Source organism: Leptosomus discolor, chromosome 20, assembly GCF_034619465.1.
Source record: "Leptosomus discolor isolate bLepDis1 chromosome 20, bLepDis1.hap2, whole genome shotgun sequence".
Lineage (NCBI taxonomy): Eukaryota > Metazoa > Chordata > Aves > Leptosomiformes > Leptosomidae > Leptosomus > Leptosomus discolor.
Window position 1 is genome coordinate 10,717,539 of NC_141410.1, and position 974,575 is coordinate 11,692,113.

The 974,575-nt window shown below is 52.5% G+C and overlaps 26 protein-coding genes and 1 long non-coding RNA gene across 48 annotated transcripts; 13 read left to right on the forward strand and 14 right to left on the reverse strand.

The window, feature by feature from the left end:
• Window positions 1–117,604: 117,604 nt before the first annotated feature.
• On the forward strand, window positions 117,605–133,218 carry AJAP1 (adherens junctions associated protein 1). The gene is made up of 4 exons (XM_086476046.1): window positions 117,605–118,403; window positions 128,920–129,007; window positions 131,520–131,762; window positions 133,146–133,218. The coding sequence occupies exons 1-4, from the start codon at window positions 117,605–117,607 to the stop codon at window positions 133,216–133,218; spliced, it is 1,203 nt and encodes a 400-aa protein (XP_086332172.1).
• Window positions 133,219–256,322: 123,104 nt separating this feature from the next.
• NPHP4 (nephrocystin 4) lies at window positions 256,323–277,162 on the reverse strand. 2 transcript variants are annotated; one of them, XM_086476050.1, is made up of 28 exons: window positions 277,028–277,162; window positions 276,349–276,480; window positions 274,493–274,665; window positions 274,110–274,174; window positions 273,689–273,844; window positions 272,566–272,702; window positions 271,875–272,041; window positions 271,665–271,791; window positions 269,604–269,786; window positions 268,783–268,930; window positions 266,503–266,531; window positions 265,566–265,777; window positions 265,270–265,461; window positions 264,447–264,634; window positions 263,679–263,839; window positions 263,097–263,277; window positions 261,823–261,951; window positions 261,548–261,636; window positions 261,134–261,378; window positions 260,841–261,030; window positions 260,606–260,689; window positions 260,355–260,511; window positions 259,962–260,047; window positions 258,973–259,058; window positions 258,375–258,546; window positions 257,626–257,805; window positions 256,644–256,787; window positions 256,323–256,463 (listed from the first exon to the last, which is right to left on the reverse strand). In XM_086476050.1, exons 1-28 carry the CDS (start codon window positions 277,160–277,162, stop codon window positions 256,323–256,325), a joined length of 4,089 nt encoding a protein of 1,362 aa, XP_086332176.1. The 2 variants fall into 2 exon arrangements, with proteins under 2 accessions (XP_086332176.1, XP_086332175.1); XM_086476049.1 differs by having other exon boundaries at window positions 261,134–261,351; window positions 261,434–261,636; window positions 268,801–268,930; window positions 269,598–269,786.
• Window positions 277,163–284,394: 7,232 nt separating this feature from the next.
• KCNAB2 (potassium voltage-gated channel subfamily A regulatory beta subunit 2) lies at window positions 284,395–297,352 on the forward strand. 6 transcript variants are annotated; one of them, XM_086476285.1, is made up of 15 exons: window positions 284,395–284,494; window positions 284,831–284,872; window positions 292,624–292,667; window positions 293,042–293,079; window positions 293,244–293,323; window positions 293,804–293,848; window positions 294,000–294,044; window positions 294,117–294,160; window positions 294,276–294,362; window positions 295,562–295,647; window positions 295,879–295,999; window positions 296,151–296,245; window positions 296,445–296,565; window positions 296,658–296,746; window positions 297,247–297,352. In XM_086476285.1, exons 1-15 carry the CDS (start codon window positions 284,418–284,420, stop codon window positions 297,334–297,336), a joined length of 1,104 nt encoding a protein of 367 aa, XP_086332411.1. In that variant the 5' UTR covers window positions 284,395–284,417; the 3' UTR covers window positions 297,337–297,352. The 6 variants fall into 6 exon arrangements, with proteins under 6 accessions (XP_086332411.1, XP_086332413.1, XP_086332408.1 ...); XM_086476282.1 differs by lacking the exons at window positions 284,395–284,494; window positions 284,831–284,872 and adding exons at window positions 288,339–288,559; window positions 294,663–294,707; XM_086476283.1 differs by lacking the exons at window positions 284,395–284,494; window positions 284,831–284,872 and adding exons at window positions 290,307–290,518; window positions 294,663–294,707.
• A 3,227-nt stretch (window positions 297,353–300,579) lies between these two features.
• Window positions 300,580–330,870, reverse strand: CHD5 (chromodomain helicase DNA binding protein 5). The gene is given in 42 exon segments (XM_086476066.1): window positions 300,580–300,593; window positions 300,811–300,861; window positions 300,979–301,093; window positions 301,183–301,346; window positions 301,680–301,875; window positions 302,367–302,499; window positions 302,698–302,806; window positions 302,998–303,135; window positions 303,382–303,471; window positions 303,993–304,122; window positions 304,245–304,324; window positions 304,488–304,647; window positions 305,067–305,211; window positions 305,610–305,782; window positions 305,924–306,012; window positions 306,471–306,563; window positions 307,067–307,241; window positions 308,006–308,178; window positions 308,308–308,433; window positions 308,524–308,755; window positions 309,598–309,722; window positions 310,214–310,331; window positions 311,238–311,369; window positions 311,582–311,723; window positions 312,496–312,669; window positions 313,257–313,378; window positions 313,916–314,053; window positions 314,444–314,644; window positions 314,730–314,921; window positions 315,210–315,318; window positions 315,879–316,010; window positions 317,507–317,718; window positions 317,815–318,024; window positions 318,307–318,525; window positions 318,606–318,772; window positions 320,695–320,818; window positions 322,483–322,607; window positions 323,874–324,112; window positions 324,660–324,778; window positions 325,562–325,741; window positions 329,459–329,589; window positions 330,807–330,870. Coding segments are annotated over 41 exon segments (5,904 nt in total). The 3' UTR covers window positions 300,580–300,593; window positions 300,811–300,853.
• Window positions 330,871–331,137: 267 nt separating this feature from the next.
• Window positions 331,138–333,655, reverse strand: RPL22 (ribosomal protein L22). The gene is made up of 4 exons (XM_086476068.1): window positions 333,598–333,655; window positions 333,069–333,173; window positions 332,219–332,343; window positions 331,138–331,360 (listed from the first exon to the last, which is right to left on the reverse strand). Exons 1-4 carry the CDS (start codon window positions 333,607–333,609, stop codon window positions 331,216–331,218), a joined length of 387 nt encoding a protein of 128 aa, XP_086332194.1. The 5' UTR covers window positions 333,610–333,655; the 3' UTR covers window positions 331,138–331,215.
• A 1,392-nt stretch (window positions 333,656–335,047) lies between these two features.
• Window positions 335,048–339,483, forward strand: RNF207 (ring finger protein 207). Of its 2 annotated transcripts, none has more exons than XM_086476215.1 (17): window positions 335,048–335,238; window positions 335,393–335,525; window positions 335,618–335,762; window positions 335,836–335,917; window positions 335,990–336,065; window positions 336,155–336,280; window positions 336,409–336,455; window positions 336,584–336,656; window positions 336,729–336,797; window positions 336,968–337,036; window positions 337,146–337,267; window positions 338,283–338,472; window positions 338,560–338,745; window positions 338,823–338,874; window positions 338,966–339,083; window positions 339,154–339,234; window positions 339,321–339,483. In XM_086476215.1, exons 1-17 carry the CDS (start codon window positions 335,048–335,050, stop codon window positions 339,481–339,483), a joined length of 1,923 nt encoding a protein of 640 aa, XP_086332341.1. The 2 variants fall into 2 exon arrangements, with proteins under 2 accessions (XP_086332341.1, XP_086332340.1); XM_086476214.1 differs by having other exon boundaries at window positions 336,409–336,454; window positions 336,544–336,656.
• A 1,335-nt stretch (window positions 339,484–340,818) lies between these two features.
• On the reverse strand, window positions 340,819–344,694 carry ICMT (isoprenylcysteine carboxyl methyltransferase). The gene is made up of 5 exons (XM_086476157.1): window positions 344,458–344,694; window positions 344,187–344,275; window positions 343,940–344,109; window positions 342,890–343,107; window positions 340,819–342,139 (listed from the first exon to the last, which is right to left on the reverse strand). Exons 1-5 carry the CDS (start codon window positions 344,692–344,694, stop codon window positions 341,957–341,959), a joined length of 897 nt encoding a protein of 298 aa, XP_086332283.1. The 3' UTR covers window positions 340,819–341,956.
• A 1,194-nt stretch (window positions 344,695–345,888) lies between these two features.
• On the reverse strand, window positions 345,889–351,391 carry ACOT7 (acyl-CoA thioesterase 7). The gene is made up of 10 exons (XM_086475988.1): window positions 351,339–351,391; window positions 350,484–350,601; window positions 349,847–350,003; window positions 349,288–349,379; window positions 349,040–349,154; window positions 348,384–348,398; window positions 347,653–347,739; window positions 347,077–347,193; window positions 346,677–346,861; window positions 345,889–345,993 (listed from the first exon to the last, which is right to left on the reverse strand). The coding sequence occupies exons 1-10, from the start codon at window positions 351,389–351,391 to the stop codon at window positions 345,889–345,891; spliced, it is 1,044 nt and encodes a 347-aa protein (XP_086332114.1).
• Window positions 351,392–352,482: 1,091 nt separating this feature from the next.
• ESPN (espin) lies at window positions 352,483–363,958 on the forward strand. Of its 5 annotated transcripts, XM_086475979.1 has the most exons (15): window positions 352,483–352,776; window positions 353,519–353,712; window positions 355,942–356,128; window positions 356,216–356,398; window positions 356,483–356,614; window positions 356,717–356,891; window positions 356,982–357,286; window positions 358,863–359,024; window positions 359,109–359,283; window positions 359,571–359,597; window positions 360,949–361,094; window positions 361,187–361,468; window positions 363,540–363,619; window positions 363,701–363,712; window positions 363,811–363,958. In XM_086475979.1, exons 1-15 carry the CDS (start codon window positions 352,483–352,485, stop codon window positions 363,956–363,958), a joined length of 2,502 nt encoding a protein of 833 aa, XP_086332105.1. The 5 variants fall into 5 exon arrangements, with proteins under 5 accessions (XP_086332105.1, XP_086332106.1, XP_086332104.1 ...); XM_086475980.1 differs by lacking the exon at window positions 359,571–359,597; XM_086475978.1 differs by lacking the exon at window positions 359,571–359,597 and having other exon boundaries at window positions 358,863–359,283.
• A 1,008-nt stretch (window positions 363,959–364,966) lies between these two features.
• On the reverse strand, window positions 364,967–368,285 carry TNFRSF25 (TNF receptor superfamily member 25). Its single transcript, XM_086475985.1, has 7 exons — window positions 368,256–368,285; window positions 366,492–366,684; window positions 366,257–366,388; window positions 366,005–366,157; window positions 365,835–365,916; window positions 365,674–365,732; window positions 364,967–365,589 (listed from the first exon to the last, which is right to left on the reverse strand). The coding sequence occupies exons 1-7, from the start codon at window positions 368,283–368,285 to the stop codon at window positions 364,967–364,969; spliced, it is 1,272 nt and encodes a 423-aa protein (XP_086332111.1).
• Window positions 368,286–369,179: 894 nt separating this feature from the next.
• On the reverse strand, window positions 369,180–379,720 carry PLEKHG5 (pleckstrin homology and RhoGEF domain containing G5). Its single transcript, XM_086475981.1, has 21 exons — window positions 379,588–379,720; window positions 377,751–377,827; window positions 375,658–375,787; window positions 375,413–375,515; window positions 375,272–375,332; window positions 375,080–375,171; window positions 374,865–375,001; window positions 374,639–374,787; window positions 372,900–373,085; window positions 372,564–372,734; window positions 372,394–372,489; window positions 372,256–372,306; window positions 371,987–372,136; window positions 371,801–371,911; window positions 371,587–371,736; window positions 371,363–371,500; window positions 371,095–371,214; window positions 370,868–371,000; window positions 370,681–370,796; window positions 370,471–370,610; window positions 369,180–370,396 (listed from the first exon to the last, which is right to left on the reverse strand). The coding sequence occupies exons 1-21, from the start codon at window positions 379,718–379,720 to the stop codon at window positions 369,598–369,600; spliced, it is 3,243 nt and encodes a 1,080-aa protein (XP_086332107.1). The 3' UTR covers window positions 369,180–369,597.
• A 2,501-nt stretch (window positions 379,721–382,221) lies between these two features.
• NOL9 (nucleolar protein 9) lies at window positions 382,222–389,161 on the reverse strand. The gene is made up of 12 exons (XM_086475983.1): window positions 388,970–389,161; window positions 388,675–388,900; window positions 388,317–388,444; window positions 387,991–388,129; window positions 387,330–387,426; window positions 386,497–386,594; window positions 385,587–385,748; window positions 385,139–385,427; window positions 384,151–384,262; window positions 383,617–383,794; window positions 382,859–382,992; window positions 382,222–382,556 (listed from the first exon to the last, which is right to left on the reverse strand). Exons 1-12 carry the CDS (start codon window positions 389,159–389,161, stop codon window positions 382,428–382,430), a joined length of 1,884 nt encoding a protein of 627 aa, XP_086332109.1. The 3' UTR covers window positions 382,222–382,427.
• Window positions 389,162–389,260: 99 nt separating this feature from the next.
• Window positions 389,261–393,947, forward strand: TAS1R1 (taste 1 receptor member 1). The gene is made up of 6 exons (XM_086475982.1): window positions 389,261–389,406; window positions 389,491–389,797; window positions 390,134–390,910; window positions 391,275–391,487; window positions 391,885–392,005; window positions 393,022–393,947. Exons 1-6 carry the CDS (start codon window positions 389,261–389,263, stop codon window positions 393,945–393,947), a joined length of 2,490 nt encoding a protein of 829 aa, XP_086332108.1.
• Window positions 393,948–394,161: 214 nt separating this feature from the next.
• Window positions 394,162–398,986, forward strand: ZBTB48 (zinc finger and BTB domain containing 48). Its single transcript, XM_086475984.1, has 10 exons — window positions 394,162–394,611; window positions 394,723–394,946; window positions 395,636–395,747; window positions 396,103–396,195; window positions 396,505–396,591; window positions 396,958–397,112; window positions 397,606–397,742; window positions 398,152–398,316; window positions 398,451–398,539; window positions 398,635–398,986. Exons 1-10 carry the CDS (start codon window positions 394,162–394,164, stop codon window positions 398,929–398,931), a joined length of 1,809 nt encoding a protein of 602 aa, XP_086332110.1. The 3' UTR covers window positions 398,932–398,986.
• A 3,016-nt stretch (window positions 398,987–402,002) lies between these two features.
• KLHL21 (kelch like family member 21) lies at window positions 402,003–407,890 on the reverse strand. The gene is made up of 4 exons (XM_086476196.1): window positions 406,855–407,890; window positions 405,049–405,454; window positions 402,809–402,881; window positions 402,003–402,462 (listed from the first exon to the last, which is right to left on the reverse strand). The coding sequence occupies exons 1-4, from the start codon at window positions 407,888–407,890 to the stop codon at window positions 402,169–402,171; spliced, it is 1,809 nt and encodes a 602-aa protein (XP_086332322.1). The 3' UTR covers window positions 402,003–402,168.
• A 1,403-nt stretch (window positions 407,891–409,293) lies between these two features.
• PHF13 (PHD finger protein 13) lies at window positions 409,294–411,526 on the forward strand. Its single transcript, XM_086476216.1, has 4 exons — window positions 409,294–409,332; window positions 409,807–409,908; window positions 410,336–410,888; window positions 411,294–411,526. Exons 1-4 carry the CDS (start codon window positions 409,294–409,296, stop codon window positions 411,518–411,520), a joined length of 921 nt encoding a protein of 306 aa, XP_086332342.1. The 3' UTR covers window positions 411,521–411,526.
• A 4,916-nt stretch (window positions 411,527–416,442) lies between these two features.
• On the reverse strand, window positions 416,443–438,742 carry DNAJC11 (DnaJ heat shock protein family (Hsp40) member C11). Its single transcript, XM_086476110.1, has 16 exons — window positions 438,671–438,742; window positions 434,992–435,121; window positions 432,746–432,819; window positions 431,481–431,582; window positions 426,204–426,332; window positions 425,373–425,495; window positions 423,978–424,051; window positions 422,801–422,990; window positions 422,328–422,413; window positions 421,762–421,878; window positions 420,601–420,756; window positions 420,230–420,299; window positions 420,049–420,106; window positions 419,242–419,384; window positions 418,637–418,766; window positions 416,443–417,975 (listed from the first exon to the last, which is right to left on the reverse strand). Exons 1-16 carry the CDS (start codon window positions 438,740–438,742, stop codon window positions 417,950–417,952), a joined length of 1,680 nt encoding a protein of 559 aa, XP_086332236.1. The 3' UTR covers window positions 416,443–417,949.
• A 202-nt stretch (window positions 438,743–438,944) lies between these two features.
• CAMTA1 (calmodulin binding transcription activator 1) lies at window positions 438,945–744,561 on the forward strand. 4 transcript variants are annotated; one of them, XM_086476363.1, is made up of 23 exons: window positions 438,945–438,979; window positions 443,236–443,329; window positions 468,827–468,945; window positions 516,449–516,516; window positions 546,703–546,838; window positions 613,469–613,540; window positions 683,544–683,697; window positions 694,024–694,164; window positions 696,437–698,292; window positions 701,324–701,450; window positions 702,231–702,365; window positions 719,370–719,509; window positions 719,757–719,953; window positions 720,301–720,379; window positions 721,250–721,565; window positions 722,293–722,477; window positions 723,657–723,844; window positions 724,261–724,507; window positions 724,994–725,065; window positions 726,003–726,023; window positions 729,275–729,468; window positions 729,632–729,706; window positions 744,498–744,561. In XM_086476363.1, the coding sequence occupies exons 2-23, from the start codon at window positions 443,263–443,265 to the stop codon at window positions 744,559–744,561; spliced, it is 4,653 nt and encodes a 1,550-aa protein (XP_086332489.1). In that variant the 5' UTR covers window positions 438,945–438,979; window positions 443,236–443,262. The 4 variants fall into 4 exon arrangements, with proteins under 4 accessions (XP_086332489.1, XP_086332490.1, XP_086332488.1 ...); XM_086476364.1 differs by lacking the exons at window positions 438,945–438,979; window positions 443,236–443,329; window positions 468,827–468,945; window positions 516,449–516,516 and adding exons at window positions 734,684–734,714; window positions 739,333–739,514 and having other exon boundaries at window positions 546,704–546,838; window positions 721,954–722,477; XM_086476362.1 differs by lacking the exons at window positions 438,945–438,979; window positions 443,236–443,329; window positions 468,827–468,945; window positions 516,449–516,516; window positions 726,003–726,023 and having other exon boundaries at window positions 546,719–546,838; window positions 721,954–722,477.
• Window positions 744,562–750,554: 5,993 nt separating this feature from the next.
• VAMP3 (vesicle associated membrane protein 3) lies at window positions 750,555–756,218 on the forward strand. Its single transcript, XM_086476047.1, has 7 exons — window positions 750,555–750,629; window positions 751,608–751,723; window positions 751,863–752,054; window positions 753,457–753,538; window positions 754,255–754,413; window positions 755,102–755,153; window positions 755,941–756,218. The coding sequence occupies exons 1-7, from the start codon at window positions 750,555–750,557 to the stop codon at window positions 755,958–755,960; spliced, it is 696 nt and encodes a 231-aa protein (XP_086332173.1). The 3' UTR covers window positions 755,961–756,218.
• An 838-nt stretch (window positions 756,219–757,056) lies between these two features.
• PER3 (period circadian regulator 3) lies at window positions 757,057–780,566 on the forward strand. The gene is made up of 22 exons (XM_086476347.1): window positions 757,057–757,304; window positions 758,466–758,617; window positions 759,186–759,301; window positions 760,174–760,375; window positions 761,386–761,434; window positions 763,167–763,309; window positions 763,694–763,772; window positions 764,471–764,577; window positions 764,813–764,969; window positions 765,954–766,059; window positions 766,493–766,618; window positions 767,380–767,506; window positions 768,550–768,694; window positions 769,320–769,447; window positions 769,924–770,106; window positions 770,732–770,983; window positions 771,547–772,256; window positions 773,378–773,555; window positions 774,127–774,307; window positions 774,919–775,069; window positions 776,679–776,796; window positions 779,356–780,566. The coding sequence occupies exons 1-21, from the start codon at window positions 757,057–757,059 to the stop codon at window positions 776,778–776,780; spliced, it is 3,642 nt and encodes a 1,213-aa protein (XP_086332473.1). The 3' UTR covers window positions 776,781–776,796; window positions 779,356–780,566.
• Window positions 780,567–784,390: 3,824 nt separating this feature from the next.
• UTS2 (urotensin 2) lies at window positions 784,391–788,279 on the reverse strand. Its single transcript, XM_009954684.2, has 4 exons — window positions 788,177–788,279; window positions 785,803–785,913; window positions 785,152–785,195; window positions 784,391–784,507 (listed from the first exon to the last, which is right to left on the reverse strand). The coding sequence occupies exons 1-4, from the start codon at window positions 788,277–788,279 to the stop codon at window positions 784,391–784,393; spliced, it is 375 nt and encodes a 124-aa protein (XP_009952986.2).
• Window positions 788,280–804,499: 16,220 nt separating this feature from the next.
• TNFRSF9 (TNF receptor superfamily member 9) lies at window positions 804,500–807,379 on the reverse strand. Its single transcript, XM_086476048.1, has 7 exons — window positions 807,265–807,379; window positions 807,065–807,187; window positions 806,673–806,810; window positions 806,103–806,169; window positions 805,877–806,013; window positions 805,520–805,654; window positions 804,500–804,627 (listed from the first exon to the last, which is right to left on the reverse strand). Exons 1-7 carry the CDS (start codon window positions 807,377–807,379, stop codon window positions 804,500–804,502), a joined length of 843 nt encoding a protein of 280 aa, XP_086332174.1.
• A 1,372-nt stretch (window positions 807,380–808,751) lies between these two features.
• PARK7 (Parkinsonism associated deglycase) lies at window positions 808,752–817,579 on the forward strand. Its single transcript, XM_086476147.1, has 7 exons — window positions 808,752–808,779; window positions 811,038–811,172; window positions 812,785–812,886; window positions 813,570–813,629; window positions 814,466–814,535; window positions 816,129–816,215; window positions 817,122–817,579. The coding sequence occupies exons 2-7, from the start codon at window positions 811,083–811,085 to the stop codon at window positions 817,280–817,282; spliced, it is 570 nt and encodes a 189-aa protein (XP_086332273.1). The 5' UTR covers window positions 808,752–808,779; window positions 811,038–811,082; the 3' UTR covers window positions 817,283–817,579.
• Window positions 817,580–831,812: 14,233 nt separating this feature from the next.
• On the reverse strand, window positions 831,813–834,250 carry ERRFI1 (ERBB receptor feedback inhibitor 1). The gene is made up of 3 exons (XM_009957528.2): window positions 834,085–834,250; window positions 833,883–833,959; window positions 831,813–833,252 (listed from the first exon to the last, which is right to left on the reverse strand). The coding sequence occupies exons 1-3, from the start codon at window positions 834,204–834,206 to the stop codon at window positions 832,057–832,059; spliced, it is 1,395 nt and encodes a 464-aa protein (XP_009955830.1). The 5' UTR covers window positions 834,207–834,250; the 3' UTR covers window positions 831,813–832,056.
• A 64,263-nt stretch (window positions 834,251–898,513) lies between these two features.
• SLC45A1 (solute carrier family 45 member 1) lies at window positions 898,514–912,757 on the forward strand. Of its 4 annotated transcripts, XM_086476030.1 has the most exons (10): window positions 900,797–900,817; window positions 901,511–901,923; window positions 902,937–903,029; window positions 903,491–903,715; window positions 904,748–905,487; window positions 906,673–906,826; window positions 907,967–908,143; window positions 908,824–909,029; window positions 911,501–911,582; window positions 912,629–912,757. In XM_086476030.1, the coding sequence occupies exons 2-10, from the start codon at window positions 901,521–901,523 to the stop codon at window positions 912,673–912,675; spliced, it is 2,127 nt and encodes a 708-aa protein (XP_086332156.1). In that variant the 5' UTR covers window positions 900,797–900,817; window positions 901,511–901,520; the 3' UTR covers window positions 912,676–912,757. The 4 variants fall into 4 exon arrangements, with proteins under 4 accessions (XP_086332154.1, XP_086332156.1, XP_086332155.1 ...); XM_086476029.1 differs by lacking the exons at window positions 911,501–911,582; window positions 912,629–912,757 and adding an exon at window positions 909,096–909,401; XM_086476028.1 differs by lacking the exons at window positions 900,797–900,817; window positions 911,501–911,582; window positions 912,629–912,757 and adding an exon at window positions 898,514–898,528 and having other exon boundaries at window positions 908,824–909,401.
• Window positions 912,758–916,147: 3,390 nt separating this feature from the next.
• MRPS16 (mitochondrial ribosomal protein S16) lies at window positions 916,148–916,739 on the reverse strand. Its single transcript, XM_086476235.1, has 3 exons — window positions 916,714–916,739; window positions 916,364–916,624; window positions 916,148–916,278 (listed from the first exon to the last, which is right to left on the reverse strand). Exons 1-3 carry the CDS (start codon window positions 916,724–916,726, stop codon window positions 916,148–916,150), a joined length of 405 nt encoding a protein of 134 aa, XP_086332361.1. The 5' UTR covers window positions 916,727–916,739.
• A 1,571-nt stretch (window positions 916,740–918,310) lies between these two features.
• On the forward strand, window positions 918,311–926,809 carry LOC147414089 (uncharacterized). 5 transcript variants are annotated; one of them, XR_015183982.1, is made up of 6 exons: window positions 918,311–918,427; window positions 919,132–919,202; window positions 919,822–919,905; window positions 920,601–920,666; window positions 921,372–921,486; window positions 923,075–923,921. It is a non-coding gene; the product is annotated as an uncharacterized LOC147414089 (long non-coding RNA). The 5 variants fall into 5 exon arrangements; XR_015183986.1 differs by lacking the exon at window positions 918,311–918,427 and adding an exon at window positions 926,032–926,809 and having other exon boundaries at window positions 918,846–919,202; window positions 919,441–919,905; window positions 923,075–923,176; XR_015183983.1 differs by lacking the exon at window positions 921,372–921,486.
• Window positions 926,810–974,575: the final 47,766 nt, after the last annotated feature.

A 974,575-nucleotide genomic window follows, 5' to 3' on the forward strand; every position in this document is an offset into this window, starting at 1 on the left:
CCTGTCCCCGTTCTGACGGGAAAGGAGCAAACCCATCTCAAAATGGCTGCGCTCACCACACGCGTGTGCTCGCATCTTTCTTCCGAGCCATTGACTTCTTAGAAGATTTTTGCCTCTCGGTTTCACATCTCCTTCCAAAACATCACATCTCCCTTAAACTGACTTGAATGTAAACGATACAAATGCAGGAAGAAGGTAATTAGTCTCTGGAGGCTACAATTGGGCTTTAAGCAACGAAATCATTTTGGACGGGTACAATTTCACCTAACTGAGAAAGGAAGAAATCCCTGAAGAGCACGCTGGTTTGGGGAGGGGTGGGGTTGCAGCCAGCCATCACTGCCGAAAGCTGCCGCCCTTTTCTTGCGATAACTGCCTTGGATTTAACCTGCCTTAAAGGCTTTGCTGCCCAAAGCAAGGCAGGAGGATGGGCTTAGGCCGTAGCTCAGCAGCTCCCAGTGACACAGGCTGTTCCCGTCTCCATCTGCTCGGCCCCAAACAAACACACCGCCCCTTGAAAACACCCAAATGCTCGTCTCCCGCACCCTGGCGCTAACCCCCGTGGGCTCTGCGTTCCCACAGCACCCAGCTGCCAAAGCCTATTTCTGCTCTTGGCCACATCTCGCCTTGGCGTCCTGGAAGTCATTTCCCACCCTGGACCAGGAGCTGCAGCTGCAATCGACTGGCTGGGCTCATATGCTCCAAATCACCCTAATGGCACTTCAGAAATGCAAATAAAAGTGAGATTATGATATTTTACGTAAATAAGCAATGTGGCAATCCCAGACTGGCTTGGCCTGCCAGGGAAATTCACTGGAGAGATATTAACATTGAAATATGTGAGCGTGTTTGCATGGAACATTTATTGTATAACTCTGGGCTCCAATAAAGGCTTCTATAAATTATTCATTTTGGAACTGAGATGAAATGCCAAAAGCCCCACCCACCAAGGGACTGCTTTTATTACTACCAAAGATCTAGTCTTAGTTAGCAACTAAGCTATTAAGACAGCAAGCAAGGTAATTACGAGTGGGAAGTGAACAGCTACCGCCCTGACGACACATGCCCCGTGCTCAGAGCAGCTGCTGGTCGTCCCCACACCAGGCTGTTCTCGGATGATGCAGAACCAGGTCCCTGCTTAACAAAGAGCGTGAGCTCCTGCCCGCTCTGCTCATCGTAGGGAGCCTGGAAGCGTTTGCTAGAGGAAACCACAGCTCGGGCAAGAGCATGGCACGCTCGGAGCCGCGGGTGAGGAGCGGCCGCCTCGGCTGCGGGACCCTCGGGGCCACGGGCCCCCGGCAGCAGCCACCAGAGACGTGTGTGCGGAGGAGAGCAGGCGGAGGAGCGGATCATCACCGCGCTGGGCACACGCAGCACCAGCGTTTCCCTGTACCGAGGCGCATAAAAACCCGGGTGGCAGTTGCCATGGCAACTCCTCTTTAAACACTGCTGTTAAACAGTTGCATGGAACCTCTGCGAGCATCACCGTGGGAGCATCATCGCGGTGGCTGTGGCCACCACGGGGGCACAGCCCTGGCTGCTGCGGGGGCTCGTGCTGTTCCCTGCCTGGCCGCGTCCCAGCGCCGCGTGCCGAGGCGTGACAACAGGTCGCTGTGTTTTCGGGAGCCGCAAAGCCAACGTTAAGGATCCGGTTGCCAATTCGCAGTCGAAAATTACTTTTTTCCATCTCAGATGCCTGCAGCACCCTCAGTCCCGAGGTGGAGCTGCAATTAGTCTTCCACACGCCCCCTCCCTCCTCCCACCTTATGCCTCCCCCTCTTGAGTTTCCAGGAGGCAAAACAAGAGTGATGGATCACAGACACGAGTTTGGGGGTTGCTGGCTTTCCTGATTGGAATGGGGAGGGTGGCAGGGACTCCCTGTTTGACCTGCATGTAGCCTGCCTGGACCACAGCTGCCCCCTGCCCAGCCTCCCCTCTAGCCCACTCGAGCGGGCAGCAGGATGCTCCTTCACGCCAGCAGCACCCACACAACCCTCCTCCTCCTTCTCTTCCTCCAGCACTGGGACAAGTGGAGCTCTAGAGCCTACTTTGCTCCCACCTGCAGCTTTTTATAACCTTGCACCTGAGGTTAATTAGCGCTGGTACCTCCATTAACCCTCTCCTGCCCACTTGATGGCCTGACCTTTGCACACAGGGTGGGATGCAACGGCTGCGTGCTCAGCCGCTCGGGGGGGCGGCCAGGTGGAGCAGTTGAGTATCTCTCTCCCACCTCCATGTGCCGGCCCTTCCCTTGCAATGGAGCTTTTGCGCTGCACCGACCACGTCAGCGGCACTGGCTGCAGGGCGCGACATCCCTTACCCAGCACCCGGCGAGGGAGTCAGAAAGCTGGGGGTGCCAGGGCAGTGCTGAGGCCCCTGGCCCTGCTGGCACGTGGCACCCCAGGGAATGGGTACAGGAACGGGAGCAGCAGCCGTGCTTTACGTCTGCATTAGTGTCCCAGCGCTCGCGCAGTCACAACGGGCATCCCGTACAACTGCAATAAGTTCTTTTTACCAACTGTAACTTTTTTATATCAGCAGCTGTCTCTGCCTCCAGCAGCGTTTTATGGCTCGTAAGAAAGGCTAAGTGGAAGTTTCGCTTTTTTTTTTTTTCTCCTTTTTGTTTTGGAAGCAGATCAAACAGCCTGAGTCGAACAGCTTTGTGTGGTCTGGAGCCGAGACCTGCGCGACAGCCGCCTGGGCAGGAGGTGGTGGGGGAGCTCTGCTGGGTTCCCCTGCTGTGGTTCCTCTGGGAAAGGATGCGAGTCCCGCAGCTCGTCGGGAATCTGCGCCGCGGCCCCGCACCGCCCTCCCGTGACAGCGCTTTTGGCATCACAGCAAGTGTGGAAGACAGGAGCCGCGGAAAGGCAGCTGTAACACGGTGATCTTGTGCACCAGCCTGCTCTTGGCTGTTTCAGCTGTAGGATGGGGAATAATTTCATTGCAGGGAATGCTAATAAGAGGTTTGTATGAGAGAGAGAGAAATAGAGGTGAAGCTACCTATCACAATAGTGAATAATGAAATTAGGAGAGTAATAATTACCAGTGCATGAGATTCCAAGCAGAGCAATTATCACAAGTGCCGTATCACTAACTGCCTCGGGTCTCTGCAGATATCTCCCACCCCTCGGTTTGTTTTCACACTTCACAGCTCCGGGCAGCTCCAGTGCTCCACTATGGCTGCCAGTGCCCTCCTGCCCGCTGCCGTCCCTGTGCCTCCTGGGCACTGGGGCTAGTATGGCCGGCGAAGGCCTGGAAGAGCATTTTCTTGCCCTGCGGCTACTGCTCGGGGAAGTAGCCAAGTGATTTCTTTCCCTTATCACCCCGTGCTTAGAAGCTGAAGAGATTGAAGCCTGCGTCTGCTGTTGGATCTCGGTGGTGTTAGACTCTGGCTGGGTTAGAAAGTGAGCCCTGCAACGCTGCCTGCTCCGGTGCTTTTGCAAGACTTCTGAAGGCCTGGGGAGCACCGGGGCGGCACGGGCAGGCGATGTCCGGCTCTGCCTCCGCTCACGGCGCTTGGACGAGCCGCTGGCACAACCACCCTGGGAAACAGAGCCCCGCGTCTCCGTGCGGGGAATGCAGCCTGGGCGTGAACACTTGAAACAGAAATACTTTCTGACTATGCCTGAAAAATGCGTCTTAGGCTTCAGGGGGCAAATTGTGCCGTCTCATTGTGTAACGAGAGATGATATAGTTCCAGATTGCGGCATCTTTAGTGGGGATTTTATTTCTCAGCCTGCAGCGGTGTGTCTTTGGGAGGGCTCAGTGTTTTGTCAGGAAGATGATCAAATGACTCAGAGGACCTGGAGACAGGCAGCGATGTCAGCCTCTCTTCGCAAAGTTTATATTTAAAGCCTGTGCATTGTGCTGGAACGCTAATTTGACATATTTCTGAGGGCTGCCTCTCCTCGGCATCAGCAGGCAAGCGCAGAAGGGGTCAGCTTTCGGCTGCCCACGGGGCTGGGGCTGCCACTCTCCTCCCCGGGCACGCAGGCGAGTGGAAAGCGGGGTCAGGACCCGCCTCCGCTGCAGGAGACGGGCGAGCATCCCTCGTGCCTCCGGCGCCATGTGCTGGCCCAAGGGGCTGAGCCGTGCTCCCCCCCGGCTCGTGGGGTGCATCCGTCTGGCTTCCAGGCGGGGGGAGCCGTGTCGCATCACTCGGTGCTATGTGGAGGAGTTTGCTGCCGCTTCCCAGCCGGATCGTGGCCGGTAAGTGCTGCTCGGAGGGGCCGTGTGCCGGGCCCCCTCCTTCCCACCCGAGCCGCTGGGGGAGCGTCTCCTTCCCGCGCAGCACCGCACGGCGTGCTGAGGAGATTGAGCCCTGCAGAAATCCAAACAATGAGCGAAAGTGTCAATAAACATATAGTTTTTACAGTCCATTATCTTACCCTTGCCAGCTTTTAGACTGTTATTGCACCAAGCCATTAAATCCCCTCCATGAGCGAAACATGCCATTTGTGTAATACAGCATAATGGGACCATTAATGCTTTCCCTCCCCCCGCCACAGAGCATTTCCAGGAGAGACATTAATATCCACATTCACAAAAACAATCCCTTAGTTCCAGGTTGTTTGCACTTAATGCAATGATATTGCTAAAATCCCCCCTAAAATTAGCACAGATGATTTTAACAAAACCAATAAAACCTATTAATTAATAATCTCTATGATGCATGCATGACTATAGATTGTTATATCTAGAAGCTCTTTCAGGGGCAGAAGGGCTTGTGATTTCTTGACAAGGGTCATCAGAGGACATGAATAATTTGCAGCCCAATGGCTAGATCAAGGCACAGCTGACTTGCCCTGAGAATGGAGGACACATTTGTTGCTGTAAGACTAGCAAAGCGGTCTGTGTTCACTGGTATTTCCATTTACTGACCTTCCAGAGTCTTTTTTAAAAAATAATTAAACGACGTTTCCGGTTCAATAATGTTTTGCCCTATTAGTGGTAGAATCTAAGATGCAGAATTAAAATAACGGGGTGGAGCAGTAAGTGTGCACGGTCTCGTGAAACCAGCAGCCCCTCTCCAGGCTGCAGCCCCATCGCTGGGCTCGCTGCTGTCTTCCTCCCTGCTGAGGCTGGCCCGTGGTGGTGGGGACGGGTCCTTTGCTGGGCTGCCAGCGGAGCAGGGCCCTTCCTTCTGCGCTGAGCAAACCACCGAGCAAACTGTGCGAGCTCTGCCAGCTCCGGCCCCCAGCTCCCCTCCGCTCTCTCTGCACAGTTGCCTTGTCCCTCAGCCTGTAGCTCAGCTCAGGGCGCAGCTGAGACGGTTTTGCTCTTTTACCGCTTCTTACGCAGCAGCTAAGGCTGCTGGCAGGGTTTGCCAGCAGAGGAGAGCGTGAGAACAAGCATGCTGGGATTATTAGCAACCCCCTTCTGAAAGCATTGTTATTAGCAGAGTGACACAGGGACAGCCATCACGGTGCTGCGGGCACAGAGCTGGGATGTGCCCCAGGGCCACTGGGCGTGCGGTGGGCGGTGAGCACCGTCCAGGGCCAAAAACAGCTTGGGGGAGCCATGGTTTTGAAAAGGCTGGCTCTGGAAGAAGGCAGAGTCGCTGTGCAGAGCATCGAGCTGGCAGCAAAGCAGAATGACCCAGACCATGTCCCTGAAGCCGCTCAGCATGAGGTGCAGCGGGACCAGCCACCGGGGCCAGGCCTGGACACACCAGCTGTGGCACGGCAACTGCAGTGCGAAGCTCACTTTTGTGTCTCGATACTGCTGAGATATGTATTGACAGCAGCGATTAATCTCTCGATTTATTTGCTGACCTCCTGCATACGAGGGGTCATATTCAATTCAGCTACCGAAATACGCTGCTGTTGTCGCAGGCAGCAACTTGACTTCACGCCTCATGCCAGCTTTTAGATCTTAGTGTTCTGAATCCTGGCACTAAAAAGCATAACCCCCGACAGCACTCGAGGCTTGGGCTTGGTTGAGGCGGGAGAGCCGGCGAGAAGCTCTCGAGGGAAATGTGCATTCAGGACAGTCGGGGGTAGTTACACCCCTCCCCTACCAGCCCTGTGCCTGCCGTGCACTGTGCGCAAGCGAAAATCAGCATCATGTGGGCTTTACCCTCCTCCTCCTCCACGCAGACTCGACTCTTACTGGTACAGCTTCGGGAAGGCAGCTGCCTGCAGGATGGGCTGGCGGGGGATGCGGGCAGCACTGTCCCATGTCCTGCAGGAATCAGCATCCCCGTCCTCGAGAGAGGAGTCGGACGCCTCACGGTGCCGGACGATTACGGTTTCACCAACGCCTTCATGCTGCTGGGCCCCTCGGCGCTGCGAGGGCACGTGGCCGGAGAGGCTGCGCGCCGGCACGGCCGGTGGTGGAGGTGCTGGCTGGCTGCGCCGCCCGCTCGGCTGCTGCCTTCCGGGTGCCAAGTGTGTCCTGGGAGCACGAACCCCCCGCGTGCAGCTGGTCCCAGCTCTTTTCTGGCTTTTCCTTCCAGCACTGTCGCTTACACGTTTTCTATTATGAATTGATTCCTAATCTCCTTTCAGAGAAAGATCAAACAAGCCCTTATGTCTTTGTTGGCTGCTTCCTTTGCTCACTTCTAAGTTGTTACCCTGGTTTTGAAGTATGATTAAAAGGGAAGCGAGGATCCCGAGCGTGGGGGGCACAGCTGGGCGAAGCCGTGGCGCGTCGGAAGCACAAGACCCCAGAGACCCTGGCTCCCTGCGGGCCCATCACCCCCTGCCCCACGCGGGACCCTCCAGCCTGCTCACGCCACCTCCGCTGCTGCGGGGGAAATCCACGCCCGTGGCCTCGGCTCTTTGCGCTCATGTTTTATTTCTTCTGAGCAAGACTCTGTCATTAGCGTTTCTCCGCCGAGCCGCGCAGAGCAGCCCAGGCAGAGGAATTAGGAATTCATAGCGCTGGGGTCCAGCATAATCCACTGTTTGGTTTGTTCCAGCTCCGCCGCAGCACCGTTGCTGCAGATGAGTCCTTCGTGCTTCGTCTGGACGTTGTGCTGCACGTGAAACTACTCCCGTGGTGCGGGCTGCGGCACCCAGCGTCCTGCCGAGCCCAGGAGCGGGCTGGCAGGAGGGAAGGGACTGTGCCCTCGGGTGCACCCTCCGGCTCGTGACCGATGCACCCCTGGGATGCGGCCATCCTAACGCCGGCCAGCGCGGCTGTGTCCACGGCCGCCTGCAGCTTGCGAAGCCATCTGCCTCCGTACTCCGTGGCAGCCAGGGCTTTATGTTAGATAACCCCCGTGTTTTAAACCTTTATCCCTTACTGTGTTGTTAAGACCAATTCTTAAACAGCAAAGCTGAAACGCGCTGGAATTTATAGGATTTTTATGTCCATGCCGTCATAGTGAACAATTGACAAGAGTTGGAGAAAGATGATGCCGCTTTTCTCCCGTGGCATCTTGAGAACGAGCTCAGAAAACGAATTGTCTCGCTGAAGACAATGCCCTTGATGCACAACAGCAGAGCCACCTCCAAACAATTGGGGGCTGATTTTTATTTTGGCTTTAACTCAGCTTTCTCAGCGCAGGTGTCCAATTTGTTCCTGCCTGTATAAATCCCACCATTTAAATGACTCAGCTGTTGGCACAAATCAACCTGGGAGATATTTCCCTGGCTGGGTTTGTACCTGGTGAAGGCAGAAACGTCATGCCGGTAAAACGGCCAGCTGAAGGAGATTTACTTCACGCCCTGAAGGAGATTTACTGGCATAAATTGCACGTGAGGTTAAAACAACAGCAGATTCTTCCAGTGTGTCTTTCACCCGCAGACTCGGGCCGCCCGGGAGCTCCGGCGGAGAGCTGCCTGCCCAAACCCCGCCAAGTGTAAAGGCACGGGCAGCGGCTGCTAATTTACTGCGGGGGCTGGCAGCGGGTTAAGTGCAATAATCTGAAACAGCATTTCTGTAACCTTACGACAAGGGTAATAAAACTGAATGAGATGCGCGTTGTTCCCTGGAATTTATCAAACGAAGATCGTCTTTCTCTTTCAGGAAAGGTCACGGAACGCCTTATTTTATGGCGTACAAAAGAACAAGGGCAGCTACCCTGGTGCGCGACTGGTGTGTTTAGAAAACTTTTAGGTGAAAAGGCATCGTTCACGGGGAGTTCATGGTAAGATGATGGAGGGCAAATCCAGGGCTGCGCAGCCCCCGGCGAGCCTGCTCCCATCTCGTTTTAGCTCGGCAGGCCTTGGGCATCCTGCGGTTTTCCATGTGCCCCAGGCGGGGATCGCCGCTTGCCGGAGCAGAAGTGCGGGACACCGGGGCTGCTCTTCCTCCCTGCCAACCCGTGAGATTGGCGTTTCTTCAGGAACGGGGCGAGGCAAACCCCGTCTGCCCACCCTTGCAAGCCCTTCTGCTTCATGGGAAATATTTGTATTTGGGTGTTGGTGTGTTGTTGCTGCTCTCACGGAGGTTGCAGGCATCCCCTTCGGCCTGCCCGGGTGCCAGCCGCTGCGTAACGTTGGGGAAACTTGAGGGAGCTTCAGCGTGCCTCAAGGGACTCGTCTTTTTGCTGGAGCTTCCTCTGATCCCGTACGTCAGGCGCTTTACGGAGGCCGTGGAGCCCTGCTCCTCCTGCACGTGCCACATGGCTGTGCAGCCCCCTCGCCTGCTCCTTCGCCAGACATTGAGGAACAGCTTCGGGCAAAGCCCCCACAGAGGCTCAACCGGCTCTGAACAACGCTCACCGGAGCGGGCACGCCGCTGTTTCTCCTTGCTCTGCCGCACCGCAGGCGGTTCCATACCTTTCGCCTCCCGGCCCCGCTCTGCCGTCGGCACAGGCACCATCCTCAGCCGCCACCTCGGCTGCCGCTGGGAGCTCTGGCTCTTTGCGACTGTGCAAAGAAAGGTTCAACAGTAACGCGGGGGTGCTCCCACCGCAGTGCTCCCCCCGGCCAGGCTGAGGCTCCCCGGTCCCCTCGCACCCCCAAATTCCTAAGCTGCTGTTCCCCCATTCCCACCCTCCTGGAGACCTGTGTGCCTCAGCAGCTCCAGGAAGAACCGCAGCTGCCTTGAGCCGCGGGTTGCAGAGATTCAGAGGATTTCTCATTGTTTGGGGCTGAGAAGCAAAGTCTGTATTGTATAAAGTAATTAAATGAAGCCATCGGTCTTCCCTCTGAAGTGGCTGGTGCTGGCTGTTTCATTATGGTTTTCACTCTGGAATGTGACCCAGACAACGCTTACACCATCGTAAGGTTTCACTTCAAGGGTCTTGAAAGGAAATCAATTATTTTTAGAAATATAAATATTTTACGATGCTGCTTCTTTTTCTAATGATGGAATAAAGAAAAATACAGCCATTTTGCTCTTTAGCGACAGAAAGCAGCGCAGCAATCCAATCTCAAGCCTGCAGCACTTCACCTGAGTCACCTTCTCCAGGCATCTTAGGAAGGAGCCTGAAATACAATATTCTCTGTTAAATTATGCATCTCGGGGCTGGCCGTTCTGCTGTCGGAGCGGAGCGGTCAGGCTCCGGGTGAAGCCTGCATGCCCTGGCGGTGCGGGGACAGAGGCAGCAGCTCCCTCCTGCCCCAGTGACCCCGGTGCTCAGGGAGGGTGATGCTCTTGGCATGAGCAGCCAAAACGGCAGCAGGGACCCTCTCGCTGGCAGGCGGCCATGGGCCGGGCTGGTGGAGCCGTGCCCCTCGCAGCCCACGCCACAGCGGAGCCGCTGCTGGGAAGCCGGGAGGTCACGGACAGCGTGAAGGGCAGCGGGGACGCGAGCGGCAGAGGTGGACAAAGGGCGAAACTCAGGCAAGCTTCAAAGGCTCCGCCACAGCGACGTCTGTGCTCGAACTTCCCGTCCACGAGGGACCCAGCACTTGGGCAGGCTCCGGGTGGGAGCGTGCACCCAGCCCTGCTCCCTCCCTTAACCTGGGAACCCAGCGTGGCTCAAGAATGCAGGCATTTTGGTTTTGGTATTACTATTGTTTGTATCAAATGAGTGAATTCCCAGCCGCTTTGGTTTGCTCTTACATAATTTAGACCAATCAGCGCGCTTGCTAATGCAACAAGCTCTTAACTTTGCTGAGCCCTAAGGCATTGAATTTATATTCTGTTCTGCTGCTGTGAAAATGAATGGTGTGATGGTGACAAGAGGAAGAGGGAGCTTTAAAGAGAGAGAAGAAGCCAAAGAGAAAGAAAGATAGTTGAAAGAAGCAGAAAGACAGGGAGAGGAGACGATACAGAACAGCAAAGTGGTTTATAATGGAAGGACTGTAATTTATTTTGACACTAATCATGTATTATTCATTCGGAACAAAAATAAACCTTATTAACCAGGAAAAACAGATCTCCCATCTCCAGCCCACGTTGTGACGAGCGAGTCGCGGCGGTGAGGATCCTGACAGCCGCCAGGCTGGCTCTGCGCCGCATCCTGCACCGCGCGCGCCGGTCCTCGCCCGGCGGAGCAGCACCTGCGGGCAGGAGCAGCGTGATGCTCCCGCAGCGGCGCGAGGAATTACTGCTCTTAGTCACTGAGAGGAAAGATGACTTTGGCTGTCAGGGATGCCAGATAATGCACTTGTATTGTTTTCATCCCCAGTCGATGTCCCTCATCTCCGAGGCTCTCGCCATCCTTTCCGGGCTATAAATAGCCGGGTCGCTCCATCCACCGCTCAGGCACCGCGGTGACAGGCTCAGCAGTAGCAGCACTTAGAAGCCCAGAGGAAAAGCAGGCTGTCCCCGTGAAGCAGTGGGACCAAGGCGTGCGGCGCTGCCGAGGGAGGGGATTAGGAAGGCTGAACCCAAATTTCCGCTGGAAATTTCGCCCTGGCCAGCCGAGGAATGAGGATCTATGCGTGTATTCCGCGTCTCACCAGTGGTACCCGCCGGCGGGCTTTCTTCACCCTGCAGCCACTCCCTGGATGGCTCAGGGAGGAAGACCTCGGAGACCCAGCGGGTATTTTTGAGGGCGTCAAGCCGAGCAACCTCTGCTGCTCCGGCTGTGAGGAAATCTACAGGTTTTTGGCCGTGCCGAAGGGGTCTGCACGGCGGGACGCTGCGTACAAGCCCACGCTGTGGTTTTGCACGGCTGAAGAAGCCTTTATCACTGGTGGGAAAGAGCCGTGTCCTGCCCGGGCGGCGGGCGCAGCGTGAGCCCCGCAGCCCCCAGCTGCGGGCAGCCGGCGCGGTGATGTCTGGCTTCACTGGTTGGTTTGCCGTGAGGGTGGCGGTGGAAACGCCGCTGATATTTCAACCGGCAGAGCTCGGAGGATGAGCACTAAATTACCGTGCTGCTTCCCCACTTCTGAAATCCCAACGACAAACCCGTAATCACCAGGGCTTTCCTGCCCGTGCTGCTTGTGAGCTGCCCGTGCGGTTACGGCAGTACATCCCTCTCCGCTGGACCAAACCGGCCGCCTCCTCTCGCACGCAGCGCTCCCGCGCTGAGTCCTCCGCTCCCGCATGGAAAGAGCTCGGTGTCCCAACCCTGCAGGCACTTGCCCCGGGTTTTGCCCATTCTCCTTTCCCAGTGAGGCAGACAGGAACGGGCAGGAGCAACTCAAGCCACAGCTAATTCACTTCTAAGGGCCTCTGCGAGCATCAGCCGTGGAAGGGCCTGTGAGGAAGGAGAGCCAGAAAACCCCTGACTTACCTTTCGTGCTCCTCCTAAAGCACGTTGCAACGCTCGCTAATGCAGGGCGTGTTTTGATCGTGGAGGGCTTCATGAGCCAGGGAGCTGGGACACACCACCCGCGTGCTTCCAGCATCGCCAGCCAGCAGGAACGCAGCCCTTCCCCGGCAGAAGCCGGCGCTGGCTGTGGTTTCTCAGAGTTCTCTCCCTTCCCCACCGCAGTGCGACCAGTTACTAACGATTGTCTCCGCTCCTCACCGTACTTGTGCAGACCACATAAAACGTAGCTCGTCGGCTCCCGGAGTCAAACCAACCCTCCCTGGCTCCTGGCAAGATTTAGGGTGGATTTTAAAACGTTATTACTGACTTATGAAGCTTTACATAATATTGGACTCTGCATATCTTTCAAATCTACTTTCTTTTAATATCCCTGATCAGGTTTTAAGGTCTGAGCCTGGAGATTTATTGGGCTGTCCTCTCCATAACTCAGAGTCATGTGTGGCTTGCGATTTCGGTGTTTATGTTCCCATTTTTTGAAGCAAGTTTTGCTTCACGCTTTGGGGCTTCTATTTGAACATGAAAAGCAAACACATTTTCAGCAGTGCTTCCTTTTTTGCCGGCGTAAGAAGCGTCTGGAGAGGGAGTTGTGTGCCACGGCAATGCCATCCCCAGCATCCCGAGGTGCGATTAGCACCTGAGAGATGCTGCGATGCCGCGCGGCGGGGAGCTGGCAGTGCCCTGTCCCAGCCCCGTCCGCAGCTCCTCTTCCGATGCTGCAGCAGCGCGACGAGCTGCGGGGTTTTGTATTCACCCCCGTGTCTCTGCACGCTTCGGATCACCGGCTGATGAGTTTATTTACTTGTTAGAACACAGAACAAATTACGAAGGGGCTCCCTGAGACCCCCTAGGCAGGAGGAAGAGCGACCGGCGCACATGGTGAGTGAGCAGCGCCGATGGAGTCGTGGCTGGATCAGGCGGTAAGCAACAGGACAACGTGCTTTGGGAAGCAACAAATTATAAATTGAGGTATTCAATCTCTAGAAAGCTTACACATTTAATTATCTAGCCAAACCTTCAGGGAAAAGAATTAGAACAGTAATTATCAATTTGTTCTTTGTATCCAAGGGCAAATTTAGCATTTAGAGGACAGAGTTGTTGTCGGCTTCGGTTTTTTCCCCTGCTCTTTGTAATCCTGATTAGCAAAATGTGCTTCAGTCTTTGAAATGAATGATCTCTCCTCTCTGGCCAGCGGAGCTGTTTCCTTGGAAAACATCCTGGGAGCCAGGGCGTTTGCTAGGGGCAGGGCTGAGGTCGGAGGCGTGTTGGAAACAGGTGGTTTGGCCCAAGACAAAAGGTGTGGAAGAGTTTTGCTGCCTGGCCGTCCCTCTGGTGCTTCCTCCACCTCTGTGCCAAGGGCGGCTGGGTCTCAGAAGTCTTGGGCAATACTCCTGCCTTCTCCCGGCGAGCAGGCAAGGCTGTCCAGGGAAGGACGCCCGGGGTCTACCCCCAAATTCCCCCTCCTGCATCTGGAGAAGCAGCTTTGCCTGGAGCCTGCTGTCGCCTAACGCTTTCCAGCAACGCACAGCGCTGTCCGTGGGTTTTTGTAGTGTCTGAAGGGCATAGGGTGCTGCTTGGCGGAGGAGGGGGGCCGTCAGACACCCACCCACCCACCCACCCATGCCTGCCATCGCCGTGCGGAAGGTGCACGCCTGGCTGCTGGCCTTGCAAACCACCCGTCTGCTCTGGGGTTCCCATTGCTCGGGTTTCCCTGCGCGGTGCCTCATCATTGACTCCGTTTCCTGTTAATAGCCCCTCTCATAAACCACATCGACAATAATGAGGCTTTTTGTGTTGACTGTTGATCTAGGGGAAGTTCCAGAAACCGCTTTCTTTATTTATTCAGCAGCGTAATGGTTATTCAATATCATAGCTATGCAAATTAAGGGTCTTTTTTTTTTTTTCCTTCTGGGCTGGAAGCTGGGCAAGACGTGATTTTGCGAAGCAGAATTGCTCCTGAGCGGAGAAATGAGGGAGTTGTGTTTATCCAAAGGGTTGCCAGTCCAGCAGGATCCCTCTCCCTTTGACTCCCTCTGCCACTGGCCCGGCTCGTCCTCCAGGCTGGAGGAAGGCTGCTCGTCCTCCTCTTTGTGACACACACAGAGCAGTTTCCACTCTCACCGGCTGTGGCCCTGCCTCTCGTCACATCGTCATCGTTCGCTCCGGGTTTGTTTTTTAAGTGGCATTTGGGAGAAAACCCCCTCCCGCGCCTGGACCATCAGGGAGGCTGGGCACCTCGCGTGTCCTGAGCGAACAGACCCCTGCCAGCTCTGCCGGCGGGACGGGCAGGGAAGGTGTTGGAACCCCACACGCCGCCGGGGTCCACGTGCTCCCTGGGCCCCAGGCTGGGTGATACTGGGAGCATCCCTGTTCTTTCGCTCGGTGGCAAGAAAAGGCTCCTCTGGTCAGGGTGTGCCTGACCCCCAGCCCCTGATGACAGGGCCAGGGCTGCAGGGGTGCACGCAAACCAAGGACCTCGCCCTCAGGCCTTAATGCCTCGCAGTTAGCTGCTCCAGACAGGCTTTAATTTACAGGTAATGGACATTTTTTTACAGTTATTATGTGAATTCATCAGTTTCCACTTGACCTGTCTGAACAACTTCTTGATGGATATTCAACCTCTTTCATAAACGGAGCTCATCCTTCAGCTCGAGGAGAGAATGAAACATTAACAAGAAATACAAAATGCAATTCAGCCTCTTCACGAGCAGAATAATTCCCGGTCAGGGCTGGATGTACGGCGGGGAGCCGCTCTGCCCCGCGTGAGGGTCCCCAGGGACACGGGCCCCCCGGGCTGGCCCGGGAGGACAAAGGCAGCCTCACTCAGCCCGTCCCCTCCTGCCTCGGGCCTCCGGCAAGAGCAGAGTTGCTCGAGCACAAACAGACGCTCTGCTGAGTGTGCTGAGCCCAACGGAGCTTTCATCGCTTATTTCTTCCTTTTGGGGTCGTTTTTTTAGAGTACGGAAAGGATAAAGATGCCGAAGCTGGCATGGAAAGCCTCCTGGAATGAGCTACATTATTAAAAATGCTCAGTTTAATTCAGATTGATAACTGCATTAAAGTAGCGGGTTTTCTTTTCCATAATTGAGTTACACCTACAGCATTGAAGTCAAAATGATTTTAATCACCGCCAGTGTTAGGTGATGTATGCTAAATTCCTGGTGTCAATGCGAGTGCTTAGAAACATCAATTAGAGGTGCCGCTTTCCGCTCCCTCCTCTCGCTGCCGTTGAACGCCGTGCGCAGGGGGAGAGCTCTGGCTCGCCAGCAGCTCCCGATCTGTTCGCTCTGCCCTCGGGAGCTCCTGCGAGCGCTCCTCATCACCGCTCCTCGCTGCCCTGGCCTCCAGGAGCATCCCCAGCCACCACCGGCCCTTCCTCTCCTGCCCCTTCCCGGGTGTCCGGCGGCAGCGTGGCCTTGGATTCACAGCTACCGCCTGTACTTGGGACCCGGATACACGATGTGGACACGCACAAACACACAGCATCCCCCAGCCAGGGAAAAAAGCCAGGCTCTCTTTCATTTTGACACCAGATAACCTTGATAAATTCTCTTATTAAATTTAATATCTTTGATCAATCACAGTAAAACTTGAGGAGATGAATTATTAAAATGAAGAATTGCTTTGTAGGGTTTATGGTTATTGTGCCACCTAAATTAAAAATGTAGGTGCTGTTATTTAAAAGAAAAAATATTCCCACTGTCCCTAAAGCCATGTTTATCATTTTAGCTCCAGCCAGAGATCTCCGATAAGCAGAAATCACAACACTCTCCCAGCACCCACTAATCGAGCAGCCTCCTGTTTTCCTACACCACGTATTTTGGGCGCGGGTCCTCCCTCCGTGGCACGGTGGAGAGGGTCAGCTCGCCCTGGACAGCGTGATTTCTGCACCAGGGCATCGCACCCCTGGGACGGGTGGAAGCAGGGACGTGGCTGGTGTCAGCCCGGCAAGCGAGCGGCTGGGTGGGCGGGTGGCGAGCAGACGTGGCTTGACGTGGCTTTACCGGCCACCCAGGCAGCTTTCAGGAGTGATGGGCTTCACAGCGGTGAAACCAGCTCAAGTCGTTTTGAGCCTCCAAGGTTTTAACTACTCCAGGGAGAAATACAAAGCTCCAAGCTGAGGGCATTGCCACTGCCGGTTCTGTGGCTGCTGGGATCCAGAGGAGACGCGTGAACCTGCAACTCCGGCTCCAGGGATGAGGAGGCAGCCGCTGGCTCTGCTGGTGCCCAAGCTCAGGGGGTCCCGAGACACGTCCTGCATGAGATCGCCTGCTTCTGGAGGAGGTTCGTGGTCTCTGAGATGCTCCATAAATGATAAAATATTGATGCTTGGATGACCTTTCGGGGGACGCAGAGCACTGGCGAGGTCTGTGCGTGTCAGAGGCAGGACGGGAAAAGTCCAAGAGCCTCGGCTCCCACACCCATCCTGCACGTAAGCCGTCATCCTGCCAAGAGCCGAGCGCCGTATTTCAAAGCTGGTCTCTGTTTGATGAATACTCCGCTCCTCCGCCTCGCGCCCTCGTTGCGTGGTTGGACAAGGTGTCACTGCAGTGATTGAAGCTAAACTGAATTTCCTGGAGGGCTTGTCTTCGCTCCGTGCTGCTGCCATGCACATGCTTCCCTTTCCCAGTTAAGTGCCTCGGTCTTTTCCTGGCTATTATTCTAATTTGATAACGTTACATATTTTTTTAAACTTAATTGTACGAACTTGCGACAGCACCCCATGGGGCTTCCTGACATTGCCAGGGAAGCGCGGGGCTGTCAGGATCACGACTTACGAGCTTAACAGCAAAGCGTACGCAGGGGCAGAGAGAGCAATTGCTCCACCCAGCAGACCTCAACATGAGGTTTAATCTTTTCCAGGCTTATTTCCGTGTTTGGAAGCCCAGGACAAAATATTTTGGGGTTTTTTTGGGTGGTTTTTTTTTGTAAAAAGACACAGAGCAATTTAGATTTTAGGGTCCATGAGCAAAGAAATGCCCAGGACCTGATGTGAGCTCCGTGCAGCCGACTTTGGTGGGACGAATGCCAGCCCCGGGGCTCGTGCTTGACCTGCAGCTGCGTTGAGCAAGTGACATCGGCCACCGCCGGTGAACTCCCCGTCCGTGGCACCGGCGCTCTGCAGCACCTCGCTGGCTCTGCTGGGAGCTGCTCGGGCACCCGGCCAGGCTCTGAGCCCACGGGGGACAGCAGGAGATGGGGAGATGGCAGGCGGCGAGGGCCAGCGCGCCCCGGCAGCTCGGCTCTGCCCGCGTCTGTCCGGCTGAGCTGACACCTGCACAGCCGCCCTCGGAGAAACGCCATCTGAATTCCGGGAGTTTGTGGAGGTACAGCTTCTGAGGCTTAGAAGCCGGCAGCTTTATGTATTATTTTTCCCCCTGGATTGCAGGGAAAGACAAATAGAAAGGATAAAATCAAATGTTTTTTAAAAGAATGAGTTATTAGGTGCGTGCGGTGCTGCCTTGTCAGGATGAGCTGCCAGGGACCAGTGGGGTTCGGGGTGGATTATGTGTTTAGAGGGATAAAGACCAAATCCAAAGCTACAGTTCTGCACAAGAGAAAAACCTGCAAGGGTTTAAGTATGGGAGGGAAGAAGGCAGGGTTCAGGCAGGAAATCATAATTACCTGCTGCTGCCTTCCCTGAGACTTCGTCTGCAACATCAGTTACGGGTTAGTTCGGGAGAGAAGACACCGAATGTGACGGGCACGCTTCTGCCTTGGCTGCCCTGCGGAGAGGCTCAGCAGGCAGATCTCGGGGTGGGAGATCTTTTCAGCTCAGGAAACGTGGACAATGTCGTAAGAAATAACAATCAGCCCAGCTGCCAGAGCAAAGAAATGCAGCGAGCCTCCGTATTTCGGGCGACTTAATCAAAGGGAACTTCTACGTTTCTCACCCATCACGAATTTTCTCCGTATCTTTAAAAAGAGCTTTTAACTGCCAGGCTGCAGATATTTTCCTCCCACTGCTTCCTCTGTGTTGGTTCTTTCCATCACAGCCTGTCAGTCCTCCTGCTCGCAGCTCCTCAGCCGTGATGTACGAGCCTGCCTCCCGAGGACCTCTGGCTGGAGGCAGGGCTGCCCTGATGGATGGGCTCGGCGCAGGTTTTCCTGTAGCACCGGGCGTGCTGGAACTCTGCACGACGCTGGAGCTGTGCAGGGAGCTGCGCTTTCAAAGGCTTATTTTGGTCGGGGCTCGCGGGGTGTCCGGCTGCGCCACACCGCCGCTGAGGGCAGAGCTGGTGCTCGCCGGTGACGGCAGTCACACCGGGACCAGTTGCTCCAGCAGCAGCTCCTCCCTGGAGCCTTGGCAGCTCCTTTCCTCGTGGTGTGCAGCCTCACCGCTGTAAAGCTTGGGCTCAAAAGCGAAGGCAGCCACGGCTGTGGCCAACGTCACCCCTCTCCCATGTGCTCTGGAGGTTGGTGATCCCTGCCCGAAGCTGGGACAGCGGGAGGCGGCAGGGTCAGGGTGGGAGAGCCCAGGGCCTTGCGGGGGTTTGCCACGTGCTCCCTGGGTAGCGTTGGACAGACACCCAAAGCTCCCATAGCTGGGGGTCATCTCCCAGGAGGTGGGGTGGAAACGGCAGCCGTGCCCGGGAAGTATTGCTGTTATATTGACTCCTCCGTTCCTTTGGCACGTGAAATTAATTTTGTATTTGTTTGGACCTTGATGGGTTTTGACCTACAGTAACAGCAAGCTTTTGCCAACTCCAGGCAGTTTAATAGCTAAAGCGTTTGATTAAAAAATTTAATAGCCCCAGAATGATGGAACAGCTTCTGTCCACAATATATTAAGCTTCTGGCATTCAGATTTATATGCAGTGTAAACTTCCTTTATATGAAAACATTTGTTTCCTTTCCTGCATCCACAGCAGACTCTTCTCCTGCTTCATTTCCAGCCACTGGTTTAATTGCACGGTTTTTGGAAGCTGCCGCGTGTGGGGAGGCAGGTCCTGGCTGCAGTTATCTGAAGGAGCAGAAAGAAACGCCGGCAGTTGCCGACAGCCTGGTTAGTGGCTGCGCGGTGTGTGGGCTCCGAACGCGGGGCAGAGAGGGCTCTGGTACAGCGAGGTTCTCCAAGGGACCCCAAAGCGAGCGGCTTTACAGTGGAAAAGCTACTGGGAAGTCTTGTGCCATTCCTTAATCTCCTGTTGCAGCCAGTTCAGCTCCTGAGTCCAGGCTTGGCGGAGGGACGTGACCGGCGGCCTCTCTGCCACCCCGTCGAGCTACTCCTCTCTCAGGAGCACTTTGTAGGAGCCTAAATACACTCCTGCCACCGGCAGACCCCATAAATCTTCATTACCATTTGCCTCAACCGATCTGCCCAATGTTTCTCCTCTCCCCAAGAGTTCCCGCAGTGGCCATAACTCTTCTCCAGGTCAAGGAGTTAACCATATTTTATAGCAGATGGATACATTCAGTTTACATTTTATTCCTCAGCCTCATGTTTTTAGGCAAACATTGAGGGGAACAGCTTTGGCCTGGAAACCAAAGGCAGGAGCTGGGGCTGTCTCTCAGAGGGAGAGGTGAAATCTGGCCAGGCTCGGTGAATAGCCAAGGGACGGAATAAAGAGCAAGAGGGAGGGGGACAATTCAGGGCATTGACTGGGGCTCCTTGTCCAAGGAAGGACATTTTCGGCAGCCGGTATCTCTCAGCATTGCTCCCTTGGCCGGGACGGGCACCAGCAGAGTTCTCCTCCGCTCATCTTCTGGAGAAACTGGCATTTAATTTCGCATCGCTCCTAATCCTCTTACTCCTGTGGACTCTGCAAGGGTGGATTTTGAGCTCTTTCAAGCTATATCATAATTTCGGGCAGAAGCGTGGGCTTTAGGCTCTCTCGTAGGACTTAATAGAGATCTTTGTCAGCCCAGAGAAGCTCGGGAGGAAGGAAGAGTCCCCCCCGAAGCGCAGCACAGTGGGGCTGGGAGGGCTGGCTGCAGCCAGCTCTGGGGGAACACGGGGCCCCCGCCTTGGGCCAAGGCAGAGAACTATAAATATCCAGTCCATGTACCTGCTACACGGTAAAAGGAAATTGCCGATTATCTTTGGCGACATTTTATTAGCGAAGAACAGTTTGTTCTTCTACTCTTCTGCCTGCCTGCCTTTTTTTAGGCACGGAACTATATGAAATATGCTGTAAAATACCTAATGTGCCTTTTTGGGATCATAATTCATAGTCTGTGTTCATAAATTCACATTTTGCTAAAAAAGGGGGAAAAAGAAGCAGGAGATCTTGGGTAATTTATAACGCTTACTCCGTGCTATTACTCCCCAGCTGTGCTGATGCTGTTGCTCGGGGATTTGGATCCTGCACGGAGACAGCAGTCGGTTTGCAGTCCTTCATTTCGGTTGTTCAGGCTACATTAGGTTTTTCAAAGCTGAAAAACAATTTGGAAAACACATAAGCCCACTTCGGAGAGCTAGAAGTAAGTATCATACCCCGGGAACGGAACTGCATTTATACCTGTTTTGACATACCGGCCAATTAAGCTTTGCCAACAGAGCTGGAGAATTTGCATCAAAATGTTGTTTCCATCACGGTAAACAGGAGTTTCCTACCGACACTCTACCTAGAGGACGATCTCATTTCGTTTATAGTTAGACTTTGTCACTCTGCGTACGACTTGCAGCGTTAGTCACTCGACGATAGAAAACGCATTTGTTTCCCCTATGAAGCTTTTGCTGTGTGCGGAGGCTCAGCCCGTGACTCGGGACCCACAGAAAGACCGTCTGCTCGGAGGGGCCTGTTCTCCGTTGGCAGCCGTTTCACCCGGCCCCGCCGAAAGCCCGCGGCGAGGACGGCTGCTGTTTGCGTCCTGCACACAAAGGCGTGTCAGAGAAGAGGCGCTGCAAGGGGCCGACGGCCAGGGCAAGGCTCTGCCCTCCTCGTGCCCCGAAAACAGGCTCCAGCTCCTACCTGTCCCTGAGGCTTGTATAATAAAGTGGTTCAAGGTCTCCGCTTCTGGGTTAAGAAGATGCGCGCCCAGGGCATCACCAGCCTCATCTCCGGGCTTGCGAGGGCTCTTCCTTTCCCAAGGCAAACAGCAGGACAGCTTCGCTGTTTGCTTTCTCTCCTGCTCACAAAATTGAATTATTATCCCCGCAATGATATTCTTAAAGTTAAGAACAAATATATCTAAGAACATCGCGGAAAATTTGCCCACTTTGGAGCCGACAGAATAGCACAATATTTAGAGCTGTCTTAACAGAAACATTTTTCATTTCATTAGCGCCAAGTGCGCTCGTCAAGCTGTTATTGTAGGATGAGCTTCTGTGGGAAATCCGAGGATTTCACTTAAGGCCATGCGACGAAGGCTGCGCCTGTCCGACGTGGCAGCGCGCCCTCGGGGCTCGCTCCGAAGGCCCGGGGGATGCTCCTGTCCCCCGGGTACTCCCGAGGAGGCAGCAGCAAAGCCTTGTCACCCCAACCAGCAGGCCTCCCTCCTCACAAAGCTGTAATAAACCCAAATTGGGATTTATTGCGCCAGGCAGACGTTTCTTCAATACCTCGAGTCCATGACCTCGGTGTTGGTTTTGAACTATTGTTCCATTTGCACTCACTGCAATTTGAAACTCAGCACCGTGATTAATCATCGGCCCAGAACATCACAGGGCTGCGTGAACAGGGATATGGAGATGATTAATTAGCGAAGGGAACTCGAGTGTACAGTTCAGCACCTCAAGCAATATCAGAGCTGCTGTGTCCCGAGTTGGGCCAGTCCCTGGGGGGCCGGGGAAGCGCCCCTGTTTCTGCTTTGGGTTGTTCTGGACAAGCACTGAGCCGGAGGAAGGATGAGGTTCAGTTCCTGGGGTGCAAATGGTGTGCAAGGACCCTCAGGTCTGAGCTTCAGGCAACGGCTGCGCCTTGCGAGTGATGCCAGGGAGCCCCATCGCAGGCGACTTCTCATCCCCTTCATCGTTAACGGAGTCACTGACCAAACCTGCTCCTGCCCCGTCCCTGAAAGCATTTCAGCTGTGGCTCACAGCTGCCCTTCGCTCTGCTTGCTGGTTTAAGGAGGAGATGTGCAGCCTTAGCATCACTTCCAGCCCTCCTTGGCGCAGGCTTCCAAATCCGCTAGTCTTTGCCAGAAAGAAAAACCACGAGAACTGAGGAATTACTTGTGCACCTCGAAATGAACAGCGGTGTACCTGCCAGGGCTTTCAGAGAGCTGGTTTCTCCAAGCAACTAACTCCAACGATGAATTGTGGTTCTTTAAAAGAAGTTATTGTGCTGTATTTGTCAATCAGATTTGCACTTGAAAGCTGGGAAGCTGTTCCAGGTTTGTTCTCCTTGTGAAGGGATCCCCCTCGCGCTGCCTGAGCCGCCGTGTTCCCTGCTGCTGTTTACGGGGCAGACGCTGCTCCCCTGCTTCGGCCGTTTCTTTGGAGAGCGGCTCGAGCAGACGCGTGCTTTCCTGCCTCTCGATCCAACCCAGCCTGGTACTTCGGATGGCTGGAGCGAGGGGGAGTGAAATGTAAACCCTTCAACGGCTCCAGTGGATATAAAGAGGAGGCGTTTGGGGCTAAAGTGAGCCTTTGTTAGCGCTGCTTCCCGCCATAAACAAGTATAAAGTGTCTCTTCATTCCTCAGTAAGCTCACGGATCGTATCAAACGAAGGCTGGCAGTGGCCAGTGGTGCGGGAGCCGTCGCTGCTGGGCAGGGGCTCTGGGGACTGTGGCAGGAGGCTCCGGTGACACCCTGCACGAGCCCCGGGAGAGACTCAATAGCTGGAGTCACCCCGGAGATGCTGGGAGCTGGGGACAAGGACGTCGAGGGATACCAACGGCAGGGCTCCGCGTAACGAGCCTGAGCTCCCACTTAGCTTTTATTAACCAGATACATCATGTGCCGGCGCAGCCGAGCGGGTCGTAGAAAAATCAATAGGTGAGGGCTGGAGTTATGGGAGGGAATCCAGCAGCCGGAGCTGCTTCCTGCCGCCGTTAGCCACCGCTCGGGAGCTTTGTGCAAACAGACGGTGGATCTCCCCCGCAGAAGCCCTGACTGATGAGCAGTATTGATTCGCGGGGGGTTGCGGGCGCTTTGGGACGGAGCACGAAGCCTCTTCCCCGCTCACAGCCTGCCGGAGCATCCCGGCTGAGGCTGGCGCTGCGGGCAGCATCCCCGGACGGGCGCAGCTGCGTCCCCATCCCCGGGGCCGGGGTCACTCGTGTCACTGCACCTCAGGTCTGGGACGCCAAGAACTACCCAAGAGCCCGATTTTTTCCTCCCAGTCCACCACAGATTTTGATTTTTTTTTAAATAAAAATATAAATGACAATCAAAGGGGGTGCGCAGGCCAGATGAGAGCCCAGAGGTGGTGTCAGTCTTGACGACTTTATTAAAGTTTTAATATTCTCCTCACCTCTAGCTAATCTCGCAGTCATGATGATTAGAAAGAGGAGAGAATCAGGCTGAGGAGACAATCAGCGCCGTGCCTGGAGCAGCGCTAAGGTGAGGGCTCACGTCTCTGGTCCCCCGGCTTGGCCGCCCCCGTGCCCCCCACTCCCTGCCGCATTGGGCACGCTCGCAGGGAAGGGCACCGGCAGCCTGCGCTGACACCGGGTCCGGTCGCGCTACCAGAGCTCCGTCTATTGCCGCGGATGCTAATAACAGGGTTAAAAAAATATAGTTCAACCAGAACGGATTGATTTGCTGAAAACGTCCGCACCTCCAGCAGCTCCTGCAAGGACATATTTTAAAATGGAAATGAAACTCCGAGCAAAACCTAATTTGCTTAAAATAACTGTAGAGGTTGAATTGTTTTGTGCTGAAAGAACAAATAAACAAATGGAAGAAACGGAGTTTGAGTAACGAGCGCAAGCTTCACATGACACTTTTTAATATAGAATTATGGATGGGACCGTCGCAGGAGCACATCCCATTTGTGTTGGAGGACATGTCGCTTGTTCAAACTATTGCATCACAGCGCTGGGATCCAGCCGTCTGCGCGGGGTTATTAATGAGCGCCCCGGCATTCTGCAGAATTCCTAATAACTGTTTAATAAATATGTAAATAGGCATCCATCCGTTTTGGCGGCGCACGCCGATAAAGCCGAACGCTCTGCCCGTGGGAGTTCTGCAGAGGGGGCCCCTGCTGGGACCCCCCCGGCACCCTGCCGCGCTGCTGCCGGCGGGCACGGGCGCTGCCGGAGGGGCTGGCACGGCCGGCTGTGGGGCCTGCGGCCCTTCGCCCCAGCTCGTCCCTCGCCCGCCTCTGGGATGCCCTTTGCGGGGCAAATGCGGTGCAGCGCAAGTCGGGGTGTCCCTCGTGGGGAGCTCTGGCCTCCCCGGCTGCACCGGTGCCGCGGCATCGCCGGGTCCGGTCTGTAGGTGACACAATCACAGTTTCACCGAATTGCTTTTTCACGGCCGCAGCTCCAGGCGGTAAGAGGCTGACAATAAAAATAATTTGTTGGAGGGCTGTTGATGAAACCCTGCTTATTGTGAGCTGTAAATTTGGCGCAGACGCTTCCACCTTTATTTCCCGCCCTGGGAACAATCCCCCCTTGCACCAAACTGGGAGGAGAGGGCAGGATACACTGCAGTCGTTCTCGCCACCAGTCTTACCGAGGAGATTATAAAAATTAAGGAACGGTTTTTAGTCGGCGAGATAAGGGCTCTATCGTTGCCAAAAAAGAAGCACAGAAGTGCTCCAGCCTGAGGAGGCGATTGCAGCGTAGCGAGCTTTCTTTTTCTGTGTCCAATTTACCAAATTCTTGTAAACTACGATTAAAGAAGTGGCAGCAATTCCGGATGTCTCATTAAGCTTTTCCTTAACCATTAATTTTGTCCAAGGAAAGATAATTTGACGCGAGCAGCATGCTGGCAGCGTGCAGGTCCTGCACAAGCCTCGGCAGCGGCTCCCACGCCTCCCGCCCAGCTGCCGGAGGGGCAGAAATGGGGGAAAATCAGCAAACTCAGGTGTTTTTTGGTCTCACTCATTCACTCTACAAGCCAAATCCTTAGGCTTTGCTGACCGGATAGCGGGGCACGCACGTGGCAGGGGTTGGCCGAAGGAATGCAAAATGTGGGGTTTGTGGTCACTCAAGCTGGAAGTTGCGTTTTAGCAAACACGTGGGTGCTCGAGCGCTGGCGGGAAGCCGGGTGGGAAGCGGCCCCGAGGCTCCCGCGCTGGCTTGGCTTTGCCGTTTCAGAGGAGTCCTCGCCCACATGGTCTTGAGCTCTGGGAGACCCTCTCTCGCCCTGGCCCGAGGGCGCAGGCAGGAGCTGCTCTGCCAGGCTGGCACCTGCCCCGGCTCCCTGTGAGCCTGCAGCGGTTCGGGTGCAGTTCTTCGGGGTGCAGTGGTTTGGGAGGCAGCGGTTCGGGCGCCGCATTTTGGGGTGCAGCATTTTGGGGTGCAGGGGTTCAGGTGCAGCGGTTTGGGAGCAGGGGTGTGCAGGAGCACCTCACGGGGCCGTGCAGCCGCAGGCAGGACGGCAGAGATGCTCCTCTTCCCCGGCTCAGCGGCGTTGGCCAGAAGGGAGAGTTTGCATTAAAGGTGAGACCCCCTTAGTCCCGTTCGCATTCCAGGGGGGTTAAACCTCTTTCGGGGGGAGGCTGCAGGGAGCAGAGGCGACGTGTTCCCCTGGCGGGCCAGGGCAGAGACCTTCCCTGCGAAGGCTCTGAGTGGCTGCAGCTTTGCTCAGAGTTGGAGCCGACGTGAGCGCTGAGCTGCTGAGATCGCTCAGGAGAGGTTTCCCTTCCCTGCCGAGGGCTGCGCTGCCGGCGCAGCCGCTGATGCCCGCGGGGCTGGTGAGCTGGGTCAGGGTCTCCCGGCCAGCCAGCCCCCTCCCTGTGCCCGTGGCTGGGCTGAGCCTTGCGCCCTGTGCTTTGCAGTGCTTCCAAATGACCAGTCAATTATTCTTTATTAGGTTTATTTCTTTCATTAGTCATTTCTTCAATGCTTTCAATGTTTCATTAGTCTCCTCTCAAGTTACAGTGGATTTTGAGCACTGTGTGGAAGAGGATAATTCATTTTATTAGATCATTTATTTTCTGGGTACATTTTTAAAGGTCAATTAATCCATTTAAATAGCGGAGGAAGTATAGAATACCATACGGTGCCTCCTTCCACTGCTGCCAGAGGGACCCTGGTACTGGTTTACTTGCCCAGGCAGGGAGAGAGGCATCAATAGGGGCGAGTGCTGCATATTGGTGTGACACCTGAACTGGGGATCACCCTTTCACAAGCTGCTTCCAGGGGTGTATTAACTGGCTCCTTCTTAGGGGTGACGAGCTCCTCGGCCTGAGGGAGGGCAGCCAGTGCCTGCCATTCATGGCCAACCCGAGCACGGGTCAGCACGCCCAGCCCCATCCCCCTCCTGCTCCGGGCATCACTTTGAGTCGCGACGGTGCGAATGAAATGAGGCCGGGGACGTCCAGGCGGTTGTGTTGGAAGGGCTTGTTCCGTTGGAGACTTCGCTGCCATCGCCCATCGGTAACGCTGCCGTCCCTGAGGCTAAATATTGCCGCGCAGGGATTCAAAACCATCATTTTATAAATATTTCCACTAAAGCGAGCGAATTATTCCGTCCTAGGGCCATGATCGTTATGGAAAGTTGGAAGCAGCAAGCCACTCGTCTCGCTCATGTGCTTCATCCCATTAATTTCTGAATGAGCAGAGCCGGCCGGGCTGCGCATCGGGCAGGGTGTGAGCGGCGCTGAGGAGCGCAGAGGGACCCAAGCCCGTCCCCGCTGGAGCGAAGCGCTGCCGGGCCAGGCACTGTCACCCCCCACAGCTCCCCAGCCCCAGCCAGGGGACCCTGCGGTTCAGCACAAGAGCCGTGGAGGGGCTTTGGCGATGAGGCTCGGCTGGGAAGCTGGCCGGCCCCCCTTGGACACTTCGTTATTATTCCTTACGGGGAACCAGAGACCTGCCAGTTCAGCCCAGGGAGCAAAAGCCAGAAAATCCATTGCTGCCGCTGCCTTCCCTGTTTGTATTTACATTTTTATTGATGCCTACAGTGTAAAACACCAATTATTTTAACTGGAAAATCCATCGGGCGGTCTAATAAAACTTCCTTTAAAAAAGGGATAGAAAAGCATGAACAGCTTGATGCCTCCACCGAACGTAAAAGGTGTGTTTTACTCCAGCTGGGAAATACCTGGAAATCTTTGAAAAATCAAAGCCTCCACATGCAGGAGCCAGAGAGGAGCCCATGTCCTGTCTGGTGAAGGGAAGTCACAGGCTCCCGCGCCTTCCTGGGGGACAACGGTGGCGCTGACCCCGGCGGGAAGATGCCGATTTGCCAAAAACCGCCCCACTCTGGTGTCAGCTCGGCAGCTTTGCCAACCGCTGCGCTCGCCACGTGGAGTTTCAGCACTAATTAGCTGCACCCTTTGGGGAGTCTCAGGAAGAGTCGGAGACCCAGAGAGATAAAAACCAGCCGAAAACGAGGCGTGTTGCTGTGCAGGGGCAGGGGCAGCAGCGCTCCAGCCAGCCCAGCCCAGCGCCCGACCCTCCTCCCCAGAAAGAGCCGCCAGCCGGGGAAAATGACAGTTAAAACACCCCGACGTGGCACTGTGAGATCCAGCGGGGACCAGTTTTTGGTTGCGTTGTAACAGCTTGGCAGAAGAATACTAATGAGGGTGCGTAATTAGTCCCAGTTCGGATCAATCGCCCGGCCCATTGGCCCTAGCTCATGGGGAGCCGGTGCAGGGGTGCGGGATGCGCCCCGGCCATCCCGGCCTCGGACCCCACGCGCTGCTCAGCTCTTCGCAGTGAGGTGGGGAGGGTCGGCGGCTCCATCCCCCCCCCGAGCAGAGCCTCCCGGCTGGGAGAAGGATGGAGCAGCACAGAGAAAGGCCTCTGTTTGCCCAGAAAAGGGCTGCTCATATTAGCCGGTCGCCAGAAAAGACACAGGACTAATTTTTTTTGCTGTCTCGAAGCCGGCTGGGGTGTGTGAATCAGCCAAGGGCACAGGTGTGTGAGGCACCCCCCCCCCTCCCCCCCCCCCCCCGCAAATTAGTTTCCGCTTGTTCCATCCTTGCTCAGTCTCATCAAATGTGTTGAAAAGCTCTGCTGAAGGCTCCTTAAAAAAACCCGAAGCAAACCCACAGACCGGTATTTGAAGCACGCGCAGCTGAGGGGGATGTTTCTGTAATTGCCCCCAAAATATTTTTTTTCTTGGAGTGATTTAAAAACTTTCATGACACAAGGCAGGTTTCAAGCCACTTATTAAATAATGCAGGGCAAGAGTTAAAAATTGATGCTAAACTTCATTTTCTTTGTCCTCCCGAGAAGCCGCTCGGCTTGTTACAGCCCAGCGTCTTCCCTGTTTGTCAAGAGCCGTAAGACTTGTGGCGTGTTAATGCTTGCCAAAGCTCGTGGTAAATCTCCTTTCTTTCATCTCTTTTCCCATCCCCGACTTTTTCAGCGCAATAAAATGCTCTTTCCGGAGGAGCCCCTGTGCTGGGGGTGGAAGGGGCTCGCTCTGCCGTGGCTCAGCAGCTCGCTGCCCTGCCCGGGTGCTGGCAGCCCGGCTGGCTGCTGCTCCTGGCACCAGCGCACTGCCGTCCCCGGGGGTTTTTATTCAGAAGGGTTACCTAAAAATGGAAGGGAATGGACGGTGGAAGGCAGACCTCTGCTGAGAATGGAGCTGCGCCAGCGTCATTTATCCTGCCGGCGTTGCCACCGCAATGCTGCTGCCCGTGTGGTGCTGCAAGAAGCCTCCTCGGATTATTAGGAATTAGACTTCCCCGTCCCTCTGCCAGCACAGAGCTGATACCCTCGTGGTTTACAGCCACACAGGCTTTTGATGGCTGGCGTGGGACAGTGAGGAATTCAGAGGAGGCAATTTAAGAGGCGGCCGGAGCAGCCCTTGCCAGTGCGGAGGCGAGGGGATCTGCTGGGAGGTGGCGTTGAATCCCGAAACAAAGACCACAACTTCCCTCCAGCCGGTCTCTTTGAAGGACTCGCAAAGCAGCGGTCGCAGGGGGATGTCCGTGGTCCGGCTGCCTGGCGGGGATTTCCTCACAGGCTGCGATCCCCATCGTCACAGGCATCACCTTGTGCTGCCCGAGAAGATGCTGGGGATGCGTGGGATGAGTGGCCTCAGGGGAAGGGAAGCTCCCGTGCAGCACTTGGGCTTCATCGCGCAGAGTGTCTGCCAGCTGCCGGGAAAAACACCCCCGTTTGGCTTCCTGAGGGTGCCTGGGTGCAGCAGCAGCCAAGCTGGGAGATAAAATCATTGTCGATGTAGCACAAGTCTCCTGCAACACGCTTAGTTTTTAAACAGACTAAATAAATATTAATAAACCGTAAAGAACACGGGCTCCGTTAGAGAAGTAGAGGATAACAGATGGTCTGTAGTTAACCATAAAATTATTTTCAGCTGAGGAGCTGGGCTGGTATAAGAGATGGTGCGAGCAGCGCTCGAGCTCCTCTCAAGGCTCCTCGGACCGAGTGCTGCGAGCGCTTTGATGAACTCCAGCCCATCTGCCGCTCCCCGCCGCAGGCAGCAGGACGGGCTCGCCATGGGAGGAGCCCGGGGCAAAAGGCGCCGTGCGCCCCTTCGCCGTGCAAACCCGTCGCTGGGATGCTGCCGCCGCCGCTGCCACCGCCACCCAGGGCACCCGGCACCGGTGGCAGCCTGCTCCGCCAGCCGGTGCCGTTCGGCGCCTGCCCGCTCGGTAACTCAGCCGTCCGGCTGAGGAATGTCAGCCCGGACTGCCAGCGGCAAAGCGAAAAGCGGGGGCTCGCCGGCCAAATGGGGATGGAGCCACAAGCAGGGCGAAACCACGACTTTCTTCTGACGGTGGCTCGTGCCTTCGGGAGGGCGGGAGGTTTTATAGCCGGGCACTGCCCAGCCACGGGTGCAAAAAGCGATTAATGGGGAGGGAAAACTTCCTCAGACAACAGAGGGGCCAGAAAACAGAAAGCAGCAGAACGATCTTCAACGGAGCTGCTGAAGTGAATGAGCAGCACCCTCGAAATGATGGGGGGAGCCGGGGGGCTTTGGGCTGCCGATTGCCAGGGCCGGCCGGGGCTCTCCTGCGGCTGGCGAAGCGCTCCGTGGAGTTGGCAGCTGGTTAAAGATGAAGAGGGAGGGAACGTGTTGAGGGTTTTCTGAAATTGTTTTCTTTTAGTGGGGCAAATAAAGGAAGACAAATGGTCTGGGCACCTCCAGTCATCACCAGAGGGAGATCAGAAGGCTCATGAGTTCACGGCAAGTGCGTAGGAGACAAGGAAACAAGAGGAAAGGATGGTGTTTATAAATTAGAGCTGTTAAATGTAAAGGGGGGAATGAAACAGGAGGTAATTGAGCTAACCAGTCATTGCAAGAATGAAATTTAAATTTCAGCAGTCAGCAAGAAAGTTTTCATAAATAGAAATACCAACCGTTCAGGTGGAGAACTTAAAGATCTCTGCAGAAGTGAATGATAAAAGAATTGCTTGGATACATTCAGAGCCCATTGTTCGGGAAAAGAAAGCAGCAAAGAAATGGAAAATAGGGCTCCTCAAAGTAATAAGTGGAGCAGATGAGGGAGAACAAAGGCCCGGCAGCTCCCATATCCAGTTAATTTGTTCCTATCTCATTGAAGAGAAAGAGAAGCGGGCAAGGCAGCGACGGGGCTGTTTGATACTCCAGAAAGGGTACTGTTATTAAAGCTGAGATAAATAACCGGCCAGGCACGGGCTGGGGCTGATAAACCAGATCAGGTGCTAGAAACTGAGTTCGGTGTGGAAGCGCTTCCTCAGAGGGTTTAGCACCTCTGGTGCCTTTACAACGAATCTAACGGCACCCGTACCCGGTGCCTCCGGCAGCCCTGGCCCGGGGGTCGCTCGCCCTCCGCGCCGCCGGCAGAGACGCACCAGCATCCCCGTAGGGTGGTCACCGAGCCAGCGCCGCGCTTCCCTGCGTTAAAGCCGGCTGCCCATCACCTCTCATACCGCGTTGTTTATTGTTCTGGGCTGCACTTATTTCCAATTATGATTCAGTTTATCCCAATTAAATGCCACTTACACTTCAATGTAGTTATCCAGTCCAATACTCTTAATTAGTTTGTAAAGTATTAGAAGTCAATTTTAATTATTTCCAGTGGGTTTCAGGGAAATCTCAATTAGATGTCTTGTGCTTTTACTCCAAGCAGCGGCTCTTCCTTTGCCTCCCCAAGTGCCGCTTCAGCCGGAGCGGTGGGGATCTGGCAGAGCCCAGCCGGAGCTGCGGGGATCCGGCAGCCAGCCTGGGAAGCGTGGTGGAGGGTGGGGGGCCACCCAAAGCAGACCCACCCGAGGGGCAGCTGGGTGAGGCCACCCACCTCCTGCGTCAGGGTCCGAGGGGAGCACCCCCGCTGGCGCGCAGCGGGCAGGGCGAGCGGCCGCCAGCCTCTCTGCCAGCTACCTGGGGAGCCTCCGCGCTGATAATTATCTATAGTCGTACGGCGCCTTTTTTTGGTAATTGCTTCATTTTGCACGGAATTTAATTACAGAAATCCACACGGGGAAATTGCTGCACGGTTCGATTTTATGTGGCTCGTTCGCTTCGTGGCGAAGCCGAGGCTGGGGAGCTGGGGTACGGGTGTTCCTCTCCTTCAGGCAGCCCTGAAAAGCCACATCTCGCTGGTGAGAGGTGACGAGCGTTGGCCCAGAGAGCCGGGCAGGGACTTTATCCTGGCATCCCCCCCCCCAGCTGGATCCCAAACCCCTTCCAATCCACTTTTTTTTACTTATTCTGTGCAAAGCCGGGGACAAATTGGTTTGCCCCAGCTCATTCTCGACATGAGTGGCACCAGCTAAAATTAATTTCATGTACAAAATCCATCTTTTAAACCCCAGTTTGCCAAAACAAGGATCCCCTAAGCCTTAGCAGAGCGCAGCTCCCATGCCGTGCCGTGCCGTGCCGTGCCATGCCATGCCGTGCCCCGGCCACCCACGCACATAACAGGGGAAACTCTTCAGAAAAGCGCTGCGTGCCGGCAGGCGCTGAAGCAGCAGTTACAAACGGCAACAGGGGGAAAAGATGACTCCTTAAAATGATAAAAAAATCACCTCCCAAGTGCCCCGCTGGGCGTCACTCCGACGCAGCCTGGCTGTGCCACATCCCCGCGGACGTCCGGAGTCGCCTGGGGGAGCGGCGCACTAGCAATCCTGTCGCCTCCGGTGCTGCCCGGCACTCGCGGCTCTTCACGTGCGGACAAACGCTCCTTGCTCCATCTTCGAGGGCTGGGAAAGCTGAGCAGCGGCAGAATCCCCCCCTTTGGGGTAACGAAATAGCAACACCAAAAAAAGGACAAAGCAATTCTCGGCTCCTACTGAAGATGAATCCTCCTTTCTGCTCATTATAAAATACCTATTATCTCCCTTTATCTCCTAGCCAACAGTGTTATTTCAATTTAACAGTGTATGAGAAATGCAAGGAAATATAATAAAAGAGCCATGGATGCACTATTTAATGTCAGAATGACAGATGCTTCAATTAGGCAGACAGGGCTATTTCTCCCCAAAATAGATAAAGATGAAATTTTTATAAGATTGCACTGTTTGTGTTTACAATGCAGTACTGTTGCAAGCTTTCGTTACTATATAAATTAAAATAAAAGCTCCTATTTCAGTGGAAACCCAAACGGATTTGCCAATACTTTCCCAAGCGGTCAAACCCGTCGTCCCCTCGGCGCGCCGCGCCGCGCTGCCTCGGTGCCGCCACGCAGGCGGCCGGCCGGCGGAGAGCCCGGCTGTTCCCTGGCACGGCACCGCCGTGCTCTCACGGTGGCCGTGGGGCTTCCTCCCACGCAGCCCCCCACCGAGATTACCGGGAGCGGTTCCCTCTGTAGCTCAGGCAGGTTTATGGCCCCTCGGCCGCCTCGCTGTGCCGCAGCGGTGACCTTCCCGAAGCCCGTGACTCCGCACCAGGGCTCGCTGCGGCCGCCTCCGGCAATTTGCTGCTCCGGGACGCGCACGGCTCCCGGCAAGCCCTTGAAGCTGCTGAAGGTCTCGCCTTTCTAGTGCTGCTGAATTCCAAGGCATATTTGTACAGTAACTGGGTCAAGGAATAGTCAACAGAAAAGTTACGTCTGTGTTTACCCTGGAATTATATATATAGCTTGAATTATGCATGAATTAAAAAAAGTCAACACGAGGGACACAGTAAACACGTTGGCTTTGCCAGCAGTTTGAAGAGGGGGCATCAAGCGGGGGGATTGTGCCAGGAAGCTTCCTACGGTGCTGGAGCCAGAGGTGGAGCAGTGGCGTGGAGTGCCAGGACGCAAGCGCCGTGCTGTGCCGTGCCATGCCGTGCCACGCCATGCCATGCCGCGCCACAGGGCCCAATGGACCAGTACCAGCAGGGCCAGGACTGACCCTGGCGCAGGGCTGCGGAGCATCCCAGCCCGCGCGGCAGCTTCGGCACCCGCCTTTGCACCCCCGCGGTGGCCCTTGTGCTGCTGAGTTTATTCATGGCTTGGGCCCGGCTTTGATTGTTTCCATCTTGTGTGATTTAGCCGTTCAGCGTGTGTCTGATCGGTCACATAGCGCTGAGGATGTTTTGGTAACTAAGCGCTATAAACATTATTTATTGTTATATTTCAGCCAAAACAAGCATTACTCTATTTATTAATCACTTTTCAAATTCAAAGGAAACATCTGTGCAGATTTGCAATTAAGTGGGTTTATGGCTCGAGTGAGAGTTCCCTAGAAGGTCTATAAATAGATCCAGTGTTTATTCCTCATTGTCTTAATATTTCTGAACAATAATGATCATCATGATCATCCTTCCAGGCTGCTGCAGCCCGTCCGCAGCCCTGTGACCCGGGCGCATCCCGCCGGGAGGACGCAGTGATGCAGAAGCCTCCCTGCCGGAGCCAGTCCCGTGGGCAGACGCCGGCAGGATGAAGCTTGGGTGGTTCAAACAGTGCTGAAGCCCAGAGCCCCCCGCGCCCCTGGCACACCAGGCATGTCCGTGTGAACCCCCCCCAGCTCCTACCCGCCTCCTCACGGAGCCCCAGCGTGTCACTAACCCCTCGCAGCTCCTCTGCCCCGCTGCAGCGCTGCGCTTTGCTGCCCATGGCCCCGCTTTCCTGCAGCCTTCGGGGCGCTCCAAGCTCCCACCGCCCCTCACGACCGTCAACATCTTCCTGACAGAGCCCGGCCCAGGCTCCCCGGAGCACTCCGCGGTCCGAGATGTGTATTTATAACCTGACGGCATCCTCAGGGATGAGAGTTATAAACGAGGCGTTACAGCTCGGCAGTTTCATCCAGTTCTCAAACTGAATCGATTCGTTACCGATAAATATATCAATGCCATCAGCATTTCGCAGGACAAGAGGATGATGGAGCGCGGGAGAGAGCTCTGGACACCTGGATGGCTCAATTGCAAGGCGGTGACTTTTGATAGACGGCAACACGCCGCCTGCCCTTTGACAGCGAGGAAACACCTTCGCCCAAAGGACGTCGCTCCCAGGCCAAGAGTTTTGGTTCTTGCCCCTGCCCCAGCATGCAGTGAGCAGCTCAGCTCAGCTCAGCTCAGCTCCGCTCAGCTCCGCTCCGCTCAGCTCCGCTCCCCGAGCGGGCGGCTGCTGCCATCCCACACCACCAGCAGCCGCAGCCCCGGCAGCCCCGGCTGCACTTCCAAAACTTTCACACCTGGGAGCCAAACTGCTTCTAAGGACATCGGGAAACAGGCTCCATATTTCAACCATTTCTTCCATTTCGCTTTCGGGTCTATAAATCACCGTCTTTTAGCAGGGATTTCCATATTCTGGCCGTGCTCTGCTCTGCCAGTCACCCCCTCCAAGCCGGGCTCTAACCTGGTTTGCTACCCACGGACACAGGTAACCCATTTAACCTTTTTTATGAGGCCTATTTATTGTTTTCAGCAGCTACCCTTTCCAAATCTCCTCCAAACAGACATTTGTCTTTTTGAGGTTTCCAGTGTTTCCAGCGCAAAGCCCGAGAATCAATACGGCTCGCATCGTTTCAGCGTTCCCAACCGCCAGATCCAGATCGGATTTAAGCCGGGCTCTGTCCCCTGTTTACGCTTTAAGCATCCCAAGGCGGTGCGCGCTCGCACAGCTTTATTGACTGCGGTGGGGAAAGTGTGATTTATCCTCACTGATCACCCGTTCAATTTGCCCAAAGGACCCGCTCCTAGGGATGGTTGTAAGAGGGGCTATAAACGTATTTCATACTCTTATCCTGCAGTGGAAGAGGTAAAATATAGAGTAGATGGCTCTATTATAGCAGCTTCTGGTTATTCTCTCTAATATTTATTTCAGAAGTCCTGTGCAAAAGCCACTTTGTGCGGGGAGGAGATAAACCTGCTTTCGAACTAATTGCAAATCACTTTTACTGGCAGAGAAGCTGCGCAAGGGAGACTTTCCTAAACCGGTGGGGTTGAGTTAGCGTTCGCAGGGTGCGCTGGGGAAACCCAGCAAGGAGGAAGACAGAGCTCGGCGTAAACCCGGGGCTGAACCTTTCGACGTGCTCCCTCGCCCCGCGGCAGGAGAACCTCCTCTGCCCCGGCTTTTGCCTCCCCGCACGGTAGCTTGGAACTGGTTTTAGGCCATCGTGTGGAAGCAAAGCCGAGAAGGGCATCCTGCCCACCGGAGCTGGCGTTCCTCATCCGGAGACCTCGGCAGCTGCTGCCCCAGGGGTCGGTGCCTCTCCCGGTGCAGCTCCCGCGCGGTGCCAGCGGGTGATGCGAGAGGAGCCGCCTGCCTGGCACGGGGCTGCCAGAGCTGCTGCCGGCCGGCCGAGCTTTGCCCTCGGAAAGCCCGGGGGAGAGCGCTTCACCGGGACGTGCCAGGCAGCTGCTTCACCGGTTCGCCCGTACAAGCCCGCGCTTGGAAGCATCAGCGTCCGCGCTGGAATTGCAAGAGATGGAAAAAAAGAGAAGGGATGTGGAAAGCAGCCGGGGGGTCCAGCAGCCGCAGCCTGGCACCCTGCTCTGTGCTGGCAGCCCAGCAGAATTCCTCCGGGGTCCACTCTGCCTGGTGTGTGCGACGGCAGCGTGCAGCTTGTGTGCAACCACAGCGTGCAACTTGTGTGCAACCACAGCGTGCAGCTTGTGTGCAACGACAGCGTGCAACTTGTGTGCAACCACAGCGTGCAGCTTGTGTGCAACCACAGCATGCAGCTTGCGTGCAACGGCAGTGTGCAGCTTGTGTGCAATCACAGCATGCAGCTTGTGTGCAACGGCAGCATGCAGCTTGCATGCAACGGCAGCATGCAGCTTGTGTGCAATGGCATCGTGCAGCTTGTGTGCAACCACAGCATGCAGCTTGCGTGCAACGACAGCGTGCAACTTGTGTGCAACCACAGCGTGCAGCTTGTGTGCAACGGCAGCATGCAGCTTGCATGCAACGGCAGCATGCAGCTTGTGTGCAATGGCATCGTGCAGCTTGTGCGCAACGGCAGCGTGCAGCTTTCATGCACTCACAGCATGCAGCTTGTGTGCAATCACAGCGTGCAGCTTGTGTGCAACGGCAGCTTGAGCAAAGTGCCCGTACGTGTCCAGAGCTGCAGGAGAAGCCGGGGCCACTCGTGTCCTGCTCCCGTCAGGCCGCACGTTGTTGCTGCTCGCGGTTGGCAGCACACGCAGGGTGGAGGCCGGCCCTGCCAGGGGCCTGTGTGCAAGCCACGGCCGTCTGATCCCAAGGGGAAGGGGACCCCATTTCGCTGGGGGCTGGGCTATTCGTGGCACTGACTGCAGTTATTTGCTTGCAGATAATTTCCGCACCGAGTTCAGTTTCCTCCCAGGAGAGGGCAATGCCACACACGAGCCGTGGCCACCCTGCTGGAGAGGCTCTGGCTGATGGACCCCAAGGATGCCTCTGGGACAGGGAGCAGAACGGGGCCCTGCCGCCCGCTCGCACGGCTCCTGCTGCGAGTCCGCAGCGTGCACCGGCTGTCCCACTGCAGGCAAATCAATTCAGAAAACAAATCTTCACTTGTCTTCACTGAAGATGGCTGGAAAATCCCAGAATGTATGTGCTTTATCAAATCAGTAGAAATTAAACCAGCTTATTCTCAGGAAATCGTCCGTTTCCCAGGATGACAGCTGCTGGCATCCACCCAGCTCGCAGTTAACAAGCAAGCCTTGCATATGCGGCAGCGAGATCCGATGCAAATTATTTGTGCAAAGCCGGAGGATTTCATCTCAGATGAGCTGCCAAAGTGGGAAGTTTTAATAAGTGAAATCCTCTAACATAATTAACCAGAGAAGAGCTTGGCTCTGGAAGGTTTAAGCACCACGAGCTTCTTGGCGCTGCAGACAGAGGGCTGAGAACAGGAGCTGGGACCGCGGCCGGTCCCTCAGCAGGAGGAGCAGGAGCCCTCCCGGCCTCTGGCCCAGCCTGTTGCTGTCGGAAGGGAAGGGCAGGCTCTCCCACACGCACCCAGCACCACAAACGAGCCGAGTGTCGGAGTTACCTGCACGGGAACACGGGCAGAGCCCTGACCCCTGGCAAAACTCATTCCCTCGTGCCCTCCTCTTGAGTTCGGGGCTGGGAACGGAGCTGCCCTGCCTGCCCTCTCTGGCGTTTGTCCTGCAGATCTCGTCCAAAGCCGCGCGAGCAGGGTGAAGAGCCTTGGCGCAAGCAAAGCGTTCCCCGGGGGTCCGCGCTCCCCGTGACAACTGTGGTCGGCAGCAAGCCTTGAGCAAAGCGAGTCTGAACCGGCCCTTCCAGAGCGGGTTTGATCCAGAGGCTGAGGAACAGGCGCCTGTGGAACGCGCTGATTTGGGCTGAGGCCGTGCTTGGCTGCGGGCTCCCACCGGGCTGGCGGGCGCGGGAGAGCCGGTGCAGTTCATCAGCGTCCCTGACTGTCAGCTCCACACAATTCCCCAACAAATGGAGTTTCTTAAAGACCTGTATTAAAGCAATCATGTTGTCTTCTCTCCTCTGCTCTGGTGACAGTTTCCCCCTGACACTGCCGTTACTGGAAGCTATATTCCTGTCACGTCAGGAGTACGGATCGGCTCTCCGGAGAGTCCTTCTTTACTGGGAACTGGCATCTCTGTCGTGTAGTCCGAAGAGAAATCAATGAGAAAACTAGTCAGGGATCAGCAGACGAGGCTGATAACTCTTTCCAGTTACACCGGCATGCCTCGTTTTGGCTTGTTGAAGGGGAGAAGTGGCAGCGGTGCGGAGGGGACTGAAGGCGGAGAGGAGGAGCTGGGTGCGGGGGGCTTCCGTGCTGTGGTGGGTCCGCTTTTTCCCATCCCACCCTCTCGCTACCTGCATTCCCCAGGCAGCTGCTTCCCCCAGGACCGCAGTGTATCAATCAGGAGGTCAGGTGTGGTTGGGGTGAATTTCTTCACGCTCAGCAAGTCTTTCTTGCAGAGAGCAGCAAGAAGGAAAATAGAAGAAAAATGATCAGATTTTCTCCTTCATTGAAACAGTTGAATATTAGCTCCTGGTACATGTGACAAAGTGGGGCTAAAGGGTCACGTTTCCATTAGATCTTCTTAATTGGGCTTTTTCCTGAAAGCACAAAATCAATGTTTTCATCTACACGTACCCAATAAGCTATTTAGGTCTCCTTTAATAATGCAGGTCTGGCCTTTGTGCGTGCAGACCGATGGGGTACGGGCAGCTGCCTGCTGCAGGCTCTTGCCAGAGGCCAAGCCAAGGAGATGCCCCAGCCGTGCAGCTGGGCATGCCAGAGAAATGCCACGAGCAAGGAGCTGCCCGTGCCATGTCGCAGGGATCGGGCCCGTGCCGGCTGTCAGGAGCCCAGCCAGGCGCCAGCGGCGCGAGCGATCAAAGAGTTTTGGCGCCGGAGAAAAAATAGCAAATTCTGAGCCCAGCAACCTCAGTCAATATCTGCCAATTCCTAAGAAATTGCTCACCTTGAAGTAACCGAAGTGACAAAATAGAGCCGATTAGAAAAATTAAACTCAGACCGAGCTGGAAAAAAGGCCATTCGGCTCACTGCAAACATTATCTGCTCTAATTGGAAGCTTTGTTTAATTTGGCTTTGAAATTGAATTCCTTTTCCTTCCCAGAGAACTGTTATTACCTTAATTCTCTGCTTTGAATAAGACCATTTACACGGTCAAATGCGGCTCGTTCGCAGCGCGGCAAACTCACCGGGGGAAGCAGCGATTACCCCCTCCCGTGCGGCTGCTGTCGGGCAAGCCACGCTCATCAGGCCCCCGCATCACTTCTTCACCCTCTTCATTTCGCCTTCGCTTCGTATTTACATTATTCATGAAAAGAGTGAAAGATCTCTTTCAACTTCAAGCTCCTTCCGAGGCGGACACGGGCGCTCTTCACGCTCCCCGTCTGCCTTCAGAGAGGCAAAAGGGGAGCGAGCTCAGGGACGGGCAGATTTGCAGCCCAGGACATCCTCGCGCAGGAGGCTGCAGCCTGTCCCTCGGCAGCCTGGCCGGGCTCGGCAGCTCAAGGAGCCCGTCCCAGTGCGCCCGCGGCCGCTGCTGCTTCGCGGTACGACTGGCAAAGCGGGTTTTCCCGCCTCCGTACCAGCTCGTCTCACCAATTTGAGCTGGCTCGCCGTCACGTAGCTTATTTGCGGAACAGCGACAGAGGGAAGACAACAGCGTAATGAAAGCATTGCGTCCCAATTTCCAAGTGTGGCCAACAAGATCAATCAGGCATTTTGGAAAAATCAAGAACTTTATCTCCAATCAGCCAGCTTTTATCTGCTTAGGAATAAACAAGGCTGAGGAAGCTGGTGGGAGCAACAGCTGCATCGTAAATAAGCCTGAAGCCAGACCCTTCTGTGCGAAGTAAATAATTGATCTCAGAAAAATTCTGCTTAGGCAAAGCCATTTCAATTACCTGGCAGATGACGACGAGTGCTGGGAGAGGTTAATGGCTCTAAAATATTTAAAGAGAAGATGTTTTCCTGGGCACACCGTAGCTTGTCTTTCATTTACCCAATAGAGGGAGATGATTTGAGAAGCGAACTGGCAGGTAGGTGTGACCAGCCCGGCCCGCTCCGGCAGGATTTATTGGGGCGACCCGCTTGCCAGGAGGGCGGCGAGGGGCACCTGGTTTAGGGGTGAAAGGCAGAGACGGCTCCCACCCGGCAGCGTTCCCACTGCTCACCCCAGCCTTAACGACGACTTCCCCGGGCTCCCGGAGTGCGTCGAGGGCCGCGAGCTTCTCGTGGGGGTTTCCCTCTAACGCAGCAGAACTCCGGCACTTCTGGAGCCGGGTAGGAGAGACGTGAAAGGGAGTTGGGGTGAGTGAGTACGCCCAGGGGCACCAAAACCCTGGACCTTTAGTGCAGTGCCGCAACGTTTCTCCCTTGGCAGAGAGAGCCGCCGCCGGCGGGGTCGAGCCTGGGTGCTCCGAGCATCGTGAGAAGCAGCCCTTCTTCTGGGGTGCGGGGGGAGCCCTCACCTCATTTCCGCTGGATTTTGGAAACAAAGAAGTTTGTTACGGGGTGTATTAAACGAGCTAGTAGTGAAACGAGGGCTCCTGATGTGTGCCTGACGGGCCTCCGGGTCCGTTCCCAGAGGCGAGGTGTATCCCCGGATGGGTGCGGGTGGGAGGGGAGCGCCCCGTGCCCGGCTGCACCGCGCCGCTCGCCGTGCGCGTATCAAAGCCTTGATGTCGGTCACCGCGGCGGGTTGCTCAGCGATCAGCTTTGGTTTTGCAAGAGCTTTGATCATGATACCTCAGCTGTGGGAAATGCGTGGTTCCCTTTGTTTCGGTTAACTTCCCTTTCTTCACTTTCATCCTCATAAATAATTTATTCTTGTTTGTTCTATTCACTTTCATATTTTTGTTTTCTTCCCCATTAAAATTCTGCTTCAGTGGCTTGTGGAGAAACTTTGAAGCTCTCCCTCCCTGTCCTCAACCTTTCTGGGGAAACAAATTCCTCCCCGGTAGGGTCACGGGGAGGGAGACACGTAACGCGCTCGCTCCTGGCTGCGCTTTGCAAAGCCTCTGTCCCTGCGCGCCTCTGGGGCGCGGAGCACCTCTGGGCGTGCAAGCCGGGGTGGGAGCTGCTGCGCTGGGTACCGGGCAGAAACACGGCTCTGTCGAGGAGCTGGCCATGAAGATGAAACTATTTCTGGCATTATAACGCACTCTGCTTTGGATAGGCTGGGTCAATAAAAGGCTTCTCTGAGGAGGGATTGCTTCTCTGATGTTAAAAAGATTTAAAATTTTCAAAGCAGAGCACGGATTCCACGGACAAAAATGCCCTTATGCACAGCTGCTGAGAAGGTGTCTCAAAACCACAGCACTGCTTGTCCTCTGTCGTTAACAACAGCGCTCCGTAACCAGCTTTTCCTTTCCCTTTCCATGCAGCAGCTTCTCCAGCTGTTTTCTTTTTTACAGAGCTCTATTTTTTACCTTTTGTCAATATTTTTTCCCCAATTGAAAGGCGGATTCTATTGTATTCACCCTGAAATGAGCCCTCCAAAAATAAACAAGGTGCAGCTGCCATTTCCCATCCTATCTATTATACCCACACGGCTGTTTCCCGCTTTAGTGACTCCACCTGTGTTCGCTTTAGCATCTGAGTGCGTTGGTTTGAGATACGCTGGGATGGCAGCAGGTTTTTCTGCTTTGGCGATCAGACCTCTGGCTTTAAAACCCCCCCAGGGCTCAGGGTGAGGTCACCCTAGGAAGCTCTGCAGCCCTCCTTTGGGGTGGCTGTGCCCTGCTGATGTGCTCAGGGAGCAGAGGACCAGCCTGTGTGCAGAGGAGGGTGAGATGGGCTGTGTACCCTTTTGGATAAACAGGTCGTCTGCAGCCTTTACAAGCATCAGAAAGGTAATTACTTGGAGGGGAAGTGAAATGCCTTTGTGTTAGCAGGTATCATTTGTTCTAGGGCAGCAAATTGCACTGTTGTTGCAGTTATTACTTTGACAGCAGCACCCAGGGCCCTTCTGAGGAGGGAGGTGCTGCTCCCTGCCCTGATGAGTGTGGTGTCTCGCGTCTCCTCTAGTTACCATCAATATTTATAAGTGTATCATGGAGAACCGGGTGTGCTTTCCAGTTTGCGGAGGCTCAGTGTGTGTGCCACCTTGAGCTACCCGGTGCAATAAAAGAGCAATTAACATTTATTATCAACTGTGCCCATGACATAGCTTACCCTGGAGGCTCTCGGAGCCCTCTTTAAGCTGCTGTCCCTCATCCTGCAGCCCACAGTCAAGGAAAGGACCCATGAAAATTGACTGAGAGTGAGTCTCACCCCTTGAATGCCACGGAATCATGCCTGCAAGGCTGCCTCTGGGGAGATCTTGCTCCGATTGTAGCTCCTGTCTGAAACTTCTGGGTCAGGGTTATTGATTGGGGTCATTAGTGGGCCTGGCTTTGTGAGGGGTGGGGACACGGGGCTCTGTGCCACCACGGTGGCTTTGTAGGCACATCTCCTCAGCAGCCTGCTGGGGCTTTAGTTCCGCTTCTTTACGGGTCTTCTGGAAGATGCTGCTGCTGGATTGTTGCCTTTTCTCTGTCACTCTTCCACTGCTTATAAACACTGGAGAGCGCCAGCTTTCTGTGCCAGTGCTTGTCCCAGACGCAGCGTGGCCGTACCCAGCTCCCTGACTAACACCCTGGGTGCCAGTACCCAGCACCACTGCGGGTCCTCGGGGCTCCCTGGGGATGTGAAGAGCTGGAGCGTGAGTCTGAGCCGATGTACGTGTGCAGGAGGTCTCAGCCTGCAATCCTGAATAAAACTGGTGCAGTTTTACCTCTCTCCCGTGGGAGAGAGAGGATGCAAACCCCGCTTGTGAAAAAGCATATTCATTTGTAGGGAAACTTCATATCTAGGACTCTCATGGCAAATATATTTCAAGCTGAAGGGCTTATGGCAATAATAACCCTCGGATATGTCTCTTTCTTTACCGCTGTGGGATTTATAACATCCAGAAAACAGTCGAGCCCAGGATAGCACCTTAACCAACACGTATTATGTCAGTTCACACCATGTTACCCTCCCTGCATATTTTCCGTAGTAATCGGATTTGACTACTTCCCTGCAAATTGACAGAGCTCGCAGGTTGGCACATAGGCAGACACAACTCTTTGAATTAAAAATAGTTCTCTGTGTCAGGGCTCATCTCAGTAATCAGCACTGCCGGGCAGCTTTGATCTCAATCCCATGCGAGCCGTGATGGCTTTCCAGCTCCGCGTGGCTCTGGCACGGCACAGGCATGTGCTCTGGGTGTGCTCACGCGTGCCGAGCACGAGTAGGGATTGGTACGTGTGTGCAAGGATGGGCGGGCTGCTAAACCTGCCCGAGGGACGTGTTGTGAGTCCTCACGCCTCTGCAACAGGCCAAAAACCACTATTGATTTGGGAGCTGGGGATCAAGGCCGTGACCTCCAGAGTCACATGAGGAACCTGAACTTCCAGATCCCATTGCTGTGAGTGGGCCCAGTTAGAATGAACCACCTGAATCCTGGAGAACTGGTAGGTGGGACCCCAGAGTGATGGGAAAGGGGCAACGGCTGTGGTGGGGTTTAGCTGCCCACGGAGGGCAGGAGGAGCCTGGCATGCCACGGGTGCTGCATCGCGGGTCGCTTTGGCCGTGGGACCCCTCCTGGCTGCGGTGACACGTGTGTGCAAGTTACTGGTGTGTCGGGGTGAGCGTTCTGGGTGCTGCTGTAATTCTGCTGCTCATCACGGTGAGAGCTTTACTGCCTGGAAAGCAGGGAAGGGTCTCCTGAGAGAGCCCTCCCTGGCTGCCTGTGGGAAGAGGGTCTGTTTTGGGGAGGAGAGTGTTTCTCGCATCCCGAGCTCCAGTCCTATTTGGTTGTGACAGGCAAAGAAAAGGGGCTTCCAAGAACCAAACTCGCAAATGCAAATTTTTCAGAAGCAGTGCCTGGTTTGAAGGAAATTGGAATTTCGTAGCCTGGAGGAGGGAGGAAAGACAATAGATACAGTTCAGTTAAACAGTAATCACAGGTTGAGGAAAAGAGCTGAGAAATTTAAAGCTAATTAAAAGTAGCTGAGGTTTTCTAAAACCACTTCTAAAGCAGACAAATGGAAATAACCCACCGGGTGATGATGAGCTTTGAATTTTGTTAGAAATTGCAGAAGAATAAATTTAGTAAATCACCGGGAAAGGCTAATGCAACATTGGAGCTGCGGCACACAGTCGATACTGATAATTCTCCAAATTCCTGACAATGATCCATTTCGGGAGACATTTCCACTTATCTTACCTCACCTTAAAACCTTGCTATTGAACTCTGCCGATGATTAGTCCTCGTTCGTGCTCCCCTTTCTCTGTTCTCTATTATTGCTTTCCTCTGTTTTTCAGCATGGTGATATCCGCCCTCACCTACCTGTCCTTTTCCATGTACGGCTCCATTTGAGAAGGATTAAGCTTCTATTTGTGGGGTGGGTTTTTTGCCTTACGCTGCTGCAGCATCGCAGAGCTGCCTGGCAGCTATTTGAGGCTTCTGGGGCAGCTTGAAGTTGTTCCGGAAAGCTGCAGCCCCTTGGTGTCTTCTGATGTTCCCCGACGGGCAGGATGCTCCTGACAGCAGATCCCTTCCAGGAGGGCAGAGCTCGGTCTCCATTCCAACCAGACACACCAGTGAGGATAGTGCTCTTGGCTCGGGGAGCTGATGTAGGAATGGCAATACCTTTTTTTTTTTTCTTGAAGGGAAGTGGGAATCTTCCAGAAACAGGGTTTTTTAAAGGACAAATGCAAGATAGAGAAAATGCAGAGTGAATGAGGATGCCAGCCTCAAGCTGTCCCAGCATCCCTGGCTGCGGCATGCAGGAGATGCGGGAGCCAGGGGAATGGGGAGGGAAAAAAGATTCTGTGATGGCATAGTAGGGAAGAGGAGATAATAATAATAATAATAATAGAGGGAAATGAAATAAACACAAGAAAAAAAGCAACTGCATCTCAATAGACTGTAGGGTTCAATGAGCAGCTGGGACAAAAAATGCAAACACCGCGCTTCCTGAATAATAGAGAGATGGGAATACAGGTGATAAGGCGAAGGAAGGAAGGAGGGAAAAAAAATAGAAGGGAGAAATTACTGAAGGGAGAAACCTGCAGGTGATGTGCTATTTCGCTATGCTAATAGAGAGATGAAAGCGAATGGAACAAGAGCAGAGACTGGCAAAAGTCTTACTTTTGTTGGAAAGAATAAGAGGATAAACGTTTTTAACATTTATGAAGTAGCAAAATAAAGCAAAGAAAGGCTCAGAACATCCAGCTTGTAGATGAGGAAATTAAAGTACATAAAATATTTATTCATTTGTGCTTAGTGGCTGTCAGCCATGCATGCATTGGAGAAACGGTATGTTTCTAGGCACGGTTTTATCCTTGCTCCTATTTTTTTTCCTCCTCTCCCAGAGATGAACAGGAACAATTTGGTAAATAGTAGCTGAACGCTCAGCTCATTTTCTACATTCCATTAATGTTTCATTTCTTAATACCCTCGAAACAGAAATGGGAAGTTGGTATAAAACATTATTCTCCTCTCAAATCATGGTAAAAAGGAGCGTGGTTCCAGGCCAGTCATCAAGATTATAAACTGGCATGTGTATTAAAATGGGGATGTAGTGCTGGTGGTACGTGCCAGATTGGAAGAGGCCCTTTAATGAGCCGCAGAAAGAGATGTAACAGGATTTTTCGTGTCACCAGCTGCCTCTGTCCCGGCCCAGGAGGATCATTTCAGGACGATGATCTTGGCTTCTTGTCCTCTGAATATTTCATCTGACGTCCTCACTGACACAGGGAGCAGATTCATCGGTTCAGGCAACTTACGGTTACCGCACTGGAAATGAAAGCAACTTCCCAGTTAGGGGTGTGGGCCTCGAGGACTTGAAGTGGCAGCAGAGTGCGGCACGTTTCAGAGGTCGTCATTAGACGCTCTTGCAGCGGCAGCATGGGAATGGTGCCCCGGTGCTGCGCTCCTGGACCTGGGCACCGGGGACAGCAGCCAGAAGGAACGGCTGGCTTCGGGGAATCCTTGTCCCTCCTTTTCCACACCTTTCCAGAAGAAATCCAGTGGTGGGCAAGAGCGAGGCGCCGATCGCCGCTCGGAGCGGGTGGCTCGCCCCGTGGTGGGAGCACTGCGCCTTGGCGCCCAGGCGGGCAGAGGGGCGGGCAGGGGGTGCAGCTGCAGGGGACGCGCCGGCAGCACCCAGATCGGCCGGGATGAGCAGCGCCGTGGGGCTCGGCAGCTCTCCGCACCGGGAGGGTGGCGCGGGGATGGCGTGCCCGCCGGCAGCTTGTCCTCATCGTCTGCGTGGCAGCGCTGGCCCCAGGCAGTGGCATGTCAGCCTCTGGCCTGCTGCTAATTTTAATTTGTTTGATGGGGAATCCCGGGCGCTCCAGCGACTTGGCTGTCGTCGCCTGCTGCCTGTCAAACGCGTTTATTCTCCAACAGCAGCCTCTAGAATTTACCAACCCTCAGCTGACTCTTGTTCAGCGAACTCTTCTTTTCAATCACCAGGCTGCTCTTACACATTTACCTGCCTAAATTTAATTTTTTTTTTCATTTCTATTTACCTGTCTAGTCTTTGGGAACCCTGCTGAGGTGGGGTCCTGGGCCAGGCAGCTGGAGCTTCCCCGGAGCTGGGTGGGCTGCGAGGAGCTGCCCAGGAGCAGAGCGAGGGTGCTGAAGGGGTGAGCCAGGGTGCGGAGCCGCAGAGGCAGCATCGGGCTCTGTCTCCCTCTTGTGACTGGCCTGGTGGGGTGTCACCGGTGGCTGGAGCAGAGGACCTCTGGCTGGAGGAGGTGGCCAGGGCTGGAGATGCACCTTCAAGGGCAGCGCTGCTTTGTCCTTCCAGCCAAGGTCAGGACGGCCTCAGTTTTTACAGAATTACCACTGCTAATGTTACGTGTTTCCTTGGGTCTATTGGGATTAATGGAAAAGCCACTGGCTATCCCAAGGGATTTTTCTAAATCCTACCCTTCCAGGAGCAATATCATGGGAGAGCTTGTGAGCCTTGGGCAGTGTGGGAAGCACAGGAGAGCCTGCTGCCGGCTTGTGCATCCTCTGCAGCCTTCTGTGAAGCACAGAGACGTCAATATTAATTTCATTATGAAGCTCAAGAAACCCCTTGATCTTGGCTTTATCAGAAATAATAAATTCTTGGATAATTTCTGAGCCTGAATATTACGGTTTCCAGTGAGACATTTGGATAATGTAAGCTAAAATCAATTAATTGACTTCAGTTGGGATCTGCCAACTTATATCAGCTGAAAAGATGGTCTTTTTTTTGTCTTCTGGTGACAATTTTCTCTAAGTAAAGCTGACCCAGCCTGAAGGAAACAAGAAGCTGATAACCACAACAAGCAGTTTACTGCGTACCCAGATGATGCAACTTTCATCTCTGATGCAGGATCAGAATTTTCTCAAAGAGGGAAAAATGGAAGTAACAATTTCTCAGGATCACCACTGAGAAATTACTTTAACAGCTTATAATGACACTTCATGGAAGGTGCACACCAACTCCCCCATTACCACGATATTTCCGAACCGCAGGCGCTGCTGCGTGTCCCCTAAACGTGCCCGATGGGCATCTGCCCACCACAGGGAACTGGTGAGCAGGCCCCTGTGGAAACACGCTGCTGGGTCCTCTCCAGCCCTGGGCATCAAAAAAACCCTGCCTACGGGGATGGAGCTTCCAAATGCAAGGGGGGTGTAACCGAACCACGTATAGATTTAACTAAGAGGAGAAAACGGGCTGTTTCAGAAGAATTCTTCTGTAGGGTTTCCTCCAGATTCCCTCATGTCTCTCCGGCAGCGGTTGACAGCAGTGAGCCATGTTTGGTGGGTTTGATGGGCGGTCATGAGGTGCTGCTGGGCGTCCCCGCGCCTGTACAGCAGCGGGGTGAAGGTTGTGTGCTTTGCCTCCTGGCTACACCAATTCTGCCTGCCTCGCTCTCCTCTGAGGAGCATCCTGCTCTTCTCTGCGGTATGTGTCCTGTCTTTGCTGGGCTCCAAAGCCTTTTGTATTTCCCCGTGGCCTTTGTCATCGCTGTTCTGCATGTAGACTCTCACAAGCCCTTGCGCTTGATTCAGTCGCGGTTTAATTTAATCCTCTAATTTAATCAATACTTCATGGACCAGGTCTTTGTTTAAAAAAAACAAACAAACAGAAAACCTTCTAGTCTCTCTTTTGATTGCTTTATGCAGGTATTATTAGGTTAATGCAATCAGCAGTGATAAAGCTGCCCTCCATTTAATGAGGGAGCAGACCTGTTCCGCATGCTGTGGAAGGGAGGGGAGAAGCCAGCCACACGCTGCCAAAGCTGGGTACTTGAGACATCACCGTTGGCATCATCAGATTCACAGATGTGAACTTTTCTGTTGCAGAGATAATGTGAGGCACCAGCGAGGACCCCACCTCCTCTCCAGTTGCTCCACAAGATGAGAGGAAGAGGTGGGACGTGCTGCAGTCTCGGGAGGCAAGGAAGGATGGAGAAAGGTAGGAGGATGGAGAGAGCGGCGCGGTGAGGCGGGTTAAATGTTTTGCCCAAGGTCATGCAGCTCTTTCGGCGGGGCCTGGCGTGCAGTCTCTGGTCACACAGCGTGGAGCCGCTTTTCCTCACCGGAGCTCCAGTCGTGCCGGGGCACCGGCACACGGGTCCCGGTCGCAGGCTCTGCCCTCCCCGTGCCTGCCGGTAGTGCTGATGGAGCACGTGCGCGGTGCTGGCTCTCAGCTTAATGAGACGATGTGCCTGCTCTCGATAAGCATGAATCCTTCAGCAGTTGTTCCATCTTTAATCAAATTTGTAGAGCCTCGGGCCATTCATGGGGAAAAACAGTGTTTTCCATCTGTAATAAGAGGAAAGCTCGGCTGTCAAGGGGCGCGAATCCTGATAATGAAGTTATCCTTTCTTGTTGCATTTTACTATGAATTTCTTAAGAATACTCTCAACAAAGTAATGATGCATGTAGAAGATTTTTTTTCTTTCCCCAAGCTCTGTGAGAGGGTTGGTAAACAGTAGCAACAGCTTCCATTTCCAGGGCTTAGCGATGCATTAGCATGTCTCCAGCTTTCTAAATCACGCCGCGCAAAGCAGGAGGGGAAGGCTGCTCATGTGAAACCGCAGCGTGGACGGGCTTTGTTTAAAGGCAGAAACGTGCGGCGAGGAATGAGGAACCTGGCAGAGGCCGAGATGGGGGAGCAGCAGTGCCAGCTCCTGGGAAGGAGCCGCTTTGCTGCTCCGGGGGTGCTGCGGGGGTCCCTGTGCAGCTGGGCCTCGGAGGTGCGCTCGATGCTGCGGGTTCTCACCCTGGTGGGACAGGGGGCTGGGATCGGGGGCTCTGTGCAAAGCGTGGGGTTCTGGCAGCTGCTTGCTGGGATTTTTCAGTCCTAGATGGTGTGTTTGCAGATGGTCCTTCCCATCTCTGTTTTTGCCTGTTTGGGAAAATTTTCCTATTTTGCCTGCAAGTTTTAGCACTTTGGTTGTGTTGCGCCGCTACTGAAGCAAACCAGCTGTAGCAAAGTGAGTGAGGGAACAACCCCCCAAAGGAGCTCCAATAAGCACCAGGGGAGTGATAAAAAGCAACAGAAACATCTCCACCTTCTTGTTTTTTCGAGAAAGGTCAATTGACTCCCTGCCACCTTGGAGCCCATAACAAAATCGATGATACTTCATCTTTAATTTGATTTTTCCATTCAATAAGGATGGTAAGCATTAGTGTCACTGTAATTTTACAGAGTACCATTAGATAACAGGAGAATATCAAACGTGAAGATTATGTGCGGTATCAGTGGCAAAATATTACACCCGGCAATGATTTAGAAGAACATTAATGTCTCAGGCATGCTATAAGACATGTCATGAATTGGACAATAAAATGCCTCGTTCTTCAAATAATTACTCACGGGCTGACGTCTGGCTGTTCGGGAGGCAGGTTGGTGCCTGTGGAACCAAACATCCCGCCCGCAGCCGGTGACCTGCCAGCATCTCTCCTCCAGCAGCACCTCCGCTCTCCCACGGCTGGTCCTGCGTGGCAGCGAGGCGGGCGGGTGACGCGGCCGGAGGAGTGATGGATGCAGCACATTTTGAGCAGGTCGATAACAGAATCGGTGTAGACCGCGGTTATTTTTGTGTTTAATTCACTGAATAAAATGAAACAGGTAAATCACTCAGAGGAGATGTGAGCTGATGTTAATAGGCACATTTGCAGCACTATCTGAAAATGAGTTCTGCAATTACTGACTCATGCCATCGTTTGTGCTCCGCGGCGCTGCTGGGAGGCAGCCCTCTGTGCCAGCATCCTGGGGGGCAGCCCCTGGGGCTCCAGCAGCGAGGGCTGGGGCTCGCTGGCCTCAGCAGCTCCTGCTGGCTCGGGGCTTTGCCGGGGTGATGCCCGCACCCTGGCCATGCACAGAGAGTGTGTGCTGTCCCGGCAGAGGTGCAGGGCGTGCTCTGCCTTTCCGTGGCCTCGCAGGAATGGGGCTGAACCAGCAGAAAGCAGCAGAGCTGGGCAGCTCTTCCAAGCTGGGTACGGTCCAATCTTCTCGCCTTCCTTGCCCGAGGGCAGGGAAGCGAGCAGTTAGCGTGCCTGTGGCAAGGGGTCAGCAATCTGCTTGGCTGTCCCTGCCCCTCCAGCTTCCCCCCGAAGGCCTGCACGGTCCAGGAGCTCAGCTAATTCGGTGCTGCCGAAGAGCCCGTTTGCTCAGAGCTGACTAATAGCAGCAGGTACCCAAAAAGCACAGCCGCTGACGGCAACTGCGGCAGAGGACGAAAGGCTCCAGGATAAGCGTGAAATTGGATCAGCGCAGCCATTTACCAGAGAATGACTCCTGCAAGAAGCCATGGCATGCCCGGCTCCCTGCAGAGGAGGCTGAGCTGGTGTGGAGGCTCAGTCATGGTGAGGGGGTTGTTTGCCTTGAACTGACCGGGAGGAGCCTCGTTAGGGCATCGGGCATCCGTCTGGGATGAGAGAAGAGATGAGAGGGATCACCAAATGATTATGGCTGCGTTTCGGCTCTGTTGCTATCACTTCTGGCTGCGAGCGAGCCCCCCTGTAGCGCTGCCAGCTTTGCCCAGGCTCGCTGCCTGCCTGCTTCGCCCATGGGCTGAACGCACGTCGCGGGGGATGCAGCGAAGCAGCTGAGCCGAACGGGCTGCAGGCAAAACGCCAAAGCAGGGGGACAAAAGTTCTGTATCCCTTCTGCCGAGTAAACCACCTTGCAGCACCCCGAGGCGCCCGTCAGCGGGGTGCCGGGGTGGGCAGTGTGGGCGCCGACAGCTGCCGCCTCTTGCTTGCAGTGGGACTGGAAATATCCCCGGCGGGACGAGGCAGCCTACGCCCCTGCACGCAGCCCAAACGTGTGTAAGGGCGCAGAAGAGACGTACGCACCCGCACACCTACACTACTGTATTTCAGCGTCTGTGCCAGTTCTGCACAGCCCCCCGATCAGAGGCAGGGCTTTTTCTGTGACTAATCTTCATCCTACTGCACTGCCGCCCGCTGCGATGGAGGCGTTGCCCAGCTCTTCGGCTCGCTTCGCCATCGAGGACACGGTGCCTTTCTCCAGAGGACATGCAGGAGCTCGGCTGCGGGCTGTGTTTGATCTCTCCCCGTAGCCGGGGTGGGATGTGGGACCTCCCGAGCATCCTCAGCCCTGGCCCTTCCAGGCCTCTGTGTGAGGAACAGCGGCGCCGCGGTGGACACGGCATTCGGATGGGCGCTGCGGAGCGCTCTGCTGGCTTCCCAGAATAGCATCCTGCGCAAGGCCGGATTAGTCCCCGCGGAGCCTCGGCACTGGAGCAGCCCCGTGGGCGGGCGGGCGCAGGGGACGAGCGCTGGGAAGCTTTCCCACCAGCACGCGGCGTTCCCACCTCCGCAGAAGGAGAAGGAGCGGGGACCTGGGTGACACAGCCATCAACCCTCTTGTCGGGAAGGAGCAGAATTAATCGCTCGGATCAGCAGAGTCATTGTGGCTTACTGAAAACAAAACAAAGCCAATTATTATTCGAAACTTGTCGGGGGGCTGTGACTAATCTCATTACGCGCGGAGCAGCGAGGCACCGGGGAAATCTCACGGTGCCGATAAATCGCTCGGCAGCTGCACAAAGCAATTACGGTGAAACCTCTGGGTTGTTCGTGGGGACACGCTGGGCACTCAGCCCCTGCCCTGGGGCCAGGCTGGAGCTGTCCCCAGCTGAGCATCGCCTCCTTGCCCTGCCTGTATTTGCAGGGAGCCCCTTCTTGCTCACAGCAGTCCCTGGCGAGCAGGCGCAGGGCAAGGCGGGTGCCCTTCCTCCAGCCCGTCCGAGCGCCTTTTCCCATCTAAACGTCTGTTTGTGGATGCCTGGTCAAGAGGCAGCTCTGCAAAACACTCTGCCAGAAGCAAAGCAGTTTGCTGGGGGCTGCGGGACTGACCCCTCCGCAGGCACAACGTCATCCTTGAGGTCACTTGCCAGGGACAGTTGTCCAGAGGGCATTGGGCACGAAACCCTCTTAGCGCTGCAGAACTAAGATGTCTTGTCCTGGAAGGTGGTAAAAGATCCTCCTGCGTAGCCATGTAATTGAATGGCGTTAGAGTGGTGCTATTTTTTTTTTCTTTATATAAATCTTAAATCATTCCACAGCTCTCACTTCTGCTTTAAATTGTAACTTGGCTTTTTAAAAGTTTATTGTGCACTAATTCATTCATCCCATTCACTTAGATTCTGCTGACAGGGTACAAAATTGCTTCTTTTTTCATCCCAGAGAATTCTAACTTTGGCAATTTATAGTGCCTTTTTGATTTAATCAGGTTATTTCCTAAACTTCCATGGCAATAATAAGACATTTTTCAAGAAGCACCTGAGAGGTGGTCAGGCGTTATTTATATCCCTGGTGCTCGCAGCATTTCTGAAGGACTTCCCACGAGTCACTGGTGCTTGTGGACAGGCTGGAAGCCACGGGTCAGGCAGGGATCCCTCCAGCATCACCTGACCGTGCTCCCCGGGGAGGACCTGGAGAGCCCCTTTTTTGCCTTTTCCCTCATCGTCAAAAATGCCCACGCATCGTTCTTCCCCCCCTTCCCACGCAGAAGCCCCCAGGGAGAGCTGGGCACCCTGGCCACCCACCACCACCGGCGCATCGTTTGCGTGCCGTGGCTGGAGGCCCTTTGGTGCTGCTCCGCAGAACCACTATTGTACCCTTATACCCTCACGTGCTGAAGCGCCGTTATTTCGCTCTTCCAAACGCTGTCAGAGCAAGTCGCAGGAGGGATTATTTTTGGTTCTGTTCAGCGCAGTTACCTAGCAATTTGCGGGAGGCTTGGTACTGCCGGGTAGTTACTCGAGCCGTGCGAGCTGCTTTGCAGCGAGCAATTCATTTGTTGCGTTTGGTTCCTTTTGCTGCTCACAAATAGTCCAGATGCCAGCTTGGAGTCTTACAAATTTGTTCTCTGTTGGAAAGATTTCAGCCCCGTTGGTTGTTTGTGAAATATTTCCTCTGATCGTTGCCTTTGAGTGCTCACTGCCTGTAATTCCCAAATCGTGCCTGGGCTCGGTCCACCGGCATGACGCAGTGCTTTTTCTCTGGGAAAGGAGGGGAAAACTGCAACGTGTGCCGATATGGATGTCCTGTAGGACATCGCTTGGAGACATCTTCTGATATTTTGCTTTCACATTTCTCAGGTTGAAAAGGAATAATGCGCAAACGCCTTCCTCTTCCGGCTCCTCGCTGCGTGTGTTCCCATGCACGCGCAGCATCGCTGCTTTAACGAGCCATAAATACTCTTTATGTTTGGCTTATTATCTCCAAGGTAATTTATGCTTTTTTGCTCATCCAGGGTGTTTACAGGCCTTCTGTTCCCTGCAGAACTTGAAGCATTGTAATGAAGAATTGTTATTATTCAGCTAATAAGCAATATTGATTGCTAAAAAGCAAACAGAGTCACTGCCTTCCGTCCTCCCAGTGTCAAACTGGAGGGGAACAGCCCCGGGGAAAATCCCAAGTGGTGCAGAACGGGGAGAATAACATCCAGGTGGCACAGAGCCGTGGTGCTATGGTAAATTTGCAAGAATCTTAATTAGGAACAAATTAAAGATACTTCTATTCCATGTGTGGCATTACCCATGTCATTAAATTATAGCTAAAAAGAAAGAGGGAAAACCTGCTCTAGACTTCTTCCTCTTATGGGCATCTCCTGTACCTGCCCCCAGCGCTGCAGAGGCTCCCGGGTACCGGGTCTGCAGGCCAGCTTTGTGCCTGTCCCGGGGGGTGCCCGTGCCGAGGGCCGACGGGTGCCTGCCCGCTGCCCTGGCCACGTTTTGGCCAGGCTGGAGGGGACGGCGATGCTTCTCCCTGCCGCGGGGTCTGCCCGTGCTGCCCGGAGCCTCGAAGGGCGAAATGCGTTGGCGTACGTGGTGGCACAGGCGTGCGCTCAGCGTGTCGTGGGCGGCAGTTTCGTACCCCGAGGACGCGTTTAGTGCGGGCAAGAGCTCGCAGCCAGTCTGGCTCGCGGGTGGCTTTCGAGCAAGGCACCACCTCGACGGGTCCCTGCGCCTCCAGCCAGCCTCGGCGTGCTGCTGCCTGCGGTCTGGCCTCGCAGGTGCCAAAGTGAGATTTATTGCCTGCTTGGTTGGAGACTTCTCGTGGCTTGGTGCTCCCTTGGTTGGAGACTTCTCGTGGCTTGGTGCTCCCTTGGTTGGAGACTGCTCGTGGCTTGGTGCTCCCTTGGTGGAGACCTCTCGTGGCTTGGTGCTCCCTTGGTTGGAGACTTCTCGTGGCTTGGTGCTCACTGGGACCCAGCACTCGCAGGAGGTCCCAGGGTGGCAGTGGTGGGTGGGAGCATCCCCATGGCCTGGCCGAAGCCTGGCAGCATGCACAAACTAATGAAGCAATTACCATGGCTGAAGGACACTCGTTTAATCTCGTCCACGACCGTTTGTTCTGGAGGGGCAGCTTTTGCACGTGGTGGTGTTACCAGGAACGGCCGACGCTTTTCAGGGAAAGCGTGTTTATGAAACTTTGCTCCCGTGGCACATGGACGTTGGTTAGATTTGCTATCCCGACCATTTTGTCCTCCCAAGCGTTGCAGAGAAGACGAAATGAGAGCGATGGTTCTTTTGGAGCTCCAGCGTGCGCTGGATGTTTGCTTTAAATAGAATTAACCATGCAAATTGAATCATGTGAGTGTAAATTAGCGCTCATTTCGCTGGTGCTCTCGGTATCGCTTAACCTACCATTTACCCCAAGACATCTGCTAAGTGCCATTCTTTCAAGTACTTAAACAGCACCTATTGCTACCAAAAAAGCCCCAGCCCCACGGAACAACAAAGCTGCCGGAAAGCCTGTAATTATCATTAAAGGACTATTGTGCTTCTGGCGATGATAAAGCCGGCGGGTGAGGCTTTCCAGGCTGGCTCTCCCGCTTGCCAAGGGGAGGTGGAGCGGAGCTGGGGCCGAAGCCTGCCTGTTCCCTTCCCCTGCCTGCTCCGCCAGCGGGGAAGGTCCCAGCACACCACTACACCAATTTTCCCAAACCCCACTTGGTTTCAGGCGGGGCCCGTCCCCAGTGAAGCTCTGCAGCACCAGGCACCGGGCAGCCTCGTGAGGGAGCGATTAACGGCGGGTGATCCGGCACAGCCCGCCCGGACGGGAGCTCCTGGTTGTGCTGGGGTTTGGTACAAAGAATTGGAAACGTGCTGTCGGAGGAAGGCTGTACCAGGGCTGGGCTTCCCAGCCAGCGTTCCTGCTCGGGGAGGAGACCACGCGTCTGCCAGGAGATTTCAGCCTCTGCTATCTCTTGCTGGCATCGCTTCCTTCGCAGCCGATAAGGAGAGGGCCCGGGGCTGCAGCGGGCACGGTGTCGCTCCTCCAAGCCTTCTGCAGCGTGATCTATTATTTACACGGTTATTTAAGCCTTTGTTGTCATAGCTGGGAGAATTAATGCATTAACCTCGCGGAGAAGATGGAGTGCCGGCAGGCTGGAAGCGCCCGGCGCTCTGCCCTTCAGCGCGGGTTTGCTGCTGCGCGTCAGATCGCAGCCGAGAGCGTGACGGGTGGGGAGAAAAGGCGGAGGGGGGCGGCATCGCTGGTGCCCGAGCCGCTGGAAGGGGTCCCGCGGGTGCTCGGTGCGCTCCTCGGCCTGGCCCCTCGTGGGAGACGTGGCTGTGGTGCTCATTGGCTTCTCGCGATTCCTGCCCCCTTCCTGCAGCGTGAGAAAATTCATTGTGGCTGGTATGAATAGAGCTGGGCACAATTCCTCCACAGCGGTTATGCAAATTCCCAGCCATAATGACACATTGTCTTGTGTGATCCTGCGAACAGATGGCCCAAAGACAGGCTCAAGATCTGAATTAGTCCTGGGCTCCTGCAACGTAGCTGGGAGCATATGGTCCTCATAGATTCGTGGTTTAGCCTTAATAGCGAAGTGAACTGTTTCAGACAAATAAAAGGAAAAGAAGAGGAGAAAAAACAATATTGTGATGATTCAGTAGCACTCAGGCTCTTCTGAAAAGCTGAAACGGTCCCTTCTCAAACTCGTGCTGCCTTCCAGCAACAGATGAAGTTTTGCTGTCCATGATGCATGAAGACTCGAGCAGCTCTTCTCCTCTGCAGAAATACAGGTCGCTCGGGCAGGTGCCCGTTCCCGGGCACATCCTGGGGCAGCAGATGTCACATCGACGTGGAGGGTAGCAGATGGTTAAGCTGGCTGTCACGCTCACGTTGCCCAAGAGCCTGGCTGTAGTGAACTCGTCCTGCGTGGCATGCTGGTGGGACTGGTGTTCCCCATGGACATGCTGGAGCTGGACTCTCACAGAGGTCTTGCCTGGGTACCACTGACCAAAGGCTGGAGCGCTCTGGTCTCATCCCCACTGTGAAAAGCAAGCTGCTGCCGTCTCCAGCGCTGATTCCCCTGCAAAGCGGAGAAGCCGGGATGCAGGCAGGGATGCAGGCAGGGATGCAGGCAGGAGCGCGGTCCCACTTGCAGCAGCACTGCCTTTTGGCCAGGGCGGCGCCTTCAGCTCCCACAGCATCGGTCCCGTCAGGCGGCAGCGATCTGTATGGACCAAGCTCAGAGCTGTTATTTATGCTACAGCTTCCCAACCCGCTCCAAAAGTACCAGCGGTGGTTTATAATTCCATTTGGCAGTTTGCTTTATTGCGAGGCTTTGGGAACAGCTTTGATAGATAGCTTCTTTTCTCCCGTTTGTCACATCCGTGCTGCATGTTTTATCAGTTGCTGGTTTCCAACTTGAAGCCACCAAGAGGGGCACCTAGTTTGGAAAATGGGGCATCGTGTGCTCATTTCTTATAGTTTTGTAAGTCCATGGAGAACTGTTTTTCTTCTCCCTTTTATTTCAACCAAAAGATGTTTTTCAGGCAGCTCGTCAATGTTTTTAAGGCAGGGATTTCTCTAAGGACCAAACAGGAAAGTAATACATATGGTGGGAGTGCTGAGCAACAATGATTAATTCTGTCAGTTAAATAACATACAAGTATTAAACAGTGTACGCTGCCGTAGCTGCATCCCCTCTGACATCAGAAGGATTGTACCCTTCCCATCAGCAGCCGAGCTGTCACTTCAAGTCCAGAATGCAGCATCTGGATGAAAAGGGACTTCTTTTTTTTTTTTTAAAAAAAAGCTGTGTTATTTCTAATCACTTGCAGGTCTGGGTGCTAATATTTGCCTAGAGCAAATGCTTTCAGTAATCTGAGTAAGTGGTCCCCAAGGCTCGTAACTGGAAGCGTGCGGAAGGGATTTTGGCGCCTGTGCCGCTGCCGTGCGGTTTCATGGTGTGGCAGACGCGTCCGCGCCAGGACCGGGCTCTGCTGGCTGCCCCGCCGGGAGCGGAGTCACTGCTGGGGCTGCCCGGCTGCTCCTGCACTTTTTGCAGTGCCCCCATGACAAAAATAATCAGTAGCAGCAAATGTTCCAGCTGATTTAGTTTTGCATTAGGGTAGACCCGCTCAGCAGGTCTGCTGGGATTTCCCCTGTATGGGCACACTCTCGCATGGAGGAGAGACCCAAAATTCAGCCCCTGTGTGAAAAGGCAGGTGTGCGGGGAGCCCCAGGAGGCTGCAGGCGGTGGCAGGGCACAGGCACCGGGCGTTTTGGACTGGAAATGCAATAGGGTGCTGCGGGTGGGCCCGTCAGTCCTCGCTGCAGCTGTGTTTCTGTAACGCCGCCTTTCTCTCGTGTGAGCGAGCGCAGAGCTTGCTGCTGTCCCCGGGCTGGCCGTCGGGACGCTCTCGGAGGAAACACAGACCATTGCAGGGGACAGGCGTGACCTTTCCTTTCCTTTTCATTACAAAGCGGCTTTGTAATTTATTGATCCTAATATTTTCCTGAAAAAGGGATGGGAGGAAGAGGACAAGCGGTTTCAAATCAGGACAGGTGAAATGCCAGGGAGGATGGTATTTAATGGGGCAGCACTGTGAGGTGCTTCACCAGGCTTTGGGGGAGCTCTTGTCCCTGCGCTGGGGAGACCTATGGCCGATGACTGGGAAATACCGCGGGGTTTCTTTGCCCTGTTTGCACGTGTCCTGCAAACACCAGGTAACAAGGGTTTTCTGACACCCTCAGCCTCAAAGTGAGCTGGCCCAGGGCTCGCGTTTGCCATCCCCTGCCCCCCCCGCTGAGACTGGGTGACCACTTCCAGCCCCTTCTGAGGGGCATGAGCTGGTCCAACATCGCTGGCTCTTTTCCTCGCCGGCAGAAGGGGGCTCGGCAGAACCAGCCCGCCTTCCCGTGGGCCTGCTGGAGCCAGCGCTCCGCTCGCCCTCCTGCCCGCTGCTGCGACCTACCAGGCACCGCTGATCTCTGTCAGCACAGGTCCCCCCACCCTGACTGCCAGCATCCTCAGTTTCCATGGCAACCGCAGGATGCTGTGCCATGGAGCTGGGTACTGGCGTGTGCCGTGGCACCGCCAGCTTCTGCTGGTGCCTTCGGGAGGTGGGTGGCGCGAGCTGCTCCGCAGCTGGAGGAGCCTGCGGGAAGTCGGGTGCGTGGCCGGAGTCAGCTGCGGGGGATTTATTTCACGGCAGAAAGTGAGCAGGACCCCTGTGCTGGAAGGGAACGCTTGCAACCCTGCAGGGAAGCACAACATATATCTATATATTTTTAGCAGGGCAGCAAGACAAACGAGCCCAGCTCCTGGAACCATCCATCTAACTCGTATGCTCTGGACCCCACAACCTTTTCCAAGTAAATGAAGTCCCGCGCCCGGCACTGTTTGCTCTACCGAGCTGTTGCGCTCCGAGGCGCAGCAGCCTGCAGGGGGTTTTTGGGAGCCCTGGGGTGAGACCCGCCTCTGTGCAGGGTGCTCAGCCGGTGGGGTGTGACGCCGAGCGTGGGGCGATGACTAGTTTGGCGTTAGACAACGGCCTGTCTCTCATTTCTGCGTGCACAGGGCAGATGTCTGCCACAACTGCTGGGAAAACAGCTTTCTCTGATGCCCTCCTTGGAGTGAGAATTTAGGATTTTATCACCTGCCTTCGCCAGAGACCCCTCAGCTGGATGCTCAGGGTGGGCCGTGGCCCCACGGCGAGCGTGGCTGCCCCACCGTGCTGCTCATGGTCCCCGAGCGGCGCAGGCAGCACCGCAGCTCGCACCCGCTCGCCCCACGCCTGCCCAAGGTGCTGCCGGCAGAGCGAGCGCGCGAGGGGACACAAACCGTTAAAACCCAATCCTGGTTTTGTTCTAAGAGCAGAGCAGTCTCCTGGCGTACGAGGCTCCCCGCTGCCTTCCAATCACTCTTTGCTGACACGCAGCAGCAAAACCCGAGCCGGCAGGCTGCCGGCTGAGGCTCCGAACGTGCTCCCTGCGCCCGTGGCGGATGGTGCTGCCGCCTCCCTTTCCCAGGCTCTGCCTGGCTGTGCCGATGGGAATTATTAATGCTCGGGGCCCAAGGGCAGGGAGAAGCAGTCACACCTTTCCCACTGGTTTTGGAAGTCTGCAGGTGACTGATGCTCGTCCGTTGTCTTAATTTCCATGTTTCTTGCACGCGGGGGCGAGGACCCCGCGCTGCTGCAGGCGGGCACGGCCAGGGCTCCCTGTGATCCTGCTCCCTTTGATATACACACCTTTCTTTTTCTGTAGATTGTGTCTTTTATGTGTATTGTAACTCATCCCCCTTCTCGCTGGCTGTGGCGAGGGATTCATCTCTCCTCTCCCTCAGTCTGGTCACGGCAGGCTATGGGGGTTGCTGGTTTTTTGAGGCACACAGGCGAGCAGCCGGTGGGCTGCCTCACTCCACGCTGCTCCTCCACACATGCTTTTGGAGTGAGAAATGGGAGTTCAGCCCTTCTCCCACCCCACAACTGTCCGTTACGGCTGGAGGGGGGAGGTGGCTGTTGGCAGCCACCCCGAGCAGGACCGTGCAGCTCTGCTGCTCACAGCCCGCTGGAGGGGTTTAACTGGAGAGCTTCGGCGCTCTGCTTATGTAAAGCAGTTGTTCCCCGCTCCAGCGTTATTATGGCTGAGCAACGTTGCCTAAAACAAACTCTTTTCAAAGCCAAGATTTTCTATTTCTATAGCCGCAGTTGTGCCAGCAACGGAGTAGCAGGAGGTCTGCAGGACAGTTGTGCCTCAGGACTGGTTGGCCAGATATCCACTACGCCAAGCTCCAAGACCATCATCTTGTTTGAGCGAGGTCTGGAGGTTCGTCTCAGTGGCAAGTTGCCACTTTCAGGGAGCCTCATCTCCACGGGTAGTTGCGTGATATTTCTTTGTCCGCTTTAACAGGCTGGGTTGCCTTGAAACCGTTTGTAGCTCAGCTTTAAATGCTAAATAGAAATAGCTGCTCAACAGAAAGTTGTTTTCAGGAGTCTGATGAAGCTCCTCAGCTGACCGCGGTGCCCGGGGCTGCCTCGGAAGGAAGCACAAGCTGCCCCATCTTCGTGTCAGTCTCATGTTCACGCTCTTTTGGACTGTGGAAAGCACCAAGCAAAGTCCTGGGCTGTTCCCATCCGGATCCGGGGAGAACTGATCCTATGCCACTGCCACCCATGCCAGCCCTCGTCGGAGACCACGGCACCCCCGCGCGTTCCCGCTGGCTTCACATCCCCAGCACCTGCTGCTGCTCTGGCACGAGCCAGCCCCCGCCCGCGGCTGAGGAATGGCTGTTGCAACTGCAAGAGAAGCCGGTGACTTATTGCTCTAATAAAAATTTATGCTGCTTATTTGAGCATTCTGCTAAACCAGGTGGAAAGGCGGGATTAATCCACCGTGTGCCATATTCCGTCAGCATCGCTGCCCCCGTTGACAGGGCATCGCTCCCCTGCCTGTCCCCTCCGCCTGGGAGGACTTTCCTCTCCTTCCTCCTGTTGTCGGAGGTTGGACGCTCGCAGCAGGTCTCCGTGGCCTTGCCACCTCCCCTCCCAGCCGCAGCCAGGCACCGGCACCTCGGCAGATTTCCCGCGTCCGTGATCGATGCGCCTCGTTCCCTTACGACAACCTCACAGCCAATAAAAGGGAATAAAATGTGAAACGCCACGCAAACGGCATCCCCAAAGAGCGGTAAAGCGCTAAACTGCTGCTCCTTGCAACAATCGGAGGAGACTTTTGTCTTTAAACAAATAACCCTACTTAACAAAGAAGAACGTTCAAATGCTGTACCAGGGCATTGAAGGAATAGGGGCGGCTTCTTGCAGGCAGCAGGACATATCCTGCACTCGGCAGCAGCCGGAGCGCACACCGATGGGGAGGAGCAGGGTGCGGCACGCCGGCCCCACTGTCCGTCTGCTGCTGGAAGGAGCTTTAATTTCTCCTAGTGCCTGGTGCGAAGCAGCCGAGCACCCAGACCTTGCACCCCGCGGGTCTGGGTGCTGCCTTGCAGCGCTGGTGCCGCTTTTGGCCCCGCACATGCACGTTTGCACGGCAGCAGAAGCCACGCAGCAGCGCTCTGCTGCGATTTCAAAGCGCTTTATAAACATCAGGTGAAGGTGAAGATCCTGTGCTGCACCCCTGGGACCTTCCCCCCCTGGCTGGTGGAAACCTCCTGGAAAGGAGCCCTCCGGTGCGACACAGGGAAGGCACAAAGCGCACGGAGACAGAGGTAATTTGGGACCATCCCGGCCTCAGTGAAGTTGTCTGATGGAGATGCCCGGCGCAGCGGCGGAGAGCTCGGTCTCCCTGGCAATGGTTGCCATGCGATAGCTGCTGTGGCACCGCGGCCGCCTGGCTTCAGTCAAGCAGGGTTTTCTTCCCAAGGGAACGCACTTGTGTCGGCATCCCCAGGGAGGCACAGGCACCCGGCAGCCCTGCGAGGCGCCGGCGAGGCGCTGCCGGATGGATGGGCTCCCGCTGATGGGGAGAGGCAAAAACCAGGGAGAGACCTGGAGGTCTGAACCCGAAGGTGGAGCAGCCCCCCTGGTCCTGCAGCAAAGACGTGACGTGGGTATCACAGCCGGAATGAACAGCATCGTGCCCATATCCTGCCCTTCCAGGGTCCTTCCCGGGTGCAGGATCCCGTCCCGCCGTGGAACACGGTCATCAGTCACAGTCCGGCAGCAGATGCAGTTTTCCAAACATAATGTGGCCTGGAAAACATTTGTAACCCATTTTTAGTGGTTATTCAACCCGGTCAGGTCGATGCCTGAGCTGCAGTTTATCACTTACAGCCTCTTCTGTGCTCCTGAATTTGAGGGACGAACAATTTGATGGTAGTGCTTTCTGCCCCCTAGCAAACAATTAGGGTTACACTGTGAGATAACTCCACTATTCTAAAAAAAACATAAATCCTCTATAGGAACATAAGATTCTTATTTTAAATCCAGATGTAAAATAAATAATAAAATAATCACGTTAATGCTAGAAAGTAGTAGAAAACCAGTGGGAAGAGGCAACACCCCCAGATGAACGAGTGCTTTGTTTCTTGACACCCCATGATGAGTTGATCTGGGAGATGCCCACCCGTTCATGCTGCGCCGCCACGTAACACTGCGAACGTCGCCGTGAACAATGCACAGGGGGCTGCTGAGACTCCCACCAGCGCAGGCTTTAATAGGCATTGTGTACAGAGGGGTTCTGGCTTGGAAAAGCATCTGATCACGCGTGGAAAATAATCCAGTAGGTGTCTAAACTGTGTGGAGAAATACACAGTGGTGGGTTAGAGCAGGCGCCCGTAACCGCCAGCACCCGACGCTGGGTAGAGCTGGGTCCTGAAGATCCGCCTCTGCCGGAGCTGTTGGCTTTATCTGCTATCAGCAGCGATTAGAGCGTTGTCCCCACAGAAATCGGCTGGTGTTTCATAAATTACTTGCATCTGATTTTTGTATCCGCTTTTCCGCATGAACAATAACGTTGAACCGAACGTCAGTCATCAGGCAGACATAATTGGATTTGGAAAGTGTTATATTGTGAATTAAGTTGACTGATGGGGAAGTGTCAGTTTTATTAACAATCTTCCTTCAGATGATAATTTTATATCTATAAGGATGAATTACAAGAATACTTGAAGGCATCAGTTCTAAACTATGAAGTCGTTTTAATAAAGGCTGGCTTTCTCTTTCATATACTTGTTTTTAAATATTTTATCTCCTTGTGGGAAACTGTATCCAATTAGGAGCCAAAACCAGTGTAAAAAATGCCCCATAATCAAGCGATTACAGCACAGCAGCCGAGCAGGCAAGCCCTGGCTGGGGACTAGTTGTCGCCGGGCAGCTTTGGCTTCCCTTTTGCTGGGCTGACCTGGCTGCCGGAGGCGATCGCTGCAGCTCTGCTTCCTCGCCAGAGGAAAGCGCGTTTTTTTCTTGACACCCCGCCATAGCTTTGCCCTCGGGAGAGCTCCCCGCCGGGTGCAGCCTTGCAAGGAAGCCCTTGCGGGGAAGGCAGAGGCACTGGCCCTGAGCACGGCCCCGGTGTGATGGAGCTGAGCTTTGTCCCGCGATGCTGCAGGGTCCAAAAACGTTGTGCTTCGGTTTTCCCCTCGGAGCAGCTTTCATGGTTTGTTTTGTGCAATATTCCCCTGGCTGTGGGGAAAAGCAAATGGGATGAATTCTCCGGGCAAGAAGAGCTGGACAATGTATTCTGCTTCCATAAAATTGTCTTTAAGAGGAATTCACTGTGAAGAAATCCAAGGATTGTACCAGCATGAAAAAGCTGGAGTTTTGCAGTAGAAACCCATTTCTGTTGTGTATTGTGTTAAGTAGCCATGTCATACACAGGTAGGAGCAAGCGGTGCCCCAAGACACCAATTTTGGATCTGGTTTCACCTCTGAACTAACCAGCACCAAGCTGGGATCGAGCGGGAGGCACCGCCATCTCTTTGCCGCCTCTCCCAGTGCGTGTAACGCGGTGCTCTCTCCTTGCCACGCGCCGTCAGGAGTTTCTACCCTCGCTCCGCCAGTGAGATGCGGGAGGGAGCAGCTTTGGGCACCAAGGGCATCGCCGCCGCCTCGGCCAGCTGCTTCCCCGTCATCTCAGCCCCGGCCTCGCCTCCTCCTCCCGTTATCCCGGCTCCGGCAGGCTGGGGAGGGCAGTGAGTCCACTGCAGCCATCCAGAGAGGCGACGGCAGCAGCCAAGGAGGAGCGGGGCCGGAGGGGCCGGTCCCCAGGCACGCCTCCCAGAAGCAGGACAGGCTGTCCCATCACCCCCATTGCTCCATCGCGGCGATGCTCACTGGTCCCTGTTCTTGGGGTTTCCATGCAAATCTGAGCATCGAGAAGAGCTCCTTCCTTTCCTTTTAATTTTCCAGAAGGAAGAAGCGGGAAATGCAGTAAGAAAAGGAGTAGGATGGACAAAACTGAACACTCGGAAACGTCCCCAACTCCCTTCCACTGAAGGAAACTCACTGCTGGCTTTGTTCCCCATCTTTCACAGCAGGGAGGTGTTTCTTCCCCTCGTCGTTTCCAGTCATAGTACTGCTGAAATCAAAAGAGTTTGGGGTTGATAGATCAGTGCTAGTGGGGCAGCTCCGAGCCCTCTTCTAAAGATGCAGGTCACCGCTTCATTTCCCTTTTCTACTTAAGCCTATTTTAATTAAGAGTGGCTTAATAAATATTTGATGTACGTTTCGGTTGGAATGGAGGTTGTGAGCCTGTTACAAACACTGGTCAGTGCAGTCTGCAATCCAGGAGTCACCTTTGACCACTCATTTATCACCAGACAATGTCCACTTCATTGCGCCTCTATTGATCAGTTAAATACTTTGCGCTTTATTTATCCCGCCGACGGGCAGGAGTACTGCAGGAGCAAAGAACAATCAGGTTAGGCCAAAATCTAAGGAAGAAAAATGAGCTGATAAAAGCTGTGCTACACTCGGCTTCTCTTTCAGAGGGGGCTTTGCAGAATCTGGAGTGTTGTTTTTTTTTTTTACTAATGAGAAAAATTGGCTGCAAACCTGCAAATCAGTGAAAAACCTCTTTGGCCAAAGTTTCAGCTTTCTGCACATTTGTAAATGATTATGTGATGTCCCAGGTGAAGGCGAAGAAGGTCTGAGCTTCCCAGGAGAGCAGAGCCCAAGGCACAGCGGAGATTCAGGGAGCTCTGGGCTCTTGTCCTCAGCTCCTCTGCCTCTGTGCCTCGGTGGCACGCGGAGCCATCTGCCCATTGTCGGGTGGCCTTGCCAGGCACGGCGGTTTTGGGGGCTGCAGGAGGTGCTGGGAGCCTCCTGGCCCAGCCGGGTGGTGAGCACGAGCTGATTTCGAGCAGTGCCTTTGCCCCGTGCTGCGGCTCGGAGGAGAAGAGCGAAACCCACTCGTCCAAATTGCTGTTGTTCTAAAGTGGGTCATCGGAAAACAACAGGCACTGAGCAAAATCCTCCCTGACGGCATTTTTCCCGGCCATTCGTTTTCCTTCCCTCGTGCTCCTCATCCTGCAGCAAGGCAGGGAGCCGCTCGCACCCCGGTCCCGGGACGCCCCGATGGCCGGGCAGCCCGGCTGGCTCCCGGCCCTGCGTCGAGGTGGCCACAGGCAGGGACGGGCAGCAACACGGGCAGCGCTGCCGGCCTCTGCAGCGAGCACGGTGCCAGCGCCGCCCCGGTGAGCCCGTTCACCGGCACAAAACCCCGCTCTGGCACTGCGGCCCCTCCAAGCAGATGGGACAGGTGACCCATGTATTTGTCTTTTCCCTGGGAGATGAATGGCGAGCGCCAACCGCTGAGTTGGCCAATAATGAGATGAAACACGGCTGCACAACGCCTGGGGAGCCCCCGCGCCGTGGGGAGGGCTGAGCGCTGTTACTGCTATCTAGACTGCTGCTATTGCCGGGATATAAACCCCCGCGTTTGCCGAGACCCGTCCTGACCCGCCGTCAGAGATAGAAAGGCGCTCCGTGAGAGGATGCTATCAGATATGCCCACTGCTTTTTCCCCCTCACAAAAGGAATCCCAGATTTCAAAGCAAAATTAGAATTCCGGTTGTTCTGTGGTGAAGATCTGAATCTCTGTCTTCTGCTGGAACGGTTTTGTGCTGAAATAGTTTGAAGTCAGATGCTTTAGCAGCGCAGAGAGCGTGGGGCCGGATTTGCATGTGAAATGAATCATGCCTGATGTGATTAAAAATGCCATAAAGGTTGAATTTAAGACTTTTTTTGTTACTTACTATTAAAGTTTCTCAGTAATTTTCCACCCCCTCAGATGAGCATCGTTCAGATGAACTGAAGAGAAACTTTCTTTGCGATTCATTACTGAGGGGTCTGAGGGGAATTCTTCATTTTTCAGTGAAAAAGCAAAGCTAAAAATAAAGCTTTTTCCATCAGATAAGTATTTTTGTAGAAGCTGAGATTCTGGGAAACATGAGGGCAGCATTTTATGGTGTGAATTGTCAGTGGTAACCAGTTGGAGAAGGGAGAGGGCACGAGCAGGGTGTGGGGTGCAATGGGCATGGCAAGTGCTGTGCCACTGCCGTTCCCGGTGTCCTTCGGCGTGTCGCCACGCGCGGTGAGCCGCAGCTGGGAGGCGTGTCTGGCACCGGCAGTAACGCCGGTATAATCTGATCTGGAAAGCAGCACAGAGCAATGGAAAAGGGCCAATTTCCCTGTCGCGGCATGGTTCCCCGCACAGCTCGGCGGCTGACCGACAGCTCTGCCACCGGCCCAAGCTTCACACGCTTTATTTGCCCATGCGGCCCATCCCGGCGACATCTGGCTTCTGTGGGATCTTAGAGATCGCCATGGACCGTGGAGGTGTGCGTCTGGGGGTAACGCCCGGCTGGCCCGGTCGGTCACCCCTCTGCCTTCTCCTGCAGGCGCCGGCGTGAGCCACGCACCCCCCGGGAGCATCAGCACCCCCCAGGAGTCACGAGCTGCTCCTCCCGCAGCCGCTTTCCGTGCTGTGGGACGTGACGATGGGACTCACCTGCAAAGTCTGATGAATTTGGGGACTTCAGCAAAACGGAGGCTTGTGGTACTGAGGCAGGTAGGATCCGGGCAGGGGATGTGCAGGGGCCATGGAGAGTCTGTTCAGCATCTGGGCAGGGTCCGTGTAGAGCAGCTCTGGGCACCACGAGCGAACAGGAGGCTGGACTGGGTTTGCGTTGCTCCATGTCAGTATTTCAGCAGTGGAGCATCGCCAGCGTGACCCTTTGGAAAAGCAACCGCTGGGTCAGGCGCGGGGGTGAAGAGCTGACACACACCGTCCTGGCCACCCCTGGCACCGTTAGCACAAGGCTGTGGCCAGCCCCGGAGCCGACTACAAACACCCAAAGTTTGCTCGGTGCCTGTCCATCCCTGCACAACTGGCCGGCACAAATGTGCCTCGAGGCCTGTCTCCATCCCACCCACATCTCCACCCCACCTGTATCTCCATCCCACCACATCCCCGTCCCACCTGCATTCCCATGCCCGCAGACACAGCCCTCAGTCCCCGAGGAAAGATTATTTCCATGATGAAAAAAAAGGGGGAGGAACATCACAGGCAGCAAACCACGTTCCTCAACCGTGCTCTTATGAAACAGATGCATGTCAGCATATGTCTTAATACGAGTGTCTATACCAATGATAGCAGAATCAGTCAGTGGCTGGAAGAAAAAAGGAGATCTCTCTCCATCTCTGTAGATGTGGGGCTGAAATCATATTTGTATGTAAATGTGGTTTCTCTAAATGCATGCTAACTTACAGTTGCTACAGGAGATATTGCGTATTCATAGCAGGAGAGCTTTTTACCAGAACAGGAGTTTTTAAAAAGTACTTTGCATGATTTTTTCCTTTTTCTCCAAGTGTCAGAGTTTGACTAACACATTGAAAATTAAAAAATAATTGAAACGGATCATATGCAACTCAGCAGGGGCATTATTTTCCGGTGAGTGGCAAGGGAACGGCGGAGCAGTAATGCGCGGCTTTTGTAGCCTTGTCACTTTGATGAATTCTTTAGTACCATCAGAGGCAGCACAGGGAGACTCGGGCTTTTCGCTGCCTCTCCCGTCAGGGCGATGCCAGCTGGAGCAGCAGCACGGGCTGGACTCAGGGAGCCTCATTCCAGAGAAGAGTGTATATGTTTTCCACTAATCAGCAACATGTTTTTTCCTGGTGAACACCAACTGAACGTGGGGAAGCGTCGTCGGAAGGAGCGCTCGTTCATGCCATCGGTTTTCCCCAGGAGCTGACCCTTTGGCCGACGGCAGAGGAGAGCCCCGGCAAAGGCTCCCCTCAAACGCAGCCCGGCCCACTCGGCAAGCCACGCAGCGCTGTGTGAAACCCCCCAAAGCAGCGAAGCGGGGGGCATCCGAGCAGGGCGATCCGTGCGAGCAAAGATTTACAGATTTACCTCCTAATGAACCACTGGTGCTCTTCCCCAGTCGGTGCCTTCGCCTCGGATGACGCCGACGTGCCCGCTCTGGGATGCCCACGGCCAGGTTCACCTTAGGCGTTCACCGCTCGGCGTTGGTCGTGAAGGTTTGACCCCGTTGATGCCTGCGGGGCGAGCGCGGCTCCGGCGGGCACCGGCTCCTCGCGACGCGTGGGGTGATGCCGTCATTCCGCGTGGGCAGCTGCGAATCGTGGCTCCTTGCAGAGCTCACAGCCGTGTCCGGCCGTGCTGTCTTCTGCCAGCAGATTCTGCGAAACCAAACCCGACGGCCTGAAGGCGTAGAGCAAACGAGCACGGGGGTACGGAGTGGCCGCGGCGCTCCCAGGGCCCCCGGCGGGCTCCCGGCTCTGCTGGGAAGGGGCGGCCAGGGACGGCTTCCCAGTGAAAATAAAACCAGTCATGGCTTGGAATCCTATCTGCCTGCAAACATTTCCATACCACATCTGCTGCTTTGAATTAGGACCTGAATATTCATCTCCAAAATGTATAATTTATACTTACAGCAGACAATTCATAATTTAAGTGTTATTGCTCTAAATTAAGTATAACATTTAAGCTGGCTGCAGACCAGATAACTAAAACCAAGATACCATGAAGAAGCAAACCTGCTCCCTCAGCGGCTCACGCCACAGGGTACCAGCTGGATGTCGATACCCAAGCACGCACCTGGGGCGAGGGGTTGCCCCGGCCAGAGCAGAGCAGGACTGGGCTGCGTGCGGTGCCCCAGCCAGTGCCTCTCCCTCCTCCGACGGCAGTCGTTGGAGAAAGAAACAAAAAAAAGTCAGAAATTAAAAAGGAAAATTAAACATGAAAATTTAATTAAATCACCCTTTGATCACTCTCTGTGGAACGGACTTAGTTCAGAAGATTATTTGTTGGAGAGCAATAATAGCTTCTAATTAGGGTAGGACTCAATGTGAAATTAGGGGTTTTTTCACTTTTTTTTTTAAATCAACCCATTTTTCCCCCTACACAATCAACAAGACTCCGTGCACGCTACCAGCTAAATATTATTAAAATTCTATTTTATAGCCTGGTTACTTGCCATTGTTTATCCATTTGAAATTCCTGGTTTAAAGTCAACACAGAAGCACCATCAAAGCGGTCGATGGGGAGGCGGTTTGTGCTTTAATTACAAAAAGCGGGTGCCGGGTGCAGCTCCGTGGCTCCCACGGAAAGCAAGGTTGAAGAAGAGCGTTTTTCCCTACGCAGTCGTCCGTCCTCTCGGTGGGCGCTGCTGTGCTGGGGTGGCCGGTGCAGCCCCAGCCCCACCGACCCCAGGGACCAGTCCGCCCAGCCGGGACGAGGGGCTGGGAAGCTGGAAGAGCCAGGCATGGGGGAGCAGCACAACACCTCCCAGCCGGGCGAAGAGCAGGGACTTTGGGCGTCAGTCATCGTCGTCTGCCCGGCTTTGGCTCCCACACTGTAAATCCCCTGAAAGAACGGCCCTGGCTGCCTCGGCTTTGTGAATGAGGCCCTTAAAGATTTGCATATATCATAATAAATGTGAGTCATAACCAGCCAGCATTTAAAATGCTCACTGAAAGAAAGAACCAAATATCCCCATTAGAGCTTTTATCCCCTGCTATTTCATATCACAATAAAATGTCAAAAGGAAAAGAGAAGCAGATTTCTGATATTATTACTTTGAACTTTTCTTGGCTATACTCCCCTGAAGCATGACATTTACCGAGGAGAGGAAAAAAAGAAGAGGCTGGAATATCTCCTTAATCATCTTCATTTCAGTGCTGTGGCATCGAGCGGCTGGACCTTGCCTGCTGCCCGTGCAGGAGCGGTGAGCTGGGGTGGCAGTGTGGCCTGGGACCCTGCCTTTCCCCCCGGCACTCGCTGGGGACTCAGCACCTCCGGGCTGCTCTGCCTGGGCCCAGCCGAGGAGAAGCAACAGGCAAAACTTGCATTATTATTATTATCGTCATTGCCATTATCAATATCAACACTAATATGAAGATGACAACACACGGTATAGTGTCGCATGGGATGGTAGGGTACGGTAATAGAATAAAAACGACATTTAGCGCTTTCCAAGGCGCCAGGCGGCCGATCCCGCTGTGCTCCCGGGAGCAGCAGCACCAAGAGCCGGTCCCTGGGTGCGCCGGCGCAGCCACCCTGAGGGGTCTGCCCCAGCCGTGCCCCTGGGGTCAGGCTTTGCTGTGGGATTTACACTGCGGCGTAAAGGTGTCTCCTGGGGATTACAAAGGAATAGGTTTGTAAAAAATTGTAAGTCATTAAAAGGTCATAGTGAAAGGAAAAGTGTGAATAGATGTCATAAAAAAGTTAGAAGAATAAAGTGTTCCTTCCTCAAAAGCTTTTACAAGTCCATTTAAGAAATCCATTTTAACAGTATTTTAATTTCATTTATGGATCCAATAAAGCCAAATAGTGTCAGGCAGTTTCACGGAGGTGCGTCACTGACACCACGTACAACTTCCATTTCAGAAAACCCCACTTTTTGCCAGGAGCTGACAGTGACCGAACCTCCAGGAGCTTTGCTGGAGGGGAGCAGGGTGGCCAGGGGTATCCCACTGCCTCGGGACTGCAGATGCCAGGGACACCAAGCAGCATCCACCGTCCTCGGTGGCCTGCCACGGGCAGCCGAGGAAGCATTGAATAGCAAAGTTGGGAAGTTAAGCCCACGGACCAGGGTGTGAGGAGCTTCTCGTGGGCTTGAAGGGACTCTGCAACAACCCCAAAGGCGGAATCTTGACTCCTGCGCAGGGATGCCCGGAGCTTTGCCGCTCCCACTGGGTACCGGCGGCTCTGCTCGCCGGGGGGCTCAGCGCGGCTCCTCCCCGAGCGCCCCGCAGCGCGGCTCCCACACGGAAGGCTTGTTTTCCATCCGCTCGCCAGGAATGTTCAAACCCGGGCTGTGCTGCCAGGTTGCATAAATCACCGGAGCTCGTTTCCCTTCCCTGCGCCCCGGCTTGCGGAGGCGATCAACCGAAGTCTCGGTTTCACGTCCCATTTTCATTCCAGGTTTGCTGGGGTGTCGGTTAATTTTGCAAATCCAAAGGTACGCCTGCCAAGGGCTCGGGCGCGCGAGCTGCCTCCGTGCTTCCACCTTGGCAACAGCCAAACCGCAGCAAGGTTTTCCGAAAGGGAATACTGAGAGGGTGAGGGACCGGATGAAGCGAGGCTATTTAATAAATCAATCAATCTTGCGAGGTGGGAAAGAACGGGAATTAACGCGCACGGGCGTTAGTCGGCAGCGTTTGCCCTCTCCTTCCCCTGCCAGGCAGCTTCTCGCCTCCCGCAGCCGAGGAGCCGGTCGGTGCTGCCCGGAGGAGGGGGCTTCTGGGCTGCGCTGCCGATTCGAACGGGTCCCACTGCGCCTCGCACCCCACTTGAGGCAGGGAGAGAATTTGGGGATCCCTAGGCCGTTTCTGTTCCCTTGGGGAGCATGCTGCGTTGTAAATGATTTTCATTTTATTTTTGCAAATATTTTTCTTTAAATGTTTTTATTTTATTCAAATATTTTTGCAGTGGCCGGCCAGCAGCTCAGGGGGGCTGTTTGCACGGACAGGTCCCATATTCCCCTTTCCAGAGGCTGCTCCAGACCGGAGACTGTTCCAGCCTCCAGTCCCTCGTGGTGCTGCTTTGCCTTCCGTCCTGGTGCTGATGCTGCTGGGGTGAGCTTGATCTGTGTAAGTGAATCCAATTTAGCAGCTTCATCCCTTGTGTTTCATTTTCATGAGAACATAGCAGGGTTATATCCTGGCACAGCAAGGGTCCAGAGGCAGGACGGGGAATTTCTAACGAGCAGCAGCATTAACGACCTTACAGGAGGTACCTGGAGAAGGAAGTTCTCGGAGAAACACTTTCCCTTTGGGGAGCTTTCAGGGCAATTAAAAAAAAAACAATAATCAAAGCTACCAGCACCGAGGGACCTCATGCGATCAGGGTTCAGCTCTCAGCGGGGACCCGGCAGATGAACGTGCTGACCTGCTGCTGCCCAGGGCGGGAGCGGGCAGGAGCGCTGCCGAGGAGCTGCCGCGCGTGGGGCTCCGGCTTTGCACAAGCGATGCCAGAGGCGGCTCCAGTCCTCCAACACTCGGACCCACCGCTGAACCGGCAAAGGGCCACGCCGAACCCTGCCAGCCACGGAGCCGCGACAGCGCCGGGGGGTCCTGCCGGGGCCGGTGGGGTTTGCTGGCTGCGGTGGGGCCAAGAGCGGGGAGGGGAGCGGCGGCTGCGCTCGGTGGTGTGGGAGGGAAGGGGTTGTTATGGTAACAAATGACTCGTGTTCTCCCAAGGAAGCACGATTTTGGTTTAATAGGGGGAAAAGGCAGGGAAGAAGAAAAGGATCATATTTCAAAAAAATTTAATGAGACATGAATTGTGCATGCTCCTTCTCCGGAGTGTGTAACGGTTCAAGGCGGAGGACGAGCGGCGTTTGCAACCCGTCTCGCCCGCCCAGCGCCGCTGCCAGCGCTGCGCCCACGGAGACGCCAAACTTGGAGGTGCCCGCTCGGCCGGGACACCCCGGGGGATTGTGTTTGCTCTGAAGCCTCAGCCTCTCCCACACGGTGCTGCTTGTCCGACGGCACCGTGGGGAAGCCAGAGCCGAGGCGCCCAGCGGAGGAAGGTCTGGCGAAGGGGAGCACGCCAGCAACGCCGTGGAGCAGCTTCCCTGGGGGGGGCCGATGCCCTGCAGGCAGTGGGGTGGGGGCAGAGCCACCCTCACCCTGCCCGCCCGCTTGCCACGGCTCCCTGCTCTGGGAGCATTCCCCCGGTGCCACACAGCCATGCCGGTGCAGCCAGCGCCAGCCTGGGCTTCTCTCACTGAGCCCAGCACCGGCCCCTGCCTTCGCCTCCTCTACCCGGCAGCGCTGATCTGCCGAGGAAAGGCGGTGGTTTGATAAGGAACACAATAATTAGGAATGTGCCAGAAACCAGGTATTAATAGAAGCGCTATTAGAGAATTTATGGATGATTTAAGATGCAGCCCATTCTGCTAGTGAATGCCTCGTCTGTTTAAGAGCAGTAATTGCCTATTATCTAGCAGCTTCTGATGTGCTTGGCTCGTGCTGGCATGACACGCGAAGATGCAGCACATATTTAAAGAGCTAATGCCAATTCGAAGGACCTGCTTGTAATTTTAAACACAAGAATCCAATAAAATTCAAATGGCAGCTGGGAGGTGAAAAAGCAAACGGCACACAGCAGGCTCCAAATCGATGAACAGGCAGGTGCCCCGTAGCTCGGAGGTGGCCACAGCTCTCGGTGGCTGCTCAAGCTGCAGAAGGCAGTTCTGCTTATCTGTGACGTGGGTACGTCGTACCCCTCCCTTACCATGTGCCACTTGTTCCGTGCCCTGCAGCAAAGACACTTGCATTGATCAAACAGAAGCCGGTTAATGGCTAAAGGAACGTGAAAAATAACGTAACACCGAGCAAGCCTGCGAGCATCCTGCTTGTTTATCTGCGCATATGTCTTTTGAAACACACTGATTGGGGTTTTTTTTCACAATATTGCGGAACCTTTTTGCTCTTTGAAGTGCACTAATCTACCAGAGAAGCCTTAATTTCTGGATCACAGGGTAAGCATCCTCTCAGGTCCACCAGCTGCTTTGTGTTCCAGGCCCCACTTCGGAGCGGGAGGAGCGGGACACTGAGCACGGACTGCCCTGGGGACACGATGCCCAGGGGAATATCAACCAGCTCGGTCCCGCTGCGAATCTCTGCAGCTGAGCTGACTTGCGAATGCCCATTTCTTGCACCGAGGATGGAACGAAAGCGGCCAGCAACCACGCAGGAAGGAGGCCAGACCACGCTCACCCCACGCCAGCCAGCCCCGGACCTCCCTGCCTGCAGACCCAAACCCCCCCGCACCGCAACCTGCCGCTGCCGAGCCCGACGTTGCCGCCGCCGAGTCGCCCTCGTGCCTGTGACAGAGCCTCTCGGTGCCTACCTGCCTGCCTGCTGCCACCACGGTGCGCAGACCGCCGCGGCAGAGGTGTTTCATGTCTGCTGAAAGGAATCTTTTGGTGGCAAAAAGCTTTCTTGGCAGCGGAGGGAAAGTTCCCGCTGTTCAGCGCGCAGGGCTCTAGCTCGCGCTGCAAAGAATAAAGGCCTTTGGAATTCCAGCCACAGCAGCCGGGAAGCGCGTTCGACTGTCGTCTTGGCGGCTTTTAATTTATAGCGCCTGCACTTTGACGTGTTGATCTTGGTGATTGCACAAGGAATTGAATTTGATTCAGATTTATTTGTTCTAATTTGTGCCTCCTGTTACTTATCGCTGCAGCGTCGTAGGCTGTGGATGGGTTTTGTTCAGCCATCCCAATTAAAGCCTGCAAAGCGCAAATACACACAAGAGCAGCTGGAAACACGATGAGCAAAGAGCAAACAGGCAAACGAGCCAAACCCCACAGCGACTGCAAAGCCCGAGCCATTTGGGTGCCAGCTTCACCAAGAGGAATTTCAGAGGCAGAATCGACTCCGTTAATTTTCCAGGAGTCTCTGCTCCTGCCCCTCTGCCAGCGAGGAATTGCCTTCCCACCGCTCTGCCGCCCCACTGCGAGCCCGCACGGGTCAGCCGGCAGCCGTGCCCGATTTGGTGTCAAAAGTGGGAAATTATTGTCCATGATCCAACCCCGGCAAAGGCTTCGGCTGGCTGGGGCATGCGGCAGGGAACCCACAGGGAGGGTGCGGTGTGGGGCTTGGCTGGGCCCTGGCCCCCGAGGCTGCACCACGACCCATCCCCGCTGCCGCCTCTGCCTCGCTGGTGAGAAGATGGTGCCGATGGCAGCGCTCACGCTGCTCGCGACCATGAAATATTGCGAGATGTTTCTCCTGAGCTGCAGTGTCCGTTCTGCTGCCCTGGACATCTTCCTGCTCAGGTTATTATATCCTGCCTCCTGCCCAGCCCCTGCAGTCTCGGTTATTTAGAGCCTCATTTTCAGAGGGCTGAGCGCCGGCAATTCCAGCCGACTTCAATCTCCTTGTCTGCAAAAAAAGGGGACAATGAGAGCGACTTCCTTTGTAGAGTACGTGGAGATTTGCTGATCAACAGCTGCATCCAGGAGGTCAGGATTAATGATAATCGTTCGGAGTAGAGATAAAACAGCTTTGAACTTTTCGGGAGCAGGCCCTTTCTGGCTACCTTGTCATTTTTTCCCCCCCTGAGCAGCACCCACAGCCGCCGGGTCAGCACCTTCCCTGCTTCCCTGGCCGAGCCCTCCCTCCCCGCTCTGGGGCCGAGCCGGTGTGCGAGTGTAGCAGTCCTCAGCTGCTCCCTCGGGAGAGCAGAGTGGGTCCTCCTCGGGCTGGGAATACCAAGAGCCCGTCATTTCTCTCGGTGTCACTGATTGCCCACGGTGCTATTGGGAAAAAAGGCCTTCCGTTTTAATTGGAGCATGTCTGGCTTTAATTCCCCTCCGCTGGTCCTCGCCGTACCCCTCTGTGCCCGGGAGCCCTGCCGCGCCGTCCCTCCCGTGCAGGTCCTCCTGCAAAGGGGCCAAGTCGTCCCTCAGGCTTCTAATAAGCTCAGTAGACTGAGCTTTTTAATTTCCTTCGAGGGAGAGTTTTTTCCAGCCCTCAACTCATTTTTGCCTGCCTTTTCTCCACGGAGAAGCCTGCCTTCTTTCTGTGGAGTGTTTGCTCTGTTCCTACTGCCATCAGATGGGCTTTTCTTTTCTCCTTTTTAAAAAAGCCTGTGTCCTCCTCGCAGGTGGCACTATAGAAATCCATAAATAAATAACAATACCGTTGGATGGCTCTGGCAGGTCACACCATCATACCTGGCTCTCCAGAGCTCAGCAGGACTGGGGTGCAGCTCCCCCCGCCCGAGGCAGGCTCTGACAATCGGGCAGAGCATCGCAGGCTCTGCCTGACCCGGGCGCACCGGCCTGTCCCGGGGAAACCGCAGCTCCCCGCCGCGCTCCGGTTGCTGCCGACAATGTAATCTCGCTCCCTCCAGCCTCCCGTTGCGCCCAGAAGTGACAATGACATGGCAATCAATGGCAATGATCTCCCAAGTAGCCCGGCTGATAAACATGCTCTCAAGGCTGCTGCGAGCATGTCTGAGCTGCTCGCGCTGAATAAATTGGGTTTGATGTATACAACGCGAGGTGTGTATACTTTTAAATTTATTCCTTCAATTCCTGTTGCTTCTGAACCCCCGCTGCTGTGGGGGTAGGCGGGAGCACTGGTGAGCTCCCTCACGAGCTGCTGGGGCATGTCCGTGCCTGGCGGCTCCTGCCGCCACGGGGGACGAGGGGGACTCGGCCATGGGAGCCAAGCGCCCACCTTCGCAGCCACACAGCACCGCGGCTGCCGGGGTGGTGGCTCCGCTCCCTGCGGCTCAGGACCAAAGGGCTGGTACTCCCACGTGCTCAGCACACATCTGCTGCCAGGATCCCTCTCCCTCTTGATGGGGAGCCTGTGTAAAAGCAGCTGACAGCGGTTATCCCATCTATTTAAAACCAGTCCTTGCAGGTCAAGCTCTGGTGAAAGGGTTTAGCAAAAATGGGGCTTCAATGACTTCACCGAGGCTGTGGTACAAAGCGGCAGCACTGGGAGCACCCTGGCTTTGCCCCATGAGCTGGGCTGCTGTGCTGGTTATCCGGATGGCAAACCTCCGAACGCAGGCGATCCACGGGCTGAGGTGGCTGCTGCAGGCGGTGAGTGAGGGGCTTTGGGAGCCGGAGCTGGGCTGCTTCCCAGCAGGTGAAGGCCAGGCGTCGCACTGGGGTAGCAATGCTACCAGCCTCATTTGGCTGAACGTTTCGTTTGTGTTTGCTTTGTTTGTGGAGTGTGTATGAAGAAATCAACGTAAGGGTGCTAATTACATTTGGTCCTGAATATGGCAGCAAGTGGAGGGGAAGATTTTACCGGAAAACAGGTTTTCACTTCAGCTGAGGGGCTGTAGCTAAAGCCCGGGTCTGAAAACCACAACAGGCTTCACAGTCTGAAGCCTGACCAGAGCGAAGCAGGCGTGCATGGAGGGATGGGGCTGGGAGGCTGCATGGAGCCCAGCCGGGGCTGCGTGCTGGGGTGTAGCCCCTCGGTGGGGGCACGCTGCTGCAGCCCCCAGTACGGCGTGTGTGCCAGCCTCCTGGTCCCCTCTGTCCTCGTCCCGTGCTTGACCTGCTGCTGGCAGCTTGACGTGAAAACACAGTGTTTGCACAAGGGAGGCGAGAAACCCCGGCTCCCTGCCCCCTCGTCCCCCAGGTCCTTCAGTGCAGGTATCCATCGTCTCCTTTGTTTAGTCGCCTTAATTGGGCTTGCTATTTATAGCTGATTATTGGAACCAGGTCGAACTCCTCTTGGTGTGATTTCCATAAGGAGGCAGGCAGTGAGTCACTCCGAGTCCCTCCCTGGCATTGTCCCTGCGCTGGGTGGCAGCGTGCAGGGCTGTGCACGCTCGGGGGGATGCACACGCGCGCCTGGCCCCGCCGTTCCTCTGTTTAGCATTGTTACCGCCTTGCATCCCCGCCACGAGAACGCCTCTTGCACCCGAGGTTTAGCCTTTGATTTACAGTTGTGTTCTGCAGAAAATACACATTAGCCTTTTGATCCCCAAAGTGGGCTTTTGAGCAGGATCACAGGAAAGTCTTCAGGATGCGGATACTGAGCTGTGTAATTATGCTCCTGGTAACATAATGAATGGCCGCAGCCAGCAGTTCTTGCTGCCGTTTAACACAATCATTTTCTTTTGCTGGCTATAAATATGTTTGAATTCTCTGACCTTGTGAGCCAGTATTATTCTCGGAGGCAGAATTATTTCTTACTCTATGGCTCGTAGGTTAGCTTTGGCCTTGAAGCTCCGCAGCCCCTGACAAGCACCTGAAGCCCATGTCCAATACTGGCAGCAGACCGTGGAGGAAGGCAGGGCAGCGGAGCAGAGCACCCTTCTGACCCCAGCCCCCACTGGCACCTTGGGTTTTGGGTGAGGATGAGCAAACCATCGTGCTCACAGACGTCGCTGCTGCAACCGCGGTGCCTGTGTGGGCAGTTGTGGTCCCTAAAGCCGGGAGGAGTCCATCCTCCCACACGCGGGACCCCTGATGCTGCGTGGATGTTGGCAAACTTTTTGGTGCGCGGCTTCTCGCACATCCCCGTGTCCCCGCGGAGGCCTGGGAGTCGCTTCCCGCGGGTGCAGCTCTGCTGGGGCAGGGAACAACCTACCCAGCGCGCTGCCTGCTCCTGCCTGCGTCCAGCCCTGCGCTCGCCCTTCAGCCGCAGCAGTGTGCTTGCATAAATAATTAAGACTATGGTCTCCTATGACTTGCTCCTCACATTCACCCCTAATCCCAGCGCTTTGCCAAAAACCTGTTTCTTATTAATCGCTTCTGTTTTACAGTAGCTCTTAGCTGTACCGTCACTTATTAGCAAAGCTATTCCTGCTCCGATGTTCTGCTGACGGTGACCTTGTCCCTAAACCCCTCTCTACTGTTCTTCCCTATGAAATCACCACGCCGTAACGGTGCTAGAGTGGAAAGAATTTACTGCTTAAATAATTTATCCAGATTCAGTACAGAAAGTCTTTTGAGGAGATTCATCAGCTAATAAAGAAAATTGATTCTGGAAGCCAAAGTCAATACGGGGTTAGAGAAATGCCACTACCTGCTGTGGGCTTCCTTCCAGAAGCCTCCCCTGCCACATCTGGCTCGTGCTGCCACACGCCTTCTGAGCGCCACTGCCTTTCCCAAATCGGATCAGATCGGATCTGCCTTCCCAACTGCCAACCCTCGGGCAACTCTTTTCCGAAGTCCCGTGTTTCTGGCGAGACCTGTAGCTCAGGAAGGCATCGCTCAGCCTGTGCTGGAAACAGAGAGCACGAGGGTGATTCACGTGGCAAAACGCGATGCCACGGGGAGATAACGGCTGGGCACGAAGGCGATGCAGCCCCTCTCTGTCCTGGTCGGGTCTGACAGGCAGGTGGGCTCCTGCTGCCCTTGTGCCAGCCTTGCCTGCGGAGGCTCAAGGCAGGAGCGATGCACAGGGTGGGGAGGGAGGCAGGGGCGATGCTGTAAATCTGGAGCAAGTGGCAGGGCAGCGATGCCTTTTCCCCAGCCGGCTGCCTGGGCACCCTCTGCCCCGCAGGAGAAGCCCTCTGCCCTACCCAACCGCCCTTCTCTGCTTTTCAGGGAATGTCTTTCCTCTGTGTAATCTGGAAGACAAATACAACAATTTAAGAAATGGAAGCATCCAGAAAACAGCTCAAACCAGCCCTCAGACAGGGAGGGAGAAGCGATGCTGTGATGGGGGACGTGGAAGAAGGAGACTGGGCACCTTTCGTGGCAGCCCAGGGAAGATGAAAAACAGCCAAAGGAAAGAGAGAGAGAAAAGAAGATTTGGCAGCAGCGTTTGGCCATATGGCTGGTTTGTGCTTCATGTGTGTTTCTCCATATGTTGCATGTACATGTGTTTGTTTACCCCCCGTGCCCTTTGCATGCCGGCCATAGTCTCAAACTCAGCAAGACTATCTCGTAGTAGACTGCGGAGCTTTAGGCACGCTTTCCTTCCCTCTGCTGTTCTTCAAAGCCATTTATCCAAACCACCTTGATTGCCATGAAAAATTAAAGCCCTCTTTGCCCTGACACGGCTTTTGCCCTCTCTGAGCTCCCCTAGCAAGCTGTGAAGCACGAGGTCCACAGAACTGCAAGCCCTCGGTGGGCTTAGCCAGTTAATTTACCGCAAGCCAGATGACATTTGCTGGGAAGGGAACCACTCTCATGGTCTTCATTGCCTCTGCTGGAACCTGTGTACTGATCAATAATTCAGGTGCCCTTAGAGCTACTGCCAGCAGATCCCTCCCTGCCTGCTTAATGGGAAAGCACGTTTCAGTGCTCGGCTCCGGTAGCGATCCGGTGGCCGAGGGGCCAGCTGTGGCCCCAGGAGCTCCCCAGCATCGCTCCCGCAGCAGTGCAAGCCTGCGCCGCTCCGGTTGAGCAGGGAGCCTGGGGCTGCCGGGCACGGGGTCTCGGGGCTCTGCTGCCCTCTGAAGTTGGGGAGATGAGACCTGAAGGTGAAGTCAAGTGTAAAACTGGGAACATGGGGGGGGGGGGGGGGAAATCCCAAGTCCTTGCAATGGTTACAACTGAGCAAGTGTCTCCACGTGCCCAGCCCGCTCCCCGAGTGTGATTTCGGCGGAAAATGCAGAACCGTTTCCTGGTACAAATCATTGCAGCGGGATGAAAGAATCAATGGGAGATATAATCTGCGACTCATCTCTGCAGCCAAAAACATCTCATCTGTGAACACAAACTCATTAGGAGTGTGATTAATGGGGTCTGAAGGCAGGAGTCGGGGGTAGCGAAGCTATCTGCCAGCTCTGCCCTGTGCTTAACCCGCATGAACAATGTCGTGCCGAGCAGCAGCAGGCCTGCTCTCCCAAAGCCAAGGAGATCCACTCATGGAGCCAGAGGAGGGATGAGGAGTTCTGCACTGCATTAGCTGCCTCAAAATTGGTGTGATGCTTTAGTTTCCCAACTGCTTTTTCTTCCCGTGTTGGAAGGAAGAAATTCTGCACTCGCTGGAGCCAAGAACAGCCAGATCACTCCGTAGGCAGGAAAAGCAACTCCAGGCTGTTAAAGGTAGAAACACTGACCAAAAAGGGTCTCAAAAGGGCAGGACCAACTGTGGAAAGATGCAAAAAGAGGAGACATGTGACTGCAATTACTAGGTGACAGATGCAGGGGGTTCTGCCCAGGGCTGGCGTCCCTGCAGTGCTGGAGCCAGAAGTTTCCCTGTCCCGTGAGGTCCCTGGAGCACAGCCCGTCTTCAGCGTTGGCAAAGTTTGTGCTTGGGAGGGACCTGATTTGGTTTCTCTTCCAAATTGCCTGCTCGATTAGATGTATCAGAAGTGCACTTTGAGGAACAGCGCTCCTTTTGCTGCTGCGACCTGGTGCCGGCGTAAGAAATGAGCTCCTCCGTTTCCTCTCCCAGCGTTGATCCTTGCTCAGCTGCCTCGGGGCTCCACGGTCTCCTGCTCTGCTCCCCTTGGCCGCCGCAGAGCCTCACCCAGCGATCCCAGCACACTTGCTTTCCCCCTGCTCCTCCTCCCTTCCCATCTGCCACGGGCGACCCCTGGTACAGACCCTCCCGGGATGCAGGAGGGGAAGGCGCAGCCCTGCTGCCTGCAGAGCCTGGGCTCCATCCTCTACCCGGGGGCTTGGTGGGATGCAGCAGCGTTGAGCTGTGGGAACAGTCAGCGGCACAAGGATGGTCAAGGTCAAGCAGGATTAGAGAAGGGAAAAGGGGGGAACATTTTAAGGAATATGGCTCAGAAAGTGAGGGGATTAATTCTGGAGATGCCACAGAAATGACGGCCCATAAAGTTAATGAGATATTGCTGGAGAAAGGGTAAACAATTAGGACTATTAGCTGCAAAGATAAACCAAGACCTATTGCCCTCAGAAACACTGAAACTAATTAAATTGAAAATTACAACATGGGAGTACAAAAACAAAAGCAAATAAATTGAGAGAAAGAATTAACTGGCTTAATATCATGATGATAATATTATTAGCAATAGGAAGTGGGGATTGTATGATTAAAGCTGTTTATTCTCACACTCTTCCACTGAAAGCAGGCGGCGAGGGACTCGGGGCAGGCAGGAGGGGACCTGCAGCTCCTGGGGGCTGCTTGGGGTCCCAGCCCAACGCTGTGGCCCCTCACGGAGCTGGTTACATGGACCCAGTGCCCTGCCAGTGCCGGTGCCATCGCACTGCACCAGGCAGGAGCTTGGGCTCATCTGTCTGCAAAGCTTCCAGTGCCCTCGCCAGCCTTGGCCTGGGAGAGACCTCGAGAAGAGTCGTTAGCACTCCAGTAATTGGTTCCATTTAAAGGGATTAGAGCCAAATTAACTGTGTGGTTTCCCACCCAGAAATAATCCTGTTTTAAGTGGACAGATTCTTCGGTAGCATCCAAGGAGACTGAACGGGCGACGTACTGCTGGAGCGAATTCTCAGCAGCGAAAGGGGCTTTGGGTCCTTCCTTGAGGGGACCTCTGGCACGAACGAAGCTCCTCTAATGGGGGCTGATGAGGTGGGGGCTGACGCATTAGCAACGGCTTCAGGCACCCCAGCGTGGGTGACAAATTGAGGAAGAAAACCCAGGCGGAGGACAATAAAAGGACGCTTCGGGCAGGAACTTGTGTGCTGTGGAGGGAGAGACCAAATTGATGGGGCCGTTCGTAGAGCACTCGCTCCCGGAGCCCGCTGGCCCTGCCCAGCCGTACCCTGGGCGTGCGGAGGCACGAGCCGTTTCTCCCAGCGGCTGGCCAGGGGTGCCAGCGGCGCTGACCGTCCCCTTCCCTGGGAATTGCGAGGGGATTAACTCACTTGCCGGAAGGTTGCAGAGCAGATTTCCGCGTGTTCGAGATGCTCGTTGAGCGCATCGATAAAGTGGATGCAAAGGCAGCGACGGCCGCGGGTCGGCTTCGTGTGTCTCACAGCTCCTGGCTGGGAGGAGGCTCTGGCACGAGCCCTGGGCTAAAACCCGGGGGCTGCTCGCGTCGGTGCAAGGCTCCAGCTGCTAAAACAGGCATCTTATTTTGTGCTTTTTACCCATTCTGGTAAAGTTCTCTTCCCTGCTGCACTGCAAACCCTGTGTCCAGGTACGTGTGGCTTCTCTAGAAAACGGTGTTTGCTCCCTTCCCTGGTCTGAGAGACTTCGTGCTGGGTTTAGAGCCCACACGAGGCTTCTGTGACCCTTACGTGCTTTGTGAGAGCAGGAATAAATCCAAGCAGAAGGCAGGCATTATACTGGAAACTAAGGGAAAGCTGAGAAGTTCGGGAAGGCGGAAAGGGTCTGCAAATCTGGGTCGAGTTGATCGCTCGGTTCCACCCAAACGCTTCTGCGGGTGAGGGTCGGCGAGCGCAGCCAGCCCGGGCCCGGGAGCCTGCGGCAGGGTCAGGTCAGCCGGTGGGGGAGGCAGCCCGGCAGAGCCACTGGGCAAAGCTGGACGAGCCGCTCCGGCCCCACTGGTCTTGGGGCCCTCGCGTGCGAATCTGCTGCGTGTGGGATCCGGTGATGGAGAGCAAAGGCTCTTTTCTACGGTCGTTTCATTATGATGCTTAATTTCTTCTGCAGAAGCAATTACATTCTATGGGTGGAAAGCAATATCGGAGATGTATGATTGTTATTGCCATCCCACCAGCTCCTTGGCTGCCGGCGCTCCTGCTGCCGCAGGAATAGCAATCAGGGCGCGGGAGCCAGCGGCTGGGGCTGCGCCCGCCTGCGCCAGGACAGATAAGAGGCTTTGCAAGCGGGGAGATAACCCCGTCCGCTGGCCAAATATTTACCTGAGAGGGGACGCGTATCACATCCAAAGGACGGCTCTACAAGGGCTGATCAAACACTCGGTGACCTCTGGGAACAAACAAAATTGATAAGGTGCCCCTGGGCTGGGCTCCTTAGTCGCCTGTTTTCATCACCAAGTTCTCTAATTATTCACGAAACACAGCAGCAATGCATGTGGTTTGGGCTGTGTTTATTATTTCTTATGCAGTCTTCACCTATCAAAGGGAATTAACACCAATACATGCGGTTTCCTATAGGAACCCTGTATTTTTTATACGCAAAAAAAAAAAGTTACTTCTTCATCCAGTTAAATGAATCTGGCAGGAAACAGAGGTTTTTTTTTTTCTAGCCAGGGGCCCAATCTGCACAGGTATTGAGGGGGTCTAATTACAAAACATCTGAACCAATTAGGCACCTCGAGGCCATCAAACATTAGTTTGTTGTGAAAATTAGTCTACTCAGCGGTGTTTCCCCCGTGACTAAAAGTACCGTATCCAGGGTTATAGTGCTGGGAAAGCAACTGCGGAGGGAAAGGAAAGAACTGCCCGAGGATTTGCACGGCTCCGTGTCAGGATGCCACCGTGCGAAGGAGCTGGAAAGGTGCTGAGCACGTCCAGGACCGTGCAGCATCCGTGGGGGGACACACGCCACGGCGTGGCCCCAGCGAGGGCCGTTGCTCCCGGCTGCAGCTCCGGCGTGAGGGGTCTTGGCAGGAGGCGGCGGAGAAAGCGGCGGCTGCTGCCTGGATGGCACCGGCCAGGGATCGCCCTGGCTGCGGGTCGCAAGGGTTGAAGGGGACTAACTGCGGCGCCGGGTCGGGGGGTGACGGCACGGCGCAGAGGCTCGGCGGGAGGGGGATGCTCGTGCCGCCCGAACCGGCAGCGGGGCGGCCCCGACGCCGGCGCGTCGCAGCAGCTCGTTAGAGCGTCATGACATTTGCGGAGGCAAACGCCGCCAGGAGCCGCGGTCAAGGATCTCCAGGTACGTCCGGGGTGATCTATGCCGCCCGTCAGGAGGCTGCCGGGGCTGAGGCGCACGCAGGGCTCCGCTTGCCATCCAGTTGTCTGCTTTTAATGGATATAAATGGTTACCTTTAGCGCTGAAAAAGCTGAATAGATACAAATATTACCGATACCTTAAGGGTGCACTGGGCCTCATTATCCTTGGGTAATCGAGGTTACGTGGAGCTCTTCTCCTTTATCTGTCACTGTCTCTCTCGGCAATGTGCTGAAGCAGAGAAACCTTGAGGATGAATTTCCCAGGGAGCTGGAGCAGGGCTGGGACCCCAAAACGTCGCTGGCTGGAGGGAGCACCCATGCCCTGCCTTGGTGATGGCACAGCCGCCGGGCTCGGGTGGAGGGATGGAGGGAGCCCTCCCGTGCAGGCCGTGCATAACTAGTGTTCAATTCAATCTCTGCAAGCGGTGGCTTAATTGGTACGTTTTGTTTCGCTCGGTCTTCACAAATCACCGGCAAAAAGCCAGTGACGTTCTCAAACGGATCCACAGTTATTTCGGAATTTCTGCGGGAAACATTGTGCTGTACCGCGTGCGCCGAGCCGGTATCGCACAGGAGGGTCGCTTTTCCCTCTCCGGGTAAATATCTACCTACGTGCTCCCCGTCGCTGCCTGCGAACGCTATGCTGGAGAGGAACAGAAATATCCTTTCGGTAAACAAACCCAGAACTACCGAGACGATCCCCAGCAGTGAATTTCAGGGGGTTTATCGGTCTGGCGAAGCCAGCTGTGCCGGGGAATCCCACAAGCCACGCAAGGCTCTTCCCGCTTCTCGGTGGGAGTTATCTCACAGCACAAGTTGTGTATTTTACAACTGAATCTATAATGCAACATTTGCAAGCACCCAATGCACGAGCGTTCAAGCTGAGAATTTGCTTTCTGGAAGCACTCTGACTAATGAAACTGAGGCAGTAAAATATTCCTGGAAAGTGCTTACAAAAGGCTTTCAGATATGTCAAATGATGTTTTCCATGTTATCTCAAATTTGCTTTCCACTTCTAAGGAACACCCAGACTTTCAACTCCTCCCCTCCTGTTCCCCCCTGCTTGCAGTGCTGGAGTTGGGTTTGCCAGGAGCGAGGCGGCGTGCTGTAGGCACCACGACATAGCAGCGCATCCACAGACCTTCTCACCAAAATCCCTGAAACTATTGATCTGCATTTTTTGCACTGAAACCTTCAGATTCATAAAGTTCCAACTCTATTTACTTCTTCATTAAGAGGTGGGGAGGGGGGGGGGCAAAACAGGGTTTCAAATTGTTCTCCTTCTGTTGTCTCCTTGGCAGAGGAGATAAACAGGCCACAGCAGCCAAATCCCAGTCCCAAAGCAGCGTGTGACGTCGGGACACAGCTGCCCCCGGCCCCAGCAGATGCCGTGTGCGTCCAGGGTCACGGCTGCCTCTTCCCCCATCGCTTCCAGTTTGTTGCGATGTTCATCGAAAACCGCTTCCCTGCAGAAAAGCGATGCCATTGCCGAGGCGGTCCAAGCCCAGCTCCTCGGCTCGCTTTTTTACTATAGGCAGGAAAACTATTAATGTGATTAAAATGACCTCAAATTGCTATTGCTGGATTATTTAATCTGGCTGGGCTCCTTTCGCCTCTCAGCCACCATAAAAGAAGACGAATTGCCTGTCGGCAATTTAAAGGCTTTGGAATATAGGACGGCATTGATTTTGTGTATCTGAAAAGGTGACAGTCCTCGGGCCTGCCAGCGAGCGGGGGGTTTGGATGACAGAGCATCCTTCGGTGCTGATCCTCCCCACTGACACCGCGCGTCTCGCCGCGGCTGGCGGGCATCGTGGATAATCCAGGGGATGGGGGGGAAGAGGTGGGATGAGGAAAGGGGGAGGGAAGCGTCACCTCCCTGGGCTCTCTGCTGCCGCCCGCCCTGCCCGGCTCTGACCCGGCTTGGCTCGGCAGGGCCCCTCCGTGCCCGCTGCTCCTGCCGGCAGCCGGCGAGTCGCCCCGCGTCTCCTTCCCGACGAGCCGAGCAGATGGAGCGCTTTGCTCGCCCTGGGAAGCATTATTTCCAGTCCTTAACTCCAAGGGGATAAGCACTCCCAATTTCAGGCGTTTATCGAGCCCGGAGGGCAGCCTGGTCCCCACTGTGCCGGGCTCACACCGCGGCCACCTCCTGCTCTCCCAGTGCCGTGGCATTTCTCACCCCGACCCCACGGAGCTGTCGGGGCCGCCAGCCCAGGGCAGAGCCAAAATTGCCGTCTGGGACTACCTCCACGCTCCAAGAGCGCAGGGGCAGAGGGATGTGGGGCTGCCACCCTGGCTGCCCCCCACTCGACTCGCTTTGCCAGTGGGGTTAATGGCTTTTGTGTACCTGTAAACCAGGGCAATGGCACCCCATCTAGTTTACATGCAAAATAAAACTAATTCCTTGCTCCTGTTTCCTTCCACAAGTTCCCAGGAACGGCCCACAAAGGGGAAGCTACGAAGGAAAAAGTGATTAATTCTAGGTGGCACTTTTAAACACCGTTTTTATTACAATTCAGCCTTTTCACGCACTTTGCCCTTTTCTGATTCATTCTTGCTCTTTTGAGGTGGAACAAGGCTGATGTTTTGCAGCTCCTGTTTCTTGAGAGGAGTTTTTAACTCTCGATTTGCTGTTGTAGCTGCACCAAGAGCCTTTCCTGCTGCACCCACAGAGACAGGGATGTTCCCTGGGAGGAGATGCTCTCCTGGCACGGGATGTAACTGCCCTGCAGGACCCAGCCTGGGCACGATGGGGTGCAGTGGGGTGCAGCTGGGCCAGGGCCATCCCCGACGAGCAGCCAGCCCCCCCGGCTCCGCCACGCGGTGCCCGTGCAGCGGCGTTTTACAACACAGCGCAACAAAACCTGAAATGTACTGGAAATAATTCTACTATCAAATGCATTCAGCTCTGTTTGTTTGCTTTTAAATTAACATTGGGGACGAAATGATTCACTGAACTACAAAGAGATCCTTGACTTGACAAGAATCGCAGGCAGGATTTCTTCCACTTTCAGTTATCACAGGAAAAAACGTTTCAACATCTTGTCTGCTCGGTGCAAGAAAAATAGTTTTCTGCTCTACGCCTGGGAAACAAGGAGCTTATCAAAAAAATCTCAGGCATCAGAGGGATGAGATGGCAGAGGTGCTGGTGGGGCACCTTTTCTCTCTGCTGTGCATAACCCGGGCACTGCTGTGGGAAGGACAGGTCTCCGAAGCAGCACAGGGCCGCTCTTGCTGGTGTCTGTGATGAAGGGGATGAGTCCCACAAGAGCCAGAGCAGAAGGTGCAGGGGCACTAACAGGGTGCTGGGGGCCAGCACTGCAGCCCAGAGCCAAAGAAATGGGGGAAAAAGGATTGTTTCTCAATGATTTTCCTGCAGGGAAAAAGGGGGAAGTGGCACGGAGATGTGGGCAGTGGGGGTCCGTGCCCGGCAGGGGTGCCTGTGCCCCCATCACCCCGTGCCCTGCGAGCAGGTCCCTCGGAGGTCGCTCACCCCTCCTCGCCGTGCAGCATCCCCTCAGCCCAAGCCAGAAAAGCTTCTCCTGCTCCCTGCCTCCCGCCCGGATCAACCCCCTGCCGGCAGCCTGCAGCAGGGGTATTCCAGGAGCCTCCTTTGTCCGGAGATGAGGCGGGCACGCAGGGACGGCAGTAATGCCTAGTTGTCTCTTCAGGTAATGATCAGGAGCAAAGCAAGCGTGGGGGGATAAGCCGGACTAGTCAAAGAGCACGTAAGCCTAGAGTCATAATTAGACATGGGGAGAGGAGTCATGACCTTGAAAGTATTAGGGAAGAGGACTTCTAATTAGGAGGCAAAAGGGCCAGGTGCTGTTTAACCTGTTTCTGAAAGTCATTAAACTGCCCCGGCTGACTTTATTGCCAAGAAGATTTGGAGGACGAGCTGACAAGCCTTAGCAGAGCTGACCGAGCGAGAAGAGAGGCCGGGCTGGAAACGAGGGCACGCTCCTCAGCAGCCAGCCCCACGTCCTCAGGGCTGCCTCCTCCACGGAGCGGGGCCAGGCACGAGGTTAGCGGCGGAGCAGAAACAGCTCCCGAGAATTCACCGGCCGAGGAGCGGGAGCCTCCAACGGCTCCGTTGGCAGGACGGGCTCCTGCGCAGTAGATCTTTCTGGGTGGTTTAGAGCTGGGGAAAGACGTTTAACTCAGGGAAGAGACTGGTGAGGTTTTGCTTCTGGGAAAGCCAGACAGAAAGACGGATGTCAAGGAAAGGCTCCGAGGGAACATCAGGCCACAAATCATGAATTTCCAAACCGTTTTAGAGTGCGAATCTGTCTAATTTCGGCCCCTTGGGACCAAACACGAAAGGAAGCTCGGAGAATTAAATAAGACAGAGGAACTAAAAATTTCTCTCAGCTGGTTGCCCTTAAGGTGGGAAGAAGCTCCAGCTGCTGGTTCTCCAGCTGTGCGGGGGGCTTTTCTCTCTCCACACCAACATGTCCTCTGCGGGTGGGCTGCGGTGGAAAGCTGACATTCAGAGGGTCGCCAACACGGGCAAGAAGCTGAGGGATGTGGAAGTTTAAGCTTTAGGCTGTTTTTTATTTCTATTTAATCGAGCTGGTTTGCTAATTCCCATTTGAAAGCTTCTGACTTTTCCAGAGTCAACAAGGTTACTCGACGATCAAGCTCTCTGCTTCCATCAGGTCTCTTCCACCCGCTTAATGAAAACAAATGCCACCTGGGACAAGGGCCATCCTTCTTCTTCGTCTTCTGGGGCCCTGAGAATGGGCTTGCTTTAGACGTCTTTTTATATATGTTATTTTAACAAATGAACCAAATTATATCCTGGCTGCTCCCTGATACATCTAATTCCCAAACCGTAATGGAGCTGTTTCTGGTCTCTGGTCATTAATCCCATTAGTGTCAGCCTTTGCATCTGGTCCTGGGCGCGCAAAACACCACTTACTCTAAGAGGGCACAAAGTAAAAGCTCTTGGAAGCAGTTTCCCGCATCAGGGCTCTGAAGGGCAGAAGCGGGGCTTAGCGGCCAATTAACGGTGGCTAATTATCTCTGGTCTGCCCTTTGCCCAAATCCATACCCTCAGCAGGAGGGAGCTGACACTGCTGGCAGGCGGCGGTGGAGCCGCTGGAGCGGGGTGGGAGGGGAGGGTTTGTCCCCTTTTATGAAGTTTGTGATCTCGGCTTTGTGATAAAACCCATCAGTTCGGCCGGTGCAATGCAATTGCCTGTTAAAAGCAGAGAATTAAAGCTTCCCAGACGGCTTATGCAGAGCCTGAACAGGAGAAAAGCCCGGAGAAGCCAGGCAGCGGGAGGGGATGTTTGTGCAATAAGTCAGTCCTAAGACCGTGCAGGCAAGCAAATAAGAGTTGATGAGAATCAATTGGTTTGCAGCAGGACCTCGACTGCAGCAGCTCATATTTCCAGCAGCATCAAACTTCATTCACTCCTGAGGACCTCCAAACTTTGAGACCATTTTTTCCCCTCAGTATTCAAGTGCTGGCACAGTCTCCGGCTTGGAAGCCCCTTGGGTACCGGGGGGATGAATGAGTGCAGCATGAAACAAATTGGAAATAACAGCTTACTTTTATTGCGAGAGGAAAAAAAGAAGACAAGGGGAGAGTGGAGAAGTGCTTAAATAAAACTCTGCAGCTTGGGCTGGAAGTAACAGAAAGCGCCAGAGACATCTGCAGCAGGTAGCCACAGCGACGGGCATCTCGGCTCCCCTCCACGGCGGCCGCACAAACCCTGCAGCTGCTCGTCTGTCCATCTGTCTGTCTGCCTGTCCGCGGCCTCACGCGCACGAGCCCTCGTGCAGAGCGTGCACACGCGCTCCACGGCGCGTGAATTCGCCGCGTCCCGCCGACGTGACTTTCACGGCGCCTCCCAAAGCCAGCGCTGCCAGAGCACGGCCACGGTGCGGCTGCCGGCGCCTCGCCGCCTTCGCCTCCCGCCAGCGGCCGACTCCGATGGGACAGGGCACCCCCTTGACGCCCAGCGTGGGGGCACCCCGAGCCCCCCGGTCCTGCCCAGCTGCGCCGCGCTCGCCTGGAAAACAACAGCGGGTGGGGCAGAAAAAGGGGGGTTAGTGTTTTGGTTGGGGCTCAGACCAAATATTTCGGTGTTTCTCCCAAACCTGTGACATTTGTTGTTCTGCTGAGAGCGTTCACTTCCTCCCTGTGCTGAAACCAGCGAGATCTGTCAGGCCGCAGGAGCAGGGAGAGGACAAGGATGGATGAAGAGGCTGGCACGGGAACATGAAGATGTGTTTTCTGGCTGTTTGGGAGGCAGCGAGCCAGGCTCCGAGCAGACCTGCGGAGGATGGGATGGATCCTGGCTGGCACCAACCCACCCACGCTACCCAGCTGGGTGCTGGCGGGCACGGGGGAGGGAGAGCGGGAGCCTGGCAGGGTGACGCACGGCACTGCCAGGACACCCTCTGCCCGAAGCCTCGCTGGGCTCGGATGGAGCCGCCGGCGGCGGGGGAGAACGCCACGGCCCTTGGCCGGAGGCCGGTGCCAGCGGGAGCGGCGGTGTGCCGGGAGCGGGGCAGGGCAGCCCGGGCGGGCGCTGCCTTTGCCGGCGCAGGGAGCGGCTCGGGGGCTGCTGGCGAGCGGGCTGTACCCTTGAGCGCTTGTTTTGCTTCTGTTCTCTGGAGCAAGACACCTGCTTCTCCCGCAAACAAAGCCATAAATCGTCGCGCAAGCAGGTTTCAAGGGGAAGAAAAAGCGGAGCTGGGATGACAGCAACGGGGAGCGGTGCGAGGAGGTGAATTACTTGAAATATGGCTGCAAACTTCCACGCCGTAAATATATTTCTGATCACAGCTAATAAATCATCGTAATTATTCTATAAATAAGGGAAAGGCTGGCTGTATGGTACCTGACTTTTTTCTACAGGCCTCTGGAGCAAATTTGTTAGCACCTTAAAATAAACTATTTGCTCCAGATACTTTGTTTGTGCTCTCCAGGCTGAACTGTCTTCTCATTCATTTTTCATCGCCTTTGGTTTGGTCGTTGGAAATCTTTCAGTGCTTTTTCCCCTGCCTGGCTCTGACAAAGAGATACTGGGGGGTGGGGAGCATGTTTAAACACCAAGCAGAAAGCGCTTGCTTTTCTTCTGTGCCGTGAGGGGTCTTGACAGCAGACATCAAAGTTTCCTTCCCCGTCCCCCCGGGCTGGCTAATGTCCGCGTCGCCTCTCGGCTGGGGAAGGGATAGGCTGGAGAATAGAACGTGCTGGATCACGGTTATCCCGAGCATCCCAGCCTGCCTGCACCCAAAGCGGAGACCTGCCTGTCCACCGCTCCCTTGGCGGAGATAAAGAGCAGGAGATGCAAGGCACAGGCGCAGAGGGATGGGGCGTTAGGGGTGATCCTGCTTTCGTCCCGGCAGCTGCGGGAAATGGTGCCTGGCTGCTGGGTAAGAGGGGACTCAGCTGGGCGGTAAAACCCACGCGGAGGTTCTTCTTTGTAAACGACAGATTTCACGACCAGTTTGCCTCAATATCTTCTCGGCAGGCAGCTGCTGCTTCTGCTGGAAGAAGCCTCTGTGGGAAGTAGGCAGCGCCAAGCGCCCTGCGATGCAGATGCCAAGCAAGGAGCGGGTCCCGAGCCGCACGTCAAACACACAGAAAAACGCAGAAGGAACGAGGTTTCCATTCCCTGTTTGCTCCATCTATCACTGGTGGAGACCAGAGCTCCCGACTGGTGGGAGCCGCGGCAGGGGCACCCGTGCTGCACAGTGATGGAGAACAGCAGGGGAGCATCGCTGCCTCAGATGTCAAATCCTATTTATTTCATTTCAGGTTTCTTCGGCGGGAAAACGATCAATCAACTCCACTTCTGCTGGAAGTGGCTGTTACAGGGAAAGCTCGTACACATGCAGAAACTCATCCCCCTTCCCCCACCCGGCAGGGAAGGAGCCGCAGAGTTTGGGAGTTTAATTTGAGGACGGGAGTCCTGCAGCCTCATGTCACCCATCACCTGCCCCCCAGCCTCTTTCAGCAAGGGAGTTTTATGAGCGATAAAGGCAATATCGGTCTGCGATGAGACAAGCCGTCTCACATCAGGTTTTGTCCCGGGCAGAGGTAAAGGATGCCGAACGCCCCTGGAGCTGCGGGGGGGAGCCCAGTTCCCTGCAGACACGCCGCATTCGTGCTGGTCTCCAGCCCAGAGTTCAGCCCCTCCCGGACTCCCCAGGGCTCTCCGTGATAAGGAGGCCTCTCTTTAATGTCTTTTCCACAGGGCTATAAACTCGCAACACACCATTTTTTCCTTTTTATAGATCAGCATTACTAATTTATTGGCAGTTTACTGTTTGGAAATGTTCTCATATAAATTAATGGGAAGGTAATATTAAGCCTCAGTCCCTGGGGCAGGGGAAAGCCAAACAAAAAGCACATTCCCCTTGCTCAAGGGAAGGCAGCCCGTTAAATCAGCCCCTTTGCTCCGCAGAGGCCATCGCTCCGAGGGCAGAGGCAGCACGGAGGTGCCCCAGAGCTCGGGCTCCGGCTCTGCCAGGGCTCCCTGTGGGTCCCAGCCCGGCTCTGGTGCCCGGGACACGCAGGTCAGCATTTCTCCCCCTCTACAGGATTTGCTCCTCTCCGGCTCCCAGGTCCGCGTGATCTTCCTGTAGAACGTCGGTGGGGAAATACGCACCCTGGCTGTGCTTTCCGTGGTGCTCTTCAGGCGTGCAGACATCTCAAGACACTTCACCGAGCATTTAATTACACGCCAGAGGAGGAAGCGCCCTACTCAGACAGCTTCAGTTGCCGCTGCGAACCGGCGGCGTCCTGCAGGCCACGGCACGCAGCACAAACACGCGCCCTTGTGCCAATTAAACGCCATAATAGATCCGCGCCTTCCTTCGCTAACCACGGACAAATCCACACTGAGGAGAGGGGATGAGGAGCTGTTACGTGCCTGCGAAGGAGGAAGAGTGGGGGTTTTACGATTAAAGACCACTCCTTCATCTCGGGCGCTTCAGGAGCGAAAATGGAAGTTATCTGCCCCAAAACGAGCGCTTCGCAGCATCTCCCGCTCGGGGAGAGGTCTCCCAGTCCTGGGGATGCAGCTCCACGTGCCAGCTCGGACCTGGAGGAGGGATAACTCCTGATGCTGCCGGGGGTCCCTCGGCATCCCCTGCAGCCGGGGCAGGGCTTGAGGCGGTGGAGCTGGAGGGGAACGTTGTGTTCATTTACACGCCTCTCCTCTCATTTGATAAAACTACAGCCGTTTATGAGGAAAGCTTATTGAGTTAAATCACTTCTCCCGCAGCAATATAAAAATGCTGCGGCTCAGGAATACTGACATGCATGAGGGTCGGGCTCACTTTTCTTGTTGAGCAGATGAGGAACAAGAATGACTATTTTGTATCACTTTACGAAAGAGACCTTACTGTAATATACCTGCTGTGCATTGATAAATAGCACCAGCAGATAATAAGGGCCTTAGGCAAGGAGCAAGGAAGAAAAAAGGCTTTCCAGCATGTGAACACAAATGCTTTAAATGTGAACTAAATTGGCCTGATCATTCCTCAGATTTGCAAAATTAAACCGTGCCCAATTGTCAACATCACTGAGATTTATGAGACAAATACAGACGAAGCAAAGGGAATCTATAACAGCCCTGCGAGAGATGCTTGTAGGGTTTAAGAAGCACAGACTGTTTACGAAACCGAGTGTTCTAATTTCGATACCCTCCGTGCCACCTCGCAGCCACGGAGAGCTGGAAAAGTTCATCAGCCAGCGATGTGTGAGAGGTGAGTGCACCATCACCAGAGCTGGAAATAAGCCGGGCTTAGCACCAGGCCCCCGCTCTTCAGGAAACCTCTTCACCCCAGGCACTGCAGGGCTGGCCCTACACATTCTGTGCACCACCATCAAGGTGAAAACCCCCTAATTCCGCATGAACCAGCGTCCTAGGAAGCCGCCCGCCGCAGACACGCTCGAGAGCGACGGAAGAACGTTCATGGGGAAAGCACAAAGCCGGCAGCCCGCTCGTCCAAGCCTCGCCAAGCGCTGGGTTTGCCAACGCCGCCTCTTGCTGCGAGGGGCCGCGGTTCAAATCGGCAGCTGCTCCGCGCGGCGTAGCTGCCGTGCGGTCACCGGGAGCCGTGAGTCAGTGAAATCAAAACCGTCTTTGCCATTGCCCTGGCTACACCTCACTTACCCACAGCCCTCAGACTCCTGCCGTCGCTTGAGCCCCCGCTCCTGCAGAGGGTCAGAAAGAATAACCCGCCTGGCAGCATTTCTCTTTGCGGGTTTGTTCACCTTACCCTATTGAGCGAGCCAGGACTGGATTAGCTTTTCTTCCCCCGTGAGGAACAGTGCGAAGCATCGCACCCTGTAACGGCGCCTCTCCTTCGCGAGGCAGAGGAGACCTCTGCTTCAGTTTCACGTCTCCGGGTTGTTAACGTCTCCCAGCCGACAGCCACCTTGCTTCACCTTGCAGCAGCTAGATGTAAAACCTGGGGAAACCATGGCAATGCTGAAGTCAGTGTCACCTTTCTAATGATGCCAAGGATTTCTCAGCAGAGTTAACACAGGCAGGTCACCTCTCGAGCTGTTAAAAGCGCAGTTTCCAGGCTCCCGCAAGTGCTGTTTCTGAGGCGTTTGCTTTTGACCCCGGCTGGTGCCCAGGGCTCCGCAGCCCCTGCCTGCCCTGCCAGCTCTGCACCAGAGGTGCCGGCAGCGGGGGCGAGGGCTCGGCGCGCCGCAGATGAAGCCAGCCAAGAGCTGACTGTCTCCATCAAAACAGAAGGTGCCCGAGCACGAAGCGCGGGGTGAGCAGGTGGATTCTTGATGCCTGTGCTGAAGGCAATTAAGCTGCTCAGATACTCGTCTGTCCTCAGGGTCCTGCTGCAGTCAGGGTTTTGCAGCCCAGCCAGGAGGCGGGGGGATGCAAGCTAGGAAGCCAGTTGGAGCACACGGGCTGATCTGAGCTCGTTCCTATCAGCCCTGCTGGAACAGAGGCAGAGCCAGAGGAGCTCCGTCTGCACGGTACCGCTGCTGCATTCAGGCTACTTGGGCCTGGAGGTACCTTGCACGAGGAGCTTGTCCCCATCCTACCCCATTGAGAGGCAAGCTGAGGATCAGGATGTCCCACCCTACCCTAAGCTCTACCGGGGCCCATAAATTTCCTAAGCAAACACTTGAAATAAGGCTTACAGGAGCACCTCAGGGCTGCTGCTCAATATCGAGAAGAAGACACCGATCTTCCAGCTTAGCTCCAAGGACAAAGTGCCCCCCAGCTCTGTCCCCACATCATCCCCTGCCCAGACCTCAGCCAAACAGCAGGCAGTGGCCTTTGGGTGGCTTGTAAGGGACCTGCAGGCAACAACAACGAGCCTCTGAGCCTGGGCAAACTCTGTAGCTGCCAGGGGCTGAGGCTACCGGGGCTCCGGCATGCTCTGGGGCTGCGCTGGGGGTATGGAGGAGGGAGGCACTTTCTCCTTCTTTCATTGATCTCTCAGGCTTTAGTTTAATTATGCCACTGGGCTGCTAAGTCAGGGCTTCATGCTTCCTAATTTTTTCTTTTGTCTTGCATACACACACAAGACAGATTTTGCTTCCACAAGGGATATTTATAGGGCATATGCTGGAGCTTGAAGAGGCTGATTAGCAATGTTTAGATTAAGAAAAGAGGAAGTGGCATGAGAGCAGCCCAGCCAGACAAACACTATACAGGGCACAGCTTCTGGGTAGCGACTCCCCTGCCTTCTTCGCTGGTTCCCAGTAGCGGACAAACCCAGCTGGGGGGGGCACAGACTGCTGGGCCAGGCGTGAGAGGCAGGGTCTGCGGCAGGGCGGGCACTGGCCAGCAAAGGCAGGGTGCTCTGCCTCCTCTCCTTGGGGAAGGACTTTGGGGACAGAAGAGGCTCAACAGCACGCTTCCCTGGAAGAGAGAGCTGGGGCTGGAAAGCTGGGGGAGGCCCTGGGCAGGCAGCCCATGCTGCAGGGGGAGCTCTGTGAGGCTGCGGGGGCTTGTGGTGGCTCTGTCAGGCCTGGAGAACGGGCAGAAGGCAGATGTGCCCCATGAAATACTTTCCAGCCTTTCCACATCTTACCAGCCCCCCCCTCCAGCTCCCCTGCCTTGTGACTCCTTCCTTTCCAGTGGTCTGGCGTGATGCAGCTCTACCTTGCTATGCGGTCCCATCAAGACCATTAGAGGCGTTTGAGACCTTGGGGGAGGCTTTCTTAAGCAAGTGCAAGTCTCAGAGCCCCCTAAGAGCTGCTCAGAGTATAGAATCTGCTAGGTGCTTGCCAAAATCCTATTCCCTGCCAGCACTGGCCTGAAAAAACAAAGTATGATGTTACAAGGAGGTAGAAATTGCATTACACTCCTCTTTCCTTCACAAGCTCTAAGTAACACTTCTGCTTTCTCCATATGAAAGGCAAATGGGTAATGACAACCGATTTCTATTGAAGAGACAATTTTCACTCCTCCTTGGCAAGTGTAGCCAGGGCAGCGTCTTCCTTTCCACTCAGAGGCAAATTAACGGATGTCGCCTCAAGAACGCGTCGGGGGAAGCGCGGCGCAGCTGGCGACGTTCACCCGCCGCGGTTGGCAGCGCCCTTGGGGTGCCCACACCTACGAAAGCTCGCGGTGGGTGGGTGACGACACAGGTGCTGTTACTGGAAACCTGGGAGGTGCAGTTGGGATCGCAGGGAAAACCCCTCTTTTCTTCCAGAGCACGGGTCTCCGCGAGCTGCTGTGGCCGCAGCGCGGCAGCCAGTTCCAGTCAGCGCCTGCAGCTTTGCACCAGCGTCAGGAACTTTACTCTCTTGGAGAGACGGCTCTGAGAAGAACAAGTTAGACAAATGAATTCGCTAATGACTTCCTTCCCTCCTACTTAAATGGTGGGATAATTCACAGTTCCTGCTCCCGCAGCGGGCTGCTCCATCGCCTGCCGCCCGCCCCGTGCTCGGCAGCCCCGGCAGCGCTGCTGAGCAAACGAGCCAGACAAAAGGGGCCGAGATTGCCGATTGGCGTCAACCTGCCTCGTACATCGCCACCAAAAACGGTGCGCTGGCTGGTTTAAGGAGGCGCAGAAGCGAGTGCCCCGGGCGTCACCTGGCCCCGTGGCGGGCAGGGCGCTCTGGAGGGCGGCGAGGATGTGGCTCGGATGCCCAAACTCTGGCCAAGTGGCTCCCTCCCTGCCAGGATTCCACTCTGAGCATCTCAAACCAGCCCTGAACCCAAACAATGGCCTACATATACAAGCTTTGTGTGCATGTTTCTTTGGTGCTGTTGAAAGCCTCAATTCTCCTTTGATGCTTCTTTTTTTTTTTCCTGCTTAAAAATATTCTGGGAGCTTCTGGCCAGTGACGTTACAACACCGGGCTGAGGCCAGAAGCTCTAGAAGAGGCTCGGGGCCAGAGGAAAGCTGACAGCAAGGGCATGGGGGCCAATACTGGGGTTCACTTGCCTTACTAACGTGTATAGAGGTGTAAGAGATGGTTGTAGCCAAAAAAATACAGGCAAAGTTTCCTGTTGGCTTCCAACACCCCCCTCCCACCCCCCCCGCCTTGAGCTCAGCCTGTGCTGCTGCACCCCAGAGCTCCCCCGACACAGTCCTGCCCCCCCACCCCAGGACGGGTCGTGTCCCCCCACACACACATGCAATCCTCATGCCTTTGGCACAAATGGGGAAATAGTATTTTTTTAAGTGGGGACGCGTTAAGAGGATTTGTTTCAGATACAAGATAGCTCTCATTAATGTTTGCTCGTTTGGGTTTATTTAAGCCTTAATTGATTGTCTTCTACTTAACGGCGTTCCAGTATCTCTCAGGCTCCAGAACAGACTCTTACGAGACTGACAATTGCACGCTCTTCCCTTCTTCTCTCTAAAGATCTTTCATGTTAGTGCGTTGGGTTTAATGGATGATAAAGTCACTGGGATTGCAGGAAAGCCGAGCTTTCTCTTTCAAGTCACTACACGTACAGTCTCCGGAAAGACTGCGTCCAGGTGAGTGTTGTGCTTTGATACCTGTTTTCACTGGAGGTGATGTAATTCGCAGCTATGAACATCATGTGTGAAATCACGGGTTTGCGTGTAACGAGCGTCCCTGGGTCTCAGGGCTCCCTCCCCCCCTCCAGGCTGCGGAGCGGTGAGAACTCAGACTGGGCAGAGCTCTGGTCCAGTTTGCAACTGGCCTCGTTATGGGAGGCGGAGAGGGGACTCACAGCATCACTGAACTCACGCTGCCTGGCCTGTGAGTCAGGATTTCATCAGTGGCTTTGAGGAAAACTGCCCCAGCAGGTCGGAAGCACACTTAGGAAAAAAAAAAAAATCAACCTAAAAATCAGCCTGGCCATTATTGAGGACACTTTTGTAGCCCTGGTCCTGCCTGGGCTTGGATAGGAGAGGTCTGTCTCCCCAGCAACTGAAATCTCACAGGATAAGCTGTTCTTCAGGCCAACCCCTGAGATTTCATCCTTCCCAAAATAGGTTCCTTCCGACCAGGAATCCAATTCCAAATAACGTGGGGGTTTGGATGCTGAACTACAGCACTTCTAGTGGCAGCTGGAGCTGCTCCACCGGCAGCAGAGACTTGCGAGGCGTAGTGGGGACACTGCTGACCCTTCAGCAGGCTGCCCGGCTGACAGGAGGCTCCTGCTCTTTCTAGAATAGGTTTATAGGGAGGCAGAGAGGGAACTTGGCAACTCAGAAAGGCAGCGGAGAGACACTCGTTTCTACTTAAGTCTTGCTTTCTGGTGGGACTGTTTGGAAGAAAGGGACCCTGGTGGTTGAAGTGCCCCTTCCTCGCCAGCCTTGCGGAGTCGAGGCGCTTCGGGGGTTCATGGCTGCATGGGGCCCACCCAGGCACTTCTGGCTCTGCAAACCGCAGCCCTCGCTCGTAGCCGGGAGCAGCTTCGAAGAATCTGTCCCCAAATTCATACAAAACCTCCTTTTGTCGCAGCAGCTGAACAGAAACCATCCAAAGCAGCTCGTCTTTTCAAGAGAGACACTTTTCTTTCAACACACTAGCTACAGGAGTAACGTAGCTTCGTGCTGGCAGCGCCCCTGGAAAGAGAAAACGTACCGGGCTCTGCTGAAACACCTCTTAAAATAACCAGAGCCCTTCCCCGCGAGTTCACTTGTCCTCTTTGTGCTCTATTGTCTTTAAACGGGCACAGAGGAAAAAAAAAAAAAAAAAGAAAAAAAAAGGCACCAACTTTCAGCTGAAGGAAATTTGGTGGCGGCAGCTGCTGCAAATCTCTGATTCGGGAGCCGGAGGACGAGGAGGAGGAGGCGGCTGTTGGGGAGACGCCGCTCGCCAGCGCAAGATCCGCGCTCTCCCTTGCCCGACATTTTTCCCGCAGAATAGATGTGCGGGATCAGGAGTGGAAACCCTTTTACTGGTTTCGGTGGGGAGCCGGGGTGCCGGCGGGCAGGGCTCCCCAGCCCCCCCCCCCCCCCCCCCCGCGGAGGAGCCCTGGGGCTTCCAAAGCCCGGATTGAACGCGCAGCCCCTTCCCTGGTGCTGTCGGGGAATTTGCCCTCCGGGGCGGGGATGCGCCGTGCTGGAGGCCCCGGCAAATCGGGGAGGGGCGCGGGGGGAGGGGGTGTCACACACACACACACACACACACACACACGACGCGGGCGATCACCGACTCTCCGACTTGCTAAACCCGCGCAGAACTAAGCGGGTGCGGGCAGAACCAGCGGTTCGCCGCCCTCCCCCCAGGAGCCGCCAGCGCGGTGCTACCGCCCGGTGCGGGGCGCAGCCGACGGGAACCCGCTGCCCAAACACCGCCCCCGCGGCGGGACCCTGCCCGGGCTCCAGCCCGCCCCGCTGGCGGGTCCGCCCCCCTCCGCGGCCGCGGAGCGAAGGGGCCGCGCTCCGCCCCCGCCTCCTCCCCGCGCAACTTCCCCGAGCCGCGGCCGCCCCCCACCCCCACCCCCCCCCCCGCCCCGCGGGTGCGCGCACAGACGCGGGCGCGCCGAGCCCAGCCGCGCCGAGCCGAGCCCAGCCGAGCCCAGCCGCGCCGCGTCTTCACCCCCTTCCTTCTCCTCCTCCTCCTCCTCCTCCGCCGCGCATGGGGCGCGCAGCCTCCGCGGGCGCGCAGCTGCCCCGCCGGCGCTGAGGGGCCGGGGCCATCCGGAGCGCCGACCCCCGCCGCCGGGCGATGCCCGCCCCGCTGCCCGCCGCCTGCCCCGCCGCTGAGCGCTGCCGCGGGCGCGGGGCGGCGCGCCCGGATGGAGAGCTGAGGCGGTGAGCCCCGCCGGGCCGAGCCGGGCCGGGACGGGAGACGTGACGATGTGGATGCGACGGCTCCCGGGAAGCAGGTAGGGCCGGGGAACGGCGGAGGAGAGGGCCCCCCCCCCCCCCGCCGCGGAGCCCCCCGCGGAACGAGCGTGTCCCCCCCTCCCTCCGCCTCCGGCGGCGCTCGGGGAGCGGCTGGCGGAGTTAACGGATGAACTTGGGGAAGCGGCGGTGCGGGGTGGAGGAGAGCGGGGCGGTGCAGCCCGGTGGGGAACGCGGCCGGTGCGTGTGGCCGGCGAGATGGCGGGGCTCCGTCCGTCCGTACACCCCACCCCCCCCCCCCCCAGCCCCGCTCTGCCGCCCAGCCCCGGGATTAAACCGGTGCTCGGTGTCCCTGTGCCTGCTGCTTCCCGCACGGGTCCGTTCCGCACCCCCCCCCCCCCGCCCGCCCTCCTCCACCGCCGCCCCGGAGGGTGCCGTTGTGGTGGGAAGGGGCCGGGGGGCGGGAGGGGGGGGGGGAGGCAGGCAGGCGGAGGGATGTGTTTGGGAGATTAATCGAGAATTGCAAAGCGGAGGAGAGGGAGGCAAAGTGTTATGTAACGCGTTTTCGTTACCGCTGCGAAGTCATCTGAGCCCAAATCTTGTTATTTCCATGGTACCGGTGCCGGGAGAACCCCGGTGCCCCGGCCCCTGCCCGCGCTCTGCCCCGGCAGCCGCAGGAACACCCGCTTTGCCGGGCTCGGAGCCCGTCTCGGTGGAATATATTGAACGCAGCAGCGTGTTCAACAACTGAGATCATAAGGAAAACCACGCTGCTGCTGGGAGAGTCACCATCCGTTCCTCACCCCCCCCCCCCAATCCACCCCCACCCCCCCCACCCCCCCATTTTGTATTTAAAAAGTCCTGATTTTGCGCTGGTGTGGGGCAGGGGTCAGAGCCCCCCGCCCTGCCCCAAGCATCCCCCCGCTGCGGAGCGGGTCAGGGGCGCATCCCCGCCTTCCCTGGCTGCGGGGAGGGTCTGGCTGCTGCGGAGAGGGGTCCCGAGGCGGGGGGTCTGGAGGGGGTGCCCCTCTCCCGCGCTGCTCCCCGGGGAGCGGGGCTCGGCACCCCGCCCGGCCGCGGGGGGATGCGGCCCCGCCGCCGGCCCGACCCCCGTCGCGCCGCTCCGCGCCCCCCGCTGGGGCAGAAGATGGCTGCTGCTTCGGGGGGCGCGGGAGGGGAGGCGGGCAGGGCCCCCCCCCGAACGCGGCGAGAGGCCTTTGTCCATCGCCCTTTCGGAGTCCCTGGGGGCTTTGTCCCCCTGCCGGAGCTTTGGATGGAATCCTGGAGGGTGAAACTTGAACGGAGGTTCTGTCCGCGCCCAGGAGCTGGGGGGGACCCTCGGGTTTTTGTTTTACGCCCCCCTGTGCCGCGCAGCATATTCCAGAGGCACGTGGCGAGCGAGCTCCTGACGCCCCCCCGGCCTCATCCCCTGTCCCCAGCCGACGCACCCCAATGGCCCGGGCACATCAGCACCTTCATGGTGCTGCTGGAGACGTCTGTCCGTCCGTCCGTCCGCCGAGGATGCGCTGCTGCGTGGTGGGAAGGACAGAGCCCCCGGGGAGCCCGCGGTGGTGTAGTGACCTTAGGAATTGCTCCCAGGGAAAGCACCCGAGGTGTTTGTCGGGGTGCCTGGCGTGTGGATGTGTTCCGTGGCCGACGCAAAGCCCGGCGGAGCTGGAGGGCCGTTTGCCGAGGCTGGAGCCAGCAGAAGACTGTAATCTTGGAAACAGAGGACGCCCTCTGCTTTTTTATTTTTGTGAAGAGTTTAGCGATGAAAACAGGAGCCTTCCGGTGGCTCCTCTCCTCGATTCGCCTTGCGAATTTCTTTGCTGTGTATCCTGGATCCTCAGCGCCAGGCTGTCCTCTGTGCCACCTCGCCAGCCTCCAGTCCCTCCGTGTTTTATTTTTAATAAGAGATAACTTTACTGCTAACCTTGCCTGCTGCGCTCGCTTCTCTCTAACTCTAATTGCTTCTGGCTTTATTTCTGACATTTCCCATGTCGCTTCCCCTCATTTTCTTGAAGACTGCTAGAAAAATAGCTCCAAGAGAAGCAGCAGACCTTTCCAACTCCCGTTTCACCCCGCACGGTCTCTGCCTGAAGCTGCTGGCTGCTGCGGGAACACGGTACCGTACTGCTCCTTTCAAGTCGGATTCCTCTCGCCCCGGGGCAGCGGGAGCTATGTGACCTTGCGGACCAGCCTCGCTGTTAAGCCGAGGAGGGCGAGACCTGCGAACCTGCATCGCTCTGAATTATTCTGCCCTTGCCTTCGTGAAGGGGAGCTCGCTGCTCCCCGGCTCCGAGCGCCGCAAGGAGCGGGGCTGGCCCTGCAGCGTCGCCCCTTACAGCCCCTGCGAGGTCCTGGGGACGTGAGCGTGGGCGCTGCAGGGCAAAGGTCTGTTATTTGGGGGGGACGGCAGCGACTCCATCACCTCCTGAGTGTGCACCGACATATGGGTGCGTGCATACGTCTGCGTCAGTGCCTGCGCCTGCCTGTGAGGGCTTTCTGCAGCGTGCCGTCTGCCTGCTGCTAGCTCTGGCTGAGGACTTCCCTTCCATAGCCACGAATGTAATATTTTAGACAATATGCCACGATTTTTACAGCATTTAGCTCTGGAGTGATTTGCAGTATGGGTAAAAACACTGTTTGCAATTTCTTCCCGATTGTATAAAACAACTCATTAAAAGCCTACGTCCCTGCGCATTGGCACTGGGGAAACTTTATGGGCCTTGTAGTTACTGCCAAAGCAAACGTTTTCCATGAATTCCACTCGTCAAGTTCACGCTGTCAAATGTAGATTCAGCCGCTCGTCAAAGATGCAAGCCTTGCAGTCTGGGAAGTAATGAGAGCAGCGAGCAGTGGGAGTTAATGGCCTCCACTGAGGAGTCCTTACTCATCCCGCATCCACGCAGGGGCTGAGCTGGCTGCTCCCGGGTGAATTGATTGCCACAGAAATTCATCTAGTGTCACCGGCTATGATACTTAACAGCCACAATAATGCTTGAATAAACTGCACTTTTATGCAGCGGTTCGTACCTCCTCGCTGGCAGCAATTTCCCAGATGAGGCAGAGGGAGCGGCGCTGGTCTTTAGCAGCCTTTTCCCCAGCTCATGAATAATGGCAACAATGCCGGAGCCACCGCCTTTGTGGTGTCTCCAGTGGGGTGATGGATGGCAGCGGTCACGGCCACTGGCCCTGGGTGCTTCGGGGGCCGCCCCACGTCGCCAGGCGTCCTGCCCGCCTTCGGCACGCGGGGCGCGCGAGCTGCCGGCCCGGCTGCTCCGAGGCACCACCGTGGCTCGGGTTTGCTTTACGTAACGGTCATCTGCTGAAAACGGGGAGTTGCTCCTTTTCCTTCAAAGCCCAGCCTGTACAGGGGAGCCACAGCGAGGCAGAGACCGGCTCTCGGTGGCCCGGTGACCTTGTTCCTACCTTTCCTCCGCGGGCTCTCCCAGCACGGCGTATTTACGTTGGTATCTGCGTGCGCACCGGCGGCGGTGAGCACCGAGAGCCGCTTCGTGCAGCAGCTCCGTAGGGTGTGAATAATCCATAGGGCTTCCGACAGGTCCGAGGTTCATTATGGAAATGTATGCATGCTTAAGCCTTTAAATACAGCTAATAGGAGAAGGACTGGGAGGAAAGATTACGGGAATCAATCTGCTGAGCCGGAGGAGCGGGAGCTGCTCCGCTCCGGGTTGCAGTGGCCGCAGTTCTCGTTGAGGGCTGGTGATGACGAAGTGGTTACAGCAATTCGGGCCCAGCAGGGTTTGGGTTTGAGACCAAAACTCTCCTAGCGGGATAACTCCTGGGAGCCAAGTGTGTTGGGCGGGATCAGCAGGGAGGACAGAGCAGCCTCGTTGGTGCTTTCAGCCCCTCGTTTAAAACAAAGGGGTTTTCCCTCCCTCCCTGGATGGGGCCACCAGGAGGGGTTTCCCCAGCCAAGCCTGGTGGCCGCCGTAGGTTTTCTGGGGGATGCTCCTGAAGCTGCCGCTTGGCCCTTCTTCGCCCGGGGTACATGGTTTTCGTCAGAGTGAATTTTTTCACTGGAATAACATAAAACTCTGGAACTGAACTGCCTCCTTAGAAATGGAATTTGAGTTGATGTGAATATTTCCTGTGGCTCTTCTTACCGGGACCTGCACCTACAGGCTTTGATAGCTTACATAATTTCCTGTGATGGAGACGTACTTCATCTAATTTCACTTTGAAATGCATTGATTAAATCAGAACTGCTGGGAGATTTAAACTGAGTCTCTGGTCTGAACTTAACTGTGGGAGGTTTACCTGCCTTCATCCTTCAACAGTAATTTGGTTTTTATGAGGATTCCTCGTGAAATGAGGTTCTGGCTGCCACTGAATTGCTGCTGCGTTCTGGGTTTATCAATTCCTTTCCCTGGCCCCGGCGGCTCTGCGGGTGGAAGCTGTGCTAAAGCCTCCCTTCGGCGTGGCGTGGCGTCGGGTGCCTTTGCCTGGAGCCGTGCCAGGGGCCACGGCGGGGACCGAGGGGCGTTTCTGGCGAGGCTTCGCCTCTCTACGGTGCTGCTTGCACGGGTCGCCCGAGCTGGAGGCGAAGCGCCGGCGCTGCTGGTGATGTGGGCGGCAGGGCCGGGCGATGCTGGGTGTGATGCTCATGGAGCAAGATGGAGACCCGCAGTGGTACCCGAAGTGCAGGAGGATGTGTCCTCCCCCGAGCGATTCGGCCTTTCTGGTGTCAAGCCAGAGTAATAAAAGGAGAAGAAACCCAGCTCGGCTGGAAGTGGATGGGCAGTTGCATGGAAATAAGCAGGGACGGGGTCAGCGGGCGCTGAGCACCCGGGGCAGGCAGCCAAAGCACCCACCGAGGACTCGCCCAAGGTCCTTCCCCGCAGAGCAGTGGGTCGTATGTCCCCAGTGAGGCCTTTGAGCCTGGCTCTGGTTTTCTGTCCAAGACCATTGACCGCCTTCGAGCCCCACCAAAACTCAGCAGCGCAGGCTTCCCCAGCCCTCCACCTTTGCTGGCTGTCTTGGAGAAATGAAATGGTCTTTGGGAAAGAAAAAAAAAAAAAAGGAAAAAAGCTCATCATTCATAAAGTGTTCCTTTTCAACTGATCTGCAAAATGTCTCATTGTGACTTGGAAATGATGTGTAGGCAGGAGATATGCTTTAACATGTGATGATTTTTGTTGAAATTGGCTCTGAAGGTCTTTCTCAGCAGCTCTGCTTTTCTGGAAGCGTTGGTGCATCCCCAGCGGTGCTGTGCCCGTTCTGCCGGTGCGTCCCGATGGGCGATGCTGCCGGTGCGCTCCAGCAGTGTCCTGCTTGCCCAATCCTGCACGGTGCTCTGGGGAGCAAAAGCCATTCCCTGGCGCTGCGGGAAGCCCTGGCTGGAGCAGGCAACAAAGCAACTCGCCGGTTCCTAACGAAGAGGATGGCTGGCAGAGCCTCGGCCGTGAAGCTGCCCTTAGCCCCGGGTGAAGCCATCCGTGGGACGAGGCCTGGCTGTTGCAAAGCGGTGAAGCTGGGGTGCAAGCGCTGCAAACTCCGAGTAAAGGCTCCGAGGAAAAGCTGCTTCGAGAACAACACGTGCTCTGGGAGCAGTGACGTGCTTCCTGCAAGAGAAATACAAGCCTGGACCCTCGAGGTGGAAAAGCTGGAGCTTGCTGGAGCGTGCGTGCCCTAACGCGAGCAAAGCAAGGGGATGCCATGGCGAGGGGGACACCGTGTGCCTCGGGACACTGGCAGGACAGCGCACGCCGGGCAAGGGCTGCACTGTTCTGTGCAGGGAAGCAGTTTTGTGGAGTTTGGATACGACCTCTCAGGGATCAGTTGCTCCCATCCGTAAGGGGCTTTGGCCCTGCCGCCCTTTCTGCAGCACCGCGGGACGGTCAGGAGGATCTCCTCGCGGTACCCGCTCCAGCCGTGGTTTACGGCCCTATAAATAGGAGATGTGGCTGCGCAACGCTGGCTCGGTGACGGCGAAAAGCTGCTGTGGCTCGGAATGGGAGGGCTGAGGGCTCGTGGCTCAGCAGACACTAGTCGAGGCTCCGTTAAGAGCAAACGGCGCTAATTGACGTTGCCACTTGACTGCGCGTCAGTCAGGTTGAAGACGTGGCAAGGTCGGGGGGGAGCCCAGGTCTCCCCCGCCGGGATTCGCCTGCCGCGCGCGCGGCTCCCTCGGGGACGCGTTCCTCTAATTGCCGGAGTCCCGTGCGTGACCCCAGCCCCGCTCCCGGTGCCTGCGATAGCATCTCCGTCTGCAGGACTCGAGTAATGAAGCGTCAGTTAATTGACATGGATTAGGACATCCACTTAAGTATCCACCGAAACGCGGGTGATTAATGCCGGGAGCTGAGGCCACGTGGCTGCGCTTCCCACCGGGAGCGCGGCCGGGCTCTGCCTCTCGCCGGCAGAAGCCGAAGCTCGGCTGGGCGTTACACAGGGAAAGCCTCGCTGTTGCAGGTGCTGGCGAGTGCTGTTTTGAAGAAGAGCTCCCAAGAAGAATAAACTCCTTTTCTACAAGTAGTTGCCTTTCGTGGGTTCTCTTAGGAAGTTTTCTCTGGGAAAGATGAGGATGAGTTATTCACCTTTTTTTGTTTCTTGGCTTCATAAGAGGCTCTCTACTCCCTCAGTGTCCTCTGACATGAGACGTTCAGGACTTATTCTGAGTTCCTGTCGAAGCCACCTATTCTCTGGCAAAATCAATTTTGCCCATTCTGGTGGATGAGGACGGAAACGTTTCTTACGGGCAGTTCCTTGGGGATGTTCTGCTCAGGCATCGGGTGGGGAGGGATACGATTCAACGTTCTTCCCTTTCGTCCTTCCGAAGGCCCCGACCTGCGCGATGCAAGGCTGCTGGGATGCCGGCCCGGCGCGGGGGGCGTTGGCAGGACACCGGGATACTGCAGGAGGTGCCACGAACAGCAGAGGTTTGCAAAAAGCGGCGAGGGATGCGGGAAGGCTCCTGTCACCGCCCATCTGCCTGGCAGAGACCTCGGTCTCTCCTTTGGAGGGAACGCTCTGAAAAGTTTAATCTCTCCTGCAAAGGGGATTTATTTTTTTTTTTTTCCCCCTAATGAGATGCAAAGCACAGGATATCTGACTCACTGGCAATTAGGCTCCGGAGGGTGTGTGCCCACAAACAGCGCAGTGTTTCGAATCGCTCGGAGCGCCTCTGGTGACTCACGCTCACCTTGATCCAGCAGGATTTTGCTCCCACGGCTGCCGGAGCGGGAGAGGCTGCGAGCTGCCTGGATGGTGTACCCGTGGTGAGGTGGCCGTGGCAGGGAGAACCGCTCTGCGTCGTGGAAAAGAGATTGTTTGCTGCTAAAATGGGATTTAAACCTCTGTATGAAAGGATCAAGCGTCTTTGCCCTGGATTTCGTTCTTGCTGCCTTCGCTTTCTATTTTGGTTTGGCTTTTTCTCCATCTTTTTGGGCCTCCCTCTTTTCTCCGTGAAGCGTGTCAAGCCGTGAGCCTTCTCCAGCAGCGGGATGTCCCCACTGCGGGGCTGGGCAGAGCCCCGGCGCCTGGCTTGGGAGCTGGGGGGGGGCTGGGAGCTCCCCGGCACCACGCCGGAGCCTCGGCCGGGCGATGCGATGTGATGCCCCACGCTGCGCTCCCCTCCCTCACACCCCAGCTCTCGTGCCTTTGCTTTCTCCAGGCTTTCCTCTTGATGTTTCACACCTTCAGAGAGTGCTCTGCTGCTTCTGTTGGGTTTTTTTTTTATTGTATTTCTTGCTCCATAAAAGCCATCTGTCTATCCGCCTGCTTTTAGAGGCTTCATTTCTCTCATCTTCTCCATTTCTGTAAGAGTTACTGGAGCTTTGGAAACCCTTCGCGCTTTCCCTGCGTCGATTCCCATGTTCAGCGCTGAGGTTGCAGGGCAGGCTGTGCACCCCTGGGCTGCCGGGGACTTCCCGGGAGAAAGCCAGGGCTGGATCTCGGTTACTCCGGTGTGAATCAAGAGCAGCTCTATCAGGAGACCACAGTGCTGGAGTCATGACCTGAGTCAGTCGGATTTCCCCGGGGACGGCACAGCTCCGCTGCGGGAAGGGGGTGGCTGGGCCCTGGGCCGGTCATCCGGGCATTTCCAGCGGGCTCGATGCTTGTCTTCGCTCCTGGGAAAGTGGAGCTCTTTGAGAGATTTTTTTTTTCTCCTTGGGTATTTTCCACAGTGATAGTATTTCCCATTGGTGTGGTGATCTGGCAGGCAGCGCGGTGGGCTCCGGTGCGCGGCTCCTGCGGAGCCGTATTGTGTTACAACAATGCAACGAACCTGTTCTAATTATTTTGTTTTGAAGCTCATTAAGCTGCTACTTTATACGGTCTGGCTAACTTATCTTATTTTTTTAGATCAAAGCATTTCCTCCGTACGTTGTAATGACATGCTTGAGCACATTAATTTAGAAAATAAGATAAGCGCTCGGTTTATTTACCAGCGAAGCGGTGGTGTGAAAGGGCGGCGTGAGCAGTACCTTGCACCGTGATCTTCCTCTCTGTAGGTCCCTTCAGAGCCAGAGGGCTGGGTTGAAAGACTCTCTCTCTCAACCACCATGCCTTTGTGGACACGGGCTTCAGAGGAGGAAAACCCCTCGTAAGGCTCCTGCTCCAGCCTGGCACCAGGCGGGATTATCGCAGTCCTGGCGTTTGTCTGCTCGGCTCCCGGCGGGGAGAGCCCCGCTCCGGCCGTCCCGCTCCCGCGGCGCCTGGGCTCTGCATCCCGCTCGCGCACCTGGATGCAGGCGTTTCATCGGAGGAGGCGGCAGCGGCGGCCTGGTTGTCCTGCAGAAACCCAGCTTCGTTCACCAGGGGCAGGCTTGTGGCAAGGGAAGAAAATTCAGGAGCAAAGCAGGGAAATGAGCAAATCCTGCGTTTGTGGCTACGGGGGAAGCACACCTTCCTCCGTGAGCCTGTGTCTGCGCCGGGGAGCTGCTAAACCAGTCATCCTTATTTATTCTGTACAGTGTCAGGGATGATCTCTAAGGTCCCGGGGTTAGCGCTCTCGTACATATGTCGCAGTCCCTTTCCCGCAGCAGCGCCGGTTTTCGTGTGTATTTGGTTGAAGGGGGAGGTGTTCTCCGCTCTCGTGGCGGTGATGGGAGAGGGCAGCCCGGTCCCCTGCGCCCGGGGACCTCCTGGGTAAGTCTTAGCCTGTAAAGCCCAGGAAGCGATTTTGTGGCGCGCACGAGGTGCTGGAATACACGAGGAGGTTTAGATAAGAGCTAAAATAAGGGGATGAAACTCTAATTTCCTTAGATTTATGGGATTTTTTTTTTGTATCACCAAGGATGGAGCTTGAGGCTGTGACTCTTCAGTGAGGTGGGTTTTTTTTTGGTGATGGTTTTGGAAATCGGAGAGAAACTTCCCAGCAAGTTGAGTCTGAACTGAAGCTCTTGCTGCTGCCTGAGCGCCTGTGCTGGTGCAGAACTGGAGGGGGACAAGTGGGGTAACGCGGTGCCAGGTGCAGGTTTGGGCTGGAAAGCCAGTGCTCACAAACCCCCTTTATCCGGGCGGGACAAAAGCCGAGTGTTATTCCCGACGGTTCGATGAAATGCCCCACTGTCCGGCCCTGCCACGCTAAATGCACGCAGTGTTTGCCGGCTGGGTGGCGGGGGCCGTGCCGTGCCCGCCGGGGGCGGGGATGCTCTAGCCGTAGCCGCGGGGGCCGAGCCTGCAGCTGAGCTGTGCCCCCGCAATGGCAAGTGCTGGGGGCGGTTTGTCGCCTGGCCGGGGCGGGAGGCAGCGTGACCGCCGTCCCCTGCCCGCAGCATCGGGCAGGCAGCGCCGGCAGCTCGGGGCGCTCTGCCCGGGCCCTGCCGGGCGGCGTCTGGCAAATGAAGCCGCAGCCCGCTGGGTCTTCCTGGGGGAGCTAGACCGCGCCTGGATCTCCTTCTGCCGGAGCAGCCGCGGGTGAATCACCGAGCGCCGGGTTTTGCACAGAAATTGGCTGAAGACGTTTCTCTGTCTGAAGGCGCACGCTGACTTCTGGGCTTCCCACCCCCGGCACTTTTCAAATCCTATCTCAAATCATCCCGCACGACTGGGGAAAATGGCGTGCCCTTTCTAGAGCAAGTCGAACTCGGATGGCCGTCTTGGACGATGCTCGCCAGCTCGCGGCGTTAGCTGAGCTCTCGCACTCCTCCTCAGGCCGGCTGCGGGCGCTGAGCACCCCTTAGTCCTGTCGGCGTCCTTTAAAATCTCTGAACGTGGGAACTGAGCTTGAAACCCAGGGTTAAAGGTTGGCTCGGCTTTGGCAGCGACCAGGCACGTGGAGCAAGCCTGCTTTTGCCTCTGCAGCAATGCCATGTGCGCCTTTTCGCTCTGTTTTCTCCTTTTTTCCTCTTTCCCACGTTGTTCTGCAAGACCGTGCCGCTTCTCACAGCGTGGGATGCGCCAGAGGGGTCCCGCGCCGGAGGGGTCCCGCTCCGGTGGGCTCCAGCGCCAGCCCCGGGCTGCTGCGCTTGGGGCTTTGCCCTTTCTCTGCCTCCAGCGAAGGACGGGACCCAACGGCGAGAGCAGCCGGGGCCGCGGCACTGCTGCGCCAGATCTGCTCTTGGCAGGGTCTGCGCCTACCGCATCAGCACATTGGCGGTACCGCTGGGTATTAATTATGCCTTCCGCACTCGCGGCTATTCAAATGTTAAAATTGTTTATTTGCAGCTGGGTGAGCTCAAGACAGAGGCAGAGGAGCGAGCGGCTCCCCTCCGCCACGGCCGCCCTCCTGCCCCCCTCTCCTCCGCTCCCCAAGCGCGGGCAGGGACGGATCCGGCCGCCTCTGCCTCGGCGTTTCTGTCCTGGGGAGGACCCGCCGCTCCCCAGCCCCGGCCGATTTCTTTCCGCCCTGTTTTCCTGGGGAAACGGGCGCTGACTGCCTGGCCGCGGGAGCGTGGTGGTGAGGATTCAGCCTAGTTCACCCTCTGCTGATTTCCCTCCGGGATAAATCCCATCCCCTCCACTGTGGGAAGCGGTGTGGCTTTAATTACTTGTGGGGAGAAGGGGGAAAGCGGAGGAACTTAGGACTTGTTTTAAATATCACTTTTATTAGTAGGTAATCCTGAAGCTCAGTTCTGTAATATAGATAGGTAGCGATGTGGCACGTTTAATTTACCTAGGTGCTACTCTGTGCCAGCTTTTGTGCCTTAATTCCCACTCCCAGCTTTAAAGAGCTCGGCAGCCGTGTTTTCTCAAATTTATAATTATCTCGGAAGAAGTCGCGGCTGCAGACGGCGCAGTCAATAGTAACTTCACGGTTCCCGTTGGCTCTGGGTTCGGAGCGACTTGTCCCCGAGCAAAACACCACTTAGGAGAGAGGCGCTCGGGTTGGCGGTGCCTGCGGTCCCGTGCCTCTGCTGCCGGCACCGGGAGAAGCGGGGTGGGATGCGATGGGTGCTGTGCTGGGTGCTGGGGTCTCCTCCTGATCCCCGCGGTGTTCCTCACCCCGTGCCGCTTGGCACCCATCCGTGCTGCCCTCGCACGGGAATGTGCAGTTTCCTTCCTCCAGCCCCGGCAAGGGTCCGGTTCCAGCCCGGAGTGAACCAGCGATGCTCGATTTCCATGGCGATGGCCGTAGTGTCGCAGCAAAGGACAGTCTCTGCACTGCAGGATCGGGGCCAGGGAGGAGCGAGGCTGCGGCAGGTGCCGAGTCTGCAGTCCCCACCTCGGCGAGGACACGCGATTGCAGGCCAAGTGTCTGCCTGCCGCCGCCAAAACCTTCCCCTCTTCCCCTTGCTCCGGCGTGAAAGTGACCCGCCGAGATGCGGCGGCCTCGTGCTTCGTCCAGCCAGCGAGTTCCCGCAAACGCTCTCGCCACGGGCCGCGCTCCCAGCGCCTCTGTAGGACACGCAGCCGCTTTTCCTAGAGCGCGGCGCCCGCTTTCCCGCCGTGCCTCGCCTGGGACGAGCGAGCATCGCCCCGTCCCTCCGGCCACGGCTCCCGCTCGCCCTCCGGCCGTTCGCAGGGATGTTTTTGTCTCTGCCTCGCTGGGTGGTTGGAGGTAGGAAATGCTCAGAGTTCATAAATCATCCCAACAAGGACATAACCTTGATTCCCTGTGCAGTACCAATAGATTACCTAACAGGAGGCATGAAATGGAAGAATGGCTCCATTTGTATAATTCTGCATTAAAAATCAGCCTATTCTGCATTTAATGCTGCCTGTGAAGTGTCTCCACAGTCAGGGGAGAAAGGGGCCGGTGTTGGAGAGCGAACGAGTACCTTATGAAAGGGACACAAATAGGCACCTCTCGCCGGCGCTGCCCTGGGATTTGCGCTCGAGTGAGCCTTTTGAGGCTTCGGGGAAATGGGTTATGTGCAAACCTCTTGCAAGCTGCTGACGGTTCGTGTTTTGCAGTTTGTCAGAGCCACTCGATGACCGTGATCCCGGTTAATTGCTCGGACAGATTACCAGACTCGGGGATTTCTGGGCGCACAGCGGTCACTTGGTTTTGCAGCCGCTGGATTAACCGTGTCCTATCCACGGCATTGGGGGTTCTCCAGCAGTGCCACCGTCCTCCGAGGGTCCCCGGGGCTGGGGCAGCGGCGTTTCCCTCCCACTCGTGCACCTCCTCTTGTGCATCAGCCATAATGGATGTTCCTGCTGTCCCTTCCTGCACGTGGGGGTCAGCACCGCGTCCATGGGGGCGGCGGCGGCTGATTTCCGAGGTGGCACTGGGCTTCGCAGCCTTCAGAGCTGCGTGAATTGAAAACCCAGCTGTTACAGCGAGTTGGCCGCTTCTCTGGAAGCTCTGGCTCTCACCGGGGTGCGGGGCAGGGTGGACGTGAGAAGTAGCCTGGCACCGGGGTGCTGCCAGCCCTGGACTCGGGGAGGTCGCGCTGCCATCGTGCTGCTGGACCCCGCGCTCCTGCATCCACCTCTGCCCTGGGGGTGCTCGTGACGGGCTGCCTCTGTGGATGGAAGTGCAAAATAACGTGCGTGGAGGGCAGCAGCCAGGGGGGTTTTACTCCATTTATCCTCACTGCTCTCGTCTTTTGCCTGTGCGTTGCTTTTCTCACGGATTTCTGTCCGACTGCCATGCTGCCCTTGGGTGCTGCGCCAGCGCACGCAGCCTCATCGTTTCGAAAGCACCGAGCAACCCTCAGCGCTCCTTACTGGTTTGGAAACAGGGCGTAGCTGGTGTGAACAGTGCTCTGTGCCTGCGCAGCCCCTGCACGTGCTTCGGGGCCGCAGCGGCGCTGCAGGAGCCCTGGCTGCGAAGCGGCAGCCCTGGGGCGATGGGCCCGGCTGATGCCCGAGGGCCAGTGGGTTTGGGTTCATGGCCGGGATGTGGGTCAAGGGGGGGTGGGGGCTGCCTCTCGCAGAGCTGCTGCTTCGCGTGTTCCTAAGGTGATCCCAGGACAGAGATAATCTTGCGTTTTCAGCTCTGCCTCGATCAGAGGTCGCGAGTTACCAAAGCGTTCCCTTGTTTGCGCTGGCTCCTCAAAACGCTCGGGGGCTTCTGGCTGTACGTGGAGCTTCATCGGGGCGAGAGGGGTTCGGTTGTCCCGGCTTTCCTGGTGGGGAAGGACTGAAGGCACGTGGGGCTGGTGGCAAGAGCCGCGTGGCTGCTGCCCACGGGGCGGTGTGGCCGGAGGAGCCGGGAGCGTCACCGCGCCAGCCCTGGACACGAAAGCACCCGGCAGCCTCTTCTCACCCAGCGAAGCTCACGTTCTCCGGCCTCCTTGAAATTAATCTCTGTCTTAAGTGCCAGCTTTCCTCCTCTACAAAGCAAACAGCTGCCTCTGAAAGGGTGTGAGAAGGGGTTTTCGTACCGGGGAGGATTCTGAAAGGTGTCACGTACGGCAGGAAGGCTGTGATGGCTCCGTCTGAAATACCTTCCACGCCCCTGACTGCATCGCCTTGGAACAGAGGTTGGGCTTAGCAAAGCAGCCCTGTGCTTAACGTGCCTGATCCCTGTAACTATCCCAGTAGTTTCCTTGAAACCTGGTCTGGTCCCTCTCACAAAGTGCGGTTTCCCCGGCTGTGTGGGAGCACGGCCACTGCCGCATCCATTGAGCCGCAGGAGTGGATTTGTGGTTTGCGGGAGCAAAGGCTTCAGATGAGGAGGGCGGAGAAGGGATTTCATCTTCTTGGATATCTCCACTGATTGCTGCTTTTTTTTTTTTTTTTAAAAAAAAAAAAACGATTTCAGAGTTTTGTTGGATTTTTCTTGGAGTTTGAGAAGTGTTTTGGGATAATGTTCCCATTCACCTCCAAGATGGGAAAAGAAATAACACAACAATTCCCCATCTCTCTTTGCAATGGAAAAAAACATTGTGTGTGTGTTTATGGAGGGAAGGATGAATAATCAAAATCCTGGTTTCCAGGGGCTTCAGCGAGCGTAGTAGTTGCAGCCCTGCCTGGTGCATCCCTCCAGTCCTCCACGTAACCCTGGCTGGGGCTGGGGCCGTGCCCCCAAACCAAGGCAGACGGGTGCTGTGTGCAGTGGGCTGGTTTATCCCCTCCCCTATGGTAGAGCCCCCACTTGGAGTGCAGTTGGTGAGTTATTCCATGCACGGAGAGCAGCGAAGGTTCCTCTTGCCCCTGCTCTCCGGCTGGTGGGGTGCAGCTCGTGCGGTTGGAGGAGGGTTTGTGCCATTTGACATCCCGGCAAAGCTCAAGCGTCCTCCCCGCAGCGGTGGCTTTCTGCTCGTGCCTCCGGAGCGGGTGCTCTCCTGCCCCCGCTGTGGCGATGGGGAGGTGCAGGGGGTCCCTGGGGGCGGCGTGTTGGGAGCAGCAGGCTTTCCTGGGACAGCCTGGTGGTTTTTTGGGACAAGCCCAAAGCAGCAGGACCTTTGGGCGGGACGTGTCCCCGCTGCCTGGGCTGCCCTTTGGGATGCGTCTCTCTCGACGCCCACCTTGGCAGGGTGCTCGGGTGGGGCCGGGGGAGCAGGAGGGTGGCAGGGGGAGGGCAGGGCACCCTCTGGCCCCGCCACGCACTGCCGCATCCCCGCCGCCGCGCCGAGCACATCACATCGCGCTGCGTTGCCTAGACAACGGCAACTCCTACACGCTGCTATTTATTCTGAAGGACACTTGCTCTTATCTGTTGTTGCAAAGCCCTCGGAAGATTGCCTGCCACGCAAAATTCCGCCGAGGTAACCGGACTCGCCGCTACCATCCCAAAAGCCACCTCCTGGGGACGTGCCAGCCAGCGCGGTGGCCGGGAGGGCGCTCCTTGGGTGACAGCGCCTTGGCCGGCATCACTGGAAGGGACTCGGGCGGGAGGGCGACCCACGCCGTCCTTGGGGCAGGACCGGGTGCTGCTGGGGGCTCTGCCTGCCTCGTGCTGTCCATCCGAGCCGTGGGTGACCCCCGCTGTGTCCCTCCCCGTCACCAGAGGCTCTAGCCTGGGGAGTGATGCCAGAAGCAAGGGACACCCCTGCGTTTGGGTGCCACCCAGCATCCTCGGGCATGACCCACGCAAAGCCGGGGGCTGCATGTTGCGTATTCCCACGTGGCCTCCTGCGGCTGCAGGGGGCAACGCAGCGATGCTGGGGCAGGTCCCGCGCGGGAGCAAACCCCCGCGAGCTCGGGGCTGCCATCGGCACAGCTCGAGGCATCACGAGCAAGTAGGAGATACGGGAAGAGGGGAAAAAAATCTGTTTTCCCTGCGAGCTGCCAATCCCCAGTACCGAGGACTGGCTTTTTGTCTTCCAGAAGCCTCCGCGCAGCAGCTGGGATTTAGCGAGCACCGAGTTTGGGCTGGGCCCATCTCCCCTCGCCTCGTTCGGGGGCAGTTAATAAACATTCTCCACAGGCGCTGCTTGCTCACGGAGGGCAGGGAGGGGGTTTGGGTGCGGGAGGTGGTGCCTGCGGTGAGCATCGTGCCAGGGAGATGCCTGGCACCTCTCCTTCCTTGCGAGGAGACGTTTCAGAGGGCATTAGGGAGGCAGGTGGAGGCTGAAATCCAGCCCGACGTGCCGCTGGAGTCAATAGGAGCGTTGGGAAGGTGAATTGGTGCTTAATGCTCTCTCTGGAAGCCCGAGCTCCTGGCTCCTCGCCGAGGGAGCCGAGGCGTTGCACGGCACGTGGGGGATGCTCCTCATGCTGCCCCCCGCGGTGCTGCCACCACTCTGCCGGCCCCTAAAAAAAACCCCCCACCGACAACGTGGTTTGGTTTTTTTGAAGCCTTGAAATCCTTCCTCCCCCAGCCTGAACTATTTTGGTTTCTGTTGTCTGTTTCTGGCTCTTCCCTTTCTCCTTCTGCGCTCTTTCCCTGCGTTGCCTTATTCCTCCCCAAAATAAATGCTGTTACGCTTCGAAAAAATACCCAATTAGGAAAAAGAAAAAAAAAGAGATCCTTTGAGCAGAAAAAGACCGTGCCTGAGAGTATCCAGGTCAGCTCCTTTAGCTTCATTTGCTCGCGCGTGGAGGGAGTGTGCAAATGCTTCTGTCAACCAGATGCACATTTTCTAGTGCTACCAAGGACTTTACAGGGCGCAGCGCTGCGGAGGATTAGTGTATTTAGCCATATAAAGCTCTCATTAACTCCTGCTGAGTTCGACAAAAGTCTTTCTTGTGTAAAAGCTGAATAAAACGGAGTAAAGATTTCTGGGCTTTGGCCTAATGATTTCTTTTCTGGGGGGAAAAAAAAAAAAAACACAAGAAAATTTTGTGTATTGGGCATCTGCTTACCGTGCTTCACGTGGGGTAGCATCTTAGGAGGAGGCAGGAGCGGGGCAGAACCTCGCGAGGTGCTGGTGCTCCACTCGTGCCGTCTGCTTTAGATAATTCATCGGAAAGGGCTGAGTTTGGGCAGCGCAGGGCGTTTTGTGGTAAAACCCATCCTCGAGTCACTCGTGGCGTTGGCAGCTCCGCTGAAAAGCGGCAAAGTTGCGGCTTTGGGTGGGGGTCGTGGATCTGCCCTGTTCGTGGTGTGGGTTTCGCGGTGGGAGGAGGGTGGGGAGGGGGTGCGGGGTGTCCTGCGGTGCCCTTGCAGGCCGTGCTGGCTGGAGCGCCAGGGGGAGGAGGATGATGGCGCCGCTTTCCGGCGCTGCCAGGGGCCGTTTTGGTTGGCTGGGCTTGGGGAGCCGGGGCGCGCCGTGCCGGGAGGGAGCGCTGGGTTGCTCCCCCGCCTTTCTAACACGGTCGCTGTCTGTCCACAGGTCAGGTTGCCCGCTCGGAAGCCATGCTTGGATTTTAATAGCCATGTTCCACCTAGCCATGGACCTTGCCAGTTGCCAGCCCCCATCCAACGGCGCCGGGGGGAGGCTCTCACCGCGGCCGGCGCTCCGGCACAGACTGTCCCGTGGCTCGCTGTGGGGCACGGGGAGTGGGGAGGAGCTGCGGCACCCTGGCCCCCCCTGGACCTGCGCCCCCGCGCCCTCCCCGCAGAGACCCCGCTCCCGCCGGCCGCCCCCCGTCGCCCCGCTGCCCACTGGCCACCCCTTACGCCGGCCCCGCTCCCGGAGGGGCCGGCGGCACCTGCGTGGCCGCGGCTTCGCCCCGCGGGACGGGCGGGCCACGACGCTGCCCGAGGTCATCGTCTGGGGTCCCACGGGCGAGGAGGACTCCCTGGAGAGCAGCACGCTGCCCGGCGCCTTCACCACCGCCGCTGCCACCACCACCACCGCCGCGACCACCACCACCACCACCGCCGCTGCCACCGCCGCCACCACGCCGCCTCGTGCGCCCCCGAGCACCCCGGCTCCCGCGCCCGGCGGGGACGTGCCCCGCAGCAGCCCCGGCCGCACCAGCACCGCTGAGCCGGCCGCCGGCCACAGCAGCAGCGGCAAGGATGCTCGCCCGCCCCGCGGGCTGGGAGACAGCACAGGTAGGGTCTGCGCGGGGGGCCAGGGCAGCGGCGGGTGAATCGGGAGGGCCGGGGGGTCCTGGAGCAGGGGGGTCGCTGTGGCACAAGTTTCCCCGGTGGCAGCGCTGCCCAGGACAGAAATAAGCGTGTGCTGCTAAACGAGAGCGCTCGGGAGGCAAGCAGCAGCTCTGATTCATCGCTTTTATCCGAGGCGTTTTCCAGCAGCTTGCTGTGTTTTTCTCATTAGCTGGATCCATCCACAGCCCGTCTCCCGTCATCGGGCTTAGCACGGCGCTCGGGCACAGCAACGCCTTCCCCCAGCGCTGTCTGCTGCGTGGACATGGATGGGAAAGCTGCTTCCCATTTATTTCAAATTATATTTGTTATTGCCGGTATTAAACTGTGGGATACTGTTGTATAGTTTACAGAATTTATTCACTGTGCATCGACTGCTTTTTAGCCCACAGTGATTTCCTAGTCGAATCGAAAAAGAATTTTATGGCCTAATCTTAATCCCAATTAATTTATCTAGCCTGCTCTGCTTGGCAGAACGAGACAAGCCAACCATAATGTTGTTCCTTACTTAGAGGAGTTATTTATAGTGGTGAAAAAACTCCCAACCCACACAACTTTTTAAAAAAAAAATGCTGGAATTGGCAAGGGAGTATCAATAACGACTGCTGGCATGAGCTGTGTGACGAGATCTTCAGCCGTATCTCCCCAGACCGGCCATGGTCAGTACCTCCGGGCTCGGTGGCATCGTCCGTCCCGGACGCGCGGGCTCCGGCGGGCTCGTTGCCGTCATCCGGCTGCGGCAGCGCCCGCTCCGTTGGCAGCACGTGGGAGGGCGGCTCCTGGCACGTGCCGCTGCTCGGCAGCTCGCTGGAGTCGGACGCCTCGTTCAGGCGAGGACGAGCCGGCGGTGCTGCCGCCTGCCTGCCGGCGTGCCGCGGCTGCCCTCCCCGGCCGGCAGATCGGCAGCGAGCCGCAGCCCGCGCCTCGGCGTCCCCGGCAGCCTCCCCGGGGGCCGGCGGCTTTAATCTGCCGGCTCTTAGCTCTCATTAGGGGCTTTCTGCAGGATCGGAGTTTTCGGTAATTAACTTCTTTTTGCCGAGTGGTGAATACGATCAGCTCCTTCCCGGGGCTAAAGGACCTTTTTGATCTCAGCCCGTCCGCTCTAAATTGAAAAGCGCCTGAGCTCTGGGTCTGCTTTTCCTTCCAGCGCTGGGGCTGAGCGCCCGGGAGAGCCCCCGGCCGGGAGCGGGGATGAGCGAGCGGGTCAGGAGCGAGCGGCCAGCGCCGCCCCGGAGCCCCGGCCGTGCTCTTGCCGGTTTTGCTGGCGACGTGCCTGAGCGAGGCCGCGCGTTTTTCAAGCCCTGCTCCTCTCTGTTATATAAGCTTTAGCGGCTGGAAGTGTTTGTTCTCTGCTGGGAAAAACATATGGCTACAAATTAGGATTAGGTAACTTGTCTGTACTTTTTATTTGCCTCAGCGAGCATCGCAAATCCCCGTCCTGCCGTCCCGTAAGGCGCCGCACGTCGCAGTAGGAGCCCGAGGTGGGCGGGCGGGGAGGGAGGGAGGGAGGGATGCTGCTCTCGCAGCTTGTGGTCCTTCAGCTCCCTGGGGGTCAGGGTGGTCCTGCTTGCAGCACCCAAGGGAGCTCGAGCCGCCCCAGGGCTCCTGGAGCCGAGGGGACCCGTGCTCCCCGGCACCCCGGTGGCACCCTCGCTCCCGTCGGATCGGGTGCTGCCGCTGTGCTAGCGAAGGTGCTGCGTTCCCTGCCGCGTCCCTGCTGCCCGTGCCCTGGCTGCCCTCTGCGCAGTGCTGCAAAGGGCCCCGCTACTGGGGGACTGCGGGGGTCCCTGGGGTGCGTGCAGGGTGGGGGCACTTCAGCGAAGGCAGTGGCGCTCGTTCAGGCGAGCAGTGAAAGCCATCCTGCTCAGTCAGGTCCTCCTCCCCCCTGCTCCTCCCTGCTGAAAAAGCAAGGGGGAAAAAAAGCCAGAAACGGTGTCTCCGTGACTCACTAGCAGTAAAAAACAAGCTTGAAAACATTCTCCTGGAATAGCAAATACTCTGCTCGTAGGTAGAAGGCAGACGAGTGACTACTTGCAGCGCCCAGTAAGAAAGGAGGGGCTGGTACGTGCCGCCCCGGTGTGGTGGGTGCCGCCGTGCCGGGGCGGGTGTTTTGGGTAACCCGCAGCTCAGGTGTGTTTGTCCCGGTGCCACCTCTGCCTCTCGGCGCCTGGCAGAGTGCTGATGGCAGTCAGACGGGGACGCGGTATGTTCACCCAGGCGTAGTTTATGCTTATGCTTTTCAAAACCGCGCTTCCTTTTTCGGGGTCTGTCATAATCATTTTACGGTGGAGCACGGAAAGAGAGAAATAATTAAAATTCCAGCATGCTGTGAGAGGCAAGGGCTGGAAGGAGCCTCCACCGGGGCGGCCGTGCAGATGCTCTCCGTGCGGGCTGGGCTCCGCCGCCAAGGCAGAGCGTCCTCCTGTACTGCGGGCTCAGCCAGAAAAAAAAAGAAGAAAAGAGAAAAATGAATCAGAGACTGTCAGAGCGAAGGCATGAATCGCGCTCGCTGGGTTGTCTGAGGCTCTCCTTTCAGTATTATTAGAATAAAGCCGTCTTTAATTAAACCTTTAAGTGCTTTATAAGGCAGAAGAGTTTATGTGCCGTCTGCTGCTCTTAATGGTGATTTGATCGCCGGTACACAATGAGTTTGGCATCGTGCTCTGCGAGCAGCGTGCTCATGAGGGAGCTGGTGCTAAGGGGCACCCCCGTCCCCGGGGCCGAGGTGGGGGCGCTCCCGGGTGGAGGCGCGGGGCTGCGTGGGTGCTGGCGTGGGCACCCGCCGTGCCGGCAGCCGGAGCCGAGCTCATGGTGTGTCCCAGCCCACCCCGCGCTCCCTCGCTGCTGCTGGCCAGGAGCGTATCGGGAATAAATAATAGTGAAGAGACATTTGCTTCCCCGCAGGGAGATGACCCTGCCTTCGGAAAGAGGGTGCGGGAGAAGGGGGCGCTGGGTGCAAGGAGATAGCAGTTGTGAAAGGCTTCAAAGGAATTAATTAAAGATGAAATGTGTTTAAACGAAGACTCTGGGCGGTCGGATGGAGCCGCCTCTTTGATCCACCGTGCAAAGGCGTGGGGAGCCATCGCAGCCGGGGGCTGGAGAGGAGGCGAGGGGCTGGACGGCATCGCCTGGGCCAGCACCCGCCGGTCGCCTTTCCCGGGAGGTTCCCGAAGGATCCTTTGTGAGGCCGTGCATCAGCTGCGGTTTTCCTTGAGGATGGAGGATGATGGCTGAAGCAAGAAATGAGCGTGGCCGTAAGCTGAGCTCTCTCTGGCGAGGGAGAAGGGATTCTCTTTCTCCCCGGGATTAGCAGCTGTCGTGCCTGCGTGCGCGTGTGCCTTCGCCCACGTGTGTCTAAATGAGCCAGAAACTCTCCTCTGCTGCTCTCAGAAGTATTTATTGCTCGGTGATATTTGCTGTAACACCTGAGAAGATAAGTCCCAGTGTCTTTAGCATAAGCCTCTAGGATCTTCGTTCTTGGCAAGGATATTCCTCAGCAGCAGCAGCAGCAGCAGGATATTCTCCTCCTTTCATCAGTCCAACCCGAAATACCAGGAGGTTTCCAGGAGCCTTGGTGGGTTTTTTTTTTGCTGCAGAGCTGCATTTTCACTTCAGGATGACTAATGCTTACTGGTCTGGGTTTCGGAGCTGATCGCCCTGATTTACGAGTGGAAAACCAAGGGGCTTTGCCTGCCCAAACACCGCTTTGAAGGCAAGAGGGATGTTAAGAGGAGCAGACCCACGGTGCTTTCCCGGCGCAGTGGGTCAGGCAGTGGATGAGTTGGCTTTGCACTGGAACGAGGCTTTCCAGGAAGGCTCCTGCCATATCTCCTCCCCTGTATCGAACCCTTGTGTGTTTTGTAAATTATTTTTCTTACAAGCTATTAAACGGTGGTAGGGTCAGCGTTACGGCAAAGTCTGACTGATCCCCCTGGGAAAGGCCGTTGGTGGCTGTGATTGCTGCAGAGTGGCCACACAACGCTCCTGATTGAATTTTTCTGTCCGAAAGCCGCGTTATCGGCTGGATGAGGCTTTCCGGGATCAGATGCAGTTTCTGATGACTAGGGAAGCTGTGATGCGTCCCGAGCCCAGCCGGTTTTCCCCAACTGCTCCGCGATGCTCCGTAGGAGGTGGAGGCGCCCCAGCACCCAGGGTGTGCAAGAGCAGAGGAAGGAAACTCGTGGCAGGGATGAGGACGGGATGCCGAGCCCTGCAAGAAGACCCCGCTTTGGAGAGAGCCCCTCCTCAGGCAGCCACCGGCACCGGTGTCCCCCTGTCCAAATGCAGCTGGGGACGATGCCCAGAGCAGGCAGCTGGCCGGCTGCTGGGCTCCCAGACCCGACCGGGTGTGGGCAAAGTGGATCCTCTCCGCTGGTCGCCATCCCACGTTGCCCACTCCACTGCCCGGAGACGCAGTACCCGATGCTCAGCCGCTGCGGACTGGGGAGGCTCTGCAGAGCCCGGCTGTTCCCCGTTCGGGGCTGGCGCGGCTCTTCCAGCTACGTTTTGCCTGCTGGGATGCCGGCAGGGAGCCAGGCCAAGCGCCATGGACAGTTGCTGACCCCCCCGAAAAGAATCCTTCGCTGGTTTGGCCGTCGCGGGCAGCAGGTACTGGCGTGCCCGTCAGGCTGGGGGACACGGCGTGACCGGCTGCCCAGGGTGGTGCCGCACCGAGCCGAGCACAGGGCAGGACGGAGGCAGTGGTGGCAGCGCCGGTTGTTGGCTTCTGCACGATGGTCACCGTGGAAATTGCTTAGAAGGTTCTTTTGGCTGGGAGCAACGGCTGCGGCACCGATTCCACCTGCTTTTTCTTCGTTTCCCTGTCAATAAGTTCTTCAGCCGCTCCCAGGAGCCAGTTTCTTTTCAATGCTCATTACTGGGAGCCCGTTCAGGTTGGTCCCTCCCTGGCTAGATGCGATGCTTTGATTGAGGACAGTCATCAAGCCTGGGCCGTGCACGTGGAGATCCTGCGGCCATCAAGCACTTGCCTTGGGCTCACCCAGACGGGCCCTCCCTGCTCCCCGCTGTGTGCCGGCAGACCCAGCCCTGGCTTATGGAGGAGATTTACCCTCTTTCGGCATTTTGACTCAAACTGGAGTTGTGGGAAGGCTGAGGCAGAGCTGGGAGGAAGGAGTGAGGAAGCGATCTGTGTGGCACAGGTGTGGGAGGAGGCTTGGGAGCTCCACTGCAGCCCTCCTGGCTGGGGGTCGCAGGTATCCAGAGCGTCTTTTGTTTTCCTACCACTGATGGTAACTCAAGATTATACTCCCCAAAATGAAACAGAGCTGTTTTTTCCTTTTTTTTTTAATTTTATGCAGCTTAGAGGCCTTGACGAGGGTCTTCAAAGAGTTGCGGCTCGTAGCTGTTTTTATTGGGAAAATGAAAAATACGGTCTCCCTAACCAGAGCTGTTGAAATAAAGGCCTTGGGGGATAGAGGTTCTCTTTGTTTTTAATTAAGAGCTTATATCTCCTGTTCGCTGCCATTGCGCACTTCTGCAGTAGCAAGACATTAGTCTCGAATGGATTTTCTCGTGGAATTAATTCTGTTGATGCAGAGCTGTCCGGGAGCCATTTCAAAGGGTGGCCAGGAAGGCCAAAACTCAGCACTTTCATCTCGGTGGCAAATATATGATCTTCAAAATAACGTATGGGATAAAAAAAAAAAAAAAAAGTCCTTGGCGTTTGCTAGCATTGAGAAGATTGGCTTTTTTCCTGGACTCGGGGAATTTGGAGTTGCGTTTTGCGGGTTGAGGCACAGCTGCTGCCCGACGGCCGGGGCTGGGGCTGCCGCCCGCGGGGGTGCTGAAGCTGGGTCTCCCACTGCCGGAGGGGATGAGAAGTCCCCGTCGAGAGTGGAGGGCACTTGGATGGCACGAGAGTGGAAAAACCCAGCGGTATTTCAGCATTTCCAAGGGTTCAAAGAGTGCCTTTGAAGAGCTTTCCCTCCTGGCAGGCGGCACATTAAATTCTGCTGCACTAGCAGAAGCGCAGGGGTTTGGACACACTTTCAATTCCATTAAATACTTCTCCTGTAATTACCCTCGAGTTAAATGGTCACTGCGTCAAATTGCCTGGTAAAAGCCTTGTAAGAGGGAACCGCTGGCAGCCCCCTCGCAGGGATGAGGCGTCGACAGCCGCCGTGGCGGGTGCTGGACGGGGCGGCAGCTCTCCGGGCATCCCTCCGCAGTCCCACCCCCAGCCTCCGCCCTTCCGACAGCTTGTTTCTTCGCCGGTTATTAACGTGTAATTAAGTGACCGCCGGGCTCCGTCACTCGCTGGGGTCGGAGCTTTGCCATTGGAAACGTTTGCCACGGAGCTGAGCAAACAAAACCCAGCCACCATCATTCCTGCTTCCAGGTTCTCTCCTGCTGCCTGCCCCGCGTTTTGGGGGCGCGGGCTTTCGCTGGGAGTTACGTGCTCGGCAGAAGCCTTCCCGTGCTCGAGGAGGAGGGTAATTTTGCTTTATGAGCTATTGATTTTATCCTCCAGACAGATTGGGCTCCTAGGGCCGTGTTTCAAATAGCACTTTGCTCTTCGCAGCCATCTCTTTCGTCTCGCCTCACCCCTCGGGTGGTGCGTGTCCCTTGCAGGATGCTCCCCTCTCCCAGGGTGCCTCAATCCATTAACTCCTTCTCTTGCAGACTGGATATTTCTGTTGGATTTTGCTCTGTACGGTTCTATACATTTCTTTGAAGGCCTAGAGGAAAGGATCTGAGACATTCTCAAAGTAAGAATAAAGAGCTGTTAGTCTTTATTGCAGCGGGTATTCCTATAGGGCTTCCCAGGAAATCACCCCAGTTACCCAGCAGGTCCCTTTCCATCACTGCCGTGGTTAACGCTGTTGGGAAAAACATTTCCCCTCCCCTCACAATCCCCCCGGGCTCTGGTGCAGAATTAATATGCGAAGCAAAGGAACTTTCTTCTGTGCCAGTACATATGGCAACTTATGTATGTGATGGAGTCTAAAATTATCCGGCCCTTCTTAAAATCCATGTGTCCTGCTCCGAAGAGCTGCCATCCTTCCCAGTGCTCAGCCACCTGCAATCTGTTCTGCGTGCGCCTTCCCCATTATGTAAGTGCAAGGATTAATTGCATCGTTAGGTTCTCCTGCGTCCCTGCCACCGCTGCCTCGGCTCCCTTCTTTGCAGAAGGTCTCATTTCTGCCGCCGCTTCTGTTTTCAAAGGAATCGGGCGCTGGGCTGGTTTTATTTTATTTTTAGAGTTTTTCCTTTTATCTTTTTCGGCACTGTCCCACTGGGAGCTGCTCCAAGATTGCCGTGAAGGATGTGGCTGGGCTGCTGCCGGGGTGGGTGTTGCTCCTGACCCGGCACACACTGGGAGCTGCCGGCTGCGCTCCTCGGGTCTGTCGAGACACGGCTCCCGTCGTGACCGTCCTCCGGGGACCCGAAGCCCACACAGCTCTGGTAGACCTGCCCACGCGGAGCGGTGTCCCCACGGCTGTTGGCTGTCGGTTCGGAGACCCCCCCCCCAGCCTGTAGAGCCGTGAATGGGTTCTGTGAGACCCTGCCGGGTCTCCTCCTCGAGGGCACGAAGCCCAGCGGCAGCTCCCCGGTGTCAGGCCCCTCCAGAGCTGGTGGGGAGGAGGTGGGAGGTGGGTCCTCCCCGTCCTCTGCCACCACCGTCCCCAGCCCTCGCGTTTGCTTCCCCTGACCCGCTCTTTGTTCTGGCAGCTGCTGGTGCCAGGCGCTCTCCGGAGGAGCCTTGTCACAGCCTGTTTGAACCAATTGAAGTGTAATTGGGAGTAAATGGAGGAAATGGGTCATTTGCAAAATAGGTGCTTGAGTTGAGGGAGAAAAATAACCCTGACGCATCCCGCTCGGCTTCGCCAGGGCGCAGGGGCTGGCGGGCAGCCACCGTCTGTCCGTCTGACGGCTCCCTGGGGAGGGAGCGTGCAGCTTGCAGCCCTGGGGAGCAGAGGAGGAACCCCAAAGTACGCGGGGTTCGCAGCATTCTGCACCTCCCTGCGTTTTGGTGGGCTCTTGCCTTCTGCTGGCTCGGCACTGGGACTGCACCAGGATCCAAAGAGCCGGCATTTTGGAAGCGTTGGCCTTTGGGAAGCCATTCCTCCTCGGTCCTGCCTCTAGAAAACCCCTTCACCAGCGATGTCCGTGGTGTGGCTGGCATCAGCCACCACCTCCCACTCTGGACCACATCCTGTCCTTAAAACCAGTGGGGATCCCTGCTCTTTTCTCCAGCTCTTCTCCCAGATCTCCCCCATAGCGTATCCACCGGCAAAGCAGAATAAGCACTAGAAGATGCCGGGTGCGTGCTTCCTTCCAGAAACCCCGCTGCTTTCACTTGGAGGCGAGTGCTTTTGCTGTGCCAGATGCTTTGTGGTCACGGGGGGCGGGTGCCAGGCCATCGCTCCAGCAGCTCCCGCCCCAGCAGCCTGGGGCTGGGAGCGAAGCCTTCCCTGCGAGTGATCGCTGCCCCGGTGCTTGGCACTCGGGCGTGTTTTGGTGAATCAGACCCGCCGAAGGTGACCTTGGTTTTATTATATTAAACTGTCAAGGCTCACATTTCTGAGCGTTTGATTTACACCCGGGATGCATCCTGGCTGGCAAAATCCGCAGCGCTTCCTAAAGAAGGTGTCGCTGCTGCCCAACCTCATCGCTCAAAATCTGGGGGTTTATGGGTCTCTGCATCCCGAGCGGGGAACCGCGCCTCCTTCCCGAGGCAGCCAGCAGCGAAGCCTGAGTCCTGCAGCCTGGGCAGCGCAGCAGCGCCGACCAGGGCGAGCTGGTGGTGGATCTTGAGCAAGGATGCTCAGGTGGCGAGGTGTGGTGCTGAGGCACAAAAGCCGGGGTAGCTCCTTGAGCCGTGGTGTGACGTGTGCTTGTGCCTCTGAAAGCGGGGAGGCTGCTGCGCTGCGTGCTGGAGGTGGCCTTCGGGAGGTGAGCACATCTCTTCGTGTGCCTGCACTGAGCAGTTCCCGTCTCCCCTCGGGTGTCACCGTGGGCTCAGCAGCTTTCCACGGCTTTTCTCCTGCTCTTCCCTGGGCCAGACGTGTTTTCCATCGTGTTTCTGGGGGATCAGTGGTTCTCTGGAGGTGCGTGGGCTGGGGAGGTGGCAGCTTTGCCCTGGGAGTTGGGCTAGACTCGAGCGGCTTTTCTCCCTTGATGAGTGTTGTTGGCAGCGTGGGCAGGGACTCAAAGCCCCTGGGGCACAGGGATGAGCAGGGGGAGACGGGATAATGAATTTAAAGGGAGTTAAAACTTTGGTCCTTGGAGAGAAGGTAGCGGAACAGCAAGTGATCCATCGTTTAAAGTACCGCTGAGAAATCTCATCTGGCCTGATTGCCGTGCCCTGAGAGCGGGGTGTGCTGTGCCGAAAGCAGGGGAGCCACGGCGTGGCCCCGGATCCGCTGCTCAGGAGCATGGGAGAGCCCTCGGCAGCGTTCCCGCGGGCACGTGGGGATGCTCTGTGCAAAGTCCCTGCGGAGAGCGGGGCTGCGGGGCGGCACACCGCCCCCGACCTGTCTCTCCCGGGAGGGTTTTCTGCCCTCCAAGGAGGGGGCCCGCCTGGCGCACACCACTTGTGCCAGAAAAGGGACATGGTGTAAGTGTGGCTGCCGGCGCTGGAAGAGCTGCTGTGGCCGGTTCACCCACCTCCGTCCCGGGTCTGTGGCCGGAGTGGCCCCGTGGGTGTCCCCGGCTCTGGCTGAGCTGCGGGAGCCCGTGTGCTCTTGGGTGGGAAGGAGCAGCGATTTCCTTGCCACACGCACCCACACGAGCTGGGAGTGCTAAGCATGTGTTACACAGACGCACGTGTGTATATGTGTGTGTGTGTATATATATATATATAAAACTGCTTGTTTTCCTGTCATGCTGACACTTATTTATTAAATATCTCATCCATCAGGAGCTGCAACATCTGTTTGTGAAAAATAGCACATCCTTGGGCTGCAGCCAGGAAAATCATTTCATTACAAAATTGCAACTGTAAAGCAGCGCAAAATCACAAACATACTGTACATTGAGATGCTTTTGTTTCCAAACTGCTCATTAGGAATGATACACGAGCCAAAATGATACCCTGTGTAAGGTGAATTAGGAGAAAATGAGCCCATCCGACCTTCTAAGTGAGCAGCAGTTAGTGCAGTAATTATTATCTCTGGTTAATCCTGCACCCACTGCAAGGCTGCGCTCAAGCTCCCCTTCCGTCCCGGAGGGGATACGTCTTCACATCTCTTCCGTTCTTCGTGCCTAATTCGGGCTGACAAGGAACATACTTGAGAGGATAGGAAATGAGAAGCCTGGCTTAAAGATTATTTTATGTAAGGCAGGAGGGAGGATTGCATTGCCGCTGCCAGGGGCTGCGTACGGCCCCGCGCTGGGGGGGAGGCGGCAGGGGTCTGGTGTGGCGGGGGGCTTCGCTCGCCGCTGCCCGGGATCCCCCTTGGCTCCCGTCCCCACTCTCTCTCGTTTCTTTTCTCCGCAGGTCTGGCGGTCCATCAGATAATCACCATTACCGTGTCCCTCATCATGGTCATAGCCGCTCTGATAACAACTCTTGTCTTAAAAAATTGGTAAGGTCCCTCCTGGGTCTGTTTGGCTGGGGGGCGGGGAGGGGTGCGGGGTTGGGGACAGGGTGGGGACGGGGGTGCCTTTACAGCTGCGAGCACTGAAGCCCGTGGCATCCGCCGGGATGGCTTCGGAGAGGCAGTGCAGGAGAAAATGGGTTTTTTTTTAATAACAAAAGCCTCAAAGGAGGCCGGAGCACCTGGGTTCGTCCGTGCGGCTGCGGGTCCCCTACCTCTCCCCGCGTGGTGGGTGGCTTTGGGGACCAGCACATCGCCAGGGTCAGGTGGCCGAGTCCCATGAGGAGCACGTGTGCATCCCTGCTCCGGGACTGAGTCGCTGCAACGTGATGCCACCTGCTGAGGTCAGAGTCGTGCGGTCGGCCCCAGCGGGTGTCCCCGCAACGGTGCCGGGACCTGCCGCGCGCTGGGTGGCATCTCCTCTGCCTTCCCCTAAGCAGCTTTGCTGCGGCTCCTCAAAACGCCAGCCTGGCTCAGCAAAGCAGCACTTGCGTTTTCTGACCTTCCCTGTGACTCCAGGGCACCTTCTGAGCCCCTCGGGTGCCGCCAGCTTGGAGCGTGCCCCGTCTCCCGGCGTGCCCGTGCGCTCCTCCGGCTTCGTTTGCTCCCATTTGTTCTCTCAGCGCGGTTGGGTGCGTGGCAAAATAGGTTAGCCTGTCGCTTCAGGCGCTCGTGGCTTTACCTATTTTCCCAGGGAAACTGGCCTACTTTGAGGTCAGCGTTGCTGGTGTAACGATACGGCTGCAGCTCCGGGCTGGTGGGAGAGCTGCCGCGCGGTGCTGCCGTGCTTGGCGGTGGTTCGCTCCTCCGGCGACCTCCTCCTGCCTGCCCGAGCTCTCCCCGGGTGCTGCGGCAGATCGATTCCTGCACCCAGGAGCAAATTAGAAAACGGGGTTGATGCAGAAGCCTGCTCCCTCCCCGGGATTAGAGAAAAACCCTATTTGCAGGGCTACGGGGGCATCTTGATCTCGGCAGAGTTGTAACGCAGCGTTGCGGCTGGCCGAAAGCGCCGTGTTACTTGCCCTGCAGATGAGTTTGCTTTGCTGGGAGTGGGCCCGTGGGGAGGCATTGGGAGTGCAGCCGGTGGTGCTCATTTCTGTATCTCAGACGGGATTTGCTTTACTGAATTTCCCTAGTCATGGCAGTAAGTCAATGAAAGAGCAGGGAAAATACTCTATGAAACACCTCTGGGGTTTTTCTCTAATAGTGGTCATAAGCAGCACGTACCATTGATCCGGCCGAGCACAGCGTGGCAGAACAGCTCGAGTAGCCTGATGGTGAAGCCAAAAAGGGAAAAAATAAACAAACACAGCGATCAGTGTAGACTAGAAATTGTTGACGAGAGGTGAAATGGGGAAATTACTGGCGGATCCCTGCAGGCGAGGGCGTTCAGCAGCCAGACGTGTCGCGGGCAGGAAAGCGGCCCCCCCGATGGGTTTGCTCAGCTCCGGCATTTGCCAAACTGCGCTTTGGTTTTTCCCGCGTTTTTTTGGCTCCCCCCGGCGCTGCTCGTGCAGGCTGTGGCGGAGTCGCTTGGTCCCCGGCCCCAAACGGGACGTGGTTTCTACCCCCCGTCCTTTGCCTGGCGCTTGTCCCCCTCGGGCAGGACGGGTGAGCGACGGCTGCGTGCCGTGCAGGTGTCCTCCTTCTGCGAACGTGCTGTGGTGGAGCTGATGGTTATTTTAGTTGCTGTCTCCTTCGCTTGCATCAGCCGGCGCAGAGCAGGCTGTGCCCCGCTGCTGGCAGATGCTGCTACCCCAGCCGGTGCTGCTCCCAGGGGAGCCCCGTGCTCCTGGCCCCTCCACAGGCAGCGCCGGCATCCCCAGCTCCCGCTGCCCTCGGAGCTGTGATCTTCCGAAACGCCAGTGTTACGATAGGCGCTGTCAATCCTGTTCAGAAAAAAATGACATCTTAATTAAATCAGTGTCTAGACCCTTAAATAGGACCAGCATGATTGAGGGCAGGTTCCTGCTAGCTGGCGTTCTCCCTGTTGCTTAACCAGAAGCGTTGCACCGTCACAAGATCCCGCTGGAGCCTCTGGAGCTGGTGGCGTCACGGGGGAGCAGGGCTGCCCTGCCAGCCGTCCCTCGGCCGAGGGGGAGCGTGTCTGCTGAATCAGACCCATTCCTGAGCTTATTTATCCCAATAAGTTAAAATCTTTTGGTGGCTCCCAAATGGGAAGGGTTTCACCTCGTTGTTCTCACTTCCATCTTTTCACTTAAAAAAAGGCTTTCATTTCCTGCAGGTATGAACGTATTGTTAAGTAATTCCTCTGATGGTAAAAAGCTTCTATCTAAAATTTCAATTTGACTCTTAAAAAAAAAAAAAAAAGGGCAAGGCAAATGACTGCTTGATTGTGGCTGATCTTTCCAAAGTGCCTGAGTCCTAATCTAAAACTGAGCGAGGTATAATTAACGGCCGATAACGCACGTTGTCCTGCCGAGCGTCAGCGACGCGCGGCGTGTCCTGACCCTTCTTCTCTCCCCCCACCCCACCCCAGCTGCGCGCAGAGCGGGCGCCCGCGCCGCAACAGCCACCAGCGCAAGCTGGACCAGCAAGAGGAGAGCTGCCAGAACCTGACCGACTTCGCCCCCGCCCGCGTGCCCAGCGCCCTCGACATCTTCACCGCCTACAACGAGACGCTGCAGTGCTCCCACGAGTGCGTCCGGACCCCCGTGCCCGTCTACGCGGAGGAGGTGTTGCGCTCGCCCGGGGATTATAAAACAACCTTCAATGGAAACAGGTGAGGCGGGCGGCGCGGTTTCCCTGCGGGTTGGGGAGCGCCGGCCCGCGCCGGGGGTCCGCTGCCTCCTCTGCTTCCCCGGGAGGTGCCCTGGGAGTGCGTGGTGGAGCCGCCTTCCTCCGGCTCTCCAAGGCGCCACGGTGCTCACCCGCCCCGGAGCGCGGTGTGGGCACGGCCGCTGGACCCCTTGTCCCGCCGATGAGGACGGGCAGTCGGCTCGGCAAGCCCTGGCGGTGTTCGGCACCGCAGGTTTTTCAGTTCCCGGCTGCCGCCACCAGCACGTAAATGCCGCTGGATCCATCTTCCAGCGTTCATGCTGTCCGCGGAGCGGCATGGACAGAGCTGCTGGTTGCAATGAGCGGGGTGATTAATGGAGGAACGGGCGGTGAGAGCCAAACGAACCGTTTGTCTGGCGTGAAATAATGATGCATTAACAAGGGGCTTCGCAGCAGCTGGCGGCGCGGCGTAGGAGATGCGAGCCCTCGCTCTGCGTGCCCCTTGCCTGCTCGGGGAGGGAGCCGGTCAGGAGTGACCTCTCTCCGCACCCTGGGCTGGCTCCCAGAGCCCTGGCACTGGGCACTGGTGTGGTTTCACCACGCGGTAAGTGCGTGTCTCCCATCAAAGCTAGAGTTAAAAATGAGGAGGAGAGTTTTGAGGGAGAAAATGAGCAACTAGTACTCCACGCAGCCTGGCTGGACTGTGGCATGCGTGCCACCCGCAGCTGATGTCTGCCTGCATGAAGGGCAGAAGCCTGGAAGCCAACAGCTTCACAAACATCCTTTTAACCATCATCTTCTGCGTGCGCATGGGGTTTTGCTGGTTCACATTCTTCAGGGTTTCCTCAGATCTTGGAAGGCAGAGAATTGGCGGGGACTTTCAAACCATTTCGTGGAGCGTACGCGCGCGTGGATTTTGCTGCGAACCCCAGCCGAGCGCTGCAGGGGTGCCCTTGTTCCGCCTGGAAGGGGTTCGTCGCTCTTCGGCCGTCAGGTGATGCTTTCTGGGACCCTGTTGGCCTCGGTGCGTTTCCAGGCAGCCTGGCAGACCCCGCGCAGGCGATGGGCACGGCAGACCCACAGGGGGGTGGCAGATAGGAGATGCCCTGCTGTCCTCTGGGGTCAGCCGTCCCCGGAGCCGTTGGCTGCGTTAAAAGGTGCTCGTGCACCAGGGTAAAAACATTCGGTGCTGCAGTCCGTCTTTTCCTTCTTCTTCCTCTGCTTTGCACCACCCTGGTTCCAAAGCCAATAAGCCCATTCAAAGCATCACTTTAGAGGTTTTCATTTTTCCCTCTAAAAAAGCTTGATTTTTGCAGCAGGCCGCCTCGGCTTGCTCCTTGTGTGTTACGTACCAGCGCGTGCAAGCCCCTTTTTCTGCTCGCTGCAGACCCTCTTCTTCTGACCGGCATCTTATTCCCGTGGCCTTTGTGTCTGAGAAATGGTTTGAAATCTCCTGCTGACTGGCCGAAGCCTGTTTGACTTCTGGGGGCAGGGCAGACGCCATCGGGCTGTTTCCTGGTACGTACCGCGCTCCCCCCGCGTCCATCCCGTGTCCGCCCCGCGCCCATCGTCCCCTGCCTGGTGCCATCCTCCCGCTCCTGCTTCTTTGGGGACGTCAGACCCGAGCAGGGTGGCTGACTCGGCCGGGATGGCCAGACACATCTCCTGGGACATTGGGTGCCAAAATGGCTTTTCCACGGAGGTGAATTACAGACGGGCCCAGGCTAAAAGACAGGGACTGGGATGGATGTGGGCTTGGGAGCGAAGGGTCCCTGGGGCAGCCCTGAACTTCAGCCTGATCTCGTGGTTCCAGCCCACCTCTAAAACCTCGACCAGCGATAGTAATGCCCGTGCTGCGAAGTGGCCTGATCTGTAATTAACCTCTTGTTGCATGATGGACAGCCCGTCTCGTCCAGGTGTCACGCATCCAACGTGCATGCTGCATCGATACCCGAAAGCTCATTTGCTGGTGTTTGCTGTCATAAACACTTCCATGCTCCTGCTACGAGGGTGCCGGGGTCCTCCTCTTCCCCCTCCTCCTCCTCCTGCTCCCGTGCCCTCCCAGCTCTGCGGGAAGCCGAGCCTGCAAGCCCGTGTGTGCAGTCGCCAGCCGCCGGGTTCACACCTTGGGCAGCCCAGGGAGTACAGCAGTGTTGTGCTGCTTTCAGCAGTACGTTGTTTGGGGATGATTTTTTTTCTCTTTTTTTTTTTTTTTTTGAGTTGGCTTGAGGTGTTTTCACCTCCTTGTATAGCTTTTGAGGGCGGCACGGCTGATAGCGGTGGCAAGACAAGCAATTAGGGTTCAGCGCGTGCCAGCTCACCGTGGGGCAGCGGTGCCCGTCCGAGCCACGCGTGCAGGTGAATTAATTGGTCTGTCCCAAGTCCCTGCTGTAATGAATCATATATTCAGTGTAAATGAAATTTCCAGCCTTCCCTGACTGCAGCTTGCTCAGAATGGCCTGTTTAACATTATGCTCAGCTATTGAACACAGAAATATAATTAGATTAGAATGGAAGGGAATAAAACGTTAATGGTCTCGGCTGTGCTGGGGGCTGGCTGTGTCTGGGCAGGCCGGGGGAGGTGGGCACCTGCCCACCGCGTCTTTGCCCGCAGGGTCTCGCTGGCACAACCCCGCTGCTCAGCCGGGGCGGCTCTGCCCCCCCAGAGCCTCTCCTGGCTGGAGGGGCTTTACTAGTGGATTTAGAAGTCTCTCACTCCCCATCTGTTAATGTTCTCACGTTATTTCTCTGACCCTTTCATTGTGGCCGCTGTCTCGGGGGGCACAAGGTGCGAAGGTACCTGGCCAGAGAGCTGCCGTTAGTGGGCAAGGGCAGCTGGAGGATAAAGAGGGAGGGTCTGCAGGGTCTTCCTCAGCAGCACGGGTGGTTGCTAGCTTCAGAAAGCCATCAGCAATAATCCACTGTGCCTTTTCCACCGTGAGCTCTGTAGTTTGTGATGTCTGTCTGTTGGCTTAAAATGTTTTTTTTTAAAAAAAAAAAAACAAAACAAAACCAACAGAAAAGCCAAGCCAATCGTACCTGGATGCCCTTGGTAGCTGTCATGCCTGAAGCAGAGGGAGGGAGAATGAACAGCTCCGAGCTGCTGCCTGCTCTGGGAAGCCGGTGCAATTCCCACCGCTCCTGCCCGAGGTCCTGTGAAACCCTGTGCCAAAGTCCACGCCCTGGTCATCTCCACAGGTTTCTTTAAATAGTCCAAAGCCGATCCATTGTGCCTTATTAAATCCTTGAAATTCTCATTGACTCATTTTCATAGAATCCATAAAACGCGTATTGACGCGCTCTGGAAAAATCTTTCCGAGTCGTACCTGGAGCATTAGCTCCGTAATAGCGTTTCAATTATTTATACAGTTCTGGAAGCTGGTGTTTGGTTTCATTAATGTTAATGAGATGAGATTAATCCAAAACCTGTTTTCTGCATGTGTACACGTGCACGTGTGTGTCTGCACCAGGGTGTTTCCACACTGCGCAGGCACAAGTGGTACGTCACGGTAAAAACCAGGTGACAGCCATCGATCCCTGCCACGTGCGGGGAGTTGGGTAGAGAGCGTCACCATGGCACAGATAACAGGAGAAGTCACCCTCGTCCCGAAATGGGGTCAACCCAAATCCTTTAGAAGTTGGAAAAAGGTTGCTTAATAGTTTTCCCACGTGGTGCTATTTCCCATGCTGTTTGGCTGCATCTTCTGCCAGGGAATGGTTGTCAGAGAGAGGAGCTGCCAGGGTCGTGGTGCCTGTGTCTTCCGAGCGGGCTTTGCTCTGCGTGGCGGTGCTGCACGGCTGTCCCTGCAGCCCAGGGTTTGCCCTGCAGCCCGTGGCCCTCGGTGCAGCTCCCCGTAGCTTCCCAGAAGCCTGCGGTCGAAAGGTGCGTCGCAGCCCCATGCGAACAGCGTTTTGCGTGAAGGCGTGTGTGCCAGTTGGGACATCCCACGGACGAAATGAATATTTCAGGTTTCACATGTCGCTGTGTAAGGTAAAACCTTCCGAGAGCAGATGGCGTGGCGGGTGGTAGCGAGATAGCTCCCTGGTAGGTTGTCCCCTGTCACTGTGGTTGCCCGTTACTGTCACTGGCCAGCTGCTGCCAAGCGCAGGAGGAGCTGTGGGGCTGAGGATGCCTTTCCAGCTCTTGTTTTGAGAGGAGAGGCTGGTGGAAAAGGAGATGCAGCTGCTTTGGGCTGCACCTCCTCTGGAGGGATGGCTGTTTTCCTGGCGGCTTTTACAGCAGCTGCAACATAGCCTGAAGGTGACTTGAGTTGCTGTTGACCCGGTGCATCTCGGCAGAGGCGGCAGGATGCTCTAGAGCATGCAGAGCTTCCTGGCTGGAGGGGTTACGCGTGGCTTTCCCTTCCCAACCCCTTGCTCTCGGTGGAGGGGGCAGGAGGGGGGCACCCCCCAGCCGGGGCGAGCGGAGCTGGGGGCTCTCCCCGCTCTGCAGGCACGCGGCCCCGCGCTGGGAAGGGTCAGACGCCGCACCAGTCTCTGCGCCGGGAGCTTCTCTCCTTGGAAAGACTCAAAGCACTTTATGAGTTGTAATTGATGGCTCTTCACAGCTCTTAGCAGACTAATAAGCAAATTAGTACTAACGAACCTGTAGAGTCAGAGCTGGAGGCACAAGACGGACGATGCGGCCAGGGACAGGGACGGCAGGGCGGAGAGGGCGCGCGGACATTTCGACTAGATGAGCACCGGGAGGCTGGTTGGAGTGTAAGGCGGACTTTGCGTGTGACAGTCCGTCAGCACCGTGCGAGCACCGAGCGTCGCGCTGCCTCAGTGGCACCGTGGCGTTCGGCGACGCTGATGGCACCGTCAGGCTGAGCGGTTGCAGGGAGCAGATGGAAGGGACGGCGCCGCGGCAGCGGTCCCCAGCCTGGAGAGCTGCAGGCAGCGCTGAGGTTGTGTCGGGAAACCTGGCGAAACTCATCGAGTGACACGGCAAGCAGATGTCGAAGTTCTTTCCGGGGGTCACGTTCATCCCGTGCCAACAGGAGGGATGGGGAGGGTTCCTCTGCCACCGGCATGGTCCCTGCCGGGGCGCCGGCCCTCCCGGGAGCGGGCGAAGCTGCCGGCGGTGAGCAGCTGTCGGAGCTTTCCAGCAGATTGCCTCTGCCAGCGGTCGGGCCCCGCCGGAGCGCCGGCGCGGAGCCGGGAGTCACACCTCAGCAGCAGGCAGCCCGGCGGTGGCGCCGGCAAATGGAGGAGCCGTCCCGGCCGCGGCAGCCCGGCGTGCGGCTGCAGCAGCGTGGCCTGAGGCTGGCATAGGCGGAGAGCCAAGCAGGGAGTTGAAGCATTTGCGGCAGGCGGCTCGCTGAGGAGTTGTCGGCGCGGGGTGTAAGAAGCAAAACTACCTGTGCCCCGGTCACGGCAGATGGCAGAGGAGAGGCAGAGGCAGGAACAGCCGCCGTTTTGCAGACCGAGAGGTGACATTTGCTGCAGACTCGAGTGGCTTTGGCCGGGCACCGCAGCAAACTGTGGCTGTTTTGGTTTGATTTCGTGCTGGCTTTGGGGCTTTCTGAAATGAAGTTTTGAGATTTTGCATTATTCTTGTCCTTAATCCCGCTCTCTTTGACTGCAAAACCCCATGGAATGAGATTATACAAAAATCTGTAAGGTTGATCAAGCGCTGACCTACTTTGCACAAAGAGGCTATTTGGAATACAATATAAATTTCACATCCCGCAACGCGTGCATTAAATAGTGTTCATCCAGAACGGTGTAAATGTTCGGCATCGCTGTTAGGGAAGTGGCGATTGGAGACCTGCAAGTGGTACTGGTACGGTAACATTGATCTGACCCGAGCTTTTGCACAAGGCAGTTAAAATTTACAGTATTGTATGGTAATTCCGTGCTTTGAACAGGGCGAGCAGCTGCTGTGATGGCCCCGTTCTGCCTAACAACAGCAAATGGTTTGTATTAACATTAACAGATAATGAGTCATCATAAAAAAATCCAGGCTTGTCTTCAGAGGAATAACAGCAGTCCCAACAGAGCCCCGGTGCAGGAGATTAAGGACTCTAAAATCTGTCTCGCTAATTAAGCCTGCAGTGCCGTTGTTGGAGGTGGTGCCTACTGGGCGTCTTGCTTAAAAATAGTGTCGGAGAAGGACCCCTGGAGCAGGCAGCGCGGTGCGTCGCTGCGTGCTGGGAACGAGCTGGCCAGGGGTGGTAGCGTAGGTGCGGGCAGGCGCGTCGTGAGCGCGCGGGAGGCAGCCCCTCTGCCCGCGGGTGCGTGCGGCCCGCCCGCGGCCGCTGGCTCGGGCACGCGCAGCTGGGCTGCAGCGTGGGTCGCTGTACGTGAAGTCACGTCCACGTGAAGCCAGTGGCTAATGATGGGGAGTAATTGTCTTCACATAGAGGTTTGGAGATTACGCAGGGAGAGATCTTTCAGAAGATGGCAAATAAATAGCTTAAGAAGAACTTCAATAGGATCTCTGGGTTTGATGCTTAACCAATTCTCTGTTGATTTCTTTAGGGCATTTAACTTTAGAAAATCTTGTTAGTACTCATCGTCTTCTCATCTGCCAGAGCACTCGCTGCTCTTAGCCCAAGTACGAAAAGCTCCGGGACGTGAGGATGCTCAGGAGTAAATCTCGCTTTGGAAAAGGCCCTGAGGAGATCAAAGGGTGCAGTAAGGCACACCCGAAGCCTCTTAGTCACTCCCACTGCTCGCCAAAAGCATCCCCGTCCCAACGCGTGCATCCCCGTTCCGAAGGCTGCCCCGCGAGACACGGCTGAAAACGAGCTGGGCAAGGCTGGGGCTCGAGGCAGAAGGACTGGTCCCAGTCCCAAATGCAGACTGGCAGTTGGGGAGGGGGAGGTCGCTGGCATCCCGCTCCCCCAGGCTGCTCGCCGGTGGCCGGCGGTGTTGGTTCCCCGGAGCCCTGTGGTGCCGCTGCCGGGAGGAGGGGGAAGCCCGCGGGCTCCTGGGGGGCATCACAGAAGCGATGCGAGCCGCGGTGCATTTCCCTGTCGTGATTTAATCTTTGTTTTTCTTCTCGTCCTTAACAGGATTCCATTGGTGAACCTGTAAAAAATATTAAAAAATAATGGGTTACCTGTACCTACCATTTCTGTTTACCAGTAGGAGACTCAAAGAGCAGCGTTCTATGGGCCAAATATATTTTTATAAAAATGAACACGCCTATAGGTAACTGCGTTTTTCAAAGAGCGCGTTTTTTGGAGAAGAGAAAGACAAACGTGCGAGCGAAGAATCCCGTGGAGGAAGAGGAGCCGGCGAGGGAAGGACCGAGCGCCTGGAGCCTGGACGTGGACTGTGACTCTGAACCTGTGCCAATAATACCATTATGTGCCATGTACCGATGCAAAGACTTCGCGAGAAGCCGAAGCTGAGTCGATAACGCCTAGAAACGTTGTGGAGGACGAGTGGGGCGTCTCTTCTGGTGGGGTCATTCATTCCGGTCCATACGCATACATACATACGATATATGTAGAGAGAAAATATATATATATACACACACAAACACTTTTTGTACTGTAGCAATTTTTGAAGATCTTAAATACTCATTTTTAAAGAAGATGTCATGGGCTAAAAGTCTCGTTTCTTTAACACGCATAATACAAACTAGGTGAACCGATGTTTTCTACTTTGGCAGCTTGCCTTTTGAACCTATATGTGTATATATAGGTAGACATATATACATATATATACGTGTGTGTGTGTATGTATAAACATATATATGTATGTATACATATATATATATATAGTTTTGGTTCTTTTTGGAGATGCTTTTCCAGCGGTGGCGACGTGACCGCAGCGGCGAGCGGTGGGGGGCGGCCAGGGCTGCGCTGCCGGCGCAGGGGGGAGCCGGGGAGAGGCTTCCCAAAACCAGCTGGCGCGCGGCCGCGCTGCCCCGTGGTCCCTCCAGCCCCGGAAGGGACGGCAGGACGCTCCGGAGGCTGGACTGGAACGAGAGGGGAATGGAACCAGGCTGGGGTTATGGCTGGAAGGGTGCGTCTGGGCCACATTCACAAAGTGCTTTCCTGCTGCAGGAGGCCGGGGGAAGCGGGACGCCCCAGCGAGCGGCACCGGCAGCGGAGGAGCCCCCCCTACGGCTGCTGCAGGGCTCCCGGCTGCCCGCAGGGCGCCGCGTGGGGGCAAGCCCCCTTTCCCCGATGCGGGATGCCGCCTGCGCAGGGTGGATCCCGCTCCCCACAGACCCCCGTGTCCGAGTTGGTGCTGGTGCCCCATCGTGTTCCCAGGCACGGGGCGAGCGGGGAGCGAGCTGCAGGCGGGTCCCCCGGGCTCCTGGCAGCTTGCAGCAGCTCGAGGCGGTGCTGAAGGGTATTGCCAGACTTCTGTACCCTGATACACCATCAAGGTAGATGGAAAGAAGCCGAAAGCTGGTGTCTGCCCTTTGTTTTGCAGAGCTGCGGTCCCCGCTGTATTAGATGTGACGCCTCGGGGCTGGCCGGGGATGGGTTTTAGGTGTGGACTTTCAGAGGATGGGCCTGTCTTGGCGCAAGAGACAAATTTCAGGAGTGGGGCGTGGGAGTTTTTTTGGAAAGTGGCTTCTGAATTGGCCGTGAGAGGAAAGCTTGCTCGGCCCTTTGTGAGAAACGAGAGAGGAACGAGCCCGTTGCCCCCTGACCCAGCCCAGGGCCAGCGAGCTCCGGGGAGCCTCTTCTTGGCTCTCATGGTCTTGGCTGGGTCAGCCGTGGCAGGAGAAGATGCAGCCCGCTGTCCGCAATCGCGGGGATCATTTAATGGTGTTAAAAATGGAGTTTTGCCCAGCGGTTTGCCAGGGAAGGACGGTTCTGCTGGCTCCGGTTGGTGTGTTGCCCTCGAGACCCATCCCATCGCCCTCCTGCTGGGGTCGGTGGTTTTGGCGGGTGCTGATGACCCTGCTGGCCTCCCTGCCAGCCCCCCTGTCCAAGTCTTTCCACAGAGTCAGGTGCTGCTGTCGGCGTGGCAGCCCGTGCTGTGCCGTGCCATGCCCCTCCAAACTGGTGCGGCTGGGAGAGCCAGGCAGGAGCAGAGGGGTGGCGGCAGCGGGATGGGGTCTCCGACCTGCCCAGCGTCTCACCTCGGTTTGCTTCTGCTCTCTGGCACGTGCCCTGCTCCAAGCCTGGGCTGGCCCACACGGACCGTGCCCAGGCAGAGCTTGCAGAGGGCTCCCGGGCGGCTGCGCCGTACGATCCGCGCGAGGGTCTGCTTCGCGTCGGACACCGAGATGGGTCTCGGTTGGGTTGCTTCGACGTTACAGGGGTGGGAACGGCAGCAGAGTTCAGACCAAAGTCCTCCAGTTCTTTTTGTAAACTGCCCTTCGTACATACTAGCGATTTTTTAGGATTGTCCAGATACACATTTCTACTCCTCCGCTAATTATTCAGCTCCATTTCTTTATTACAATGAACGTGCAGTTTTAAAAAAAAAAAAAAAAAAGTAGAAACTTCTGGTATTGCGCATAGCCACGTGTGCAGTCCCTTGTCTCCATATCCTTTTCTGTCCTTTTCTGATGGAATTGCACTGTCTGGATTACTTTTCATGAATTTTTGGAAGCTGCCCCGGGAAGAAGTCTTCCTTGCTGGCCTGACAATTACCTGCGGACTGGAACCAAACTTCTCCGAGGGCGCTGGCAGCATTCCCTGTGACTCTGATGAGCCTCGAGCATCGCCTCGGGCACATTCCGCACCGCGCTTGCTGCCGACCAGCAGCCCGAGAGGAGGAGGGGGGTTCCTGTTGCTCCTGGCCAGGTTTTAGCCCATGACCGAAGCTGTTCCTTCTGCGGAGGTGGTTTCTCGTGAGCGCTGAGCTGGGCGGGCGCGGGCGGCGGCAGCGATGCACGTCCCCAGGGCTGGGTCTTGGTGTTGGGGGGTATTGGACAGGGCCGGGTCCCCTCAGACTTGTGCAGCGGAGCGGGGGTCTGCTCTTTTTCCGTGTGTTTGACGAGAGCAAACCTCTCCTGATGGGGCTGGCACTGGGCAGCGGGGCGTCTGCTGGGCGGCTCTCCTGCCCGCCTCTCCGGGGCGTTGGGTGGGATGCCTCCCCGGGATGCCTCCGGGGTGGGGGGACAGTGTCTCCCTAGAGGAGCGACCCCCCCCCAAAGCTCCAGCCTGCCCTGGGAAACGCAGGGGAGTGTTTGTCCTCGGGGTGTCCTGGGGGTTTGCCCCAAAACGGGGAGGCACAGCACGCGGCGTCCTGGCCCCGGCAGCCTCACGTGCATGCCGGGGGGGCTTCGGGCTGCAGCGGGGTGCAATGAAGAGCGCAGTGCGTTACCTTGCTTGGGTTACCCGTGCCCCCCGCTCAGCAGCTGCGCAGGGGAGCGCCCCGGGTGCTGCTCCCCCCCAGGGCTGCACCAGAGCAAGGCGCCGGGGCAGCGGGGGTCAGCCAAAACCCACGCGAGGAGCCTGGGTTCTGAGCGGCTGCTCCGGGGCGATCCGTCACCTCAGCGTGCCGGGGTCTTTGTGGTTTACTGATGTAAGTGGTGATGCCCCTGCAAATTGCTCTTGCTGGAACAGATTTTGAATTCTCCTTCTTTGACTTTGCTGGCATCCATCCACCCCAGCTCGGGAGCCGCGTCTGTTGTGCTGCACCCGTTGATCTTCCTGTTTATTTGTATGTGCTGGCTGCACCCAGTAGTTGCGGGTATTCCCGTGTAATCTCGACAGCGATCTGACATCATAAAATATATCTCCGCTCCCTCATTCCCCAGCGTTCGAAGCATCGTTCTGTATTGCGGCGTGTGTGGAACTGGCTGCCTGAAGGGGAGTCGTCAGGCGGAGCTGGGGGCGAGGAGGGTGAAGTGTGTGATGTGTGTGTGTGTGTGTCAGGGAGAGAGAGTGAAGGTGAGCAACTTTGGCCCCAGACAATGGGAGCAGGTTTGTGACGGCAGGGCTTGCACGAGCTTTCCACGTAGTCTGCGGAAGGACACGGTCTGGTCACCGAGAGGTGAGCGGTGAACCAGGGAACAAAAGTAGATGCACAATCTTCCCTTATTTATAAGGACCAACAGCACTTGCACTTTATCAGAGAAACCCTCCCCTCCCTGTGCGTGCAAGCACACCGACAAGGGGCAACTGCCAGGAGGAAGGAAAGGAGGGAAGGAAGAAGGGAAGGGCCGGAGCTGCAAATGCGGGGATTTCTGAGGCAGGATCCTGGCATCCCAACGTCTTTCATAGCAAAGAGAAATGCACTGTGGTTATTCCGTTCCCTACTATTGATGAAAGACAAAAAAAAATAATAAATGAGAACATAAAAGTCACGTTTTCATGGAGTAGACCAGTTGAGTAGATCTTTCACACGAGGGAAAAAGGAGGCCAGCGTGGTGTTTGCAGACACGGTCCCTCGTGAGCTTTGCCGCGTTTCGGCCACGTTGTCTTGCCCCGGGGTCTTTTGGCTGCCGCAGCCAGAGGCGGTGGCTCTAGGTGGGCTCATTCTGTCGCTGCCCTTCGCCGCACACCGAGCTTCACCCTCAGCGGGCGAGAATTGTGCCAGGGTGCATTGGCTTGAGCCAGCCCGAAGCTTACTCAGCAATAACGGGAGGTTTTGCCAACGCTCGCACCACCGGGTACTTTGAATCGGCTGGAGCCGCTCGCCCGAGCAGCGGGGTCTTGCTCCTCTGCGGGGAGAGAAAGGACTTGTGCGCGTTTGGAGAATTGGGGATTTTTCTGTCCTCGTTCAGGAGCCGAGCCCGTTTTCCAGCCCGACGGCGTTGTGCAGGCAGCAGAGCCAAGTACAGCCCTGTGTGCCGTTGCAGTGGGTTGAGCAGCAGCTCGTGAGCAGCGAGGCAGTGAACGTCCCTGGTGAGCGTCCCCGCGGTGTCCCGCGTGGTCACCTCGCCGCGGTGCCGTGCTGGGGAGCTGCAGGCGCGCATGCGGTGGGACTCGGGGGGGGGGGGTACAGTAAATCCAGGGGGGCAGCCCGGGGCACAGCCCGGATGCGGCATCAGGCATCCGCCACCGCCTAGCAAAACTATGTTTTCAGTGTGCCCTTCCCATGGAAAACCAGAGCTTTTTACCGTGTTTTGTTTCATTGTGGATCTGGCAGCTTGAAGAAAAGGAACTTTTGCTCCTTGCTTTGCCGTGAACTTCCAGCTAGCTGCTGCTTGTTGCTTTTCGGTTCATTTTACGGATTTCTTAACCCCTTAGTAGTTTCCAAGAAATGCGTCACAGCTGCCGAAAGGCTGCCAAACCCCCCCAGACGGGTAGCGGTGTGTCCGTGTGTTGCTTGCGGCTCGTGGAGAGCAAACGGCCTGGGACGAGCCCTCCTCACCGCCAGCCGCTGCCGGGAGCCGGCAAAGCTGGCTGCTCCGGTGCCGGGACGCAAGAGGCTGGCTCTTCCTGGGGCTCTGCGGCAAGCCCAGACCTCCCGGGGCTGCGCAGGACCTCTCCTCCCTCAAAATTCCTTCCGAACGCCGAGCAGGAGCTGCAGGACTTGCAGCGCGACTGCTTGGGCGCGGGCTGCGGGCAGGGCTCCCGCTGCGGTGGGCTCTTCCCTGCGCCCGGCTGAGCTGGTTTGGGGCTGCAGGTCCGAGCACCCCCGGGTACAGCGGGCAGATCGGTCGGGTTTGGTACTGAAGCCCCTGATTTTTGCGAACGGGGGCGTCCCGCGGGCAGCGCGGTCGGTCCCGTGGCGTCCCCGGGCGCGCAGGGCAGAGCGGGTCCCGGGCGGGCGCCCGCCTCCCCAAATCGGATCGTTTACCTTCACTCTGTCTTCCCAGCTAGAGCAAAGGGCAGCAACAGCAGAACCAGCGCCGGGGAGCGCGCAGGGGTGGATTTCAGGTTACCTCTTCTCCATTGGCAGCTTGCTGCGAAGGACGGTAGTTCAGCTAAAATGGTAGTTAAATAGTAGATATTCTACACATATTATATATTTTGTAAAAAAAATAAAATAAAATAAAAATAAAATAGAACAAAAATATATATATACTATCTCAGCCCACCCATTTCAGGATGAACGTGGTTGGAATTTTGGTTCAACCAGGTATAAAAATCTGTAAGCGATTTTTTCAAAACCAGCAAGAAATCCCTCACCATTTCAGAAGTCCGTGGGTTTGGTCTCCAGATCTCATGTAACGCTTCTCACGCATTTTTAAGAATTATTCTCAGCGTTTGTAGGTACATTTTTAATAGTGTCACGAGTGGAGATAATATTTACTTTGAGAAAAAGTATATGTTGCACAAAAATGTACACTAAGGGCACAGATTTCTGACCCAGATTCTTCTATTTTAGGTTCCGAGGGGTTTATTTTTCTGTTTGATAGGACATGTACAGTGAAGTTTACACTTTATTTTTATTTTGCCAAAAACCGTTTTCTAACATGAGACAGCTTTTACTTTGTAACCGGTTTGACATCACTGAGTACTTCTTTATTTTCCTGGGAAACTCCCGCACCGCGAGGCACTCAGCACCCCCGTGTCCGACGCTCTCGCGGGCGCCGTTCGCACGCCCAGCCCGGGCAGCGGCCGGCCAGCCCAGCGCCGGAGGCCGTCGCCTTTTGGCACCGCGGTTCCCCGCCGGGGCGAGCTGGGGCGATGGCGACGGGGTGCCGGGGAGCCGGCTGCCCGCGGGGCCGCGCAGGCGAGAACTGTTTTCTTCCCGAGTGGTTTTTAATTTGTCTCTGTACTTGGAAGCTGTGTATTTGGAAGCACTGTAAATGCCACCCTATACCGATTTCCCTGTGTATATTTAGTACTCTGATGTTGCTATTAAAACTGATATGAGAACCGCGCAGCCGGGTGGTGACTGGGTTCCTCCGCGCGGCAGCCGCGGTCCCTGGGACGGGGTCGCTGGGGGGTCTGGCCCCTCGGCCAGAAAGAGCTCGAGGGCTTCCCTGGAGAAATCTCCCTGGCTCGCCTCGGGCCCAGAAATGGCCCTGCCTTCATCCCGGGAAAAGGGTCTCGTGCCTCCCCTTGGCGTCCCCACCGCAGCAGCACCCACCTCCGGACCCTGCGGCAGAGGCAGGGGGGTGCCAGGTCCCCATGCTCGCCCGGTGTCCCCTGGGGCTTGGTGGGGACCCATGTGTGCATGTTGGGACAGAGTGCTTGAAAGAGGGCAGCCCTCTAATAGGACAGTTCGGGAGGTAATTAAACGTCACTAATGATCTTTTAAATAAACAGCTCTGCAGTAAGGTAAGCAGGCGTGGTGGGGCCGCTTCGCCTGGACGCATGTTTTACGTAAAGAGACATTTTGCCACAAGTAGATGTGGTATTAAAATGATCCTTCGTGTTTGCAAATTCGGGTTGAAATGGGTGATGATGGTGGACGCGCAGGCCGTCGAGCCCCCAGGCGGGGCTGGCCCTGCCGTCACACAGACTCGCCGGACAGATGGACAGACATGAGGACCCAGGCACGGCGCGGAGGGGGCTCTTACAGAGCCAGGACAGCGTCCCGACCCCCCAAGCTCCCACCAGCATCCTCCCATTCCCCAGGACACCGCGGCGCGGCGTGGCTGCGGTGCTTCGAAACGCCATCTGACCTAGAAAGGGGGAAAAAAGCCTTTTTCAGTGTCGGCTTTGAAGAGGGATGACCGGAGAAGACGGAGCTCGGCACAGCCTCCTGCTGCTTTCATTTCCCGGCTGCGGCGGCAGCAGCCTCCCCGCAGCACCGGGGCCCTTCGCAGCTCTGCGTGCCAGGCCAGCCGAAATGAGGACCAGAGATGCCACCCAGCCCCATCCCAGCCAAATCCTCCCTAAAAGCGCGCTTCTGTGGGAAACTATATAGGAAAATAGGGAGGGACAAAGTGAGATGCTCTTCGTTTTAGGGCCAAATTGCCAGCTTAAATCTCTGTGACAACGTGTACAAGCTAACAGGATGCGAATGGCCCCAGAGCTGCATATATCAGCTGGAGAGCTCTGTTCGTTTCCAGATACAAGTGGGATTTCAGGGCATGAAATACAGTGTTGGGATCTCATTCCTTTCCCTGCTATTTATCACAGCCGGAAACGTCCTCGCCAGCTTGAGTTGTTGCAAGTGTCGCTGCTGGGAGCGCGGAGGAGAAATATTGTGCTGAGCCGTGCAGCGTGGGAGAGGGGACGTGGGGGACGAGGAGGAGCCGAGCGGCTCGGGCGGGCGGGTGGGTGCTGCGCGGAGCTGCACGGGTTTGCCGGGTTGGCTCACGCAGGCGGCAGCGGCGGCGGGCAGCCGGGGTGGCCGCAGGAGCGGGCAGCAGCTCGTCGCCGCTCTGCGTGTGGTGCTCCTGGTGCTCCGCAAAGGAGCGTTGCTGCAGGAGCTCCTGCCCGGCCCGGCGAGCGCAGCTTTCTGCATTGCAGCCAAAGGGGAGAACCGGCCAAAACAGCGTCCCCGCGGAGCCAGCCCTGCGCAGCCCGCCGTCCCTGCCCCCTCCGGCACCGATCGCCCCCGGCACGGAGCCAGGAGCATCCCCTCCTGCTGCTCACCCGCCGCGCGGTGAGGACCAGGGCGCAGCCACCGCGCGCCGTGCGCCAGGGTGAACGGTGCCCTGAGCGGTCCCGCGGCCTTGGCTGGATCGACGTCCCCTTTCCAGCGCTGGAGGCTGCGATCTCCTCATCCCTTCGGGGCCGCCTCGGCCCAGCAAGCGGGGCGAGACTGACAAATGAGGCTGGAAACAAAACACGAGCGCGCTGATGCCGCAGCACACAGTTCTGTTAAAAAGTAGGACTAAGCATTATCCAAGTTTAATTATTATAATTATACCGGGGCGAAGTAATTGCCGTGGATATTTTAAGCATCAATCAACATGCTATTTTGAAAAACGAAGCCCTGATTTTTCCAGGGCTAGGTAGTAACCATCAACATGCAACAATGCTGCCCGCAGAAGGAGGAGCCCACCACGGAAGGATTTTTAAGCTGGTCCTATTTTCTTATTTGTGGATAGGGGAGGAGAGATGAGAAGGGGGGAGGTGGAAAGGGGCAGACAAAGGGGATCCGGTCGTGCTGGTGTCCCCGTGTCCTGGAAGGTGTGCGGTAGGAGCCGGGATCCTGGCGCCAGGCTGGGCTGCAGGAGGGGCATCGGCTTCGGGAAGAGGAGCCGTGCGCGATGCGGTGACCCCACCTCGGCGGTGGCTCTGAGGAAGATTGGCTGGGGCTGGATGATGTAGCGATGCTGAAATCATTTAAGCTTGTTATTGTGGTTTCTATGGCTCTCTGGCTGGATGTAACAAATTGTCTGCATCATTTTCCAGATGGATCATTCTTAAATCATCCAGGACAGGCTTCAGGGCTCAGCACTGAAACAGTAGAAGGCACTTCAGTTCAATAAATGCTGGAAATGTGCTATATGGAGTGCTAGTTCTTATTAAAAGTTTAAGTACATCATCCAAGCTGATGGGTCTCACAGCCAAGATCTTGACGCTTCGCACCCCTTCTAAGTGCCACTAGTTCCCCGCGGGGATGGGGGACAGGGACGGGGCCGTGTGTGCGGCAGGAGGCAGCGTGGAGGGGACACTGGCAGATGACCTTGGCCGGCAGCTTGTCCCTCCCTGGACAGGTACCAGACCCTGGCGTGTGTCCGGCTCCCAGCGGCTGGCATGGCCCAAACGCGTCTGGACTTCGGGCTGAACAAAACCTTTTATTCAAATTGGAATTATTTGATTCATCAGAAAGTTCCATCGCAAAACGGAGGGTTTACGACTGCTATCAGTCGCCGGAGCAGACCGTGGGTCATCCACCCCGGTCTCGCACCGAGCCCCCGGCGACAGCCCTGCGGCAGGGCGTGCTGCCGAGGCGGCGGGGCTGGCAGCGCGACATTTGGCCACGGACGTGCGTGCCCAATAAATGACGAGCGCTGAGAGAGCGTTTTATTACCGCCAGGCAATTTGTGCTAATAAGCACTTTGAAGCAGCAAAGCCTCTCAGCAGAGAGATGAATGATGGCAGGAGGGCGTTGGAAAGCAAAGAGCCCCAAGGATGCCGCAGTGGAGGAGACCTGCATGGAAAGGGCCGGTGCAGCCTGCGGTGGGGTCGGTCTGTGGTGGGGTCGGTCTGTGGTGGGATCAGCCCGTGGTGGGATCAGCCTGTGGTGGGATCAGCCCGTGGTGGGATCAGCCTGTGGTGGGGCCAGCCCGTGGGTCTCCTTCATGGATGCCTGGGATGGGGAGCGTGGCAGCTGCCCCCGGCTTGCGCTGGGGACCCGCTCCCCTGTGGGACTCGCGTCTTCTCCTGAAGGCTCGGGATCCGCATGCATGGATGCGACTCGCAGGATTCAAATGCCAGGCTGGCGTTAGATCTAGTCATGGGTTTTATTGACACTGATACGACCTGAGCCCTGAGACTCGGGGACCTGTTCAGCTCTGCCAGGAGTGACATGTCTGTATGTTTTTAATAAACTTACCAGAATGGAACCCTCACTGTTCCTGCTCATCCTCCGAGCGTGATATTAACTGAAAACTCACATTTATCTTAGTTCCTTGTCAGGCCAAAACGGGGACAGAGTTTCTTCGGGGTTATTATCTTTCCCTTGCAGATTTTTAAGCGTGAGTAAGGGCTGTGACTGGAGCAGAGGATGGGAGGCAGGAGCTGGTGGGGGGGGTCCTGGGAGCCTGCTCCTCGCCTCTGCCACCACAGAAGACCAGCACTGGAGGTGCCGTTACCAAAAGCCCCGGTGGGACCTCAGGGCTGCGGCAAGGCACCATCCCTGCGCAAAGCTCCCCGCAGAGCCCCGTGCAAAGCCCCGTGCAAAGCCGAGGTGAGCAGTGCGCCGGAGCGCGCAGCACGGGGTCCCTTCCCGGTGCCCAGCGCCCACCCGAGCAGGGTGTCACTCAAGCAGCGATGCCAGGGGACGCGTGTCCACCTCCGTGGGCGAGCCGCGTCCTCCCCGGTGCAATGTTTATTGACCTGTCAAAGGGCTCGGGCATGGCTGACTGCGCTTCCCCCTGCAGCAATTGATTTCAGTCGGCTTAGATCAGGGAACAGTTGATTTCTTTGCCTGATACTCGCTCTGGCCTTCGATAGCGTGGGTGTTTAGAAATTCTCACCCCGTTTCCCTGGCTGGAGAGCATCGCCTGGTGTTTCCAGTGGGCAACACTAGCACGTGTAGCCCAAGTATGGCCTTGGGGCTTTAGTTTCCCAGAAAACGCCATAGTTAAGGAATGCTAACTCAGCTTCTGGTTGCCACTGAGTTCTCTGCTAACCCAGGGGGCTGCGCTGTTCGTGGTGGTAACGGAGGGGCCAACCCTCATCCCATTTTTCCCTGAAAAGCGGGATCCATTCTGTGCCAGCTCAAAGCTTTCTTCTGAGTCTCCTCCCTCTGACCTCGCTGGCTCCATGCCTGGGGCAGATCTGGACCAGCCCGTGCCCGGGCTGTGCTGCGAGGGACACAGCCCCGTCGGTCTCCCAACGCAGAGAGTCAGAGCTCAGCATCCCGGCCCAGGGCCGGCCGGCCAGGTGTCCTGCTCGCCTGGTGGTACAGGAGCCAGACCGTCCTCCTCCCCCAGGCACATATTTCCAATTACCAGCACATCTTTCCCCACTTCTCCGTGTTTAGAAGGCAGGCCAGCACTTTGCCCTCAGTCTATAAAAAGCACAGTTTGACATTTGTTTTTCCCTATCTCTTTCTCGTTCGTGTTTTCCTTCTTGCTTCAGACTCTGCGCTGACACCCAGACCAACAGCTGTACACGGAGCAGTGGATTGCAGCCAGCACCGCTTATAAAATGGTTTTGTGAAGCCACAAGAAGAGCAATATCTGTGTAACAGTCCATAAACCTGTACATCAAAGCAATTAGCCGTGATCACAGTCCCTGGTAAAGCAAAGCCCCACATTCACCAATTTGCTTTCAATCAGCCGGGAGAGCCACTCAGCTGGGAACCATCCCACAGCCGGCGACACCCATCGTCACCGTTAGTGCTTTGGGCTGGTGTATTTGCACTGGTTTTCCCCCCGGGGCTTCTAGAGGGCAGGAGCCCTCCAAAGCTGGCCCTCCTGGCAGAGAAGTGGGGCCGCTGGGGCTTTTCTGTGGCCGTACGGCGCACGCCGCCGGGGCAGGAGCTGGCTCGTGCGCGCTCAGAGGCGCTACCCGTACCCCACCACCACCTTTGCGAGTCAGGTGGAGCGCGTGTCTGAAAAACAGGAGCCAGGGCTAATATTTAAAATGCAAATAAAACCTTTTCCCTCAGGGTTGGCAGGTTTTAGCGCCGTCTGGCTTCAAATAATTGACTCCCAAAGCCGCTGAGGCTGCCTCTCCTTGGGCAGAGGGTAGGGCAGAGCAGCGACTGCCTGTACCGACCCGTCTGCACCCCCAGGGTCTCCTCCGCCCTAGGTGCGACTCGGCGGGATACGGGGGAAGAAGCAGCCATGAGCTCCAAAAAACCCTCTCCTGGGCCGGCGTCCCTGCTTGGTGCCAGGTCACTTGTGCCGGGGTGAGCGAGCCCTTCGGAGCAGACCCCCTCCGGGGAGGCGGCGTGCTGGCAGGGACAAAGCCCGGTGACAGCTGAGTGACACCGAGCAGCGGCCGCCAGAGCCCAGGAGCATCCTTTCTGCAGGGGGCTGGGAAGAGACCGGACAGTGCAGCCTCTCCGGTGGCAGCCAGCCACAAGCGCTCAGCGTGTTGAAGGGGCAAACAAAGCGGCGGGACGAGAGGCCCAGGAGATGCAGTGCTCGCTGGAGACCACCCGAGCGTGGTTTTAACCCGCCGAATTGATTTGGAACGGGTTTCTGGCCAAGCACAGCCCTCAAGTCACGCTGGGGCTATACAAATGGAGTGTCAGCTTGAGCTAGGTTTGAGGGCTGCAAAGAAAGAAAAGAAAAGGAAAAGCGAAGGTTCACAAGCTCCATGGAATTCCTTCCCAGAGTCCAGCTGAGGCTCCCTACAAGGGAGATGAGCCAGGGGAAATGCAGCATCCCCAGCAGTGGCAGGGCCAGCGTGGCGATTCCCAGGGGAGCGAGGAAATAGAGGCCGTATTTTCAAGGAAAAAAAGATGGGAAAAAGGAAAGGAGCAGGAGAAAGAAAGGAGGCGAGGCATCGGTAGGATGCAGCAGGAACGGTACCAAGTGGGCACTTCTCCTCAACTTAAGCAAAGTTTGGAAGAGCTATTAAAGCAGGAGATCAGTGAAGGGGGAAATTGAAATGTTAGGGGCTGGAATGGAAAATTAGGCACAGCTAATGGCACACTAGCACTAGGGTTTAAAGCACCCTCCATTAATTTGTTGTGAAGAGCTGTAAAACACTCCCGTGTGCGATCGTCTCTGTATCCAACCGCCCGGCCAGCAAAACCCCCGAAGCGGCGGCATGATGGGCACGGTCTGCCCTGGAGCCTCGAGTTCCTGCCACCGCTCCCCGGCATTACCAACCGGCACCATAGCTAGCGGATAAAACCCAGAGACAAAGGGGCTGGAGTTGCTTACGTGAAGCAGCAGTGGCGAGACCCGAGGGAGCCGATTTCCACAGCCCTTTCCGAAAAAGCAGCAGGAGCTGGCTTGGCTGCTGGAGGCTTTCCAGACTCTGCCCCTCTTGCCACAGCTATGCCAGAGGAAACAGGGCCGGTGGGCACTGGTAGCCGGGTACCGCGCTCAGCGCCGGCAACGGGGATTAGGGCTCTGCATGGTAAGCTGAGCGATTGGGCTGGGGAGGCAGGAAGGTTCTTTGAAATTAGTCCGAGTGAAATGCCTTTTGATCTAAAGAGGATTTGGAGTGGGGTCGGACGTGCTCGTCCCCCCGTGCGTTTGCCGCCGGGAGCGGTTAGCGCGGCCGGCATCCCGCTCCCACCAGCGCTTTCGGCCGGGCGGTGCGGCCGCCCCAGCCCAGGGCTGATCCAGCGGCAGCAGGTCCCAGTGCCAGCGCACGGCCTGGGCTTGGCGAGCGTTGGAGAGCCCATCGCTGCCTGAGGTGGGGGTTCCCCGTGGTTACATGAGCTCCGTGTTGCGCTCCCTGGCCCACTGGGAGGTGTTCGTGCAGTAAATCACTCCTGCAGCCGAACGGGGGCTTGCCCCCTCTCTCAGCGCTCTCACGTCAAGTGCAAGCACGCCTGGAGCGGGGAGGTCCACCCAGAAAGCTGCTGCAGCCCCCGTCCCCTGCTCACGCGGGCTGGGGCGGGGGGGGGAATTGTGAACACAGCGCAAATGTGCCAGAGGCTGAGCGCGGCCGTGGGAGCTGGATGGAGCGACCACGTGCGGCGCGGTGGAAACCGTGGTGGGGCTGGACGGAGAGCCTGTCGGTCACACTTGCTAGCAAGAAGGGCTTTGCCACGGCTGCTAGGATGTGAAGCAGCGGTCGGTCCGTGAAGCAAGAAAATCCCTGCAAAGAAAACTGGCTGTAGCACAAGCACAACTGCGGCTGGAGGCGTCTCGGCCAAAGCAGGGCTCTCCAAAGCAGGGCTCTCCAAAGCAGGGCTCTCCTCTCCAAAGCAGGGGCTCCCGGCAGCCCAAGTCCAGGTGCTGCCTCGCAGGGGCTGAGGACCACCAGCACCCAGGACACGGTCATTTCAGAGAGAGGCTTCTGCTGAGAGCCTGTCGTGCGGCACAGCAGGTCGCACGGGGGCTGTGATCTATGATTCCGTGATGCTGTGGGGCGAGCCGGCAGCCACGGTACCCCTGGACGGGCAGGCTGGGTGCTGAGTCAGCCCCTTTCCCAGGTGGGCAGGAGGGCGGGCAGGTGCCGGTGGGGCAGGGGCCTCCCGGGCTTGATTGGGCTGGGGGAGAGGTTATTTAACACACAGGTAAGGAGCCAACCTGCCTGTAGCTCAGCCCCTGCTCCCCGGGGAGCTGTTTGTCCCCAGCAGGTCTGTGGTGGCCCTGGGGAATCGTTCCTGTTTTCCAAGGCTGGCATCGCGCGATGCTCCTTCTATCCCTCCGGCTCGCGGTAAGAAGCCTGGTTTAGGGAGATGTGCTAATCTGGCAGTTGCTATGAGACCCACTTGATGTTTTTGATGCAGCGTGGAGGCAGGTGAGTCATTAAGAGGAATATCGTGTTTTCTGGCTCTGTTTGAGGAACTGCAGAAGTTTCCCAGCCGTCGGGGGTGGGGGTGGGGGGGGATGCAAGCGCCGAGAGCCCCAGCAGCAAGGGCGCGCGCAGCCCAGCGAGGCTGGGAGCGGTGGCTTCTCGCCGTCGCGGTCTCTCTTTTCTTTGTGGCTTTCCAGACTGTTGATCCCCGGCAGCTGCTAGCTACTTACAGGAGAATATTTCCCAGGGTTAATTCTGGGGAGGAGAGAGCTTAATGTGTGCTTTGCTCTAATTGCAGCTCAGTCTCTGCCAGCAGAGCCTGGGCTGCAGCCCGGCAGCTCCCGCGCTCTGCCAGTCCTTACGGCTCCTCTCGCGAACTGGCGCAGATGGGGAGCTGGCCAGGGGCGCCGGGGCTGCCGCGCGTGGCCCTCGGGCGTGCCGGGGCGAGGGGGCACCCGCGTCCCCCAGCAGCGGCACAGGTCCCTTCCCCGGGTCACGGCGGTGAGTGGGAGGGGAGGGCAGAGCATGGCTCCTTCCTCACCGCCCTGGTGTTGACCGGGAGGGGAATCATCCAAACGGGGTCCTGGGCTGCGGCGCTCGCCCCACGCGCGGTGACACATGTCACGGCGCAAGGAACCAGCGCGGCAGAAATTTTTAATTATGCCTTTGACTGTAATATTCTCAGTTTGAGTTCGTGCAATGCTGGTTAGTTACCTCAGTTAATCAGGAATTTTACAGCTGGGTAAAAAGTTTATAAACCACTGAAAAGAGCAGGGCGTTCGAGATGGCAACGGTCACTCCCTCCATTCGTCCTGGAGAAGCAAACTGCTTTGGGCTGCCGGGCAGAGCCGTGCGTGCAGCAGAGCCCCAGTTCCTGCTGCCACAAGATGGTTTTGCTGGTGGATGCAGACCCACTCCCTCCCAGTGGGTTTGGGGCTCCTCGGCTGGAGGGTTCAGAGGCTCGGGCATCCCCTCGCGGGAAAGTTAAACGAAGCGTAATCCGGTGGTAATTTGCGGTCACATTAACTGAGATAGATGGGCCCCAGAGGTGGGGACGGGGCAGTCGCCTTGGCAGCTGTGATTTAAGAGCGGTCCAAGGCCAGAAGATGGTCGATTTTGAGGTCTCACTGCACAGGTCCCCCGGCTCTTATCCCAAAGCGCTCATTCGGGTTTTGTTAATGAGGTTTTTGCCTTCCTCCTTGGCATCCCTCTGTTGAAGTCTGATAGAGCAGAGGTTCAGGGAGGATATTAATGCTCACCTTGACATTATCAGCGTATTGGAGAAATGGGTGTTTGCTCCCTTGCTGCCTGGCAGAAGCCGGCCCCCGGAGATGCTGAGTCCGCTGTGCCGGTGGCAGAGGCGGGTGTTGCTCTGCTGAGGGGTTTCTGTGCATCAGCCTGCAGCATTTCAGTCCTTGGGGAAAGAGGGACTCGAGGAGGGAAACATTAAAATAGTACCTCTTGTAAAGGAGTGTAACAGCACGGGCTGTTATCTACATTTGAAGTAATAGCTCGGCAGCGTGAGAGATCTCAGGGCTGCTCGTCAGGAATGAAGCTGATGGATGCCTGCGCTTCCCTCGTGGGGAAGGCTCGTGATGGAGGGGGCTCCTGCCAGGCTGCTGCTTCCTGGGGCGGGAAACCCAGGGGCAAACCACCCCCAGCCGCCAGCCAGGGTTTCAGCCCCGTTTGACCCCGGAGCTGCCCGGTCTGGTGTGTCTCCAGGAGCCTGGCTGGGCGGCTGTCCGTGCGGGCTGTCCTCGGGGCCTGCCCTCGGGCTCCTCGCAGCCCCTCATCCTCCCTGCTCGCGGCTTGCGTGGGAAGCTGTCCCCTCCGAGCAAGCCTGCAGGAGGATCCCTCTCAGACCAACTTTTAAAATAAATTTTAATTGATTTCTTTTTTAAAGCCTGCATGACTTTCAGATTTGGTGCCTTTAACGTACAGAAGCAGTTACCACAGGTGAAGGTTTAAGATGGCTCGTGGTTCATGCGGATGCTGAAGTGTCCTCTCAAGGTTGCAGCCTTGCAAATGGAATAAAAGTATTTGAAATCAGTTTTATTTATGTAATCTGACAAGCTATTATGCGCAGTCCTTATCTGACTTCATGATTTATGGGAAAGATCCTCAAATCTGTGTCTAAAATTACTATTAAACAGACTTTTTTTTGCCTCTTCAGCTGAGATAGAAGCACCATGAGCAGTTGTTGCCCTAGAGCTCAAGTACTTCATTAGTTTAGGAAAATTAATTCTTTTCCATTAGCTCTTCCTAGGATTCTGGTCCTATATTTGCTTGTAAACTTTCAATAATAATAATAATTTGTTTAAAAAATTGTTCTGCTAGTTGTGATCTTTGGTTTCCTCCTCTCTTTAAGGTCTCAGGTATGCACAACCCGTGGCGCTGGGCTGAGCGCCGGGAAGCCCCGCTGCCGTCAGGGGAGATGTGTGTAGGCAGACTCAGACCTTGTAGCTGAGCAGGGAGAGAAAATTGCAACCTGGTTTAGAGAAGCTCGTCTTGTGCTGCTGCTTGTTTAGATTATTGTAGTGCTCTTTCAAAGGGTTCCTGGAAAAGCTGAAATTTCTGTGCCTCCCTACCCGGGTTTGCTGCCAAAAGGTGCTTTGCCTCTCGCCCTGGGAGCATCGCTGCTCTCTCAACCCGTTTCTTCTGGGCCACCTGGATTTCACTGCTGGAATTTGGCTGCAGAGCAGGAGGACCAGAAGTGAGAGCAGCCTCCCGAGAGGGGGGTCCCAGCCTCACCCCAGGTCTCAGCCTGCTCCCACCTGCCCTGGACACCTGTGGGCAGGGTGCTGCAGCCACCCAGGGCACGAACAGGGGCTGCAGGGGCTCCAGCAGTGCCAGTGGGCAGGGGTCAGGGTCAGGATCGGGCACCAGAGCCCCTTGCTCTGCCCGGAGCACCTTGCTCTGCCCCAGCCCTCACCACCTGAGCGGAAGCCCGGATTCATAACGGGTCGGGCATCACCGTCGCTGTTAGCTGGGCTGCCTCACAGAGATAACGGGGTTTATTTAACACTGGGTTGTAAACAAAGGCCTGACTGAAGGGGGGTCAGGTCAGGGGTGTGGGCTGTTTAAGATGAGCTGGTCGCCCAGGCTGCTCCCTTCCTGCACAACAACGCACGTTGGAAACCCACCGTGCCGCTTGCACCCTTCACCATCTCTCCTTGTAAGCAGCAAAAAGGAGGCAGCTTCTAACTTTCTGCATCATACAGGGGAGAGGAGGAGCTGAGCGGGGAGCAGAGCCGGGCTGCCCTGCCTGCGGGGGCTGAGGGGGCAGAGGTGCCACCCGTCTGGGGGTGCGGGGTCCCACCTTTGTGCTGCGTGGCCCTGCGATGCCCAGGCGGTAGGACATGCTCCGGGAGCGCTCTGGAAGTTCACAGTGCTCCTGTTCTCTATCCATCTGCCGCTCAAATCCTGCAGAGAGGTGGCTTTTCAAGTGAAGATGAATCTGAATTAATTTGGCTTTCTCTTCATGAGGCCAGAGAAAATGCCAAAGACTCTTCTCATGTGTGCAACTGCTTCTGGCAGGTTCGAGGTCTTGTTAGAAGACACGTCGCTGCTTTCATGCTCTTCCAGCTTCACCACAAAAGAGCTGACAGCTATCGTGCATATATACAGGTGTATTATCCCCATTCTGGAATATCAATTTATATTGAATTCTGTCACATTTGCTTACATCTTTCTAATTTAACTTTTTTCTTCCTCTACTTGGAGGTTACTCCTACATTTTGATTCCAAAGTCGGTAGAGATGGGGTGCAGGTCTCCTTCAGATGCTTGCATCTCCCCAGAGGATGCCTCCGGTGTTGTTATTTGCAATCGTGTAAGGCTTGCGGAGCTGAGGACCTCTGAATCAGGGCTGAACAGGGAGGCAATGGTTGTGTTTCACAGGACTTGCGGGGATATTCAATGCTTTATGGACAGCGCAGTAAATGTCTCTCTAACAGACTTAAATATTCACTTGCAATATTTGCATAAGCATTGTAACAGCTGCAAAGGAGACATTAAGGACTACTTATGGAGATAATCCTGATTTTAAAATTCCTTTAATGTGCATTTCTGGAGAGATTACAGCCACATCTATCTGGTCAATAAGAAGCACGTGCCCCTCTGCAGGGTTTGCGGGAAGGCAATTGAAAATAACTGGGCAAAACGTATCCAGATTAAGCTGCGTTTGTTTCTGGCTTCTGTCGGCTTAGTTTGCAGCCTAATGCCATTTCAAGGAATATCGTGTGGGCTAATTAGCTACCGAGCCTGAGCAATCAAATGCACAACTGATAAAATCAATCAATGCCCCCGATAAAAGGTTTTCCTCATCCTGTTCAGGGCGCTGGAGTTATTTGTGCTGCCGAAGACACGAGCCAGGCTTTCCCATCTTCCCGAACTCGGGCAGCAGGGCATGGCCGAGTCGTTCCACTCGTACTGCGTGAGCCGGGACGGCTGTTGTGGCGAGTTGCTGATCATTAGGTGTTCCCAGGGATATTTTCTTACTGTTTATTCGGGTTCCAATTTTATAACCTTACTCAGCATCTCCTGGCAAGGATGTGTTCTGCCTGTGTCAGACTTCCTATCGCAGCACTGAGTCCTGGACTGTGCTCAGGACCTTTGGCTTGGCTGCAGCGGCTGCTATGTCTTGTCTATCTTGTGTGTCAAGTTTAATCTCCTTTCAGAGCCTTGCTTGAGTCCCCTGTGCGAGCAGGCTTTCCCCATGGCTGCTCTGTGAAGAGCCCGGGTCCCATCTAAGAGGAGGTGAAGGCGACCGAATCGCCAAACGCCTTCTCACAAATTCGGCAGTAGCGTGTATTTAACACAAGTTAAGCTATAAAGATCTGAAGATCCCGACTCCTTCCCCTCTTTCAGCGTCTCAGTTGGCCTTGTGGGGAAAGACGCTAATGTGAGCTGGCAGCAATTCATGTTCACTTCTCAGGACAACAAGGCATCGGAGAATAGGCAGGAGCAGAGCTCAGCTGGAGAGTAGCCGAGAGGCACGGAGGGGAGGGCTGTGTGGGGAGCTGCTCACAATGGATCCAAATGAAAAACGGAAAAATGAGGTTGCTGGTCTCTACCTAACAGCCCTCCTGGGCTCGGAAGTGCTTTCGCAGGGGGTTTCGTGAGGTTTTGCTTTTCATTTTCCTGGAGGGGCAGCAGAGCGGTGCGGAGGGGCAGGAGTCGGAGGCAGCTGTCGGCGAGGGCAGCGTTTCGTCCGCGGCCCCGTGGTTGTGCAAAAGAGGTGGCTGAGCAAAGCGGGGAGCGCGGGCTGCGTGCAGACCCCGGGTGCAATCCGCTGGCAGAGCTGGCAGCAGCAGCACGGACCTTTTCTCCCTTCCCTTAAGCTTACAAAATGGGAAAATTTCACTTGGAATCATGAAGAGATAATAAATGTGGATCGTGTTGCTTTATGAGTTTCCTGCACGGAGCAGCACTTTAAGCGCTGTAGAGCTCTACTGAACGTAACGGGAGAACAATTCGGGGTTGAACTGAATGCATAATGGCCTTTCTGCTCCGTGCTGGCCTTTCCTTCCTCCCCAGTCCCGTCAAAGCCTGGACCCTTCCCTGCTCCTGCTGAGCTCGGCAGCCTGCTCAGCACCGGCTGTGTCCAGCAGAGCGGGCGGGTGGTCTGGGTACCGCTCTCTCGCAGGGTCAGGTGCAAGTTGGGCCACGGGTGCTGTGTCCTGGTGCTGAGCTGTGGTGAGATGCACGTTTCCCAGCCGCGCAGCCTTCCCTCCGCTCGCTGCAGGGGACGGAGAGCGGCCGTCAGCGTGGGTCACAGCAAAGCCCGGCTTCGCCTTTCTGTCAAAACCTTCATCCTGCAGGACTTTTACTTCTCCCGGTTATCCGTCTGTGATTGTGGCTGGGATTTCGGTGAGCTACGGGGGCAGAGTCGGTATCGCCCCCTCTTCCAGTGCGATGCTCCCTGCGGGGCTGGGTTGAGGCAATGGGGGGCAGAGCTCACCTGAAGTGACTACCCGGAGTTTTACGCAGCAGCTTAGACCGAAATCTGCCCGGTGAGAGTGATTTCAATAACTCTGCCCTGCCTCCGAATCCACAGAAGTTTACAGAAATAAACCTGTTCACCGCTGGAGCCAATTTGGAATGGCTTCACTGAACAGCCCCGCTCCCCTGAGCCAGCGGTGCCTCGTGTGAAACCTCTCCAGCCCAGTGCGCTTCTGCCTCCCGGGCTGGGGTCTGGGCCTGGCAAGCTGCCCTGCAGCGAGGGACTCGCTTTGGAGCCAGCCCAGATTCAGGAAAAAAATGTGGTTTCCTGTGCAGGCAAGCCTGGGTTTCTTTCTTCTTCTGTCCGTGCCCCAGCGAGCTCCGGTTCCAGCCGCGGTGCCCTGGTGCTGCTCGTCAGCGGCTCTCTGGAGAAAGGCGCTGGGCTGGGAGGTTGCTCCCTTGAGCTGGTCCTGGCGATGGGGACAGAAACCAGCCCGGGGTTTCTCCAGGCAGCGCCGCGGAGATGCCGTGTGGAGCTGCGGGTGCTGGGGGGGGACACGCTGTGCACGGGGGCAGCGCCGCAGGCGGCCGTCGGGGTTCGGCTCCGTTCACCGGAGCGGTTCGGTTGTCACACCCTCCGCTCCGAGCGGCTTGCTGCGGGCAGGGGGGCGGGCAGCGCGGACAGCTTTTCCCACGGCCCGCTGCAGAGCCTTGCTCGTTCCTAAAAGCCCAGCTTTCAAGCGCCTGAGCCTGCTTCCCACCAAGCCTGATTTTCCTCCCTGGAGTAAGCAAACAGCACTCTGGAGAAACGCCGTTTTTCCTGGGCTGTCAAATATTGTTTTGCCTGTGCTCCCGGAGGCAACGAATGAAAAATTTCAAAGTAAACACTTGGGAATAGGTGTAGGGGAGAGGAACTGGGGCCCTCAGGATATTCTCCCTCTCTGCCAAGACTATACATGCTCCTTTTGATTTCAAGAGGTATTTATAGCTCCTTCCTTCCCTCCCAATTATCGCCATGAGAAGGTAGTGGAAGGGAAGAGAAAAGCGGGAGGGAACCAGCTCTGAAGTCCATGGATGGGAGCTGGGTCTGCCGGGTGTCTCCTCCCTGCCTTGCCCACCACGGTCACACCTGCAAGCGTCCGAGGCTGGACCTTGTGCCGCAGACCTGCCGGCACGGGCCCTACCTTGCCCCTGCAAGTGAGAGGGAGCCAGAGGAGGGGGGGGAAAAAACAAAAGCCTGAAAACAAGCTGCCATTTCACTGTGTAATTTTATTTGGTATGTAATAGCTGGAGCAGTAATCGTATTTGTGGAGCTGAAAAGTGAAAGGAGATAAATGGTTTAATTTGAATCAATATTAATTTTATGCAATTTAACTTTTTATCACAGCAAATACAATTATCATACTCGGGATCCATCAAGAAAGAGGAAAGTCCTTTTAGCTCAGCAAATGCTTAGCTAACTAGGCAGGGTGTTTGCGGGCTGAGAGAATTGTTTATGACTTCACTGTTGATCAGCAGCACGTTCCTGCTGTGAAGGAGCTGGTCCCTGCAGGAGCAGGCGGCAGCTCGGCCAGGACGGGCAGGCAGGGCTCGCCTCCGGCGTTGCTGCGGAAAGCAAGAGCCTGCCACAATCGGGGAACTGGCTGAAAGTCAGGGATTAGACCCCTAATGTTTGCTAAGAAATAAACGAGAATCCATGCCCCTTGTCTTTTTTCCTGAATAGACCTCCAGGCAACAAGTGGTTAAACGGCTGCGGGCTGAGCAGTGGCCTTGTTTGCATCCCTTACCCTCCTCTTCGGGTGACTGGAACCGAGCGGAACCCGGTGGCTCTGCTGCGAGCCTTGAGCCTTCGCGGCTTGCGATCACCTCTGAAAAAGATCGAAAAGCTGCTTCCAACAACGAGACTCTTTTGCTTACCGGTCAGAGCGACGCGCTGCCTGGGAGCTAAAAGACACACGGAGATCAGACAAACCAGCACACGCTTGGCTCCAGCAGTGCCCCGGCGCTGTGCTGGTCCCAGCACGGGTCCTCCGATGGGATGCAGGGCCGGACAACACGTGCTTGGCAGGTCCTTGGGGACCAGCCGTGGTCAGCGTGGTCCTGGTCCGTAGGCACCGTCCTGCTCCTCCCTGCATCTGTCCTGGGGAAACTTGGGTTTACAAAGCTGGAGCGTTGGCTGCGTGTGAAGTGTCGGCATCCTTTCAAACCGTCGGTGCAACCCGTTTTAAGGCAGAGTCCTGCTTTATCTCTTTCTGAAGTGTCTCTCCTCAAACCGCACACCAGTCAAGGGGCTGCGTTACTAATGCGTAGGCATTAATTGGGAAATGCTGGTACCGTCTCGTATACACCAAGGACAGCTGCTTGAACAATCATCGCTGCGAAGTATTAAACACAGCATTTATCTTTCTGAAAATTGGTACAGGCTTTGAACATTGATTTTCACCTTAGGGCTAACGTGTTACTTTGGGGAAATGGCTGTAGAATAAAGGATGTTTTGATCTGTTTTGCTCTAACCTTTTTAAATACATCTCAAGCACAAATGCTGACTGCTCGTTCATTACCCGGTTTTGATCGCCTGCAACATTTGGAGGAAGAGAGGAGGGAGATCAGAAGGACGGAGCGGTTATTGCCGCCGACGGCAGCTCGTGTCCGCAGGCTGCGGCACAGCGGGCCTCCCGCTCGCTTCGGGACCCCACCGCTCGGGCGCCGGCGGGACCACCTGCGGCACAGTGTGGCGCGGTGTCGGTACAGCTCTTCGTGCTGCCTCGGGAGTCGTCTCCTCTAACCTCGGGTAGCCAGAAGGTTGGTGCATCGCTCGGGCTCAGCTCCCTCCGCACCCCCAGCAAAAAGAGAGGTGCCTGCAGGGCCCCAGGGGTGCTCGCCGTGGGTTTGGGGTGAGCCGGGTGCGAGCACAGGCGCGTCCTCCAGCGCGCAGAGCCTGTGAGACGTTGCTGCACCTCCCGCCTGGCGCCGTGACCGCGTCCCCAAGCCTCGTGCAGCGCAGAGCCCAGGGATGGGGTGAGTCCAGAGTCCCCACAGTCAGGAGAAAAATCTCCCTGTGGGCTTTGCGGAGCTCTTGGACGGGCCCTCGCGGGTGGCTGCGGAGCTGCAAAGGGCACTTCTTGACCTGCCGCCACAGAGATGCTCGGGCACTGACGTAGCCAGAGATTTCTGGCAGTCCGAGCGGCACAGCCAGAATAGCTCGTTCTTTCTGCACAGGCCTGGGGGAGGTCTGTCTCTGTTACTTCTTTCTGAGAACCAAAGAAAAACCCACCAGAGACAGATGTCCGAATTTTAAGGTCATTTTTTTTCCCTTTTACATGGTAATGTATTAGCTGAGCAGAAGCAATCCTCAGTAAGTGCCTTAGGACAGACGAGCTGTTTTACGGAATTGGCTGTGAGAGACCATCTTGACTATCTTTCACTTAAAGTGCAATAAATAAATGTACTTTCCTCTTCAAAAAACATGGGGAAGCTGTGCCATGAATCGTCCAGAATGTTAGGAGACCTTTAAAGCGTTCCGTTTTGGACATAATCAGTCATGTTATGCATTTAAAAAGCAAGCAAATGGGGAAACCAGACTGCAAACCTCTCTTTAATGTGCAAAAGTTTTGGAAAGTTTCATTTTTCACAATGACTGATGGTTGATCAGGCCCAGCTTCTTGCTGAGATCTGCATAAGGATCGCATTATGGTAAAATTTATGATTTTGTAACATGTTTTTCACATGCTCTACTAAATTCCTTGTGTTTTACGCCACCTTCTATCAGTGCCAGGCTGATAAGGTTGTATAACACCGAGGCTCCGCAATGTGAACAGACTGGAAGAGCTCCCGCACGCGTGACTGCCGCGTGCCGCGAGGGTGATGTGCGGCTGCGTGCGGCGCGGTCCTCCGACCCAGCCCTGCGGCGAGGGGGTCTCTGGCTGCCGCTGCCAGCGCGGGAGCCCCCAGCCAGCGACGGGGAGCCGGTGCCGCCACAGGGACAGCGTTACTCCCTCTGAAGGGTGCGGGCTCCAGCTGGAGCCCACTTTCACGGGTGCCATTTCCCTCGCAGGAGGTCACAACGCTTTCACTGCAGCAGAGCAGCTCAGCATCCAGCCACCCAGCGAGGTTTTCCTGCCCTGCCTGCCAGGGCTGGGACCCGGGAGGAGCCTTGCCAGGGGGCTCGCCCTCCCCCCCAGAAATCGCTGAACAACAACTTAATCATCAGCAAAGGCAGAACGAGGGAGCGGAACCAACCAGGATTTTTTTTCAGGACAAAGCAAGCGGGTAGAAAAGACCATTTGGAAATAAAGCTTATTTGGGATTCATTGTTCCCTTGGAGCAAATCTCACTTTTAAGGTAGAAAAGCCTTTTGACTAAGTGCAAAAGCATGTACTACCTTCTCCGGGAAAGAAAAACGTGTGATTCGCATCACTTTGAGGGCTGAAACCTCCCCAGGCTGTAGAGTGAGGCTGCGGCGGTTATTCTGCTGGCACAGGCGCCTCGGCCAGCTGCGCCCCTCGTCTTGCTCGGGGATGTGGCACGGGGCAGCGGGGGCAGCGACTGCCCAAAGATTCCCAAAATTTTGGGGGAGGCCAAGCAATCCTGCTCAGCAGCCTTCCTGAGAGCAGGCATCAAACAGGGCGCTTCCCTTCACCCCTCCCGTTTCTCCTCAGTCTGATCATTAGGCAGAGCGTGTGTCTGCATCCCTGCCTCCGCCGCTTCGCTTCAAATGCGGCGGAGGTCACGGATTCCAGAAGCAAACAGCGTCTGGTTCCCATGAAAGCTCAGCAAAAGGAGGCAGAGCGGCGAAGTATTTCAAGTATCTCCCGCGATGTGTGCGGTCTGTCCTCGGCCACTGCGGTGCCTTTGTCCGAGCTCTGCCGCGTCCCGTCGGGGGGCACCACTTGTGTCCTGGGAGCTGGTGTAAGCTACTCCTGGTTTATAAGAAGAAAAGGGGGTTTCAGGACTTAAGCAGAGGCCTCTTGGTGATGGAGGGAGCTGCCTGGGGTGGTGGCTTTGGCCAAAGGGAATTTGGTTCACAGCTCGTCGGCGCTCGGGAAATCTTGAGCTGGGTTATAATGATGTTTGTAGTCTGAAATAATGATGGAATACGTGTTGTGTCAACAGCTGTTGCTTTCTACAGCTTTTGCCATACTAAGGCAGCAGAGTGCACGAAAACTCTGGAAGTGAAGTGGAGTAAGGTGAAACGGCCTGTTTCCCAGAGCTGGTGTTTCCCAGCAAGTTTCCCTGATTTCAATAATGTAAAAACACTTCAGTATATTTCTGACATTTTCACATCAAAACATAATTATGTTTCGCTATTCAAATATTTAGAAGAAAGTTCCTAACCGATCCTTGCTACATTAATTATTCCTATTAATTATGTATACATTTATAAATAGCAGTATAATTAATATTTAACAGTATTTTTATTAGAGAATTTCAAAAGTGTGTTAAAAATCTGCATATCTGAAACACTACCTTTTAAGTCGAAGGACAGTTTTCTTCTTCATCTTCTTCCTCTCTCTCTGTCTTATCAGCTTAAACGCTGGCCACGCTTCTCCCCGGGGAAGATATATTTAGTTTGGGGGTTTTGTTCTTTAATCATCATTTGTAGCAGGGTGCATAAATTGGGTGCTGCTAATTAGAGCTGACGCAGTGCGCACGTTATTCCTGGGTGGGAAGCCGGGTGAGGGCTGTGCCCCTGCCCTGTCCTGTCCCGGGGGAGCGCCGCACCCGTGGCCACTGCGGGGTGATGAATCACCGCGAAGCCGATTGATTTCCTCCCGGGAGGCTCAGGGCACTCGGCAATGGCCTGCCGACCGGCTGGAGGCGGCGGGCTCGTGGCAGAGCAGCGGCTTCCCGGATGCAGCCAGGTCGGGGTGGCCACGAGGCTGAGATGCACCTTTGGTACCCGCTGGCGTGGCTTTTCCCAAGCTTTGGTGCCACCGGCGCGGCGCTTCCCGAGCTTCACTGCTCACGAGTCCTGCACGCCCCGCTCTTCTTGAAGGTGCCAGGAAGACCCTTTGCGCCGTCACCAGTGCCTGCTGCGGCTGAGCCCCTGGGAAACCGCAGCAGAGCTCCTCTTCGGAGCCCAGCACGGAAAAGGGGTGACATCAAGAAAGGGGGGATCTCAGTCCTGCCCAAACCAACGAGCAGATGTGGGCTGGCAGTGTTTGCCGAGACATCGAACGGGTTGTTGCTTTGCTGCAAGGGAAGCAAAGTCAGCTCAGGATAGGGACACAAAAATGGTCAAATGTTCCATTTGTGACCCAGATAACGAGCCTGACGCGATGCTCCCTGGCTTTGTGCTCGGAGTGAGTGGGGCGAAGGCTCCTCTCCCTGCGGAGGGGATGGGCAGGGGCCGGCTGCCCCGCCAGCCAAGCACCAGCAGCATGTGGCCCTGCCAGCGACGCCGGGCTGCGGCGAAGCCGCTTGCGCAAATCTCTCTGCTCCCGGGACGTGGAAAACGCGAATCAGCACAAATCCTCCCCTCCGCATCAGGTACGGGTGTTTTCTCCGTTAACATATTGCAATCCGCATGCCTGCAGTGCACATCTTATTTTTATTTGCAATGCCTTTTACTTCCCGATGGCATCCCCCGTCGCCCGAGTGCGGTATTTCTTGCCTCGGAACATCAGCGTGAATGTTTCTCAGCAAGTGCGTTTGCTCTGGCTCAGAGATGGGCCTGGTCTTGCTTGACTCATCACTTTCTCACTGTTTTCTGAAAAGACATTCCAAGTTTTGTTGCTGATTTTATGCAGAGCGTGACGTCCCAGGGGTAGCTGGCGTGCTCGGAGGGGCCGTAGCATCTGCCTAGATCGCTAAATTACGATGTTTAGGTCCCTGCGATGGCCAGTCCCGTCCACACGCTGCAGCTGCGATCACAGCAGCAAGCGGGTCCCTGGCCAGGTAGTCTGGTGGGGTTTGCACCCCAAAGTGTGATTTTGGTAAAATTGATGACATTGTTTTTCTCAGGAGAACGCGGATCTGTCAAAAGAGAAAAAAACAATCGCCTTTTCTCCTGGCCTGTTCTGCAGACTAGAATGAAAAAAAAAAAAAAAAACCAAACTAGAACTAACAGAAAATTTCAGAACAATTTTAAATTGAGGAGAAGGAGCTAGTGCCCATCTGTCGGCATCCCTAACTGCTGGGGAGGCGGCGTTTCGAGCCTGCGGTATCCCAGTGGCTGTCCCCAGGCCCCGGGAATGATCCGTAGCAAGCGGGCTGCTGTGCTTCTGCCTTGCATCTTGAATTGTTTCCAGTCTTCCATCACCTTGAAAAAAATCTGCATATGGTGATGACACTTGGGTCATCAAGATTAATAACGATAGACTTCTGCTGGTGTTTAGTCAGGGAAAAACACCTGGAGCTGCTCTTTTATGACTGATTAATTAGGGGGAAAAAAACGCCGTGGTTCTAATTGGCATTTGAGTTCTTTCTGAGTTTTAACATTCATGCTATGCAAATATATCAATTCCCAACAATGTCTAACAAGATCATTTGAAAATGAGTCTCCCTGGGGGATTGCAATCACGGCTTTGGGAAAGGCCTAAGCCAGTTTGCCTTCTGCATACTCACAGAAACCCGCAGAGAAGTTGGTGTCTCCCATTCAGCGGCCAACGCGCACCCATCGGGCACTGCCCCGCGGCGGGGGGCAGCCTCCGCCGGCCCCCACCTCTGCCATCGCCCGCTCCGAAGCCTTAGGAGAAGACGCTGTTCGTCTGATGATCCTTTCAGCTCCCAACTGGAAGAGCAAAGACGGACTCCTGGGCTTTTTTTCCTTCATCTTCACGCCGCCCCTTTGCTTCGTGCCCCCTTGCTTCCCCGCAGCCTGCCGACGGGAGCGGCGCCGCCGCGCTCGCAGCCCGGGGAGAGGAGGCTGGGCTGCGCCTCCGGCCCCTCTCTTCGCTGCCTGGCACCAGATGTTTCGGCAGAGGGAACAGAACCGCCCATGATTAATTCATCCTCATGAAAAAACCATGTCTGACTCCGACTAATAGCTGGGTTTAAGGGGGTTGCGTAACTTGGCTCTGGAAGGGGGAGCACCGGTGCTGTCTCGGCACTGTAAGGTGTGCCTGGAGGTCTTGTTTACACCGGAGTGATAAGACAAGTCCTCGACATATTTTAATGTGCTAATTGGGGGTTATTACGGCCTTTTTTATTTATGATTATATTACAAATGTAATACTCCGTCTCATTTCACTCTGCACTAAGAGCTTTGAAAGGATGATAATTACCTCTCGTGTAAACCTATACTTATATAGAAAAAATGATGTGTGAAATGAAAGGCCTGAAGAAGCGGCATAATCTGTGTTTGCTCTGCGTAGACGTGCAGGGTACGCGCCCGCTCCGCTCCCGGCTGAGCCCAGCGCTGACACCGGGGCAGCTCGTTAGCGCCGCAGACGCGGTGCCGTGCTTGGGCACCCAAGGCAGTGCGAGGGGACCCGCGTCCCTGCCGCCTCCCCACTGTCTGCTTAATATTAAGGCAGCCCTCCGCTGTAAAATGCTGGCTGGGAGGGGATGAATAATTCATCGCCGGCACGTGGAGCGGACGGATTTACTTCTTTTTTCTGCCCAGATGAAACCCTGTGTGCGAAGGGGATCGCCGCCCGCCCGGAGCCCTCACAGCCTCCAGAGGAGAGCTGCGATGTCCGGAGAGGCTTGCCTCCCTCCCTCATTCCCCTCGGGACTAGGGCTCTGGAGCTATCTGGTTGGGAGGGTTTGCTGGCGATGGCTTGTGCTGCTCCGCATCGTGTTCGTCGTGTTGCACGGAGCGCGTCGTGCCGCAGCGTGGAAAATTAGCCACAGATCTTTTATTTTTTTTTTAAAAAAAAGTGCAAGTACAAGGCTATAAAAGCCACAGGTTGGCGAGGAGCGAAGGAGGGTACTGAAGCAGCCGGGTACGTGGTGACTCCCTCCCTCAGTAGCGCATCCTTTCCCTGTGCCTGAAGGCAAACTGCATCGGTGCTGCCAAGGGAACTCGGTGCTGCAGCTCTTCCTCCTGCTGCCTCTTCTGTTCCTTCCCCCCCCCTTTTTTTTTTAATCCCCAAGGCCTCAGGGCGATAATTATTTTTTGACTGGAACAATAAGGCAAAGCTCCGCGACTGGCAGGGATAAGTTTGGGTTGTTATTTATTTTAAATGACTAAGCTGATTTGCCTAATGCTCATCTCTCAGCCAGGGATGCGGAAGGGGCAGCTCTGCTCGACCTCTCGCTTTGCTGCGGCAGAGGAAAGGTAAATATTTCCTCGGGCAGAAAGTTTCTCCGAGCCTTGTGAAACACAGCAGCCTTCCTGCGGCCGGCTCGGGTGCACAAAGTAAATTCCACAGGGACTCTGGTCCCACGGCTGTCACCACGACCCCGAGGTCCTTTGAGAGTCCACTACGGTGTGAAAGCCTCCAGGGACAGGGGTGAGCCTGGACAGGGGCAGCCCTGAGCTCGGGGCTCCCAGTGGCGCCTTCAGCCTCCCCTGGGAGCTGCCAGAGAAGCAGAAGGGTGAGACGGGCTGTGCTGGGTCCTCTCCATTCCCAGCACCAGGATGCCAGCATCCTGCGGAGCAGTGAGGTGGGACCCCCGGCCCCCAAAGCCTGTCTCTGGCAATGCCACCAGCAAGGGCACATCCGCCCCAGGCTGCGCCGAGAATGGAATTCTAGCTAGATTTGAGTATTTTTTCTCCTTTCTGGTTTTTTGAAGTTTGCCAGGGAGCTTGCTAAAGAGGCTAACATGGAGGTTTAAAGCCTTTCCTGAGCAAAGCCAGCTGACCCAGTTAAGTCACCTGTCCCCCAGCATAACGGGATATCTGCTAAACCCCCCAGCGCCACCGAGGAACCGCTGCAAATCCGCCCTGACGGAGCGCTGCCGTACGCCGAGGACGGGGCGAAGCACCCCGCAGGCTCCGTGCTGCTTCGCGCTGGGGATGGGGCGACAGGGAAAGCATCCTGCAGGCTGCATCCCTCCCTGCACGGTTTATTTTGGTCCCGGGAAGGACTGAGATCATCCCTTTGTCCTCAGGCTCACCCAGAGCTCTGGAAAGGACTTGCCTTATGGTGGCTGGAGCTCTGCTCTGCTGTCTCTCGGCTGCTCGCTTGCCTCTTTTGTTTTTACTTTATTTTCCCAAAGCGTTCACAAATAAGCCGGTCTCTGCTTTAGAACCCTGGCAGGCAACAGCTTTGCCGCACGGCTGGCTGCTGCGGCTGGGCGGGCCCCCCCGCGCTTGCGCCCGGGTCCAGCGGACGCTTCAAGGGCACTTGATAAAAACCAACCCAACTACTTCCAGCCTTCGGGCGCGTCGTGGGGTGCTGCAGCGGGGCGGCCTCGCACAGGAAGGGCTGCAGAGCCGCCGCCGGCTCGCCGGGCGTCCCTTCGGCACGTGCGCTGCCGGTGCTCCGCATCCCGCCGGCGGCCCCGGGAGGGTGCCACGAGCGGAGGTTTTACACCCATGGCTGGGCCAGGAAGCATCTCCGGTACGAGCTGCCACAATCCTCCCAAATATTTGCGTTGCAGCAGATGTTGCTTTATACACTTTCTTTCCCTTAAGTCGGTGCTTATTACTGAGAGGCAGAGGCGCCAGGTGGGACTCTAACTACCACGATCAGGACTCGTTCCGTGCTTTGATGACATCAATTAGCTTCAGGGTGCAAGTGCCAAGATTTTTCCAATTACAGCAGGTAAATCTTTCCGTCTGTAGTAATCTCAATTGAAGTGGTTCAAATTAGTTCAATTTCTTTTATATGGAGACATACCTCCATACACACCTATAGATGTGTAGTAGAAAATGGCTTGTTACACTGTGACTTTGGCCTATAAAGTCTGTGTTTACATATACAGTAATTTTCCGGAAAAAAAAAAATCTCTTTTCTGCTGCCATCTGTGTGAGGATTGAAGCCCCAGCGAGTCACCAGCCCAGGGAGCTTTCTGCAAGAAGAGAAACATCTTCCCGGAGCGAGCTGAGACCTGCCAGGCAGCCAGGGAGAACTTGTTTCTGGATCAATGTGGGAACAAACCTACAGAATTACAAGTAAAACAAACAAAAAGCACCAAACCAGTCAATTTTCAAGATGTGCAAGATGAATTTCAGACTGTCTAGGGAGTCTGTTCCTCCAAGGATGCTGTAGCTAGATGAATAATAACACACTTTTCAAGTACTTTTGCGAGGAGGGAGGTGCTCGGTGCTGCTTGCCGTGGTCCATGGTGGCTGAAGGGCATCGGGATGATGGATGGGTGTCCAAGGCGATGTCTCTGCGCAGGGCAAATTCCTCTTGAACAGTTCTGCCCAAGCAGGAGCAGAAGGGAACTTCAGAGATCAGCTACACAGAGGGAATAATTCATGGGTGTTCTTGATCTGGAAAGTGCTTCCTTTAAACCTGGCTGAGAACTGGGACCGCGGTCCCACGTCCTGCCAGCGCTGGGCACAGAGCGAGCGGGAGCGGCCGTCCGGCAGGCAGGGCTGCCTGCGCGGGGAGAAGCCTTGTTGTCCTCGGTCTAAGCGTTGGGTGCATAAACAGCCACGTTTAATCTTCATGGCTTTCGCTCAGACACCTTTCATCAGAACCGTATTAACTTTTTTTTAATGAGAGAGTATTAAATCTGAGAGGATTTGCAGCAGAAGTGAGTTTCATATCCCGATTTCCGCACCCAGGAAATCAACTACTGAGTCCAATCGTTGTCAGAAACACTTACTGAAAAAAAAAAAAAAAAAAAGACGAAAAACTCAAAATCTGCACAGAACAAGAAACACAAAGTCTTTGGTGTGAAGGGAAGAGGCGTATCTCCCTGGAGAATATGATAATTTATAATGAAACATTATCTACAGACCCATATGTTACATTTTCTATTTATGGCTAATTTGCTTAAGCATTTATAATGTGCACCCCAAGGGAGGACAATTTGTCTTTGGGCAGCTGGCTAGCCAGGGAGGGAAGGAACAACGCGCTTTTTCATCAGAGCCCGCCAGCAGCCAGGGAGCAAACAGCACCCGCTCGCAAAGGTGCTGGCAGCTACCTCCGGGGAGGCTGCTCCCGCTTTTGCTGAGCTCGCTGCCAGGCGGCCGGGATGCTGAGCACAGCGGAGGGACCCGGGGGCAGGAGCCGGGGGCAGCCACCCACCCCGACGGCCCCTCGGTCCCTGGGTTGCTGCCGCAGCCCCCGGGCTGAGCCATGGGCTCGAGAAGCTGACCTCGCGGGCTTGCGATTTCTGGTGTCGAAAAATGAGGGGGCAGCTTTTCCCGAGCCACGGGATATCCCTGGCATTCCCCACGAGCATCTCGTCCCTCCCGGCCCGACCTGCTGCAGGTGAGGGTGGGGAAAGGGCTCTGGCCAACCCGCCTGGTGCAGTCGGGTTCAAGCCGGGAGCGGTGCTGAGTGAGGAAGCCCCGCAGCAACCCGAGGAGCGGGTGTGAAAATGATGAATGCTCCTCTCAGCCTTGCTACGAGGCTGAGGAGATCCTGGGATATAAACATGACAGTTTATACGCCGGGTATGACTGCTCTGCTCTTCCCGGATGATATTCAGCCACAAACATTTCAATCACATCCTCAGCGAGGGGTGGATAACCCAGATGACTCTCTGAATCACTCTCTGCATCGCTAAAATATTTTCAGATCTGATCCTAGACGTCTCAACAAGATGTTCACAAATCAGCCCAGGAATACATCTCCCTGCCTCTGATGTTCAAATTTCGCCCTTGAGCTCTCAGAGTGAAAAAAAAAAAAAAAAAAAAAAAAAAAAGGACGATTTTGAGATTTCCTCCTGCTATTTGACCCAGATGGCTCCTCGCGAGCACACGGACCACGTCAGGGCACACGGGCCCATCCAGAGCCTGGCCCCCGCACTCCCGGCAGCAGCGGCCCCACCGCAGAAGGCAACTTCACTTTCCTCGAGCAAGGCTTGCCTGCGCAGCCGCCAGCTCCTTGTGGAAATGGGTTGATTCTGCTTCAGAGTGAGGTGCCGGCCGTTTCGCTGAGGCCAGAGCTTGGGGTGCTTTGCACCCGTGGGGCAACTCATTCCTGACTCTGTAATTCCTCCCGTGCTTGTGGCTGATCACACGAGGCTGGAGTGACACCGTTAATTTATCGGCTGCCGATGGTGTCAGTAGTAAGTGCAGTCACACTTTTCTCTCAGGGAACAGAAGGCGGCAAACCTGGATTCCTGCTGCGATGACCAGCGTACGCGCACCATCAGCTGGAACGCAGGTCCCCGGTGAGAGGCGCAGGCCAGCGCTGGAGCGACGCGTAGGGGTGTGTGTCTGGCCGTCACACGGGCACTGCAGAAATGAAATACTGTGTCGCTCAGCTCCTGCCTTCCTCCGGCCAATGACACCCCCGTCCAGCTCAGCAGCAGCGGAGGAGCTCACCCTCCCCGCACACTCAGATGACAATTTTATGGATACCTCACACCCCTGCAACATCTATCCAGCTCTGAGCTTTGCCCAGGTTATTGATTACGAGTATATTAACGGTCAATAGCTGGTCTAACTGCATGGCTGCTGTAATGGCCGCCTCTCGCTGCTCTCTGCTCGCCGCACGGCCGCGATGCTTAGCAGCGGTGGTGGCAGCAGCGGTGGTGGCAGCAGCGGCGGTGGCAGCAGCGGCGGCGGCAGCAGCGGCGGCGGCAGCAGCAGCAGCGTGCCGTTCCCTCTCCCTCGCCCCCTGGAAGCTGTACAGCTGCCTGATGTGTGACCAGGGATCTAACATCTCCCCGACACAATATCAGCCTCCTGGAGTCGATTTCAGTAGAGGAAATCAAAGTGAGCTATTAAAACTCATTACCATTTTTATCTCCAATGCTGCAGATTCTATTCGCTGTAATTTTATTTGAATCTGAATGCACATTGTATTTGCATAGGCAAGAACTCCCTCTCTTTCTCCCCCTCGTTTTTGTTCGAAGGAATACTCGGTCGTAACCGTAAGCGGAAGAAGAGCAGCCACACGCATCCCTTTCGCAGCCAGGCTCTGGAGAGAAAAGCAGGTTGGAAGTGCTGAAGCTTGGTGGGCTGCAGAGAACCAAGTTCAATAATATGGGCAAACGTTTCAGCGTGTTGAAGTATTTCAAGCCAGTCAGCAGCTGTACTTGTCGGTGCTTTCGCTTGTCTTAGTGCCTGCTGTCTCTGAGCTGCGTAAGGACAAGAGGGGACGATGGGCTCCGTGAGGCTGCCGCCGGGTTCTGGGAGCCCCCGCATTACCCCAGGCATCTCCTGTCCCTCTGCGCCCCCTGAGATGGACTCGTTCCCCCGTCGCACTGGGGCTGCTTCCTCAGCCGCTGGCGCAGCCGTGGACACAGGGCGCCGGTGCCTCAGACCATCATCGAGAAACTCAACGCAAACCTGCTGAGAGCAACTGCCGGGAATGAGACGGTTCCCTCCTCGGGAGAGGGGCGCCAGCCGGCAGCAGGCTGGAAGGAGCCAGCTTGGCAATTACCCCCCCAGCGCGCCCCGACACGGGCACGGCCGGGTGCCCCGCAGCGACCGCCTGGGTCTCGCTTCCCCTCGCCCACCCGCGCAGACTCATTTTCACGCCCGCCCCCTCCCTGGGAGGAGCCGCACATTTCCCCTCACATCATGTGCGAGCGGCGTTGCGCTGCAGCCCACGTGCTGGGTAAAGTTAGAAACAGATTAACGTGATGCCGGCACCGAGACGTCGCTCCGAGCAGCACGGAGCAGCACGGAGCCCTGCAGATCAGGGGCTGTGCTGAGTGGCGAGCTGCGGGGAGCTGGGGTGAGCTGGGGTGAGCCTCCCGAGCCCCCCCCCCCCCCAACACCAGGGCCTGCCGGCGGGGATGGGGACAGCAGCAGGAGCATCCCACGGGACGCTGGAGCGCGATGTCATTCCTGGCCCCGGGGTTCCCGCGGTGGCAGCACCGCCAGCACAACGTTTCCTCCTGCTGCTGAAAATGACCGTCAAGTGGCAGATTAATAGACGCCCGTAAAGGCGAAGAGCTCAGATCTTCCTCCAAGGCCAGGCTTTGATGTTTCACTCAAAAACACAAGGAGAAAGTGCCAGAAAGGGAGAGCCACACGCCAGTATTTTTAGAGCGCAGCGTGTGGCTGGTGCAGCTGCTGAAGCCGCGGCGCGTTTGGGCTCATTACGAACAGCTCGAGCTTCTCCTGCCTGGCCATGGGAACGCGGCCGTGGGAGCGGCTCCGTGGCTCCTGTGCCATGCCCCGAGTACCAGCCCTTCCATAGCCGCCGCTCGAGCGGGCTGCCAGTGTTGTGGGCGCGGCGACGCTGTCGGCTGTGCCTTGGCTCGCATCTTCCTCACCCGCCAGCAGCTGCCTGACGAGAAAACCCTAAGAGGAGCTCAGATGCAAAACTGTGGATCGTGAAGCGAAACGTCGCCTTGGTAATTTGAACAGGTCCAAGAAAGGAGGTGAAGGAACAGGGACGGCCACTGCTTGTACCTCTTCCCGCCTGGGTACGGAGCCAGAACTCTGGGATCATTTCCCTCCTGAAATAGATGGTGCCCAGTTGTGTTTGCGCTGTGCGCTCACTCGGTCGTTCAGACCGGCAACATAAACGTGGTAGCCGGGAGAAAAAAAGCGATGGTCCCCCATCCTCCAACCTCCCGGGTGCAGAGGCAGCCGAAGGCAGCGATGGAGGCGAGGCTGGGGGTCGGCACGGCAGGGAAACGGAGAGGTGACACTGCAGCCCGGAGAGCGAAGGCTTTGGCGGGTGGAGCAAAGCCTCTCTGCCCCTTTCTGAAGAAGTGGAGGGGCTGGGAGCCCTCGTGGGGTGGCGTCTGGGTGGGGGGACAAACCCAGCCAACACCGGGAGAGGGACATGACCACGATGGGAGGTCACGTACCCCTTCCCATCCCCTGGTTTCCTTCTCCTCTACCCAATGGCTGTACATTGCCATGATGGCTTTCATTATGAAAACAACGTTTTTCATAGTTTGCCAAAAGAGAATAACAATATCGATTTACCCACAACAGCACATTTCATTTGCCATTAAATTTTTATGGAGCATAACGAGCCGTGCGGTGGGTGTGATCATTCCTGAGCGGTAATGGAATGGCTGCGGCAGGTGTGACCGTCGCGGGTAAGAGTGTTCGTACGAATCAGCCGCTCCGTGATCGGTGGGTGCTGAAGGCTTCCCGGCCCCAGGAACATTTTCTCCCCTTCCCAACAAAAATCCAGCGACTCCTCACCCAGCCTCTGCCTTGCCGTTGTGCTTGATAGCCAGACTGAACATGGGAAAGCATTCCGAGCAGGCTTATTCTCAAGGCAGAGAAGCTCCTTTGGTGCAGCTTGCTCTCCGGCGTGGTGAACGTTTAGCCTCTGAAACAGTTTTCCACCTTCCAGCTACGTACGAGTTTCCCTGAGACATCAGTTCTGCCTATCGATGCACAAAAATTCGCTCTCTGCTACCACACATCAGGGCTTCTTCTCGCTGCAGGGAAGGCTCGGGACGCTGAGGGGTTGTTTTTCCAGCACTGGCTGCTCTGATGTTTTCTTCCCAGGTGCCACAGATGTGAATCCCAGCTGCAGCCAGTCTGAGCGCAGGGAAACCATTTACAGCCAGGAAAAAAGGGTCCAGCTGAACGCAGGTAACTGCCAAAATCTTCCCTAACACGTATTAGGAATCTTTTCTTATTTCTCCGTACAATTTGTCATTGTTATGCTGCTGTAAATTCTGCCTGGCAATAGGTGCAGCAGATGGTCGGTGGCGATTTACATTTTAATGCCTAGGCCATGCATAAATGTACCATATGTAAAACCAGAGGTACAGGTCTACTCAGCCTCTTGCTGAAAACAGGGCTGCCTTTCTGGCCCACACCTCCTTCGCTAGCAATAGCCTGTCTGAAAAATGAAAGTCCTGGCATTTCCTGAACGGGCCACAATCCTCCCGAAAGGCTCAGCCGTGATAGAGTTGCCCCTTCCTCCCACCTGGGTGCTGGGAAGCTGAACAGCAAAGCCGCTGCCGGGCAACCACGGCTACGGCACACGGCAAAGTGAGCAAAACTAAGTCATGAAGTGATAAAATGAAAAAAAAAAAAGCTATCAAGCAATAAGCAAAGTAACTAAAAGTAAGGAATTGCCCGTAGGATGCAGCGTAACGGGTTGTCTTCGTCTCGCTGGGAGCCGTAGGGACGCACAGCAGGTTCAGTGGGATTGTTGGTGTGAAGGAGGGGAACCTGTAGAAGACTTTGGAGCCGTTTTCCTGCAGAAGGCAGTCGCTGTCTGGAGGGGGGTCGCTGGAGACGCTGCTGCCTGCGACGTGGGACACGCAGTGCCCGGACTGTCTTCGCAGCTTGTGCTCAGCCTCGTTTCTGCCAAAAAAAAAAACCGTACGGACTGAGCAGTGTCTGCTTGTTCCTTAACTGTGCAAAACCTCAGCCCAGTTCCTGCGAGATGTCGTGCTGGCACGTGCCGGGATTGCGCGTAGGTGCGTCCGCTCTCCCCTGTGCAGGAGACGCAGGCTTTCCCAAAACGCCGTCCTTTCTGGTGAAATCCTGTCCCCTCCACAAGTTTTAGCACAGGATTTTAATCTTTTGCAATGAGCAGAGGTTCTTTTTTGACAGCCAAATTAATATTCATTAGTCATCAGGGAAGAAAACGCTGAGCTGTTTATCACCGCTTCATTAGATGTAGCCAAATACCAGCTAAACATAATTACTTGCACAAACTCCTGTGGCAAGGCTTGAAATTTGGAGTCAAAAAAGAACATGGAAGGAAGGACGGTGGAAGCCAGACTCATGGGTCTAGGCGGGGGCCTGGGCTCACCGCTGGTTTTGGAGCCTGACGGTGGCCGGAGAAGAGGGCTGGCAGGGGGGACCCCGCGCCGGGCACTGAAAACAGGCAGACACGCGCTTTCAAAAGTATCTCCCGGGTCTTTGCCGTCTCCTTCCCTCTTCGTTTATAACCAGCGGGGAGATGCACAAGCCGACCGCCAGCCGAGGCACGGAGCTGCTCGGCTCCTGCCCGCAGCTCCAGCAAGGGCTGCCCCGGTGCGAGCAGCAGCCCAGCCCCAGCGAGAGGCAGGGGCGAGGCCGCGCGGCTTTACCCGTACCCGCGTTTGCCCCGTCCCTCCCGGCGCTGCCAGCGCCACGTGCCTGGCACGGGCAAACCCATGACATCTCCAGGCTAGAGCTGGTCCCAGAAAAGACACAGGGGGAGAAAACATCCTTGCCCGCTCTCTTTAGCTACTGTTTTATTTCTTCCTGGTCTACAACAGCTATGCCCATGGAGGACGCGGGGAGGCTGGACCTCCCTCCAGCCCCCACAGGTACGGCCAGAGCGGGGCCAGCAGCCCCCCAGCTGCCCCGGTTGGGTTTGGTGGGTGGGGAAATGCAACCCAGTCCCCCTTCCTACACACTTTATTAAACTAATCAAGCCTTCCCCCACCCCCTCTGCTTCCCCACCCATAAAAGCAGTGGGTGGGGGCCGCAGAGCCCCAGCCCTGATGCTCTGCTGAAGCCCTGCTCCATCCCAGCCCGCCTGACGGAGCCCACCCAGGGACGCCGTGGGAGCTCCCCAGCGCCCGTGGAAGGCAGGTCAGCTCTCCTCCTCCCCTGGGCCCGGCCGACATTAAATACCTCTGACAGGCTCCTGAAGAGGAAGCAAAGGCTCTTCTTTGCCTTTCAGATCCACTTGCTAATTACAAAGTGCGTTCATTTTAGCACCCTGCTATCCCATAATTGATGTTGGATACCTCGCACAATGAGCCTGATTTCAATGTATACATGTTTCTCCTTCTCCTGAAACCCTGCTGGCGGTGAGACACCTAATTAACAGCAGAGCTTTCAAAGTCTCCCTAACAAATGCATCCCTGTGTTTCTTAGCACAAGGACTCTCATTAGTGAAGCTGCGCTTTGTGATTATTTATACCCCTTCTATAATTAAAAATTCTGAAAGCTAATTACAATTATCCATCAGTTTTTCAACATACCGGGACCAGAGATCTTCACCTTTTTTTACCACTGTTTTTTTTTTTTAACCAACATCCCCTCGTCCTTCGGGCACGGGTGTGCACCACCCCTGCCCAGGCTCCGGGCGCTCCCTGTAACCTTTCCAGCTGCAGCTCCCGTTCCCCGTGCGCGTCGGAGCCGGTTGTTTGCTTTTATTCTGCGCTTTGCTCCGTTGTTGCCAGCAACGGTGTTTGCTTGGTAGCCGCAAGTGGAAGCAAGTGGCAGCAATTGCTCCCGGCTCCCAAGAGCCCAGGGAGTGTGCAAGGGGCTTGTGCGTGCAAGCTGCTTGTGTCGTTGGCCCCGGTGAAGCGGCGCTGAGGAATCGCCCGTGGCAGCAATTAGGTTCCCCTCCCAGGACCAGTTGCCCACGGGCACTTTCTCTGTAGGCTTAGGCCAGTTATTCTCCCATTGCCCCCAACTTGAGCTGGGTGCTGCATTCCCCATCCCCACCCAGCCGCCCCTGGGCGCGTTGCCTGCGCCCCCCAGCTCCGTGTCCTGGTGGCCCGTAGCACTTTTGGGGGTTTCAGAGCAGGGCTGGAAAGGGATTGTGAAAAATGACTTTTGAATAGAGCGTGTTCCCTGCACGAGCTGAGTCTGGGAAGTCATAATCTTAATATGAACATCTTTAAATATCCTTACTAATGGGCTCATTCTTTAATTTCCTGAAGCAATGACAGTTTCAACAGACCCTATATCACAGCTAAGATGGGATCTGTCACTGAATGGCTGAATTATATTTCATCCTTTATTTTTATCAGCTCCACTGACTTATTTATTACATTTAGAGTCTCGGCTGGCTTTTGTCTGGCCTGTACTTTGCTGCTGCTCATAGAGGAAAAAGCAATAGTTTATAAAGCCATTTTCACAGCATCCCCATAATTTTAGGCCATGTCTGAGGCTTCCTTTTGAATGAAACTCTGTAGATAAACTGTTATTCATGGTGATGCCTGTGAAGTCCTTGGCAGCCCCCAGAGAACGCTGCCTGCTTATGAAGGGCTATCCCTCAGATTTATTTTTGAAGAACAAAGGGCAATTTTCCCATCCTCGCAGCAGCAGCAGCCCATGTGGCAGGTGCCGCTCAGGCTGTTATCTTGCAGCATATCTCTTTATTGTAAACGTAATAAAATCCTGGGCAGCGTGTGGCCGGAGAGCCAGCGCTGGGAATCGCTCCCCGTGCAGGAGCTGGTGGGTTTGCACCCTGCTGCACAGGCCAGCGCCGGCCCCGGTGCCAGCCGGGCTGTGCCAGGGCAGGCAGGGTGGTGGGAAAGCCCCTGCCAGGCAGCTGCGGGTGCTCCTGCTCCTCCGCCAGCTCTGCCACGGGGCAGCTGGCCGGTTCTCCCTGGCACGGGGGCGAGAAGGTGACTTCCCACCTGCCTCCCTCCCCCGAGAGCCTCCCTCCTCCGAGAGCCTTTCTCCTCCAAGAGCCTCCCTCCTCCGAGAGCCTCCCTCCTCCGAGAGCCTCCTTCCCAGCAGTCCAGCCTGAAGCGAATCCCAGCCAGGCTTTAAGCATCTGGACACGACGAATACGGGTGTCACTGAGCCAACAGAGCATTTGGTCCTGTTGTCCTGGACACGTTCCCGTGCTCCTGCTCTGCTCGTGCGTTGGCTCCGGGGTCGTGCGAGCCCCCGGGAGCGGTGAGCATCTCCCAGCCCCGGCGCTGCCGGCACCGCTCAGCTGCTCTGCGGCACCGGGATGGCCGAGCACCATCTGCGAGCCTCACCGGCCTCGCCCGCTCGCCCAGCGTGTCAGGGCAGCTCCCAGTGGGGCACAGAGACGAGCTGCTGGCAAATGTCGGTGACCTCCAGCCAGCCGCAGTTTCGGGGACAGGGAATTTTCCAGGCAGAAGAGGAGAGCAGAAAGGAGCTGGGGGAGCGGAGGCAAAGCACATGAGCAGCTCCGAGAGCTTCTCCCGAGACCCGGCAAGTGCCAAAGTTAATACATTTAATATATTTTGTACGTGCTATGCCAGCCATTAGAAATGTGCTTGTTCTGTCATTGCTCTGAGGCAATCGCAGTGAAGCATTTGTCCTCTGAGTGCACGGGGAAAAATTAGAGTGCCCTGAGCTGATTTGGTCAGCCAAAAATAATGTACAGCTTTATCCTTGGAAGGAAATTGGGCATTGATTGGAGGACAGACGTTCGGCACAATACTTAGAGCAATGTGACATTTCTATACGTTAGGGAAGCGTGCGTGGTAGGCGTAATTCAGGGTGTAAATCACCGGTTCCCAGTCGCGCTCATTCACGCGCTTTCGCCCACGGCCGGAGGAGAGCGGCTCTCGCCGTGTCCCAGGGCCCCGCTCAGCGCACCATCCCACGGGAGCAGCCGTGATCCTGCTGCGGGGGTCGCTGCACGGGTCAGCGATTTAGCACCGCGGTAAAACCTTGGGGTGGGGGAACGATGGGGCTGCTAATACCACACACTGATTTATCAGGCGTGGGAGGAGGCGGTGGAGCAAATTGGTTTTGGCGTGAATGCAGGCAGCTGCCAGCCTGGACCCAGCCCGAGCCGCTGACCGGCTGCCTGCCCCCCACTGCTGCTGTACGGCTGGGGGGGGGGGGGGGCTGAGATAGATTCGGGGAAGAGCTTCGGGTTTTAGGCATTTGGGTTTTGCACCAACAGCGTATTTCCAAGTCTTTTCATGTTATAAATCTCCTTAGCAAGTGTTTATGTTCCTTCAGTTCCCATGCCAATGGATATTAAGAGGGGAAAAAAAAAGCAACTCCTGGCTTAGGTAATTATGAGATTGCTTCTGCTGCTGCTGACACAACGGTGGGAGTATCTGAGCCTGATTTCTTCCCACAGAAAGGCTGAGCAAAGACCCAGCAGAGAGCCTTTGCTGAAGCCTCCTGCTAGCACGAGGGGCCGGGCTGCCTGCGTGTGGTGCCCGCGCGGGGCCGTGGCTGCCCAGCGAGTCCCGGCACGCTGCGAGCAGCAAGCCGAGCGCGTCCGTTCTCCTCCCTGGGGAGCATTTCCAGCCTCGTCGTGGGGTGTAGGAGGGACGACCTGTTGCCACTCAGGAATAAAAGGCCTATAGAAAAACTCAGCCTGCGGCTTTCCCCAGGAGCTTGTTGGAGGTGACAGCTCCTGCAGCCCTTAGCAGGCTGGCGGAGGTGATTTCGTTAGTCCCAGACCTGGCTGATGGTTTATGTCTAAAGGAATATGTAGTGTTGGTGTGTAACTTCCAGGCTCCTTTTTCTTTTGTTATTAATCTTGCCCCAGAACCCTCAAAGGACTTTCACCGAGACACTTTCACAAGCCCCATACTAGAGTCAGCGTTTGCCTGTCGGAGCCCTCGCAGGGACTTTCACTGAAACAGTTTTGCAAAGTTGCAAAAATAGGTAATTTATTAAGGTGACAGATGTAACAAGTTCAGAATTGCCCTTGATAAATGTGCTGTCTCACACAGATCTAAATGTCATCCCAAAATATCAACGTATATCTCTGTTGACTACCATTAATTATACATACGCTATAGCAAGTTAGCCCTGCAGTAAGCACGCGTGGATTAAGTAAGCAGTGTAGTAAGTGAGCATGGATTAAGTAAGCAGTGTAATAAGCGAGTGTAGATTAAGTAAGCACTGCAATAAGCCATCACAGGTTAAGTAAGCACGGCAACAAGCGAGCGTAGATCAATACTCTAGCACGATAACCGGCCATCGCAATTCTCCCCAAGAGGGGGTCCCTGCCTGGGGAGGGGGGAGGTCCATGCCCGTTGACCGATCCGGTAGCTGGAGCTCTTGCCCTCCAAACGGAGGATTTAAAATGCCAGGGTTTTTGGCAGGTGGGCCCAGGTCAGCGGTGGAGCGTTGGATGGCTCTTGAGGAGGCTGGTGGTGCTGGTGATCAGAGAAGAAAGCGGGGCAGGGGGCGGTGGAGCACGGAGCTGTTCTGCACAGACCGGGGGGCTTTGCTGGCTGGACTGAAGCAGTGCCAGGCCATGGGGCTTCCCCTCGCCCCAGGCTCACCCCATTGCGTCCCACGGACCGCCAGTGCCACATCTTTGTCCCCTTTGCGAGATGAACAAGTGCTCAGCCCTTCCCGTTGTTCAGGTCCCACTTGTGCTTCTCAGTGCTCAACAGGCGAGATCAGCGCCTTGGTCAGCCCGAGCTGTGGCTCAATTCGACCCCCTGCTGCCTGGCTCGGCACCCACCAGCCCCGTGTCCCCCGGGCCCGGGACGCTTCTCTGGGGAGCAGCTTCCATGGTGGGGGGACGCTGCCCCATCACAGCTGTCCAGCCCACGAGAAATTGCTCTCAGCCCTATGAATATTTAAAGTAACTTGCAGGATCTCAAGGGCTCCCTGTCTGCCCTTCTTAGGGATGGTAATGATCTCTGAATATGAAATTAGGAATGATTATAATCCATTCATCCCTTTAATAATGAGCCAAGTAATGTAGGTGCTCCTTGGCAGAAGTTCTCTGAAAGTTTTCCATCCCGCATGAGCTGAAGCAATTTCTCTGCTGGCTGCGTTAGCAGCTTTGCTCTGCACCAGCCCGGAGCGGTGCGTGTCCCTGCGGGGCAGCCCCGGCTCTCCTGCATGGGAAAAGGCATTGAGAGGTCTCCTGGTTTTCTTTGAATTGATTTTGATGTGGTTTTAATTAGCAAAAGGGGGTTCAAGCTCCGACTCTCAGGTAATGAGGGCATTGTCTGTAGCATGTTTGTGTTTTTCCATTTGAAGTGCATTGCTCTTTGTCTCGTTGCATTTTTCCCCTTCAAATAACTCACTCATAATTACCTGTTCTCATACAGGCAGGATGCTTCCGTTCCATCGACTTGGCTTTTAGCGGGCTGCTCGCAGCAGAAATGCCGGAGAGACTCGGCACCGAGTGACGCAAGCCGTGGTCCGCTCCTGCGCTCGCTGCCGGTGTCCCCTCCGTCTGACGAGGTGTCGGCGGGGACCCCAGTTCGTGGGCACGGAGCGCCAGGGAGCAGCGGCTGTGAACCAGTCTGCCGAGTGCTTTTATTTCAGAGCAAACCTTCCAGCTCCAGCGGTCACTTGAGGAATTCCCAGGCACGTCCGAGGACAGAAAGCCAAGTGCTCCGTTCCCAAAGCTATTATATATAGAGAGAGAGACAACAACAGAAAAACGGAGCTTATGACTAAACATTACAGTAGCCTGAAGAGCACAGCAGTATTTTAAGCCACTGCCTGCTATCTTTGGACTGTGACTCTCTGATGAGTAACAAAATATTTGCTTTTTCTCCCTTTATGGGTCTGTCATTTCACTGGCAGAACCTTCTCCTGTTGACCCAAAGAACCTCAATTTCAAAGCTATTAAAACCTAATTTCCTATACCAGGCTCCTGAGAGAGGCACTAACTTTCATAGAATAATTCATTTCCTCCCTCTGAAAAAAAAAGGGTGAAGAGAAAGACGTTGGAGTGCCAGTTCAAAGGGAAGCCCGGGACGGAGCCGCGCAGCCCGGCAGCGCCTGCCTGCGTGTTTGCTGCTGATAGTCCCCTCCGCGGCGTCCTTCCAGCGAGGAGCAGAAACGCTCCTCAGACACGAGCCCGTTCGCTAGCCACGGAGCGTCAGCTGTGTTTACACAAGACAACTGCCGGTTGCTGATAAAACCCGAAGCCCGTGCCGCCGCGCTCCGTCCTGCCTGTGGGCAGAGCTGGGCAGCCGGGCGGGCAGGAGCCGCCATGGCAGCTCTTCTCCTCTCTTCTCATGGGACAAAGTCAACTTCCAGCCTCCTCCTCCAAAACCTTTGGGCTTGCTTTATCCCAGGATCTCGGTGCTGGTCGATGACCGAGATGCGAAGCCTTCCATGGCCACCACACTGCGCTGGCACCACGGCCGCTCGGCTCCCAATCTCCCTGCAAGGCTCGTGGGGCTCCAGGGAGGTGGTACAAGGGTTTGCAGGTGCTGGGTGAGTCAGTCCCACATCCCTGCCGCTTCCTTTGCCAAAACATAAATGTAAGAGAAGAGAAAGGCACGACAGAATAAGACCAGAACAGCACTGCAGCACCCGGAGGAGGGTTTGCCGCAGAGCAAGGCCACGATCCCAAGGTGGGGTGTGTTTTTCCAGTCCGTCACAAAGGGCAGAACTCGAAGGCTGACGCCAACTCTGCTGCCAGGGCCGTGCTCGGGGATTTCGTGGCTGCCCAAAGCACACGGGGAGGATGGGGACGGTCGCAGCAGAGGAAAACGTGCTGTTTCCTGGGGCTGGCGTCTCCTTTTGGTTACTGCGTCGCTGACGGCTGAGCAGACACCCCAAGGCTGCCTTCTGTGAGAGGAACGGAGGGCGTGCGTGGCCAGGTGACGAGCGTGAGGGGGACCCAGGGGGCACAGGGAGAGCTGGGAGTTGTGTCGTGGCAGCAAACTGAGCAGAGTAAGTTGGGAACTCGGGGACTCCCCACTCGGGTATTAGGAAACCAGTGGGAAAACGGTGTGGTGTGGCTGGGCTGTGCTGCAGACGCCCCGGCTCTCCCCTCCCGCTCCAAACCCCCCGCAGTGCTCGCTCGGGTGCCAGCAAACCCTGCAGCTGGCGGGGCTCCGCCGAGCCACCGTTTAATATTCTCAGTCGTGATAACACTTTGTTGGATAAGTGCTTTTTAAACCCTACAGATAGATAGAGTATCTGGAGTGGCATTTTAAAAGGGAAAATTGAGACAAGATTCATTACAGGCACCAGTAAATGTCAAACATTTTATCAACTGTGTAAAGTGCCGTGTTAAGCTGTCTTTTCCCCCCAAAGCTTGATTAAAACTGTAAATGCTTTTTTAATATTAATATTATTCTCTTCTCTGTGCTGCTTGTTTGGTTATTTGCAATGGCAAGAAAGGGCTGGGGCTAGCGAAGGAGGGGGTGTGGGCAGGGGAGGCAGGGGTGCAGGCAGCGGGAGCCCCGTGGCTCAGCCCCGGCGGTGCGGGTGCCTGGCTCGGGGCCGCACCTGAGGAGGGGAGCAGCTGCCCACCCACCCACCCACTGCCCTGTCCCGGGCTGAGCCCTCCCGCTGCGGGACCCCCGTCCTGGGGCAACCTTTCAGACTTAGTCCTGCTCCGAAATTCTCCTGCACGCATCTCTCTGGTACAAGGAGAGTTGTCTCTAGCAGGTCCTTCTCGCTAAGCTGTATTTAATTAAAAGCTGGCTGTTTGTTGCGTGTGCTAATTAGCAGTCTTTGCTTGGAGGCTCAGACTCAATCAATATCTAAATCCGTGGTCTAAATCTAGCACAATAATAAATAGCTGCTTCACAAGGATCCCAAAGTCATCGCTGTCGTCGTCTGCAGCGTGAATTAACACCGGTGGCGCTGAACGGGTCTGCCAGCGCCGGCCCACGGGGCCGAAGGGCTCCCACGTTTCCCCAGACTCCCTGAATTTGCAGGGCACTTCAATATGACTTTGCTCCAGAAATGGCCCGTGGTTCCAGACAGGGGGGTAGCACACCTTGGGAAGAGCCCGCTGAGCGTACCTCGCTTGCAGAGCACTTGTTTCTCCCCTGCACCACCTGTAGTGGGGTTCAGCACCCCTCTGCGGGCGCAGCCTGAGCCCCTCTGCACCCCTGGGACCCCACGGGTCCCTACAGCATCCCCTCTGCCTCTGCCACAGCGAGGAGGGAGCCAAACTGCATTTCTTTCACCAAGATGATCAGAACCAGCTTTTCAATCAAATTATTCGTTATAAAAATTACTTCTGTTACAGAAGCACCTGATCTTCTCGAAGGGTGTGGTTTCTGACAGCGGAGTGAACTCATGAAAAATACATGTCCTGGAGCGTCTCTAGAGTCGTTATTTATCCAGCACGCCTCGCTCGGGGCGTTACGGTGCTGCCGAGGGCACCGGGCGCCGCTGGGCGCTGGCACCAGTGGCTGCCGCCGCCGGAGCCACCAGCTCTCACCCAGCCAGACCCAGGTCTTGCTCTTCGGGATGGGTTCCTGCGTGCTGCCTGCAGGCACCTCGCTGAGGAGCTCTGAGTTGCTCCTTGGCCACCGGGCGTGCAAAGGCTGACCTGCGCGGCCAGCGTTGGGTCTGCTAACGAGGCTCTGGGGGCAGGCGCGAAGCCTGGGGGGACCGCGGCTCCTCCTGCTGCTGGGCGAGGCTGAGCTGCTGTTTTTCCTCTGTTTTCCCGGTATTTTCCCTATGAGTCGCCTTCAGCCAGGAGCTGGTCTGGCAGCTTCAGCCTTCCTTTCCCTAATTGTGTGAATAATACCGTTTGGATGGACGTGCTGACACAATGAGTTGTGCTGGGCTGTGGCACGGCAATAAGGCTATCCATTAATTTCGTAGAGATTGATAGGCAAAATAAATGACGGTAAACGAATTAGCTCTGAGGATTAAGGCTGCCTGAGCACAAATGGAAAGGCTCGCGCGGGCCGGCTGCCCAAGGGAGGGGGAGAGCCGCAGGAGCCCTGCTGAGCCCCGAGCGCGGGTCCCCTCACCTCACTGCAGAACTGCAAATGAATTTTAAGTTCACGCTGCTCTGCTAAATCTACAGGCTGATCCTTAAAAATCAGCACTTTACCGAAATGACACCCTTAACGGGTAGAGATATTCACTGACGCTTCCTATCTGCCTGTCACCTCGCAGCGATGCTTCGCCTCGGCTATTTAAATGCTGTTTGGCAGAGTCACTGAAAAAGACGTGTAAATCGAGAGGGAAAAGGATGCAGAGAGAAGCCCAGCGAGCGTTGAGGGGAGTCTGGAGGTTGCTCTGTTGTGATAAAACAGACATTTAATGGTACTGGGCAAGACTGATGTGCACTCTGCGGGCAGGGTATGATTCAGTCCAGGCAAGTCTGCCTGCAAGTGCTCATGTTTTATGGATTTGGTAACTACTTTGTCGTCACTTAACAGCCTCAATGGGTTTGGGGCCGGTGGCCCCCTGCCTGGCACTGGGTGGGAGCAGGCACGTCTCCCCTTGCACCCAACGGATGTCTTCAAGGGAGAGGCACAGGATGGGAAACGCCTTTGGAGGATAACCCGAGCCCTGTGCCAGCTCTGATACTAACCCGTGCGTTAAACCGGAATATCAGAGAGTCTTAAATCCCATACCAAGAGCACCACTGAAGTGGATTAGAGCCAGATATTAATTACCACAGCGAGGGTTTTATTTATTTTTTAGGTATGGGCTGGGAGCAGGAGGTTCACACAAGCACAGAGAAAAACGGATGGTTGGCAACTCCCATCTGTGCAGTCCTACAAATCGCCCGTGATTCACAGTTATATAAAGCTTCTTATATAGTAAACAATCTTGTTAATAAAAGCAGAAGTACAAGGTCCAATGTAATCCAGCAAGTGTGACTAACTGGATTTATAGGCTCACTCCCAGTGCTCGGTGCAGGAGCAGAAAGATTCCTTAGGTCTTACAGGAACTAATTTTTGCAGAGACCCTCAGCGGTGCTTGTTCCCCCCTGGAGAAGGGACAAGCTTTTCCAGCTTTTCACCTCCGGGTCTGGGCCGTGGTCAGTTGGGTCTTTGTGTTCCCAGATGGTTTTGTTCGTGCCGTTTGTCGCCCCTGGAAAGGGAACGGTGAGATTTGATGCACGGTCTGAAGAGAGGAGTGGGCTTTGGGGAGGGCTGTTGAGAAGGAGGCTTTGAGAACACTGAATATTTATAGAATATTGCAGCAATGGCACTTGCAGTTAATTTTGGATATTAAGGGAAAATAGCAGCATTTGCTTTCCCAGCTACGCAAGGTATTTGTGCTGACAGCCTTCTCCGCGAAGGCACCGTTCCCATCACTCCCATAAAACCTCTCACGACTTTTTGTTCCTCTCAGCAACAGCAAGTGGGAGAGGTTTATCCTTCCGGAGGCTCCGCCAGCCTCACTGCTGCCTCCAGCGTTCCCGAACTGGGAGCCCCATCCAGCGCCTGCCCTGCGGTGGGGGTCTTGGGGGCGAGCCCCCCGCTCTGCCCTCGGCCCCACCGCCCGGCCCCCCTCGCTCGGGCTGTGCCGCTCTGCAGAGGAGCCGGGAGCCAGTGGAAACAATCAAATTAATTTAAGCACCTGCCAGACCTCCACTCAAGTGGAATAAAATTTTATAATTACGAGAGTGTGCTTTAATTATATATTTGAAGAACTAGAGGTTCAGCCGTGGCGTTGGCAAGGAGGAGCCTGTTAATTGGCTTGTTTTATCACCCGGCGCCGGCGCGGGCACTGGCAATGGCACCCGCGGGCACGGGAGGCAGCAGGCAGCATCCCGGCAGGACCGGGACCAGGCGCCCTCCCCGGGGAACGCCGCTCTGCTCTATTTTCCCTGGCCCTACCAGTGTCGATGAAACCGTCGTAAGCTGAGGTGCCATATGTCATCTTTTCCTACAGCCTTTTTGAAGTGCGAAGAGAGAGACAACTGTGAGAGATGGCATTTCCACGCTCGGTACCGCAACATATGCTTTTTGTGAATAAATTCAGCCTATTATAACACAGGCAACAGGTAGCGTGACATATGGCCGGGCTATTCTGGAGGCTTGGAAAGTACAAGCAATGCCCTCCGAGCTGGCCCCTGTAACGGCGCTGCCTCCCCAGCGGGTGTTCGGGCTGGGTCCGGCCGGGGAGGACACCCATAGCCCGGCTCCAGCAAGCCCCCGGCTGCAACGCCCCGCACGGCTGGGGGGTGTTGGGGCTGCCTGGTGCTCGCAGGGCTGCTCTCAGTACCACCCAGGACACCGCAGGTCCAGAGGTGCAGCTTCGCTCACCAAGACAAACCATCTTTCCAGCCCATTTGGCTGCGATAGCTCGTCAGGCCGCTGACGGAGGGGATCCAGCCGCTGGCCGTGGGCTCCCCGCTCGCCTCGTTCCCTATTTCTCACCTTCCTTTCTTTAAAATTCTGCTTAACGCTCCCCAGGCTTGGGAACAATCGCAGCGTCCCCAGTGGTGGCCGTTCGGGCCGGCTGCCTTATGTAAGCGAGGGAGGGACCTCGCAAAACTCCCTCCGTTCCGAGGCTTATTTAATTAAAAACCAGTTTTATGGTGCATGCGCTAATTATAACTTTTTAGCCCAGAGGATCAAAAGGAACTTGTTGCTTATAATTCTGTAATTCAAATCTACTGCAATTAGTTTGGATGCTCAGAAATTTTCAAAATAATTCGTCTATATAAATGTGCTTTGCTGATACGATTTTTTCTCTCTTGAACGTTTTTTGTAGGCTTATATGCAAAGGAAACTGCCTGGGGATATGTTTCTTGCAAAAAGTAGGGATGCTGATTCTTGAAACTATTATGCTGGCGAACAGTAATAATTATCCAGGTTTTTGTAATACCACAGTGCAAGATATCCCAGGCAACTGAGCATTGCAGAAGGGGAAACCGCCCCGGGGAAACACCGAGCCATTTTCTCTGGTGAGAACGGCAGCAATTTCCCATCAGGACGAGCTGTTGAGACTTTAGTTTGGTGTTTTCCTGAGAAGCAGGTAGGCTGCCAAAAAGCCAGACCCCACCTGTGATTGAAGGGGAAAGGGTGGGAAAAGCAAGAGGGCATTAGCCCCTTGTTAACGACCTGCAGGTACTTTCCCTCTCGGGCAGCTCCGGGGATCCACAGCAGCAATAAAGGTGATTTCAGGGTCTGGCCGTGGCACTTTCTGAGTAACGTGTAGGATTTGGGGAGGTTCCAAGAGCTGGCTGGCAGAAGGGAGACCCGTCAGTGCATTGCTTGTGCCGGGCTGGCCAGGACCGCGATGCCGAGTGCCCGTGGCTCAGCTCCACGGGGACGCGGCGTGGTCCGACCCGGTGCCGGGCTCTCCGTTTCCACCCCTCCATGGCTGGAGGCGTCCGCTGTCGTCTGCAGCAGCGCTTACAGAGCCACCGGCCGGGAGGGCTGCGGCGCTCCCGTTTGCGGTGCCCCGTGGGTTTGGATGTCGGTGGATCACGGCCCGGCGACGCAGAGATCCTGTTGCCAGAGCACGCGGTCCCTTTGCCACAAGTCAATGATGATTCAAAATGACACCCACCTCCCCCCGGCATGGACGCTATCAGTCGCAGTAATTCTGTGCTGTCATGAAGCCAATCAGCACCACGGCTCTGCCGCACGAGGGAAGGGGCGCTGGGTGGGGATGCCTGCGCATCCCGGGAGGGACCCACCGGCCACGAGCCATGACGGTGCTGGAGCATAAGCCCACGCTGCCAGCATCTCCCTTCCACGCTGGCACACGGCTGCCAGAGGCCACGAACCTCAGAGCCACAGGGAACCGGAGGGATCTCGTGAGGCAGCAGCGTGCCGCCTGCCCCGGCCGTGGGCAAGTCGCAGCCCCAGCGCGAGCACCAGCCTGCCCCGCACGGGTCACAAGAGCCATTCGTGGCCTCTGTATCGCTTCCTTTGGGGCAGACTGGGAAAATTGAAAGGGAAAAGACTAGTCTGAGTTCAGAGAGGAGAAGGGCAATGCTGAATTTATTCTAGAGAGCGGAGCCGGGTCTGCCGAGTCCAAGCAGCTGCTGTTTTCCCTGAACAGCGAAAGGTTGGGGCAAATTCTCCCAGGAGTTTTTAATTTTCTGTCCAGTGATTTCAGAGCTGTTTCCATCCCGACTCGCGAGTCACGGCGGAGGCAGGCTGAGCGCATGCCGATGCGGGGAGGCTGCCGGCAGCTCTGCCTTGCCCAGCTGCGCCCCAGCGGCACCGCCAGCACCGGCACCTCTTTCCCAGAGCACGGGTCGCACCTTTCGGCTCCATCTGGAGGTTGCCTGACAAGCAAAGGACCTGGAAATGTTTCCCACCGAACAGCAGCCCCCCACCACACACCGCACCAAGGTGGCGGCAACGGGCTGGGCAGCCTGGGGAGACCTGGCACCGGCAGCCCGTACTTGTTCAAAATCACTAATTTTGATAAAATAGACAACTCTGGGGGAGAAAGAGGCTGTCCAGCCCCTTTTTGGGCTGGTTCTGAGTAAACCGAACAATGTTTTTTTCCTTTTGCCCGGTGACTCAGGGGTGCCTGGGTTGGTTTGCTGTGTGTCCTGAGCCTTTGGATGAAAGCCGGGTGCAAAGTGCTGTGGTGGGTTGTTCTGAGCACTGGTGGGCAAGCACTGGTAGCCGGGCACTGGGTCCCAAATGCCACCCGCAGTGGGGCCGGGAGCTCTTATTCTGCATTTCCAGGAGTACCTGCAACAAGCTGCTTGCTCCGCTTCCACCGGGGGAGATGATATTTTTGCTTCAGTTCATTATAAATAAGCATCCAGGGAAATAGTAAGTCAGGAATTAAATTCCAGCTGCTTATGGGATTGACACAGGAGTACATCGTCTTAGTCTGAGGGGTGAGGCGACAGAAGCTTATGCAAATAGAGCAGCTTACCCGAGGCTCTGGCTCCCTGCGCTGCGCTGGAGCTCCCAGAGCCCCTGGCCGGGGATGCGGTGGATGTGGGGACACAGCCCACCCTCCCAGCACTGGCCCAGTGGGCTCAGCCTCTCCTCCCTGAGGAGATCAGGATCAGGGCGTTGAGCACGAGCTGGGCTCTGCCCGGGCCTGCCGATGGAGGAGAGAGCGGAGGTTCGGGTCACGCCGCTCAGCCCCGTCCTTAGACACGTCCTGCCCTCCTCGTTGTGCCCGAGGAGTTTGCATTCAAGGTGGGGTGAAGCCAGTAAATCTGTTTGAAAAGGTTTGCAATCTGTTAATAAGCAAATTGCTCATTTAATTATCTTAATTACGGTTTCGCTGAGCTAATGTTATTGCCAATACAAAAGGAAAAAAAGGAGAAAAGAAAAAAAAATCTCCTGGATTAGCAGAGCCTCGATGACAGGCAAGTGAGTAACGTGTTTCTTTTCAAAGCCTCGATTGCTCTCTGTCGCACTTGATCGGCAGAGGCTGAACGGAGCGGGAGAGAAGGAAGGTCGGGCTCCTTCCCCCGCCGTGATTAGCACCTCGCCGCTGCAGGCTCCGGGCACATCGGGGGCTGGTTTTACACTCGGCATTTCACCAGCACAATGTCCCCCAGCTTTGAAAAATCAGGGCAAATGCAGCAAAGTTGGCTGCTCCCTCAGCCGAGGATGGAGAGCCGGCAGGGCTCCGTCAGGAGATGCTCCCTCGGGGCGGTGTCCGTCCTCACCCTTCCTCCAGCGTGTCCCCCTCCACGCAATGGTCTCTGCGGGAGGATGCGACGCTTTTGGTGACTGAAACTCATTACGGCCACGCAGCCGTTGGGATAAAAACCACTTCCAGGTATTCAAGGTGCACAAATGTCGGCTTCCGATCGGCACACGGCGAACTGGGAAGGGCATGGCCCCCGCGCAGCCGGCTGCTGGCAGCCCTTGCAGAGCCCACGACAAAACTGCCACCGACCAGCGATGTGTTTAAGCGTATGCTTAAGCATCGTGTTAATTAGCGCCTGTGAGAACATGTGCGGTAATTACATTATTTTGCCGTTAGTACTGCAGCTACTATTATTGTATAAACAGACAGAGCAAGAGCAAATATGTTTGTTTCTACCTTACCTTGTGCATTAGAGACAGAAACACCAGCTGCCTCAAAAAACATATTTATTATTCACTCAGAACATACTATAAAAACCCAGGAATAAACAGCAAAGTCAAAATATTTGGTTTCCACAGCAAGCCGAGGCTGCCGTAGGACTTCTTACAGCGTGGAAGCTGAGGAGCCACACGCCGCAGAGCTGTGGCGTAAAACAAAGGGAAGAATATTTTGAGATCAAAAGGTTCCTGTTCAGCTCGGGGTGCTTTGGCATCGAGTTGTCACAGCACTGAATTCCGTCACTCCAAGGGCACAGATCCGCACCCTGCGACAGAACCAGCTCCTGGGGGAATGAAGCTTTTCCAAAACCCTCTTGTTCTCCAGCTCTTCACATCCGAAAAACACCAACAGCCCCTTCGGTGGCTCATCTCAGCAGCAACTGAGGCACCCGGAGACCATGCGGTGGCCGAAATCCTCTGCCTCCGAGGCGGGCGGCGTGCACGCTCAGCTGCCACATCGCATTCCCTCTGCCCGCAGGACGGGAAAGTCCTCGGCAGGGTTTAGGCAGCCGGTACCCACCCGGACACGAGGCGAGTCGCTGCAAGCGTTACTGGGAGGGATATCTGCAGGAATCAGGCTGGAAGGAGAGCTGGCTCCCAGCGGCACGTGGACAAGTGATGGAGCTGAGCAGCCACTTTTCTGAAGGATGTTTCTTCAAGGCGCAGTGGGTGGATGCTCCCGACCCCATACAGGTCCTGATCGCCTCTTTGTGGCGATGGCACTACAGTAATTACAGGCATTTTGTCTGAACCGTTTAGGTGTTTTCTCCTGTTAAACTGGGGCCATTTTCAGTTTAAATGGTGACAGTGGGGACTGGAGGATGAGTTATGGGCAGTGGGGAAAGCACAAGGCTCTGGAAGACCAGAGAAAAGGAGAACTTTGCCTTATGCCAACGCTGCGTTCCGTGATGCACGTCACCTAGGGCCATTGTCCTCTCTACATGTTTCTCCCCCCATCTGCTCAGCCTGTTCCCATCATGTGGAGATGAAATAATAGATAAATAATACACAAATAATAAATAAGTCCTGCGACAGGTGCTCCCAGCAGCAGGGGCCCAAGTCCCGGCCACATTTCAGAGCAACAAGCCCATTTCCATGACCCGCTTGCCAGCCCAAAGTTGGCCAAACTTTCAGGCACTTGAGAGACCAGTTGGCCGGGGTGGGAGGTCTGGAGCAGCCGGCGGGCACCACCAACAGCCGAGGCGCGCGCCGTTCCCACCGCCCACCTTTCGCACGCTGGGAAGCTGAATAATCCAGCGTTCCCCAGCCCCAGACAGAACAAGCGCGTCATAAATATTCATCTGCTCAAATGAAAGCATTAGCCCTTGTTTCCTCGAGTGGAACTAACTGAAAATTGATGATAGTTTTCTGAAAAATGCAAGATTATGTACACAGAAGCAATTATATATAAACTTATTAATTATTTAACAGCTTGTTAATGAGCGAGTGTTGATCTCGTAGCTCAGGCCGTCCCACCCGTTTGCTGCCGCGGGCGGCCGGGCGTGGGGAGCCAAGGGACCAGGATGCATTTCTCGTCTTAAGTGATGACCTTTGGGTGCCGAGCCCTGGGAGGCGATGGTGGAGAGATGGGCTGCGGGGCCAGGATCCAGCGGCGCACCAGACCTCTTCATCTCCTGCTCCACATGCCTGCTTGCAGCCTGGCAGCATTAGCTGCGTTATACACTCTTGAAATTCTCATTAAACATGTATAAATGGAAATAATTTGATTTTCTAATGCAAGCGAACAATTTGCATTGATAGAAAATGCATGTTCCTTGAGCAGCGCTGGCATTCCAGAGCAGCCGGCACCGCCGGCCAGGCTGCCAGCGCCCGCTTTGAGCCTCCTGCAAATGGAGTTTCTCACGTTTATTGGCACTCCCGAGCGCCCCAGGCTCTGGTAGGTGCTACTGGCGTTAACTGGTTTATGCTGTTGGGTGTGGGAGGTCTCGGGTCAGGTCCTGCTGTGTCACAGGCACGCTGCAGTCACTTTGAAGGTGACAAGAATGACGACGGTTCTCTCAATACCTGTCGTGGTGCCGCTCCCAGAAATATTTTTCACATCATTACAACCCGAGCCAGAACTGAGATACTGCCAGAATCGAGATGCACGGCACGCAGGGATTCGGGACAAACGAAATCCAGCGAGCCGTTTTCCTTGAGCTTGGTGGAAGATTTGTGCATAATAAAAGTAAAAACTAATATAAATTTGCAAATGCAAATAAGGGGAGGTACATTACTTATGTTAAGCAGATTATGTGCATTACTTACAAATAGATTACTTATGTGTTAGTGGACATGGAAAGCAAAATACTCCCATGGGATTGCGAACGTGGGTTCCTTTCCATGTAGCAACACCCCCGGCCCAGGCCGAGCCTGAGGATGACGATCCCCCAGGTGAGGAGTCAGCAGGAGCCGGGCTGGGGCTGGGCAGGGCTCTGGGGAAATTAAACTCAGCTGCAGAGGAAGCTGCTCTGATGGCAGAGGGTGAAGCTATAAATTACCCCATCAGAGGGCAGGGTGCTTCTTGGTGCTCTCACAGCCTCTTTCTTTCTCTCTCAGAGCGGAAAAGCCTTGCTCTTCCTCGCAAAGCAAAACCTACGAGCCCGGGGAAAGCTGCGTTTCCCTCCGGCCCCACGTTGGATTGGCGTTGGAGGAGAAGGGCAGGAATATCTCCCAAAGTGAGCGATAAGAGGATGGCTCTTCAGAGTTCCTCCGCTGTGTCCTTTCTCCCCAGCTTTTCCCACCGCACGTGGTGCTCAGCCTGCCGGCGGGGACGTCGCTGCCCAGCCTGGGCTGGTGTCTGGGCTGCTCCCACGGGAAGGCAGCGTGGGGAAAAGACAGGAGCAGGTCAGGAGCTGGCAGAACCGGTGAGCAAAGCGCAACACGGCGGGCGGTGGCACGGTGGGACGGGCAGCGGGCGTTGCGGCCGGGCACACGGTCACGTCTCTGCTGGGTTTGGCTGGCGCTCTGTTGCAGGGGGACCGGGCCACCGCTGCGAGGCAGCCCCTTGCAAGGGACTGAGCAATTAGCTTGCGCTTTAGTTGTTTTCCTCTTCAGACAAGCGGACATTTTAAAATGAAATGTAATCTGGATCATTCAAATTTAAAATAATCTGCTTCCAGATTTCAGAGCCAGGTTGAGGGTGATGTTTTTTCCCCCCATGAGCTAATTTGCTTATGCCTAAAGGAAGCGATGCAAGGTCTTGTTAATGGAAGTCTGCAGAGATGGTGTTTTAACTTGGGCAAACAGGAAAGCTGTCAGGCAGTAATCTGAGCAATAGAAAAATTATTAGGGGCGTTATTAGAGACACGTAAATCCCATTAGCACAAATGGGGACAGCCAGGCAGGGTTTCTGATGTCTCTGTGATCATTACTGGGGAAAGAGGGTTCTGCATCAGCCAGGAAAACACATTCTCATTATTTTACTGATTCGAATATGATGAGCAGAGTGGATGTGACTTCTTTGCATTTCAAGCATTCAAACATGCTCGCTCGGCCCCGGCTGGGCAGGGCAGGGCCCCTCTGCAGGCAGCTGCCCGCAGCCCAGTGGGTCGATTGCCACAGGCGGGTGTTTTCTGCTGATCCTTCACGGTTAAAAAGTTCTTTTAAAGCTGCTAGCAGAAGCTGTTGGCAGCAGGTATTTAGATGTCTCTGTGGAAAGGCTTCCTGCAGAAGATGTGTGGGTTTAGGGAAAAAAAAAAAACAGTCCTATCACATTTTTGAATACGTGTCGCTGGTGAGGAGTTCCATTGCATTATTCATCCTGGAAACTGTGTAAACCAAGAAAGTTAAAAAGAGGGAAATTGCTGCTGTAAGCTGAGGTGTTTTAACATGCAAATGATGGCTTTTATTCCTAGCGATAGAACTGCTAGATTTTTAATTTTACATGCTATGTGCTCAGTTCGCTGTCTGTGCAGACACGGCAGTCCTACAGCTCTGACTGGGGTCTCCCTGAATTTCCATCGCTGTCGAGCAGCTCTCAGATCTGTGATAATTTAATTAACCTGCCCTATTCTGCCACGACTCTTGGAGAAGGATCCAGACATCCAGGGAGTTACTTCTTCGCCTGAGCACATATGTCTCCGGTACAAAAGTCACAGAACAGCAATTTCCCCACCTGGAGATCTCACTGTGGAGGTTTTAAATTATAGATCGTTTCCATAGACATGTGTCAACTGCTCAGCGTAAAGAAGAAAGCAGTCTCTTAGACGGCCGGTTTGTGGTCACGTCCAGGCTGACCTGCCTGTGTGGCTCCTGGCTGGCAGAGCTCCGAGGGGAGCGGGGAGCCAGGGCTGGCTGGAAGCGCTGCTGTCGTTACGTTTGACAGCCGACTGAGAAACCAAGGTGCTCACACAAGGGCAAAGGAGTTTCAGAGGTTTAAAGGTAAGCTTTGACCCCGCTGCTTGTCAATGTGATGCTTCGTAGCTCTAAAAATAGAGTGTCTCCGACAGAGGAAAGGTATTTTTGGAAAAGCTGGTTACTGCAGCCAGTCTCCTGTCGTTACCGCAGCCCGTGCTCGGAGCCTTCCTCTAATTTCCTTCGGCACATAAATTTTGAGGTGCCAAGAAAGATCTGGCGCGTGCCCTTGCGAAACGGCCCCCCCCCCTCCTGGGTGAAGGGAATCCCCCCCTGGGGTCACGTCCAGCCCCGGCGAGGCGAGGCTGGGGGGTCTGTCTGCAGCCTGACCTGATGTACGGCTGCTCTGCGGGTCTCGCCCAGCCCCCAGACCAGAACGCGTGGCTGGGGATGTCAAACCTGCGGAGGGGCGCAGGGGGTGCGGACACGGCGGAGGGACGGGGAGCCCAGGGGGCAGTGCCATGTCCCCGCTCCCGGCTGGCTGGCCCTGCGCAGAGGTGACGGGCGCCTGCTTTTTAGAAGCAAGCTAATGAGCTGCTCGCAATCAGGTAGCAGGGCCGGGAAGTGGTGGGATCCCCAAGAGATACAATTAGCCATCGCTTCACTCGAGGCACTACAGTGAAGCCTGATTTGAACCATTAGAAAATCTGATCCCGTGGGTCGTGCACGTGCCTTGTGAGGAACTGAAGGGAATGCCCCTGGCAGTTTATTTACCAAAATCACAGCTCCAAACACGCTTTGAGAGGGACTCTAAATATAGGGAAGTGGGTAGAAATGATGAACTCCGGCTAGAAATCTGCTCAGAGAGAGCAGGCATGAGAGGTGTATTTTTCTTTTTGTAACTGAAAAAAGAAAGATATACTCTTTTTGCTCTTGGCTCCCAGCAGACAGCTGATGCCAACTCCAGCACGTCTCCCTGATAATGATGGAAACTGCCTTGGATGTTTCTTACAAGCACTGAAATTAATACCCTTCTTCACTGGAAGTGGCATATCCAACTACTTCCCAAAAGGTGAACATTAATATTCTGATTTTCAGTTGTTAGACCCAGGCTCTGGCCTCAGAGCTGCAGAGATGGGGGAATGAGGGAGGAAAGCGCAGCCCTGGAGTTTGAGTACCCCAGCCCCATCTCTGCAGCATGGCTGGAGGGAAACACCTCTGGTGAGGCCTGATCCTGTCAGGAAGGTTGTGCTGTGATGGCTCCTGCCTCACATCCATCGCTGTCTTGGAGCGCTTTCAGTGCAAGAAAAGGAGAGATAAATCTCCACTGATGCAGGCTCATTATCTATGTGGCATTTAAGCATAATTTATGTCCGATGTCTCGCTACTTCTCTGGTAGGAAATCGTATTGTTGGTTCCCCAGCTCTCAGCTTCTGCAGCAACTGTGTCAGAAATATTGAAATAAATCGATCCGACTTGAGTTCCCTGAGAGTTTTTATTGCCGGTTTATCAGGGCAGGCAAGGCACTAAATGAGTTATGTTCACAGGAGGGGGAGGAGGAGGAGGAAGGCGAAGGTGCGGTGGCCTGGCTGTCCTGTGCCGTGGCTAAAAAGGGATTTGGGCAGCTCAGCCACCACCGCTGCCCACGTGAATTCTCTGTACCTCGAGTTTTCTGTCTTTTCTTTTTCTAATCGCATCCTAATTAGGAAACTAGCAAAAGCTTTAAAAAAAAAAAAAAAGAAAACAAACAAAATTAATGAGCAGCGTCAGGGGAGGAAAAAAGCGTTTTCTGGCCAGAGTCCTTGGCATGGGTAGGAAATAGCTGCTCCTCTTGGAGAGCGCCGAGTCCGCTGTGAGCTGCCAGCTGAGGAAGTCAAGTGAAACCCAAGTGCCTGGAAGCCGAGTTCGCCGCCGCCTCCCTCTGCTTCGCTCATTTAGTGCCTCAGCCTTAGCGGTGGGTACGTGGATGTTTATGCCCAGACTAAATTGCTTTTGGAGCTGCGACTCGTTTGTCAGCGAGAGCGCAAACAAGCTGTCGTTCGGAGGAACAGCCTCCGCAGCGCCTTGTCCTGGCGGGTTGTGCTCCCACCGGGAGGCACACGGTGAACATCCGCAGCCGAGGGCCAGCGCCGTCCCCGCTGCGGGGGCTCTGCGGCGGAGGGGGCTGCTGAGGAGCCGTTAGCATCTTGCTGGTTAAACCCTGCTGTAAATGCCCAGGCTGGCAGCCGGCCCCATGAGCTGTAGTGGGGCTGAGCATCCCCGGGGCCGGCTGCTGTGCCCCCAGGCAGCGGTTCCACCCAGAGCATCCTGCGGGGGCAGCCCGGGCTCCCTCCCTGCTCCTTGGCAGCCGCTGTTGGGAGCCAATGTTTGCCAGCGTGGAGAGAAGGGCTCCTGGCGCTGGCACCCGCACGGGAGAGGCTGGCACGCGCCGAGCTGCACAGCGAAGCTGCAAAGTCTTGCGGGAAAAGTTCCGCATGTCTGGGAAACATCGGAGTCTCTATCAAACCTCGGAGCCTCCAGGTTCCTCTGGGAAACTGGCTTCACTCACAGGCTTTGCTCAAAACAAACACTGCCAGGTGCTCACACGAGTTAGGAGGCTGTCTGGTACAGGCTACCAGCGAAGGAAGAGTCGGTAAATCTCCAGCAGTTGTTTATATATGCAGTGTTTATATACAGCACTGGGTAGCAGCTCATGGTATGAGCTTCCTTCGCTCGCATAACCCCCAGTAGAGTTTGGGGGTCAGTTTTCTCACCCTTGTGTTCGATTCTTTCTGGCCAGTGTCTATTTTGGGTTGAATTTTTGTTGCTTGTTCTCACTTAGGCTTTTTTTGGCTGGTTGGCCTTTCTTGCCTGCGGGGAACTGGTGTACCCCAAAGCCAAGGCTTACCAGTAAAATACTGATCCTAGCGGGTAGTTCTGGAGTTCCCAGAGTCATTTTCCATGGCTTTAAGCCTTTCATTTTGAGGTTGTTCTCATGGGCCACTTCTGCAGCTGGTGCTCCCTTACCCGCGGCACCCTCGCCTTTCTTCCCAAGGGCCCAGCTGCAAATGTTCTCCTTGTAGGCTGCCTGAAAAACTCATGGCAGGGGAAAGATTCATCAAACCTTGTCTTTGTCCTCAAGGTCTGCTTCACAAAGGTAGTGGGAGGTAAGTCACAGATTTTCACTAAGTCTTCAAAAGTCCTTGCTCCGTGAAGAGAGCTCCTCGTGCATGCCTGTTCTTCCTCCCTCTCTCTCCATGGACCAGGTCTCTCTAGAGAAATCAGCAAGTCGTTTCTAGCCTGTGGGGAAGGGATGCTAGATTTGGTTTTTTAGAATGCTCCTTTTCAGTAAAAGTTCCACAACTTGCCCCAAAGTTTTGGGTAGGAAGAACGACATAGTTTTCTTGCATTGGCAAGAAGTTAGGAACCCAACTGGAGACGTTTAATGCCTCACAGGGATCATTAGAAACAAAAAAGCGTTGGAAAGAAAGCATGCCATAAATCCAAACCTTTCTGTAAGCTGTAGATTTGTTACACGTTAGAGCGTAGTCTTCTAAAACAAAAGCAACTGCACCAAATAGAGACTGTTATTGTCTAAATATTTCTGCTGGGAAATGCTGCATGAAGAGAAGACACAATAGCTGCCCTGACGCAGGATTTATTAGAGCAAGTTGGCACCAGCCTTTTTGTAGGGAGCAGAATATGCTTGTAGAGATTATACCAGATTTACAGTGATTAATAATGGATTGGACATGGCCGACTTCAAAGGGTTTGTCTCCTTCGCAGTTTGGTGGTGGGTTGGGTTGAAATGATATTGCAAATTCGCTCCAGTGGTTCAAACAAGCTTTTTCCCCTCAGAGAGCAAGGCTTTTGGCTGGATAGTATCAGCAGAGTCCCACTCCTCATGCCCTTGCCCCTCTTGTCTTTGTGCAAGCCGAGGTTGCCACCCCGCTTGGCATGGTTCTCCACAGAGACCTGGCCACCACTGTGGCTGAACCCAGCTCCGGTGCAGCCCCCGGCCGGCTGCTGCCCCCCAGGAGGTGCCTTGCTCCGGGGAAGCGGGTGCATTGGCAAAACCAGCCCCACGGCAGGGAGAGCCGGCTGCTGGGGAAGGCGAAGCCCTTAATTACTGGAAAGGTTTTTCTCTGAGAGGGAGTGGGGAGCTCACCTACCAGGAGATGAGCGGGGATTTTGTCATCAGTCTGAGGGATTAAGCGAGCCGGGAAATGTAGGACATCCCTCTTGCTGGCAATGTCGTCTGTGCACACACAGACCCCGAGCTATTTTTAAAGACCTTCCAGCGTATGCTGTGGCTTTAACTTTTGGTATTAAATGCTTGAAATCTGTTCCTTGCAGCAGGAGATCCCTCTCCCACTTTATCTGGAGGCTCCTGGCCACACCGAGGACAGCACAGCAAACGGAAGTCGAGATTTTTTTTAAATTCATAATTGTGTTATTAATCGTGCATTATTATAAATAAGCCTCATTCGATCTTTGTCAGGCAATTCAGTGGTGTCCTGCGTGCAGCTGCGAGTGCGCTCTGCCCAGCCGCATCGCTTCTCCTTCCCCGTCGGCTCGAGCGCTCGGATGTGTGCGTGTGAGTTAATGGAGGATCGCTCAGACGAGCCAGCGAAAGGGCAGGGCGAGCGCGAGTTGCCGAGGAGCCTCAGACAAACGTGTTCCATAAGTGATAAATGCTTCAGCCTTAATCAAGCGTTATTGTGTGTTATAGTTGGGAGGCATCTCGAGCTAATGAAGACGTTTCCCCTCTATCTGCCGTTATCTGGGCGTCTGGAAGAACTGCGGAGGAGCTCTCATCCTGCTCCAGGCAGGGCTGATGGGATTTGCACCAGTCCCAGTTGCCATGGAGAAAGTGTTGGATGGCTTTAATACATCTCTGCGAATTTCTCCCCGGAGTTTTCCCATGACAAGCTGGACTGGAGGTAGTGTATAAGAAGCTATAATCTTCCAACTCTATGAAAAAATGATTGATGGAGTGCGAGGGGCGTAAACGGCTTTCTGGGGCTTGGGTGGTGGGTGGGACTGGCCGTGATCTGGGGGCTCCCCTGAGGGATGCGCCTGCGGACCGGGGTTGCACCATGCAGCCCTGAACCGCCCGACCCCGCTTTGCCATCCCCCCCAATCCGCGTGTCACCCCGGCCCCACACCTCGCAGGGGGTCACCCCGACATCCCCCCCATAGCTCTGCTTGTGCCCCTTGTGTGTGGGGCAGGATGGGGACAGGGGCCAAACGTGTCCCTCGTTCCCCCTGCCTCTGTCATGAGCGTGAGCCCCCACCTCCTCGTTAGCACGCGTTCACCAGCAATTAAGGTGAAGCGAATTAAACCTCTATTTGTTTTTGCATTGCTGTTTTCCCATTTAAAAATCCTAACATTTACGTTTGCCTGTTTGCTTTTTAGTTGATGAAAACATGAATGATTCATAAAAACAAAGGAAAAAATAATCTCCAGCTCAGTGTGCCAAGAAGCCGGTCGTTCACCTGCCCGGATAGCCCGAGTTTTCATTTTGGGTCTTTCCCCCCCAGATTTGTCAGCCTGCCCTGCCTTTGACCTAAAGGATTATTGCCCACCGACCGTGATGGAATGGAGCTAACCTGAGCTGGATGTTTTCGATGAGAAAGGACACGGCAGGGAAATGAGGAGGAGCAGAGGGCAGGGCTGGCCGTCAAAACCTGCAGCCGTTTCTGGAACCTTCAGGCACGAGACCCCGGACGGCGGCTCTGGGAGGCGGCGCTGGGGCCTGCGGGGAGCTGGCAGTGGTTTGGTCAGTGCTGCCGCCTCCCTCCTCCTTTTTACCCCCTTATTTTATTATTTTTAACCCCCGCAGCCCTCTTGGTACTTCTAGCTACTTTAGATTCTCTAAACATTTTCTCTTCAGCAGCTCATGGGCTTGTGAAATCTGAAGTCCGTCAATCGCTGGTTAATGTCACCTCCGCCGCGGTCTCTGCTCCCAGGCAGGCTCCGCCAGGCACAGCACCGCGAGGGACTGCGTTTGGTGAGCAGCTGCTGCCATTGCTGAAAATCAGGTTATCCAGCTCCTTGTTCTCTCCTTCCTCTGTTTTCCAGGGGTTTTGGTGAAATCCCCCCAAAATTCAGCCGTTCTGCTGGAGGCTGCCTCAGCGCTGGCTCAGAGGACAATCTCCCACGGAGTGCTGTGGAGAGCAGAGGTTGCACGGCGCAGCGCGTGCTTCAGCTGATATACTGGGGTTAAAAAGTAATTAATTAGCGACTTTATGGTGTTTTCCCATCTGAAATTAAAAACAAAAATTATGCAGAACATACAAGGTAATTAGGAAGCAGCAAGCTACAACACACCTTTAAATGAGCACTCTGAAAAGCGTGATGTTCAGCAGCAGATTTTCAATGTAACAGCTAATAAAGGCTCGTGCCCTCGATCCCGTTCCTGGGAGCTTTTATCACGCTTTGCCCTTCCCTTACGGATCTGGGTAGAGCCCCAGCAACACCCGGATTTTTCATATGCCCAGTGCTTATCGATGATCAGATTTCCCATTTAAAATCTATTAGCCGAGATGAGAAAATTGGTTCATATTTTATGTGCCTAGTTTAATTTTTTTTTCCCCTTGCATTTACAACTGGCCCCTAGTGTTTCATCCACCCCCTAATGATTTATTTAGCTGTGCAAGATGTTCCACCAATTTATTCGAGTGCAGCGCATGGAGCAGGTCATGCATATTAAATGTGAAGTTTTTACTACAGTTGGTTCAATAATCTGAAAGAAAAAGTTTGGGGTTTCTTTTCTCATTTTTTTATTGTGTATCAGCTGCTGCCCTTGGCAGGGCAGTTTCTCACTGGGCATCCAGCGACGCTGATGTGCTTTGCCGGGGGAGCAATGCCTGGCCAAGAGCATCCCCTCCCTGCCCACTGCGAGAAGCAAAGCTGTGCTGGGCGAGTCGACGTCCCAAGGTACGTACAGACAGGTCACCTGTGGGGCGATGAGGCGATGGTTGAGCCGTACAGCGCGCTCGGCGCTAAATCAAAGCTGGAAATTGAGGGTTTGCGCTTTTTCCCTTCAGCCCGGGCTCCAGCAGCAGAGGTGCTGGCATGGCGCCCTTCCTCCTTCGCTGCCCTGGCCCAAACCCATCTATGCGGAGGCTGGAGGGTTTCCCCCCGGTACCTTGCCTTTTGCCTGCGTCTCCAAAGGCTCCTTGTCTTCCCATGGGAGGTGAAGGCTCGATCTGGGAGCTGTGACCAGGGAAGCAGCCTCCTGGCTGGCAGGGCAATGGGTGTGGGGGTGGCCAGGCTCCCACCTGTAGCCCTGGGATGGCCAATGGCCACCCTGGGAAGGCGGCCGGCGCTGCTCGGCCACGCAGCAGAACTTGCCCCGGTGGCCTTCCCATTTGTATTCGGCAGCCGCTCAAATTTCCAGTTGCACTTTTGTCACCTCTATCCCTCGTCGCCTGCTCTCATTTACTGGCCCGGAGAAAATCCCCGGTTAGTTGAGGGGGTGGTTTCAAGTCTTTTGCTCAGGTTGGCCTTCGGGGATGCTGAGTGCGACCCGAGGCAGGAGAACCAGCGCGTCTGGCGCAGCTCTGCAGCCCGGATCCGGCTCCCAGCCGGGCAGGTTCTTGGCTGTGGGGTTGATTCCAACACTGCAAGCGCGATCAGGGCTAATATATTGCTGAGATAAGGCCAGCTAATTAACATACAACCAATAGCTGCTGCCCTGCTTCCCCATTTCTTTCGCTTGTCAAGCTCAGTCGTATCCTAATTGGAAATTTTTAGGAACAATTCTTCTACGTGAAATATTGCAATTCCTCTTTTGGCACGTGGGGCAGCTCACGGTCCTGCCATGGCCCATGGTTGCTGTTTGCTTCCCACCAGCGCCAAAAATAGGGTGGGGGTTGTGACTGGCAGCCAGCTCGAGCCGTTAGCCACGGGGCGGCTGGTTCCCCTCAGAGCCAACTGAGGCAGCAGCAGAAGGGAAAGGGCAGCAAACAGCCAAAAATATGGTCTGAGCATCTTCTGCTGCGGAGTTGTGATGCTGGACTCGTGGTGCGCTGCCACCGTGCCCAGCTAGCAGCAGTGGCACTCAGGGCACTCCTAAATGAAGCTTCTGATTATTAAGGGTAGTAATTGCATCAGTTAAACAATTTTAAGAAAAAAACGTGCTTTTTTAGTGGTTTCTTAATGGTTTTCCCTGTTTTCCTCTGTTTTCCAGCCTGTGTGGTTGAGCGCAGCGCCCCTCACAAAACGCAGGGGATCAGCATGAGAAACGGTGGTGAAGAACCGAGCCAAACGGACTGATGGTGGAAGAAAAATCATCCCCATGAAAATGCCAGCGTCAACCCTGGCAGGGAGAGAAGGAGAACGATGGTGTTTGAAGGAGGGAAAGAGAAAAGCCTCTGTGGGAACGGTGCCCGCGCAGGAAATACTGCCCCAGAAGACAACGCTGGGGATGCCAGAGCTAATGACTCTTCTCCGCTTGATTAGCATCACACGCCCGCTCTGGGTAAGGACTGATCATGTTCATACTGCCGTTTCTACAGTTTTCTCTCTGTTTTCTGTTTCTATTCACTTTCTCCCTCAGTTTCCCTTCTGCCTCTCTCTTGCTGCTGTTAGCTATCTCTTCCTTTCATTCCAGGCTCTTCCCAGAGAAGACAGGAGCGGCCACGTTCCCCGCAGCAGCCCCCAGCCCATCCTCGCTCCTCGGGGGCTCTCATCAACTTGCCCCATCTGCTCTACCTGCAACCTCCAGTTACGCTTCCAGGTACTTCACTTATTAGTCACTCTGCCCAGGCTCACACTGCCCGGGTTTTGGGTGCGTTTTCTGAGGCTGCCCGGCCGTACCAACCTTCATGCCACCTTCTGCTTGTCCCAGCACACCTCACCTCCAGAAATACTGAGGGCTCCCCCTGATGCACCGGCTCGGGTTGGGGGGAGACTTTCTGTGACAAACTGGCTGCAGGCAAAGGCCTTTTATTTCTATTCTGGAGCTTGGGGGTGGAAAAGGTTGGAGAAACGCAGTGAAATGCTGGTTTGCTCCCTCCTCTTCATGGCACCGGGGGGGTCAGGACTGCGGCAGCGAGGCGGGACCTCGTGGTGGTGAAGTCGCTGAGATGGTGGGTGCAGAGCGGGCACTGCCGGTGCCTCGGTGTGTACGTTACTAGTTTGGTTCAGTGCCTACAATCAATACGAGCTTGCTCGGGGTAATTTTTTTGTGTCTTTGGAACAGTTTATTTGGTTTCTAAAGCGCTTGTTTTCTAGAGTAATTTCTCAAGCCTTGTCCAAGCCTCTTGTCATGTCTGCACTAAGTGAGTTTGAGGGCTATTTTCTAGTCCACTTTGTCATTTCAGTTTTATTTTTTGGTTGGCTCTGAGTTTATGTTGAAGCGTAATTCTGTTTTGTTTTGCTGACTTGCGCATGAAAAGAAACACGTTACTGTCATCCAGAAACGCCTGCAAGGCATTTGTCTCTCAGGCCTTCATGGGTTCTGCTTTCCTCACCCCAAGCCCTTTTCCCCGATTTCTCTTCCCCTTTGTCGGGCTTCGACAGTGCCCGGGGATGTGGGGGTGCCATGTCCCCACCGCTGTGCCAGCCCTGCTGCCCCAAGCCCCTCTAAAAATCAAGCAGTAGATTAAGGGATGGCCTGGGAGCACAGGAGAGGGAGAGAAAGCCTGATCTTTACAGCTGACATTTAAGCCTGCGGAAGTCCGATGTATTTTACCCACTGTCACATTTAAAAGGCACTGAATTCATTATACTGTTGAATAAATCATTTTTTTAAAATGTATTTATCCGGAGAAGAGCCACCACTTTCCAGTCAAGAGCCCCTCCTGCTAGGACAAAAGCTTCCAGCGCAGGAGCGAACGATCCAGGTCTCCCCTCTCCTGCACCGGCCGCAGATGGTGTTGGGGTCCCTGTTCAAGACGGGGGACGAGGCGCCAAGGCTGCAACTGAGGGCTGACAACATGCCAAAGTGCTCGTGCTCCTCCACCGCCGACAGCCACAAAGGGTTAAGTTGCTGAGATGGAGCTTGGTGATACGGGCAGGAAAATAACCAGCTCCCAGCCGAAGCAAGGAGATGCTTGGTATTTTACAGCTGCTTTCATACACCTTACAGAAACTGATGGTTACACAAATAATACCTAGGGGATGATAACAGGCTATAAATAATTCAGGGTTCTCCGGCACAGAGCTGCTGCGTGCAGGTTTGAAGCACGCGGGTGCCTTGGGATGACCCGGGTCTCGATTCTCCCGAATGAGCTGTGGGGGAGCAGTGCTCGCTCACCGTCCCGGCAGCCCTCTCGGCGGTGTCCCTGCCGTTTTCCCAGCCTTTCAGACCGTCTCTGCTTTCTCCCCTTCACACCCAGGTCACCCACTCCCCGGCCACTGCAGTGATGCCCTTTGCCGATGGTGCCAGGAGAAGCTGGAGTTTTCCCGTGCGTGCTGGCACCGTGCAACCAGCTTGCCGAGCCCACCGCCTTCCCCGCAGGTTTGAGCGTAAGCTGCTTGGCCGTCCGCCTGGCCCGAGGAGCTGGTTTGTTGAGCTGAGCACCTCGGGAGAGCGACAGCCTCCTGCTATCCATGGGTCAGGGCCAGGCACGAGGAGGGAACGGCTCTGCCCGTCTCTGTGCCAGCTTTTGTCACAAGTATTTGAGGCTTTTTGAGAGCCCTTGTGCAGAGTTCCCCATCTGCAGATGTAGCGGTTTTGGTTTAACTCTGCCGCTAAATATTTTGACAGCCTCTCTTCTTACAGCCGAGCACGGCGTGTCATGTTGTACCGTAACACTCCCCTCAGCTCCCCACCGTGGCACACCGCGTGCTCCCTGCTGGTGCACAGTGTGCTCCCTGCCACCGACACGGGCCGTGCCGGGTGGCCGTGACCCTCCCAGGGGGGGAAATGCTCCCGGCTCAAACCCCAGTGATGGGAAAGGGGGCGAGGAGAAAACCACTCCGCACCCGGCTGTCTTGAAGCAGGGCTGGCTGGCTGCCGGGCGGGGTTCAGCCTGTCTGCCCTCAAAAGATTCACAAAACATCAGGTCCCCCCGGCTGCCCCACTGGCTGTCTTAACTTTTAGCCCACGAACTTCTTGCTCTCTTAATGAGATCATGGCCAGAAAAGTTGGTGGCAGGACCCACAGCTCAATAAACCAAGGAAAAAAAAAACCTTCAACATCACAAATTGGAAACAGTTTTTTTTTTTTCTTCTCAGCCTGTTTCTCAGGGAGGAATTGATCTGTCTAATCTCTTATCTGTGACTATGAAATTGTATTTCCCTCTTAATAGGCCTACAAATGTTACAGATGAATAGTTCGGGAGCCGCGCTGCAAACGGCAGGAATACTAAAAGGGGACGTCAGGTTTTGGTCGCTTTGGGTTGCAGAAACCGGCACGCAGGAATTCCAGGGTCTGCATCGGCTTCGGCCCAGCTCCTCACGGGCCTGTCTCGAACCCCGACATTTGCACCCGATTCCTGCTGGCCTCGGGCTGGGGAGGTGGCTAGGAAGCTGTGTTCAGTTCAGGCGTCACGAGGCTGCCCCGTCCCCTCCTCACCTCATGCCTGCGCTGCAAAGGAAGAGGAGACAGTGGCAGACCCGACTCTTGCTCTGCAAATCCCAGTTTCCCGTGTGGGAAGGTACCAATGCCCAGTTTCCCCACACTGGGATGGCCACCAAGTGCCTCAGCCATTTAAGCTCCGCATCAGAGTGAGTTGCCACCTTCGAGGCGGCGGAGGGGGCTCTCAACATCTCCCCCATTGTCATTGCTGCGGCTTCCCGCCCCGCAGCTCCATCAGCCGGGTTTCTCCACTATTTCACCGGCAAGTTTGCAGGCACTGGCTCGATTTTTGGGTTACAAAAATGTGAGCTGACCGCGTCCCTTTCACCAGCACTCGACGCCTTGTGCCTGACAGGGGCTGTCTTGCCCGACAGCATCTCCAGTGTGGATGCGATGGGTGGTGTGAAGCGCCCCCACCCCAGGAGAGCTTCCTGCGACCCGGCGTCCGAGGCGAAGCAGAGGTGCGAAACCTTCGCTCCAGCCCAGGAAGCTGGGGCTGCAAGCAGCCATCCCAAACCCCTGCTAAATGTGTTAGAACCAGGGAAAAAAGTCAGCCGCCCTCCCGCCTCGCTGCTGCTGGAAACCTGCAGAGGCAAGGAAAAGGAAAAGCTCGTGAGCCCCCGCGATGAAGCTGGTTGATGAATGAATTTGGGCGGCTGAGGTGACCTTTTCGGGACGAGACAGATGCTGTGCCCGTCCCTGCGCATCCCTCGTGCCTGCCCCCGCTTTGCGGGATGTCACACTGCAAAGCCCCCACCTCTGTCAGGGCGCTCGTCATTGAACTATCACAGTGTTTAAATATGGCAGATTAATCACTTTATCACCCAAATACAGGTGGATTAATGCAGCCACGTAATGCTCTGTTTAAGCAGCTGATTTTTTTAAAAAAAAGCTAAATAATTGAGGGATTTACTGTAAAATTAGAAAACTTAATGGTTTATTTACGGCTTATTGTCAGAGCTGCCGGCCAAGAAAAGCCAGGAGGTGCTCGGTGCTGCAGGAGGGACCGGGGGCCGGCTGGGGCTAGAGGACAGCAGGAGCTGGGGGGTGGCAGTGCTGTGTAGCCCCAGCTGCAGAAAACAGAAATGTGAAAAGTGGCATTGCTCTGTCTCCCTTTCAGCTGCTGCCAGAGTCTTTACAGTGATCGCTCCTGCGGGCGTCGCCGGGTGCTGATATCTGAGTGAAACTGAAGAGGTGAGGAAATAATTAAAAAAAAAAAAAAAGCCGAGGCACTGTTATTTTCTCTAGATAAAAGTACTTCTTTGGTAAAAGTGGTATCACTAAGCTCTCATTTCATCCCCTACAGCCCATCTCTTTTCAAGCAGCCCATCTGCTAACACCGATCTGGTGATCCTGTGCTTCGTTTGTCTGATGGTGCCCAGGGCAGCTGAGCCGACTGGGGAAGCATTTGGGTTTTCAGCCCCCCGCGTAGGCACTCGTCTATCAGCTGTGGGCAAAGACGCTTTTTTAGCAGGTCTCTCTCTCTTTTTGCGGTGAGAAGAGGCAGCTCCTCCACGCCGTGTGGTAGCGGGAGGTGAGTCCTTACCGAGTTTCTCGGCGCAGGCAGGCGGCAGCCGATGCGGCGCGGAGGCTGCGGGGAAGCGAGGCGGGATGCCGCCCTCCTCCCCTGTCTTTTTTCTGTTATTATTGCAATCGCTCGTACCCCGTTCCTGTTGTGCACGCCGGCAGCTGAGAGGTGGCCAGCGGTTTGCAGCGGCTCTGCTGCCCAGGGGCTCGCCTGCGCCCCGGTGGGTGCCTGCCCACGGCACGGACCTTGCTGCCCCCAGTGAGCAGACGCTGGAGCCAAGGGTCTGGGTCCAGCTCTGGCTCCAGAAGCCCTTCGGTCTCCCCAAAATGCAGCTGTGGAGCAGGAAGGTCCTGCTTCCGCTGGGGCCAAGACTGAGCAGGCGAGAGTGAAAACACCTCAGTGGTGGGAAGACACGAGCTTCACCTCCTCGTGCTCTAACATGGGAAATGTTGCCTGCTCCTCCAGCTCCTCTCATAAACAGAATTTATCTGTCAGCAAGCTAAACCAATATAAGTTGAATAATATTTGTTGATTAATGTAGTCAGTGAATTTCATATTTTCTTTAAAATATTTGCTGCATATTTCTGTAAATTATTCATTCGGTTTATAAGGCAAAGCAAATATTTGTGAATAGATATGAATTATGTGATTTATAAAAATGAAATATTCATGAGTCATTTTCATTATTCACCTCGTCCTGGAATTGCTACATAAATCTGATCAAGCAAATAGATTTGGTGACGCTCGGCCCAAATTTACGGGTATCCTGGAGCTCACTGGCTCCCATGCAGCAAACCAGAGTGGATCTGGAGCAAAGGGTGGAATGCTGCGCTCTGCTGCTGCTCGGGCTGCTGCCCCACGGCTTCGGGGAGAGGCAGGGAAGGACGAGCCGGCAGCGCGGGCTGCAGCGCCTGCTTCACGTGGGAAATCTGCTCTAACCTGAATTTCAGCAGCGACAAGGGCGAGAGGAAGAGCTAACGTTTTCCTTCCCTGACAAGGACGCCGGCGCTGCCGGGAGGTCGTGCAGCACCGCAGGGAAGGGTGCCGGGGAGAGGTGTTTTGACTTGGAGGGACAACCGCAGACAGCAGGAGCATCGGCCGTGCAAAATGACTGGAAAAACTGGATAAAAAGTCTTGCCATTGGGTGGCTTCGATCCCAGCACTTGCAGCTGCCCTTTGCCAGTCTTTGGCAGGACGGGGGTCGGCGTGGCTCTGCTGTTGTGACAAGTGTCCCCACCTGCCTGCCGTGCCTGCCCTCCCACCCACCCTCTGCTTGGGCTCCTGTGGCCGTGGGTGCTGAGCTTCAGAAGAGGAGGTGTCACCCTCCGATTGCTCCCCCGACTGCTGGGGAGCCCTCTCTTCCCAAGAGAGGGGCTGCTCTCCCATGTGCATCCTCCAGAACGTCATCTTGGCCCCTACCCCTTCGTTAACAGCCATTTATTTGACAAAGCGCGGTCCAGAGGTGTTGCCCAAAGCAGCGAGAAGAAGGATGTGCTTGGGCGAGGGGCGTTTATCTCAGCCTCTGCTTTCCAAAAACCACAAAGCACCTTGAAAGAAGGGCATGTATGAAAAATGCTGATGGCAGAGCCATAACTCCAAGGAAGAGCCCCTGGGACAGCGAGGGACAGCGGGACCCCCGGCCGCAGCTGCCTCGCAGGGGCAAGGTGAGTCTGGGAATGAATCTGGTGCCTGTCTTGGCATTAAAAATCAAAATAAAAAATGTAATGTTAAGAACTCAGTTAAGCGAATGTTTAACTTTTAGGCTGTGAGTAATGCCTCTGACTAGGCTGGGACTGAGGGTCTGCTTAAAGTTATGTGCGTGCTAAGTGCTGCTTGGACCGGTGCCACCGGCACTCGCTGCCGCTCAGTAATGAACTCGGCTTTTTCGGAAGCTACGAAATGAGCACTCAAAAATTCAGCTTTGGGGACCTTCATATTTTCCAAAGTGTTAAAGTGCTTGCTTTTTAAATAACAAGCTTCCATTTAGAAAATAGACTGTTCCACAGATAGCATTATACATCTTCTGCCACTGGCGTGTTTTGCTTAACACTGCGCAGGGACATCATAAAAACCATGTGCTTAGCCAAGTGGAATTGCTGACTCTATTACCCTGGTCAGAGAAAACCCGTCTGTCTTCATCCTCCCTCTTATCCATCAGGAAGGGGCCAGCGGATCGGTGCCACTGCGTACGGCACATCCCAGACCTGCAGCAGGAGCCCATCCAACTGAATTAAGTGGAAACTCTTTGAGGATGCAGAACCCAAGGCTGTGGCTCCTCTCCGTCTGTTGAAGAGGTCAGATCAACCCCCAGGATTATTTAAATCCAGGGGAGGGAGGGCGGGCAACATGGACCCCCCGCAGCCCTCGCCCCCACGCTGGGATCGCAGCCATCGAAGCCGGAGGCGGTGGGGTGGGCTGCTCTTTTAATGGCATCCTGGAGAAGAGGGAGCCGTTCCTGCGGTGGTGGTGGGTAGCGACTGCTCCTCGCCCTTGTGCATGGCGGGGGACTGAATCCACCAGGCTGAGGGGTGGGCATGTGGGGACCCCTGGACAGAAGGGACCCCTGGGCAGTGGGGCTGGCAGCTGCGCTGAGGAAGGACAAAGTAGCTTTGGGTCCCCGGCAGCTCCCTCTGCACTGCTGGCCCCCTCGCTCGCAGCCCCTCTCCCGAAGGTCGCATTGCTGCCTGCACGGCAGAAGCAGAGATGTTTTATTCTGGCCAAGGCAGCTCCTGAGTTTTTGCACTAAACTCCAGACTTGTTCAGCCGTGGGATGGCGTTTTTTCCCCTCTCCAGCTCTGGAATAGCCACGGAGAAGCCATTTATCAGCACCGTGTCTGCATCCAATCTCCAGGGCCCTCCGCTTCGCCTCCTGCTATCGGCCATATCTGCAGCACTTAATGAAGCAGCTATTTTGAGGCCATGGCCTGGTGAATTTGAAAGTTTTTGACCCTTTTATTGCAACATCTCAAATATCAGGTATCTGGAAAATAGTTTTAATGTTGCATAGGCCATTATGAGCCAATGTATTTATTCTAGGTATTCTGCTCTGGGACGTTTCACAGAGCTTTGGGACAGCAGCCAGAGAACTGGAGTAGCGGGGGACTCGGCAGGTAGGGCTTTTCCTTGGAGATATGGCTCTATTAATGCTTCTTTCCCATGCCTAGCAAGTTGTGAGGCTGGAGGTTAAAGCAGACTTGCGGTCACGGCAGGCAGAGCTGGCGTTGGCCTTGCCATCACATCAAGGCCGTCCATCCCGCGGCACGGCTGGCACCGAGGAGCTGCTTGCTGGTCCTTTCCAAAGGGCTCGCTCCGAAGCATAAAGAGACAAAGCCTCGCTGGCAGGGGGCCCAAAGGGCAAGGAGAGGCCACCTGTGGGTGCCTTCCCCCTTGGGAAACAGGCTGCAGTGCTGAGCATGGGCCAAGCCCAGGGCACAGCAGCAGTAAGCGGGAGCTCCCTGGCCTGCAGCTCTCGCAGGCACACGCCTGGGTCTGCTTCTGAGCCCGTCCCAACTCTTTGCTGCAGCTACACTTGTGTTCCCACAAACTGAGCTCGTTGTTGGGAAGCCCTCCGCTGAGCAAGGCTGTTTCTGCAGGTCTGGAGGCACCAGCGAGGGTGCAAAGCCCCAGGAAAACGCTCATGCCAAAACCAGAGCGGATTTTCCCGTACCTACACGTGGGGCAGGAAAGCACGTTTGGCCTCCGTGCCCCGCGGTGTGCCGGGCAAGGAAGAGGTTTCTGTGCTCTGGCTCCAGCTCAGTAACGTGTGGGAGAGAAATCGCACCCTGGGTGCAGCCAGAGACCCACCTGCCGATATCGGCCCATGGTTGTTTGGGGTTTTCTCCTCCTGGCTCTACATGGTCTCGACAAAACGAAGCACGACGCACAGGTGAGGGATCTGAACTCAGACAGCAAACTTTGTCATTGGTTTGGATAATACAGAACTTCACACAAGGAAGTCAAGATTTTGGTGACTCAGAGACGACCAAAGCTTTCAAGGGCATTTCACAGCCCTGCTCCGGAGAGACTCGGGCTGCCCCTGAAGCGCATCGCTGCTCCAGGGCCAGGGGATGCTCGGTGAATTATTGCAAACAGGTCTCAACAAATACAGGACCCCAGCTTCCAGGGGCACCTCGTGCCGTCCCCTCGCCCGGGCTCCCACGCTCAGGGGGACATCGCGGCGAGTCATCCCGCACCGCCGGCTCCCTGCTCGCACCCAGCAGGAGCACAAAAAGCAGCCGCCGCAGGCGCAGGTCTCAGGGATTTCTCTTTTCAAGTTTCTTCTTTTCCCTCATCTTCTTTGTGGAACGACTTGGTTCCTTAGTCTTTTGTTTTGTAAAAGAAAACCAAGATAGCAATCTGCAGTCCTCCAAGGGACTAATTGCTGCTACTTTAGAGCATAAAGGGCTGATAATTACAGTTTTTGCTCAGCAGCTGATGGACTTGGAAAGCACTTTTAACCGTGAAAAGGAAGGGAGAGGATGCCATCTCCCAGGTAAACCAGGTAAGCGTCTGCAAGCGCTGGGACAGTGCCTGACTTCTCCGCGACAGCAGGAACTCCCGCAGCGAGGGCTGGCAGTGGTGGGATTAAAGCCCAAAGCAGCCCTGGGAGCAGCGTGGCCTCTTCCCCCCCTTCCCCTCCAGAAACGCTTCTTGCAAACCCTCCCGGCCGCCCCTCGCTGCCTCCCCGCACGGGACCCTTGGTTTGTCACCACCAGAAACCAAACGCAGCCAAAGCCATCTCAGCTCGTGGCCGCATCGGCTGGGGTTTTAAAGTCCGTTAAATATGATTTAAATATTTTTTTTACTCATTAGCAATAATTTAGAATGATTCTCTCTTTCTTTTTTTTTTTTTTTCCAGAAACTCCAAGTATGAGTGTAATAGCTTTGTAATTTTGGGCTCTATCATTAAAATTAATGATATCCTAATGCTCTATGTGCACTAGAAAAGTCTGATCAGTTTTTTCCCCTTTATATATCATTACTAATAGAACATTTTAATGGCTGTAATTTCCAGCCCTGTAGATGGAAACCTAAAAATAGGAAGAAAGCCTATTTCATCAGGCCATGCCAGCCCCTAAATAATTCAATTACATAGACCGGAGTATCTGAAGCTGGTGTGTTCCCAGCCGCAGATAACCAAAAGTACTTGATATTACTTTTAGCGCCGGGCTGGTTATCACAAGGTCTCGCTCTCCAGCCCCCGCCAGGCCACTGCCGGGGATGCCAGCGTGCAGCCTCCAGGGATGGGCACCAGCGTGCAGCCTCCAGGGATGGGCACCAGCGTGCAGCCGCCGGGATGGGCACCAGCGAGCAGCCACCAGGGATGGGCACCAGCGAGCAGCCGCCGGGATGCCAGCGAGCAGCCACCAGGGATGGGCACCAGCGTGCAGCCGCCGGGATGCCAGCGAGCAGCCACCAGGGATGGGCACCAGCGAGCACCCTCGGAGGCAAGACACAAGGCCAGCGAGCAGAAGGCTTTCTGCGCTCTGCAGCTGGTCAGAAAACCACAATATCCAAATGTTTGGACTTCTTGTTCCCAACCTATTGCTGCCTTAAAAGGTAATTAACGCAGAAAAGGTACAGCTTTTAAAGGCACAGTTACCGAAAAACACCCGGGTTACCTCCTTCCATCATTTTAATGACACAGGTCTGAAAACGCAGCTTTCTGGCTGCAGGAGAGGAAGGATTTCTTCTTTCTTATGTTTGCATTAGGACAGCCTGATGCTTCTTGCCTGCCTGCCCTCATGCCGGCCACGCTCTTCCCTGCAGCCCCCAGCCATCCCCAAGCTCCTGGTGGCTCCGTTGCCCCGTGGCAAGGTCACAGGCTGCGATCACGGCGCACATCAGAACCCAAAGCTGGGTCTTTTCAAGGCATTTTGAAGAGATGTGATCATTTGGTTCACACTGATTTGCAGGAGTACCTGGCTTCCCACTTGGAAAAGTGCAAAACAAAATCTTCTGGAAAAAATAAACTGGGTCCACAGGATAAAAAAAAAAAAAAACTATGAAAAACCAAACGCTGGCCAAATTCCCAAGGAACAACGTCGATTGGTTCAGCATTGGGGCCCGCAGCCTGCAGCAACAGTATTTCCACAGAGGAGCTGGAGTGCCCTGCTCCCACCCCAGACCCTGCCTGTGGCCGTAGCTCGTGGTGAGGGAATTACCCTTTGCAATTCCACCGGCGTGGAGGAAAATGGGTTTATGGCAACGAGGTTCTTCTGTGGTTTGTGAAGGGGTTGACCTGTACGTTTCGGAAAGCAGGTCCTGGAGCGCTTTGCAGTATTTTCCCTGTGTGCAAGGATCAACGTTTTCTTAGAAAGTAAGAATTTGTCATCGTGCTTTTCCCCTCCCTTTCTGCAGCGGGAGGTTTTTCTGCCCAGCACAGGGGGAGGGCAGAAAAGCACATGAAAAGGTGCTGTGGCCCTGCTGAGCTCCATGTGTGAAGAGCCGTGGGACAGTCAAGCCGTGAATATAATACCTTTCTACCACAATATATTCAGCATCTGTGTTCAAAATTGATACACTTTTCTATCTTAAAAATACTAATCGGTTTTTATCGGTTGCATCAGACTTCTCCATGTGAGAACTGCTCCGCTATCAGCCGTACAAGTGCTACGGTCTGGTAAAAGATATTAGAGCATGTTCAACGCTGTATTTTGCTGCTCTCCTCTATGTAAGCTCAGTTCCCAGGGGGCTGTTCAATGGCCAGGTCTCAGCTCTGCCCCCCGCCACGCTGGCAGCACGGCGCTGCGGCACGGACCCAGCCGTGGGTCATGCAGAGTCTCCGTCTCATTGCACGTCGTTTTTTTTTTAACACATTCCCAGTTCTCAGCCGCTGCTCTTTGAAAGAGATTCCCAAGTGCAGGAGAAGGAGATGGCTGTGACCTGCGAGCAGCCGTCTCTGAGCCTGTACTGCTCAGTGTAAGGCTCCAAAACTTCTTTTCTCACAACTGGAGAAAGTGCTCAGGGCAGCTATTAAAGCGTAATCAATCAATGTCAAATAAAAGTCATCAGAATATGACTGAGAGTCTGATTGCCTGTAACCAACGTAATTAGACAGTGAGGATTTTCTTTCTATTCCCTTTCTGCAAGAAGGCTAAAAGCCTCCAAAATTGGAGCTAATATCCTGTGTCTGGAGCAGGGTGAATTCACATTTGACCTATTGTTCAAATAAAAATTCTCCTCAAATCCAGCCCAACCTGACGACGGCAATCATGGCAGGGGCCTCAGCACAGACCTAGCTGAAGAACACAAAAAAAAAAAAAAAAAAAATCGTTGAAATTTGTTTCCATTTAGCATGCGTGATCGGGCAGATTTCAGGGGTGACAGGGCAGGAGAGAAGGTCTTTCTCTCGCTCATTAATCACCACCACGTGAGCAGCCCTCGTCCCAGCATAGGTGAGCATCACGCTGGAAGCATTTGCTAAATAAAGCTGTGTGTGCACCGGCGGCCAGGCAGGGGAGGGCGAGGTAAACTGGGTTGAGGGGACACGCCGCAGGCAGATCCCTCTCGCTGTGGCCCTGGCGTGGCAGCATCTCCGCTCGGGAAGGCTGAGCCAAGGGCAGCTGCGAGCCCCGGCTCCCTCCAAGGGACCCACAGCTCCTGCTGGGGGTGGCCCTGGGGTGGATGTGGGGGTACGGCTGCTGCCTCCGGCCTGGCAGAGGACACGGAGCCTGGCGCTCTTGGCCCAGCGGCGAGGGACGGCTCCCCCGGCTGCTCCTCGTGGGCTCGGACCGGAGGGCTTCCCCTCTGCAAAGCAGAAAGGCTTTGCCGGGAAGGGGAGGACGAGCTGTAAAGGCGACGCCGCGGTGCCCTGGGCAGGCTCCAGCGCACCCGCACGGTGCCGGTGCCGCTGTGCCGGCTGGTCCCAGCCTGGCCGTCGCGAGCACCCCGTGTCAAAGCGGTCTTCTTCGCATCTCCAGCAGCGCCACACCGATTCCCTCAGGCTGACAAAAGTAGGCTGTGTTTCCATAGTCCCTGTCACTGCTTATCTGTCTCCTCTCGCTCTCCAAATCCTCTTTCCATTTATATTGGCTTTAATGGAGCGCTGCCGTCCCGCAGCTCTGCCGCCCCCTCGCCCGTCCGGCACTGCCTCACGTACCAGCGCCCCAACACTGCCTGCCTGAGCCGAAGGCCAAAGCTGCGGCTCTCGTCCCACGTTTGCGGAGGTGAAGCACGAGGCTTTTGGCCCCGTTAGCCATGTTCCAGCTCATGTTTATGTGGGGTTGTTTTTTCCTCCAGCTGTTTCTTTTTTACCAGAGATTTGATGTTTTCCTCCTGTCATTCTGCCCTTAAGGCAACCTGCAAAAGGAGCAAACAAATGAAGCTTTCATTATTTTGTCCATTTTTGCTTCACTCCTTGAACGTTTTATTGATCCGTTTCTTCCTCACCTCGTTTGTGCATGTTTTGGCGTGGAGCTTAATTGGGAAGGTTTATGGCAGGAAAGGCGGGTTCCTTTCCCGACGTAATTCTGCTCCTGGGGAAGGCGAGGTTGCCAGCTGGGGGCTGGCAGCAGCAGGGTGCTCTGGAGGAGCCGAGCATCGCCGTGGGCTCCCTGAACCAGGCCCCCTCTTCCCAGGGCTGGGCGAGGTTGGGAGCCGTGGAGGTGCTGAGCAGTCTGAGCACACAGCCCAGACGGATGTCCCCTGCCTCCGCTCTGCGGGATCACCCACCGCCTTCACCAGCTGCCCGGTCCTCGGCATCGCCCCGAAGGCCCTCGGCATCGCCCACCACAGGGCCCCGCCTGTGCCAAGCATCGCCAGGCTGCCACCGCCAGCAACCGAACCATCCAACTGACCTACTTTCCTAAGCACCGAGTAATTAAAAAAACAGCGAATGGAAGTAATTCCCACTTACGAGGACGGACCTGCTGGAATTCGTGATGGGAAGGAGGCATTCAACAGATGTGCATTAGCATAATGTGGAAACGGCGTGAAGCATGGTGCTATTTTTCTCCCCACGCCGCTTACAGTAAGCAGAGCTGCCCTCCCTCCGCTTCAGGTTTTCCTTCAAAAAGGGACGTCAGAGCAACTAACCCCGAGGAACGGGGCGGCTGGAAGTCCCGGTCAAGCGAGCACCGACCTCCCTCCCAGCTCTCCAGCGCGGGTGCACACCAGCTCAGCGTAAGCCAGCAGAGGTCTCCTTCGGAGGTGGAGGAGGTGGGCGAGCAGAGCGGGGGCGGCAGGAGCCCTCCCCGGGGCACACGACCCCCTGCTCCCACCACAGCCCCCCCCCAGCTGCTGACATTTCTCCTCAGGCTCTGGCATTTATTTTAATCTGTCTTGGTTTTGCATTTCCCCTCTCAGGATTAGCAGGCAAAGCAGCGAGCTGTCGACACACAGAGATTAATTCACCCTGCGTGGGAGCCCCTGCCGCCAGCCACAGCCCACGGTGCGAGAGGGGAAACTGAGGCAGCCTCCGCATCCTGTGTGAGGGGCGCAAAGCCCCAGAAAAACCCCGCGGGGGTGGTTTTTTGTGCCTCCCGAGTGCTGCCAGAAGTCGTCTGTGGTTAAAGGCTGCGCCGGCTTACCTTGAGATGGCATCCCCGGACTCGTCCGCAGCTGGGCTGTCAGGTCCTCCTGGGAGCAGCTCATGGGGTGCTTAGGGCTGGAGGGCACACGTGTGTGGGCGCACACGCTCAGGCACACGTGCACACACGCCCAAGGGCCCGCGCTGGTCCCCAGTCAGCTTCCATGGCGGAACAGGAGTCCAGAGAGACGCGCTCTGTCCCTGTGCGGGCACCGCCTGGGAGCCGGGCAGGCCATGCCACACCGCTCACCGGGCACCGCCTGGGCGGCGGAGGACAGACAGACCACCGTGCATTGGGGCAGCCGGACAGACGGACCATCGCTCACCGTCCGGCATCCGCCCAGCGGCACATTGTCTGCCTGCAGGCTCCATCTTGTGGAAGATGCTCCCGGGAGGAGCCGGAGTGGGAAGCCACCCCTCGGCGTAGGAGCCGTCGTGCGTGGGTCCGCTCGGCGCCGCCGGTGTGCCAGAGCGGCAGGAGGGTCCCCGGCAGGCTGGCGGTGCTGGCACCCAGCCGGCACCCCGGTTCCCCCGCTCTGCCTCCATGGGTTTAATGCGTTACACCCCCGTAATCGGTGAAATAAATGCGGTGGGATTTATTTCAACAGCTGGAGGGCAGTTTTCTTCCCGCCATTTAAGCGACCCAGCAAGCACCTCCCTGCTCAGGGTCCCTGGGTGGCAGAGAGCTGTGCCGGAGAGCACCGTACCACGCCGTGCTCATCCCGCCGCTCCATCGCAGGGAGGATTTCGCTCTCCCACTTTAGGGGAATTTAGATTCAGCAAACTAGAGGAAGGAATGAAAAGCCACTGCAAGTCCCACCACGCAGTACCGCCTGGCGATGCCTCAGGCTGCGGCGTGGCAGCACCGGGGCTTTGCCAGCAGCTCCCACCATCCCTGCGCTGCAGCAGAGCAGCCATCCCCTCGTCGTACCTCTCGGCGCTCGGCTGTAGGATAGAACTGGGTGTTTTGCAGCCTGCTGGATGTTCTGCCCTCATTGAGGTTTATTTACCATATAATGTGACACTGTAATTTCGCTGTGTATAATTTAATGGCACATGGGGAAAGAATTAATCACTGGAAGCGGCGCTCGTGCCAGACTGCTTTGCTGAGGTCTGGTGAGAGGACCCCCATTCCCAGCCCTTGCCACCAGGTCCCAGGAGGTGCAGCCCCAGAGAGCAAGGGTTCCATGGGCAGCACCGCCCTGGGCAGGCAGAAACGCTGCCGGCACCATCGCTGCCGGCTTTCGTGCCCCAAGCAGCCCAGGTTCCTTTGCCACCCAGCCGGCTGGGGACATGGCTGGAGGGACACGGCTGGAGATGGCGCTCGATAGGAAAACGAGGTACACAAAATTCTCCAGAGCACATCGAATTTCTGCTCATTAAGCCATAATTTCCATCATTTTAATTGTGTAAAAGGCAGATAAATGGTGAGCATGCGCCTTCTTGTGCCTTTTCTCTTAATTATTAGTCCTTTGCACGGGCCAGTTTGCAATGAATCAGGCTTTAAACAGTGTTCAATCGGAACATGTTCTGCTTTATTTGAATTATCTTGTTGGCCGATCATTCCCCAGAACATAATAAAACAAACATTAATTACTACTTCAGTGGGTGTAATCTTCTTGAAAGCACTCGACGCTCCTCAAATGCCATTGTAGCCTCACACACCGCACTTTAAGGCGTGTGGGTAAACGAGCAGAGCCTGCGCCTGCCGCTCCAAAGAGGCACCTTCGGAAAAGGTGGGAAAATGTGCAGGTACGCAAAGGAAAAAGCCAAGCCTGGGGTCCAGAAGGAAAGGAAGATCCGGCGGCTCGGTGGGACGCTGCAGCAGGGTTGGACCGTGCCACGTGGCTCCCAGCACTGGGACAGGCTGGACCTAAGGACAAAAAGCGTTGCCGACGCTGGTGTTTCAGCTTGCACAGGCTTGGTTAGGTTCTGCCTCGATCAATTCGGAGCACTTCATGAACATGTCAATGGCAACTCCTAATCTCGACTCCAAGTTTCCGATGGCATTCCCAGCTGTGCTCCTTAAACACCCCAGCATCGCCCCTCGTCGGGGGGTGAGGGAGACCCCGCGCTCGGGTGTGCAAACACCTGCTAAAACCTGAGCTGATGGCACGGGCCGGGGTGGCAGGCACCCCCCTCCGCCCCGCCTGCCCGGCTCCTTTACCAGCCCCGGCAAGGTCGGTCTGGAGGCAGCAGGGGCGGAGGGGCTTGGGCACGGGGGCCGCTTTCCTTCGTGGTGGTGGCTGAGGAAGCTCCTGAGTCGCTGGTGTATAGACACAGCCTCTTCCCGCGCTTCTGCCCTTGGGGTACATCGCTCCAGGCCCACCGATGCCCCCAGGACAGGGACGGGTGCTCCACCAGCCAGCCTGGAGACCCGGCGTTGCCTGCGGCGTTCTGGCTTGTCTGCAAGCAAGGAGGGGTTTAGCTGGGTGCAATCCAGCCGTGTTTTAGCTGGGAGAGGGAAGAGACACGTCTAGAGCCAGGCAGCAGTATGACATTTTTCCAACCAGTTTAAGTTCAACATCATTAGACATTCCTCCTACGCACATCGAGGCACAGAAACGCTTCGGCAAGGTCTTTCCCTGGCGGGGCTGCCTTCTCTGAAGCTGCTTCCCACCTCCCTCCTGCTCCTCCACCTGCAGAAACCCAGCCGTTCGGGTTTTCTCTTGGAGTTACTAAAAGCTTTAAAAATGAGGGCAATTTTCCTTGCCCATAGCCCCGCTGCCAGCTGCAGTGCATTTCCAAGAGGATCTCTGCATTTCATTAAATTCAAAGCCTCTGTCTGTGAGAAATCAATTCCTGAATCTTAAAGACAAAAATCAATTGTAACTCCGCTTTCCAAGTGGGGGCTCATATGCATACATCGACTGAAGAGGCTTGGGCAGCCTCCGGCTCCGAAGGGACCCTTATGGACTGTTGTGTTAGGCGTCTGCAAGAATAAAAATCAGATATGAGTGCAGAGGAAGCACAGCCTTTTCTTTGGGGTGTGGTTGTTTAAGGGGCTGGTTCTTGCCGGTGTGGGGATGTACCCCAAGGTAGTGAAAAACATGTCATCTGTGCAGGTTTCCGTGAACTACATGGAATCACAACTTACCCGGTGTCGATGCACTCTCAGGTGTGCCTATTCCAATACAGGTATGTGCCAAAAAGAAAATATCGGTACTGTTACTTTTAAAGTCTGGTTTTGCATCTGTGGAAGAAAAAAAAGAATTTAAACATACTTTTACGTAAGAAAAGTGTTTCATGTCATTTTGTTAACATGCCACCCACCCACAGAGGGCCATTTCCCCCAAGCAGGGTGACCAGGAACCAGGGTGAAGGGGCACAGGGCAGCCAGGGAGAGCCCCGGTCCAGCCCCAGCAGCCTGGGGGAGGAGGAGGAGGAGGAGGAGGAGGAGATGCTCTGTGGATAGAGCCATATGTTGTCAAGTTAATAAAAGACCTTGAAAAGCATAAATCCTCTGTATGCTGGCTGCTAGCCCAGGTGCATAATTTCCTTGCCATTGGGGGGGAGCAGACAGCATCTGTACAGCTCCTGTATTGTAAGCTAATGAAAAAGCCCACAATGAAGCGCTCCATCCCCCAAGGACGGCGAGGGAACTCGGCTCTCTCCATCAGAGCCATTATTTGTGTTGGAGGAGAGCCTGGCAGGCTTGAGCGAGGCTTCCTCCCACTCCCCAAGCCGGGGAAAGACGATTCCTGCTGCAAACTGCTCCAGGCTCAGAGCCGAGCATCCCGGGGGTCCTGGGCAGCCCAGCGTGGAGAGGGGCTTCTCCGTGGTGTGTCCCTGGGGGAACGTGCCACGGGGGGAGCGAGGCAGGACATCGCCCCTGGCACGGAGGGAGAGGAGCCGCTCCTGTGAGAGGGGAGAAAGCCCCTTTTCCTGCTGCACAGAGCTGACCTGCAAAACCTGCTGCTGTGGAAACAAAGAGCTTTGGGTGCATTCGGTGGGGTACGTGGGGGGAAGGAAGCGGCGAGGGCTGAGGCACCCCGAGACCGTCGCTGTGCCCCAGCCGGACGCTGCTTCAGGCAGCCCTGGGCCCTGCTGGCTGCGGGATTTATTCCAAGGAACTTATCTCTATCAGTAAAACGAATTCCCAACGACCCACCTGAGGCTCAGAAGGACCAGGGAAGCTATTGTGTGTATGACTCAACCGTAATGCAAAGCTATTTCCTTTCTCATCTGCAAACCTGGAAATTCAGACATACACAAATTAATGAGCATTATTATGAGCCTCATTAAAAGAACTGTTCTTTAGGGGGAACCATCTTCCCCAATACAAGCACTGTGTCCTGTTTGCTCGGCTATTAATTGGTGGCAAACTGTGAAATTCCCAATTTCGTTACGATTAACTCGTGCAGCCCGTAACTCGCCGGGGCGAGCCGCGGCGGCGCGGGGTGCTGCGCCTGGTGACGGAGGCAGAGGTGGCTCTTGCTCATCACGGCCCGCGGGGACCGAGCCCTGCTTTGCTCGGGAGTGCGGTGCCGCCCCGAGGGCAGCCCTGTGCCTCAGACATTGAACGAGTTCGCTTGGCTTCCCATGGCTCCAGCAAAGATGTTGGGCTTTTTAGGGAAATAAACACTGCGCTGGGTTTTTTTCTCCTCATCCTCGTGTGGATTGATCCGACACAAGTGTTCATCCTCGCCTTAAGCAGGGAACGGGCGCTGCATCTCAAAGCCTCATTTTGCCTTTTGCCATTAAATTATATTAAAAGGGCTTTCATGTTATCTCTTAAGTAGGTGCTTTTCATTCCAGCCACATTTCCTCCCTAAGTGCCAGTTTTCTCTCCTCAAAGCAAGAGCTTTCCGTGCAGGTACAGACAGAAGGCATCTCGGCTGCTTCTCTCATGCAGATTTTGGGCACCTCAGACACGACAGGGCGTTACGATCGCAGCGACAACCTCTTTCTCGTAGGCATGTGAACAGGCATGGTGGTGGAGGAGGAGGAGGGATGGCTGGCTCATGACCTGACAGTAAAGAAACCATCAAGCCAGCCTCACCGGTCCCTTGGCTGCCAAGAACACCACTGACTAATTGGGAGCGATGCTTGGCCTGAGACACATTTGGAGTCCTGAGCAGGTTTTTCTTTTACAACGAACGAAAAAACTCAATTTTCAAGAAGTGCATCAAGGCCTTAATTGGGATTTTAATTCCTAAATGGCAGCGGGCACAGCAAACCTGGCTCCCCAGGCTAATGCATCCTGGTTATTAGAGAGCAGATACCCCCTGAACGGAGGAGAGGCGGCAGCATTTGCATAGCAATGAGGCGTTCTGGCAGCCCCTAAAACCAAAGTTGATTTTCTTTTGCATCTAAAAGCAGACATGAGTGGTACTTATTAATTTGAGTCCACCTCTGAATGCACTTAACGATTCAAGTCCAATTAGTTTTCAGAGTGCCCAGGTAGGAAGTAATCATTAAAAACATGTAAATTAAGTTACTGGGGAGCTTAATAGATTAGTCATTGACTTGCTAGCTTATGTTGGCTCTTAACCTTCAGCTCAAATTAATCACCAACAATTTCTCTGAACTGGCTGCAAAAGGTTAGAGCCCGGGGACTGCGGCGTCACCGAAACGAGAGCCGACCTTGCCGGCGAGCGGGCAGGAGCCGGGCCGCCGCGGTGCCGAGCGGGGCCCTCCAGACACCGTGCTGGAGACCCCCTCCCCTCCCAAAAGCAAAGACCCCGGTTGCTGCCAGCGCTTCGTTGGTGGGTAATGAGCCACTGCGCCCAAGCTGGGGGCTGCCTTCCGGCAGGGGGGTCGCCCCTGGGCACCAGACCACGCGGGAGGGCTTGCTCCCCCGCGCCGCTGCTGGCCTCTGCCCGGATCCAGAGACCTAAACCGTTTGCTGGGTGCGGGAACGCTCGTTTTACTAACTTACAAACAGCGATGTGTATCTCGAATCGGTGCCTCGGGGGTGAACTGCTGATGAGTGCAGGTCTCTGTCGAGTTCTCCCACTGAGAACTCTCTTGCTGGGCTATTTTCCCTCCGTCTATCACTGGTGCATTTCCCACCCTGCAGTAACTGAATCTCAGTGGCACCTGGAATTAATAAGAGTTAATCCGAAATTATTAGGGAGCTCCTAATAGGTGCCCTAATAGATTAGGAGGTGCCTAACAGAAAGATGGAGTCTCCTGGGGTGGCACAAACCTCTCAGTCTGTGACAGGGGAGCACCGCAGAGCCCCCGAGCATCCCCAGCCCAGCTGCAAGGGGCATGTGCCACCATGGGCAGCAGCTTTATGACAGAGGGGAAAGTGAAGGAAATATCTTCTAAAAAGATATCAGGCTGTGAGCATTTGGAAAAGCTATTTCTAAAATTGCAATTACCAGGAAAGAGAACAAATTACCACTTCAGGGACCGTCACACATGGAGAATCAGAGCTTTGGGAAATAATCAGAAGAATATATTCACAGAAGTGCATTATTTATATTGAAACATTTTAAAGTAAAGGTCATAAGGAGAAGCTGAAGATTACTAAATAGGAAAATGCAAGGATCACTTTACTGCCGTAATGATTATGGTCCATTTTGATTATGACTGCATTAGTCACCGAGAGACATAATTCACCGCAGATCAGCACCCAGGCACGGGCTTTTAGGAGTTAAGGAGACGATGGATCCTCACAAGCCCCTCAGCAGCACCTTCGCCTGCTCCTGCTCCAGACCAAAGACTTGCACCTTGGCCTTGGCCTCGGGAGCCTTCTCGGCGGAGGGCAGGAGCCGGCCAGCTCTCGCCTCCCCGTGCCCTTCAGGAAGCTTCACCCTCGAAGCACGGATTCCCCCGTCTCTGCAGTCCCTGGACACGGTTCCTGGGACCTCGGGGGTCCCACGGCTCCTGCACTGGCAGGTAACGCGCCCGGACCCCGCGTGCACTGATTTTCTGCTGCTCGCCTCGCGTTGTGTCGAGGTCCTGGCGTTTATCGACGGCACCAACCACCTTTAAAGAAAAATCCCCAGCGTGGAGAGTTTTCCCTCCCCCAGCAGTGTGCATGTGGGATGCAGCAGATGTGTTAATCACGTTCCCTTCCGTGTCTTTCAGAGATGACTTCTTGTATAACAGCGGTCTCTTTTTTCCTCCCCTTTTATTATCATAGATCACTTTTAATACTGCGCCAACCTGTCAAGCTTCCCCTGGCTCCATCTAAGCTATTACAAAGGACTTTAAACAGGCACACAGAGGGAGGTCTCCCAGGGTGGTGCAAAAGCCTGGGCAAGGCAGAAGACAACAGTGCTGGGACGTGTCCCGAGCCCCTGGGGTGCCAAGCAGCGCGGGTGAAAGCCAGGGGCTCACAGGCAAAAGCTGGGGGCTCACAGTCGCTGCCCACCTTGCACAGCCTCTGGGGATGAAAAAGCCAGCTGAGCTGGACCGTGAGGCTGACCCGGCTACGCTCAGCTTTGCCAACAGCCCCCGGCTCCTGCCCTCCGTGCTGAAGTAGCCCTGAGAAAATATTTGCCGTTTATAAGTGGAGAAAATAGGATTGATTTACTGTAGCGACATCTCAAAGCATGAAGTGGCACTTTTACACTCCGATCACCCATTAGACATCTGAAGGCATCAGCGCAGCCCATTTCATTTTTAAAGACATACAAAATGCTCAGAGGAAGCCATTTGACATCCCCGTTCCGGGAGCTATGATAGCGTGATGAAAATAATACAAATGCATCAGAAGTCTTACGTCTACTCGTTTCAGTCCCCGTTTTCTCTTCGAGTCGTGTCAATACGCTGCTAAAGAGCAAGGAAGTGTTGCTCTGGGGTTTTTCTCTGTGTCACAGCTGCTGAAGAAGCCCGTGGACATTGTGCTTAAACCAAAGCGGTGGCCATGCCCACACCTGGCGGGTGCTCCAGCCCCGCGCGCGGGGAGCATCTTACGGAGGATGCGGCAGGGTCTTACGGGTGGTGCCGGAGCACCTCATGGGAGACGCAGCAGCATCTTCTGCCAGAGCCTCTTCTGGAGGCAGCGTGTCTGAGCAGCCTCTGCTGCCCAAGAGGAGGAGAAAGGTCCTTCGGGCGAGGAGCTTTCCTGCTCACCCCTGTGACAGCCGCTGAAGCCGCTGCCCTGCACGGGGCACCCTGACTGCGTCCCGGGGTGGAGGAGCGGGGGGGCACGTCACCCACAGCCTCGGCCACCCCAGGGGTACCCCGGCTGCACGGGGGCAATTTCTCACCCTCTGGCTCCAGGGCTTTTCTCTCCAGACCCAGCGTCAGCTCCGCGCTGGAAACGCTCGCCACTTTTAATGGTATTAATCCATCACCGGGTGCCGGGGGGGAAAGAGCCTGACCGTGTTTCTGATCTGTAATAGCTGCACACTGAACGGCGCCGGCCCTGATTTATTAACGAGGAGATTTCACGGCTCCCAGCTACTGACAAATGGGCACGGTTTTAGCCCCCCCCCCCCCAATCAATACCTTTTAATCAAATCCAATCGCATCAAATTAAATTAAGGGAAGTGTCCAAAATAACCCCAAAGCGCTGGGGGTACCTGTCTCGGCACAAGCCAGTGTAGGGAGCTGCGGGAACGAACCACTCCCGCGCTGCCGGTGAGAGCAGCCCTGGGGGTGGGCAGGGGACCGAAAGGCAGGTTAGACTTTACCCCTGCCACCGGCGCGGGGAGCCGGCTAATCCAGGCAACCCCCAAATTTCCCTGCCTGAACTCCAGCGGTTTTCCTGGATGTAGCCCATTTGTTACGCAGTTTCCTGTGGCCAAGGGCTGCTCAGGCAAAGCATTTATACCTCCCAGGATATGTTGGAGCAACATGCCCAGGAAATAAAACCATAAATATTTATATATTAAATGTACATACAGAGAACATACAAAACTAACAGTGTGGCTTCTCTGGCGTCCAGCTGGGCAGAAGCAAATCCAAGGAGCTGCATCCTTCTGCTGCGCAGGAGAAGCTGGTGGCGAGGGAGGGGACCTCCCACCCCTTCCCAAGGCTTTCCTCACTCCCGCTGCCACCCAGACCCGTGGCACGACTTGCAAGGACTATTTTGGAACGTTTTTTTATCGTTGCCTCTGTGTTGCTCTCGCACTTCCGTCGTGTTTGTGCAGTTTCCTTATTGTTCCTTGGGGTTTGCTCTATTTAGCTGCTCATGCTTCCACTAAGTTTTAGAGCTATTTCTGCGTATGAATTATTCTCTGACATAATTTTGCAGCACTGGTTATATTTAGAGAGCTCGTTCATTGGGTGAGGCTTTCTCATTTTCCGTTTCGTTGGGTGAGCTCCTCTGATTTCTGTATTCCATATTTCAGGCTCCAGTTGATGGGCGCTAACTAATTACATTGTGGGATGCCAGATGAGGCCGAGCTCGTGCTTCCTCTGGTTTTTGTAGCGATATTTATTTGCGATAAGGCAGAAGGCAGCCGTGGAGGGACACATCCCCCTGCGCGCCTATTACAACTGTATCAGCTTGCGCTAGATCAGCTATGAAAGAAATTTTCACCATGAAAAGAGAAAAGCTGCTGCAGTGGGACCCGGATTACTTCATTACGCTTTGTCTATTAAGGGCCCGGCTCTCCGCTGCCAGGTCTGCGTTTCACGTCCTCGGCCGAGCGCGGCTCTCCCCGGGGCTGTGCGGGTGGCTTTGCAGGACAGCCCAAGCCTCCCAGGCCCTGGCAGGGTTTCCCTGGGGGCTGTGGCCATTTGTCCATCCGTCCTCACCCAGCCGGGCACTCCCCCTCCACCCTACGCTGCTTCTCACCCGCCACCGCTCGCGCGGGCTCTCATTTCCCCAGCCGCCTCTCTCACCTCGTTACCTTGATCTATTTTTAATGCTGCTCTTGTTTTTCCTCCTCAACCTTCTGCTTCCCTTGACTTTCCACAGTGTAATGGGCATTTTACGGGTACTCCCCTTGCACGTGCCTCGCTCCCCCGGCATCCGGCTGGGGCTCTCGGGAGCATCCCGGCAGCCCCGCGCCTGCCTCCCCAGCCGCTCGCCCAGCACCGCAGGCCAACCGCGTGCAGCGTGACCTTGCCCCTGTCACCCAGCGGTGGCTTCGGTGACCAGCCCCTCTCCTGGAGCTCCTCATCTGGGCCCAGCATCCCAGCACAGCCTTCGGAGAGGATGGCTGGGCTGCTGGAGCTGCGCCAGCTGCGGCAGCTGGAGCCTGGCAGAATTAAAGTCTTAATTGCCTGTGATAATTAAAAATCTGAGGAAGTTTCCCCAAAGCACGAAGCTGCGTCCTGGCCCAGTCCAAGTGTGCGCAGCTACGGGCGGCGGAAGGACGTCTCGTTTGTGCCTCCGGATCAGCCCCGGGATGGTTTGGGGATGGTTTGGGTTGCACGTTTTCCGACTCCTGCGGCAGACGGTGAGACGAAGCTGCCTGAGCCCTTTTCCCCGGGAGGGGATTTGGTCTGAGCCCTGCACCACCCACATCGCACGGGCAGCTTCTGCAAACCATGTCGGCATCCTGCCCGGCAGGTCCTGGGGAGGGGGCTCTGCGGGAGGGCAGTGCTGGGGGGCACGGGTATCCCAGCCGCCCCGGCCTTTCGCCGTCACTGTGGGATCCACGTGCGGTTGGCTGCGTGTGCCACGGGGAAGGTGCCGTCAGGAAAGAGCTTAATGAGCTGTCGACTGGGGAGGGAGGGCTGAGGCGGTGACGGAGCTGCACCCACACGGGGTCTGGCTCTCTGCTCGCCCACACGCGCCAGGACCGCTCTCGGCCGCCGGTGGGGGAGATGATGCAGGAAAGATTTTAATAACCACCTTTAGTCCTGTGCATGCGGTTAACTGCAGCTGCAGATTTACGGTTCCAATTAATTGTGCGAGTAAATTAGAGGCACCCAGGTGAAACCATAGACAGAAGACATTTTCTACGTGCCTTTCCTTCCTTGGCGCTTGCCCACCCCTTGGAGGGAAGGGCAGGCTCCTGCAGGGCTCAGTTCTCCCCCACCGAGGAAGGTGCCAGAGATGCTGGTGTTTGTCCCCCAAGGCTGATGCTGCTCCCCGGGGTGGGTCTGCCTGCCCCCAGCGCCATCGCCCCCCCCTGCTCCCCGCACTTCTCCTGGCCTGGCCCATCGCCTGCTGCCCCTCTTTTGTCACCATCAGCCGTACAGGATCCAGGCGCTCCTGAGACCATTCCAGGGGGCTGATCCTGCCCCTGTTGGGATGCACAGCTCTGCACCCTCCAGAGCACCCTCCAGAGCGGTGCGTGGTGCTGCAGGGCAGCCCCTGTGCTACAAACCCCTGCCCGCAGCCGTCCTGGGAGGGGGGTCACCTCTCGTGCTGGGGGCTCACAGGGTCAGACCGGTGTTCGCAGCAGCTCTGCGACCTCGCAGCTCTCCTCCCTCACTCAAAACAAGCCCTGGCAGAGCATTGCTGCTGCAGGAGGATGACCTTGCAGTCCACACTCCTCCGCTCCCTCTCCTTGTCAGCCCTCAAACCCACGGGTGAGCTGCTGCTTCCCAGGAGAGAGCTCCATCATCCCTGTCGACAGTGCATCCCAACTCCCAGTCATCAAGCAAATCTCATCAAGCTCCCGCCTAACCTTTGTGCAAAGGTTGTGAGAAATGCCAGGGCTGTATTTCACAAGAAATATGAGTCCGAGCGGTCCCAGGCTCGTAAAGTCTCCGGCAGGAGGTTCGGCGGGGCGGGCAGGCTCTGCAGCAGGAGTTACCCAGCCCCTGACAAGTGCCGCAGCAGCCACGTGGGGACGGTTCGTTTGGAAGAGGCCGACCTGCTGCGGCTCGCTGCGATGGATTAGCAGAGCCAGGCTTGCCTGTGCTGCCTTATCTGCCCAATAATTGAACGGAATAAGCTCTCTTATCTCTCTGGCCTGGCTTTTCCCTGACAGCCCCCTTATCTCGCAGCCCTTGGAGATTGCGGGCAGCCGTCGAGCCTCTCGCCAGGGTGCTGCATCCATCCGCTCCTGCCAGGCTTGGGCATCCCAGCACAGTGGGGGACACGGCCCCTCCTCAGCTCCTCGTCCTGCTACGGCTCCTGCTGGCGGGGGCTGTCCGGGGACGATGCTCCAGCCAGTGGCTGCGGGAGCGAGGATGCTGCTGGGGGCTGGGGCTGGAGGTGGCCGAGGGGTGGCGAGGGATGTGTAAAAGCCCCGCGTTTTCAGTAGGAACGGCACCAGAAGGGGACCCTGCCTGCGTGCCCAGACCGCCCAGGGTTTGCACTTCTTTCACAGCACCGTTTTCACCCGCGCTGTACTCTGCTGCACGGCTTGCTCATGGCCCGGGTAAGACAGGGGGAAACTGAGTCTGCTGGTGGTTACAGCTGCGGTTCTGGGGGTTGCACGGAAGGGTGGATGCTTCTCCATGTGGGCAAAGGTGGAACTGAACTCTGGGAAACAAATCCAGAGAACTGGTGCACCCTTTTTGTTACTGACCACCTCTTTGCTCTGCCTTTGATTAGCACCTTTCGTTGCAGAAAGCCCAGGCCCCATCCGTCAAGCAGCTTCATGCAAAGATCGCAGGGAAAAATACTGAATATTTGGGTTTGGTTGGTTTATTATTGATTATTGTCAATTGCATGAGAAAATGGAGGATAAAAAGCTTCCGTGAGTGATTGCCACTCAATGGCAATCAAAACATCAGTGGGTCTTGCCCCAGGCAGCCTGGCAGAGCTGGTGGCCCTGCGCTGCCAGCGGCACAGCCTGCGGCTCTCTGGAGACATCTCCAGTGGCTAAAGTCCCCTCAGGAGCGAGCTCGGCCCCTAGGCCAGGGTACCCTGCTGCCCCTGCAGCCTCCTGCCCAGTCCCAAGCCCTCCCGGGGAACCGAATGAAGCAGAACACAAGCCTTCCTGCACTTCTTTTTGTCACCCAAAGCCTTGAAATTATTCCCCTGCCACACGTGATGTCAGAGAAGAGCTTTGCTGCGGACGAAGCGGTCGGTGCTGGGGGTTTATTTGTGATGTTCAGAGTCAGCCCACTCGGAGGAAAGCACGTAATTGGGTCTCTTAGGTAAACTGCACTGGATTGAAGGCGGCTGCAGCCGTATGGAGCTGATGGACCACTGAGGAGACATTAGCATGTGAAATGATGACCATTAACTTGATTAAAGAAAGGACACAACACGCATTTTGTTCTTGTATCCGAGCCGCTTCTTCCCATGAATCGTCGGTTGGGGATTTTCATTTCCTTATGCCAGGAGACAAAACACCTCGGAAGCGATGGTAATTGCTTATGGGCTGAGTTTTTGTAGGCTAAGCTAATCCTGCCAGGGATTTGCTGTTAGCTTCGGTGTGAGGATGGATTTTCTTTAAGATCAGGATGAAAAACACTGTCATATATTAGAAGCAGAATAAATGACTCCTGAGCACTGGATTTACACAGGCTTTTCTTAAGTGATGGCTAACCCGAAAAAGCCAGCCCCAGTCCTATCCGCGGGATCCGAGGACCAGCCGCCACGGGTGCCGTCCTGGCTGCGCCGTTAGCTCCTGGGAAAGTGGGAAAACCGATTGGGCACCCCAGCCCGGGATTACGGCACGGGATCCTCTGCGCACGGAGGAAAGCCTTCTCCTGGGGACGGCTGGGCGGCAGCTGAGGCTCGCTGCCGGGGGCCAGGAGGGATGTCCCCAGGTCCCTGGAGAGGGGTGTCCAGCAGCGCTGAGCAAGCACGGCTGCCCCATCCCTCCCTCCCTCCCTCCGCTGGCCCTGACGCCGGCACAGGTCAGCTGGGACGCCACGGGAGCGGGCAGATGTGCTCGTAATTAGGATGCATCAAATCAGTTAAAGCTGAAGACAAAGAAAATTAGAGAAAATGAAGAGGAAATGAAACGGCTCGCACAGATGGAGGAAAAATATTTTTAGTCCTTCTAAGTCCACGGCGTCTGTTGTTTTTGAAGAGTCCGTGCTGAATCCTCCCGGGACTTGCTTCCTTTCAAATGAGGTTGCCATCTCCCAGCACTGCAATTAGACATGTCCGCACAGCTTCTATTTAGTACAACCAAAGCACTTAATTTTCATTAAAAAGGTGACATTGCGAGCAGTTATGAAGGACGGGCGGCAGGCACCGGTATCCGCGCTCCTGAGGACAGAACGGGACACACGGATGCATAAATTATCGGGCTCCTTTTCCACGTTTCTTCTGCTTCTCTGCAAAGAAGATTGACTCGATTGTAGGTGCCTCTCCTGATATCTCTTTTGAAATCCTATTTACATTTGTGTTAGATAATTCAGTATATCCATAAATTAGTGTTGAACATCAGTTTGTTTTATGGAAGTGTTGAATAATCTCTGCCTCATGTATATTCATGGTCCACCCTAGGATCCCCAGCAGAGGTAGGGGAGGCTGGCGAGCCTTCACAGAAAGGGCCCCGTCCTCCTGCCACACCCCCGCGGGGTCCCACCGGTCTGCTGCTGGCCCATCGCGGGCTGGGCTGCTGCCCAAAAGCCAAAGCCAGGAGAGCATTGGCAGAGCTCTCACCCGACCTTAGCCCCCCGTGAGGTGGGAGGTGACGGGGCATCGCGCCGGGGCAAAGGCTGCCCTTGCTCCAGGAGCCCTTCCCTGCCCCGGAGCACGGCAGGGGTGGGCTCAGACCACGGACGCCACACTTCGCACCCCACCCCACCCTGCCACCGCGCGCTGCCGTAGCCAAACTTTTGCAGAGCCTTTTCTTGCTCCTGCCAAACCGTTGATGGTTTTACAAGCACAAACCCCTGGCGCTGCTGCCTGCCTGCCTTGCCGGGGGGGTGGCTGGCACCCGGCTGACTCGGCCAGCGCCGTGGCAGCCGCCCAGCTCGCTGCGCCTCACACGTGTTGAGGTTTTCACCGCGGCGTGGCCAGCCTCCCCGCCACGCTGGGCACAGGCAGCCACTTCGACACAAGCCCTATGGCTGAAACCTCACACGGGTGCCGAGAGGAAGAAACGAGGGCTGGATAAAATAGGGTCATTTTTATTTTTCAAGTTTTCCACGTTCATGAAAGCAAAGATTCGTGTGGCTGAGCCTGAAGACAAACTGCTTCAAAGAGCAAATTTAATTGAAATGATAATGATGAAAGTTCTGCAGCCAAAATTGAAATATGCATTGCAAGTATTCCCTCCTCCTGCGAAGCGTGTCCATGAACAGCAATAACAAAAACAAGGGGCTTTTGTGAGAGCCCTTTGGCCTCTGCCTACAAGCGGTGGTGGTTTCCTCAGTCCATGGATTATCTTGTTCGTTGTAAAAATCAATAAGCGACTATTCCATCCAACTCCTCTGCAGCTTTTCTCATGTTCCCCCTCTCCCCTTGCTCCAGGCATCCAGGCTGGTTGAGCACCGACGCAGCACTCACCTCTGCCCATGCCTGGCCAGGAGCCGGCCGCTCGGCGTGCCGTGCCGGCAGCTCTCAGCACCAACTCCTGCTGCTGGGCTTAACCCAGCTCTGCCCCCGCTCCGAAATCCGTCAGGGGCGGCGGAGCTCGGAGCTGGGCTGTGCGGCAGTCACCCGCACAACGGCCTCTCGCGAGGTACCGTGCAAAGGGCTGCCGTCCCGCCAACGCACGGGGAGTCCCTCGCCGGAGGCTGCACTAAGTGGCCTTGGAAGGGGGAAATTTAAGAGGTTTTTAGGAAGGAGAAGGCAGAGGTGCCGGAGCTGGGGCCTCGGCAGGTCCCCACTGCGGGGCACCGGTCTCCCCAGAGCAGAGCTGTGCCGCAGCCACCTGCCCCAAGGAGGGTCCTGGGGCTGCAGAAAGGCCTCCGTGGTTCCTGGCGTTGGTTTGCTTTTTCTATTAAAGCCCAAAAAAAAAAAAAAGGGCAGGAGTGAGGAGGTGGAAGGAGAACTTTCATCTCCCCCTGGGAGAGGAGCAAGGCAGCGAGGAGGGGCAGGTGTAGGCAAGCCGGAGCACGGGGAAACCATCCTGAGCAGCATAGCTCTCATCTGATTCTGATGAATAACTGTGGAAAGGAGCAATGATTGCTTCTCAGCAGGCCCGCGCTTGGGGGTTACGACTTCCTTTCTAGTGAAAGCAAAACCGACTGGCGGAGCCGACGTGGGGAGCGCACCTTGGCAGGCACCGGTCCCGTGGTGGGGCAGGCAGGGGATGCTGCCGGGGCAGAGGAAGGGGCTCAGGCAGGCGGTCCCGCTGCCGGCGCTCGGGGAGCCCAGCTGGGTGCTGCCGGACCGACCCGCGCTCCCACAGAGCTGTGACTTTCGGGGCTGCGTCCAGGGCACCCCCCTCCTGCCTTCCCCGTGCGGGCATCTGCCTTCCTGCTGCCAGCATCCCCCGGCAATGCCCAGCACCGTGCTGCTGCGCGGTGCAGATCTCCATCAGGCAGCCTTCCTTGGGCAAAGACCACCACAAAACCAGCCAAAACGCCTCTCAGTTCCAAAACCTCATATCCATGGCACATTCCCCTGCAACCTGTGACCGTGCCCCGGCAGGTTGTGCTGCCGCTGGCTTTAGCACCGCTCCGCCAGGTTTGCAGTTCAAAGCGCTGAGCTTCCCGAGCAGGATGCTTCTCCCAGGGGTGGGCTGGCTCCCAGCGGGGTCAGAATGGGGCCCCGAGGCCGTGCCCCCGGCTGGACCGCTGCCGGCTCCTGGCAGGAGCACAGGGCCCGGGGAGGTGAAGAGTTCCTACGCTCCCCAAACAGAAAGCGAATGCTGGTTCCCCTCTCCTCAGCATTAATCTCTGTCCCTCCTGGGAAATTAAGCCATGATAAATCTTTATTTCTCATGATGGCTTGCCAGCTTTAATAACGGCTTGGCGGGGGACGGGAGAAGCCGGCGAGCCGGAGAGCAGGCTGGAGGATGCTCTGCTCCCCCTGCAAACACCAACGGGTCGGGACTGATTTATCCTCCTTCCCCAAGCCCTGTGTGTCCAGCTGTCGTGCAGAGCCAAGGGAATAGCTGTTTCCTCAGTAAATTTAGCCTCTTCTTAATCTTCGGGCATCCATGGTTTTCTGGAATATGTTTGCTGCCCAAATGGAGCTGGGTGGCGAGAGATGTGGGTCTTCAGACCCTCCCTTTCCAACGCTGCCCACCTCACTCTCGTGCCTGCAAATGTGGGCAGAAGAGCTGGTCCCCGCTGGGCGCACTCCCGAGCCCTGCCCGGAGCCGGCCACATCCCACGCGGCCAGCCCCGGCACGGCTGGGCAGCTCCGAGGGACGGCGGCGCCAGGGGTCCCACCAGCGACGGCGGGACGCTCTGCCCGTAGCACCACCTGCTCCCCGTTCTGCGGCGTCTGGAGGGGAAACGCGTTGCACTGCAGCACCTCGAAAGGGCTGCTCGGTTGCTTGAATGTATGAATGTTGTGGTGCCAGGGACTTTCATTGTTTTCTAACTCAATACACACTGTTTATAGAACTGCATATAAGAAAAATGGAATTTGTTCTTAGTTCCCGCAGTATCCGACTGGCGAATGTGCATAATTGTGTTTTCCCTTATTTGTGGAAGTAACTGAATGGCCAAATCCAATTACTTCTGCAAATTCTGCTGTGAGGCAGAGACCAGCGAAAGACCCGAACCAGTTTTCTCCAGAGCCGGGTGGCCAATGGCTGGTGCTCCTGGTGAGCCTCGGGATGCTCAAGAGCCAGCCTGCGCTCAGCTGTCCAGCTCCCTTCCTGCTCCTCTCCCTCTCCGAGGAGGAGGACGCTGAGAATATACATTTATGGCCAAGGAAAACATGACCGACAGCTGAGGAAGAAGACAGAAAGGTGCTGCACGGGGAGAAAAGAGCTGCTGCATCTCGCCCCCGGGGCCGTGAGAGCCGATGCACAGGGCTGCCGCGCGTCCCCTCGCCGAGCAGCCCACCGAGCCGGCACCGGGCTGGCGGGGTCTGCACCCCCTTTCCCGCCCGCCTGCGGCATCTCTCAGGGGAATGCTGCCGAATAAACCCCAAAATGGAGAAGCTGCCTCTGCGACCCCTCCGCTCCCGCAGCCACCAGTGTGGTGCTTGGGATGGCTTAAAGCGGAGTCCTGCAACGGACGGAGAAAACCAAGCGCGGGGACCCCTCGGCCAAACCTCCAGCCGGGGCTGCGGGCTCAGCCTGGCGATCAGGGCGGCAGAGCAGCGTTTGCCGGGGCGAGTGTCAAATGTTTTCGCAGGGAGTTACTATAGAAACTATCTCAACTCTTCTTTCTGTGCAGCCTCGTTGCTGCTAATAAATAGCCTCATTATTTTGCAAAAAGTGCTTTGGAAACCAGCAGCACCACAGTTCGGGCCAATACAAAATTAATGATCGAAAATAGTGGGGCCATTTTTCTCCTGTACCATAAAAAGCGGGGAGGCCGGGGTTTCCATTAGGGAGAGTTATGGCTCATTTCTCTGCTTTTGCTGTATTTATGTTTTACGTATTCGAACGCGTTCTCAGCCGCTACCACAAATTACTAATTCCCACATTACATTAAATGTCTGTGAACAGGACTGGCTCCTGCCTGTCAAAATAAACCAGAAGGCTCCGTGCTGGCAGGGACCCGGCTGGGGAGCAGCCCCGTGGCTCCAGTGTCCCGGCTCCTCCCTGGCGCTTGCCTGCCCGGCTCGCCGGGGCCACGATCCCAGGGGCTGCCGTCCTGACTGGTGCTGGGGCATGGCCAGTGCCCGAGGCCGCTTCAGCCCTGATTTCCACGGGAGTGAATTTCTCCCGTCTCGCAGCCGCCTCCGCCTCTCTGCCCGGCTGCTTAAACCGTGCGAATTCCGTTTCACTTCAAGTGTGCTCTTCCCAGCAGCCCAGGAGAGGACAGTTAAAAATAATAACAGGAATAACACAACCCTCCAGAGAGAAGCTAAACCACACATTGTTCCTTATATATTAGTAGGTCCCGTTGTTAATCACTTCTATTGCTGTTTCTCTCCCAGCTGGCGAAGCGTTCCATCCACGCAGGGCAGTCGCTGCGCCCAGGCTCAGGTGCGTGCTGGGGAGCTTTTAGGGCTTTCAGGATTTGCGTTGGGGTCTCTGGTGTCTGTGGGCATCAGCCCTCTGATCGGCCTGACGTGGCCCCCATCCCATTGTACGCACCCGAGCCCCACTTAGCAAACCCGTTCCCTGCTGGTCCCTTCAGTGCTGGAGGCTCCCACAGCTCGGTTTGCAAAAACCTTTCGCAGCCACAGAGTTTTCCCCTCTTTGCCTAGCGAAAGCTGGACATCACTGTTTATATTCTCATGCCATGTCTTTATATGTAGGCATTTTTGTAAAGCTCTGAAAGAAAACTAGAATTGATCACGCTGGTTTGCCCCTGCCGTGAACCGCCCCGTACAAATAGGAAACGCTGCTCTCCACAGCTCTTCTTGGAGATCACGTTAATGACTTTCCGTGGTGCAGCCCCAACATCTCGACGGGAGGCAGCCAGGCATCAGAGAAAATGATGGGGAATATAATGAATCATTTGTCTTCCCTGCAGAAGGAAGAGTGGCAGTGGCAAAACCAGACCCTTAGCTCCTCAACAATCGGCTGCTGCTGCTGCTGCTGGCGTTCCCAGGGCCTCCGATGGGCAAGGGAAAAGGGGAGAAGGAGCACAGGAGACAGAGGAAAGAGGACAGTACCATGCTGGCACATTTTCGGTATTTAAAACGGGCGCAGGCTTTCTCCCCAGAGCAGCCTGGATGTCAGCACTTGCTTGCTTTGCTGTTAACGATACAGGACCGCTTATGGAAAAGGATTTAACTTCCTTGAGAAAGGTAAGAAAGCGGCTTTGGCTTCGTGTGCAGCATCCTTCATCTGAGCCCTGGGGATGCTGGAGGCACCTGGAGAGCTTTGCCTTCCCCCCAGGCCGGCAGCGGAAGATACCACATCTGCTGGGAGGCAGCTGGGAAACCGAGGCAAGGAAAGCCCCAGCCCCTGCCCAGAGCTGCCCTTTCCCCGGGACACTTTTGGATCACGTCACTGCCTCTCCCCAGCGCGGCTCTGGGAAGCTACTGCCCGATGCAACAGGCTTCGTCACCCAACTTTTGGGCTTTGTTGCCTGCTGTGGGACACCGCACCGGGACATCCCTGCTTGTGCAGCCCAGGGCCGAGCTGCCCACCCTGCCGGCTCACAGCTCTGCTGCCAAACCGGGCGCACGGGGCAGGTTTGGCAACGCCAGCGGCAGCTTCAGCTCCTCGGGCGTGTGGATCGGGTCGTTGCATTGCAATCTAAAAAGGCACTTTGAAGCGCAGTGACATGCAGCTAAATGAGAAGGGTATTTGCTCAGCGTGCTCAGCACCAGCCCCTAATTACTGGTGGTGAACCAGTGGTTTTACTCAGCAGCACCAGCAGCTTCATTATATTGGTTTTGACCTTTCCTTTATGGAACAATAAAAATGAAAGCCCAGGTGGAAGAAACATCACGTGGAGAGGGCAAAGGCAACGCCCCTGGCCAACCGGCGTGCCCTCGTGGGGGAGGACAAAGGGGTCTCCGGAGGTGCGATAGGGGCGAATAACCCACAATTACACTGTGAAGTTTTATTACAGAATCTGTTAAAATGTCTCAAGTTGTATTACCATATCTGCACATTTTGTAAGCGGCACCTTTCGAACAGCGAGGGAAGTGTGGAGCGGGAGGAACCGTACCATTAGCCATGACCATGGACAAATGACTTTGGTCTAATTAGGGCGCGGAGGGGCATCCCCAAAGGCAGACCCTGGCGCCCCGAAACCCATGTCAGACCAGCCTTCCTTTCGTGTGAAAACACAGCACGAAAGCTGGTGGGTCTGACTGCCACCGATTAAACTGGCCCTGGGGGAGGGAGAGCCCGGGGCGAGTCCATGCCGAACAGCGTGTCCGAGCCCCTGGACCAGGGGGCGGCTCGCTGTCACCTGGCTGGCCGTAGAAGGGCATCGTTTCCCTGCCCGTGCGGGTTTGTGTCTGCAGAAGGAGCCCCCAGAGGCTGCTTTTCGGGTCGCTTTTGCATCCCTGCTGCCCCCAGCCGAGGCCAGAGCTGGTTCGGGGGGGGTTGGCGAAGGCCACCCGCCAGCACGGGGAAGACCAGTGACAGAGGAGGGGACCGGACTGTCGCGGCTGGCCCCACAGCTCCAAACTTTCTGAGGGTGCCTGAGCTGCTGACGGTTGGGAATGAAGTACCGGCTCCCAAGTAATCAGCTCCGCTCATCATTTCCCGTTGAGTGAATTGAAAAGCTTTCAGCGGCACGTACAAACTGCGGCCCAAACTCGCGGCTGATAAATGTTCCCTTTGAACTTTAGCACAATGGGGAGACAATTAAACTTTTAACATTTTTAATTGTATCATTTATTTAAAATTTATTAGCTGAGCGAAAAGAAAGCGAAGATTTTTTTCTTTTTGTTATTTTCTGAAGAGGGGTTGATCTCAGAGATAGATAACGTAGGCCAGTAAGCTCGCCTCTGACGTTACCTTCCAAACTGAGTCACACAACTTGGGCTGAAATTGGCAAGTTTCAGTGAAATCTGGGACTCAGCCGGGGCAGGAATTTCCCTGGCAAAGTCTGGCAGCATTCCTACCCGGCGGGTCCCATGGTGGAGGGGGCAGCAGAGCGGAGCCGGTGGCTCTGCAATGACAGACTTGCACGGCTCCTCTAATCCCAGCTCCTCAGATCCTCCATCAGAGTTTAAAGGTAACATCGTCCCTGAGGGACAGAGACCTGCGGGGCAGGGGGGCCGCACAGTGACACACAGCAGGCTGGGAACACCGGCTCCCCTGTCTCTGTCGATTAAGGAATTGAAGTTGTTTCCCTGACAAACCACTCAAAAAGAGAACTAATCAATCCAAAGCCATTTCATTAATACAGACACGATCGTCTTTCCTTTCTTTCCAATCCGATGTGACTTGTCTTCTTGCAGCCCAGCGCTGCGTCCTAGCTCCGCTCACGCTGGGATGAGCAAACCTCAGTCACGCTTCAAGCCTGGCAGCATGACTGCGGTTTGCATTCAGACAGGGTAACTGCCGGCGGGGCATGAGACGAAGGTTGCGCGGCCGACCACCGCCCCGCTCTGCTCTCAGCGCTGCCACGGGGCCGCCGCGGGGCCACCGCGGTGCTCTGGCCCTGCAAACCCGCCAGCCCGGCGCTCGCCAGCCCGCAGGAGGTTCCCAGCCGTACGGACGGGTCTCGTTAACCACCGCACGGCCCGCGTGGATTTTGCGGGGGACAGCAGAGCGCAGCCGGCACCCTGTGCTCTGGCAGTTCTCGTCACCACACGGCTCCTACCTCGGGCAGCAGCCTTAAACCCGACCTCTTGATTTTTTTGACAACTTGATCTTTATTTGCTACTGACAGCAACGTATGTCATTGCCACCCTTGACAGACCAGATAGAAAGAGCGCTCCAGCCACCACAAGGAATAAAAGGGAACGCGAGGGCCAAGCCCAGCGGGTCTCCCCTGCTCCTGGAGGCAGCTGCGAGCTCTGCTCCGTGCTCCCGCCGTGACGTGCTGCGGGCAGCCGCTGAACCCGGCCCCCTCCTGACACGGCTCAGCTTTCACACCCACGGGACACTTGCGCTAAATCCAGCGGATTTAATGGACTGGATCCTCGCACTGCCATGGCTTCCAGCAGAGGAAGGTGCTCCAGTGGGTTTTGTGCACCTCCCTCTGCGGGGATGAGGACGGGTCACGCAGCGGGATGCCGAGCAAACACCGTCTCCCCCAAACCTCGTTGCCACCTCATAACCGATACCCCTGCCAACCCCGATGCCAATAACTTAATTCTTGATAAACGACAGGCATAAACCTGAGCTGTTGTGTTGCTAAAGGAAATTTAATTAAGGGTGAACAGAAGGGATTCATCACTTGGCAGCGTAGCTGTTAAAGCCAACCGGTCATCCACCCCCATCAACAGCCTTTCAGCTCCTGCCGCAGCTCGTGCTGGCGCTGGCGGGTCCCTGGGCATTCGCTGTGCCGGTCCCCGCTCCCTAAAACCAGCCCGTTCCCGTTGTGCAGCTCAATGCCTCCCATTGCTCTCCAGCCAAGCAGGTCTCCAGCCCCCCCAGCAACCCCCTTTGGCATCCCCCCTCGCACCCCGCCTTAGGGCACACCCCAGCACTGGGGACTCGGTGCCACCCATGGCCACCTCCAGCCCCCCCTGCGGCCGCAGGCCCACCAGCCCGTCCCCTGGACACGCACAGGAGGGGGTTTTGCCTTTGTTATGTTTTTAATCAGGGGCAGCCTTTTTGCTGGGACAGACACATATTTATGTCTGATTATTTTTCTCAGCGCATCTGTGACATAATCAGGGTTTCCTCTGCATGCACAGGAAGGCTTTCTTCATTAGTTATTAGATTTCAGCCCCCGAAGCGCAAATTAGGGGACATGAATATGCAAATCTAATGCTTCTAAACTGATAGCACCAGAGCTTCCTCCGGAGGGGAATTGAAGTTGCGGTGACATTTGGCTTCCAACTCCTTCCATTTTGGGGGTGGGGTTTTACACTTTCTTTGATTTGGTTTTTTTTTTGCACCAGAGAGAGCTAAAAATAAAGCGCCCACAAAAGGCGTTCTTTTCGCTTGCTTGTGTTTGTTTTGCCTTTTTTTTTTTTTTTTTTTTTAAAAAAAAACAGTATTGGCACCGTGTCGCCAAAGCTGGCCAGCGCCCAGCCGGAGGGGCTGAGGCTTTTCCAGCCCGTGCTCAGGTGCTGTCCCAGCCACGCCGCAGCGGGTGGAGCGCGGTGACACCAGCCCGGCTGCCACAGCGAGATGATTTAACAGGAGGGACAGCTTGGGGATGTGCTGGATGGCAGAAACCGCGCGGCATCGCAGATGGCTTCAATTTGGGCTGGAACTTCCCCGAACGAGCCCTTTCCCTGCCTTTAAGCCTTTCCAATCCCACCCCTGGGAATCCTGCGGCAGAGCGAGAGGAGTCGATTAAAAGAGCTGCCGGCTCCTGACCAGGGCTCGCTTTGCAAGTGAACCCGCTGCCGCCCACGCGGGGTCAGGCTCACTGTGAGATGCCAGCACCTGATACGGGAGCATTAGCCTTAAATCCGAATCATTTTGCAGACTCAGGCTCCCAGAGCGAGGTTTTTAAGACAAAGTAGGTCAGCGGTGGTTTTTCCCACCTGTCAGTGCTGGCACGAGCACCGGGTGTCGGGGTCTGGGCCATGGCCCCAGGCAAGGGGCAGGGTCTGTCTGAGGCACGGCCACATGCCAGCGTGGCACCGGCTGCCCCCGCGTCGGGGAGCGGTGGGGGCTCCGCGGGCAGCTCTTACCACGGCAATGAAAACAAGGACGTCCACAGGGTAACGACGGGGGGAATGTTGTCAGGAGGGGAAGGGGGCAAAAAGAGGAAGAACGGCAAATTCTGCACATCGGGAAAGTGGGCTATTTTAAACAAATACTCCATTAACCGCCAGCAGGATTTGATAATTTTTTTTCTTAGCATGCAAAATGCTCAGGGAGCTTCAAATGGCGCTGGGTGGCAGCTTGGCTCCTCCACTCCCATCTGTGCAGCGCTGCGTTCGAATTAACAGCTCCGCCAGAGCAGCCCCCACCCCGAGGAGTTGCCCCAGCTCCCTCCCGCATCCTCCCTCCTGCTGGGGCTTTTGGGGACACTTCGGTACCTCCAGCCGGGGGGGGGCTCGGGGTGCCGCTGCGGCTGCCTGGCGCAGGAGCACGCGGGGATGCGGAGTCAGCAGTCATCCTCACCACGACGCTATTTCTTTACAAAAGAAAACCATCCTCTTGGCATCTTCATGGGAGAAAAGCCCCCTCTCTGCATCCTGGCCTGGCCAAAATGAGGTCAGCGCCACCAGGACAGTCATCAGCACGATGACCATGACCAATCAGAATTTGCCTCTTCTCCTGACACGAGGACTGGAAAGGGAGCACAAGAAGCAAAACAAGTCCTGCTGCCATCGCTGGGCGCCCGGGCAGGCAGGGGAGAAGTCTATGGGTCCGGGGGAGCGAAGGTGGGAGGGCTGCGCTGTGCCCCTCTGCTCTGGGAACAGCAAGGGAAACCGTGACGGACCAACGCCGGGGTTGGGGGACTTCCTGAGCACCAGAAAAAGAGGCAAAAATTTACCAAAGCTCTTTTATCTAAATTACGTGGCACTTCAGAAGATTAAAGATTCCACAGAAGCTGGCAGACCCCAAGTTATCACTCTCTAGGAGGAAATAGGAGCTCACAGGAGCTGTGCCATGAGGCGTTTGCAGAGCATCGGTAGTAATGGATTTCATCATTCTTTGCTGTGGATTGGAATAAAACAGCCTTTCCATGCGGAAGGAGAGCCGATATTTCACAGGAAACGAGTATTTGCAAAATCATCAGGCAAAGCAGCAGAAAAAACCTCCGGAGGAGCACTGCAAACCCGCAACGCTTTTGCACGTGTTCAGGGACACCGAAGCGCTCGCGGGACCCGCTCCTGGCACCGGCGCTCCTGGCGCTGATGCGTCCCGCGCTCCGTCACACAGGAATTTCCGCCAACAGCTGCGTGGGCCCGAGTGTCTTTCCCTGCCTTACAGCGGTTTTTACCGTGGTGTACATCTCTTCTCACAGAGTTCATCCCGGCCAAGGCACGCGCTCTCCCAGCGGATCTCTGGCCACGTGCGCGCGAACGGGAGGATCCCCCACGCTTCCCGGGAAGGGCTGCACGCCGCACGGCTCACCTCGGCTGAAGCACCCCTCCCAGCCCCGGGACCACCCCAGCACGGCCGCCGCGGGCAGCCGCCTGCAGAAGGTGCCTTCCCCTCCTTCCCCTGCCTGCGCCCACTAATAACGGACCACAAAGGAAAGCCGGCGTGGCGCGCTCTTTTTGTATCTAGTCGCGGCAGGGAGAATCACAGCCGCCCTGAAACAAATATTTGTGCTTTCTCTGGATGGCTTTCGGGGCCCTCGCAGCCAGCGACTGCGGAGGCGAGGCAGCGAGGCGAGCTGATGCTCGTTTGGGTAGAAGGCGGCGTGTCCCTGGCCTGAAGGCGACCACGTGCCGATCCATCTTCCTCCCTCGGTAGAATCCAGCGCACGGAGCCCCGTGTATTACAAGGGGATCAATAAAACCGCGGTGCCCAGAAGAGATATTTTCCCGCTTGCCGCACACCAGCCGGGCTCCAGCCGGCGCAACCCTCAGCCCCCCGGTCTCCAATAACGCGGGAGCCCGCCGGGTTTCCGTCCTTGCAGCTGACCACGAAGCCCCCAGTTACACATCCCGCGGTCACCACCAGCAGCCAAACGTGCCAGGCTCAAGAAAGCGCCGGTGCCAGGGGGCTCAGCTGGCAGAGGGGGCTCTGCACCGCGGCATCCCGCGTCCCCACGGGCATCTCCATCCTAAGGGACAGCCGAGGTGACTTGTCGGTAAAGACTGGGAGTCAGGGGGGGATAAGCAGGAACTCCGATGAACTCCCCGCCAGAAGCAGCTGTTAGCTCATGTTCTGCCACCCAGGGCTGTAAACGCCCTTGGCTGGCTTTCGCCCCGATCTGTGCCAGCCCAGCCTCTGCTAATAAGTAATTAGGAGATAATTAACATTTGTAGCATACAGTGGAAAACATCTGGGCTGGATAATGTATGAGGAGCCTTCAAGGGTGATTAATGGGGTCCGGAGGAAGGAGAGCTGCGGGTGGCTCAGCAGAGCATCGTGGTGGAGGGGACAAGCTGGGGACCAGCAGCGATGGGCTGGGGACCAGAGGGGACGGGCTGGGACAGCCTAGGGGGAGCTCCGGGGGTGGGGAGGCCTCTTGCCACCTTCATCCCAAGCAAGGGTGGGAAAGCAGCGTCGTGCCCCTGGGAAGAGGGTTTCTCAGTCGGGAGCCACTCACTCAGAAGCGACCCAGGCTCGGCAGAAAAACAGAGGGTGTTTGGTGGAGCTGGAATTTATTTCGTATGACTCCTACTTAATTAAGTACTTCATTTGCATAACCTTGTGCAGTTACTCATTTCTGTCATCATGAAATTCAGCCATGTGCAAACAGTTAGCAAAAATAACACACATAACTCAAACTTATGTTTGTTGTAAAAATGGTTTTACACGATGCGGTTAAACGGGCCTGACATACAGCCCAGAACCGTCTTTCCTTCCCCTTTAAAGAGAGGAATAAATCTCTGCATTGATTTCCGGGGAAATGATTTTAGATGTTGCTCAGCTCCATCGGCTCCTCTTCGGCAGGTTTCCCTTCCTGATTGCTCCGCTGCGAAGCTCCGCAGTGAAGGGGCAGCTATCAGGCTCCCCACAACCACTCACACATTTCTTTCCCTGTAAATTAGCAAAAGGCCAAGCCGAGGTGTCCTTAAGGCCTCATGTAACCTTATTAAACCTCTCCCTTGCTCTTAAAGGTTACCTGTGTTCAGCTCTCTCCAGCCTTTTCACAAGCAGCATGTGTGTCAAGTAATGAAGAAGCCAAAAATACATACGTGCGCGTAGAAATACATATTTTTAGGGCTGCTCTGACCTTCTGCAGCTTTCTGCTGTCCTCCCCGTGTGACACCAGGAGAAATATCCCCGGTGACACTCGGCGCCCCCTCGCCAGTGGCCTGCGAGCAAGCAGCGCCGCGCCGCGCCAGCGCATCGGCTTTCGGACGGCCGGTGCAGCCAGGAGGGCTTAGCGCTGCGGGACGCTTGGCAAACCCAGCTGACATTTCCCAGCGTGACATTAATAAAGGTGGGCTGGAGAAACAAAGGCGGCTCCGGAGGCACCGGGCGGGGGGAAAAGCTGGAGCATCCCCGTGGAGGGGGACTCCGAGGTCCGTCGGATCCTGCCTTGCTTTTTCCTTTGCTCGCCCTCAACAGGGCGATGCTTAAGACCACGGTGGCGGCAGCCGCAGCCTCTCCCGGGGCTGCAGCACGTGTCCCTGCGCCCACCCGCCAGTCCCCGGGCTCCCCACCGCCCACCAGCGCGCGGGCGAGCAGCCTTGCTCCAGCCTGGCGTTTCTAGGGCACTCGTGGCCACGGCGGCTTGAGCAGCGGCTGCCGAAGGACTCGCTGCAGCCGAGCCCTCCCGTGGCCTCAGAAGGGCTCGTCACAGGGAAAAGCATCTTCCCGGGCAGGAGCTTTTCACCGATACCCGCAGGTTTCAGAGCTCTTTGCAAAGTTTGTGTCAGGCGTGAGCAGGTCTGGTTCGCCAGTCTCTCTGCTGCCCCTGCATGGCTGCAGCATCACTGCTGGGCCTGGAGGTCGGGGGTTTATTCCCAGGCAGCCCAACGCCAGCTCGCCCTCGGATTACTCACCCCGGGAAGCTCCTTGGGCCGTGCTGTGAGGGCTCCGGGAAGCAGCCGAGCCCGGGATGCCCCATGGGATGCAGTCGCACTGCGCAGGGAGCCGCTGCTCTGAATGCCCTCGTGAGCAATATCAGCAAAGAGCAACAAACCCCCCCCGGTCCCTTGTCTCCCCTCTTGCCCGCTGCTGCACGGTCCCAGCGGCGCATCGCCGGGAACACGCACACTTGTTTCCTACGGCGGAGGAAGAAAAATTCGAAGTGTCTATAAATACCCAGGAAGGTAAATGCATTAACCTTATCTTGATCCCAGAGTGTAATTACATAAAGCCTGGCTCCCAAGTAAATGAGTACATTAATAACAATTTAGTTCCTGTAATTACTATCAGTTCTTAGATCTCGCAGCTATTTGCTAATTCAGCTGCACGTGCAAAGGCATTTCCATCGCCGCCTGCGATGGCCAAACAGCTCCGTGCAACGCTCAGGAAACCCATTTGCAGACTACAAAGGCTGGACATAGTTTAAATAAAGATGCTACAAACAAATCAACCTGATTCTCGTCCAGTGGAAGGGCTGGTCCCCGCCTGAAGAGAAGTGTTTCTGCTGGCCAAGATCCCCGGGGAGCCGTCGGGATCAGCTCCGACATGGGAGAAGAACCGAGACCGAAAGCCTGTTCCTGGCACGTGTGTGCGAAGGAGCTGCACAGCGAGGGCTGTACCGGCGTGGAGGGAGGCACTGGGAAAGGGGCCGCGGCAGGGACGAGGGACCATACAGCTGGGGAAGGAGACCGCATTTTTCACAAGGTGCAGACACCGGTCGCAAGGAGAGGGCCCGGGGACTCCTCCGGGTCTGCCCAGAGAGAAACCCGCGTTCCTCAGGCTGTCCCTGACCTCCCCCCTGCTCAGAGCTGGCTCCCGGCAGCGGTGGGGACGGCCGCCCAGCCCGGCACGTTACCGGCGAAGCGGAGGAGCTGCGGCAGCGCCGGCACGCCAGGACCAAAGACGCCGGGTCCGCACACGGCAAACGCGGCTGAGGAGCTGCGGGGTGCTCAGGGACCCCCGGGCCCAGGGTACCTCTCCATCGCTCGGAGGGGGAAGGAGCATCCGCTCGGATCTCCATGGAAACTCGCACCGAGCGAGCGCGGGGAAGGCTTTAATTTGAAGTGCTGATTTGGCTGAGACCCTGGGAGCAATCGGCAGGAGATGAGCTGCATTAAGAAGCAGCAGGGGTGGGATGCTTCTCTGAAAATGGGTGCCAAAAGATTATCTGATACCATTAGGTTTGAAAACCTGCTTCCGAAAGGCAGGGAGCCGAGCAGGGCGAGCTCAGCACAACAAAGGATTTATTTAACTCCTTTGGCCCTTCTTTTCTGTGCACAAATTATCCATGACAAGACTTTGATTATTTTTTTTCCTGAATTTGTTCATTAATTCGAAGCAAGGGGGCAGATGGTCTGCACAGGCAGGGCTCGGAGCATCCTCCGGCACACGTCCCAGGTGAAGACAGACCCCACCACCGCCCCCACGCCGCAGGGACCTCAGCCACGGGTCAGCCAGCCTTTCTTTAGGGAGCAAATAAGAAGCATGGAAGTATAAGACGGTCCATCATCCGTGGAGCCGCACAGTAAAACCAGCAGAGCCCTGGCCTCGCCCTCTGGCACCTCCCGTTCCCATCTCCCACCCCATCCGCGTTTTGGAGATAACAGAAGGCCGTAGCCTCCGAGGCTTTTATTCCAGGACTTTCCATTTAATTTAATTCTTGAAGTATGTTTCCCTCGAGATAAGATCTGTGTGACATTTGATAAGCCGTACCTCCTGGCACAGCCCGCTCTCCTCACGCACCAGCCACCAGAAGATAATCAACGGGTCTTACTGCGGGAGGCACCACCAGCCGCGCCGGGAGGAGTCTGGGGGCAGCGCCGGCCGACAGCCCACGGGCGAGCCGGGGGTGGCAAGCCGGAGGACAGCAGGGCACGACTCGGATGTTAGGCTGGGCTGGGAAGCGAGGGACGGCTGTCAGCGCTCGGCTCCTTGTGTCCCTAAAATCAAGTGCTCTCTGAGGGTGGATCTGGGGGCGCCGCTTTGGAGACCTTCACACCACCAAGCCGGACGACCTGGTCTCACTCCCACGAACGCTCGGTCACCATCCGATAGGAGCTGCTGCAGGAGCGGGAGCAGCCTCGCCAGAGGTGATTTCACCGCCTACAGCACCCACACAGTTTATTTAAAAAGCTTAATAGAGTTCAGAAATAACAGGTAAACACTCGATGCCATTGACCTTCACTAAGGTGGATGCTGCTTCCCACCTCTGTGCAATAAATTAATTGGCAAATGAACTCAAAGCCTCAATTCTTCATCAAATGTCAAGCCTGGGACAGAAAGAAGGGAAATTATTTAAAAGCAACTGGACGTTTATAAATGCTACAAAATTCTCATTATGTAGCTGCTGATTGTTATTAAAACTAATCTGCATTTCAGCGCTGGTCTACCTGCACGGAGCAGTCCGTGGCAGAGAGTGCTGCAGAAAGTCCCATCAAAGACCCCCAAAACCCTTGGGGCATTGCCAACGGGGAAGCTGCCCACATTTCTCACAGTGGATTTTGAGGCAGATTCACGAGCATCGTCCCCGCTGAGCATCCCCTGGCCGCGAGCAGCCGCCCCCCTCCAGGCAAGGCCACCCTTGCGCTGTCCCACCCGGGAGCCCAGAGGGGTGGCTCCCAGCACCCTCTTCCCAACGGGACCCATTAGGTCGCGAGGACACGTTTTGCAAATGCCTTTCACATCTCATCCATCCCGGCTGATCGGGAGCGCAGCAGCCGCAGCTTGGGGGCTTTTCATCTCCTCTGCCAGCCCTCCTTGCTGCTGGAGATGCTAATGAAATGCATTTCCTACAGCCATTGTTTCACTTACGGAACCTTCAGCCTGGTTTTGATCGAGTGCACTTAATATAGTTGCTCTTGTTGTAGAAAAGATTTTGAGCCTGGTATGTGACAGCCTTGATCTTAAAGAAATCCATTAAGAGCAGCTTTATCTCTGGGTTTTGTAACCATTAAATCGGTTTTTTGTCAAGTCCGTGGTGCGCTTTCAGGAAGACCTGTGGAAGAAATGGGGAATAAACCTCCCAAACTCCAGCGCTGGGACTGCTGCTCCGTATCTGGGTTACATGTTAATAACCAAAAGGGGATTTTTCTCTGCGGAAGAACATCTTACACCTCACTTCAGAGCAGTACAGGGCCTGAACTTCACGGGACAAGAGAGAATCGTAATTGACCTAATAGATATTCCTTGGTGCATTCTCTCTGGAAGGCGAGCACCGGAATCACGACTGGCTTCAGACACTGGACGGCCACCGGTGCTGGTATCAGCAGCCACAGGTTCACATCCTGTTGGAAAAAACTTTTCTTGTTTCTTGGAAAGGAAAATTAATGATCCTTGAAGACGAAGCTTTCAAGAGACAGCTTTGTCTGAAAGACAAGGTGCCGGAACCCTCCCTGGCGCGAGGTGGAGCTGGGCACGGCCCGGGCTGTGCCGCGGGAAAGCCGGGATGCTGTCTCTGCATCTCAGCCAAGGCATCTTTGTTTTTCAGATTTTCCTCCGGAAAACACTCCGGAGGAAAGGGGAGGGCAGAGCCCAGGCTCGGTTTGCCTGACCCTGCCAACAAGCCCAGAGGAGCCCGTGCCGCCCGGGAGGAGCCCACTGCCCATCTCCATCATGTGCTTCCACCTCTGGAGCAATTTGCTTGTCTCAAACCTAAGGAATTGTTACTACCACCAATATTTCTTCCCGATGAAGCCGAACAGCTCTCTGGAGCAAACTTCTACAGGTTTTCCAAAACACTTTCTCTAATCAGGAGCAAAGCATTTCAAGTTGTGCTGAAGGAAAGGCTGCAAGCGCTCGCCAGCACCCGGCAGGCAGCTGCTCGGCGCAGGAGCAGGAGCCGGCGGAGATGAACAGGTCACTTGTCCCACTAATGGCAGGAGAACATCAAGACGACCTTTGGCAGCGCTGGCCTGCAGCTCCTACGTCTGCTCCTCACCTTCCAGGGCGCTTTCTCTCTCCCCTTGGAGTCAGAGGTGCTGTCCCCAAGGAGGGCGATGGGGAGAGCCGGGGGATGCCCTGCCTTTGCCCGAGCCGTGGAGCGGAGGGGTCCAGGGCTGGGGGCTCGGCTGCCCGTACGCTGCTGGTGCCTCCAAAGAGCTTCTCCTCCAAGGGCAGCCGGGGCCACAGGGCTCTGGAGGGCATTTGGCTTCCCTTAGGTGAAATGTACTGTTAAATTAGGAAAGGGAGAGCTGGGCGGCGCTGGGAACCCGAGAGAGCAATTACAGAGCCCGCAGCCGGAGAGGTTTGAGCAGCCTCATTAGAGGCGGCTTGAGAGAAAACAGAGTCACCGCATCGGCACGTTACACATGTTTACACGGCGCTTTGCACCGCGTGTGTCAAAGCAAGCGGAGCAGCGCTCTGAAAGGTAGAGGAGTTACGCGGCGCTGACAACCCACCGCACGGCTCCCGCGCAGGCACCGGCGATGTGCCGCATCCCGCAGCCGCTCGCGCCCGCTGCCCGCCTCGGCAGCCGCCCGCAGCCGGCGAGTCGAGTCACGGCGTGCCTGCCAAAGACAAAAACTAATAAATTCATCTCAGGTGGATTAAAGTGTTTCATTTAGATTTTGACCTTTCAAAAGAAAATGAATAATGCATTTCAAAATAAAAACTCATTTCAGACTTGAGAATCAAAACACTTCCAGCTGGAAATGCCAGGGCGACGCATTATAACGCCGAAGTCTCCTGATTCCTCAGGTGGAAAGCCTGCCGGGCGCAGCCCCTTTCCCCGAGGAGAGCAGATTCGCCCCACCAGCTCCGGCGCTGCGGAGCTGCCGGCAGCTCTCAGCGGGGATGTGGCTCGGACGGTACCGAAGGGCTGCGGCTGCACCATCACAGCAACGTGCCAAGGGAAAATAAACTTTTTTTTAAATTGTAAAAAGTTTTTTTCGAAGCTTGTTCTGGTGGATTTGCCTGGGTGTTAAAGTCGGCACACTGCTCCCTTAAACCTCCCAGCAGCTGCCCTGGACCACTGGGTTTTTTCTGCCCTCCTCCTCTTCCTCCTGCCCCACTGGGCTCCTCAGGGAATTCCTGGGAGTTTTCACGGAGCTGATGGAGCAGTGGCTTTCCCCAGTGCTGCTTTCAACCCACCAGTCACCCCAGGCTCTGGCAGCACCGCCAGCCGCACTCGGCCCCCGGAGCAGAGACCGTACAGCAATAAATTCACAGTGTGACCGTCCCTCCAGGTGCCATTGGCGGATTGATAATGAAATCACGTTCCAGGATATAATTGCCTGGAGACTCGCTGGGCCGCGCGGCAGGCCGGCGTGGCTGGCACAGGGTTTCGCCAGGTGAGGCCGGGTGACAGGCTGGTCACACCAGCACAGCCCCGTGCTCCCAGTGCTCTGCGAAGGGGCTCGTTCGGGAGCTCCCCATCGCTCTGGACACGGCTCCTTCCACCCGCAATTAGGCACCGCAAAATTTAATCAGCTTCGGCCGCAGCCAGAGAGCCAGAACCGCCTCTCCCGGCTGCGATGGCGCCACCACGGGCAGAGAAGGCACCCGGCCACTTGGCCAACGCCAGCCGAAAGGCAGCACATGGCTCCACCCGCGGGATGTTGTGTCTGCCGTAAGAAGGTGCCACGCTGGGGGTCCGAGGCCGGGGCACCTTCCCGGCCCCCTCCTGCCGTGCAGGGCAACGGCAGCCGCCCTCCGCCGCGGCCGAGCCTCAGCAGCAGGTTGCAGAGGCGTTTGCTGGGTGCTGCCGTGCTGCTGTCAAACGCGTCCATCAGCTTCCCATTTGGCAGAGACTCTAAATACTCATTTCAGCTAATAAAGATACCCAGTAATGTCGTACTACGAGGCTGGCAAGCTCCCAGCAAATATTATGGTGAGCCTTTGTTTAATTAGAGGTTTCTCAAGCAGTCTCAATTTCGTCCTCATAATGGGAAAAATAAGCTGGGTTTAAGTTTGAGCCTGAGGAGCACCCTGCTGAAGCCCAGGCATCTCAGGAGCCCGTCTCCCAGGCTGAAAGGGCATTTTGCTGCTGCAGGAGCTTCTGCACCAAACGACTTTTTTTTTTTTTTTTAACTGATTTTCTCTTTTCTACTTGCCACTTTTTAGCAGCCCCTCTCTGCCCCAGGCGTGGGTAGGGTAGGGCTGGCCGGGTGTACAGCCGGGAGCTGGGGGATGACTGAGCTGCTCTTCCTCCTCCTCTGCTGCTGTTCTTGCCGTGCCTCCCGCCTGCCCTCGCCTCTGAAAACCTGGCGGGACCTCCAGTGCCAAGGGGTGGGGATCCAGCGGTGCCAGTGCCAGCGCAGCGCCGCAGGAAGGCAGCTCAGGCAGCCACGTGCCAGCGTCAGGCAGGGCTTTCTGCCTGCTCCTGCCTCCCCCGGGTTCCAAACGCAGCCCCGCAGAGGTTGTTCGTTCTGAGGATCAGCAAAGCTCAGCCGCCGCCGCAGCGCACCAACCACGGCTCCTGTCTGGGTAAGAAAGTTAATTTTGGTGAGTTTTCCCTCCAGCCCGCTCAGGACGGGAAATGCCGGCACTGGTTGGCAAAGCTCGTGAGGAGCCAGCAGCCCGTGAGGCCACGGGAGCAGGAGCCGGCCCCGCGCAGCCGCCCCGCTCACCCCTCCACAGCGGCACGTGTGCGGGCATCCCTCAAGGTTCCCCCCTCGCCAGGTCCCTCCGAGGATCCGTCCCACGGGGGCTGCGCTGCCTCAGGAACCCAGCCAGACCCACGGGCACCAGCGCCCAGCAGCCTGCCCGGCTGAGCGCTGGCAGCGACGCTCAGGTCCCCCGAGGGTCCCGCCTGCTCCGAAAGGGCAGAGCGGGCCCGAGAGTTACTGCAACCACGGAAAGTGCTTCCCAATCTTTTCTTCCCTCCGCGCTTGGGTGAGATGTGAGCCGAGATTTTTAGGGTGAATTAATTATATCATTACTGGAATCCAATTTTCTTCGTGACGTGAATGAAATGGGAAGAGAACAACAAGCTGCATGCCAGGCACGCGACGCAGCGAGTTTATTGTCATTAGCAGGGACGACTTCATTAACAAGCGTAAACCCAAGAAGCGGCTCCATCCCAGCGCCTGCCTGGCAGCGCTTTCACCAGCTCTTCCTCCCAGCCGCAGGCAGCACCACAAAGGAGGAGCAGCCGTGGGCGCCCAGGTCCCTCCCGAAGCAGCCGGGACACAAGACACCTCCGTTTCCCAATGGAAAAGTCTTTTCCAGCTTTCCTGAACGGCCTCGCCGGGGCTGCAGCCTGTTGGAGCCGTGGCACAGCGGCACGTTTGGGGGAGCAGGCAGCACCCTGCCCGCACAGCCGCTGCTCACCGCATCTCGGGTGCATCGGCTGCCGCGCCGCCAGCTCCAGTCCCCGTGTCGGCGTCCTCTGCCCGCCGGCGCATCGTTTACCGGCGGCCACGAACGCCTGGCCCTCGGCCGGCCGCCTCTGCCTAGGGTACGGCACCAGCTCATTCATAACCCTCAAGAAATATCGTCGTATGAAAACGTAATGAAAATTATTCAGCTAATCTACTTTAATAACCCGACTTGGGGGCCTCTCTCTGCTGCAGACAGTATAATCATTTTTAAGATATTAGCTGTCATTTCCGATCAGTCCCAGGGAGGCAGAGGAACTCGGCACACGACTTCATCGGGGCTACTAACTCACCGGCCTCGGACTTGTGAATAGATGCGCCACAGGGCTCCGGGCAGCACAAGGCTCCTGGGGGGGGTGGGCCCCTCCCAGCCACCCCCCCACCCTTCGCCTGCCTCAGCTGCCTTTTTTCTTATTTCTCTGCATTTTTCCCCCTCCACCCAGCGAGCCCAACACACCCCAGTGTGAGCGAACAGTGATAGCTGCACTGCAAACCCATGAGGAACTGGGGGAGCCTTTTAGTGCCCAACAAGCAAGATAACACCCTGGGAGGGGGCCGACATCCCTCAGCCCCGGGGGTGTCAGCCCGCACCTTATTTTCCCCATCATTCCTCTCCACTGTCCCTTCCCTGACTCCCAGGGTGCTCCAGGGAACTGGGAGAGACACAGGAGACCCCCAGTGCTCCCCAGTCCATGACTGGGGGCACTGCAGCCACAGGCAGGGTGAGCCCAGCACTTGCCTCCACAGGACAGGGACACCGAGGGTTGCCACCTCCCACAGAAGACAACGCCGCCACACTCTGCCAGTTCTGCCCAGCAAGTTTAATTCATCAAGGATGAGTAAAAAGTATCCAAAAAATCCCATAAAAGTGCTTCAGTGTGTACAAAACTCACTGTAGAATATAAAATACTTCAAAAATACTCTGCAGAATCGTATCTGCAAACTTTTTAACTTAAAAAAAGATTCCAACGTGCCCAAAATACAGAACAGTTGACAAAACCCAAGACCTCCCGCAGTCGCGAGGCGCGGTAACCAACACATTCGCTCCCCCCGATTTGCGCAGACGGAGCCGCGTGGCACCACCGGCATTCACGGCAATGCCACGGGATCCCGGCGGGGAGCAAGACCTCCCGGCTGGGTGAGGTGACTACAGGGGGACGGGGCTCACAACCCCACCTTGGAGAGCCACCCTGCGGCAGCGCTGCCGGGGGAGCCGCGGCAGCCGGCGCAGAGACCCGCGGCTTTGCCGCGGCAGGCAGCCAGCCTCACTGGTAGAGGACCTTCACGCAGAAGGTCTCCTCGTTCTTGTCCTCGTGGTCGTTGATGTGAATCAGGATCTCCTCCTCGCCCGTGCCCTGGCTCGGGGCGAAGCGCAAGCCGATGGTGTACACCTCCCCCCCGGCGACCTGCGGGAGAACGGGCGGGAGGAGAGGCGGCGGGACGCAGCAAGGAGCCCCCGAGCTGCCCGCCCTCCCCAGGCCAGCACGGAACCCCCGGCCACACACCCACCCGGCATCGCACGGTCCGGCTGGACGCGGGCAGGAGGGTCTGGCACAGCGGGGACCGCCGGCGGCAGGAGGACGTACCTCGAAGGAGTCCTCCTTGAACTGCAGGAGGTCGGGGCGGTTGGTGCACAAGAAGTAGAGCCTGGGCGAGGGGTAGGGGTTGGTGTAGGTGATGCGCTTGTTGCAGCCTCTCCCGCCGCCCGCGGGCAGCGCGATCTCGAACGCCTGCGGGTCGAGCACAAGCCATGGCAGGGGCGGCGCAGAGCGCGGGGGCAGGCAGGGGGACAACGGGCTCTCCCCTAAACTGACCACGGAGAATCGCCTCTTGCACCGGCCCAGCGCAGGGGTGTTTTGGGGGCAGGTTGCCTCACGTCCCCACCCTCCCTCTACACCTTACGTTTGATCCCTGCCAGCGGGTATAAACCACCTTTGAGCAACGGCATCCTCCTCGCGCTGCCGCTGGCACCGGCGCACTCACAGGAGTAATTACGAGCCCGAACGACAAAGGGCCAGGGGAGCAGCTGGGACCGGCCAGCTCATTCTCCACCTAATTAATGGACGTCCACGGGGAGGGCCGTGGCACTCGCTCAGAGAACGCCCCGCGGCACCGGAGGCAGGCTGGCACTTGGCAGGACGCTGGGGCGTCGGTTTAAACGCCAATCTGAACTTCCCCCGCTACCCAGGGCTTGGGGAAAGTGTTTTTTAAAAAGGAACCCATTAGCCAGGAAATCTAATTTTCTATCTTTGAGGCAAGGCCTCTGCCAGCACAGCGCTAATGGAAAGCAGCATGCTGTAGCTTTAATTTCACAACCGGGGATACTTCAGAGCTGACACTCCTCAGCATGGGGCTGCCTTCGAAACAGCCTCAAAGACGTTTCACTGTGGTCTTCAGTGAGATTATTCGAGCACCCGAGGGCTAAACGCGTGCTCCGGGTGGCACGTGCCGAAAAACCCACAGATGTAAAGAGAGGAAGAAGCAGGAGGCAGCCCTGGGCTACCGGCCGGACCGTGACTGTCGGTCCAGCACCGTCACTGCGTCTTTCCAGCGCGAGAGCCGCCGTACCTTGGAGATGAGGGGCTGCCTGCAGGACAGGCAGAGCAGCCAGGAGGACACCAGCTGGTGGGACTCCACGTCCACCAAGTTGAGGTAGATGAACCTGCTGCCGGCCCGGCGAGGCCTCACGCCGATGTACAGGTCCTGGATGCCGTTGGCGGGGAGAAGGAAGGCACCGTCTGGATCCACCTGCGGAAACCAACACTGGGAGCTGCAGCCGCCCGCGGGGGCCAACCGCATCTCCCTGACGTCCCACTTGGGGCCAACCGCTCTTAAAAACCCGAGGTGCCCCTATGCCACCGCCACCGCGTCCCACCCACACGGAGACACCGGGGCTGGCTTTGCGTCAGGAGGGACAAGAGCCGCTCGGGCAGAGCCAGCTCCTCCCCAGCTCGGGGACTCCCCCCTCTCACAGGCTGTGCCTGGGGAGACTTTTTGTTAACGGGACAGCAACGGAGTTTTTGTGCCTTTTATCGTTCACATTCGCAATTACGGCCGATCGAATTCTAAAGAAATTGTTAGTCTTCAGATGGTCTCGTTAACGCAGATAATTTGCCCTCCGGGGTTCCGTGCCGATGATCCTACACATGACAGCTCTAATCAAAAGATAATTATCGCAAACACTTTACGGCAGTAAACGGTTCATAACTCCGAGTGGGCTGCCCTTCCCTTTCCAGAGGGGATTCCACCGGGCTGCTCCAGGCCTCACCGCAGCCACAAAGGGCCTCGCCAGCCCCGAGCCCGCCCGCGGGGGTTACCTCCAGCTCCTGGGGGTGGGAGGTGAACGCCCGCACCCGCCGCGGGGCCGGGGTGCCCCGCAGCAGCAGGGAGAGGCGGGTGAGCTGCCCGGCCGTGCAGCTGACGTCCAGGCGCTGCAGCGAGTGCAGGTAGAACTGCCAGATCTGGACGGGCGCCGCCAGCCAGGCGTCCCTGCAGCACGGACAGACGGACGGGGCTCACCGGCAGCACCGCGGGCTCGGAGAGAGCAGTCGAATGCCAAGCGGGGAGCCCAAAGCGGGAGCCTGAACACCGAGGTAGCTTCTCCTAAGGAAGCTCTTTCGGTCCCACCCTCCCCTGAAGCGTCGCCTGGCGCAGTGACAGCCCGGCTGGCGCAGCGGGGGTTACCCTGCACACCGGGGATGCCCTGGGCAGGGGTTATTCAGGGGAAGAGAGAAGGGCGTAAGACCCCAAGCTGCAAACATCTTGGGAAGGCCCCTGCCCGGCTTTCTGCGGCTCAGAGGAGCCGGCCGGGCTCGGGAAGCCACGAGCGAGGCAATGGGGGTGCAAGCTCCCCTCCCACCCTGCCACACACTCGGGGTTAGCGTTTCTCACTTTTTTTGGGGTCCTGCTACTTACGTATAGATAGCAACAAAGAACTTTTTGATCTGCGGGCTTGGTCCTCCAGCTACTTTTAAGAAGATGTCCTGCGGCTCCCCGGGCCCCTGCGTGCAGAAATCAGAGCGTCGTTCCAACAGTTAACCTCGAGATCAAACCAGCTAATGAGGACTCCAGGGTTTCCTTCCCATTAACAGAAAAAAACGCCACCAACCCACTTACAAAAGCAGATGCTTTCAGCATCTAGTTAAACTATGTTATTAAGTTATTATACAGCTTGGCCGAGCTCTTCCAGTATTTTTAATTACAAAAGAGAATACAAACGACTATCGCATTCCAGGTCTGCATCTGTAATCAAATTTTGGCAAATTTTCCCCAAGTTTTCTAACAAGCCATAATCCAATTACCATACCAACGCATTTCTGCAACGGCAATTAGCAACTACCCTCCGTCGCCATCTGCACGTACGTGCCCACGGTTATTTTTTCCCTTCTACCTCCCCCAGCTGCAAAGCAAGCCCAGGAGACCCGTGCTGGGCATGGCAAAGCAAGGGCTGCGCTCGGGGAGGGCGCAGAGCGACGGCTAGGCTCGGCCCCAAGAGCACCCCGGCAGGGCACGGCCCTCCCCAGCCTCGCCCAGCGGGGAGACGCTCTGCCGCACCGGCCCCACGGCGCCAGCGGCTGGGATACCCCAAGCAGCGGGGAAGGGCTGTCCCGCGCCCGACAAAAGGCTGCTCTTCCCCAGCACCTTAATCCTCGGGTATTGGCTCAAAAGAATGAGCCAGTCCAGGCTGCTGCACGATGCGATAAGGGGCAACATTCAGCTCCAAACACAAAATCAACGCGGTTCCTTTTCATGGGGAATAATTCCGGCTTCATCCCTGCCGGTGTTTCACTACCACGGGCTGATAAATGGGGATGCCCCGTGGGTGCAAGGCGTTTCTCTGCCAAGAAAACCACCTGCAGCAGGAGGACACAAAGGACAGACCGATGCCGAAGCGCAACCCGTACCATATTTTTGGTTTCGCAAATGATGTTGGGGTCGCTGCAGCGAACAAACATCTCGGGCTCCCCCCCCGGCATCCCCACCGGCGTGCCTGCAGAGGACAGAGACCGAGGTGAAACCGTGTTCAGCGTTTCCTCTGTTCGCTCTCGCCACCCTGCGCCCCGCACAGCCACAGACCAGAACCCCTTACACCGGGCTACCAGCGAACTACGCGGCCCACTGCTGCAGGGAATCAAGCGTAACACCAACAGAGGCAGGCGGACGAAGAGTGAGCGAGGACCCCACGGCTGTGAAAGGGCGAGGAAGCACAGATGTGCTCTCTGGGCGCTGCCACGTCTCCGGGAAGGCCCCGAGGAACCACGGATGCCGACCCCCCGCAGGACACACCATGGGCTCACCGGGGAGGGTGTGCCAGGGGGGCAGCCGAATGGTCTTTTTCAGGAAGGTGAGCTCCGGGTGGTAGAAGCGGAAGGTCTGGTCCACCACATGGGGCTGCGGCTCCACCTTCACCCGCAGGAGCGCGATGGGCTTCCCCCCGCTCACCTGGAAGGAGACCTGGCCCGGGGCGGGACAGGGACGGAGCTTCGCAAGAGCGATGCTTCTCCGCCCGCGCAGCCCCTCCAGCAGCGGTTCCACCCGGCTCCCTCACCTGGATGTGCTTCGTCCGCCCGGCCCCGCTCTTCCCCAGGGAGTGGGCGGCCACATCGGCACCGGTGCCCAGCCCTGCCGGCCCCTGCGGGGTGCAAGAGCAGGTTGCCTTGGGATGCAGCACCGCTACGGCTGCACGCTGCTCCCCGTGGCTGCACCACCCTGCCCTGCATAGGTGAACAAGCCGAGGGAAACGCTTCCTACGGGAACAGCTCAAGACGGGGACCCACACGTACCTGCGCTGCAACGACGGCGGGATCCGCGGAGAAAGTCTGGTATTTGAAGGGGATGCGGATGGTCTCGTTGGGGCGCAGGTAGACCTGAGGCCTGAGGTCGTCACGGAGGTGGAACATCTCCTCCTCCACCGGCGTAACGCTCTTGGTCAGCTCCTTGAAGTGACGCCACTCCCTCGGGTCCAGGATGACACTGGGGGAATGAGCAGCCGAGGTGCTGGTGAGGACCGGCCAGGAGCCGGCGCCACCCTGGCATCTCCCCTCACACACGGGGGAGACCCCACTTCAGCCCCCACCTGAGCTCGGGGTGGTCAGCCTCGATGGTCACGGTGTGCTGGACACCGTAGGGGTTCTTCAGGGTGAACTCGAAGAACTCGGCTGTCCCCAGCACGGCGTGCACCGTGTGGGTGGCGGTGATGGCCTGGCTGAGCACCTGGGAGATGCTCTCGCCCTTGATGTGCTCCCGGTAGGCGCCGATGATCTGCAGGTCCCGCACGTGCCGGGCACGCTGCTCCTGCCAGCCCTGCCAGGAGGGAGGGGACTGTTAAAATCAGAGCCACCACGGCAGACCCGGCCCCCGGTGGCCCTCTCCTCACCGAGAGCTGAGGCATCCTCCTGCCACCGGCATCCTCCTGCTGCCGCACCAGCGCCATGCGCCGCAGCTTGCGCCGGCGGGCGGCCGCAGCCTCATCGGGGACAGCCGGCGGGACCAACCTCGCCTCCGGCCGGCGGCTGCGCACCGCAGCTGCCAGCTCACCGTCCACCTCCACCAGCCTCCGCGCCCATGACACCCGCCCACCTGTGGGGAGAGAGCACCGTGGCACCAAGGGACCCCCCGATGTTGCGGGGCCAGGAAGGGGAGCACCGGAGGGGGGAGCCACCTCGTGGCTGGGGGCAAAGCCCCGGCACCGCGGCAGCAGAGGCCCTGCCAACCTGAACCCGTGCGGAGCAGGGACGGGCCGAGTCCCAGCCTGGTAGAACTCACCGCCACCAGCGTGCAGGGACAACCAGCTGCCGGCTAAGACGGTGCAGGCGCCCTCCGGCACGGGCATGATGCGGGAGCGGGACGGCAGCGGGGACGGCGGCTGCCCCGGGGTCTCCTCGCACGGGTGGCCTGCCGCAAGCAGAGATGGGGGTGAGCGGAAACCATCCCTATTTCATCGCTATAAAATCTACCGCAAGTTTTGATCCTCGCTGCGGCTCTTTACAGGCAATTTAAAAAAGCAGGAGCAAACATCTGGTTGCTAACGATGCCCCGCCAGCCCCACGGCGCTCCCTCCAGAGCCTGCCGCTGGCACCACCATCCAGCCGTCCGCCCGGAGACGGAGCAGCACCAAAGGCACAGCACCGTCCCGAGCGAGTCACTGCCCAGCCCTCACCAGCTCCGGTTTTCATTTCTGTGTTCTCCATCCCCCCGCTGCGCCACCGCCACCAGCAGAGCCACACACTGCCACGTCTCCCCACTCCTGCTGCCAAAGGTCGTGCCAAGCGGAGTCGGATGAGGCTCTAAACCCACTGGGGATTCACCCAGACTACAAATCCCACCCCCATCCTTCGGGCAGGGGCACTAAGCTTGTCAATACTGTTTCTAACAATATTTTGAAATTAAAAACAAAAAAAGAGGACGGGGAAAAGAAAACATTCAAAGGGCAGCTGTTGTCCTGGTGCAGCATCCCTGCTCCTCGCTCCCTCTTCTTTCGCAGGGTGCGAGTTAAACCTCTCCCCTGGGTTGTGAATCTCAGATTCTCCTTCCCAGGAGCTTATCGTCCCTTTGCAGGCAAAGCATGGAAGTGACGATTTAAGATATCTTATAATGGAGCTAATCTTTCTTCTGAAGATAAGATTTTAAAACCTGGAGTCACTGCACATTTATAGGACGGGGAATTAAATACATAAAATAAAAGCAGCCAGCAGGTTCTGGGAAGAATGATGTTCTTACAAGCACGGTTTTCCTTCAGGTGCAGCCCTGTGCCCTTCCCCCCCAGCTCCGTGCTGTTTGCCAGCACCCAACTGCACAGCGCTGTCCCCGCACCACCAGCCTCGCCACCGCCTTGCGCTGGCATCTGCGGCCAAGCAGGGACCGCAGGCACAACCAGGAGCCACAGGCCTCTGCCCGCAGCCCAGCAGCGCCCGCAGACGAGCGGCTGGCACCAGGACGGGGGCTCTGACCAGCACCCAAGGTAACCGGCGAGGGCAGTGTGCCGCAGGGCACCGGTGCCGGCACCCCGCCTTCTGGCCGTGTGAGCCGCGGGCTCTTACCGACGTTGGCCAGGCAGAGGTGGAGGCGGCCCCTCACCGCCACGCGGACGCCGAGGGGCCGCAGGGCGCCGTGCCGCAGCGCCTCCCGGCCCAACACCGTCACGTCCGGCTCGTACTCGGTCGTGGCCACTTCCAGCTCGTGGTGGGTCTTGACGGCCGCCCGGCCCTGGCGCAGCAGGGGCTGGGGACAAGGCAAGGGCGGGTGAGGGGTAACCAGGGAAGCCAGGTCAGGAGGGTTAAGGGCCCTGGGCAAGGACACCCTAGGTCTGGGGGTTTAGCCCTAGGATACTGCAGGAGTTGCAGGGGAGCAGAGCAAAGTTAACGTTTTGCCATCACTTTCAAGGAGAAGATGACAAATCCCACAATTAGGGGCCTGTCAGGCTGACATCAGTCTTGGTTACAGAGAGGAACTGACAGCAACTCAGTTACTAAAGACAGGAGGGAAACGCAAGAGCATCTCAACGCCAGAACAAAGGAAAAGTCAGGCTCTCCCTTAACACTCCTGCCCACTAAACAGAGGGTCTCCCTTGTCAGCAGTCCCCGGGGCTTACGGGGAAAGACGTTCAATCTAACTGCTGGTACCTCCAGTTTAACGGCAGCCGACCCAACAAGGAGCAGGGAGTCTCCATCCCAGACGTCAATCTGGAGGCTGTGCTCAGCCAGGTACCGCACAAACCAGCGCTGCTCCCCGCGTCGCAGGAAAGCGGGGTCCACCATGTACTTCAGCTGCAAGCCCGGCGGTCCTGCGAGACACGCGGCACCATCATGGAAACGGAGCTTCTGCTGGCACCAGTGCATCAGCGGGGACAGGGACACTCTTCTGCAGAAGCCTGCCCGCTCACACCCCCACTCTCCTGCACTTAATGAACCCGTCGGTCAATTAGCAAGGTCCAAGGTCCCCGGGGATGGGCACCCTCCCGCAGAAACACTCGGTCTGTACGGACACCCCTCTCCTTTCCATTAACAGCTCTGCACGGAGAAGGAGCTTCCCCAGCTACAAGTGCTTGGTGTCTCTTGGGACCAGAATTCAATAAAGGAGACAAAGGAAAGCATTCAGCAAGGAGGATCAGAGCCGCTCACTCCGGGCGCTGCGCTCTCACGTGTCGCCTTTCTTTTCAGAGGCGCTCCACTGCCGCCGGAGCCGGCAGCCTCGACGGGCAAACCGCGCCACCACCACTCACCAGAGCTTCACTTCAAACACGGGACGTTTCGAACGTCTGTCACGACGCGCCGCGCAAACTGGCAGGGGTTTGCTGTTAACGCAGGCACCAGCCCGCTCCTCAGCCCGGAGGGAAGCCCAGATCTGAGCGACAGGAGCGGCCGCACAAGGATGCTAAAACGGGAGCTTACCGGTGCCGAGGGTCCCGTCCTTGTTCACCCGGACAAGGAGCTGCACTGGCACAGCCGGCCCGGCTGCCGGCCCCCCGTCCGTGCTGACCAGCTGCAGCCGCGGCGTGGTGACCGGTGGGAAACGGTAGAACTGGAAGGTGAGGAAGATGGTCCTTGGCCACATCGCCTCTGCGCTGTCCTGGGCATCCCTTGAGGGAGAACGAGGGGTTTGGGTTAGCTCGTGGCACCGCGCTGCCTCCCCACCATGAGCTCCTCGTGCGTTTGGCACGCACCGAGAGGCAGGAGAACAAGAGAAGATCAGCAGCAGCAGCCCAAGTATTTGGACTTCGCTGAAGACAGCGGGCATATGGTTTGCCTTGGCTTTCCAAAAAGCTTCGCAATTCCAGCTGCCTCCCGCCATATGCTGCGATGGAGGAGCCCAGCAAAGGCGGCGTTTCACCTTCGCACAGCACGTTGCCATCCACGGGAAAAACAGAAGCGGGGCCTTATCCAGCCAAAGCCACCCCCACGGGTGCCAACTTTCTCAACTCCCTACGCATTTATGGAGAAACCCTGCATTAACTGGCTTTTACACCACGTTGTGGCTAATGGATACAACCAAAAAAACTGGAGTGTGATTTAAGAGTGCCCTGAAAGGACAAGAGCATCATTGTAAAACCCTCCGGGGCTTTGACACCAGGGCAGGTGTTGGAGGATGCAGCACCTTTGCAAGGACTTCTCCCGCTCAGGGAAGCGGGCTGGGGGGAATTTTGGGAAAGGGCTCTCCCCTAGGAGGCCCCTGGGATCTGCCCACAGAAGGCACCACGAAGAGCTGACATCCCACCTGCCAAAAGCCAGGAACTGCAGGATTATTTCGTTGCCTTGCAGAGGGTCAGCTTCCTCCAGCCGCAGGCTCAAACTCGCCGGGTCCGCCGGCTCCGAGATTTCCACCGGCTCCTCGTTGCGGTCCAGGATCTCGGGGAAGCCAGCGGCGTGCAGGCGTGCCAGGGAGGCGCGGGAGAGCAGCGTGTGGGATCTGACGGAGAACAAGGGGTGAGCCGTGCAGGAGCGGCTGCAGGGGACCCCACCGGCCCGGGCAATGGGGGCGCAGGAGCCCGGGGAAGGGGGGCTGAGCATCACCTGCCTGCCTGCAGCCCCACGGCGGCGATGGGCACCTGCAGCGGGGCGAAGGGCAGCGCCCGCAGCTGGTCGTCCGTGCCGGGCGCCGGGTCCGGCGAGCCAAGGTCGGCCTCCAGGTGAGTGATGCCCCCCTCCTGCCAAGAGCCGCGGCCACGCAGCGCCGGGGTCTGGCTCCTGCCCCGCGGCGGGACCGACAGCTCGGACACCGACAGCTGGCGGGAGAGCGGCGAGCGTGAGCGCCCGCAGCCCCGCGCCCGGGGGGCAGCCCCCCGAGGCAGCCCGCCCTGCAGGAACCCCCGCGGCCAGGCGGGCCCGCAGCCCCTCCTCGCCAAAGCAGCTCAGGCGCCGCGTGCTCCGGCGCCGCCGCTCCGCCGAGAAGCGGCGAGGCTCGGCCGCCCGTGGGTTCGCACCTCGGCTTCCGATTTAGCTGCTGCAATTCTCCCTGGCAAGGGGAGGGGTAAGAAAATGCAGCAGGAAGATCAAACCGCTTAACGCGGTCTTATGAAGCGTTTCATTTCATCAAAAATATTTGTGTGCATTGATCCCTGCATCAAGATATAAAAAAAGGCATCAAGAGGGATCCCGGTATTCATAGCTCTCCTTAAATCCCAGTAGCTCTGCACGAAGAAACCGTGCGTCACTGTCAGCGCCTGCCGAGGACAACAGTACCCAGCAAATCTGGGCTGTCAAAAACCAGAACTGCCCTCACAAATACATTTGGGGCGTGAAAAGAGCTCAGGGAACCTTGCCCAGCACGTTACAGGCGGGATCTGTTTTGCTGCTCCGGAGCAGGTGGATTTGAGCAGGAGGCTCGGTGCCTCTTGGCCACAGCAGCCCGGAATATCCATCAGAGGACGGGACCGGGAGCACGTCCTCAGCGCGCGGCCGTCCCCCGGGAACGCCACCACCCGCGTCCGCTGGCACACGCGGCACTTACCCCCGGTCCCCGCGGAGAGGCCGCCAGACCTGCGGAGAGGGACGGGAGAGATGCTGTAGCAGAGCCGTCGCCCCCAGGCCCCTCTGCCAGCGAGCCCCCCCCAGCCTCCCTCCTGCCCGCCCTTTTAAATTTTGGGGGCGAAACCAGCTCAGTGAGGTAGCTCACCATCGCTCAACTGCTTATTTGACTTATTTTCCCAATAAAACTGTTGCCTGGGAGGGGGTAACATAGCACATCTCCAGATCCATCCGTTATTTTGCCGGGAATTAGGCTAACTCTGCCGCAAAAGGCAGCTCCTCCACCCCGGAGAGCGCCGTGGTTCCCTACGGCCATGCGGCGCTGCCTAAGTGGGATGCTTAATGAGACGTGAAAGTTTCAGGATACTTAAGGATTTCGTCGCTCCTCCGTTAGTTCTTGTCACCCCCTTCATCTATTTGTGCATTCGTGCCCCGAAACGGTACGAGCTTTATCGTGTTTATATTTGGCTGCTCGACTCGCGCGCCGGCACAGCTGAGCTCGCTGAGCCGCGGGTCCTGCGGAGCAGACCAGGGGCACAGATGTTCTGTCGCTGCAGCCACGTGATGCCGAGACCTTATTTTGCTTTCACCACCATCTATATTCCAGCTATTCCACGCTGGCTGCCGTGCAAAGGAAACCCTGCCTCCCTTACGTCTAAAAGGCTGTTTCTTTCCGTTAGGACGGCTTCGACCAGCGTGAAGGAGACGACGGGCAGATCCATCAGCACCACCGGCAGCTGAGGCAACAGAAACCGCACTTGGCCTCCCCTGGCCATAGGGGCCAGACGGCAGCACGGTTTCCCACGGAGCTCCACACAAAGTTAACCAAACGCTCTTTTCAGCAGCTCGGGGTGCAGGCTGGCTCCAGGACCACCGCTGCCCTTCCCAAGCTCTCCCTGGTGCCACCAGCCCCCTGGAGCCAGGGAAACACCACACAGCTCAGCCCCCAAAAATCACCCTGCCGGGGCGTCTCCCCTCACCAGGCACCCCGCCCGTGCCCCAGCATGCTCCCCCCCGGGCCAGAGCACACCAGCGCAGTGCCAGGCTGGCAGGTCACCATCAGCACTCACTCGCTGCTCCCTTCGCCGCACCACACCTCCCGCAGCGCCCTGGCATCCAGGAAAACCTTTCGAGCGGTGCCAGGAAGGTACCGGCAGTGACGCAGCCGCGTCGCAGAGCGCCTAACCCAGCGCATCCCCAGACCCCTTCGTTTCACCCGTGAAGCTTTCTGCTCCAAAGCCCCTTCCACCGGCAAACGCGGCTCCTCGCCGGCACAAAGCCAGGGCTCGCAGCGGCAAAGCCGTGGTGCCACTGCCATCTCGTGGAAGGCACAGCAGTACGAGAGCCAGCACGGGAACGGGCATCCACCGCACCGGGCATCCCCCCGACCCGTGGGCTGGCAGCTACCGGCGCACCAGAGGAGCTGAATAGGCTCGTAAAACATACCTAAACGCTGTCAGGGACCTGGAGCATCGCTGCGAGACCTGCATGGGAACGGGAGCAGGAGCAGGAGCGATGCTGCAGCAGAAAGGGAAGTTTCTTTCCCACCGATCACAAAAGGGGGAATTGGACAGAAAGAAGCCAGAGAGGATTTCCAGGAGCCCGAGGCATTGACTCAACTCCGTGCCCAAACCCAAGCCAATGGCATTTTTCTCTCCACCTCCAACACACGCAGCAGACGGGCACCGAAACCCTGACCACCGGGCACCCCCGCACTACAGACAGACCGGCAGAGACCGGCACACATGCACACAGGCACACGCAGCCTGGTTCTCCCTGGCTAGGCACCGGCACAGCCCGTGCACGCCAATCAAACGTGTGCTGCTGTCACAGCCCCTGAGCGGCAGCACAAGATCTTTTTTTTCCCCCTCAGCTTATAATGGGCATCTCTCCTGTCCTCACGTCCGAAGGGATTCAGAGTCCGGAGGGAGGAGCAGCAGCGCTGGCAGAGAGCACTGTGCCGCTGGCGCAGCCGCTGCGCCCACCCGGCCCTTCTGGGTGTCGAGCACCAGAGCCCAAATGCCGTGAGAGTGACCCAAAACAGGAGCAGGCTGGGGCCGTGCTGGAAATCCCTGGGGATTGTGCACATGGCTCAGCGCTACTATCACAGGGGAATTTTGCAAGTCAAAAAGCAAGAGCTGAATTCAACCTGATGGAAACTTGGTTCACTCCGGTAATTCATAATCCAGCTCTCTGAAACTCAGTGAAGTGTTTTCTCTCCCGAGCAGACACGAGTGCCATGCTCTATATTTTAAATGTCAGCGATCTGGAAAACACTCACTCAGCGACGGCGTAGGCGGCTTCTCCGACTCGTCCCTGTCTTTACGTAGGATCTCCGCAGCAGTTACAAGATGTTCTTCTGAATCGGTGGAAACATGGAATTGGACGGTCCCGGACTCCACGTGCCTCCCCTGAAGTTGGAAACGAAACACTTTCAGACAGCGTGCTACATGCAGCCTCCGAGACGGCCCCCTTGCCCTGCAGCTGGAGAAACGGTGGTGCAAGCGGGAGGCAGCGCTAGCAAGGGGCTGTACTTTACTAAGCTGATCAAAAACCTCTGTCCTTGCGGAGACACACACACAGACCTGCCAACCCCACCCACCGCCACCTCGTTCAGGATTTCACTGAGCAAGTTCTGCAGACACCCACCCCCCAGCCATCCCCGTGGCAGAGAGCAACCCGTGCAGCTTAGCACCACGGCCGCATTTTGGCCATCCCCAAGCGACTCCTTCGCCCCAGCCCGAACCTCCTTCTGCTGATCGACCCTTGGGAGCGAGGTTCTTTCTCTCGTGTGTGCACATCTCGGAAAAAACCGGCTCAGGTCACAGTGGCCTCCAAGAAGTATCACGATAAATAACTGTGTTGACCAGCTACGCGGCAGCTCAGTGCGCTGCCTATCAGCCGAGCCGGGGCTGGGGGCTCTCGCCCTCCTCTTCCCACGCCTCTTCCCTCACTCACACATTTGGGGACCTTCCCCATCGCCTGGCACCTCGACGGGTTTCGGCAAAGAGCCCCTCCAAGGGCCGGCCCACCCGAGCACCGGCAGCGTCCCCGTGTATCCGCAGCGCGGGGACAAGCCCTTACCTGGCGGGAGCTCCTGCTGCTCGGCGGGGTCCGGTAGACCAAGGTTTGGCAGGGGCCACGGCGGGCGCCGCCGCGCAGGGGCAGGACCACCTCGGCCTCACCGGTGCCCAGGACGGGGCTCCAGACGGCCCAGCGCACCGAGCACATGTCGGCCGCCTCGCCGCGGGCGCTGCCGGGCAGGACCTGATGGTGGAGAGACAGGGGAGCGCGGTGAGCACTGGGTACCCCACCTCGCTGCCGGGACGGGGCACCGGGTGCCACCGGACAGACAAGGGCTCTGACCTCCCTCCACGCCTTCCCGCGCCCGGCTCCGGCGTCACAGAAACCGCTCCCCTTCAACCCGTTCTGGAGACATTCCACTTTCCAGCACTTTATTTCTCTTTTTGCACCCATTTTTCTCCCCCACCAACTGCACCTTTCTGCTCCCAACCCTTTGCAGGCTCTGAGGAGCACCAGGAACGTTTCTCTGATGGAGAGGGCCACGTCAGTCCCAGCGAGGGACCCAAGACTGCAAGACCTCTCTAGCAAAAGAGCACTCAGACAGCTTGCAGGGTCTCAAGGTTTGCTTCTCATGCCCGCTGCCAGCAATGTCTGAGACAGATCCGGCGCCTTCCTACGTGATTTCACCTCCTCAAGGCTGACCACAGGCTCATGGTCACAGTTACACACAGGTACAAATCCCACTTTCCCCTGCAAACCCCACACCACCCTTCCCACACCGGCACTCGTGGTGCACTTAGCCCACGGATCAGCAGCATACAATGCTGATACAACATAAAAGCACAGTATCGTGTTTTTCAGAAGCAACAGGGTTTTCATCCCTTGTATGTATTTAGCTCAGGCAAAGATGCAGCCAAAGGGCTGTAACCCCCTCACTCAAGCAGCTGCATTAAGGGGTGTACGTCTGACCCCCCACCCCAAACAGACGGGAAAGGCAGCGTAAAGGCTTCCACTTACCCGGGCACGTCCACAGCCTCCCCTCAAACCAAAGGAGAGGTGCAGAAGCAAACTGAGAGGTCTCTACCAGTGCCCACAATCACCCTTGCAGGCTGCTAATTATGGCACAGAGGACAAGGTGATCAGCTCGGCAAGCGGCTTTGGGATTAACCACTCTGCCCACCACCGCCCCGGCCAGCGCTCCCAGCACAGCCAAACGGATCTGTGTCCGGAGCCTCAGATCTCCACGGGCCCTTGGGCTTCAGCTTTTTAAAGGAGTTGAACCCAACACATAATTTCTGACAGCAAGGCTCAGCTGCTCCTCCCCGCCTCAATACAAGTCCCTCTGGGCTGACACGTGTGTCCCACTTCATAAATACCCATTTTCCCCCTGGTTTTGCTCTGGACAGCTCTAACGAGAGATGAAACTTGCTGCATTTTCAATGAGCACCTTAGCAGGATGATCAGGGCCCCCTAACGAACCCATGGCCATCAATTCGGCCACACTATGAGCTACTGGCTCCAGTGGCAAAGGGTCTCTGGAGGGGACAAGTGAACAGCTCACTAAGCTGGAAAGGTTAAACCGAAACACACGTCAGCGATCAGTAAGGAGGCGTTAGCGAGCACGGTCTCTGCAGTCGATACAGACTTCTCCCGGCTTCAAGGTCCGGAGAATATCAGGCTGAAGCTCCCAGAAAAACCTCAGCACTCAAAAAACCAGAAAGCGCAGGAGGAGTTAACTTCTTTGCAGCATAAATGCCAAATTCTAAAGAAAAGCCTTTTTAAAATTAAAAACAGCTGAAATTTTCCAAATTAGCTTGCCAGAACACCGTGGGCCTGCTGCAGGCTACGTTTCTCCACACACCTATACACAGTGGAGAAGGGCAGCCACGTGTAATCAAAATGATTCAATAAGCCCGTTTCCAGGATGTTCCGTGCGGCGCTGGGGAAAGCAGCCGGACGCGTTGCGGGGCCGTTCGTTGGGCAGCGCCGCCGCGCCTTGGGGCTGTGGGGCGGCAGCACGGGGGCAGGGGACGGGGTTACCGGCTGCGCTCGCTCCCCCCGCGGCAGATCTCCGCTCTTTACCTCAGGAGGAAGGTGAGGTGTGTGCATGCCCAGCCCTACCTGCCCGCCGGCTCTCCCCGCGCCGCAGAAGATGTACTCCAGCTGGAAGCAGACCCCGAACGCCGGGTGAGGGACCATTTCGCTCAGGTGGATGCGGCTCCTCAGGACCAGGGCTTGACCCGCACCCCTGTGCCGGGATGGAGAAGCGGCTGTGGGCAGCGCCCGAGGCAGGAGGGAAGCAGCACCGGCAGCGGAGGGTCTCCCCCTTACCTGGCTCCAGAGCTGGGCACTCCTGGGGAGCCACCCTGCGCCACCTCCACCTCTGGCACCAGCACGGCCACCTGCGGCGCCTGGACGAAGCGCAGGCCGTTGTGGACACCGACGTGCAGCCGCCGCTCCCGAATTGCCACCCCGTCGCCGTCCGGCGCGGTGTTAGCCTGCGACGGGCAAGTTTTCCAGCTCGGGCAGCAAGGTGGCACGGGGCGGCACAGCACCCCTCCCTGCACCACCCACGGCCGGGAAATTCAGACAGTCTGACACAAACCCATCGAAACAGGACCCACCCCCCAGCAGGTAACGGATATTCAAGTGTTTCATGGTTACAGCAGCAAATCTGGCAGACGAAGGAGGACTCGCCCGGCAGTCCCCACCGCGCACCGAGCACCGCCGCTCCTAAAGAGACCTACAACGAGCACTACTGCCTCTTATCTCTGCACGTTCCAGGGCAGAGCAAACCCAAATTCTGCTTGTCGGTGTCCAGATGTTCAAACAAACCCGACAGGCAGCACCCAGCAGCACAGCAAGCTCAAGGCTCGCACAGCAAAAAGAAAATTGGAGACTCCAAGTGAAACAAACGCACGAGCACCACTTATCCCAGCCTTTCCACGCCGCCTGTGAGCAACGCGCCGGCGTTACTGCTCGTGCACGGCGCTTTCCCCTGCCGCAACTGCACCAGCAGTACCTGAAGTAAGCGATCGCTGTTCAGCAGCTCCAGCAGCTCTTCCTCAAACTCCTCCACGGACGGGTACAGCCGGACCGACAGCCTCTCCAGATAGCAGGTGACCGGCTTCATCAGCCGGGGTTTCTGCAAGCAGTCACCTGAGAAGACAAGGCGGTGGCCACTGGTCACGCTGCAGCCAGGGGGGATGTCGCTGGGGCCACAAGGGCACCCGCGGCTGGACCTGAGCAGAAAGCAGCACTGGGGAGAGGTCGTGGCTCCCCGGCCACGGAGCCACCACCTTTACGGGCACCGGGTGTCCACAGAGATGCACAATGAAACGTTGCTGCTTCACCCAGCTTCTCCAGCACACACGGGCCTTTATGCCCGGGAGAGACCCAGAAACACCCAACACCTTCGGTGTCAAGGGATGCCATCGGTTTACTTCGTAAAGGCACCACCACTGTAGTGCAAGACGCTGGCTCTCCCCTCTCCAAGCAGCAGTCTCAGCAGCACCAGGGACTTGACTGCTTTGGAGCCCTCACTCAGCTCTAACATGAACAGCTACAACCCCCAAAGTGGTCAGCAGTAGGGTTTTCCAGGCAGTAAGCTGAAGAATAACGCAGCTGCAGAACTCTTTACCTTCTGAATCCTCAGATCACACAATTTTAATCGCAGCAGCTCAAACAGCAAGGCTGCTACCCACAGGGCAAGATTAACGAGGGCTGAGCATGCAAGAGCTTGTCCCCCTGAACCCGCCAGACCCCCAGCGATCCTGAGCCCCACACAGAGGGGGATGACTTCAAACAAGCTGCAAGGGCTTCTCCTAAGACTCCACTGAACGACTGTGATTAAACCAACCACCACTTATCCCTAGCAGCTTCCCAGGAGTGAAGCAATTAATGGAAGGAGACCAGACCAAAGCCATTTTGATATCCTTCAGGATAAGCTACAAGTGCAAGGGCTACAGCCCCACTGGCCCGTGCAGGGGAGATGCTCTTGCCGTGGGGCAGCACCGCAGAGAACCCGTTGAAGTGCCCAGAAGTCCCATGCCAGCACCCTGCCTGCCCTGCCCGCAGCCTCCGCAGGGGCCTGCTGCCTTTGGCAGGAGCGGCGCAGGCAGCAGGGAGAGGGAAGGAGCCCTTACCCATGTCTCCATGCACCGGCAGCAAGCCAGGGATGCTCTGCAGCCCAGACATCAGAAGGTTTTCGGGAAGGAGGTGAAATATTGTCTCCAGGGGCTGGTGGGGCTTCAGGGCGTACTGCAGGCGGCTCTTCTCCATCACCGTCAGGTATTTGTTCTCTGAAGATAAAACATCCCAAAATGACCAAAACCAGGGGAGACAGCTTCACAGCACCACTGCTGAAGAAACTACTGCCCACAAAAGCAATGTTGGGAGCAAAGGAAAACCCGGGTTTGCCCAGCCAGGCTTGCCCGGGCTGGCAGGAAGGCACGTCCGCTGAGCGCTACCAGGGCACGGGCCACCTATCGCACCGGCCGGGCACACACGATACTCATTTGGGCAGGAGAGGCCCCCAAGGAAGGAGCGAGAGTGGCTGGTCCTTACTTTCCATGGGGTCCTGGAAGCGCGGGTGCAGCAGGGCGCGCGGCGTCCCATGGTACAGCTTCAGTCTGAAAGCAACGAGCGCACACACAGCGGTCAGCAAATCCACGCTGAAGCACATCATCATCTTCCACAACACCTCTGCTCAGCAGTAAGAAACCACCTTCCTACTCTGCACCCGCAGGAAAGAGCCCATCCTTTCGGGAAAGCACAGGCATCACTTACAAACCCGTCGCTGCTTCCCCAGCGGTGAAGAACTCCAGGTTTCTAGATGCTGGCTTTGTTTCTGCAGCCCCAGGACCACCCTTTCTCCCCCCAAAGCAGCCCTGCACGTTGCCATCCCAATTCCCCGTGTGCCCTGTCACCTGGCAGCAGTGGGGACCTACGCTCTGTCCTCGGCAGCCGGGTCCGTCGTCTCCGACCCGCTGCTGAAGAGGGGGATGAGTCCAAAGCCGCAGGAGAGATGCCGAGAGCCCCCATCCCCTTTCCCGGCCGTCGCCACCACTTCCACGACGGCGGTGATGCCAGGGTGGTTCAAGGAGGTGTGGAAGTAAACGGTCTGGGACGGGACAGGAGAGACAGGGCACGTCAGAGCTGGCAGCAGCAGCCGCAGGCAGAGCGATACCCATCGCAGCTGGACAGCCAGCGGCACCACCACAACACCCATTAAAACTCCCAGACAGCGGCTCATGGCAAATGACCTCTGGCACCGCTCGGAAATCTCAACTTCCTTAAATCCCAAACATCGTTAACTTTTTTTTTTTCCTTTTTTTTTCATTGCTAACACCCATTTTCCAAAGTAACTCCCAGGGTGCAGACCCCGAGAGCAGGGTTTTGGTGTGCCCCTGACCTACAGCATTACAGCAAGCCAAAGGACTGGGACAGCCAAAGGAGCTGGGAACCCTCCTGCCGTGGGGAGGGGAGATGGGGGTGGCCCAGACCCGAGGGCAGGAGGGGGGCGGGACACAGGTCACCTCCCCGGCACAGGATTTAAAGCTAGGTTAATCTTTCTATTAAAGTCTCATTACCGTGGTGTCCCAGGGAAAACGTTTACAGCAATCACAGGCTGTCAGGAAGGGATAACAGAGAGAGACATTACCACATCAGCCCAGGGAAATAAATCGTTATTCTATTATCTTTTATTGCAAAAGGTTGCAATAATGACCGCTGGCTGCAGACCGATGCCTCGCCTTGCAAAGACACGGAGAGCCCTTAAAGGGGACCCCTTGTAAAGCCAGGCTTGCTGCTCCCTCTGCCATCGCTCACACCCCAACAGCTCCTTCCTCTCCCCTAAACTCTACGAGGACGACACAGCACGGGGGGTCACCGGGACCTGCCACACATGCAGACCCCTGCCCACACGCCTTCCTCCTCCGGTGAGGCCCTCGGATACCGCTACCGGTTATTCAAACGAAGGAGCGCGGTGCTCACCAGTGCCACACTTCACCTGCGGCACAGAGCGCTGGGGGAGGTGGAAACACAAGAAAACGTGACATCTCGGCTGTTGCCCGCGCTGCAGGGGGGCAGGATCCCCCAGCAAGGGGGCACCACAGCTCGCCAGCACGGGGCGGTGGGTGGAAGCGCGGCGTTGGGCGAGTTTAGTTCCCGGGCAAGGGAAGAAAAGCAGCGGCTGCTCCTTCCCTGCCTCCCTCCCTCCCCACTCGTGAAGGAACACTGCTCTCTGCCGCCGGCGCCGCGCACGGCAGGCGGCACACGGCCGCACACCGGGGCTCCCACACTGTCACCCAGCCCGGAGGTCACACAGGACCCCAGTTTCCCCATTCCAGTAAACCCCGTGTAACAGCTCAGTAACAGGCTGCACCCTGGGCAAAGGACTGGGAAGCACTGGAAGGGAAAAGGGGCTCCTGCCACTGCCTGTGGGCAGAACGAACCACCACAGACAAGGCTCAGCAGACAGACAGACAGACCAAATGACCACGGGCCAGAGCCTGGGCACACTCAGGACTTGCTGCTCACAAAGGGTCAGGGCTACAGCGGCGGCTCCCGCAGCCCCCTGAGCCCCACTTCCACCAGGCTGAGGGGGGAAACCAGCACCAACGGAGCTGAACTCGAGCAAAGCCACGCATTAAAAAACGCCTCCCTCCTCAGACTTGGCTCCTGCAGCTCCAGCCACCTCACTGCTGCTCCCCCCAGCCTCCCGCTGCCCCTTCCCAGGGGGCTGCCAGCCTCTTCCCAGGCCCAGCCGCTCCCCAGCCCGCCCGCAGCCGCCCCAGCACCCCACCTCGTTGAAAGCCGCCCTGGCCAGGCGCGATGGGGCAGCTCGGGCCACTTGCTGGCTGCTCCTCCACGTCCTCCCGAAGAAGTGGTGGTAGGTGGCGTCGAAAAGGGAGAGGCGCAGCTGGTACTCGGCTCCCTGCAAGGCACGACAGGACGGGAGGCGCCAGCGTTGGGGCCCGCTCCGGGACACGCCAGCTCAGCAGCCACCAGAGCTGCAGAAAACGCCCTTCAGTAAGGGAGGGCAAATAACTCTCCTTTTCTAATTGATGCCTGGGAGCTCCATGCGTTGCTGGAGAACCTGTCTGAAAGCCAGAGGCTGAACCAGCAAACCAAAAAGTGGGAAAACTGACTGTTAAGTGTATAATAAAGGGGTGGCAGGGTTTTAAAGTGCTACCCGGAGATTTTAATTTAAAAACACTTACTTACATTAAAAATTAAATTAAAAATTAGTTAAGCACTAATCAGATTTGCAGGTGAAAGCACACGGGATTGAGGTACGGCCCCAGTTTGTGTTTCCAAGCAATTTACAAACAGTTCCCCTCAAAACAAGTTTTGAAAACCTCCACCTTTTGGCCCACAAACACAGCGAGTCCCGGCAGCACCACGGAAGGGCAGCGGGCAGAAACCAAGGGCTGGGCAACAAGGCGCTGCTGGGCTCGCTCCGCAGAGCCGATCCCCCCTACCTGGGTGAGGGCAGCCCCTTCCAGGTACTTCAGGACGCAGCGGAAAGCCGTGGAGCCCGGCCGGCGAGCCCGTCTCCGCTGGCCGTGCGGAGGAAGGGCGAGGTTCTGCCGAAACACCTTCTCCCACTCGCTCATCCCGCTCCCTCGAAGCTCACCGCTCCCTCCCGGCGTCGGCTAGGGCAAGCGCCCGGCTGGACAACGGAGGGGGGAACCGCCTGCTCCGGGAACGTGCTCCCCAGCCGCAGAGCCGCGCACACGGCTGGCCCCAGCGGGACACACCTGAAAGGGCTCCGTGGGCCTGCGGCGCCCACCGGCCTTCCCGCAGGAGCGGGCAGCTCGACGGGGCGCCCCGTGAGCCCGGAGGTGTGGCTGGAGGGGCCCCCGCGGGGCACGCAGGGGTCCGGGGAGCCGCACGGCGAGGGGGACCCCAACCCGCCAGCCGCCGCTCCTCCCGTGCGCCAAGACCCCCGCACACGCCGAGGCCCGCACATGCACGTGCGGACCCACGGACACGCGTGCACGCACGCAGAGGGCCGCACGCACACACGGAGGCCGCACACCCGCGCGGCCCTACACGCAGCGCCACCGGTGCTGTGCCACGGCGGGGCGGGCAGCACGGCCCGGGCGGCTGCCCACGCCCGCCCCTCCGTGTCCTGCGACGGACACACGCGTGGGTCTCCCGCACCGCGGGGCAGGGCCGCGGCCACGGGTGCGGTGCGGTGCGGTGCGGCCCTCACCGCCCGCCGGACAGAGCTTCCCCCCCCGCGCACTCACCGCGCCCCGACTCCATCTTGTCGGGCCCGACCAACCCCGCGCCGGGACAGGGGGGAGGGCGGGGGGGGCGGGCGCGTCGCCGCCGCTCACGACCCCGCCACCAGGGCTCCCACGCGTCCCCCCACCCGCTCTCGCCGGTAGGCAGCGGAGAGGGGCGGCGGCGGGGCGATCCCGGAGCGGGGCGGGGCGCGGCGGGAGCGGTGGAGGACGTCCTCCCCCCCCTCTTCCCCCCCGCGCGGGTGGTCGCGCCCGGCTCAGCATCGGGTTACTAGGGCGATGGTGCCGCACCGCGGGGGGCGGTGCCTCGCGGCTGGGCCCAACGGGCGCTGCAGCCAATGGGAGCGGCGCGGGGGGACTGCCGTCATTTGCATGCGGCGGGAGAGGCGGTCGGCGCGGCCAATGGGCGGCGGGCGGGGCGGGGCGGGGCCTGCCCCCCACGAGGGCGCCGCGGCGGAGCGGCGGGGAGCGGCGGAGAGCGGGCAGGTGCGGGGCGGCGGGGCCGGGAGCGGGGCGGGGCGGGCGCGATGGCGGCGATCGCGACTGGGGCGACGATCGGGGCGACGATGGGGGTGACGGAGCCGGGTACGGCTGCGGGCAGAGCTACGGTAAGGCCGCGCCGCCGCGCGACCGTCCCCGGCGCCGGGCCGGTGCTCCGGTAACATCTGGCCCGTAGCGGCGGGGGGTGGGGGGGAGACAGCGCCGGGCAGCCGGTGCCCCTGCCCGCGGAGGGGCGGCTGCGATCGCTGGCCGCGCCTCGGGCATCCACGTAGCGGCGGGCGGGTGCTCCGCGGGAACCAGGGACGATGCTCCGGTGCCTGTTCCCCAGCCAGGCGCGGTGACCCCGCCGTCGGTGCTCCGGTTGCTGGCGGCCTGTGGCTCGTTGGACCGGGGAGAGGTAACACGACAAACCCGCAGGCAGGAGGATGTAAATATTGGGGTTTTTTCCCCAAGCATCTTCCCCGCTTTCTGACCGGAGCCGCGGCGATGCCACGGGCGTGTTTGCTACAGAAGACGGTGGCGTCGTTACCCAAAATGGCTGTTGGACAGGAGACCCCCCTCTCCTGAGTGCTGTGGAGGGCTCCCTTGGCCTTTCCCTCAGCGTCACCCAAAACTTGGGGGGGTCTCTGGGCTCGTGCGCCCCTGGCCGGCCTCCGCTCCCCAAGGCCGTTGTCCTTGCGACGGGGAGCCCCGTCGGTCCCGTGCCCGCTCAGCCACCGGCCGGGGTGCCGTGCTGCTGCGGTTAACGGAGGCGTCCCGGGATGGTTCACAGGGGTGCCTCACGCTCTCGTCGCGGTGAGAGCCTCTCGGCAGAAGAGCAGGGCCGCGCTGCCGGGAGGCCGGACCGGCTTTGGGCGGGTAGGGCATCCAGCCAGCTTGCCAAGAACCAAGGGCTTCTTCCAAACGCGCCGTGGGGAGCCACAGCGCTGCGTCGCGGGTGAGTGCCGGCGCCGGCAGGCTGGGTGACGTACACCCAGTGTATATTGCGGATATACGTCCAGATTGCATATACGCAGCGATTTGCCGGCTGGTTAACGGGAAACGCCTCTGCTAGTGGCTGCTCACGGAAGACACGCAAGAGCTGCTTTTTTCGTTATTTATCATTATTTCGATGAGGAGGGCTGCGGGGCCGGCCATCGCCTCCCCGTTCTCGGCGTGCGGGCCTGTGGGTGGGACGCGTGGCAGAGCGAGAGCAGAACGACGTGGGGTGCGGTTCCCACCAGCTGGCGGGGAAGCAAAGCCGCCGCACTGGTGCTGGGGAGCGCTCCCCAAACCGCACGGGCTTTACGGCCTTCCCCGCCTGCCGCACGCTGCTCACGGCGCTGCCGCGGCGCGGGAAGCGGGCAGCCTGCTGGGATCCCCCACCCCAGGCGGTGCCAAGTGGGTCCCCGTCAGCGCCGGCATGGTTCGGAGCAGGCAACGCGCCTGCTGGCCCCGTTGCCAGAGGAAGCGGCAGGATGGTGCCATGAAGCTGAGTGGGACTCGGTGGACGGAGAGGGACTTGGGTTTTCCTGATTTATAAATTAAAAAAGCGCTGTGGCGTGCTTCCGAAACCCTGACCCCTTTTCACTTGGCCTCTGGTTTCCATGTTCCGTCCAGCCACTGGCCGCGTCGGTGCTGTTACCGCGGCAGGATCACGCCAAGGACCCGCGTGCTCCGATTACCGGGGTGCCTCCGAACCGCGTGCTCCAGGGTGGGGTTTTTGCCCCAGATGGCCCAAGAGCGTGAGGAGGAGGAGGAGGCGCGATTGGCGCGCACAGAGGACGGGTGGCCGGCCGGCGGGATGGGGCGGCTGGGCGAGCCCCGGTGCTGGGAGGCAGCCCCGCAGCGTTGCCTGCGGCCGCCCTTCTCTTATTTTTTAATAAAAACACCCGGAGTGATTTAACGGCATCTGACGGTGGAAACGTCCGGCTCCAGGCTGCCCGCGGCCCCCGGACAAGTCTCCTCTCGCCTGAGCCGCGCGGGAGTGGCCAGCGCCGGGTGGCAGCCGCTCGCTCGCCCACGCACGGTGCTGGGCTGCGGCGCCGACACGGTTAAGGCACAGGCAGGATTGGGGCGCCGGGCTGCACGCCACGGCTGCACGCCACCGGCGGAGCCAAACTTGCCGAGTCAGGATGTGAGAGCGGCAGGGAGGGTGCTGCAGCATCCCTGGGTGCTGCCGCATCCCGGGGCGCGGAGGGCTCGGCTTTTCCCAGGGACGGAGCGGGAATGGGGTAGGAACCGGCACCCGCTGGGTTTGTCGCAGCTGCTCTGCACCGGCGCTGGCACCGCTTCCCGAAACCTGCCGAGCCTCCAGCTCTGCTGCCAGCTGGGGCTCCGGCTCTTTTTTTTTCCTCTGCCTCCTGACCGCGCATCTCCGCTACAGCACCGGAGCCAGGTGGGTGCAGTGCTGGGGTGGTCGGTGCTGCCGGTGGGTCTAGCGGTGCCGTGGCGGTGGCTTGGCCGTGCCCGGGAGCCTGCCCGCCGCCTCGCTGGGGAAGGGGCGCGCGCTGGCGGTGCTGCACACCGGGGACCCGCCGGTGGCCGAACGGACCCCGTTACTTTTGTGCTGGCGTACGTGACGGCGAAGCAGGACTAACCCGGTGTGACGCGTCGCGTGTGGTTTTGGGCTGTGTCATTGACTCCGGCCGCCGAGCAGCGCCGGGTGCCTGCGCTTCAGCGCGCGCAGCACCATCACGGGCGACCTCACGTGTCGCAGCTCCATCCCCAGCGCCTGCCTGGTGCCTTGTCCGAAGGACGGGCCTGGAAACACGCCCGAGCCCACCGGCTGCGGACGGAGCGAGCCCGTGCCACGATGGCGGGCTGGGGGGAACGGCCGCGGCTCTGCAGCAGCGGCTCCCCCGGGCAGAGGGAAGGGGCAGGGCCGCTGCTGCTCTGCGGATCCCCGCGGCGCGGGGCACGAGCGGAGAGGTGCGGGTCGAGAGCCCTTTGCGAGGCAGAGCAGGGCAGCGTGAGCAGTTGTGCTAAAGTCACCTTTCCCGGGGCGTGTTGGGGTGCGGGGGGGGGGGGGGGGGGCATCTGCTGAGGGTGCTGTTTGCAAACCTGGTAAAAAAGGGGTAGAAATAGCGGGAGGGGTACCCGGAGCGGGGAGATGCTCAGTGCCGTCCCCCCTGCATCCCTCTGGGGGATGGGGTGCCCAGGGTGGGGGTCCCGCAGCTCCCTCTACCTCAGTGCCTCACCATCGGGGGGCTCGGGCTCATCAGTAGGTGTGGAGGCTTCGTCCCTGTATTCAAATTAATTCCGTGTGCGGCTTCACCTCCTTGTGCTCCGACCGCAGCGTGTCTGGGAGGCTGTGGTCCACAGACCCACCCCCCCCAGGCTGGCCCAGCAGAGCTTTGGCTCCCGGGGGCTTCCCAGCCATAAATTCCCCCATGCTCTCCCACCCCGTCGTGCTGGCTGGGGATGGGGATGGGGCCTGGTGGAAGCACAAGCTTTCGGGGCACCCTCGCGCCCGGGTCCCAGGTGCCTCCCGCAGAAGGAAACACTTTTCCTCCCTTTCCGTGTGTCGCCCTGCAGAAACTCCTGCGGTTGCGGACTCGCGGCAGAGTTTTGCCGTGAGGACGCTGAAGGTGCAGGAGTGGTCTCGGGGAAGCACCAAACTGCCGGCACCGAGGGGACTGGGCTTTTGGCAGCGCCTTTGGCTCGGGGGACCCAGTTAATGCCGGGGGCCGGGATGCTCCAGCTTCTCAGGGCACAGAGCCGTGCCCCGTGTGCCGGTAGTCTGGCAGTGCTTCCCAGCAAAGTTCCTCCAGTGCCGCCAGAGATTTGCCAGCCACCACGCCCGGTGCCCCCCGGCATTACCAGGAGGTAAGGGACGAGGGGCGTTGGGTCCTGCTGAAAGCTGCGGAGAGCTGAGCTCCTGGCAGAGCCGAGCTCGTCACACCCCAGATCCCCAGGACGCGCAAACAGAGCCGGTCCCAAGCCCTGCAGGAAGTTTGAGTCTCGGTTTGGGGCGGTGCGGGCCAGGCAGCCACACGGCTGCGCCTGGGGCAGGGGGTCCGGCCGTCCCTCCTGCAGGCACCCCCCCAGCTCGCTTCAGCTTCGTTACCCTGCCGCTAATTAAGTGACGCCGAGCAGGCATGAAGCGGCTCGCAGAAGCGCGCAGGACGGTGCCCGGGCCGGTGGCTGCCGCTGACCCTGCGTGGTTGTGGCAGCTGCCCGCTGCCAGGCGAGGCCCACGGGAGCTGCGAAGGTGCCACGAGCAGCCCCTGGGAGAAGCCGGGGGGTCGCGATGGCTTTGGGGGCTCAGCGGGGTCCTGCTCAGGGTGCGCGGTGCCGCGGTGCGGGGCTGTGGGGCAGCAGGTCCCTCCTGCCCTCTCCGAAATAAACAGGTTTTGTTGAGCCTGCCCCATCTCCAGCCCTGGCGGGGCTGCGGCCAAAGGGAACCGCGTTTCTGCGGCGCTCAGGGGAGGAGGGAGATGGGGCTCTGCACGGGGGGCTGCACTGGGGCTGCAGCGGGGCCAGGGGCCGCAGCGGGGCTGGGGGCTGCGGTGGGCGGGCAGGCAGCTCCGCGGGGACGGGCTCGGCTGCCGCAGCCGCTGCCATTGGGCCGCGTGGGCTGCAGGGGCTGCGCCGGGATGCAGGCACACCGGGCCGGGATGCGGGAGGGATGCGGGATGCGGGAGGGATGTGGGATGCGGGAGGGATGCAGGATGCAGGGGCACCAGGCCAGGCTGCTGGGGGGATGCAGGATGCAGGGGGGATGCAGGATGCAGGCACAGTGTGCCAGGATGCTGGGGGGATGCGGGGGGGATGTGAGATGCAGGCACAGTGTGCCAGGATGCTGAGGGGATGCAGGAGGGATGCGGGATGCAGGCAAAGTGTGCCAGGATGCTGAAGGGATGCAGGAGGGATGTGAGATGCAGGCACAGTGTGCCAGAATGCTGGGGGGATGCGGGATGCAGGCACAGTGTGCCAGGATGCTGGGGGGATGCGGGAGGGATGGATGGTGCAGGAGGGATGCAGGCATGCCCTGCTGGGGCGCAGGCGGGATGCAATATGCAGGCACGCCGTGCTGGGATGCGGGAGGGCTGCAGGCTGCAGGTACGCCATGCCGGGATGCGGGCAGGATGCGTGCCAGGACATGAGCACACCATGCAAGGCCACGCTCCGGCTGTGCCCAGGGCCGCCGGGGAGGGAGCCCGGAGATCTCTGAGTCCCCATCCAAGGGAAAGGGCAGCCCGTGACCTGCGGCGCAGGGGCGGCGTTTCACAGGCCTAAAGGCAGATGGGTTAAATGTAAAAACTGGCCCCAGTTTTGCAGGGAAGCGTGGTGGTTTTCTGCAGAAACTGCTGACGGTGTTGTGGGATGGGGAGCAGGAGCAGGACCACGGCTCCCTAGGAAGCCACGCTGGATGCCCCCCTGGCATCGGGAGGGTCGGGGGTGCCTGGGGGTGAGTCCCCCTTTCCCTCGGAGCTCCAGCACCCCCGCTCACACAGTCACGTGCGCACTGCGGGAACAGCTGAGCTCTTTTCCTTTCCTTGGCTTGTCCCTTGCAGAGGGACCCTCTGGGGGCTGCTTTAGTGTTAAAACACCAGCAAAATGTTTAATTTTTCAGGCCCACGTTTCTTCACCATTTCCTGATATGTCATAAGCCCGCCATGGCGTGGGTGGGTGCCTCGCTGATGCAGCTGGGTTGCCCCGTGGCGTGCCCTGCTCGCCTCCCATGGGCAGCAAGCTGGGCAGCAAGGCAGGCAGCAAGCTGGGCAGCGAGGTGGGCAGCAAGGCGGGCAGCAAGCTGGGCAGCGAGGCAGGCAGCGAGGCGGGCAGCGAGGTGGGCAGCAAGCAGCCCCACTCTGCCCTCCCCAGGAGCCCCAGAAGCTTGGGGAGAGCAGCCGAGCTGGGGAGTCGGTGGCACAGGGCAGGGATGGGACAGGTTTGGGAGCGGCGGTGGGTCAGAGTGGGAGCCCTGGGGTCTGGGGCTGGCAGGGCTGCCGTGCCCTGCCTGCACCGCTGCCTGCACCGCTGCCTGCACCGCATGCCCATCCGGCCCGCGAGCTTCTGCAACAGGAAGCGCCATCATGCGCGTGCCCCAAAAAACCTCGTTTCTTCCTCTTTTTCTCTTCCCCTGTGGCAGGGGTGAGGCGGCGAGCGGCTCCAGGGAGCCCAGGCTGGCTCCATGTATCCCGAATCCACCACTGACTCCCCGGCGCGACTCTCGCTGCGGCAGACGGGCTCCCCAGGGATGATTTACAGGTAAGCGTGCGGGGCGGCGCTGGGGAGGGGGGGGGGGGGGGCTCTTCAAACCTGGCACCCCAAAACCGCCCTGGCATGCTTTGTGCAGAAACTTCCAGGACTGCAAAGACCCACGTGGCAGCCGCAGCGGCGGTTTTGGGCGCTGATGCCTGTGGTGGGAAGAGTGGGTGCTTTCGGGGAGCGGGCCGGTGCCCGCTGCATGGTGCCCCCCGCCACGCGGCGCAGGCGGGTGCCACCGACCCTTCCCGCGGCCGCCGGCTCTGCCGCTTGGTCCTGCTCCTCCTTTCTAATGGGGTTTGTGGCATCTTTCTTCTTTCTCCCCTTTGCTGTCGGAAGCGCGAGGTACGGGAGCCCCAAGCGCCAGCTCCAGTTCTACAGGTAACCCAGCCCTTTCTCCTCCCCAAAATCCCCCCCGGCAAGCGGACACGGGCAAAGCCCCTGCCCGTGCCCGGGGCGCTGCCGTGCAGGGGTCCCTCCGCGCGGGGCGGGCATCGCCGGCGCGGCGCCGCATCTTCGCCTGCTCGTGGGTTCGGCAGCGCGACGTGGGGACCCCACGGGTGCGTCTGGGGAGGTGGGCGCCGTCCTCGCCAGGTTCCCCAAGCAGCGGAGCACGGCCGGAGGGCTACGGGGGGCAGCCACCGCGGGGCGCAGGGCTCGGCGCGGGGGGAGCATCCCAGGCCGATGCTGCGCCGGGAAGAGCCCGCTGGCTTTCCCCAAGGGCCGCTCCAGGCGCCCGGCCAGCCGCTTGCTGCTCCTTCCATTAAGAGAAGCGGCATTAAGTGGTGCAGAAGGCAACGCTTCACCCCTCCTCTGCCACCCTTTTACCGTCTGAAGTGAAGGCGGCACTTTTCCCCGCACGCCGTGCCAGCAGCCGCGTCGGTGCTCCCGCAGCAGCCCAGTGCCGCTGGACTGGGTCCGGCCCAGCTGCGATGGGGTGGGGGACGGGGGGCTGCCCCCCAAGGGAGCCGTGGCCTCCCTGCTCTGTCCTCACGCATGGCAGGAGGAGGAGAGGCTGGCCGGCACCGGGGTGGCTCGACAGCACCGTGACCGTGCCTGTCCTGGTGAGGCGCCACCGCCAGCGCTGCCGAGCCCGCGCCGCGGGTGGGTTTTGGCTGCCAAACCAGCCAGGCACGGCCACGCGCCTAAACCGCTGGGCACGTCTGGTGCGAAAGGCTCCTGAAGCCGACGGCAGGAGCCGGCTTGCCCGCAGGCTGCCTGCAGGCAGCTGCCCCCGGGGTCTGTCACCCAGCCCCGTTTCGGAGGAGTCCGTGTGTTGGTGCTGCCACAGCCCAGCTCTGACCCTGCCGCCGTGGGCGCTGCGGGAGGGCTGTATGACCGGCTCCGCTCTCTGATGGCTCTTGACTGTCCCCTCCGCCCCACGTGCCGGTGGCGTGGGACCTGTCGCCGCAGGGCGAGGGTCGGCCGCGGGCGGAGGCAGCGATGCCAGCGTGGATAAAGCAGCGGCGCATCCCTGGGCTTTTAGCGAAGCGGCCATGAATAATTTAGGTCCCCTTCGCAGGGAAGAAAATCCCCTAATAGGGCTAATGGAGCGCGGCGAGAAAGATGGGCACTGGGGGGGCCCCTGGCCGCCGCCAATTGCTTTGGACGCCAAGCGCCGACACTCCCCTAATGCAAAAAAACCCGGCGGCCGCGCGGCTCTTATAGCTGCCGGGGGCTGCCCGCAGCTTTGCCGTTGAAGAGCAGCATCCCCTCGCGCGGGTGAGTCGGGGCCGGCGGCGAGCGGGGCCAGGGGCAGCCCGCTGCGGGCAGCAGGCAGGAGTTTCTGTAGGAGGTGACTCGGGATGTGGTGGCTTGGGGAGGTTTTCGTTCGGGGTCTTTTTTTTTCGGTTTTAGGCAGGCTGCTGGTTGCCAACAAGTTCCCAGCTTGGCAAGCCGGGCTGGACAGACACCTTTCCGAGCAGCTACCCCGCGCACCCGGCTGTCACCCACTTGTTGTGCCCCTGACGCGCGCTGATGGTCCCCCGTCACCCCGCAGAGCCTGTGTCCCGTCCCCGTCCCCGCTCCTTCCCCGCAAAACAGCCTCTCCTGCTTGGGCACGGCGCTGCTTGGGCTGCGGCAGCTCCTGCAGCCCCCACTGCTTCTCGTCCCTCAGGCGGCAACGGGGTTGCTGCTAACGAAGGGGGTTGCTGCTAACGAAGGGGGTTGCTGCTAATGAATGGCCCAAGGACGAACCCGCTGCCTCCACGCTTTCCGCTGCCCCGCAATGTTGCTGAGCCGAAAATCAAGGAGGCGTCGAAGTGAGGCGGCCGGTGGATTCCCGTCCCGTTCCTCAAAGCAGCCCAGACCGACCCCCCGCCCCCCGCTCGCTGCAGCCATTTCGTTGCAGCGCGGTGAAGCCGTAGAGCAGCGGTGCAGCTGGTGCAGGCTTTTCCCAGCTGCTCTCGGGCAGGAGGATCCCACCGGGGGTGAGGGGGTCCTGGCGGGGACAAGGGGATCCCACTGGGGACAAGGGGATCCCACTGGGGACAAGGGGGTCCCACTGGGACTGGGTGCTGCACCCATGCCCGGCGGGAGCCACCAGCACTGTCCTAACTAAAACCCCCAGCTGCGGAGAAGGGCTGGTGCCGGCGGTGCCAGCAACGGTGTCCGGCTTCAAGGCGCAGCAGGAAGAGGAGGCTGGTGGCCAGGGTTCAGGGTGGTTTTGCTGCAGGAGTGGGATCCCCCTTCCACGTCTCCCCGCATTCCCAAGCCCTTGCTGCAGAGCAGGAGGCAGCTCTGGGTATCGGAGCCCCCCGGGCTTCGGTCACCCCTTGCCAGCTGCTGCGCCGTCATGTCTGGGTTTTCTTCTTTTTCCTTGAGGTCACACCTCGATGGGAAAGTGCACTTTGCTTTTGGCTCCCGCTGCCGTAAATTTGAGCTTCGCAGGGAAAGAAAAAACCACCAGCGGGAGCCCGGCCGGAGCCTGGTGCCGGCGCAGCCCCGGCACGGCGCACTCCCAGCAGCCGCTTCGGCACCAGCGCCGTGGTTTTGGCCCCGGTCCCCACTCCTTCTTTCAGACACAGAGTGCGAGGGACGCTGCAGAGAGCAGCAGGGAAATCAATGCCGGTGCCACCACCGGCGAGTCCCCAGCCGTAGAGACGGCGAGCAGCCCCACTGCGCAAGGAGCCGCTCTGCGGCGGGGTATTTTCAGCAGCCCGCGGCGGCTGGGAGGTCGCTGCCGCGGCTGCGGGGAAGGTGTCGGCTGGTGGTGCAGATTGCAGCAGCCTGCTGCAGGCACGGCAGCCTCCAGCGAGCACCCAGCACCCAACCACCCTCCCCGGGGAGCCCTGCGGGGCCACATTTACCCTCCTGACCTCTCCCACCCACCGGCACACGGTGCCGGATTCTCACCGGTGGCCCTCGTGCCACCACTCACCCCGTTCCAGCCGGCTTCTGGGGCCCACCACGTCCCTTGCGGGGACGCAAACCAGTGGCAGCCCAACGGGTGCGAGCTGGGAGGCAGCGCAGCCGGAGCACGTGCCGGGCTGCAGCAGCTCGGTGCGGCCGCGGTGGGCACCCGCTGCACCGCCCAGCCATGGGCACCCGCGTCCCTTCCCTGCCGCACTGCCGCCCTCACCCTTGCCTTTGCCCTTTGGCTCCCCTGCCACAGCTTCACTCCGCCGAAGTGACTGGCTTTGCCGGGGTCCCTGCTCTCCCCTCCCCGCGCCGCAGACCCGCCGCAGGCCCTGGCAAGGGTGGGCGCCACCGCTCCGGTGGCGTGGTGCGGGCACGGCTCTCCCGCGGAGCCCGGCGTCGTGGCGCGGGACTTTCCCAGCTCTCTCCGTAGCGTTGCCGAGCGGCCGGCGGCAGGGCCGGCCCGCAGAGCCCGCGCTCGGGCGGCGGGATGCTCTCCATGACGTACAGCGAGAGCCTGCGCAGCGTGGCCAGCCGGCACCCCCCGGAGTGGGGGCTGCCCCCGGCCCCCCGCCCGGCGGACGGGCTGGAGCTGCGGCGGCTGCGGGACGTGCGGGCGGCGGCGCGGGCGAAGACGCTGGAGGAGTTCCTGCGGATGCACGGGCTCTCCCTGGCCGACAGCACCGCCCGCACCACCGGCATGATGTACAGGTAAGGCGGCGCCGGCATCTGCCAGGGCGGCAAACGCGGTGAGGACCAGCACACCCGCCCCCAGGTGTGGGGACGGTGCAGGGAATGCTGCTTAGCGCTGGTTTGACACCTTGTCGGGGAAAATCCCGGCATCCGCTGATCTCCCTGAGCCGCGCCGGGGTGGGAGGGAGCCGGCGCCCTGGGCACGTGTGCGGGAGAGGCCGCGGCGGGTCAGCGCCGTCACCTCTGGGTCGCTCGGTGGTCTTTGAGCCTCTCGCTTGCCGTCGCTGCCTTTTGCCGTCGGGAGGTCTGCAGGTGGGCGCACGCTCCGCGCTGCTGGAGGTCAGGCGGTCGGAGCAAACGGCCCCGGAGCTGCTCGGTCCGGCTGGCGAGCGCCCGTTGCGGAGCTGCCGCTCCGTTAATTCTGCACGCGGGTCCCGGGCGCGGCGTGAGGTGTGTCGGGATTTCAGGTGACTTTCGTCCTTCTCGTTACCCCCCCGTGCGGGGAGGACACTCCGGGCAGCCGGAGGGTCGCCCACGGCTCCTGTGAGAGGCCGCTTCTGCCAGCGCGTCCCTTCCCCTCTGCCCCAGGTGGGGCGACGGGGCCAGGCCCCCCCAGTAACCCAGCTGGGGCTTGGGCCGGGTCACCAGGGCTGGGGACAGCGGCTGTTCCCCCAGTGGAAATGCAGGGAGGGCCCCTTGACCCCCCCCGCAGCAAAGCCCCAGGGCGCCGGCGGCTCTGCCAGCTCCTGCCGCACCGTGCCGTGCCGCACCGCAGGTCAGGTTCCGCTCCGCTCGCGGTGACAGAGGTAACATTTACACAGCGGCAAGAGCCCATCTAATATTCATGGGGCTGTTATTTATTGATGGGGAGAGGCTGGCACGGGCACCCCCAGCGATGCTGCTTCGGGCAGGTGCCCGCTGCCCCCAAAATCTCTGGGGTTTCAGCTCCTCCGGGGAGCTGCTGGTTGCTGACGGGTCCCCCCCGCCCCGGGGTTGGAGCTGGCGCCGGCAGGATTACCCAGCTAAGGAGCTTTGCGGCAGAGGGAAGCGGAGGAGATTACAAGATTCCTCATTAGGTTGGGGCGCAACGTGCGTAATTTCCCCCGCAAGCGGCGGCCCCGCTCCCCGCTCCTTCCCCGAGGGGCACGGCCGGTGCGGGCAGCCGGCCCGCGGCCCCGGCCGCAACACGGTGCGGGAGAGGCTGCGCTGGGTTTCGCCTTGATCCGCTTGGCTGGGCAAAACTGGGGGGGCCACGTCCCTGAGGGGGAAACCGGTCCAGCTTCGGCAAAGCCAGGAGAGCCGGCGGCACCGCCACCACCCGCGCTCTCGCCCCAGAACCGTGCGTTCGGCGGCGTGCGGGCGCTGCTGCCGGGAGAGTGTTGTCTCGGACTCGCGTCCGCCGGAGGGGAGGGATGCTGTGCCGCCGAAGGGAGGCGAGTGGCCCCTTCGCCCCCCGCAGGGCCTCAGCCCCCTACCCCGGGGCTGGGCCGGGAGCGTGGCCCATGGGGGATGCTCGGCGGGAGGGTTGCGGCAACGCTCCCCATCTGCCCCCCACGTGCCCGGGCGCCGCTGGCTCGCTTCCCGAGCTCATCAAATATTGAGGGCAGGAGGGCTGCCGGGAGCCGCCGCGCGCCCGCCGCCTCGCAGCCCCCCGCCGTCGTCACGTTGGCGGAGCGGCGGCGCGCGGGTGCGCGGGAGGAGCTCCCGCCTCGCCCGGGGCGCCGGCTAAATTTAGGCAGCTGGAGCGGTTGCCCGCCGGAGCAGCATGCAGGTCTCCTTCGTGTGCTCCGAGCACAGCATCAAGAGCCGGAGCGCGGAGGACCGGCTGAACCGACAGAATGCCGGCAGCCCCAGCCTCGGCACCCGTGGCAAGTTCCGGGCGGTGGCCATGGTGGCCCGCAGCCTGGGGCAGCTCTCGGTGCAGAACGCCCCCTCCTCCAGCGAGTCCAGCGTCAAGCAGCCGGGGATGAAGTACCGGTAGGAGACGGGCGCGCTGCTGGGGCAGGCGGCTCTGCTGCCGGCCCGGCTGCTTCTGCTCTTCCTCACCGAGCTCTGGGCAGCGGGGGGGGGTCTGGGGGGGCCGGGTGCGCTGCGCCCCCCTAATCCCCGGTTTGCATCCTGCTCCGTAGGTTTTTGGGTGCTAAAAGTGCTGACCGTGCGCCTCCGTCGCCTTCCTCGCTGCTCCTGTCCCCTCTCGGGGCGGCTTCGACCCAGCCTCGCGTAAAACTGGCTTGACAGGGGGGCAAAAGGGACCCTCAGCTTTGGGGTAGGATTAGGAGCATCGCCGGCGCCTGCCGAGCCAGGGAGGGGGGGTCTGAGAGTTGCGGCGCGCGTTAATCCCCGGGCTGCCATGGCATCGTTACGGCACTGCCGGCGACTCGCCGCCCTGTGAAGTGTGCACGGAGCCGTGAGCCAGGATTTGGCCCCCGGCTGCCCGCGGTGGGGCTGGAAACGGAGTGGGGGGGGCAGCGTGTGCCCCCCCCGGCCAGCACCCGCCGGGTTAACGCGCTCCGCGTCCCTGGCACTGGAGCAGGGTGCTGGGGGCTTCCCCCGCCCCGATGAGTGTGCGCCCAGGCGTGGGGCTGGGGGCTCCCCCCGGGGTGAGTGTGCACTCAGGCGTGGGGCTGGGGGCTCCCCCCGATGAGCACTGAGCGTGCGTGCCACGGTCCAGCTGGCAGCCTCTGCGTGCCCTCGCTGCCGCCCAGATGTGACCGGCATTAGGCACAAAGCGCATCGGGCCGGCGGCGCGTGGGGACGAGCTCAGCCGTCACCCACCATCATCGTCCAAATCAGCCCAGCGGCCCCCTCCGGCTCTCGAACGCCGAACCCTTGCGTCGGCAGAGCTGGGGCCACACACGGGGGCATCTGGGGTCTCCCCCCCTCTCTCCCAGGCGGCGGGTGATCAGTTCGGGGGTCCCTGCTAGTGGCTGCGGGGAGGACAGTGGCATGTGGGGAGGCCGTGGTGCGGGGCCGGGGGATGCTCCGCTCCCCCCAGCACCTGCCAGCGTCTCCGTTGGGCGGCCGGTCAACGCGCTTTCAGGCAGGAAAGCCGGGAGCAACGATGTGCCGCCGGTGCCCACCCGCCCGGGAGGACCCTGGTGATGCCCCCTGGACCGGCCGGGATGGGGCTGGTGCCCACCGCGACCCCCATCATGGGGGCCTGAGCCAGTGCCGCCCCACGGCCTCTCCCCGCCATGAAACGCTCTAAAAATAGCGCGGGGTTGGGGGCAGCGCCGGCACCTCCAGGTCCTGGGCAGGAACGTGGCGGTGCGGGAGGGAGATGCCCCGGCTCAGCTCAGCCCGCAAGTCGCCGCTGCCGTCGGACGGCGGCTGCTCCTGCCCGGCTCCCCGTGCCCGTGCCGGCGATGCCGGCGGTGGCGGTGCCTCCCGGTTGCTACGCGACACCCGCGCGGGCGAGCTGCCGCGGCTCACCTACACTTTATTTATTTTAACGCTCGTTGCTCGAGCCTTTGTCATTTTTAACGAGAAACTGGCTCTCCATCACCGCGGCGAAGGCGTCTGCCAGCCCGGCCCCCTTCCCGAAAGCTGTTCTCCAGCTCCTTGTGCCGGCCAAATGTTCAAGGGTGCTCCATTTCCCCGGGACGCCGCTCTGCTCCCAAACACCCTTCTCCCCGTGCCAGCCCTGTGCTCCCCCACGCTGCGCTGCAGAGAACGGGCACAGCTCACGTCGCGTGTGGGGTGCGCCGGGCCTGACCACCAGTGTGCCGTCTCCCCCGGCCTCGGCACGGGGAGCCGCTTTAACCAGGTCACTGCCCGCTGCCGCTCGGGATTACCCTGCCGGGCACGGCAGTGATTCTGCGTGCGGGGAACGGCATCGCTGCTCCGGTGCTGGCCGTGCCGCTGGGGAGCCACGGCGTGCCCGGCCTGCGACGGCTTTTTAATCAGTCGTGGGGGGACGCTCGCTGTGGGACCGTCCCAGGCGGGGATGGGCATGGGGACGGGGACAGGGACCACCACTGCACCTCCCGCCCCACGTGGCGGCGCGCTCAGTGACACGCGGATGCATGAGACGGTGTTTTGGGGCTTTCTGGCACCTTTCCTCACGGGTCTCTGTCTTCCAGGAACCTCGGGAAGTCTGGGCTGCGCGTGTCCTGCCTGGGCCTGGGTAAGTGCCGGGGTTTGCCGTGGCCCCTCGCCGTCCCCTCTGTGCCGTGGCTGCTGCCGGCGCTCCCCGGTGAGGGTGGCGCTCGCCTGCTCCAGCGATGCTTTGCGAAGGGAAGGAAAGGGTTTTCCTCTGGCCCGGGGGCAGTTTTGAGACGCGGCCCAGAAATTGTCAAATTATTTTCCCTTGTTCTCCTCTGACGCGATAGAAAGCGACCGGGCTGTGCTGGGAGCACCGTGCCGCACGCGGCGGGGCCAACCGCAGCCGCCGCATGCCGGGGCTGTGCCAGGGGACCCGGGGTGGGTGGCCGAGGGATCGGGGCAGCGGCGTTGGGGGCTCGCCGCGCTCACCGTGCATGCACCCTCTCTCCTCCGCAGGGACATGGGTGACTTTCGGAGGGCAAATCACAGATGAGGTAAGGGTCGCGCCCTGAGTGAAGCGGGGAAGGGACGGGGCCAGCAAAGCCGCAGGCGCTGGTCTCGGTGGTGCACGTGGGGTGCTGGGGCTCACCAGCACAAACCTCGGCGCTCCGGCTCTCGGCCACCCCCCTCGCCGACCCTCCCCGCTCTCCCTTTGCAGATGGCGGAGCAACTGATGACTTTAGCCTACGACAACGGCATTAATCTCTTCGACACGGCAGAAGTCTATGCCGCCGGCAAGTAGGTACCCTGCCTCAGCAGCGGCACAAGGGGCCTCGCCCCACGCCGTGGCCTCCGGCACCTCCGCGCTGTGGCAGCGCTGGGATCCTCCCAGGTTTGCCGGCTGCAAAACAGCAGCTGGGATGGGGCAGCGAGCGCTTGCTCGCGGTGGGTTGTGGCTCGTGGGGTCCCACGCTGCCTGTGGCTGCCCGTGCCACGCAGGCAGAGCGGTGCAGCCCTCCTCGGCACAGCGAGCCGCGGCTGCACCGGGCACACGGTGGCCCGGACACACCGCAGCGTGTCCATGCACCTGCTTAAAACGCTGAGCTCGCACATCAGGGAGCAGCTCGGCTCTGGGCGCTGCAGCTGGAGCGGGAAATGGCATCCCCGTGGCCGCTGCGTTTGCCGCTTAGGCTGCCGGGGAGCAGGGCTGTCCCTGCCAGCTGCCACCGCTCCCTGTGGCCGCAGTAGCCAGGGCACTGACGTCCCCTTTCCTTGTAGGGCTGAGGTGGTGCTGGGGAACATCATCAAGAAGAAAGGGTGGAGGTAAGCCGGGCTTTCGGTCCTGTGCCATCACCGCGGTGCCGATGAGCTGGGGAAAGCTGATGGAGCAGCCCCGGGCACGAATGCGTGCGGGCAGGGAGCGGGCAGGGCTTTGCAGGTGCCACCACCAGCGACTCTCTCTTTCTTCCTGCAGACGGTCCAGCCTGGTGATCACCACCAAAATCTTCTGGGGAGGAAAGTAGGTAGCGTGCCCACCCCGCGGCAGAGCGGCCGGAGCGTGCCGGGCTCTCACCCGCCTTTCCTTTTCCAGGGCTGAGACGGAGCGGGGCCTGTCCCGAAAGCACATCATAGAAGGTAGGGATGCTCACCGGGCGCTGCCGGCTGCGGTGCCAGGCTGCGCCGGCGCTGGCTGCCTCGCCGGCTGGCGGCACAGGGCCTGGTGTGCCTGACGGTCCCGTCGGTGCGGCAGGTCTGAAGGCATCGCTGGAGCGGCTGCAGCTGGAGTACGTGGACGTGGTGTTCGCCAACCGGCCCGACCCCAACACGCCGATGGAAGGTGGGTGCCGCGCTCCTCCCCGCCACCTTCCATCGCCGTCACGGCTGGTTCACACCAGGCTTTTATCTAAAGGGCGTTTTCCCTTCCCAAGCAGAAACCGCTGCTCCGCCGCCACGGTCAGCCCATGCCGTGGTTAAGCCTCTGCCGCCCCCAGCCCGGCACTGGGACCCCCGTCAGGCCCCAGCGGGGGTGGGTTGGTGGCGCGGCAGCGGGTCGCTGCCCCCGTCCCGGCGAGCCACTCGCTCTGCTCCGCCGGCAGCGGCCGACTCCGCTCTCTCTAAATCTCTCTTTTATCACCAGGGGACCCATTTAGTTCCTCCAAGTCCAGGACTTTCATCGTAGAAGGTACTCCCTGCCCGCACTCTGCCCGCCGGCCGCTGCCTGTGCCCCAGCGGCGTTCCCTGGGGCAGGACCCCCCCCACTCCTCTGTGACTTCCAGCCCTGTTCCCCCCGGTCCCGAGCAAACCCCGCCATGAAACGCACAGGCAGCAGCCGCCCAACAAAACACCCCCGTCCATTCAGACTGTCCTGCAGTTGAAGGAGGAAAAAAAAAGTGAAGGGGCTCCGCGGCCTCCCCAGGGTCCTGGCCACCGAGCACCCTTGGCAGCCCTGCCGGCGACCGCGGCGGGGTCCCTCCTTGCCGGGGCGGCTGTGAGCATGCCGGGGCACGTGCTCCGATGCCGGCCAGGCGAGCCCCGCGCCCCTCGCTCTCCCCGCTGCCCGCCTTTGGCTGCAGGAGCGTGCCTTGGCTTGGCCCCGGCCCGCATGGCTCGGAGCCGGCTCCCCGCCGAGCCCCCCGCACGGGTCTGGGGTTCCCTCCCTCCCCTGGGTCTCGGCACACGGGCGATGCTTCAGGCCCCTTCCCCTGCAGCCGTGCCAAGCACGGTGCCGGTGCTGGTAGCCTGCGGGGTGTGGGGCCAGTGCCAGGAGCCTCGGGCTGCTCTCCGTGTTGGGAGAGCCCCGGCATCGCCAGCAGCACGTCGGGGTCAGCCGTGGTCCCCGGCATGTCCCTGTCCCCATCCTGCTGCTCCCTCCATCCCCATCCTGCTCTCTGAAAGCACCTCCTGGACACAACCCAGCTCCCGCCTCGGCATTGGGGAGCAGGATGCTCGCCAGCCATCGGCGCAGCACGAGCCCCCTCCTGCCGGCGCGGTGCCCCGCTAACCCCCGCCTGCCGCTCTCCCCTTCCCTCCCGGCAGAGACGGTGCGAGCCATGACCCACGTCATCAACCAGGGGATGGCCATGTACTGGGGGACCTCGCGCTGGAGCTCCATGGAGATCATGGTAGGGGCCTGGGGGGCCGGGGGCGGCCGTGGCGGAGCAGCCCCAGTGCCGCCGGTGACGCTGATTTAATTAGACAGCGGCTGGCGGGAGCCAAGCGCTTGCAGATGCACTTGAGCCTTAATGATTTTCCAGGGCGGCTGCTCAGGGCTCGGCCGAGGGGATCGGGGTGGGGGGGCTCAGTGGGGGGCTCGGGGGGGCGGCTGGGCACTGAGGGTCCCGGCTCTTCGGCAGGAGGCGTACTCGGTGGCCCGGCAGTTCAACCTGATCCCACCGATCTGCGAGCAGGCCGAGTACCACATGTTCCAGCGGGAGAAGGTGGAGGTGCAGCTCCCCGAGCTCTTCCACAAGATAGGTACGGCAGCGGGGGTCTCACCCTGACACCCCCCTGCCCCCCTAAAGCCCGGTGCTGCCACGGCCAGGCTGGGCACAGCGTGTGTCCCCAGGGCTGGCCACCCCTGTGCTGGGGGGCAGCAGTGTCACCCCCTGCCCTGCTCTGCCCCCAGGCGTTGGAGCCATGACCTGGTCCCCGCTGGCCTGCGGCATCGTCTCGGGGAAGTACGACGGGGGGATCCCCCCCTACTCCCGCGCCTCGCTGAAGGTGAGCCCAGCCGGGGGGGGTCATAATGGGACGGGCAGAGCCGGGGGAGCAGGACCAGGGGCATCGCAAGGTCCCCGGGGGAGCAGGAAGTCCAGGAGACACGACCCGGGGAGTTTGGGGGTGCCCTGCCTGCACAAGGTCCTGGTATGCCCAGACCCCACCCCGACACCCCCTCCAAGCCCCCTCCCGCCCCCCCCAGGGATACCAGTGGCTGAAGGACAAGATCCTGAGCGAGGAAGGCCGGCGGCAGCAGGCGAAGCTGAAGGAGCTGCAGGCCATCGCCGAGCGCCTGGGCTGCACCCTGCCCCAGCTCGCCATCGGTAAGGGGCCGGGGGGAGCCGGGAGGGAGCTGGGGGGGGACGCCGGGGGGACGCCGGGCCACGCTCAGGCTCTGCTCTCCCTCCTGCCCCAGCCTGGTGCCTGCGCAACGAGGGCGTCAGCTCCGTCTTGCTGGGCGCCTCCAACGCCGACCAGCTGATGGAGAACATTGGAGCAATACAGGTCAGTGCCCCCCAGCCCCTCGGCGCGACGGCAGAGGCTGCGCCACGGGGAAGGGAGCAGCCCCTGCTCGTGGGGCTTGAGCGGGGCAGCACCTGCCTGTGCCCGCGTTGCTGCCGCAACGCCGCGATGCATGCCCCTGCAATGCTGCAATGCATGCCCCTGCAACGCCTGCTCCGCGGTGCCCGGTCCTGCAACGCTCGCGGCTGCAAGGCGCCGTGGAGGGAAAGGCGGTTGCAAACCTGGCTCGAAACAAAAATTAGGGGCTTTGCTCAATCCTGAGCTGCGCAGCGAAGACAGGGCTTTGCTGGGCTGAGGAAGCAGGGGATGAGCCCGACCTAGGCTTTGCGTAACTGGGTCGCTCAGCCGGCAAGCTGGCACTGGTAGCATCAAGGTGGCGGGGTGGAGGCGGTGAGCGTGGCACGGCCGTGTGCCGGCGGCGGCTGCGTCCTCCCGTGTGCACCAGCAGCGCGATCCTCACTCCCCCCCGGCATCCCCCACAGGTCCTTCCGAAGCTGTCGTCTTCCATCGTCCACGAGATCGATAGCATCCTGGGCAACAAACCTTACAGCAAGAAGGACTACCGATCCTAAGCGCCCGCCCGCCCGAGCGCGCCGCCCGCCGCGCAGCCCTCGCCGCCCGTTCGCTTGCTTACGCTTCGTTGGAGCAAAGTGGAGAGTGTGGTTTGCACCGCGAGCGCCGAGAGCCAGCGCTCCCGCCCGCGCTGCCCCGGACCATCGGACCGCTTCTGCCCGCCGCGGCTCGGGAGCGCAGGGGCGGCCGCCGGCGGGGAGGGCGAGCCCCGAGCCGCCCGGCCGCCCTGCCCGCAGCCGAAGCCGCCGCGGGTGCCGCCGGCGCGGCGCGGGGGCCCGTTGCATGCGTCGCTGCCGCCCGCCGCGTTGCCGGAGGCGGTGGGCGCGGGGTGCGAGCGGGTGCTGTACGCCCACGAGGCCGACAACACGAAGCTGTTCCCCAGCCTGCGCCCCGGCCCCTCGCCTCTGCCCTGCCTGCGTCGTGGCGGCGCCAGCACCGCTGAGCTGGCACTGGCACCGCGGGGGCTGCAGCCCCATGGGGGTACCCGCTCCCGGGGTGGGGACAGGGAGCCTCGGCCCGGCAGGGGGGGTGGGCTCTGCAGCGGGGGCAGCGTGCGAGCGCGTGTGTGCACAGAACCCCCCGCAGGGACCCGCAGCTGCCGCTGCGGTTGCGCACGGCGGTGCCTACGGCTACAAGCGGGTCTGTAGGTGCCGTGGAGATGCCACACTCCGTCCCCAAGCCCCTTGAGGGACGTTCACATGTAGGAGCACCTGTGCGCACACCCACACCGTTACACGTGTGTACGCGCACACACACACAGCCATTGCACACGCACACGCACAGACCCCTCTCCAGCAGCACGGAGGTGCACCTCTGCCTCCACCGCGGCACTTACACCCGTACAGCTGCCAGTACCTCGTTCTAGAGACACCGGGAAGTGGGTGCGTACGCACACACCCATGAAAACGGCGTGTACCGCCCGTGTGCGAACACACAACCGTGGAGGTGTATCTGTGTGGGTGCAGCCGGCACCGCTGCGTGCACAGAGCCGCACACGTGTACGAGGTTCCCAACGGACACGTACAAAGTGTGTGTGTGTGCAGATGCCTGTGCAGATACAGCTGTACCAAGACCTGGCCATACACCTGTATAGCGCCACCCCTATAGACAGCCCCGCCTCTATACGCACAGGGACATAAACACATTCGCAGTTCAGACACAGCTGTAGGTCCCTCTGTGTCTGCAGAAGCACACAGGTCTCTGCCAATACCTATAAATATCTGCATTCACACGCACACACAAGTATAAGAATTACAAATTTCCGTACCAAACCATAGCTCTACCCCTAGGCCCCCAGGTACGTGTGTGTAAGTGTTTACCCCCTCTGTATGCAGACGCAGCTACCCAGTGTGTGACAGGGGTGCAGCACGTGTGGAGCCTCTTGCAGATGCCCCATCCCTCTGTGTGTGAGGCGGGGGGGCACACCCCTGTGGATGCACCCCCTCAGGTATGTCCATTACCTGCGTCCAGACCCCCTGCCCCCGCCTGCAGGCACAGCTCGAGCTGTGTCTGTCCAACTGCAGGCCTGTAGGCGTGCCCAGACACACCCGTAGTGCAAACGGGCACAGACACGTGCAGCAGGGTACACACACACGTGCACTGGAGACGCGCAGCTGTATCTACACACCTTTATCTGTACCTGTTTATGGCCACACTTACGCATAAATACATTAAAATCACAAATACGTACGTGTGTGTCTGCCTATATGCACACGGATCTATACACCTGTGTATCCATACAGATACATCTACGTGTGTAGGTGTGTACGAATATAATTCACAAACACATGTTTATGTGCAAATACACACACGGATACAGACGTGTACATACACCCATGTACATGGAGATCTCTCCAGCCATGCCCACGTATGTAGAGCTGTGCCTATCTCCCCGTGCCTACACCTATATATACACACGTGTACCTATGTAAATAAGCCTATATACACAGGAACACACACATGTTAAAATTACAAACACACTACAGGCACCAGTATAAAACCACACAGATGTGTGCGCGCGCGTACACACGCCGGCGTAGCGCGAGCTGCACCCAAACACCTGCGCCTCCAGCTGTACCCACGCACAACACCCACGTACGTCTGCGCAGGGTCGGGGAAGATCGACCTGCACGCACGCACGGACCTAAACACGACCGTGCTGCGCACACCCGCACGGGGGTGTGTACGGACAGGGGCCCGCACGGCTGCGCGCACCGCAGAGCTGCATCGCACCCACGTACGGAGCTCATGGGCGCGCGTGTGTGTGTGTGTGTGTGTGCGCGCACCCGAAGTGACGGTCTCTACCTCCACGGACACACGTATGTCTGCCTGCCCGCGTGTGCGTGTGGCAGGGCCGGGAGCGCAGCCGGCACCCCCCGTCGCTGCCCGTGCGGTCGCCCCCACCCGCCACGGCCAGACCCCCGCCCGCGCCCCCCCAGCCGCTCGCCCCGCCAGGCTCCCGCTCGGTCCTTCCCAAAGGATTTATTAAAACACAGAGAACAGAAACCGGGACACACGGAGCACGACGTGAATGCGGGGGCGTTGCTTACAGCTGCCGTCAGCCGCTGGCGGGAGGCCGCTACCGCGGCGCAGTCGGTGTCACCACGCTCGCGGGTGTCCCCGTTCCCGCTCCGGCCGTCCCTTCCCTCCCACCCGTGTCGCCTCCACCTGCACGCCCCCAGCCCGGCACGCCCGGACACCCAGCCCTGCCGCGGCCCCGCTGCCGGGACGGTGCCGGGGCTCCCCAGGGCGCACGCCGACACTCCCGGCAGCGGGCAGGCCCCGGCGGCGGGCAGGCAGCAGGCATGCACTTGCTCAAACACCACGAGGACGCAGAAATGGACCTTACAGGGAAGCTCGGGAGCCGCTCGGCCCTGGACGGGCGCCCTGGCACAGCCGGCGGGGAAGCGGGGCGCCCGCCGGCCTTCCCTCACACGTGCCAATAAAACCAGACATTAACACCGCGACTCCACCTCCCACCTCAGCTCAGCCCACCTCGCCCAGACAAACTCTTCAAGTCTTCAGTAAGAAAGTGCAAAAAATGTACACGGAAATGAAACCCCCCGTCCCGGCCGCTCTGGCGATGGCGGGGGGCCGCATCGGTTGAAGCACACTTGAAGCGGGAGCGGGAGAGCCCGGCAGCACCGGCAGCAGCTCGTCTTCCATGCGGGCAACGCCGCTGCGCTTCGCCCACCCTTCCTCCAGCGACAGGGCGGCTTTCGGCTGGGGGCGGCCGGGGTGCGGCCCCCAGGGGCTGCTGCAAGGAGAGGGGAGAGCTGCCTGTCAGCCAGGCTCCGGACCCTCCCCGCGCTGAACCAGGGGCAGGGGGAGCTGGCTGGGGCTTGGGGAAGGGTCCTCCCCCAGAGGCCGCATCCGGACACCGGCACCCGGAGCGGCAGCCCAGAGCGGAGCCCTCGTACGGCCCCACGAGGCCCCGGCGAACGAAACGCGGCGAGCGGCGAGCGCGGCCTTACCTCAGCTGGAAACGGGCGCTGCGGAGGAAAATCGTGGGAACAGCTAAATATCTGCGACAGAGAGGAAACGCCTTGCTGCCCGCCGTCCTTCGGCGATGCTGCCGGCCCACTCAAATCCCCTCCCGGAATTTTTCTGCCTGGGAGCGTCCACTCACAACCCCGACCTACCGGTCACGTACGGTCCCAGCGGCATCTGACTGTAGTTGACAATCCCACCCGGCCCGGGACCTCGGAAATTCGGCCCGAAGTTGTTGTTGTAGATCTGGGAGGAGCCGAAGGAGCCCTGGGGAGGCAAGGAGGGAGGAGAGCTGCTGACCCGCAGCCCTGGCCCTGCCGGCGGCGGCGAGGGGCTCCGTCCCCGTCCCTGCTGACCTGCTGGCCGGCGGGGTCCCCGCTGCGGGTAGCCAGGCGGCTGAGGATGCTCCGCTCGGACATCTGCAGCCGGGCGGCCACGGGTGGGATGCGGGACAGCATGGAGGGCAGGCGCGTCACGTCGGCCTTCATGTCGCTCAGCAGCTCCTCGAGCTGGTTCAGCACTGCGAGCAGAGCAGGGCGGCGCTCAGGCCGGGGGCGAGGGCACTCAGACCCCCGGCATCCCAGCCCCCAGCGACTGGCGAGCTCCGGCAGCCGGGAGCCGACAGCAAAGAGCGCCGAGGACCCCCGCCACCCCCGGCTGCGGCAGCAGCGTGCCACTTCCCAGTGCTTTCCAGTGCCTTCGCCAGCAAAGCAGGCTGTGGAGGAGCAGGCAGCTCCTGGCCGAGGGGACACGAGGCCGGGACAGCCTCCCGGCTGGGTCTCCCCACGGTCAGGGGGGCAAACCCTTGCCGGCCCCCTGGGGCTGGCTCCCGCCCGCCTCTGCCGGCACGCACCCTTGTGCAGGACGGCGTTCGCAGGCTTGTTCCCAGCCAGGGACTCTTTGGAGAGGTGCTGGTGGCTCTCGGCAAGGCACTCCACTTCAGCCAGACGGGCGTTCAATGCCATGGCCGGGTGATTGGGGTCTTGGGTCATGTTGAGGTACGCAGCCCTCCGCAGCTGCTCCTCGATCACCAGGGCCTGCTCCAGCAACTGGGAGGGACGGGAGGGGAAGGATTCAGGAGCAGAATACTCCAGTATAAACCAGTACAGCTCCGCAGGCTTCAGCTGCCCACACGGTTCATGCCAGCAGAGCCTCCGCCCCGTCGTGCTCCCCACTCACCTCACCCCCCAAAAACCCCTGGGGAAACAGGCTTAGCCCTTGTGTTTTCTCATTCCGTTCAGACACCGAGCACCCCAGGAAGGGGCCTGGGCAGCGTCTCCACAGCATCGCACATGCTGGGAGCGGGCAGAGCACCAGTCCAGCCCCCCGCAGCGAGGAGCCCAGGGCAGCCAGCCCCATCCCGTGCTGCAGAGCCTGCGGCTCCGCGGGACCCAGCCCCGGCTGCCGGGTGCCCGCTCTCCTCCAGCCACCACGAGCCCCTCGCAAAGCGCACGACCGCTCCCTGCTGCGCTCCCGGGAGGTGCTGGTGGGCTCCCCCCTGGCTTTGGGGCAACTCACCAGCCCGGAACCTACAACTCGCCTTGAACCGCCGGGCAAGGAACTTGTTCTTCATCTCCAGGTAGTTCCCCTTGTGTATCTCGGACTTGAACGGCTCGTTCAGGATCACGTAGCGCGGGTCGTTCTGGATGTCCTGCCAGCGGGCGTAGCCGTGACTGGTGTGGAGGGAGCGTCAAGGGAAGGACCGGCCAGCCGACAGCACGCCCACCGCCCCGCAGCGACGCCGCATCGCCGAACCCCCTCCCTGCTCACCGCCCCACCGTCACCCCGGCTCCCGCACCCCACAGAGGCCTCCCTCGCCTCACCGCCACCCAACAGCGGGACGCGCGCCGTCCCACCACGCCGAAGGGTACGTGACAATCCCCGCCAACAGCCAGTAGTCGTGTCGGCGGTGCCAGATGTCGTAGATCTTGCCGGAGGAGATGGCAGCCCTCTCCTCGTTCTGCCACAGCGTGTGCAGCTCTGCGGAAGCAGAAGCGCGACAGCCCGGTCAGGCCGCGGGGCTGCCGGGGCCGCAGCACAGCGCAACCCCGGGACGGCTGCCGCGAGGTGAAGCACCGTCCCGCCGGCAGCCGTTTCACCCGGCTCGCAGGTCTCGCGCAGGTTCAGAGCGTCGGTGCGGGAGCGGCCGAGGCCTCGTCCCTCGCTCTTACCTGTGAAGCCACCGTCAGCAATGTTGAACATGAATCGGAAGTTCATGTTCCTGTCGTCCTTCTTTCCATCCTCCTCTTCCTCTTTGTCACCGTTGTGCTGAGCCTCGCTGGGCTCCTTCTCCTCCGCCTTGGCCTCCTCTGCTTGGCAAACACAAGCAACCGCGCCTGTCTAACCGCACCCCACCAAAAGACCGACCGGTGTCATCCTCGCCCCATCAGCTGCCAGAGGAACTCCCCGCTAAAGTCACCGCTGGGGAGGCCACCAGCCACGGCCGTCCTCGCTGTCACCGTGCAGACACGCTCCCTTCCCTCCACGCCAGGCACCCGCCTGGCTCTGCAGACCCTTCCCGCCGCTTCTCACCCCAAAGCCTCCTCGCGCCTCACCTGGTTTGAGTTCTTTGTCCTCCCCTTTCCCTGGGCTGCTGTTCAACTCCGGCTTCTCCAAAGGCTTCTCTTTCTCCGGCGTCCCCTCATCTGCAGAAGGGGACGGGACACAAGAAAAGCTCGATCTGCAAAACGCTCTTCAGGGAACAACGTGTTGGCTGGACAGACTCGCCCTTTTAGGGTAAAGTGATTGTGTTGTTGGTACGTTCAAGGCGCTCGAAAAACTTCAAACAGAATATTCTTCTGCATTTTACCCAGAAAACTTAGTTAGTTTTCCCTCTTCCTTGAGCCATCTGGAGGAACACATTGCTAGGAACAGAAAACGCCCCCCAGAATGAGCACTTCTCATCATTCACAACCTGGAACTGTTGTTTTCTCAGGAATTTCTGCAGCACCTTGCGACATTCAGGTCTCCCACAACGATGTGGAGAAGAGAAAGACCCAAGCAAGGTGCAAGCCCTGGAGCCTCCCAGCAGAGGGAAGGCCTGCCTGTCAGGAGCACCAGCGCATCAGAGGCAGGTGCACACCCTGGTCTCCCTGCAGCTTCACCTGTCGGCTGCGAGGGGAGCCCAGGCCTGGCGACCGCGTTCAGCCAAGCCGCAGAGACTCACCTTTCACCAGGGGCTCAGGAGAGGGCTCAGCCTTTTCGCTCTCCTCTGGCTTCTCTTCCCTCGGTCTCTCCTTGCTGTCACAGCTCTCCGGGCGCTCCTCGCTTTCCACCTTCTCGGCTCCCGCAGACACCTCAACGTAAAGCGCCCGCACCAGCTCAGCCCAGCCTTGCCTCCTCCTCAGGGGGCGCTCCGGGTTTCGGGGCAGACCACGAGAAGGCCTCCCGCAGGAGGTGCTGAAGGAAGCCACCCTACCTGGCTGTCAGACGCCTTCCTGGGCTTCTGCTCCACTTGGTCCTTTTCCTCCTGGAACCCGAGCGGCATTTCTATTTTGTCTGGAGCGACAGCAAAGCAAGGAAGCTATTGACAGGGCCCCAGGGGGCCACGCACGCTGCCGGGGTGGGCAGACACCTGCAAGACCTTCTGGTGCCTTGGCCCACCTCCCTTGCCACACCAGACCAAAGCCAGGATCCCCAGGGAGCCCACGGGCACACCCACCTGCCAGGGCCACAGGTCCCGTGTGCGTATGGGCTGGGCTGGCCGGGACAGGGGTGTTGGGATCTGAAGACACCATCTCACCGGACTTCTTGTTCTCGGGGCCCTCGAGAATCAGATCTGGGGTGCTGTACTTCCCGTTGACGTGCTCAAACTCCTGGACCTGGGGCAGACACACACCGCCCAGTCACACACAGCGGAGGCATTTCCAGCTGCAGAGCCGGCGTGGTCAGGCTGCTTCACCCGCAGAGGCACGAAGCGGCAGGATCGCTACAGCCACCCCGCCAGGGACACTCGTCACTAAAGCTCCGAGACCCAACAAGGCTCCAGCAGGATTTCTCTTTTTTGCCAGCCAGACTATTAACTACCTGCTCATCTTATCTGCCCCCCAGGAAAACCAGGGGCAGGGTTTGAGAGGCAGCTCATGCTACCATCACCGACACGTTCACGACAAAACCGGACACGCACCGAGCCCGGGAGCTTCAGCAGGGGATGCCTGGCGAGAGGCATTTGGCAGCCAACGAAATGCCCAAGTCTCCAGAACCCACCTGAAACGGCACATTTGAACTTTTACCCACCCACCTTCTTCCTTACAAGCGACATGACCCCTATGCGAGTCAGCACGTGCTGGCGGGACAGCCCTTCCCGGGGAACGCCGTCGGCAAAGGTTTCGGCACCGTCTGCCCCCGGCTCGCACAAATGCCTCATGAAGAGAGAGACGTACGCCCTGCGGGAGGGAAAGTCAGAGCTCAGCCCAGCCGGACCCACGGACGCCCTGCTGAGCCAAGCGCCCACCCCGTCTGCGAGCACCCGCGGGCGACGGCAGAGGCTCACCCCAGGCTAAGATTTAGCCTGTCATAAAGAGAACGACAGCAGCCCCCTCCGACGAGACTGGCGGTGCCTCCCCAAAAAGAAGCCACGGTGGGGGTGCGCGGGCACTCGGGCGGCTGCCGCCCAGCCGGCTTTGTCACAGCACAGCCTCTGCCTTGCCCCGGGGAGCGCGGCAGAGACGGTGACACGGCAAGACGGCGACCGGAGTCTGTCCCGAACGCACGAGCTAAGCGCTCGCCGCCATCGAGCAGAGCCCAGGACAGCCCTCGCCCTGCCTGCCCGGGACCCCCGCACCTGAACTCCTTCTCGCTCTTCCCTCGCAGATCCCGGACCAGCCAGTGGGAGTTGAAGGCGTCCTGGGGCGGCATGCCCCACCGCATGATGGCGTTCAGGAAGGCCTTGCGCTGGCGGGCGTTGAAGCCGAGGACCTGCAGGGAGCGGAGGCGTTGCCGGGATCACGACGCGGCCTCGGAAGCGCGTGGCGCCTCGGAGCCTCGCGGCTGTTCCGGGTGGGCTGGACCGGGACTAATGCGCCGGCGACTCGGCACGGCGTAGTCCAGCCCTGGCACAACGGCATCGGTCGTGCTCTGGCCGAGGCGGACACTCACCTCGATATTCCCCCCGACTCTTGCCAGCAAAGGAGGGAGAGGCTTGTCCCGGTCACTCTTCAGCTGCCGCCGGGATTGTCTTCGGCCACCTAGAGTCAAGCAGCCTCGGTGGGGGATGGGCCCAGGCAGCGAGGAAGGACGGACAAAGCGCTCCTGTGCCCCAGGCTTCCCGCACGCCCTCCCGAGGAGCAGAGCCCGGGCAGAGCAGCAGCCCAGGCTGCAGTCCCTCCCCTCCCGCTGGCCTCCCCAAACTGGGACACTCTTCCGCCCTTCCCAGACAAGGGGGTCCCACACCTGTCTCTCCTGCGGGTCCCATCCTTCCACCGCGAGGACCAGACCAAGGCCCTGCAGCGGCCAATGAAGGAGACAGCTGGTTGCCTTCCCTGCCCTGGGGCTCTCCTCACCTGGCAGGCAAGTGGGGACACCTCCCCCCGAACGGAGGCCCAGAAGCACGCCAGTCCCTCAACCCAGACGTTTCTGCTGCGCCTGAGGGCCAGGGGCTTCCCGCAGAGCAAAATCCCGTGGAGTATCAAACGCTTTAACTCACTCTGACCTTCTGGCCTCTCTTCAAAGTCTTCATCCTCATCCTCGGAGCCAATGGAGTACTCCGACTGGTTGTCAGAGAGCTCGTCCTGCCACTCTGCAGAGCAAAAGGGAGGCCAGGTTAGAAGAGCGTCTGAGCAGCAGGACCCTGCCCGGGAGGGACATGCAGGACAGGCGAGAGCCTGCCCGCAGGTGGGACTGGCACCCACTGCCAGGCAGTGAGAGGAGGGCACGACAAGCAGGAAATCACATTCTCAGGTTTTCCAAAATTAGTATTCTCCTATACAGAAAAAAACAAAATTGAAATATTTTGCCCACAGACATGTTTTTCCTAAATTCTTTCACCAAAACTAGAGTTTACAGACCAAAAAACAAAAAAATCCTTGATGAATTTCTGTCCTGGAAAGCTTAGGAACCTGGGAAGTACAGAGCCACACAGTCTACCAAAGCACAGAGGAACGCCGAGCAACAACTCAGCCAAGGTGTCCATCAGGGAACCTGTTTGTGCAGCTTCACAGGGCCTGCTGCCCCCCAGCCTGCTGCCCCCCAGCCTGCGGCCCGCCCCAAGCCCAGCCGGGAGCCGAGCAGCTGCAGCCGTACCTTGGTCCTCCTGCGAGGCGTCGTTGTAGTTGACCTGCTTGCGGATTCTCTTCCCTTTCCCCAAGTTCCTGGCCAGATCTTCCTGCTGCTGCTCATAGTGGTGCCGCAGCAGCTTCTCCCAGTAGTCAGGGTCCACATTCTCCTCTTGCTTGATGATCTCGCGTTCCACCTCCTCCTGCGAAGCCAGAGAAAAGAGGCTTGAGATCGGGCAGCCCCAGACCCGCCCGCGTCGCCCCACTGCCTGTCCCCTAACGGCACTCCAAGGAGAGGGAGGGAGGGCACCGAGCCACCGGCTGGAATTTGGCTCCTGCGTCTTCGCCCAAACGTACTGACCTCGGTGCAAGGTTGTCAAAGGGCTGAGATGACCTCCCAACCAGAAAGAGCTCCCCTGAACACTGCCATCCATCCCGCCCTGCAGCGCCCGCGCTCGCGCCGAGGGCAAAGCCACAGATCTGCAGAGACCTCCCAGACCAGCAGCCTACAGCTGCCTTCACCACAGATGAAGGAAAGAAGTCAGTCAGCTACTGGGAAAACAAACGCCAGCAGCGCCATGCCCACAGAATCACAGAAAGGCAGGAGCTGGAAGGGACCTCTGGAGATCATCTAATCCAACTCCCCGTTCCCAGTCTGCAGGGGAAGGGCCTTCAGAAGGACAGGAGGCGCCTACGGATGCTTTGATCGAACTAAGGTCCTGGGCCAACAGGGACAGAGCCCAGCTTGCACCATGGGCTGCACAGGACGAAGACAACTGTGCTTCCTCTGCCTGCGGCCGGTCCCATCAGATCTGGGACCCCCAGGCCTGGGACAATCGACAGCAGTCGTAGACGGAGAGCAGGGAGGAGTCCTGCCCCCGCCAAAACACTCGCAAGAACAGGAGAGGGAAACACAGAGGGACGTACAACACGGTGCGATTGTAAGACATGATACTGATCACATTACCACACCGTCCTCTTCTCTCACAACATACTGGGCCACTTTAAAGGAGCTGAGATACTCGTTCATGTTCTGCAGCTCTGTGTCATCAGTCGCATCCTGGTTTCGGTCCAGAAGCTTAGAGATGGCAGCGTCATCGTAGTGGATCACGCTGCTGTCATCCACGTCCTTATTGTCACCTGGGGAGCAAAACGAGGTGAATGGAAGCACAAATCGCTGTGCCAGAGACAGCCCAACCCCAGAGCCAGGCGAGCTCAGGCTGGGTGCAGGGCCAGGGATGGGTCACCCCAACAAGGGGGGCTACACACCTGGTGGGGTGCCACCGTGCTTTTTTTTCATGCCGGGAGTCACGGCACCCCCTTTGGCTGACAGTGTGTCCGAGAAAGGGGTGACAGCATCCGGCATGGTGATCCGCTGTCCCTGAGACACCATGCCTGCGGGCGCAAGGAGAGGAGAGCGAGCCCCCGCAGCTCAGACAGGGCCCTGCCTCGCCTAGAGCATCCCCGACGCCTTCCCAACCTCACCTTCCACATCATCCTTGAAGAGCTCTTCTGTCCCAAACTTGAGGATGTCGTCCAGCTCTTGCTTGGTCATGGAGCCCGACTTGGAGCCGAGCCCCGGGCGGACCACCAGGTGGGTGAGCATCATCTTCCGTTTGGCCACCTGGGTGATGCGCTCTTCAACGGAGGCTCTGGTCACGAAGCGGTAGATCATCACCTTCTTGTTCTGCCCGATGCGGTGAGCTCTGCTGAACGCCTGCGGGCGGAGAACGAAGCTGCCGAGGGGGGCACCGTGCCACACCGGCCGAGGGGGCCGAGTCTCTCATCCCGCCAGGCCGCAGGCAGGCACTGCGAAGCCAAGGCTGAATCCAGCACTCGGGCTGCTACGGGGCGGTGGAGCGAGAGGGGCTGCTCGGAGCCACGGGGGACGCGCTGCCCCCCGTGCTGGCTGCAGGCACGCCAGCCTCCCCACGCAGGCCCCGAACTGAAGGTGGGCAGCGAGGACACGCTCCCCCTAGGAACCCCCAGGCCCACACTGCTCCTTCGCCGCCCCGCCCCAGGCACCAGGACCAGGCTGCCTAGGACCAGGGAAAGGCAACGCTGGCACAAACGGACGGCAGCAGTGGACGCAGCTTTGGAGAGGACCTTCTCCCAGTCAGGGAGCGCGGGAGGGATACGCGTTTCTCTTCGCTATCCCACTGCTTTCAGAGGCATCGGCCGCTCGCCCACTCCCACTGCCACCTCCCATCGGCAGGCAGTCCCTAGCTAGGGTCCGCCCTGGGCTTTTGGAAACGCAACTGGAAGCCCCCCAGAAGAGAAGGGGGCACCAGGTTGTGAGCAAGCAGCAGGAGAAAGCAAGAAGCCCATGGAAGAGAGACGGTTTTACGCGCCAGGTCTCTCCCACACCGCCGACAGGCCAGGGCGAGGGCAGTGGATGTGGGACGGGGGCTGCTGAGCAGAAATGTGCCCCATAAATCCTGCAGAAAGCGTCAGCAGCTCTCGAGAGAAGAGGCCGACTTCCCTGTGCGGGGTGAGCAAACAGAGGGCAGAGCCACAGAGGTACTTACTATATGGGAAGGAAAAGGAAAAGTCAGAAACCTGGATGTCATTGTGGGGATTCCAGTCAGAATCATAAATAATGACTGTGTCGGCCGTAGCAAGGTTTATGCCCAGACCACCGGCGCGGGTAGAGAGGAGAAAGCAGAACTGCTGAGCACCAGGAGCTGAGAAAGACAAACCCACAGGTGGCAAACAGTGAGACAGAAAGGAGCGTGGCTAGGCGGCAAGGTGCAGAACCACGCTTTAGGGATAAAACAGCGGGAACCGTCGGTCTGAGCCAACAAGCAACGGGCAGGGAAGGCAAGGAGCGAAAATACATCGTTCCCTGGGAACCAGTGGCTGGAGAAAACACAGCTCCAGAGCCGAAGGGGAAGCTCTGTCATCTACCGAGGCCTCGAAGGGAAACGCAGGAGCCCCTCACGCTAACCAGCCTGCCGTCGGCACGCTCGGGGTTCATCGCGGGACACAACTCAAGGGCCCGAACGACACAGTACGAGCAGCCCCCGTTGAGCCTCGGGGAGCTGGACCTGCCAGCGCGGCACAACTAGGGCGCAGGCAACGCGCTGCGGCGAGCGGGGGCTCTGGGGCACAGACCCCGCTGCCGGCTGCGAACCCACCCCACACCCCCTCCCCGGCAAGGCAGAAACGCGAGTACCGTTAAACCTGTCTATGGCCTCCTGGCGCAGGCCGCCGGTGATGCCCCCGTCTATCCGCTCGTACTTGTAGCCTTCGTACTCCAGGAAATCCTCCAGCAAGTCCAGCATCTTCGTCATCTGCAGGGCAAGGCGACCCTGGCACGAGCGGCTCTGCACGGCCCGGCTCCCCCCGCACCGCCCGGGGACCCGCCCTGCCTGGCCGGGCCCCTGCCCGCTGGCCAGAGGCCAAGGTGGCAGCAGTACCACCAAGGGCAGAGCATGGCCAACGGGCAACCGCCAGAGGAGCAACACTGGCGTCTCGTCTCCCACAGGCAGCTTTGCCAGCACGAGAGAACCGCGTCTGAACGGCCCTCCCCGAAGAGGAGTGCCGGTACCGTTATCTCCCCTTCATCCACAGATAACAGAGGTTTTAAACATCACAGGCACTCCCTGGGGAGAGCTGGGACACAGCCCAGCCACCGTGACTGCGGCAGCTGCCACGCTGTCAGGGGACAAGCTGTCACCAGCCTTTCCACCTACCTCTACCTGTTCCTAGGACGGCACTAGAACCACAGAATACCAGGTTGGAAGAGAACTCGAGGCTCATCTGGTCCAACCTTTCTTGGATGCCCAGCACCCTGCCCAGCTGAGTCTTGAAAGTGCCCACTGTTGGGGAATCCACCACCTCCCTGGGGAGGTTATTCCAACAGCTGATTGTTCCCTTTCTGAACCATCCTCCTCTTGCATCCAACCGGCATCTCCCCAGCAGCAACCTGTTCCCATTACCACTCATCTTTTCCACAGGACTCCTTGTAAACAGGGAGTCTCCATCTTCTTTAAAGCCACCCGTTAAATACTGGAACATGGTGATAAGGTCTCCCCTCAGCCTTCTTTTCTCAAGGCCGAACAAACCCAGTTCTCTCAGCCTTTCCTCATAAGGCAGGCCTCCCAGTCCTTTGATCATCTTTGTGATCAAACTCTTACACAGAAAAAAAAAAAAATCCTTCAAAGGTGTATTTATTATTAATCCTTCCCGATGCTCACCTGGGAGAAGATCAAAACTCTGTGACCCCCATCCCGTAACTTCTTCAGCATCTTTTGGAGCAGCATTAGTTTCCCAGAAGATTTCACCAAAGAATTCCCATCATAGGATCCATTGGGCAGAACCGGGGCCTCCTGCGAAGGCATCCTGGTTAGCCTCTTTGAGGACAACGCTCGTTAACTTCACAGAGGAATTCACAGGCGTTTCAGAGACAAGATCCTTGTGTGAAACCACTCACAAGAAAGCCCACCCGCCAACCAAAGCAAGATCATGGAACCAGCCCCCACCACAGCTCACACACAACATTGTGAGAAACGTCTCCAGGGTGCAAACAGAGCTGACGTACCACCGCCGCCACAGGGAAGAGGTACGGGTGATTACAGCACTTCTTCAGGTCCATCATGATGTTGAGCAGCGAGACCTGGTTCCCACCACCTTTCGAATTCAGGGCTTCGAAATTCCTCGTCAGTATGAACTTGTAGTACTTCCTGCAGGAACAGGGGTGGGACAGACACCCTTGCTAACTTGGCCAGATGTGGGACTGGCACAAGCAGGACAGGACCGAATTAAACCCCACTCACGTCACTTCAAAAGGGACATTTGGACGTTTTGAAAAGCGACAGTTCAGCACCCTCAGCCCGGGGCCAGGTTTATTTGAGTGCTCGGTGGGCATCACCCCACCCCCACCCCGTAAGAGGCACAGACCCAGGGGCACAGCGCCCAGGCATGCTCCCCACTGCAGGGGGGATAAGCCAAGCCTCGCCCCACCGTGCCGGGAAGAAGCGACGTGCCCTTCCCTGCCAGGCCCCAATCCCTGCACAAGATGCCGCTGAAGCTGAGCGAGCCAGCCTGGCACGAACGGAGCTGAGCAACAGCCCCTGGGGCAGCAGCGATGCTCCAGAGTGACGCCAGGCGAGCTGGCAGCGCAGGCCGGCGCCCCGGTGCCGAGAACAGGAGGAAGAGAAGTGGGTTCAGCCCCAGAGCTCTCTCTGCGCCCCCCAGAGCCAGCAGAGCCCCGCTGACAGCCTGCCACGCACCAAACGCTCCCTGCTGAGCAGCCGGGACTGCACAGAGCTCCGTTCAACCGGGCTGAACGCGCCCCCCGGGGAGACAGAAGGCACTCCAGCTCTTCCCGCAGCCGGCCTGAGGGCACTGGGGTGTCTCTGACCTGCCAAACCCCGGTGAGGCCCTGCCGCGCTGCAGATGAGGCGGGGCGAGGGAAGCCAGCCGCCCCGGGGCAGCTGCGCTGCAGTGACTCACTTCTGCATCTGGCTCAGCTCCACTCTCACGATCAGCTCCGTCTTGGCCGGCATGTTCTTGAACACGTCCGCCTTGAGCCGCCGCAGCATGTGGGGACCCAGCAGATCATGGAGCTTTTTGATCTGGTCCTCCTTGGAGATGTCCGCGAACTCCTCCAGGAACCCCTCCAGGTTACTGTGAAGGCAGCCAGAACCACACAGCGCTGAGCGATAATGGGACGCGCGAGAGCAGAGAGATCTGCTTGTGACTTAAACCCAAGGGCAGAGCTCTCGTGGTGTACGATGAGGTAGCGCTCCCCCGCCTGGACCCAAGCAGAGCAAAAGCCAGACTGAGAAGGCACACCGACAGCTGAGGGGAAATTCACACTGAATGCACAAACACGAGGCCTGAACGAGCTCCCCAAAGCACCTCTGTCTGCTCAGAGAGAGGGAAGAGAAGGCCGGTTTCAGCTCCTCACTCACAAATCTCCTGACCGGTAGCAAGGCGACTGCTACCCACAGGACCCAGAAAGCCGTAGACCACGGGAATTAATCTGGGGTTGCATAAAACACGCGTGCAGCTGTCCTGACAACCCTCAGGGGCGAAGCGCTTTGCCATCCGCCCGCCGGTGCAGAGCATCGACGCTGGCACAGCACGAACTGGGTCCTGGCACCCCCACACAGGCAGGAGCCCCAGGAAACTGGAAAACCTCTGCTGGGCTGCCCCGCTGGCCAGGCCCTGGCTGCTCTCCCCTTTTGGAGCGGGGAACTAATGCAACTTACTTAAACCTCTCGGGAGTCAGGAAATTGAGCAGGTGGAAGAGCTCTTCCAGGTTGTTCTGGAGTGGAGTCCCAGTGAGCAGCAGCTTGTAATCGATCTTGTAGCTATTTAATACTCTAAAGAACTGGGAAAAGAAGTGAGGTCAGGTGAAAAGAGCTCAGAGGAGCCAACAGGTCTCCTGGGGACTCTGCAGACTGCGCACATGGAGACCCATCACGCAGAGCAGACCGCAGCTGGCATGTCCTGCTCCCAGCCACCCCCATCAGCACAGGCAGCAATCCTGAACGTCCCTGGGTCACGCTGTCCGCCTCCCGCTGCGCGGGGGATTGTGTGATGGTCCCAGGGGCCGGAGACTGCGTTTAGCTTCAGGTAAAGGGGAGAGGAAGGAGAAGGATCGATTCCCTTCCACGACAGCCCACCCGAGGGCTGCCAGGCAGGCAGCCAGCCTGCCACCTCTTCCACTGCTGAAGGATTTTTAATGCCAGATGTTCAAGAGAGCAAACCCACTGAAACGCGGGTCAGGCAGACCCTGTGCGAGGCGAGGACACCTTTCAGCCCCCAGGGAGGAGAGCACGCAGCAGCAGACAGCCGGTGCCGGGACATCTTATCTTTGTGGCACCAGCCACACCACAAAAACCGCTCGCCAACGCCTGCTACCTACTTTGGACTGGTTGTTCTTCAGCCTGTGCGCTTCATCCACCACCAGACAGGCCCACTCGATGGAGCCCAGCACCGCCTGGTCAATAGTGATCAGCTCGTAGGAGGTGAGCAGGACGTGGAACTTGATCTGGGCTTCCTTCTGGAGGAGCAGAGGGAGAGAAAAGCCTGGGCTAGAGAGCAGGGAACAGGACGGCCTCCACCTTTGCCGCTGCTGCACGTGACCCCAGGAGAAAAGCGGGGGCTGCCTGCCCCGCACTGCACAGCACCAGCAGCAGGGCTGAGGCACGAGTCGTGCCAGCAGAAAATCTGTACCCATCTGAACGTCAGAACCAAGGAGGGGACCAGAGAAACAGCAAAGGGTCTGGCAGAAATCTCTACACCACAAACCCCCTGCATTTGTAAACAGTGCCAGCTTCCCTCTTTGGAAAACACCCGATTAGGGACCTAACCAACCTCCGGGTCAAATTCTGCTCTCTCCCCTTCTTACTGATGGCTAAAGCTGCCGGGAAGGGCAAGACTTAGCTCCCACCTTCATCCGGAAGACCTTCTTTCCGCTCCGGATGGCGTTGTCTTCAAAAGAGAACTCGTTTTCCCGGATGACCGACCGGCTTTCTTTGTCCCCAGTGTAGGTCACAACATAGAAGTCGGGTGCCCACATCTCAAACTCACGCTCCCAGTTGATGATGGTGGAGAGAGGGGCACTGACCAGATACGGCCCTTTCGAGTGGCCCTGCTCAGGGAGACAAAGCCCAAGCTGTTCTCCCTGTACCGAGCAGCTCTCGGCAGCCTCGGGGACTGCTGGATGCTCCACTCACCTCCTTGTACAGGGAATACAAGAACACAATAGTCTGCACAGTCTTGCCCAGCCCCATCTCATCAGCCAGGATGGTATCTGTCCCTTGGGCCCAAGAAAATCTCAGCCAGTTTAGCCCTTCCAGCTGGTAAGGATGGAGCGTGCCTCCCGTGGCGTCGATGTACCACGGCTGCTTGTCGAACTTCACCGTAGGCTGAAGAAGAGACAGACACAAGGCAAAGCAGTGAGGACCAACTCCCCTCCCTTCTCTGCAGCCAAACGCATCCCTCTGTAGCCTGGTGCCACCGAACAGCCCCAAAAGAGATGCAGACACGCTCCCCAGCAGAGCCCAGCCCTCAGGCTCCTCACAGTGAAGCCACTCTGGAGCCTCGAAAGAAAAAACCCAGGAAGGAACTAGAGGAGAAAAACGGGGGCGGGGCAGACAGCCCTCCCTCTCTCTGGGGTCACCCACCCTTGCGCTGCCCCTGCCGTTCTTACTCACATCCACGAGAGGCGTTTCCGGAGGCTTTTCCAGCTTCTCCTCTTTCAGCTTTTTCCCTTTCTTGTTGAGCTTCTTCAGAGGGCGCGTGTCCTCCCCCAGCATCAGCTCCCTGCAACAGCCAGCGTGCATCAGGCAGAGGCAGGCAGGCATTCCTCTCCCCGCCCCCAAGCTGAGGGCAGAAAGGCCTCTCACACCCCACTGCCGTTTCCCCACAGGAGCTTTTCTGGCCCAGTCAGCACGGGCACTCGCAGAGTGTTAATTTTCCCCTCCCAACAGTCCACGCAACATCGTCCAGAACGAAGATTAGCAATCCCATCAGAGTGCTGTGGTTTGCCCCCAAACTGGACAGACAGCAGCGCCACGGAGCCGCCCTGAAGCGCAGCGAGACCACGAACACCACGGCAGTGCAAACGCAGGGGAAGGGGAGCGCAGGCTGGAAAACCACGGGTAGGCAGGCTTTCCCGGCAGCCCCAAAACGGCATTTCGGGAGGGCCACCTTTCCCAAAGTGCTTGGCCACTGCTCTCTGAAGAGAGGTCCCTGCGAGCGGTGCCAGTATGTTCGAAAGGGGGACACCTCCGAGCCCCCTGCTGCCCCAAACGCCTGCGCAGGCTGCCCCAGCTCCGCCTGGCTCTTCCAGACTGCGGCAGCCCGGCCAGGCCAGCTCGTACCTGTGGTTCCAGTAGAGGTGTTTGAGGTTTTCGTAGTACGGGATGTCTATCTCGTCGATCTCCCAGGTGCACTGGTCGTACGGCAGGTCTTTCCACTTGATCAGGTAATGGATGTCTCCCTTTTTATCAAAGCTGTAACGCAGGGCACGAAAAGCCTGTCAGTGACACGACACTCGACCCGCGGGAAGCGGCTACCCACAACCTGCTTCCACGGAACTGGATGCTTCATCCTCTGCTTTCACCTACAGACCACGACATCCAAGCTGAGGTAGAAAAACATAAAGGAAGCATTGACACTTTCTGGCAGAAATGCCCATTAATCTGCTGCGTGTGCTAAAGCGCTGAGCTCTACAGGCTGCTCCTCCACCTCACTGGGCAGCCTCGTTTCCCTGTTTCGCCAGGACCGCACCAATACCAGCGCTCACCCTCCCTTCTCCTGCAGCACTCACCGCTCCGTGAAGTTTTGCTAACACTGAAAAATGAATAAACCCACTACCAAGTCTGACTGTAGGCCTACAGGGAGAAACCCCTGCCTTACTAGCAGACAACGGAAAGCTCGCACAAAAATTAGCCGGGCAGCTTTATTTATTTTCTGCCACGCAGCCCTCAAGCAGAGGTGCCACTTGAAACTTCCAGTAGCCTCTTGAGACATAGAAATTCAACAAAAAGGTGTCTCTACCTGCTCGATGGAAAAAAAAACATCTGCACAGCACATTTCACGTGCAGGAAATTTCTTCCACAGAAAAGAAACGCAAATGTCAAGGCTCCATAAGGGAATCGGGCACCGCTCAATCTCCTCTCCTCGGGCACCGTCCCTCTCGGCACGGGGGGAGGTAAGCGGGACCGACGACCCTCTCGGGTACACGTAGTGCACCAATCCCTGCTGGCGCCTCACCTCTGACGTGAGTGCGGAGGGGCTGCGTGGGTTCCAAGAGGAACAAGTGACCTACACGGCAACGGGCTGCTGCTCCAAAGGGGTTTAGGGAGCGGCAGCAGCCGCCGGGCACGGTCGACAGAAGCGAGACCCACCGCTGGGTTGCAGCAGACACTTAGGAATGATTAGGCTGTAACAGGGACGCAACCAACACGTCTGGGTCCAACAACTCTGCGCATCCAGCTTTAGAAAAATTTCCTATCTCTATTTTTAACATGCAACATAGCAGAAATGAAAATAAGGAAGGCATGGATGTGCTTCTGGCCTTGGCTTCACCTCCGGAGCAAACCTCCAAAGCAACAAAGACCTCAGAACAAGCCAGCAGCTGAAAGTCCACCAGCCCGAGATTCTGGCTTTGCAGAAGCACAGCAAGAGCTTCCCAGCCCCAGCGGGGAGAACCCAGCCGAGCACAGAAATCCCTCAGCAGGCAGCCCAGAGGCTCAGCCAGCTGCCCAAACCATCCGTGTGAGGGCTGTGCACGAAGGGAAAACCCACAGAGAACACAGACCTGCGGCTCAGAGCTTCGTCCGTGGGACTCGCAGGGGTCCCGGGGAGCGCGGCAGGGGCCACCCTTGCCATTTCCCTCCCTGGCTTGCAACAGCATCGCTCGGCGCCAGCACAACCAGGGGCTCGGGCACGCTGGCACACGCCTTTCCACGGCCCGTTCACGCACCCCCCGCACGCGGCTCCTCACCTGTGGTTCAGGATGCGGTGGATCATCATCCACTCGGGCTTGATGCCGTAGCGGTAGAACCGCTCCTCCATCTTGGCGTACTGCGGGTCTTTGCTCTTCCGCTTCTCCCTCTGGCTGTCCTCGTCCCCAGAGCCGTAGTCAAAGGCCGGCGGCTCGTCCATGTCGTTCTTCCGTTGGTAGTTGCGGTACATGACGGTGTGGTAGAGCTCCAGCTGCGGCGGGAGGGAGCCGCGCTCAGCCCACAGGCGGTGGGGCAGCGGGCCGGGCAGGGGCACCACCACGCCACCACCGCCGCCACGCTGGCTCACCTGCAGCTCCTTGACCCAGGAGCAGTGCCAGTAGGAGAGTCCTGCCCACTTCACAAAGAACTCGCGCTCCGGGATCCCCTCCAGCACCTTCGGCGGGGCGAGGGCCAGCTCCGCGTCCGGGGCGGGCAGCACGGGCGGGAGCGGGGTGGCCGGCGGCTCCTTCCAGGCCCAGTGCAGGATGCGCTGCACTTTGCCCTTCAAGGGAGGGCACTGGGGATGAAAGCAAACAGGCAAGAGCATCAAATGGGGCTTGACATCCCACCAAAAAAACAGCCAGCCAGCAATCCCCACGGGGAGCCAGCGGCAGAGCTGCCCGGGGCCCTCGGGTGCACATGATGGGCAGCGATGCTCCTCCAGCGAGGGGTTCGCGGCACAGGGCAGGATGGCAGCGCCGCAGCCGGGCACAGGGAAAGGGCGCAAGGGGCAGGGGCAGCTGGGAGACCCGATCCCCGGCCGGGCGGGCGCGGGAGCAGGGACGCTGGTGACACTCACCGTGCAGCGAGGGCAGAGCCATTCCCCGTTGGGTATTTCTGGCAGCGGCGGGTTCAGGCAGTGGAGGTGGTAGGAGGACGGGCAGGTGTCGCAGCACAGCAGCTCCCCTCCGTCCTTACACACCCGGCAGAACTCCATGTGGTCATCCTCCTCCTCCTCGCCGCCTTCCTCTTCCTCCTCCTCCTCCTCCTTCGGCTCCCACTGGATGCCCTCCTTCTCCTGCGGAAGCACAGCCAGCGTAACGCCGAGGGTTTCCATCACCCACCTGCCCGCCCCCACGGGGTCCCAACCCCACTCACGCAGTGGGGGCAGCTCCACTTGCCCTCGGGGGCCTTCTCCAGCTCGGGGTCCAGGCAGACGAGGTGGTAGGCGCGAGGACAGGTGTCGCACAGGATGATCTCCCCTCCCTGCTGGCACACCTCGCAGTAGTCCTGGTGGTCTGTCTCGTACCCGTCCCCTTCTTCGACTGCAAGGAAGGGACAGGCACCCAGTCAGAGGGACAGCAGAGCTGCCTGCTCTCCCGGGAGGGAACGGGACGCTTGCTCCTCTACGATACAGTTAGGGAAATAAGGAAAGCGTTTTGCCTCGGACCCCTCCTGTTACGTCCCCCTACCTCTCTGTCCCTCAGCACCACAGTTCATCTTTGCACACAGCATCATCTCACCTCTGTCTCTCTTTCTCTCTCCACACTGTATCATCCTTTGGTTCCTTCAGGCTCTCAATGGAGAATGCCAGAACCTGGAGAGGTTGCAAGGGAGGCCAGTCAGAGAAACCTCCCCAGGTACCAGCGCCACCAACTGCAAACGCACCATGCAAGGGTGACACGGCCGAGGAGGACGACTCCTCTCCTGGGACTACTCTGCCCTTTCTGGGTGCTCACTGGTGCAGAGGCAGGAGCTCTCTCAACTCGGTGTGGACAGGAAGAGGACGGGAGGCACAAGGACTTGCAAGCACCAGAACGGCTCGTCTCAATTCCCAGCTCTGCCACAAACTCCTGGCACGGACTTCCGACCTTCCGCTCCTCCAGCACTCGGCAGGAGCTGCCCAGCTCCGACACACGGGCCCCCATCCGGCAACAAGCCGGGAGAAGCGACGCCCTTCACACGCGAGACGTGGAGCCGGCCGGCTGGCCCTGCCCTGACAACCGACGGGGAGGCTGGACAGCATCACACCTTAACCATCCCCCAGCCCAGAAGCCGCCCTTCCATTTCTCAGAAGCAAAAGCCCATCAGCAAAGCCAAGAAGCCAGAGGATGGGCCTGGATCTGAAGCACCTCATCTGGAATAAGGACATGAAGTAGCAAGGCAGTGCGTGTCCTGCAGCGGCACAGGCGCCAGAGACGGCGTGGGGAGCCAGGCAGGGCGGCACCGGGCCCCCGCAGTCCCCGTCGCTCGGAGCCAGAGCAGGGCTGGGGGCAGCTCGGCGCAGGGAGCTGCTCTCAAGGGCAGCAAGGGGATGGAGCTGCCACCGCGCAGAGTCCACCCGCAGCCCTCCGCCAGGGAAGGGACGAAGAAGTGCGCGCACAAACACGGCCACGCAGCCGCGGGGAGACCCCGGCAGACGCGCTGCTGGCGTGCCTCCCTCTTCCTACATGGCTACCACAGACCTACCGCCTGCCCTGCCTGACTGCACCTCTCACGCACACAGAACGTCCCTTGTCTTAACGCTTTCTCGCCCGCAGCCTGCCCTGCTCCGCCAGGAGCTGGCCACGAGCCGCATCTCTCCAGGGGCTGCTCGTCAGAAAATCACTTCCCTGGAAGCCCCACAAATTCTGGATCTTTGCTGCTAGGGGACAAATCCCGGCGGGATCACACGTGCAGGCAGGCTGCCAGCTGCCCACGCTGCCCGTGCCACACCCCAGTGCCCAAAGCGCAGGCAGGGTCCTGGGGCGGGCAGGGGGCTCAGCCGCCCTGGGGGGCTGGGAGCCGCAGCAAGGCGGGGCAGGGGGGCTTTGCGAGCCGCGGCACCGCGGCAGGGCAGAGCACCGCGACCACGGCTCTCCCAAAGCAACTCCGAGCGGCGACACGGAGCTGGCTCGGGGGCAGACGAGCCCCACGCGGTGGCTGATGGCTGGAGAGAGAGAGGCCCGGAGGGAAAGCTGCGGGCCGAGGGAAAAGCCCTGCCAGCAGCTGCTCCACCGGCACCACGGGGGCAAGCCGGCGCCCCGCGGCAGGATCTGCCCACTGCCTTCTGGCAGGCACGAACCCATCAGCGGCACAGCCTGGTCACCAAGAAAGCCCCTCGCACTCCACACACACAGATGAGCACAACCACATCCTCTCCCACCGAGCCAGCGCCAGACAGGGCCTGGAGCTGCCAAGGCCAGGAAAGCACCACCTGAAGGGGAAATCCGAACAGAACAGGCACAGAGTACAAAGGATGGCCTACTCCTCTTTTTCTTTCTCCTCCTCTTCCCTCTCTTCCCCAGGCCAGCCGAGCACTCGGAGCGCACTGAGGAGCTGTTGATGCTGGCGCTGTCGAAGTCAGATTCCTCCCGTTCCTCCTCTTCGCTCTGCAGAGGGGAAAAGCAAAGCACACACAGTCCGAGCGCTGGCATCCCGGCAGTCGCTCCCAGAGAACACCACTCTGCAGAGGAACAAACCCCCAAAGACCCACATAAACCCATGTGGTGGGTGGCCGAGCTCCCCAGGGCACCACCCATTCCACTGAGCGTGTCACAAGGCGTTAGGCATCAGGGGAATCTCTTCTGTCAGATCAGCAAGTGCAGATCTGGGCATCACTGGCGCCTGAAGGCAATTACCTCGCACTGCTCGGCACAGGGGCAGCTTGTCCAGTTCACAGCACCGGTGTGCAATCACCGAGCAGATCTCAGGGCACGTTTAAAATCTATAATTCAACGGGCCAAGTCCCTGCTCGGCCTCCCTGACACGAGGTGGGCTCTGGGTTTCCCCTACAGCCTGCCGGCCCCGCTGGCACACAGCGCGGAGCCACGGCGTCATGCGGCTGGCCAGGCACGTTGGGGAAGGCTCGGCCTCTCGCAGGCATCGCTCAGCTGCAAGAGCTCGCTGCCGTGACCATGTTATCCCGGGTGCAGACGCCCAAAACAGAGACAGGGAGGGGACACGACCCCCTGCTCCCGCTCCTGTGCAGTCAGGGGCCCCTGTGTCGCTGCTTGGCAGAACTTTGCTCCCTTTCTCGACACCCGTTTCAGCTGGTGTCAGCCCGTCTGTGGGCCTGCACGTAGGCATTCATGCCTGACCTTCCTCGTAAGGTGAAAGGAGCTAAACAGGCCCGGCATCCAGTGGCGTCAAAACCCACAAGCATGTCTGGATTCTTATTCCGGAGCCTTATGCACGCAAATCCCCGATTTGCACCCCGTTAATCGGGGGCTTAGCGCTCCAGCTGCAGGAGCAAGCCCAAGCTCTTTGGAACCCTCGGAAAGACGAACAGGCAGATCTGGAGCGCACCCGGAGAGGGGATGAATTCTTCGTGATGGGCCACTGACAAAAGGCAGCAGCGAGCGGCTGCCCGGCACCGCTCCTTGGCTCCCGCCCCTGACCCACGGAGGGATCGACCAACGGGCGGTGTTACGTGAACCAGAGCTGGCCGAGTCAGTGAGCTCCAGCAAGGGTGAACTAACGGGATTTTGATCAAGACCTGCAAGAGTTCCACCCCTGTTCAACAGTTATTTAAGAGATTTATTCTTTAAGCTGCTCTGCTGTTCTTCAGAACGTGCCTGACACCCGGGTGCTGACAAGAGCACACATACGAACTGCAGCAGAGCCCTGCTGCTGTGCTGGGAAGCTCTGGCACCCCTGGGCTACGCTGCAGGATCCCAGATGCCCAGAGCAGGCTATGCTAATGTAATTAAAGCATCCGATAATTCTCTTGGACGTACGGTTCAGCTGGAGTGCAAGCTCTGAAGAGTTCCTTTGCAGATGAAATCTGAAATGATGGAATTACAACCTCATTGCTGAACGTAAACGTGGTTATATGATTTCAGCAGAAATTGTGCCCAGACGTGGTGCCTACCGATCCGAGCCTGGGTCAGCTCCCTATCAAAGGGACGAACGAACGTGCCGATCGGAGACTGGTGCCTCGCAGAGGGACACCAACGAGGCTGTGACACCCCCTACAGGAGGGAGGCTTCCAGGAGAGGGCTCGCCCCAGCGTTCCCCTGCTGCACCCCCCCACAAAAAGGCGGCATGTACTTACAGAGGAGCCCTTTTTCCTTTTGCTGGGGATTCCTCCAAACCGGAATTTCAGGCCTGCCATCTTTTTCCCCTTCCCCTTTTTCTTCCCATCTTTGGTGCCCTTGATTTTCTTCCGCACGCCTGGACCTGGAGAAACAGAAGGCTTGTTCGGTACTGCACAAACAGCTGTCCCCCAAATCACCCCCACCCCAACCCCAGGATTTACAGGGAGATGAGCGAGCACCAGGGACCACGGGGAGCAGGGCAGTGGACCACAGAGCACGTCCTGCGGGGCAAAAGGCTGCAAGGCCAGACCCAGCACTCTTGAAGAATCAGAGGAGGAAAGCACCTGCCCCGGGATGCAGGAGAAGGGCCGCGGGGCTGCGAATATTGAGTACGGGCTCAGGGGCCCGCAAGGTGGGGAGCAAAGAGGCGGCCGTGGCGGGGCAGGAACACCGCGCTGAGCCACCGCGGAGGAAGGCGGGTGCAAGCTGCGGTCTGGGTCAGCTGCCAGCGCTGAGCCGCTCGTTCCAAACCTCTCGAGGCACCAGGAACCGACGACTGCACCGTCAGAACAGCAACCTTCCCGAGGAGGAGCATGACACGAACCAAGGGAGATCCCTCCCTCTCCCACTGCTGCCCAGCTTCCACAGCAATCTGCACGGCCCCTTCCCAGCGTGGGGAAAGCAGCACCAACCTGCTGTCAGAAACGGACAATGCTGACAGCAGGAGACCCCTTTCAGTACGGATCAGACTATCTCCAGAGGAGCTACTGCAGATCACAACCGGGCTTTGGAGACAGTCACCTTCCACCCAACGGCTAGAAGAACAAACCCTTTATTCCGAAAGAAAGCTGCAGCCTTATGCCAGTGCCTTTCCATCACTGAACTCCCCGCCATCTCAGAGACAAAGCACTTGGCTTGACTGCCAGACGGTGCACGTTCACCTGGCCAGACTGTACCCGCTCTGCCGACACACCGCTGCCCTAGTCATGCTAACCTACAAACGCTCTTCAACCTGGACACAGACTCTGAGGATACTGCTGGTTTCTGGAGGGCTTTACAGCCCTGAAGAATCCCCCAGGAGAGAGGACGGCACAGCAATACACGGCCCAATCGCTTATGAAGATCCAAGAACAAAGCTGAGCATTCATGGCCCCAAACTGCCCACGCTCCAGGGTGCCCTGGCACAGCTCACAAACCGCAGCCCCCTCTGCAAGGGAGCGGGCGCTGCAGACACGCCTCTGGCGCCACCTCCGCCTCCCGGTTTGCGGAAGCACGTCTCCTGCCCGGAGATGCTTCGCCACCTCTGCCAGCCTGGGGACGCGGCCGGCCAGCTCTGCAGGCCCGGCAGGCAGGCTGTACGCCACCGGTGAGAGCAGCCCCCGGCTCAGCCCACCGCGGCTGCACCTACCCTTGCCCTCCTTGGTCTTTGCCTTCCTGACGACGGTGGGCACGGCAGACTGCTGGGGGCTGGCGGCCAGCGGCGGGGCGACGGCGACGGTCTCCACAGCTGCAGCAATGGCCGCCGCCGCCGCGGCCGCCGAGCTGCCCTTGAACGGGTTGTTGGCACTGAACTCTCGCCACTTGGCACCAAGCACGGTCATCATCTTGGACATGGGGATCTTGGGGTTCTTCTTGGCGATCAGAGGCCTGAAGGGCAGGGGAGCGGGAGAACCACGCGTTAACAGAAAGGCGTCGCTGCTCCTGCTCGGCGCGGGCTGGTACCTCAGCCCAAGAGACACACCAGTGGTGTGCGGCTCACAGCAGGGGGTTGCTGTGCCCCACTGGCAGCAGCTCCACTGGAAAGGCAGCAGAAACCAGAGCTTTCTGAAACAAGTAGATATACATAAAGGAGCAGACCTAAGCTTCCTCAAAGACCGCCTTTCCCCAAAATACCTGTCGTGCTCTGGATGGCTCGCAGTGCAAGCAAAAGTTCATTCCTGTTAATTTTTGTCACAAAACTTTTCAAATAAGTGCACAAAAATGGGGTTTTGGAGAGAGGGAGAGGAGAGACAAACACTTCAGCTGTTTTCCAGTCAATCCTGCAATTAAAACAGAGTCCTGAGGACTGAGTCGGGTGAGGAGAAGCCACAAGGAGCTCCTGATGCAGAATTTACTTCACAGCTTCACCCACTGGACTGAGCAACGCCCAAACCTCAACCACCACACAAGGCCCTGGCCAGACCTAGCTTCCTACCTGAGGAACTGGCTGAAAGCCTTGTAATTAGTCAGCGTGTGATAATCTTCTTCTGAGAAAACGTAATCTACGTCATCGAGGCCCCACTCCTCCATCAGCTGGGCCGAGCTCTTGGGCTCCTGCAAATTTAGAGACATCATTAAGGTAAACGACTGTGGCTCTGCAGACGAGCAGCACAAAGCCAGGTCTGTCACGTGCTTCGTACCAAACGCCCTCCCCTTGTCAGCGACACGCAGGGATTCGTTTCTGTGATTTACAAAACAGAGCGTGTGCAAGTGCTTCACAAACTAATGCTGCACACGCTTCCAAGGAGCAAATTAACGTGGCACCACCTGAACGCTCCCCACACCATGTAACACAACCCAAAGCCTTGGCCAGTTTCACAGCTCCCAGAAACCCAATTGCCCTCTGCACGCACGATCATACAGCCTTCCCTCCCCCAGTCGTTCACCTGCAATCTCTTCCTTGCCACACCCAGGGCAAGCGTCTCACAAAACCCCCAGGCCACCCTCTCCCAGCACGAGCTGCTCTGCCACTCTCTGTCATCGCGTCCAGAGGACAGACGTGATGAATCTGCTGCTGGCGGGATGCAGGCAGGCGATCCGAGAAGGCAAGCTGCCTCAGACTGAGGAGCTGCCGTCTGCCAGAAGATCCAAGCTACCTGGCTAGGCCCCCATCCTGAGTAAAACACGCTGGCACATCAACACGTGGCTAAATCCCCAGCCCGAGGGGAGTGCTTGGCTTACGCTGCCACGCTTCATGCAAAGGGAACTCAGCCACCAGCACAGGGTGACTGGCCAGAAAACACAGCTCGGTTCTGAACAAGGCAACTCTCAGGGATCTGGCCACACCCCGAGGTCTCATGCTCTTGCCCCAGCTCAGGGTAAAGAAATCTTTGGTACCTTTAGACTTCCATCCTCGTTGTCATCTTCCTCTTCATCCTTTTTCTTCCGTTTTGGCTTTTTCTCCTTCTTGTCCTTCAGTTTTTTCTTCTTTTTTTTATTGGGGGAATAGTCACTCCCTTCGCTCTCAGATTTCTCGTCAATCTCCTCTTCGTTGTCTGACATTTCATCATTGCTCCCCTAAAACACAAAGCGACCGTGGAGAAAGAGCAGGGCCTGCCCCCCCCTCCACTCTCCTCCAACAAACCCTCCCAGCCAGCACGAAGCAACTGTTGTCACCAGCCAAAGTCAACCCTCCCTCGAACAAATAACTCTGCCGTGACACTGCGGGGCTGGGGGTAAACACCATGAAATCTGATTTGGGAACAGCAAGATGCACCTGACCCCAGGAGGCACAGCCAGAAAGAAATCCTTGGTTTACCTGGAAGCATTTCTCCAGGGCAGTTCCGTGATCCCCAGCCAACTTCCGCCCCAAGTCCCCACCCGTACACAGAGCCATTCCCTGCTCACGCAGGGCAACCCACGCCCTTTGGAAGCCCCAGACACAAAAGGAGATCATGCAACATGGCTGTTTGTGACAGCTTGTCTAGGCCAAGGTATGGAATGGAACCTTCATGCTTTTGCCTCAAGACTTGTTCACCGAGGGCAGCAAGAGAAGCAACGCTGAGCCACAGCCGTGCAGATAGATGCCTGCTCTGCCTCCACACTGTAACGTGCTCCTCTGGAAGCGCCCAGACGCCGCAATAACGCAGCACCCAGGCACCACTCTGGCGAGCAGCAGTACACACAGAAAGCCAACAGACAGCAAGCCAAGTGACCGTGCACATTAGAAATAGCTGGGTGCTAAACCAAGGAGCAACAACTCCGAGAGGCAGCTAACTGCTCTGCTAAAAGGTCCCAAATTGTCAGATAAGCAACACTTGGGCAACATTTTTGATTGATATAACACAGGTAATATATAATGTTCTGTCCTGTGCTTGCTTATACATGTTTTACATGAAAAACGTCGCATTCTTCTACCACCATGTGAACAGCTAAGAACCTGAAGGAAAGGAAGAGAAGATCTCTTTAGACACATGCAATCTTTCAGCCCAGGAGACAAGCACCACGCTAGGGTTTTGCTTTGTTGCCGTTTTCTTTTTCTGCCCCGGTGGGCGCTATGTGCTGCAGCAGAACCGTGCGACTGCCGGAGGATTCCAGCTGTCACATGAACAAACCAGTGCTGGGGGATGCACAGTCTTGAAGGGGCCACGAGAGGACGGTCAGGTGAGCCCGGTGGAATTCCCTCACTTTGACAGACAGGCGGCCACACGAACCCTCCCGTCTCCGGTGCAGACCTGGTCACACCCCGCTCCAGCAGTGAGGTGAGCCAGCGCTGGGTGGCTGCCGGAGGCGTTCTGCTTCCCCGCAGTCAGGAGGGAGCAGGCTCAGATGGGCAGAGCCAGAGTGGAGACCGGCCAGGCGTCATTTCGGTTTGCACCTGGGAGAGCAACACCGGCCCGCTGCACAGCCCTGACAGCACCCCCACCCCCATCCTGAGGGGTGCCGCGGGGAGCACTCGGGTCCCCAGCGACCCTGTGAGAGGACGCGGGTGTTGGGTCACCCCCCTGTCCCCCCCGGGGTGCTCGGGACCCCTCAAGAGCACAAGAGCTCAGTGGAGGGCTGCCCGGCCCCGGGCCCAGCACGCCGGGGAGGGCCCAGCACCGCGGACAGCGCCCGGCCGGGGCTCAGCACCGCGGACAGCGCCCGCCCCGCCCCGCCCCGCCGGGTCCCGCCTTCCCTTCGGCGGGGTGAGAAACGGCCGTCGTCATCCGGCACGGAACACCGGGTTGCCATGGCAACCGCTGCAGCACGGGCTGACGTTCCCCCTCTCCGCTCCGACAAGGCCCTCCGCCCCCACACGCCGCGGCTCAAACCGCAGCCCGGCTGCTTTCCCGGGGGTCCCGCCGCACCGATTCCCGCGCCAGGGCGGCCGCCGGCGTCGCCCCGCACCGAGCGGGTTCCGCGGCGGCCAACTCCCGCACAAGCGCGGCGCGGCGCGGCAGCGCTCTGGACCGCGGGGGGCTGCAGGGCGTCAGTCAGCCGTGGCCCCGCGCCGCAGGCCTGCACCTCGCTCCCACCTTCCCCCAGCCGGGGGAACGTCCACTTACCCCACCAAACTCTCGAGGAGGAGTTTAGCAAAAGGAAGCCCCGTTCAAGATCCCCCCTGTCTTTTTTCTCCTCATCCCAAAACGCAGCCTGGGTGCTGCTCGGTGCCTACCAATAGCTACAGCACCAGCTTCTCGCTGGTTTGATGGATGAGGGAACCGTCTCCCACAGGGGGAAACAAGGTTGGTGAGCGCTGCCCACGCAAGGCATTAATTAAAAAAAACAAGCGCACTCCATGTTCAACCCATCAGTTTCTCCCCACCCCCAGTAAGGCAGCAGCCAGACTCGGCCCAAGCTGCACACGTTGCTGGTGGGCTCAGGCAGGCCAGCACTGGCAGAGCATGAACAGAGGTGAAAACACCATGGGGTTTTATTTCATCCACCCCCAGAAAAGCAGCATAGGGAAAAAAAAAACACATGTCCAAGGATGGAAGAGGCAGAGGGCCTTGAGCCAGCTTTGTGTGGTGCCTGCAGAAAGAGAAGAGCATCACCATGGCCACGAAGGCAAAAAGCTTCCTTGGGGCCACGACTTCTGCAAAAGGCTGGCAGGGAACGCAGTGCAGGGTGGAATCAGCCTTCTCTAAATCAGCAGCTCATCGTGCTCCCATCAATAGCAAAAGCACTTTAACGCGCTGCCTCAACCAGCCAAGCTGCTTTTACAGATCCCAGGGGGAGCAGCAGCGACGGCTGGCCGACAGCAGCCCCGCTCAGCCCTGGCTGGCAGGGGAAGGGGCAGGGATGGGTCTAATTGTGCTCAATGTGTGACTTTTCTCCCCAGCATCACTGGGGAAGGAAGGGGGCCGAAGAACCTCCACTGTTCGCCCTTTCTTCTCAGCAGCCTATTTGCATTCCATCAGCAAAAGGGCCAGCGCACCAGATGTCTGCTCCCGCCCTCACGTCCAGCGCTGCCCGGGGGTGGCAGAGCCAGAGGCAGAGCCCGAGTGGCACGACATGGCAGCGAGCCCAGCTCCGGGACTGCGCCGTGCCGGAGCCATGCGCCCCGGCAGAGCACAGGCACTGCCGGTTGGCCTTGCTGACCAGCCAGCAGCCCCCCAGCGCAGTCTCGGGACAGCCTCATCCTCATGGACAGGGCACCTTGTCTTTGTTTTCCTACAGAAGGCCCAGCAGCCCTTCCACGTGCCAAACCCTAGAAGCCCTGACACTGTCTCACTTGCAACACACCCTCCACGAGCACAGCTGACGCCAGCATCCGCAGAAACCTGCAAGCCTTGCCTGGCACGCCCCCAGGGCAGCGGTTCGTATCGCCCTGCTCAGAAACATGAGCCCCTGGTGCCACAGCGGTCCAGGATGCGATGGAAAGGTTTACTGCCTGCCTCTGGAGACCCTCAAGGAGGTGCTGCACTGCAGCACGGCTCCCACAAACAGGGGTGGACAGTACCACCGCACACACCACAGCCGAGCCCCTCCCGAGGGGCTGGGCAGCCACATCACTGCCAGCAGGCACGGTGGCCACTTCTCCCCCCAGCCGCTCACCACGGACCACCCATAGGGCAGATTTCCACCCCAGAGCCCCCGAACTGGGCAAGAACCACTCTTGCCCTGGCTCTGGGTCCCCTCCCAGTGCCAGGAGAGCACCTGCTCAGCAAAGGAACACACGGTAAGACCCCCTTTCCCCACCCACAGACACCCAAGAGGTGCTTCCAGCAGCCATCAGCACCCTGAGCAGCCTGACTCTGCATCACGGCCGAGAGGAGCCCCCCAGCCCGGTGTGAGAGCACACGGCGTTACCTCCTTCTTCCTCCTCTTGATTTTGGCAGCCTTGCCGTCTTTCAGCTTCTTGGATTTCTTTTTTTTCTGCACAGCCACCGGCTCTTCTGCGAAAAACTCATCGAGTCCTTCCAGCACCCCATCATCTTCTTCTGGGGACAAAAGGGACAGCTCTCACGGACGGACTGCACAGGCACGCAGGACACTGCGCCCGCGTTCATCCTCACAGAGGAGCACACCCGAGTGGCAGCACCAGGCAGCGAAACGAGCCCCACAGCCTCTCCCAGGGACCGTCGTGCCAGCAGCTGACCCACTGCCGCCCCTCGAGGGAGCCCGGCCTTGATGCTTCTCGTGCCCAGCGCCTGCTGCCGCTCACCCCCAAGCACCCAAGGTTTTGGCAGTCTTGGGACACGGGGGAAGGGGACGCCCCATGCTGCCAGCTCTTACTGATCCGGGTCCGCAGGTGGGTAGGGAGCGTCAGGCTTCCACCCTTCAGATCTCCAAGCAGAGCCCATTGACACAGATTCAATGGAAGGTGAAGGAGGAAGAGGAAGGCCTCGCGTGCAAGACGCGTGCCATGGCTCGCAGGAGGTTGGTCTGCCACGGCTCCGCGCTTGGGGAGCACCACGGGCACCCGGCTGGGCTGCGTGGGCCAGCTCAGGGACCCCAGCCCCGGGCAGAGGCAGCAACCCCAACACACGCCCTCGCCTTCCCGCCATCGCCAGCGAGCCCCTTCATCCTGTCCAGTTGATGCAGTTCGTTAAGGCCTACGTTAGCGTTTTCATTTTTAATTTCTGAGCTTATACAGGACAGCACCCCAGAGCCGCTGGACATCTCTCTTGTTCGACTCCCAGCATGCTGCTTTAACGCCCAGCAAGGCGGGTGCCCGAGCTCCACGGAATCCACCGAGAAGGGCAGGAGCCGGGCAGCGCCGGGAGCCCACCCCCGCCCCGCACACAGCCCCCGGCCCCCCGGTTCGGAGCCGGCCCTCCGCTGGGCTCGGAGCCCGGAGGGGAACCGGCTTTTAAGGGTGCGCGGAGAGGTGCGCCTCCGCGGCGGGACCGGGGCCGCCCCCCGGCGCCGCTCCGGGAGGGAACGGCGGCAGGCGCGGGGTGCCCGGGCCGGGAGGGCCCGGCGACAGACCCGGGCCTCGGAGAGCTGCCAGCGCCCGGTCACACCCCCCCCCTCGCCGGGGCCGCCGCGAAGGCCCCGCCGCCCCTTCGTGTGACGCTCCGGGATAAACGGGGACCGAGCTGGAGGAGCAGCGCCCGGCGGAGACCGCCCCGGGAGGGCGAGGCCGGCTGCCCCCGGGGCCGGGCCGCGCCTCAGGGGAAGGCCCCCGCCGCCGCGCCCCCCGCCCGCCGCCTACCCGAGACGTCCTCCTCGTTCTCCGCGTCGTCCAGCAGCTCCCGGCCGGCCGCCGGCCCCCGCATGCCGGGCAGCGGCGGCAGCAGCAGCAGCGGCGGCGGCGCGGCCCGCCCCGGGGCCGAGCGGCGGGGCCGTAGCGGCGGGCGCGGCCGCTCCGCGCCAAGATGGCGGCCGACGCGCCACGCCCCCCCCCGTGACGTTCCCTTGCCTCGCGCGCCGCGCCCCCAGCCCCGCCCCCTCCCGCCTCCAGCCCCGGCGCTCCCCGAAAAGCCCCAAATCCCCCCCAAAACCAGCCAGCCCCCCCCGGCCCCGGGCGGCAGCGCAGCGCGGGGTAGCAACAACTCTCCCCGACGTTTATTCCAGGAACGCAAAACTGTACAAAATGGCTGCGGGGGGGGCGGCGGGCGGGCTCAATCCTCCTCCTCCTCCTCCTCCTCGTCCTGGTTGATCTGGAAGTAGCGCAGCTCGTAGCTCTCCTTGCTGTTGGCCACCACGCGCAGCCAGTCGCGCAGGTTGTTCTTCTTCAGGTACTTCTTGGTCAGGTACTTCAGGTACCTGCGGGGAGAAGCGGGGCTGGGAAGCGGCTCTGCGCCCCCAAACCTGCCCCCTGCGACACCCCCCCCCGTGGGGGCGCTTTGGAGAACACATACCCCCCCCGTCCCCGCCAGCTTCCACCTCTCCCAGGAGCGCCGCGTCCCTGCCAGCGCGTCCCGGCAAAGCTTCGGCCTGGAAACGCCACCACCGGGGAAATCACGCCGGCGACACCGCAACACGGGGCCTGGGACACCATTTCCCCCCCGGCCCCGTCACCCTCCAGGCTGCGACCGCAGTGCCGCATCTCCACAGCACCGGTGCAACGCCGCTGGGACGGCAGCACCGACAGAGAAACCACGTCGGGTGAGACACGGGTGCTCAGAGCAGGGCACCGTCCCCAGGCCACGCGCGGTTCCCCTCTCCCCACCGCCCTACACCTCCAGCCGCCCCACAACGCCGGCTCCGCCACGGCCAAACCCCCCTCCCCTGAAGCCCCCCGAAGGAGAGGCAGCCCCGAGAGGCAGCGGGAGGGCAGGAGGCCGGCAGGACGGGAGCGGAAGAGCTTCGCGGTGGATCCACCGCTCAACGCCGCCCTCCTCATCCTTTCGGCCGCGTGTCCTCCCCTGCCGCCCGCCCCCCCGGCGGGGGTATAGACCCCAAAGATCACTCAGGAACAGCACCCAGCACACCGAGCATCAGGCAGCCCTGAAGCGAGGGTCTTGCACGACCCCTGCACCGAGACACCTAGTCACTGCCGGGCCCCCCTGCCCGCCAGGCTCCCGGCTGAGCACCGGCCATCCCCCGCCTAGGGCCGACGGCAGCGACCGACCGCGGCTGCAGCGGCAGCCCGGGGACACGGGGCTGCCCCTCCCCCCTCACCTCTTTGAGAACGGGACCTCCGACGTCACCGTGATCTTGCTCTTGCTCCTCTCGATGGTCACCACGCCCCCGCCCAGGTTCCCCGCCTTGCCGTTCACCTTGATCCTCTCCTGCAGGAACTGCTCCTGCAAGAGAGCGACGACACCGCTCAGCCGGGGCCACCGGCTCCCGCCGGGCACGGCCCCCCCCCGGCTCGCTCCTGCCTGGCGCTGCGGCTCTTTGCTCAGAGCTGGGGAAGAGACAGGAGCGCCATCCTGCCCGGGGACAGCGGGGCAGGCAGCTCCGAGCCGGCCAGCGCCTTCCGCAGCTCCTCCAACCGGCCCACGCAGCCCTACGCGTGCACGAGGGTCTCTCAGCGAGGTGGGAACACGAGGGGCAGCCGGCGAAGGGACGGCTGGGTTAGGACCCTCCCAGGATGCCGCAGCCCCGCGCTTCCGACCCGCCCTCGAGCATGGGTGGAATGAAACGAGCTCACCCCATGGCAGCTCCCTGCCCTCGCCACGTAACAAAACCCACCCTGGGAGGGATGAAGGGCAATAAGTGTCCGGTGGGGAGGGAAAAAGCTTGCGCTGTAACTACCGAGGGTTTAAAACCAACGAACGCCCCGTGGCCGCCAGCACAGCCGAGCTCCCCCTGCCCGTGCGGTGCTTCTCGGCGGCGCAGGCTTTTACGCTGCGCCGTGGCGAGGGGCAGGAACGGAGGTGGGGGCTGCTGGGGCTCTGCTGATCAGCATGATGCTGGGAGCGGAGCCAGCAGCCCTCCCCCCAGAAAGGCCCGGGGGGAGGGGGGGGAGGGGGGCAGGAGGGCCATCCCGTCTGCCCCCGGGGCGGCGGGGACGCCCCGCACTCACAAAGTTGGCGGCGTCCATGATGCCATCCTCCACCGGGTGGGTGCAGTCCAGGGTGAACTTCAACACCTGCTTCTTTTTTTTGCCACCTTTCGCTGCGGGCTTCTTCTGCAGCAGGGGGAAAGGAAGAGCCGTGAGGGACCGGCTCCCGGCAACGGGCCCGGGGCAGCGGGGAGGAGGGAGGCGGCCGGGCCGAGCTCCAGGCTGGAGGTAAAAGGACCGGGCCGAGCTCCGGGCAGCGGGGAGAGGGAAGCGAAGGGGTCCGGGCCACGATCCGGGCAGCGGGGAGAGGGAAAGGGGCCCCACGGCCGCCCCTCCCCTCGATCCCACTTGGCGGGCTGCGCCCGGTGGAGGCCCAGGCTCACCCCCGGAGGAGGCCCGGACCCACGCGCAGGCCCAGGCCGGGCCGCGCCGGGCCGGAGGAGGCCGCGCCGGGACAGACGGGGCCGGGGAGGGGCGGAGGACCGGCAGGCCCCGTGCGGGAAGGGCGGGGGAGGAGCGGCCCGGCCGCCCGCCGCCGGCGGAGACTCACCACGGGCGCCATGGCGGCTCCAGCGAAGGGGCAAAAAGGGAGCGCCGCCCCGCGCGCATGCGCGGAAGCGCCCTCGGGCGGCCAGAGCGCACGCGTCGACCTCCGCACCGCTTGCGCCCACGCCGCCGCCGGGCGGCGCGCAGGCTGCCGCCGGGCCGCGCGCCGCGCGCAGGCCACGCCAGACGACCGCTGAGAGAGTCGATGACTTCCGGCCCCTCCCACGCACCACTCTGACTGCTCCGCCAGCGCATAGTGCTGCCTGGCTGGGCGGCGCACGCGCGCGGCGGGCAGCGTGGGGGGGGCGGGGTTCTGGGGCGGGGAGTGAGGGCGGGGCCTGGGAGAAGGGGGCGGGGCCTGGGAGAAGGGGGCGGGGCCTGGCGGGGCGCCGGGAACAGGGGGGGCACCGAGGGCAGCGGGGATGGGTCTGACAGGGACCGAGGGGCCTCTCTGGAGCCCAGGGGGACCCCGTGAGGTCCCCCTGCACCCCGGGGGGCCCCCTTGCCCGCGGGGAGCACATGTCCCCGCACCCCGGTCACTGCCCACATCAGCCCTCCCGCACCCCGGGGGGCTGAGCTGCCCATGGGGTGGACACGTCCCCGCACCCCGGCACTGCCCGCGGGACCACCCCTGCACGCCGGGGTGCCGTGCTGCTGGTGGGGTGCACCCTCACCTCCTGCGGGCCACCACCGGGCCACACGGGTGGCCACGTCCCCGCAGCCCGAGGGCCGTCCCTGCCGCGGGGCACCGAGGAGAACACGGGGCTATTTTTGGGCCGCGGCGTGGCAGCCGCCCGGCAGTGCCAGGGGCCCCACGTCACGGGGACGGCCAGGCCCTGTCGCCTCGGCATCGCTCTCATTCCAGCCGGGAGCGGCGGCACGGCTCGACTCGGCACAGCACGGCCGATCCCCCAGATTACGGACGGGGAGAGGTAAAGCCTTCGCCAACCACGGTGCCCCCGGTGCCGGGGACCGGGATGGGGGCTCCCCAGCGTGTGGGGCAGGTGGCCGCCTTCGCTGCCAGGCTGCCATCGTAGGGGACATCGCAGGGCAGGGAACGCACCATCGCAGCAGACGCTCCCTCCTGGGGGACACCCAGTTCTAGGGGATCCCCCATGCCCGTGCTGGGGGACACTGCTGCAGGGGATGCACCTTTGCGGGGGACACCCCATCCCAGGGGATGGTCCTGCTCTGGGGACACCCCGCTGCGGGGCCATCACCCCCCCAGCCCTGCCGCCCCCAGCCCGCGGTGCCAGGGGGAAGGGGCGCGTTTGGGGCAGCCTCGTGCCGCGCTGCTCATAACCTAAAAATAGGCGGCAGCTCGCGGGCCCCGGCGGGGCAGGTTCGTCCTTTCCGCGGCAGCCACAGTGCTCGCACGAAGCGGTGCCACACTGGGCCCCCCCGGGCACAGGGGGTTGAAGCGGGGCGCGAGGGTACCCCTCTCTGCCCCGCAGATGGCCGGTGGCATCTTCTCCCCGCTGGGGAGCTGCTCGGAGCTGGAGAAGGCCAACTGCCACCCGCTGGTCTGCCTGCTCTGCCACGAGCCCTACCAGCACCCCTGCCTGCTCGACTGCTACCACAACTTCTGCGCCAGCTGCCTGCGGGGCCGCGCCAGTGACGGCCGCCTGCGCTGCCCACTCTGCGGGTAAGGGACAGACCCTGCCCGGGGGGACGCCAGCACTGGGACACGCGGCCGGCAGCCTGGCACTGAGCTGTGGCGCTGCTCCCAGCGTCCCCAAAGCTGCCCCCAGCTGCCCCGAGCGGGTGTCGCCATCCTTATCCCCATCGCGCCCCCACAGGCACCCCTCGGTGGTGAGGGGGGGCACGGGTCTGCCCCCCGTGGACCGGCTCCTGCAGTTCCTGGTGGACAGCTCGGCTGACAGCGAGGAGGACGTGCAGTGCGCCAACTGCGACCGGTGCTGTGCCAAGGCGGTGAGGGCAGCGGGGCGGGCAGGTGGGGCGGGCAGGGGACCCCCGCCGGGGCTGTGCCTGCTGCCAGCCGCTGCCCACCGCCCCCCATGCAGGAGCTGGACACCATGTACTTCTGCAACACCTGCGGGCAGCCCCTCTGCGCCCCGTGCCGCGAGGAGACCCACCGGGCCAAGATGTTCGCCCGCCACGAGATCGTCTCCCTCTCCAAGCGCACCAAGGACATCCACAAGAAGTGCCGTGAGTGCCACGCTGCGCTGTGCCGCGCTGTGCCATGCCGTGCCGAGCTGCCTGACCCTCCCATCCCTTGCAGCACTGCACGAGGAGCCCTACATCATGTTCTCCACCGAGAAGAAGTCCATGCTCTGCATCAACTGCTTCAGGGACATGCAGGGGTGAGCAGCCCTGGCCCCGCACCCACCCCACGCCCCCCGTCCCGCCCCGCAGCCTGATGCCAGTGCCCGCAGGGAGAGCCGGGCGCACTGCATCGACATCGAGACGGCGTACATGCAGGGCTGCCAGCGGCTGGACCAGGCGGTGATGGTGGGCAGGGCCGGCGGGTCTCGGGGCGGTGGGGCGTGGGGGTGCGGTGCTGCCCACAGCGCCGCAGCCGCCCCGCCGCCCCCGGGCAGGCCGTGAAGGAGCTGCAGACCTCCACGCGCGAGGCCATTGTCCTCCTCAAGGCCATGATCGAGGAGGTGCGCAACAGTGCCAGCGAGGAGGAGGCGGCCATCAACTCCCTCTTCGGCCGCATGCAGGTGCGGGGCAGCTGCCTGCACGTCGGCCCCTGCGCCCACGGGTGCCCCACGCATTGGCACAGCAGAGCCGGGGCAGCGGGAGGGGACCGGGGTGGCCACAGGACTCAGGGCAGCTGTGCCATCTGCAGGAGCAGCTCTCCGAGAGGAAGAAGACCCTCCTGAAAGCCGTGCAGAGGTGAGGGGCTGCGGGCTGAGCCCCCTCCCAGGGGTGTCCCCCACCTCCTGGGGTGTGTCGGGGTGCCCTGGGGCCGGATGGCTCCCCGGTGCCCCGCAAAGGCTGTGCCGTACCCTGCTCTGCTGCAGCCAGCACGAGGAGAAGGAGAAGGCGTTCAAGGAGCAGCTCGCCCACCTCGCCTCCCTGCTGCCCACCCTGCAGGTAGGGCCCTGGGCTGGGCAGGGCTGCCACGGCCCCAGGGGACACCGGTGGTGACGCCCCCCCTGTGCACAGGTCCACCTGGTGACCTGCTCGGCCTTCCTGAGCTCCGCCAACAAAGCCGAGTTCCTGGACCTGGGCTACGTGAGTGGCGCTGGCGCTGCGGGGCGGCTGGAGCATCCCGCCGCGGTGCTGTGGGGCGGCTGGTGCACCCTGCCACGGTGCTGTGGGGCGGCTGGTGCACGCTGTGGCGGTGCCGGGCTCCCGGGCAGGGTGCCGGGCACCCCTCACCGCGCCTCGCCGCTGCCTTTCAGCAACTGATGGAGAGGCTGCAGAGGATCGTCAAGCTGCCGCATCGCCTGCGGCCGGCCCAGACCAGCAAGGTACGGCCCTGCCACCCACCCGGGGCCGAGCCCCGGCCCGCAGCGCCCCGTGGGCAGCCCTGGCCGCCAGCATTGCCACAGCCTCACTCACCCCCGTCTCACCCCCTAGATCAACAGCGAGTACCGGGCCGAGTTTGCCCGCTGCCTGGAGCCCCTGCTGATGCTCAGCCCCCGCCGCTCCGTGGTGGGCAGCGCCGGCGGCATCGGTCCTGGCATCGCCGGCACGAACATGTGAGGTGCTAGGATGGCGCCCAGGGCTGGGGCCACACGTGCTGCTGTGTCCCCTGCCACGCATCCCACCGTGCCCAGCCTGCCCCCGCTGCTGCCCTTGAGCCTGTCACCTCGGCGGTGGCGCGGGGACAGCGCGGAGCACAGCTGCGCTGACGAACGACAGGCGCGGGGGCTTCAAGTGACACTTCTGGGAAGCGGGGCGGGCGGCAGGGCTGGCAGCAGGGTGTCTGGGTGAGCCTGCACCCTGCTCCCCAGCCCGGCCCCCTGCCGCGGTCTCCGGAGGGTTCTGCCATCGCTGCCGCGGGTCCTGCGCTGGGGCCAGCTCCTGCTCACCCGCGGCGCCGCAGCCTCTTTGCCCGCCACTATTTTTATCGGAATTTCAGGGAAGTGCCCGGCCGTTCCTCGCCCGGGATATATTTAGGCCCATTGATGTCACGGCAGCACCGGCCCTGCCAGGCACTGCCGGCTGGAGAGAGGACAAACGGGCGCTGCCGCCCCATGGGGACTGCTCCTCGCCCCCAGCCGGGCTTGGCGCCGCAGGGCGGCTGAGCTCCTGGGGGCTGCTGGCTCCGGCGCAGGCAGCGGGAGCGCGGCGCTGCACGGTAGGACCAATGGCGGTGGGGCAGCGGAGCCGGGGCGGTGGGGAGCGTGGGGAGGCTGCAGGATGGGGACACGCACAGAGGCAGCAGCATCCACCAAGGACCAGGAGATACCAGCAGTGAGGGAACGAGCTGCACCCTCCCTTTCGGAAACCGGAGGGTGCTGAGCTCGGCTCCTGCCTTCTCCCTGCCGCAGCTGCCCCGAAGCCGGGGGCATCGGCAGAGCACCCCTAGAAACCTGACTTCCGAGGGGGCACAAGGCGCCTCGTGTGTTCGGGCGAGGGAAGGGCCGTGCGGGGCTGGCGTGTCCCCAGGCACCCCGGGGGGTGAGAGGCGGCGGGGCTGAGCCCGGGCACAGTCCCCGGCACCTCGTCCCCGCTCGCCTGCAGCGCGCTGCTGTCGCCCTCTCCGTGCAGGCTCCCCGGCGGCCAATGCTCCAAGACCCTCATGGTGCCCAGCTGCCCCCCCGCCGGCGACAAAATGTCCACCGGCCCCATGGTGCGGAAGCCGACGATGCACCGGTACATCAGCACCAAGGTCCTGCTGGCTGAGGGGCGCGAGACCCCCTTCGCCGAGCACTGCCGCAACTACGAGAACACCTACCGGGTGGGGAGCGCGGTGGGACGGGGCAGGGCGGGGTGGGGCGGGGCGGGAGGGTGCTGCTCACGCGGCGGTGCCCCTCGGCCCCCACAGATGCTGCAGATGGAGATCCAGGGCCTGAAGGACCAGGTGCAGGAGCTGCACCGCGACCTCACCAAGCACCACTCGCTCATCAAGACGGAGATCATGAGCGAGATCCTGCAGAAGTCCCTGCAGATGGACGTGCAGATCGCGGCTCACTACTCTGCCGTGGAGATGATGCGCAGCGTCTTCGAGGAGGTACGGCCGGCGCGTCCCGGCACAGCAGGGTCCCTCCGTGCCGCAGCACGCTGCCAGGCTCCCTCTCCCCCCTCCAGGTCTGGGAGGAGACGTACCAGCGGGTGGCAAACGAGCAGGAGATCTACGAAGGTACTGGCAACCCCCTTGCCCCAGCCCCGAACTCCCCCTGCCCACGCCAGGGGAGCAGCCGCGGCCGCAGCCCGCTCCTCTCGCCCCCCAGCCCAGCTCCATGACCTGCTGCAGCTGCGGCAGGAGAACAGCTGCCTGACCACCATCACCAAGCAGATCGCGCCCTACGTCCGCTCCATCGCCAAGGTGAAGGAGCGGCTGGAGCCCAGGTGAGGGGCGCGGGGGGGGCTTTCGGGGCCGGCGGGGACGCAGCCGTGGCTCACGCCCATCCCACTGCAGGCTGCAGGAGCCCCGGGAGCCCAAGGAGGAGCCGGCAGAGACGCTGCTCAAGATCTGCGACAACACCGAAGCGGCGCCAAGGTAGGCGACGGCGAACACCCAGGTGCCAAATTCCCCCTGCGCCCTTTCCCAGGCGCTGACCCTGCCGAGGCGCCTTCCTTCCCCAGGGACGCCTCGCCCGGCAGCAAGGACGGGGCTCCAGCCAGCCGCGGGCAGGGCTGCACACCCAGCAGCGGCCCTGGAGACCCCTCCCCAAAAAGCAAAGACTGCTGCAGGGGCCAGCAGAAAAGCGGGGCCGAGAGCGCTGCCCAGAAGGAGCTTGTGCCATAGAGCCCGGTGCCGAGCGAGGGCAGGGGGCTGCCGGGGCCCCCTTGCCTCGTGCCACGAGCGAGGGCAGGACAGCACAGCCCGGGCACGCAGCGTACCAACAGCCTGCCTCGGGGCAACTTCGTTTGCCTGAGAAAATAATGGCCTTTATTCGCTCCCTCTCCTGTGTTAGATGTGCAATAAAAGGGCGCAAGTGTACGTGTCTGCTGGGTTCTGCGGCTCTGGACAGAACGGGCCTCCAGCCCCTCTTAAAACCACACAGTTTGTGAACGTGGGGAAAATAAAACAACCCCCCCGGTGTAGGGTAGAGCCAGGAGCTCACCGCAGGGTCTCGGAGCGCCCCGTGAACGCCGACAGGCAGCGGAGCGAAGACACAGGCCCCTGCTCCTTGTGCTCCTCTGCTGTTTAACAGCTCACCCACGGCTGCGGCGCAGGAGGGCAGGGTGCGAGGGGGTGCGAGGGCTTGCTCCCGCTGCTCCCTGGGGATCCAGACGCCTTCCCTGCACCCAGTGAGCTCCCGTCTCCTCACTGAGCTTCCAGCCACAGGATTCGGGGAAAATACAAGGTCAAGAGAGGCTGCGGGTCTCAAAAGCACCGGGAGGGCTCCAAAGGTTTTGCTTGAGGCGAAGTTTGTCCCTTTCTTTCGGTGCCAAAGCACCCCACCTCGGGCAGACCCTGCTGCCGCGCAGCCGAGGCTGGGGGCAGAGCTAGCGCCGGGACGCTCCCGCAGCCGGGTCGAGGGGCGCTGGCTGCGAGGAGCCACTTGAGAACGAAGCTGTTCCACCGCCAGCTCACGTCAAACCCACGCGACAGCCACTTGGCTCGTTCCAGAGCGCGCTTGGGCGAGCTCAGCGCAGACACGCTAACACCTACCAAAACCCAGTTCATTTTTAACTGGCTCGAGGCACGTCGGCTACAGCAGGTCGTAGCTCCCATGGGGGCGCGTCAGGGGCACAGAAATGCCCGGGCAGGGGCCTACGAGGGACCACCAGAGAAATCCACGCCACCCGGCTGGCGTGGCTTCACATTCGCTCTTGTCTCCCAGGCTAAAGCCACGGTAACGGCCAAACCACCAGCGCAGGCGTTGAGCCGAGCGCAGCTGGAACCAGGCAGCCCCCGCCTCGGTTAAGTGAGGAGACGGAGAACTCGCCCCCTCCCTGCGGCTGCGCAGCCCCGCGGGTCACTGCGAGTCACGCCGTGCCTCAGCACCACGCTGCAGCGTCCTGAAAACCCTCTGGGAATGGTACAGGGACAGATTCCCGTTTCGATGACGTCACTGGCACCCCAAGAGATCTCCAAATAACCACCAGACAGAGGTCGGCAATATTTTTTCTTGTTTTGTTTTTTTTTTATAAAAACCCCCAAAATCAAAGCGATTTCCATCAGTGCCCCCTTTCCTGAGCCACACCACAGCACCTTCACCAAGGAACACCGCAAGCCCGAAGCGTGAACTGACAAGCAACTCGTCTCCATCCCAGCTAGGAGAAATAACGTAAAACTCAAGAAACCAGTGAACCTCTTTGGTATATAACGACAGAATAAGTTATACCACAAAGCTCGAGTAGGAACCATTTCCAAAATGGTCACGTTTAAAATAGCATTAGCTAGCCAAACTTCCTCCCCCGTTGGGAGACTTTCCCTAGAAGCATCTCCTAGCCGTGCCAACATCCCAGCTTTCGCCCAAAAAAGCAGGCAAGGATCCCGAGCGCTAAAGCCCTCGGCAAGCCCGGCAGCTGCGGCTCTTCCGCAGCCCAAAATCCCGGCATCTCCGCAGGACGGAGGAGGCCTGGCAGGATAGGAAGCAGCGCGATTTGGAAGCGGGAAGAGGGAACAGAGGGGGCGGCAGCCGAAACGGCGATTCCCAAATTCACGGCAGCAGCCGAGGGAGGGAGCGGGCTCGCTCTCCTGCCATGCTGCACGGCCCCAGCGGCACGAGGCGAGCTGGAGAATCCTCCCCATGAACGTCGGTGCCTCGGGGAGAGCCGACCGGTGCCGCGGCGCCGGCTCTCCGGCAAGCAGAATCAGGCCTAAGGAGAGGAAAGCCGTGCCGCCTGGCTCGCGAGGTCAAAAAGCTTTAAAAATGGAGCGATGCCAGAGGAACAACCCGCTGCCCGGCGCCTCTCCGGCCCGGGGGCGGGAGGGCAGAGCTGTTCTGCGGGGGAATCGGTCCGAAGGCGCTGCAGAACGATTCGGCTGCTGCAGGCAGGAGGGTTCGGCTCTCTCTAGGGTCGCTACAGGCTAAGATATCTGGAAGATCCCTGAATGTGCAACGAAGGACTTATCTCTAGGAGGACGAACGAGCTTCTGATCCGCTAGTGACCTGGCAGGCCGCCCAGCTCCACAGCCCTTCACCAGCTCCTCCTGGGCAGCCGGGAAATACCACGGGGCTACTGCCGGCACCGGTGCCACGCACCGTCCCTCGCCCCACGGCGCCTGGAGCCGGGCGTTCGCTCAGCCAGTCCGGTTTCCACCCGCATTACAGTTCCACTTTGACTCCTCTAATAAAAGGGAGACCCGACGGCACCTTCCTTTTGTACTCCAGGTACTCCTCCCCGAAGAAGTGAATAAGGGTGATCTCCTCCTCCTCGATCCGCTCCCTGAAGAAGCGCCAGGACGCCAGCGCGTAGCCCACCACGCAGACGGGATTGCAGAGCAGCACCTGCCAACAGACGCCGGCCGTTAGCGCCTCCTCGCCCCCCCAGACACTGAGGCTGCCCCTGCCCCCACCAGGCTGACTAACCCCCCCTCAGTTCAGTTTGCTGCCAGGTCGAACCGCTCTCCAAGGAAAAAACCCCAGCGCCTGTTGTGGGATCTCACTGGGAGGGAAGCGGCTGGCAGGCAGCTGCTGGCTCCTGCTGCCCCGGCTCTGGGGAGCCGTGCGTGGCCGCGCTGCTCTGCAGCGGGCTTTGCGCTCTCTCCAGAGAAACGAAACCAACTGCCAACCACAGGACGAGCACGACTAAGGCAGCACAGAGTTATGGCTCGACTGCAGCCGGCTTCCAGTCTACCCCCTGGGCGCTCTCAGAGGGAGCTGGCTTTGCCCTCCGGCACAGGACTGCCATTTATCAGCAGCAAGGCAGAGTCCGACCGCTGACGGGAGGCCTTTGGGCCACAGGGACGGGAGGAAGCTCTGGACCCCAGCTTTAGGCTGGCAGGGGATCACACCCCAAGCCTCCGAGGGCGTTCTGGCTCAAAGCCCGGCCTCGCCACCCCTGCTCGTTCCCCGAAGTGAAGGCGACGGGGTCTTCCCAAAGATCACACAGGGTCCTGACCCCGTGGGCCAGCGGGAGGCGTCAAAACCCGCACCCAGGCCTCCCCGGGTTCGCAGCCCGTCAGAGGCGGGGGGCAGCCTTCAGGAGAAAGACCCGGGTTACAAGATAGAAGTATCTGAGCGCGTCATACACGGTACCTGTGTTCCAATGCTCCAGTAAAACCATCCCACGTAAGATGGGTGTCGGAACCACCCATACACCCCGCTCGTCACTAGAGTATGAGTGTCCGATTTCTCGTTCTGAACAATATGGTTGAAGTTGGAGCCAGCGGTGAGCATGGCCGCTTTCCTCAGACAGTCCCCGAAGATCACCATCACCAACCCCACAGTGCTCAGCCAGGTGATCTGCTTCAGCTCTGCAAGTGAACACGGACGGGTCACAACAGGTTCGCACCGGTCACGCTCGTGGCACAGGGCAGGTGGTCACGGGGGGCTGGGTCTGTGGGTGGGCTTTTCCCCCCCCTCTCAAAGCACGACAACGGGTAGGACGCAGCCAGCGTGCCAGGCGCTGCCATCCCGCCGCCAAAACAGATGAAATTTCGCAGCACCCCCTGCCACGGAGTCAGCCCCGATGCCCAGCCCGTACGTCCTCGCGGCGGGTCGCCCTCAGGGGAACCCGGTGCTGAGGCAGGGCCCGGCTGCACGGTGCCGAGCAAAGCCGACGTAAAGCACAGCTGAGCGGAGGTGTTGGGGCCGGGCACGGGGAGCTCCGCAGCCTGCACCGCTGTTACACAGCCGGGAAGGAGAACATCTCCCCTCGCCCACAAAAAAAAGGCAGCACCCTGGACTGGGCAAACAGCAACAGTTTTTGCTGATTTGATTTAATTCCAGGTCAAAAGAGGACACCCAGATGTCAGCGAAGTGTCGCTCTCTGCGCCACCCAAGCGGCTCGAAAGGCGCTGGCAGAAAAGGGCCGAACACCCACGACACGGCAAAGACGGCCTGGCGTGTCAGAGCGAGGGGGGCGCCCCCCCCGCCCCCTGGGACTGCAGCTGAGAGGCTTTTGAGCACAGAGAGATTAAGGCCACGCCAAAGCCCTCCTCCACTGCCGCCACGGGTCAGCTCACGGGGGTCACCAGCGCTGTGCCACCAGACAGGGGTACCCAGGGGGGGCCACGTGCAGCCGGGCAGAGCCAGGGGACAGCGGGGGGAGGGGGGGTGGCGGCAGGGAGGGGCAGGGTGGCCGACCTGGGAAGAGGAGCTTCTCTAGCGTGAACTCCACCCAGGAGGAGAGGGCAGCCAGGTTGTACTCGAAGCTGTGGTTGAGCAGGAAGGAGTCCAGCGAGAGGCTGCGCGGGTTGTTGATGGCCGTCACCAGGTACTCCGAGTAGTGGAAGAGGGAGAGGGAGCACATGTACCTGCGGCGGGAGGGAGGGAACGCTGGGCAGAGCCGGGGGCCGTCGCACCCGCCCGGCTCCCCCGGCCCTTCCCTTACCATCCGAAGTGGCGCCAGGCGGAGCGGCCGGCACTGAGCAGAAGCCCGCAGCCGAAGGCGAAGCCCAGGAAGCAGGCCCGGACGGCGATCTGCAAGTAGAGGGAGGGGAGAGAGAGCTGCTGCCGCCGCCACCGCCCCCCGGGCCCGAGCCCGGGCCCCACCGCGGCCTTCCCTCGAGGCCCGATGTCTCCCGGGCCTGGCCCCCCGACCGCGGCCCCCCGGGGCCTCCTTCCACCCCCTGGGGCAGCTTCCCCGGGGCCTCCCCCCGCACCTTGTAGAGCGGCCGCGGGTAGAGCAGCAGCAGCGCCGCGTTGACGCCCGCCACGTGTAGGGCGAGCGCCAAGCGGCCGCGCAGACCGGGGGCGGCCAGCAGGGCGGCGGGGGAGCCCAGCGCCACCGGCAGCGCCGCCACCGAGGCCCCAAGGAGGAAGGCGGCCAGGCTGGCGCGGGCCTCCCGGCCCAGCCGCCCCCGCCGCGGACCCGCTGCCGCTGCCGCCGCCGCCGCCATTATGGCGGCGCCCGCCCCGCCCGCGTCGCCTGGGAAACGGCCGCGCAGCTCTCGCGAGAGCTCCGCCCCGCGCAGGCGCCGCGACCCTGGGAGCGGCACCGCCCTCGCGAGAGCTCCGCCCAGCGCACGAGCATTCGCCCGGGCAGCGGCGCCGCGCAGGCGCACTGGCCGCCGCCGCGGTGAGAGCGGGGCGCCGCCGGGGCCGGCCGGGGCACGGGCGTCACCCCCGGCCCGGGACTGGCGCTGCTTCGGGTCGTTGTTTAATACCGCGAGCCGAACACCCCGCGCCGCGCTGAACAGCCCCTCCGAGGGGCGAGGGCGCCGTTCCCGGCCCGGGCCGCAACCTTCGGGCCTGGGCCCCCCTCGCCACCCGCCGGGCCGCGGCCCGCCCGCCCTCTCCCTCCCGCTGGCACCTGCCCCACGCCGTCCCGGGGTGGCTGCGGAAGTTTTTCTGTGTTCCCCGTTAAAAGAGGCGTCTGCCCGGAACAACACGGGCGGGAGCCCCATGTGCTGCTCGTGGCCTCCGAGGGGACCGGGGGGGGGAGGGCAGGAGGGGGCAAGCAGCCCCATTTTTTGGAATAAAGCTTTTAAACCTGATGCTTGACACACACACACCAAAAAAAAAAAAAAAAAGCAGCACCCATTTTATTTCAGTCAACGACAACAGACTTTATTTATGCCACAGAATTCCGTCAATAACTTAAGATGCGCACAAAGAAACTACCTAGAGATGTCAACAGAACGGTCCGAGACATTCAGTACGGTACCGGGACGCGCTCCTCGTCGCGGGTATCGTACGTAAGCTTTGGTGTGCAGTTTGAGGATGTAACCGGCGAGTTGAACACAGCATCACAAAGACTCGTGGCCTCGCGCCTCCCTCGTGCTGCCACCCGCCTCTGCCCCGCTCCGGCACAGGCAGGAGCTTCACTGATGGAATTGAGCAGCGACAACAGGGCTCCAGAGGCGAATGGCGAGCGACCGGGAGAGCTCCCGGAGGCTTTCGGGGCGCTCAAGCCACCTAAAGCACAAGGTCTACGGTGCTAAACCGATCGGCAGCGAAGCAACTGCGCCGCCGCGGCGGGTCCGGCAGCAGGCTGGGGTGGGCGACGGCGCGAGGCTCGGCACGGACCGGACACGACACTAACGGGAACCTGGACGTGTGGCGGGCGAAGGCGGCGAGCGCGCGGGGCGGGATCAGTGCCGGGCAGCCTGCTGCAGCTGCGCCTGCCGCTTGGCCTTCGTCTGGAGGTACCTGCCCTTCCCTTCCTCGAAGCGCCGCTTCTCGTCCTCCGTCTCCGTCTGCCGGCGACAGAAAGCGCACGAAGGCGCCCGCGTTAGCGGCTGCCTCGGGGCAGAGCAGCTCCCACGCGGCGCCCCGCGAGCGTGGGCGGGCGGGCAGCACGCCTCCCCTTCCAGGAAACCTCGAGGAAAGCCTGCGCCCCATGAAATACGGGTTTTGACAGCGAAGGTGTAATTAGCCGACAAAATACTCAGAAATGCAGAAGAGCGCAGAGCGGGAAGAGACCCGAGCGGGGTAAAACATCCATTGAGAAACAGCCCCTAGTCAGCATCGCCGTGTCAGCAAAGCCCTGCCGGGATCAGGAGAGCTAAAAATAGGCAGGAGGGCTGGAGCAGGGATGCCACGAGGAGCAGGATGGGGGGTGTGGGGCCTCTGTCACCGCCCGGGGTCCCCTCCTGCGCGTCTGCAGCACGGGAGGAGGGGGAGGCGCAGAGCCTGCGCACGGCCTGTGCTCAAACGCAGGAAAGGAGAAAATCCCCGGTCTCCACATCAGCAATTTTCAGCCAGAAGAAATTTCAAAAAACCACCCCGAAGCCCGCTCTGGAAAAGCTCATTCGTGCTCATATTTTTCAGCTGAATAATTCAAGAGGAGAGGATTTATTGGACAGAAAAGCCGGCTGGGGCCTGCCCTAGGAGGAGCAGGTGAGGGGCTGGCTCATAGCCCGGCGGGGAGAGCTCTTACCAGCAGCTGTGGGACGGGCAGGGGCTTCCCCTCCTTGCTCAGGGAGACGTAGGTGAAGAAGGCGCTGACAGCGCGGTACCGCTCCCGAGGCTCGTCCACAAAGGGGTCGGCATCCACAAAGACCTCAATTTCCATGGATTTATTGCTGGTGAATGTCATGCGCCCCGAAATGGTGATGACACTGCCTGAGGAGCGGAGAGGGGCTGGTTAGGCAGGCAGCCCCTCCTGCTCAGAGGAAGGGAGCAAGGGGTCCTGCGTGTTCCATGCTTAAGCCACATCTTAAGCAGAACTTCTTGGCACAGGACAAGTCTAACAGGGACCAAATTTCTCTGCCAGTGTGTACCCAAGGGAGCTGGGATGCAGCACCGTGGGAGAGGTGCCTGCCACCACCTGCCGATACCTTTTTTGATCTTCTTGTGGAAGTTGATGGCATCCACCGAGGCGGTGACGATGTTGGTCTTGCAGTGGCGGGCGGCCACAATCCCGGCAACCTCGTCCATGAGCTTCATGGTGACACCTGGGGCGGGGGAGGCAGAGTCCCGTCTCAGGGAAGTCGGTGGGATTTGGGGAAAAGCCATGCAGGGATCGGTAAGGCCTTTGCACGACCAAAGCTACACCACGGAGTCAGACCAGAGCCTGAATCCCAACCGCAGGAAGCCCCCGGTACCAGCACAAGGACTCGCACCGCACACGTCCGCCCTGCTCTGCCCGCCCGGGAGGCCGCGGGCACCGCCAGCCAAGGGGAAGGCACTGCCACACGTTGCAGGCACCGCACGCTGGAGTTTAAAATCCGAGATTCGCAATTTTTGTCTCAGCTGAAGCACCTCCGAACCTTACAGACAGCAGAGAAGGGCCCGCGCACCGTCAGCGGCAGAGCTGCCTCCCGAAGCACCGACATGCACGAGTTGCTCCCAAACCCCGCTCCTGCTCCAGGGAAAAACCAGCCCAGCCTTGGGACGAGGCAGCGCTCACTCACCTCCGTGCACGAAGCCCAGCAGCGTGCAGTCCGACGGTCCCACCAGGTGGATCAGGCTGGACTGGCTGTAGCCGACGGTGTGCGGCTCTGGGTAGAGACAGAGAGCGAAGCGGAGGTCAGAGCTGCTCGACCAGCCCCGGTACGCCACCGTACGCCCCGGTCTTAAACCGTCTGAAGGAAGAAAACGTGGGGCTGGCTTGTGCAAAGCTGAAGTGTGTCTCAACCAGTGGTTCAATCAGCCCCAGGAAGCCCTGAGAGCAGAGGCTATGCCCCACCTGACGGGCTGCCGCCTCCTTCCAATGCCCACCCATCAATTTTATTCCAGCTCAGCTCATTTCTCCCTTTAAAGCTTTCAGAGAGCAAACAGAAGGGAACTCGAGACACGTGGCCGTACCCTTTCCCTCCTTAGGCCACCAGCTGCAGCCAAATCTCCCCGAACCCGCCGCTTAGTGGTGTCTCCAAAGAGCCATGCTTTACCCTCGGCGTGAAGATCTCGGCCCCTGCGCCCCCCAGCCCTGGCAGGTGCTGGTGACACCTGACTCGCCACCAAATACAGCCGACAGAAATCACACCCTCCGACTGCCAGCGGAGGAAAACCGCTGTCAAGTGTGGCTGCGTTTTCTGTCTAAGGAGAGGAGCTGAAGGCACTTAGTGCAGGAAGAACCAGCCGAGCCGCTCGGCATCACCTCCTCGGGGAGGACACCCGTGCCGCAGTGCCCGCAGAGCCTTACCTTTCGTCTGCCTATCTGTGAGCAGGGAGAACAGAGGGGAAAAAAGCATTTGAGCAACTTTCATCCCACGTCACCCCCCCAACGATCCCTGCATGCCACCTCTCTGCCTCCGCCCAAGGACTGCAGCCAGTCCTGGACGCCACCGGCCGCTCGCCCCTTCGGCTCGCCGTCAGCACCACCACCATTTCCGGAAGCCAGGGCAATGCTTTCGGTAGGAAAGGGATCCCCAGAGTTTCCCCAGGGAGAGCATGACCCCCAGCTCCTCCCCGTAGCTCATCCTCCCCTTCAGACGCCGGCTGATGAACTTCTTGCTCAAAACCCTTCCAGAGAGGGGCTGCAGCTGCAGAGCGCCCAAACCCTTGCCCAGCACTCGCGTGTCCCCTGTGCTGAGCCAAACGAGCTCCTGCGGCCCAGGAGGGCACGAGGGATGCGTTTCAGCAGAGGGCATCCCACCCACCGGCCCCAGCACGGGGTCGCAGATGCCCACTTGGCTCCCCCTCTGCGGCTCCAAAATCGCATCCCCGTCCCCAACGTGGTGTTCCGAGTTCACGCTCACAGCCGTGGGTGCCCGGGGATGGCTGGAGTTGCCTCGGGGACCAGTTTGGCCTCCCAGCGCCGCCGGGACGTTGCCACAGGCCACACACCACCCGCGTTACCTGGGTTGATGACAGGGAAGATCAAGTCGCCGTTTCTCTGCTTAGTTTCCAGACGATCCAGCTTCTGCTCCTCATAACGCTTCTTCCCCTCGTCCTCCTGCTCCTTTCTCGCATACTGGAAGGAAAGGCCAGTAAGAATGGGGACAGCAAAGCCACCAGCACAGCCAGGGGTGCTGACGGGGCCAGGTTAGTGCTGTTCCCGCAGAGGGGATGAGCTCTGGTTTTTGGGGAGCAAGGAGCCAGCCTACCTGGATGGGGGGAACCTCAAGGACCTTGTTCACGTTCTTTAGCGAGAGCGGCACGTACCACAGCGTCGCCTTGTTCGTCACCTTCTTTGCCCCTGGAGGGGAGGGGAGCAGAGGGTGACCACGCCAGTGCCAACAGCCACCAGCGCTGCCGGGGTCCGGGGCTGCTGCACACTGGCGATGCCACCGGCACTGGGCAGCGCCCTGCCTTGCCCGGGCTTTGGCTCAGAGCAGATGTGACGAAGGCGTCCTGGCAAGCGGAGCTGGTTGCCACAGCAACAACAGGAAAAGGGCCTTTTTCAGGCCAAAGGCAGCCACGGGCAGCAAATTAGGCAGGAGGAGCTAATGGTGGATTTTTCTGTTCTTCACTAAAAACAATCAATGGAGCCATAATCCCCCGGGAGCTGCTCGGCTTCCCTGCCAGCACTCTCAATAAAAAGGCAAGATCTCCCCTCTGCCCAGTGCTGACAGCGGGCAGAGGATAGGCTCGCCGCCACGAGCTGCCAGCTTATCACAGCGACTCCTGGAGTTTTGGGACAGAGCTGCCAGCAGCCACACCCACCTGTTAAGATGTTTTCGGACATGACGTTGACCTGGACCTCCACAGAGTGCCGGGAGGTGTAGGTGATCTCAGCGCTGACGTTGGCCACCTCGCCGATGCACACCGGGGAGAGGAAGTCCGTCCGCTCCACCCGCGCCAGCGCGGCCACGCAGGGCTCCTGGGGTGGCGGGACAGGGGGACAGCAAGGGTAGTGGCCATAGCCTTGCTGTGCAGGACCGCCACCGGCAGTTCCCCAGGGCCAGCCCATGCCACGGGTCGCTCTGGCACTTTAACCTCCGCCTTATCAGCCGGCGGCTGTGTTTCCTTCCCCACCCGCAACCGACGCCGGGGCTGCCTCTGACTCGCCCTTTGCAGGAATTAAAACGTTAACAGCAGTGCGATAATGTTTCTACTCGTAAAACAATTCCCGTGGGATGCTTCCAGCTACCGAGGGTGCGCTGTGGCAGAGGCCAGAGCCACCAGTGGTTTGCACGCTGGAGCAAGGGCTTCCGGTGGGGGGGGACGACCGTGGAGGCCCCCAGGGATGCCCGGCAGTCCCAGGGGACCCCCCCTGCTCCCAGCAGACCGCTGAGGCATGGCGGGGGGGGTCGGAGAGTCACCGAGCCAGGGCCTGGTGGGCACTCTGGGGCCTACTCACCCCGGCCTGAGAGTTGCAGTGGCGGGTGCTGATGATGGCTCCCGCCTCCTCGATCATCTTCAGGATGGTTCCTCCATGGACGTTCCCCGCGACGTTGGCATCGTCCGGGCGCATGATCCTGCGGAGGGGGAAGGACACAGGAGCTCTCACCCCCCCTGCCATGCCCCCAGCCCAGGTCTCGGTGCAGCCACCCGGCGGCACCGCCATCACCCTACCGGATGAGCTGCCAGGCCATCTCACCACACTGATGCCGGCAACGTCACTGGTGCTGCCTGTGTGTGGCTTCCTGCGAGCGGCGGTGGAAACCGCCCCAAATCACCACTGGGAGTGGAAGAGGCCATCACCCCTCTGCCGGGGGCAGCCGCTGCTCGGCTGGCACCGCGTCTCGCCGCCGCCCCGCTGCAGCCAACACCGAGCCGGGCACGTGCTGCCGCTCAGCCCGGCTTCCCAACCGCAGCGGCAGCCTTTGCCAGAGTGGCAAGTACTCGACCGGAGGAGGGAAGGCGAGGCACGGAGGTGGCGGGACAACGGCTCCCAGAGAGGAGCCGTGCTTCGGCAAGACGTCCGTGCCGGGGAGCCGCCACGGGCAAAGGCAGGAAAACCGGGGTGCTCCCTGCTTGCCCTGCCCGCTCACACTCACCGGAGCGAGGGCGCGGCACCGCTTCGCCGTGCCCGGTGCAGGCAGCGTCACCGGCGCAGGCAGCGTTGCTGGTACCGGCAGCAGTGCAGGTAGCACCGCCGGTAGCAGCCCGGTTGCAGGCCGACCCCGGCCCCAGCGCCCACCCGCGGTCCCCCAGCCCACCCGCCCTCCCCTCCCCTGGGTCCCCGGCACCGGGCGGCGCGGAGGGGCCGTACCTGGAGACCTGGATGGCGGCCGGGCCCGGGCCCGCGGCCCCCCGCTCCGACATGGCGGCACCGGCGCCCCGCCCGCAACGGCGCTGCGGCACCACCACGCCTCGCCACGCCACGCCCCACCCCTGGGGACACGCCCCCCTCCCCGCGCCGCCCTATTGGCGGGCAGAGCCTCGCCACGCCCCCCCGCGCCGGCAAGAGGGGCGGGGTCGGCGCTCTGCCGGGTGGGGGCGCAGCGGAGAGCTGGTGTCCCGGGCCCGGGGGGGCGGAGCTCCGGGGTCTAGTGGGCGGGGCTCCGGGGCCCGGTGGGGCGGAGCGCCCGTGCTGCCCGGAGGGGCTGTGCGTGCCCCACCGGGACGGGGCCCCCTCGGCCGCCCTTCGCTGCCCCGGCGAGCGGCAGGATGAGCGTTTTGAGCGGGGCGAGGCGCTGCGGGGGGGCCCGGGGGTGCGGGGGGGGCGGAATCCCGGGAGTACCGCGGGGCTCTCACCTTGCGCAGCTCGGCGGAGGCAGAAGGGCGGGAAGGGGACGCGGGTGCCGGGGGTGCGGCGGCCGGCGGGGACATGGCGCTCCGGTACCGCCGCCGGCGGGGGCCCCGGCGCTGTCCGCAGTGCTGAACGCGCGGCGACGACGACGCTGTCCGCGGTGCTGACGGGTCCCGCCGCCCGTTCCCGCCGTGCCACCCCCCTCCCCGGGCCGTCCCGGCGGCAGCAGGAGGCAGGGCAGCCCGCCCCGCCGCGCCCCGGCACCGACAGACGCACGTCGGGGCTGCCGGAGGAGCCCATCACCGCCGCGCCTCTCGCCCTGGCGGGCGGGGGAAGGGGACGCCGGTGGGGCAGGCGGGAGTGCAGCGGCTCCCCACGGGCCGCTCCTGGGGTCCCCCGGGCCGGCCCCGGTCCCGGCCGCAGCCCGGCAGACTCCTCACAGGGCCCGTGGTGGGGGGAGCGTCGCGGTGGACCCGGGAAGCGGCAGCGGACAGCGGGCAGCCGCCGCGCCGTCGGGCGGGGCGGGCGGAGGGGCGGCCCCGGGGGAGGAGGAGGAGGAGCCGGCGGGGCCGGGGGGCGGCGAGGCGGGAGCGCCGCGCAGTGCCAAGCGGCGGCCGGGGCCGCCGGGGCCGCCGCCGGGGCCGCCGCCGGGGCCGGGGCCGGGATGGCGCTGGAGCGGGCGCTGCTGGCGGCGAGGCAGGGGGACGTGGAGGCGCTGCGGGGGCTGCGGGCGGCCGGGCTGCTGCGGCCGGGGCTGCGGGACGCCCTGGGCGCCTCCCCCGCGCACCACGCCGCCCGCGCCGGCCGCCTCGGCTGCCTCCGGTACCTGGCCGCCGAGGCCGCGCTCCGCGGGGACGCGCGGGCGCGCAACGGGGCCACGCCGGCCCACGACGCCGCCGCCACCGGCAACCTCGCCTGTCTCCAGTGGCTGCTCACGCAGGGGGGCTGCGGCGTGCAGGTGCGAGCGGGGGCGCGGGGGGGGCGGGGGGGGCTGGGGGGACCCCAGTGGGCGCGGGCAACCGGGGAGGCTTTGCCCGGCCCCGCATGGGTGGCGACGGCCGTGGGGAGACGGTCGCGTGTGGACCCTCCGGCTCTGCCACCGGTGAGACGGGGTCCTGGCCAGCATGGGTGGGACACCAATGTGCAGAGCGGGTGGCAGCCGGCGAGCCCCCGGCATCACCGCAGGGCTCAGCCCTGAGCGGGTCACAGAGCCAGTGGGACCATGCCTGTGGCTGCCGACCCCTCCCGGGGTTACACAACGGCGGGACCAGGGTGGTAAGCGGCTTGACCCCGGTGCCGGCCGACAGCTAACGACATGTGACGGCCTGGAGGAAGAGGAGGCAGCGGAGGGGTTGGGAGCGAGGATTAAGTGGGAAGGACAGGGTCAGCACACTTCGAGAACCGCCTGGCTGGGGCCCAGCTCTGCCCGCGGCCTGCCGAGCGTGGAGAGCGGCTGGGCCGCCGGCACAAGGGGGGCTTTGTGCAGCGCTGGCTGTGTGTGGATGCAGGCCCTGTCCCATGGCCCCTCCGATGGCCCGTCCCCTCCCTCCAGCCCTGCTCCATGCAGACAGGACCTCCGCACTGGCCAGTCCACCTTCCCCGGGGCCAGCTTCCAGCTGGGGGATGCCCCACGGCCACCCGTGGACCCCAGCCCTGCACACGCTCCCCGGTGTCGACGGCCACCCCACTTCCTCCCGCAGGACACAGACAACTCCGGTGCCACCATCCTACACCTGGCAGCCCGCTTCGGTCACCACGAGGTGATCGACTGGCTCCTCCGCTTCGGAGGCAGTGACCCCACGGCAGCCACCAACACGGGAGCGCTACCCGTCCACTACGCCGCGGCCAAAGGGGATTTCCCTTCCCTTCGACTCCTCTTGGGACACTGCCCCAGGTAACAGCCCCTGCTGCCGGCGGGAGAGATGGGCTCTGCGCTGGGGGCTCACCACCCCCTGGCAGGAGAGGGGCTGGTGGGGGGTGCCCGCTGCTGTGCCGTTCCTCCAGCCATCAGGCAAGGTGCCAGCGCTGGGGACGAATGCCGCAGCCACCCTCATCTCCCAGCTCCAAGGGCAACGCAGGTGCGTTATCAGGCCAGGCAGCCAGCTGCACCTTCTTTATGGCTCGGAGAGAAAGGACGAGGAGGAGGGCGGCGAGCGCTGGCAGAAATATTGCCGCCAGCCGCCGGGATGGCTCCCTGGGCTCCTGGCGCGGGGCGATAACACAGCCGCCTTTGTCCGCCCGCCGTTATGTAAATGGATTAGGCTGCCCGCCGAGCAGAGCCCGCTCCCCGTGCCGGAGGTGACCTTCCCGTCCGCCCGGGGCCACAGGCATCACCAGATGAGGCAGTCCCTCTCGACCGGCATCACCGTGCCCGCGTCCCAGCTTTGCCTCCCGAGCGGTACCCAGGGCTGCGCTGGTCCCCCCGGGTACAGAGCACAGCAGCCCACCAGGCGCACGGTGCCGAGCCTCACCGTGGAGCTGTGGCAGGAGATTAGGCGTTCCCTAATCTGATTTCCCGCAGTGGGCAGAGGCCGCTAGAAATAACACACAGCCCCGGCCGAGCTGGAGCCCGGGGGATGCGCTGTCGCCCACACCGTGCCCGGCAGGCTCAGGGGCTGCGGGTGCAAGGGGCTGCGCGGCTCCCCTGCGTCCAGGGGTGGCCCGAGGTAATGGGAGGTGCACCAGGACTCAGCACCCCTCTGTCCCCGGGTGCCGCAACCCCAGACCCCCCGTCCTTCCTGCCAGGCAGGGCCACAGGGCCCATTGCAGGGTCCCTGTACCCCGTGGCACTCACTGGCCGCAGCCCCCCCAGCCCTGTCTCTTTATCCCCTTGCCCCAGACGTGCTGGCTCAGCCCCAGGCACCGCTGGGATTACCGCCCCACGGCCCTCAGCCTGGCCCCAGCCCAGCTGCGGCTTCCGTTTGGTGCCCGCGGTGTCAGCCCTGGTGCGGTGTGGTGCTGGCGGCGGGCCCCTCGCGTTGGCTTTCACGCTTCTTGCCAGGGTTGTGCCACTGCCGTCGCCGCCTTCCCCCTGAATTATTTAGGGCTGGCCCCACTCCCGGCCCTGCGCCCACCCAGAGGCTCCGTTACAGCCGCGAAATCCAACCCTCGGGTGGCACCATGGGACGCTGGCACTCCCGGCCCACCTTCACCCTGGCATTGTGGGGTCCCAGCAGCTGGTGGCCCGGCGTGGGGTCGTCGCCATCTGGCAAAGCAGTTTACTGGTGCTCACCCAAGTGGCTTAATCCCTTCCCAATTAGCGAGAAACAGCAATCAGGGGCTGAACGGGTGCCCGTGCACCCGCCGTCCCCCAACGCCCCAGTCCATCCTGCCACCACCCCGGCCCCAGCCCCTGCTCGAGGAGTGCCCAGCGATGTGGCACTGCAGCACTGTGGGAAGGCAGCGCTGGCCGCGGCCCGTCTCACGGTTACAGGGATCAATTATTAAGGGCCCGCGATCGTTGCGATAACAGAGCAGAGTATTTATTGCTCTTCCTTTTTTAAATATTCAACAGGGTTTTTTTTTATGGAGCACTTAATAAAGCGGCTTCCTGCGCAGCGGGGATGCAGGAGGTGGGATGCAGAATACGGGGCTGTGGGATGGATGTGGAGTGCAGGCTGCGGGCTGCAGGCTGAGCAATTCGGGATGCACAATGCCCACTGGGGCAGTGAGGGCACTCCTGAGCCCGGCCGCAGGGCTGGTGGGGGGCGGTGGGTCCGAGCAGCGCCGTGGTGCAAGTCGGCCTTTCCCTGCCGGCTCCCCCACAGCCGGGGTTGCCTAAGCTGCTTATTTAAAAATACTGCTAAATTGCAGTGTCCAAAAACAGCCGGAGGAAGGAGCTTAGCCTAAGCAGGCTGATTAACTTAGTGACCTCCCGCCGCAGCGGCCACCGCTGTGCGAGGACCCACCGAGGAGCCGTGGGGCGGACGGGTCCCAGCCCACGCTGCCCACGCTGCCCATGCTGCCCACGCTGCCTGGCCCCAGCCAGCGTGTCCCCTGTGCCTCTGCGTGTCCCTTGTGTCCCACATGTCCCCAGGTCCCTGTGACACACGTGTCCCCTGTAACCCCCATCCCGGTGCGCTGCCAGCGGCGGTGGGTGACGGGCGCTGTGCCCCACTTGCAGCACACTGAGTGCCCAGACCAAGACGGGGGCCACCCCGCTGTACCTCGCCTGCCAGGAGGGCCACCTGGAGATCATCCAGTACCTGGTGCAGGACTGCGGGGCCGACCCCCACGCGCGCGCCCACGACGGCATGACCCCGCTGCACGCCGCCGCCCAGATGGGCCACAACACCGTCATCGTCTGGCTGGTAAGCGCCGGCCAGGTGCGGCATGGTGGTGTGGTGGGGCGGCGCAGGGGCGCAGAGTGCCGGCGCTCAGCTCTCCCGCCCGCCCAGATGAGCTTCACGACGGTGAGCCTGTCGGAGCGGGACGCCGAGGGGGCCACGGCGATGCACTTCGCCGCCAGCCGCGGCCACGCCAAGGTGCTGAGCTGGCTGCTGCTGCACGGCGGGGAGATCACCGCTGACGGCTGGGGTGGCACACCGCTGCACGACGCCGCCGAGAACGGCGAGCTGGAGGTGGGTGCCGGCACCTGGAGAGGCGCCGGGGTGGGGTGGGGGATGCCCTCCAGCCCTGCCACGCACACCCCCCACTCTCCCCAGTGCTGCCAGATCCTGGTGGTGAACGGCGCCGACCTCAGTGTCCGCGACCAGGACGGCTACACAGCAGCCGACCTCGCCGACTACAATGGCCACAGCCACTGCGCCCAGTACCTGCGCACCGTGGAGAACATGGTACGGCGGCGGCCCGGGGCCGAGCGCGTGGGGAGCTCGCGGGGAGCACGCAGGGTCCCGCCGCTCCTGCCCCGTTGCCTGACGGCGCGGCTGTGCCGGCAGAGCGTGGAGCATCGCGTGCTGTCGCGAGACCCTTCGGCGGACGGCGAGTGCCGGCAGCCCGACTCGGGCATGTCGTCGCCCAACACCACGGCGTCGGTGCCCCAGGCGCGCTTCGAGGTGGGCTCCCCCGCCAGCACCCTCTCCAACTACGACTCCTGCCATTCCAGCCAGTCCAGCACCGGGGAGAAGAGGGGTGGCCCCCCGGGGGCCCCCGCTGCCCGTGAGTGCGGGGCCAGGGGGCGCGGGGCGGGGGGCGTGGGGCCAGCCCCCCCTGACTCCCTGCCCTGCGCAGGTGTGCCCGAGCCGGCGCTGGCGGACATGCAGGCGTACATGGACATGCTGGACCCTGAGACGCGGCCGCGGGGCCGGGGGCCACCAGGCGAGGGCCCCTCCCCGCCACCACCCCCTGCCTTCCCCCCGCCGCCACCCCCACCCCCTGCCGCCCGGCCACCCCCGCCACCCCCTGGCTACCCCGCGCCCGCGCCCCCCACCGCCCCCCACACCGCCGACATCTACGTGCGGGCCAAGAACAACCTGCGGCACGTGGAGAGCCAGGCACTGCGCCGAGAGGTACGGCCCCACGCACCGTGTCCCCTGCACAGCTGCTCCCGGGCACGCAGCTTGGGGGATGTGCCACCCGGGGGGCCCGTGCCACCGGGCACCGCTCCCCCGTGGGGAGCTCTTAGCTCTTGATGGCACCAGGCGGGCACAGCCCCAGCTTGAGGCCACGAGCCTGCGGCGCTGGCGCACGCCGGGGTGCCACTGTCAGCAAGGGTGCAGCAAGCCAGGGCTGGCAATGCTCCAGTGGCCCTGCTCCTCCGCCACGCCGGCTGGGGCTCCTGGCGGCACCGCGCAGCCCGGCGCATGGCCAGGTGTCGCAGCCGCGCCCACATGGCCCTGGCGATGCCACCGGCACCGCACCGAGCTGGGTGTGGGCGGCTGCGTAGCATGTAACCTGAGCGGCTGGCTCCGGTGTCGCCTGCGCCGCGGGTGTCAGGTGGCACAGCCAGCGCTGCCAGGAGCTGAGAGGGCTCAGCCGGGCGTGCACAGGTAAGAGGGGTGCAGCCCCCCGGGGCGGGCCGGGGGGGTGTAGGGACATGGCGGGCTCGGGGCCGCCCTGACCCCCTACCATGGCTCTTGCCACCCCACCAGGGCCAGGAGCCCAGGGCACAGCCATGGCCGGGGCACTGGCAGAGCCCAGCACCACAGGGAACGGGGTCACATGCAATGGGGGTCTGGCAGAGCAGTGTGTGCCAGGCCTGCGGGGGGCTTGGGACCCCGTTGTGCTCATTGTGTTCGGCCCTGGTGCTTACGGGGGTAATGAGCGGCCCTGGCTGGGGCTACAGAGCCGGGCTGCCCCAGGCAGGTGTGGGTGTGTGCCAGGCCGGTGCCAGAGCGGTGCGGGCAGCCCACGCAGCGGGGCTGAGCGGCACAGACCCTCGCGCGGGACGGGGACTGGGGCTGGCGGCGCTGGAGCTGGGCTTGGCGCAGCGCCCGCGGCAGCCAGAGCAGGAAGCACCGAGCTGGCGCTTGTTGACTCAGCTGGGGCTGGCAGCGGCGGCGAGCAGCCGGGCTCGCGGTGCAAATGTCACGGGTGGAGGAGGCGCCCAGGGAAATGCAAATAACAGGGCCCCCGGCACAGGGAGCGGGGCCGTGTCGCCGTGGCACCCCAAACCCGGGGAGCGGGCATGGACGCCGCAGTGCCGGTGGCTCGGCAGCACAACCCGCAAAGCTGCTGCGGTATGTGCCGGGGTGAGCCGAGGCTGCGCTGCCTGAGAGCCCCGTTCAGAGGGAGGTTTGGAACCGGGCCCCAGCCCCGCGGGGGGATAAGCTCCCGGTAATCCGTGGGGCCGGGGCTCGGCACTCTTGTTCCCAGGGGGTTATCCTGGGGGAGGCTTGGCCGGGCACATGCACAGGCCACGGGGTCACAGTGCCAGGCGCCGCCGGCGCGTGCTGCCAACCCGGCGTGCAGCCCTTGGTGCAGCCTCGTGCCGAGCAGACCCCCGGGGCAGGTGCCTGCCATCCCCCCAGCCTGGCGTCTGCCCCGCGGCCACCTCTGCCACGGCCCCGCTCGGCCACGGCCGCGTCCCACGGCACCATGGTCACTGCTGGGCCTGGCTGCGCTGAGCCGCCGTCCCCGTTGCAGCTGGCGTCGCGCGAGAGCAGCCCCGAGGGCCTGCGCAGGGCCGACTCCACGAGGCGGTCGAGGAATTTCGGCAAGCAGCCGAGCACCGGCGACTACTACAAGCACCTGGGACACAGCGTGGCCGAGCAGCCCGGCCCCCGGCGAATGGCGCACAGCGAGGAGGTGAGCCCCCGGCTCTGCGCCGCGAGCCTACGCGTGGCTCCGCGGCACCAGCACCGCACGACGCCTGCCCGGGCTCCCTTCCAGGCATCGCCCATCTCATCGGACACCCTGCGCAACGGGGAGAGCAAGCCTGGCGCCGAGCTGCCGACCCCGCCACCGCCCCCGCCACTGCCCGATGCCACCTGCCCACCGCCCCCGCCACCCCCCCCGCTGGCCGAGACCCCCACCGCTCCCCGCCGCTCCTCCTCCTCCACGGGAAGTAAGTGGTGGGGCACTGGGTGGGCACAGGGAGCGATCCCGGGCAGCGTTCCGTCAGCTGCACCGCGACGCCGGCCACACCGGCGCGTCTCCTCCTGCGGCTCTCCGGCCACACAGCTCCTGACGGCCTCTCTGTCCTTCTCTCCTCCGGTGTCGGCGCGGGGGCCCCCATGCCCGCCCGCCCCCGCCTGCTCTCACTGCTGGCCGCTTCTCTTCTCTCTTGCCTTGCGGTGGCCAAATCCTTCCTCTGCCGCGCGCCCTGCGCCGCCTCTCTGCTTCTCTCCCTAGGAGGAAAGGCGCTCAGGCAGATGAAGAGTAAGTACCGCGGCCCCGCGCGCCTCCCTGCTCAGGGGGTGCCCCGGCACGGGGCACAGCTGGAGGGGCCCGACCCAGCACCATCCCATGCCGGAGCCGTGCGGCATCGACGGCCACCGGTGCTGGCAACTGCCCGCGGCCCTCCTGCCCACCGAGCCCTCGCTGCCGCGTCGCCAGGCCAGCGTGCCATGCAGGTGCCTCGAGCACCAGCGCGGGGCTGCCGAAACCACCGGGCAGGGCTGACAGGGCTGGGCAGGCGGCCGGGGCCCCACGCCCCCCGCAGCCCCCGCGGCCCCGCCGCCGGCCCCACGCACAGAGGGCCTTTGTTTGAGCTCAGCCGGCCGGCGTGACCCCGCCACGTGAGCGCACCGGCCGCTCCCCCGGCGCTGAGCGCAGCCAGCGGGCTTGGCCGCCGCTCAGCGCCCGCTTTATTAGCGCCGGCTCCCAGGGCTGGGGGGTCTCAGCCGGCGCTGGATGGCAGCGCACGCGCCCCGCTGGGCCCTCAGCACCCGCAGCCGTCTGGCCCCGGCACGGCGCAGCCGAGCGGGGCGAGCTGCGGGCGCCAGCGGCGGGGAGGGGGCTCTGCCTTGGCACGGCACCATGGGCCGTTAGGGACCCGCGCATGGCTGGCACGGACGGTGGGTGCTCGCGAGGCGGCGGTGCAAGCGGCGGCGTGGGCATCCCCCGGGGGCACTGCCGTGCCCTGGCAGTGATGCCATGCGGCCCTTGGGGCTCAGGGCTGGCAGCAGGGGGGGCTCAGGCTGTCAGTGTGTCGCTGCCGGGGGCTGTGGGGGAGTGTAGGGGGTCCAGGGCTCACGGTGAGGCGGCAGAGGGCCATCCTGCTGTGCCGGGGCTGCCGCCAGCCACGGACCCGTCCCTCCACAGGCAGGTCACTGCTGTCGCAGCACGGTGCTGCGGGGTGGGTGGCATTCGGGGCTGGGGCTGTGCTGGAGCCCCAGGAGCTGGATGCTGGGGTGCTGCTCCAGCAGGGTCCAATGGACCCAGTAAGCTGGATGTTGGGATCCTGGGCCCGTGGACCGGGGGAGCTGGGTGCCAGGCTGCTGGGTACTGGGGCATTGCTCCGGTGGGGTCCCGTGGATCCAAGGAGTCAGATGCTGCGGTGCTGTTCCTATGGAGCTGGTGAGCTGGGTGCCTGAGTGTTGGTCCTATGGCTCTGGGGGGGCTGAGTGCTGGGGTGCTGCTCTGACGGAGGTCCCAGGGGCTCCTGGGGGTGGGGGGGGCACTCAACCGGCCACCCCGCCACCCCCATGCCCTGTGAGCTGGCAAGAAAACGGGGAGGACGGGGGGCTGCCAGCGGCGGGCCCTTACTGCCCACCCTGCATCCCGCCAGGCACCAAGTCCTTCAACATGATGTCCCCCACCGGCGACAACTCGGAGCTGCTGGCGGAGATCAAGGCTGGGAAGAGCCTCAAGCCGACGCCGCAGAGCAAAGGCTTCACCACCGTCTTCTCCGGCAGTGGCCAGGCAGGGGCCAACGTAGGTGGCAGTGGCGGGGCAGGGGAGCCGGTGGCACGGCGTGGTGTGGCATGGCGGGTGCCCACCACCCTCCCGCTCTCCTTCCTCTGCAGGCAGAGTCGCCGGTGTCCTCCCCATCACCCACCAGGACGCCCACCCCACCGGCCACCCCTGAGTCTGCGGGGCCACCACCCTGCCTGGCAGGGGGCTCGCCGGAGCTGGTGCTGAACGGGAGCTCGCCGGTGCCAGTGGCGGGCGTGAGGGCGGCGGTGGAGGCAGAGGCGCTGGTGCCGAGCCATGACGAGCAGGGCCGGCCCATCCCCGAGTGGAAGCGGCAGGTGATGGTGCGCAAGCTGCAGCTCCGCATGCAGGAGGAAGAGGAGCAGCGGCGCAAGGTAGGGGGGGTCCCGCGTGCTGCAGCGGCGAGCGTAGCGCGGGCACGGCCAAGCGGCTCAGGACCTGGCGAGACGGTGCGCGTGGCGTTGCCTCCGGCTCCCAGCCGCGCCAGGGGACCACCCTACCTGCAGGCAGGGCCGTCGCGCCCCGGGGGTGCCACGCACGGCGGCAGCGACACGAGGTGCGCGCGGCGCAGCCTCAAGAGCCCCTTTGCCCTCTTTCCCGCCGCAGCCCGGGAGCCACTCGCCGCCCCCGTGCTGGCGCGGGCCACCCGCCCACGAGGGCACGCCGGGACCCGCTGGGCAGCCGCTGCGGGAGGAGGACGTGCGGCACCTGGAGAGGCAGCTGGGGAGCCTGCGGGTGATGCACGAGGCGCAGCCGGTGCAGCCGCTGCCGGGGCGGCCGGAGGAGGAGTTGCCACCGCTCCTGCCCCTGCCCGCTGCCCCGGCGCCCCACTGCTTCGCCCTCGCCCGCGAGGACCCGCCCGCCCACCGCAGCCAGCCCCCCACTCTGCTGAGGAGCGCGGCCGCACCAGTGGCCACCCTGGGGAGCCGAGAGGGCCCTGGGGCGGGGGGGGCAGTGGGTGGCCCCGGCGCCCAGCACGATGCCCGGCGGGAGATCCTGGGCTGCGGCGTCTCCGTCCGCAGCCTCAAGGCCAACTACGAGGGGCCGGGAGGAGCCCCTGTGCCCCTCCCCTTGGTCACCAAGCGCAAGCGGGCACAGCCCCCCAGCAGCGCCCGCCAACCCCTCCTGGAGGAGGAGTATGGGGACAGGGCACCACGGCGGAGCCGGCCAGTGCTGCCAGAGCCGAGCGGCCGACGGGAGCGTGCCGCGGTGCGCAAGGAGCGCACCATCTTCCTCTTCCTGGAGCACTGGAAGAAGCGAGCGCTGGCGGCGGTGCCCGGGGAGGAGCGGCCGCGGCAGCCGGGGAGGCGGTGGCCGCCGGCGGGGCGGCTGCTGGCCCGCTGGAGGAGCGTCGCTCGCCGAGTGCCAGGGCGGCAGATCCGGCGGCTGAGCCGCACCGCGGTGCTGTACTGGCCCCAGCACTTCCTGCCCCACGTCGAGGGCTCGCCCATGCCCCACGACAGCCTCCCGCTTGACCTCTTCATGCTGGGCTACTTCCAGCTGCTGGAGATGCCGCTCAGCCCTGAGGAGCGGCGCTTCCGCCACCTCCTCTGCTACGAGATGTTCGACCGCTTGGGCAGCCACAGCTGGCGCCGCGTCCGCCGCTTCCACCACGCCGTGCTGGAGCAGGTCGAGGCCGGCCGCCGCTGCTGGCTTGACGGCTTCGAGGACCTTGTGCAGGAGTTTTTTGGGGACAGCCCCACTGCGGTGGTGGAGAGCCTGCCAGAGCCCCCCAGCACAGCCCTGGGAGGGGCGAGGGCGGTGGTGCCGGTGCCAGTGCCAGAGCTGGGCGAGTTCAGTGAGGAGGACGTCTGCCGCTTCATCGACCGCAGCTTCTCCTTCTGGAAGGAGAAGGAGTCGGAGATGTCCGACACTTGAGCCCGGCAGGACGCTGCGTGTTGTGCCAGCAGTGCGGCTCAGGCCTGGCCGGGAGCAGGCGCCGGGGGGCAGCTGGGGGCAGCAGGACCTGGTGCCTGGGTGTGCTCAGCCGCCTGTGCGGCTCTGGCAGTGCCGTGGCTTGGCTCGGCAGAGGACTCGGTGTTGGTTTGCGTGGCTCGGGGCCGAGGTTGCAGTGTGCCGCTTGCCGTGGCTGTGTGTTGTGCAGGGGGTGCAGCAGCAGGGCTGCGCTCCTCTCTGGCGTGGCGTTTGCGGTGCCGGGGCGGTGTGGGCCCCCGCGTGTTGGTGCAATAAAGCTGTGGTGTGCTGCGAAGGGCTGGCCACGCCGCGCGCTCCTTCCTCCTCCCCGCGCCAGCAGAAGGCGGGCGGCGAGGGGCAACGTTGGCGAGCTGTGTGCTGGCGAGCCCTCACCGACGCCTTGCCGGGAGCGCGGCTCAGCCCGGCCGCCAGCGGGATGCGGTGCCACAAGCCGGGGCGATGCCGCTGCCCCGTGGTGCTGGTGTTGAGGGTGGGCTCCTGGCAGTGCCGTAACGCGGCTGTCTGTTGCAGGAGAAGGAGGAGGAGGCGCGCCTGGCCAGCATGCCGGCCTGGAGGAGGGACATCTTGCGCAAGAAGCTGGAGGAGGAGAGGTGAGCCGGGGCCGGGGGACGCCGCACCGGCTGGCCGCCCCTGTGGCTCCGCTAACCCCGCTCTTCCCTTTGCCTTCGCAGGGAGCAGAAACGGTGAGTGCCGCAAGCCCCTTCCCTGGGGGGGTGGGAGGGCACGGCAGCTCCAGCGGCTCCGGTGACCGCGGCGCCCCGTGCCCTCCACTGCCGAGCAGGAAAGAGCAGGAGAAGCTGAAGAGGGAGGAGGAGGAGAAGGAGAAGGAGCAGTCGGAAAAGCTAAGGACTCTCGGGTACGATGAGACAAAGCTGGCACCCTGGCAGCGGCAGATCATCCTCAAGAAGGGGGACATAGCCAAGCACTAGCCACACCACGCCGCGCCCTGGCTCTTCGCGGCGGGAGGAGGCCAGCAGGTCCCACCATGGACTGGGACACGCCTCAGCACCCTCCTCCCGCCGCGGACGGCCACGTAGCCTGACCCAGAGGAGCCCCCACCGCCGCCCCAGGCACCCGTAGCCCCCATCCCGCTGCCGCCAGCCCGCCGCCACCCCTTGCTGCCCTTCGCAAAGCGAGCTGCTGCGGTGCGGGGCACCTGGCTCCTTGTGCGCCGCCCGGCTCGACCGCTGCGGCTGGGCTCGCCGCGACACCCGGCTCCCCACTGGCACCGCTCGCTGTTGCGGCCGTGGCGCGCTCGCCTCCGCTCCTGCCCCTCCTGCCTCCAGAGCCGCTCGAGGCCAGCTCCCAGCTCGCCTCCGCCCTGGACCGCCTGCCTTTCCAGCGATTAAAACAATAAACCCTGCCAGCAGTGCCCCGCGCCTTCCTGGGGCCGCCCACGCCACCCCCCTGCCCGCACCGCGGTGCTCCCACCGCCCGTACCACCCCTGTCACCACATCGCCACCGTCACCCGTATCACCCACCTCACCTGCACCACCGCCATCACCCACATCACCCCCAGCACCTGCGGTGGTCCTGATGCCAGCGGTGCCCCGGTGCCTGGCCAGGCGGGCACAGCCCCAGAAGAAGGGCCGGGGCCGGTGGACGGAGAACATGCCACTTTATTGGGGCAGGGGCAGGCGCGCCCGGCGGCGGGCGGCCCTGAGAACTATCCCATGGGTTTGCGGCGGGCTCAGCACCCGCTCGTCCTGCGAGCGGCCAGGCAGCCAGCGTGCCGGGGTGCAGGGTCCCCCCCGGCCCTGGGAGCCGGGGGACATAAATTATGGGGGCAGGCGGGTGGGGAGGGAACGTAAAACTGACATAAAATGTCTACACGGTGTAAGTAACAATACTTAGGGGTACGGCCCAGCTGAGGCACCCGCTGAGACAGGGAGGTACCGGGACTTCCCTCTGCCGGGGTGGCGACACTGGGGGGGGGTCAGGGTCCCGCCGGCAGGCTCCGGCGCAGTGCCTCGGCGCAGCCGGCCAGATCCATGCGCTCCAGGGCGGCAAAGACGCGGTCGAGCGTGGCGCTGGTCTGCTGGCACCAGCGCTTCAGCATCTCGTACTGCTGGTCGCGGATGTGAGCCACCTCCAGCTCCACCAGCTCGATCTCAGCCTCCCGCAGCTCCAGCACCCGCATGAACTCCTTCCAGCGCCGCACTGGCACCGCGTCGATGATGGTGTAGAGCTGGCTGCCCTGCAGCAAGGCGCTGCGGGGCTCCGGGGCGGCGGAGGGCTCCACCTCGCCGCCTGGCTGTGCCATGCCACGGGGCTGCTCCCGCAGTAAGGCCCAGTGCTCGGGGCTCTGCCTCACCGTGCCGGCAGCGCACTCTGTCACCTGCGGGGAGCACGGCTGGGTCCAGCACAGGCTGTCCCACCCCTGGGCGCTGAGCTGGTACCACGGCGCAGCTGCAGCCCCAGCCATGGCTGCCGGCGCCGTGGGGAGGGGGCTGCCTGCCGAGGCATCGTGCCGGCGCCGCTTCCTCTTGTCGTAGATGGCGAGGGCGCCCAGGAAGAGGGGCCCGGTGAGCGCCAGCAGAATGTACTCCAGCCCCGAGCCTGCAAGGAGGAGCGGGAGCATCCCCGTCAGCCAGCTGGCGCAGCTTCCCCCCCGCCACCACACCTGCCCCGCCGCCCCCGCACCTTGGCCACCGCTGCCGCTGCACACCCGCTGGCACTCTTTGCTGCACGTGTCCGGGGTGCTCCTGCGAGGAGAGGGGAGCCGTGGGTGCCATGCTGTGCCGTGCCCTGCCGCGGGGCCCACACGTGTCCCTGGCTGGGGCACAGCGAGGGTCGGTGCTTACGTGTGGCACGGCCGGCATTCGTCACCCTCGGCGTAGAAGTCAGGCTTGCAGCTGCCACAGAGCGTGTCCTGCACGTCCGAGCCTGGGGAGAGGGCAGGCGTCAGGCAGGGCGGCACAGCGAGGCGGCGCAGCCGGCGGGGGCACTCCGCAGGCCAGCCAGCAGCACTCACAGGGCCGCTGGATGAGCCGCCCAGTGCAGGGCTGGCACTGGTGGCAGGAGAATTCACTGCAGCGATCGTCGAGGCAGTAGCGGAAGCGGCCGGGCTCGCAGCCGCAGTCGACGTTGCTGGTGGCCGAGCAGTTTCTCAGCACGCTCTGGAAAGCTGCAGAAAACAGGCGGTGAGCATCACGGCATGGCACGGTGCTGCGTGGCACAGCACAGGACTGTGCAGCGTGGCACAGCACGGCGCGGCGTGGCTCACCTTGGCGGTCACACTCGTAGCAAGCCTGGCACTCGGGGAGGGTGTTGGGCTGGGCGCGGAAGGTGCCGGTGGGACAGGCGTCGCAGACGCTGTTGTTGCTGTGGCTCGAGCAGGGGGTGACCAGGAACGTCCCTGCGGGGACAGTGGGGTGACAGGGAGCATGGCCACCTGGGGTGGCACACCCAGTGTGGCCACGGCGTGCTGTGCAATGCCACGCTGGCCAGGTGGCTCTCACCTGGCGGACAGTGCTTGCAGCACCGGCGAACCCTCTCGATCCAGTTCATGCCAGTGGGACAGGCTCTGGTGTCGTGCCTGTGTGGGCGGGTGGGCGGCTGCCCCAGGACCCGCTGTCCCTGTGGCATGGCCTGGTCCTGGCCCTCTGGGAGCTGTGATTCACTTGCTGCCAGGCACAGCGCTGCCAGGATCACCTGCAGGCAGGGAGAGGGCAGGGATGCAGGCAGCCGGCGGGCCCCAGGAGCCACGCACCCATGGGGGGGCAGCCCTCACCCTGTGCTCCCCACCCTTCCAGCCACACACGCTGAGCTGCCACAGCCAGAGCCCAGCCAGGCCTGCTGCCACACGGACACCGGTGCCTGTGCCGGGCAGGATGGCTGGAGCTGTGGCCTCGTGCCCCGAAGCTGCGCGGGTGCGTGGCCCCAGGGCCGGGAATGCCCCTCGGCAGCCCCTGCACTGTGCTTCCCCCGCCGTACCCGAGCGAGTGGCTTCCTGCTGGCACCGCAGGGCACGCATGCCGTGGGGCCCACCGTGCCACCCCCTGCGCCCAGGGGCCACCGCTGGTGCCTCTCGTGTGCTCTGCAAACGGTGCCACCAGGCTGGCTGGGGAGCGGGGCCGGGATGCCGTGTTGATGGGGACGAGGGAGTTGGGCACACGGGCTGCCAGCGGTGCCGGTGCTCCTGACCGTGGGACGGCCAACCCGGCAAGGTGCCGGCAGCCGGGCACGGGAGGGTTAACGCTGCCGGCGTTGACTTTCCTGGGGTTGATCTCCCTCGAAGAGGAGGCGATTTCCTCCCCGAGAGGAAGCCGTGCCTGGCTCATGCTCTCCCCGATGCTATCGCGCCTCGTACGTGCGTCCCAAACTAGGTCACCGCTCCTCCGCCCCAGGGCACCCCCGCTCCACAGACAGCCCTGGTGGGGGTGGCAAGGGGGTGCCCGCACCGACACCCCCCGCCCTGGGGATGGCAGGGGGCCAGGGAGGGCCACGGCGCTGGCAACGTGGGCAGGGAGCCAGGGGATTCCTCACCGGGGGCTGGATTTCCCAGCCGCGATCGCCCCAATTACAGCAGCTGAATCATTTTCTATTAAACCCGCCGGCACACTGGAAACCGCGCACGGGCTGCCCCGCTTGCAGAGCGCCACCGGCAGATCAGGGCGGCGGCCTTGGCCCCGGCTGCCAGCGGCACATCTGAGTCACCGCTGAGGCACGACTTTTCCGTGGCGGGGCCCTGCTCGCAAGCGGGCAGCTGCCCCCTTCCCCGGCACGGGGAGCAGGTGCCCCGCGGGCAGGGGGGACGTCGGCACAGGTGCCGTCCCGCCGCTGGCTGCGTGGTGGGGGGAGCCACCGCTTCCTGGGCCGTGCAAGCGCCACCGCTGCCCATAACATGGTCCCGGTGAGGCCTGCGCTCCCAGCAGCCGTGTGCCCAGCCCCGGGATGGCCCCAGCAGCCGCCGCTGTGGGCAGCCCTGACCCACAGCCCGTCCCCGTGGCAGCGCCCTGCCTGCGGCCCCGTGGCCGAGCCCACAGTTCCCAGGGCCATGTCATGGCCGTGCCCGTGGTCCCCACGGTCACACCACGCTGGAAGTGCCTCGGCAAGGCAGACCCCAGCTCCAGGCGTTTAGACAGGAGGGCGAGCATTTTCAGCACGCCTGACACCGGGCTTACCCCCTCCCCGCCTCCTCCAGACCCCCCCGTGGCCCTGGTCCCGGGGCACCCTGCCATCGGTGCCAGGGGTCGGTGGGACCCCACGGCCGCCACACTCACCCACGCTGGCCCCGGGCAGCAGCGCTTCATCCTTGCAGCCGACGTGTCTGGGTCATGCCGGAGCAGCCAAGGGACCGGGGCGGTGGGCACAGCGGGGTGTCAGGGCTGCTCAGCGCCCGGGCAGGGCGCCCCGGCACCCCATCGCCGCCAGCAGCGCGCGACGCGTGGGGAGTGAGCGCCAGCCCTCCCCACACAGGCTTTTCACCCGACCGCGGCAGGAGGAAATGCTTTTTTGGAAATGAGTCCAGGGGGTGCGAAACCACATGACGGGCAAGCCGGGCGCGGGAGGGACCTGCGCCGCCTTGCTGCGGGCTGCCCGGCCACCGCCCTCCCTTTCCCGCTGGCACAGACCCACCGGTGAGGCGGGAGGGGCGCGGGGAGCAGTGCTGACCCCCTCCCCAGGGCTCCATCCCGGCCTGAGCTCTGGGGGCCAAGACTGGAGCTGCCCCCAGCCTCGCCAGTATCTGCCCTGGCAGGGCTCCCTCAGCCGTGCCGTGTGCCCACCCCGGTGCTGCCGCAGCTGAAGGAGAGGCGAGGCGGGCGCGAGCGTGCACCGGTTGGGTTTATTGCTCGGCCAGGACGCAGAGCGCAGCCCAGCACGGGATGGCAGCCGGCGCTCCGGCCGCTGCCACGTGCCCCCGTGGCTCCCACACTCTGGCCCCAGGCGCTGCCGTCTGCTGCCACCCGTCCCACCCCACAGGGCAAACCCTGCCCCGGCCAGAACCTGGCACCACCGCCCACTCCAGCCCAGCACCACCCCCTCCTGCCACCAGCCCCAGCCTCCTCCCCGCAGCACCATGCCATGGGCGCCGCATCCCATCCCTCTCAGCACCTTCCCCTCTCACCACTGCCAACATCGTCATCCCTTCCTCACCCACGGGAGCCTCCCCATGGGCCCCCCCCAGCCCCCCGTGGCCCCGGCGCCCCCTGCCCGACACACCATGGGGCAGCTGGGCCCTGACCGACAGCCCTTATCTCTGAGGACAAGGGTTCGGCACGAGCCACGTGCCGTGTCCGTCCCCGCTCTAGGAGAAGCGGGCAGCCCCACGCCGCCATACCCAGGGCACGTCCTCGCCAAGGGGACTAGTCTGCATCCCCATCTGTGTCCCCACTGGCGTGGCATCCCAGCGCCCACTCTGCCTGGCCCCAGCGTTAGGCTACGGTTAGAAGCGGGAGCAGCTCCTTGGTGCAGCCACGTATCCATCCTTACCCCGCCGGCGGCTCTCAGACCTCCCTGCAAGGCACAGAGCAGGGAGAGATGCCCTCAGTGCTGGGACTTGGCCCCTGGCGAGCACCCGGGGGGGCCAGAGCATCCTCCGGGAGCAGGCGGGCAGGAGTGCTCTTACGAGGCGGTCAGCGTGGAGTTGAGCAGCAGCGTGGTCCGGATCCGGTAGAGCTGCGCCAGCGTCAGCTTGCGGTGCTGCACCGACTGCGGGTCCGAGAGGGTCCGGTGGGCAGGGGGCGGGGGGCTGCGACCGAGCTCCCCCGGGAGGGACGCCGGGGTCTCCACCGGCTCCTCCGGCTCCGAGAGCTCAGAGGTGGAGCTGCTGCTGCTGCCAGGGGCAGCCGGGGGGCCGGGGGCTTGGCTAGTCCGGGGGGGGCTGGCACAGAGGTCAGAGAGGCTGCGGCTCTGGCTGAGGGGGAGCAGGGGGCCGGGGGGCAGGAGCTGGGGCAGGCTGGCCTCCGACTTGGACTTGAGCACCCTTGCCAGGCAGGGCAGGAGCTGCACGGGTGTCCGGCGACGCAGCCGGGGCGAGGGGGGCCGTGGGGCTGGGGGGACTGGGGGGGGCTCTCGCCCCTCCTTGGCCACCCCCTCCGGCTGCTGGACGAAGTCCCGCAGGGAGACGGGTGAGAGGGTGCCGTAGGCGCTGTCGATGGAGGACGAGCGGCAGCTGCCGGCCGGGGGGGCCATGCCATGGGGCAGGGGTACAGGCATGGCGCCCACAGGCAGCTCCTGCGTGGGGGTCTCGGCAGAGGTGGAGGTCTCGGCAGAGGCGCCAGTGCCGGTGGAAGTGCCGGTGCCAACAGAGGAGCCGTCCGAGGTCAAGCTGAAGGGCCCTGCGTCCCAGTCCGGGGAGGGGAGCTCGTCACCGCCGTGTGCCACCATCACGGCGAGGGTCTCGGTGGAGCCATCAGAGGGGCTGCGGAGGCAGCCAGGTGAGGAGGGGGCTGTGCCCAGCCGGGGGTTGTGCGGGGCCCCCCTCCCACTCCCTACCACTGCTGTGAGTCCGGGCTGGTGCTGCTGTGGCGCAGGACGGTGGGTGAACTCGCAGCTGAGGTGCCGCTCTCACTGTCCTCCTCCTCCTCCTCCTCTTCCTCCAGGCGCCGGCGCTGCCGCAGCCGCTGCAGCAGGTTCTGGGGAAATGGAGGCATCAGAGAGGCACAGGGAACCCGCGGGACCCCCGCCATCCCCCACGTCCCTCACCTGGGCGTTGCGCAGTGCCTCGACCCAGCTGCGGCACAGCGACTGCCCGCTGGCCTGGAAGGTGTAGGCGGCCACGGCGCTCCCCAGCTCGTTCAGGTAGATGAGGAGGAAGGAGCCTGCGGGCAGGGGCCGTCAGCAGCGTCCGGGGAAACCCCCCACAGCACCCATTGTCCCCGGTGCCGCTCACCTGGGTCCCTGAGCTCCCGGCAGACAACCTTGTCCACCAGCAACGGCTGCCGGACCACCTTGGTGCGCTCAGCCTTCTTGAGGGGCTTGGTGATGAGGAAGAGGTCGGTGAAAAGGAAGCAGTAGACATCCATCTAGGGGCGAGAGTGGGGCTGTAGGCACGGGCCGGCATGGCATGGGGGGGTGGACAGGCAGGGGCTGAGGCTCCCCGTCCCCGGCGGTCCTCACCTTGCTGTCTTTACCTTCCCGCATCCGCAGGCTGCCCTCGAGGAGGAGCTGCCGGGTGTCCTCTGGGGAGGTGCCGGGGATGGGGGCCGTCAGGTCCAGCCGCAGGAACTCCTTCAGCAGCTGCTGGGAGCCCCCGGCATCAGCACCGGGCATGGTGTGGGGTGGCACGGGGTGGGGTGGCACGGGGTGGCATTGAGCAGCATGGCATGGCATGGGGTGGCAAGACACGGGGCAGTGTGGCACAGCAGCTCCGCTACGCCCAGCCTACCTTGTCCACCTCATCCGTGCTGCCCTCCACCACCTCGTAGGCGTCGATGCGGCCGAGGATGGCGGCCAGGCGCTGCTGCTCCTGCCGCTGGCGCATCCGCGAGTTGATGTCGTTGATGAAGCGCTCCACACAGCTGATCTGCGGCCGGGACGGCGGCGGGTTCGAGCGGCCGGGGGAGGACCAGCCGTGCTGCGTCCCTGTGCCCTGTACCCCCGGCCCCTTACCATGGTGGTGACGGCATCGCGGGCGCGCAGGTCGTCCGTCTTCTTCAGCACGGACTTCAGGAGCAGCGGGTACTTGGTGAGGCGCTGGTGGGGCTTCACCAGCATGTCGCTCAGCTTCAGGCGGCTGCACTGCTCGTGCTTCTCGGCCCACTGCGGCACACAGGCGTCAGCCGCGGCACCGGCCCCGGCACCAGCCCCCACCCGCCCCCCTTACCGTCACGTAGGCACGGAAGAGCTCGCTGTCGCGCAGCAGTGCCCGCATGTACTCCATGCAGCCCTCCTCCTCCATGCAGTACCGCACGTAGGGCTTGAAGAGGGAGCCGAACTGGGGGGCGCAGGAGGGTCACCGTGGGGCACAGTGTGGCACGGCCCCCCGCCGCGGCGTGGGGTCCCCACTCACCATCTTGAAGCCATCAAGGAAGTCAACAGGATCGAGCAGCGCCCCGGTCCGGCGTGCTTTGGCCAGCACCGGGGCCATGACGCCGCGCCACAGCTCGCGGTGCAGCCGGATGATCTCCCCGATGTTGCTGAAGAGCCGCTCGGCGTCCACCTGCGGGGGCGAGGCCGGCAGCTGCACGGGGACAGCACCCTCGCCCCGGTGGTGTGGCCGGACTGGGGTCCCGTCCCTGACCCAGGGGGTCCCCGGCCCCCGCAGCCCCCACCGCTCACCTCGCAGAGCAGCCCCGACTCCTGCAGGTTCAGCAGGCAGCAGAGGAAGAGCTGCGGGGACAGAGCGGGGAGCCAGTGGGGTGTGGCCATGGCCCCCGGCCCCCGCCACGGCACAGCGCGGCCGCCACCAGCACTCACGTCGGTGATGACTTTGAGCTTGCGGATGTAGGTGGCCTCGGTGTGCAGCAGCTCCCAGATGGCTTCCTGCTGGTGGCACTGCCGGCGCGACAGGGCCTGCCGGGCTGAGCGTCAGCGCCGTGCCAGCAGCCGGGCAGACCCGCCACGGCCCCCCGAGCCCCCGGCCCTACCTCCGCGCCCTGGATGATCTGCTGCCAGCTGTCCTCCAGCACCAGCCCGGCCTCGTCCCCGTCCTCCTCCCAGGAGTCACGGTCGAAGCGGAGCTGGGGCGGCAGCTTGGGCAGCCCGAAGGTGCCGTAGGCATGCAGCCTGCTCGCCAGCTGCTCCAGCTTCTCCGTCTCCTGGCCGAAAGCGGGGGGCAGAGCGGCTGGACGGGGGGCCGGCCATGGACCCCCTCACCCTGCCCGTGGAGCCTGGGGGGCTCGAGCCCCGGGGGACCCATCCCAGCCCCCCAGCATAGCTGTGGGCAGCTCCCGAGCCCCCTCCCCTGCCCGCGTCCCACCTACCCGCCCAAAGGAGCCGGCGCTGGTGCCGGAGCCGAAGAAGCCGCTGAAGCGGCTGGCGGCGCGGTTCTTCCAGGTGTCGGTGCCATTGGTGGGCAGGGAGCTGCCGCCGTGCGGGGCCGGCTCGGGGCCGGGGATGGTGGCGTCCCCCAGGAACTCCGTCATGTTCTTCCTCCGCCGGCCCGGAGCCTGCAGCGGGGACAGCCGGTGCCCCCGGGGTCAGCGCCCGGCACCGCGCACCCAGCGTAGCCGTGCCACCAGGATGGGGACAGCGGCATGGCACAGCACAACACTACAGCAGGGCTGACCTCGAGCACCCGTGGGACAGACAGACGGATACCCCGATGGCACCCCCGGGCAGCGGGGTCCCCCCGGCCAGGCTCCCCTGCCCGCACTGACCTGCCTACCTGCATCCCGGGGGCGCGGGGACCCCGGTGCTGCCTGGCCGAGGCTGGTCGGTCGTGGGCGAGCGGCCCTGGCAGCGTGGGGGCTCAGGACATCCCGCGGGGCGCAGCCCCCCCGGCCGAGCCCTCGCCCAGCCACGCTCCCAGCTCGGACAGTGGGGCCGGAGCCGGGCAGGCTGTGGCCGGGCTCCTCCGAAACAAAAGGAGGTGGGGCCAGCACCGAAAACCTAATTTCCCTCCTTGCCAGATAAGCTAACCAGAGCCGAACAATTCACCGGCAGAGATCAAAGGCCCCCAGCTGGACGCGAGAGCTGGGTCATGGCCAAGCGGCTCCTGCCATCCCGGGCACCGCTGCACCGGCTGCCTCCCCGCACATCCCTGGGCCGTGCCGGGACACGGCCGCTGCCATCCCCTCGCCCCAGTACCAATGGCAGTAGGGCCGGGGCTCCCCGCCTGCCACGGAGCCGTGGCACGTGCCACGCTGCCAGCACCACCGCAGGCACGGCCCCACGCCCCGCCACGTCCCCAGCCCCAGGCAAAGAAAGCCACCGTGGGCACCATCCCTGTTACCGTGCCGCCGTGTCCCTGTCCGCCCTGGCTGCTGCCGGCCCCCAGCAAGGCGGTTGGGGCCAAGATGCCCGCAGGAGTGGCTACTTGCCCTCTAGTTGCCACTTTGCCCCCCGGCCCTGCCGGGACCATGCCAGTCCTGCAGCCACGCGCAGTAGTGCTGGACACGGGCAGCCACCAGCCCTGTCCATATGGCCAGCTTGCCACCCTCGGGGCGGACAGCACGGGGCCGAGCCCTGTCCCCCCACTGCCGGCCGCCCCTGAGCTGCTCCCTGCGAGCCTGGCAGCCTGCTCCCACGGGGAGCGGTGGCCAGCCCAGCCCCACGCCTTACCTGGGGCCAGGGTCCACGAGGCAGGAGCGAGCTCTGCTCAGCAGCTGCCAGGCACTGCAGCGAGAGGAGGACCGGCAGCCAGGGCGAGCCCCGGGGCTGGGGTGGCACCGAGAAGCTGCTGCTGCTGCCAGGGCCACTGTTTGCCTTTGCTCTGGTGCCAGCCTGTACGTGGCACGGCCGCAGGGCTGGTGCCACCAGCTGAGCTGCCACGCCTGGCACAGGGCACTGCCCATGCACCGCCACCACGGCACAGCCAGGAGCCAAACTGGCTTTAAGGGACTCGGGGTGGTCTCAGCCCACGCTACACAAGGCCACCCAGGACACGCTGTGCCACTGCCCCATGCCCCCATCTTCCAAGCAAGGATGGCTACAGGGGAATCCCACACTCCACCACCCCCTCCCCGATTCCTCCCCACCTGGGGCTGGCACCAGCACTCACCAGGCTGTCGGCGCCCTCCCGGCGTCCCGGCACCGGCTCTGGCGCCAGCCCGAGGAGCGTGGCAGTGCCGGCAGGGTGCAGGACAGGCAAGCTGGCTGACCTGGCGTCCCGCGCCGCCTGCTCCACCTTCAGCTCATCCCCGGGCTTGGCTGTGGGAGCATCGGGCGGTCAGAGTCCCCTGGGAGCCCTGGGGCAGCCGAGCCTCCCCACCCGGCCCCCACCGCACCTTTCACCCGCAGGTAGTGCCCCCCGAAGCGGTACGCCTCGAACTGGAGTGAGAGCGGCGTGTGGGACTGGTCCAGGTAGATGTCCACCTTGCCCGGCTCGATCGCCTTCCTCTCAAAGACTGGCAGCAGCACCTCCCTGCGGGGACACGAGCCCCACGTCTGTCTCTGCGTCTGTCCCCGCATCGGTGCCTGCGCCCACCCCCAGCAGGCTCACCCCAGGGATTTCTTCTTCGCGGCCGGCACGATTTCTGCCTCGATGTTTTCGCCGAGGTCGAACTTCAGGGTGAAGCACTCCTTGCTGGGGTCCTGGGGGGAGGTGGCAGCCGTTCGCCCAGGGTCCCTGCCACCCGCTGGGGCCCTGCCACTGCCCCACCGAGCGCCGCGGGGAGAGGGGCCGGTGCCTTACGTCTGTGTGCCTGCGCCGAGCCTTCTTCTTGGGCAGCTTCAGCGCCGAGCTCCTCCGCTCCCTGCGGGCACAGGACGGGCAGGGTGATGGGGACGTGGCGGGCTGGGGACACGGAGGGGACAAGCAGGGCCAGGGGCTCACCCTCTGCTATCCGCCGGTCCCTCCTCCTCCTCCTCCACGTCGGAGGCAGGGCTGGTGCGCGGGGGGCATGAGCGCGTCGACATGTTGCGGGCCAGGACGGAGCCTGCAAACGGGCGTCGAGCTGGGCTGCGCTGTGCCGGCACCGCCATCCCCACGCCGGCTCCGGCTGCATCCCGCTCCCACCCCTGCACCGCACCGCAGAGCCGCCGGGAGCAGCGGTGCCGGCCGCATCCAGCCCAGCTCACCTTGCGGGGGCAGGTCGAAGCGGATGTGGCCGTCGAAGTGCATGGCGCCATGGAGGCGGCCGTCGCAGAGCTCACACAGGCTGAGGGGGCCGCTGCGGTTCAGCTGCTGGCACTCCGCGTGGTGGCATACCTGCGGGCACACGCGTCAGCCGAGCACGGGCTGCCTGGGAGCTGCCGGCTACGGCACACGCACTGGTGGGAGGTAGGGGCAGCCGCGTGAGCGCTGGAGACCCCCCTTCCCATCCCAACTCTGCTGGCACATCGCTCGTGGGCAACACTGAGGCCAGAGCGGGCGCGGGGAAAGCAGCGTGAGCAGGGTCTGGCCACAGGGCAGGGGGTTCTGCACCGCGCAGCCCCCGCCCCGAGCGGGGGCACCGGGAAGGCTGCACAGGCCCTGGCGTGGAGGGGGAGCCGGGGGACAGCCACCTGCGGCCGTGCCATCCGCACCTCGCCGGGTGCTGGGGAGGCCACCCTCCTGCACCGCAGCCCCTCGGCGCTGGCGAGCGCAGCGTCCCGGGGGCAGGATGGAGGAAGCGACCGTCTGCGGCGAAACAATGCTCGAACTCGGCGCGTTTCCTCCGATTGTGTGCGGGCCACGACCACAGCCCCAGCCCCACCGGGCATTCACAGCGGGTTATTTTTAAACCCTCGGCTGGGCCCCCAGCGCGGTGCATGGCCTGTGACCCCCGGCCAGCACCAGCCTCGCTGGGGGCTCTGGCTGGAGGTGCTGCCGGCCACCGCCAGCAAGCCCCGCTGCACCGCCGGCACGTCCCCACCCCTGCGCGGGACCCCCATCGCCGCTCTGTGTGCGGAGGGGTGCGAGGGGCTGCCGGGGAGGAGCGAGCCCTGCCCGGGCTTGCCTGCGGTGCACCGTGCTGCTGCAGGGAGGAAGCGCCCGTGCAGCTCCTGCCGCCCCCGCTTCCTGCCCTCCTTCCTCCCGGCGCTGCTGAGGTCAGAGCTGACGCGCTCCCGCCACCGACGCGCTCCCCGAGGGGCCACCAGTCCCTCTGCAGCACCCACCAGCGTGCCGCCAGCGTGCCACCTCGGGACACGAGGCAGCGACACGCTGGCCTTGGCCAGGATGCCCCCTGACCCCGGCCCCTGCCCTCCTCCTCTCCCACCACGTGCTGCAGCCCAACGCCATCGTGGCACCTGCGAGATGGGGAGCACGGCCGCGGGCTCTGGACAGTGACCGCAGCCAGCACTCACTCGGTGGGCATCCCCGGGACCCTCAGCAGCCGTCCCGCTGGGATGCGGGGCTCCTTGGCCACCCTGTGCTGGCAACTCAGCCCTGGAGGGGCCGGGCAGGGTGCCCAAACCCCTCTGCCCACCCCAGGGATCAGCTCCTGGCCCCACTGTGCTCCCAGCACGCAGAAGCTTTGCCCTCGGCAAGGAGGGATGCGATGCAGCTCCGTGCCACGGCAGGACAAGCTCCAGCCTGGCCAGGACCCCCTGCCCCATACTACCTGCCGGGCGCTGTTGGCGTTCTCTGGTGACAGCGGCAGCGTGGCCCTGGTGGGTCCCAGCTGTGCCCTGGGGTGGCCTCAGCCCAGTGCCACGTGTGCCCCTGCCGGCGCCAGCCCTGCCACCCCAGCTGTGCAAACAAAACACAGCGGCACACCTCCCGGCATGGCCGGGCTGTCATCCCGCCTGCTGCGCCAGAAAGACACTGGCTGCAGCCCGGCACGGGAATTCCGGGGACTCACCGGGAGCCAGGGCATGGATCCAGCCAGCCCTGCACCCAGCCAGGTGGTGGGAGAGCAGGGACCCCAAATCCGCTCTGGCGTCACGTTAGTGAGCAGGGGGACAGACGGGCTGGAGCGGATTAGCCCGAATCACACTAGCTATGGGAAACGGGCAAGCCACCGCTGCGCCGTTAAACACCGGCAGGACCACAGCACCGCCGGGGAATGCATGCCCAGCACGGGCTGGGGGGGACGTGGCTGGCAGGGGGCTGCTGGCCACGCTAGGGAAGCTTAGGGGAGTGGCAGGTGGGGCAGAGCTGCCCGCTGTCCCTTCCGACCCACGAGCCCAACGCCAGGCACCGGCAGAAGGCAGCTGCCCGGCTCTGCCCGACACCCCACAGGACCCACCTTGGCCGCCCTCCTCTCACCGGTGCAGTCGGGGTTCTGGCAGCGCAGCACCGTCTCCTCCGGCGGGCACGGCTCGGCTGCGGGAGAGAGGGACGTCAGTGCCAGGGTGTTGTGGAGAGTCTCCTCCAGCCCCGCTCCCAGCCTGGTCCGCAGAGGGGGACCGTGCCGAGGCTCCCGCACGGCAAACCCGGGGTCCAAGAGCTCAGTAAAGCTGCGCCTGGCTGCTCCTGGATGCTCCTGCCTGCCCCACAGCCCATCCAGGGGGACAAAACCCCAAAGCCTAGTGCGGCACCCCCGTCGGGATCCAGCACCTCCTGCCCGGCGCCCCAAGTCGCAGGATCAGGACACGGACCTGCCCTGGACCACGAAGCAGGGCTGCAGCAGGAATGCTAAATCTGCTGCTCGCCAGCCCCCAACGGGGCTTAGAAGCCACTTTAAGCTTTGACAGTTAAATCGGCCTTAGGGACAAATCCTATTTTGAAGGCTTTTGTTATGTGTCGCATCTAATCGTTTAAAAATAACAGACTCCGGGAGGCTCATGGCAAACGAGCAGCACGAACACCCTCCTGCGGGGCAGGGATGCTCCGATGGGAAGCTGCCCTGCCAGGCACGGAGCCGACGCAGGGGATGCGGAGAGGCCAGGCGGCACGGCCACACCAGCCCCGGCAGCAGGGCAGCCGGCACAGGGGCTTCCCCCGCCGCACCGCTCCCCTCTCCCGCGTCCCTCCTGCCAACAAAAACACCATCCGCACCAGCCCGAGCAGGATCGCGGCCAAGGCCGGGGTTAGACTCAGTCTGTGGGAAAAACCGCTTTTTGGGGCAGCTCCGAAAAAGCTGCCGCTGCTGCCCGGCGGTGGGGAGGCAATCCGGCCCAGCGCCGGCTGCCCCAGCTCCCGGCCAGGAGGCGATGCCGGGCGCAGGCAGTGCTGCCCGTGCCCGTAGGGGCTGCCATGGCACAGCGGGCGCTGCCGGACGATGGCGCAGGAGCAGCCGGGCAGGGCTCGGCTCGCTGCCCCCCGGGAGAGGGCCGGGAGCCGGGGCTGCCCCCGCGGCGGGAGCACAATGAGGGCTCTGTCCCCGCGGCTGCCCCGCAGTGCCCGCTGCGCTGGGCCGGCCCCCCGCCCCCCGCCGCCACCGTTTCACTTGACCTATCGGGAATAATAGGGGAAACAAATAAGAAATTCTTTCATGCACCCAAGGCAAAGTTTTCCCAACTCACCGAAAACTCGCGGCAGGCTGGAGTGGCTGGCAGTGCTGGGGACCAGCCCCACGCCACAGCCACCGGCATGGCCAGAGCCGCGTGGCTCTTCCCGAACGCTGACCCTGGCAGCAGGTCATGGGCACACTAGGGCCTCCGGCGTGCCGGGTGGGAGCTCCTTGGCACGGAGCGTGCGGAGGGAGCCCTGGGTTCTGGCAGAGGCAGGAGGGTGCCTGGGTCCCCACTGGACACTCTGGGGGCCGGAGGAGGGATCCTGTCCCCACCAGCTCCTCTCTCCAGCCGGCCACTGCCTCCTCCTCCTCCTCCTGCTGCTGCCGCCACGGGCTGAGTTATCATGCCCGGCTCTGCCGGTGATGGCAAGCAAGTTTGAAACCGGACCGTCCTTGCACCAGAACACACCACGGCAGCTCAGTTTCAGATGCCTGAGCCAGGAGGGGGTGGTGCCGGCGGCACGGGGCAGCTGAGCGCTCCCCGGCTGCACCTGCAGCATCCTCACGGCATCCCCGCTCTGACTGGAGCTTCTCCCGGCCCCTCACCCTCGTTGCCAGGGCTGGAGATTTTTAGCCAAGCGCAGCTGCCCGCAGCCCGCCAGCCCCCCGCGGCCCCCCGGCCACCTACCCCCGAGCTCCTCGCTGATGTCCAGGCTGGAGCTCCAGGAGAAGCGCTCCACCGCTCCGTACTCCAGCCCCGCCAGCCCGGCGGGCAAAGCCTCCAGCTCGTAGGCGCCCCGCTTCCTCCAGTACAGAAACATCCTGGGGTCGCAGCCCGGGGGCTCCCCGCAGCCGTGCCCGCCCCGCCAGGGCCACGGGTGGGACTAACCGGGGGAGCCCGACTCCGGCTTTAAGAGCGGATCCCGGTCTCCGGACAAGCGGCACATTCACGCCGGCGGCCGAGAGCCGCGGGGCGGCAGAGGGTGCCGCTGGAGGCTGCCCAGCGCCCGCGCGGGGGGCGCACAAAGGGCCTTTCTTCAGCCTCCTACAGACATTGCACAAATTTCACTTTCCGCCGTCTATGAAAGACATTCGGCGGCGGAGACAAGACGCACTTGTGATTAAAATAATCGGCATGAAGAGGGGGGCTGTTCGGCGGCTCCGCCGTCGGACGGCTTTTGGGGAGGCAGGAATGCGCCGCCCCAAGCCCCGGCTGCACCCCCGCACCAGCGGGCACGCCAGGGGCCCCCTGCCCGCAGGGGGAAAGCCAGGGGTCTTTAGGGGGGGCTTCTCCCCTTGCTAAAGCCAAGCAAATGGGAAAGCACCGGAGAGGGCTCAAAACCTGCAAAGGCAGCAAAGGGCAACGCCCCACGCAAAACTCTGCCCAAACCGGGGAAAAACAAACCACCGCACGGGACGATCAGCCGGGCTGAGCATCCCAGCCCCCCAGCTCCTCGGCATCAACAGCACCTTCTCCCAAAGGCACCACGTGCTCCCCAGAGCTTTGCTGCTTCCAGGCGCCCTTTGCCAAAAAAGGTGGCCAGAAATTAAAAAAGAAATCGTTGCTGCGAAGTTAATAGGTGCTAACACGCTAAAAAAAATAACATCCCTGCTTTATTTAGCACATCCTCGATGCTTTCAGTAACCGATTCCTATCGATCACGCTACCGACCGCCCCCGCCCTCGCTGGCGGGATGCTACACCCAGGTTTATGCCCCAAAGCCCCCCCCCCCCCCCCGTCACCGCTCTCCCCCTCAGGGCAGGCCCGCGGTGAGCAGCACCAGGAGCCGGCGCAGTCCCCCTCGCCCCGGGCTGCAGCATCGACCCTCGGCCCCGGCAGCCTGCTGGGCCCCCCCCAGAAAGGTCCAAAACCGGACAGGTGAGGCTCGGCGCAGGCAGAGTTATACTCACCCCCCAGCTCCGAGGCGGGGACCCCTGCCCGGCCAGCGTGGGGTCCACTGCCCTCGGCCGGGCGAGGCGGGTGCTGGGGCTGGTGACAGCCCTGAGGGGGATGCTCAGCCCCGGGGTTTCGGCACCAGGCATTCCACCCGCGCCACTCGCCCGTCTCACCTTTCCCAGCTCCTTTTCCACCCGCTCCCCCGCGACTTGAACTCCCGCCTGGGATTTTGCCCCTGGCTGCACGACGGCCCCTCTATTTATTTTAGCCACTGTTCAGGCCATGTTGCCGGCCAAGTCCTTCCTTCGCTGCCAGACCCAGCCAGATGGGGATAATTAGGCCTAGATTAAGTTAAAGCTTTAACTCTTTAGAAGGCTGCAACGCTGCACAGCCCCTCGCAGCTCCTCTCCAGCTCCGTCCCCTCCCTACCAGCCATCCCATTTCATTCCTTCGTTTAAGGCACACGTTTCTGGAGTGCTGGGAAACCTCCTCGCAACCCAGATAAAACCATTTTTTGCAGGTTATTCACCCCCAAGGCACTCGCCAGCTGCAAAGATGCAGCACGGAGCAGCGCTCCACATCCCTCCTTTCTCCACAGGAGAGACCTGGCCATGGGGGATCTGGTGGGGCTTCTGTCTCAGGGGGCTGCAGACCCCGGGGCCAGGCTGTCGCCTGCTTTGGGACACGGGCAGGGCCACGCCACGTGAGCAGGAATCGCCGTTAGAAGCCAGGCTGGTTTTGCAGTCACGGACCCATTAAATGCCTCGCGTGCTGATCTTACCCATTCAGGAGTGGTTTTTTCCCCCAAACTCATCCCAAGACCCTCACTCACCTCCGCAACTCCCACCAACCTCATCTTCACTCTGGAGCAAATCGCTGCCCCAACAAAGAGCTGAAAAACACCCCAAAAAGCCAATAAAGTTCCTCCAGTCTTTCGCAGCAGGGCACAGGCCCGGTAACGAGCCAGGCAGACCAAGCACGCCGGTGCTCCGCGCAGGGGCGACACGTTCCTGCCCGCTCCCACCCCGTGTTCGCCTCCACCCGCAGCGCAGCCTGTCCAGGCAGAGCTGGCAACGCACTTCAGCCAGGCCCAGCCGGCGCTCAGGGCCTTGCGCTGGAGCCGCGGCCACAGGGCAGAGCCAGCGGCGTCCCCAGCTGCCGGGGGACGGTCACCGCCACGGGGAGCCGAGCGACCAACTCCCTCCAGCGGCTGCACCTGCGGTCACCCGGGCGGAGCGAGGGGTTTCTGACCCGCTCCTGCCGCCCCTCGCAGCACCGCAGATCGCCCTCGGGAGCCCAGAGCCGAGCCAAGGCCAGACCCGATGGCTCCCAGCTCGAGGCAGAGCGCGCTTTCGACGGTCACCGCCCCCGGCCGGGATCAGCTGTGTCCAAGTCACCACCGGCTGAGGAAAATTCAAACCAAGCCAACGTTTTTAATGGCTATTTATTACAAAACACCGAAATACAAACTCAAAATATAAAACATTATCAAAACCGGACATGCTGTGGTATCTACTCCGGACAAGTGCCCGGGGTCTCAGAGCTCTGCAGCGCCCAGGGCTTCCACGGCCGCACCCAGCTCTCGCCCGTCTCCGTACAAAACCAACCCCACGGTCCCGGGTCCCCTGGCTCTAGGTGTAATCACACTCGAACGCGTACTCCCTCCTCTTGAAATGCTTCTTCTTTTTCAGCTTCCCAGACCCCAAGATGCTGTAGTTATAGTCAGCTGTGACATAGGGGATCTCGCCCTCAACTCCTTGCTGGAAAGATGAAAAACAAAACCGCAAACAACTTCAACAACTCGTGTCCAACAAGCGGGAAGCGCTCTCCTCTGCGGACCGGTGGAAAGGACAAGCTACGACTGAACAAACCCTGCTCTGGTGTCTGAAACACGACAAGAACGTTCTCCTCTCCCTTGTTTCTAGGTGTTAAGGACAACTTCCTAGAGAGACAGCCGTCTGCGAACGCCCAGGCAGCCCCGGGCACGCCTAAGCCCCAGAAATAAGAAATGTGAAAACCCGCCAGCCAGCCTGCGCTCAGCCAGCTCCCGCGCTGCTCCTACCTGGCCCACAAGGACGCAGTTTGGGATGGCAACGTTTCCAAGGAGCAGGCAGTTCACTGCTCTCAAGTTCTCCGGAGGCACTGGCGTCAGCACGTGGTAAAGCTTCTTCTCCATCTCAACCCCTCGAACAATTCCTGAAAAATTAACAACAACAACAAAAAACCAACATGCAAAGTTCAGTCTTAAGTCATCCCGGACTGTGAAACTGGGCACGGCTGAAGCTCTTTGAATAAACGGCTCTTGCAGAACCAAGAGAGGCGCTTGAGGCACACCCCGAGAAACGCCTGCACCGCCGCACCCCGCTCCTCCGCGTACACGACCCGCTAACCTCCCAAACCACCTTCACCAGCGCGCTCCCACGGGAGCTCGGGGAGCTCCGTATTGAACTCCGATACACTCAGAACCGCTACATTGGGTCGAGTCGTAGAAGACACTGACAGACGCCGGCAGCAGAGCCACGCGGCATCTGCTTTTGAGCGTGTGAATCCCGAGAGCGAGGCAGCGGCCCAGCTGAGGCCGAGAAGGGAGCTGCAAGAGGTGCCGCTCAGCGACGCTCCCCATCGCCGTCCCCACAAGTCAACAGAAACCAGAGGACTTGACGCACGGCTTGCAACAGCAAAGAACACCGATTGCTCTTCGGTCTCATCCTGCTTTTTCAGCTGTTTCTGAAAGAGCGGGCGACTCCGGCACTCCGCACGCAGCCTGTCTGACCAAACCCGACAGGCAGCACCGGCCCACGGCTTCCCGGGCTCGCTCACCGAAGCCAAGGCAGTCGCAGACCGGTGTCTGTGTCAGCAAGACCGGCCCCTCGCTCTGGCATCTGATTTCATCGGGTATCCTGCAGAGCCCGACCCAGCTGGCGTTCACCGCGTACATGATGTTGGTAGGAGCAACGTCGGTGTGAACGACCCTGAGCGCGACCGCGTTGAAAGGTACCTGAGGGGGTAAAAATGAGGAAGAAGAAACGGCTCATCAGCTCAACCGCGATCTAGTTCCAGTTCAGAGATAAGGCAGCGCCAAGCACACCAAACCCGAGAGCTCCTGGCCCACGCTTACAGACAGGCATTACCTCAGCGGCAAACACCGGGGTTTCAACACCAACACCCGAGCGCGCAGGAGACACGTGCCACACCGACATCTCCACAGAAGCCTCGCTTCCAGTCACACCCAACCACGCCGCCCTCTTTTCGCGGAGCACAGAGTGTTTCTCCCTCTTCCGGGAAACACTCGCAGAACCAGCAGACCTGCCGACCGCCACGGGCCGGGCCCCCCGCGACCCCCCGAGCCCTTACCTGGTAGGGCACCAGGCTGTGCAGCGGCAGCACCGCCCCCACATCCGGGGCCTGCAGCTGGCCCAGGTAGCCCAGCATGGCCATGTCCCGCAGGATGCCGCTGTGGACTCGCCTGCAAGAGGGAGCGCAGCCCGTCAGGGCAGGCAGCGCGCCCTCCCGCCGCGGCTCCCACCAGACACCGCGCACGGCCCCGCTCCGCCGGCGGCACCCGCCGCCAGGTCACACGAGTTCAGCTTTTAAAGCTTCTACCACTAAGGAAACTCAGAGCTATGTTTTTATTTCCGCTAAGGGACCACAGGATTTACGGCACGTTTCCACTTTAAAAAGGCGTTAATTAGCAAGGGTGGTGGGTTTTTTGTTTGTGGGTTTTGTTTTTTTTTTTTTAATCTTTACCCAAAGTCTGCTATTAGATAACAGCTTCCTTCTGCAACCCTGATCTGCACACACCTTCCAGTCAGCCACCAGACAGAGCAATACATTTGTTTTATTAGAACTCGTTAGTGAAGGCTGAGTCAAAAAAAAGCAGTTACGATCGGCAAGACAGACCCAAGGTCTAAGAAAATACGCATTTCAGAGATGCTCAAAGTATCAAGAGAAATTAAGAAATAATGTGATCATCATCTAGGTTTGGATGGATAAGGAACCTCCCAATTAGAAAAAACAAGGAGACCAGACACTGAACAATCCCAGGCAGAAGCCACAGCCAGCGTGTAAGTAACTGACAGCGGTCACTGGAAATAGAGCAGGAACAACCCCCTCCCCCCCAGCCTAAACCCTACACAAACCTCCTCCCAACCACCCCGCCACCAAAGCAAGCCCCCAGAAAACCCAGACAAACACCACCCAAACGTAACCCCCCAACAAGCAAACGGGTAGCTCCAATCTACGGAGCTCCCGAGGCCACAGCAAAGCAAGAGCCTCTACCTCAGGCCTAGGCAGGACCGCGTTCACCCGCTGACCACCACGTCGCACCGAACTCTCTACTTACGCTTCACCTGCAACCCCTGCTCGAGGGAATTCTGGATGGACGTACAGCAGCTTGTACTCGGGAGCCGAGGCATCCCCCTCCCCTTCAGAGGGCTTCCAGCTCTCCGCTCCGCTCGTCCCCCCCTGCTTGCACTTGGCCTGCTGCCGGCCCTTGGTGTACAGGCCGGGGGTGAGATGGACGTACTCCGGGGTGAGCGGGGCCATGGCCTTCCAGTCGTACACGTCCATCTGAACAATGTGACTGGGTGACAACAGCCGAATGATATCAATCAGAAGCAGCAACCCCTCACCTTTAGGGAGCAGAGAACACACAATTGCTGCCGCCGCACCGTGACGGGTGACCAGCACCAGCTCAAGGCGAGCCAGCTGGATGTTCTGGCTCCGGCCTCTCCAGAAAGCACGACCGCTCCTACCGCACCCCCTCTGGAGAGCAGACTGATCCCCTTTACCTTTCACCCAGCCCATGGTGTTGATGACTAAAGGCACTTCCTTCTTGTAGGAGCTGAACACGTACTTCACGACATCCAGGTACCTCTCCGTGTCCTGCTCACAACTGATCTGTCCGTAATACACCATCTTACGTGGCGTCTGCTGGTGAGTGAAGGGTGGGCCTGAAAAAGCAAGCAGCAAACCTCTAGTTGCTTCAGGAGGTCAAATCAAGAAACTCCCATCCCTGTAGCACCTACACGCAATCCCTTCCGAAATAACCTGCCCTCTTTCACACGCCAGCAGTCCTTCTCGTACAGCCTCCGCCTATGGAGAACCTTTTCTGTCACTGGCAAGACTACAGCTAGGAGCTCTGTTTGTTTGGGGTTTGGTTCTTCCTTTTCTTGTTTGTTTTACATCACTGGTTACACTCTTGCGAATTTCAAAACAAGACTTTTACGACAAGACTATCCAAACAGTTAACCAGTCTGGCCACACCCTTTTTAGGCCGTGACCCGAATCCACAAATCCACAAATAGCAGCCAATTCTCTGGCTCTAGTTTTCTTATGCTCATTAACAACAGCCCCCAACCTACATGGATCCACTCAGTATTTGCCAAGCTAGTTTCATCTATGGATACTGAAAACTGGGAAACACTTCCCCAAAGAGACCTTTCAAATCTGAAAAACAACTATATTCTCTCTTTAAAACAGGAAAAAAAAAAAAAAGGGCAAGGAGAATAGCTCCATGTTACTTACTGAGATTTTCAGATGGAACCCAGACAACCCTAGCAAGAAAACTTTTGTTTTATTTTCTTCTCTGCACTTTTGACAGATGTGGCAACTTCCCCTAAAGCACCGCCTCTACTCAGGAAGCGCTTTCTGGAAATTAAACAGGTTTCTGGCAACTGCAGAAAACAGCAAAACACGTACCAAGAATTGGCTCTGTTACACTGCTTAAAGACACGCATCCAGGCGGTGTAAATTCGGTTTGACCTATGTCACATTCCATATATTCAACCGAGGGAAGGCTGCAGTGAGAGAAGCCCGTACATTAGCGACCACTACAAAAAGAAACAGGACACGACCTGGAACACATCGGAAACACAGTCTGATTTTGTTCTGGGTCGTCAACATTAAGTTCTTGAATACAGTCAAACCAGCACTTGTCTCTCTCCTTCCCTGGCATCAGAGGGTGCCAAGCGAGAACGTGCAAGGCTCACCTGCAGCTCAGTGCTGTGTCAGCGCAGCTCCGCACCCCTCCAGCTTTAAGGGAACTTGCCAGAACAATAACCAGAGGTGGTACTAACCGGTGTACCTCCTCCCACGCGTTAACCACGCACCCTGAGACCAGCCACTTGAGATCTATAAACTTTATAATCTGTTTTAGGCATGCAGCGGTCAGGGGAATAAACTTCTACACCTTGCTCTGCCAAGAACCGTCAAAGACACTAACAAATTAGAACTTACTGCGTGTTTTTAAGCCCTATAGTTCCCAGTTCCCTACTGAACCCTACCTGCTCTGTGCCCAATTAGTTCACATACTCTGAGACAGCCATCTAGTAGTATTTCAGTAGAAATGTTTCAGTAATCCACTTTTCTGAAAGCAACCCAAGACAAGAACACCTATTTTTCTGTATTTTCGTTTTAAAAGTATAGCCAGCTTCCAGCCATAACAGCTTTTCTGAGAACCTTGGCAGGCAGGCTTTTTCCCCTTCTCTCAAATCCCATGCAATACTTAAATTGTAGAACATGGAAAGACTCACCGATTCAGTAACAGATTAATTAGGTATCTGTTAAATGTTGATTTCCCACTGTTTTTTGGGCCACACACCAGAACCACGGGGACACCTTCATCTTCCTCTAGAAAAACAAACATACTCTGAAACGGGCCAATGCTGCCAGCTACTCTGTTGTGCCCCCTTTACATAAATTGCTTTAAAAAAAAAGCAGCCAAAAAAAACCCCTACAGACTCTGTGGTCTGACTAGGTTGTATTTTAATTAAACAGAAAAAAAAAAGATCCACGAAAGAAAAGTAGTTTAAGTGTACCCGTGTAAAGGCAAAAGGCTCCTGACGTGAGAAGCAAGCCCTAGCACTACAACCCGGCATGTACAGACCCCAGTTGCTCATGATATTTTCCATGTTGCTGGGTAAGTAAGGGGGTGGGTTTTGTACCCGCTACAAACCAGCAAAACACGAGCTTTGACGTCAGACTGGGAAGGGCCTCTGCAGCAGCAAGCTGCCTGTCTGGCAGGAGAGACACAAACCCACTTGAGGTGATGCACGAGCTCAAAGACTCACAGGATTTAGCACAAAAACATGCTTCTCCATCAGTGCCCATCACAGGGCACACTCTCCCTGGCTTTAACTCATGAAAAGCCTCATGAATTCAGGCTCCTACAGCCCCCAAGCTCAGGCCACTCACCACAGCACGCTTGGATCAGCTCCTCCAGAGCCAGGAACATGCTCTCTGACACCAGCAGCCCATGGTCAGGGCCACACTTCACGATGCCAACAGACGCCAGAACCGCATCCTCTGGCGTGAAGCTGGATTCTTCCTTTTTCTAGGGAGAAAGGGAAACCCCTTCCAGAGGTGTGCACAAGGCCCTGTGGCTGTGTGGCCGGACACTGACAGGCACGCTAAGCGAGGCAGCCGCCTCTCGCTCCACACGAGGCCTGTTTCGGGGAAGGTGTGTCACCCGTGCCGCCGGGCAGGGCGGAGCGGGCACCACGACGCCCTCTGGGTCTCACCTGGGGCTCGAAGAGCCGCGACAGCGGTGGGTAGCTCAGCAGGAACCGGGTCACCGGCGTGTCCAGGTGCTCCAGCAGCACCACGGCGCACTCCGGCGAGAACCGCGCCATCACCTTCACCCGCGCCTCTGCAACGGGGGGAGAGCGCCGCCCTCAGCCCGCGTCCACGGGCGGTGCAGCGCCGCACGCAAAATGGCTGCCGCCCCGCACCGCGCCGCACACAAAATGGCTGCCGCCCCGCACCGCGCCGCACACAAAATGGCTGCCGCCCCGCACCGCGCCGCACACAAAATGGCGGCCCACAACCGGCGGGCCCCCGGGCCGCCCTCCGCTGCCCCCGCCCCGGGCTGGCACTCACGGCGGCGGACGCTGTGCGCCCGCATGGCGGCGCGGGCGGCGGTGCGGAGCTGCCGGAGGTCGGCGGCGGGCGGGCGGGCGGCGGGCAGCGCCTCCAGGGTGAGCGCGCAGTGGGTGGCCGGCGAGAAGACCGGCAGCCCCGGCTGGTGGGAGGCGATGGCGAAGCCCAGGAGGCGGACGGCGCCGTAGAGACACCGCAGGCGGCATTTGCCGGTGAAGGTCAGCGCCTGCGGGGAGACAGGGCGGTGAGGTGGAGGGCCGGCAGGGAGGGAGCGGCGGGGCCGGCCCCTGCTTACCTGCCGCGGCGCCAGGAGGAGGACGGCGGCGCCCTCCGCCGCCTCCACGGCCACCAGGCCCGCCTCGGCCGGCGGCACCATGCCGGCGCGGGCGAAGGAGGCGGCGAACTCCCTCCAGGCCGCCTCCGCCCGGCCCCCGCGGGACAGGGCCCGGCGGGGGCGGCGGGACGGCGGGCCGCGCCGCGCGGGCATGGCCGCCTCAGCCTCCCTCCGCCTCCTCCGGGGCCGCCCCTCGGCCGGGCGCCGCCCGCCCCGTTAAGAGGCGCCGCCCGCCGCCGGCGCCGCCCCGCCATGCCGCTGCCCGCCCTGCTCTGCCTCTGCGCGGCCGCCGCCGCCTCCTTCACCCGCCGCGGCGATTACCGCCTGGCCGGCCTCTTCCCGATGCACGCCCCGGCGCCGCGGGCCGCCGACCGGCCGCTGGTGGACGGCTGCGACGGGTGAGTCCCCCTCGCCCCGCCCGTTTTTCTCCCCCGAAAACGCGTTTTTTTTCCTCCCTGAACACCGCTTTCGCATTCACACAGCGCCGCCGCCTTCAAGAGCCACGGCTACTACCTGTCCCAGGCCATGCGCTTCGCCGTGGAGGAGATCAACAACTCCAGCGTCCTCCTCCCCAACGTCACCTTGGGCTACGACATCCATGACGCCTGCTCGGAGCCCGCCAGCCTCCACGCCACGCTGCGTGCCCTCGCCAGGAAAGGCGGGCAGGAGGTCGAGGTGCTCCCCACCTTCCGCCGCTATGAGCCCGAGGCCGTGGCCGTCATCGGGCCTGACAGCACCCAGCTGGCCCTCACCACAGCGGCCATCCTCGGCGTCTTCCTTGTGCCGGAGGTAAGCGTCGCTCCCCTGGCAGATGAAGGAAAGGGATTCCGAGGAGCAGTGGTTGGAGGGAGGATGGGCTTGGAGCTGAGGAGCCAGGCTGAGCTGCAAACGCAGCCCCTCCGTGCGTGCGCTAGCCTCGGTCTCTGCCCAGGCGCTGGCAGCCAGCAGGCAGAAATCGGGGCTGGGTCGCCGTCCTTCAAAGGCTTCTCTCGTGGCAGCACGTTTGGCTCCAGGCTGCTTGCCTGGCCCCAAGTCTCTTCAGGAGATGGGCTGCCTGCACCATGAGCTCTGAGGGTGCCGCTGCCTGGGGGAGCGCTACCCCCTTTCACCTGGCTCCCTTTGCAGATCAGCTACGAAGCCTCCTTGGAGACGCTGAGCCTGAAGCGGTTCTACCCCTCGTTCCTGCGCACCATTCCCAGCGACAGGCAGCAAGTGAAGGCCATCTTCCTGCTGCTGCAGCAGTTTGGGTGGACTTGGGTCGCGCTGCTGGGCAGCGACAACACCTATGGCCAGGACGGCCTGGACGCTCTCTACAAGCTGCTGACCGCCAGCGGCGTGTGCGTCGCCTACCGAGGCACCATCCCCGCCAACAAAGACGCCAGCAGCCCGGAGCTCCACAACCTGGTCAGAATCCTCACGGACGCCAGGGTCAACGTCACCATCGTCTTCTCCACCAGAGGCAGCACCCGCCCTTTCTTCGAGGTGGTGGTCCAGAGGAACGTCACAGGCATGGTGTGGGTGGGCTCCGAAGACTGGTCGTTAGCCCAAACGGTCTGGCAGGTGCCTGGCATCCAGAGTATCGGCTCGGTCATTGGGGTGTCGGTTGAGAAGACAGATTCCAGGATGCTGGAACGCTTTGAATCTTGGAAGATGGCAGAGGAAAGCGCTGCGGCCAAACGTGCCGGCAGCACGGAGGCAGGCGGGGGAGTTGGAAGGAGCACCCAGCTGGGCTGCACCCAGCGCTGCACTGGCTGCCACTTGCTCACCACTGCCCCTGACACGTATGATGCTCAAGCGTCCTTCAACGTGTACTCAGCCGTGTACGCCGTGGCCCATGGCCTCCACGACCTGCTGGGCTGTGCCTCAGGGGCGTGCAGCAAAGGCACGGTCTATCCCTGGCAGGTAAGAGCAACATGAGGAAGGACCTTCCTTGTGGAAATCCTTCCCCCCAGGGGTTTTCTGTCCCTCTGAAAGGCTCGTGTCCCAGCTGAAAAGCCTCATGGGCTTCAGCTGTCCACCACAGTCACAGCAGCCGGGCCTAGACCCAGACCCCTGCCCTAGATCACTTCTGTTCCTCTACCACCAGCCCCTCGCAGAAACCTGGAAGGGACTTTCTGCAGCTGGGCATACACTAGCTGTGCGGGTTGGAGAGAGGAGCCGGAGCAGAGAAGGGGCCCTCTAGCACATCTCCCTCCCGAGACAAGGCACTCCTCAGCAGGAGACTTGTCACTGCGAAGGGCTCTTCTCTTCCTCTTCTGTTTGACAGCTCCTACCCAAAATCAAGCAAGTAAACTTCACCCTGTACAAGAGCCACATCTCTTTTGATGCCAACGGGGACATTCGTAAAGGCTACGACATCATCATGTGGAACTGGAGCGGCCCGAGCTGGGCTTTTGATGTGATAGGAACTTTCCGTGTGAACCCCGACAGGCTGAGCATCGACCAGGGCATAACCCTGTGGCACACAGAAGATGGCCAGGTACTGTTCTGCATCCAGATCTTATTTCTTGCTTTCTACCGAGCCAGCTACATCCCAAATACCACTAGTTCTGGGGTATTTCCCCATAGCAGGACAAAATGAGGACAGATGGAGGTGGTACACGGGGGGGCGATCTGCTTCTGAATATCGCTTTATCGTTCCAAAAAACAAGCAGGGCACGCGAACCCTAAAGGCTCCTACTTTTACCTTCAAACAGTCTCATTTTCCCACCACCTCTAAGAACCACAACGTGGTGAGCTCTCGGCTCCTGCCCAGGGTCTGTCCTGAAAGCCGGCAGCGAGCTGCCCGAATGCTGCCCGGCCAGGGCCTGGTGCTCAGCGAGGCGTCCTGCCGCCTGCCCCGCTCGCCTGCCTGACCCTCGCCGTGCTCCTGACAGGCTCCCACCTCGGTGTGCTCCGAGGCCTGCCAGCCGGGGGAGAAGCGGCTGCAGCGGAGCCGCCACCGATGCTGCTTCAGCTGCGTGGCCTGTCCCTCAGGAACCTTCCTGAACAGATCGGGTCAGTACACCCTGGGGGGCTGCTCCCTCCCCGTCCTTCCCGCTTGGCCCCCCTGCTTGCGCCCTGCCTCCTCCTCCCGTCAGCTCCTTGCTGCTGTCTTGCCATTCCCCCAGCCTCTTCCCTCCTGCTCTCTCCTTCTCCCTGTGGTCGGTGAAAACCTCTGAGCTGGCCTGAACACAGTGGGTCCAACTCCCCGTGGGTATGCAAAGCCCACGCCCTGCGTGTTCCGGGGTGCGCTGCCCGCAGGTGGCCCCACGCGGTCCCACAGCCAGCGCAGACGGTGCCGGCAGAGCCCCTGCTCCCGCAGCCAGGGGACCAGGGACGTCCGGCCCCACAGCTGCTTCCTGCCCCCGCATCCTCCGGGAGGGAAATTCGACACGGTGGTTACCTTTGTGCCTCAGATGGCACACGGGGCTTCCGCACCACACGGTCACCACAGCTGCCGTATGGAAATGTCCCTCCAATGTCTCCCGCCCCACGACAGGCGGCAGGAACCTCCTGTCTCCGAGTCACCAGCCACAGCGACAAACCCCTTGCTGGCAGCTGGCCACCCGGCAGCCACAGCCCACACGTGGGCTGAGGAGGGCAGAAAGGGCCAGCTCCGGGTCACAGCGGGAGCCCCCAGACGCGGCTGGTCGGCATTACTGTCCCGTACCGCAGCCTGCAGAAGGGGGCTGCTGCTGCAGACCCGTCCCAGCCTTCACAGGTTCCTGCTGGACACACAAGCCCCTTCCCAGCCACAGCCCACGTGCTGCTGGGCCCCTGTGGCCTCGCACCTCTCCACCCAAGCAATGGACTTCTGGCAGTCCACTGGGGGAACGTGAGGGAAAAGAGCCCCCTGTGCTCCTCAAGGCTAGGAAGCGCCCAAGGGCAAGGAGCTGGACGCGAGGAGTGGGCAGCTCTCGCACAGAGCCCGAGGGCGTGTGAGGGCAGGGTGCTCCACCGCGGCAGGTTCTTACCGGGGTCTGTGGCGGGCGAGGTGCCTCTGTCACCGCCCAGGCTCCTGTCCTCCGCAGACCTCTACAGCTGCCAGTCCTGCGGGGCAGAGGAGTGGGCCCCTGCGCGGAGCGAAGCTTGCTTCAACCGCACCGTTGAGTTTCTGACCTGGTCCGAGCCCATCTCCTGGGCACTGCTGACCCTCGCCGTCCTCCTCATGCTGCTCATGGCGGGGCTGGCCGTCCTCTTCGCCCTGAACGCCTCCACACCGGTGGTCAAGTCTGCGGGCGGGAAGATGTGCTTCCTCATGCTGGGCTCTCTGGCCTGCGCCTGCGGCAGCCTCTTCTCCTACTTCGGGGAGCCCACTGGGCCCACGTGCCTGCTGCGGCTCCCGCTCTTCGCCATCAGCTTCACCGTTTTCCTCTCGTGCGTGGCGACACGCTCCTTCCAGATCCTCTGCATCTTCAAGCTGAACGCCCGCTGGCCGGCCCTCTACGAGGCCTGGCAGCGGCGCGGGGGGCCGGTGCTCTTGGTCGCCGCCAGCACGACGGCCCAGGCGGTGCTGTGCCTGGCCTCGGAGGCCGCCAGCCCCTCGGCGCCGCGCAGGGACTACGGCGCGTCGGCCGAGCGGGTGGTGCTGGAGTGCGGCGACGGGGCGAGCGGGACGGCCGTCACCGCCTACACCGTGCTGCTCAGCGCCGGCTGCTTCGCCCTCAGCTACGCGGGCAAGGACCTGCCCGCCAGCTACAACGAGGCCAAGTGCCTGACCTGCAGCCTGCTCCTGCACCTCGCCGGCTCCGCCGCCGTGCTCTGCACGCAGGGCGCCCTACGGGGCCGGGAGGAGGCGGCGGCCCGGGTGCTGGGCGGCCTCTGCACGCTCGGCGCCCTGCTGGGCGGCTACTTCCTCCCGAAGGCCTTCGTCATCCTCCTGCGGCCGCGCCACAACACGCCCGAGCACTTCCAGATGGCGATCCAGCGCTACACGCGGCGCCTGGCCGACGCCTGAGCCGGGGGGACGCGACGGCCCCGGCCCCGGCCCCGGCCCCGGCCCCCGCCCCGGCCCCGCCGCCGGGCCCCCGAGGCGGCAGAGCGGGCGCAACCCGCCTCTCCCCGCCCGCGCGTCACATCCGGCGCGCCGGCAGCGCGTCGCGCCGCCCCGCGTCCCATCCGGCGCGCTGCGAAGATGGCGGCGGCGCGGGGCTCCCGGTAGCGGCGCGGCCATGGCGGCGGCGGCGGCGCACAGCGTCCGCGTCCTGCGGGAGCTGAACCGGCAGCGCGCGGCGGGGCAGTTCTGCGACGCGACGCTGGGCGTGGGCGGGCGGGAGTTCCGCGCCCACTGGCCGGTGCTGGCCAGCTGCTCCCGCTTCTTCCGCGCCCGCGGCCCCGGCGGCCCGGTGGCGCTGCCCGAGGGCCTCGCCGACACCTTCCAGCTCCTCCTCGACTTCTTCTACACCGGCCGCCTGGCGCTCACCGCTCACAACCGCGCCCGCCTCCTGGCCGCCGCCGAGCAGCTCGGCGTGCCGGACGCCGTGGCGCTCTGCCGCGCCTTCCGCCCCGCCGCCCCCCGCCAGCGGCCCCGCCGCGTCGCCGCCGCCGCCGCCGCCGCCCCGAGCCGCCCGGGGGAGGCGGACATCGCGGCCGCGGCGCCCGCGCCGCCCGGCGGCCAGGCGGTGCGTGGGACACGCACACACACACACACACACGGGACGGGGCGGGGAGCGGGGAAGGGGGTCGGCGGCCCGGCGGGGGAGGCGCGGTGACGGCTGCCTGTTCCCTCGCAGGCCACCCCCCCGGCCCCGGAGGAGGCGGCGGCGGGCGACGGCGGGCGGGGGGACAGCGACAGCGAGTCCCTTCCCGAGAAAAAGGCCCTGCGGAGCAAAAAGACCCCCTCGCCGGGGAAGGCGCCCGGCAGCGCGGGGAGCAGCAAAGGTACAGCGGTGCCGGTCGAGTGCCCCACATGTCATAAAACCTTCCTCAGCAAATATTACCTGAAAGTGCACAACAGGTAAACGCTCCGGCTTCTCCTTCCCTTGCCCGCGCGCGTCGGGACCCGCGGCGGGGCTCGGCCCCGGCCCCTCCTGCCCGCGCTGCCCCGGGGTGGGAGATCGGCCCCGCTCGCGGCCAGCCGGTCTCAGCGCCTCGGCGTCCCCCGCAGCGGGGTTCCCTTGGGCTCGGGGCAGGGGGTTGCGTCTCCAAAACGCTCCCGAGAGCGACAGCGCCTGTCCCGGGCTTCTCTGAGGGGCCGGAGCAGCCTGGCTCAAGGAGGTGGCACTGGGCTGTTTGGGGGGACGCGCCAGCTGCAGGGGGCGGGGGTGGCAAACCGTCCTTCGGGGCTTTCAACACCAGCAGGGGCTGCGGGGGAACTCGCCTGGGTTGCGGGGGGCCCAGCGGCACGGCCGGGCGCTGCGAGGAGCTTCGGGGTCAGTCAGGGAGAGCAGAGCGGGCACCAGCTCTGCTGGGCTGCGAGGGGCGAACCTCAGCCCTGCGGAACGGGGGTTTTCTGGGGCGCAGCGGGAGCAGCCGCTGGGCTGCGCCCCGCAGGATCAGCCCCACGGGCCGCGGGGGCGGCTCTGGGGCCGCTGAGTGTTGGCACTGGGGGCGCGTGAAGGCTGCCGGTTCCTTCCCAGCGTCCTGCCGGGCCCGCTGGCGTGTCCCGCCGGCAGTGACGGGTGCTCTCCGGTTGTGCTCCCCCAGGAAACACACTGGAGAAAAGCCATTTGAATGCTCCAAGTGCGGCAAGTGCTATTTTAGGAAAGAGAACCTCCTGGAGCACGAGGCCAGGAACTGCATGAACCGAACGGAGCAGGTACGCCCGGGGAGCTGCCGCCGGCGGCCTGGAGAGCGGGTGCTGTTGTGCAGGAGCGGAATTACAGCCTCTTCCCAGGCACGGCCCGTGTCACGGTCGGCTACCAAGCAAAAACCCCTCATGCTCACCGCATGGCACACGCACCGCAGCCGGGAACCCCCTGGGAGCAGCTTTGGTCTGGCTTACCGGGCAGCTCTCATTTTATCTGGTCTCTTCAGGCACGAGGATACTCTTTGTACCGCAAAAGATCCGGCTCGCTGCGGGTTAAACGTCACAGCCAGGCCCCAGCGCTGGTCTGAGCTGCGGCCTCTGGCCCTGGGGCCTGCGGAGCTGACGCCGGCCCCGTCCCTTGCAGGTTTTCACGTGCTCGGTCTGCCAGGAGGCGTTCAAGAGGCGGATGGAGCTGCGGCTGCACATGGTGTCGCACACGGGGGAGATGCCGTACAAGGTGAGCGGCGCCAGCCTCCCGCCTCCCCGCCGGCGGCGGCCGGGCGCATGCGCGAAGGGAGAGGGGACGAGCCGTTTGGGGCAGCCCGGCCCAGCCCAGCAGGGGAGCCGAGCACACCGGCCCCCTCCCCAGTCCGTGGCAGCCCGCTGAGGGTCGGTCCCTGTCTCTGAGCCAGAACGTGCCCCGGGGAGGCACCAGCGCCAGGCGCTTCCCGCGGCCTCGCGTCCTGCGGCAGAGCGGCGCTGCCCTGCCCGGCGCGTGGCTGTTTGGGGGGCGGCTGGAGGCTGACCCTCCTCTCCTGCCTTGCAGTGCTCCTCCTGCGCCCAGCAGTTCATGCAGAAGAAGGACCTGCAGAGCCACATGATAAAGCTGCACGGCGCCCCAAAGCCCCACGCAGTAAGGGGGGGAGCGGGTGGGAGGTGGCGGGCTGTCGGGGGGAATTATCCTGCGCTCAGGCCCGGCCTAGAGAAGGGCGCCCACCATCCTGCCCGGCTCTGTTTAGCGACGCGGGGGGTTACAGAGCTGCTGGAAACAGGGTTTTTGGGCACAGGAGCCAAGTCCTGACCAGCATTTCGCCTTTGTCAGGCTGTCTCATCTCGTGAGGTGCCTCGGAGCTGGGGGTGCTGCCGCGGGGAGGGCCCCAAAGCAGCAGTGGTGGGTGGGGGGACGGGGCCCGGGCGGCGAGCAGGGCTGTCGTGGGCGTACGCTGTGAACGGCGCCCGGGCGAGCTGCCTAACCCCGCGCTCTCCTGTGGCCTTGCAGTGCTCGACCTGCTCCAAGTGCTTTCTGTCTCGGACAGAGCTGCGCCTGCACGAGGCCTTCAAGCACCGGGGAGAGAAGCTGTTTGTGTGCGAGGAGTGCGGGCACAGGGCCTCCAGCCGCAACGGCCTGCAGATGCACATCAAGGCCAAGCACAGGTAGGACGCGACCCGTGTCCTCCCCTACGTCACCCTGGCTCTCCTGGCTGCCTGCCTCCCCACGAGAGCCTGGCTGGGTGGTGCTGGGGAGAGGCGTTGGCTGGAGGGCGGCAAGCACCCCCTTCCCAGAGGTGCTGGGCTGAAAATTCTGCCAGAAATCTGGCGAGGGGCCGAGCGGCCTCTTCTGAAGAGAGCGTGGACTGTTGGCGCTTCCTCTGAGTGCGCAACCGCCGTAGCACAGGCAGTGACTGAAGCCCGTCAGCCCGGCCGATGCTTGTCCGTGCGCCTGCAGCTGCTCTCCATGCTCGTCCTTGGCCCAAGGGGTGGGAGCCCAGGGCTGCAGAGCAGCATTTGTGGGCCCCCAAAACGCTCCAGTTTGAGACGGGTTGAAGTAGGATTTGATTACAAGAACTTTGGGCGAGGAGCAGCAGCCGACCCGAGGGGCTGAAGCTGGCTCAGGCAGGGGCGAAGGTAACGCTCTGCCTGCCCGCAGGAACGAGCGGCCCTACGTGTGCGAGTTCTGCCACCACGCCTTCACGCAGAAAGCCAACCTCAACATGCACCTGCGCACGCACACCGGCGAGAAGCCCTTCCAGTGCCACCTCTGCGGCAAGACCTTCAGGACACAAGGTACCCCGGGGGGTGCGGCTGGGGATGGTCATGCCGAGCACCGTGTTTCGGCACCGCGGACCTCCGGAAAGCAGCTGTGCTGCGAAGCCCACCTTCCCCTGCCCAGGGAGCAAAGCCACGCTCTCCTGAGCACGTGCTGACGCCGGGGAAGGCATGTTCCTGTTATCCCCGTTACCATCGCGGCACAAAAGGGGAAGAAATTGATGCGTTCCCCCGGTAACAGTCCGCTGGCCCAGCGGGCTGCTGCATGCCCTGCTTCGGAGCCTTCCTACCCAGGCTGGCGCAGGCTGACCCGCCGTGCACACGCGGTCTTCGCTGCGGCGTGGCTCAAACCTGAGCCCCGGGACGGGGCGCACGTGCTGCGCCACTGACCCGCGGCTCTGCCCCTCTCTCCCCCCACGAACGGCAGCGAGCCTGGACAAGCACAACCGGACCCACACCGGGGAGCGCCCCTTCAGCTGCGAGTTCTGCGACCAGCGCTTCACGGAGAAGGGGCCCCTGCTGAGGCACATCGCCAGCCGGCACCAGGAGGGGCGGCCGCACTTCTGCCAGATCTGCGGGAAGACGTTCAAAGGTAACGGGCGGGGCGTCGAGCCTTCGCACGGCTTGTTGGAAACGGCCGGCCCCCGCGCGGCGCAGGTTGGCGTCGCCGCGAGCACGTTCGGCGCGGTGCCGCCGCCGCCCACCGGCTCTCGCTTCCCTTCTCAGCTGTTGAACAGCTGCGCGTCCACGTCCGCCGGCACAAGGGCGTGAGGAAGTTCGAGTGCACCGAGTGCGGCTACAAGTTCACGCGGCAGGTGAGGCCTCCCCCGGCGCCGGGGACCCCCGTGGAGCGCTCTGCCGGGGGAGCCGGCCCTCACCAGGCCCCTCATTGCACCTCTCCCTGTCGCAGGCTCACTTGAGGCGCCACATGGAGATTCACGACCGGGTGGAGAACTACAACCCCCGGCAGCGGAAGCTGCGGAACCTGATCATCGAGGACGAGAAGGCCGTGGTGGTGGCGCTGCAGCCGCCCCCGGAGCTGGAGGTGGGCTCGGCCGAGGTGATCATGGAGTCGCTGTCCCGCGGCTCCCTGCCCGAGGAGATCCCCGTGCAGAGACTCTGCTCGAACGAGAACTTCCCCACGGCCGACGTGATCGAGCAGTCGCTAATTATAACGACGACGGTTCCCGAAGACGGTGAGACGTAGCGCGCCCGCCTGCGCGCGCCCTTCCTGCCGAAACACAATAAAGCGTTGGGCTGCAGCCGCTCTCTGCCACCCTTGTTCTTTCGAGTCGTGCATCCGCCCCTTCCCCTCCTTCCCCACAAAGCTCCCGCCCCGGGTTGCCGGGAAGTCAAGTTATAACGAAGTTATAACCGGGTCTCAGCGAAGGAAACGCGAAGCTGCTCTGAACGGCTGCTCAGATGCAGGTACCTGAGCTGCCGAGGCGCGATGCGAGTGACGCCCCGGCCCCGTGTGCGCCACAACTGTGAACTGCTTTTCAACGAGCTCTCGTTTGCGGCCGGCCCTGGCCTCACCTTCCCCCAGCGCCTGCGCCCCTTTGAGCCCGACGGCTCCTGATTAGGGGTTACCTGCCCCAGGAGAGTGCGGCTCTGCCCCTTTCCTTAAAGGATTGTCCCCTCCTTAAATTTGTGCCTTGTTTCTACTTTGCTCTGTCAAGGTTCTGCTAATTGCCGTTCCTTTACCACATTAAAGGCGGGGCCGAACCTCTATCTTCTCACCCTCGAGATAACGAAGCTGTTACTTGAAACCCATTGTCCAATGCCCTGAGCTCCTGTTTCCAGGTGTGGGGACTTGTATTTGTCTGAAGTGACCCGGGGCTGCTGTGACATGGAGAACTGTTTCCTGAGTCTCCCCAGGGTGGGGGAAGATCACCGCCTGTACCCACAGGCCCCTAAACGGCAGCTGTGCTCTCTCCCCCTTCCCTCTTTTACTCACCGAGAAGGCAGAAGGTCTCTGGTTTGAACGTACCTCAGGCCTAGAACGAGAAACGTGGCAGTAAAAACTTAGTCCCGTAATCTCCCCCTCAAGGACGACAGAGATTTATGTAACATGTTTTATTAACTTGACTGCTGCAAGTAAATTTTAAAACAAACCATGAGGATAAAAATACATTATCTGTAAATGCCTTTGTTTCAAAGGACGGTATTTAAATTGTACTCAAAGATCAGACACAACGAATTTTACAAAAAATAAATACAGATCCGTAACTGTTTGGCCGGTTGGGGAATTTGGGGGTGGCAGGTCCAGCAGCGAGCACTACAGCACGAGACGGAGTGTGCGCACTATTGATAGCTCAGCATAAACACGTCGGGCTGCGACGCGAGTTCAGCCGCGCGGCGACTGTCCGCGATGGCCTCGCGGGTCCGTGGGACACGTGGCCGTTGCTGCCAGAAACGAAGGAGCCGCCCCGACTCCGCGTGCCCCCCCGCACCCCACCCACGGTAGCGCCGCGGAGGTCTGAAGCCGAGGCAGCCGTGGCCAGGCGAGGCCCCTCCGCCGGCGCTTTCAAGGCACTGTCAAAGTTTGGGACTCGGAGGCCAGCCCGGGCTGGGGCACGGCGTCCCCAGGCTCCACGGCAGAGGAGCGCGGCGTGACATCGCGTTCAAGGCAAACCAGATTTTTTTTAAAGCTGCGACGACGCGGCTGTTGTGGAGACGGGGCTCTGACGCTCTCGCTCCAGGGCAAGCCAGGAGGCGTTGCCGTCAAGTACACGGGCTTTCCACCTCTGAACCCAGTTTAAATGCGAAAGGTGGAAAAATCGAGCGCATCCAGCCGACGCTGCAGCCGTTGTCACGCTTCACAGTCCTCCCGAAGCTGCGACGTGCCCGTTCGGGTGAGCTGTGCCGCAGTTTCAGCCGTTGCTTGTTCAAGAAACTTTCCACGAGCAAACTGCACGCAGCTTCGCTTCAGCCGAGGCAGGCAGAGGAAACGCAGCCCAAGCTAGCTAGGTCACTTGGGCGAGTAGAAAGGCAAATCTTACACAGGCCAGAAAAAAACAGCAAACCCCAAACACAAAAAAGAAAAACACAACCTAAAAGAACTACCTTTCACTCCACAGCACTCTGGCTAACACCTACACCTTCACCAAAACACCTCAGCGGCATTTTCCAATTGCCCAAATCCCGAGAGCTCCCGCAAACGAGGCGCGACAGGCACGAGGCCCCTCTGAAGGTCGCAACGTGCTGGAAAGCGATTCGGCACCAAGGTACCTGAACGCCGCCAGCAACCCCGCCAGCCCACGGCGGATCTCCCGAGGAAGCTGCGCTCACCTTTCCCGGTAAGGTGGTTTTTAAAATAATACAGCGCCGCCTTAGCTCCTTTGAAACGGTGAAGGGATAAAAACGCACCCTCGCTGCACGGGGCCTCTGCCCAGCCCAGCGCGCCGGCCGAGAGCCGGGCCACGGGAGAACCGACAGCAAACGGCCCCTGCCCCAAGCAGCAGCTTCCCCGGCTGGTTCGGCCCGGTCGCGCCAGGGAGGGGAACGGCTCCTCCCGAGGGCAGCAGCAGCCAGCCCTGGGAGCCCCTCCTCGGGCCAGCTGAGAGGGGCACTCGCTTCTCCCCTTCCCCCTCAAGGAGGGCGCAGCCGGGATGATCAGAAATGAAAACAATCGAGCTGTGAGAATGCAACGAAGAGATAAATAAGGGTGTTTCTTCTTAGGAGGAAAAAGCGCTCTGCTAGGAAGGGCTGGAACACAAATACCTGCAAAAAGTTTAAATGCTGCAACTTAAAAAACCCACCAAAACACAGGAAGAACTGAAGCTGGGACATAGGGAAAGGTGAAGCTTCATAACCCGGCCTCGGCGAGATCCTGCTAGAGGACTGTTCCTTCTGAAGGCATGGATGGGAACCGAGGACCACGGCAACAGGGCGGGAAGGGCCACGTTCTCATACTAACCCCTCGCCCCTAACAAACCTCCAGCTCTCCTGGGAAGGCCTTGCCCCCCTCCAACCACACAGAGGAAGGCGTGCACAGGAGGTCTGTCTTCCTCCCAGGCACATAACAGAAGTGGGGGTCCAGACCCCTCCTGAAAAAGAAACTGAAGAAAGGAATTCGGCGGCAAATGAAGTGTCTCAGGGTGAAGGAGCTCCCAGCGAAAGGCGTCTGGCGGAAAGCCGTGAGCTGCGATGCTGCGGCGATGTTCAACGCGGTGGCTTTCCTCAGAGTTCCCCTCTCGGGTCTCCTCTGCGGGCAGCACGGCGCCTTCTCCCGCCCAGAGAAGGGCCGAGGGACGCCGCAGCAGAGGCCTCGCCGGCTGCCGGCTGCGGTGCCGCAGCAGCGCCTCAAACATTCAGAGTTTTCACCCCCTCGGGGAACAGTACGGTGTTGTTTCCAAGCACCCGTTTGCCTCTGCCTTCTCTCGAAGCAACTGGTTCTGGAAAAGGAACTCGCGCCGAGCCAGGGCGACAGCGCCTTCCCCGGCTAACGAAGCTCGTTAAGGTTCTGGTTGTGAAGGTTTTGGTGCTGCCTGTTCAAGTTGATGGTGTTGTCCAGCGTGATGCCGTCGTCCTCCTGCGTGGTTTCTGGCATGAACTGCCGGAATATGCTGACGCTGCCGTGCCAGAAGATGGGCTCGGGGAGTCGGCCCACCACGCTCCACGCTCGCGTCTCGGGGTCGTAGGCTTCCAGGACATCCGAGAGTTCAAACGTGTTGTCGTACCCACCGGAGACGTAGAGCTTCCCGCCGAGCACGGCCACGCTGCCCCCGACGTGAACCTGCAATTTGGGAACAAACACACGACAACTGGAAGGGAGGGCTGGCCCATTTAGGCGGACGATAAAGGTGTCGGGCACTGTCCTGCCAGTGGCTGGGACGGGCTCAGCACCCGCCAGTGCTGGCTCTGGCTCCAGACCAGCGCGGCCCCGTTTTCTACCTTCACCCAGCTCTTGCGTGCTGGGCTGAGCACCCGGCTACGCCACCGCAGCCCAGGGGGTTTTCCTTCCCGGTGACTCTGACAGGCTTAAATGCGCTCCACGTGCAAGGGGCTCTAATCGAAAGAGCACCTGGTCTCCAAAGGTAAGTGACACCAACAGGCACCCAGCAGGTCGGTGAGTGTCCTACCTGAAGCATGGCAGGAATTTTGTCCCATTCGTTCTTCGCTGGATTGTAAACATCCACTTCAGCCGAGTCGTCTCTGGGGGAGGTAACACAAAATTACTCCTCTGCCTTCTGAAAACCTCCTGCCTTGTGAAGCCCCCACCTCAGCAGCCTGCAGTGCCGCCGGGAGCGCTTCTGCTCCGATGCTGCTGCGTGCATCGGAGAGCAAAGTGCTGCTGCACGAAGGCGCGGGTCTTGATGCAGACCCCAGCCTCCAGTGTGGGCTTCTCCTGACCTTCCACCCCAGAAAGGGCCTGGGCCTCTCTGCTGCGCCCCTGCCCACGAAGCCGGCTGGCACGGTGTCGACGCAGGAGCGCCTCGCGTTCTCTGTGCAGTGACCTACAGCCAAAGAGCCCAAATGCCCCTTCGGAGCTTCTCCCCGGGCAAAGCAACGCGCCCTTCACCTTGTGGTGAGCTTCGGGATGCTGCCGAGGGGGGAAGGCCGAAAGGTGGCCGGAGCCAGAGCGCGCCGACAGCCGGTGCTGTGCTCTGCCTCCCGGAGCCGCGGGGTGGGGATGGGCTGCTCCGGACTGTGAGCCCCGCTCGGGGTCCAGCGCGCGGCTACGCCACTGCCGGGTGGGAAATCGCTGGGCAGTCCCAAGGGCCTTCTCAAATTAGTCTTTTTTTATGTCTGCACCAACGGTGGGTGCGTTCACAGACTAGCTTTCTGCAAGTCCCCATTTCACACACCGATCTGGCTTCGGCACCAAGAGCTTCAGGGTTTGGGAGAAAAACTACTGCCGTTCTGGAGAGGCCGAGGGCTCCTCGCACTCCAGAGCAGCAGCATCCCTGCTGCTTCAGTTTTTCGCCAATGCCAAATTTAGACAGGCCGGGGGACTGCGAGAGAAGAGCTGGCGGGGGCAGCGTAATCCCCCCAAGGCTCCTCTCGCGAGACGGGAGGGCGACAGCGGCAGGTGGGGGACGCCGCGACGCGGCAGCGGGCGCTGCTGGCACAGGGACGCGGCGAGGCCAACGCCTCCAAGCACGAAGCTGAAAACCCCAGCGGGCTGGAAGGGAAATGAGGGGCAAAGCCCTTGGCGTGAACCGTCCGGCCAGGACCTCCTCCCCCGTCTTGGGGTCAGCTCTGCGGACGCAGCTGGAGACCTGAGCCCGCACTCATAAGACCAGACCCTCTAGGGGGGATGGTCACTCGGAAGCTTTAGTCTGAGCTATTTCACCAAAAAATGAGTTTGTGACTTTTATCCATAACTGATTCCCCTGTGCTCCAAAGATTACCGTACAGCTTTATCCGGAGCAACAGCCCACGTGCAGCACGAGGAATGAGGGGAGAAAAACCTGACCCCGCCAATCTCCTCACTAACTCCTGCAGAGCATAAGTGATCAGACACCCTGAAGGGTCAACCTTCGGTACTTTAAAATAGGTCAGAAAGAGGTAAGAAAACAGGTAAGAAAATTCAAGTAGCTGAATAGCTAGAACACCCCTGCCTGAAACCCAGGGGACTCGAACTGCTACCTGCAAACCGCTGCCAGGAGCCAGGACGCACGGCTGAACCCAAATGAACCAAAGAACCGGTCTTGGGCAGAAGCTGCTGCTTTATGCAAAGCCAAGAGGAGATTAAAAAAAGAAAAGTGTCTGGAGGCCATCACAGAAGCCTATGTTTGCTCAGAGTCAACACACGAAGATGAAACGTTCGGCGCTAGCGTGCCTTCCAGTTTATTTTTGATTAAGTGGATAACCAAAGTATTTGCGCCACCAGGACAGCTTCAGATGGGTAATTACATCCCAGTTTGGAAAGGCACTTAAAAATAGTGACCAATCATTTCCCCCTCAGCCCTCTTATCTCTGCTGAGACGGAGGATGTCCTCTCCTGTGCTACAGTTTAACGTTTTCTTGGAGCTTACTCGCTTATTTATAGCGACAAGGGGGGGGTGAACCAGAAGCCCAGAAAACAGAGAAGTCTATTTCCAGGCAGCGCTGCCGACTTCAGCCAGATTTACAGCTGGCTATTCCCCAGCCCGGGGGTTTAGATTCAGACATTTTTACACAATTTGAAGCGCAGCTCTTTGAGGTCTGGCTACAACAGGAGGAAAGGAAGGAGGTGTGGCGGTTTGCAGAGCCACCCGCACCCCAGGGGAAGCGCTGCCGTGCTCTCAACCCCGCGAAACCCGCACGCCTTCCCGGGGACACCCTGGGCTCGCCCCGCGGGGACATGGGGAGGGAGGCCGTGGCTGCCGCCGCTCACCTTATGAAGTACATGAGGCCGTTGAGAGTGACGGTCTTCGGGGCGAAGGACCAGGGAGGCAGGTGGCCGCAGTTCACGAGGGACCAGAGGTCGCTGTCGGGGTCGTAGCACTGCATCACCATGGACTCTTTGCCAGCCAGGGAGCCGATGGCGAACAGCTTGCCGCGGCACGAGGTGGTGGAGCAGTTGTCCATGGGGTAGAGCATGGGCTGCAGAGCCTCCCAGCTGTCCACCGAGTGGTCGTAGCGCTCCGTGCTGTCCGAGGCGATGACGTAGAGCAGCCCGTCCAGGACCGTGGAGCTGTGGTACTCCCTGGCTTTCAGCATGGGAGACACCTCCGTCCACTCGTTGACGCTGGAGTTGTACCTCCAGACGCAGTCGTACAGCCTCGACCCGTCCGATCCCCCTGCGGCACAGCACGGCACGGTTCAGCGGGGGGTTCGCAAGGGCAGCGCTACGGGGCGATGGAGGAGAGGGCTTGGCTCGGGACCGGGATCTTTGCCGTCTCTTCCAGCTGCACCTTCTCATCGCCCCCCAAGCTTTTTGCTGCCCAGGGCCACACGCTACGAAAATGTTTTGGCACTAGGGGACCACAGCAGCGCGCGCCGGGAGGAATTTAATGGAAGCTTTGCACTGTTTCTTCCCCCGCAAGCCAGGAAGGATTTCTGCCACGTCCTAGTCTGCACTCAGCCACAACTCAAAGCAAGTCTCCCAGATTTGACTACCTCCATCCTTCCAGATAACCGTTTTCTTCCCCATTTTGCAACCCCTGCTCCATCGCCATCCAGCAGCTGCTGTGACGTAGCAGAGACTAACGCTCGCCAGCGCCGGGCTGCCAAAGCAGCAGCGAGACCTTCCAACCCTCCCCGCTGCCCGTGCTACGTCGCTGACGCTAAGCAGAAACCGAAGACCCCACCAGCGGCGGCCTTGCCGAAGCTCGGGGCTCTCGGCAGTATCGGCGCCCCCGGCCCCGCCTGGGACGGCTCCGGGAAGCTCCCATGGGAGGTCAGGGCGTCACACAAACGAGGCAGGGCCGTCGTTTTCACAGCTCTGCCCCTGAAGCAGAGCCGCGCTTTCCGCTCCTGACTAGAGAACGAACAGTTCTGTGTTCACCCGCGTTCGACCTGCCCTTCGAGTCTGTGTCAGCGCGTCCTGCACGCCCAGAGCAAGCTGGTCTGCAGCGCCTGGCTGCCCAGGCCCTGGTTCATCACGGCTGCCGCAGGGCGGCCGCTCCAGCTACAGGGACGTAGCTCAAAGGAGGCATCTCCGTACAGATTAACAGCCAAATTTACACACCCGTGTCACCTTGAGAGAAGTAATTATAGCCCCAGCGGACTGCGAGGAGGCAGGATTCGTGCTGAGGAAGGTACTGTGACTCATCGGGACTGGCTGGCTGAGGAACTGGGGGCTTTCTGACACGCCTCTGCCTGGAGCACGCCCTTGGCTTGTGATTCACGGGGCTCTGAACCCAAACACCTTCTTCGCAGCCAGAAATCCAAAACCCTCTCAAGTCGCCCCTGTCCCCCAGAGCGGGCGGTTAGAAAGTTCCACCAGTGCAAGATCTGTGACTTCTGCCCACGTGCTCAGGAGCATTAGTCATGACAAAATACCTCCTGGACTGAGACCAGCTGCTAAATCCAGCACTGACTCCAGGAATCCCTACGCCTGTCTTCAGGCTGCAGCCACACTGAGCCCGAGCGGAGTTTCAGACTCTGCTACTCTGAGACACGCCAAGCCTCGCTGCTGGAACCCACGGGATTTCAAGGGAAACCTCAACACCGGCGCGTTCGTGCCCCCGTGCCTTACCGGTGACGTAGATGTCGTTGCCCAGCGCGGCGACGCTGTAGCCCCCGCCCAGGTGCTCGGGGAACTCGGCCAGGTAGCGCCAGTGGCCAGTGCGTGGGTTGTAGCAGTCGACGGTGACGAGCTCATCACAGTCGCGGTCGCAGCCGCCGACGAGGACGAGGATCTCGGCCAGGCCGGTGGAGGGCCGGGGGCGCATGCGGGCGCAGGGCCCTCGGTCGTGGCGGTCGAGGCGGGCGGCCTGGAAGTCGCGGGCCTCGCGCAGGAGGCGCAGGCAGGGCGGGCAGCGGGCCACCAGCGGCTCGCCCTCCACGTGGGCCAGCAGGTAGAAGCGGCGCACGAAGGGCAGGCGGACGTGGGCCAGGAGCTGGGGCAGCAGCGGGGCGCGGGCGGCGGGGTCGGCGCGCACCCAGCGCAGCGCCAGCTGGAAGGCGGCCTCCTCCTTGGGGACGCAGAGCCCGTCGTCCCGCAGGTAGGAGAGGAGGCGCGGCAGCGGCAGCCGCTCCAGCTGGGCGCCCAGCTCGCCCACGTGCCGCAGGACGAAGCGGTGGGCGGCGGCCGCCAGCGCCGGGCAGGCGAAGGCCTCAGCGAAGTCCTGCATGTCCAGGGCGTTGGCGGGCTCCAGCTGGCGCGCCAGCCAGGCGCCGCAGGCCTCCTTGACGGCGGGGAACTGCAGCAGGTCGGCGGCGCGCAGCAGGCGCTCGGCGATGTCGGGGCCCAGCCCGCCCACCCGGCCGGTGTAGGCGAAGTCGAGGAGGCGCGCCAGGCACTCGGGCTCCACGCCGTGCAGCCGCACCCGCTCGGCCCGCGCCTCCCGCAGCGCCCCGCCGAACATGGCGCGGAAGTAGCCGGAGGCGGCGGCCAGGACGGCGCGGTGCGCCCCGAACTCCCGGCCGCCCGCCACCACCGTCACGTCCAGCAGGCTCCGCTCCGCTCGCAGCGCGCTCAGCCCCCGCAGCAGCGACACCGCGTGCGCCGGCTCCCCCGTCGCCGCCGCCACCGTCCCACCGCTGCCGCCGCTGCCCGTGCTCGCTGCCATGCTGTGCCTGTGGGAGAGCGCACGCGGCGTCACGCCCTGCACGAAGGCCCTCGGGATTCAACCCCGAGAGCAGCTTGCAGGCTAGAGGAAAAAAAAAAAAAAACAACGGGGGAAAAAAAGAAAAAGGAAAGAAAAAGGTGGGTTAGCACAGGGAAAAGCGTCCTCTGGCCGGGAAGCAGGATAAACTAAACAGCCCTCAAAAACATCCTCCTTCCCCCGTCACGGAGAAGCGGCAGTTGCATAACGTGCTGGCGCTGCCAGCAGCCTTCCCTGCTTAGTCCAATTATATTTTTAAGAAGCCCGTGTCGAAGTTTCCCGGGATTAAGGCAGCCTCGCAGGGGCCGGGGAGAGCTCTGCAAACCCGACAGCCCTGCGAACGTGGCCCGGAACCCCCCGGCTCTGGGCCGGTGCCCAGCGGGAGCAGCGCCCGCCGCCGCCCGAGGGGGACAGCGGGGTCTTCCTCAAAAGCGAGGGGCCGCGGGGGGTGCTCCCTGTTGCACGCTCCCTGCCCCCTGGCCCAGCTGCATAAGCCCGGAGACCTCCAGCGCCTGGGCCAACCGCGTTACGGCCGGTGTCCCGCCAGGCGTCCCCGTCCCTGCCGGCGTCCGGCTCACACCGACGCCGTGGGAGTAAAATAAATTGTTCTCCGCGAAACTCGCGGCGTTTCGAGCCTTTCCGAGTGCAGCGGTCCCGTGTAACGCGCGTACCGCCCCGCCGAGCCCGCGCGGGTGCGAAGCGGGACCCTCCGCCCGGGAGACAGGCGGCGCTGACGGGGCGAGAGCCGGAGCGGCGGGGGCAGGTCCGAGGGGCGGGGGGCAGCTCCCCAAGACAGGGCGGCGGCTGCTGCGGGCCCCGCTTTGCGCCCGGCGGCACTCTGGGGGCGCTCGGCCGCGGCCCTGCGGTCGCGACGCGACGGTCACAAGGGGCCGGGCCGGGAACAACGGAGAGGGGCGCGGGTCGGCGGAGCCCAGGGCCGAGGCTCGCGAGTCGGCGAGAGGCGCCCGCCGCTGCCTGTCCCCGGCCGGGCCCTGCCCCACCCCGCCCCGCCCCACAGTGAACAGAGGGCCGCCCCCTCCCACCACGGCCCGCCGCCGCCGCCCCGGTCACGCCGCCCCGGGCTCACCGCTCCGCTCCGCGTCCGCCACCACCCGCCGCAGCCTCGCCGGCCCGGCCCGGCCCCGCCCTCCAGCGGCCCCTCCCGGCGGCCCCCGCGGCAGCCACGGCGCACGCCCGGACTACGGCTCCCGGCACGCCCCGCGCGGGCGGACTACCGTTCCCGGCGGCCCCCGCGCGGGCGGCCGCCCCTTCGCCGCCTCCCGCCGGTACCGAGCGGTTCGCGGGTGTCGGCGCTGCCCAGCTGCCGCTGCCGCCCCCGGTCCCGCCTCCGCCTCCCGCGCCGGGACATGGACTCCGACTCCTGCGCCTCCCCGTTCGCCCCGGAGGTGAGCGGGGTCCCCGGGGGAGGGAGTGTGGGGGGGGGGGGGGGGCGTCTCCTGCTGCCCGGCTTGACCCGGCCCGGCCCGGCTCGGCTCGCCTGACCGCCGGTGCCCGCTCCCCGCCGCCGCCGCCCCGCCGCGGGGCTGGGGCCATCTTGTGCCGCCGTAGCGCGGAGCGCCGGGGCGAGGAATGGCGGCGGCGCGCCCCGCCGTGTCCTGCCGCGGGGGGCGGCCCCCCTAAGGGCCCGGTACCGAGACCGGGGGTACTGGGGCGGGGGGTGGTGCCGGGTGCGGGGGTGTGGGGGGCGGCGGCGGCGCTGCCCGGCGACCGCCGCCGCGGGGGGTGGGGGTGGGGCGGCGGGGAGCGGCGGCGGGCGGGGCCCGGCTGCGGGGAGCGGCGGCGGCAGCAGCGCCTCCCCCCCCCGGCCGTGCCCGGCCCCGCGGCCGCCGCTGACCCCCCCCACGTCCCCTTCCCCGCAGGACTTCTCCCCCGCCTCCCGGCGGCACCGGACCGTGGAAGACTTCAACAAGTTCTGCACCTTCGTCCTGGCCTACGCCGGCTACATCCCCTACCCGCAGGAGGTGAGGGGGCGCCGGGCACCGGCCGGGCCCCTCCCCGGGCCCCCCCGCGGCAGCGTCTGCCGGGCGGTTGTGTGAAACCGGCCGCTGGGAGAAGGTCGCGCCTCGGCGCCGGGTCCCTGAAACAAAAGGGGGAACTCCAGCGGCGGGGAGGGCTCTGCGCGGCGGGGGGAGGCCATGGGGCGGGGGGAGGAGGGTGCGGATCCCGGAACCACTCCCGCGGCCTTTCCGGGGCCGCGGCGGCTGCGGGCCGCGGCCGTGCCCGGCCAGGGGTCCCTGTGGCGGCGCGGGGTACGGGAGAGCGGGCGCTTGAACTTGGGCGAGATCGGCCGCGGGAGGCAGCGCCTCGGGGGAGGGGCGCGGTGCCTCAGCGCCGCTCGCCGGTCGGCTCCCGGTTCACGCTTTTACGGGCTTTCTCGGCGTTTTCCAGGAAACGCCGCTGCGGAACAGCCCCAGCCCCCCCAACAGCACCGGAGGCACGATTGACAGCGATAGCTGGGACCCCCGGTTCAATGACATCCCCTCTTCCGTTTCCCTGCCCGCCAAGAACAGAAAGAGCTTCAGTCAGCTCAAGCGAGCGAAACCCTACGGTTCCCTGTTCCAGCGGGCAAAACCCGGCAACTTCCTGCCGGAGCGAAAGCAAATCGATAAGATCAGGAAGAAGAAGAAGCTGAAGAGGAGGGAAACGGAGGTGTCTGCGGAGGAGGACTACGAGGAGAAGCTTCTGGAGCTGGAGGCGGAGGACTCTTACGTAGAGACACCGATGAGCCCCTCTTCTGAGGGTGACCCCCAGTCTGCGACGGAACACTGCTCGGTGTGGGACTCTGACACACCTTCCAGTGTCTCCTACCCTGCCGTGTCGGCCGAGCAGACGGTGGAGATCCAGAGCGTGGGCAAACGAACGGTCATTCGGCAGGGCAAGCAGGTGGTCTTTCGGGATGAGGATGGTACTGGTGACGACGAGGACATCATGGTGGATTCAGGTAGGTGGCCTGGCTGTCGAAAGGGGATTAGCCAGGTGGAAGCGGCGCTGCTGTTGCTGATCTCTTTGGTTCTTTGCTTGGAGCAGGGGGATAGCGCTAAGGTGCGCTGCCTGGGCAGAATCGAGCAGCGCTTGGATTTTTGGGGGGAAGCGAGGGGGCGGTTGGCTGCTTTCGCAATAAACTGAGCAAAAAGCTGCGACTTTGTAGAAGCAGACGGTTCTCCTCTCCTGACTATGGCCTCTCTTGTACTGCTGAGAGTCTCTTCCCGTGCAAGAGAGACCTGGAAAGATCAGCAAAGTGCCTGTCTGAAACCCAGGTAGTAAGTTTAGTGCAAAAGGAGAGTAAATTCCTGGCGTGGGTGAGGCGTCGGCCGTTAAAAACGTCGCTTGCTGTTTCTCTTTGCAGATGACGACTCGTGGGACCTCGTCACTTGCTTCTGCATGAAGCCTTTCGCCGGGCGGCCGATGATCGAGTGTAACGAGTGCCACACCTGGATCCACCTCTCCTGCGCCAAAATCCGCAAGTCGAACGTCCCAGAGGTCTACATATGCCAGAAGTGCCGGGACTCCAAGTTTGACATTCGCCGTTCGAACCGCTCCCGGACGGGCTCGCGCAGGCGCTTTCTGGACTAGGGGAGGGAGGCGCGTGCTGGTGCGCTGCTTGGGCGGGCGGGCGAGCCACGGACGCCGGCCAGGAGGCCAGGGAGAGCTCCCCCGAACTGCTGCTGCTCAGGCGGAAGGGCTGCCTGGCCGGCCTGCGGCAACAGGGACGAGGAACCGCCGAGTCGTGGGCAGCTGGGGCTGGAAGAGACCAGCTGGTCAAGACTGCTGCTGGATACCGATCAGCTCCAGGGACAGACTGAGCTCCCGGCGCTCGGTGGGGTTTTGTCTGGTTACAACGACGAACTGGGTGATGTCTGGGGAATGTATAATACCTTTGCCACGTATGTTTTCTCACCCCATCGGGAAACTGCAAACCTCCTCTGTGCTAGGAAACTCGCTCTCCTCCGAAGAGGGAGGACGAGGGAATCTGTGTGGAGTCTGAAAAGTAAATGGCCATGTGTTTTAATTTTAATGTAATATTATACCTGCCCATTTGTCCGTATCTATCCATCTCAGATATCCTAAGGCTCTGTAGGAGTGAGCATCAATGCCCACCGACCTCTGTGCGATCCGCCTCCTCGTCAGCGGGCCGGGCAGGAGGGGAGTTCAGTGATTTGGCATTGTTCAGGTGAAAACTGGACTTCCTCCTGTGCCGAGGGACCGGCCTATTTCAAGGAAGGGAGCAGCCCCTGTTCTGGACAGGCAGTGCTGGGGATTAGCGACACCAGATTTCTTCCTAGAAGGTTTCTTCTTACAGTGATTTTTCGTGACTTTGTTTTGCATGATTGGCTCAAATGTGTGTACGGGGCGATACCGTTAGCTGTGTTTCCCGGCCCTTCGTTAAACTCCAAGGTGCTGTTTAAGAAGACGATGACTCTCCCTTTTCTCAGCCCAAAATTTAAACGTGGACTGTAAAAGGGGCTGTAGTAAACTTAGAACCTGGCAGGTCTGGTTTGAGATTTGATCATTTCCATCCAAGTGCTACAGCTGAGTTGACTTTTGGTTTTGCTGTTTGTTTTTTGAGACTGGATTTATGATCAAAAGACGGGAATCTTTAACCGATTGGTTGCAAATTACACAGATAAAAGCAAGTGCAGGCTATGCAGCTAGCCAGGTGAAGTGCAATGAAGATCCATCCAGCGTGAGGAGGACGGGAGAGCGCTGAGGCCCCCACTGACTCTGCAGTCCCTCGACGGGGCTTCCTAGGGCCTCGGCTGGAGGGAAATCTGTTCAGAAACGGGACAGGGAGTCGAGGCTTGTATGTGAGGCCACCGCGATGGCGGCGGCGTTCCTCGATGACCAGAGCAAACCGTGTGCGTTGCACAACGTCGGTTTGCATTTCGGGTATTTCCCTGACGTTATGAACAATGTGTGTGCGGTCTGGTGAGACCATGAGGCGAGGGGAGTCGCTGGCTGGTGCTGCGGACCAGCCGTACCAGTAGGAACGTGTCCACGTTCATCCTGCAGATACGCCGCGTTAGACCAGCGCCTTATCCGAGTACTGGCTCCTCGGGAGATGCATCCTGGTGAGGACCACGCGTCTTTCCAGAACACAGAGCCAGGTCCCCTCCTTCGGACACCTGACACGGGGCTGCCGAAGCTGCGGGCAGACAGTCGGGCACTGCAGTGCCCTGGGGCTCCGCTGCGTGGGACATGGAGCGGGGGGTGAGAGGTCTGCCGGCCCGGGGCAGGGCGACGGAGCTGCACGATGTGCAACTGTTCTTCTGTCCTGCTTCTCTACAAAAATCCCGTTCCACCAAGCTGCCACAACTGACTCTGGGTTCTGAAAACCAGCTCCAGCTTCTGTAAAACCTTAAGACCATGACCGTGGTATGCTGCCTTCAAGAAGCTACCTGGAACCACCGAGGAGTTTGCCAAAGACTTGCCCCCGACGGCTGCCTGACTGTTCTTTGCAGCCAGAAAAATAACCAAAGTTCTCAAATGCTGCCATTTCACTCTGCAAACAGAAAGGCTTTGGAAGATCCCAGTCACAAGCTGCGTGAGGGTTGGACCTGCTCTGAAAATTGGTATCTCTGTGTTTACAGTGTGTCTCCAATTCAACCGGACCTCTGTGGAACGTGTTCCTGAAGCTTTTATGCGAGAAAAGGCGAACTGCCAAGCGAACTGGCTCTTTTTCACAGAGGTTCGGTACTAATCAATGTGACTGACTCTTGTTCTGTTCCCTTTTCAGATTTATCCCAATAGATGGTGTCTGACAAGTCTGGCACGTTACAGTATCAGCAGAGAGAAAAAAAAAAGTAACATCTCCATTCTTTTAGTTCATCACTTTCAGCCATGTATGATTATAGTTTAATTCAGAACTTTATTTTTTCATTAAAACTGTTTTTTTTTTTTTCTTAAACGTGAAACAAGTGATCAGTGATGATTTTGTTTTATTCTGATCTCAGGAGCCTGCTGTTAGGATTTACTGGTGTGTAAAGCGGTTGTGCCAGGTGGCAGCAAGACGTGAAGTCAGGTGTGGGTGGGAGTGCTGCAGACATCCCTTTCCCGCTCTGCAGCGGCCGCTGCTTGCCCAGCCTCTGCTCTAAGGTGAACCGTGGCGGAGCCCCGTCGCTGGCGCGGGGACAAGTGCGGGGCAGGGCGGCGGGGGGCAGCCGGAACGCTGCGCTGGGCTCGCCGAAGGGCGCGAAGGCAGGCGCGGGTCCGAATGCCTACGGCGTCGGCAGCCCGTGGTCCTGGCAGGGGTCCCTCGCGGGGAGCGCCTGAAAGCAGGCTGGGTCGGGAGGAGCCTGGCGTGGGGCAGGGCAACTCGTGCTGGGGGACACTGCTGGCCAAGGTGACCCCATGCCTGCCCCGCTGCCCCGAGCGCCGGGTCCCTGCAGGACCAGGCACCGCAGCCTCAGAAACAGACCTTGGGCTGCGCCGCGCCTGCCTCGCAAAGGCTGGCTGCTCAGCCAGAGCCCAACCAAACCCCTTTAAACCCTCTGGGAGCTGTGCTGAAGGGTTGCTCCTTCCCTCCCACCCGCTGCCCCACCGCAGGGCGGCACCGAGGACCCCAGACCGCCAAAGGGACGCTGGTGCCTTGGTGCCACCCCTCAGCTCCTGCACCTGCCACGACCCCGAAGGCACTGCTGCTCAGCTCGCTGCGGTCAAAGCAGCAGCCTTAACACCCTGGCAAACTTAAAAGATGGGTCGACTCTTTGGAAATGGCAGTGGCTCATATTAGAAGCTAAGCTCTGGTTGCTTACAGCTTCTGGTTTAATTCTGTTGGTAATTTTGTATTATCGAGAGCAACCAACAGAGGTCCCAGAGGAGTTGTAGCTGTAACATGGCAGCTTCCCATAGAGCAGAAACGGCAGTGGTGAAAGCAGTGGTTTCCCAAGCGGAGCTATTCTTGCAGTCTCTTTAAAACTTTGCATTGATAGAAAAGAAGGAAGAGAGGAGGAGGTGGGCTGGAGTAAGCATTCAGCAGGAGAGACGGACCCAGTACCTGGCTCCAAGGGAGGAGAGGGCCGGGCAGCGGACTCCACTCTGGACACAATTCAGCAACGCCTGACAGTCACAGACACCGCAGGGAAGCGAAAATGGGGCTCGTGCTCCAACTACTGCAAGGAAGAACCTGCTGCAGCAGCCTCGAGGATGGGGAAGGGCCCTCGCAGTACTTGAAAGGAGGGGAAAAGCAAGAGTCTGAACCCTCGGTGGGTTGATCTGGTGAGAAAAAACAAGCTATATACCTTTCATGATGTTGAGTCGGGGAATGGGGCAAGGCCTGGGTCAGTACTAATCGTGAGGGACTTTACTTCAACGAGAGCTGCAAATTCAAATGTTCAAAGTACAAAGTTAAGGTTCACCTGTGCCTTGCACAAACTTCTTTGCAATTAGGTAGAGAATTCTGAGGTGCTGGGGGAAGACAGCATAGAACAGAGGGGGCTGTCAGGAGAACTGAGTCAGTTCTCTGATGAGAAGAGCTCTGATCGAGAGGAAAGCACCTGCCCGACTCCAAGCCCTGGCTTGGAGGTACGAACACAAGGGTTTTGTTGCACAGGAGGAGGTTTAAATGGTTTGTACAGCAGAACTGGTGCCTGGAGGTCTGGCTCCTTGTAGCCTTTCACTGGCTGAGCCACCCTGGGACGTGGCTGTCAAAGATGAGAGCACGCACAGGAAGACAAGGGAAGGCTCTAAAAAAGTACATCCTAAACCTGTACCTCCACCTCAAGAACGTGCAGTTCAAAGGCTCTGGCTGAAAAGTCCAGTGTGTGTTCCTGGATCCTCATTAAGGTATTTTAAGCATTTGCTGGGTGAATTAGAGACAGATGTGTCACCTCATGTTTCTGGGCATTTTAGAGTCTGCACCCAAAGACGCTGCCCTCTTACGGGTTTAACTGCTGGAGTAGAAACAACGTGCTCCGCCTCTCCGAAATGTTGTTATTCAAGTGCAGAAATACCAGGGGACATCCTGAAGTACTGAAGCAGTTGTTAGAGTCACATCACTACTTCTCTACATTTTAGCGCAGACTATGCAAGAAAACACTCCCCCGACAGCCGGCTGTAGCTCAGGAAGTTGCCAGAAACGAGAACTGTTTCACTGTGCAAACTCTTCTTATGAAAACACTCCTCAGTGTCATTGCTCCGCTGGACACAGGGCTATGCCAAGATTCTTCTTTGCAATTAGCAGTAAATGTGTTGTCACTATTTGTGTTGGCTGATGCAAAACGTAATTCTTAGTACTGCTCCTGGGAGTGTTTTGCCACGGCCTGGTCACTACGGACTGGCTCTCGCTCCTGACCCCACGCTTTGCCACGCAGTGACATGAAAAAGGAATTTCTGGTGGAGATTTCTGCCCAGTTCGACTCGTTACACGTACAAGCGACCAACAGAGGTGAATAAGCAGGACGTGACAGAGGGTGCAGCTACATTTACAAAACGTGCAACCCTTGCTTTTCAGAGCTTTATTGTCGAGAGTGTCCTACAGATGCAAAGGGAACGTGGGCTACTTTTCAGCTGAGTATCATTTATTGCACATTTTACATTTAATTTCAGATCAACAGAACACTGGTCGTACGTGAAATGAAATTCTGCACCAGAAGCTGGTCACAACTGAGTTCTGTTTTTAGCGAAACCAAGTGAACACTCCTTCACTGTATGAACTTGGGGATTTTTTTTTTTGGGGGGGGGTAGATCTCTTTCAGACTGGCTCAAATGTCTGCTTTTGGAAATCTACTTCTCCCGTTACAAAGACTTGAGCAAAGAGAACCACCGTTGCAGAAAGAAAGGGGCCAGGTACGTGTCAGGGAATGATTTATGGCAGTAGTTGTCCAGAGCAACACAGCTCTGCCGAGATACGGCTTTCCCCCGCTCTGTCTCTCGGTGCAAGCAAGGAAGGCTGTTCTAGGACTCGCCGAGAGAGAGCTGTGACTGAGACACAGCCGCGGTTATTCCGTTTCTCGATGAACAAGCCTCGGCAGCGTTGATGTACGCGGCGAGTGGTAAGGTGCCGTTCCCATCTGCTGTGCCGCTACAACAGGACTGCCCTTTTTGTGGGTAAATCGCTGGCGTGGCTTCTATACAAGATTAATCCAATGGATTTATGTCATAACTGATGCTTTTTAGAAAGGGCAGCTGAATTTTATGTTTTCAGCTCTACCCATTTGGCATCTCTCCTCACTTTGGTCTGGTTTACTTGTATAAACTATGTTCCTCTTTTTCCTAGAAATAAATTAGATGGGAAGGACAGCTGTAGCATCAGAATCAAATTAAATGAATTGCTGTCCTTTCCCACTTGCTTCCCTCTTTTCTTGAAAAGCTTGATAGTACATGGTTCTAGGTAGCAGAAGAATTAACAAGACCATTATAGCCCGTGTCCTTGTCTGGAAGAGCAGTATTTGAAATTAGCAGCTGGATGAATTTGTGCTGAAAAGGTCCTTGTTACTAAAATGCCAAACATACTTGTTCTTAACAAGTACATTTCAAATACAGATTTGAGGTGGAAAACCACCTCTGTCCTCTTTCCATCAGAAGGATTTACACAGAGGCTTTCCAGGAGGTGGCCAGAGAACTTAACGTCCCCTCAGGAGCAGAACGTGTGTTACCTGCCACAGCAAGTCTGTGGAGAAGTGAGAACAGGTCTTCTTCCCTGCTCAGTGCGAGAAGACAGATGTGAGAGCGCACAGCCAGACCGGCCAACTCGCAGCAGGGAAGACTCGGCTGCGGGACGGGCGGTGCTCAGCGCCCGCTCGCACAACCCCAGCAGAAAGCACTGCGCGTTCAGAGTCACGTTGCTTTATTGGTTACTGAGCCACAATTCAGAGAAGTATTGCCTTGGAGCCGCCTGTAGGAGCAGGTTCTCTCCTTTTGTCCCCTAACATAACTGGTAGGACACCACCTGCTATACGGATAGTAAAAATAAAACTGTCTCTGTTCAAACTTGTAGCGCCCGGGGGAAGGTTTTGCAGTTTCCGCTGACCCAGTACCGTACCGGACGCGCACGCTCTCCCCAGATTAGCCGTCTGCGTCGATTCTGTGAGCTGCCGGAGGAGAACAACAAATAGGAACACGCCACCTCGCTGGACGAGACACGTCCCCGCTTGAACTTACCACCGTACCACGGACCGACAGGAACGTTTCTGGCTGCTAATTGAACACGATTCCTATACACTTCCAACGTACCTACAGAAGCTCTGCAAGTTGGGTACGCTTCTGAAATTGGGCCGGGGGGCTGGTCTAGAGTAAACACGGGGTTTGTGCCCTTTGGCCAGCTCCCCAGACCTGCAGGGGTACCAGTAAAACTTGTCACTAGCAGATACAGTTTTCACAAAATTACTCTGTCAGGGAAAATGTTTTCGCAGGCAGATAAATGGGGATGAGGAAGAAATCTGGCTCAGGCCTTCACGCATTCACTTCAGCCCTCGAAGGGCAATCCAGTGCTGTGCATTGCCCGGCAGGGACACCCGCAGCTGCAGGAGGCCTCTGCTTCTAACCCCAGTCAGATGTCTAAGGTGAGATGCTACGAACACCTGCAGTGGTGCTGCTGAGCAATTTTAGGTCAGAGGTACTTCGTGGCCAGCCTGTTCCAGTAAGCCCACTTCTGAACTCCAGAACCCCAGCTCTGTGTGCTCTGCCACAGAGAGCTGAAGCAATCCCTCACTGATTCCTGAAGGAAGAAGCAGGGCGGTCCTTGCTACTCACATTGCTTTGGTATCCTAAGGGCCTCGTTGTCAGCTGACATCACCTGGTGCAGAACTCCTCGGAACTGATAAAGCACTTTCAGACTCTTCTCCTCGCCCACGCAGGGGTCGTAGAAACCCGGCAGCCCAGCCTTGAACCAAAGAAGGACAGACTGAGCATTGGGGAATGGACTTTCACAGCTCTTCTACTGACCAAAAGCATTTATTAGTGCCAGAATGAGGCGTCACTAAAAACAGGGAGTTTTGTTGCCAATGAGGCAAGATGAGAAGCTAAGGAACCACCTCTGCAGTGGGAAGTTCTAACTGCAGAAAAGAGCAAATCAGGGGGTTGGGAAGTTTCTGATGTACAGCCCCAGAGTCTGTAACACACTGTCCCATGCTGCAAATACAGAGACACTGTTTCTTTGGCACTGGAAATGCCCAGAGAAACAGACGTTCCTGGAGGTTCATAACACTTGGTATGCAAATGGCTGCTGTCAATGGATTAGAGTCACTAGCTCAGGCACATCGGAGAAGTCCCCTGGCAGGACAGCACACGGTTCAATCGAAATTCCGAGTCACACATTTGAGCCCTTGAGCCTGGGCTTTGACAGAACAGCTACGTACCTTGGATGCCTCTGTAAGGATGAGTTTAGAGTCTTTCACCAAGCACTGCAGGGGCACAGTCACGTCTATTACTTTCACCTTCTCGTTCTTCCTGCTGTTGTCATTAACAAACTTCCCATACCAGGCGTTCACTACAATCAAACCTGCGTTTCACAGGAAATCACTGATGTGATGAAAGGCTTCCCACCGACAGCTAGGCAGACACTGATGAAAAGACGATCCCAGCATTTTCTCTTGCTTTCAATGACATTTAAATTCTCCTTGCCTGGACCCTCGCTTTTCAAGACAGAGGAACGTTTCTACTTGTGTGTTTGTTAGCACTAGGACGGAAAGACGTGACTTCAACACCATGCTGACCTGACAGTCTAGGTGGACAGTTCACCTTGGAATGTTCTCTGGGAAATTGCTAGCAAACATCAGAAATCAGATTTCCATTATAATCCAGGAGCAAACTGTGCAAGCTGGAGACCAGTGAAACCTAAACTTCAGACTGTAACCTCGCACATATTTATACACACACCTCTTTTGTGGAGAGGCGAATCCAGACTATTGTCTTCAGCCTGTTGATCCATCTCACAGTATACTCCAAGAAAATATTCAGTGGATCCCTACTAAGCTCAGGCACCAGAAGCTGAATCATAATGGAACTTCCCCACTACATGCGCAGCACCACTTACGCTGCGCTTCACTGGGAGTGGAAATGAAGAAACGATACCTGGCATTTCTGCCCCTCAACCACTCAGCCTTTGTATTGTTCCTTCCTCTCTTCAAATTTATGGAACAAGTAAATGGTGTTTTAATCTTTACCCATTCTGGCTTCCTCCGCTTCAATTATCCTCCGGACAGACTCTTGCATTAACCGGACCTGTCATAACACAAGGGGCAGAGCAAAAATCAAGCCATGTCAGACACTGTGTCCAAAAGAGAAAAGCCTGGAGTGAGAACAGCTTCTGTTAAGCAAGGAGGATCAGTTACAGGAAAAACTTACTGCAGCTTCAGCCTCCTGCTTCTTCTGAAGGATGTCGCTGGCTGTACTCTCCCTTTGCTTCTCCAGCTCTCTGGCGTAAGGAAGTCAACATCACATCAGGTCTCCACAGTGGATGGGATTCAGCCACGAAGTGGCAGATCTCTGCTCACCCACCCCAATTACAGCTGACCCCAGCCCCACACAAATGAGCTCGGCTTTAAGGTTCTTCCCCACCTTTCAACACATTTTTGTAGGCTTCCAGAACTCAGTAGTACTGATGATGTCGTGAACGACAGTGCATCAGCTGGGTATCCCAGCCTTTGCACCAGGCTCCCGGAAGCACTTGAGCAGGACTCGCCAGCTCTGAATTTAAACCAGCCTTGCAAGCTCACCTCTCCTTCTGTGCCCTGAGGTAGGGTTTGATGACCAGCCTATGCATGGCAAAGTACATAACTAGAGGTCCCACGGTGGCATAGAACACAGCACTGGGAAGCAGCTGATCTGTTAGGTGGACAGGGAAGAAGTAGGTCTGGCTTGCCCTGTTCAGCCTGGAACAAAAAAAGAACCGAGTGACAGGTAAGGGGAAACGCAGAGTTTAATGCGCTCAATTCAGTGCACTTAGCAGCAGCGTGCACTGCTGAACAGCTGCTGAACCAAAGGAGAGATGAACGATGAGCTCAAAAAGGTGAAAATCTGATAAACCAAAACAAGACAATGGTAAGACAGACATCTGACACCACCCATAGCCAGACTTTTATGTATGAGACATCTCTTGTGATAGTACCTGATCATCCTAAAGTGTTTTTTAATCTCGGGAGAACTGATTTGGTCATTAATTTCACCAGGGAAAGGGACAAACGTTATCATAAAGAGAAAAGAAAATGATTATAGAGAAAGTCTATGTTCGCAACACAGTACAGGAGTATATTCATATTTTCTGACACTTATAATAATACTGATTTTAGAAAACATGACTTTCCTCACGACATTAGTGCTCTTTACAGTAGTTTCAGCATCCTGGCACGCCCTCTGCTGGCGCCAATTAAAAATGCCCCACAGTACCCGAACCCCTAACGAGTTCTGCCCCGCTGTGAGCTGCATCTTGTAACAGTGTGATCACCTCTATTAGCTAACGATAATTCGGTAACTCAAGTACATACTCGTGTACAGCGTTACAGAAATGGAACGCCATGAAATCCATTTCTATTAATACTATTTTCGGAAATCTTCTGTCCACTTACCATAACGCTCCAAAACATACTTTAAGCTGCATTTTCAGAATATTTTGATGCACGTGCATACACACACACACACACACACACACTAGTCCTGAAAGAGGCGGCTCAGGCTCAGAGTAACACCAGCAGAAGGCACACACTGCTGCGGATGGGCGGCCCTTGTATTAGAGGTGAGGGCAGCTGCAACCTCTCACAGTGATGTATCAGTGTACCTGCACTGCCCTAAGGTCGGGACCTTCCCACCTGAATATCTGAAATAGAATAAAGCAGGTTATGGTCAGCCTCTGCAATCTAGAGCTGTAATCTTGAACTGACTTGATTTTCAAAGACACTCCTTGTGGAACACCAACACTGACGGTGGCTCCTAAAATGCTGTGCCTGGAAATCTTCCTCTCTGCTCCGTACTCCACTATGGTCCCAAAGAAACCTGCCCTAGAACAACAGAAACAAAACCTGGTAAGACAGGGAATACTCTTGAATTTCTCTTTATTAATCCTGTAATGCCCCAACAAGTAAAACACAGAAATACATCTGTGTGCAGCAGACGTTGGCTACTGGAAGAGTCACTGTGTAACTACATGAGATTAGCCTTTCAGCTTGTAAAGTAGTAAACAGACTACAAGAACTTCTGGCTTTCTTACTGGTGATAGAGAGATACAGATATCACACACAAGTACTTCAAGTTCCACTTATCTGAAGAGGCACAGAGAGCTAAGCCTCCAAGACACTTACTTCAGCATTTACCAGATTTAATTAATGAAAAGCAGATTCCCAAAGACCACAGAAGCCTTTGATTTGTGTGGAACTTGGAGGCACACAGCAGCAGGAGAGGACAGATTCTTCAGGCCATGAGCAATGTGAATTTGCTCTTGCACACTTACTTGAGAGAACCTTTCACTCGTGTTTGATCCTCATCCTGAAACTTATGCTGATAACTGACCATCATGAAAGAATGCGGGATTCCCAGCTGAAATACAAGAGGGCAAATGTATGAAAACGTACCCTCAGCCACCACTGAACGTTCCCCCAAAGTTCCTTTCTTATCCTTTAAAGCAGCACAGAAAACACAGCAATGCTTGCCGCTGACTTGTCACAGCCTGCAACCTCTGCAGTCTGTGCTGGGCATCCTGACCCTGATCTGAGCTGACCCACATCAGATACGACAACGCTGGGTGCAGAGCGTCGTGCTCTGCCAAACGCAGCTGGTTACCTCCGCCACGTCTTCACACGAGACAGCACCAACTGCCCCGTGAGCCTCTAGTCCAAGCCAAAACACTGCTGGGACAGAAAAGCTGAGGCCCTTCCCCGCCACGGGGCGGTGTCAGCGCGCCCTGGGTACAGCAGCAGGACTCACCTGTAGCGCCATGGTGAAATGGCTCGTCTTTGTATCCCGGACGATGCTGGTGTTCATGGCCGACTGGATGCCCCACCGCCACTGCAAGTACCCCATCGTGTTCTTGTCGAGGTTGCGGGCGAGGACCGTGGTGAGGCCTGGGCGGATCCCACGGGACGAAAACTGCAGGGCACAGTTTGTAGTGATGAAACTAGGAGAAATAAGGAAAGCCTCATCAGTGATAAACACAGGCTCCCAGATGGCCTCCAACTCCTTCTGGCTCAGCAGCAGCCTTGCCGAGTACGCAGAGACTATCCTGCAAAGAGCACGATGCCCGAGGGTTTCAGGGAAAACTCCAAACTAATTTAGGCTGTACTGACCACAGCACCGCCCAGAAGAGCAGGCTCGTGCCCTAGTTTATCGGTCGGTGCCAGCACAGCAGGCTGCCTTTCAGCCTTTACCCTTCTTGCCCTAGGCAGATCAAGTCCTGGTCTTCTGCAGAGGCAGCACACTTGGCTCCTAGAAGGTAGCAGCCCTGCTATTTAATAATCCTCAAGCATCAGCTCCAAAAACCAGCACTAAAGGACTCTACAGGGAACAAGATCCCTGCGTAAGCTCTGAGGAATGGCATATTTACTAAATCAGAAAACATAAAAAGAAGGAAGTCTACACTGGCACCTACGATACTCTAACATATGTCTTCAGTCACAACCCTTACCTTGTACTCTGCAACTTAGGACCTCTGTTCATTTGCAAACAGACACCACACTAGTGCCATTGGCATTATTTCCCCAAAACATGACGTATTATCTCCTTTTTTGCTGTCAGAAACTCTGTCTCACACCTGGAAGCCCCAGCAGAGCTCCCCAAATGTTTGTTCTGCTCCCAGAGCAAACTTCCATTGCTCTGATTGTGAGATCACACCTCAAGTATCCTGAATTCACGACAAGATCAAATAAAATCTAAGGATCTGGAACACAGACCGTCCTTAAACTGGAAGTACGAAAATGGAGGACACCAACACACAAAAAGAACAGAAGCATTTTGGTCAGTACTAAAGCACGATCCTAAGTCTAAGGAAGAAATACCTTATTTTGTAGGACAGAAAGCAAATCCAGCATTAATATGGAAAAGAATTCAAGCAGTTCAGTTCCTTAGTGTGGAATATTAACCATTAGACCATTTCTCTAATATTTACCATCTCGGTGTAAGATTACGGAATATCTTCAGACCGAAGAGAGGTCCCTGAAGGTCTCCTGCTCCAAACTCCAACTGTTCAAATGCACAATGCCAAATTGTTAGAAGAAAACATCTTTTACAACAGGGACAAAGTACTTCACACGTGCCATTTACATCACAGACATTTTACACTTCTGAGTAACACTCACCCCATATTTCAGCATCCTCTCTTTTCTGCTAGCTTTGCATTCAGAATAAGAGGTGTCTCACCGAGTAGGGCCCCCATGAGTGCAACAAAGACAGTTTTGTAGGGCCACAGGCTACTCCTACTAGTACTGGCTCTGGCTGCTCCAGCGAAAATAGAGAAAACACCTCCATCACAGCCCCACAGCGGCAAACAAGGCAGAGCTTGGCTGCTGCCCTCTGAGATTAAGAGTCCTCCTCAGGACAGCCTCACAGTAACGTGGTCAGCAGTTCTGCTGCTGCACCGTCTCAGCATCTGCAAAACACGCCTGCTGCTTCATCCACTAGTCTGGGTGACTTCCAAGGCTGCTATTCAATGTCCATTTGGTGCTGTTCAGTCTCATTAACAAAAGCAGTTCCTAGACCTGACACTTTTCACGACAAAATCTGAAAAAGCAGTTCCTACTACATCTGCATCTCCCAAATAAGTTTATTACATGGGTTTTTAAAGACTTTTTTAGTCAACTGACTCACGACACTCTCCACAAGCTCCTGTATTACCAATATTACAAAATCCTGATGCAAATCAAATGCCTCTAGTCTCATGAATTCTCAAAGGAGAGGAAAACTCCCATTTCTCACAAGCTGAGGAAACAGGTTAGCAGGTGCTAGTGTGCAAAGAGGAAGGCACAGAAAGCAGCCACCTGCCAGCCATAGCAGCAGTGCCACGAGCATCTCAAACAAAGCCACAGGTGTAGGGAGGCACAGCTTGCGGGTGGTAACACGGGACCTTCCAGCTACTTAGATGGTATCTGCCTGGGGTTCAAACGGTTCTCCCCCATAACTTCTTCCCTTGTGAGCAGAGCAGCTTTGACAGCAACGGCAAACTATCACGCTGCCCTCAAGCGCACGCTCGCAGCACCAGAAGGCACCTGGGAGCCTTCAGACAGTGGAATTAGAAAGGCTAGAGAGAACAGGTAACAGTTCTGTCAGCACAAGGGAAGTCCAAAATGCATGGCCAAATGGAAAGGGGAAAAAAATGCAGAAGAAACAAGGCCTTCCCCTTTTCTCATATTCCTTTAAGAACTCCTTTTTCTACATTCTACAGAACGTAGAAAATGAGAGATGAAACAGAGCTAAAGTTCCCTAAAGAAAACAAACGCGAGGTTAACTACTCCCAGCAGCCTCGAACAGACTGTATACCAAAATGCCTAACAGCTAGTACTCTTACCTCTCCCCAGCCCTTGGCAGATGTCACTCGTCTCAGAGCAACATTAATCGATCCACCTCCATTCCCATTCTGGGTGGAAAGGTTACCAGACAGTATCGCTGTGTCCGTGGCGGTCAGTGGTGCCTGAAAAATGAATATATTGTTACCGACTGCTCTGACCCCAGTTCACACATTTAAGGCATATTCTGCAAGGACACAAGCATGACTGCAGAGAGCATGAGTGCAGACAGGTAACACTCCAGCTGACTCCTTGTCATCCACTAAGCTCAGGTGTTTGAACCAGACATGGCCACACTTGCTCTAAATTTTGCAGTCAAAGATCAAGTATGGCAAAAAGTGAGATAATTCTTACAGTACCGGGCATCTGTGACACCTTTAATGTACCACCTTGCAGCCCTGACCCCGAGCTGCAAACCCTTCTAATCTCACTAGCAGACTGAATTTCTTCAGCTCTCTGGAACAGAGGAAACACTCCCCCGTCTTTTCCTCACCCACATCCTCAAAACTGGGCGTCGTTTGTTTTAACACACCAAACACTCCGTGTTCAGGGAGAACCAGATGCCTGGTTTTGGTCATGACCGAGCCTCCCTGCTCGCAGGAAGGCAGGACTGCTGTAGCCTGCAAAGCAGCCACACAAACACCTGCTGTACAGTCCACACGCAGTCCTGCTGGCACCAAGCTTCCTCTTCCCACCCACACTGGTAATCGCGTCCTTCCCCAAATCCAGATGAGAACACCCTGAGCTGTGTTTCGTTTCCTGTTGCCTTACAGGGTGGTGCCCCATCAGCTCAGGCCCTGCTCCACACCAGCAGCAGTGTCTGCCCTCCTTACCTCAATGGACTGGGATATGTGCATTTTGTTTATCTCAATCTGGGGAAAGCTGCTCCCAGGCACATCTTCGTATTCCTCGTCGTAACGATCAAAGAGGTCAGTGGCGTCTATTCCAACGCTAATTGTTCCCTAACGAACGACAAGCGAAGCAAGTACTTGGCGTTAACATCCAACGCATGTAGTGTGCAAATGGCTAAACCATCCTTGTATAGGACTACTTTTTTGCAGTTTTCTCTTGTTCTGCAATTACCTGTTCCATTCTAAAATGCATTTCTTACACATTCAAGACAAGCAAAAAAGAACGATTACAATATGCTAAAACAGCAATACAAATCATAAAGCAAACTGGATAAAAGACAGTTTTTCAGCAGGAATGCAACTTGTAAATACTAGCAGGCAATTTTTCTATCGTGGCACACTACAAAAGTAGGTAAAACACTTTTACACAGCAGGTTTCTTCTTCCCCCACAACTGACTCCGCTCAGTCAGTATTTCAAAGTTGAAATAATGTATTTTAGAAAAGGATTCTCTTCAACGGAACCTGGCCAGAAATCCTCTAAATGCTTTCTTCTTATGAGTTACCTGAAACAACTCAGTTTTGAGCTGCATCGTTCACTTGCCATTGACCTCATTAGTCAAAAATTTTGTTTTCTTTTTCCTAGTTTATATCTTATAATCAGAAGAAAAGCTTGACAAAGACAGACTTAGCAAGTGGCAAGTACTTCCTTTCTGAGACCACAGAAAAGCTTATTCCTACAAAAAACTAGGCCACAGCTAAACAGTCTGGCTACCTGCTGCTGTGCTCATTCAGACTAACTGCCAGAGTGGGTTTACTTGAAAAGGGCACAATTAGATCCTTGTCTGGGTCATATAACTTCAAGAGGCTTTGGAAACCTTCCCTATAGAACCATTAAACAGCATTCTAGCTCATATAAAATGTACCAGTTGCAATAAAAAGAAAAACCCTCTGTGCACAAGCACAGAATGAACTCTGAGCAATTTATATAAAGAAACTCAATAGTTGGGTAGGTACAAAACCCATTCACACCGAGTCCAAGTATGGATTGAAATTCTTATTTCAGTCTGAGTGAGCATTTTTCCTTTCTCACTCCACTCTAACCCAATACTGCACCATAAATACAGAAAGAATTGCAGAGTTTGACAGGACTCAAAACCTCTCTCTGGTTTGGCTCCCAACTCTTTATTTGCTCAGGAGATTCCCGACCTCTTCTCAAGGCTTATTTTCTGATTTTTCACACAGCAAAAATTGGGTAAATACTTTAAGACAGGAAGGGGCGATTCTTTCCAGGACGACTCTGGAAGGTGAGCTGTGCCCCAGCTGTTTACAAATTACTCTGGGCAGGCTGGCGAATTTCAAAGCAATTAGGCTCATCATTCTGTTCAGCACCAGCGATGAGCTCCTGCCCTTTACGCAGAAGGCTACTTTTCAGGAACCATCCACAAAGTCACCTTCAAGGGATCTGCTCTCCAGATGCTACAGCTTCTTCGGTTTCAGCCCTCTCCTATGTTGTGCTGTCCTTGAAACGAGGCCAAAACAAGAGGGAAGCAAGGCAAAACCGCCAACTGCCCAGGAAGCGGCGCAGCCCTGTGCTGCTCTCCAGCTCTCTGGAAAGACAGAGCAGAACGGCCGAAGAGAAACAGAAAGTGCCGACTCCGCTCAATGACTCCAGCCAACGCGCTCCAGAGCGGACGATCAAACGTGTCTAAACACAAGCGAGCATTTATTTTAACAGAAGAGAGAACTATTTCCATTTTTCCCTGGTGCTCTTCAGTTCAAGGACGTGTAAAACTCAAGATTTTTCATAACAGAGGCAGGATGGAAAGAAAGGTTTTCCACGTGGAGTGCCACATTCAGCACAGAACCTCTGCCAGACTGCAACTTTAAATTCCAAGTTAAACATTTTTACACAAGGGATATCATGCCGAGTAGTAAGCATGCTGAATTTGAATGGCAAGACGACAGAAAATTGCATAATTCCAACTCAGACCAGAATATCGGCGGCAGTAAAGCTTTCTCAAGAATTTGCACTAAGAAAAACTGCACTGAAAAACACCTTACCATACTATGTTTGTTCATACCACCATGCTTGTACCCTTTGTAAAGACGCACCAAGGTCCACACACATTCTTCGAGTTCATTGCACCTCCTTTCTTTCAGTCATACTCAAAATCTTATGATTTCCTTTTTCACACCTATGAATTTTAGAGCAAATATCCCTCCCAATGAGAAAAGGAAAACACCTGAACCCATCCATGAAAATCCACAAGACCCATTCAGAGGAAAGGAGCGTCTCCGTTCCCTCCCCGGCGCCTCAGCGGACCTTCTATCGAGCTGCCTTTGGCCGAAGCGAGCAGCGGGCTCTGTGCAGACATTTCACCTCCCACCAAGCAGGTGAAGTCACCCTCCGAGGGCTACAGATCCTGGCAAGGAAACTGGCTCAGGCGCAAGCACAGGAAAAGCAGCAGATGGTGAAGTTAAAAATATTCCCAGAGAACGACAGCACCCCCTATGCCACCGGATAATAGAGAGGGGACCGCTGCTGCTCGCAGCTCCCCATCAGCCACCTGCTCAGGCCGTTGGAAACGAAAAAGCCCTCCCCGAAGAAGGAGCAGCAGGAAAAGAGCCGCACAGCTCCGCTCAGCAGTCAGCGGTGCACATGCAGCATGCTGCAGCGCTGGGGCACGGCGCTACCCAGCCACCACAGTTGCTATCTGTACCAGCTTTTAAATCACCTCCATTCGCCATCCTGCGAACACGGAACAGACTTTACTGGCGGAATTAAGAGGTGTGCCAGGGAACACACTCCCGCCTCGCCTTTTTTCTTGGGGATTTACCTTCTGGAAGGTGACATATGGAAGCTGTGCCAGATTAAGCCTTGAGGGACCTGCGTGTCTTAGATGCTGACCTTCCGCAGCAGGAAAATAACGGGATTTAATTTCTCCTAACAGGAAGCGGCACTTCTCAAATCAAGCAGTGAACTTTTCAACCCTTCTGCATGTCTTCGAAATCAAAACAAAGCTCTAAAAGCAAATAATAGACTCAATTCGAAACTTGCCAAATTGCCTACATCTGGTTATTGCTCAACATTTCTGGTTAAAATGCTTTATTTTGCTGGAACTGTTTTATAGAACTGACAAAATGTTGGAGATTTTAAAATAACTTGCGTTCGTGTATGACACGATCACAGCTGCGCTACCCAATTCCACAGGAACACTGCCTGGAGAGGCATTTCTATAGGCTGCCAGCCCGCAATTGCTGTAAACACCCAGATGGCTAATTTTATCCCAGGACACAGAGGCTGAGGCTTACAATGCAGCTCCACTTTGTGCTGCTCACAGCCACGGCGAGGCGCCCAGATAAAACGTCAAATTCCCAAAGCCACAGAGACGCACAAGGTGGACATAACCATGCCCCTCTCCAAGAACACCCTTCTGACCCCAATCGCCCTCTTCTCCAGCAGAGACAGTTCGACTTGCCCGTTTTGTGGCACCCAGAAATCCCTTCCTGCCTGCAATAACTTTGCCAGCAGATATTAACGGAACACTTTGCTTATTTACCCTTTCAGTACCAACGCGTTCTTCGCATCTCTGCACTGTCCACAACAGCCTGGTGATCTCTATCAGTCCATTTGCTTTGCTAACACCAGCACAGATCCAAAGCCTTTGCCAAGGTGAATATCTCAAAACATCACAGGTCTTCTCAGATGGACGTCCTAAGATGATACAGTCCTAAGCATTACTGTACTCACACTTCCATCCACTCAGAAAACACTGTGATTTTAAACTGCTGGCCATGAAAACACCTGCAACCTTCAAAACCAATGGTAATAGTAGTTAACCAACTGATAGTTTGTTTCTCGGGTTATGCAAGTCACCCTGCAATGCTGCAGAAGTCCGTGCGTGAACACGCCGACGCAGCAGCCCTCCTCTTTCAAAGCCCCCAAAAGAGTACAGCCACCTGCGCTTCAGGATCCAGAACCTGTGTTGACTGCAAGCCTCCAGTGAGAGCTCTGGGGATACCCAGTTTTCCACCAAGAACAGAAGCATTTATAAATAAAACAAAACCTGATGTCTCATTACAGTTTATTTTTTCAAGATGAAGAAAGTTTGTCTACGTATATATCTGCATGGATACCTTGGGGCAGATAGAGGAAAATGAATGCTCCCCACCAGAGACCATTCCTATACCACACACAAGAAAAAGATTTCCAACACATTTCAAAAAATTAGTACAAAAGGGTTTCTGATAGTTTAAGTAAAAAAAAAAAAAAAAAAAAGAAAAACGTAGACACAGGCAAACTGGAGTATGAACACGTGCTGAGTGTAGACACAGCTCTTGGATAATGTTATTCACTGCATGAGAACCAAGATTTTTGTGATGTAACAAGCTGTGAAACCTCAGTCAGTGACAATCCTGACAAAAGCTGGGTTTGCCTAGCGTACTTATCAAGCCAAGCCAGACCATTCGCATTCCAAACTACTGGAGTATTCCAGTTGCAGCAGGTGACAGAGGAAGCAGCGGTCGATTGTCATTTCCACCTCTCCCTGCCACCAGGTACCCTCCACACAGTGTCCTTGACCACCTCTGAACAGCCAAGACCCAGCTGCGAGGTGGGTCACCCCGTGTCAGTTTACTGCTCACACAGACCGAGATGGGAACAGAACACTCGACGACTCTCACCCTGAGAATCTCAACACCTCATCCCTAGTTCTCAGCACGCGCTAACTGTGAAACGGGCAAGACCCCAGTCCTGTTCAGGCCGATTTTGCTCACTGTGCTGCAGCCAGAAGAGTTCTGCTCCCCAGCTGCTTTGGTGGCTGCCTCCCATTTTTTCACTGGTTTCAAAGCTGCATTTGAATATCTCCCCACGTTGTTGTGACACTACAGCAGCGTCGAAGGAAAACCCATCAGGTAACTGCAGGGAGTTTCATTGTGTTTGGAATACTTGTAAAGAAATCATAAGTATTTCAGTGTTAGGTCTGTTTTCTTGACATTGCTGAAAGAGATACTTTGCTCCTACATGTTTCAATGAAAAAAAGAAACGACCTTTCAATAGAGGATTACTGTTCAAAGAATTAGCTGTTTTCCTTAAATTGTCCAGAGAAACCGCACACTCAAAAAAGGAAAAGTAACTCACCAAGTGCAGATACCGACGGGGCTATTTACTCTCACCCCCTCTCTAGGCTCATCACACCCTGCACATTCATAATAACTTATGGATCCAGTCTGGAGACTAGGATGAAGTCTTTGCTTACCTTTGGATTAGTTCGCTGCTGCAGTCGTCTTTCTTCCCTCTCTCTCTGCAAACGCTCAAATTCTTCCCTGATTTCAGCTGGAGTTCTTTTCCTTTCCACAACCTGCTCAAAAAGAAATTAAAATTAAAAGATTAACAGAAAGAGGATGTTCAGGGTATTGCATCGCTGACGGGACGGAGGTCCACCAACCTGGTATGCTCTAACACGTTGCCCCCGCGGCTGCTGTAAGTCACTCTGCGTGAACTACAGTACTCAGGGTTTGGAAGGAAATGCCTGGGCCAGATCAAATGGCAGGTGTGAGAGAAAACCCCACGCTTTGAGAGAAGGGAAAATGGTCTCGTTATTTCTGTTCCCTTGACAAAACCAGGGCGAGCAGGTTTCGGACCACAAGCACAAGACACGGCAGCGCAGCCCTTACCATGGCTACCCATTAACTTCTCTGCTGGGTGTAGACACAAAAATGAAAATGACTGAAAGCTTCCGGCCTGAGGTAAACTGATTAAATGAGAGTTTTGTGATTTCAGGCTATGCTGATTCACATCTGTTCATCTTGCACGTCTCAGGGAATGATTATCAGGTATGGCTCTAGGTACGGACAGAAAGAGTATTGGATTTGGCTTTTGAGAATAAGATCAAGCCTGCCACAGGCAGCTCAAAAACGCCTGCTGCACACTGCCACCGCTCCACATGTCTTGCTGCTAACTCCAAACTTGGCCTTGGTGCTGACCTGACCCAATACAACGTGATTCTGCAGCAAGCAGCAGCGTGATGCAATCAACTAAGACTGGCAGAGGCCAGCAAGGGGACCTAACAGGAAAGCCGCGAATGGACAAGTTCTCTTCCAAAGCCCATAAAAACCAACCAAACAAAAAAACCCACAACCCCAAAATGCCCAGAAAGAAAAAGTAATTTCGAACCCGGAGGCTAGCCGATGCCAGAAAAAAGTTTCCTATGAAAAAGATAAGACCAGATGGACAATAATGACGCATTTGTCTCAGACAAAGATGTTGCGTGTCACGGTAATATCCTATTAGGCAGCTCTGAATGTCAGGTTTATTGTTCTCTTGTCAAGGGAAAAACCTAAGTATTCTTTGAAAATCCATCATGGTGTTTCAGCAGAGACAGAAATAACTAAACAAGGTTGCCTTCAAACAAACGGGCATTTATTACCATCAAGATGTCAGTGCAGCTCGATATAACAAGAATGTCAGATAAAGGTGGATTTAGTCAGTTCCACTGGCCGCAAGGTGCTAAATTTCTCTCACCTCCCATCCTTCCATTTCCAGTCCTCTCCTCCCATATATGTCATAGATGGCTCTGGTCTGTGGATCACTAAGCACTGCAAGTTAAAATCAAAAGAGAGGAGAGAACTCAGCTTTTGGTCTTCTCCTCGAATTTCAGACCAACACGCTAGTGTTATTGGGAATTCAAGCACAGATCCTGGAAACATGCTCTACAGTCGTATCCAATTTCTACAGTAACTCCCTCTGATGTTTTCACATGCTATATTAACAGGACATGCTTACTTTTCCCCCCAACAGTCCTTTTTTCCCACCTTTTCTTAGTTCTAAAATCAAGAAGTGAAAAGAACACAAGAGAGACATGCAGACCAACTGAGCATGCAGCCGGGGGTTTCAATACTGCTCTCTCTGGCTGACGGGCGACTTGGGCCCCCTAGCAACCCATGGGACGCTCAGCAACTCAGCGAGTGCAGTCCCTGGAAACTGTCTGAGGAGAATCCACATCCACCTCTGTCTAGCTTTCAAAGCTCCTTGCTGCTTCACTCCCTGTCTTCCACCTTCCTCATCACCCCTGCCCACTCTTCCTTTCCCACCCAGTCCAAACACGTGGGACATGCCAAACTCCAGCAAAACAAGTTCCAGGAGGCAGTTCACGCCTGGCCAAACACCAGCTGCAGGGGAGCCGCAAAAACACGTGTAGGATGTGAGTCTCCAAAAAACCACCTGATGCACTGGAGAAAATAAAATATACTGGGACACTACAGAACAGTTACTTGGAAAAAGACTGCACACAGAATTCAGAAGAATCTCTAAAATGTAAGGCATATTTAAATGCATAATCTCTCATACCACACTCTTCCTAAAAAAAAAAAAAAAAATTAAAAATTCATCAGTATTTTTCCCACAGGGTTCCAAGACCAGCTTTGTCATTATCATGTATTTGACTGGGGAGGAACTGATGAGTTTTCAGGGAGCTGGGTGTGTATATTAAGGCAAAAAAGAGGCTGACACTAGTAATTGAGCTTTGATCTGAACTTCTCGAAGATTATTGAACTTGCTACATGTCACAGACACCATTTTTTATAAATTCTGATAAATCTTTTGTTGTGGGATATTAAAAGACGGAAGAGGAAGGGGAAAAAATAGTCAGGAGGTGGAGTGGCTTATTTTCAAGATCTCAAAATTTTTGCTTGTAAGATATTACGCTCACATTCGATACTAAATGAGCAACAATTTACATACACATCACAACAGAGAGCCACGGAATTCCAAGGGAAAGCTGACTCTAATGTAAGACCCACTCATCACACCAAAACGGAATTGTTGAAGCATCCCGAGTTCTTATTCCCCATGCCATCAATGTAAGACCCTCACTGTTCTCCCCAGCAAAAGCTCTCGTATGTCCCAACGTCTAACTAGGGACAACGGGGAAGACTCCACCCACGTTTAAGTCCAATCGGAAGAAACAAATGCTCATCACTCAGAAAACGTGAGAGTAAAAAAAAATTTTTTAGCTCATCTTTGAGGTTTAATAGAGGAATATTTACTCGTAATTTTGCTTTTGTTTCTCTTTAGGCTACAGGACCGGGCATCCAGTCTGGTGCACCAGTGCTGTAACGCAGAAGAGTCCTACCAGCTCCTCACCCACTCGCACTCCAGGTGCCTCGTACCACACTTGCAAAGTGCTGCGAGCTAATTCTAACGAATCGCTTCCTTGTGCCTCGGTTACCTACAGTGACACCAGGATTTAAGTAAATGTCAGCTTAGTTCAGAGCATTTTTAAAGGGCTTTGGCATCCTTGGATGACAAAAAACCTCTGACTACTAGGAACCCATTGTCCTTATCTCAGTCCTACCACATGGAAGAACTTGCTCAAAAACAACGGAGACCGCAACCAGGTGACAGAGAACAGAAACTCCAGATACATCAGTTCAAAAGTAAAATATGAAATCATCTTTCTGTTTTGAGATTGTCAGTCTCCAGTCTCTTATGGGAGAGTCTTTTCAGAGGTAAGGGAAGTGGTGACAAGATCATTTACAACATGCAGGGAATAACCCAGAGACTCCACATCTTGTTTGCTGCAGAATTTACACTGCGTTGCTCCTCTGAGGTACAGGACCGAAGCAGGAAACAAAGCATCACTAAGTATCAGCAAATTTAATTATTACTTTGTAATAAAATATATATCCTCTTCAAAAAGCACAAAGACACAGCCCTCCTTGTGGAAACCCCCTGAAAACAGTTTCTGCGAACTTCAGGCCTCCACTGACCTTCATAAGCTTGGTGAACAAGGTTAAACAGCCGCTCAGCCTGCGTTTTGAGCTCGGGGTCTCTGTGCTTGTCCGGGTGGTACAGCATACACAGCCGGCGGTAGGCAGCTTTCAGCTCTTCCTGAGAGGCCTGTGAAAAGCGGCAAAAATGAATTGAAATGCTATTTAAAAAAGATCATTCTCAAGATCAGCCCTAAAAGAGAAGTCCATCAGCTATTACATTACACTACTTCTACTAACACAAAATCAAGAAGGGACTTTTGTTTCACTACATAAGTTAATAAAATGTTCAATTATGCACACTGGTATTTTCCACACTATTTATAGCGCAACTAGTGACGCCACAGCTCGTCCGTGTATACCTAGGTACAAACAGCTAAGGAAATAAAAAAAAGCAAAGCCCAAGCAATCTGTGTTCGTACATTATTTTTATTAGGCAACTACTGTCTCCTCAATTCAATGCAGCAGAGCAAGAAAAAATAAAGTCACCTGAGGACAAAACCACGTAAATCCAGAGATGTACATCAAACTCTGCTCGTATTTCAATCTTAAACTCTCAAATAGACAATACTATAGCTGTCAGACAGCGCTGACTTTCTGCAGCAGTACAGGTAAGAGACGCAAACCCACAGCTCTACATCCCTCCCTTTGCTGCTCCGCTCCCCGGCCGTGCGGCCCAGGCTCTACCGTGCCGGCAGGCAGGCAGGCAGGGGCATCACCTGCCTGCAGAAACACGCTCCCCCGCGCCCGGTGGACAGCCAGAAGAGAGTGTGTCATTAAATGCATCAAGAGGAAGAAAAAGCCCTGTTCTTTTCCACAGCCACTCTGGAATCTCAGGTGGCGCCCGTCCTCATTCAGACAGACACGCGGTGGAAACAGATTTGGGTGGCTCTTTCAGACTCAGTGGAATAAAACGCCCACCCCTTCCTTTACCATCTCCCAGGAGGCAACCTCACAGCAGGGCTACTTTTTGGCTCCAGAGAGTCCTGGTAACTCCCCCTTTCTCCTCTCACTCCTGCACCACTCCTACTGCAGCAGCTCCTATGCCCTGGCGCCTGGTTAACGCCGATTTAGAAGCGCAGCTGCCAAAACAACCAGAACCTCCCCAAAAGGCACAGGTCACCCGTGCAGCTTCACAGAGCTCCTGAGTGGCCAGTTACAAAGCTGCCCAGGCAGGAATCAGCTCCCGGGGGGCAGGAGGCCACTTCTCTGCGCCAGGAGAAATACGCAGAGTAGAACACCCGAAACAGCCGGCTGGCCCTTGCTGGTCTCCACTGCAGCCAGGGCTCACGGCGGACGGAACACGAGGCTGGCAAGCGAGAAGGGGGCACCCAGAAAACGACTTTGATAAGGGAATTTAAAGACACAAATTCCATTTGCTCTTAATGCTCTTCAGTGACCGAAGCTTTCACAGTTTCCAAGCTTTCACCACGCAAATAAAGGCCCTAAAAGTTCATTTCTTAAAGCAACATCTTTTCTGCAACTTGTGGAAAGGACAGTCTGGGTTTTCACTGCAGAAGTGCATGCGTTTGCATACCAAAGCTAGAAATCCGCTGGGTGTTGAGGACAGCTTAGAATAAATGTTTTCTCTGCACATTGGTACTATTTCACGTTAATGTTTCTCAATGACACAGCAAAAGGGGACCTGCCAAGTCTGCTGGCCCCAAGACAGCAAAGGCAGCTACAGATCAGCTCTTCTTTTTACTACCGTGTGCTTTCTCGGACGGCGGATTTGAACTCGACTGAGAAGGCAGAGGAACATACAGGTCTAAATTGGCATCGTCTAATCAAATTAATGATAAATGGTTTAATGTGCTATTGATTGTATAATAGAAATGAGCAGTTTCATTTTTCATAAATGCCCCGTTCAATAAAACGTTAGATTGGGCCTTTCATCATCATTGAAGAGCTCAGGTCATTGGTTCAATATTTCATGAGCAATAGCCTCTTAGAAACCGCTAAAGAAATACTGACATCATTTCAAATCGCAATGAAACACATAAGTCAGTAATAATCACAGGCCAGTTACATTTTTATTACCAAAATTCCAGCCAAAATTAAAAGACGTCCCATCTCCCTGCGTGGGGTTTAAACGGCTTCACTGAACGCCTCGCCCCCGCCCCCAGGTGTTCAGGGGACTGCAGCCCAGCACGGGTCAGATGCTCCCACACACGCGCGCAGGGCCACCGCTGCTCAGCTGCCTGCCCTCCCCACCGGGGCTGCGGAGTTCCGTGGGTAGCTGTTACTTCAGGCTCAGCTGCCCCATCACACCAAGTTGGCTCAGCACGCAGAAATGCCAGTTCACTGCATTCCACTGCTACGCAGGACGCTGTTACAGAATTTAATTAGCAAGGGGTAATTAACAAAGCAACTACTGCTCTCAGTTGGAATTGCTCCCCCAGGATTGTTTTAACTTGTTTTCCAGCTCCCTGCTGTACCAAACCTGAACTTCCTGGTCTCTAGTGAAGAGCTGAACGCCTGGCTAAGTTAACTATTAAGTGTCCCTGTTAATCTCCCAACCAGTCACAACCCTGGTGCAGCTCCTGCCTTTACGTCAACCTCTACATCTGCACACTGCTGACATTCGGGAGGGTGAATTGCAGAAGCTGTCGGGCGACCTCGAAGCGTGGCCCACCAGCTTTTCACAAGGCTTGGGCTTGAGCTGCACAGAAATTTTGTAAGAGCACATGTTACTGCACGCCGTCAGGGAGCTCTGCACATGGAGTTACTGCCACACATTTTTCCATCAGAAATGCAAAAGACTTCCACAAACAAGACCCAGGAGACTGCCACGAAGGCCACAAGTACGGTTAACCCCAAAGACAAGTTTTTCAAAGCTCTCAGACTGAATTGCATCTACGTCCTGAACCCCCACTACACGCAGCAGCAGCAGTTCAGTAAACGCCCTCTTCAGCAAAAATTGTCAGCATCTTGGCCAGCGTGCTTGAATAGCCAAGTTTGGTTATACACAGCTATACATATAGGTGTATATATAGTGTATATACACACTGTTATTGCATGTGGTGAAACAAGCTACAACACAGTTTAGGCATCCAGATCTTTGGCGATTTGCCTAATTATTACTATAAAATAAGTCGCTATCTCTCATTAAGTTCCAAACAGTTCCAGTGTAAGAAAACTTGCATCAATTGATACCCATTTAGTCTTAAAAATGAAATCGAGGACTATTGAGCCTCCTTTTTTCGGCGAGAGAGGTGTCTTGCAAAAAATGTAGGTGTTTCCAAACTGGAAACGTTTGGGAAGCCCAGACAGCACTGCTCAGAACAGGGAGGAAGATACAACCGAAGCGACAAGGGTGTGGTACACACACGCAGAGGCACCTCTAAGACCAGGCGACCGCACGCCCCGAGAAAAGCCCGGTCGGAGGAATTCCCGCAAACCCCGACGGCCGCACCCTCCGCTCCCGCCCCGCCCCGCCCCGCCCGCCACAGACGGCGGCGCGGCCCGGTTCGGATTCCCGCAGCCCCGCTCCCGGGCAGCGGCTGCCCCAGCCCGGGCCGGAGGAGGCGCTGAGGCCGCCCCGCTCCCACCCGGCGGGCCTGCTCAGGCGGGCACCGGGGTCACGGCCCGCCCGGCCCCGCAGCCCCGCCCCGCCCGGCCCGGCCCGGCCCGGCCCGGCCCCGCCGCCCGCCGCCCGCCGCCGCCGCTCCGGGCCCACCTCCCGCCGCACGTTGAGCAGCGAGTAGTAGTCCTCGTTGTCCGGCACCTCCTCCCCCAAGGCCGCCGCCATCTTCCCGACCTCTCACCCCGCGCCGCCGCGCGGCCGGGCGTGGCGGCGGCGCGAGAGCGGGCCCGACGCGCGGCGGCGCTGGCTGACGCGCCCCCAGGCGGCTCGGAGGGCTAAGCGCCTACGCATGCGCCCGGGCACGCGCGCGCGGCCGAGGCGTCTCCGCATGCGCGGACAAGCCCCGCCCCAGAGAGCCGTGAGGCGAGGCGAGGCGGGCGGCGGCGGGTGCGGGATCCCGCGGTGAGTGCTCGGCTTGGCCTGGCCCGCTCCGCTCCGCCGCAGTCCGGTCCGCCGCGCTCCGGTCCTGTCCGCCGCGTCTGAGGGAGCCGCGCGGGATAGGCGGGGCCGCCCGCGCCGCCCGCCCCGGCGGGAGCGGCCCTGTTCCCCGTGGCGGCGGCGGCCCGGCGCCCTGAGGCGTCTCTCCGGCCGCGTCTCTCCCGCCGCGGCCGCTCTGTGCCTCGGCCGGGAGGGTCCGAGCGGCGGCCGTGGCAGCAGCCAGCGGGAGCCCGGGCCGGCGGAGCCGCGGGCGGTCAGGGTCTGTCCGCCCCGTCCCTAGGTAAGAGAGGGGGGCGGGGCGGCCGCAGGCGATGCCGCCTGCCTCGGTGAGCTTCCCGCGACGGCGCCCGCCCTCCCGGCCAGCGCTTTCGCAGCGGGGCGCAGCGCCGTGCTCCGGGGCAGCGGCGATGGGGGTAACGCCGGGACTGCGGCGTGCCCCGAGACGTGCCCGGAAAGGGCTGTCTCTTGCCCGTATTCTTTACGGGACCAGTAGTCGCATGTGTTGCCCCGAGGCCTCTTGTCTGGCACAAGAGGACCATTTCCACGCCATTTTTGTGGCCAAAGCGCCTTTATGTCACGCGTGATTCCTGGCTCCTAGGAGGCTGACTTGCAGAGCTTAGCTGAGAAACGTTGCAGCCTGTTACAGCACACTGCCGTGAGGTCAGATCTGACTCGCACAGAGTGTGAAGGTGAGCAAAAGATTAGCTCAGCGACATTGAACCCGCTGGCACAGAACAGCTGCCAGGGAGCAAACTATGGTAAACCTCCTTCTCTTTTGTCACCAGTATGAATCTGGAGCGGTTTTCTTTTGGTCAGTAGAGCTGCTTTGGCTTTTCAACGCAGCGTGAAGAGTATGGCCCTAGAGGTTATGCTGTGCTGCCCTCCAAAGAGCAGTCTTCACGGAGAGCACACTCAGCAAGTCTTACCCGGTAGACGAAATAGTAGGAAATGCCCCAGAAGTGTGGGGACCAGACAGAATATGTAGCACCGGGCTTCCCAGTCGTTGCTTTAACCTGTCCCTCGTTATAAAGCGTGCTGGTGGACAGGCTGGGTGTTTGTTGGCATTACTGCTGTGATAAGGTGGCCAGGAAGAAAAATAAGGCCTTTCCTGCTTGTGGTTGGATGTTCCCCAGTGACTGGATCTGTTGTTTGTGTGGGGGCTGCTGGGGTGACTTTACTGCTGTCCTCAAAGACGAGCTTTTGAAAAACGACTTGTTAGCACCAAACCAGTCTAGCGTGAAGCTGTCGCTGTGCTTTCCCATTCCAAAGCTCAGGTAATCTGTTTTGGATTTTATCTTCACATAACTTTTTTTTGAAGACGGGAATGTTTTAATATTTTACAAGGTTTTTTTCTGATCCTGGTGTAGTTAACATGGAAGTATTGATCATGTTATAGAAGTTCCTCTGCGCTCGTAGTGAGTGGAACAAGAGGTCCACAAAGGCTCACTTTCTGAGAAACCACGTAGAAATGGGCCTGTTGTACAGGGAATCACCTGGCAGCGTGCTTTTCCTGAATGAACCCACTTGCTAGACTCATTTTTTTCCAAGTGGTTTAGGAGTCATTGAGTCTGTGCAAAAATGCAGAGTTCTGAGGATGTCAGTTGCCGTGGCAACGCTATTTCCCATGGATTCTGGTCCTGTCGTAATTGTGCTGTTTTTCTCACGCAGTTTGGGAGTTGTGCGGTCCTTGGGGATGTTACTGGCAGAGTTACTGGGAATCCTTCCCCTTACCAGATTGATCTCACGCTTTCCTAAAAGACACAGCTGCTGGTTGCCAGCTCTGGCCGCTGTTTCGCATGCATCACAGATGATTCAGGGGAATTTTTTGGGAACAGTCCACAGATGTCACATCTTGGCAGGGAAATATAGGAAGAGAGAAATATGACTTTAGGGAGCTAAATATGAACTGTGCTTTCTAAGCATGTAGAGGTAGCTCTTGAAAACCCTAAATTACAACAGAGGAAGTGTAACATCTATGGCAAAAAGCAATCGGGGGGGGGGGGAAGGAAAAAAGAGAAGTGCTTGTTTGTGCTTTACTGGCTTGCCAAGTTTTGGTTCGGTGTTCCTATTCCCCGTGTCACTACTCACAGATTACTCGCACCACATGAGAAAGCATCATGATGCTGTGTGGGATATGGTCTTTGTGATGAGAGAAGCAGATCCCAGGAATCAGATCCTGGGTTTAGCCGTCCTGTGAGCTGTCAGACATGTGACGCTGCGGCTTCTGCTTCAGTGTGTGTAGCGTACTCCTTTTGTAAACTGTGAGTAGCCTTACTAGTGTCCTGATAACAGCTTGGGTGTTTTCCAGAGGCCACAGTCTACTGGTGCCTCTCCTCCTCAGACATAATTGGTTGGGTTCCTTCTTAGAGTGGACTGTGTGATCCATGGAAATATAAGACACTCTCGTTGTTACTTGTTTTTTTTCAAAGCTTTAATGTTCTGTTTTTTTCAGACAGAAAAGCAGCGATGTGCTCTGTTTAATAGACATTGAGCCCGCAGCCAGAAAGGGAGTTGAGCGCCATGATCCTGAACGTCACCGTTCCTAGCTTGAGGTGTCGAGTTTGTGAACTCGGGTTAGGTGCCTGTTCGGGGTAAGCAGAGGACAGCGGAGGGTGCTTGAGAGGGTTTTCAGGAGACCCTTCAGGAGGGCTTGTGCAGCCAGTCTGGAGATGTTGGAAGGGTGCGTGTGAGGTACCAGCATTGCTGAGCTTAGCCTGAGCTGAGGAGCAGTGCTGTGTGGTGAAAAAGGGGCAGCAAATTCCAAATGTCCCTGTCCAGAAAACTGGGTTTGGAGCGAAAAGTTATTTTTTTTTTTAAGCTGAGGGAAACATTCGTGCTTGTGTTTCTCTGGGATGCTAGTGACTCCTCTGCAAGGTGCAGAGGTGTCCAGAATTGGTTCACCTCTGCTTTAGAGCCAGAGATTCCTTCCATCTACCGCATCTTTCACCTAAGCCAGTGGGCTGGCTGGGGAACCATCTTCCCTAGTCTGGTGAGAGTGGCAAGGGACTGCGAGGAGGCCTTGTTTAGCAGATTTTCTTAGTAACTGGAATCATGTAGTCATCGCTGGAAAATTGCCCCCGCACAGTGTTTTTGCTAATATTAACTTTAGTTCCATCTCAGCTCAATGGAGGGAAAAACTAGAAAGTGCCATAAATTCAGCCGAGCTTGTCAAAGCTGTCAAATTACCACCTGATAAAGCTCCTGCCTCCTAATGATTGCAGCCATCAGCCAGAGAGGAAATGTATGCCGACGGGGCTTTCGAGCGACAGCGCCAGGGTTCAACATTGTTAGACTTCTAATGTAGTGTCATCTGGGGGCTCTTTGGCTTCAGTGGAGGGTGAAGCTCTGAGCAGAGTTATTTCTTTAAAAAAAAAAAAAAAAAAGTAAAAAATCCAAGGATGTAGACTAGCATGCTGCCCCTCTCTTATCAGCCAGATTAATGCTGACTACTAAATTTTAGTAAAGGTCTGCTCTGGTCCCATTTGTTAGTATTAGGAGTCCATAGAGATAATGTCTTTTCACGTATAAAAGATGCTATTGATTTTCTGTTACTGTTGTCCTGAAATGTGCACAGTGTGTCTATGGAGCAGTGACAATCCTCCATCACTAGCTTTATGGGAAAAGAATGGTTATTGAATCTCTGCCCATAAAATATAATCTCTTTCTCTCTTCCAGAATTTGCCAGCCCCTGTGGGAGTCCCTCATGCTATCTTTTTGAGAAAATTGATTTTTTTTTTTTGGTCTCCACTTTGTACACTTGTGTTTAGTTTTATTTTTAATTTGACTCCTGTGATATGAAATGAAGGCTTCCCTAACATTAAGCGTGCTTTCTCAGTGTTGTATTGCTGCTTTTTCATATAGATTAATGCTTTTTGAATGTTTTAAAATGAAATAAAGATATTTGCTTGGCGCAAGTCTCTCTTGTTGTTGCTGGGATTTTTTTTACTCTGGGTGGGTCGTTGCCCTGCTCTTTCTTTCCAGGCAGGTCTGAGATACTGACAGCTTTTCAGCTGCTTACAGGTAAATTTGGGGTAAGTTTCTAGAGTCAAGACAGGCTGACTGATTTCGGGTGAATGACACCGTAGGGGAGAACACAACTTGCTGTGCTGTCTGCTCAAGGAGCAATGGGCTTTGAACTTGAACACTGGCAAAAATATGCTGTCAAATTTGTCCTTTCCTCTGTGTAGCAAATGACTGACTATGGGACTTTTTCCTTTCAGGGAGGAAACGGCAACATGAATTCATAGATGATGAGTAGGATGCCAAAGCCAGAGATGACAGTGCTCTTGAAGAAATGCTGGGTAGAACAAAAAGGTAAAAGGAACAGCTAATTGAGTGCATTTTGGAGCCTGTGGGACTTCATGTGGTACCTCCCCTCATGAGGCAAATGGCACACCCCCTCAAACTGCAGCTGAGTTTTCTGAATTCCCTCCTCCTCCATTTTGCATGAAGTCCCAGTGACGCCTCTCACTCCTGACCTACTCTTTTTATGCTTAGGCCTTCCCCAGAGCTGCCTTGTTCTCTACCCAAACCCCCTGCGAGACCCGCGCTTTCGGAGGTGTCCTTGCATGCACGTGCTTGCAGGTCCAGCGGCCGTCTCATCCCGACCGGCAGCTCTCGCTGCCAAATTAGTCTGGCAATCGTACCAGGTTGTCTCCTGCCATGTTTTGTGATGAGAACAAAAAGAGAAACGAGAGATGAACTCAGCCGGTTAATTTGCAGCCAGTGCCATTCTCCTGAGGTGACGGTTCAGTGCAGCCACTGCCTGTGCTGTCTTCTGACTGAACCGGGCAGACTCACACGGTTAAAATGTTTGGGATGCATTGCAAACCAGTTGCCTCTGCGAGGGCTAAATTGCTTTCTGCTACTCTGATGCTTTTTACTGCATTTTGTGTTAATGCTGTTGAGATGCCCAAAGGAATCACTTCTTATTGGCTCTTTCATTCTGAGAAATTACCTCTGTAACTGAGGCATGATAGTCCACTTGGGGAAGTCAGAGGCAGATTTAATCACACCTGCAGAGCGCCGTGTCGTAGAAAGGCCTTTGTTATGCTCATCCAGTGGCAGCAGAAGTGGCTGAAGCAGCTGACAAGAAGCAAGAAACTCTTCATTAGTAACGTGGCTCTCCTTGGGATAGTTTTGTGCTTGTTTATGGAAGACTGACTTTAATCCCCCAAAAGCTGAAAGCAAATGTTCTCCTTGAAAATGTCCCAGGTTTGTAGTAATGACGTGCGTGTTGCCCCCTGCCTCTCGGCTCTTTCTGGCAGCGAGTGTGTGGGACAGAAGGGCATTTCTGTGGTGAGCAGAAGATCTTGACGGTACGAGAAGCTGGATGAGGTGTGAACGGTTGATATGTGTAAAGAACAGTTCTGTTCTGCTGAAAGTGCCGTCTTCAGAACAGCAATCGGGGAGGAGTTTGCTATAGTTTAGGTGTTGGTGCCAGCTGTAGTTTTTATGTGCTTGAAGTGTTTTTAATCAAGTCACTGTCTGTCACACAGAGCATTGGGCAGGGTTAAGGCTTCTGGATGTGCTCACACCACAGCCTTTCCTGAAGATGATTAGTGCAGTTTTGACAGTGTCAGAAATTATTTCTTCAGGCTGATTCCTACTGCTGGGACACCTGAAAGCTCCAGCCGTGCCGTACGCGCACCGGGTGGCTGGGAAGGGAGACGCTGGCTTTCTACTCACCTTTGGCACCTCATTGTGTCCCACCAACGCGCACGTCCTGCAGCCGTGTGGCTTAAACCAGCACGCTTGGTGTCGTCGGGTACTTTCAGCCAAGTGCCTGAAGAGCCTGTCCCGGGGACAGAGCTCCACGTTAGGGCATCGCTTTCATCTGTCAGAGGCGGTTCTCAGAACACGTAGAGCCTGACAGAAAGCCAACCTTTTACACTTTGAAGATGGGAAGCACATAGGAATTACTTACAGATACCGTTTTCCATGGACAGCCCTCTGGATTTCATGCAGTGTTGGTGGCTGGAAGCTGGGAACCTGTACTCCCTTCCAGCTCTTCTCTCTCCAAATTGGCCTCCAAGTTGCCTCCAGTAGAACAGTTCTCTGAGAAGAAGTCAATGACTTCTCCTGCTAGGTCAGTGAGAATATTATTTGGGCTCAATTCTACGCTTTAATTTTGCCTCTGTTTAGTAAAATACTTTCCCGTTGTTGCCATGATAAGGAGCTGCTCTGGATGCCACAGGATGTCCTAAAGTTCCTGTTAGACTTAGGCCACATGATGTCACAGGGGAGGAACACCACCAGATTCAACTCTTCTGGTGGAAAAAGTAGCAATTTGTCCTATGTCGTTTGGGAAGTGTAACCACGTTTGAAATATCATGTAAATAGCATACGAAATACGGATTAGTTTTTTGAAATGGTCGTAACTTGCATAAGCTATCGTATAGTTAAAATATATGATGGTACAATTTTTAGTTTTGTAACACCGGAGTTGAGGATTCGGGCATACTTAAAATAGTAATTAGCAGATGTCTGTTGTTGTTAATCCATATTTTGGGAGATCTGATAGTTTTGTTCATTCTTTTTCTGCATACGTGTACGTTAAGGCTGTTGGTGTATTATTCAGCCTTTTCTATAAACTCATACGTAAGTATCTGATGCTCTTGGAGTTTTGAAATTCCTCGCCATCGATCTGGAAAGCTTTAGGTCTGCTGAAATTGGAGTACAGACAGCCCTGGCAAGGAGCCGTGTCCCTACGGTTGTGCCGGTTCCCCAGAGCCAGGACTTGTAGCTGTTCCCTGTTCCTCCCGCTCGCTGTTCGGGGCCCTGGAGCCCAGCCAGCACCACTCGGCAGTGGACCCGCGAGTCCGGCATCATGGCAGGCCAGGCCAAACGAGAACAGGGAGTTGGGTTTTGGTATTTGCTGTGGCTTCTGTATGTGTGTTCTTTTATGTTCGTGGCACTGAAGGTTAGCGCAGGGAAGACGAGTGGCACTATGGCTTTAAGGCGGCTGGCGGCCACGCTGTGCTCAGCATCGCCTCTGCCAGCTCCGGCATCGCGGCACGTGCTGCCAGCTCAGCAGGGGCTGGAAGGCTCAGGTAGCACCAGATTTGGTACCAGCATAATCGCTTCTGCGGGCGTTGTGCTTTGGATGTTGCCAGCTCCTTGCTCTTTCTTCTTTCTCCCAGCACGTGGTGTTTCCTATGACCCTGAGGACAGCTGCCTACTAGACTAGCTTGTGCTTTTTGGGTTTTCCCCTCGGCCTTGTCAGCGTTCCGGTGTTCAATTGCAGGGGAGCGCTCGGAAACACGCATTCTAGTTTGCTGGCTGTCCTGCTAACGCTTCAGCTTGCTGGAGTCGGTGAGAGATGGCAGCAGTGGGAGTTCATGTGCTGTTAGTCATCCAGGTGCCATGGTCTGATAGACAGAGCTCTTGAGCTAGAAAAGGAAGATGCTTGTCTAAGAGAGAGTCGCATCTCGCCGTTCAGGGTTATGTGGCCTCACCTTACCACTCGATGCAAATTCCTTTACTCAAACACAGGTGGAGCTTTTCAAAGCACCTGATACTGTGTTTGTGTTTAGCCGGTGTCTTGCAGGCATACAAGGAAAGTGAATCACTCACTCGTACACTTTGATCTTAAAGTTCAGTATTATTCCTTTTCTGTAGGTGGTTTGTCAGGCAAAATTTCTTAGTCATTGTATTTGAAGATCTCTCCCTCAATGTCAGAGGAAAGGCAGCTGGAGGAAGCGCAGTTAGAATTCCTCCATCTTTGACATGTTTGATTTGGCATAGAATATTTCGTGGGCCCATCAGTGCATTCCCGTAAGACCATACCACGTACCAGTGGCTGTTACTACAGTTGTTGTTACTAGAAGGTAGGGCTCCAAGGTTTTCTGGTTTGGTTTGTGTTTTTTTTTTCGTTTTGTTTTTTCCCCTGAGAAATTGTGGACATTTTTGACTAGTACAGATTAATTCCTCAGATGAGCCATGGACAACCTTTTACTGCAACTTTGAGTGTTTTAATCCATATACTTGCCTTCAAGAAACTTGCTATGAACCATACGTGCACCTTTTGTGCCGATAAACTGTCAGTATCACTACTGAGAACATAAGTTTAAATTTTAATTCTGTGGAAATTATGATGAGTATATTAATATCTGCCACATGATTTGTCTGCTTCCAACTGTACTCTTAAGTAAAAATTCACCCTTTTTGAGTAAAAGCTGGCAACGGACTGGCATAAAGAAACGAGGTATTTTTAGAGACAGTGTAGCTTTTCCCATCGTAGATGGTGGATACCTACCACTGGTGCACCGCTTGCTGTGTGGGATTAGCATGGCTAATGAGTTGTTTATCACAGTTTAGTAAATAAGGGCTTTTGTAGAGTCAGAGTACAAGGAGGAAAGTGCTAAGAAGTCCCCATTGCGATCTGGGATATTTTTCTTTGAATGCCATCACACCAGTTATTCCTGGTGAAGGATGAACGGCGTTTTCAGCGTTTCTTAATCAATGTTGCCCACAGAAACCTTATTTTCATTGGAAGTTCCTACCTGGCCGCTGTGAACGAAAATTCCTCAAGGAGAAACCCTGTCACTAGTTGAGGTATGGTGGCTCCAAGAGCCTAGTTCAGTAAGCACAAGGCTGTCATGCCTTATTTTCCCTAAGAATTGAATGTTTTGGGATTAAATAAACTCTTTTCAGTCTATACGGCAGTGTAGCCTTTCTTTTTAGGGCTTGCACCACGTAACAACTCAAATAATAGAATCTGCGTGACTCCAAGGTAGAGACCTGGGGTAAAATTAACGTATGTTCTTGAAATGAGAGACTTGCAGCGCTCGTCAGCATGCCGCGTGGCGCAGAGCCCCGACAGAGGTGCTGATCAGCTGCAGCTCCCAGACGCTCCGCAAAGGAGAGAGCTCTGTCTTTCCCAGCCTGCCTTTGGTGATGAAGCGGCTCCTGCCTGGTGCTTTCAGCAGCCCTCCCGCCCTGGGCAGTTTGCAGAGGTGGTTTCTGAATAACCACCGGGTGTTATGCTGCAGCCGTCTCGGTTTGGCATTTGAGCCTCTCCCCGTACAGCAGCGGGCCCCGCAGCCGCTCCGGGCCGTCTGGGCAGCGTTGGCTGCTCCGTAGGTGCCATCACCAGAGGAACAGGCGAACAGGTGGGGCTCGCCCTGTCTCCTGGGAGCGGCCAGTCTGGCCTGTACGTACTGGTTTCCGCAGGTCAAGAGTCCCGGGCTGGTTCACGGCTGCCCCATCCACGTACAAGAGGAAGGAGTGCTTGCAGAGGGGAGGGCGCTTTGAGTCGGGTGTCTGAAATCACTGAGGCGCAGTTCTCATTTAAGAAGGTATCTTGGCATGCCCAGTGTCAGCCTCAGGCACGTGCCCCGCTCCTAATCTCTGTAACTGCTGACACAGCTTGAACTTGAAGCGGAGAACTTCTCACCCTGTGCCTATTTTGCCTGGGTATCCAGTCAGCTGAGTAATGATACTGGAATGAAACTTTCCCGATGCGAGAAGTTTACATCTCCGTGTCAGAAAGGTGTAAAGCACAAGTTCGTGTCTGGCTGGCACCTGAGCGTTTCAGCACCTCCCTTAATGAGAGAGAGCGTGTCCTGCGCGAGGAAGCGAGCAGGACAGAGCTGTGCGGGGTTCCACGTGCAAGGAGCTTCCCAGGAATGACAGTACGTAGACAGAGGCCTTTTGCCTCTTGCATCTTAAACAGTGCAAGAAGGGAAGCAGTGTTTTCTGAGCAAACAGATGGCCAAATGAGGTGGGAAATACTTTATTTCCAAAGTTCCAGGATTATTATAGACAATGATAAGCCATTTGTTACAAGCTAGCCTTTGCATTCTTTCTGATTTCACACCTGAAATTTTGTGGTTAGTCTGCGTACCTGGAAGTCTCTGAGCTGACATGATTGTGTCTCGTACCACTGGCTGTTGCAGTGAGCCAGTTCCGTTACTGGCACTTGCACCTTCGTATCATTCATGCAAAACGTAATTGCTTGGATTGTGATGGGTGCTTGCAGGTAGGGATGCGATTCCATCCACCAGACTTTCACCTGAACTGTAAGGGCTTGATGCCCCGTACACCAGAAGCAAGGGCAGTCCTTAGACTCTGCTCCTGATCAGCACTGAAATTCGTGGGCAGACCTTGCAGACCTGTTTCTGAAATGTGCTCTTCAGGCTATCATCCCGGTGACTGCCTCTTTCCATTGATCCCACGCTAATTCTGCAATTAAGATCTGTTTACTTTTTATACTTCTAGTTGATTTGTTCAATCAGTAATCCTACAGAAGGATTAGCTGCTGGTTTTAATATTACTGTAAATCTACTTAATTTTTTTAAGCAGGAAGAGGAGTTATAAAAATTGACATGGTGCAACACTGGGTCACAGGTTTTACTGTTTAATCGGAGATGGAAGTTGAAAGACATCATTGCAAGTATAAAAGCTAATTCCAATATTAATGGTTCTCTTACCAGCTAAACCCAAGTAATTTTATGCATAATTCTTTTCTTTAGGAGCGCTTGCTAATTTTGAGTGCGTCTCCCACTCGAAGGAGGCAGTGGAAGTTATTTTAAGCTGCGTTTGTGGGTACTATAGGTGAGTTGGTAGTACGTGTGTGATCCTTGGGCGGTGCTGAGCGTGGCTCAGCGCGGCACGGTCCGGTCTTTTCAGCACCACGAGCATGGCAAAGTCGTGGTCATGTGGAGCAAATTCCAAAATGAGCATGACACGCTGTTTGTAGATGTAAGCAGGGATAGAGAGGTGGTCATGGACTTCATGTGAATATTCAGATGAGGTTATGCTAACTTGTGTTTTTGGAAGATATTGTGCGTTGTTTCCCTGGCAGAAATAGCCCTTTAGAGAAATGAATGTTAAATACAGACTGACGCTGTCAAAACAGAGAATGCATATCGCGTAACACCGAAGGTGACACTTCATAAGGACCTTTTTCAGTTTATAGTTCAATAGAAAGAGTAATCTGTGTAGGGATATTCTGTCCTTGCCTACAGTTCTGACAGGATCATGTTCCTGGTTTTACCTTCGTGCTGTCCCAGGCTGAAATACTTCAGATTTAACACTCTGGGTTCTATAAATCATTGGTGTGCCTGTCTGAGCAACTGAACATCAGCAGCAAATTGTATTGTTGTTGAATAATAGGGTAGTTCTGCATTCTTTTACTCCTTTACGTCTTAATTTTCACTCTGCTGCTGCGAGTGTAGGAACCGATTTACTCCAGTTCAGGAAAAAATCCTGTTACTGTTCCAGTCCTTCAAGGAAGGAAGTTAGGGGAAAGTCGAGAACTTGCAAATGAAACTGTCTAAGCGAGGACTGGCTGTTTCTGCCTGTTGTGTTTGTGTGTGTTTCTCATTCTGTGCAACTCTTGTGGGTCACGTGGGAAAGAATAATTTTAATGGACAGACAAGATTTAGGCAAATCTAGAAAGAAAACTCTGCTCTGTAGCTAAAACTAATGAAAAAATATTAAAACAATCATTTTTGCTCCTAAGAACTCCTGTGTGTCCTGGATGACAGAGAAGAAGGGCTTGTGCAATAAGGCACCGGGCAGGCACCCGGGAGATCGCTGCGTAGCTGCACTGCCGTAGTACCGCTGTAAGCAAATCACGGTTGATTCTGGTTTGTAATACCGGAGTTATGCTTCCATTTGGTTCATCTGTTCGTAAATAATGATGAAAAAAGTCAGGGAAGTTCCTTCTCTGTGAATTTATAGCATGGCAGGACCCAGTCGTGGTGGAGTGCTCTAAAGATCTGAGACAATGATTTCAACAATAAGGCTTTTTAATTACAAGTGTGAGTGCTTTGTTGTTTGCTAATGATGCTTCCACGTTGCACATGCACGGAATAAATCACAGGAGTGTACGGGGAAAGACTTGGTTTGGTAACTCCAGGACAGGTTTTTGGGCAACGGGCTGAGCCTGGGTGGTGCTGTCATCAGAAGTTCCTCGGGAGCAGACTGACTCGGTTGAATTTTGCCTCTGGCTTCCAGTTCCTGAATCTACGTGTCTTTGAACACCTCCTGCCTCTGTTACCAGCATCAATTTCTCTTCCTTCGGTTCTCCTTTTGTTCTTCTGTCGTCATCTTCCATTACTCATTTGTCTGTTTTCAGTGCCTGAGGCTGACACTTTCATACCTTGGTGACTAAAGTTTGGCTCCTGCATCTGTATTTATTCAGTTAATATAGACAGCCGTCCAATTTCAGGGGAGTTAAGTATCCGGAAAAGATATTTGTTTGAAAGTAGGAACAGAAATTTAGGAGCATACCTTTAGGGATCTCAGACTTAAACATGCTTTCCCATTATTATTTGCTTCAGCTATCGCTAGAGACCTGGTACCAAAGTGACCCGCAGATTACGCTGTCTTGTACGTGTTGAGGGGAAAATAAGAATGATGGAGAGTGGGAGAGTGGCCTTTTCCTGAGCAATGCCGGTTACTGCAGGGGTTTCTGCGCGGCTGTCGGCTGGGATGCCGAGCGCTGGCACTGCTGCCAGCGATGTTTCCTGGCCGGTCCCGAGCTGGGAGCTGTTCGCCCGCCGCCCGGAGCAGCCGGTCATGCGCCGACGTTACCGAGCGGCTGCCGGCTGTACGCGGTCTTTGTCTGCGTAGGTCGCAGCAGTTTTGCATCCTGGCAGGGGAGAGGGGTGGGATGTGGGGGGAAGCCGTTCCCAGAGAGCAGCAGCCGGGCTGTACTGCGTATTACAGGGTGGCGACAGCTTAAAAAAAATACAGTAAAAGACATAAAATCCTTCCATGTACCTTGCTGAAGACTGCACTAAAATTATAACCGAGGCTGCCGTGGGTGACAATCATATTGCCTCCTTAAACTAAATAATATGATTGTCTTATTATAACAGAAAGCAAAGAGAAATGTCCTGAATATACTGTAGGAAATTGTCTTTACTAAATCTAGCCCAGCATTTATGAGCATAGTATATATTATTTGATTTTGCGAGAATTACATAAACGGGGGGAAAAATTGTTAATGTAAGTTGACTACCAGAGTGAATCACAGCCTAATTATTCTTTTTTTTTTCCTGCCTAAAATTAGAATTTGATATAATGGTCAATAGACATTTTCTTTAATTTTTGAGACATAATTTCTAATAGCTAATCCAAACGAATTGGAGAAAGTTGCTGCAGAATTGAAAAAATAAATTATCTGAATTTTATGGTGACTTACTGGTAAATCCCCTTAGTTGGAAGCTTTAATTTCCCTCATATTTCATTTTTTTCTCCTCTAACTGGCTTATGGGGGTATATCAAAGCAAAATAACTTATTTTCGTAGTGCCACCAGGGTGCTTGGAGCACGAACCAAAGCGAAGACAGAACCTGGCCTTTTCTCCCAGGGAAATAAAGGACCAAGGACAGCAGAGGAAGGGCCGTCGGGGCTTGTGGCAGAGGCAGCGTGCTGCGGTGCCCGGCGTGGCAGGGTTCTCCCTGGCATTGCTGGCTGCAGCAGAATGCTGGATGTTGGCACCCGTGGCACTCGGGTCGGAAGCCGTTTGACGTTGTACTGGAACAAATGGGGCTCCAGCATTGCCACCCCCCAGGCAGGCGTTTGTTCCCTCTCTGGAGCCGGTGCCAGTGTAGAGGAACAAAGCATTCCTGCCCTTGCTGTTGGTTAAGCAGGGAAATAGCGTGTTTAGTGTGGAGGCTCTGGGTTTAAATAGCTACAGAACTTCCCGAGGCTTTGCACGGCAGAAACGTCTTTCCTCCAGGGTCCATTCAAACGGCTCGGGCTCGGGAGTTACGTTTCGGTTTAGTCTGATGTAGATTTCCTACAGCCACGGGGTTCTGCTGGAGATGAGTTGAATGTGGTGCTTGCATTTCTGAGGGAGATGAATGGGCTGGGGACTGCAGAAGGAATGGGGGGAAGAATGTGTCCAAACCCCAGAGTACAGGAGATGACTGAGGTCGGCCCCCTGCTCGGGCAGTGCGCAGTTCCATCCGTCCCAGCGTAACCAGGGTCTGTAGCTCCTGGTCAGGTATCTTCTTCCTCAACTTCCACACATTGTTTTGGGCAGGTTAGTTGGATGGCAGATCGCTAAACAGAGTGCGCTTCTCTGGAGCACCTTTCTGAAGAAATTCATGTTTTGGGATATTTACCTGGTTTTGATGAACCCGGGAATTGGCGATTGTACCTCACGAATGCAGTGAAGTATTGCGGAGTAACACTGGGTTTGTACATACACAGTGACTTGGTTAAGTCTTGGGCTTATTCCTGGCAGAAACAGCTTTTGATTCAGGAAGCGGAGAGAGGAACGGGCAAAACCATTTAATTTCTATCATTGTGAGGTTTTTTTTAAGCATCTCTATTCACACTTTTAAGAGTGTTTTTGTAACAACACTTGGCATTCCTTGCTTCTAAATCATGGAGTAACTTTGTGCAAACAATTCAAAAGAAATGGGGTTCCAACATTGTCATTATAGCTATTAAAACTGTCTGAATTGTTTTGCTTTTTGATGCTTGCCATAGCAACGGTGGATGTATAATTTGCTGAATATCCGTAACAGGATATTTGAATGTATTCTTTACAGTTTTACTGCTGCATATAACGGAGCATGCCAAATCATCACATTAACCCAATTAACCAAGCCAGACCCACATCTGCCATGGAATGACAATGAAGATTTTTTAAAGAACTTTGTACTTCACCTCCCTCTGAACAAAAAACCCCGAGCACCGTATGTCAGAATAGCAGCAGCTTTTATCAGAATGCTGTTAAAAATTATTCATGATTCAGACTGCAAAAACTCCTGGCACATCTACTTCCTTGCCGCTTATCAGCTGGAGGTAGCTCTGTGTTCGTGCCCCTAGAAAGGTAAGCCCCAGTCAGAGGATCCTGTACCGTACACGCACAGAATGTGTTGCGGTTCAGTACCTCTGTGCTGTAATAGTGATTAGACCTTTGATTTTTAAACAGTGGGGAGCTGGGAAACTTGAAAGATATCAGCAGCACTTCAATTCAAATGGCTTCTTTCTTATCACTTTATTGCACAAGGAATTAAATGAAAATATTTGGGACTTTGCTGGCATGCTTGATGAAAAATCCATGTTCAAATGGTGTCTGTAATATTACACAGATCACATTGCTGTAATAACCTATGTGCTACTGTTAAAATTATGTATGGTTTCGTGTATATAAGATTCAGTTTAGTTTGTTTTTTTTCCTCCTGGTAGAAAAGCTTATATTGAGGAAGAGAATGAGTTCATGAGCCATATGTAGCAGAATTCAACCACTACTTCAATAACCTCTTAAAAATGGCTTTTCATCCCCATCCACACACATCCTCATCGTCTTTACGGCCCAGGAAGGATCTAGAAAGCAGGCAGTGCTCCCGAAGACCCTTCGTAGAGCAGGTGGCAGGCTGCTGTAGAGCCAAGGTAGGTTGTGTTAGTTGTGGGCGCAGAGCTGTTGCGACTGGTTCGGTGGAGGTTGCTCCTTCCCCAGGCTGTAGCAGCTGAGAGAAGGCAGCTGGTGTCCTGAACAACCTTGTCAGTCAGCCCACGTGGACCTCGTTACTCTAATGAGCCAGAGAAGTGCATAAGGAACTACCTGAGCTTTGGAGAGGAGAAGGAGATGGACACTCTTGTGCGCACATGTAGGTGATTGTGCATTTAATGATGTTTCTGGGTGATCTCAAGGTCTAACCCCATGCGGAGTACCTTATGGCTGGCTGTTCTCAGGAGTGCGCAAGTGAATGCTGCAGCGAGGGCGATGACCGAAATAAACGTGCCCGGAACGGACAGGCCGTTGGTGGCCGCAGCTGCCGCCTGCGTCCTCGGGAGCGGCCCGGGTCCCTGCCTGCGTGTCTGCCCCAGCACCGGTGCCTGCACAACCGGGCCGGCACGGCTCTGCACCGCGCTGTGTCTGGGAGCAGAGCGAGCGTCTCTGTCGCTCGGGGGAGGCGTGTCTGCTCCGCCGTCTCTCCCGTCTCCGTTTTGTTATGTAGCCGTGCCCGGCTGTCCCCGTGGGTGCTCGAGCCCCCTCTGCGTGCCAGGCTGACGTCACTGCTGGGCAGGAGAGCAGCGTGCCAGGAGAGAGGGGCAGGGGCAGGTCTGGCACTCTGACGGCGCTGCAGGCTCTGCTGCTTGGCTGATCCAGGAGCCCGTTTCTTGCTGAAGAGGCGGCACAAGGCAGGTCTGGCTGTGGGGGGCAGGCACTGGCACTCTGTGGAGCACTGGGGACGAGTTCCATGAGGGCTGGCCCTCCACGTCTTGTAAGATGTCACCTCAACATCCGATCCTTGCATCAGGAAATGGACCTCCCGTCTCTTGAGCGCAGAGGGATGCCTGATCTGGTTTAGTCTGCTTGTGCCATAACGCAAACTGTGAGGAGCACCAGCTGTACGGCTGCCTCGCGTCCCTGCCAAGCGTAGGGATCATCTTGGAAGAATGTCCAAGGAGAGACATAAATTCCCTAGAACTGATCAAGAAAACGATAGCTCTTTGCCGGCGTGGCGACTAGAAAAGTTTCCAGCATATCTTGAAGAGCTGAAGGAAACAATTATTGTAGCTGATCCTGTAGCTGCATTAATATTTGTGTGTATTTATAGGACAGAGCATACTAGATTAGCTTTATGACCGTCGGGAGCGAGCCTGTCATTCTAGAGCCTCTTCATCAATGTGCCTTTCACGCTCCATGAGATTAGCAGCCGCTGAAAATAGGAAAAAGGAATTTTCCTTTCTTCTGTCTTAGAAGAGACCCATCACACCACACTCCTCTTTCGTCTTGGCTCGGAAGTGGCTTCGGTCCTTAGCAAAACCAGGGAGCCAACAGGTCTTTTTAAAGAAATTCTGCTCTCGTGAGGATCTAAGGGAAAATATCCTCTTTGTGTGTTTAGTCACACACATCAAAGGAAACAACCGTTTCCATCTCCATTTGCATTGTGCAGGCATTAGATGTGGTCCAGTTACACGGAGCTCTGCTTGAGGAGGCAGAAGTGCCAGTGACGGAGATGGGGAGGAACCTCGGCCGGGCAAAGAACGTGACACTCTTCCAAGGCGCTTCCAGTTTTTAGAAGGACAGAGCGATTGACTCGGTTTCTTGGGAGACTCTTTACAGCAAAAGCTCCTCAACATCCCGGTCCCAGGGCAGGGTGCCGCAGGCTGGGGGTGTACGCTGCGAGGGGTCTGTGCGGTGACCTTGTCCTCGCAGAACGTGACCACGTTCCCCGGCGGTCCGCAGGGCTCCCCCTGAGCTTCTTGTGTCTCGCTGGCAATGGCAGCTCCGTTCTCTCTGCGCTCACAACCCCTCACCTCCCCAGCACGGTGTGTTCTCCCCCAGCATCGAGCTGCCCCCCCCCCCCAATGCCCTTGGCGGTGGAAGGGGCCTGCAGGACTTTGACTTGTAGTGAGAGAAGGGGGGAGCTCGCCCGGGCAGCCCCGGGGCTGTTGGGTAGGTCAGTTAAATCGCGTGGGGATGGGGCTTTAAAAGGGGGGGGGTAGAGCGTCGAGGCGGGGGTGCGCTCCCCCCCGGCAGCTTTTAGGCTCCCCCGGGGCGAACACGGGGGGGCGGGCTCGGCGCTAGTGCTACTGAAGGGCGGCGACCCCCGCCGCGCGCTCGGGTACCCCTTTTTAAGAACAGCTCTTGAAATCCGCTCGGCTGGAGGTTGCGTTCGCCCGCTCGAGGGGAACCCGCAGCTCCGCGGGTTCGGTTGGCACACGCTCTCCCGTAGAGCCCCTGACCAACAGCCATGCACCGGCCACCGGGGACCGAAGGAGCCGTGAGACATTGCGGGGCCGCGGAGGTGACCCGCAGCGCCCAGGCCCGCGCTGGGGCTGCCGGTGTGACCGCGGTCTCGGCGGGACTGGAACGGCCCCGTTCGAGCGCCGGGCTGACCGAGCCGGCTGGGCCGCTCGCTGCCGGGGGAGGGTAACGCGGCGCCCGCCCCGCTGGGGAACAGGCAGCCCGGCCGTACAGGGGCCGTCGCCCCGGCTGCCGGCCGGGCCTCGAGGAGGGCGGGCGCGGGCGGGGCGGGCGCGGGGATTGGCGGGCGGTCCGCTTGCCGCGCCAATCGGCGGCTTTGTTTAGGGTTACAGGGCGCGGAGGGGGCGTGCGCCCGCCGGGGCCGCCTGCAGCCAATGGACAAGGCTGGGGGCGGGGGTACTGACGGCCGCCCAGCTCGTCCGCCCCATTGGCGCGGTGCGCGGTCACTCTGGCGGAGGGCGCTCCTCGTTGGCTCCCGGTGCCGGAGGCGCCGTGCGTCACTCGGCACCTCCCGTTACCTCCGTGGCGTGGTTGGCTCTGGCGGCCGTCAGTCGCGCGGCGCCGCTTCATGAGTGGCCGTTGCGGCCGTCAGTAAAGCGCCCCGTGCGGTACTTCTCGTCTTCCCGGCGCCGTCGCTGAGTGGCCGTGGCGCGTGTCACTAAAGCGCTACAGCGCTCCGATTGGCGAGGCTTGCTGTCCGTCGCGCCCATCCCCTCCGGACGCCCGCCCTCCACTCGCCGCGATTGGCCGCCGCGGGTGTCAGTGCGGCGGCTCCCCCAATGGGCGGCGCGGGGTGTGCGCCGTGCGCGCGGGGTGGCCGGCCCGGCGGCGGCGGCGGCGGCAGCGGGAGGAGGCGGCGCGCGCCTGGGTCCCGGTCGCGAGGAGGCGGAGGAGGATGTGGCGCGCGGAGGGGAAATGGCTGCCGAAAACAAGCCGGAAGGTGAGAGCGCGGCCGGGCCGACTCTCGCTCCGCGCCGCCGGGCCGGGCCTGCCCGCCGCCACCGCCGCCGCGGGGCTGTCGGCGTGCCGGGCCTCCCGCGCCGCCCCCCGCCCCTGCCCCCGCCGCGGGGCGGTGGCGGCGGCGGAGGCCGGGCCGGGCCGCGCGGCGCGAAGTTTGGTGGCGGCGGGCGCCCCCGCGGGGCCGGGCCGGGGCGGGGGGCGGCGGGCAGGCCATGTGCGGCGGGCAGGCCGCGTGGCGCCGGGGCCGCGGCGGCCGGGCCGAGCCGAGCCGGGCCGGGCCGGGGCACGGGCACGCCTCCCGCCGCCCGCCGGCACGTGCCCGCCCGCCGCCAACATGGAGGCTGCGGCGGCACGACCGGCGCGGGGCGGCGCAGGGCGCGGCGCGGGGCTCCGGGCCGCCGCTCGCCGCTGACGGCCTGGGCCCGCCGCCGCCCGGGGGTCACGCCGCGCCGGGCCTGGCCGCGCCGCCCCCCCCTCCCCCGCCTCTCCCCCCCGGCGACGGCGGCGCACGTGCGTCGCGGGCGCGCGCCGTCACGAATGGGGCGGCCTCGTCCGCGGCCCCGCCGCACCGGGGCCTCCGCGCCGGCGGACAGCGGGCGGGCCGGGGGTGGGCGCTGCTGGGGCGGGCGGAGCGGCGCCGCCCGGCGAGCGGCGGGCCCGGAGGTGAGCGAGGGGAGGGCCCGGCCCGCCCCGCCCCGCCCGCCCCCGCCGGCCCTGCGGCCGCGGCGGTGGTGGCGGTGGTGGCGGCGGGGGGGAGCCGGGGCGCCCAACTCCGGCCGAAAGTTACCGGCGCGGCGGGGAGCCGGGGCGCGGCGTGTCCGCAAGGGGGTAGCGCTGCTCCGCCCGTGCGCGGCCCCGCGGCCCCCCGCGCCCCGGCGGGAGCACGGCGGCGAGCCTGGGCGAGGGCGTCCTGGGGCCCCTTCACGTCGTGTCGATTTTTATGTGTGTGTGTGTTATTTAACCGAAGTTTGTCCCAGCAGGCTGGCGGGAAGCGCTGCCCGCCCCTCCGACCCCGCCGCCGGCCCCCACGGAGCGGGCATTGCGCCGGGAGCCCCGGCCGGTGTTTTAGGCTTGCGGGGGCCGGAGCCGCTCAGCTTCGGCCTCGCTGGGCACAAAGCAACCGGTACCTGGTGTCGGGGCCTCCATTTTATAGGGGTGGGAGGAGAGAGGGAGGTGGGTGGTTGTACCCCCAGCTATGTGGTTGCGTAACTAAAATTGGGTAAATTTACGGATACCCCTCAATTTTACCAGGTTGTGATTGGGCACCTCAGATAACTGTGTTTCATCGGGCTAATACGGAGTTTTCAGTTATGTGCTGTAGCAAACGTGCTTCCTCGCTGTTAACCCGTTCGTGTTCTTCACCTGGAAGCCCCTTCTTAGGATGCAGGAGTTGTTATCCCACCTCTCTGTCTGGGTTTTGGCTCAAAGTGCTTTGGGAATATCTTTTTTTCTGGTTGTTTCTTGTGTTTTGGTAGCTGTGGAGCCTCGGTAGGCACGGCCACCTTTGATTGGCTTCCTGCCTTGTCCAGCACGGTGAAGGCTGCGTGCTCTACCAAAATGTGGATCTTGAGCAGTAGCGGTGATAGCGAGTGTTATCGGCTTCATCTTTCATTAATCTCATTGGTGCTCCCGAATTCATTAGTTCCCTCTTTCCTGTGGTCTGGAAAGCGGCGGGCCTCATTCTTTTCTCCTTTGTGTTGAAGTAAATGATGAACTCCACTGAAGTAGTGAAAAGCCGATTGGTTAACAGGGGGTAAAGTCAGAGGAGAATTAGTGTCCATTTGGGCTTCGTAGCTCAAATTGTGAAGTTTCAGTTCTTTAGTGGGTAAAAGTATTGTCACCAAAGCACCCTTGGGCTCGACTCTTTTCAGGCTTCCTGTGCCAGCGTATGATCATGTTTTGTCTGTGTAAAGCACAGGTTTCGGTGTCCTCGTTCCTGTGAGGCCGTGGCTTTACAGAGCCATGCAGATCGGTGCTCCTTGACTTGAAAGGTAATTTGGCCTTTTACACTTGTTCTTTAGTTCAACTTTCATCGTATTTTGGGTTGGTAACTGATTTTTGTGGGCTGTTGAAGTGTTTTCTTGAGGAAATGGGTCCACAGCAGCATTGGCTCTTGTATGGCAGCGCCGTGCTGGGGGGGCTGCTGGAGAAACGACTTTGGTGCCTGGCGTTCAGACGCACCCGTCCGATGCTGTAGCGCAGCGATTCCCCGGCCGGTCGTTGGTTCCCGCTTTGTCCCTGTGTGGGGCACGGACAGCATCGCTGGGGTGGGCGCCGAGAGGCTTTGGCTCAGCGCCGGTGGTGTTCTCGTAGTAAGTGCTCCAAGCAGCTCCCCGCGCTGACCTAGTTCTGTGGTATATTTTCAAGGAGGCAAGATATAAACCATTCATTCCTTAAACTTAAACTCCGCCTGTCAAACTTAAACGGGAATCCTTCTGAAGCGTGAGTCAAGACAAGTGTTGCACCAGCAGTACCGGTGCTGAAGGAGAGAACCCAAGTCGCTTTAGGTTTCTGTTACTTTGGTATTTAAAAACCAAACGTAAATGGCCGCTGGCGGGTTAGTTGTGGGAGGCGCTGCTCTTACTGGGAGCAGTCTGCTCCATCCGCCCAGGGGCAGGGTTGAATCGAGCCTCGGGATCAGGGAGCAACAGCTCTGCAGACCTGCCCGGTCCTGGAGCCTCCCTCTCCAGCTTGGGTCGGGGCTTCTCAAGCCCAGCCGGCAGCAGCAGCCCCCGGCGGTAGGGGGGGGTTTGGAGTGAGGCTGGCGCCCCTGTTCCCTGGTGACAGGAGAGAGCTCCACGTCTTGGAGCACTCGGGTGAGTTCCCTCTTTCTGGTTTCCTCAGGCAGGGTGAAGCGGGGCTCGATGACCGAGCAGCTCTCGCCGTCCGTGTGGCAGCGGGTTTGTGGCTTACAGAGGCTTCTGCCATGTCCTGCGTGTCTGAACTGAGGCGGGAGGTGCCATCTCGGCAGCTGTCGTGGGCTCTGGACCTGATCTGAGTGGGGTTGCCTTCAAATTAAAAAAAGAAAGTTTTTTTAACAGTTCAAAGTAGAAAGAATGTGCGTAGAGAACCTTTCCTTAGATTTCTGGGTCTTGTCGTGGACAGGGATGCGAAACCGCCAGCTTTAGAGCGAGCAGTGCCCGTGTACCGACGCGGTGCGGCCGGCCAGGAGCTGGCGCGGTGCTTGTCTGCCCGCGCGCCCAGCTGTGGGCAGTGGTTGGGTTTGACGCCTGTTAATTCAGGCGGGGTCAGGAGTGGGGAAAGGCCGGGGCTGGAATTTCTCCCCGTAGCTCATGTGTGAGCCAAGGGCACCGGGGGAGGGCAGCGGGGATTTGGGTGGCTGTTGGGGTTTGCGGTTGATACTGACCGAGAAGGAAGTCAGAGCTTCAAATGTTGTCGGATGCTGAGAGACTGTTTGGGCAACATACCTTTTTTCAAACAAAACATTCTTGATTTGGTCGTTAAACAGCAAATATTTACTTCCCTCTGCAGAAGTGTTGCATAACATTCTATTACTTAAACAAACCTGAGCTTATTGTGAGCGTGACGGATGGGATTTTGTGCCGCGCTCTCTGTGCTGCTGTCCTGCTCGGCAGAATTGGGCTGTCACGGCGAAGAGGCAGGGTTTGACACTTGGCTCGCTCCGCTCACTGCCCCAGAATTTTTGCTGAATTTCAGCAGTTGGGATTTTACCAAAATTCTTGTGGTCAGAGGTAGAAGCGAGTGGCCGTCTAGTGAAGGTTCTGGACCCGCTCAGAGGGCTGTGAGCCAGCAGGGCAGTTTCAGAGAGTGGACTCGATTGGCTTTTTCCAAACAGCAGGAACTACACCTGCGTGTCAGGTCAACTTCTTTGAGTACTTTTGGTATTAAACCATTTCACACACAAGATTCCTGATGGAAGGCATGGGGCTTGTTTAAAGCTCTAGGATTTTTTACTCCAGTTTCACATCTCTTCTTGTTAATGATTTTTTCCAAATGCTTTGGCTCTAAAGTTTATTGGTTGGTTTGTGTGGGTTTTTAAAGCTACTCGTGGAGGAAGGTTTCCTACAGATTTTGTAACTAGCATTTTATTTCCTACATCGGGAAACAGTGGAAGGATTATCTACAAGTAAGGGTAAAACACATGTTTTTAAATTTTAATCTTGGTGCTAACTTTACATTAGTAATATTTTTAAATGGTTCTTCTCAAACACGTAGTCTTTCCAAGACCTGCTTACAAAGGTACGTGTTCTTGGAGGAAGGGGAAGCAGCTGTGCTATCTCTCTGTCCAGGCAGCCTTCAGAAAGAGGGAGCTGGAAAGTGACCTTCCTCTTCTAGTGTCCCTTCTGTCACTGCTTCAGTGAACCAAATAACATCTGCAGGGGCAAGAAAAAAACCCAAACCCAAACCTTTCCATGGAGCACAGTGAGGCTGGTGGAGTGCGTGGTGGGATACAGCGCTGGTTAATTAACGTGCAGCGCTTCCAGCAGCTTCTCGCGTCCTCAGTGGTTCCTGGCTTCCTCTTCCACACCCTGCTGGGCCTTCTGTCTGGTTTTGCCCCGCACTTCGTGCCCTGTGTTCACCTTCCGTGGCCTCCTGCGCCCCGTCGGCCCTGCGTCGTGTTCACCCTGTTTTAAACCCTGGGGTTTTGAAAGGTGAGTTTGCCTGCGAGTGCTGGCGTCTGTCTGAACCCCAGCTTTTTGGGGTGCGGCACCTGCCCTCTTCCCGGGGCGATGCTGGAGGTGCGGCTCCATACCGAGGAGCAGCTGCGGCCCTGCGTGAGCAAGAGCAAAGTGCCGCTGTCACTGGGAGCGGAGAGCTCGGTGTCCTTCTGCTCTTGTCACGTCTTCGGTTCAAGGGTTTTTGGTTTTCTTCCTGCCAGCTCTCCAGGGAGGTTTTCAAACTGAAACTCTCCATAGTGTAAAGAAACCAACCCAAAACCAAGAGTAAAAACGTCCATGCCTGGTGGCTGCCAGGAGGCTCAGAGTAAGTAATTTCACGAGTCTCAGCCAATGCTTTGGGAAGTCTGGGAAATTTGTTGTAGTGTAGAGAACATTTCTAGTATTGGAAACTGTAGAAATGGGAGGTTTGTTTTTGCTAGGCTTGACTGATAATATTCATTCTCTCCTTAGTTTCATTGCAGTTGAATTTGATGACGTAATTTTAGTGAAAACCAAGGGCTGACGGAATTGATGACAGGTCTAAAACAAATGAATTGTTGGCGACAGTAGGCAACAGTCTAATCATTCTGTTGCACTTGTGTTTAACAGCAACATGGTGCAAGTTGTGCACAAGCACACTTGTGAGCTGCAGGAAAAGGTTGAAGCGACTGCACTGTTTAAAGTTTGCTTTTACAATCATTACTTTTGTGCACCTTCTGCATTTAACCGAGTTCTGCTGTCAGTGTGGCTAGCAGGGTGCTTCCAACGGCCTGCTGAGGTGCGAGAGGAAAAGGGGAGCCCGTGGAATAGAGGAGCCGGTGGTGTCGGCTGGGGGACGCAGGCTCCGAAGTGCTGAGCACAGTGATAAACGTACAGCATGAGAAACAAAGAGCGAATTGTGTCACCCGGACCTTCTCCGCCCGCCCGTAGGCTTTCATTAGGAAGAATTGTGCTATCAAAGCTTCCCCAAAACCATCATTTGCAGCTTTACGTAGCTGTGTTGTTTAAAGTGAATTCAGTTATAGAATGTCAAGAAACTTTCTGCAATGTGAAAAGGATAAAATAACTTACAAGTAGCGCGTTATTGGTGGGGAGAACCAGGACGATAGTAGGCAGCGGCAGAGTTTTAGCTGTATTTGTATTTCTTACAGGTTTAGAATGGTCTGTAGAGCTTGTCACAGCAACAGAGTATTTATTACAAATGTTCCAAGACACTAGGCTGGATTCAGTAACTTGCTAGAGGAAAATATTTCATTGATCATCCTTGATACTACGACCGTTCCTGTGATTTCCTCCTCATCCTCTTTGGTTTTCCTCGTTCCCCCCATGTTCCCCGCAGGCAGCAGGCACAGCTGCACACATCCTGAGTTGTGTGTCGTCCTCTCTTCCTCCTGTTTTACGTTTTTGACCCTTGCCCGAGCTGTGGACCCTTTCCTCGTCTCCTCCCCTCAGCCCCCGGGCTGCTCTTTGGGCTCACTGTGTCCTTCTGCATCCTGGGCGAAGGGCCTGGGACGCCTTTGGTCGGCCGAGTGCTGGTGCCCGGTGGAACCCTGCTGGGAGGGCAGCGCTGGAGAGCTGGGCCTGGTTATCTGTCTTAGCCACCCTCTAGTGATATTTAGAAATCTGCTTTTGTTGCCAAGAGATTTACAACTGTAATCGTCCAAATATTTCTAGAAAACAGACCAAAAGCTGTTGGTTTTGCTTATATTGCTGCTTGTTTACTGATTGAAATGCCAGGAACGAAGTTTAACTGTGAGAAATAGCATGGCAGTCCTTCAGATGTGTGGATCGGGGATAATTCTTTGCATTTAATTCTGCCAGGTTGAGTGTAGCCGTTTTGTCTGTGCCCGGAGGTCAGCAAGTGAAGGCATGTGGGACTTTGGGGGACTCCACCCCCCACCCCAGCCTGGGACCTGGCTGAGCCAAGTCTGTACATGGGAAATATGTAAAAAAAAAAAAAAAAATTTCTTTTGACTGAGTCCAGGTATCTTGACTTTCAGTTTTGTCTGTGTCTTTGGAGATCGTCTTTAGACAAACGAGTTATTGGCGGGGCGGCTGTTTGCAAAGGGGAGGAGTTTCAGAGGAGCCAGCGGGGCCGAGCCAGCGCCCCGAAGGGGGACGGTGGAGCCGGTGCCTTTGCTCGGGGCGCGGGCGTCGGCGCTGCTGGGCGCTCTGGGATGGGGCGAGGGTGCACGGGTTGATGCCAGAGGCTGAGCGACCCCGGTAGCCTGCACCTCCTGGGTGCGTGTGGGGGCTCGGTGGGGCCGCTCGGGCAGCGGCGTGGGAGGGCGCCCTGCTTTTGACGGCCTCCCGATCGTTTAAGTAGTTGATAATTACATTGCAGTTTTGGCTGTTTGTTTAATACGGCAGTGCCTATTTGTAATGTTTAAACACCTTTTACCTCTCTTGTGAGGTAGTTAAGAAGATGGCCAACCCTAAGTTATTACTTCATAATAATGGGTTTGTAAAACTTGTGTGTTTGATTTTATAGGCATATTCTTTATATTTATTTCCAGTATAGAACTGTCTGCAAATCAGCAGTTGATCAACACCCATTCAGCCATTTCTGTATTCTCCAATTATACGTTATATTGATAAACTGTGGTAGTTAAATGGTCTGCAGATCTAAGTTCACGTCCTGGATCACAGAAGATTTAAGAACCAGTTAAAGAAAAAAAAAAAAAGGGAGGGGGGAGGGGTGATTGTTTGGAGAGCGGGTAGAGCACAGACCCGCTGTGTGATTTGCTGCTGTGCGCTTTAAAGTTTTACAGCCCATGTTGCATCCCTTGGGAGGATAAAGTGCAAGGAGCATGAAGAAACCCATAAAATTACGAAGGGTTTATGTGGTATAATTAATATGGAAGTTTCCATGAACTTTATAATAGTTGTACTTTTGTAATTTTACATGAGTTTCTCGTTTGTTAATAAGTAATCTTGGAGACTGCTAATGGAACTTAAATTTTGGATTTTGGTATTGAATTCTAACTAGATGCCTTGTAGGCTGCTGTATTTTAGTATAGCTTCCTTATTGTAGTTTTCAGAATTGGCTGTGCATGCCTTGGGAAAGCGTTTTTGATCTGTGGCCAGCTTTGCACTAAAAAAAACCCCATGTCGATACAGCTTTACTGGCAAATCCTCCTTGTGCAAGTGCAGCTTTGCTTGCAAAAGCACTTTTTATTGACACTGGATGGGCTTGCAGATCACAATGTCGTAAGTCGCACCCATAGCAAAAATAATACGAGGAAGAAAGTTCAAGTACAAATCTGGCCTGGATTTGCACAGCAAAATCAAATAAGCGTTGTGAAATTGCATTCCTTTTTTTAACTACAGAGGAAATTTTAGTTCTCCATAAATGTAAAGTATTCCCTCTGGAGTGTGCTGGCTGCTCGGTAAGTTGGGCGTGGGTGCTGAGCAGTGTTGAGTCTTCCTCCTCTGACTTTGTCAGAAGACTCTATGGTAGGGGAGAGGTACATCAGGTTGCCTAGAAATGACAGATTTGATTCAAACCAAAGGACAAGCGCTTTTTTTTCCTGCTCCACCTCCCTAAAGATTTACGTGTTTTAGTTGGAAGGATCGTGATATTATTCCTGAGGAACACGAGTGGCAAGGCGATAGCTGGTGTGGAGGAATGTGAACTCTCGGTAGCCAGTCTGTAGGTGGGGATGACAGACCCGTGTGACGCTTGGGGGTCTGCTGGTGGCAAACGCCTCGCGAAGGAAGCAGAGTCACGGAGCGGAGGTCCAGGGGTGACCGGGGTCTGCCAGCACCGACAGCGCAGCTGGGAGAGCAGTCCTCCTCCTCTCTGCCCGGCTTCCCCCTTGGACTTCCGTTGGGAATACCTCACGGTGATTCCAGCGGGCGGAGAAGGAGGTTTTAAAGCAAGCGTGTGTGCATCGCTTGGGGCGAGGCGCTTTCTTGGTCTTAATGCTCATAGCTGGTTGGCCAACCTTGTCCTTTTCCAAGGTCAAACATGTTTTAGAGGTCGTTGAATTCAGGATTCATGTCCTGTAGGATGGTTACTGTATGTCGTTCTGACCAGGCGGCTCGAGGATGCTTTAAGGAAAAGCCTGTCAGATCAAGGCATGGGGCAGTTGTGGTTTTCCACGTTGGGGGTTTTTCGGAATGAAGAAACGTCGTCGCTGAGCGCAGGAAAGGGAAGTATATGTGAGAGTTAGTCACAGGACAGGATGATGGCAATGACCTTCCGTTGCTATAGGTGTGAGGTGCTACCAAGTGGAGTTGGAAGGTTTAGAGTCAGCAAGTTCCTATAACTTCTACCAAAACATTTTTAAGGGATCTATTATCCATAGGCACTTTCTGGATTAATAATACTGATAATTGATGACAGTGGAAGAAAGTTAATAAAACGAGCTGAATAATTAGAGGTCTGCCAGCCCTGCAAAATAATGGAATGAATGATAGAGGACTTGACTGATACGGAGGTAAGGGGAAGTAATACAATTAATGTCAATTAAAATGTGCCCATGGAAAATAAGCTGATGAGATGTAACTGGGGATGTAGTTTGGCTGATAAAAGCAATAATGTGTGCTGTAAAATACTTTGCCGCCTTAATGAATTGAATGTAGCGCAATGCAATATTTTGAATGAGAAATGAAAACGGTATAAAATTGATGTAGGGAATGTTAAGTAGGTACCAGCTGAATCGGGTGGCGGATCTGAAAGTACAGGTGGGGATGGCTGGGGGCTGCTGTCACGGCGGGGCCCTGCCCGGCTCTGTTTTTTGCCCCGAGCAGGTCGGTGTCGTTGTGGCTAAGTGTCGGGACACGCGTGTCTGTGAGCGGCCGGGGTGGTGGGAAGTAGCAGAGGTGACACTCACGCCTGCAGAACACTGGCTGGGAAAAAGACGTACCCAAAAATCGCGGTAGAGTCACAGTCTGAGAAATTCAGTGTCAAGCTAGAAATCCTGGAATGGTGTGCAAAGAAATAATTGAGAGAACCTTCTTCCCGATTTCTTTATCAGTTCAGCACAGATCGATACTGCCCGGCTGCCCGTTCGCCCAGGACGCGGTGCGAGACTGGCAGCCCTGTTGATTTAGTCCGACGCAGCCGTGCAGTGAGGTTCCCAGTAACGGAGGGAGCGCGCAGGACTCATAAATTATAGAGCAGCTCACGTTTATCATACACATCGCTGCTTATCTTGTAAACTCATCTGCTGTGCTTGCACGAGTAGTTGATTTAACAGCGTGTATATTGTTGAACTTGACACATCCAAGAGTATAATCAAGCTTTAAAAATACTAGGGATGTCTAGCTGCTGGTTTGCGCTCTTCGCCCGCCTTCCGCAATGATTGCGGGACGGGTTCTCGCGGGTTTGCTGCAGGTCATGGGAAATTTCTCTGTTGTATGTAATTGCAGAGGAGTTTTATCATGATGCTGGCATCTGTTTAATGACATAAAATGATTAGATATATAAAAAGAAAAAGTTAATATCCTTTTTCTGTGCACTTCCAAATGGGAAATGAGTGTAAATTAATTTTGTCGGGTAAAATGCCAGTGGATAAGTGTACTTGTCGTGTGCCGCTGCCCAGTGTCCGTCGTGCGAAGCATGAGAGTAGTGGAAGGCGGCAGAGGTGGTGGGGTTTGGAAGACAAGCTAGTGAAGCTCCTGTGCAGTAGCTGGGCTGTCTGGCCCCGCTGCTCCGGTTCGCTTTGCGGTGGGGACTGGTTCGGTCCGTCACCTGTGCGGTTCGTGGATGCTCCCGTTGTTGAGGTGGTGTTGGAGGGGTGATGGACAGAATCGCGTCAATGCTTCTGGGACTTGGCGGGCTGTTGTTGGGCTTCGGGGGGGTTTGGGTCCCTTCTGTTTTGGAAGGGAACCTATGCACCTTCTACTTTTTTAGCAACAAAAAAAGAGTGATTTTGTATTCTTCGGTATTTCTGCTTTTGAGATCCCCAGGTATGCTGAGGTAGGAAGATTTCCATCGCTCTACCTCACTCATGTTGAGGAACTACATTCACTGAGCTGTCCGTGGAAAGAAAAGTAACCTGGTTTTAATCAGGTACAGCGCATTTTAGTTTTAAATGAACTAATAGGCCTTGAGTTGCATTTCTGCTGCAGCTTGACAAAATTATAGCAGGTGCTGGGGCTCTGTGCTTATTTACTTGCAAATCCTGTCGAGTGTGAACTTCATTTACGACTTTTCCTGGCAGGTCATACCGCTGTGGTCACAGTTTCTATAACGTTTTGTCGCTATTGCTTGTAAAATTTGTCACTGAGAGAAATAATAAGGTGAAATAGGCACAGGTAAGCACACGCACAGGCTCCTCGTGCACAAATCCATCAAAGCTCTTCTCAAACTTTGCAACCACAAGGAATTAAAACTGTTTATGTTTCTGAAATAAAGGTGAAATTTCCACAGAAAGCCGTATTCTTCTTTGCAGTGACAAATTGCCTGCTCTTTGACAAGCGAGCTGGGGGTTCCGAGTCTTCTTGTAGCTAGGGCGTCCTCGTGGAAACCACCTCTTCTCCTGTGTATATATCACGTGTCTCCTCTTCTTCCTAGATGATCATGGGAACAGCAATGGCAGTCATGTAAAAATCTTTTTACCGAAGAAGCTGCTTGAATGTCTACCAAAATGTTCAAGTTTACCGAAAGAGAGGCACCGCTGGAACACTAATGAGGTAGTTAAATCTCTTATTTATTCTTAAACGTGCCAGCTTACTTGATGCTTATGGATTGTTTTTTTGAGAGCATGCCATGTGAGTTACACAATAGCAGTTCCCTGGCTCTGGAACCTGTTTAAATAATAAAGTCCTATTACATGCTGAAAGCGAGCTTTAAACTGGACTTGAAGGCAAATGTGGAAGTTGACTGCTAGTGTGTAGGAGTCGATTGCTCACGTGTGTGTGTGTCGCTTGTCTCAGAGTCAAGTCTTGTGTCATCTTACTGACATGTTTCAAAATTGTTTATGATTAGTTTTGGTACCACGTTAAACAAAATGCTCTCTTGCTGTGTGTAAAGAGTTCCAAACGAAAACCCAGTGCGTGTTTCTTCTCCCAGACCGGGTCCTGAGAAATAACTAGCTTAGTGCTGCCTGGGAAATCTTGTTAAGAGCAGGGGCCACACAGAATTGGGTGTTTTACACTGGAATCCAGTCCCTCTGAATGATTGCTTATGCCCGTTAACACATCGTGGTTGGGTTCATTGAAAGGAAACAGAAGTGGTTAGAATTCAGCCGTCTGGTGGGCTGAAGTAAAGAAGAACAATCCAAAGAGGTCTGCGATCCCTTGCCTTCATTCCTTCTGGACAGCCAGGCTGGAAGTTACACAGCAACACCCACAGTGTAGTTGTAGTTTGTAGTAGCGGAGTTTTACGGTACCTTTGCCATATTTGTGGGAGTCATTTGATAGTAGAAACAATCAGCTTTGAGAAATGACTGTAAAACTCCAGTTAGTGTCTGCCTGTTGCGAGTTGACTGTTCTTATCCCTCTGATCAGCACTTGTAACATCTAAACGTGTTTACAGAAACTGTAGTCACGCAGAATTAAGTATGGATCACTTTGTGTGTGTATTTTTCAAAGTTGGAGCCCTTCATCCCCCTCTCCTCCTTTTGTCTGAAAGTTAAAAGTTAAGTGTCTATTTTTAACATGCTAAATACTGTCACGGAATTAATCGGGTGTTTTGGGGAGTTGCTGCCACTGGCTCTTTTGTGTAGATGTTTTTGTCTTGGGTCATTTGAATTGAAAGGTGTAGAGAACACGGGTTGCAATTTATTCCGTGATAGCGTTTATCCTAACGGGACATGGAGCAGTTCCAGTGGCTCGGGGAGATGACATTTTGACAAAGTCAAGAAAGCAAGCTCTCTGCACACGTTTTGTGGCAGAACGATGCTCCTTCTTGGATGGGAAACAGCTTGTTGGTTTTTAGTCACTTCTCTCTGGTATTCCTGCTGTCCCTGCTTTGGAGCCCTGTGTGTACGTTTGCACACGCAGCTTGCAGCTTTGCTTTTTGAACGGTGTCTGGTGTGTGTCACCTCCCAGGGTACAGAATGTGGCGAACGAAGTTAATCATATGGCGGAAAATCTTTATTATTCGTAAGCAGGATGCAAACGGGAAAGCGTAGGTGCTGGCGAGGGGCATTAGGCCAAAAGAAAAATTTGGGAGTGTAGCCTTCCTTCTGAAGGATGTGTCAGCATTCTGGAGAGGGGGAAGGTGGACGGTTTTGATGGTGCTTGCCAGCAGATTGCTGGTCTAGGTTTGTCTCGTACCTTAATTCTAGATGGATTGTGCGCTAATAATCGAGTGATCAGCTGGTGTGTTAACAAACCAAAACTAAACCACTTCTGTCTGTTTGAATGTCAGGTTTGTCACAGTCATTTGTATCTCTCCTTCCTCCAAGATCTGTCGCTGTGGCTGCCACGCAGTGAGGACAAGGAGCTGGTTCTGTGCATGGGTTATTACTGGTGCTGTCTCTGGCGGTGTATGTGGTGTGTTGGTTGCAGTTTCCCTGTTGCATTATTTAAAAGGAAAAGCTTTTCTTGTGGCCAGGGATTTTTGACCTTGTTAACTTGGAGAGGGAGGAGGAAAAAAAAAAAGGCAGAATCTTATGCCTAGATGAAGTCTTGGAAAATTTGTGTTAATTACGGGGGAGGAGGGAGCTTAGCTTACAGATTTTGTTTCTCTCCCCACCCCCAACCTGGAAGTTTAATTCTGTTCAGTGTTATAAAGCTTCAGTCTTTCTCAGGGTATAATTGAGTAATAACGTTGGACTACATTTCAGAGACATTCCTAAGGGAATATGTTTTTTCATCGGAGTACGCAGGTGTTCTGTCTATGCTGGTGAAGGCATGAGTTGTAAAATATAGAAGAAAAAGGTGTATTTCATACAGTGGTACTTCCAGAATCTTTGTGTTAGTTTCAAAGTCACTGGTGCTGCTTGTGAGGTTTATCACAAGGTTTAAACCGATAGAGAGGTTTATTAAAAGATAAAGAAGAAATAAAATGCCTAAAGTAACTTACAGATCTGAATACATCTGTGACATTGCTGTCCTCCCTCAAACTCCTGTGTGCTCGGACAAACTCGCGGGTGTCCGTTCTCAACCACAGACTTCTCCAGAGCGTCAACGCGGTGGGAACTGGTGCGGGATGTGGTGCAGGATGCGTCCCAAGGGGCGGCCAGGGCCAGCCCTCCTCACCCGACTGCAGCCTGGGTGCCTTCCAAAACCCGTAAGCGTGCTTTGTCTGCTCCCTTGTACGGGGATATTTCAAGGAAACTTCACCATGGCCCTTGTACGCATCTGCGGGTCCCTGAGATGAAGTGCCAGCGCGTCTTCAGCCGCTGGGGCTGGTCGGCAGCGTCGAGGGCGCGCGCTGTGTGCTGGCGCGGCGGCTCGCTCTGCGGACGGTTCCCCTGCATCTGCAGATGAGGCGCTGCCGACTCTGAACAGGGAGGTCAGGGAGCAGCTGGGGTTTGTTCTTTCCTCTGCCAGGGCATTGCCATGGGAACGCCGCAAATAACTTTTTCTGAGCACTTTCGGCTGCAGATTGAGGATAATGGTCATATGTTGCTCTGGATTGGGTAATTGGGGTGGAGGAACAATATCCTTTGAGAGCTGAATAGGTTGTGGTTGACATTACACTTAGTGAAATAATGGTATGAGCAGCAAGAGAAATGGAGCATTTACAAATGCTTAGAACACGTTATCGAGATGTTTGCTTTCCGTCAGATTATGCAGTTTTAACTGAAATGTTTGATGGTAATGTATTTCCATATCAAGATGCCACCTCGTCTTAAATCAAGTTTATAGTGGTTTTATATTTCCTAGTCAAGGAAGTGTTCCTTCTAATTCAATTTTTTTTGCCAGAGATACAAGATCATAAGTTTAGCCAAGGAATTTAATTACAGATTCAAATTTTTTGAGATGCCTGTGAAAGTGTGTGTGTGCTTGTTTCTCTTGCTCTGGGGGAGGATAGCAAGGAGATTTTCATATGATTTCTCATGTTAGGACAAATCAGTTAATTTTCAGAAGATTCTGCGAGACGCTGCGCATGTGAGGGAGTTCCTTGCTCTTGTGTTCCAGTTGTCGTTCTTTTTGAGCCGCTTTAGAGCTTGTGTAATGCTGATCTGGTTGAGTTTTGGTGAGCGGGCGGAGCAAAGGCTTCCCGTAGCGTGGTGCCACTTGGAGCTTGGTGTGCTCGCGGCGGCGCTGAGCGTGGGCTTCGGGCGCGCTGGCTCTCGGGTCCCTTCCCTGGGGAGCGGGGCCGATGCTCCCGAAGCAGCGCCGTGCCGAGTGGGGTCTGCGGGTCCCGTCGGGCACTCGGCCAAGCTCCCGATTCGCCGGCCCGGCGGCTGTCGGTGCTCCCCTCCACCACGTCCCCTAGCAGAGGTGGCGGAGGTCGCTGGCTCCTTAACCACTAATCGCCCCGGGCAGCAAGAGACATTGTCCACGGGACGTGTGTCCTGCTGCGCTCTGCCACGCGCCCGGTTCCCTGGGAGCGGGGGCACCCCCGGCCCCTGAGCTCCCAGCGGTGCGGTGGGCACAGGGGCTCAAGGGTGTCGGGGTAACCTTGTCCCCGGGCGGCGCTTGCCAGGAGCGGGATTGCAGCTTTGAGCAGAGCTGCCTTTCATTAACGGCGTTGGCAGCCGCAGTCATTAATCATCCTTGTAAACACTTAATGACACAGTGCGAGAAAGAAGAAAAAGTTAAACATCGGAAATGTAAAATGCTACCTAGGGCTCTTGTTTCTGACAGTATCCTATATTTATGTTCCCTGTTGGGAGAAGCCCAGAACTTCCGCAGCAGAAAAATCCAGCAGTGATTCCTTCGTGTGCTTCGGCTTTCCTTGCGGGGCAAGGCAGAAATGCCCCGATTTCCAGCGTGATCTCTAGCGTCGGCTTTTTAAAGATTTTGGGCTCAGGTATTGCGTGGCGGTATGCAAATAAGTGCAATTACAGACCTCTGTATTTGAGCATTGTTTAGCATAGGGAGAAATTCCTTGACGATGCTGCTGACATCTCTGATGTGGTCCTGTGTTTTTGCTTTGCTTGCACGACAGTGACATTCTCCTCTTCCGCTTGACGTCCAGTGATCTCCCGTCTTTTCTCTGAAGTGCAGAGATGAACTTGAAGGTTTGGAGAATTGCCTGAGGGACATAAGGGACCCAGGCTGATTTGGGAAGTGAGTCTTGAGCGTTTGGGCTGGCTATTATGCTACGAAGCGCTAGCGAGGAGTAGGTGACAGCAATACGTCGTCTGCCTCCTGCTGCTCCGGTTCCCCCTCAGCCCCCCGGCAGATCGGTGTCAGGCAGCCAGTTACCGGCACAGCTCCTGTCATCACAAGTTTGTTCATCAAAGTACCACTCTGGGTAGAGACAGAGCAGGATGGCATGCTACTGCTTTTCTTTTTTTTTTTTTTTTTTTAAATGCTTTTAAGTGCTTTTTGGAGTTAACTCTTACGCCTGAAAGCTGAAAACACCTGTTTGTTTTAAGGCTGCCCTGGACGTTTGGTGTATTGGGTCACCTGGCTACGTTACTGTACCAGTTTGTGCCTTATTTACCGAAGTAGCTTCACGTGGTGCAAACGCACGGGGTCGAGCAGGCGCGTGGGATCAGCTTTTGTTGTTGCCACAGTCAGAGCGAGGAAGGGGTGTCTGTCCCGGGCACAGCACCCCCTCTGCGATAGCCATCAGGGCGCCAAAACTCTGGAGAAGCAGCAGCGCTCGCTACAGTTTGCTGAGGACTGGAAGGTGCTCGGTGTGTTTCGTGTAGCGCTGTCCATGAAGCTCAATTTATCGCAGATGTGTTTTGCTGAAGTGCAGAGTTTCCCGGAGCCAGAGGCTGGCTGTTGTCGTGAGAGCTCTGCAGCTGCGGAGCACTTACAAAGCTGGAATGTCCTCGTGGTCTGCATCGGCTCTGTGATCTCTCACAAGCAATGAGAATCTTTAATTTTGACTAATTGACTGCTGCCCACGTGATCATGGAGTATAAAATATTACAGTGGTATTGGCAAATGCTGTTACTAGCAGTTTTGCTGCTTTCTGTTCTACCTGATGGTCGTCGGCTGGAGGACTGGTGAGGAAGCGGTCACAGTCTGGCTCGTTCATGCTTCCTACGTAGCATCTCCTGCTGCCGCCACTGGTCTGGCACGTGGGGCTGAGTCGGGGGCTGAGGCAGGTTAAAGTGGGGTTTTGTGAATGAAAGGAAATGCCTAGTTGGGGGCAAAATGTTTGCCAAGCGCTGGAACAGCTGGAGCATCTGTAAAATCAAGAATGTGGGTGTTGATTTGCATCCCTCGTTTCAGTGGTGGCCTTGTGCTAGCTGGTGGAGCTGGGAAAGCCGTGTCCCGCCTGAGCTGGTCACTAGCAAGTTGGATCCTTGCTCTCCCAGCCGTTTCCAGTCGGCTTCCCAAAGTGAGTCCGTCCTCTCGGCCAACAGCAGAAATGTAAGAGAACCCACTTTCTTCAAAGGAGAAGAAAAAGCTCTGCCAGTGAAGCCAAAAGGAAGTGCCGTTCACAGCCTGACTAGAGCAGAGTCAGGAGTAAACTGTTTGTACACCTGACTGGTGCAGTCTGGCACGTGTGGGCGGCTTTTCTCGCTGCGTGTGTGATTATGATTTAAGGCTGATCAGTGAACGAGATGGAAATTTCTTTTTAACAGAAGCACTTCATTATGGGTTTATTTTGTGAAATTAATGAAATTCTGCGCTTTGCGTAATGTACAAAGCAGAAAATCTTCTACTGGTATTGCTTTTGCAGTTTCTCAGTCATGTTTACTTAATTAGTAAATGTTGTGAGCAGGCTTGGTGATTTAGCGGAGTGGAAAGGTTACGTTCCTGGCAATTTTAAACAAAAGCAGTAATACCTGCTATGCTGCTCGTGCTCTGGTAGAGAGAGATTCCTCATCTTCCTCTTAGGAAAAATCTGACTTCTTTTCTTCCCTTTTGTTGGCGTTAGGACCAGCGTTGTAATTGTGTGATGATAAGTCTTTAAAAACGGCTGATTTTGCAGTTCTATGCAGTTAATGTGTCTGAATCCTGGGACTAGACTGAATCCCGTAAAGCATAGCAAACAGAGGAAATGTATGGGTTTGGATAATGTGCTGCCCTCCTGTTTATTTTTTTCCCCAAGTGAATTTGATTGAATGAATCAATTTAACTTTTTTACGCTTAATGATAGCTAAAGAAAAAATTACTTCTTAATTAGTTTTAGCATGTTATACACAAAGCATGAAATGCTGGTGGCACTTCATTCACTGGCTTTTTGACATTAGGAACCTATCAAAATGCCTCTCTATATTTTCACAAATTTTGAAACTTTCTAGCAATTAGTTTGGAGCGGAATTGGTCCCGTTTGTTTTGAGCACTCCCGTGGCTGTGCCTCATGTAGAGGTCTCTCGGCGAGCACCCTCCTCCTCTTGTATGCAGAAGTGCAGCTGATGTGTTTGTGGTGTTCGGGACTGAACATGATGGTTTGTGTTCGCTCGAGGGACAGAGCAGACGGGAGCAGTTCTTGGGTACGAGGGCGAAACCTCTCAGCAAACCTGAGCGGCTGGTTTGGGTGGAAGGGACTGTCTGGGTGTTTGCCATGTCGGGTGCCTCTGGGTTGCTCTACTGAAAGTGCGTCCGTCGCGTGGACAGCCGTGGCTCAGCAGCAGCAGCAGCCTGTCCAGACATCTGTTCTTCTCTGTGCGAGCAACACAAATTTTTAGAAGAGAAAGGTATCATAGATCGCTCTAGGAACGTGGGGAAATGAGGTGGAACGTTATTTCCTCCAGGTGATGAACCAGGTGTGTTTTTCCTCACCTGCCCCATCCTTTGGAGCTCATCCTTTTCCAGGGGCCGTGATTACTCTGAAGTATCAAAAGAGAATGTGCAGTGCGGTGTAGGGGGAATAGGGTTGGAGCTACCAGTTATGTAAACCCTTCTTCAAGCATGAGAGGATCAGCAGAGTGCACGTAACTATTATTTAGCTGTTTATCTACGGGAACACCAGCGGTAGTGGTAGGTGCTGCCGCATCACGTATTTGGATCTCTGGCTTGCCCAGCACTGAGGGAAATTCTCACTGGTGTGTTATGCGAGTTGTACTTTGTACCGCATTTTACAAGGAAAATGTTACAACAAAGTCAATTTGCAAAGTCAATTTAAGTGTCTCTCTGCCAGGGACTGGCATATATAAACACAAATGAATTGGTTCACTTGTCAAATGAATGGAAACTGAGGATATTACATTTTGGAAGTGATTGAAATCCTGTCTTCTCAGTCTCATGTTCGCTGCTTCCAAGGGTGGCTGCTTCATTTTGAAGAGAAAAATCAGGGGATTTCGATGAAAAAGAAAAGCTAGATATGAAGGAAAAATTAGTGCCAATAAAAGCAAAGATTTTATGCAGGGGTAGTGCTTAAGAAAAAGGACTAAGAGTGAAACCAATTTGTTTTCTGCAAAAGGAGTGATCACTGGGGGCAGCAAAGCGTGCCTGGGGGAGAGTGGGAGAAGTCTCTTGCAATAGAGGAGAAATTAAAAACAAGTCTTTGTGTTGGTTCCTTGGGCTGTGCCCCGTCGTTGGCAGAGGAGCAGGGCTGTGGATCAGACTGTTGGCTGGCCAGCAGGCAGGGAGGGGGCTCAGCACCGCGCCGGGGAGGTGTTGGGCCCTGCCCCGCGTGGGGCTCTGCTCAGCCGCCGTCCCACGGGGAGGACAGGCCTGGCGTGGCCTAAAACTCATCCTTGCACAAACCGTGTGTCGCCCAAGAACCGCGGGTGAGCCTCAGGCTGGCGCTGGGGGCTGCGGCACCCGTGGCACGGGCCTGTGCCGGGGCTGCCCCGTCCTCACCCTGGAGGAGTTCCTGAGCTGTGGGCTCTTCCTGGTGGTGTGATTCACGTTCGTTCCTTGGGACTTCATTAGCTGCTGAGTCACTGCAAATCCGTGTCTTTGTTGTTGAATTATTTCTCAGTCGCTTGGTTTCCAAATTACTTTCCTCCAGAATGAGGTCGATTTCCAAATCTGGTGTGAATCGCGATGGAAGGACCCAGCCTCAGCCCGCGGGTGAAAGAACAGCGGAAAAGCTGACTTGCTGGGTCGGTTCACGAGAGTCGGAATTGATGGATGTTGGGAATAACGGCAAGAACTTGGTTTTAACTCCAACTTTAGCAGGAGAGTTTGCCAGACGCTGTTGCTGAGGGGGGTATGACAAAGACAGACCTTCCTGCGTTCTCCAGCGCGTTCCTGACTAAAGCAGGAGCGATGCAGAATGATGCGATGTGGTTTTTTTAAAAACGTACGGGAGATCGTTGTGCTACGCATCGGCTTTGAAAATGGTGATTTTCCATTGTTGGTGGCTTCTTTGCCTTACAAAGACACAGTTTTGTGGGGTGGGTTTGTTTCTTGGCTTCCAGCAGGAATCTGTTTCGGTCCAGATGGACGCCCAAAACTCAACGCCTTGCTGGGGGTGGGGAAGAGGCTGAAGTGCAGAGGGCTGTGATGCCCTTGGTGGGTGTCGTTCTGCTGAAGTTGTCTGATGTAAATATTACGCTCTCTGCATAAATTTGGTGTCGATAATTGACTGCATCTTGCTTGGAAATGGGCACCAAAGGGTTTTTATAGCTTCTGTGTAATTGAAATTCTGGGAGGAGAGGCCTTTGTCTTGGTAACCACATTCGAATTACTTCTTTCTTGTAGCGTTGCACCAATGTGCTGCGGGGTCGGGCGCTCGGGGTGCGTGTGTCAGCGATTGCCGTGATTCCGCAGCTCCAGGGAATCGAGCGAACTCCCGAAAAAGAGCACGTCGTGCTCACCCTGGTGACAGGCGGCTGAATGGTGGCGCCGCAGCCGTGGGCCCTGCCCGCAGCAGTGTCCCGGGGCAGGCGCCCTGGCAGTGCCGCAGCAGGACCCGTCCTTCGGCAGCGCCGGCCGGGTTCTTGTCCTGAGCGCTGACAACACGTTTTGTCCCATAAGGAACCAGTGCTCCAGTATGGAAACGGGAGGACTTGTAGCAGCCGTCCTGCAGGGAGGTTTTAGAAAATAAATAAATAAATAACACAAAGCAATAAAGAGGCGGCGGCAGCCAGCGCGGCCCTGCGCGGCCGGGGTGGTGGCGCGCAGGAGGGGCTTGGTGCCGGGGGAGCAGGGCGGCGGCGGGCGCTGCCGCGCGCTGGGCGTGCGGTGCGAGAGCTTTGGTGGGATGCCAGGGAAGGTACTAGTTTTACTCACTGAAGCTCCTTTGTTTTGCAGAGATCTTGATGCAGACGCCCTTTTGGATTTCTTTTTAATAATGTGTGACCCTTCACCTTTGATCCCTTGACCTGCATTACTTTGGTAACCATTTCATTTTTTAAATTTCATTTCATTTTTAAGTTTGGTGTGCAAGCTGTAACATTTCATCATTTTAAACTGTAGCGTTCTTTGACCTCCCCAAATGTCTTTTTTTTTTTTTTTTCTGTGAAGATATGTAATATTGGCTTTTCTTGAATAAAAATTATTTCAGTTGTTAAAAAAATAAAGTATGTAATTTTCATTGGTTTTTGCTTCTTTTAAGTTTAACTGTGTGTATGTTTCTCGTATAGCACATTACTTTTTTTGACCTGTGTTCTACCAATATTTAATCTAATTTATTTTTATATTTCTGTACATCTTTGGTTTTAATTTGCATTTCTCTACAGTTCTTTTTGATCAGTAAAACAAATGCTGATGTCGTGTCCCATTCCCCACCCCCACCCCCCGCCCCAGTCCCATTTCGATAGCTCAAAGTAATCGTAGGAGCATTTAAGATACTCTTATGAATAAGAAGTACTCTTTATTGTTAAAATTTTGTTCCCTGTCCTGAAGATAACTTTTCCTAACCATCAGCTTAAAACTGATAGCTATTTTAATAAAAGATTAGGCTTTAGACCAAAATGAAAATCTCAGTTGAAACTCAATTTACATTTTTTTTTTTAACATTATCATCGAAGCCAAAAAGGAAAGTTATCAGTGCTTTGAGATGTGCTTTAAGCGCAAATGTGCTTAGAGCAGCAGTGTTGTGGGTACGTGGGACAGTAAAGCCCCCAAAGTTTAGCAGCCGTTTCCTTCCATGTTTCTACTGAACGAGTACCGGCGGATGAGGCCAGGTTCTTTTCTGTCTTGTACAGGATCGTAGGAAATCCACTGAGCACAGCCCACTGAAGTGCAGATTATTTTTTAAGTGTCTCATTATTTTATTCTCTAATATGTAATTCTCAAGTTTTAATTGCACACAGATGAAGCTGCTAAATGAGCACTGAAATGGATTTAGGTCTTCTCTGAGCCTTGTTGATGCTTATAAAACTTCATGTCGTTCATTAGAACTGCAGATCAAAATTGAAGTGAGCTGTGCCCGTACTACAAGTCGGCTCCGCCGACCTCACCCGGCCTCTTCCGGAGGAGCCCGAAGCCCACCTGGAAGCCCTCCTGCTGGTACTTCCCTTGCGAAACAGAGGCTGCTGCGAGCTCCGCTGCAGCCTTGGCTGGGGGTGCTGCTGGGCCCCAGCTGCCCCGTTTAACCGTGGGTCCCCGGCACGGCTCGGTGGGTTGAGCCCCAGCAGGTTTTACCCCTCAGCAGTGGGGCTGCGCCGTCAGCACCAGAGGCTGCTTCAGGAAGCGTCTTCCATTTTTAATTAGCATCCATGGTTGTGAAGAGGTTTTTCCCAGCACTGATCTTTGTGCTTGAACAGCAAGATCCCTGTTTTGAACCTGCCCTGCGTTTGCAGGGTCGCCTGTTACCGTGGCAGTCAAAAACGGTATTCACAAAATTCTGCTGACCAGTATCTCCTCTGTGTGCTGTCCGTGTTTCTCTTTGACCCAGTGGTTAGGAGCTGAGGTGGACAGTCACAGCCTTACATCAGTGTTTGAAGCATTCAGGTGTTTTTTTCCTTTTCCCCTCCTGTTCCAAATTTTGGCTGTAATAGTTTTTGTAGGCCTAGAGTCATCAATTCTGATATACAAGGCTACCGCTCTTACAGCAAGCATGTTTTGGATAGCTGGGATTCGACTTTTACTCTGGTTTTGATGCTGCCTGTCAGCCTGAAAAGTATGATCCTCCAAAATCATCTCGAGCTGTTTCTCCAGTCTTCAGAACAGGGCTTTTAGAACTCAGTGGAAAAAATATTTATTTTGCCCAAGAAAACTCCTTGAAGACTATTTTTCTCCTCCTTGTAACACACATTTTGTAGCAGCAGCAGTTAGATGTGAATGCCTTGGCTTTCTAGGAAAGCAACTTTTAAAAAACCTTTGTTTAGACATCTGGAAACCAAAGGGAATCTCCCTCCTCCGCGCAGAGGGCTGGCTTTCAGCTGCCTCCTGGTGCAACAAATAACAAGAGAAAAAAGTGATGGAATAAAAACATCTGATATTGGGAATTGGAGTCAGTAATATAAAAACACCTGAGGTTAAAAGATGGCTAGAATTTCTTGTTTCAGGAAGCATTTTGCCTTGTCCATCCTGCCTTCTTTTCATAAGGTAAGCGCTCTTGGCAGTGGAGCTGGTTGGGTACATCTCCCAAGGTGTCGGCGTGACACAGGGTGATGCGTGCTAGCTTTTTCATCATCTTCCCGAGTATTCTGCTAGATGCAGATGGTTGTTCACAGAAATTGGTGTAATGAATATAGATTATACCTGTTTAGCTGTTGCATGGCCTGCCAGGATGCTAGAGCTGCTGAGGATGGAGGAGGTAGAGCCCTTGGAAAGGGAGGATAGGAATTGTTCTCAGTTTACTGTATAAACGACAGCAAATATTAGTGAGAAAAGCTGCTTCGTTAGCATGGCGATAGCATTACCATTTCCCCGAGCTTGGAGTCCTCTCCGGGTTTCCGCTGCAGTGCTGCTGGATGAGAGGAGGTAATACCAGCCACGGTTGTCCATTTTGGGGCAAGAGATGAGGGAACTTAATTTATTTTACTGAGCGTGATTTTTACTGAACAGGAACTAAAATGCATGATTTTTTTCAAGCACTTAATCAAAGAACTACACAAATGCTGCAAAATGTTGCCAAAGCAAAACACTTGTCTGTTTAAATATTAAGAGAATACTCTGTTGAGAGATTGTTCCTGCTTACGAGGTTTTTCTGTTACTCAAAGCCAGAATATTGATACCATCCACTCCTGAAACAAGTCTTAATGTTGAAATTTATGCAATATCTTCTGCTGGATGCTTTTATATGCTAACGTTAACAGAAGGCTAAATGGCTGAAATGAAATACTTGGCACATTTACTAGATTTAGAATGTGGCATGTCTTGCAGTTCAGGTAATGCAGCTGGGGTCGGATTAACCTAATCTGCTTTCTGCAGCCTGATAGACAGCCGTGTGTATCAATCATCTGCATGTGCTGTTCATTTAATAAAATACACATAGGCAACCGGCAAATTGCTCGCTTCAGTCTGGACTGCTTTGAAAAACAGATGTATCAGTCAACACAAGCAAACATTGGCTTTTTTCTGTTAATAATAAAACTCGTCCAAACATGCGGGATGAAAAAGCGTACAGGACAGATTTCCCCCTGCTCCCCGCCGAGGTCGGTGTCTGAGGAGACAGGTTTGTGCAGAACCTGCCTGTACACAGCGAGGTTCCCAAACGGGCAGCCGGCCCCTGCGCGTGAGCTCTAGGGCTGGCGGCTTCTGGGCGAGAATCCCGCTGCCCTCGTGCTGGAGGGGAGGGGGAACGCTCGCTTTTCGGAGGGAAGCCCCAGTGCCGCTCCGGCCTCGCGGGCGGTCGCACCGGGGGGGGCGTGGAGGACTGGCGCCCTGGCAGCCGGCTGCCGGGGGGTTCCTGCTCTGGGGTTGGGGGAGAATTTCCCAGGCTTCTGGCCCCGCTTGCTGCTCTGTGTATGTGTTGTTTCGCGCAGTCCTTAAATAATGTCATTGTGGCTATTGCTTTAATCTTTAACTTCTCGAAATGCATTGAGGTCTTTGATCGCTGAAGGGGTAAGCCGGCGCCGTTGGGCAGCCTTCCCCGACTCGGTCTTGTGCTTCTGCTTTCACTCTGCTTACCGAAGTAGAACTCCTGTAGCAATCGAAACCCCGTGTTTGGCTTTCTGTGTGTGCTAGAGCTAGGGTCCTCTGTCTTTCCTCCGCTCTTAGCTGCAGACCTCGGGTGAGAAAACGTTCAGTGATAAAAATATGTTTTTATTTCTCCTTCAGGTTTGGCTTGTCTGCTTTTCAGCTCTTCTAGACATTGGAAATTCCAGTTTGTGTTTATTTTCTGTGGATTCCTTCCCACAAGAGAGAAGTGGTTCAGCATGGATTATTGGGGAGAGCCATGGCTGGGAATAAGGATAATTGCAGTCTCTGTGCTACAGATTTGCTGATGGTTTCTTTTAAGTTATTCACCTGCACTGTATCTGTTTCCTCAGCTGTAAAATATGGGTAATTACCTCCATTGTAAAATGTTATGGGGTCTGCTGGTAATTATATGAATGAAGTGCTAATTACAGTGATTATTACTTGGACCTAGTCTAGATCTGGGTGATGTTCCTGTTGTGATGAGCGTATGAAACAAATATTACAACTTGCCTTTCTCCATTCTTTGCGAGGGACCTGGAAGGGGAAGGTGCTGCGGCACTGGAATGTAAATTCCTGATGAGAAGCACTACTACATTTTCACCCGAGTCAATCTATTAACTTCCCGTCTTCCGGGCTCCTCGTGCGTTAGCGGGGCGGTAGGCTGACGAGAGGCTGAGAAATTGCTAATTCGGTTGTTGGGTCCTTGTGCAATTCGACAACAAAGGCTGATGCTTTGGTGTTTGCTCTTCCTCTTGGAGACGCCTAGAAGAAAGCAGATTGGGAGCGGTGTTCTTCGGGATGCCGGCTGGGTTGGGGACAATCTGCGTGCTGCCTCGTGGCCTCGGTTCCTTGGGAAGATCTGACGTTGATGTGAGGAAAGGTGTCCTTCCCGCTGTCGAGATTATTTCCCTCCTGTAAAGGACTACAGCTTGCAAGACTTTATTATGAAACGTTTTATTTGCCTTTCTGTTCTCCATTTATTTAGGACACGTTTTCTTTGTAGCTGGGAACAGCTTCACTACCCACTAAGCAAGGCTGGGTAGTGGAGGAGGAATTGATAGTCCTTTAAGGTAGAAATGGAGTGTTCTCATCCTGAAAATAGGGCTGCTGCTGCCCGGATGATGCTGTAGGTTCTGACGGGACTAATAATGAGTAATGTCTTGCATCCGTTAACGATGAGGGGCTCCTACCCAATACCAGCCTTCCCTGGACTCACGTTTTGTGGCACAGTAACAACAAAAATCACGTTCTTGGTTTGTCTTGCTGATGTTCCTTTCTGTTGTGTTCGGCCCTCACCTCCACACACCCGCTTGCTGTCAACCTGAGCCTTCCCTTGTCCTGGAAGAGTAGCCATAGGCTGCAGGAATGTCATCAGTTTGGCAGCAAGCTAGAGGTGATACACTGGGCAGCTCTCCCTTTCTCAGAGGTTCACGGTTGCAGTGAATTCTTAACTTTCAAGAGGAGAGTTTAGTTACTGCCCAGTATGATAATGTGAAAAGGCTCTCCGGCAGTGGAAAGGCAGTTTTTCATTGCGGTTTTGCACTTGCATTTGCCAAACTAGATGCTCGTCTCTGACAGCTTGTTTCTGGTCCGTTCTACACGTTGAAGTCAGTCTGGAGGCTACCACGTCCTCGCAGTGTTTCAGTTGTTGGCGATGCAGAGTCCACCTAGTGCAGCTTACTGCATTATATTCTGTTTGGGAGAGCTACGGGAGACAAAGGGTTCCAAGTACACATTTTTTCCAGGGCTTCTGTGTTTAAAACTTTTAAACTCCCAACTGAAGGTCCACCAGGGGCTTGTATTTCCTTACCGCTCTAGATGTGCGTACATCTGCGTTGGTGTCGGTGGCAGTTCTGTCTGGAAGCGTGCACTTCGCGCCAGGGCCCCGACCAGCTCCTCCGTGGCGGTGGCGTGCCGGCAGCGGCGTGGCCGTGCGGTGTGCCGGGCGCCTGCCCGCCCTGTGCCCGACTCCCCGGGTTTTGTCCGCTTCCTCCCTTTGCACGCCCCGCCGCCGCTCGGGCCAGCTGCCACCCTGCGAGCGGAGCTGCCGGTGCGGGGCCAGCGGCGCGGCACTCCTGGAGCCCCCGGCCCCGCCGTCTCCGGCCAGCCGCCTCGACCGCTTCCTAAGAAACCTGGATTCCCATGGCCGGGTACGGGTGTGCTGTGGTGACGGGCAGCAGCATGCCCCTCCGGAGGCCTGGGAACGGCCGCTCCCCGGTAGCAGGTGTGCGGAAGGAGGAAAAATTTGGTGGAAAAAGTCAACGAGGGAATATCGTCCCTCCCGCAATCGCTCTTGGCCACTTGGAAGCATTTAAAATACCAGATAGTTGTCTGTATGTGTGTCTGCACTTCACCTAATGTTCATATGTTAGATTTTTTTTTATTTTTTTTTTTTTAGAAAATCCCACTGATTTGGGAATCAAAACAGTTGGTTTGTTCCTCAGAAACATCATCTGTTAAGATTAATTAATTTGGTGTAAGACGCTTCAAAAGTGAATAAAGCCATGTAGCTGTTCCTATTGCACGTCGCACACGTGAATCGATCTGTGCACTCTGCAAGTCGTGTGTGGTGAGGCACATTAAATTACTGCATAACCTAACGGATAATCAATAATTCAAATTGGAGATTTATTCAGCTCGAATTTTACAGCGTTCTTGCAAAAAGTGGGAAGGTGTGTGGTATCTGTGGGATTCTCTATCTCAGTACCACTCTGAACGCTCTAAATAACGGCGTAACTGACTTACAAACTTCTTTTAAACTTACATGTTTAGTAACATAATAACCGTAAACTCAAATCTTCCTCCTCTTAGAAATTAGTGAACTCTGTCTGGTTTTCATCACGGTAGCAAAGTGTTGCCTAAAACCACGGTAGCTTCTGATAAAAGTGCTTTCAAGTATGTGAATTGAAATGTGGCATCACCGTGACAACGAGAGTATGGAAGCGTAAGTGACTCCGAAACAGCCTGCTGCTGGATGGAGATTTCTCTAGTTTTGAGAGCAGGTTTTAAACATTAACGTACTCCATTGGGGTGGCAGCTGCAAACCCGTCAGATGGTCGAGGTGGCATTTGTATTTGTCAGTGGTTACTATGGGAAAATCTGCTTTATCTTTTTTTTTTTTTTTTTAATTTTTTAATTGTTTCTTAATTACCTGTTGTTACTTGGCTTTGTGAGTCAGTACGGGTGGTTTCACACCACGCACACCCGAGCGGAGGAGCGCGGCAGCCCCTGGGCTCACCCCGTCCTGGCTGCGGGCCCGTCCCCCCGGGCTGGGTGGCACTGGGGTGGCCTGGACTGGTGGCGGCACTGGGCTGGACTGGTGGCTGCGGTGCCTTCGGCGTCGCCTCTAAACCCCAGCCCCGCTCAGCAGCTGGGGACGTGCCGCGTGCCGGCAGGGCGGCCTTGGCGCCCTCGGAGCAGCCGGCAGCGGCGGCTTGTGCTGCCCATCCCTGCTGGCATCGCCGGAGGAGGAGGATTTCCTTCGCACGCCCCATTTCTAGCTGCCCCCGTCTCTGTACGGACGCGGAATCCCCACAGGAGGGTGCTGTGAAGGCATTTAATGTGCAGATTTTGCAGGGAAGATGGGAGTTTTGAGGAAACGGCGATTACAGGGAAGCCAAAGCGATGTCGTTCCGGCAAGGACCGGGCGCAGGCCATCCCCGGGGAGGGATGCCGGGAGAGGTCCGGCGGTGGCGCTTGTTGCGGTGTCCCCCCTGCTGCGGCGCAGGCGGGTTCCTGCAGCTCCTGCGCGAGGGTGTCGGGGCTGTGGGTGGTGACCGCAGGACGGCCGGCGCTCCCGGGTGCTGCGGGGTCGAGCAGAGCACCCCGGGGCTGTCGCCACCCCTCCCGCCTGCGGTGGGTGCTGGGGCCCTTCACCGTGAGCATCGTCCACGGCCAGCGGGTCGTGCGGCTGCTCGCCAGCGAGCCTCGGAGCCGCTCGCCTGCTTTCCCGTCTGTGTATAGAACATCTAATCTGCATAAGCTGCGCGGGATCCGTTTGGTTGCAAGTAGAACTTCTTAAGTTCTGTCCTAAAATACTTTGTAAATTAGACCGTTTCATTCAGCGTGGTCAGAACGGCTGATGAAAATAGTGGAGAGAGCGCTCCGTAGTTCTTAGATGTGAAACTTTCAAATATTCTAGGTAAAAGGTTATTCCTTTTGTGTAGGATCTACTTGTGCCAAAATACTTGTATTTGACAAGGCCAGTTAAACAGCATTTCCCGCAGGCTGCTTTCCTCAGCTGGGTGCTGCTTCGAGCAGAAACGAGTGTGTCACTTAAGAGAAAACAAACCCCGGCCCCAGGGGGACCAGCGGGCTGGTCTGCTTTGCCTCGTGCTTCTGCTCTGCCCCTGCTTCCTTCTATTGCTTTCTACTTTTTTTTTTTTGTTAATAAACTTTTTAAACTGAGGATTGTGACTGAAGTAGAGACTTACCTTTGGGACGACCTCTAAAACACGTGGGGGGATTAAATCTAACTGATACACAGAATATGGGTTCTCCAATTCTTTCTTTCAATGGCAAAGAGGTAAAGCGGTTTTTCAAAAGCAGCCAGCCATACAGGAAGAATACGTCGCTCTTAAACGTGGCGCCTGGGCTGCTAGTGTGAGCCCTGCGGGGCTTCGCTCCTGGCCGGGTGGGTGTCGCTGTTCCTTACGGACTTCAGCTGCCGGAGGTGCGGGTGGAGCCAGCGCCCGGCAGAGAGGGCGCCTTGGGCTGTCCTGCGGTTCTGGCACTCGCCCTCAATTCCATCACCTGCATCTTTTGACGGGGTGGAGCATCACGGAGCTTACCTGATAAACGCCGCGGGAGGACGGTGCCCGGCAGCAGCGTTGGAGCTTTGCCTCGTTACCGACGTGATGAAGCCGAGCTGTTCTGTTCTCTGCACGCGCGTCAAATTGGCCGCAGGTTCTTGCAAATGGACTCTGATTTTGGCTTTGTAAAGCGAGGCTTTCTGCTTCCCGCAGGAGCTGTGGCCTGGCCGTAACCAGCCGTAGGTTTTGGTTACCAAGCAGCGTCTATTTGGATGTTAGAAAATGGGAGCGTAAATTCTTATGCCGATCAGCTGCGTCGTGCCCATCGCCTCCCTGACCTCTAACTGCTGTTACTTCAAACAGTTGCCATTAAACACAGTCGATAACACCCTTATGTATTCTATAGGATCTTCTCCTCCTGCCATCTCAAATGAAAAATAAACAAAAGAGCTTAAGCACACAACATGCTAAATAGACTAATAAGCTGTGAAAATATTTTACAGGGAAATCTGGGGCAAGAGCTGTCTGCCGAAGCAAGCCTGTTAGACTTGGCGCAGAAAGGCTTTGGGAGGCGTTCTTTGGGAGAGATAATTGAAAGATTTTTTCAAATATGTGTGTATTTTTTTTTCCCCTGTCTGAGTAGTTTTAAGAAATCCCTCCCTCCTTAAATTGATTACCTCTCGGCATCAGAACGCCTTGGGTTTAAGTACCCGCTAAGCTGCTCCTGTGCTGATTTGCCTTTGCCTTTCTGTTATATGTAAAATGGGTTTTAATCTTCTCATTTAGATGTTTTAATAGGAGGTAAATGTTGAACTTGCTTGGCTGTGGCATCCAAATCTTTAATCCATGGGAGTGTTTGAAATGAAACGAAAGCGTCCTTTTGTTTAAACCAGGGTTACCAGCCAGCACGGGGTCTGGGGCAGGGCGGGTGGGAATCGCACGCGTGTCTGCTCTGGCGGCGGCACAGCCGGGACCGCTGCGGCCGGGAGAAGCCGAAGGCCGGGGCACGGCTTCGAGAAGGCCAAAAGAGGCCAGTTTCCCTCTCCAAGAGATGGGGGGTGGACAGTGCTCCCCTAGCCTGAGCTGGGGCGGGTGCCGAGGTGTTGGTGTCAGGAAAAGCAAACAGTCGTCCCTGGGCTGAAGGACAGGCGGTGGGTTTTCAGCGATGTGACGGGGGAGAGCGGCGAGAAGCCCGTCTCGGGACGGTTTCCGACTGAGGAATGGGAAAAGGTCTGTAAACGTGCTGTAAATGAAGTGTTTGTGCTTTCTGCCTGCAAGCCTCATCGCAGCGTTTTCTGGAGGTGTACGTTGGGAGGTGAAGTACGTGTTATACAGTTGTTGCTGCACCAGTAAACGAGGGCTGAAGCAGGGCGCTTGCTAACACAACCCTGAGCAGCAGTCTGGCGGGGCTTTGGGTCCTGGTACACAAAAGCAGTTTCACCTCTTCAGTAGCCACCTGGTCTATTTATTTATGCCTAAATTTGTTTTGGGGTTTTTTGAAGAAATGCATTTATGGCTTCAGGACACACGTACTGCTGGCAGAGTAACAGCCGGATTCAAGACCTGATCGGGGGGAAGCACAGAGCGAGTGTGGATGGAAACCGTCCGAGGTGCAAAAGCAGCCGCTCGTGCCCGCTTTGGTGGCGGGGGCAGGACGGCAGCTGTTCGTCCCTTCAGGTGCATCGTCTGCCTCGAATAAAAATTGGGGTTTTTTCAGGCTGAAAGCGCAGCACGTCCTGGAAGACCAAGAGAGCTGCTGAAGCCGTTACCTGCGCGTTCCTGCCATCCCGCGCTGTTGGGAGGGAGACGCCGCTCAGGGCAGCGGGGTTCAGCGGGGCAGTGACGAGTGTGGGCGCTGCAAAGGCCACGACTCTGTGCCAGCCCTGCAAGGGGCAGAAATCAGCTCCCCTTTCTCCCCAGGAAGAAAGCACGGTAACACCTATGAAATAAAGTCTGTGTTTTCATGTCTGTGTAAAGTCCTAGCCAAGTCTGGGGAAAGGGGGGGAAGCAATAAAACAGACGTTTTGTCCCAGCAGAGTTCACCTGACAATTTGTCTGCAGGGGTTTTGCCAATAATGGAAAGAAGAACCCCCCCAATTTTGTCAGAGACGGGATGCATCGGGAGGATCACCGGGGCTTTGACTTGGTGCAGCCAAAGTTTTGCTGCTTTGAAAAAACACCCCGAAATAGCAGCTAGCCCGTCGGGGTGGCTCTGGCATGTGAGGAGCACTGGAGCATCTGGGCTGGGTTCCTTTCCCACGTCAGTCCGCACAGACACGAACACTTTTGTTACCCTGAGCTAAACTGTTTTCTTTGTTAAAGGGGATTGGGGGAAAAGTTTGGAAACACCCTTTTTTTGCAGGCACTTTGTGACTGGCAAGGCAAGGGGCAGAAATCCCTTTTTGACCTTAAGTGAAGCGACAGCACACGGAGCAAAATGAAATGGTTCCGTTCGGGACTGGTCCCACCCGGCTGGCCCAGAGGAGGGGCTGGGGCTGGGGCAGGGTGCAGCACCCGCTCCTCGCCGTGGGCTCGCACCAGTGGCAGGGTCAGGCACTGCTGGTTGCCGCGCTGGGCTGAAGGCAGGGAAACGAGCTGATCCGTTAGAATGGACGAGCCCGGCAAAGGCTCGGCGTGGCTTTTTCTCCACGTTTCTGTTGTTTCTTTGGTTTGTGATGGAGACCTGAAAAGTTTTGGTTTTCAACATCAGTGGAAAATAGCAGCATTTTGAGGAGATCCCTTCTGCTGGGCGAAGGCAGATGCCGTGTTCAGCCCTGCTTGCTCCTCCCCGGCTGTGGCAGAGCTGGACGTGCCCTGTCTCATTTCCACCAGGAATTTTGGACCACGATCCACAGCATCAACGCGTTTATGGGCTGGCGAGGCAGGTGCCTGTGGAAAGTGATGTCACATGGGGTGTCCCAGCAGCGTCTCCAGCGAAAAACTTTCTCCACGAGATGAATTACAAGCGGTTTGCACCCATCCGCAGGGAAGCAGAGCTGCTCCTTCCCGGTGCGCTGGATTTACAAGTTGTATTTACAGCATAGTAACTTAAAGGTTTAATTTTCTGAGTTGCAGTCGTTCTGAGTAAATTAATTTGCAAATCCTGTCTGGTTGCCTTTTTCCCTTGTCTTTCCTTCCTCATTGACCAAAGTCCTGCTATCCCTAGTCGGCCGCAGGCATGCCGAGGCGCCGGGGAAGTGCGGGGGGTTGAGGAGAGCGAAGCGCTGGGAGGATTGTGGTGCGGTGGGGAACGTCGCTGGAGGAGTTTGCATTCCCTGTAGCCCATAGGAGCGGATTGAAATGCTGCAGCAAACATATGTATCAGCAAAATAATAAAAGTATTACGAAAGCAATCAGGTATAAGTTACCCGCTTGGCATGTTAGAGGCAGCTCCTCCCCTGTGCAAGGCCAAGAGACTGAATTCATCCCCGGGGATTTGGCGTTAAAACGCGTTCGCTGCCAGCTGACAAAAGAGTCAAGCTCGGATTTATTACACCGGCACCTGCAGTAAAAAATGACAGATGATGGAAATGTATTTAATTATCATTCAGGGCCACATCTCTGCCTGCTCCAGTCCCGGTGCTGCAGCTGTTGGCACGCGCTTTATTTTAAAGTCCGTGTGCTTATCTGGAGAGGAGCCCGACCTCCCCCAGTAGATTGGCTGGGGGGAGTGGGGAGCCGGGGAGCTCCTCTGAGGCGCCACGGATTTGCCTTCCCTGCCTCGTCCCCTGGACTTCCTGGCAGCATCCCGCTCCGGAGGGAAGATTGCCCTCTCCCAGCCCAAGTGTGTGGTTCCCCGGCGGCGCGGGCAGCTCCAGGCAGGACAGGGGCTGCTGGGGCGCCGGTGCCAGCACCCATGGCGGAGCACCGGCAGAGATGGTGGAACGGCCGCGCGGCAGGAATTGGCTGCGGTTCTTGCGGGGGGGAGATGCGTCTCAAAGGCGACCGTGGTTTGCAGCAAGGTCAGGGGAGACAAACCACGGCGTCGCTGCGGCAGAGGCACCGATCAGTCCCGGTTCCGAGTGCCGGTTCCCCCGGCATTAACTTCTTGGGTTGTAACACAAAGCTGCGCGCGGCGCTGGGGATTTTTGGCGCGTATCACGTGTGCAGAGTTACAGACACACGCGTGAACGTCCACACGTGGGTGTTTGGCCCGTGTGAGGTGGCCCAGGTGCTGCTGCCCAGCTGATCCCCGCCCCTGGGGTGCCCGGGCCTCTCCCAGCTGCAGTCAGTTAGTGCTGACGAGGCTGCTGGGCGAGCTGGGACAAGCCCAGTGCCTGCTGGGGCTAAGCTTGCTTGGCTGGAGCAGCCCTGGGGTGCAGAGCCCAGTGGTCCCATGCACCCCTCACCCCCCCACCATCTCCCCTGCAGCTCCCTGGAAGCCGGTGAGTGCTCCCGCTCGGGTGAGCCTGAGGGCTACCTCAGGTTGCGGCTGGTTTGGGGCAAAAAAAGGCAATCTGGAGGGTGAGCTGGGCTGTGTGTTGGCTGGTGGCTCCGCTGTAGGATGGTGGTTGCTGCCCATGTCGGGAGAGCCGGCGCGGGGATTGCAGCAGTGTGGTTCCTGGGTGACGGCAGTATCGCGATTGTGGAAATTGCCAAAGTAGAAAATGCTGGTTTTCGTTACTGGGACCACAGGAATGCATCACGTGTGGGTGCGTGGGTTCCTGCTGCCGTGCTTCCCACGGTGCTTTCTGCAAAGGCTTTCAAGAAAAAAACACCGACGGACCCAGGTTTTAACTGGGGGGTGTGTGTGTGAAAGGGGGCTCGAGGGGAAGGGCTCCTCCACCCTCTGCCTGCCTTCTCCTTGGCTCCGCATCCCTGCGCCTCCGCGGGGCCCCTCCTGGCCCCGGGAGCTTTGGGGTTGCTGAGGAGTGGTGTCCTCCATGCCTTTACACGCTTTGTAAGAGGAGAAGTTTCCGTTGGGGCTTTGTTGTCACTTGTGTGTTGCTTGTGTTCACCAAACCGCTCACGGAAAAAGGTTTTCTGGGAGAATTAAAACATCCAATTCTTGATGGCTTCCAAATAACAGTCTAGGGAGGAGCTTCTCGGATGTGGAGCCCAGCAGCTTTGCACCATGTGGAGGAAACAGTAACTGATGAGTAGAGGTGGTCAATGGAATCTGCCAGAAACCATCAGAAAAAAGTGGTATTTTGCAAAGCTTAAGAGGAAAGACTGAAGCATTTTGATTTTATCAAAACACTTTTGACATTGAAGCACTTTCTTTACTTTTAATAATGTTTTTTAAAAATATTAAGTTGAAAGCAAAACCTAGAAGTGATCTGGAAGAGAGGGGTTTTCTTAAGTGCCTTTTCACAGGGCGTCCTTGCTTCTGTGTGCAGAACAGGGTTTGCTTTTGGGAGAGATTTCGCCTGGCAGGAGCATCTCCTGCACCAAAACTCTTCCTTTTTTGGTGGATGTGGAGGTTTCCCCCCGGGGCTTCAGCTGGAGGAGCTGGGCAGGGGCACGGGGCGGTGCTGGGGGGGCAGTGCTTTGCATTAACCCCAATAAAACCCAGATTCAAAAGTGGGGCAATCAGCTGAAAAACGGAAGGTTTCAAGAAGCCTTCAAAGCTTGTGGCATTAATGCTCTCACTTCTTCAGAGTTTGGGGGCTGCGGGGCATCGCTCTTCTGCGAGCCCCGAGCCGGGAGCGGGGCAGCCGGGCTGGGGGGTTTCAGAGCGGGTAGTGAGATGGAGCGGTTTTTAGTATTCATGAAAAATGCTTGTGACAGCCTTACCCCGAGTAATGAGAAGCCACCTGCAGTTCGGAGCAGTACTTGATAATGCCGTAATTAGATTGGAGATGCAAAAAAGCTCATTAAAATTAAATAACATATTTGTCACTGTTTTAAGAGGCGCAGATTGCCTCGAACCATGCTGGTCTCTTGACCTTGAGTATTTTGGTGTAGTTCTCGCTGTTGAGAGCGCGAAAATAATGTCGGAGCGTCCCACGGGCGGTTTCGTGGTGGGGTCTCAGCCCAAGGTTGCAGGCACTCGCCTTCCCCCGGTCGCATCGTTCGGCACCAGCTCATTTTTGCTGCCCTCGCTGAACGGCGCCGTCCTCCTGGCGTGGTGCGGGGGGACAGAACCGGCCTCGTGGTTTGCAGTCTGGGGGACCGGGGTGCAGTGGGTGGGCACTCCCAGGAGAAGCAGCCCCTGCTGGCTCCATGCAAGGTGTGGGTCTGCTCCGCTCTCCCTCCAGATCTTTACGGGCTTCTCGCCTTGCGGTGGGGATCTGGTCCCTCGTTAGGTGAGAAGGCACCTTCCCATCTTCTCAGGAGCGGACGCCGCCTTTTGCCATCGAACGTGTAAAGGGCTTCCAGGGTTTCATGGAGTTTGGGGGAACTTTTCCAACTCTTGCCTGTTGATGGTGTTTGGGCAGGCGGCTCTCAATTTCCCTCCCCTCTCCCGTGCCGTGTCGGAACACTGGCTGGGAGCTCCCAGTGGAGCAAAGCTGAGAGGAGCCGGCGCTGGAGACCCCACGGTGCCAGCTTCCAGCTCCCCCGAAGTCCCGATGTGTGACAGGGATTGACGTCAGACCGTGCTGAAACACCGTGAGCTGGAGGGATGGGGAGGCAGCTTGTGAGAAGATGGGAGAATCGCTCCGTACAATGGCTTTTCCTCCTTGCGAGTGCAAATTGCAAATGCAAATATCCTCGGGTTGCGAATTTGTGCAATGCAGAAACATGGGCTTCCGAAGGCATTCGTCTCTATCTCTTCGGTTTTTGATGAAATACAGTAAAACGTGTTTTAAATCCCCTTCCTCCCTCCTGCCTGAAAAGGAATGTGCAAAGCCATAATGGCATCTATTAACAAGACTGTAATTTTCCAAAATTAATTTTTAATGACTAATTTGTCTTGTTTTCAGACATTTTATACAACACCTATTGTTTAAACCCTGTTTGTTTCTCCACAATGTCACCGTGAAGGAGACCGGTGTTGGTTCAGCATCTCTGGCCAGAGCATCTGTTGCCGGCTTTGCTCTCGCCTGGGGAGGGCTGGTCCCCAAAAGGGCTGCACCGGCTGCAGGAGGGTGCTCTGGGCAAAGGCAGAGGTCACTCTACAGAAGGGATTTCCCTTTTTTCCACCCCAAAATGGGGCTGCTGCCAAACAGACTGTTCCCCTCGCCCAGGGTCCCTCCTGCCCTGCAGCTGCAGCCACGTGCTGCCCTTCCCCTGCAGAAGCGTCAGCCGGCTGGGGGCTTCTCTTGCAGTAGCTTTTATGCACAGAGAAGAGAATTAAAACCAAAAAGTGGGTTTTTCTTCCTCCTCCTCGCTCGTTGTGAGTAATTGCATGTAGGTGTCTTGGAGTGGGAGTGTTTACAGATACGCCGTGTTTTTGGAGTGTGGGGTTTTCCCTTTGTGGCGCTCACATTGTGAACAGCACCGAAGGCCCCGCGCCTGCTTGGCCCGAGGCCGGGACCATCTTTCACTTTGGGTTTTTGTTTGTTTGTGCCTTGGTTTTCTGGTTTGGGAATTAGAGGAGAGGAGGGAAGGGCGAGTGTCCCCGAGATGCTGAGGAAAGAGCATCCTTGCAGGGTCATTATCCATCGGTGTCTCCCTGGGAGGGGAGTGTGTTGTGCAACTTCTGGCTTCTTACAGAGAAACTCCTTTTTTTAAAAAAATTTATAATACCTTTTTTCCCTGCTTAGGACTGATCTTTAAAGGGCCAAGGATTGGGTGCTAGCTGCTTGTGCTGCTTTGCAGCTGGGCATGCTGCTTGGTTTTGCTTATTGTCGATCATGTCAATGTTTTCTTTTATATTCCTGGCATCAAATGGGAATTTTTTCAGAGCTTGTTCTGACTAATGTTGATGAAAGGGCAAAAATTCATTATTAGAGAGAAATCGCTGATGCTGGGCTGGTGTTCCCCAGGTGGTTGGGTAAATATTGGGGAATTTCTGCAGTGAAATTTCTTCTGTAACACCTTGCTAGTGGCAGACCGCACTTGTGCTGTGTGGGCTGAGCTGTGAGACCCACACAGACCTGGGTGTTTGGAAACCCCGATCCCTGTGCAGCACCCCTGTGTCTGCCGTGGCCGTCCAGGTCTGTGCAGACGGTCTCCCTGGCACCGGCCAGATCGTCGGTGGCTGCACAGGGGTCCCTGAAGCCAGTACGAGAGCCCGTGATGGGCAGACAGAGCTGAACCTTAAAAAAAAAAAAGGTGTTTTGACAGGCACAGGTTGAGATTGGAACTATCCGCCTTCCCCTCTCAGGCTGGGTGCTTGATTATTAGCAGAATAATCCTTGTCCATCGCCCGAGAGAGAGGGATGCAGGCGAACAGCTCTCGCCGTCGGTGATGAGTGTTTCCAGATAAAATGCAGAGGTTTATCCCAGATAAACGGGAAGGTGCGATCCCCATTGTGCTCGGAGCAGAGCGAAGGGTTGTTGCTCTGCCTCACTTGGGCTCCCGGTCAGGTTCACGCAGATCCTTAAAGCAAGTCTCTGGCAGCTTCAGAGGAAAAGAAACCCCCCAAAAACCCACTTAGCCTGTGTGGTTATACTGAGGAATCTGCTGGCAGAGTAAACCTTGGGTAAACATCCTCAATTTGCTGCCTTCTGAAATGGAGCAGCTTTTAGAGTTTCAAGCCACAATTTGTATTCAAATGAAGGTCATTTGAAAGGTGTAACATAGTAAACAGCCATTATTTCATTTTGATAGTGGTACTAAAATTATAGTGTTGGTTGAATTATTTTAGTATAGGACCATTACCATCTCCCTAAAACACTTATAGGGATTTTTATATCAGTGCTGCAGTCCTGAAATTAGAGGAAAATTAAAAATCACACGGCTGTGGTAGGGAAGTAATCTTTCTGCAAGCATGCCTTCGTTTTATCGTGCGCTCCTTTTCCGTCTCTTCTGTGCCAAAAGAGACGCGCGTGTTCTGTCGGGGGCTGCCGCTGGGAGGTTGCTGCTGCGGCCGGTCCTCTCCCAGGCGCTGCCGTGAGCCGTCGGTGCTTTGGCTGCGAATGGCGCTGGGGCAGCCCCCTCGTCCTGCGGCAGGCTCCCGCTGCTCGGCAGCGCCCGCCCGCGCCTCCACGGTGCTCGTGGCTTCAGAATAACGCGTTTGAGAATCGGCGATGCCTCAACAGCGATCAGGCTTCGCGGGAAAAGGTGTCGTGCAGAGAACAGATGGAAAAAAGGATGGCGAAAGGCCGCAGGGTTGCTTCGGGGAGCTCCTGCAGGAGCCTGGGATGTTTCAAGCCTCCTGCTCCAAGGGTGGAAGCATCTCTTGCTGGTGCCTCCAGCCGCACGATGTTTCCTCGTGCCTCCAGCCCAGCTGCCGGCTGTGGTGCCAAGCGTTGTCCTGTCGTGGCAGAGGTGGCTCGGTGCTGCCGCTCCTGCGTCCTACGGTAGGGCCAAGCCTCGGGCGCCAGCGGTCTCAGGGCTGCCTTTGCCAGGGCAGACCGCTCTCCTGGCTCAGGGCAGGCAGGGACTGTGTTCCAGTGGTGCATCCAACCCAAAGTTTGGCGTGAACTCATGGTTAGTGCTGCCCGAATGCCAAATGTGTCCACGTACACCCTGGCAGCGGCCACCATGACTCTACAAAATGCATTTATTTAAGCTAAATTTAAAGTACCTGCAAGGGAAGGACGGCCCTAACGATGCGCCATATGCAGAGATGATTGGCGGCTCTAACGGAGCTGGAAGTCACCATGGGCAGCCCTCGGAACACGTCAGTGCCTGGCTGTGGCCAGAGGGTCCGGCACCTCGGCCGTGCCCGGTGTGCCGTGGGGCGAGGGTGCAGGAGGTGTTCGGGGAAAGCAGGAGCGATCTGCCTCCTGCCTGGGCAACAGATCCCCAGAAACAAACCTCTGTGTGAGGAGCCAGAGGGAATGCGCCTGCGCCCGCAGCCCCGTGAGAATGCAGCCGTGCTGTGATGAGCCCTAACGAATACACCAGCCTCTTCCAGGTGACCAGCGACCGGTCTGGGACGTTTGGGGGATGGAAGGGCATCAAGGTAGTCTTGGTGACAAGCTGAAGATTTAAAAGAAGTCCCTGCTTTTCCAGTGTGAGGGTTGACCCGTACAGTTTGACTTCCACGGCGCGCTGCTCTGTCAGAGCTCGTTATCCCCCTTGGTCGGGCGCCCGGTGCTCTCAACGCCCAGATGAGCTTTAAAGGCTCTGCTTGCTGATCAACAGGAAAACGCCTGTTTCCCACGAGTTGGGGCTTTGATGAACCACCCATAATGTTTTAGATTTTTTTTTTTTTTTTTCAATAAAAGAAGCTGCCATGGTACCGCCTGGCTTCACTGCTCTTTGTCAGCAAGCTATGCCTAAAAGATACTCCTGTAGGGGGGTAGGTACACACTTAAAGTCTCTCTGCATTTATTTTCTTTTAGGAATATGTGTAATAAAAGTTCAAGTTAATAGAATGACAGTAATTTCCCCCATCAGGGCTGCTGGGTGAGGGTGGCTGGACGGAGCACAGCAATTACGGCTGCTATTAGGCGAAGGGCTGATGCACAACGGGCTGCGCGCGAGCAGGGGCTGTCGGACGTGAACGAAATCTTAATCGTGAAATTCCCGTAGCTTATTATAGCTGCCTTCATTAACATTTTCACACTCGGCTGGCTAACAAATGAGGAGAAGGGCTTTCTGTTCCACTGGATTTATAATGCTCTGAATCCGCTCCGTACCTCGGTGTGTGCCAGAGGTCTGCGCCCTTGCCCTGTGGTGTGCTGGTATTTAAGCAGAAGGGAGTGTGTGCTTTTTGTGGAAGGAAGAGAGAAAAACCAGATGTTCTATGAGTGTTTTTAGTGAAAAATCTTTATTGGCGATAAGCTGGTTCTCAATAAAACGAAGGAATACTGTGCAAATAAAATTCCCCTTAATTTATAATTCCTCCAAGAATTTAAGATGTGAAATTTCTGGTTTTTAGCTGCATCAGCAAAGTTCAGGTTGAGTTTTGATCTGGTTCTTATGGGCTTTTTGATCTGTTTCTGCTTAAACTCTGGGTTTTTTTAGTTGAACGAGGAGGATGCCAGTGTATATCCACTGGGAAAGAGCATAAACTCTTAAACTTTGGATGTTTTGCTGCTTTAACAGTGCTGAAGCTGACACAAATGATGCACCAGCCATGGAAAGCGTTGGCTGTGGAGGGCCACCGCATCACGTTGCAGGTCAAGAGCATGCCTCGTGTGTCTGCCTCAGCCTCGCTGTGACCTGGCTCACTCCTGCTCACAGTGTTGCTGCTGGAGCACTCCGCACCGGCAGCATGAAAACATGTTTTCATGATGAAATGGTGGGGCTGTCAAGCACGGGCTGACGTCGGGGTGGATGGTCCCCGTCCTTGGGTGAAGGATGCTCTTGTAGAGCAGCTTCTCAAGAGGTTTCAAATGGGGGGAAAACCTGCAGCTGGATTGGGATGCCCGCGGAGATGAGCATAGCAACCTGTTCCATATTTATTATGGGCAACAATTTGACTAAGGGAGAATTTAGATTAATAACATTCAGCCCGGAGAAGTAATTTCCTTTGAGAAAACGATTTACATGCACTCTGCCAAAAAGAGCTGTCACTGTGCGCTCTTGTCGTGTCAGCTCCAATAATGAAGTTGGAAATAACATGGGAGGTTAATAGGTCCTACTTATCTCCTTAGCGCCGGAAAGGAAGATTTACAGTGCGGAGCCTGGTTTGCATATTTCCATTGGAAATGGAAAGGTTTTTCCCAGCCGAGATTGATGAGACGTTGCGGGTACAGGGTGTCTGCGCTGCTGCCGCTCACGCCTGGGGCTGCAAATCCTTCCCGGGGGGTGCGCTGGTGCCGGAGGGAGCCGCCTTTTCCTGGGTCGCTGGCCGGGGGCTTACTGGGGTGCCCGTGCCGCCGTGCCAGCCACCCCTATCTTTAGCTGGCTGTGAGTCCTCTGAGCCTGGAAGTTCACACAGATGTGGCTGCTGCGCGGTGGGTAACAGGCGGGTCAAGGCCTGGTGGGTTTTTCCCGGGAGCTGCCCGTGGCGTGCGAACAGGAAAGTCGTGAGGAGGCACCGGCGTGGGGGACGGCGGAGGACGCCTGCGTCGCCTCCCGGTCCTCCGGGCATGCATCGGAGCGCGTCTCGTCCTGCCCTGGCCCCGGGAAGGTGGCCGGCATGCGGGTCTGCAGGGCTGGGAGCCGCCAGGCCGTGCTGCTGCGTTAGCCCCGACCGGCTCCCTGAGTTAGAGGTGCCGGTGACCTTGTCACTGGCGAGGACATAGCTGCCTGGCTTTGGGTGAGGCTGGAGACAGCTGGAGCCGCCCCTGTAATTGCCCCTTCCCCCCTCGCCGCGCGTACGTACGGCCGCGGCGCGCGCCGGAGCCCTGTCACTTCGCATTAGGCGGTGGAACTCCCGAAGGACTCGTGGCACGTTATGGGCTATTGTGGGAGCCGTTTCACTTCCAACAGCAGAGCTGTCTGTGGGGTACGGGAGTGCAGAAGAGCTCTCCAGTTCTTCTCCTGCTTCCCTGCCCTCCCTTAGCTTTTTAGAAAATGGCTTTCGAGCTGCACTGCTCTCTCAGCAGGTTTGTGTTTGGGTCCTGGGCAGGTTGTTGGGCTCTGCCACGCTGGGAGTGAAACAAACGTTTAAAAATAAATAAATAAAAAGTGGTTCCCTCTTGATAATTTAAGTCGCATAGTGCACTAAAGCCTGCTTGAAAGAATAACTCTTAAAAGGGATAGAATTTTTAATAAATGTTCTGTCTACCACAAACTGTAAAATATTCATTTAAATCGGTTATTTCACATTACTGAGAAAGTGCAAGAAGAATTAACTTTCTGAACAGCTTAAGGTACAATTCAGTAATAACCTGAGCCATTTAATGAATGAAATATTTAACATAATTTGCATACATTAAGTGATGGGATATGGAGTATAACAGATGTAACTGAGTCAGAGAGGAAAACTGGGAGGAACAAACAGGAATTCCTCGGTGTGCACCCGGACGAATTCCCTTTGCAGCAGCCCTGGGACAGGGGAGCCAAACCCAGAGGCCGGTGCTGGGCAGCCCTCGAGGGTGGAGGAGGGACTGCAGCTGCCTGGGGGCTCCCACCGCCTTGCTGCCGCCCTCCCTGCATCAAACCTCCGTGTGTTTGACCTCCCTGGGTGGCATCTTTCTCCTTCTGTGTGCTTCTGGTGCGTGCGCAGCCCTCCCTCCTCTCCTCGCAGTGCACGGCTCCGGGGTGGGGACTGAGGAGGTGGCACTTTTCCTCCCCGTCTTTGACCTTCCCGTGTGAACCAAGCAAGCAAACGATGCCGTCTGAAGACAAGGGCACGAGCAGACATAGCCGAAGTGTTTTCGGTTAGGCAGCGCGGGTCGGGGCAAGCATCGCTTCTGCTGCCTTTCCTGCACTTGAAAACTCCCAGTCCTGCAAAACATTTTTTGATCAAATGGTATTTTAAGCACACACAGGAAGCTGGAGGATCTCCACGTACTGGAGACTCCCCTTGGCAGCATGATGCGCAGCGTGACAGTGTGAAACAGCCTGGCCCCCCCCGTTCCAAAATACTCCAGGAGAGCTCCAACCACCGCTGGGTGCGAGCCCCCACCAAGCCCGTCCCTCCCTCGTGGCTCGCCTGCTCCCAGCCATCTCGGCTGCGCCATCCCCCTGCGCCCGGCACGTTCGGTGGTACCGGCGCATCCAGGAGACTCTCTGCTGGTCGGCGTGGTCTTTGGAGCTGGGCTGCCCTGAGGGCTGCTGAGCATGTGTGTCGTGTCCCCGAGCGCGGGCATCCCTGAGCTGGCACTGCTTCAGGGTGGCCGCGAGGTAAATTTGGGCCAATTAAGGCAGTGAAACCCCAGGAAAGGAAAGTAAGAGGTAAACCTTGATGCTTTCCCCCATAAAAACAGAGAGGCATTTAGCAGGCATTAGGTGACCAGGCAATTTGTTCTCAGCAGGTCGCTTCAGGAGGAGGTCACTGCTAATTTACATGTGCCCAGAAACTGTGGTTCATAGTCAGAACGGTGGCAGGGTTGGATTCTCAATTGTGCCCAATTAATATGGGACTTTCAGCTCGTTTTCCCTAACGTGAGTGCACTTTAATTCATTAAACTCTTTTTCTTCTTCTCTGTAAGTGGCCATCCTTCTGGAAACTGTATAGTGAAATTAAGTGTCCCAGAGAGAGTGTGTGTGTGTATCTATATATCTGTGTCTATATATATCCGTATCTCATGGGTGGGGAGGGGGGTGACAGCCCAGTGACTGAGCCCTGGGCGCGCAGGATGGACCTGAGGGTGACTGGTACGGCGCATGGTGGTCCAGGTACGGCACATGGTGGTCCAGGTACGGCAGCACCGTTGACTCATCCGAAGGGTCTGTAGTTTTTATTACTTTGTCCCACTCTTTTTTTCAGCCAGGCTCCTCCCTCTCCTCTCTGTCACCTCGGCGTGCTGAGCAGAGGTGTCTGTCGTGCTGCGTGCCCTGATGATCTCGGATCACCTCGAGGTGATGCCGTTAACGCAGACCCTCGCGGGCTCTATGAATAATGCATCTTTCTCTTCCATCCCCGTTACTGACTTCTTTTTTTTTTCTCCCCAACCACGCACTCTGTTTCTATCATGTTGATCACTTGCCCAGTTTGTTTAGGTCTCCCGGCTGGTTTTCCAGCCTGTCTGATGCTCGCTTGTAAATGCCTTTTGTCACATCCAAATGCCACCTTCTCACTGCTCGCCTTGCAGGGCGTTGGTAAATATTAAGTGGTAAAGGATGTAGGCTGAAGACTAAGTCTAAAAGGAGTTAAACAGGGAATCCCCATCTGGCTGGGAGTGCTTAAAGATAGAGAAGAACAGAGTAATTCTGAAACGCATCCCTTTCTTTGCTGAACAAGGTGGATTTTTTTAAAAAGACATATATTTTAAATAAGTTACGGAATCAGCCCTCTGTTGGGGACGTGAAACACGGACTCGGATGCGTATTCAAGGTCCCCTCTCGGTGGCTGGATTTGGACTACCTGAGAAGAGGGAGGGTTGTTTTCATCCCTGCTGTCCATTTGCCTTGACAGCGCGTTAAAGTCAACATTACCCTAAAAACATTCTGCTTTCATAACAGGCAATTTTGTTTGTGTTGAAAACGCTTTGTTTGATTTCTGGAGCCATTCATTACAGGATCAAGGCTTCAAATTGGAGCCAATTAGGTCTAAGAGCTGCTTTTAAAAAGCTTTTTCCAAACGCCAAGAGCTTGACAGTTAAAATGCAGTGAACGGAGCACCCAGCCCCGCACGCGGGGAGCCTGTGCCGGGGAGGCCCCGCCGCAACGCCGGGCAGCATCCCCCTCACCAGGCTGCGTCCCCGGCGGGAGCTGGTGGCTGCAGTCACGCTGTGCACAGCGGCTCACCCTTTTTCTATATTTAGTACGAAATGCATCAGCATCCCTTTTCCTCCCTGAATTCCCGCTGGGAACGGAGCTGGTAAATAGCTGTTGCTCTAAAAATAGCACCCGCGCCAGCCCCTGGCAGCCTCTTTCCCTTCCCTGGCTGAACACAGACCCGAAGGGCTCCCACCCCACCCCGGCAGCAGATGTTTGGATTTATGTTTTTTTTTTTAATTTAAAAAAAAAAAAAACCAACCAGAAATCAAACACTTAAAAATGTAAAGACCATGAAACCGCCTGTAATGCTTAACCTTTGGAAAACATCATTAGCGCTCCCAGCCGTCTCCTCTCTATTTAATAAGGCAGGAGGCGGCCCCGGCACAGCCTGCAGTGATTTTCCAGCCGTTGCCGGCAGCCAAAGGGCGAGCCAGGACGGCGCAGGCAGCTCTGGGAGCACGGGTCCCTCGCGCTCTGTCGGGGGCAGTACAGGCATCGCCCCCAGTCATCCGCCAGCCTGCTGGTCGACTGCTTTCCGAGGAGAAATGCAAGAAATCTGGGCAATTTGCTGCCCTGGTCCTGCTCAGAATTGTAAACGGCTTTTATCACACAAGTAATGCCCTTTTTCTGTCATTTTTTTTCCCCTTGTCCTTTTTTCTTAAATGTTTTCTCAAAAGTGAGGAATGAGCAAAATCTCAGAAGTCTGAAAATAACTTGCAAAGAATTTATGGTTCCCTGATGCTGCTCTGGTTTTGGGCTGTTTGCTCTCTGTTCCATCGTATCAAGTAATTCTAGGTTGGAGTTGGATGAAAACCAGCTGGCGACTGCGGGTCCTTCTCAGGGGTCAGGTCTGATGTGACGCCCCAGACTGACGGCCCTGGGTTATTACCCGTGGTTGGACACCTGCCTAGAACAGAAACACTTCCACTTCCATGCCCCACACGGGGGGTCGGTCGGTCTGGTGGCAGCCGTGAGCATAGCGAGTTGCACAGAGCCGATCCCATCCATTAAAAACAGCCAAACCAGCAGCACTGGCTGGGAACTGGAAATTGCAGCTGGGTTCCAATAGTCCTTTTTCATGTGTCTTGCTTTTTTTGTGTGGGTTGGTTTTTTTTGGTTTTTGTTTTTTTTTTTTTTCTTTCTAAACCTCAAGTAACAGTTAAAAGAGGAGGAAGAACTTAACGAGCCTTGAACGCTTAAGATGAGGAGAGAGAACCCAGCACTTAGATTTACAGCACAAATGGCTTGGGTCTTAGCCTGGGAACAAAACTCTGCTTTTTAAGGTGTTTTGGTTTTTCTTTTTTTCTCTTGCTGTTGTGGTGGCTTCCTAGTGGGGAGGGCTGGGGCCTCGGCAGACCCCCACGCACCTCCTGGCTCTGGTGCTTGATCCATCGCTGCTCCGTCCTGCCCGGTGGAAGACAGACGTGTGTCTTAATTGGTTGTGAAATGGGATCGTATGTATGGTTTGAGGTAATAATGCCAACAATTTCAAAAGGTCTCTTTTATCCCATTGACCACCTCGGTTTTGTTTGGGGTTTGTTTGGATTAGTTGGGCAGATGTTTGGGGAAGAGAACAAATACCTGCTGGTGTTTGATTTTGCTTGCACAGCTGCGTGATGAAGAGAAATGACCACAGAAGACCTTAGACTCCATTATATCATCTCTGGGAAGATTTGTGATGATCGTTGATCCTAGAAATAGAATTTTGGAGCCTCATCACCGCAGTGAACCAGAGGGCTTTCGGGTCTGAGCATCTGGGTGATCCCAAGAGCCTTTAGTGAACGAACGGGCACTGCGTTTTGCGTCGCTGGCGGCTGCGCAGCACGTAGCTCTCGGGTTCTGCTAATAGCTCTGTGGCCTGTGAGTAATGAGCAATTAATTATATGCATGTTTGAATAACCTTTTTTCTGGCCACCTCTGCTTGTTTACTCCTATATTTGATATTGGTCCTTCTTCCATTTGGATTTTTTAATTTTAACGGAGCAATACAAGGTTACGGACTCTTGCAGCAGATCGGCATCTGGCGATGCAGTGGATGTGCCTGTAGCAAGAGCACCCGAAAGCCGTCAGTGTCTCGAAGGCTCCTGCTCGTTTGGGATCTTGAGTACTTAAGAAAACACTTGGGAATTGCATCGGCGCGCTGCACGGCTGCACTTCAAGCACTTTTTGTAAACTCGTCAGCCGCACCGTGCTCAGGTGTGGGGCTGTGAATGCCGTGGTGCCCAGGGCTCCATCGGTACGATTTTATCTGTTCACAGGTATGAAACATTAAAATTATGGGAGTGATAATAATGAGTAGCACTGGTAATTTTTTTTTTTAAGATTAAATGTTGTTTGCACAATGATACAGGGGTTCTTGTGCAACATTTACAGAGCACCTTGGAGAGCTGGGAGAGTCTTCCATGTAAACAATGCAAATGGAATAAAGCCATTAAATAATCATTTAAGGTAAAGCAGCTCCTGTGTTTAGCTAGAGCCCCAGGAGAAGAGAGATCCTTGCGCTTGGAGAGCAGGGGGGGGATATAGGAAGCATGAAAGCAGCAGCGTCCAGGACCCCATTTTACACTCAGATTTGGGGGACTGAGTTCATCGCAGGACAGCGCTGCTTTAGCCAAGAAAGGAAAATGTACTAGTTCTGCTGTTTCCAGATCTCCGTGCTTCATGGCTCTTGGTCTGACCGGCATCATCATTCGAACACGGCTTTTATCATGATTTAATATGTATCTTTTAAGAAGGATTTTAATTCCCTGTTTGAAATAAGAAAATGCCATAAATCTGAGGCAGAATCTTTTAACATTTACAGTTTTAAATGAATTTCTGTTGAGAGTCTCTTAAGCCAGATTTATATCTGATTCTGCATTGAACTGTGTCGTTATGTGGGACTGAAAAACTCTTACAAAATTAGGCATAATGCAAAAACATGCTGAAAAGACAGTTCTGCAGGAATGTGGAACATTATTATGTTAGAGAATATTGGAGTGAGGAATATGCAGAAAGGGGCAATTACCATGGATATCTTCCTTTTAATGAACCTTGCACAGTTCTTTGGTGGAAGGGTTTGCTGCTGTCTCCTTGCAGGAAAAGGCAAATTGAGAAAGCGCTGGTATTTTCACCTCGTCTGGCGTCTTGGCGTAGCTGCCTCGTTGCAAAGAGCACGACTTTGTGTGTCGGGGACGGATGACGAGCCGGCTGGAGGGCAACGCTCACGGCCAAGCAGGGTCAGCCGTCACCCGGGGGCTGGAGGTGGGGGGCGCCGGGGTTTGAGGTACCACATGTGCAGGCTCCTTAGCGAGGCCACCGTGTTCCTGATCCCCTGGGAACACGCGGTGGGTTTCTGGTCTCAGCTCAGAGGGAGAGCTGGGGCCAGGCAGGGCTTTGCTCTGGCTGGAGATCTCCTCCCCAGGTGGGTGTGCGGGCAGTATCTGCACGGCCTCCTTGTAACGTCCTCGTGGCCTGGAGCCACCGACTGCCACGGGAGCCTACACGTTCAGCAAGGTAGAAAAGAATAACTGCAAGTACCACACAGAGTATCTGCTCTGACTAGTGGTGTTCGTTTTGTGTCCATGGCTCACACTTTGAAGACCAAAAGGAGGAAACCTCTGTAGGCTCCCAGCCAAACCATCGCAGCGGCAAGCTACAAGTAAACAAACCCCAACATTTTTCCCCCAAATGTGTTCCTAAGACCAGCAGTCCAGGTTCCTACAGCTTGAAATCCACCAGTGTGCTTCAGCCCCCTTGTTTATGGAAGAGAAGTCCTGTTTGCAGTGCTAAAACTAAGGGCAACAGGAAGACATTCCTTTTAATCACAGGGTTTAGTCCAAGGTCATTTAAAAGAAAGAAGAAGAATAATAAAATAATCACGTGATGATCTGTGGGTATTTTCCCGTAACTAAAGATTGGGCATTATTTAATATCACTCTCTTTTACTGACTATCCCTGTTTGGAACTTAAATGGAAGATAAAATCTATCCTAATTCCGTTAGGCATGGGCTGAGTCAAGGTCTGACTTTGCTAATACTTGCGACTAACGGTACCTCTGAGCCGAGCAGTTCAGGACGACCATTGCGAAGTGTGTTTGTGCAGAATTACGGTCTTGCGGTTATGAAGACCCATTGCACGTTTCAGTTTACTGTTTTCCATGTGTATTTGGCAGGTGAAATTGCTGAGCAGATCTCATTTCACTCCGGTGTCTGTTAACCACCGGTTAGTCACTTGATTGTTTGTGGGTTTTTTTTTTCTTCTCCTCTTCACGTGTTTTGGAGAAAATTATTTCTGGTCTTAATCCAGTTTCTTCATACCAGGTTTAGCCTTGAAAATAAAGCATTTAAGTTATCCACTTGCTACTTTATAGAAGTTGAAGAGTGACAAGGGCTAGCCACTTGAGCTCTGGTCACGCTGACCTGGAAGAAGTCCCTTGGTTTAACTGAGCTGAGCCTTCCAGATTTGTACAGCTCAATCGGCGTTTTCCTTCTAGTGATAAACAATCTCCAGCAACTTCTCAAATTAAATTTTTAATGAAAACTATAGCAGAGTGGGCTGAAGTCTTATGTATGCTGGAAAAAGATCTATGAATGTGGTCTAAATGGAATCATGTAAAAGAGTTATTAATTATCAGCGGAGAGCGTCAAATTCGCTGGGGCGCAGGAAAGCGGTTGTTCGGCAGGGAGGCTACAGGGCACCTTTGACTGGGTAGATCGAGTTCTCCGTTTCCATGAAATCTCCCTGGAAGTATTTAGGTCTAGGTGTAAAACCTGTTGTGGCTCGGGTTTGGATGATGTTGGCTGCGTGTCCGACCCTTCCTTCTTTCTTTCTTTCTTTCTTCTGCCCTCCTGTCTCTCTCCGTAAGTTCTCTTTGGGAATGTGCCCGAGCGTGTTTGAAGCCGGTGTCTCTGCAGCGCTGAGGCTGCCGTTGGTTTGACGCTGTCTCTCCTTTAGCTTTAGGGCGAAGCCAGACTCCTCCGGGGGAGCCCTCTGGGCAGCGCCTGGGGCCCCACTGCCCTGGCGTTACTGCGGACCGCCTCCGCACTCGGGTGGCTCGATCGGCTGCCGGGGCTCAGGATTCCTAAATGTCATCCTGTAATGTCTAATTAAGGTTGCAGTTTGAAGACATCATGTCCTTTAATTGAAAACTCTAAGAGTAATCTATTCCATTTTTTTCGGTTAAATTAATAGCGTGGACCTTTAGCAGATGGTTAGCGAGATGCTGTTATTAACGAAAACGTCCCACCGCCTGCAATCCAGCCGCTTGTCGCCGCGCACAGCGCGGAGAAACAAGACGTGCATCTCCCCAACCCAACGCGCTTTCCACTCCGTGGCTTTATTCTCCTGCGGTGCCAATTAGCAGTCCCAGGGCTGCCATTGCGCCGCCGCTGCGAGATTCGGGCTCTGCCGGGCGAGGCTGGGTGAAGGAGCTGGCACAGCTCATCTGCTGCTCTCTGGCAAAGCGAGGGAAAGCGCTTTGGGCCCCCGAAATTGTGGGTTTTTTCATTGCTTAGGGTTATAGACCAAGTGGTCTGGCTTAAGCTGTTTAATGACATTTTCACAGGGATAGGTAAGTGCCTCCTCTGCGTGTGAGCGTGCCCGGCAGTTAGCAGGGGTGAGCTCTGTCCCTCCAGCCCTGCGTCCTCATGGGTGAAAACGTCACTGGGTCATGTTCGTTGGTCCCAGGTTTTGGTGACGAATCCTTTGTTCCCCCCTTTACACATCCTCTCTCCTATTGCTTCGCTGCTTCCCAGGGGGACACATGGCAGCGGTGGAGACTGGGGAAAGCTGGAATATTTATTGCTCTCTCCTACGCACAGGCTCTAAAACAGCTTCTGCAAAATAAATCTCCAGTAAGACCCTTCCAGAGCAGAGTTGGGCTTTCTGCTTCAAGAATAAAGAGAAGCCTTTTCTTCCCCAGGCGACCAGCTGGGACCCCTGGTGGCGATGGCTCGAGGAGCCGCCACGTCCTGGCGACTTGGGGTTTTTTCTGTCTGCCAGAAAATGGGCATTTAAAAACCAGCCATTTGCTGGGGGAGCTGTGGTGGTGGAGCACCAGTGAAGCAGAGCAGCGTTGTGTAGGTGCCATCAAGCAGCTGATGGAGGAGGGTGTCCCCGGGATGAGGGATGCTCAGGGGGAGGAGTGCCAGGGGTGCAGGGATCCACGTTTCCCAGTGGAGCCTCATCTTTGCAGAGCAGGAATTTGTATCGGCTCCAAGGAGGTGAAGTTTGAGTCCCGACAAGGCAGGGACCTCATTACAAAGCGGATTTCTCTGCCCTGAGGGTGCTGAGGAAACAGGGACCGATGCTGAGTTTTCACACGGGGGACAGCAGCGTCGCTGGGGTTGTGTGCATGGCAGCCCCCCGGTACTACCTCCCCTTCCGAGGGCGGGGAGCCCCTCGGCGCGGCGGGGACTGTAAATGGTTCAATTAGCTGCAGATACTGATAATAAAATGCGGCTTCCATCTAATTAGCTCAAACGTTAGTTGGTGTACCCTTACTCCATTAGGAAAATACATTTCAAATGAAGTTTTGGTTTATTTTTGTCTTTAGTTCTGTCGTGATGGAAGAGGCAATGCAGTAACTGGAGAGCTTGCTTGCAGGGGCCGTGCGTCAGAGGTAACGCCGCGCCGCCCTGCTTCTCCACCTGCCTTTTTGGGGACAATTAGAGCAAGTCCCGCCGAAGCGCGGCTGCTGCTGTGAGGCTGGGTGGGGTTTTGGAAGAAAATTCCTGGCACGATTTGGGAAACCAAAGCCACGCAAGTCCCGTCTGACACCCTGCTCTGGCTTGTCTTGGCAGGAATGCATCACTAGAAGACTCTGTCCAGCCGTGTCGGTGAACCCGCAGTCACGTCGGGGCTGATTCCCCTTCCCAGCTCGGAGGGCGCGGGCCGATGTTTTTGCTTTAGAAAGTTGCAGACAGGTCACGCTTCAAGGCTGTGCTGCTCTTTTAGGCCGAACAACTGGACGGGTGAAACGGCAGTGCGATTTTTTGTTGAGTGGTGCTAGACACGGTGGCGAGAACTTGCTCCGTGTGGCTTTCAGATCCATTTGTGGTTGTAACATTCAGAATATTGATGTCTGTGAGAGCGGGGACGGCTGGAAAATGAAAACGTCTTGATCCCAGCTGAGAAGATGCTACACAGTCAACATGAATTTGTATTTTCATTTCAGAGTGGAAGGACGATAAGGAAGCAATGGGCTGGAATTTGTCTTTATAGCAGCGAGGACGTGGAGATTTCCTAAGAGAATACATGTGCTTGCTTAAGAGATCGCAACTTTATTAGCTCTGCGGTATAAACCCAGAGATGTGTACAAACTCCTGCTTTCTCTTAAAACGTGCATATATTTCAAGCTTATTAATTTGGATGTGTGCAATACATACGAAATAATAACTTGAAATTCAGACATTTTTAAAAAAAACAACCTAGTGATTTATTACTCTGAGACAAGATAGGTGGCCTAAGCTACCTGGCACTGGGAGTCCTGTTTGGGTTCCAATTTCTCTTTTTCTTTTGAGGTCAGGTGGGAATTGCCGATACCCTTGCAGCCGTGCAGAGAGGAGCTGGAGGAGAGCGCTGCCGCTCGAATCTATGGTTTTAGACAGGCCCTCGGTACCATCCCTGGGACGGCGATAATCCCAGCCGGCTCGTGCTCCCGGAGCTCAGGGTTTTGGGCGAGAGCCACGTGGGATGGTTGCCTGCCGGCTCTGTCAGCGGTGCCTCGGCGCTTGCAGCCGTGCTGTCCCCGGAGCTCATGTCGTTATCAGTGGGTGAAGCCCAGCTGACACCAGCGTTGGCTCCCCCCGGAGCACACTGCACGGCTCGGGGCGCTTGCAGGGGAGCTGACTTTCTCCCCACACCTTTGCCGTGGGGCACGATGCTCTGTCCGACAGCATCGGCGGGAGGCGCGACTTCGGCTGTGTCCCAGGCACGTGCATCCCATGCGGTAGTCTTTTCTTGCATCTCCTCCGGGCTGAAATTCAGATTCAGAGAGTCTTCTGCCAGGCAGGGTTATTCATGGCAAATTTCAGAGCTTTTTATAACTTTTTCTTCCAAACAATGTGCGGGTTTTGCTGCAAGTCCTTCAGCTCGGAGCAGAACAGAGTCGGCAGCTTTCCTGCGCGTGTGATGGGTAACGGGCCTCTCCGACACCGCCGGTGCAGTGGGTCGCTGCCCCTTGGCCCGTTCCCCGCTCAGAGATGATGATGTCCTCTCTGCCTCCTGTATGTAAAGGCGAGCAGCTCTACGGCAGCTGCTGTGCAGCACACGACGACGAGCGCTCTGCCGCGAGCTGCTCCCGGCTGCTCCTCGTCCGGGGCTGCAGCTCGTCCTCTCCGCGGCAGCTGGCGCATGGGAGGTGAGATCAGGCCGCCCGCTCTGCTGCAGCTCCGGGTCGGTACGTGCCGTTGTTAAATATTGAAGCGGCCGAGAAGCTGCAGTCACGTAGCATTGGGTGGGAAATGGCGTGCTGGCTCTCCTGCCACCACCCACAGTCTGGGCCCCCGGCAGCACCCCGAGCTGATGGTGGCTGCGTTCCTCCCCCCGCTCCGTCCGCGCAGCACAATTCCAGCACGGGGCTGCCTCCAGCTTCGCCCCACAGAGCGACGGGTGCGTCGTCGGTGGCTCTCGTCCACGTGCGTCCTGGCCAATGCAGTTATCGAGGCTTTACGGCTGGTGGCTCTTTGATGCATTCAAATTAATACTGTTAACAAACAGGGGAATGCAAAATAAAGGTAAATGTTCACTTAAATAAAATGCTTACAGCCCGAGCAACAAACTATAAATTAAACCACTGAATTATATCACCAAGCTTAGGATAAAACATAACTTGTGTGATTTTAATGTTAAATTATCTCATTGCTTTACGGGATGCTTCCATGAGCTGATCAGATTAAGCCTTTTTTCCTCACCAGCGAATATCGGGCTCAGTCCCACAGGCTCCCTCTTAGGTGGGAAAGCCGTGCTCCGAGCGTTGCCGTGACATCGGCAGGGACGGTCACACACAGAGCTGGATCTGCACAACTTCCAGTGTTTCGGCCTTTCCCAGTTCGGCTTAGCTGCTGCCGCTGTTTCCAACGCTGGGCTCAGGAGGATGCGGGGCCGGGTGGGACGTGCCAGCCAAGGGGCTCTGGCTTTGGTGCGCGGTACCCTCGCCCACAGAGATGCTCGTGGGTGGCCTTGGGGTGCGCCCAGTGCCACTTACCCTGACCGGTGCCTCGGGGGGACTCACTGGCAGCGAGGAGTCGGGCGTTTACAGCGAGCGCGCCTTTTATTTCCTTTGCTGGCTTTGTAATTAAACAGCAAGGCTGAGGACAGAGAGCTGGGGCTCTGTCAAAGCCCGGCTCTGTCTCGTCTGACCTTGCTGCTGCCACGCTGCCTTTTGTTTGTAATCTCGGGCAAGAAGCGATGGAAAAGGGGTTTGATAGGAGACAAAAGCAAACAATAGCCTCGCTCCAAAGATAGGATGAATGGGATGTAATTGAATTTTTTGGTGAAGACATTGATTTGACCCTGTAAGACACACAGAGTGAATCATTAGGGGAATTAACGCACATTAAAATGCAGGGTTGTTTTTTATCAGAGGGCTTTCATTGTGCCTATAGTTTTGGTTTTAATTATTTAATGACTTTGTGTCTTCTAGTGATAAATCTATTTCTCTCCCCTTTTTTCAAAAGGAAAAAGGGTGTTGGTGTGACAAAGGGGTGCATGCCCCGCGCAGCCGGTGAGTGCTGGCACTTCATGAGCGGCCCTGCTTGCACCCCGAAGCGCAGACAGGCACACGCTCTGAAATAGCATCTCTTGCAAACTGTTGATAAAACATCAGCGTTGGCCCGACCCCTTTCTGGGGGGCCTTTCAGATTTATTTTTCCTATCTGTGTGTAGCAAAAACTCTGTGGGGTTTAATTTATTGCAAGAAGCTGTGGGACACAGTGTTTGGGAGGAGGATTTCCAGACTTGGGCTGCTTGGGGTGGGTTTGACCCTGGGTTTTTGGAGTGCTGACTGCTCCCAGCTGCAGCTCCTTCTGTGCTGCCTGCGGCTTCAAGACTTCTCAGAAACCCCATCCTTGTATTTTGCGTCTCACAGGTGGTGCTTTCCTCACCACGCCAACGGATTTGAAAAAAATAGCTTTTCTTATGACTTGAGCTGCTTGGGTTCGCCCGTAGCTTGGTTTGGGCTTTGCTTGGAGGAGCCGCTTGGCTGCGGATTGGTGTGTGCGTGCCGCCTGCCTTGTCTCTTCCCTGAAAAGCATCTCCTTTCGCTCCTGCCTCCGGCCATCTGTTTGCTGCCAACCCTGGATTCTGTGGTTTGCTGGGACTTTCCTGGGCGATGGACGCGAAGTCGTGCGGTTACAGAAAGCAGAACGTTCAAAGCGCGGGATTTACAGGGTTTGCCGCTGGCGGCAGAGGAGCCTTCCCCAGCGCGTCCTCCCTGCCCTGGTCCCTGTGCACCTCCGCCCTGGGATGGGCTTCCTCCCTCCACGCTGCGGGCGCTGCCCTGAGGCATCTCGCTGCTGAGCTCCTGTGCCGCTCGTGCGCGCAGCTCTCCGATCGAGTTCCCTTGCAAAGCCAGCGTTTCGCCGTGCAGCGCCGGTTCAGGGTTCGCTCTGGCGCCCAGGGTGTGCCTTTCACTGGAAACTCGCCTTTTTGCCTGGCTTGGGGAGCGCGCGTGTGCGTGTTCGCCGCCAGCATCACTGAGCGTCACTGAGTCATCTGTTCCTCGCGGCCGTGCCCCGGTTCGAGGCGGCAGACGAGATTATCCTCCCAGAGTCTTGGTGCTCACGTGGTGGCAGAAGTTGGCGCACGGGTGTCAAACGGTAAATGGGGATTTCTGCTCGCTGCTGCGCGGCTGGGATGGCGTTCAGCCGTGGTGGCAGCAGCTCTCCTGACACCAAACCTTGTTTGGACTCTGCGTGCCGGGTTTCGGCTCCCCTGGTGCCAGCGGCCGTGCGAATCGGATCGAGGAGCTGACGGTGTGGTAGCTCATGGTGCTGAGCCCACTGGGCCCTCCTCTTGGGTGATGCTGAGACATCCGCGTGAAGGTTGCGGTGCCCTGGGTGACGGGGTTACCGGCAGGGTGAGCAGACGATGCAGGAAGGTTTGAGGGTTTCTTCGCCCCGTTTGCATGCTAGTCCTTGTAATTCCAAGTACTCTGGGCACGGAAGGCAGCGTGGAGGATTCGCTGTCTCTCTGCTGTACATGTTAATTTATAGCGCTGCCGTGAGCTACATTTTCCTTGTTATCCAAGGTATTTCCTCTGGAGGAGGGAAATCAGGCTGTAATATGTCATTAAGCAGAAAGCCTGGGGGAGCTCCTATCCTAGTTGATGCGGATCCTTCTCTTATCCTGTTAGAAGAATTGAATTACACGTTTTGAGTTGTCTGAAGATCCAGCTTGGAGTCTGGTCGGAGCCGTGGCGTTCCGTAGTGCCGCAGCAGGGGCAGGAGCTGCCCGGACGCCTCAGTGACACGTGCCCGTGTTTCGGTGGGTCTCCTGCGGCGTCGGTTGGCAGCTCATTCTTGGTCTGCCCAAACGTGCTGAGCAGGCCCAGGGCAGCAGCGTGGGGACACGCGTTCTGCTCACGAAGGGGAGCGTCTCGTTGCCGCAGCTCCTCCCGTCAGCAGCAGCTTTGGGATGGAGGTTTCGGGCGTGCAGGGCGTAGGCCGCTGGAAGGTCTGAGGTAAACGAGCCTTGGGTAAGGCTGATGTTCGTTTACCTGAAATGCTTTCGTTTTCTGTGCTATAGCAATATGTTTATTCAGCCACAAAAGTTAAAAATTACTTTATTTTCCTTACGGCGAGTTGAATTTTAGTAGGAAAAATCCCATGCTCATCTGAAGCCCACCGATCCTGCCTATTTTTGCAGGATTTTGTGGGTGAATCACCCAGATCTGTCTCTGTGTCAAAGGGATTTGTTCCTGTAAATGCCTGCTCATGCAGACCGTCCGCCGCGAGCGCCCGGGGATTTGGGTGTTGAAGCGGACGTACAGAGAGCTCCCTCGTCAGCATCCCCTGGTGCTCGTCCCTTGGCACCGCCACAGCTCATCTCGCTGTGAGGTGATGCAGATTTGTAACACAGCGAGTCGAGGACATAACGCGGGATGGGGAGGGAATAAAATTCTGCAGACCACAGCATATTTGGTGGAAATACTGTACTGGCTTTAAAAAAAAAATAGGGGCAGAAATCTTGTTTCATATTTTCTGAAGAATTTTAGTTGCAGAGTTTTGGGTTTTGGTTTTTTTTAACATACATGTATTTATATATACGGATAAAATCAGTGGTTGGCTCCTGCAACTCGCACCCTGCGTCAAAGCCGTGACTGAATGCTGCATCCGTGGCTCTTGTGGGGAGCGATGGGCGATGCCTCTTCAGAGCCCGGTGGAAATCTGGGGCCAGACCTTTCTGGCCATACAGGGTCCGAATTTAAGCGCTTGCATCTGCTTCAGCTGCAGCTCCTGTAAAAGTGCAAGGTTTGGCATGTTCTCTGGGAAGGTCGTGAGCGTAGATGCTGTGCCAGCGACCAGCGTCCTGGTGGAGGGCTGCACCGGGTTATTCTGATACTGGATTTTACATGGTAATTAGCCAGAAATTAAAAAGAGGAGTTTTCAGAGCTTCGTGTCACTGCTCCTCCTCCTGGCTCACGTCGGAGCAGTACTGCTCCCGCTGTCTGATGATACGGCAATCGTTTAAAAATGCAGAGTTGGGCTTGGGAAACAAGGGGTGCAGCGGTGGATTCTGGGAGAATTTATTTGCAGTGTAAACATGTTGGTCAGGAGTCATTAATATGACATTCACACAACTCTAATAAAGTACATAACACGGAGATCTGGCACTGCTGCAATACCCAGAGGACATTAAGTATGAGTCTTAAAACCAAGAGTATTGGAAACAAGATATTTTTACGTCTCGTTTGGGAGTAATATAATTGCATTTTGTGGCTCTAGCAGATGCTTGGGCCAGCTGGTTGGAGTGCATTGTGGATTTTTTTAGCTTTGGTACTATGCAGCTACAACCCTTATATAGAACTATCTTTAAAAAAAAAAAAAAATCATGCGCTGGTCGAAAGACCCGTTTCTTGTGTGTGCGTTACCTTGCGGTGGCGCAGCCTGTAGATGCTTCCATTGCAGCAGCTCCAAAGATCAAACCACACGTGGGTTTGGGGTCTAATTTGAGGCGATTGAACATTCAGGGCGGCTTCACTGACCTTTCTGCGTAGCTTTTGCTATTGTGGGTCTCTCTGAGAAGGGAGACTCTGGACCCAGCTGGGAGGCAGTTTTTGGAAGAGAACCGTCAAAAACCTACATATTTCTTAGTATATCGTCAGGGGGTGTGTGTGTGTGCATGTGTTTTCAGCAGCTTGAGGACTGCAGCCCCAGGGGTCCTTGGCCATCTCTATGTGTCGGGACGTTGCTGGAGTGGTGACAGCAGCCATCATGGTTAGGGATGGTCACTGGTCCTGCATCTCCTCCAGCATGGATCACCCTGGTCTCTCCTGGGGCTGCCACCGACGCTCAGCCTGTCTATGGTGTGGCCACCCCACGACTGCTCCACGTTTGGGCTGAGGAAGCTGGTGGGCGGCCATCCCACGTTCGTCAGGCGTATGTACAAGCACCGTCGTGAATGATCGCGCCAACACCGATAATTTCCTGCAAACAAATCGGTTCTGATCTGGAAGCAATCGCCCGTATCATTCCTGCAAGTGGGAGCGATGACTTATGTTGATGTCACCCGCTGGCTTTTTATGGCAACGATTAATAATTCAGTAATTCTCTCTGCAGTGATGCTGTTCTATTTATAAATATTTAATTTAGCTTCCTGTGTCCGTGTTGTTGCTGCCCTCCCCTTTGCCTCCTGACGTAACGCCAGGCTCTCGGATGCTGCGGTCACCAAAGTTACCAGCAAATTGTCTGTGCTGGAAAATGTTAATGCCTTTCCTCGTTTGCATCTCTTCGTTAACGTTATTGAAGTCTGGCTTTGGTGGCATGAATACGAACGTTGACTGAGCGCGCTACTTCAGTCAGAACCTGATTTAAGCTGCAGACCTAACCCGGGGCTGGCGGCTCCTTGTCTCTGTTATAAAGCTTCTCTGTTATAAAACTTCACCGTTTCCAACACAGCCATGCAATTAACTCTTTTTTTTTTTTTTTTTTTTCTTTCTGCGTTTCTCTTTCAGGAAATTGCAGCTTATTTAATAACGTTTGAAAAGCATGAAGAATGGCTAACAACTTCCCCTAAAACAAGGTAACGTTGCTCGTGCTTCAGCACATTGACTCATTCTCGCTGATGACTTGACTCGCTAATCAATGCGTTGGCCACCGAGTGAAAACTCCCAGTCATGCTTGATGGCTTGTGACACCAAACTCTCATTAATTGACTTAATGAGCATTTTATTGAATGAAATCAGATTGATTAAAAATGGAACAGCTGCAGTCTTGACAGGTTAAAGTTTTAACCCGATTGTTCAGGATTTAATTGTCTCCCTTCAGATGAATGGGTTTGAAAGCCTTTGAGCGAGATTGCAGGCTATTTATCTCGACAGTGCTCCCCACAGCCTCCAACTTTAAATACATAAAAAAGCGCAAAGCCCTCCTCAGCGCTCTGCCTGTTTAACATGCAGGCGCGGGGATTGTTTGCGTTTTGGTGTTTTTCTTGCTGGGGTTAAGTGTTTGATGGCAAGGAGATCCCAAAAAGCCGCATTAACAGACATGTTTGCAGTTTATTATTCAGTAAATGTCATGTCTTCTTCGCGCTGCCATAAATGTTTAACTCCTCCGCTCCCCTGGGAACCGGTACATGAAGTTTCGGCTGCGGATGTTTTCCTGCTGTTTCAGCTGTATTCAGGCTCGCAAAGTTTTCGTCTGTCTCCGTAACGCAGAAAACGCCTCTCGCTCTCTTAACGTTGTGGGGTTTTTCTTTTTTTGTTCTTCCTGACCTGCTCTTTCCTGTCGAAAAGGGCAGGGTTATCAGAGGGAGCCTGCCGGCACCAAGGTGGGAGAAAAGCCTTTTTTAGCATCCTGCATCCTGTCACCGTCTGCCGCAGAGAGCGGGTGGAGGCTCCGTGCCGGACACGTCCTGCCCAGCTCGGCGCTGGGCTTGGCGTCACCCCCCTGCCCTCTCTTACAGAGAGCCACCAGGACCGGTGTTGGCCCTAAGGAGTAGCCCAGGCTCGTTCCCCGGCTGTTTCCCAGCTCCCAGCCGAGGAGAGGCTGGAGGCGGAGGAGGGCAGCGCAGTAGCGCTTGGGGCACCGAGAGGACCTGCTTGCCATGAACTGGGGAGAAAAAAGAGATATGTAATGTTAGTTTTGTGTGTCCCCCCAGCCTCTTCTGTATTTTCTGTGACATCTTTAAGTAATGCACTTGCTCGTCATGTTTGAATGTGTCTGTAATACCTGGAAAGGGAGACGTTTGAAACCCAACTGCTTTCCCAAATGGCTCTCGAAGCCCCCAGGCTGCTGTGGTGGCTGGAGGGCCCTTAGACGGACCTTTGCCTCTGATGGCAGCTGAGAGTCTCACCTTGCTGAGTGTGTAAATGCTTTGTTTCGCTCCTCTTCTGGGCTGTAGGGCAGCGGGTCATTTGATAATACTAGAGAAGACTTTTTTCTGACCTGGTAATCCAAGTTTCAGAATTAATGCAGAATAGTTTCTTGCTGAACCTTTGCCCGAGAAGTTTATGAAGTGGTCAGAAAACACACTAACTAGGCTGGGTATGTATGGTGTTATTAAAGATACGAGATTATAAATGTTTTTGTAGCAGCATCTTATGACTTTTAAGAGTTTGATTTGCTAAAGGCAATGCGTGAAAATAATTTTCTGATTAATATTACAATACCTTCCTCCTCTGTGTTTACACTTGAAAGAAAGAATGTCCCAGGAGAAGGAAAGTTGTGACGGCAGTTCAAGGACCTTCTTAAATTGTTGAGTTAGTTTTCTTTCTTTTTTTTTTTTAATATAAAAATTAATTGGAAGAGTTAAATGCTGAGTTCATACAATCGGGGCCCTCGGTATTACGGAATTAATGACATGGATGCAGCGCTGAAGTGAAACACTCCCTGTTCTTTGTTTGCTGCTGTGGGTGCTGCTAATTTAATCTCAGAAAATTGATAAAAATGAATTGCACCAGTGACACTTGTGGAGTGTTAGTAAGATGACGTTGAGGAACCGCTGCTGGGTGGCTGGCTGCCGGGGCTCCGAGAGCGGCTGGACGATGCGTGTCGGAGCCGCTGGCTGACGGTGGATGTTGGCGATGGGGTCCCTTTGCAACCTGGTTCAGCTCGCTGCCGAGGAGCTGCTGCCGAGCTGGCTCGGCGTGGGTGACCCTCCTGGCATGGGCTGCGGGCTGCTCGGGTGACTGAGCCAGCGCGGGAGGTGGCGAAAGGGGCAGAGCTCGTTCCGAGCCGTGCCTGCCACGGCTGAGCGTCCTCACCGCGTTCTTGTAAAGACGTGCCTGCGTTTACAAGACGGTGCCGGTCGGGTATTGCTTAGGTCATGGATGGAGCAGGAACGCTCTTATGATGCCATTGTGGTGGCCTTAGAGGAGCTATGAGAAAGCTTTGAGAGGTCCCTAAAAGTGCTTTTTTTTTTTTTTTTATGAAACTTCTTGTTGAATGACTCTAATTGATAAAATATGCTGATACAAATATACTGGAATATTATTACAACAGTCTTTTGAGCGCTCCAGTTTATCGACATAAATTAACAAGTACACCTCGCAAGGCATCGACCTTGATGTTTCCTTGAAATGGTGTTTGGTTACTTGATAACGTGCCAGATAATCCGCAGCGGGTATTCCACTCAGCAGGGTGAACTGGAGAAGCTTTCTGCTAATGCAGCAAGGCTGAAGTCTCTGACATTTCCAAGTTTAAATGCAAATCATGATGACAAAAAAAAAATTACTTGACATTTGTATATCAAGTAGAATTTAATTGTTCTTTACATTGGAATTTCAATGACAAAGCCAACTTTCTTAATCCAAAAACGTTCTGCTAGATGAAGATGCTTTGCTTATCCAAATGCCTTCTGTAATTACCCTTTTTAGAGTATTTTAAAAATACGCTTGAGCGATCTGGTGCAGCTTCACCTGTGTTTTTTACAAGCGAGGCTCCGGCAACCGAAAAGACTCAGAAGCCGCAAGGTTCATTTGCCAGCTGGGGATGCATTTTGGGTGTGTTTATGCCCCGTACTGAGCTGCATCGACATTTCTGCTGCATGTACAGCAAAACCAGAGGTTTTGGGGCGGGCAGGCAGCAAGTGCCAAGCTCTTGTGTCCTTCCTCGTGAAGCCCAAAAGGTAAATGTTTCTCGGGAGGTGTTTCAGGAGGCTGACGCCGCGATAAGCCGTCACTTGTACTAATACACGAAGCGGCTGGGGAAATTCCCAGATGCAGGTTTTTCAGCCCGGAAAGAGCCCAAATGCTGTTTTTAGGCAGTGAGACTTGGCAGTGATTAATATTTCTGCAACTAAAAAAATTGGGTGGCAGCCTGCTCCTGCAAATCAATAGCGATTTACATACACTGTCAGTGTGCATTTGGGGTAATTCAGTTTTACTTCCGCTACCTACGGGGTTATTTTTAGCATTTTAATTCCCTTCTCCCAATGTCAGGAAAACAAGCGTCGCTTTTGGTGTAACAGGCAGGGACAGGAGCCTGGGCGGCGTTTCCCACTGATGAATCCCGACCTAATAAATCACGGAGCTGTCGGGACCCGGTTCGTAGCAGCGGCAGCACCAACAAAACGGGGCTGAGCTCCGCCTGCCAGTCGGGGTGGGTGCGGGGCGGGTGGGCCCGGCACGGGGGCGATGCCCCGCAGCCCCCAGCATGAGCCCAGGCTTCGGGGAAGCCGGACCCAGCTCATGTCCCCAGGACCTGCCTGGGAGGTGAGGGAGCGAACAGCAGAAAAACAAGTAACCGGCTTTCTCTTGTCGTGGGCGCCACGGCTTGGAGAGGACCATTCTGCTGTTCAGTCACCTCAGCGTTGGCTGGTCGCTAAAACAGGGGATGCAGGTTACATTAGACTGCTTAGAAATCACTTTTCCTGATCGAAAATGCGCTCAAACAGTCGTTGGTTTCCTCTGTTATGTTTTTAGTGATTTTTTTTTTTTTTTATCCCCTGGCTCCAGAGTTTTGAAATTTCCTGAGAAATTTGATTTGTTATGTTAAATGTGGCCTCGTGCCGAGGCTGGAGCGGACGGTACCAGTCCACAATGAGATTTAGAGGGAGCATGGCAGGAAAACCTAATACAATTATTGTTTCAGCAGAACTGCCTGGGGGGGATGTGAAAGTGAGAAGAAGCACACCCGTCTGCCCTGGAGAGCATCGCCGTGTGCGGTGAGCCCTGCTCCGAGCCTGGCCCTGCCCGCTGCCGGCACCGGGGGCTGGAGAGGGGCTGGGGTCAGCATCCACCGACCCCCTGACCTGGGGGAACTGCTGGGGAGGAGCGACCCTGCTCCATGGCGAGGGGCAGGATGAGCCCTGGAGCCTCGCGTCCTCCGTCCCCCTGCCCGTCGCCCAGGGAGAACACCCTGTTCCTCGCCTGTCCGGCCGTCCAGCTTAAGGAACGTGTTTTCGTCTTGGATATCTTTATCAGGGGCTTCTTAAAGATAAGTTAGGATCTTGTAGTGTATTAATTTTGTATTAAATAATTAATAGTAAAATTAATTGAATTAGTCCATTTTCAGGTAAAAAATAGGGTAATAAATATTCATAACTTATTTTATTAAGGGAATTTCCATTTCCTATGTCATTAAAGTGAGATTAACTAAGGTTGGGTTTAAATGAAGATTGAAAACAATTGTGCTTTGGAATTAATTTGCTGTGTTAGGTCATTACCTTGTGAGGCGGCTCTCCGACACGCTCTGTGCTGGAGCTGTCCCACTGTATTGGGTAGATGCTGCTGCCAGGATGTCCTGGCACTTGTGAAATGAGCTGGAGGCTCCGTGTTGAGGGAAGCTCGTGTGAGCTGGAGGTTGTGGAAAGGCGACCGCCCAGAGCAGAAGTTCTCTCCGTCTCCCCTCTGCTCATCACAAAAATACTCTCGAAAACTTCTTTAGACTTTCAGGGCATGTTTTAAAGGTCCTCGCTTTCTCACATAGCTCGTACTCTCCTTGGGATCCAGGACCATCAACCTGACCTGTGCGCGGTGCCGAAATTTTGGGTTTTCTGCTTGTGTTGCTGGAAACTGCGTTGACATGTTTGGGGTCGTGTATGACCTATTTTTCCTTCATCAAAGGCAATGTGTGTGCTGTCAGCTCCTTCTGGCTTGGGATGCTGCTTGACATAATCCCTGCGAAATGTGGCACATCTCTCTTTACACTTTAAAGATTTCATGACTCTCAGGGCTGCTTCTCACTGCTCGCAGTGTTTCCTACTCTTTTTTTTTTTTTTTTCTTTTTTTTTCTTTTTCTGCCCCCTGAAGAGGATAAACAGTGCAGAGATGGTTTTAAGAGGCATTGGTTCATATAGACTTTTAGCCGCTGTGGTCCAGGGGTGTTGAGATGCTATTAATTAATTCCTTTAACAGCTCACCCCGTTTGTTTTAACATGACCTAACGCAGAATCACTGGGAGCCATCAGGACGCCCTGGCCCAGATCAGTTGACGGCCTTCAAGTATTTCCTGCAAACCCTTCCCATGGCTGGTCCAGCCTGGGCAGCAGGTGGGAGCTGGTACTTCTGGAGAGCTGCTTGCTCATCGCTGTGGAAGACGGCACTGGCCAACTTGGACAACCGAGGCGAGATGTCCGTATATCCGTTATGGATGGGATTCACCTGGCACCGATGCGGAAGTTGGCTCCTCCAGGCTGCTGATCTCTCTGCAGCCACCGCATGCGGTCACCAGGCTCCGACTGCCACACATCAGCTGGGTACAGTTTCAGAGATGCTGGCTCCGTGGCTTGTCCACGCACACGGACATCTTCTCCTGTCCCCGCTGCCGGGCTTTGCAGGGGACAGCGGTGCTGGCGTGCAAAGGCTCCCGTTCCTCTTCACGCAGAGTCGGGAGAGTCCTGCAGCGTCGCCCCCTGGAGAGGCAGAGAACCCCAGAAAACATGGAATCGTCAGAAAAAGCAATTATCTGATAATAAAGCGATTAGATTATTCAGCAAACTACTGTCTGCCTTCAGCGAGGCTTGGTAAGCTTTTCGTGTCGATAGATATGGCCAAGAAAAATATGTGGTGTTCGTTTTTGGACAAAACTGACATTTGGAATTTGGGCAGGGTCTTGCTGTTTCTAGATCGAGTGTTACGGGGCTGGGAGGATGCTCAGGTTTTCAGAGGCCGCTCGGTACAAGTGAGCCCCCCTGTCTCAGCTGTGTGATCTGGGTTTAATGGGCTGCAGGCCGAAGAAGAGGGGAGCTGCCTTTGTCCCGGTTAGAGCAGATGAAAGGTGGAAACAGGCAAGGAGAGATTTTGGGTTGGGGCTGCTGATGACTGGAACCAGACCTGCCAGAGCATCCAATGTTCTCGTGCGTTTTACACTTCCAGTCGAAGGGTACCGAGAAGGATGGAGGGTTTAATTGCTGCTGCGGGACCACTTTGGAGGTGCCCTTTTCTATGTAATGCATTGAGGCTGCAGAACGGCCAGGGAGGAGCTGGTCTTTGTTCATACTGTTTTAAACACCAACAAAATTGAAGTCTTTGTCACCTTTTAAAGGCTTTGCAACTTAATTTATATTCTGGTATGGTAATGAAGAAGCATCTTTTGTCCAGGAGGTGAGATATGCAAAAATAACCTTTAAGTTGCTCATAATTAACCTTTAATGATATTCTCTCATTTTTCCAATACATTCTCTGCATCAAAAACAGTGTACAGAAAGAGTGCCTGAGACTGCTTGTTGCGTCTTAATGGCCTGCAAATAGCAGCTGATGAAAAATAAACCATTTATTGGGATTACTTATTGACAGTTTTTTCCCTCCAGGAAGCTGGCACTGAAGTTGGAGTGCTGGGCTGGAGACAGGCGTTGTGGCTCTCCCAGCCTTGGCCAGCAGCAATTGGGGCGCCCAAGGTCCGGTGGAAAGGGGTGCCTTGTGTCCGGCGGATGCTTCGGTTGCCAGACGGGGCCAGTGTGATATTTGTGGCAAATACAGCGCGATTTGAATTGCCTATCGGCACGTTAGCAAGTGTGCGCTGGGAATCTGGAATTGGGAGGAGGGTTTTGTGCCCAGTGTGTGTGAAGAGCAGCCCGGAGCCGTGCATGGCGGGGGACCTGCTATTCAGATTGGAAGAACACAAACTGATTTGTATAACAAACTGTGTTTGTCAGAAGATGAGGAGCTGACTACAGAGGCTGATTGGTTTTTTGGGGTTTTTTGGTGTGGAATAACAGTGTGCGAGGGTGATGAGCAGGCTTTTCTCTTGCTGTGGCGTGAGGGACAATTTGCTAACCTGGTGGCTGGTGCGCTTGGCAGGTGCACGTGGTGTTGGTGTGCACGCTGCTAGGCTGGTCGTGCCCTTTGAGCTCTCCAGAGGGGTTGTGGTCTTCCTGGATATCTACAAAATGTGAAATTATTCCTGTGTTCCCCTCCCAAAAGGTTCTGTCCTTTGCACTGGGAGTTGCTACTTTCGTTTCTGGCATATCTAAACAGCAAAACGCTTCCGTGCTCCCGCCGCGAGGTGCTGACTTCAGCCTCCCGTTGCGCTTTCCTTTGTCTCCCCCTTCCCTCCGAGCTCTTTGAGTGATGTCCTTTTGCAGTCGATTGAACTGGTGCAGTTGAGGGACGTTTGTCACCGGCGGTACCAGCGGCGCTGCAGGTTTAATTACTTGACTAACGGGTGATGGCTGACGAGCCCAGGGCCCGGCTGAGCTCACCTCAGGGCTGCGGGAGGGGGCCGGTGCGAGGGGGCTGCTGGCAGCTCCCAGCTCTCGTTTCAACTCAAAACTTGTGGCTCTCTCCGGCTCCCCTTCCCGGCCCCTTGCTCACTGCCTGCTGTGAATTCCCGAGGCCGATAACTCAGGTTTGGTTTCCTGCGATCCACCCTCCCCTTTCCGAAGGCGTTGATTTCAAAGCCCGCAGCCCTTGCTGGGGTTCTGCGGTACCAACGCTACAACAGAGCTGGTTCTGGCTGTCCTGCTCGCGCCGTCACCGTCAGGTGCCGAGGGACGTGTTTTTCCATTTTGCTGCTGCAGCTTTTCTGGGCTTCACCCACGGACCGCTACACCTGCGGCATTCCATTCCCACATTGCTTTATGCATTTTCCTGTAGGTATGTGGTTGGTTTTCCAGGATCTGCACATCCTCGTGCTTGCATTTGGAGGAGAATCTTGTGGGAGACTCCTCGTGCGTGATGTAGCAACAGGGAGCGTGGCTCCAGCTTCCCGAGCCTGGTTACCTGCGCGGGGGCTGCTCGGCGAACACACTGCCGCTCCGCCTGCCCGCTGCTCGGTGAGAGATGCTGGAGAAGTGCCTGGACCTGCTTAGTCCTAGTGTGGAGGAGTTGGTGGGTGAGCAGTAACTGCAGAGGCTGAGAGCACTGATACAGGGGCTAGGATACCTTTTTTCCCCCTGTTTTTTTACTTCCTAGTCCTCAAAAATACAGACTTACAAAAATCTGGCAAACGGTCTCCTGGAGTTACACTTGGTTGGCATTCTTGCTAGGCGCGCTGTAACAATACTTTAATATAATTAAATTTTAAATTCCGTGTAGAATCTGGTGGGTAGGCAGATGTACCGGTATGTTAAACTTTATGTCACTTAAAAATGGTTTTCAAGTACATCAGAGGGAGACCATCCAGCTGTAAAATTATCTGCTTTATGACGCTGCGTCGCAGCTTTGGTCTTTTTGTTTTAATTAAAAATGTACCTTAAATCTCACACCCTCAGATCATTTCCACCATGCCTTTTTGTTTCCTGTAACTTACTGGCAGAATGTAAAACAACGCAGTTCTGCCGGTTTTTGGTACAGTTACAGGGAGCAAAAAAGTCTGTTAATTGGGATAAACACTTTCCTGCTTTCTCAGCTGACTCGGTGCTGCATTTCCGCCTGCCCGGCAGGGCTGGGCGCTCAGCGGGGCTGGCCCGAGCTGGCAGCTGCCGTGCGGATGTCTGGGGCTGCTGCTGTGCCCCCACAAGGGAAAACCCCTTCCCCGGGGGTGCTGTCTCCTGGCTGGCGGCGGAGAGGAAGGTCCTGCCAGAGTTTGCTGGAGCTGCTGCTGCCGTTCGCCGGGCGCAGGAGCGTTTCACTGCCCACTCCTCACGCAGCCGCTTTATTACCAACTGTTATTTTTCCGCGTCAACAGGCAGCACAACCTCGTAAAGCGCCCCTGGTCTGGGGGTGCTGCAGCCCGAAGGGGTATTTCCAGCACAACAAGTAGCAAAAGGGATTTGAGGGGCTGCCTTGCAGCCCGCAGGCAGGGTGGGCACGTGTCGGGACCCATGTCGGGACAGATGCAGGCGTGCAGCCCCCTGGGCTTTGCCCGCTGGCACGGGGAGCTGCCCCGGGCGCCTGCACCTGGGATAAGCTTTGCCTGCATTTGCTCCGGCACTAAACCTGAGCCGCTCGGCCGGCGGCCGTGCTCGGTGTGGGGTGGAGATCCCCAGCGCCGCCAGGTAGGAGTCTGCGAAATCATTAACGGTGCCGATTCTGGAATTAAGTAAAAGGCCTCGGCCTGAGGCATCCCGTGCGATGATTCGCCGGGTTTTGCAACATGATTTATGTTTGACCACAGGGTTATTGTTTTCTATTGATTCCGAGGGAAATAAAGCAGCAGTAAAAGCCCATCATGAGCATCCCAGTGGAACTTGAGAACTGGAAGCTTTGCTGCCAGAAATCCTGTTGTCTTCTGGGTGGTGACTCTTAAACCACCGGCCCGACCACTCTCAAAGCGAGCATCACCTCACCCTCCTCCTCCTCTTCTTATCATCGCCCGGCTCGGTCCAGCAAGGGTGCGGCGGGTGCTGCTGTGACCACCACGCTGGCCCCGATGCCTGGATGGGTTTTAGGCACTTGATTCAGATCCAGCAATGCTGAAGAAGCTTCCCGGGATCTTCCTTACCGTGTCGCTGCCAGAGGTGATCCCTCCCCACCCTTTCCTGCCCCACCTCTGTTGAGGTGTGAAATTAAAACTTTTTCTCCCGCGGTTCAGGAGTTCTTTTTAATTCTGAGAAATGAAGTTTTGCCTAAAAATGGCTCCACTTACCTGGAAAGCACTGTTTTTTTTCAGTCTTCTCCAGTGTGCTGTCATCCCGGGGCATCTTGTTTTCTTGCTGCTCAGATGCCTGGCACTTCTACAAAATAAACAGTAAAATCTATCAACTCTGGCAAAGCTGTCCTGCCTTTTTGCTGTAGAGCCAAAATGTGCCGGTGTGTACTGCTTGGATGTTGTTTTCCAGCCTCATTTAACAGTGCCACGTGCAGCGTGAAGTTGCTGAACAACATGGCTGTATTTTTTTTGGAATGATCAAGCCGTGATAATTTCTTGAGCACTGCTCAAGACGGTGGTAGAAGCAGCTTCTCCCAGGAGGGCCAGGTACAGCTGGGCTCTGGGGCGTGCACCGAACAGACTGTCTACGACTGCAGAGGTGTGTTTGTGGCGTCTTGTGATCAAAAATACGGAATTGGTGGATGTGATCGTAGAATCATAGAACAGTTTTGGTTGGAAGAGACCTTTGAGATCATCGAGTCCAACCTTTAGTCCTATCTCCACCAACACCACTAAACCGTGTCCCGAAATGATGTGATGAACCGCGTGTTCCTCTTCTGATGGAGCTGGGGCCTGCAGGACCATCGCACCTGAACCTTGGAGTGCTGCAGGCTGTTAATGGCCATCTGCATAGACGAAGCCTCACATCGAGGCGTGCCTGCTGCGGGATTTCCAGCAGCAGGGAAGTGTTCGGGGGAGCGGTACCTGTGGATCCCTCGGGAATCATCTGGCACCGTCCGGCTGCTCTCCCAGCAGGCAGCCAGCAGCATCCCTCCCTGTGCTGCATCGGAGCGCCTGTGACTCCTGCTGCTGCCAGTGAGTGAATTCTGCCCATAGAATTATTTGTGTATTTATTTTATAAATGTCAATGATGAACTAAATTAAGATAAATAAGGCTGTTCCCTCTTGCTGTTTAATTTACAATTTTTTAATGAGACTAATAACATCTGTCCTTGTTCCGTCTTTCGGCTGGCTGGAAGACAGTTCGCAGGCCTGACAGCTCTCTGCTCAGCTTGCCTTCCAATAATGTTTGAAAACGGAGGATTTTACAAGTGTGGTATTAAGCCATTTGGTTTTGTCTGTGCTTCATCTTACACCAGTGGAGAGGTTGAGCAGATGACAGAAGAGCATCACCTTTGCAAGTGAAACTGTTGTGTTGTCTTAAGCACTATTGTGAAATGCACGCGACGGGCAAATGCGTCGCTTCGAATTGCAGCGATGGAGCGGGCAGAGGTGGGGGTAAAGCCTTAGGTACCGTGTCTTACCTCCAGCCTTCCCTTCTCCATCTTCGTGGGGTCGCTTGTCCTGGAAAGGGGAGCCGTGGTCTCCCCTGGAGAAGCAGGGAGCTGATGCTCGCCGTGCCTGCGAGGCTTCAGCGGGTTTGTACGGTTGGTTTGTGGGTCTGAGGACCAAAGCGGCGTGTGGAGCATCCCTGTGCCATCGCCTCGGTGCCCTCTGGAAGGTGGCCATTTGTTTCTCATCAGTTGAGCCTCTTGCGCAGCAAATGGGTCATGCAGGGGAGATCTTCTTGCTGGATAAGCAATTAGCTAAAATAAACTACTCGAAGGACAGATTATGCAGGACTCTTGCTCTGTAACAAATGAATTAATTGACTTTGGTATTTCTGGGATGTTCTCTCTATTTTACTTAACTCTCTCTGGCTAAAGGGCTCCTACATTTCCTCCTGCTCTTCGCTGCCGCAGAGAGCACACAGGGTCTTAGGACTGATTTACACAACTACAAGTAACGGAACTGAAGTGATAATTAAGAGAACCTTTGTATGTTTTCTTGAGAGACAAAGCTTCTTTCGGGAGCATGTCCAGGAGCATCTGTTTGATTTGTCTGTTCGGGGTGCCACCAGTTCTCTCTGCAGCCGCACAAAGCCCGTCCAGAGCAGCCGTCGCTAAAAACAAGCGTGGCAGCAGGGTGTGGGGCAAGGTGGTGACCCGCGTGCTTTTGCAAAGGCTTCAGCCCGCAGGCTGGGCTGCCGCCGGGTCTGCAGCACGGTCAGGAGGCACCGCAGGCTGCTCCGGGGATGGGCATGGGCATGGCCATCTCCACAGCACTGCAGGGTGACAGTAACCCCCAATATGCTTTAAAGGCTCTGTCTGGATCTCCCGAGATGGCAGGATGCCATGAGCAGTGCGTTACCTGGGGTTATAACACGGAGCTGCACCGCGTGCTGCTGGAACGAGGATCACGATTCTCCGGGCCCTCGGGTGTACCGGTGACTCATGAAATGATGCGGCCAAGTTGCCGGGTTTATGTGCAGTAAGTAAATTAAAGCCCTGGTACAAATCTTTGCTGTGTAACAGGATTTGCGAGCAGCTAAGAAAGGTTGAAACTGTTGGACCAGTTACCAAGAAAATATTTTGTGCGTAAGGGAGGGTTCGTTTCACTGAATAACGCGTTGTCCCAGCCGCCAACGCGAAGGTGAAACATGGCCGAGAGTCAGGATTTTCCATTGTCCTGCTTCTTATTTCTATTTTGCGATATTCAGAGGGAAACTTCTAAAGCTGGTGACGCTGACCTCGTGGAGGGGAGAGAGATTGGCTGGGTGGCGAGCTGCAGACTTCTTAGTCGTGATTTATCTGGCTGCTGACTTCTCGCTCTCTGGTTTACTGGTGTGTTTGTTTGTATACCGTACCGTGCTGTGGGCTAGAAAGCTGTGGTCGAGCACCCAACAAGCACAGGGCAGATGCGACAGCTCCTGAGCAGCCACCGCTGAGATGTCACTTCTTCCCAGGTACCCACCGAGACCTTTGCTCCGGCATTTGGATTAGTTTGTTCCCATCGTAATCCGCTTGGTGTTTGGAAACAGAGAAGAGCTGTCTTCAGAACAAAAGTTGCTGTCCTAAGTGTTCCAAATTCGGTTATTCTAGGAACTTCCTGGGGGTCTGATTTGGGAAAGTCCTCAGGAGGACAGCGTCCAGCACGGCATCCTCAGGCATCAAGGACACCCATAGAGTCTTGAGAGAAGCCTGTGATTTGCGGCCTTGGGGTTTTTGTCTGGAGGTGGTTTTTTTTTGAGAAAACAGCCTATTTCTTCTTTGTCCTGAGTGCTCCAGGGGCTGCCTCCCCCTTCCTCGGCCGTCGGCGTTGGTGGTGATGCTGCGCGAACAGCCGTGCGCAGCCTTTTCCGCTGGCTGGGGCTTTCATTCGTTTTGCATCCCGACCTTTCCACCTCATTGCCCTGACCTTGCTTCTGTTTCTGGGAAGGGACGCGCGCACAAACATGAAATACAGATGCCGGGTGCCAGCTGCAGCCGCCCGGCGAAGCGTCGCCCTGCTCAATGGCGTTTCTAATCCCAGACCGCGTTAGAAGATCTAACCAGCTCTAAATTGTTCGGCAAATATTTTTTTGATAAATCGTTCCCTTTAATTACAGTGCCAGTGATCTTTGTTTTGAATTTAGTTTATTAAAGATTTGGAGGGTTTTATAATTGCCGCTCTGCTTGCTTGCCCTGCCTCCTCCTCTCCCTCCAGTCTTACTCCTGGGCTTTTCTAAATGCTGCTCTGTTTTCTTCTCTTCAATCCTCCGTCTCATCTCCTTGACTCCTGAAATTAAAAAAAAAAAAGGTCTCTTCCAAAGCCTGCAGGGCCGTCGCACAGATCCCAGGTCTGAAGGGACCGTTGGATCTAATACACCCTCCTTTATTCCGTCCGCCTGCCTCTGCTGAAATCCCCGCTGCTGGATGGGATTTCGTAACCCGAGGCTCGGGAGGATGGCTCACCTCGGCGGTGGCGGCTGCCTCGGGCCAGGGGAGAGGAGCGCTCTGGAGGAGATCAAGGGCTGACCAGGTCTTTTTTGGGGGTGGTGGGGGTTGTTCCCGTGGGAGCTCCGTCAGGTTAGAGAGGTGGCAGTTGCTTTTGTTGCGCTGCTCTCGGTGCTGCTTCCCTGTTACCTTTCTGTTGAATGGCCTCGTGACATTCAAGATAATGAGCAAATGGTGCGGTTTAGATTTTTTTTTTAAATGTATTTTTAATGATTAATCCTGCTTCCTACTGTTTAGGAGCCACTAATGGCAATATAGTCAATGGAAGCTAAAGTTTAATCTTGGTTTCTCACTGATATTAATCATAGTTTGGTCAAGGTTTAGAAAGTGAAAATCTTGCGCAGTGCTAGCACAATTACAGCTTGTAACTCAGTTACAGTAATTAGATTGAGTGTCTAAGCTGGGCACGTTAAGAAGGCAGATCTTAAATACGCTTAGGATTTGACAGTTGTCAGACAACAGCTTGCGGGAGGCAGGTGAGAGGGAAACTGTGGCGTCCGTGGTCGGATGAAAGCCAATGTGGGAGCCCTGGGAGAGGCTGGGTTTCCGTGCACGGGAGGACAGCGCGGTGCCGGGCGATCCCGCGGGAATGGCCGGGTGTCCAGCGGGGAGATTCACCTCCCGACAGGGTCCTGCTGAGTGGAGAGGGGCTTCCAGCCGCCAGCTTGGAGGGGGGCTTGCGTCAAGTGTGCTTTGGGCCTGTATTCTCATCTCACGCTTCCCCTTGGATTGCAGACCTGCGGTGTCATTGCAAGAACATCGTCCTCTGATTCACTGGAATAATCTTGTTTTCGCTGTAAGTGAACTTCGGGAAATGCAAAACGTCTGGGTCCCTCTTTAACTGGGCAAAGATGGCAAATGCCCACAAACCCGTGTTTTCCTCCGAGTGCTGCAAACCCAGAGCATTGGGGGCACACCAGGAGCAAATGCATGTCCCAAACCCCAGCACTGTTTATTTCCCTTGGGCCGGGTGGCTGCTCTCCCCAGGGGAGTGAAGCCGAGCTCAGGCTCCTGCCGACCGCACGAGCACTGGGACGGCGCAGCCGAAGCTGGCGAGCATCGTCCCGTCCGCTCCCCCGGCATCCCGTGCTGGGGAGAGGGGGCGTTACCTTCCCAAAGCACAGCTGCTGTAAAGGGCTTCCTGAACCACAGGAGAAAATCTAGTTACCGTCATAAAACCTGGAACTCACCGGGTGGAAATGCCAAGGAAGGATTTTATGTGAACCGCAGGGGACGAGTGCCAGTCCCTGGAACGCTTCTGAGAGCATCTGGATTGTCCGTCTGCATCTTCTGGTGATGGTTATGTAGATTACAAACATAGCAGGACGTGAACTCATCACTGCTAAGCTAAAATGGTAGTAAAATGCCTCCGCTGCAAAGATAGCAAAGCACCCCGATCAAGTGATGAAATGTATGCTTTTAAAGTGAAAATATTCTGGATTATATCAGTTCTGTTTAAGAAAGTATTTGTGAGAGGATTGGGTTGGGGTTTTTTCCCAAGTAAATAGCCAGGATGAATTTGTAATTACATTTTTTAATTATCTCTGGAAATCTTGTGTATGTAAACATATACGAGGCTCCTTTTTTTTTTTAAACAAATGAAAAAGGTCGTGCTGGCCTTCGCAGCAGTTCTGGTGCCAGCGAGTGGGGACAGTCGCTGCCTGACTCTTCTCTGCCCACCTGGGCTTGGAAAACAACAGAGGAAAGAGCAAAACAGGAGGGTTTTCACCAAAGGAAACTGGGTAAATGTTTACGCTTCGATGCCCAGCATGCCGCGCTGGGTTTGGAGACATCAGTGCGGTTTCACTGGGGGAGTGACACGAGGGTTAAGAGAGCGGTTCATGCTAACGTGGATGGTCTCAAATTAGGGCATGATAGGAAAAGGATTGTCTGTTATCAAAAGTTAGTTCAGGCTAAATTAATCTCAAAATGTATAATTTCATCTCAACTAAAAATACTGTAATGTAATTAAATTCAAAAGTAGGATGAGCTGAGAGGGTCTAAGAAAAGATAAGCATCAGAATAAGACAATAATTGAGTTTGTATTGTAAACACATTCCTGTAGGAATTTGGGATTTTTAAAGCTGCTTCATTATAAACTTTTAAGTCGAGAGTGCTTAACAGCTTTGGTGTATTTTGGAGAAGTGGTTGACTACCTTTGTGTTTGTTTGTGTTCTTTGTGCAGGATTTTCAGTGTTTGGGTTTAAGTCTCTCTTATCATCTACTAGTTTATTAATAAGTTTGAAGGCGACTAAGGCTTAAAATTGGAAAATGTGCGTTTCCTTGTGAAACTGGTCGTTCTGTGGATTCATGTAAGCTTTTGATCTAATTTTTCTAATAATTGGATCTTTACTATATAAAATGGATAGATTAGATTGGTATCATTAAAATGCTCAATGTATTAATTCTGAAGTGTGTCACATTAAATAGTGGAGCGAGTAAGTCATCTTTTTCTGCGCACAAGTCGTTTGCTCGGTTCTTCCAGCTGGCGGCGTAGGAAAGGAGCCAGGGCCAGGGCGCATCGTGGCATCCTTCCGTTGCGATGGTCAAGAGCCCGTGTGACAAAGAGCTGGTGACACGGGTGAGCGGTATATCGAGTCATCATTTGAATAAAACTGTGGAACACTCATTTGAATGCTTTCAGCCCCAAACCTGGTTGTCAGGGTGTTTGAGGACCGCTGTGGCTAGGAGTCGGAGATTCATTTTCCTGGTGCTGGCGTCTGCGTCTTTGCACAGCAAGTGTTGGACAAGGGATGGAAAAATCGATGCCGTCTTGCTCTTGGCTTGATCCAGAAACCAAACAGCGCAGGGAAGGGAGATGCTTAGGAAGCTGCTTTGCATCTCATTGTAGTGATAATGGCTAATTTAATGCCTCTTTTTGTGATATCGCACAATCTGCTCGGTGCTGGTACGTACGTTATGGCACTCTGTCGGGCTTTGCGAGGGTTTGCAGGAAAAATGCAAAATGTTTCCTTTCCATTTGCTAAAAATACCCTTAATTCTGAAAAATTACTTTGCGGATCTTCATATTTCACAGACCATAACTAGATTACTACCTTTTACTGGAATACTTTGTGTTAATGAAGACCGATTGGGATTACATAATAGATTTCCTCTAAAGAAGGCATTATGTGGTTATTTTTTACTGTCTGGCATTCTAGTTAATTGCCTTGTGTCATCATTAATTGATGGGACTAAATTGATATAAATAAATAGATTATATTCCTGAGGTTAATTTGAAAGAGAGGAGGGGCTTAAAACAGGCTGCTGCAGGGTGTTTAAGCGTGTGCCTCGAGTGCAGAGTGTGACTAGTGACTGTCGGAGAGAGCTCGTGTGCCGAAGGTCAAGTTCAGGCTCGGTCGGTGTCACCGCTCGTAAATTCACTTGGAAGGTGGGTGCAGCTGAGCTCTGCCCTCCTGGGGAGGAGAGGGAGCGCTCGCTGTTCCTGGACGAGGCCAGGGCGGCTTCCATTGCTCCATCTGCTTAAAGCCAGCCTTGGCTGTGGGCTTGGTCCTGAGCTTCAGCCCTGGAAAGAGCCGCTGGTCCTGGCTGAGGACTGAAAGCAGCCAGGCCCACCAGCCCGGCTTATTTGACAGCCCGAGCGCCTCCAGTTTCCAGGTTAATCCAGATTTACGTACATAATTACTATTAATCAGCAATCAACTGAGTCCATGGGTAAATCGACGTTTTTTTAATTAGATTGCAATATTGCATAAAATACTTTTGCTTGGAAAGAGGGACCCGGTGGTGGTTGATGAGCAGCATGGTGCCTCCTCTCCCCGCCCTTCCCGTAGTGCTCTGCACATCCTCTGCCGTGCCTTGCTTTGCTGGTGGGAGATGAATTTCTGCATCTTGACACCGCTCCCAGACCGGAGCTAAGTGCTGTGCAAACCCCTGCTCCGGAAGAGTGTTCCCCGGGGCTCTGCAGGAGGCTTCCTCCCACTCCCTCGCACATCCCTTGCGAGCACACCAAGAAGAAGAAAACAAACTCCCGATCCCTCCCCGGCCTTGGGAAGAGGCTGCGTGTCAGGGGAGGTGGGACGCCAGGGCGGCTGCGGGGGATCCAGGCTGCAAGGACCAAGGCGTCGCGCCTGCTGCCGTGTTGTCACCGTCAGGCAGAAGACATCTTGGTGGCTTCTTCCTCCTCTCTCCAATGCCGTCAGGGCAAACATCTTCGTGCCTTTTTTTGACCGCTGCCGTGCTAGTTTGTACGCGGCACATGCAGGATGCGGCACTTCTCCGTGCCGTGGCTGTTGCTGGAGCGCGCCGGATACCCAGTGGTGCCTGGGGTTTCTGCTGCTCCTTCAGGTTCATTTTCAGGGGCTGCGTTTGCTCTGAAAGCTGGTAGGTGCCAATTTGTAAGGCTTCAAAATGGTGGGAGGAGGCAAACAAATGGTTCCTTATAAGCTTAGTGTCTTTCCTGAAGTCCCCGCTGCCGTCGCCTGTATGTTGTCTATAGGGATCAGTCCTCCTCCTGTGCTGGAGCAAAGTTTGGGAGTTCACTCCCTCCCATCCGAGTGTCGCCGGCGCTTCCAGCCAGAGTCTCACCAGCCCCGGCTCCCCCCAGCTCCTTGGTTAGTCTCAGTGCTGCCGAACATCTCTCCAGATGCCCGGAGGACAGTGGGGTCTGCCCCCGCTGTTCCTCCAGCCGTTTCGCTTGCTGCAGTGATGGAAGTTCATTAACTGTCGAACTGCAATTCTGTTTTGAAGTGGTTCTCAATTAAAATTTATAATTAACGAGTTATTATTCAATTTTCAAATATTCACAGATTTCTATAGTGTCTCAAGTCATGAGCCAAGCTCTGTGCTGCTAGCGGAGGGAGAACCAGAAACCTTTTCCTTCCCATCGGCACTTTCTGAGTGTGGCGCAGACCTCCTCCCGTCCCCTCCGAGGCTTTCCCGGTCCCCAGCAGACCCCGCACGGCTCCCGCCAGCTGCTGGGCAGGGCAGGGCAGGCAGCACCGTGGGAGCCCACGGACACGGGCGTCAATGGCATCTTGGCAGCTTCCCCAGAATACAGTGTTTTGGACAAACTGAGATATAGCTCCGCTTGGTTGGGGAAAACCTTGTTAGCCTTGAGCCGATGGCTGCGATGAGCAGCAAAGTTGAACTGGAAGGGAATTAAATACATAGACAGAATTTTTTTCCGTTGTCTCCCTCCCCAGTAAGAACGGGGCAGCATTTGCGGGTGCGGGTATCACCGCTGCACCGGGAGGTGACCTCGCTCTAAAGCTGCCTGCGGTAGAGGCATGACCAAAATAGTGCCTGCAGCACGAGGCCATCTCAAAAGAAGTTTTTTTAAAAGTTAATTGGAGCCCCAGGTCCTTGCCATAACGACCCGTTTCCATGGAGAGAGCAATCGATAACGCAGAACGGCCGCTGGCACAGAGCGGGCTGGGAGCCCTTCGGGTGCGTGTGAACGCAGAGATGGAGCGGGGGCTCTCCTCGGTACGTGAACAGATACCGGGATGATTAATCTGAAAACAGTTTAAAGCATTCATGACTTGTAAGAACTAATTCCCAATAAATCAAATGGCATCCCCGTGGGAGTAAGGATGAGAAATAAATGAGGGCTAAAAAAATTGATAAAGATCCTTGAGCAATAAAGAGAGGAATGCCGGTTCTTTTAAAATTATATTTAAATGAACAAAGTTGATTTAACTGTCTTTTTTCATGCCTTGTACTAAGATTTAGGTCTATAGCATGTCATTATATCAAGAAATAATTTGCCAAAAGACTTTTCAGCATTTCGTGTGCATTCCACTTAATGACAATTTTAATATTCTAGCTTTGGTCCTATATAGTTATGAGGAGGTTTCAATTGCTCGGCATACTGAGGAGTTCATAAAGATTGTTTCTAATTTCTTTTTCAAATCTGATATAGAGCTTAGAACCATCGACACATGAATTATCATGTTATTCAGTAAAAAATGTTGGGAATACTGTTGCTAGCTGCTTGGACTGAAGATACAGCTTTGGGACAGCGCAGTTTCCAGAAGGGTATTGCTGCGCCCTGAGCCTCCGTCCGAGGGGCTGACCCGAGGCCTGACGTGCTGCGCTGCGGGAGAGAGGAGCGCTCGCCTGTCTGGCGGTGTCGGGGGAGCCACGGGGGTGAGCTGCAGCTGCCTCACCGGCCTTGGCGAGCAGCCCCCGGGTGACCCTGCCCGCGGGCGCGTTACAGCAGCGCTGCAGGAAAGGGCACGTTCTCTGGGCGATCAGAGCGCGTACGAGGCCGCCCGCTGGCTGAACTTCTGCTCATGGGTTGTTTCCCCTGCAAATTAGTTTGCAAGAAGTGCATCTCCGAATGTGGCTTTTCTAGGACCTCGGTGGGGTTTTGTCCTCTGTTTCCTTGCTCTCCTTTGCCCCTAAATTAAGAAGAGTTTGGGTTAGTTTTTCTTTTTCATTTAGTCAAATGACTGTTTCTTGCTGTGTTATCCCAAGAATAGAGGGGTGGAGGTAGCTGCCCCCAGGCAGTGCCTAACAGCTTCCGAATTTACCCTGGGAGTGCTCAGGGCCAAGGGCTGTGCTTGAACTCCAGACACCCCGAAGCTCAGGGAAATTCTTCCCCGACATCAAGGGTTTGAATGAGGTTGCTCTGCTGAAGGCAGGCATAGACCCGTGCTGCCAAATCGATGTGGCATGTATTTATACCAGTAAAGTACATCGAGCTACCCGGGGCGACAAAGTGATTTAAAATAATGCGTAACCTATAAACTCCCTGGAAATTCCTCCAGTTCCTTTGTTTCCTCCAAATGAAACATTTCTTCAGCAGATGATTATTTTCTTTTTGAGATCCATTTGTGGTCTCGAGATACAGATATTTGAGTTGAGAAGAAGATCTGGTCAATGGAGGCATGGGAACAAGTCAGGGTGATTGGGGATGCTTTGTGGCTTTGGCAGTGCGAGGTCTGGCAGTGGAGCCGCCTGACTTCCATTTCCCTCCTTTGGGAGGTGTTAAATATTCAATATTTTGGGCTGCTCAAAATCGTAATGGCACACAGAAATTATTTCCTGAAAAAAAACCCTGCTCTGACTCAGAGTTTGGCTGTTGGTACTTTCACAAGGCTGCAGTTTCTAACTGATGTGCCCTGAGGTGTAAATCAGGGAAGGACGACATCCAGATGGTGCTGTGGAGGGAGACACAGGGATGGAGACTCCAGAAACCAAAGCAGGGATAGGGGGAGATGGCTGTCTCTTATGTCAAAAGCAGTGACAATACAGATATTTTTTTTCCCCCCTGATTTTTTTTTGATTTGCTCTAAAAATAAGAGAACTGTTAATGGTTGAATTAGTCAGTCTGAGTAACCATGATACACAAAGATGCTGGATGAATCTTTCATGGAGTTCACTCTTTGGCAACGAAACACGATACCATTCAGCGTAAAAGGCAGCAGAGTAAATGTTTACTGAGAAGTCAAATCCTGTTATTAGTTGTATTACTATTATTAGTGCTGTTATCACTGTTGCCTATTTTCTAGTTGTGTCAAGAACAAGTACGGAGAGTAAAAACGTACAGGATTTTCCAGCACATTCATAAAAATAGGTCTTAGGACAGGAAAAGCTCTACGGGTTGGAGCTGTTGTTAAGTGGAGATGCCTGCCCCATAGCTGCCCTGTTGCCCTCCGTCTCTGCAGCCCTCTGAGGACTTTGGCGGGGGACACAGGCATGGGCAAGGGTCTGCTGTGCTACCGCCCGTGGACAAATCTGCCATGCTTTGCACCTGTTTGCATTGTGCTGCAGAGTTGTTGCTGTTGGGAAGATGGTTTAGGACAGACTTTGGTCCTGCTTAAGTCAGTAGAGCTCCAGATGTTACTTGGGTTGACCTCTGTAGCAGCATACCGTGCAAGCAGAAGTAGCTGGAGATGCATTTCTGCAGCACTGGCGTCCCAATCGTTCCTTAAATAGCCCCAAGGAACTGATTTTGGGGTAAGGTTGGTCAGTGGGTGCCCGAGCACACACCAGAAAAAAGTGCCAAGCGCTTTGAGTGCTTTGTAGCTTGTATTTCAGCCTTCAAAATGTACCCTGAAAACCAGCTTTGTACTGGTGTGCGCTTGTTCAGTCCTGTTTGTTGAAGCTGTAGGTAATTACTCCCGTACTTAATGAATAGCATTGCTTTTATTGATGAACACAGAGGCTACATGCTGGAAAGAGGAGGTAAGGATTAAGTTTTATGGCCTACTGCTGCTATGAAAAGGAGCATCTAGACACCAATTAATGTCCCCTTGATGGGATTAGCCATCGCGTTAACTGCAACTCTGGATAAAATTGCGAAGTCTGTTATTTTAGACTTTAACTTCTTAAGTATCACAGATACAAAACAAATTCACTTTCATCTCAAATGCAAATGACGTTTCATTCTAGAGACAAAAAAAATCCAGTGTATTTACATTTTTTTATGATTTATATCTCTTCCTACATGGATAAAAAGACTTCTTCTGAAGTCTTTATTTCATCTCTGCAGAGTTCCAAGACCAGATAAATTCCAAACATGTAATCTGGAATTCCCTCGGTTGCTGCACTAATGATCTCAACTTCAAGTGAGGGCAACGGGGACTTTAATGGTGGTGGCCTCTTCCTGCAAGGTGACACACTGCTGGGTCCTCAGCAGACACGGCGAAGTCCGAACATCTCTATTAAGTTCTTGTGAGGGGCTTTTCTCCAGTTTGTGGTCCCGTGAGAAAGGCTGAACGTATGCTGGGATTTCTTTTCTTCCAGGGTGAGCGCGTGTCCCTGCCTGAGGGTAAAAGCCAAACATGTATTTGGGAGGGGAGGGGGAAAAATGTTTATAAAACAAATTCCTGGTGATCTGCCAGTGATACAGCTGTGATGGACGAGTTCCTCAACGTCTGAAACCGTTTGTCTGTGTAAATATTGTTTTAAAACTCTCCATGTGGAAGAGAACTATGGGTGCCTGTGACAGCATCCCTCAGATCTGTGCCTGGGTGGCGCGGTGATGATCGCCCTCTAACAGAGGCGTTAGGCTGTGCCTTGCCTTGGGGTCACCCCTTCCTTAATGCCAACAAGTGAATCTCGGTGGCCCCCTGCACCGACACCCGTGTCTGGGTGTCTGCTTGGCCAAGGATGGGCTTGCTCTGAAATGCCAGGGTGAGGAGTCCCGGGCTGTGGCTGCTCGAGATTCCTCGTTTGGTTTTCCGTTCGGGCTGTGATCTTCCAGTGAGCTGTTGGTACAGTGCAGGGGAAATGTCAAGGTAAATGAAGACTTGGAGAGCAGCTTTTCTCAGGGGAGAAATAACCTCTGTCATCAGACTTTTTTCTTCTGTTGAAACAAGAAACAAGAGATGAAGTGTTTCTGACATCCTGCTGTCAGTGGGGAGTGATCCCGACCGGCAGTCCCCGTGCATCCCTCCTTGCCCTGCCAGGGAGAGCTGCAGTGCAAGGGCTTTAAAGGTGCACATGGTGGGGAAAAGAAAAAGAAGGAGAATTTAATAGGTGGTTACTTGAAATCCATCCCCTGGAATGTCTGATGGCCCCAGATGGAGCAGAGCTCTACAGGATAAACCCGTGCCTGCCCTGGAATGCTGCATGGGAAGGGACGTGCCTGGGAACACTCGCTCCTGGTGCGTCTCCCCGTTCCCAAATCCAGCCGCCACTTTGGTGTGGGTTTTCACTGCTGATGCTGCGTGCTCTGTCCCCCTTGGGACGGACGGGCAGGGAGGGGGGATGTCGTGGGCGAGGGATCTCTGCTGCCGGATGAGATCCAGGAGAGGCTGATGCCGTCGGGTATGGCCCGGAACCGACCAAACGTGATTTCCAGCGAAGCAAAGCGAGTCGGTGTCATAGACTGAATAGATGATGCTTTTAAGCAAATTGTCCGAGTATCAGATGAGGGAATTACGGGCCTGCGTCAGTCTTGTCTGATGTTATTATATATGCTCTGTGTTATTTTAAAGTGCCCCGTGTTGGCCACACACAATTTTTCTCAGTGTGTCCAAAGAGGTACGTGATTTCCCGTGGGTATTGTAGTCTCGGTGCTCTCTCTCTAGTTTAATTAGTTTTTGAGAAGACTATTTTGAGGCATGATTTTTTTTCCAATATTTGCAGAATATTTCTTGTGACAATAACTCTTTCTAGGGCCACCTTCCCCTTCCACCTTGCCCCATGCTTGTGTTGCAGCCGTCGTCTGGGTGAAGCTGTAGCCGCACGCATCGTGGCTGGTGGAGCCCACTGGTGGGCTTGGACCCGTCCCTCTCCATGAGCTTCCCTGCTTCTCCGCTAAGGCATGTGATAAGGGAGGCCTGCCTTGACTTTTTTGTCGAATGGGATTCTTCATTGTAATCATCGTGACAGATTTTGATTCCTTGTCAGTAATAAAGAACGTGCAACAGGAGGAGGACGTGCATTTTGCGAGTTTGGAGGCTAAAAAGTAGAAATACCTTGTGGTGTGTAATAGCACCAGCTCCTGCCGTAGCAGTGTTGTGTTGCATGGTGTGTCGGGACATGGTGCTGTCGTGCTGTGCAACGTGTCACGACTTGCACATTGTTTTACCCTGAGTCTGGGAAGCTCCTCCAGATGTGCTCAGCAGGAGAACGATTGCACTCCTCTCTTAGGAACTTAACAAAGCTGCTGAAGAAAACAGTCATGGTTAACCATGGCTCCTGCTTTAGCGCTTGCTTGGATTAGCTGGGACGCATGTACGAGTGATGTCAGCGTGTTGGACCACGATGTCATCAGCCAGTCCTGCTGTACTCCGGGACAGAAACGTGGTGCACTCTGCAAACCTATACACGGCTCTGGTTTCCAGCAAGACAGCTCCTCAGAGAAGGGTGTCCCTGTGCTTGTTGCTGGCTTGTTTTACACCCGTGGGAGGAATTTGGGTTCTCGGGATGAGGGTAAATTCAAGGACTTTGTCCTCTTTGTGTTAGTTGGGAAGCAAGGGCAATGATTTAGTGTAATGATTTATTACAAGGCTCTGTCTCTCTTCCCAAGGCTTCCTCCAAGACTCCAGCTTTTCCCAGCTAGTTTCTGCATCAGTAGGTTGCTCCTCTGGGAGAGTGGAAGTTAATTTCTCATTATTATCGTGCATAGATTCAGAAGATGGAAGATAGTCCCCTTTTGCTGTCCCTTGGCTCCGTGATAACTTCATAGCCAGAGAAAATAAAGCTAACAGTTACGCAGGATAAAAAATAGCATAATCAAGACTGTTAGCAGGAGCCATTTCTCAGTGCAGTGTGTGGCAGGGGCGGGAGGGGGGGATGGAGGGGGCCTTCATCACCTACACACTGGGGGTGGCTGCTGCTTATTGCACCAGTGCAGTGCAGAAAGTGTCTGGTGTTGATACCCTTCTGCTTTATTGCTCTGTTGCTCTAACCATCGTCCCCCTCCGTCTCCGGGGGATGGTGTAGCAGGCAGCTGGCTGACCACCGCGTCCTTCGGATCGGCCGGGAGAGGAAGCCACCAGCTTTGCCGAGGCAGCCTTTCCCCAGCTCCTGCGACCAGCGGCTCGCTGGCAAGCACTCACCTTGCTGCTGTGGCTTTGGCAAGGCCCCCCGTGAGCAGCTTCACACCTGGTTTTGTGGTTTTATTGTGAAGAACTGAGCTGCTTTAAATACCTGCCTTGGCAGGGAATTGAAATAAATATAAGATGATAAAATAAAAAAGTAATTTTAGAGCCACAGACCTTCTTGAGGAAGGGTTCTGGCTGATCTTATTCTGTTGTCCCGGAAAAAGAGTTGCTTTTGGCTTTGCAGTATTTGCGATTCCCTTTCGGCAGCCCGAGCTCCCTAGGCAGTAAAACATAGTTTTCATTAAATGATACGTCTGACATTTACCAAATCTTGATGAGACAATTTAGAGGGAGTTAGTTGCATGGAACAGCCTTATTAATATTGCGGTAACGTAATTAGGGGAACATCTCGGTCATTTAGGACAAAGGGACTTTAATTTATGAGCACAGTGGAGGGGCAGATGCAAAGCATCAGTTGACCAAAATATCCTAATCTTAACTTGTTTTTTCTTTGCTCCTTTCTTGTATCTGGCTCGTGTTCATGATAAGATAAGTAGAGTCCTATTGTCCAAGTAAGGGACTTTATAGATAAGAAACAAAAACCCTTTAGAACAGGACGTGGCACTAGAGGTAGTAGGTATGCACAGTTGAACTTGGTGCCAGATCAAAAATGACATTTCTGGAAAATCTTCCCTGGAAATCCCCGGTGTTTCCTGCTGGTACAAGCACTCCATTACCGCCTCTCTCTCTGCTACTGAGAGAAACTCCAGTTTATCTGGTGGCCTGGACAGGTCCTGAGCTGGAGGTGAGCATCCTCAGGAGCCTCGGGTAACCCCAAGCAACCAGCAGGTCCTGAGACCAATCAACCACAGGGTATTATTGTTCGCTTTGAAAATAAGTCCAAAAATGGAATTTAGCATCTCCTTCCTGGCTGTAGCAGGAACAATTTGGGCAAGAGTAGCTCATACGCTGTTGTGGCAATTTATGAGAGAGACGTGGTGGTAAATAACGGGGAGAGGGAGGGAAGCATCTCAATCTCATCAATACTGAAGACAAAAGGCTTTCTGCTCTGCAATTACTCTTCCTGTCCTTTCCCCTCCTTCCCTCAGGCCACAAGCAAGAAACCTAAATAGAGATCAGGCAGCTTTTAAATGCCACAGGCTCATAAAAGAGAGGAAATTCAGAGTTGTGACTGTGCTGCCTGCTATTTGGGTCTGTAAGCAAGTAGACCATCCTGCAAGCTCCCCACAGTGGGACCAGAAATAATTGCACCGTCTCTGCCAAGAGCCCGGCTGCCCTTGTTTCGGGGCTCAGGCGTTCGCTCGGTGCAGCTTCGGGGGAGGCGGGCAAGCGGCGTGCCCGGCTGCTGATGCCGAGGGCAGGTCCCCGCCATCGTGCCCGGGCTCACGGGGGTTTTGGAGGGGGGTGAATCTGAGGATGCGGTGTGCATCTCTGCTGGCAGAGCAGCAGCAGCGGTGGCCGTGGCGAAGGTTTGCTGGTCGGCGTTCCCAGCCGTGACTGAGTACAGTGATGTGCTGTACGTGAGCAAGGCAGGCAAAGTGCTCGTCTCCTCCGCTGCTGGGGGGTCATGGTTTAGGATTGCTCTGTTTGCTTCTTCCCAGTCCCTTTCTGTCTGTTCGTTGCCTCTTTTTTTGCAAGAGCAACACGCCCTTTCTTGGCTCTTTGCAAACAGATTTGTTCTGAGCGGAGGGGGAAATGCTGTTGACCTTTCTGCATTATCCTGGGGAATCAGCTGGAGTGAGTAAGCAGAGGAGCCTGGTTTGATGTGGAGCAAATGCAGGTGAGGCGACTTGCTGTGAGACCGTGCTGCCATTTCACGGCCACGGGTCTGGTCTTTGTCACACGCGATGCAAAACTTGCAAAACTGGGCTGTAGCCGCCCCCCCCAGGGGGGATGAGGGGGGCACACGGCAGCCAGGCTCTGCAGGGGCCCACTGACCCCCCAGCAGCCCCAACACCTCACGCTGCCGGCACAAACAGGCTTCTTGGTGGGTTTGGATCACGCTGGCTTGCCTGCTTTCAGCTGAACAGAGGTATTAAAATACTATTTTATTATTTTCCGTTTAGTCCTGCCTTAATGAAAAGAGCACTATGTTGCTGCAAAGTAGCAGCTAATCAAATCAAGAAAATTGCCATTAATGTTCCAGTATTGTTGTTATTGCCCTGGTTCCAGGTGGAGTTTAACTCAGAGGAGGACTCTCCGTGCCTGGTGGCACGCGGGCGAGCCAACCCGCCTCGGCTGCCGGCTCCCTGGACACGTGCCCGCAGGGAGCTGCGGTCCCGGGGTAGCCCATGCTCAGGCACGCGGTTTCGTCCCCCTCTTCTGCCAAGGTACGAGCGAAGTCCCCGAATTCAGGTTGAGCAGCAAAACCCCGTGAGGAGACGTGGGTTGGGGTCGCAACTGCTGTGCGTCCTGGGAATCCCGGTCGGACCTTGTCCGCTGAATCTTCCCGCAACCATCAATTTGCTGCTCTTGGCTGTGGTTGTGCGCCAGAGAGATAAGCACAGGAGATCTTCCCTCTCTGTTCTTCCTTGCAGCAAGCAGAGTACAATAGCAATGTGTATCGGGTTAAAATTGCCTCTCATTTTGTGAAGATATCTTTAAAAACCAGTCGCTTTCTATGAGCCTTAAAGCAACTCGATATGCTCTTATCAAAATCGACAGCTGCTCTAGAGATCCTTGAGAGATTTTGTTTCGTTGTGCTTTATTTTGTATGAATCTCATTAGCTGTTTTGCAGTGACCTCTTGCCCTGTTCTTCTTTCACCGCGGAAATAAACCAACAGAAACGCAATTCCGGCCTTGCAGAACAGCACGGGGTGGCAGAGCTCGGCTCTGCGGTCCCTTCACCCGTGCGCTCTCACGACACTGACTGCGAGAAAAGCAGGATTTTGCTCGCATCAGGAAACTTCCAGGTCCTTCACGCGTGTGCTTTCCGAAAAGCCACATGTGCGAGTGCCGAGGCGCTGGGCAGGAGCTCAGCTCCCGCGCTGTCTTTTCATTGCTCGCCCCAAACACGCAGTAGCTTGTTGTAAGCCGTAGGGCACGTCTCCGTGACGGCGACAGGGGGAGATCTTTGGTGTTTTGAGGAGGGTTTGAGCCCACACGTGCAGTGACTGGAGGTTTATAGAGTAAACACCGAAACAAGATATGCAATAGCTGCGCTGAACGAATCCCACACTGTCTACGACATAGAATAGAGGCTGTGGAATAGAGGCCGTGCTTGCGCTGACACCCAAGTGTTTGTTTTCAGGGCGATGCACGGGAGCAGAGAGGAGCAGCCTCCCCGAGCCCCTGGGCTGGGCTGCTGGGGCAGGGGCGGGCAGAGGAGGAGCCGTAGCCTGGGGGAACGGAGCTCACTCGAGCTTCTGGTCACAGGGAATAGATATTTACATGTATGTGGGAAAAAGGGAAAAGGATGGGGTTTTGGCAGCAGGTCCCGCGACTGCTGATGGTGTTTGTTTGACAGAGGAAGGGCGTTGCACTGGTTGATCCAGGTAATTTCAGCTGGGCGATGGCGGTAGAAAACCATCATGAGCTTGTTTTCCTCAGTAGCAAGAGGCCTTTATGCACTTAATGGAGCATTGGGATGAGTTACTCTTTAATTAACAGCTTTTAGATCAACGTTACTGCCCTGTTATTACGTGATAAACATGGGTGAAGGCGGCTGTCTTCAAATGGAGTGTTTTGTTAGAGAAAAATGAGGAGACAGTACCTGCAGAAGCTTGTTCTTGTGCTCATTTCATGGTGACGTGCTGTCTGACACGTGGAAGCGGGAGGGAAGAAGGGTGCTTTTCCAGCTGGGCCAGGCACTGGTTTTTGCACCTTCGGAATGGCTCCAAAGTCACGAGCCAATGTTGCGTGAACACAAACCGCTTTATTTGGCGTTGGCTGGGCATGAAAATATTCAGGGTTTTATTTTTAGCAATTCCAGGTATCGCTCTCCTCCGTCTGAGGCTGCCTGGCTGCCACTGACCGACAAGTCAAGGGGCGCGAGGAGTGACATGATGGATGGGGAGGGGGACCCTGTCACTCTCTCCTAAAAGGCTTCTTTCTGTTCGTTTGGTTTGTTCATACAAGGAAAGTGTTTTGCTTTATCAAAAGGCTTCAGCCAAAGCTTTCCTGTGAAAGTTGTTTATTGCTGCTGCTGCTGCTGCTAATGTCGTTGTTTTTCGTTCTGTTCTTGGTGTCCTAAAGCCAAATCGCTGTGACTAATGCAGCGCTGTAAATGCCTGCAGCATCCCCGGCACTGCTGCCTGCGTGGGATGACGCTGTCTTTGCAGTGATGTGTTGGGGTTTTTTATTTTGTAGTGTTACAGCAGAAGTGCCCCTATTGTGTATTGGCTTAGCAGAGGGCGAAACATTCCTGGGAAATACCGTTGTACACCAAAAAGACGTTGACTCCTGTCTGTTGTTCAAGCGCCAGCGTGCCTTTGTTGGTAGTCCAAAGCACCAGCACGGCTTCTAAGCAGAAAATGTTTTCATGCGTCTTCGAAGTCAAGGAGGTGCTCAAAAGAGAGAAGGTTATTCCATGTCTAACACTGTGGAACACCAAAACCAGCCTATAAACTAATGCTTTTTTCCATATTCTGGTGCTGTGTTAGAGGTGGTTGTTATCTAATCCTACTGACGCATTTAAGAGAGAGAGATTGTCTATAATAAAATAATAACAATCCTTTTTTTCCTTAACCTTTCTGTCCTCCTAATCTTCAGTGTGTAGCTGAGCCCAATCATAATAAATCCTATGAAAACACTGGCTATTTTATTAGAAGCTTTCCTTTTTTTTTTTTTTTTTAATACCTCTCACTGGCACACTTACTTCGTTAGGTACGAGATTCTCAAGTAAAATTTTGCAGATTGTAAAACATCAGTTAATCCAGTTAACAGCAACAAAAGGTGAAAATTTCTATTATGCCAAATACAGAGTGTTTCTTTTGTGCAGAGACTTTCGCTGGTCTGTAGTACATTGCTTCATAACCTTTCCTAGGGTGGTTTTTTTTTTCTTTATGTAATCCAAAACTGTTTCTTGTTTTCAGACCGCAGAATGGTTCTATGATCCTGTACAATAGGAAGAAGGTGAAATACAGGAAAGATGGATATTGCTGGAAAAAAAGGAAAGATGGGAAAACCACCAGAGAGGATCACATGAAACTGAAGGTCCAAGGAGTGGAGGTAGGAGTGGGGCAGGTTTGGGTGGTAGCTGGGCTGGGAAGCAATGGCTCCCCAAATACGTTCAACATGGAGTTGGCCACACGTTCAGAAAAATATTTATATTTGCTGAATTCCAGCTTCCCCCCCCAGCCCCCAAAATATACATATGTTCTTGATTACTATTCTGAGAAAAATTTGAATACAGCTTCACCGTGTTACTGCTCTCTGCTTGTCATGAGGTTGTATGGCTGCAGCGTTGAAGAAGGACACTGAAGGGTCTTCACACCGAGCATCTTTTGGTAGAATATGTGCTTTTTGGAACAGGTGCTGCACAACAGTAGCCAAATATCGGGGGGGTGTGGGGGGTGTGGGTGTGTGTGGGGGGTGTTGTTAAGCGTTGGTTTTTTTTTTTTTTATTGTGTAAACTTTGTATGTGTATGGTTTGATTCTTACAAAATACCGGCTAGTTTTTTGGTTTTTTGGTGTGCAGAGTAGGGTTTCTGTTGAATTCAGACCAGGATCAGACTCTGCTGCAAGGCATGTTTTGAAGGAGACCATTGCTCTAGTGATGGTATTTAGCCATTCAGAGAAATCCAGATGGGTGATTTCACTTGATACGTATTTCTGGAATAAGCCTGTTTGTTCTAAATAGTGTCGTTATTTGACCAGGTGTTCTTTCTTAAACTCTGTCTATGTGAGGAAAGAGCTGTTTGATCGCACTGATCGCCTCTGGAGTTAAAGGTCTGCACAGATGTGGATAAGTAGTACATTTATCTAACTTTTATATTTTATTAAATAGGAATTACAGTTTCTGATAGTAGAAGTCCAGCTGCAGAGCTTTGCCTAGCTTAGTTCCTAAGACGAGAGGGCTGCGTTCCCTGCATTTGATACTGAACTTGGGGCCAAAATGGTAGAAGGGTGTTAAAATGTGTAATTGTAGCATTTGGCTGTGTCATCAAGAAATGCTCTAATTTCAGCAAATGAATAGCGAAGCCTTAAGGGTGTGTATTTGTGTAAGCTGTATTGATTTCTGCAGCTAACAGACTGCGTGCATTGCTGCGGGTCGGAGGCTGCACCCAGTGATGTGGGCGTAACATGGCACCATTCGCAGCGTTTGGAATAATTGGTGGTGTTTGGTGGCAGCAAAGCTTCACCTGTTATCTCGAGGCGTGTCCGATAGCTTTCAGGCTGGACTTCGGGCTGAGCCGAGCTTTCCAACCTCAGCCCCCCCAGGCCTGGCTTGGCAGAGGTTTTGTGTGGCTTTGACCTTCCTGGTGTCCGGGCGAGAGCACCCTGCGCTCCCTGGCGCGGCTCTGGGAGTCGTGCCGGGGGGTTTGCCGAATTGAGCGCGGGGAATGCGAAGCGGCCGAGCGCCTGGAATACATCTTGTGCTCCAGCTTCCTTCTGGGCGATTTGTCATTCTTAGGTTCTGTCTGCTTTAATGAGGTTTTGGGTTTTAAAATAGTATTAAATGGATTGCATTATATTACACCAGAGAGGCATAACTCTGTTCCATAATTTTTACATCCAATAACAATGTTTTATTATGACAAGCCCCAAAAAACGTCAGCATAATAGAAATTGTGCGTTGTTTTTGTTTCAGGTTTGCCTAGCGTGATTTAACTAACTTCTGTGAACTTTAAAAATGCAGAATGCCAAAACCTGTGCTGCAAAACTTACCTGCGGGGGGGGGGGGGGGGGGTGGTGGTGACCGTTGGCTACCACACCTACATGTGGTTCAACAAATACTTTCTGACATGTTTTTTCAAAGTTGTTGGGTTCCTAGAGTGCCTGACTGCGTGGATGTGGGTGGCGATCGTATTTAACTCAAATAGCCCTGTGCCGAACCCAGTGATTTATATTTTACTGAAGTGTGTCTTCTGGAAGGCAACAAATCTGAAATTGGATGTATCAGGAGCTGGAGAACGCGCAGCTTTCAGGCTTTCTTCCCAAGGCTGATCACATTCGCCACTTAAGAAAATAAGTGTCAACGTGCTTGCTTTGTGATTTGGATGTGCCGGGGTTTGGCCATTCGTTCCTGTGTCTTTCTCCAGCTTAAGAACCCTTTAGTGCCGGGTATTTTATCTCCAAGAAGGTACTTATGCCTTCTCATCAAGTCATCCCTCAACCTTCTTGCTGCAAAGTCCATCAGACCCAGCTCTGCGCCTCCTGGCTTTGGCAGATGCGGGGTGCAGACAGTTCTGCGGTCAGTGGGTCTCTCAGCAGATAAAGCAGTCACCGAGTGCAAACCCGGCTCTTGAGCCAACGCTGTGGACAATTAACAGCAATTTTTACTGGGGCTCAAAACTGGAGGAATGCAACTTCTGCATAAATCAACGTGTTAAGTAGCACTAAGGGTTATGAAAATCTAGATTGATCATCTCAGTGTTGAAAAGAAATTAATATTTCTTTCCTCTGGGTATCAGAGCATGCAAAGGAGCGGATGATTCAAGGCGTCATAATTTATGTACGCAGGGACAGAAGAAAAGAAACCAGCAGGAACAGGCAAATAGAGGTTTGGGTCTGAAATTGAACCCCTGCATAAATCTGGGTCTGGAAGAGTTGGGTCCGCTGTACAAGCATCTCTTGTAGCGACTGTGCCCGAAAGCGTGCCCGTGGCTTCCGAAGGCCGGAGGAAAAGCCACAGCACTGCTGCCCCGGCCCCTCGCTGGCCTGCCCTGCCCTGATGCCCCTCGCTGTCCCCCCGCGCTGCCCGGGCGGCACTGAGTGATTGCTGCCCACCTCTATTCTGAACAATGCAGAAAAAGTTCGTTTTCTTGACCTCTGCGTGTCGTTTGGGCAGAACTGGGTGTGATTAACCTTCTTAATTCAGTATTCGATCAGTACACCGTGCTACTTCATGGATAGTGTTATGGGTTTATGTTTCTGATCCCATCCTAATAGGAAGCGGTGTTCTTTACTTGGACACATAGGCAACAGATTTAAAACAATAAAAAAGGTTTTTTTCAAAGTTGGAGCGATACTGTAGTTAACCACATTAGGGTTTAACAGGGCATGAAATAACTGTCTGCCTTGTGGCACTGCCAGATCATCTCAGCGACTCTTGCAGCCAGAAGATAAATAGGTATCATCGTCGCACTGATGGAAAAATACTTGCAAAGCCGAGAGCCAAGAGCATCGATAGGATCCGAACAGAGCTTTGGGAGCTGCGGCTAGTAGGCGAGAAGGAGAAACACATTGGCCCATGAAACTACTGACCAGCCAGTTCTGGGAAGGGATTTGTATTAGTGGATTTAATAATTAATTACTTCCTGAGTGTCCTCATTTCCAAGTTTTGGGTAAGGAGAAAAATTGCCTTTTGAAACAAAAACTTTACACCAGATACTTGGGGATGTTGGTGTCTGTCAGACCCCACGGAAGGATTTGGTGAGCATGGACAATGCAGCTAAAGCAAATTTAGGACATAAATAAGGAATAAACTACTTTAAATAGGAATATGCTAATTTAAGTAAATAATGAATACGAGGAATAAGCTAATTAACCAAGCAGAAGTTAAATGATAACTGCCTGAAATCCTCAAGCCATTGTCTTGGTTAGTGTCACTGTGAATGAAGGTTTTGGATGTTACTTGGTTAATCTGATGCACAATCCTGTTAGAAATCGCTGGATAAACCAGAAAGAAGTTAATTTGGCCTTTCCCTTAATACACCCCTTTATGCAATTCTGTGTGGAATCCATTCAGAATCTCCAGTCCGTGATCCTTTCTAAAATTCTAATTAATTAGGATCCCTAGTGATGTGTTCCTAATCAATTCGCATAATTAAAAATTTTAACTAATAAATAATAGTAGGGGGAGTGTTGAAATTGCTTCAGCGTCATTCCAGACTGGTGCTGCTCTGACTTCACAGTCGCTGGCTCAGCTGGTGCGTTTGCCTGGTCCTGGGCATGGACCTTTCCAGGGCGCTTGCACGTGAATTCCTAGTAAACCGCTGCCAAAATTAACCTGGGGTCGCCTTTTTATAGTAAATTTCCCTCTCGTGCTCTGCATTTCGGAAGGTTGGCGCCGATTCTGTCGCTCTCTATCCTGCATTGAGGACATTTTAGTCTCTGCAAACCCCGGTGCCTGAAGAGAAGTTGGAGCAAAGGGTTCGCAACGCCGGGGCCGTCCCGTGCCCTGCGGCGTCCCCTCTCCGAGCCCGAGCGACGCGACCTGCGGTGGGGCTTCGCCAAGGGCCTGGCCGGAGCCCGGCGCTCCAGGAGCCCGCCCGGCTGAGGCGGCCGCAGCGCGGCCGTCGGTGGGGGCTCCCGGCCGGTGCTGGGGCGCAGAGGGAGCCGAGCGGTGGCCGCCACCGCCAGCAGCCCCGGCTCTCGGGGAGGGCCGCTCGTCAGCCTGGACCTGGTCTGGCACCACGGATTTAGGTCGGAGAGTGCAGAGGACAAGACGAACGTGCCAGAGCTCGCATGCTCGAGATTTCTTGTTCTCTCGTGTACAGATATATGTTATCTCAGTACAATATGAAAATCTATGAACTCCTTAGGAAAAAAAAAAGGTGAAACTTGATGTAAGTCTTATTAAGAGAGAAACTCCCTTGTGGAGGTGGAGATGCAGAGTATCAATTTTGTATGCAGGACTTGTATTTAATTAATATCATAACAGTCCCTTAACACTATTACAGATTAGTCCACGAGGACAGGAATGGAAATTGTAGATTATTCAATTACTGCATAAACCCTGGGATGTCACCATCAAAACTTTGCGAAAGGTTCCTTTAGCGTTCGGGTCGGAAGATGCGCCGTGCCCAACCTCGGTGCCACACGGGCTGTGTGGCCGTGGCGGTAATAGCGTCGTTTACTCTTACGGCTCGTGAGCTGGGAATACGCGCTGCGAACAAGATGGCTTTTCCTTTTAGTAAGTGACCAAATGGGCTTTTCTGTATTATGTAAAATAACCCATCATGGCATATTAAACTGCAAAATGTTTTTACATCTCTCAATTCCCTGCTATTGTCGGTGAAATCTCCTTGTAAGTTATTACTGGGGGGTGAAAGCAACTTCAGAGATGGCACGCTCCAGCGGCACTAATCTGGAGGACTATTCCTAGGACAGTCTGATCCAATTCGCTTTAATTTACGTGGGCTTTGCTCGCCCTCAGAGGTGAGCTGTGTAGTTTGCAAACTAATTAGGATTGCATTGTTCAGTCGGGCTGCTTAATGCATTCCAGAGAAATACTGCGGGATGGCTTTGGAGGAGAAATGAGAGTTTAATGTGAAAGGCTTTCTGAAAATATGACACACACGTGTGCATACATTAACACAAACAAGCGCAGCCCTGAAAGCAAAGGAGAAAAACGGCTCAAGGAGCAGTGACAGTTCTTGTACAAATCTGTTCTTTATCATCGCTGCTAACGGTATTTTCCTTATATCTCTCCTAATACGTGACTTTTGCCATTTCTAACCAGCCTCTCCCTTAGCCTCCCCGTACTCATTAGAAGGGCCAGAGTCCAACAGCATCTCCCCAGCTTTGCCGTGGCTTGCGCATCTCCACCGTGGACACAATGAGCAGATGCTCGTACAGAGATGTGGGAGGTGTTGACTCCTCGCAAGCTGTGGCTGGATTTTATTCTGTTCCCTGCTCTAGGTGGTGTTTACGGCATCCTGAACGTAGGGTTATGATGGCATCCTAATGATTCATGTGTCTGTGGCAGTCCTGAGGAAATCGGAGAGTTGGTTTACTGTTTCTGAAGGGGAATATGGATTATCATTAAATCTGGAATGGGTCTCCTGAGAGTCTCTTCTGAAGGGAACATACATATCAATAATTCGTTTTCTATATCGGGATCCTAATGCATTCGCTTGCAGTAACATAAATTCACAGCAAATGGTCGTGGGTCTTGGCATCTTTTCCTAATGCCCTGTACGTGTCGAGGAGACTTTATTCTTCAGCAGACCTGTAACGTGCCTAATCCTTTAATTGTCATCGCTTCTTTTACGGTGTATAACTTCAGCAGTAAAAGCCATCTTAATATCTGGGTGTCTCAGAATGAAGATTCAGCTGAGATCAGGGCCACTGGCTTGCGTATGATGTTGGAGGAGATGCGCTGCCCAGGTCTGGCACAGCCGGGGTTGCCCAAGCTTGGATGGAGCCTTGCCTCGGCGAGAAAATGGATGCGCTGGTTGGTGTTGTAGCAGGCGGGTGCGTGCAGGAGCGCTTTTTTCAGAGACACACTATGAAACGTTTGGCTTTAATTCCTGCGTGGACTGGCTCCTACCAAGCCACCGGTGCATTGCTGTGCAATGCTCCAGGAAAATTCATCCTTGGGAGAGAACTTTCAGAGATGAAACACTCCAGCCTCACCGCTCACAGAGCGGGTCAGCGGTGTTACTGCTGCTGGGCAGCGCAGTGTGGGGGGAGAATAGCTAACGGGTAGCACGAAACGTCGGCGGGTGAAGGCAGCAGTCCTCGGGATGCTCTTGGTCCGACGGAATTAACTTACTTGTGCACGGGGTTCACGGGACGAGGATGGCCCTTCCCGGCAGAGGTCAGGGACTGCTGGCTTGGCGTGCTCCTGGGGCAATGCCAGCGCGGTCCAGGGGAAGAAAGAGGGTCCACGTTATTTCTCGTTACCCTGGCACACGTGAAACTGTCCTAGTCACAGCTCTTGCAAAGCAGCTTGAGCCTACGCTTGGTTTTAAGCACTGCGCGCTGGCGTTTCTGTTTGGTCAAAAGCCTGAAGGGCTCCCTGGATCTAGCAGGAGGTAAACGGGTGCAGGTGCAGCTGCGGGTTGCTTTTACTCTCGTGCTCTTCCCTGCTCTTAAATGAAGTACCGGTGTAAGGGCCGGGCTGGGTCGGTGCCTCCCCGCCGGGGAAGCCCTGTCCCCATCTCGTTCCTTGGTGTGCTCTGTGCGGTGAGCGAGCGCCAGAGAAGGGGTTTGCTGTAGCAGGCAAGTGTTTTTGGGGAAATTCTTAAATCTTGAGATGATGCAATAGAGCTTTTACGCCGGATTTTCTTCACTCTGTCAGCCTGGCAGTGTCAGTCCAGAGTACCCAAACACCGCCTGCCAGATGAAAACGTTTCCCTTATGGATCCTCGCTTTGTCTGTGAAGTTGGGTCACTGGGAGGCTTCCAGATGGAGACACTTGGTAAACGGGGGGAGCCTCAGACTGAGAGAGAGGAAAATAAATTCACAAAGAAATAAAGGGTCTGTTTCTTATCCCTGCTGTTGTGACATACTGGGAATGGCCTGAATTATAGCAAAAGCAGGAACGGAGGAGAGCTGCAGGGTGGGAAGAGCAAACATTACGTTTACTTTAACTGATGTGACGCCAAGCAACTGTTTTTGCACTCGGTTAGTTCACGCATCGTTTTGGACACAACCAGAGTGGAAAACGTTTTTGCTTTTGGTTTTGTATGATGAATGGAGAAAAGGTGGAATAAAAGGATTAAATTGCTTTCTTAGTCTTTTTCACTTCTATTTGATTCCTTCCACCATTAGTTTTGTGTGACTTCCATGGGGTAAGGGGTGCTTACGTGGGGTAAGGGATCCTTACCTGGGGTAAGGGGTTCTTACCCTTCATTATCTGCTTTTGACAAAAGGCAACTTTTAAAACTTAACAGATTGAACTTTCTTTTTTTGAGAACGATTTGCTTCATGGCCACAACTGAGGAGTTTGCATGAGCATTATGAGACAAAGCTAGGAGCAAGAGCTTTTGGGATTTTGGCTCGGCTGGGGCGTGCTTGCGCTGAATTTCAGTGAAAGGTAAATGGTGGGGTGGGTTCGGTGCTTGCAAATGTTGAAGCAGCAAAGGGTACCTGCAGGACAGGCTCGGCTTATTTGCCTTAATTACCCTTGTGGCGTCAGTGCTGTTACAGTAATGTTAAGCCTTGTGCAGAGTTACGGCGTGTGTACCAGCTAGTGTGTTTTGAACACAGTGGAAAAAGTAATCTGTGGGCTTTCTAATATCATTTAGCAAATAAAAATCTTTGTTGGAGTAAATTAAAAAGTGAGTGACCTTTTGACTGCACAAGTCATCTTAAAATACATTGGAGAAGCAGAGCAAAGGCGCTTACAACAGTTCTGTGGCTTGCGGAGTTTCCGAAATCAGCTGTCGAAGGGCTGCCCCCAGTTCCAGTGCGTGGGGTGGCTTTGTCCAGTCACTGGGCGTTGGTGAAATGGCAGAAAGGCTGAGAAATGGGGCTGAACGACATGTGATGCGGGTGCGGTGCTGCCGGGCCAGGAGCCTTCAAAGCCAGACAGACACAATGGAGGGGGGTTCTTTTGAGCATACATGGGGGTCAGGACCCCTTTTTGGGTGACGGGCGGGTGGCCTGTAGGCAAGTTCTGCCCAAGTCAAGGGCAACCGTCCCTTCAGCACACAGCAACAGGTTTGCAGGGGCGGTTCAGGTAATTGCTTTGTAATTGACTGCATCACCTTCCCCCCCCCTCGTTTAATAAATAGCGTGAATAAAGCTGAGCCACATGTGGTAGGATTGAAATTCAAATCCCATTCACTAAAGTGTGAACATTTTTCATTTAGCATCTAAAGGCAGTTTCAATGTAAATTATTCCAAAAGGATCTCTGTGGGCTAATGACATTAGCGCTAGATAGATTGAAATTGTTTTGAGTAATTCGTGCTGCAACTGCGCCACGTAATGTGGGGGGAAGAGGAGGAACCCTGTGCCGCGGGTTTGCACCCTCCTCTGTTGAGCAAGAATCGGGAGGCTGAATATGCTGGATGGGTCTGAAGAAATGGGGTGACAGACGTCAGCCCCCGCATCAGGATGGGTGTCGTTCCGATGTCTCCATCATCCTCTCCCTTTGCCTGCAAAGCAGTGGTAGATGACATGGTTCTTTCTGGACCATGCCCTGCCCCCCCCCCCCCCCCCCCCAAAAAAACCAAACCCAAAACTCAAACAAACAAAAAATGTAAATACATATATACTTCCATATTATTTAGCCATCCTTATTAAATAAAATGTTAGAGCAAGTGTGCAAGTGCAACACAAGCTAACAGGCACCCCGTACCCCACTCTGAAACGTGAGGTTTGTGTTGCTGCAAAGGCTGTACAGCACAAATACACATTGACATTTATATTGACTATTTCAGTTTAGAGAAATTCGAAATTAAATATATTTTCTGCCAGCTCTGTGGGAAAATGCATTTACGAAAACAAAATCCAATTGGAGATTTAAAGATTGGTGGCCAGGAATGAAATATTTTGAGAATAAAGTTTATGGAGATTGGATTGCTGGATCTGTGGTCTCGATTTAACGTGCTGGGGACTGGAGATGGGAGTGGAGGTTTATTGGTCCGAACTTTCTCCCAGTGTTTGCAATTTAGATGAGACAGTTTGCAGCAAAACAAAATAAATGTAAATAGTTTTTGGACAGGAGACAGTGGTCTGCGTTTTCTTTTTTGACCCTGTAGTTGCCTCGCAGTGCATGTGTGGAGAAAGGCTAACTCTAAAGACCAAAGTCCTTCGCTGCAGGTCGCTCAGCACGCAGCTCCTGGAGCGTTTTAAATGGGGTGAAACGCAGCGAGGTAAAATTGTTGCCGTTCCTCACAAGATTAAGAGGTTTCCTTTTTCTGTAGGGATCCCTGCAATTGCACGGAGGATCCAGATGCTGAAGCAGCGTGTGCCTTGTAATCTTGTAATTGCATTGTGGGCCGTGACGGAGATAAGGGCTTCCACGGGAAGCGAGGAGCCTGTGTCTCCGCGTAACGCGCCTGGGTTTTAATGTGTTTTTATTTATTTATTTATTTCACAGTGTGGTGGAAAGGAAAGCAGATCTTGTTTGCTGTATTGCTGCTAATTCTGTATGCATCAGAGATGCATTAAACATTTTAATTTCCTGAGCTCCTGTGGCAAAGACGGATATCGCTTACCAAAGTGTACATGGTGAGGGGGAGCGGTACGAGCAGAGTCGTGCCAAGGGTTTGAAGGTGCTGGAGTTCCTGAACAAAATCTGGTGTTGTCCCCAAAATGCAGAACAGACACAAAAGCTGGCAAAACGGGATTTCGGCGTGTGGCCCTGTCCTGCGCGTGGGCATGTTTTAATGGCTGCCACTTTGTGGGATATTATTTACTCGCCCTTCTTACAGGTGAGAATTCGTTAAAGTGCTGGTACAAGTCTTTGGAAATACAGAGCGTTAATTGCATACTGGTACCCCATGGTCAGGAGCGAAAGGGGAGCGAGCTGCAGGGGCACGGGGCTGCGGTGGACTGGGACTGCTGGCGGCAGAGGGTCCCCTGCCCTCGCCTGGGACCCGGCCAGTGTCTCCGCCCTGTGCCTAAAGTCAGTCCCTTTATAGAGGCAGGTACAGCGGGCACAGGCTGGCGGTGGCCACCGTGGCGTTCGCTTGTGATGGCAGCGCCCCTTCCTCACGTTCCGAGTTGCAGTCGTAATCTCTGGGAAATGCATGTACCTGCTCTTAATGCCAGAGCTGTGTGAATGAAGTCTGGGGAACCGAAATCCTCCGGGATTCAGGTGGGATGCTGTAGCCACGCTCGGATGCCGTGCGTCTGTGAGCAGCAGACGGTGAGAGTTGTACTTATCGGCTCAGCTTGATGCTTTGTCAGGGTTTTATAGAGAGTCTCACTTTGGGTGCCAACTGTTTGCAAAATAAAAAAGTGCCTCAACGAGCTCCTGGAAAATAACCTTGGGGGGGCAGGAAGACCAAAAGCGGTCAAGCATCTTAAACAAAAGGGCAGCAATGAGATGTTGGCCCCTGCTGACGTGGCTGAGATAATGGCTAGTGATGGGATGGAGCTGACAGGAACAAGATCGTTGGTGTCTTCCATTTGCTGGATATGCCAGGTGTGAGACCGTGGTACAGGTAGCCATCGAGCAACCCAATTACTCTGTTTCTTACCATAAATTATTCTCATGGGGACTCGGGTGAACCCAGGTTGTTTGGCATTTTCCAGGAGCCACGCAGCAGCCGATAAGCTCGTAGCCAGAGCTGAGGCGAGTTCCCCAGACCTCAAGGAATCGGTCTGAAACAGGAGCTCTTCTCTGGATCCTGCTGTGTCTGCTGTAGGTCAGGTTGGAATCCCAGGGGCAGAGGGCTCTGTTGCGTCAGTGCTACAAGGAGAATGCACGAGCGACCCTGTTGGCAGTTAAAGTAACGTGGCAAATGTAAGTTCTTGTATTTCAGAGGGAAAAACTATTTTCCTACTCCCTGCTTGTCTTAAAAACGTCACGGATATTGGCTTACGTGTAGCAGTTGCCTCGTCTCGGCAAAATACCTTTCCATTATAATCGTATGATAATGCATTCGCCCATTCCCGTGTTTCCACATTTCTGCTGCCATCGCGTGGCTGCTGGGGATGAACGGCGCTCGCCGGTGCGGGGCCGACCCGGCCGCCGTCCCGGGGGGCTGCTGGCGGGCGCCGCCACAGCCCGACCCCCGGAGACCCCCGTCCCGCCGCTCTCGGAGCCCTCAGCACCCACCCCTCGCCGAGGCCGTGGCGGTGCTGCCCACGGCAGCCGGGGCCGCCGCCGTCCCGCCGTCCCGCCGCGCTGCCGGGCTCCTCGGGCACCGCGGCTCCCGCTGCCCTTCGGCACCGCCGCCCCAGCCCCCGCCCCTGCGCCTGGGGATGGTGTCGCCGCCCCCTCCCCGGCTTGGCCACCCCGGGCTTTGCGTTCGGAGGCGGCAGGAGGTGCGTGGGTGCCTCGAGCCGGCGTCCCCCGCGGCGCGCGTGCAGCCCGGCGAGCCGCGGGGCACCGGGGGCTCTGCCTTTGGGACCGGGTCGGGATTTGCTCGGCCGCGCGTTCCCCTGCGACTTCCAGAGCTGCCCGCCTCCAAGAGTTTACACCAGGAATTTGGAGGACTGCTTTTAACATTATTTTCAAAGAATAAATACCCCAAAATGAATACGTAAAAATTCTGCAGGTTAGAACGAGGGAGACTTGTTCATCTGTAGTCATAAAGCCTTGCAAAGCTACGCTTGGTTTGATATTTTGGTGAGTTCTCAAAATACGGTAGAATAACCGTGAACTTTTATAAGAGAACTGTATTTACAAAGTTAAAGGTTCAGATCTCCAAATGAATTAATAAGTTAAGATTCGGATCCCCGAATGCCAAGCAACAAGGGCTGGTGCTGGCACGTCCTGGCGTGCCGTGGTTGCCCCGGCAAGGTGGAGGTGGTGGTTGGCAGAGCTGTGCCAGGGCACCCGCCCTGCAGCTCCTCAGCTCCAGCTGGCTGTCACCCACCCGCCACGGTCCCCGTGGTGGCCTTCCCACCCCACACCTCTCCAGGACGGCTCTTCCATGCCTGCTTGGGGCTGCTGCTTGTCACTTACCGCAACAAATCTGTGGTATTTTTCCATTGAAAGGCCCCACGCTACTGAGGACTGCAACGTTTTAGAGCACTATAAATATGTTTCTGGAGATTATGCCTTCTGTCTGACCTAAGTATATTCTGTAATACTGCGTGGGTGTTTCTGTTGATGGTTACACTTTGCCTGCAGTTTTTGTATGCCTGTTGCCATAAACAAATTTTGAATAAAACAAGACTGAGGGAATATTTTTATGCTCAAGCACTGGAAGTTGGTTATACAAACGCCTGTGGGTTTGCTGCACTGGCTCATACGCCTGCTGCTTTTTATTTTTGAGCGTGCATGATGTAAGCAGCAGCTTTGCCCCTTCCTTGTCCTTTTGTCGGTCAGGTTCACTGTCATCCTTGGGACAGGTTTCCATTTGGTATGAAATGTCTTACCTGCCATGGCCAAAATGATTTACTTTAGGTTTTTCCACTAAAGGGAGGCGTGTTTTTGAGCTTAAAAAGGTGAAGTACCTTGTCCTTTCCTGCCTCCCATGTGCCTCCCTTCACACCCATCCTCTCTTGGAGAGGAGGCTTTATCCAACACTTGGACTTAATTTTTAATGAGAGTTTCCCTTTGTCCAGCTTGTTGTGCGCTGTATGTAGTCCTCTGAAGACAGAGCTGCAGACTCTTTGGAAAACGAATGAGTAGTATTAAACATAACAAAACTTTCACAAACTGGTTGCAGTCTAGGAAATGGCGTGTGCCTCCACTGTGACACCAGGCACGGGACGATGCTTCTGCTGAGCTGCCGTGTGCTCCGCGCCGAGCAGCGTGCCGCCGCTGTTACGGCCGGTGCAAACCGATGAGGAAAACAAGCATGACTCTCTTAGTTAATCATTAAAATACTCATTTATAACATGTCGGTTAGATTTTGACATCGGTCTTTCTTGACACTCAGCCTGTTCCTTTGGGTATTGGGCTCAGCTTCTGGTTTTTCTGGGTGATGCTGGCGGACAAGCTCTGCTGTGTACTTGGGGACCAGCATCTGGAGCCCAGGAGGATGGCTTAGACTTTGGTCACTAATGATGATGCTTTTTGGGTTCGTTGCTTCATTATCCATCTGTCCTAACAGAGAATTCCGTGCAGCTAAATAGGTGAGAAGTGATGGTTGTCTGTTGTGTAGAAGTTCCCTGCGGTGGCAGCCCCGGCCCCCATGGTGGCCTATGAGCATCAGTGTGAGGCAGGCAAAGCTGAAGTTTGATAGAAGTTTGGTGATAAGGTACATGGTGCATAAAAATAAATTTTGACCCTTGACAGTGGTGCATGAGCTTGAAACATCTGAGAAACATCAATCTAAAAGCAGTCAGTTTCTTTTTCCTCTTGCTTTCATATTGAGAGACATGTTTAGACTTCAGTGTCTCTTTAATCTCTCCTTGTTGGAACAATAAAAAATAGGTTGATAATTTCAAAAACATGATCAATTTGTGTGTGTTAAATCATGAACTTTCTTGTGAACACATGCCAAGGTTTCTGCCATGGCTCCAAGCCTTGTGGTCCAAACCTGCGATCCTGCCCCGTCTCCATCCTTAGGGCAGGCAGAGCGGGCAGAGGATGGTCCCAAACCCCTTCAGTGTCCAGTTTGTCCTGCTTGTGAATTAGCACTTTGGAGCTACAGTAATTGTATAAAATGGATGGAAGGGTTTCAGTCACAAATCCAAAATCTGAAGGTTTCTTAGCAGCTGGAGGGCACTGGAATTTAATACTTGAGTGTCATCTTGTCAATTCATGGCATTTAAAAAACCAGCAGCGGTTGAGATGATTCTATATATAGCAGCTTTATTTGAATAGTCTGCATAGCTTTCACAGTAAATATTAATTCCGTTATGCTACAAACTGTTATTTATCGTGACAGAAAGCCATAAAGTTATTTTACTAGACTATAGCCAGTAAATTGCATATCCTAGATGAGATACAGCACACGTTGGATTCTAGCGGCAATTACCCAACATACTTTACACATGTCGGTGTTAAACACACGTAAACATGAGTCGCAGCCAAAGCTGATGCGGAAAACCCTCTTTAGCCGTCACGCAGCCGAGGCGATACATCAGCAGAAGCCAGCACATGCGCCGCAGTGAGCACCGGCCGGGGTCGGAGAGCAAAGTGCCAGGGAGCAGTAACTCACTGATACGGCTTCCTGCGTGTTACATGTTTGACTTCTTTAATTACCTAAATTACTTATTAAAAGTGCCTCATAATTGCCTGACTCCAAGGTATTGTGAGAAGTCTGGGGTTTAATTATGCTTTTTTTTTTTTAAGCTGTAATGCATTTAGACTTGTACAAGTCGATTATTTAAAAAGATGGATTTTCCTCATTGTTGTTATAAATGAGGGTAGGTGTCCCTACCAGAGGTGTGGGCTGCTGGTGAAAGCAGTCAGGACTTTATCCTTCTCCATAAATTGTGCATGGGGTTAAACTGGCTGTGCCCGCAGCTTCCACGTGCTCTGGTTTGATCTGTGAACAGATTATTTCTCGTGCATAAGCAACGATGCAGAATAGGGGTACTTCCAGCTCTGCAACGTCCTGGTAGAGGACATACCAATAGAGCTGCCGTTGTGACAGTCCAGAGGATGCTGCACAATATTGCAAATTTCAGTCGGTTTTATGAATGCTGCCACTGATTGCAGCCTTCGGTGTGGACTGACCTTCAGCGTAGATCAGATCTTCCATTTTGTAGCAGAAAACAATATCAGGGAAACATTAAGGTTCATCAGCAGTTGGACGCGCTTGTGCGAGCAGAGCAGTGAAGGCTATCTGCCAAAAATTATTGACTGCTTGTTGACTTTTATCCACAAAAATAACTCTCTTTGTGTATAACCTATGAGAGCTGTGCAGCGACTGGTATTAGAGGAAAACCCCGATACAGTACTGAATAAAATAATTAGTTTTAAAAAATTTTAGGCTTAGTTTCTTATTCTTTAATGACTAATAAATATCAGCTCCCTGTGTCACAAAGTGTGTTGCCCTAAGCAGGAGAACATAAAGTTCATTGTATTGTATTTGTAAATATTTTCTATATTTGTGTGAGACCTGGGGAGAGAAAAAGTCTCCTTTCATCAGAAATGTCTGTAAGATCAACTAGATTACATTCAATACTAGAAAGATTAAAACAGTGAGATTGTCATTGGAGGACTGTTCAGATATCAAAGGATCTTCTCAGTGTGCAACCACCCAGTATTTGAATTGTAAAAACACCTTTGAAATTGCTCAACTCTTCATTAAACAAACAAAATCTGAAGTGGATTTGGGATAGTTCATGATTTTAACGTTAGATTTTCAAAATCAAAGAAAAACGTGTAACAATTGTTGAAAGTCTGTTTTGTGAGAAGATTGTTAGCTGTAATGTTTGTTGGTATCCTGTAACCAGGACGGTGCATTAATTAAAATATAGATCGCAAGGTCAAGAGAAATGACTGTGACCATCTGACAACACCTTGGAAAATTCCCCCTGCTGGTGCCTGAATTCAGTCCGTGACTGCTCGTTGAGCCTTTATCTTTCAAAAAGATGTTGGTCGTGATTTAAAGATAGGAAAATACAGAGAATCTGCTGCGTGCTTAGGAATGATGCTTCAAGGGGCTAATTGCTTGTAGCGGTCAGACGCTTGGTTTATCACTATGCTGGCTCTGTCCCCATCTTCTAGGAGCCTACAGCTGGATCTCTTCCACCTGGCAGGGCCGACAGTGCCGTGACTAGGGGAGGTGAAGTGCTGTCACAGAGGTTTGCTGTGCTTTCGGCAGCCCATGCCTCTATGAGCCCCTCAAGGAGACAGGGGAGCGAAGCAGGGGCTGCTCTACAGGGCGGCGGGCAGGAGGACGTGAACAGCAGGGACCATAACTCATCTCTGGGAGGAGCACGTGGCCTTTCCCTGTGGAAGAGGCCTATGGAAGCGAGCTGTCCTAACCCCACTAGGCTAAAGAGAGCCTTCCTAAATACCTGCAACTGTCCGGTTCCCTTTGTTTTTCACTCGGGTAGGTTCGGCTTACTGCAGTCACACCGAGGCAGGTTTGACAGACCGCGCGTACGCTTTTGTGAGTCTTGTGCAAACCTTGCTGCTTTTCCAGTTTCCATCTGCTTGATATTTCTGAGTTTGTACACCCCAGGATTTTGCGAGAGCTTCTTACCCTGTGCACGGCCTGTACTGCCGAAGTCCTGCTGTTTGTCTGCCACCCGTCCCTTGGCTGTGGGATTCCTGGCTTCTGTGAAAAGTTTCTGCTACTTAGTCCCAAGGTCTGTCTCCCTCGCTCCCAGACTGTGTGGCCCTTCGGCTGTGTTGCAAGGCGTGTTGTTCCAAGGGGCGCATTTTCTCGAAGAAAAGCAAAGTTCTGTTCGTGTTTAGAAAACCACAGTTTTCTTTCTTACATTCTTTTCTTTAAGTTTGATTTTTAGGTTGCAAGAAAGAGCTTTATTTAAAATGTTTTGTTTTCTTTTCCTACTGAAAGCTCAGGCAGAGTCTGTGGTTCTTAGCTGATACTGCTGTGCAGCTGGAGCCCTTGGTGATGCAGCGATACACATGGGAAAAAGTCATTGTAAATTCGATCTACACAGTGTGGGGAAGTAACCCAACTGCTGGCGAGAATACAAAGCTGGAGAGAGAGTCCACCAAAGAAAGCTTAATCATAGTAGGCTGTAAAAGTATCACGATGGAAAATTTGCAAGGTAGGACAGCGGGCGCTTTGAGCAGAATTGATGGAGCTGAAGAAGCTGCCCACCAAAGGTTAGGCTGGTGGGTTTGTATGGGAAGAGGCAAAACGATCAGGAGGTCGTCAATATACTTAAGCAGAATCTGAGACAGGCGGCTTGTCCCTCTCTGCCAGGTGGGAGAGGGCTGGGGCACGGTGTGCGTCCCACCCAGCTGCTAATGAGGCAGGAGCGAAATGTGGTCAAATTGTGGAGCCAATTCCCAGCCCAGATGACAGGGAGTCGCTCGACAGGCTGTGCTTCGACACGAGCGTGGTTGGTACAAACAAGCCCAGATGCGCTGGACGTTGGGACAACGCAAGAGGGAAAATTCGGGTGTCAGAGGCCGCTGACAGATTGCCTTCGTCAAGAGCGCGTATCCGAGTCGGCACAGCCGGGGACCTCGGTGCCAGCCAGGAGGTGAGCCAAGGCCGTGCCCTCTCCAGTCCCCTTGGTGAGAGGCACAAAACTGACCCGGGAGAGGCTCTTGGAAACGGCCTGAATTTTAATGTGGGTTTATAAAGTGCTTCTGGTGGCGCCGCGTGATAGGTGGATCAGTTCCCCACGTTCTGCTGTGCGACATTGCGTTTTATGTCTCATTTCTGATCTGAGCAGTCCTGTCTCTTCTCTTGCGTGAGTTGTTTTGAAACAACATTTTTGTTACTCTTTCCAGAAGACTACTGACATTTCCCTGTTCCCTCTAGCCGCTATTGCTAAAAGCCTTCCCGCACACTCGATAACCGCCTTGTCCTTCCAGCAGCTCCCCTCGCACCACTGATGCCTGCTCAACCCTGTCCTTGCCTGCCATCCCAATTCTGTCACCTTTTCTTTGGAACGTGGTGGTGGCACCTTGGCTCTTTCTGCGTCTGTTTCAAGGCCCTCTTCTTCACCTTTGATGTTTTCGGAGTTTTTCCCCGTTGACATGTTCTTGTCCTGATTTCCCACTTGGTTCTGTAATTCCCTTCACCCCTTCCGATTCTGTCCCCTTGTCCGTCATCTCCTGCCTGTTCTATCCTGTCCATCTGAGGTTGTATCCAGCGTCTTTTCTTCCTCTGCCCTTGTTTGCCTTCCCTGTGCTACACTGCATGTTCTTCGGGGCACGCAATTTGCCTTCATCTTTTTCAGAGAGTGCTGCGTGCATCTGCAGGGCTGTATAAATGATTAACTACGCTGATGATAAAATGTAGGGCATGGTGTGGTTTTGGATAGGAGCTGCATTGCCATTGAGGATACATTTTGCTCCAAGTGATGTAAATGTCTTTCACCAAGTAACAGGAGCGTCTAGGACCTTCACGGAAGTCCTATTTTTATTGCACAAGGCTCAGGGTAACAAGCAAGACCTTGAAGTGCTTCATCTGTACAGGCAAGGGGGTTTTTATTGTACATAAACAAAAGTAGCTGCAGTTCTAGATTTTGGGTTTTTCCTTCCCGAGACCCTTGAGGAAAGTGTTCAAGAAACGTGCTGTCAGGATTGTACAGACCTCTCTGATCTTCACTTCTTGGGCGTCACCGTTTGAACTATTAATCAGGTGACCATCTTTTTTGTTATGGAGCAATTTCAGTAGTGATTTGCTCTTTCACTAAACATAACAAATTTCAAGGTGTACAACTTTTCCACGCCAGACTGTGACTTTCCATGCTGGACTTGAGAAATCAGGGAAGGGCATGGCCGGGAAGCAGTGAGAAGCAGCAGGTGAGCTCGGCTTGTTGGCAGTTCCCTGTGTGATCTGGGAAAAAAGGGAGGCAGCCTTCTGACAACCTGGTGGGAAGCTGCAAGGTGAGGTGTAAACCAGATGTGGAGTAATGAAGGGAGATGGCGCTTTCCCTGTCAAGGCGGTGCCAGGCGGGTCTGAAGATCATACCTGGAAGATCTGGGAAATAAAAGCAAACCACCTAGCTGCTTCCTTGTGCCTCCTCTACGTAATTAATCAAGTTACAGCCTGTCAGTTAGGCTAAGTGGGGAACAACGTGTTTCTGTCATTTCAGCAACTTCAGTTGAAATGTGCTCCTGCGGGTCGGCCAGTGAGCGTAATTTGGTTTTGTTCCTTTTTATAGCTTCTGTCCGCTGGTTGGCAAATGAGGGAATCGGGTAAAATGGGCAGAAGTAGCTCACACTGTGGGTGGTCAGGAGTGACCCTCTGCTCTTGGAGCTGGTGAGGTTCTCGGGAAACGCTGGGAAATGCCTTAAAGGAAGCTACAAGCGTCTGTTGGTTAAGGTTAAGCTTAATAAGGTCAAGATAAATTTTTTGAAGTCCCTCTGACAGCATTCACAAAGTGCTACTTTTGATCTTTGTTGGAGTTGAGGGAAAACACGGACGTGACATCACTTGCAGGTTTGCACGAGATCTGTTGCAGGGTATCTGCACCAGAAAGCACAACAGCTTTGGCTGCATTTTCACGTGACTTTCAGCTTTCATACAAGAGAAGAGGGGCCATTCCTGTGCGCTCACCTGGTCCTGCCTGGCCCGGGTGCCGTCCCTGTGCAAGGTAGTTCCACACCAGCACCGGTGTCGCGTTGTAGCCCGCGGTGCGTGGGAGCAGGACCCCCTGAGGCGTCGCGCAATGGGTCTGCATTGACTTTGGGTGATATGTGGTCTTTTTTTGAGCCCGGCATCACCAAACCATCCTGAAAAACATGGAGGAGTCCAAGTGAGGAATCATAAAAATCCTCCCCCTCCATATGCTGTTGCCCTGATAAAGTGTTTTGTACCCAGTATTTTGGAGGAGCGTCCTTATTTTATGAATGACTTTAGGGAGAGGAGCAATCCCCACCAGGAAACCATCGGGGAGGGTGGATTTTATTATATTTTGCCAGTAAACAAAACCTGGTACATTTAATACTCTCCCAGGTCCTGTGGGACCTCTCTGACTAATGCGAAATGACAGTTGTCACAATATTCCATATAAATACCCGTCTGTTTGCAGGTGTCTGTTCCATTTTTAATGTGATCCCACCTTTCTTGCTGTGAGAGAGAAAGGGATGATCGATGGACTCTGCACCTCTGTCTATCACTTGCATTGTTTTGTCGTTTGTAAGAACCCAAGGATTTCGGTGCACTTGCTAGCTTATGACAGCAACTGTTTTCATGTACTTTAGCGCAGGGCGCAGGTGAGGAGGTGATGTTGAACCGATTGCTCGGTAGCTCTGCGTAGTGACGTGGCTGGAACCTGCGCTCCTGAGCAGAGCCGTCGCCTCAGCTCAGAGCGAGGTGTGGTAGCTGGGGTTCAGTGGGAGTAAAACATGAAGTGGGGAAAAAATTCAATTTGAAAAAAATAGGAGGATTTGTAATGTCACCGCTTTACGCCGTATTTTGGTAGATTTACAGGCTATTTCTTTAGTTACAGTTTTACATGTTCAGTCTGGTATTAAGCAAACATTCTGATGTGGCTGGTATTTTTCCTTGTGGATAACCTGAGCCCTTAATGTATTAATTTGCATATATACGTATCTATTTATATACATATATATATTTACATTGCTATAATTTACTTGAATGCGTTCAGTGAATTATTCATGAGGGACATTTTGAATTTTAATTCATCAGCATCTTGCTTAATGCAGACTGTAAATGTATTTCTGACCTCAGAGACAGGAAAATTCGCCCCTATACTGGCCACGTGCGCTCCCCCACGGCTGTCGTGAGGGCTTCATGAGAGCCTGAGTGAGGGGGAAACGTCCCGATGCGGCTGCTCTCGCCCCAGCCCGGCAGAGCGCCGGGCGCTGTCGCAGCCATCGAACCTCCAATTTCAGGAGCCTGAGTGCGAAGGGCCCTGGAACTGGGCTCCCTGGTTGAGCACCGGTATAACCGTGACATCGTCCTCCAGTGGATCGCGCCAGCTGGTGGGTTCACGTGCCATGCCGGGTTTAAGCAACCTCAGACAGCCTTTTGCTTTGACTATTGAATAAAGCATTTTTGTAGCCTGCTCAAAATCTTCTAGCTGTGTTTACATTTTAATAGGCACTGCTGTAGAATGGAACATATTTTTATTGCTTACATTTATCAGTAAGAGCAAAAACTGAGTGCCTGGTTGCAGCTTTGCAGAGAATACGCTCTTCTAAGTAATCAGTACATGAAACTGTTTAGGGGAAAATACCGTGGAATTTTTAACTTGTCAGATAACCATGCTGTGCCTGCATTTGATTGCTGATATACTTTATCGGAAAGAAATTCTATTTAAAAACAAAACTTTCAGCAGTGTCAGCTTGGAATAAAATGAGCGGGAAGCAAAAAGTCGCATCTCTTTGTTTCATGCCAAAAGGGAGACCTCTAATAGCTTCATTTAAAAGAGTAAAATCAAGCCAAGTATGTAAGCTTTTGAAATTGCTTGTCCGAAATACGCTGCAGTTGAAGGCTGGTTTGACTTCGTAACAGCATGTGAGGCGTTTTGTCTGGCACTGAAGGAGGTCTGGAAGGGAAGGCAGCGGTATCCCAGCAAAGGGGGTTTGGTGGCACCCCACCCTTTTCGGTGGGAAAATCCCGGCTGAAGGAGCAGTTTGCCGTCAGTGGGCGATTCCCGGGTGGCGCCCCCGCAGCGGGGCTGTGAGCGGGCAGGGCCTGCCCCTCCTGCCTGCGCTGCCCGTCCCCCGCCATGCGGTGCCCCAGCTCCGGCGCTCACCGTCACCGCGCAGCACGGAGCGCGCGGCTGGATTTCCCAGGGAGCCTCTCCCTCCTCTCCTGGCCATCCCAGGAGGCAGCTCGTTAAAACCACTGATGCCGTTTAAAGACACGCTCGCCGGGTGCTTGTTGAAGAGGCCCGATGGCTGGCAGCAGAGACAGAACGGGCCGAGGGCGGGTGGCGGCGGGCTGGGCCCGTTCTGCCGGCTGTCCCTCCGTGCACTGGTGGGGCCACAGCTGCGTTTCGGGGCCAGGCCGTGGAGCAAACTGCTCTGGAGGCAGCGACGTGCCGGCCGTCCTCGTCACTCAGCATCCGGAGCAGCCGCAAAGGCGCCTCTCTAACCAGAACATGGCGTGGCGTGATTTAGAGGGCAGCTCAGGTTTTGCAGTCTGCCGGCAATTTGGGCTGACGGATCTGCTCGCTGGAGCTCGTGCAGGTCTGCTCAGGACAAACAGCTTTGTCTGCGGAGCCGCTGCTTGGAAACGTGTCGGCGCCAATTTGCTGGTGGTGATGGATGGACGGCATCCCACGAGCTGCGTGTTGCTTTAAAAAGTTCGTCAGGTGCTTTAAAAAGTTAAACCAAAGTTTTGGGGTTGAATATTGAATTGTTATCCAGACCCTGTTTTCCATTGGGAAAAAATGAGTGTTGGTGAATCTAATGCTTGCAAATCAATTTCTTGTAAAACAAATTGACTTTGTGTTTTGCTTAGCATGACAACTGGCAAGCAACAAACACCTATCGGCACATTTACCGAGGAAAGAGTATGGATTAAATCATAGGTAAAATAGATGTTAGTTTTCAATGTACAGGATTCCAAGCTCTTTTGGCAGCCCGCATCGGGCAGCTTTCAGCTTGCGCTCCGGTGAGGTGTCAGCGCGTCCCGTTGTGCCGCCTTTGAGCCGGTCATTGACCTGTAGTGCTGCGCCGCATCCCAAGTCATGGTGTGTTCTTTGCCCTGGGAAACGTGGAAATTAGGGCATCGGGAACAAATTACTGCCTTTTCTTAGTAAGGAAAAAGAGTTTTGATTTGAGGAGAAGTTACCTGGATCCCTCCCGCTACACGAAGTGCACGCAGCGGCAGCTCGCAGGCGCAGGCAACGTCCAACCAGGAAAGCGGTGGCAGAGGAGGAGCAGCAAGAACCAAATCCCCGTAATCACCTGGGGACCCTCTCGTGCCGCAGATCTCGCTTCGCTCTGCTTCTGCGGGTGCGCCTGGGCGCAGAAAGCGCTGTGTGTTCTCCGGGAAAGACCTGCAATACGTTGCTTTTCTGTTGGTTTTCCCCACCACTCGTCCGTGGGAACGCTTCCCCTGTTTCAAATTCAGATAAGGCCCCAGATCCTCCAGCAGAATTTTAACTTCTTTGTTCAAAAGCCGCGGCTGGCTGTGCCGGAGGAAGAAGGGAAGGGGAAGGCGTCGCAGTGTGCAGCTCCCTCGGTGTCCCCTCACCTGATCCAAGCGTGGGCGTTTTCCCTGCCGCAGCTCCAGCATCCTGGGTGGGTGGCTGAGCAGCTCTCCTCGGACCGGAGCGCTGCCGGTGGTGACCTTGGCGATGCTCACTGGCTGCACTGGTTCCTCTCTAGCGTCATTGTAACGGGAAAGGTGAGGCATTAGAGGCCAGTAGGGAAACAAAAATATAACTTAATGGGGCTTTAAAATAGCAGGACGTTTTGACCTTCAAGGTGAACTCAGCTAAATGACCTTGAAATAAGCCATCCCCTTCCTGCAGACGCAGTGACATTTTCGAGGCTGTAGAGCATTAAACAGGGGGAGTTTTCCTTCCTTTTTTTTTTTTCCTTTTTTTTTAAAATACAAGGGCATGACTTTAACCGACTTTCCATGTCATGATGGCTGTAGGTTGCTCACTACATGCGCTGCCTGGGAATGGCTGCTGCTGCCCTCGCCTTCCCTTGGCAGCTGGTTTTCTGGCTGGCCAAGGGCTTCCTTGCTCCGGCGCTTCTCCCTCGCCGTTGGTTTAAAGCGGTTGCGGGAGCTCCGGCTGTGGAGGCAGCTCCTGTCGGCGTTAGCGGGGCGTGCTCACCCAGGCCGGCCGGCTGGTATCAGCGCAGCACGGGATGGGCGCAGACAACTGCGTGATCGTTCTCCCTCCCCACGAGCGTCGTCGGCGGGCATTACCTGCAGGCAGCTGGTTGGCATCTGGTGGCTCCTCCGCAGAGTGCTCTGCCACGGCTGTCTCTGTCTGGGTGTCCTGCCCTCTCCAAGGAGAAAATAGGGCTCCAAAAGAGACAAATGTGGTGGCTCACACAGCAAAATGAAGTTAAAATGCAGTAATAATAATACTAATGCTTATTGTAAACAGAGTGCTCTCTAAAATGGGAAGGGGTGTTTGATTATTGGTGTTGAGAAGTGTCTATGTCAGCTGCTAACAAGCGTGGCATCGCAGGGATTCCTTCTTTTTTCTTGCTCTAACTTTTTGAATGTTACCTTTTTTTTGTCTGCACTTCTGAGTGCTTTTCATGTGGTCCGTCTGCTTCTCAGTCTTTTGAATGGTATTTTCCCACCTTAGTAGCAATAATCTGTCGAATTCCAGTGTGCCGCACTGGGCTACGTGGCAGCCCTTTGAGCCTGGCAACGCTGGCCTTGCTGCCTAAAACGCGTCACATGGCAACAGCCCTGCGGATCCTTTTCTTCTGACCTCTCTTACTGCTAAAATATTGTCCTGTGGATATCAAATGAAAAGGGTACAACCTTATTTCTTCAAAGATCAGCCGATCTAGCCCAGAGGCGTAATAAAATTCCAAACTTTGCTTTTAGGAATCATCTTTTATAAGTAATATTTTTCAGAGTTAAGTGGTAGGTACACAGTTGAGAAATAAAATACCGAGGCTCGGTGCCTTGGAGCTGTGTAGGGTTTTATGTTGCAGTGATGGCTGGGTTTCATTAGGAGAGTTATGCAATGTAAAGATGGTCCCTTTTTTTGTGGAAGGTGGTTCAGCACCGACTTAGTGCAGTCTTGCTGCTGGTCCTCTCATAACAAGAAGTGGTGTATGGGTCTGTCCTGGTGCTCCCCACAAAAACCTCCGTGTGTTTGGTCTGAAGCTCTGTCTCAGGGTGGAGATGCTTTCAAGTTGCTCCTGCTAATCTTGAGAACTGTAAATACCTGGATTTACTGTTAGAGTTGAATCAAAGGCAGAAGTGTTGGAAGTCCCTGGTCAGCAGGACCCCAGCCTGATCATACAGACCCCGGCCATGAGCAGCCTGGTCTACGCTGGCCATGTGGACTTAGATGGCGTGGGCAGGGAAGGCATGGCCGTGGGGTGAGAGCCTGAGTCTTGCCTGTACGGTCTGTGCTCTGGCCATTACTGGGTAGATGAAGAAAGCCTTATTTCAGTCTGCGGCAGTAAGAGCGCTGCTGTTTTTCCTGCACAAAATGGGTTGTCTGTTGCCAAAACAGACTCTTGCCGTCTGCCTGTGGGTCTCGTGCCATCAGCAGCTGCGCTCGTGGGGAGGTTTTACGGCCACGTGGTGTCAGACGACAAATCCGGACTGCCACACGAACGTGGTCATTAGGATTCTGTGCTTTTGCCTGTTAATGGTACCACAGAATAGCGATAATTATATGAAGCATCATTTAACATCATTGCCAGCATGCTCTACGTTTATTTATACACATTTTCATTCACAGTCAGCAGAACTCAGGCTCTAAAAAGCACCCGATAAGTAGAATATCCCATGGCTATTACTCTGTTACTAGGATGCAAGAATCGTGATTCCGCTCCTTGTACCATAGGCCATTTTCTGAGTTATCCGAGAGGGCCCTCCATTTCTTTTTGTGTCTTGGTTCACCCTTGTGATATTGGAGGAGCAGTTCCCAAAAATAACGGCTGCCGCTGCTTGCTCCTTCTCAGGAATCCATTAAAAGTTCATTAAACTTTTTAACAGACATAAATCCAAAGTGCTGAAAATTGCTGGAGTTCAGAAAATGTGGGGAGAATGTGAAAGGCTTTTCCATTTCTGGTTGAGTGATCTTACTTTGTCGCTGTAAGGCAACTTGAATGGCCAGACCGAGGCTCCTGTCCATGGGGGCACTTGGTTCAGAAAGCGTGCGTTGGCTTCCAGCTCCGTGTCCTTGTTTTACAGCTGGGTGTATCGCATCGCAGGAGCAGTGCTGGCAGCTAATCCTGGGTTTTTAGTGGCAACGTACTGTGGGTGTTTTGTCTGGTTGTAAAGCGCCTACAGTACAAAAGTAAATCCACATTTTGAAGCTGTCAACGTATGGGTGTTGGGTAAAAGGCTCACTGGTATTTTTCCCTTAACCTTGCAATTTCTGAGTTCAGACTGAACTGAAGGTGAGGATTTCTGTATGTAATGGGTTCCAGGTTGCGGCAGCAGGATCTCAGCTCTGTGCCCTGGGCTCCCCAGCACTGCACCTTCAGGGGAAAGCACGGAGAGTATTTAGTACTTCTTGGAGCTTTTTTAATAGCTACGGGTAAATCCCAGCATTGTGGGATAAAATACAACTGTTGTATGTTACTTTGGCTTGACATTTACGGCAAGTATAAACGTTGTGTTGTTACGGCCAAATCATAAGGCTCCTACCAAGGGGAAAAGCAAGCTGGAGTGTGTGAGCGGAAGGAGCCGTTGTACAAGGAGAGCAAAGTGTGTGCTCTGGCTGTGAAGCAGAAAAGCGAAGAGCAGAAAATGGAAACGGTCACAAAAGAGTCAGGTCTGGGGCATTTGCGCTGATGAGTGGGTGGCACATGCGCAGGATCAGCACGTGGTTGGGGGGAAGAAGCATTTAGCGTGTGGAACTTGTGCAGCATTGATGCTTCCTGGGAGGGGCTGAATCTCAGGTAGCGGAGATGCTGCAGAAATCCTGGGAGGGGAAGCCGTGCCGCTGCCTTCTGACGCTTGAAAATGGGCTCTTGCCTTACGGACCAAGTTGGGAGACTGTCAGGCAGCCTGCCCAGGGCAGCCTCTAGCACTGCCTGTCCCTTGCGCATCGGCATCACGCACTGCCAGCACAGCAAGGGGCCTGTCCTCCGTGACGGCAGCACCTCTGTCCGTGCCCATCCTTACGCCTGGGAGCGAGGGGCATGATCTTTAGGATCGGTCCATCATGGAAGCCAACCTTTCTCCGCTCCATTTGCAGCTCTTACTCCCATGCTGCTGCCGGCGTCAATACCTGATTTGCATTTCGTGAGGAGCAGCTGGGGCTTGCTGCTATTGTTCTTGGATAAAAACCCAGGGTATCCTAAATGGTTTGGGACTTTATGAATCCTGGAGATCTACATGTAGAAGTTACCCTGTCTCTAAAATGAACTTCAATTTACCCTTACCGATAACCACGTATTAAGGAGGGAGATAAAACACAGTCACGCTCTCGTACATCCCTTTCGGTTCTGTGGGAAGTAGGAGCCCTTTGGTGGTTTCCCTACACGTGGTTAAAACTCTTGACGTGTTAAACAAGATATGACCTTGGAAGTAAATTTGTCTATTATCTGAAAGTCACGGGAGCAGATATTAAAAACAGACTTCATTTTATTTTACAAGGAGTCAGGGCATGTCACGCTGCTCATAATTAGTAATAAACTTACCTCTGCCTGACTACTTTTTATGATGTTTTTATTTTTTATTGATATAATCACGCTTATGCTGATCATTCCTCAGAGGCAATAGTGGGCTCACTGTAACAGAAATGTCCCCTATTTTGTCAGTGGGATCCTCCAGGTTTTCTTTTGGTTTGGCAGTCTTTAGCAGTAACATGGCTGTTGTTTAAGCTCATCTTTCTGATTACTCACACCTGAAGCTGGAAAAAACAGATTGCACTTTTTTTCCTGCAGTAAAGAGGGAGGACTGTAATGCTCAAGCAGAATGCATCTGCCTTTTCAGACTTTTAAGTTGTAACAAACTGAGATCTGCCATGCTCATGTGTTTTTCTATAAAAAGAATGCAAAGAAATATCCTCAAAATTAAGGAAAAAATAAAAAGTGAACAAATGCAGATTTTACTCCATGGGTTTCTGTCTCAGTGCTGCGTGTCATGATGCTGATCTACCCAGCCTTAGTACTGTGGCCAAGCCTAAAATGCCACCTCAGTGTTGAACAGCGGTGCCTAATGCCTTGCAGAGACGCCGAATGATGTATTTGACTCTTATTTTTGGCAAGATCCAGAGATATTCCAGATATGCGGGTTCCCATCTGCTTTTTGGCTTCTAGTCGCCGTCCTGTCTCTCACCTGGGCTGATGTGGCTCCTTCCCAAACACCCCTCACCCCGTGGGGAGGTGGTCCTGTAGGTAGGCACTGCGGTGCACGGGACTGCCGGGTGTGCAGCCGGGGTCTCGCTCTTTAGCTCCTTCCACACCTGAACTCAACATCTGGAGATGAGCCTGTGGCTGCTTTTCCACCCTGCCAGCCTGAAGAAGAAAGCACAGAGAGATTTTCCTGCTGCAGCAGCACCACGGGTTGCTGTGCTCTCCTGCCAGCTGCCATCCTGGAGGGGAGCAGCTCCCCCAGGTTCGGGGCATACCCTGACCCTGGGCTGGGGTAACACAGGAGGGTCGTACACGACGGGTGTTGGTTAACCTGGCCTGCGGGGGCAGAGGAGGTTAAGTACCTGTTACCAGGCTCCACCAGCTGATCCGAGGTAGCCGTCATCTCCAGTGCTGGGCAGCAGGGGTGAAGGGGAAGCAGGGATGCGCACCGCAGGGTCCGGGGCAGACCCTCCCAGAGCCGCGGCCAAGGGGGACGTGCCCAGTTACCCGCGGTACGGCCAGGACTCCTGCATCGGGCACCATCCCTGCGGTGGAGGAGGTGGCAGGGGCAGCTGCTGGTGGGCACCTGCACTACAGATGTGTCAACAACAAGAATTTAACCAGTCCTGAGCCCGGCTGGCTCTTCGTGCCCTGCTGAGCTCCTGCTGCCAGCGGGGGAGGCGGGATGCTCTCTGCAAGCCGGCTTGCTGCGGGGGTGGCCGGGCCTGCGGCAGCTCCTGGCAGGGGGAGGCTGACCTCTTGTTAACGGGACTGTCGTTGGCAAATGTGAAACCCTCTTTTGGTGTGTTTATTGCATTACAAGAACAATTCCACAGCTGCGGAACAGGAGAAGGTTTCTTCTGCTTTGCTGAATTGCTGTGTTCGCCGACTTCCTCTCCCTGCTGCTCCCTCATTGCTGCTGTGGAAGGAGCAGTGCAGTCTCTGTTGTTCAAATGGCCTCAAACGTAAGGAAGCTAGACGAGGAGGATTACAGATGTGACCTTGGCTATCTTGTTTGGGGTGAGAAATGGGAAACCGTGGTGAAAAAGTCTCGGTAAGCAGGAGGCCGGCCAGGTGAGCTGTGGAACCTTTCTGTTTCATCTCCACTTCACAAGCTGTCCCTGCGCTTCCTGGAACGTGCATCCTCAAAAGCGACGTGCAACACGTTGGAATCGCTTTGCAAACTTTTTGCTGACCTGCAGGAGACCTTGAACTATAAAGTAGCATTTTATTATCTGCATAACGCTGGACTCTTGCAGTAATGCCAATGTCAGAAAGATTGTTAATAAATAATGAACAGCAGAATGAGCCAAGGGTTGACCTTTTGTAGAGCACCATCTGTCACTGGAGCTTCACTTGCTCTTTACTTCCAGTGTTGATTTCTTTTTCCCATCCCCCTTTGGGGATATTGTAGGTTTCACTCTTATTAATAGCTTTTGTCTGACTTGTAAAAACTCTTGTAAAATTGAGAGGTTCCCAACTTTCACAGGAGACAGATAGTCGGGGAACTAAATCATGGATGTTTGTGGAACTGCCAGTGACTATAAACAACCCTCCTCGGACCAAATCTGTGTGGCAGAGGAAAGCTGCCTGAAGACGTCCCCAGATCTGTGAGTTAGGGTGAGTCTGAGAGCATCCCTGGGACACTAGATCATAACCTGAATTTACAGCTGCTGGGTTTTCCACTTTCGATCTTGCCTGGCAATGGGAAGATAAGAAAGACTGCAAAATCCAGGGAAAGAGTCTCCAAGTATTATAAGTATTATATACACGCCTTGCTCGTGTGCTCTTAAGGAGCAGATCCAGCGTGCGTTAAGGGGTTACCTGCGGGTAAGCAAATGAATTGCAGTGCGTGCGTGCTTCTGTGCCAGGGTGAGCATCATGTGTATCTTGTCATGTCGTTTGGGAGGGAATTACAGGAAGGTACATGCTCCAGTTTTTTAAGCTGTTCATAAACAAGTGATTGTTAAAAGCGTGCAAGTTCCCCCCCTCGGGTTTGGGGCATAAGTGGCCTCTTGGGCAATATGGCTCAGGTTTGCTCCCCCCACCTCTTTAGCCATAGCACCATCAATGGAAGGAAATCATAATCAAATACAATCTATACATAATGTCCTTTCTTAATTCTTTGTCATTTCCAAAACCTTGAATCATAGAAACCAGGTGCAGGGAAAATGTATTAAGTGATTTCTCCTGCCTTTTGAGCCAAAGGTGGATTATGCCCTGCAGAGTATTTTCTAACGTTGTGCAGAACCTAAAATGTTCCAAATGATGAAACTTCCATCACTGGGCCAAGAGGTGGTTCTAAAGCATAATAAATCATACTGCTGCCAAGGTTTCCTGGATGTTCTGCCTGAGTGGAGGAAATATTCCCTTTTTTCTGCCTACTGTAAATTTCCTACTGTCTACAAAAACACTTGTCTGGATGTCTGATGGTTTCTTTTCTCTGGGCTTTCCAGCGTTGTCGTCCTTCCCTTGGTCCGAGTGGGTGGTGGGCTGGGGCCAAGCTCCTTGGGTGGTGTTGGTTTGGTTTTTTCTTTCTTCCTCAGTGTTGGTTATTTGGAAGGTAACAGATGTAGCTTATTTTAGCCTCTATATCCTGACTCAGCTGGAAGGAGGAATGTTTATAGTATGACTCCCTACATTTTATCTGTAACTTATGGAAGGATTTTCTAGTTACATGCCTTGCTGGGTCCTATTTCAGAAGTGTCTTCTGCTTTGACTTGGCTGCAGTTCGGATGCAAATCATTCTCCTTCCCACACGTTAGCACGAGCTGATGGTTGTAATTATATTTGTAACGTTACAAACGCTGCAGAGATGGGTCTAACTGAACGGATCACAAGAATCCTCCCTGAATGATGTGGCTTTGGTATTATTCACCTTTCAGGCAATGCAGCGCAGGTGTTTGCTAGTTTAAATATAAAAGTGCTTGAAGCCCCAACTACGGACAGTACGCACGCCGCCACCCTTCCTGGTGAAATGGGACCACGGGGTCCCGCTGGGGGGTCTCTGACCTCCACCTGCACGTTCCCTGCCCTGGCCGTGCGCACCCAGCATCTCGCGCTGCGCCAGCGTCGGTGTTTCCAGGAGTTAGTTTTGGACCCGGCCACGCGTCAGTACCCCTCCAATTTATGTAAAAAGCGACCTTTGCCTGCATGTCCCCCTGCTCCTGTCCTCCCTTCGCAGGCTCTCTCTCCTAAAGAGTGCTGACAGGAGCTCTCTTCCTTCCGTGTCATTTTGGAGATCGTCAGCGGACCCTGCGGAGAGGTGACCTCCGTCAGGAGAGCGCGACCAGTGCTGGACGCAGCCCAAGCCAGAGCCCTCCGCTGACGGGCAGGGTGACATTGAGCCTCGCATCAGCATTCACAGCAGCTCCCTCTCCTCGGAGAGGAGCGATTTCGTTTGGATTGAAAGGTCCCCTGTGCTGTAAAGAGCAGAGCCCCCGGCAGCAGGGAAGGAGCCAGGCCCTGAACTCCCTGGCCCAAAAGAGGCACAAAGCCCGACTTCCCAGTGCAGTGGCCGTTCGATTTGACGTGCTACGGTTATTTTCACCGTGCTTCTGTCGGTTGCCGTTGGGGCGTTGGTGCTGCGGTTCGGCAGGTGGAGGCAGGTCGGTGGCACGCCTGACCTGTGCCGCTCGCGATGCGCCTTGCGTGGTGCCCACGCATTTTCGTACGGTTTTGCAGGGGGTTTATTGCTCCGAACTGCTCCTTAGCCAAACGTAGCGATCGCTCCACAGATTTCCTGCGGCGCTGGCGTTGCGGCTGTGGTGCAGGCACTGGGGGGAGGCAGCCCCCCTGAGGGAGCCGGGGAGCAGAGAAACTCTGTTGTGAATTGAGGTAGGGTAAAAGGAGGGAGGTCTAGGTGGTTTTGAAGCCAGGCATCCTGTTAAAGCTCCTTTGAGGCCCAGAATAAGGCTCCGTCAGGCGATGCGCTTGCTGGGGAAGCACGCTGGTGAACCCCTGCCGGCTGCTAGGGCTGCGGAGGGGGCCGGCAGGCAGTTCATGCAAGGTCAGGCTTGGTCCTCCGCACGTCTGACCGGCACAGGAACGTCTTTAAACAACACCTCGATGTCCAAGAGGAGGGCTGGGTGTCGGGAGCCGAAGGGTAAGAGGCTCTGAGGGGCAGGGTGCTCCCGAGGCCCCCAGGCAAGCCCCAAGTGCGCTCCTGCACAGCACCTCACGTTCTGCTCACGTCAATATTTTGTACTCAATTTCCTTGATTTTTTTAATTTTTTTTTTTTTTTTTTTTGAGCTAACTGTAGCAGGAAAAGACAGAGAATTTTAGAACTTTCCTACTTTGTGATGCCCCTGGCACTCTTAATTGAATATCTGGACCTTCGCTTATGGAACTGCTTCTCATCAGGATGAGATACTTCACAGTATCCTCCTCCTGAGCTGCGGAAACAACTTTATTTGATTCAAAGTATGTGCAAAGATAAAACTTGAAAGTCAATTGACTTAAATGTGGAAAAAAATGCAGCTTGGTTATTATGGCGTATGCTAAATTTTAATAGCATTTAGAAAGTGTTTTGTGGGGTAGAAAGGAGAAGCAAACCCATCAAACCTCAGCTGTGTTCTGGTTTATAGTGCAGAACACTTTTCTGCTGCCATCCAAAGGCTTTTAAATGTAATAAGGCACTGTTGAACCCAAGGGTTTCAAGATATATGTAAAAAGCATGCATATGAAAGAGTTGAATAAAAGGTTCCACTGCAGAGCAGGTAGGATTTAGGCAGAGCTGCTTTTAGTGGAAAAGCCTCTTTGACTTGTTCTATTTCTTAAATAATTATTTACTAACACGTAAGTACTTAAAGAATAATATGTAAGTACTTAAAGAATAACATTTTGAAAAGTTTTGAAGGCTCGGAGAATCTCTAATGTATTACGGTTCTTCTGTTTAAAAAAGAACCACCCACCACAATTGCAACAATATACTAATCTGTATTTTTAAATACATTGAAAATATCAGTAGGAGAAGCTGCTGTTCTTTGGTTAAAACAGTAAACCTGAAGAGTGGTATATTTCAACAGTTTGAAATATTGGTCGTCGTTTCTGACTTGAGCAAGTGCTGGCACAGCTGATGCCTAGTTTTCGTCTGTAATTTTATTTTTCATTATATTTCTTTTTTAAAGATACTGTGCTTTCTTGCACAGATTTGTAGTCCTTTCATCTTTATACACTAATACGTTGTTATGTGCTTTTTGTAAACTACTGCAGAGAATTAAGCCCGTAAGTCTTTCCCTGTGGTTAGTCCAGGCGTTCTGTCCTTTTACTGCTTTTTAGTAATGCCACCGGAAAAAGAACACCCATTCTAAAAAAAAAAGAAAAGTAGAATGCAGACGTAACTGGGTTTTGCTCTTACTCGTAGTCATGTAGCCCGTGGCCGGAATGGCTTTCCCAGTTCTCTCAGGTGAGTTATCCAAATGATCTTTGAAGTCCCTTCCAACCCAAACCTTTCTATGACTCCACGACAACGGGAGCCATGACTCTAACAAACCCGATTCCTGAGCATCTCCGGGCTGGTCTCTGTGCGGTTCGGTCCCAGCTCTGTGGCTCAGGCTTTCCACTGACCTTGACACCAAATCAAGTACTTTCCTTTAAAAGTACTGGTGTAAATGTGTATTTTAACGAAGGTTACGCTGGTAATGCCTGAGAGTAGGAGAAACGGTTGCTGGGCCAGCTGCCCGAGAGCGTGGTGGAAGGACGCGCTGCCCCAGCCCTGCAGCACCCAGCGGCGGCGGGGACGCAGCCCTTTCTTCTCCTGGTTTGGGAGCGATGGTGACTGTCCCGACGGGCATCTCTCATAGCCTGGGTTTCTCCGTTGTGCTGCACAGAAGCTCCCACCGTTTCTGTGTAATAAAAAGATATACGCAGACTAGATATTTTTTTTAAAAGCTTTTCCTTCGCTGTAGCAGCTCACATCTGTCTGTTGGCGGTTTAATGGCGATGACAGCCACGTGCCTTAAAACCCTCTTGTTATACACATCCGAAAAGGGACTGCCTTTCCAGCGCGCGTTTTACCAGATCAGACCTGCTGGAGACGCTGCTCTGATGCTGGAGGAACCTGCGAGTCGCTGTGAACCACAGGATCGGGCCCCGTGTAGCGGGTCCTGGCGAGGAGAGGAGAAGGGACAAGGAGGGGGGGAGGGAGGGAGGGAGAGCAACCCGTGCAGGATGGCAGGACGAGCCGCATCCCCCTCTTGCCGAGGCTGTGGTTTCACTCGCGCTTTGGACAACCAGGGGGTGCCCTGTGGGGCCGGGGCCGTCCGCCCTCGCTCGCAGGTGGAGTCGGCTGTCCACCTGGTGGGAGCAGAGCGACGCCTCCCCTTCCAGTGTGTGGTGGCTGTCAGCCACTTGGGTGCTTTATTTTTTTTTGCTTTGGATGTAAATGCAGATGGCCTGCCTGAAGAACGGTACAAACAGGTTACAAAGTCGGTGGTCCCAGGAGTTTCAAGTTAAAAATGGTAAGCAGTGGAATATGCTGGCTGGCATCAACAAAAGTAGGTGCTAGAGATGAGACGCTTTGATGTGTTTGTGCAGCATTATCTATTAAAATGTAAATTGTAATTCTGTAGATAAATCATGTTTCTCATAGATTTCGTTCTCTCTGCTGATGGAGTAGCTACAGAGTGGAATGTTGCTTGGGATTTAGGATAGTGCCTTCAGGAGTTCCTGATGTCTCATGCAAAAGCCTTTCACCTTCCTCCAGTGCCTCTCATGCTGGTGGTTGTCAGAGGTGCGAGACTAGGCTAAATGGGGATGGATCTAGTGCGATAATGTCTCTATTTCGTGTCTGCCCGTGGATAATCCCCCACAAATTAAATTCTGAACGTGTTTCCATGAAGATTGGTTTACTGACGTACTCTGATGATCTCCCTTATACACACACACATACAGACAGAGGCGAGTCGTGTGACAGGAGGTGCGGCGGTGCTGTCCGAAACGCAGTGATGGCTGAAGGGGGAGACACAAGCAAGAGCTGCTTTTCCCTAGACTTCTCTTGGGTCTAGCAGGGGAAACCTATACGTTGTCTGAGGAGCAGTATTAATCCTCAGCTTCTGAACAAAGATGCTGCCTTTAATAGAGCTTGCTTTTGAAACATAACTCCTGGAGTTGTACAAATACCCCATCAATAGTGCAGCGGCTCATTGCATTGTCCCCAGTGCATGCAATCTTCATTATTTGCACTGTTGGTAAAAGGCGGCGTTTCTAGCAGATCCGCACTACTCCATTTAGCTGAGAACAATGATTTATTCCCCCCTTGCCATCAGACACCCTCTGTTTCCCTGGCTAATAACAAACCTTGCTACAAGGGAGGGGACGGGGAAGGATGGCTCTGCTGCGAGGAAAGGCAGCAAACCAGACATTGAGAAGAAAATCTCCCACTCCCTGTCAGATGGCGTTAAAACACATATATGTTGCTTAAAGCCCCAAGTTACCCGCTGATGCAGACGTTACTAAAGCAGGCTTTAATTCTGAGCAGTCTGGCACCCCGCGCAGGGCTGCGGGTGGAAGGTGATGTCTTGATGCTGGTGGTTTGGGGCCGTACATCCACTTGCTCGTACCTCTGGGGCTGCCTCTTGCTTGCTTGCTTGCTTTCTGCCCATGTTTGGGCTCCAGTGGGTATGGCAAGTCTTGCCGCAGACCATCAGTCTGCCTCCGGCTCCTCTCGTGGATACCCTGCCCTGCGCTTGCTCCCCACCAGCGTTCCCTGCAGAAGGTTCTTGCAGCGGATGAGAGAGAGAGATAATGCCTTGCTGGCAGGCGAAAGCAGGGACGTTTTAGTGGCTTGCTTTGTTTGCTGTTGAGGTGTGGAAATCACATTAAATTTCCAAGACTCAGCACTCCAGGCCTTTGGGGTAACCTGCCAGAGAAGAAACGCAAGCTGCTGCCGTCAGAGGCATTACCAGGGGGTCGTTAGCAACTCAGCGTGAGCCTAATGTAGGGCAGGGTGCAGCTCGGTGCCGGGGCTGGACTGCAGGCAGAGGGGCGGCTCTTCCAGCTCTGGGGAATCCCTGAGCATCCAGTGACGATGATGGAAAGAAGCAAATGCCGGGGACCTCTGGCTGCCGGGTGTTTCTGCCTTTTTGACTCCCCACTAGCGAGCTCGCATGGGGGATGATCGATGAAGCGCCTGCGCACGGTCAGTGTGTCAGGGCAGAGGGTGCCTGCAGTCTCGCGTGACTGGTCTGCGCCTTCTGCTGCAATTCCACATCTCGTGGCTGCTGGATGGGCGCACGGAGCATCCTGGGATGAGGGCGGGGAAGGGCATCCTTGCTGTGCCACTTTAAACATTTCCCCACTTCACAACTGTTCTGACTGGGCAAACTGGTACAGCAGAGCCGTGCGATGATCACTCGGACAAAGGAAGAGTGCAATACCTCAGAAACCTTCACCAGCCCCTTTGCTCCACTGTAAGTGCCAATCATGGCAGCAGTTCGCTTTCACAGCTGCATACACATGTGGGCCGAGTCACTTGTCCACTCCAAAGCCTCAGCTCTCCCAGAGTCATTGCTTTCCAGGGTACAGCCTCCTCTCCTAAAGCTCACTATTCAATTATTATTCCCAATTGACCACTGCTTTTGAAATCTCTCAGCTAGCCATCTTTTAATCCATTAAATGTGTGTGTTAAAGGTAATGTATAGCAGTATTTTTTAATATTAGAATGCTGTTTGGTACTAAGTCAAATGCCATACAAAATGTTAAGTGCCCTACAAGTATGTTGCCTTTGTCAACCAGACTTTGAACGTCCTCAGAGAGTGAAATCAGGTTTGCTCGACAGGAGCCATTTCCCCCAAAACCAGGTTGGTGAGCATTGCTCTTAGTCACATCCTTTAATTCCTTATTAATTGAATCTCATATGAATTTTTCCACTGCTTTGCCTGGAACTGATGTTAGACCAGTCAGCCCAACGTGAAAGAATGAGAGGTTCGTTCTGCTTGACCTTTCTGGATATTGATTAAGAGAGTAATTATACAGTAACGTGGGTATTGCACGTGATTAAAAGTTGGTAGCCCTTCCCATGTTACAAGTGGCAAACCTTTATAAAAAGCAGAGAGCCATGACATTAAGAACAGCAAAATCTCTTCACATTCCCGCAAATGTTCAGCATTGTTGCCTCTGAGCTTGAGATAGAAGTCTGTAAAATTGCGTCGGCGGCAAAAACAGGGCATGACTGAGCGCATGGCCAGAGCCAGCGATTAGGGGTGCTGGGTCCTTGGGTGGCACAGGGGAGTTGAACAGATTAGTATGGAAAGAGCATTTAGGTTGTGTCAAACATACATCAGGTGCGTCAAGGCACGTCACACTATTGTGGTTTCATCCTGGTTTCGTTAGGGAAACAAAAAGACCGGTAACTAGATTAAATTTTTGGCTTTATCTGGTAATATATTAGAATAAGCCAGAAGAGAAGCCTGCAAGTTTGCTTAATCCTAGCAAAAAGTGTGGTGGTTTTTTTTTTTTATTTAAACATTCTTGCTTCAAGCTTAAGAGTGTTCTTACTTGGGAATATGTTTCCAGTTATTTGCAATGTGCTAATTACCCGGTGGCAGAACCTAAGTGGGTGTAAATTGTCATATCTCTGCTGACTTCAGTGGAACTGTGGCAATTTGCACTTCAGGAGGATCTGTCACCTAGATCCTTGCCAAATTTGAAATCCCTTCGCTCCAACTTGGCTGTGGAGCCTCAGGCTCGTGGGAATACAGAAGAAAGCGAGCGGTTTGCAGGGCTTAAAATTCTGCGCGTCTCATTGATTCGTTAGCGCTGGCGTTTGTTATTCAATCCGCCACAGTAACGTGTAATGGATGCTCCAGCCATCTCGGCTGATGAGAAAGGAATCCAGCTCCAGATCGCGCCGTTGCCATGGAAACCGCTGCGGGTACTGGGGGGCTCCCCGCGCCAGAGGGGGCACTGGGAGAGTTCCTGCAGGGGGGCAGCAACGCGCAGCCTTCCGAAGCCGCCGGGCATTTAAAAACGCCTTACAGGCTTGTGCCTTTTGTGGCATCTTTTGAGGTGACCCTGTGTCTGGCCAGGACCTCTGCGCGCCCACGGAGTGGCAGGGGGTGGCAGAAGCACCCCTCCGCCCCCACCGCCCTGAGCTTCGCAGGCAGCTGACCCTTCCTGCTCAGAGCGGGCTAAGTGAGAGATGACTCAGGGTGATGGTAAGTAGCACGTGGGGAATTCCAGGCAGAAGGGCATAAATACAGATTTGTTTGGCCATCTCGCATCCTGACGTTTCCTGCTGTAATGGCCTTTTAATTGATTAATCCTAATATAAAAGATTCATGTTGTCAGCTCCCTCTGCAGCTTTTTCGGTTCAGTGTCATCTCAGAAGCCAACAGAAGTGGCTCTCACGTTGATGAGGGCCATGGAGAAGATGGTGGTGATGGCGGAGCCGGGCACGGGAGGCTGTGGTGCCTCTGCAGCAGCTCGGTGCAAGTCACCTTACCCGAGTGCAAAAGGCCATTCCTGTGTTGGCTGGAGCCAACTGAAGTTGTTCTGCTGGTCGACTGCACCGGTGAGCCGCCCAGTGATGAGACCCAGCTGGTGAACTGCACTGCCCACCCCCTGTCTCTTCCTTCAGGGCAGGTTCTCCTCTTTGTCCAAGCTGATGGCAGGGCTTGTCACAGCTGCTGATCTTGCCTTGGCACGTTGATCGTGAGCCCTTCCCTGTAAATCCTGCGGTGCCTGCTGCCCTTCCGAGGGGTTTTCTCCTGGGATGTTACAGGAGTTGGTCAGCTGGTTTTATGTGTCTACCAGGGCTATAAAAACATTTGAGGAATGATATCACTAGCAGGATGATACCCAAGAGCCTTGTGAGACTCTGCCCCTGCATCTAGCTTTATTGTGCAGCTTTGGCCAGAATTTGTCTATTGGAAGAAGAAGAAGAGGAGAACACAGTCCTTGTTTTCCCTTACTCTGTTAATTCCTCAGTGGCATCAGTGTTCCCTCAATGTTTTAAAAAGAAACGAAGGACTTCCCTAAAAATCATGGAGTGCTTCTGAGAAGATTTCCTGTGCAAAGCTTTTCCATTTTTCTAGATCTTAACGTCAAAATTTGCCTTTCCCTTAGTAAAACAAAGCACCTGCATCCCCACCTGCCTCTTCTCCATGTTCACTCTCCTATCTGAGCGTACTGAGCACACTGCTCGTGTCACCCTCTGTGTGCCCTGCCCTCTCCTCCCGTCCCAGGCACGCTCTGATCCAGTGGGCCCTTTGTGCTCATCCAAAGTCAGCTTTGCTCAGATGCTTCTCAGCCACCCTCTTGCCACACACTCCTTGCCTTGTCTCAGGCCTCTGACAGCCTCACCCCCCTGTGCATCCTTCCATTGGCAGCTCTTTTTTCTATTTTTTTTTTCTTTTTTGGCTTACCTGCCACAGGGTGCATATCTTGTTTGGTGTTCAGAGGCTCATTTTGCCTCCTGTTAGTCCCCTGCGCTCGCTGGCTGGATTGGCTTTTCCTCGTGCCTTTCTCACGAGTGTCCAGCGAGGCCCATCCTTGCTCCTCCCTCCAACTGTCCTGCACCAGGATTCCTGCAGAGAACTTCCAGGTGCTTTGTCCGATGAAGTGCCCATGAGGTGGAACATTGTTTGTTCCATCATTCCTCCATACGTCTGGCAAGGTCTCTTACGTGACACGACAGTCCTGTCCCCATCCCCGGTGTCTCACATCTGCAGAGGTTTTATAACATCATCTATAATCACAGTGAAGGACCTGGGGCCACCTTGCTTTTCTGCATAGCTTAAGTAAAGGCGGGGTGAATGATGAGTTTCTCACTCCCCCTGTGCTTTAATTCTTGGCTATTGTTGGTTTTGCACCTTGTTCGGACAAGGTTTGGACTGTATTTATTCACGTTGTGTACTGCCTTGAAGACATCGGTATCTGGCATTCGTCGGAGTCGGTGGCTCAAGTGCTGCAGCCCTTTCTGCATTTCTCTGACTGCCTGCAGGTACGTGGCAGTGGGCATAATAATGCTCCAGCAAGTTGGGCAGACTTTCCTAAAGAAGATACATCCACAGGCAGTGAGAGATTTTTCCATAATCTTATTTATCGACCATCTGCTTGTATGTCTTGTCCCTTTCCCACTCAGGGCAATTACTGACTGTAAAACTCCATTTCCAGATGAAAGAGGGACAAATGTTGGGGTGGGGAGTGCAGAACGGGCTGCACAGGTTGCCTGTTGCCAACATCTTTGCATTCACTGTACCTGCCTGTCCCTTGTTTGTGAATTACTGAATGTTAAAATAAATATACGCGTTGATTTCATAAACAGGTGTAATGTACCAGGTAGCAGATTTTTATCTACTTTGGGCCCAATTCATTAACATTTTGCTTATACAGGCAGATCGTTATCTTTATGTGGCTTCTCTGGTTGGCCATATGGGTTTGTTGGCTGCGTAGTATTTTCAGCAAGGATGCGGCAAACTTGCCATCTGGGTGGTGTTTGCCAGACTACTTGAAATAGTTGTATTTTTTTTTTAAATATAGACGTAAAAAGTTTCTGTTATCCCCTGTTTTACCACGGGCGGTGTGTATTTTGCTTTCCTCAGCATTGAAGCACTGGGCAGCGGTGGCCGGCATTTAGAAGAGCTGGCTGCGTGGGGATACGATCAGCCTCGGTGCGGTGCAGCAGACGTCTCTGCCGCATTATGTGCAAAGTTCTCCAGAACTGAGGAAGCTGGCTTGGGAGCTGACAGAAAAAACTGTTTCTTTGCAAACAAATATCCAGTAATAAGGGTGTATTTTATGGCACCGTTCCCCGATTGGTACGTTACATAAAGTTGATTTACAGTTGCAGAAATGACAAGTGCACAGCAGGAGCCGTCAGTACGGGGGGTGCAAACGTACAGGACTGTGCCTCAGCCGCGGGAGCTGGGAGGACGCTCCTCGTGCCGGCAAATTGCCGGCTGGGAGCTCATCTCCTTTCCCGGTGAACGCTGTGCCTGCTCTTTGTGACAGGATGCTGGCCTGCACAGCCAGGTGGCTGGTGAGCATCGCAGCTCCGGTCTGTGTTGCTCACCTCGCTTGGCTCAGCAGTGGAAGAGGGAACGCACATTAATACCATGTTACTAAGCAGCATCTGGAAAATTGCCCTTAGGTCTTACATTCGTGTTTGTAACCTTTGTAAAAATATTATTTCCCATTGCTACCTGTTTTTTATAATGTCAATACACTAAGCTCTACCTCCCAGTATTACATCTTACACACAGCGCTGCCTTCTTTGTACCCTAGAGCACATGTGTTTTCTAAGCTGGCTTTCAAAAATCGCTGGTTTTCAAAAAAAGGAATTCACGGGAGACTGCTGTTGGCAGGGAAGGAAGTTTTTATCGTGGTCTGGAGCAAGATGCGCAGCAGATCTTTAATTGAAGTTCACCTTTAGCATTCAGGGTTCATCTGGCTCCAATTTGAAAGCCATTGCAGTGGATCATTATCTGCAGAGATTAGCTTTCCTGCGGGACTTGCTTCTGTGCTGCAGCTCCAACGCATAGAGCCAGAAACCCCCCACGTACCGCGTGTCCCGGCTGCCAGCGGCGAGCGTGCCGTCTGCGAGCCTGGCGTCTGGTCGCCTGCAGCTCGCCGCGCATGGCCGCCGGCGGCGGTGGGGACCCCCGGTGAGCGCTGGGTGCGGGGAGCTGGTGGCTGGAGGTCGAGGCGGTGGCAGGAGGTGCCTGCTGCGGGGGCGCTGCCTCTGTCGGTGGTCCAGCGCCTGCGGTGCTCCAGCCTTCAGACCTGCTGCCGCCGCCTCTGGAATAGCCGGATTCCCTCCTGTCCATTTTTCACATTTTATCCCAGCTCAGAGCCTCGTTGTTGCCCTTTTTCCCTCCCTGAAGTACTGGATGAAGCAGCTGCATTCAGATTACAGAAGGGATTGCCCATAAATATGCATAGCCAAAACGGGCAGTTCCTCATCGGCAGCCGTAACTCCAGTGAATGCAGCGGTAATGCAATTAGCTGTACAATGCCACTGGTAGTGGCTGAGATCTGTGGAGCTGCACTGGAATTTAAGGAAATTAATACAAATCATGTATAACACTCTTAGAATACCAAATCCTAGCATCTTACGTCTTGACGTGTCTACTATTTATATGCAAATTCAGTCTTTTCTGCAGAATTTCCTTGGAGATAAACATTTTATTAGGAAGTTAAGGAAGAGGACACAATATGTTAATGGAAGATAATCAACACATAGCTTGTGACTGGGAATATAACAGTGAGAAAGAGGGAGATCAGCTTTTATATCGTTTTTATTCTTTGAGATGCGTTCTCGTTTCCCTCTGCCCCATGTGTGCTCTGCTTGCACGCGTGTCAGACCACACTCTGTTAAATCGCATGTATTTAGCAGTACTGCGCACACGGGAAGGTCTTTGCAGCTAAACCCCGTGTCTCATACATGCCTACACAGGGGCTTTCACAGGTGGATGCATGTTACTTGGAGTTTGTTAGCCTCAGACAGCGTGTGCTGGTTGCTATTGTAGCATGTGCAATCCTAGGATGCTTCAAAGAAGGAATAATCAGCAGCCATAGGGCACAACGAGGCCGCTGAGCAAGGCGGCATTATGTTGCTTGCAATACTGTATGCAATGGAGGTGAATGGTGTTCAGGGAACATCAGTGGAAAGGAGGAGAGAAAAGGACAAGTCGAACAGATCAGGAAAATGGGTTGTTTTATGAGCAGAAGTAAAAAGCTGGTTTAGCTTGTTTAATCTGGCAAAACCAAGGCTGAGAGGTGATAAGGTTGCTCCATCTATGAATGTCAAAGGAACGAAGTGGGGACGTGAAAAGCTGCGTACGCTGAAGGATGGTGGGGGCACAGGGACTGCCCAGAGCTGCAGGTAAACGCACATCAAAGACGGGAAAGCGGTTTCTGTTTGTCTCTGAGCCTTGCGTCGTTGTGCGAGCCTTCTCGTCGGAGCCGGGGTGCAAGCCGCAGGGCTCGTGTGAGGATGGAGCCGGCGGGAGCTGAGGACTGCGGTCGACCGTGGCGTTTGCACGCGGCAGCACAGGGCTCTACGGCCAGAAGTCGTTGGTGCTGGTGAAGGCTTAGCAGTGGCTGCTCTGGACAGGAAGGGTCTTTTTTCCTTCTTCTTTATTTCTTTTTTCCCCTCTCCAGAATACAGTTACGTTTTTGTGGTGTGTTAGGACGTGCTGGAACGTTATTTGCTGGTTGATTGTGCTCCATGGCGGGTTCATCGTAAGCCACTGGAAAAGCCACTCCTTTCTGGAGTGGCACAGTCGATACTCAGAAGGCTCCAAAAGCTGCACTTAGCCCTGTACTTTGTAAATACCCGTCTGCATGATTCTCCAGGCGACTCCATTGCACATGCTGCTTCTGTCATCGTGGTGAATTGTTTCACGTACAACTTTGAGATGATGACTTCTACACTTGGGGCTTGGCTTCATGAAACCTCCCTGAATGTCTGTGTGAGATAAAGAGCAATTCTGCTTGGAGGTGCCGGCAGCCGAGCTGCATGGCTGGGCACTCACATGTGCTCATCCCACTCAAACAGTTGAGGTTTGGCTTTTATTTAAATAATTAGTGTGTGGTTGTATAAACTGGTGGATAATAGGTACTTTACTAGCAAACCCAGTCTTGCTGAGTCAGTACCTTCTGCAACTAAAAATGCCTCTTTTTATATGCTAAGAGAAAAGAGAATAAGGCGAAGAGGATGATCACAACAAAACAGGTATACACGCTGCCTGAAGAAAAAAATATTTTTATTAAGGTGCCTGTGCAGTCGTGCACGCACAGGTGTCAATTTGTGCTAGTTGCATTGCGCTTGGGAAGTTTTGGTGGTCTGATGATCCTCCAACAACACTTCGTCTCCTTGCACCATTTATTGTGTGTCTTTTAAGTTACCTGAGGGGAGCTTTTGTATTTCAAACTGGGTTTGTGACCTTGGCAGTAGTGGTAATAGAATTAATAATTACATTTTTGCAGAATTAATAATTACATTTTAATAGAATTTTCATTTGCAAAGTGCATTACAACTGGTCTGTAATTAATTGCGTACCTGTAACGACACAGAACTGTATCAGACACTCTACAGCAGAAGAATTACAGAAGCACTTTAGTTTTTGAGATGCTGCTTTCCATTCTTTTCCATTCTTTCTCTCTTGGGCACCAGTTTTGGTGCAGACCCACCTTGGGGTGCTGAGTTGGGTCAGATGACTGCCATCGGCTGTTAGTTGGGGGACTGGAGGCACGGGTAGAAACTCGTGTTCCGCATTACCCAACAAATCACGGTGCACAAGTGCAGGGAGAACCTGGAACCCTGGAACTGGGTGTTCGCTCTCCAGGCGGTGAGGAGTTGGTGGCCACCGGGGCCGTGGTGTCTCTCCAGCGCAGCCGGCCCGTGGCTGGCACTGCGTGTTTTGTGTCCTGGCGATGCTCGTGGAGCCCCGATCCTCGTTGGCTCATGGCACGCAGCATTGTGTGCCGCCTCCAGGCCCCGGCGCGACGCGTGCACTCCGTGTGCCAAGGAGCGACGCTGCCTGCCGGAGACGACGCTCTTGACTCCTCCAGGCCGACTGCAGCTCAGCTCTGCTTTGTTTTTGATGTGTGTTCAGCTTTCTTGCCTGTACTGATGATACTGAAGGATAAAGCATCCTCTTTATGATGGTACGAGGGTATGTTTGGTCCGGGGACTGATAAGAGCGTCCCTGGGTCCCTGCTGCCGTTGTCGCTGCATCCGTATCGCCGTGGCTCGTTCCTTTTGTTTGTTGGCTGTTAATAGAGTATTTAATCTTAGCTGGGCAACAGCAAGCAATGTTTTTTGGATAAAGAAGTCTGCACAGATATTGACTTTAGACTTTTAACTTTCAGCTTGAGTAAGTTTTATTTCAACTTTTTTGTTTGAGCATCCTCTCTGTAGGGGTAGTTTGAATGTTTAAATTTCCTTGTCGCCAGCAAAGGCTGGTAAGTGAGTCAAGGCAGATGTCTTGGGGAACAGCTCGTAAAGTCAATCCCCCTCTGAATGTCAGAGGGTAGCAAAACCAGCTAACCTCTAAAGAAATGGGGGCGCTCAGCAGAAATATTCACAAGCTAGAAAGGAAAAGGATCTCTTCTACTCCATGAATAACACCATAATGACACTGGTGGCATAAACTTAGGTGAGTTATTTAAGCTTGATTTGTCATTCGGAATAGCAAATCAGCCAGGAAAAATACTTTATAGTGAAGGTAACCAAAGGGTGTTTGGGTCCCAGATCCTGGAGGCGGGTACAGCCGCAGGGAGATGGCTCAGCCCATGGCCGCACACTCCCTGCTCGAGCCACCTTCGATGTGCTGGTGTTTGGGGAAATAGTCCCCTTCTCCGCTTGCTCACTGTGCTGGTGCTCCTCTTACCCAGCTGCTTTCTCCCAGTTGCCAGTTTCCCTCGGTGCTTTCCCAGCTTAGCCAGCTTTCTCCTTCGCTCTGCTTCCTTGTCCACTCGCTGGGTCTGCGTTGTGCTGAGGATGGTTCTTCTGAGCTTGTTAGTTTATTCATTTTTGAACTGCGTTCGCTGTAGATATATTTGTTTAACAAGGTAAACAACAAAGTAATGAAGCTCTAGCTGAGCGTTCCTTCATTTGTTTTAAGTATTAGAACCTGCAGAGTATCATTTAAGTGGCAGAAAATAATGGCTGTGGTCCACAGCAGGTAGTGTGGGACTGTGCCAGGTGCCGGAGGCAGTGGTGGGACCACCATGCCACGTGGTGCGTGCCGGCGGTGCCTCCTGTGGAGCAAGGAGCTGTTATTCAAATAATAAAGAGCATTATTATCATTAAATAAATAGCTATGGTTAATGAATAACGGCCGTAGCTTGCTTCGCTGGTTTACCCTTGGCTAGTCCCCTAGAAATAGATGCCTACAGCTCCCAGGCAAGGTAAGCTTCAGGATGGATCTGCTCAGGCCTGTGGTGTGCAGAGTAATTTGTCTTGGTTATTAGAAGTGCTGTGGAGGGAGAGCAAATGAGCCCGGCAGTACGAAAGGCTGCCACCCCCTGACCCTGCAGCTCCTCGGGTCCTGCCAGCGCCGACACTTCGGATATTTGATCTGTATAAAGAGGAGAAACAAGCCGGCAGCCGGACCTGCGGTCAGCCCAGGCCAGGCTTTGCCAGCCGTCCTCTTGGTGCCCAGCTCCGTGCGTCATGGTGGTGTGGAAACCAGCTCCTGCAGGCAACAGGCAGACCTCGTGTGGTTGCCTCTGCTCGTGATCTTCCCTGTGCTGGCAGGATCTGGCACAGGCAATGTCCATGGTCCAGGGATCCCTTCCCACCCATGATTTGGCCATTCTCTCCTTCATAGTCACAAAACAGTTTCAATATTTTATGAGAAGTCTGTCCACTTAGAATAAGGTAATTGATACAAGCAATTCAGTTCCCTTTAATGTAACAGATCTCAAGTGTGAAACCTCCGTAGTTAATGATCAGCGTAAAATAAAAGTCTTTTTTTTAGTGTAAGTTCTCAGTTAATTTTACAGTTGGGTTGAAGTGAAAATATCATTAAACGGGGTAGTGTTAAACTTTATACTTGTTGGACCTCCAAGCTCTGCAAGGGAGAGACAAGTTGGTGTCTCGGCAGTTGCCACTGTGAATCGGTCATTCTCCAGTCCCTGTTTCTTGCACGCGTCTGACTCTGTCGGCGTCGCGAGCGTGAAGAGGCAGGACGAAGAGGAGGTCTGGATCGCAGGCGTCCCTCCTGGCAGTGCAGGCCCTGTGTGCGCTGCAAGGGACGTGCAAGCAGGATAGGTCTAGTTTGTGAATCTGCAGGAAGAAAAGTCATAAAATAGCGATTTCTCAGTGCCAGATCACTGTCTCACCTGCTGCATGTGTCACGCAGGGCAAGACTCAAACATAAGAGACGCTTTGTACTGCAGGGTGCATCGATGAGGGCAAAAATACATCCCGCAGGAAACACTTGGGATCCTTAATTGCGTCGTGTTTGCCGGCACTGGGAGGCACTGACGGAAGAGACTTCATGCTCTAGCTGAAAAATGCACATCTGGTCTGGGAAGGGCAGCTCGTGGTGAATGGTGCAGGGTTTCCATACCAGCACGGTTTCTGATTGCTTTTGCTGATGGACGAGAACGCAGCCGCCCTGGGACAGATCTCTCGCCTAACGGCATTCCTCACCATCTCACCTCCAACCAATGGTACCGGTTTCGGTGCGCTGGTCTGAGGCGGGAGGCGGTGGCAGAGCCATGGCTGAGCGAAGCGGTCGCTGCGATGCTGAGGAGGAGCCCATCCGCCTGGGCTCCGGGGGTGGAGCTGAAGCAGGAGAAATCCCAGCTTTCCCAGATTTCTGCCTTACGGATGTTGAGGATGACGCCAGACGGGCAGCACGGCAAAGGTCGCAGACGTGGGCGCTTGTGCGCTGGGTGCGGGTCAGACCCTTGAGCACCGTGCTCGCCCGTGCCCTGCAGCTTATGTTGTCAAGTAGCTGAAGATGCCCTAGTTTGACCAGGAATGGTAATAAACAAGGTGACTGCCGTTCTAGCCTGGGTTTTGGTGGGTGCTGGGAAGCTGGTGCAGTTCAGAAGAGTCTCTGAGGGTATGATACCCTCCCCAAACCCTGCAGGGATGCTCAGCTGATAGTCACGGTCAAATCCAGCCTTAGCACGACTCAGGCCCTCTCTTTTCCTTGACCTCATTAGAGAAACACCTTTATATTCCAAATTAAATTTGCAAGCGAACCTTGAAATAGAGCAATGATACTCACATTTTATAAAGCAAGCACTATCATTGTGAGGTGACATCCTTCATGTTAAAAAGGTAATGCCCAGTTTATGAAGAGTGCATACTGAATTAAAAAAAACAAGAGGCTTGAAGATAGCCCTCGTTGATCTAACTTCCAGCTGTAGTCCTGTTTAGTTCAGTGCTGAACGGAAAGAAGTCCTCAGTGCCGATCCGAAGGCTGTGCCGGCGCAGGGTAGCGGCACGAGGACGGGTGAATTGCTGAGGAGGAAGCACACGCAGGTCCCCGGTAATTGTTTGCCATCCAGCCCGCGAAGAACAAGGAGCTTTGAAGGGTATGGGGGCTGCGGAGCTCGGTGCTGCTGACAAAGGACAGAGGATGTGGTTTTGGCTTTTCATCCTGCTGCTTTCCTGTCCTTCAAGGAGAGCACTGAGTACGTGATGCTGTAGTGAGCCAGGTGAGAGCAAGCTTCCTTCCTTGAGGCGGGGCAGGTAAATGGCCATGATTGCTGGTTTAAAAACCAAACTAAGCTGTAAGCCAGGCTATATCAAAATGCAATGGTGCAACCAATGAGCCTGGAAAAATAAGGCGAAATAAGGCGTTTTCAATTTAAAAGAGAGTTTAACACTGTAAAGGAAAAGATAATGAGGAAACAAACTGCTATTTGCTTGAACTCCGGGAGACACTGTTGTTAGAGAAAGAAATGTGAAAGATGCTCTGTTTTGGGGAAAAGAAGGAGATTTGGGAGTCATGAAGGTGGGCACACAAAACCCAATTACACAATCCGTAAAACTGCTTTACAGAGCCTCTGCCATGAGCTCTGCAGTGGTCACGGCCTCCTTTCAGGTGTCAGACTTGCTCTGCAGGATCTTCTTTGTGTCTGTGTCAAATTCTTTATCTAATTCGGTTAAACACCCCTCTGAGATTTGGATACGGTACGGAAATTTCTCTAGAAAAGGAGCCTCTAAGTCCTAAGGGTAAACTTTGAAACAAAAGTAAAGTAGCATCTGCTGTTGATAGATTTGGGGACTGGCGATTTTTCAACATATTTGTTTGAGTGCCTGTTGGGGAACTCGGAGCCCGTCAGCTCACGAGGTTTTTGACACGCTGCAGTTTCCCTCCATTGAGGTGGGAATCAGTGCACGGGCAGGACCCGTTCAGCATTTCTGGGCAGCCGCTCAGGCCCTGATCCATTTATCTTTGGGGTTTCCTTGGAACAAAACGGAGCATCAAAAAAAAACCCCTAAAGAAGCAAAGGGTGAGTTTTTAAGTAGTGATGCCACTTGTTTCCCAATAAAGGAATGTTTTGTAGCATTATGTCCTCTAAATTAACATTAAATATGCAGTGGGGTCTTGCGGGGGCAGTGGTTTCACACGGTGATTCTTCAGTCTGAAAACTCCGTTCCACTCGCACATGGCTGTGAACCCAAATAAATCTCGGGCAAAGCAGTGTCCTGGGACGTGACGGTGACAGAGCTGCCCTCGTCGGAGGCACCGCTCATGGCACCCAGGAGACCATCCCCGTCCTTCTCCCCGTCTGCCTTCACCTTAACGATAGAACGTCTTCATTAGCCGCCCCGCTGGTAAGCTGCTGCTGATGGAGATTAATAGAGAAAATATTTTCTAAACACTTCTGTATGCGTTTTCATTAATCTATGCTCAGAAAATTAATCTTGTGGGGCGACCTGCAAAAGGTGTTAATTGCAGTTTCAGAGGAGGATTTATCAAAAGTTTGAGGAGGTGCAGCAACGGCTGCACAGCGATGGCGGGAGTTTCAGAGGGAACGTCCCTGCCCTTCAGACCCTTATGCTTAATGCAAATAACAACATTTCTTTTTAACAGCTCTTTGAAATGAAGTGTAGTCTGGGCTCTGGGGGAGGCACATTCGTGTCCCTTCAGGTTCAGCATGGGGTTATAGAAGAAAGAATAAGTGAATAATTGAACTAATACCCATCCTTAATACTGTAGCGTTATTTCTGAAGACCACTCAGACGGCGTTTTTTGGGGTTGTGGTTTTGGTTTTGTTTTTTGATTTTTTTTTGGTTTTATTTTAGTTTTTTTATTTTTGAAAAGTTACCAATAATGAAATTTGGCGTGAAAATGAAACTATGTGTTATGTGAGTGGCTTCAGTACGATGAAGATTTATTGTCCACTTTTACTTATGGAAGCATACTGGGTAAATTCCTTGTGATTTGTAAACCTACCGGCAACCTATTGGATAAAAATGATGAATTGGATGGTGGAGGGAACAGATTTCTGTCCAGTCATGGGACTCATTTTTAATGACATTTTTTGCCATGTTAACATGAGTTTGGGGAAGCAAGCAACACAGAAATTTCTGTGTTTTCTTCTGCTTTTCCCTGGATCTTGAACGTGAGTTGGTTTCAGTGACTGAGAAAATATTGCTTTTCAATTTTGTGCCATAGCTGGCTTAAGTAAGACTCAGTGCACGGTCAGTCTCAATGAAGCATTTTATCTTCACAGTAAACAAGTATATGAGTGCGTACTCGTGCCTTTTCTCCCAAATGCTGAAAAACTTTGGTTTACAAAAATGAAACCAACAATATTTAGATTTATGCACCTTGCTGTGACTCTTCCTGTGACCTGTTTGACACCATGAATGTCTGGACACTGTGAATTTCACGGGAAGATATTGATCTTCTGAGCTGTATTTAGCTGGTGAAAATTCTAGAAAGTGTTTGACGTTTCTTTGTACAGCTACTGGTTTTGTCAGAGAGGACTGCTCTCAAGGGGTGGCGTTTCACCATTTCCGTCTTGAAAAAAGCTGAAATAGTAAGTAATTTCACGTTCAGTAACATTTCAGTTCTTGCCCAGATGGCATCCTTAATTCGATCGGTGCTCCTTGCCTTCGGGGAGCCGGGAATGAAGAGCAGCCCTCCAAAACAGACAAGTCAGCCTTCACACTGGGGGAGACAAGGACCTCAGGACTGCTCTTGTAAGGGCTAAGCTGTTTGTCGTGCTGGAAGTGGAAAGAACAGGAACAGCGTGGAAACGCCGTTCTCCAGCCGTTTTGTTGCCTGGGCCAGCCGTGTCCGTCCCTGCCAAAGGACAGGGGATTTTCAGAGCGCCCTGTCCGCAGGAGCAGGGGAGACGGGACTGGGAGCAGCAGCTCCGCACACCAGTCGTGCTGCTGCGGCTCTAATGGGAAAGTGTCTTTTCTGTCTGCGTTAGCGAAGCTGTGCTTTGTGCTGGCATCCAAGGGAAAAATTGTTTGGGTTGAGAAAAATGCTGATCTGCCATACCCAGTAAACACTCTGAGAGCCAGGGGGATGAAAAGAGCAAACCTGATGGCATAAAGCTTAAAAGTTTATTTTATGAAGTCTCGTGGTCTTTTCCAGTCACTGTTAGCCTAGGAGAAGCATTTTGAGTGTTTTAACTGGCTGCGATGGGGAAGACAGAAGATTCCTCCTGCGTGAGAAGAGGTGATGTTCTGAAAATGATTCGGCGTTCTGTTTTGTCATGTATCTCATCAGCACTCTCTTGCTTGTATTGAGAAAATATGCAGAAAGATTTTGAAAGCAAAACTGTTGAAACTGCCAGCTAATCACTTGGCTTTCATTTGCCAGTGTCCTGTGGTTGCCTGGGTCTCCTTCCCCCTACACCATCCTTGGCAGCTGTAGCCTGGCGGGACCCTGGAGCCAGGGGAGAGCCGGGATGTGCACCACACCCGGAGCCGGGGCAGTGCCCTGCTGCTGCTGTCACCCTCCAAGCAGCGAGGTCTGGGCGACCTCCAGAGATGTGGAAGGTGCAGACACGGGGGACTTCACGACTCTCATTACCTGCTGAATCACCTGCAATTTCGGTTGATGGGATTTGTTAGCATTTTCGGCTTCTTAGTTAAAAAGTACAAAAGGTTGAAGAGGGATGTGTGAGATCCCATCTGTGTGAACAGAGTTTATGAGATTAATTTGTGTGAAGGCTTGCATCTAGTTAATCCATAATTAATCAGCAAAGCCCCCCAGTTCTATAATTGGATGCTAGTGACAAGTTAGTTAAAGCAAAATTAAATCCCTTCAGGTCACGTTTGAGTGTGGGAGACATTGCAGACTAGGTACTTAATCGATGCGCCTTTGCTGTGGGTATCTGGTGGTTGCCATTGCAGCCAAGCGGCTGGGGAAGCATGGGAGCATCCGTACCAAGTGGCAGGTACACAGTCCCGGCACGGTGGAGTTGAAGGTCTCGTGGCCACACGGTAGCTGGTGCTACATGGGCAATACGTGGCAGGACTCCCCGAGTGCCTCTTCGAGGAGAATAGTCCATGCAGAAGAGCGTAGAGACAGCTCTGCAGTGCAGCACCGTACCTTCTCTGCCCCCGGCTGAGCAGCCCAAAGGGTGGGAGGAAAGCGACAGTCCAGACCTAAGCTCCAAGGTGCCTCCGCCTTGAAGTCCCGTTCCACCTGAAAGAATGTGAATAAACTTTTTGTTGGCAATGTATACAGAAGTCCTCCTTAGGCATCTGTGCTTTGAATGCCAGTGATAGGAATTACTATTATTTTATAAACAAGAAGAAAATTTGCTCTTAGCTTGCAGTTTTTGCTTGTATTCTCCATAATGTCTCAGAGCCTAGGGGAGATACTTGCTTTTGTGTTTAAAGTTGCATTTTCCTTCCTCAACAGTCCAAGTGTCATAACTGTTAAATAGTCTGAAGAGCTCTTCAGAAGGCAGAGCAATAACTTTGAAAATCTTAAAGATAATGTCACCTCAGGAAGACAGGAGGAAGATCTCTGAAATTCTGCCATTGTTCATACAGAGGGTGCACCAGTCTTGTGTATCTTGCCATAGCAGACCTCTTCCAACACTCAATTGTCTGACATTAAATGAGCTTTCTGTTCTCTGATAAAAAATTAATACAAGTAAAACGTCGACCTTTTTGCTGCTTATTGAATGTCAAAAACACTCAGCTGTTTGTTGGTGGTGAACTTCAGTAAATTTAGGCACACTAATCTTGAGAAATTAATGCTTTGCTGTTTGGGTTTTTGGGACAGGAATGAAATATTTATAAGTTGGTTGCAAGCAATATAAACTTAGTATTTCTACAACAGCTTGTCCAGAAAGACATTCTTAAATGCTTGCTTAGTGTAGCTCCTGCCATTGCTTGTGAGCGATAGTGAAGCTCTAAGGATTTTAAATTGGAATGGGAAGATTTAGTATTGGCATACACAATAATTTGTTTTAGGTTGTGTAAATGCTTTTTAATTAAGGGATTCGTTGGAAGGAGGTTTGAAGGTCAGGTCCTTCTAAGTTTTCCATGCACTTAGATTCAATTTCAGAATTCAGGAGCTGCTGGAGACCTTAAATGACTTTCTGAAATGGGGAAGGGAATGTCAACTTCTGAAGCTCCTTAGGTGGAATACAGGTAGCCTTGCCACAGCCATGCTCTCTTTCCACTCAGTGTTTTTGATGCTGTAATGTGAATTATGCCACCTTTGCAAAGAACTTCAAGTGACCAGATGGGGAAGACTGTGTGCTGATCATTGAATCACTGACTTCGGTGGCTTCTGGTCTTAAATGTAAGCAAGCGGTGTAAAGAAACCGAGTATCTCGCAAACGAGCTGAATGCGTCACTCTGTAGGCGCAGTGTAGTACGTCTGCAGTAACTCCAGGGCTAATTTTGCACAGAGGCGGCTGCCAAAAAAAGATTTCGGCTACGGCTTCTTGTCCATTCCAGCACAAAATTAATGCAAGATAAAACTGCAAGTATAATTAATAGCTCCCAAAAGTTCTTTTAGATACTTACATATTTGCTATAAGTTGCATTTGTTAGGCTTGTCGTTATTTACTCAAATCTGAAAGACGGTGAGTGCATCAGACCCGTGTGCCTCACGTGATCGCTCCCTGTGCCCTGCACCCCACCGCAGTCATTAGCCGCTGTGGCTGTCGTCTGTCGCGTGTGTGTAGGAAGTGCTGGCTCAGCTTGTGTTTCCCCAGGGCGCTATCAGATTTTGTCTAGTTTCCCCATGCTCTAATAGTCTTTTTTTTTCCTGAAAAAGAGCTTCAGCCAGATAATAAAAACTTTTCTAACTTCTGCACAACCTGCCTGTATGATGGCCACGGTAAAGGTGGTGGTGGTTTTACGGCAGTTAGTGGATATTTGGTGTTCTCGCTCTGAGCCTGTCCTGGTCTCTGTCCCACAGACCCAGTGTTTGCTTTTCCCCCTCCTGGCCCCTGTTGGGTGTCCCATGGGACTCACTTCCCCCACTCTCTCCTGGTGTCCCTCTTGCAGAGAGCGCAGCTGAGAGCATCCTGCCGGACACCCAGGTTAAAATCCAGATCTGAGGTCAGGCAGAGGCATTGCTGCTCTCCCTGTTGACCCTTCCATCATAGCTCTGCTGTGCTCTGAGTCGTTAAATTATTCAGCCCTTTGAAATCCGTCCCTAATGTCGAACTCCCCCTTTTCCATGGTGCTGACTTGCAAAGCCTGGCTGAAAAAGGAGTGTTTCCTCTTTGTTCATTCTAAGTTCATCAGACATTAATTTAATCAAGAAACCCTTTGTTCTTTTCTTACAGCAGATGTTAAAATGGAATGACTAATCACTTTCTAAATCTTTTTATAATTGTGTATTTGCTACCTCGGTCGAGTCTCCGCTAAGACCAGCTCAATAATCCTTTTTTTGTGCAATGCTTCCTCAGATACAAATGTATTTAGACCTCCACCTGTCTTCATTAACCTCCACTGAATCCATTCGGTCTCAGCCCCTCTAACAGCTGAGGCGACCAACACAGACATTAATGGTTCATACGAGTTTGTATCTGATTTTCCATTTATGTTGCAGTAGACATGATTAAAGCCTTCGAGTAAAATCGCAACTAAATCCTGTTGTAGCCTAGCCCATTATTTTTTTGTTCTCCTATTAGGATTTTAGGCTTTTCTTTGACATATTTTTATTGCCAGATTAGGAGGAAAGCACTTGACTTGTTTGCAACATTCTCATTATATTGTCTTTATAACATTTCCAAAAGAGAATAAATATAAAATACTTCTGTGTATTGTTGTCATATTTCAGTCTGACGTTAATGTGCTTCATGATTTTCCAGCTCACAATTCTTCTAACCTTGCGGTGACAGTCAAGAAACCCTCACACCTGGGGAAGCGCGCGGTTGCACGAGCTGCTGGAGTCGAGATGGCGTGTGGGGACCCGGGTAGCATCTCTGTCCTGTAGGTTTTATGTGTCCCACTTGAGTAACTGCCAAGATGGTGCTGGGTTAGAAAACGGTCTCACGGGACAAAGCAGCCTTTCGTACTGCTTTTCCTCTTACTGACCCCCCGCTGGTGTCCAGGTCGTCGGGATGCTGTTCCCTTCCCTGAGAATGAGAGTCTGGGTTTCGCATTAAGCTTATGTCACCCAGATCTGCTCTTAACAATAACCTGCAAACTCAGACCATTTCATAATTAACATGGTGTCATTAGACCATCCATCTGTAGAGCTCATGCCCCCTGTTTGTGTCCAGGTCCAAGTGGGACTTCTGTCTCCCAGTCCCCCTGAGGTCAGGCAGTGAAGGTAGACATCGGGAGTCTTGCCCAGTGAGAATCCCCGTGTCCTGCATACCCAGAGGTTGCTTGGAGCGTGCAGCGTGTGCAGCTCGATTGTCGGTGCATTTTCTTGTGAGACTGATCCAGGCTGTCAGAGCCCCAGGCAGCTCTAGTTCAGCTGCGCCGAGGTGGACGTCCCAATGTTGCAGGGGCTCTAACCCTCACCTGCCCTTGCAGGTTCCCAGAAATCTTACCAAATATTCCCGTGTCCCCAAGGGATGGTAGGAGCGCGGGACTGTTGATAACGTGTGGGCTGACCTCCCGCGTGCCGCATACATGATGAGTCTTGACTTGGTACCCGTGTCTCAGCCTCACTTGGGTCGTCTCTTGCAGACATCTCGGAGAGGCAGGAGGTGGAGATGAGACCATCCACCTCTCCCAGAATTTGTTCTAGTAAGGAACCTTTAATACTTCCAAAGGGTAGTTTAGTTTCAATTTCAATTTGTTCAGCCGTGTTTTCTAGACATTCGTTTCTTTGTCATTGTCTCCTAGGTTAGTCACTAAATAGCCAACATTTGTTCTCCACGAATACTGTTGGTAAAGGTGTTTGGTTACTGTGAACTTTCTGCCTTATATTTTTTAAAATAAACACAATAGGCTGTGCTCTAGCCCTCCCACCACAGCACATTTTTTCCAGTCCTCTCCTTATGCCTCCTCCAGCTTTTCAGCTGCGGACACCAAATCTGTTTGTTTCTCTTTATGTCTGGTTTCCTCCCTCAGGGATGCGTCCAAGAACCAGATTGTCTCCTTTCGCCCTGGTGCCGCGTGGTCCTCACGTGAAGTGGTGTGCGAGCTGTGGCTGTGTAATCCTTCCCAGAGCCCTTGGTACCCTCCAAGAAACGTTCCCCCATCTTGGAGAAATGGTTACCCAGACGCTTGTTTTCCTTGAAGGGAGTCCATCTTCCCGAAATACCCCATTCCCTCCGCGTGACGACCCTGCCTATGCTGCCTGCTCCTCCACACTCCCACGGTCACTTGTGACTGCTGTTTGCAGCAGTTCCCTGTTTGTCGCTGGATCACCAATGCAAAGATTTAATAGCGCTGGGCTTCGATTCCTGAAGAGCGTGATCAGGAGACTCTGATCTTAATTCCCAGCGAGTGGCCACGAGACAAGTCTTGGCAGCAGGACAGCTGTTGCTTATTTTGGAGCAATATTGACTGAGGTATTCACAAGATGCCTGTTATCTTGATATCCAGAGCCAGTTCATGACGAGCACCTGATTCTTTGTCATAGAGTTCAGGTATATCTTGTCTGCCAGCTAAGAGTTGTACTTCTCTGTAAACTTCTCTTTCATGGAAAAGGAGATGATATTATCCTGAGATTCAGAAGTTTTAGAAGTTGGGGGGGGATTATCATGTCATTCAGAGCATCCACAAGAGCAGCTACAGAGCAGTGCTTACACTGCATGGCCTCTCTCCTACATAATCCTGCTACAAATCATTTGTACTCCACCTTGCTCTTACCCATCATCTGACACATCTCCAAGGTCTCCAGAAAACCCTGGAGACTAGAGTATTCAAGCTGGCGGTCGCCAAACCAAGGGGGTCTTTGTGGTACAGGAAAGCGATGGGCAGGAACTAATTCGGAGCAGGATGCCAGCTGGGTTATCAGCTGGTTCGGAGCAGTAGCCTCCAGGATGCCCGGCTGGGTTATCACGGTCATTCCCCCTGGGTTTTTTTTTTATGATATACGTTTTTTGGGTTTGTTGGCAAGTGGCGCAGGTAGCAGGGAATGAAGTGAGTAGTGTGAAGCCTTTTGTGTCAGATTAGGAGGTGTTTTGAAAAGGATATTGTGACTGATTGGCCATGGCCCCTGGCCCTAAGGGAACTTTCAGCTCCTGGAAAGCTCATAATCCTGTCGAGGATCCCGTGCACACTCCCCGCTTGAGTTGGTCCCAAGGGAAAGCTGTGACGTTTTCCTGCTGCATCTCACAACTTTGTCCTTATCCAGGCAGCATCCCTCCTGCACAGTTCTCACCCAGGCCAGGGTGATTAAGCACTTAAATTGATTAATCAAATTTCTTGTGATGAGAACTACTGTCATTCATTAATCTGAATGGGATTATAAATAAGAGTTGGCAGATAGGGGAGACAAACATGTTGACAGATAGACCTGCTGCTTTGAATACAAATTACACCACTGCATCTGGAGGGTTTTAGCTCCTGGCAGCCTTGGGATATAGCTTCCCTAAAGGTAAAATTAGACTGAGATTAAAGTATCCCCATATTAATAAAGAAATATGCATTTGTGAACAGGCAGCTACTGCAGGTGGGTGTGCGGGGCTGCATACCAATGATCCTACAGCAGGACCAGGCTGTGGGTTTTGCTTCCTGTGGAATTCATGAAGACTTTATGAGGTTAGTTGTAGTCAAAACTCAAGGATAACCCAATTGCAAGTGTGTGGCTAATACCAATTGGAGCAATACAGTAGCAGGCTAGAGTTGGCAGTTCCTATTGAATTGTCTTGCAGTTGACAGCATCTGAGATAACAGAAAATTCGTATCAAATTTTGCACTTGTAGAGACACTTCTAACGTTCACTTTTTGGAGAAACAGCACCTTGTGCTTTTTGTGCCGTCACTTAGTGCAGGACACAGATTAGGCGATTTAGGAAAGACATTGAAACCCTCTCCATGTTGCAGCCAATGGCAAAATTCCCACCAACTGCAGCAGGGCTGGAGTCTCGCTGCCGGGGGATTAGGTGGCTCTGCAAGCTGCTTCTCGTGTTGCAGAGCAGCAGGCAGGTTCGCTGCAGAGCGTGCTGAGATTAAAGCTATCACTTCTTGTTGAACTGGCCTCGTGCATTTCGTTTCATAAATATTTAAAGAATTCTTATTAAAAGAATTACCATTATAAAAAATTAAGAGTTTGATAGCTGGCGCGTAGTATGCTGTGGCATTGTTTTAGTCTGCGGTGGAAGGTCAGGAAGCCAACGTGCTTCTCGCCGTCACGGAAAGGCGAATTTCTCCGCGTTGACACCGCCTGCGCCTGCCTGGCCTCTCCAGAAATGGCAACTGGGTCGGTGGCCGGGCCCATGTCCAGGCCCCCTCTGATGGGACAGGCAGGGGCTGGTGCGGGACGTAGCAACCAGCAGACAGGCTTGACCTTGGACGGTCGTTTGGTATCGAGCTGCAGGTGGGAGATCGATGGGTAAGTGCCGGAGGGTTCAGCAGCCAGTGGGCAGCACCAGTAAATGCTCTTGGTGAAGACACAGGCTCCCGGCGTGAAGACCAGGCATAGGGTAGAGAGGTTTGGGCAGGCTGGGAAGCGCCGTTACTGACCTGTTTGTTATTGTAGTAATTTAACCCGCCACGTGACAGCCCCACGGCGTTCATAATGACATTTCTGCGTAACTTTTCCTGTGTGGCAAGTCTGATGGAAAGGGTACCGTGGTGCCCGGCCGTGCGACGGGCTTTGAACGGGTGAACTGGTGTTGAGCGTCTGCGTGGGGCCCTGATTCCTGAGCCCCCTCCTGCGAGGAGAGCGGCTGCACGGCGTTAGCGTCTTGGCGGGGAAGGTGGGAAACCCAGCGGCAGCCTCTGCCGAGGCGGAGCTGCTGCGTCCCTGTCCGCTTTCTCTCCAATGTGGCACCTCTCCCTGTGCTGCCTGTGCGGCAAACCTCAGCGACGGCAGCACGCCGCGTTCCTGGACCCGGGCTTTTTGGACAAGGGAAAAAAAAACACGTACATGTCAAAAGAGAAAACGTCTCTATCCTTCAGTATCAAACGGGTAACACAGTTTAGCATGTCTCCCTTTCATGTGTCAGCGTAACACACCAAGAGTCTAAAGATGAGACCTAAAGGAAATAGCGCTCACTGGAAAACAAGGGAACGTGCTAAAGTACATCACTTTCTGGGGATGCTTTCCTTCCTGCATGTGAGGAAGATGAGGCAAAGTGTGCCACAGATGGGAGTGGTTCGCAGGGATGTGAGTGAGAAGTCTTCAGGTGAAGAGCCGTAGTCTGCAGCGGGACTGTGGTAAAGAAAGGTCTGAGGATCAGACTGGGAGGGTGGAGGGATGCTGTCAGGATTGAGGCATAAAAGTTAAATTTGGGGCACCAAAGATCAGTACCCATATACACAGATTTCTGCCAATTAGCCGGTGTCGTTGGGAGAATCATTTCTGACAGTAAGAAAGCTAAAACTTGCAGTCCTTGCAGTGACTTCGGAACTCCACAGAGGGAAAACACGGTTTGAAAAAGAACCCATTAAACATTTAAGTATTTCATTAAATATTGAACATTTCAAAAATTGCTTTCTAACAAGTCCCGAGGTAAACAGAACAATATTTGGTAACAAAAGCTACCAGAAGTGACAAGGTCCTGCAGCGAATAGAGCTTGGCTCTAGATTTTGAGGCTGCGGTAACCTCTCCTCCCCTGATTAGCCATCAAATGAGATCCCTGGGCTCAGTCCAGAAACCGTTATCTAGGTATAACTTCTGCTGACATCAAGGGCATTAGGAGGGGTTTGAAACACGTCAGAAAAAGAGCCAATAGGATTAAAACCAGAATTCTTGCACCAGGCTGAATGCCTGAGCAGGGCCAGTGCCCCGGTGCTGCAGAGTGGTACGCTGCAATGCTGCGGCCGTGCCAGCTGTAGCCCAGAAGCGAAGGGACAGGTTCTCCAGGATTTTGCAACTGTGTAGAAATTTTAAGATGGTTTTTGAGATCTGTTGTCAGTAGGTAGCGACTCCTTGCTTGGGCAAACTGTAAGCAGTTGTTTAAGTTTTGTTGACATCGATGAAAGGCAAACCTTGCCAGCAGTGCAGATCAGTCCAGCACTGACATCTGAGCATGGGTTTTGTGCTTTGCTGAATCAGAGTTACTATCTATAAATGTTGGAGGAAAATCCAAACCTGGCTAGTGTCTGTGTTTCACTGAGATCAGGAGTGAGAAAACATGTTTAGCAGTTTTTTAGTTGAAAATTTGCTGCAGTAATGGGGAATTTTGGATGCCTCTCTATGTTATGACAAGTTTTTCCCTTTTTAGATCAAAATAAGAGCTCAAAGTGCAGCCCGCCTGCCCACCACAGGTGATTCCTCACTGCTGAAGGGTTCAGCCGTGCTTGCACCTCCCTGTGTTAAAAAGCTGGACCGGGGCCGATCTATACGGAGAAACGTTGAGGTCGGTTTCTTGTCACGTCCCCATCAGCTTGGCGTCACTGTACATCACTTTGCCCTATGAGAGTTGTCGAAAACCTGCTACTCCACTCGCTTGGCCAAGCCCCCATCATTGCTCCCCCCTCCCCAGCCGCATCTCGCGGCTGGGGGAGGAAAAGTAAGATTGATGGCACTAGGTTCCCCATGTGTGGTGCTGGCATCAAGTCAGGGGGTTTTATAGCAGCGCGTTGGCTTTTCTCGCTGAATTTTGATTAATGGAGGAGGCGGGAGCTGCTGCTGTCTCCCAGCTCCTGCAGCTGACAGGGGTGAGCCTAATCTGATGTTTAAATGTATTTGGAATGTGTCTGTGGCTTTGGCATCCCTGTCCTGAAGGAAGGACCATCTGCTACAAGATAACCCGATCTCGGAGGGCACTTGCTTCAGGTCTGTTTGAAAAGAGAGGCGACACACACAAAATTTGAGGGTTTTCCCCAGTGCTTGCTAATTTGGTGGCCAAGAGGCAGCTCAAATTAGAGACTCAAGCTTTTTGGTTGCCTCTATTTCCCAACCATACTCTGCCCTGTTGGAGAAGATCAGCAGAGAATTTTGTGGGTACTTCTTAGAGACGCAGATGGAAAATGGCTTCTACTTGTAAAACAAATGTGCTGCTAGAAACAGCTGACAAACTTCTTTGATCGTGATTTGTATGAAATCCAGAGAAATGGATTTCAAGATCTGACAGTGTCTCTGCTGAGACCTGAAAAAGTTGGTGAAAAGAATGGGACAACAGTAGTGTCTTTATGAACAGATAATGGAAACGTCTGTGATAGGGGTGGGAGAGCGGGATTTATTGCTGCACTTTGACCAGTAGCTCCAGAACACAAGTTACGTGGTTTGATCCACGGCAGCAGTGCTGCCGCTGCAAGCAGCGTGCTATTCCCTGATGGAAATTGGTGAAGAAGCTCTGAAATCATTGGTGTAATTACAGAAGGAGATCCCGTGCAGTGCCATGGTGTAATGGGGGTGTGATTAGCTGCTAAACTGGAGTGTGCGCTGCTCACCACTACCACGAAAGCTAAGAGCGGCGGCGGTGGCTTTCCATCCTCCCGTGCTACTGGTGTTGCACGCCGTGGAAGTGGCTGTTGGCTCTGTCCCTGGTTTGTTAAACATCATCATCATGTTCATATCAGGGGTTTTGATGTCCTGCTGTGGGCCATGGGAAACGTTATGTTCAGCTTTAGGGCAACCAGCATCAGAACCAGCTTCCAGAGACGTGCCTGCTGTCGCAGAGCAGAGGACTGGGCAGAAGCCAGCATGTGTTGGAGCACGCGTCCAGGCAGCTCCTGGGGCCTGAGACTTCCCTCGTGTCAGGCTCCTTGGGGTATTTGGTGGCCATTTCTCTATGGGCTTTGAGCTCCTACCACACCTCAGGTGGCTGCAGGCAGCAGCCTTTTCTTTTGCAGGTGTATTTGCTTGATTTGGGAGCCTTTTCGTAAGGAATTTCCCATCTCTATTTTGATGATTCCATCCTTTTTTTCTTTTTAAACCATGTTTTGGATTTCACTTGTCTGGTAGTCAAGATTCCTGTATCTGGGGCATTGTTTACTGTTGTTTGCCATGAGCTCATGTTTGAAAAGACAGTTTGTTTGGGGATTTCCATGCAAATCCCGAGCTGTTAGGGTTTGCACAGGGAACGCGTGCCCTTTCCCAGCAGGTTCCTTCCTCCTTCTCCAAAAGAAACAAGGAGGATATGAAAAGCTGGTGGGAGGGAGGGAGGCTGACACAGCTGCCCCTTGGGAGGAAGGAGACATCCCTGATGCCCAGCACTCGGGTTTGCTGTTGGGGAAAGGCACCGTGCAGAAGAGTGCGCCCATGGCACCGGAGCCTGGGCCGTCCCTGCCTCCCTGTAAGCCTGCGGGCAGAGGGCACGGTCCTTTTTCCGAAATAACCTGTACGCATCCTGCTTGTGATGTCTACAGGCTGCTGGGGTGTTGGAAGTTGAAGCCTCACACGATAAAATTACTTGAGTATATTTTAATAATTTAGAGCCACAGGTCTTACGTGGTTTGTTCTCTAAAGATTGATTTAGCTTCTTATTAAGGGAATTGGGAATTCAGTATGAAAATCTGAACAAAATCTAGGCGGTTTTGTTGTTTTTTTTAAAATATCCACTAGTGTAACTCACCAGGGAGAAGAATTTCAAAGCCTGTCCAACCCTATCTTGAATTTTTGATTCTCTTGCTTTCCTATTTCCATTCCCAAGGTGTTCTTATTAAGGAAGAACACCTCAGCATTATTGTATTATTTTTAAATAAGCCACAATCACTTTAAGGAGCTCAGGATAAAAAAAAATCCACTAATACTTTGGGTTTTTTTTTCCCCCCTCTCCGGTTTTCAGAAGTTTGATAATGCAAGATGTGGACTGCATATAAATGGAGGGGTAGGCAGCTATAATTGCACAACGCTCCCCCTCTGTCCAGAGAAGGCCCTTTTCTCTTTAATTATCCGTCCATTTTAAAAAGGTGCAAGATGAAGTGGAGCTGGCAGGGCCCAGCTCCCCGGGAGCAGCGCGGGGGCTGCGGAGAAGGTGCTTGTAGCCGCGAGCTCCTGGAGGCCGGTACGGAGGGTCTCGCGCGCAGGGGCAGCGGCGTGGGCTGTCAGCACAGAGGGACCCCCACCACGGCGGGACTTCAGGGCTGCGCGCCCTGCGCCCTCCGGCTCTGGACACTGCGCCGTGTACGACGGCACACGCGCCCTCCCCAAAGGCGGCCGCGGTGCCCTGCGGGACCCGGGGCTGCAGCGCTGGGCACCCCTGGCCCACGACGGCAGCAGCGATGGGAGCGATCCTCGCGGGCCGGCATCCGCGGCCCTCGGCCGGTGCCGCCCGGGGCTCCTCCGGGGGAGACTGATGCTGGCTCCCAGCCGCAGGGCTCCCGTGGGAGGCAACGGCCGCTCTCGTCTCGGCCTCTGTTCCTCAGGCAGGGGTGGTTGGGCTCCTGGAGGGATGTTCCTGCTCGGACGCCTCAGAAATGCCATTTCTATTCTCCTGGAGATTTTGTAAACTTAAAAGAGAATCAGGAAAAAAAATATTCTCCTCTGTCCAGCCCATTAATTCAGCCTGCTCAGGACAGAATTAACCTTGGCAAGCCTTCCAGAGGAGAGAGTCATTCTAACCTTAAAAATCTGCTGATTAAAGCTGGTTTCAGGAATTCGATTTCACTTAATGCGTTGGCCGAATGCCCAGCCTGGCATTAACATAGCCACAGACACACAGGCCTCTGCATTTTTTACCTCCCCAATAAAAAAAAAAAAAAAAGGAAAACCCAGCTAATGAAACCCCTTTTGCCTGTTTTGAGCAAGAATTCATTTTGAAGACACCTTCAGCTAAAGGTGTCAAGCGTGCCCTGGTTACCCGCCTCCTGAGGCCAGCCAGGAGGGGATTCCCTTCTCCCAGTCCGTGGCAGCGGTGCCAGGCACCGGCGGCCCTGGCCCGGCACGAGGCAGAGAGTCTCGTTGCTGCCCCTGGTTGGGCGCAGGGGTCAGCGGAGCCGAACACGGGAAAATCGCCGCCGTGTACCCTCTCTCTGCAAACCCGCAGGTACCGTGCTGTCAAACTTTGGATTTTATGTCACTTCACAGCACTTCACTCGTTAACCTTGAAAATCCTCCATAACGATGAAGCTCAGATTTCTGAGGTTTCTATTTATATCTTAAACATTTTTTTATGCCTTTTTCTCCGGAAATTAATGTCATGTTTATTGCCGTCATCGCTCATTCTGTCCTGATGCCCGAAGCTGGGTTTCCAGGGTTTGTCTCTCCCACCGCAGTGCATTTCTCTGCAGCCGTGTTATCTCTCGGCGCAAGCACACAGTGCCCATGAGGGAGAGTTCCCTGCTGTCTCTCTGCAGCCAGGGGCTCACTTACACACGGGTCTCCTTCATCCCAGCTGCCCGCGTTAGAACATCCAGCCCCAAAACATCAGTGCAGAACTAGATTCCCATGTTGTGCCGTGGGAGGGGGAGAAAAGAAAAATTAGAAAGAAATCACTTCTGTATTCTGGATGCTTTGTAAATTCTGTGAACCATTAGGATTTTCTTAATGGCTTGCTGCAATGTTGAAAACCGGTTTCATGGAGGTGGGATGCTTTTATGTAATTCATTATTGACACCTCTAGAATTATATGCAGGACAGATCTGGAGATAGAGAGCAGCTTTCCTACCTACTAAATGCAGCGAGCTACGAGGAGCTCAGCATTACTGCTTGTCATTATTTTTTGTTTTAATCACGGTAAAGTTTCGATCGTCTTCACAGCAAATTGGGGTTGTGAAGCAAGACGGGGGTGTGCTGACATATATTGATAGATATTGCCTGAGGCGCTATGGATGTTTCTAGTTGTTGCAGAGGCTCATCCAGTGGCACGCTCCAGATCAGCTTTCCTGTCCTCGCTGGGAAGCTGGTCAGGCTGGGAGATGCTGCGCCTACCAAACCGCTTTCCAAAGTGGGGGGGACCAGCTCTGAGTCAGCAGAACTGAACATTAAAGACCATTTAATGCAGCCCTCAGTGCCATGCAGCCGGGAGTCACTGTCAGGGATTATCTTAAACAAACGGCATCTGCTTTTCCCCAGGCTGAGTGGCGGGATTTAAATGTTAAGCTTTTCTTTGGATTATTTTCTGCAGGTTTTTTTTTCCACTCTATTTTTCTTCCCTGCTTTTTTTATGTATGGAATGTACCCTTGACATATTTTAAAAACATTATTAATCTTTGTCATTTGTATTTTAAAAATAACTCGGTGATAGCAGCCAGCAGTCCTTAAATCCTTTTTAATTCAGGCCGACCTTGTGAGCAGTGATCTTGGGGAGGAGACGCTGCCGCCAGCGTCCCCAAGAGCTGGCCGATAAGCGTGCGCGCTTGACGACACACCCCCCCCGCTCGCCCCGTCGCAGGGCGCGCTAACGATGGCGGGGCGGGCGAGCTTGCTGCTTGCAGAGTGTTTTCACGGTCGGTGAGGTGCCTTCCAGGGAGGAGGATTATAAATGAAGATTTTCTGGCCTCTTTGTGTTTGTGTGAGCGGACGGCATCTTGCACCGGGGGGATGGCGTGGACGGAGCCACGTCCCAGCATATGGCCAGGACAATGGCATCACCGGGGCACTGAGCGCAGGTCACCCCGCCAGCTCCAGTAAAGCCTTGATGCCTCACATCAACCTTCGCATCGCTGTTGATGATGCTGTGGCATCCATACCTGCAGAAACAGGTATTCGAGACAGTTGGGATGGTGATTCAGCGTTAAGTTTTTCCAGTACTCGTCTGCTTAGGTCCCACTTCACGTGGTTTAAAGTCGTGGTGAAGTCCGGCCAGAGCTGGGGCCATCCCGTCCTGTAGCCGCTGCTGCCCAGAGGATGCTTGGTGACAATTCCCGCACCTCAGACCAGTGAGGACCCCTGGTAGGATGCAGACAGGGCTCCGAGCAAGTGAAGAGCGCATTAATCGTGAGAGTCATCGTAATCGATGCAGTCACTGGAATGAAACAAAAAGGAAATGCCCTATAAAAATCCCCTGCAGTTGGATTTTATTTTTTTCCCCTTCTGTAATACAGAGTACTGATGTGCCTGAAATACACGTGGCCCCCAGTCTTCCAGGGGAACATCTGAAGAAAGCCGTGAGCAGATTGCTGGGCTGTTGCAATCTTGCATTTGAGGGAAAATAATCACCTTTGGTATGGGACAATATATCGTCACACACACCCCCATCCCCCATATTAAAACCCAGCAAAGTCAGAAAATAATACTGCTTTCTTAATAATAAACAAATCTTGTGGACAGGAATTGTACCAGGATCTCTTAAATTAAAAACAGTTTTGTGTGTTTGGTTTGTGTTGGGCTTAGCTTCCAACCGACAGCAGTGCTGGAAAGTTTCAACATACTGAAAATCTTATTTTTTCCTGCAGAAAGAATTTGTTAGCCTTACTGATTTCAGCTCATCAGAGAAGCAGAGTTCATTTTAAAAAAGAAGAAAGAAAAGCAACTGTATTTTGGCACTTTGCTGTATAAAATACCCGACAGCAAGTTTTCCGGTTTACAAACCCTAAATTTTCAGTTTACATACCCAGGTGATACACTGTGGAAAAAGAGATGCTTGTGTTGTGTTTATTAAAAAATAAAAATATGTTGAAGTGGAGGTTAGAACACTGCTAAGCAAACCCACCTCTGTGCGTGTGGAGAGGCAGAGGACCGTGGGGAGGCTTGGCTGGCTCTGGCTGCGCCGGGGTGGCTGAGCCATGGGTGAACACAGTGCCCTGGCACAGCGGGGCCGTCAGCAGAGTGATCCCGTCACCTGTACCGATGTTTAAAAAGAATGCTGGGGAGCTCTGATCTGGTGTTGTGTGTTACCAGCCCCAGACTGACTTTGGCACAGCACCCTCTGGTAGCAGGTGACGTGTTGCCGCTCCCGTCCCCAGCGCTGCCTCCTCGGGCGATGGTTTCTTTCACTAACCCGACTCTGCTTTCTCTCTTTTTGTGTCCCTAGTGCCTGTACGGCTGCTACGTCCATTCCTCCATCATCCCCACGTTTCACAGAAGGTGCTACTGGCTTCTGCAGGTAGGATGACGATGAGTTCCTCTCTCCGGGGGGGTAATCCGGCCGAGATGTAGGGCCGCGTTTGACTGGTGCCGGGGAGGTCGGCGGTCCAGTGTTTTGTTGTTTGGGGGGATTTTGTTTGTCTGAAGGTGATGGGGATTTTCTTAGTTCTGTGTCTCTGTTCAGAGGTGTGACATACTGTCTTTAGCAAATACAGAGCTGATGTCAGCTCATATGTTCCCTAAACAGAGCGTCAGCTACAGTGAGACTTTTTTAAGGTTTTTGCTGGGTTTTCCTGTTCTGAAGACTTTTAGGTTTTCACATGTTTTTCTGTTCTGGAGCGAGGCAGGCAGAGGAGCTCAGGAAGCCAGCTGCTGTACCGGCACGCCGTGGCATGGGAGAGAAATCAGCCCTGTGGCTGCGTTGGAGTTTGGGGTGAACTCCGTGGCTGGCCTTGCGGTGGAGCTGCTTTCCTCCGGTGGGGAGTTCAGTCTCAAGGGAGTTTTTTGGGATCACTCAATGTTTTTTCTTCTGGCTGTTGTGGGCACAGTGCAACCCCTGGAGGAGTCAAGTGGAGTTTTCCTCTTATTTCTGCAGTGTTTGGGTAGTGGCCCGGTCCCCCCCAGGGCTCCCTGGGCTGCGGTGGGTGCACTCAGGCTCACGTGTGGGTGTCTGCTCAGAGTGGGTGTTCGTTCGCTGGACCAAGATGCTAACCCTACCGTTTGCAGAGCTATTTATATTATTGACTGGTTACCGTTGCTTACAAAGCAGAAGCAATTTGTTTTCTTTGTGAGAAAACAGCATTTGACACATATTGTAATAATATTATTGTTTTAAAGATTAAACCCCCCACAGTCTGGAAAACAAACAGGTCTGAGGAAAGTGACATCTGTTTCAAGAAGCAAATGGAAAATAATCCCATTTTCCCCCTGGTTTTGCAAGTGCACGTCCATATTAAAAAGGAAAACGCTGCTGCTGCCACCGCTACATGAAAGGTGCCCCATGACCCACAGAGGACAGTGCCTGCACCGTGGACGTAGTCAAAGGGAACGTGCACAAAATGTCGCTGTCCTCTGTGACGTTTACGAGCGACTCAGCTGTTTGCATCCTCTGCATATAAATGCCACGTGGAAGTAAAGGGGAAATGCTTCGCTGCAGCGGTGGGAGCAGTATTTCACCTCCATGGAGGAAGCTGTGACGCCACTGAAAGCACAGCACAACCACATCGATCCATTTAGCGCTTTTCCCCACAGCCTCTCGAGGTCTTGACCTGCATCCGTGGTTGGATGCAGCAAGCAGCAAAAAGAGGGGAGCGAGGTGTAGGTGCGGCTAAAGAAGCCATTAAATGTTCACGGCTCAGTGCGCCGAACCAAGCAAAGCCTCTAAACACAGTCCGCTTTGCCCGGGGCAGCAGGCAGCTGCTTGCGCGGTTGTTCAGCATTAGTGTCTGCTGATGCCCGTGACGGATGGTGTGACACAAGAATTCAGAGGAAACTCTGAATTGCCTCTGAATAACTGCCGGCACAGCACGGTGGTGCTTCTCAAGCCAGAGTCTGTCCCAGGTGTCCCTATGAAGGCAGAGGGGAACCAAGGCCGGCAGAATAGCAGGTCACTTGGTTCCTCTGCTCTTGCCTGCTCAGGAGCAGGGGTTTGGGCTGGAGCTTGGTGGCAGCATCCTCCGTTCCCCACCCCAGGAGCTCGGGGCGGTGCCAGTACTGCATGGGATTGAAAGGTGCCACAGGTCCCCCGGCAGCAGCAGCCCTCAGCCAGGCGCAGTCACCGCAGGTGCCGTCAGCTTTCCAGTGTTCCCAGGGGGCCGCTTGGCTTGTGAAATGTTTTCACACAAACTAAAAATGTTAAGGAAGGCCCCTGTTTCTGAAGAAATTCAGGGCAGACGGCAGAGTCCTTCTTATTAGATCCCAAGAGGAACAGATGACACAAAATCAAACTGCAGAGCTCTAACCTAAAATTGGGCTGTGACCTTTATGGAGGCTCACTCCCAAACCACAAAGCTTTTTCCATTACCTTTGAGACAGTATTTTCTAGCTTTGCCCATCTTTCTGTCAGGAAGTTTCCCGTGATTTTGACCAATTATCCAGCAGCCTGAGTGATGCTCGCATAGCCCGAGTGCTCCCTGACCACGGGCAGTCCCCAGGTCCTGCTCCATTGCAGGCTGGCCAGCCTGTGCTTGTCCCCCCAGAGGTCCTCCCCTCGTAGGTCACCCCTCTGTCTTTAATCACGAGCTTTGCATTTCTTTTTATTTTTGTCACGTGCTACCTAAAAGTATTGCTGGACTTGGCTGTCGTGGCAGCTGGCGAGCTCATATCTGATGAGTTGCATTGCAGCACCGTAGGATCTTCTTACCTGTACCCTGAGGTCTGGCTTGGTCACATTCGGAGCGTGTGTGTCGACCTTTAGGCATCTTCTTTGCGCTGATCATTGCTTTGGATTGAGATGAGTGGGTGGAAGGTACGTTTCTTACAGGCCTATTTATAAAACGTGGTGCAGGACATCTCGTTGTGGATGGAGTGTACTGGTATTCCGAAACAAGGACATGTCGTTCCTTTGCTGTGGGAGGAATAGGGGTCTGTGATTCATGACAGCATCTTCCAGGCATAAACAGGCATCCTTCGATCACGCACTCAAGGTTATGCAGCCGGAGAGAAAAGAGCTGGCCAAGAATAGGCGTCGCTTTTCTGACATCTGCACATGTTTCTGTTCAGCTCCACAGTGAGTCTGGGGGGAGTGAGACCAGAAAGAGGGAGGGAGAAAGTACTTTGTGTGCATCTGCTTCAGAGTCTTCCGCTTGAACACCACCCAATAAATGACGTTGGTATTCCAAAACGCGTACAGACAGGGCAATGTTTAACATTAACCTCCAGCAAAATGTTTGGCTGCTTAGCTCACAGAGGCAAATGGTGACTTTCAGTTTTCTCAGACACATGGAGTACCTTCCTGGGATATGGAGCTCTCTGCCTGTGAGCCTCTGGTCAATAGGAAGTAAATACAATTAGTCTGTGATGCCACCTGTGTTTTATAGGATGATCTTCCTCCAAATCCTATTGTCAGGTTAGATATTGATTAAAAATCCCCATGCAATTGTTCTTGATCTTTTCTGACTAGCGTTTGCAGCATAAAGGCCAAGACTCAAACAAGCCACAGAGACTAGCAGTCTCTCTTGTGCATTTATGCTGTGCTATAGCCATTAATTATACGGCAGTATCCGATTTCTTACTTAAACAACTTTGCGTTGTCATTTATGATTGGCACAATGTGTGTTCTCCCTGCAGACTGTCAAAGCGATAAGAAATGAAAACTAGTCAGCTTGAACTGTCAACGGGCAAAATGCAGTTTTCTGAGTCTCTGCTACCAGAGGTTTTCCTGCCGTAGGCAGTGGCTGCGGCACGGGGACTGCGGCTGCAGGCCGGTGCAGAGCGGCCGTGGTGGCCGGTCTGCTGTACGAGGCACCACAGCCGAGGTCTCCTCCTCTCTGTTCTGAAGGGGCTTTATGGCTTTGAGACATTTCAAGCTTTCTTGATAACAGATTTTAAATGCTGCCTTACCCCAAACACCTTTAATATTCTTAATAAATGTTGTAATTGCCGAGGAAGCGTTGTGGTGTCTCTGCTGGAGAAAGTCCAGCCCTGGGCACTGGCAGCCTCTCACATGGACCTCTTGGAGCTAAGAGGAGGGACAGTGACCAACGTGATGGTGGTGTTTTCCTGTGTTGGGTTCTCATCTTTTTCTTTCAATTTTCTGATTTCTAGAAATAGAAGGTCATGCTCTGAGCAACAGGCAGAGGAGAGGCAAGGGCTGAGGATGCGGATGACCTCTTCAGGGAGCGCTGGGGAGGACTCTTCGGCCGCACTTTTTTATTTGTTTGCATTACCTAGTAGCTCCCTAAAAGCAGCCGTGCCCTAGCTGTTGACAGTTAGTCGAGCACAGAACGGCGGTGCTGCAGCCTTTTTTGAGGTGTGAGTGACGGCAGGTCCCCAGACACCCGGACAGGCTTCTGCGCCCGGCACTGCCGCCGGGTTTGTTGGCGTGTCTGGCAGCAGCACCTGCGCGCACCAGTACCCGCGCTGCGCACGTGGAGGCCTTCAGAATGGCAGAGGGGTTTCTGTCAATGGAAAAAGAAGAAGAAAAAACCCCTGTTTGTACTCATAATGACTAACGCAGAGAAAATGTGGATTCTCGGATACAGACAATTTTCAAACATTGGCACAGCTGAGCAGCAAAATGCAGCATTCCCGTCTGTGGATCGGTAATTGGCACCCCAGGAACGTAAAATTAATCTAGCTGCTAGGCTCCCGGGGCTGGCTGCTGCTTGCAGAGGTTATTGGAGGCGGACTTCGTCTTTGCCCATGAATAGCGAAGCGTCTCTTGCTCTCTTCCATGCTTGTACCATACAGCTAGAGGCTGAGTTTGTTGGACAGTTATCGTTTTCGATCCTGCCTTTAGCAGATTCTGGTGTCTTTTTTAGTGCTGGTGTTAAGGTGCTGCGGTTATGGGAAGCAATACATTAAAAAAAAAGATTTGCCCTTTTTCATAATTAAGAACTACATAACCTGTGCTATAGGATTGTGCTAAAACCTTGTGAATTTAGACAGTGGCTAAATATTAGTTCTTCATGACACGGGACAGAACTTCTCAAATTGCTATCTTTTCTGTAAGTTTTTGCCTAAATATGGGGAAAATGTGGGTTGTAGGCACTCAGGTTTCATTAAAGTTATTATTTGTTTGTTTTTTTGAATGACTCCCCGCTTTCTGCAGTAATTTAATAACAGCAGCAGCGAGGTGAGATCAGGGATCCTCGACAGAGTGCTGCCAACATGATAGCACATTCTCCCATTCAGCTATAGAAAAATTGAAATAAAATAAAATTAATTACGATCATATATTCAAATAAAGCCCATGCATTTGTTCAAAGAATGTTCATTAGCTTACACATTTGCCAATAGCAGTTGCACAGGTGGGATTTTCTTGATAAAGACGCTTGTGGAAATGGGAAGGGCGGGAATACTGGTGTGAGGGGATGGCGATGTTCAGCCTGTTGTGTTTGCCTATTCATCTCGGCCAATCAAACAAATTAAGACTAACAGGCATTCGAGAGCAATATGCAGGCAGATACCTGTTTCACATGGCATGCACATTAACTGCTCACTGAATAATTCAAAATTGATGAAAAAGCGTGTAAGTGGCACGGTTCTTGCAGGTGAGTCGGGAAGCAGAGCGGGAGCCCGGCTGGGCTGCGCCAGGCTCAGGGCAATGCCAGGGCCCCTCAGAGCCCTGTCGTAAATCGGGCTTCGGCAGTAATTGCTGAAATGCGATAATCCGGTCCTCGGGGAGCTGGGGCGGGGGGGAATTGCACTGCACCTTTATTGCTTGCACACTCGCAGGGTGCGCTCAGCAGCCGCAGGAGTCACTGGGATGCTGTACCGCAGGGTCGAAAATGGCAGAGGAGAGTCAGGGGACGTCAGCAGTCGCACCAGTGGTGGTGTCCAGGCAAGACGTCTGTCCTGGAAGGAGCAAGTGGGAGGTGCTGAAGGGGACAGTGTAGCTGGGCAATATTCTCTTAGCAGTCTTTAATTATCCTTCCATGAGGTTCTACATGCACCAGCTGTACCTTGCAGAGTATCCGTAAGCACTGATTTAATGCCAGACTTAGGCAATATTTCCTCTTCAAACTGTTTTTTCCTGTATTCTTCCTTCTGATGCACTTGAATATTCAGCTGTTTATTATTATTAACTTCTACACTGATGCTTGATGTTCCCTGAGCGTTCCCTTCCTAAAACGCGTCTCGTCTGAAAGCTGTGGGCAGAAAGCATCAAGGCCTCAAAATTAGGTGAAACATTTTGCATGACGTCTGCAGCTGTCCCGCAGAAATGTGGTGTTCCTTCTGTGCTTTTTTTCCTCAAATTTTCTGTTATGTCCTAAGCGAGAAGAAAATCTGATTTCTTTTTGATGGCGCCCCGTCAGAGCAGCATTGCCCCCTCTGATCACTTGCGCTATGCTGCGTCAGCAGCATCGTCCACGTCCCTGGCTGCAGAAGCAACATACAGCTTGAGGGTTTTGGTCTTTTTCAACATAAATTGGAAGCATTACAATCTCATAAAAATTCCTGAGACTTTTGCTTAGTAACGGGGTTTTATTTTTCATTTGGGTAAAATAGAAGTGACTGGGCAATAAAGCATTGAAGATCGTGTGCTGTATGTGGGCACTTTAGATCAGTCCCACATTGTTGGGGAGCAAGGTGTAAGTTAGGCTCTCAGCGTAGTGAGCCTTTGCATTTTTTCTGATGGGAGTATAAACTGTTGCTGCTACACTAGCACGTTTTCCCAAAGTGAGTTTTAGCCTATACAATGAAATTAAGCATGTATTAAAGTATATCAGAGCATGGCACGGGGTACCTAACTGGTGCTAGCGTGTTCAGCATCCTGAGCACACCGCTGCAACGACCCACAGCATCACGGCACAGATGGTCTGGGTGACCTTGGGACAGCGACTGAGCAGTCCGAGGTCCAGCAGTGATGGTGGTGATGGCACTCACGACCTGTGGTGGAGGCACTTCGGCACCTGTGGCCTTCAGCACTATTTACATTTATGATGTCTTTGTGCTCGGTCTCTGCCCCCTCGTAGAGGCTGTTGTTCAGTGCTTGCTGCAAAGCCAAGGAAATCCAGAAAAGAATATAAACATAGGGTGGTATAAAGTGCTGTTTGTTGCTACTGTATGGTCAGAGGCTATGGGTATCTGAGGGCCAACTTCTGCTGAAAAGTGCAGAGTGTGTTGCAGGCAGAGCCCCAGACGAGCTGGACCACGATACCAAACAGACAAACTCCCGCATTCCTAAAATGTGGCCACAAACAAGGTCGAAAGGAAGCAAAAGTCCTGCCTTCTGTTCAAAATGCCGTCATTTCTAAAGGCTCAGGTGTTTCTGACTGGTGTAACACCCATCAGGGCCCTCCTCCGACCTGAGCTTTGGCTTCTCCTTTGGTGGTGGTGTAATGGGGAGAAGCCAGTGTGAACCCCTGGTGGTTTTTCTCAGACAGACACATCCACCTTGGTGCCTCTCCAGCACAGGCATCTCTTTGGAAAGGATTATTTCTGTAGGGTCAGACAAGGACCTCCCACCAACAGGTGGGCATTTACAGAACAGACCTTTTAAGCAGGCATGCTTTAATTGCCTCGGATTCCTATTTTTAGTGCAAAGTGTGCACCTGGAGCTATGCTGAGAGGAGACAGTAAGCGTGCTGGGAGCACACGGTGCTGCCAGGAGAGCAGAATTGTCTTTTGCATCGATTTAGCTCTGAGCTGCAACAGAAAAAGTGCTTTTGATACCCACTGTGGCCAGGAGTCGATAGGATACAGCAGTTGGTCCCCTCATGTCTCTGCAGGGCTTCACGATGCTTCCCTGTGCAAAAGCATTTTTGGAGAATGAAGAAGTTGTGGATACCCTTTTCAGGCTTCCTTAATATTCCTTTGACGTGATCTCTGTGAAAGACCGCTCTCTTCTTCCTCTCCTCTCATCTTCTCACCAGCTCTTCTTGAAGGCAAAGTGTTCCTTGCCATGTCTCTGCTGCCTTGCGATCACAGGAGCAGCCACATCTCAAGACTTCTCATCACGTTATTCAGGGATCATTAAAGATCTGAAATACTCCTTGAATCAGTGGAGCTGTGCAAAGGGTTATTGCTCAGTCCAACTGAAATGCCAAGGCTTTTGTTAACTCTTACATAATAATTTTACGTTTTCATTATTTCAATTTTCTTTTTTGGTCATGTTTCTAAAAAATGTTTACTCCTGAAAATTAATTTCAGAGAAAACATGTAAGAGAGGTGTTAGCTGTGCCTCCTCGTAAACACCTTAACCCTTTTCATTCATTTTGGCTGGAGGACAGAAGCTGCTGGGCACGCTAACCTGGTGCCCAGCTGCCAACCTCAACAAGCCTTGGTCTGCGCTGGGATCGCCCTCGGCAGAGCTCTGTTTAACAGCGGCGTGAAGAGTTAAACAGGTTTAAAGGAGCATTTTTGTGGCTCTGCACGTTGCGTAAAGCTCCAGTTCTGTTTAGCACGAATGCCCCAAAACTTCGTTTAAACTATCATTAGAGATAGCTTTAATGGTAACAATTCCTGTTGTGCTCTGCTGTACTCCCGTATTTCAGTGAAATAAAACTCAAGTGAAAGCCACGACGCTGCAGGCTGCGTGGCTGGAAGATCTCTCTCCTTTGCCTTCAGCATCAGAAACCTGAGAGGAGCCGTGTCTCCTTGCGAGGAGCCAGCTGCTGCAGATCTGCTCTTCGTCGTCTCCCTTCCGATCGCTCCTGCGTCTCCCTGGGGCGTCCGGGGCCGCTGTCGCGGCCAGCTCTCCTGATGGGCACTGAGAGTTGCCCGCGGTGACAGCCGCTCTCTGCCGTTGGAGCGTCTCCTGTGGTTTGCAGCGAAGCGGAGGGAGCTCCTGCTGCCTGCGAATCGTGCTGGCTGGCGATGGGGACGCCTGCGGCTCGTCTCCTGGACTCGGTGCTTGGGCAGCGCGGTTGACATCTCTGGCTCGTAGGTAGCTGGTGTGCGGTTCCTCTTGGCCAAGGTGCTTGTCTGAAGGTGCTTCGTTGGTCTTGCCGAACTTCTAGGGGGCAGAGCACCCCCGTAGCAGCAGGCAGTTGGCCTGGGCAGCCCCAGGAAGGGACGGGGACAGCAGCGCTGAGCCCTGCCAGGGCTGTTGAGAGAGCCGGGGGGAGCAGCCCCAGTGACGGCACTTCACTACTGCAGTGGTTCAGCTGGGGCTGATCCTGTTGGATAGTACTCTGTTTTCCACATCCCCTGAGTTGCTTTTAGAGCAGCTGCATCCATTGAGACCCACCTTCAGTCCTACAGTCTTTTTTTAATGCAGACACACGGAGGATCTATTCAAGTTGAGGGCTATTTTTGCTTGATATTTCCTCCTTCAAGTTGTACTTGCTCGCTAGTGTTAGCTTCTCATAGGGTCTTCACCTTCACTAAAATAAATTCCATCTGGCAGAGCTCATCACAAGCTGTCTTCCTCCCAGCCATCTCCTTCCTCTTCCTAAGCACGAAGCCGTCCAGTGCACCGTGCTTCAAAATCACCCCATTTAATTTCACGGGGACCACGTCCTGCTTGCTGTTAGGGGAAGGACAAAGCACGGGAAAGAACAGCATCTACAAGAGCCCTCTTTTTGGGGAGAGCCAGCAGCACCTCTGTGTTTTACACCCATCCTTGCATGCTGGACCGCGAAAATAAATCAGGCTGTTGCTTTCCTGAAGAAGTTTTTTGTGACAAAAATCTGTAGTAGACAGAATTGAACTTGCGGCTCAGGCTGGGCCATACCCTTTTATCAGTCTGGATACCTTCGAAACAAGGAGGTGTTTTGACACCTGCAGGATGAGTGAAATGCGACTGCGGAGAAAGGCAGCAATAACCCTCTGCTGATGTTCCAGCGAAGGGGAGAGGATTACAAATGAACTGGATCTCGGAGGCTGGAAACATTTTAGCAGGAGTGCTTTATCTTTTGTAATGTTTCTATAAATTATTTATTAACACACTTGCTGCATTTTCCTGAGAAATTGGATAGAAAAGCAAAATGTATAGCCGGCAGATTATATTCCAGAAAAAAGACACCAGTGATTAAAAAACAATTTCCAAGCCTTTCAAACACATAACTTTATTTTAGACAAGTAGTCTGCTATTTTTGTATCACTCTCCACCATTTTAAAGAAAATCCCGGATTCGTTCCCTAGATATATGAGGAGACTGACGTTAATGCGAGCAAACTAAAAAGCAGTCAGAGTGCTTTAGTTGTTGCTTAAATAATCTGTTGTCATTTATAGAAGAGATGCCGTTCCCAAACCGCTGTGGGACGTGCCTGGGTTGCTAATCAAGAGGAGTTATTACAAGGACGACGTAAAAAAGTCCAAAACATGGCAGACTCTCACAAAAATGGAAAAAAGCAGATTTTATGCTTTTGGCTCTCGGTGGAAATGATGCACCATTTGCACTTCACGCCTGACTTGGGGGACTGAAAGCAGCATCTCCATCGCCGTACGGCCGCTGCGGTCCGGCCACGTGCTGGGGGCAGCCCCTGCGGAGCCAGCAGCAGCTTTCTGTGCATCGCCCGGGCAGTGCGGTGCGACGGGTTGCCGGCCAAAGGCACGTGGCCTTTCCTCTGCCTGTTGCCAGCCGCTTTTACAGGAGCACCTGCCTTGTCAAACGTGCGCTTTGGCCCCATGGCCACGAAGGGAACCGAAAGCAGGGCTGGCTCGGGGGGGCTGGGGGCTCTGCTGAGGACCCTACTGTCGCTGGGGAACATCCCCATCTCGACAGTGGCGCCCAGAGGTGACACGACTGGAAACCAGGTTGCTTCTCCTCGAGCGTGTGCCCAGCTGTTTGCCCGGGAATGCCCTGGAAAGCAGGACCGTGCTCTTTCCGATTCTGCTCCCGTTTGGGCTGGTGGTGCTCTCTCCAAGTTGTCCTCGTGGCCGGGATTGTGGTGATGTGACAGCACAACTCAGCTGGAAATTAGATCAAACCATAGGCTCCAAGACACTTATTAATATGCTCTGTATACTGAGGATTAGGCTTTTGGTGACACTTAAATTGAATTCTAATGCTATTTTGAAATATATAATAGGCTGAATTTACTTCACCTCAGGTTTGAGTTAATGGTTTATTAAATTATGCACCTTGCAGTAGCAAAGCTGTTCCCTGCTGTAGGACACTGAGGTTTGCAGTAGCAATGCAGCAATTTTGCTGATCTCATCCACATCCTCCCTGGTCAATTATTAGGTCTGCAGGTGTCTGTGAATGTATTATACCATCGGCTGAAGTTTCACCCTCATCGAAGAGGCATAATTGGGGATTGGGTTGGAAATTCTGTAGTGTAGCAAATTACAATTTGAGTTTAGAGATTTGGAGTTCATTTTGGCATGGGCAGCGGAGGACTTGTAGCAGATGCTGCCAAGGCTGAAGTCTCTCCTTCTAATGCAGGATATTCTTTTCTTTTAATATGCAGTGTTTTGGCCTGCAGTGAGTTACCCCCCTTTTGTAATTTATCTGTTAAGACACGCTTTTGTAAGTGTTTCGGATAAATCATTTCCCAAGTGCCTGCAGTTTTGAATGCTTTTCTTGCTGGACTTCGGCCTGCGTGAACATCTCTGATTACCCCAGTGGTTTTTATTCTCAAAATCATCTTTTATTTCTGAAGGAGTATCTGTCTATTCTCTCTCTATGGAATGGCTGCCTTCAGCTGTCACGGGTGTCCTGCAGTGCTGCTGCCTGCCCTGGTTAATGAAACTGTGATGCCTCTTCTGTCTCACTGTGCCCCGCTGGTAGAAGGACGCTCCGTCCCCATCACCTCCCGCAGCTGCCACCTCTATCGCTGCATCCCTCCCACCGGTCCATGCCCGCGGTGATGTCTCGTGTCAGACCGATGGACAGGAAAGTGTCCGTCACGTATGTGAACGTACATATGGTGCGCTACCCTTGGTGAGAGTCAGTAAAGGTTATTAAAAACGGCCCGGAGTTCACGGTCTGCACTATAACGTGATGCACCCACCTCCGAAGCCGTGGGAAGGGTGTGTACGGAGCACGGTCTTAGTCCTCTGCAACATCATTTGATGGTTTTCTTTAACACACTAGTGAAGGGGCAACAGCCGGAGGAGAACAACATAAATGGCTTTTCCTCCCGAACGGGCTTTGTACCGCAGGGCATCGTTTTCTGTGTCAAGGAAAAAGTGCAAGATTTTTCTTATCGTACATTTGTTTCAGTTAAATGTCAGCCAGTTTGCATCTGCTGCTCACCCTGCTGCAAGACGTGTGTCGTGTGACAGTCTGCTAGCTCACACCAGAGTTATTAGCCATCAGCAGTAGAGAAAGCATGATTTAGATAGAGTAAAATAGAGGTTGAGGTTTTTATCAGTTTAGTCTCTGTAAAATGGGATGGCCTCTTCCCAGGAAATTAGATTTTCTGATAATGTAACCAGCACAAAACAAGTCTGTGGGATTGAATATGTCTTCATATTGTCCTCCTTTTACAACCAAATGTTGCAAAAGATTCCCAAGAAAGGTTGCTCCGATCTTGCAGCAAGCGAAAGTCATGCACTTCGCGACAGGGGCGGGTGGCAGGAGGGCAGCCCAGGTGATGTTCAGTCTGACTGCGACCCAGCGCAGCACGCCTGTCTCGGTATTGTCTGCCCGCAGTCCTTAGGGACGTGCAGGACGACGTTCCTGTTAGAAAAAGATGTCTGGCCGGCAACACCAGCACTGGATTTATTAGTACCGGCGGCTGTTAAACGCCCTGACCGACCTGATTGGGATACCTATAGCAAGACAGCTTTCTGAGTGTGGAATAGCTATTGCATTGTCAGGGGAGGAAATTCAGAAAATAAGGTCAGTCTGCTTGACCTGAATCTGCCTTCAGCCTTAAGGTACGTGCTGCTTTTTGCTGGGAAGGGCTCTGACCCGAAGGAAGGCTTTTGACAGTGTTGATCCATCACTCGCCAGCAGGAGACGTGCAAGAATATTGCATCACAGACTAAAACCTGCAAAATAATATTGCATTTTGTACTAAACCTGCAAAGAAGCTGCAGGCAGCTCGTCCCACACCAGGACGTAGGATGCAGGTGGATCTACTGGGATACTGCAGCAGCGAGAGCCACCTGCCCATTGTTGTACGGAAGAACCAAATCACCGTTTCCAGCCTTCCCCGCGCGTGGCAGAGGCTCCCAGTGCTGTCCCGGCCGGAGGGATGGCACGTACGCCGCTTCTTTCAGCTGCCCTTTTGCTTGGCGCTTGTGATAATTGCCATTTATAATTCAGCAAGCCGTCACGGGTGCTTTCTGCTGGGAGAGGGAGAGAGGAGGCTGCCGGGATTTTCACCATTCTTCATTTGTACTCGTTCTGGTGCTCTTTAAAAGCCGGCATCAACAGCTACATAATTGCAGCCTTTGTTTACGAACGCGGAACACTTGTGCATATTTTTCTCTCTAACCTACACTTGAGTCACCTTCTTTAGGGATTTTGCTGGTTTTAAGGTACAGTGGTAGTGTCCGTTGTGCTTTCGGAGTGCAAGGAGGACCTGCACCAGGTGTGGTTCAGCCAAGCATCACCATGTGCTTCGGCCCCCACGGTCCAGGATGGAGGCATGGTCTTTGTGGACACAAATGGGTCTCTCTGTAGTGTCCATGTGTAGATAGTTAATACTTTGGAGAACTGTTGCCCTTCTGAAACACATCAGTCAAATTTTGCTCATCTGCTTTTGTATTTCATGCCTCTGTCCTGCTAGGAATCCTCCTTACGTGCATAGTGGAAAACTTTGTAGGAAAACGAATCCATGTAGAAAATGAATCCCCTTCTCAGGCTACAGTGAAGAGAATGGAGCTGCGACATCAGTTTTGCTGTGAATGGGTTGAGCGAGGTGCAGAAATCAGTCCTGAACTCCTCCTGCAGTGCTTGGCACTTGCACAAATAGCTTGAGCCTCAAATGCTGTTATTCTTTTGGTTTTATTGAACATTAAATCCATCACAAAAATATGCAGAGAGAAAAATGAATGCAACATCTTTCAAGGTCGCTCATTTCTGTGGAGGCGATGTAACTGCGCTGGGCTTTCTGTAATAAAGCAGCGTCAGTGCAGGAAACCATACATTTCATAGTATCGACTCCAGATCGTGTAGCCGTGTTCCTCTTCTCATGGAAAAATACAGCAAATATGTCCTGTAACCTGCTGCCTGCACAGTGAAGCACTCTGATAAACAGTAATTATGACTATTATGGGATGTTGTCTCCTGTCTGCCACTTATTGACCTTTCTTTTCAGTGCAATTTTCTTCTCAGGAGCCCAGGTAACTAAATATCCCGGGGAAGACTAGCCATATGAGCATCCAGGACAGCGCAGCGGCTGAGACCCACTTGAGTTCTCAAAGGTGCTCTATTTTAGACCCATTTAATATTTACATTATGCTGACAAATCTGGAAACCTTTGAGAAAAGAAGTTTTTTCTGAGTTCACCTTGTAGTTGCCAGGGGGAAGAAGATACAACTGTTAGATGCTGGGAAGCTGCTAAAAGAAGTGATCTAAAATAGCTTTTCTCCCTGTAATATCATTTTGGATCCTAGAGTAATTTCCAAGCTGAGGGTGACCCGTAATCTTGCTTGTACAGTGAGAAATACCATCCTTCCAGGGAACTAAACCCTCATTTTCGGGTTTTGTAGAATCAAATATGAAATCCATTAAAAATTCAGGAGATAATAATTTTTGGAGGGGCAATCTGAGTTTGGGGAAAGAAGCGGTATGTTGGGTTCTAACAGTGGTTTGCTGACATGGCATGAATTAGTGTCACGAGCTGAGAACATCAGTTGCTCTAAAGTGTCGGCTTCTTCCTAGCTCTACTATACGTGAAGCAGAACTTGTTGCTGTCCTTTGGGCATGGCAAAGGGTGGACAGTCTGTCTCCCTCGCTGCGACCTTCAAGCGCAGCATCCCTCTTGCCGAGGCGTCCCGCTGCCTCTGCTGCTCCGGGGACTGGGGCTGCGTGGACTCCTTCTCAGCCTGCCGCTCGTGTTGCAGGCGAAGGGAAGGAGAGGAGGTGGAGTGGGCTTGATTAAAAAGTGCATTTGCTTTTGCTCTTGAAGGATATTTGCAGTGAAAACTGTACATGAAATTTATACTCCTCTCATATGATTTTGACTGGTTTTAGTGCACAAATTCTCAGTAGAAAATGTATTCAATAAAAATTTGATGTGGAACTATAGCTCAGCAGAATCTTTTTTAAGAAATCCAGCTCTGGGATCTTTATTTTGTATCTAGTTTCAGTTTTAGTGCCTATTCCTTCTGCAGATGCCCTCGTTAGCCTGCTAACAGTTTATGAAGACCTCAGCCCCTCTCGTGCCTGCATCCCAGTGTCCCGGCGCTGCCCGGAGCGTTTCTGTGGTGCCTGCCAGTGAAGCTTTCGGGGGAAGGCGCAGCAGTGTGCAGTGCTGCTCACGGCTGCTGCCATTGGCTTTTTCTGCAAGCAAATCCATGCTTTTTGTTAATGAAGAGACAAGAGGGCTTAGGGCTCGCTTGAGTAGGGGGGCTCAGCCTGCAGTAGGTAAAGCATTACCACACTGGTGGGCAGTGATGTGGCTGACAAGAATACGGTGCACTTGATTTGTAGCAAGTCTGCTGGGAAATAGTTTTAGCAGGAAAAGTGCAACAAATCTGGATTTATTCCCCTTTGAGAGAGACCATGTAGGGGAAGTAGGAAAGGAATCTGGGATGGCCACAATGAAAATTTCAGGGTAAACCTGACAGCTGCGAGCCCCTAAAGCATCGTTTCTTGCCATGGAATAACGTTCCTTCAGTGCGAGTAAGTGGGGTAATCCCAGTATCTAGGGTGAGTTAACTCCGATGCGTAGAGGAGAAGGGACTTTTTTCCAGGCTTTGAAGCAGGTGACAGCCATGAATGAAATCGCCCTCTTGATTTCTGACCGTTGTGCCAAAAGGCTCCCATTTGTTTCCCAGCATTGCAAGCGAGCGTCACTTTGCTAGGCGGCCGTTGGTCCAGCTCCCTCCTCCCGCTCTACGCTGGGACAGACACTGCAGGGCAGCGATGGCCAAAGAGGCACAAAGTGGCTCTCAAACATAAATCCCGAGGTTGAAACCTCTGCTTAGCATTTCGGGGTCACCATAAAGATTTCTAACAGGTTTCCGGTCCAGTGTACTGCGGAAAAACGGATCCCGAGCAGCGAGACAGAGCGCTGCCCCCTTCAATCGCTGTCTCCTCAATACGTTCTAAGGCAGGGCAGGAGGCTCAGGGCACCGAGAGCTTTTTCCTAATGTTTAGTGATCAAGTTTTGTCTCCTGTGAGTAAACGATCTGCTTGCTTTGCCAATTCTTTTCAATTTAAACAGGAGTACACTGAAGCCTGCTTGCAAAAACATTTATTATGTCGAGCAAAACTAGAGGGTTTGGGTTGTGTTTCTCTAGCCTTTTTTTTTTTTCTTTCCTTCTAGTGTTCTCATGTCAAATTTTTACTCAAAAAATACTGTCCAGAGGCATGGGAAATGGCACATGTTTTTTTGAAATATATCCCCATCCTTTGATACGCCATGTTTTTATTTTGTGACAGTCCAGGATTCAGTGCGTGGCCTAAATATTGTGGCATCCTATTTGATTTTTGAATTGTTGGATGGACTAGACACTATAGCTCACGGACAACATGTCCATTTTTCCTCGTGGTTTACCCTTTTTCTAGATTACTGTCTGTAAGTTTCAAAATGGAACAGGATTCCTCCGTGGTTTATAAATTAGGGCCATATTACAGCAGCACCCAATAGTGCTGCTATATTTTAGACGGTGCCAGGGTTTCTATTATAAACCTCATTTTTCAGAGGTTTATAGCTCAGCCATAAAAATTCACTGTATGTCGGGACTTGGGATGTAACAGCTGCATCTCAGCCATGCAGAGGATGTGTTTGCATGTATTTTTCACAAGCAAAACAAAGTGTGCTCTGTCTGTACCTTTATACGTAGAGGTCTGTATAATTACATTAAAAATCAGTATAAATTTCTCCTAACTTTTGATTTCAAAGTTAATTGCTTGGAAGTTAGGAAATGCCCCTTTTTGGCAGCCTGAACAGCTTTAATTCTTCCTGTTTTCCAGCCTGCTCTGCGTGCTGAGACAGGGCGCTGTTCAAGGAGTGACAGACAGGGGTGTAGTGAAGGGCTGTGCTGGGTGGCTTGTGCCCACAGAGCCGGAGCAGGGTGCTGCCCTTCGCACGCCAGACGGCAGCAGGAGCAGCCGTGCCGTCCCCGAGGAGTGGGTGGCAGAGGATGCGCCCAGAGCCCAGCTCCGCTCCCCTCTGTCCCTCCAGGAGGGGCCCGGGCGGCCGACGTGGAGGTGCCTGGGCATGCGGGAGCATCGCCGAAGAGGGGTGCCAGGTCCCTGTACATGGGTGCCCATCCCAAGCACCCCGTGACGCTGCAGGCTGCCAGTGCAGGGGGGGGTTCTGGAACTACTGAGGTGGGGTGGGATGCAGCCTTTTTAGGGGCGGAAGCTGATGGATCTGCTAATGGCTTTTGCTCACTTGGAGTGATTAGCTGGGAGCAGTATTAATGGTAGGGGCCATTCTTACTCACCGAGGGGTATCTAGCTTACACAGTAACAATTGTCCATAAATATTTCCGCTCTACAAAAAGAAACCCTGAAAACAGATTTGCAGCACAGACTGTACCTCCAGTGTTACCCACATGCTTACGCGCCTTTGAACATATAGAATCAGTAGGTTTTCTTATGTTGACGTAAGAATAAGATACCAACAGCCTCCTTTGAATAGCCTTGCATAATGCTCACACCTGCTGCAGTGTAATCTGCTGCATTTCAACAAATAAGCTAGCTCAAATGAGTGAAGAGTGTCTTTCCAGAGTGCTGCAAGCGCTCCTGTCAAAGGAAAGCAAAAAGGGGCTATTGATGGCCCCGTGCTGTGTGCAGGTGTCACACAACTGTGATAAAGACAACACCGTCTCTCTACGTGCAGTTCAAACAGCCATCAACGCAGAAGCAATTTCATATGTACAAACAGCCAAGAATGAAGGACACAGATTTGGTCTGAATGTGAAAAAAAAGTGAAAAAACCACACAATCTGCAAGTCGATGTTAATCCGCAGCTAAATGCATCATCGGCTCTTGTTGGCTTCGCACCTGTACGAGAGTTAATGTCAGTGTCAGACAGGCCTAGCTTCAAGCTGACGTGTTTTGGGATGGTCAGGCATTTTGACCTTAGTGCTGTTGGCCCGCATTAATTCTCACTCCGACGTTCTGCCTGGTAAGAGGCGCCCGATCAGATCTCTCTTCAGGCGCTGTAGTGGCAAGAATACGTCACGGACTGGGTTTGCTTTGAGAGTCATATTGAATTACTGCAGGGAGCACGTTTTTACTGTCTCTACCCCAGGTGCTCCTCAGTATTTCCCATCTGAATTCAAACCCAAATAACAACATACTCTCAGGTGTGTAAGACGTAATGACAGGGAACTTTGTATTGCACGGTGGTAGGCGTGTTACGCCACAGCTAACCCCTAATCTGGCTCCCTTCAGCGTGCACAGAGCTCGACTGTGTTCCTGAACACACCTGCACAGCCTCATTAATTAATACCGTGTCTTACATTTCGTTTTAATGAAGCCTTTTCATTATGGAGCTTGTTCCCATGGTAGGAAAAAATGAAATTCTTTGCAAGAGCATTATAATTAAGCTGTAGTGCAATGGGGAGGAATGCGTCTTGCTTGGGAAGTGTGCCTGTCGAAGCTGTCTCATTGCAAGGGTGATCCCCACAGACTCGGCAGACCCCTTTGGCTTGCCCTGAGGAAGACTGCTGTCCAAGAGGCACTCTCTGGCCGGAACATTGTGCCTTTGCTTGCCACAGGTTTCGGGTCCTATTGCACAAGCTAGAGAGATGGAAAGCAGCCTCTCTAAGGCAGTAGTTCCCAAATTTTAGGCTTGCTGGACTGTTGCAGCTCTCGGACGTGCTCACAGACGGCCAGGGCAGCAACAGGGCAGCAGGTTTTATTGCTCGGTTTGGTTCTGCAGGTTCTTTCTGGGCTGTAGGCTGCAGCTCGGAGCCATTCCCAGCCAACGCTGCGGCAGGGATGAAGGGGTGAGAGGTCTGGCACATGGAGCTGGTTTGGGGTGTTTCTTCAGTTTGGTGTAAAATGCCAAGAGTGGCAATATAGGAGATAAAATACTTTGTTATTTTAGGTCTGTTGTGGCTTGCTCCTGTAGTTTAAAAATCGATATACGTAGTGTATGCACAGCCGTTGGTAACGTGGCAATTCGTTTTGGTGAGCGTAAGGAAGCTAGGGTTCACCATGAGGCTAAAGCATCTCTGTTCAAGAAAGGCCACTCCACAAGAGTCATTAATTAAGTTGTGTCAGAAATACTTGTGAATTTGGAAAGAGATTTTTATCTTCTCTTTGACAAAAAATAGTGTTTATAAAATTAGACAAAGCCTGCCCAGGAGGAGCCGTTCTGTTCCTGCCTCTGACCTCAGGGATGCTTATTTACGAGCTATACAGCAAGAAGATTGAAATGCTTCATTAGCAAGCAGCATTGCATGTTATCTGGAGAAGATCCTAATGGAGTAAATTAGGAGGGAAACATCTGTTGCTTTCTGTCTCGGTTTTAGAGCTCAATCTGGTGCTAATTCTGGCCTTTGGTGACCTTTTTATATGTCCCTTCATCCTAAATATGAGACATGTTCTTGTTCATTAAGTGTGGATGTGTGTTGCAGCCTCTGAACTGAATTGCTTCAGAGTTCATCTCTACCCTCTGGGGGAGATTTGTTCCCTTCTTATCTTCCTTCGTTCCCGAGACCTTACAGACAAAATGGTAGAGGTGGAGTTGGAGGGAAAGGAGGCTGAGAGGAGTAAAACCCTGAGCCAGGCAAAGAAAGAGATGTGAGTATGTACACATGCATGTGTATGCAAGATGCAGTGTTCTGCCCTCTTCCCCCTTTTGTGTAATGATTTTATCTTAAAAAAAGCTACAGTTTCCCATGGAAAATTAAAGTCTTGGTTAATGCAAAATTCGTGGTACATTTAGGAAAAAACATTTCTTGCAGCTTCACTTCTAAATATCCAGGTTTGGTGCAAAGAGAGGTGGCGTGCAGAAATCCTCTTCCCTAACTGTACCTCCACCGTCCGGCTCGGCCCTGCTCAGCCGCTCCGCTGAATTCGGCAGAAGGTGCTGCTGCCGCTGCTGGCCCCCCCCCGGCGTGAGGAGGCTGCCTCGTGTGCCGGGGAGAGGGGCTGGGGCTGGTGGGTGCTCCTGGCCGGCGCGGGCGAGTGCCGACGGTCTGTGCTGCTCGGCACCAAGTCGCAGTCGCGGGGGGAGTTTTGTTCAGGCTTAAAACCCTTGCTCAGATTAATGACCAAAAATGTCAAATGTGTCCACAGCTAATTATTCATTAGATGCGTAATTAGTGTGAGACGATTATGACATTTTACTGTTATTAATTTTTATACTCTAATAGGAATTAAATCAGTCTGCGATCACAGAACACCAGTTTGAACTCTGTACTGGAGATGCCTGCTGCTGGGCTGGGAGAGTCCCTGCTGGCCCTGGCTGCCCAAGGCTGCCATTAGCGCCCGGAATGGCATCACCAGCCCTGTTCCACAGCAGGGGTGCAAACGGAAAGCATCGTCCTGCGGGGACCTGGGGAGAGGCCGTGGGCCTCACACCGGATAGCCAGGGGCAAGGTTTGCTGGCTGCTTGCGAAAAGAATACGGAATTCCAGTGAAGGAGCTGGGATTTCGTTCGGGTTTGTTCTGAAGGGAGTGGAAAGAACTGGCGTAGGAGAAATCCTCCAGTCACCCAGTCAGCCGTTACTTTTAGGTCATTTAAGGAGGGGTACCCTTAAGTTCATTGCAAACAGTGGACAAAATATTTTGCATCGTAACAGACCTTTTCCCTAGGCAGTGTATTCTAAACAACTGCCTTCTGACCAGATAAGACTTTCACTTGGCAGTGGTTTCCCTAATTGCATCTTCTTTCAGTCCTTGCTGGGAAACATGCCTTGCAAATTCAGTATTGTGATTAATTTATATGAAGGATGCCGTGCTGAGTTTCACGGCTTCTTTCCCTCACAAATATATTCATTCCTCAAAGGACGCTTAGAGCTTTTACACCAACAAAAATTCGTGATTCTCTAGCAGGTATAAAAACAAATAAGCCTGAGATGCAGCATTTCTGTTAAAAGTATTTGTTCATGCTATACTGTGCCACTGATCAGTGCTGAGACACTTCCAAGGAAACATGCTGATGGTTGTCCGTATTCTGTCCCCCTCCATTTCCCATCAGAAGAACGTAGGAGATAGCAAATCGGGAACCCGGGCACCTTCCTCATTTGGTCAACCCAGCAACCTTAGAAGAGAGTGCAGGAGGCCAGCAAGGACTGCTGGCCAGAAAACCTTCTGTCTCTCATACATGGACTCCTCACTCTGCAGTGAGTGTCCTCCACTGTCTCTCACAGATGCCTTATCAGGGCATTCTGCAAGTCCTGATGAATCTTTCCAGCAAGCGTTGTCTGATGACGAGAGCAAACTGAGTTACACGTGGCCATGGCAATAGAAACGTGATGATGAAGGGACAGGTGCCAAAAGAGAAACATTCATGAAGATGTCCTTAGCAGACAGAAATAAAGTTACTTCAAAATCAGGTAAAAGTTTGGGAACGTAAGAACTTAACTGCAAACAAGTAATTATTTCTGCACATGTTGATTTTTAAGGCATTTTGTTTTGAGAGATTGTTGATGCTGTTGGGTTTCCTGAGATCAGTTTTTAACTTCTGCTATATCTCTGCTCTAAATAGAGAGTTGTGGGATGCACGTAGACAGGCCAAGCCTCCTAAATACCAAGCCTAGTTGTCTTCATTAAAGCAACGATAAATCCAAAAAGAGCAAAGCCAAATGTATTGGGTTCTGTTCATTAAGAGACTGGTGGGTTTCTGGCTTTGTTGTCTTTTAATACACCAAGAACAGATGCAGGTTGACAAGTGGCATCAGCCAAGGGACACAGCTTTATAAGGTTGTGTTGAAGCGGGGCTTGGAAATAGCCAGCTGAAATCTAATTTCTAGCCAAGTGGAATAAATTGAAACTGATAGTTATTCAATTAATGGCATGGGCAGCAAGGTGAGGTCTCTCAAAATAGCAGAATAAGGTTTCTTGACAGGGAGGTTTGGGAAAATGGGGCACGGCACCAGGTTTTCAGTCAAATCCAGCCATTAATCATCTAAGTAGCAGGAGGGAGATGTGATTATTATAGGGAGGCTCAGCAAAACGGTTTAAGTGAGCACTTCCCAAAAGTGTGATGGAATCCAACCCCGAGCCAGCGGACATACCCAGGAGCCTGCCTGGAGCCGAGGATCTCCTCGACAGCGCTGCACGATCCAGTAACCTCCATCCTGCACGAAGCAGCAGTCAGGCCAAAGGTGTGCTGTCCTTTTCTCCCGGGGTTCTTCATACGCACCGGTGGCACCCCTGGGCACAGAGACCAGACCTCTTCTGCCATTCATCTGCTAAATTAGAGGTTCCTTTTATATCTGAGCCTGTTGTGTTTGCTTGCTGAGGAGTTCAGTAAGAATGGGCAACTTCAGTGTCTTTTAGTGCTTTTTGTGCATCCAGTGATGCAGAGTAGGTGGTTCGCTAATGTATTCGTCAGACTTCTTGCAAACTCCCGTGGTGCGGTGTTCCAGATCTCTGGATAATTGCATAGTGATGAAACTGCCATGGTTCTCTCCACCACAAGCAGACTAAGAAATATAGAAAGGCTTTCTTTTTTTTTTAATCAGAAGAAAAATTTCTTCCTATGCAAATGGTCTCTGTAATAATATTATCAGTGTTGCCTCAGGCCTGCACAAGCTGAATGGAAGAGAAGCTGTGTTTATGGTTTTCAGCAGAATGGTTTTAAGCTTTATCAGTTCAGTATATGAGTAGGAAAGGAAGACTCATTTTACCTGGAATAATGGACTTCTTCAGTTGCATTTAAGGGCAAGCCAAACAAATAATTTAACAGGAAAGTTTGCGTTGGTGTCTGGAAGCTGACCAGATCAGCTCTGTGCTGCTGTTCTCAGGACACCGAGAGCTTGGACAGCTATAGCTGTCAGTGCAGCTTGTACCCTCACCCCCACTGCGCGGCTGAGCACTCCTCTCCCCATGCACGCTGTCTGCCGCGACCCACCCACGGTGCCGAAGCCTGCGCCCTTGGATGTGAGTGAAGTTTCGGTGCCGGCTGCAGCGGGGTCAGGCTTTGGCTTGCAGCTCAGGGAGTGTGGAGCTCATCGGCAGCAAAGGGCTGGTTTGCTGCGTACGAGTGAACCACGGGCGTCTTGGTGGGTCTGCAGGACACGTGCTGGGCTCTGAGCAGCCTAAAGCAGCAGCAGGAAGCAAAAAGCTTGTTCGAGAACATGGCTAATCCCCTCAGTCCGGGCTCTGCAGTCACTGGACTATCGAAGCGTGAGAGCAGGACTTTCATCCTCCGGTACTCAGCAAATCCCCAGCGCTGCTGCGGGTCAGCGTGCTGCAGTTACGCATTGCCCGATGTCCTGCGTTCTGTCGGGAACTGCAGTGCACGCTGGTGTGTGCAAGAGAGAGCGAAGCAAAGGGTGCCGAGGGTTTTTCCAAAGCCTGAATGTTCTCCTAACACAAGCTTTTGGTGCTGTGTTGGTGGTTGAGGTCAGGGTTTTGCAGCGGGTACCTGGTTTGATTCGTCCTTGGTGCAGCGCAGCACCCTGTGCCTGGGCTTCCTTCGCGCAGGGCTGAGCGGCAGCACCCTGCAAGCTGTTCTTCACAGAAATCCAGGGTGCCAGGTCTGAAGCTTTGATTTGCACTGGCGCTTTGTTTCCATTTACGATTATTAAAGAAGTCGTGAAAAATGCTTCAGCAGTAAACAACGGGGCTGTTGTGGGCTTTCCCTGTAGAGAGTAGCAGGTTTTGGCACAGAGACTGTCTTGGCTACTGTGAATGAGTACAATTGAAAATTTGTGCAGATTAGCTCAGATATTGAGGTCAGCGTAAATGAACCGTATAGATGAAGTCTAAACTATGAAACATTTCTCAAGTTGTAGTATAAATATAGTCCAACATCTGTGGTCTTTCATTAAAAGCGAAGTTATGAGAGTGAGATTTCACCCGGCGACACTGATTTGGTGCCTGTGAAATCATTAACAATTTGCTATTGCAGCTTTCTCATTATAAACTTCTGCGGGAAAGGGGAATTAATTTTTCTGTGCAGTCAGAAGTTGTCAGAGGAGATCCCTCTCTTCCTGCATAACCGGATCAGAAATTCCTCACGTACATGCACTGACCCCTTCTCTCTGGGGAACACATTAATTGAAGTCGCACTTCTCATTAAACCTGTGCTGCAGAAGAGGAGTGTAAAAATAATGCAGAATAACAGTGGCAGGCCTGGAGGAATTTGTAGGTGTATTAAGCAAGGCAGAGGGTAATACATCAGGCGGCTTTCAGATCAGGACTCCAAAGAGGAGGCTGCTCGTGGCAAATCTTTTCTGCTTGTACGTAGGACGTTTTTCTGCAAGCAAGACTATAAGGAAAGTCATAGGATTTCCTTATTGCGGCAACCTCTCGAGCCATCTCATGGTGCGCAAGTGCTTTATCATCTTGCTGGAAAGCAGGAGGCGTACCAGGATGAAGTGATTCTCTCTCCATCTTCGTACTTTCTGGTCCCTTTGGAGCCTATTACCATGTGTGCGCCTTCCCTGCTCCCTGTCCTCACCCAGCGGTGCCAGAGCACGCCTGACGGAAAACCGGAGATGAGCAGAACGCAGACCTGCTCTTGTTTCCCCATTGCGTGGCAATCTATTATCTTTCTGACTGAGATTAATGTCTGCTAAGAGAGAAGCGTAGATTGGGCTTGCCAGACCCATCTGACAAACCCACCGTGTCTCTGGCTGCTGGCTGGTTTTGGGTTTGTGGAAGGATGCTTCTCCCTCCTTCCTGTACACCGCACCCAAAGCCAGTGCCTCAAATGTAGCTGCTGGTGTAGGCAAGGGAAGAAAAGGGCAGCGCAGGGCGGGACAGGGGTTTTGGCACTGATGGGCAATGCTGCCTGTTCTGGCTGGCTGGGATTGTGTCCCCCAGGCTCTTGCCCCCTGTCATGAGCAGGGGCAGAGACCGCTTCCTAGGGCCAGGGCTGGGTCTTTTTCCCAAGCCGTTTGTCCTTAGTTTGGGATGCCCCGTTAGCATCTGTATCGGTAGGTAAAGCGTGTAATTCCATTGTGAAGAAGGCAACTTACATAAACAGGGAAAATGGAAAAAGATGCAAGCAGTCTGATCTAGCGCTGATATCAGCTTTAGAAGGTGGACAAGACCTGTGTTCTCAACAGTGCTTCATCTTACCAGGCTGAAGTAATAACAATGAATATTTCTCTTTGGCAGTGAGATATTGAAGGAGGGGGTCACTTTGCCATGGTTGTGCTCTCGTAAAAGCTCGGGAGAGCTCCAGGTGTTCTCTCTGTAATATTGCGTTGATAACCTGATGGTTTCTTGCTGACAAAACTTCCACAGTTCTTAATATCAGCCTGTCGGCATTCATCAGCTGCAAATGTTTTCCCTCCTGTCGGATACTGGAATAGCATTAGACAGAAAATGGAGAGCGCGTAGGAAGCCAATATGATAATTTTTTAATCTAACTCCCCTATACCAGGGAGTTGGTTGTGCTGTGATGACTGGACGTTGTGATGCAAAGCGAAGAAATACTAGATGTCATTTTAGTGAAGCACGTGGGAATATATTTTTCAATATTCTCCTTGTGTCCAGCTGCAGTACTGAAAAAAAAAAGCTCACAGCCTGTGAACCGCCTGTGGGGAGTATGCTTTAGGGACACAGAGTGATCCTTGGAAGCCCCATTCAGCAGTCCGTGTGGATTTAAAGGCGAGGAATATCCATGCCTTCTCTGTCATCCCGTAAGAGTTACTGTCTTCAAGAGCAACCGTTGCTCCTTTTGTAGACCATCCTACCATTTATCAAGGAACTGTTGTGCAATACCGTCAAAGTTCAGACTTGCTGTTCCTGTGATATACCCAGAGGTCTGTTCCTGCTGGGCTGCAGGGCAATGCTCACAAAACTTCCAGCTGGGGAAGGATTAGGTGTTTGACTTTTAATGACACTCTTCTTTGGCATAAATATTAACGCCATGTGCAAGGATTGTCAAACTGGCAATCTCACCACTTCCTTCCTAATGGGAAACTTACCAGTTTGTCATGGCGGCTCAGGTAGCATCCCTTTGAGACTGCTTTTGAGCCCAGTTGTATTCAATATTTTATCAAGCATCTGAAAGAAATTATAAAATCATTAGCTGCAAGTTTTATCACCGCTTCCGTTTGTGAAGTTTTGCAGGGTAATAAATATTGATGAAGATTGGTCACAGAAATTAATCTGAACATGATTATTGGAGATGGGTAGAGTTATCAATGTGTGTCTGAGTTGAAAAGCAAGCTTTTGCCTCAAAAAGAAGGTGAGAGCAGGCTTTCAGGGTAACAGCAACCAGCAATGTCTCTGAAAATGGCTTCCAATCCATAAATGTGCAAATCTGTGGGAGCCGTGACTTTGTACAGTTCTGTGATGAGCAGTGATAGCACACACCCAGCCACAGGCCTTTCACTTTTAAAGACGGAAAATTGCAGAGGTTTTAGAGGAGAGCTTATAGTGAGAGAATAAAGCAGCTCAGAGGAGACTGAGCAGGGATTTGATCGCAGCCTATTAACTGCACTTGCATTTAGGCAGTTTTAGCAGATAGAAGCTCAACAAGAGATACAGTACCTCTGGGCCAAAGCCAGCAAAATTAAAACTTTGCCTTGTGTTTACAGTTTGGATGGTGAATGCAGTTACCAAGGCAGCAAGCTGTTAAGGGGCTCCTCCTCTTGATTTCGTTGGGGTTTGGGAAGATGTGTGTCTAGCTTGGCCAGGGGTCACCAGTGGGGACCAGTGGTGGAATACGCCTGCCTGTGTTGCCATGCAGGGAGTCAGGCTCGGTGTTCACAGCGCTGTCCTTCGCCCTTAAAAACTAGAAAAATGTGAAAAGTTTGCAAGACGAGCGTTGAGCTCTGCAAGACGTTCATTGGCAGAGCTTGGAACCTGCAGGGCTGCGGGGTTTCTGCCCAAATCTCTTGCATGGCAGCAGGGGCCTTTGCGAAAGAAGGGAAGCTGTTGGAATTGCACATGAGGGGTGCCTGTCGTGGGGTTTTTGAGGCAGCAATGCCGGTGAGCCTGCCAGTCCTGGCAATCCTCGTGTGCCACCTCTCAGGCAGCAGAGCAGTTGGGAGATGTTGACACTCTGCCTACTTCAAAAAAAAAAAAAAAAAGAAGGGGCAAAAATCCCTATCCTGGCCAAATGGAAGCCTCCCTTTGGAGGACGCTGCCAGGGCAGAGGCTTCCATGCTGGTCCGTGGCTCTGGCGCATGCCAGGTGTGGGGCACAGGCAGCAGGCCCCGCGCTGCCAGCTGGCACCGGCACCGGCCCCGCTCCTGCGCTGAGCTGCCCGGCTGCTGCCCCGGCGCCGCGACGTGGGCTGCCTGCGGAGCAGGGGAGGGCAGGGGAGGGGGAGCGGGGCTGGGAGGATATTTATGCGGGAAAGACTGTCAGGGCTGGAAAGATGAAAATCTGTTGTGCTCTCCTAGGGCTCCTAACTTTCTCCCCTCCAGGCAGCTGGCAGGATTTCTCTAAATATTTGAGATGGTAAAGGGCTTAAACTGGATTACTCCTGGACATGAGCAATTATAATTGTAAATGCACTATTATCTGAGCACTCTCCTGATGCTATTTTGGCACTGACGCATGACACAGTGACAGGGAGGGTATGAGGGTCAAGTGCAATGTAAGGAGGGCCCTTTCCTGGCACTTCGCTAGCTGGTTTGCAGTAGGCCTGACCTACTGGGAGTCATCCCTTGCAAAGCATCCCCTTCCCAGCGTCCGAGAGCTGCAGAAAGGGCTCCCAGATGCCTCGGGCTTCAAAAACCGTGTTGCGTTGCAACTGTATTTATTAAATGGATAAATACCAATTAGGAACAAGTATAAACCCAGTGCACTTTACTGTATATTGGTTTTAGTTGGAGTTTTCTGGACATGAATGTTCTTTTAAGAAGGCTTGGATGTTTTTTTGGAACAAAGCACAGCCTTCTGTTTTTTCCTGAAGTACAGTATTTAGATATATTTAGACATATTTAAGGTTATGCCACTCAACTGATACTAATATACAGGAAAAAAAATGGTGGCAGATTTTTATGGTGGCAGAAAGGATATAAAACATCTTTCAATACACGTGTAAAACAGCCCTCTGGCAGCTCAGGTGGCAGCCCAGCAGCCCTGAGGTCTGTCCTGGCGTTTGCTGCTGCCAGGACGAATGGTGTTTGGGGGTGGAAGGTGCTTGTCCTGGCTAGAGGCTGGCTGGGTTATGAGCTCCATGTTTGAGCGTGAGGTTGCTCTCTGCCTCTTTCCTGCCTCTCTGTCTTGACCTCTAGTCAAAAAGCTGTCAGAATCTGCAGCAGAGAGATGGTGCTGCAGCAGCCCAGCCGATGCCCCAGCCTGAGCTGGAAGAGCATGCGGCTGAATGACCTGGGAGACCTTCACGCCTGCGGCGTGGGAATTAGGTGTTGATAAGAAGAGTCCAACAGGAAGGTCTTGGAAATGACGAGGATGCCGGTCCAAGGGCTATTCCCGATGGAAGGAAACACAGGGAGGACGTGGCTGCGTAGACAAACGTATGCAGACAGAGTCACTGTGCAAAGAGCATGGCACGTTGAACTGCAAATCACGAGTGGAAAGAGCGTGTGAGGACCAGCATGGGGTCCTCCTCTCTCCAGTGGGTGATGCACCTGTGGAGGAAGCAGCCCCCAGTGGGGCCAGAGCCCACTGGGCACCAGGAGCATGAGGTCCAGCGCGGGCAGCCTGTGTGAGGGCAGGGGGCTGGGGCTGCCAGCGCAGGGCGGGCGATGAAGCCGGCATCAGCCACAGGGGAGGGCTTAAGAGGCTGTACAGAGGGCACGTGCTTCAGCAGCAAGTGCCCCAGCAGCACCTTTACCTTATGGTTTCATGTTTGAAGGGGACGTGGTGTTAAAAGAACCCGATGTTTTTAAATGCATTTGTCTATCAGTGTTGAATTTAACTGATCCAAGTGATTGGCTGTGTATTATTAAATAGGAAATCAGTCTGTTGGGCACAAAGCAAGATCCCCATTCCTGGCAGCGAAGGGTGCGTTGGGAGGAAACACGCCGCACAAAAAGCAGCATTTTCTACAGCCTGAAATCATTCCCCTTCCTGGAGCCAAGAGGTCGGGAATTTACCTCCTGCCTGGTTTCCAGAGAGATCCCCCGCATTTCTGTCACATGGAGGAGAACAGATCAGGGGACATTCAGCAGGAGTTCAGGAGACTGGTGATATATGAGCCTTTCAAATGAAGTGTTTGGATACGGCAGTGTTGGAAACAGGTAGCCAGTAACTCGCACACATGCACACCCACGCGCTCAGCATCCTCAGCATCTCTCTAGCCTCTGGGAAAGCAGCTGCTCTCCATTTCCAGCAGCACAAGCGACTTCAGTGTCTGTCTCCTATGAAAAGTAAGATGATGTGCACAAGCATCCAGCACCATAGGAAGGTCCCTGATGTCCCATCTACTTGTCTAGAAAGCTGGGCAAAATCATCCAATATAGTTTTTGCTGTGACTTCTGTTGGGAAAATGAGGTAGGGGTTTAGTCTTGCAATGAAATAGCTTTCAGGACTGTGTAGGGCTCAATTGCAGCTCTTTGATTAGCTGTCCGGCACGGCTCATCCCTCTGCAAAATGGTGTCACCAGCTGTGGGCTGCACACCAGGCGAGCAGTGCCGTGGTGCCACCGGTGTTTAGGTTAAAGCCCAGCATATGTGCAGTACAGTTTTCCCTTCACGGGAAGGGTTGATGGGAATAAAGATGCCTTCAGCGTGTCCCTCAAATATCTGCTGATCTTTGGTGCCTCACTTGGTGTTTGGAAATGGTTTGAAGTCGAGCTGTCGATAAAAGGAAAGCTTCATAAAACAATGCCAACAAAAATAAATGAAATCCTTTTATCAGATTCCTCACCAGTCCCCCGAGGTTCATGAGATGTGGGGTGGGGGGACTGCAAGGTCATCTGCAAAGAGTAAGCTGGAAAGGCTTTTTTTATAGCTGCATGAGCAGTTAACTGGAGCATGCTGCAGAGTGTTTATGGCAGGATTTTGGTTTCACAATGGATTAAAAGATTTTAAAGTCCGTCTGCAGAATATTTGGAACTTCAGTGTTGTTGTGTGCTCAAAATAACGTTAGTATTTTAATGTTTGATGTGCTGGGAGCCTTGAGGGAAATCAAAGGATTTTGAAATGGCGGAGGGAGAGGAGGGTGGCTCTTGGCATTAACAGGGTCCTTTTTGAATCGATGACACGGGACCCCCTGCCTGCTGCCCAGCAGAAACACCACTGCAAGCTCAGAAACCATCCGTGTGGAGCCAGCGTGTGAGGACGGCTTGGGAGCTGTTAGGCTCAGCTCAGGCATCTGCGTTGCTCCTCAGCCTGCGAGGTGCAACCGGCATGCCTGATGCGGGCTGGGTCTGGGCTGCAGTTGGGGCAGATCCCCCATCCCTTTCCCACCGCTGCTGCCACTTTGCTTCCGCCTCAGCTGAAGCTCTTAGCGACTTCATTTTATCAGGAGAAGGGAGATGTTGAGGCTGGGTCTGCAGTACAAGCCAAGTTTTTCACGCTCTCTGTCAAAAAAGATGCCCTTGAATGCCCCAGAACATGATCTTCTCCGGGAAGACATTTGCGGTGCTCAGAAGGCTCTCCCTATTGCTTTGTGTTACGTTTGGTGATTGGTGTCCAAAGCACCTTTGCATGCAAGTGCCCCCTTCCCTTTGCTTTGTGCCCCCCTTGCAGAAGACACCCTTTTCTGTGTTGGGTAGCAGGGAGCTGGGAACGTGCAGAAGGAGGAACGGTGGCTTGGTGTGTTTGCAGGGTGGGCACAGGCATGGCTGAGTAGGCAAGACAGAGGAGACAAAGTTTGCTCTATCTCTGAATAGAGCTCTTGCTCCATCTTTTTGGGGGCTTGTGTGAATTTTAAAATCCTCTTTTTAAACCCACACTGAAGCTAGTTTTTGGAAGTATTCAGAAATATCGTCGGAATTAGTTCCAAAGTCCCACAAATACGTGGCCACCTGGAAAAGTTAAGCAATCGGTAAGAGTACAAGCCGGCAGCTTTCAAAGGCTCGGGGTCCTGCTGCCGTTGGTACATCTTGCTGCGGCAACTTGGGGCGTTAGGATGTGGAGGTGCCTGGTGCTGTCACCCGGACCCGCTCCTGGTGCCCCAGGACAGGCCAGCTTCTGCTGCCAGCTCCTGGTGCCCTTCCCCTCGCAGGCGGGGGGAGCCGCAGAGTGTCTGCCAATACAGAGCCACGCGTGCATCTGAGCCCGTGACAAATCACTTTTTAATTGCCTCAAGGAAGAAATCCATTAGTCTTCCCTTTACGTGAGAATCATAGCAAAATTTTGCTAAACGTGAGCAGATGATGCACTCCAAGTAATGCAGGCTCTGCTGCTGTTTTCAGTTTACGTCACTGTCCAGTTTGGAGCATTAATTTTCAGTCCAACAAAATCGAACTGTCTGAGCCCCCTCACCCCCCTCGAAGCAGATGCTGAAGAAATCTCTGCTGACACAGGGAATGGCGTTACGGTGATGCATTAATTGCCAAAGAAATTCATCTTGTCTTAGTCCCCAGGTCTTTTTTTTTAAAGAAAGCAAATGACAGCTCTTTCTTTCCTTAGAAGTGCAACCAACAGGACATGGAAGGTTCTGACCCTTCTGACAGGAACGTCCCTTAGCTTTCCCACATCTTACAATCGCAGCAAACAGGCAGAAACCTCAGAGCATGTTGTTACGGCAAATCATTGCCCTGCCGTCTTAATTTAAGCCTTGTTGCTACAAACAAAAAGGGTTCAGAAGCATCTCTGAGCTGTTGAGAGCTGTGGCAATCCCAGACTGCTTTTGCTGTGGCTGGTGGCCGTTTCAGCCAGGTTTGTTGCTATTTTTAGATACCTTTTATAGGAAGAAATCCAGTTAATGGCAGGATCTGAATCTTACCAGTCCACGATGTTTTTTTCTCTCTGGGCTTTTCCCATTTTGTGAGGATTCACTGCATTCTGGCACAAGTTTGGAGCAAGACAGCAAGAAGAAAATCCAGGGTGTGGGACTGCCTGTAAAACCAGCCTCTCTATCTGCCTTTCTAGCCATAGCTGATGATTTAGCAACAAATCTTCCCTCCATCGTGCTTCATCTTTACGGTGTCTGTTGAGGATGAGAGACCTGGCAAGTGCCGGACGTGGGCATCTGACCTGCTGCCGATGCTGCTGCCGGGGTCGGAGCAGAAACCAGCCTGGGCGGGTGCAGAGCGCAGCCCCGTGCTGCCGGCTGTCCCCAGCTGTCCCTGTGGCTCAGGTGAAAAGATGAAAAAAGGGTGAACAATCTGGCAGGAATATGTACAAAGCTGGAAGGAGGTCATCACCTTGGTCACCGGGTGGCGAGATCTCGCTGTGTTCAATTGGTTGCCTAATCTCAGGTAGAACAGCAGCAATAAATACTACTTCATACCACACGATCAGGACATCAAATGAAGGGAGGAGCATTTTTCCAGACAAGGAATACCATTGTTGGATGTTTTGGTGTAAGAAATGAGGCCAGCAAAGGTGACTCTAACTGAAATTTGCTGTGTAAGGAAGGGTCAGGCTACGAGGAGGAATCTAGGGTCAACATAGGCAGTTTGCTAACCATCTGCAAATGTTACTCTGTTGGCTCTGTTTCTTTATTTCTAAGTTATTCTGTAGAAACAAATCTCTTAATGCTCGTGCATTTGCTCTGCTCTTATAAGGAATATGTATCTTTAAAATCACAGATGAACATTATGTTAAAATTCATTATTATAATGTTTGTATTACACTAATACAAACATCTATGATAGAGTGTAATTGTCGAAATTTCGGCAAGTAGTCCCAGTTTAGTACCCAGCCTGTAACATGAAACACTTCTCTGGCCACAGCTCATTCTTGCTTATGGGACCAACAAATGAATTCACATTTGCAAGTTAGATAAGTCCTTTGAATTTATTATTGGTGCAAACAAACGTGGATTGGGGCTCCAGACAATACCTAATGAAGCTGACGCGACACGGGCTGTTCGTGCTGAAGGGTGCCGGGTTTCAGTGCAGGAAGGTTCAGGCCTGTTTCATCCCGTAATTATCCTGTGGCTTATGCTCGCCTTAGACGTTCCTTGGATCGGCACAAAGCTAAGGGCACCACGATAAGTAATTAGTTACTGGGGATCCACTGGCAGCTATTAAAGAAAGCTCGTGCTCTGTTAAGGGTTTGTGTCTGTGTCTGTGCTTTGATCTCCTTGTAGCCTCAGGGTGTTGAACCTCTCTAATTTTTTTTCTAGTAAATATTGCTAATCAGAAGATCTTTTAGGAAAAGTTTGTACCTTTTCTGAAGATGCTTGCTTTTTTCAGCTGTAGACTCCAACTGGTGCTGAATAAACTTAGTTGAAAAGCCCTACCCAATACATCTGAATTATGAATAACTTGAAATAAATGCCAGCCGAAAGGCTGCAGCAGTACGCGGTGGAAAGCACCTTTAACCTGCTGGAGAACTGAACATTTCCCTTCCCTGGCAAGAGAACACCTGAGAGCAAAAGGTTACTCTCCTCTTATGCTGTTAAGGAAGGCATTCCCAGCTTCAGGACTTAATCCAGAAAACAAACAGGTGCGTTATGCTATAGGGTGGGGCAAAGCTGCTGTGTATATGGTTCAAAACTGCATCCACGGGCTGCAAGAGCCAACAGTTTCCACATGGAAAATGAATGTTTGTGATATTGTACAATGGATTCAGCCCAAGGTAATAGGATCCTGTTTTCTCTCCAGGCGTTTCTGGTCTCGCCTCGGTTCTCCAGGCTGCACATTCATTCAGGCGGGCGGTGTCTGCCAGCAGCAGGCATTCATCAGCCCGGCCCCACCAGCGCTGTGCTGTGGGCAGGGGCTCCAGCTGCAGGTCACGGGTTCGTCACCTTACTTGGAACAAGTCACTTCATCTCCCTTTCCCTTTCATCTCCTTTTCCCTAAATTGTCTGGATGCGGTTCAGTGTTTCGAGTCGGGTGGCAGAGGCACAGAAGCACCCTGTTTGAGAGACGTATGTACCTAGTGAGGGTGGAGAGCTTGGTGGGTACGGTAGACTTTTGTTTCAGCTGATTGGAGACAAGTGCAGTACTACAGACATCTTCTAAAACAAAGAGGCCAGGCAGCCACCCTGAGCACCTTTCACAATAGGTTTCTTCCTCCTCCTCGGGTGGGCAAGCACAATTCTGGTGGATAACACTTTTCTTTTCTAATGTAATTTAGAAACCAGTCTCCATGCCTGCCGGGGCAGATCAGCACCCTCTTCAGGGTACGGGGGGGGAAATCTGTACATGTACTTTTTGATTCTTCCACTTTTTAACTACCCTTTTTCAGCACCATAATTCAGGTGTCTCAGAGAGATGACATCCCAGATAGCATCCCTTGATGGGCTACAGTGGTGGTGCTTCTAGTTACAGGGTATGCTGAGAGTTCATTAACCGCAGAACAACGGCAGCGTTAATAGGGCAGGAGGGATGAGACCCCAAATGCAGCTCCGTTCACTGGCTCTTCTCTGGCACAGTGTGGCAGACAATGTTGGTTGTTCTTGTGTCCTCTGAATTGGAGGCTATGCTGCTGGAAGTGGTCCATTTTAGAAAAACAGGCATTTACTGGTTAACTGTGGGGAGCCACATCTCTCTGGATGTGTCAGCAGGAAGGTGTCTCCGTGGAAATAATTGCAGCGTGGGAGTCCAGGCAGCTACTGGGATGACCTCCAGACATGCCAGCAGGGAAGATGAGTGAAGTCGCACTGAGCTGGACTCCTGTATCCTGGGGACAGGAGAGAAAGACAGAAGTTTGCTTTGAAAACCTTGATCTAGAAGAGGTAGCTGGACTTTGCCTGTTTCTCAGCTTTAATTCTCCCTGGCAGCAACTTGAATGCGTAGACCTAACTGGTGGTTCTCTCCTCTGCGCAGGTGGCAACCAACTGGCCGGTTGGCCATGAATAATGCATTGGGTGAAAGGCTTCATAGGGATAGTTACGTGGTCAGAGAGGTCACAGAAACTATTGTCAAGGCCTAAGCACCGAACACAGCTATAGCAACTTGATTAATTGGCTAAATTAGAGGGGCTTTGACCTACCTCACAGAAGTTTAATGAATTAGTTTGATTAGTTACAGAAAGTTGTTTCACCACAGCAAAGCAGGGAAGATCGTTGGTCTCCAGAAAATGACCTCCACTGGAAACTGCCGGAACGGTGCTTTTGGGCAAACTGTTTTTCTCACTCTGGTGGAGTGAATGAGGTTTCCAGACCCTGTACCAAGCAAGACAGAAAGGAGTGTATCAAAACTCTGCAAATCCTGCAATGCTAATCCTTGCAAAAATAACCTGCAGTTATTTTTCAGCATCCCAACACTGGTCAGACTAGCTTGCTTGCTCAGGGCTTGTGCATTTCTGGTTTCCACCCTTCTTTTTACCTCTTTCTTTGCTGTGTTGATCCGTTCGAAGAACTTGCTGTCCTCCCTCCTGTTTTGCGTTAGCTGCGCGTTATGTTCGGTAGGAAGGCTCATTCTCCAGATGCTGCTTGAAAATGACCTAAACAGATAATTTTTGACCATGAATAAAAATCCGATTATATCTCCAAAAATATCTTTGTCAATAGTGGCCTGTTTTTAAAAGAAAAATGTCATCTCTTCATAGTCGTCATTGTTGGGCAGGAATTTGTGAGTTGGGATTGGTAGAAGGGTTGGTGTCATGGCCCTCAAACCTGCTTTGATCAATAAAGCAAAGTGCCTTTAGTGAAAACAGAACAGCAGTTGTAAGCGTATTAGACAAATAAAGTAACTGCAGTCTGTTGTACATGAAAAGAAAATCCCAGTTTCCTTGTGAGTTGTTAGAGTATATTATTGATTATGCAAAAAGCACAGCTGTTATTCATTTGAATTTATTAATTAGTGATACATTTACAGACCTACTCTGTTGTGTATAAGGAAAATAAAAGAGTAGGTAGAGGTTTGGTAAGTATGCATCGGTGATGCAGTTACAGTTTTCATTCAGAAATGCCCTGTAACACTGTCCCTGCCTAGGTTTAAGAGCTTGGTACTGATACACACCACAGAACGATGCTGCAAATCTGCTTTTGGTTTGGCATACTGCAGCATGGTGGGAACACTCTGAGGTTAATCGTGCTTGTGATGTAGCAGTTTATGTGGGGATGCTCAAGTGCAGTAGTGTGATTTGGGCTTCTGCCTGTGTTCATAACGTTGGGGAAACCGCACAGATAAAATTGGGTACAGAACATCTTCTGCAGATTCAAGGCAGGTTGCTCCCCTGTGGCTTGAGGGTAGGAGACACGATGGGAACGGAGCAGGAGGATGCTCCTGTCCGGGCTGCTCTGCCCCCAGCTGCGAGGGTTTCTCTTGCCCTGACCTGATCCCTGGGAGAGCTGCAGGTGACAAGTGGCTCCATGTGCTCCTGGGGCCCGGGGCTGGGCTGCTTCCGTCGGTCCCTCTCCTTCCTGGCCAGTTTCAGACCGTTTCTGGGATGCAGTGGGACCCTTCGTGTAGCTGCCAAGTGTTGTGGTGTGCCCGAGCCCAGGGAAGTGTTTTCTCTTCCCTTGGCCACACCCCAGTACAGTTCATCATCAGGTGCTGAACAAAAAGGGACTGTAGGATTAGCGTTTTGGAGCTTGCTCATTATAAGTCATTGCACTTTTAAAATGAGTTTCCGTTTACATTTTTTTCAAAAGGCAGCTGTGAAAAAGCCCTTGGACTAAACCCTCTCCTTAGGGGGTAAAGCAACCTCCAGTATATTTTAACGGATTCTTGTCAAATTACTGATCTGAATAAATCCAAGTGCTCTTGGAGACTGAATGTTTCTTGTTAAACTCTCCAAAAAAGAATAGGATTGATTTGGAAATGTCACTTGTGATTTAAAAGCTTAAAGGTGAGAACGTCGGGATGTAATTAGCAGCAGCTGATTTTTCTTTTATTTATTCCTTGTTGTCTGCGTGAAAATGTGCTGCCCCCGAGTGACTTTCCTGGCCAGTGCAAAGTGGCGGCCGGCAGAGGTGGTACCTGAAGGTACAGAGGTGGGTCTGAGACCTCAGTTGCCTCCTGTGGGTCCAGAAAAACAAGCAAATCCAAGTGATAGCAGTGTGAGATGAACGCCTCGCATTGCCGCCTTCTGTGCCACTGTTTGATGGAGTATTTTAAGTACTGAAGTTATCACACGTTGCAGGGGATCTGTTCTCCCAAGTCGCTCCCTGCGTTTCCAGCCAGAGATGTCCCATCTCGCTCTGGAGCAGCCGCTCATCCTTCACCTCCTCGTCTGGCACGTTCGAAACCTCTCCGCCTTTGATGTCTTGCTTCGCAGCCCACGTGGGGCTGTGATGACCTGTGGTCCCCAGGCTCCTCGTCTCTTCCCAGCTGCTCTGGAGGAGGGAAGCCATCGCGGGAGCCCAGCCTGGGCGTCTCTGCCGGGCTGGTTCAGGAGCTGGAAGAAGCAGGAGAAGGAGACCCGTGTGTCCCTGCAGGGCCCCCCCGCCCCTCCTCCTGCTCCAGGGTCTGTGCTGTTTTCCCTGCAGAGGAGAGATGTTTTCTCTTTCCTCTTTTAATGCAGATAGTTCAAATCGGGATTTGCCACTTACTGTCCTATGATGAAATCAGCGTTCCCCTGCACAAGGAAAGGCAGCAAAACCCAGTGATGTTAAAAGAGTGATTTTTAGCAGCCAAAGTCAGTATGATAAAAGGCTCGCTAATAGGGAGGAACTCAGTTCTTAATTTAGTTGGATTCTGTCTTAATTTAAGAAAAGAGACAAGGTACTGCAACACTGTACTAATTTCCAATATTAGGAAACATTAGTGTGAAGTACCACTGCCATATCCGCCCCAAAGCCAAGAGGACAGCAGTTTCAAAAAGGAAAGGAGTGATGTGTCTTTGCAGGGGAAACATGGAGAGGAGAGGAACGCTGCGTTTGTTGCCCTGTCCCGTCACGATGAGCAGACGTTTGAGCGATGGGATGTGAGATGGTCCCTTTGTTCAGCTGGCTCCCTCTAACAGGAGGTGATGTTTCGCACAGGAGCTAGTTGGTGTGTTGCTGCATCCTCCCTCTTGGTTTTGCTTTCCTGGCCCTTTCAGCGTTGACTTTCTGCCTTCTCAGGCTGTTTCTGGGCCAGGGAGAGTGCACATGGTATAGTTTCTTGCTATGTTCATATTTGCGAACCTAGTCAATGCTTTTTGAAAGTAGATGTGCTACAATAAAAAGTCCAGAGTTGTTGCCCTGGTTTGATGATACTTTTTTAAAGAGATCTTCTGCCGTTGGAAGGCAATCTTGCAGCAATTAATTGTAAAATTACATTTCAGGTGAAAAGCGTACATCATTTTAGAGATTAATTCTTCTGGAAATAGGATCTTTAATCACTCGAGGTATTACTTCTGAAATAAAATCCTTTATTTCTCAAAGATAGAATGTGAGCCTATAAATAGAAATCATATTGTGAATTCAGATTTAAACTGAAATCACTGATATAAAGTATTCAAGATACAGTCTTTGAAAAAGTCTGACTGTGATAATGCCACAGCATTAGAATTAAATTATGCTGCCAAAGGTGTGAAAAGACCCAGTCTCTCTTTTTTTTTCAAATACAGTAAGCGTAGCGATTGATCAGGATCACCCAGTCCATTCTCCATCCTCGCTTTGCCCTGGTGATGTGCAGTTCTTCTGCTCATATGATCTTTGTTGAATTTGAGTAAGATTCATTTTCCTGACACCTAAGGCTCTTTGTACCTTGCAAATTGTTATCCTTAATTATAAAAGAGGACACATTCATTCTGCCCTCTGGTAACTGTGGACACAGAAACGTGCCAAGGGTGCAGCCCTGTTATTAGCATAAGACAGATGTGGTACACAGTGTGCTCTGCAGGTGACTTGCACGTGCCTGGCTGTAACTCCTGCTGGGACAGTTTAGACGTAGTGGGTGTAATGTCTGGATTTACTTGAGAGGGGCAGGCAGAGAAAATGTGTCAGGGCTTAAATCTGGAGCGTGCTGGAGGACTTGGCTGAGGTTGTGGAGGGCAGAAGGGGATGCCTGAGCATAATGCCCAGCACAGCTCGGATTTAACTTTGAGTGATCTGAGAAAACTTGGCACTGGGAAATCCATCAATGTCAAGGAGAAGAGCAGAAACCATTCCTGGTGTCCAGAGTAAGAGGTCCCAGGCTTCCTATACTTCACCTCAGTGTTTTCACCTAAATTTCCATTTCCATCATGATACTGTAAACATATGTGAGTCCCTCACTAAATGTTGATGGTAGCAGAGGTCAAGAAAGTATTGGATGCCGTCCCCTGAGTGGAAGGGAGAAACTACTCTTTTTTGCTGCTGCTGCCGGAGCAAGCAAATCCCATTCCCAGCCGTGTGGGGATCCAACACTCTGCAGCCGCCTGTATACTCCAGAAGAAATTAAATCCTGGACAGGAGGAGCTGTGCGCCGATAGCAGTCTTTGCCAGGTGCTTACACAGACACGGTGGGTTACTCTCCGTGGCGCTGCCTCCGTGCTCGTGCATTCAGCCAAAGACACGGGGCTGAAAGCTGCCTTCCTTCCCGGTACTGGTGGCAAACAAGCCTGTTTCCTACACGTGCCTTTTTACCCAGCGAACTTGTGCTGACAAACAAAGTCGGGTACAGCGAGGCCAAGGAAGAATGGCGACGAAGGAGGCGGCCCTGGGGCTGACTGCTGCAGCACGGCAGCCGGAGCATCGCTGGCATCTGTGGCTGGGAACGCGGCGTGACGCATGCTCCTGCTCGCTTGAACCAGGGGCCTTCGGCATCAGCCCGTCAGGGAGTGTGCGTCTTCCCGTGCCAAGTTGGAGTGATTCCTAGAAACCACAGCCCAGTTTGATTTTGTTTTTTTTAAGGGAAAACCCCATCTTTGAAACAAGTAAGAACGACAGTGAGCAACAGGGGGAGAATGTTGATGTTTCACTGATGGGCGTGATGCAGCATATGGATCGCGCGAGGCTCACAGCACCTGCGGGGAGCAGACAGCAGTATTAATGCCTTTTACGTCTGCCGAGGCAATTGCTGGAAAAATCCTTCCATGAGTCCTTGCTTGTTGGCAGGGCGAGGAGGATTTTCAGAGCAGGAGGGTGCTGTGCTTGGCGGCATGCACGACCCGTGCGTCTGCAGGTGCTGCCATCACTGGGCAGAAACGCTGTGCCTTGTCTGCACTTGGCCGTCGGTATCAGCCTTGCAGCACTGAGGACGAAGATGAGGAGGGTGTAACCCCATACGACAACAGGCGCGAGGAGCTGGGCTTCGCTGTGCTCACCCAGCCCCTGTGCGTGGCCCTGCATCCCTTTTTCCCTGTGGTGCCGCACGAGAGAGTCGGATGCATCCTTACTGGAACCGTCTGCTCTTCTTTTTATGTGGCAGAGCTACAGATCGCACAGCAGAGTCTCTGAGTCGGGACTTGATCCCCTCGGTTCCGGTACAGCAGGTCCTTGCATCCCTCCATCCTCGTAGCGCGTTATCCTGCTGTCTCCTTCCTGGGCCTGGCAGCATCGTATAAAGGCTCTGAAAGTGTCCTTGCAGAGTCCTTCATCCATCAGTGTTTTTCTGGTGCTGCTCCGGTGACATGATGAGCCTTTGTCAAGGAGTAAATGAGTTTAGAGGAGGAATGACCTGACCCAATGCTTTGCAAGTGATTAGCGGTGAGTGATGCTGCTTGGGACAGATCAGGATGAGCCCGCAGGTGCCGAACAGAGCTGGCTCTTCCAGAATTGTAATGCCCTGGCCTGTCTTTCTCTGCAGTGGCTGGGAAGCAAGCAGTCATGTAGACAGAGGACGGGAAGCTGGATATGACTGCAGTCCTTTGCTTGCTAGATACAGGCTGAGGTGATTAACAGGGAGAAGCATTTGCGGTTTCCCTGGATGAAAGCTAGGCGTTCCTGCATCCCAGATGCTGACATCTGGTTTCCCTTTAGTGTCCTTGCATCCACCAGGATATTAGGAAGGGTTCTGCAGAGATAACATCAAGGAGAGGGACTGGGTCTGCCTGCACTGTAGCTGCAGAGGATGTAAACTCGGTGCTTGCCTGCTTAGTTTCTGCTGCCTTAGCCATTTTTAAGAAAAAAAAATCTACATTAGGCAACCATTACTCAGCATATTTTATGGTATTTTGCCTTGGTTCGAGTGTGTAAAGTTACTAAGCTGTTGAATTCAGCGCTTTTCCTGCATAGCTGGACACATAACTCAGTTTGAGTTCAGCTTCTGGGGCAGCAGCATGGAAAAGGGACCTCGGTTGGGGGAAACTTGGTCTTGGATTGCTACCCACAAAACTCCTGCCATGATGTCAGTGTCCCTCTAACAGGTTTGCTTGGTATCTCTGGTGTGTCGTGCTGCAGAGAACCTGAGGCTTGGCCTTTTTCCAGCTCCTTTCTGGTACCCAACCTGTAGTCACCTGAAGAGCAGCTTGGGTTTTGCTGGTTGTTTATTCCTCGGTCTTTTCCCTGCTGGTTCATTGGCTCTAATTTATTTATTTATTTTTTACATTATCCCAATGAACGAGTGGCATAGCCACGATGATAGCCAGCAGGTTATTAACATTACCTCCAGGTTTGCTTTCACGTAGTCTCTGAATGGAGCTGACTGTGTGGCATCTACCATGTTGTGCCAATACGGTACTTAGCAAGAAGCAAGGGATTTCTTATGCGCCCATCTCTGTGTTCTCATGTATGTTTCCAGCCCTCAGGATAAGGGCACAAATACATACCAACATACATGTGCTGCTCCAGCCCGCCCGTGAGCGACTCCCGGAGCCGATGCCGCCCAACTGGGGAGGCTTTGCTATCAGTGCTGTTCCCTGGGCTGCCGGAGGTGACCAAGTCTTGGGCATCAGCAAAATTCATCCCATTTGCAGCTCAGAGTTCAAGCTTACAGCAGAAGCCCTTTGTTGTACTGCTCAAAGCAGAAAATCATTTCCGTCGGTTCCTGTGACACACCGTGGGATTCCCTGTGATACACCGTGGGGTTCCCTGTGATGAGGGGGCAATGGTTTGGTGAAGCAGGAGGGACGGGGCGACGCCAGTGCCGCATCTCACAGTAGCAGCCTGTCTCCTCCAGGCCCGGTGGGCAGGGTGAGAACGGTGCGTGCTTCAGGAAGGGTCTTCCCAAGGTGTTCCCCTGCCCTGCTGGAGGCTCCCCGACACAGCATCCTCTCCCTCGCAAAATCTTGGTGTTTGAAGAACGAGCACGAGGCTGCCCTGATTAAAATTTAATGAGGCTTGGTATTACTGAGGGCCCTTTAGTGTCAGCTCTGCACTCATCAGCAAATAAATACATCAGACAGTGGTGTGGGGGCGAGCCCCATCTCTGCCAGCAGCCCGAGCGGCCGAGGGGTCAGCTTCTGCTGGAGATGATGGGTGGGGAGAGAGCGGCTCGGGGCAAGGTGGGGAGCTGGGAGGCTGTTCGTTTTCTCTCCGGCAGCTGCTGGAGCAGGGGTTCCCTTTTATTTGTTATTTGCATACTTTAGCCACTGGAATTGAATTTATGCCCATTAAAACTAAATTAGTGCTGCCTGGAATTTTAAATAGGCTCTGGCAGAGCAGCCCATTAACTCTATCGGAGCAGTTTCTGCAGATCCTTCCTCTACAGGCACAATGCACACTGGAAACTGCTGCAAAATGTTGATTATTTGCACGTTCCTGAGGATAATTGGAGTGCCAATATTGGAGGAAATGTATTATGGTTTTGAAAGCCATCCGCATGGCTCAGAGCTGGGTTTAACTTCCTCTGCTTCAGAATAAGGCACGGTGTAAAAGTCTCACCAAATCAGTTTGCAATTCCTTGGGTTTAATACTATATTATGCCCTGACCTCAGGGCCCCTGTGCCCCCGTCCCTCACGCGAGGCTCTGGCTCTTCTGTGGCAAGCCCATTGCCGCCTTTCAAGGTTGCCCTGCTCCATCCCTGGCAGGTCCACCGGCACCCCCTGACTGCAGCCTCTTCCTCCTCATCCCCCAACAGCCCTTCTGCTCTTTCAGAGCCCCTGTTGATGGTGTGCCCAGGACGTTGGCTGCTCTGACCTTGGGTTTGGAGCCCTGTTGGTTGAGACCCCAGGAGCAGCCCTGACCCCTTGCCGTCTGGTGGGATGCTTTGTGCCTTCCTCCCAGCCCTTGTCCCCATGCTGGGTGTGGGAGCCCCACGCTGGGTCATTCACAGCCCTGTCCTGGAAGGCATTCAGGACTCAGGTAGCTGTGCCAGGTCTGGCAGCATGACTTGCCCAGAGCTCTGGGAGTAAATGGATGCTACGCGTTGGACTTGCTATTAAAATAATCTCTTTTGTTCAATAGTCTCTAATGAGAAAAGAGAAAATACACCTGAGCAAAACGATGCGTCTTGTTTACAAAGAGTGGAATTTAATTTAAAGCTTATTCTTTGCAGAAAAAAACCCATGTTCAATCAGTCAGAGATACTACAGCAGAGTTTATGAGACAAGGCTTGGCTGCCTGTTCCTGGTACCAGCCAGGATCCTCAAATTCTGTTGGATTATGTATTGGATATCTTTAATGATTTTGAAATAAGTGGCTGGAGCATCACACTGGTGTTCTTCCAATGTTACGCACTTCTCAGCAGTCCCTGCTCCAGACATTTCCCAGGCACACGTCCATCAGGCCCTTGTGTCGGCTTTATTTTGCTTGGCTGCGCGCGTGTGTCTGTGCATCATAAAACAACCGAGGAACTTTCTCATTTGAGCCCAGAGAAATGGGTCAGCACTAGACAGAGACATACATCCTTTTTAATCTTTTTCCCTTCTGGAGCCAAGTCTGTTCCTGGAATGTCCACAAATGCTTTGTGGTTTTCCAGGCCGAGGGAGATCACAGAAGCACAGGGCACGTTGTCCCTGCATACAAAACAACATGGCACGCATCTTTTATTGCCACTGCGACCCTCTGTCCTAGGGCAGGTGCTGCACACAGGCAGGACTGCCCATTTATCTCCTCGGAGGACAAGCCTCCATCTTGTGGTCCTTCCTCACGTAATAATAAAATACACTGTAGGCATCAATCTGCGGTCAATGAATTCAGCCCCTTTGCTTCTGCAGAGCCAAAGCATGACCTGCCCTGATGCCTCTTGCAGATGCCCCGCAGGCAGCCAGGAGGCGAAAGCCTGGGAATCGGCACCATGGCTCAGAGCAGCGCAAAGCAAAATTTCTTCTAGAATTTGATATAAAGTGGCCAACACGACTCCTGTGTAATTGCTCTGAATCCAATTAATGCTGCCTGAGTAGATGTTAGGAATTATAAAGAGGAATACGAGTCTGAGCTTGTCACCTAAACTGTGATAATATTCCTTCAAAGGAGGCATATTTGCAAACATTATTAATTACCTGGGGAACAGCTCAGGGTTTAAACTGAATTAAGGGGGGAATGTGGTTTTGTGATTTTGAGTTTGATTGAGAGAGAGAGATTACCGTATTCTCAAACAAAGGAGCATTTCTTTGTTACAGACCTGGCAGCAAAGTACAGGGAGTTAGTCTGCACCAAGTCCCCCACCCCTCAAAACCAATTTACCAGCAAGGATATTACACCAGAAATTACCTGGGGCCAAACGAGCTTTTAAAAGTGTTTAGCACAGGCTCCTGTAATCAGAAAAACCCAGGAGTGCATAGCTAAAATGTGGCTTTTTTTGTTCTGTATGAAGGGTCTTTTGGCTTTAGGGTGCATTGGAGCACTTTTGGGTTTGGTCGTTCTCGGGGTGGGCTGTGGGTGCCTTTGTGGAGTCCCGCAAAAAAACCCAACAAACCACAAACCAACCCTTCAGGTGGAAGTGGAGGTACCCGAGCAATTTCGCCGGCCGCTTCTGGCAGCGGGTGGCAGAGGAAGGGGTGGCATGATGCCGGAGCAGGCGCTCCGAGGTGGGACTGGCTCGTGGCTCGCATGGGGCCAGCAAACCTTGATGTGGTGCACGCAGTAAAAACCAAAGAGCCCAGTAAATAATCTGCAGCACAGGCTGCAGGGGAATCGAGTACAAGGGCAGTGTGAAAGCAAGACTGCTTAGAGCCTGTTAGCCAGGGAACTACCTGGAATCTGTGGGGTTTGTTGCTTTTTTTTAAAAAAAAAAAATAAATCTTTTTTTTCCTGCCCTCAGTACAAAGAAATCGGCAGGTTGTCCGAAATGACCCGATCCTAAGCCAAAACTACCAGGCAGACCTCACCTTCATCAGAAGTCTGCCTGTCTGAAGAGGCACCTGGAGCTGGTTTCAGCCCCCAGTTTTACTGGCATCACTGCACCTGAAAGGATTTAGAGCAGTCAAGAGATCTCATTACTGTAATATAGAGCATAGCTGTGTGAGTCCTTTATAAACCCTGGCAGCCCTGGGAGTGAGGCTTAGCAAGGTGATGTCTGTCTTTGCCTAGACCTGTGTGGCTATAGAGTCTCTATGTTGATGCTGAGATGACTTTTCCCTCAAGCCACAGAGACTTGGTGCTTCCTTAATTGCAACACACAAGCTGTACTTGAAAATGCTCTCAGAAGGTATTTGCTGCTTGGCTCAGCTATGAGCTGAGGATTTCGGGGAGTTTCACATGGAAAAAGCATCTTCCTTTGGCCCTTCGGTTGCTGCTGTCACTGGAAGGTAAGTTTTATGTTCATTCTACGGTGGTAGAAGCCCCAGAACCTTTCATAGTGTCTGGTTGTGTGTGAGGAGCCTGCAGTCGGGTCCCTTGAATTGCTAAGCAACTGCCCCATTTGCTCTCGTGGAGCAAATCGAAACATTGATTTATCTATTTGTTTTGCAACCGGCACCAGGGCTTTATTACGCTGTTCCTTAGGGACATAGTCCCATGTGCTCAGATTGGAAATTAACTCCTCTCTTACCAAAAGTGTGCATCGCTTTGTTTTTAATTTTGAAGAAAAGCCTAGAAGTGTAACGCTTGGCTTATTGTCTGTTTGCATGTGGCCATGGGCTGTTTTGGGAAGAAAACATGGAGTCTCCCTTCTCTGGGCTGCTGGATGCTGGTTTCATGTCCAGGATGTCGTTTGAGCCTCATATGCCATCTATAGGTCTGTGATGTTTGCTGCTTGTGACCATACTGCAGCTAGTTAATCAGAGAGGTTGTTAGCTGCAAGCAGAATTCAGCAGCAGTACAGACAAGTTTAAGATGCCCATCTAGTACAAGTGATGCAGGGAAGTAGCTTATCCTGAAACTGGGATGGAGCAGGTGAGAAGAGGAATGCAGGTGCTGAAGCAGGGCAGGAATCTGTTCAAGAAGTGCCAGACTTTGTGCATGATCACCGGGAATGTTTTACAGAAATTATCTACCCACACAAATGTGCAAATTTGCATATTGTGTAGGCAAAACACAGCAGTCTTAGCTTTACAAAAGTGTATAAAAGCTTGGTAGAGCAGCCTCGGAAGCAGCAGCATGTGGCTTCCTGATACTCTGCTTGCCTGGCACACCTAAGCCTAGCTTTGTGAAGCAGGACTGATTTTTAGGGACATGGCAGAAACTCTTCAGAGCCTTTGCTACTTCTGCTGCTTATCTTGCAGCTTGTTGGAGGAGAAAAGGTCTGAGAGTTGGACTGTGATTTGCTGCAGGTGGGAACCACCAAACTTCCCTAGATGGGATCAGTGTTTAACCCCTAGTGACCCAACATGCATTGCCACTGCAAGAGCTGCTCTTCGGTAGCGCTTATAGGCATCCCGTCACCCAAACAGCAGTGTTTACTTAAACTTTGTTAGAAGACTGGGAAAATGGGACATATGCATACAAAATTAGATTATCTGCTCCCTTGTGTTGAGCATTAAAATATATAATAATGCAATATAATGCTTAGTTACATGAGTGAGTATTTTGTTATATGGCTGGATGTGTTCCCATATGGAGATTAAGTAAGGTTTGAATGTGGGACTTTTGAATTCTCTTGATCTGGTGGCAAAACCGGGCTGCCCCTTTCGATGTGGACTGGAGCCCTTGGGGCAACACAGCATGGTTTTCGCATGCGGCGTGTCATTTGTAAGCCGGTGGTCAGGAGCTGCAGGGCTCTTGAACAAGATGCCGGTTCCTAGACCAAGTGGTGGTTGGAACTGGTGTGGTGCAGGCTGTCCTGCCCTGGAGTCTCACTGCTGCTTGTGTGAGATCTGCTTATGGATGGGTGCAGGGCATCTGTGTTCATTCTGCATGCTGCTGGGGGTTAGGTCTGCACCTAAATTTGTCCATTTTGCTCCTAAAATTCCTGGACCTCCTGAGAGCATGCTATGGAGCCAGGGAGCAGGGGGGGATGTGCTGCTCACACCTCCCCAGGCTCGCAGTGCAGAAGGAAACTTCTGTTCTGTGTCCCGGAGAGCGCATGCCCTGTGCAACCTGAAGTCTGCGATTGCAAGAACTAGGCTGAGCTTTTCTGTGCCTTTCGGGTAGCTCTGCTCTTCAAAAGCTTTCTTTCAGGCCAAAAGGAAATGGAAATGTATGGGAAATAGGAAGAGGAGGAAGCCAAGAAGGAACATCAGGCTTGAGGAGCCTGGCATAATAAATTAACACATAAACAGGCCATTGATTTGATTGTCTAGAACTGGCCCGTGTCAATGAGCACAAAGCATGTTTGCTCATTAAGCCCAAGCCATGTTCACAATTATTTTTCAAAGCATTCTCAGTAAAGTAACAGTGGTTAATAATCTTTAAAGTTTGTGTGAGTGCTGATCATCCTGAGGTTTCCTTTTGGACTAGCTGTGCATTCCAGCTCCCCAGCCGCGCTTCGGCTCGCCGTTCCTCGCATGCAAAATGCATTATTAAGATGCACTTAAGCAAAACACAGCAAATGGCTTCCTTCTCGGATGGAGCAGAGCTGGCTGTCCCTGCCTGTGCCAACGACAGTTAGCTGCTGAAAGAAAAGAAATGATGAAGTATGAGGTTATTTAAGGCTCGGTCTGCCTTGGTAGAATGTGCTTAAAATGAAGATGTTGCTGATGAATAGAAAAAGAAAAGGGAGGAGTAGGAGGCCCTGGGCCAAGGGTACTTGGCAACGTGGAGGATTTGGTATTACTTGAAGGACTTCTTAGCCAGTGACTAAATGGTGTGTGGCACCTCATTTTAAAGTGTCAGGGAGGGCAGGACATGGTAACATAAAACTGAGGGGGTCCCATGCCATGAATTTCTTGACCAAGGCATCCAGCAACACCTGCAGAGAGTTCCAGGTCACCATTTTGCTGTTTTCAGCCTAAACATCCAGGCAATTACTACTCAGGATTATTGAAGTAAAATTAGAGCTGTTCTCTGGGTTTGCTGACAGCCTTGTCACAACAAGAGGATGTTTTGGCAAAAACATTGCTGTCTTAGGGGTACGCCCCGCATTCAGCTGGCAGTCCTAAGGAATTTCCTAATAGTGAAAACAAGGCTTCAGCAGTGTCTGCGTGGGGCTGTGCACCCTGTAGGAAAGGTGAGCTTGCTTTTCTTTTTTTTTGTCCATCCACCCACCATCAAATAACTATAAAGAAACATTAGTTATTCCATAATGGAAATTAATAACCCATATTCTATGTGATGTATGTCCTGTTAGCACATGAGTATTACATGCACTGCGTATCCCAGGGCAGCTCTTGTGAGCTGATAAATGGTGACTTATTTCAGTTTGCTTTCCTTTCCCATGGGGGTGCTGCAGTGCTGGTGGAGATGCTCTAATCCTGTTGTGCTTCGGTCACAGCATCTGGGATCTCATCTGCCCCAGGGGCATGTCTCTGAGCCCTGCAGTGAGGCACCCACCTCCCTGCACAGTGTACAGAGCTGGCAGTTGCGATACACTCTCTCCATTCTCCAAAAACGAAACGGCACACAGACAGACTGTTTTTCCTGTACTTTGAGCCAGTTATCTGTTTTAATTCCAGCTGAGAAACCAGGGCAAGGAATATGCATCAACACTGTACGGACTCTTTCTAAATCACCAGAATCAAGCTTAAATTCTTTTTATTCTTCACTGTAAACCTGTCCTAAAGTAGGTTAGTGGATCAGAGCAGATATGCTCTATATTATTTATAGGTTGTTTCCTTTGGTTCTTGCTGCTTGGCTGGATGCTGCTAAAGAGGACTCCATGTTCCAGCAGTCTTTCTCTTTGCTGCAGCTTTAAAACTTTCTATTTTTGTCTGTAGGAATCCCATCTCCCCAGCTCCCTTCTCTGCTAAATTCAGCACACCGGCAATGCTGAAATTCGGTCTTTCATCGCGTGCCATGCCAAGATCTGACTACGATGAAAAGTGCTGCGCCGTTTTGCTCGTGGGTGAGCACAGGTAGCATGGGTATTTGCCTGCCATGCCCCCAGGGCCAGCATCCGTTCAGGGACAATTTCAGGGAAAGCAGCTTTCCTCTACCCAAAGGATGCTTTGGCTGGGATGTTGCTGCACCAGCACTGTTACCCCTTTGAGCCAGACAACCATTCAGAAGCATTTGCAGCAAAAGCAATAGTCATCTTTGGCTACGAGGACGTTTGAATTCAGCAGGCTCCAGCAGCCCAACGCAGGGCTGCCTTCTCAGCAGTGCAAGGCAGGAGCCTCGTAATTTTCAAGGAGCTGAGGAGCTCTTGTAATTTAAGACCGCTGTCAGGTGGAGAGACTCTATGCAGCAGCCAAATGTGATAGGCAGGGTAGGGCTGCATAATTTATGAAACTGCATTTCTTTTTGATGAGATTTTGAGTCTAAAAGCTCTGGGAAGGGTGTGCCATTTTTTATTGCATCTCTGAACTCAAATTATGTCAGATTCTGTGGGCACAGTCTGTGCTTGGGTTTTTTGTTTGGTTTTTGTGTTGTGGGTCTTCTTTTAAAGAAGTGCAGCCTCAGATTGTCCATGCTGTGTGAGCACTCCTGGTCCAGCTCAATGCGAAGTAAAACAGCTCCTTGCAAATCTCTGCCGAGAGCCCCTGAGGATTAGTCTCTCCGCACCAGCGGGAGCACGGGCTCCAGCAGTGTGCCAGGGATTACACGCACATCCCCAGCAGCTGTGTGCTGGTCCTGCAGCTGCAGGACGTTTGGGTAGCCGGGTCGTTCCCAGGTGCTCTCTGCTATATCCAGAATTACAAGGCCCAACATGGGCTTTTAAATGAATTTGCCTGGGTTACCCCTCTGCTCAGTATGTCGGTCCCAGGCCCCTCTGTGTATGACATGGTCTGGCTGGAGCTTGGGTGCGGTGCTGGTCTGTAGAAGCTGCCGGAGGCAGCAGCCAGGATCTTCCTTCCAGGCGTTTCATGGCCCTGGCTTGTGCAGCAGTGTGAAATGCTCATCTCAAGGTAATTCCCAGCTGCACCATAACCTCTGAAAGGATGGAAATTTGGGATCACTGTCTGTTCTTCTCCTGAATGCCAAAGGTCATTGTGTGAAAGGTGTGTGGACAGTTATTGCTTCAAGTACATACCAACACATTAGCCCAACAAATTCTGGTTTTCACTGTGAAGATGGGTGCCTGATGTTCAGAGTGTTGGAGGTAGACTGCTTTTGGTACAAGGGCTTCCCTTTTGAGTGGATTTCTTGGAGTAAGTTATTGCAGGCAATACTGTTTGAGGTTGGAGAGCCTGATATCACCAGCTGTACTAATGTGTAAGGATTTGGGAGACATACTGATATTTTCTGGAGATAAACTGCTAGAAATCGGGGAAAATGTTATAAAACTGTCGCCCAAGATCCTGTTCCCTTATCTCTGCGTGAGTGTTATCAAGAGTTTAAAATATGTGTCTGATAGCATTTCACAGAGCAGTTGCAGAGATGATGTGTCCTGAAAAGCATCTCTGCCTTCCTCGGGGCCGGGGGAGCCGTGCCACCAGGGTGGGAAATGGCTCCTTTGTTCAGATCAGTGTTGGGGCATGGGGTGCTCCAGATACCGGATCACCAAGGATCAAGACCTTTTATAATGTACATTTTTAACAGCAAGCTGGGAAAGAGGGAGAAAGTTGGAAAGCTGTTTCTTAGGTGCTTGTTGCTTTTTTTTTTTACAGATATTGTTAGAGGCAGCCATGGGTTGTCAGTGTTTCTCTTAATGTGCAATGGTGGTCAAGAAGCCGAAAAGATGTTTGCATAAAAACAAAAAGCAGAGGGATTGAATGAAATGAGGTCTATAGTAATTCTGTTCCATGGCTCAGTGGTGCAGCCTTGTCTGATAAGCTGCAGGTGATGCTGGAGGGTCCTGTTCAGCAGGGGTTGGATGGGGATTTGAGGGGGTTGCTCAGATCAGCAGAGATCACTCCCAGGAAAGATGCTGTGCAAAGAGAATTGAAAAGATTAATAGTAACTGACTAAGAAAAGCGAAAAGGTGTCACACTGTGTAAGATGCAGAGTTGTTCCCAAAATTGAGAGAAGACATTTCTGTCCGTTTTATCTTATAATACTGAATAAGGGGACAATGAATTTTACTAAAGACCAAGAAAATTCACATCAGATTTAAGGAAAGGAAATACTGTGAAACTGCTGCAAGGTATCATTCAGTTCTTGAGTGTGCTAAACTCAAAAATGGAATGAAAGTATGTGTGGATGGTGAGAGCATCCAGAGAAATAACAAGTGACCTTGTTAGGGGGACTGCTAGAAGGGACACCAAACCTTGCACCTTACTGGGACTGGCTGCACTTCTGGGACCCCTCAGGACTTTTTGTCAGTGTCCCTCTATGTGACCAACCTCCCTTTCATGCCACAGTGGTTTTTTGGCTCCATGGATGAATTTCTGCCCTGTCTCAGGTCTAGCCTGCTGCCATCTGTCACTTCTAGTTTGCCTTAAATTCACCTGTGGGGGCCCATAGCAGCTATAATGTGGACATGGGCGGGTGGAGGAGCATCCCTGATGGGACAGTGCTGGATGGCATTGAAATGCAGGTGCCATGCTCCTCAAACGCAGCCTTCCAGTCCTTACCAATTAGCGGTGATGGTTTTCCTTGTGAGACCAGGGTGTCCATGGGAGACCTGACTGAGCTCCCTGACTTAGTGCTGCAGTGAGCTGGGCAAAGGTCATTCAAGGCAGCAGCACTAAAGATTCATCAGCGTTGCTGGAAATCTTCCAGGGGAAAGAAAATGACGCTGAGCTGACGCCAAGCTTGAGCAGGCACCGTCACAAGCCCGTGTGGAGTGGGACCCCACCACACCATCTCGGCCTTGCCGGTCTGCTCTGTACAGGAGGTGTCCCGGGGGTCTCCTTGCTCCGCCAGGCGCTCTTCAAATTCATTAGTGGAGTGGCATCCCTAATCATCAAAATATTTTTCATAGGAGCTCTGGTGATCACATGAGCGGTATCAGAAGTCATTAATTCTGAAATTGAGACTCTAGAAGACACTTACAGCAAGTTCAGCCAGCAAAAACCCTTTCCTTGTTAATGCTTCCTCTGCTAGGCAGGTGCTGGACGGCCAGTCACCCACGTACAACCCTCCTCAAAAAGCAGCTGGAGCATCCCTCTTCTGCACCATCGTTCTGAAGCAGAAAGGGCAGAGGATTCCCTAAATCCTGGCAAAGTTATTGTTTTCCCTGAGATAAATATTTCTTCAAAGGAATATGGCGAGGTGGCTGCATTTATATTCTTTTAAATCAAAGTAATGTCACCTGGTGTGTTATGTGAGCTGTGATTTTTATTTTTTTTTGTGGTGATGCATCCTCTAAGGTCTTTCTAATGTGATTTGGGATTATTTGTGACTTCCAAGGCATGGGTTCAAACTGCGTAGTTGAGGCTGCCTGTTACACTGAGCAGCAGTTGGAGAATAAGGGCTTTCTGATCTGATGGCTCTTGGTTATCAAGCAGGGAGGTAATACGTAATACTCAATAAGCCTAAATCTGGCATTTGAAAAGGAATGAGTTCTTGCTAAAGTGCTTCAGTGTTGAGACACATCTAAATCAAATTATTGGGCGAGGGGTGGGTTTCTGCCACGGGGGCTAGCAGCTTCCCTTAAACACTAACTATGTGCGATGCCTGAGCTGAATACCCTTCAGAGCTGCTTAAGAGCTTCTCTCTTCCATTTTGGTGATATCTTTGTAAATTATACATTAAACTTATCAGGGTGAGTAATGCATCACAGCTTCCCCATGTCAGACTTAATGTTACTTACTCAGCTGTAGCTTTGTGTTTGCCTTTCCCTTCTGTTTATCTTCAGGCTCTGTGCTAGGATGGCGCAAACCCTGGGTCCTCCTTACCAAAAGCTGTCATCTGCAGAGATACTCTGTAGGAAAGCAGGACGTGACTTCTGGTCCAAGCGCTTTAGGGAGCTGGAGTGCTGCCCTGTACCAAGGCAATGCTGTTTCATGAAAGCAAGACGTACCACACTAATTTCTGTGAAAGGTCCCTGGAAAATGCTATATTTGGTCAAAGCTGTGCTACTGTTCTGTGGGATGTGAGTGCTTTGCTGTAGGCTGGTTTTGTGCCTGTGAATAAATAAGCCAAACCATCCAAAGAACAGTCATGGCGACTTATCAGCTCCGTCAGCATCGATTTGGGGGAAACGAGGGACCGACACAATAGCTGTTGTGATTTTAGGTGCTACAGGAAAAACAAGTAATTTGCTACTTTTCCTTGCCAGTAGGTCCGAGGATGGATAGTATTTGGTTAAGAGCAGCTTTAAAATTGAAACCCAAGCAATTTTCTTCCAGTGGCTTTTCAGAACGTTGCACAGTGAGATGCAGCTAAGAAGCTCATCCCTCTCCATTTTAAGTGCTATGTATTAATGCTGGTTTCTTTTGTGAAATGACCAGGCCTTGTAGACATCTTATCTCATCTTTAGGCGCTGATGATAAGCGTGTTTCTAGAGCTGCTACAACTCCTTGTGAATGTTGATGTTGCACAAGGATGACAAAGGAGGAATTCCTAACTTTAGGTTTTCTTGCTTTTGCAACCTCCTTGTGTTGAGATGCCTTTTCTTTTTCTTCTACTAGCAGTTAAATAATTCACTCCCAGGAAACTGTCTGGAGTTCCTTCCCTTTCCACACTGCCTCTTTCCCTAGCTCCTTCTGCCACGACTTCCCCAGCTGAACTACCTCTTTCCTTGGCCACATCAGGCACTTTAACATGCAGATGGGCTGCAGGACTGGTGCTGTTTCAAGCAATCCTTTCATATTGTTCCGCATCTTTCTATTCTGATGTCTACTGACTACTGAGTCATGCATCCACCAGTTTTCCTCAGCCTTTTTTTGCGGATCAGTAGGCAGATGTGGGAATCGGCACTGCTCTTTTCATAAATGCAGTTACTCAAATGTCTTTAGCACCTGAGTGGGTTTTTTTCTGGTCGGCAGTCGGCTTTTGCTATTTGTATCACTCTTTCACCTTATTATGTTTACATTTGTATAGCAAAACACTGTATGTTTTCAGCAAAATTAATCAGTATAATTATATGTGATTTCCAATGTCAGGTTCAGCTGAAACACTGATTTAGGGTGGTGATTAGCCTTATCAGAAGCAATGAGGATGGAGAGCTAATCTGTGCCTAAAACTGTTATTTTGAAAGATGCCACTTATACTCTGTTCATAAATTGAATATTTCCTCTGAACCCCCCCAACCAATTTGAGTAGAAAATGTATTTATACTAGAAGGCCGTGCACCTTGTTTGGTTTAGATTGCTGCTTTGCTGTTGTTTGCAGAGGCTGCCATTATTCGGACCGAAAGGGGCTGAGCTAGGAGTAGGTATTTATTAACAGGACCTCTGCGCCTTTGTATCCAGCTGAGCTTAGACCAAATGAAGCCTTGAAATTATTTAAATCTGCATAGTCCTCATCTGCTCTGTTCCCTAAAAAAGAAGTCCTGTAAATATTGTTAATGAATAGCACACCAAGAGTAGGCATGTCTTGAAACGCTGTTCCTTCCACGTATAACCCCTGCCTGCCGCTTGCTGTCTTGGTGCATCCTTTGGCATAGAAAAGTCCTTCAGCCCTTACGAGGTTAGTGAAACAGGTTCAAGGTTTGTTACAGATGTGAACATCAAAGAGTCGTGGAAGTGTGGATTTATTCTTCGCTTCAACCATGCAGCCTTTCAGTATAAGGAGCATTTTAAAGATTGCAAGCTCCAAGAGTGATTAATTTGCTATTTTAGTCCTTTAGGAAGTGCAGTTCTATAGAAACGAAGTTCCTGTGTCGTAAAAAGTTCAGATCAATTAAAACAATTTACTTTGTTGCTAATGATTTCAGACCATTGTAATTTATTGGTAAATAAGTGACTTCAAAAGCTTGTTTGTTCAGTGAGTGCACAGAGGAAATGTTAACAGGTTCTTGGGTAAATTAAGTCTCAGGTTTGGTAACAGACTCTCACTGCAAACTGCTCTGGATCAGCTCTCCACACAGCTTGAAGGAATCCAACTTTTGGAGAACAAGTCAAGCTTCTGATGGGTTTCTAGTGTTCAGAGAAGTGCAGGTAACAAGGGAGCAGTCGTGGGCTGGACTCTGGAGTGGCCGAGGTGCTGGCAGCCGGCCGGGCTCCTGCAGAGGAGGGGTGTGCCGGGGGGACCACAGGCACCTTTTGGGGATGTGCCCTTTCCCACGGCACTGCTGCCCACTGTCAGGAGGAAGCCCGATGCAAGTGGGCTACCCAGTGTCTGGGTGCGTTTTCCTCCTTCAGAGCTGTGGGCAGACGTGAGCCCGTCTCCTCAGCACCAGCAAAGTCTGTGTGAGTGTCTGACCTCCAGCCTCAGGAACAGTATGGGGCTTAACTCCCCACTGATGTCCACAGCTTCGAAGCATATCTCTTCCACGCTGTACGTATTTTGAAAAGCGATTTAGTTTGGTTTTCTCTGATTTTGGTTACAAATAAAAATTTTTCCATATGTGGACAAACAGTATTGACAAGGTGACAAGTATTGACAATATTGACAAGCAGCTGTGAAAAATGACTGGTGTTAGAGAACAGGCTGTGTCCATGCTCTGGTGCTCAGCAGAGGGGAGAAGTTAAACAGCAATTATTGAGCAGCTGTTATATCAGCTGCATATATATTCTGTGAAACCTTTTGAATGGTCTTTCGAAATGGACCTTTCTTTTATAGTAGAACTTAACAGCATTAAAAAACTGCGAGTCAGTGCCAGTTTTGTCAGGGTCTCACTTATCCTGTGGACAAGTCTGCTGCAGCTTCAATTTGCCTGCTTGGTAAAATAGGCTGTCACATGCCAGGGACAGCCAGATCTGTCAAGCTCCACACAGTTTTCCTTTATTAGTTCTATTGGTTTTATTGCCTTTCTTATGCTCTGAGGGATGATGGTTGTTTAGTGACAAGAACCTGGAAAATCATTCAAGTTGACAATGCTTTTTAGATTTCATTTTTTCCTCGTGTCTCTATCTATAAAAAAGAATGACTTGACAACACACTGAACTTAGCTTGGAGTTTGTGGTATTACTGAGAGCTTGCCTTCAAATTGCGGGGTCTGCTTTTGTTGCCATCCCCACATCACCAAACTATGGTGATGTGCAGAATTTTACCTCTTCTACTAGAAACCCTGGCTGGTACCTAGCATCTTTTTGTACAGCAGGGATGTGCTTTGGCCAACAGTGACAATCTGGCTTTAACTTCCTTAGGTGCGGTGGTTGTTCTGTTCATTTCCAAATTGTGTGTGTGCAAGTCAGGAGGGAAGATTTTTTGTGACATTTTCTAACTTCTTGCAATGCTGAGACAGCTGAAAGGTTTCTGACATAATGCCAAAGCACCGGGAAACCTGGAGAAGACAAAATTCAACCTAGCTATGATGGAGGATCTCCTCTGGCTGTGCATGGGTTTTTGTCATTAAACATTCTCTGCCTAAAAAGAGGGATACCGCATTCCTCTGAGCGCTCTCCTAATGCAGAGCCAGGAGGAGACTGCAGGGAATCCGTGCATTCACCCACACTGGCCTTTGCTGCTTGTCTCACATGTGCCTATACAGGTTTCTTTCATACTCCCTGATGTGGCAGGTAGACAGCATGTACCACATGAAGTACCTGCCCTTCAAGCTGGCAGAGCAGGACATGGTCTCCCTCGTGCTTTAGTATCAAAGCATCTTCAGTAGCCCTGGCATGGGCAGTGCTGCTTCTCCAGTCCCAGGGTTTAGGAATAACATAATGAGCTTTGCCCCGTGTAAGGAGAGCAGAATCCCCTTTGCTGTTCTGCTGCTCTATGCCTGTCGCTGAACGCCCGCTCGAGGCAGAAGGGTGGCGGTGCTGCCATAACCACTTTGGATGGCCAGCGGGTACAGCCTGCACTGGCGTTATGGTCCTCGCAGGCAAGGTGAGAGCAGCCGCTCCTGTGCAAGGCGTCTGCTGCTTCAGATGTGTGTTTTTCTGAGGACAGTAGGCAATAACATGGGGAATCCCGGTGACGTGAATTTCTGCTGGAGTTTGACATTTCTGCTGGTTCATGTGCTCGGCAGCGGTGGCAGGCAACAGGAGCGCTCCTGGTGGCAACAGAAATGTTCCTGGTGAGTGGAAGAAAGCAACCACAGCTCCTGTGTCTCTGCCAAGGTGAAAATCTTTCCCATTGAGCTGTTTGTGAGGAGGCACGACTGCAGTCACCCCAAATCGTGCTGTTGCTGCATCAGCACCAAGTCTCCATTCTGGCAGTATTGGAGAGTAATGGTCTGTGGCTGGATAAGTGAAGGCACTTCTATCTAGCAACAAACAAGAGGCATCTGGACAGGGTCTGTGACTCAAAAAGGCAGTCTTTGCTGGCTCTACCATCAGTGTCCAGTCACAGCCAGGAGGGTAGGCATAGAAGAATGTCAATATTCCTCTCAAAAATAATCTTATCTGCAGTAATGTGTGGCATGCTTAACAACAGATGCTCAGATCAATTTTCTTGCTTTTATCTTTTCTTGAGGCACTGCGTGGTGAAAAGGGACCTACATACATAATCGATAAATAGCCACAAACTCGCTGTAGCCACCCTCACCTGATGATCTCCAGCTCTTGCTGCTGGCACAGTGTGCACCCGTGGCTGGGGGGCTTCGCCAACCAGCCCTGCAGTTGCACAGCCCATGGCAGCAGATGCCCTTCACCATAGGCATGGAAGCAGCAACTTCCCTCACTGCAGCACAAACCACGTTTTTCTTCTCTTTCTTTCTCCTCTGTGTCCCACGTCTGCAGGGGTGGCACATCTAGCTAATAATTCTTGGTAGTATTGAAAGGCTGGTAACTGAGAAACATCGTCCAATGAAGTTCAGGATCTGAGCTGTGCAAGCTGAAGAAAAACTGATCTATAATTTTTAAAGGACAGTAAGACAAGGGTCTTCATTCCTCTTCCATGTTCTGTACAACTAGGGAAAAACTGAAAAATTATTAAAGTTGGAAATTCACAGAGCCCTCTGAGTCTGGATAGAAGAGAATATTGCTGTTTCTGAGATTTCAGGGGCTCATTTCATAAGCTGTTCATTCCTTGGAGTTACCTATTTCTTGGATGCTACTTTAGATGCATTGATGCCTAAGCTGAAAAAAAAAAACCCTTTGATCTGCACTCACTTTCCCTAGCATTTACAAACTTAAAAGTACTCGTGTTAAACTTTAATTATTCCTGTGTCTGGCACTGGATGTTCTGACTGCTGCTGCTTTTTTGGGATGTCTCAGAAGATACCAGCGTATGTAGCTGGGTCAAGTAGCTGATGGGTAAAACGAATAATGACTTGCCGTGTGTGATAGTCTGCATCTGCTATTGAAACTTAGCAGCTTCTCTGCCTTCTAGTGTTTTGTAAAGTGTACGATGTTGTTGGCATTGTATATTCTTTTCCCTTGCTAATGTAAGTGTACACCACAGGCAGCAGCACTCAATTTATAAAATATCTCCACTTCATAGACACTTTTGGGTGAGTAAATTTAAAAAAAAAGGTAATTTCTGCATATAACAGCAAACACATTGCTATCTGTTATGTCCTTCAGAAGGCATTGCCAAAACTTCACTGTTATTAGAGCATACTGTGAAATAAAAAAGATCAGGGAGACTTTGCAAAGGGACAAGGTGAGACATAGCGATGGAGTTGCCAAAGGAGGTTGGTAACTCATGTGCCATGTCTCCACAAGCTCACCTGATAAACTTGCTCTTGCTGCTTCAAAATCTAATTGGATGTAGCGTCGGGATCTGCCATGCGCTCAGCCTGAGCCCAGGGATGAAACAAAGCTCACCTTCTGCTTAAATAACACCGCTTTTGAGGTTATCGGTGTGCTGTCATCTGCTAGGGAATCACCAGGCTGCTCCCGTAAAGTGGATTTGAGACTGATGAATTAGGCTGGAGGGCAATTTACTTTGCTTTAGCTAGGTTGTAGCACCCCTTCTGTTCATCACCAATAGTATCTCTAGTTAGCAGCCAGGTTACTTGTTCTGCCTGGGGAGTTTGAGGCAGGACAGGCTTGCTATCCAGTTTACTACTCTCTTCTATGAGTGTATGAAAGGAGATATTTGGGAGAGAGACCTGCTTTGGGGCAAAAAGGAGCTAGGAAGGAATGTGTGCTCCTCTTGAATTCAGTGTTACATCAGCGCTTACCAGAGCTGCTTGTCCACCCTGGGAGTGGTTCTGCGTTTTCTCTTACGCAAAATGGAGAAACAAAATCTGATTGTCAGATGGTACGAGATCTCCCTGAAAGAAACCTGAATACCTACATGGCTAGAAAGGACTCTGAGTTTCTGGAAAGGTCTGGTAAGGAGGTAACTCTGCTCTCATCAGCAGGTTGGAGAAGCCCCTCCGAGCTGCACAGCAGTGCTGGTGGGGTTCGCATTTCCTTTTAAGATTTCAAGGCATCCACTTGGGAGTCTAGAAATATATATACAGGAGGCCCCGAGAGCTGGGCTCAGTCTAACACAGCCTTACAGCGGGAGCTCTTAGATGCTAATCTCTGTTTGTTAATCCCCTCTGTCTGGGGAAATCCAAGGATTCTGAGTGATGGTGAAGAAGAAAGAAGGGTGTCTAATCTTCTTGCAATTCAAGTCTGGTACATTTTTTTTGCCTTAGGATTTGATGTTTCTAGTCTAAAGCACTGTGTCAGTTCCCAGCTGGCTGCTGAGAGTCCTTTTTAGGACACCGTGCCTAATGAGGAAAAGCCAGCAACTGTGGTGAGAATGGAGGAGTCCTGCATGGCTGTGACAAGGCAGTTTGGCATACTGCTGGTACCTGCCCACCTCTGCCTCTGGAGACAGCTCTGGTGTTGCTGGCCTCCCTGTGCATCTTTAATTGGGAATCTTGCATTGCATCTCTGAGCCCACACATCCAATGCAAAGTAAAGTTGGACTCCAAAATATGTGTCATGGGATTCTCTGGCACTGGGGGTTACTCTTGCCTGGAAAGATTATCCAGGCACAACAAAACCTTCAGTGAATAACCTACATGCTATATAGCAGTGTCATAAGGGTTACGCCATAGGAACAAAATGTTGCAAGACTATCAAAGCCAACATTATGAAAGTGTTTTGAAGGTTATTGATGTTCTTCCTCTGGGAATTGTATTACCAGTCACTGATATCGCAAGTAACGGATTTAAAGAAGCCATAAATGACAAAGCCCTTGGAGCAAGAGCAAAGAGTAAAAATAAAAAGGACTCGTTCGCTTACCATGTACTGTATAGGCTGTGTGGAACATTAAATAACATTTTTCTCCTGTTTCCCCAGGCAGGCATCAAGGTCATGCTTGCACCTGGAGGCCCTGTCCCTGCACTTGCTGGGCCATGCATGTATACAGGAAGGGGCCAGGGCTGGTGGGCACCGTGTCTTGGTTGGGGGAAGGAGTGACATGTGCTGCAAGGGGCAGCACGCTCCCGTCAGACTTGTCAAAGCAGTTTATCTGATCCAGATGCCAAGCAGGAACAGTCACATACTAGCAGAGCATGGCTGTATGGGCAGCCCCTCATGCCTAACGAGAGACAGCGGAGAGTCCCGCATCCTCCTGGCCATGTGTGGCCACCGGCCGTGGGAAGCCCCAGCAGAGCTGGCTGCTCAGCACAGCTCCAGCCCCTGGGATGCTGCAGGAGCTGCGGTCGCCCTCAGTGCTGCAGAAAGCTCTTTTTCTGGTCAGCGGGTGGGTCGTGTGGGGCTGGGAGTCCCTGGCACCCTGCAAAGTGCTGAGCTGCTAGTCTTCTCCATCTCATGCACGTGCAAGCCCTTGGATGCATCCTTAGTCCTACATCCTCCACTCCTCCATGCTGATGCTCACGTGCTCCTGCTGTGGGGAGTATACACAGTTTTTGAGGGGCAATCAGCTTCCAAATGATTTTAACACATTTGCATATATACAAAAATAGCTAAGAGCTTGATGAAGCTTTAGGAGCAGCACTGAGGGATGGCATGTCTCTGGAGGGAAAGCTTATTGTGAGCTCTGGGTGCCTTCTCCTGAGGTTTTCTCATTTGGTATTTGGAAATGTCAGCTTCCTATTACTTGGTCCACCTACAACAATACCAATTAAAAAAATAAAGTTACCTTCAGGTACACATTGAACTGTTCTTAATTCACAGAAATGCATTAATATTTAAAAGTTTAGTAGTGTTACGGAAGCAAACTAGGCCATCAGCACATAAGAGGAAAAACTTGCACCATCTGCATTCAAACCAGAATTTGAAGCAGTGCATTCTGTTGATACAAACTTTGAAAGCACTTGGTGAATGTCAGCAGAGCTTTGAAATTAAAATTTCTTCTTATTTCAGACCAGCTATTGTTGCTTCTCTGGCTTGGGTGAGCTGGAAAAGGATAGAAGCCACTTGGGGCATGCTTTGTAGTGCTGGCATTTCTGGAAGGGGGCGAGGATGGAAGTGTTCTGAGCTTAGCTCTGTCTGAGCCCATTTGAAATGCAATGACAGAATTCCTGTGTAAAGGTTGTGATAAAAACAGAAAGAGGGAGAGGAGATTGTGCACTTCAGAATGAAGAAAACAAAAAGACCTCACAAATGTCAGCTGAGGGATCTCTGGCTCACACTTATTGGGGGGAAAAATAGTCTGAATGCAGTAGCAAATCTTTTACAGAGTAGCAGTCTGCAGAGAGGCTGGCACCATTACCTCATATTCAGTACCTCAATATTTACGTTTGTACGCGCTCATTTGACACGGCTTTGTCGGTGTTTGCAGGGACAGCATAGTGTCATTGGTAACTGTTAACGCTGCTCTGCATCTGCAGCTTTGGTGGCCATGAGGTTCCTTACTGACCGTTTGTAGGCTCTCAAGCATTTGCTTTGTTTTACCCTAGAAAAAGCTGTGTTTAGCTATTAAATCAAGTAATCCCAGTCTATACCTTGGGCTGTATTACTTAGCACATTCTTTGAGATATTCTGAAAATGAAAAGCACAATTGAGCGTAGGTCACTTTGAAATAGAAGATGGCTTTGATTGTCTCCTGCACCACTTTCCATGCAGAAGAAATTACGCTATTCTGGAAATGGTTGCAATATGCAGGTTTAATATACAAAAAAATAGAGGCATGGTTTAAGTGTCAATCTTCAAAGGTGGAGAGTTGGAGTAGCAGTATATGCACAGTACAGCAAGAAAATTTTATGTCTGTAATAAGCCTCATTTGTCAGGAAGAGTACCACGAAGGAATTCAGACCCAAAGAAACCTTTGCTTTGCTCTCAGAGTTACTGTTTGAAGAACCTCAAGGCTTTTGCAGAATGAGTTTTAAAACCTTGGACAAGTGGAGAGAGCAAGTGACAGAAAGGAGAAGATGCTTCAATGATTTCCATGGTGAATTTGTCTCCCTTAAAAGGCAATCGATACTAGATGCAGCAGCTGGGTTAAATGCATCCATTGCTGCTGTCATGAGCAGAAGGTGTGTTAAGAAAATCTCTCTGAGCAGGCTGCAGTAGGGCAAGTAGCTATCTGAGTTTTCTCTGCATGCTTTTATGGTGGTTGTTTTCACACATGAGCAATGGCATAGCTTTAGAAGGTTATTAAACAGACTCAAACAGCTGCCCAGGCACCTCCTGTGACCGACTGTTCAACAGCTATAGAAGTCTCAGGCTTGTCTTTCAAGAATCCAGATGTACAGTCGTGAAGGATTGAGTAGAAAACAGTAAAACCCATGGTTTTGAAAGTGGCAAGAGCAGCTTTTGTTCCTTCAGCTCCTCTGCCTTGCTGTCGTTTGAAGTCTGGAGCCCGCCGCTGTTCTCAAGGAAAACCCTTTGCAGACTCTGCGCTGGAGCTGAGCTGCGCTGTGGTGGCAGGTGCTGCAGCAGAGAGGGATGTGCTGCTCTTCAGTGCCCCACATGTGGGTATGGCCACCGCTGTGAGCGTTTGGGTGCTGGAGGCTCGGCTCCCCTTGGCCCTTCCCGGGCGAATGCTCTCATGGTCTACAGGGGGTTCGCTGCTCCGGAGCAATAAGCAGGACAGGAGGCTTCCCTGCTGTGTTTCTGTCCCCCAGCATCAGGACATGGGACTTCTGTGTCTGCCCCACAGGCTCGCTGGGTGTTTCTAGATAAACAAAAGCAGTCGCAGCTCCTGGCAGAACTATCTTGTCCCTGTCAGCTGCCCGTGTAAGTTAAAGCTTCCAGCTGGGAGCAGTGGCACAGATGAAAAGAAATTTCCATTGTCCGAAGAATAATACCTGCCAGAGAAAGAGGAGTGCCTCTTGTTTTATTTTGCTGCACACTTCTAGTTGTGTGGTGTTGTCCTTCTGTTATACCTTTTACTAGCACAAGAGGTATTGCTATGAAAGATAATAAGCAACTCAGAAATCAATTTCTTTTTGGAGCTTTGGAGACCCAGAATTACAGCGCTGTATTTTTCTGTATCTTTCAAAGTGCATGTTAAATAAACATGATCCCCAGGCGTATTCAGAGGTGGCTCTTTGTATATAAAGTACCTTCAAATATATCACATTTGATGATGTATTAGAAAGTGTTTGGTATTTGTTTTACATTAAGACTCTTTTATTTTGCTGCTTGCACTATTTAAATACTGCCTGATGATCACTGGGCTGATCCATGTGCTGTTGGTAACTCCACAGGATTGCTGCCAGGCTCACCTACAAAGAAAAGCTTAATCAAAGATCTCCTGACTTTTTCCTGGCCAGGACTATGCTTGTTTCTGGGGTTGTCTTGGGGCAGTTCAAATCAAACCACCTCTGTTGTTAAATCCTGACCACCACCCTGGACCTTTCTTTTAAGGGGGAGAAAAAGGCTTTGGGACCGTCTCTGCTCCCCTGCTGCCTTCTCCCAAGATTGTCAGGTGGGATCCTCTGCATTTGGCTCTGCTGGGGATCTGCCACGGGCGATGCTTCTGCGAGCCTCGAGGAGAAGGTGCTTGGGACAGCGCTCTTGCTCCTGTTTGTATGCAGGTGTTGTTGCCAGCACGTGGAGGACAAATCAGCAGTTCAGCCCAGGATGCTCTTTGCAGGCTGGATGCAAGAGACCCGAGAACGGTGCTCCTGAGGAGCAATGGGGATTTGCCTGTGTCATTGGTGTCGCAGGGACAGGACAGACACTGTTTGTTATTGGGAGAAATGTATGGGTTATCAAGGGACACCAGGAGCAGCCAGAGGAAGAAGAAAGATAAAGGATTAAAAAAGAGAGTAACGAAAGGAAAACCTGTATTTTTCTAATCCAACCCCTGCCTGGTGGTGCCTCTGTATCCCCTAGTCATTCTTTTGAGACGTGAAATGTAGAACAGACTACAATTACTTTCATGATTACACTCTATCATCCCTTACCAAGGTATTGAAGAGGAACTGGGGAGCACGTTATAAAGCATGCAGCCCTATTAAACCTTGATTCCCTTTAAAACAACTGCAGGAAATCTCACTCTTATAATTACATGAGGGTCAAAATAATTTTTTAGCTTTCCAAGCCCTTCATAATTCATCGTTCCCTTGTTTGCAGTACGTGCAGCTATATCAACGTGTCACCAGCCTCTTGTCTCAAAAATCAGTGAATTTAAACAAAAAAACCCTCAAAAGCCTTTGGGCTGATAAACTGGGCAAGTGACTCTGTTTTGGAGGTGGTGTCCATAGGGTGTAAATCCTGTGACTCCAGGCATGGCCAGGATGCGATGGTGGAAATGGAGGAGATTGCCACTGCTCCAGAGGGGACCTGAGGCTCCTGTGCCCAGGCAATGACGACGACATCTAGCAACTGCTCCTGAGCCAGTGTGTATCAGGATGCTGACTTAACCAGGTTTAAAACCATATATGCACTAATGTCTTCCTCTGCCCAGCTGACCCCAGGTGTCCTCCTCCTGAAGAAGCTTTTGAAGGGACATAAGCTCCACCAGCTCTTTCATGCAGCTGGAGGCAGAGGATATAAGACTCATTCAAAGAGCTGTACAGGCTAAAATGGATTTCCCAGCAAAAGGGTACCTGCTGTGCAGCACGAGTTCTGTTTTTGCACCCAGCTCTGTGGTCCCCCTCTCTTCCAGGTGCTTCAGGTGCCAGGGATGTGCCACATGTCTGTTAATTGTCTCGTTCTCCCTAATTAAACATGCCCAGCTTAAGATAACTTAAGGCAACGGGTGGTGCGTCTAAAGTCAATGTTATACTTTTTGTTTTCACTGTCAGTGTGAAAGATTAATATATTCTAGCATATCAACCGCCAGGTTGCCTTCTATGGCATGACCTCAATTAGAAATCAGTTCAAGGATAAAGAAATTGCTGGGATTCAAACCAGTAATCTTGTCCAAAAGTAGCATTTAGTCTATGGAAAGGAAAAAATCCCATTACTTCTGTGTTGTGTATTTGTGCCTTGTACTTCAGGTATCCCAGGCTCTGCTCTCAAACCATTAAAAATCCAGAGGAAACCCTCCAGATAGCCACTGCTATAAATAGCAGAAGGTTCTACTATCCGCACCTCCGAATGTCTGGGAATGGTTTCACTCCTTGGTTTGATTTTAGATACTGTATAGATGTTACACAGACACTCCCAGTACCTGTCTCAGAGTTACCTGTGGGTACTGAAGCATCTCGTAACGGCAGCCCCTCGAAACCGTGGAAACCTTTTTGTATGATCTTGTTCTGGGTGATAATCTGTTGGGTACTAATCCAGTTGCCCCATAGCAATGGATGTGAATTATGTTCCCAGGAAGCTGAGATTCTTTTACAAAAGAAATATAAAGTAAACCTTGTGAATGGATAGCCATCAGAAAAGGAAATCCCTCTTATAATTTGGGGAGTGAAAGGGGAGGTAGGCAGGCTCAGGAGTCGCCTTTGCATCCCCTGCCACACTCCTCTGCTGTTTCTGCCCTCTTGCTTCGTGGTTTAGCCACTAGGGCTGGAAAAGGCTGGTTTCACTTTCCCTGTTTTTAGTAACGCATAGTCCTTTGCAAGTTCAACACAGCAGACATACCACAGGTAGCCAGCGAAAGCCAGGGCGACTGGCTGCACATCAGGGCAGAGCTAATGGCTATTGCTCCCGGGGCCCAGGGCTGTCTTTGGGGGTGATTTCCTTGCAGGGTGGCTGGGAATAAATTCAGCGATGCTTATCATCCCTGAGGATGATTTATTTCCTTTCATCCTTCCAGCAGGGAGTACAAATGCAAAACTTTCAGGGCAGAGGTATTTTTCCAAGGAAAACGTCTTCAGCTGGGGTCATTGGCGATTCAGAAGCCCCTGCCAGTGAGATTTGGTCTTGAGCTGACTGCCGTGGCTGAGCAGCTGAAGAGCAGCTGAAAGCTAGCCAGAAATGGGGTTTAATTTTTTTTTTTTTTTTTTTTTTTAAAAAAAAAGGAACATCACAAAAAAGCATGCTTTGGGATAGGGACAGCAAGAAGGGAGAGGGTTTTGTGATTATTCTGCCCTGCTTGAGAACGGAGACTTCCCCTCGCAGGGCAGGGGCTGCCTTTGGGTAGTAACGAGCAAGCAGAAGGCAGTTGCTGAAATGAGAGAAAGGTTTCCCTCGTGGCCATGCCAGCTTGGAGCGCTGGTGGTTCCTGCTGTTCCTTCATCCAAGCATTGATCAGCCCTTCCCAGGCTGGCCGTGCTTTTCTTTGCAATCCTGCCCTCCCCACCTGCCAGAACTGGGGAGCTGGAGCAGCCCCGCTCATTTCAGCTTTGTGTTTCTGCTAGTGTGAAAAATAGGAACATGGAGTGGGCTGTTGGAACAAACAATAGCTGATTTACTTGGTTAATTTAAATAGCATATAGTGGGTAGCACAGGGAGGCTGCATCACTGCTCCAGCAATCATGCTGGGAGGGAGGTCTGCAGCGCCATTACGTGCTATTATTACTTTCTGGGTAATGTACACACTTTCACTATCACATAGTTTTTCTCCTTCGTTTTTCATGAGATTAATGGTTAAGCCGTGGAAGAAACGTAACGCCATGCCAGTCTGATTTATTGACCACTTAGTGCTGATGAAGCTGCAAACAAGAGTCAGACAGATGTTGCAGCTGCATTTTTCTTTATCAAAACTAACGGCTTTTTGTGTTGTTTTTTTTTAACCACCTCTTGTGCCATCTCCCGCTTACCCTGCAGCACCAGGGATAGTGGAACAAATTCCTCTGCCACCCTCAGGAGGCTCTGCTGGGGTGCAGCGTGCCAAGGAGCCCTGCCCAGGCCCGGGACTATGGCAGCAACTTTGACTCGGACGCTGGGGAGCAGAGCACTCCGCAGGGGCTCTGGGTGCTGAAATGATGGGCGGCTTTCTGGCACGTTTCCAGAGCTGTGGGCAGCCCAGTCTAGGGCTCCCCGCAGGACTTCCCTGCCACCCAGGGGAAGGGCTGCTGCCGCGGCATGTCTGCTGTCCTGGCGCGTTTCCCGTTTCCCTTCCCAGGAAGTTAGCTGTAATCTTTCTTTTAGTCTTCCACATCTCTCTTGTTCTACTGGCAGGTCTCCACAAAGAAATAGCGATTCTCTGCCGATAGAGTTTCCCAAAACATACATATTCTCTTAATTTGTGTCAAAGCATTTCAGTTCGCTAGGTAGATTGGCATTCGCGAGACTTGCCAGTCTGAGGTCAACTTTTAGATGTAGACATAAGGAACAAACCTGTTGGTTTTGTGTTTGTCTTATATGCTTATATATATAAAAATTCCAGTGCCAATCTGCTGCTGAGGTCCGCTTGCTTCTGCTGCAGTGAAGCCAGGAAGCCCCATTGTCCTGACTTGCCTGGTGACAAACGGGCACTATCAAGCTGTGAAAAATACAGTTTATCTGAAACAAAGGAAGAAGCATCTGCAGAACTGTCAAGTCACCCAGTGCCATGGCAGCATGTCCTTACTGTCTTCTTTGAAACTTCTCTGAGAGTAAGAGGTGTCTTTGCACGAAATCTCTGAAACGTATTATTTTTTATTACTTCATCATCTAAATCACTAATTATGTTAAATTAGCTGATGGAGACTATTTGGGTGTATAGGTAATCACTTTTATTATCTGAGTCTTTTCTGAATTATGCATGAGGACCAGAATCTTTCAGACCTCCCCTTCATCACCTCCGCAGTCCCCATCAGTGCCATCCACTTGCGTTGGAAGTGGCTCAGCCACCCCATTAATTCCCTGGGAGCCCTGGCAGTCACCTCTGTCACCTCTAAAGGGTAAAAGAGGAAGGCTGATAGGAAAACATGGCTCTATTTTGCATGGTGACCAGAGGATTTGCAGTGTGATGGAGAAAGAGAGGGTATGGTGTTTTAATGTGTCCTTTTCTGGCTGACTCTCGTCTGGGGCAGGTGTGCCCTTTGAAACAGAAGGTTGTGAATGTGTAAAAATTGAGCATAAAAGGTCCAATGGTTTGTCTCCAGGAGAATCTCGGGAACAGAAGAGCCAATGGTTTTCTTTGCTTTAGCACTTTCCAAAATAAGTTGTTAGCAGTTCCTTACTAGGTTTCCTTGTCTCTTCCCTGTGCAATACAACTGTTTTTAACAGAAGTTGCAAGAATTTGGTGCTGTAGTCTTGCAGTCTTCACTGAAAGTCCCCCACTTGCAGTTTTCATCCATAGAGGGGAAAAAAAAGATGCAAGACGCTGCTTGCATGTCTTCCTAACTTAAAAGAAAGCTGCCTCTCCAAGCAGAGGGACGCAGCTGGTTACTGGAGCCCTGCTGGGTACCAGCGTGCAAGGGGACACAGACGGAGGGAGGGCACGCTCGGTGGGGCTGCTGTGCTTGTCACGCAGCTCTGTGGGCACCATGTGAAGGGGCGGCTGTCGGCAATGTCTTGGGTAGCCTCGAGGAGCTGGGAGACAGAGCCAGCTGCCCCCCCATCTCGGGGACGTGCAGGCCTCTCCCCTTGCGCAGGGTGCATGAGGGGTGCCCGGTCACCCCGGCAGCGGCGAGCACCGCCCGGGGCTGGCTCCCGGTGCGGGAGCCCGGCACACCATGCCTGGCTTCGGCGCTGTGCTTTGCCCGTCAGGAGTTGCCTTCCGCTGGCCTTTCCTCGGTGCGGGTGTCCACATACTGCTCCAGCCCTCTGCGGGTTTTGTAAGCAAGCGCTGCCATTAGCGCAACCTTTGCAAACAAATGATGGCTTGTGTTCCCTCTCCCACTCAGAACAGGGTTCTAACAGCATTAATGAAACACTAGAGTTTTAATTACACCATTATCCTATTTATTTTTATAAATAATTCCAAAGCAGTCATTAAAGTTTGTGAACTTAGGAGTAAATGACTTAAGGGAAAGAAATCAGCTTCTCAATCTTGTTATTATCTATTGTACAATCTCCCTGGGATGCTGTTGGGAAACCAGCGGAGTTGTTTCTGTTGCTGTTGTTAAGATGATTCATTTACTCGCAGGGTGGTAACACACTGCTCAGCTCCCTACTTGAAATGTCTGTGTCAGTGGGACGGCGCCGCAGTGCGTCAAAGCGGTGTTGCATCCCCTCTCTCGGCCCCTGTGAGAAGGTGCACAGGGAGCAAGAGGAGCATTGAACAGCCCTGCGGGAGCAAGCACCTTGCAGTTGTTCTGCAGCAGTTCTGCAAAGGACACAGTCTCTTCCAGTCCTGACCTTCTGCAGCTCACTGTTTTCATTGCAAAGCTGTGAGATCTTCAAAAGACAAGAAATTTTGGGCTTCTCTGAAAAGAGCCTGTGCTTGGGGCTCACCTCTTGTGAGCCTCCTTGGCAATTCCCATCCTCTTTCTGCTGCTGCACGGAAAGCGTGGCTGCTGCTGATGTTCTCGGGTGAATTTCTGTGTATTTGAAATAGCCCAATGTGGACCAGAACTGATGAAAACGTAGGATCAAACAGGTCCCTTAAACCAAAGTAAATTGTCTGGTGTTTGCTGCAACTGGTGTTTGCAGGACTCTTGCGAGTATTCCGTGTTGTATGGATTGGAAAAAAGGTTCACCCTGAGCACACAGGGGAGTGGGAGAGTTGCAAGCAGAAGGCACTGAGGATGGGGTGAAGCTGCGTGCGAACTCTGTCACACCTCGTCTTTTGCCGCCGCTTTTAAAGAACGGCTCCAATCTTGGGGAAATCTGGTACATACTGGGATCTAACCGTGATGCTTTCTGTGATGGTTTTAATTAGGAAGATAAACACAGAGAACCCTGCGTGGGGGAGAGGCCCAGGGATGTAATTTTTGCTCTGCTTTCCCCGCAGAACCCAGACATCGTGTTGGTGCACTACCTGAACGTCCCTGCCATCGAGGACTGCGGGAAACCGTGCGGCCCCATCTTGTGCTCAATAAACACAGACAAGAAGGAATGGGCAAAGTGGACAAAAGAGGAACTCATAGGACAGCTAAAACCGATGTGTGAGTATCTGGAGGCTTTTTTGCTCTTTTGCTTTACAAAAGGTTAATGTAAAGCACGATGTCTCTTGCTGCCACCCGCCATCCCTGTGAAGGAGTCATTTGTCACCGTCAAACTCAACTTGCCCCTGCATGCACTTTCTTTTTTCCCAATATTCAATGCTCCTGGGATGCATGGTACGAGAGCTGCCCAGACTGTCCCAAAAAGGGTCACGTCCCAAAAAAAGGTCCCCTCCACACACTGGGGAAGAAAACTGTACCTATGGTCTTGCGTTTTCAAGCGCTGTTTGTAGGCATCTAGTTGCTTGCAAAGAGCCTTTGGCAGGTAGGTTGCCCCCAAGGGCACTCCATGTTTGTGTGGTTCAGTGTCAGATCAGAATGGGTTGCTGTTGCTCACAGATGGACTCTGTGGAGCTGCGTGTTTCGGGGTGGGTATCGTTTGCTACTGCTCTGAACTTTGCAGTCTAAAGAGAAGGCTGCTTAGGTGCACGGAGTTTGCTCTGCAACCAGTCTGTTCTTTGGACCTCCCTGCATCTGCCTTGGAGTATCATATTTTCTTTCATGTCACAGTTATATGTATGTCTTCCCCTGGAGAATATGTCCCAATGTGCACGTAAACATCTTTTTGCAATGAAAGAAAGATTGGGTCTGTAAGCAAGAGAAAATCAATCGCAGGAGCCACAATACCAAACGGGTGCTCGCACCTGAGCCAACAAATATCAGCTCTGCTTTTCTCCCTCACCCCTGCCCCGGTCGGATGCTGGTGTCGTGCCCGGCTTTCCGTAATTAGAGGTCACAGCCATGAAGTACGTTCTGATGTGTCTCGGGCATCAGTGAAAGGTCAGTCTTGCACTGACTGCGGCATTAGTAATCGAAGTTTGCACCGCTCCTTTGTTGCATCCTGAGCTCTGCAGGCCCATGTATTCATTTTCCACACAAAGTTGGAGGGCAGAAGACAAGCAGAAGAGAAGAAAGAAAATTACATATTTGCTAAACAGAATATTGCCCCTGGGACTGATAACCTTAGACAGAAATCCAAGATGCTGAAGGTGTAGCTGAGGCTGGACAAGTACTTTAACATTAAACAGGAGAGGAAGTGGCAGCCTGTTAAAAAATCTGCAGTGCATCAAGAAAATTATGTGAAAACTACAATGAACTCGCCGTAAATTTAATAACACTTGGCTCTTTTATGTCTCAGGAGGGAAAAGTGAAATTCTGCACAATTATTCAGAGTATATATGCATGTCCATGTCTCTGTTTATGGGTACATATCCTGGGAAATGCATCATTAGAAATGTAGCTAAAATAAAAGCTTTAGATTCTGATCAGTCCTAGAAAACAGAGGGCACTGATAACCGTGTTTGGGGAACACAGAGGGGCGCTGCTTGCCAAGAAGCCATCAGATTTGGTTCCAGTATTGGGTGTGCCATGAAATTCTGGGGCCAAGCACATTAGTTTCATCACATTTTTGCGTTAATCACATTCTTTCACAGACTTCACAGTTTGATTGCCTGACGTTTCCAGATTTCTCTGCCCTAAAGCAGGCTTGTTGATGACTCAAAGTGTTGTGCGTGGCGTCACTGGTGAAGTGAGAGTCTTACCTTCTTACCTGTTCTGTGTTGTGGGTCATCTAGTTTTACTCCTCTGGTCTTGGAAGCTGTGTGAGGTTTTTGTTGATTCTTTTGCTTTCTTGGTTGCTATTTGTCACAAGTTTCCCATTTGAGACAAGTCGATAATGGTGCAGCCAGGGTGTGTGTGGAGGTCCGAGGCTGAATGCTGTGCCTGCAGGGAGGTTTTTGCATCCTGTTTCAGACCGTTGATGTCATTCAGCATTAGGAGGAGAAGCTGATACTAGTCCTGCCTTTGGGGAAAATGCCTCCTCCTGGTCAGAGGCTAGTGACAGCCTCCAGCTCTTGACTTGCTGAGAAAAAGTGCTGTTTGTTCAAGTCCTAGTCAGCCTGGACAGAGTCAGGTATTAAAGCGTTTGACCTCTGTCAGGTATTAAAGCTTTTATATCAGAATCCGGGATAGCAGAGAGTCAGTGGTGTGGCAGCCAAGGCTGGGAGCATGTTCCCTTGGCTGTGTGTGCCTGGAGAACTAAAAGCAATGTGGCAGATGGCTGGCAGGCAGAGAGGCATCAGTCTGAGAGTCCAAGCCAGACAAAATATATCAAACTGTTTTTCCTGAAATGTGGACAGATCCCGACTGGGATGAGCAGGGAATTTGCTCACATTGCTTGCATCCATAATTCGCTCAGCTGCCTCTGCCTTCCCCACTGCATCAGCCCAAAGTCAGTCCAGGCTTCAGCAAGCGTTTGGTGTCCCAGATGGGACAGGAACAGGCTCCTGGTGCCAGGCTGCGTCACCTCCGTGAGCAGAGCACGGGGGTCTGGGCCGCTGAGAGGGGGCTTCTCGTGCCCTTGTCTGGAAGAACACCTCTGCGATCCCAGAGCTTCTCAACTGGCTTTCCAGGTGGGTTTTCCTAATGCTGCGACTGTGCTTGCACTGGTGGTTATGGATGAAGAAATACCTTTTCAGGGTGGCCGTACAGCTCTGAGAGCTTTATGGAAACACCATTAACTTGTTCTAACATAGCTGGTCTGTGAGCTAATTAAGAGACTGAAATTAACCCATCTGAACATTCATGAAAGGTAAATGCTTACTGAAGATGCTCTGAGGATTTGGGGTTTTTCCAACATCTCTGAGTTGAGACTGTAAATAATTAATTAATCAGCCTGACTTCAGTTTTCATGGCTTTGGATTTTTGGTTTAGTTCTGATATATTTGTTACCTGCCTTCACACTGGGACACCCACGACCTCCTGATTGTCCTGTCTGGACTATTGCTGTTGACTTGTCAGACCTCGGGTTGGCAGTCCTTAAGACTGAAGCAGATGAGCCTGGAAGGGCTAGTCACAGCCTCCAGCAAGATGATTCCTCTCTCCTTCCAGGCTAGGAGATGGGTGCCTTGTCTTAGAGCTGTATGTGTGGTCAGGGAGCCCAGGGAGGGCTGTAAAGCCTCCAGCAAAACATCCTGCCGCTGTGGCAGACCTGTGATAGTCTGACTGTCAGCAGCATCCTAACTGGTTGTCTGAATCAAACGAGTCATCCTGTGTGTTGCTTCTGTATGAATGCAACCTTTCGGGACATTTGTGCAAAATGAATAGCGATAATACATGAAAATTCTGTGAGAACGTTGTCCGAGACACCTGTAAGTCATTTCAGAATGCCTGGTATGAAGAATGGGCCTCAATTTGGCGTTGCTTTAATTCCCACCACCACCACCCCCTTGTGCCCCATTATAGTTTTGCTTTGAGATTTCTCTGAACAAATTAGCAGATGTCCTTAGAGGCATCTGGTGGTAAAAGCAAAATGCAGTAGCAGAATCCAGCACAGCAGAATCCTGTATATAAACTCCATATGATCAGCAAATTGTGGGCCAGCTCATGTTGGGGGTTTCTCCAAATCATCCCCTTTTGGCTTTGTCATCCCTCAGCTGGCAAAGTATGAGTTACAGGCTCACAGCTGGTGCTACGTTGCAATCCTTGTTTCAGGTCCACTATAATTAAGAGCTAGCTATCTTTCAGAAAAAAGCTTTTTTCATTCCTCTGCTGCTTGGAAACCGATTGCTCCTGCTCGTGCCGCCTGCACGCCGCCACAGCTGGGGAAACTGGAGGTTTCATGTGGCACCCATCAGACTTAATTCCTTTGGGCATAGGCAGCTCTTGCCTCTCCCTGGCATCACCAATTCTCTCTGTTCTGTCTGTGGAAATGAAATGATCTGGGGCTCTTGGAGGTGACCTGAAACGGCATCCCTGCGTTGTCACAACTAGAGAGGGCATCAAGTGCTCGTAGCCCAGAACGAAGTTTAAATAGCAGTAATCAGCATTAATGTGAAGAATTGAGGTGCCGGGTAGTTTTATTTTGATTTAAATTTATATTTGGTTTCAATAATTGTGTTTAAGGGGTTTTTTTATCTTGACTCTTTTAATCTTAAAAGATCAGTTGTACAAAAATGCTACATGGGATGATTTTTACCATTCTGCAAACAGTTTGTCAGAGCTACAAAGCGACCCTCAATGGAAACTGAAGCTTCCCAGCTTAGTTCCAGATGACCTCCTTGTAAAAAGTAACTTAGATTCTTTAAAAGAGTTTGGTTTTAGTAATGCAGTCTCCAGTTTTGCTGGAGTAGTACTTACATATTACTGTATTTTGGTCTTTTTTTTATTTATTAAAAAGAGAATACAATAGTAGATGCTAGTTAGGTTCTTATGTCCCACTGGCCACTGGGACTCCAGTACCTCCCACTGACATCAGCTGCGTGGCCAGTGTCAGCCCTGGCTCACCAAGATGCATCTTTTAACCCTTTTGTTACTGCAGGTGCACTGCTCTGAACATGGGGCAGATGCAAGATTTGTACCTTTCCTCTCCCTGTCAGACCGCGGTGGCCTTTGTGTCCCCAGAGGAGCTTGTTCCCGCACCCACACAGGTCACTCCTTGCGGACGTGGTTTCACCTACTGTAGAAAGTTGAACAAAATCAGCAACTGTTTTTCACCTGGTGCTTTGGGCAATCTTTCAGCTGCGTTTGGAGACAGCACAGTGAAATAATGCCACTGTGGTGTCGATGGCAGCCCAGTGTGAACCGGACAGCGAGCGGCAATGGAGATGAACTTGAGGAAAGCTAAACCAAGTAGCTTCCTGCCCCCCTCAAAGCTGGGTATTAAACCAGTTGCAGCAATTACAGGACCTCTCTGAGGAGGGTGCCAGGGGCACACCAGCCTTTGTTTCCTGTTCTTCTCTAGAAGAACAATCCCTCTTAGCATTCCATCACTCGGGACTGGGGCACCGGCCTCAGTGGAGGCCTCTCCCCGTGGCAGTCCCACCAGGATGGTGAAAATGGTGATAATCGTGCTGTGGTTAGGGTGGCTTCAGCCCAGCCAGGGCGACCTGCGGGGAGGCCGGGCCGGGGCCGTGCCTGGCAGCGCCGGGCGCGCACCCGCCGAGCTGCGTGCTGGGCTCTCCGCGCCGGGCCGGGGGGCGCTTTGTCCCCAGAATCGCCCAGACAGATTTTTGCTTAAAGAAAAAAGAAAAAACCCACGCACGCACCCAAAAGAACTGGAAAACACGGACGGGCCTGCGGGGCCCCCGCCTGAGTCCCGGCGGGCGGCGGCACCGCCCGCCCCCCCCAGCGCCGCCCCGCTCCCGCCGCCCGTTCCTGGTCGGCGGGCGCCACCTGGCGGCGCGCGGCGCGGCCGTCCCGCTCCCGGCGCTGGCGCTGCCCTTGGGCCGCGGGCGGGAGGGCGGCAGCGGGACCGGCCGCGCCCGCTCCCTCGGGGCCGCCCGGGGCGCTGCGAGCGCTCGGTGCCGACGGGCCGAGCGGCAGCCGGGGCGCGGCAGCTCCGCGCGTGCTCAGGCCCCGCGCAGCTGCAGAGCGGGGCGGCCGCGCCGCGCAGGGGCGTCGGGTCTCGGGAAGGGCCGGGCCCGGAGGCGGCAGCCTCTTCCTCAGGGGTGTCGCCAAGTCAGGGACTCCTGGCGCGACCCGCGTTCTGCGGTAGGTCAGCACCGCGTGGGCGGCTTCGGAGAACGGTTTGAGCGTTCGCTTGTTCGTGTCACACGTGTTCTTTCGTGTGCGAGCGGCCTTGAACTCGAGGGGGCTGTGGGTAAATCCGCCCTGGCTGTCAATAGGTGTGGCAGAAGCCTCGCTCCGAGCAGCTTCAGGAGAGCCGCGTCCCCTCGCCCTCCAAGGGCGACCGGACCGCGTGCACATCCCGCCGCATCCGAGCAGACCTGCAAGGAAAGGGCTCATTTTGGGAGAAAGGCATCTCCTAAAGAGTGGCTGAGAGTGAAACGGCTGCACGAGTCCTTAAAAAAACATTAACGTTCAGGAAGCGTCATGAAGAAACGCGAGCATGCTGTGTCCCCAGCAGTGAGGCTCAGGAATTCTCTCCTTTGTAACCAATAACGCATGGAAGTGGCGGGATGGAAAATCAGAGCTGAGTTGCGTGGGGGCGTCTGGATGCGAAAGGATAAATCTAATGGAAATCTCCTCCAGCCGAACTGAGAAATCAGAGCAAGGACTTTACTTCTGTCACCGCCAACGCAGCAAAAATTGAAGGGACAAGTCTGCCATTTCCAATCGACCATTGCCGTGGAAACAGCCTCCCAGTGTCAACAGTTGGTGGAGCGGGATGTAGGAAGCAAGGCCAGCTCTCCTTCCGAGGACCCACTCGCACTGCGGTCGGTGCTTGTAGGATTTTTCAAGCGCTTTGTGTCCGTTGAGGGCAGGACTCTGGCACAAGGGTTTGCAGCGGGCCATCTGAGGGGGAAAGGCAAACAGAAACCTAACCTTGGTTATTCCAAACGTTCCAGCTCTGTCAGTCTATCCAACTGATCCGTTTCATGTGGGAGATGTCATTGTTGTTACTCAAACAACAAAAGACTGGCCCTTACCTGTCGAAGCAGGGCGAAGTTGCAGCACATGGGGTATAGGGAATGGCCTCGCTCTGTAGTGTACACGTACATAGATGTGCAAGCTGTGCTTTATGTGTGGGACACAGAGGAGCAAGAGCTTTGGAGTAGAAACAGGAAGCGTAAAATGGATGAAGTGGCAAAGGAACAGCTAAGAGCATTCAGAAAGGGTGAAATAATCAGATTTAAATGTGGAAAGGTGTTTTAGGGACAAGTTTTGCTTAGGGTGGAGGAAACCGCAGAGAGGGAAATGGTCTGGGGTTTGGCCACTGATGGTGTTCAGTCTACAGTGAAGGTGAGATGGCAAGGCAGGCTTGAGGTGAGGGAGGAAGAAGATATCTGCAAACTATCCTTTGGGGAGGAGGAAGATATCTGCAAGACTAGAGGACTGCAGGCCTGGTTAATTGTGGAGGACTGAGTACCACCAGCAGAGAAAGAAGCAGAAATAGCCAGGATGTTGTAAGAAACCTGGACAAACCATATTTTTCTTTGTACAAGTTTCCTTTGGCTTCTGAGATGCCTTTTTGCTGGTAATCTAGATCATTTTCCATTCCTTTGCTCACAACGGTCACACAAAGTCCTGACAGCTCTAATGAACGGAATGCTGCTAGGCTGATATTGGAAGGTCATTTCTACTGTCTTTTCTTCACAAGGGAAGACAGAGAAGAAAGGAGTGAGCCTGTTCTCACAAAAAGAGGTTGGAGGCATTTCTGCTGTGAGCAGCATTATCACTCTGAATTGTGGGCCTTCCTCAAGCACCCAGTGAAATACTGGTGATTCTCCCCGGCTCTGCTGCCTCAGGGCTGTGCAGAGGGTGCGTGGCAAGGAATCTGTTGCTGCTGTAATGCAGCAGCTTTTAGACTGGTTCATGGTGTCATTGGAAAGGAAAGTGTTGGAGTAGCTCGCAGCTTTCATTTTAAAGTATAAGGAAATGCAGGAGGAGTCTGAACAGCAATCCAGATTAAAATACTTCCCAGAATTTCTGTTAAGCTTCAATGCTTTTTTTCCTTTTTTTTTTTTTTTGGTTGTTCCTACATTGTGACTGTATTTAATCAAACCTAGTTTTACAGTGGTTTCACTTTTTGAACCACCAAGAAACAGGAAGAGTCTCTGTGTTTGTATATGCTTTTTATTAACCTTCCTTTCATAATGCACTTTCTTCCCTATAGAAATCTCCTTTCCTGCTGATTCATTTTGTGTCAGGAAGCCAAGCGTGACATGTTAAAAGCCATTTTGATAGTATTTGGTATTCAGTACTAACAACTCACCAGCTCACAGGAGTTTTCTTTAAAAGAGGGAGGGAGAAAATCTGCATATTGGATGTGCCAAGATAGTGGGTAATTTGCATTAAGCATCCAGAGATTCTTTTTTTGCAATCTGTCACCCTTCACTGGCTTTTTATTTTATAACCTTGATAACATACGGGGAGCGTAAGCACTAAAAATGTCACGCCACGCGGACAGAAGCTGGAGCTGGAACAAGGCTGAAGAAGGACCTTTCCTCAGCACCAGTAGAGCCACGATGGGACTTTGTTATACTGGAAGGACCTGAAAATAACAGGCATGGAACTATTAAGTATCCGGCTATAAAGCTGTCCGTTATTTCTTAGCTTCCAGCTCACAGCTTGATTCATAGTTAAGAATCATCATCATGAATACACAAGCCGTGAGACACGTTTCACTCACCAGACTTGCCCCCTGTAATACATTGCTCATCATGGGATTTAGCAGCAGTAGGGAGCACACTGACACCCTGCTGTAAAATAGACTTTTTCTATACCTAGCAACACATGCGTGAGCTCACTTCTTCAGCAAAGCATTTCTGAAGTAACCGGAAATAACTTAATGCAAAGTTTCTCAGTAATAATTACAGTTCAGTAACTTTATGTAGTATAGCTGAAGGTGTTCTAAATACGTTACTGCAATTCAATCTCACTGTCAACGTATTTTTTGCAAAACTGCTATTTCAACATCACTTATTAGGCCTAACGTCACATGTGACAGAATGATGTACCTAGAATAATAAACAGATTGTGAGTGGAGGTACTGAAGCAGTAAGCGCGTATAAATTTGAACTTAGATATAACAGCAGATACTGAATGTTAAGAGGAAATTCAAAATTGTGAATGTACTAGAAAGCAAAATCTGTTGGGTACGATAACAATAAATGCAGTTGTCAAACAAGTGTAGGGGGACTCATTACTAAACTAACTGCAGCACTTTAAATAGTGATATGAGAAAGAATACTTGTAAACCTTATTTACAGTATTTCTGCAAGTTATCCAGCCAATAAAAATACAAATTCTGTAATATAAAACTAGACCAAGATGAGATGCTGTTAGGCAAAGTAACATCAGTGGGTGATGAGGCAGCACAGCAACAGGTGATTAAAAAAAGCGATAAAACTGCTTCACAGAGCAGATCCAGGAACTCTGTTCCACCACCTGCTTTTGACGTGCTAAATAAGCAGCATCAAAGAGGAGAACAGGAGATTCACACGATATCCTGCCTCCTTGACAACGGTCATTAGCTGTCATAAACGTGCCCTCGTTTGCTTCTGATCATCTTGCATGAAGCATCTTCCAGCTTGTTGCTCCAGAGTCTGCAGATACTTCTGGCCATACAGTGATACAGCCCGATGTGCTGTTGCCAGCATTTCACAACCTCATGTCGAGGACCTTCACCACACAGGGATCTGTGTATTTAGAGCTTAATCCTACAAAGTTGAAGTCCATGGGACTTTTAAGTTTGATTCAGTATGTTCTGGTCAAGGATTTTAGGATATAAGGTGCAAGGAGCCTGCTTTGCTAGAGTATGACAAAGACACTCCTGAAAAGAAGCAGCTTTTCAGGTCTGAGCTGCCAGGCACAGGGACGTCTTGGAAATGGTGTTGCCACCAACCCACACTTTCCAAAATCTGCACGTGAGCCCTAGTGCACACAAAGGATAAATAAATAATATGCACATATAAACTGCTTAGAGAGACATTAAAGGAGATGGAAGATGCTTCGAGTCAGTTATCATGGAGAAAATATTTTAAAAATGCTATTTCCATTGTAAATCAGGCTGAGAATATCAGCGTTATGTGCAATTCTGCATCTAAAAAATTCTGAGAGGGAGCCTTTATTCAAATAATTTATGTGCATGCAGTTTAGCATTTCTATTCAACGCTAACAGGCCAAGAGAGTCCCCAAAAAAAGAGACCTTCAGTTTGCAACATGTTCTGCAATGTCACTCTCCTGCCCGTTTTCCCAAATTATGAAAAAGTTGTCCAGGTCTGAGGAGGGGAGCTCACAGTGTCTGTTGCTGACTCCCTAAAGATGAGTCAGTCTTCACTGCTGCCAACCAGGGTCTGACAACGAAGACCTGACAAAAGGTTTGTATTTGCTATTATACTGGTGTATTTTTGGCTGCTGATTTTATTATAAAACTAACTAATGGTGTTTTCATATTAGACAGGAAAAGATTCCAAAACGCTCCTTGGAATTGTACTGTTTTACTTCAGTGAAACGCATGTATTTTGTTGCTGTTGGGTTTTTAATGAAGGTTATATGCACTATTCAGATAGTCCGTAGTTTTTCAGCATAGTTAGAGAGCCACCGTTAGCAGGAAACTGAAACAGAGAAAGATACTCTACTGAGGCTTTTTTCCTCTCTAGGTACCTAATCCAGGAACGGCATTTGGAAGCCTATGGATACTGGGGAGCAGAGAATAACAAAACAATAACTATTACTGTTTCTTTGTATAGGTCTCCTTCAGTTCTGACAAAAAGCAGCAGGAATGGGTTCTTTTGAGGTGGCTTTTAAGGATTTGTGGCATGTTTTTGAAGTTTCTGATGGGAAGCTTTACTGTTCTCTTTGCAGTTCATGGCATTAAGTGGACATGCAGCAATGGAAACAGCAGTTCAGGGTTCTCGGTGGAACAGCTCGTGCAGCAGATCCTCGATAGTCACCAGACGAAACCCCAGCCTCGGACACACAACTGTCTCTGCACTGGTACCTTGGGTGAGTACCTTGGCAGGGCACAAAATTGATCTCGGCTTAATCCAGGCTTGGAGTAGAGTTTGTAGTACCGACGTGCTAAAAGTGCTGTATTATGAAACATTGAAACCCAGTGAATTCAGAGGTGACGGAAGTCTTGAGCATAAAAAGATGCAGCTGAAACTTCTGGAAAAATGTCGACACTTTGTAGTGTGCGAGTTCTAATAAATGCTCTCCATATGTGACCTCCTCAAAAAGGCATAGTCTCTTCTACGTGCTCAAATTTTGTTACTGAAACGTGAAAATTTAATGTTTCTCTAGCTTCACCCTCTGAACGCCTTGCCCTGCAGCCCACTTTGCTAGAGAAAACGGGCTCAAGTGGTTAATTACAAGGTATTACTGGGATAAGACAGATTTTATTTAGGTATCATGAAAATACAGGAGATTTCTTTCCTGTTAAAGAAGATGGCTTTGTTTTGAGTGAGACTACAACAGCAAGAAACAGCATCCTTAGTATTAGCATTTTACATAGAGAGTGGGAAGGTGAGTGATTCACTTTTCCAGCTCATCTGCTTTATAGCCACCCTTTCCTAGTACTTTGGTCAAGTAAAATACATGACACATTAATTAGTCTTTAGCAAAATTTATAAAGAAAAGCTGTCAGTGCTTCAAAGGGTTTATTTTTTCTTCTTTTTTTGGGCAGTTACATTATACAATCAAGACTTAAGTAAGAATGGTGACCTCTGAAATACCTGAGTTTGGATTAAAATTCAACACTTAAGGCTCAGCATTTGATCCAGGCTTGCAGATCTGAACATGAATCCTTTTATTCTTCCCTTTGATGTTTTGTCTTGTGCTAAGTCTGCTGCATGCTTTTTAACATAACGGTATCGCTTTGTTTTGTAACGGCTTGCACATTGACACATACATTCCCAATTCCTTACTGTCATCCTCAAAGGCAGCAGTGTGAAAGCCTCTCCCTTGTTCCTGTTCATCTCTATACCTAGGAGAATAGGGAGATTTAATACTGCATTTAGTCTCAAAAGCACTGTCCTGAACTCCTTTAAGTGACCTGATTCAAGTCTTGAGCACATAATAGAGAAGTTCCCCTTCAAGGGCAAGGAACAAAAGATTTAGCAAATTGCACTGGCTACACGGATGCTTTATGTTACCCAGAAGATGGCATTTATAATTGTAGCCATTAGCTATAAGGAGGAGGCTTCTTTCCCCTTTAGTCATTATACAGTACCATAATTAATGTTCTTACCTCATTCTAGGGAAAATGAATCAATTAAGGAAAGAAACATCAAAAATTCATGGGCTGTTCTTCTTAAACAATAAAAGCTAAGATGCCTTTGCAGACTGAACTGTTGACTTCATCCTACCTGATTTCCAAGCTCCCAGGAACTCGAATGATGTTCATCTTCTGTTGGGCCAGTAAGGGCACCAGCTGGCTGAACTCCAGGGACAGTTGTCTTCTGGCAACCTTTCTTTGAGCATTCTTCAGCCACTCTGATACGAATCACACACTCTGCGTGCGAGTTCTCGAAGTACAAAATGTTTATCTGTCATCTTAGAACAAGAGAAACGCATCGCCATCCTTATGGAGGGAAAGCGTTCTTTGTGCTGGCTAATGTACCGCTTCTTTAATAGTTTGATTGGCAGCTGTAATAGACACAATGATGGCAAGAAGATAAGGGTTGCGGTCTAGGCGGCAGGGTGATGCTAGGGACAGGAGCATGATATAGCATCTGTCACCTTCAGATTACCAGTCAGCGTCCAACCCGCGAGAGCAGTTGTCCAACCAGCCAGCGTGAGCAGCTGCATCGCAGGGGGCTGAGGCCTGGTCCGTGGCGTAGATGAAGCGGGGCCTGCAAGGCAGAAACCCGCAGCAACAGCCCTCACTTTGCAGATTTTGCACTGAGGTTGGGCATGCTTAAATAACTCCGAAACTTGTTGCTGATGCCCATTCCTCTCCTCCTAACGTGCTGTCTGATGGGGAAGGGGGTAGGTGCCGTGTCAGGTGAGGGGAAGGGTGCACATGCACTGTTTTGAGGTTGCTGTCATTGCGCACAGTGGATCTATGCATTAGATGGAAAGCGGGCTGTAAACCTGGCGCTGGTGAGAAATTAATTTTACTTCCAAGATCTCTCTTGCTCTCTGTATGTGTGCTCGATTGCACTCACATGCAGACGTGCATAAGCACGGCTCTCTGCTACAGCCGTAAAGATACACCGCCAGCACCATCTTAACTTTGTATTTACTGAACGACAAATGTTGTTTTTTTCTGGCGCAGGGGCAGGAAGCAGTGTGCATCACAAGTGTAACAGTGCCAAACATCGCATCATATCACCAAAGGTCGAACCAAGGACAGGTGGGTACAGCGCTCATTCAGAGGTACAAAATAACGATGTCTCTGAAGGCAAGAACGAGCACAGTCATGGCAAAGCCTCCAGCCGAGAGAAGAGGAATGGCAAAGTGGCGAAACCCGTGCTGCTCCATCAAAACAGCACTGAGGTTTCTTCCACCAACCAGGTGGAGGTCCCTGACACGACCCAGAATTCTCCCGTGTCCATCAGCAGTGGATTAAATAGCGACCCAGATATGGCGGATAGCCCAGCTGTCACTGGTGTGTCCAGTATGGCTGTGGCATCAGTTATGGGAAGCTTGTCACAAAGTGCCACCGTATTTATGTCAGAAGTCACTAGTGAAGCTGTGTATACCATGTCGCCCACCTCTGGCCCAAATCAACACCTTCTGTCCTCGGATGCAGCTGCACAAGGACTGGTACTTGCTGTGAGTTCAGATGGACACAAATTTGCTTTTCCCACAGCCGGCAGTTCAGAGAGCTTGTCAATGCTACCCAGCACTGTCTCTGAGGAACTTGTGCTCTCCACAACTTTAGATGGAAATAGAAAAATTCCGGAAACCACCATGAATTTTGACCCAGACTGTTTTCTTAACAATCCCAAGCAAGGGCAGACTTATGGTGGAGGAGGTATGAAAAGTGACAGCATCAATACCAACATAAGGCAGTCACCCACAACGGAACGTAGCTTCAACTTCAATACAACCCTCACTAAAGAAATTAAAACTGAGGACACATCTTTTGAACAACAGATGTCCAAAGAAGCATTTTCCTCCACTTCTGCATCTAACACTCTCACCCTCACTACTGGTTCAGGTTTGCTTCCATCTGGAGGAGGTCTGAGCCCAAGTACCACCCTGGAGCAGATGGACTTCAGTGCCATTGACTCCAACAAGGACTATTCTTCCGGCTTCAATCAGACCGTCCAGAGCCCTCACGTTCATCAGACCCCTTCCCCCAGCTTCTTTCTGCAGGATGCCAGCAAACCTCTTCCCCTTGAGCAAAACACTCACAACAATTTGAATGACACAAGCGGCTCATTTGTGAACACATTAGGAATCCCCAGTGTGAAAACAGAGTCTTCATCCCAAACCACTTCCAACTGTAACGGCACAGTGGAAACCAGAATAGAGTCCACCTCTTCTCTCCAGCTCATGCAGTTCCAAGCAAACTTCCAGGCTATGACTGCAGAAGCTGAAGTTCCCATGGAGACCTCCCAGCAGGCAGAAGGGAACGAAAATCTACTTAAATCAGGGGACCTTCAAGCCTGCAGCACAGAACACTACTTGCAGCCTGAGGCCAACGGGGGTATCAGGAATGGGAACAATCTCCCTATTCTGCAAGGAAACATGGTGCAAGGACTCTATCCTGTGGCCCATCCTAGCTTAAATAACTCTTCCAACATGGAGCTTAACTTGGACCACTTTGACATCTCCTTCAGCAACCAGTTTTCTGATCTAATTAACGATTTCATATCGGTAGAAGGGGGGAGCAATGCTCTCTATGGACACCAGCTGGTGTCAGGTGACAGTGCTGGACTGTCTCAGCCTGAAGACAGTAACAGAGCAACCTACAACCAGGCTGAAATGTGCATTCCTTGCTGCAGTCCTCAGCAAGCCAACATGCAGCTCAGCAGCACAGAGAATGGAGCCAGCACGATGGCATACATGCATGTGGCTGAGGTGGTCTCGGCAGCTGCGGCACAAGGCACTTTGGGGTTGCTACAGCAGAGTGGGCGCTTGTTCATGGTGACAGATTATTCACCAGAATGGTCTTACCCTGAGGTAAGTCTAGGGCTTTTACTCATTAATGTTTACTGCCTTATCTTCCATTGCTTTGTTAACAAGGGCTCCCAAGAACCGTTTTGTTACAGCTTTGACAAGGTTTTTAAAATATTTCTCTTAGAAGTCAGAGCATCCAAGGCCATTTGCATGTCTGAGTGTACTTTTAATTAAGCACTTCATTATGCTGACAGGGCCCTTTCTTCACTTAGGAAGCAGCCAACAGAAATGTTTTGTTTCACTGAAAAGCGAAGTATTTCCCACATGATAGCTTCATGGTGTTGCCTAGCCACATTAGAGCAGTAGAGTTTGCAAACTGGAGCTGCTTCTTAAATCTGGCTCTGATTTTCTTAGTAGAATAATTCCTGACCTGCATTCCCTTAACGAGTTCAGCATGTGCCTCCATCCCACAGGCTATCCAAAATCAGTTGCATGCACCACAAATTAAAAAACGTCAGCAGCACAGACTTCTCTGACATGAAGGAATGCTGGCGGAAAGAGGCTGTTTTGAGCCAGTAGTGCAGAGGCAGGTTGTTTTGAATTTAAAAAAAAAAAAGGTCCTTTGCGTTTTTGCGAGCCCAGCCTTGGAGCCCTGTTGTATCTGTTACCTTACGGAGGTGTGTAATAACTGCTCAGGAAAAGATCTCTCTGTTCCCATTACTAGCGCTATCTGATGATCAGTGCTGTGATGCCAGCCCCAGTAAGTATGCATCTGATGCCACTGGATGGCAAGCTTGCTAGTGGGCGAGGCAGCAGAAATATGCAGTAATAAGCAGATGAGGTGGCTTAACCTTCAGCTGAATGATCCCGTGACAGCTCCAGGACCACAGTGTTACTGGAGCAGGTGATGAGTTGGTGTTCAGTGGCTCTAAGAGTTCACACACTCTGCAACGTGGGACTTGGTGTGAAAACATGGGTGTTCACTCTGCAGATGGAAAGAAACTGAGGTTGCCAGCATGCAGGAAAGGCCGATGGACACTGGTGAAAAGCCTCCTTCAGGAGCTCTGCCTGCCATTTAGTTGCTGTGTCTCCAGACGAGTCCATCAGGCTCAGGTACAGGGGACAGCCGAATGCATCCTGCCACTTGTTATGGCCTCACCGGCCGTTTGCGTGGCCTGCAGCTGACAGGGAAATCTGGGACTGTCTAGGGCAGGAGATGCCCAGGGGCCTTACCTCTGCCAGCTGCCAAATCCAGAGTCCTCTCCAAGAGACAAGGTGGTCGCTGATGTCTACTGTTTACCACCAGCTGGAGTTTACCTTCTCTTGGTCTTGGTGGAGAACTGGGTCTGAATGTGCCAGTCTTGCTTCTCTGGAGAACAATACAAGCTGAAGTGTCAGCACTGAGGTGGTCACTGCTAGCATAATCTGACTGACTGGTGCAATAATGCAATGATGGTCCGGTAGCAAGTGAGCCCAGCTGGGCTTCGTTTGCAAGAAGCACGGTATTTTGGGGCCATTTGGCTACCTTGGGCTACAGACACTGCTTCTGCCGCACCTGTTGTCCTGACAGTCTGACGCTTGCTTGTGTAAAGGTCCCAAAAATCAACCAAAAAAAAAAAAATTCCTAACAGCAAACTTCCAGCTTTTCTGGTGCAAATCCTTCTTTTTTGCTGCTACCATGGAAATCTTTTCTTTTTTTTTTTGTTCTCCATTGCTACACTAATGAATTGTTCGACTTCTGCTGGGAGAGCTTGTTTTACTTCTGTTTTGTACAGACCACAAGGCCTAATCCGTCCACATGGGCTCCCCAGAACCAGGTTGGCCTTCAGGTTGCGCGATTCCTGCCCGGAGCTTTCGGGCTGGGTTGGCAAGCGGCGCGGAGCAATGCCCCAGGGAGCGGAGAGGGGACCGGGCCAGCCCTCAGAAGGAGCCCGCGCCCCTCCAGGCGAATTCCGCCGCAGGTGGACGGGGTTCTCGGGACCCCGCGCTGCCGGCCTGGCGCTGCGGGGACTTCGCCTTCCCGGGCCCTTACCGCTGTCACCGGGCACGCGTCTGGCAGCCGCCCCCGTGTCCGGCCGCGGGGCGAGGCCGCCGGACGCGGGGGATCCGCCTCCCGAGGGCGGGCAGGCCGCGCTCCCGCCGGCGGCCGCCCGAGGGCAGCACGGCCGCGGGGAAGGCACGGGGAGAGGCGGGGACCGGGCCCTACACGGCACGGCCCGGGCGGCGGCTGCGGGGCCGGCAGCGGGGAGGTCGCGCTCCCGGCCGGGCCTCTGCGGTCCGGGAGACGGCGCGGGGACCCGGTCCTGCAGCTGCGGGGCGGCGGGCGGGTGTCGGTGGTGGCCGGGAGCAGGCGGGCGCTGAAGGCCCCGTTGGGCCGTTCTCGTCTGCGGCACATAAGCCCGACGGAGCCGTGGCAGGGGAGGGGTCGCGGCAGGCTCTGCCCGGGGCGCCAGAGCTGTGGTTGCAGCCCCGTTTGGGTCGTCATGCTTCCTCACTGAGCCACTTCCCAGTACCCAGAAAAGCGCAAGTTGTGTGATTGCTGGCTTTAGCTGAGAGTGTCGCCTTTTGCGTCCTATACGCATCTTCCATCCGCATCAGCAGGGTCAGGGTGGTGACGGCAGCCATGCAGCATGCTTGCTGTGGTTGACCCGCGGCACTTTTCAGTGGCAAGGAGACAAGCCTGGAGCCGTGGAGCCGGAGCAGGCAGCAGTGAGGGGAGGGCTGTCTGGCTCGCAGCATTGATGAGGTTTGCCACTACCTCAGGTCTTGGAGCTGGCAGGTGACCGAAAGAAAGGCAGGCAGTCTGCAGCGAGGGTCACACTGGCAAAGGACGGGACTTGAGTGTATGGGCAAGAGTGGGGAACAGAGCGAGTGAAGAGAAACAGAGGTGCTCTGCCATGGGATACTATTTGCATTTCTCCCAGTGGTGGGAGACTGGGGCATCAGTGTTGACTGGTGCTAAGGGTCTGTGTTAGCTTGACACTTCTGTTAGCTCTCACGATGCTGTTTTCCCTTCAGCCATTTCAGTGCATGGTTCTCACTGGGGATGGCTTCTTCTGTAATGCCTTTTTTTTTTCCCCTCTTTTCCTCACAGGGAGGAGTAAAAGTCCTAATTACTGGTCCATGGCAGGAAGCCAGCAATAATTACAGCTGTCTGTTTGATCAGATCTCAGTGCCTGCATCTTTAATTCAGCCAGGGGTACTGCGCTGCTACTGCCCAGGTAAGGAACACACCTCTTCTAGAGCTGGTAGTTTCAGAGCAAGTTCTTAGCCTACTGGTGTCATGTATGTGTCTTGACTAAACTCATGGAATCGTTGTGAAAGGTAGTGCATAGACACCAAGAAGCTTTTCCTTTTTCTTTAACCTGTTTACTGTAAGAACAGCAATTTAGGCTCTTGATACATCACAACAGATCACAACAAATCCTATTTAGAACTTCTGAATTAGCTTTAAACTAATTATTTGAAATCATTTAATTCTGAGCATTTATTTAGTTTTGAAATAGCAGACTAAAGAGCAACTGTTATTCAGGGATGCACTCACTGCTCTGCTGACTCTTAATTTGCTTATATTCTGCACTTTGTCCTTGGTACTTAGAGAATGAGAATGCCTCCAACCTTCCTGCAGAGATTTTCAGTAGTGCTGGCCCTCAGTGTATCACTTTAAGTGTATGCAGAATAACTTGGCTTCATTGTTAGGCCCCAGCTTCCCACTGGAAATGCAGTGAGGCTGGCTAATCTCCAGGAACACATGCAATTCTGCCTTCTGCCAAAACAACCCATTAGATGATTCTTAAGCTTACAACCTTCATGTTTGAAAATGCAGATTGGCATTTTGGACTCAGTTGTCTACTGACAAAAATATTGTCAAATGCCCCCTCTCCTCTCCTTGCATCTGCTCTTAGCCTGCCACTTAGCACATGGGGACACCAACAGGGTAATACTTAGCTGTGCATTTCTGCGGGGAAGTCTCTGTCTTACCACATGCGCTTTCCTTTTAGCTCATGACACTGGGCTCGTGACTTTGCAAGTTGCCTTCAACAATCAGATCATCTCCAATTCTGTGGTGTTTGAATATAAAGCCAGAGCTCTGCCAACCCTGCCTTCCTCCCAGCATGACTGGCTGTCCTTGGATGGTAAGCAGCATGTGATATTCTCTAACAAAGCTCACCGAATGGTAGGACCGTGAATGAAAGGAGCAGCTCCTGGTGTGGGGACATAGAGGGGCAAGTTTGTGCTGTGGGGAAGGTCTGTTGCACAATTAATCAAAGGCCTCGTGCTGAAATTTCTTATTAGTTCTTGTGATGTGAACAAAATGTGGCTCCCATACTGATGGGAAGGAGACAAAGGGGCATTTGGCTGAGTAGAAAGCTGATTGATTGTTTTTCCAAAACGGGGACTACCCAGTCCCTAGCAGGAGAGGAGCATCTACCCTGCAGTTGCAGTTGTCTCCCCCAAGAACTCTGAAACTTGAGCTTGTGTAGAAAAATGTGTATTTACATAAGCAGAAAGTGGGAAGATGGTAAGACAAGGAATGAGGGTACTTTAGTCAGCTGCTGCTATGATGTCCACATCCCACCTCGTTGCTTAGGAGTTACCAAATGGAGCAGATAGAGGTTCTGTCAAACATGAGACTCTTGATGCCAGAGCAGACTGTGCTGGTGGCAAGCCAGGCATGCTCTGGCACGTAACAGCCACAATCAGCCTTTTTAGACTCGTAAGAGCATCCCTTGTGCCTTGCAGGGGTGAGATGGACACTCTAATAGTGTTAGCTGTTAGCCAGGCAGTTGGCAGGAGAATCCATGATTGATCAGAACAGATGTCTGGTACCTAAATGTCACACTGAAGGATAGGAACACAGGCTCTGGATTTGTACAGCAGCTCCACGCATGCATTGTAGGTTCAGGTTTACCTGGTAACCCTATACCCCTAAAATGCATTTTATAAAGGAGCAAGATGAGAAGGATAGCAGGGGAACTTTGGAGCCTGAAGTATTCGTTTCCCTTCCTGAGTGTGATTGCTAGAGGATGCAGCTTCCAACTCAGACCAAGAAGACGCAGGGAAAGAGCTGGTTTGTATGACAAGCTGGGAAAGGACCAGTAATATTGCTTTCATCTTTCTTCATCAGAGAGAGTCAGGTGCTGGGGCACTGCATTTTGTGCAGTCTTAGCAAAGTCCCAACACTCCTGCTTGGTGACCCATTTGCTAAGTGTCTGTCTTCTCTGCTAAGTACAGGAGACAAATATGGTAAGGTCATATCCTTAGTCTTTAGAGATTTCATAGCTGAGAAACTAATATTAACGTTACAAAACGTTACACAAAAGTCACAGGAATTGTTGTTTGCACAGGGCCATACTGAAGGCAAGAGAAATAATGAGATAATATACTGATGCAGTTTGTTCCTCAGTCAATTAACCTCATCCTATTTTGTCTATCAGCGGGAAACATGGTAACTGTAATACTGCACGTACTTTGGGAAATCCTACTGTGGATATTACTTTTGATACCAGTTTAATGCCTTTAAAATACTGCTATCATTACAAAGATTTGAAGCATATGTTACTGTGGTGGTGGTGTTAATTTATGTCTTTGATGGACATGGCAAATACTTAGAGCTGGTTTACTTTAAGTGGAGAAATACTGAACAGTTTTGAGCTAAATTCAGGCCAGCTACACATCAGCGTAGGCAGGTGGTGTTTGAAAGGTTTTTGGTGGGCTCCCTTATTCTGTCTGGGAAGCCCTGACAGAAAAAGCTTGCTTCATTAAAGCATTCATTAGAAGCTTTCTCCGTACTACTGGTACTGTGAGCCTAGGGACTAGTCACTTGAGTCAGATCTGAGCACCTGACACTGCTGGTTACAGCATTCACAGTTCATCTCTAAAACGTGAGCACCAGGGGCAGGTGAGGAGGAGCCTTTTCTGGCTGGATTCTGGCAGAGCAGTGTGTGTACGGGTGCAGAGTCTGAGCTGATGCTTTTATAGACAATTGGGGGCCGGGGGGGGGCAAAAAGAAAATATAATTTCTTTCAAAGTAGCATCAGGTATCATTTCAGTGGCACAGTACCTGTATCTTCAGCTGGTCAAGGTTATCCATTAATTTTAGCAGCAGACTGATGCATCCTTCCCTGGCTCTCATCCTCCCTGTAATGAATGTCACAGAGCACAAATGTTTAGTTTGTCTCTGCTTTCTGACCTGTAGCTGCTGTGTTTCTCATGTCACATGGAAGAGGGACATTTCAGGGAAGTCAGGGCAGCACTGCTTATGATGTTTGTAGACACGAGCGGAATGGAGACAGACCACTGGTCATTGCAGGAGTAAAGAGAGGTTGTGACTTGGCTGTAGAGGCATACTTGCAAACAGAAATAGAAATAGCTCTTAAAGAGGGAGTGCACATAGTCTTATGTTCAGCATCAAAATTGAGCTTGCTTGACTTCTGAGTATCGGAAGAGTCTGCAGGTGCTTTTCATCTGCTACTGAGGCTGCACCTAGCATGTGAAGTACAGCCAATGCTGATGTGATGGAGACTGATACTCAGCTGTTAGCAATCTCTCCAACGTGGCATGTGAAGTGGATAGGTTTTAAAACTCTTGTTTGACAATTCCCTCGGCACTGGTGAATTCGGAGGAGCTGGAGAAGGTGGCAGTGAGTGCTCTCCCTGGTGTTCCTGCAGTTTGCCTGGGGGCTCCTGGTTAGCGGGCAAGCTCTCAATTTGAGATTGTTATGATGTGGTGATGGTGGAAGGGAGGGGGACTGCAGCAGTGAACAAACTAGGGCATTGCTAACAGGGAGGGAAAAAAAAAAAAGTAAAAGGACCGCTGCATTGCAGAGGCCCTTCAGGGAAAAAGACTGAATGATTATACTAACCATGACTTATCAGAAGCCTCTGCCTTGATGCACAGTGCTCCAAAGGGAGCAAATTACGCTCTTATTTAAAGGACCAGCAACATCTTCCCATGTATTCTTAGAGAACAAATGTTAGCTTAGCTAGCTAAGGTATAAGCTAATGGGAGTTGATTTTATCAACAGAATAAATACACAAATCCCTGACTTTTCTGTCTACTTTAACTGCCCTGCTTCAAATCCTTGCCGTGCTGCCTGTTATGTAGTCTTGAGGGGAGGTTTTCAAAGAATATTTGTAGTCCCAAAATATTTACTAGAATTTTAAAATTATTTTTAATTAACTTAGTGGAACACTTTGAGTTCCTTTGCACTATACTGTTAAAACACTGTTAAAGATTCCAGCTAGTATGACCACTGCAAGAGAAGCAGGGTTAACATACCCCAGGAACAGTATAGTAAAAGGATAAGCAATTTCCATCTTGCATAAGTTTAGATAAACAGTTGTCTTCCACAATTTTTTTTAAAATAAAGACAAAGACATCCTATGTATGAACTCTATATTTTCAGTTACATTAAGATAAAAATTAATCTGCTTTCTTTGTTCAGTTCTGCAGATATCTGAAAACCTTTAGCCTCTGTTTCTGTCTTAAGGAGGCAAGTCTTTATCTGCCTGACATGCCCAGCTCACAGCATAGTGGCTGCCGTTTCTCTGCAAATTCTTGAGAATTTACTGTCCAGTTATAGGACTTGTGTAGTTGCTGTATCCCTTTGAGGTAATAGGCTGCGCTACACAGGCTGTAGCACAGCTCCAGACATCAAAGGGCAGACAGTAGTAACTCAATCATGAAAGGATTGGCTGTAAATAAAGCCAGTTAATAAAATAGATGCGTCATAAAATTGCCGCTCTCAGGTATGGATGGCTCCCAGATAATGCTAAGATAGTAGGGATACTTGAAATCACACCTCTGTAGAAGTTTCCATATTTCAACAAAGATGGGTTAGCAAAGAAGCACTTGAAACCAAGCATGCAAAACTGGAGTTCCATGGTGACCAGCAGGAAAAAGTGAGCTCAAACTTCTGTGCATGCTGAGCGGCTTTCAGTGCAGGCTCTGAGCAGAGACGCCGCTCACTGGGGGACATTGCTGTACCTTCTGTCACAGAGGAGCACCATGAGACCCATGCGTGTGCCTGTGCAGTGTCACAGCGGGATCTGCTTCCGCCGGGCTACTGCACTAGCAGACACCAGCAGGGGTACGATGTATCACGCTTCCTTCTCATAAGCACTTGCGGCAACTTCTGGCTTAAGTTTTTTTAAAGGCAGGTAATTCTTATGATTATTCAGAGAACATTTAACCAGTGTCTGTAGGGGCTCAGGGTGTGGGAGAGGTATGATGAACAGGAGGGTATTTTGAGTGAAACAATGGGAATTGTGTTTCCCAGAGAAAAATATTTCATTAAATAATTTCCCAGTTTATAGTAATTGCTACTCTTGGAAGTAGTGAGCTTGGGGCAAGGATAAAATCCCATCTTTTTGAACAGGGAGCAAGTATTGGCCATTGGGATCAGGGAGCAGTGCTGCAAGTGACTGGGAAGTGTTGTGACTCCATGCCTCCTGTTTCTAGGACTGTATAAAGCCAAGTGAAAGGAGTGTGCAGAGAAGGCGTTCTAAGGGGCAGCACATCAGGCAGCCATCCTCTGAAGGGCTTCTTCCTTTTTCAGTGTCTGTGCTGCACCCTAAAGGATAGTGCACCCTTTTCCAAACGATACACAGCCACACTGGTTTTATTCTAATTTTCCTTATTTTACCCCACAGATGAGTTAGATCTTTTACAAATGGACAGTGGACACCAGCTGCTGATGTTCTTGCATGTTTCTTCTAGTTAATTAGAATAGCGGTGTTCATTCTTTTCGAAGAAAGCCTTTCTTCTTCTTCTCATAAAGGAAGCACTCCCATGTGATTCTGATCTCCTCTGATAAACTTGGTAGTCTCTTCTCTTTTGTCTATAAAACTGACAGTTTTCAGAAGCCATTGTGTGCTTCTGTAGCCATTTGACCTCAGTTTTCATTCACCGTCTGTAGAGAGGTTGTCTTAAGAAACAATACCAAGACGCGAGACACCTCCTAAAGTGAAGGACAGAGATCTTCTAGTGACAGATGAGTAACAAGTTAGAAAGGCTTCTTAGTACAGATTTCCAGCAGAAAGCATGTACATTTGCCCTCCAGTGAAGCCTTTGCTGCCTTCAAAAAGTGTCTGTAGAGGTGACGCTTCCTTGGTGTGGAATGTGACCAGAAATCCCAGGGAGACTGGTAGGAGTGCTTCTTGGCATTACGCTTATGCATCTGCAGCAAAGAGGTTGGGGAGGAGTTAAGTGCTGCCATAGGGAGCCCAAACAAAACTTAAAAATATGGGCAGGCAATGTGTGAACTGATGAGTCAAGTGTGTAAGGGATGGACAAGGGTGTGACCAGTACGGAATGTCAATGTTACTGACGCAAGAGAGCATAACGGGAAGCCTTTCGGCTGCTGGTGGAGTCTCAGTTTAAGATCTGGCTGTCTTTCCCAGCTGGAAAACATAAAAAAAGACTGGGGGGGTTTGGTGGCTCACTCGTGTTAGCGTGACGTGGCCGTCCCTGTGGCACCCAAGCTCTTATTTCGGCACGCAGGAGGTGGATGCGATCGCATGCATTCAAGTGATCCGTGACAGTCCAGTGCGTGCGTGCTACCGGCAGCACTTCCCAGTTTGACGGTGTGGGGTGTCTGTAGTGTGGCGGTAAATGTGCAAGATGGTAGAAGTCCATCACCAGAATCCCTGGAGGATGTCTGTTTACCGACGGCAGATCCCCTCTCTAGCATGCAGATAGGCTGAGATGCGCAGCACAGTCTTGTAGGAGCGATGCATCCGGTATCGGTGCGGTCCTTATGAATGTTGTTTTGTAGCCGTAAGAAAAAAGCCCATGGCCATGAACAGTAGCATGGTTTATCACACCTCTCTCCATTGGGGTAGGCGTGACTTGTGTTTACCTTTATGTCTTGCATTTTACCATAAAAGATTGGAGCTCTCCTCAGGAAGAGGGGTGCACGTTTGGTCCTGTGCTGCATGGCACCTTGTTCCTTGCTAGGAACTGCGCTGTGAACTTCCAACGAGTCTGTTCATCCTCCTCCCTTCTTCACCCGCTCCCAGTCGGTGTGGAGGCTTTTGTCTGTTCTGTTGACACTCCCGATGACATGTGGTTGGCTGGTTTTTTCCCTTTCGCACACGCGTTAAAGACAGGCTGCTCTGTGATCATTACTCCAGGAAGCCTGTGGTCTCGGCTCTGGGTGTGTTTCCCAGGCCATCCTCCTCTATTTTGGCTCTAAGGTGATCGAATCGAGGTGAGGAACGTTTCGGTTTGTTCTGGTGTTGTCTTTCGAGCCAGCCTGACTGCGGCGTCCAGCATCGGATTCCTCTGGAGAGCCTGTGTCTGTTCTCAGGCCGCCGACGAAAGAAGCTCCGCGGGTTCGGTGAGCCCGTGCTGAACTCCGCAGTCCCTCTTGGGTCAAGAAACAGCACGGGCATTCGCTGGGGTTTTACGCCGCGGTTTAACGCTCCGCGCGTTTGCGCTAGCGGAGCGCAGAGGTGTCGTCGTTTGTGCTTAGGGAGATGAGCGCCCGGCAGCTCGAGGGTGACGCAGGTATTCGCTCGCTGAGCGGAGCGCGCCGTGTGAACGCACGTTTCCCGGGGACGCGCGGTGGACGCCCGCGGCCGCGTTCCCGCGGGCGCTGCCCGCGCACACTGCCGCGCGCTGGAGCCCGGAGCCCGCAGACCCGCGGCCGGAGCCGCCGAGCACGGGGCGCGCGCTTGTAAACACGGCGGCGGCCGCCAATGGGGGGCGGTGACGTCACCGCCCGGGGCGGGGCCTGGCGCCGCCGGCAGCGGGGCGGCGGGGAGTGGAGCGGGGCAGGGCCGCCCGCCCGCTCGGCCGCGCCGACACAGACAATGGAAGGCGGCGGCCGCAGCCGCCTCCCGCCGCCCGCGGCCGCGGCAGGCCGCCGCTGAGCGCGGGGCGGGGAGGCCGTCGGACGGGGCTGGTAGCCCGCTATGGCGGCGCCGGGCGGCCCCGGCGTGGGCTGAGGGCAGTGGCGGGACCCGGCGCCCCCGCTCCCCGACGAGGCAGCTTGAGCCGAAGCGCCTGGCGGCGGGGCCTTGGGGCTGCCCCCGCCCTGCTCTAGGCGCCGCTGCCCGGGCGCCCCGGGGCGGGTGCTGGCGCCTCCGGTGCCTGCGGGTGCGAGAGGGTGTCGGGCGCGGCGATGGGCGTTTGGGCGCGCCTGGGGTGAGCGGGGTCGCCGCCCCGCCGGCTCCCAGCCGGCTCCCAGCCGCAAGGCTCACCCACCGTCCGGGACTGGTGCCGTTGCTGGCCGTCCGCTCCCGCGGTTTTTGTCGAGGGCTCGTCTGCCGGCTCCGCCGCCCGGCGTGCCAGTGGCAGCCGCGGATCCGCGCGTGAGCCGTCCGGAGCTCTGAGGCGGTGCCCGCCCCGCCGCGGGCCGGGCACAGCAGCCGTTCGCCCGTGGCGGGAGAGGTGCGGCCCGTCTCCGCGCGGAAGGACTCGCACGTCCCCGGATGCTGGACCGCGCCGCCTGGCAGCCCCGGAGCCGGGCGCTGACGGGAGCCCGGCGGTCCTGACGCTGCTCCTCGGCTCCGGCGTTCGGGCGGCGGTGTGCAGCGCCATGCCCCCGGCCCCTGAACGTCGCTCGGCGTCTGCTGCGGACGGCAGGACGCTCCCGCTCCCGAAACGTGCCGGCGAGCTCTAGCCCGCGCACCGCGGGCGCGGCGAGGGCACAGCGGAGGCTCCCGCCAGCGCTGCGGTGAGACGGAGGAGCTCCAGCTGGCTGCGAGAATGCGAAAGACGACAGCCAGGTCTGGGGGGGAGCCTGCTCTGTCCGCCCTTGCCGCGGGGTCTGCGCTAGATGCTGGCTGCAGCCTCCACTGATGCCTTTGTAGACTCCCAGGTCAGTCCTCTGGTGCCAGATGTTGCCGCTTTATTTACCTGGAAGTAGGTAGAGGTACTACAGAGGGGTCTGGGACCCCCGCCCTTTGCAGGTGGATGTGTAGATGTGATAAAGTACTGCTTCTAGTAAGTATTACAGGATGACCTGTCGTGCAGTATTTGTTTGGGTTTTAGTCTGCATGCTTCTGTGTTGTCCGTCACTCTGCTGTACTTATAACGTGAATGCGTGCCTTTTTAAGCTCACTGTTGCTCCCCTGTCTGTCCCTGTGCCCCCAGCTGTGGGACGTGGTTGCATTTCCGTCTACTCGCCCTCCCTTGTTGGTCCCCAGCACTTCCAGGGTGGTGTTGCGATGCAGGCTCAGAGTTGCGACAGCACTTTTGTGGTAGCATCACGCACGCAGAAGGACGGATTACATCCCAACACCTTTAGCTCACGATCTCGTGTTCTGGCTTGGTACGGTGTAGGATGAGGTCAGTAGCCCAAAGCTTCCCTGGCCAGCAGCACACGCCTGCTCTGTGACAAGTTACTGCAAAACTTGTTTTGCAGGACGCTTCGTCAGAAAGAGTGGGGCTAGGAAGAGGAATTCAGAAGATGGTGTAGGCCACTCCCAGTTTAGAGATGGGATAAATGGGACTGATGTCTGACTTTTTGACAGCTTCCAGTGAAGGAGATCTTGGTCTCTCTTGCTGACCTATTCTAGCGTTTCGCTGTTTTGTAGCTTGCCGTGGTTCCTGTTTATGTAATTTTGTAGCAAATAGAGACTATTTTATGTCATTCTGCTCATCAGTCTGGTGATTTCTGGGTGAATATTTTGTTTCTGGAGTTTGCAATTTTTATGAGAGAAAACTTGGGTAAGAATTTTTACCGTACTTGTAGTACTGTAGCACAGATACTGCATAGTGCCCCGTGAGGTGCTTTTTTCTTGTTTCTAACTCCTTTAGCGTGTAACCCTTGGGGGAGGGAGTCTCCATGAGCAGTGGGTAGCACTGTGCAGGTGAGAAGCAGTACGGCATGTCCTCCTAGGCTGTTGCGCTGTGCATATATCCAAAAGCACATCTTTTAGAGTGTTGGCACCTATGGGAAAGCACGCCTGATTTCTGACCTGAGATGCAGAGAGTGACCTTAGGCAGCCAGCTCTGTTTATACAAATTACTGAATAGCACTAGAAGTGACGTTTTTAGCAGTCTGCCATACCTGTAAAATACATCAAGCCTACATGGCATCTCTAAAATCTTCCCTGATTTGCTGAACTAGCATGAAAATCTCACCACCTCCAAGATCTGGGTAAGAGAAGCCTAAAAAAAAAAAAGGCAGCAAGTGCTTTATCTCTGTTGGTATAGAGACTGCCGCTTGGAGAAGAAGTCAGCCTGAGCCACTCTCCTTCTCCTCTTCTCTAGTAGTGGCATGATAATGAAAAGTAGGGGCAAGTACCATCTTTTGAGGAAGGGATGGTCTGGAGGAACCCCTGGATGGCATGGGAGTAGTGGCTAATGTCCTACAGCATTGGAAGGACTATGGGGAAAGTGTTGCCGGTAAGAGTCTTGCCCTAGTAGGTGGATTAATGGCTTAAAATCAATGATAGTGCCTGTATATGCAGGTCTGGATTACTTCATTATTCGACCGTGGTCGGTAGTGTTTGTTTATTCTGTGAAAGCACAGGCCTTTTTCAGCTGTTCTTAGGCTTAGAGTGTAACTGTTTTCCTCGTCTCATGCCTCACTCAGTAGTTGTGGCATTTCTCACTAATCAAAAGGCCTGGAAGTGATCTGCCTCACTAGCACAGATGTGCATTTGGTTTAGAATATTAAGTAAATATTTTAAGTGCTTTCATTTGCTGGTTGACCATGACCTGCAATAGCTTGTTGCCACACAGAGCTTTTTGTAAGATGCATTGAGGATACTAACCGCAGTTTCATTTCAGAAATATGTTCCTGCAATGATGACACCTCAGGAATAAGTACTAAACCAAATCAAATTCGTACTGTGACACGGAAGATGTTCAGGATTTTTACTGTGTAGAAGAATTGAGCAAGATTTTATAGGCAAGTGACAGATGATTTGTAAAACAGGAACAGAGCGCTAGCACTTAGAGAAGTGATGTGTCCTTAGACTGCTTCCATCCCCACCCACAGCTTGCATTGGATGACAGAATGTGGTGTGTCTGACCTGCTCTGCAAAACAGAAAAATGTCTTTGCACTGCATGGGGTTTTTTAAAGTGCTCAGCTATCGCACTTGTTAAATTCAATCTGCGTGTGTTCATACAGTGAATGTTGTATCACAGAAGCTGCTGTTAAAGAAACTGCACGTGCTGAGAAGCCAGTGCCCTCAGAGTGGCTTCTTACCTCCCGAGTATTTAAGCATAGTACTCGGGAACACGTGCAGATCCAGATCTCAGACAGCAACATTAGTTGAGTGGTTAGAAGTCTGTGGGGAAATAATTGCATCCTGGGCAGACAGTGCCCCAGTGGAACGTGCAGGAGATCATGTACCCTCATCCTTTAGTCCTTCCAGTCAAATACTGTCTGTCATTTAGGTTGTGCAGCATGCCAAAAAAACCCAGACCTCCAGGTGAGAGTGTAAAAAAGAGGAAGTGGTATAGGCACTGCTCGCTGCTGAGAACTGCTGATTTATTTGTCAGCAGCACAAAGCAATATTTCCTCTGTTACAGTTCTGACTGCACTGCCATATCATGAGTGGTACAGACAGTTTCTTGCTGGTTGAAGCTTGCTGGGCAAAAGGATGAAAGAGGAGATGCTTTTGGATCTTTACTTGTCCAATAAAGCAGCGTGCAGACATTAGAAATGCAGCGCTCTATGCTAATTTCTTAAACTTGACTTGTCAAGCGAAGGAGGGCTTGTCACGCACTGCCGTAGGTTGGTATCCTCTTGGCTCCATACTCGTTTCGAGTACCACACAAAGAAAGTGCAGGATCTGAGACTCGATGTCTGTTAACATGTGGCTTTACTATATTTTGTCATAAAGCATAAGGCAATAGTTTGAGCTGGTGCCCGCCCATCAGGAATGCTGCTTGCATAGCTCAAAAAGAGAAATCATAGAGTGTCTTTGGAAGAGGTCTTCAGGTTAGAGGATGGGGAGGGCAGTGCAGAGGAGTGGGGTATGGCACTGGGGCAGGTGAAGCATTGCACTTGTAACTGAGCTCTGCAGCATGGGCGTTTCCCCCAGATTTGGTCCCTGGTTTTCTGTACCATTTAGGGTGGGGACTCCACCCCTTACTAAAGTCTCCAGTATCTTTTCTCCTGCTGGCAGGACGACACAGCTGAATGAGGGAGCGGTAGGGTGTCTTTTGGGTAGTTCTGTAGGATCAGTCCTATTCGGTGTATAATCACGGACGTTTCTGGTAGCAACCCTGTTGCCTCCTTGCATGGAAAACACTTGTACAACGTTTGCAAAGGCTGTGTTTTAGCTACCCTTTTAACAGAGGGTACATGCAGCCAGGAGCTGTCACAAGCTGTTAGCAGGCTTCACACGGCAGGTGCTTCTGCAGTCCCAGGTGAAAGCTTGCGTACTGGGCATCACTGTGCAAGTGTACATGCCGTAGCTCTGTAAAATGTTAACTGATTTAAATAACCACGCATCCTGAAAAGGCTTATACCAGAATAGTTTTGCATCTTGAGAAATGTTTTGTCCGTAACCTGCTATCGTTACTGTAATCAGTAGTAGGCTCCCTCAGAATACAAATTAAAAACAAGCTTGTTCTGCACTCAAATGATGGTTCGTGTTTTGGGGAAATGAGTATGAGATTCAAACCCATTTCTTAGTATGGGTCAAAATCTGGCCAAGCAGCTCTTTCCAGTCCCTCCCTGCTGGGACAGTCAGGCTCACCTTGGGCTGCCAGTGCTGTCGAGTAGCCCAGCCCTGACATGACGCTGGAACAACGGGTTTTCTCAGGAGGACCAGACCCTGCAAATAAATACCACCATGAATAGCTTTGCTGCGTTTCCTGAGCTCGGTTTTGAATCCATGGGATAGCTTCTCACTCCCCTGTGAAGGGCTGAGGACAACAGAAGAGAAAGTGGCTTTGTGTGCGATGGAAGAGATCCCTAAATTAGCACGTGACCCAGGGCTGCACCTGGGGCTTGCAGGTTCGCAGAAGGTGCAGGGCAGGAAGGGCGAAGCATGAGCGAGTGGATGCATGTAGCTCCATCAGATCCTGAAAGCCTCGGAGCTCCTGTCAGGTGAAAGCAGCTGCTGGTGGAAAAGCTCTGTGAGACTAGGCTGTCCTATCTTGCCGGGGCTCGGTCTGCTCACAAAATAGTCCTTTAGGGCCTAAAGCCACCGCTTCTTCCTGTTACGCTAAGCAATAATGGCAAGAAGTAATTTCGGTGTTACATTTCTATTGTTAAATTTGAAGAATAATAGTTTCCAGAAAAGATACAATGTTCACAATGTTTTCTGTGAATTTTTGAGGTGTCTTGGAGATACGGGAATGTGGTGGGTTTTACCACCTTCAGTGGAGGCAGCCTTGAAGAATAGCTTCAGAGACCTTTGTGGTTTCCTAAAGAATTTTGTAATGTTTCTTCGAATTTATATGTAATGGAAAAACTTGAGAAGTGGAAGAAATTGCAGTCTAATTTTGTGGCTCAAAAAAAAAAATCTGAAATTTCATCATCAAAAGTAGTCCTTGGGTAAAACCTTAAATATGTGGATAAGTTGTATCCACGTGCATCTTTGCAGCCTTTGGAAAGAGCTAGGATGCTTCCAGTGCAAGACATCTCCTTGTGCTGGGCTGGAGGTGTTTGGATTTCCTGTATAATGTAGCAGGAGAAAAGCTTATTTTGACAACTTTATAAGCTGTTGAGCTCTTGTCTTCAGTGGACTGCGAGATGGATACTTGTCATGAGATCCTCTGTTGAGTATAAAAGACAAGAATGTGGAAACTGTGTTCCTGTAACTTCACTGCCTGCTAAGCAGGTGGCTCGTCACAGACCCCGGAAGTGGGCAAGACAGAAAAGAGTGTGGCTAGCGAAATAAGAAATAATAAGGGATAAAGGGTCTTGGACTCCTCAGAATAATACCTGGGACATTCAGCCCTATGGCTCTTATAGCCCGGGTCTTAGTTCATGCAAGGTAAACTGGGTAACTTCATCTGGCTTGGTGTTTTGTTGGGTTTTTTTTGCATTTACGCTTCATTTTCATCCCGTTTGTGGTGTTTGGGCTTCACTGACAATGCTTTTTTGGCAATTAGAGTTTTCACAGGAAAATGCATTAGAGAGTCAGGAGAACTGGGTCAGGTTGTGTCATGTTTTCTTTAGCAGAAGACATGGGTTTCTTTTGCAATGGAGTGTAGTACTTTGCTTAAAGAATGTGTTGTGGTGTTTTCTGGTACCTTTGCTGTTGAGCTGGAGGATCTTGTCAGGCCTCAGTTCTGTTTGGTACATGACACGCACACAAAAGCAACCTTTTGCTTCCCAAAATATGAGAGGTTTTCTTTCTGTCCAGTTTTACACAGCTGTAGCAGTCATCCTTCTATAGAAGCTGTTGACGTGGGTACAGATAGTTCAGTCTTAATAAGCTGATTATATTGCATACAACTCGTGCTGACTTTGGTTTTTTACCCTGTTGAACCCAGGACTATATAAAGGAAAGATGTTTTCATGCCAGTTTCTGTGGTGTAAGTTGTACTTTTATGTTCAACATGATGCCATTGTCCATAGGGATGACACTGACCAAGTCCTTTTCCCGAGAATACAGAAGTGATGATGTTTTAATGCAAACTGGCAAACTTGGGACTTAATGAATGTTGATTCCTAGGAGGTCACTTAGAGACATACCCTTTAATTAGGCACCTGCAAAATCTAAGATTTTCAAGGTACAAGATCATCTGTATTTTTTGTATCTTGATTTTAATGGGGTGTAGGACTAGTGCAGCCTGGTAAAATAGTTTGGCAGTTCACCCACCTGTGGACAGTTGATTTTTAAAATGATCCTGAGAGGTGCTGCAGGAGTGCACCAAAGGGAGAGTGTGTAGAAATCGGCATTTGTATTTGGTTTACCATTGTGACCCTAACTGAAAGCAAGCAGTTTCCCTGTGCCAGGGAAGGAAGGAAATGTGCTGTTTAGGGTGTTGAATGACATGAGGATCTTCCACACAAACAGTGACATGTGTTGTTCTTGCTGCAGCCCAAGGCAGGCATCTGTTGGCTTTATTAGCGGTGTGTGCACTGTGCTGACCCTGGTCCAAATGCCGTTAATCTGGCATGCATCCAGGCCTCGGTGGCAAAGAAGAGGAGCCTTTTGTCTCATTGCCAAGTCCAGGGGGAACCTTGGAGGAAGGTGTCCTTCCCTTTGGCTGTTCCTCTGTCCTTAGGTATTCTTGTTTCGTGGTGCTAAGAATGTACCAACTCTTGCAGCATGGCTAGTTGATGTCTTCCTGTTCTTGCTCTCTTCCCTGCCCGCCCCCCCCCCCCCCCCTTTTTTTTTTTAGTTTTCTTTTTTGTCTTGGTAGACTAGTGCAATGCACATGCTTCAAGTGACCAGTTGCTTTTGAAGGGGGCATCCCACTGTACTTGTTACCATGGAATTTATTACAGAAACACTATATATAAGTCATTTTGAAATTACCATCAGTTGTGGCATTGTTCTAGCTGCTTAGATAGCAAGTTTAATCACCTGGAAAATGGGCAGCATGGAGATACTTTCCATGCACTACAGCCCCACTTACCTTATTTGCTGCTTGGAGCTTTCTAAGCCAAGGGTGCGCCCTGTGGCTGGGTAAATGCCGGCAGTCCCTGCTAGACATGGAGAGGGCTTCCTTTGTTCTCGGCTGGCAGAAAGTCTCTACTTTTCTTTGCTTTAGTGTTCCCATCTGGGGACAGTGATGGTGACAGACATCGCTTCAGTAACTTCAGTCCTCCAACAAAAAGTGCCAGGAATCGCTCAGTGTCAGTAGCTCAGTATCGGGAAAGGTGGAGGCTTCACTCATTAGAGATCACAGAGCCTAGAGAGAAGAGCCTGGAAAACGGACAGAAACATGGTGCTCTTCATTTCTGATTCACAGTGGTTTCAGCATGAAAAAAAAAGTAGGGGGAATAGTAATGTGCACACTGTACTTCTGCATGTCACTGGAATTATGTTCTCCTCCTGATTCTGGCTGTACAGAATAAGTACTCTTTTTTGACAGCTAAACAGGTAGGAGCAAATCCCTAGTATTTTGCCGCCCTGGGCTTGTTCTATAACACCAGTTCAAGCCAAATTTGTTCTTTTTAAAAGATGCTATGTTTGCCTGTACAAGGTTGAAGGCTCAGATACAGTACCTGTTGTGTGTTGCTACTCTTAGCTCTAATGAAATGGAAGTGCTGGCCACCCACCCAGAAAGAATGACATTAAATGTGCAGAACAGAGTCGTTAACCTTTGTGGCAAACATGGCCCCTTTTCCTGGTGCCAGAGTTGTAGTGGCTCTGTTTGGCACAGGCCTGCGGTGAGAGGGGATGGCTCAGCGGTGCTCGGTCTCTGTCAGTCTCTGCAGTGTACGTGCTCTGCCTGGCAATGGGAAGGAGGAGGCAGCGAGGTGGACTGCACTGCAGCACACTGCAGCACTCCCGGAACAAAGGCTTGCTGGGAAAACACAACTTGCGTCGCTGCTGTGTGCTGACCACAGTTCGGAGCTGGGGCCCTGAGACCGCATCTGTGTTACGAGTATTTCCTCATGTAACTGTCAGTCTCCGTCCCAGAGGCTTCGCGATTAACAGGACAACTGAACTATTAATGAGGCACTAATAATAAGTGATAATGTTTTGGCCTAGGAGAGAAAAAGCCATGGTGAGCTCACCTCTGAAATGAGGTTAGAGGGGGGGTGCTAGCTGTACTCCTTTGTCCCTGGCTCTTGAGCAACCAGGGTGGAGTGCTGCATTACAGCCCGTGGGAGCTGGCCGCAGGAAGCAGAGCTCCTGTCTACTGCCAAACCACAGCAGCCTCTTAGGGAGAAGGGGATGTCCTTAGCCAGTGGACCTGAGCTGTCTCTTATCAGTGGTCTGCAGTGTGGTCTTTGGTGCAGTACAGCAGAGATCCGTATCTCTCTAATACCCTCTAGCGTTGTGCCTTGCAGAGTGTAGTGTACAAGTACTCCCGCAACCTTCAGGGAGGACTCTGCATGTAACCAGGTCACTCAGAGGAGACTTTCTCTTTTAAAACTTGATCAGAGCTTGTTCATTTGGACGCACAGATACCTGTTACTGTTGGTGGGCTTTGCTCTGGGGTTATCAGTGCTCTACACCACCACATCATCTCCATGGATGTGTGAAACCAAACAGGATGAGGGTTGTCTTTTACCCACAGTTTATTATATATGCTCTTAGCATGATAACAAGATTCATTAAGTGTTCCCTATCCACAAAATTACCTTGCCCAGCTTCACATGAGTTGCATGAAACTTCCCCTGTATGGGCCCCAAGGCAGAAGGAGCCTTCTGTGTTTGCAGCCACTCGAGCTGCACTGACCAGCCCTAAGCACAAAAAGATTGCTTCAGGTGACATCAACAGCATCAGGTTGAGCAATGTCCTAATAACCTATCTGAATCTCCCTGCTCTTCAAGCATTAGTAGCTGTATCATAGTGCAGGTTACAATGCAAAGAGGAGAAAATAACTAATATAACCTTTAGACTTCTGCAGAGACCAGAGGGCTTAAGAGTTATGCTTTTCAGGGTGATGTTACTGGCTTATCAATGCCCATACTTTGTGATTTCTGGTAGTTCTCTTTCTGGCACTTGGCTGAAGCTGTTTACCGAGAAAAGGAGCCTGTCAGGGAAGGAGCAAGGCCCTTTTTAAAGGCTCCTTTTTTCTAAGCACAGAAGGAAGCAGAGGACACTTTTTCCTCCAGGTACCATTATTTGCATGGTTTTAGGAGGCAAGCCAAGATGAATTCAGGACTCTTGTAGAGTAGGGGGATTGACTCTAAAATGGAGAGTATTTTGGCAGATACAATCCTGCTGAAGTGCTGTTGGAATGCTTATATTTGCTTAGGTTTTACTTGGGTTTTCAAAGAAGTTCCATTACCGCAGTCCTTTGTTGTGTGGTTACAGCTAGAATCACGAGGGAAGGGATCAGTCTTGTGCCTGCATTTTTAATTTTTCTGTCTGTTTTCTTTAAGAAAGTTCTCTGGAATTGCAGTCAAAGGGCTGCTGCAGGAACCTGAAGAGCTAGGATGCCGCAGGGCAAGTGTCCCTGTGCATTGCCAAGCAGAGCAAATCTCCTGTATGACTTCCAGGATAGCTGTTTGTGGCTTCCTGCAGTAGGCTGCCAAAACCTGAGCTTTCTTTCCATGCAAATATCTTTATTCTGGCTTTCTCCAACCTAGATAACCAGTTCAGGATGTCAATATTGGAGCGACTTGAGCAGATGGAGAGGAGAATGGCTGAAATGACAGGCTCCCAGCAGCACAAGCAAGGAGTAGGAGGCGGGAGCAATGGGAGTGGGAACGGAGGAACGCAGGTGCAGGTATGAACCCGGCTGTGTCCAGACATGGCAGCTTTATGCTTCCTTGCCAGAGTTTGTTTTGGAGGGGGGTTGGAAAGGATTACAGTTTTTCCTAAGCAACAAGTCTGGTTTGTGGGTGTCTTTAACAGCAGTCGGCTTCCACTCGCATTTGCCACTGTCTCAGTACTTCTAGAAGTGGAAGGCTGCCTGCTCAGGGCAGGTTGCAGCTCCCCTCAGTGGTTAAACTGGGATGTGTGTGGTGTTTCAGTGCGTTTCTGGGACTGGGACACTGGGCAGCTGCTTTGAGAGCCGCGTGGTGGTGGTGTGCGAGAAGATGATGAGTCGTGCTTGCTGGGCAAAGTCCAAACACTTGATCCATTCAAAGACTTTCCGAGGAATGACACTGCTCCACCTAGCCGCTGCCCAGGGCTATGCTACACTCATCCAGACCCTCATCAAATGGCGGTAAGATCTAGCCCGTTGGACTCTTGGGTGTCAATACAGGCATGGTAGAAGCATATGTAAGCTCTACTTGTCCAGATTTCTGATTGTGCCTTACAAACAGCCAGGTCCCTGAGCTTGTTCCTGTCCCCTGACCTGACAGGACCTGTCTCCTGAGAGAGCGAGTCCAATCGCTGGATGTATCATGCTCTTAGAGCTCTGGTGGGGGAATGGTCTGTAGTAAATATGCGTGTCACGGGCATATGCGTGGCCGCTTCTTTGTGGTATGGTGCACTGGGTAAAGCTGTGCATGGAGTCAGTGATCCTAACGTGGCTACAGAGCATCATTTGTTCTGTTGTTTCCTTTGCAGCACCAAACATGCAGACAGCATCGATCTGGAGCTGGAAGTTGACCCTTTGAATGTGGATCATTTCTCCTGCACTCCTCTGGTAAGGGCAGAGACTGAAACTTCTGAGAGAGTCTGAGGACCCTCTGGAGTTCTTCCTGATGTGTTGTTTCCCTGATGTCTTTCACACTCTGAAGAGCAGGTGTTGCTTGTGTGTCCTTGTTGTGTAAATGGTAAAACATGGCAGTATCAGCTCCCTGGCATTTTGTTGAGAGAGACCACACAGAAAAAACATTGTCACTGAGTAACTTGAGGAAAGGGGACAGACAGGTGGTTCTGGTTTGTGTTTTACCCCAAAACTAGTCTCCCCTATTGTGCTGGGGAAAGGATTTTAGATGCCTTCTCTCAAGTTGTTTTTTTTTTTTTTTTAACCGATTGACTGTAGAAGTTGTAAAGTCATTACAATATCATGGTCATTGGAATCATGAAATAGTGACTGAGAACTTAGACAAGCAAAAATCCAAAGCAGGTGGAACCAGAAGTGCCAGTTTACAACAGCAGAGTGTTGATTTCATTGTTCACAACCTTTAGTCCTGTCTACGTGTTTCTGATCTCAGAGATTCCTTTGCATATGAGGCAGTTCCATCTCTTCGGTGATGCCAGTGTCCAAAAAAAAAAAAAAGCCAAACCCAAAAAATGTATATTACTAAATAAGAAGCTGTCAAACTGTCAGCTTCATTTGACAGATGGAGTTTTCTCTGTCACGGGAGAGAATAGCATGCAGGTAATCCTCTGTAATGGCCTTTTGTCAGGATAGGACATTTATAAAAGCCAGTTGCTAGTGTTCAAGCACGTCATGATTTTGCTTATCGGAGTCATTTTTCTGTGAGCTGGGGACCAGACTCCACTGCGTTAGCAAGAAAGGAAGGAGAAGGCAGGTCGCCCAGTGGGTCAGTTGTCTCTTCTTTTTCAGATGTGGGCATGTGCCTTGGGGCACATGGATGCAGCCGTTGTGCTGTACAAGTGGGACCGCCGAGCCATCTCTATTCCTGACTCCCTTGGGAGACTGCCACTGGCCATCGCCCGGTCTCGGGGCCATGTGAAGTTGGCGGAGTGCTTGGAGCAGCTACAGCGAGATGAGCAAACTCAGCTTGGCCAAAACCCCAGGATTCAGTGCCCCTCGAGCACAGACTCCAACACAGAGAACTGGGTGTCCCAGTGGCACAGTGAGCTTATTGCCTCTCAGGAGCCTCAGAAGGGAGTCACTGTGATTTCCAGTACAAACACAGGTAAAACAACCCTGAGGGCACGCGCTGCTTTGCTGACATTTGACATGTGAAAACCTGGGGGCAAGCAGCTCACGTGGGCGGCAGATGCCATCTGTAGCCCTGCTGTCCATGCTTAATTCTTTTCTTGTGGGGGCTTTGTCATGTGCTCCATGCAGTTGCATAAGTAACAAGAAGAGGACTGAATGCCTGCTTTAGAAAGACGAGTATCTTAAGAGCAGTTGAGGTGTTATGTTCCCTGGGTGATAGTTACTCCCCTTCCACTTACTATTGGGCATCCTAGAGTATGGCACATACTTCTGCCTGCAGCTCTGTCACAGAAGCTGTTGTAGTTCTCACAGCAATCGTGGGTTGCATGTTTCGTTTTGACCGTTGATCTGTTTGTTTCCAGAGCTGAGACGACCAAGATCAGAACCTTCCAGTTACTACAGTAGTGAGACTCAGAAGGATTACCCTGCACCCAAAAAACATAAGCTGAGCCCTGAGTATTTTCAAGCCCGGCAAGAGAAGCTGCTTTCCACTGCACTGAGCCTGGAACAGCCGAGCATCAGGAAGCAGAACTCCAGCTCCAAGCAATCTGCCACTGAGACAATCAGCCCCAGTGAAGGGATAAGGGACTATGGCCGGGACCTCTCCCAGCCCATCCCAGAAGTTGCTGGGTACAGGGGCTCTGGCAGCCAAGCAGGCATCAAGTGGAACCCAAAAGACATTTATATTGGTGTGTCTGCAGTGCAGGTGGCAGGGAGCCAGAAGGGGGCTGCGCTGGGGAAGGACACTGTAGCCCATCGGCTACGCCAGCGAGAGCAGATGAACGTGCTGATGATGGCTGACAGGGAGATGGTGGATGCAGAGCTCTTGTCCTATAGGGACAATGCAGGGGACGAGGACTGCTTACACCACATGGATGACTTGCAGGTAAACGTACCTGTAGCACCACAGTCAGCAGTCTCAGAGAACGTGGTGGCTGCACAGAGGAGCCTAACTGTGAGAAACTTCTGTGGAGGCCTTTAGAGGCTCTGAATTGTGCTTTGTGAAAGGAGGTGGTCATACATTCAATGTGTACTTTGTTCTGGTTTCAAAGGGCGTCCTTTCAACCCGGACGCAAAGGCGAATGGTTAGCATTTAGGGTCATGCATGGGTGTACTCTTCAACAGTGTACAGAATGCACAAAATTGTTTGCAATTTTACAAGGAAAAAAGAAAAAGCAGAGCCTCCTGATCACGTTAGTAAATGAGGCTAAGGTAGCCCCATAGTCCTTTGGGAATGGGGACGCAGTCCCTACGAAGACAAGGTGACCCGAGAGAGGCAGCACTGGTTGCAGGCCAAGCTGCTGCACTTCAAAGGGCAAGGAGATGAGAGTGGAGAAGGGGAGAGACAGCGAGTTTGGGGAAGGAAAAATCCCACCAGGTATGCAACAGAAGCAGGACAGACAGATAAGAAGTTGTCACTGCGGGAAAGATACTGTGTTTGGTCTTCTGAGCAAAAAGAGTAATGGGAGCACAGCCTACATGCATTCCCTTGGCATCTCTGAATCTTCTCACCTTGCTGGCGTAACACGGATGAAGCAGATGTTTGCAAAACAAGAACTGTTTTCTGTTCTCTGTATTAAAAATTCCTGTGAACCTTGATGGGCAGGAGGATATCGTTCAGAAGGATTCCTGACAAAGCTCTGATCCCAAGGATTTTGACTTCTCTAGATGTGCCTTTATTGTCCTGTCATGCTCTACTGCACATCTCAGTGAAAGAGTGGCAAGATCGCTTTTCCTTTGGAAGCAAGATAGTAGGGAGAGCTGTCAGTAGCGTACAGCAAAGGTCTGATGACATAAACCTTTCACGAGATTTCTTAGGCTCCCCAGACACTTAATGAGAAAGAGGTCTGGGCAATATGAAAGCCCGTAGTGCTTTGTTAGAAGAGACAGAAAAGCAAATGAGCTTTGGGTAATGCATTTCTCTCCAATGCTGAGACAAGCAGTAGACTTCATTACCACACTTTGGGGAGAATGGGGCAGTCTGTCTGAAGCTGAGCTGTAACATGCAAGCACAAGGTTCCTGCTACCAGGCAGCAAAAGTTTGCTTTCCTCTCCCCCTTCCCAGGTGAACATGATGACACTTGCGGAGCACATTATTGAAGCTACGCCTGACAGGATCAAGCGGGAGAATTTTGTGCCAGTGGAGTCACCGCTGGTGGAGAGGACGGACAGTGCTACCATGAGCACCACAATGAGCTGGCTGGCCAGTTACCTTGCTGATGTCGATCATCTGCCAAGTGCTGCACAGATAAGGTCAGTAAGAGCTGGAAGAGACTCTGGGGTTTTGAGTGGTCTGAATGCTGGGCAGCATGCACTGATTCTTTAGCCTGCAGATGCCATTTCTCAGTGGGACTCAATGCTGGTGTGCCAAGCTCAGCCACAGTCTCATGGTCAAATGTATCATTGCCAGCACAGCTACAAATTCATGGAAGAATGGGAGTGCATGCAGCCTGGGAGGGGGAAGTGGCCCCAGGGTCTGACTCGTGACTTCTCTTCCAGTGCCAAGTCTGTGCAATGCAGTACAGGCAGGCTCAGGAATGTGGGATGTTGCTTGGAGAGAGGGAGGGGAGCATGAACTTCTGTCTTGAAATCAGAAATGTAGTCCTTATCTGTGATGCCAGCCCAGGTGCTTTGTGAGCCAATGATTCCTACTGTGATTGATATTTCAGAAGTCTGTATAGTGAACCCCTGACCCCTTCTTCGAACACCAGCTTGAGCCCTGCAGGCTCACCAGTCAGTGAAATAGCTTTTGAGAAACCCAGCCTTCCCTCGGCAGCAGATTGGTCTGAATTTCTGAGTGCATCCACCAGCGAGAAGGTAGAAAATGAGTTTGCACAGTTAACTCTGTCTGATCATGAGCAGAGAGAACTCTATGAAGCTGCCAAACTCGTCCAGACAGTGTTCAGGAAATACAAGGTATGTGGCCAAAACATCCGAAGTCTTCGTTGTTAGGTGTGAGAGTATAATTTGTTACAAAACAAAATGTGGGTAATACCCACTCCTGGGACAAAACTAGTTTCTCTCATAATGTTTTCAGTGCTTCTAGCATTTGCTTGATGTTTACCCAGCAGCTACCATACTGGAGAGAGCATGCATGCCATAGCGTGCCTTCTGTGCCAGAACAGCACTCTCAAAGCATATCCGCATATCCTCAAAGGATACTCCAGAGGTTCTGATTAGTTGCCTGCTTGGTGTAAAGATCAATGTTGAGGGTTTGTCCCTTACGTGAATTGACAGTAGAGACATCTCCAGGAAATGCCTAGACCTGAATCAGACCTGGTAGCACTGATAGAAGAGGTTTAGAAGTAGGTGCCCTGCAAGCTGCTGTGAGCCTCTTAAAGTCATCTGTCCTGGTTTTTGGTGTAGTCTGACTACTTACTGCTTCTTTCCTTCTCCATATAGGGTCGTCCCCTCCGGGAACAGCAAGAGGTGGCTGCCGCTGTTATTCAGCGTTGCTACCGAAAATACAAACAGGTAATCAAGGAAGTGAAATTTTGTCAAAAACACGTAAGTGCCGTGAACGCAGCCCTTTGTAGTGGGAATTATCCCCCTGTTCCTCTTGTATGCTTTTCAGCATGCAGTAATGAAGTACTCTGCAAAATTGAAAGGGGCAGAAATTTCATGTCCTGAATCTTAATTTTGGAGGGAAGCCTTGAAAGGATTTTGTTTGTGATGATACCTGCATTTTTGCTGTGAGATAGAGGGCAATGATGTATTCCATATTGGCGTTTACGCATGCTGTGTAGCCTGCTGAGACTATTCTCTGACTAGTTGCTTGCCAAATTTCATTGTGAAATTGAAGTTGGTTTCGCCTTTGATAAAGGCAAAGATGAAAAGTAGGTTGTTTTATTTTGCCCATGCTAAACTTATGAACTATAGGAAGTCAAAGGTTGTAGCTTGATGTGAGTTATTCCAGGACTGAGACTGTTCTCCAGACTCTAGTTGGAGACATGCTTTTAGGCTGAGTTCTCAACCCCAGAAAAAGAAGATACTTTTTCCTTTTTGGTTTTTCGTTGGGTTTTTTGGTTTTTGTTTTTTTGTGAGGGCTAGAGGCCACGTCCCTCTTTTCACTATACCCTGCTAGACAGAAGCTGTCTGATGCCTGGCAGCATGTTACGTAAAGTGAAAAGCAAGATGCCTGTGCTCTTTTACAACCTTCAAAAACATTTATTTGGGAAGCCTTTCTAGTGTTAGGTGACTGCATCATGATTCACATCCAACCCGTCACATGGATGTCATTCTGGAGTGATGCTTCCTGTAATAAGGAAGCTTCATTCCTTTCAAAAACTGCTTTGTCTTCGATCCTGGAATTGCTTCTTTTTGAAAGAAGATGGTTTGGGTTGGTTTTTTTTTTTTTCCATTCTTTATTTGCAGAACTAACATTAACTGTATTTTTCTGTTTCTCCCTAAGCTTACTTGGATAGCCTTGAAGGTAATACAAATACAAACACTGTTTTGGAAACAAGTCCATATTCAATCAACTTTCATATTCAATACAAACCAGGAGAACCTGGCGTTTAGAGAAATGTTTTAATAGTATCCACTGATAAATACCTGTGGTTGAGAAATCACTGGCAAACCAAACCTTATGGGAGATACACAGGGGCTGGCGTGCCATAGCCTAGCAATGTAGTAGTACAACTGGGGGGGGGGGGGAGGGTTGGAAGAAAAGAAAAAAGAAGTCTCCTGCTTCTACAGGTGCTCATATAAGCAGTGGTGGGCTGAGGTGTGGGGAAGGTTTTTAAGCCCATTTCCTGACGGCAAGCTTTCCTTTGTGGCTGCTGATTAGCTGTCACTCAGTGATCTTTGCCTTGGCATTCGGGGAGCAGAGGAGAATGTTCATCCCACCCGTGCAACAGATGTCCGCTGCATTCTGCCTGCCTGCTGAAGTATTGTGAACGTTCATCTTTGAAATACCCGTGCCCTGAGTTCCTAAGACCACCATCTCATGTACGCTGCTGCTCATACTGGAGGCATGACTGTTGATGCCAGTCTTAAACTGGTCATGGCCAGTAGTTTTCTACTGTAAAGACGAATTTCCTAGCTGTGCAATGCCTTGCTCTCATCAGATACTAGAATCAGCTGAGCTTGTCTCAGAGCTGCCCAGCAGGCAAGGCGTGCTCTTCCTGGAGAGAATGTGTCCTCAGGGTAATCTTCGTCCTCAGCTTCCTCCTGCACCATGATTTTGTATCAGTCAAAGTACTGTTCTGTCAGCGCAAGTGAGCGGAGCTTTCTGGGGCCACGGCACTAGCTGAGGCTTACCACTTCACAGAGATTAGGTGGCTGCTCTGTGTATCCTCTTTCCAGCTGGAGGGAAAAAGAGGAGGAGAGGGAGCAGCTAATTAGCTAAGGGTGTCTTAGAGTTGAAGCAAACATACTGGCGTCTAGTCTATCCAGTGACTGCTATTTTCTCTTTCACGTGCCTTATTCCTCTATTGTTACTGTACTGCTGAGATCAGCACAGGCTTATGACTAGATTTGAAAGTCAGAGCTCACATCATGGTTTTGTATTTGAACCCTTCTATTCAGGGGTTTGTAACTCAGCCACGAAGTCCCATCAGGGCTAAAAATTTGAAGGAAAATCATGACCAGCCCATGAGTGGACTTATTTTAAGTAGCTAGCTTAAAACCACAATCTGATCCATTTAATTAAAAATGTTAAAAAGAAAAAAAACAAAGAAAACAAAAGCCAATGGAAATGAATAATGGCAAAATATAACTGCATTTAATGACTGCTTCAATTCCAAAAAGTGAAATTTGGTAAATGGTGGTCTGTGATGATATCGGAGGGTTTTTTTGCTTTGGGATCATGTTGGCGGGGGGGTTGTTTGTTTGCTTTTTGGTGTTTTTTTCCCCAGCAGACAGAAAACTGAGATATGTTAGGACATTACACTATTCAGGGCAGTGGCTGCTATTTCTGTGTCTCACCTGTCTGATAAAGTGAGCAGAAGAGTCATAGCTGGAACAACAGACACATAAGTTTTGAAAGTGTTAAAACTTTCAAAAAAAGATCAGTAAATACTGAAAGCCTCTGTCATAGTATAAGTTCAGAGGTATGGGTGCAACTTCTGTATGTTATTCTACATCTCTTATCTTAAGAAGGACTTTTAAAAATATGCATGAGTGCATATGATTTCTGTTAAGTGGCCGTCTACTTGTGTACTTTGAAAGGAAAAGGATGTTGCATGAACAAGATTTTATTTTTTAAGAGTTTGTTCCTGCTTTATTTGGACTCATGGGGCTAGAAATAATACAGTGCTAGAGGGAATTTTGGATGTGTGTGACTGCTCATGCAAATTTGCAAGTTCAGTGGATGCTTGTTACAGACTTCTAGTGAGGTTTAGTTTGCCTGTGACTTAAGCTCAGTACTAGACTTGCTTGATTAACTGTTGTGGGTTTTGGGTTTTGTTTGTTTTTGTTTTTTAAGTTAGAATCATGTTATTCCATTTGAAATGCTTGGATTTAAATGGATATATAAGCAATCAAAACTTTTTCAGTGTTGTGCTATGGCATAGAAACAAGAAATGTGCTGTTTAAAAGTTAAATGTCCTGGAAGAGTGGAATACACTTGTGAGCAGGAAATTCGGTCCTTACAAAAGTAATTTGTTTAAAAGAGGTTTTTAATTGAAGACACAAAAAAAAAGTGTGTTTTGGTTTTAGTTAATTTGTTAGGGTTTTGGAATAGGCATTCACACCATTTTGTCCTTATCATCACTTAGTTGGGCATATTTTGCTGCTGCTGTTATGAGTCTTTACAAACAATGGCTGCATAGCAATGGGCATCCTGTACTTTGTAAGGAGAGTTCTGTATGCAAGGGAAACAAACAGTTCCTCTAAGTGTGGGCAATTGATTTCTCTCTAACTCAGACCCACTGCAGTACGTGTATGAAGCAGTGTAAACATGACTCGGGATCAGCTCCAGTTCCAAAGTTGTTCATAAGTATAGTAGAGCTGGGTCTGGTCATTAGCATGTACATGTAGAACCTCTGCTAGCTAGGTATTAAATAAAACCTCAGAGGGATGGAGCAGCTCCGCTGAGAGGACAGGCTGGGAGAGCTGGGGTTGTTCAGCCTGGAGAAGAGAAGGCTTCAGGGAGACCTCAGAGCGGCCTTCAGTGCTGAAAGGGGGCTACGAGACAGCTGGGGAGGGGCTCTTGATCGGGGGTGTGGTGATGGGACAAGGGGTAACAGTTTCAAACTGAAAGAGGGAGATTTAGATTAGATATCAGGAAGAAATTTTTTACAGTGAGGGTAGCGAAACATCGGCACAGGCTGCTCAGAGAGGTGGTAGAAGCCCCATCACTGGAAACATTCAAGGTCAGGCTGGATGGGGCTCTGAGCAACCTGATCTAATTGAAGATGTACCTGCTCACTGCAGGGGGGTTGGGCTAGGTGACCTTTAAAGGTCCCTTCCAACTCAAACTATTCTATGATTCTGAATCCTGTCAAACTATGCCAGGGGCAGCAAAACAGGTGGTTGCTTTCTTGATGCAGACTAGGTTCTGCACCTAATCTCACAGTTGTTCCAGTTTGTTGTCACCCTTTTTCTCATACAGTTCCCAATCAGCAAGTAGATACTCATTTGCTTCTCATCATGTCTTAGTGGCACAAGTCTTTCACCATAGGAACCTGCTTCTTGCTGGTTTTATTGGAATGCCTCAGCTTCCCTCTGTTTCTCTTGTAGTATGCACTTTATAAAAAGATGACACAAGCTGCCATTCTTATCCAGAGCAAATTCCGAAGTTATTATGAGCAGAAAAAATTCCAGCAGAGCCGACGAGCCGCGATGCTGATCCAGCAGTACTATCGCAGCTACAAAGAATGTGGGAAGAGGAGGCAAAACCGTCGGGCAGCCACCATTGTACAACAGAAACTCAGGTGAGCTCTTGGGATGCTAGAGGCTACCAGGATCTTTATGTATCGTTTTTATGTTCATCAGGGCTGTGCTGTAGTTTACAGACAAAGGCCAGTGGTTCAGCGTTTAGTAGTATTCTCCTCAGTTTTGCCTACACTCCAGTGTTGGGTTTTTTTTTGTGTTTAGAAGCAGTCTGCTTACCAAGAAGCAGGATCAAGCTGCTCGCAAGATTATGCGGTTTTTACGACGCTGCCGCCACAGGTATGACGCTGTCTTTTGGCATCTGCCCTTCATTAGAGCAATGTAACAGTATTCAAGTGTGTCAGCAACGAGTGCAATGTAAAGGACAATAGAATCAGCTTGCTACAGATCTTTTGATCATGTAATGAATCCCAGCTGATTCCAAGGTATACCAACAAAAACGAAATCTCTAACTTTGGACTGTTGCTGAAAGAGAATCATGTTCAGCTCCTTTGCTGATAAAGCAGCACAGATTGTGTTGGGCAGACACAGAATAAGGAAACTTTGAGCAAAGCAAGGCACATGACTTTAAAAGTTGGACTTGAGGAAGTCTGATAAAAAGCTTACTGAATCCGCTACAGCTTGTAAGTGCTGCACGAAGCATTCCTGGTATGTGGAAAAGTGCAAAATGTGACATCTGGCGGTACACTGGAAATGCCTTTAGTTTGGTCACAAGATCATTTAGTAAACTCTCATCAAATACAGAGGGTTTTTTTAATGTGAATAGGTGGAATGTGCCAAGAGAGCAGCAGACAAGTTCATTCACATCAGCCACTCCACACATACCCTCAGTAAGCTGGGAGTACAGACACAGACATGAAGATGAATCATCTCCTGCCAGTGTGGGAACCTGTGCAGGCTTGCCGGAGCGCTCACGCATGGCAGCTAGCGCTACCAAACCAGTGCTCTGCTACACGCAGGGCATTTGTTTGATTTTTCAGTAAAGGATCCCGTATATGATCAGGTTGCAAGCTGGAACTTTGGCTAGACAAAAGTGAATTCAGATGTTTCTGACTCTGCTCCCTCCATTCTCACCACACATGCATTTCATCCACTCAGGAGCTGGTCAGATCTGATGCATTTTGAAGCATGTCTAGTTCAGCCCAGTGATGTTTGAACAAGGAGAGCTCTGAGATGCATGTGATAAACTTGATTTTAGAAACATTAAAATCCTTTTTGTAGGATTTCAGCAGATCAGCGTGGCTCATGTTGTGGAAGGACATCTTACCCGCAGGTTCAATGCAAAGTAACATGTGTGGACAAGAAAGAGGGCTTCCCAGCCAATTCCAAATGCACTTGAAACAGCCACAGTTGTTAGAGTTTTTCAGGAAGAAGCACAAGTGGCTTCTTTCTCTCAGCAGGGTATGCAGAAGAGACCAACAGGTTTGTTTTGTTGTGTTGGTTAGGCAGCATGTCCCGCTGAAGCAGGCAGAAGCTCAGAACTTCTGTATTCTCTCAGAATTGCTTGAGATCCAGGCAGTCCCTGAGGAGGCCACGTGCCCATTTTCCATCTGTCCTGGTTTCGGCTGGGATAGAGACACCCTCCGTGGAGGCTCTGGGGTCAACCTGACAGGGTCTTACAGCCGGCGCTCACACACAAGCCCAGAGAATACCTCGCAACTGGCTGTGTCGCTGGGCCTCTTGCCAACGTCCAGGATGTGCCATGCACTTCAACCACGCTCAGTTAAGTCTCCGGCTGTTGAGTAACCTAGACTCTCCAGGGCTTAAACTGCCCATGATTCCAGCAGTTCTTCTTGCCTTCAGCTCATTGCTTTCCTCTTTCTCAGCGTCTCTTGTTCCTTTGTAGAGCGAGACCCTACGTATTTGCATCACTGAAGTCTGCAGGCGGGACCCTTCCCTTTGCCAGTAGTCAGTCTGCTCTCTCTTCAGCAGTGTGGTCGCTGCTGCTGTGCATCTCTGGGGGACAGGTTTAGATCTTGGGTGTTTATAGACAGGAAATAAAAGTGAAGCAGCGGGATGGGGGGATCCGTTGTCAGTAGGCTCCCTCTGACTTACATCACACTGCACAGTACTTGAACTTCTACAACAGTGCAGTGCTGTCTGTGTCCACAGGCACTTTGTTAGCAATTGTGGTTAGTTAGGAATTCGTGCATCATCTTGGCTAGGATGCAACAGAAGGAAAAGGTAACTTATTTCTGCTGAATTGCTAACTGTGTTTCAAAACTGCCTTGCTTTTATTTCTGAAATAAAGTCGATTGCACGTTCATGGTCGTGTATGTTCTCCAAGCAATCGTAAGAGCTTAAAGCTGTGTTAGTGTAACTAATATTGATAATTGACACAAATTTGAACCAGGAGCATTCTGGCATTGGCAAATGCCAAAAATGAAAGCAAGACTTACCAACATGACAAAACCAGCATTTAGACTCTGCTTGAAAAAGTTGTGAAGTTACCAGCCTGCTAGATTTACAGAAGTGTTTAGAAATGTGACAAGTTCAGGCCTCTTTCCCTGTATTCCTCCTGCTTGCCAAAAAAGCTCTAGCAAGCAGTTGCAAAGAAAGGTGTTTTCCAAAACACTTCGTGCTCTGTGCGCTTGGGCTGCATCTGGGATCGCACTGCCGAAATAGCTCACGGACTCCTGGCTGCCAGTTCCATAGAGAGAGATCCGGTACTGCGCTGGTTTGCGCTCAGCGAAGAACAACATAGAAATCGGGTTTTTAGAGCTTTATTACCATGCAGGATTTTGAAGACAGATTGAAGTGTTTTGCTTATGTAAACAACTGCAAAGGAAGTATAATACTGGAATTGATACAGATCTACTTATTAAAACAGAGCTTCACTTGCTTCAGCATCTCAGCTGACTTGGACTGACCCGTTTGCTTGCTCACCCTGAGGGGGAGATCCACATGCTTTTCCCAGCATAGCCATATCCTCGCGAGACCAGCCACTCGTTCCTTCCCAAGCTTGGCTCTGCAACACCGTTTCTGACGCAGGATCTTGTAGCAGATTTCTGAGCTGCCCTGTTCATGGTGCGTGTACACTGGGGTACCAGGTGAAAGATGGGGGAATTGCTTCCTTCTCATCTGCTCTTCTTCAAGCTTTCTGAATTTTCTGTGTCTTAATAATTAGATTTATTCCTCACTGCTTGGTATTTCCTGCTTACCTCTTTCTAAGGATGGAGTAGTAAAACTTGGGATGTTAGGTAAAACCTTAAAACCAACTGTGTGTAAGCCTCCTAATCGTATCTGTTCAGTCTGCTGTGCGTCCTGTGTCACACTCATAGCTGATGATGGTGTGACTGGTACTTAGGCTAACAGCCCCACGCACTGTTTCAGGAGTACTGCTTGTTGGAATCCCATCGTGGACTCCGCTTGAAATGCTCAAAATTAGCACACTGTCGCTGTAAACAAATTGAGAAAGTTCCAGTCTCCATAGAGAAATACTTCAGCCATCCAAGCTCCTGAACATCCAGCAGCAAGCTATAATAGCTAACATCTAATGTTATTTAATGCTCTGTAGAGTTAAATTGGCGCTATGGAGCCACTTGTTAAACCACAGTGCCTTGTCAATACAAGGGATAGAAGTGGCAGATATTTTTGGAAAATGTGAGGGAGTGAGAGGAAAGAGAGCATGCACAGGAACATCAAAGACGCAGGATCTTGTAGCAGATTTCTGTCAGCTGATAGAGGTGGAGGGGGCGGCAGCTGTAAAAGCCACTCGCAGTCTGTCATAAGGATAGTGAGCTAAGTGAAATGGCAGTAAATTCTTAAAGCTCAGGAATTCAACCTTAAAAAAAATTAAACTGTTCAACCTAGGGTTTTGTCCACAAGCAGATTCTCTTGCTGGGCCAGTAAATTACTCTTACTGAGAGCTCTGTAGCCTTTAGGCAAGATTTGCTCCGGGTTTCTGCTGGCAACCATATGGTTGGTTGGGGTTTTTTTCTGTTTTAAATTGATCAAAGTCTGCTTTAAGCCGATTATGAGAACTCTTTGTCTGCTAGCATTCAGAACAGCTTAAATGGTCATCTTGTCCTATTTTAGCTACTAGCTTTTCGGCACAAAGGCCTCATAGCACAAACATGATTCCGATCAGCTTGAGGATCTAGGGTGGATGGGCATGTTGGTCTTGTGTTTTCTGATCTCCTGGACTTAACACTTGTTGCCTGATCAGATGGTATTTCAGATGTTTTGAGAGATTTAATGAGAGGGGTTCTGTGGTTGGAGCTCTCTCAGTAACGGATACTTAGACATTGATGACAGTCAGAAAAGAAATGTAAGTTTTGGTCAAATGTATTCTTAGAGCTCTGGTGGCTGAGTATTATTGGATGTCATGGAGACAAAAGTGGTCATTCATCATCAGCAGTCATTCTGACAGTCAGACATGTATCGTTTCCTTTTGACTTTGGAAAAAAAAACACACGTATTTATCCATCTGTTGTCATATTCTCAAAATTCTGGTGAAAAACATGCATCAGCCATAACATGGTATCAACACGACTAGTCACAGAAGTGTCGTTTGTTGAGAATGAGAAACAGAAACTTCCTGGCCTCCCAGGAGAGCTTCGCCCATCTTCCCATGGTGCCTGGACCTGTCAGCTGGCACTTGACTAACTTTCAACCTAAAACTTGCCATTACACCTACTGTGAGTTGAGCTGTCTCCTGGCACGCTGTCCTGTGTGAGGCAGAATCAAGGGTTTGCATATTTAATGATTTTGGGAAGAATCCACCTACTTGGTGATCCCCAGGTACAACACGTCTAGAGCTGCAAGGAATTGCAAGAGCTACAAGTGGGTTTGGCTTTGCTGAACTGAAGCCGTATATGGTCCATACTGTCAGCTTTCACTAGGAAGGTGACCTCCTATTTCCTATTCTCTCTGATTCTTAGGAAAATTTTGCTCTTCTGCGAGGTATCTGCACCATTGCTAGGCTGTGATTATGATCTGCAGTCTAGCATTTGGAGTGAGATAGAAACCAGACGATCACTGCGAGGGAAGGCAGGATGCAGCTAGAAATGCCACAGGGGTGACAGTGTTGGGTTTATTTTACTTGCTCATTACTTCCTGCCCTAAAACACCTAAACATAGGTCTGCTCTTCCCTGCTAAAGAGGAGTAGTCCACTAGCCAGGAGCGGGAAGGGTTCTTTCTCTCCAGGCAAGCAGAAGTGTTGTCTCCTCCTCCCTGAAGTGAAGCTGTTGGTAAGGTACGGTTATTGCCATGTGTGTGCTAATAGCTCTTTGGTATTGTTTTGCAATCTGAAGCCCACTGGTGGACCATAGGCTGTACAAAAGGGTGAGTGTAGCTGCCTGCTAGCCAGTTCCTCTCTTCCATTTTAAATATTTTTGCTTTCTGCTTGCTTGCATGGGGCTGCAGCCGAGATATGCCAGTAAGTTTCACCTCCATTAATTATATAAAACAGAATCCTGTATAAACTAACCCTACTGCAATGACTAACACTGCTGCTTTTATAACAGGACAGAGCTCTGCAGTAGATGTTACCAATGCATGAATGTGTGAAAAAGGACATGTATATTCATCATGGGCATGCTTAGGTGGCGTTGTTGGTGGGATATTTTTTCGGTATCCAGAATGGCTGTTGTTAGATTTTGGAACTTAGTGGGGTCTGCACTCACACACGGTCAATGAGTAAACGATGTCCTTTGTCATGAGACTGCGACAGCCTTCAGGCTAGGTCGTAGGAAGCTGCAGTACAGGTGCAGCCCACTCTAGATGGGTATTTGTTTCTGCCTGAGCCAGAGAGAAGCAGAAGAGCTCTTCACACTGCTTTTTACTCCCTAAGGTGGTTAAGCACCAATGCTTGTCTTCTAGAAGTTAGTCTTTGAGAAGTTGTATGTAAGATGCTGTAACTGTAAGTGCCAAGTGAGCTTCTGTCGGGAGTCTCATTCTCAGCACGAAGAGAGCCCGCTCGCCTTTGTGCTCAGTCAGGTTAGCGCGCTGGATTGCCGAAGCGTTCCCGTGGCAGGTCACTGTCCCTGTGCGAGCAGGGAGTACTGTGGCTTTCAAGGCACCGGCCTGAGTTGTCAGCAGGACTGCTCAGTACCATCTTGCATTTGACAGGCTGTAGGACAGCAGGGTTTTCGTCAAAACTTGCGGTCAGAAATAACACTGTTTCTGTGCCTATTACTACTATTTCAACAAGGGAAGAGAGGCAGAGGGAGGGATGACCTGGACTCCTGCTTCCACATAACATTCAGAAAAGAAAACTGAATTGTTGGTCATGGAGGTTTACTGACTTTGAATTGCAGAGGTGATTTTATGACTTAAGAGCAAGAGTACAAATCAGGCTTAAGCCTGCTGGAGGCGTCATTATTTGTTTAACTATTGAGCCTAACAGTGAAGCAATAGCTAATAACATTGCTTACCAAACTATGACTCTTATGCTACTATTTTTTGTTGCATATCCTGTTCTTTACAAGTAACAATTTGGGGTTTTTACTAATGACAAGTGAAGTAAGAATTGGATGAAATTGGGGACAAAGGCCCAGATGTGCCTTAACTGTTGAAGCACTACTTTCATGGATCTTGCCCTGATGAAGAGAAACGTTACTCTGGATGGCAGGGACACCAATGCTGTGAAGTTGTTAGGTGGAAAGCTATAGCTCCAGGTCTCGGCATGTGTGGTAATGTGCTTTACAACTGACACAGGTTCATTCAGGAGCTGTGTAAAAATAGCTTGTATTCTCATAACAGTGAACTGACTGGGTGACTTTTTTACTAACCTGATGCTTTGTGTATAAGTAGGGCTGATAATTTTTGGACTACAGTTGGGTATCTGGTTTCAAAAGCCTCTTGAGGAAAAAACATAATTTGTTTTTGAAAAATAAAATTCACTGTAAGTAACTTTAAAAAAAAGTCATTCTGATTAGATAGATCGACCTTCCTCTGTTGTAAGGACGTGTCTACTTTTATATGAAAAAAAAAATTAGAAAGTTTAACCATCTTTATTCTTGGGGTCAGTTACCCTATCCATGGGGCAGTAATGAATGCTGCAGACAAATCGCGACAATTCTGTTTAGCAGCCAGTAAAGCAGCACGTTGCCAGGCAGAGGTGCCTGGGGCTGGGGCTGGCTCAACAGCACACCTTCCCTCACCAGCAGGCAGAGTCCTGACCTCATAGAATCATTAGGTTGGAGAAGACCTCTAAGATCACAGAGGATCTCCCTGAGATGGGCCTAAGCGAGGAGCTGCAGCTCCTCCGCCTCTGCGAGGCAGAGTGCCTGTTGCGGCAGAAACCCTCGAACTCCGTGGTGTGCGAGGGCAGAGACAGCCTTGCAGCCACCCAACGTGCTTTGGGTCACGGGACAGAGAAGGCTGAGCTGCAGGGCCTGTGCCAACCAGCACAGTGGATGCACCCGCTCTGTCTTTTCTCTGAGCAAAAAGGTGAATGCTGCCATCCTGCCAAGGGTGTGAAGCCCTTTCAAAAGCAGCAGCATTGGAAGAAACTGGTACAAGATGGGAGTTGCAGTAAGAGGAGAGACAGAGCAAATGTTTTTCTCTGTGCGCTGCCTCAGACTCATTCTGCAGCAGGGAGCTACCTGGTGAGACCTGTTCTCTCACCCTGCCTGGGGGTCTCCAGTCTTTTGTCTGGCTAGCTGTGGACCACATCCCACAGTGCGTAAGAAAGGGACTAGCGTGCATGTCCACAGCTAGGTGCTGGTATCCTCAAAATACATTCCGGTCTCCAGCTACTCCTATTTTTGCGATTTTGGTGCTCTTGTCAGTGTTCCTTCTGTCCGTTCTGCTTAACGGATTTGGCTGGCTTTGTGCAGGAGTGCCAGTGCGCGGTTCCTGCTGTGCCCTGCTCTCGGGCACCTCCATCTGCCCTGGTGCTGTGGGCTCGGGCTGCCTGCAGAAAGCCCCTGCTCGGTGCAATTCACATCCCTGGGAGTGGCACAGGCTGGAAGCTTCACTGCCTTCTCCAGTAGCAGCACTGTGTGTAACCTTTGCATGCCAGACAGGAGGGGATATGTTTTAAGACCTTTGTTCTTTGAATAGGAGAAATAATTAGATCTTTAAATGCGCAAAGTGAGCTAGTTGGATTCAAAACTGAAAAGAACGTGCAACGTACAACTTGAACATAGAAGAATAAATCAATTGTGCTATCGTGCCTTTCTGTTCAAGGCTAGGATTCCTTCTAAGAGAGCAGATGCATGCTGCAGTCTCAAGATACACTGAAATGGACCTGTGTTGCATGGTCAGTGCACTAGTAGAGGGGACTGTAAAGAGGAGCAAGTGCAGGGTCCAGGCTCACAGCGAGTGCCTGGCTCCCTGGACTTGAGCAAAGCTGGGGAAGCCAGCCCCGAGGGCCTGTTCTGTAGACACTGTGTGGTGATTCTGCTCTAGGTGCAGCTGACAGGCTGGTCATCAGTCCTGGAGGAGAAATACTTGCTGCTCTTTAAGCCTTGGTGTATGTAACAGCATATGAGAAATCAGCAGGAAGCAGATTCTGGAAGTTCGGTAGCCTTTGCAGGTTTTGCCTTGAATGGCAAGTGATGTGGGATTGATTGGGAAATGGGAGAGTTCTCTGCTCATCCAGAAACAGTAAGCTGTGAGCTGTCACAAAATGTATTAGCTGCCGTTCTGCCAAAATAAGTCTGTTAAAGCAAATGATTCTTTGCTGCTTTGCATTCTGATAGCAGCCTGTGTGCGTACACCGCTGGCGTGCATGCACATCAGAAAAGTAGTTCCAGGCCTTCTGATGTGCGCAAGCGGACGTGTCCATATGTGCTGAAGGAATGCACGCAAAAGGACATCTGTCTGTAATGTACAGATCTGATGTATTCTGTACACTGACGCCGTGCTTACGTAGTCTGCGTGTGCAGATAAATGATCACAGCATTTGCTTCCGTGTTTCAGTTTGAAAACCTCTTTTTGAATTGATGTCATGAATTTTTCTACGTTTATTTGGGTTACATTACACCAGGATCAGTAAAGAGGGAGAGGCAGGAGATTTTATTGGCTAACTTACGTGAGACAAAACTTGCTATCTTTCTGCAGTAGAAATTAAAAGACTTCCTAGAAAAAAAAAAAAAATACCGAGTTACTATTGCCTTTAATAGTTTTCATCTCAGGGGAACCTGGTCCAGCAGACAGATTTCAGCTGCTCACAGTGCCTGCTACACAGATGTTTCCCTGCTCATCGGTTAAACTATCCGCTGTAGCCTCCTGTGAAGGGGAGCTTTACTCAAAGTCCAGATACAGGACATGAACAGAAATACATGGCCGCTTGAGCCGTGACCCTCTCTGCCATGCTCTTGGTAGGTGGGTGATCTGGGGCACACCGCAAGGAGCAAGTCTCAGCACATCGTTAGGCTGGCCGGTCGCTTTCTGCCTGCAGCAAAACTTCTGTCCTCTCTGGGGCAGAACAAGCGCACTTGTTATCTGTGATCAGGAGTAATAAAGAATGTGTTCATTCATGCACCTTTCATTTAAAGATAGATCCCCTTACCGCCACCCTGTTTCTCACGGCTTGATTAAATGCTGCTCTCCAGTTTGGGGGAGTGTGCATGTAACACCTGAAGTCAGTTTCTGTGGTAAGTACAACTTTATTTCATACCTGAATTAACAACATCTACTATATTTTGTTGTCCTCTGCCTACCCTTCCCTCTCTTGGCATTTCAGCAGCAAACGCTTTCCTACTCCTGTGTGCCTGGGACTCATATTTTTTGTGTGTTTTTAATGTGTGCTATGCAGCAGCCATTGCATTTAAGTACCCAGTTTCTTACATCTCTTAGTAAGACTGAGAATGGGGGAAAATTTTAAGGGATTGAAAAGTCCCATTTGTTCGAGTTCAGGACAATGTGAGAAAATGTCATATTGGGATATGCATCACTGTACCTGCAACAACAGTTTTCAAAGTAATTTCTTTGTTTCGTTTACCTCTTGCAGGGGCTGAGTGTATATGGAGCTCAAATGTGTGTGTTAAATCGCAGACCGCGTGCTCTGGGGTGTCATTCTTATTGGGCCTTTCTGTCTTTTTTGTTTTGCTGCCCAAATGAGATATCTGGAAAAAGGCAAGAGCTCCCTTTTCTTAAATGTGCCACAGGCCATTTCAGCTCTCAGAGCAACAGGTAACTCGCCAGACAGCCTTCTCTGGCTCCTGCATCCTGTCCTTTATACTGATCTTCAGCATTCAGACTCATTAAACATTTCTCTGGCTGGGCATTATGGAGTGAATTTGATGAAGCAGCTTTGTGTTACGCTTTACCCATGAAGCCATCGTTTGCTGTAACTTTTTCTAAGGAGGCCTAATTCATTTGCTGACGCACTCCCATACAAGACTGGGGAGGGCACGTGGGAGAGGAGCTGCTGCTCGCTGCTGGGGCTGTTGCTTTCTACATTGCTTCAGCACGTAATGATGCAACCTCCTGTATGGCGTCCAAGTAAGTAACACGGTTCGAAGGGCAGAAGCTTTGTCTGGCTGGAGCAATCTGTGAGCCAGTACGTCGCTCCCGAGTGTCAGGGTTCAAAGCTCATGGTTGAAATCATCATCTTTTCCCTTTCTGCGTGTCAGCACCACGGCTGCGATTCAGACACCTTATCAGTGGTCATCTCTATTGCACGTGCTTTCTCCGTCCATCTGCTCTTCAGCACTTGCTGAGGGAATGACTTTGTCCCTTTGATTGAGGCGCTTACTGTCTAGAGGAAGCGTTATTTGAGGAGGTTTTTGTTGAAAGCTTCATCAGAGCAAATACAAATTTACGGTCCTTGCAAATCTGTGCATGGTTTCAGTCGCTGCTGAAGTAGGGTGGCAGTACTTCTTGTTTGGGGTCTTGCAACAGCCAGAGCCTGTTACCCTTTCTGGTGTGCTCCGGCGTGCAGCCATGCATCACTTGGGCTGTCATCACCTCCAGTCCCCATGCAGCTGGAGGCACTTCCGAAGGGATCCAGACCAGCGTACTGGCGCCTGTAGACCTTTGTGCACCATCCGTCAGCATGTAGCCTGCTGGTGTTACTTGCTCTCAGCGCTCTCATTTTTTCTGTTACTTAAAAAAAGTCTTACTGCAAGTCTGCCAAACTAGATTGAAACATCTTCTCTAAGGACATCTTTTCCGCTGTACCATTCTATAAATTCCATAGTGTTCTTTTTCTTAGAGCAGTTTATTAATGCTTTTAATGGCAAAGGCTACACTTTGGCCCTCTTTCCCTGCCTGAATTTGAGTGTGGAAAAATGTGAGCCAAAGAAGATCACCTTCTAGCATGAAAGCAGTGCTATATTGTTCACTTAAAAGCTCTCCTAGCAGCACTTACTCAGTGGATTTCTATTTTCACGGGTCCTGATTTGTCTAGAATTCTCCCCTGGTCAAACTGTGTTTTAAACTGCATTTGAAAATTTGGAGGGTTTATTACACCGAGCTTTAAAGAAGAGGAAATACCAGCCCCACGCTCATGTTGACACTTTATGTGGTTGTAACAAAAGCAAATCGAAGTACCACTGAGTAAGGAACTTACTCAGAAAGAAAATAAGTTTTAAATGAGGACCAAGGACTTTTAAGACACGGGAGGAAAGGCTGCAGTACAGACTATCCCGTAAAGAATTAGTTAGTTGAAAACAATTAGTTTTAGGTCCTCTTGAGAAAGCAATTCAGAGGCTTGTTTAAGAACAGTTATTTTAAATTCTAAAATAAATGGATTACCTCGGTCTCGTATCTGGCTTGATGCATACACCGATTCTGGCGCTTCATGTTTAGCCCTGGTTTGGGGAAGAAGCAGGGCTTTTGCACCACCACCTTAGTGCTTCCCAGGTGTCGGCCTGGCCGTGGATTTGCTTGGTTGTTGGTAGCAGTTAGAGGTACTTCGGTTCTGCTTGGGCTGTGCTATGGTGCAGATCCCACAGCTGAGCAGGGCTGCCTGCAGCCAGCTGCCAGAGGGGAGAACTTCTCTGACCTCTTCTGAGCCAGGAGGAGAGATTATCAGCTGCAGACTGCAGGTCTTCATACCTACCGAGCAGTGTATTCTACAAATAAAGGACTTGTACCTACTTGCACTCCCATTTTTTAATGTAACATTTGCACAATTGTGTATGCAGAACACAGAGGTTAGTTTAATAAAAAAATGTGGTAGCTTAATAAATTGGGATGGTCATCATCTTGAAGTCTAAATGCTGGGAAATGCAGGGTTTGTTTTAAGCCATTGCATACTAAACAGCATCTTTCAGTAATTTGCCCATGACAAATTTCAAAGTCTGTAAGTGCTGTAAGGAAATTCTGTACTAGTATGTGCTTGTGGTTTTAAGCAGTAATTATCATTGCACTTGCAACATTTTTATAAGCCTGAAAATGTGCAAACCAATGTAAAGCACACTTGACCAAGGAAAGTGTTGCATATTTCTGGATAGGATCTGTACTAGTGCAAATGTGGAGTGCTGTAGTGATTAACTTCTGTTGGCATGTGTGTTCCAGTTCAGCAGATTCAGTAGGTCTGCACCAGTACAGATACTGCATGCTGTAGGTTGAACTTTGCAGCAAAGCATGTCTTGCATTCTTCCAGCAAAAGTGCTTTGTTAGTGTAGCCCCTGCATGTTGAAGGGCTAAACTAAGGTGTAGCATGTCTCAGTGAAAGAGCCACCAGCTTATCTAATGTGCATGTTCTCAGTGAGAGATCTATAACAACAGGTTAATTTTACATTACAGTGCTGAAGTGCAACAGAAAACACTTGGAAGTTGCACTGCAAAACATGCATTAATTGATGGTATCTTGAACATAGTTAATCTAAGCCTTAAAAATGGCTTAGTGCACAGAGGCACACTACCTTTTTCTAGCACAGCAGGGATCTTGGCTCGCCTGTAATAGAAATAGTAGTCATAATTTCAAGGGAGAGGCTGCTTTTCTGCTGCAAGAAAAGAAAGAAAACTAAATATACTGAAGACAGTCAGTTTGTCATTTGTGAGCATTTTCAGTTCACGGTACCGGTCCTCCTACGCTTCCTATAATGAAAAGACGACCTGGACATACCCAGCAGGTCGCACCATAATTCACCAGAGGCTTGCTGCTGCCTTCTGTGCGGTGCTGAAGCCCCGCTCCCCTGATGTCAGCAGGGTCTTGTAGACACCAGCTTGCACAGAGCCAAAATTTCCCCATAGAAAATTCCTCTGAAAAGTTGTAGCAGGCATTTGGGCTTGGCACGGCACTGCCCAAGCAGGAATTCAGAACCAGTGATGCTGCTTGCTGCCTTTCCCCCTCCTCAGCCTGGGGCTCGGAGCACTTGGCATCTGGGAGAGCAGTACTGAGGCACCCCTCTGCCAGAGTCGGCTTTCAGAGGAGCGAGCGGCCCCTCGGATGTAGGTCTGCAGGCTCTGAAAACAGCATGTGCATTTGGACTAGCAGAGCCCTCTGTCTTTCCATACATGACATTCTTAAGCAGTTTGATGGAATTAAGGTAATTAGCAAAGGTCTGACCTGCAGGTTGGTTTGTGTGATTTATTCATTGGCTCCTGTTTTCTCCCAGTTCCACAAATAAAGAGAATGCTTTTTGAGTGCTAGAGCTTTGAGTCAGCTAAAAGAAGTAAAGGCAGCCAGCTTCCTTTTGACTGTGACTCTGAGTAATATGTGCAGAAAAATGAAGAAACGAAGCAGTGACGCAGAGGTGTGTTTATAGGGGTCAGTTTATAGCCTTCATCATGTCCTAATGTTAGCAGGCTGGTGCAAGAGCCGAAAGAGAATGTGCCGGTGGAAGTCTACGTACAGAAGCTACAAACTGGCGTTGCTGTTGCTCGGCTCTCCTGACGTCTTTGACTACCTGTATTTACTTAGGCTGTATTAAATTCATTCGCACTTAGTTGGATTCTGTTACAGACTTGCAGCTCTGACACAGTTCTTTGTACCACACCTTTGTTAGTTGTCCTTACAAGTTTTTTGCTGCATCAGTTGGGCACGTACATGCTTTGCTAATCACCTGAATTTAGGCCGTGTTCTGCTCCTTTTGAGGGGGGCTTCCCCTCGCAGTAGCAGAGGGAAGGTACGTGGAGGCAGGTGGCAAAGGGATCACACGGTAGAAAGGAGCTCCCTGCAAAAGGAGGCAGAGCCAGGCTGCCCCAGGCCCAGCTCGGCACCTGCCTTCAGATTTAGGGGCAGCACGGGGAAGCCCCCGTGGATTTGTTCAGTTCCTTTGCAAGGAGCCTTCACTAACGTGCAGCTGGTTTGTCAGCCTGAGCAGAGGATTGGTGCTACTCCAGCACCGATGCAGAATTCTGCTTTGCTTGGTGGGATTGAAATTACTCCCTTCTCTTCATCCTTTTAATTTCCTTTTTAATTATTTCAGTTTTCAGTGATTATTTAGTTCTTATGCTGACAAGTGCTAGAGAAGGTAATGTATTGCATGCATTTTCAAGAACTGAGAACTGAAGCATCAGGCCACATCTAGGGAGAGTGACTCTTCCACGTTGTAGGTTCATCTCCCTTGGCACGCAGTGTCCTTCACTGCTGGCTGGGAAAAATCATGACTCTACTACCAACAACGTGCTAGAAAATACAGCCGCTGGCAGCTGGAGTAAGTGTGAAGTAAATTATCTTTCTTCACAGCCACACCGATTCTTCTAGTCACCTATAAACACTTTCTTACCTAAGATTCTGTATCGCCATTGAGCTCCCCTTGTAAGTACAACTGAGTGATTTGTCCCTGCTGTGCTGGGCATGACACCGCCTTGTCCCCGCTTCAGCGATGGATAGAGAAGAGGTCCACGCTGAAAAGCCCCTTTGCCATGACAGCTGGGATAGCAGGCAGCTGCAAAACCAGTTAATGAACAGCAGGCCAAAAAACCCCCAAGTGATTAAATAGGCCCAGACCAGAATGAAGTCCAGCTGTGGTTACAAAGATCAGAAAAAAACAGTAGCTGGAAATAAGTGTCTCTTTCCAAATGTGTTTTGTCTCGGATTTGTAGTGGCCCCTTCTTGCACTTCCAGCTGTTTATGGTGTCAGGAAGGTGTTGCCCTCCTGTCCTTTCTCTGGGAGCTGGCCCTTCTGCGCAGGAGGTTAGAGTGAGGAATCATCTGGGGTTTTCTGTCTTGAAAGAGTTGCAATAGAAGTGTTATATAGCTCCTCTTTGTTTTTTCAGAGTGAAAGAATTGAAAAAGGCCAAGGAACTTGAAGAAACGCAGCAGCATCCCGTAGCAATGTGACATTGCTTTTCAGACTGTTTTCATTTTCTGTTTTTAGCAGAGACATGCAACAACAACAAAAATACCCACTGCAGTTCTGGAAATACCAGCTGCAGGATTTTAACAGTAATGTTTTGGTCATTGCATTTGCACTTTCATGGACAACTTTTAATTTGTTCAGCAAGACATCTTGGAACTCAATCTTCTGTTGGATCATGGGGAAAACAAAAGACACCAGGAGGAAATTGCGAGTTGCTTCATTCTGCGAGAAGGAAGAAGCGATTAATTATCCTTTTCATATAGGGCTGTATTAAACAACATGTGGAACTGTACAAATATTATACCAAAAATATTGTTAAGAAAAGGTGGGAATGCACAAGCAACACAAGAATGCTGTTCCTGCACCTGTCAGTCATCTCCAAGAAACTGAAGCTTTGAGAGTCTCAGTGGAGGGGCTTAGATCAGTACATCTTTATTGGGTCCATGCATCCTCATTTCCTTCGCACTTCTGTCCTCTGTGTTTTATTTAAATCTCTACAGCACACTTAATGCAACTTTTTAAATCTGCAGGTTTTTAATACATCCCGTGGGAACTTAACAGAAGGGGTTGGTGTATGAGATAAACGGGTAATGCATGAGGAATGGAGAGAGCAGCTTAAGCAAGTTTTAAAAAGTTTTTTTGGTATTTTTACTAGAACCTGCACACATATCAATTGTCGTGTACTTTCTCTCATATTCAGCACTTTATTTTCTAGCCTTATTTTCATGTACTATTATTTTAATTAAGTTCGTCAAGTACTTTGTGAAACATGTAGCTTTTTATCTTAAGTCCTTGTCAAACCTCTTGTCATTTTGCAGAGTCACATACATATGTTGCCTGGACATTTTATACCACCTAAAGATCAGAGTGGTGCTGCATTCTGGCCAGTAAATTTCTTATTTTGGCTACTTCATCAAAATCTGGGCAGTTTCTGTATATATAGAAGGTAGAAATGGAAAATGAGAAAAAATATTTGAAAGGGAATATATTGATTAATTACTAAATATTTTATTCACAAAGGGTCAATAACTTGGCAAGATAAAATTATTATTTGTATAGTTTTGTCTGAATGAACGAGAAGAGTGTGGATGTATTGTTTGTACATATTGTATATATTAAAACAAAGAGATATGTGCATGAACTCAAGAAAAAGAAATGAACAAAGCAAAGCATTAGTGGCTATGGTCTGTAAAATGAAACAAAAACTTTATTTCACTATAAGAAACTTTATTTTAAATGTTCTTTAGAAGAACATTTTTGCTAAAGCATGACTAAATGGCAAAAAAGAGCTACTGTATTTAGACTTAGGAAAAAAAAGGCAGAGCAACATTACTTAAAAAAAAAAAAGGAAAAAAAAAAAGAAAAAAAAAGGATATGTTTACATTTGATTTTGGCTACCAGGAGTTTGGTTTGGTTGGATTTAATTTATTTATTCCTTCCTTCTTTTTTTTTTCCCCTGTCTTTTTTTTTTTTTTTTTGCCAATGGTGCCAAGTAATGTGAATGCTAATATTGCTTAAGAAAATTAAGTTACTTTTGCAAAGCAGATAATCATAAGAGTACAAAAACTGTATCTAGCTTAACACCATACACTCACTCCAATAAAGAACACTTAGAATGAACATAAAATGAAAAAAAAAAATAAATAGTACGAAAGTAGAAAATATGTTTCACATTTTCATATCTCCTGCTGGAAGTCAGAAAATGTTATAAAAATTGCACAAAAAATTTTAAAAAATTAAGTAAAACTTTAAAAAAAGATGCAAACTGATCTTGTAGGGGTGTCATGGTATATTGCTATTTCCACATAGTGAGGAGCCAAAGAAATTAGATTTTTTTTAAATTGAACTGCTAATTTAAAACTGTCACAATTCTCAACAACGGGAACCGGGTTCTGATCTTTATTACACAGGAATGTAAGGGAAGGAACTCCTGAAGTCCGTGTCGTTGCTGTGGGTTCTGTGCGTGTGTCTGAGATCAGAAACTGCTCCTGTGCGCTTGTTTTGCTCGTGGCAGTTTAAAATTTCTGAATGGACTGGTGTAAATTTGAGATTGTTAGGTTTGGAATAGTTGTTCTTGCTTGATCCCGGCCACCAACTGCAATGTGTAAACGCAAGGCTTGCTGTGAAGCCTAAAAATATTCACACGTAAGAAGCTTTTAAACTGGTGTCTTTAAAAGAAGAGTAAAAACAAAGATTGTGGCAAAAAAACTGGGGTCAGTGCTCTTGGTGCCTTTTCTATAATTGTACCTGTTTTTAATTACTTCTTTTCACTGCCAGCATTGAATTACAGTAGATGTGCTATAGCTCATTATCAGAATTCTCTTGTACATTTCTGAACTGCTGCTTTATGACCTGATTCAATTTAAAAAAGGGAAAAAAGAAAAACGAGTGGCTTGGCGTGCTCGCACTGTGCCTGTGGGCGGCGTCGTGGCCTCGATTTGCTGTATGGAATTGGGACCTTAACTGTTAAATTTTCCTCTCACCCAAAAACGGAACTGGAGACGTGGAAGAATCTCCCTTGGAATGAATTGGAAATGCTCTGTATTAATACTGGAAGAACTCTGGCATTCTGAAGCCGGAGTGTTGCTCCCATTAACCAGTACATGACAATATAGAATCGACCTGTTCCTAACAAGAGTAGTGACCTCAGTGGAAATGTTTTAACTCTCTGTCTTTGCAGAAAATCATTCAGTAATATACAGAGCTATTTCAAATTACTCTTCCAGATCCATGGGCCTGGTGGTGTATCTACTAATCTAGATCCTGCTTCAGCCAGACATTTAGGCCTGTACTTGCTGGTAAACATGCAAGCAGTTCCACGGGTGCAACAGAACTACTTGCGTGCTCGAAGCCAAGTACAGCTTCTAAGTGCTTTGTTGTGTCGGGCCATAACCCTTCGGCGTATCGCTGGGGAGTGTGAAAGACTTCCCCCTGCAGTGAAGTGATTCTGTTCACCCTTTTCTTGGTTGTGGAACTTACATTTTCATGGAAGATAAGTAAGTGCAGCTTTCTGGGAAAATTCTAATTCCCAGGTGCCAGGAGCCAGATCTTCTGTCTTCTGATAATGGAATTGCTCCTTTGTGAACCACATTTGACAGCAGTAATACTGTGTGAAAGAAATACAGAATATAACATGAACCCCCTCTCTGGTTGCACGCTTATGGCAGTTCCACACAATAGCTGGTGCCCAATGGGGGGTCCCCAAGACTTGCATGTAAAACTAGTATAGATGTCTTCTCTTTTGTAAGTTTTATTTTTGTAACCGTGCATGTAAAGCATCACTGAATCAATGGATCTGTTGAAGAACTCAGCTGCTGGAACCATGCAAAATGTTTTGAATTGCCCTTAAAATATGGAAAATGTTTTCTGAATGCTTTATATTCTTTCTGCTGTAAATTAAAAACAAAGAAAATTTCCCCATACAAAGCATGTGCCGTTTTTTAAACACATCTTTTCCATCCTAGTTGAAAAGAGTGATGTGGTCCTTTAGTCACTGCAAGGAAACTTGAAAAAATGTGTTCTACTACTACATGACCTACTTGTACGTGGCATCATTTCTTACGGGTTATAATGTGAATGGTCTGCAGCCCCCAGCATGGTGGGATTCACTAGAGGCAGCACTGCAGTCCTGGACCTGCAGCCCTTCCCGCTGCTGTATGCCAGTGCGTAGCCTTCGTCCGGCACATGAAGCAGCACATTTGAGAGGAGCTCGCTCTTTCTCGGGCAGCAAACTCTGGTGGGTCTCCTGCTGAAGAGTGCCGCTGCCGAGTGGGGCTCTGTGGCTCCCCGGCATGGCACTGCCAGCCTGGCCCTTCCCCAGTTCAGAGGCCAGCCCAGAGCTCCATGATGCTGCTTTGCACTGCTGGACCCAAGACCCTACTGGCAGCTCCCACACTGGCAGCTGCCAGGCAAAACCTGTGCTCGCCAGCCCACTCTGGTCCTCCCCTGAGGCCCTCACCCCACACAGAAACTTTTCCTTTTGAGTGTTGTCCACCCTCTTCCAGCAGAAATGAAAACTCTTAAAACCACAGACGCTGGGTACCCACCTACCCACAATGCCAAAGCTTCAAATTGCACGTTCTGCCTATATGACTACAACTATGCAAAAGCAGTAAAAATCCGTTTGTCCTCAAAACACAAGTTCTGCCCAGCTGCAGCTGGCAGCCTGGTTTGGTGGAAGTTAGTTGTCAAGGCACTGTGCTGTAGTTCTTCAAATTTGGAAACATTCTGTGAGATATGTCAGGTGACATGATACCACATATTCGTAAATATTTCACCAGCCCTTAGATGGCCCCAATTCTGGTTAGGTTTTCTAACGCAACTTAGAGCAGTTCTATATAATAGTATAAACATGACAGATACATACTCCTCTGTGGACAACCAGCTTTTCAGAGATCAAATTATTTTCAATTCCAACCACTTTGAGGGTAGAGTGTCTGGGATTTTCACGAGAAACCATGCACACCTAGTAGTGGAATGCTAAATCCTACATTGTGCTCAAAGCAGAGGCGAAGCTTAGTGGAATTCCAGGGGCCTGCAGATGCAGAAACCTAAGAGGTCACAATAACTGAGGCTTAATAGCTAACTATTGCACTGAACAGATACGTAAGTTAGATGAACTAGCCCTCGATAATGCAAATTTTGTACCTGACCAGAAGGCTAGCCTAGCAGGGAAAACAGCTTTACTAAATTAATCATCTGTGCTGTGAAAGACTGTGTTAGTACTATTATGAGCAAGTTCTTCCAAAACACAGGTCCACAACAGAAGATGAGATTTCATAAAGAGAGTTTCTTGTGGACTACAGAGAAACAAGTTTAATTATGTTTCTCTTTTAAGAATAAATCAGCATTTAACTCCCTGATTTGCTCACAGATACTTCCCTGATGTCCCATTTTACGTGCCTGTTAATTACTGGGTTCTCCTTTAAGGTCATGATGGGTTGACCCTGGCCAGCAAGTAAGCACCTACCAGCTGCTTGCTCACTCCCCCACCTCCCCCCTTCTCCCCAGTGGCATGGGGGAAGAGAATTGGAAGAGCAAATGTGGGGAAAAAAAATGCCTGGGGTGAGAAAAAGACAGTTTAGTAAATGAAGAAAAAAAAAAAAAAAAAAAAAAGAACAAAAATAAGAACAAGTAATGTAAATGCAGTCCTCGCTACCTCCCACCTTGGAAAGATCACCACCCACCCATCCAGCTTTACTGCCGAGGATGATGTTATCTGGCCTGGACACCTCTTGGGTCTGTTTGGCACAGCTGTCCCACTGTGTCTCCTTCCAACCTCTCAGCCACCCCCAGCCAGCTCACTGCGGGGGCAGCATGAGAAAGGGAGGCGGCCTTGATGCCGTGCAAGCACTGTTCAGCAACAGCCAAAATATCAGCATGTTATCAGCACTGGTTTTGTGTCAAATCGAAGCAACAGCCCTTTACAGGCTGCAATGAAGAGCATCAGCTCCATTCCAGCAAGGCATAACCTCACCAAGGCTCTGAGAAGTGAGCTCAGGTGTCCTTCTGGGCTTCGGACATGCCAAGAGCCCTTTGCAATCACAAGAGGGATAGGAGCAAACCTACCTCCCTTGGCTGGCTTTCACCTTTCAGCATCTTCCACTTATCCTCAGGTGATGCGAGGCATACACTGATACACTTTACAAAAAAAAAAAAAACAACCCACGCACCCTTTTCCCACCGTACAAGCACAACGGTATGTCAAAAGCAGCATGTGGACACAGCAGTTCAGGCCACATGCTTGCTAGTAAGGCAGTGTAATTGCACCACTTCTGAGGGTGCTACCACAGAGAACTGGGGTCTCACATGCAGGCAGCAGCCCCAAAACATACCCTAAGATACATCAACACACAGAAGATGGACAGAGGCGCCAGCCACATCCTGCCCAGAAACTGGTTCAGAGTGACTGGGGTGGGATGACAAGGTGGGTGGGTGCACACATGCGGGGGATTGTGTGCGTGCGTGCACGCACATGCTAGTCTGCACCCATACACTACACATGTGCACCACTATTAACTATATTGGCATGTCCCCTACGCAGGCCACTGTGAGGGACACTGGGACACTGTGCAGAACAGCAGCACAGCAGGCCTCACCAGGTCCCAGGACCCCCCCCCCCCAGAAGAGCCAACACAGCAACACTACCAAATCTGCAGCAGAGGGGAGCCGGGGGGGGGGGGGGGGGGATGTGGTCCTCTCCTCAAGTCTCCCCCAGCCCGCCTGCGCCTCAGGCCCAGCCCACCCAGGCCCAGCCCACCAGGTCCCGCCACAGCTGGGTCCAAGCCCATGTTGCCACCTGCAGCCCTCACCAGGCGGCCTGGCCCCAACTCAGAATCAGAGAATGGTTTGGGTTGGAAGGGACCTTACAGCTCAGCTAGTCCACCCCCCCACCCCCACCCCCCCCCCCCCCCCGCCATGAGCAGGGACACCTTCCACTAGAGTAGGTTGCTCCCAGCCCCATCCAGCCTGGCCTTGAGCACTGCCAGGGAGGGGGCAGCCACAGCTGCTCTGGGCAGCCTGTGCCAGTGCTTCACCACCCTCACGGTAAAAAATTTCTTCTTGATATCTAACCTAAATCTCCCTCTTTCAGTTTGAAACCGTTACCCCTTGTCCCATCACCACACCCCCTGATCAAGAGTCCCTCCCCAACTGTCCCGTAGCCCCCTTTCAGCACTGGAAGGAGCTGTAAGGCCTCCCCGGAGCCTTCTCCATACTGAACAACCCCAGCTCTCCCAGCCTGTCCTCACAGGGGAGCTGCTCCAGCCCCTGAGCACCTTCGTGGTCTCCTCTGGACCCGCTCGAGCAGCTCCGTGTCTGTCTTGTGCTGGGGTCCCCAGAGCTGGACGCAGCGCTGCAGGGGGGGTCTCACCACAGCGGAGTAGAGGGGGAGGACCCCCTGCCTCGCCCTGCTGGCCGCGCTGCTCCCGGTGCGGCCCAGGGTGCTAACGGCTTTCTGGGCTGCGAGCGCACGGGGCCGGCTCAGACTCGGTTTTCACTCACCGGCACCCCGAGCCTCTCCCCGCAGGGAAAGGCACCCGCCCGCCGCGTGGCCGGTACTTGTGCCGCGGCCGTAACGCCCCGCGCGCCCCCGCCCGGGCCGCCTCCCTCAGGGCCCCCGCGGCGGGAACGGGGCGCGGGGCGGTGAGTGACAACCTCCCCCGCCCCGCGGCGCCTCACGCCGCGGTAACAGCCCCGCCCCCACCTCGCCCCCAACGGTCGCATCGCGCGCTCGCACCGCGCGCTCGCCGTCCCCGCCCTGCTCCGGGGGCGCGGCCTCTAGGCAGCACCCCCCGGGGCGCGGCCTCCCCGTGCACCGCTCCGTGGAGGCGCGGCCCCCAGGCCCCGCCCAGGTGCGCCCGGGCCCCGCCCGGGTCTGTCGTCACATCCAGGGCGCCGCCGTATCTGCGCGCAGTTCCCGTTGGGACTCGCCCGGACGCTCCTACCGTGCAGCGGCCGACCCCACTAGCAGGATGTGAGTGCGGGCCGCCTCGGGGGGACTCCCGCGGTCGGGGAGGCCGGCGAGCGGCGGCGGGCCCGGCTGAGGCGGCCGCGCCCAGGCGGGCGGTGGCAGCGGGAGCAGGGGCGGGTCTACTGCGCAGCGCGGGCAACCCGGCCCGGCCCGTCGGTGGCGGGGGCGCCCCCGGGGCCCGGGGCGGCTGCGCGCGGCGTCGCGAGGCGCGGCCGGTGGCGGGAGGCCGGGCTGGGCCGGGCCCGGCGGCGGGGCTGTGCTCGGGCGGGCGGTCCTGTCCTGGCGGCTCTTGGGGCAGAGGTCCGCCAGCCCAGGCCTCTGGGAGCACCGCCCGCGTAGCCGGAGCGCTGAGAGCGCTTCCTGGTGACCGGCTTGTTCATGTCCTTGGGGAACCGCTGCTCTCGGGAAGAGGTTGCGTTTCCGAGACTCTTCAGCCTGGAACCAGCAGTGACACGGCACGATAAGGGAGGGGACTTAAGTGCCAAACGAGCAGTTTTACTGTGTTCTGCACGGATTGGTCTTGAGCCTCGTCACAGGGTTCCTGGTTTGCTCGTTGTGCGTGTGTTCTTGCTAAATATAAATTAGAAGTCAGTGTGTAAATGTGTACATACGGCAAATACTCGGATTCAGCTCTTTTTTTGGTATCAGGGTTCGCTAAACAGTACATGCTTCTGATGCGGAAGAAATGCAAACATGGAAAAGCAAACTGAGTACAGGTAGTTCTAGAGATACGCATCAGACACTTGGTAGAGCGGTGAAAAGGGCATGAGGCTCCTGCATCCGTTGCAGAGATGCAGGGTGTTGCAGATGCAGGGACTTGCAGCTGCTTAAAAACTCGACTGCCTGAGCTTCTGAAGTCAAAGCTGAGCAGGGGTAAATTGTTGTATGTGCTGAATGCGTTTTCCTTCTTGGGCTTTCTCTTGCTCTATGTCAACTGAAAAGAACAGAGATGGAGGCAACCACTGGAAGAGAGCGTAGTTAGAATAAACATTAAGTTTCTGTGTTTAATTTTTTGTAAATTGCTGTAGCTTGAAGCTTAGTATTTGTGTTCATACTGGAAAACAGGAGCACCCCTGAGCCCAAACTCTTGAGTGTTTGAGCCCTTTGAACTGTTGTAGGAGTTGTTGTGTGCCTTACCGTAAGCTATAGCATTAGCAAGCCACTGCTGTTTTTTAGCGTGTCAAACAATTCACTGGCAAGATGTTTGGGAGGCTGCGTGACTTGCACCTATTGCCAGCTGTTAAAACATCACTCCTCCAGTAGGAAACTGCCTCGTGTTTGTTTCGAGGATACAAATTCCGTGTTTTCAGGAATGTCAGATAACTTGTGTGCTCTAAGCCTATCCACTTAAAACCAAAACCACAACCTATCAAAAGCAGTATAATGATGACTTTCTTTACTGCAGGTCAGCCAGTATCCCTGGAAGCTCAAATGTGGCTGCTGGCAGTAATCGTCGTCTTCAGCAGACTCAACACCAAGTAGATGAGGTAAAAGTCTAGTCTGATAGCGATGTAATAATTTTCTCTCAGGAAGCCTGTGTAACTAGAAGGGATATTTTGGCTAAAGCAGTTTCCCTTTCATTATATGAAGGGGAAGGCTAGTATTATTCAGCTTGTTTTGTTATACTTGTCATCTTGGGTTAAAAAAGGGTTGTTTTTTAAAAAAATCCATTCACCTGGAGTAGGGAAGTAGGGAGAAGTTAGCAGTGTCCAAACATTAGCTGCAAACTTGGTGCTTGAGGATTTGATGCAAGTAAAGATAAAAACCTTTGTTCTTAGAGAGAAGAAGCTTTTTTCTCTTCACTAGCAATGAAGGTTGACCACCAAATATGACATGTCCATGTCCAGATTTCTGGGAAGTCCAAAAGCCATGCTGGCTACCAACGGTATTTTTGACACATAGTTGACTAGCATGTTGGTATGCCTCAGCGCCTCCTGAAGCAAGTCAGGGCTTGTCTCCCAGGTTTAAGGGAATGCCAGCACAACTGGCACTACTGACATTCAAAGGTAGGTCTTCAGGGCTTCCAGCCACAGGTGAATTTCAGGGGTTTGTTTAAGCCGATGACTGGATAGTCCAAAAGGCAATAGCACCCACTTCTGAGAAGAGAACATTGAGTACCACGTGTTGCTATCTGTTGCCTGCAATTAAGTTCCACAGTGGGTGATACAACTGATAACTTACTGTAAGCATTAAACTGATGTAGGTTGTTGACATCATGAGGGTGAATGTGGACAAGGTATTGGAGCGAGATCAGAAGCTGTCAGAGCTGGATGACCGTGCTGATGCACTGCAAGCAGGAGCTTCCCAGTTTGAGACCAGCGCAGCCAAGCTGAAAAGAAAGTATTGGTGGAAGAACTGTAAGGTAACCGTGGCTTGTATACTAACATATAATGTATGCAGTATTGTGGTTAATGCTGTTACAGTTGGCATCTCGAAATGAAGTAAAACTGACTTTAGCCAATGATATTTGAATTACAGCATCTATTTTTAAAACATGACATAGTGGTTAGGTGAAGTAACCAGAAGGTGGATTACCATCCATGCTGCTTGATGCGAGACCCTGTCTAAGATGGTAATGGCCAGAGGGAAACACCTCCGTGATTTGAGGCTTTGGGGAGCAGGGAGGAAAAGGCCAAAAATGCATAGGTTGGGTTAATGTTCAGGAAGTGTTAGCAAGCAGAAGGAGCTCGCTCTGACTCTTGTACTTGTAGCTGTTGGCAAGGGCTGGAATCATCTTTGGTGAGCAGCGAAGCGAAAGTTAAGGTGTAGGGTAAGATTAGAAATGGTGTTTGGTAGTTCTCTACTCCTGCTCGTACAGTCGCCTGAGACAGGCTTTGCATGGAGGCACCATGGAAAAGAACCTGTTGGTCTGCTGTGCCTGCGTGCACAGCCTGCCATCTCCAAGCTTGCTTACTGAAGGAGTTTGACTTGCCGTGTTAGACCTAGCACACCGTGCAGAAGTACGTTACAGGGGCTGCTTTCCTGTACCCTTAAGGCCCGTTAATGCTGCTGCGTGGTTTGTAGTAAGTGCTGTATGGCTCTTTTCACAGATGTGGGCAATATTGATAGCTGTTGTTCTCATTCTCATCATCATCATTATTGGTAAGTTTCACCAAAATGGCGATTTCTCCTTTTGGTTGGAATAGATGGTGTTAATTCACTGACTGGTACAGTTCAAATAAACCCAGGATACTGAAATGAAAATATATGCAGCATTAATTTGAAATAGTGACTGCTTTGACAATCACTGCCTGCAGTGAGTGGTAAACTGCAACCACTGTGGGAGCTCCAGTGGCTGAATCTCAAACGCTGGTGCAGAGCAAAGCAGGTGGAGATGAAAACAGCGAGAACTTGGGAACTAGGAACAACCCCACGTTTTTACAGCTGTGTGTGGCAGGAGCAGGAGGAGGAGTACTGTATGGCTCCCCTGTCTGAGAACTGGTTTTCATCTGCGCTGGATGAGTCCTGCTCAGCGTGGCCGTTCCCAGTGCACTGCCGTGGTTGGTGGGGTTTGTTCAAGTAGGGACTTTGCTGCTGGGTGAGGTGGGACTAACGCTGGGTCAGGATAGCAAGCCAGGGAACATGCGGTTCGATCCTTGCTTTGAATTCTCATGTATCCACATGTATTTCATGGGAGGACAAGGTTTAAGTTCGTGCTGTAATACAGTAACAAACACTGCAGAAACCATTGTCACCAGGCATGTAGTCGTGGGTGAGAAATACCAGTGCGTGAGCACAAAGGAAAACTAAAACTAGGAAAGCTAGTGGGGGAAACTCTTAAATCCCTCTTTACCTGTCTCTGGTGTCTTAAATTCTTAAAATGCAGGATTGTAACGGTGAGGGGCTGAAGGAGAGTGTCCTTTGTCCAACTCTTTTCTTCTTTTTGTAGTCTGGAATGTGCCTTCATGAGTTAAAGGAAGAAACTCGGATTGACTGAAGGTGCCCATCTTCAGCCTCTGCAAACCTGCTGTATTTTCAGCCCATTTGCTGCCATTCGAAGCGAAGCTGTTCTGATTACTGAGACGTTAACTAACTTTTCCTGGTTGCCTTAAGACACTCCTGTCATAAATTACTAACGAGCACAGCCCACTGCTTGCACGGTGCCTTGGGGAGCTGGGGCGCAGAGCTGGCGAGGAGGGGCTGGCTCCCGAGCGTCCGCGCCCGGTGCTGCCGCGGGCTCTGTAGACGGTGTTGGGATCTATCGTCCCCGGCGCCGTTGCGGGCGGGCGGCTCCGCGGACGTGTGCCTTGCCTTAACGCAGCGGCGGAGCCCGCCCGCGCCTGCCCCGGCGCCGCGCCGCTGTCCCGGGCCGAGCGGGGCGGGAGCTGCCCCACCCTGCCCGCCTGCGGGGGCGGGGCCTCGGGGCGCCGCTCGGCCCCGCCCCGCCTGCGGCCGCGATCCGCCTGGAGGCGGTGCCGCACGTGGCGACGGGGCAGGCGCGCGCACGGGGGCCGCGTGCGGCGGCGCGTGAGGGGCGGGGCGACGCCCTCACGGCCCTTCTCCCCGCCCTGCCGCGCCCCGTCCCCTCCAATAAAGCGGCTCTAACCCTGCCTCCGCCTCCTCCTCTGTGTCCGGGGCGCGGCGCGTGCACGTGGCCGAGGTGTGTGGGAGCGGGGCCGCCGCGTGCGGCCGCTGTTACGTAACCAGGCGGCGCGGGGGCGGGGGCGCGGCGCCTGGCGGCGGCAACGGGCGGCGACGCGTCCCTCCCTGCCCGGAGCAGGTAGGGTGCGGGGCGGGCGGAGCGGCGGCCGCCCGGGAGCAGCCGGGGTCTTTTGACCGAAATCCGTGCTGGCGTTGGCGGCGCTGCCTGGCCGCCTCGTGACCGGCCGGCTCGGCGGCGGGGGGCGGGCGCGCTCCTCCCGCCTCCCCTTGAGGCGGTGTTTATTTTCCCTGCAGAGGACCCGCGAGGCCCTGCTCCGGTACCGACGGCCGAGGGGCTGCACGCGCCGAGGAGCCAGGCCGCGGCGGTCGATGCCCCTGCCTTGTCGCGTTCTGCGGACCGGAGATGGACGTGGGCGACCTGCGGGGCGGCACCTCGGAACGCGGCGCGGGCTGGGCCGGGGCCGGGCGGGCGGAGGCGGACGGCCCTGCCGGCGTGGGGGGGCGGGAGGGCGAGCGCCGCACCGTGTGTGCGGAAACCGGCTCTAGCGGGCGGCGGCGGAGTGCGCCGAGCTCCAACAAAGCAGACTTCTGCGGCCCCGAGTCAAGTGGCTGTTCAGCTGGGAGTTCCGTGCGGCCAGGCGAAGGGAGCAGGTAGCTCTTGCGGCGTGCGGAGCCCTTTGTCCTGGGGCTGGAGCTGATGTGCTTGACTTAAGCCAGACCCGGGGGCCTGGAGCCGCTGTGTGCAGAGCCCTTCTCGGGGCTCGCTAGCCCCGGTGGGCTGGGGGGCTTGCCGGAGCCGCAGGCCGTGGTGTTTGTAACGCTCTCGCATGGAAGTCGGGATGCAGCTGCGTGGTGCCTCGTCAGCTGTTGGCTGATCCGGATATGTCATTGACCGTTTTGTGGCTTCTCTATGTACTTGACCTAAAGACTGCATTCAGCAGCAGTAAAACAGAAATTACTTGAATAACATTTTACCAAAAGTTCAGGAATTCAGTGATGTCCCAATTTCTTTTCTTTATTAGTTAAAAAAAAAAAAAAAGCCGTTCAAGAGCTGTAATTTATGTGATGTTGAGCTGCCACGTAAAGTTAATGTGCAATACTTGAACTTATTTTAGTGGTTTGTATAGTAAGAGTATGTACTAATACAAATGCTAAATGGACAAAAGTTATTTAAAATAATGGTGTTCATATCTCATGTGTACAATTAGAATCAATCTGCATTTTGAGGATACTGACTACTTGTTTTTCAGTCAGCCACAAACAAAGATAAGCAAAAGTAAGAGGAGGGAGATTTTCCCTGTTAGTAACCTTGCAGCTGTTGAGGCCAGTGACTGTTATAAGTGTAATGAAGACTGACGAATCATGTGAGGAATGAAACCTTTGCATCAGGTGTTGTTGAGGACCTCGTGTTTCCCTGAAGTGCCTATAATCACATGCAGAAATCAAGGCTAGAAAGACTTACATACATAAAGAGTTTTAATACCAGTGAGGTTTAGTCAATCTAGACTAAACATCAGCTTATTTTTAGTTGCTAAGCATCTTAGCAAGCAGATTGGTTATGATGTGACTTTGCCATCCATGACATGTTGGAGTTGGAAAGGAGGAAGGTAGAGGAGAAAATATTAAGTAGCAAAGAAGCGAGAAGGATACAACAGGAAATATAGTGAATTGAGCATTAGGACATTTCCAGATATTCTGTGACTCTGTGGCCAAGCCCATAAAATGTTAATTTAGTGAATAATTTTTATTAATTGACAGCAAAGGAGCTCCCATACCAGAAGTCAGTGGTAAAGTTTAACCTCTGTTTTACAGTGAGCAGCTGAATTGCAGCCAGTCTCACAGAGATCTGATGATGATGATCCAAGAAATGAAAAGATGTTTGCCTGAAGAGAAAAGGAGTTCCAGCAAGCCCAGTACCATCAGTGCTCTCAACTATGCCTTGCAGTGTGTCCAACAGGTCCGAGGTATGTGTCAAAAAAGTCTGGAAGCATAGAACCTGTACAGCAGCTTGGCAACAAATAACATTAAAACGTATGAAAGCATTCCAGTTATCCTGCAGTTGACTCTCTGTAGCACTGTGGTTTGTGGGGTTTGGGTTTTTTTAATGATTATGTTATGTTTTCTGTTGAAATGCCCACCTACTGCTTCTCAGAATCCTATGGCTTATAGGTGCCTATTAAAAACTTTCTGTGTATATTGAAAAAACCAGCATTCCTGTCCCACTTTGAAAAATTATTGGATAGTCAGTGTTTTCCAACAGAACTAAGTAGCTAAAATTGTTCTTTTGCCATCACGTTCTGTCCTTTCTACTTCCTCATGCTCATTTTCTGTACCGTAAATAGGTCACTCCAGTAGTATAATCAGTGTTTGTTTTTCCTTTGTCACTGCACAGACCTTCCTCATCCCACCCTGGACTTCACCAAAAAGATGACAAAAGTACAAGGGCTGTAAGAAATACTTTGAAAGTAGTCTCCTTACTGACTTCCTTGTATTTGTTTTGCTTTTCCTGTTTTTTTTTTTTTTCCCAATTAGCAAACAATGACTTTTTCCAGGCTCTAAATGACCGAAGAGTGTTTCAGACAGATGTGATGACATACAGCGTAGAAGAGTTGGTGGCAGTTGCGTCTGAACACACTCCAAAAAACACTGTAAGAAATTCAGGCACACTCAAGGGGTTCATCACTTGCTGTTTCACTCTTTCATCTCCTTACATCATTTTGTGGAAATAGAATGTGTAAAATTGAAAAGCCTTTTAAGTTTTAGCCAGACAGGCCTTTGTGTTTTTAAAGGTAGATCAGGTCTACTTCTTATCTGTGCTGACTCTGTACCCAACAGCAGTAAGTGAAGAAATATCTATTTTTCTTTTTTTTTTCTTTCCCTAGAAGCAACAAATACTTGTTTGAGATTCTTATTTAAGAATTCATTTACAGCATAGTAATCTCTTGAGGCAGACTTAGCATAAAGTTTTCAAAGTTGATCAAGTCCATGGTTGTAAGGGACTTTGGTTTCTGTTTGTACTCCTGGATTTATTTTTTTTCTTGATTTGCAGTATGTGTCATGCTTTCTTGCTCTGCTTCAAAGAAGAGTGTTTCTTGAGATTCAATACTGTTAGATGCCATATCAGAAATACTGCAAATGCTTTCTACTTGAAAAGTTCTTGGAATATTTTTGTGTGTGGAATTGTGGGGAATACTCTGAGATTTGGGAAAAAGTGTGTGGAGTGATAACCGGTCATTTGGGACAATGGAAGCATCACTGTAATCTGTTTCCATTTTGATATTGTAGTCTTATTACCATTTGTAAATCATGAGTAACGTACTACAGCATTGGAGATCGTAGTAGCTCATGCACAACTTTAATTGGATGCTAACTTAAGAACGCATTTTTGAACCCGTCTTAGGTCGTGGTGTGTGGTGGTTTTGGGTTGGCTAGTTTGTTGGAGTTATTTTTGTTTTGTACCCTTACAATATTGCTACCGTGTGTTGGGGAAGGATTGCCTTTAACAATGTTTGTTTTCCAGGACACATTTATGGCTGTGTTTTCCTTGCTGTCTGGACGCATTGTGCATATTTCTGAGCAGGCAGCATCCATTCTGAACCGTAAGAAGAAAGTGCTGGACTCCTCCCGGTTTGTAGAGCTGCTTGTCCCTCAGGACGTGAGTGTGTTCTACACACACACTGATCAGTCCCACCTGCCACTCTGGAACATGGAAAGTCAAACAGGTGGGACTTGGCAATGCTTTTAAATGCTTTATGTGTCTTTCTGTCTTTGCAGAATGAGGACAGGATAGTTGTTTGTTTTAAATGCTTATGCTAGCAATATGCATCAGCAGCACTTGCTCCCTTTCCACTTTGAAAAGTCAAGTAGCTAGTCTCCTAGAGGCTTAACTCTTACATGGGGTAAGTAAAAGGCAAATACTTTATTGGTTTCTGTACCGTCGTAGTGCTGCTTTTTAAAAAGAAACTAAAGGTCTAAGTGTGAGTTTAAAGTTGTTTAATCTACATCTTACGGTTGCTTAGGTGCTTTGTTTTTATGGTCTGCTTGCAGCCTGCTGTGAACGTAGCTCACTGAACCCAAGTTTTAAGCTGACTTGCTGTTTAGAGCTGGATGAGCCTCAGTGGTGACTTTTCAGTTCTATGTTATTTGTGAGCAATTTCAAAGTAGCTCGTATGCCAAGGCCATGTCTTTTGCCCATCTAGTCGTGGGGAGCTGGGAAGTCCAAAATGCTTGCTACTGAAGGATGTGAGACATCAGAGGCTGCTGATGCTAGCATGCCAGGGGTTCCACAGCTTGGAAGCCAGTCATGTGCCTGCCCAGCAGAGCAATGGCACCCCTATGGAGTTATTTTCTCGCTGTGAACTGTTACTGAATTTTCCCCTCCCTCTAACTCTTGGCTGTATATAGTTTTAGGTACGTGGCTCAAAGCCAGGAATTTTGGCCTTTCTTTCCATAGTGATGCACTACGGAAAGGAGTTTTTTAGATCATGTGAGTTTCCTCTGAATTTAGTTCCAGGTCAGCCATTTCTCCAAGAGTGAGTGGGCTGGAGGAGAGAGATGACACAGCAGGCTGTTGAACAGCTAACTCAGTAGCTAGTAAAGAGCAGGTTGTGAGACTTTGGTCTTGCTCAGAATGTCTGGGGAATGCAGAGTTTTAAACTGTTTAATAGCTCTGATAGGTGTGACCTTTTTAAGGATATTAACAGATACTTTCAACGTGTGTTCTTCTTATTAGCTTCTATGTATGAATATGCCCAGGTGAAATCCTTTTTCTGCAGGATCAGGCAAGTACATTATTATAGTTTTATGTTTGTGAAGGCTGGGCAAAGTGTACAGTACTGGGCAGAAACAATGTTCTGTTGTTACAGCTGACCAGTGTGAGCTTGTGGAACTGCATTACAAAATCAGCTTATTATTTTTCATTGGCATCCAGCAGGACACTTTTAATATCTTTCCCATAGAGACACTTAAACGTGCATGGGGATAGAAGGAAGAGTGTTCATATGTGTTTCTTTCAGACCTATCTGTTTCCTTCAGCACTGTTGTGCAGGAAAAGAATGATCTTGTGAAAAATTTCTGCTCCCCCTTTTACAGTTTCAGGGTGGAAGCAAAGGGTGTTTTGCTTAAGATTGCTCAAGAGTTTGTGACAGAGGCAGTAATAGCAGCTCAGTCACCTCAGTCCTAGTATGAGACCTGATTCATGAGATACTACTGTGCTATGGACGCAGTTTGCTGCTTTGTGCTTGGCTAATCTTAGTGCTAAAAGAAGAAGGAAAAAATTGAGATTGGCCTGTAATCTTCAGTGCAGTTCTGTTCCAAGCTCGGGTGGTCTCTTGATTTCAGTAACAGCTGTTTGCTTCTAAGCAGATACAATATTTATTCCATCTTCAATTGATCATTTATTCATTCATCTGTTTTTCAAAAACCTGACCTCTAAAATTGCCTTTGTCTCTTGAATTGTGTAAGGACAATTGGAATAAATATAGCAGGATAGATACCAATTTCAAGTTGGGGCAAGTGTTTGTAAAATACGTAAACGTGTTGCAATAGTTGTTCTTCAGATTTTCGCACAGCATCTCTCCTTTATATAACAGATCCTTTTGATTATGTGGGCTTCATGAGTAAAAATATTTTTTCACAAGCACACACTAGGCTTAAGTATGAAAATGTTTTCTTGTGTGTGTGCGTTAAACTTCTGCTATATCCGTTTTCCGTTTGTATCTTTCTTTTTTTTCCAAAAGGGGGAGCTGTCAGTACTAGTTTCTATGACACTAACTTCTCTCTAGAAACATTTTACGAAACAAAGTGTGGAGTAAGAAAGTTACTTTTAGTGTGATAATGTCTGAAAGTTTTTCTCAATTCTTTCTGTCAGGGCTGGGTAAGATACTGCAATTGTACCAGGTGAAAAAGCACTTGCAATAGAAACGGGCGGTCGCTAATGCAGTTGTTCCAAAGCCCTGGTTAAGAGCTCATCTAGAATGTTGTGTGCTGCTACTGCTTGCACGTGTTCTAGAAAGCCAGATTTTCATGGGAGGAGGACAGCCAACAGCTATTTGTGAATCAAGGCTGGAGGAGTCTTACTTATGTAGGTCAGTGAAACAAAACTTGAGAGACAGGTTTGGGGTGTTTTTTCCTGAAAATGGTACATAATAAATAACAAACAGAAAAAGAACTGTTTAACTTGAAGGAGACCACAAGACCGAATGAGTGGTTCTCGTGAATGCATTTGGACTGAGGATTAGAAGGTGATCTTAAACATTAAAGTAATGACATTTCTAGAACAGCCTCTGAATGCAAGTACCAGAGGCAAAACACCTACTTGGTTTTAAGGGGAGCACGATCAGTATTGCTGAATGTGTTGGCCTTGGATCGCAAAGGAGTGTGCTTAGGACCGTGGGAGATTCTGTTATCTGCGTCTGTGTGCTCCACATAATTTCTCTGTACAGGGTTCTCACTCCTGGCATGAAGTATCTGCGTCTTGAAACCAGTGCATTAATCCCTTTTGCTTTTCCTCAGGGGTGGTAAAGATCAAGAACAAGAAATGCGTTGTTACCCCTTCCGAGTCACTCCATACTTGGTCCGTGTGTGTACTTCTGTCCATGTGGATGCAGAATCCTGCTGCTTAGCTTTGGCTGAGAAAATTCACTCTGGATATGAAGGCAAGTCAGGAGACTCCAGTGAGTAAACCAAGCCAATGGGAAAACACAGCACATGAAAGTCTGCCTCTTTTGTTTAGAACTTGTGCTTGGGTAGTCTCACCCATGTGCCTTCCAGTTTGTGCGTGTGTGCACATGCATGCGAATCCAGAGCATCTGTGCCTTCTTTGCAAGGTCCCGGAGCATTTGACCTCTTCTCACTATTAATTTTGAGAGAAGTCAGTAGCACCTAAAAATTTGTAATGTTTCTATGAATTACTGGTCAGAAAGCAGTGCACAATTAAAAAGTTCAGGAGCCAATGACTGTCTATCATGTTGAAAAGTAACAATTAGGTTTTCTGTCTTAGTGCACATTTTGTTTCAGTTAAGTATTTCTTTTTCTATTAGCTCCTCGCATTCCTATGGATAAAAGAATCTTCACCACCACACACACCCCTGGATGTGTGTTTCTTGACATAGATGACAGGTGAGATTTGAATCTTAAGACCTGTGAGGTGTATATGGAGAGGTAGCAAAAAAACCTTTGGTGATGCAGCTGGAGATCCAAGTAAAGTAGTTGAACTGTGCAGTTGGCAATAGTTAATTAAACATAGTAGTTTTCTGTTAGTGGACTCATGGAAAAATATCTGAAACTCCACAGACATAATCTCCTTTGTTAACTTAAAATGTGAATTAACAAAAACCGTCTGCAGTTCTCTTTATCCAGGGCATTGGGGACCCGTGGTAACACAGGCAGTGGAAAACCCACATAATGCAAAGCTTTGGGGGTCACAGTGTGGTGATACAGCTGTACTGAGCTAGGTCTAATAAATTTGGTCGGTCTAAAGCTGTGTCCTGCAAAGCCACAAGAGTGTTTTTACAGCACACTTTGAGCATGTGTGTCAGATTTCTTACTGATATTTTGCCTGTGGCCAGTTTCTTCAAGATCCATTTTTCTTCTTTTCTTTTTTTTTCTTTGCATAGAGACAAGCACAGAACTGCCTGCAAATTTGAAAGTCTGTTAGATCTCCAGGCACAGAAATGTTTGTCATTGGTATTTACATGTCTGCATTGCACTGGAGGATGTTCTGTAGCCTTAATTCATGCCATTGTAGATCTTGCATGGTTAAGGATGTAAATACTCAAAACTATCTTATAATCAGTGATAATGTGTTCGGGTTTCAGAGCAGTGCCTTTGTTGGGTTACTTACCTCAAGATTTAATTGGAACATCCATACTGATGTATTTGCACCCAGAAGATCGTCCTTTGATGATTGCTATTCACCGGAAAAGTAGGTACAGTTGGTTTAAGAAGAATTTCTACTGGTTTTAATAGGCTTTCATTATCATGTTGCTTGACATGTGACTGATCTGCAGTCTAGACAAAAATAAATTAATTAAAGCAACCTGTTTGAGATCAAAGCAAATTCAGGGTTTTAAAGGACCCCAGCCATTAGTGTTTGTGCTTGCACTACTGTGTCATAATGTAAACTAATCCTTGTTTCTTGATTATGGTTTTTTTTGCAGTCTTGAAATTTGCTGGCCAACCCCCTTTTGAACATTTACCTATTAGATTTTGTACTCAAAATGGGGATTATGTCGTACTGGATACCAGTTGGTCCAGTTTTGTGAATCCTTGGAGCAGGAAAGTAGTGTTCATCATTGGCCGACACAAAGTCCGGACGTAAGTCAGTTGGAGAATTGATCTATTAAAGTGCTTTTTGTTAAATACTCTGCAAAACAAAACAGTCTCAGTACTAAAGTAGAGACTTAAAGTTGCTCCTGCAGTCTGTAACAACTCCCTAGCATCTGTCTTGCAGCCCATTCCTTCAGAACAGCATTAGTGTTTATGAAGTATGAAAATAAGTAAGTTACTTCGAAGTAAAAGGGAAAGCCAGCTTTTTTTTTAAGCATGTGTTTTTGCACATGGTTAATGTCCAAATACAGTGACAATGGACCTGTGTAAGTCAAAATGTCAGTTTTAGACAAGCTGAGTAAAAGCTAAAAAGCAATGTAAAAAGTAGATGGCTTTAACAAATAATTAGTTGACATTCATTCATGACTGGCTCACCAAAAAAAAAAAATAAATGGACAGACATGTAGGGAAAATGACCTTCTGGCTTGTTTTCTTCTGGAACGTTCACTTCATACAGAATCTAAATACTTACCGAAGTGACCTCTTTTAAAAATGCAATTAGTATTAAATGTGCAAGTTAAATTTTTCAGGTGTTTCTCTTTAGTTTCCAAGAGATTTGGAAATACGACTGTCTGCCTTTCTCTTACCTAATTTAATTTCTAGGAAATGGCTTTTTGGGATAACCTTTTGACTTTTCAGAGTGATCTTTTATTCAAGATTTTATGAGGTGTGACTTTGTCTTCTGAGTCAAGGAGGCAGAGGGGTAGATGCTTGTCAACCTTTACATGTGTCACTCTGCTGGCGTACTGACTTCCCTGGGGCTTTGCATGAAGCACTGCTCTCTTACAGCACTGCCCCACGACACTAGCAGAGCTGCTAGCGGAACAGATGACAACGCTTTGTGTTGATGCAGCGAAGCAGTCAAAATAATGCTAATAATATAAAAGAAAATAATCTGTTTTAACTCTGTTTATAGCTACCTTTTCTTCATCAAATTAAAATTAGTAGTGAAATTGTGTTGGGTCTCTCCAGAAGCCCTCTGAATGAAGATGTCTTTGCTGCAAGAAGTAAAGAAACAAGCAGTGTCGAGAAAGAGATAAGAGAATTGCAAGGACAAATTTACAAGTTGCTTCTGCAGGTAAAGAAGATAATTGCAAAACTCTGAAACACTGACTGGCCTTCTGAATGAGAGGCTAAAGACACTTGGTCTGTTTAGCAGACTACTTTGGGGATGATCTTTTAAAGGGTCTGAAGGGAAAGTTCTAAATGGAGACAGGCTTGTGTGACAGCATTAAAAATACGGCTCTAGGTAGCCCACCTGAGTAGAAAAAAATATTTTGTTTGACATATTTGCCAAGTCTTTATGTTGAAAGATAAATCTGCATTCTGAAACAGCTTTAAGCATGGTAGAGAATTTTTCCCAAGCAAGTGGGTAGAGCCCAGAGCAATACTGACTTTTTACTTTATTTTCGTTGTTTACTTGAAGTTCTGTGTTGCAAAGTATGTTATTCCCTTCTTTTTGTTCTCCAAGAGGATGATTTTTTTTATTATTCCCCACCCCCCTCCTACAGCCAGTTCACAGCAATGTTTCCAGTGGTTATGGAAGCCTTGGAAGCAATGGCTCTTATGAGCATTATATCAGCATAGCATCTTCAAGTGACTCCAATGGGAATTGTGCAGAGGACATACAGGAACCAGTAAGTCTATAAATGTGTTGCTGCCTGCAGAGTAGTAAAAATATGGTTTTAAAAAGGAAAATTTTTACTGTGTGCATATGCACTACTCATTTTGAATTTTACTGAAGTGGGAAGATACATCTATGTTCAAGCTAAATGTACTTAAATTGGTCTGTTATAGAATGCTGTCTTTTGGTTTTTGCTCTTAATTTTGCTGACTAAAATGAGTAGATGATAACTACTATGGTAGTTCACTAAAGTAAATTGAAGACTTGCTTAAGATCAGCCTTCTCAAAGAACCAGTAGACTCAGAGGGAGAAGTGGAAGAACCATGCAACCAGAAAGAGGATTGGTGCATGTGGAGGGGTTTCTGTTTGCTTGGGATTTTCTGTTTTGTTTTTAAAAAGGGCACTAGAGGTACAGTGTAGACTGCTGTAGAAGAGAGTAGAAACAGTGCTGTCCTTAAAACAAGCATTGCAATTACCTAATTTCCTTGTGAGGCTCCTGGGTAAGTCACCAGCTTATTCCCGCTCTCAAGGCTTGTATCAGTATTAAAACATTAAAATACGGAGGCTGTTTGAGCTTTATCATAGTTAGTTTATTTAAATTAGCCATGATAAGTAGATTCATTAAATTTACAAATACCAGTAGGTACCAGGCTTAGGCTGACAGTCTACTTCCTTCCAGTTTGGAGAATACAAGAACTCAGGCCTATCTTAGTGGTCTCCTATGGCCTCTTTTTATTCATTTTATTCTGACTTCACATTTTCGCATATCTCAAGATGACATTGCAACAAGTTTGTGCAGATGTCAACCGAATAAAGAATCTTGGACAGCAGCTGTATATTGCGTCAAGGAGCAAGCCACAGGATGGAAATGAACAGGCTGTGAGCTCAGAAATGCTAGGAGGTGAGTTAATGTAATTATGATCCACAAGGTAATATCAACTCCTGTAGATCTATAGCTGTGAGTTTTGCTAGCTGGTGTTATGCTGAAGAGCTTAAGATAGCATTTTAGCATGGCTGAAGCGTGGGAAGCATTTTGGTGTTGTTTTTTTGTTGATTTTTTTTTTTTTTAAATAAACTGACCAACCAAAAAAAAACCCAAAACCCACCCAAAAAATAAACCTCAGCAGATATAACTTTATAAGTGCTTCCTGAGATAGGGAGGAACATATCTGTCTCTTGCTAGGTTAATAAGACTTTAACTTTTTTTTTTATTTTAACATTTTCTAGTGAAAATGCAGACTTGCTTGCAGCAAGTGTAGGTCTACTATGGAAGCTTCCCTTAGTTGCTGTATGTGGACTCCCAGAAACAATCTGTACGTTAAAAACACTGCCCCGCTTCCCACTGAAGTAGTGGTTTAGTTATCGAGTGCTTAATATTACACTAATGCGCATTATTTGCTGTTGGTACCTAGCACAAATGTATGGAGAAAAGTGGATGCTTCCTCAAATATCGTAGGAATCTACTAAAACAATTTGCACTGTCATACTCGTACTCTCTATAATTAACTTATATCGTAGAGTTATAATTAACTCCTAGTCTTCTTGATAAGAGGACCGCGCTGTGAATGTTGATACTGCTGGCTCAGTGTATGCTATAAAAAGCTGTAAATTACTGTTAAGTAACAGGTTGGATTCTGTGATGTATAAATTAAGAGTAATATTAATTGCAGCTTAGTTTACAATTTAAATACAATATTTTTTTTCCTATGCTGTTTTCTTTGTGTTTACTAGTTCTGAGTGGATGTTTAAGGTGGTGTGGGGGGGGTTTTTTCTTTTTAGGCATTCTTTCCCATTGTCCTTCCCCTGCCTAGGAACGTGTGAATTGAGATGAAAATGCAGAGATCTGTGCTGTCACAGGCCATATATCCCTGTTGTTTGTCTTGGCAGGGGGGGTAGTGTTTAGATGCCTTTGAGAGGAGTTTGTGAGGATTTCTTCTTTTCTAGGGAAGAGGCAACCCGCTTCCTGTTTTCTTCAGACATTGGGAAGTGACAGTATGGAAGAACCAGGCAATGCATTTTATGATGATTCAAAGAAGACTCCACGTGTTCCTTCCTATCAGCAGATCAATTGTGTTGACAGTATCATCAGGTAATAAACTATGAAGTGATTTTGGTGATCTAAATTTAAGATGAATTGGTGGAAGGTAAATACCAAAGCAGTTTGCATTGGTCTAAGCTGTCTGGGTTTTGAGTTAAGAAATAAATTGGGGATTGTAAAGTTTTCTGCCTCTCTGGACTATCCATCCCAATGCTCGGTCAATCTGAATTACACAGTAATGAAGATTTTAGGGCCTAAGTTTCTGTTTGCAGTTATTGTGGTTTGTCTACTGCTAGTTTCAGGATTGGTGCAATAGGAGTTTAACAGAATTTTGATGGGCTTAATACGTCGATGTCTTCTCAATATGTGCTTTGAGACTATCCGTACAGAACAGAAAGTTGATATGATTTATAAAATGTTGGTATTTTTTAACCCAGTGGATAATGCCTTTTTTCTTTTTTCGTGGGTTTTTTTTTTTTTTAAAGAGTGATCGATAGATTTTTATTTGCAATACTCATCAGAAAACAGATATATGTCCAGAGCTTCCTGCAGTGAATTTAAAATACTAGTTAACAACCCCTGGATCTCCAGTTTGGATTGTTCAAATGTTTGTCTTTCCAAGTGGAGAAAAAAACACTAAGTAGGAAGAGATTCCTGTGATATGCTTTTATTTCAGGTATCTAGAGAGCTGCAGTATTCCAGCATTGAAAAGGAAATGTAAATCTTCTGCAAATACGTCCTCATCATCTTCTGAAGATGACAAGCAAGTCCAGCGATGTCAGCAGGAAGTTGAGGCATTGGAAGGTAACTTGAAGTAGACTGACAATCGTAATAGAACTGCAACAACTGATTGATTTTTTTTGTATGCCACTGTTGTTTTTTCCAAAGTTTATGTCCACTTTTTAAATTGTTGTGCCACTAACAGCACAAATATTTTGGTTATGTGGTAAATATTTGCTTATCTTGTCTAGGTCTCACAATTAAGCCTAAGTTACGATATGAAGTCTTTGAATGTAGAATGCATCAAAAGAACTATTGTTTGTTGTTGCTAAATGAACCTTCTGTTGCTCACTCATTTTCTGACATGCTTAGTATGTGCTGACATTGCGCTGGCATATGAATGTTACATTTATTTATATATAAGACCGTCTTATTTAATAGCCTGCCTACTTACTGGTTGTTTTTGAACTAGACTTGGTGAATTGGGAGCATAGTGCTTGGAATGAAATTCCATGTAGAAACTTTGTCATTACCGATAGATACTGCTATGCTTTCAGCAGTTAATTCCCAAACTCCAACCTCTGCTGATCGGGAAGAGACGCTGAGAGACCAGACAACTGCAGGCGTGGTGGGAGCTCCTCTGGCAGACCTGACCCTGTCCGGCAAGGCTCCAAGTGTGGTGTCTGTCACCAGCCAGTGCAGTTACAGCAGCACTATAGTGCATGTCCCACACCCTGAATCAGGTACTGTTCACACTTGCAAAATGCTGATTCGACTTCCTGATTTCTAAATTTACACAGTGTTTCCAGACTGAAGTAAACTGTGAGAAAGTTACCATTTGAGGTACACTCTCGTGAATGTGAACTGTGAAATACAATTAAGGTACTTCTAGGGACAGTGTGAAGAAAACTTGAGCCTGGAAATTTTTACAGTATTGTAATAAAACCTAGCTTTAACAGGGTGCACTATTTCCTTTCCCCTCTAACTTCATCACATGTATCTCAAACACAACAGTGTGCTTTTGGCCATTGGGGATTAAAATAAAAAAATTATTAATGGGCTGGTGTTACTTCGCTTTAATGCAGAAAGCAGCGTAAAAATGAGTATTTAATTGCTATGAAGAAAAAAGTGCCTCTAACTTCAAAGTGAATTTGAAGTTTTCCAGACCATGCAAAGTAATTTGCACAGTTGATGTTAGTGTAACTATATTTGAGTATAAAGCATGTTTTCTCCCCCTGCCTCTGCAGCCTGTATCTGCTCAGTAGTTCAGATGAGATTGTTTTCTGTGTGACCCTCTGGGTGTTGTAGGAGTTGATGCCAGAAGGCCAGAGCAAAGAGTGAGTGATTTATTTTCTCCCCTCTTCAAAGAAGTTACTACAATGGAGGATACTACTGTTGGAAGTGAACAAATTGAGTTGCCTGCTGTGCATGCTCACAGTCTCACTGAGGTGCCTGAGGACTTAAAGCCAGTTGGGCTAACAAAAGAGACGTTGTCAGCCCACACTCAAAAGGAGGAGCAGAACTACGTTGACAAGTTCCACCAGAGGATCTTGCTCTCTCCGTTTAGGACTTACCTTCAACAGGGGAGCAGAGATAATGACAGACATTCCTGTGGCCAAGGTAGGCAGCAGTTTTGAGAAATAAAAGACTTGTTACATGACTTACAAAGATCAACCTAGCAGTAGAGTCTGATTCTCCTTTGTATGATTTGGTGGATATCTTACTATGGCTGGAAGCGGAATACTTCCTTTGAACTGCTAAGGCTTGATGACAGCATTGTCCACACAGAAAGTCTGCTCCATCTTGGATGTTGCTATCTTAGACTTTTCACAAAACAGATAATTATTGCAATAAAGCCTGCAAATCCCAAGTAGGTTATTGTCTCCCCTCGAAGGAATGTAAGAGATCTGATTGGGATAAGCCAAAATGATTGATGAGAAAATTGGTGACATGGAGGAAAATATTGTAGCCACAATGATTGATAAGGAAATTGATGATATGAAGGAAAATATTTTAGATATGTCAGCAAATCAATCACTGTAGTGTACAGAAGAATTATTCAGAGGAAAGTCAGCTCTCTGAATAAGTCACACTTATTACCTGGATGTTTTTTTTTCTCCCTTTCCCCCCACCCCCCGAAGTCTGTCATTTCAGTGAATATGTCTGGTTTTATTCCTCTTTAGGAGATTCCCCTTCAAAGCAGATGAACCCGTCTAGCTGTAAGAAAGGCAAACATGGAAAATACAAGCGCCAGAAACCTCAGAGACAGTCCTCAGACAGCCACTCTTCTAGTAAAAATAGAAATAGTCTTCCATGTGAGAAGAGAACAATTCAGAAACAGTCATTCTCTCCCTCAGAAGTGTCTTACCTGAGCTCCTCCAGTATGAATGTCCTTCCTCCTGTGGGATTTCCTGTCTATTCGGATCCACTATCTAGTTTTCCAGCCTCTTCTGTACGAGAGCAACTTGCCCTTCACTCGTTAAAATCTGAGTCTATGTCATCGTCACAACTATGCTGTGAAGCACAGACGTGCCCAGCACTTTATCCCCCAAACGTAGGCACGTTTATGGCTGTGCTTTTTCAGAGTTTCCCCATGTATGCTCAGATGCCTCAATATGTCTTTCTTCCTAGTCCTCAGTATGTTTACCCCCCCTCTCCTTATCCACGCACTACACTACCTCCTGCTCCATCACCGGTAGCACCGCACTCTGTGGAGCAGCCCTTCCCAGGCTCTTGTGCCGCATCCATGGAGGACCAGCATCGTCAGGGCCTACTATTGAGTAGCTCACGGAGCAGCTCCCCCCTTCAGCTGAATTTGCTTCAAGAAGAGTTGCCAAAACCTGTGGAGCTTTCCATTAGTACTGATGTTAAAGCACATGCAGAAGCTAAATGTGTAAGTAACACAAATTTTTAATGTAGAGGAGAAATTGACTTTCAGAGTGTTCAGTTGCCAAAGCCAGCGATGATGGTCTGTGCATCAGGGTCACCAGATTTTGTTAGCTGCTTTTTCCAGTGGCTGTACTATGCAGGGCACAGATAGCACAGGAGGTGGAGAAAGCAGTTTATACTTGCATCTGTGGGAACAACAACAGTACAGTGTTGGTACTTAGCACATGACAGAAACGTGAGATCTGATCTAGGCTGCCACAAGCCACTTTGGCTCAGCATTTGGCAGCAGCCTTTCAGTTAAATTGTCGGTCGGAATTTTGGGTTTGGGGCTTTTTATGCATGTGGAACTTGGTTAGTGCTGCACAATTCGCATCCTTTTTCACCCAGTCCCATGGTCTCTGTGGAGAACCAAAACAAAGGGAAGATACGCTTCTAATTACTCCCTCTGTCTCCCAGGGATGCAGCTAATGAACGAAGAACAGGGATCCGTGTGGGTCGGTTTCCATACATGGGCATAGAAAAGGCCTCTCCAACTTCCGCGGTAAACTCAGAGGCAGGAATCTGAGCTCTGCAGGCAAGGAAAAAAATGTTGGCTCCTGAATCCAGATTGGGCTGGAAAGGCTGGATCAGCTGAAACTGCAGGGTAGGGTCGTGAAAGGGGAGTTGATGTACCTGTAGCTGCTGAAGCGGTGAGCTTCACATAGTGAATCAGGGGACAACTCTCTCATTTTCCCTATAGTGCACCGTTGCTTGCTGTGTGTGGCTGCCTCATGCCATATAACAGGATGTGAAGGGAACTGACTCCTGCTCTTTTGTCAGCAGAAAATATTGACTTAATGCAACAGTACAGTATCTTGACCCAGTGGGAAAGGATCTACAGCAGAAACCAGTAAACTAGTGTCCAGATGCTTGTTGATTTCACCCATGAAGAGCGTTATCCTGAGTTTTAGACCACCATTCACTTTCAGAGCTAGAAACTCCAAACCTATTGAGTTGATATGAGAACTTAGTCAACATGTGACAAATTCAGTGAATGCATGAACTTTCTTTTTCAAACTTAAATTTAACTTCCATGGATGTGTTTATTTTGATTTTTTTTTTTTTTTTTTTTTTATTTGTCTCCAGGACAACGATCCAGAAGATAGTGGTAGCAGTGCTAGCCATTGTGCTTCTAGTGAATTTACTGGCCGCTTGCTGTACAAGGACTTCCAGTCGGGTACGGGTTCAGCAGCATCAGGCAGTGGATCAGCTTTATCTGGTTCTTTAGGCTCTGGCTCCAATGAGACTTCTGGTTGTGGCACAGGTAGACAAGTTCAAGATTTGAATGTTTGGTGCTAGATGGCTTGCTAAAATGTTGGTAATTTGTAATAAGATACTGTAATGGGAATGGGAAATCCCAGTAAGAGGATCTGTAGTCTGTACTTTTTACCAGCTTTCAGTGTTTGAAGCCAAGCTTGTTTCAGTCACTGTAGTTGGAAATGGGAATCTAAGAAGCTATTCCTTTAACCTGTAAGTCACTCTTTCATTTTGCGCATCACCCCTTTGCTCTGAATTAGATCCTGGCTTACATCTTATTTGAGTAAAGGTAAATCTGCCTAGATCAGGACCTCTTGAAACGGAAGCAGATAAATTGAGCAAATGAATTTTGAGAAGAGTGAATAGAGCTTTGGAGATCTTGAGTAACTTAATAGAATGCACTTTATCTTTGAATTCTCAATAGGTAGTAATCCCTTGCTAGAGCAGTCATCTGGGAGTACCTGTGTTCATATTAGAAACTTGCTCGCAAGAATGCCCTGGTGTTCTTTTACTTTTTGTGCTGAACTACTAGGATTTCTCAAGCATCTGCATTTATTTTTTTTCGTGGTAATTCTCAGCAGGTAGTGGGAAAAGCAGCAAGTATTTTGCCAGTAGTGATTCTTCTGAAGCTTCCAAAGAAGAGAAGAAACAGGAAGCAGAAGAAAAAGGGACAGCTCATAAATCTAAACATGAGTCAGCCTGGGTGATGATGGATCACACATCTGAGCGAGTTCTAATGACTTACCAAATGCCAAACAGGTTGGAAAACATCAACAAATTCTGACATGTAGTTTGCAATTGTGCGTAGAACTGTAGAATTAAAAATGAGACTCTGTAAACAGTGCACATATCAATGAAACTCCAAGAAGGTGTATTTACTGTTTGTGTATTTTAAGCCCTGGTTATTTCCTTTCCTCTATTTTTTTTCCCCACTTCCTCCATCAGTTAAAATATGGTAACATGTGACCTTTTTGCTGAAGCGTGAAGGGGATTGGTTATTGTCCTGTACTTCAAATGCATAAAGGGGTTAGAATACTTATGTTGTTGCTTGCAATTAGCTTATACATTATTTGTAATGAGATTTCACATTTAAAAAAAAACAACCACCAAACAAAAACCTGAACATACAAAACAATAAAACAAAACAAAAAACCCCACACCAAATACCCAAAAAACCCTGACAAAAAAAACAGTGACAGTTAGACCAGTGTTGAAAGAAGCCTTATAGAACGAACAAGGTATAACAAAGCGTAGTTACTTTTCAATGTCTGATCCTGTCTAGACTTCAGCCATAGATGCCGGTGTGTATAGTCAGTGCCTCCCTTGCTTCATTTAGTGCAGCTGTGTTCACAGGTGTCTGTTACCTGCAGAATTAAAGAGGAAGTTTTAAAGGAGGATCTGGAGAAGCTGACAGTCATGCGAAAGCAGCAGCCTTGGTTTACAGATGGGCAAAAGAAGGAGCTTGCAGAGGTGCATTCGTGGATCCGGACCCAGACTGTCCCACTGCAAATCAGCACCCAAGTAAGGAGTTGTGAAAGACATCAGCAGCTGCTTCGTGCGTTGGCTAGCCAGAGGCAGTGCCTTTTCTAACCAATGCTATCTTACAGTGCTGGAGTCACCAGTGGTTGCTGCTTGTAATATACAAAAGAAATGAGCTCGGGTACACTAGCCAGATGAGACATGTGGAAAATACAGGTCTTTCCATTGTATTTTCTTTGCAAGATATGCAAATTCTTGAATAGGAGCCACCTGTAGCAAAGTTCCTTCAGTCACACTGTTGGATGAATGGGAATAGTGTCAGGCTCACATAAGAGTCCATATCTAGTGATGTTTTTTCTGTTGGTGTTAGGTCTTTTGCGCTTCTTAGGAAGTTGATTGTTGCTGTGGTTGAATAGCTTATAACACTGGAACATTAGTGAAGATTAGAGCGAGTGTGTTCAGCAAGCTGAAAAACGTTCATAATCACAGGGGAGGTTCAGGCATATAGTAAGACACACAAAAATAGCTGCCTTTTTGTAGGTGGATTCATTCTTTCAGAATTTTGATACCTTATGCCTGATTACTTTATCTGGTATAACTCTTGGGCACTCTGGTAAACTACTTCTGATTTATATTAGTATATGTTAGAGAATGTCTTAGTCAGTTTAAAGTGCTCCCAGGTGCTGTGGAGAAGAAAAGAGCAAGGCAGAACTAGTCCCACAAAGATCTAGAGCTCTGATGACGAGCTTGTACAGAAAATTTCAAGGCAGAGTGGGCTGCATTCATGTACTGATGCAGCAGAAAAATATGATGTCAGTTGTAGCACTGCATGCTCTATGTGCTAGGATGTGGCATTCTGAGCCATGGCATTTATTCTTGGAGCAGAGGAATCGAGAAATCTGTGTCCTTGGCTCTGGAACAAGACAAAATTAGCCTTTGTTTTCCTAATGCCTTGTGGATAGAAATCTTGTGTGTCCTATTGTGATTATGACCATGTGTTTGCTTGAGATAGCAAAATGATGGCCATTAGTCTTGCAGAATATTCTGTTGAATGTTTACATCTCAAATGTTATGAGATGTATTGGTATGCAGATACAAGTATTTGATATCTAAGGTGCTAAAACTGTTCCTGAGCAGTAGGTCATATTTCCAATATAGATTGTCATTTTGCAAATGCAAACAGGCATCTGACAGTAGAAAGAAATGCAGGATTTCTGTTTTAATACTACATTTCAGTATTGTTCCATTTCTCAAGAACATCTGGTCTGTCAGTACACTCAGGGGTTTTCAGCCCTTTTTTGTTGGTTAGTATTGTTGCTGTTCAGTTTGCGGTCCAAAACCTTAATGAGCAGCTTGCTTATAAAGCTGAAAGATATGGCCTTCACATTGAAAGAAGTCACATGCCTTTTTATCTCAAAGCTAAAACTGTATGTTCCACTAACCAAAGAATTCATTTCTGAGACAAGGTAAGCAGAAGGTGCAAGTACGTGCTTCTGAAAATAAGATATCTGTATAATCTCTGCTTTTGGAGAGATTTCAGCCCATTGGTGAGAGGTTTCAAGAGATTGCAACAGATCGTGCTATCAGGACTTGATTCTTTGAAATACAAACGCAAGAACCTAAATTACTATGTGCTTGTTCCTTTTTAAAGGGCTGTGTTACATGTGACATCAGGAAAGCGAGTTGTGAGGCTGCAATGGCTGATGGCAGTACGGAAAACAAGGGAAAATCGCCTCTGCTCCTGCCACACTGAAGACATCAGTGCTTGTGTCAGTAAAACTACTTGTGTAATTCTCATTCTCGTTTCCTCTGGCTTCACTACATGCTAGCAGTGAATCTATCTGGCTGTCTCTTCCCAACATGAGCGTGGCACATGTGAAACTAAATCTTCCTGTTACCCCTCCATTCCTGGCATGACTTTGAAGACAATCTTTCGCTGGGAGGCTGTTTCCCTTCCTGACCTCACAGACTTGATGGAGAATGGGTTATGTTTCTAACTTTTGATCTCTCAATAATGAGCAAAATACAAAGGGGTTTTTTTGGTTTGGATTTTGTTTGTTTGAACTTGGCAAGTAAGAGTCTGAAAAGATGCAGTGGTTAAAAACCTACAGTGATATACCTAACAGATCGGAGCACATTTACTCTCCAAGTAAGGTAGATGGTTGAAACCAAGCTACAACAGAGTGCTCTTCCTCTTTTGTTTGTTCACTATTTAAAGGTCTAAACTGAAGATCCGAATACTCTGAGGCTCTAAAATCAGTGTAGCTGGTTCAAAAATCCAGTAGGGTTTTCAGTGAGCAGCTGAAAACTGGCCAAGTTACTCTGCATCAAAATGCCTTTCACCAGCTTGTGCCCATCAAAAAAATAAACTGAAGTGAGAAGAAGCAAAGCTTTTCCCTATGTTTTTTTTGTGACGAGTGTTTTGGAACCAAGTTGATTTATAGCTTTTGCTTTTAAAGCTGTGTTTCTCAAGATAGGTGTTTCAAATTAATTGAGGGTAACTGGTTTGCAAATCTGCTAGAGATTTAAATTATAGCAATCAAAAAAATAAAAAAGTAACAATTCAAGAGTTACTTCCTTATACAGGATCTGCTTTTTAATGGAAGACACATGGAAAACCTTCTCTATCAAGGCACTACAGCCTGGTTATCAATTCAAGTGGCCATGCGCCCATCTTTCGTGTTGCTAGCGCTCTGGAAGGCGGATTTGTATCTTAATTTTTTTTGTTGTTGTGTTGGAGTAGTTGAGTTGAATCCACACATAGCAAGTAGGAAAATTTGAACCATTTCCCTGTTTTGTTTTTGTTGTGGTAATGCCAAAAAAAAAAAAAAAAGAAGAGACAGCTGAAAAAGAGACTGAGCTTCATTTCTTCCGCTTTCTTGAAAAGTCACGTAATGCGGAGGCAAACTTGAACATCAGACCAACACATTCATTATTTCTTATTGCTGCTGACTTCCTGTACAAGTTTTAACCTCTTTCTTTGAAATGAAGTCTCTGGCTGTTGAAATCCACGGACAAAAAATGAGTTTGTACATAGTGTGAGTTTGTTGTACAGCAAGTGGTAACCACATTCTCTTTCAGTGTGTAAAAGGACTTGTTCTCACATTAGTACTTCGAGCTTGAAGCTGAATGTCTCAAAGTGCTCTTCAAGCAGGGCACACTTCGCTAAAACCTAGCAAATTTTGTCTGATTTCCCCTATGTTTATCAAAAGCTGGGTGTGATCAGATTTTTCCTTGTGGCGTTATTAATCCTTAGTGTTCTCAACAAAGGGTTTTAGAATGTAACATGTTATTCACCCTTTTGTTGTATGTAGCTCCTTCCTTTTCTGCAATGTGAAGGATTTCACTTTTCCAGTTTTGTTTACTAGTAAGCTTCAAGTTGTTGAGTAAGTTAAAAATACTGAGATCTGCAGATCATTGAAGGAAAACTATATTTATCTAAAGTCTTTGTTACATTTAAAAATCAATTCAGTTGACAATCTTTGTCGTTAAAGCTTAGTTCAAGGAAAGTTCTCTTACAGAATGTTAAGTTTTCAAGGCTTATTTGACTCAGGCAGTGTTCTTTGATTTTTTTTTTTTATTTTTTTTTATTTTTTTTTTTTACAATATGCCTACCATCTCTGTTTATACCTTTTGCTTTCTTCTTATTCTTAAGCTTATTTTCTTTATTTGGTTTTTTCAGCTTGAACTGTTGTTTTCTCTTGTGTTGTAAGAGGTCCACACATCTTCAGTACTTTTTGTTTTCAAACTTTAAACACTTCATAAAACAAGAGACTTCGATAGGTGTTTACATATAGCAAGTTATGTGCACAGGTAGGAAAATGTGGGCAATACCTTATACCTTTCCTAGTCTTTTTCTAGCACTTTCTGAAATATGATATTCTGCTTTATAACAACACTGCCTAAAATACTTGCTCTAAAACATGTAATAAGATGCTTTGTGTATAGGTTCTTTACTGGGAAGCTTCTTAACTAGATTAACTGTCAAATTAGACTGATGCACTAGAATCCATTCTAGTTAACTGTGCTTAAATTAAAATGACTGCTTTAATGTGTTTTGAGACTTAGTGAAATAGTTTAACTTTAATACTCCAGGTAAGGATGGCTTTCTCCTTCAAAATAGTTTAAAAGTGTAAGCTAGAAGAAGATTCAGATCATCAGCTCTTTTGCTGTATATTATTTCCACTGTTTATTTCCTGAGTTTGAAAATGAGATGGTTTGCAATGTATTAGCAGGGCACGCATGTTATCCATTTTATAAAAGAGTGGGACTTAGTTAGGAGAATGATAATATGTACCTAACTCTTGAATAATGCTTTTCACCCATAGGTCTGGAAACATGTCAAAAAGATGACTATCATTACCCCAGTTCTTTAAAAAGAGACAGAGACACAAAGGACTTGCACAGATGCACACCCCCAGTTCGTACCAAATCCAGGAGTATAATTTGGGGATCTTCACTCACTGTGTCCTGTGCTGTCTTTGCTACAAGTGGTCAAGATTGACCTGTACGTAGCAACTTGATCATATGACACATGTTTCTTGTTTGGAGATGTTAACCCTTCTTGCACCACCTAGTGCCAGTAGGATCATATAGCAACAGAAATCCCTGACACTTTTTGTAGTGCTGTGAAAGCCATCCCCTCCGACCACACGTAATGAAGGTGTATGTGCCTAGGAGTCTGAATTCGAAGTTTGTAATCCCGGCTATATCTTTGGTGCAAGATTCCTTGTCTGGGGCTACACTAGTCCTGGGTTACAGAAAAAATTATGGTATGGAACAAAAATATAAGAGGAATGAAGAGGTGAACCGGTGCCCTGTGTGCTGATGAAACTAAATTATTTACCCAAAACTGCAACGGTCTTGGCTGCAAAACCAGGTTTAGGACAAAAAACAGTTTCCCAGGCTACTCTTTACCCCACTAGAACCACAACATCTTGAAATCAGATTGCCTTATCAAGCCTTTTCCAAAGGACCTCATTTGCATAAGCTTTCTGGAACTGGTAGTTTTTACTTCAGCTTATATTAATCTTTCAGTCTTTGTAGTTTTCTGGAGTAGTCAAAGTGAGATCCAGTTCTGATCTGAAAGACCAATGGAGTAAATACTGCAGCCAGATTTGCACGTGCTATTTTGTTTCTGTGACTTTTTTTTTTTTTTTGTGTGTGGCATAATTATAATGTTGCAGACTGTTTAGAGCTGCTTGGAAAGGTCACTTTTTTGGTGATCAAAGGGAAAACACACAAGTACGGTAATGGTGCAGTTACTACCCCCTGTGGGGGCATCAGCAGTTTGGAAACCCTTGGTGGATTTCACTGGCAATTTTTTTTTGGTTGTATTCATAAATATAGAATTATGTTTTTTGAAAGATTTGCAAATATTTTCATGGCATTGCTGTGAACAGGAGGGACCCTCAAGTATTTTTACAGTGCAATAAATATTTGCTGAATGAGTAAAGTATTGGTAAGTTTATCTTCCAGCTGAATCAAGTTTTAAATCACAATTGAATGAATTTTTACATCAGTTGATAGGAATATTTTATTGATATAATATTCAGCTGTGGTTGAATTTACAGTTGTGATTTTAACTGTACACTTTAGAGGAGCTTCTGTTTTTATAAATAAAACTGAAAAATATGCTGCAAAGAACTGTTTCGTGTATGTGTATTTTTGTTGGTGGTAATTTCTAGAAAATAGACTTTTAAGAGAATATTACGTTTTTCTGATTGTGCATAGGTGTTGAGGTTGTGGGTACAGTGAAAATGGTCACGTAGTGGCCATTTGTCATCTTTTCTGTGAGGTTTTGTGTTGTTTGGGGTTTTTTATCTCACTCTACCTTGCCTACTTCAGGACGTGTTAGTTCCTTTCTAACTGCATCCCTCAAGGAAGGGCAAATACCCTTTGAATGTAAAGGATCGTATTTGGATATGCAAGCTCTTGGGGTTTGGCATGCAGGATTTAAAACTTATGTCTGCTGATTTTGTTAGAAAAGGTAGATAATGAGGACCCTGGGAGCGCTTTGGCCCTACCATGCTAAAATTTGTGTTCTAGAGGAAGTACAAAGAAAAAATTCGTAGGTTTAATTTACAGACATGTCCGGTAGAGCAATAAAGTTCTCAGCTAATTGCAGAGAAACAATTTGGTCATCTTTTTCTGCTTTAAGGGCCTGTAGAGAGAAGTGTGGTCAACAGTGCTTAAAGAAGGCTACAGGAGAAAGGCTAAGTCACTTCAGAGAGTACAAGGTACAGAACAAAAGATGTAACATCTTATTAAAATTGGAAAAGAAAGAAGTAATCTTAAATAAATATATAACTGAAGGTGCTTCTGGCAAGGTAAGTGATGCAGTCCCTTGAAATACAGGCTTCTCAAAAGTAACATTGAATATATTTTTGTTGATCATTTTTTTAAAAAATGTTTTAAAGGGTAAAAGTTTTAAAAGGGTAATTTGGTCATTCTAAACATACCTCCAAATGTGAGCCAAATTATCTAGGTATTTTTGGTCCAAAAATTATGAGAAGTGAATAGGCTTGTGAAATGAAAAAGTTCAAGGTGGTGCTATGTTTTCATTCAGAGATCTAGGCAACGTCAGTCCAGCTACGTTACTGGTTTGTTGATACAGGTCGTCCTCCTGTTAGCTGAAGTTCTTGCTTGCAGTTAAAAAACTGTAGCTTTCACCACTGGGTGAATGTCAAAGGTGAGCTGAATGATGTACGTCTGTACTTTTGGCAGATGGTGAGAAACAAGTATTGGACCTGTGATGCTTACTCACCCCAATCTCAAAAGTAATGGTACACTAGCTTTTCTGTAGTAGGCTTGCTCCACGGTTGCGTTTACTTTCAGAGTGTGTACTACATACTGCTCCCATGCAGTTCAGACAGGTGTCTGCCTGCTCAGCCTCTGTTTGGCACTCCAGCATGCTGCCTGAAACCATCACCGGCTGGCATAGAAGGGCCTCCTGCGGCTCACTTCCCCAGCTACAGTTGCAGCTTTCTGCCTGCTCCGAGAGCTCTGCCCTGTCTGGTGGAAAGATGATCAGCCTGGCTTCCAGAGCTCTTCCTATGATCTCTTCAGTTTTCTGTGACAGCTCCAGCCTTCTTGTCTCTGGCCTGCAGAAGAGAGGGAAAGCTCGAAGCTGGCAGGAGCTATAGGTTATACTAGGATGAGGGAGAAGCAGATTTGCCCTTCTGTGTCATGGACTGGCTGAGCTCTCTGCTCTTGAGCCCTGGAACTGAGTTTGTCTGGCATCACCATGAACGTTTCCTTCAGGAAGGAGGCAGTTGGATGTGCAACAGGGTCTTGAATGGCCTTTTTGAGAACCTCCAGTCGTGTCCAAAGATTGAACAGTCTGAACTCCTTCCTGCCAGAGGCAAGGACTGTGAATGACTGGAAGTTTCAGGCACTGCTGAAATTCTGCTGAATTAGAATTAGCTGAATTCCACACCCCCCCAGCCCCTGCTGCTGTGCTCTGGCCTAGCTTGGACACAATAAGTTGTTTGAGTATTGGTTCTTTAGATGCCATAACTGCTATTAAGTATTTTTTGCAGTATTGAAAGCTGAAACAGTTTGAGGGTTTATAGCTTAGTTACCTTGTCTTGACACCATCCTCACCACCTGACAGCTCTCCTCATTCCTTTATTCTCATACATAGATGGCAAGTGAACTTTTTGATGCTTGTAATATTTTTCTTTATTATTATTAATTGTGGCTTTATTAATTTTTATTTATTTGCAGTTTTTGCAGTGGGATTGAGCAGATTTTCCCCACCCACCCCTGAGTCTTTATAGGCTCTAAACCTTTCCCTGTCTGAAATAAGTCTGTCTTAGATGGTTATTCATTTAGATAAATTTGAAGTCTTTTCTTACAAGTTTTTATTGACTGATGAGGTGGCAGGAAAGGAGTAATTTCCAGACGGGCACTGACTTGCTCCGTTATGTAAGAGAAGGTTGAATGTTCAAAAGATTTCAAATAGCTGCACAGTGCATCCAGCTGCTCTGCATTTGTAAGGACGTTGTTCTTTGTTATAGCTGGCTTCATCTGTCTTACAGCTTGTTCACTTCACAAGTTGTATCAAGCCTGTAGGCCTTGTTTAAAAAGCACAGTCAGATTTATGATGTGTGTTGTTGGGATCAATGTAGCATGTGTTTCGCTTTAGGTGAAGTTTACTTCAAGCTTTCTGTGAGCCTTGATTAGCGGGAGATTTAGGTGAAGTATGTATTGAACAAGGTGGGTGCTTCACAGCTCAGACAGTTTGTGCATATTACCAAGATTGCCATCCCCCAGGGACAATTCCTGACTCTTTAGCTCTGTTCATTGCAGATACTATCAGAAAGTACCTGGGATCAAGGAAAGTATGCTGGTACTCCACATACAAAAGAGTCAGACTAGAACCCTTTTGCAGGCTGCTCTTTTGTCTTCCCCCTCGTTTACTTTAGATGCCAAGATACAACACCATTATAAAAACCATGTGGTGTCTCGGGGAACAAATCTCACTGCCCTTGAGTGCCTAAGCAGGAGGTGGCTTGCCCTAGTAACACTATGTCCATATATCACCTTCCCACATCTGTGTGTGCAGCCACGTAAGTGCAGGTCACAGTCATAGAATCATTTAAGTTTGCAATCTGGGTGTAAAGCCTTGACGCTGACAACCATAAGGTTTACCTTCCATGCTGTGCTTGATGATAATCAGACATGATTCTTAAAGCCTGTGCTATGCACAGGCAACCCTGTTGTCATGGGCAGCTGGGGACTAGGCAAAGTGCTGCAGAGAAATGGATTTGTGGGTCTTTCTTTACGAGTGACCAAGAGAAACAATTATTTCTCTCCAGCAGTAGTGGGGGCAGATGCTTGATCCTGACATGTGCTTCTTGGTTTTGTGGTGCCTTGGGGATGGCAGGAGGGATGGGGCACTGTTAAGCTGCCACCCCTCACCAGCTCAGCACCATCAGGGAATGCAGCAAAGACCCTTTCTTCCTGGCACCCCAATCTATGTCAAGTGACCAAGTGACAAAGGAGAAAGTCCTCTTGCCTCTGGACTTAGATGCAGTTGAGGCACCACTTTTCTGGGAGGTTTCGTGGGACCCCATAGGTATCTTGCTTCCCTTGCCCGAGTTCACTTCATGTTGCATATTTGTCTTTTAGTCCCACTACCTTCCTCCTGTTGTGCTGAACTCTAAGAAAATACTACACTGCTCACAGCATAATTGCAAAACATCAAGAATTTATTAATTTCCAAGTAGCATAGAGTCTGAAGTTAGGAGCTGTCTCTGTTTCTTCATTCTCTTTTTAAATCAAGCAAATCTATGTACATGGTTTTTAGACATCTGTATAAATTATGCGGCCAAAGTCAGGGAGAGTTTCTTCTCCTGTTTACACGCAATATTTCCAGAAGCACTCGGAAAGATTCCCACGTTTCTTGTACTGTTTCCTGTCCTTGGTCAAGAAGCGGCCCAGCAAAGCAATTCGAGGATGATTTCCATAGAAGGTCTGAAGTCAAACATCATTAGAGGGGTTACTGTTGGATGGTAAATGATCCCAGTGGGCAAGTACGCTCTTCGCTGCCCCAACTGATCACCCAGCCCTATGTTCTGACAGGGAAGGAGAGGTGGCTGCCCAGTGTGCCCTCTGATTTAGATGATGCACTAAAACTAGTCCTTGTTGTCTGCCTTTATAAACTCAGCAGACAAGTGAACAGGAATGGTGTTCTACATTTACCTAATGGTTCATAACAAATCTAATAACTGTGTAGCCTGTGTTGTAGTGGGGGAAAAAAAATGACATGCAGCTAATACTGGTTAATGTACTGGCCTGGCCTGGCCAAGCTGGAAATTGGGCCTTTATTTAGGAACCTGTTTTTCTGAAGGGGGAAAAAAAAAAAAAAGAGGCGTGGGGTGGTGTTTAGAATGAAATGCTCTGTATTACTCTCTTTCTTTTTTTTTTTTTAATTTTTTTCTCTCCCCTGCTTATCTAACTGCTAAGTGATTCCAGCTTCAAGAACACTGTGGCATACTTTAGTCTACGCTCTTTATGGAGTCTGTGGATTTTAAATGATGTCTTAGTAACAATTCCATGTAGTTTAAGGTGTGGAGTCTTATTTCTCTTGTTTCAGTGACAGATGGTCATTTACTTACCTCTTTGATATTTTCTCTTGGGCTGTGGCTGCTGGGGCTAAGACCTGGTAGAGAGGAGACTTAATAAAATGTTTTGCCATTCAGAAATCCTGAACATACACAAGTCATTCTTGTGTGCCATAGTGCTACAGCTGGAAAAAGTCCTGCACTGGGATATTCAGATGACCAGACAGAAAACCCTTTTGCTGCAGCATGGCCAGTTCTTCTTATGGCACACAGCTCCAGCGGGATTTGGGACTCTGCAGACGCAAGCTGCACTGTCCTCTTCAACAGGCATCTGTTATGTCTGTTGCCTCCCAAACCATCTATTGCTATTGATTCTGCACTTTCTGCAAGTGTTGGTATCTTTTAAAAGACTGCTATTTTATCTTGTCTGCTAGTTCCTTCTAGGCCAATCTTTGCCTTGCCCCAGTTTTGCTATATGGAGGTTTTGCTAAACTAATTTGGATACTTTTCCAGCTAGGATTGAGCTGCCAGCATGGCTATTTAGCAGGTTTCCCCAAGCTCCCAGTTAACTAAACAACAGCTCTTTGTTGCCTGCGCACAGTGTTGTATTTCAGTAAATACCGAAGGGTTGGGGCACAACATCTGTGGAAGCTGGACATACAAACCATGGAAACCCTCCCATAAATTGCTGTGGTAAATCCTTACCTGATTTGTTGTCTTCAGTCAGCGTGCCCAAGAGCTCTGGCAAAAACTGAAGCAGGGAGTTGCTTCCTAGGCTGCCCAGCTGCTCCAGATTTAATCTTGAATCTTCATCAGCTGCAAATGGGAGATGACAGAAACAGGCATACGGTAAGAGTCTTTTGCTTTGAATCTCTGTTTTGGTCTGTCTTAGATGATTTCTGATCAGGTCTGTTGGCCCCACCTGTTGAGGATTATCATGAAATCTCTAATCTTCCATCCTCATTTAATGAATATACTAGGGGATACTTGGGTGTTGGTTTTTTTCCTGGCAAATCTTAGAGAAAAGATACCTTCCTTATGTTCATCTCAGATTCTCATTTCTCTGGCAGATCTTTCTTTAACGAAGTTTGGTTTCTTCGACAAACAGCAGCCTCTCCCATTGCTTGGGGAACCACAACTTACTCCTTCTGGTACCCAGCTATAGTCAACTTAGATATATTTTATTTATTTTTTAAAGTCCATTTCTTTATCAGCTAGTTCCTATGCTGGAGCTTTCCTATGAATAAAGACAAAACCTCCTGTTCAAGGCCTATTAACCTGCTCAGTTTCCCAAGTACTAAATGCAATAAAATGGGGGAGAGGGCTGGAACAAATGTAGGAAATCTTCAAATGTATTTTGGCAGCTATGCTTCTCAATGCACTTCAGTCACCTCTCTCGTTTAGTGTGTACTGTACGAGTACAGATAGTATTACTTTTTCTGAAACAACAGATTGCTGATACCTGATGGAACTAATGTATGTGCACAGAGAATTTAGAATTCTGTAACTAGCCTGGCAGGTTGCCAACAGGAGCCCTTAGCAGTGTTATGTTTGAGGTGAATAAAGCTTTTGTAATCTGAGCAGTAAATTTCATCTTTGCTAATATATAGCAGACATTCAAAGTTGTGGGCAACAAGAGGGTGCTATTATCAAACTCTAATTGTGTAGATGAGTATCATTTTGTAGTTGCACTTCTAGATACTATGGAGTTCTTGTTGCTCTTACCTGCAGGGATGGGTGAGACAGTGTGGCTCCTCAATAGGGAATATATAAGAAAATAAACTGCTGAAAATAATTTCCCAACATTTCAAAAACTTGGACCAAGATCAAAAACTTGAAGACCCTGGACATCCACATCGTTAGTTTGTTTGCTGTACAAAAGGACAATTGCAAAGGGGGGTGGGGATTTCAGTGTAAGACTGAATAAGAATACTGTAACTTCCCTGTGTTACATGGAGACAGTTCATGAACTGTCTCTAGCCTTGTATTATTTTTTTAATTCAAAGCATTGTTAGCAGGTAAACTTGCTTTGAGATTTAAAAAAACCCAAACAACTCTCTTTGTACAGTTCTACTTCTATCTTACCCAGCCTAGAGACTCTTTATATTAGCAAAGAAGATTTAATAAACTTAATGGACATCCTCAAACAAATGCAGTTATTGTTAGAGCCAGCTTGTTCACCCTATGATGTGATAGATGTTATCCATACTGAGTCATGGTTGCTTGTAAATGCAAGTTACATAGTGGAAGGCTTGAGAAGATGCTGGCTTAGCGAGTCCGATATTTTGAAAGCAGCTAGGGACTACTGATACCTATAAACCAGCACAAGAGCTCTTGCACCTGCAAAGTAGGTAAGAGCAGTCACTTTCTAATAGTCAGCTTTATGCAATAACTTTGGGTTTGATTTGCCTGTTCTTCCAGAACTCATTTCAGAAACTTTTCCAGCAGAGGTCAGGTCTGATGACAGTAACTTCCAGACTCTGTGTGTTTTTACTGAGCTTTTTCAGTCTCGACTTATCCTATAATTTCAAACATTGAAGACAGCTTTTTCACGTAAAGATTTATTCTTTCACTGAACGGAATCTGCAAACGAATAGTATGCTCAATACGTTGCTGTTTTTGTAGTGTAAGACAGGCTTGCCTGTTCTTGATCTAAGTAGGACTGCATTAATCTTTGCAGTAGGTTTCCCCCTTTTTAAATACAGGTTCAGTTAAACATAGCTTATTTTAAAGTGTAGCAAGAGGAGAGACCATACAGCCAGGTTTCTTTAAATTACCTAGTGCCTGCTAATGCTGCTTCAAAGACAGACACTGTATATGCCAGCTTGCTTTCAGTGCTAGAAGGCTCAGATACCTTTGTCTTCTGGATCTCAAAGCAGCAGGAAGATATATTTAGGGCCTCCAACCTTCCCCTTTTACAAGATTAGCATGTGATGAGGTCACTGGCACTGCCGGTGTTCTGAAGACATTCCTGCTGGTTAGCACAGATAAAGGCCCTGTGGAAAGCATACCTGCTTCTCTTCTGGTTTTACTGCTCCAGCCCCCTGCTTTATGATCATTAAAATCAAAAGACTCTTACCTGAGAGTTGATAAGACATCTCACTGGTGTTGATGATGGGGAGAGACGAGAGAGGACAGGAGAAGCTGATAACAATGAGACAGCAGAATACCAGCTTATGCATCATTGCTGTGTTGAATATATTTTGTCTTTGTCTACCTCTGTAAGTCAGAACTGTCTGACTGTTGCCTCTGCTCCCAGTTTCACCCATTATATAGCTGCTCATGACCTCATAAATATCATCATATTCGCTCCCCCCCTTCCAAAAAAAAAAAAAATCCAATGAATTTATTGCCCATTGATTCTAAATGGAAACCACTTTGCATTGATGTAATTTTTCAAGGTAACAGTTCATAGACAATAAATTTACTGTCTTATAGCTTGGTGTACAAAATGGATATTATATCAAACCAAGCACAGTAAACTTTATAAATCTGGCATTAAAAAAAAAAAGTAACTTCCAGTTATAAATCATGAGTTAACAAAAGGGTCAGACGTTGGTTGAAATGACCAGGGCAATAAGACAGCTGATTTATGAGCCTTAGCAGGCTTGACGCAAAGCATCTGATATGAAATGCACTTTTTTTTTTTCTTTTGTGAGATGGATGGATGTGTTGTGTTGTATTTGGGGTTCTTGTGCTAGAAAAAGAAGAAAAGGGAAGTTAAAGCATCTAGTTAATTACAAAGAGAATGTTAGGGGGAGTCAGCTGCTTTTTTTTTTTTTTTTTTTTTGTTTCCCCCCCCCCCTTATAGCATTTTACATCTATTTATTTGAGAAGACCTCATTCAATGTTGCCCTAGAGAATTGTCTTGGCAGAAAAAGTACAGCTTCCATCTGGAGACTTGCTTCATACATACAAACTACTTTGCTTGATATTAAACGCAGGTCCCTCACTATTGGAGACCCTTTTCCATTTCACTTATCTTCACTTTCCCTCAGCTGGAACTAACTACTTAATTCCGTGTGTGCTAGCTAGGTTTTTTGCCTGCTTGCCTTTTGTTTTTATTTAGTGCTAACAAAGTAGATGCCATACGTAATCTCATAACCTTAGTCTTTAGTTCCTTCATCTGGCATATTTTGTCTTCTCTACTTAATTTCATTTTTCATATCAAAGGGCAAGGACTGACTGGATGGGTCCCTCATCTTCATTCTCTATGAAGCATCATATCGAACTATATAGAGCCTTGAAAATAAAAAAAGTAAGTTTATGGCAATTTTCTTTCCTTTAGGTGGTGGGAAGATTATGCCTGTTCAGGTTTGTAGTAAATTGAGGTTTGGTAATTTTCTTTCCTGCCTCTCTAATCAAATGTTTGTGCCTTCAAATGCTATTAAAAATGCTATGAAATCCAACTAATGTTACTGAAGTTCTTTCCCTATGCTGAATTGCAAGATAAAAAATTTTAAGTTACAAAACAAGTGAACTTATCTTCTTCCTTTTTCCTTTATTAACTTTTCCTGTTGGAGACTAATTTTTGTATTATAAATTCTGTGGCTCCTAGGACTAATTTCAAATTAGCTACATCAGTCGTATAGAACAGATATATTTCTGCTGCAGGGCTAATGCAAAGAGAGCATGTCCCACACCCTGCATGGTTAACAGGTTGTCCAGAAAAGCTGAGGACTCTGTGAATCACAGAACGGCTGATGTCAGAAGCCCCTCTGGATATCACCTAGTCTAACCCCTCCTGCATAAAGCAGCGTGAGCCAGAGCTGTTTGTCCAGGAGTGGGTCTCGTCAGGCTTGAATAGCTTCAAGGACGGGATCGGACAGAACTTCAAAACTAAGCTTGACAAGGCCCTGAGCATCCCCATATGAGTTCAGATGCTCTCCTTTGAGTGCAGAGGTGAGGGGTGGGACACATGAGAGGGGACCTTCAGAGGTCCTTTCAACCTAAACTTTTCTATCATCCTGTGTGTACAGAGAGGTCTAGTATTGACTTGAAGAATGCATGCTGCAGGTGTCTGAACTACAAATCCTGTTTCTCTGGACTTCACTTTGCTGAAGTGAGTGGATATGACAAAATAATTTTTCTACAGAATTATGTTACTACAGAAAAACCTAATACATTTTATATGCCTCTTTCCCTGTGCTTCCCCACAGAGAAATAAGTAGCTAGAGAGGAATTCTCTCTCCTCATCTGAGTCATGCAACTCTTTGTTCCAAAACTGCAGACAGTAATTAGATCTGATTTGATGCATGATCTCACTGTTGGTGCTGGATGCTCTGTACAAATGCTTCTCCTTCAGTGAACTATCAATGACAATGGCATTATCAATATTCACTCTGAGCATCCTCCAAGGAAAGCTAATGAAGCACTCTTCACAAGCAACTTATGTCCTTTGTCTTCACTCAAGGAAGACTCAGCCTCTTGGAGCCATCATGAAGTACGTCATGTGGAAGTTGGGCAACTTGCCCACAGTTTATTGCTTTTACTCAGGTTGGAGGTTGTCACTTAGATACTCTTCCCTCTACCAAAATGTCAAAGGCATTTTCCTTAGGGGACAGTGCACACGTCATCATGCAAAGCAACGAAAGAGCTCATCCTAAACAAAGGTACAAAACCCTGATTACATAGGTGAGGGAAGTAAATGTGAATTGCACCTTAAAAACTTGGAAATTGATTTGCAAGAAACTGTTTGACTTTTTATCAAAACTACTTTAAGTACCTATTTATGCTAATAGACTGTCTTTCCAGTGCTTCAGTTTAAAATAACGGGGCAGCAGTAGTCCAGAGAAATTGCTGACCAAGCTCCGAATGGTGAGTATATGTTACCTAATCACAAAAGAGTATCCTTAATGATCAGGACAACTATTCCTGGTTTAAAATGGTGGCTCATGAAGAATAAGTTGCTAATGAAGTCAAGAAAACTTTTTTAAAAAACAAAACCAAAAAAACCCACAAGAAAACAAGCAGCCCCCAAAATTATCCACCTTCTGAGTAAAATAGTAAGGATGAAATCTAATCTATAACGCAGTTCTTTCCCCTGTTTTAAAGTGCTTTATGATAAGTAAGCACAGGTGGTTGTTTTAGTCAAGTATTGTGACAGTGGGCAAAAGCAGAGAAGACTTGACTTAGCAGTAGCATTTGTATGAGGGACTATTTCCTAGGATATAACTTGTGGTGTAACTTTTTGCCTTGAATTTAGTTTGCATGAAGAGGCAAGCAGTAGAATGTTTTTGTATCAATGCTGTAATTGCAGATGAGCTTATTTGTATATAAATGTTCAGCTCTAAATATTTGTAGTGTTATTTACTTCCCTGCTGGGGTCTAGCATATCATTTAGGGGTTTGGGGTTTTTTTGCTTTGCTGTCACTGCTGGTTTAGCATTAACACCTAAGAAGTTTACTTAAACTTGAAATTTCTCATTTTAGCTAATTAGTCAGCTTTGTAACATGATTATTAGATCTATTTTGCATATTGAAATAACTGCCTTGTGAGATCATAGGTACAATAAAGTGTTTTGCCTGCCACTAGCTTGCATTGCCTTATGTATATTATGCATTGTAGAATGTACTGAAAATAGCCTGTTGGGAGACTCAGCGGATCAAAGGAAAACACTAACTGTAACTTGGGTGCTTGCTGTTACCTTCCTTTTTTTGAACGTGCTGCTTCTGCCCACTGTGTGCAAACTGTAACGTAGCACACATGGTTTATGTTCTGTATAACTAAACAGCACTATATGGTGTATTTGGGTAGGCACAGTTGTATTTCTATCTTCTGAATTTCTCTCAAAGTTACGTAAGCTGTCTGAGAGGTTCTGAGCTAGGTTTTCTTGTTCTGTGGTGGGCTGAAGGTACATAGGTGAGTATCGGTGCCTAACTGAACACATACCTCTGTGTAAAGGAAGATGGCAGGTCTGTAGGCCTTTCTGCAAATATTTTATTTTGCTACGGAATTGGCAAGTGGTCTAAAAATTCTCTAGTTCAGGATCACAGCTGCCAAAATATTGCTCCTTTGTAGTATAGTTTCCACTAGTTTGTGTGGGGAAAAAACTCTCTTGATTTTTGGCCCTGGTGGGCTGGCACACTGTAGTCTGGGTATATTCTCCAAGTGAAGCTTGACAAACTGGTACTTAATACTCCTGTCTTCTCAGCACTACAGAATTAGCAAACTAAAGCTGCACGCTGTTTAACATGAAGGAAAGTAAGTCTGGCATGACTGGAGCTTGGAAATACACCACGATGCTATCTTATGGGAATGGGATTCTGGATAATGCAGCCACAAATAGAGGAGCAGAGACCAGATCTTGAAATAAGGTTTCTTCCACCAAAAAAAAAAAAAAAAAAAAAAAAAAAAAAAGTAATGGAACTAATTATGCAATTACAGTTTATTTTTAAAACTGAAATTATGAGAGCAGACGATATAAGGAAAGAGAGGAATGCCTCTGCAGCAAGAATGGAACTTTCTCTTTACTTTTCTCCCATTCTTCCAAGGTATCCCATGTAATTTGTTCAACCCTAATAAGAAATTATGCTCTGGACAAAAGCAGAATAAAAACTTATCTAATTTTTCTGGTCAGCACACTGCACAGAAAGGAGTACAAAGCAGCCTCGCTGAAAGGCAAAGGCTGTTAGTCAATGACTGCACTTACTCCCTCATTTCATCAGTTCCAGCTATAAAGCAAGCTGGAGACCTGGGCTCATTCTCCTCAGAGGTGCATGTCTGCTTCTGCAACGCTGCTGCACTTGGAGTCAGTAGAAGTTTCCAATTTGGGCTTCTTTGTTGCAGACAAGTCTGTTGTGAGGCATTCTCAAGGCAAAGTACTTGATTTCTAGAGACCTTACAATATTCCAGAGTAGTCCAAATCAGCTCTGATCCCAGACACCATGCACCAATCCTTTCCTTCCTGGTGTGGGGAGGATGAAGGGAGAGAACTGTTGAGAAAGGACTGGGATAGGTGGATATATTTTCCTGTTTGGTTTTCTGAATAGGACTAGATTAACTTTTGGGTGGCTGTATTTTTTAACAGGTAGCCAATGTGCCTTAACCAGTGACAGGTACTTTGTTTTTTCATTTTCATTACATTTCAAAGAAAAGAACCTCCTTTCTCTGCTGATGCTGCCTTTGTCCTTTGGTAGGCTTAGGGGTGATGATTCTGAAATTGCTGCCCCAGGAGGTGACCCTGAGAACCCAGGGCACAGGCACTGGGGCTGAGCCCACCGCGACAGGCAGTGGGATATAGGCTTAATGCTTACCAAAGGACTAAATTGGAGAAAAGTAACTGTGTGATGCTTGGTTTGATTGGGTGTTTTTTTTTTTTTTCCATTTTCCTCTTCTAAAAAGGCTTTAGTTCTCTTCTTGCATACATATACCTTTCTCAGTTGAAGAACTCTTACCTTTTCTTGAAGAATGATTAACTAAGGTCAAGAGACTTTTACTTTGGAGGAAGTATCCATACAATGTATTCCATAGACATTAGTTTTTCTTGAGTAGCTTCAGTGGTAGCAGTCAGCATCACTGCTGGTGTTAGAAATGCATAGGAAGCTTGGTCTACTAAGGAGCACCGCAACAATTACATGGATCAAAGTAAAAGAGTCTTCATTTTTCAATGGCTCTTGTGTGAAGAGTGGTATGATCTGCTCTGCTTTCTCTTTTACTATGACCATCTTTTTCGTTTTCCTAATGCCTTTGCTGTCTTGGCATTTCTAGAAGCAGTCAAGGCTGCTTCTTGTGTTAAGAAGCTTAGAAGGCCTGCCTTTGTTATCTGGTTTACTCTCTGCAACCACAGCTAAAACGTTTTGTGCAGGATTTTGACCTTCATGGGGCTTTTCTGCAGCAGCCCCTTTGTTAGTCCTTTCTTACTCCTTGTTCCATCCCATGTACTAGTTTACCTTTCTCTTCCCTTCCTGCTTGTGCTCTTGTTGCATTCCTGGCACTGTTCCTCTGTCTGCAGTGCTCAGTCTTCTCTCTCTGCTATAGGTGGAGGTGCGGGGAGTGGAAAGAAAGAAGGAACTTTTAAAGGGAGGGTTCGGGTAGGTGCTGGCAGGACTCAGTCCTTATTTCGCCTCGGCACAGGACCATGGACAGGGAACGGCAGTGACACTGGAGCCCTCCCGGCTGCAATTAATTCAAACATGAATTAATGAATATGCTGAATAAAGCGTGCTTCTTTTTTTTTTTTTTTTTTCTTCTAATTGTCTTCTGGTTTGCTGAGAAGATGGGCATCCTCAGCTAACAGAGCTATGAACAGAGCTCTGGCGTTTAGCAGTGCTTTCTGTTCCCCTCCATCCTTGAGCACATAAGTTTGTTCACATCTCTGCTTCCCTGTGGTTCTGGTCTCAAGTCAGCCTTGGTCCTGTCCCCAGGTTGTCCAATACCATCTGTAAGGAAGAACTTAGCAGTGGGGAATAGTTGCCAAACTATTTATCCAGTAGTGTTGCTATATTTGTTCTCAGGATGATTCCCGTCAGCTGTGGTCCTCTGTAACTGAAAATATAGTGTATCATGTTGATAGTTTTGTTTGTTTGTTTGTTTTTTCTGGAAATATTTCAATAACTCGTAGGAACCAGATACTGCTTTTTGTATATTTTATAGTAACAGCATTATTCAGAAATCAGTTTTAATTTTTATAGGCATTGAAACAGAACCCTTGCTCATTGTAGAGCTGAAGAGCATGAAGGAATAGCCCTACGCTATGAGGACAAGATAATAAAAAGTGTAGGTTGATGTATATGTGATGACATTGCAAGGGGTTCATATAAAGCTGCTAGATCATTTTTTCTACTACTGTCCATCACTATACTATCTCAGCACAGGTTATATGACTTTCATTTTATTATGATTTCGTTGAATCAATTTTTGTCTATCTGACAGAGCAAAAGCACGGGCTGGAGGCCTTGAGCACGACATGAAGATGCATATGTGGCCTAGGGGATTTATCAGGGATCAATACTTGCTGAGGTAGTTTGGGGGATTGTCTTGGAGAGAGGGAATCAAACTTTGTACCTACTATGTGTCTATAACAGTTTTTGCTACAAATGATGGGAATGGCCATGTTGGAATCTTCTGCCAGAGGCAATTGATTTGCTGCAAAAAAATCCTCACAAATGCACAAGCTTATGTTCGCTGTGGATGACTAGGTAGCATGATCCTTTAGAAAAAGTCAAACACAATGCAAGCTTAACAGTGCCCTTCTATCTGATTATATTACAGTACCAATGTACAGACCTTAATAAAAGTAAGTGAAATATTACCTTTGCTTTTAATTATAGTACTATTTAACAACCTGCCCTTTTCTGCGACTGTGGATCACATGTACCTTGTATTCTTGTGTATTCATGGTAGTAGAAAATGACATTTTCACGCTTGTTCTGCTCTTAAACTTAGACCATTTTTTATTTTTTGTTAAGAAGATTATTGAGGTTTGTGGTTTGGGGTTTTTTTTTTTTGTTGTTTTTATTGTCCTGGAGCCTGCCCACAGAGACATCTGGACAGCTGAGGATTTGTAGAAATGATATTCAGCTTTAGTATTTCTGTCTCCTAAGGCTTCAAATGCGACTTTTAAAAAGATGGTACTACTAATGTCAAAAAGGGAAGCAGCAATACCCTCCTGATTATTTTCTTAGCAGCTTGGATAATGGGGTGGGCAGGCCAGGCTGTTGTCTTGCACTTTTTCTGGCTCAAAGTGGAAAAGTGCAGAAATGCTAAAGCAGCAAATTGCGAGAGATGGATGAGGTATAGAGTTGTCTACCAGATTTCTCTGCTTGAGAATACTTCATCCTCTGCTAATTGCACAGTGCTCTGCCTCATTTGTTTCTTGTTACAAGCCATTTTATTGGAAACTTATTAAGATTTTGCTGTCTTTGAAGATGGTGCCCTGTTTCATTATCTAAAAGAGCAAGAGGATAAAAGGGTTTGAATCTACGGTGGGGATGGAACAAAGGTGCTTTTGTCAGGTGTCCTTATGCTCTTCTTTGTTTTTCTGTCTGGATTTTCACATTTGTATACACGTTCTTGTTTTTGCCACGGAGGTTTAAGATCACTCATCACTCTGATATCCACAACTGATATTAGAGGACAAATTTCCGGTAGTTCTGTAGAAGTTTGGTGTGTGGGCAGGAGCCACTGACTAATTAAAGAGGTATCCTAATAGTCATTGGCATTTAACTGTCCTACTTAGCGTAGGCAGTAAATGAATGGCTCGCTAAAGCAGACTTTAATTTTTTACTTTAATTTTTTACTTTGCTTTCCAAGCGCATAATCCCTTTAATCCTTCACTACTTGGAGGTTTTTTGTTAATTAAATGGAACCTCTACAGGCTCGGTGATTCACATTTCAGGACAAATACGTGTACTTAACGTGGGGAAAGTTGGCATAGGTCTCACTGGGCAACTTGAGGTTTAAAGCAGTTCTTTCAAGGTTATTTTGTAAATGAATGTGGGTTTCTTGGCAGTCAGCCACGCAGAATCTTCCCTTCACTGTTTAGGAGATGGATTACAGTTTATCAAATAACTCCTGCTGCAAGCATTAATGGATTTTCTCTGTGATGTCTGGCTGACTCTTCGACTGATCTTGACTGGAGTGGGAAGCTGTCCCTGGGAGTGACCAACAGGAGTAAGAATTAACAAAGGTGAAGGAAGCAGATACCAGAGCTTTGCCTTCTGATTGGCAAGTCGAATGTTTCTTGCTATGCTGGAACTAAGTAATGGGAGAAAAATCCTCTTTCCTGCAAGAATTCCCAAGGCAGATTTAGGACGTGAGAGTTCTGGAGAGCAGTTACTGTTTAGCCTGTTACTCTTGTTCCTTTGCTACATATGCATTTTTTATGAGTAAGGCTTGTAACAGACAGGACCAACCGGTTACTTCTGAGCAAAGTCTGCAGAAGAGATACAGAAATGGGAAGAATCCACCTGTGCATGGAAGCGTATGGTTCCCATGCTTGGAAGAGAGGGATTAGGACCTGTATCACCAGGAAAGTGTATATATGTGATGTGCTCTTTCTAGCGCAGTCCCATCTTTTCTCTTTATCGTCTTGCTGCCAGCTGTGCAGCTCCTTTCTTTTAGTGTGCAGCCAAGCCAGCTGGTTAGGAAGAACCTTTGTATAGCAGGAGGCGAAGGATATGTAAGACCAGGAGAGGAAATGCTGCAGGTCTTTGCAAAGAACAACACTCGAACTAGCTTTTAGATGCCACTTATGATGATCTTTCTTAAAGGTCTTTTCCAACCTAAATGATTCTATGATTCCTGCTCTCATTCCATCCATTTCTCCACTAGTCCTTGTGACAATCCTCCTTCCTTAAGCTGGAGAGGGTGATGGGAGAGGTATTTCTGGCTGTTTGTAACTGCTCAGCTGTATTCTTGGCCTTTTCAGCTGAGCAAGAGGTTGCTTTACAAAGCCTAGAGCATGCATGTATTATCCCATCCCGGCACCCACGTCGCTTTTCTAAAAATCCTGTACAAGACAATGAGGACTTATGCTTAGAAGGAAATAATCCATTGCCAACTACCATCTGTGGAAATAGGGTAGTGCGGGAAGCTTCCAAAGCCACCTTTGTTTACTACTCATTTCTGCCACCATACTAATGTTTCATTTGTGTGATCTCTTTCTTTGTCATTAAGAATGACTGGAGGAAGGTGCAGAAACAGTTATATAAGGTAGAATAGTTAGTACTGCCACAGCACAGTAAATACTTTTCCTGTTCTGTAGTTCCCCGAGATATTTAATCACTCTTGAAAAGCACATAAGTGTTACGTGTTACAGCCTCAGTGCTCCATCTGAGAACTATTCTGATCATAGCCTACCTTATTGATGAGTGCAGACATAGCGAGATGCAATGACAAGAGAATATGTTACTATCATGTCCACTGGCTTCCTGAGTAGTGCGCCTGTTCAGATTTCTAAATCCTTTAACTCTGAAGTTAAAGTTTGAGGGAACCATGAAGCATTTTCTGTAGTTACACTTCTATAACGTAATACACTTATTATTTTAACAGCAAGTCAAAAAGATGCATTATTAAGGGTGGCAGTAGCACTAATAATGTAAATCGGGGCGGGGGGGGGGGAAATCTCTGGTCTTCTAAGTAGCTTGATAAGACAACTCTGGTGCTGTACTGCAATGTTGTAGCTCCTCTGGAGCCAATGATGTTTCCTCTCACCACTCCTTTCATGCACCTGTTCACTGTATTGTCCATTCTAGTTTAAGAAAAATACATTATGCTTTAGATACTTCACTAAATTTTGCTTTAGGCATGTATGTACGTTTTCTTTAGAGTTGTGTTCTACTCTTTCAAAGTTGCTCTAAAATTTGTATAAAGGTGCACTGAGTAAAAGTAGATAGCTTTTTTTTTTTTAATTTTGTTGTTTTGCCTGCTTACTGGCCTATGTAGTGTTCTCTTCAGGTTAAATGGCTTATACTTGTTCTAAATTGAAAGTATCAAAATATCAATGCTGTGACTATTAGAAGGATATTTTTTAAAATATAAACCTTTCTCAAGTCTATAGCATTGTAGCTAAAGGCAAATTGTCTCTTTCACCTCTCCATCCACCTTCCTCTTCTTCTTTTTTATTTTTTCCAGAATTGCATTTATTCTAAACCTGCTGAAATGCTTGTGTGCAAGAGAAAAATGACCTAATGTACCTTGGTTTAAAACTGTCTTAAATGGGTAATCGAGGCATTTTATTACAGTTTTGAAATGGCTTGTTTCAGTTTGGATTACGTATAACTGAAACCAGATTTAACAGGTTTAAGGTACACTATGATAAGAATTCCTTAAGTTGAAGTAGGTGTCTTTATATGGGGTTTTGCACTTGGTAAATTGCAGGGACAGTGGCTCAGGCTAAGCCTGAGGCCTAAAGTTTTGCTAAATGAGCCAGCCTGAACCACTGTCCTCGCAGTAAATCAGATAAAATCTGATTTATTTTCTTAATGCAAACAGGTTAGACAAACAGGCGAGATCTTCCCTGACTTCAGTGGGTGTTCAGCTGGTGGTTGTGGTTTGGTTTTTTTTTTAATTAAAATACAGTCCAGTTTGCTTTGGAGTATCTCAGGAATAGTCTGCTGCTTTAACTGGCACGCACCCAGGATCTAGAAGGTGAAAGGAAACATAGTAGATGATATCATAACAAACTCTTGCCAAACTGAGGTTAGAGGTTCCATTTTCTTTGTAGACGGTATTAAAAGTTCTTATTTACAGTGAGGGCAATGATGGTGTCCAACAGGCTTTTCCGTGCCAGTTCCAGAGGTAGAATGATGCTCAGCCACCTGTTCCTGACGCACAACTGACACAGAACCTGTGGGATGGAGAACCTCCTTTGACAGACTCCGAACTGTATCGGGGAAGGCCCATTTGTGGCTGAGAAAGGAACTGAGAAAACACTTGGTGATAGAATAAGGCTTTGTATACAAATTTTAATAGTGAAACCTACCTTGACTTTTTATCACCTGTTTACAATACAAGCAGAGTGGTACAAGTTGCCTGTTTAATGCTATTTCCTATGTGTTAAGTCTCTTCAGAGTGAACCATCTCCTATGGAGATTTTCGCATCGTTAGTGTTCGTATCAGAATGACTGTCAGAGAAGACTATGTTCTATCCTATGAAGGATCTGATAGAAAGACTGAAAAATAAGAAAACATATTCTGCTTTTATAATTTTTAAAAATTTATAATTCTTTTTTTATGACGCTTATATGTTTGCAAGGAGCTTTTACAGTTTCAGAGTCTATCATCCACAAGCAACCAGCATAGAAACGCAGAAGTGTGCCTGTAGAAGAGAGGCAGGTGAGAAACAGAAAATCTATCCTATGAACCTTTTGCTTTCCTTAGCCACACAACTCTTGCAGGAAATTACGAAGCCAAGACGTGCGACAAACATGGCTTTAATTACTGATGCCATGAACTGTGCCAGGAAATGGTGCTGGCTCTGGAAGCAATAAAAAAGCAGCAGGCTCCGCTGCTTAAACTTATCTTTAAAGAGGATTTGTCTCATTTTTCCATGCCTTCAGAACTCTGCCTTACATCACCCAGGCCTCCGCATGCAGTCTGGCTAAGAGGATGCTTGCTGACTTCCAAGAAAAACAAAGGGAAATGCAAAAAACTCGCATCTGGCCTGTTACCTCATCCTCGGCCACCTGGGCCGCTGGAGAGTCGTCATGGCATTCCTGGTTCCTTTTTTGCTTGCTACATAATAAATTGAAAAGACTGTTGAGAAGAGAGCCATTAACAGAAAGCAGAAAACACTTGAAGCTCAGAGTTAGAAGGACTGAGCTGCATTATTTCTACATGAATTAGTAAATTTCTTCAGGTATTAAAGAATCTGTACGTTCACTAAAAGCTTCCTGTGAAGCCAAGATGCGCATGAACTATCAATTACTCATCATCATCAAAAAATACTTCTTTTCCACAGGCCTGGTTCTGAATTACGGACAGTCAGGCTTTATGCCTTCCTTCTGCCTTAATTACCAATAATCAAAGATACAGAGTGCAGTTTGTTCCCCTTCACCCTTGCGAGATTAAGGATTTTACAGTGCTCAACATGCATGCAGGAAGGCTGTCATCCTCTATGTTAAGAAACAGACAAATTCAGCTACAACTTCTGTTCAGGAAAGCTAGTAGAAGCTTAATTCTGATGATGTTGACGAAAGGTCGCAATCACGACAAACTTATCTCCACAGAAGCAGGCACTTCTGTATTGCAGCACTGGGAAGCACGGGGGATGGCTTCTCCTAACGTGCTTCAAAGTTACATTAAAAATTCAGCATTTTATATCCTTTTTCTTCAAAGTCATGATCTTTAACATATTTTAACATAAGCGTGCATGTTATGTCTGCTATTAATTTTGACATTTACAATGATTGGTCCACCCTATTAACTAACTTCATTAATATTCCTATACTAATATAATCATTGGTTATCTTACTGATCAAGGTCTCCGATACACAAATTAGGATGGGGAGGATGTGAGGGTCTTCACCTTAACATTCCTTAGTTTCTATGGTTTCATCACATAAGATAAGAAGACACGCCAAGAATGTGCACTTTCACTCACTGTACCTGTCTCCCTGTTCTATGTTCTGGACAATGTCACAATCCGCAGCAGCTTTAGCTTCAAGGCCTGCGTCTCCTGTCTCTGAGCATGAGTGAGGTTTTGTATATTTCTTACTATAATGTAAACTTATCAAATCAATACAAAACTTTAGTTATTCATTAAAGCAATTAAGTTGTTCATTAAAAGCAATTAGTTATCAATGAAAAGTAATTATCTATTCAAAAACCCAAACCTGATTATAACATGACAATGTTTCTTTAATCTGTTTCTTTTAATTCCTTTAATCCTAAATCTTACTGTGCAACATTTTTACAAAAGCTTGAGAGAACAACACATTCAAAAAATTGCATGTGGCATCCTGAATGATTTGGATCAGATGCCTACACCATTTCTGCTTCTGTGGCTTGTATAGTACCAATCTGCACATTATCTAGCTTTGACTGAAGTTTTATTAGCTGCTGTGGATTTTTTCAGAAAACAGAAGAATAATTTAAAAAGGAAGTTACAAATGTGTGGCACTTCTGCAGATGCAAATTTCCAAATAAACTTTAATTGAAAAGTCTTCCCATTGCATTTCCATAGCTGTAAAACCACTTCTGACAGTATGCTGTTTCTGCTACCTGCACAATGAAAAGGAAGATTCAAGCAAGTTTTTTAGTACTTTTAAATAAAAATACCTATTTATTTGGGGTCGAGAATAGGAACAAGTTTTTAATACATTTGTTCTATGTGATCGCAGTGAAGGCAAATTACACAACACACACCAACAAATTATGTTCAAGGAAGTGCACGATTCTATGGCTGTAATTTGAGTTGTTTATAAAAAGCCACGATTCATAGAACTTGAATATTGTATAAATCTGAAAACTGCTAAACACTCCAACTGTCTTAGTATTTACAGTGCTGCTTTTGTTATGAACAGTAGTGTCCTGCTCTGGTGCTTAGTGGCAAACCAGATTAATTCATCTGTATTTATTTTCAGTTCTGTGGCGACCATGTGAAACTACAGCACTGCTGCCAAGGCATTCTGGTAGCAGGCAAGCGCTGCAGTCTGTAGTGTGAAGTGCCCTGCTCTTCCCTTTGCGTTTGTACCATGATTTATTTCACTTTTGAAAACCATGTGTCTTCCAGTCTTTGCTTTCAGGACTTCTTGGGTCTTATTTATAAATCTATATCTGCTTTGTAGAGGTAATTGAAGTGTTTCACAGAAGTACAAACCACCAATTTCTTACTCTGCTTTTGAGGCCAGATGATGTGCGTTGTTGTGAAATGCAGGCGTTATCTTCATACATTTGACAACGGATTCTTGTGCCCACAAAACCTGTTTTATCATTAACTCAGGCTTCCACGCTCTCAAATGACAGAAGTCACAGGTAGGATTATCCATGTAATCTTTTGATGGAGAGAAAGATTGCTCCTGACATTTTATTCAGAACGTAGTTTCGTTCCTTGAATGATTATTTCTTGAAACAGTCCCGAAAGCAAATTTTGGTGTAAATGTGTCCCTTACTCTCAGAAATCGATTTGCACTTGTTGAGGATTTTTTTTTTCCCTTCCACAGGCTTTGTTTTGATTCATGGCAATTTCATGCCACTCCTGAAGCTTCAGTATAAAACAACAAAATCAAAATGTCCAGAAAATTGTTGTAATGAGTGCCTCATTGTTCAGTAAGCAGATTTACTTCTGCTTCAGGTACAGAAAAGGAAAATAAGGGGTTTTCACTGTCTTCAGGGCATTTCAAAATATATGCAGAATGCACTAACAAAATGTAAAATTCCAACTGGTACCTATTTTTTCCAAGGAGAAAACACCAGGCATTTGCGTTCTTACAGGATGCATACATTGATTCTCATACCTTATGTGTGGATTAGAAACTACTCACAAGCGAAACTATTTTGCACTTATTTGGTGCAAAGGTCACTCCTTGATTTATAAATAGATTGGTGGCTTTGCATGTGTCCTGTTCACATCTTTAAGTTTGTGAACCAGATGTAACAGTCACTTAGTTCTCATGGCTGAAGAAGTACTAATAGAGACGACACCTGGGCTAGGGATAAAAAGAAAGATTTATTTAAATATACTTCACGGTTCAGGCTTCATTATGACATTAATTTTCTCACATACTGTTTTATATTTACTTGGATACAAGTTTATCTATATGTGTAAATGTGGTTTGGTGAAAATAATCTGCTATGGTAATCTTCTGCTGAATGGAAAGATGGGCTGTCATTCTTCAAACAGAAGAATAGTGTTCTTTAAGTTGAAATCACACAGAGGGGAAAAAAAAAATCACCCTTTATATGACATATTGGTGGGGTTTCATTCTATTTTTTGAATAACACTTACTGAAGAAATAAAATCTATTTGGTTTTGTAAAAGGTTAAAGATGATGTTGTGAATGCCATGACTCAAACATGCATTTTCTTTTTTCTCTTTAAGACCAAAGTAACAGTAATTGATCAGAGAGACAGGTAGTGTCTGATGTTAAAATCTTTCCAACCTCAGTTACAAAAATAGTACCAGAAATGTATCACATCTACATACACCACATCTGCAATGTACATAATATGTTTACATCACCTAAAAGATCAAAGTCGAATGATGTAGGACTGAAGGTGGTGCAGTCCAGCTGCACAGTAACATCAATTTCTAAGATCAAGTCAACCACAGCTTTTCTCAGTGTTTCCACTGCTTCCTCTTAAGCCAATCAGTGTAATACAACAGCAGATGCAAGCTACTATGAAACACTTTGCAGCTCTAGTTTTTTATGGCTTCCTCTCTCCTACATAGACGAAAGTGTGCAGTGGTCAGGCCAGGTATCTGTTTCTAGGGCTAACGGGATCTGAAATAAGGTCCATATTTGCACACAAAACCCAAGACTATTGGGTTTGAGCCAAACTTCAGGAGAAGCTGCAGCTCTGGACTCCAGAGGACGGCTGGTAATGGTAATAGAGACCGTGAGTGTCACGTGTGGCTCTACAATGTGCTACAGCTCTCGTTGTTGCCACCAAATGCTTTCAGACTGCATGTAAATTATGGCTCAGGCACGATTTACGAGAGGGACCAGCAAGCCATTCTGCCTTTCTATTACTGCTTTTAAGTGCAGTACTTCTTTCTCTATGCAGATCCAGTACTGACTCTTAGAAATATGATTCCTAGTCCTAGAGAAAGAAAGTCAGCAAACTAGATCTTTTTATCTTATTTTTATTTTTATTTTTTAAGAGATGGAAAAGATGCACTTTTTCCTCAGTGGCTGGGCTATTTAGTGCGCTGAAATTCATAGATTCTGATACCCTCTCTACTTATGTAAACAACTTCTTGTTCTGTATTCCAAAAGGAACCTGGATAGTCCAATTCCTAGTTCGCCAAAAGATCTCTGAATTCTGTGGATTTGCCACGGTCCTGATATTCACCTTGTTCTTCCTCAGGAAAGCGACAGCTGCAGGCATCATCTTCCTGAATTGACTGTTCAGGTGTGGTATGGACTAAAGAAAAAGATCAAATGTTCACTTTCTGTTGTATTTATTCAGCCATCTTATCTCACCCTTCCTCAGTCACAAGTGGAGGAGTCGGCAAGAAAAATTCTCCCAAATGATTCAATAATCTGAAATTATTCCTCTACAGCATGTACGTCTGATAAAACTAGTTTATCATACTTTGTTTTCCCTAATGCAACAGGGGCTGCTAGCGCTTTGCTTGCCATAGGAATGAAAGGAAGACCAACATGGAGTTGTTAGATTTTTGGGGTAACACTATTGTCTCCTGTATTCAGAATTACACTAGAAGATCAAGCCCGTATCTCTAGGACAGGGGAGAGGAAGAGAGGGAGAAAAACGCACACAACAATCCCAGCTATGATGGACCCTTGAGCTTCCCCGGGGCTTATTAGCCCTCAGAAGGCAGTGCTGGATTCGGGGTGACTTTGCATCTGTGTGGCAGTACGTCCTGACTGATAACCCCTCTTCTACTGCAGCCAAACCCCACAGACACGCACTCTAGGCCATACATACTGTCTCTGAGCAGACAGAACTGGAAAGCACTACTGCCACACATGTCAAGGATGGTACTCGGAAGTAACACTGAACTGACCCTTAACCAGATCAGCAAACCTCAGCTGAGCTTCTTCACCTTCCACAAATACTTCACATCTATGGATCTGCATGCAGTTAACCCGCAATACTGACAGAACACACACAGGTAATTAAATGCTTTCCACAATAAAAATTCCCAAACTGCTTTCCTTTCAGTTGTTGTTTCTGACTTAGAAGGCCAAAACATGAAGTTATCTGCAGCTATCTTTGAAAGAAACTTAAAAACCTGGATTCCTGATTTCTGTCTAGTTTCAAAAAGAAAAACTGAAGAGTATATCTATCTTACTTTTCTTGAAGACAGCATGTAGTTTCTTTTTCTGCCAGATACTGAAGCATATGCATGAAGGTAGCAGAAACACTATGCACAACAGCCCGGCTACAGTAAGAGAAATTCTGATAATGTCCATCTGGAGGTCCTTCCCTAGGAAGCAAACAACATTCTCTAAGAAGTGTTACAGAGCAAAATTCTACTGCCCTTGAATTAGCTGACAATTTTGTCTCCAACTCCGCTTCTGGATAAGTCTGAAACACTGGAAATCGATAGAAGGACTCTTGCTTTAAATGGTAAGTGAATGAACTAGAGTATGTTTCAAAGTGGGTCATAATTCTTTAGCTCTATAAGCAATATTATACAATGACTCACCTGGCACAGTGATAGAAAATGGAGTTCCAGGAGATGCGGTAGGTAGAGTAGTGACTGAAGTGGGATTATCTGAAGCGTGTTTGCAAATGACATCTTTCGCTGCAGTTCCAGGCTCGAGGACCTGGTTTGCAGAGCACCTGAAAGACATTTAAAGCAAAACAGGAAAAGAAAATAAAATGGAAAAATCAAGTGAAATACCTGTAGCATTTACTTTTAGGTTACTTACTTTGTCCAGTTTTTACAGGAGCCATTGGGCTGATCATTAAAAGTTCCATAGCGGCAAGTTTGGCAACCTTCAACAAGCAAGGACAGGTAAATTTGTACAAGATAAACATTTAAAACAACATGTGAAACATATATTTGCCTGCTTGTACAATGACTATGATCCACAGAATTCACAAATTACTATTTCATAAGCTGCTCTGAGCATGCAAGGCAAGCATCTCCCTGTGAGCTACGGACCAGTACGGTACTCGTTGGGCCACAGAGCCAGTTTACTTGGCACAAAGTAACACAAACCATGTCTAACTCCAGAGCTCCCAGCTCAGCTTTCCACACACTGGCAACGAAAGAGCCATCATGCGAAGGGTGCACAATCTGAGCTGCAGTAGGGCTCCGACTTCGGTGGGTTTGCTGCTGTGCTTGCTCTGTGCACCACACAAACTGTTTAGCAGCGGAGTCAGCTTTTATCTTGCAAGGTCCTTGCTCTAGTTGTTTCTGTGCTGTGCAAAAGGCAGTGGCGTGTTCGGTGCCGTGAGCACGGTGGGTTTAAGCCAGTGAGGAAAGGCAACCTTACCGTTCCTGGTGTTCTCCTGGCCCACACCGCAGCTTCGGTCGCAGCGTGAGCAGCCGTCACCGCTGCAGTGGTACCCCTCCTTGCACGTGCATTCTGCATCGCTTCTTGAGGAACATTCTCTTAAATACCTGAACCTTCCTGGAAGGTGGAAACGAGTCTCAGGTCAGCCCGGGGCGGCGAAGCAAAGGCTCGGGCCCTTCGCTCTCACCATAACCAGGCCGGCGGCTTCAGCGAGAGGCCCCACAGGCACACCGCGTTATTCAGCCAGTGCCGTTCTCGCTCGCAGCGACGTGGCGAGCTAACGCACGATCTCCCAGCCCAGGGAGGTGGCCGAGGGGCTGCGAGGAGCCGCCGCCGGCGGCCCCCCGGGACCCGCCGCCGCCGCCCGGTACCTTCGCACTTCCGGCAGAGGGTGCAGCCGCGCAGTCCCGCCGCGCTGGAGAAGGTGTCGGGCGGGCACTGCCGGCAGGCCGCGCCCGCGCCCCGCCCGCAGCTCGCGCTCACCACGAAGGTACCTGCGGGCCGAGACAGAGGGTGGCTGCCGCGGGGCCGCGCCTGGTGCCGCCGCCCCGCGCCCCGGCCCGGCCCTCACCCGCTGGGCAGTCGGCGCCGCACGGCACGACGACCGCGGGCACCGGGCTCAGCGCCAGCGCCAGCAGCGCTGCCGGCAGGAGCGCCCGGCCCGCCCGCGCCGCTGCCGGTCCCATGGGGTCGGTGCGTGGCGGCGCGGTGCGCTGAAGTGCGCGCGAGGCGGCGGGCGCCGGCCCTTAGGGGCCGCCCCCGGAGGGCCTGGCTGCGTCAGCCCGGGGGCGGCGGGGAAACCCCGGCCCGGCGGGGCTTTCCGCCCCCTCCCCCCCGCCCCGGCGCGACCCCCGGCTCTGCCGGGCAGCGCCCGCAGCCCGCTCAGCGCTGCCGGGCAGCGCCCGCCACTCCCCACGGGGGCTTCCCGGTGAGTCCTGCGCGGAATCCCCGCGGTGGTTTGGCGGTCCAGCCCGGCCCGTCCGCGCCGCGGGCAGTGGGCCGCTCCCCGGCCGGTGCGGGCTGGAGTCGGGGGAGCGAGGGCAGAGGGGGTAGAGCGCGCAGAGCGCACCGGCGAGCCTGTGAACGCCTCCGCGGCGTACGGGGACGCTGTGTCCCAGAACGCCGCGGCACCAGGTGGATCGGTGGCGCGGGGACAACCGAGCGGCGGGTCTCGGCGCTCGCTCGCGCGGACCTCGGCAGGGGCGGGGGCGCGAAGAGGGGCGATCCGCGCGAGCGAGGCGCGGGGCCCGGGGGCGGGCTTGCCAGCACGAGGCCGCCTGACGCTCGCTGCACACGAGCGCGGGAGGCCGCGCAGTCCCGCCTCCTGCGGCCAATCCTTGCCGCCCATGCAGGGGCGCGTGCCCTCTGGACCGGAGCGCCGCCGTGGCGGGTGCGCCCCGCAGGGGCAGCGTGGAACAAGGACCGTTCCAGGGCGCGGCTGTAACCGAAAGGCGGGCGTGGGCTGCAGCCTGGGCGCGCCCGGCCGGCCGGCGGGCAGTGCCTGCACGGGGCGGCCCGCCGAGGGTCTGCGTGAAAGCCGGGGCGGGTAGCGCGCAGGGCCTCCCCGCACCAGTCGCACGAGAGCCCCCAGCGACGCCCTTTCCGCGACGTGCTCCCTCGTTGCGTGACCGGGGCTCGAGTTGCTCTGCCGGCGCCATCATGAGCCGTCGCCGGGGGCCGGGCTGCCCGCACCCCTAAAGGGCCCTTTCGCAGCTTTGTCTTGCAAAATAATGAAGCTTCTCCGTAAACCGGGCAGGCTGTCCTGGAGCCGCGGGCGGCCTCCGCGGGCGTTACCGGGGAGACGGCTCGGGCAGAGCTTGGAGAGCAGCGGCGGCTGGGCGCGGCGCTGCCGGTGTGAGGGCAGCCTGAGGGGAGCGCCGGCCGCTGCCGCGGGAGGGTGACGTCACGGTGGTTGGCTCGGGAGCGCTCTCTGAAGCCGCATCCCGAGCGAACGTTAGAAAAACAGAGGGATTTGCATGCGGAAAAAGACAAGCGAGCGCGGGGCGGGGCCGGCTGCAGGCGCGAGTGCCGAGCAGGAGGCGGCATGGGGGCGGGGCCTCTCAGAGTCGCCGCCGTCTCGGCTGAGGTGAGTCGCCGCCACCGCCACCGCTCCCGCCGCCCGCGCGGCCCCGCGCCGCGCGCCGAATCGCCGGGGCCGGCCGGAGGGTCCCGCGGCAGTCGAGGGGCGGCTGGCGGTGGGCCGGGGCCGGCCGCGGCTCGCGGAGGGCGGGGGTTTCGCTGCGGGGGGCCTGCAGGCCTTCTGGGGCTGCACCGCCGCAGCAGTCGTCGCGGTGGCTCCGCTTGGCGCCCAGCCGCGGCGGGGGGGAGGGGCTTTTGCTCGTCCCCCGGGGACCGGCCCCCCCCCGCGTCGGCGCTTCGTGCGGTTACAGGCTCCGCCGCGTCGGCCTGCGCCGGTCTTCGTGGTCTTTTGCAGGCCTTGCAGCGTCGGATGGCGCCGCATCCTAAAACAAACGTCTGCGCGTGTAGGGACGTGGCCTTTCATCTGGACTGGCCGCGCTGGTGACCCTTAAAGCTTCCCTTGCCCCTGGCAGCTGATTCTTTGGTCGGGTAGTTAAAGGGTGTGATTTTTTTTTTTTAAAGACAGCCTTCCCGGGGTTTCTGGTTTCAGCCATCTGCCAGGAGTCACCATCTCCAGACATGTATGCGGACCCGTGGAGGGGAACACGTTTCGCTTAAAGGCTTGAGGCAGCCTGTGCACATGCTGGCACAGAGAAGCAAACAGAAGACTGGGATTTAGCATACGTGGATAGCTTGTTAAATGAGTGGCCGTTATGTCTGTATAACTCGGTTCTGCCTTCTCAGAAAAGGGTCTTACCCTGGTAGTATTTACAGTGTGACAGCTATTTACATGTGCACCCACATAAAGAACGGTACTAATGCTCAAGAATTTGTCAGTGTATTAAAGTAAATGGGTAAGAATAGTAGGGAGAGGCTGCATTTTGCTAGATTAGGGAAAAGGGAAAAGCTTTCAGGATCAGGTGCCTACTTGCATCTGAAGAACTAGTGAGTAAGAGGGATACAATCATCTGGAGTATTTTTCTGCAGTAAGAAGCAAATGCAGTATTTCTGCATTGTGGCTATTCAGGTAGTCCCTTGCTAGTTGGGAAAATTCATACGAAAAGTCATTTTGCAGAGTCAATGTACACCGTCAAGACAAATTACTAGGAAGCCCCAGGTTGTCCTGAAGTTATTGCTAATACCTATGGTTTGAGTGTACTTGTTCAGTTGGCCTTGCGTTGACAGTACATAAAACTGCCCTGAAAGTAGGATTTGACAAGCTGAATTAGTCTGCTTGGGCTGGTTCTGCGTGCTGCAGGTTGCTCTACTGTATGTTACTGCATTCTAGAAACAGGGTCTTTCTGAATGAGGCTAACAGTAGGGAGCGAACCTGAAAATAGATGAAGCAGGAAGAGGGGATGGGTTTTGTTCGTGAAGGCAACTGAACGTGGATCTCATTTTGTGGAGAGCTCCCAGGTTCTACATGCATTTCTGAGTGGAAAGTCCCTACATAGGGAAAAAGTCCCTGTGTCGTAGAGTAGATCACCTGTGAAATGCCTTCTCACAGCACAAATGATTTCACAGACTTCTGTCAGACCAGTATCAGTTAGCTTGATTCTGTGTGTATTTTATGTGGTGTAGTTACAGTTACTTTAACTTAACATTCAAATGGAAATTTGGCCATTCACCTCAACTTGAATGTAGGAGCCAGAAAAAAAAGTCTTAAGCCTAGTTTGTTCCATTTGCTAAATTCTGTGGTCTACTCCCCCATCACACATGTGCACACATGTTTCTCCCCAACAAAATTGTGAAATACCCAGAAAAGGTTTTGCAGGGGCATTGGTCGAGTCATTATAAGTCACAGGAAACTTCATGAAGCATGCTGTGTGGAAACTAAATACCAGACATGAGGTCGAAGCTCATGCAAGCCGTTTTTGTAAATGCTGACCTAGGTAGGAGTCAGTAGTCTGGGTATGAGTGAGGGTGTGCAAATTGAAAACAACTCTGCCACCCACCTTGAACCCTTCTCTCTGGCAGACTCAAGTCTTGTGGTCGAGCTGCTTCCTCTTCTGGTGCTGATGTGCTGGGCCTCCCACTGCACAAGTGTCTTAATCCCTTAATATCATAATGCACTCTTTGTAAAAAGCTCTTTAGTTAAATGGGATTGCTATGTATAGTAATTAAAGCTAGTGAACCATTTTGAAGTGTCTTAAATGAAAGATAATGGAAAAATGCAAACTACTCACTGTTGAACTTTACCATTAAGAAGGATTTGCACTAGGGGATTTGCCTTCTAACCACATTGTCTCTTTCTACCCCCTGCAGCCTGTCACTTTACAACCATCTCACCTAATAACAATCCCTCAAGATATGGCCTCGAAAAGAGCATTGGTGATTCTAGCAAAAGGGGCAGAGGAAATGGAAACTGTAATTCCCACTGATGTTATGAGAAGAGCTGGGGTGAGTATGCAGACAACAACAAAAAATCTTTTTGTGAGTGCTTGGTCAAGCGAAAAATCTTTGCCTCAAGTTGATTGCTAGGAGTTCAAGGCATAGTCTGTTGTATGAAGTGAAAATTTACCCCTGCCTTCTTACTAGTTAGCAAATAATTCATGCCATGCCCCACATAAGCAAGCACAGCAACTGACATTTGTGCAAAAGATAGCTTCTTAAAATACGAGCCTAGTGTAGACCAGAGTGGATGTTTCAAGTAGATCTTACCCTGTGTCCTGGTTTCAGCTGGAATAAAGTTAATTTTCTTCCTAGTAGCTGGTACAGCACTGTGTTTTGGATTTAGGATGAGAATAATGATGATGATAACACACTGATGTTTTAGTTGTTGCTAAGCAGTGTTTATACTGTCAAGGACTTTTTCAGTTTCTCATGCTGCCCTGCCAGCAGAGGCTGGGAGTGCACAAGGAGCTGGGAGGGCACACAGCCAGGACAGCTGCCCAAACTGGCCAAAGGGCTATTCCATACCATATGATGTCATGCCCAGTATATAAACTGGGGTGGGGGTGGCAGGGGGACACCGCGGCTCGAGGCATGGGCATTGGTCTGTGGGTGGTGAGCAATTGTATTGTCATCACTTGTTTTGTATATTCTGTTGTTGTTATTTTTTCTTCCTTTTCTGTCGCATTAAACTGTCTTTATCTCAACCCATGAGTTTTTACCTTTTTTTTTCTTTCCCCCCCCCCATTCTCTCCCCCATCCCACTGGGGGCGGGAGTGAGCAGGCGGCTGTGTGATGCTTAATTGCTGGCTGGGGTTAAAGCACACGCCCAGTGAGAAAGTAGGGCTACCCCCAGTGTATAGTAACAGGAAGTGCTTTTTGTGTAGGGGTCTGAATAGCTCAGTACTTACAGCTCATGGCATTATGTAGCTTTTTTTGTGTTACTTTTAAAATTCTGTTAGATTAACTAGAATTCTGCCTGGTGGGACTCTTCGAGCTGTTTGTTACTTTTGCAACTGTAGTGGTGCATAGTGTGGTCATCTGATTAGGTATGAAAATAAGATTTTAAATAAATACACCAACTTCATGTGTATAAGAATGACTAAGATAATTTTTATCTTCTCCCACTACCTTTGTCATTGTGTTAATGGCTGCCTTAAGAAGCACAAGCTTGACTGCTTATTTAGTGAAGGTGAGCAGTGCCATGCACATCTGTGATATTATGACCAGGCATCTAAAAGTCAAGGGAGAAAACTGAACACGACATAAGTGTGTTTGAGAACGGCTGGAGCCTGCAGAGAGACTTTAGTTCATTATCTGCTCTATCTAGTCCGGCTCCCCTGGGTTTTATTGTTTTGTTTAGAACCTGTGGGATTAGGTATTTTCTAAATGTCCTGTTTGAAAAGTTGAACTATTAGAGGTATTTGTTAATCTCTAGGTGCATAACACTACTTACGTTGTGTGTTTGGACTTAATCACATTTTGAGGAAGCTGAAGTGTTACCCTGTTCTTGACAGCTTTCAGTAGTGCTTTGCTCATTCTGTGTAGTACTTAAGAACTGACATATAAGAAAAATTCCCTAAATTCTGGAATTGTAATGATATATGTATTCTTCTGTTAGATCAAGGTGACTGTTGCAGGCCTAACAGGAAAAGAACCAGTGCAGTGCAGTCGAGATGTCTTAATTTGTCCTGATGCCAGTCTTGAAGATGCCAGAAAAGAGGTTGGTCATCACCCTGATCTGATCTAACGGCCAACGTAGCCTTTTTCACAGTTTCAGGAGTTAATTCGGAAAGTTTATCCATTACCTTTAGAAATATGTTCTACGTTATGTTAGCTCTGTGCAGCAGTGAATCGCAAAACTGCACATCCCACAGTGCTCACCTTTAGTCAGTGCTCACCTTTAGTGTTGTCCTGCTTCCTGGCATTCTAAGATCAGACAGATTTCTTAATTCTACACAGGAATTTGTTTTTGCAAATCATCGAACATAAAGCTTTATTTTGCATGTTAGTCAGCCCCCAAAAATGCCTTGATTTGGAACAATTGAAAAATTCTGATGGGAAGCTAAACAAAGGTGTAGTTAGACCTGTACAGCAAGACTGGGGCAAACCCACTTGTCCTTACAATGCAAGAGCTGCTGTTTGCTTGCTGAAGCTCTTAAAAATGCACTAGGCTTGAAAGTCAGTTCTGTGACACACTTTATTGATAATAGGCTCTCCCTGGAATAGAAAACAGTATTTTATTCCATAACTGGAACTGGTTCTCTGATGGTAAAGTGTTGTTCAATGAAAGAAAAAATAGATCCCTCTGCTTCTCACTTGACTCGGCTATAGTGGCCTTAAAACTCTGTAATGTATGTAACCAGCCTTTATTCAACAGAACAGTTGTATCTTTTGTTTGTTTAGGGGCCTTACGATGTCGTGGTCCTGCCTGGTGGTAACCTTGGAGCTCAGAACTTGTCAGAGGTAAAGTTCTGGTATCTTAAAGATTCATGGGCATTCTCCTGAGTAGTGTGAGCTCTACACTTGCTTAGTAATCCTGCAGTTTCAGTTCAGCATGTGAAAATTCTCTTCTGAATCAGTGAACTAATTGTAAATTGTCTTAAACCTTCTTGTGGATATATAGGTGGTACAACTGGGTAGATTCTCGGACTTAAGTACCTGCCTAAGCAGAATAAAAATGTAAGGGTGCTCTGGATTGTGGGAAAATCTTTGTCCGTAATCATATGAAGATGCAGCAGTTGCAAATGAAGATTTAGTTCCATGAAATATGAAACAGGCCAAACCCATACGACTCTGTTCCTTTGCTCAAGAATTTGGTCTCTGGTGCAAAACTGTTTTAGTGGTGATATAAATACCTTGTGGTAGGCAGGTGGACAAACAAGTCAATCTATCGGGTAGGATTTAGATGATAACACACAGTTTGTGAGTCCTGGAATATGAGACAAATAGCTCGTATAAATCTGTCTGGAGGTAGCGCATGATTCCTCTTTCCTATTTGTCTTGTGATGTTTTCAAACAACAACTTTCTGCGGCCATGGATGAACCAACTTTTATGTGCGCCAAGTACTTCCTTGCAGTTCCTTCTGATTTCCTTGCTCTTTCCTTGTGGGGCAAGTATTTATTGGTTTCCGTTTTTCTCCTTAGTGTTCTCATTGCCCTCTGTCCTGAGGCAGGATGGAGAGTTGTCAGCTGGTTTTCTTTTTTAAGACTTCTTTATGAATTTTCAGTGGAAAATACTTGAGCCGTGCTTCAAATAATCGACGCCAAACAATGACCTGTGATATGTTTTCTTCATGCAGTCTCCTGCTGTGAAAGACATTCTGAAGGAACAGGAAAGCAGAAAAGGCCTGATCGCTGCTATATGTGCAGGTAGGTTAACAAAGCATCTTGCTTTGCAAAGCATTTGGATATTTTGAAAGGGCATGCAGACAGTTTCCTGTCTTAGAGACCTGTTTTCCTGTAATTTAGTAGCAGAGAGTTGTACTATACATGCACCCATCAGCATCTGAATTTTTTGTAAATTTAATAGCAGAGGAATCTCTAAAATATCATGAACACTTATCCTGCAAGTTCTACTTGGTACCCAGTTCTTTGCAGAAAGGTAATATGCTAGGATTTTTCTACAAAATATTTGCTTATTCTGGTGATCTTTAGCGATGACACAGTGCTGGCAGAACAGCACTGCTATAAATTTGTCTCACATCTCTTCTGCTGCCCTTTAGCTTCAGAAGGAAGGCTAAATATAGAATTATAGGCGCAACCTTCCTCATCTAGCAAAAGATGGAATTACTCTGAGAGAGTTGTCTGCTTACCTATTCTGCACAGCTAGGCATCCAGTTTATTCCTTTGTAAGAGCTGTGCGTTAAAAAAGCAAGATGAACACTTGCCAGTACTCCCAACTGAGTAGCAAGACTGGCTGAGGTGAGGTAGCCGTAGCTGAGAATGAGGAGAGTGGCAACGAGTGTGTGAAAGACAGTTTAACAGAGTGTGTTTGTGGAATGTATTTTCACTTTTGTTTTCTGGTACTTTCTGGGTTTTTTTTGCTTTCATTCTTCAGTTAGGTAATATGCATACAGAGTTGTGAACATTCTTCAGCTTGGCAGTGGAAGTCATCTGCTTCTCTACCTGTATCTCTTGCAGAATAATCGCAGATTTGTGGCTGCCCCATAAAGGCCTTTGCTTGTAATCAGGATGGTTCGTTTATTTAGGTATAGTGATTCTTAGAGCTGATTCCAGCTGAACACAAAGAAGGTTATTTCCTGGTCTATATCTGAAATGAATCAAATGTACAGAAACAAAACTGACATTAGTCAAATCCTGCCTTCAGTTTCTTTTGGAATTTCCGTAAGGATTTTCTGTCAGCTGACCTAAGACTTCTTCACTCAAACTTCTTCCTCAATTCAGGCCAAGGAGGAAATATGAAAAGAAAAGAGAAAGACTGTTAAAACCAGAAACTTAGCAGTTAGCCCCTGATCTGTCCAAAATACTGCTTGGCACAACATGTAAAGACTTGCTTAAATGAAATTTTATCTGTTAATAAAGTCAAGGCTTAATAAGGTCACAAAGTGATTGTACCTAGTTAATGTTCAGATTGAAATGCAGACTTTTTGTTACTTAGTTTCAAGCAGGTTTGAATAAAAGAGATTACCTGGAAGTGAGATGACCATTATTCTCAACTCATTGGTAGGACAGCTGTGTGAACTGGGTGTTCTCTAAACCTTCTCTTTTCTTCATCTGTTTCTCTGCACAGGGTTTTTTTTGTGTAATAGGCTGGAGACATGATACAGCTGTGTTCTTTTTGAGGCTTTTTGCATCAGAGATACGGCTGGCAACAGTTTTATTAAAAGCAGTGTGCCCACAGTGAGCTTTGGCCCCTTGAGAGCCTAGTGCCCAAAGGTGTGCTTTTGAAAGTGTTTGTAGCAGAAAACAGTTCCTCACTGGTGCAACTTTGTGTCCTTACAGGTCCCACTGCCCTTCTGGCACATGGGATAGGGTTTGGCAGCAAAGTCACGACGCATCCTTTGGCCAAAGATAAAATGATGAATGGAGGTATGTCATGACTTTTATAAGTTTAGCTGAGCTCTTGATATAAAGAAAGGAAAATAGCTTTTGCATCTTATTTTGTATCTCTGAATTTCCTTAATGCTTTCCTGAATGTAATCAAAATTCAACTGAATATGCTAAGACTGTATTTCTAAGTCATGTTTAACCTGAAAATACAAGTCTCTACTAACATTCTCATCCTTGGGGGAAAATACGCTGATGCTGTCATACTGAGTATTTTTTTCCCATATCCTCTTGAGGCTGAGCCATCTCTTGCCCTTTTGGTTCTTTGCCTCAGTGGTCCCAACAGCATACCCCAGTAGCACCTTTCTTGCTCTCCCATGGGTAGTGCTTTGGTGCTAAGAGCAGCTGATGGGTCCACACTTCTTTCTCATACCTGAAGGAAGTGATGGTGAAGCACTATTAAGAAATCTTTCTGTGAACACTGACAAGTCTGAAGGTGAGCAGGAGATGGCAGGGTTCCTCCAGTTTCCTCTGCATGCAGTTGGAAAAAACAAAGTTGTGAACAGCTACACAAAAGCAGTCTGACTTCCAAAAGTAACCTTATGGGAACTGACAGGCACAGCGAGCACTTCTTGATGAGCTTGTAGAATCAGGGGTACATTCCCATACCATGTGAACAAGCAGCCAGAGCTCCCTGTGGGCCCTTTTCCCCACCAAGGACTGCAGGCAGTGATGAGCTGCTTGGCCCCAAGGGAGGCTGGGCCCACATAGGTGGCTGAGATGCTGTCTGTGGAGCAGCACACTGTTGTTGGGAAGCCTCTGCTCCTCAGCTGCTGTAGCCTACAGGCAGTGGGTGGCAGTGCCCTGCGGCAGGCAGGTCTATGCTCTGTGGCAGCTGTGGGCGCTGTGCTGGAGACTGACTCTCTTTCTGTTGTGTGTCCCCCCAAGCACACTACTGCTACTCCGAGAGCCGCGTGGAGAAAGATGGGAACATCCTCACCAGCCGTGGCCCTGGTACCAGCTTTGAATTTGGGTTGGCCATTGTTGAAACGCTGATGGGGAAGGAAGTGGCTGAACAGGTGAAGGCACCCCTAATACTGAAAGAGTGAAATCCTTGTGTGGGACGGGGAGTAGGATGATTTCAGAGGGAGAGTCTTGTCCTTTGTAGAATAACTGTAAGATACGCTGTTGTAAATACAATTTAATTGTGGGTGAAGTTAGCAACTGTGCTTACCTAAACAGGGTTACCTTAACAAGCCAGTGGTCTTTATTTCTGGAAGAAGATCCTGTTGGCAAAAAGCTTCATCACGAAAAAGCAGCCAGCATCTAATAATCTTAGTTTTGGGTGGCATTTAAAAATTGTATGGGAAAATGTTTGCTGATTAAATAAAAATGAAGCAACCCTACTTGTGTGTTATTTCTTCACGTGTTTTCTCCCAACCCAGACGTATGAAACCTTTTTACCACCATGAGTAGCAATGTACTATTCCAAACAACTTCTGTCTGGAGTCTCACACAGTTCTTCTGAAGTATGAGCTGAAATGAGAAGGTGGTCAAGCACTAGAACAAGCTCCGTAGGGAAGTGATCATGGCCCCAAGCCCGTCGGTGTTCAAGAAGCATTTGGACAACGCTCTTAGATAAATGGTTTAACTTTTAGGTTGTCCTATGCAGAGTCGGGAGTTGGGCTTGGTGACCCTGGGTCTCTTCCAACTCAGGATATTCTATGATGATTCTATGACATAGATTATTAAGTTGTAACTTTCAATTTGTTAAAACAGTATTTAGTTTCCTGTATACAAATAAGGCCAACAACTAGTATTAATTCTAAGACAACATGGAACTAAATTAAAAGTGGGAATATTCTTACCTTGTCAAGCACCCTAGAGTTCCTACAGCTTGTCCATGATACCACTGGAATTTGTCTTCTACATTAAACGATTGCATAGATCCATTGAGCTATTTAGGCAGCTAATAATCAGCATAAAGCAGGAAGGTTGGACTTAATAGCTTACCACCAGTAGCAGTGCTCATTTCTGCTTACTATAAATCAGAACTTGCTACAAGCCTGGCTTAACTGAGCATATGTCAGCTTAGAGGAGTTGCTGGACAGATCTCTGGAGGAAGTAGTGGAGCTGTATCCCCCTGAGAATTAAGAATTTGGGATCGATTTTTGTCTTTGCTACCTTTCTTTTACCAAATAACTGCTGTTATCTGGCCCTGACAGCAATCATGCTTACAAGATGGCACCTCACTGGACTCTGATGTTACCACAGCATCTGGAGACCTGGTTCTGCATACATCTGAGGTGTACAGTCTGAACTTTAGAAAATGACTGGATAGGTGCCTTTATGATTGCTTATTTTAATGGGAAGCAAGTTCATGCCCAATTACTGCATTTTGGTAATGAAGTACATAGGTACTTTTGCAAATTTAGAATTAAAAAATGTCTCTGCACTGTTAGTATCTACTGGAAGAACTGCTTTAGCTGTATGCTCTCCCTCTGATTTGTTTAGAAAATCTTTCATATGTTTCTCTAGCTTTGAAATATACTCAAGATATGCAAAAAGTTGTAATCTATGTAAGATTGGGACATGTTTGTTTGTTAAATCTGCAGGTCTAACTGGTATTGCCATGCAAATGTAAACCGAATGATGGAAATATTCTTAGTCCTAGAATCTGGAATCATCACTTGGTTTGTAAAAGGGCATGATTCAGAATATAGGAAGAGCTATGCATTCCTGGGCTGTCTTACTGCTTTATAGCATTAGAAGGAAAATATTTCTGTGCTTGCATTATATTTAGGCTTCCAGAAATCTATTAATATAAGGCATTAACAAAGCTGCCAGAAATTTAGTGATACATTTTTATTTTTTGTTTGAAGGCTGAGAGAGTTCAGTTTACAGAGATGAGGTTTTCATTTGGGCTTTCCCTCTCCTATTAAAGTAGTAATAGGAAAAACACTCAATAAAATGAGCTTAGAGCCCGTTCATGTATCTGGTTAACTTGCTGATTCTTTCACTGTGTTCAGCAGAAAGGTCTTGGTTAATGAAATGTGGTAATGCTGCTTGCATCACAGTTTGCTTCATAAAGCTGACCCTTTTCTCAACCTTTTCCATTGCAGATAGCCAGCAAACCTGAATTTACATGGGTTCCCTGTTTCTGCCGAGATGTCATTACATTTCATACAGAGGTTCCCTAGCTGTTACACATCTGTTTTCTTAAAATGCCCTTTATTTGCTACTGAAAGATGAAATGAGGTACTTTTCTGCTCAGTGTTTCATGAACGCTAGAAACTTTGTGCCTTTTTATTATCGGGAAGCTTTAGTTTTAGAGCCTTTAAATGAAGCGAGTGCATCCACTCTTCTCTAGCTAGCATTTACCATTTTGTTCCCTGACAGTTGGAGGACTTGGGGGATTGTTTGTTTTCCCGCTGAGAAGGTAGTCAGTTAGCATCTGCTGTACGCCTCGTATCATCTTTCAAGAATAGTGTGGGGTTTTTTTCTCTTGATTCTGGTTCTTGTGTAGGCTTGAATGCATAATTGAGAGTGAGCCCTTGAATTGAGAAGTATTATGTGACTTAGGAACAGGAATGTACACAAGATGGCATAGATGATGCAATGCTGAAAAATATTTTCCTTCAGAATGAATCTTATAAATGAAAGAAGCAGCTCTGAACCAGAAGAAACAAAGAACACATGGAGAATGAACAGTGTGGTTTTGCTGCAGTTCTTTGTCAAATTTCTCTCCAAAAAGGGAAAGCAAAGCACACAGCACTGTACTGTAAGCGGGCACAAATCCTAACGCAGGAATATGTCCCTCCAAGCAACAGAGAAAGGATGCCCTTCTGGAGAGAGGAAGGCATTGCTTTCAAAATAGGTGGAGACAAACACAACCATAACAGATGCAAAACAGCCTGCACGCTAGTGCTTACAGCTGTAAAAGTACACAAGGGAATATGGTTCATCCAGTAACTACAAGCCTTGGACGCTTGCTAGCCATTTTGAATATGCATGCTATTTGGTATGCCCTAACTACAAGGCATGAAACCCACAGTGACTGTCAGAGCAAAGAAAGGTTACTTAATCAGATTCTTTTGTTTGTTCTTTCAACAAAGAGATACTTTGTGATGCAAGATGTAAGCAACAATCCCAAAATGATGATGGCAGCAGCCTGGATGACATGTGACTTGGTTGGAAAGATAAGCATCTAACAGAGGAGTAGAAAGGTGCTAACTACAAAAATAATCATGAGCACTGCATCCATACAGTCAGTCATGTTCATATACTGTACCTCCAGAAAAAAGGATGCATTGCTGTTACATAGAGATCACATTTTAGTAGGACATGGGATGCAATGGTTGAAGTTTGGAAAATAAGCACCAAACACTGAGTGAATGAATAAGTTGTTGACCAGAATTTTAAATAGTAGTTCAGCATGTTTAGAATGTGATCTTGCACATGGTATGTCTGTGTGGAGAAAAAAAAAAAAAAAAAAAAAAAAAGAAAGAAAGAAAAGAAAGCAAAATACGTAACATGAGAGCTAAGCAGGCCACAGCACAGATGTGCCTACCTGCAGCCTGATCTGTCAGCTGAACAGCGTACTCTGCTAACATTTCCTAGCTCTGAACTTCGATGGAGATTCTGTACTCCTTGCAGCTTCATCACATGGCAGGAAGTTAAAAGGTTTCTGAGAAGAACAGCAAAAGGGCACAGGCTGCCCCTGCTGGAACCATTTCTCTGGCCTTCAGCCTGCTCCCTGGCATCTCTTGAGAAGTGTCCAAGGAAGGGCAGGGGCTAGGAGAACGTTGAGTGAATCGCTGTAGTGGGTGCCGCCTCAGACAATGGCCCAGCTCCTTCAGTTAGCATGCGTTCTGTGGGGTAGGCATCCCAAGGCAGGCCTTACCCTTCCAGAACTGCCAGACCTGCTGCACATGAATACTCCATGCCTAGGAGCATCCACCTTTCTGCAAACGTGGACACTCAGCAGAGCTCTGCATACAGAGCAGGCCTAGCCACACAGCCCAGAGGAGAGGGAATTGAATCCAGGTCTCCTGTATCCTGAATGCTCTTAACTAGTAGATTACTAGTTAAAGAACTAGGCAGCATTACTGGTTTGTCTTTTTCTGGCCACACTTGGGGAAACAGGGCTGACACACATGATTGATAGGCTCCAGAAGCAGGTTCAGACTTGTAAAACCCGGTATACTGTTTTTTTAAGGTAACAATTCCTCTGCATTGTCTGGGTGCATTGAGGGCTCCGCTGAGCGCACAGCAATTAGGTGTTGCAGTGCTCTGTGTTGGGCTCAGTCTAGAGCCTTTGTGATGTCTACAAAACTGTTCTGTGTGCTGGAAGGTGTCACTGACTGAGAGGCAGACGTTTATACTCAGGCTTTGAGTCTTGTAGATACTTAGATGCTTTTAACAATTTAATGCAAGGCCATTCCACTAATGGTAGAGGGAGGAAGAAGTAAAGTTGTCTGAGGCTCTCGTGCAAGCATTCATGTTCTAGAGACCAGATTTATGTCTAGAGAGACTTGTGTAACAGTGGTGACACCGAAGTTCTCCTCAGCTGCTAAAGTTTCCCGGCAGGACTAGGGACATTAATGATTTTCTGAGCAAACCTTTCTGATTTCTAAATATTGATGGTGTAACTATTTTTACAGTTTACACTGGCAACAGCTCTGAGACACAGTCAGAACTTGCCTGCAGTTGAGGTGCGTACTCAAATCAGTAACAACTCTAAAGCCTGCAATCATCCTCTCCTCATTGATGGTTCTGGTAGAATTTCCTTTGGGATTCTCAGTGTTCCTTGCAATCTTGTCCAGCCGCTGTTCTGAATCAGAGGAATCCCCTGAATGCAAACGAGTGTTTCTGCACGTGCTTCTCCAAGGAAAACTTGGCCTGCTGTGTGTTGAACAGAGGATTTCTTCTGCTATTAACTGTGTACTTTGACCCAGATATTTAAAGATCTTTACTTCTCAGCAGAGTATAAATGTAAAGTGTAATTTCATGGCTTAATCCTTCCAGTCTAGTAGCAAATTGAATATTCCTTAATTCTGCATTTTTATCTGCTACTCAAGACTTAGTGAAAAGAGAAGCAATTCCTTTCTAAAGCACCGGTGAAGTCCCCGCTGATAGCTATCCAAATCAATCTATCTCCTATATTTTGACCAGAGGTGTCCAGAGTCAATTTTGAAGTTTTTGTTAAGAGCTTGTGAAGCCATGTGCATTACAGCACCACGTGCTTGAGACAGACTGCTTTCTGGTTCGGGACACCCAAAGTATTGGCCTAAATTTGCTGCCAGTTCTTAAAAATGAAAATTTTCTTGAGCGGTGACCGTCATTCCTTCAAACAGCTTCAAAAGAGTTTTTCCCCAGGGTTAAGCAGCAGCTGTGAGCACTGAGAGCCTGTCATGGCCCTGACCAGCCTCACCTGGGCCCTCTCAGCACTCTCCGCCCATGGCCCAGGAGCCCATATAAGCTGAGGCTTGGGCCCAGCTCTAGTCTTTGATGAGCCTGGCTTGCTGGGGGGTGGCTCCCTGGTTGGACCTTGGACTTGCCTCTCTGCTTCAGTGCTGCTGGCTGAAGCCATTGCTTCTGCAGGACCTACTCGGCTATCCTTGCTCAGGTACTGTCGGGCTGTGCCTGTTTGATGTAGGTGCTGCCCTGGCTGGTGTCGCTGTTGCTTTTGGCTCTGCTTGTCTGCTGCTGTGGAGAAGCTACTGCTGTTGCTCCCTGCCAGTCAGTGCTGCTGTGTTTGCTCTTTGAGAATACAGCATTTGGTGCTGGGCAATACAGCATTGTTTGCTGGCTCTCAACCTGGCAGCGAGGATACTTTGTGCTCTGTAGTTTAGTGGGAAGCACTTTAGTTCTTAAAGACTCTGTCATGGATTTTGCTTGTAGAATTTAGGAGTTTCTGAATTGCTGTACTCTTAAGAGGCCTGTTTCTATTGAGGTTTTTGCAGTTACAGCTCTTCTTTAAACTAGGTGCTTGGTTCCTCTGTGCTGTTAAGTTTTCAGAGAGTTATTTCTCTGTATAGCTTCAAAACCGCTTTTTAAATTGCATGTATTGCACTGTAAGTGCCACCAACTGGGGGCTGCCTACTTTTGTGCATTGAAACATTTCCAAGTTATAACAAGTTCTCCTAAGAAAGCATTGCTTCCTTCCACATGTGCTGCTCTAGTCTCAGGCTCCCACTTTCTCCTGTGTTATTTTGTACATAAATTGGAAAAAGGCCTCTTGCACTGAAGTCACCAGCTAGGCAAGACCGTGTCTGGCAGATAGGAAGTGAGCTGCCTTGAGCGGTGGTGAACCTGACCACCGGTGGGCACAGCACTGCCGTTTGCTTTTTTAACAGGAAATCTGCTCTTGGGAGGGGATTTGCTGTGTCTCGGAGAACTGGCAGCGGAAGATGCATTAGTGCGTGCTCACGCCTCTCACTGCCACATCGGATGCGCTGTGCAAAGGAACGCTTTCCCTTCCTTTCGGGTGTGCGGAAGGGAGCTGAGCGCTTGTGCTGGGAAGCGCTAGGGACAACGGGGCGCCGGGGGCCTGCGCGGGCTCGCAAAGGCACAGGCTTTGCCTTCGGCTTCCAAATGAACCCCTCGGAGCACAGATGAGAGGTTGGGGGTTTCTCCTCCCCCTCCTCGGAGAACTACAGAGCATTAACACCCCAACATAACTTAAAATAAAGGGAAAGAGAGCAGAGCGCCGGCCAGGCGCCGAGGGCGGCACAGCGCGGCAGGCCAGACCGCTGGCGGCTCGGCCCCGAGGCGGGCAGCGGCGCCCGCGCTTCCCCGTGCGGCGCCCGCGCGCTGCCGGCGGGAGCGGTCGGGCCGTGGCCTGCCCGGCCGCGGGCGGGCTCCTCGGCGGAGCCCCGCCACGGAGGAGCTGTTCGGCCTCGCTGAGTTCCCCCGGGCCGTGGCCAGCGCGACCGCTCGCGGCGCAGCGCGTTTCTCGAGAAAGCCGCGGTCTGCGATCGTGTTGATGGTCGCTCCCTTGCGCCTGCCTGAGTGTCCCGAGGTGAAGCTCGGGCGTTAAATCGTAAAACGGCCGCCTCGCTGGTTGCGCTGCTCCAGGGCGTGCGACAGCACCCTGCCGTGTCGTGGGGAATGCGTTCGATCAGGCGGGGCCGATGAAGCTCAGGTGACGGGAGAGGCGCGGCCTAGGGGCGGCGGTATGTCCAGGGCACCCGGCGGCGGCCGGTTCGGGTGGGAGCACCTGGAGGCTGAGCATCAAGCGAACGTCTGTGCGGTGGTCCCTGAAGCTGGGGCTGGACTGCGGCCTATGCCCGCTGTCTGTGTCGCAGTGGAGCACTAGTCTGCTCCTCTGGTGGAGGGGTTGCTTGGGGATGGATGGTATCCTTGGCTCTTCCCATGGAACAATACTGTTGTGTGCTGGGCCCAGCACAGGGCATTGTATGACTGGTAAAACCTGTAGAAGAAAATGGCCTAATGTGGTCTCCTCACCCCTAAAAATATGTATGTTTAGACTGCCACTCTTTTACAGAGCACTAGCATTAAAACATTTAACTTGAAGCTAGGAGCTAAACAGTTTGTCCTTCCTTCAGGCTGTCTCGTCATCTTCAGAGCCCAGTGCCAGCTCTCCATCACCTTTTGTATAAGGCAGGAGCTTCCTGGCACTTGTCTTGCCACCACCCTTTTTAAAAGTGTGTGTCTTGGACAGGGCTGTCTTGTCCCTGTGACTTTTAATGAAGCAACCGCTTCAGTTCATTGGTTTTTTTTCAGCATGATGAGAAGATAGTCTGTGAAAAAGCAGCCCTCCCTCCCACCAGCAAAAGCAGTTCAGGCTATTTTAATCCCATGAGCAACAGAGTGTGTCAGGGTGTGCACTGCAATCTCATCTCTGCCTTAAGTTGTTAGAGGCCTCTGCGTTGCCACGTGCCTATCGCTGTGCTGGAGCGATGCAGATGCCGCATCATAAGAGCACAATCCCGATTCAAATTGCTTAAGTTCTAAGTGTGGGGGTGTGCAACCAGGATGCAAGAAAACTTTTCTTGAATAACTTGTCAGCGGGATAGGTAACAAATGAAGTAACCAAGTGCAACCTAATGTGGTTGGAGTCTCACGTTTCCTCTGGACCTTGCTTAACAGCTAGTAAATGACAACACAGGGATTGCGGGGCAATGAGTAACCTTGGAAAGGTCCGCCTGCTGCTCGCTTGTGTCTCCCTTGCACCTTGCCATGCAGTAGTTGGACTCAGTGTGGCATGAGCTGATGTGGTCCTTAGTGTGAACTTCCCTGAAGCTCCTAAGTTCCCTGTGAGCTTTACGGCTAAAGACTGGTAAGTGTATAGGGTTGTATGTTCCAGTTGCCTTCCAGAAGGGCACTCAGTAGTGCTGACCCTGCCCTTGAAGTTGTTGTGAGCATAACAAACACAGAAAGAAAGGTAAAATAAATATTTTGGGTAACAGGAACGTGCCTCTCTCCCACCTGGGTAGGTGGTGGGCAAGAGAACATTCTTCTGGGTCAGGCCTGTGCTCGATCCAGAGACGTTGTGTGTCGAGAGCCTCTTAGCATTTTATCATAATGGCTCAGTGTGCAGTGGTTAGCATCGTCAAGCAGGTGCAGGGTGGTGATGGTGGGGTAATCTGGCATGTTTTTTTCCTCTGGTATTTCATGGCAGTATATTTGCACTCTGCTTCCTTTGCGGCTTTCACATGCTTATGGGTTGTGGGCAACAGTTTTAATCTTCGGCAAGAAGCTGCAGGTCTTAAGCACAGAAGCATCTCTTCTTCTGAATCGCTTTGTAAGGAAATGAATAGCAGTAAAGGTTCCCATGTTTCAGTGGCGTGCCACTTAAAATTTGGAATACCTAACACCTTTTCCAAAATTAACTGCAACTGGGATCAAGGTGCACACCAATATATAAATAATATAGCAACAGTCTGTGAGCAATCATGGGTGTGGCTTCCATATATGATTCAGGAAAAATAATGAGCTGTGTGGATGAAAATAGGCATTTGGGCAGGGATTATGCAAGGCCTGAATTACAGCGCAGGATGGGTGGGGGTAGCACCTCTTTCAGTTTACAAATGCTAATCACAAACTCAGCAGCCAGAAATCTCTGCAGCACCATTTAACAAATATTAATAAGTATAATTAAACTTTGTGTGCTACATTTTCAGTGCCAAGGAGTGATGAGAAACGGAAAATTTGCTGTAAGTTTTCAGTTTTAAATGAATATAACTGCTTTGGAAAGCAAGCTATCAAGAAAATAAAAGATTAGGCTACTTCAAAAAAAAAAAAATCAAGTTTACCCCAGGAGCACTCAATGCATGTGCACACACAAAAGCAATAGGTTACCTAACTGCAGAGACCCTATGAGCAGATAAAATGATGCATCTTGTTACCTCCATCTCAAATTTCCTTCTTGACAGTAGTCTATAGACTATGTATTTAACATACAGCTTATAATACTATTAAAAGTGTTTATAAGGGCCACAGTCTGTAATCATGAGTTTGAAGGGTGGGAATTCCACCGTGACTGATCTGGTCATCATCTTAACCCTGAATTCCTGACAAGACTCAGTTTGAACACCATCAGCAACTACTCCCTACTGTAATAACTGCGCTTGCTAAATCGGTGTCTTTGTCATGGACTAGATGGATGCTTTCCTTTATCATGTCAGACCTACCACTGCACCCAGACTATTTAAAAAGAAAACCAAAGCTGAAGCAGGGGGATGTGCGATCTCAGTGAGAGCTCTTCTGCAGTTTCAGTACAGTAGCAATTGTGCCTATTACAGTCTGGGAGTGAATGGAAAACTAATAGTGACAGCAACAACAATGACCGGTAATTTTAAATGACTGCAGAATTTAATTATGTTGTCAATCAGCATGCTTCCAAATCAGGTTAATTTTCTGTTTGGATGTATCTCTTATGATGCAAGAGAAACTGGCAATTGAGAGGTTTTTAAATTACTTCCCACTACAGCTGTGTGTTGTTTACTGACATCTGTTTAAGAGCAAGTGAATGTGGTGGAGGAGTTAAGCTAATGGCTTTTTCAAGTTACCAGGTGCTAATACAGACTCTTCCTTTCAGGAAAAGGTGTATTAGGCAAACATCCTTTAGTTACCAGCTCGACTCAGCTCCTCTGGGTTGGTCTGCTAGTCTGAAACTTACCAAGCGGGGGGTGTTCTGCCGGCATCAGAGCAGCCAAGCAGCACTAGGAGACGCTGGCCCTTACACAGGGTGGATATGACAGATGCTTCTTGCTGCCACTGGTTACTTAGAGTGTGTTTTTGCTTGTGGCACCACCAGTTTTGAGCCTGGGGGAGAGGTTACACCCCCCCTCCTCACCAACTTTGCTGCCAGCCACATCTCATTGAGGTCTGCTCCATGATTACGGGTTCACCATAGGGCTGCTCTGGATCCAGACCTCTGTAGTTTGCTGTGGTATGACTCCCTTTGCCCCAGCACAGCTGCCTCCTGGGACCCATGGGTCCTCAGTAACGTGGCTGGGTGGCCACAACAGCGCTGCTGGGGCATGGCGGCGTGAGCAGTATGCATAGCCCACTTCTTGAATCGGGAGGCTGTGGGAAGCATTGCCTTTCCTTACACACACATCTTTCTTCCCAGTGTTAACACAAACTCCTTGACTCTTTCAGACTTCAGCGTATCAAGTCATAACTGCTTTGAAGTGTGGTTATTCCAGTCAAATCTATCTGGCAAGGGGCTTCCTCCTCAGAGGCAAACTGTCAGGCCTTGTCCAGGTGAGCCCAAGCTCTAAATATTCAAACATGTGATCAGGCTGTTGCAAAAGCATGTTGTGTCCTGACAAGTCTTATCATGTGCTAGGGGATGAGCAGAGAAATGTCTTCTGGCCAGAACTTGCAACGCTTCCCCCACAGTTCCACAGCCTTAATTACTCACTTGGAAAATGGAACACAATTTTTGGATCATGCAAACTTTGTCCCCCAAAGCACAGGAATCTGATGTCTAAGAATATACAAGCAAGGCTTCCACCTGCCTTTGTCAGTGATCCTGTCACCATCACGCAGAGAGAACCACTGAACTGTGGACCAAGTCCTCAGTGAAACCTTAGTGCTTTGGATTTTTAAAGGGAAAATGGCCAAATTACTTAAATACTGTAAGACTTGCCTGTAAATTAATTTCCTCATACTGAAGAGGCATGTGAGCTCAGTCACCTGCTTGAATGTCTTGCTTATAGCCAAGCAGTTCCAGTCACAACTTTCAATTCAGGTTCAGTCTGTTTTACTTCAGTTACAGTTGCACCAAACTTACATTAATCGTTTAACTTCTGGAATGAGGCCTAACACTGTGCTGCTGTTCAGCTGACACACAGTGGGAAAGATAGCATCAGTATAGAGTAATTTATATATTTTTTTAATAATCAGGACTCAGGACTGAGTAGACAGTACTGGTACTTTCAGGAAAGGAGTATGCAATTCTCTCTTCCCTGCGCCCCCCCCCACCCCCCACCTCCCTGCCCCAGGAAAAACTATAATGGAGGTTAAGTTAAAAGTCTTGCACTTTTTTGGAATGTCAGAAAAGATTGTGTAAGACCATTCAAAAGCACGACTCTTACAAGGTTTTTAAGCTTTTCAGCACTATAAATATCAAAACAGTTTGTACTTGGAAGTAGATCTTATTCTGAGGAAGTAAAAAAAGTCTTGCTGGTACACTGGCATAAAAGGTTTTAGCCCGATGACTAGAGAACTTCCAGTAACAGCAATGAAAACAAGTGCCAGGGTGTGGGGCTGGGGAAATTGTAACGAATACCCCATTTTATACCCAAGACGTGTTCAGCTGTTGGATGCTTTAGAAGTCTCTTTGGCTTGCCTTGTGCGAATACTAAGCAATAGCATCAGGCCAGTGTGAAGTGTAATGGGTTAGGACAGAAAGCTTATCCTATCACTGTATTCACAGAGAAGAGCCCATGAGACCTGGCAGCAAGTGCGATGGCTCAGACTCTGGTTTTACTGCATCCAAATGCAATGCCTTATACATCCAGTAATACAGAATGCGTGGGCTGGCCTCTCTGTCAAGAGGAGGTTCATTGCTCAGTGTGTACACTAGCCATGTGGTTTTCCCCACCTGCTTTAAGCCAAAGCACTCCACTGAGAGCAGGGAAGATGCTTACTATGGGGTATCTGGATGGGGAAGCTTGCTTCTTTTTCCCATCCAAGAGCAGCTTTGCTGCTAATTTGAGAGTAAATGCTAAGGGTAGAACTGAGACTTGAGGCCTTTGGGAATTCCGGTGCTTCCAGGTAAAGGGAAAAGAGGAGCCTATTTAAGCACAAAAAACTAAGCTAAAAAGGGGAGGGGGGGTGTCCTAGTATCAGGAATGGAGTGGGACCCAGAGGCGAAAGCTAGAAGGGAATTTGCAGGGCAGTTGGTTGGTTTCAGACAGTTCTACTGAAATGACAACTACTGTGTCTGTGCGAAGTCTCACAATTGACAAGGAACAAGTTGCAGCTTAGCAGCGTTGGTCTGTCTGCTGCAGCAGTGATTGTGTAACTGAGAACGCATGTTATTTTGAGGTCCTAGAGTTAAAGATGCTCAGATTTAAGGGGAAGGTTGCAAGTACCAATTTGACTTTTTCCACCTTAGAAAAATCTAGGGGGTGGAGGGGAAGCAGAGCTTTCAGTAGGATGAACGTTAGAGTCAACAGCCTTGCACAGGATTAGAAAACTTGTTTATGTTTTAGCGGCCAATCTGTATGGGCTCTGTACAGTTATGGCACAGCAGTAGATTTTTAAGTGCCTACATAAATGAAGCTTAGCAATCTTCCCAGCTATAAAAGCCAAGCAATTGGGCATTATGGAAAAAACGCATCTGGCACTTTTTCCATCAAGTATAATTCTGAGGATGGTAACCTGCTTTATTCTGAAACAAGCTCATTCACAGAAAATGTGGAGACTTCAGACTGCCAAATCAAGGCAAGTATTTACCTGCATACAGACCTAAAAGATCAAAGTTCTGTGATGCTTCGTATCTTCAGTAACCTTATCCATGGTTCACATACTACAGTTAAATATACTTGCTTTGTGATGCATATTTGCAATTTCTTTCTCCTCTCAAGAAAAAAAAAATACCATCCTATGCTCAAGCTTTTTTCATCCTCAGAATGAGTGGCTTCTCTTCAGTCACCCTTAATGTACAAGTTAGTTCTTTTTTAACAGGTGAGAAACTGAAGCCAGGAACACTACTGCCCTCTCTTTTCTGTACAATGATGCCCAATATTCTATGGGCGACTCTAGAAATAACAGACTATTAATAATGATAGTCCAAATAACTTAATCTTACAGGATGTTTTATTGCCAGCACAAAACTATAGACACCATGCTACCAGGCAGTAAGGAGGAATTAAAATTAATGGTCTGCACTGTGAGTTCTTGGAACACTTCTGCAGATATTGTAATTTTAATTAAATGCAAGCCAAATTCAACCTTTTTCACTTTGAACTTTCCAGTAAACACAGACCTCAAATCCACAATTGCGTACACTATTCAATAAAGCAAAACCCAAAATTATCATAAATAAGTATTTTATAACTTTATTAAACTCAAGACATGACAATATTCAAAATACAAAGAAAATTCTTTTTTTATTCAATACTGTACACGATGCAGAAATATCAGTGCATTTCTATAGCATGTATTTCACCTTCATTTAGTTTGTACTAAAACAAGTAAAAAGTAAGCTTTAAAATAGCTCAAACATCTCATTCAGCAGTTTAAACTGTAAACAGCTTGTTTATTTCTGTTAGGAGGAACATATTAATCTTTGTACCTCCATTAATGAGCACCCTTTCTCTTGTGCTTATCTGTAAGAGGATAAATGTAATCAAAATGAGCATTGAGAAACTGCTAATGCACAAATGTGGCACCTCAATGAACTTTAGTGGATCGCTGAGGCACAGTGAGGAGAAATTAAACAGCAAGAAGCAGCATCTGAAGCAGCAAGAGATGGGACTGACACTGTTCATAAATGGAATCGTGTTTTTTTCCTCATACCCTCCTCCTCTGCTAAAATACTGAACAGAAACCAAAACACAAGACCAGCTTGTGCTGTGTTTCTGTATTTAATACAGTCAGAATTTCAGACTCTAGGTGAGCATGTAGTTATTACTGCCTACCTAACAGCAACCATATAGCTGCTCATATCCTCTGCCGCTTTCAGGACACTTTCACACGTTTCTAGGATCCAGCAGGCAAAGAGCAGCAGCAGAGGCTTAGCAACAGCTGGTCCAAGTCTCTCCTAGGAAAAACTGAAAAATTGAGCCAAGTGTGTCTAGCAACTGAAAGAATTCACAAAACCTAACTCACTTTAAAAGTCTATTAGTGTCAAATTAAGTTGTAAAATAGATTCGTAATTCGAAACACATTTCCAATATGCTTGCCAAGTCTTGAAGTGGATATCAGATCTTGCAGTTACCTTCTTACCAGGTTGGCATATCCTAGTCAAAGAGGATAGAGTATGTTCGCAGCAGAGTTACTGTGTGAAAGAAATTTTGGAAATGCCTAATACAAAAACTGTATTGCATTATCTGCTCTGTTGTTAGCTTTATAAGTGACTCATAAGCAAAGCTAGATTTTATTTTTTTAAATAACATGACTACCAAATATGTTCATCTAGGTAGCATAAAACTGGCCAACTGTGACTACTATCCCTCCATATGTTTCTATGGAATCTTTGTAGGTTTTCAGCTATACACACCAAGACAAAAAAAACAGTCTTAAGAAACATATCGGAGAGATGCAGCATAAGAGGACTTTACTATCCACTTTCCAGTTCTTGGAGGACAAACTGGTCCTACTTCATTATCTGAGAACCTTAAGAACTTTGTAACATGATGAAGTTCAGCTCCATCCTGAACAACTGAGCTCCCAGAAACTACGGGGAAACCACATAAGACAGGTGTTTTCGTTTCAGATGACCAGCTATGTCCATTCTAGGTTTTGAGTCCAGCTTTGGGGCTGAAGTGCCTGTGCAGTCACCAGACCAGGACTGAACCTCTGTGTTAGAGCTACTTTCTTCTGCTTCTCTGAAGAATTTCTCATACTTGTCCAAATATGGAGGCCTTTCAGGCAGCAGATAGTAGTGCGTTGAACTGGCCTTCTTACCATTTTCAATAATAGGAAGAATGCAAGGGACCCTATTGGAAGATCCTTCACTATTTTGTCTTTGTAGAGCTTTGCTGCTTACATACTTAGGATCAGGTGCAAAACTCTGGGTGGGGGGCATAACCCCATTGAGGTATGATGGCAGGCTTTTAGGACTCGGCGTACGGGAATTGCTGCATGACAAAGGTTCTCTTGGGGGCACTTTTGGAGGCCTGTCTTCATCGCTGTATGCACTAGAAGCAACTTCTGCTGACCACCTTCTGTAATCCGGTTTGAGAGCCCTTGGAGGTATAGGAACCCTTGGTGGAATCTCTGGTTTATCTTCATCAGAGTTTGGAGAAGACCTGTTTAAGTGTCCAGATAGTCTTACTACTGGTTTATTAAGAGATCCAGCTGGCCCGGAATGGGACCTTCGCAAACGTCGATGCTGCTGCTGTGGAGGAGGATAAATACTGGATATGCATCCATTTAGGCTTTGCATAGTGTTGGCATCTTCTGGTTTTGGTCCTGTTGGAGTATCAAAGTAGGCATAGTTGATTTGTCCACAGCCCCTAAAGCTCCGCCGGCTTGGAGCACTAGATTTAAAAGAAGGAAGTTCATAATCTTCTAACAAAAAGTCAGTATCTGAGCTAGTCAGGAATTCCACTTCTTTGTCAACCTCATCTGGAATAAGGTCTTCAGAAATAGGCAGGGGGGGTAGTGGCCTGGAGCTACGGTCATTGGAAGATGCAGAGAGAAATTGAATCGGCCCATTTTTTACTGGCATGTGAGGAGGTGTTTCTTCAGAAACACAGCCCATGGCTAATGACAGTTTACTAAAGCCAGGAATAAGATGGTTTTCATATCTTGAAATCGGCTGTTCATTTTTGGGACTTACAGGAGGTGGACTGGATGTCTGAGATGGGCCTTGGATGCAACTTTCAGCAAAGCTGTGGTCATTCACGGAAGCATGGTTGGAAGAGTGCCCTAAAAAGTTGAGAAAGTCTTAGAAATGCTTTTCTAAGCGACACCCTAAGTGCATGACTTTGCCACTGCACATTTAACTACTTAATTCCTTCTATGCAACCATAAGCAATGTCTGCTTAACGACTCCCATAGCAAAATACAGCTATTGTAGATCTTTTCTGGCTGTGGATTTATGTGTTTAGTTAAGAGAGCAGCTGATTACTTTACTGTTTCAGGCCAGTGCTCCAGTTAGATGAGGTAGTTTAAGAGACCCCAAGCATTATCAACAGAGCAGAGCTACAGCTACAAAGCTCCCAGCAAAGGACTACAACAGAACAAGTGCTATTTTACTAAATGGCTTTTCTGTCGGAAGTGTAATGGCAACTCAGAGGCTTCTAAGTACGAGAAAAAGGTGGTTTTGTTTGTTTGTTTTAACTTGATCATGTTTTTGAAAATGATTTGTGGTTTTGGTTTTTTTTGATTTGGCTTGAATAAGTGGTATTTTCTTGAAATGTTTGCATTCTGTCACCAGAGGGCAGGCTTATATCCAGAATGAGAAAGCACTGTCTTGGTGAAGACCTGAGGAGCTTTTTCCCCCAAGACAAATCCATGACACTACCTAAATATATATGTGTTAGTCTTTATACTTACCAATGGATGGTAAATGTTGCTCTGTTGATGGATTCAAATTATACGCCATTGCAATAGGGTCCACATTAAAGAAAGTACTAAAAAAAAAAACAAAAACAAACCTTTGCTGTAAATAAACCATAGGTTGGTACTGGTACCAGTATTCTTAATGCTTATCTCATATACTTGAAGATGCAATAGATCAAATTTTAGCCTCACTCACTTTTCAAATCCACTGTGGCTACCCCAGCAGGTTTTCAGACTCCCCATGGCTTGACTAGTGTGAAGAAATCCGGCTTTCAATGGGACTCTCATCTCCTGAGCAGCAACTCCTGCAGTTGACATTGTGCACTGCTTGCTGGTGATGTCTCACAACCCTAGAAATTCAGTCCTTAACAGGTTTCCTGCAGTTTTCATTCCCTTCAAAAGAGAGGATATAAGTATCAGAAATGCAAACTTGATGAGTTTATCTCATCTGAAATTTCAGTATTTCAAGGAATTAAATAGCTCTGTAGAAAGCCCTTCTGTCCTAATACCTGTCAATACAAAAACTTGACTGAACTTGTTACTTTCTGTCTTGACTGCAAAACTAAAGTACAAAATAGGTAAGTTCTCTTACAGGATTAAACTGTATAGAAAAAATATGTTCAACAAAGCTATCGATATATGGAAACTGTGAATCAGCAATTTACAATTATGGTTTTGTACATAAACTGCTATCTTCCAGGCAAAATAAGCTTTCCAGAACAATCTCTTTAACTTTCTAGTAGCCACCTATCTTTGGTGGTATCTTTTTGCCAAGTTTACGGTTTCCAATGTAGCCAACATATTACAGCCTAGTCTGGTTTTCAGTATTACCTTCAGTAGCCTAACAACTGGCCTTTGCTCCAATAAACACCATTACTGATTACTCAAATCAGAATTCCAAAACTTCTTTTATATAAAGCAGTTGCTACTATTAATAAACTTAAGCATTAAAGTACTTTAAATCAGCCTCAAGTCTTCTACCTATTTCAAACAAACTGGAAATCTAGTGATTTGAAATAATCTCAGATTAAACTGTCCTACTGTATTCAGATTTATTTTGAATGTGTGAACAATGCTCTTTACAGCCCATTTACAACAGAAAAAATGTGTTGGCAATTGCTTTATATTGAATAAGTAATCAGAGTCTAAGGAATACATTGACTCGCAGGGCTTTGTTTAGGAAAGTCAGAATGGATTATTGGGAGCGGGGGACACACACACACACAGTGCAAAACTACTCAACATTCTGAAGGCAGGAGACATTAAGTCCAAGACTATAAGCAAATATGTTCTCTGGGTCTGAGCTTCCTCTACACAAATATCCTAAATTCAGCAAGTACAATATGGTGTTATATGGCTGTTAAAAAAAACACAAAACCAAACAAACAACCAAACAAAAATGCAACAAACAAAACCCCAACAACCCAACAAACAAAAACGCAACAAACAAAACCAAAACAAAACCAACCCCAACAACCAACCAACAAAAAACCAAAACCAAAAACCAAAACCAAGCCATCCAAACCAGTTTAATTTGTATCCCTCTTGAGAATCAAGAATATGGCCAGTTTCTTAACAGGAACTTCCTCCCCACCCCCCCCAAGAAAAAATTCCACCTAAAGAAAAGTCAAGCAACAATTCAGGGCCTGCTACATCAGTGCAGTACATGTGTCAAGAAGACCCCTTCACAGTATTGTACTGCAAGAAAATGGGGTACAGAAACAAGTAATAGCTTATACTTATGGTAAATCTGTTTAAAAATGGCATTCTATGCAGATGTGTAATCTTCTTTTTCCTTTAAGGGGAAAGATCCATTATACTTTTTTGCAACATGAAGGATGGGCAGACTCCTAAGCAGGACTGTAAAACAGGTGCCCTAGGATTAATTTGCAAACTGACACCACTAATTGCCTTTCATAAACAATTGTTTTAGAGAGAACAACTCTGCTATGTTTTTCCAAATTCGAATTGGGTCCAGTATTGATCATCCAAGGAAACAGTATATGCAAAATAGCTTCTGACTGTATGTATGTTTATAATGTGCAAGACCTATCACATTCTCTGAGTGTGATGGTTTTCTTGATTGTGACTACCAGTGATCACCCTTGTCTTAACAGAAGTGGGATTTTTTTTATTCACTACCAGATACCCAGTGTATTTTAGCCAGACATTTAAGAAGTCTATAGACAGGATGCTATTGGCTTTAACAGAAATGAACAAGAGCCAAACCAGTATTCTGTCTGCTGGAGCAGACCATTAGAGTCTTAGTCCTACTTACTTCAGCCCTCCTGATTTTAGTAAAGACTATGTTCTTCCTGTTCAGACAATCTCCTTAAAAGCTAGCTTAAGCCTGGAAATTTTTGGATTACACAGTCAGGTTGGACCCTTCCCAGTAATGGGAATTACATATTTTCATAGTACAATTAAATATAAACATACAGCCCCAGGAAGCAATAGTTCTGATTAGCAAATGAGTTCAGAATCTCTAGTAGTCATGTAACAGCAGTTCTTCCTTCCAGTTCTGTAAGTGCAAGCAGAACCATTGTCTACGGGGGAGCAGAAGACAGGAGAACTCCAAGACTGGAAAACTTAAGTCAAAAAGACTTAAGCAGGACAGTACAAATATAGCACCAACTCTGAAATGACTTCCTATCACGTTAACACAATTCACAAATAAAACATCCATCACATCAGCTCACACTGTATTGAGCAGTGATTTTTCATGCCTCAGATCCTATCCTATTAGCAATGAATCTGCAAAAGAAATGAAGGAGAATGAATTAGTGAACTTAAGGCTAATGCCTATGAAGAAGTTTGTGCTTATATTCCAGTATTTTTTGAAGTCAAATGCATGTCACAAGTTGGAAAAATCACTGATACAGAACACTCATTAGTCAGCACATGAAGTACTCCACCTCAGTGTGCATACAAGATCTGACAAGACCATGAGCAAGACATTGATTATGATATAAAAAATGAGACAGGAAGGGGGGGTGGCATTGCTGTAGTTTTGAAAGCACATGTAATGTGCTTGCTATGATAACATACAACCCTTGCAGGGCTTGTTAAGAAGCCCAGCCTCCATCAGATCCCACGCCAAAACCACTGCTAGTAATTACTGTGTCAGCTTTCTGAATGCTGTCTAAATCTTAGCTCTCAAGACTGATAGTTGCACAATTGCCTCTCTGAAATCCCTCTGGAATGCTAAGCTCAGCTTCTGAAATGGACTTAAATATTTACATGCCCAAGGAAAAGGTAAATTCTTTCAATCAACTATTTATTTATTTATTTATTTTAAAATAAAGCACAGACAAATTTTGCAGCCATAAAACTTGCTTGCTTCTAACAATAACCTCTTTGTGAATTCACAGGAGGTGACTTGCCTTGATAGTTCAGTGGGGAGCTGTGAATGGACGCAGTTACGAAACTGTCCTCCATGCCTTAAGCTACGAGTACCAAGAGAGGTAAGGCATGTGCTCTTTCACTAAATCGTCTAGTTACTTTTTCAGTGGAGTCTAGAGAGCCAGTGCTTGTATTTTAAAACATGTGTAAGCGTGTTTGAAGAAACAGTATCTTAAGAGGGAGTCATGAGGACATGTAACTGAGGAGTACAAACTGTATTTTATACAGTGTGCCCTTACTAAAGCTGAGCAGTACACATTTCATGAAGTTACTGCTACTATTTCATAGTAATTGGCTTTTTTAAAAAAAGAATTTACAAAAGTCAATCATGAAAATATAAACACCAATGCTTTCCACTGTAACTGTTGGCCCAATCCTGCCTCCTTAAAGACTTAAGGATCTAAACTTAACCATAAATAAAATCAAACTACATTTGCTAAAGAAAATGGTCACTATGTAGTAGTGAAGTGTTCTGGATCTCATGCTTTTTTACCACTCATTTGCACAGAATGGGTTTCCAGTTACTCTGCTTGTCTGGCCTAGTTTATGCAGATTATGGCACTTGGAAAGATCGAAGAAGCACTTTGAGCACTTTTGAAGATGTTACAGTTTCAGTGTTATTAAAATGAAACCGAATTAGTTCAAACTAAAACTATAGCTAGGAATTAGTACAGGGCAGATACAAGCCAAGGCAATTCAAAGGTTTGTCGGTGCATTAGGAAGCTATCCAACACCATCCACTGTAAGGCAAGGTAACTGTGCAAAGGAGATACTTTTCAATCATTCATGCCTGCTCACATTAACAAATAAGAATTATCCTAAATATCGGAGATTATTTTTTTTTTACAAGGCCAAATATACCTTCAGACTCGAACTGATGAGTGATAAATACGATGATGGATATGTGTTAGCTGCAAATGGTCAAATGTATCCGTAAAAAACAGGGTAGCTACATAGTGAGGAATGTATCTGGGAATATATTGGAACATTTTTGTGAGACAAACTTGAGTTACATAAAACATCTCAAATATACCACTAAATACCTGTGTTATAGCAACAGTAATCTCTATTTAGAAACTAAGAAGCATTTGCCTGTAGTTTAGCTCAACACCTATCACTGATCACACAGAGAATCTTGAATCTTCCCTGCTCTCCCAGCCCCAATGCAACGAAGTATTTGAGGTGAGCCAGGTTTCATAATAAAGAAAACCTTTCTGGTATGCACAGTAGACCAAAGCATGCTCTAGAATGTTTCACTTAATGGGTATGGAATACAGCAATTTGCTATACAGATTTTTGAATGCCTGCACAAATTTTGGACAGATTTTATAAAGGCAACATTCTTGATAAGCAGCTTATATACTTCTTTTAAGAAATGGGAAAGAAAAAAAAAGTCCTACTTACCACTTTTGGGAGGGGAAGAAAGGTGGCTACCTTAAATCCACAACCTATTTTTGCTCACCTTGCCACCACATATCTTTAACAAATCTCAGAAGCAATTCACAGGAGGAGGGGCACATTTTTGCACTACAAGTCATCCGCTCCAGCTAGCTGTTCCTTATTTGACAATGTGATGTAATTTCCTTTTTTCCCTTTGACTTTCTACTTAACGTAAATACTTGAGACAGAGCCACCCCTTTTAATATTTAAGTATTTCAGAATTCTAGTTGGACTTTAAAAGGCCTACAAGCCGTTAAGTATACTTTCTGGAACTCCGTATACTTAAAAAAAAATTTAAAAAAAAATCCTCGTTCTCTAGTGGTCATATTGTCCCTTAAGTGCTTTTGTCTTTGCAACTAGATGAATGCTTAGTAACTGGCACCTAGGAGAAACAGACTCATGAGAGGGTTAGTTTAAATCTACTTGTCTAAAAGAATTAGATCTTATTTACTATGCACCAAACCTCCACAGTGCAGTTTAGTATTCCTCAGTCACAGGCCAAATCATGCTCAGATATAGGCCTTGAAAGATTTCTTCCATTTACAGGAATTCTATTCTTTACAGTTGTTATATAGATGAGGCATATTGTTAGCTTTGAGAGATTTTTATACACATTCTGCCAAACAGAAATGGACCATCCTGTGGTAGAAAAATTAAGACTATAATCACTTAGTAAAAATGCTGCTCAAATCATAGGAGGTTGCAAATAAAATTAATTCTATGGGTATACCCCCAGATGATGATGGACATAAATTTAAAGAGACAAACGAACTAAACAGCAGACTAACTATGTATTTAGATTATAATAATCAGCTATTTTGAAATATATTCAAAGAACTGCAGTTCATCAAGGAGTTTAAGTTCAGCCAAATTTTATTTGGGCTGCCATTTCATGGTCCTATACAGCAACTGGGAGGAACCTGTAAAATTGCCAGTAGAAAACTAATAATTAAATAGCAAGACAATTGCCTTGCCTCTGCTTGTCAGATTTCAGATGCATGCTTAAGGTATGGTACTTCACCCTCGTGAAAATTTTAATGTGAATATAGCCAGCTTACATTCAGGAAATAAAAATTCCTTTATAGCTGACTCAGAGTCATAACCATAGTGTTAGACACGCTGTGATAAGTTTTAATTCTGTTTACCACTACAGAGAAGAGGAACCGATTTCTTCTGAAATAATTAATGTGTTGCAGAGGATGGCAGACAAAGCCTCCACTAAGAACATACGCCCCCTCAAATGACAGGTTTCTATTAAAGAAAAAATAAAAATTGTCCCATACAGGTAAATTGGAAAGAAAACTAGGTTTGTGCATGAAGTAACCTGGGTGAATCGACCAGTTTGGTTTCCTCTTCTAAAGTTTTACTAGCTTACAAATACAATTCACAAATGTGTTTGTGATGCAGTGGCATTGTTCACCTGTCATTCCAGTATGACAAAGATTCAAGTACCCCCAAGCTGACAAAACAGACCTTGTCCCCAGAGCCTTTTCCATCCAGTTTATCAATATATAATTAAGTACTGTTATCTTTAGGTCAAGCACAACAAGTTTTTCTTATTGCTTCAGCAATACTGCCCAGGGTCCTTAGTCTGTGTGCTAGTGATGGGAGGCCACTGAAGTCTCAGTGTCGCTCTGGACTGCTTGCTCTGTATAACCAACACACAGTGCCTGTTCACAGCGGGCAACCGTGGTCGGGAGATGCTCTGCAAACACTTGAAGGGTGCAGTGGTGTCTCCAGATTTAAACACCACAGACTAGCTATTTTAGGAAATGGAGGATAAGCATGTACTGGGCTATTAAGTCATGAAGAAATGTTTATTCTAAATTAAGCCAGCCTAAATTAGAGTGCGAAGCACGGAACCTGAGCCCACAATGCGGTCTCTGTTTACTCGCAGGAGCGAGAGGAGCATCTCGGAGGTGAGCGAGAGGGAACACCGATACCCTCTCGGGTCGGGAAGAAAACGCGCGGCGCGCCGCGCCGACAGCCGAGAAGGCGGCTGCGGGCACCGCTGACCCCGGGCGGGTCCCACCCGGAGGCACTTCTGCCGCGCGAGCGCTTCCGAGTCCCCTGCAGGCGCGCTCCCACCGTGGCGAGCGGAGCGGACGCCGCACCGAGACGCCTCCCCGCCAGACCCCGCAGGTAAGCGGCGCAGTGGCGCGCCGAGGCCTCCGGTGGCCCCCCCTCCCATCCCGCGCCCGCCAGCCCAAGGGCAGAAGCGCGCTCCCGCTCCTCCCCGGCGCGCCTCCCGGGCCGCAGCCCGCCGCCACCCCTCTCGCCCGCTGGCGTGGGCCGCGCCGCTCCCGCGGCTCCGTGCCAGGGGCCCGGCCAGCCCTGGCGCCGCGGCCGGGCCGAGCCCGGCCGACCCGCAGCTGCGGCCGCCGGCTCCGGCCCCCGCTCCTTCCTCCGCCGGCGGGGCCCGGCCCGTCGCGGTGCGGCAGGTACGGGGAGACACTGGGCCGCGGCCGAGCCCTGCCGGGCGGCTCAAGTGCGCAGGGCGTGGAAGCGGTCTCGGCAGGCCGCGGCAGCGGGGGGGCGCCCGCCGCCATGGCAACGGGCGGCGCGAGCGCGGGGCGACGGGAGGTGCCGCCGCGGGCGCCATCACTCACCCCGACAGCGTCGCGCAGCTCCGCATGTCCCCGCCGGCGCGACACGCATGCGCCGAGCCGCGGCAGCGCCCGAGCACTGCCGCGCCGGGCGCGGACGGCCGTTCTTATACTGGGGGGCGGAGCCGCCAGGGGGCCACGCCACGCCCGTCCGCGCCCCTCTGCACGTTACGCTGTCGTCAAGAAGAGCCTTAAAGGGGCGATGGCCGTGCGTGGGCCGGTAAAGGCGCTGTGGCGGTTTCCAGGCGGGCGCTGGCGGGAGGGTGCGGGCCTGTCCGGGCACGGGCGGGGAGTGGGGGCTGCGGCGGGCCCCGGTGGGGGCGTGGGCGCCGGAAACGCTGTCCGCTCCTCCGGGCCCGTCTGCGGGAACGGCCGGCGGTGCGCCCTCCGGGCAGCGCTGCCGGCGCGGCGCCTCCTCCGCCAGGGCCTACGGGGCCGGCCGCCTCCAGGCTAAGCGAGAGGCGCGGTCGCCGAGCGGGCTCCGGGCGGGGGTGACCGGGGCGCGGGGCTGGCCGCGGAGCTGCCGCCCGTGGCTTGGCCCGGCGGCGCGAGTGAGAAGCCGCGGGGGACCGCGGCCGGCGCAGAGGCGGCGCGGCACCGCGGGAGCTCGCGCTCGGTTCTCTCAGGGCGCCGCGCTCCCACCAGCGGCGCGAGGTGCCGCGCGGGGCCGGGGTGGCTGCGCGCGCGCAGCAGTGGCCGTCAGGCAGCGCTGGTGAAACTCTGCGGGCGCCGAGACGGCCCTGCGGCGGCTGGCTTCCCTGGGCAGCGCACTAGGTCCTTTCCCTCCCCGGCCATCTGTTTGACTTTCCCCGGGCGGTGCGCTAATCCTTCAGAACTGCCCGCCGCCCACCGCTTCAGCGTCCTTCTGTGCGGCACGGGGTCCCCATTTCCCGGGGGATGGCGGGGCTACTCGTTCCGCTGCCCCCCGGCCTGTCCGGGTCCGGGTTCCGTTCCCGACGCAGCCAGGGCCGGTCGCCCCGCTCAGCTGCTGCACGGGGCCTGCCTACGGCTCTCCCACTCCACGGGGAGACCTGCGCTCCTCGCCGCGCCGGCCAGGCGGGAAGCCCCTTCCCTCGGCTCGGGAGCCGTTCCTCGGGGACGCTCCCGCCGCCACCAGGGAGCGCTGGTGGCGGCGGGAGCGTCCACTGCAGGCGTCTGCCTCGGGGCCCTCCCGACCCGAGGCAGCCGCCTGCCGCGGGGCGGGGGGGGCCCCGCGCTGCCCCTCCGCTGCCCCTCCGCTGCGACTGGCGAGAAGGGTGGCGGCTCTGGCACCGCGCTCTTGTCGCTGTCCGTGCGTGCCGCAGCTTTTTCTGTGGTCGCAACGGCTTCGCCCGAGCAGTGAGAGCTGGTTCTTGCCCCACGCGTCTGGTGTCCGAGGGTTTTGCAGTCACAGGGAGCGCCTGTCCTTCGGTATCGCTGGAAGGAAATAAAAAGCCAACGCTTTCACCCTTACTGGAATTGCTACTGTGAATGTCTGTTTTCCTGAACTTTGACTTGAAATAAATCCATCTTCCTGCGTAATGATTTTTTTGGCATCTTGTGTAATCATATGTGGGTTATCACAGATTTGACAGCTTATTTTGCATCTAGACTTAGCATTTGTGGCGGTAAAATGCAATGGTGCGAGCAGTGGGACTCAGTGAAAGCCACTGTGTAAAGACTGTTCTGTAAGCATTTGCAGGCAATACTGATTATTACAGCATAAACAGTGTGAACTTGTTTTTTGATCAGTTTTGCTATACAGTGCCATTATTTCTTTGTTGGACAAAGAAGTGTCACACTGGGACACTCAAACTCCCAGCACCGAGAGTTACTAACAATAAGATTAACAAAATGTATCTGCTATACTCTTTGAGCTGGAAGAGTTATTAATATTGCGAAGAAGGGAGAATGCTTGATTTCATTGCACGATGTGGTGCACGTCTGCAGTAGATTTCTGCTTTCTCTTTCGGGGTTTCTATTGACGTCTGGTGAAAGTCCCCCATCTGCCCTTGTTCTTAGGGATAGTAAGCTCTCCTACTGCATATCTGTACCGTAGGAATTGCTGTATTGCTGTACAAATGAAGGTAATGTGAGAAGAAAGGAGAGGAATGTAAACTAGGAGATTTTTGGTGTTTTTTTTTTTTCCTTGGATGTGAGAAATTATGAAGAGGTCCTCTAAAGTTGGTTAGACATGTTATGCAGATGAAAGCGAAAAGAATATAAGGGGGGGTGGAAGCTGTCAAAGGAGGAGCGCAGACAAGTGAGGTTTTGATGATTTAGGGCACAGTGTGATAACGGTGAGACTGTAGTATGTTGTGTTCTGGACACATGCTTAGAGTGGGTAGCAACTAGTGATTATGGCTTGTGCTGAACTATACATGCTCAAAGACTTCTTCCAAATGCTTTGCCGTGCTTCTGTTGCTCTGGGCTTGAAGGCTCCAGCTAATTGTTTCTGTGAATGAACTGTGCATGCAGTATGAGTTATTTTAAGTTTAAATTGTCCTGGCTGCATGTATGTGTTCAAGAGAAAATAGGGGTTTTTGTTTGTTTGTTTTAATTTTGATATGTTGATGTACATATTCACAGATGGTGCAAAAAGCCCTAAATGGATGAATGGATACAAAGGACAAACTTTTTTTTAAAAAATGCGTTTCAGAGTGTTGGCGTGACTTCAGTAGGACAAACTCCTGCAGTGCCTCCGTGGTGGAACATAAGGAACAATAGGTGTTTGGCACTTTAACTTTGTACCTGAGAATCTTTGGTCCAGGAATAGGTCGTTCTGGCTTTCCCTGCAGATGTTAGCCTATGGCCTGTGTATTTCCATTAGCAGGCCTGGTTTTACTCTGATAGATAGTTTAGGAGTTAGTTCATGTGCATGTAATGGTATGGAATTTTTGTCTTTTACTGTTAAATGACTTTACCTATGGCCTTTGTTCACTAAAACTCCACTGCCTTAAATTTCTGGTTGTTCTACTGAATAAAAATGTTCAGTAATTATGTCACTTGTAATAGTTTCTGTGCTGACTTGTGCACAGAGGAAATTGAATTCTGTATCAACAGTTACTTGTTTCTGTCCCTTCTTTCCAATATGAAGTTATTTCAGGGCTCTTAAATCACCTCGTAGTTCTATAGGCATGTGTAAACCACTCTTTGCAATTTCCTAACTGCCCTAAAGATTAACTCCTAAGTAATCTTGGACATCCTGGTTGGTTAATACTAGTTAATAACAAGTCTGCTAAAAAAACCAGCTCAGGTAGTATTACAAGGTGCTTTAAACCTCTGTTGTACCTTGGTTTGGAGATGGATAGACTCATCTGTGTTTAATAAATGAAATGTCTGAATTCTGTGAAAAAATAGTATCATGGACTTCCATTCATGATATTCCCTTCTATTCAAGGATTCCCTTTGCAGAGGGAATCCCTGTGATACTGGATGTCCTTTGATCAGCTTGCTTTGCAGCGTATGCCTTTTCAATGGTCTCGGTTCCCTCGATATTTGCCGTTTTCAGCACTTAAAGTTTTTGGTTGCTATTTCTGTTTGTTTTGAGAGGAGAAAGGCATAAATTTAAGCAGCAGCTGGAGAAGTGAAAGGCAAAATCTCTTTAGGAAGCTAGAAAATGATGAACTTAAAATTTCATGCTGAAAGACTAACATGGGAAGTGATAGATTTTTTTTTTTTTAATATAGGATGTCAGATACAGCTCTTGCATGGTTGTGCGGTAGATTGTAGTGATTTTTTTGGTGGAGCCAACTTCTATAAACAATAACTTTGTTTTACAGTAGCTGCTGCTGTATTATTGCTTAATCCTACTTATTTGTGGCAGCCACTCTCGAGCAGGAAGCTAGGGTTTGGGTTTTTTCCATGTTTTCTGGTAAGCCTGCCTCCAATCTGGTTACCTGAAAGGGAATGAGCAGCTTAGACGCTCTTCTTTTCTGCCTTGTTAATGACTAGAAAAGGTGATTGTGGTAAGTCATCAGAGAGGAAAAGCTTTTCTGAAAAGAGGTAAACAAAGTGTAAGTTGGATGCTGTGGTGTTGGTTTTTGCATGACTAGTTGTGAATGAGCATGGTGTAGATACACTTCTCCAACACCTCTAGAGGTGCTTCTGCAGAGCTGAGGCCACCTGTCACTTCAGTTATTTCAGATGTAGCCTTTATGAGCCCTTTAGTAAGGGCTTGCTTGGCAAAAGCAAACCTAGCAAAAAGCAGTGCAGAAGGTGGTCTATGAATAAATCTTTCCATCATGAGAAGTCCTGAATTCTATCATTCAATAGATTAAAATTCGACACATTGGCCTTGGCTTGGATACTAACTTCTAAAATGAATGAGTTGTCATGTCCCTCTTACTCTTTCTTAAAAATCACAGCTTTTACCCCAAGCAGAGTCAAGATGTGCACAGTAGAAGTTAAACTGTGTGCGATCATTAAGTAGTTTCATTTTATAGGTCCTTATCTTCTGTTCTGTTTTGTGGTAGTCTGACAGGGTGGATCTACATATGAATAGTGAGGTTAAGGAGTCTGCTTGGTACTCCCTTACTCTAGTGATGCATGTATTATGACAATCTAAACAAAGTACACAGGTAATAAAATTCTTAGTTACGTAAGTTTTTAAATCACCCTGAAGTGAGAGAAATCAACTTAAACATCTGTTAATTTGAGGGGAATAAACAATATGTACGGGCTGCATCGGAATTGCTGTAGTCTCACTGAATAGCAAGTCAGAGACTGTGGTGCTGCGGTGTTAGACTCGTGCTGGTACGTGAGTGGAGAAATCATATTGCCCAAATTGCAAGTAGTAAAACTTTATGATGCTTCTATTCTTACTGTACAGGGTATGCTGTACAGTGTACTGCAGTACTTACCATGGGTTAGAGAAAGACGTATAGGTGTGCAAGGAAGGGGCAGAGATAATGAGTTTGTGTATAGGGCATATTCATGGATTAGCAGTGCAGACTCTCGCATGGCAAGAGTAACAATATACTACTGTGCAGACCTGATGCTGAAATTCAGCCGTACAATGGCCAATTCCCTGTATGCAAGATTTTAAAGCAGTTGGATAACGCTAAATTCTCTCTTAAGTTATCTGTAGAAACTGACACAGATAGCAAATCTTTTATGCTTCAGGCATATGGAAGTGGTTTGTGATGCAAACATACTATTTAAAGTGGAAGTACAGCATGGCTTTTGTGAGCTCTCCTCTGTGTACCTTGATTACATCTCTGTCTGAATGTTGCAAATGCAGAAGTTTTACATGGCTACAAAAACTAGGCACAGAGAGCCTGATGAAAGAAAAATCCATTAAGGCTGTAAAGTGCGTGTATCAGATTGCTGGGAACTGGGAGGGGATGTTGCCCACTGCACTAAACATCTCGTTTCCTTTTTTCTGCATGCTAGGGCAATATTGGGTTAGGTGGACCTTGGGATTTGAGGCAGTATGGCTGCTGTTAGGCTATATCTGTGTTTCACTCTCCCTTTCGTATTTCAATTGGACTCTTCCATCGTTTTCTGCCTGTGTAACTGGGTACACAATGATTTAATTCTGCTTACAAGATTCAGCTGAGGTCTTTGTCTCTGCAGATGTGTCCTGAATCCTTACAGGAAAGGACTGCGCTATTCTTTGAGTTTGGAGACAGCAAAGAAGGGGACAGGATTAGGAGGGCACTACAAAACTGATGTAAGGATTCATTGTTGCTGTGAATGAGGAACAAGGGCTTACTTCACTGGTCAGATTTGTATGAATGCAGTTACACCAGGCAGGTATAGGGCAGAATGAGTGTGTTGCATTTCCAGTTTAGCCAGAAGACCCACAGAAGGGAGGAAACTCATGGGTCAGTAAAGGAGGGCTAAATTAGAGGTTAGCATATTCAAGTGTCTAGACAGCGAATACAGACATACTGCAAAAGTCAGTCTGTCAGGGAGTGGAGAGTCTAGATTAAAAAGCCATTTCAAAGGCATCTTGCCTGGATGGGGTAATCATGTGCTCAGCCATTTTCAGTAATAAGCATAAGCTGAGTGAGGGAAGAGATCAAAAAAGGACACAAAGATTGACACAGATTCTGTAGCAGCTTAGACTGGAATGGAACTTGATAAATTAAAAATAGCTGTTTGTTCACACTTGTGTTTCCCAGAAATGGCCACAGCCACATCTATGTTTTACCATCCATTCTGTAATATTTGAATACCCTGCAGAAATGTTACATCCATCCTGCTGCTGTAGAGACATTGTTATACAGTCCTCCCAGGCTGAGTTCATTCTTGCTCTCAGGCATGTAAACTGGCTATCAGGAAGCCAAGCTGGCTTAATCGCTGTTAGATTGGATGCTTTTAGGGCAGTGTTGAGAGATGTTCCACTGCAGGATGCTGGGTGGATCATCAGAAACAGTGGAGCTGACTCAAATCCCTGTCTAACTGCCCTGTTGCGTCCCATCTCCTTTCTTACAGAGCCAGAGGGCTTGCTGTCAGCTGGCTGGCTCAGCTATGTTTTTATGCCCTTTAGGCACAGTGTTTCACACAAGTGTAGTGTTACGCATAATGACAGTTTGGGGCAAGTTCTAGGCATCTACCCACATGCAGCGTTAGGGTCTGCTACACTGCTGAAGTTCCTTTTCATCCTTCCCAAAACATGTATTCTTTTACCTTTGTCTATTATGCTATTTCTTTTTCAGTGTGCTTTTTCTGCCATGGTCGTCTCGCTACATAGATAGCTGTCATCTTTGTGGTGAAGCTAAACGGCCCAAGAACAATAGGATGCGTTCACACGGTGTTTTGCTGGTACAGGTGTCTGTGGTGGCTGTCTTTCAAAACAAATAGAAGCAATGTGAATAGTGGCATAGCACTCAGCTTGAGCTATTACACACTGCCTCATATGTTGGCTTTGATAAACAGCCAAAGTGAGCTTGCATCTGAAAACTGCAAAGGCCCATGAGCCTGACCTCGATGCTGGGGAAGGTTATGGAACGGTTCATCTTGAGGGCACTCACATGGCAACTGCAGGACAACCAGGGACTCAGACTCAGCCAGCATGGGTTCATGAAGGGCAGGTCCTGTTTAACCAACCTGATCTCCTTCTAAGTTCAAGTGACCCGCCTAGTCGATGAGGGGAAGGCTGTGGATGTCATCCACCTGGACTTTAGTAAAGTGTTTGACACTGTTTCCCACAGCATTCTCCTAAGAAAGCTGGCGGCTCATGGCCTAGACAGCTGTACACTAAGCTGGGTTAAAACCTGGCTGGACGGCCAAGCACAGAGAGTGGTGGTGAATGGAGTTCAATCCAGCTGGCGGCCGGTCACAAGTGGTGTCCTCCAGGGCTCAGTATTGGGACCAGTCTTGTTTAACATCTTTATTGATGATCTGGATGAGGGGATCGAGTGCTCCCTCAGTAACTTTGCAGATGACGCTAAATTAGGTGGGACTGTTGGTCTGCTTGAGGGCAGGAAGGCTCTGCAGAGGGACCTGGACAGGCTGGATTGATGGGCTGAGGCCAGTGCTATGAGGTTTAACAAGGCCAAGTTCCGGGTCCTGCACTTGGGTCACAAGAACCCCACACAGTGCTACAGGCTGGGGATGAGCGGCTGGAAAGCTGCCCGGTGGCAAAGGAGCTGGGGGTGCTGGTCGAGAGCTGGCTGAACATGAGCCAGCAGTGTGCCCAGGTGGCCAAGAAGGCCAACGGCATCCTGGCCTGTGTCAGAAATAGTGTAGTCAGCAGGAGTAGGGAGGTGATCATGCCCCTGTACTCAGCACTGGTGAGGCCGCACCTCGAATCCTGTGCGCAGTTTTGGGCCCCTCACTGCAAGAAGGACCTTGAGGTGCTGGAGCCTGTCCAGAGAAGGACAACGAAGCTGGTGAAGGGCCTGGAGAACAGGTCTTATGAGGAGTGACTAAGAGAACCGGGGTTGTTTAGTCTGGAGAAGAGGAGGCTGAGGGGAGACCTTATCATGCTCTACAACTGCCTGAAAGGAGTGTTTAGTGAGGTGGGGGGTCAGTCTCTTCTCCCAAGTAGCAGGTGATAGGACAAGAGACAATGGCCTCAAGTTGCGTCAGGGGAGGTTTAGATTGGACATGAGGAAAAATTTATTTACTGAAAGAGTAGTCAAACATTGGAACAGGCTGCCCAGGGAAGTGGTGGAGTCACTGTCCCTGGAGGTGTTCAAAAAACATGTAGATGTGGCACTTTGGGACATGGTTTAGTGGGTATGGTGGTATTAGGTGAACGGTTGGACTTGATGATCTCAGAGGTTTATTCCAACCTAATGATTCTGTGGTTCTATAATTCTATAATTGGGCAGTAGGCTTCACTGAGGTTGGGAAGAATGGTAGCAGTCAGCTCTTTGCTTTCATTGTGCCTTTTCCTGTGGCTTTTCTGTCTTTTTTACCTGTTAACGGCAATGCCATAGTCTGTTCTTTTGATAAAATTGTTTATTTGTAGAGTATCGTCAATAGGTGTGGCTTATGATCTCTACAAAATAAATAGTAAGCAAAACTGACAGCCTAGAAGTATAGCATGCCATTAAAACCACAACCCGGGAAAGCTTAGGATGCCTTATGTATCAGATGGGTATTTGTGAGTCCTCTGAAAGCAGGGGAAGGAGATTTCACAGATTTTTACAAGATCTGAAGGTCTCTGGAGTAGTGTGTGGCATCGGTGAGCCAGGGAGGTAAGAGCAGATTGAGCAGGAAGGACAGTGTGGGTAAAGTTCAGCTGGTTCTCATTCTGAACCAGTAATTTCAATTGAAAAGCTGTATATATAGAAACGGTATTTGGAAACAGTTCCAAGTGTGTCATTGTAGAAATTAATAGTTCAGTAACTTGATTCCCAAATAGTATAAAGTTAATTTTATTCATATTTGGGATTCTGCCTGTATAGGGCATGTGGAAGGGGACACAACAGTCTGCTGAGCGTTTATATTTTGAGATGTGTGCTTGTATTTGCACTACTGATCCATTGCTACAGACATCCCCAACAAAGTGAGACTGCGCTGCTGAACTTGCTTCTGTTTTTTTGTCAGGTCAGAACCTGACACATGTTTTTAATGTCTATTTATGGATGACATCTTTAATTCCAGAGCCTGACACTTACTTACCTGAGTGCATCTTCATTTCTACTAATAAAATACTGGTTTTCAGAGAAGTCAAGCACTACAGGACCTAATGATTTTGCTGGAAAAAAAAGATTAACCAACATCTCTGAATTTCAGCTCTTACTTTTGTGTACACATGGAATTAAACAGCTGATATTTAAAATATTTATTTAGAAGTATTTTTAAATGTTGGTGTCTCTGGTCCTCCGTCTCTAGTTAAGGTTATATATATGTGATCTAAATGACCTTTGTGAGGTTTAGAGAAAAAAAAACTAAGATCATGCCTTTAAGATCAGGTTGCCTCAAAACATTTCAAATGGGGCGTCTCAAAAATTGAGGCATGAGAATAGCTTTTCACTCTTAAACGTATATGTCATATGAATGTGTACATATATATGCATGTGTGTGTACAAGACAGGTCTTAACTGCGCTTGTGCGTAGCAGCATTGGCTGCAAGCAGACAAGAAGGGGAAAAAGCTGGTGTGATTGCAGTGATTCTCAACAAACTTTTTGTACAAGATTTCACGATCTCTTTTTGTCTCCCAGCCTGTCTCCCCCTTTTTTTCTTAGTGTTTGATTTACTGACTTCATTCACCAGCTTGATGTGTTTGGACAGAAAATGAGATTCCTCTTGCACTTGCTCCCAATGCCCACACAGTTCTTGTTTCCAGTCACTGAGAAATATTACAGACTGAACTCCTGTGCTTGGTTCTTACTTCTGAGCCTTGAGGCACTTGTTAGAATTTCCAGCTGTCACCAATGCAAGTTGGTGGGAAAAGCAAAGCTGGCAGTTGGTAGAAATCCTAACACATGTCTTTGCACATAATTACATTAAAATAAGCTACTTGAATGCTTACATTCTTATAAGAGCATTTCTATGTGATGTGCACTTGGTATTTTATGTGTATTGGCTCTACTGGGAAGTTGGTGGGGGGAGGATCCCAAGGTAAACCAGAATTTATTAATGCTGTAGGAATAATAATCTGCCTTTAGGAGTGAGAAACATGACCTTTTGAGGGTCTTGGTCTGCTGTTGAGTATCTTCACACCACACATAAACAGGAATAGAATTCTAAAACTACAAATTAAGGGAATAACCTGCTTCTGTGTGTTTCCCTACTCCCCCACACACCAAAAAAAAAACCTAAACCAAGCTCATACTTTGTCCTCCTTTAATATACCACATTGAAATATATTAAACACTTTTTTCAAATGCTGCATTTAATTCCCTTCTGATTTCAAATTTAAGAAATTTACACAGGATAAATCATTTATGCAATTTCTTGGTTTTAAGTACATTGCAGAAAATTAATGGGAAATATTTCGCACTTGATTTGAGGGATGAATCCAAACGGTGGTGGAGTTTTTTTGAGCAACTAAATAGCTTGAGTTTTTAGGACATCTTTGATTTTAACTAAAGTATATATGGTGTTTGTCCCGTCATAAGCATCACCTTCTAATTGTTAATCAAAATAGCATGAGTACCATAGTCAAATATATAACCTTTAGTCAGTTTGGAGGCATTTGAGTTTTACATTTTTAGTGTAGATTTGTGGTAATGAGATGGAGCTGTTGAAAGTAGATGTAAAGTATGATCGAACTGAATTTGCTGTTGAGCTTAAAATGTGGGAAGGAAAAAAAGTATTGCTGTTGCGTGGCTGGAAGTGGCTCTGTGGGGAGAGCAGTGGGGCGAGGTGTGGGTGGTGAGGCTGCACCCACATGGCCTGCGGCATGGCCAAAACCCAGCATCCATGAGTCCAGAAGTCGTGGTTGTCTTGAAACTGTGCTCTCTTCCTACCTCCGCAGGGTCGCTGTAGGTTTGGGAGCTCGCATTTCTTTGTGGAAATGTCTTCTTTTCCTCCTGGGACCTGCTGGGTATCTTTATGCACTTGCGGCAGAGCAGCTGGTCCCTGATGAGTCTGTACAGCCCACTGCGGTCACAGTGTGACCGATGTTCCTGGCCTGCAGCAAAGACTTTTGCTGGGCAGGGGCTGGGAGGTGGCAGCAACAGTGGAGGTGGCCTTGGCATGTAAACTCCTCTCTCATCCTGTTCCTGGATCTTGCTACGTGTTTTGTTCTCCCTCTGTTGCCTGTGCTTCCTCCTTTGCCTTTCCTACGTGCTTGTGAACACTGGTACAATGATTTTCTTAGTAGTTCAGCAACTGGGAGTCCTATCCCAGATACACTTTAACATTTCCAGGAAGTCATAGGTACTTCTCTTTAAAACATAATGAGTTTGTCTTTGTTTTCTCCTTCTCTAATTAGTACTTTCCATTCTAATAAACCAACACCCACAAACTATGCAGCCACATGATCTTTTCAGTTAATACAAATCGTCATTTCCAGTCCAATAGACTCAGTTAATTGTGCAAACCTGCAACACACCCATAAAGTGGCTATCTAGTTATGCAATGGTGAATCATGAAGGAAATGTGGAGTGTCATTAAATACAGTGATGCAAAGACAGTAGTATGAAGCCAAAATCAAAGTTTAAGTGATAATCATCTGTATTAAATGTTTGTTTCTGCATGTTGTTTTCAGAAAGTACTTAAATGATAAGTTACCTGACTGCTGCACGCATGCCTGGCATATGTTTTGACAAGTTAAAAAATGACCTGCAAACCTGTAAATAAGCTGAACCAAGTCTGCTATCAAAATAGTCTTTTGGGGAAGGAAAGATAGGTGGCTCAATCTCAGACTGGGCACGCATGCGTTTCTAATTCTGGTGTGATCTCCCAAGTTTTCTGGCCTTGCTGGAAGCAGCAGTTTCAAAGTAAAGCCTTCATGAAGTTTCTGCTATGAAATAATTTCTAGTAATGCAGGCCTTATCTCCAAGTTACTTTAGTATCCCCTCACTCTAGCAGGGAAAGATGCTGTCTGTATATTGGTGGAGCGCTTTGGGCTTACACAGAGGATAGGTTTTCTGGCCATGGATTAATGATTTTTCTTAAATCCTCTTTTTAAACTTTGAAAATAGGTTTTACATACATATGCATTGCAGAGGGGTGGCTGTACAATACTCTGCAAATATGTTATTTTGCCCTTTCCCAAGCTGTTCATTGTATATGAGAGCATTTGTCTGCTTATTTGCTTGTCTTCCACACACAACAAACGCTGCTGATAACCTCTGGCACATTTGTGGTAAACACATTAAGAATTGTTTTCCTTGTCAATCAGATGGTATTGTATTCCAGTGCAGCAGCTGACAAGCAGTTCAGTAGCGTTGTCTCCTGAAGTCAGCTGGCTGGCTGCCAAAAGACAGCCTGTGTTTCAGTGGAAAAGAAAGATAATACAGAAGTATGTGTAATGAAAGTAACATCCATTCAGCATCTTGTGTGTGTGCATGAATATCGAGACAGTGCACAAACTGAAGTTCTGAATTGAATCTTCTGTTTGGCAGCGGATCCAACTAAAGCAGAGAGATTTGTGTGTGGAAATAAAAATAACATGAGAAATGCCCTAATGAGTCAGACCGATGGTCTATCTAGGCCCATAGTCGGACTCCTGTGGGAGCAATAGCAAAGGCTACTTTGGGGAAAGCTTGCAAGCCTAGACAGTTTTGTGGTCCGGTCCTCCTGCACTCCCCCAGAAGCCACAGCTGTTGTAGCCGGGTTACATCCCTGTCCGGTCTGTATTTTCTCGTTACAGATCAGTTTTCCATGTGCTTATCTGGTCCCATTTTGAACCTGCTGAGCATGGCAGCCTCCACAGCCACTGGTGGTAGCAGGATTTGGAAGTTCCCTGCTCATGGTATAAAAAAGAAGCGTTTTATATGCTCTACCCAATTTGTTGCTAGATTCAGTAGGAGCCCCTGCTTCTAAAATTACAGGGTCTGGCAAATAACTACGCGTGGTGAGAGCTGCACGTTCAGCTTGTTTACTGCCTTTATGGGTTTTGTTAACCTGCAGGCTTCTCCCTTCCAGATGGAAATCCCAGGCCTGTTGGTCTCTCCTCAGGAGCCCCTGTTCCTTCCGTCGTTTTAGTTACCTTTCTCTCTCCATCACCCTCAGTGCAGAGACCAGAGCAACGTGTGGGCTAGACACTCTGATTGGCCATATCCTTCTACTTTTTGTAGTCTGTTTTTTGGCAGCTGCCCCAATTTGAGCTGCTGATTGCGGAGGGCTGTCGTGCATGACTTGGCAGTCTCTTTTTTGAGTTGTAACTGCCAGTTCAGGGCTGAGTGTTGCATACTCCTCGCTAACGTTGATTTTCCTTAGATGAGTAAGCTTGTGTTACCTGCATTGAAGCTCCTCTGCTTCCTAAAGCAAGCAGAGGCCATAGGAGTTACCTTCTCTGTAATGTACAGGTAATGACTTTGGAGTTCCTATCAAGCTGGTGTACTTACACAGTTTTGCTTTTACAGAAATTTCTCTGAGAAATGGCAGCAGCCATTGCTTGTTTTGAGGTTACTGGTTGGACAGAAGGAAGATTAATTTCTTTACTTTTTTATTCAGCTCCTTCAAGCATTTTTAGTGTAAAAAGAGATTGCTGAGGGATAAAAGTATGTGCTTGTGTTAGTGGGGGCAGTCAGCTAATTAGTTTGAAGTACAGTAGGTTAGTATGCTGTTCTACTTGCTGGAGTGGGGACACCACTGCCTCTTGAGTGCTAAGCAGGATCATGGCCAGCAGATTTCAGCAGTCAGCATGGCAGCTATTTTCAGCCTTTTTACTTTGCTTTCCAGGCATTTTTCTGGGAGTTGTTGGAGGGTATGCTTTACCTTTTAAGGCTTGGAAGTTCTTAAATCAGTCTGTAGCACGAGTTGCTTACAGGTTATTTTAAAACAAACACACAGTATGAGGAACAGGTGGCTTTAAGCAGCCTGTGTTCCAGTACAGTCACCAGCAAAGGTGCCCTTTCAGGGCAGGGTGAGCTCATGGTGGCCCTGAAGGGCCAGTCCAGCGTGCCCTGTGTCTACATGTCCAAGGAAGGAGGAGGAGGGCCTGGAGCAGGTAGCCAACCATCAGCCTGTCATCTGTGACATGTCAGTAGAGCCGACTGCTGAATCCCTAACGGACAGCGAGAGAAGGTGAAGATTCCTCTGCCCTATTTCTAAGGTATTTTACCTCTGTGTTTGCTAGTGGGTTCTGTCGATGGCAGTACACAGGGATAGAGTTGAGTGTTATCTACTATGCAAAACAAATCATGTTTGGTGTAAAATAAAACTTAGAGTAGAGCATTAGAACACGTTGCCGAGTGGGGATAAAATGGTTCTTGAGGAGGCAGCCCCACCGTAGGACACTTGAGGAGAAGGATATTGGCAAATGTCGTAGGGATAGTGCCTTCCCTTCCTGTTTGCTTGCTGAGGAATTGCTGTGTGATACCTGACACACTTCCTAGTGCCCTTCAGTACATACTTTGAAATTGCCATGGATAGTAGGACAAATTAGGCTTAGCCTGGATAAGAGATTATTTCAAGCTTTCCCTTTCCCTCTTCGAGATTGCATGAATAGCCAAAGTCTCCATCTATATCTGTAAGGCTGATTGGTCTTTAATTCACTGCAGCACAAGGTGCGTGGGCCAGACTAGGTAGCAGGGCTTTGTATCTCACCTCAAAGCTCCAGGATGCCTGTGATTCTCCAGGGTATTTTTACTATATGGCATTTTCAGAGGCCGCTTTACTAAGAATGTTCTATGCCATAAAAGTTAGGTTAAGTGTATTTAGTCACTTGAATTTACAGTTTCTGGGAAATTACTTAAACTGTATCGTTGCTATCCATACTTGAGAGAAGCTGGAGCAGCTTGCTTGTACATCAGGTTCTGGTAGTTGGTGTTTATTTTGTCAAGAGGATATCAACAATGTTATTTGGCAAGCAAGTGAACAGGAAGAAATGTCACGAGAGTCATTTTTTCTTGGTGTCAAAGTGAAAGGATTGGCTAGATAGTTGGTCCTGATAGCTGAGTAACCCTGAGTCACCCAAAGTAAAACTTGACTGCTGAAGTCAGATTTAAGGTAGCTGGGATATCCCAGTCTGTAATCTTTTTTGTTGTAAAGTTGAAATCCTTTTCCCCTTGGATGGGGGTGGGGAAGCAGTCTGTCAGTATTTTCCGTACATTACTATGAATTCACCTGGAATTCCTGTCAGGGGTGGCTTGCACAGCTGGGCTGCATCTCTCATCTGCCTGAAGTTCTGTAGAAAGAAATCAGCACAGGAGTCATGGTAGCATTGTCTCACGGTAGAAGTTGTGGCTTCATCTGCACTGCTCTGTCCAGTAGTCTCCAGGGCAGGAGCTGAAAACAGGGTAGCTGCTGTTCACGGTGTTTGCTTATGAAGAATATTTTGTGACACCATGAGGAATGCTGTGGAGGAGAGGAAGGAGAGACTCCGGTGCTGCTTGTGGATGCAGTTACCTGCAGAGTGGAAAAATCCTGGGCATCCTTCATCTTGCACTGAGGAATTCAAGCAGAAAAGGTGACATGGGATCTTTCCTTGCATCTTTAGAGTTGAGAAGACTTAAGGAGTAAACTGAGGAGCAAACGAGAGCAAGAAATCCCAGGAGGGTTTCTAAGCAAAAAGCAGCAAGCTCTTTAAGTGTAGGGGATGCTGTGGTGAAGGTGAGAAGTCAAGGGCAAGCAAAAGGAACGAGGAGGCAAATGAGAGTCAGTTGAGTGCAGGGTTTTGAGAAGGTGAGTATGCCACTATGAAAGTCAGGAAATTAAGGGTGGAAACTGTCAGAAGAAAAATTTCTGTGGTTGAAAAGACCATTTTATCACCTGTAGCTGGGTGTAAAGGGGAACTTCCTCACAGTGAAGCAGTGCAGCATTTGGACAGGTTGCTCAGAGGGGTTGTGCAGTCTGTCCCTGGAGGGTTTCAAGACCAGACTGAATCAAGCCCTGAGCAACCTGGTCTGACCTAATGGCTGATGATCCTGCCTGGAGAAGGAGGTTGGACTAGAGACCTCCTGAAGTCTCTCCCACCCTAAATTGTCATACAATCCAATTTGTACTAAGCACAGGAAAACAGAAAGCTTTAGGAATGCCTTTGTCCAGCTTGCTTGAATTTCATTTTTCCAGATGATCCTGCCCAGAATATATGTGCGTTGCTTGCTTTCACAATACCTATAATCAACACAGCGACTAACTTTTGAAAAGTTCCCTTCTGAAAATGCTAGACTGAGGAATTACATGTATTAGTGTAAGTTTTTTTGTTATTTTTATGGTGAGTAAAGCCCTCCTACCACTTCAGAAGAAATCGTCTTCCTCAATAAGGAGCTAAGGACAGAAGCTCCTGAATGGCTGCTGTGTTTAAAGACAAGGAGTTTCACAACTGCCAGACCCAGGAGTTTGTTTGAACAAAGTTTAATTTTTTTGAGTTTTGTTTGGGGTGTTTTGGGGTTTTTTGTTTTTTTTTTTTAGTCAGCTAGCTGTGGCATGGCTAAAGAAATATTTATAAACATCTCAAGTTACCATGAAGTTGCAGGATTATCTGACTAAAAGTAAGTCTGTGTAAAGAACCTGGATTCTGTGTATGTGTACGTGGAAGCCTACGGACTCTTTGACCAAACAGTAAGAGAGAAAAGGACGTTGCTCACTTGGCTGTTCCTTGAGTTTGAGTCAGGAGAGGTGGAACAGAGTGAGCAGTTGGCCAAAGGTGAGGGTGCTGCTGAGCTCCTCCCCGAGGCACTTGGCGCAGCGGCTTCTAGCCGTGAGGACCCTGGGGAGACTAACGCTTGCAAGACACAGCCTAGCATCTGACTCGGAGTTTGGAAGGGACTCTGCTGATTGCAGTTGCTGCAGAGCTGTGCATTAGGCATGCTCAATTGGAAAGAGAAATAAAAAGCTGTATATGAAATCCTCTTTGTTGCTAAGATGTCAAAATATCTGAAATGCATTCTGGCAATGTGGGAAGGAAAAGGTTAAGCAAAGGCACTGCATGTAGTGTCACAGTTACAGCCTCACCTGGGCCTCTGGCCAACAAAGCCAGTATTTCAGGTTGGATAGGATTCAGAAGAGGCTAGCCCTCCTCTTAAATGTGTTAGATCTGGCTGCTGTCTCTGAAGAAACTAAACTGGAAAACAGCAATGAGACGAAAGCTGAGCCTAAGTGTCACCTTCAGTGCTGCTTTTCTGTGTAAGCAGCAAAAATGCAACTGTGCTTCATCCGTGTATAACTGAGTGAGAAAAATCATGCCACATGCATTCTTCAAGGCTCCTGTGGACTTGGCTTAGATGAGTCCCAGGGCACTGCCAGCCTTCTGCGGACCCTCGCTGACCCCTGAGAGCTGCCAGGTGTATCAGAGGGGATGGTCCATAGGCGCTTCTGTTGGTAGCAATGCTGAGCAGTCTGCCGACAGTCCTTTGCAAAGGATGACTCCAGCCCCAGAAAGACTACCTGTGACGAGCAATTCTTACTTGTGTTTGGCTAGGCTCTTGTAGCACTGTGTATTGAAAGCACCATTACAACTAGTCAGCAGAGTTCCTAGAGAAATTCCCTTCAGAACAGGTAAGACCTTGTGGATAGGAGGGCAGCTTGCTGAGCTGTGTTCAATCCCCCTTGTCTTACCTTACAGTTGAGAGAGGCTGTTATCTAAAACCTACATTAGAGAGTTTCTTAAGTACTGTCATTTCCACCTATGATCAATTCTGTCTTACCAGCAGTCCCCTCCTGTGGTCATCTGCTGATTGTCCTTGCTGGAGGATCAATATTCCCCAGTCATAAAACTACTAGCTCAGACATTTGCCAAGGTTATGAAGTGGGAGCTGGACCTTTAAGAGCCTCTGGCATAAGTCTGGTGGTGGTGATTTTTCCACATCAGAGAGAGGCATTGGAGCCAGGAGGATCACTTAGAGTGCAGTGGGTGGTGTTGGCCTTTTTGGCTCTAAGTGATGGGGCATTGCACAAAGGAAACTCGATAACCAGGTTAGCTCTTTCTCTGTGAGGAAAGCTCTTACCTGTAAGGCTTTTTTTTACATCCTCCTTTAAGGAAGTTGGTATTGGCAGCTCCCCTCTAGGCAATACACAGAATTAGATAGATCTTTTTTTGAGTCCAGAATATCTACTCCTTTATTGCTACTAGCAATGGAGCGACTATCTCTTTCTGTGCTTATGCAATGACTGCCATTATTCATGGTGGTGCTGTTAGGCAGTTAGAGCAGTTATTTGCATTGGGCTCAGCGTATAACCTCTGGAGTTGTCATAGCAGGCAGCTCAGGTTTGCTTTGCAGCTTCCCCTTGCTGTGACAAATGTGTTAACTTCAGAAATGTTGTCCTTGCCTCGTGGCCTCTTTTGTAGTTAGTCTTTCATAGAACCAGTAAGGCGATTTCCATTGCTCCAGCCTCTGCTTGCCTAACCCAGATATTTCTTAAGCAATACCAAAATATGTGTGGCGCTTGCCATGTGTAAACTTATGGGGGGGGGGGGGTGTGGGGGGGTGTGTGTGTTAATCAGAGGAAAAGGAAAAAAACCTTTGTGGCTGATTCCTCTGCTTGGAATGCTCAGAGGGAAGGACGGAATACCAGTGGTTCTGAGGACAAACCATTCCTGCTTCTTACTAACCGAAGAGACTAAGAGAACGGAGAAGTTGTGTAAGGAATAGTCAGTGTGAGGTTAAGGTGTCATCTGTTGTTCTGTTGAAAGTTGGCAAGGCAAAGTATACTTTTTAATGTCTGCCTCCTCCAACCCCTTCTAAAATGCGCTCGTGCCCATCAAGGACCAGCAGCTCAAAGGTCCTGAGCTGATTTTTATGAAGCTGAAACACTGTAAGGCTATCTGCATCTTTAAGGATAAGAAAATTGAAGTCCACAAAGCTGCTGGTGAGGAAGAGAAATAGAGTTGGACAAATACAAAGTGAAAATTGGAGATAATCAGTCTCCAGTGATGGAGAGCCTAGGGTTCTCAGAGGCTCCTGTCTCTGTCTGAGGTGGGAGGTGATGCATATAGCCCAGTGTGTACTGATTAGAGGGGAATCCAGTGCTCAGCTGTTTGCCCTTCTCCCTTGTTAGTCTGCTCCCGCAGCCTTGTTGCAAACACTGGATATCAGGGCTGTGCAGAAATTGCATCTTCACTCGTGTGACTGAGAGGATTCTGGGAACCACTGCTGTATCAACTAGATGTTACTGCCCATGTGCAAAGAGCACATGCAGTTAGTGCGGATACTTTATTCAGCAGTGTAAGAAACTGCTTGCTGGGGGTCCAAGATTTTTACCCATTAATGTTCTTTTTTCATTTAAGCTTATTTACCACTCTGATTTAACTGTATAAGCTGTAGAGGCTAGAGAAACATTAATTTTGGACTGTTGTCCAAATACAGATAATTTCCCAGCTGCATAGATAACAGCAGATTCTTAATTGAACATGCTATTTCCTTTTCTTTCCACCTCAGATTTAAGAGATCTGGGCCTCTGTTGCTGAGAAGTTAACTCTCTGGGCTTACTGGAGCTGGTGGGTAAAACAGTGCAGCTTGCCTTGCATCCTAGCCTTGCTGGCTTTCAAGTATTTAACCTTAAAATAAGTAAATACGTGTTTATGGCATGGCAAATACCAAGGTGTTTTCTGCCAGGCGTCTTTTATGAAAGCTGTTTGCAATTTTGCGTTAAATTTTTAGTAATTAGACAGACATTAAAATCTCCTGATGTTTTGTATGGAGAAGAAAAGTGGAGCGTTGTTGGGACCAGAGAAGGCTGTTCTTTTTTTGTCATACTAACAATGATCTGGAGCAGCAAAAGAATTATTCTCCGTTTCACAGTGCAAGGGGGAAGTCGCTGGCCCTCTGTAACATACCTTGAATTCCTACATTCAGTTTAGACCTGGGGCTGGGTGGAAAGAATAATTGGAAAGCAAGAAGCTAGGGTTAGAATTAACAGTTCTTTTCTAACAGTTGTGTTTTTGAAGCAGTGGTAGAAGCAGCTGCAGCTTCTGTTTTCACAGTGAAGTTTCTCTAAATATCCTTTAGGAAATGACATTTCAGTTCTTTGCTAGTTTCCTGCACAGAATAATGCATTTCTCATTTCTTCTCTCATTGTCCTAGGCATCTTCGGTGAATGATTACAAAGCAATGTATATGAATCCCAATTATCGTCAGTAAAGTATGATTAGCATTGTTGGTGTATGTTGGTGCAATAGAGCAGCTGTAGTTCCTAGACACAGAGGTGGACATTCCCTCTGCTCTGCATCCAGGTACATTACAGTATCACAGAGTGTAATGGGACATTCTTACGGAATGCCAGCAATTACCATGGGTTTGGGAGGAAACAGGGGAGTTCATTTTGCAAAGAATCAGCTGTTTGAATTGCAGATCAGATAGCCAAGGGTCCTGCTTGCCTTGATGATACACTTAGTTTTCTTCTCTGTTCTGCTTTTTTCATAAGAGCTTCTTGCACAGTTACCTTGCATAAACTTGCCTGCTGGGAGTGTTGTGGGATCGCTGCAGTTTCAGTCTTTTTGTTGTCTTAGGGATCCATGCAGAGCAATACAGCATCAGAAACCAAGAAGGATGGTAGAGTAAGCCTTTGCTTTTGTGTTTTGTGTAGAGAAAGGAAGTTTTATTGAATTAATTGTCATTTTAATAGCTGTAAATTCTTATGCGTGTACATTGAGATCGACTATCTGTAGCGACTGAGACAAATACCAGCTTGGAAGAGTGCTGCATTGGCAGGAAGTAAACGTTATTCTAGCTGTCTTTCTTTTGTTTTGGAGGTGTTAACTTTCTCATGCTCAACTCCTGAACCAGTTCTGACTTTATTTAAAATAAACAAACAAACAAACAAAGCCCAAACCAAACAAACCTTCCCCACCTTTTCAGACCTTACCAGTGATACATTCATCTAAATGTTGACTGAATCCATTTTAGTCTGCAGTTAAATTTAACAGCCAGTGCTGCCTTCTGTTTCTTAAAACTATTAATGTTGTGTAACTGTAGCGTACATCCTGCATTTCTAGAAGTCTTGTCTTCCTAGGCACTGGCAGATGTATCTACACTGTGTTTATTGCTTATTTTAAGTGAATTAGAAGTTTTCAAAAGGTTCAGTTGGTAATTCCTGCGGGGAGAGACATGTAGGAGACAATTGGGTGGATGTTTGGCCTTGACAAATATCCAGACATTTTGAGTAGGCCTCGTGTTAATCTGCAGTGCCTACTGCTTGACGGAGAAGCTTTCAGAAACATCTCCCAAGAAGCAGGTTTTGAAGTTTGCCTTTTGACAGAAGGACTGACATAGCCGGTGGAGGCTGCATAATTGGAAAAGTGCTGTTTGTAATTTGGTAGATTCAGTGAGGGATTGGAAATGAATTCTGTTGATGCAAAACACCTATGGGAAGCATAAGCCTAGACTGCTTAAGTTAGACACTCAAATTGTCTTCAGGTGAAGGTTAGCTGGGTAAATATCCAATGCAAAAATACATCTGTTTAATGGATAGATGTATATAAACGTGAAGGAGCACAGTTCATGAAGCACTAGTTGATTGGGGCACATTTGGGTGAGTCATTGATGGGATGTAGTAGGGATGTAGCCAGCATCACAGATGCGTTCATACTGTGTGCCCAGTTTGGGAAGCATTGGTTTGTAGTGGAAGAACATGAGGAGGAGGGTTACACAAAGCTGTAAGAGACGCCAAGTCTCTCTTGTTCATGACTCACCAAGGCAGTGGCAGCTTGTGCTTGCTGCTCCCTGACTAATGCAGGGGTTATTCCTGAGTGTTCAAAGAATATTGGAGGTTACTAGTTCAGAATTTTTATGCATTATGTCATTCTGTTGCAATGACTGACTCATTGGGTCAGTTTATTTAGCTAGTAAGCAGTGGTAAGTGAGGGAACTGTAACAGGGTATACCTGCCTTGGCTCAGCTGATGGTACAGTTTGCTCCCTGTTCTAATTAGTTCTTGATAAGATTTATCTCCTTTCCTGGAGGCAGAGAGAGCACAGCAGTACCTGCAGGCAGTCTGTGAGTCTTAAACAGAAAGCCAGTTGGTGCGTGTGATTTATTTTGTGGATTAAAAAAATCCCTTATTTCCTGAAATCTCATTTTATATGGCTTTGTGTACAGGAAGCACTATCTGTTATTTGTAAAGTAATGTGTTGTCAGCTGCGTGGAAAACGAAAAGGCCAACCTGGAAGAATCAGTCTTTAGGTGTAACACACACACTGAGGCACATTTGTCCCTAAATATCTCAAATTTTTTTGAGTGCAGAATAGGCACAGCATCACTCAACAAAAGCAAAGAGTTAAAGGCAGTTCTAATGTCTTATTTTCCCCTAGCTACTTAAGTCTTTCATGAGTCTGTCAGTCATTAGCATCAGGAACGGAACGTTGGCCTGTAGTAGCAAGGAACACTTGCATCTTCGGGAAAATGATTACCTGGATATATATTTGCTAAGAGGTAGGATTCTTGTATGGGAAGGCATGCCTGAGAAAGTAGGAGAATGATACTATGTTGTATTCCTCCAAATCTTTTAATTTATAAGACTATTCACTTTCTTCTATATTCTAGTTAGCTACCATACAAGTTCTCAGTGTGTTAAACCTTAATGTTTAAAAATTTTCAGTAAGACTGAAAGAAATAGTATATAATGCAGAGTGCTGCTTTTTACCTTGGGAAGAACTCTTTATGTAGATTTTGTGGCCCCAGGTTGTGTGAGTTTGTCCTGCATCCCCACATAGATGACAGCAGATTCTAGACATAGTTAAAAACTTGTTAAAAGGATTTTTATTTATTTTTTAAAGTTTATTTATTTTAAAGCTTGTCTGTGATGATACTACCAGCACTTGAGGTTGCTGATGCAAGGTGGCAGATCTCAAAGGATTCAAAAGTCAGGACAGATAGATGTCTTCCATGCGCCATAATGTATTAAATCATGAGGAATACTCCTTATTCTGAAGCAAAAAGGAACTGCCTTACTTTTAGGTTCACCAGGACATAACTGAGTTTGATCTCAGCACATAAAAATATTCCAAATGGAATATTATTCTTACATAAATTACTTTGCGTGTTTCTCTGGGTTACAATTAAGACGTCATCTCTCAGGGAAGCAACTATAGTTTGGAACCTTCTGTAGTGGGGGATATAATGTAATGTAATATAATGCTTTTTCTAAAAGGGTTTATGCTAATTAGCTGGAATACATTTAACTGATGTGGTGTTTTCAGTTAGGAGTGATGGGCTTCATTGTTTGTAAAACCCACTGAAATTACTCTATGATTTCTCAAATGTGGCAAACATTTGTTGTGAACATATCTGTGTTCAAGGCTTGCCCATAGAACTGTGCTGCCAGATTTGTGATAATCCTGTCCACTGCCCCTGTATGGTAACTGCACTAATTCATGCGTTGTTGATATACTGCTATGGATGCATGTTCTGATGTCGCTTTTAGTGTCATCTTGTCATGGGTGCTCAGCATCTTGCAGCAGAAAGTTGCAATCTGGAAGGATTTGCAAACAGATCCATCACCTGGAGGAATAATGCCAGTGGAGTGAGGCCTTTGTGAAAAGATAGGGTAGAGAGAAGATTGACAATCTGGAGTACTTCTGTGGGTTGCCTGTACTAGTGAAAAATCGGGCAATAAGCTTCCTTCAGAAGGAATGTGGTGTTAGAACTATTTTAGCACATATTAGAGGAACTGATTTGGTTTGAATTGATGCTACCAAGATGCTGTTAAGGAGCTGAAAGACCATGGGCATTTTAGAGGGCTTATCTCCTCTTCTTGCCCCAGGACCCATTGTGCCTTTTGCTGTATGTGTTTTAGCTGAAGAAGTCAAATTCACTGAACTCCTTGATTTGCAGTCTCTCAACTTAGAAGGTGATTTAGAAAGCTACATTCCCTGCTGGATTTCAGCTCTTGTCAGGCACAGGATCTTTCTTCTGATGTGGAGAGAAATGCTGTTACAACTGGAGCCCAAGGCGCTGCTGATTCATGTACATTATCTGTCTCTTGCACTCTGAAATATCTCCGCACAAGCAAGATTCTCCAGCTGCAGTCTGCCCCACCCTATCTAGGCCTTCTAGAAAATATCCTCTTGTAAAAAAAAAGACTTTGCCTTCTGATTTCTATAGTGACACAGGAATGCTGATAGCTTATTCCTGAAGGATTTGAACACAGGTAATGTTTCCTTATACTACAGGAAAGCCCTCCCAGTAGCAAGACTTGTGGCAAAATGATTGGCATTTTTTGAGGAAGGAATATTGAAGGCTCTGCGGACAGTATTGAACACTGGAAAGCTAGCAGAAACGTGAACACGAATCCCTCCTGTGATGTAACAACCATGATGAAATGAGAAACCATTAAGACTCCATGTTTACTGAAAGAGAAAACCTGTGTGCTGTATTTTCAGTGAGCTGTGAGAACATCTTGAAGTCTTCACTAAAACCGCTCCCAAATGAATGGAAACTTTCTCTGAGTCCAGTGTGGGGGCTTTTTGGTGGTGTTTTTTTTTTCCCTTCCCTCTTCCTTTGGGAGTTGTGTGAATACACATGCAATAACCTTTATGATTAAGAACAGTAAACCTTTGCTCTCTAGTTTTTTCTTGTTCAAGATTGTCAGGAGCTGTGGGCAACAGTAGAGAAGTGCGCTGATTACTTAGGAGTAGAGAATTCAGGGAGCACAAATCATCATGAGAAAGGGAACAGTGCAGAGAAGCATCTCTGATGCTCCACAGAGATCAGATGCTTGTCCAGATTAAGGAGCAGACACTTCAAGATCCTGCTTCTCCAGTCATCCAGGTCAAGTACTTAAAACAGAGTGTCTACCTGCTGGCATGGATATTGCTTTTCTGCCTGTGGAAGTGAAGCAGGGATGAAAAATTAATTGCTAGCACATGCCCAAGTCTTACTGCTGTGTAGGGTCAAATTGTGGCTGGAGCAAACACACACTGAGACTTAGCCTAACTGTTACAGATTCTGCTTCAGGAGTTTAAAGTAAGGCCCTTAGGCTACCTTGCAGACAGCATGGGAAAGGAAAAAGAGATTACTACTTAGGAAAAAGAGATTAATACTTGCGAAAAAGTTTTTGTGAATGTTTTGTCTTTTGTATCAATTCTTGCTTTTATTGCCTAGATGTCTGAGCAGGAAAGAGAATTTGCTGTTAACTGTCATTATGATTTGGGATATTGTGTAGATGTGTCAATTGGGGAAAAATCTGTGGCCTTTTCAATTGTTTGTAATGTCTGTTTTTAATGTGGGAATGCTTGAATCATCTGCTTTCTCCTTAAAGGAATCATTTCAGTTTTTCTTCTATCAGCTAAGTGATTACAAGGCTAGTGAAGACGAGCATAGGTAATTTCCTTTCAGCAAAGGGTGGCCTAGTAGATCAAGTGACTATTAAGCACCTACTCTGCTTGAAGAATGAGAGTAAAAATTAAAACCTCAGCCTTGGTTTGGTTCATTCTTTTGAGGGTACTCCCAAACTTGGTTTATCGGAGACTTGCTCCTAGCAGCTCTGAGTCTAGCCAGACACAGTGATGCAGAGGTGGGCATTGTTGCTTCCAGACTGATTTTTGATGAACAAATATTTTTTGCCTAAAAGGAAGAAAAACCATAACCTAAATATGAAGCATTTTCGTAGCAATTTTGCATTATGCTTTTGTCACTAGTGCAGGAAGTGCCTGAGGCTTCTCCTGGACTTTCCTGTTTGCACCTCCTGTGATCAACTTAAGATGCAGTGCTGAATGATGTTTAGAAAGTTTTTAGAGGCAAGGTTAGCAAGAAATGGCTTTGCACTTTACATAGGTAGTTGAGAATCAGCCTCTACGTTTCCATGTTATTGCTACCTCAGTAAAACTCCTGGCTTCTTTTTCGGAAAGGTGAATTTCATTGTAAAGAGCGAACTGATAACCATTATTAGTGGGCAGAGCCTAAAAACTTTAATCTTAGGCTGTAGTTAGGTACGCAGGAGCTGTACTCTGTAAACTGGATTAAACAGGCAGTGCCCCCTGCCCCTTCTGCCAATGTCATGCCAGAGTTAGTGTGTCATGGCTGTGAATCGGTGGCTTGGAGAGCTGGCTGAGCTGTTGGACCTGTGCGCACAGAAGAAAAGCAGTGATATGGTAGAATTTGTGGTGTTGTGTACCGCTCGTATATCTTTGCAGTTCCTTCCTCTGAATTTCTGCAGATGGTTGGAGGCTGTTCACCACACTTCTGTCCAGGTGCAGAGTTTGCGTGATGGGCAGTGCAGAGTGAAGCGTCTACGTGTTCCTCAAGTAAAGGTGAGGGCAGTGTGGGTGAACAGGCTCTGTTCTAGTCTTGGCTGCCAGTGTTGCAGAGTCACGTAGGAGTGAAGACCAAGCCAGTCTCGGTCTCTAGCACCGCACAGTGGTGTGCAGGACTCAGTGTGTTGGAACTACCTAAGTGCTCTTTCCTGTTCATTCATTGTGAACCTAATGCTTTGGGCTGTTGGTTGATGCAAACCACAAATGCTAAGGAACAGCTTTTCTAGAATCTGTTCCTGTCTGAGGAGCTGTTTGACAAGATGGTTGGTATTTTCTATGTCACAATTTGTACTCCAACTCACATTGCCTGTTTTCAGTTCAGTTTGCCTTCAGCTGCGAACAGGCCTATGAGGATATGAAGTTACATTTCAAAGGCATGGCTAATCTCTCACATATAGCTGCCGTTGTAGCAGTTACTTTTTAAAACAGGCATTCTCTGGCGATTCATGCCAAAAAGTGTAACCAGACTTGGCTAACTGATACTGTTAAACACCAGGGTTTTATCGAGAGCCTCACAGTTTACTGCCATCACGCTGTGGTTACTAAAGATGAGTAAAAGTGTGCTATGTGTGTATTAGTGTTATAGTATGAACCTAGATCCCACAAATATCAGAATTTGGAGCACTACATTCTTCCTCTGTGGTTCATAACCATCTTTTTACAATCTGAAAAATTAATTCATGAGTAGTTTTACTCTGATTTCATCGTAACAGGGGCCAACGGCCCCTTGATGGTTTTTGACAGATGGATAAAGCTTCCCCTTCCTGCCGATAAGAAATAATCCCCATATGAAAACTACTAGGGTCTGTTTTATAGTCATGCCCATGTCCATCTGGCCTTTTCTGGGAATGCATGAATAATGAAATGAACTCGGCACACAGCATAGCCATGACCGAGCATCACTAGTCCACTGAGTGGACCGTGACACCGAGGAACAGCCTTTTGTTTCCAGATTCCACTTAAATACTATCATCAACCACTTACTATAAAGAACAGGCATAAAGACTGAATAGGAGTAAAGGTCTAGAAAAGATGAAGTTTACTTTAGCTTGCTTAGAGTGTGCATTGCAGAAAATGACTGTAGCATATGTCTGTGAATTATATACTATTTGGATGATGTTCAATCTATAGCAGTACTTAGCATCCAGAAAGAAGTTTAATACTGATATGCCTTTATTAGTACTCAGCTAAGTTCCTTTGTTTCTAAAAAACAACAAACAAACAAAACCCCAAGCTCATAAGGTGCCAGAAGACCTTTACAGATTTAGGTACTGTTTTAAAAATATTTTGCCATATTCATTCCTAGATGTTACCAAATGGTAGATAATGTTCATCTATGTAATCAATAATTTTGAGTGGTTATGTTTATAAACATAACAGTGTGGGGTTTTTATTTTCTGTCAAAACATCATCAAACTGTGATTTGCATTCAATTGCATTGTAATAGGCTGTTGGAGATATGTTCATAATGTACATGTAAAAGTAAATATGGCCAGCGAAATGGCGTGTGTGTCTGTCCTCAGTACCCTGAGCCTCACCTCTCTCCTTCTTACAGTGTCTCTTTAATCAGCTGACAACAGACCTTGTGTCAGAAAGCCATCAGTGTCAGAAATAGTTTTGGTCTTGCAGGAATCCTGCCAAAAGACTGTAAGGTCCACATAGATGATCTGGAATACGAGTCATTTCCTAGTTCTCTGACTCATCCCCGTAGATGAACAATTTTATGACTTCTAAATAATGGCTTATGAATCATCTGGAGGGCTGTAAAGGAAGATGTGTGGCACTCACTTTCGTGCCAACGTTTTTCTCCAGCTGTGATAAGATATTAGTGAATTGCAATCAATGGAGAAGGGCACTTGCATGAACATCTGCAGGAGCACTGGGACCTCACAGAGAGTAGATGTGGCACAAAACATGCATTTTTTTCTTTCTTGGTAGAATTTTTTGGCTTTGTGTTACGTTTTCATGTCAGTATTTCTTTTCTTGAATCACTGGCCTGTTATTCATGTTTGACGATTACACTTCTGTGCATGATTTTACTTTTTCTTATCTTGCATAGCTTTAAGCTTGTACACTTTCTCACACCTTAACAGTGTGTCTTCTCAGCACAACAGAGCCGAGGTTACACACCTATGCTGTATTAAATTAGGCTTTGGATCACAGCCTGAAATGCTATGCTGAGTGTTACAGGGGGCTATAGAAGAAGTGTCCTTGCTACACTCTGTTTTAATGTCTGCACTATGAGACGAGCACGAGATCTCTGTGCTTTACAGAAGTGGGGTTTCTTCAGGCTCTTCACAAAATATGTTTGATGTTTGTTCTGTGCTGCTGCATGCTCTCAAGTTTCCCTTCTGAGAAGGTTCAAAAGATGAGGGACAGTGTCCTAATGGAACACAGCTCACTTATGTCATTGACGCTCTTCTCACTAACGTTTAACCACTTCTTTGCATGAGAGCATGAGTCGTTACTGTTTACTTGTTGTCATCAAGCTGTAATGATTCAACTCTGAAAATCTGTATTTACAGTCAGCCAAATGAAACACAAGTACGCGTAACTATCTAAAGGAGAGGGCTTGTCCTTCTGTTTTTTAGAATAAAACATGGTGGTATGTTCTGAAAACCACTGTGGATGTTCCTATTTAAATTCTCTGTTACCCGAGAGCCTGAGCTACATTCAGATGTTCAGTGTTCCAATAAACCTTGCTGACAATTTTTTTATTTTCATGGCATGATTTTGAAGAAAAAGGAAATATCTTTCGTGTTGTACATGGTCTTAGGTGACACTATGAGCAAAAAGTAAATTCTAAATCCGCTTGCATTATTTCTGCGACAGGTGGACAGTACTTTTTTACATAATATGAATTACAAATGCAATACAGTAATAGCCTGTTTGCATCTCAGTTTCCCATTTTGTAAAATGGAGTGATTCAGTGGAGTTAGAATGGAATACAGTAATACTGTTAAAGCACTCTGTCATATTACCCATTTGTGAGTTATCGGTGGTGGTGTTTCATCTCCAAACATAGCTTAAAATGTATGGGATATAAGATAGTTTGTATAGGAAAATGTTTTCTTTGCTCACATAATAATACTGACTTGGGAATGAAGATCCTGCTGACTTGTCAAAATATACCCATAGTCATATGGGAACTTGAAGATTATTTGAAGTCTTTTGACCATTTTGAAGTGAAGAGCCTGGTCTGGCTGATCAGGTCTGATCTGTAAAAACCTGAGCTTCATCTCATAACCTAGAGGAGTCAGGAGTCTACTGGCATAGGTTGCTGTGAATGACAAAGCTCATGTCCCGTGATAAGGAGAGTACTTGCGGTCAGAATAGCTGGCCCAGGAATGTTCCCATCAGCTTTGTGAGGAAGATTTTTGAGTAGTGTCCAGGGATTTTCAGTGCGTCACTGAGTTATGTGGCTGGCTGTTTATAGACTGGACAATCCTCAAGAAATCTGTGCTTTTCCAGTCAGACGTGTAATCCTGCTGCCGCCTTAGGTCAATGGTAGATTTCTCAGCCTCTTTAATGAACCGTGAGTTGGATACATGCTTGCCATCTCGGTAGAGTGCATAGGTTGCTCTGAATGGGGCTTCCATGCTTTTAACTAGCTACAGAACAAGTACTACTTAATTTATGTGTAGGTAGGTCAGAAGGTGGAAGGTTTGGTCAATACACGTCTGCTCAGTCAGCCATGGTGTGGGTTTTTTGGGTTGTTCCCCCCCACCCCAATTTGGGATTCCCCTATGTATGCTGGGAAAGGTCTCGCTTTGTCTTTTTGAGTTTATGGTCTTTGAGGAAGATGAGATTTCCCAGACTGCAGGCACACCAGTCTCTTCAGGTCCTACAGTTGTTGATGAATCTGTGAACTGCATGCTGTGCTCAGGAAGAGACAGAGCAGGAAGGATTTGCCTGTCCGAGTATAGACTTCTGCTTTGGAGCTGGCTGTCTCAGTTTCCTCAGTAGTCAGTGGAGAGAAACAGGTGTTGCTGGGGTGTGACTCATCTATCCAAGGCTGTGTCCCAATAACCGTCTGGCCGCTCAGACTGTCAGAGACAAAGCGGTCAAAGTTTCATCAGAGCAGGACTCATTCATGCCAGAACTAAGGATTCTGTGTTTTGTTCATGAGCTCAGAGCATGTTCGCAATTAGCTGAAAATTACATTATGTTTATTTGACCATGCATATTCCTCTTGAAAATAAGAGCTTGATTACTACTGTGGTAGGTTTTCATTGGCTAAACTTGGTGGGCTTTTTTCCTTGTGTTAATTGAACAGAGGAAGAAAACACATACAGGTTAAGAAAGTTTTTGGCTAATTTTAACAGATTAGGTGGACAAGTGGCTCTCCAAATGAATTCATACTTCATCGACTGAGAGCAAAACTTCAGGTTGTGCGTTCCTAACAAGCAAAGAATAGCAGTCTCATTCCTATTAAACGTTTGTTCTTTTACCTTCATGCTGGCAAATGCAGCTTCTGAAGGACTCTGAATTTGAGTAGGGTCTTCACCATTTCAAGTGGAGAGAAGTTTTGTGTCACAGGAAGCTCTGCATACTTATGGCTCTATCTTTGCTATAGCTCTCATTTTCAAGTGTGCCAAAAAGGCTGGTCTTCGAGGGTAGTCTCAAGAGATTAAGCTTTCTCCATTAGCCAGTCTTGGTGAACAAATCCTGGCAATATTCCTCTCTTAGGGTCTTGATAGAATACTCTCAGACTTCTAACATTTCTTCTAGGATGTGAAACCAAACTGGAAGAATTGCTGGAGTGTTAATTTACTGGCCAGTCCCTGTCTCCTGGAGGAAGAGGAAAAAACCTGGAAAGCAGTAGTCTCCCACTGGAATCTTGGCTTGAGGTGAACAGATGAATGACAACATCTCTGTTCTGCAGTGGGGCCTCTCTGACCTTTTGCTTCCTTTTGAGTTGTGAAACAACAAAGTAAACGTTTAACTGAATGTGGCAGCCTGAGACAATTGCCCTTATTGTAGAAGGAATGCCAGTCCCTTCTCTCTGCATAAATTCTCTTCACTGGCAATGCTAATAGAGCTGCAGTGGAAGAAAGCCAGGCCTTTCATTGGGCAAGACCCAAGTTTAAGCAGAAATACAAGTAGTGTGTGGCTTGGTCCCTGGAAGCGTGCTGGATGGATGGAGCAGGGCTGCTGAGGATTGCCCCCGGTCAGAGCCCTTTCAAAAGTATTTTGTTTGTAGCATAGGAAATTGATTTGCAACACCGAAGTCTTCAAAGCTCTGCCATGGGGGTTGGTGGGAGCGGTTGGATATGGCATAATTTTTTTTTAGTGATATCACTGTTCCAGAGTGGAATTGCTAAGATGTGTTCCTTGTACAAAGAAGAGTCATTCTTCAAACTCGTTTCCTTGACCTCATAGCACTGCCATTACTCTGCATTCCTAGCTGAGGTCGGCTTCTCAACATGAATAAAACCGCGAGTTCTAAAATGCTATAAATTTACCTGAACTTATTGTTCATCCAACTCAGATGTAAGTAGTCTATTCCCTTGTTCCATGCTCACCAGTTCATACAAGCCTTCAACCGTGCTTTGTGATGATCTGTCATATTGTTGGAGCCTGCATAACCTCCTGCTGAAGAAGACTTGACTAATACTGATGCACTACCGCTGACCTTGTGTATTTCCAGATATAGTCCATGAGAACATTTTGTCCTGCCTTTAAAATACTGTCTACTGTACATGTAAGAAGTAAACATTACAAGTAGAAAGAGACAGTCTGGAAATACATTCATTTTAATGGTAGTTCTGCCCACCCATCTGATAAATATGCTGCCCTACTTTATTTATTGTGGGCTTTTTTATTTTAGAGCAGATTGATAAGTTAATTGCTTTTATACAGATTACATGTCAGTCAGCATGGTACATGTTTAATGGCCATTTAACGCACTTACCTTTATAAGGAGTTTTACTTTCTCAGCTGCGCTAGAATGCACATGCCAGTCTCTTCTGACTTCCTGTAATTAGATAGTCAGTCTGAATCAAATCTACATTTGGAATGATGTTGCTTTCAAAGAATATTGGTCTTGTGCAAGGAAAAGCAGTGTTACCAGCTGCATGAAGATCTGCCTTGTACCAGTCCTTCAGTCCCCAGAGAGCCTTTTCCTCTCTACAGCACCTATATATTCTCAGTCTATTCAGTCAGAGAGTTGTCTTGTGGAGTATTTTAGTTTGCTTTTATTATTGTTTTCATATCAAGTGGAAAAAAGATATTTGAAGTGGTGTTCATATAGGTGAGGGGCACTTTAGTATTATCTGCAGGTTTTCTGCTTGCTTTAGTTCTCGATTCATTTTGTGCACCTACCTAATTAGCATACTGGTAGTCTCTCTGCAGGTGTTTCTGTCAATGTATATTTGCAATAACATTTCTTAGTGAAATGGCTCTGTAGAGACAATCCTTATCTTAAAAAGTTAAGGGAGTTAGGGACCCATGATGTCTGCATATCGTGCCCTCTCTCCCACTGAATTCTAGCTACAGACAGCTCTTGCTTTGGGTGATCCTTGAAATTCATTACTTCTGTCATGTATGCAGAATTAGAATGTTTCAGGGAAAATGTCAAAAAATCAACAAAATCGGTGGTATAGACACAGCTGATCACTGAGCCCTGCCATTTTGTGAATGCGAAAGTCTTAGTTGTTTTGGACTCCCTTCCTGGATCCACTTTCTTTTTCTCTCAGACTGTGTCCTAGATGGCTTTCACAAGCATGTATTTCCCAAGCTGTTTTCTACGGGGTCTTTGAAATGTCATGTACTTTGATCTGTCAAGTCTCTAGCCTGGCAAGGCAAGCTTGCCACTTCTCTGTGAGAAAAAATTGAGGGCTTTAAAACTGATACCTCCCCAGTTTTTCAAACATATTGCTCCTCTGTTTAGTCTTCCAGCACCACCCGATGTAAATGAGTTCCCTTTAGTCACGGAAGAATTTTTTTGATAACTCAATGATGTATTCTCGGTCCAGTGTTCATTAAATTGTTGCACCTTCATGTTCATACCATCATTGTACATCAGTCAGATGGGCACCTATAAGCTGCCTAGGAGATGTCTTACAGATCTCTTCAAATTCTGATGACCTAGACCTACCAAAGTTCTCAGGTCTTCTGTTTTGTGAGGCTCCATTTGAATGATGATCTTCAAGAGCAGTAGTTCAGACAGCAGTCTTAAATTACTAAGCTGTCATTGAAATTAATTTTCGTCAAGGTTCGTTGCTCTCTCACACTTATCACCACGATCAGTGCTACGCTGAGCTCTCCTAATGTTTTGTTACTGCCTGCTAGTGAATCTTTTCGATTGACTTGTTAGATGGTAACTTGATGGGTTTTTTGATAGGTGTATTAAAAGTGGACTGGGCAAAAATAGTGTATAAAATCATAATACCTATTTCTTCTGCACTGTGGCTTAAAGTAGACCACTGTGTTGTTTAAAGAGAAAAGGAGTCTAAACAGCTGAACTGTCCAACTCAGAGCAGTGAATGTTACAGGCTAAGGCTGGCTTTGCTGGAAGCACAGACAGGACAAAGCCGCTCCTGTGTGTTTTTCTTCTCTATAGCAAGCTGATTAATTCCCGAAGTAGAATTTTGATCAGGGCTGAGCATGGAAATCCTATCTTGCCTTTGCTTGTGTGGTTGAAGGATTATGGGGGGAGTTGGTATTGCCAATGAATGCCAGATGCCGATTGATGCTTCTTCTGTTCTAGTCACTTAAAACTTTTTTAAGTTTATGCAAATGAGCTGCTGTACCCTCTTCTTTTTACCACACTTGAAGTAATGGTTAAGCTAACTGTCTAGCAGAAGGAATGAAAACAGACAGAACAGTATATTGCTCTTTTATGTATTGTGACGCAACAAATTTAACGGTGTGTATTTGCCTCACTTTTTGCCTCCATTTTATTTTGTCACTGTAGTTGCACTGGGTTTTTTTCCAGAGCTTTCCAAGGCTTGTTCCTAATACTACACCTTCCCTGCCTGTATTGCTCTATTTTTGGGTAACTATCTCTAAACAGAAAATGTTTTCCAAAGTCAGGAGGGGAAAAAAACAAAAAAAAAAGAAAAAGAAAAAAAAAAAGAACGAATTGACTTTAGGGGCTAGAATGTAAGAGAGGAGTAATCTCATATGGAGATATTTAAAAAGTTTTGTCCTTTTGTGCCTTTGGGCACTTTGCTGCTCATGCTAGGTGCTACCTGAATGCTGTGTGAGATTGTCCATCTGTGTGTGACCCTTCTCTGTGTGTGCATCACTGCAAATCATGTTCAGTGTTTTTGTTCACGTGTTCCTTACCTACTTGTTCCAGAGAGATACTCTCTCTGCTTTAATCTTTCACCTCTGAAAGATTATTTTAACTTCTCAAAATTTAATGGAAGACTGTGTAGATGGGTGACTTAAAAACTATTGTTCAGCTCCTTCCCTCTTGGGAAGGTTTATTGGTGTCCTGTTGGCAAGCAAAACACAGCCCTTTTTTCCAGAAGCAAAATTAATGATTCTTCTTGCCTCTTTAAATTCACTCAGTCCTTCTGGAGTTCATCCAACCCTAAGTTTTCAGACTTGAAACAAAACACTGGCATTGGTTTGTTTAGACCTATCTCAAGTAGGAGAGTTTTAAAGCTGGTATTTTTATAATACTTTTCTGCTTCTCTAAATAAAGAGTTTTGTAGGATGACTCCAGGTATTTTTTTGATACGCCATAGCATTACTGCTGAACTTCTGGATTGTCTCCAGCTTTTACAGTAAAGCTATGTGTAAACTGTCAGGATCAAAGATAGAAAATATATATGAAAACAAAAACTAATCAACCAAAAAACTCCATGAGCCTTTCCTTGAAGAAAAGCGTATCATTTGCTAGTTCTAAAAAATTATTAAAGGCACATCATTTGAAAAACAAAGATGATTTGTCACTAGTGCCTCTTACTGGGAGGTGATTATTCTGTCATTCGAAATTTGTAAACACTGTCTCAGCTTCTTTCTGAGGATTTTATCAAGCTCGCTCTTTGCTTTCAAAAATGACTGTGTAAAACTTTAGGTGCCTGTGGTGTCAAGTCACAGCAAAGTATCACATTGGTCTTCTCCAGATTTAAATTCTAAGATTTTTCTTTTTCAAGATCCTCCTGTCAGACAAGTTTTGTTACTTAGAAAAGTTAGCTCTGTAGAAGTTTGAAGTGTGTGTTGCTTTTAAAGTGACATTGCAGAAACCTTTTGGAATGTAAAAACTTTAAGGCAGGACAAGAGACCGACAAAGGTCTTAGGCCACACAGGAACCTCACAGAAGTACAGAGTTTTAGGAGGGAAAGGGCAAGTATTGGGACAGAGGAAGGGGGTTTGGATGCAGAACTGTGGCGAGGAGGAAATGAAAAGCAGGGACTGTCCTCTCCTGCATCTCTTTTGCTGGAGAGGAGAGAAGGTATCTACAAGTCCAGACGCTTTTCAGCCTGTGAAAGACAACGTTTATTTTTACTCCTGCCATTTCCCCAGTCTTCAGCAATTCAGCCATCTGTATGCATATTCTGTTTCTCACCAGAAACAGCTGCTCTGTGCTGCCCCAAGGATCTCTACCTTGCTTTTTGTGGAAGTGTTAAAGCCATTTCCTTGTTCTGTCTCCTGCAGTTCTAAAAAAGAATAGCAATTTAAACATGCTACAGGAGGTTTTATGCAAGCCTAAAATATGCCTTACGGACAAGAGTATTGTGCTGTTATTTCTTCAGATGGCTTTACTGTCATGAAATTTTCACAGCAGCTGCAGGCATATAGGCTTAGGTTGGATGATACCAATCATACAGGCTGTAAAAAGACTTTAAAGCTGAGACACAGACTGCCAGATCTGTAATTGGATCTTAGGCTTTAAGGGGAACATTGAGGTTTTGGGAGTGGGCTTCTATACTAGTCTTTTACCCTCCAAAGGTGTCCAGAGATGTCAATGCTACCTGAATTTTAATGAAATGAAATGATAGGATACCAAGGGGGGAAGGGGGGGGGGCAACATTAGCTTCTGTTTTCTCTTGTTAACAGGGAGAAAGTTTTTACTAGAAATGAGAACTTCGGTTGTAATACTGAGTTCTATTTAATTTCTGTGTTATGAGCATTACTTGGGAAACAGGGTTAATGACAAAGCAAGAGATTTTGAATGTCAGAATTTCATGTTTCTTGTTCCTCAAAATTACTTTTCAGATGGCTCTTTAAGCATTTGATGAGAATGAGTGCAATCTCATCTATGACAATTTCTAGCAAATTGAGGAGAAATGTCATCTTAAATGTAATTCTTTTCATATACATTTTGGAAAATAGGGACTGTTGTGCAAGAATGCTCGGGGTCAAACCTTGACAAGTTTGTCTCTGCACACTTGTCGGCTGGTTTCTCTGAGGAAGTGTGGCAGCCGGTGTGTTATTTCACAGGAGTCTGTTGTGACAGGAAGCAGATGATAATTTTATTGGCATGAGTTGAGGACAGCAGAGAACTGTAAACCAGGCACGAGCCGCAAAATCCATTTAAACCTGGATTCCACTATTGCTGCTGCTCACAGAGCTGCTTCCTTTCATAGGTCAGTAAACTCTGTCTTCTACAAAAATGGCAGCATAACAAGCTGCGCGGTATGCATTTGATACTTCTTCATTGGTCAAAATGACATCCTTTTCCTGCAAGGGCAGGCCAAGTAGAAGTCAGTTTACAAAATCAAACTGACACAAGTGCAGCATCAGCAAACAAAATTAGGTGGTCAGAAGAGATGCCCAGTCTTAATAGCCAGTTCTGGTACATGACTGTCTGCAGCAAATTGCGTGTTAGAAATGCCTTGTAGTTAATGTGCTTCAGGAGCTCAGTTTGCAATACACACGCGCAGAGGTAAGGAGAGTTTGTCTGAGTCACATCCAGTCGTGTCAATTAGAATGGCATTCATTCACAGGGATCTCAATGGCTCCAGATAATACTGTTTCATTCATATTCATCCTAAATGCAAAATTTCGGGATATATAAAATACCCATGTTGCTTCCGTATTAAGCGACACAAATGTCTTCAGGAGCGCTGCCCTGCAGTCAGCGGATCCCTTCTCATTATTTTCCCAGCATTCGAGCACCAGCTTTCTTACTGGATAAACTGTGTGTGTTAATTATCATTAGCTTTTTAAAATATGTGTAAGGAATAGCATCCATGACCAGCAAACCAGAATTTGTTGCTCAGAAAATCAGTAATCAAACATTTAATTATTTTTGTGTAGGATAAACAGTCTCTTACTATGATGATGTGCTCATGCTTCTACAAAGGTGCAGATTTAATCTATTTTATGATGAAAGATTAAAACCACAAATCCCATTTAATAGTGGATCTCCAGCAATAAGTAGCTATGTCATTTTATGACTAATGTCCAACATGAGAGTTAATAGTAAGGGCAATTTTGTACCTGTTCCACGGTGAAGACTAACTTGGTTATTGCCTGTAAGACAGAAATCAATGCTTGCTTGTATGTGGGGAAGACGGCTAAACATTCCAAACGAGAGCACTTAGTCTTAGAATGGATAAATAATTATGCAGTAATCTTGCTAATTATTGATTAATTTATCTGCTTAGTTTTAGAATAGGTCTCTTCAGACTAATTAAAATGTCCCTGTAAAATGTTTTGTTGTAAATTCCTGACGGTCAGTCCTGGTTCCTTTATGCTACAGTATTTGTTACAAATAATATATGCAATTGGTTTGAAATGGCATTTGTCCAATACATTCATTTACTGGCTGTTATTATAAAATATAACTCCACATTAGTATAGCTTTTGCATTATGCAGTTTATTCCTATTTTGGGGATCTGGAAATCTTGAGTTTTTTTTTCTTGTTGTGTTGGGCTTTTTTTGGTTTTTGGTGTCTGACCCCATTCCCTCCCTGCCCGCCCCCCCCCAAGTATGCTGACACAGTTTCAATAATTCATCCGTTGGCTATTACGTAGGTGGCACAGAGGGAGAAGCATTGAGGCTCTCTTTAAACTTGGTAGAAATCAAAGTGACTGAATAAAAACCTGTTATCCAACTTGTGAAAGCATGAATCAGCTAGATGGGGCTTGAAGGAGGATTTGCTGCTGTTGGAATATTCCCTTCTCCAGTGGGCATCGTGCAGACTCTTTGGGTTATGCATGATTCAGAAGGCAGCAGTGGTAGAACCCAGAATTTTTGTGCAAGTTATCCATGAATCTGTGGTGTTAGCAGTTGAGTGGTAAGTTTACTTGTGATATGTTTTGCTCAACAGTGTCAGTGATTGGGAGCTGTATTTGTTGGTTTCCTAATACTTGGAACTAGAAACACAGTTTTTTAAGATTAGTTTAACATGCCCCCAAAATAAAAAGCTTCTGCACAAAACCAGAAAAACCTAGCACTTTAGTATGAAACATTAATGCTATGACCTTAGCATGAAAATATAGACAAATAAACAGTTACCACATTTGCTGATGTGTAAGAAACATAGTGGGAGCCATAGATGAATAGCTTCTTACAAACAGTAATCTTAACACATTTATCTGTGTGCTAGCATTTCCCCTGCAGCTTTTTCTTGCCTTTGGGGAGGCGAAGGGTTTCCTATTGGGGAGGTGGCACATGGCTATCTGTTCACATGTCTTATAAGCAGGTTCCTTTTATTGTTCAGGAAAATACAGTAATACAAACTCTACCGATTGGTTTGAAATTGACATAAGGTTTCCAGAGTAAGACAAAAATATACATGTGTAGTCTGGATTCAGTCCAAAGCATCTTTACCTCTGAACTGGTTTAGGCCAGAGAGACAGGATGTTCCACAGAGCCAAAAACCCATGTGATTAAAGAGCACGAACAAACACAGAGTATATTATTAACAAAACACCAGACTGGATTTCATGTTGGGTTTTCTGGCTGGTGACCCATGGAGTTGACTCAAAAAATTAACAGAGTGACAAAGGTCCAGTCTGTTGTAACGTAACAAATAATCACAAAAGACTCTCTGAAGCCTTCTTCCTGTATGGCAGTCTTAAAAAGCTGTTCACATTGGTCCTGACAGTGGTACATATACACCACAATGAGACTCTGTGCTCGGGAATGTGTGCCGAGAGAATGTTACAGCATCTGCTGTGGAAGGGTTTTACCTTGATTCGCCATTCTGTACGTGTCTAGCAATTAGGCTCCCTGTTACCTCCAGGCTCCTCATGCTGTCTACAACACCTTTCATTTCTCCCTTGTGTTCTGACTCACAGGTCTGTCAGTGCCGTTCTGTCTGTCCTACCTTGTGGCCCTTCCATTTTCAGGATGTGGTTGATAGCTCCACATCCTGATCAGCAGCTGTCTGGGCCATGATCTGTATGGGCAGGCTATGAGTCACTGTGCTTTGTGGGGAGGATGCATGTAGTAGAGGCAGAAGGTGAAGGGTGTATGGTGTTTGGAGACTTGTGGAGCACTTGACAAGACATTTTGGTCATAAGTAGGTAGATAAGATGAAGTAGTCTTGGCTGGTCATTTGCAAGGAAGAGAATAAAAAAACCCTGAACTTTTTTTGCAGTTGTTGATAGTATTGGGAGATTCTGCTCCTGGGAATTTGCATGCCTTTGACTCCAGAAAGCCTGAAGAGAGCCACGAATCTTCACCATGTAAAAGTTTCTTCAGGAAATTAAATCGAAAAGTGTTGAAACTGCTGTGTCCCATGCTGTCCATGTGCATGCCTTTTCCTGGGAGGCTGCACTTCTGCTCTCCTCTGTTAGCAGAGGGCTGAGGTGCCTGTGAGACTGCAACATGTGTGAATCCTGGTGGTGTTTTATAAAAACTGCTTTCTGGGCAGTGTGTGTGAGTCTTGGGAAGGGGAGCATCATGTCCATTTGCATTTATTTTTCACAAAAGGTTGCTTTATTACAAATGGATTTACGTATCCTAGGTTTTCTTTTTCAGGGCTTTGCAAATACTATCAGTTTTTCCATTTGTATTTGACGCTTTTAGCCAAACAGAGAGCTCTAGCTGCACTCCTCTGTAGTGTTGCAGGCTCGTCGTAGTAACATGCATTTTAGCCAGGAGGGAAAGGAGCGTTTGGTGTTGTGGAAGCGGTGTGTGTCAGATCCCTGACAGGCAACGCGCTGCTGTTGAAGATGACAGCTCTTCCTGTACTGCCCACAGCATCACTCGGGAACGCGTCTCCTCCCTCACAGAGATGCCAGCTGCCTGCCCTTGCCTCCCCTCCCCACTGTCCGTCGGCAGGTGCGCTCCCCTCCTCCGGATCCGAAACGGGTGTTTTCGCTAACGCTGTGAACGAACGCGTCTCAGTTACTGCTGAAACGGAGATTTCCCGAGGCGCTCTAGGCGCGGGTCTGCTTTGAATGCGAGGAGAGGTGCGGTGGCGCAGCACGTATCGGGGCTCCGAGGGGAGGCCCCGGGGCGCCTGCCCGGGAGCGGGGTGTGTGTGTGTGTGTGTGTGTGTGTGTGTGCGAGCGTGAGTCACAGGCTGCAGAACCGGGAGGGCAGGGGCGCCAGCGCCCTTCGCGCTTGAGTCACGCTTTGCCAGCAGCAGGTCAGCTGGCGGATGGCTGCAGCCCCAAGTGAAAGCTTCTAACTCGGTAGCCAGCACCCCGTTCCGAAAGTGAATGTCTGTTTCATCAGTGTCTTGTGTTGCCTCTCTGAGAAGTGGTGTTCAGTTGCAGGCAATCGGTAGTGCTTCGGTTTCCTGTGGCTTTCCACCTCTTTGTGTTGGGTCAGCTGAGCTGCTTTATGAACACGGAAATGGGCTTGAAATCTGGTGAGCTTGCAACGCCTAAGAAATCCTACAGTGCTATTAGATCTCAAATGCCAGAACTGTGGGGCTTTTTACCAAGCTCCGGTTTAGGTTTGTGTGTGATTGTGAAATTGAAACTCAGCGTTTTTTTCAGGCTCAGTCAGAGAAATCTTTTATTCTTTGGTACTGTAAACAGTTAAAGGACCAAATTATTCTTTGGTGCTTGTGTTCTTCAAAAAAAACGAAATATGTGAGAATCCTGTAGCAGTCGAGAGGAAACCAGTGAAGTCAGCTGGCCTAGAAATTTTGTGTGCCCTTGGTATGAAAATGCACTGAAGTTTCGCAACAAAAGGGCAAATGTAGCGTACCGTGACCTGTTTTCTAAACCCGCGACAAGATTAAATTTGAACTGGTGACAAGTATCAGAATATTTGCCTAAGCAAACACAGTAAAAGTTGCATTAAGCCTTCTGGAATGTTCAGTCACCCACTTCTGTGTGATTTGCATGATACAATCTCAAAGAATGGAATAGAAACACTTTTCATATGTAAAGTAACAATCATCAAGCTCTTCCAGAATGTTCTATCTTTATACTGAAATGTTCGACAGATTTTTCTGTAAGTTAGGTGGAGTAAAAAGGCAACTTTCCCATCTTAACTGTGGTTTTCTGTTTGCATCCCAAATATAGTAAGGTACCGTTGTGTTTCCTTAATCCAAACGTTTTGAAATTAAAATTGCTTTTACTTGGAGTTCTGTCATTATTGATGTCACAGCATTTTATTTACCAGCAGAGAAGTTCTAGCCAGAGGCCATAAGTCACAGGTTTTTGTCTCTTCGTCTCTCATTGCAAGACCTCCCAAGTTCTTCATGACTCTTAAAAGTATTCCTGTTTTTCAGTAAACAGTTTTCCATGGTGCACACTTAAAGGCATTGTAGCCGTTTCCTGGCTATTGTCTCCAAATACTTGAGAGATTATTTTGCCCCAGTACCCTACTGCACTGGTACTGAACCTTGGTTTACAGCCCAGCATCTTCCCAGCTCAATGTTCATCCATGAACAAAACTCTGCCACTTTTGACGTAGGTGCTCTGATCAGTCAATGGCTGTGGAGCATCTTTGACTAAATGCAGAACCCTGAGCATTTCTTATTAAGGCCTTTGGTGAAAAAGTTGGTGCCTGCGGCTTTTTGGGAAGCAGAGCAGTTTGGTGAGGGTGTGATGGGTGGTCTGACAGGTAGTGCCTGGGTGGTGGCTGCTTGCTTTTGGAATGCCTTGCCTGCTTCCACAAAAAGGGAGTTCGTTCCCCTGCTTTTGGACTGGTTTTGAACTCTTGGTCTTGAGTTGTCCTGTTGATACTTTAGACGTTAGCTTTCTGTCTGACCTATGGAGCTAACTTCATTTTCAATGACTTGCAGAATGTCAGTGTCAGCAACCCGATCTTCAGACATCTCATAGGGCTCTGGGGTGCTGATTCACTATTATCTTACCTTTGTTACTACTTAATTATCAGTCTTGAGTTGTTGGTTTTAAGCTGTGATACAATATGTATCATCTTGCAGTCCAGTGCAGAAATAACTATGAGAAATATCTACCTTATCTTTATTACTGTTGACAGATTTTACCCTATGAATGTAGTAGTGAACACTCCGATTCTTACAGATGTTTTTGTAGATGGTTTTATTTGTTTTTATCCTAATGTATGTAAACACTTCTGACTGTCTGGAAGGTGGGGGTTTTGGTGTTCTTTTTCCCCTTCCTCACCGCCTTCTACTTCCGTTATCTGTTTCCCAAGCTGGTTTTGTATAGTTGCTGCTATTTTTAGCTCCTTTATGGCTTCCCTTACTCTTGAATTACCCAGATTGTCAATAACACATCTGAGACAAGTGTTTTCTAATTAAATTCACCTCTTTTGAACTGCCCTGATTTGTAGGATCCAACAAAAAAAGAAATGTATTTTAAATATAATTTCTGATTGCTAGAGATGCACCTCTTCCTGCCAAGGTATAGTCAGCAGCCTAAGGTTTGGCTACAAACTTAGTTTGTTTCTTGTTTTTCAGGTCGAAGTAATATCCAGTCAGACTTTGCGTGGCATGAGGCAGAAACAGGATTTTCTAGCATGGTGAGTACTTGCAGAATCAACAGGCTGATGATTTCTAATGACCAAGAATTCAGGAGACACTGCATCCTAAATAGAAGCAAAAGGGGGTCAGTAATCACAGAGTAAATTCTGTTTCACCTCTTCCTGTTTTATAGGTGGCTTCAGGGAGGAATTTAGGAAAGGCACATTGCAGAATGACTTAATATGAGCTCTCATGATTGCAAGGAGCACTACCAGGGGGAAGTTCACAAATGGAGTTTTGAAGGAGCTATTTAAAATGTTAATATGGGTAGGGATTTAATGATTGTGTTCGTGAGAAGACCTTAAATAGGGAACATGTAGCAGAGAATGTTTTTCCCTTTAGCACTCACTGTTTCTGACTTCAAATGTAAACTCCTTCCTCTTCCGTCTGTTTGCTAGATGCAGACTTTTCAAGCCACTTTTGGCTTTTTTTTGCTTCCATAGCTGAGCACAGACCACAAGTGTCTCTTTTACCAGTTTTTAGTTTTCTGCTTTTACGGGCCATTTTCATTGAATGGTTCCACAAAAAGCTAGAAAAGACCTTGCAAGGTCACAGAGTTTCTCTATTTCATCTCCTTGGCCCAAGGAAGGATCTAATAACCCTAACCTGCTCTCAAGTTTCCTGGCAGATGATCTTAAAAGTCTTCAGTGATAGAGACTCTCCTGTCTCCCTAAGCAATTTAAAATGCTTTTTAGTAGATATTTTTGCCACCTAACTTATAAATAATAAATAAATAAACCAACATTATTTCAATAGTTGTACAGAAGCACTCAGGTTTTGACATGGGCAGCAGAGCCCTTGAACTTGACTGCTGTAGCTTCATTTTGTGTTCCAGTGCGACCCACCGGATGAAAGAGGGCACGATTAAGGTATGTGTAGTTTGCTGCAATGATGATGCCCTGCTCACCTCTTGGCCCCTTGTTTTTCTTTAGGGTTCTGTACCCTGAAGAATTATTGTTTTTTCTGACATGTTTTCCTGATCTTTCTATGTGCTGGTTTCATGAATGAAAATGTATTTCCTGTCTCCAGGGAGGATTATTAATAAAACTAGTGTTACAGACACACGGGAGAGAGACAGGAAAGGGACTAAATTAGACCAGACAAAACAGAGATAAATGATGTGCAGATTAGGTGCATATTTCACAGCAGGGCATACAGTAATGATTTACTTTGGAAGGAACAGTGCCTTAAAAACCACATGGATAAAGTGTATTTACTAATAGCGTTTAAAATTAGACCTTAAAGGCAGCGCAGTGAATGCCAATTATTTTGTCCAAACTCTTGAGTGTCTGTCCATTTGGTACTTTTTTCTTGCAGTGTAGCTTGGGATCAGTGTGATCCAGAAATAGGAGTCTGGGAAAGCCACTATCCGGAAAATGCTTTAGGTCACTTTCAAGCTGTGAGGGAAAGAGAGCGAGTGCCAGTACCTATCCAGAGGAAGGGATGAGCAAGTCAGATTTTCTGGTCATGGATCGGATCAGTGGTGGTGAGTTTATGGGCAGGCAGAAGCAGGCAAGCCGGTGCAGAGTGCAGGGCAAGAACAGTTTAGAATGGAATTGTGTGTAGAATGCGCTTATTCAGAGCCAGGCCCTTCGTACACAGTAGCCAATCTATTACAAATACAGATTTCTCTGGTAACCTCATGTTCTTTGATTTCTTTGAATGCTGTGATATAATTAGTTTCTTGTGATCTAGGTGCCTGCAGTACACTCAAGAGTTGCTTCTGCAGCAGAAGTAATTACTGTCTCATTAAGTCTGAGAAATTAGTTACAAAGTCCATCAAGTTGTACCTACCTACAGGCCATGTTCATTGCAATCGAAACGCCCTGTGCTATGGTCTGTTCATGCACAAGAGTCACATCCACAAGCCCACAGTCAGTCCCACGCTGCTCCAGGATGATCGGTGCCACTTTAATGGCATCTTTTCCACTTGCCTCTTGGCTAAAGGAACGCAATAGTATAACGTTCAGTGATGCAGCAGATGTTTCAAAGTCCTCGTCAACAAAGAGATTACCCTGTTACCTAAATTAGGCCTATTATGGAATTTCAGAAATGCAAAAAGAAATGTCCAAGCTGGGTTTGAATCGACTTAAGAAAGTTTTGGCATTAAACCATGTAGGGGGTGCCTCCTATGATACTGGCTTTTGACCAGAGTTTTATGGTTTTTTATTTGTGTGGTGCCTGTTCTGTCCCTAAAACACTCGTGCAAGGAACAGGTTAGGAGAGAAAATGCAACTCGATGATGCACTTGATTTGCTGTAGAGGAATCATTTACCTTTGCATTGCTTACTTGCCTCCTGTCTTCTGATTTACTGTGACCTGCAAGGGAACATTGCTCTACCACAGCCAAGGCATTCAGGCGGAGCTAATTGAGCAATTAAATTATCAGGTGATGGAAGTAAAAATCTCATCCACACAGTGGATGGATTTGGCAATCTGACTCCTTTTAGTTTATGACTTACTATTATGTAATGTGTGTCTTGCTACATAGGTGCACACTGTGCAAAACAAAGAGGTAAGCCACTGTTTTGATGTACACTTTAGCTGACATGGGGTTCACAATTTCTGTCAACTGACCATAGAAGAAGGTGATAGTTGAGGTTTCTGAGGATAAACTGTGAATATGGACAGTCCATTTAATAGAACTTCCCTTCCCAACTCCTCCTTCCTTGCAAGTCTCCTGTCAGGAGTTTGTAGCTGTGGCTGAGCTAACAAACACATGAAAAAACCCTTTCTTTCTAATTGGGTACATTTCACCTCTAAATATCCATGAAGGAGAGCACAAAGCTAAGCAGTGTCCAAGTGATGGTGAGTTTGTACAGAATTGGAAAGTGAAGCAAATTCCAATTTGGTGAAGAATAACAATGATGATGATGATCTGGCTGAAGATCCATTTGGTATGACAAGTAGAGGGAATCTAAGATGCATGTATTTTCTGAGAACAGTGTAGAGATGGGATGTTTGTCTATGCCAGCTGTCCAGCTCTGCCGTTCTGGGGATGATATATATAATAAAAGCATGTCAGAATTCTACCTCCCTCTTCCTGTACAGAGCTACTTTACAGAGATTATTGTTTTAGCTGTAAGATCAGTAATGGTAAAGAACGCACCTGTCCACAGAGATGCTGTCTTTATTAAACATGTAGAGGACAGGGCATTAGAAATGCTGCTGCAACAGAAAATGCAGGGAAACCTGAAATGCTAGAATGGAGGACTGAAAAGGATGCAACATGCTTACTGGGACAAACTTCTGCAGTGACGTTAGACCAGGGTGTAATGGAGAAAATGCTGCTACTGGGTAGATCTGCTTGGCTCCCGTGGCAACAATTCTGTGTATTGGTCTGATCACATAATCTCAGACCATGTTAGATATGAGAGAGGGAGGGAGGGAGGGGGAGAGGGAGAGGGAATGTCTCTTTTGGCTTGGTAGAAAGGTTTGATTCTAAATTAGAGGGGAGGTTGCTAAAGGTCACGAACATTGACTCTGCAAGTTAAAACAGGTTGCTTCCTTGCCTTTTATTGACAGTATAGAAGGTCTTAAAAGAGTCTACATATTTCTGCCCTATTGAAATTCTCAAGGGAAGGTAATTCTGAGGGGATGTACAGACTCAGTGTGATCAGTATGCCTCAAAGCCGAGGGAGAGACTATCCCTGGTTATCTCTTCTGTTGGGGAGAATGTATAGTATGCATGAAGTTCCCAGGACCAGTATTACAATAAGGCTATGTGCTTTTGTATCTGTGAGCTGGGTGTCTAGGCTTTATTGTTACTATCATCCATGGAAAGTAAAGGGCAGGGCCTGTCTGAGGTTTGTGGACTAGATTTGGTGGCAACATTTCTCCTTAGGCAAGTGGGTGGTTTGAGAAGCTCTGTAAAGGTAGGTAACAGGTTAATCTGCAGGAAGACACTTGGATCAAACTTTTTTTTCTCCTATCCAACTTGCCCAGAAACAAAAGATAATGACAAAAGTCTACTTTATGTTGTATAAATCACAAATATTAATTTTTGCCTCTGTCCTTTATGGCTGTTCTTCAGCTGTGAAATCTTATCTCTGTATCACATGGTGAAGACATACATTTGATACTTGAAATTTAAATGAGCCCACATTCCAGTGTCTTGGGATGTCCACTTTATTTTTGATCAAAAAGTTCTCCCATTTTATTATCTCCATGTAGCCTGATCACATAAGCAAGGATCCTAGTGCAGTTGGATTTTTGATTTACAAAAAAAAAGGGTAGCAGGGGGAATTTGGAAGCATTTGTTACTTGGGCATGGGAAGGTTGTCTAGTGTCTTGGAACTGTGAAAAGGAGAGCCAGGAGAATATGGTCTGTTTGAAGAAATTGGTTTGAGGTTATCATGTCCTCCTTTCTGACCGTAAGGCCTCCAAAGGAGATTTTTTTTGACTTTGCAAGAGGTGGCTTAGTGTGGAGTGGATGTGATCTAGCTCTGTCTTTACTGTCTCTGAGAAGAGATTGGTTGGATAGATGCAGAACTCTCTTCCTTATGGCTGCAAAGGACCATTAGTCTCACAGACTGAGCTCTCATATAGCAAAACCATCTTCCACCCATGTTCTGTCCTCCAGTGATCCCTGTTTGACTAATGCATGTATTCCACAGAAGCACGCATGTCTGCTGCTTCCCTCGGTAGCTTATTGCAATGGTTGATCTCTTCTACCTCTGAAAAACATGTATTTCACTTGTAATTTGAATTTGTTTAGCTTTAATTATCAGCCCTTGGTTGGATCAGCTGCTTTAGAAGCCCTTACTCTGTGTCTTAGTCAGGAATTCAACAGACAGAATTCTTTAATTAGATTATTGCAAAATGTTTTCCAGTTCGTAAATCATTTCTGCCATTCTTCACCCTGAGTTTTTCAGTGCTATCTTTCAGTTGGGAGCCCAGAGCTAGACTCAGGCTCCAGTGTCATTTTCATCTGTACCAAGCCTAGGAGAGAAAAATACTCCCTGCTGGTTAAGGTATTCCAGGGCTGCAATCAGACCCCTTCCTGGGAAACATCTCTCATTCCTAAATGTTTGGTCTTCAGACATAAAGCTGACCTAGAAGTTGCACTACACTTTCATATAGAATCAAACCCACGGATTCTTGGCAAGGTCTGCTAGTCCTACACCCAAAGAGCTGAGAAACTGAGTAACTGTGTACCTAAAGAAATCACTTACTCCTCATGGGAGAGGCAAAAAAAAAAATGTAGAGAAGTCAAACTAATAGCAAGCCTGTTTTTATTCTACCAGGCAGGAGATTAATTAGATTAATTTGAGGCCTGACCTCCAATTTTGTATCCAAATATCATGGCTCTTGATGGAGAGATCAATTAGTGTATCAGTGTATCAGGCTCAACACAAAAATGCCGTCCAAACAGTGTACAGGGAACCTTTGTGTATTGTGTATTTGCCCTAGCAGATGGTTAATCTGGGTTACTGTTTGCTACCTGTTCCATTTCTCTTGCTCAAGAGCATTAGCAAATGTTTATTTGACAGAATGTTCTGTTCCTCTCCTTTTTTTTTTTTTCTTTTTTTAGGTTTTTTTTCTCTCTCCTAAGAAAATGCAGGCTAACCCCCAAGCAACGCCAGGCTGCAAACGTTGTATTGCAGGCTGGACTCCAGTCAGAGGAGTTTCTTTACTGCTGATGTGGGAGAGTAGAAAATGTCTTGAGAAAGATCTACCAAACGGGGAAGGGGCCTTTAACCGAAGGGTAAGAAACAAGAAGAAAGGAGATACTTACAGCACTTTGAATTGCCTGAAAACACTCAACAAATTGAAAGCCAAGGTAAATGATCTATTCAGACCAGTAGAAGCAAAAAGCAGGCTTGCGAACAGCAGCAACAAAGTGTCCACTGCTAGCCCCTGTTGGAAACAGGACTGCTATCTGATCTAGTATAGCTGCCTTCCTGTTGTTTTAGTAGGAGGCTGTTTGAAAGACCTCACTAAAAGATCTCCAAAGACCTCCATGCTAGTCCCGCAGGCATTGCTTTCCAGTGTATCAATTAATCGGTTTTCTTCAAATGCTATGTAGACACTGCATTGAAAGTGTGGAACATTATACAAGTCCACATTGTTCCCCTGTGTACATATGATGCAGAGCAAGCGGTAGTTACCAATGCTGGTTAACACTGGAAAGTGACAGAAATCCCAGTTGGTAGTGATGGAAGGGGCGTGGGAGATGATAGGCTAGCGAATGATTTGTAACATATAAATGTTTGTTTCTGACGTGGTAGGGTGCTGGAATACTGCTGTCAGAGATGGACGTGTAGGAGGGAAACAAAATAAGGATAAGATGCTAAAAACCCTTATCCCTTTGACCACGCTCCAGTGAAACGTAAATTGTACTCATCACCCAGCAAATATTCTTCAATTTAGTTCCCATAGGAGAATTTGCTGAGCCATGTACACCTGTCAAGTCAGGATGCACAGCCTCTGCTTGTTTCTGCACTCTGTGGAAGTCTGCTCATGGCTGTACTCTGGTGCTTTGAGGGTTGCTTTGGTGTTTTAGGTGGATGGAGGCCTTGAAAGAGACTGCCAAGCTCCGAGAGTGGCAAAGGGGTGTCCTTTTTCTGTTACTTTATCTCTACCCTTTTCTCTGCCTCAATGGATGCAAGAGGCAAGGAAGGCTGTCAGAGTGGCATTGGGGCTATCCAGGAATATTAAAGTACCTGTCTGTATCTGTTTCTACCGAGTGGCCCTACTGCACCCCAACATCTGTCTGTCCCCATAGGGTAACTCATTGTTTGGGATGGCACATAGACTTCCCTATAGTCTCTGCCTTGTTCCTAGACACTTTCAGGCAGAAAGGGGATGACAGCCCCTGCCTCTCCTGTCTGACAGGCGCTCTGTATGGATGGAAGAGGCTAAATTAAAACCAGCAGAAGTAGGCTTTCTGGTTTTTCTTGATAACTGGTATAAAGGAGGGAAGGGAGCAGTCTGTGCACTGCAATTTACATCGAGTGCTATTGCAACTCATCCTGTAATGTGATATAGATACAATCTCAGCAGAAAATTGAGTGCTGCACTGAGTCAGAAGCATAAAGCAATGCTGGGTTCTGAAGAAAGTAATTAGCCCCAGGGACCCAGTGATTTCTCATTTCCCCTGTGGTAAACACAGGGAAATGGGGTAGTACTTCCCATAGGCTTCCAAAGTCAATTTAGACAAGGTACAGAGCCAATTTTTAAACCAAAGTTTTAATGAATGTGTAGCAAGAGGCGAGTGCACCTCTGGTCTTCCCGCAGTGCCCACCACCTACCACTCGGTGCTATGCTGCTTTTCTCTTCTGAGCTTCGTGTACCCTGTCTCTGTCCGAGCCAACCCTAGCCCCACTGGAGCAGCTGCTAGAGAATGCAGCCCAGTGCAGCACCACTTTGGTACCCTTTGCCAGCTGTCCTGCCAAGGGTGGTGCTGCGTCACAGACCTGCCGGGACCACCATTCGCCATGCTTGCCTGCAGCCGGGTGCTGTGGCCTGGTCTCTGCACGGTGCCTCTCCCAACCACCTCTTCCATCAGCCCTTGGTACAGCAGTGGTCTGGCCCTTCCTTGTGCTGACCTGCACTTGGCCTTCACAAAAGCAGTGATTTGAGGTTTTCCAGAACTCACTGATCGTATGAGTTCTGCTTCCTTTCTACAATAGATCAGAAGTGTACTGAATCACAGAAATAAGACAGCCGGTAGCCAAGAAAACTTTGATCTTAGTAATGACAGGACCTACTGGCTGGAAGGTGCAGCTCACAATTAATATGAGAAGCAAGGAATTGAGCTGTGCAGGTAACATAGTGGGGATGACAGTAGTCTTTGTTTATGCTTTATCTTTAAATTGAGTTAAGTTCTAAAATATATGTAGCCTGTGCCTGCTCCAGGTGACCACAAGTTCCTACATCCAGGATTCTTGCTCCTGCTTCCCTGATGTACTATTTGTCACCTTTCTGTGTGTTGTCACATCCTGAAAAAAAAACCCTGCAGGGTCTTTGGGGAATAGTCATGTCCTTGTCTCTTGTGAAATGCATAGTCCACTTGAGGCATTGCAGTGAAATGAAATACTGTACTTCAGCGAGTTTGCCACACTGCTTTGTGTGTTCCTGCACCTCCTTCCCACCAACAGCTGCACCCAACAGCGACACTTAGCACCACTATCTTGCATGGTAAATATCTTAGGGGCCTGCAGTTAACGCTTTTGTTCAGCATTTGTCCAGAAGCGCGCGGTCCGCGGTCGATGTAGCCTAGCATGCATATTGCCTCAGAGGAGCGTTTTTCCTCAGCCTTCTTTCATTCACTTGCTGGAAAAAAAGATGATAAAGATCTTATGAAATGTAATTATTTCCCTGGTTCTGCATCTTAACTTAAAGTGCTGGTCGCAGGAGCTGGAGAGGAAGTAAATGCAAAACTCATTTGAACTCTTTTCAACTGTTTGTAGGACTGCAGCCTTCTGATACCAAGCACATTCTCAATCTGGATTCTCTAAGTGCCCTCTAGTGACTAATTCTCTGAACTGTGTTGGGTTTTCATTGTCGGAAAGAGACTAGCCATGGAAGGGCTGGTTGTCAGGTGAGGGCAGCAGCTAGGTAAATGCCCTCATATTATTTCGAGGGCAGCACTAGTTTGTCCTGCAGAAGCAGATAGAAAGGAGCATTGAGCAGTCACTGCTCAGGAAAGCCAACGACTGAATGCATGCACACTGCTATTGTGGAAATAGCACGTCTGAACGGAAACACGAGCCAAATGAAGTGCAAACCAATGGCAGAACAACTATTGGACTGTCACTGCACAACACTTGAATGGTTTCAGTGAAGTGTGGCGTTCGTGAAATTTTTGTGAATAATTATCCTCTAAGGCTTGAGAAGAGGCCACAGAATTCTGGGGTTTTGTTTGATACAGCAACTGTAGACCAGGGTGATAGATTACTGACCTTTCATTTGTACCGTGACAGCGTTACAGTTTTTCTGAAACCAAATTGATTCTTTACTAAAGACTTTGCTTGCTTAAAAAAACCAGTTTCACCTGTTTTGCAAAACAGTTTGAACTGTCCTGCTTTGTGTATTTGTCAATAGTGGGGACATTTCTGTCTCTTCCTATTACTAGAGCTCTACGCATAATGTTGTGCGTTGTAGTTGCCTGGCACACTTGTCGGGGCATCTTGAAGATGCTTCTTAATGGACTGTTTCAGGAGCATGGCCTCACCTTGCACCCAAAAAGAATCGGGTAGATTTGCTCTGTTCCCAGAAAGGAAGGAGCAGACACAAACTCCTTTTTTTGCTTTGTTACATCCACACAAGTTCAGACTTAAAAAGTGCAGACAGAAGTTGTCAAAATGTGTATACTTGTTTCTTTGAAAATTCATGTTCTTATCTTGTATCGTAGTTCGCTATGTTGAATTTATTTTGTCAGCAAATGGACAACTCAATTTTGATGCAAATGGATTGGTGCTGTTACCATTGCTGCTCATTCTGCAGCAAAATACTGGGTTTTGTTTCTGGGGGTGTTTTGGGTGTGGGGTTTTTTGGGGTTGTTTTTTGGTTGTGTTTTTGCTTCTTTTAAGTAAAAATTCAAGTGCCCTTTTAAATGTTTAATTGCATCCATTAATGTAGCCAACGTAGGATTTTGGTGAATCCAGGTTCAGGCACTGATTTATCTGGGCTATTAAAGTCATAGGACAATATGCTAAGGGCCAGATATGGAGGTGGTGTGCAAACTGACGTATATGAGACCTTTTAATGTTCTTACATTGTGTTAGCCTCCCACCAACTTCCTTACGCCTACCCAGTTGGCATGTAAGGGATGCTAGGGCGGTGGTAAGCTCCTCTTACCATATAAGCATTAAGAACATATAATTGAAATGCACCTCACCTCATTTGAACTTGGTTCTTTTTTTCTGTCTTAGTCTGTGTTTGCACCGTGTTCAGTACCATAGGCCATAGACCTTATTGGCATGACTGGGCATTTACAGAAATATAAATTTACTTTGTCAACTGGTATCATAAATGTTCTGGAAAGCAGAGTTTCTTTTCAATTTAGCAATGGAGCAAAAGCTCTCATGTACCTGGAATACCTGTACAGGAAGAGTTCAAGGGAAGAGGGCAAACTGGCATCAGCTCTAGAAATTATCTGGAAAAATGGATTGGGGAAGGAGCGAGGACAGTTGGGATTTAGAGATCGCTTCAGCCTGTATGATGATGAATGCCTGTATTCATAGAGCGAAGTGGAGTCAGGGGAAGTTCAGATTGGACATTAGGAAAAAGTTCTTCACTGAGCGGGTGGTCGGTCACTGGAACAGGCTCCCCAGGAAAGTGGTCACAGCACCAAGCCTGTCGGAGTTGAAGGAGCATCTGGACGACAGTCTCAGTCGTATGGTTTAGTTTAGGTAGTCCTGCAAGGAGCCAGGTCTAAGATCTCTACTCGTATAGTTTTTCCTTGACTTCTTTGTTTATGTGAGAGCCAGCTGCCTGCTATTCTGTAGGTAGCGGAGGATAGCTTTGCAGAGAGCATGCACTGGACCCTCCTCAGTTGCAGAAACTTAATAACTCATCAGGCCTCTCCCTCTTTGAGTCATTGATGACTCTTTGCGCCAGGATTTACGTGGCCTTCAGGTGTTCTGAAGTGGCAGCCCCCGAGCACAGAACAACTTTCACGGCATGTCTGTTTGGGTAAAGGATCGAGTCACTCTTGGAAAAGAAGCTGCCAGTTCCAGGTGGATCACTGAATGACATTACAGAGCCAGTGAACCTAACTGAAAGACGTTTTAAAAATAATTTTAAGATGAAAAAGGAGCACCCAACATCACACAACTAAACCCCCTTTCTTCAGGAAAGAGAACAACATATTCTCTGTTGGTGGCTTGCACAGAATTTCACTTGACTGGAGCTAATGTTTACCTTGGAGAAAAGGATTATGAGGATAGTAAGAGAGGTTTCCAAGAAATGGGGGAATAGCCTTGATCTGAGTAAGGCTAATGATGAGGTCTGCTGTCAAATGAAACAGCAAGCCTAACACGAAGCTGTAAATGAGCAGAGAGATGAATACGCTGTCAGAAGCTGCTTCGTGGAAAGACTTAACAAAAGAGTTTAATGAATGCGAAACGTCTTGCACCCAGAGAAGGTAGAAGGGAACAGCGCAAATTCATAGCAGTAGGTATTCATCACCAAAACTTGCTCTTTTGAACGGTGTTAGGTTAAATTAGTACAAAGTAAATGAGTATCCGTATGTTCCAACAACCATTTATGTGTAAGCTCAGGAGGAGAGACTTGTGGTTTCTGTTTTGTCTAAAGCCCAAAGGATGCTGATAGATGAATGCACAGCAGGAATTGCTTCCGTTTTCTCCATTGTTGTTACCCTGGGAAGGAGTAGAGTGCTTTGTCCCACTGTCCCAAGTGGACAAACCGTGCTAAATGGTGTAACTCATTAAAGAGTTAATCCTTGTAAGATCTGAGCACACAATTTTATTTAATTGAACATGGAAAGAACATGGAATAAACATGAATTTAATGTCTCAAACATGTTCACAGGGAAAATCATCGTATATGATGGCCACGACTGCCTGCCGGCACTAATAATAGAACCCACTCTCCATGCCCAGGTGGAACAGAAAGTCATCTTTGATGACAAGAAATGACTCTTCAATGCCCTATTCATCTGCTCGGTGTTTGCATAGCTCCCTAGCACATGGATGGTGGGTGGGACTGAGGCTGGCGGTTGCACTGTGTTCTCACTTGTGATCACTGAAGGGATGGCTGACAGGGGCTTGAGCAAAGGCAGCAGCAAACAATTGTGGGTGATCCGACAGCCATAGTCGCAGCCCATTTACCTGTCCCTGAGCACTAGAAGCTGGGTGAGTGGGTAACTGGTGCTACTACAGTTACTGCTGATGATAACGGCTCCTCCCAGCAACAGTTGTCTTTTGCCCCAGCTGTCTGATCCCTTTGGCAGGCAGCAACCTGCCTGCTCCTGTTCTCTTACCAGCTGTGGCACCTGGCTGGACCTTTCCCTGTTCCTGTCCTTCATCCTTAGGGTTGCAAGTCTTCATTTTTTTTGCCTGTGCTGCTCAGAAGCATCAAGGATCTTTCCGGTGGCTGTGGCATTGGATGCATGGAAATAAAATGGATGCTGTCAGCCTGTGGTTTTGAACGAGAACGGGATTGTTTTTTCCAGAGCCACAGCAATGGTTTTAATCGAATCATTAAGAATGTGGCTTCTAAACCCAGTTTGTTCTCTCGTCAGGCAGCAAATGGAGCAGTGGCCGCTGTATTGTGGATAAGACCCTCTGGCAGGAGGAGACAGAGCATCCCACTGTGGTGACAGCCATTTGCCATCAGCACTAAGAGGCGTCTGGCAAGGCTGGGTTGATGTGGGCTCCAGAAGCTGGGGAGCTGAAAGGAAAAGCTCTGCACGGACAGGTGATGGACATCTCAGTACCAAAATTGCCTGAAATCTGCCAGAAGGACTGGGGGTAGAATCTGTGTCAAATGAGGAACCTGCAGCATCTTTGACAGAAATCTGCAACAGTGTCTGGCGTGGCAGCAAAAGAATGTGTGTTGTTTGGGGGCAAATAGGTGTACTTTGGGATGCTTGTTACTCGAAGATATCTATGACATCAGGCTGACTCTCCCATCTGTGTTTAGTTTATCTGCATAAGCATTTTGACATACGTGAAGGAGAAGGTGGAAAGGTGAACTGGATCAAATAGCTGAGAGCAACAGTGCTAGTGCTTGGCAAGTTTCTTACTCGCTTTTGCCTAGCCTGGCAGAGTTAGGTATGTATCTTAGGGTCAGTTTGGGAACAACGTGCTTACACAGGGCCCTGTCTTAGAAAGCAGTAAAGGGAAAAGTTTTGCTGTGACTGTTGACATGCTGGTTGGGATGCAGTTTTGAGAAAGAACATTTGTGAGGATTAGGTGAGGAACCCAGTTCTGCTTTTCATTTAGACCACTACAACCCCCCTTCTGCCCTATCAATGTCATTTTGCTGTGAGTGACTAACCCCTAGTGTTGTAAATAGGTCGTTTACACTGCTGTTGGTTTACGTAAACACTGATGAATGATAGTTGACCAATATAATGGCCAAATTTACATTAAAAAATTGAACAATACAGACCAGATCACGGGCAATCTGTGGTGGTAATAATGTTCAGTGGTCTCTTGCACCTGTCCTTGTGTGCTGCAAGATGACCCTGATTTCTCACAATTTCTTGTCAGGCTTTTTATGAACTCCTGTGCTAGCTGAACCCACCTGCCTCGAGCAGTGCTCTTTGGTATCTTTTTCAAACGTTGTGGTTGCACCACCTACCACATGAAGGAGAGCTAGTTTTTTACAGACAAATGGCACCTTTTATTCCTACTGTGACTAGTGATTTATGTGCAGGGAAGCCATTGTTCTGCTACAATAAATTCTACAAGAGCTAAGTACTAATATATACTAAGGATTCCTGCAGTGTTACAGTAGCTTCTGGAGAAAAATTAAGCGTTCTTAATGCCCTGAGTTTGAAATTTTTTTAAAAATACACAGAGCAGACTGCACTGCATAATGACATCTTTGTTTGCAAACCATGAGGAAATTTGGAACGTGAGCACAAAATACGGCACTATAAAACACAATTGCCAAATCGCCTTACCCAAGGAAGGGGAAGATTGAGCGCTACTGTTAATTAGGAAAGTGCCACGTCACCTACGGCATCTACTCTACGGCCTATCAAAACATATCTCCTCTCCAGCTACAAATCTTACTACCGCGATCCGCTTCCCCTGCGGTTCCAGTGCCAACGCGGGACGGGTCTGCGGACACGGCGGCGCGGCAGCCGGCCCCGGCTCCAGAAAGCCGGCGCTGCTCTCAGCGGGGCCGTGAGGCGGCGGTGGGTGGTCTGACGTGAGGGTGGCCGGCTCCTCTCTCGGCTGGCGCCTCGCTGGCCCCTGCCTCAGCCTCGAGGGCTTTTCCCGGCCACTGGCAGCTCCGCAGCGGTTCCGGGACACTGGCACGTCCGTGCCTGGTGCCGGCAGGGCCCTGGCGAGGAAGGAGCAGCGCGGCGCCCGCTTGTGCGGCGGCAGGCGCGGCCGTGACCGCCCTTCGGGGCGGGGCGAGGCGAGGGACGGCCGCTTCCGCCGGCGAATCGCGGGGGCAGCTCCGGGGCAGACGACGCCGCGCGGGACGACGTCACCGCGCGGCGCAGTGCGGGGCCGGGCTGGGCGCCGCTGGAGGTAAGACCACCGGGCGGGGAAGCGGCGGGCACCGGCGGGCGTGAGGGTCGCTGCGCGCTGGCGGCTCCGGGCGCGCCTCCCGCTCGGGGCGAACGGTGAGGCCGGGGCGGTGAGGGGACGGCTGCGGTTCGGCTCGGCTGACACGAGCGTTTGGGAGATGGCGGCCCCCGCGCGGGGTCGGGGTCAGCCTTTCCCTTCCGCGTTGATGTCTGTGGTGCGTTTGGACCCCTTGCTACCCACCGCAGAAAAATCGGGACCAGGCTCAGACAGGGAAGGAAAAGCTCATTTTCGCCGTCGAGGTGCCCAGAAAGAACAGTGATGGCCGGTTGGCCACGCTGTACTGTGAAGGGTAGCAGACGGCAGAGCCAGCATCGCCAGGGCCCTCCGGGTTGAGATGCACAACAAACGTTGAGTGCCAAAAATGACAAATAATTATTGACAGTGAAAGCTAACAGCCATATAATTGTTTTCCAAGCTGAAGGGGAGGTTTCCTGCTTTGGAGCTGTTGTGGTCACCAGGTAGATTCACCTGAGGACAGGCTTAAGTGCGTGGAAGATGTCCTCCGGTGAATGATTCATGAGTTGAGGAAAACAGGCAATGAGGAATACAGGCTCAGCTCACAGTTTTACGCTGACTTTCTGCTGGACCGGTGATATGCGGTCAATAGCGTTCCATTCCAAGTAATTGCAGATCACAAAGTGTATTTTTGAGCCCTGCAGATAATTTCTTTTCTTCCATCACTAAGGTGTTGCTACTTATGACTTGCAACATAACTTCTTTGCAATGCACAGTACAGGGCAAAAAGAAGAAGGAGGATCTAGTATGGAATGAAAATAATAGGTGAATATAGGGAGATCAATACGTTGGGTGTAAATGGCAAGGTGTATCAGTGGTGAAGGGGAGTGCTAGCACAGCTGCGTTGTCATGTCTCTGTGAAAGGGTCAGTAGAGCGTCTGTTCTGAATATGACTGGGTTTTCGTTATGTCTTTTTTTCTGATATCTCTCCTAATTTTTAACAAATTCTTATTGTGAGGGAGTTACTTTGACCTGAAGGCTGATAAAGGTACTCCTGTAAAATAAGTACTGTGCTTATGGAAGACAAGTTATAAAAAGTTTTCTGAAATTTGTGGAAACAGCGTCAAGAACACCAGTGTGGACATCTTCACAAAGTCTCGTTTGGTTCTTCTGTTGGTCTGTTTAGGGGACTTTGTGTCTAATGAGATGTGCCAACAAAATGCAGCTTGCTGTTGGTGCCTTGTGAGATGAGGGTTGTCAAGGTGTATAGTTATAATTATGAGTTGCTTGTTCTTCTCTTTTACGTGGTATGCATCTTGGTCTGAAGAGGAGCAGTCTTGAGGAAACTCATGGTACAATGTTAGCAATACTTCAGTAGATGTCTTCTCTCTCCTACTCTTCCTCCTCCCCCCTAGGCCCCAAATACAGTCAAGTTACCACAACTGCAGCCTTCTGTGAGGTGCTTGGCATTCAATTTTGCTTTGTGAAATGTCTTTCTTTGGACACTTGCGTGGAGCTGGGCATCATTCTGTGTACGGCATCATCCCACCGTGCTTAACGATCATTTGTGTCAGCATGATGGTAAACGTGGGTTTACACAGTTCTGCTTTTGATAGTAGTTGGGGATATGCAGAAAAGAATGGCATGTAGACTAAGGGCTACAGGAAGAAAGACTGGTGCGTGAAGTGTGCCGGAGGAAGTAGCAGAAAATGGGAGATTTGTGGGAGTTCTGTACAGCTGTGGGAGTCTTTTCCCCAGGGGAACTGTAAACAAAAAAAATAAGATACTTGTTTTGATTACTATGTATGCAGCTGCGAGGGTTTTCCTGAAGGTGTGGGGTGGTGTGGAGCCATTCTTGTGTGGCAGAAGCCTTTGGTCTGAATGTAAAGAAAAGGTCAGACTTCACTTATGAGCTGTTTCCGTTTCTGCCAACAAGAGGCAAAATTAACATGTGGTTTGTTAATTCAGCAGATCTGTCGCCATCTATCCTGAGACGCTGTGTTGGAACCCATTTGGCTGTTTTACCCACCACAGTATGCACACTTTGGCTACAGGAGTGATTCTGATGAGACACGAGGGGACTGTTCAGCACTTGAATGCCATTAATCTCTGAGAGGAGTAACAATGCTGAGGGTGGCTTGTGGGATATGTATCCTCTTCTCAGGAATTAGTTTGAAAGTTCAATTCCTGCACTGAAAAATGGTATCAGCTTCTGATTCCAAGGATATGTGTTGTCACCTGGCCTCATCCAAGTGTTCAGCTTGCCTCATCCAGGTGTTCAGCTTGTGTAGTCTGCACTTCAAAAACACATTTTTTGGGTGCTCTAGTAGAGTCTTATGGAAATAGAATGAGCAAGAAGCAGAGGCTCAGACCCTGCCCTCACAACAGAGTGTCTTTGCTGAATTCGGGGATGTAAACAGGAAGAAAACCAAACTCACTTGTTGCAAAAAAAAAAAAAAATTGCATTACGCCTGGGTCTCAGCACAGGCAGCAGGAATGGTAGGATCAGTACTGAAAGGTGATTTCACATTGCAGCAGGGGTCTGGATCTGCAGCCAAGCCACAGCTTTGCTATATTGCAAAATTAGACTGAGGTCGTGATTCATCGTAAGTTAGCTCAAGTGAATTCAGTTAAATGTAAACCTGTTGCTGTTATGGGAACTCCTGGGAAGTGTGACATGTCCAACTGCTAATTGTTTTAGATATTTCAATCTTAATCCCTGATGATGGTAGGTAATGCCTAGGTAACCAGGATAGGATCTCTGGTGCCTCATTTATGCGAGAATGAAGGAGATGTACCTGCGAAATATATGTGCCTTGTGTCAAGAGACAGAGAGAAAAGGTTGTAACTAATACAAAAGCTGGGCTCGGCATGTGAAATGCTGAGAGATGGCTGGAACTTCAGTAAATGAAATTAAGCGAAGTTTTTCTTATTCAGCCATTTTATTCTGAGCTATCTTTCTTCCAGACACCTACTCATGATGATTCCACCATCTGCAACAACCCCTGTCAGCGATGCTGCACTTTTGCCAAGCGTGGCTTCTCAGGAAATCTGGAGGTCACAAGTTCCAGGCTATTCTGGATCTATCACACGGCACCTAAGTCATCGGGCCAACAACTTCAAGAGACATCCGAAAAGGGGAAAACACATCCGCCCTTCACCACCACCACCGCCAAATACTCCATGTCCTATTGATTTGATAGACTTTGGGGATCTCCAGCCTCAGAGGTCTTTCCTAGAACTCCTGTTTAATGGGTGCATTCTCTTTGGGCTTGAGTTCAGCTACGCCATGGAAACAGCCTATGTTACCCCTGTGCTACTTCAGATGGGGCTTCCAGACCAACTGTATGGAATGGTGTGGTTCATCAGCCCTATATTAGGTAACTTTTCTTTATGCTATTTCTTCCCTCTTGTTTTTTTTTTTTCCACTACTTGGGGGGTTATATGTTTTTGTTTTCTCGACCTCAGCTGTTCACAAGTGTATTCTGTATGCTTTTGCGGTTAAGAAGCATTAGCCATAACTTTAGACACCCAAATGGAGAATAATTCATGCTGTGGCTTGCCTGAAATGAGCCCAGTGTGATCAAAAGGTCTGTTCTTGTAATGGCTTCTCAGCCTCTTAACATTGTGTGCCAGGGTAAGCTTTGGTTACTCCATTCCTATATTTAAAAAGTAGCAAAAGAGGAATGCTGTATCCATTTAAGTCTCTGTGAAAAAAAGTGTATGGAGACAGTTCCTAAGGGTGTGTGAAAAAAGCAGAGTGCCATTGCTTTCTCCTGTTTAACTTTCTGAAACAAACGAGGTGTTCCAATGATGGGAGACCATGGACCACTACTGTTGTGGGCAGTGGATTATTTGCCATAGCATGGAGGCAGGGCTGGGACCATAGCCATTACTGTGGGAAGAACCACAGGCTGTTGCCACTTGGAAGCTGTATTCTGCCTGTTCTTGTAGTCATGGGATGTGCTTCAGAAGAAGAGAGTAGATAGGCCCCTACTCACAGGCTGGCCCAAAGTAATACAGGCACCTTTCCAACTCGCATGTCTGCTTCCTGCTGTCTTCCAAGCTGATTCTGCAGGGGATATCCCATCTAAGATGGGGTAGAACTTATAATTGCTGTACTCTTACTCTTCACCTGCTGTCGAACTGCTGTATTAATGATGCAGAGTTAACTGCCATGACAATGAGCAGCAGCCCATTATGTCATTCAGTCCCCAACCTGGGAAATGCCAGGCAGTACGCTGTGTGTGCACCTGGGTGACTAGTAATGACTGGGGATATCACTGTGCCATGGTGTCCTGCCTTAAACTGCCTTTTAAGCCACCTGTTTTAACTCCTGTGTGAAACAGGCTTGTAGAAAAATGGTACTTATTGGTGATCCCTTTTTTCCTAGGGTTCTTGCTACAGCCTTTGCTGGGGGCCTGGAGTGACAGATGCACATCAAGATTCGGGAGGAGAAGACCTTTTATTCTGGTCTTAGCAGTAGGTGCGTCTTTTAGAAATGATGGGTATAATGCTTGTAAAATAGAAACATTGCACATCTCTCTTCTGTGACGTCCCCTGTACCACTAGTCTAAACAAAATGCCTGTGGAGTGTTGGGTATTGTGGGTGTGAAGAAGGTGGTGAGTGGTGCCAAGGTGATGCTTTGGCAGCTGGAGATCCACACATTCTCTTGTCAGAGCCTGAAGAGATGATATTTTGAGGGTCAAGAACGTTTTTCTTTGGCCAAAACCAACTCCAGACATTTGTAAGCTGGAACAGTGGAAACAGGTTATATATCTCCTATAAGCCACGCTCATTCCCCAGACTGTGGTGATCTGAACAAGAGCAACAGTGCTTGCTGCAAGGCTGTGCAGGTGGTAAAATGCTTTTAGAGCATGGAGCGATGCAGGTTTTTTTGCTTACAAGCAGTCAATTGATTGATTTTGATTTGCTTTTGTTCCCAGGAGCATTGCTTGGGCTCTCACTTATGCTGAATGGCAAAGATATAGGGAGCGCCTTGTCTGACACTGTGAATAACCACAAATGGGGGATCATTATTACGGTCTGTGGTGTTGTCCTCATGGACTTCAGTGCAGATTCAGCAGACAATCCCAGTCATGCCTACATGATGGATGTATGCAGCCCAGTGGATCAAGACAGGGGCCTCAACATCCACGCTTTGTTAGCAGGTATGCTTCTTTGGTGCTTCCTGGGTGATGTGAACCTTAAGTAAACAAGCTCTGCTGTGAGAAAGCAGAGTGTAAATCACTGATCTTTTCCTCTGTAAGCATGATAAACAAGTACCCAGAGAGGTAGCACTAACTAACTTTGAAAACGAACTTCTGCTTACTGCAAAAGGCTTTTGTAACTACCAAAAGTCAAACAAGATGCAGTCTGGTTTGTTCATCTGAAGGTCCCTCATGTCATTTATAACACCCACGGAAACAAAATTATCCCTTGAGGGAGGAGGTTCAGCTTCCTGCAAGTGTGAAAAATGCCTTTTTTAATTGCTTTTTTGGAGAGGAAAGTGCATACTGAGCGCTATGATCCCTTGTTGCTGTACTGCCCTACTCTAGTTTTCCTCTCCATTAGAAGACTGTTTCACATTCTCAAATGTGTATGTAAGAAAGAAAGGGTAGTGTCATAAGGCTTTCACTGTATAAATGGAGCGAGAGAGGTATCCGGTGCCCTCAGACCTTCCGTGTTCATTGGTAGTAACGCAGTGGCAGTTTTGTACACTGTCAACTCGTTGCTGAGTAATGAGCTTGCTATGCTGCTGAAGTGATTTGGTCTGACTTGGACGCAATTAGATCTGCGTTCCTCTAACTGAGTGAGGAAAATGGATTTTCACTTACTTTCAGGAAAACAGTCTTAGCTGACTGATTGCAGAGCCTTGCACGAGGCTGGTGGACACTTCTGTTTTACGGACTGAAATAGCTGAAGGTAAAGTGGTTTGTTCTTGGCAGAGAAAGAAATACCATTTTTGATTATTTGTATCATCACTTTTACAGCACTGACCTTCTCCCTCTTTCTGTACCACGTTTGTACATCCGACTGTCCTTGTGGCGCGGATAACTGTTTGTTACTGCGTTTGCATTGAAAAGGGGTTGAGCAGTAACACGTTGGATTTTACTTACAAATCATTAGACAAATGGTGCTGTGCTGTCACTGATTTCCAGGAATGGCTAGGGAAGATAATCTCAGCTCTGTTTTTCCACTAGGTCTTGGAGGTGGCTTTGGTTATGTTGTTGGAGGAATACACTGGGATAAAACCAGTTTTGGAAAAGCTGTGGGAGGGCAACTTCGCGTCATCTATGTCTTCACTTCAGTTATACTGACTGTCACTACTGTGCTGACTCTAATTAGCATTCCAGAAAGACCCCTAAGGTCGTTTAGCAGGAAGAAAAAGGTGATGAAGAGTCCAAGTCTTCCTCTCCCTCCTTCTCCACCTTTCTTCTTTGAGGAGGGTGTAAATGAAAACTTTGCTTCTCATAACTCAGCTCACTTACATGCAAGTTCTACAAGTCCTATTTCCCCCCTCAGCCCACTCACACCCAAATATGGCAGTTTTGTCAGCAGAGACAATTCCTTGACGGGAATTAACGAGTTTGCGTCATCATTTGGGACTTCAAATATTGACAGTGTGCTTATAGACTGTTTTACAGGTGGGCACGGTAGTTACTTAGCATTTCCAGCTAGCTTGCCCAGGCAGCCTGTCAGTGTCAGCTTTCCTCGGCTGCCTGATGGCTGTTACCAAGGAGAAAATGGAGTTCTGGAGCAAGGGGAGAGCAGCATAACGCCGGGGCCTGACGGTGAGGCGCTAAGGGTGGGCTCACTGGATGCGATAAAGCCACGGTCGTCAGGGATCCTGAAAAGACCTCAGAGCTTGGCCATTCCAGATATCGTAACAGGACACTGTCCAGAAAATAGCAGAAGAAGAAATGTAACCTTCAGCCAACAGGTAAGGGCAGAAAATCAATGATATGACCATGTAAACCTGAGCATTCATTTAATCTTTTCATAGTTTTAAATGTGTGGTGCACAAATTCATCATTGAAGACTGCTCATGACAGTTTGCTCATAAAAGTCATTATGGGAACAGCGTACCTGCTATGACTTTATCGGCAAAATAGTGGGTAGGATGTGAATTACGACTGGCAGTCTCTCAAGTGCCTTTGTTAAGATGGTAGTAATAGGAGCATTCTGCTCTCAGCAGGCCGTGTGTGAAAGTTAGGTTGGTATTTTTAGCCCTGCTTTACCACCAAGGGAGCTACCACGTGAGAGCAGAAACTGACACATTTTTATTGAGCCTGTATCTTCCCTTTCCACAGAAATACCTGCAAGATAGGGCCAGGGATAGGATTCTCCCATGAGCTTCTCCTTATGGCAGTCATTACATCTGGTTCCATCAGGGAGGTGAGGTTTCCCTTACCCAGGGATAAGACTCTGACCTCACCTCCCACTGTTGGTGATAACTTGGAATGTCTGAGACCTCTGTATGCTGGCCCATTTTTTTATGATCCAGGATGAGGTAAACTGTCCTCTGTTGGTTTTTTGTTTGGTTTGGGTTTTTTTTGGTTTTGGTTTGGTTTCGGTTTTTTTTGGGGGGTGGTGGCGAGTGGGTTGTTTATTTGTTTGTTGCTCTTGCTGTACTTTGACCCAGTTCATGAAGCAGACTTCATTAGGGCCAGGATGTTACATACTGTGCACATAAAGATCAAGCATCAAGGTTGGCAAGCAATGAGAATCTATTTCAATTAAAACTGGCCTCTTCTTCCTCAATGTCTCTCAAACTTCAGAAACCAAATTCACCTGAATGTGGGTACAGCTCCTATTAGATGAAATGGGGTTTATGCTTTCTCTTTGCTAGGATCTGGATATGGTTGCCAAATACCCTAGAGAAGTGAAGAGTACTGCTTAAAGTATACTGAAAGCTGCAGCGCAGTGCTGCCATTTAACACTTGTTCCAAGGCTGAAGTTACAGCTTAGCTAAATGCATTGTTCTTAATCTCCAAGTCAACATACTGCAGCAGCGGAGTTTAACTTTCAGATGATCAGACAGATGTGTAATACTGCATAGGTTTGCTCAAAGGATATTTGAGGTTTTCTTACTGTGTTTGTTGACCTGGGAGTTCTTATGGTGCAGGTTGCTAATATCTTGCTGAATGGTGTTAAGTATGAGAGCGAGCTGAATGGATCAGGCGAGACCTCTGAGCAACCACTCTCTGTGAAACTTCTTTGTTCGACCATCTGCCAGATGCCCAAGGCTCTTCGTAACCTCTGCATCAACCACTTCCTAGGTATTCAGAAAGTGCTGTCTTGCTTTCACCATGAAGCAGTCTATCTTGGGTGAACGTTTTAAAATATTTTGTCTTTTGTTGCAATGGCTGCTGACTAGAGAGGATGTGATTTGTTCCGTATGCACTCACCAATAAGGTACTTTCTGGTATTTAGTTTGTTAGAACACTGAGAAAGGAAAAAAACCCAACCAACAAAACAATAAAGCCTACATTCCTAGAAAGGGAGTAACAACAGCCCAAGGTGGTGCATCCATAAAATGGAATGTTTACACTGGAGTGAGAAACACCACTGAACCAAGAACTTGAAACTATCAACTTTTTTTTTTTTTTTTAAAAAAAAAAAACCTGCCACTGTCGTTACTGAGCAGAAAGGTGAGATTAGTTGTATTTCCCTGCTTACATCTGAGACGGCATTCACTTTCCTCCCTTTGACAGCTTGTGTATAGAGGTGTCAGAACGGGCCGTGAGGAGGTGCAGAGTGCGACACTGCATGAATGCCGGTAACAGGTGCACTGTTACCTTTACTCTTACCAGTGCGTGACTGGTGGTTAGTAAGGGCTTGCAAGCAATAGGGTTTGCACAAAATTGGACAGAAGGTAACAGGTAGTTAATACTCATTGGCTGTGAAAGGAATTAAGAGATTGCCTGCATCAGCGTCCCTGACGCCAGTTTGTGTGTAGGAGCTTTTAACTGTGTCAGAGGCACTCTAGAGGCTGCAAGCAAGACATAAGAAGCACTCCTTCCATTTCTGTATGTGGGGACAACAGCAGCCTGAAATGACTCTGCGATGAGCAACTCTGTGAAACCGAGCATTGTGTTCTGTCAAAACCTAAAGGCAGCTCAGACTGCTGTAACCTATTTTTCTGTCTTGTTAAACCAGTGTTCTGTGGCCTGCAGTCAGCCTCTAGGACTCCACTTAGGAATTCAAATTGGTCTTTAAAATCCTGAGTGTCTTTGACAAACATTGTAGCATAATGCACAGGGAAAGCAGTTAGAGACAAATGTGGCTGAACGTTACATAACACATTGCACAACTTGTCTTCATTTGTGATTTGCAATATAGGTAATAGCATCCATATAAGCTTAGAAGGGGAAACAGATACTCTGCAATCCTGATAGGTTACTTCTGGCTTCTTTCAGGATGGCTTTCATTTGAGGGGATGTTACTCTTCTATACCGACTTCATGGGAGAAGTAGTGTTTCAAGGGAATCCGAAAGCGCCTCGCAACTCAGATGAGTATCAGAAGTACAACGCTGGGGTCACCATGGGCTGCTGGGGAATGTGCATCTATGCATTCAGTGCTGCTTTCTATTCAGGTACTTAGTACAGCCATCTTAGCCACTGCTGTGAGAAAGATGCACCCGCTGCTTAAGCAGTGTTTCTGCAACAAGTAGTCTGGCATTTAAGTTGCACATAGCCTACCACATGGCACAAGTGCTGAAGCACAGTGTTATTTTTCTCTGCTAGTTAGCTTGGCCTGCACTGACAGCAGATGAGGTCAGCAGTCCAGCGAAAACACATCTCTGTTAGTATATAGTTCCTTTCACAAGTGGCATTTTCAGCGTACATTGAATCCAGAAATACGTGTAGCCTCAATAGGCACAGTTCTTGCGCAACAGCACTCAGCGTCCATGTGCCCCCAGTGGAGTGCCCCGATGTCACGCACCACCCCAGCACCTTGTTGTGCACCTGCCATTCCCCCCCCCCCCCCGTTTCCGTTTACCCCTCTGGGACAGGGGCACTGCCAGGCATCAGCTCTGCCATGCCCTTCACACAGGTAGGGCAGCAAGGTTGCATCATGCTAGTGGGATGTGGAAGGGGTCCTTGGTGCTCACGTGCAAGCCACCAGTTACTCAAAGGCATAGCGGTTGCTGCTGAGATGTGGCTGCCGAATGGTCGGGCTGCGGAGCTTGAAGGCACACCCCTCAGGTCCACTGACTGGCTAGCGGCAGGGAAGCCCGCGGTTCATCCCGAATGCCATGACATTGTCTTGCAGCTGCGCTGGAGAAGCTGGAGGAGCGGTTCAGCACACGGACACTGTACTTTGTGGCGTATTTGGCCTTTGGGCTGGGCACGGGGCTGGCCACGCTCTCCAGAAACATCTATGTGGTGCTGTCACTGTGCGCTACCTACGGCATCCTCTTCGCCACGCTCTGCACGCTGCCCTACTCCCTGCTCTGCGACTACTACCAGAGCCGCGAGGTAAGCCCCGGGATGGGGAGGGGTGAGGAGCTCCCACAGCGTCCCCTTACGCTGTGTCCCCTGCAGTTCGTAGGCTCGCAGGCAGAGGGCACACGGCGCGGGATGGGTGTCGACATCTCCCTGCTGAGCTGCCAGTACTTCCTGGCGCAGATCCTCGTGGCCCTGGCCATGGGGCCGCTGACGGCGGCTGTGGGTAATGCCAGTGGCGCCATGTACTTTGCCAGCCTGGTGTCCTTCCTGGGCTGTCTCTTCTCCTCTCTCTGCGTCACCTATGAGTCGCCGCCCACCGAGGAGCAGCCGCCCGCCGAGGAGCAGCGTCCGCTCTTGCCCCGTGTGCGGAACGAATAAATGGGAGAAGCTACCACAGCCTCTGCTGCCTCATTGCGTCGCCCTCGGCCTCCCCATTGCGGCGTGGTGGGCTCGTGTGCCCCTGGGATGACAGCAATGGGCATGACAAATGGCGAGAAGGTCTGCGCTGGCTTCACTGAGCTTTCCCCTGCCCACGGGAGGGCGAGGGGTGAGTTGGCAGCACCTGGCACTGCTTATCCTTCCCCTGAGGTGGCAGAGGCCCGTCAGTGCCCCTGGGGCCACAGCAACAAAAAGCGGTGGTGTCAGGGTGGGGCCATTTCCTCCAGCTGCCCCACGGTGCCGTCATTCCTGGGGACTGAGTGGCATTGTCTGGCCTGAGGCAGGGGACCCAGAAGTCTGGTGCCCTGGCAGGGTGACCATGATCTCGCGGGTGGCAGCGAGCTGCAGCCACTGTGGGAGCACTGGGGCTGCCGTGCTCCGCCAGCTTCATAGGCAGAAGGTGCCATCTCGCTGCCAGGCAGAGCAGCCAGTCCTCGGTTGAGGAGGGCAACAGTGACTCCCCTGAGGCCTCAGGGAGCGGTGGGGCCAGCCTGTGGGTCCTGGCCTCTGCCCGTGGTAGGCCTGGCTCTGGACAGTGCTTTTCAAAACTTTGGAAGGGCTGAGAGCAGCTGGTCTTGCTTGGGTGGTGTAAATAGTCTGTCAACTGCCATGGCCGGGCTCCTGGGCGTGCAGAGCTCCCACCAGCAGAACTGCTCCAAGAAGCCTCTGTGGGGCGAAACCGCAGTGGCCTGACCCCCAAACCCTGCTCTGTAGGTTCTGGCTGTAGTCCATGGTAATGGTTGTCAATATGTGTGTATTTCCTTCCACATTAGACTTTTAATTAAGAGTAAAAGGGCTTGTGATGACTTGGCATGAGGATGGGCTGTTGTCCGTAAACCAGCTTTGGGGAGAAGGGTCTTCTTGTGTCAACTTTGCTTGGCTAGAAGATTACATTCTAAGTTGAGAATTTAAGGAAAATCATTTGTGTGACAGCCTGCAGCACAACATCCTTGTTTTTCATACAGTTTTTGTGACAGTTTAAAATCTATGTGGGGATCAGTGATTAAGTACTTGTCACCTAGACCTGCATCTTCCATATCTCACTGAAACTAGTAAAAGGGCTTTGGGTTTCATTATCTGTGAGAATTCTTATTCTGATTTTGGAAGGTGGTAAATGTGTGAGATCTCATACAAGTTCCAGTTAAGCCCAGCAGTCTTGTAAGTCTTGAGAGCAAAGATAAAATGGAAATAAAGTTAAAACTATTTCTAGGATCCCTGTCAGCCTGCCTCCATATTTGGGCAGGCAGCCAAAGTTTACCAAGGCTGATGGGCATTTTGGTGTTTCCATGTCCTGTGCATGGCATCTCTGTAGAGGTTATTTTTTCTCACCTCGTGTTTAGGTCCAGAAGAAGGGTTTTCTCTGGAGGGTCACTCTTTTTAAATGGGTTGTATTTGACTGTTCACCTAAGTTTATTCTGATGCTTGATCTATGATGCCAAGATGAAATAACTTGTGTAATCCTTAGCTGTTGTGGCTTGCTATATTCCAGTGCTGCAAGCGTAATGCACAACTTGTAGGAACCTCTCGTTTCTGTCATCCGCCCCCAGGTATTGCTTCTTTTTTTTTTTATTTGAGAAGCAAGTTTCATGCTACTCAGTATTTACTTAAATGGAGGAACACTACTGAAGTTATGAAGTCAAGCACTCAGAGGTAAAGGACTGTCAGATTGATGAGTCTATTCATCTTTCTTTTCTTTGTTTGGGCTTATGTAGTGTCGTATCTCCAGGAATACCTGTGACATGCCGTTTCCTTGATTATGGGACAGCTGTCTCCAAGAATGTTCAGGATGAAGCTGGAATAAAATAGCATGAGAAACTGATTTGGGGCTTCTGATCAATGTAAAGAGTTGACTTTGGAGAATTTTTCTTTTATTGTTGGTCTGCTGTGTAACCTTAACTTCTCTTGATTATTTAATCAAACTTTTAAACTCAAAATGATTTTTTTTTTTTTTTTTTTGGTTCTACTAGCTAATGCAGCACTAGTTCTTAAAATGTTTTCTCCTCTTTAAGTTTTGCAGCCAGCATTATTGCACTAAATGGATCATAAGCACTTTCCTTTTCTAGGTAACTGGAGTTGCAGATCATTTTGTTGCAGGCGAGGATCTTCAAAAGATTGATAGAATTGATGAAATCAATGTATTTAATGGTAATGTTTGTCTTTGCTTCCATCTGTAAATAATATTACAAAAAATGTTTATATAGTTATAAAAGTATTGCTATGCCTGTATGCATTCCCCAATAGAATATATATTACATTTTCTATTTTGTGGGATATGGACTTTTATTTTGCATATGTATTTATGTAGTGTTCACATACATAGCACTTTTAAGTCAACAACAATGTGTGTTATTTTGGAGCTTTGAGCAATACTGGTGGTGTCTGGAAAAAACCCAGAGCCTGCCACCGTCGTGCAGAGTTGGAAGTTGCACCAAATCCATAGAAATAACTTAAAAAAGAGGCATTGCTTACTTGCTTATTCTCTTCCTTTGTCATACATTTTTGTGTTTTAATGAAATTACTGTATGTGGTCACTGTTGAACTGTGAGCTGCAAAGTCATGTTTACCTTTTGGAATCCAAATGCGTCAAATATTCTGTCTAAATCTGCGAGCTGCTGTTTAGAAGTAAGATGCATGAGTTTAGGCAGGAAAGTGATTTTATGCCATGCTGTAGTTTAATCCCTGCAGTGGTGCCTAAAGGTTATTTTGATTAAGTCCTTATCATTAAAGGTTGCTTGATGGTAATTATTTGTGGATGTTCATAAATGTATTTATAACACATGTATAAAAGTAGGGAAAATGGAGAGAGGGGTGGAGAAAGCACCTAATAATTTGTCTCATGCTTGTAATTAAGCTAGGTGTAACAATTTCAGCATGTGTCTGCAGTTCACTTGACCTCTGCAATGTCTTTCAGAAAAGACAACCTAACAATTTTGGAACTTCTGCTGTACCTTTGAACAAAGAAAACAAGCCTTTTCAACAATCAAATAAAACAAAATTTCATTATTATATATATAAAAAAAGAAAATCTATATTTGGAACTATTTGAAAAGAAGTTGTCTAGACAATTTATTTTCTACTAACAAGTAGTTAGTCTTCTTGTACTCTATAGGAGATGCACTTTATTTTATTAAAAAAAATATGTGTCTTCTGATAAAAGGTGGCTTTATTAATGTATGTTCTCCTTCCCTCAGACTGGAAGACAGCCTTAGCAAGAGACGTTTGGATGCCATTATCTTAACAACGGCCAATGGATTGCATTAAGTACAATAAAGATCTTGAGAATTCTATGGCTACTGGAGCTGAAATGCCAAGGGAGATCTCCAGCATCTGTTTAATTTATCTAAATTGACATTTTCCATACTTCCGGTTGTTAAGACATAATGATTCATGTAGCCTAGCTTTTCTGCTGGGAAGGTTTTTGTTGACATTTGCTAAGGAAATGGCTGCAGCAATTTTCCATTGCTGTTCCTCTGCCCCAGGCTGCTGCTTCTGTAGCAGGGTCAGTGGAAGGGAAAGTGCTAGTGAAAGTGGGCCTGCATTTAGGGTGGCAAATTTCAGGCTGCAACACCCAAGACAACAGCAAAAGCTGTAGGGCAGCAGCACCAGGACAGACTGGAGGTCTTTTACTAGAATCCTTAGTTTTCTTGGTATTGCTGTCCATGCTGTCTCCTTACAGGTTTGAAGGTTCTGGGAAGACAGCGTTCTACACTGAACAAGGAGTTCATATTAAAAGCCTTGCCAATGCATTCTCTTTCATATATCCTGTGCAGAAATGGTAAATGTGTGGAATAATGAGAATTTTTGGTGTATGCAGCACGCTGCCTAGTGCCCCCGCCCACAGTGATAGCCAAGGAGTTTTACTTTAGATCTGAAAGGCAGTAGCATAGTCCAAACCCAAATAGTGCTAATAGTTAACAGTAAATGAAGGGGAGAATGCTTCATCAGCTTGCCTGGTGTATGGAACACAGAAGTATTCCAGGAGCAGGAAGAAAGCAGGCAATGAGTAATGTCAGTGAGATGAATTCAAATGTGAAATAGGCACAGAGAAGCGGTCTGCAGACTGAGGAGCAGTCTACAATGGGGACTGTGCAGTATTCGCCATGTATACAAACTGTAAGCAAGCTTGTTTGTTTGTTTTGGCTTTTTCTAGGATCCAGCTGTAGCTTTCTCCAACAAAGGAAAACAAATTTTGTTGCAATAGCCAATGGAACGGCCAACAGAGGAAATCACAGCATCAGAGCAGGAATCAAGATTTTGGTTTGTGTGAGTACAGTGCTAACCAAGCTTATGAAAGCTACTTAAATAATGAGGAATTGAACAGTATTGCTATCAAATGCTATGAAGAATTACTATGCTAGAGATTTGAGCTTCATCTGTAGCTTTCTTCAAGCCTAGCTTTTGCTGTGCGTCAGCCTGATGGTATTCTGCTCTGCTTCTGGCTTATGCTCGCTCCTTGTATGCAGTTATTTTTAGTCCACACAACTTTTGGGGGAAGAGGGGAAGTTGACAATACAGCTGAATAAGAGCTTCTTCCTACCAAGAAAGGAAAAATCTTACTCCTTTTGCCCTAGCCCTTGCTCTAGAAAGAGTATTTAGTACCATCTCTACAGTAACACATACCTCTTTGAATCTAGATGCCTATATTACTACGTACAGCCCCCTTAAGCAACAGGGCATCACAGCTCCAACAAAATGTATCAGCTAATCTCTTGAAGGGCAGGTTCAGCCCAAAGTGTAAATGGCACTCAGCACTTATAGCTAACTGCTACTGGTTTTCTCTAGCAAGCTCCAGGAAGCCTCAGCCATGCTTTTTTTCCAGCACTGCACCTCTCACCATTTGTACGATAGTAGAATTCTTAGTTGTAATTTGTTCGCAGCCTTCACCCACTGACAGCATCACAGCAGCTGAGAATTACGCTTTATAAGCTTGGTATGCCAATTTGTAATTTTTTTTTTTTTGAAGCTTGAGTTGTCCTGTACTGGTACACAGTACTCTGCATCTGTGCAGAAAAATCCACCGCTTCCATGGCAGGCTGGGTTTTCTGCGGCCCAGAGGCTGTGCATTGTTGCATAAACTGTTTCTGATCCACAAGTAACAATTTAGGAACCCTGAAAAAGTTACTCCTTTGGATTACAAGAAGAAACAGACCCATCACTTGTGCAGACAATGAAGAGGGAGTTAAGTGAGAAGAAACAGAGTTTTCTGTAAATCCCCTCTGATCGGTTCCATGTTTCTCAGCACAGCAGATGCCTTAGGAGGGGAATAGGCAGGGCAAGAGAAAAGCATGCGGAAAGCATAACCTGAGCACTGCCAAACTCTCCTCTTAGAACTTCCTTCATTTACCTGGTGTTACTACTGTTCTGTCTTGCAACAGTAGTGTCTGATGCTAATTGTTGCTCACCCTGTTGCATTACAGGGCACCCCCATAGCACTTCAGTATTCAGAACAACATGAAAGCAACTGCTTTACTGCCTTGTGTATGATAGTGGGATGCTTTATTTAATAACAAAGTAATTTTTTTTTAATAGGAAAAAAAGCCAGGCCTTCACAAAACTCTCAAAAGAAACCTTACAAACCTACCTTCTTGTGTTTGAAGCAGAAAGCTCCAGAAAGGGAAAGCTGTGTGGTACCTTTGGATTATGATAGGAGGAACAGTACAGATGCAAATCTTTACATTTGAAGCAAGGAAATCTAGAGTAAGCTAGAGAGGAGCTTTCTCTAAACCGTGTATGAGAGTACAGTCACCATTTTATATAGAATGTGGCTCTGAATGTATCAAATATGTGGAAGAAGCAGAAGGTATTAGAAAAACAATACCACCTTTCACAGCCTCATCCACTTCAAAGAATAGTTTATTAATCATCTACTCCAATCTTTTATCCATAAGCAGAAATAAATCCACCCATTCTCAGTATTGTGATTTTGTTAAAAGCAAGCAAGCCCCTTTATTAGAGCGTTTTCTCTATTCTCCCTCTATCAGGGTGGTTACGTTACAAGCCTTATTGGGCTGCAAAACTGAAAACTTGTCTTTGCCTGACCTTTGTAGAGTCATGTGAGAGTTGCACCAAAGGAAACCCCAAAAAGTAATTAATGTATCTAAGGCAGGAGAGAGATTTCAGTGGGTTTCTTGCTTCTGGGCACGGGGTCAAATATGTGATGAAGTAGTAAGACTCCTATCTCACTTTATGCAAATCCCACTCTCTTTGCCAGAGACTGAAATCCTTCCCTTCTGCTTCTGAGTGAAGAAATAGGCCCTGAACCTCTGTGAGGTGAAACTAAACAGAAACTAGACAGCTGCAGTCCCATTTGCATTTGTCTGCCCCAGGCCTCTCCTGGACTGTCCTGTTACAGTAAATCAGAGCCAGGAGTCAAAACACTTGACAGGTGCAGTAAGCAAATGCAGTCTGGCAGTAGTCATGTCATTGCTGCAGAAAGTGATATGCTAGAGCTAATAACGTGCCTTTAGGAAAATGCCTCCTGGAATGGTTCCATAGCTACATTATAGTAGGAAAGCCCCTTTTCCATTTGCTGCACCAAATTTGGCAGCAACATTAACCTTTTCAGGGCGGAATGCGGAGAGAGCACCACAGGCACAGTGTAAAGCGTGCAAATGACACTTTAATGCGGTCAGTTGGGTTGACGGGGCAGGGTGCAGCCTTGGGCCGGGGTGGTTCTGTGCCGCTCGGCAGCCCCTTGGCCGGGGCGTCTCTCAGGGCGTGTCGCTGGGCCCGGGCGAGCCGTCCCCAGTGGGCGCGGCGGCCTCGTGCGCTCGCCGCCGCCGCCGCAGCCTCTCGGCGCCGGTGACCGTCATGGGGTGGAGCGGCAGGAACCCCGCCAGACCTGCGAGGAGAGGCGGTGAGCCGCGGCGAGCCGTAGCGCCCCTGCCCCCCAGCTCCCCGCTCCCGGACGCCCACTCCGGGCCTACCCAGGAGCTTCTCAGCGGGCCGGGAGAGTTGCGCGCCGCAGCCCAGCCAGTAGCGCAGCCGTTCCAGGTTGAGCCCCGCCACCCTCTCGCCGTGGGCGTTAGCTAGCGGGTCGAGACAGCCGAGCTGCTCCAGGTACTTCCCGTCGCGGGCACGCCTGCTGTGCGCTGCCACGATGCGGAAGAAGGGCCGGTTGGTGCAGCCGCCGAGGGCGAAGCGGATCACGACGTGCCCGCCGCGGTAGCCCTTCAGGAGGCAGGTACCTGCGAGGAGAGCGCGAAGCGGTTGGAGGGCCGGGGCCGGGGCCGGGGCCGGGGCCGAGGCTGGTGGGCCGCCCCCCCTCCGCACTCACCGAGCTGCACCATGACGGCGGACGGACCTCCTCTGCGTCGCGGAGCGATGACGTACGAGGGACCGGAAGCGCGGCGTCTAGCACCGCCCCGGAAGGGGCGCGGGCAGACCAGGCCCGGGGAGCGGCCCGTCTCCCTCCCGCGGGAGCAGAGGCGGGCGCGCGGCGGAGCCCGGTTTCTTCTCGCAGGCAGCGGACGACGGTCAGGGCCGCCCAGCGCCGAGGGCCCCGGGCGCCGCGGATTTCGGGAGGTCTGCCCGCCGCCGTGTGTCCGGAGGCAAGGGGGTGGCAAGGGCTGCCGGTGGCAGGAGGGATGAGCTGAGGGGTGTGCGCGGGGGGTGAGGAGGGCCGGGCCGGGCTGCGGGGCGGGGGCGCTCCGCAGGCGCGGCTGTTGGGAGCGGGAGGGGAGGGATGCGGAGCTGCGTCGTTTGGCTGTTTCCAAGTCCTTGTGGGTGAGAGCCTGCTGGATCTGTGGCTTCCCTGTGGAAGGGGGATCTCTGGGACGTCTTTTTTCATCTCTGTCCTGATTCTTTAATTCCTGCCGCTCTGCCCTGTAGTCCATCGCATTTTTTTTTCCCTTTCTCTATCATAGTCTGGTTCCGTGTTTAATTTTTCCCTTTCTGCCCTGCAGTCCGTCGCTATTTTTCCTTTCTCCATCTTTCTCTGTATGGCTGTAGGTCCCTACTTTTTAAAATTCCTCCCTCTGTGTCTTGTAGCGCATCGTGGTTTTTCCATTCTCAGTCCCTCTCTGTCCAGCCCCCTGTCCCTACTTTTTAGGGCCTTCCTCTCTTTCCTGTGGTCCATCACTATTATTTTCTTTCACTACCTTGCTCTGTCTTGCTCCCTGCCAGTATTTTCCATTTTGTCCCTATCCGTCTTGTAGCCCATCACTATCTAATTCTCCATCTCTGCCTGGTTCCCTGTCCCTATTTAGTAATTCCTCCATCTCCACCCTGTACTTTGGCTCTTTTTTGTCTTTCTCTCCCTGCTCCTTTTCTTCTTTCCTCCCTCTCTTGTGCTGCTCATCTCCATCCTGGTCCCCATCCTTCTTTGTTGGTCTCTGTCCTATTCCTTCTCCCTCTCCCTGCTGCCTCTCTTCCTCTCTCCCTGCTGCTTCTTTCTGCACCTCTGTCAGGCTCCCTATCCCCATTCCTCTCTTGCCATCCCGTCTCTTCCCCACTCTCTCTTGCTACACCCGGCCTTGTGAGCTGGCTGCCACTTTTCTCCTCTCTTCTAGTGTCCTGCACACTGCTCCTCCACCTCTGCCCAGCAGCCCCTCGCTCCAGGAGCCAGCCGACCAACCATCTGTTCCCCACGATGAGCATGACTCTGGGAAGGGCTGCCGAGGTGTCCCAGGGGCAGGGGTAGTGTTGGGGGCCCTGAGCCCCGGAGCAGACTCGCTGCCGGGACTTGTTACATGCTTGACTGAGTAAACACTCGCCATCTCCTTTACCCTGCCGGCTGCGTTTGCAGTCCCTTTGCACAGGCAAGGGGCTGTGAAGGGAGCAGGGGAGGAGGTGTGCTGTGGGGGTTGGGCAGTGGCCCCCTGCTCCTGCGGGGCTCCAGGTGGGGGCAGTGAAGCTGATGACGACGGCCCGGCCCCTCCCCGGGAACGGGTGGCTGGTGCTGCTCGGCCCCGGGTGGCCGAGGAGGGGCCAGCGTGAGCCACAGGAGGAGCAGAGCGGCCGCCGGGCTTATGGCTGTGCTGAGGAAGAAGGTAAGTGGGGCCGGGCGATCGACCGGTGCGTCCCGGGAAAAGCCCCCAGGAGGGCGGGGGGCGGCCGAGCCGGTGGAGTCCATGTCAGAGGGAGTGTCGGGTGGAAACGGTGTCCTGCAGGGCCGTAAGGCAGGGAAGGCTGTCTGTCGCGGCATGCCGAGCGGTCCGGCCCTCGGCTGCGGGGTGGCCACGCGGCGTTACCCGGTACGCGCCAGGAGCTGCACTTTTCGCGGCTGCCGCGCATCCGCGTTGCTCTCGGGCGCGTGCGGCACAGCACGACGTGCGGTTTCCTGTTTGTTTTTGTGCGAACTTGCGGTGCGGCCGGGGCTTGAGAGCGCATGCGCGCTGGGGCATCGCCCGGCTTCCGAGGAGCGGAACCGCAGCTCAGGCGCTGCGCGTGCCGCTGGCCGCCCCCGTCGCTCAGTGTTCGCTGTCCAGCTGCCCGTCCTCCGTCCGCCCCTTGGCCCGCTGGCCCACTCCCACCCCGTCTTTGACTCTCTCCTGCCTTCTTTATTCCTCTCATTCAAGTTTTCGTGCGGTCCCTCTGTACTGCTCCCTGGCCCTGTTTTTTTCACCACCACGTCCCTGCAGGGCTCCTCGGCCCTCTTTAATTGGTTTCTCTATCTCACTGATCTTTTCCCTGTACCTTTCTCTGATCCTCAGTTCTTCTCCCTCATCTTTTCTCTTTCTGTTCCTCTGCCCAGCTCCCCATGGCCGTGTTTCGTTCTCCGTACCCGCTGCCTCAGCGACGACTGCCAAGTGGTCCCAGGGAAGGGTGAGTGAACGGCTCCGAGCCCCAGAGCAGACACGTTCCCGGCACCTAGATGCATTCCCGAATAAACACATGCCGCCTCCTTTGTACTCATGGCTGTGTCTGTAGTCCTTTGTACTCGTTAAGCGGGGGATCAGTTAACGTGGCCGTGGCTGCAGCTGCGGGCTGGGGCTGGAGGAGCCCGGGCTGGGGGCGGGGAGCAGTGAGGCTGATGGTGGTGATGGCTGCTCTGTGTCTCAAGGCTGCAGCCTCAGGGGATGGTGCTGCCTGGGCCCGTCTGCCTGAGAGTGCTGACATCAGACAGGCTGACGGTCAGTTGTGTTGATGGAGGGTAGCAATCACGACAAACTTACCTACACAGCTGCAGATGAGCTGGCACTTCTTTATTGCAGCGCTGGGAAGACGGGCGATAGCTCCTCCTGATGCGCTTCAAAGTTACATCTAAAATTCGGCGTTTTTATATCCTTTTTCTGCAAAGTCATGATCTTTAACATGTTTTAATATAAGCATGTGTGTTATGCCCGCTATTAATTTTGATGTTTACAATGGTTGTTCCACCTTATTATATAACTTTATTAATATTCCCATGCTAATATAATCATTGGTTATTTTACTGATCTAGATCTCTGATATACAAATCAGGGTGGGGAGGATGGGAGAGTCTTCACAGCAACATTCCTTTGTTTCTGTGGTTTCATCACATAAGGTAAGTAGCTGAGAATGTACGTTTTCACTCCTCGTACCTGTCTCCCTGCCTCCCTGTTCTGTGTTCTGGACAATTTCACAATCCGTAGCAGCTTTAGCTTTGGCCGTCTTTGTAAGGCCTGCAGCTGCTGTCTCTTAGCATAAGTGAGGTTTTGTATATTTCTTACTATAATGTAAATTAATTGAATCAGGAAATAATTTAATATAAGACATTAGTTGTTCATTAAAAACCAATTAATTATCAATGAAAAGTAATTAGCTATTCCAAATTTAGATCTGATTGTAACAGTTGGAGTCGGGGCAGTTCCTAGGGATTTTCTGAGAGCTGGTGGAGAGGAAGCAGAAAGAAGGGCAGATGGCTGCCCCCACCCCTCTGGGCACCTGGAGGCTTTCCCACCCCCTGGAAAAGGCACTCAACAAAACTCCTCTAGCCCTGCTCACTCCATGCAGCTGCCCCCAGGTCTAGCACCTCCCCTGAAGCCTGTCCCATAGCCACAGACCGCCCCAGACCATGCCCTCACAGCAGCAAGCTGGCCTGTGAGCGTGCTTTATTGTCCCATAAACGCGGGTGCCGTTTGCATCAGTCTGGGGAAAGAGGGGCGTTGCCAGAAGCTCTTGCAGAAGGAGGGGTTCTTGCCCGGGGAGAGCCACAAGCATCACTGTGGACAACAGTTGACCGTTCTTTATGTCTCCCAGGGACAGCACTCAGGACTCAGTTGCTGGTTCCTTCCCTGGGGATGTTGCTGACTGCATCTGGCTCAGGTTTGTGTCCTTATTCTCCTACTTAAATGACTTTAATTCCCTACACGGTCATGTTGCTGATGCCATAGATACAGTAAAAGAGAAGGTATCGTCGTTTCCAGTACAGGTCGCTGTCTTTGCTCAGTGCTTTGTACGCCATAACATGGAGGCAGGTGAGGAAACTCCCCGCTGCTCCTCCGGCCGCCCTTGTGTCTGCTGGGGGTCACCCCAGCCTCTTTCCCGGGGGATTGCAGGAAAGGTGGTGAGCAGGGCCACGGGTATACGAGCCCCGGCCTCTGCACAGGGAGCCCGTTCTGCTCTGGGCTGCTGCGGTGCAGGAACTCCACTGGTCCGGTCGCTGGCGGCAGCTCTGGAGCCAGCTGGGCTGCACGGGCATTGGGGGTTTGGTCATGGAGAGAAGTGGAGGCGTTGGTGTGAGGGAAGAGCTTCGGGACCGGCCGAGGTTCTGCTGTAGGCATAGTAGGAAGTACCCTTGTATGCAGTTGTTTTTGTTGTTTCAGGCTGGCGGTTTTCCGTTGCGGGTTTGGGGGTGGCAAAGTGGTTTAATAGCCTGCCATTTTTTTTTCTTTTATTCTGGATGCATTATGTTTTCCTGGAATTCCTAACTAAGGGAGATGGAACCTTGTTTTTTTTCTCCACCGTTTTTACTGCGTGCTGTGTAAGATGCTGACGTCTTGATCTATGCTGATTTTTCTCTCTTGATAGGACCGACGGTGAGATTGTCCAGCGGGGGTTAGGGTGAGCGTCTTGTACTCGCCTGTATAGAGAGCTTGAGCGTTTCTCAAGAAGGCGTCTTCCCTGGAACTTCTCAGAGAAGAGGGTTTGTGTTCTTTGTGCTCGTAACAGCCTCCGGCTGGGGTCTTTCTTCTGTTGTAGACCTGGGCACGCGAGCCTTCCCGTTACTCCGTTTCTGACTTTTTTGTGAAGCGCCCGATGAGACGTGTCGTAGTGCTGGTCATGGCAGTTACGTTTCCTTGTTGTTTTTCACCTATTGTGTGTTTAGCACTGGTTTCTGTGGTTGCAAGGTGCCTGTGTTAGATCTTTGAGCCGCTGTGGTTTTTCCGTCAGCCAACCGCCACTGTGATTCCTCAGGGGGTTCAGCTGTAAGGAGGTGGTCGGTGGTGCTTGTTCCATGTGCGCTATACTGCACATTACTGGGGTCTCGATGCTCCGGCGGTTTATTATTTTGCGGTAGGCGGGCGCATCGGTAGCCGCACCGAGGGTCTCGTGCTCCTCGACTCACCGGGGTACCACCGACCGAGCACTCCCCGTCTTGCGCGAGAAGCTCCACACGCAGATCTGTCCGGTGCGTCTCGTGTCTGAGAAGGTGATGGGTGGTCCGGGATGCGCCGGGGTATCCACTGTCGAGTGGTCTGTTCTCACAGAGCCCTCTTCTGGGATGACGACTACTCCACATCCTGTGGATGTTGGGTCTTGGGGCCCGGCTTCTCGCGTGTCCATTGTTGCGGTTGTGGCCGTATCTTTTCGTCAGGGGCCGTGGCATTTGACTTCCGGGGCGGAAGGTGTTAAGGGTCGTACGCATAGGGCCGGGTGTTGCTTTGGCTTTGGTTTTCTGTGATGGCTGGCTGGCTGTTGTTGGAGTCTAGAGGGTATTCCTACGTGGAAAGGAGACCTCCGGAACCATTAAGCTGTTGCTCCGCATCCGGGTGACTCGTTCGATGCCGTTTTCAGATGCAGTGAGACGAGCCGTGCGCCAAAGGGTTAGAGGAGGGGCGAGGGAGCGGCCGTAAGAAGGCGGGTTGGTGCGTGGTGTCGGCGGGCAGATGCGGCCGATGGCTGTGTGAGCAGCTGACAGGTCTTGGTAGGTTTGTTGTATTCCTAAGGCATGAAGCAGCGAGTGAAGCGGGGTATGGGCACCGCGGGTGGCTGGGGCAAGGCGAGCTGGCACTGGTGGGCTGCAGCAGCGCAGTTACTTTTCAGGCGTTGTGTTGTTCATGAAGTTTATAAGCATCCCTTATTGGTTGTGTTTTACAGGTGGTACCTGAGCCTCAATGCGGCAGCTGGCAGAGGTCGGGTGGGTGGGCGGCCGAAGTAGACGAGTAGGAGAGGGGAGTGGGCATGGGCAGGCTGTGGTTTCGGGTGGTATCTCAGCACGTGCCTTTTGTTTTGGCTTTCGCGGGTCACGCACGTAGCCTCGGAGGGGCGAAGCCGCGTGCCGACCAGCGGCCTGAGGAGGCGAGGCGGTTGTCAGTCGGGCTGGCGTCCGAGAGTGGAGCGTCTTGCGGCAGCTTGGTCAAGCATTTCTGTTTGGTTGTGCGGGTGTTACGCAGCTGCCTTTGGAGTTGGGTGAGCTTTTGAGGTGGTGAGCTAAGGAGCAGCAAGGAGGGGCGTGGGGCTGGTGATTTCTGCCAAGTGTGACGGTATTTCTCTGTCTGTTGCTACCTTAGGTGCCGCAAGCGATGACGGCTGCAGCGTCCAACACTGGAATCGGTGCGGAGCAGTTGAGCGGAAGACCACGTTCCTTTTGAGGAGAAGGGTGTTTGGAGGAGGTCTGTGGTGACTCGTGTGACAACTACCGCTGTCAGCGGTGTGTGGGGTTTTTTTTTCTGCAGGTGACGAGGAGGAACGTGGCAACTGCAGGAGTAATCGGGTTAGTTGATGTGGTTTCTGTTGAGGATGGACGCGGGTCCCCAGCCCTCTGGAAGCAAAGCTGAGGGACTGAGGACCACTGTCCTGCAGTGCGTAACTTTGATTTCAGTTGGAAAAGAGATTTTCCCAAAATGGGAATCTTTCTCCTTCAAAGAAATTGCGTTGTACGAACTGCCTGTCGGACTCTGTGTGCTTGGCTGTAGAAGTCATGAGCAGCAAGACTTTTTGCCCTCTTTTGTAAAACAAAACAACAGAGAAGTCAATTTGTTTCCAAAGACTGAAGCACAGCAGGTGTTCCAAAAGTGGATGGCGTCGCTGGTCTTTGCGTTCTTGGTTGCAACGGTCGAGATATGATTAAAAAATGTTCCTCTGCGTGCTTTGGTACAGCCAGAAGCCTTAGCGCATCTGCCAGTCCTGTTCGGTGGTCTTACCTATTGCAGCCCTGGGGATTTGAATTTCTTTTTTTTTTTTTTTCTTTTTAATGAGTAAAACCATGTGGGGTATCTATTATTTCACTGATCTTTTCCTGTCATACATGAAACTCTAGAGAAAGTTAAAATTGTATAATTGGCAGAATGACTAACGCGATTTAAACTCGCTGCCGGATCAGTACAGCGTGTAATATATGAGGTGTACTTAAGCGGTCAGGGGTTTCTCTAACTCTTCCAAGCCAGAGGCAGCTGCATATTACTGCATTTCTTCCCTGTGTTTTGACAGAGCGCTCTGAAATACTTTGTTTCTAATCATGTGACATGATAGAACAAGAGGGGGGGGGGGGGGAGCAGAGTCAAATAACAACTGTGTATTTCGGAGACAGGTGTAAGCATAGATCTAGATGGGGGTGTACAGCCTTGTCCTGCAGCAGCGCTGTAAGGAAGGGCATCAAACATGAGCAAGAGCAGTTGCTTTTCTGCTAAGAATGTGTTGGAAATCGTATCTCTTTGTCTTACTATGGAGTGTTAAGTATTCAAATCACTCTGGTTTGTAGAGGATGCGTCTTATTTTGGGCTGGTCTCCTTCAGTTCGACTGCTCTCCTGTCCCTCCTTCTATTGAATTCCTGTCCTTTCTTCTGTGTTGTTCTTCTAATGTGCTGAACTATGGCTGGGGCCTTTTGTTTCCTGATGTCTTGCTGTGAGTGTCCGGTGCTGCGCAGCAGCTCACCGCCCAGGTTTGCCTGCTGGTCGCTCAGTGCTCTCACCCCGTGGGGCCAGCTCTGTCTCCGTCCAAGGGCTGCCCTGCAGGCGCAGCAGCCATGGCTATCTGGTGGGGAAAGGGGCAGTTGAGCATCTGCTGCGCGGCAGCCGACGTCGATGATCCAGCATGGGGCAGGTATTGAGTGTGGATTCTGTCTCGTGGGCTGTGGCAGGTGAGTGCTCGTCTGTGGGTTATGCCGGGGGGAGCCCTTGGTGTCGGTCATCCGCCACCGCTCTTCGGGTCCCCCTGTACCCCCAATGTCAGAGAAAGACGCAGGTGCTGCTGGCCCGCTGTGACCGCCAGGAGGTGCTGCGTGAAACGGCGCTCTGTGCTGCTTCCGCGTGGGTGGCTGCGGTACTGCAACTCGGGGTACGCGCATGCGCGCTGGCGGCCCTTTGCGGCGCTCTCTGCTACCACCATTTGACTAGGATTGGGTACTGGGGCGTGATACACGCTCGTGTGCGGCGACACCGATTTGTGGCGCTTGCTGCTGCCACCGTGTGACCGAAAAGCGGTACTGCAGCCCCAGAGGCGTGATGCCGCTCTCCCTGCTGCTACCCAGTGACCGAAAAGCAGTACTGCAGCCCCGGCGGCACGCTGCCGCTCTCTGCTGTTACTGTGTGAGCAAAGACCGGTACTGCAGCCTAGAAGCAGCGTATGCACTTTGGCGGCCGTTGCCGCGCTCTCTGCTACCACCCTGTGACCAAAAAGCGGTACTGCAGACTCAGCGGCGCTGCTGCGCTCCCTGCTGCCACCCTGTGACCGAAAAGCGGTACTGTAGCCACGAGGGCGCTGCCGCGCTCTCTGCGGCCACCCTGTGACCGAAAACCGGTACTGCAGCCACTAGGGCGCTGCCGCGCTCTCTGCGGCCACCCTGTGACCGAAAACCGGTACTGCAGCCACGAGGGCGCTGCCGCGCTCTCTGCGGCCACCCTGTGACCGAAAACCGGTACTGCAGCCACGAGGGCGCTGCCGCGCTCTCTGGGGCCACCCTGCGACTAAACAGCGGTAGTGCAGACGCAGCGGCGCTGCCACGCTCCCTGCTGACACCCTGTGATTGAAAAGCGGTACTGCAGCCCCGAAGGGGCTGCCGCGCTCTCTGCTGCCACCCTGTGACCGAAACGCGGTACTGCAGGCCCAGCGGAGCGTTCCGCGCTCCCTGCTGCTACCGTGTGACCAAAAAGCGGTTATGCAGCCCCGGGTGCGCGCTGCCGCGCTCTCTCCTGCTGCCTCCTACAGTGGGTGGGCTGCGCACTGCACGCTTTCCCCTTTGTGCCCCGTGGCGGCCCCTTCCCCGGGGGATGTTTGGAAGGGCGGTGGGCGGGCCTGGGGTAGATGAGTCCCGGGCTCTGCCCAGGGAACTCCTTCTGTGTGAGGCGATAGCTGTGGGATTGGGCAGGGTCCAGCAGCACCCACAGTAGAAAGTGCCCTGGGATGCAGCTTGAACTTTTTTTTTTTTCTTTGTCAGCAGTTTCATATGGAGTGTTCAGGGGTGACAAGAGGGTTTTAAAACACACAGCTTTTTTAACTGATGTTGTTGTTGTTGTTGTTTTGTTCTAGGTGCACTGGATTCTCCTGGAACTCTGAACTTCCTGCAGGATGGCAACTTGTTTTTTGTGACAAGTGTTTGTGAACCCATTTCCTTTCCTAGGACTGAAGATGAGATTATTGAGTAGCATGAGGATGCGCATCACGTCTGCATCTGTCTATGCCCCCCCATCCCCCTGTCTGTGCCTTCAGGTGGGGTTTTTCCCATGCCACACCGATCTTTGTGGCCTTGACTCCTGTGTGTGCACCTGGCCCTACTTCCCATGTCCCTGCCTCCCATGGGCATGCCTTGCCTGCTTTATTTTTCACGGTAGGGATGGACAACGACAAAAGTATATGTAAGAAGGCAGTCTTTATTAAGTTGCAAAAGCCAAGATGGACAAGATGGTGCAGCAGAAAAAGCATACCCTTTTATAACCTTTCTTATCTGTCCACCTTTTCATGCATTAAGGCTGCTGAAATGATTCGCTCAATAGCTCTGTCCATTCACCTCTATTCACATACTGATTGGCTGGAGCTCCTACTGTATTTCCCGCTGTATCTACTGTTCTCTTGCCAAATTTCTGCTCTGTGGCATTTACTTGTTCAGTCTCTTCTTGCTCAGTCTCTTATCACTTCCTCAAACTTGTTTACAACATTCTTCATCCACTTCTTCCGTCTTTTCAAGGGTATACTGGAATGCTGTCAAGGTCAACTTCATCTTCCTCAGTAAGGTTATCCCCAACAGCTTTTTGTACCCACTTTATGGGTGTGCATAGCTCACACCCTATCCTCCCCCTGTGCACCTGCCTTCCCCACCCCCCCCCCCCATGGGTGTGCCTTGCACCTGCCTCCCATGGGCATGTTTTGTCCCCCCCCCGCCCCATGTCCCTGCTCCATGCACCTGCCTTGCCCCCACTTCTCCAAGTACTGCTGCTCCAGACGCACACCACCAATAAACTATTTGCATTCCAAACTTTGCTCTGGCGCTTCCTTGGGCTTCAAATCCCTGAGACTACCCCCAAAATGCAATCACCAGTAGATGTCAGAGGAATGAGGGGCACCCAGCAGAGACATCCTGAAGTCTCATTGTTTCCATCAGGCTTTCCCAAGGGCAGGAGTTGGTGGGAGAGTGGAAAAGCAGCATTACTTTTTACATTTTCTTCCTACATCTCCCTCTTCTGAGCTCCTTGTCCCTGGGTCTTTGTTCTTGCCTGTGGACCCTGTTCCTGATGGGCTCCAGGTGTGGCCAGTGGGGCTAATGACAGGGCTGGCCCTGCTGTGGGCTATAAAGGGGCTGCCTGAGAGAGCTGGTAAAAGTGAACTGGCTGAGGAGGGAGTGGATGTGCCTCCAGCATGGAATGGCTGGTCCTTGTGGTGAGGAAGGATCCCCCTGAGCTGTCCATGATGAAGCAGACCACTAGTACACATTGCTGGGAGCTTGGTGCCTGCATCGGCTGTGTGTGTGAGCCGCTGGCCAGCCTGGCGGTGGAGGGGAGTTGAGAGAAAAGTGTTGGGGTGCTGAAGGTCTGAGCCGGTGCTGGGAGCTGGGGTGAGTCACATGTTCTCCCATGCACATCCCGGTCCATCTCTGCTGCCCTGCCTGTTGCTCCTTCCGCTGCCTGGGAAAGGGCTGCCGAGGGATGGGGGGGGCCAGCAATGGCTTTCTTTCCTGGCCCCTTTGCTGTGGAAGCCCTCTGGACAGCCTACCACCTTCCTGATTGCACTGGGGCTTCCCCTCAAGCCAGGGGGAGGTGGCAGGGCTGGAAGAAAGTGGAGGCTGAGATGGGGTGCGAAGTCAGGGAAAATGTGGAAATCAAGAGGGGGTGGAAATGGTGTCACTTTTTACATTGTCTTTGTAAGGCTCCCTCTTTCTGTCTTCCTGACCCTATGTGTTAGTTCTTGCCTCTGTTTCTTTTCCCCTATTGCTTTAGAATATTTCCCTGTCCCTCATCTTGTCCCTGCCTTGTGGTCCTGCTGGTCCCTCCTGCTCACCCTCTCTCTTATGTATTCCTCCATTTCTCCCTGGGTTTTTTGCTCAGTGTCCCAGTACTCTTCTCTCTACGCTACTGTCCTGCTCCCTGTCCCTCTCCTGATTGCAGCATTCCTTTTGCTGGCTGCCTGTCCCCCACCTCTTCTCTACCTTCCTCCTGCTTTTTCCCTTCTCTTCTCTCCTGCTGTCCTGCTGCTTTTGGGCACCGAGCCTGGTAGCCAGCTCAGTGCCAGGAGTCGTTCTGGGCAGAGGTGAGTAAACTTTTCCTGCCTCCTCTGTGCCCCTGGATGGTTTTCAAGCCCCTGGGTGCAGAGCTCGTGGCTGTGGGCAGGTGCCAGGGAGGGGGCCATGTGCTGTGGGGCTTTGGCCAGGCCCCTGTTCCTGATGGGCTCCAGCTGGGGCAGGTGTGGCCAGTGAGGCTAATGATGGGGCTGGCCCTGCATTGGGCTAGGAAGGGGGCTGCCTGGGCATGCCCAACTGTAGAAGCTGGCTGAGGAGTCAAACCAAGGGGCTTCCACAGGCACCTGTCTCCAGCTGGTCCCTGTGGCAAGGAAGGATCCCTCCCAGCCATGCCCAACAGAGCACGCCACCAGCACATGGCACCAGGACCTTGGCGGCTCTGTTGGCCACACATGTGAGCTGCTGCATGTCCAGGAAACCTCGTGGGAGAAGTGCATTGAGTCACCCACCTCCTACTCCTAAGGTCAGGCACCTGGTACTGTGGAGGAGGAAGAGGCAGAGACAGAAAGAAAAGCCTCAGGGTGGTGAAGGTCTGCCATTGGTGCCAGGAGCCACATGTCCCCTCATGTGTGTCCAGGGCCATCCCTGCCCTGGTTCTCCAGATCTCTGCCTGCCTCCTTGCCTGTCCCTGCCTCTGTCTGCCTTTCAGGCTGTCTGCTTCCCCAAAGCTTTTTGCTCTTCTGCTAGCATTGCCCTGTAAAGTGTCGCCTTCTACCTTTCCTTTCTATTTCTTTTCCTTTCTGGCACCCCACCAGCTCTGATTTCATTCTTCCCCACTGCTTATGAAAAAGGCATTTCTAGATCTCCCTCTCCCTGTGTCTCAGTTTCTCATTTCCCTGCGATTGTGGGAAGGGTGGTGGTCGGGGCCCGGGGTAGATGAGCCGCGGGCTCTACCCTGGGAGCTCCTTCTGTGCGAGGCGAGAGCTGTGGGACTGGGCAGGGTCCAGCAGCACCCACAGTAGAAAGTGCCCTGGGATGCAGCTTGGGCTTTTTTTTTTTTTTTTTTCTTTCTGTTTAAATCAGCAGTTTCCTAGGGGGTGTTCAGGGGTGACAAGAGGGTTTTAAAACACACAGCTTTTTTAACTGATAGTTTTGCTGTTGTCTTGTTCTAGGTGCATTGGATTTTCCTGGAATTCTGAACTTCCTGCAGGATGGCAACTTGTTTTTTGTGAGGAGTGTTTGTGACCCCATTTCCCTTCCTAGGACTTGAAGGTGAGATTATCGAGCAGCCGTGAAGATGTGCACCACGTCTGCAGCTGTCTATGCCTCCCCATCCCCCTGTCCATGCCTGCAGGTGGGGTTTTTCCCATGCCACCCCCAACTTGGTGGCCTTGCCAACGGTGGGTGTGCCTGGCTCTAAATCCACCCGGCGCCTCCCCGCCGTGGGTGTGCCTTGCTGCCGTTCTTCGGCACTGGCCACTGTAGACGTGCCCTGCTTGCCCCTGCGGGGTGTGCCTTTTCTGTCCCGGCACTGCGGCCCCCAGGAGTGCCTTTGTTGCCCCGCCCTGGCACCGCCCACCCGTGGGCATGCCTTGCTTCCCTGCACCCCGCCCCACACCCCGCCCCCCCTTGGGTGTGCCTTGCTTCCCCCCCCCCCAGCACCACCCCCCCTCATGTCCCATCCCCACCACTTGTCCGGGGGTGGGGCCTGGGGTATATGAGCCTCGGCCTCTGCTCAGGGAGCTCATTCTGCTCTGGGGCTGCTGGTGCTGGCAGCTCCGGACCCGACCACCGCCACAGGCACAGGTCTTCGGGCATAGACAGGAGCGCAGGCGGCTGCGGGAGGGAAGAGCTGCACCTGGGGACACCAGACCACCCTGTGCTCCTCAGGCCCCCATCAGCTCCAGCCCCTCAGCGAGGACCAGATGTGCTCCTGGGCCTGGCCAGGCCCTGCCGGGACATGTTCCACCCCGTCAGGCCCCCTGCCAGCAGCTACGCCAAGCGCTGCTGCCTCTGCCCAGCCTCGGGGGCGCTAGGGCCAGAGGTTGTCGTCCCCAAGTGGGGTCACAACATCTTTTGGGAGGGTCGATGGCACGGACGCCGAGCCATCCTGGAGCCGTCTTTTTGGCTTTGCACCGCAGGCATCTCCGTAAGCTGTCAGAGTTCCTCCCTCCCCTTCGTGTGCCCCCCCAGTCCCCTCCATTTCCCTTCCAGGCACCAGAATCAATTTGTGTGACAAGTGGCCTTCTCAGAACCACGGGCCTTCAAAGGGCCTTCTCTCACCTGCCTAGTCCTCTTAGAAGGACACGGGTGTTGCTCTGTGTGGACTCACTTGTCTTTCCTGGCACCTCTCCTGAGGTGTTTTGTCACATGTTTTGGTTCGAGTCACTTCAGTGTTACTTAAAGTGCTTGGTACAGTTCCTGATGCTTTGGGGTTCTTTTCCCCCGACGGTTTTTCCTTGGTTTTGGTTTTTGGTTTTGTTTCAACCCTATCCTGGTGTTTTCTGTCCTTTGGGACTTCTTTCTGTTGGGGGAGGCAGATGGAGAAAAGTAGGAGTCTCAGTGTCTCACAACTGCTGGTGATCTACAATATTCACTTTGCAACCAGAGAGCTTTGAGAGGAGGATTCTTGCAGGCTGTAATTCTGCTTTGTCATTCGGTCCCGTCCAGAATGTAGCGCTGGTACAAGTTCTGCAACAGACAGGAACGGGTCTAGCCTCGTACACGGTGTTTGTTTTTCCTTGCAGGTTGGACTTGAAAGTTCAAATGGCATTTTCCTTCACTAAAAAAACACTCCCCAGCCTTGCCGCAGACTTGGCAGCGTTGCGGATTTCGCCAGACACGCCACTGGCAGAGCCGGCGGACGACGGGGTCACGGGTGCTCGGCACTGCGTCGGCCGGAGGCTTCCATTGGCGCAGCAGCGACGGTCGGAGGCGGTGCAGCTGGACAGCCTGAGGTTTGGTGTCACGGCGTATCTGCAGTGCACGAGTTCGCTTCCCGAGGATTTTGGCCTGGGTTGAGGGGGTTTGGCCTGGGTTGAGGGGGTTTGGCCTGGGTTGAGGGGGTTTGGCCTGGGTTGAGGGGGTTTGGCCTGGGTTGAGGGGGTTTGGCCTGGGTTGAGGCATTTTTCCGTGGATTGAGGCATTTTTCCGTGGATTGAGGCGTTTTTCCGTGGATTGAGGGGGTTTGGCCTGGGTCGAGGGCGGTTTGGCCTGGGTCGAGGGCGGTTTGGCCTGGGTCGAGGGCGGTTTGGCCTGGGTCGAGGGATTTTTCCCTGGAATGAGGGGGTTGGTCTGGGTCGAGGGATTTTTCCCTGGATTGAGGGGGTTTGGCCTGGTGTGAGGGGGTTTGGCCTGGGTTGAGGGGGTTTGGCCTTGGGGTGAGGCGCTTTGGCCTTGGGGTGAGGGGGCTTGGCGTGGGTTGAGGGGAGTTTGGCGTGGGTTGAGGGGAGTTTGGCGTGGGTTGAGGGGGTTTGGCCTCGTTTGAGGGGGTTTGGCCTCGTTTGAGGGGTTTTGGCCTCGTTTGAGGGGGTCTGGCCCGCTCTGAGGGGGTCTGGCCCGCTCTGAGGGGGTCTGGCCCGCTCTGAGAGATTTTCGTGTGGTTTAAGGAGGTTTGGCCCGCTCTGAGAGATTTTCGTGTGGTTTAAGGAGGTTTGGCCCGGTCTGAGAGATTTTCGTGTGGTTTAAGGAGGTTTGGCCCGGTCTGAGAGATTTTCGTGTGGTTTGAGGGGTTTTGGCCCGGTTTCAGTGCTTTTTTCCTGGTTTGAGATGTTTTGGCCCGGTTTCAGTGCTTTTTTCCTGGTTTGAGAGGTTTTGGCCTGGTCTGAGGGGCTCTGGCCTGGTCTAAGGGTTTTTCGTCTGGTCTGAGGGGGTTTGGCCAGGTTTGCGGGGGTTTGGCCTGGTTTGCGGGGTTTTGGCCTGGTTTGCGGGGTTTTGGCCTGGTTTGCGGGGGTTTTGGCCTGGTTTGCGGGGGTTTTGGCCTGGTTTGCGGGGGTTTTGGCCTGGTTTGCGGGGGTTTTGGCCTGGTTTGCGGGGGTTTTGGCCTGGTTTGCGGGGGTTTTGGCCTGGTTTGCGGGGCTTTGGCCTGGTTTGCCGGGCTTTGGCCTGGTTTGCCGGGCTTTGGCCTGGTTTGCCGGGCTTTGGCCTGGTTTGCGCGTTTTGGTCTCGTTTGAGGCGTTTTGGCCTGGTTTGAGAGTTTTCTGGCCCGGTCTGAGGGGGTCTGGCCCGGTCTGAGGGGGTCTGGCCCGGTCTGAGGGGGTCTGGCCCGGTGTGAAGGGGCTTTGGCCTGGTATGAGAGCTTTTTGTGTGGTTTGAGGGGGATTTTTCCCTGGTTTGAGGGGGATTTTTCCCTGGTTTGAGGGGGATTTTTCCCTGGTTTGAGGGGGATTTTTCCCTGGTTTGAGGGGGATTTTTCCCTGGTTTGAGGGGGATTTTTCCCTGGTTTGACGGGTTGTGGCCTGGTCTGAGGGTTTTTTGTCTGGTCTGAGGGAGTTTGGGACTGGGTTGAGGGAGTTTGGGACTGGGTTGAGGGAGTTTGGGACTGGGTTGAGGGAGTTTGGGACTGGGTTGAGGGAGTTTGGGACTGGGTTGAGGGAGTTTGGGACTGGGTTGAGGGAGTTTGGGACTGGGTTGAGGGAGTTTGGGACTGGGTTGAGGGAGTTTGGGACTGGGTTGAGGGAGTTTGGGACTGGGTTGAGGGAGTTTGGGACTGGTGTGAGGCGTTTTGGCCTCATCTGATATCTTTTGGCCGGGTTTGAGGCGTTTTGGCCTCATCTGATATCTTTTGGCCGGGTTTGAGGCGTTTTGGCCTCATCTGATATCTTTTGGCCGGGTTTGAGGCGTTTTGGCCTCATCTGATATCTTTTGGCCGGGTTTGAGGCGTTTTGGCCTCATCTGATATCTTTTGGCCGGGTTTGAGGCGTTTTGGCCTCATCTGATATCTTTTGGCCGGGTTTGAGGCGTTTTGGCCTGAATTGACATGTTTTGGCCTGACGTGAGGGGCTCTGGCCTGGTGTGAAGGGGCTCTGGCCTGGTTTGAGGGGGGCTTTGGCCTGGTTTGAGGGGGGCTTTGGCCTGGTTTGAGGGGGGCTTTGGCCTGGTTTGAGGGGGGCTTTGGCCTGGTTTGAGGGGGGTTTTTCCCTGGTTTGACGGGGGCTTTGGCCTGGTTTGAGGGGGGTTTTTCCCTGGTTTGACGGGTTGTGGCCTGGTCTGAGGGTTTTTCGTCTGGGTTGAGGGAGTTTGGGACTGGGTTGAGGGAGTTTGGGACTGGTGTGAGGCGTTTTGGCCTCATCTGATATCTTTTGGCCGGGTTTGAGGCGTTTTGGCCTCATCTGATATCTTTTGGCCGGGTTTGAGGCGTTTTGGCCTCATCTGATATCTTTTGGCCGGGTTTGAGGCGTTTTGGCCTCATCTGATATCTTTTGGCCGGGTTTGAGGCGTTTTGGCCTCATCTGATATCTTTTGGCCGGGCGTGAGGGGCTCTGGCCTCATCTGATATCTTTTGGCCGGGCGTGAGGGGCTCTGGCCTCATCTGATATCTTTTGGCCGGGCGTGAGGGGCTCTGGCCTCATCTGATATCTTTTGGCCGGGCGTGAGGGGCTCTGGCCTGAATTGACATGTTTTGGCCGGGCGTGAGGGGCTCTGGCCTGGTCTGAGGGTTTTTGGTCTGGTATGAGAGATTTTCGTGTGGTTTGAGGGCGTTTGGCCTGGTTTGAGGGTTTTTCCCTGGTTTGAGGGGGGTTTTTCCCTGGTTTGAGGGGGGTTTTTCCCTGGTTTGAGGGGGGTTTTTCCCTGGTTTGAGGGGGGTTTTTCCCTGGTTTGAGGGGGGGTTTTCCCTGGTTTGAGGGGGGGTTTTCCCTGGTTTGAGGGGGGGTTTTCCCTGGTTTGAGGGGGGTTTTTCCCTGGTTTGAGTGCTTTTTTTCTAGGTTTGACAGGTTTTGGCCTGGTCTGAGGGTTTTTCGTCTGGGTTGAGGGGGTTTGGCCTGGGTTGAGGGGGTTTGGCCCTGGGTTGAGGGAGTTTGGCCCTGGGTTGAGGGAGTTTGGCCCTGGGTTGAGGGAGTTTGGCCCTGGGTTGAGGGAGTTTGGCCCTGGGTTGAGGGAGTTTGGCCCTGGGTTGAGGGAGTTTGGGCGTGGGTTGAGGGAGTTTGGGCGTGGGTTGAGGGAGTTTGGGCGTGGGTTGAGGGAGTTTGGGCGTGGGTTGAGGGAGTTTGGGCGTGGGTTGAGGGAGTTTGGGCGTGGGTTGAAGGGAGTTTGGGCGTGGGTTGAAGGGAGTTTGGGCGTGGGTTGAAGGGAGTTTGGCCTGGTGTGAGGCGTTTTGGCCTGGTGTGAGGCGTTTTGGCCTCATCTGATATCTTTGCAAACATTGAAATTGCGAGCTGTGGTTCGAGCTTTTCAAAAATGGCCTCACCATCCACTCAATATTGTTACAGACTCCACTTACGTGGCGGGAGTAGTTTCCCAACTTGAGGGTTCTTTATTATGAGCAGTGCCTAATGTGCATCTTTGGGACTTGTTAACAACACTATGGGAGTTGTTGGCTCAGAGAAAACAGTTGTATTATGTAGTGCATATTCGCAGTCACTCTGGCATCATGGAGGGTTTGGCAGAAGGAAATGAGCAAGCCGACCAACTAGTAGCACCAACATGGGTGACGGTATCTCCATCAGTAGACGTTCTCACTCGAGCCAAAAGTTCACATGCCTTTTTTCATCAGTCTGCTAAAGTACTATCACGGCAATATAAGATTCCTTTGTCTGATGGACGGGCAATAGTGGCCGTGTGCCCTGACTGCCAAGGACAATCAGTCCTAGCAGGCCCAGGAGTTAACCCGCGGGGATTACACTCATTACAATTATGGCAATCTGACATCACTGTTGTCCCAGAATTTGGCCGTTTGCGCCACGTGCATGTTACTATTGACACCTTCTCGGCAATGATTTGGGCTACTCCTTTAACATCCACAAATGTTAAAGCAGTTATAAGACACTGGCGACAATGCTTTGTGGTGATGGGCATCCCGCAGGCTATAAAGACTGATAATGGGACAGGTTATGTTGCTGTATCTGCACAACATTTTTTGCAAACTTTGGGAGTTAAACACATTACTGGCATACCAGGTAATTCAACTGGACAGGCAATTATAGAGAGAGCCTGTAAAACCTTGAAATCCCTCCTCGAAAAACAAAAGAAGGGGGAGGGTGGAGGATTATCGGCATTAGCCCGGATAGATAAGGCGTTATATGTATTAAATTATTTAAGATTAGCAAATGAGAGGGAATTTCCGCCAGCAATAATACATATACAAGGGTTAATGGGAGAAAAGCAGCATTGGGGTCAGGAGAAACCGAAAGTCTTACGGAAGGATGTTAACACGAACGCTTCGCAAGGACCTGCTGATTTATTGACGTGGGGAAGGGGATATGCTTGTGTTTCTACAAATAGCGGTCCACGATGGATACCTGCTAAGTGGGTCTGGCCGTGGAAGAATTGCATGGAGAAGGAGTCAAATTCAGAAGAAGAACAACCTGGCGGTTCCACACCATTGGTCACCATTGATGAAGCCATCTACATGCCCCGAATATAAAGGACAGCGTTGACCTCGGGTATTGGTTGCATGTGGACTGTGTGGGGTAGAGCGTGGAAGTCATATCAAGGCTCCAGTATTATGGTCGGTGTGGCCTTGACAGTGGGAAAAGGTAGAAAAGGAAAGATGGCTTGTTTGGAAGCGTAGGCAGGAGCAGAAACAGAAGGAAAAACAACGAGAATGCGAGAAGCAACAACAGGTCTATCAAAGATGAGGATCTTAAACTTTGTAATATGGGGCATTTTAGGAGTAGTTGGTAGCTCAGCCATTCATCAGATTAATCCCGGGCATACTTGTCTGGTTGGCACACGTGTGGAAGGAGCTATCGTCCGTGCTGCCCGGTGCCGCAATAAAGAATACCTGCTTAATAACACTGAGTTGTTATTGAGTTTTCTCAGATTCAGTTGACAACCCAGATGTGACAATCTCTGTCCGGCTGCAGAAGCCGCTGAGGACAGGGACTCCCTAGGCACGCCCCGGGACCTTTTCTCGGAGGGACTCCCTGACTCATCTGGCTCGCTGCAGGGGCAGACAAGGACCATCTACGGAAAAAGGTCTTCTTTCTGGTTCTGGTTCAGGTATACCCTCTGGAAGGTGTCCGTAAAACGTAGGAGACGTCCTATGATGGGCACCGTACATCTGGCAAGATAATGCATAGCACTTGATCTGGAACGTGCTCTGGTCTGGTTCTGTAATTTGCTCAGTGCTCACACTGTGAACCGGGTCAGCATTGATGTTAACATGTACTTTGACCACTGACATTGATATTTGACTACGTGAATTGGAACTTGTCTGACACATGTATGATACTGGATTTTAGTCTGTTTAATGCTATAGTTGCTATTGTAGTAATCGTAGTTGCAAGTGTCCCCTTATGTCCTTTGTGTGAATGGTGTAAAGAGATCCTTGTGTGATAGTGTAAAAACCGGTTATCTGTATTTGAATGTGTGAGTGAGTGAGATGCAGTGTTACTGTGAAGCGAGTGTGGAGTCCCGATCTGCAGTTCCGTAACCCTACGAGGGGCCCGGCTGAAGACGGGCGAAGCAACTGGGAACTGTTCCAAGTGTATATCTGTGAAACAGTGGACAATCAACATGGTGGGACGAAATATGGGGCAAATGGGGAATAAATCTTCTGGGTTGGCTTAAAGGGTTACTGGTGCAAGGGCTTGTTTTATTAATCGTTGTACTTTTAATATTATCAGTAATACCTGTGATTTTAAGCTGTGTAAGAAAAGCGCTCGAGCACGCTGTAGCTTCTGTATTTGCTTTACAAACAAAAGAAGGGGGAATTGTAGGAGACTATCTAGCAGAGAGAGAGCATACTTAATATGGACATAGAGGAAATAAGGGGTCAATAGTAGGTACTAACAGACACTGTCACATAGAACTTGTAACCAATCGCATAAGTAAGGTAACTGCATGCTGGGCGGGTGGACAAAGCGAGATAGCCAATCTGAAAATGCATGATTACATGTACAGAAATAAAACAGTATATAAGACGCAGCCAAACGTTCAATAAACGGCTTTTGCTTGAAACCATATTGGTTGGTATGCAGAGTCCGTCCTTGCGTGACCACACCCCGCCCCTCCCCACTCAAGCCTGGAAAACGGCCCATCTGCTGCCAGGGCAGAAAAGCTGGTGACAAAGTGCCATTAACAAAGCACGGCTTGTTCCCCAAGGGGGCCTTTGGGAGTTTGAAATGTTTTCATTCCAGGTAAAGGAAGAGACTCATCTGTGATAAAGTAAGAGCTGCCTGTTACCTTGTCTATTTCTCTTCTGTTGGTTCACCCTAATTTTATCGATGAGACGGAGATGGCCTTTTATTTTGAGATGCCCGAGTACATTGTCAGTAACCTGTGGTGTCAGGACAGTGAAGTTTTGAGCACCTAGATGCCTGTAGAAATGTAACCAAAGAAACAGGATGGAAAGTAATTTTTAAACTTGGTTTATAATTGATTTGTTTTTTTCATTAGAGCATTGATGACTGCTTGTCCTGTGGTTCAGTCCACATTCTGTTCTGTGGAGTCCTCAGTCTAGGACTTTTACATGAAAAAAGAAGCTTGTCCTTCCAAAAAAAGGGCTAGTCCTTCGTAGGACTGAGGTGTAGACTTGGAGAGTCTCTTAAAGATGTGATCAGAATTAAAGCTGGATTTCACTTAACATTGCTGCTGTTTGTCTTCAATTTTGCCGCTTTCCCCACTGCTCCATCGTGACTGGATAAATAAAATAATGTCTATCCTGGAGCAGGTTAGGCCAATGGAAAATATACTTCCCTCTGTTTATTTTCTCTTCCTGCAAGCGTGTGTATTCTTCTGTTTCTGTGCGCTTACTAAGAAATGATTCTGTGAGAATTGTATTGTACTCAAAGAGGAAAGAAACTGTGCATAACAGTTCGGGTGTTCTGAAGAAACGGACTGTTTTCACAATAAAAGCTTTATGCTTTTTCAGTCTGTAAGCTTTTAAAATATCTTTTAGGGGTATGTGAAAACCTGACTGAGACACTGACATCTGTACTAAGAGTGATCAAGGTTATTTTCTTTTTTTTTTTTTTTTTTTTCCAGCACATCTGCCAGTCCTGATTGGTAGCCTTAGGTATTGCAGCACTGGGGATTTGTTATTAGGATGAGGAAAAGGCTGAGGTACTTAATGCCGCCTTTGCCTCAATCCTTAATAGTCAGACTAGTTACCCTCAAGGTAATCAGCCCCCTGAGCAGGAGGACAGGGATGGAGACCAGGAGAATTCCATCATAATCCAGGAAGCGGTACTTAATGACCTGCTCTGCCAATTGGAAACTCACAAGTCTATGGGGCCGGATGAAACACACCCGAGAGTGCTGAGGAAGCTGGTGGAGGAACTTGCCCAGCCACTGTCCATCATTTATCAGCAATCCTGGTCAACAGGAGAAGTCCCGGAAGACCGGAGGCTTACCAATGTGACGCTGTCCTAGGTTACAGTGTAAAATGTACTAAAAGAAAAAAAAAGTATTCTATTACCATGCTAAATAAAAACTGAGATCTCGAACACCCTAGCAGCCTTCTTCCACTGGATTCCCAGAGGAGTTTTTTCCCCCCACTGGAGTTCCAGAGGACAAGAGCTACCTACCTACCACTGGACCTTTGGAGGAAGACCAGACCCTTTTACAAGATCGCTGCTTCAACAGAACTACATCCATTGCTTCAGGAGGACTGCAGCCACCACCTTTTCGGACTGCTACTGCCACCCTGACAGGGTGTCAGGTTGTATTTCTGACTCTGTCAGTGTAAACCAGTGGGTTGTTTTTTTTTTCCCTGCCTTGTGTTATTTTTATATATATATATATAAGAACTGTTATTCCTATTCCCCATATCTTTGCCTGAAGGCCCGTTAACTTCAAAATTATAATAATTTGGAGGGAAGGGGGTTGCATTTTCCATTTCAAGGGAGGCTCCTGCCTTCCTCCGCAGACACCTGTCTTTCAAACCAAGACAGACGCTCGTCTCCAAGAAGGGCTAGAAGGAGGATCTGGGGAACTACAGGCCCGTCAGCCTGACCTAGGTACCGAGCGAGATTATGGAGCGGTTCATCTTGGGTGTGCTCGCAAGGTAAGTGCAGGATATCCAGGGAATCAGGCCCAGCCAGCATGGGTTCATGAAAGGCAGGTCCTGTTTGACCAACCTGATCTCCTTGTATGATCAGGTGACCTGCCTAGTGGATGAGAGAAAAGCTGTGGATGTTGTCTCTCTGGACTCCAGTAAAGCATTTGATGCCGTTTCCCACAACATCCTGTTGGACAAGCTGGTGGTTCATGGCTTAGACAGGTGTAGTCTTCGCTGGGTTAGAAACTGGATGCATGGCCGAGCCCAGAAAGATTTGGTAAATGGAGTTAAATCCAGTTGGCGACCGGTCACAAGCGGTGTTCCCCAGGGCTCAGTATTGGGGCTGGTCTTGTTTAATACCTTTATCAACGACCTGGATGAGGGGATCGAGTGCACCCTCAGCAAGTTTGCAGATGACACAAAATTAAGCGGGACTGTTGACCTGTTTGAGGGTAGAGAGGCTCTGCAGAGGGATCTGGACAGGCTGGATGGATGGGCTGAGGACAATTGCATGAAGTTTAACAAGTCCAAGTGCCGGGTCCTGCGCTTCGGTCACAACAACCCCCAGCAGCAGCGCTACAGGCTTTGGAAAGTGTGGCTGGAAAGCTGCCCAGCAGAAAAGGACCCAGGGGTGCTAGTTGACAGTCGGCTGAACATGAGCTGTCAGTGTGCCCGGGTGGCCGAGAAGGCCAACAGCATCCTGGCCTGTATCAGCAATGGTGTGGCCAGCAGGAGCAGGGGAGTGATCGTGCCCCTGTACTCAGCACTGGTGAGACCCCACCTTGAGTGCCGTGTGCAATTTTGGGCACCACCGTGTAGGAAAGGCATTGAGGTCCTGGAGCAGGCCCAGAGAAGGGGAATGAAGCAGAGGGGTCATGAAAAAATGTCTTATGAGGGGCTCCTGAGGGAATTAGGATTGATTAGCTGAGAGAAGAGGAGGCTGAGAGGAGACCCTATTGCTCTCTACAGCTACCTAAAAGGAAGTTGTCGTGAGGCTGGTGTTGGTCTCTTCTCCCAAGTAACTAATGACAGGACAAGAGGTAATGGCCTCAAGCTGCACCAGGAGAGATTTAGATTGGATATTAGGAAGAATTTCTTTACCGAAAGAGTGGTTAGACATGGGAACAGGCTGCCCAGGGAGGTGGTGGAGTCACCATCCCTGGAGGTGTTTCAAAGACTTATAGGTGTGGTGCTGAGGGACATGGTTTAGTAGTAGGCTTGGCAGTGTTAGGATAACGGTTGGACGTGATGACCTTAAAGGTCTTTTCCAACCAAAATGATTCTATCATTCTATCTTTTTCTTCCCCAAAAAAGTGAAACTATATGGGGGATCTCTTCTCTCACTGACTTTTTATAAGTTTGATTTATGATAGGAAGAAAAAAGTGTAACTTACAAATGGACTTGTGTTGTTTAAACTGTAACTGCCAAATAGCCGCAGTGTGTGGTTTATGAGGGGTGTTTAAGCAGTTCGGTATTTGTTCTAAATGTTTAAAAAGAGAGGTCGCTGAATGTTACGGGTGTTTTTCCCCATGTTTGGCCACAGTGCTCCGAAGTACTTTATTTCTGTCTGGCTTTTGATGGTGTGTTTCCCTGGCCGTTCAGTGTCATCTCTCCTGGGCGGTGCAGCTGGCTAGACATCCCTCCTAATAGTGTAATGCACAGGAAAACCCCTAGTTGGATCGGAACGGTGTATTTTGGAGCCAGGTAATTTAATTATATCCATTCGCAGCTAGGCAAGTTCAGTTAATGCAGATGGAAAATCAATTAATTTTGTAGTGTAAGCATTTTTATTGGACGTACATAAACACCCACGTGCCTTTGTAGTATAAAGCAAATTACTGAGATTTGTTCTTTCTTTAAAGAAAGTTTTAAACTTGACTTTATTATTTTTATTTAAAGTTTTACACTTCACTCTTCAGATTTATTGACTGAGCAAACAAGACGACAGTACTCCTGGCAGCATCAAGTGTGAGAGCTGTGGTGAGTCCTGGGCCCTGGGGGGCCCTGTCACCCCTTGTGCATCCCAGTCCACCCCCACCCCTCCTCTAGCCCTTTCTCTTTCCCATGCTGTTGTGATGGTTTTTCTTCCCTATACTTCTCTTCTATCCTGCTCCCTTTTCCTCTCTCCCTTCCTCTCTCCTGTTCTACTACTCTCTTTTCTTTTTCTCTGCACTTCTTCCTGCTCCCTCTCCTTTTTTTTCATCCTGTTTCTGCCCTGTAGCCCACTGCTGTTTTTCCCTTTTTTTGTCTCTCTTTGGCCTGATTTGCATCTGTCTCTCTTCTCCCCCCCCCCCCCCCCCGCAATTTCTCTAGCCTGTCTCCTGGCACTCTTTTCTTCTCTGCACCTGTATATGCTGTTCCATGTCCTTGTCCTGCTCTGGCTAAGATTTTCCGGTATTAACCGTGCGAGCCCTGGTTGTTTTAAGCTATGTAGTTTAGTCTTTGAGAACCGTTTGACCTTATGCCCTGTGTTTGTAATTTACATTGCTTGTCTGTCAGAGATCAGTCAAAGAGATGGGGAACTTATCATGTGTTTTGTCCTAGGTTACAGTGTAAAATGTGCCAAAGGAAAAAAAAGTATTCTATTACCATCTTCAGGAGTTGTTGAGACCAGGTGGGGCAGTGCTCCCTGCCTCCCCCATCTGGACCATCTCCTGTTAATGGGCACAACAATGCCTTATCGCCTGACCCATCGATAACTCGCTCCTGGACTATCCCCTGTTAATGGCCCATCAAGGAACTGCCTCACGACTCCCCATCCCATTATGAGATGCTCCGCCCGGGGAGGGGGGAAGGAGCCAAGCAGTCCATGCCAAATAAAAACTGAGATCTCCAACACCCTAGCAGCCTTCTTCCACGGGATTCCCAGAGGAGTTTTTCCCCCCCACTGGAGTTCCAGAGGACAAGAGCTACCTACCTACCACTGGACCTTTGGAGGAAGACCAGACTCTTTTACCTGATTGCTGCTTCCACAGAACTACATCCATCGCTTCAGGAGGACTGCAGCCATCATCTTATCGGACTGCCACTGCCACCCTAACAGGGTGTCAGGTTGTATTTCTGACTCTGTCAGTGTAAACCAGTGGGTTGTTTGTTTTTTTTCCCTGCCTTGTGTTATATATATATATATATATTAGTAAAGAATTGTTATTCCTATTCCCCATATCTTTGCCTGAAGGCCCGTTAATTTCAAAATTACAATAATTTGGAGGGAAGGGGGTTGCACTTTCCATTTCAAGGGAGGCTCCTGCCTTCCTCCGCATACACCTGTCTTTCAAACCAAGACATGTTTGTGCCAAGGAAGAAGAATGACCTTTGGTGACTGGAAGATATAGGTACACCACCATATGTAAATAACAGGAACTTGGAAATATACACAAGTAAACCATGAGATTGGGGTAACGAAAAATATGTTCCAAGATTATCAACATGTAGTAATGAATTCTAGGAAAGTACTGAATATGTAATGAATATGGATGGATTAAACTCTACTTAAACTGCTTTGTGAAACCACTCCGGTGGAGCGATCCCCAGTGCTGCCCAGCGCTGCAATAAAGAATGCCTGCTTAATAACACTCTGTAGTTTTTGAGTTTTCATCTCAGAATCCTTACTCAGCCGCATCCAGCCTCCCGCCTCTGTGAGGAGCATTAGAAAGCAAGGGGGTTTGGAAGCTCTGAATTTTGTTTCAGTCCTCTGGTAGCTCTCCTTCTTTTTTCCTTCTCTCTCAATGCCCCTCTGGTCTTGCCCACTGTTGCTGTGTTTTTCGTTCTGTATCTCACTGTCCTGTTCCTCCTTGCGGTTCATCTCTTTCTCTCTCTGATCCTTTGTGCTTCTCCCTGTTCCTGTAGTTTATTACTTCACTTCTCTGTCCCTGTCATTCTCTGTTGCTCTCATCCTCTCTCTATCTGGGTATCTGGCTCCCTGCCCCTGTCTCTTTCAGAGTATCCGGCTTTCTGGCTCCCTGTCAGTCACCTGTTTTCTATGATGCTCTGTCCTTCCTCCTGTCTTTCCTTGTCCCTCTGGCCTGTTCCCTGTCACTGTCTTTTTTTTTTTTTTTCTGTCTTTCCTTATCTCTGGGTGGCGGCGGGCCAAGTGGTCAATGATCAAGGCTAAAAGGTTATGGTGTCACAGGTCAGGGTCAAAATGTCACAGGGTCAAAGGTCAAGGTCTAAAGGGCACAGGGAAATGTTAAGGACCAAGGGTCACAAGTCAAACGCAAAAAAGGTTGCAGGGTCAAAAGTCAAAAGGTCATGCAGTCAAACGTCAAGTTTAAAAGGGAGCGGGGTCAAAGGGTCACAGGACCAAAGGTCAACAGGTCACGTGTCAAAGTTCACGGTGGTAAATTTCAAGGTCAAAGGGTCATGGGTCAAAGGCAAAAAAAGTTGCAGGGTCAAAAGGTCATACGGTTAAAAGCCAAGGTCAAAATATAGCAGTGTCAAAGGTCAAAAGGTCGTGGGGTCAAAGTCAAAAGGTCACAGGGTCAAAGTTCAAAAGATCACGACTCAAGAGTTAAGGTCAAAACGTCGCAGGGTCAAAATATCACATGGTCGGTCAAAAGGTATCGGAAGCAAAGGTCAAAAGGCCACAGGTCAGAGATCAAGGGTCAAAATATCACAGAGTCAAGGTGAAATGGTCACAGGGCTGAAAGGCCAAGGTCAAAATGTCACGGGGTCAAGGTCAAAAGTCAAAAGTTTGAAAAGTCACAGGGTAAAGGTCAAAAGGTCATAAGGTCACGGGTCAATGTCAAAAGGTCAAAATGCCATAAGGTCAAAGATCAAGGACAAAAGGTCACGGGGCTCAAGGTCAAGAGGTTAAAGGTAAAAAAAGTCACGGGTGAAGATCAAAAGATCACAAGATCAAGGTCAAAAGGTCCAAAGGTCACAGGGTCAAGGTCAATAGGTCAAAATCTCAAGGTCAAGAGGTCAAAAGGTCAATGGATCAAGGTAAAAAGGTCAAAGGTCAAGGTAAAACTTGTGTAAGCGTCAAAAGGTCAAGGTCGAAGTCAAGAGGTAGAAAGTTCTTGGGGACAAGGTCAAAAGGTCAAAGGTCAAGGTCAAAATGCCACAGTTCAAGGTCAAAAAGTCACGGGGTCAAGGTCAAAAGACCAAGGTCAAAGATTCAAAAGGTCAAGGGGTCAAGGTCAAAAAGGTCACGGGGTTAAGGTTAAAAGGCTATGGATCAAAGGTCGAGGGTTATGGTCAAAAGATCAAGGGGTCAAAGGTCAAAAGGTAGTGGGGTGAAAGGTCAAGTTCAAAAAGGTCAAAAGTAGGGGTCAAAGGATAAAAGGTCACGGGGTCAATGGTCAGGAGGTTATGGGATCAATGGTAAATCCAAATGTCATGGGGTCAAAGGTCAAGGTAAAAATTTCATATGTCAAAGATCAACAGTCACATGGTCAAAGGTCAAAACGTCAGTTGCCAAGAGTTACAGGTCAGTGGTCAAAAGGTCAAGGTCAAAATGCCAGAGGTAAAGGCTTGGGGTCAAAGGGTCAAAGGCCAAGGAAAAAGTCACAAGGTCAAAGTTGAATTTTAAAAGATCAAGTACCACGATCAAAAGGTCACGGGGTCAAAGCGGCACGGGTCAAGGTCAAAAGTCCATGCTGTCAAAGGTCAAGGTCAAAAGGCCATGTTGTCAAAGGTCAAGGTCAAAAGGCCAGGGGTCACATGGTCAAAGGTCAAGCGGAAATGGTCACAGGATCAAGGTCAAAAGGTTATGGCTCAAGGCTTTGGCCTTGGGTGCTCGGCCGGTGCTGCCGGCGGTGTCAGCTCCGGAGCTGGCTGGATGTGCGGGCACTGGGCTTTGGTCATGGACAGAAGCGGAGGTGTCTGTCCAAGGTAAGCGCTGCGGGACAAGGCAAGGTCCAGCAGCACATAGAGTAGGAACTACCGTTGTACGCAGTTTTCGGTTGTTTTTCAGGCTGGTAATTTTCTGCTGAGTGATTGGGGGTGGCAAGATGGTTTAATAGTGTGCAATTTTTTTCTTTTATTTTAGATGTGTTGTGTTTTCCTGGAATTCCTGACTATGAAAGATGGAACCTTGTTTTTTTCCCACCGGTTTTGCTCTAGGCTCTGTAAGTTGCTGATATCTCAACCTATGCTGATTTTCTCTCTTAGTAGGACTGATGGTCACGTTGTCTAGCAGGGGTTAGGGTGAGCAACTTGTATGCATCTGTATACAGAGTTTGAGCATTTTTCAAAATAGCAGCAGCAACATAAAGCATAGTGTCTTTCAGGGTCTGAGACGGCCCATTGCCTTTCCCGGTCACCTACAGAGCACCACATTGTCCCTAAAAACTGCACCTTGAAGCAAGCTCTTCCGAGTTTATTAGCATCAAGACTGTGCTTATTTTGTGGGCCTGTAGCCCACGTGGGTGTACCTGTCACCCCTGACTCATGCAGCCCTGACTCCTGTGGGTGTGCCTCGTGCCCCTCCCACTTACCCACCCCATGGGTGTGCCTTACCCCTCTAAGTGTCCCAGCACTTTCCCAGTGGATTGTGGGAAGGGAATTTTCTGGAATTTCCTGGAAACCTGGACTTCATGCAGGATGGAACCTGTTTTTTTATCACGAGTTTTTCTGACACCATTTCTCTTAACAGGACTGAAGGTGAAACTATTTAGTAGGTGTCAGGGTGTGCATCATGTGTGCATCTGTATATGCACACCCCATCCCTCTGTCTGTGCCTCCAGGTGAGGTTTTTCCCCATGCCACCCCCCTTCCCACCGCCTTGCCTCCCATGGGCGTGCCTTGGCCCCCCTTCCCACGGCCCCACCTCTCATGGGTGTGCCTTGCCTGCTTTTTGTACCCACTTTGTGGGTGTGCACACCTCACCCTTGTCCTCGCCCTGTGCACCTGCCTTGCTCCCCCCCTGCTGTGGGCATGCCTTGCACCTCACTCACGTGGGCATGCTTTGTCTCCCCCTTTGTCCCCACCCCATGTGCCTGCCTTGCCCCCACCTCTCCAAGTACTGCTGCTCCAGACACACACCACCAATAAGCTGCTTGCATTCCGAACTTTGCTCTGGCATCTCCTTGGGCCCAAAATCCCTGGGATTGCACCAAAATTACTCCCATGGCGTGTCAGCACCACCCCCAATCCCTTTGCCATCCCGCCCCTCGTGGGCATGCAGGTGCTGCCCCTGACCCTCTTGTGGTACCCACCCTTGTGGGTGTGCTGGTCCCACCCCTGACCCGCCTCCCTTGGGCGCAATTTGCCGCTGCCCCTGCCCCATGGGCATGTCTTGCCTCCACCCCTCCAAGTACTGCTGCTCCAAACACACACCACAAATAAATTGTCTGCACCCCGAACTTTGCTCTGGCAACTCCTCAGGCCCCAAATCCCTGGGATTACCACCAAAATGCCATCAGCAGTGCCGGCAGGGGGAAAGAGGGGGGGTACCCTGCAGGGACAGCCTCAAACCCCATGGCTTCCATCGGGCTTTCCCAAGGCCAGGAGGGTGGAAAAGTGGTGTCACTTTTTATATTTTCTTCCTACATCTTCCTCTTCTGAGCTCCTTGTCCCTGGGTGTTTGTTCTTGCCTGTGGCCCCTGTTCCTGATGGGCTCCAGGTGTGGCCAGTGGGGCTAATGAGAGGGCTGGCCCTGCTATAGGCTATGAAGGGGCTGCCTGAGGGGGCTGGTAAAGGGGAACTGGCTGAGGAGGGAGTGGATGTGCCTCCAGTATGGAATGGCTGGTCCCTGTGGTGAGGAAGGATCCCCCTGAGCTGTCTGTGATGGAGCAGACCACCAGCACGTGGTGCCAGGAGCTCAGTGCCTGTGTCAGCCATGCACGTGAGCTACTGGCCAGCCTGGCAGTGAGGGGTGTTGAGAGAAAAGCTTCAGGGAGGTGAAGGTCTGAGCTGGTGCCAGGAGCTGGGGGGAGTTGAGGGTTCTCCCACATGCATCCTGTTCTGTCTCCTCCACCCTGCCTGGGAAAGGGCTGCCCAGGGATGGGGAGGGCCAGCAATGGCTTTCTGTCCTGCCCTCTTTGGTGCTGGAGCCTGCCAGGCACCCTGCCATGTTTCTGAGGGCGCTGGTGCTTCTGCTCAAGTTGAGGAGGGGGTGGCAGGGCTGGAAAATGTGGAGCCTGGGATGGGGTGCAAAATCAGGGAAAATGTGGCAGTCAAGATGGGGTGGAAGGGTGGAAAATTAGTGTCACTCTTTTTTACATTTTCTTTTAAGTCACCCTTCCTGACCCTATGTGTTGGTTCTTGCTTCTGTTTCTTTTACCACTGTAGAATTTTTCTTTGTCCCTTGTCTTGTTGTCCTGCTGGTCCCTTCCATGCCTCTCTCCTGCTCCCCCTCTCTCTTATGTATTCCTCCATCTTTCACTGGGTTTTTTGCTTAGTCTTTCATCTCTTCTCTTTCTACACCATTGTCCCACTCCCCATCCCTCTCCTGTTTGCAGCATCCCATTTGCTGACTGCCTGTCCCCCACCTCTTCTCTACCTTCCTCCTGCTTTTCTCTTCCTTTGCCTCCTGCTGTTCTGCTGCATTTGGGCACTGAGCCTCGTAGCCAGCTCATGCCAGGGTTTATTCTGGGTAGGAGTGAGTGAACTTTTCCTGCCTCCTCTGTGCCCCTGGATGGTTTTCAAGCCCCTGGGTGCAGAGCTCTTGGCTGTGGGCACCTGCCAGGGAGGGGGCCATGTGCTGTAGGGTGCTGGCCAGGCCCCTGTTCCTGATGGGCTCCAGCTGGGGCAGGTGTGGCCAGTGAGGCTAATGATGGGGCTGGCCCTTCTTTGGGCTAGGAAGGGGGCTGCCTGGGCATGCCTGCCTGCAGGAGCTGCCTGAGGAGTCAAACCAAGGGGCTTCCACAGGCAGCTGTCTCCAGCCGGTCCCTGTGGTAAGGAAGGATCCCTCTCAGCCATCCCCAACAGAGCATGCCGCCAGCACATGGCACCAGGACCTTGGCGCCTCTGTTGGCCACATGTGTGAGCTGCTGCATGTGCAGGAAACCTCATGGGAGAAGTGCATTGAGTCACCCACTGCCTACTCCTATGGTCAGGTAGCCGATACTGTGGAGGAGGAAGGGGCAGAGACAGAGAGAAAAGCCTCGGGGCGGTGAAGGTCTGCCGTTGGCACCAGGAGCCACGTGTCCCCTCGTGTGTGTCCGGGCCCATCCCTGCCCTGGTTCTGCAGGTCTCTGCCTGCCTCCTTGCCTGTCCCTGCCTCTGTCTGCCTTTCAGGCTGTCTGCTTCCCCAAAGCTTTTTGCTCTTCTGCTAGCATTACCCTGTAAAGTGTCACCTTCCACCTTTCCTTTCTATGTCTTTTCCTTTCTGTCACCCCACCAGCTCTGATTTCATTCTTCCCCATTGCTTGTGACAATGGCATTTCTAGGTCTCCCTCTCTCGGTGTCTCCGTTTATCCAGTTCCCTGTGATTGTGGGAAGGGTGGTAGTCGGGGTCTGGGGTATATGAGCCCCGGTCTCTGCTCAGGGAGCTCATTCTGCTCTAAGGTTGCTGTGGTGTGGGTGTTCTGTTGGTGCTGCCAGCGGTGGCAGTTCGGGAGCTGGCTGGGCTGTGTGGGCATTGGGGTTTGGTCATGGAGAGAAGCGGAATGGAACCTTGTTTTCTTCCCTAGTTTTGCTGACAGCTTTTCCCTTAATATGACTGAAGGTGAGATTATTAGGTATTAGAATGTGCAACATGTATACACCTGTATATGCCCCTCCCTATCCACCTGTCCATGCCTCCGTGAGAGGTTTTTGCCCATGTGAGGCTTTTCCCCTGCCTGGTCTTCTCGCCGCTGGCCAGGCATCCTGACCAAGAGGTTCCTGTTCCACAGCCTCTTCCCCGGCGGCGCTTTCCGCGCTCTCTGCTGCCACCCTGTGACCAGAAAGCGGTACTGCAGTCCCGGCGGCGCTGCCGCGCTCTCCGCTGCTACCGTGTGACCAAAAAACGGTACTGCAGCCCCGGCGGTGCTTTCCGCTCTCCCTGCTGCCACCGATTGACCAAAAAGCGGTACTTCAGCCCCGAAGACGCTTTCCGCGCTCTCTGCTACCACCCTGTGACCAAAAGCCGGTACAGCAGCCCCGGCTGCACGCTGCCGTCCTCTCCGCGGCCACCGTGTGACCAAAAAGCGGTACTGCAGCCCTGGCGGCACGCTGCCGCGCTCTCTGCTGCTACCGCCTACAGTGGGTGTGCTGCGCACTGCACGTGCTCCTCCGTGTGCCCTGTGCTCGCCCCTTTCCTTTGGGATGGTGGGAAGGGCGGTGGGAAGAGCGGTGGGCGGGGCCTGGAGTAGATGAGCCCCGGGCTCTGCCCAGGGAGCTCCTTCTGTGCGAGGTGAGAGCTATGGGACTGGGCAGGGTCCAGCAGCACCCACAGGAGAGAGTGCCCTGGGATGCAGCTTGGGCTTTTTTTAAAATTTATTTTCTGTCAGCAGTTTCCTAGGGGGTGTTCAGGGGTGACAAGAGGGTTTTAAAACACACAGCCTTTTTAACTGATTTTTTTGCTGCTGTTTTTGTTTTGTTCTAGGTGCACTGGATTTTCCCGGAATTCTGAACTTCCTGCAGGATGGCAACTTGTTTTTTGTGAGGAGTGTTTCTGACCCCTTTTCCCTTCCTAGGACTGAAGGTGAGAATATCGAGCAGCCGTGAGGATGTGCACCACATCTGCACCTGTGTATGCCCCCCAACCCCCTGTCTGTGCCTGCAGGTGGGGTTTTTCCCATGCTACCCCCAACTTGGTGGCCTTGACTCCCGTGGGTGTGCCTGGCCCTACTTCCCATGTCCCTGCCTCCCATGGGTGTGCCTTGCCTGCTTTTTGTACCCACTTTATGGGTATGCATAGCTCACACCCTTGTCCTTGCCCTGTGCATCTGTCTTGCCCACCCCCCCGCCATGGGTGTGCCTTGCACCTGCCTCCCATGGGCATGCTTTGTCCCCCCCTTGTCCCTGCTCCAAGCACCTGCCTTGCCCCCACCTCTCCAAGTACTGCTGCTCCAGATCTACAGCACCAATAAATTGTTTGCGTTCCAAACTTTGCTCTGGCACTTCCTTGGGCCCCAAATCCCTATGATTACCCCCAAAATGCCATCACCAGTAGATGTCAGGGGGAATGGGGGGCACCCAGCAGGGACACCCTGAAGTCTCATGGTTTCCATCAGGCTTTCCCAAGGGCAGAGGTGGGTGGGAGAGTGGAAAAGCAGCATTACTTTTTACATTTTCTTCCTACATCTCCCTCTTCTGAGCTCCTTGTCCCTGGGTGTTTGTTCTTGCCTGTGGCCCCTGTTCCTGATGGGCTCCAGGTGTGGCCAGTGGGGCTAATGACAGGGCTGGCCCTGCTGTGGACTATAAAGGGGCTGCCTGAGGGAGCTGGTAAAGGGGAACTGGCTGAGGAGGAGGTGGAGGTGCCTCCAGCATGGAATGGCTGGTCCCTGTGGTGAGGAAGGATCCCCCTGAGCTGTCCATGATGGAGCAGACCACCAGCATGTGTTGCCAAGAGCTTGGTGCCTGCATCGGCTGTGTGTATGAGCTGCTGGCCAGCCTGGCAGTGGAGGGGAGTTGAGAGATAAGTGTTGGGGCGCTGAAGGTCTGAGCTGGTGCCGGGAGCTGGGGCGAGTCACACGTTCTCCCATGCACATCCCGGTCCATCTCTGCTGCCCTACCTGTCGCTCCTTCCGCTGCCTGGGAAAAGGCTGCCCAGGAATGGGGAGGGCCTTTCTGTCCTGGCCCCTTTGCTGTGGGAGCCCGCTGGACAGCCTACCACCTTCCTGATTGCACTGGGGCTTCCCCTCAAGCTAGGGGGAGGTGGCAGGGCTGGAAGAAAGTGGAGGCTGAGATGGAGTGCGAAGTCAGGGAAAATGTCGAAGTCAGGAGTGGGTGAAAATGGTGTCACTTTTCACACTGTCTTTGTAAGGCTCCCTCTTTTTGTCTTCCTGACCCTATGTGTTAGTTCTTGCCTCTGTTTCTTTTCCCCTATTGCTTTAGAATATTTCCCTGTCCCTCATCTTGTCCTTGCCTTGTGGTCCTGCTGGTCCCTTTGGCCTCTTTCTCCTGTTCCCCCTCTCTCTTATGTATTCCTCCATCTCTCCCTGGATTTTTTGCTTAGTGTCCCAGTACTCCTCTCTCTACCCTACTGCCCAGCTCCCTGTCCCTCTCCTGTTTGCAGCATCCCTTTTGCTGTCTGCCTGTCCCCCACCTCTTCTCTACCTTCCTCCTGCTTTTCCTTTGTCTCCTGCTGTCCTGCTGCGTTGGGGCACCGAGCCTCGTAGCCAGCTCAGTGCCAAGGTTTGTTCTGGGTAGGAGTGAGTGAACTTTTCCTGCCTCCTCTGTGCCCCTGGATGGTATTCAAGCCCCTGGTTGCAGAGCTCGTGGCTGTGAGCAGGTGCCAGGGAGGGGGCCATGTGCTGTAGGGTGCTGGCCAGGCCCCTGTTCCTGATGGGCTCCAGCTGGGGCAGGTGTGGCCAGTGAGGCTAATGATGGGGCTGGCCCTTCTTTGGGCTAGGAGGGGGGCTGCCTGGGCATGCCTGCCTGCAGGAGCTGGCTGAGGAGTCAAACCAAGGGGCTTCCACAGGCAGCTGTCTCCAGCTGGTCCCTGTGGCAAGGAAGGATCCCTCTCAGCCATCCCCAACAGAGCACGGCACCAGGACCTTGGCGCCTCTGTTGGCCACATGTGTGAGCTGCTGCATGTGCAGGAAACCTCATGGGAGAAGTGCATTGAGTCACCCACTGCCTACTCCTATGGTCAGGCAGCCGGTACTGTGGAGGAGGAAGGGGCAGAGACAGAGAGAAAAGCCTCGGGGCGGTGAAGGTCTGCCGTTGGCACCAGGAGCCACGTGTCCCCTCGTGTGTGTCCGGGCCCATCCCTGCCCTGGTTCTGCAGGTCTCTGCCTGCCTCCTTGCCTGTCCCTGCCTCTGTCTGCCTTTCAGGCTGTCTGCTTCCCCAAAGCTTTTTGCTCTTCTGCTAGCATTACCCTGTAAAGTGTCACCTTCCACCTTTCCTTTCTATGTCTCTTCCTTTCTGTCACCCCACCAGCTCTGATTTCGTTCTTCCCCGTTGCTTGTGACAATGGCATTTCTAGGTCTCCCTCTCTCGGTGTCTCCGTTTATCCAGTTCCCTGTGATTGTGGGAAGGGTGGTAGTCGGGGTCTGGGGTATTTGAGCCCCGGTCTCTGCTCAGGGGGCTCATTCTGCTCCGAGGTTGCTGTGGTGTGGGTGTTCTGTTGGTGCTGCCAGCTCGGGAGCTGGCTGGGCTGTGTGGGCATTGGGGTTTGGTCATGGTGAGAAGCGGAAGCATCTGTGTGAGGTAAGAGCTGTGGGACTGGGCAAGGTCCAGCAGCACATAGAGTAGAGAGTGCCGTTGGATGCCAGTTTGTTGTTTTTGATGTCAGTAATTTTATACTGAGTGTTCAGGGGTGGCAAGATGCTTTAAAAACACAGATTTTTTTTTTTAACTGAATTTTTTGTTTTATTCTAGCTGCACTGGATTTTCCTCGAACTCTGGACTTCATGCAGGATGGAAACTTTTTTTTTTGGCTGACAGCTTTTCCCTTAATATGACTGAAGGTGAGATTATTAGGTATTAGAATGTGCAACATGTATGCACCTGTATATGCCCCTCCCTATCCACCTGTCCATGCCTCCGTGAGAGGTTTTTGCCCATGTGAGGCTTTTCCCCTGCCTGATCTTCTCGCCGCTGGCTGGGAAACCTGACCAAGAGGTTCCTGTTCCACAGCCTCTTCCCAGTGTCACCTTCCACGTCCTGTGAGGGAAATCCTGTGCAATCAGCTGCAGTCGTTGGTCGGGCGATGGCCCATGTGGGGCTGGGAGAGTGTGGAGGGACCAGGGCGAGTGGAAGGGTCCCCCTGCCCCTCCCCGTCCAAGCCTGGCCCATCTGCTGCCAGGGCAGAAAAGCTGGTGACAAAGTGCCTTTAACAGAGCACGGCTTGTTCCCCAAGGGGGCCTTTGGGAATTTGAAATGTTTTCATTCCAGGTAAAGGAAGAGACTCATCTGTGATAAAGTAAAAGCTGCCTGTTACCTTGTCTGTTTCTCTTCTGTTGGTTCACCCTATTTTTATGGGTGAGATGGAGATGGCCTTTTATTTTTAGATGCCCGAATACATTTTCAGTAACCTGTGGTGTCAGGACAGTGAACTTTTGAGCACCTAGACGCCAGTAGAAACATAACCAAAGAAACAGGATGGAAAGTGATGTTTAAATTGGTTTATAATTGATTTGTTTTTTTTGTTACAGCGTTGATGACTGCTTGTCCTGTGGTTCAGTCCACGTTCTGTTCTGTGGAGTCCTCAGTCTAGGACTTTTACATAAAAAAAAGAAGCTTGTCCTTCCAAAAAAGGACTAGTCCTTCATAGGATTGAGGTGTAGACTTGGAGAGTCTCTTAAAGATGTGATCAGAATTAAAGCTGGATTTCACTTAATGTTGCTGCTGTTTGTCTTCACTTTTGCTACTTTCCCCACTGCTCCGTCATGACTGAACAAATAAAATAATGTCTATCCTGGAGCATGTTAGGCCTATGAAAAATGTACTTGCCTCTGTTTATTTTCTCTTTCTGAGAGTGTGCATATTCTTCTGTTTCTGTGCACTTACTAAGAAATGATTCTGTGAGAACTGTATTGTACTCAAAGAGGAAAGAAACTGTGTGGAAGAGTTCGGGTGTTCTGAAGAAACGGACGTTTTTCACAATAAAAGCTTTATGTTTTTTCAGTCTGTTAGCTTTTAAAATATCTTTTAGGGGTATGTGAAAACCTGACTGAGATACTGACATCTGTACTAAGAGCGATCAAGGTTAGTGGGGGTTTTTTTGGTGGTTTTTAAAAATTTTTTTTCCTGGCACATCTGCCAGTCATGTTTGGTAGCCTTAGGTATTACAGCACTGGGGATTTGTTATTAGGGTGAGGAAAAGGCTGAGGTACTTAAAGCCTTCTTTGCCTCAATCTTTAATAGTCAGAGTAGTTACCCTCAAGGTAATCAGCCCCCTGAGCAGGAGGACAGGGATGGAGTCCAGGAGAATTCCATCATAATCCAGGAAGTAGTAGTTAATGACCTGCTCTGCCATTTGGACACTCACAAGTCTATGGGACTGGATGAAATACACTCGAGAGTGCTGAGGGAGCTGGTGGAGGAACTTGCCAAGCCACTGTCCATCATTTATCAGCAATCCTGATCAACAGGAGAAGTCCCGGAAGATCAGAGGCTTGCCGATGTGACGCTCATTTCCAAGAAGGGCCAGAAGGAGGATCTGGGGAACTACAGGCCTGTCAGCCTGACCTAGGTACCGGGCGAGATTATGGAGCAGTTCATCTTGGGTGTGCTCGCAAGGTAAGTGCAGGACATCCAGGGAATCAGGCCCAGCCAGCATGGGTTCATGAAAGGCAGGTCCTGTTTGACCAACCTGATCTCCTTCTATGATCAGGTAATCTGCCTAGTGGATGAGGGAAAAGTTGTGGATGTTGTATCTCTGGACTTCAGTAAAGCATTTGACACAGTTTCCCACAACATCCTATTGGACAAGCTGGTGGCTCGTGGCTTAGACAGGAGTACTCTTCGCTGGGTTAGAAACTGGCTGCATGGCGAGCCCAGAGAGATTGGGTAAACAGAGTTAAATCCAGTTGGCGACCAGTCACAAGCGGTGTTCCCCAGGGCTCAGTATTGGGGCAGGTCCGGTTTAATACCTTTATAAACGACCTGGATGAGGGGATCGAGTGCACCCTCAGCAAGTTTGCAGATGACACAAAATTAAGCGGGACTGTTGACCTGTTTGAGAGTAGAGAGGCTCTGCAGAGGGATCTGGACAGGCTGGATCGATGGGCTGAGATCAGTTGCATGAAGTTTAACGAGTCCAAGTGCCGGGTCCTGCGCTTCGATCACAACAGCCCCATGCAGCGCTACAGGCTTTGGAAAGTGTGGCTGGAAAGCTGCCCGGCAGAAAAGGACTCGGGGGTGCTAGTTGACAGTCGGCTGAACATGAGCTGTCAGTGTGCCCGGGTGGCCGAGAAGGCCAACAACATCCTGGCCTGGATCAGCAATGGTGTGGCCAGCAGGAGCAGGGGAGTGATCGTGCCCCTGTACTCAGCACTGGTGAGACCCCACCTTGAGTGCTGTGTGCAATTTTGGGCACCACCGTGTAGGAAAGACATTGAGGTCCTGGAGCAGGCCCAGAGAAGGGGAATGAAGCAGAGGGGTCATGAAAAAATGTCTTATGAGGGGCTCCTGAGGGAATTAGGATTGATTAGCCTAGAGAAGAGGAGGCTGAGAGGAGACCTTATTGCTCTCTACAGCTACCTAAAAGGAAGTTGTCGTGAGGCTGGTGTTGGTCTCTTCTCCCAAGTAACTAATGACAGGACAAGAGGTAATGGCCTCAAGCTGCACCAGGAGAGATTTAGATTGGATATTAGGAAGAATTTCTTTACCGAAAGAGTGGTTAGACATGGGAACAGGCTGCCCAGGGAGGTGGTGGAGTCACCATCCCTGGAGGTGTTTCAAAGACTTATAGGTGTGGTGCTGAGGGACATGGTTTAGTAGTAGGCTTGGCAGTGTTAGGATAACGGTTGGACCTGATGACCTTAAAGGTCTTTTCCAACCAAAATGATTCTATCATTCTATCTTTTTCCTCCCCAAAAAAGTGAAACTATATGGGGGATCTCTTCTCTCACTGACTTTTTATAAGTTTGATTTATGATAGGAAGAAAAAAGTGTAACTTACAAATGGACTTGTGTTGTTTAAACTGTAACTGCCAAATAGCCGCAGTGTGTGGTTTATGAGGGGTGTTTAAGCAGTTCGGTATTTGTTCTAAATGTTTAAAAAGAGAGGTCGCTGAATGTTACGGGTGTTTTTCCCCATGTTTGGCCACAGTGCTCCGAAGTACTTTATTTCTGTCTGGCTTTTGATGGTGTGTTTCCCTGGCCGTTCAGTGTCATCTCTCCTGGGCGGTGCAGCTGGCTAGACATCCCTCCTAATAATGTAATGCACAGGAAACCCCGTAGTCATATGGGAAGGGTGTATTTTGGAGCCAGGTAATTTAATGATATCCATTCGCAGCTAGGCAAGTTCAGTTAACGCAGATGGAAAATCAATTAATTTTGTAGTGTAAGCATTTTTATTGGACGTACATAAACACCCACGTGCCTTTGTAGTATAAAGCAAATTACTGAGATTTGTTCTTTCTTTAAAGAAAGTTTTAAACTTGACTTTATTATTTTTATTTAAAGTTTTACACTTCACTCTTCAGATTTATTGACTGAGCAAACAAGACGACAGTACTCCTGGCAGCATCAAGTGTGAGAGCTGTGGTGAGTCCTGGGCCCTGGGGGGCCCTGTCACCCCTTGTGCATCCCAGTCCACCCCCACCCCTCCTCTAGCCCTTTCTCTTTCCCATGCTGTTGTGATGGTTTTTCTTCCCTATACTTCTCTTCTATCCTGCTCCCTTTTCCTCTCTCCCTTCCTCTCTCCTGTTCTACTACTCTCTTTTCTTTTTCTCTGCACTTCTTCCTGCTCCCTCTCCTTTTTTTTCATCCTGTTTCTGCCCTGTAGCCCACTGCTGTTTTTCCCTTTTTTTGTGTCTCTTTGGCCTGATTTTCATCTGTCTCTCTTTCCACACCCCCCAAACCCCCCACACCCCCCCATTTCTCTGGCCTGTCTCCTGGCACTCTTTTCTTCTTTGCACCTGTATGTGCTGTTCCATGTCCTTGTCCTGCTCTGGTTAAGATTTTCCCGTATTAACGTTGCGAGCCCTGGTTGTTTTAAGCTATGTAGTTTAGTCTTTGAGAACCGTTTGACCTTATGCCCTGTGTTTGTAATTTGCATTGCTTGTCTGTCAGAGATCAGTGAAAGAGATAGGGAACTTATCATGTGTTTGTGCCAAGGAAGAAGAATGACCTTTGGTGATTGGAAGATATAGGTATACCACCATATGTAAATAACAGGAACTTGGAAATATACACAAGTAAACCATAAGATCGGGGTAACGAAAAGTATGTTCCAAGATCATCAACATGTAGCAATGAATTCTAGGAAAGTACTGAATATGTAATGAATATGGATGGATTAAACTGTACTTAAACTGCTTTGTGAAACCACTCTGGTGGAGCGATCCCCAGTGCTGCCCAGCGTTGCAATAAAGAATGCCTGCTTAATAACACACACTAGTTTTTGAGTTTTCATCTCGGAATCCTTACCCAGCCGCACCTAGCCTCCTACCTCTGTGAGGAGCGTTAGAAAGCAAGGGGGTTTGGAAGCTCCGAATTTTGTTTCAGTCCTCTTCTAGCTTTCCTTCCTTTTTCCTTCTCTCTCAATGCCCCTCTGGTCTTGCCCACTGTTGCTATGTTTTTCATTCTGTATCTCACTGTCCTGTTCCTCTTTGCTGTTCATCTCTTCCTCTCTCTGATCCTTTGTGCTTCTCCCTGTTCCTGCTATTTATTACTTCACTTCTCTGTCCCTGTCATTCTCTGTTGCTCTCGTCCTCTCTCTATCTGGGTATCTGGCTCCCTGCCCCTGTCTCTTTCAGAGTATCCGGCTTTCTGGCTCCCTGTCAGTCACCTGTTTTCTATGTTGCTCTGTCCTTCCTCCTGTCTTTCCTTGTCCCTCTGGCCTGCTCCCTGTCACTGTCTTTTTTTTTTTTTTTTCTGTCTTTCCTTATCTCTGGGTGGCGGCGGGCCAAGTGGTCAATGATCAAGGCTAAAAGGTTATGGTGTCACAGGTCAGGGTCAAAGTGTCACAGGGTCAAAGGTCAAGGTCTAAAGGGCACAGGGAAATGTTAAGGACCAAGGGTCACGAGTCAAACGCAAAAAAGATTGCAGGGTCAAAGGTCAAAAGGTCATGGAGTCAAAAGTCAAGGTTAAAAGGGAGAAGGGTGAAAGGGTCACGGGACCAAAGGTCAACAGGTCACGTGTCAAAGGTCACGGTGGTAAATTTCAAGGTCAAAGGGTCATGGGTCAAAGGCAAAAAAAGTTGCAGGGAAAAAAGGTCATGCGGTTAAAAGCCAAGGTCAAAATATAGCAGTGTCAAAGGTCAAAAGGTCATGGGGTCAAACTCAAAAGGTCACGGGGTCAAAGTTCAAAAGATCACGACTCAAGAGCTAAGGTCAAAACGTCGCAGGGTCAAAATATCACATGGTCGGTCAAAAGGTATCGGAGACAAAGGTCAAAAGGCCACAGGTCAGAGATCAAGGGTCAAAATATCACAGAGTCAAGGTGAAAAGGTCACAGGGCTGAAAGGCCAAGGGCAAAAGGTCACAGGGTCAAGGCCAAAGGTCAAAGGTCACGGGGTCAAGGACGAAATAATCAAAGGTCACGGGTCAAGACCAAAGGTCAAAGGTCATGGGTCAAGGAAAAACAGTAAAGGTCACAGGTCGAGGTCAAAGGTCGAAAGGTCATGGGGACAAGGTCAAAGGTCAAAAGGTCACGGGGTTAAGGTCAAAGGTCAAAAGGTCACGGGGTCAAGGTCAAAAGATCACGGGGTCAAGGTCAAAAGGTCACGGGTCAAAAGGTCACGGGGTCAGGGTCAAAGGGCAAAAGGTCACGGGGTCAAGGGCAAAGGTCAAAAGGTCACAGGGTCAAGGTCAAAGGTCAAAAGGTCACAGGGTCAAGGTCAAAGGTCAAAAGGCCACGAGGTCAAGTTCAAAGGTCAAAAGGTCACCGGATCAAGGTCAAAGGTCAAAAAGGTCAGATCAAAGGTCAAAAGGTCAAGGTCAAAGGGGCAAAAGGTCACGGGGTCAAGGTCAAAAGGTCACAGAGCCAAGGTCAAAGGGCCAAAAGACACGGGGTCAGTCAAAGGGTCAAAATGTCAAGGTCAAAGGTCAAAAGGTCATTATGTCAAGGTCAAATGGTCAAAGAGTCAAGGTCAAAGGCAAAAGGTCAAGGGGCCAAGGACAAAATGTCAAGGTTAAAGGTCAAAAAGTCACGGGACCGAGGTCAAAAGGTCGAAAGTTCAAGCGGTCGTCAAAAGGTCACAGGTCAAGGTCAAAAGGTCAAGGGACCAAGGTTTAAAGGTCACAGGGTCAAGATTAAAGTGTCTAAAGGTCAAGGGCCAAGGTCAAAGAGTCAAAAGGTCAAGGGCCAAGGTCAAAGGGTCAAAAGGTCAAGGGCAAGAGATCAAAGGGTCAAAAGGTCAAGGGCAAGAGGTCAAAAGTTCACGGGGTCAAGGTCAAAAGGCCAAAAGATCAGAACAAAGTCAAAAAGGTCAAGGTCAAAAGGTCACGGGGTCAATATCAAAAGGTCACGGGTCAAGGACAAACGTCTAAAAAGGTCACGGGGTCAAGGTCAAAGGGTCAAAAGGTCAGGGTTAAAGATCAAAAGGTCAAAGGGTCGAGGTCAAAGAAAAAAGGTCAAGGTTAAAGGTCAAAAGTCACGGGACCGAGGTAAAAAGGTCGAAAGGTCAAGGGGTCAAGGTCAAAAGGTCAAGGGACCAAGGTTAAAAGGTCACAGGGTCAAGGTCAAAGGGTCAAAAGGTCAAGGTAAAAATGTCATGGGGTCAGGGTCAAAAGGTCAAGGTAATAATGTCACGGGATCAAGGTCAAAGATTCAAAAAGTCAAAAAGTCAAGGCGTCAAGGTCAAAAAGTTCACGAGGTTAAGGTCAAAAGGCCATGGATCAAAGGTCACGGGTCATGGTCAAAAGATCAAGGGATCAAAGGTCAAAAGGTAGTGTGGGTGAAAGGTCAAGTTCAAAAAGGTCAAAAGTAGGGGGTCAAAGGATAAAAGGTCACAGGGTCAATGGTCAGGAGGTTATGGGGTCAATGGTAAATCCAAATGTCATGGGGTCAAAGGTCAAGGTAAAAATTTCATATGTCAAAGATCAACAGTCACATGGTCAAACGTCAAAAGGTCAGTTGCCAAGAGTTACAGGTCAGCAGTCAAAAGGTCAAGGTCAAAATGCCAGAGGTAAAGGCTTGGGGTCAAAGGGTCAAAGGCCAAGGAAAAAGTCACAAGGTCAAAGTTGAATTTTAAAAGATCAAGTACCACGATCAAAAGGTCACAGGGTCAAAGGGGCACGGGTCAAGGTCACAAGGCCATGCTGTCAAAGGTCAAAGTCAAAAGGCCAGGGGTCACATGGTCAAAGGTCAAGGGGAAATGGTCACAGGATCAAGGTCAAAAAGTCACAGGTTCAAAGACCACAGGGTCAAGGTCAAAAGTTTATGGCTCAAGGCTTTGGCCTTGGGTGCTCGGCCGGTGCTGCCGGCAGTGTCAGCTCCGGAGCTGGCTGGATGTGCGGGCACTGGGCTTTGGTCATGGAGAGAAGCGGAGGTGTCTGTCCGAGGTAAGCACTGCGGGACAAGGCAAGGTCCATCAGCACATAGAGTAGGAACTACCTTTGTACGCAGTTTTTGGTTGTTTTTCAGGTTGGTAATTTTCTGCTGAGGGTTTGGGGGTGGCAAGATGGTTTAATAGTGTGCAATTTTTTTCTTTTATTTTAGATGTGTTGTGTTTTCCTGGAATTCCTGACTATGAAAGATGGAACCTTGTTTTTTTCCCACCGGTTTTGCTCTAGGCTCTGTAAGTTGCTGATATTTCAATCGATGCTGATTTTCTCTCTTAATAGGACTGATGGTCACGTTTTCCAGCAGGGGTTAGGGTGAGCACCTTGTATGCATCTGTATACAGAGTTTGAGCATTTTTCAAAATAGCAGCAGCAACATAAAGCATAGTGTCTTTCAGGGTCTGAGAAGGCCCATTGCCTTTCCCAGTCACCTGCAGAGCACCACATTGTCCCTAAAAACTGCACCTCGTGGCAAGCTCTTCCGAGTTTATTAGCATCAAGACTGCTTATTTTGTGGGCCTGTAGCCCACGTGGGTGTACCTGTCACCCCTGACTCATGCAGCCCCGCCTCCCGTGGGCGTGCCTCGTGCCCCTCCCAATTACCCACCCCATGGGCGTGCCTTAGCCCCCCTTCCCACGACCCCACCTCTCATGCGTGTGCCTTGCCTGCTTTTTGTACCCACTTTGTGGGTGCGCACACCTCACCCCCTTGTCCTCGCCCTGTGCACCTGCCTTGCACCTCCCTCAGGTGGGCATGCTTTGTCTCCCCCTTTGTCCCCACCCCATGTGCCTGCCTTGCCCCCACCTCTCCAAGTACTGCTGCTCCAGATGCACACCACCAATAATCTGCTTGCATTCCGAACTTTCCTCTGGCATCTCCTTGGGCCCCAAATCCTTGGGATTGCATCAAAATTACCCCCACGGTGTGTCAGCACCACCCCCAAGCCCTTTGCCATCCCGCCCCTTGGGGGCATGTTGGTGCTGCCCCTGACCCTCTTGTGGTACCCACCCTTGTGCATGTGCTGGTCCCACCGCTGACCCGCCTCCCTTGGGTGTGCCTTGCCTGTGCCCCTGCCCCATGGGCATGTCTTGCCCCCACCCCTCCAAGTATTGCTGCTCCAAACACACACCACAAATAAACTGTCTGCACCCTGAACTTTGCTCTGGCAACTCCTCAGGCCCCAAATCCCTGGGCTTACCCCCAAAATGCCATCACCAGTGATGCCAAGGGGAAAGAGGGGGGTACTCAGCAGGGACATCCTCAATACCCGAGGCCTCCATTGGGCTTTCCCAAGGCCAGGAGGGTGGAAAAGTGGTGTCACTTTTTACATTTTCTTCCTACATCTCCCTCTTCTGAGCTCCTTGTCCTTGGGTGTTTGTTCTTGCCTGTGGCCTCTGTTCCTGATGGGCTCCAGGTGTGGCCAGTGGGGCTAATGAGAGGGCTGGCCCTGCTATAGGCTATGAAGGGGCTGCCTGAGGGAGCTGGTAAAGGGGAATTGGCTGAGGAGGGAGTGGATGTGCCTCCAGCATGGAATGGCTGGTCCCTGCAGCAAAGAAGGATCCCCCTGAGCTGTCTGTGATGGAGCAGACCACCAGCATGTGGTGCCGGGAGCTCAGTTCCTGTGTCAGTCATGCATATGAGCTACTGGCAAGCCCAGCAGTGGAGGGGTGTTGAGAGAAAAGCTTCGGGGAGGTGAAGGTCTGAGCTGGTGCCAGGAGCTGGGGTGAGTTGAGGGTTCTCCCATGTGCATCCTGGTCTATCTCTTCCACCCTGCCTGGGAAAGGGCTGCCCAGGGATGGGGAGGGCCAGCCATGGCTTTCTGTCCTGCTCCCTTTGGTGCTGGAGCCTGCCAGGCACCCTGCCACTTTTCTGAGAGTGCCAGGGCTTCTGCTGAAGTCAAGGAGGGGGTAGCAGGGCTGGAAAAATGTGGAGCCTGGGATGGGGTGCAAAATCAGGGAAAATGTGGCAGTCAAGACAAGCTGGAAGGGTGGAAAAGTAGTGTCACGTTTTTCTACATTTTCTTTCTAAGTCACCGTCTTTCTATCTTCCTGACCCTATGTGTTAGTTCTTGCTTTTGTTTCTTTTCCCTTACTGCTGTAGAATCTTTCTTTGTCCCTTGTCTTGTTGTCCTGCTGGTCCCTTCCATGCCTCTCTCCTGCTCCCCCTCTCTCTTATGTATTCCTCCATTTCTCCCTGGGTTTTTTGCTAAGTCTTTCATCTCTTCTTTCTCTACACCATTATCCCGCTCCCTGTCCCTCTCCTGTTCGCAGCATCCCTTTTGCTGGCTGCCTGTCCCCCATCTCTTCTCTACCTTCCTCCTGCTTTTCTCTTCCTTTCTCTCCTGCTGTCCTGCTGCGTTTGGGCACCGAGTCCGGTAGCCAGCTCAGTGCCAGGGTTTGTTCTGGGCAGGAGCGAGTAAACTTTTCCTGCCTCCTCTGTGCCCCTGGATGGTATTCAAGCCCCTGGGTGCAGAGCTCGTGGCTGTGGGCAGGTGCCAGGGAGGGGGCCATGTGCTGTGGGGCTCTGGCCAGGCCCCTGTTCCTGATGGGCTCCAGCTGGGGCAGGTGTGGCCAGTGAGGCTAATGATGGGGCTGGCCCTGCTTTGGCCTATGAAGGGGGCTGCCTGGGCATGCCCAACTGCAGGAGCTGGCTGAGGAGTCAAACCAAGTGGCTTCCACAGGCAGCTGTCTCCAGATGGTCCCTGTGGCAAGGAAGGATCCCTCCCAGCCGTCCCCAACAGAGCACACCACCAGCGCATTGCACCAGGACCTTGGCGCCTCTGTTGGCTGCACACGTGAGTTGCTGAATGTCCAGGAAACCTTGTGGGAGAAGTGTGTTGAGTCACCCACTGCCTACTCCTAAGGTCAGGCAGCCAGTACTGTGGAGGAGAAAGGGGCAGAGACAGAGAGAAAAGCCTCAGGGTGGTGAAGGTCTGCCGTTGGCACATGTCCCCTCGTGCTTGTCCGGGCCCATCCCTGCCCTGGTTCTCCAGATCTCTGTCTGCCTCCTTGCCTGTCCCTGCCTCTGTCTGCCTTTCAGGCTGTCTGGTTCCACAAAGCTTTTCTGTCTTCTGCTAGCATTGCCCTGTAAAGTGTCACCTTCTACCTTTCCTTTCTATGTCTTTTCCTTTCTGGTACCCCACCAGTTCTGATTTCATTCTTCCTCATTGCTTGTGACAATGGCATTTCTAGGTCTCCCCCTCCCCGTGTCTCTGTTTAACCAGTTCCCTGTGATTGTGGGAAGGGTGGTGGTCGGGGTCTGGGTTATTTGTGTCCTGGGCTCTGCTCAGGGAGCTCATTCTGCTCTGAGGTTGCTGTGGTGTGGGTGTTCTGTTGGTGCTGCCAGCGGTGGCAGCTTGCGAGCTGGCTGGGCTGTGTGGGCATTGGGGTTTAGTCATGGAGAGAAGCGGAATGGAACCTTGTTTTTTTCTCTAGTTTGGCTGACAGCTTTTCCCTTAATATGACTGAAGGTGAGATTATTAGGTATTAGAAGGTGCAACATGTATGCACCTGTATATGCCCCTCCCTAACCACCTGTCCATGCCTCCGTGAGAGGTTTTTGCCCATGTGAGGCTTTTCCCGTGCCTGGTCTTCTGGCCGCTGGCCGGGCAACCTGACCAAGAGGTTCCTGTTCTACAGCCTCTTCCCCGGCGGCGCTTTCCGCGCTCTCTGCTGCCACCCTGTGACCAAAAGCCGGTACAGCAGCCCCGGCTGCACGCTGCCGCCCTCTCCGCGGCCAACGTGTGACCAAAAAGCGGTACTGCAGCCCTGGCGGCACGCTGCCACGCGCTCTGCTGCTACCGCCTACAGTGGGTGTGCTGCGCACTGCTCGCGCTCCCCCCGTGTGCCCTGTGCTCGCCCCTTTCCTTTGGGATGGTGGGAAGGGCGTTGGGCGGGGCCTGGGGTAGATGAGCCCCGGGCTGTGCCCAGGGAGCTCCTTCTGTGCGAGGCGGGAGCTGTGGGACTGGGTAGGGTCCAGCAGCACCCACAGGAGCGAATGCTCTGGGATGCAGCTTGGGCGCTTTTTTTTTTTTTTTTATTTTCCATCAGCAGTTTCCTAGGGAGTGTCCAGGGGTGACAAGAGGGTTTTAAAACACACAGCTTTAACTGATTTTTTTTTTGCTGCTGTTTTTGTTTTGTTCTAGGTGCACTGGATTTTCCTGGAATTCTGAACTTCCTGCAGGATGGCAACTTGTTTTTTGTGAGGAGTGTTTCTGACTCTATTTCCCTTCCTAGGACTGAAGGTTAGATTATCGAGCAGCCATGAGGATGTGCACCATGTCTGCATCTGTCTATGCCCGCCCATCCCCCTGTCCGTGCCTGCAGGTGGGGTTTTTCCCATGCCACCCCCAACTTGGTGGCCTTGCCAAGGGTGGGTGTGCCTGGCCCTACTTGTCGTGTCCCTGCCTCCCATGGGTGTGCCTTGCCTGCTTTTTGTACCCACTTTATGGGTGTGCATAGCTAACACCCTATCCTCCCCCTGTGCACCTGTCTTGCCCCCCCCCCCCCCCCCCCCCCCCGCCATGGGTGTGCCTTGTACCTGCCTCCCGTGGGCATGCTTTGTCCCCCTCCTTGTCCCTGCTCCATGCACCTGCCTTGCCCCCACCTCTACAAGAACTGCTGCTCCAGATGTACAGCACCAATAAACTGTTTGCATTCCAAACTTTGCTCTGGCAGTTCCTTGGGCCCCAAATCCCTAAGCTTACCCCCAAAATGCCATCACCAGTAGACGTCAGGGGAAATGGGAGGCACCCAGCAGGGGCACCCCGAAGCCTCATGGTTTCCAACAGGCTTTGCCAAGGGCAGGGGTGGGTGGGAGAGTTGAAAAGCAGCATTACTTTCTACATTTTCTTCCTACATCTCCCTCTTCTGAGCTCCTTGTCCCTGGGTATTTGTTCTTGCCTGTGGCCCCTGTTCCTGAAGGGCTCCAGGTTTGGCCAATGGGGCTAATGAGAGGGCTGGCCCTGCTGTGGACTATAAAGGGGCTGCCTGAGGGAGCTGGTAAAGGGGAACTGGCTGAGGAGGGAGCTGGAGGTGCCTCCAGCATGGAATGGCTGGTCCCTGTGGTGAGGAAGGATCCCCCTGAGCTGTCCATGACGGAGCAGACCACCAGCACTCGTTGCTGGGAGCTTGGTGCGTGCATCGGCTGTGTGTGTGAGCCGCTGGCCAGCCTGGCGGTGGAGGGGTGTTGAGAGAATAGTGTTGGGGTGCTGAAGGTCTGAGCCAGTGCCAGGAGCTGGGGTGGGTCACACGTTCTCCCATGCACATCCCGGTCCATCTCTGCTGGCCTGCCTGCCGCTCCTTCCGCTGCCTGGGAAAGGGCTGCCCAGGGATGGGGAGGGCCGACAATGGCTTTCTGTCCTGGCCCCTTTGCTGTGGAAGCCTGCCAGGCACCCTGCTGCCATTCCGAGGGCACTGGGGCTTCCCCTCAAGCTGCAGGGGGGGGGTGGGGGTGGGAGGGGGTGGGGGGTGGGCAGGCGGGGTGTGGCAGGGCTGGAAGAAAGTGGAGGCTGAGATGGGGTGCGAAGGCAGGGAAACTGTGGAAGTCAAGAAGGGGTGGAAATGGTGTCACTTTTTACATTGTCTTTGTAAGGCTCCCTCTTTCTGTCTTCCTGACCCTATGTGTTAGTTCTTGTCTCTGATTCTTTTCCCCCATTGCTTTAGAATATTTCCCTGTCTGTCGTCTTGTCCTTGCCTTGTCGTCCTGCTGGTCCCTTTGGCTCTCTCCTGCTCCCCCCCTCTCTTATGTATTCCCCCATCTCTCCCTGGGTTTTTTGCTCAGTGTCCCAGTACTCTTCTCTTTACTCTACTGTCCTGCTCACTGTCCCTCTCCTGTTTGCAGCATCCCGTTTGCTGGCTGCCTGTCCCCCATCTCTTCTCTACCTTCCTCCTGCTTTTCTCTTTCCTGCTGTCCTGCTGCGTTTGGGCACTGAGCCTTGTAGCCAGCTCAATGCCAGGGTTTGTTCTGGGTAGAGGTGAGTAAATTCTGTTCTGTGGAGTCCTCAGTCTAGGAGTTTTATGTTTAAAAAAAAAAAAAAAAAAAATAAAAAGCTTGTCCTTCCAAAAAAGGGCTAGTCCTTCGTAGGACTGAGGTGTAGACTTGGAGAGTCTCTTAAAGACGTGATCAAAATTAAAGCTGGATTTCACTTAACATTGCTGCTGTTTGTCTTCGCTTTTGCCGCTTTCCCCACTGCTCCATCGTGACTGGATAAATAAAATAATGTCTATCCTGGAGCAGGTTAGGCCAATGGAAAATGTACTTCCCTCTGTTTATTTTCTCTTCCTGCAAGCGTGTGTATTCTTCTGTTTCTGTGCGCTTACTAAGAAATGATTCTGTGAGAATTGTATTGTACTCAAAGAGGAAAGAAACTGTGCATAACTGTTCGGGTGTTCTGAAGAAACAGACTGTTTTCACAATAAAAGCTTTATGCTTTTTCAGTCTGTAAGCTTTTAAAGTATCTTTTAGGGGTATGTGAAAACCTGACTGAGACACTGACATCTGTACTAAGAGTGATCAAGGTTATTTTTTTCTTTTTTTTTCTTTTTTTTTTTTTTTTTCCAGCACATCTACCAGTCCTGATTGGTAGCCTTAGGTATTGCAGCGCTGGGGATTTGTTATTAGGGTGAGGAAAAGGCTGAGGTACTTAATGCCGCCTTTGCCTCAATCTTTAATAGTCAGACTAGTTACCCTCAAGGTAATCAGCCCCCTGAGCAGGAGGACAGGGATGGAGACCAGGAGAATTCCGTCATAATCCAGGAAGTGGTACTTAATGACCTGCTCTGCCAATTGGAAACTCACAAGTCTATGGGGCCGGATGAAACACACCCGAGAGCGCTGAGGAAGCTGGCGGAGGAACTTGCCAAGCCACTGTCCATCATTTATCAGCAATCCTGGTCAACAGGAGAAGTCCCAGAAGACTGGAGGCTTACCAATGTGACGCTGTCTTAGGTTACAGTGTAAAATGTGCCAAAAGAAAAAAAAAAAGTATTCTATTACCATGCTAAATAAAAACTGAGATCTCGAACACCCTAGCAGCCTTCTTCCACTGGATTCCCGAGGAGTTTTTTCCCCCACTGGAGTTCCAGAGGACAAGAGCTACCTACCTACCACTGGACCTTCGGAGGAAGACCAGACCCTTTTACAAGATCGCTGCTTCAACAGAACTACATCCATCGCTTCAGGAGGACTGCAGTCACCATCTTTTCGGACTGCTACTGCCACCCTAACAGGGTGTCAGGTTGTATTTCTGACTCTGTCAGTGTAAACCAGTGGGTTGGTTTTTTTTCCCTGCCTTGTGTTATTTATATATATATATATATAAGTAAAGAACTGTTATTCCTATTCCCCATATCTTTGCCTGAAGGCCCGTTAACTTCAAAATTATAATAATTTGGAGGGAAGGGGGTTGCATTTTCCATTTCAAGGGAGGCTCCTGCCTTCCTCCGCAGACACCTGTCTTTCAAACCAAGACAGACGCTCGTCTCCAAGAAGGGCTAGAAGGAGGATCTGGGGAACTACAGGCCCGTCAGCCTGACCTAGGTACCGAGCGAGATTATGGAGCGGTTCATCTTGGGTGTGCTCGCAAGGTAAGTGCAGGATATCCAGGGAATCAGGCCCAGCCAGCATGGGTTCATGAAAGGCAGGTCCTGTTTGACCAACCTGATCTCCTTGTATGATCAGGTGACCTGCCTAGTGGATGAGAGAAAAGCTGTGGATGTTGTCTCTCTGGACTCCAGTAAAGCATTTGATGCCGTTTCCCACAACATCCTGTTGGACAAGCTGGTGGTTCATGGCTTAGACAGGTGTACTCTTCGCTGGGTTAGAAACTGGATGCATGGCCGAGCTCAGAAAGATTTGGTAAATGGAGTTAAATCCAGTTGGCGACCGGTCACAAGCGGTGTTCCCCAGGGCTCAGTATTGGGGCTGGTCTTGTTTAATACCTTTTCAACGACCTGGATGAGGGGATCGAGTGCACCCTCAGCAAGTTTGCAGATGACACAAAATTAAGCGGGACTGTTGACCTGTTTGAGGGTAGAGAGGCTCTGCAGAGGGATCTGGACAGGCTGGATCGATGGGCTGAGGACAATTGCATGAAGTTTAACAAGTCCAAGTGCCGGGTCCTGCGCTTCGGTCACAACAACCCCCAGCAGCGTTACAGGCTTTGGAAAGTGTGGCTGGAAAGCTGCCCAGCAGAAAAGGACCCGGGGGTGCTAGTTGACAGTCGGCTGAACATGAGCTGTCAGTGTGCCCGGGTGGCCGAGAAGGCCAACAGCATCCTGGCCTGGATCAGCAATGGTGTGGCCAGCAGGAGCAGGGGAGTGATCGTGCCCCTGTACTCAGCACTGGTGAGACCCCACCTTGAGTGCTGTGTGCAATTTTGGGCACCACCGTGTAGGAAAGACATTGAGGTCCTGGAGCAGGCCCAGAGAAGGAGAATGAAGCAGAGGGGTCATGAAAAAATGTCTTATGAGGGGCTCCTGAGGGAATTAGGATTGATTAGCCTAGAGAAGAGGAGGCTGAGAGGAGACCCTATTGCTCTCTACAGCTACCTAAAAGGAAGTTGTCGTGAGGCTGGTGTTGGTCTCTTCTCCCAAGTAACTAATGACAGGACAAGAGGTAATGGCCTCAAGCTGCACCAGGAGAGATTTAGATTGGATATTAGGAAGAATTTCTTTACCGAAAGAGTGGTTAGACATGGGAACAGGCTGCCCAGGGAGGTGGTGGAGTCACCATCCCTGGAGGTGTTTCAAAGACTTATAGGTGTGGTGCTGAGGGACATGGTTCAGTGGTGGGCTGGGCAGTGTTAGGATAATGGTTGGACGTGATGATCTTAAAGGTCTCTTCCAACCACAATGATTCCACGATTCTATATTTTTTTTTTCCAAAAAAAGTGAAACCATATGGGGGATCTCTTATCTCATTGACTTTTTGTAAGTCTGATTTATGACAGGAAAAAAAAAAAGTTAAAATTGTGTAACTTACAAATGGGCTTGCATGGTTTAAACTGTAACTGCCAAATAGTCGCAGTGTGTGATTTATGAGGGGTATTTAAGCAGCTCAGTATTTGTTCTAAACATTTAAAAAGAGAGGCTGCTGAATTTTAGGGGTGTTTTTCGCCATGTTTGGATGGAGTGTTCTGAAGTACTTTATTTCTCTCTGGTTTTCAATGGTATGTTTCGGTGGCATCTCTCCTGGGCGGTGCAGCTGGCTAGACGTCCCTCCTAATTTGTCTGTCAGAGATCAGTCAAAGAGATAGGGAACTTATCATGTGTTTTTGCCAAGGAAGAAAAATGACCTTTGGTGATTGGAAGATATAGGTATACCACAGGAACTTGGAAATATGCACAAGTAAACCATGAGATCGGGGTAACGAAAAATATGTTCCAAGATCATCAACATGTAGTAATCAATTCTAGGAAAGTACTGAATACGTATTGAATATGGATGGATTAAACTGTACTTAAACTGCTTTGTGAAACCCCTCCGGTGGAGCAATCCACAGTGCTGCAATAAAGAATGCCTGTTTAATAACACTCTTGTTATTGAGTTTTCGTCTTAGAATCCTTACCCGGCCGCACCTAGCCTCCCACCTCTGTGAGAAGTGTTAGAAAGCAAGGGGGTTTGGAAACTCCGATTTTTTTTTTCAGTCCTCTGGTAGCTCTCCTTCTTTTTTCCTTGTGTCTCTATGCCCCTTTGTCTTGCTTACTGTCGCTGTGTTTTTCATTCTGTATCTCACTGTCCCATTCCTCCTTGCTGTTCATCTCTTCCTTTCTCTGACCCTTTGTGCTTCTCCCTGTTCCTGTTATTTTTACTTCACCTCTGTCCCTGTCATGCTCTGTTGCTCTCATCTCTCTATCTCGATATCCATCTCCCTGCACCCCTGACTCTTTCAGAGTTTCCTGCTTTCTGGCTCCCTGTCAGTCACCTGTTTTCTATGTTGCTCTGTCCTTCCTCCTGTCTTTCCTTGTCCCTCTGGCCTGCCACCTGTCACCATCTTTTTTTGGGCCAAGTGGTGGCAGGCCAAGTGGATATTAGGAAGAAATGCTATGAGGGTGGTGAGGCACTAGAGCAGGCTGTCCAGAGAAGCTGTGGCTGCCCTCTCCCATGGAATTGTTCAAGCCCGGATTGGATGGGGCTTGGAGCAACCCGGTCTAGTGGAAGATGTCCCTGCCCATGGCAGGGGGGTTGAAACTAGATGGTCTTTAAGGTCCTTTCCAAGACAAACCGTTCAATGATTCTAGTCTTAATACTGCTTTTAAGTGTTCAAATGGCTTTTAAAGGATGTGTTGTGTTTTGAGCTGCCCTGTTTACCTAGAATCCTCCTCTAGCTTGACTACTATCCTATCCCTTATTCTGAACTAATTCCTCTGCTTTCTTCTGTACTATTTTTTTAATATGCTGCAATATATTTGGGGTTTTTGTTTTCTGGATGTGTGTCTGTAAGCATCTTGTGGTGCTCAATCGATCACCCTCCAAGCCTGGGTTTGACCATTGCACAGGAGAGCCTGAGCAAGAAAAGTGGCACCATCCTCTGGCACGTTCTCTGCCCCACCATGGGGCAGCCGCCAGCCTGTGGGATAGGGGCTGGGAGGGACCTGCAGCCATCTGGGGGGGCTATCCCCCTTTATTTTTCTAGCAGAGCTCCCCTTTTATGGGGTGGAGGTTCGTACGTATGTAAATAGTGTTCTCAGAGTTAATGAGCTGCTGGTTGGGGCAGTTTCCCTCATTTTGTGACTGTTTTTTTCTGAGTGAATAAAAAGGGGCTTGTATGTGTGATGTCACTTGGGCTTCTAAGTATCACAGGGAGTGATGATGCAGCAGAGTAGTGGGTGAGTGGGGGATGAGGGGGGTTGTGGGGTTCCCCCAAAAAGGGGGGGGATCATAGCCAAAAAACACCTGAAAATTCATGAGGGGGGATTAAAAAAATATTATTACATGTAAATATGGGTGTGAGGTGTTGAAATAGCAAAAAATGTCTCATATATATGTATAGAGACAATAATACTCATTTATATGTATAAAATGAAATGGAAATGAAAGCCATGTATCTACTCCATGCACTAGTGCAGTTCACTGTCCTAAATCTCCCTCTTTCTTTCTTCCTGATCCTATGTTTTAGTTCTTGCTTCTGCTTGTTTTCCCTTATCACTTTAGATTTTTCCTTTGTCCCTTGTCTTGTCTCTACTTTGTTGTCCTGCTGGTCCCTTTGGCCTCTCTCTCCTCCCCCCCCCACCCACACCCCCTTATATATTCCTCCATCTCTCCCTGTTTTTTTTTTTTTTTGCTCAATCTCTCAGCTCTCCTCTCTCTCTACTGTTGCCTCGCTTCCTGTCCCTCTCCCATCTGCAGCATCTGGTTTCCCTGCTGCCTGTCCCCCACCTCTTCTCTATCTTCCTCCTGCTTTTTCTTTTGTTGGTCTCGGCCACACTTGTGTCCTTTTTATACTTGTAGCGCTCAGAATCATCTGGGGAACCATACAAGATCCCAGAAGAACGGAAGTCGAGGTTCCTTGCCGCTCTTGCCGTGAACCCGACGTTCCAAAACAAAGAGGGGGAGACGTGGGAGCGGTGCCATACGGACGAACGACCAAGACTAAAAGAGAAGCACGAGGCTAATACTCAATACGTAAGAATAAACATAAAAGACCAGGTGTTCTCAATAACTCTCCACACAGGAGAACGAGACTTGAGCGCATGAAAAGGCCAGGCTGGAAACCCCCCCGGGATCGTGCATGAGAAAAGACATGGCTGAAAAGAGTCACGAGCGTGGGTGTGCCAGAGAAGAATATAAAACATCCTGCTTGGCTTTATAGTTCGGGCATGAGAGACCTCTATGTAGTTGCTTGAAAAAGAGAAGCGAGAGAGCTTCCTTTGCTATGCCGCACGCCCGTGCCAATTAAAGAATATACCTAGAAAAAGGCTACGAAGTTGGAGTCTCCTTCATCGCCGCTCTGCCCCAATTCCGCTCCCTTTCTGTTTGTTACTCCAGTCATCTTACGTTCTCTAGTTTTGAATTCTTTGCCAGGTTTGTCGCTTCTCAATTTGTCTATGCCGGTATGCAGCTGTCTTTTTTAAAAAGAATTCTTTCTGCTTTCTTCCTCTTTTATAGTTTTCTCTCCATCTCCCTCTATCTGGTTCCCTATTGTAGTAAAATCCACAACCCCCCCGTCCACTCTCTTCTTCTCCTGGCTGCGAGCACCTCGCTCTCTCCATCGCACCTCTCCGTCCTCCTCCTTGCCGAGCTCCGTTTCTCTCTCGACACCCTCGTGCAGTTCCCCGTCCCCGTCTCGTTCCCGGTATCCCATTTCCCAGCTCCCCGTCCCACACCCCTACCTTTCCTCTGGCCTGCCTCCTGCTTTCCTCATTCCTCTTTTCCTGCTGCCTGCAGACATCGATCCTCGTAGCGAACTCACCGCCGGGACTTCCGAAGGGCACGAAGGCACAAACCGTCACCGCCTTGTTTGCAATCCCGGGCACGTTTCCGGCCGCCGGGCCGCAGAGGAGGGGGCGATGTGCCGTGGGCCCAGGGTGTTCTGTTCCCTACGGGCTCTAGCCGGGGTCCATCCCCGCCGCAGTTCTCTAGATCTCTGCCTGCCTCCTTGCCTGTCCTTGCTTTCCTCTCCTTTTCAGGCTGTCTGTTTCCCCAAAGCTTTTTCCTCTTCTGCTAACATTGCCCTGTCAACTGTCACCTTCTACCTTTTCTTTCTATGTCTTTCCTTTTCTATCTGCCCACCGGCTCTTATGTCATTCTTCCTTGTTGATTGTGAAAACAGCATTTCTAGGTCTTTCTCTAAATTTTCTTTTCGTGTCTCTATTTATCCAAGTCCCTGCTGGGTTTTTTTTGTCTTCCTGCCTATCCTCATCTTCATCACCTTTTACATTTTGTTTCAATATCTTCATTCATGTGGTTTGATGACCCTATTTCCCTCCTTCCTTTTTAACATTTCCTTCTTATCGACCTATTTTGGTTTCCCTTTGTTACCATTATGGAATTTTTTAAACTGGTAAAGTAAAAGGACATAATTTTTGATAATAATATTGCTGTTATAAACAACGAGTGACTTCTCTCTATAGCTTAGTAAGGCATCTATGTTTTTCTACCTACACCCCAGAAAAATGAAGTTGAATTCCCTACCTGGTCACGTTGCTGATGTAATGGATATAGCCACAGTAAAAGAGCTGGAAGAGTAACTTCTAGTCCAGGTGGCTTTCTCTATTCAGTGCTTTGTATCCTGTAAACTGAAAGTAGATGAGAAAAGTCCCTGCTGCTCCTCTGGGTGCCTTTATGTGTTATGGTGGTAGACCCTGCCTCTTTCCCAGGGGATTGTGGGAAGGGTGGTGGGCGGGTCCTGGAGTATATGAGCCTCGGGCTCTGTTCAGGGAGCTCATTCTGCTCTGGGGCTTCTTTGGTGTCAGTGTTTTGCCGAGCCTTCAGTTATTAGTAGTTTTTGAACTGCCTAAGCTATTTTTGGCAGATATGCCTCGACGCTTAAAGAAACAGAGGGCTCTCTTTGAGGTAGGAGCTTCTGGAGTGGTTGAGGTTCAGCTGCATTTATCTTACAAAGTATGCTTATATACAAATTTTCTTTTTTTAGGTCAAAAATTTTGTTCTGGGCTGGTAAAAGTAGCATGCTTTTTCTTTTAATCTATGTCTATTGTGTTTGTTCGGAACTCCTAGCTATTGAAATGGAACTAGTTTTAGTATATACCGAGTTAATTGTTACTATTTCTCTAAATAGGACCAATGGTGAGGTTAACTAGCAGGGGCTAGGGCAAATATCTGGCACGCAGTCACAAGATCGTGAATTACCTGATTTCTCACAAGCGCAACAGCAATCTTTTGTCTTTCGGTATTTTAGGTGCCGCAAGCAACGGTGTCTCTGGCATCCAACGCTGGAATTGCTGCAGGTGAGCAGAAGGCCACATTCTATTTGAGTAGGAGGGTGTAGTAGAAGAGGTCTGTATCGATGCTTGCTGCTGGTACTGGTTCTGTGCAGATGAAGATGAGCCTGGCAGCTGCAGGAACATC

What these genes read in the sequence shown, in the direction of transcription:
- PARK7 (XM_086476147.1), top strand. Translation starts at nt 811,083, where the DNA reads ATGGCCTCGAAAAGAGCATTGGTGATTCTAGCAAAAGGGGCAGAGGAA. An exon ending in TTGAAGATGCCAGAAAAGAG is followed by an intron (nt 812,887 to 813,569) that starts GTTGGTCATCAC and finishes TTGTTTGTTTAG; the next exon opens with GGGCCTTACGATGTCGTGGT. An exon ending in GAGCTCAGAACTTGTCAGAG is followed by an intron (nt 813,630 to 814,465) that starts GTAAAGTTCTGG and finishes TTCTTCATGCAG; the next exon opens with TCTCCTGCTGTGAAAGACAT.
- AJAP1 (XM_086476046.1), top strand. Translation starts at nt 117,605, where the DNA reads ATGGCGCCGCTTTCCGGCGCTGCCAGGGGCCGTTTTGGTTGGCTGGGC. An exon ending in CGGGCTGGGAGACAGCACAG is followed by an intron (nt 118,404 to 128,919) that starts GTAGGGTCTGCG and finishes TTTTCTCCGCAG; the next exon opens with GTCTGGCGGTCCATCAGATA. An exon ending in ACTCTTGTCTTAAAAAATTG is followed by an intron (nt 129,008 to 131,519) that starts GTAAGGTCCCTC and finishes ACCCCACCCCAG; the next exon opens with CTGCGCGCAGAGCGGGCGCC.
- RPL22 (XM_086476068.1), bottom strand. An exon ending in TCATGGACGCCGCCAACTTT is followed by an intron (nt 332,344 to 333,068) that starts GTGAGTGCGGGG and finishes GCTCTCTTGCAG; the next exon opens with GAGCAGTTCCTGCAGGAGAG. An exon ending in GAGGTCCCGTTCTCAAAGAG is followed by an intron (nt 331,361 to 332,218) that starts GTGAGGGGGGAG and finishes TTCTCCCCGCAG; the next exon opens with GTACCTGAAGTACCTGACCA.
- UTS2 (XM_009954684.2), bottom strand. Translation starts at nt 788,279, where the DNA reads ATGCATAAGCTGGTATTCTGCTGTCTCATTGTTATCAGCTTCTCCTGT. An exon ending in GATGTCTTATCAACTCTCAG is followed by an intron (nt 785,914 to 788,176) that starts GTAAGAGTCTTT and finishes TCCCATTTGCAG; the next exon opens with CTGATGAAGATTCAAGATTA. An exon ending in GACTGAAGACAACAAATCAG is followed by an intron (nt 785,196 to 785,802) that starts GTAAGGATTTAC and finishes CCTCTCTACCAG; the next exon opens with GTCTTAGCCCCAGCAGCCAC.
- DNAJC11 (XM_086476110.1), bottom strand. Translation starts at nt 438,742, where the DNA reads ATGGCGGCGGCCTTGGGGGAGGAGGTGCCGGACAACGAGGACTACTAC. An exon ending in TGTTCACCAAGCTTATGAAG is followed by an intron (nt 432,820 to 434,991) that starts GTCAGTGGAGGC and finishes TTTAACTTGCAG; the next exon opens with TGCTTAGTGATCCACAGACC. An exon ending in AGCAGCGAACTAATCCAAAG is followed by an intron (nt 426,333 to 431,480) that starts GTAAGCAAAGAC and finishes GTCGTTCGTTAG; the next exon opens with GGAACAATTAGCGTTGGAAT.
- KCNAB2 (XM_086476282.1), top strand. Translation starts at nt 288,339, where the DNA reads ATGCTCTCCATGACGTACAGCGAGAGCCTGCGCAGCGTGGCCAGCCGG. An exon ending in ATCAAGAAGAAAGGGTGGAG is followed by an intron (nt 293,849 to 293,999) that starts GTAAGCCGGGCT and finishes TTCTTCCTGCAG; the next exon opens with ACGGTCCAGCCTGGTGATCA. An exon ending in CAGGACTTTCATCGTAGAAG is followed by an intron (nt 294,708 to 295,561) that starts GTACTCCCTGCC and finishes CCCTCCCGGCAG; the next exon opens with AGACGGTGCGAGCCATGACC.
- TNFRSF9 (XM_086476048.1), bottom strand. Translation starts at nt 807,379, where the DNA reads ATGGGACCGGCAGCGGCGCGGGCGGGCCGGGCGCTCCTGCCGGCAGCG. An exon ending in CGGCGCCGACTGCCCAGCGG is followed by an intron (nt 807,188 to 807,264) that starts GTGAGGGCCGGG and finishes CTCGGCCCGCAG; the next exon opens with GTACCTTCGTGGTGAGCGCG. An exon ending in ATTTTCTATCACTGTGCCAG is followed by an intron (nt 805,655 to 805,876) that starts GTGAGTCATTGT and finishes TTTGCTTCCTAG; the next exon opens with GGAAGGACCTCCAGATGGAC.
- TAS1R1 (XM_086475982.1), top strand. Translation starts at nt 389,261, where the DNA reads ATGCCGCTGCCCGCCCTGCTCTGCCTCTGCGCGGCCGCCGCCGCCTCC. An exon ending in GGCACACAGAAGATGGCCAG is followed by an intron (nt 391,488 to 391,884) that starts GTACTGTTCTGC and finishes TGCTCCTGACAG; the next exon opens with GCTCCCACCTCGGTGTGCTC. An exon ending in AACCTTCCTGAACAGATCGG is followed by an intron (nt 392,006 to 393,021) that starts GTCAGTACACCC and finishes TGTCCTCCGCAG; the next exon opens with ACCTCTACAGCTGCCAGTCC.
- PER3 (XM_086476347.1), top strand. Translation starts at nt 757,057, where the DNA reads ATGGACGTGGGCGACCTGCGGGGCGGCACCTCGGAACGCGGCGCGGGC. An exon ending in CGGCCAGGCGAAGGGAGCAG is followed by an intron (nt 757,305 to 758,465) that starts GTAGCTCTTGCG and finishes TCTGTTTTACAG; the next exon opens with TGAGCAGCTGAATTGCAGCC. An exon ending in TCCTTTTTCTGCAGGATCAG is followed by an intron (nt 761,435 to 763,166) that starts GCAAGTACATTA and finishes GCTTTTCCTCAG; the next exon opens with GGGTGGTAAAGATCAAGAAC.
- CAMTA1 (XM_086476364.1), top strand. Translation starts at nt 546,719, where the DNA reads ATGATCCTGTACAATAGGAAGAAGGTGAAATACAGGAAAGATGGATAT. An exon ending in TGACTGGCTGTCCTTGGATG is followed by an intron (nt 702,366 to 719,369) that starts GTAAGCAGCATG and finishes TCTCCAACCTAG; the next exon opens with ATAACCAGTTCAGGATGTCA. An exon ending in CAGACCCTCATCAAATGGCG is followed by an intron (nt 719,954 to 720,300) that starts GTAAGATCTAGC and finishes TTTCCTTTGCAG; the next exon opens with CACCAAACATGCAGACAGCA.
- ZBTB48 (XM_086475984.1), top strand. Translation starts at nt 394,162, where the DNA reads ATGGCGGCGGCGGCGGCGCACAGCGTCCGCGTCCTGCGGGAGCTGAAC. An exon ending in CGGGGGAGATGCCGTACAAG is followed by an intron (nt 396,196 to 396,504) that starts GTGAGCGGCGCC and finishes CCTGCCTTGCAG; the next exon opens with TGCTCCTCCTGCGCCCAGCA. An exon ending in CAAGACCTTCAGGACACAAG is followed by an intron (nt 397,743 to 398,151) that starts GTACCCCGGGGG and finishes CACGAACGGCAG; the next exon opens with CGAGCCTGGACAAGCACAAC.
- ERRFI1 (XM_009957528.2), bottom strand. Translation starts at nt 834,206, where the DNA reads ATGTCAACTGCAGGAGTTGCTGCTCAGGAGATGAGAGTCCCATTGAAA. An exon ending in AGCCACAGTGGATTTGAAAA is followed by an intron (nt 833,960 to 834,084) that starts GTGAGTGAGGCT and finishes TTTTTTTTTTAG; the next exon opens with TACTTTCTTTAATGTGGACC. An exon ending in GCAACATTTACCATCCATTG is followed by an intron (nt 833,253 to 833,882) that starts GTAAGTATAAAG and finishes TCAACTTTTTAG; the next exon opens with GGCACTCTTCCAACCATGCT.
- ICMT (XM_086476157.1), bottom strand. Translation starts at nt 344,694, where the DNA reads ATGGCGGCGGCGGCGGCAGCGGCAGCGGGTCCGCGGCGGGGGCGGCTG. An exon ending in AGAGAAGCTCCTCTTCCCAG is followed by an intron (nt 343,108 to 343,939) that starts GTCGGCCACCCT and finishes GTTCACTTGCAG; the next exon opens with AGCTGAAGCAGATCACCTGG. An exon ending in ACTGGAGCATTGGAACACAG is followed by an intron (nt 342,140 to 342,889) that starts GTACCGTGTATG and finishes GTCTGTTGGCAG; the next exon opens with GTGCTGCTCTGCAATCCCGT.
- MRPS16 (XM_086476235.1), bottom strand. An exon ending in GCCCGCTGAGAAGCTCCTGG is followed by an intron (nt 916,279 to 916,363) that starts GTAGGCCCGGAG and finishes CTCTCCTCGCAG; the next exon opens with GTCTGGCGGGGTTCCTGCCG.
- TNFRSF25 (XM_086475985.1), bottom strand. Translation starts at nt 368,285, where the DNA reads ATGAAGCGCTGCTGCCCGGGGCCAGCGTGG. An exon ending in GCTGCCCGGGGCCAGCGTGG is followed by an intron (nt 366,685 to 368,255) that starts GTGAGTGTGGCG and finishes CCCTGCCTGCAG; the next exon opens with GTGATCCTGGCAGCGCTGTG. An exon ending in GAATGCCGGCCGTGCCACAC is followed by an intron (nt 365,733 to 365,834) that starts GTAAGCACCGAC and finishes TCCTCGCAGGAG; the next exon opens with CACCCCGGACACGTGCAGCA.
- ACOT7 (XM_086475988.1), bottom strand. Translation starts at nt 351,391, where the DNA reads ATGTCGGAGCGGGGGGCCGCGGGCCCGGGCCCGGCCGCCATCCAGGTC. An exon ending in GCCGCCATCCAGGTCTCCAG is followed by an intron (nt 350,602 to 351,338) that starts GTACGGCCCCTC and finishes CCCCCTCCGCAG; the next exon opens with GATCATGCGCCCGGACGATG. An exon ending in TTGAGGTTCCCCCCATCCAG is followed by an intron (nt 349,155 to 349,287) that starts GTAGGCTGGCTC and finishes CTTTCCTTCCAG; the next exon opens with TATGCGAGAAAGGAGCAGGA.
- SLC45A1 (XM_086476028.1), top strand. Translation starts at nt 901,521, where the DNA reads ATGATGATTCCACCATCTGCAACAACCCCTGTCAGCGATGCTGCACTT. An exon ending in TATTCTGGTCTTAGCAGTAG is followed by an intron (nt 903,030 to 903,490) that starts GTGCGTCTTTTA and finishes TTTTGTTCCCAG; the next exon opens with GAGCATTGCTTGGGCTCTCA. An exon ending in CTGCATCAACCACTTCCTAG is followed by an intron (nt 906,827 to 907,966) that starts GTATTCAGAAAG and finishes GGCTTCTTTCAG; the next exon opens with GATGGCTTTCATTTGAGGGG.
- VAMP3 (XM_086476047.1), top strand. Translation starts at nt 750,555, where the DNA reads ATGCTAGTCTGCACCCATACACTACACATGTGCACCACTATTAACTAT. An exon ending in TGTCCCCTACGCAGGCCACT is followed by an intron (nt 750,630 to 751,607) that starts GTGAGGGACACT and finishes CTCTCCCCGCAG; the next exon opens with GGAAAGGCACCCGCCCGCCG. An exon ending in CGGGAACGGGGCGCGGGGCG is followed by an intron (nt 751,724 to 751,862) that starts GTGAGTGACAAC and finishes CGCGGCCTCTAG; the next exon opens with GCAGCACCCCCCGGGGCGCG.
- PLEKHG5 (XM_086475981.1), bottom strand. Translation starts at nt 379,720, where the DNA reads ATGTTTCTGTACTGGAGGAAGCGGGGCGCCTACGAGCTGGAGGCTTTG. An exon ending in GCACTACCTGCGGGTGAAAG is followed by an intron (nt 374,788 to 374,864) that starts GTGCGGTGGGGG and finishes ATGCTCCCACAG; the next exon opens with CCAAGCCCGGGGATGAGCTG. An exon ending in AGTCGGGGCTGCTCTGCGAG is followed by an intron (nt 372,137 to 372,255) that starts GTGAGCGGTGGG and finishes TCGCCCCCGCAG; the next exon opens with GTGGACGCCGAGCGGCTCTT.
- NOL9 (XM_086475983.1), bottom strand. Translation starts at nt 389,161, where the DNA reads ATGCCCGCGCGGCGCGGCCCGCCGTCCCGCCGCCCCCGCCGGGCCCTG. An exon ending in TGTAACAGAGCCAATTCTTG is followed by an intron (nt 385,749 to 386,496) that starts GTACGTGTTTTG and finishes TTGCTTTTTCAG; the next exon opens with GCCCACCCTTCACTCACCAG. An exon ending in CTGCGACTGCCTTGGCTTCG is followed by an intron (nt 382,993 to 383,616) that starts GTGAGCGAGCCC and finishes TTAATTTTTCAG; the next exon opens with GAATTGTTCGAGGGGTTGAG.
- KLHL21 (XM_086476196.1), bottom strand. Translation starts at nt 407,890, where the DNA reads ATGGCAGCGAGCACGGGCAGCGGCGGCAGCGGTGGGACGGTGGCGGCG. An exon ending in CAACGACATCTACGTCACCG is followed by an intron (nt 405,455 to 406,854) that starts GTAAGGCACGGG and finishes GCTGTGCCGCAG; the next exon opens with GGGGATCGGACGGGTCGAGG. An exon ending in AAATTCCTGCCATGCTTCAG is followed by an intron (nt 402,463 to 402,808) that starts GTAGGACACTCA and finishes CCCAAATTGCAG; the next exon opens with GTTCACGTCGGGGGCAGCGT.
- ESPN (XM_086475976.1), top strand. Translation starts at nt 352,483, where the DNA reads ATGGCGCTGGAGCGGGCGCTGCTGGCGGCGAGGCAGGGGGACGTGGAG. An exon ending in CTCCTCCTCCTCCACGGGAA is followed by an intron (nt 359,284 to 359,570) that starts GTAAGTGGTGGG and finishes TTCTCTCCCTAG; the next exon opens with GAGGAAAGGCGCTCAGGCAG. An exon ending in GTGGCCAGGCAGGGGCCAAC is followed by an intron (nt 361,095 to 361,186) that starts GTAGGTGGCAGT and finishes CTTCCTCTGCAG; the next exon opens with GCAGAGTCGCCGGTGTCCTC.
- RNF207 (XM_086476214.1), top strand. Translation starts at nt 335,048, where the DNA reads ATGGCCGGTGGCATCTTCTCCCCGCTGGGGAGCTGCTCGGAGCTGGAG. An exon ending in TGCTTCAGGGACATGCAGGG is followed by an intron (nt 335,918 to 335,989) that starts GTGAGCAGCCCT and finishes CAGTGCCCGCAG; the next exon opens with GGAGAGCCGGGCGCACTGCA. An exon ending in AAGGAGCGGCTGGAGCCCAG is followed by an intron (nt 339,084 to 339,153) that starts GTGAGGGGCGCG and finishes ATCCCACTGCAG; the next exon opens with GCTGCAGGAGCCCCGGGAGC.
- NPHP4 (XM_086476049.1), bottom strand. Translation starts at nt 277,162, where the DNA reads ATGAGCGAGTGGGAGAAGGTGTTTCGGCAGAACCTCGCCCTTCCTCCG. An exon ending in GGCGGACGAAGCACATCCAG is followed by an intron (nt 260,512 to 260,605) that starts GTGAGGGAGCCG and finishes GCCCCGGGCCAG; the next exon opens with GTCTCCTTCCAGGTGAGCGG. An exon ending in TCAAGGAGGACTCCTTCGAG is followed by an intron (nt 256,464 to 256,643) that starts GTACGTCCTCCT and finishes GTTCTCCCGCAG; the next exon opens with GTCGCCGGGGGGGAGGTGTA.
- PHF13 (XM_086476216.1), top strand. Translation starts at nt 409,294, where the DNA reads ATGGACTCCGACTCCTGCGCCTCCCCGTTCGCCCCGGAG. An exon ending in CCTCCCCGTTCGCCCCGGAG is followed by an intron (nt 409,333 to 409,806) that starts GTGAGCGGGGTC and finishes CCTTCCCCGCAG; the next exon opens with GACTTCTCCCCCGCCTCCCG. An exon ending in ACATCCCCTACCCGCAGGAG is followed by an intron (nt 409,909 to 410,335) that starts GTGAGGGGGCGC and finishes GGCGTTTTCCAG; the next exon opens with GAAACGCCGCTGCGGAACAG.